At 38.7% G+C, this 920,505-nt stretch overlaps 2 protein-coding genes and 1 non-coding gene across 5 annotated transcripts; 2 read left to right on the top strand and 1 right to left on the bottom strand.

Moving 5' to 3' along the window:
* The first annotated feature begins 45,142 nt into the window (after positions 1–45,142).
* On the top strand, positions 45,143–662,391 carry USH2A (usherin). The gene is made up of 71 exons (XM_040985311.1): positions 45,143–45,627; positions 48,757–48,922; positions 90,129–90,261; positions 102,414–102,477; positions 104,385–104,679; positions 106,161–106,345; positions 109,600–109,821; positions 110,808–110,901; positions 132,992–133,187; positions 135,832–135,962; positions 155,933–156,128; positions 159,675–160,316; positions 170,926–171,109; positions 182,375–182,538; positions 191,142–191,300; positions 198,086–198,580; positions 199,636–199,905; positions 201,841–202,010; positions 208,465–208,609; positions 222,437–222,667; positions 277,430–277,560; positions 285,382–285,508; positions 287,486–287,587; positions 288,623–288,802; positions 289,165–289,295; positions 292,815–293,088; positions 297,908–298,111; positions 298,236–298,316; positions 300,795–300,989; positions 320,172–320,285; positions 322,212–322,373; positions 350,867–351,026; positions 351,963–352,134; positions 360,631–360,778; positions 375,843–375,994; positions 380,178–380,340; positions 407,538–407,717; positions 433,171–433,321; positions 433,850–433,992; positions 444,517–445,145; positions 451,622–451,956; positions 452,840–452,962; positions 460,319–460,482; positions 477,481–477,690; positions 479,000–479,202; positions 482,448–482,560; positions 491,873–492,071; positions 494,623–494,791; positions 507,926–508,147; positions 517,502–517,725; positions 520,885–521,089; positions 525,620–525,817; positions 526,312–526,466; positions 529,516–529,714; positions 542,690–542,797; positions 548,456–548,639; positions 552,719–552,876; positions 566,090–566,248; positions 567,809–567,971; positions 577,566–577,920; positions 614,320–614,547; positions 620,469–621,985; positions 624,433–624,754; positions 642,053–642,259; positions 644,435–644,673; positions 645,355–645,563; positions 651,227–651,403; positions 653,085–653,168; positions 656,703–656,947; positions 660,417–660,638; positions 662,302–662,391. The coding sequence occupies exons 1-71, from the start codon at positions 45,143–45,145 to the stop codon at positions 662,389–662,391; spliced, it is 15,612 nt and encodes a 5,203-aa protein (XP_040841245.1).
* Positions 131,959–132,062, top strand: LOC121160139. The gene has a single exon (XR_005884500.1). It is a non-coding gene; the product is annotated as a U6 spliceosomal RNA (small nuclear RNA).
* A 7,461-nt stretch (positions 662,392–669,852) lies between the features above and the next one.
* On the bottom strand, positions 669,853–710,195 carry KCTD3 (potassium channel tetramerization domain containing 3). Of its 3 annotated transcripts, none has more exons than XM_040985676.1 (19): positions 710,101–710,195; positions 709,712–710,047; positions 704,783–704,836; positions 704,512–704,557; positions 702,399–702,472; positions 700,191–700,249; positions 699,896–699,976; positions 698,213–698,353; positions 697,730–697,820; positions 694,042–694,232; positions 688,039–688,154; positions 683,441–683,528; positions 683,230–683,346; positions 681,496–681,666; positions 677,354–677,509; positions 675,659–675,755; positions 672,537–672,721; positions 672,318–672,456; positions 669,856–671,603 (listed from the first exon to the last, which is right to left on the bottom strand). In XM_040985676.1, the coding sequence occupies exons 2-19, from the start codon at positions 709,795–709,797 to the stop codon at positions 671,042–671,044; spliced, it is 2,454 nt and encodes an 817-aa protein (XP_040841610.1). In that variant the 5' UTR covers positions 709,798–710,047; positions 710,101–710,195; the 3' UTR covers positions 669,856–671,041. The 3 variants fall into 3 exon arrangements, with proteins under 3 accessions (XP_040841612.1, XP_040841610.1, XP_040841611.1); XM_040985677.1 differs by having other exon boundaries at positions 672,318–672,450; XM_040985678.1 differs by lacking the exons at positions 683,441–683,528; positions 694,042–694,232; positions 710,101–710,195 and having other exon boundaries at positions 669,853–671,603; positions 709,712–709,824.
* Positions 710,196–920,505: the final 210,310 nt, after the last annotated feature.

The following is a 920,505-nucleotide window of genomic DNA, read 5'->3' as shown; positions in this document are numbered from 1 at the left end:
GCGAGGCCACAGAATTATGCACTAGGGGACAATATTTTTTGGAAGGAAGAAACAGAAATGGAAACTTTTGACTATTGCTAGGGTAAATCTGTAATTTGATGTGGATAATGTTTCATTGCTTTCTGATTAGATATCCCTGGCTAGGCGTGGGGTCAGTACAGATGTTTTAAAAAATCCTGTGTTTGTTGTCTCAGAAAGGTCCCTTCTGATGCCCTCCTGGTATGAATGGTAGTCTTCTGTTCCCTTGATCTTCCCAAGGCCCTAGTCCATGTGGCCCCTACGAGACAGTCTTGTTCTCTGAACCCTCTGCGCCTTCTGTTTGGATCTCATTGGACTTTGCTTGCTTTTGTAAATTCATCCAGATTACGAGCAAGTGCTTTTGACATGCTTCTATTTATTTATTTATAAATATTTATTTTATTGGACAGTCAGAAATACAAAGAAGAGGGAAGACAGAGGTAGCTCTCTCTGTTGACTCACTCTCCAAGTGGCCTCAATGGCCGGAGCTGCACCAAACTGAAGCCAAGAGCCCAGAACTCTTCCAAGTCTTCCACGTGGGTGCAGGGTCCCAAGGCTTTGGGCTGTCCTTGACGGCTTTCCCAGGCCACAAGCAGGGAGCTGGATGGGAAACAGGGCATCTGGGACTAGAACCAGAGCCTATATGGGATCCTGGCGTGTGCAAGGGGAGGACTTTGGCCACTAGGCTACTTTGCTGGGCCCATATCCTGTTATTTGTAAGGCAGACAGAGATGTTCCATCTTCATCCTCCAAATATTTGCAGCAACTGAGGCTGAGCCAGGACACAGCAAGGAATCAGAAACTCACTTGGGTTTCCCATGAGTCACAGGAACACAATGCTTAAACCATCACCTGCTGTCTGAAGTGGTATAGATTCGTTGGAAGCTGAAATCAGAAAGAGTCGGGAGTCAAACCCTGGCACGTGGATATGAGGTGTAGTTGTATTAATAATTTTGCCAGATACCCACAACTTAATTTTTGAATAATGAAGAGCCTACTTAAAAATCACTTCTATATACTAACTGTCATGGTGAACACTTTATACAGATTAATTCTTGTGTCCTCTAGGCATTCCTTAAAGGGATTTTTGTGGACGGGAAATAGAGGCGCGGAAGAGGAAGGGAGTGTGCCCAGGTCATATAGAAATGCTTTACCCAGTGGTCTCCATTTTCTCCCTGTGCCTCTTTAATCATGGCCATGGAAGTGTTGCTGATAACGTTTCTGGCAAGGTCTCTGGCAAGTTCAATTTTGAGAGTGAGAAAGCAGGAGAACTGCCTAGGATGTATTCTCTCATCACAATGGATTGACTCAGAACTTTCCTAATGTCCTCCTTCATTCTCTCAATATCTGGAAAACCAAATAGCAAATAGTAATAACCTACTCAGAACTGTAGAGTTCTTTGTATTTTGTTTCAGACTTGTGAACCGTTGGATCTCATTCCTGAGATTTTAGACTTTTGTTAGTTACTCTCTGAAAGTTTGAACAACCAATCACACTGCATCTGGGACACAGGTTACACAGGTTTGCTAGAGAGGCAAGTTTAAATTAAAGTACTTTTATCTCATTTCTAGGAAATGCTTATTGAAAGTGAATGGTTAATGTTTATTTTAATGTCAATGGCTGTTTAGGAAAAAAAACAGAAAATCTCATAACGTACAAATATTTTTTGTTACTGAGCTCAGTATACTCAAGAGAAAGGGTTGAAGGGAAAATCTGCAACTTATTAATCTGATACTCTAGTGCTGATTTAGTGATCGCTTCATGGTTCTGAGATGAGGACTTAGTTACCTCCTAAGGATACGTCCATGCATCAATTTGTGACTCAGATCTCCATGAACACTGTGGATCGTTGGTAGTCCACAAGCATCAGCAATGGAGATATGTTGAAGAATGTGTTCATAATTGAGAAGAGGAGCTGCAGAGCTGCAGAACGTGCCCGTAGTAGTTCTGCAGGAATCTCAAACCCTTCCCATGAGGTGAGTTGGAAAGGGGCACTGGTGTACAGTTGTCCCGCTTATAGGGGACAAGCTTGTGGGAGGCTAATGGAATAGGGTTTACACATTCACAGGCGACTACAGACTGCTACAGGCAGTCTGACATTTTCGTTTACTTTTGCAATAGAAGAAAAATAAAATTGCAATGTCTGAAAACATAGTGATGTACACTGACAAAACTAAACATTCGTCATGTAAGAATTTCAGGAAGGATAGATTGCTTATTCAGAATATGAGGCGTGTTAACATTATTTGCAACCCACAGGAGATTCTCTGCAATGCTCAGGTATTTTGTAATCAAAAATTTCTTGCATTTTGAGACACAGAAGTGTCATCTGTACAGTTAACCCTTAAGACGTTAAGTAAAGGAATGTTATAAAGGGTCTCTGAAACATAGCAAGTTTACAGGAAATTGTGATCAACATCACTTCATACTAAAACTTCTTTACACCATCCTTTGCAGGTAGGTTTTGTATATGTAAATTGATACTCATCTGAGAAAACTCAGATCCTGCGTAAGATTTTTAGTAAGTAGGTTCATTGCTCTGGTAATCTGAATGCAACAGTGAACAGCTAAATACTGAATGTTCAACACTGAATACATCCTACAAACTACTGTTGAACTATTTAGTTGAACTAGTGTGTGTGTGTGTGTGTGTGTGTGTGGGTGGGTGTGTGCACATAAATACCCATCAGGTATTTAAAGTTGCAAACCCATGGACAAAAACAGTGACTATCATATTTTCAAAGGATTGGAGAGCTGCTTGGACACAAGTGCAAAATTTATCATTGAATGTATACTACATATAATCTTATATGTGAGTATGCTCATGGTCTATTTATCACCCAGAACTTCAGAGACTAGCTTACGAAAAGTAATTTTATCTACTAAGCAAGCATCTTCTACATAAAAATATTGGGATCCTTATCTAGGACATTCATTCAGCATAATTCTGATCATCTACATGATAATCTCCATTTTCCAAGGGCATTGGAATGAAAAAAAAAAAGATCTGCTTCAATTTGTAAGTAGAAGAATCAAGTATTGGAAAAATGTTTGTGGCTCTAGAGCTGTTGTTATTCACAGATTCTGCCTCATCCTCCCTCTCTTTCTGTCTTCTTAGCACCATGTTGTGTCAAATCTTGGATATAGTTGTGGTTGATTTATTCTGTTTTGCCATGATAATGCCTTTCAAATAGTTTTTCCTGATCCATTACACTTGGGTTTGCTTAATGTGTAGTGGTAAATGAAGATGAAAGACTCTCCAGAAGTTTAGTGTCTGTAAGAGTTATCAGTTATTAAAAAAAATGGATAAATCACAGAATAAATCTATAATTATTTTCTCTTAAAACATAGAATGGTAATTTATAAGGAACCCTAAAATATAAAATGTTAAACTCTCATCCTCAGTATTCATTCAATAAATGAAGAACTCCAGCCTCAGGTTTGCACCGCACTGCTTGTTCTTGAACATGAACCAATCACGTCAAACTGGGAAGTGGAGAATTTCATTTTAAAATTACTTAGGCAGAAAATTGCAGAAAAAAATATATATATTGTGAGTTATTTGGATTTTGAAAGTGTTCTCAAATGCATGTTTGCTGAAATAAATAAATTGCATCAGTATGGTCTTCTTACCTGGAATTATGAGTTTCCAAAATGTTGGATGGTTTCAAACAATAAGGAAAAAAAAATCCTAGGGAGAACTAATCTTTGCAGATTAATTTGGTTCTTCCACCCCAGTTTATGAGACAGCAATCTTGCCATGCTTATTGATTATCAGACAAGACTACTAATCCCCTTAAGGTCATTAAGTGTACTTAATTAAACAGCAGTTAGCAAGCTTCTCCTTACTAAAGTAATGTGGCTGTTAAAAGTGACTTGTACATTACCAAAACATTTGCTATTAATCTAAAGGTCAATTTGTCTTTTATATTTTCCTAAGAAATATATTTGGTACATCAAGTGAGTGCTGATATTTATCATGCCTTTTTTGATATACTGTAGCTGTAATTGTCTATTAAGAAGGCAAGCATCCAGTTGCCTTGCCTGTTTAATATGACAGTTCTGTTTTTGAGTGCTGAAGGGGATGGAGCTTGCCCCCAAATATTGTTGCCTTGATACTTTTTTTTACTTTTCCCTTTTTGTCTGTGGCAAAATAGATAAAGCGGTTGGTTTGAGAAAAAAAATTGTTTCTCTTGTAGCTGCTGTGGTTTCAAAAAGAATTTGAACAATAAAAAGAAAAATTCATATTGCTTCTGAGGCTGATTACAAAGAATAAAACTGAGGGGCTGGTGTAGTGGCATAACAAGATAATCCTTCTCTTTTACCAACATCCCATAGGGATGCTGGTTTGTGTCCCAGCTGCTCCACTTCTCTCTCATCCAGCTCCCTGCTGATAGCCGGGGAAAGCAGTGGAGGGTGGCTCAAGTCCTTGGAATTATGCACCCAATATGGGAGACCTGGATGCTGGCATCAGATCTGCTCAACTCTGGCCATTGTGGCCATCTGGTGAGTGAACCAACAGATGGAAGATCTTTGTCTCTTCTCTCTGTAAATCTGCCTTTCCAATAAAAATGAATAAATAAAATGGGGTGGAGGACTGAGCTCTTAAATTCATAGCTAGATATTATAGGTTTCTGCATTGATAAACTTTAATGGTGTAATTACTGAAATATACAATTGATTTTATCATTACCTTGCCTCCCAGAACATTCTCCATTTGATCCTGTATCCTTCTAATCATTGAACGCAAGAATTGTTTCAACTCTATACCTGCCATTCAGCAAATATTTTACCCGATAATAAACATTGGTGTGGGTGATTAGGTACTAAGGAACTCCTAATGAAGAGGAAGAGTAATCCAATAAAATAGTACTGGCCTTAAGAAATATCCAGTCTGATTTGATGGGGTGTGGTTGGCATTGTACAACTGGAGTGCTTCCAGCAAAGACTGGAGACATCCAAGTTCCCAGATAAGGGTTGAGAAACCTGGGTATCACAAATGGGTTACCTCTCATGCTACCTTTCTTGCTTATCTCTTCTAGTCTTCATTTTTGTTTCTCCATTGGAAAATGGATACATAAAGAAGCCTATTTCATTTGAGAACATATAAGAAAACATTCAGTTCTCTGAAGAAAAAACACAAAGAAATAACAAGACTTTATTAATAGTGGTTATTTCTATCTCTTTCACAAATTATGCATAAAAAGTTTACATGATGATAAATAAAAAGCCAAAAAAACCAGCTGGGTTCTTTTGTAAAGTAAGTGGTAAGGGGGTTGCAGAATTACAGGGAGAGGAAAACCTAAACTCTTTCTGATTCCAAGTCGCTTTACAACTGCAGCAAATGCTGTCCATCTTTGGAAGTGAACTGAATGTGTATAACATAACAATGCAAGAACTGGTGTGATGGGCACAGACTCCAACCAAGTAACAGCAGTCAGATCTCTCCCAGGAGCCACTGGTATCAGTGTTACAGCACTGACATTGTTCACTGATTTGCTTTTGCAGTTGAGATGGAACCAAATGGAGAGTAGTTGCTCAGTTGTTTAGGTCTAACTCTGGGGTACTTATCCTGTGTATTTCCAATCACAATTGAACTTGCAAATGTACTTGGGATTCAGTAACACAGTGGCAGGAGGAACCACTGATGGACCATGGCCCAACCAGGAGAATCTCAGACAGCCATCAGGAGAGGGTGGGACCTTGGGGATAAGCAGATTGGTAAAGCCCAGGAATCAATGGGATAGTAGTGACATTACATAACATTGATGACTTTGTTGGTCCCACCAATCATGTGCCCACCAGGAACATCACTATCTTTTTTTGTTGTTGTTATACAACCACCTATGAAGTAAAATAAAATTTAAGAGTTACAGGATTGAGGCCAAGAAAGGTTATGACCTGTGAGTTGCAAACACTCCCAAGATCAGGGTAGTTAGAAGGAGGGTCATCAGTAAATCACCACCTTTCAATAGTCAAACCGGAGACTAAAGCTGATGAAGTAGTCATTGCGACTGTTCCAGTGAAGGTGCACAGCAGGAAGGAAGGGTAGTAATTTCAGTGTTGTTTGCTACAGAGGTTTTCTGAAGCCTTCTCTAGTGCAATAGGACAATTTACTTTTAAAATAAAATCAACCAAATTAAAAAAAAAAACCAACAATAGTTTGACTGCATTATAAGTATTAGGATTCTGTGGTCAAGCATTCGAAGGTTACTATTTCATTCAATGTTTTGATTGGTCTGAGAACTGGTGCAACTGGAGTTGCATAAACCACAAGCTAACTGAACTGAGCAAGCTCTTCACTTCCATTCTGTGATTTGTCCTCCCAGCTCTTTTGCTATGTGCTTCTTTAAGTTTCTTACACATGTTCACGTTTGCCAATGTCATAGCAATCTATGGGACATCTCTTTAATATTCCTTCAGTGACTATTAAATTTGATTTAAAAATACATTCATTTAGATATTTTCAAGCTGCTTACCAGTTAACAGTATTTTGAATGCCCTATTTGTCTAATACAGTTGCTTGTGCTGTTTGCATAATCAGATAAGGGTCATTAAACCATTTTTGAGATTAAACAGTACAAAACCATTTTTTCTGTTTATGTGCCCCATTAATATTGAAGCTTATGCTTACCATGGCTTAATGTTTCCATTTTTAAATATCAGTTATGTTAATATGGGAAGGCTGTGTTATCTAATTGTGAGGATTATTTCCATTACCTTTTAGTATAATCTCCACAAATATTGGCCTCCATAGTTCTTGGAGCTGACAGTTTTAACCTTGGGCATTTCTTAGGGCATTGTTCAAAATGCCACTTACTCTTGTTCAGTTTAAATACGTGATGTTTTGTGTTTTCAGATATAAGTACCTAACTCAAATGCTCTGCTCTTGTTTTGCTTCTAGCTAAGGCCTGAAATATTGCTGCTGATGAGGACCAAATGAATCTTTCTACCTGTTTCTAATCTTCTTGCAAAGAGGCAGCCAGAAGACAGATGAAAACCGGCAAGTGATCACATGATTGAGTTGACTAGCTTCTTATTAAAGAGATCGTTCTAATTTGCAATCACGCAGGCTCTACCGTTTCAAAATGGGGAAATAATCAATGGCCTACAGTGCCCTGACTTATATGCCTCATTGGAACCAAATGTCTTTTCCATGATCACATGTCTTAAAACTTCTGGAAAACTTCTATTTCTAATTTCTCATCCATTCTTGATGTATACCCACATACATCATAAATTCCAATCACTAGTGGAAATATATAGCCATTGTAAATTATTTTAGAGATTAATTCATTCATTCATTTACTTTTGCTTGAAAGTCTGAGCTACAAAGGGAGAAAGCAAGAGTCTGAAATCTTCTATCTGCTGATTCATTCCCCAGAAGGCTGCGATAGCCAGAGCCCAACCAGTACAAAACTGGGAGCCAGGAGCTTCTTATAGGTCTCTCACATGGGTGCAGGCACCCAATGACTTAGCCCATCCTCCATTTTTTTTTCCAAGTCATTAGAAGGGAACTGGGACTGAACCAGTGCCAGTATAGGATGCAGGCACCTTAGGCAGAGGATTTTAGCATCACCAATGAGGTTGCTTTATGCACCATGCACCTCCTTTTGTTGAGACGGCTCTTTCATCTTGGTTCCATGAGGCTCCTGGTTGATGTCCTTCATTAGCGACCATGTCACCCAGTATTTTATCCTGTTCCTGCTATCATTGCCCTCTTCTCGCACCAACATCACATCTGAACATGTTAGTGGTCTCTGAAAAAATGGACTTCATTATATTTTCCTAAAAGAAGAATGATCCTCAGTGGCTAAAGTCCTTGCCTTGCATGTGCTGGGATTCCATAAGGAAGCCAGCTTGTGTCCCATCTGCTTCACTTCCCATCTATCTCCCTGTTTCTAGCCTAGAAAGCAGTTGAGGATAGCCCCCAAAGCCTTGGGACCCTGCACCTGTATGAGAGCCTGGAGGAATCTCCTGGCTCCTGGCTTCGGTTCGACTCAGCTCTCGCCATTGTGTCCACTTGGGGAGTGAACCAGTGGATGGAAGATCTTTGTCTCTCCTCTCCCTATAAACCTGACTTTCCAGTAAAAAAGTAAATAAATCTTAAAAAAGGAGAATGATCCATGTGAAATATTGCTGAGAATGGAAATGGTTATCAAGAGTCAGATCCAGATTCAGGAGCCCTAGTTCAAATCTCTGCTTTCTAATATACCAGAGAGCTCAATTAATCGCCAGAAATCTTAATATTCTTTCCTAAAAATGGGGCTTAATAGTCCATGAGCCTCACAGATATTATGAAAATTGAAATAGATAGCTATGATTTTAAACTACAAAATATATAAAGTCTTGATGATTCCAAACTTACTATCAATCAGGATAAATATACATGTTGAACCTTAATAGTGTTTGCTGTGTGCTAGAGTCTGTTCAAGTGCTTTTACTTTAGTTAACTTTCCCAATATTATTCAGTGGTAGGTACAGTGAATATCTTCATTTTACAGAGGGGCAAATAATTGAGCTAGCATTTAACTGTAGGATCCAGATCTATAACCACTATTCTGTGCTCTTTCTTGAATAACAACATTAATTCTGAAGATAAAAGTAGTTGCATCAAAATTATATATTTTTATGAATCAGCAAATTATTTTCTATTTATCTTTCTCTCCTTAATCACTGACCTAGGAAATGAATAAATGTTTTTGGTAAACTAGCAACTCAATATTCATTCATTTACAATACATGTACTAACACAGTGCATCAACAATCACTTTTTCCTTTCTTGGTGACCATGTTATAAGGAACAGCTGAATTTAAATCGTAATACCACATTTTCACTTGATATGAAACATTAATCCTGATTTTTAAATGACATTTTCTAGGACATTATTGGTCACACCTGTGTCTACAATGTAGTCTGTTGCTTCTTTTAGCTGACTTCCACTTAGGTATTCATGATGTTTTAAAGATTGTTTAGGTACAGTTTTATTTGTCATCCCCAGCACGTGGTATACTAATGGAGCTGCAATATATGCCAGTAGCTGTGCTGGTCACTGGTCCTAATTCAAAATTTTCCCAGGACAGCAAAGCTTCTATTGACAACCCCTGCTCCCCACCCCCACCCCACCACCACCATTGCTTTTCACAGAGACACTTGTTATGGATTTTCTCAGTCATTTTGGATTTTAATCCAGTAGATTCCAAAGTTCCCTTTCTTTATTCTGCCTGTATGAGTTACACTTGACATCTGGGCTGATTTAACTACATACTGTCATAGTGATGCCCCTTAGTGAGGCCCCAGTTCTGCCTGACATCTGATCTTCACAGCTCTGTTCAGTGATGTCCTTGTCCTGAGCTCAGGCTTCCCTCTAACTCTCTCAGGTCTCACCATTTGCAAACTGCCATGAGTGCCATGGACAGTATGAGTTCCCTGGCCTTCTGGAGACTGGACAAGGGGAAGAAACGGAGGTAAAGGAACAGGAGGGCCACTTTTCCCATTTTCTCCAATTGAACCTTCTTTTGTTTAATAGCCCTGACTTTCACTACAATTTTATTTCAACAAAGGATCTCCTGTACTTACTTGAGTTTCACCTAAGGGACTCCCAGGCATCCCTAATCTTAGCTGATTAAACTTACTGGGACTCCTTTGTCCCTTAACAGTTGTGCTCCCATTCTCCTTTTTGGAGGAGTACAATACGAAACTCATTGTGTTTGATTCAATCTGTCCTTGAAGAAAAAGAGATTTACTCATGTGCTAAAGACTTTGATATAAAAGTGAAGATGATAGAATTTTATGCCTGGCATTGAGGTACAGTGGCTTAAGCTGCTGCTTGGGATACCAGCATCCCATACTGAGTCCTTGCTGCTCTGACTCAAATAGAGCTCCCAGCCGATACACCTGAGAAGGAAGCAAATGATGGTCCATGTGCTTGGGCTCCCCCAGCCTCAGGGGAGACCCAGAATGAGTCACTGATTCCTGACATTGGTCTGGCATAGCCTCTGTCTTTGTGGCCATTTGGAGAATAATCAAGCAGTTGGAAAATATCTTTCTCTCCCCCACGTCCCCTTGCTCTCTCTCTCTCTCTCTCTCTCTCGCCTCCTCTCCCTTTTTGTGTGTCAGGCTGCATTTCAAACAAATGAAAAATAAACCTTTTAAAGGATGGTGATAGTTTTGTACAATGATCCTAGCATATTTCTTTAGCTTTGGGCACTCCTGAAATGGGAAAGGAATGAAATAGAGTATACCTATGGAAGGGCAATGAATATCCTGTCAGTGTCATCAAACCACATATATTTCTCCAGGCCTCAAATCTGTTCCCCTCCTCTCTCTTACTCTACTTTTTTTTGTCCTCTCTCTTCCCTTCCTGTTGATGAATATGGAAGTGATGCATATGGTGCATGCTATGTTGCTAGAGAGGCTAGGTTTGCAGTTCTGACTCTGACCAGGAGAAGCCCTAATACAATGATATTGCTTAGTTGTATATTACAGAGCATTCAGTTTCTCACTCTGTTCTCTCTCTGTTTCATCTCTGAACTGTCCATTTACATTTTTATACAATTAGTTCCATTTTTACTAATCCAATGTTGAGCTCCTGAATTATTAGTATATTGAGTTTATTTTTATTTATTTGATAGAAAGAGAGAAAGAAGGAAGGAGAGAGGGAAAGAGAGAAAGGGAGAGAATCTTTTATCCACTGGTTCATGTTCCAAATTCCTACAACAACCTGAGACTGGGAGTTTGGAACTCAATCCGGGTTTCCCATGTGTTTTGCAGAGACCTCAGAGCGTTAGCCATTGGCCCATGCCTCCAAAGGTATGCTCTATAAGCAGCTGGATCAGAAATAGAACAAGAATGTTCACACTCAGACTCTGGTATGGAATGTGGATGTCCAAAGTGGTGATTAACATGCTATGACACTTTGCCTCTCTCGTTATTAGAAGTTTAATAAGAATTTATTCAATAGAGCTCACAAACTCAAAATGCTTGTGTTTCTATTCAGATTATTTGTTTTACAAATACTCTTATTGTGACCATAGGATTGCTTATGCCTTTACTGTGAAGCTAAAAAATAAAAGTTCAGAAAAAAAAACAGAGAGTATGACAGACTCAGGAATCAGTCTATACTGGGAGATGATTATTAGATGCTAACATAGACATTCTACTCTGAAAGTAGAATGAAAGATTGACTATATGCTGGGCATAATCTCTCAAATTTGTAATGTGGTGTAGTATTAGGAGAGAGTCTCTTTATGCACCTGAAATCAAGCTAAAGCTGTAACATTCCATTAGCATTCCTTTTGACTCAGAATAGGGCTGTGATATGAATGTTAATGGATATTCACCATTACTAAAAAAAGGTTCACCACTGACTAAGCTTAAATCTGATGTTTCCTAGGGTATTCAAGAGAGATAATTATTGACTAAAGAGAGACATGGAATGAAAATTGAGTTTTGTCATATAGGATGATATAAAACACATATAAATGAATATGGCTTATTTTATTTCAACAGTGAACATTGCAGTTATATAGCATGATAATGGTGAGTTTGACAAAAATATTCTGAAATGACACTCAGCATATTCATCTGTAAAAATAGACTACCCTGGAAGTCAGTGCCAGAAATAAGTTTGTAGAGAGTTATGACTCATTTTTATCAACTAAGTTTTTTTTTTATGATAGTAAGATTGTACACTGCAACAAGCAGAAGCAATTAGAAAGTGAATCATTATTTGGTCTGTTATAATGGTATTGGTATTGATATTTTAAAATACACACTAAAAATTTGGTTAGCTTTGTCCCAAGCTGTTAGAAATATTTCCTCAGGAATTCTGGTCCCAAATTGTATTTTTTTAAAAAAATTAAAACTTTTTTCTTTTTTGCCTCCAGGACTTTTTTTTTTTGAACAAAGATTTCCTTTCAACAGTGTTGCGCCTATAACATGCAGCCCTATCTCTTCAAACAGTGCCTGCCCTGTGTCTAGGTAGATGAATATGCAATTTGCATGAGGCTGATTAGAATGAAAGTCTGCACGTGTATATGAATGTCTGGTCACATTTTAAAAGGGAATCTCAAATGCTGACAGAATACCTTCCTCTTTTCAACACAATCCAACAGCTTGCATTCTTGTGTACCCATGAAGCCTTATGCCATGTCTTTTGAAGAAAGAATGAACCCGTGTATGAAAGGCAGCCAGGAAGACTTTGGCTTCATGGCTGTGCGTGAAACAAATGCCCCCTGAGAGCCTCTTTCTGCTCTTCCACTGCTCTGCTGCAGAATCCCCGACTGTTGCTATTTGAGCGATGTGGCGATGGACACCCATGGGATTTCCAGCAGCACTGTGAACGAGCCTGGTTTTAGATCATAATAGAATGGCTCCTGGTGAGGAACACAGAATGCTATCAGTCAGCTTTGACTTGGCACGTTGGAGAGGAACTTGGGGTGTCGTGGGGGTAGGCAGTGAGGGGCGAATTGAGTAGAACATGCTTGGCATTGTCAGATTCCTGCATAGTGTGGAGACTATGCAGAGTAGCCATTTGGCCAGAAGGAATGTGCTTTCCAGCAGTGGAATGTTGGGGATTAGACATGATCAGAGGAGGTCTTTTTCCACACTTACATTTTTAAAGTATTATTAATGAGCAGTCATGAAATTCCTACCTGGGGTAAATTAGATGAAAACTCTATTTTCCTACATCATGCCAAATGTCCATGTGAGAAAACATTCCCTTTTCCGAGTGTTCAAATCAGGCACAATCTTTATATGCCCATGGTTTTCCCTTTAGAATGCTTTTTCATCTTCTACCTAGATAAAGAGCAATCAAAATATTAGACATGATCAAAAGGTAAAATTATCTTCTACCTGATTTAGCCGGTTAGGAGAAGAGTTTAGTGTAGATTCATTTTTCTTGCCTCTGCCATCAGGAATGGACAATTCACTTGATGGAACTACTTTTTTTATATTTATGAAGAAAAAAAATGAACTGTCATAATGATTGCTGGCCTTTGTGTGAGATGCTGAGAGTGAAAATAAATAAGGGTGAATATGCAGAAAACTGCCATCAGTCCCCTGCCCTTGGTGGTTGGCCATAGTGTAGGTATTGAGCAAAACTTGGTTAATGCAAGGATGTCGGTGTTAGGAATCAACTCTACTAGTAGCTCTAGGGAGGGGTCCAGCATCCCTGGAGGAGACCAGGAAGGTTTCTCAGAGGATATGTCCTCCACCTTGGGTCTTTAGATATGACTGTGAGTTCCCAATTCAGAGAGCTAGAGTGTGAAGGTCACAGAGATACAAACTATGGGGCATATTTAGGAAACTTTGGAATGTGGTATGAGCAGAGGTACATCAGGGGGACAGGATAGAAAAGAGGTTGGAAGGTGAAACAAAGTCTGGGCCTCAGCGGAGGCGTGGTCTTGGATTTCACTCCCTAATGAATCTGGTTTTACATGTTTAATTACTTTTGAACTAATGAATTAGGTTTTTAGCAAGGGTTGGGTGTTGAGTAGGTGAGTGAATAGAAGAGAGATGACAGGCGGCTGCTGTTTTCTCGTGGATAGAGAAGGGTCCGCGATGTATCTGCACAGGAGGGTGACATTACAGGCAGGACTGTGATGGAAGAGCTGGTGTGCTGTCTGACAGACAAAGGTCAGACTGATCAGCAAAGTGGCAATGCATTGTTTGCTAATGAGTTTCTAAGGGGCATTGTATTTAAGCTGAAAGGTACTGAGAGGAGGCACTAGATATATAGCAGAGGATCAATAGAAGCTGTGAATCATTGGATATTAGGGGTAGAGGACTGCGAATGATAAACTCAGCCCTTGCTTCTGATAAGAAGGCCACGAAGAACCTGTGCATGTTTCTGCTAAGGATGTCCTGAAGGATCTTCCACTGGAAGCCCAGGAAAAAAGACAGGGAAGGGGTTGGTTTAGGCTATAGCCTCTGTCACCGTTAGACTACAGCTGATATTTGAGATGGAAAAAGATAGGTGGATGTCCCAGGAACATTACATGTACAGAAAGATTTGAAGAGGAGCTCAAAAAATGTCATTAAGAAGCAGATCATAAACCCAGGAAGGAGACCAAGGAAAAATGTAACAGGTTATTTCTTTCTAAGAATACCTTGAAAAATGTCACGTATTGGTTATTGAAAGTAGGTTGTATGTTCTGTTAGTTTGGAATTTCCACTTCATGTAGTGCCTTGGTGTTCTCCATTGGTTGCTGTTTTGATATGGTTGTGAAATTCAATTTTACTGAGTAAATATCTCAGATACAATGGTGTCTAGTAGTAGTTCTTAGAAAGTAGCTTTGCTGCCGGTTTATGTTAAGAATATCTTTACATATACCTACTAATCCCATGTCAATATTTCACTCGATATTCTAACATTCAAAGCAATAGCAGTCACATAGTTTTGTTGCCTCAGGAGGCACAAACATAAAAAGTCAGTGACACACTTAGGTGAGAACACACGATTATTCTCCAAATGGAAGAGGAAGGAGAAGTAAGAGGCAGGTGGGGAAGGCAAAGTCACACTCATCCTGAGAGACTAAAAAATCTCATTTCCTTCCTTTTTTGAAAATGATTTCTCTATTGGTGTTTATCCTGTAACTCAAAGTACAGGATATGTCAGACTCGGTCCCAAGTGGGCATTTGGCCAGATTGCCACGTTTGATACAATTTAGCACAAATTGTCAGCCTGGGCTGAGAATGAAAGGGCTGCCTTTCCATGGTTCTGCTGTCCATTTGACAGAGCTTTGAGGGGAAATCACAGCACTTCCCGGCATTGAGTCATTAGTCAGCGTTTCTGGCAGCACTGGCCACTGTGTTGTTCAGCACCTAGAAAGCAGCTGCTGCCCCTTCTAAAAAATCAAAGAAAATGTCACACAGAGAAGGAAATCAATTATTTTAAAAAATAATAATAAATACTAATAAGGGAAAAGAGATCATGGGAACAAATTGAGAAATGGATTGGACTTCCTCCCCCTTCCCATCCCATGCAAACTGATTTTTATAAGTTAGGACATTAGTGTATATAATCTGGTTGCTGTGTACACCATTAATTTATTATCCTTCCCAAGACAAATGATAGCTATTTAGGTTCTAATAGAGCATTAGTTGTATTTTGAGCTTGTTTATGAAATCAGGACTAAATGTCCAAATTGCTCTATCTATTTTGCTCATTACTTACTTTGTAGGATTGGTTTAAGAGCTGACTTTATGGTTATCTTTAATAGTAGGATACATAAGACTCGATCCAGAAACACCAAGCTAGCAGAGTGAAATGTGGATGAGAATGCCATGGTATGGCCAGAGTAGGAGGTAATAGTTGCAGCTTTGTTCGCCGTGGAAGTTGGAGCCATCTATCTGCTTATCCCTGAGTTAGCCTTCATGTGAAGACTTTACCTGCGTCCATTGATTTTATCTCAAGCCTCATGTGTATTTTTGTCTCGTTCTTGGAATTGTGTGCTTTCTCACTGGTCTAGGCAAAAGAACACACGAGCAGTGAGAGATGTTCCTTCTTCCATCGGATGAGCATTGACTTCTGAGTGTATCACAGGAACCGGGAGAGACACTATAAGTGCAATGGTGCAGAAAAATGAACTCTGGGCAAGTTCCTGAATTCCTTGTTTCTAGTCCACTGTGGAGACAGCCCAGTGTAGCTTTATCATTAGACAATGTATTTATTGATGACAGCTGTAATTTTAAAACAATTAATTTTTGTGTTTATTTTCAGGATATTAAATGGAGGATGTAAAGTAACACAGATACACACATACGCATGCCTCTGTGAATGTGAAAGAAGGATGGAAAGCATTGATGTGCAATGAATGAAGTCAGCAGTCAGGATGCCTGCATCCCACATTGGAGTGCATGGTTTGAATCTCGGCTACTCTGCTTCTTGAATAGCTCCCTGCTAATGTGCCTGAGAAGCAGAGATGATGCCCCAAGCCTGTGAATCCCTGCCACTTACGTTTGTGAGACCCACATGGAGTTCCGGGTTCCTGATTTTAACCTGGTCCAGTCCCTCACTCTTTGTGATCATTTTGCAAAAACAAACAAAAAACAGTGGATGGAAGATTGCTATCTTTACCTCTGTCTTTTCCTCTTCTTCTGCTCTGTCACTCTACCTTTCAAAGAAATAAATCTTATTTAATTAAAACAAAGTAAGAGTTCAAGAGAAGTGAAGGCAGTAAAATAATAAATCGTACCAATTTTATGCAAGGATAAAATTGCATGGGGAAATGTGTATCATCTGTATTCATACTGTGGCAGATACTACAGATGAGTTGAGAAATTCATCTGTAAGCTTCCCAGGGGCCAAGGCAAAAAGAAAAATGGAGTTATTTCCAAGTTTAAATTCCCCTAAAATAAAAGCACTACTTCAGCAATGTCATCTATTGGGCACTTCTGTTTCTCAGTTAATTCTTCCAGTAATCAAAAAATGGAAGATGAGTAAGGTTAGCTAACTTGCTCAAGGATCCAGATTGAGTAAATGGTAGCACTAATATCGGAACTCAGTATTGCATAATTTGACCAACAACTAGCGAACTATAGGATCCTTTCTCATTTTTTAGCACTCATTATCTCACAAGATCTTCAGGAGAAACCAGACTACGGAGTCTTTATAAGGTGATAGGCTAGAAGCATTTCCAAAATGACATAGGAATGTAGAGAAGATGTTTCTGTCATGTATGTGAGAGGAGGGATAAACCTAAGGCCACACTGACTTATAGGTGTTTATACACTGCATAGTTTGTTTATTTGTAGGCATCAGTTTTTATTGTCATTCAGATTATTTTATGATTGTCTAGATGAGCATCTGTGCGATCACATATATTGTGCTTTTCTTCTCTTGCCAGAGGTCTGCTCCGGCTGACTGGAGAGCTTGCAAAGGATGTGTGGATCGGCGAGACGATAAGAAAAAGAGAGGAGAAGGAGAGGCAGAGGAGGCATGGACCATTACGGCATGATGCTCATAATGGACAACTCAGAAAAGTTGCCTTCTTTATTGATACACAAATCATCACAAGCTTTTGCACAATAGCCAATTGTTTCATTTTTACTTCATGGTTAAGAGAATACAAAAACAATCCCCCCAAAATATTATTTTACTTCCAAAAAAAAACATTTTCAACAAACCATTACTCATTCAAACCTGCAGTCACCCGGCTGAAGCCAGGAACTCCATGGTTGGCAGCACATGCGGTTACATAGTGACAAGTGGTTTACTTATATTCAAAATCAATTTTTACTAAACACTAATATTGCTTAAAATATTAAGAGTACGGAATTAAAAGATCATAAATGAAAGGATTTTATGAAAGCATATAACATAGATTCTTTGCTAAATCTTATAATCAAATCAAGCATAAATTGCTGTCACCTTTACCTAGTGCTGATTCAATTGTTTTTTGTTCTTTTGTGAAAGGGCAGTGAAAGGGATCAAGGCAACTCAGCCAACCTACAGAGGGCCTTTACAAGAAACTTCTGTTTTCTTTCCCTAAATATGAGTGCCAATATAAGATAGAAGTTTTTTATAAACTGTTTTCTTTCCCTAAATATAAGTGCCAGTATAAGGTTGAGCTTTTAAGCCATTTTGGGGGGCTTCAGATTTGTTTCCATTTAGAAGATGCCCCATATACTTTTTGCTTTCTGTGGTAAGAAAATAATATCATGTGTTATAACAATTGGAGGCACATGGTAAACAAACTCTTTGTACCTCCATGATTGCCATCTGTTCCAAGATATTATCAAGCCATTTCTTAAGGAAAACATTACTTATATTAGGGCAAACTTCAGGACAAAAGTGGGCACATAACAGGATGTTTGGAGACATTGTGGGCTCAATTGTATTATTGTATACTTTTAGCTGTGTGTCATAGCCATACGTCACTTAAGATGTTTTTATCATAGCATATCGATCAATTTTAAGTGTTATACCAGTTACAGGATTCATTTCACATTAGCAGAAAAACAACAACAAAGCCCTCAGGAGAATTCTATGAAACATCAGAGAGGTGATTGAGTTCCATACATTGGGTGAGGCAGCAATAAGGTGATCAGAGACATTCTGCCGGGCCTTGCCATGCAGCCAGAAACTCCTTGCAGCCTTGCTAACCGAGGAGTGGTGCTCATCACACACCCCTGCCATCTGACCCAACTGCAGGGCTCCCCACATTCTCTCTAATTCTTTTAACGGCTGTTAGTGACACTGGATCACAAATATCTTATTGAATATATTCTGCAATGCTCAGGAAATATTTAGATAGGTGCAGAAATTTTCTTGCAACTTGTCCTATTTCTTTAATCAATTGACCACGGATAAACATGCTATTTCAGAACTGTGTTTGAAGGCTAGTAATCAGTAAAATGATACTTTTTATGAGTTGCATAAATGCTTTGTAGTACTACTAAAATATCTTAATTGCTTGTATGAATGTATTAAATGAGGTCCATTTAAAATGGGCTGTTATTTACCTTATGGGATGAAATGACTCACTCCATCCAGACACTGGAAACCCAAAGGAACATTGCTTTTTGCCCACGGCGCAAGGTGAACCAGAAAGCTCTGAATCCAACTGTTATTCGCTCTGCTCTGCCTGTGTGAACTGTGTGCTGTGCCCATAGGAGATCTGGGCTATGGACTCTCTGTCTGGGAGCCTCTGGTATGGAATCCAAGCTTAATTGAATAACAGCAGGGGCTTCAGCTGGGAGAAATGAGATGACCAGTCAAGATGGCTACAAGGTCAGGAAATAGCCTTAAAGGAATGTTTATGTCTGAGTCAGTGGATGATCAATTTTGGACAGTTAGTGAGTGAGTTGCTGACAGGAGATCTGCTTTATGGAGGAAGGAGAAAGTGAAGACAATGAGAAGATCTACTCTGCTAGCGCTTTCTGTAGCTCGGACTTCACACTCTTGTTTTTTTTCTCAAATCTTATTTCTATTTCTTCACTTTCATGGTTTCATAGTTCACTTATTGTTGTTATGGTTAAGTAATAACATAGCTGATTCTAATCAGCATTTTTTATTATATGCTAGATACTGTTCTAACCAGTTTTACATGTACTCTCTCATTAACCATTCCCAGCAAATCTATGAGATACGGATTGGCTGTTATTATTTTATTCAAGAAGAAGCAAAGGATTGGTGACCTTATTCAAGGTTATGCTGCTATTAATCGAAAGAGGCAGAATTTGAATCCATTACTTATCTTCTAAGCCGCCATTTTTTAAGCTTTGTGTCAGATTTATTGAGCTACAATTTGCATATCATACAATGTATCCTATTGAAATGTCTAACTCAGTAAGTTTTGGCACACACACACAACCTCATCACCACGACCTCGGTCAAGGTGTAGATGAGGATATATCTACAGCACCAAAATGTTCTCTTATGCCGTTCCCTTTGCACACAGCCCTGTGTAATCAGATGGATTTTTATTTCCATTGCTTTGCCTTTTACATGATATAAGAAAGAAAGAATGCAGCCAGAGTCTTTCCGTCTGCGTTTTTTTCACTTGGGGTCCATTTTTCGGAATGGTCCTCTTCGTGTGAATCAGTACCGTGCTGTTCCGTTGCTGGGTACGCTCCTCCTCTGGGGAGTGCCATTGCTTCTTTACTGATACACTGTTTGTTAGACACTTGGGTTGTTTCCAGTTCTGTTTTCATGGAATAACTCTGGCGTTAGCATTCGTCACATCGATAGTTGCGTGTGATAATATTTGCATGTTTTTTGAGGCACCATCAAGGATGATTTGCTGAGTGGTCTGGTGTGTAGTTGTGTTCCAGTGACAGCTGACATGCTGTGGCACTTTGCAGCATTTGTCTTGTCAGTTTAGCCATTTTGGTGTGTGCATGGCGTTGTCTTGTGGTGGCTGGAATTTTGTATTCTTTCACTGCCTAATGAGGGAACATCCTTGCATGTCCTTCTTTATCATCTGTATAGTTTATTTGTTGAAACATTTCTTTCAATCATTTACCCATTAAAAAAGCTAGATTGTTTGTCTTAAACCGCTTTGGATATAAGATTGTTTTTCTGCAGTTTATTCACTTTGTATCAATATACAAATCGTTTCTAATCTAGTCTTCATTAGATCCTTCTGTGAACACAGCCATGTTCTCCCATTGTTTATGTCAACCGAGAAGCATTGCCAGCAAGTCAGTTTAAGGAGGTACTGACATCTAAGAAGTAAGTTTGGAAGATTTTGTAGAAAGGGAATACATGTAAATTCCTACATTTCTCAAGGAGTGAGTGGCGTGAACAGCCTTTAATGAGCATCACCTGGGGCTGTTAGTAAAAAATGCAAATATATTGACCTTAATCCATCTCTATAGAATCAAAATACCTGGCAGGCAGGTCCTGCGGAATCATACTTTGAGGATGTCTTACTAGGTAATTGCTGTGATAATTCTTGCCACTTTAAGGATTCTTTCTCGGTAATTTTGATACTCAGGAAAAACTTGACTTCTGGAAAATGTGGGACTCCACCCTTTTGTTGTTCAAGACAATTATCCTGAAAACTTGTGAAAAGAAAAGAAACAAAACTAAACCAGTGATGCCTGGGCTTCACTTCCAAAGATTCTGCTTTAATCGAACTACAATGAGGACAACAGCTTCAACCTGTTTGAAGTTTAACGCAGGTGATACTTGTTTGCAGCCGAGCCTGGATGAAATAAAGCACTAACGCTTGGAAAGGCGGCAGAAACGGCGTGGGGAGCAGATGAGACATGGAAGGTAAGTGAAGAAGCTATTTTTTAAAGCAGGAAAAGTTAACAGTACCAAGTTTGACAGAGATTAGTAGTTGAAAAGGGGACAGAACTGTAGACAGCTAGCTGGTTTAATCTATTGGAATTTGGTGATGATTTTAGGGGGCATTTTCAAAGGAGTTGGCTAGGTATAGGAACGAGAGATGAGGCTCAGAGAGGTGGAGACAACAAATGCAATGTATTCATAGAAGGAAAGGAGATGAAACACAGCTCATTTCTTACAATGAAAATATTTAGAAATTTTACATCTGCCAATGAAAGAGCCGGGAGAGGCAAGGTTGAATATATAATTTTTAACAAGTATGTTTCAGGTAGCCAGTCTAGAAAGGAAGAAATGCAGAGCTTTACACATGAAGAGGAAAGAACGACCCTTCTGTCTGCAGAGTAAAAGGCGATGCAGGGCCCGGCGCGGTGGCGCAAGTGGTTAAAGGTCCTCGCCTTGCACGCCCGGGATCCCATATGGGCGCCGGTTCTAATCCCGGCAGCCCTGCTTCCCTTCCAGCTCCCTGCCTGTGGCCTGGGAAAGCAGTTGAGGACGGCCCAAAGCTTTGGGAACCTGCGCCCACGTGGGAGACCCAGAAGAGGCTCCTGGCTTCGGATCGGCATAGTATCGGCCGTTGCGCTCACTTGGGGAGTGAATCATCGGACGGAAGATCTTCCTCTCTGTCTCTCCTCTCTGTATATCCGCCTTTCCAATAAAAAAATAATAAAAATAAATCTTTAAAAAAAAAAAGGCGATGCAAAGGAGGGGACCCTCTGTTGCCATGGGAGATAGTTTTCCATCGAGGGTCCCACCCGTCCAGTGTGGCATAGGCTTCCATCATTGGCTATGGAAGAAGGATTGGGGTCAATGGAGGTCCAAAAGGAGTCAGGGATTGTTGCAAGACTGATATAAGAGGAAGATGAGTAATAATAAACGTAAGTCCTGCTGGACAATGTTCAGGAGTCCCATTGAGATGCTGAGTCGTGAATGTATGCTAACAGTTGCCTGAATGGCCAGGGAATGTCAAATACATATTTTTAAAAGATTTATTTGTTTTTATTGGAAAGTCAGATATACAAAGATTATAGTCCCATTTTCTGTCTGATGATTCGCTCCCCAAGTGGCTGCAATCGCCAGAGCTGAGCCAAGCTGAAGGCAGGAGCCAGGAGCTTCTTTTGCATCTACCATGCCGGTGCAGGGTCCCAAGGCTTTAGGCCGTCCTCGACTGCCTTCCCAGGCCACAATCAGGGAGCTGCATGGGAAGCAGGTGCCCTAGGATTAGAACCGGTGCCCATATGGGATCCTGGTGTGTGCAAGGTAAGGGCTTTAGCCACTAGGTTGCTGCACTGGGCCCGATCAGAAGAATCTTAAGAGAAGGTAATAAAAGCTCTTCATGAGTTCCTAACGTGAATTTAGTAGCAGTAGGGGAGTGAGGAAGAGGTCAGAAGAATGAAGGCTCTGAATGGTAAGGGATTTCTCGGTTTATGATTTCAGCAGGATGAAAATGTTGATAGTCACCGTGTCCTTGATGTTGTTAGTGGAGTGAATTGCTGATTATGGCAGAGTGATGGGGGTGGGCGTCCAGGGAGACTACGGTTCTTGTGGAACTGAAGCAATAATTTCAGATGTGCTAGAGAGGATGACTGAAATGTGACAAGATGCAGTGCAGAGTAACTGAGTTTTGGAATATCAGAAGGATGGATTTCCTAAGTCTATCACTAGTTATTTTGGGGATCCTCAACATTTTAATATGTAAAGCAGGAAATAACAGTAGTTCTCTCCTAGTAGATTGTAATTATTTTTTTATCCTGGGTAAATAAAAAAAAATATATGTAAGGCACTTAGCTTGCAAATGCTCATGAAACATTAATTCTCTAATTTTCACCCACCTTTCTTTATTGTTGTACTAATCAGAGAGTCTGATAGATCATTGAGTAGATAGTTATGAAGTATGGTATACTCTCAAGATTGGTAATTAAGGGATGCAAGAGACACACTTTTGTAATGTTTAATTTCAGCTCCGCTTTTTCTCGAGTAGAGGTACATTTTTCTGGGGTTTAACTTGTAAAGAGATAATAACCAAGACAGCATCTAGTCTATGGGATGGGCTGACTTATTTCAGACGTGTTGTCATTGACACATCCCTTTGGCCTTGCAGTACTGTGGGGTGTAGAAAGTAGCCAGTTTGGCTGAGGGCTACTGTGGAGCACAGGGCAGTGTCTGTACGGGTACTGTCCTCCCTACACTCATCATGTAGCCTTTCCTCTTTTACACAGCCCATCATCATTTTGTGACTCTTTCCAAATTTTAAGGACACTGAACTGTGCTGTTGAATTGAATAATCTGATTTTAGGAAGTCAGAGCAAAGGACACATCTTCTGATCTCTTAAGCTGTCACTGTTCTCTTGTCATCCCTCTTCCATCACAACACCTGCCCTAACATATGTCCACAGCAGCATCCATTGGACGATTTGAGAAACGTTACCAGGGATCTCTGCTCTGTACATTGCTCAGTGCTCCTGCCCACAAACATTTGATGACTCTCCAGCGAGCTCTTTATTTCCTGAAAGGCTTTAGGCTTTTTTAAAACCAGAGTCATAAAGACAGCACGTCTACCTCTTTCCCCCCTTTTCTGCCCTATCTTATCCCTCCCAGGATATAATAAAGAAACAGATTGTCTCCCTGGGAAGAAAAGGATGTTATGGAGGGTAAATTTTGTGGAAAAATAAACAATTCAGGAAGGGTCACCAACTTGTAAATTGTTTCTGAAGTCAGTATACTCTAAAATCTCCTGTCTGACCTACATTTAAAAAATCCTAAATGATGAAAATTTTGGATGTAGCAGGTCTGTATTAACTGAGCGGCTAGGCTTTTGAAAAGACAATCGGACTGACATCTTGGATTAAATAGCAGTCGATTTTGATCAGTTTCTGCATGGAATTTAGGACATTCCTACTTTAAAGAATAGTGAATAAACTTTTACAAAGGTTGTATAATGTGGCTGGTATGCCTGTAAGAAAGATCCTTGTTTCCTAAACATGATTAATGCATTCTTTGAAATCATTATCATTTATGAGTGAGTGGATGTTTATTATCTTGATAAAGTCTGATAAACTAAAATAGGCAAAAAAAAAAAATGTTAAAAACCAAACCTAAAGTGTTTAAGTTCAAATGATAATGGCATTTTATTAAACATTGAAAATATTGTTATTTTAATGACAAAATGTGTGAACTGCGTATCTAACTTTTGTATTCTACTATAGTGGATCTCAGAAAATATTGCTCCTAAGTCATTTTTAAAACATTGGCAAAATATACATGGCAGTTCTCCTGCCACGTGCCGAGCCATGGGAGATATTGACATCTGATACAATGTGAAAGGTGCTCTTAAGTTACAGCCATGTACCAGAGGCGTGGGAGAAGCAGTGACACGAATAGGCAAGCTGGAGGGGGGAGGTAATCCTTATACCTACAAAACTGTATCATGGAAACAATGGCAATCAAACATTTAAAAGGGGCCAGAACTACAGAAATTTACGAACTAAGACTGAAGTCACTTTGTGTTAAATTTTCACATCAGTAAATTTATCTGAAAAAGAATTCATACAGCAAATATAAAAATTAATGCTTCTAAACATTCCAAATTTAGGAGCATTAAAATTGGGAACATCGGAAAGGAGAGAGAAATGAAGGTGCAATTCAATGCCTCTGAAAGGTGGAGCCAAAAGGTCTTTTGCTTTATTGAGAACTTTGACAGATGGAAAACAATGTTTGCAAATATTTGGAGAGTTAGGATTCAAAATAAAAGGCTGATATCACATCACATATCTTCTACCTCTAGAAATTATCAAAGGATCAAAAACCAACTCCATCACTAAGAGAGAGAGAGAAACGCTATGGCCAAAGCATTAAGATGAAAGACGCTAGGCAGATGGGTCCAGATCGAAGTATTACATCATACAAGCAATAGTTGAAAGCTAAATGAGACTTAAGTGGCAGCGAAAGTCAAGCCTGAATGCAGAATGGGGCAGGGAGACTCTAGCCCCATGCCTTCCTGCTGCATTTCTCGGCTGCACCTTTCTCTCTTTTCTCTGCGCTGGCTGGGTGAAAGTGGCTGGAGTTTGAACAGCACGGATGGGATAACCGTGTGCTTAAATGTTCCATACGGTTGAGAAGGACAAGAAAAACCAGCAGCTACAAATCCAGTAATGAAAGCATATAGATTTCTTAGTTTAAATGCAGAGGAGTGCGAAGTGTAACTGAGTCCTGTATGCCTTCTTTTTTTATTCCTTAAAATTATTTATTCATCTAAAACATTGTTATTTTGGGGACCAGTGCAGTAGCCTAGTGGCTAAAGTCCTGGCCTTGCACATGCTGGAATTCCATATGGGTGTGGGTTCTAATCCCAGCAGCCCTGTTTCCTATTCAGCTCCCTGCCTGTGGCCTGCGAAAGCAGTCAAGGATGGCCTAAAGGCTTGGGACCCTGCACCCATGTGGAAGACCTGGAAGAAGCTCCTGACTCTTGCCTTTAGATTGGCACAGCTCCAGCCATGGTGGCCACTTGGGGAGTGAGTCAATGGACAGAAGTTCTGTCTGTCCTCTGTATGTCTCGCTTTCCAATACAAAGAAAATAAATCTTTAAAAATTGTTTGAAACAGTTACACAGAGAAGGAGAGAGCTCTTTTATCTGCTGCTTCTCTTCCCCAGATGGATCCAACGGACAGAGCGAGGTCAGGCTGAAGGCAGGAGCCAGGATTTGTTCGACTTTCCACATGAATGTTGGGGCCCAAGCAGTTGGGACATCTCCCACAGAATTCCCAGGGAACTGGATTGAAAGTGGAGCTGCCTGGACTCAAATTATTGTCCACAAGAGACTCTGGCACGATGGGCAGCGGCCTAACTCCTTATACCACAAGGCTCACCAAAAATTTTATTTAGTGATTGAGGAAATGGGGTCCTGGTGCACTGGCTAAGGGGCTAAATCCTTGCCTTGCATATGCCGGGATCCCGTATGGGTGCCGGTTCCTGTGGCAGCTGCTCCACTTCCCATCCAACTCCCTGCTTATGGCCCGCGAAAGCAGTAGAGGACAGCTCCGGATAAACCCTTGTAACCCTGCACCCACGTGGGAGACCCAGGAGAAGCTCCTGGCTCCCAGTTGGATCACTCAGCACTGGTCACAGCCACAACTTGGGTAGTGAACTTGCAAGCAGAAGATCTTTGTCTCTGTTTCTGTCTGTAAATTGCCTTTCTATTAAAAACAAATCTTAAAATAATTTGGAAGGCAAGTTGACGTAGAGGTAGAGGCAGAGAAATACAAAGGTGTTTCTAGAGCCAGAGGTTTGGAAATCAGTGCCGATCTGTTAAGTGGGTCCAGGGGCCCGAGCAAGGGAGCCATCTTCAGCTGTTATCCCAGACACATTAACAAGACATTAAATAGAAGGAGAAGCCAGGACGTGAAGCTGTGCTCTAGTGCTCCCAAATGGCTTCTTAAGCAGATTGTCCACATAGAAACTGTACGTGGTCCAATGGACAACTTGTCCTGCAGGTTCCAATGCATTCATCGATTATGACGTATTAGAGAAAAACCCTTCATCTGAGAGAGGATGAAAGCGAAAGTGAAAAGAATTCTAACAGTTTGGATGATAAACAAAATGATTTTAGAATAAATAAAATATTCATAGACTAAACTAAGTGATTAATAAATTAATATCTGAGAAATTTTATTGCTGAAATAGTTTAAAATCTGGATAGATTAGTCCATGTATATGGGCTAATAGATAATTTTAAATTGGAAGATTGATAAAGAATTACCCTGAATAAAGAACAAAAGATGAAGAGAAATACATATGAAATATGTAGGGTAAATGTGTTAGTTTCAACAATGTGCTTAATGAAATTTCCAGAAGAACACTACAAACGAAAGATGATTTCTTTTTTTCCTATGATTTATATATTTTTGCTGCAAAGTCAGATATATATACAGAGGAGGAAAGACAGAGAGGAAGATCTTCTGTTCTCTGGTTCACTCCCCAAGTGACCACCAAGGTCACAGCTGCACTGATCCGAAGCCAGGAGCCAGGAGCTCTTCTGGTTCTCCCTCTCAGGTGCAGGGTCCCAAGGCTTTGGGCCGTCCTTTACTGCCTTCCCAGGCTGCAAGCAGGGAGCTGGATGGGAAACGGGGCATCCGGGATTAAAACCGGTGCCCATTTGGGATCCTGGTGCATACAAGGTGAGGACTTTGGCCACTTGGCCACCGCACCGGGCCCAGAAGATAATTTCTTGGGACTAAAATTAAAAAAGAGTTCACAAGTCAGTGTGAAACTGGACTTGAAGTACAGTTAGGACCTGAACCAAATGTTCCGGTATGGGATGTGGACGTCCAAGAGGCACAGTAACTGCTGCACCTCACGTGTACTTCTTTCTGTAAAAATTTTCTGACCATAGAGGAGGTTGAGCCTCGATTCCTACCTTATCAATCTCTCTGTGAAAAGTCAGTTCAGATTTTCCCCCCTTTAAAAAAAGTGTAATTTCCCTTTTTCCTCACTGACCTTCATACACGTGTCCAGTGGCTAGAACAGGGTAGGGCGATTGTGAGGAACCGGGAAGCGCACCGAGTTCTCGTGTGCGGGTGCTGACCCGCAGCGTCTGCTCTGGCAGGATGCTGACACTGGCTCCGGAGCTTGAAGCAAGGCACTGGAGACACAACAACCCCATCAGTTACTCACTAAGCTAATGGCAATCAAAATTGTTCAGAATTTCAACTGTGTTTCTGTTCTGGCAATGGAACTTTGTTTTTCTGTTTTACTTTTATATTTACTTTGGCGAAGTTGCTTATTAATTCTAATAGATCCTAGATCCTTCTAGATTACTCCAATATCCATGAGTCCTGTTTGTGAACGATGATGGGAATACGTCTTTTGTGTTTCATACTTACAGCATTTATTTCTTTGTACTTGCCTTACTGCCTTAGTCTATACGTGTTGTCTTATGATGAATGGAAAAAAGGAAAAAAAATGAAAGAGGTATTGATGTTGTCAATTACAATCTTGTATTTTTGCACCATTGACATAGTATTGTATTTCACCATTGATACAGTATCTGTCATCATGTGTTTTTTGGTTGGTATCATTATTATTAGACAAAGGAAATTTCCTTCTGTTTCTGACTTTCTGATATTTTTCCTTTTGAAGTTGGAAAAGGACTGTAGGGTTATTATTATTTTTTCTTCTGTAAGGGCACTGACTAGAACTTCTAGAACTATACTGAAAAGCATGGCTGAGAGTGGTCATCCGCCCCTGGGTCAGAGTGTACGTGCTTGCAACTCTCTATGACACTAGGAGTTTGTTATGTATCACTTTAATTTTGTTAAATAATGTTCCTTCAATTCCCAGTTTGCTTACATGTTTTTTTTTTAAATTATGAAACAATTCTTTTTAAATTGTTTTCTCTGCATCTATTGAGATTGTTTACCGAATAATTTTAATTTTAATTCATTTTTAACAGATTGTAGCAACACTCTTCCTCTGTGCTTCCTACTCTCTTTCTCCCTTTCACTGTTTTTCCTTGTTTTTTTTTTTTTTAAAGTTTTGAGGTAACATTTTAAATTTACATTACACTAAAAAAGCTTGATTTTTTTAAAGAAGTTTAATGAGTAAAAGAAAAAGGACTCCAATAGGAATATAGACAATGACTATAAAGATTAAATGAATGGAAAAATGAACATTTACTTATATATGGTAAATTTTAATCACACATCAAACTATTTAACTCTTGGTTTAACAAATTGGTTTAACCATTGATTCATCAAAGGTATAAAGACATACAGCATTACAAATTCATGCAGATATTTCTTTCCTTCCTTTCTTTTTTCACTGGTGTGTATGTGTGTGTGTTTTAGAAATTAGCTTCAACATGTAAGGGAGAATGCACATATTTGTCTTTATTATTTAGCTTCATTATTTCACTATATGGCTTATTTTAATGCAGAGTGTTCTGGTTGTATTCATTTTGCTGCAAATGATATAATTTATTTCCCTTTCAGAGCTTAATAATATTCCTTTGTGCATATGTATCGCATTTTCTTTCTTTCCATTTTTTTTTTCCTTTTCTATTACTACCATTTTATGATACAGATCCATAGCCTGGGATTTCCATAACCCCCTCCCCAATTCCCCTTTCTTCTACCAAGTTCCCCTATATTGTTACCAAGGTATAGTTCTTCATAAACAGCCAGAAGTCCACCATAGTGGGCATGGACAATGGCAGAGACGCCAGCATCCCATTGTTAAGCTGTATCACATTTTCTTTATCTATGCATTTAATAATGAACACCTTAGTTGATTCCAAATTTTGGCTATTTTGAACCAGGTTCCTATGACAGGGCAGTACAGATACCTCCTGGACACATTCTGTTCACTCCTTTTGGGGGTATTCCCAATATTGGCAGAGCTGGATTATATGGCAATTCTTTCCAGGGTTTCCCAATATCTTCACAGTGGTTTTCACCTTGGCTGAACTGACATTTCTCACCGACGGTATATGAACGTTCCCCTTTCTCTACACTTTGTCAGCATTGTTGCTCTATGTGCTTTGGAGTTTAGCCATTCTGACAGGGACGAGGTGATGTTTCTTGATGGTTTTGAAAGCATGTCCTTAGTGGGTAGTGATGGTGGAACATTTTATTCTCATCTTTTTTTTTTTTTGGCCGTTTGTATTTCTTTTTTAGAGAAATGTCTATTGAACTCTTTGGCACATTTCTCAACTAGAGAACTTGACTGTTTTTTTTGAGTTTTTCTTTTTAAGTTGCTGGTGTATTTAGCGTATTTATCCTTTGACACATAGGTGTTTGGCGAATATTTTTTCCTATTCTGTATTCTGTTGGATGCCTCCTCACTCTTTTGGTCAATTCCTTTGCTATGTAAGGGCTTCTGTGTTTGGTATAGTTGCATTCGTTAATTCCTGCTTTTCTCTCATTTTTAAAATGATGTATTTATTTTTATTGGAAGTGCAGATATACAGAGAGGAGGAGAGGCAGAGAGAAAAATCTTCCATCCACTGATTCACAACCCAAGTGGCTTCATTGGCTGGAGCTAAGCCGATTGGAAGCCTGAAGCCTCCTCTGGGTCTCCCCTGTGGGTGCAGGATCGCAAGGCTTTGGGCCATCCTTGTCTGCTTTCCCAGGCCACAAGCAGGGAGCTGGATGGGAAGCAGGACATCTGGGATTAGAACCGGTGCCTGTATGGGATCCCGGTGCATGCAAGGTGAGGACTTTAGCAACTAGGTGACTGTGCCAGGCACTCTCTCCTTATCCTCCTCCTCCTCATTATTATTATTTTTAACTTTACAGTTTCAGGTCTTAAATTTAGGTCTTTGATCCGTCTTGAGTTGACTGTTGTAAATGGAGAGAGGTATGGATCTAACTTCATTTTTATACATGTGTGTATCCTGTTTTTCCAGCACCATTTGTTGAAGTTATTATCCTTTCTTCCCTGCATGGTCTGAACACTTTGTCAGGAATCATTTGCTGTATTTATGTGCAATATATGTTTTTACTTACTTTCTATTCTGTTCCAAAAACTTACCTATTTTTATGTTGGTGTCATGCTATTTTAATCCACTTTACGTCTGCTAGTGTAATGCCACTCTGCTTGATTTTGCTTACGCAGGATTATTTTGGCCATTTTGTGTCTTTCATGATTTCATAAGAATTTTAGAACTGTTTTCTCTAATTTAGTGAAGAACTGTATTGGTATCCTTATAGGGATTGCATGGTGTGTATACTTAGATTTTGATGATACTGATTTTTTTTTTTCAGATCCAAGCAACATCTTTCAAGTTTTTGTGTTCTTGATGATTTATTTTTATCAATATTTGATAATCCTCATTAAGATCTTTTTCTTTGTTTAAATTGATTCCTAAACATTTTTGTAGCCAGTGTGAATCATATTTCTTTTTGATTTCTATGAGTTCATCATCAGCATAGAAGAAGATACTGTTGTTTTGTATGCATATTGCAATGCATAATTTTACTAAGTGGGTTTATCAATTGTAACAGCTTTTTTGGTGGAGTGTTTGGGTTTTTCCGTGGAAGCCATCATGCCATTTGATATCCTCCCTTCTAGTTTTGATGCCTTCCCCGTGATTACTCTTGTTAAATCTTTATATTGAATAAGGGTGGTGAAAGTGGACATCTTTATCTTGTTCCAGACCTGTGGGGAAATTCTTTGAGCTTTTCCACATTCAGTACATACTGGCTATTGTATTGTGAAACACAGATTTTATGATTTTAAGGAATATTCCCTTTATACCTAATTTGTAGAGAGTTTTACATTGAAGTAGCATTGAATTTTATGAAATGCTTCTGCTTTTGCATCTATTGAGATAAACATTTTGTTATTTTCTATTGATGTGGTTTATGGCATTTTTTTTTTTTATTTGTGAATGTCAAGCCACCCTTTCAATTTTGAGATAGATTCCACTTCAACATGACGGATGATCTGTTTGATGGGGTTTGGGGATTTAATTTGTTGGAATGTTGTTGAGGATTTTAGTATGTGTGTTCGTTAAGGATGTCATCCTGGAGTTTGCATGTCATGTCTTTGCTATCAAGGTAATGCAGGCCTCATGATATAAGTTGTAGAGTTTCACCCTGTTCCACATTTTGGACTGTTTAAAGACTATTGTAATTACTTTCTCTTTGCTTGTTTTGTGAGATTCAGTAGTAGAACCATCAGGTTCTGACTTTTCCTTGGCAGACGATTTTGGAATACCGCTTCAATCTGATTGCTCGAACAGGTTCTGTTTTGGTTGTCCCAGTTTTCTTGAAGTAATCTTGGTAGGTTATATACATCCAGGTACTTATCCATGTCTTCAAGATTTTCCAGTTAAGTAGCTTGCCAAGAAATGTTTGTAGTTCAAGTGATGTCAGTTGTAATGTCTCCGCTTTCATCTTTAATTTTGTTCATTTGATTTTTTTCTGTATTAGCCTAGCTAGATATTTATTTTGTTAATCTTCTCAAAAGTTCAACTTTCGGTCTGTTGATCATTTGTGTTGTATTTTAGGCTCAATTTCATCTATCTCTCATCTGGTCGTTATTATTCTCACCTCCTGGTCATTTTAGAGCTTGGTTGATTTTTTTTTTCAAGGCTCCAGGAGGTATCATTAGATCTTTAATTTGAGAAATCTCTGTTTTTTTCAATGTAGGTATCAATGCTTTAAACTTCCCTGTAAATGCTACTTTTGTTGTATCACACAGGGTTTTGTTAACGTTGTGTTTCAGTTTCATTTACTTCAAGAAACATTTGATTTACTTTCCAATTTCTTCAATGACCCATTGATCATTGAATTGTGTCTGTATGTGTGTTCTTGTTGAACTCAATCCATGAATCTTCTAAGATGATTAAAGGAATAAAACTAGAAATCAGTTGATTTTTATTCTTTAATGTGTTAGTGTGATGTATCACACTCATTGATTTGCATGGTTGAACAATTTTATTACCTGATATTTTATTGAGGGTTTGTATTAATGTTCATCAGGATAATTAGACTATAGTTCTCTTGATTTGTATCTTTCTCTGGTTTTAGAATAAATATGATGTGAACCTTATAGAAAGAAGTTGGGAGGATTCCTCTTTCAATTGTTTTGAATACCATGAGAAAAAGTGCAATCAGTTTTTTTTTTTGTATTTTATTTTATTGGAAAGTCGGATATACAGAGAAGACAGGGAGGAAGATCTTCTGTTTGTTGATTCATTCCCCAAGAAGCTGGCACAGTCGGAGCTGAGCCGATCCAAAGCCAGGAGCCTCCTCAGTGTCTTCCATGCAGGTGCAGGGTTTCAAGGCTTTGGGCCATCCTTGTCTGCTTTCCCAGGCCACGAGCAGGGAGCTGGGTGGGAAGCAAGGCTGCTGGGATTAGAACCGGTGCCTATATGGGATCCTGGGTGCATTCAAGGCGAGGACTTTAGCTGTTAGGATACTGCTCTGGGCCCAGAATTAGTTCTTTTGAAAAGTTTGGTAGAATCCAGCGTGAAGCCATGTGGTCCTTGGTTTTGTTTTTCTGGGAGAGTTTTTCTTGCTGATATAATCTCCATTGTGGTTATCGATCTGCTGAGGTATTTAGTGTCTATTTGACTGAATTTTGGTAAATTTTGTATGTTTAGAAATGTATCCATTTCTTCTACATTTGTTGACATTTGTTGTTTGTACGTAATTCCTGGTGATTCTTTTTTATGTCTGTGATCTCCATTGTCATGTCTTCTTTTTCATGGTTAATTTTTTCAGTCACGTAAACTGGGTTTCAAAAACCACATCTACCATCTATTAACCATGTATCACTAAAATCTTCAAACAACAGTTTACCCACTCGCTAACTGGGACACTGTGAAGAATGAAAATGTGTAAAAGTCTCTTTGTATACTTCCTGTCAGATGACAAGTGTCCAGGGAACGTCAGTCACGGATATTGCTAGCTGCTGAAGAAAATAAGCAATAGTAAATTTTACGGAGAATTACAGTTCAATATGAGATGTTAAATTAATCTAAGGAAGGCAGAGGATAGAGCTAATAAGGATAAAACAAAGAGTGATTAATACTATTAGTAACTATTGAAAAGTTTTGCCAAGTACTGATTGTTAAAATAGATAGACGTGTTTAAAATCCAAGAAAAACGAAAAACTCACAAACAGTACATAGGAACAATGTAATTATGAGAACATTTTGTCGATTTCTGTGTCAACAAATTGAAAATTTTAATACTATAACAGATTTTATACATAAAAACATAAATGAAATCTTTATTATTTTTATAAACATTGAAAATATATTTATAAAAATAAAATATTTACTAAAATGCATAAATAAAAGTGTAAAATCATGGCACAGGAAGCATATTGATAACATGGACAGATGTTAAGCCTGTGCTAATGATACCCCTCAACTGCCAAAATGATCAACTAGATTTGTTTTGAATTCTTTTCAATTTTCCAGGAAGATTTAATTTCTGTGCCACACGCATTGTTCCAGAACAGAATCGAGGAAGATAATGATGTCAAATATTTTCTAAGTAAACTAGCAAAACACTAATACGGTGTTAGGAAAGTTACAATCTACTGCCATGAATATAAACACAAACTCATTAGATAAAATCCTAGTATGATTTACTCTTTTTTTTAAAAGTAAAAAAAAAAAAAAACCACAAACAAGAAGGGTTTTTTTCCCTTCCAAATATATATAAAGCACACTCAATAAATACAGAGAAAATGAATAGTCTTTTCAAATCATGAAATAAGAATTATAAAGGCAATATATAAACAACACCTTAGAATTTTGAAACCACCTTGATGACATTTTAAAAGAATAATTGATTTTTGCAGTTCAATTCTAGGTATTTTGGCCTTGTAGTTTTTCCAACAGTGCAAAAAACAATTTATATTACATTAAGGAGCAAGATAACAGCATCTACTGTGTCTTTCATTATAAAATGCCGTAATGGATGGTTCAGTATATCTGATAGAGCATAAAAATTAACAGCAATAGCACCAGGAAAATAGAACATAATGTTATGTTATCAGTATTACCAGTGCTATAAGATATAGGCTAATCTGTGAAAATTGAAACGTAATATTTCTTGATAACGTGGACAGATATCTACTTTACATACAAATTTATGAAAACCAGAAAACTACTTCTTTATGGTTTTAATCATTTAATCATTTAAGTAATATGATGAAAATAAAGTAGGCCTCCCTTATGCATGTAGACAGAATCTCAGATTAAAATGATAGTCTGTTCATTTGCTCTCACGTAGTGTGAGTCCCTCATTACCAACGATTTCAATCTTATCAAGGATTCATTCAAAATTCTCCTCTGGCACAGGGCTTTTTCTTGCTTGAGTTTGTGTATGCTCTGTTAGTGTTGTAATCCAGAACAACAGAACTGGAGACCTCTGAACACATTAAAGCCCAGAAAGGCTTGGGTTAGAGTTCAGCTCAACTTAAACCTTTCTAGTTTCTCCTGAAATAAAGTAGTTTCTTTGGTAATACAAAAGAGTAGTTTTGACTCGAGTTCACAGATACAAATCTAAGGATATAGCGATGTCTGCATAGCCTCCCTCTCCCGTCCTGGTGTCCTTACTCCCTTCGTTATCACTTCCTCCCATCTATCCTTTTTTCCTTCCTTTAATGATGTTTACAATAACAGATTTTTACTTTACATAGTTGCAGCCTTCATGCTCCACTAACTAAATAATCGAACAAGTCAAATGCAGAAAGATGAAGCTTAGTCGAAATATAGACGAGGGCTATAAATGACTATCCAATTCCAAGATGTCAGTTTCATTCAGAAACAATTTTATTTTGTAAAAATACACAGATAAGGTATCCATGTATTAGTCAGCAAGCATCTACAGAATATATAATTTCCATGATTTCAAGGGATTCCGGAATATTCTCTGATATTCTGTCTTTTTTAAGGATGATTTGGCATTGCTGTGAAGACTTAGAACTTGGTTTGAATTGTGTTTTCTTGCTAAATATTAATGGCTAATAGTTAAATTATTTACTATCAAAGTTTCAGCATCCTCGTCTGTACAATAGTTACATTATTAATAATTACTCAAGGGTTTTATATAGAATAGATAAGATCACATTACCAACATGGTGTTGACACATACTATGAATTCAGTTAACACTGGATTTGTGCTGTTACTCGTTTAAAGGGACTGCTCACATACTCCTGGTGCTTAACTCCTATATTCAAGACCATTTTGATTTTTATAACCATTAAATACATTCCTGCATGCGGAATGAAGCAGACATGTGCTGGTGTTGTCATCAGGAGACATGGTCTTTCATTCAAGTTCTAGCATCAACCATTGCATTTATCAGGGTTCAATGTCATGTAATTTTAGATGTATCTTATTACCACTTTAGTAAAAATTTTCTTCAATGGACTGTTAGTGATTTTGAGAATGTGAGTTTTCCTGTGTTTTAGAAACGGTGCCACCAAATTTATTACACTAATCATTTTCTACATTCTGGCGCTTTCCTTGGAAACTCTTTGTCTTCTGAGCCTAAATAAAATGTTATAAGACATTGCATCTGTATATCATGTGGAAAAAAATGAAAGCACTTAAAAGAGTTCAGCGATACTGCACACACCATGTGACATTTGCTCAGTTACAACAAAAACTGGCAGCCACTTGATGTTTATCTGTTCTTCCAAGCAAAACTATCTTCATGGCCTCCATTTCACTCTCTAGAGAGAATGCATTGCTTTCACTGCATGAGACTTTTTTAAAATTAGGTTTGTTACTTAGAGAGCGCTCATATCTTCTGGTTCACCTGTTAATCACCACTGCTCATGGCTGGACCAGAGTGGAGCCAGGGGTGAAGTATGCAAGGCAGGGCTCTTTGGAAGAATGCAAGGCAGACCATCACTGCTACCTCCTCAGGTCTGCACTCTAGAACACTGGAGTCAAGAACTGGAACCAGGATTTGAACCCAGAGAACCTGATGTGGGATGCATGTATCTCAACTGAGCTTAAACACTGTCTCCCAAGACTATCTCAAGTGTAACCCATCTGGGTTGTTTCTAGACTAACTATGGCACTTTGCATACTTTTAAGCTCCCTATGCTCTGCTTAGCTCCATATTTCCTGGATCCTGTTTCATCATGCTTCTTCCATCTGAAAGACATTATGAAAACACACACGCTGTGGGTTACAGCAGTCCAGAATATTCTCGTAATGTGGAAGGGCATTCATGTCATTCCAGGGATATAGCTGTGTGTAGAAACTTGACCCTAGGCTATTACTGAGTGCGTATTTGGCTGGGGCTTAGCTTGTGTACTTGCCTGCTGTCCTCTGTGTTGTGTCATTTTCATTTTGAGACACATACCCATCTCTTTGTCCTGCTCACCAGTCATTAACTTACCTGCTGCTACCTGTCCTGTACTTCTCAGCAGATGTTATTTTACTGCCAAGTTCTGACCTCAAAAGCGACTCTTGAATTTACCTGCCGGGCTCAGTCCGGGTCCTTGCCCAAGCTGAGAAGAAGGAATGGACAGAAATTAGATGGCCTGTCACATGTTATCTAAAGTATCAAGTTCTCCTCGGGTCTCAGGCATACCTGAAATATCCCTGTGGAGCTTTTACACCTCCAGCAAATACAATCCTGGATAATCTAAAAGTTTGCATAATTTAGAAAGTGTAAGAACACGTGCCTCACAATTTTGACCATGGCAATGGAATGAGTGAAAATTTGTTAGCACTTAGATGTTTAATTAAAAACTGAAGCTGTTCAAATTACTTAATGCTTGTTATTACTTGAAAAATTCCCAGAAATATCTGGAAATCTCATAGTTTCTACAGTAGAGGGCTGAATTATATATATATATATATATATATAATTCAGGCATTTATATGGGAAATATATGTCCCATAAAATTTATTCCATGTTCAGTTTGCTGCCACTTGGCATGCTCATTATTCTCTATGAAAATCTTCAATGTTGAAGATCTTGTTTAGTAACCACCATTGATATGAAACCTCTTATGAATCCAGACTTAAGGTGGGGCAGCAGGCTGCTACTAGACAAGTGGTAGGCTTTGCCGTCTAACGACTTTGGGAAACCTGCTGATCTCTCAGTGTTTCTCTATGTGTAGAGAAGGCAAGATATTGTCTGTCCAGTTTGTGGGATTGTTATAAAAATTAAATGAGATAATCTACAAATGTTTGGTAAATTCTGCTAATAAAAAATAAGAGTATTTCCTCAAAATGCACTTATTCTATTACTCAGCATTATAGACAGATTTGGTAACTAAATTGGGGGAGAGAGAGACGCACTATAAGTATCAATGGAAACATAGTAACGGCTCTATATTCTCTGTTTTTAGTATTTCAACTCAATTGTGCAAGAACACACAGCTGGTGGTGGGGGCAGGAGAAGCCAGGCAGCCTCTGGAGCTTGCATTTATTTTGTCATTTTCATTAAAATTTTTAAATATATTTGAAAGGCGGAGTTAGAGAGAGAGATCTATTTCATCTGCTGGTTCATTCCCCAAATGGCCTCAGCGGCTATAGGTAGGCCAGGCCAAAACCAGAAGCCCAGAATTTTTGCTAGGTCTCCCACATTGGTTACAGGGGCCCGAGCACTTGGGCCAAATTCTGCTGCTTTCCTAGGCACATTAGCAGAGAGCTGGACCAGAAGCAAAGCAGCTGGGACTTGAACTGGCATCCATGTGAGATGTGGGCAATAGTCATAGGCTTAAGCCATGATGTCACATCACCATACGTAAGGAATTTTCCTTAACTAATAAAGAAAGTGATGGAAGTCTGTGTTTTGAAGTCTCCCTAGAACATAGTCTGCCTTTACCAGTTCCCAGGCTTTGACTGGAGACACTGTAGAAACAGTAAGGGCAAGAGGAGGGGCCTTGGTCTTGCTTGTCTGTTCAGACTCTGCCTCTGCAGCCTGGGAAACAGTTCCTTTCTGGGTCCCTCTAAGGGTGAGTTTCTGGCTGTCACATCAGTCAGTGCTACTATGTGGCTTATAGTCTAACACCTTATTTTCTTCTTGCCTAGAAGAATTCTCAGTTTCCCAGGATTTTTTCCCAAGGCAGACCTTCCATGGCCAGCATTCTAGGCCTGGTTTTGGTGAACAGACAATTCCCAGAAGTCTGATCCCATGCAGTTCCTGGGTAATCTACTCAATGAGGAAGCTTCTCTTATGTGGCATTTAATTCTCAGATTTAAGGTGTGTCTGCCGGAGACTGCTATCAACCGAAGGCAGCGCTGTAGAGACCCCACCCCCAGTTACTCAGAGGAGCAGAGTGTTTGACAAGCAGAAGGATATGTTCAAACACAGTCACCCTGCTGATATTCCTGTTCTTTTCTCTCTTACTTGCCCATCTACCATTCTTACCTACGTTTTGCTCTGTTGGCTCCAGCCATCCTTGTGTCTGTTGTATCCTTCCTCTAGGCTCATGTTTGGGTGCTTGCTCTCTGTTGGGAAGAACTTCGGCTAGAATTACATCCAAGTCCAAGACCGAACTTATGGGATTTTGACTAGGGGCATTTGCTTTTCTAATCTTCATCTGTAAATTCAATAGATCCCATGTGGCTAAGATGGTGATATCATCTTGCAGGCCAAATAGCTACTGATTGCTCAGATCCAATTGAGAAATTAAAGCCACAGTAGCTTCCTTTCAGGAACAAAAAGTAGATGTTTCTGTCTAATAGGGTCAGTCCTGTCAGCTGACTGAAGGGAATGCATTTCATAATTGTACGTTAGGCAGTTCCTGTTCACTCACTAATAAGTAATTCATTTGATAGAATTGCCAGCAGTTTTCCTGTGGAACGTATGGACATATCAGGGAGTGCAGCAGGCCTTGCATGTCAGGTAAGATGGTCCCTACTGCCATAACAAGCTTTTAGATTTGAGTGGCTTGAAACCACATGAGCTTATTTCTTGTTCGTGCTGCATGTCCTGTATAGTTCTTGGAGTGTTCTGGGTGTTGAAGTTATTCAGAGAGCTGGATGACAGATGTTCTGTCTCCACATGACCAGCACATCAGGGCGGAGGGCCACACCAGCACTGCCTCTTCAAACTTCTACCTGCCAGTGACAAGTGTCACTATTACTCATGTACCATTTCTCAAATTTATTCTTACATACCTATGCTGTCAGCATTCTTAGCAAGAATTTAGAAATAGAATAATGTAAAATTCATTGCTTTCATAAAAAAAGATTTAATTGGCTTTCTGAAATTTAAGTGTTGCAGAAGATTGCAAGAGAAAATGGTAGAGAACTTATGTTTTTAAAAGATTTATTTTATTTTTGCTGGAAAGTCAGATATACAGAGAGGAGAGACAAATAAAGAACTTCTGTCTGATGATTCACTCCGCAGGTGACCACTAAGGTCAGAGCTGCGCCGATCTGAAGCCAAGAGTCCAGAGCCCCTTCCATGTCTCCCATGTGGGTCCAGGGTCCCAAGGCTTTGGGCCATCCTCAACTGCTTTACCAGGCCACAGGCAGGGAGCTGGATGGGAAGCAGGGCTGCTGGGATTAGAACCGGTGCCTGTATGGGATCCCGCTGTGTTCATGGTGAGGGCTTTAGCCGCTGGGCCACTGTGCTGGGCCCAGAAGGGAACTGTTAATTGAAGGATCACATTGCTAATATTTTTCCTAGTGAATTACATGGGCATGTTTTCTCTTTTCTGTGGCCTATATGTTAGTGCATACACATGGAAAAGGTCAAAATGCTCGCTAATAAGAGCATAATGAATAGATGATGCCGGAAGGTGGGTGCAATGTTCAATTTTTCTCTCCACGTTCATTGAAAAGTAATTTACTGCTGTGGTCACATGTTGCGTACTTTGAAATGTATGGGCTGAAAGACTAAAGACCCTGTGCTTTCTTGCCTTGTTAAACATTCTCCAACACATACATAATGCACATGATTCTGGGTCAGGGGCACTCAGGGTGGCTGCCTTTGATTTGTGAAGGTGTTGTCTGCCTTGCTCCTCTGCTAACATTGGCTCAAGTACTCTTGCTTTCTATAGCAGTTTGGTAATTTGCCTGCAGTATTTCTCTCTGTCTCAGTCTCCTTCTTACGCCTTTCATACTGGGTCATTGTTTCCTGAATGTGGAAGTTCACATCTGTGCCCTAGCCTTTCCAACCACCCTCATTCATTAAGTGAAAGAGAAATCATTGTACTTGGAATTTGGAACTTAATCAGTGTCTGTCACATGGGTGGTGCAACTCTTGGAGTCGGTGCTCCCTGCCTCCTGGGGTATGCATCATCACGAAAGTGGACTCACGAGCAGAACTCAGACTTAACTTACGCATTCTGAGATGTAGACATTCAAAGTGATCTTATTCACTATACTAAATGTCTGCTCCTGAAACTTTACATTTTTATGCATTCTCTGTATTCTGTTTACATAGCATTCATGTCAGATTTCTTTTTTATTTGTGTACAGGCCAGTAATTGGCCTGTAATTTTTTCTTTCTTACAATCACTTTTTTAAAAAATAATCAATGTCAAGTTTATAAGGGCTTCACAAAATAGTTTTGGAAATAGAGTTTCAAATCCAACACCAATTCTAAAATTTATAACTCTCAGAATTATAGTTTCATTGATTTCATAGTACTGTCTGGTCACATTCTTGCTTCTGGAAAGAAAAGTTGCTACATGACTATATTATGAATAGAGCTATTCATATTTAATATTTCTTCCACAATTGAAGCTTGTCAATTTGTTGAGTTATAAATAGATAAATCACACAGATCTTAAACTTTAAAAAAAACATTTACTTATTTATTAGAAAATCAAAGAGAGGGAAGGAGGGAGGGAGGGAAAGAGAGAGAGAGAGAGGAAGAGAGAGAGATCTTTCCAAATGGTCACAACCATTGGGATTGGGCCATTCCAAAGCCACAACTTCTTTTGGATCTCCCAAGTGGGTGCATATACTCGAGAACTTTGGCCACATTCTGTTGCTTTTCCAGGCACATCAGAAACCAACTGTGTTGGAAGTAGAGCAGCCATGACTTGAACCTGCAGTCATATGTACGCATGCAGGCACTGCACGTCGGTAGCAGCTTCACCCAGTACTGCAAGGCAGTGACCCTTAACTGTAAATCTTGATGAATTATCAAGTTTGTCCACGTAAACCCTCCCACATCAAGATACATGATATCCCCAAACTTCCACAGGCTTCCCGCCATCCTTTCCCATTTTATCCTGTGCGTTAAAGGGGGCATTGTTCTGAGTTCTTTCATCAAAGATTAATACTGCTTATTGTTGGACTTTCTATAGTGGGAACCACAGAACATGTTCTTAGTTTTGTTTGGCTTTTGTCTTTCCTAAATGTCTGAGGTTTATATCCATATTGTTGCTGGTAGTAGTGCTATGTTTTTTTTTGAAAGTTTATTTCGTTTTATGAGTACAGCTCAAGTTATTTGTGTATTCTGTAGATGATAGATTTGTTACTTCTGTTTTCTTGAATCAGCTTAGTTTGAAAATGGTTGTAATTTCCAAATTTGCATAATTTTTACATTTGCAATCGTACTGTCTATGGTTTATACTTCTATTTTTATACCTAATGTCACTTACTATATACTCACTTTTTTCTTCTTGATCAGTTATGTAACTTTTGTCAGTTTTTTTTTTAAGATTTAGTTATTGATTTGACTGGTAGAATTACAAAGAGAGAAAAGGAGGGGGGGGCTAAGCTTGCTGTAGTTTTTCCACAATGATGGAACTTTGCTTGGGAGTGTGCAAGTAAACCATTTTCTTGACGTTTTCAGAACAAGTAAGTTCTGATTTCTGCTGTCTTTACAACAAAATAAGTTGTTAGCAACTTTGTAGGTGATTGTAAAGATGGTCTCAAGTACTTGAGATTTTTGTCATAACACCTTTGTAAAGTGGCATTGCTATTCATTCCTTGAGAAGTGGAGTTCATTTCACACCCCTTGAATTTTTGTTGGACCGCATGGTCTGCTCTGGCCAATGAAACATTCACAAATGTGATCCATGCAAAGGTTGAGAAATAACTGCACATTTAAGACTCACATCTCACATTGCGTGGACTTTTTTGTTTTACTGTTCCTATTAAGTAAGCCTAGGGTAAACTCCTAGGATTTACAATCCTACTGACATCAAGCCACCTACTGAGTGAGGCTGCCTCAATCAGCTAGATCCAGGTGAGAGCTAAACAAGAAATGCATAGAAATAAAATATGAGCACAGGACTCCATGTGTCACTATATTTTCCCCCATATATGCTCTCTCTTTTTTTCTTGCATTTATTTCTCTGGAAATTATAAATGTATGAGGGAACTCCTGTTAAATTCTGTTATCATATGTCCTCAGGATTCACAGGACTGTTAATACATGGTTTCCATCAGCAAACTGCAGGCAGAGCTCTGAATCTTACATTTTCTAATTTGAGCTGTGATTTCTTGGAGCAAATGAGGAGTTTCTTTCTTTCTTTTTTTTTTTAAGATTTATATATCTTTATTGGAAATACAGCTTTACAGAAAGAAGAAAGAAAGATCTATTTGCTGGTTCCCTGCCCAAGAGGCCACAACGGCCAGAGCTGGAAAAATTTGAAGTGAGGCGCTTCCTCCGGGTCTCCCACGTGGGTGCAGGGTCCCGAGGCTCTGGGCTATCTTCCACTGCTTTCCCAGACCACAAGCAGAGAGCTGGTTGGGAAGTGAGGCAGCCCCGCTTTCCATCCAGCTCCCTGCCTGTGGCCCGGGAAAGCAGTCGAGGACAGCCCAAAGCTTTGGGACCCTGCACCCGTGTGGGAGACCCCGAAGAGGCTCCTGGCTTCGGATAGGCATAGCATAGGCCGTTGCGCTCACTTGGGGAGTGAATCATGGGACGGAAGATCTTCCTCTCTGTCTCCCCTCTCTGTATATCCGTCTTTCCAATGAAAAAATAATAATAAAAAATAAATAAACATTTCTACAAATAGGATAAAAGAGATGAAAAACCATGAGACCAATTGCTTCTTGAGGAAATTTCCTATTTTTCAGATACAAATGAAAGGATAGAATTACCAGTGGTTTTAGAACATTTCTCATCTAGGATGGGATCAATTACTTGGCAAAAGAAAGAGTTGTGAAGATAATAGACGCTCTGAAGAATTGACTGCAAATGTGTGCACATGCGCATAGAAGTAGTCTCCTACAATTAGGTGGTTACACATTCATCAGTCTTATTTTTTTTTCCTGTCACTTAATTAACATCTGTATTTTTCAAACCCAACCTTGGCAGGTATAATCAGATGCATATTTATTGAAGTGAAAGTATTTTAGGGAAAGATGGAGAAACTTCCTACATTGGGCTGAACTTGGGGACATCAACGTATGAAAGCTTAGAATTCAGTGTTGAATCCCCAATGCAGTAGGATGAGCCTTAGAAATCATTTGTGGCATTTACGTCTCAAACCGGCAGATCATTTTGATTAAAGAATTAAATGGATTGAGGTAAGAGAAAAGAAAGGAAGCCAGTGGCAGATGGGGCAATTATAAGATTAGGTGTACTGCTACTTTAAAATTATGCATGCATGGCCCCCTCCTGGCCCCTCCCAGGGCTCAAGGTACCAGCTGAAAGTTGGAGGAGCTCATTTGCAGAAGAGTCTCCAAGCGGACAGCGTTGTTTCAGGTAACCGTTTGCTGTTCAGTATACTTTACTTGGGCACCCAAGTCTTGGAGCATTTCTGATGCGATGGCCTATGTATTAAGTCACTGGGAGTTATAGAAGCGTTGCCAGGCAACGAAGGGACAGCAGGTCTGTGGAAAGAGCCATTTGTCACACGGAGACTGGTTGAAATGCAATAAAGAGATGGTAACTCAGCTTATTTATCAATACAATTATTTACACAGTATTAGAAATCCATATGTAACCTACAAATATGTAGTCATAAGAGGGCATGCTAACAGACGTGTGGTAGCTGTTAAGGCACAGGACAGACAGATGGTGTTGGGGTTCTAATCAGCTTTATGTGAGCTTAAGGTTGCTACACATGCTGGGATAAGGGGACGGGCCCAAAGTGCTTTGCCAGCTTTGTTTTGGGCACCTGCAAGTTAGTTTGAGATTACAAGATTGGATGCATGTGTAAGGAAAGTCTATGGGGTTCTTTACCTTATCGAGTGTCTGGTGCTAATTCTCTGGGAGGGAGGAGCAACCTGGACTTAGTGTGTTGTGGAATATATTGTTAATTACTGTCTCTATAAATCTCGAAGTACTTCATATAGTTATGTATATTCTCATGTAAGTGATACATAGACACGCATATGTGGGTGAAATTTGAAAGCTGTGAGTACTGGAGGACTTGAAGTAATTCCTGCAAAATGTGTATTATGAAAACAACATGTATGGTGTAAGCATTTTTTTTTTTGGCACCCAAATAAGTTTCTTAGAATTTCATTTTTCCAACGTCTTTTCAATTTCCATTTGCAAATATCTTTTTGGCTGTCCTGTGGACTTGTAAAATCCTTTGTCCAATAAAATGAAGAAATTTACCTCCCAGCCCCTATAGTGTTTTGCTCTAAGCAGCGTGCTCACAATAGTCTTTGAAAAGTTACATCCTGACCCTAATTAGACCCAAAGGCTTCCTGCTCAGGACGAACTCGCTGAGTATTCCCTTAACAGTCTGTGTTTATGATTCTCAGACCCCAGAGGCTTGCCACTTGTGTCTTCACTACTAAGATCTTCTTTGGACTCCCCTTCGTGCGCAAACGTGCCTGTGCTTTCCTGAACATGAAGTCTCTCGATGTGCCTTCAAGTCCCTGCTTTAAGGAGCTGTTGGCAAGCAGCGTGGGCCTGATTATTTATTTAAGAAGGCTGTCCCAGGAGAAGAATGCTTTTTTGTGAACATGAATCGCCTGGCTGTTTCAATGGGCTTCAGCTTCTTGTTTCGGGTCATTGAAACTTTGATCTTTGGCTATTTGGCTTCAGGATCCTTGGCAGACTCTCGGGGTCTTTTCCCCAGGCTGGAGAACGTGGGAGCGTTCAAGAAGGTTTCCGTTGTGCCAGACCAAGCCACGTGTGGACTCCCAGAGCGGAGCCCTTATTGTCACAGCTCTGCCACTGCCGAAAGTGTTCGGTTTTGTACGCAGCGTCTTTGTATTCAGGATTGCCCTTACCGGTCCTCCAGCCCCGCCTATGCCGCTCTTATCTCGGCTGGCCTCAGCAGCTGCATCACAGCCGACAAGAATGATCGGCACCCTAACTCTCCCAGCAAGTCTACAAGTTTCATTTTTGGAAATCACACGAATTGCTTTTCTTCTCCTCCTTCCCTGAGACTGGCGGCGTCATTTACTTTAGCTGTGTGGTTGAAACCTGAGCAAGCAGGTGTAATGTAAGTAGTAGTGTGGGTGTCAGCTTTCCTAACAGCCTGCAAAAATCAGTTGGTGCTGCGGAGGATTAGCACCTGAGTTCTCAGCGAGGCACGAGAGCCTCATAATCCTGAATCCACACAACTGAGCACCGACTCCCTCGGGTGGCTTTCTTACTCAGTTTTGCAATCCAACAAGCTTGGACAATGAAAAAAAAAAAAGTGTGTCGGAGTGATTTCCCTGGAGGCAGAGATGATTCCATCGGAATCACTTATTGTCTAGCAGGTTAACTATACCAGGTTCAGTGGAAGGCGTAAGGCCTGGGGATTATTAATACCAGTAATCAGTAAGTCCAAAGCCTTTGCTTCAGGTTGATAGCAGCAGGTGTCTCTAGTATAGTTTTCTTTAGGCAGATAGGTCTCAGGTGATGAAGTAGGATTGTGTTTTATCCATCCTTGATTCTCAAAGAGTATGTGGCTCAGATGTTCAAAATGAAAGTTGAGAACAGCGCACCATCTCTGAAAAAATATAGCTTATAGCAAATTGTTTTGTGGTGTGTTTATCCTGTAATTTGGGAAGATTTCAGCAAGTGTGAGAAATTTCCAAACTCTTTCCTGCTGTCGATCTTAACCCAAAGGCCTCTTAGGAGTCGGGAATTTAGCCCAGTTACCACCATTACTTGTTGATTTTGATCACCTGCTTTCATTCTTTTTTTTTTTTTTTTTTTGAGCTTCATGGTTCCACCTTAAGTATTTAGAGCCAATCTGTAAGTTTTTAAACTTAGAATAGTTTTTGTACACTGCAGAGGACTTTTGGCCCTTTGTTGGTGTTGTGTTTATAGAGTGTTGACTGACTCAAACACTTGTGAAACAAACTGGAAAAGTCTCTCAGTCTCATAAGCAAATGTAACAAATGCCAAATTGGCATTTTGTTTCAATTTGCCAAATGCCAAATTGGCTTATTTGGAATTTGAAATGAATGTAATCACAAGTTAATATCTCCCAGTTTCTATATGTATAGTAAACTGAAACTGCTTTCTGACTGTTTGAAATTTCTATAAATCCAAGAAACTAGACTTATGTAACAAGTATCCAAAGATTACTAAAATACTGTTTCTTGACAAAGAGCATCAGAATGAAATGTTTTCTGAGCTTTCAGGAACCAAAGTTGGGGGGAGCGTGTCTTGAAAGTCCATAGAAATGGAAAGAATATATAGGTGTATTTTAGTACAAATTTTGTGAAATCCATGATTAGTGTTTTCCAATATGCACTTTGTGCAAACTTTTTGAAGCTACCTTTTATCTGTTCCACATTCATCTTCTATTGTCACTTTGCATAAATAAGACAGTATTTCTAGAGATAGTGGCAGTTGGATTTGATAGTTTCCTGTATCAAGGTTATTTTGATGCTCCAAACTTAAATACCAATGGGAATTGAGGAAATTTTGGGGTGTTTTCACTAGATAAGTAAAACAAACAAAGCATGGATTATCCAATTATTGTTTATTCAGGAACAGAATAAATCCAGTTCCTAAATATTTTGCTACCTGCCTTCCTCTTGCACTTATTATCTACCAAAGCTGGTGTGTTTACATGCAAACAAAATAGCAAGGAAGATAATCAATAACATATTAAGCAATGTGTTTTCAGTAAGCTTGGGGAAATAAGTCTGTCTTTGGTAAATACATTCTTGAATAATGGTCAAGTTCTGACTTTTAGATTTAGATGCAAGAAAAATGAATGGTATCAAATTCTTAAAGTGTTTTAGACTTGGAATCAAAGGATGAAGGGAATATCTGATTCTAGTGAGTTAAAATATTCAACTACTGAACAATTAAAAAATGGGTAGAACTTAAATAGAATTCTTATTTCTATTTGATGTGAAAGCTTTGCTAAATCTATTGCCTAAATTAAAAATAAGCTTGGTATCACAAATTTGTTATCAAACATGCATTCAAAATACAGCAAAATGGTGATGTTAAATAAGTTACTTTTAGCACTTTGCAGTCTCATTTCTAACCCACCTATAAGAGAAAAAATAGATACTGGTAAGAAATGATTTGTGAAAAAAACAAAAGAAAATTTCAAAAACACATTCAGCAGTAATTCATCGCTATCCTTAATTTACCTTTTACTCTTCACTACTTCTTATTAATTCAATCATCAACATCATTTTTAAAAGGTTGGCTGTATCAAACTACTTCTTTCCTAGAATATTAATGATTAAATGGACAAGCCAGGTGGCTTGGTACTGTTATATAGGCAGCACAGTGTTAAGTTAGGACAAAGGGTGCCTCTCAACCTTGAGTAGTGACAAGGGTTCTGGAGTCAGGCATGAACATAAAGGCATACGTGAGCTGAGCAAACAACAACCAACAGAATCCAGAGTGTGAAAGATGTAACATTAAGCTCAAAAATGATAACTAGCCTGAAGTGAGATGTAGAAATTCTTCATTGTTTCCATCCAAGTGTTATCTCACTGTGTTCTTTGAACACTAAATGACCCTTTACATAAGATATTTGATGTGACCTGAATGCCTTGTGTGAGCTGTGTGTTCAAGGAGAGGCAGCCGTCATCTTGCACATGCTGTCTTGGGCTTCTGTCTAGTTGGTGACAGTGAAAGTAGGGACGATCACAGCTTATTCTCCGTTCCATCATGGGAATTCAATAGACTGATTCTGACTTCGGGGCTAACAATTTAGAGTCTTCCATGGACATTAAATTTTTTTTATGTTAAAGGGATTAAGAAAAATAAAGATGTGCACTGGTGACTCAAGTCTCAAGTGGGGTGTAGTGTGTTGTAACCATGTTTTATGTAAGAAATAGCAGAGAAGCTAATGAGCCAATAGATTAAATGTTAGTTTTGCAGAATGATTCAACCACTTTAGTTTCTATCATGGATCTAATGAAGGGTTTTGAAGCTCTGGGGAATATATTGTAAATAAAAATTCATTTTTTTTTATTGAAATAAAAGTGGCTTCTTCATTGGACTAAGGACAGCTTTGAATATAATGGCTTTCAGGCATTTATTCACAGGGCACCATTTCAAGTGGAATTGGGGGTAAGGTAACAGCACTGTGGCTGTTCGATGCCTTTGCATGTGTTTTTGGTTGGATGCTGACCTTTTTTCTCTTTTCTGGTTGCTTCCTAAGGTGTGTCATAGAAAAGACGGTGGATGGGCAGATTGTGTTCAAACTTACAATATCTGAGAAAGAGACCATGTTTTATTATCGCACAGTAAATGGTTTGCAGCCTCCAATAAAAGTAATGACAGTGGGGAGAATTCTTGTGAAGAAATGGATTCATCTTAGTGTGCAGGTGAGTAAAAAATATATATATATATTTAACATTTGGTTAAACACAAGGATCTGTCTTCCTTTCTCTCTTTTAAATGGCGTCTACCCACAACACTTGGAGCAGCATCTTTTAGATTTCAGGTGCATATAAATGATAAGAAAAAACATTTAAATGACTGAATCTTCTATTTTTTTTTGTATACCCCACCAAAAACATCTGCTGTTAACACTTCCCTGGAGGTACATGGATGATACTATTTGTTTAGCACTAATACCAGAAATGTTTATCTTGTCTAATTACGACATTTTATTTAAAAAATGTGCAAGGCTTGCCTTTGTCATTTGGTCCTAATTTTGCTAGTCATTGCAACATTAAAATCCCTGTCTGAATTTTACAGCTGTCTTTCTCTGATAGAATCTGGTGATATTAATGGAATTTGGCTCTTGCATTAAAATGATGACCTTAGAACTAATGAATTTTTCACTCGAGTCACTCAAAGGGTGCTATATTGTTATTTTAGTTATCAGCCACAGTTTGTGTAAGCTTAGAAGCTGCTAGGGGCAGATCTAGCTGTGAGAAGTCTCATAATTACAGTCCTCAGAATACAGACAGAGTTTGTTCCTGGCATCTTAGGACACTGGGGTGCCCAATGAAGCCTAGAGCACACTCTTACCTTTCAAAGCAGAGGCAAGGAGCACCGTAACACAAGCCTCAGAGCATGCAGCCAGTGGTTTATGTAAGTCCCATTCCCTTTGAGGGATTCTTGCATCCTTGTTCGGTTCATGAAAATGACCTTTGTGCATATTCTCCTCTCATCGTGAAGCAATAAATGAATAGATCTCCTCACTTCCTTGGAAGGCCTTGAGATCTATTATTTGGATTGAAAACATTATTTTCATAGTGATATCATTCTTGAAAAGACAAACACTGTTTAAACCCATTTTTTTATTTTAAAAATATCTACTTATTTACTTGAAAGTCAGAGTTAGAGAGTGGGAGAGACAGGCAGAAGTCCTTTATCTGATGTTTCCATCTGCAGAAAGCTGCAATAGCCAACACAGGCCCATGTCGGCGTCAGAAGCAGCATTCGCTAGGTCTCCCTCATGAGTGGCAAGGACAAAAGCACTTGGATCATTTCTTTGCTGCCTTCCCATGTGAATTACCAGGTACATGCTGGTGTATCAGGTGGCAGTCAAGCCTGCTGAGCCAGGACTGTGGCCCTGAACTTCTTTGTTTGGCCTAGGAAATTTTGCCATTAACTCAAAAAGCAATGCAGGAGAAGTACTAGGAAATGACAGGCATTTTGCACAGTGGTTCAATCTGTTTGGGATTCTCCTATGCCATGTTGGAATGCCTGAGTTGAACTGTGGCTGAATTTATGATCCAGTCTCTTGTTAATGTATGCCTCAAAAAGTAACAGTAATGACGAAGTAGCAGGGTACTAGCCAACCTAGTTGAAAAAACTGATTTGTATGCTGGCTCTAGGTTTTGGACTAGCCCAGCACCAGCTATTGCAGGCATTGGAGGAGTGAGTTGGCTGTTGCTCTCTCTCTCATTTTCTCTCTCTCTTTTTCTCTCTCTTTGCCTGTCAAACAAATATAAGTTTAAAAATGCCTTGGGAATACAATTTTTTAATATATTTTTATTTACTATTTTGAAAATCTATACATAGTTGATTAGGGTACAAAGGGTCAAAGCCTACAGGAAAGTGGGTAAAGCCATTGTTTCCACATTATTATTATTATTTTTTCTAGATATTGGGTAAGGGAAGGATAAAGGAAAAAGCCCCATCTAGTCTCTCACCCATCCCAGGTCCCTGACGTGGGGCATGCTCCAAGTGTCCTGTTCAAGTGGTTTTGATCAGCAGTTCTGAATTGCTGCCAGTCTTGCCATTCCATGCACAATGAAATCTCTCCAGAATCCACTGGCTGACACAGTCCACCTTAGAGTCTCTGTTAGCCCAGATTTTCACTGCCAAAACATGACTGGGATAGATACAGACTTAATCTGTCCTCAATTCTGTTATGGTACCGAGTGTCCTCTGCAGGTTCCAGTAGACCACTATATCCTCCATTCACATTTGACACCTACACTTCATGGTCAGACTGTGGAACCTGTACTTCTCTTCAAGGTTGGGGTTCTGAGATTAGCAGTTCAGTTGGGGGGATCCTCAAAAAAACTTTGAGGTGATTTCTAGCCTGATTCCTGTGTGTGCATGCCAGCACAGAATCTGGCACAGTCTGTCACCCCAGTCAGCTTATGCATATGTTGGTGTTTGCAATTGTTGGGTCAGTTCTGTTTCTAGTCTTATATTCCAATGGGTGTGGCAGTCCAGCCTGAATACAATTTAAAATACTAACGCAGAAAGGCAACCCTGATGGATTATAGGTGAGGGTTAACAAAGTAATGTTTAATCAGAATGTTATGCGTGTGCATTGGGAGCTCCCAGTCAGGATGCAGAACTTAGGCAATGAATTTGGCAGGGAGGCAGGGTGTCCATACCTCCAGCATCATTAAAATATGGAGTGTCCTGAGGCTCTGTCTATGCATATTCCATGTAGTGGTTTCAGTCTAAATGTTTATCACAGAAGCTACTTTTGTATCTGGAAGTTGTTCATTCTACCCACTGACTTATAATAGAATCGAATTTTAATGTTAAAAGTGTGGAAACAAACTTGAAAAAAGACAACCTGAAAGGAAATGTTGAAAAAAATCATCCTTTTTTTACTTGTCTTTTGCTTTACCTGTGAAACTGTACTGCATTTTGGTAGGTAGTTGTACATTAGAAACTGCAAAAACACTTGAAAAGATCTAAAGGAAAAGCGGGTAGCTATGATCTAATTACTCTCCAGGGACTAAAAGTGCTCTGAGAATGTCTATTAAAATGAGTATTATCATTTCAATACATGTCAAATCATTTCCTAGTTTAGGCAAAATTTCTTTATAAACCCTTTAAGCTTTCATTTCTTTCAAGAAAAGGTGAAAGTACTTATTAATAAGACAGCTTTATTTCCTAATTCTTTGATATCAAGGAAAAATTTGTTTCTAATTTGTACACTTCTATTTACTTTTTCATATTTTTAATATTAAAACTACTGGACTAAATATCTATAAAATATAAGAGAACCATCAGGGTAATACATTTATTCTTCCGGTATTTACATTGAATTCATGCAGAAGACAATTGTGGTATGGGGGGGTGGGTAAGCCATCTCTTGGGATACCTACATTGTGTACCAGAGTGCCTGGGTTTGAGTGATGTCTCCAATTACAGCTTCTTGCTAACGAACATTCTGGGACATAGCAAACTCTCATTCCAGTATTTGAGTTTCTGCCATCCATGTGGGAGACCCAGATGGGGTTCTGGTTTCAGTCTGACCCAACTTTGATTGTTGGAGTATTTAACCCAGTATGTGCATGATTTCTTACTATCCCTGTCTCTCTCTCTCTACTGCTGCCTGGTAGCTAGCAAATGGAAGGTAAAAGTATGTAGTATAGTGCTCGCTTCGGCAGCATATATACTAAAAGTATTTAGTATGAAGGTGAGGTCTGCCTGGGTTGCTTTAAATAGGAAATCAGTCTGAATACATTCAAGGCAAGGCATTACATTTCTGAGAACTCATACTAATAGCTGTGTATTCAAAAATGTACCCTGTTGCTGCATTTAAAACAAATTAAAAAAAAAAAACCTATTTATTCAAGGAATATATCCCTGCACTTAAAGCTGTTACAAGGGCCAACGATCAGGAGTTTGGAAATCTGATTCAAGAATTGCCACTCAGTGGGTTTAAGAAATCCACTCTGTTTCTCTTTGTAAATGACAAGAGTACTGGGCTAGATAAAACAAACGAAGCCTTCTAGAATATTACATTAAAAAATAAGTGGAGAATAGAGAGATCCAATTGGTCAGTACAGGTGAAGCTGCAGAATCGGGGTTGTCTGGAGAGCAGGAGAGAGAACGTGCTGCATGGAGAGAGGGTTCATCCCGGAACTTCCTCTGTCACATGCAGTCTCGTGTTTCAACAGAGTGTACATGTTTTGTACATTCTGTGGTCAATATATCCGCACATGCAGCTTGTTATTTTCAGATATCTTGAAGAGATGATACAAAGGCAGCAATATTTGAATAGATGTTGACCTAAATCTGATCATTGCACAATGTATACATGTAGAGATATCACCTGTTACATAAATATGTCCATTTTGTGTATTAGTTAAAAAACAAGATATTGAGATAAAAAAAAACCTCGGAGTTTGAATTCTTTGCTCTGAGGTTGTTCTACATATTTAATCAGAAAAATAGTGTCAAAAGAATTCTCAGTATAACAATTGTTATGATATGAAGCTAAGCAAATACCACAATTGTAGAGCCGAAAAATGGTTTAGCACTAGAACTGACAATTTCTATGCTATTTTGAAGATTCTCTGATACACTGGCAGTTTAAGAGTCACACAGACAAGTTAGCATGAGAACGAAGGGCTTTGATCTGATACAACAAAGAAAAAAATTGCCTGGATAAATAAACTTCAAGGAATCAATAGATGAATGATAGGAGTTTCATAATCAAGATTGTTCTTAGAGTACGCTTGCTTGATTAATGCAGTCAATCTGAAAAAGGAAAACTATTGATAATTCTGGAAAAAGAGAAAACACTACTTAGCAAATATTTTTTGAAATAGATAAACCAAGAATTTCAATTAATCTCTAGAATGTATGCCAATGAGCACATTTTCCAAGGGAGTTTGCTAGGAAACATGAGCGTTTTGCCCTTTTGTAACAATAGAGCCAGTTAAGGTGATCTTATTCCAGGGTCTCCTGGAGTTCATTATCAATCTGTGGCTTTCCTTTTATACCAAAAATCATGAGAAGACAGAGGAACTCTCAGGAAAGAAAGACTTGTTTTTCTCTTGTACAAAATAGTAACCAGTAACAATGAAAACATAATGTTTTGTTGTTCTTTAAAATTTTGAATATTGAGAAATAGTATTCAAGGAGATACATTTTCTCTCATTTAAACATTACACAATGAATCTACATATTAATACAGCACATGTCATTTCAGAAATGTGTATCAAATACATATATTTGTATGTAACCCGTGAAGACAAAAACAAAGTCACACGCTTATGTTTTTAGATTATACTTTGGAAGAGTTATTTCAAAATGTTCGTGGGAAAATGGAATCAAAATATGTTTATTTAAGGGGCAAAATTTTAAAATCCATGCTTAGTTGTTTTTGATAACAAGCATTTGTATGAATTTTTAAAGATACCTTATACATTTATTCTTAGTAAAATGTGGGACACGTAACTCATTGGTGGCTGAATGGGCAAGACGATAAGTTTCTCTACTATCTCCCCTCTTCCTGCTGTGATATTTTTACACATAAATTAATACACATGTATACACATATATCCAAGCTAATTTATGACTTTGTATATTTAGCTAAGTTTGTGCTACTCTGTATACCGATGTACATTTGCACTATTACATAAATCCCTGTAAGCTTATGCTAAATGTATATCCACATAGATTTATGTTACTGTGTTTATGCAAATGTTCAGCTACTATACAAGAGTCATCCCTGTTTAAAAAAATGCCCTGTATGGGTGCATGAAAGCATTATACCATCATGTGGAAATTTCCTCATTCAGAAGGCTCTATGTCCCACACATTATCCCAAACTCTAGCTGGCTGCAATAGAACCCCAAACCATATTGCTGTTTTAATAATATCCACTGCTTTTACGGTGACTCTAGTTGTGCAGGAAGGTCTGAATGTATGTGCTTGTGAAACATTCATTGAGAGATTCTCTTCATGTCTAGCAAGCTCTCACCCATGTTATTCCACGTTTTGAACAACTTTTGAGTTTTAAGTAAGAACTAATGAAGTTTTTCAGAATAACTATTTAAAATTATAATAGTTGCTGTTGTTTAAATGAACTATGTGTACTCTACTAAAGATTTTCATGTTTTTTTTAGGTACTAATAATAGCTCTAGGGTATTGCCTTATATTATTTCCATTGCAGAAATGAGAATTTTGAGCCTGAGGTGTTTAAATTACTTGCTTAAAATTTTAGTCTCATGCTTCTCTGACCTTTGGCTAAGAATGATATAGATCCAAAGAATAATTAGTTTTCACAGTTCTTTGACTCGAACCAAATGCAAAATCACACACACGACACACACACACGACACACACACACGCTAGAACTAAAAAGCCACATTTGTGATACAAACTTGTACTTAATTGCACATTTTGTAATGCAAATTTGTAATACCTTACATGTGTGTATACTTTAATAATTAAAACTGAATATCTGCTCAAAATGTCATCACAAGTGGTTTTGATGTACAAAAGAATGTAATTTCATATGAAATTCTCAGTTTCTTTTTGGGCCAGTCAAAATGGACTATGATGCCTTAAGAACCATTATTTCCTCTAGCCTGTCTTGATTACTGACCTGTAACATATAGAACTACCTCTAGTTATGTTATATCAAGAAAGGGATTCTTCCCACTTCATTATGAAAAGAGGTAAAACCATCTGTGTAAAAATAAATTGTCTTACACCTTTTGCATGCTATTTAAAATGCAATCCTTTAATTAGGAGGCAGGTTTGAATCATATTTTAGCTGAAAATTATAAAAATCCTGAGAAAATTATATAAATTCTCAAATTGTTGGGGTTCCCATTGCAAATCAGAAAGAAACACAAACCCAGCCTAACAGGAAATAACATCGGAAAGTCCACTTTGTGATCTGTAGGTGTCTACACTGGTGGAGCTTAGTCTTTGGAGAGGAAAAGGCAGGTAATCAGTCACTGTAATCAAAGTAAAATTATGACTGTCTAAATCGCTGGAGGCTGACTTGATCAAAACACCAGTGCTCAGGAAAGTCTTTCTTGAACAAGTTCTATGAATTCTTTTCTTAGTACAGATTTGCTATAAAAAAGTATAAAAAAACTGGGTGACTTAAAATAGCAGATGTTTTATAATTTTTTTGTTCTGGAGTCCAGAAGTATTAAATCCAGATGTAGGCAGGGATTGACTGCCTCTGGAATCTATAGGCACAATCTTTCCTTGCCTCTTCTAGCTTGTGGTGTTGCCCAGTAACTCTTATTCTGTGGTTTGTTGATGCATCACTCTGACATCTGCCCCCATCATCACATGGCCTCTGCTGCCTCTCAGGATTCTGTGTCTCCCCTTCTAATCAGGACACTATTCATAATGGACTAAGGTTCACCTAGATTCGACAGGACTCATCTTAATTATGTGAAAAGCTGCTACGTACATGTCGGTGTTTGGAATTAATGACTATAATTTTACAGTGATTTGAAAGCACATTCAGTAGAAATCAAACTTCACGTTTTGAATTTGATTTTTTTTCCCTTTGCTAGCAATATGTGGTGTGGTTGTCTCTTGTGTTTCTAGGTTAACATCACAGAGCTACAGTTCTCAGCCAGTCACGTGACAACCAAAGGAAAAACTGGAACTTTTCATTGCGTGATGTTCTAAGATATAGTAGGCCAGCCACAACAGATGCATTTTTTTTTAAATTAGGATGGATTTATTGTGATGTAAACCTATCATAACCTGAGAATAGCAGGTGTTCTAGATAAGATCTTGTTCACAAACACCAGGCAAACTCAATGTATCCATTTGGAGGGTGCAGTTCAACTCATAGTAACATGTATCCAAAAGAAAGCAAGTATTTAAATCAGGCTAAGATGATAGAGAATAGCCTATGCAGACAGCATGTTGCAGAGGCTCTTTTGTGAAAGTGAATGCATTGCAAATAAGAGAACTGTATGTACTGTAATATTTCATGTGAAGAATGGGAAATGGAAGTGAAGGGAGGGAAGGGAAGTATATGACATGGGCAGATTATCTTTTTCTAAGACAAGAATGAAGTGTTTTTGGGGTAACCTCACGACTCAACACTAGATATATAAGTGTGGCTTGGAGCATGATGGTAATGGCAAATAGTGAGGCATGTGGTGAGTACTGAAGAACAGTTTAAGAATTAATATGCAATTACTGATGGGCAGAATATAGACTCGAGGGAGGGAGAGTTGGCAAATTCCAGCTTTCTGACTTGCATGATTCATAGAGTGATTTCAATTGTCCAAATAGAAACATTGGGTAACAGTCATATTTTAAAAATATTTTTGAAAATGTCACTGGTTTATTTTATTTGATAAAGGTGGGAGAGAGTGATATCTTCTCTGATTTTACTCCCAGATTTTCCCCAAAACCAAGACAGAGCCAGGTCTAAGCCAGGAGCCAGGAAATACATCCGGCCTGAGCTACTTTAGGAATCATCCATTACCCGTGAAGGTGTGTATTAGCAGGAAGCTGCATTCTGAGCACTTTAATATGGGATGTGGGCTTCCCTAAGAGGGGCTTGGCCACTGCACCAAACACCCATCTGAAGAATCAGATTGTTGAAACAAAGATCGTGTGAGCTAGATCCCAGGCCAATAATTCTCTGCCATGGAGCAAGTTTCATTTTGAGAAGCTTAAAAAGTATCCTGGTGCCCATACTACGTCATATCATTGTTATCCTGGGTGGGGTACAAGCATTCTTTTTTTCTCTCTGCCTTTCTAGATTAAAATGTGTTACGAAATAAAATAATCAGGATTCAAGACAAGCAATGATCAACTCCAGTTGGGATATGTTGGGAACAATGTGGAAGGAAAATGAAGCATGAATGAACTCTGAAAGAATTAATAAGTTTTAGAATTGAAAGGGGAGGGTTAGGATTCTGTTCAGGAGCAATAAATAGGGAACAGTCCATGGGGGATGAATGGTGCTGATTGGAGTGTTGAGTCTGAAGGATTTAGAGACAGTTGTGTTCATGTCTTAGAGACAAAAAAGCTGAAAAAATTTTGAATAGAACTACAAAGTTTTCTTAAAAGATGATCAATGGGTTTTGTTTCACCTGCTTCTAATCCAGTCAATGTAGTAATTGTTGTTACACTTAGAGCCATCAGCATGTACATAATAGATGTACAGGCAAAAATCACTTTTGTTTAGAAACTATGAGAATATATCATCACATGTCACATTATGATGTTTACTTTGTACAAGTTGGAATGTTATCAGACTCGCATTTAGAGCGAAAGTTTAAGTTCAGTGAGACCTTTCGCATGGAAGCACATCCAATCAAGATCCACAGTAAGCCATGAATAAATTAACATTTAAATGTGGAAACTGATATTTGAAGGAGAATTTAGCAAATACTTATTTCTGCTGGAAATGGCAGATTCTCAGCCAATAGCTATAAAATGTAAAATATATATAAGAGGGAAAATATATACAAATATCACAGTGTACATTTATTACACACACTAGTAAAATTGAAAATTGCTATAAAAAAGATTTTCCAGCGTCCACTTATTTCTGCAACAATTTGTAGTCTTGAAAATGCCACTATAGTAATTTCATTAAATTTGTAGTGGCTAAGATTTGATGGTAGTGCTTTTTAAAACCTGTATTATCTGATGGAATTGTCATCTATATTATGTCATTTTCACCTAAAAGCCAAATATAATAAGACTTAGATTATTTTTGCTTTTTTTGTGCGTAGTCATTTTTGTGCCCAAAGGGCTAACTGATGCCTTCAGTTATACATGAACAATTCCCACTAAAGTCAGAAAGAACACATGCATATAACCTAGGGCGGAATTTAGCCTATGGTATGTTTCACTTGGTAATGGAATGGAGAATATGACTTTATTTAAACATGGACTTGAATAGTTTTATTTCCTGATACCATTTCCCTTGATATTTTATTTTTTCCCTCTATTTGAAATGTGATATCCAAAAGTATCCCATGAAACTAGGTCATCCTGGCAGAAACATAAGTGTATTGGTTCAAAATACTAACATAATTTATACAAGGGAAGGAAGGGATATTTAAAAAAAAATTATACAGGTTTTCCACAAATACAATGCCTTTAAAAGGTTCAGGAAATTTTTAATGACAGCTTCAGACGTGTAGCTATGTTTTATATAATATACAATTACATAAAACAGATTCTTAGGTTACAACAATATTTTTTCTGCAGAAAATCCATCTGTATTCTAGAGATAGAGAAATAATTGAATCATGTTTGTTTATGCATGTCGCTCCATTGTTTTTAGTCTGGGAAGGGAGGTAGAAACAAAGACAGGAAGACAGAGGGAGGGAGGGAGTGAGGTCAGGTTACTTGAGTGTGGTGATAATATACTAAGCCTGGTTCATGGTGGGAAGGTCTTGTGATTTTTACCTTGATTAGGTAACTTGATGTGTTTGGAGTATGAATTCATAGTATGTAATTATAAGCTATTTTTTTATCAGTTGTAAATCTCTGATGTTATTCTAGTTATTTGGCTAAAAGGTTGTATATAACCATTTTGGAATATTGATATTTGAAGGAATCCACAGAAGGAGTTTGGGTTTAATGTTGGTGGTAAATATGAGATAGATTTTTGTTTTGTTTGGGTACCAAAATAAAATTTAACTTTTCATTCCATTTTCCATGAGCTTTTTGAAGTACCTTTATATAATCTGCCCATATTACTCAGATTTCTGGTTTTTTCTTATATTTCTGTGTGTATGAGTGTTTGTGCGTTTAGTCTCATACTGTTTCATTGACTACAGTTAAGATCATAATTAGAAGGAATCTCCTGTTGCCTTTTTATGTCCACATCCACCTGTTCTACTAACTCAGGTCTCTAACTTCTGACAATGGCTCATCGGTATTTACTTCTGAACTTCTGACTTTTAAAAATGTTATGTGCATGAAGTCATGCAACATAGAGCATTTGGAGATTTTGTTTTAGAAAAATTCCATAGAAATTCCTCAAGGTCTGAAGTGCTAACATGGCATTCTGTGCTTTGAGTGTAGGACACTTGAACTGTTTAGCCACTGAAGAGTATTTCTTTGGTTTCCAATATATTTTTTCTCTTCTTTGTGACAAATATAATATTTATATACAGAATTTTGTTAACATGTCTTCATTTTTCTGAAATGCTCAAGTATGACTTTTGGATTATATTATATTTTATATTTTCATTTCCAAAATAGACGTATCATTTATATTCCTTCTAGCCACCTAGCCTCTTTATATCCTTAGAAATATTTGCTGCTATAACTTTAAAGGTAGCCATTCTGTTAGGTGTCGAGTGTGGTTTGTTGTGTACTTGCCTGAAGCCAATGATGCTGAGCATAGTTTTGTTAATTTCCGTTTGATTATTCTATTTGGTGATCTTCCTTTATTTTGCCTGTTATCTAGTTGGATTGCTATTTGTAGCTTGTCATTTGCATTCTCTTTATGAGCACCTTCAGAAAATGGAAGTCTTATGTTTGCTGAGATTTGTATCTCTTTATGGCTTAGCGTTTTAGTGTTAAGACTGGGAGTCCTCGCCTAATCCTAAATCTTGAACACTTCAGTTAAACTATAGTTTTAAATAATTACTTAAATTTTATTTGTATTGTGATTGACTTTGTTGGACATTTTATTTCAACACACCTTTCCTATCTATGTTTTGTTGAGCTTATTTTTGAGTGCCTTATTTACTTCAAGATCACAGCAATCTACTGAATGTTTAGATGATGGTTTTCGAAAGTTTATTTTTAGTATATGTTTTTAATTAGTCATGGTTGATCTTGTATTTCAAAGCTTTATAAAGGAAGTTATTAGCACATCAGGGTCACAGAATATGCACAGAATAATTACTATGCCAGATTATCACATTAACATTAGGATTGATCAAAATATTTTAAATTCACATTTTTCTGGAAATTCCTTTGTAATTGATTTGAATTATTACGTAGATAATCACATCTGAACGAGCAGTTTTATTTCTTGCTTCATTATGTGTTTTATTTCCTTAGTACAGAGCAGTTACTGTTGTTCTTCTTGATCTCTGTCTTGGGGAAAAGGAATTTAATCTTTCATCAGTAAATATGTCAGATATAGGAGGTTTTTGTTTCTGTTTTGCTCATTTTGTAGTTGCTCCTTATCAAATTGGAGGTCTCCTTGAGTCTTCTTTACTGAGAAATTTTATTATAAATGAGTGTTACATTTTTGTTAAAGGCCTTTTCTATCTTCAGTTGATAGGATCACATGATTGTTTTGTATCCTGTTAATGTTTTTTACACTGATTTTCAATTGTTGATCAGCTTCACATACCTTGAGTAAAACCCACTTGATCATATAACTCCTTTTACATGTTGCTAGGTTTCTGGATTTGATTTCCTAGTTTATCGAGATAGGCACTTAAGGTGGTGGCAAGCTTTTTCTTTTTTTCTTAATAAAAGCCTTCAATTTGATTTGCCTTCTTTTTATTTATCTTATTTGAAAGGCAGAGAGAGTGAGAGAACTCATGTGCCCTTGCATCTTGTAGTTGACTCCTAATTGTTTGCAACAGCTAGAACAAGGACCGGCCAAAGACAGGAACCAAGCTCTATTTGGATCTCCCACGTGAGTGGTGAAGACCCAAGTGTGGCACACTGATTATCTCGGTGCTGGAGATAACCAAAGCATTTATCAGAATGTCAGGTTCAAGTTGCAGCAGCTCTGCTTTAAATCGAGCTCATGCTAACGTGCACTGTGGGACAGGTGAACGTAGACTAAAGCACTTGGACCCTGGCCACTTGGGAGACTTGGATTATACTCTGACCTTCTGGATTTAGTCTGGAATGTCTAAGATACTGGATTTATGGAATGAACCAGACAATGAAGATTTCTCTCCATGCCTTCTATATGTCTCTGTTGGCCTTTAATAAAATAAAAATAAACAGATAAAAGCTTATCATTTGGGGATCTTTTTCCTTATGAATTATTTTTAAATGTATTATTTACTTTCTAAAAATTTAGAAATTTAAAAACAATAATTTCAGATATGAACTTATTATAATCAGAAAATATACTCTTTTGTATTATTCCAAATCCCTAAAAATTGCTATTTTTAAAAAAAGGTCCAGGATATATTTTGTCTTAGTGAATTTTCCATGCTTATTGAAACTGATGTGTGTTCTGCTGCAAATATATATGAAACACACTCTCTCTGTGTGTTTTCTATATATGTGTTTAAGGAACTAATGACTTTTGTTTTTCTTTAAGACTAAATTTTCAGGTACATTTGTGTGCTATACATAAGTACAAATAAAAATTTAGCAAGTTATTTTATACTTACTAATTTTTGTTATAGTAGTTCTATCCATTAATCAGCATGTTGAAATCCCATGATTTAATTGTAGCTTTATATATTTTCCTTTTCTGCTCTAGTGGTTTTTGTTCCACATATTTTGAGGTTTTGTTCTTAGTTGTACATACATTTAAAATGTTCCAGATTGAGTTAACTTTGCATTACTATGTATCATCCTTGTTTACTTTGGGTTATTTAGTTTATTCTGATATCTATGATACCTGATATTAACGCAGCCATTCCTTTCTTTTATAAGTTTGCATTATATACTTTCTTCCAGTGCTTAAATTTCAACCTACTTGCTGTATGAGAAATGAGTTGTTTAATGATGGTGTGTTTTGGGATCTTGCTTTGTAAAAGTTATTTTGATCTTCCCACTTCTGTCATTTATTTGACATATTAAAACCATTTGCATATAAGATTCTAACTACCCTATTGTCTGTAGTTTTCTCATCTCTTCCCTTTCGTCTTTTCTGTTTGGTTTCTTGGTTTCTCTGTTCTCTTCTTACCTCAGATGAGTTGAACAAGTTTTTATAATCTGTCTTGGCTTTGTAGCATTTTGAGTGCATCTTTACATAAAGTATTCTATATTGTTCTGGATGGGAAAGAATGCATCACTACCCAATATACCCATATGGTTGTCTTTCTCCATCCACAAACAAAGCCCTACTTCTGTGAGTTCTCTGTACCCACCCTGTGGCCAGCACTCTGAGGTATAGTCAATAAAGCTGCCACCTGGATAGGGTTGGCACCCCATATGGGCATTGGTTAGAGACCTGCCACCTAGTTAGGGCTGGCACCTCATATGGGTGCTGCTTTGACACCTTGCTTTTATTCTTCCAATCCAGTTCCCATTAATGGCCCGGGGAAGCAGCAGAAGGTGACCCAAATATTTGGGCTCCTATACCCATGTGGGAGAGCTGGAAGAAGTTCCTGGTTCCTGGTTTAGAATAGATTCAGCTCCAGACATTGCGGTCATTTGGCGAGTGAACCAGTAGATAAATGAATGGTCATTCTCTTTCTCTCTCCCCACTCAATCCTTCCTCTCCCCGACCCCCCTTGCTCTTTCTGCTCCTCCCTCTCTCTCTTTCTCTTTGTGACTTGGCCTTTCAATTTTGAGAAAAAAATGTTCTTGTTTCAAATTTCATACATAAGAATAATGTATGCTATTTACATATTTATTTCTAATGCATTTTTTTTTCTGTTTATGAAGCTCCTATTGTTTTATTGTCATTTGTTTCTGTTTAAGGTCATTGTTCAAGAGTACGCTTGAGGAAAACGAGCATTCTTGGTTCCCATTCACTTGAGGATGTCCTGATTTGCCCTTCATTCCTTAAAGGATATATTTGCTTGGTTGAAAATTGGCAATTGACAATTTCTTACGTTATTTGAAAAATGTTATTCTATTCCTTAGAGCTTCCATTTTTCCAGATGAGAAATCTGCTGTCATTGGAATTGGTATTCACCTGCATGTTTCATGTGATTCCCTGGTTGCTTTGAAGGTTTTTTTTTTTTCCCTGTTTCATTTTTTTTCTCCCAGAACTTTAATATTGAATGTCTTGGCATGCATTTCTTGGGCTTTACTCTATTGTAGAGGATTTGCTTAACATTCTGTATCCTATATACACTAAATTTCTTGGTCAGGTCTGCAGTATTTTCAAGCACCATTTCTTTAAGGATATTTTCACTGTCACACACTGCTCTTGCTCTCATTCTGGAACTCTGAAGATGGAAATGTTAGTTAACTCTTGTGCTGCTGTCCCACAGGTCGTTGGGGGCTCTTGTCAGTTTTTTCTATTTTAAGTTATTTTTTCTCTTCTGTTTGGATTTTGTAAATTTTCTGGAACTATTTTTATGTTCACAGGTTCTATTTCTTTGTAATCTCTATGTTACTTTTGTGCCCTTGTAGTGTGATTTTTGTTTGTTACAATGTTTAGGTTTTTTTTTTTTTTGGTTTGCTAATATTCATTTGTATTTTTGTAAAATAGCATTTCTTTGCTAAGATTTACTTTTTGTTTCATATAATTCACAATTTTTTGGGAGTAGTTTCACGCTTTAAAATCTTTGTGAGCTACTTCTAACGTCTGATTCATATCAGTACTTCTTACTTTTTAAAATAAATTAATTTTAATTTGAAAGGCAGAGTTTTAAAAGAGACTGGAGGCAGAGACACAGAGGAGGAGAAGCAGAGAGGTCTTCCATCTGTTGTGTTCATTTCCAAATTGTTAGCAATTGCCCGGGTTGGGCCATATTGAAGCCAGGAGCTAGGAGCTTCTGCGTCTCCCACTCGGGTGCAGTAGCCCAAGCACTCGTGCCTTCTTCACTGCTTTCCCAAATTGTTAGTAGGGAGCTAGATTGTAAGTGGAACAGCTGGAACTTATCTGGCATCTGTATGGGATGCTGCTGGACGCTCAGGACTTTCTATTGATGTTATTTTCTCATTCAAGTTGTAATGTTTCTGGTTCTTTGCATGAAAAGTGGTATTTTATTCCATTCTGGATGTTTCAGATGCTCGATGATTACAGTCTGGATGCAATTTTATCTTTACTTGCTGGCTCTATGTTGAGTGATGTCACAAGAGTTGTACAGGAGTACACATCAGTTCAGCTCCCAGTTTGTCTCTGCCAACGCCATCCAGTGAAGTGGAGTGCTGATCACACACTGCAGCAGCTCAGGGGTAGGGTTGGGGGACACATGGAGATTTGCATATGATACCTTCCAGTTAAGTAAGCCATCTACTAGTTATAAGATCTTAAGTTCTTGTTGAGCCATATGGCTCCTGGAAGGGGAGGAGGTTCAAACAGAGTTGACTCCAGCACTGGCTGGTGAGGGGCGGGGCCAGGAAAAAGTTTCCTACCACCTGACTCAGTTCCCTATTAAGTCTTGTTATTCTTGGTGGATGCTGGGCTTGACACTTGACTGGGTCTTGCCAGGTTAGGTTCCCCACTTACTAGCGCTACCAGGCTCTGCTTTGTACTGCCTCACTAAATCTTTGCCACCATGGTGGTGGTAGAGGCTAGAGGGGAAGGTGTAGTTTTGTGATCAGCTGAGATGACTCAATTCCTGGTCAAGAAGTGTAACTCTTGTGATTTCAGAGCAAGGCTGGGGATTAGGGTACTGCCTACCACTACTGGAAAATGACCAGAAAATATGTTCCTTGTTCAGTCTGACAAACTAACTCTATAGTTAGGTTGGAGAGTGGTCTACTTTGCCCAAGTGGCCGATGGGAGATTAGCTCTCTGCTCAGTTTCTTAGCATCTGACAGGGGAATTGAAGTATTGACTGCCTCTGCCAGTGGGAATGGAAGATGAGCTCCCTGCTTGGCCTTGTCAACAACACTGTGGAAAGGAATCAGATACCACAGCATGCTTCTGCCACATAAGAGGTTGAGGCAAAATATTAGCTTCCTGATGGTGTTGCTGGAACTGTGAGTGAGTGAGTGTGTGTGTGTAATTTTTCATTGGAGTTCTGCTAAACCGTGCAGGTGCGATTTGCTAAACAGGCTTTCTGTTTCAGGCCACTGTTTCACAGGTGCTTTTTCTAAGAGAAACAGACTTTTATTTGGAGTTCATTTTATCTGTTTATTGGCTATTATGGGATGGAACTTTCTGGAAAGCTTTGTCAGGTATATGTGTGGTAAAGAGAAAATCTGTCATGTCTCAAAGTCCCCAAGATTTTCACCTGTTTCCTTCTTTTTGGAGTCATAATGTACTTGTTTGATGTTGTAATCTTCTGGAATTTTTAAGACATTGAGAAATTTCTGGCAGGAATAAGGTCATTTCTTGTCAAAATTAGAGGTTAGATTGTTGTACAAAGCACATTGTCTATCTTTGGAAAATGCCTCTTGGTTACAAACTGAAACAAGGACATCAGGAAGGTGGTGGCAGAGAAGGAAAAGTCCTTGAAAGGAATTGATACAGAACACAGGAAAAGAGACATTGGTTAGATGTTGCAAAGCCAATCTGATGAAATGAGACATTGGTCTCACAAATAAATAAAAATGTGTGTTTACTTGTAACAGTGATCAGGTGTTCTTCCTGATTGTAAGAAATCTGATTGTGAGAAATCTATGAATAAACATGTGCAAATTTCTTTAGCATTTTCAGTAATTATTTTACTATTGAAATTAAAAAGGAAGTTAAACTTGTTTCTCAATTAAATGTAAAAATCACACTGGATACATGTAAAATAACAAGATAAACACAAAATGTGTCCTTTATTGCCTATGATTATTGTAACTACCACCTCTGGCAAAGCGCCATTCTTTTCATGTGCACAAGTGAGAAGATGAATTCTCAATTAGACATACGGAGTTTGTGCAAGGGCATCATTTGACTTGGCATCCATGTGTCAACATTTCAGCTTATCTACCTGACTAGAGACACTTCAGGGAAAAGAGACATTGTTGATGTTTCATATTTAGCATGAGAACGGAGCTTGGGGAGAATATACCATTTCTATTTTTTCCTAAGAGCTTGTTTCAATGCATTTTGGCAGTTATGATCTGTTGCAGCAACTTCAGATGTTCAAAAGTTGCTTATGTACCCTTGTCCCTTCCTGTAACAATAAGCATCAGCATCGTCTTGTCTAATTTCGTTTGTCCTTGAGGTAGAGAGATGGGGCTAAAACCACCCTAAATAGAATTTGCATGTTTCATAAGTAGAACTTTTGTGTTCTTATATGTGGCTCGATGTTCATCTGTACCACGTGTAACTTGCTCATGTAGTGATTAAAATGATAAGTAATGCTTAATCATAGTTAAAATACCAAGGAAAAAGTCTTCTGTTAATTATAGCTTATCCAAATTAACATCTTCAATTATGAACTGTTGTTAATTTTTGTTACAACATATTAGATATACTGTCTTACATTAGCACTGATGCAAACAAGTGCAACTATAGGTCCTTCACTTTTTAAATGCAGAGTGGCACTCCTGAGGGAAATGTATACTTATAAATGTAGCTTTTCGGTAATATTTCAAAAAGAATCAGGAAAATGATGGGAAATGTTAGACTTTGTATAAAGAGAAAGTATTCAGCAAGGCTTCAGACACTAAAATCAACAACTATGTCCCAGTGCAGGAACTCTTTGATGAAGATTTCTGTTTCTACATCTTACATATAGTATCTATATGATAAATGTTGGGTGTGTTGCTTAAACTGATCCCATCCAATGTCTTATAAGACCAATAGGGACAGTACTGTTATTGACACTTTTTGTTGAAAAAAATTACCGGGTTGGTAGCATGTGTATTTCTACCTGTGAAGTAGTTGAGACAGAATAGATGTTGGTCTAGAAATTGTCCCAAGGTATTATTTTCTTTGTGCTTATGTTTTTATTCAATGGTGTATATTCATAATTAAGTTAATTACTTGGGGGCAAGATTTTTCCTTCTCAGCACTGGACAGCTGGACCAGACACTCCCTTGCAGCAGCAGCCTCTATTGTGCATTATAAGATACTCAGCAGCATCTCTAGCTGCTATCCATTAGGTACCAGTAGGAAATCTACCAACTTCCACCTACCTACTCCTCTGCCCTGATCGGTAAAACTGCAGAGATTGACAAAAGTCCCCTTTGCTAATAAAATCCTTCTTGGTTGAGAAAAACTGCCAAAGAGTCTCCTCGTGAACAGTTTCATTTCTTCAGCAGGATAAGTTTGGATGTAATACTTATTGTGGAAAGGCTTGGATTTGAGAGTAAATGCTACTACGCATCTGAGAAGATTTATGGAGAAATACAAAATTTAAACCTAGGAGCAACAAGAAAATTCTAAGGAGATTTACACAGTTGCTAAGGATTAAAATAAGACTTCTGCATTGGTGACAATGTTCTTAAAAGAATAAAGTTTGTACAGGTATTGTCTTGTACATGGCTATGTCACTGCTTGGGATGCCCGTGTTTCCATGTTGGAGTTCCCAGCTATAGCCTTGGTTGCTCTGCAATTCTAATCCTGCCTCCTAATAATGTACAAGGCATCAAAAGATAATGAACCAAATACCTTGATGTGTGCCGCACAAGTCTGAGACTCAGATAGAATTTCTGGTTCCTGGGTTTTGCCTGGACCAACTCTGGATTTTGTGGACACTTTAGGAAGCAAACAACAGATAGCCTTTTTCTCCTTTAATTTGCCTTTAAGTAGATGAAATTAAATAAACTGCCTTTTGTTTCGTTTTATTTTAAGTTTTTATCATTAAAGAGGCCTAAAAATGTTGAATTACTTAAAATGTGCATTTAGACATGAAATAAGATACAAGTTAAGGGGAAACTAGGTTAGAAGTGTCTATTCGAAAGAAAGTATGTAAAATTTTTTACCATTAAAAATATTGTTTTTAAGAGCAAGGATTCCTCTTGTATGAAAAGAAAAGGGTTTTAGGAAATCATTGATTTGTTAAAGCAATGGATTTTTCTAACATCTTGGGATTGTTTGAAGATGGCATAATATTTGAGTGAAAGACCAGCTAATTACAATTGTCTATATCAGTTATTTGCCTTAGGCTAATAAAAATCTGCAAAATGACAATTCAGGGATACGTTGGAGGACATTTCTACAAAGTTTTACAAATCTATTCTTATGGAGGTTTTTGCATGGGTGAAACAAAGCCATCACACGTGTGTATTTGTATAGATTTGATATTTTAAAAATTAGTTCACGAAAAATTCTATGCATAAAATGAACTTTTATTTGCACACAATTCTCTATTAATTTTAACCAATGTATAGTGATGTGCAACCTCTATCCGGCTAATGCAAACAGAAGTCATGCAACGTCCAAGTATTCCCTGGTGCTATCTTTCCGAAATCATTTCCTGTCTCCATTGCCTATTAACCTCTGAACTGTTTTCTAAATAAAGGTAGGACTGCTGGTATGTATGTTTAAATTCCACGAGAAGCTGCCAGACGCTGTTTCAAAGAGCTCATCCAGTTTTGCATTCCTACCAGCCACATCCCAGATTATATTTGCTTTGCATCCCTGTCAACACTTGGTTTGGTGGATGTATTTATTTGGCCATTCTGCTGAGACGGCTTAGTGGTTATCTCCTTGTGGTTTTGAGTTGCATTCGCCCAGTGATTGATGATGGAAAGGATCTCTTCAGGTACTTACTTTCCTTCCATGTGTCTTCATTACTGATGTGTTTGTTCAAATAGTCTCATGAAAAAAGGGCAGTATTCATAAGTCCTCTTACTATAGAGTCTCAGTGGTTCTTGATGTATTATTCTGCACACAAATCCTTTGTGAGATAACTGTTTTTCAGATTTTCTCCCAGTCTGTGACTTGACTTCTCATTTTTCAGCAGTATTTTGCAGGCCAGAGGTTTTCAATTCTCTAGGTTTGCTTTCCCCTCCAACATTTCTATAGTTCCATTTCAGAAACCTCAGTAGTTGCAGATCTGGAGTTTTAATTGGGTGGTCAGCAGGAAAAGGGACACATATGGGCTGACATGGAATAAAGCCCCTTGTCTGTATGATAACTTTCCTGGTTTCTAGGCTTTTGAAGTTATTACTGATACTGAGTCCATGGTGCCTGACCACTGGAAATTCTGCATGGGAGAAAAGCTGTGTGAACAGGAGACTGTGTAGATGTATTTGTGGAAAATAATTTTGGGGCAAAATGATATTTTTTTTAGAAAAAAGCTATAACTGATTTAAAACCAGTGTTTTTAAATATTTAGGAAGTAAGACAAACCCAGCCAACTCTTCTCTGATAACTTTACTCTAAAATAAAGGGCATTCTTAATGAAGTTAGAACCATAATGAAACCTCAGTACTGAGATGATGTTGCCTTCCTGTCCTTCTGTGTCCCTCCAGCTTCATGGTTCAAGGTTTGAGGGGAGTAACAGATGTTTGCTAAGAGGAGCTGAATGGTGTTGTGAACGAAGGGACCAGCATGAATGTTCAGAAAGCTTCTTTTTTCTTGCCTGAGAACTAGTGTATTTGTCCCACATTCAGTGCAGCTTGTGCAGATTTGCCCTTTACAATGCCTTTGAACTTGAGCAGTAATCTCGTTAGAGGGAAATGACAGTGCTTCCATAACATGTTTAAAACTCGGGCACCGATCCACCCCATCTTGTCAGCTGCTTTCTCACAGCCAACAGTTTTGACTGTATCCTCTCATCAACTGCCCTACATAGAAAAGTCTGCTGAAATCATTGAGACTCAATCAGCCACTGGGGGTATTTAGCAGAAAGCAACTGAGCATCGGAAGCAGTGCTGAAGTCAACAGCTTTATCCCAGTTGAAACTATTCACATAGAGAAGAGAGATGGATGGGCAATTTGTTCCATCTAAGATTAAGACCTGCAACAAAAGCATACGGCAACAGTAGAATTGGCTTCCGAGGTCACAGTGCCCACGGGGAGACAGCTCCAAGTGAGTCATTTAACCTCACTCACCTTAGTTCTCCTGTTGCTAAAATGCAATGCTTAACGCAAACTCAATACATGTCAAAAAATATCTGCAAGGCATTGTTTAAAATTGACCCTCTGGACTTCTTCATGCATGCATGGTTATAATTTATTAAGATGTACTTGGGGCCAAGCTCAGATGGAAGGCAAAAAAGGCAGATCCGCCAGGTGAAGAAGTAGGGTTAAGCACAATGCAACGGAAACCATTATACTAATCCAGGAGGACTTCAACTGTCAATCAAATTGATATTCATTATTTTTTTTTAAGATTAATAAGGATTTGTTAACTTGAGCCAGCTGGAAGGTATTAGAACAGTGTGATGACATCTAGAGGTATCTAGGACCCGTTGATGACTGACCAATTTCAAAAGATGTTGTGGAGGATCATAAAGTTTAGTTCCCTGTGTATTTTGATGATATAGTTGCATCTATATTTAAAGCCTCCTGACATTGGAAGCTCTCTTGGTGTTGTCAGACTGTCTATTGGACTGGATGAGCTGCAACTTCTTGCAATTGAATGTCAATAAGACCAAAGCAATTTTGGTTGATTCATAGCCCGGCTTAAGCATATTCACTTGCACAGATTACATTTGACAGATAGTTACCTTCTGCTGAACTCTGTGGTGAGGTGCTTGGGCGTATTCTTGACAGTGAGCTTAGAGTTGATGCCTAATGTTTATTTCATATCCTGTTTCTACCTCCCCTAATATGGTGTGTGTAAATCTATATTTAAATATATTCACAGATGATATTTTCCTAAGTCCACTTGTTATCTCTGGACAGACTGTTGTAATGATTCAACTTCATTATTTTGCTAAAAATAACTGGATGCACCCAGTTTTAAATTAATTAGACCCAATGAGGAATAATTAATTTTAAAAAATCTTGATGAGCATTTGCATCATTGTAATGCAGGGAAGTACTCAAGGGTAGGAGAATTCTTGCATCTCTAATCGTAAAATCTTCATAATGTGGTTTGTGAGTATAAAACAAGGCAATATATCTACATCATTTCCTGTATCATTATCACTTTATCGTTGTGTTAATTATTCCTCCTCAACTTTATGAATATTTTCTCTTCTAAAATGAGTTTAACTTAATACATCCTAAAATGTTTTAAGTGAATGATAAAATGCATATAACCCAGTAATTACCAAATTGAGAATATCATGGCTATTTGTAAATATTAGATTGAAAAAAATAACTTACGTTCAGGAAGAGATATAATGATGATATAATTTCACTCACCATTATGGTATTCTCAACTTTCCAGCTACGTGAAGGTCATTGAGACCCTGCTTGGGGAATTTCAGAGGCAGATCTAATAGTTCAAGTTTTCTACTTTACTGCAAAATGTGGAGTCCATTTATTTGACCATGTGAGTGGCAGTTTTGTATGCATCAGCCGAAATCTGGCTTAGACATAATGATTTTAAAACAAACATCATTTACCCATGCATTTCCATCTTCTCTAGAAAATTCAATGTTAAGACATCAAAGAACTCAATGTAGTTATACATTTTGCAATGGAGAAAAACTCATCGTGAAATATATGAAATATACTTCAAAATTATTTTCTCTACATTTACTGGCATGCTTTCTCTTTCCAAAAACTGTCAGTCTTTTTTTTTTTCATTTTTCTTTTTTACTGACAGCTAGTAAATTTACTGACAGTTGAGAAGCAAGATTTAAATGTAAGTCACTATCATTTTGTTCACCTGATAGCTAAGCATTAGTAGAAATGCTTGGGTATATTTTAAAATAAAAACTAAATCACATCCAATGGATTTAAAGGGAAGATACGGGAAAATTGCTCTCAGGTCTCTGTCAATAAAAATGTGTTTGAGGGAAATTGTAGTGCATTTAGAAAAATCATACTTCCCTCATTAAGATGAGATTGGTGCTTGTGCTATGGGAAGATGGTTAATTTTTAAGGTGTATATTTTTGTTCCATTTACTATAGATCTTTTTAGTATGTACGTTTCCTTTAGATTTTTAATGGAAAACAGAAGTAGTGAAAACAGGTAAAGAAGTGAATAAATAGCAGGTTAATAATTTACTCCTGAAATAATAAATATTGTTTTGTTATAGTTAACAGAAGTTCCTTGAAAACTGCTATTGTGGTTAATTACATTCTTGATAGAAGTTTTTTGGATCAACATGGACTAATGATTTTATTGTAGAAGGCTAAATTCTTCCTTTGAAAAGAAATTTCTCGTTTCTACTTTGTCAGTCTGAATTTACACACATAGAAAAATACACATAGAAAACTAAATGCTAACATGTGTTGCTCTATTACTTATTCCAGTTTCAAGCTATTTTATTTTGCCATTACATTTGATTTCGGCTGCATCATTATTGCTACATTTGGAAAAATTGGCAGAGTTAGAGGATTTATACATTTTTATATTAATCATAGAATTATAAGTTAGTCCATTTCATTCAAGAACTTTTCCTTGTAAATTTCAGTAGATATTTAAGAAACAGGTGCTTTAATACGGCCTTCCCCTCAGAGAGACATGCAAACATACACACTGGTACACATGTACACAGAGCAACCACCTACTGTTTGACACGTCAAAGAGCCCATGTCCACCGCAAACTGGGGTTCAGGCTGGACGCTGGAAACTCAATCTATTTCTCCCACGCGGGTGACAGAGACCTAACCATCCCTCCCATTGCTTGTTGCCTCTCAGGGGGCGTGCCAGCAAGAGACTGAAAACAGGAGCAGAGCCAGTACTTGAACCCAGGAACTGAAATGTGAGTCTTGAGCAGCTCAGCTGGTGTCTTCACGACGAGGCTAATTACCTGCCACTTGAATACGTTTTAACTCTTTTGCTTATTTCCTTTACTGTTACACAGCCACTACCTATAGTCGTGTGGGATATTCCTTAAGATACCACTTGATGTGCACTTCCACATCCCCTGAACTATTTGAGGAATCCCTGCTGGAAAGCCAGGGCAGACCTGCATACGGAGGGACTGCTGGAAGGACTTCTCCAGGGAAGAGTGGCAGTATCCTTGGCAGGAGCTCAGCCAGCAGGGTCAGCCCCTGAGAAGCTGCCTTGGTCCGTCAAGTGTTCCGTAGATAAATCGTGGCCCTCACTTGTCGTCTTATGTCCTTTGATTTTTTTTTGCTTTGGTGATACAGAATGCACATTTTGGCTTGCCTTAGAAAAAGCATGTCCAAACCCTTCATGACATGCAGAGAAAGCTGCTTGCATTTGAAAAGTATTATGTTTTCTTGTTTCCTAGGTTCATACGAGAAATTTATCTTATGGAGCTTTTCAATCAATTGGAATCCCTCTCTGTAATTTCTTCTCTAAGTCCTAATGTTAATACACAAGAGCGGAAAGTTTCCTCAAAAACAAAATTAACAACCCTGCCCACAAAGCAACTGGCTTGTTCTTTGGTTGGCTACAGTGCTAAGCAAAAAGCAGCATCACCAACACAAACACAATTCATGTGTTTCCAACAAAAGAGAAAATATTCGAGAACCCCATGTGTTGCTTCAGAAGCACCCAAAAAATAGTGATGTTGGGATAATTCAGTTTGTAGAAAAAGGATGATTTTTTTTTCTCTGTGTGCTTGTTTTACGGCGTTCTCAAAGTGGAGCCATCCGTGGATGGCATTTCTTCCATGAAAATTTGTTTTGTAGGGGACAATGTAATCGTTATAATTAAACTCACTTATTTAAGTGTGTGGAAGTCTGTTGCTTTTAACTTAAATTAGCCAGGTAACCGGGTCGTGGCAGAATGTCACCAAGCTCTGGGCCAGGGCCTACCCCCTCTGCGATAATGCTAGGCAGGCTGGTTAGTGTGTGACACACGCTTCGTTCTCGGGAGGGTTGGACTTAAGAGGAGGTGACAGGGTCAGGAGAGCCTGATGCTATTCATCCGGATATATGAGCAGAATTCCCTTACGAGTATTTTGCCTCATATCTAATTCAGAGGGTGTAAGAGTGGGGGTGGGGGAGAGGGTGAGTGGGCAGGCAGGTAGCGATGTCCTTTCTAGCTAAATGTTAAAATAAGGTTCTTTTGTTTCTCTCTGGCGACGCTTGATGTTCAAAACTCTGTGACACAATTTGGAGATGTTGCTATAAAATAGATTTCAACATTCATGGTTCTGTAGAGTGTTATTGAGTACTTAATAGCTTGCTTGCCCAGTGAAGTCACTACACAGCCAACAATTACCTGATTAATTTGCAAAATACTTAAACTCACTTGAGACTATGTGTTATATAAATTCTACACTCTAACTTTTTGTGTGTAGTAATTGCTAATATTCAGTATGTGAAGAAAAATCCCTAAGTGCAAAAATACGGTCTTGGATAGTTAAACTGCAAGGAATAGTTCGTGCGACAAATTTGGTCACTGTCAGAGACATATTCATTAGGTCAGCTACATCATACCAAACCGTGAAAATGGAAACTCTGTGATAAAAAAAGTGAAATTCATACTTAGCTTTATTGCCAAAATATTATTGATGTCTATTACTCTGTAGGCTAGGAAAACAATTTAAAATTAGAGAAGTCTTTCATGTATCTTTCTTGTAACCAATTTCTTTATAAATTTTTATTAGTTGTGTACATTTTTCTAATTCAGTATTTCTAATATTTGAATTTTTATACTATCCTAATGATATCCTATTACCTTAACAGAATCTTAATGATATAATCTGAATCATTCATACTCTATTATGTTTCTTTCTATAAAACAGTGAACCAATGCTTACAAGTAATTCCTCTTACCTTCAGCCACATTATGACTTGTTAGAATTTTCAAGTATATCTGTGATGCAGTTTCCTGGTCTGAGATAGAGGATAAGCAATTCCTAGGATGCTGAAACAGCATAAACAAGGAGTTTCTGCTCTTTTGATGACTTTTACTCACTGTGTGGCATTTATAATTACAGTAACATTAAATTGATTTAATTGAGCACTCACTTTGTACAAGAGGCTTTAGAAATGACAAAATCAGTTATAGAATCTTGATCCAAGGAATTAGTGGAAGAGATGAAGTGTTGTGCTAATGACTGTAATATTTGTAGGAAAATAAGTATGAATTGTTGAGAGGCAGTGATTTCCACTGAATATGGTGATGTTTCATGGATTACAAATAAGTTCAAGCTGTGATTTGATTGAAAAATTTTAGAGGCAGAAAAAAGGAGATAAAATTTCTATGCTGTTTGAAAGGCACAATGGTCAGGATATTCGTGTGATGACACCAATGTAATAAGCATTACATATGAAACCCACAGCCCCTATTATACTGAATGGAGAGAATTCTGAAAATATTTCTTCTAGTGACTGGAACCAAACATGAATGTCTACTATAATTGCTTTTATTCAATAAAGAACTGGAAATTTTAATAAAAAAAGATTTATTAACTTATTTGAAAGAGAAAGAGGAGAAGAAACAGAGCTCATCCACCCACTGGTTCACTTGTCAGAGGCCTGCAATGCCCAGGGTGGGCCAGGCCGGATCCCGGAGCCACGCACTTCCTTCTCCTTGCTGGGCCTGGAGCTCCTTTTGTCCCTCTCCAGTTATGTGACCTTCATTATGTAAGAGAGATTGTATTAGATACCTGTAGGTAAATTTTTCCTTGGATAGATTTCTTAATTTCTTAACTTGCTCAAGACAATTACTTTAATTTATTCACTTATATGTTCTCAAAACATAGCAAAATATCAATTGCATAGTGGATGTTTAATTTAGTATACTTGCAGAAAGGTTAAATGAATTTGGTTAAAGATGGTGATACTGAGAAAAAGTGTATCTAATGGGATGGCTAGCTCAAACTATTTTCTGAAGGCTAAAACTGACAGCTTCACTAAATGGTATGTAACCCATCTTTCTTTAACCTAAAAGAAATTCTCTTTTCTGTGATTGGTCCTTCCTTTGTAACCTTTTCCAATTATGTTGGTAATGCGACTTGGTGTACTTTTTAAATTCGAATGTAAAGGCTGTGGCTAAGCAAGTGATTTTGGTTTTTCCTCCATGATAGGTCGTATTACACTGGATATTTTTTTTTTTCTGCATAGATACAGTGATTTAAGGCCGCCTTTTTGAACTCTGTTATAGTCCAAAAGATATCTAGAACTTCATCATGCATCAAAAATTTTCATAGGTGTATGAAATATGTAAGATAAAAAACAAAAAAGCCTTCCTTAGATGAGTCATATTTTTTCCTAAAATCCAAGCATTTTTTATACTTACTTAATGTTGATGCTCAGTTATTTTCACAGTTCTTATAAATCCCATGTCATTTGCAATGGATTGACTGTTTCTTGTGATCCTTGATGAAAACTTAACATGGAACTGCAATTTCTTATTAGTTCCTGATTCAATAGATACATAGTTTTAATGATACTGTTTGTATTCAAGTTCATGCAAAATGCTTATTTGTTTCAAATAAGTTTGAGTGCCTAATAGCATGGTTCCATGTTTAAATCTATATTTCAGTTTTATTCATTTTTATACTTCTGTTACTTTGCAGCACCCTGTGATAATCTGTTTCAACATCTGTTCCAAGGATGTTTGCAGCATAGGTGGCATAATCCCTTCTAAGGAGGAAAATGTGACTTAGTGGATTGTTTGCTTAGGGTTTTCAGTGGTGTTACTGACATTGGAGAACTGGAACCTTTCTAACTTTCAGGTCAGTTGATGTAATGGTTGGATTGAGGGAGAACGATGCTTTCTCCCTTCCTGAAGTTTCCATTTCCTGAGCAAAATCGTTGGGGAATCTGTTGACAACTCGCTGTCATCTTGCTGGCCTGATGGTGTGAATGACTTAGACACTGATTCTTGATAATGTGAAAGCCTAATGTGGAACTGAAATTTTGAGGTTTTAAGTGTGTTATGAACAGGACACATAGGCTGTGTGCCTATTCATTTCCTGTAGTCTGTTTACCAAATTTAGAGAACAGAATTTAGAATTTCAACTTGATTAGATATGAACAGCTGATTGAAAATGCTTCTTTGGTTAAGGTGTAGCGAGGAATACAATTATGATATATTTAGAAAGGAATCTTGAATTTAGAAAGCAGATGACATCAGAAAAGTTGTTAATAGAGAATTGCAACTGTTTGTGGGTGCTGCAGGCTCAGATGTCACGGAGCACAGGGATGGGGGCCGTGAATGTGGCTCCCGAGTGTCTGAACTGCAAACAGTGCTTGGGTTCTGGGTTGACTTGCCGTGTTTCTCATCATCAGACATCTGACAAGACATATTTCACCTTAGTTTGAAGCACACTTGGTGGGCTCTGAGGTCATCAGAAAGTAAGTGAATAGAACTTGAATACAGTGAAGTTTTCTTGCCAAGAAGATGAGTTCCACCAGAAAGCCTTTCTTGTTCCACAAGCATGAGAATCAGGCTATGGTGAATATAAATGTATCGAGAGATTCAGTGACCACCTAAAAGCAGTTTCAGAAGATGAAAATAGAATTGATTTGTACAAATCATAGGCACTATGTATAACAAAGTTACATTAAAGTTGTCAAAAGTAAGACATCTTCATATCCAAAAGACTTTATTTTGGGTGTTAGGACTAAGGCAGGGAGCCAGTTGAAACTGATGTTTGGTGTGAGTGTGGCTATGTGCCTGCTCATATATTGAGGGATTAAAAAAGTAAGAAATACATTTAAAGACATAAAATATCCAAAAAATTGAAATGGGAAAATAAAAAGTTTTGGGTGATTATTCAGATCTGTGTGGATGGCAAAATGCTCATCTGGGTAGCAGCAATTACTAGCTAAATTACCACCTAGTTATATTTTGGTGGCTGTCAGATTGTACTGATTTACAGGCACCAGTGTGATAAATGGAAGATAAAATGCATCTGTGAAATAATCTGAACAATACATGAGATACAATGTGTATCATTCTGATGTTTTTCCCATTAGATTTTGCAACCAGAAGAATTTTTTTTTAAAGATTTATTTTTATTATTTTGTTATTGGAAAGGCGGATGTACAGAGAGGAGAGACAGAGAGGAAGATCTTCCATCCGATGATTCACTCCCCAAGTGAGCGCAACGGGTCAATACTACGCCGATCTGAAGCCAGGAGCCTCTTCTGGGTCTCCCACGCGGGTGCAGGTTCCCAAAGCTTTGGGCCATCCTCGACTGCTTTCCCAGGCCACAGGCAGGGAGCTGGAAGGGAAGCGGGGCTGCCGGGATTAGAACCGGCGCCCATATGGGATCCCGGGCGTGCAAGGCGAGGACCTTTAACCACTTGCGCCACCGCGCCGGGCCCAGAAGAATTTTTTTCTATTAGACATTACAGGCAAGTTAGCTCTTATTTTATTGTGCTTTAAACAATACTTATCTCACCAAACTCACACAGATATTAGCAATTAATTTGTGTGAATGGTTGATGAATTACTATAGAGCCATGATCAAATTAAGGCTTCCGAAGTTGGGAGCTTTGGTGAGTGACTGGATTAGACTGCTAGGTTGGAACCCCATGATTGACTCAGGATGGCTTTACAAGAAGAGACAGCAGCGAGCAGAGACAACGTGCTGTGTGTACCTCTCTGCCTCGTCGCTCACCATGCTGACCACTCCACTAACATCCTGCCGAACGAGATGACTGGAACAGTGGAGCCTCTTAATCCTAAACTGTGAACCTCAACTGTAAGCTAAAGTGAAGCTTCCATGTTAAGCAGAGCAACAAGAGAGAAAATACTTTTCATTATGTTATCCTTAAATTCCCATTTTGATCCTTTACTTACTCTTCCTGTTAGTAAACTGGCAGCAGTTGACTTTATTTTCTTTTTGATGATTAGAATCTATAGGCAAATGTTTCTCACTTCAACTATTTTTATACTGAGCCTCATACTTCTGAGGTTTGTTGATCTTTTGGCAAGGTTCATCCAGGCTTGGCAAAGAGAAAAGAACTTGTCAAAACATGTGTTCTCCCAAATTTTGAGATATTTTTGATAGTTCCTGTTTGTGAGGAAGAAGATGATTTGAGAAGAAATATGTAAGGATTGAACTGAATAAGCATGAATTAAAAATAGCTATTACTTTGAAGAGCACCACTCAAAACTTGCAATCCGATTGCCAGTATAGGTTTCCATAACATCACAACTACATTCAGTATGTTTTGTGCAACTGGATCGCATGATTTCAACTCTTGTTGTCCTTGTGACTAAGCAAAGAAACTGGCATAGTTTCCACTTGAGCCATGAATAGCTACTTCTGTGTTTATAGGTCGTATATACTTGCTGTAAAGGAATGACCATTGCTGGGATCACATTCTGAGCAAATTAAATACAGCGTATGTGCTTTTCTGCTGCTCACCAATAAAAAAAAACTCCTTGGATGAATCTAGTCCCATCAGATTTGGGGAAGACCTTTAAATAAGCATCTCTACGAGGACTTTGACCTCAATTCGAATACATGTTTAACAATCAAGCAATTCACCGCAGATTTCATGATATACTTTTCTGAAGTAAGTTAAAATGATTCATATTTTCCTGAGGCTTAAGGTGTAATTTCAAATTTGGTATACAGGATATTTTTGAATCAATTTTGCCTTTTACTGTTTGTGGAAACCTGAAATAATCTGAAGGCACATAACGCAGCTTGAAGATACATATTTGTGGCTAAACATGCATTTCTTTTACAGATGTTAATAATTGCCCCTTTGTTTAATTGTAACTTGCCCCCTTGTTTCTTTGTTTTTATTGGAAAGTCAGATGTATAGAGAGGAGGAGAGACAGGGAAGAAGATCTGTCCACTGATTTTATTTCCCAAGAGGATGCAATGGCCAGAACTCAGCTGATCTGAAGCCAGGAGCCAAGTGCCAGAAGCCCCTTACAGGTCTCCCACGTGTGTGCAGGGTTCCAAGGCTTTTGGTCATCCTCAACTGCTTCTCTAGGCTACAAGCAGAGAATTGGATGGGAAGCGGTGCTGCCAAGATTAGAACTGGTGCACATATGGGATCCTGGTGCATGCAAGACAAGGACTTTAGCCTCTAGGCTATTGTGCCAGGCCCCACTTTTTTGTTTGTTTATTTGTTTTTCTTACGGGTTATTGCTTCAGATTTTTATCATGTCAACTGAAGAGTAGGTTAAAGTTTATTTTTAAGAATGTACATAGAAATGATTTTCTGTACATCTGTTTGTAGGTTGAAGGCCTGATGAACAACCCTCTTACATGGGGTCAGCAATATGCTCACATCTCTCGATGTGGTCTTGGTTGGAAGTGTAAACCGAAATCCAATGTTTCCTTCAAGCATAAAATGCCTAATGATATGCAACTTAGTATTATAATGTAAAGACATTAAGAATAATTGGAGTAGACATAAAGAAAAGTGACAAGATAGTTTTAAACACAGCATATTACAAGTGCATTTTATTAGGACAAGCATGTGGCATAGCACATTATGCTGCTGTGTAGGTTGCCTTATCAGAGTGCTGCTGCTGACACGGCTTCCTGAAAATGCATCCTTGCAGAGGAAGCATAGAATGACTCTTGTGCTTGGACAACTGCCATCCTCAAGGGATGGCTGGAAGGAGGTCCACACTCAAAATCTTTATACAGAGCAGCTTGCTTAGCATTAGCACTGGATACTCAAGAAATGCTGCAGCAACAGAATTTTTTCTAATTACTTGTGTATAATGAAGAGTGGGATGTGCAATTTTCTTCATAAAGATAGGAGACAAAATAGGTTGAATTATGTTTAGGAACTGCAGTTAAAGCAAATAACTACTAGATCATTTGGAGTATAAATACTAACATGGTTTACCTAGGTATTTCACAGCTAATTCCAGTGGTCATTTAGAAATTATCTATTCTCTGTGAGATAGGAAAAGGCATCACTGATGTGTTTACATAATTGGTTGAGTAGAATATTATCATCTGTGCACACACAAATCAGAAGTCTGAAACTATACATGGCACAATCCTTGCAGTCTGTATGGAAAATTAGCTTGGTCTGTCTTGATTCTCTAAGAAACCAGCAGTAAATCAGGAAATTGACAAGTTACTGATCATATGTATGAGGATAATATTGAATGTTTGTGGATGGGGTAGGTGATTAGCCTACTGTTTGATGCCACATCCACTTCGGAGGACCTGGGCTGGATACCCACCTCTGGCTCCTGATTCTTATTTCATGCTCATGCAAATAAGAGGCAGAGATGATGGCTCAGTGTCACGGCTTGCTCCTGTCACTGACTTTGGCAATCTGAACCGAGTTCATGACTCTTGGTTTTGGCATGGAGATTGTAGGCATTTTCAGAGTAAGCCAATGAATAGAAGCTCATCCATCTTTATAATGCATTTATTTTAAAATATTTTTATTTCTTTAAGAGCGTTAGATAGAATGGCAGAGTTGACTCTAATGACTACTATGGAGGCAGGACAAAACCAGGAGCTAGGAGTTACATAAACATCTCACTAGAATAACAGGGGTCCAGACACATGAACCATCCTCTGCTGGTTTTTCCACACCACTGGCAGGTGCCTGGATCAGAAGCAGAGGAAGTAGGGGCCATAGGGGATGTTTGCATTACAGGAAGGGGCTTTACTCTCATGCCACAACACAGCTCCATCTGTCTTTATCCACCTCTCATTTTGAGTCATAAATAAATGTATTTTAGAAGTTTGTGGGAAATGAAACTGAAAGATGCTTATTTTGCTGCAAAAATGTTCTAAAGCCATTTATGTTTTTATTTTTGTCTTGTTTTTTAAAATTTTATTTTTTTATTAATTATGTTGCATTATGTAAGGCCTCCTGTATGCATGGATTTCAGAATCATTTTCCATCAAATTGACGTATTTTAAAATTCCATTTTCCGTGAATGTTCTATTTATTTTCTTTACATTTGAAAGGTGGGTACTGGAAGAAACATCCTGAGCCCATCTGCCAGTTGAGTCACACATGGCTGCACAGCCAGGACTGTTCTTGGACCTGAGTAAGGGACTCAATCCAGACTGCCACTGTCAGTGGCAGGAACCCAGTGACTTGAGCCTTCACCTGCTGCCTCCCATGGTGCATGCTAGCTGAAAACCTGAATCAGACAGAACTGAAACGTGAACTTATGTGGTCTGATTGGGATGTGGCTTTTCCAACTCGTCTCTTCACTACCACACCAAATGCTTAGCTCCATGAGCATCCAAAGTACCTTTGTATCTATAAATGGACAGCTTTCTTTGAAAAGGAGGATAATTTAATGAACTAGGAAGACATGTCCATGAAAGCTTCACTTCCAATCAAGAGGGACCCACGAATACTTCCCGGCCTAGGAGAGCAGTGGAGGCTGGTTAAACGTGGAGGCTGGTTAAACTTGGGTTTCATCCTAGTGAGGCTGTAGTCAAGAAAACCTTAGTAAATATCAAGGGGAGAAAAATTTCCATCCAGGATGCAGGTGTAATGCACTTAGGCTCTTGCAAAATGATGACCTTGAAGTCCTGATGCACCTGTTATTCAGAGAGGAATAAGAAAGTGTGGGTGTGTACGTGTAGTTGGATAAAAGCAGTGTCCGAGGAGAGGAACAAATGCTAAAATAAAACTTATGAGCACATAGAAAACGAAAACTAAAACACAAGGAAAGCTTGAGGAGCTTATGTTTGTGTGAACTCTTGCATCTTTCCTATGTCCAAAATAAGTGAAAATCTAGGCCGCTATTTAGTGAAATGGATCCAACCTGTAATGCAAAAACGTGCGTCCTCCAAATATTTCTGAGAAACTCGCATCATTGATTTCTGTCAAAGCAGCCTTCTGTGAGTAATTACCTCAAGTGCTTATTTCATATTGTTTACATAAAAGTGGCTTATTGGAGAATATTTAGTAGCACCTTTATTTATATATTCATGTGAAAAAAACTTAGTACCCCAACTTTGAAAAGTGTATGGAAAAGTCTAATGTGAGACAGATTTTAACCTAGAAAATAACACCTTATGTTTATAGCTTAGTGCTGTAACAGTATGGATTGTGTTGGTGAATTTGGTTTTGAATTATCAATTAGTCAATCAGTATTACTGCGCTTCTGCTTTATCACGTAGACGTATCTATCAGATTAGTTAATTGTGTGAAACTTGGAGAGATACTTAATGCAGTAGATAATACATAACAGCAACCAAGCTTTGGATAGCCTGGAGTAATGTGCTGAATCTAGCGTGATGTCATATAGCATGGATACATATAAATTCCTGGTTTTAGGCCCACAAAACCAATTGCAAGTAACTTTGAATTGTTTGAGGGCAATAATCCAATACCTACTCAATGGTCAGACTACATCTAGAGATTGTAATATTTCAAGCTGCATATTAAGGAATGAGTCAAAAAACTATGTCATATTTAGAACGAGCTGGAAATGAAACACATACTGGGAAAGACTTGGGAGTCAAACAGCATCTTTTCTTTGCATTGGAGTAAAGTCACAGAGCTGAGGGATTACATTTGCATGGTGTGTTCCCAATATTTAGAGCTGGGATTTAAAGCACAAAGACATTAAGATGCCTTGGATGTCAATAATTTTAAAATAAAAACTCTTCAAATATGAAAGGCTTCCAGAGTCTGCAGAAGGAGATCATTGAAACAACTAGGCCTCAGCATTCCCCTCTCTGTAATGGGTTGTTGATACCACAGAAGGGAAGCCATTTCACAAGTGTGTGGCATGCTGTACAGTATTCAGTGCAGAGCTGGGGCCTGGTGAGGGTGGCATGCCAGGTGCATTATCCTTCCTACTCTGAGTAGAATTGACTTGGAGCCTAAAGCATGCATGGGTGCAATTAAAGATGAGAGGCTCAGTGCAATGGTTCCCTAAACGAAATGGCTGCTGCTTCAACTGTTAACTGGATATAACTGGCTGATTAAAACAGGCCATTGGAAACTGGTTCTTGTCAATCTTCTTAATTCTCAGTGGTCCACTTTCATGACCATTAAACCACGGTTAATAATAAACCTGTTTTGCATTTTTGTGAAGATAAGAAGGATGAGGACACATTGATGTTTAAAACATTGGTAGAAATACAGTAAGACTAGTGTTAGATACTAGTGATTAACCATCCAACATGTGACTCCAGCAGGCTCTGTAATAAATACAGTATAAACAGCATCCAGAACAGCAACTCTTCTGTCAGCACTGCAAGTTGAGCACTGAAATTTGTACTTTATACACATCATGTCAATAGTATCTTGTGTTTATCAATCACTTATCAACTTATCATAAAATCAGACAATTGAGACTCAGACTGCTTAGCCAAAGTCATAGATACTAAGTGGATGTGTTACAAACACAGTTATTTTAATTTCCAATTCTCTGTGCTGAATGCATAGGATTGTACCTGTGCCCACAGTAAGAAATTTGCCATAACTCCATCTTCAGGCAGGGAGCAACCTGCCACCAACCGCTGCAGAGTAATACTGAAATGATACTGGAAATGCCCTCCTTGGTTCCTTGGTTCCTTGGTTTGCTAGTACTTCTTAAGTTGTTCTCTGATACACATTCACTTACTATTATACCCATTTATATATTTTGACTATATACTTATTTTTAGAGAGTTGAGTCAGATGAATATGCTCACTCATTTGTGTATTTAGTTTGCTTTTGTTTAGGGTACAGAGGCAGAGTGTCACAGGCATGGTGATTCTCTTTGTTATTACAAAGCACCATTGATGGGGTAGCTTAAAAATAGAAATATAATTTTTTTTACGATTGTTCAAAGCCAAAAGTTTAAGAACGAGGTCTATACAGCCTTGTTTCTTAAATTCTATCTCCTTGGCTAGCAGATGGCCCTGTGTGCTATGCAATTTCCATGGTCTCTCTGTATGTACCTTGTAATAATTTGTCAAGCACACAAGTCATACTGGACTTGGACTCACCTGAATGATGTTGTCTTCTACACTGTAAGATATCAAGTGCTGTCACATTCTGAGGTACTGGGCACAAGAATTTTGATAAAGGGATTGTGAATAATAATTCAGGCCTTAATAGTGTTGTGGGTGGGAATCAGGCCCCCAAACCATGCTTATTGTACAAATTCTTCTTGTCTGCTCTGAATACCATGATTTGTTGTTTTCTTGACAGTGAAGGGAGAGTTAAAGGTGAATTAGAAGTTGCTATTGGAAAAAATGAAAGCTTAGAGTGGCTTCTGTATTTTCTGACTTCAATTCATGTTCAATGTTATGAATTACCACAATAAATTCAATTGCTGTGGCTCTGAAAAGAAATGCTTGACATACTATTTTTCCAGTAAGTGGTAACTACTTTTATAATATTGAAGTGTTTGGCAAAGGGTTATGGGAGGATAAAGGACTTGAGAAATATGCTTTAATAAAAAAACTAAAATTTTAGGGACATGACCATATGGAAATACCTTCACTAAATTGTTGGGCCATGATTAGACCAGAGAGTCACTGATGGTGATTGTTACAAATAAGATAGGTTGAGATTAGAGAGGGAGAGTTCAGAACACATCAAGTTTAGGGTAGTGATCAACTGTGGGTAGGGTAGGCTGTGGGATGATGATGTGTTCTCAGATATGTTTGCTGGTATTTAAAAAATAAACTATTTTCAGAATAAAATGTCTTATGTTTAGAAATGATAGATTGAATAGTGGACTTTTTATGCAAATCTTTCTTTTGCTTACATATTTCTTTATCAAGGGAATTGCTGTTTCTCAAAGTGCAAGATTTCTCTACTCCATGAAATTTTCTGATTCCTATCAGAGCCGTTTTATGTTTAAATGCCATACAATTAAAATATGATTTGATAAGCCTGCATCATCCCTCATCGTGTTTTGAGACTGAATTTGAGTTTAAAATATGTTAACAAACCATTTCATCTTATGTCTATTAAAATGTGATGATCAGAATGTTTACAATAATTTTGCTTTAAAATGAGGTTTATCAAACTAATAAGACATTCTTAGGTGTTCAGTCTAGTTCTGTGGTGCAAGGTCCTCAGCCAAAACATTTGTTACACAGGGCACATAGTAATGACTGTACACAACATGTCTCAAGGCTAGTCTTTGAAAAAGACAGCATTTTATTGACTGAATGAAGAATGAATAGATTTAAAATAACTGTCCTCACTTGCACTGATTCAAATGCTACCTAGTTTATTAAAATCACTTTGTTATAGATACAAGCTCTTGGAAAGAATCATGCTTTTCTTGGTATCATTCATAGAGGACCCTGTGGGTACTGCACTGGTGCTTTCTTGAGTCCAGTTTAAATTAAAAGGATACAGATAATAGGAAAACCAATTGTTTCACAAGAAAGATAATTTGGGTAGTCTGTCTGTTCTCCATTCTTCGTCAGCAATTACTTTTGGCTCTTGGTGGCCAGCAGAAGTAGAAGAGCCTCCAAGATGGGACAATTCACTGGAACAAAACAATCCCCCACTGGTTACTCTAACCCTCACAGTGTTAACGCATGAGATAGGTGGTGTTTACTTTAGCAGAAGCCTTTCTTTTCACAAATCAGAAATTCTATCCTATATATTCCTAGTTCCCTACATAACTGGCAAGGGGATCATCAGAATGAGCTATTGCATAAAGCCACCTTAGCCTTCACAGCTTCAGTGAGATGGGACCCAAGATCAGAATTGTAAAGTAGTATAGAGAATCTTGGATCATAAAACATAGTGCCAAAAAACCAAAGAAGATTTAATCTTATTTATAGAAAGATGGTTGGTAAGGGAGGGGACAACAGCAGCGAGTGGCTTGGGATCTTCATTAATCATGTTTTAAGTAGCAAAAAAGTGAAAACATCTTCTGGAATTCACCGCAAGTGACACTGAATTCTTCTCTTAAGCAGATACACGATGAATTGATATTAAAAAGAGAAAAAAAACATAATAGAAAGTCCCGATCTCTTGGCCACAGATATAATACAGTGAATGCAGGGAATCAAAAAACATGCTTTCTATCTGACTCAAAATAAAGGTACACTTAAACTTGTAAAAGACAACATTTTTATTTGAATGATATGACAGAGCTGTCACAGGAGTGTTACCTGCTATAAAGAAAACCCAAGAATTATTACCTTTATTAGACCAGTGACACTGAGCTTTAGCTATACATTTCTAACTTCTGTCCCTCTACAGAGACAATTTTCTTTTCTTAAATAAACTGTCATGCTAGTGTTAATATATTGTTGGCTCTCTCATGCTCTGAGAATACTGCTGATATAAAACATGTATATGTTAGATTGGTAATAGTATCTTTAGTGTAGCTGACTAGAACAAATGTGTTTCCCTCATGGCTGTGCTAATGTGATAAAGGAAAATTGGCTGTTCATCAGCTTTTGGCTGGGTAAAGACAGTGGAGATGGAACCACATTCTTTTTTATGCATTAATACCACTGAGAACTTTTCACTAGTTATATTTCATGTGCCTGCATGTTGCGCAAAGATGTTGTAAAACATGAGATGATGCTACAAATAACAAAGTAGAAAAGCCTGTATCTTTTATAATGATAACAGTCAAACATCAAATGACAGTAACAGGCTGTGAAAAATGGGATGCAAAAAAAAAAAAAAAGAAAGCAGCTTTGCTACCCAGAATAGAGAAATAGATCCAGGCCCATAAGGAGTTGGCACATGATTAGGTCTATTACAGCTTTGTTTTAGGATGAAGTCACCTGCAGCCCCGGGTCAATGGACATAAGAAAGAACATGATATAAATGAAAGCAGATGGGTTAGAATAGAGAAAGGCTGTGTTAGGTAACTCTGAGAAATCAATATTGTCAAAGCTGTTAAGTTCCAGGTTGCTTACAGTTTTTATTTTTTTAATTGAAGGGTTCTTAAAGTAGCAATTCATATGCTTATTTAAAGAAGTGGAGACTAGATTGGTTCTGGAGAGACAAGTCCCAAGGCAAAGATCCGAAAGTACGTTATACAGCATGCATGCTAATGACTCAAGCATCAGTTCTCAAAACTACTCCATGAAAAAGACATTTCACTGATTGCATTCAGAATTCAATAAGTACATGAATTATTGTAAGTCCTTCTAAACAGAAAAAAAGTTTTTTTTTTATTTTTTTTTTTAAAGATTTATTTTTATTATTTTTTCATTGGAAAGGCGGATATACAGAGAGGAGAGACAGAGAGGAAGATCTTCCGTCCGATGATTCACTCCCCAAGTGAGCGCAACGGGCCGATACTATGCCGGTCCGAAGCCAGGAGCCTCTTCCGGGTCTCCCACACGGGTGCAGGTTCCCAAAGCTTTGGGCCGTCCTCGACTGCTTTCCCAGGCCACAAGCAGGGAGCTGGAAGGGAAGCGGGGCTGCCGGGATTAGAACCGGCGTCCATATGGGATCCCGGGGGTGCAAGGCGAGGACCTTTAACCACTTGCGCCACCGTGCCGGGCCCAAAGTTTTTTTTTTTTTAAATTTGGTTTATTGTTAGACAAGTTTTAAACTCACTTCAAAATTTTCATATATATACTGTGCCAACATACTTTGGTCTTTGGAGGTATTAGAATCCTGTAACAGTGGAACATTCTTTGCTTTTGATGAACCATGATTAATATATCACTGACTGTTACCCAGTATCCGGAACAGAATATCATTTTGGCATGTTTCTAATATCATTCAAATTCCAAATTGTAATCTGCTATATCTCATTTTCCTTCTTTTCTCTCAATTCCTTCGCTAAAGTTTTTTGTTTGCCCTTTTTAGCTGTTTTAATAATTAAAATACAGTGATTCATTTTGCATGAAGTTAAAAACACTTAAACAGAAAGACTGCTTGTAAAATTATAGTGATGTCAAAACAGATGGTCAGTTAAGTAAAAAATGCATGTGATTATAAAAAATGCAAATATCCATTAAGTATTTTGTGTAATTTTGACTGGATTTCTATTTGAAAATCAAGTCATACCATTGAAAAATTCCACAACTTTGTGGTATAAACCAGAGGTTCTTAGATTTCAACTTTTGCATCAAATCTGCTCCCCATCTTTTTTGTTTTTTTGTAAATAAAATTTCATTGAAATGCTGCTATGCTAACTTGTTTGTTGTTTTTTAGGTGCTTTTGAATGATAAGTTGAGCAACTATTTTAGGGGTCATTTAACACTCAAAACCAAATCACTTGGTTTTTAATGAAAAACATATTCTTTGGCCGTTTGCAACAAAAGTTTGCTAATTTTACATATGGGCATTTATTATATTCTTTAACTGATTGGTTTAGAATAATTGACAAATTATCATGGTAGTCTAAATTGCAAAAATGTATGTAAACATTGCCAGCTAGGATCCAACACTTAAGTAAATATTTATGAGGGCTAGTTTTCTGTTACTTAAATTTAATTGCATTCAAATACATTGTTTATCTGTTTTTGAACATTTCTCCCAATTGCATGAATTTCTTCTTTATTTTTCTACATAAAGCTTGCAAATTTAGTTAGTATTTAATTTACCCTAAAAAACTTAATGGAGGCATGGCAATCATGTAGACAAGTAATTATGCATAACAGTGAGTGCATGTAAATATGTGGGCTTTTATCTAGCTCTATAAACAGAGAACATTGAGCTTCTGAAAGCAATTATTTTCGATATTCCAAGCGTAAGAAATCGTAGATGTTGGAAAGTAACTTGACAAAGATTATTGATAGATAGTTGTATAAAATTGTATGTACTTATAGTAATAGTGGTAATTTTTTATAGGTGCATCACACAAAAATCAACTTCTTTATCAATGGATTGGAAGAAGATAATACCGCTTTTGATGCAAGAACTCTAAGTGGTTCGATTATAGATTTTGCTGCTGGTACGGTACAAATTGGACAGAGTTCCAAAGGTGAGATGCTAAATACAGAAGGCAATTTATCTTATTCAGTTACATTTCTCTTCTGTTTGTTTCCCAAGACTTTTGTAAAAAATTACCACCAGCCTGGTGGCAATGTAATGCAAAAAAGTATCTCTTCTCGGTTTTGAAAGTTAGCAGTCTGTAGCCAAGGGTTCATGTAGATTGCCTCCTTCTGGAGGCTGTGCGTGAAAGCACGTGCCCCCCCCCTCTGCTTCCAGTCACTGATCACCATATTAGTGTTGCTTGACCTGCAGCCCCAAAGCCACAAGCATTGCCTCTGTCTGTGAATGATTGCCTCTTCTGCATGATAATCATTTCCCCATGTCTTTTTTTTTTTTACTTCTTTTTATTATCATTTTATGATACAATTCCATAGACCCTGGGATTTCCATTATCCCCTCCCCAATTCCTTCCCCCCTCACTGTTTAAGTGGATGTATAGTAACTGTAATGGAGACCATTATATCCAGATGTGAGGATACAATGCAGTATGCATCTCTGTTTCCACACAAAGATCCATTCCATGTGAAACTGTTTACTGTATCTTAACAATAGGATGCTGGAGTCTGCCATTGTCCATGCCTGCAATGATGGACATAGGACTATGTATGGGGAACTGTACTATGGAAATTATATAGGGGAACTAGGTGAGGGGGAGAGGACTGGGGAGGGGATAGGGGAATCCCTATGTCCTCTAGGGGCACTTGTCATTGGATTTGGGATCCACCCTCTTTCAGAGGTAGATCTCATTTTAAGGATTGTACCTATAAAAACACTTTTTCCAAATAAGGTTGCAATTGGTAGTTTTCGAGTTGATTATTCAATTTGCTTTACCAGGAAAGCTATAGTTACAAATTTCTCTGGTAAATTTTAAAGGGAAGAGTCATAATGTAAAAACCTGTATTAAAACCCTCTCCTTTTTGGTTTAGATTTTAAGTAGGGTAATATTAAAGTAGGACTGTAGGATATGAGAAATTGAGAAATAATGTAGACATGTAATAACCTGGATCTGCGTTGCTCATATCTTCCCATGCTAAAAAATGAGTCATGTTATTTAGGAAGATAACACAGACTACATACTGAAAATAGCAAAACTTAAAATTAGGATCATATTGAAATAACAGTACTTTAAAAATGCATATGTTTAAAGTGAAAAACTTTTATTGTCACAAGAAAATCTAAACAATACTCTGAAATAAAAAGCAGTTTTGTAACTTAACATTTTATTCTCTTCTGGATCTTTAGTATCTATAGAAAGAGATACAATTTCATGTAGTGGTTCTTAAAGCTGACATTATTTATCCTAAAAATAAATATGAATGCACTTGAAAAATTCACACAAAATAGACTTACAAAATATTTTATTGGCATCATTTTTTAAAGTCACACAATTATTTTATAATGCACAATTTTGCATGAATTTTTAAAGACAAGCATAATTTCAAAATTTGGGGGATTTAAATAAATTCGGCATTCAATTCTGTTTTTGTCTCATATTTGCTATTCTGGCTTGTGTTATTTTTTTTTCCATGGGATGTCTTTTTCCATCCTTTCACTTTCTGCCCTTGCATATATTTGCTAGTGAGGTGTGTTTCTCATAGGAGCATATAGATGAGTCTTGTGTTTTAAACCATACAATCACTCTGTATCTAATTAGATAACTCATTCTATTTGCGTTCAAGGGTATTGTTGACAAGTAGTGAGTTATTCATTTAATTTTGGTAAGTATTCCTAATATTTGTACTTTGAATAGGAAATTGTATGCATTCAAATTCTTTCATGATGCTAATTTTCTTTTTCTGATTCTGTGTATTGCGAGCACATCCGTAAGTATCATTTTTAAGGCTGGCTGGCTGGTGATAAATTCTTTAAAGACTTTGTTTTTTGAAGCTTTTATTACACCTTCATTTATAATTGTGAGCTTCACTGGGTTCAGTATTCTGGAATGATAAGTTTTTTTCTTTTATGACTTGGACTGTATGTCTCCATTCTCCCCTTACCTGTAGAATTTCTAATGAGATCACTAATGGGTGTTCCTTTAAAGCTAATCTGGCATTTCTCTCTTGCACATTTTAGTATCTTGTCTTTATGCTTTACTTCTCGAAATTTGAGTATAATGTGTCGTGCTGAAGGTGTTGAATGAAATACATCTATTTCAGAACCTGTGCCCTTCCTGTACTTGGGTGCTGAGATCCTCCTCAAATAGGGAAAACGTTTTGCTGCTACTTCACTGATTATTACTTCTAGGCCAACCTTTCCTTTCATCCCTTTAGGAACTCCTAAGATATGTAATTTAGTTGTTTGATTATATCCCAGAGAATTTTCAGGCATTTCATAAGTCTCAAAATCTTACAACTAAGTACTATCACGTTCTTTTTGAAAAGTCATATTACAATCCATGTTCAAATTTTTTGTGTTTCGGTGCTTGGTTTCACGCTTTTGGGGAATCCACTTGGGGTTAGGTCTTCTGCAGGCTTTCTTCTTGGAAATGTGCCTTTGCGGTTTCCTGCAGTGCCTGTGCCTTTAGCAGATACCCAGAGCTGGACGCTGGGTAAGGCCAAGGAGCTCTGTGGAGCCAGAGTTCCAGCGACACCATGGCAGATCACCTCTGTTGTCAGAAGGGTAAGGGAATGGTCATGCTGGCCCTCCTGCCCATAGCTTTTACAAATGTAAGGCAACAGCCTAGATGAAAGCTTGCACTGTCAGTGTATCCTACCACACAGAGGGTCTATGCACTCCATAGTGTGAGTGCAGAGCCCTCTGCTGTGAGCCTGCCCAGCACCCATGGAGTCCTGAGCTTCTGGAATCGGGCCCAGTGACTGCATACATAGCCGGTCATGCCCCATTCCCTTAGTTTTCCAGCATGTCACCTAATCACAGGATTCCCAGCATCACAGTATGCTAATCTTCCATAGTCCTAGAGTGAAGGGGGTTTACTTTGTCTCCTGAACCTTCCATGCCAAGGAAAGACATGCTGTCCACGGAGCCACCTGCCTTTCCAACAGGGGTCAGTTAATGGTCTGAGCAGGCAAGCAGAATCCTGAGATGAGTGTGGCAAGGGAGAGTAGCAATGTACTCTTTCTCTGTGGTATTTATGGGCACTCTGCTCCTTCCCAACTCTAGGCAGGACTCAAAGTTGGCAGAAGCTGTGACTGTCTCCCTTGGACAGCATCTACCTATGGCATGAGGACCATAGCAGCCTCCATTTGCATTATTCTGGGAAGATGACACTACTGGATCCTCCTACTCTTTTCCTTGGTGGGGGACGGAGAGTGAATCAGTATTTCTTCAAAGAGTTTGGTGGGCGCCTTGTGCCCCTGCCAGCTCTTTAGGCCAGCATCAAAGTCAATGGGGCCATGGGGCTCTTCCTCAGAGGAGATCATGAATGGCACACAGGCTGCTACAACCTCTTACTTTGCTCTGAGAGGTGGCATTGCCACCACTCCCCAGCTGCCCCCTCTGGGAGTCATTGATGCGTCTTGCAAGCTGCTTAACCACCTGCCTTTCCAAGCTCTGTCCAGCTTCACAAGAACCCAGTTCCTCCCCTATTCTTTCTTTTCTTTTCTCTTTTTTTAACCTTTCCTTGTTCAAAGTCAGTGCACCTCTCCCAGTTCAGCCACCTTAAATATCCCAGCATGCAGGCTTTTATTTGCGTATATTTTCAATTTCTTTGGGTAAATATCAATGAACATAGTCACTCATCTTATGATAAATATGCATAATTTTGTGAAAACTGCCAAATTATTTTCCAAAGTAGATGCCACTTTACATTGTCACCAAAATTGAATAAAAGTTCCTGCTGCTCCCTGTCTTCACCAGGATTAGAAATCTTCTGGATAATTTTCTTTTATTTTTGGCCTGTTGGTTCAACTTTGTATTGTTCTTGAAGATATCTTCTAATTTTTTAACTGCTATGTAAGAACCTATTTTCATACTGACCTTACTAAAGTCATCATTGCTTTGATAATTACATAATTCCAATGACCTTGACAAATTCATAATTAATTTTAACAGTTACATAATACTATCAGCTCTTTCCAGATGCTCACCTTAAATATCTAAAATTGACATGTTGTTATGATTTCACTATGGAAATTATATGTGTTTTTGTTATTAATTTAAAAAATGCTCAATTTCAGTTTTGCTATTTTTCTCTGACCTGAATTAATTAGAAGCATGTATTGTTTCTTTTTAAATTGTTTTTCAGAGATTTATTCCATTTATTTGAATCCCTTTTGTTGGGAGAAGAGGGAAGAAGAAAATATCTTCCATCTACTGGTTACTTTCTAAATGCCCAGAATAACCAGGAGATAGACCTTTCAATCTGGGTTTCCCATGTGGGTAGAAAGAAACCCAAGTGCGTTGGTCACTGCCTGCTGCTTTCCAGGCACATTATCAGGAAGCTGGGTAGAAAGCGCAGACCAGATGGGATTCTAAGTGGTATTCTACCATGGGGTGCAGGTGTCCCAGGCATGGCATGGCATGCTGCACTACAATACTTCCTACTCATGTCTGGTTTAAAGAAGGAAGCTAGATATTGATAATATTTCAAATACATGCAAAATGCCATGGTTACATTTCCAGGCTCCTGTGCCAAATAAGCCTGTCCTTGGATTCAATCCATTTGCATTTGCTTGATCTTTACTACCTTAAAGTCTTTGCTTTCCAATCTGTTAAATGGAATTTTAATATGTAATCTTTAGGGTTGTTAAAAAACAACGAAATAATCTGTTCAGAATATACTGATTTTCCAAAATACATGTGAAATTATTCTTACCTCTTCAAATACCTGTTTCCTGCTTGAGAAATAGTAGAAAAAACTTTACTATTGTTGTTATAAGTATTAAAAGAGAATATGCTTCTGAAAGGCTCTATCACAGTTATCTATGGGCTTAGATCAATTTAAATTTATGTGAAGAAACAATAATCTGATGAAACTTTATATTTAGAAACTTGATTTCAATCATTAGTATATTGAAGAATTTTATAAAATACTGTGCATGCAGAATTTTTAAATAACATTAAATTTTGTGAGCCTTTTTTATAGTATTTAATCCCCTTTAGTGCTTGTAAAATTGTTTTACCACATCAAATGTTGCTGAATGTTCAGGGGGTCCATAACTGGGTTTGTTGTGGCTTGGGGATTGACCTTTGCCATTGTACTGAACTGCACTAATTCTTCAAAGGGAGGTATGGGTTGCAGGTGATTATTTCTAAACTGAGGAAATAGTAAAATTTCACTCTTAAAGACATACAATTAAGGGTTATTTTGAATTTTGCTTTTGTTATAACTTTTCCTTAATATTGTATCAGAGAACAATAGGAGGAAAGGATATTATAAAATATTTTTTTATGTTATGGTGTCCATTTATGAGTACAGTTGTATCTATCGTATCTTTTCTCTAATTAGAGATGGCATGCAGACTGGATCATTACTTCTGCCTAATGAGCCAGGCTCCATGCCACCTCTCTAATCAGAAAAGGGATAGGTACAGAATGTTCCTATGGGCTTGTTGTAAATCATTTTTTTTCCTCTTGCTCCTTTTTAAAAAACAATAAACAAAGTTAAGACACGGTTCTACACAGTTTGGTCCATACCCAGGATGGTTTTGTGCAGAAGAGGTCTTGTACAACAGATTACCAAGAGCTGGATGGGAAGTGCTGTCTGCTGGGCCAGGTAGACTGTCCCTGCTGTGGAGCACACACTGCTTTGAGCACAGGCAGATTGAATGGGATCCTGAGCAGATCAGGATGTCAAGTTTTGATTCTCTATTTTTCTACCCAGAAAGCTACGTTCTACATGAATGAGCTTTTTTGGGGGTCTTATGTCTAAGCAGCAGAACTTTTGAGAAGAATGTGTCACCAATTATACTTTCTCTTGCAGTCATACTTGCCTTTGAACGCTTTCCACGGAAGTCTCGTTTGTGTAGATTGCTCACAGTGCAGTAATCTGACTTGGTCAGAGTGATTAAAAACACCTTGGGTCATTAGTATCTCACAATGTGTGTGTGTTCATGTTGGAAGCATTTTATTCTAGTTATAGGCTCACGTCAGCGTGTCTGTTGGTCTACAGTGAAGGGGACTTGTATAGAAGTCATTAAAGCTACTGTGCTAACAAACTAAAATTGACATTTTCGATCAAAAATTACAGAACCGGGTGAGTTAAAGCTTTTGGGAAGTATGTTTGAACTCATTGATGAACAGAAGCCTAGTTTCCCATTAAAAGTGAGGATTTCTACACTGCATTCATTGTGGTATAGCATTTTTTTTAAAAGATCATTGATTATAAGTGAATCAATCACATTTGTTAAATATCCACGGAGGCAAATTCCTACAGAATGAAGGATGGCCATCTAAAATGAACTAACTTTCATCTCAAGTGTGTTTTCCGTTAATGTTTTAAAGATGCCTTGTACATTAGGAGAAATGAGATGTATTTTATTTCAAACAAAATGCAGGTCTTTTCTAAAAATAAAACCCTGGTCTCATAACATTATATTACATGCAAAAATAAAGAGGGTATAGCGCCCTTTTTAACTTTAATGTATGCTTGATGGTAAATATGCACATATCGGAAATTTAGAAAATCCTCTATGTAATTGTCATTGCATCGCTTCCTCTTTCAAGCTTTTTAGCGCATTGCTGTCCTCAACTGTTATTGCTGCATGTGCAATTACGATGTGAAGCATTTGCCACTGATAGTTTTCAACAACATTCTCCAGGAAAAGACTGTTTCCCTTGGGTGAACTCTATTCTAGCCTTGTTAGTGAGGTTTTTCTAGGATACTGCTAGATAAATAATGACAGTCATCTAGTAGGGATGTGGAAGCATTTTTTTCCCCAAGGGCCATCGGTATAACATCATTTGCCAGCCATATAGAATTATCATGTTGAAAGTCAGCCTACTACTAATCACTGGATTTTAGTCCCTGCCTGTGGTGGCCTAGGCATGATGAGCCAACTGATTTCATGTTCTCGGTGTGGCACATGGCCCGACTGCTTCTCCATCATTGCAAGGATTTGACTTCACAAGAGCCCAAATCAGATTCCTCTTCCCATTGGCTACTGGTTTTCTTTCTGATTGAAGACATTTTTTAAATAACTGTTAAGTAATAGAGAGGTGAAGGAAGGTTACAAGGAAAGCTAACATACCACAGAATATGTTCTTATCAATCTTCAGATACTACCATTTCCCACAATGTTACAAATGTTTGATTATATTCAGAGTTCTGAAAACATGGATTTGACACTGTTAAGCAGTGTTGTCATTGTTATGATGCAAAGAGAATTTTTACTTATTCTGTATTTGCCATTGCCAGTGACAATATCTTGTTTCCTTGGTGATTCACAGTTACTGTCATTCTTTATTAGGTTTATAACTATATTTCATAAGTTAAATATTAATATGTTAACTCGGTTGTTAATTTCAACTAATTGCAAGTGTAAATAGTCGAATTAATTTTTTCATGTTAAAATTTCTTGCATGCAAAACTATTGTATTATGAGTTCTAGTAGCTCTTGTGAATATTTATTGAGATTTTTAAGATAGATGAACATGTTACATATAAATACCAAAAATATATTCTTTTTTCAATTGGTGTGCCATCCGTTTACTTAGTCTTATTGCAAACCTGCTTTTACCTTGATTTATGCATTACTGTTTTAACTAAGTTGCCCCAGTCATCCGCTGATAATGCAACATTGCTTCTTTCTAGTCATGATTACATTTCCATGAGGGCTTCCTTTCTACAAATGATATAATTTTAGGCCTCTCTTTGCCCTGTGAATACTTTTCAGAGAGGAACGTATGGAATATTTGCACCATTGGGTATTTTTGTTAAATCGTTGGCAACTATCAAAGAATGAGTATGTTCTGTCTCTATGATTATGTCCTTGAAATATTTTATAGCATCTTCCGCCTCCATTTGGCATTATAATTTTCCTATTTGGAACAGATTATCCACAGTAATTCTGGGTCTTCAGAAAAATTTCTGTTACTTTTGGTTAAAATATGCCTCTAAGTATAAATTCTATAACAGTGGCCTGATGGTTCTATGATAGAATCCAAAATTTAAAAGTAAAGTGGTTTTTAAAGGTTATAAAACCCAGTCTCTCTATTTTATAGAAGATAAAATATATTTCATTATATCTGTGCAATGCAATGTTCCTTTAACTGTTACTAAAATATAGAAAGGGAATTCTAATTTGCTAGTTCTGTAAGGTATTTCTCCACTTGCAACACCCTGGTCAGACTACTATCCTTTTTACTTGTGTAATTATAGCCTCCTTCTTCTTCTTTTTTTTTTTTATTGTTGCTTACATTGTATTATGTGGTACAGTTTTATAGGCGCTGGGGATTTCCCCCACCCCTCCCATACCCCTCCCCCCATGGTGGATTCCTCCACCTTGTTGCATAACCATAGTTCAAGGTCAGTTGTGACGGTATTTTTAGTTGTATCCTTGTCCCCTTACCTACGGCCTCAATAGTGTTGAATAAGCCTTGGATTGTGTCACTCCTCTCTTCACAACCCTTTACTGGGTTAGCATTTTGCTAAAAGCAGTAATACAGTAACTAAAATCCTTAGAATAGACTACCTGGCTTGCTTGCTTCCTTTCTTCCTCTCTCCTTTGCCCTTTTCTTTCCTTCTTTCCTTCTCTCTTTCTTTCTTCCTTCCTTCCTTCCTTCCTTCCTTCCTTCCTTTCTTTCTCTCTCTCTTTCTCTCTCTCTTTCTCTTCCTCTCTCCATCCCTCTCTCTCTTCTTTCCTTCCTTCCTCCATCCCTCCCTTCTTCCTTCCTTCTTTCCTTCCTTCCTTCCTTCCTTCCTTCCTTCCTTCCTTCCTTCCTTCCTTCCTTCCTTCCTTTCTTCCTTCCTTCCTTCCTTCCTTCCTTCCTTCCTTCCTTCCTTCTCTCTCTCTCTCTCTTTCTCTCTCTGCCTGCCTTTCTTTCTTAACAATTTAGACTTCCATCATGTTCAGCCACTTCCTTGTCTACAGCTACTACAGCTACCCCTCCAATAACCACCTCTACTCTTTCTCCTCCAGAATACTGACTCCTCAATCATGCTGAGCCCAATAGGGGTCCAGGAGCTCCTTGATGTCTGCCTGGAACAATTGGTCCCTAGATGTTTGGGAGATTTGCTTTCTTTCCCTTTTCAATGCCATGATCTTAATGAGACCGCTCTTGAATATACAATCCCAATAAGATTCTATCATGCTCTCCAACTTGCTCAATTTTTGTATATTTTATGGTGGTTTTTTTGTTGTTGTTGTTCTATTATGTGATGTAAATTACTGATTATGTTGATCTGTGTATGAATACAAGTTTCACACACACAAAAATGTGGTGTTGTTAAATGATACATCTTTCGTAGGTTTCTAAGTCCCCATCATGTGGTAACCTTCCAACAGAATTTGCAAATGAATGAACCTATGACAGAACTGCAACACCCTGATGTTTAATGTCGTGGTTCAGCTCTAAACCTCATCTTTGCTTGTTGATATCTCCAAGACTCTCTTTCCAATTAAAGTCACCTTTATAAGACCATGGATTAAGACTTCAATATCTTCCTTTTAGGTACATGAGTCAGGTTAGAATGATGATTTTATGCCTTTTTGGGGGAATTCCTTGGGGCAGAGCATGTTCTGTGTGTGGTAGGAACCTTTTAGCTGTTTCAGAACTGTCAGAGTCAACATCAGAGTTACTCAGATTCCATGCATCCCTTTCCAGCCGTAAAGCAATGCCACCACATTCTTCTCTGCGTTCACTGAAATGACCAGTGTCCCTTTACTCCTGACCTGACATTCCTGTCATCAGGCTATACCTTCGTATTCAGCGAACACTGTGGTGTGTTCCATCTCCTCCGTCACTGGAGCTTTCTGTTTTCTTAATTTCATGGCTGTGCCTCAAAATTCTTAGTTCTGTCTTTCATTAACCAGTTAACATCTCTCTTACTAAGTCACCATGTTCAGGAAAATCATGTAACTTATAAGATTGTTTAGAGAATCAAAATTTCTGGTTTTAGGGACTTCCAAAATGCTTCTTGAGTACCCAGATTTGATAATATCAGTTGAATAACTATGTTGAAATATCACACTATAGCCAATAAACATGTACAGTTGTTTTGATTAATTAAAATCCTACTGCACACGTTTTCATTTATCATTGCCTGGTCAACCTCCTCATTTGTTCTGTAGCAACCATACAGGTCTCTATCATGCGCCCTCTACCAGTCTACTTTATAAGAACCCTTCTTCCTCTCTGCTTTCCTCTTTACTTTTATTTTCATTACTACACATTTATTGAACAATTTGTCATGTACCAAGAGTGTAATAGACCTGTGAATAAGACTAAGTACTAAGCTGGTATCTTGCCAGGGAAGTTTCTTTAACATAAATGTTTCTAAAAGTTTGTGAGAAATGGATTTTATGGGGAAAAAAAGCTATATACATGGATTTTAACATTTTTGGTACTAAAATCAGCTTATCTTAATTTTGTTTTCCATGCAATTTTATTCCATCCTCTCCTATATTTGGAGAATAATGTGAGCTTATATCGACTCATTAAACTATCATGGGGTAGAGTTTGTGTCCCACAGAATCTCCTTCCAACCGGAGGCTTTGAAGGATGAGATGGGGCAGGATTGTAACAGAGGCAAAATGAAGTGTGAAATCTTCATGCCCAGAAAGTTTAAAAGTTGTGGGACATTAAAAATATAATATGTGAAGTTGCCAGATGGTGTGTGAAGGATGTTGAAAGAAAGACAGGTTGGAGTGTGAACAGGTTAAGATGAAGGATAAGCAAGCAGGGTTGGTGTCCTTTACTTCTTACCTGCCAGGCCATGTCAGACTGTGAGGGCTGGTTTTGCTTGGTTTGTCTTTTGTATCCTCAACCAGAAGCATATAGGCTATGATCATGTATATGCACACACATCGCTACAAACTCTCTTTATGTATCTAAATCTTTGTTGTCTTTTCCTGTTTCTGTGGTTAACATCTGATAATACTGTGTGCCAATTTTATTATCCATCCTTTGCTCATCCAACACATCTTTCCTCTGCCCTTTTTCCTTCCTGGCATTATCAAGAAATTGTAGCAAAGATAAATCAAACATTCTTTAAAATTGTTATCAAGGCTGAGTGAAGATGAAATCATTAAAAAATACTTTGAGGAGTATGGTCATCTGTTGAATTAGCAAGTGCTCCAAATTTAATTTTTGGAACATTTAGTTTTGATTTTAGGTAATCATCAGAGTCCATCCTCTTACATATCTGTGATTAAAACTTTAGCTAGAGTTTTACCCTTTTACTTATTTTTCTCATGATTGAAAATTGAACAAAGACAAGATTTTTTTCTTTTTTCTGTTGCCAACCCTTGTGGGCTTTATTGTGTTAGTGAAATTATAGATAAATATTTGCTAATCATATTAATAACATAGTGCTATGTGGATGAATGTTGGCATTGACCTAGGACTTAAAGGGTCATCTATTTGTTGTAATTTGGTGCTTAAACCTGGTTGTCTTGGAAGAATTCTCCTGAGGTGATGAATGTTGAGCTTGAACTAGGATTCTATTGAAATATGTGAGCCAGTACCCATAAGTATGAGGTCTTTAATTTATGCTCCTTTGTTGGAGATTTTCCAACCCAGGTATCAATCTAAGTTTTGAGGGAATCAAAGCAGATTTTGGAGTTTGTAGCCTAGAACCAGTGGGAAGTGATTGTGGGAAACTTCTTTTTGACAATACTTTGAAAATTACAACTGGGAGCATATGATAATCAAACTTTTGTGTTCAGATGATAGAGGGTTTTGAAATGGAGAGAATGAAAATTTCAATTTGCAAAGGGGATTCATGGAAAATGTCACAACACAGTAAGTAAGATAACACAAACAGTATAGTTTATATATAAAGAGTATGCAAAGATATTTAGCTAGACATAACAATCTTGCAATGAATATGGAAAAAAAATGTGGTGCCATAGTCAATCAAGTGGAACTAGTAGAGTATATATTGATCAGTATGAATTTGAGAGGACAGTCGTATCAACATGTTTTAAAGCTTTGTGACTTCCAAGGAGTACCATGTGAGTATGAACTATTGCTTGATAAATTGAGATGTCTCATACAAACATACATATATGTATTTTGCAGGTTTTGAGCAGTATGTTGGAAGAATGCAAGATTTTCGATTATATGAAGTAGCACTTACAAATAGGTAATCATATACAATATTTGAATCTCAAAGTGAAAGAGTGCTGAATTCACGTAAAATAAGACTACTGTGAAGAAAATAACATTTTTCATCTGTACAGCATAGGACAAATGCCACCTAATTAATGTTTACAGTGTTTGTTTTGGCTTGGTCTATACTTATTATCCCCTAGAACCACTCTCCGCTAAGTCCTATAAATATGAAATTGATTAAAAGCTTTACAAAAGATTTTTTCCTAGGAAAACTCAATTTGTGAACACTACAAAGAATTTGAGATACATTTGTTTAAACTCTGTATATGAAGCAGTTTCTGATATTTAAGAAGCAGTTAAATTTATCTCTTAAAATGGTTAAATTTATGACTACTAGGAAATGTGCAACACTGAAAATGATGAATTATTTTGGTATATAGGAAAAGACTCAAGAGGTTGGGTCGCCAGACTCGGAGAAAAGAAGAAGGAATATTTGAAGTATTTTGTTACCTTTTTTTTTTTCTATTTCCAGTGAACAAATGGGATGTAGACTTTGGCTTGCTTTAATGAACTGCTTCTCCTCTTGACAGTAGTTGGGGATTTGTGTTGATGCTTCTTTAAGGTGCAAAGATTTACACTCTATTCAGAAACGGTCCAGTAACATTGTGCCTAAGATAGTTTCCAAAATTTCTTTCTCAACAAGTGATATGATGACACCAAATTTATGGATGAATTGATCTTATTTATTTCTAGTAAAATTTAGTAGGATTGTGTTTTCAAGGGAAGATGTAGGGTAGGGTGGTAAATTTTCCAGGGACAGAACTGGTTTTTGTAAATTAGGGATGCATTGCTCTTGGGGCAGGTCTGTTGTCAGTGGCAGATCCAGTGGCTCCATAGGCAGACTTTCTCATTAGTTCGCTTTCCCAGGAGATGGCTGAATAAAGGAAGGTATAACACCAGAACACATCATCGAGAAGATTTACTGCCAATACACTTACTATCTCCTAGATCTCCATCATCTAAAATGTGAAAAAGCAAAATTGCAATTGTTTTTAAAGAAGTTTTCCAGCAGGGGAAGGAATTCATACTGGAAAGTGACTCTTGGTTCCATTCAAAACTATATATCCATTGAAGAATAATGAGATTTTAGCCAAGTGTCACTTCATCTGATTTAATAAATGACTCCTCCGTTGCCCTGCTTGGGACTCACAGAAGAAGCCCGCTCTGACCTTGATGACTGGTGCTGGCCTCTGAAATATCTGAAAAGGTGTGATGAGCAAGTGTGCCTAAAAGTAGAATGACTAATTCTGATCTAAAACAGGTCTATCACCCTTAATGGAAAAATTAAATACATCTGCTTGGAATTGGCAAACTCCTTTGTCTCTTGGCAGCTGCTGTGTGATGTGAGCCATTGAAGCATTTGAGGATGCCAGAATCTATACTGATGAGTCACAGGAAACCACTGACAAGCGGCCTTGGCCTCCATCCCTTCACCTAAGATAGAAGCAGTTAAAATGATTTCACTTTCTTCCTTCTTTGGCAAGGAAGAACTAGAGCCCTGATCTGTACATCTCATTATTTAAAATGAATGATTATTTTTTTTTCTCAGTGGGAAGTTACCTCAACAACCTCAATGAATGCTACTTCTCTATATCATAGGTACATTGAACTATTACCTTTAAATAAGTATCTTCATAATCAGACTAGGGCTTTTGCAATTTCTTGAGGTAATGCATTGCTTTTTACAAATGTATTGGTTTCCCTTAGCATTTTGTGTATTGAGTATTTGGCCAAAAACTGAATTTTTTTCTTCCATTTTCTTCAGAAAATTATTAAAGCTGATTGGATATTCATCAAAACGCTAAAAGAATGATACCCATGTGTGGCAGTTCTTAGAAGCTCTATTTGTTCTAATGGTTTCCCTTCTGTTTCCCACAGAGAGATAGTGGAAGTGTTTTCTGGGCATCTCCCAAAGTTGCACATCCAGCCACAGTGCCGCTGCCCTGGAAGTCACCCTCGCGTCCACCCCTGGCTGCAGCGGTTCTGCATTCCTAATACTGCAGAAGACACTGCCCGTAACAGGGTGCTGCGCCTGAATCCTGAAGCCCACCCTCTCTCTTTTGTCAATGACAATGATATTGGTACCTCATGGATTTCACATGTATTTGCAAACATTACCCGGCTGAACCAAGGAGTGACCATTTCAATAGATTTGGAAAATGGACCATATCAGGTAATTAGAAGCAGTGGTGTGAGAGAGAGAGAGAGAGAGAGTGTGTGTGTGTGTGTGTGTCTGTCTTGTGGCTACTGCACATGAAATTTTTACCCAAATTTCATGTCTTCAAGAACAAAGAAATTGTTCTCTTACAGTTTTAAAGATCAGAAATACAGCATCAAGATGTTTGTAGCACTCTTTTTCCCCCAAGGAGTCTAGGAGAGGATTCTTGCAACTCCAGCAGTGCTCCAAACCTGGGTTCCATGTTTACACGTCTCTTTGTTGCTTTGTGTGCATCAATTCTTTTTTTCCTTACAATGCCCACCCTAAATCCACGATGATACTGTATGGAACTCCTTCAGTGAATTAAATCGCTAAAGCCCCATTTCTCAATCATATTCAAGGGACCCTAGAATGATTCCTTGAACATATTTGTTTAAAGATATAATGAAAGGTTATGGAACAGGAGATGTGTTTAATTAGAAAACTTCACATGCAATGAGTCATCCGAAAGTACGAGAAGGATTAATCATATGAAAGCACGCCACATGAATTTCAAAACTTGTTCCCCCAAAATAAGTGTATCTTTAAACGTTAACATGGTGATACAGCAGGTGAGGTTGGTGTTTGTGATGCTGATATTCCATGGCTGAGTACCCAAGATTCAAGCTCTGCTTCTGCTCTGATCCATCTCTCTGCTACTGTGTCTGGGAAGTCTGTGAAAGATAGTTCACATGCCCAGGCCTCTTCCACCCACACGGGAGACCCAGGTGGAGTTCTTGACCCAGTGTGAGCCGTTGTGCCCAGTTAGGGAGTTCACCTGTGGATGGAACTCTTCTCCCATCCCTTTCTCTTTTCTCTGTTAATTGTTCTCAATAGATTTTTTTTCTTAAAAAAAAAAAAAACAGATTGTGTACCTATGTATTTGGAAGGCAGATTGATGAACAGGGAGCTAAGGGGATCTTTTGTCTATTGACTCACTCCTCAAAAGTCTGGGTGGGACAATAGCTAAGAGCCTGAAACTCTGTCTCCATGTGTATTACTGAGTGCAATCACTTGGGCTTCCTCCATTGACTTGTTTAGGGTCTGTGTTTCTAGAGAAATCTGTTAAAGCAGCATTTCAAAGTGTAAGAATGTTCTTTTTATTACTAAGCAGCACAATTAGTAAAAGCTGTAATGCTAATTCTAAATAACTATTTAAGAACATATATGTATGTTTATTTCATGGAAATAATGTCTATTATAAATTTTTACCTCAAACTTTGTATTAATTTGTACTTTGATCTGTAAAATCCCTGAGAAGGATTGATACACAATTATGGAACTTAATGCTTTTATTATGGGGATATGAAATTCTGGATATCCAATAAGTATGTGATGATTATAAATAAAAAACAAGAAGCCATTTTTAAAAAAATCTAGCAAGACAATTGTTTAATTTTTACTAAAAGGCCATACTTATACCTAGAATTATACTAATTAGCATATCCATTTTGCAGGTGTTTTATATTATCATTCAGTTCTTTAGTCCACAACCAACAGCAATACAGATTCAAAAGAAGAAGGAGGACAATTTGGACTGGGAGGACTGGCAGTATTTTGCTAGAAATTGCAGCATTTTTGGAATGAAGAACAATGGCGATTTGAAAAACCCTGATTCTGTCAACTGTCTTCAGCTTCCCACGTACGAATATTGATCAAACAATTGTAATAAATTGGCATGCTTGTAGTAACTTGGAGGTGATCCAAGTCGTTGAATTGTTAGACACATACACCAACTGTGAACTTTCTTTTTAAATTTTTAAATAATTAAAAAAAACAGATATAATGCACTTCAAACAACAACTACAATTCAAAGACAAAAATACTTTTCTCCCTTCCTCCTATCTTTTATTTTTAAATATTAATTATTAATACAAACAGAACAAATTTCAGTTGATTTATAGACACTTTTTTATAGAATGGGACAATACTCAATAGTGTTTTCCCCCCTTCTTCCTCCATAATTTCTTTCTTTAAAATTTTGCAGAAGGATATTTTTCATTTACTTCATAAGTCACCATTTTGGTGTCCCTCTAAATAAACTTCAACCAAGTAACACACAGAAAGACCACTATTTAGAAATATACACATATGATAGTTTAATAATAGAATCCCAAGATATTAATTTCATCAATATATTTTAAATTTTGCTTGGTATTGTATATAATACCTACCATAAATTTCAATCTGACTAAATTCACTAAAGCAGAATATATTCAATTATATACATTTTATTGTAAAAGAAATTATTTAACTATTTTATGGCTGAATAGTCTAGTTGATTCCCTCTCTATTTTGTTTCCTTGGTCTACATGTCTATTTTTATGCCAGTACTAGACTTTAAAAAAATTATAGCAATCTTTTGGTCTGTTTTGAAAATGTGATTTTGTGATGCTTCTGGTTTGTTTTTAATCATTTAGGGTTGCTTTGGGTACTCAGGGTTTTTTGTGTTTGTATGGATTTTGTCTACATCTGTAAAAAATATACCTCAGATTTTCGTTGGGATCACACTAAATCTATAAATTGCTTTGGGTCTGTATGGACAATGCCCATGCCTACTCATAGACGGACATTTGTTGATACAAATTTCTTCCAACATATGAACATGGAAAATTTCTTCATTTTCTGTGTCACCCATTTTTTTACCTTAATGTTTATAATTTTTGTTGTAGACCTTTTTGTACATTCTAGGTTAACTTTATCCCAATATACTTTTTTTGTAGCTATTATGAGTGGGAATGATCTTCAAGTTTTTTTTAATCCAGATTATTCTTGATTTAATCAGAAAGATATTAGCTTTTGTTTATTGATTTTTATCTCCTGCAACTTTGTCTAATTTTCCTATGAGTTCCAATAGGCTTTTGGTGAAGCTCTTGGATTTGTATACAGAGGATTGTGTTTTCTGCAAACAAGGACAATTTGACTTCCTGCATTCTAATTTCTATCCTTTCATTTCCTTTTCTTTGTAAAAAATAAGGTTATTTTAATTTGAAAGGCAAATTTTCAGAGGCAAAGAGAGATTGAGGTCTTCCATCCACTGGTTCACTCCCTAAATGATTGCAATGATGGGAGTTGAGCCGATTCAAAGGCAGGAGCCAGGTGCTTCCTCCAGGTATTCCATGGGGGTGCAGGGACCCAGGAAGAGCTATTCTTGTCTGCTTTCACAAGCCATATACAAAGAGCTGGCTCAAAAGTGGAGCAGCTGGGGTACCAACTTGCTGGCATCACAGGTGGAGGATTAGGAGGATAAGGTGGAGGTTGCTATGCAACCACATGCCCCTCCCTCAGTTAATTTTCTTGCTTAAATGCTGTATTTACAAGATGCAGAACTATTTCCCATATCCTTGTCTGATTCTGGATCTTAGAGAAAATGCCTCCAGCTTTTACTTTTTCAATATGATACTGGTTCTGGGTTTGTCATTTATATTGCTTTCACACCCATTTTTTAAAGGTTTATTTCTTTTTTATTTTTTTTCATGGACGATTGTATTTTATCCAGTGGTTTCTTGGCATCTATTGAAATAATCATGTGGGTTTATTCTTCATTTTATTCATGTGGTATATTAGTATATTTTCTGTATTTATTTGTATGTGTTGAAACATCCCTGGGACAAATCCCACATGGTTCAGGTGAATAATCTTTCAGTTATTATTGGATTTGATTAGTTAGAATTTTTAAGTTTTTGCATTTATTTTCACTGGGAATATTAGTCTAAATGTATCTAGAAGTGAGTCGACTAGTTGGTCTGATAGAGACACCTCTTCACAGACTATTTTCTTTTTAAAAAGCATTTGAATTTATCAATATAAAAGAACAGATGTAATGTACATTGACACATATCAAAGAACAGAATACTTCCATTCCTGCATTTTTCTACATTACTTGGTTTTTTTAAATTCTGATTTTATATCTGTATAGTATTTAAAATTATTTAAATATATATAAATTATTTAAATATTTTAAATCAATTCTCATCCACAATAATCGTCTGAAGATTTTTGAACATGGTAGCAGGTACATAACTAATGGAAGTAAGGAACTTGTTTGGCAAGTCTTCATCTTCATTATGGTTTCTGGACAATCTCATTTGGATGTACTAAGAGACTTTGCTTTGCAGCCAAGATAGTTTCACTGAGCTTGGCATTAATGCTCACACCTGGAGTCCCTGTCTCCTTCCAGGGCTTGAGACATGTTCCTTCAAGCCTACTCTGATGTTGAGCTTGCGAGTGTTGCTGTTGGACTCTTGAATCACTGAAGCCAGAATGGCCCTTCTCACCAGCTCTTTTTGCATGAGTCATCTTGTAGGGCCCAACTTGAAAAGGATAAGATGATATAGTTTTAATTTGTTATAGTCAAAGGGTTAATGTTCCACTAAATGAGAAATTCAAGTGTAAAGAACAAAGAACATATAGATAGACAAGACCATGGATTTAGACAAGGACTATCAATGATGAGATGAAAAGATACCAATTTCACTCATATTTAGTAAACTTTAAAATAGTTATAGATTGTTATAGATGTAATTCTGAACCATTTGTTCATCCAGTTGCTTGAGGCAGATTTTCCTAGGGCTCTTCTCCAAATGCAGTTTTAAGGTTTAAGCTCTTGCAAATCTTTTAGAGCAACTCTTCTTTATCATTTCACGAGTGTTCTGAAACATGATTTTGAAATGTTCAGCATTTTTTCTCCATTAGAGAATTTTCATTATGTTCACAAGGAAATAATTATTTTGACATTTTGTGATTACCTTGAATTGTTTGGTTACAGCGTATTGGATGTGTTTGGGTTCTCAGAATATAGTGGTTACGCTTATAGTGATACTGTCTCAAAAGGTATGATTTGTATTTTGCGCAAATTAGAATTTTTTCATAATATTACATCTCTTTCATCAACAGTTTTCCTCCATATTCTCATGGCAATGTCACATTTAGCATCCTGACACCTGGACCAAATTATCGTCCTGGATACAATGACTTCTATAATACCCCATCTCTTCAAGAATTTGTAAAAGCCACCCAAATAAGATTTCACTTTCAAGGACAGTATTATACAACTGAGCATACCGTCAACCACAAGCATAGATATTATGCGGTGGATGAAATCACCATCAGTGGGAGGTAAGGTTCTTCATTGAGACTGTAAGTGGAATGTCATTTTTGCTATAAATTTATTTTCAACCACATTTTTGTCATATTTAAAATACATTAGGATTTTAGAACAAGCAAAATTCCAAGCTCACATTGTGAAACAGTCTTCCACTTCAGATTTTGAAGAGGAATTTGAAATAAATCCACAAGGTTGAGGTTAGAATAGAAATGATCAGAAATTATCAGAGCATCAGAAATGATACTCTGAATTTGGCTTAGCTCTACATGATGAGATATTTAACTTGGATCCTTTTAAAAGGCAATTTTCACATATTCTGAAAAAAGTGCTGGAGCTAGGTGTGTTCTCGCAAGCATAGTTCAGTAAGTGTGAAGTCTGGTCTAGCTAATTTCACTATTTCATGAGGAATATTTGTCCTAAATAACTTATAAGCACCCAATTATAACAAAACCCAACTCACTTTGATTTAAAAAAAAATCTGTAAAAAACAAGGCATGTCAATACTGATGTGAAAATGTACATATAGGGTACATTACAAAAAGTTGTTATAGAAAACTCATATGCCTTTTATAGAATATAGGTTTGTAAGAATTATTTATTAAGTAATGGTATAATAAAACAGCTTGCTATTAGATATTCGTTGTATTACTTTGGATGATATGACAAACATTTTGCTGTTTATATAACTTCATCTTCTTGACTGTGCTTTGATGTTCCCTTGACAAATCTGTTTCATGTTGGGTGTGGGTATACCCAGTTCCACACCTCCTCACCCCAGTCACCAAATAGTTTGAAACTTACCTTTAAAATTCAGTGCTCCTTGTATTTTGGAGACTGTTCTCTCAATACATATGTCTTAGAGTTCATTGAGCTCTCAGAAATAACTGTAGAGAGAACCCGCTTTAGTTTTGAGTAGGCAGGCTGGTGCTCCATGTTGGGTTTATGTAGTGAAGCGTAATTGGTGATTCTCAAGCGTTATGTTCTGCGCGTGTTACAGGTGTCAGTGCCATGGCCATGCCGATGTCTGTGACACCACAGGTCAACCCTATAGATGCCTCTGTTCTCAGGAGAGCTTCACTGCAGGACTTCACGTGAGTTTTGTTTAATGAATGGGAACTGGGAGTGTTTATAAAACGAGAGTGTTAAATATAAATGTTTGATTACTTATTTTTATACAGTTATAAACTCCTAAAACCTAATTTTAAAACTTAAATATATATATAAAGCAACTGTATAGTGGAGTCACATATACTGTAAAGTAAAAATACATTGCAGTATGCATCTCAACTCCTAAATGAAAGAAGGACTGTTAATGAATGTGCTAAATATATTTTGACAGTGGAGTGCTGGACTTTTTCTACCATTGTCTATACCCACAGTGTTATGATACACTTATATAGCAGAAGGATGAACTTGTGACTGTTGCTGAAGGACTACGTTTCTATGTCAATTGATTTTTGGCAAAGGTGCCAAGAATGCATACTGAGAAAAGGACAGCCATTTTAATAAATGATATTGGGAAAGTTGGGTATCTGTCCACAGGTAGAAGAATAAGATAAGACTTATACAAATAAAATAAAAAATCTACTAAAAATCCACCAAAGACTCAATGTAAGATCCAATTCTATCAAACCACCAGAAGGAAACTTAGACACCTTCTTTAGAATGGTGGGTTGGCTAGATTTTGGATAGAATACCAAAAGTGTGGATTTTGATGTAAGGTGATATTGTTCATTTTAATGTTTTTTGATCCATTAACTTGGACGCATCTCAATAGCTAATCCGTGATTTTTTTTTGTTAACCTTGTTATTCCTCCCCAAGTTCTTGAGTAACCCAAATAAAAATTTCACTGGGATGAGTTTAACAAGGTTCTTTGAAATTATTACGTCTAGAATTTCCAAACTAAAATCTAGAAAGTATTTTCCAATACTCTTTCCTAAGTTTGTCTTACTTAGTGTTGATCACTTTTGCAGTCTCGGTTGGCCTCTCTCTCTGTCTTTTGCTGTTGATGTCCTGCCCCATATTTTTTTCTTTCTCTGCTTTTAATTGCTCACAGTGTAGTGTTGACTATTTTATGATTCTTAGATGATTTCATGCCTCTTCTTAAAAATAGAGGCATTAAATGAATCAAGGCTCATGATTGGTTTCAGAAGTCAAGTTGGGATTTTCAGAGTAGGTCTCAGGTGGTGACTGTTAGATTATGAACTAGTGGACTAATTAGCTATAATTTAGGTGGAAAATACATTTCAGAGCTTCTTATTTAGACTGAAGTACTTTTTGAAAAGAAGACTTAAGAAATTGACTCTCATGCTATTTTTCCTAATTGACACATTTTGATAATTTGTGACTTTAAATAAGTAAAAGAACAACAAATGCTCATAAAATTTACTTAGAATAATATAAAGAGCAAAAGCCAACATGTTCTTTAGTTGACAAATTTTTCAGCTCTATGTTTTTTCAGAAGTGGCTTGAAATGAAAGCTGAATTTGTAAAGCAAAGTATGTTAATATCTATAGAACTTATGTGCCTGAGAAAAAGTGTCTCACAGTAATTTGAGAATATTTTTAGGACATCAGGTGTTTTTTAGATTTCTTTACTTTTTATTGAAAAGACGTATTTAGGGAGAGGAGGAGAGATCCCCTCTGGTTCACTCCTCAAAGAACTGCAATGTTTAAGGCTGAGACTATATTAAGCCAGGAGCCAGGAGCTTCTTCCAGGGCTCCCATGCAGCAGGAATGGGATCCCAAGGCTTTGAGCCATCTTCTGCTGCTTTCCTAAGGAGCTGGATCAAAAGTGGAGCCGGCTGGACATGAACCAGTACCCATAACAGAAGCCAGTACTTGCAGATGGAGTCTTAGCTAGTTGAGCCATTGTGCCAGCCCCTGAAAATACATTTATTCAAGTGATTTTTGTATTGTTTCACTCTTCAGAATAGTATGTTTTTATATAAGCCATTAATTTCCTAGTGGAACCCATTTTTTAAAGGTCTGGATGTAGTCCAAAAAGAATGTCTTCAATTCACAGTGTTATGTTAATCATTAATGATATTACTCAGTAAACAGAGCCTTTGTGAATTATATTAGAGCAATTTGGCAAACAAATGAAAATGTAAGCCTTTACAATCTGCCGGTTCTTGGCAATTGTCTTTTCTATGAGAAAGTGTTTTCAGCAGGAGTGCAAATGAATGAAATTGAAAGAAATGAGTAGAATGGTAAATTGAGGAGCAGGTTGCCATTCTAGGGGAATTCCCTGTGTGAAACATTCTTCAATTTATATCCAAATTGATAACACAGATTGATATTCCACAGGTAGTAACAGTATCTAAACACTTTTTAATTTGATTTTTTAAAGGAGTTTCACTTAAAAAAGCTTCCTTTACTCAGCATAGTTCAGCACTTTGCCCTTTTCTGCAGTGGTGTTGGGTGATTTGGGGTAGTATTAACCTTGTTTATGTTAGTGTCATAGACTTAATTTATATTTAGACTTAATTATTATATAGATTTAATATATAGATGTATTTTAGATTAGCTTGTTTATAACTACACAGTCTACAAAGTCTTGCAAGTTTGTGAGCCTTATGTAAGCAAAACCTTACTAACAGAATGAGAGTTGATAGCTAAGAATCACGATTAATTATTTTGGATATCATAAAAACAGGTCTCTTTTACTATATTCCGACTCATTACTAACTTCTGTTATTCCTTCAAGGCAAAAATCAAAGGGGAAAGCAACTTTAGTAAGTATATTGTCCAAACTCTGCGGATGCTGACATGGACTTAAAGTTCCACTTTTTTCTTTATGATTTCACCCTGTTTTGCGATATCCAAAACATCCTCCTTGGGGATAGCTAGCGAGAGTCCTCAGCAATGTTTAACTGGAAACTTTGGCATATTTGGGTATTGTGCTGATAACACTACAGTCTTGAATAAAGTGATTTATATACTGTAAGCATAATGCCATATCTCATTAGTAAAAAGTACTTTTGCAATACTTAGTCCATTTCTTCCTGAGAAGGAATGAAGCAGGGAAGGACTCATCTTCGGGGTTCCTTTAGGATTGATCTAGGGCAAAGCAAAACCAATAAGATGAAGGACTAGTCCGGAAGTTTTGATCAGAGTTCAACATTTTATACTGGAATTCAGGCTGCTGGAGCCCTGGGTTTGCTTAAATTAGCTGATACTTCACAAAACGGAAGCATTTGAAATGATTGCTTTTCTATGAATGACATTTACTTGTACAAATAATGTTATTTGTTATTTTTTATGTATTTTTTTGTTTTGGAAATATTCTTCATTTGTATATATTTATAAGAAAAAATGAGATTATATAGAACTTGTTCTTATTTTGGTACAGGGTAATATCACACAAAATTATTTTCTTTCTAAATCAACTTTCCTAAAGTATAATTTACACACATTAAAACATACCCACTGACACGTCCAGTTTGATGAGCTTTGAGCAGTTGTATAATGTTCCCTTTGGCCTGTTTTGTAGTGTGCTTTGTTCTCAGTGTTCCACTCTAATCTTCCATTCCAGGAAGCCAGCAGTCGGCTTTCTATCATCATTAACATTTTGCTTTGTGACATTATTCAATATGTATTCCTGTTCCACCTCCTTTTTTGAGACTATTCTCAACTTACTTGTGTCATTCAGTTTACGGCAGCAAAACAGCTGTGGTCGACCCGAGGCCATTTTCCATTCCAGCTATTGATAAGTGTATGGTAACCTCACAGGTGCAGAATGTAACCTAGGAATTGGAAGCTGCAGTTGATATGTTACATGTCAGCTAATATGGTTTCAATAGGTGCCACACATCTGTGTCTTCTGTCATCCTCTTTTAAACCCGTTAAAATAGTTTAGTTGTTGATGGAATCGAGTTTTAAGAAGAGTGATGTTATCTGAAGCTTGCATCCTTAGGAATTTCCATTTTCTTTTAATATCTATCTTCACCTTTCAGGGGCTCTGGCCAAGGGTGAGGCAATGGAACTGCTGGCCAAGCACTGGCACTTTGTTGGCTACTTAGGTATTCTTTCATCATTTGGTGACATCATTATCAGCAAGGGTAGCCAAACTTTCACAGAGCAATTTATTAGTACCATGATTACTTCCTTTAGTCTTTGACTTTAATTTGTGACCCTTTTATAGCATTAATCATGGATCTTATGAATTAACTGCAATCAAACTATCAATAAACGTTTTTGTTACTATTATAAATAGCAGAGCCAGCTTGATTCACTTTGTATAATAAGCCTTCCTACCATTCAATAATTTGAATGGTGCCAACATCACACTCTAGAATATTTATTATGAAAATGAGTATTTCTTGTTATTTTAGAGAATATGTTCCTTTAGAGCACTGATGTCCTAACGTGTGAGTCATCATAACTAATTTGTGCCATATTTGTATTATACATCATGTCTACCACTGCTTTTTTCTCAGGGTGCTCACAGAAGAGATTTGCAACTAATGTGTTTTATTGTATATTTTACTTTTTTATTACTAGTGGGTTAATTCACTTTCCTAAAACTAGCATTCAGGCAGATCATATTAACTGATATATTTCATGTTCATTGGAATCAAGGGAAAGAGCTTCCTTTCCTCTCTGACCCATGGTGATTTTATTAATCTTCAAACACACTCGGAATAGCTCTTTCCCTTAGGTAAATTTGTGCAAAAACGTTGTTAAGAGTTTCTTGATAACATGAAAAAAAAAAGGTTGCAAATTGATAAATTAAGATAGCCTTACCAATGAAGCAAATTAAAATGTCAAAAAATAATGAAAGATAGTATGTATAGGGAAAAAATAAAACTTTTCCAAAGTTGAGAAAGATGCATATACACAGTTTCTGCATTATAAACCTAATGACCTTCCAAAGACTAACAAAGGAAAAGGCAAAGTGTAAGAAATGAATTTTTAAAATGGCCAGTTTTATGTTTCTTAATAATCTTGATGGAAACCAGAAGACAATGAGTGAGAACCATCAAAGTTAAGAGAGAGTTCAACTGACAGAGTTATATTTTAAGCTGGCTTATCAGTTGTACGTAAAGAGGAATGCATTGGAAATACAAAATTTCCACCACTAGACTCGCATTAAGTTTATATTTAAAGTATGTATTTATAAATAAAAAGGTTGATGTGCAACTAAAAACAGTGAACAAATAGGTTAGCAAGTATGTGTATAAATAGAAACAGAGACTGTGAGGGTATTATACGTAGAGAAAGAATGCAAGAAATAGCAAGATGTCATTCAATGGTCCTTATAAACAATACTTGAAAGAAAATAATAAACTCATCTTCACCCCCACCTGGGGCACATCTGTCAGAACTTGAGGGATGGACTTAAGGAGTGTTGACATAGATAGTGAGATTTAGGATTTTTTGAGTTTACAATGCAAAAGCAGAATGTATTCTGTAGAAACCTTATTCTGAATTTTGGTCCTTTCCCTGCACTAACAATATGTGAGATGACCTGCCTCAGAACCTCGGTAGCAGCGGAATATACTAGCTGTAAACAAAGTCGCACATCATAATGGGAGACACCTGAATTCTTGCAATCTTGGGGTGTTTTTCAATTCGTGTTGTTTGTTCTTCAAAGATTTATTTTTATTGGAAAGTGAGTTATACAGAGAGGATAAGAGTCAGACAGGAAGATTTTCCATCTGTTGATTCACCCCCCAAGTGACTGGCAACAGTTGAAGCTGCACCAAGCCAAAGCCAGGAGCCAGGAGTCTCTTCCAGGTCTCCTGTGTGAGAGCAGGGTGTCATGGCTTTGGGCCATCCTTGACTACTTTCTCAGGCCACAATTAGGGAGCTGGATGGGAAGGGGGACTGTGGGGATTAGAACCGGTGCCCATATATGATCTCAGCGTGTGCAAGGCGAGGACATTAGCCACTAGGCTAATTGCTGCGCTCTCAATTTGTATTGTTTGTAGTAGGGCATCACTCCATCAGAAGTTGAAGAGCATTTATAGTTAAAAAGCTCATAATAGAGACTAACTAAACAGTGAAAAATTATTCAAAAGACTATATGATATTTGCCGTCATCACATCTCTAAACTAGAATTTGTTTTACCCTGTACGTCATGATTTCTTCTTTAGCAAAAAGTAAAGGCAAGAAAAAAGCAGGAAGGAAGAGACAGAGCAAGAATTATAACAAGACTCGGGTAAGGCAGGGGTGTTGGAATGATCCTACCTGGAACTATGTTTAATAGCCAACAGGTTTAACAGAAAAAGTATATAGCATGCAATGCCATAAAGGTAATAGAAGCAAAAAAGGAAAAGTTCTAAAATAAAAAAGAAATGCTAGATTTCAGCAGTTCCTATCAATTTTATAAGCCTGTTTTAACTCTACCTCTCACTAAAATTTAACAACTAACAAGAAACAGATTGGGCAAGACTGGACAATGTATTTCTACATGTACATTTTGTTGTAAAGTATTTATTTATTTTTGTTCTTTGAATGAGTGACTATTTTGTAAGTGTACACTGGTAAATATATCTAAAACACAAATATCCACAAAGCCGACAGTGTTAAGAAAGCAAGAATAAGCTATAAAAATACTAAGCAAGATATACCATACATAAAAGTTCTATTAGGCAAAATAAGAATCATCATACAACGATGAATGCACAGTCCTGAACCAACGTGCAGCTCACAACACAGACTGTGTCAAACTTTGAAATAACTAGAAGGAGAAATTTACAGCTCCAGTTTCAGTGCAGAGACATTAAAGCGTTTCATTAATTAATTGATAGTTAACTCCCTTTGGTCCCCCCCCAAATCCTCAGGGTTTGAGGACTGAACAAATTTGAAACATGACATAGTCTTGTATCTAATAGCAAGAAAATGAACAGTCTTATCATGATCATAAGAAATGAAGGAATACTGAATATGCACTAACTTATAAATCTGTTTTCAATGGACTACATGGAACTTGTGATTGCAGTATGTGATTTCAGTTTTATTGAGGTCCTAATATGTGAAGAAGAGCTTTGATTTAATATGGTCTATTTTGATTTTTAGAGATTTGTTATTTATTTGAAAGGTAGAAAAATAAAGTGAGAGACAGGAACCTTCTCTCCAATAGCTCACCCTTCACATGGCTGAGGTCAAGAGACTAGAACTTCAACAGTCAATGTCAGGTGGGGGTCCGGATGCAAATGTCACGGGCTGTGCCACATTCCCAGTTCATGCCAGTCTTAATTAAACTACTCAGAAAAATAGAGGCAAATCCTAAACGAAATTTTATTAGTTTTGTAGTAATATAATTAAATTCTTTTGAGAAATAACATGCTATATACTGTTTCTACCTATAAGCAAATGCTACTACCTTTATTCTTGAAAAGCTAACACTTTCTTACAAGTTAATGGTGAAGATAAGAAATGAAACAACAACAAAAAAAGTTAGATATATAGTATATCAAGGTTTTATTTGAAAGCAAAGCTGTTCATTTTTAATCTTCCCATGCAACTGTATAGGCCAGAAAATAACATCAAAAATAATTGTAAAAAATCGAACAACTCATTGTTAATTATTGTAACTAGTTAATCTTTAACTAGCTGTTTATTTAGTAAACAACTAAATAATTGAAAAAATTGACCTAAAAATCATAGGAATTTTTCCCAGAAATGGTAGTATACTTTAATAAATCTCTTAAGTCACCATAATAAACATGAAGTGAAAATCTACTAGCACTGCAATAGACAGTAACTTTAGAAAAAAAAAATGATCTTATAAGCTATCATGTTTTTTTGGATAAATCCTTAAACATGTTCTAATTTGAAGAGGACTATCTCATCCAGATAGAATCTTAGAAATAACAGTGTACATAATGAGAGAGCCACTGAGGCAATCCCTTTAAATCAGGAATAATAATATCTAGTTTTAAAACATGGTGTAGGGATTCTAACCCATTAAATATGATAAGAAAAATAAAAGCTGAAGAATTAAGGTAAATTGCAAATACATGGCGGTGATTAAGTAGAAAAATGCCAGAATATCTACACCAGAGAAGTTCTTAAATATTCAAAAGTTAAGGGGCCATGATGATGGCTCAACTGGTTACTTCAGCGCCTGCATCCCAATGGGTGCTGGTTCTTTCCCAGCTGCCTCAGTTCCCGTATAGCTCCCTGTAGTTGCCTAGAAAGCGGAAGAGGATAGTTCAAACTCCTAGGACCCAGCACTCACGTTGGAGAACTGAAGAAGCTCCTGGCTCTTGTCTTTGGATCTGCTCAGCTACAGCCATTACAGCCATTTGGAAAGTGAACCAGCAAATGGAAGATTTTTCCTTCAGTCTCTTGTTCTCTCTGTAAATCAGCCTTTCCAATAAAACATAATGAATATTTCTCAAAGGGAAAATTACGTACATTACCCAGATAAAGGCTAAATGTATTATCAGTTGCCTCTAACATATCAGTGTAGTAAATGGATCATTAATATAGAAATTTTAGTTAAATCTGAAAGATTATCTACCAAGTGATTTAGACTCAGAAAAATTGTTTAAAAAAATCCTTATGAGACCATATCCAACTCACATATAGAAACATTTAGTATCACAAAGGTGTGAATTCTTTCCAAATCCAACAAATACCCAGTAAACTTCTTCTGTAACATTTCTCTATAGCTTGGTGATTAGAGGATCAAAAATCACAATTGTAAATTTGTAAAAGATAGAAGGCAAGGTAAGATTGATGGAAAGTCTTATTTTGAAAATATAAGACAATAAAAATCAATTCGAGGATAAACAAGCACCCGTGGAAGTTCTTACTGCATGTGTACAGCTGAAACCATGAGGTATTTAACACATAGTATATGAATGAGCGGGAAAATTTATTTTTTAAATGAAAAGTTGAATTTATAACTTGCATTATAAACAAAAAGGAATTTGTAGCACAACTGACATCTAAATATTAAACTAAAATTATCCACAAAAATGCACTGTCATCTTTCTGATCTCCAGAGACAGGAAATATAAACTATCACAGAAAGTTGGTAAATACATTAAACGTAGAAACTCTTAACATCAAATGCCATGATGATTGGACAATACAGAAACTACAGATTAAAGCTTGACATTAGCAACACAGAAAACATGACAGTGTTAAATTTTTTTGAAAAATTATTTTTATTGAAAAGACGGATTTACAGAGAGGAGGAGACACAGAGAGGAAGATCTTCCATCTACTTGTTCACTCCTCGGGTGGCTGCAACAGCTGCAGCTGAGATTATCTGAAGCCAGGATCCTCTTCTGGGTCTCCCATGTGTGTACAGGGTCCCAGGGCAATGGACCATCCTCCATTGCTTTCCCAGGGCACAAGCATGGGAAGGGGAACAGCACCTCACGAACAAGAACCCCTTTGGTATCCTGGCACATGGATGGGGAGGATTAGCCAATCGAGCCACTGCACAGGCCTGGCAGCGTTACCTTTTAAATTAAACAAATGGAAACTCAGGCAGATGAGTAAGGGAGTGATTCACGAGGGAGATGTGCTAACAGAAATGATCAATATCTACGAAAAACTTGTCATTTAGTGTGTTTTATTAGTAAACTGATTAAAGTTTTAAATTACATTTTATAGCTAACATGTTTGCAAAGATAAAAGGCTTGGAAATTTCAGCTAATATCATTTCAGCTACTAGCAACTGGTGACTTGCATTCCTTTCAGTGGAAGGTGCTGTTACTGTTTCAAAAAAGTGTGCAAATTTGCCATTGCAGTGCTTGCAGTGGGCAAGGATGAGTTCAGCCACTGCATGCGCTGTCCGGAGTTCTCAGTGACGAGTGTACAGAAAACCGGCTGTTGAGCATTACCTATACATTATGTCATTTGTGAAAATTCTAAATACAGGGCCTAGCGGCTAAAGTCCTCGCGTTGACTGCGCAAAAATCCCGTATGGGCGCCAGTTCTAATCCTGGCAGCTCCACTTCCCATCCAGCTCCCCGCTTTTGGCCCGGGAAAGCAGTCGAGGACGGAGGTTGGGACTCTGCACCAGTGTGGGAGACCCGGAAGAGGTTCCTGGCGCCTGGCTTCGGATAGGCACAGCACTGGCCGTAGGGGTCGCTTGGGGAGTGAATCATCAGATGGAAGATCTTTTGTCTCTCCTCCTCTCTGTATATCTGACTTTGCAATAAAGTAAATAAAACATTAAAAAAAAAAAGAAAATTCTAAATAAATGCAAAACTCTATGGCAGTAAATGGCACATAAATATAAAGATATCACCAGATGATTTTGAGTATATAATACCAAATTCAGATATTACTGGTGGACCCATTTTTTAAATTGGGTGGTAAGTAAGAGCATATGTATGTTTTTATACCATTTATAAATGTGTTTAATTAGAATTTCAAATTATTTAAAAAATATATATTAGACTACCAAGAATATGTATGTAAAAGCATTCATGGCACTGATAAAAACAGAGCGGAAGTGACTATTTAGTATGCAATAGTAAACAGTCATGTATGTACGCAATGACAAGGACTACCGTGTAGGTTCAATCAGTTGCTAGTTTTATTCCTTCAACAGATATTTATTAAATGCCTTCTATGTGCACAGCTTTATGCCACAGTACACCCATTATGTGTTGATTACAGATGCACGTATTAGAAAATATTGAAGAACCTTCATTTGTGGAATTCCAAAAGCATTCCCTGACAGACACTAATTGCTATAATAAATAGAGATGACTTTAGTGCAAACAAATGATTCAGGCTAACAATTAGTAATTTACAAGTCACATAAATACGGCAGAGTTTTAAAGCTCAAATAAAAGCTTAAATACAGCAACAGCAATGGAAGGATTTTTGTTTAGCTCCTTAATGCCCAAACCTAATATTAGACAAAATTTCAAATGCAAACGGCTTTATATCCATCCAAATAGTAAGTCAAATAACTTGGATGTTCCTTGAATAATTAGAAGAATCTTTAAAGTAAAGCAATAATGCATAATGCTTTTTAACTTTTGAATCCATGCTTCTATGATATATATTATTTGGAAGTGTATTTTTATTATTTAAAATATGTATTTATGGGGTAAATTTTATAACAGGATATAAATATCCAGTGTTTAAAGATCAAATCATGTATACATATCCATCTCCTAAAATGATACATGAATTTTTCGATGAATGATAAAGTCACATTTTGTATATAGTGTGACTATTCAGTACATGTATTGATCAAATCAGAGAACTTCTTGTCTGCATCCCCTTACCAATCGCCACAGTTCCAGAGCTAGAGATTGTGAATGGAGCCTTACCTAGGTCTTTTTGGTGACTGGGGCGAAGTTAACATTTCTGGCACCAACAAATTTAGAACCGAAGTGGAAGGACAGAGACTAGGACTTTTCCAGGGTCCAGGGAGGAGCCCAAGCGGAGGCACAGTCATTGTCCCAGAGATGCAGGATGAGCTGAGCCCATCCGCAGATCCTACAGGTGTGAGTGCAGGAGATGCTGATATTTGTTCACCGGCAGTCGTGAGCCTGACCTGGGCAACTAAGATAGGACTTAGATCCCATGGGAAAGTAGTGTAGACACTGGGGCTTGGATGCTCCAACTTTGGACCGAGAGCCACAAATGAGAAAGTTGGCAAGGGTAACTTGAACTTAAGATTCGTGGGAAAGGAACTTTCCTAAGTTCTTCTGTGGCTTGTATCAGTAGCTTCCAGTGTTGAGCCAGGAGACTGGAAAAACTTGCCCAACTCACAAACGGTAACCCATGGTGGCTGGGATTTATGCAATGCTATCCTAAAGTTGAGGGACATGATCTCTGTCTGTGAGTGGCATGCTGGTTCTGGGGACTGGGCTTTGGGGTAGAGGGCCCAATGTAAGCTCTTGATTTAGAGCAAAGAATTCGCTGGGACTCTACTCATTTTTTTTTTTTTTTATTTTTAAAGATTTATTTTTATTATTTTTTTATTGGAAAGGCGGATATACAGAGAGGAGAGACAGAGAGGAAGATCTTCCGTCCGATGATTCACTCCCCAAGTGAGAGCAATGGCCGGTGCTATGCTGATCCGAAGTCAGGAGCCTCTTTTGGGTCTCCATGCGGGTGCAGGTTCCCAAAGCCTTGGGTCGTCCTGGACTGCTTTCCCAGGCCACAGGCAGGGAGCTGGAAGGGAAGCGGGGCTGCTGGGATAGAACCGGTGCCCATATGGGATCCCGGGCGTGCAAGGCGAGGACCTTAACCACTTGTGCCACCGCACCGGGCCCGGGACTCTACTCATTTTACCACACTTGATTTAAATCCTCTGAGGGCTGTGGAATTTCTATCACTAGAATTGCTATTTTGCAGATGAGATTCCCTGTGGTTTCTCTTTATATCCTTTTCAGAAATGTGGACTGCCCTGCTTTGTGATGGAGCAGTTATAGTGAACTTGGTATCTCGCTCTGTTGAGAACTTTTTGGATTTCTGTGATTTTAGGGATTTTATCACCTCTTCTCTGCTTTCTAGAGTTGTCTCTTGGTTGATTTTCTAGGAATTCCTTCCTTCCTTGTTGAGCTGGTTCTTCTCTGTTCAGGGGTTATTATGGAACACCTCAAGGCAGCCATCTAGGATTTGCCATCTGAAACATTTGTTTGTAAAAAAAAATCGTAGTATACTGAATCCAGTTTTTCTTCACTGAAGTGTTTTTTTTTTTTTAAAGAAGAATTCAGGTTATCTTATAAAAATAGGATTTCTGGTTCAGCAAACATTTCTTGAGCTATCAATGGAATTCAGTTATGGTTACAATGAATTAGAGTGGTTTTGAACCAGTATTACAATCCTCCTTTTGTACTCTAGGGTAAAGCTGGGGTGTCCATGTGTGTCTTCTATTTGGTTTCCTGAACAATTCCTAGAATCAAAGATGAGGAGGAAATAAGGAATGACAAGCAGCAAGACAAGTAGGCCAAGGAGGAAGTTAAATATTATGCAACAGGCAGCAGTGAAAACTAACGAAGACGGCTTAATGACCTCTGAGGTCATGGTCCCATCTTATTCAGACTCTACTTTCTGAAAACTCTATCTAAAAGGTATACAGCCAGAAATGTGTGCTTAAAAGTTCACAGGCTAGCAGCTGAAGAGTTATCCCCAAATAGTCTTCCTCTAGTTTATATTTTCTCAAATGTCAATTTCAATTCATATGTTAATAAGTCTTGTATTGTTAGATGATTTTTATAGTTTTCCATGTAAGTTTGCCTCAGCATTGTTTTCACTGCTGTGTTTAGAAATATTCAAAAAGAAAAAAATAATGTTCCTAAAAGTAGTTACTACAGATTAATCATTGAAAATACCAAGTAGGTTAAATGTGTTAAGTGTCCATGGTTAGGGCATTGCCAACTGTGTCTGCTTAATATCACTCAATAGTATTAGTAGTTATTTAAATTATTACCTGTAGAGAAGGTAAATATATTGTGTTTGCCGATATGCTAATTGTGTGAAAATTCCTAACGGGGGGGAAATTATTACTGACAAAGGAATCATATCCTTGGGATAAACATGTGATCATGGTGGTCTGAGCAAAAGCAAAATTCTTGGGGGCAGAATATTGCATTTGCTTTTCAATCTGTAATGTTACTATTCAATCAAATGCTTGCTACACTAAGGTACAGTTCTGTAGCATGTTGTAAATGCAGTTTATTAAATCATTCACTCATGTATTTACTAAATATATATTGATCACCTGCCATGAGCAAAGCAATGAGCCTTTTTCATTCAAGATTCTCACTGCAGCTTCAAGCTCCAGCTATGCCCTTCCCACTACTAAATGCAATATTAATAATTAATTACCAAGATTGTCTAACATTAGCTTTACCTCTGGACCATAAGGAAGCTTCTATTGGGAAAAAAATTATTCAGTAAAATAAAGTTTTTGTTCATAAAGTTCTTTTCTGTATCTAGTAGATAAAAGAAATTACCCTGATATGACATCATTTGTATTCTAACTGAACTGACAAGTTGAAAAGAAAGGGGAAATGATGATTACAGCTTGAGAACAATAACTTTTACCCACCAGTGAGGCTTTTATATTTCTCCACATCGTGGCTGAATTCTGAGAAGAATAGAAATATCTGTGTAAGTTTCTGGGCCTTCAGACCTAGCTTCCTATAAAGTAAGCACTGTGATATCTTCCATAAAGGCAGATTGCTCTCATCCACTTCCCACCAACATGAGGGCTCCCTCCATATTTCTGAATTTCCTACCCAGGGATAGAATGACTCATTTTTTAAGTTTCCAGGGTTCCACTGCGAACAGAGCAATGAGTTTTTTTTTTTTAAGACATTTTTCTGCCTAGGAATGTTTATATTCTAATTTACATGGTAGTGAATGAGCTTGGGAAATTAACGTAATTCTTCACTCTTCAATTTTCTTCTCTATAAGTGAGTTTTTGGGAAAGATTTCGTTAAATAGCAATAAAACATTTAGGCATGATAATTGTGAATCTAAGCTGTTTTCATCACAATAAAAGCCTTGTCTAGGGCACGGCACAGGGGCTTAGTAGCTAAAGGCCTCGCCTTGAATGCGCCAGGATCCCATATGGGCACTGGTTCTAATCCTGGCAGCCCCGCTTCCCATTCGGCTCCCTGTCTGTGGCCTGGGAAAGCAGTCAAGGATGGCCCAAAGCCTAGGGACCCTGCGTCCGCCTGGGAGACCCGGAAGAGCTCGTGGCTCTCGGCTTCAATTCGACACAGCACCAGCCATTGCAGTCACTTGGGGAGGGAATCATCAGATGGAAGATCTTCCTCTCTGTCTCTCCTCCTCTCTGTATATCTGACTTTGCAATAAAAATTAATCTTAAAAAAAAAAGCCTTGTCTAGAAGAACAAATCTAGGTATTTCTTTTTAAAAATCTTTTATTTATTATCAGTATCATTATCATTTTATGATATACAGTTCCATAGGCCCCGAAGATTTCCCTTATTCTTTCCTCAATTCCAGCCCCCCCCACCGAGTTCCCCTATCTCATTACTAAAATATAGTTTTTCATACATAGTCTATGTCCATCATTGTGGGCATAGACAATGGCAGAGAATCCAGCATCCTATTGTCACATAGTAACCAGTCTCATTGGGAGTCCATCTTTAGTCTGGAAGTAGAGATGCATACTGCATTTCATCCTCACATCTGCATATGTTAGTCTCCTTTTCACAGTTACTGTACATCCCCGTAAATGAAAAACCCCAATACAAAATCAACAACATGAAAAAAAAATTAACACCATAAAGTTAAATAATAAGCTACTGAAAGACTAATGTGTTGCTGAAGAAATGAAAAACAAAATCAGGAACATTCTTGAAGAAAATGATGCTATTATATGATCTATGAATCACTGAAGAATTTAATCAGAAGAAAGTGAAGAGATGAAACTAACAATAACAACAAAAAAAATCAAAATCCATGCGATATAGTTTCTGCTGATTTTTATTGGTGAAATGCATCTCCTCTAGGCAACAAATAGATATGTTTTGTTTTTAATCCAGTCTACTAATCTATGACATTTGATTGAGCTTAAGCCATTTACATTCAGGGTTAATATGTATGGGTGTTAATTTGGTCCTGTCATTTTAGCAATGGGTTGTTCATTGACTTAGTTTTCTGTTGTCTGGATGCGAATCAGGGCCACCGGGATTAGAACCGGTGCCCATATGGGATACCAGTGCCTTCCAGGCTAGGACTTTAGCCACTAGGCCATCATGCCGGGCCCAGAAATTTTCCCTTATTATTTCCTTGAGTACAGCATTAATCCTAGTTTCTCATTCTGCATCATCTGGGACTCCCAAAGTTTTTGTATTAGGCCTCTTACTAGTGTCTGTCAATTCTTGAAAACTTTTTTTGGATGATCCAGCTCTGCTTCCACCTTTTTGTTTGCTTCTCCCTGGTGACAGGAAATATCTTTCAATTCTGAGATTGTTTCTTCTGCCTCTTTCATTCTATTTTGGAAACTCTCTACTCTACTTTGCTCCATTTTATTCTTTATTTCTAATATATCAGCTTTCATTTGATTCATTTCCAGTGTGACTTATTTGTTAAATTCCTTGAATGACTGTTTTATATGCCTCTCGTTGTTGATAAGAAGCTTTGTAACAAGTGTTTTCAGTTCTGTATCTGCCATTTTCTCAATGTCTTCCTCAGTTAACTCTGACATTGGCAAAGGGTTTTGCTCTTTTGCAGGGGATTCTGCAGTACTATTCATTTTGCCTTTTTCTCTTCTTTTGCTCTTGGTCATTGTACTTCTGGTTAGCAAATTCTTCTTGGGGCAGGTTTCTTCTCACCCTCTCTCTTCTAGAGCCAGTAAAGAAGGAAATGGATACACTGAAAAAAAAAAAAGAGCCCTTGCTGCATCATCATGCACTTATTTATTAAAAACTCTTTCATGTATTCATTTGTCCATTCTTTTAGAAGATATTGTTTGAGTAATTACAGTGTCCTGGCAAAATAGCTGCAATGGCCAGATCTGAGCTGATCCAAAGCCAGGAGCCAGAATTTTCTTCTGGGTGTCTCATGTACGTGCAGTCTCAAGGCTTTGGGCCATCCTATATTGCTCTCTTGGGCCATAAACAAGGCTCTGGATGGGAGCAGATGGGACATAAATTTGTGCCCATATGGGATCCTGGCATTTGCACAGTGAGGATATGGCTATTGAGCCATCACACTAACCCAAACTGTATGTGTGTTGAGGACAAGTTCAATTGCTTTTGATGACTAGAGGTTCTCAGTAAGAGTTTATAAATGACCTTGATTCAGTTGTACACAGAGAACTTGCTGGTGAGAATTTTTAGGGAGGTGTTCTTCTCTTGCCTTCCCTCTTCCATGGGAAATAAGTGTCTCTGAAAGATGATATTAAGGTATCAGATATCTCTGATTGACAGGCACCTTTCTTCAAAGGTACATAACAGGCATTTAAGATATATAAAAGGCATTTAGGATTATTGATTAAAATGTGTTGTTAAGTTTTCCATTTTTTTTCTAAGTGTTTATTTCCCTGTAGGTTTGGGGGTATTAGGAGATAAATGATCAAAATTGAGAATGAAAAAACATGAGTTGATTCAGATGCTTTTGGGCTGGCAGATTGTCTTTGAAAAATTGTTTTCCTAGTCTGTAGGAGTAACAAAAGAACACTGAATTCCTGTTTCATGATCCAGAAGACAGAGATATCATTGTGTATTATTAGAATATAATGTAATGAAATTAATTCCATTAGTGTCTTCTAGATTTAAGGATTTGTATGATTTTTAAAGAAGAATTTTTTTTTTGAAAAGGCAGATTTACAGAGCGAAGGAGAGAAAGAAAGATCTTCCATTGGCTGGTTTACATCCCAAGTGGCTGCAAAGGCCAGAGCTGAGCTGATGTAGAGCCAGGAGCAGCCTCTAGGTATCCCACTCGGGTGCAGGATCCCAAGGCTTTTACCTGTCCATGACTGCCTTCCCAGGCCACAGTCAGGGAGCTGGATGGGAAGTGGAGCAGCTGGTCCTCGAACCAGCACCCATATGGCATCCTGGTGCACGCAAGGCCAGGATTTCAACCACTTGGCTACTATGCTGGGGCCAATTTTTTTTTCTTAAACATTTGTAAATATTTTGCAACAGCTTCGTGGAGCTGATTAAGAGCCTTTAGAAGCTATCAGGATGAAAGTAGTTTAATTCTGATGAAGGTCACTGACCTCCTGTGTAGCCATTGTCTGAACTTGTGATTCATGCATCCAAGGGACATGTCAGAGGGAATTCAATCACCACGGAAGTAGCCGAAGTATCACTGAAAGTGACAAATGATCAACTGCAGATTGGGAAAACATTAAATTGAGAACATTTGACTCAGGAGCTGCATAAAATATTAGACAAACTCCTATTTCTAGATTGAAATTGAACTCCTATTATTAATAGAAAATATGGGCAAAATTAAAAAAATTTAAAAATGTACCCATAATAAATGTGCTTACCAATTATTATTTCTTCCATTTGTCACATTCCTTGCAACATCTGAGAAGAATTGTGGAAAAGTTGCAGCGATGGGACTTTAAAGTAATGAGGCTCATAGAACTTTGTGATCAAAGGATAAACTACAAAGTATTTCTTTTTTGTCCTTGTAAACCACACTAAGTAATAACAACACAGAATCATTCTTACGATCAAAACCCAAAATAGGTATCAGCCTGTCATTTAGTTGTGTGTGTTTTGAAATTTTAAAACGAATTTAGCCAGTCGTCTCTCATACTTGCTTCATGCTTTAATCTCATTTTGAAGATAGATGTCCTTCAAAAATTATACAAGTTATCTGTAAACTCTTTTAGTCTGTATTTGTCCCAAAAGGAAAATCACTTGGGTTGTGGTTTCCTGCTCATTTGTTTGTAATTTACAGCAGAAACACTTTAATTTTTTTAGCTTAGTGAAATGTTACATGTTAAATGTTACATGTTTACACATTACATATAAAGCACATACAATTTTCTCATAATCATTGTTATTTTAATTCATTTTAATATACCAGTAGTAAATGTAAACTATAGAAAAGCTAAAGTTCTAAAATAGTCATCTGTAACACCACTTGCTCATAGACAATTGTTTATGTATGTGAGACATATCATTGATATTGTAAATACATCTGTATCATCTAAATATTTTACTTCAACGTCCATCCTGATTTTAATCATAATTTGTAAAGTTTCTCAGCTTGAGAGTTTAAAGGTGAAAATTGTGTTTCTTTTCTTTACAGAAAGAGAACATGTTGTCTGTTTTTCCTGTAGGGTTCTCATTTTTTGGGCTCATGGTGGGGTCCCTCTCCACTGCTTAGCGATGCAGTTTATCTTTCCAAGCGTGCAGAAGATTACGATCTTGCCCTTTGAGCCGTGATCAACGGTGTAGGTCAGTCTTCCTAGTAAAAGTTTTTGATTTTTTTATTTTTAGGTAGATAATAAGGATCAACTCACAAAGAACATCTTTAAAGAGCCTAATTAAGCAAAACGTTGTTATTATAGAGATATCAAAGGAAATCTTTTATTGAATTCATTTTGCTAACACATGTTGAGAAAATCCCAAACCCAAACAGAAGACAAACTGTGTGTGTAATCACTCTCTAATAGCATCCTGTTCCGAAAAGTCACTTTTCAGCAACTCTTATTCAAGAAAAATAACCTGAATCATAAAATTATATGTCTATATATAATATTATATAGACATAATGGGATGGGGAAAAAGTATATGATTTGTAGGGCACAGAGGCTGATATAGATCCAAATACCAAGAAATAGGTGAGTGTGACAGTATGTTGTCCCACCTACTGTCCCACTCCCTAAACATAGCAGCTCAATTGTCTGAGCCTCACCATGTTTCCTAGTGTCCACACCATAGAAGCTGGGGCTTAGGTTTGGGAACCAGAGCCCCAAGCCATGGGATGTACTTCTCTTCACTGATGTTCCAACTATCATGCTAGTTGTCCACACTATGAGAGCAACATGTTTAAATAAAACAAAAATCATGCTGAGGGTTTTGTTTCATAAAAATTCACAAAATTTTGAGATGGAGTATTGTTTCGAAATTCTTAAAGCTACTGTGAGATTGGTAACAATACATGGGTAATCTCCATGAGCTCATTGCTCTCCTTCAAGTACCACGAGTAAGAAAGTGAGTTTTGATGTATTCTTTCATGTATCAGGTTGGGACTTATCTCTGTCACAGAAAGGAAAACCAAAGAAGCCGGTGTTAGTAGTATGTGTTCCCAGGGAGGGAGTGTAGATCAGCCAGGCTCTGTTTAAAATTACAAAGGAAAAAATTGACCAGAAACAACTTTTGATCTTAAATTGATCCTAGTTCTACTCTACAAGTCAGATCACCTCCTCCATAGCTGGTCATGGGCAAGCACGTTCCTGCTCAACGACTCCGCTAGTGATGGATACAATACAGAACACAGCGGCAGGCATGAGTGAGGACAGCTTGTCATCTGAGAAGTTTTGTCATAATAATTGTACATATTAATTGGATATAATGTGATATTGAAATATATATAAAGAGAAGTATAGCCATCACATCTTTATATTGAAAACATTAAAAGTCCTCTTTAGTAGTTGTTTTGAAATCTACCTGTAACTGTTGTCAAACGTGCTTGATGGAAGTGTACTCTGCCTATGCAGCTTTACCAATTAGCTATTCTCTGTCCATTCTTCCTTCTCTCCATTCTCCAGCCTGTGGGAACAACTATTCTTTCATCTTCTGAGAATGGCTTCTTGGTTCATTCACAAATGAGTGAGGTCGTCTGATGCTTTGCCTTCTGTGCTTGGTTTGTTGAGTCATTCATGTCACTGCAAATATTTGTAGCGTCATTCTTTTTCATGGCTGCATAATATTCCGCTGCATCCATATGAATGTTATTTATATTTACTATATATAATTAATCCAACCATACTTGAAATGTAGTTTAGCAAGGTGCAATATGTTTTAGTATGCACATAAATGAGAATTTTCTGATCAGAGATTAACTTTAAAAATAGAAGTATATATACTACCTGCTCACATTTTTAAATTTGCTTTAACCTTTATAAAATAGAGCAGTCTCATTTTTTATATATACTCTTGTAAGTGAATATAAAATATATGTGTAAAGAGATGGGGAGATCTCCCATCTGTTATTATATTTCTCAAATACCTGCAACAGCCATGAGCGGACCAAACAACCCTGAGCCAGGAACACAAGTGGGTCTCCTTTATGGATTCCAGTGATTGAAGTATTTGAACTCCTACCTACTGCCTGTGTAAATGTGCATTAGCAGGAAGCCGGACTGGGAAGTGGAGGTAGAGCTCAAAATTGACACTCCTATATAGGCTGTAGGCTTGTCAACTAACCATCAAATGTTGCACTATAGGCTGGCCCCTTGCTTGTTAATACAAATGCAAAACTTTTTTTTTCCCACTTAGTAGCACCATTTGTCACAAACTAAGTCAAATTTATTGTAAGAATGCAAGCACAAATTTCAATTAATCTATACACGCAATTAGTAGGTAAAAACTAAGCTGACGATGTATTCCTTATTTTTTGTCATAAATGCATCTTGGTTGTCTGGTCATAAATACTTCTTTAAGATGATGAAATTCTTCTACCTAATCTTCATTGTGATCTTCATTGCCATACTGATTGTATTATTATTAAAAATTTATCTATGAAAATCACAAGAGAAAAATATGCTCGGTTTAGCAGCACTTACACTGTAATTGGGATGATACAGAGATTAGAACGGCCCCTGTGCAGAGATGACATGTAAATTCATGAAGCCGTCCATAATTGTCACATTGGAAATGAAGAACTGAAATGACCTATTTGCAGATGACATGATTCTCTACATAGGAGGACCAAAAGACTCAGTCAAGAGACTATTGGAAGCATAAGAGAATTTAGCAGAATAGCAGGATATAGGATTAATGAACACAAATCAGTGGCACTAGTGTTCACAAATAATTCTATGGTTGATAAATATGGACAGTAAAGTAGAAAAATATATACTAAAACTAATATATTAAATCTTAACCCTTATACAGGCAAAAAGAAATACAGGGAAGATATCCTGGAGGAAGCGATGCTAGTAAAAACTTCATAGCGAAGACATTCTTAGCAACACTTCCTGACACTTTAAAAGTACAAATGTTAAAATGTTGGAAGTTTATCCAAACTTAGAATCACAACAATTTGCCAAAGCACAGACATGGTGTTTCTTCTTAAAAGATTGATTTTCTTTGAAATTTTGTGTAACAAAAGGATTGCCATCTCTGGTTCAGGCCTCAAGTGGCCATAGGGACTGGGCCAGGGGGAGCACTTGGTGAGCCAGGGGGAGCACTTGGTGAGCCAGGGGGAGCACTTGGTGAGCGCTTTCTATCTACAAAGAAAGAAAACAAAAACTCCTTCAAGTTTCTAATGTTTTAAATTACACAGGACCACATGCATGTTGCTTGACTACTGGTTGTTCCTGTCCACATGGGAGTTTGTAATGTTTTAACAACTGTCAAGATTTGGGAACCATAGAAACTTTTCCCATTAATTATTGAGATTGCATGGTCACTTTCATTATTTAGCCCTACCATACCTAACATCTATTTTTCTCCTGCTGGTTTAGAAAGCATTGTACCAAAAATACTAAACTTGCTGGTTATTCGCTTTACCATAATGAACAGGAATTGGTGGATGAGTAGGAAGTTCAAAGCTTTCTGCTTCTTCTTCTAGTGTGACCACTGCTTGCCTCTTTACAATGACAAGCCTTTCCGCCAAGGCACTCAAGTCCATGCCTTCAACTGCAAGCCTTGTCAGTGCAACAGCCATGCCAGAAGCTGTCACTATGATGTCTCTGCAGATCCGTTTCCTTCAGAGCACCTGCGAGGGGGAGGAGGAGTTTGTGATGATTGTGAACATAACACTACAGGTAATGAACAGAAGATGAATTGCCGACTCGGCCCTTAAGGACTGTGTGCATCCATCTGCAATGCACAGTGTTTTAAATTATGTTGTTGCTAGGTACACTGGTTCACCAAATCTGCCTGGTTTCAGATAATTCGTTTTTAGAAGTAATGTGTTAACTGCAGCTTTTTGTTTTGTTAGCTTCCCCTTCCATCCCTTCCATCCCTTCCATCCCTTCCATCCCTTCCCCTGCTTTGGAGAGGCCCTAAACAGAACTGGACCAAGCTGAAGCAGGAAGCTGGTTAGTCCTTCTATGCCTTTAACAGAGATGGCAGGAATTCTACTGCTTGAAGCAGGATTGCTAGCTCCCAGGATCTGCACTAGCAGAATGCTGGAGTCAGGATCTTGAGCTGAGTATCCAACCCTGGCACTCCGACAGGGCATGTGGGATTGTGGTCAGCATCATAACCACCAAGCTAAATGCATGCCTGTACAGCCAGAGGAAATGTTTTTATTTATAATAACTGCTTCATTCCATTTGATAAAACTTTAAATATGTTTTTGGATGAGTCACAAGTGTCACCGTGACTAGTAATTTATCTTTAGGTTTCCTTATGTCACTCTTTTGCATTATGTTTAGATTCTGATATGGGCATGTTCTGTTTGTTTTGATTTGGTTAGATACTGGCAAATATGGGAATCCCTTGCTCAAAAATTCTAAATGAGAAGATGATATTCATTGCCCTGTTCTAAAAAATCACAAAGCATTTTAATCAGCCATCAAAAATTAATATTTTTTGAAAATCCTGTATGTTAAAAGTAGAAATAGGCAGCATCTTAATTTGTAAAATATAATGACCCAAGTCTAATGGGTTTGAAAGTGCTACTCTGAAGCATGAATTAATTTATTAGATGACTATTGATGACCTGAAATGTCATAATAACTTAACTAGGTCCTGGGGATATAAAGATGAATGTGATAATGATTTTTCCTGTCTTTGCATTATTGTATAGTGGAAAGAAGGTATAATTACTACTCAACGAATAATTCCAAACTTTTTTTTACTAGTATATCATGGAACTTGATAAGGCCACTACAGTGAAGTTAAGCAGATGAAGCAATGAGATGGACGAGAATTAGGAGGATCAACAAAAGTTTATTAATACAAGCATGTTGTGAAGTGTGCCAGAGCAGAGAGGAACATGGCACCTTTGGTGAAATGGTCAAAGGAAAAATGGCTTTGATTAACAACAAGAATTATGGAAAGCCAAGATAGTAGAGGTCTCTATAAGCCGTGGTGAATAATTTGGCTTCTGGCTATGACTCGGGAGAAATGATGTTGGGGTGCATGTCAGTATAACACAGGATAGAAGAGCGAGGATCAGAATGTAGGCAAGGAAGTCAAAGGACCCAGGCTAAGCTCTCATCTTCCTGCTTGAGCATAAGGTCCTGATTGGAGCCAGTCATTTGGAAAGGAAACAAAAGAGGATGCAACCAAGGACGAAATGCATGTTCTGTTTAGGACATATTGTGTACATCAAAGAGACACAGAGACCCTCATGTGGGCAGTTGGAACCACAGTTACAATTCTGCTTTCTTCAGTAAGAGCCTGTTGCACTTTTTCAGGAAAGATCTGAACCATCTTTTTAATTCAGTAGCTCCTCATGCTGATCATAGCTATGAATGCACATTTATTCCTGTTATTCTTTAATTTGGGTTCATCTTACTAGACCATCAGTTCTGTGAGAGTGATGAAATATGTGCTGTATATTTTGTTCACTGCTGAAGTCTTCAGGAATTAGTAATTTAGTATTATAGAGAGAAGGAGAGACAGAAAGATCTCCCATCATCTGGTTACTCCCCAGATGGCCTCAGCTGCTTGAAAGCAGGAGCTGGGAACTTCCTCCATGAAATCCATGTGGGGCATGGTCCCAAAATTTCAGTCCATCCTTGTCTGTTTTCCCAGCTCCTAAGCAGAAGTGGAGTAGCCGGGACAAGAACTGGTACCTATATGAGATCCCAGTACTTGCAAGGTGAGGATTCAGATATTGAGGAATTTCATTGCACTGGGCCCTGAATGTGAGAGGTTATATCTAGTATATCATAATGTTCTCATATTTAATTGGAAATTTGTTATTATCCAGTTTGCATTTTGATATTTGACCTGAAATATAATGGCTACTGATAGAAGTGTTTGCTTTTCAGTATGCATACTATAGAATGACCAATTGAATTAAGAGCAGTGTGCCATGATTTACTTCTGGAAAATATTTTTTAATCGTACATAACATACTTGCTTCCTGTTATACACCATCTACCTCACATATAAAAACTTTTCATGTTAGCTTTAGAATAAGTGTTTGGCCCATGAAGTAAAGCTTTTAGAAGCAAACTCTTAAAATCGATGGGTTCCTATAAGATATAGCTTTGCAGAAATGTGATATTATGTAACAGATGGGAGTTTAATGAAGTAGAGCACAGTTAGTAACAGGTTCATTGTTTCATATGCTCTGGATCACTAAATTGGCAGGTAGAGATGAAAGGTGCATTAAAATGGACATCCCCAAAATTATAGAATTCCCTCAAAGGAATACAGTCTTTAATTTTGAATTATGTGGTGGACTTTAATGAATTGGAAGTCATAATGCATAACCTTTCCTTGATACAGGAAAGAACTGTGAGCTGTGCAAGGATTACTTTTTTCGGCATGTTGGTGCAGATCCTTCGGCCACTGATGTTTGCAGACCCTGTGACTGTGATAAAGCTGGCACCAGAAACAGTAGTCTTCTTTGTGATCCGGTGAGTTCTTGTCGGTCCTGTGGGTGAAGACACAATCTCCCTTCGAGAAACTGATTTGGAGATAATGGTACCAGTAGAATTGAGGACTCCGGTTTCAGGAAGTCTTCTGTGTGTGATTGTATTTCAAATAAATATTACTTCAGGGGTGTGCCTATGCACCTGTTAGTATGAACATGAAAGTTTATGGTTACTTAGGTGGTCCTTTCCACATAGCAGTACTTAATTTCCTTCAACTTTACAAATGTCAGGGAAAAAACTTTGAGGGCGGGGGTTCCAAGTAAGCTGACATGTAAACTGAGTATAGTAAATTGAGTATAGCCTGGTAATTATTGGTGAGTTGATGTTAATAAATAAATAATAGCAGTTGTAAAAATTTCTACTGAACATAGTACAGCCAAATTTACTTTACATGTAGATTCAGTGGAAAACATGATAACCTGTTTCCAGCAAAAAATGGATACATAGGACTTCATTAAAATTAAAAACATTTTGTTTTAAAGTGATACCAGCATTAAACTGAAAAAAAGACAATACAAAGAGTGAAAGAAAATATGTATAGATTATACATCTAATGAAGAAATTCTCCTCTAGTAAGGAGAACACTAAAGATTCAATAATAAAATGGGAAGAGCCAATAATTGGTCAAGAATCAGTATGGATGTTCTCTAAGGAAGACACAGGAATAGTTGCTAGGTACCTGAAAAGAGACACAGTTTTACCACCCGTCACCAGAGAGGTGCAAGCCAACACCACAAAGGGCCATCACTTCACTCCTCAGCCATTCTCAGTGCTGAAAAATAGATAACAGCCAAAGAATCGGTGAGGCAGCAGAAAATGAGAACTCCCGAAGACCGTTGATGTGAGTGTGAAATATGCATTCACTTTGGAGAACCCTCTGGTCTTCCTCAAAATGTTTAGCTTCAGTTAAAACATGACCAAGAATTTTAACTCTTGGTTGTGTAACCTAATGAAGTACAAACATATTCTCAGAAAATCGTATACATATATCTGTCTTAGCCCCGTTATCCATAGTAGTCAAAATGTAGACATAGTCAAAATATCTATCAGGTGATGACTGGGTAAATCAGATCTGTAGCCACAAGCTTGACTATTATTCAGTAGAGAAAGGTGAAGTGACAGAGAGGAAAGGAAGCGTTTCTTTTTAAAATACGCTACTACAAGTTGACATTCTCTGTGTAGTTCAGAATACACAAAGAAAAGACATATTTTAAACTGTTAACACGTTTCTTTGTTTGAAATTTTTGTCTTCATTTTATTCTGGCTGCAAGGATATTGGCAGATAACTTCCACCTTCTGTGTCAGCCCCCAAGTATTTGCTTCCGTCAGAGCTGGCCTAGGCAAAGGCAGGAGATGAGTGTCCTCTGTGTCTCTCCCATCTGTGGCAGGTGCACAGGTACTGGTCATCCCTTGCTGCCTCCTGAATGTGCAGGAGCCAGGGCTCAGAACTGTGCACTGAAGTGTGGGATGCAGGCATTCGAAGGGGAAGCTTAACTGCTAGGCTAAGTATTGGCCTTTTTGTTCTCACTTTAAAAATATTTTTCTTTTTGTGTTTTAAATCACTCATTTACACATTCCAAATTTACCTTCTTAATCATATTATTTGCACTGGACAAAATAGCATTTTCATTAAATCTGAATGGTATCCAGAGAGATTTATGTATCAGACTATGAATGTAAATGAAAATGATAGGAATTTGACAAATCTAAAAACTTTACATTGTCTTTCTCTAACTCACATTTATATACTGAGCATTTTCTCATGTTCCAGTTACAGAGTCAAGGCATATGTTGTTCCATGTGAAAATACTGTGTCCAGTGTACCTTCACAATAACACGATAGAAGATTCTGAAATGTGTTTGTTGTTATTTTCAGAGGGCTAACAGAATCCACACTAAGAAAGTTGTCAATGGTGTCAGAATTATAAAGTGTAAAATTGAATTCAAGGACATTTTTTGAAAAATTCATGTGATTGCGATCCTTAATAATATTAGGGAGCATGCAAGAAAATTAGGCACTAGTTCAAGTCTCATTTTGTTATAATAACCTAGGAATCAAGCCAGCCCCGAATGGCCTGAGTGACTGTGCTCTGTGCTCCGTGTTCTGGAAAGGAACTTTCCCTTTGGCACTTGTCATTTGAAACTCAATCTAATCTCATAAGATATGGCATGTTTGCCTTCATCTTCCATGAGAAATAGTATAATTCTTCCTCATGTGAATGCCAAAATCTTGAGAATGGCATGAAGTCATGCTCTGAGTCACTGACTCATAAAAATATGAATGCAAATGTAGGATACACAATCCATCTGAAATGAGATAATACTATTAATAAAAGGGGAAAATGAAGAGTAATCATTTTGATTAAGGAGTTCTTAAAGTCCTTGTAGTCCTCAGAGCCACATCTAAGTTTTAGGGCACCTTTAAATTGTATTTGGGGTTTATCTGTGTGTTTTTAATGCCTTCCTCTGTACCCTTTCTATCTCTTCCTTTTTTTTTTTTCTTAACTCTCACTTTTGAGCTCTCTCTTCTCCCTCTCTTTGTGTTATATATACATACATATACATATATACTTTATTTGAAAGATTTTACAGAGCAAAACAGTAAAAATCTCCCATCTTCTCCCTTCTTCTCCTTGCCTGGCTGCAATGGCCAGACCAGAACTGAGCTGAGCTGATCTCAAGTCAGAATCAAGGAGCTTTTTCTGGGTCTGCTATGTTGGTGCATGGTCACAAAGACTTGGGCTGTCCTCTTTGCTTTCCTAGACCATAAGCAGAGAGAATTGGATCAGAAGTGGAGCAGTTGGGACACAAACTGGGGCCCATATGAGATGCAAAAGACACAGGGTAGAGGATTAGCTTGCTATGACACTGTCTGCCCCCCTGTATTTTTCAAACACATGATTTATTTCAAAAGTAGAAAGAGAGAGAGACTGGTGCAGGGGCTGATGGTGGTGGGGATCTTCCATCCACTGCTTCAGTTCCCAAATGTCTGCAATAGCCAGGTCTGGGTTAGGCCAAAGCCAGGAATCAAGAACTCCCTCCTATACTCAGCCATATTCTACTGCTTTCCTAGGCATGTTAGCAAGGAGTAGCCTCTAGAATGCAAGAGCTGCAGAGACGGCACTCTCATAAGGGGATGCTAGTATCAGAAGTGGCAACTTCACCTATTGCACCACAATGCTATCCACTTATCTCTGCATTTTTGAGTGGAGAATTTCCAGTAGTTTTGTCAGACCCAAAAGGGATGTGTGAGCCAAACAAGGCAAAAATCTATTGAACTCTAGAAAGATACACATATCCTATGGATGGATATTAGAATATTTATATATAATGGTGCTTCAAAAAGTGTGGGAAAATGAAATTCAAAAATATCTGGATGCAAAGTTTCTTTTTAAAAATCTGTGTATATTTTTATGAGATTTGTTTTAAAAATCTCTATGAGATAACATGAGACTGCGTATTGTGCATGTTCTCTCTCCAAAGGCCCACAACAGGTGGATTTGGGTCAGGTCAGATCAGGTCAGATCCAGGAGATGGGAATTCAGTCCTGAGCTCCCATTTGGATTCAAGGACTCCCAGTGCTTACATAACCAGGGAGCTGGCGTTGGGAGAGAATTCAGGAATCAAATCCAGGCACAGGTATGTGTCTGACCCAAGCATTTTGGACAAATGTCCACATAACATCATACCATGTACATATAGTATGAAGATTTTGAAGCTCTTTCATGTGCAAGAATTTTGAAATGATTTTTTTACCCCAAAGTTATCTTTCAAATCCATTTTTCCGTTAACTTTTTGTGGTGCCCTCATGTAATGTGAATGCCTTAGAATGTCCTTGTGTCTCCCTCTTGTTTCTTGAACTCACTTTCTGTTCCTTGGCATGTGTTATGAATTGGAAGTTGATGGCCTTTGACTTTCCCTTGTCTACCATGACTTAAGTGCAGAAGCAGCTAGTGCCCCAGGCCTGGCAGAGACTTTCTAAGAACCTCAATGTATCTGGAGAAGAATCTGTAAATATACACACCTTAGGTGCACCTACTTGGAGGTAACGATCTGTTCCTGACCCGAGACAGGAGTTAGGGACCCCATTCAATTCCTCCCCATCTTTACTATGGACCAATTTCATATAACCATGGAGCTAGGATACTGTCTATTGAAGCTATGTTGATACAGGAAGGTGGACCTGGATGTATCTGTGCAGGAGTGAGAGGTCTGTGTGTGTGTGTAATACCATCTTCTTGGTCATGTATGGGCTTACTCTGCTCCATCCCCTGAACCCCATCTTAAAGGGTATAGGTTTTCGGTTTTTCACACCATTGAACCTCAGTTAAAAGATAATCAAATTGTGTCCCAAGCATGATCTTCATAATTAGATGTTCTGACACAGCAGTAAGAGTAACTAAATGCTGGCTAGGAACTAAAATTATAGTCATAATTGTATAAAAAGAAGAATCATTGATTATAATGCTTGATAAGGCTTCAGTAGGCTGCTGCACTAATGCCAGAACATAGACGAATAATTAAGACACATTAAATAAATCAATTAATGAGGAAGGAGCCTGGGATTGAAGTAGATGTGATGAAATGAAAAGGCATCAGTGAAGCAGATTTTACTCATGAGTGTTGCTGGTTCTTCCAGAATGACGTTCTTAAGGAAATAAATACATTAATGTCTGGAACAGAAAATACTTTGCATAATCCAATGTTTTCCACAAATACACCACTTTCTTCTCCTCTTCTCGAGATAAGATTTTTACTATTACAAAAGCCATCATGAATTTTCCAGAAACCTATTTCCTTTATATTTTGTATGTCTCAAATATCAAAACATACAAATAGATATGTTAGGGTATATCTTTCCTTGGTTTATAGGAGCTTCATCATGTCTAGCATGAAATATGGATCGTAGCAACAGACATTTGTATGAAGGATATAACGTGAGGTTTATTCAGAGCTCAAATAGAGTTAGAGACTTCTGGGCCCACACCATGGAGTTCATCATTCAGAGAGGTGGCTGCTAAATGAGTGATTATCTGGAGATTGTATATGACCAGATTCACAAAGATAGGAACAGTTTTCCTGAAACATAAATGGGGAAAGAAGAGAAAAATGAATCTGACTTGATAGAAGAGATAGTATGGAGGGAGACATTGAGAATCAAGCATGCAATGAATTGTTTGAGATTAAAATGGGGGAGCTGTGAGTGAAATCCCCAGCTTTGGCTTAGGTTGTATTCCCCATGTTTGGGCATATCTGGAATCTGAGATCATTCTCATCCTAAGGGCTAGAGAATACAAACTTAGTCAAATAATAGTTTCTTGGGTGTTTCAGACTGTATTCAGTAGGGAGAATAGGATTGGCAGAGGCATCAGTTAGTGACTGTGCATCAGGAGAATTTTATGACTATGCAAGATAATTTGATAGAAGGTCCATTGTCTTTTATCAATAGCAGAAAGGATACGCTAAACAGATGTAACAAATGATTGCAAATGTCTAATGAAACAAACAATATAGAAGCTTCGGACCTAACCACCAAGACAGTTGTTGTTTGCTGCTTGGCAGCTCCCTTCCTCTTGGCAATTCAGGGATATGAGTGTTTTCATCAGCTGACTTTGCCTTGCAGGAAAGGAAAAGACAATGCAAGGAAACAACTGTCATTTTTCAAATGTCTTGTCCCAGAAGGAGTAGGTTTCTTGTGTGTTGTCTTTCTGTTAGTTACAGACCATCCAAGGCTAGAAGATTTTTCTCCTTGTTCAGGTAGACACATCTCATCTGCATCTGTGTGCATAGTAAGGTGAAACCGATCTTGGACAGCCTGCCATCTTTTCTCAGTGCCAATGGAGCAGGACATTCCCATCACTTACATCCATAGAACAGAGTAGTATCTATATTATGAGGATTGTGTGAACAGAGGACCTTATCAGCATCACGATGTTGAGACCATTAGCAGCAGCACCTGCTGGATATTATCTTCTAGAATAGTAGCAGGAATCTTAGTGAGAGCATACATCACAGGACACACAGTATAGACGGAGAAACAGCTTGTACATATAGTAAAAAGCCTTGCTAATTAGCAAAAGTGAGAGACATGAAACAAAGACATGAGAACAAAGTCACAGCTTCTTCACAGATGATCCCAGAGAAGGATCTGAGAAAAAAAATGCATAGAGGAGACTCAATGATCAGAATATGAAGGAAATTTCATAAGATGAATATTTAAAGACATTTAACAAGGGCAACTGTCATTAGCTGTATATGTAACTCTTGAAGTAAGAATTAAAAGATGAAAACTGTCTTATTTATGTAGGTAGGGAAGTAGAAACATGTAGATGGATAAATATGTTTTAAAATACTTCTGCTTTATCCCAATGACCCTTTGTATTTTTTATGATAATGACTTGTTTAGAAACAAAGTAGTCAACCTCCCTCCTCCTTGGGCTACCAAATCAATGTTTGACAATTACCAGAGGCATGTATACTTTCAGAATACAGTGGGAACTTGTGATGAGGATATTGGGGTGCAAGAAGGGGGTTGCAGTATTCCCCAGCATTGAGGAATGTCTCAACTTCCACTGGAACAAAGAACTTGAGCTATATTTTAATTTACCTAAATATGTTGGTGCCATGTATGGGGTGATGCATTTTGAAATGTGTACAAGAGACTGACTGGTAAAACGTCAGGAGGGCAGAAAGTAGTCCATAGACTCAGATGTGGTTCAGTAGTGTTCTACTTACCATGTGCAAAAAAGTATGGCAGCCGTTTTAGCAAATGAATTCAATCTTTTACACAGTTGATATAGGAACTATTAATTTAGCCACTGTACAATAATAAACACCAAATCTCAAGAAAAGTATGAAATGCCTCCAAAATACCTTCAGAAGTAATAGTGAAACAGGATAGACATTTAAAACTTGTCGTGTTTCAAAACTCAAGCCCAGACTGAAGTCAAATATACTTTCAAAAATATGTATTTATTTTCATTGGGAAGGCAGATTTACGGAGACAAACAAAAACAGAAAGCTCTCCCATCTGCTGGTTCACTCTCGAAATGACTGCAATGGCCAGAGCTGAGCTGAGCTGAAACTAGGCCCCAGAGCTTTATTCTGGCATCTCACTCGGGGGCAGAGTCCAAAGACTCGGACTTTCACTTCTTTCCTGAACCATAAGCAGGGAGCTAGATGGGAAATGGAGCAGCTGGGACATGAACAGGTACCCATATAGGATGCTGGTGCATGGAGTTGGAGGATCAGCCAGTTAATCCATTGCATCAGCTCCAATGGATTAACTGAATTCTCAATGTGATTTGCTATTACTGTTTGCAAAGCCTTACACACATGTAAACACCTATAGTATCTGGTGGCCATGGATATTACTTACACTATCAAGGCTAGATAGCAAACAGAGCCATTTGTGGGTGGCACACTACACCAAATCCTCTTAAATTAATCATTAATATTTTTAAAAGCTAAATTTTAAAAGCTAATGACGTACACATACTAGATTGGTTAATAAATTAATTCCTTAAGCCAATACAAGCTCAAATTGAGATTTTTTTATACAAAGTTATTATTTCCTCTAATTTTCAATGTGTAACAAAATTTGTGTTATCATATATAAATATTATGCTGTAAAGATATAAGAATCTATTCTAATGTTTTATCTATTAACTCAGATAACTTCTTCCCATATTTATGTTTTCTCTGATTTAATTAGCTAATGTAATAAGCATTCTTCTGTATTGATTTATTGCACTCTATAGATTTCACTAACATAAAGCAAAATAGGTTGTGAAACCAGCAAAGTTAACTTTCCTAAGAGTATATTTTATACAACACTCGATATAGATGTGGAAATACATTTATTCATGTTGGAAGTAAATGTTACCGTAGGATCTTTCATTTTAATAAAGTCAAAACACCATCTTGTTAATAACTGCTATATTAATTCTACAGCAAATTACAATTAAGACCACACTCTATAGTTGTGCCATTCAGATGGCATTTATGAAGTGCTCTAATTGAACACAGTGACATATATTACATGCATCTTTTACACGTTACAGCTTAGAATCTTTTTGTGAAATAGACCTAAACCAGCAAAGGAAAAAAAAAAAAAGGATGATGCAATGTGAAATGATACCCCTTTTGAGAACTAGAAGGACTATAATTACATTGCTTCCTCTTAAAACCATTCAAGTATGTAAGCATTGCTGGGAACAGCAGTATGTGGGGAACCTCTTTATACTCCTTCCGTCTTCAACACTCAAAAGATTGAGAAAAAATGTTTCCTATTCTTGCTCTATTTGAGTCTGCTTCAGAATTTTACCTTTTTTGCACACTCCTTGGAGATTATGGGGAGGAAATTTGGAAAGCGCTTTCTGGGAAATGCTTTCCAAAGGAGGAAGGGGGTATAAAAATATACCAGCCTGACAAATGACGGGCATTGTAGAATGCAAAAGAAAAGACACCTTGGTTTACACCAGTGTAGAAGCTTTTCTTTTCAAATGAATATTTTCGACAGCTGAGCAAGATGATAAACAGTAGTATCACAAAACATTTAAATGAAAACAAGTATGATGATGTACGTAATTCACCTGTCATTATTCAATTCGTGACATTTATATGTGGCAGAATCTATTGGAGATTCATTAAAGATTTTTTTTTAAAAAGTGGAGTGAGTACATTTCAAAGGTAGCCTATTACATTAGTGCGGACCTTTCTTCTCCACAGAGACAGAAACTGAAGGAAGGCATTGTGTCTACACAAGATAATTCTCAAGATCCTCACCTAGTGCAGAATAATCTCATAGCAGGTAGAGTATGCATTGCAGACAGACTAATATATTGGGTCCTGAAAGAGTGTGTAGGCAAGTGAATGAATAGACAAGATTATGTTGATACAAACCCGTGTGTGTGAGATCTGGCATTGGGAGAAATTCTGATGGAGCAGATTGGGGGACTCCTCTCTCAAAACACAGTCCATGCAGGTGAGTATAAGAACCAAGATAGGATGTATCTTGGAACAGGCCAGGAAATGGTATCCACCAGCATACAGTTGGCTCAAGTCAGGAGCAAGCCGGGCTGGACCAGTTCATATCACCCACTGGAAAATCCAAGAACCAGAATGTTGTGTGGGTCATGCAGGGTTGGGCTGGCCCCAATATCAGCAGGTCACATTAGGGCTGGGTCAGGGGGCTGGCTTGCCTGGGCTAGGTTGTAGCCACCACCAGTGTGACCTGGAATTGGAGGTGCTCTGGACTGGGCCAGGCTACAGCATCCACTGGCAAATGCCAAGGTGAAGCAGGTCATGTCAGATTAGGCCACAGCCCCCAACCAGCACAGGTGAAACTCAGGAGGTGAACCCAGTAGTGGGGCTACAGACGGCTCCGCTGCAGGGCCACCTCTCCAAATGTTGAGCTTGAGAGCTGGGATTGGATGCAGACTAGACCAGCAGGGCTACAACACAAGTTGGCCTCCATGTGAGTTGAATTGAGGGGCAAGCCAGGCTGGGTTGACTGTTTCTACTGGTACATGCATAAACCATAGTGAATGTGGGTTGGTTCAGCTTTGCTGTAACATCAGCTAACAGATGCTGGCGCTGGGGGCACAATATGTCAAGCTAAACTGCAGAACCTCTGGAGAGCACAAGATCTGGGTGTGGGCCCATTAGGGAAACAGTGGGCACCTCTCTCTTGGGTTGCCACTCCCCACTGGTTATCATAAGAACCAGGACTAGATGCAGGCATGACTAGAGAAAAAGTGATGCCCCCTGGCACCAATGTGGACTGGATAGTGGAGCTGGTTGGGTTGAACTGGGCTTCAATGCCATTGACACATACTAGAGCAGAATTGGATGCTGACAGACTAGACCAGTCTGCTGTACATACCAGCAAGCATGTGAACCAGGACAGGGAGGTTATTACTGGTCACTCTGACTAGGCTGCAACTCCCATTGGTTTCCATAAAGATCGAGTGTTTGATTGGCAGGATTGGGCTGCGCTGCAACAACCATTGGTTTGTGTAAAAGACAGGTTGGAGCCAGAACTTGCCCAACAATTGCAGCCACCAGCATGTGTCGGCTGATTTGGGTGACAGACTGTGCTGAACCCTGTATTGGCAAGCACACAAAAGAATCAGATCTGGGATCACCTCAGATGATGTTTCTTTGGGGATCCACCCAACTGAACTGCTGAACTCAGAACTCCAGCTATGGAGAGAATTGCAGGTTCCATGGTCTGATTGTAGGCTGCATGTGTCAGAATTGGACTTCCTCAGTGGCTTAGATGGAGCAGTGGACAGCACATCAGTTGCACGTGGAGGATATGACAGTACATTGGAGCCTGTAGAGGATACTTGGTATCATAACAGAGGATGGAGGACAGAACAAATTGACAACTACCGTAGCCAAGTGTTGGCAATGAATATCTGGGCAAATGGAGATTCTAAGGTGGACTATGTCAGCCAGTCGATTGTGGAGAAATTTCATTGTGGTTGAAGTGGCAGGATTGGCCAGTAATTCAGAGCTGTTGAGCTATCAAAATCTCTTGAGCACAACCTCGGAGCGTGCCCCACATCAAGGAAGCTGGAATGGCATCGGTGGCTGTCCCCCATCCCGGGATATGGAGGCAGTTGAGAGGCTGGTTGTAGCTACTCCCCTATCTTCCCCCTACCTCCAGATATAGGAAGGTAGAAAAAGAGAATAGAAATAATGGTCTCAGCCAACTTCCTCTAGCCCTTGACCCCTTGAACCCTGGTCATCTAGGCAAAAAATCATCAAAAATAAAATTAAAAAGGCTTAAAATCCAAACATAGATTTTTTTCATCCTATGCATTTTCTGTGAACTTTTTGAAAAATTTTTGCATGCAGCTTTTCTTATAAGCACCAACAGTGATACAAATAATTAAATGTTTTTAAAGAGTTAACTATCTGAAGGGTAAATTTAGACACAGAGAAAGATTGCATTCATTGGTTCACTCCCAAAATAGTCACAATAGAAGAGCTGGGCAAGTCCAGAGCCAGAAGTTTCCTGTGAGTCCCCACATTGTGGTAGGGGTCAAAGATTTTGGTCATCTTTCTCTATTTCTCTTAAGTCATTAGCAGAGTGCCTGATCATAAATACAACATCCATATGGAATGCAGGCGTCACAGGTGGTGGCCTTGCTTGGTATGCCACAATGCTGATGCCAATAGTTACATATTTTGCAAGCGATTTTTAAAAAGTCTGCTTCTATGATTCATATTAAGATAAATAGTGGCATAAATTCCTTACTAATCATTTAGAATGTTTCTTTGATACTTGATGATGACTTGAAACAAAAAGGAGATAGGTCCTAGGAATTGATTGACTTGGGACATGGGTGAGGAGGTACAAGTACTTAAAGCAATGCCAGTATCACCAAAGATGGAGTTGCCTGGACTCGACCTTTTGGGAATATAATGTTTTGGGAGGTTTAATATGGCCTGGGAAAACAGTGGAAGATGGCTAATAGCCTTGGGACCCTGCAAACACATGGAAGACCTGGAGGAAATTCCTGGCTCCTAGCTTCAGAATGGCTCAGCTCTGGCAGCTGTGGCCATTTGGGGAGTAAACCAGTAGATGGAATAGCTTTCTGTCTCCCCTTCTCTCTGTTAATCTGCCTTTAAATCTTTTTTAAAAAGTTAAATATGGGTCAAGGAAGCCATATACCTACAAAATGTGTAATAGAAAATGATAAAAATAAAAAAGCAGACAAGCTGTTTAATAGTGTAAAAAATGATCAAAAAAGAAAATAAGTCTTTGCAATTACAAATAAGGGTGTATTATTTAATATTTATATATAGTCTAAGTTGGAAAAGACAGATTTACAGAGACAAGGAGAGACCAAGAGAAAAATCTCTGTCCACTGGATCACTCCTCCAGCGGCTACTACAGCCAGAATTGAGCTGAACTGAAGCCAGGAGCCAGGAGCTTCTTTTGGGTCTTTCACGTGGGTGCAGGTTTCCAAGCTTTGGGTCATCCTCTTCTGCTTTCCCAGACCAAAAGCAGAGAGCTGGATGGGAAGTGGAGCAGCCAGGACACTCTGGCTTCTGATCTTCCTCCCTGCTGATGGCCTGGGAAAGCAATGGAGGATTTCCCAAATCCTAGGGACCTTGAACCTTTAAAAATGAGTTTATTGATGAAATATTTCTTTTTTGGAAGTTTTAAATATTTGTTTGAAAGCCTTCATACACTTATTTTTAAAGTTTTTTTAAAAAAATTTTTATTGGAAAGGCAGATTTACAGAGAAAAAGAGAGAGAAAAAAGATCTTCCATCCACTGGTTCACTCCCCAGATGGCAATAATGGCTAGAGCTGAGCCTTTTTGAGGCCAGGAGCCTCGAGACCCTCTGCTCTCTCTTCTGGGTCTCACATGTGGGTGCAGGGTCCCAAGGGTTTAGGCTACCCTCCATTGCTTTCTCAGGCCATAAGCAGAGAACTGATTTGGAAGTAGAACAGAATGGATGTAAACCAACACCCACATGGTTTGCCTGCACCACATGGTGGAGGATTAGTTTGCTTCACCACAGCATTGGCCCCTGAATTTTTTTTTGTCCCCACTTCATATGTCTTTTGTTCAGACCAAACCCTCCATATTCTGAAATAAGCCTCATTTTCTTAAATTTGAATTCCAGCTTTGTTTGGCAACATTAAGATTACCTCATTGGCTTTTAGTGAGTTCTATAAGAATATCTAATCTATGGAACATTAGGTTTTTCTTTACTATCAGCCGAAAGAGTGCTTAAGAAGACATGTATTTTTGCTGTTTTAAGTATTGCTTCAAATTACTGAAAATAAAGCAACCACTAGAGAACCACTGATAGATATTGATGATACCCCCCTTATTTATTAATGTTGAAATCATGCTTCATATTTTTAGAATGTAGCATTGCTACTTATACACACCGAAGCACACAAACCATGAATGGCTTTTTTGATGTCTTGAATTCATCCTGCTGGAATTCCAACTCCTAGTGCCCAAACCAGAAAAAGCAAAAAGCAGAGAAGGGTACTTACAAGGTTTTATTCTTTCCTGTTGACACTAACAGCATCATTAAGTTTATTGTGACAATTGTTAACCCAATTGAATGTACTATCCATCATTGTTTCATGTCCTAGGGCAGCTGACTTTTCCTTTTCATGCAAAGTGGAACGTTCCCATTGAATTCTGTAATCAAAGGCAGTACAAATGTAGCAGCCACCAGCCAACATTAGTGAGGTTCAGAGAAATTCAGAAAATAATTGCTAGCTTGCTTGGCTGATTTTTCTGCCATGCTTTCAGCCTGCAGATGTGGACCATTGTCAGAACTTACCTCAGAACGGGTAATCTTCCTATTGCTCTTAGTAAATCTTCAGTTTATCATAAGCATAGTCAATTTAGCATAGCAGTTATGAACATGGAGTTGGTTGTTGGGTCACTTAATGTGGTTTTCAATACAATCTTTAAAAGACTTAGTCTCTTCTGTAAATAGATACCGCCCCTACTGCTACAGAACTTACACTTTAATGTGTTTGGGGTAGCACGAGAGGCAGTAATAGTAAATGCAAATTTATTAAGTGTCATGAAAGAAATCAGACAACGTAAACATTCTTGGGGAGTCTCTTTAGGCAGGGAACTCCAATTTTTGGAATGTAAGTGCAGATTTTTTTTAAAGTTAGAAAAATACATATTTATATATGGTAAGCAAATTTCATGTATTTCAAAATACAAATCAAGACGCATAGTGTCACTTCCTACTCTTTTTTCCCTCCTGCCTGTATCTTCTATTTACAGTCTTTCTTTTTTTATTTCTTCAATTTTTTTTCTTACCATGGCATCCCTGTTAACATATATTGTCTTCTGATTTCTGCATGATAGCCATTGTAACTGGAGTGATATGAAACCTCATTTGGAATTTATTTGCATTTCCTGATGGCTAGTAATCCTGAGCAATTTTTCTCAAATGTCTGTTGGCATTTCACACTTTGAAAGATGCATATTCGTGCCCTTTGCCCATGTCTTAACTGCATTATTTGGCTTGTTGGTGTAGAGTTTCTTGAGTTCTGTAGAGATTCTGGATATTAGTCCTTTAATAGTTGCATAGTTTGCCAGTGTTTTCTCCCTTTCTGTCAATTGTCTCTTCGCTTTATTGAGAGATTCCTTGCTATGCAGAAACTCATTCGCTTGTTGTGGTCCCATTTGCCAGTTTTTTTCTGTAGTTGCCTGTGCTTCTGGAATCCTTGTCTTTTCTATGCCAATATCTTTTCTGGTCGTGTCTAGTAGGAGTTCTATGTCCTTTATAGACTGTATATCCATTTTACTGTTCAAATTAGGAAATTTTTCAGTGATAATTCTACCAAAAAAGCCTTCTAATCCAGTCTTTCCACACCTTCAGGAACTCTGAAATCACATATATTAAGTAATATATTAGGGTCCTGTCCCATAAATTATGAACACTCATTTTTTTCTTCTTTTTAAAATTATGTTTTGTCTTTTTGCTTCAAGATTTTCTTCTGCCCCACAAAGTCTATTGTTAAAACATTTTATTGTATTTTTAATATTCTTTTTTATTAGTAGTATTTTTAAATTTTATAGTATAATTCCATAGGGTCTGTGATTTCCCTATCCCCTCCCCAAATTCCCACCCCCTCGATTGATTTTCCCCATATTATTGCAATAGTATAGTCCTTCATAAGCAGTTGTAAGTCCATCAGTCTGTTATTTAAGTGTTTCCTGACATTGCTAGTAAACACAATGTCAGACAGTCCAACATCCCATCCTAGATATATCCAACAGCTTCACTGGGAGTCCATCTTTGATCTGGAAGTAGAGATACATACTGCATTGTATCTTCATTCTGGGTATGATAGTCTCTAATATGCCATCACTATACATTCCCTTAAATTAGAAGCCATGAAGCAAAGTAAACAACAGGAATGAAGTTAAAACAAAAAATTTACAATACCCTGGAGTTGAAAATATGTGCCACTAAATAACCAACACATGGATGAAGAAATGAAAAACACACACACAAACAAACAAACAAAACCAAAAAAGCCCCAAAGCCTCTTGGTTAAAGTGATGCCACTGTGTGATCTATGAGCCAGTGATGAATTTGACAAGAGAAAAGAAACCATTGGGAAGAAATGAAAATATAAACAAAAACATCAAAACACATGGGTTGCAGCAAAAACAGTATGGGAAGTGTTATTGATCTTATAATTTGCAAGATTGCTTTTTTATATTAGAGAGAACATATGGTATTTGTCCTTTTGGAATTGACTTATTTCACTGAGCAAAATGGTCTCTAGCTAGGACTATCTAGTTGCAAATGGTGGAATTTCATTCTTTTTAATGGCTGAGTAGTATTCCATAGAGTAGATGTACCATGATTTCTTTAACTACTTCTCTTTGGACGGGTATCTGGGTTCTTTCCCTGTTTGCTATTATACATTGTGCTGCTGCAAATGTAAGATTATGTATCCCCTTCTCATATGCAGTTTTCATTTCCCTTGGATATATTCCTATATTTTTAATTGGGCATATTGGATTCTTCATCTGTAATATTTCAGTTTGATTTCCCTTCAATATCTCTACCTCATGGGTTCTACTCACCCACGTTTTATATAGTTTTCTAAATTTGTTCATTTGCTTATTTTTTAGTAGTCTTATGCTTTTAAATTTTATTTTTAGGCATTTCATCAATCTATTTTTGCATTCTGATATTGAAATGTTGATTTGCTTTGGGGAATTATATTGTCTTCCTTGTTCATGTTTCTTGTGTTTCCATGTTTATTTTTAAATATTTATAGAACCATGTGGTAGTTCTGATTGTTTTTAACTTTGAGATATGCCTCTATGGCTCAGTGGAGTATTTGTCTTTCAGTGAAGATACAGACAAATGTGCCAGTTTGGGCCAGGCAGCTTTGTTCAGTGTCTGTGTGTGGTGCAGGAGCCTAGGGTCACAGACACTTTGAACGTGGTGGTTCTTCTCTTTTGTCAGCTAGTAGGAGGGTTTCATCTCATCTACTGGTGTGAAAACTGCCTCACCCCCTCTCTGTTAAGAAGATCAGTGCTCAGGGAGAGCCCACGGTGGGAATACATGCTACCCAGACATTCATGACAACCGCACAAAGGGTCTCTTTGATTTCTCTGTGTGAACAAAGAATGAGCCATCCATCCCACAGGGAGCTCTTAGCTTCTATAGCTAGAGGCAGTTACACTGAGTTCCCAGAGACCCAGCTACACTCCGTGCCTTGTCCATTAGTCACAGAATCCCCACTTTTATACAGCACAGGGCTCCCATAGTCAGAGGGATCAGGAGATTCCTTCTTTGCTGAGAGAGGCTACTCCATTCACAACAAGCACCAGAGCATTCCCAGCGCCAGCTCTCTGTTGGTGTTCCACCTTAACATAGGGCTTTCTCTTTGTTCTTCACCTAAGGATATATTGGAGGGGGGCTGGAGGGGGTTATGGGAAATCAACAATTCATCATGGGTTTATGTTGGCACAATCTCCCTGTTATCGTCCCATGTGGAACTCAAAGTCAGTATGAACTACAAGGTCCTCACTTAGTATGGGCATGTCTCCTTCAGATTTCATTCTGATAGTGTCGAGTAGATAAAATAGAGCACTGCCCTACTTCTTGTTGCCCAGTATGGCACTCTGCAGGAATGTGAGATCGGAAGGAGTGAAGGCAGCTTTTCTGTTTCAAGCCTGGCAGTTGTTCTGACCCCAGTTAGCGCCCAGGCTCAGTTGACAGTGGTTGGCTGTGGGATCCTTTCTCAGCTAGAACTGTGAGTGGTGGTGTGTGGAGCAACTGCTACCTTGAATGGCATGATGTCATCCCACGGGTAGCTGGTTGCACCACATGACTGACTGCACCAGAGTCTGTCTCCACATTGGCTCCGTGGGATTTTCTTTCCTTTTTTTTTCTCATTTCTTGAGGAAATCACTTTTGGAATTGTGACTCTTCCTTTGTTTTTTCCCTATCCTAGGGCAGCTGAGGGTAACATGGCAACACACTATTTGTCCACCTTGGATCTAATTCAAAAGTTTGTGATGTTGTTGTCATAAGTGTAAGATCTCTAAAATAAAGATTCATTTGATAAACTGCCTATTGTTGGGCATATCCTATAGTAAATAGCCTGATGGATCCATGGGTGACATAAAGTTGCAAAATGCTATGACACTTGGGCACACTAGAGATCTATTTTCTAGCAGTTATTTAGTAGCTTTAGCACACATTAGATATTGAGGAATTACATACCAGAGGAAGCAACAAACTGTGGTTTTAGGGGCCAGAAGTGATTCAGTTGTTTGGGCCATTGCCTGAAACTCCAGAATCATTTAATGGCCCTGATTCAAGTCCTGGCTGCTACATTTCTGATTGGGTTTCTTGCTGGTGCACCTGGGAACAAAGAAGACAATAGTTTAGGATCCCTGTATTTATGCAGGAGACCCAGATAAATTTCAAGGCTTGTATCATCAGCTTGGCCCATCCCTGGCTGTTCTGGGCATTTGAGGGATAACATGAGGTTCTTGATTGGTGCATTCCTTTTTCTTAGTGTAATGTACGAAGGTATCATTATTCATCTTCTTTAAAGTGCTATGTTATTTCATTTCAGAGCTTGAAGTTTATGTTAAGATGGCAAATAAATGTTTAGAATGTCACTCCATCTTTGATAGCACTAATAAAAATTCTCTGGATTTTATCACTGCATTTTCTCTGAAATCTGCTTTGTAGTTTCATCAAGTCAAAAAATGATTTTGAGGTCTCTGCTCCCAAATAAACAAAGTAAAGCAATTAGATTTAGATTTCCACCTGAAATGATCAAAATGGCTTTAACATTTAGCAAATGATTGCTGACCGGACTTGGGAAGGCTTCCCTTTGAGACAGGAAATAAATTATGCAAGTCTTAAAATTTCCCCAAGTTGTAAGAAGTTGGGCCAAGAGTTTGGAGAATCCAAAGTAGTTAAAGCTTGCAGAGAAGAGAAAGAGAAGAAGAGAGATAATTCCATGGATACTCAAAGCATCTTCCTTAAATACACAGCCTACTACTGATGGGTGTGTGTGTTGAGGCAAAAGAAAATACAGCCTGAAGGATGTTCAGTTATCGAACTTCGCATTCTTACAAATCTGGGAATATTATCAATCTCCAGCAGTAAAACTGAAGAACAAAGGAAACCCTTCAATCCAAGAGATTGAGATGGATAATGGCTCTGGATTCCCTACTGAACACTGAGAGCACAACCCCAACATAACTAACTGCTCCCAAGTAACTTCATTACATCCCAGATGAAAGGTCAAGTATGTTTTTAAAAACACAAAAAATCTAACACCCGACAAGAAATAAAACTCACATCTGGCACAAGCAAATGTAGTGGAAACTCTAGTCAGTGATTTTATATATGGCTTGCATTAGTGCTGGTCTAGATTGGCTTGGCTGTTTTGGTGGCTATTTCCTTTTATATAGTGAGATGACTAGAATACTAGTAGTTAGACTACACATATCTGTTAGTTAGCAAGCAGGCTGTGGATGTTGATGTTAAACGCAAGGCCTTGGTTTCTCCTCATTATCCTCTAGCAGGATTGCTTGAGCTCATCGGCGAGGTGATGGCAGAGTTGTTAAGTCTAGTAAGAGAACAAACCAAAAGGTTTCAGCATTTTTAACGTTCTGTTTGCATCATAGTTGTTAACATTATGCTGAGAAAAAAAAAATCAATACTTAGGATGAGTGTAGAAACATTCTGTTAATGAACATGGAAACGTGAAGCATTGTGCCTATCCTCTCTATACCTTTAGACCAGATTTGGTTGTGGATTTACCAGTATGTTTGCATTTTGTTCATACTTAAAGACTGGTACAGAGATAAATGTTGTATTTTCTGCTGGTTTTTAAGGGATGTCCTAATTGAGAATAGCTGGATTTCATTTAAGTGAAGGAAAATCAGAAGATACGTTTGTGACAACAATGGAAATTCCAGTCTGCCCATATCTCTCTTTCCTGATTTATTACTGAATTTCTCAAATTTATTTTACATATCATATACATTGTCCTCTTTCAATTAAAGATTAGCTCTGTTTTAAACTAAGAGTAATAGCAACCTTCAGAACGTTAATAGAAAATTCATGCTATGAACATAGCATGAATTTCAAAATTTCACCTCAATATAACATATATTTTTATTTTTTTATTCCATAAATATTTTGAATTACCTTGTATTATCTGTGGATGTAGAGGACAAGCAATGCATGTTTATATGTTTTTATTCTAAAAAAGAATATTGCAAACATATCCAGTGGTTTTAGTTGTTAAACTACTACAAAATGCTCTAATCAATGAGTTGCATATAGTGTTATAGTATAGCTGTAATATGGTGAAAAAAAACCTGTAAATGAATGGTAAGTATAAGGAATACTGCTAAAAGGGGAATTGTATAAAATGAGATATTAAAGTTAATACCAGTAGGCATAAATGGTACCATTAACATAGAACATTAATATTGTAAAAACCATGAGGAGATGGAATACTACAGAAAGATTCCTTCTAATTTAGACATCTTACATATGTGAAATAAGTTTGGATCAACAAAATAATAAGTGGGAAATGAAATGCAGCTAAATTAATTTCTGGCTCTCAGATTTTTCCATCCTCTCATGTCTGTATTTTGATTTCTATGTAAGCTTTTATGCTTAGTTCCTCCTATCCATATTAGTCATTTGCTGCTGTCTTCCTTGGAGTTTATTTTCATTCAATTCTATATATTCACACTGCAGAAGCCATCCATGTGTTGTGTCAGGAGAAAAAAAAAATGCCTTATTACCTTCTTGTCTATTTAACATTTAAAGTTTTTTTTTCACCTTCTTCCCCTCCCTCCCTGTCTTGTACGTAATGAGCAAATTATCTAAAAATAGATACGTTCATCATTCTACAAAATGTTCTATCTTGTCTAGATTGGAGGCCAATGTAATTGTAAGAGACATGTGTCTGGCAGACAGTGCAATCAGTGCCAGGATGGATTCTACAGTCTACAAGCGTTGGATCCCGTTGGCTGCAGACCCTGTAACTGCAATACCTCTGGGACAGTGGATGGAGATATTACCTGTCACCCAAATTCAGGCCAGTGCAAGTGCAAAGCCAATGTTATTGGTATGTGTAATGCAAAAGTTTACAGTCACATCTCTATTACCATCTGGAATAAAATTCTGTATTTGATTTCTTAACAGTAAAGCAAATTTCCTTGCTCAAGGCAGGCTGAAAAAAAAAAAAAGGATGAAATTAGCTGGGCTATAGATGATTAAATTAATATTGCTATCAAACTGCAGCTTGAAGCTTAGTTTAATCAACCCTTCAGAACTTTCTTTATTCTGTAGCTGTATTAGTTCACATGGGCCAATACTAATAAGTCACAGAAAAACTATCATTTGCTGACTGCATAGATGTTTCTTTTAGAAAATTAACACTTTTTCAAAATGTTTTACACTTAATGAGTTCTAAGCAAATCATTTCCATGCTAGTTTTCTTAATAGAGTAAAATAAATGGATTTTTTCAAAATATTCTTTGCTTCAGGGTTCTTTGTGATAAATCTTTCCATTTTTTTCTATTATATTTCTTTGAACTGTTCCTATGAAATGCAAAGTAAGTCAACATAATTCCACAGATCACGGGAACTGCTAGGGTTAGTTATAAAGGGCCACATAATTTTAATTTTGTAATTCACTGCCAAGTTGATTATAATAAACAGCTACCTTCAGTGTTATTTATCATTTTTTATACAAGACGTGCTTTTTTTGTTTGTTACTCCCACAGGTATTTTTCAGAAATTAGATTTGATTATAGCAATTTATTACATCCAACATTTTTGAGGGGAACCACAGCCACATAAGGACAAAATTTATCAAGTGCCCAAAATGCACTATATACATAATGCACTTTGAAATTTTGATATATGAGAATATTATGAGAGGAAAGTTTCTTGATGAAGTGAGTACAGTGTTATAACTGAATATGTCTTGGTTTGTATAAGAAGTTTAAAAAAGACCTTTGCCTTTCTTTTGTCATTCAAGTCACCGAGCATTTCATGGTTTTTCTAATACTGCCCTTAACCTTACCATTATAAAAACATTCCCAGCAGTGACCACACATGAAAACACACATCCATATGCATGCATGCACACATACATTCTTTAATATATTTATTTCTGTGGTGTAGCTCCTGAATGCAATTGTTTATGCCTTATGTATTTGAATGTACATATATCACATTGTCGAATCCACCTAGCAAAGCATTTCCATTCACTTTAATAAAAAGAAATAAAGACATGCTTGAGAGTAGTACATAAGATTTATCTCACTTCACAAAGATGGTGTCAAAATCTATATCATACCTTATCTTTGTACATTTCAGGTATACCCAAATTCACTTTTTAGAAGGAAGGAAATAGTTGACTTTAAAAAAAAAGACGCATATCTTTGTGTGTGTTATCTCTGATACCAGATGAAGTCATAAGACTTGGGTTCAACTCTGTGGCATCCTTTGTTCTTTAATGTAAAACATTAAATGAAATGTGTATTTCTTTATATTAATGGGTTCTTTTCCGTGATGGTTAGAATTTAGGAAAAAATCAAATTTAAATAGAACTTGTTATCACGTCTTGATTATTCACCTGTCTACTGGTTGTTTTAACTAAGGTTCTGCAATAACATGTGATGGCTTTATCTTCATTTTAGTGTTAGACATAATTACTTGCAGTAATTTCTGCAGTTACAGTACATTAACAAAATGTAAACTCGACATACATATATGTTTATATTCATATATATATAATATATATATTTGTTTTCCTAATGAGATTAGTAACTAATGCTATTCAGTTTTACCTTGTTACTATGAAGGGAAAAGAAACCCAGAAAATAGAAATGTGTATTGTATATGCTTCAGAAAGCAAACTGTTAGAGTTAACAAAACTGTTAAATCTTACTAATGATTCTATCACCAGTAAAATACATTAGCAGCAATAATTTTATTAAAGTAGGTCATTCATCTAGAATAAAAAGGGGAAGAATGTGAATTAAATGCCAAGTGTGCTAACTCGCCTGTACTTGTTAGCACCGAATGTGATGCCCTGTAGGCCTTCCCCAGTATCGTTAGGAATAGATTACCTGTCAGGAATATGTATGGCATATTCAAATAAGCACTGTGCATATTTTTAAAACTGATATGATATGAATCCATGTAGACCAATTTTAATAGTTCAAAATGAGTCATAATTCTTGTTAACAATACAGTTATTTTTAAAATTTGCAGCAATAGTGCTCTTTTTTTTTATTTTCCTTATTGAAATTAAATGATATGCCTTAGGTGAGTCATTCATCACTGTTAAAGAACTCGCTTCCATTGAAGTTCTTGAATTTTTATCCATATATATACACATACATATTGTGCATATCCTTCTGTTTTAGGAAATGACTCTACATATGAGACCCTCAGTGAGTTTTTGCCTCTCATTTTAGGACTATGTTTTTTTATTGCTATTGTAGTCTGAAATAAATGTTTCAGCTGATTTAATTTCAGGTAGTCAGTGATTTAAATTCATGAATATGTGAAGACTGTCTCAAGGAAATATTTTGCATCTACACATTTACTATTCTATTTTCTTATTCTCCTGATTATAATCCTCTTTGGGAAACTAACCTAAGTTGTGCAAGATTTAAGTTTAGGTGACAAAACATTTTTCTCCATTAGGAAAATGTAAATACCTTCTCCTTTAAGTAAAAGCGATATAAAGAACAGAATTTACTTAGTGTTTAAAGAGATATGTTCTGAATCACACAATATGACAAGCGATCTGATTGCTTTATGAGCCAAGGAGAGGATAATTTATATTAATTGAAAACGATACAATATCAGAACACACTAAAAGATTAAAATAAAAATTAGACTGGATTAGCTTTATTTATAATAATTATTTAAAAGTGATGTTCAGAAGTAAGAATATATGTTATTGCAAAAGCAGGTACAAGTTTAATGTTTTCATTTTCCTATTAAGCAATAATACACATGAATTCTATAGGATGATAACATTTTGATATATATGCATTGTGAAATGACTAATCAAGAAAATTAACCACCTCACATGTTTAATATATTTCCCTGGTAAGAACATTTAACAGGTAATATTTTATCAACTTTCAAGAGTGCATTGCTATAATTATTGGGATGAATATATACATTTCTAGAATTTTTTCTTTCTGTAGAACTGAAAATTAGTAACCCAGTTCAACATCTTACTAAACTTTTTTTTATGAATTCTGTCTTTAAAAAAATGGCTAAATTGGCAATATGCAAATTTAATATATTTTTAAATTATCATACTTTGTTAAAATATCAGTAATGTTTTTTTAAGGAAAAAGAGCTCTGATATGCATAATGTAACACTCATTTGCATTAACCATTTTTCATCACATTAAGCAATAACTAAACTTTTATAAAGTTAGAGTTATGTATTAAAGCTAAATTGAATATTGCCATTGTATTTGGAGGATCCAGAGAGCCTTGTTTGGCATTACTTGTGAGAAAGCCCTCAATATTTTGTGTCCATATTAAGTGCCTGCAATCATATTGTTTGTAATTTACCTATTGTTTTTGGAACCATTCTTTCATCCTATTGTTTTAAATTGTATTTTATCTTCAGGGCTTCGATGTGATCATTGCAATTTTGGATTTAAATTTCTTCAAACTTCAAATGGTGATGGATGTGAGCCCTGCCAGTGTAGCCTCTATGGCTCAGTGAACCAATTCTGCAATCCCCTTTCTGGGCAGTGTGAGTGTAAGAAGGGAGCCAGAGGACTTCAGTGTGACATCTGCAGAGAAAACTTTTATGGTTTGGACATCGCCGACTGTAAGGCCTGTGCCTGCGACCAAGAAGGCACGCTTCCTGGAACGCACTGTGATTCTAAGACAGGGCAGTGCCTCTGTAGACCCAATGTTGGAGGGAGACAGTGCAATGAATGTTTGGAGGGATATTTCTATCTCCAGCAAAGCACTTCTTTTCTCTGCCTGCCTTGTGACTGTGATAGGACCGGCACAGTAAATGGCTCTGTGCTGTGTGACAGGTCGACAGGACAATGTCCTTGCAAATTAGGAGTAACAGGTCTGCAGTGTAACCAGTGTGAGCCTCACAAGTACAATGTGACTCTTGGCAATTTTCAAGGCTGCCAAGGCTGTGAGTGTGACTCCTCCGGGACATTGCCTGGGGCTATCTGTGATCCAAACACTGGCCAGTGCCCATGCCTGCCCCATCGTCAAGGAAGAAGGTGTGATCAATGTCAGCCAGGTAAGAGAGAACCTTGCTGAAGAGAGACATGTTTCATGTGACATAGATTTTGTTACTCTGCAATAGATTCTTTGTTTCTGATTTGAGGTGTCTCTAAAAACATGTTTCTGGTATGGTTTGTGTATGTAAATATAGCTATTGCATTCATTCAAGAATTTTTGGCATATTTGTGTCACAATAGGCTGGTGGGGGGGGGGGGGCACTTGAAATAAAACCCAGCCAGTTGGATCTCTAAGAAGACTTCAAATGTTCAAGGAAAAATGAATTAAAAGGTAAGTTTATACAATGCCAGGACATTTTTAATTCCATGTAAGTTTTTCATAACATGTATTTGTGTGGCCTTTTGAAAAATCTCTCATATTTCAATGTTGTGACTTGATTTATCAATCTTTAGTAAATCTCTTTTGACAGTTAGAAACGGATTATGAAAAGGAATACAACTTTTTTTCTAGAGAGAGGAAAACTTGAATGGATTATCTGTACAATGCCAAATATTTTGCTGAAGAACTATAGGTCTACATATTATGTGGAATTATTTTTAAGTATTGTAAAGGGAACAAATTGGCTAATGTTGAATCTCATTGCATAGAAATTTCTCTACTTGTTTCCCTACTGAAGGAGAAGCTGACAATGTCTGTTAGTCCCATCAACCCTGAAGTATGTCTGTAAATATGACCCCAAAAATATAAATTTAATAGGGCAATTTCCCTAGCTGGTCATGGCTAGCACAAACTCATCGTCACAAGGCAGAGAATCCAGTTCAGTAGAAGAGACCTCTGACTCTGCTCTGACACTGGTCGGGGCAACAAGTAAGTCCAAGGAAACAGGATAGAATTGAAGAATTCATCCTTTTTTATGTATAAGTATCAGAAAACCAACTGGAACTATGACTATAGAAAATGCCAGAATGACATCTTCAGTAATAGGAACTACAAACCTTGTCTAACGTGTGTGTGTTTGTGTGTGTGTGTGTGTATCAACAGACGTCTCTTTCATATTCTCTCTCTTTGGAGGAGTCCCCTCTGCCTTTGTGTCTGTGGTTACGTGGCCACCTATGCTTACTGATGCTGTTTACAGTTGCTCTTCAGCTGCAGTGACATGTGTTGGCAGCTTCTTCGTCGCAAATTCTAGTCAAACTGACTCAGTTTTGTTTGTGCAGCTAACAGAAAATTCCCTGTTGCTAGAGCTGTTAACACACAGTGTGCACGATGGCTAGGAGTCCCTCCATCAGCAAGGGGCCAGAAAACAGGGATATGTGTATGAGTTTATTGGATTATGAACAGGTTATTAGCCACCCTAAATGGTAACTCTCTGGGCTCCTGGCTTAGGATCGAGTCTGCTCTGGCTGTTGTGACCACTTGGGGAGTGAATCAGCAGATGGAAGATCTTCCTCTCTATCTGTCTCCTTTCTATATGTCTGACTTTACAATAAAAATAAAATAAATCTTTAAGAAAAAAGAAGTGGCTGAATTCACATCTATGTAAAACTTCAAGAAATGATTCAAGTTTATATTTTTATGTTCTATTATTTTTCTCTGAAGAAAATACATGTTCAAGAATTAATATTCAAGTATTATAACTATATTGATAATTGGCATTCTTTTGTCTGAAGACACAAAATTATAAAGTGAATCAGTGAATAATAAGGAACATTAGAAATGATGAACATATTTCTGGTTACTAAAAAGGGCAGCAGCATGCAGTGTAATATTAAGTGGAAAATGTACTAAAAAGAGACAAAACTTTTAGCTCCATTTCTTCTACTCACTGTCCCTCTAAAGACATTTCTCTGTCATCTTTAACATATAATTTCCTAAATGTCCATTTCCAGCCAAAATAAGCATTCTTCAAGGTATTGTCTGAATGGTACCCTATCAATTCTACTCACAATTCATTGGTCAGAAAAGCTTTGTATTCATATATCTATCTGCAGGACTAGCTGGCAAGTAGATGGTAGGATATTTGTTAAAAAATTGAGGCCAGTGACATAAGACAAAGAAGGAAACTGATGTTTGAGGAAAGAAATTTTGGCTGTGGCAGCAAGCTACAGTTACAAATTAAATGGCAGAACATAAGACAGTTGTTAAATGGATACTTCCAATGACATTGCACTTAAGGATAGCTCTTATGGTTAGATAAAATTGTAGATCTTTATTGATTTATTTGAAAGGCAGAGTGACAGAAGTTAAGAGAGAGAGAGAGAAATTAAGAGTGAAGGTAGTTGAGAGATCTTGCATTTTCTGGTTCACTCCACTCATGGCCTGACCAGGACAGGGCACAACAAAAACCAGGAGCCAGAAATCCAACTTCTCCCATGGGAGCGGAAGGAAATAAGTCACCTCCTACTTCTTCCCAGATGTTTCCTTGGGAACTAGACTGCAAGGATAACAGCTGAGATTCGAAAGACCCTGCAGTGAGGGTGGGGCACGTCTTAACTGGTGGCTTAGTCATATGTGCCACAAGGCTTCCCCAGCATACATTTTTGCTTTGGTTTTTGTTGAATTTTTATTTTTCATGATACAGTTCCATAGGCTCAGGGATTTCTCCTTCCATCCTCCCCATTTGCACCTCCCATCCTTTTTTTTTAATGTACAATGATCATAAAGTCCTCTTCAGTCCCAAGGAGAAGCAGGAACCAATTATGTTCTCTGTTTTAGTGTTTTTTCATAGCCCCCAGGACCTTTCATGTCTATGATCTCTGATCTGTTTTTCCTCACCAGCCAACAAGTCCCATTGCTATTCGTCACAATGTGTGATCCACTGTCCTAGGCACACAGAGCACTGGTTGCTCTCTGTATATATTTACTCAATGATTTTATAATGATCCGATAAAAAGTATCTCAATGACACACTCCTGTTTTTAGGCATCGGTAGAGCAAATGCCTTGGGTGTTCCTTCAACTGCATTTAGGGAGGATGTGCCATTCAACCCTGCAAGGAAGAAGAATGGTTAATGATACTTAATTATACAAATGTGTGTGTGTGTAAAACAAGATGTGAGATAAGCATAGGCATGGCATGTAACTAGAGCAAAATATGCGTTGGGACTACTTTTTGTTTGTTTCTGTATTCATCTGGCTTTAGTAATTCAACTTTGAATTCTGTTTCCTGGTTTTATAGCCTCTTAGAGTATAACTTGTATTAGAAAAAGAAATCATTCTCTTGAAGTGTCTTTATTATAAAGTGATGTTTCCTGGTAGCCCGTTTTGTCATGTGAGTCTCATTTAGACTGCTACAACCCAAAGCAGCTTTCAATTTACTTCTCTATGTATACCTGAAAATCCTCCATTACGTAATGGGGGTGGGAGCCATGTGAGCAGCATTGTGGGTGTAAGATCACTGGGCATGCAGGGAAAAGTACAAGGTTGGAGGAATGCATAGCAATCCTAACCAGTTATGCTTGCCTCGCCTTTGTGCTTGTAAATATTACTGGCCAGTGGTGGACGACTGCATAGAGATTCTTGTCCTACCTTCTTAAAAAACATTATTAAGGAAGGTGCATATAATGAAATCTCATGTATTATTAACCTAACCTTACTATGAATGTACAAGAAATAGGCTTAATTCAACTAAAATTTATAGGCAATTTGTTAAAGCAGCAGTGCACATTAGAAGGTACATTAGAGCCACATTGGTTTTAATATGCCATTCAATAACTTGAACAGAGGTTAAAAATGCTGCTTAACCTCCATTAAGCATTTTAAAAATGCTTTAATTTAAAATTATTTGGAGAGTGTATACATATATGAATGTACACATACCCACACTAATAAATATAGCTCTAAATATGTTCTCCCGATTCGTTTTCTCAGTGCCGCTGACCTCGTGATGCTCAGCAGCAGGCATTTAATCAGAGGCCAGGCCGGGAGAGGCAGAGAGGAATGTCAAGGCTTCCTGAGCCCGTGACTCACCCCTGTCCTTGAGATGCAGCAACAGAGCGAGTTTATGGGGGACTCGGCAGCTTTGGAATAAAATAAAGGCTAATTTATAAAGAAAACAGCTCCCTGTGACATGTTTTACATGTATAGGACAATGCCTTATGCTTCCCTCTGGCATTTACTCTTGGTCTTATTTTCTAATTCATAGAGACTATTAGTCTCTATATTAGAATATAAGAGAATATGGCTTGTTTCATCAAGAAGTGTATCATAATTGTTAGGTAATGAGCTCAGATTCCAGACTTGCATGCAAGGCCCTGCCAATGGAGCAGGGACCAGAAGGCTGATGTCCCACTACAGATCAGTGCATCAAAGCTGAGATCCAGTTAGGATGTATTTCCTGGGGTTTGGTGAAATAACTGTCTAGGTCTATGTATTTTTCACCGAGAGAGCTAGATCTAGGATTAAGTCTTTTCTTTGGTAAATCATAAAAATTTTGCCATAAGAAATACAGACCATAATCTAGGGACCACAAAAGCTCCCCCAAATGGTTATTATTTATTTCATACAAATTATGCTTTCATAGAAAACTACATAAAAACAAGTATAACAATTACACATAATGTATTCCAGGCATCTACTTTGTAACCAGGCCCTGTAATAGGGCTTTCTTTGTAAAAGCACATTTATTATACAGAATGTTTATATGACAAAGTAGATATTACTTTCCATATATTAGAATGTAGAAATGAAACCTAACTAAGTACAGGTGTAATTGACAAATCCAGGCTGATCAGAACTCAAAACCTGTACACTGAGAGAATCGAGCAATTTCCTGAATAATTCAATATTTGTCTTACATAATCATTCAATAAATCTTTGAAGCCGGGTTAAAATAATGATATCCAAGGGTTAGTTACTTTATCCAGCCATCAAGCTCATATTAGCCTTTAATTCTGGCTTCTTATTGTAGGTCCTGGAATGTCTCATTGTTGCACAGAATCCAAGTAACTGGTGTGAAGTGAACGTTAGGAGCAGGCCAGGACACTGCTGAGCAGATCTCCACAAACTGAGTAGGGGGGTCTACAGCAGGAGGACCTGCCAGCATCCATTGAGGCGACTTGGGAGGTGACTGCAGTGGCATAGCACATCCATTCGATACATACTAAGAAAGTGAAAAAACAGAATGAGAAAGTTCTCCTGCGCCTTAGGAACCCTCATGTGTATCTGTACTCACTATAATTTGCTAGTTGTAATCACAGTTGTCATTATTCATCCTCTTTGCTTTTGTTGGATTTGCTTCTTAGAGAATGTGCTGATGGAAGCCTCTCTTGGATATTTCCATAAATGTGAAAATTGGGTTTTCTACAGAGCAGAAAAGTCTAGTCTAGTCCTTTCCCTTTTATTAGCATGATATTATATCCTTTTATATGAATGAGAGATATTTTGGAGGGGACGCTTTCTTGCAGGCATCTGTTCCCTCTGTTGAAATAACAAGCAAGTTGTTTTAAATATGTTGTATCCAATTTGTATCCACTCTTTGCTATATACCCTTAGGCTACATCCCTTTGACCAAAATGCAGCTATGATTTACAGATTTGTGTCATCATATTCCATTTCATTGTTAAAGCAATCCTTTTGTATTTTAAAGGGAAAAATTTGTACCCACCCGGCCACTTATTCATCCAATTCAGCTATCCATTTAATTCAAATGTCATTTTTCAATAAACAACAATTTGACTATTCAATTATTTTATATCAGGGACTATACTAATGTAAGCTGTACAGTCAAAATATCTTCAAGAAATATGACTTGGTAGAGAAAACTGATTCCTATGTGAATGAAGCACAGTGAGATAAATGCATGTTAGAAATGTATAGTAAAAAAAAAAAAGTAAAGTGAAGGATTTTTTTTTAAATTGGAGAGTTTCAAGGAGAAAATTGATTCCCTAGCTGATTATAAGAATAAGTAGGAATTGGGAAGCTGACTTAAGGAGGTAACAGCTCCCCCAGAAGGAAGAAACAAGATCAGGGCTTTCAAAGCATTTAATTTAATGGGAAGCATTTAATGGCTTTCAAAGCATTTAATTTAATTTAATTTAAAAACTTTTCATAGAAATTAAACAATGAAACATTGTGATATTAGTAACATCAATTTACTAAGAACGTGGTCACTTTTATGACTAATACTATTGGTATTGTTCTTATAAAACCACAAAAGGGAGTAGGGTTATTGGTGTGTTAACTTGAAAATGGCTGTTACCACACTTTGTTCTGAAAGCACTGAATGCTGAAATAGTCTTTCAGTGCAGGTATTGGTAAGGTACAGATTCCTCCCTGGACTTTCCCCTTGGTAATAGGTGCACATTCTGGCGTAAGTTGAGGGCAGTGTCTTCCAAATGGCTGGTAATTAGTGCTTAGCCTCAGCAATGCCCTCCTTTTTTTGGAATAAGGCATAGAGATTTAACATATTTTCTTTCTCCCATTTGAAGACTTGGACAAGGCCTGGTGGTTCATGGTCCTGGGGAAGGACATTGTTGGGAAATGGCGTTTCTTGATGCCCAGCACAGGTGCTGTTTTGTGTAAATAGCCACATCAGGAGATAAGATCCACCAGCTTACTGATAACTTTCAGCTGAATGGATTCTGTAAACTTTCTCTAGGATAATGCAACATTTTATGAGATGGATGACTTCTTGCTTTAGCTGGATAATACATAGTATTCCACCTGAGATCTGTCTCTTTTGGGACGAGGTTACTTGAAGTAAAACTGGGGAATCAATCAACTGGGGGCTACTTTGTGGCGTGTGTGTGTGTGCATGTATGTGTGCACATGTGCATGTGCGAGCTCTGACCGTTGCATAGCAAACACGAGATAGTAAGATTGCCTAATGACCATGGTGAGAAATGGGATACAGAGTCATTCATTGTACAAAATCTCAAAATCAGCTGAAATGATGCAGATGTAAACTTGTGGAACACGAAGTGGAGTCAATAGAATGAAATCAGAAATGTATTGAGTTAAAGAAGAAATTAAGGTCAGTTATCTTTTTACTTAGGCGTTGAGGTTTAAGCAGGAGGGAAGGGATGTTTTCTGTAGCTGAAAGTCACAAAAGGAGAGGTAATGGTCTAGAATTAGGCACATTCAGGAAAGCAAGAAATAATCCTGGAGCAGGAAGTTACCTGAGTCACCCTAATTAGATCTGCTTAAAAATAGGACAACTAAAGTACTGGTGGGATTGACCTTTGGAATCATGCTCCTGAGAGGAGGAAGGGAATCAGCCCAAGGCAGACTCCAGTGTCTGTTCCTGGAAGCCCTACTTCTCCCACATGCTCTCATTTGTTATTCTGTTTTCTACTCATAATTTTTATTTTTCTGTGGCATTTGCTATTCATCGATGGTCTGCTCCAAAATGTACTCGCATTGTATTTACAGATTTCTCTAATAATTTCTTATAAAACGATCTTTAATTGCTCTAGAATTTCCTGTAGCTTGAAGCTATTGCGGTAAATCCAAATTAATTCTACCTGCAAGTTTCTGTGCTAATGGGTAATTTATCCAAATTGGAGAGTGATTAGTACATTCATGAGCCGTATTCGTGAGTTTAAGGATATAGACACAAAAAGAAAAGCACAGATTAGCACGACCAACGGAAACCTTTTACTTTGGTCGTTGATCAAAGGTGCAATGATATATATTAATTGATGTGATAAATTTATGGAAATTTATAAGGCAAAGTGCTTCCAGTTCAGTCCAACTGAATGAAATGAATTCTGTGCTTCTTCCTCTTCTTCTAATAGAGCAAATCTCGTACTTTATGATTCTGAAGCTCTGAGAGAGAATATCCAGGATTTAGGAAGAAAAAAAGTCTTTCAATATTGACCATGATTTTTTTTTCAACCAGAGCCACAGATGAGATTTAGAGCATCTTAGCTGCTCTTAGCATTCCCCAACAAGCGGATACCACAGAGTGAATTCACTTTGTGTTGTCTTACTGCCCTCTCTGTATCATCAGTAGTTTTACACATTGAAATAGTGATCCTGACAACCATTGGTTTAAGCATCCCTCTGTTATTTCTTTCCCCTATGATTTCAACATAATTCTCCATTGCATTTTGCATGTGCTTGTGTGTGTCTCTTAGTGTACACACATGTGTGTCATATGTACCTGCCACTGATTTCTGCTCCAAATTCTCAGGGGATTTCTAATGTTATGACTAGTTGGGTCCAAGAGACTTTAAGAAATTTGAATATGTTTTTAAGCCTTATTTGTATTTATTCTAAAAATGAAAGAGAGTGATGTGAATGTTCATGTTTGCCTTGCATTAGCTCACTGCTTAATAACCTGTAAGGGCCACGGCTGGAAATGGAACAAGGAGCCAGAAGCTCAGTCCAACACTCCCACATGGGCACTAGGAACCGCATGACTTGAGTCCTTACCACTGCCGCCTCCCAGGGTCTGCATCGACAGAAAGCTGTAAATAAAAGCCAGAAAAAGATATCAGGCCCAGAATATCAGATATGGGGTGGAGGTATCTTACCCAATAGGTTAAATTCCTGCTCCTATACTCGCATTTTTCCTTTTCCTAAAAGACATCAAAGAGCTTAAGAATTAATCTAAAATATTGTGTGGGGTTTAAAACATTTATAAAATTGAATTTATTTTTCAAATGCTATTATTTCAGCATACCACCTGTGGAACTTACTGCTTATTTAATACTTGGTCCATTTTCAGGGGTTCATCATGTAGTTATGAAGCGGTTACTTTTTGCCAGACTTGAGGCTTGGAAAACAACAAAGATTTAAGTCTTTAAGGTTCCTAATCTAATGGAGGTTGCAATCTGGTGAAAATTTTATTGATAGTAGTTTTTATGAACACCAATGAAAATAAGCTATGAATATGGTATCAGTCTCTAACAGCTACATGTAACCTGGCCTGAAGAATGTTTCAAAGGGAGCTATGAGACTAACTTTCGTAGGAATGAACCAAGTAGATGAGATGGTCAAACCTGTGATAGCAGACAGGGTAGCCCATGAAAAGCCCTTTGAATCCCAGGAACGTAAAGGATGATAAGTGGAGGACACTGAACCGAGACGAAGCATAAGCTGAAGCTGCAGAGATAGACATCAGAGCCGCCTGGAGCTTTGGAGGTGGTGCCACAAATGTGGATGATTCTTCCTATGCGGGAGGGGGCGGGAAGAAGTCAGTAAGCAGACTCCAACAGAGAAAGGAGATGTGCAAAGTACACCTTGAAAAGGACTATTCCAGTTGTACTGTGAAAAATGTGACAGTCGGAAAACAAAAGAGACACCATCATCGGTTGAGATGCCTGCTGGAGTTGGGCTGCCCAACGCAGGTTCTGTTTGTTAATCTGTCTAATCTTTCTATGTCTATATAACAGACAGAATAACTGAGATACCTATTTAAGAACTAACTAAGGTTTATGTGGTAGCCTCTGGCACATGGCATGAGCAACAAAAAAGCTTCTTCTAGGCATGTGGGGAAGTCCCAATGGAAATGGGGAATGGAGAACGTAGTTTCTTAGTGGGCCGTGTTCATGGGACTTAATAACTGGCAAAATGCAGAGGGTGACAGAAAACTAAAAGTTTGCTGGTTTTAGCATACTACAGGGATGTTCTGTCAAATTTGAATTTAATTATTTTGGCAAAAGTAAACATTGGGTGGGACTTTTAGCAGGAAAAATGGATATTAGAAATTATAATTGGCATTCTTGTTTTCTTTTGCCATCCTTACCAAAGACGTCTCAAGTAACTGAAAAGGTGATGATATTCTTGGTTGAAGTGAAGATTATTTTTAAAAAGCTACTTTTTAGTGCAAAATTATACAGAATGATTAAATGCACTGAATTCCTGGTGCAGGGGAGATATATCTATGCTATGTAATTTATTTACTCAAAATTATTTTTGGTTATGAGTGATATAGTCATTAAGAACAGCTATGTGGGACCGATGTGGTAGCCTAGTGGCTAAATCCTCGCTTTGCATCTATCAGGATTCCTTATGGATGCCGGTTCATATACTGATTGCTCCACTTGCCATCCAGCTCCCTGCCTGTCACCTGGAAAAGCAGTAGAGGATGATCCAAGGCCTTGAGACCCTGCACCTGTGTGGGGGACCCGGAAAGAGAGGCTCTGGGCTCTTGGTTTTGGGTTGGTGCAGCTTTAGCCATTTCAGCTGCTTGGGGAATGAATCAACAGATGAAAGGTTTTCCTCTCTGTCTCTCCTCCTCTCTGTATATCTGACTTTCCAATAAAAATTAATCTTAAAAAAAAAAAAAGAACAGTTGTGTGGGACCAGCATAATGGCACCACAGAAAAGCCACCTGCAATGCATGGCAGGTCTTTCACATCTCGCCTTCTCCAATTTCTATTCAGCTTCCTGCTGTTGTGCCTGGGAAAGCAGAGGGGGATTTGGCCGAAGCGCCTGTGCCTCTCCTCCCCATGTGGGAGAGCATAATGGAATTTGGGTTAGCCCAGCCTATACCAATACAGACTTTCTGGGTCACAACAGGTAGAACAAAGATCTTTTTACATCTTTCAATCTCTATCTTTTAAATAAATGAATATTTTTAAAAGTGCCTATTTTAATTGGAAATTAGATATTGATACAACAAAGTGTCAACTCTTTTTATGTACCCAAATCATCACCCCTATTTTTTTTTAAAGACTAGATGAAATGGATACGTAAAGATTTTTTATTCTTTCTTTCCAGGTTTTTATATTACTCTGGACAACAGCGCTGGCTGCCTTCCATGTGCGTGCCATGGAGCTGGTGCAGTTGATCACATCTGCAATGGCCTGACAGGTCAATGCACTTGCCATGATGTTTCCATTGCTGGGCAAAATTGTGACCAGTGTCAAGCCCATTACTTTGGATTTGATCCTCAGACTGGAAGGTAAATCTTAGTGAGAATTAATAATAAAATGTTTTATTTATTTATAGTTGTCATTGCTCCTTTGGTGGCAGTAAGTTTTAAGTAAGTAAACTTAAAATAACATTTTCTATAAAAAGTATTCTTTTGTAGTTATAATGCTTGATTCTTTGACACCTAAATTTATTAAGTATAATGATGATTTCTGACTATGTCCTGGCGTGACATGTTATGTACTGATTGATGAAACATGTACAAGGCCTAGGAATGTTGAAAACGATAACAATTCATTTTCTCTTTCGAAATTGTTAATAGTATCAATGTAAATAAAAATAGTTTAAGATGTATATGTTGGTCAAAATACATCCCCTAGACATATCCATCTAACCTGGCATGTATAAAGTTGATTGCTTGCTTATTAGTTTATTGTACACATTTTTGTTTCCTTACCTAATTTTGGTTTAAAAAATAGCAGGAGGAAAATACTTTTTTGTTTAGCCATATGATTTCTTTTTCAGTGTGTATAGTTTGAAAAATTACTTTTCAGAGATACATAATATTTCAAATTCTGTTTTTCCATTTTTTGTTTTTGTTTTAAAATTTTTGTTAATATAAAGAGACATATTGCATGTACTTATAGGTACAGTTTCAAGAAGACGACTGTATTTCCTTGCCACAGTTCTAATCCTGCCTTCCTTTCAATTTCTTTCTTTAGAATTTCCAGAGTCATAATTTCAAGCCACTCTATAATCACAAGCTTAATTCACCACTAACAACATACTCAACAAATAAGTAGGAATACCATAGTACCAAAGTTTAAACAGGAATTAAAATCAATAATTATAGCACAAGGTGTCTATTTCATTCCCATACATTTTTGTGTTATGTGTTAACTGTCATGTATCAAAGAAAAATACATTGTCTTTGTCTTTTTGTGATGGGCTGATTTCAGTAAGCATAGTGATTTTCAGTTGCATCCATTTTCTGAAAAAGATAGGATTTCATTGTGTTTTTTTTGTAGCTGAATAATATTCCATAATTCCCTGTATACATTTCCCTTACCCAGCTATCAGCTGATACACATCTGGGTTGATTCCATGTTTTGGCTTATTGTGAATTGAGATGCAATAAATGTGAGGGTATAGACTACTGTTTCATATGATGATATCATTTGATATCATTTGGATTAGGTAGATTTTCAGGAGTGGGATGGATGGGTCATTTGGTGGAGCTATTTGTCTATTTTTCAAGTGTGTGGAGAATCTCCATATTTTTTGTACTGGTTTACGTTTCTACCAGAATGTGGTAGGATACTTTTATCCCCACATTCTCATTAACTTTTTTTTTCCTTTTTCTGGATGATATACATTCTAACTGAGGTGAGATAAAAATTCCTTTGGCTTCTCTTAGCATTTCCCCAATGGCTCATGATTTTGAGCATCTTTTGTGTGTCTTTAGGCCATTTAACTTTCATTCTTTGAATAACAATTTTTCATTTCATATCTTAAAAGAGTTATTTATTTTGAAAGTGAGAATTACAAAGAGAAGGAGGGAGAGAGATCATCCGTGTACTAATTTACTCCCCACTTGACCACAAAGGTCAGCACTGGCCAGGCCAAGGTTACGGGCCACTTCATGTGGGTCTCCCTCTGGATGTCAGGCTCCTAAACATTTGGGTCATCTTCTACTGCTATGCCATGTCGTTAGGAGGGAACTGGTCTGAAAGCAGAGCAGCTGGGACTTGGACTTCTGCCCATGAGGGCTGACCATGCTGCAGGCCAGGCTTTACACACCATGTCCCAAGGCTGGCCCACGTTCTGTGTCTTATATTTTATGTATTTTGGGCATTTGTATTTACTCATGTATTGTATTCCTTGTTTTATTTTTGAAGATGTGCTGAATGCCTTTCACACTAAACCCGTGAATTTTTGTTGTTCCTACTTCTAAGCAGCTAGTTACATATTGAACTCAGAAGAAACATCATAGAGACAGGCACATCCCGTTTGGAGATGGTGTGTGTGTGTTATTAGTATTATTGCCTAATTCTCAGGGCTGAAGTTCTCTGAGCTCTTTTAAACACAGCACCATCTATTGCTTGCATTTCGGCTGATAAACTCATTAACACCTCCAGTAGAATGTAATTATTGAATATGAACTCAAATGAATTCGTTTTGACTTTTTCTTGAAGATTCGATTTGGTTAGAAAAACAGAAAAATGTTTAAAATTTGAAAAAAAATTGTTCTCATTATGTATGTACATATATATATAAATATGCTAGTTAATGTAAATAGTAAACAAGCTGATGTTTCATTTTTATTATCCCAGGCATATTTTTTGATAGTCTAAGAGCATTAATGCTCTTTTCCACCCTTTGATTCAGTCTAGATGCACATAATATAACAAATCATAAATAATACAAACTGTCAGTTTTCAGTGTAATAATAGCCAGCTAATTCAAATACTGCAATTTTAATAAAGATATGATTATTTTAAAATTTTATTTATTTTTATTAAAAAGTCAGATATACAGAGAGGAGGAGAGACAGAGAGGAAGATCTTCCATCCAATGATTCACTCCCCAAGTGATCGTAATGGCTGGTGCTGTGCCGATCCAAAGCCAGGAGCCAGGAACATCCTCCAGGTCTCCCACATAGGTACAGGATTCCAAGGCATTGGGCCATCTTCATCTGCTTTCCCAGGCCACAAGCAGGGAGCTGGCTGGGAAGTGGAGCTGCCGGGATTAGAAGCAGCGTCCTTTTGGGATCCTGGCGAGTTCAATGCGAGGACTTTAGCTGCTAGGCCATCGTGCTGGGCCCATTTATATAATTATTTATTTTGAAAGTCTAATTCAGAGCTACAAAGATTGAAAGAGTGAAATCTTGCACCTGCTGGTTCACTGCCCAGATGGCCACAATGGCCAAGGGTAAGTAAAGCCAAAACTCATAGCTTCACCCAGGGTCTCCCCTTTAAAAGGCTGGGAGCCAAACCTTCGGCCATTTTTTGCTGCCTTTATCAGGGAGCTGGATTTGAAGTGAAGCAGCTGGGGCATAAATAGGTGCTCACAGAGGATGCTGGGGTCACAGGCTGTGGCTTTAGCTGCTCAGCCATGAGAGTGGCTCCTGCCAGTTTTACTTCTTGTACACATCCTTAATGGAAAGCAAATTCTGTAAGTTTTCCATTGGGGACTATTTATTACACCCCTAGAAACTTCTGGCAGTAAGTTCCTCATCATTTTCATAGTTCTGATCACACTTTCTAAGAGAAACACAGCTGTCCCCAACCAAATGTCTTTCTTTACTACCCGCCAATAGGGTTTAGTGACAGGCTCTTACTCATTTTTTTTTGTCCTAATGAACCCCTTGTTCTTTCCAGGCTTATCACCAATCCCCTCCCTCCAGCCCCGTTCAAATGATGTCTTACTATCTCAGATCACTCAGTATAGTATCTTTTTCTTCTTCATATACTTATAGTGAAAGCAGACTCCAGCCTGGTTGGTTTTGAAATTAGATTCTCTAGGTCAAAATGTAGACTGAAATATTTAAATGGATGAGTAATAGAAAGAGCCAACATTGTAGACATAAACTGTATTGTTGGAAGGTGAGAGATTAAAATCAAGAAAACAGAATTAAATCCAATAAAAGTGATAATGTCAGGTTTGTGTGTAGGACAGATAGAAAAATAAAATGTGAAACACTGGGTAGGTTTCTTAAGAAGGAAACATCCGGACTCAGTGAAAAGATTCTTGACTGGTTTTATGTAAATAAACTGGATCTCCTTACATGCTGGCAAGTTCACATTCTACTGATTGGACTAGGAGGAGCAGGAGCGAACTACTTTTTAAAAAATTATACATTGTCCTTGAAATGTTAAGGCTTTTCTTCTTTATGATTCTCATATTTAGATTTCAAGTTTTAATTCTTTGAGTACAGTGTCTTAGCTGTGATATTTTTTCCCTCTCCTCCCTAACTCCTACTAATTTCCTTAACTACTTTGACACAGCTAATGCAGTGCTTTAGACCTTTGTTCATTTAATTGCCACTCCAGAAACCAATTTCCATTCATGCACCCTGGATTTTATGATCACTTATAATTTCTCTACTTTTCAATTCTTTCTAATCTCGCCTTATGCACATATCAAAAATTCCTAATTCTCTAATCCCTAAAACCTCCTTGATTTCATGTCTAGTCCAGGATTCCTAGCAAGTAAAGTTCTGTCAGTCCCCTCCATAACTTCACTGTCTTCCACTCCTACAGCAGGATGAATCCATTTTTATTCAGACTCCTTCGATTCCAGTGAGTGCCATGAACTCTCCCTTTTCTGTAACAAGCAGGGATTCACACCTGCAGTGGTGGCCCTGTTCATGCCCTGAGCCAATGAGAACTGAAAGACATTTGCCTGTGATACCTGGAAGGACTGCTACGGCTGTATTTCTCATCACTTCACTGTATGCTTCTCTGAACTCATTGTCACTCTTTTCATTACAGTTCACTACTGTGGCCAATGCTATAGCTCTTTGTTTTACAGACAAAACAGAGAGAACCAGACATAATATTTCCATACTATTTTCTACTTACAGGTTGTCTAAAATGTCACCATTCTTTATTTTTATTCTGTATTTCTATTCTAGTCTTAGCAATCTGCAAATTTCCTCTTCAAACTTGCCTGTTGCCTCTTCTTTTTTATTACTTAAAGTTTTTATAGGAAAGATAGATATATAGAGAGAAGGAGAGTCAGAAATATACACTGTCCTCTGGTTTACTGCCTCAAGTGGCCACAATGTCCAGAGCTGAGCCAATTCAAAGCCAGGAGCTTATTCTGGATCTCCCACATGGGTGCAGAGTCCCAAAGCTTTGGGCCGTCCTGTACTGCTTTCCCAGGTCACAAGCAGGGAGCTGGATGGGAAGTAGAGTGGCTGAGACATAAACTGGTGCCCATATGTGATCCCGGTCACACTGGACTCTGTTACCTCTTCTTGAGGTGATCCTCACTTGCCTTTCTCTTGCTTCTCACATCCTGTTTCCTATTCACCTCCGTCATTCCTCCTTCTTCATCTTCCCTTCAATTATTTTTCATCAAATACTTTATTTAAATGTAACTCTGTCTCTTCACTGCCTGAACCCTAGTAATCTACAAGTAAACTCCAAGGCAACCACATAAAAACCACCTGCCTTGACCTTGTCCTGTTCTAAGTGCGCTTGAGGTTATTATCTAATTCCTTTCTTCATTTACTAGCATTTAAAAAGAACACATGTTTTTCTTTCGATTCTTCATTTTCTTTCCTTCCCATTCATTCTTCAGCCTCCTAACTTGGTGTCTAACCTGGTAGTACTTGGCAACGTGCTGAAAGCCAACAACTAACTGGATGATCCTTGAGACTTCCAACCAGATCAAGGACAAGCTGTACAACGTGCTATGATTGATAAAAGTAGGTTAAGTATCGACATACCTAGAGACCAGTGTTTTTTCCAGAAGAAGAAAGGGAGGGAATCTGTGATTTTCTCTGCGTAAGGCCAATGAGAAGGTCTTAGTAACTTCCATGAAGGGTAACACGTGTCTCCTTCAGTTGGAGGGCCAGCACATCAATGTCTTTTGTCTTAGGCTTGCAGCATCTAAAGAAGCGACAGTCTGGCCAGGTTTGCACAGATGTGTTCAAAGAGTATTCTGTGGTACTCTCAGAGTTCACAGCAAGAGCTGGATGATGTCATTCTGTATCACAGCATCTGGGATCAAATCCCACTGTGCTTCCTATCCACATTCCTGCTAATGCACACTGTAGGAAGCAGTAGATGATGGCTCAAATCCTTCAGGTTCTTGCAACCCATATGGGATACTAGGCTGAGTTCCAGGCTCTTGGATATGGCTTTGCTCAGTTCTGGTTATTGGAATTTTAACCAGGGTTTCATTCCTTCCGTGCCTTTCTACTTTTCTCTCTTCCTCCTTCCCTTGCTTCATCCTCCTCTCTCCCCCTCTCCCCTTTTCTCTCTCTCTTTCCTTCTCTTCCTCTCCAATTCTTCTCCAATTCTCTCTCTGTATCTCCTTTTCCCTAGCTCCCTACCTCTCTCCTTCCTTTAAAATAAATAGAAATAATTAAATTTAGTAAGCAAACAGTTGAAATATAGATGCATCTGTGGAAGAAAGAATAAAGAAATGATGAAAGTTGGCTGTGTATATATTCAAGGCCAGAGATAGCTGACTGCTTTGAGTTTAGCTTCTTGCAGCCTACACGAGAGAGAAGAAGTTGGTGATAGATTGCCCAAGCAACTTGCTTTGGTTTTAGGACTGCTGCTTTTTATCATATTCAAGCAAGGAAAAAGGAGAAGTCTTTTCTTTAATAGTGATTGCAGTATTGACTTGATTAACACAGAGACTTGTTATAGAATCTGTATTTGTAACCCTGCCCCCCAAAAAGGTAGGACTTTCTCTGACATAAAAAAAGCTAAGAGATGCCAAGTGATCAACTAATTCAACATTCAGGTGAATGTTGGGTGAATTAGCCTGTAAAGAATGGGGGGTTAGTAGGTCAATGAATTACAAAAGGAAAATTTATTCATATCATGCCATGTGACCCTTTGTGGTTGCAATCTTCCAGTTATTTGACTGTCCTCCCATTTTGTAAAGTCATCTCTTTCTTGGGCCACCAAAGATCTTGCTCTTCTGATTTGCTTTTTATCTGCTTTACTGCTGACTACTTCAAAAATTCCCTTTAAAATGTATTTATCTTTTCCACTATTTCAACCCCTCCATATATGCTGATGATTCTCAAATCACCTATTCAGATTCATACCATGTGCTCTCTGGTCTTAGGGCTACATCTTGCTTGCTACCTATTTATGTAACCGGTGTTTCACTGGAGCACAATAATTTTCATTCCTCTCATAATGTTTATAGCTGCTAAAGGAGTACAGTTAAGTTACAACAGAGATCATATAACCTACAGAAAAAAAAATCTGAAATAAGAAGAAACTTTCAAAAGCTTATGAAGAATGAAAAGTTTATCTTGGTGCATAAAATCTTGAGATCTATGCATAGTTCTTTATAGTATACATTTTCCGTGAACTTCTTCATAGCAAGCAAAGTAGTATCATGCAGGGTAAATGCAAGATAACTGTGAAAGAGAAATTAAAATAAGTAAATAAATAAATAAAAGGGATAGCATCCGGTGTTATGGCACAGTAGGTTAAGCCCCTGTGTGCAACACTGCCATCTTGTAACAGAGCACCGGTTAAAGTCCCCAGCTGTCCTAGTTTCAGTGTGTGTGTGTGTTTGCATGTTTGTATGTGTGTGTGTGTGTGTGTGTTCTCTCCTTTCTCCTCCCAGGCCACTCTGTCTTTGGAGTAAACAGAATACATTTTAAGTAAAGGTATAAACTTTCGTTCTCAATGTAGTGTCCACCAACTTTGAGACAGTTTTATAATCAGTGACACCAGCTACTTTTGTGTAGTCCTAAAAGTAACTGAGTTGTGAGGAGTCAGTCATGCAAATTTTATCTTTTTAAATGGATTGAGTTTTCAAAACATTAATCCAAGATGAATGAGTATCTCAAATTTGTTTTAAGGAAATAAGGATCAGAGGAGCTAAATTTGAACTGTAAGATAAAAACATCCTATTGCAATTCTGCACAAATTGCTCCTTTTTGAAGACAGGAAAGAACATTGTCATGGTTGGAAAGAATTCTTGGGTTAAACTTTCCAGTTGAGACAAGCCAGGTTTGTTTCCTCCACAGTATGCCACCATGTGGGGATGGCTGTCAGCTTGCACAGGCTGGAGGCCCATGCTCCGAATCCCTCTCCTGTACTTCTGATTCCGATTATGAGAGGCTCAGATGTTGTGATAAAAGGAAAACTAAGAAATGTAGCTAGCCCAAAACTTCACTATAAAGATGAAACGAACTCTTCACCAGGGGAAAACCGATAACCCTCTAGAGGGCACTCCAGACCTCACCAAATCCTGGCTGAGGGGCTGAACTGAGAATTCTATTCTTGAGTCTTCAGAGTCCAGCCCTTGAGGAAAAGCTAGCCATTCTTCCAGGGTGAGGTTGGTGGGAGGGCAGAGTTAAGCCGGTAGAAAAGAGTTCGGATCCACAGCTTTGTCGCATTTCTCTTTGCTATTCTATCCCATCGTCTGCACCTTTGCTAGTATTCTATTTATGATCATTTTATGTATTCAGCAATATCTGTTGAACTTTTATTGTGCAGCAGCTTTTGCATTAGGGAGCAATGAAAGAAAACTCTGTCTAATTTCTCCAATGTTCATTTAAACATCTATATATTTTATTTACAAATAATCCTCGTATAAAATCCCTGAGAAATTTGAGTTGTCCTCATCCTTTGATCTGTGTTGACTATTTTCTCTAGAATTTATTTTCTGCAAACTAGGAACAAGAGCAACTACATGCCCTTCTTGCCTTCTCTTTTCCATTTGCCATTCCATCCCATCTACAACTTGATTGATGGTTTCTGAAGTCCATGCTGCCCTACTTTGCATTATGTCTTACGTTCATTCTAACTTAGCTATTTGTTTTTACCTTTGCCTATCCTCCTACCTTTATCTATTGCCATTCCTTATTGTGAATTTAAATCCTCCAATTCTGAATGGCTTACAGTTTCACACATTCACTTTCTCTCTCTCTGTCTCTCTCTGTGTGTCTCTCTCTCTCAATTGCTTGGGCCATTCCTATTCATCTCTTAAAATTCAGCCAAAATAGCTGTGCCACCAGACAAAGTAATTGTCCCTTACCTGATCCACTAAAGCAGCTATATGCAATGTTGTCATTAATGCTTTTTCCATGATTCCTTCACATTAGTTTGTGCGACTCTTGAAGACAGGGACAATTGCAAGTTACTTTTCTTTATGTACTTGATGTTCACTCCAGTCCAGGAATACAAGTGCCGCTCAGTGAATGTTATTGATGTCAGAATCAATTGGATGCTACCTGCGAACTGAGACCCTAGACAGAAGAGTGTGTGCAAAGAGTGTGTGCAAAGAGAAATCTTAATAAAGGCATCTAATTTCTAGAATGTATCCCAGGACCTCCTAGGAGAGCCTTCCCTCAAATAAGCATGTTTCTAGCAATGCATGCATTATTAAAACACACTCTTTCATTGATGGTTTTCTTTCTGCAATGGTAATCATTGGAATAACTCTTTTGCATACAATCAGAAACTCCCAGGAAAGGAAAAGAGATGAGATTTGTGATTTAAGGGACAGAGGCCAATTAACTTCTCTTCCATTCTGTCTAGTATATAGTGAGCTCCCCCACAGGAGCCCAAACAAGCTCTAATAGTAGAGTACTGGCAGAGACTAGCAATGCTTTGCTCCTCTTTTGTTTACCGTAATGAACTGGTCAATAAACATCACAAATTGTTTATCTATATACATCTTGACAGATTACTCTTTATGAAATCCATTTAGCAAGCAAGGTTTTCCCATAAGGATGAAAAATGGAGATTTTAAACAGATTGCGGAAGAAGCTCTGACTGCAGCAGGAGAGTCAGTGTAATAAAGGATTCTTTATATTAATATTACAAAAACCATTTATCCTGGTAAAATCAATAACACAATTCATCTCAGTTTGGTGTTTCTCTTCCTAAGCTTAAAGTGTCTTTTCCTTTATTATGTATAATTTTCTTTTAATAAAAGTGAAATACATTTCATTTGGGAGGTACTCTAGAGGAGGTATAACTTAGACAATGACATCAGACTTGTATCTTATTGGCTAAAGAACTCTTGAAAATGTTTAACATTATATTTGAGCAGCTGAGAAATTTACAGGAGTCATTTTGCTTAAACTTTAATTACAAAAGTATCCCCAGAGTCCTTGGCACTGGAAGCAAGGCATGGTATTCAGAAGAGTCTCCTCTGATGAGTTTTATCTAGGGAAAATTCTCTGTTATTGAAGTCAATTAGAACAAGTCAAATAAGTTGAATGTAACAGCGGCTGGGATGAGACGCTACAAAACCGGGAATAAACACATTTAATTACAGCATTTCTTGCTTTCCTAAGAGGTGATTTATTTATTCCATTTGGAGTTGGAACTTAGTATCCCATAGATATTGGCATAACTGACTTGGAGTTATGGGTGCAGTGGTTGGAATAAAATAGAACTACATCAAGAAAAGGAATTATGTTAGACAGTGGAAATTATTACTCTAAATGTACTACATGGAAAGTAAGTTTGATTTTCTCATGAGTGAATGGTAATAAAATCTGAACTGTTCAAGAGACTGTTATTCCAGAGGAATGATTCGGTGCTATGTATATGTGTGTACACACACACAGGCATTGGACAAAGCTTTCCACTTATTATTTATGATCATTAGTATTTCATTAAAGGCCTGCAAACAATAGACTGGAAATTTTAGCATATGAGAAATTAAGAGCATATCAAGTATTTCATTCTTTCACTGATTTCCTTTTAATTTCAATGCATCGTATTTTTCAAATTCTTAGACTAAACACAGCTTCTATTTGTCATAAAATTATGATGCGATATATGTAAAGGGTTGTATCCAGTTGTTCATTAGAGACAATGTCCTTTTATTTTGATCATAAAAGGGCAAACTACAGTAAGTTGGTTCACACAGAAAAATTGGGCTTTACTTATTCCCAAGGGGTTATTAGTCCATAAAACAAATTTGCAGCTTCTTTGGCAGCCTCAGCTTTTATCAGCCTTTTTCAGGGTGTTGAGTGCTTACACCAGAGAGCACACTGTGAAAGCTGCCATGAGGGGAAGGAACTCTACCCACCAGCATCTTTATTAGGACATACAGGTGGGTTCATTTCATGTCATTTTAAATGTAGCTCAGGGTAAGCCCCTGCGTAAAGATGACCAATTGTTTATACTTGCTTCTAGTTCATCTCCCACACTTCTAGGGACCAAAATTGCTTATCATAATCCATGTCATCGGCCTTGGATAAGTGACTTATTCAGTGTCAGGAAGCAGATTTTGTTTTTGTTCATAAAATGCCAATACTTTCGTTTTTACAGACAACATTGGACCCTATGTGTTTAAATTACAACATTATATTGCATTATATTTGTATCAGTAACATATCATAAATCCTAAGAATGCTCTATTTTTAGTTTACAAAAAGAAGTTTGTTATTAAATACAGCATTTCAATAGAGGTATGTTTTGTTTATTGTTTGGCTCCAGCATTCTTTTCAACATGTTGGCTAAAGCATGCTATCTTACTGCATAAAATTGGTGATAGGTGTATCTTCTTATACTATTAATTATTCATCAAAATGCCATTCTCTTTAATGGTTTATTTGTCTTGTTTTCAGATGTCAGCCCTGTAATTGTCATCTCTCAGGAGCCTTGAATGAAACCTGTCACTTGGTCACAGGCCAGTGTTTCTGTAAACAATTTGTCACTGGCTCAAAGTGTGATGCTTGCGTTCCCAGCGCAAGCCACTTGGATGCCGACAATCTGCTGGGATGCAGCAAAAGTAAGTGAACTTTGACCTGCTGCTGGTGTGTGATGCAACAGCACAAGGGACAGTGTTGCATTTTCTTTCTCCGTCAAGATCGCACCAGACATGCCACCAAGCTAGAATGTGTAGAAGTCAAGGGAGAATTAATAAAATTATACTAAATTGGTGCCCTGAGCATGGTCAAATAATTGTATTTGATGAAATGATTATATTTACAGCATGAAATGTATAGATATTTGTTGGAATGGAATCAATAGTGAGAACATGGCAGTTCCACTTGTCCCTGCTAAAACCAGAATAGGAATAAATGAATGGGAATGTATGGCCAATCTCCCACACAAAGATATTTACTCTGAAATTTCTATAAGTAATTTAAGATTTATTTTTAAAATCTCTTTAAGTGATTTGTTTATCTTGATAGTTACAGAAATAAAGAAGGAGAGAAATTGATCTCTCATTTGCTGGCTCAGTTTCCAGGTGGCCATTGGCAGTGTCTAGCCTAGATCAGTTCTGAATCCAGAACTCAGGAGAAGCGATAGAGGGAGAGAGAGGAACAATGGATTGTTGGACTTCCAGGGTCTGTGATAGAGTTTGAGGTACAAGAAACCAGAGAATGGGTAATAACTAAGAAGACATGCTCAGATTTTGTACCCGTGATGTTTCTTTGAAATGTCTCATGTCATTAGTCCCTTTGGGTTTTTGTGGAAGTAAATCTGGAACTGTTTATGCTTTTCTGGGGGAAGAATTATAATTCCCCCTCTGTGTAAGTATATTTTAAAATCCAAATCTGCGGTTTCTTTGAGCACTTAATATTTGTTACTAATTGATGTGTTCGTTTTTCATTATCATGCCAAAAGACTGAGACCTGAGATAGAGGATGTATGGATAAGAGTTTTATTTAGTTCAGCATCTTAACAGTTTAAAGTCCAAAGAAGACAGTTAAAGCTTTGGTTCTGCAGAAATGCTTGTTACCGATGGCATGTGGCATCTGAGGAGGGGGAAAGTGCATGTGGTGAACTGGAAAGTGGAGAAGGAAGGAAGGAAGGAGGGAGGGAAGGGAGAGAGAGAAAGAAAAGGAAAGAAAAGGAAAGAAAAGGAAAGAAAAGAAAAGAAAAGAAAAGAAAAGAAAAGAAAAAGAAAAAGAAAAAGAAAAAGAAAAGGCAGGTAGGTAGGTAGGTGTTAGGTGCAAATTTGGGCTTTTATACTAGCATTGTCATGAGTTACATTCTGAGGATGAACCCATAATGGACTAAGGACTTTCTAAAGGTTCCCCCGATGCCTGACAGCATCACCCTGAGGACCACGTCTTTTACTACATGAACATTTGGTAGACACCAAAATCATTGTCAAGTTGTAGAAATTAGCTCTATAATCATTGATTTCTGTGCTTGCAAACTTCTAATATATCCCCTTTGGAGGTGGGTTATAGGTTATAACTTAATCATGGCATCTTCATATAACTAATAGCTAATCTCAGTGATTTCTGTGTGGTAATGCCATCAATTTTGTCTGAAAATATTGGTTCTTGCTTTAATTTTGTTATCTATTCTTGCATCAGGGACTCAGTCTATGGGATATGTCTCAGCAAAAACTGGACTATGTGGTTACTGGAAATATAAGCTATATTTCTTAGTAATGGTAGATATGTATTTGTTTATATTTTTCTCTTTCTTGAAACATAACATGTTTTTGGCCTTTTCACGTGTTTTGCTTGTCATAATTCTAAATATTTTCACTTCCCTAATTGTCCTTCATTATTTTTATTCTCTTAAAATAGTGAGCCCATCCTTTCAACTACTGGTGGTTTTTAGTGTGCTTTTTTTCAGCTTTGTGTTTAAGAAAAGCCTGCAAAGTACTGTGTAAAATGAGACTGAGCATCAGCAAAAATAATTCATTAAAAAAGCAAACAAAACAAAACAAAAACTTAACTTGTTTTCTTGCTTTAAGGAGGTTGAATCATAGCAAAAGTGATGAGTGCTGGCAGTAGAGGTGGGCCAGGAAGGAGCTGATTTTTTTTTTTAAAGATTTATTATTTTTTATTGGAAAGTCAGATTTACCGAGAGGAGGAGAGACAGAGAGGAAAATCTTCCATCCGTTGATTCCCTCCCCTAGCAGCCACAATGGCCAGAACTGTGCCAGTCTGAAGCCAGGAGCCAGGAACTTCTTCCAGGTCTCCCATGTGGATACAGGGTCCCAAGTCCTTGGGCTATGCTCAACTGCTTTCCCAGGCCACAAGCAAGGAGCTGGATTGGAACCAGGGCTGCCAGGATTAGAACCGGTGCCAATATGGGATTCCAGCGCTTGCAAGGCGAGGACTTTAGCCACTTGCCTTTTGTTCTTCTGGTAATGGCAAGCTGGAACCATTGCCTTCAGATATAAGTGATGCCACTGAAGCAGGGTGAACTACAGAAGCTGTGAACAGCCTTGGGCTGCCTTCTTTGCCTTGAAAAGGAAAAAGCTTCCTGGTCACTTTTACAAGGTTTGGGAAATGTAGAATTAAACCTGTTTACTCTATTTTCTACTTCTCCAAAGAAGCAGTAATTTTGGGTTTTTCTTTTGGGATAGGAAGGGCAAAAGGACTGGAGGCTGGTGTCTAAAGTTTGAGTCAGAATCCTAGGATGTAGTTTATAAAAGTGCAGGATGTTAAAATTCAAATAAAGTATTTAGACACATTGTTAAAGAGTGTTGCCTTGGGGTAATTTCACTTCTTACATATCAATATTAATTTTATATAGTAATTTTTTTCTTGATTGATGAGACAAAATAAACAACTGTTCATTGATTTTGTTTTCCATATGTTTTTATCATGAATGACATTCCCAATTACCTTAAACTTCTATGAATTTTGCTCAAATTCTACATATGTAAATGGAGAAGAGCCATTCAGTGCTCATATGTATTTCTCTCCCCAAAGTTTCCTAACTTACATGTTTTGCTTTGGCTTTTGTTAGTGTTTTATCTGCATTTGTTACTTTATATGTATTTAGCAAAGTCTGCACCTTTTTCATTTTGTTAGCAGCTTTACTTAAGTATAATTGATAGTTCAGAAGTTCAATCATTCTAAATTTATGGTTTGGTAATTTGTGCAAATATGACTGTAATTCAGGAGCAAAGCACTTCTGTCGTTTCAAAAAAGGTCCCTGTGCCCATATCCAATCAAACCTCACTCCTCACATCTATCCTCAAATAATTAGCTATATTATATGTAAAAATTTTACCTTTTCTAGAAATACTATGTAAGCTAAATCATGCAATATAGGCTTGTTTCCTTTTTTGCTTTAGTATTTGAAGCCTTTTTCTCTAAACAGAATACCTTTCACGTTCATCAGTATTATTGCATGTTTCAGTAGCATTCCTTTTAATGGCCATGCAGCATAGCATTTTTGATATACTGTATTTGGTTTAGGCAGTTATGAATTGAGAGACAGGAAGAAAGTTTCCTGTCTTTATCTATGATGAATAATTTTTTATGTGAGCCTAATGTTCGATTCTTTCTATGGCCACGTTTTTTTTTTTAATTCTTAGGTACCCATGTGAGTAAAACTCCTGGTTTATATGACCTGTATGTCTTTCATTTTTGCAGAGAATGTCTCATTATTTCCCCCAGAGGGACTTACTATTTTACTTTTGCATTAGCACGTTGTAACAGAATAAGTTTTTCTACAGCCTTGGCAACATGGGGCATTGGTTATATTCATTATAGCCATTTAGTGAGTATACAGTGGTATTTTATTGTTGTTGTAATTTTCCGTAACAACTGTCTTGTTGAGCACCATTTCATCGGTTTCTCTTGCCATTTGTGTGTTTTCTTGGCAAAGTATTTTTCAAATATTTTTCCTATTTTTTTAGTTTACCTTCCTGTTAAAAAAATCTTCACACATTTTAAATTTGATTTTTACATGTTTTTATCAGGATTACTTTCACATGTTCATAATAGTTATTTTTAAATTGCTACTAGAATTATTGATAAAAATGCATACTAGCTGAGATATAGAATAAATCCAGATGTTCATCTACAATAACTGCTATGCACTAGGGTGTACAGGCAACTGTGAAACGCTAAGTTCATTTCTTTTGTATAAAATGCTAGAACTGTGATGGCTGGATTATGTGATATTTGAAATAACTAAGGGATCACTATGCCGTCTCCCGTAATGGCTGGACTCGTTTACGTTCCTACCAGCAGTGGAATAGTATACCTCTTTCCCCACATTATTGCCAGCATCTGGGTTTTTGTTGTTGTTGTTTGTTTGTCCATTTGCTTTGGCTGATAGTGATTATGACTGGGATGAAGTCAAAACTCACTGTACTCTTTATTTGCCTTTTTCCGATGGCTGGTGATGCTGAACACTTTTTCATATGTCTGCTGCCTATACAAATTTCATAATTAAGAAGTGCTTGTTGGCTGCTGCACCCAGCAGCAAGAGTTGGGACTTTGTTCAGGTCTGGTTAGGCAAGGGTATAGCATTCAATGACACAGGCTAAATGGGGATGGACTATGCAGAGCTGGGTCAGAGCAATCACTGGCATGTGCAAGATCTGTGACTGGGGGCAGTTCTGTTTGGGAAGCTAAGGGGACATACCAGCTGGGTTGTGATTCCCACTGGTGAGTACAAGGATCTTAATGGGGGGCAGCGATCTGGGCTGGGCATGGCTATAGTATCCCTCAGCATAGGCATGTACTGGGTCTGGGGTGTGCCAGACTGGGCTAGACTCCAGCACCCACTGATACTTGTGAGAGCCAGAGTGAGTATAGGACAGGCTGGGCTAGGCCTTGGGTCCTGCTGAACGAAGACTGTGTTGAGGCGCACACCAGGTGTGACTGGGCTGTAACACCCAACAGTAAGAACCAGAAGGAGTGTGGGCTGGTTGGGCAAAGCCAGTTTTTGAAGAAGTGGACTAATTCAACCTGAGCCAAGGACCCACCAATGTGTGCAAGATCTGCCACTAGGAGGAGACACTGAGGATCTTGGAGAACTCTGTCGGGATGCAGTCTCTGCAGGTGAGCGAAAGATTCAAGGCAAGGAGCAGCCCGGACCAGGCCAGGTTACGGTACCCGCTGGCATACATATAGGTCAGATGTGGAGGTAGGCAAAGCTGGGCCAGTTGATTGTACTCTGTGGCAAATCTGAGAACAACCAGGATGGGGTGCAAAACAGACTAGATCTGGCCACATTACCAGCAAGTTCACATTAGGGCTAGGATTTTGGGCTGACTGTGCCGGGTTGGGTGGCAGTACCTGCCAACACGAGCTGGAACTGGGGGCAGATTGGGCTAGACCTTGCTATAGGACCTGTGGACAAATTCTGAGATGAGACAGGACCACTGTTCCTGCTGGTGAGCGTGAGAGCTGAGACTGGGGGAAGACCAGGCTGGGCAGGGCTGCAACATCTGTTCACCTGCATGTAACTGGAGTAGGGGGAGAGCCAGGCTGGGCTGCCCAACTGTATCCTTTGGTGCAGGCATGAGCCAGGGTGAAGATAGGCGTGGCAGGCATTGCTGCAGCATTGGCTGGCAAGTGCCGGGTCTTGGGGCAAGTCCTGTTGAGCTGGACTGCATAACCGCCTGGAGTGGGCAAGATCCAGGAATGAAAGTGAGTGCAGTGGAGAAAATGTGGGTACTGCTTGCATGGGCTGCAGCTCCCACTGGTGAGCAAGAGAATCAGGACTGGGGGCAGGCCCATCTAGACAGGTGGTGACACCTGCTAGCTAATTGTGGGCTGGATGGTCAAATCAGTTAAATTAAGATAGGCTTCAATGCACAATGAAGAGTACAAGACCTAAGTGGGATATGGCACAGGCCAGGCCAGTCTGCTGTACTTATTGGCAGGCACAGGAACCAGGGCTGGGAGCTAGCTGTGGGGGCATTATCAGAGGTCCCTCTGACTGGGCTGCGGCTGAGTATCCAGGTTTCCATTTGGCTCCTTTACAGCAAGCAGGTAGTACAGGCAGTGACTTAACCAGCTAAACCACAGTACCGGTCCCCAATTTCATTTTTAAAATTACAGGCAACAGCCTGAATCTTCAGGTTTATGAAAATTCTCATTTAAATGCCAAACAGGTAGTATTTGTGTATGTTGTGAAGTCAGACGAGATTGAAATTAGAAATGGTCATAGCAAGCGATCAACCTAAGCATTTGGCAAGGGCACTCTACGTATGAGGAAGTCTTGTAACCACAGAAATTTTCATGTAATGCAATTCATTTTCTACACCATTTGACATAGGCTTGAAAGCTCTCCATGTGTCTCTTAAGGCACCTAAAGTGTTGTGCCATCTTAGAAAATAGGTTCAGCTCTTATTGCTCTTAACAGAGAATCTATCATGTCCCTGATAGCACGCATTATCTTGGATGAAATCACTAATGTTCACTAAAAATATTCAATTGCCTAATGATCTCAAGGCCTTTTAAGAATGACACAAGACAGTTTACATATCTTTGTGGTTCTCTAGAAACAATAATATTCAAAATTCTAATTTTAAAATCCACTGAAAAGATGAAACACACTTTCAGTGCTCAACCAATGTGGCCACACGAAATATGACAAATCCATGAATTCAAAACTACATGGTGCTCTTCAGAAACAATTCACATTCCATGTGTTTGAGATTGCTACGACTCTTGTCAGATATCTCAGTAAGCATATAGTATTTTTCATACAAGTGACATTCCGAAGAGAAAGAGCTGGAACTGGGGGCAGATCAGGCCAGGCCTGGCTATAGGACCTGTGGACAAATTCTGAGATGAGACAAGTCTTACCAGACTGGGCCACAGCACCCACCAGCACACAAGAACCCTGGGTCTGGGTTTAGCGGGTGGTACTAGTTTAGTGGGGAAGCTGTAGGGACTTCTTGCTGGACCACTGTTCCTGCTGGTGAGCATGAGAACTGAGACTGGAGAAAGACCAGGCTGGGCAGGGGTGCAACATCTGTTCACCTGCATGTAACTGGATTAGGGAGAAAGCCAGACAGGACTAACCAGTTGTGTCCACTGCACAGACATGAGCTGGAGTAAGGGCAGGCAGGTTGGGCTTTGCTGCAACATCAGCTGACAAGTGCTGTGACGGGGAAAAGTCTTGTTGAGCCGGACTGCAGAGCCACCTGGAGTGGGCAGGAACTGGGGCAGGGAGTGAGTCCACTAGGGAGACTGTAGGCACCTCTCTAATGGGCTGAAACTCTCATTGGTTTTCATGAAAAAAAGAACTAAGGGCAGGCCTGCCTGGACAGGGGGTGGCACCCACTGGAATGAATGTGGACTAGTTGGTGGAGTCGGTTGGGTTGAGTTAGACTTCAACACCCAATGATGTGTATGAGAGCTAAATGGATGGTGGGACTATCTGGACCATTGCATCCTCCCCACAACTCCCAGATACAGAAAGAAGAAAATAAGATGTGTCAACAATGGTCTTGCCTAATTTTCCCTGATCCTTAGCCCTTCCCACCATGATCAACTATGTAAATATCATAAAAAATTAAGTTAAATTAAAAGAGAGCTCTGTAGTGACCAAATCCAGAAACTTCCAGCACTTCTTCTGTTTGTACTGAAAATAATCTATTAAGCTCTGCACAGCTACCTTAGTTTAAGGGTCTCTGTTCTCATGGGTCTCCTGAACTTCTGACTTGGTCACCAAGTGACTCCAGCTGTTTCATATAAAAATGATGGTCATTATTGGATAGATTTATTTGTATATGTGACTGATAAAAATCTCTAAACTAAAGGATTAATGGTTTAAAAAACAAGACAACACAAAATCTATACCCATGACATCTTTTTTAATGAGAGTCTGATTAGGTTATGACTCTGAGTGGATGGGAGATTATGTATCTTATTTGAGCAAGAAGGGAATAAGTAAATAGATGCTTAATTACCCTTAAATATTTATATTTTTCTGTTATCTTTGTGCTTGGAATAATAAAAAAAAACTTGCTCTCAAAAATAGGGAGATTATGGAAAATTTACAGTAACAGAATAATGTTATGATACAGGTTATTTGTACTACGTAAAATATCGTTGAATTAGATGACTATTCCATGGGTTCCTGATAAGCATATTTATTTTTAAAGGCACTTCTGATAAATATCTGTATATTCACATAGCATACTAAAATTATTTCTTAATTATGTTTAGATTATTGAACACTCATGGGTTTTTATATCAAGTGATATTCTTTTACACTGTGCACTGGGAAGCAAGATAAGGCATATACTTAATGAAATGGAAAACTTCCTCTTAAAAATTTAAAAGTTGTGTTATTTAAGCTGTAAAATTTAATATAGCATATCAATTTTTAATTAGGTAGAAAATGTTTTGCATCATTGGGTGGTTTCTTAGACAGAGAGAGAAAGTTTAATGTAAACTGCTGTGGTTTTCTCCCACCAGCTGTATTTATTTCAGCTGCTTTGACCTATACAATTTATTTGATGCTTGTAGATTAAAAAAAACCTTCGTTTAGAGAATCCATGTTGGACACCCTTTGTTTATTAATATCTTGATAAACCACATGTCATCCTGCAAAAGTAATCCTGAATCAAAAGATCTTTTTGCTGAATATCTTACTTTTGTTTACTTGTGTGCTTATTGATCGCTTTTGCTAATACATGCTTTCTCCATTGTAATTTAGCTCCATCTCAGCAACCTCCACCCAGAGGACAAGTTCAGAGTTCTTCTGCTATCAATCTCTCTTGGAGCCCACCTGATTCTCCCAATACCCACTGGCTTACATACAGCTTATTCAGGGATGGCTTTGAAATCTTCACAACTGAAGATCAATACCCATACAGTGAGTTTAAGGGTTTGGTGATGGAACAATATACTATTCTAAAAATTGATGCGTTAGTTACGTTCTTTGACGCTGACCGTAAATGTTGCTATGGTTTTCATTGTTTAGCATAAAGTATCTCAAGTAGTGCGAGAATTATAAATCTCACTAGTAATCAAAGAGATGCAATGAAAGATGTTTACTATTTGGCAAGCACTTATTGCTTATCAAATGCTTGAAAAGGCATGGATGAAGGATCCTTGGGTGGCTGTGTGCACTGTGCTGCTAAGATACATGCAAGCATTGCTCTTCCTGCTGTTTCACTCAGACCTCATTTCAGTAGATTCTGTCGGGCAAATGGCTACACAAGGACACACTATCACAAAGGATGCTGTTACTTATCATTTCTTATCTCAAAATAACGGAAGTGATTCATGTACTCAGTGGGCTTTGAATAACAGAGTATGTAACACTTCAGAATCCTGGTTTACTGTTAAATAAATTATAGGCTGTGATAGTGTGTAAAATCGTTGCTCATCCTTAAATGAATGGGTTTGTTCATGAACCATTATTGTTAGATAGAAATATTATGATTCTCAAAAAAATTATGATTCTTTGAGTTCTAAATTTTTAGTTAAAAATAGATGAGGGCTTAAAACTGGATCTAAATTTCCCTGGGCATAAACATTACAGGAAATATATGCAGTTACCCCTTTATCATATACTCAACTCTTAAAATGTATAGAAAATCAACTCTTGGAAACAGAATTGTTGCATGTATTGTTATTTGTAAGCAATAAAGTACAGCAGCAAGAATCTGAATTAAAAAACGATACAAATATGAATTAGAAGGTTCCTGTTGCACTTTTAACTTTATGAAAGTGTCAAATGAGCTAGGAATCCAACTGTTGTGAAACTAAACTGTAAAACTATGTACTCAGGTATTTTAGATACAGTTTTTCTCTAAACAGAATAAAAAAGCAGAAGCTTTTGCGTTTTTCCTTCTCTGCCTTCTCTGATTTTTGACTTCTTGTCTTGTTTTGTGAGCTAACAAAAGGGACTCATTTAAGAAACCAAAGAACAGTGATTCTGATTCAAGTTTCTACCTACCTTGTTTCCTTGGATTAATATCCAGTTTTCCTAATTCTACATTAACATGTGTAATTTAGAAAGGTATGTGAAGCTGTGATGAAACACTGGTATTATAATGGATAGAAAAAAGCCTTATCTCAAAATAATCACTCACTTTAAAATTCCTTTATAGAATAGTGTGTTTTTCATATGTGATAGTTGGTCATATTTTATTACCTGATTCTGTGTCTTGCTGCTAGTTTATCATAATGACCAGCACATTCTTTTAACTCTAAGTGTTTCTTCAGTATGCCTGGTCTTCTTTGAAGTTAATGGAAATTCTGAACTTTATGATGCAGATTGCAGAGGGAAATGAACATCTGTTTACATCTGCCATGTTGGCAAAGCATCCTAAAACCTGCTACTAAAATGTTTATTTTCTTCCAAATACCAGCATGATCCAGGTGTCCTGAAACTTAAAATTTTGTGATGGAAAAAAAGTTGTAAAAATATTGAGGAAAAATTTATGTATGTGAGTGCCACTGATTGAAGTTGTGCCTTAAGTTTGTCCTCCTTACTAGACAGTTTAATAAAACAATTAAACTAAAAAACGATGCATAGTGCTTTCCAATCCTGAGGCATGTTTTTCATAGTAGCAGGTTATGCTATATGTTATAGAACATTATATTATGAGTTCAACATTCTGGCTCCTTTTCATGAAGGTACTGATAAAGACTCCTAGTCAGATTTTTACACAATAAATGTGTATTCATTCACTAATAAGCCACTTCTGTAACCCGATTAAGCAAGGCATTATTTCCCAAATCCTTATTTTTCATTAAAAAAAGGCCAGTTATAGCATTTCTTGTCAATCACTGTAACCAATGATGTGAAAATTATCCACATGATAGCATTTGGACAGTAAGAACAATTGGTTAACACTATCCGAACTTTGTATCATTCTAATAATACCCTCATGTTCAGTGCTCTATTTCCAGTGCATGGCTAGCATGTGTAATATGAAAAGGAAACACTACTACTTATATTCGGTTGAATGAACACAAATCTTTAGGTTAAATAAAGGCATTCAGAATTATAGGTGGGGAATCATTGAACTTTTCAAAGAAAATAAATAGTGTTGTCTTCCTAGCAAGTTTAATCATTTGCTTGAGACCAATATAGAATTCTTTGTTAGAACGGAAACTTATCCTATCTGGCCTGGAGTACTATGGAATTGTCTAAGTCAATAGAGAATATGAGATCATGATCCACTGGCATAGAAAAAAATATTTTAAAAATTGATGGAAAATCAGGGTTGGTGCTAAAGCCCAGTATGTTAATCCTCCACCTTCAAATGCCAGCATCCCATTTGGGTGCTGGTTTTTGTCCCTGCTGCTCCACTTCTCATCCAGCTCCCAGGAAAGGGAAAGGAGCAGAAGATGGTCCAAGCCCTTGGGTACATGCACTGTTGTGGGAGACCCAGAAGAAGCTCCTGGCTTCTGGCTTCGAATCAGCTCAGCTCTGGCTGTTGTGGCCTTGGGGAGTGAACCAGTGGATGGAAGATCTTTCTGTATCCCAACTCTGTGAATCTGCCTTTCCAATAAGAAGGGCTTTAGGGGTAGGCAGTTAGCCAAGAGGTAAGCCATTGTTTATAACACCCACACCCTGCATCAGAGTACCTAGCTCCAAAATAGGCCTATGATGACTGATTCTAGCTTCTTGCTAATACAGACACTGAGAGTCAACAGTGATGGCTCAGATGGCTCAGACAGTCCCTGTCACATACATGGGAGACTTGAACAGAATTCTAGTTCTTGTTCTTCCTCTTGGCATATTGCTACTCTTGCAAGCATCTTGTGAATGAACCAGCCCAGAGGAATGCATGCTGTCTCCCTGTCCTTTACCATCTGAAAGCAAGTTTTTGTTTTGTTTTAAAGACTCATTTGTTTTAAAAATCAGAATTACACACAGAGAGGGAGAGAAAAAGACAGATCTTCCATCCACTGGTTCATTCCCTAGCTGGCATCAATGGCCAACACTGGGCCAGGTTTAAGCTAGGAACCAGGAGTCAGGAGCTTTATCTGGGACTGCCAAATTAGGAGGCAGCGTCCCAAATGCTTGGGCCATCATCTTCTGCCTTTTCCAGGCCATTCATTAGCGAGAGCCTGGGTTGGAAGGGAGCTGAAACAGCAGGAACATGCACTAGCCCCTGTAAAGATGACAGTGTCATAAATAGCAGCTTCACTTGCCAGTTGATCCGTTGTTATAAAGAGGAATTTGTAGTGGTGTGAAAGGTTTTTGAAATCCATGTTTAATTTTTTTACACTATACATTTTTCATGAGCTTTCTAAAAACTACATATATGCATGAAACATTTGAAAATTTGTATGCACTTGAGTGGAGAATACTAGGGGTCATTAAGAAGTTCATTAAAAGGGCCAGGCGACGTGGCCTAGTGGCTAAAGTCCTCGCCTTGAATGCCCCAGAATCCCATATGGGCACTGGTTCTAATCCCAGCACCTCCACTTCCCAGCCAGCTCCCTGCTTGTGGCTTGGGAAAGCAGTCAAGGATGGCCCAAAGACTTGGGACACTGCACCCATGTGGGAGACCCGGAAGAAGTTCCTGGATCCTGGCTTCGGATCGGCATAGCGTCAGCCATTGCGGTCACTTGGGGAGTGAATCATGGGATGGAAGATCTTCCTCTCTGTCTCTCCTCCTCTCTGTATATCTGACTTTCCAATAAAAAATAAAATAAATCTTTTTTTAAAAAGTTCATAAAGATATACATTATGAAAAATATGCATGGATTTCAGGTTTTTTGCACCAAAATATGCCATCTTTTCATGAATTTCTGAAATGTTCCTCTTTATTGTGTATAAGTATACATACACAAGTAGGTGTAGAATATGTTCATATTGACATATGCATAAACATGTGTAGATAATGTAAGATTTCAGGACTAGCTTTCTTATGTACTTAGACAAATCCAAACCCTCTCTAAACTCTGCGCTTTTCATGTGTTCTTACCTTCACTTTTCACTTGCGCATGCCATTTCAACTCTGTGATGTAGCAAAGATAAGAAGTGATAAGAATATTAAACTGAGTGTTAACAGATTAGACTTATCTCCATGATTTTATTTTACAACGGTGGGGATCACTGATACAGAAAATATGATGTTATCAATAAGAAAATACATTTAATTACCAAGTGCTAAACATACTTAGGGATGAATTAGCCATGCTTATGGCTGTTATTGTTAGCATTCCTAACTAGCAATCTGATGATGTTACTGTAAAAACCTGAAGATTAACTTTGTTTCTAGCATACATATATTTTATTAATAAACTATTATATCCAATGAAGGAAATTTAAAAGAAAAAATATTCATTATAGTGAAAGTATTCTAATGTAATCATTTATTTAATTTTGTAAATTTTCTGAAGTAATACTAACTCCAGATTATCTTTTATTATCAAGTGTATACACTGCTACCTGGTCTTCATCACTATTGATCTGAATGCACATTATTAGCATCCTATTAATGCATCTGGGTAATGTTGGAATATTATAATACATTAAGTTGTTGCCTTCTAATTTACTTAAACATTGTTCTGTTTTAATAAGACATAAGTAATTTCCTGTGCAGATGTCGCCTAATAAGCTGACTAAGGATCATGGTTTCAAATGTCTTAGTGTATGTTCATGCTAGTTATCAATTTATTACCTCCTTATTCCAAAAGCACTTTTCATTGACTTGTGAAAATGAACTGGAAGCTATAAACAGCTTTTTTTTTTTTTTTCCATTTTGGTGCATTATTACATTTTATCTGCAGAGGGCGCTGAAGGGAGCCTTCAGGAATCAGGGGTTTCTCTTCCTGGATCTGGTGGGTGGAATACTAGTCAGTTACGTCAGGCATGGGCAGCTTTCCCTACTTCCCCTAGTTCTTCTCCCTTCCCTCCCTTCTTAGGTTGGACCCAGACGAGCACTCAAAGCACAGAGGATACATGTGAAACTCCCTGTAAATTGCGAGTAAGGGTACTTAGCCAAGGCGGAGGGTGCCTTCCCAGTGGGTTCTGGGATTTAGGTACTGTCTCCCAGGATTGTGGAACAGTCCTGTGGAACAGGATTTCTTGGTGAGCTCTGTGGTCCAGTACTTCAGGCACTGGAGAGAGAGGGGTGTCAGGGCTTTCTGATCATTCTTTCTATTAAGCATTCCTTGTGAAAATTATTCTATGGTTTTTATGCCCAAGTTGGATATTAAGGCAGCTTCTACTCTATGAGGACTATAATACAATACTCAACAGGCTTTCAAAAATAATTTGAAATATATATATTTCAGATTTATATATTTCAGATATATATATTTCTCATATGTATATGAGGGTATCTGGTTAAACTTTGTCATTCATATATATATACTCTCATGTCTTCAATTGTCCCCGTTCCTCAAGTACCATGATAACATTTGGGAAAGGGCAGGTTCCTCCTGACCTGAGCCTGTGGAGAATGTTCTTTAAAGTATCTTGGCTCAGCTGTGAGATGAAGCTTGCCCAATCTCAACCCTTTGCATTCCTTGGGTATTGATTTCTGCTGCAAGGAAGTAACGAAAAGTTATTCTCAACTTGATCATGCCCTGGATATTCTGCTCTATCTGAATTCCTCAGCCTCTTGATCTTTCTGGGAACTATCTGCAATATTTTTCTAAGTTCTTCTTCCAACCTTTTCCAGAAGCTGAAATGTCAGTGTGCCTCAGGCACAGAAGACCTCATAGTATGTCCCCACCTCCCCACGCAGCACACTTTCTGTTCAGAAAGCCAAAGCTCTATAAGTTAAAATTGGGCTGAGAAACTGTTTCACTGTATGTACATCAGGATGCTGGGACCTTCATGGTGATATCAGTTCCGTAAAGGAACTCTTCTTCATTTCCTCCTCACAGTGCCCAGTGAGGGTGGAAGTGGTGACCTCCTGGCATTTCTCTCTCTCTCTCTCTCTCTCTCTCTCTCACACACACACACACACACACACAGACAGAGTCTTAGAGCATACTTGCTGTCCCTTTAGAAAACAGAGTTCTCGACCCATACTGGATAATGCCCACTTATCCTTTTGTCGAAACAGAAGACAACTCTTTCTGTATTTCTTTCTCTCTCTACTTACAAACCTTCAAGTATAAAACTGCTGCTTTTACATACATTCTCTTATGCAAATGCTTGATTAATGATTTTAAAGTCTAAAAACTCTCACAGCTTAAAAAACAAAAACATTTGTAATTTCCTGCAATCTCTATGGGCTGGAAAATCTAGAGAAGTTTAATTAAGGTCTTGTTCGGGAACCTGATTTGTCCTTTGATAGTGGTTGCTGATCCTCCATTGATTTTGCTAGTGTTTCAAAAGGAAACTAGTTACATGGAGGAAAATATTACTTCTACTTTTCCTGTTGGAGAAAAACTTTGTTTCACATGTTCTATTACAGAACACTATACAGAAGCCAGCAAAAACTAAATCCCCTAAATGTTCTTTTTGAATGACACTTTCCTCATATTATATGGAATAACAGAAATAACCAGTTTCCTCTTTATTTCAATTTTTCGAATATGAAATGTGCTTCGAAGCAAGAATGGGTTGTTAGAATTCATACAGTTTTAAATAATATGATATTACAAAAACAATTCGAATTTGTTCATGACTAATTCTATAATGTGACAGTTGTCTCTGTTATCTTCTTGTTTCAGATGTTCAGTACTTCTCAGACACAGCCCTGTCACCATATACTTCATATTCCTATTACATCAAGACCACCAGTGTGCATGGTTCAACCAGGAGTGCGGCTGTCACTTACAGGACAGAACCTGGGGTTCCAGAAGGAATCTTAGACTTAAGCTATGCCCTTCCTGTTGGCTCAGACTCTGTGACACTTACCTGGACCACAGTTTCCAATTATTCTGGTCCAATAGAGAAATACCTTTTATCTTGCACTCCTTTGGGTAGTACTCAGCCATGTGTTTCCTACGAAGGCCATGAAACTTCTGCTACCATCTGGAATCTGATTCCATTCACCAAGTACCAATTTTCTGTACAGGCATGTACTAGTGGGGGTTGTTTACACAGTTCACCTGTTAATGTGACCACAGCGCAGGCACCTCCTAAAAGGCTGAGTCCACCTGAGCTGCGGAAAGTCGGCTCCACAGAGCTTCATGTGCACTGGACCCCACCAACAGAACCAAATGGTAAGGGTGCAAAGCTTGCATTTATTTTTCTTGCACAAAACATTGATGAGCATACAGGCATTTAAAAATTACTCTAGGAACATGGCAACTGGATTCACTCCTGTAGCTTTGGATTATAATAATCAAGAAATTTGTTTCTAAAGACATAGGATGATGTTTGTCTTCGTTAGAGGAACAAGTGCTATTTCTTCTAATCTAAAAACAAATTCCATTCAATTAAATTGCTCTTTAAAAGGCTAATATTATCTTTGCTCTTAATGACATCTGCCACAACACAAATGATGTTTATAATTTGAAACTCACTTATGAGATGCATTATATTTGACTGAGTCACAAGTTAGGGCACCCGTAAGTAGTAAGTTTTCTCTTTTAAGGATGATAAGACTGCAAAAAAAAAAAAAAAGAAAAGAAAAAAAAAGAAAAAAAATATGTACATTGGCTAACTGACTCCATTAAGTTGTTTTGTGTTCATACAAATGAACCCTTGATTGTACAGGCCAGATGCACACTCATGAAATCTTTTTTATAATTTATATTGTGTGCATATTGTGGCAAACACTTTCCTTAGCCTTCTTAAATTACTTTGTAAAACTGGGTAAAAATCCATGATATTATCATACACACAGGGTTCATATTAAACAGAGTGTTAAACCACCCCAAGATATGAAAATGTACAAACTGGATGGAAGGTAATCAAATCCACAAGAACTGAAGATTCCTAGTAGAAATTGTAACTAAATATCTTGAACAAAAAACCTAATTTTCCTTTGCTATCTTACAGTTGTTTTGTTTCAATAGTTATCTGTTGATTTGCTTCTCCCACAGGTCTATCTTAAATAGTATTTATATTACTCATTTACCAAACATTTGTTGTCTTTTGTAAAGACCCATCTTCTATGTTAGTAAATTACTACATCTAGATTACTGAAGAAATTGACAGATAATCTCATTGGAAGAATCATGGAGATCCAGGATTCTCAAGTGACCTGTCCCCAATTCTCGTTTTTTTTTTTTTTTCTGATATGTGATCTAAATTTATGGCTTAACTCTTCTAGGGATAATTATAAAATATGAACTATATATGAAAAGAGTGCACTCTACTGAAGAAGTTGTATCTGAAGAAAGTTTGATTTTTCAGAGCAGTGGCTGGCTCAATCCTTCCTCCTCTGCAGAGTCGGCCAATGAAAATGCTCTAGAACCTCCCCAGACAAGTGCAACTGTCACGGGTTTAGAGCCATTCACTGAATACGAGTTTCGCGTTTTGGCTGTGAACATGGCTGGTAGTGTATCTTCTGCGTGGGTCTCAGAGAAAACAGGAGAAGCAGGTAACAGTTGATGTTTTGACTCCACTACTAAGCTCATGAATCAAAGTGCTGCTTTAGAGGAAAGTCAGAAGTGCTGAAAGTACATTTTAAGAATCCAAAATGATACACTAACATAGCCCAAGGAAAAAATTAATACATAGGCTAGTTACTGCAATAACTCAAGGTCATAAAGTACTGGCAGTAAGTTTTAGGGGAAATAGTAAATGTTGTAACAGTTAATTCAAGGGGAAAATGACTTAAATTGTTATGGTCTTTGGGGAAATGTTTGCCAAAAATTGCAGTTGATTTCTTGTCCTGAAGGGAGGTCACTCCATGTCTCTTCTTGCTCCACATTTAGCACAGTTTATGTTCAATGGAGGAGATAGCTGTTACCCATCTCACAAATCTTTTGGTTTTATTTGTGTGGGGTTTTTTATCCCCCAAAAACAGCTTCAAAACAAGGTGGTATTTGCACACGACAGATTCCTGAACATCTAAGCTTGTATTTCACAAATAAGCTTATACAAACGAAGAATGATGGCTCAAAAAAAGGAGGATAAAGATTAGTAATCTTCTCAAAATAGAGCCATTAAGGCAAATGAGATATTTTTAAATCTTCTGCCTTATTCTTTACATTAAATACATTACAAATCTGATGAGGCTTTTCAGGAGTATATGTTCATTATGTTCTAAATGTATGAAGAAGCAACGATAACCACGTCCTGACCTCAGCTTGATCAGTTAGGCCTGTGGAGGATGAGGATGGGTTTCAGTTTATGTCCAAGGGAATCATTTCATGAATAAAATGTGCTTTGTGCTTGAGCATCTCTTAATGACTGCCAGCCATCTTGGACAAATAATAGTGCCATGATAGCACAAGTGATGAGGCATGGCATTCTGGAAGGGGAAGATCAAGGTCAGAAATGAAAAGTAATGGGTGAAACTGCAATACTGGACCCTCATAATCTTATGGGTCACTGGCTGATGACAGTGCGATGAGGTCCTTTGATAATACACCTTTGGTTAGCACATTTAAAATCCATATTAAGATCTCAAGGATGGCAAAGGGAAATATATGGTGTGTATGTACCCTGAACATTTCAATCTAGATTTATTGAAAACTTGAAAATTCTGCTTGGAGTTATTTAGAACACTTTAGGTTTACCTTTTTCTGAACAGCACTATTCCGTAAGTCGCATGAGTTTGACCCGGGGAGTATTTATTTACGTGAGAAACCCAGTACACCACTGTAGGCTGTTTGAAACTTTGTGACTTGAGACACGCTCTGTTTCGTGACTTCTTTCAAACATGCATAAGATGTATAGCTTGCATTCCAAATATTCAGTGGTAATCTTGATGAATAAAGGGGTTTTCTATAAGATTTTTGTTGTATAAAAGAACTACGTTAGCCGATTATACAAAAGAGAGAATATTATTGAACACATTGCTTTTAAAGTGACTGACCTTTCTTGGCCCGGGGCGGTGGCACAAGTGGTTAAAGGTCCTCGCCTTGCACGCCCGGGATCCCATATGGGCACCGGTTCTAATCCCGGCAGCCCCGCTTCCCTTCCAGCTCCCTGCCTGTGGCCTGGGAAAGCAGTCGAGAACAGCCCAAAGCTTTGGGAACCTGCACCCGCGTGGGAGACCTGGAAGAGGCTCCTGGCTTCAGACCGGCGTAGTATCGGCCCGTTGCGCTCACTTGGGGAGTGAATCATCGGACGGAAGATCTTCCTCTCTGTCTCTCCTCTCTGTATATCTGCCTTTTCAAAAAAAAAAAAAAATCTTTAAAGTGATTGACCTTTCCATATGCCAGTGTCATCTTCAGTTTTTAATATCAGAATGTCCTACAGAAAGTGGTGAATGTTAGAAGCTGAAATAAATGTGTGACTCCAGTTTGAAGACTCATAGGGCCTACATTGATTGTAGTGATGTTTTCCTTACTGTTCTCTTTGACAGCGCCAGTATTCATCAAGCCTCCATCGGTCTTTCCACTCTCACCATACTCCCTTAATGTCTCCTGGGAGAAGCCAGCAGACAGTGTCACAAGAGGAGAAGTCCTGGAGTACAATGTAAATATGATTTCTGAACAGTCGCTCCAGCAATCGGTCCCAGTGACGTTTTTACAGGTACTTTTATTTTAAACTAATTTCCTGTCTGCATTGAACCATAGCTTCATTTTAAACAATTTCTGAGTTTTGAATTGTGTAACAAAATTATTTGCACATATTCATAAAATGAGGCTTTTTCTTACTGTATTATATGCAACAGGCTATGGATGTATATCACTTTTGCGGTATTTGCTTATATTAGACAAATTAGTTTAATTATATTTTGTAAGAACGGAGTTTTTTCACTTATATGATCTGAAATAATTTACAAGTGGTTTACTCAGAGATTTTGGGCAGTATTATCTTATTTAGATACATGATGATCTATTTAATCAACAACCCTCAGTTGATATTTGTATCTGTTCATTTAAAGATAGGGATAACATTGATAAGAACATAACTTCATTTTATGTGTGTTTCTACTTCTATGAAAAAATATAAATAATAGAAATTATCACAATTTCTGATAGAAGTTTTGAATATTTCCACCTTTGGACATAAAATTACACTTTGCCTTTTAGTAATTCATAATCCAGCTAGAGATAATGAGAATGATACTCATAGCTAATAGTTTCTAAATCTTTAATGCATCCATGGTTAATGCATTTGACACAGACAACAATCCTGAAGGAGGAGAGGCTCTTGTTTTCTCCAGTTCTTAGTGGTGACTGATGTGCCTTATTAGCCTGTTTTACAGCATGTGGGAAGTAAATGACAGAGGCTGATGATGTCAACTGGATTAGCCATTATTCCTCTTTTGAGAAAAAAAAATTATAGTTTGTATCTACTCTCACAGATCATCCCACAATTCTCTTTCTTAGATTCCTTGTCTTTTCTTTAGATTTCTTTTTACTTGAAGGTTAAAGAGATAGAGATCTTCCATCTGCTGGCCTACTTCCTAAATGACCACAACGGACAGAGCTGAGCAGGTCCAAAACATGGAGCCAGGACCTTTTTCCAGGTCTTCCACATGAGTGCAGGGGTCCAAGGACTTGGGCCAACCCCAGGGCTTTCCTGAGCCATCAGCAGGGAGCTGAATCAGAAGTGGAGCAGCTGGGACATGAACTGTTGACCTTATGGGATGCTTGCACAGCAGGCACAGGATTAGCCTGACACACCAGTGCACCAATCCTGATTTCCAGCTTTCTGAGCTTCCAGTTTCTTGTCTTTCATGCCCATGGGCGATTCTGCCAAGTTGTACAGTCCAATTATATTTTTCCTTTTGACACATCTCTTTCTACACAAAATGGATTTCCAGGCACATTTCCTGACGTTCTGCCCATTGAGAATAAGTGTCAGTGTTGTTTTCTAGTAGCAACTGAGTGGAATTATTGAACAGCAACCTCTCCATTTTGACTTACTCCATACTCTAGATGATCCAACCGTGAACTGAACTGTGACTTTTTCCATTCGTTCTGTATTCAGGGGGACCTTGCTTGGGCATAAGGGTTTGATTTGCATGAAGTTGTGGCTTTTGATACTTACTTCCATTTTATGATTCACTTATATTGGGTCCATCTGACCTTGAGACCTAGGATGTTGGAACAAACCCAGTTCACAGACATGGTTCTGAATTCATGAGTGTTTGGCATCATATTATATCTCAGGTTCCTCTGTGATAACAAGCTGAGAGCTGTTTTACAAATGGTCCATGGTTTCCTTTTCATGATGTGCCCTGAATCAGGAATGTAGGGATCTACATATTGATTCTTTCCATAAGTATTTCACAATTTTACAGTGAACTCTCTTTCCATAGGAAGTACAAGGTCTCATGTTCCAAGTGGATGCTCTTGTTGTACTACAACCTGGAACTGGCACTGCAATATACTTTTTCTGTTCAGGGCTGCAATCTAAATGGGCAGCATTGTGTGGTATTTAGCAATCCTGATACAACATTTCAATCAAGGGATATGCTACCCGTATACCACAAAGAGGTCCCAGGATGCATTGTGTTACTTCTTATTGGTGGAAGATAAAAGATACTGCTTTGTGTCTTTTGCTTAGGAAGTCATTCCTAGTGTGTCTCAGGTGTCTTGAAATTTTAAAAATAATGCTGATGTAGTAAATCCCTTAATCTTCATAAAACTCCTTTACCATGCTGTAACAAGTATTACTGTAATCTCCACAGTCTTTCCATTCCTTGCTTATTCAATGTGTTTCACCTACTGACACAGAGAGTAGTGCCAAGGAAGCTTCTAGTGTGTTCTGTTTGTTTGTTTTTGTTTATTTAAGAGAGAGAGGGAGAGAGGAAGGAAGGAAAGGAAAGGAAAAAGAAAAGGAAAGGAAAGAAGAAAGGAAGGAAAAGAAAAGAAAGGAAAGAAGGAAGGAAGGAAAAGAAAAGAAAGAAAAGAAAGGAAAGAAAAGAAAGGAAAAGAAAAAAGAAAAGGAAGGAAGGAAGGAAAAAAGAAAGAAAGAGAAGAAAGAAGACAAAAAGAGAAAGAGAGAAAGAGAGGAAGGAAGGAAGGAAAGAAAGAAAGAAAGAAAGAAAAGAAAAAGAGAAAGAGAAAGAAAAAGAAAAAGAAAAAGAAAAAGAAAAGGAGAAAAGGAGAAAAGAGAAAAAAGAAAAAGAAAAGAAAAAAGAAAAGAAAAGGTATGATCTTCATGTGCTGGATAATTCCGCAAAACCCATGATGACCAGGACTGGGTCAGGTTGTATCCAGAAGCCTGGAACTCAATCCAGACTTTCCCAGTGGATGGTAGGGATGCAGGTACTTGAGTTATCACTAACTCTTTCCCAGAGTCTGCATTAATAGGAATCTGGAATCAGAGTGGAATGCAGGACTCAAACCGTAGAATACTAATAGGGCATACTGGTGTCTCCAGTGGTATCTAAACCACTGTGACACAATATTACTACTGAAGGGGACTTTTCTAATTTCTTCATTCCTATAAAGATAAAAATTTCATATAGTTAACATATGCAAGAACACAATTGGTGACTAAATACGTTGAGGCTTTGTCTTCAATATCAACCAGGAATAATTAGCTGATTCCAGAATGCTTATAATTACTACTTGGTTCAAAATCGTTCTCTCAATTATCAGTTCCCCCAAGTTGACCCTTACCTTCCACAGGTAATTCATCCCAGTTCACTGGCAATAGGAGTTTAAGGATTGATCCACAGGCTATTCTGTGGGCTCTCCAAACTACCTACCCTCTGAAAGGGGCCTTGTTGCTAGCCAAACTGGGGGTATCCAGCCCCCAAATTGTCTCCTTCCTGGGAAGGCTCTTGTTTTCACTGCTGGAGGTCAGGTTCCCTGAGGTGGATTCTGTATTTGAAGACTGAGGCAGGGAGTGGACTGGAAGGTGTTCTCAGAAACAACTTGTGTAGAGTGGGAAGAGAGGCGGGACAGAGCGGAAGAGGAAGCTGGACTCTGAAATACAGCTGAGAAGGGCTCAGTTGCTGCCGGGTCCTGCTGGAGCTGGATGACCTCCAAGGCTGTCACAAACTAAGTCCAGAAGCCAGGCCTGCGTACCTTTCTGCATGCTATTTCCCACAGCTGGAAGCAGATTTTTTTTCTCTTACAGTTCTAGAAGGTGCAAGTCAAAAATGAAGGTGCTAGCAGAGGAGCTGTTCTTGACTCTGAGCTATGCACAGGCTCCTACCACTGCCTGGCTTCTGGCTGGCTCCGCTGGTCGCTGCCTCCAACTCCATCCTTTCTCAGCACCTGCTGCCTCTGTGCCTGGGACTGCCTTTCCTTTTCTGCAGTGAAGGACCCAGTCATAGGACTTAGCGATAATTCTAAATGTAGGCTGACTTGACTGGTATGTCTACAAAAACCTTACTTCCAAGTAAGATAGCATCATATGGTTTTTGGGTACACATGAACTTTGTCAGGGATGGGTGGTATTGATACTTTAGTCTGTTGCTAATAGAGTTCACATTTTTTTTTCTAAGTCTTGTAATTTGTTTTGCTTTCTGAACTGTTCTATCAGCTTGGATACAGGCTTTCACTTATTTGTAACTATGGTTTTTTTTTTCATTTAATATTTCCGAGGAAAAGTTGGAGAGAGATTTTTCATCTACTGGCTCACCCCTTAAGTGGTTGCAATAGCCAGGACTGGGACCCACCGTACCAAACCCAGGAACTTCTTTTGGGTCTCCTATGAGTGTGCAGGTGCCCAAGTGTTTGGGTCATGCTCCTCCTCTGCTTTTCTAGACACATTAATAGGGAGCTGGATTGGAAGAGACACAGGTGGAACATGAACTAGTGTCCACATGAGATGACAGCATTGTGGGTGGCAACTTAACCTGCTGTATCATTATGGCAAACACATGTATCTCTCTCATTAGGAAAGTGTAGCTAAAACAGAACATACATTTTAGCTTAAAAATCTATTTACTTTTTAAAGATTTTTTTTTAATTTGAAAGGCAAATTGTACAGAAAGGGCAGAGAGAGGAGACACAGAAAGAGAGATCTTGCCTCTGTTGGTTCATTCCCAAATGGCCACAGTGCCAGAGCTGAGCCAATCTGGAACCAGAAACCAGGAGCATCCTCTGAGTCTCTTATGTGGGATAAGGGCCCAAGGACTTGACCCACTGTCTGCTGCTTTCGCAGACCACAAGGTAGGAGCTGGTTCAGAAGCAGGATAGCTGGGATACAAACCTGTGCCACTTTGGCATGCAGGTATTGCAAATAGGAAATTAGCCTGTAATGCTACTCTGACTGCCTCAGCTTAAATAATGTGATATATGAATTATATATACTATGAGATTGAGGATTAACTTATTATTATACTCGTTGTGTTTTTTTTATTCCTGAAAGTCCTTGATGTTTGTTTTGTCATTTCATTATTTTGCATATTAGGCTATGAAATTTGAAAGCCAATATAGGGACAAATATTCCCAATGAATTGTACCATAGAACTAAAGTGAAAAATGCCAAAATATTATGCAAATGTTTTTGAAATTTTAAAATTATATCTTTTTTTTCAGGTTTGACATAATTTTTCTTACATTAAGGCAAACATGTCATATCTAACCTTTTGGGATTGGTTCATAATAGTTGCCAATGCATCTCATTTTTTTTTTGTAGCTGAGTATTATTCCATAGAGTAAATGAACCATAGATTCCTTATCCAGTGTTCTGTTGATGGGCATTTTGGTTGCTTCCAAGTCTTTGCGATTATTGATTGTGCTGCTATGAACATAGGGGTATATGTAATATTATATGAGTGCAGAGCCACATGTTGCTTAAGAAGGGTTTCATGTTCTGACAAAGACTTTGTGGGGTGAGTTCCTCATGCTGTGAACATCCTGAAGCATACTAGGCACACCAGAAGCTGGGATCGTGTGAGTAGATCAGTTTACGTGCATCCAAGAGGCATGGTTAACAGGAGAATCAAGAGGCTGCTGCAGAGGTTACTGCATCATAGTAAACCTATTTTTCACAAGTACACAAAGTACAATCTAAAATGACTACCGAAACTGTAGTATAGAGTTTGCAAGCAAGTAGCATAGTCATTCCTTACAATTGTCAAATAATATGTACTGTATGTAGTGGTATTGTCACCGTTTTGTATCACTGGTAGTACAAATTTGATAATATCTATCATCACAAGCAATGTGTAATGCCATTGTAGCATCTGTGAGTTGGAATTTTTCAGCATTCTTATAATCTCATGGAGCCATCCTTATACCTGCACACTGATCTGTGGTTGGTCCATGGTTTGTGCTCCTGTGTGATAGTGTGTTTTCTGTCTTGATGAAACCTTTTCCTCAATGTAGTTCTAATGACATTTTCATCGCAAGCTTAAATAAATTCACAAGGTTGCTGTTGATTAATGATAGTTATAATAATGGGCTCTCAGTGCTGGTTGTTTAATTACCTGTTTATGGTGTTCCTTTCAATCTCATATTTCACATTTATTTTTTTGCTTGAAATTGTGTGATAAAGATAATAAGTCAGAAATGTGGCTTATCTCATCTATGTGTCCTTATTTGTATAGTACACATATTTGAGAACTGACCTTGTGAGGATGCTGTGTGATGTCCTTATCTTTTTGGTGTTGATCCTTCTTTAAAAAAAAAATGATTGCATTGATCAACACAGTGAAATCTTTCTGTTTGAGTTCCGTCACGTAACATATGGGCATTACTCTACTGGGATACTGTTGGCCCACCCCTATGGTTCTGTCTGAGGTTTTTCATGATAACAGTGACAATGTCACCATCTTTATCTCCAGCATTGGTGACAATAACCATACCACCACGCTGCTTTATGAGGCAATAACATGGCTTTTTCATTTAACCACTCAGGCACTGGATTATTACCTCATAAAACAGTGTGCTTGTACAATTATCAATTAAATCCTGCTTGTTGAGACAAAAAAAAAAAAACTTTTCCTAATTGGATTGACAATAATTCCTTTTGTATGAATTCATGAAACTTTGACTTCCCAAGTTCTATTTTTCACATTGATTATCTATTGTCTTTTTAGTAATATTCCAATTTTTTTTTCACCTTGAAGCTGCTTCACACTGCCAACCCCCAAGAACACTCTCACATTGTAAAAGGCCTGAAACCTTATAGGATATACAAGTTCACTGTGTCGCTCTGCAATTCTGTCGGTTGTGTGACCAGCGCTGCTGGGTCGGGACAAACTTTGGCAGCAGGTAAGCAGTTTTAATCAACATGAATTAAAATAGTGTTAATAATAAGCAAACACACACAAAGTTCAATAATTTCTCCACTTTGGAACCAGTATTGTTCTTTTTTTTTCTTCAATGTTCCCTCACCAACACTTATTGTTACCTACTTTGAAATGTAGGAAAAAGAAGAGCGGAAAGGTGACTTAGGAGCTGTGAGATGCAGCTCTGTCATGTAGAATTATAAATAGATGCAGAATGACTGGGCTCTCAACCAGCAGCTGGGGTCCTACCAGTGTCCTGATCATTGTAGGAAGCGTTTGTTTTATATCTGACTTTCAGATAAAAGTTACACACACACACACACACACACACACACACACATATGCAAGCATTTGTTAGGCTTCCTATCGAACTTCAGGAAACTTTTACAGAGTTTTGACTCTTTTGTAGGATTTTTTTCTGTTTCTGTCCCAGGGGAGAATTGCCAGGAATTAAGAGGTTTCCCTGATGTAATTTTTACCTCATTGTTTAGATCCAATTAAAGAGAAGATAGGAAGTTTATATAACAAATTTATACAATAAAATCTTTGTTATGGAGTTGAATTATAGTGGAAAATATTTTTGTAGAATTTTCATCTGCTTTACCTAAAACTGATTCAATGTATGCATTAATACATAACCTAATGACAATTATATAATCTGATGAAAATTCTATGCATTTTCAAATCAAAGTTTTTTGTTGGTAATAAGACAAGGCTTAATTTCCAGGTGTTCACTAAGGGAATGTCCTGATAAAAATGGCTTTCAGAAACCTTTTGTGACAAAATAAACATATCTTTGAAGTTTTTCCAGAAACTTTTTGTAGTATGCGCTTTCAAGCAACAACTGAGCATATTAAAACTAAAGATTATATCATATGGATACAGAATACCTTTAATATTTAATAGAATCACATGTTATCAAAGAAGTATATTATATGTAATTGGTATAAATTTAAACATTTTGCTAAAAACACAAATTTCTGAGCTGTTTGCACCATCAGGTTTTATATTATGCCACAAACATGCCTTTACTATGCATTATTGTGAGTGTTTAAATCAGTATACATCTATGAAAACCATTCTCTCTAAAGCACTAGAGGACATTCAGTGGTAATATATAGTGTTCGAGTTAAGATGTGACATGAGCAGGTAGGATTCACACCACGGCAGGAAGTACAAAGGTCCGTGGACAAGCTGCAAAGAAAGCTCTGTGGATACAGGACAAACGGAATAGATGAGTTTGACTTGAGAGATTGTCTCATTAGATGGCACTAGTAATGAAATCACAAAGGATTTGTAAAACATTTTGTAGATTTTTTTTTCTGCTGTGCATATACTATATGTCAATTATAGATTTAGAGGTTGATATTAAGCCAGTAAAAGCTATGATAAAAGCTGGGAAATATAAGGGCTTCTGTGGTGCTAGAACGTATTAGAAGAGAGGGCACAAGTCAGAAGTAGCCTGACAGTCTAAGAGGCGATGATGGAATAAATCAAAATAGTGAAGAGTGAAATTGAACAGCGTGGTGCCACAGAGGAGAAATCCTCAATCAGAAGGAGGAAGAGTTGAAGATGATGCCACATATTCTTGACCACGGGTTATCACAAAACAAAGTGGAAATGATGAAGACAGGACATGGTGGAAGGCAAACACAGGAGCCAGAGTTTGACCCTTTGGTAGAAGCATGTTGTTTCATGACCTGCCAGTGGTAGAGTACACAAATCTGGAACTTGACCGTGAGGTAATCATCTGCATGGACATGATGAAGAGAGTATGGTTGAGTATGAATATTGATCATGAATTAAGGAGGATACAAAATAGTTCAACCAGAACATCACAGAGCATGAGACTTCATGTCAAGCATTTCTACATCGATAGTCTTGGGAAAATTGTGGAAAAATCATATTCACCTACTTAAAAAGAAACACAGGAGAAGAGAAAGCTGAGAAATGGTAGAAATTAAGAATTGAGAAGGAGCCTTACAAGGCAAGTCAATGTTAGAGAATTTCAGAATAAGAATGCAAAGTGCAAGGCCATCTCCTGTGCAAAGAGTAAGAGAAACGTGAACAAAACTGGATGTGGGTTCACGGGTGAGCCTTTACGGTGCATTCAGGTGAGCTGGGCAGGAGCTGAGGCCAGCACAAAGAATTGGGCATTCTGTGGGCAGTTTCAAAGATGTGGTTCCTTCTCTATCTTTGGTTGGTTTTGTCAAGATTTTCCTTCTGAATTTCCTTTGTTTTAGAAACTTGCATTGAATTTTCCCCCAAAATTACATTCTTCATTTTCTAAGTAGAATTATTATATTTTTATAGGGGACAAAATAATTTTATGTCATTTAAAATATCTTGTCACAACTATCTGATTTATCATCTGGCAAGCAAGAAATGAAGTCATCTGCACGAAAGCAGGAGAAGCAAGTTTTGCTTACAGTTGGATTCATTCTAAAATGTGAAATTTTCAGATGAGTTCAGAAGACAGGAGCTTATTTGCTTTTATATACTTATGAGAAAAATCCTACCCGTAATTGCTCCAATTTCCTTTTCCATTTTTTAAGTAGCTGAACATGATTTTTTCCACAATTTTTCCCAAGACCATCTGTGTAGAATTCCTTGACATTAAGTCCTAGTGATAAAGAAGAAGTGCAGTGCTTTGGGATGGTCAACAGGTCGTGGGAGGGAAGGAATCCTAGTTGGCTGGCGGCTCTGATTCCTCCTGCGCCTGTTCTTAGAGCAACATGGCAGTCTGGATGGTATATTTTACTTTTATGAATTGCGATGTGTTTTTATGGAATTTAACTCTTTTGTAAGCCTAATAGAGTGATTTGAGCTCATTATCAGAGGTCAAAAGAGGCCAGTAACCATTCAAGAATTGTGAAGCCGAGCGTGGCAAGTGGAAGTGATCCTCCCAGAAGTTCTGATGGTGTAGGTATTTTACTTTCTGAAATCTCAGCTGTGAAAAATAAAAAAAGAGACTTTTAAGGGTTTATCTGGGTATTTCATTAAAACAGCTTGGGAAGTGTAAGTGATTCTCTTTTGGTTTGTTTATTTATTTTGTTACGTGATAGGCAGTTGACATGGGTGCTGTTTCTTCTGCAGTTTTTATTCCCATGATAGTCTGGGACCTGACGTGCAGGAGGCATGCTCCTAGGGGGCTCACGCACAAAATCCTGTGTAGCAGGATTTTGAAGCAATGCCATTGTGAGTCTGGAGGGGCTTCTGAATCAGTGAGAGTAAGGAGCTGATGGACTGAGCCCTCTTATAATCCTCATTATGCTCTCTTGTCTAAGATTACTGTTTAGGAAATTTGTGTATTTCCCACCTCTGTGAATGGAGTCAAGTTCCAACCTTTCTTATGAGAAATTTCTTTTGGAAATCCATACTGGACTGAACAAGGTGGTGTTTCTTTTGCCTCTCTTACACTAACCTCCACACTGTAAGCTGAGAATCACCCACCTTGCATTGAGCAAGTAATTAGTGGTGCATTAAGTTTTCTTTTTGATTCCAAAGTAAAAATGTATAGGCTGTTGTCTGCCGGGATGAAAACATACATTGTTTTGCATGCAGGTACATAAGTCTTTTCATTGTGAATAGGACCCAGAGTGATTAAACAAGCACTCTTAATATGTTAATTTCTAATTTTAATTACAACCATCTTGTATATATAGTCATTAGTGAATACTAATATAAATATTTTTCCACCTTTTTATTCATAATGCATAAACCAATCACCTAGTTACTTCTCGGAGGTTGCCTGTTTTCATTTCATAATACAATCTTTGTTCTTAGTTATGAATGCATTTTGTTCGTTCCTGTCTTGAATAATCCCTCATTAAGCTAGTCACTTTCTGCTCCATGCTAAAAAGGAGAAAAATTATCATGCAAATATGGCATGCCATATTAAAAAGCACATTACCAAACACTTTTGTTGCTGTCCTTCAATTAGTTTCCCTTCTTTGAATTTAATTCCATTTGTTGTTAAACTACTGACTTGATGTATGGACTCGTGAATCTGAGGCCGCTGCTGCCAGGAAAGTGGGGGGAGAAACCAAAGGCGAGGAGCTGCAGAGGCGAGCTGAAATGAATTTGCTTCACCTTTGACAAGAACACTTGAACAGCCCTGGAATCCTCTGATGATTCAACTCGGCTAATTATCCAATTATTTATTTCCAGAAGAAAGGCACCATTTTATGATTAGGGAAGGCTAACGCAGTCTGAGGAATTTGGTAATGAGAGACAACTTCAGTAACGTGGAAGATAAACAGTATCCTTGCAAAAACTTGTCTAGCCGAGTGTTTTTATCCCTCTGCAGTTCTTGTATCTTAGCCTCAGCGAAATCTTGAGTGCATTGAAGGTTTTTGTTTGTTTGTTTTGCTCTTCCAGCAGAAATATTTTATGCTTGGAACCCACATGTCAAATTTCCATGGCTCTTAAGCGATGTTAAGTTATATTTCTCTTGATTAAAAGCTTTTGGTTCAAAGCAATACTTTTTAATTGCCTAATGATATAAGTCAGTTCTTAGGAAAGAACCGCACATTTAGGAGTTCATTTGCAATATAACTGAAAAATTCATTGCATGGCAGTAAAACAATTTACTGTTAATTACAAGGAGAAGAATTTGCTGTAGCATGCTCACAGATTGCCATGAATCATACAGCACTCCTAGAGATTTATAACAGATGTGTAAGTGGGATGAATTAGCAGGGTTTAATAACAGAGACACAAATCATGCAGACTTCAAGGAGCTTTAATTGATATACTAGAATATGACGGGCATGAATCACTCAGCCATTCAACAGCACTGCAACATATGGTCAGCTCAATATGCTGCATCTTAAATCGGTTGGTGAGTCGTTGGTTGTCCCATATGGTGGAAGCAATATATTTTTCATGATTAAAAAAAAATACAACCATTTTTTAAAGAAATATGATTGCAAAGCGTGTATGTTATTGAACAGTCACCTGAATGCCAAACTGAGTTTTTTCAATGTTTCAAGTGTGGCAACGTTCCAAAATAAACAGAGGCTACTGCTTGCACCACCAGATCGCTGGAGGCCTTTTGAAAACCAAATCTGTGCTTGTTGGCACACTTGGCCCACAGCAAGCCCACAGCAAGCACAGCTGAGGGTAGAGGTGATTGTCAGGGAAATCCTTCAGACTTCAGGCAAAACAAGTAAGATGAAAGGATGATGTCACTTTAGAGAAGTTCAGGAATGTACAGCTTTACACTCAGAATCAAAAGCTGAGTGCTGGATTCTGGTAGAAAAGTGGCGGTGATAGTATGGTGGCCCCACCCATAATGATGGGATCTAGCATTGGATGCTAATTTCTTAATTGGATGCTGAGCCCTTCAGAAACGTTTCAGAAGAAAACACTGCCCATCACCTAGGCAGTACCACCAATTCCATGTGATTCTTGATGAGTTTTTTCCACGTGTGAAAACAGGCATCCTCTCCGAGGACAGGTAACTGGTTGTGTGCAAACATGTTTTTATTGGAACTGGAAGCTGGCAGCTTTTGGAAAAGCTTTTGCAGTGTTAGTAAATCTGACAGACTTGAAAAAAGAATATTGCCTCCTTAGAACTGTGACTGCCAGAATTTAATGTCAACAATTAAAATTTATTTTGATCCTTACCTAGTGTTTATTACTGTTTGTATACACAACAGACCTTACTAATACAGAGATGCACTATTAGATGGAATTACCATCTGTTCAGAGCGAAATGCTGGCATCTGTCTTAGATGCTAAAACGAAAATGATATTATTTCTAACAAAACAAAATTAACTACTCTTTGCTCACCGTCTTTGAACTTGAATGTGTGTGTACAACCATGGAAAGGATTTGTGTGTGTGTGTGTGTGTGTGTGTGTGTGTGTGTGTGTGTGTGTGTGTGTAATATATGTAACAGTCCTGGACACCAGATTTGTTGTTTTTAGCTAGCTATGTGACTTTGTCAGGGAATCTGTTGCAGTTTTGTTGTGCAGCTATCATGCTTTTAAAATTCTGTTTTAACTTCTTAGTGCACTGATGATACATCCTATAGTAGGGGGTTGCAAGAATACAACACAATTTATAAAAATCAACTCAACTGATGAGGCTCCAGGAACCAAGATATTTTAATAGATATGTCCTAAAAACCTGCAGGGAGATGACTTAGGAAAATACACTCAAAGTTGCTGTAGGTCCCACAGTGACACCTTTAGGAAAATGCAAATTGTATCTTCTCTGAGTATCTTAGCTATTGTTACACATATATTCAAAAATTATCTTCAGTAATCCTTCTTGAGTATCCAATTAAAAAAAAAGGTCTCTGGCTTTTGAAGTTACAGCTTTTGGAGGATGCAGGGCGATGGTTGTTCCCATAGTGCTGTTAGATCGGTGATGCTGCTTTCCAAGAAAGCATACTTGAATTCCATATATCACAAAATAATAAATTTTGTCACGCCAGCATTTAATGCATGTACATAGTGCATTAACTGTAACTGTAGTACATTTATTTGTGCTGGAGGAGACTTGAAAATGATTTAAAAATCAATAGTTTGCTGTCAGAGAAGCAAAGTGTTACGACACATCTCAGTAGTTAATTGCCTAAGCCCCATAAAAGCTTCAAGTTTGGGTAGCAAGAATGCCATGATCACAGTTGAAGAAACAACCTTTTTATTAATGGAGAATTTTAGAGAATGTTGTTTGCTGTTTTCATGACTACTCTATGTGCAGTTCAAAAGGAATGGGCACATTTTATTCTTCACATATAAGATGCTAGTGACATGCCAGTTATCATTGAGTATTGAAATGATAACTGGGTTAAGGTAGCACCTGTTCACCAAATTCACTGAAGTTCTCCAAAATTAGTGCTTTCTAACTTTTCTTCATGTCACAAGAAAATGTAGAAAAGTCAGCAGCCGGTGTTTGTGTGCCGCACTGGGTTAGAGGAACAAGGTGGCAGGGGACCTCAAGGGATCAGCCGAGGGACTCCTGCCGGCTTCCGTGAAAGCTGAGAGTGCATCCAGCGTCCTTCCATGCTTTACTGACTGAGAAGCACTGCTTTAAAAGGTTCAGCAAAAGAATGTTGAACATAAAAGAGATGATAGACATAGCCAGGTCTGTCACCATTTAAAAAATGAGGTTATTGAAGACTAGAGAAACCAAAGAATAAATTAGTCAAGGACCCACCCTGACACGCTAGAAGAGTCAACATAGAGACTACTTTTTCTCCTTTTAGACCGAGGTCTTCTATGTATTAGTAAACAAACATCAAAGTGTTAAAATATGTCTTGTTACCCCCCACCCCTCCATTTGAGAATTGTCAGCAAGGCAACACTGAGTGACCCAAGGAAATTTGGGGAGAATGCTTTTTCTTCTACAGGAAGTGATTGTCAAGAAGTTGTACCAGGGCAGTTGCCAACTGGGAAATCATCCTGTCACTACCTGGATTTGTTTGTGCCTTGGCCCTAGTGATTTTTTTTGCAAGTTCTTTTGGCCTGGTGCTGTTTTGCAAATTGCATTTCTTGGCATAGTTTTGCATATCTGAGATAAAGCAAAAATAATTCTCCCTTGAGAAGATACTAAAGGATATTCTACCCTTGTCTGTCCAGCACTCACACACCCTTGGAATGAGGAACAGCTATTTGTTCCTGCACTTTCTGCCTTTATCCTAGAAATCTGATGAAGTACTGACATGTTGTACAGCCAGACAGACATTGTAGACAATATATAATTCCTTGAAATTGAATAAAGAGAGCCCAGTTCGTTGTCTCTGTAGCCAAATCCTCACTTTCCATGCTCCTGGATCCCATGTTGTTGTCAGTTCTTGTCCTGCCTGCTCAATTTCACATCTAGCTCCCTGCCTGTAGCCTAGGAAAGCAGTAAAGGACGGCCCAAAGCCTTGGGACCTTGCACCCACATGAGAGACCCAGAAGAAATTCTTGGCTTGGGATTGGCTCAGCTCTGGCTGTTGTGGCCACTTGGAAAGTAAGCCAGTGGACAGAAAATCTGTCTCTCCTCTCTGTAAAATCTTCCTTTCCAATAAAAAGAAATTTGTCTTAAAACATAATAAATGAATAAAGAAACTGGGTTTTAAAGAGCAGTCCTTCAGTGAGAGTTCCTGTTCATTATACAAATCTTACCTTCTGATGCTCAAAATTCCACAGTATGTGTTACAATTGTGAATTTGTTCATGACAACGTTGTATTAATCAGATTATAAAGTAATAGCAATGCATAAAAAATACATATATTGTCAGAATATTTTACAAAAGATATTTGTGAGCCTGGCTCGATAGTGTAGTGGTTAAGGTGCTCGCCTTGCATGCCTGGAATCCCATGTGTGCACTGGTTCTAATCCAAGCAGCCCTTCTTCCCAGCCAGCTCCCTGCTTGTGGCCTGGGAAAGCAGACCAGGATGGCCCAAAGCCTTGGGACACTGCACCCACATGGGAGACCCTGAGGAGGGCCCTGGCTCCTGGGTTCAGATTGGCTCAGCTCCAGCCATTGCAGCCGCTTGGGGAGTGAATCATCAGATGGAAGATCTTCCTCTCTGTCTCTCCTCCTCTCTGTATATCTGACTTTGCAATAAAAATAAATAAGTATTTAAAAAAATATTTGCAAACTGAAGTCAGACTAGAAACTGAATGTGCTACTGGAAAAACAAACAAATCTCCTAAGACCTTTATAATTTTATCTCAAGTGAAAATAGACATCATTTGTTATTCTTTGAAAGGATGGATATCGGAAGATCCACTATAAGTTTTATATTTGATAGAGGAATCTTTAATTTGATATGGATGGATATTGAATAAATTAATTGTATCCATAAAATTATGTATCAAAAAGGAGCTATTGGTACTAGCAGTGATGTCTTGCATTTGTACACAAATTAGTTTTCTGAAATCTAAAGTTATTCTGTATATTGAACTTTGTGATAGCAATTATTGTATTTCACTGAAAGTTTATCATCTGGAAGAAAAAAGTTATAAATGCTTTTAAAAAAATCATACAGAGTTAGAAACTTTTTTAAAAAGGGAAATATAATCTCTCAGTCTGCAGACTTCTTTTTATCCTTCAGTGTGGTCTCCTAATTTACTGTTTTGTAACTAGCAAGTATTTAAAGAACATTTATTAGCACCTATAAGCCCTTCCCTTTGATAATTTGGCAAGCAAATCTTCGCTGTCTTCTTGATACTCTGCATGTGTGTGTTCAGGAAACTCTGATATTCTCTCCATTTTACTTTGTATGTGACCAGTCTCTTTTAATTGATTGACAGCTTCACCTGATCTGCCTTTAGGTCTTACAGGAGCTCTGAAATGCATGACTCAGTGGGAGGCTCACCCTCTCAAAAGGCTTACTTGACTTTCTCCACAGGAAGTAGGACAACACACCAAATCAAAATTCTTTTTTTAAGCAAAAGGATAAAAAATTTACTCAAGTTCAACTGTTATCACTGTTGACTAAGAGTGATCTAGTTGCTTGGTAGGGTGGTTCCCCTATGAACTCAAAAGATGTGCTCTAAAATATGTTAACATTAATTTCAGCTAGCATCTCAATGTAAGATGCCTTATTAATAAATATTTGCTAATTTGTTAAAGTGTGTTGTCAGTTTTAGACGATGTTTTTAGAACTATAGAGTCTACTGGAGTTACTTTTACTCTGTTTGCTCTTGACTCTAAATATGCATTTTTGTTAAAAAGTGGTTTTGCATGGCTGGCACTGTCACATAGTGGGTAGAGCTGCTAAAGCCAACCCTGGAATGCCCTATAGACACTGGTTCATGTTCCAGCTGCTCCACTTCTCATCTAGTTTCCTGCTAGTTGCTGGTAAAAGCAGTCAAAGGCATCCCAAATGCTTGTGACTTGGTCACCCACATGGGAGATCTGTTTGGATCTCCTGGCTCGTGGCTCATATCTCCAGCTCCTGATTTCGGCCTGGTCCACTGTTGGCCATTACAACAATCTGGCAAGTAAACCAGGAGATGGAAGATTTTGATCTCTCTCATGCAATCTCTGCGCTTGTGTATATATATGTGTATATGTATATACGTATATATGTATGTATATATACAAACCTATATATATATAGGTGTGTGTGCGCCTTTCCTTCTCACACCATAATCTTTCAGTAAATAAATCTCATTTATTTTCATTTTTAAAAGACTTATTTCATTTGAAAGGCAGTGTTACAAAGAGAGAAGAAGAGAGAGATCTTCCATTCATTGGTTCACTCTCCAAACTGTTATTATGTCTGGAGCTGCAGTTTCTAAAGGATCCTGGAGCTTCCTCTGTGTCTTGCACATGGGAGCAGGGGCCTGCCAACTTCAACCTTGCTCTGCCACTTTCCCAGGCTGTTAGCAGGGAGATAGATCAGAAGTGGAGCAGGTGGGACATGAACCGGTGCCCATATGGGATGCTAGTGCTACAGGCTAAGACTTAGCTTTCTGTACCACAGCCCCCAATAAATCTCTCTTTAAAAAGTGATTTTTAATTCTAGTGTCAGTAAAGAAGTGATTTTGAAAACTTCAATAAAACAAAATTTTTGTTACTCATTTAATTCGGCATTTGGAGGTAAATGGCTTTGTATCAGACATCAAAACAATGGAACCTTGAAGAAGAGGCTGTGTATAAACAACAAGGAAATTTTCAGCTGTTGATTAGTACAGGAGACTTATTTATTCTATTAAATATTTCAATAAGATAAGCAATTTCAAACATATGGATAATTGGAAAAAGTCCAGTTGGATATTACTGGGCAAGGTGGTATTTTCCAACATAAAAAATGCTGGTCCTGTATCCCAAAACTGTAAAGAAGCATACATGAAATACAGAAAGCATAAGAGAAAAACTAAAGAGACTAGAGACTGTTAAGCCTCAAATTTTATAAAATAAATATAATGTAATTAGTGTTTCATTGCATTCCTCAGCTCAGGACTGAAACACTCTGTTTAGCCCTCCTTTCTCAGCTAAGCTCATAGTCAAGAATGGCTTGCTAGAGGTTTTGTTTTTTTTAAGATTTATTTTATTTTTATTGGAAAGTCAGATAATACAGAAAGGAGGAGAGACAGAGGAGAAGATCTTCCATCCGTTAATTCACTCCCCAAGTGGCTGCAACTGCCACAGGTGCACCGATCCAAAGCCTGGAGCCTCCTCTGGGTCTCCCACATGGGTACTGGGTCCCAAGGCCTTGGGCCATCCTCAACTGCATTCCCAGATCACAAGAAGGGAGCTGAATGGGAAACGGGAGCACCATGACATGAACCGGTGTCCCTATGGGATTCAAGGTATGTGCCAGGCAAGGACTTGAGCTTCTAGTCTACTGTGCTGGGCCTGGCCTGGTAGACTTTTAATACAGATATGAAAGTTAGACTATGAAGAAAAGGTCAAAAAGAAGACATTGCTGGATAGCTTAATATTTCATTTTGTTTTAGTTTATTTTGAAGTTGGTTCATAGAAGGAAATCTTTGAGAACTCACCATTTAGCTGAATTTTGGCCATGAGATACAATGAGAAATCATGCACATGATATATAGATTTTATATGCATAAAAATATCACATGGGTTACACTGGCAAAAAATAAATAGAATTGTTCACTTTCTATCCAAATTGATGTGATCTTTGCTCAATGCCTTTCTGTTTTATTATTTATTAAAATGGTACTACAAATAGTTATTTCTCTTTGGAAAGGTACACAGGCTATAAAAAGTGCCAAATGGTAGTGGGTCAAAGTTGTTTTAAGCTGACTATCCTTTAGTGATTTAAGGGTTTCACTTCCTGTATACCCATAGTTTTGATTTCCATTTATTGAAATGAGCAATGACTTTGCATCTGTGTCAGACCATGTTAACATAGGTGTAAATTACATGTCCACTACTGACATTTGGGTTCTGTGATTGTAATGTGTTCCTTCACTTTCATCCTCAAATCCAGCCAGCACCTTGAACATGTTAATGAATCAATCCACAAAATCAAAAAATTTCCAAAAAAAAAAAAAAAATGAAGCAGACCAAAACACTACCTTCATTTTCAACAATGCACTAATGTTACTCTGATTTCCTTATCCAAAAATACAGTCGTAGGTATAATCTTAGTCCCAAGAAGCTCTAAAGAACACCCAGTCTCCGGGACCTTAGTGTAGACCAGCTTCCAATGTAGGTGGAAGGGCAGAGCACCTCCTGCCCTGAGACTTGGTCTTGATAACTTCAATGCCAGAATCGCTCCTACTCCCTCACAGCCTGAGAATCTTCCTGGAGACCAGTGTGCCTGGGCCAGTGTTTATAAGCTACAAAAGAATAGCCTTTTCCCCTTGCTGCATGTTGTATGTTATGAGACGCAAGGAGGTTGTCCAGCCTCAGGGCTTCTTCAGTGCTCGTTGGAGTACTAGATGATACAGTGCCATGTTGGAAGACAACCTAATGATTCCTTCTGCAACCAAACATGGACTTTATGTAATGCAGCATTTACATTTCCTGGAATTTCTCAGAAGTTAAAAGGTTAGGTCTATACAGAAGCCTATGCATCTGTGTGTAGGCCATCTTAATTTGTAATTGTCAGAGCTTAGAAGCAAAGATGATTTTGTTCTCTCAGTAAATGGGTGAACTCTGGTAAATCCAGGCAATGGAATGATATTTAACACTAGAGGTAAATGAGCAGCATATCATGAAAAGGCCGGAAGAAAACTTAAATGTGTATGACTGAGTGAAGAAGTTAATCTGAATAGCCTACATATTGTATGATACTCATGCAGTGGCATTCTTGTTAGGGCAAAACTATGTAGCCAGATCACTTGGCACCTGGGGCTAAGATAGGAGAAGCAAAAATACTCTGCATGACAGTATAATGATAGATCCATGCCATTGTGCATTCACCCAAGACCATAGACTCTGCAATATCAAGAAGTCCCATTGGGAACTGCCAACTCTGGATGACAGAGGAGCATCAGTGTAGGTTCACCAGCTGTAACAAGTGCCGCTCTTGAGTGGGATGGAGAGGGAAGGTTGATGCTGGTATGGGGACATGAGGTATGTAATGTTTTACCTTCCTCTCTAAGACTACAGAGTTCAGTCTTCAAGACGACTTCTGAATTTGAGAAGACTGTCAAGAACTGTCTTGAGTCATTCTTCCTGCATTACCCTATAGTTACCACTAATTAGTAACAATCACCTCTGCCTAGTTCTGCTTAGGTGCCATAATCTCTGTAATCTCCCCACTGGCCCGTTTCAGTCATTTCCATTATTTGCTTGATCTGTGTGAATTTCAGCCCTGAGTTTGTTCCCTGTCAAGAAATTTTATGAACAGCGCCCATGCAGAATTCTAGTGGCTAAAGTCCTCTCCTTGCATCCACTGGGATCCCATAAGGGATCTTTAAAAAAAAAAGTGTTATGAACAGTGCTAGTCTTGGGTTACAGGTTCCCTCACTGGTCTCGCCACTTGGATGAGGCAACTCCTTTCACACACGGTTAGTTATTATGCACTGGAGGGGCAGACGTGAGATCTGAACAGGCTTAGACGCTGGGCATTAGGGAATCTGCTTGGTGAAAGGACTGCAGGTGGGGTACCGCAGCGGCACTGTTATAGATAATACCTGCTACTTGACAAGGAAAAAAACGAACGAATTTCTTTCTGGAAAAATTTTGTCGTAAAACATTTTGCGTCATTTTTAAGTCCCTTTATGAGAAACCCTGGCTGTGTTTTCAGTCCCTAGACTATGTAGATACGGAGACCATAGCTAGTTTGGTGGTGAATGTGTCCAAATGCATGTGTACATCTAGGTGAATATCTAATGGGAGCTAAATTCCTGAATGTAACAAATGCTTTCCAATTGTTAGAACCAACGCATTTGAAGGCACCAGTAGTCAAAGCCATCAATAGCACCACAATCCACCTGAGCTGGTTTCCACCTGAGGAACTGAATGGGCCTTCCCCTGTCTACCAGCTGGAAAGAAGACGGTCGTACGCCTCAGCGCCCATGATCACTGTGATGAGAGGAGTCCGTTTCACAGGAAATGGATATTGTAGATTTCCCAGCTCCACCCACCCGATCAATACAGACTTTACAGGTAAGTTTGTTTGACATTCCTTTATTGAAGAAATGCTACGCCCAGAAGTGTTTTTATTTTAACATCCTTTTACGATGTGTTTTATATTTATTTCTAGAAATAAAATGATAGAAATAACCAATTTGACCTTTTTATAACATCCTGATATATACATATTTTAATATTCTGGAGAAAAACAAGTAGTATAAGGAAAGGAAAAAATATTAGAAGTGTAACAACATCTCTGGAGAAAATATGTACATAGCATAGGGCTCAGACGTACTTGACCAGGCTGTTTCTCAGGATATGATTGGCTGGGGTCTCTGGGTGAAGGAGTCTGAGACAGGCCCCTTGTGCTGGAGGGTTGCAATGTGCATCAAATTACTAAAGTTTCTTACTTACTTTGACTAAGCACCACTAATAGATATTGAATTTTTTTTTTTGTTCTTTTAATTTTTAGTAAAAATCTGATACTAGCCTGTGTCCTGTGCAGACTGCGTGTACTGTAGGGAAAGGCGATTTCAGGAAAAGTGTGTTTTTTCTGGGACTGCAGTCTCAGTCCTTCGTCCTCAGAAACAGATTTAAAAGCGTGAGAAAATCTCAGCCATGTTTTAATGCAATCTTTTTAAAAGTTTTTCAAAGTTTTAATTGAAAGGAGATTTGGACTTTCCACTTGTACAGCCCTGCCTTACTTGCTTTATTCTATGACAAAATTGATGATTTCTATAGTATTCTAGTTCTATGACCATTTTGACTTAAAAGTTCTAAATACTATTTAAGTGGAACTATAAACATCTATATTGGCAGAACATATTTTAGGTTTCCATTTTTTTTTTTTAGGAAAAATGCAGGGTAATATAAGACATGGTTATTCTGTAACCTTGAGAAAATATTTAAGTCATGAGAAATTTATTTCGGAGCAAATAAGTGTTTTTTAAAATATCATGAGTATAAGGACAATGAACTTTGAGGCATAAAACATTGCTCAAATATCATTGTTTTATTTTTGCCTATAATAGTAAAGAGTTTGCTTTTCCATGAGACTGGCTGCTGATATATGTTTGTAATGAATCATGATTATGTTGTAGCTGAGATATATTGAGATTAATGCATATGTAACTACCCTCCCAGTCATCAAAATCATCACCATGGGTTAGAAATTGAGCCATTCGACTCCCCTAAAATGTTCAGCTTCTGTTGAATAGTCTTAAAATGGCATGGAAAAAATATGAAATAGAATGCACAAGTAATAGTTCAACCTTTTTCTCAAATGGAAGCAGAAAACAATTCCCTGGTTAAACATTTGGCTTGTGATGTAGTCCTTCCAGGAAATAGCATCCGTTTCCATTCACCTAGGCAAAGCTGCTGCACGGCTAGCCAGCCCACAGATTTTTGATGGGATCACCTACTGTTGTTGCAGTGAAAGATAGAGTGGCCCGTCCAGCGTTAATAAATTTAGTCATGCTCGCTGTCTCCCTTGCTGGCCTTCTACATGGAGGTGTGAGGGTTGGGGCAGATGCAGAGTCTGGGAAGTTTTCCAAATTCCTCTTTAAAAAAGTTAGACTGTAAACACTGGCCTCACGGAGCAGGGTCCTTCTGTCTATAACAAAGCTTCCAGCTGTACAGAAAATGTGCTCGGAGTGCTCATCGCTGGAAGGACAAGACGGGGAGATGGCAGCGTTGGCCTCAACTGCTCCCTGGAGCTTTGGTGATGCCTGGAGAGTAAGTGCTTTCTGCATTCGGGCGTGCTCAGGGACATGGCTGATTCCCCTTTTATTTGTAGCCTGACCATACTTTTAAGGCACACTGTATTTTTGAAAATAGCCAGGTCTACATAAAATTGTCAGCTTGACTCTTTGATTGCTATGTTTGGTGAATAATCTAATTGAGATGGATCATGGCATAAGTAAGTTAACCTGATTGATGAGGTGTAGGATAGGTTTTCCAAAAGCAACTCAGTGGCTTTCAGGAAAGTTGTATCTTTCCTCAGTTTAGAGAGGTAAATGCATAAAGAACATGTTACATTTCTCTTATTTGCATATTCTCTTACTGGCTTCCCTTGCATTACAATAACTTTTATTTTTACCCACATACTGCTTGAGGAAATGAGTGAGGCTCCAGTTAGCAGCTTGCTCGGGTACGTTGCCAACTGAATTTCATGATGGAAACAGGACCAAGGAGCTTCAGATTCAGAAGTTAAATCTCTTCTCTTGAAAGGAAAGCGAGTCTTGTAGATTGTTCTTTGGAATTTACAGACCAGATAAGCATGTAAAAGCACAACCTAGGTGTAGGAGGTTACATAATTATCACCCAATTCTGTGATACTCAACAACCCTACATTTTGGGGATTTGTTATTCAGTTCTCATGTAATAAACAGTGAGCCATGTAAGCAATATTTATTCATTTGTTTCTGTCCTCAAAGATATTTGAAGATCAGTTTTTTTCCCATTGCAATTAACTTAAAAGTATTACTAGAAAATAGTTGTTTAACATTTAAATGATAATATTTTAAGTGGCCTGCTTGGTTCTTTTGCTTTTTGTGCAATTTTAATATTTTAAGAAAATTTGCTAGAAGAAATCTTTGAGCCCTCTAATATGATGAGTTATATTTTAAAAGTTAGTAGTTCAAAGATTAAAAAAAATTGCTTTGTTTTTTGAACTATCCAATTCAAAATGTCACACTTGTGAAACTAAAATGATTTCTGAATAAAAAGATCAAATAGCACCCAAGATAATAATTGTATGTATCTTACAATACTATTTTATAGTTGAGAAACAAGTCAGATTTCACCAATCATATGAGGTGTAAATGTCTTTTAACTCAGTATGTGGTCATAAAACATAGAAATATTTCCATAAAATATTTCACTGCTTCAGTACAAGAGAAATATTACTTCTATCACTCAACCCTCTCCTAGATTTGCTTAATACAATATGATAAAAATCCATCCATATGAATACTATCCTAAAATAAATATTGATTAAAATGATAGATTATTGGGCTAAACATGGTAAATCAAGTCCGCAAAAACTATCTTCAACTACAATAATGAGATAAAACTTTTTGGGCAACTTAACTGCTTCTTTTTCTTTGGAGTTTCAGGTATTGTTTCAAATAATTAATTTTCAAAAGGAATGTAGTATTAGCATTTATATTATAGTCCAGATTTAGACCAAATATTATTAATTTACCTACTGATTAAGTATGAGGACATTGGACCTAGATTATCTGAACAGTTAGTTTCAAATACAGACCTCACTATTTAGTAACTCAGTATAATTAGGGAAGCCATTTAATCCTTTTTTCTGCCTTTGTTTCCTTTTATTTAAAAGTGGAGTAATTGTCTCACAATATTGATATCAAAAGTTTGCAAGGATTAAAGAGGTAGTCCACTGAGTGACTCTTGTACAATGACTGCCATGTGGAGTCTTTAGCAATCATTAAGTATAAGCTGTGCATTATTGTTCAAACTTAACATTAAGTTCTGACTATGATACAGAAATCCTCTATCAATACCCTGCAGCTTTAAATTCCAATATTCTGTAAGTATGGCTACTTCACCAAGCTATGTTTGCCTAAATGTTGTTGTAGTGGGGTTTGAGTAATATGTAATATTCTGTATTAAAACAGGGTATTTAACTTGTTATTGAAAATAGTCAAATCAATCTGCCTAATGCTGAGATATTGGCAAACTACTTTTCTGATTATATAATCTCTCTCATCTATTTAACTACGGGTTGTGCTTGATGATAAATGTTTCTAATCTCTAAAATTCTACATCTGTGCACAGGAGACATTTAAATAGCTCCCCAAATTCAAAGTGAAGATTATTGCAAAGATATTTGCAAGTTTAAAATGCCAGATCTTTGCATAAATTATATTGTTATAGTTTGTTCATGTAACATATTACAAATCAATGTATATATTTTTTTCTACTCATCATGAAATTTTAGTGTATGGAAAGAATTCATCAGAAATAAAATGATTATCCAATTGTTTAATTATATCACAGGAACTAAAGTGGAAACAGCCTAGTTTCATGATCCTTAGAAAATCAAAAAAAAATATCTATGTTGCTAATCTTCCAGCTACAGGAATTCTTCAAAATTGTTGTGGATAAATAGAATTAACAGAAAAGTTTTGGGAGTGCAGGAAAGGCTTGAAATCTGTAGGTATGAGTTTCAAAGTGTGTTTGTACCCCAGTAAACTTATCATTTGTTTTCACTTTCTACAAGCCTTTTGGAGCACAAACAGGTTTCTTTTCCCAAATAGGAACAGTAAACAGAACGTGCTCATCCTCATGCAGCTAGAATGAAGGATGTGTAGTGGTGTCTTTAAAGAGGAAAACATCATCTTCTTTTTCTTTGTCCTAGGAATACAGAATATATCTACTTGATTTCCACAAAGAATTTAGTTCTTTCCCTGTGTTTATACTTATCTGAATGGAACATGGCAAAAACAACTCTAAAATATTGTTCAAATTGGCATCCCAAAGGTGACCCTCTCTCTCCTTGTCACTTTTTGCTTCCTATTAGCAAAAACAAGTCCATGATTATTTGGGGGTGGGGAGAGGAGTAACTATTGTAGTACTGGATGCCAATCATACCAGCCTTTTAAATTGCCTTCACTGGTGACCCTGCCCAGAAATCAGGAACTGCCTTTGGGGAGATCTTTGTAGAAAATCACTGGGGACACAGCGCACGTGTGCACCTGCATGTAATTTCCTTTTATTTGTCTTCACGAGAAATGTGATTACTGATGTAGAATATCTTGTAGATGAGAACTCTGTACAGTTTTTTTCATAATAATGCTGTTCAAGGACACGAAATGTTGTCATACATTTTTGTCTCGTGGTTTTCACTTTACCCAAAATGGCTAGATTAAAATGCCTTTTAACATACAAAACACAGTTAATTTTCAAGGTATTATTGAAGAACTATAACCTCCTCCAGTATTCTTTAAAAGTATATATTTATGTCATCTTCTTTGTGATGTCTATGCTCTATTGTTATTTTTAATGTATTGGGGCATGTATTAAGCATTTCATTGAAAGAAGCTGATTATAAGCATTTATAGTGAAACTGTAAGTAGGCAGACTTCTTCACATAGATTAATTAGTAAAAGCATATTAATTCTGACCTTCAACACCCTTGCTGCCCCAGTATTTTTTCCTTGGAGTGGGAGCAAGTAATTTTGCCAGAAAATGCTTTTAGGAAAAGGAACACATTGGGCCCAGCCTGGTATTCTAGCAGCTAAAGTCCTCATCTTGCATGCACTGGGATCGCATATGGGCACTGGTTCTAATCCCATCAGCCCTGCTTCCCATCTAGTTCCCTGCCTGTGGCCTGGGAAAGCAGCTGAGAATGGCCCAATTCCTTGGGTCCCTTCACCCATGTGGGAGACCCGGAAGAAGCTCCTGGCTCCAGGCTTCAGATTCACTCAGCTCCAGCCATTGCGGTCACTTGGGGAGTGAATTATCAGATGAAAGATCTTCCTCTCTGTCTTTCCTCTTCCTCTGTATATCTGACTTTCCAATAAAAATAAATAAATCTGAACAAAAGAAATGGAACACCACACACACACACACACACACACACACACACACACACACACACACGAGGATCCATACATGACCCTAAGTCATTTTAAGGCAAATTTAAATCACAAATTTTACTTAACCCTTGAAGTCAAATTTTGACCACAGTTATTGTAGAACAGATGTGTGAGTCTACTCTGTGGTCTACCATTTTAGCAGACAGATAATCATGGTATAGAAAAATCAAAGACAAGAATTTTGCAGGCCTGATAGGAGATGCCAGTGTAGGAGAAATGGTTCTGAGCGTTGAGACTCTGTTTTATGTTTTCTCTGTGATGCATGGGAGCAGATGAGACTCTGTGCTTGCATTCATCAGCATGTGCTAAGAAGGCCAAGGGTCCAATTGCACATCTGTGAATAAATGTCGTCAGACTAACCCCATGGTGTTTAGTGACACTGAGAGCCAGTATCTCCATTGTCTTGTTTTCATTGCTTTGAGTAGAAAGGTTGGAAGTGTCTCTAGGTGACAATGATGACGTGAATAAATCCAAGATCACAGTTCTTTCTTCGCCATTTGACAATTTCATTGTGAAGTCCAGTCTTAAATACATGCATTTTAGTTAACATTTGAAATTTTCAAGTGGTTTGTTTTGAGATGCGTTTTTATAATATTGCCTTTTGTTTAGAATATTGATAGTTGGTAGGTGATTGGTCAACTGAGCTGTATTTGTCATGCTGATACTATACGTAGATATTTGCATGGAAGCAAATTTTGTTAGTGGCTAGTACGCTTTCTATCTGTTCTTACCATTTCTTTTGTTACCAAAGATGTATCATCCCTTGAGATACAAGTTGCACCTGTATGCATCCTCATGGCACACAAATGTATGTACACTTTCCAACGCATCCTCAGTTTTTTTGTTTTCTGTTTTTTTTTTTACATAAACTCAAATTTAAATTATGTCATTACTTTTCTTTCAGATAGTTTGGATACTTCAGAATGTTTTTAAAGATATCATTTCTTTTAAAAATCAATTAATGATCTTATACATCACCATAACAGAGATTAATTTTAGCTCTTATCCAGTCTAAGTGGATAGAAAGGGGAACTAAAGAGAAACAGTGAGCAGGGGTAGCAATTCTAAAGATGACTCCTTTTTCATATAACATGTCAATCTAATTGGTTTATATTTTCTTTGAGGACTTAAGACATTTGAGAAAGTATACTTGCTTTTATGTGAAGATAAATATGACACAAGTAGAAGGTTATAGATTAAGACTAATTTTGTTTCTACTCAAAGGTGATTCCATTAAATTCTGTAAAAAAAATAGCATTTTCTAGTAATAATATGATAAAGTATTACATTTTCAGCACTGGATTTTAGTGGTTTGAAGATATGGGCTCCGCAGTTCCATTAGAGCGGGGAAATATCTGACCACGTAAACATTATCTATCATATAGGAGGTCCACAAACCCAACCCATGCACATTTGTTTGGAGATAAAGAAAAGGTGGCTCAGTGGTTCATGTTCTCTTGATGGAGAGGCAGTCTCCTAGTTTGCAAGTTCTTCAATCCCAAGTGTGTTTCCAAAGAGGGCTGTAGGTATGAAAAGTAGAGAAGCAGCTGCTTAGCCCTTTAGGCCACTGGAGTCATCTCAGTCAGTGGTAGCCAGCTCATTACCCCAAACAAAGGAACTTCTAACAAAGTTGTGTAAAGAAAGAGTCAAGACATCAGGGAAATTAATGGGAATGATTTAGGGATCTCTCTTTTCCAATCAGAAAGTTCAAAAATGGTACAGAATCCTCTCTCAGCTTCTTCCCTTTGCTGTCTTCCCCTGGAACATTTTGCACATAGAATGATATCAACTATCCGAGACAGAAAGCTGAGAAGAGCCTAGAACACTGTTTATACACTGGCCCCCTGACATTCCCATCAAGTGATCTGTCTGAAGCCATTCATCCTCTCCTGTATCTCTCAAAATTGCTGTTTCCTCCTCTGCCTGGACCACTTAACAGCCCCAATCTATGTTGTGAGTTTGTTGGCAGTTGCTTTGCTGTCTTCCAATTTCTTCCTCCAACTACTGATCTTTCTTGCTGATACTTGCCTGAAGCTTTCAATATGTTCCGAATGGGATGCCGCAGGTGAACTCTAGTTTTCTTAGCTAGATACCTCGCAGACTCCTCCCTCCATCCGCATGCCTCCAGCTTTATTCTGCAGCACAAAGTCTGCCTTTCAGTACCAGCTTCTCAAATGTAGCCCACACTTTTGATGCCCCAGACTTTGAACATGCTTATGCTTCTGTCTGAGAAGCCCTTTTCTGTTTGCAAGACCATTGTTTTCACCAAATACTACTCATGTCTGAAGTGTGAGCTTACATCCTTACTGGTCTCCCAATAACCCCGCCCTTACCCCCATGTCATGTCTGCTTCACCGTGTCCTGACACATCAATTATGACTATTTGCTGCTGTAACAGATCTGTCTTGTATAGCATAAGATACATAGCAGATGCTCAATAAATGTTAACTAAATGAATGATAGAAAAGAGAAATCTGTAAGCAACACTGGCTAGGCAACAGGAATTGCTTACTGGTGAGATTCCCCATACATTAAAACATATTACGTGTTTCTAAAGGTACCTTTTTAGAGATACTGAAAGTTTAGAGTGCTTGCTTCATTTGCTTCCTCACTATTGGTGTTAGAGGTAAATGACAGTATATTAAACTATGCAATAGTAAAGAAAAATAATTTTGCATCAGTAGCTGCTGAGGTAAATTCTACATCAACTGTTACAGTTGGAGTGCTGTATCAGAAGTTGTTTCTCTCATGCTACAGTTATGATGTTGCATTGTTGGGAACAAGGTTGCCACACATCCTGGAGATACAAGATGTCTTTACCTTTATTAAATTCTGAGTTTAATGGATATTTTGACACTTTTACCTATACATATCATTATAACTTATTGCAATAGGTTTAAGATGACAGTCATAATAAACACATACAGTACAATAAAAAGCACTTTTAATCTTGAAAGTGCTTTATAAACAACCGTGATCAATGCCATGGATGAATTAACAGCATCATACTGATTGAATTCTATTTCAAGGGCAGTGGAGGTATTGATGCTGGCATTAAGGGCAGGATGTTGCGGTGGTAGCAGCCACATGTACCAGCTTTGAGGCAGGCTGCCTGAGTTGCAGTCATACTCCTAACATCTGGATGTGTACAAGGCACGTGGCTGCTCCCCGCAGGAAGTTCAGCTTCCTCATCTGTAAAATATAAGCTTTTCATGCAGAAATCACTGTAAAGGAATGGCATATCAATAAGCATTGAGCTGTGAGATCAAAATCCCAGAAATTAGGAAGCAATTTACTTATCATTGCTTGCTTGCTTTTTAGTTTTCTTCTATTTTAAAATTTGGTTGCTAGTACCGATCTTATGCAGGGCAAGGGAAAAATGACTTGGACTAAGAGTTCAGAGTGTATGGCCTATTAAGGAGATCATATCCTGCTGAACTTGTCAGGCTTCAGGTTGAGGTCCTTTTAGTCAATGGAAATCATGAACAGCCCAGAGACCACAAAGCACAAGCAAAATAATTTTTTCTCAGCTACTGATAGGATCAAATCCTCTTCCTGTGAAGACATTTTAAAATATTTGCTAAAAATGATAACAATAACCCAAGCCCCAGAATCTACTGTGCTTGACATAAAGGAATATGTACAATGTTGAGTTGTAATTTTAAAATAATTATATTTAATATGTCAAACAAGCAAATGAACGTTTATAAACTTCAGCAGTTCAGTTAAATGGAGTAGAATGGGCATTCTAGAACTGAAATAACAATTAAAATTACAAACTTAGTAGATGAAATTTCAATTCCACACATGATATTATGATAGCTAAAACCTTATAATAATGAAGAATTTTTATCTATAGAACATAAAATATATTCTTATTGTCATATATGATTATGGTTTCCAAAAACTACATAATATACATTTTTGACTATATAATAAGTGAGGATCCATCACAGATCATAATGTTAATTCGAATTCTCAGACTTAATTTATATAGTATATATTTTCCAAAGGCTATGAAATTAAACTGCCACTCAAAAGCTTAAATACGATAAAATTATAATGCAAAGTAGAATCTTTTAATTTTTTTTCTTAACATGAAGACTGCAGATTCCATGTGTATCATAGGTACAACTCCAAGAAGACATTCACACGTCCCTTGATCTGCCACTTCTCCCCATCCCTGCTCCCTCTCTTCTCTCACTTCAACAGCATGTGTAGAGTCATAATTTTCATCTACTCTTGATTCACACACTTCACTTGCCACTAGTCATCATAGTCAATAATTAACATGGAAAAAGACCCAACCGCATTTCCACTGAAGTTTAAAAATAGGCAACAAACAGTCGTACTACAAAGAGACCATTTCATTCTGAGCTTTGTGTGTGTGTGTATGTTCCATGTTAGCCACCATATATCAGAGAAAATGCATAATATTTGTCTTTTTGCGACTGGCTTATTTCCAGTTGCATCCATTTTATTGCAAAAGAGGGTTTCATTCTTTCCACGGTTCAGTATTCTGTAGTATATATACAAACTATATTTTCTTGATCCAGTCTCTGGGGATGCGGCTCTGGGATGAATCTTAGTAATGCTTGAGGAGGTTACAATAGAATACAGTGTCAAATCATATAAGCATATTGAGAATTTTGATACAAGTTTATATATTTTATAAGACTGTGGTGGGGTTAAATTATAATACCAGGAATGTTTTAAGGAAAGATTTGATAAAGTGATAATTTACTGAGATTGTACATGAAGTTTTTATGGGCTGATTCATTAAAAGTGACTCTTTCATATAGCCATTAAATAATTTTATCAACAGAGTATCTTATAAAAATGTTATACCAGAAAAATGGTCAGACTTTTTTTCTAGATAAGTGGTTCTAAAATCATTATTAAATACTATTACAGATCTATTATATGCCTGCCCCTGGGGAAATAGCTTTGATATTTGCATTTTGTCTGGATATCCAATTCTACTCTGTTGCACATACCCCTCCCGTGTGGCTCTCAGAGTTGTTTCCCCAGGAGAGATGAGAAAATCTTTCCTCACCAACGATGCCCATATAAATCTTCATCATGTCTGTGTTAACCATCAACCCCAAACAGGAAACAACTAAAGCATGCAGCAACAGGAGAATGGACAGGTAAATGTGGTGTGTCCGTACAAAGGAGTATTATGGAGCCGTATGATTACTGAGAAATGCTGCTCATAAAACACACACACAAAACACCAGTAAATCTCAGTTGATCTACTGAAGAAGTCAAAGCGTAGTTGTTGATCACTTAAAGCTTTTTCTTAAGTGAATCTATACAGCCCAAAAGAGAGTAGCCTGGGGTTGAAGAAGTGTAATGCAAATGTCCAGTACTGATTGTGTTGGTGATGTTAGAGGCATGTGTGTCTGTCAGAACTCACTGGATTGTACCATTTAAATGGATGCAGCTTATGTGCGAAATATTAGTAAAATGGATAAAAACAAAATCCCACAGATGGTTCTCACAAACTTAGGTGAGATTCAGTGGTGTGCATTGCTGGTAAACAGATTGTTTTAAACTTGTTTAGGGGGAAAACAACCATTTTTTGTGTGTTGATTTAGTATATTGGACCTCAGATCCATTAAAGAAAAACTAAAGCAGTGTGTAACCTTTAGATTAGACTCAGTAGTTCAGATTTCACCTGAAACATGTTGATGTACATGTATCTTTCCGTTAGGCTCTTGCTACTTTAATTAAAACGTTTTCAGGAAATCTGTTGGTAAGGGCATTTATTTTGTGTAAGAGTTCGGTGTGTCATAATTGAAGGCAGTTTTATTAATTTAGCAACTAGTAGAGGTTCTGCATGAAGGAGGGAGTAAAGACGCTATGAAGGAAGGACTGCTTTGTGAATTCAGCAGAGAGTCAGGCCAAATCCTCTATTTAACAGAGGGAGGTCTTGTAGGTCTTTGCAAGAAATACCTTCTGAGCACAAGCTTCTGTGGGCCGAAAGACCTCCCATGTCTTCCATATCCTAATCATTGTAATTAGACCACTTTCCACCCTAATCAATCCACTATAACCTTAATCCATGAACAGGTATAATGGAAGTGCAGTGGAAATAAATATGTCCATAGGCAGAAACGGAAGTGTATCCCTGCAGCTGCCATACAAGGGTGGTCTCACAGAGAAATGGCAGATAAACCCTGCATTGTTGGGAGACACCTCAGTGCAGTGTCATGGACCACTGAGGGTACTTGAAAGACAGCTACTGAAGGACTGGAGAGGAGAGCGGGGGGGGGGGGGGCAACTCCAATGCCTGTTAAACTGTGCCATAAAATAAATAATTAAAAAGCAATTAGTGCTGTAATCTACGGTTCCACAATGCCAGCCCCCAGATGAAATTTTTTATTAACAAAAAGATTTAGATTTTGTGTACTTTTCAGGTTGCGTATCATAAGATACTGAAATATGCCCTTGTTCATTCAATTGACCAAATTTTCGTTTGGGGCTACTGTATATCTGTAGTGTATTTCCCATCGCTTATTACTAGTTAAAATATTGTGGCTACAGCTAGAATACAGCAGAGTCTTTCCATGCTCTTACAAGTCTTGTAGGACTAGAAACCATGGCTGCTTGAATACTTAGCCATTAGAATATTGTGCTTTTTGTTCTGTGCAATATTATGTTATAGACCAAATCAAGCAACCAGCAATATTTTTTAAAATCCTCAATTACTTGGTTGGAATTAGCCTTAAAATATCTGAAATGTAAGGATACATGTAGTATTTGTTTCAGACATCCTTTGTTGGTCCAGTGCCAGGCAACCCTTTTTCTCAGCAAGCTGTCTCTGCTTTGCTCTGAGAGGGCTAAGTGGTCACCTCCTTTGCATCTTGGCCTGTGTGATACTGAGTACAGCTGAAAAGCATAGATGCCCCATCGCTGGCCTGTGATCCACGTCTCACGGGAATTCAACACTGGGATTCACATGCAACCTTCTTAGCAATGTCTCACCTTGAAAACAACATAGAAACAATTTGAAATGGGGTCAGAGATTAGTGCGCTACTACAGGGGTAGGTGGCCATAAAAGTACAGAGAATAGGGTGAAAAAAAAATGGAGAGGGTGGGAAAAGTGCTGAATGGATGAGCAGTGAGCCCAGGGGTGAGAAATGAAAGGACAGTCCTGAAGGCCTTTCCACTCCACTTTGACAAATCCTGCCCTGGCTGAACTGTGGTCCCTCTCTTGAGTTCCAGAACAATCCCTTTTGTATAACTAATAAATTCATGTTGCTCCATGTAGTTTGATCTGAAAATGCAACTCAAGATTGTTCTCATAAACACAGTTGCATGTGAATGGAAGTTAGGTTCTGAGATGTCAGGTAGAGACGTACTTGTGTGTTTGGGGAAAGATTCACCAATCAGGGGAAGTATTAGAGTGTCGCTCAGTGGTTAAATAGTTCTAACCTGAAAAGAGTCAGTTGTATTCTAATCATTTTTAGACCTCTTTTGTCTGATTAAACTAATTTAAAAAGCATTTTATAATTTTAAGGTCTTTCTGTAATTCCTAGCATAATGTCTATTCCTAATGTGCACTTGATAATGGGACAATAATTTATTTGGGCTTCTTATTAAATGCCAAACATTTATTTTGGTCGACATTTCTGAAAGTTTTGCCGAAACACATTTTGGGTTAGTGTGGCGGATACTGCATGTTTTCAGTGAAAAGTCAGACTAAAGACTCACTTTCCAAGTAAGTAAGTAAATAAAAAAATAACCTCTGGTACAACTGAGGATGTGTAGCTTTCTCTGGAAAATTAAAAAACCTTTCCCAAATGTTGTATTTAAACTATTCTGTGTTTCTCCTATGAGTCGCTACAGATGCTTGGCTGCTTTGTTACTGATGTTTAGCATGTTCCCACTCAGTAACATATGGCAGTGGGTTCTCAGGCAATCTGATAAGAAAAAAAGGTTCCTAATACTTAATGAAAGTGCATCGTGTTACCTCAGATCCCTTTACATTTGAACTTCTGATCTTGTTTTCATTTTCTATTTGCTCCCACCCCCAAGGAAGTCCTGCTGTAGCTGCTGAGTTCCAGGCTTGTGGGCTTGTATTTTGACAGTTAAAACAAAAGGCTGGGGCCCGGCGCGGTGGCGCAAGTGGTTAAAGGTCCTCGCCTTGCACGCCCGGGATCCCATATGGGCGCCGGTTCTAATCCCGGCAGCCCCGCTTCCCTTCTAGCTCCCTGCTTGTGGCCTGGGAAAGCAGTCGAGGACGGCCCAAAGCTTTGGGAACCTGCACCCGCGTGATCGGCGTAGTATCGGCCTGTTGCGCTCACTTGGGGAGTGAATCATCGGATGGAAGATCTTCCTCTCTGTCTCTCCTCTCTGTATATCCGCCTTTCCAATGAAAAAATAATAAAAATAAATCTTTTAAAAAAAAAAAAGGGCTGGATTAAAAAAAAAAAAAAAGGTTTTTTTCCTCATACATGTGTTAAAAGACCAGGGCTTTCTGTACTATAGTTCCTGACCTTGACAAGTCATTTCACATTCTCTCTAGATTTGAACCTAGAAAATAAAGCAAGTTTAATAGTTTAGCTGAATTTCATAAGGTCCTCTATCTTATCACATTCAGCAATTGATCAAGTTAATCAGCCATTAGTTCCATGGTACATATTTCTGGTTTTCTGGTTGAGGTTCTAGAAACTTTCATCTTAAATGAAGAGCTATATATGCAAATAAAATTCAGTAATCCCCTCTTTCATTCCAATTACTAATACAAAAACAAGTAATTTTCTTGGATTTTTAAAGGAGTCAGACATGAATTTTCCGGTCTTCAATACATTTCAATCACAAACAAGGATCCCATGTATGTTTCATCGTATCAATGCTGCCATTTGCAGGTACGAGTGACATGCATCGATCCCACACTGCGTCTACCTAAACACCTAAAATGTATGAGATGCTGCCCCAGGCACTGCGACTCAAAGGAAGATTACTGAGTTAATTTCACTAATCCTTCTCCTCGGAGCATTAGCTTATGCAAGTTAACATGTGAGAAAAAAGTCAAAGGTGTGATTTAAAAAAAAAAAATGAAAAATACAACTGCTATCCTGTGTTGTTGCATTAGCAGAATTTTCAAAGAGACAATCAAGAAGACAGTTATTGGATTCCACTGTGCGATCCTTAGGCCCTGACAGAAGTACCATGATCCATTAGGGAAGACACACTTTCAAAACGGAGAAGGAGAGCAACAGACATGGTGGAGGGCCTGGACATCAGGACGTGTAAGAGAAGGCTGAGCAGCCTGAGATGCTCGATCTTGAGGAGAGAAGACAAAGGGAACGCAAGGCAACCATTTTCCAAAGCAGATGGAGGTGTCGCAGGGAGAACAGGGACCCATTCTCCTCATGAGTCAACAAGGATTCTGCAGGGAATGATGGGTTTAAAGCACATGGGGGAAGATTCAGGTTAAATATGAGATGAAGTCAATTCTAAATATAGAAATTTTTATGACTTCTAGTATAACTATGCTGTGGAGACTAGATCAAGTTACAGTTGCACAAGACCAGAAGGTGAAAACCAGTTGCAGCTGAAGGCAGGGAGCATACTTGCTCAAAGAGCTTGCAATTTGCAAAAAGAAATGTTGGCATCTGTCAATATTTTTTACATAGATCATTTTACTGATCTCTGGACACGCTGAGGAAATAAGGATTGGCTTCTTTTACAACTGAGAAAGTGAAATGTCTTAGACTTGGAATTTTTTGGCTTTCTTCCTGGTTGCACAAAGTTAAGAAGTTGTCTAGGACCAGACAAGCAGGGTTAAAATGCCAGTGCATCAAAGTTTTGGTCAATCAGTTTCCTAACAGGCCTTCCTGCTATTTTATTGGTTCATTGAAATTACACTGTGAAAAACTGTTGTTGAATGGTTTAAATATATATATATATTTGATAGGTATAATTGGAGAGGGAGATGATCAACCTACTTGTTCACTCCCAAAGGGCCACAACAGCCAACGTGGGCCTCTCAGAAGCCAGGAGCTTCTTCCAGATCTCCCACATGGGCACAGGGCCCCAAAGATTCAAAATATCTTGCACTGATTTTTCAGGTATATTACTGGGGGTTGGATCAAAAATGGAGCATGTGGGACTTGAACTAGTGCCCAAATGGTGGTGAATTTACCTGCTATAACACTGTATTATCCCAGTGATATATGCAGTTTAAATATAATAACAGGTGCAATTATATAAAAATTGTGCCAGTTTCTCAGATTCTAAGATTCTTGGGGCTGCTGGAATCAGCAGATGGAAGTTTCTCTTCCCCTCCATGTCACCGCCCCTCTATAGCTCTGGCTTTGAAATGAATAAACACATCTTCTTTGTGAAGATGACTCCTGGGTTACCTGTTAGCCATATCACAATGCCTTGTTGCAGTCTTTACTCTGTTTCTGCATCCAGCTGTCTTCTTATCTACACCTTGTGAGGCATCAGGTGATGGCTAAATACCGGGACCTTGCCCTCAATGTGAGAGACCTGGATGGAACCTTGGACTTCTGGCTTTGTCCTGCTCCAGTCCAAGCTACTGAAGATATTAAAGGCATGGCCCAGCAGATGACAGAGATGTGTGTGTGTGTGTGTGTGTGTGTGTGTGTGTGTGTGTGTGTTTCTCTTTCAAAGAACATGAACAACAATAGCAACAAAAGATTTTTAAGAGACAAAGGAAACTCTTGCAAGCAAAGAGAAAAAACAGATGGCAAAATGTTCGCATGAGGTGACCAGTCAGTTGGCCACATGTGCAAGTGTGGGAAGGCTTGCTAGATCCCCTCAACCAGTGCACACAACTGTATTAAGCAATCAGGAGGCAGGCTGGTTGGAAAAGATCTTGCTGTGTGGAGCCAGCTGAGGAGAGGAAACATTTTAGGGAAAATGTCAGCCTCTGTAGACACTTATGATGCTCAACAGGGAGCCCTGATTCCTGCACGAAGCCACCTTGGCCCCCAGCAGTGTCCCTGCAGGAAGGCCACAGCAGGGAAGATCCAGAAGAGCTTCTTGGCTCCCTGTGTAGAACATCAGTAGGCCCTAATTTTTGTTTTCATTTGAGCTTCTATTGCAGAATCAAAGTGGTAAAAAAAAATATATATTTATTAGAGTTGCAGCAAGTTGCAGAGTATATTCCATCTTAACTTTTTCAGCCCCCAAATAAACAGTCTATTGCATGAATATGCAGGTGGCCTGAGAAGGAAAATTGTAACTTGAGTAAATTGGATAGTTTTTGCACTCACCCCCTCCAACCCATTGCTCCTTTTGTTTTGAAGTTCATCACAAAGTTGCAAACACAAAGAAGCAACTCTCCCCAAGGGAACTCTGCTCTTTCATCTGCAGAGGAAAGACATATGCTCTTACTGATGAAGTCCCTGCAGTGCAAGCTGAGGCAACTCCAGGAGGAACTGAAAGCTAGCCCTGAGCCTGTCGCACCTCCACAGCCCCACTCAGTGACTCCTCTTTTGGAAGCCTGTAGCCAACCTGAGCACTGATGGTTGGAAATGGCCTGGTCTTCGGTCCATTTCCTAAGACCTGCTGTTCCTCCTGATTACAGTAGGGACAACTGTCTGCCAGTGTAAAGTAACAATGCACCTGTCTTGTGGTCTATCCCTTGAGGTCCCTCATCTGGACAGTAGGCTGATCTGACAAATGCCACTTTGGGCATATGTCAAGGGGAGCAACTTGTGTCTGGACTTTTCTTAGGCTCACCAGATTACATATTTACTTCCTCAGTACCTTTCCAAGAAGTAATTTTTAAAAAAAATTATCAATTTGAAAGAAAGAGTGGCATACACACACAAACAGAGAGAATTTCCATGCACTGGTTCATTCCCCACAGGTGAGGAATAGCCTTCCCACATCTTCTGGGTTTTTGGCAGAGCTTCGAGTACTTGGTCTACCTACTTCACTCATGCATTTTCAGGACATGGAATTGGAAGTGTAGCAACTAGGATTTGAACCTGAAATCCAACATGGGATGCAGAAATTGCAAGTTGTGGATTTACTTACTGTACTATAACACTGTTCCCCTCCAAAAAATAATTTTAGAGCTTAATTCATGAAATCAATTGTGCTGCTGGGGCAGAACAGATTTTGGCACTAATAGGGATGATAATCGTTGTGCTCAGAGATCTATCCATGTGAGAAGATGTCATTCACTTTTTTTCTTGTTTTAAAGGTTTTTGTTTTTAAATTGAAAAGTCAGGTTTAAAGTGAGAAGGAGGTACACAGAGAAAAGTCTTTCTTCCTCTGGCTCATTCCCCAAATGGCTATAATATTCAGAACTAAGCCAATCCAAAGCCAGGAGTCAGGAGCTTCTTCTAGGTCTTCCCAAGGCTTTGAGCCATCCTTTATTACTTTCTCAGGCCACAAAAAGGGAGCTGTATGGGAAGTGGAGCCACCAAGACATGAACCAGTGCACATATGGGATCCTAGTAGATGCAATGCGAGAATTTAGCCACCAGACTATCAAGCTGGGTCCTCACTTTTTTCTTTAGGAAAAAAACCATCAGTGATGAAGTACCAGGCCCTGTGTTATGAAGTCCTGTGGCAGTGTATTCCCTAGTCATTTGCATGCAAATGTATTTATTGAACATGCACTCTGTTCTGGCACTGTGATATCATTATCTGTGTCTTTGTGGAGACTGTATTCTCAAGCCTCATGTGTTGAGTAGACACCATGTCACTCTCACTAATACAAACATTTTATTTTCCTTGAATGAACCATGGGGCTAGTTTAAACCTTTTTTTTTTTTAATTTAACATGCACTTTGAGAACCTTTGGTTGAAGAAACCTCATGTTGCCATTTATACTTTCTTGCATTATCTTCTTACTTATTTCTCTCTGTGTGTGTGTGTGTGTGTGTGCACGTGTGTGTGCTTTGTGCTTATTTCAATGAAGAATTTGTTCCTCCACCCCACAAGAACAGGTCTTCTCATCTAAGCTTTGAAGAATTATGAGTTAGATGGCAGATGGAGATGCACAGATCTGATTGAAAAGCACACGTTCCTGAAGTTGGGATGAGTCCAGAGGAAAGGCATGACTCTGCAGAGTTGTTTTAGGATGGGAATGAGACAGGAAGATCAATGCTCATGTAAACGAGGACTTGGGAAAAGTACCGGGTGGCAGGATCATATTATCCAAAATATGGATGATAGATTTTGAGCTCGCTGAACCGATCCATTGAGAAGTGCCTTTTAGGAAGGCAAACATCATCATTCTGCTCTATTCTAAATCAAATCTTCCATCGTCTGCTTTTCAGGTGATGAAACACTGGCAGTTAGTAGCGTTTAATCAAGCAGTTTGTACATTAGTAATAATGCACATACAGTACTAGAAGGAAAAACAGTTTTCTTTATCTAAAGAAGAAAAATTCAACACCTTGAGTCAGCTGTGACTCAAGGGTCCATTATAACTTCAAGATTTTTTAACAGCCTGTGCCTAGGGTATGGGAGATGAATTTTGCTTCAAAGTGGTGACATGGGCAAATGTAAACCTCTGGGAATATTTCTGCCAAGTTGAGAGTCCTCTCTAAGCAAAAAGGGATGTAACATGCAGGATAGAATTTCCACATGGCCATGCTGACCTTGGCTGACGTTCTCCAGCATTTGTTAATTCAGTGCAACTTTGAAACTGAGCAGACGAAGGAATAAAGGAGGTTGAAAGTAGTCAAACTGGATAAACGTAAATTGGAAACAAGGTGGGGGAAAGTAAGAATGGTGTCATTGACAAAGCTAGCCATACTTTGCGGCAGGGCGGGGCAAGCACAGGAAAGCTAAAGTTATATTCAGCAAGAAAAATTCTGCACTTATATGTGTTGAGTTTTTATTTCTGTTGAGTCTTAACCAGGAAACTTAATCAGAGCTTTGGTTTCCTGTTTTATCTTTTGCTATTCCAACTTCAGGTTGTCTTCATGAAATTTCTGGACAATTATTATTTGATACATGCCCAGAGTATTGTAATACTGCGGTGTTATTGCCAGAATGCAGTCAAGTAAAAATTCCAGGTCCATCATGTGATCAGATTGAGTCAATAAAAAATGATCAGTAAGAAAACAAAGATGAACCAAAAGAAAGGACTTGGTTTACTGTTAAAAGGCCAGGAAAAATAAAAGGCAGAAAAAAAACGACAGTGTCACAATCTTCCCTGTGGCCTGGGGGAAGTTCAGGATAAAATTAATTGAAGCTCATAACCCATGACAAAAGACTACAGTAGGAGCCAGAGCTGCAGAAACTCTGTAAGAGTCATGGTTCTTTTGCTTTAGAGAGAGAAGGGCTTTTTTTTTTCCACTTTGGCAAGCTTCTGAGCATGCTAAGCCCAAGCATACATTTTGCCTTTGATCAATTGAACAAATAATATAAAATACCAATGGGCTCACTTGAACTTGTCAAGAGGTCTACTATCTTAAAAAAATTAAAAAGACGTCTGCTATATTCTAGTCTCTGTCAGAAAGACTGACACAGAAATAAAATTCATGTCTTGTTTTCAAAACATTTAATTTGATGGAACATGATCTTAATTTACATATGTATGTATCACATATATATGTATTATATATGTATGTGTTTTTTATATATATATATATATATATGAACACACAGGGAGACAACCAGTTTCCGATACAATATTTACTCTATATTCCATGAAAAATATTGGGTAAATTACTTTTAGGAAGTTAGAGTAATTACACCAACATTATGTAACGATTTTGCCTGATGTGATTTTTACATTAAAGCATTCATCTTATCCTTACTTAAATTCAAAATAGGTTCTCTCTTTATTTAAGGTTTATTTTTAGTTGAAAGGCAGATCAGAAAGAAGAGAATGAAAGATCTTTCATCCACTGGCTCACTCCCTAGATAGGCGCAGTGACCAGAGATGAGCTGATCCAAAGCCGCAAGGTGCTTCTTCCAGGTCTCTGATGCGGATACAGGGTGCCAAGGCTTTGGGCATTTTTCTACCTTTCCCCAGGCCATACACAGGGAGCTGGATGGGATTGGAGCAACCACGACATGAACCAGTGCCAATATGGCATCCCAGTGCCTGCAAGGTGAGGATTTAGTCATTGAGCAAGTATATAGGGCCCCCAAATTGGTTCTGTTTAACTGAACCGATTTAGCAAGATTGGTTCATGGTGAAATTTAGCCTGATCAATAGAGATTGCTCTGGCAAATAATCTGGAATAATTTGATTGTATAAATATGTAATTTCTTTTCTTGAGATGCTTTAAGTAAGATGAATATGGCAAAATTATCACACATTATTTAAATTTCAACCTGCGCTATGGCCCTGTCATATCTCAAAATTGTCATAATTTGCCAGTTCAAAGGAGTATATTGTACACACCAACAAAACATTTTTAAAAAACTGGGTCAGCAATTTAAAGTTGAGGCTGTGGGATTCTGAGGTTTAGCATATGCATTTTAAAGTCTCCCTTCTTCCCTCTCACAGTGTTGTCATTTGACCTAAAGACATGTAAGTTCTAATCAAAATAAATTACATAATAGTTTCTCTGGTATGATCCTTAATAATTTGTGTTTCAAAGTTTAAGCCATATATTTTTGCCATAAAATATGTGAAACCTATATTTATAAGGGATCATGATAACACTCATATGGTTAAAAATATATTTTCAAAAAATTTTGTACCAGTACAAATGCCTATTCTATGTCAGTCAGTCTGGATAAATATTTGAAGCATCTTTTGTAATCCTGACTTCAATGTTTAAAAATAGTTGTGTGAAACTTTGTGTATTACATGGCATGTATGAATGCAACTGGGCATTTCTTCTGCTCATCAATACCATAATCGATTTCTAGAATTGCTACAGTAACTAGCAAAAGCTGAGCAGCTCTGACAGCAGGCCTGTGTGCAGGCTCAGTTGGGATCCAGACCTTGGCAGGGTTCATTCCTTACAAGAGCTGGGCTGGATCCCAGGGGATTGGCTGCATCTTGGATGTTCTTTGGTTTTGCATCACCATCCCCATCGTTGCTTGCACTGTTCCATAGTGTTTTTTCGAGGACATAGCCTTTACCGAAGGAAACCAGCCACTGGTGTGACCTTCCTTAGACTTACTAAATCTGCTAAGATTTTATTTTCCAGCAAGGTCATATTCTGAAAAGTGAAGATTAGACTTTTCCACATGAATTCTGAGGTGATGTGTTAAGAACCCAAACAATTCTTCTGTATGACTGATGAGAAAGTAAGAACTGATTTGATGCTAAAAAGATAATCTTACCCAGAAAAGGAATTAAACAGCCCTTAGTGATTCCTTACATTTAATTTATTTAATAGAGAATTATGATTTGCAGACATAGTATTGCACAGTATGATAGCTAAAGCAACTGGATGACATGTCAAAAGCTCTAATAACTAGTATTTAATCAAATATTCTGTGATTTTATCTGAAATTCATCCTGGAAATGCAGCATAATTAATTGGACAGTTTCTTTTACTATGATATCTTGTATATTTTTGTAGAGATAGCGTAGCAGTTTTTGTTTTAAGTTTCCCACAGAATTCTTGGGTTCAGACATTAATAGCCTGATGACAATAGTTTCATTATCAGCTCCTGCTGATTTTTGTACATTTACAGTAATAACCACAATTCACCAACTAGACCTATTGTTCATCTGTCTCCAGTGTGACTTCATGAGGGCATTAATATGCAAGACAGTTATTTGATACTAATCAAAGATACACAATTATCTTCACAGCTATTATAACATGACAAAGTAATCACACAAAATACATAGAAGGATGAATTTCACGCATTTTTTTTTCTTTGAATGTACTGAATGCTGACTATTTTTGGAAGCTTTGATAAAAACTCATTGTTCAGTATGTTCAAATATCACTTTTCGTGTATCAATGCGGAATTCCAACAAACACAATTTTTTAAAAATGTATTTTTATTGGAAAGGCAGATTTACAGAGAGACGAGAGAGAGAGAGAGAAAGATCTTTGATCAAATGGCCACAATGACCAGACCTGAGCTGATCTTAAGCCAGGAGCCAGGAGCATCTTCTGGGTCTCCCAGGTGGGTACAGAGTCCAGAGGCTTTGGGCCGTCCTCGACTGCTTTCCCAGTCCACAAACAGGGAGCTGTGAAAGAAGTGGTGTAGCCAGGACATGAACCAGTGCCTATATAAGGTGCTGGCACAAGCAAGGCAAAGACTTTAGCCACTAGGCTACCATGCCAGGCCCAGAAGCATAAATTCTAATTATTTATTGTTTTTACTATTTGTGTTTTTTTGTTATATTGGTGTGACTCAATATATTAAAATACATATATGGTTCAGTCTTACTAAGAGATAAATGGATACATCACTGAGTACGTTCCAGTCATGTGCAGTATCAAAATCTAGGGCCCAGTGCAATAGCATAGTGGTTAAAGTCCTCACCTTGCACTCCTGGGATCCCATACGGATGCCGGTCTGAATCCTGGCACACCTGCTTCCCATCCAGCCCTCTGCTTGTGGCCTGTGAAAGCAGTCGAGGACGGTCCAACTTTGGGACCCTGCACCAGCGTGGGAGACCTGGAGGAAGTTCCTGGCTCCTGGCTCCAGATCGATATAGCAGCGTCCGTTGCCCTCACGTGGAGAGTGAATCATCGGACAAATGATCTCCCTCTCTGTCTCTCCTTCTCTCTGTATATCTGACTTTGCAATAAAAATAAATAAATGCTTAAAAAACTCTAGTGGGAATGTTTCTTTCATAACAGTAATTTTCCCACTCGATGTACTTCTTGTGACGTAACATTGCAATTATGGTAAATAGTCATAAAGATCTTCCTCTAGCTCCACTCTCCCAGGATAATACTGACTACTTATTTAGTCAGCATGAGTTTAATGCAATAGAGATTGGAAATCACAGTAAGGGTTCAATTGAGTGTGAGCAGAGGAAAGGGTTGAATTAGTACAGAAGCCAGTCATTGGACACAGACTGTACTTCTTGATTATGAACTTTCATGCAAAATATTTTAATAGTTTATATCGCAACAACAGTTACTAAGTTGTTTGTTTTGAGTTGGGTTGAGAAAATCAGTCCCTTACTCTCAGTTATATAGGTGGTCGTAGAAGTATGTGTGTGTGTGTGTGTGTGTGTGTGTGTGTGTGTGTGTGTTTACCGGCCTCTCAGCCAGATGTTGATGGCAGTCTGGATTTTTTGCATGGGTCTGCCAGTGGAACACAACTGCTGTTTTACTTTCCTTTATCTAACCTCTTTCTTTAGATATATTGCTATTGTCCTTATCACCATATTATAGCATGCCAGTTTGAAAATCCAAATCCTAATGGCCACAAATACAGTTAAATTCAGTCATTTAAAGGTATGTATCTTACACATAAGACTTGACTGCAGTATTCACTGACAATTGCAAGATCTACGGCTGGGAGTATGCCTGGCCTGGAAACTGTGGGCACAGCCTTGCTAGGCCATACTTTCTGCTAGTGAGTATTAAAACCACGGCTGGGGCAGGCCAGGCAGGACAAGGTGGTGGCACGTGTCAGCGTATTTGAGGGCTGGGTCTGGTGGCTGGGAGGGCTGAGCTAAGCTGCAACACCCATGAGTGTGCACAAGTAGGATGCAGGCTGGGCCGGGGTATGCCACGTCACAGGCTGGCATATGCAGAAATACGGTCTGTGCGGGTGTCTTGGGGAAGTTATTGGGGTTCGTCAGGACTAGGCCACAGCACCCACTGTTATGTTGGAGAACTGTGTCTGGAGTGGTTGGGCTGCGCTTGACGGCAGCACCTGTAGGTTTGCTTGAGTTGTGGGGCTAGTGGCAGAATTGACCATGCACCTGCATCCACCAGTCTGTGCATTGGCTGGTGTGGATTACAGACTAAATCTGACCCTGCACTGTAGGCACACACAAGAGTGAAGTCTGAGGTCACTCCAGACAAGATTTCTTGGGAGATTCCCCAATTAGATTACTGCACTCACACCCCAGCCACAGGAAAATCATAGGATGTGTGTTCTGACCATTGATTGTATATATAGCGATTGGGCCTCCTCAGTTGCTGCTGCCTCTGCAATGGACAGCATGTCTGGATGCACAGAGGTGACAAGATAGCAAGCTTTCCTACGTCAGCTGGAGATGTCGATTCCATCATCAGAGGATAGAAAGCAGCACAGGTTGGACAATTCTTCTGGCAAAAGTATTTGCAGCGTGTTCCTGGATCTATGGATTCACTAAGGTAGACAAATTGGAAAAAAATTTTCACAGCCCTGGAGTGATGAAACCAACTTCTCAGAACTATCAAAAACCTCTCAAGTAACCACCCTAGAAATACTCCTCTCCACATCGGCGTCTCTAAGGTGTCACCACAAAGCCACCCCCCACCCTAGGTCCTAATGTAGTTTGACAGCAAGAAGCAGCCCTCTCCTCCTCCTGCAGACACAGGAGAAATAAATAATTTGAAACATTGGTTCCACTTACCTTCCTTCATACCTGACCCTCCCCACCCTAATCAGATGCTCACATCCCTCTCAGTTATACAACTATTTAAAAGTGCAAGTAAAAGTTGAAAGAAGCTCTATGTCTAAAATGGGCATCTCATTGCCACAGGTTAAACCAGTGCTTGAAACACCAATATCCCATATCAGTGTACGTGGGCGTGTTGTGTCTCCTCTGCTTTCTGATCCAGCATCCTGCCAGTGTGCTGGGAAGGCAGTAGTAGGTCTTTGGTTCCTTCTGCCTTTGCTGCAAGCCTGGATTGAATGCCTGGCTCTTGATTTTTGCCTGGCGTAACTCTGGTTGTTAATGGATTTCTTTTTAGATTGTTCTGCCTTTCAAATAAATACATCTATATGGATTTTTTCAAAATACACTCTTGAGCTGTGATCATAACTCTTCAGCTCCATTTAGTAGAGATATTTTTTAACCAAGTATATATTCATACTATAATTTTTAAAAATCCCTATATTGTTTGATGATAATATCACCATTTTTGGTTATGTTGGGCTGATTCTGAAGACAATAGAATCTAAGTTATGGCCAGAGTGTTTATAACCATGCATGTTCATAAATCATTGCTTGACCTGATAAGTACTTCCTTTGGTCTATCTTTAATTACTAGTTAATCATGAAATCATTTTATGAAATTAACCAATGCAGCTGACTCAACCAGAATTTCAGGGTTTTTTTTTTTCCTTAAAATAGAATTCCTTGAATATTTTGCTACTTGGAGTTCACTATCTTCCCCATAATAGCTAATCATTGCTTCTGAAATATGTCTTCCTAAAATCCCCCATTTCTTTTCACTGTCTTTTGGAATATATATATGTATCTATTTTACATTTTATTATTATTGCTATCATTTTATGAAAGAGTTCCATATTCCCTTCCCCCCGCCAATTCCCTCCCCACCACCTAGTTCCTCTATATCATTACTAACATATAGTTCTTCATACTCAGTCATATGTCCATCATTGTGGGCATGGACAATGGCAGAGAGTCCAGCATCCTATTGTCAAGATATAGTAAACAATTTCATTGTAAGTCCATCTTTGTCTGGAAGCAGAAATGGATACCACACTGCATATTCACATCTGGATGTTAGTCTCCATTTCACAGCTATTATACATCCCCTTAAATGAAAAGTCATGATACAAAATCAACAATAGAAAGAAAAATAGAAATTTTCAATGCCATGAAGTTAAATGACATGTTAGTAGATATGACAGTCTCCATTACATAGATACTATACATTCCCTTAAATGAAGAGCAACAAAACAAACTCAACATCCGGGAGAAAAAAGAAATTAACAACACCAAAAAGTTAAACAACATGCTATTAAATGACTAACGTGTAGCTGAAGAAGTGAAAATCAAGAACTTTCTTGAAAAAAATGATGTCACTGCATGATCTAAGAGTCATTGAATGATTTAATCAGAAGAAAGTGTTTTGAAGAGATGAAAACAACAGAAAACAACAAAACCCATGCAATATAGTTTCTGCTGATCTTTGTTGAAGTGTGTCTCCTCCAGATAATAAACAGATTGGTTTTGTTTTTTAATCCAGTCTACTAATCTGTGATGTTTGATTGAGCTTAAGCCATTTACATTCAGAGTTTAATATATATAGGTAGTACTTTGGTCCTGTCATTTTAGGAATGGGTTGTTCCTTGGTTTAGTCTTCTGTTGTCATTTTACTGGGATGCTCTTCCCATTTGCCTTTGGTTTTGGTGGGTGCTATTCCTCTTCTCTGTCAAGAGAACATCTTGAAGTATCATTTGTAGGGCAGGTTTGAAAGAGGCAAATTCTTTTAACTTTTCTTTACTCTGCAAGAATTTTATTTCATTTTCAAAGACAAAAGAAAGCTTTGTGTTATCCTAGGCCGACAATTTTTTTCTTTTAAAGTCTGGAATATGTCACTCCATTCTCTCCTTGCCTGTAGAGTTTCCTGTGAGATCTCCTGTGAGCTTAATTGGAATTCCTTTATATGTCAATTGATTTTTTTCATGTGCACATATAAGGATCTTTTCCTTATGTTCAACTGAAGAGAGCTTGATTATCATATGATTATCATATGCTGTGGAGAAGATTGCTTTTGATCAAGCCTGTTGGGAGTTCTGCACCCCTCCTGGATCTCCTTTCCCAATTCTTTCTCCAGATTAGGGAAATTTTCCTTTATTATTCCATTAAATACATTTGCAAACTCAGCTTCTTTTTCTGCACATTCTGGGACCCCCATAACTCTCATATTTGGCCTCTTAATAGTGTCTTTCACTTCTTGAATACTTTTTTTGGCCTGATCCAGCTCTGCTTCCAGCTTTTTGTTTGCTTCCCCCTGGTGATAGGAGATATCTTCCAATTCTGAGATTCTTTCTTCTGCTTGCTTCATTCTATTTTGGAGACTCTCCACTGTACTTGTAATTTGCTCTACTGTGTTCTTAATTTCTGATATACCAGCCTTGATTTGCTTTACTGCTTCCTTAAATTCTTTGAACTCTTGCATGAGCTTCTCATTTTTTTATCAGAATCTTTAAAATGAGTCTTATGGATGTCCCTCATTTTCTTGATGTCTTCCTCAGTGAACTCTGAGGTTGGCAAAGGGTATTGCTCCTTTGCAGGGGAGTTTTCGGTAATATTCATCGTGCCTTTGTCTCTTCTTTTGCTCTTGATCATTGTACTTCTGGTTAGCAGAGTCATCTCCATGGGGCAGGTTTCTAAGCTCTGTCACCCACAGGTCTACAATGCGATTTTACTTGTTGCAGTTGGTACACAACTTTTTGCTTGGAGCCACTTGTGCCACAACCTCCAGCGAGTTCCAGGTCTGGGTTCTTATGTCAGATTTCCACCGTGGTCTCCACAGCCCCAGCTCATGGCTCACCACTCTCCACCTCCTGTGATACCATGCTGAGGCTGCACTGTTGTCTCTGCAACCTTTCTCCCACTTCCGGTTGGCGCAGGTCTTAGGATTAGAGAGACACCAGGTGTCCTATCTAGTTAGGTTGTTGGTGGCACTGATCTAATCAGAACCTGTTGGACGTTGGGCCTGGGTGCCACATGGACATATTTTAACTGGTACGATGCCACAGTCAATATTATTTTCCCACAGGAACTCAGCGAGTTCTCACGCGCTCAGCACATGTGCAATTCACTGTTGTCCCCTGCTTCCCAAAGCTTTTGCCACAGTGTGCAAAATGGCGCCTGACGTACCACCACTACAGTTCTTAATCTGCTGGCTGTCAGGTCCGAGGGCTACCCAGACCTGCCCCGGGAGGAACCCATAGAATGCCACGTCATTGTGGTTCACCGAGTCAGAAATGAGCTCACTCTCAGGTCAGAACATGCTCCGTCTTTTCCCTTGCCCTTTTCTCCTTACTCAAAATGGTACCCAATTCAGCTCTAGGGGGCTGACTGGGCTGTGAAATCCACTTTATTCTTGCCCTGCCTGTCTGAGATTTGCTGCTTCTCTCTCTGCTCCTGGTCAAATCAAACGGATCAGCAGGATGGACAATTCTTTTTCTGGGTTCACCTCCCAAGCTCCCTGTCAAAGTTCCTTCCCACCTGATTGCTGGTCGAGTTCAGATCGCTGTGCTGGAGTATCAGTCACTGCAACACCACACTGCTGTGCCTACTGCTTTCCTGTGTCTGTCAGTCTCCAGGTACCCCTCTGCTGCTGTTCTGTCCTTTCGTTTTTCCTGAAATATGTCCTCTCTTCTTCATCCTGATGAAATGTTTTTTTCTGTCTGTTTAAATGTGTCCTTACCCAATTCTGCCATCTTGATTCTCCTGGAATATATTTTCGGAAAGTTTTATGTAAGCTTCACTGTTGCATAAAACTACATGTGTAATTTCTCTTCATTTTTCCCCAAAAAACAAGACAAAACATGGGAGGAATTTTCTTAACTTTCATGCTCAATACGCTTTTCTTCAGTTTGGGAAGCAGTCTTTGAATTTAAAGCATAGGTACAATAATTTGAGAACCAAACAAGCTGTTTTTACAAAGCATATAAAGTGGATATTGTATTTAACTGTTTACTCAGTAACTTTTTACAATGAAAATAAGCCGGCATTAATGTTCACTTGCAGGATACAAAAATACAATACATGTTACATATCCTATAAGCAACATAATAGATCCAATCATCCAATTCATTATAATACAAATATTGTAATCAATCATAATATTCAGTGCTCCATAAATCCACAATTCTGTGAAAGGGAAAAGAAAAAAGGAATTAAGCTATCAGTGAGTTTACTAAAAATGGAAAAGAGATTTCTTGATTATCATTATTCTGAATTAGTCAGACATATACATGGTAATCATTCATATTATAAGCAGTAAAATGAAAACACAAAGCCTGGAATGAAACAGTGTTTTCTTTTTATTTTCTCTAAAATGGCAGAAAAATATACCTAAACACTAATTTAATTCTCTTTTGTGTTAATGGCATAATGAAGTTTCTGGAACAAACACAGCTTTGTGTTTCCATGCCTGGGCTCAAGGCTTTCCTCTTCCCTCATCTGATTCCTCACGTGAGTGGGTCAGTCACTGGTTGGTAACCACTTTGGTAAGCACAGGATGGAAGCCCTACTCCAGCAACAGGCTTCCTGGGCCTTGAATCCTTCTCAGTTGCTTCTCAATTTGGAGTTTTCATGAATCCTATCACTGATAAATTCCACTTATGTGCTTCTGTATTCAATTGTACCTGGAAGTAAGCAATCCATTTGTCACAAAGTAACCTCGGGTATATTTGAGTCTTCCCAAATCCCTCTGAATGCAACAAATATTTAGTATGTACAAATAAATTTAAAAAATATCGTGTTACATCAAGTTAGCCAGGCTTTTGTTGTTTTGTGGTGGTTTTACTGATGGTGCTGCAAAAACATTTGAGTTGTTTAATACTCACAAATTTAAAATGAGTGTTTTCTTAACCTTCACTGACCTTAGCACAGTTTTATGTCTTTCACTACCCCACTGTTGCATCTATTTTAACATAGCACTCAGTGGGGCTCCACATATCAATATTTGGGGAGTTTATATTTTTTCTTATTAAAAATGAATTCTTATTCCACAGGGAAAGAAAGCATGTTAAGCTTTTATCAGTCTTTAACATTTTCACTTGGACTAGCCATTCTGCTTTTACTGAAGGGTAAGAAGTTGCAAACAGGCTTTTATTTTAGGGAGGGGAAAAGATGGTATAAATTCTTTGTGTCCCCAAGAAGAAATTTCTAATTGGAACCATGAGAATTCCTGGGTTAGCAGACTACAACTTTATGGAGCTGTGGATTGTATCAAGGTAGTGAACACCAATTATATATGAAAAGCTATGTTTTCCTTGGTTTCCTTAACCCAAACACAGGAAACTAACTTAGTAATGGCTATTACTGCGTTTACAGTATCAACACAGTGAATATGACTGCTTGCTGGCCAGTATTGGACATGAAAGAAGTAGGGAGAAAATTGAGGCCATCAATTGAAATAGGCAAGATTAGACAGGAGTGTAGCCTCGGTGGGGGTTGCCAGGGGCTTTCTTTGCACGAGTTCATGATCTTCCATTCCCAAATCAACCTATTCATAAAACAGCAATGGAGGATTTGTTAAGCATGCAAGATTGTCAGGGCTGCAGATATTTGTGAAACACATGCAAATTTATGTGTGACACATTGTGGTCTTCAAGAGGTTTGAATTATGAACAACTGGTTCAGTTATGGTAAGCAAGCAAAGATATTCTAAATATGAGAAAGGAGGAGAATTAAAATTTATTCTTTTCTTTGAGAGGCTGATTTTCTGAGATCAAGGGCAGTAATAACGCCTCTTATATGAAGTATAAGAAAGAGATGAAGGTGATATTTCACAGCCAGGGAAAAGAGAGGTGGTACTCAGACTGGTTATTGAAACTTAGAATTCTGCTTCACCTGGATCCTAATGTTTGGTTTGGAATCCCTGAGTTCATATCTCATCTTTACTACATTGTAGGTCCATGACCTAATTCTCTTCACATGTCATGTTTCTATTTGGTTCTGTGCAAAATGATGGAAGTATTGGTCATTGCCATGTTTCTCTGATACAAAGATTATGATGATTAAAATAATCAATATCTTTGGAGCAAAAATACATGTAAATGTGAAAGCGCGGATATATAAACAAAAGTAGGATTGCTAGTAATAAAAATTGCATCTAATTAGAGTTATCATAATGGACTTTCGAAAGAAAGTAACAATGAAAATCTGTGAAGAACACAATTGACTGATAATGGTAATCTAAGAAAAGGACAATGATGGATAAAGACATGAAGGTGAGAAATAGAAGAGCAAGTTGGAGAAACGGTGAACAAATCAGTTTTTATAAATTACTGGTTCTTGACTTGTTACTTAGAATATGCTGTGGGAAACAGTAGCTTATTTGGCAAAGTCCATAATTTGGTAGTTTTGCAGGATAGATAGGAAGAGGAATTTCCAACTAATTTGGTCCCAAATGGTCCCTAGTTAATGTTTGTTCAGAAGAATGATAGAAAAGGCATTGTAATCGGAGAAGCTTAATTCAAAAGAGTACATTAAGTTTTTAATAGTCTATTGCTTTTAAAAATACTGAAGTTGTATCAGAAGATTGGGATTTGAATCTTTTATAACTTAAGAATAAAATTGTCTAAGCCTCTGTGCACTAACTTTTACTGTAGGAAAAGAACATCTAAATCATGTCATTGTTTTTATTAGCAAATAAGATGAAAATCTAATGTCATGCTTAACATACCTCTCAGTTATGTGACAGCTAAGTAATATTATTTCATCAAGATGAGTGAAGAATAAAATTGGGAAAATTATAGTTGGAAGGCTCCAATCTCTAATATAATCTAAGTTTTCCCAGTGATAATCAATTCATGCCATTCTTTTCAGTGCAATAGTTAAGACTTCTGGATCCACAGTTATCAACCTTCACCATTCCATATAATTTCTAGGTTACAGCGATGCTCTTTCCAGAGTTCCAGAGCTTACTCACCCTCAGTTGTGTCTTCTGAGTCGACAACTACATAAAATTTAGCATAAGCTGACTTCTGATTTATCTTTTTTTCTTGTAATATGGATAGGTCGGGTTGACAGTTACTTTCTGATCATTCTTTTGCCTCAACTGATGCTCTATCGCAGCTCCGAGGAACGACTTTTCCACATTTAGATGAAATTAATAAAATAGTGCAGGGAAGTTGACAACTTGGCTGCATTGGCTTTTGATTTAAACATTGGGTACTAATCCCTCACTGATTGTTTCAATCCACGATTCTTTGTTTAGATTGTGAAGTGCTGCATCATTTGTGTGATTTTCTTGAATCACCCTTTGTTATAATGTGAGAGGCATGCAGCACAGATGGATAGTGGCTGAATAGCTGCCAGCAACAGAGGTGCTAACGTTGCCCTGAGAGTTTCTTCATGAAACAAATCAGATAAAGTAGAGAAAGCAATGCCAAAGTTGGCCACGACAGATGAAGTAGATCCAATAACATACATCTCGATGGATCCATATGTATGATTCAATATTATGTGACCTTTCAAACTCACTTTCAGAAAATATAATCTACAGGAATGCCAAGGAAACTGCTCACTGCTTGCTACTCACTGTCTGGGAATGTAAACACTTTTCCTAGTCAGTACTACCTGGAAAGAATTTGGCTAATGGAACAAAGTGAGGATCAAATGAAAATTCAGTTATCATGTTAAGAAGCTCAAGCATCACTTAAATTCTCCTTTTTAAAAAAATCCCCATACATGTACTGTTTTGATACAGCTTATTGATAATAATGCTATGACCCCTGGTGCTTCTTTCAAAGTCCATCATCGTAGTTTGGAGCATTTAAAATACTAGAAGTATTTTTAGTAGGAACTGCCTCTATGGGGACCCACACCCACAGATGTTGCACTTTCTTTTGTGTAGCGCTATTTGCAAACTGTGGCATGGGAAGAGTTATAAAATGTTATAGAAACACCTTTACCAAACTGCAACATTGTCAGAGCTGTCCCAGGAAATCAAGTTGTCATGAGCTGCATTCCTTTGACACATTTGAATTATTACAATAAAAATAATTGATTCAGCAATAACTATTTCTACATAAGGAATCAACAACATACAACCTGGAATGAAAGCTTCAGCTTTAATAAAAATTAATTTAGCATATTTGGTAATATAGTCTTAGACCAAATACATGATTAATGTGATAGGACTTTTTCAGAAAGAGGAAATCTTGTTTTTTGGACAGTAACTGATAAAACTCATACCTCTGTTGGTTGCATTCCCTCCTAGTCCCAGGCTCCTTTTAAAGAAATTGAAACAAATAATTATTATGAGAATTAATCATTGAATAAGTGTGCTTAGAATAATGTATGAGTTAAAGACACTGCTCAGAAACTATCGATTGAGAAGCCCAAGAACTTTGATTGCTGTTTCTCATACAATGGGTACCCCATGAGAGAGAGAGAGTTTTCAAGCATTGATATGACTATGGACAAAAGTATTCTGAAACTCGGGTATATAGTATCAATCTTTACATTTCTAATTCCATCCAAGGGGGACAAGACATCAAAACACAACATTAAAATGTAAATCTCCAATGATGTAAAAATTGACCTACCACAACACACGGTGCTTGAGATAGTTACATTGGCAGCAGTTGTACAATGTTGGAATGCGACCATTCTTTCACAACATCCACAGGATGAAAAAGAGTTGACTGAAGTCAGTTACCTTGGACAAGATCAACCAGACCTGCCTCTACTCCCTAAAGCAGGAGATGGAGCCAGCAGATCTGAAGCACTTTCTTTACTGAAGGGATAGAGAATGTATTATGAGTCAAAACTTCCGGCCTAGTGATGTCATACATCTCCTTGTCTACAAATTTGGTTTCTCATGAATAAAGAGAGGAGGGATAGCCTTAGGAAAAAATAACTCACCAGAAAAAAAAAAACTGTGCTTATCTAAAGGCTATTTGTACTGTATCTCAAACCTATTTGAAGATGTATTTTTGTGCAAACAAAAAGCTCATTACATAATCAAAGTAAGTGTATAGCTCATCTACTACCGGGTGTAGTAGCCATCATTTATTTTGCTTTTACACCATTTCTATAGCTTTTTCTAGGCACTCTAATTTCTTTCATTTTAGTGATAACATTTTCTTTCCAGAAATAGTAATTTAGCATCTTACAACAGCAATGGGATGAAGACGGTTCAGGGTTCAAGCTGGTGGTGGAGGAATGAGACACAGTGCTGTTGGAAGGGCCGATGGTGTTTGATGATCTCTACAGCTAACAGGAATCTGTGAGCGATTTATGTGCTTCTTTCAATAGCACCTGAATCAGTGATAGCAAAGAGACAGGAACCTAAAAAGTAGGCACCCTGGGCCCAGCACGGTGGCCAAGTGGCTAAAGTCCTTGCCTTGCACATGCCGGGTACCATATGGGCACTGGTTCTAATCCTGGCAGCTCTACCCATCCATCCCCGTGCTTGTGGACTGCCAAAGCAGTTAAGAATGGCTTAAAGCCTTAGGACACAGCACCTATGTGGGAGACCTGGAAGAGGCTCCTGGCTTCAGATCAACTCAGCTCAGGCTGTCGTGGCCACTTGGGGAGTGAATCAACAGACAGAAGACCTTCTTCTCTGTCTCTCCTCTCTGAATATCTGACTTTCTAATTAAAAAAAAAAAAAAACACTTAATAAAAGTAGGTACCCTAATTCTTACAAATACAGAGCCATTTGTTACTAAGACTTCATATTTCCTGGAAATATTCTCCTTCAAGGCAGTTTACAAATTGTTGGTTTTGTGTGGCATAATGAATCACTGAGGAATTAAAACATATTCATTATCCTCTACAAAACCAGGAAGAAAATTATGTATGTGATAGGATTTTTTGACAATTGCTGCAATATTTTTTTCTCTGAAAGAATGAGCTTCTGATAACGACAAATGTACAATCGCAGAATGCCTGTTACCTAAGGACGCGAGGTAAATGAGATGTTCGTGTCCCCAGTAAAAATGTGAAAAAGTCATCGCTACACAAGTAGCCCTTAATTAAACTGAGTTTTGGGCGTGTCCATTCAGGAGAAGGTCACCATGTCGGCAGTAATTAGGGGAAATGTCAGTGGGAACATTATGGGTGAGATGTGGTCTATTTCTTATTTTCAATTATTGTCCCCGTGTTTGAATCATCAGCATTTGGCAGATTGGTTGCTGAGTCGATTGTTCTGAGTTAAAACCTCATGTAAGGTTGAACATGTTCTTATCTTGGTCTTGTGTTTCTACCACGACTTGCCTTTCTGGCTGAATTTTACTTGAATTGTTTATTTTGTATTTTTGTTTAGCCTTTGCTTGGTTTTTCTCTCTGTTTGGAGGTATTGCCCCAATCTCTTGAATATATGTTTCCATTGGCATATTGTGTTTCTCCAGCCTGTTCATTAGCTTTTGTGTTTGCTTCTCTTTAAGTTTTTCTTCCTTTTCAGCACATGTGGTACCTAATCAATATACTTCCTCACTTGCGGCAAGATTTCCAGCTTACTACGCTATCAGCTTTGATACTGCCAGAGAGGAGTTTTTGTGCTTTGGCTAATGTGCGGTTGTCTAAATTTGTGGTGTTTCAGCTCATTACACTGACTTTAATTTTGATGTATTTGTATTTTACCCAGTTCAAGTCATGTTTCTTTCCTCTATCAATTTAATTACTTTCTGCCTGGGCAACATTGTGCTCATACCAATTGCTGCTTAAGCCACAAAAGGTTTCTATTGAAATTACCACCCAGAACAGCAGCAGTTCAGCCTGAAAGATACATAGACCACCTCTGATTAATGTCTTTGTGTAAGCAAGGGAATCTAGAATTTGAGGGGGTTTTCTTTTAGAACTTAGTCAAGCCTGGTTTATGATGGTGCAGTCATTAACAGAAGAGATGAGTGTAACTTTATGGGGTCACTCTACTGCTTTTTTCTGGAAGAGAAAAGGCAGATTTCTGTTCTCTATACCTTTGCTAGGAGTTCTGTCGGTCTGCGTAAGCTCCGTCTCTGATGTTCCATCCTGTAAGTGATGTAGCGGTCGTCTGTAACAACTGATCTAAGAACGAGTGATATGGGAGATTCCCAATAGTAAGGGAAAAAGGAAAAGCATGTGAGAATACATCTTGGAAAGTCAAAACAATGAGAATGCTTCTGTAAATACATAATTGCACACTTATAAGGCTTAGCATAATTTTATAATTTCTTTCCAGCGTAGCCATTGCAACTGCCCTTAGAAGTCCTTGGGGCAAGGGTTCTCAGTTTACCTAGACATATCTCATAAACAAAATTCGTCCACTGAGTAATGAGTGTGGTCAGAAGATCTGCGGATTGTTTAGTTTTATTTTGCAGGACTTAATGTCCTACTCTTGACCAGTTCTGCTCATATTATTTTGGCGTTGTGTCCCTGTGCTCAACAAAGCTGCAACTGTACAATTTACTAAAGAGAAAAGGAAGGCTTTGTTTACTTTAAAGTCAGGATATATTTTGGACGTGGACTGTGTGGACTGTTTTGAGCCTTTGATTTTTTTTTTTTGTATTTAATACATTTTTACCTCTTCAGGATGCATGGTCTATGGTTTCATCATACAGCAGCAGGTTAGAATGTTCTGGTTCCTATTCAGTGGTTCTTCTATCCCCAGAACTGTCGTCTCTTTGCCTTTCACTTTTAGTCTGGACTATATTCTGTATTGCTTCAGGCCAACGCTGAATTCCTGTGAGGATGTTTGGTTGAAGTTTCTCAAAATTTCAGTGTTGCTCAAGGGTGTGGCCTTGGCTATGTGGACAGTTTGACATAGGGTCGTCTTACAGCTTCACAGGATACAAGATCCCTCACTCCCATTTTCTTTCTCTTGACAGCTGATTCCCTTTATGTTCCTGGAAACCAGCTCAGTAGCCTGGAATCTGTGCAGTTGTCAGGCTCTGGCCAGGCTGCACACCCAGACTGAAATCTGTCTCTGTCCTCATCTTGATCTACTCATTTTTACTGAATACATCTGTGCGCTATATTGTACCGGCCTGGTTCCCCAAGTTTCACCCATTGTTCTTGTCAGTTCAAAGCACTCGAATCCAGTCCTATTTTTATTCCCAATTCCTTTAGCTCCAACCCATTTACTTTATACCTGAATCCCAACTTATTGCTATGACCTGCCCATATGATTAAGAATTTTATTTTCTTACTGAGTTTTTAGTTTGTGTTCATACTACCTGGTCACCCATGTAAGAAATGTCCAATTCTAATACATTTTTCACTTAAGATGTGAGCTGCTGAACTGCACAAGTTTACATCAGGATGCATACTTTGCTTAGGTAACAAGGCATTATGCTTCTGTTCTTGAGACAGTGCTACATTCTATTGAGATTTTTATGTTGGAGGTTTCCTTCGTGACAGTTATCTTTAGATGAAAGTACATTCTCATGATGTCCTGTTGGTGCATTGTGATTCACTGGGCTAGATTGATTAAGAAAGCGGCTTGTCCTAAAACGTGTTACATATTAGACAGTGTTAGTGGCCAGTATTTTGGAAGCTAGACGCTCAAGGACTGCAGAAATTATAAGAAATATGAAGCTATGTCCACTGTTGTAATGAAGCACCTACATAAAATTAGATGTGAGTTTCCTATTCCTCAAATCGTCTAATTGATTGTTCATTGGGCTCACTCAGCCAAAAGTAGAGAGAAACTTTGTACAGACATCATTAGTTTTTCTCCATTTAGAGATTAATCATGAAGAGCTCTGGCTCTTTAATTCTGTAATTTGTATATTTAATGGGCTGCTGCAGAATCTATGACAGTAATTAGCATAGCCTGAAAACTCATTAATACGCAACAACATGATTAATGCAGCATTAATGCAAACATGACTGAAGTTATTTGGGTTATGTAGTAAGAAGATTAAAGCTAAAATGTCCTGTTTGTTTTACCAGTAGTGAGTATAATAGGGTAACAAAAAAATAAAATTAAATAAAAACAGGTATCAAATTAGCTATTTTAAAATAGAAAAAAAATAGAACCGAATTCAAGTCAAGGTGATTTCCTTGTTCACATCACTTTAAACTTTAGCGCATAAGCTATATCCTCTATATTTGCATTTAGTCATTTATTCATAAATTTATCATTTCTAAATGTAAGTTCATTCATCCTTTTTAACCTAGTTAAACTTTTAGCAATATTAACCTAATGTTATTAGTCTTACATTAAAATAATCTTTAATTTAGGCTGATCTTTAACCAATACATTGCATACTTCTGTTTTAAACTAACAAATTTTATTGTCACGCCAAATAATGAAAATATCTATCACAACTTTTATAGAAGTTAAAAATTATCCCCCTTTCTCATATTATTCACTGTATGAGAGATCACTTTTATTTGAAAGGCAAAGTTACAGAGAGAAGGAGAGATACATTTTCCATCCACTGATTTAACTGTCCAAATTGCTGAAGCTAGACAGGTCCAAAGCCAAGATTCTGCAGTTTCTTCTGGGTCTCCCGTGAGGGTGGAGGGCCAAGGACTTGAGCCATCCTCTGCTGCTTTCCGAGGCCGTCAGCAGGGATCTGGACTGGAGGAGGAGCGTCCAGGGCTTGAAACTGTGCTCATAGGAGATGCTGGTCTCCCAGGAGGAGAATTCATGTACTACATCATGGCACTGGCTCCTTAATGTCTTAAATAGAAATGTTCAAATACTTTCTAGAGTATGATTAGCAAACCAAAATATTTTAATAATGTTATCAAATATGTTATATAACATATATAAAAATCAAAAAAATTATCTTTTAAAAATTATTCATTTTTATTGTAGAGTCAGATTTATACAGAGAAGGAGAGCATAGAGAAAGATCTTCCATCCCCAAGTGGCTGCAATGGATTGAGCTGAGCCGATCTGAAGCCAGGAGCCAGGAACCTCCCCTGGGTCTCCTACATAGGCATAGGGTCCCAAATCCTTGCTCTACCCTCCACTGCCTTCTTAGGCCATAAGCAGAGAGCAAGAAGGAAACTGGAGCAGCTGGCACATAAACTGATATCCATATGGGATCCCAGGGCATGCAGGGTGAGGCCTTTAACCACCAGGCTATTGTGCTGGACCCTATCTCTCTCTCTCTCTCTTTGTCATTTCATATATTTGTATTAAAGTTCCTTTCTCTGTCTATTTAACATAATATGCTTTAGCAATTACCCTAAACTTTAAATATCGTATTCCTCAACTTAGTGGCCAAATCTAAAGGATTTGTTTTATCTGAAACAAAATCTACCTTTTTAGGTTGCTTAACCTTGGAAGACAAAAATACATAAGCATCAGATTTCTTGTGCATATATGGTTCTAAGTGTATATTAGAGATGTGTTTATTTTTTTATATAAAATCAATTAAATTGAGGTTAAATATCTGGCTTCTGGTTAGATTTTGAGAAAGAAACATAAATCCATCATGGTATCTGCCTCTGGCATTAACTGTTCCTAAAGAAATCTAAGAATTCCAACAGATGTAAGCAAAGTGTCCCATGGAAAAAAACAAAACAAAACAAACAAACAAACAAAAACTTCTCACCTTTGCTTGATACCAAAGGGTAGCACTATTTGTATCAGGACTGTGGGACCAAAAGGTTTACTGACAAACTCGAAGATTTAGTTTGCTACAAGAAGAGCTTCCCTGAATGCAATGAAATGGCAAAAGTGCTCAGTTTTCTTGAAGTGGGCATCATGCCTACCTTTCCATAGAGTTACTTGAAAATGTAGTACACCAAATATTTCATTTATTTCAACTACAGCTTTCATTGACATTCCTATCAACGCAGTTAAATCGTGATTGAAATTTGCAGCAGCATACTTAAAATTTCTCTTGCTTTGGAAAACTAATCTTTATATTCCATATACTAGATTATCGAACTGATGAAAAGGACATCAACTAAATTCTGAAATATGCCAGTTATTTTTTAAAGTTTTAAGGGGAGTAACTAGGAGCAGAATAAGCACTGTTGGGTAAAATCATTTGCATTTAATGTTTTGTTTCAGCTCCATGGTTTTTAGTGTACCAGAAAACTATTTAATCAGACCATTTCCAAATTGAATAAATGGCTACTCAGTGATTCCTGGACACTTTCTTTGAATGGTTTTTGTAAAATCGATGTAATAAATGAAATGGAATGGAATCTGTTTTCCATTCGATATCTTTGCTTTTTTTCTCCAGTTATGTATAATGAGGGGACACATTTCTACAAGGGCCAGTCCTTTTCCTAAGAACACTAGGTAGACTCACGCCACAAGCAGCAGTGTTTTTGATCACTTGTTTAGAAATGAGACAATTTTGCTTTTTCTGAGTTAAATGCAGCCAGACCTTTAAGTGTATGTGAGATGTTCTTTCTTCTTCTGTAGATGTAATCCAAAGGGCAGGTGAACTTAGTGCGTTCAATAGCAGTAACAGACAGCAAATCCTAAGAGCCAAATGTGACGTGATAGCTGCATTGGAGTTTGGGGACATACTCATGCGGCTGTGGTTTGAAGCCTCTCAATCCCATGTCTTGGAGGTGAGGGTGAGGACCAGGCAGCTGCTTTTTATTTATCACGTCAAGAGGTATGTTAACCTGGTGACTTGGGTAGGGCATGTGGTAAATTTTTTTTCATCCTATGTATTCTGGTTTCAAATTTCTTCTGCATAAGTGAGTAATATATTTAAGTAATTTCTGAGAAGCTATAATTATATAAATTAAAACATTGAAAAGTGTATAAATAGGCTTGTCTGCTCAAAGACAAAATATTTCTGATTTTTATAAAGTAAGTTTGACAGATCTTGTGCAATGGTTCAGTGAATGCAATCTTCACCTTGCATGCACTAGGATCCCACATGGGCACTGGTTCGTGTCCTGGTTGCCCCAAATACCCCACTTTCCCCACTTGTACCTGTGTGGGAGACCCAGAAGAAGCTCCTGGCTTCTGATCAGCTCAGTTCCAGCTGTTGCTGTCATGTGGAGAACGAGACAGATCAGTCCCTGTGTCTCTCCTTCTCTTTGAAATCTGCCTTTCCAATGGAAGTAAAACAAATGGAAAAGCAAGCCTGGCTTTATTTCTATTGAACTGAATCTAAAAATTTAATGTTATGCTATTAAAATATCAACAATTAATAATCTAATCCAAATACGTGTTTTAATATGCAAATCTGTTATTTGTAATTTTCACTTGATATGAATCAAGTAAAATGGAATTATTTTGCAGTTCAATGGACTGCATGTAACAGTCCACTTTTTGGCAATAAGGGTTATGTGCAATTTTAAGTGCTACTACAACAATGGTAGGATTTACTGTCTTATTCATCAGGGTATTTACAAAGTATTTGGAGCTGAGCTTTGCTGTCTGCAGTGTTTTGGCTATCTTTGGTTTACAAGGGGAAGACCAGTGCACTTTACTTAAACATCCTTTTTCTCTAGAGGGGTTCCTGAAATACCATTTTACTAAAAGACTTACTCTTTACCATATATTCCAAATATAAGGAGATTCTAGATAGCTAAAGGCTTTGCAACCCTTCTTTGTCAAGAAAGATAAAGGCATCAGGGCATGGGATTAGAATGGCCACTGGCCTAGTTATTCCTTTGGTGAAGAAAATCAGAATCAGTAAACTCTCAGGGTCATCCCATTCTTTATTTAGGTGCAAAGGAATATGACATCACTCTGCTGCATTGGAAACTCAACACAGGACCAAATGTTGATCTACAGGAAGCTCCTACCCCTTGAAATTTTGTGTGTTAATTGTGTTTGAATGTTGATATTTTATGCATTTCCTTAATTTTTTAAATCTCCTTATACATAAAAAGTATAAGTTTTCAGTATATAAGAAATCCTGGCGTGACTGTAATAGTATGCTTGAAAATGGGGCAGACAATTTGGATTCAACAATGGTATATAATTTTTAAGTGGAACAAGGGTAGTTGTCTTTCTTTTATTCAATTTCTGAAACACTGAGTTGCTTAAAAGGAATCACAGAGAGTTTGATTTTCATTCAATTGTTTAGAATCTACCGAGGTTACCAGAGAGAGAGAGAGCTTTGCTATAAAACCCACAAAGTGGGTTGTTTTTGACTGTCAAATCCTGAGACTCCACATGCAAGCCACAGAAATTATTCTAAGCTCAAGGGCCTTCAAAAATACATTAATGCTGCAAGTTAGTTGAATTGTTTTTTTAATAAGAATTATTTTATAAACCAAAGTATTTTCAAATAAATTTTAAAATATTTCTATATTTGAATGGGAGGATATAGTGTGTGGGAGATAGAGAGAGAGAGAGAGAGAGTATCTGCTTAGTTAGCTTACTTTCACTGGTTTATTTGTCAAATGCTTGCAACAGCTGATACTGGCTACTCAGTCTGGCTCTCCCTTCTGAAACACAGAAATGCAGTTACTTGACCCATCACTATGCCTTTCAGAAAATGCCTTAGAAAGGAGCTAATCAGAAAAAAGAGCCATGTATTGTGTCTGGGTTCTCTGACATGGCATAGAGAGATATTTACTAGCATCTTAACTACTAACCACATTTCCAGATATAGTTTTGAAATCCATGGAATACATTTAATTTCATAAGATACATATATTATGTATACGTATGTACAAACATATGTAAATGTGCAACTACAAACCAGGGTTATGTGTGCCTGTGTGTCTCTATTTGTATGTGGGACTCTCCCTGATCCTGTATTTTCCCTAGTGGTATAAGACATAAAACCAGAACTAATGAGTCTGACACATGTATGTCAAGTTTATTTTTAAAGATTTGGTAGAAACAGCAAATCATGATAAACATGCCCTTTTATTAAATGTACTTTCATTAAATTTTTTCTTTAAAGGTTTCACTTGTTAATGTTGCTTTTTAAAAATACTGGCATTTTGCAAGGTAACAGGGTGAAATATTGCAAAAAAACCACAAAATGCATCGAGAATTATCTATTTTTTGCTTTATAAAATAGGCAAAAATATTTGAGAGGCTATAATTCATACTACACTTAAATTATGATGAAATTAAAAGCATCCCACCCACCCAAATTCTATAATGACTCATAACTTCAAGACCAAAAGAAGGGCCACTGCATTTTATGTCATGATTTTAAGACCAAAAGAAGGGTCAGTACAGTGGTTTAGTAGGCTAATCCTCCACCTTGTAGTGCCAGCATCCCATTCACAGTTTTTAATTGATTTTGTTAACTGTAAGCAATAAAAGTTTTGTTATATGTTTTCAGGGCCTATGAGCCATAAATAGTCTATGAATGGAGACATGCATAGCTCCCCCTAATGTTAGTCAACTAAAAAGAAAAATAAAAAACTATTCCAACTTAGAAACTTGTTTACATAATTAAAATTAAGCAATACAGCCAAAACTGCTTCTACAAGAAGCTGAAATTTTGTATTGCTTGAATGTACTCAGTAGGCAGTTTGAAGCCCATTGCCAAATGATTGCATTGAGTGGAATGAAACTGAAGGGATAATTGTTAATAATGTCATAAGATACCGGAAAATACCTGGGCAACAGAGAACATTTTAATTTTGTGTAATAATTTTCTTTTAAATACCAGTTGCCACATTAAATACCAGAAACCACATTCTGTATACTCTGATTAATTTCCCCCCAAAATTGATCACAACCATTGTATTGGTCTCTTTTGTGTGTTGTTTTTCAGCAGTCATCTGTAATCTTCAACCAATTATATCTGATAGCCTGATAAAGCATTTCTCTCTCTTGTAGATTTCTTTGAAGTAATTGTCATATCTTTCAAATTTCACCCTTGGAATTTTCTATGGAATAGAATTCAAATAGCAGAGTTTCTGTCAGGGGTAAGCCACTCTTTCCTCAGGCTGTGCTTATTTATTTCATGTGGTCTCTAGCAGGATTTGACAAATGTGTTGTCTGTCGTGTCTTTAGCAGTAAGATCAATGGATTCGGCTAATGTATCTGAAGGCAAGTTTAGTATAACACCAGATTCTGATACCTTTCATCAGCCTCTCAGCGTTTTGGTTTGATACGTCCTTCGAAAATACAAAGGGGGGAACCAGGCAGATTGCAAAAGCTGATAGTTTAAAAAATCAACAGCAAAGTGTCTGTTGGTAGACTTTGGGGAAAGTGACTTCAACTCTAATTCCTTTGTTCTGTGGACGTTCATTTATGTCTGTCTCTTGGTACCCTGTAATGCCCTTCACTTCACTGTCTACCTATAAATTATAATTCATCCTTCTCCATCTAGCATGATTGTCAGAGATTCTATGGATTTCCCTCATGATGGAGTTAATTTTTTTGCTATATTTAAACACCTGTAAATTATATGTATATTTTTGACTGGATTTTTAGTTAAGTGCAAGTTTCATATACCTGGGACTCTTACTAATTTATAAGTTTTCTGAGAATGGTTTTTGTGCCTTTTCTATTAAATGATAGTCATTGAAACTAAATCCAAAACTGAAAATGTTTTATTCTTTACATATGTAAATGGAAAGTACATGCTGGATTACAAATCAGTGCTTATAAGTTTCTAAGGATTGAACTCCTATAACAAATTCCATGAACATAAAAAAATTAAATAGAAAGTTGATGTAAGAATGGATCGGAAAATTTCTAAATATTTTGGGTTAAACCACATATTTTAAAATCAACAATGGAACTTATAGAAATGAAAAAGTTAAAAATTAAAAATGTTGAAGTGGATTCTCAGCAGGCAAATAAAATGATGCTTTCAGGGAAAAGCCATATTGAATGACTCTCTTAGAAGATAAATTTCAAGCTTTTCCAACTTCTTCATGACACAAGTCAGAAGGAACATATTAAACTCAAAATAATAAAAATAAGAAAATAAGTAAGACACGATTAGATATCAATGGAATGGAAGCAGACAACAAATCCTGGAAATGTTTTACAGGAGTCACAGGTATGAAGAGATGGAGCCTGGAAAAGAAACCCATCATCCAAATGATTACATTGAGTGGGGATGAAATGGAAGGGGTAGTTGATAATGACATCAAGAGGTTTCAGAAGATAAATAGGAATAGAATGCTTTATTTTTTATGTACAGATTTTCCTTTAAATATCAGGAGTTATCTAAAAGACATATGTTGAACTCATTTTTGGAAAAGTCTATTAAATGATTTACCACAGTAGTATAGAAATTGGCAGAGCAAAATATTCCTTTAATAGATCTGGAAAGCATTTTATAAAATTACTCAACATGAGAACTTTCTTCAAACCAAGAATGGAGAAACTCCATTTAAATTACAGCTGCAAATGTCTGACAGCTAGTGTACATAATCATGATAATAAAATCATGCATTCCTTCAGATTTTACTGGCACTCTTAAATGTAATAAAGAAAAATCTGTGTTTGATGCAACTTTGGTAGTAAAAGTTTTTAACTGTCCACTGAAAATTAGCAGGATAAAGGAGCTCATAAAGATGGTAGAAGATCATTGTAAAGGAAATCAATAAAATCTGTGAGGAATAAATAATTTTAAAGTTGATTTCATTGAATCTCAAAGATGTAATATTTGAAAATGAAGTTAATAAAATAAATGAAAAAAAAATTACATACCCAATACTATGAATCAAACTTCCAGAATGAAAAATCTAACAAAGTACTATATGTATTGATGATGAATGTTATTAAACTGGTCAGTTTTCTCAAATCAGTCTCTGCATGTAATATGTGTACATCAAAGTACTTGCCAATGTTTTGCTTTTTTCTTTAAATTCCAACTTGATTGCACAAGGTGGAAGAATATACAATATGTCCAGTCTATCCCAAATAATATAAAATTATTTAGAAATTGACTTAGGTATTTGATTTCAAGATTGCACTTGATTTCAAAATTTTAAAGAAAGCCACATACAAAAAAAAACAAGCTTATATAGTATTTTCTGTAGAACAGGTAAGCTTATGAAAATAAAGTATATTTCTGATATTAATTACTGTTACCAAGTTGATGCAACTTTATGAGGAAATTTTATTTCCCCCAAGTAAAAAATATATACAGTCTGAAAATAAATGAAGTTTGATCCTCCTTAGACTGTATAAATTAATCTGAAATGGGATTGTAGACCCAAAACTAATAAGCTAAATTACAAAACCCTAGAATAAAAATGATGCAAAATATATGTTGATTCTCTTGTCCTGGTAGAAACTTCCAAGACAGGAATCCAAAAACAAAACAAACACTAATAAAGATTGAATTAGCCTGCAGAAAATAAAGAAAAAAGGAGACATTAGTGAAAGAAATAGTAAATTCTCCTACATCAAATAATGCTAATAAAATGAAAAGGCAAACCAAGAATTGGCTATGTGTATGCCTAATTCTGTAAGAAAACGTCAAGCAGTTGCCCTCAGTTTGCATGTCATGAACAATATATGAGTTCCAGTTGCATCATTTGTCCACAGAACTTGGTGTGTGTAACTTGAGCTGCTTTCCAGGTGTGGGGAGACTTCTCTGTGCATCATGAATATGCAATTCTATGATAACTCATTAGACTGAGCTTTCTCAGGAGCCTTGTTTTATTTGAACATACTTCATTTGCAAAATAACTTGTTCAGATGTTTTTTCTTTCTCTCTGCCTTCTTTTTTGTCTGTTATTTGTGTACTAAATTTTGAGATTTCTCTGTATATTCCAATACATGTGCTGAGATTTTGAATTTCATTCTGGGAGTGACTGATTTTCAGACAATGATTGTATCTGATTTCTGCCATAGTCAGACCCTCGCTTCCTCTTCAATTTTACATGCTGCTATTTAAGTTTATTATGGCATTGTAGGTATAGACAAACATAGAAAATATAGTATCATATTGAGAAGACACACTCAGATGTGCTACGAGGATTTGTCCTTTTTCTGGGGAACAGAGATACTTCACAGTAGTCTAGTATCCATCATGCAATTCAATTTATACAGTACGTGTATATACTTGTGTATATGTGTACATACTTGCCTATATATTTATTTGTATTTTGCATGAATGTTTCCTTACTGCAAAGAGAATATGTGTTTTTTGTTTGTTATTGGCTTATTTCACCAAACCTAATGATCTCTAATTGGGGTGATTTTATTACAAATAATCTAATTTTATTCTTTTTGATGACTGGGTAGTATTCCATATAGATATACCATAGTTTTTGTTTGTTTGTTTGTTTGTTCTTTTTTTTTTTAATCCATTTCTCCTTCAGTGGGCTTCAGGGTTGTTTTTATGTTTTCAGTGTTGTGGAATGTGCTAGTATGAACACAGGTATGCGTGATGCTTTCTCATGTTCCTTTTTTTTTCTTTATTTATATAGATTCACAGGAGAAGGATAGCTGGGTCATATGCTAGATCCGTTTTCAGTTGGTTTCCTTTTTGATCAGTTAGTTTCTTTCATAATGTAGAAATATTCGTATTAGGCTATCGTCATGGTCCTATGAAACACTAAAGCTTTAAAGGTTAAAAGGAAAAAAAAAGTATATGCTAGAAGAAAATGTTAGATTTTTCTTTTCAATATTTTGTGAGTTGGGAAATATTTTATAATTTACAAATAACCTAATGAAGAAGTTAAAGATACTATCTGAAAATTTTTAATATGTTACTTTAGCCTGTAGGAGCATGGATAAAACAGCAGACAGAATATCTTTCTCTCTATAGCTCCTTCTCTCTGTAAATCTGCCTTTCCAAAAAAATATATAGTTATATATTTATTTAAACATTTAAAAGATTATATATTTAAAATATCCCTAGACAGAAGGTCAATATCTGATTATTTAACAAACATGAGGACTTAGAAAATATATTCATATAAATTTTACCATTAGCAATAATGCAAAAATAAATTCTATTAACAATAATATTAAAATAGCACTAAATTCTCATTTTTGAAAAATCAGATTATGAAATGAAGAGATTTCAATTATGAGCCAATGGGGAAATAGACATACCATGGAAGAGCATTTCAACCAGTAATTAAAAAAATTTTTTTTAAAGATTTATTTTTATTATTTTTTATTGGAAAGGCGGATATACAGAGAGGAGAGACAGAGAGGAAGATATTCCATCCGATGATTCACTCCCCAAGTGAGAGCAACGGCCGATGCTATGCCGGTCCGAAGCCAGGAGCCTCTTCCGGGTCTCCCACGCGGGTGTAGGGTCCCAAAGCTTTGGGCCGTCCTCTGCTGCTTTCCCGGGCCACAGGCAGGGAGCTGGAAGGGAAGCGGGGCTGCTGGGATTAGAACCGGCGCCCATATGGAATCCTGGGCATGCAAGGTGAGGACCTTAGCCACTTGCGCCACTGCACCGGGCCCAATTTAAATAATTTTAAATGAGAGGTAAAGCATGAGAGACAGATAGCTCCCTTGTACTGATTCCTTTCCCGCATAGCAGAAACAGCCAGATCTAGACCAGGACCTGTGCTATGCGCCAGAAACGCCATCTGCATCTCCCACATGGTTAGCCCAAGTCCAACAAGGTAAACTGCCCCTTGCTGCTTTCTAGGGTGTAGGTCAGGAGGCCGGAGTCAGGCAGAACTAGGACCCCATCAAACTCTGCTGCGTGATGGGAGTGTTCCAGTAAAGTTCTCTATTGTTAAGCCAAATGATTCCCCAGTTGTTATTCCTTGAAGGGTAACATGACAAGGTCTATGAAGTGTTTAAATCTTATTAACATCTTAGAATCAAAAATTATGCATGAGTGAATCTTTATAGTAATATTCCTTTTAATAAGAAACAACTAAAATATTTTGCATATTATACAAAGCATCTAATATATTTGATAACATGTATCTGATATCTTTATTTCATTTTCTGTTACCTTTTAAAATCTTTTTGTGAGTATATATCAATGATGTATTTGCCTATCTTATGTATTTTTTGTAACTTTAGCCATTCTGGTTGATTATATGTGTTTCTTTAAATTTTGTTTTGTATTTGATAGCTAATGATGATGTATCTTCTTTATTTGTTTATTTTAGTCAGATTTTTGTATTTTAAATATTTTTATCTATTTTGGTTGCTTTTTCAACTTTTTGTTTTTCTGTATAATAGTTGCTAATTCAAAGGTGATTTTATTACCTCTTCCTATTATCTTAAATTTTTTCGTCTACTTTTTAAGAACTCTGATTATTTAATAGTCCTACAAGTATATTATTTGTGATTAAATTTTAAACTTGTAGATTTACAAGAAAGATAGTTCCAAGCAGCAGTTGAAGTTGAGGATTATTAAAATCTTAGGCCATGCATTTCATAATCTCCGTGTGACCATGACCCAAAGTAGTAGCCCCAGGTCTGCATTTTCGGAGAGGTAGAATTCAGAGTGAAACCCAGGCACTCCCACTATGGAACCCCATTGTTCCGCTGGTTACAGCAAATGCCCGTTATACAAATACACAAAACGGAAAATGTTCTGGCACTGCTTGGCTCTAGTCAAAAAGCCGTGTTGGGCACAGGATGAAGCAAATTGCTAAAGCCAGGAAAGACAGGGGTTCAACTCAGTTCCACAGAGGCATTTAGATTGTATGTGCTCAATACCCTTCTCAGAGTTGAAGCTAAGTCAGTAGATGAGAGTCAGACATAAATGGTCGCTTTTTAATAGGAAAAGAGGGTGTTAATGATGTGAAAAACTGTACATTTTAACACTTGCCTCATAGTAAATTCAGTAACATTTGTGTAAAGTAATTTAAACAGATATCAAAAATTGTCACATTTTAATCCATCCACTTATGAATTTAGATCATTAGAAACTGGTTGTAAGATTTAAGCATTTGGCTCAACAGATAGGATTTAATCTATGCTCATAGCAATAATTGTCAAGAACATGTTTCAATAAAGGTGCATTTTTACTTTTTTCATGCTGCTCACACAAAAAGAAATAACAACATATTATTATCTTTCAAAAATAACGAGAAAACTGGCATGATCAAGTTATTCTGAAAACTTGGGGGCAGTCTACTATGCAGCCTCAAGTCCAGGTGTCCTATAGTATATTAACTCCTCCTTTTTCTTCAAGAAACATTCCTTTATCAGTGAACGTTGTTGTGTGGTAGGGGCCTTCTGGGAATATGGGGTGAGGAAGCCTTCCTAGGAAAAAGAAAAGACCTTCCCTGAAGTAGGGAACCTGGCAATTTCAACTTGTTACCCTCCTCTCCTCTCCGCTTTCAAGATTTGTTTATTTTTAGTTGAAAAGAAGATTTAGAGAGAGGAGAGACCAAGATCTAACCATTGGTTCTTTTCCTAAATGACTACAATAACTGCAGCTGTCTGATCCCAAGCTAGGAGCTAGGACCTTATTCTGAGTCTCTCACATCGGTGCAGGGTCCCCAGGTTTTGGACCACCCACTGATTTCTTAGGCCACAACACGGAGCTGGATGAAGCGTTGAGCAGCCAGAATAGGAACCAATGTTCAAATGGGAGGTCAGTACTTGCAGGATGCAGAATCAGCTGATGGGACCATTGTTGGAGCCTCTCAAACTGTTTTCTCTCTCAATTTGTATTGCTGTGACAATTTCTGTATGTGCTTGCTCATACACAATGCTGCAGTGCCAGTCAAAATGCAGCATATCACATATTGGTAGAAAAAGTTCCAAGAATTGCAAGGGAAGGCAAGAAAGAGCAATGTGCCCTCATGGGTAACTATGCATGTATTTGCATCCCTATAGCATTCTATAACCACTCTCCAGCAGCCCCACAACATTAGAGCACTCAGTCACAATGTGTGTTGCCATATGTGATGGAGAGCGAGACTGGAAGTGTACAATGGGATGCCCCTCTTTACGTGGGACTCAGATGGGATATAAATCTTCTGAGCTGGTACTCCCATGGAAGTAAACTGCTTCCTGCTAATGCTTGGTTGATGTCCCATCTGTCTGGGTGAGAATTAAGAGAACTAAGGTTGTATTTTAGTTCCACTAACAGGGAGTTTCTTTGCCACATAAAAGTAAGCTTAAAAGCTAAATGTGTTTGAAAAACAAATGCACTTTTATATTCTTTGCAAAGAATATAAAATATTCTTGGGGCCAGTGCTTTGGCATGGTAGACTTGATCTCGGCCTGTGGTGCTAGCATCCAAAATGGGGTGCTGGATCATGTCCTGGCTGTCCCTCTTCTGATTCAGCTCCTTGCTTATGACCTGGCAAAGCAGTGGAGGGTAGTTCAAGTGCTTGGTCCCTTGTGCCAGAGCAAGCCCCTTGCTCCTGGCTTCAGATCTGCTCAGCTCTGGCCATTGCAGCTTCTGGGGAGTGAACTAGCTGATAGAAGACTGTCTATCTTTCTCTTTCTGTCTCTTTCTCTCTCTCTCTCCCCCCCTCCCTCTCACTGTTTTTCTAGGGCTCTCTCTATCTCCTTTTCTCTTTGTATCTGCACTTCAAAACAATTTTAAAGTAAAGAATTCTTATGTTACACTTGGCTAACTATTTCAATAGTTACATACTCATTTTCAAACAAGCAATTGTTTTCTCAGATGAAGTAATTACAACAGACCTCACCCAAATCTTTGCTTTTACTCTCCTCTGTACTGCTGCATAGATGCTTCTCAATACCCTAAAAGAAAGATTTACTGTATTCCTGTACTGAAACATGGCTACTTTTGTGCTATAACTTTAAGTAAGCTAACTTAATAATTTTATTTCTATTTATATTTTAATTAGTTTTAATTCAATAAAATTTTGTAAATAATTCTAAGAATATGATTCTTCCTCCCTCAGTTCTTCCCCTCTCTCCTCACTCTTCTTCCTGCTCCATTTCTTTTTCTTTTTTTTTTTAGTAATTTTTGGGATGACACCTTTTAAATTTATACTACAGTAAAAAGGCTAATGCTTCACCAAATAAGAAGTTCAACAAGCAAAAAACAAAAATATTATAGTTTGGTGGGATAGAGAGAATGGCTGTAAACAAATTTAGAATGGAAAATGATCGAATGGAAAAATGATGATTTTACCACCAAATGTTAAAGTAATAATGGATACTTTAAAAGCAAAGATGCAATTGCTATATCAGATTTATTTAAGTGCTTTACACCCATACCCTTATGATCTGTTCCTTCAATATAGTATCCTCTGGACACCGGCCATTTGCTCAGTTGAAAAAGATTATTATTCCAACTCCATTAACTTTATTTCCATTCTGATTATTATGGGTGCATAGGAAGTATTGATATAGTTAACTAACATTGTCTTCTTAAATTTATTCTTTTTAGGTTTCTATTATACAATATTATTTTATTCTAAATTGTCTTTTGCCTATATTTTTCATTTTCTTAAATATGGACACTTGGCCCCAAAGTTTTTTTTCTTTATTTTTCTACATTTATCTCTTTCATCTGAATTCTTGGTAGGTGATAACCAATTTACTCTTCTAATTTCATGTTACCTTCTGAAATGTAGTTTCTTATTTCCAAATGATAGGACTCTAGATTCTTAACATGAATACAATATGCTAAAATTGAACTTTAGCTCCAAAACTTTCTTCTTTATCTGACATTTCCAGCTCTGCGATTAATGCAGCCTTTCCCCCAGTAATTGGTAAAAAGATTGCTCCCCATCATCACCTCGGATCAACATGTCTTAATGAGTCTCTTCTGAAATGTGCAGAGCCCACTCTTTCAATCAATTTAGTTACTTGTTTGTCCTTAATTAAAATCCTTATTATCCTATTTCCCAAAAGCACAGCGATCTCCTCTCTTGTTTCTCTGTAGCTAAATTATCTGAATCTTCCATATGTCCCACCAGTAGTTGTGGTGCCCTAACCCTGACTTTGAACATCCTATTTCTGTCTTCCACCTGATTTTTAAATGTCTTCCTTTTACTTACCTATAGGATGCATTTCAGACGGGTGTCTCAGGCTTTTCAGTTCTGCTTATTAGGAGAGATGAGAGAATTAAAGTCAGTAGCTTTAATTAGTTGGAACAAACAATCTTGCTGTATGGAGTAGGAGGAGTGGCAGAAAGGACAAAGCACTAAATCTAACAGTGGGAACATACCATCCAACCAGAAAAGAAAAAGAAAAGGAATATATGCAGCCATGAGATATCAAGATGGCAGGAACAATGTTTTGTTTTAATAACTGGGGGTATACATGAAGCCAAGAAAGCCAGAACAATTTTGAGTTGTTTTCTTTGGATAGCTTGAAGCCTATAATCTGATCTTCCCTTTGCTGATACAAAATAAACTTCATTCTTAGTATGTAGCTGGTCCTTATTCCTTATCTGCAGATTTCACAATCTCAGATCAAAACTGTTTTTTAATGGTGATTAATTTGTTTCTCCTATTTAATACAATGTAAGACCTTTGGTTGTTGCATTTTACTGAATGTCTATAGCTTTTCTTTTGTCATTATTCCATAAAAAATACAGTGTAACAGTTATTTGCATTTCATTAAGTATCATAAGCAATTTAGAGGTGATTTAAGGTATAAGTTAAGCAATATGTATAAACAAATGGTATAACATTTTACAAAAGTGTATCCTCAGATTTAGGTATCTGCAAGGTTTTCAGGAACAAGTCTTCTGTCCCTGAGGGATGACAGGGACAGAAAAACAGGGACAGAAAAACAACTTCATTTCCTATCTTTGTCTTCAACATGAGCTTGAAAGATTGCTAGATTGTATGTGGCATATGGACTCAGACATGGCTTTTCCAATTTCTCTAGGATACCTAATTCCCCTCTTTCAATCAGGATTCCCATAGTAGTTTGTGCACTTCTAGTTCTCTGTGTGGTTTCTCCATAGATCATCCTTCATACAGATTGAAAACAAGCACTATATATCTGTAATCCCTGGATGTGAAGTGGAGCAATCGGGACATGAACCGGCACCCATATGGAATCCTGGCAGAGGCAAAGCGAGGATTTTGCCAATAAGGCTGCTGTGCCAGGCCCAATTCCAGTAAAAACGCCCAGTTATTGATTTTCACATGAGTTCTTGTGCTCATAATCAAACCTCACCATATAATTTGTCCATTAAGATATTGATATTGTTTAAATTCCCATTAAAACAGGAAACTTGGGCTTGTACCTCTTAAGTGTCTTTTCCAATTTCAATACATTAAGAAAATAACTTCCACCCTGACAGAATTCTATGGTGTGTGTGGGCAGTCAGGCCTGTTAGCATGAGAAGGGGTGTGTGGGACTGCCACGTGTTGGCCCTGATACTTGGGCTGGACACTTGTATGCGAGGAGAGTAATGTCTGCCCAGTTCAGTGAAGGGCCAATGGAGACTCTAAACTTCTCAAGGCTGCCAGCTGTTTGGTTGTAGGATGGTATTTCAGGAAGTATTTCTCCTGAGGTATTCCGTGGCAATATTTCTCAATTTGTTCCTGGATTGGTTCTTTAAAATTCTTGAGTATTTTTTAACAAGTTGCCCTATGTTTCCTTTGCTCTAGTCAAAACTCATCTATTATTGTGACCTATGATAATGTTTTCAAAGTATCTAATTGGGATGTCAACGTATCTTTTTAGGTGGATGAGAGTCGTGTTCATTTAAACTTTATGATCTGTTGATTAGCAGGTGTAAAGGTCTAAGTTTCCAAGTAATAGTTGGCATGTAAAATGGGATATACTTAAAATCAGATGGCTGGGACCATTCATGTGCATTGCTTTGTAAACTTTCCTGACTGCACTCACTGTGTCATAAATAATAATGAAAGTAAATCTACATTTATCTGAAAGAATCAACAAAACCCTAGCACTTAGTTGCTGATTGCATTTGTGTCGGCAGGCATCAAGGCCAGCTTCCGAACAAGGGTGCCTGAAGGTTTGATTATCTTTGCAGCATCGCCTGGAAGCCAGGAAGAGTATTTTGCACTTCAGTTAAAGAATGGACGACCTTATTTTCTTTTTGATCCCCAGGTAAATGAACAGTCATGTAAGTTCGTATTTTTAGCAGGTACTGGGTACTGAAGTAAGAGCTGGTGCTTTCCCATTGTGTTCATCAAAAACATATCATGTAGCTTCTATCATTATCCCCACTTTACTAAGGCAGAAAGTGAAACTTAAAAACTAATATGACTGGCCCCTATGTACCACAACAGAAACTAACATTCAAACACAATAGTCTGAGAATGTATGCACTTGATAATGTGTAATTTGGTTAAAAAAAATATTAAAACTTTGAAATGTGTTGATTTTGGCTTCTTCCGAGAGCAAAGATAGTGTCTTTCCCCTCCACTGTATTTTTTTCATTCTTCCTTTCTTTCTGATTTTGAGCAGTAACTCCTTAAAGTTCTGTTAGGTACTGTTGAGCTGGATGTTATGTAGTACAGTTGTTTGGAATTTAATATGCCTGTGTCTGTCAAATAATCTGGAATAATATAAACAATTGAAAATACTCATGAATGTTATGAAAGAGAAGTATGGGAAATTCTGTATTAGAGGGGCATGCTTCTTTTCAGTGTATCTTTGAAAATGTGACATTCAACTGTGTTGTAGGCAATTTGGAAAAGTTGATCAAGACAAAAGCAAACGTCCTGATAGTAAATGCATGTGTTTGAGGCAGGACAATAAAAGTACTGACAGCTATTGAGGAGAAGGAACTGGCAAAACAGTTTCCCAGCCAAAATAAGTGTAAATGTTTAATATCAGAGGTAGACAGATGCATGGTATAATGAATACATTGAGATCAATACATTATGGCTGGAATGGAGACACCAAAGGAAAAGTGTGAACTTGAAAAGCGAGGTGGAGACCACTGATTTATTGCACTGTATGGAAATACATGGTTTTGAACTTTTTTGAAAGGCATTGAAAAGCCATCAAATATGTGTCTTTATTTCAATTAACTTGTATGAATGAGTAGTTGATATTAGATATTTCATTGGACTTGTAATTTAGAAGAAAGCCTAAGTACAAGGTTTTACTTTCCATTTCCTTGTCCTTAGCTAAAACCTGATGAAAGTCATGAAATATGCTTGTAAAAATGCTTCATGTTATCTGGTAAAGCAGCCACAACTCTACTTAACCTACATATAGAATAATGGTTTAAGACTCTAGGTGAAGTTCATATCTTCATGTATCCTAAAGACCTATCATTAGAAAGGAAGGGCAAGTTCCTATACTTTGGATATAGTTTGAGAAGGTCCCACACTTGTTTCCCTGTTATGAGTTAGTGCAAGAGTGAAAACTTAATCTATTTATAGCCTTTTGACATAGGTTTTCTGTCACGTGATTAGAATTATATAAGTCATCCAGAGAGTATATCCTGAGCCTCACAAAATGTCTCAATTGGCTAATCCTCTGCCTGCAAAGCATCAGTATCCCACACAGGCACTGGTTTATGTCCCAGCTACTCCACATCCTGTTCCCTGCTTACTGCTTGGGAAAGCAGTGGAGGATGGCCCAGGCCTTGGGACCCTGCACCCATGAGATAGAGCTAGAAGTTCTTGGCTCTTCATTTGGATTGGCTCAATTCTGCCATTGTGGCCCTTTAGGGGAGTAAATCAGTACATGGAAGATGTTTCTTTCTGTCTGTTCTCCTGTGAATCTGCCTTTCCAGTAAAAATAAATAAATCCTTAGAAATACTTTAAAAATAAAATAATTGCATACCTCTCATGATTGAATCCTGTTCTGTGTGAGAAAAGACTGGGGTATCTGAAAACATGGATATTCGTGTCCATCTCCTGACATTTAATGCTCTGCACTGCTTGACACTGTTCCAGCCACAAGACAATCACCCCGCTGTTTAGATGTTCAAGTTGAAAATTATAGAATTAGGTTACCTGAGGTATTCTGTGACAATAAAAAAAGGCAGACTAATAAACATGGTACTAAGTGAGCATTGTGCCAGCTTCAAATGGCAAGTGAATTCTTCCTGCTCAATGAACAAACAACTTGAAAGACCAAGGGGTGGCAAGACTCCATGCAGAGGTCTCTATAGGGACACAATACCAGCCTACCTCAAGCAGTAGACCCTCAAATGCAAGGATGTCTGGATGCTCCCTTGAATTGTTGCTCCTTTGAGGATACCAACAGCTGGACATGAATGAGCTAAAAGAAAGAGGATCTCATCTAAGAAGACCCAGCATCTAGAGAAAAAGGGGAAAGCAGTAGCCATCACTGATGGCAAGGCAGACTTACCTGAAAACACATCAACATGCTCACATGAATTCAATTCTAGACATGACAAACATGTAACTACTCATTTGAAAGTTTTAAGTAAATTAATTACAGAAGAGGCACTGAAAGCCTCAGATGAATAGATCAGAGGATAAAGTTTGCTGTACTTGTTAAAATATTTAAAATTTTAAAAAAGGAAAAGCGTAGATATTATGAACACCACTGACTAGGAAGAGATTTTGGAAAACAAAAACCAAATGCATAGGAAAATGATGAATAAAACAGAAATACTGAAACATAAGACAGAAAATATCTACTATAAGAATTCATTGTGATTTATTGAAAGGAATTAATCAAGTTTAAGTGCAGACCAACACTTCTATGTGTGGGTTTATTAGAATGATTTTAGCCATTGTACTTGAGCCCTCTCTTTGTGTAAATGTGTATATACATGCAGAGTTTTATGAACCCAGAAAAGCTTTCTCAAAACCATTGATGCTATACTCTTCATCATAACAATCTGTGCTAATAGCCTCAAAGATCTTTTTGGCTTGTATTGTGATGGAGTGAGTTAAGCCATCATTCACAAAGCCACCATCACCTATCATAGTCCCTGCCAGAATACGAGCTACTCCACTTCCAATCCAGTTTACTGCCAATGCACATTTGGAGACAGCTAACAGGATGGTACACTGAACTCTGCCTCAGTGAAAGATCTAGATGGAGTTCCTGGAATATGGTTCCAGTCTAGCCCAAAAATTGCAGTTATGTGCTGGGGTCCATGCATTGGATGTGGAGGACACGAAGGTGTGTGGAGAACTGTTCCATTGCAGGCAAGGCCATAAGGACTTTGCAAGGACACCGGACAACCCCGCTGAGAATTCTGTTATCCACTTAGGCATTGTCTGCCACTGAAGAGTTGGTCTTTCCTATCAAAGTGAGCTTGAAAGTTGATGCTACTGATACCATCTTAGCAAAGGGGCCTTTTAATATTTGTGCTGTCTTGGCTGCCCCCATTGACCATATGTTAATCAAGGGTGTAGCTGGAACCTATGCTTAGGGCTTTCCTCCCCCATTGACCATATGCTAATCAAGGATGTTAAGTCTCTTGGTGTAGTGGGAATCTGTTCTTTCCCTCTTTCCTTGATTTTTAGGTCCCTTCTTCTGTGATGCATTTCCTCCATTAACTGATTCAAGACTAAGTTGTGGAATGAGGATTGCAGTAGAAATATGTTACTGATTGATATGTGCCATCTACTGAGAACTTCCTGACCACAAGATTAGGACAGGATACCCTGCCTCAAGGTGAAACAATTGGCAGAACTATCCTTAGGAATGCCTGCTTGACCAGGTGTGAAAAGTCTGTGTCAGCCTTTGTGATTGCTTCTGTGTAAATAGAGTGGACAGCTTTCCCACGTTGTCCATTACGATCCTGAAATTGTAGTGCTCCGTTTCCTTCCTCTTTACGCCTCATCCACGTACCCTTCGCGCATCCTGAACTCAGCTGGAGCTGGACTCTGGCAGGTATGGGAAGAGGTTTTTCTGTTTTTTTTTTTTCACTTTCTCCCTCTCTACCCTCATCTCTCAATAATTAACAATATTAACATTCAAATAGTTAACATTAATTAACGTGAAAAAATCCAGAGATCCAGAAAAAATATATTCTATGCACCAAAGTAGAGGAAAAATATTATAGCAAGACATCTGACCAAAAGGGGAAAAAATTAAACACATGGAAAGAAGCAGCAATGGTTAATAAGAAAGCTATCAATAATAAGTTAAGCTTAAATAATTTATGAGAGAGTAAGCAGAAATATGTGATACAGTGCCAAATAAGAGTCATTGAAATAGAAGGAAAATGTGGCAAGGGCAAAAAAACAAAAAACAAAAAAACAAAAAAAAACCCTCTAATAATTGTTTGTTGCTAAAATTAGCAGGAGTTGAAAGGGAAGGAAAGATGAGCGAATTAAAAGTTTCTAAAGGCAGAGCTTCACAGTGAGGGTTGAAGTAAGGGAATAGATCATTTTGATGTCTTGTTTCTATGAAACACACAGTAAGAATGTTTGATTTTAAATGTGGGGAACTAAATTAATTGCTGAGAGCATAAAAAATGTTTCATGGGATATCTAAATAAATAAGGAAAGTCAGGAAAAGAAACAATATAGTCAAACTTAAGAATGTCATTGAGAAAAATAATTAGATTTTACTTTTTTTTCTTCACCTTGTTAATGTCTGAGGGCAAGTGATACAAAAGCCACATGGAGAAAAAACTACTTGTGAATACAGCTTTAAAGTATACAGAAGGGGCAATATTTCATATACATTTAAAACTCCAGGTAAAACATCCTCATGCATGGGTTCAAATTCCAACTCCACTCCTAATTGCAGCTTCCTGCTAGTGTGCACCACCAAAAATTGGCAGGGGATGATGCAGGAACTGGGGGCCTCGGGCACGCACATGGCATAGCACAGTGAAGTTCAGCTTTCCGGCTGTAGCATGGTCATACCCCTCCAGAAGCTGAGGCATTTAAGTGGTAGAGGAAGCAACTGGGACCTCCATCAACACCTGTCTATATGTCTCTTTCTCTCTCTTTCTCTCTTACTCTCGCTCTCTCTCTTTCCATCGCCCCTACCCTCCCACCGTTTTCTTCTTCCTTCCTTCTAAATAAATGGAATACACAACTTTAAAAAGTATATTTTTATAATAAAGGATGTAATGTAGGTTTTTCATTAGTTATTTCATCTTGTTCTTGAGGTAGCCACAAGTGGAATACCATTTTCCTCTTTGCTTTAGATGAAGAGACTTTTGTGACCAAGGTCACAAAGTGGTTTAAAGATAGAACGGATTGATACTGAATTTACATATTTTTTGTTCAGTGGACATTTGTTAGGAATGTATTATATTCATTATATGCTATACAGTTATACACTAGGATACAGAATGAGAAATAAACAGTGTGTCACTCAGTAAAACCATGGTCAAACCTTTGCCCATCGTATATGTTGAACTTTTTATGCACACATACACACATATACAGCCTAGACATGTTACTGTTTCTGAATTCATTCAAAATAGAACCCAAGTGATGAAAACAAGCCATTTATTTTTAGTTAATTTAAAGGTTAGTGTTGTGGGAATGGAAATTGGAAAGTCAAGGACCAGGTTCTTTGAACCTCATACAACAAATTGGATGAAGCTCACACAGCAAGCCTGACTACAGAAGTTTATTTTAGGAAAAGGAAGTAAGCTTCGTAAGAGTGTGGACATGGGCCAAGAAAAAAATCATATTGAAGCTGAGAATCAAGGCCCTGAGGATAATTAGCACTGTGATCTTACATTCTGGGATCAAATTGTGGTTTTGAAGCCGTGTGTGTGTGTGTGTAGGCCATCTGGTTTTATATCTACAGCTTTTAAGTGAAGATTTGGCATGTTTGAATTACTTTTTTAAACTCACATGTTTTAAATGAGGGAGCCCAAGACAGAGAAAAGGAGAAATAGATCCAAAGTGTTGCAATTTGCTTTTCTCATTTTCTCCAGGTAATCCTAGGCCTCCTGCCTCACTGCTGTCACTCTGTCACCTTAGAATCTGCGTAAAGGCTGTAGGGATAAAAGCTTACGTCATTGCTCTTCCAACTTTCCAATGCATTTATTAAATAAATGTGAAAAGGGTTTTATGATATCTAAAATTGAAACTTTTTTTTTATAATATGAACTGAACTATTGGTACCATTGTTACAAGATACAATAAAGCAAAGTTAAGTACAACTTTGCTGTTTTTGTTTGTTTGTTTTTGGTTAAGTCCCTAAAAGTCCCATATAATGATACTACTATTTACTTAACTGACAATCATATCACTGTTTATTTAGTTTTAATTTTGAAGCTACTCAGTCAGATGATGTTTTATTAGCCAATAATGATTCATGGTTGTCAGGGAAATGATCTATGTTCAGTGGTATTAACAGGAAATGCAGATAATACCCTGTTTTCACCTGGAAGGAAGCTGTGAAAGGGAAAGTTTCAAAAGAATTGTGAATTGCACTGATTTATTGCTTTGGATATCTTTCAAATGGAGGGAGCAAACCAGAAACATGACATCAAGTTTATCACATAATTATACACCTAATGTTATTGGTGGAAAAGAGTCTTAAAATAATCTTACAGGAATGAGTCTTCTTAAGCTCCTCTATGTATAAAACAGTTTGGTGTAGTGAAACTGCAGGTTTGGCATTTGAATTTGTCTCCAATAAAAGTGATTTCTGATGTAGAGGATCATTAATGCTACACACTGTTGCCAAACAAAATACGAAGAAACACTTATTCAGACACCTGATCTTTAGAATGCTGCATCGTTTGTAACAATTTTAACGCTAACTAAGTACACTTTGATGAGACAGCATTTAATAAAATGCTCATTAATTTCATCATTAGCAAGGGTATGCTAAGAAGTAAGCCAGTTTCTTATGTCACGCCCAATTAGCATCCCATGCTAGTAATCCCATTAGTATTGTTGAATTCACTAATGGAAAAACTAATGGGCATGCTACCAGGGCACATTAATTGGGCACGACACCAGTTCTGGTTTTAATTATTAAACTACGATAATGAAATGTGTGTTTGTAAAATATTAAAATGTGGAAATAGGGTCGAAGAAAATAAAAAAAAAATTAGGTAGGAGAAACATATGAGGAAAGTTAATCTACAAAAATTCAAGGCCTAGAAATGAACTTACCAAATTGTTGTATTTCCAGCTGAGTTGTTGATAAAAGTTGGGATATTAGCTATGTGAGAAGAAATTCACTCATACTCATGGGAAATTAATTTTTTAAGTGTTGATAACATGAAATTCAGTATGTCATACATGTTGTTAAACTCTGCATGAAGTCCGACAGGAGCCAATTGAAGAGGTAGAAGGGATATGTTATATGACTGAAGCTACTTTAGGCAAATACAATCAGAAATGTACTTCACATGGTATGGGTAACAGATTTTTTGCAATGTCAATAGTCTGCTATGTTCCATTGCATAACTATCAGTTTCTCTTCTTGAAAAATAATCTAAAATGTAGAGTTTGGAGAAATGTCACGGGAAATTTTTTGGAATTGTAATAGTTTACCTAACCTTACTTTTGGTGTTTAAAATTTTCTATTAGCACAAGGAATATTATTGTAAATAATTGACTTTATTAAGTAAGAAATTTAGAAAACTTTGAGTAATTTTATGTTTTTTTTGATAGTCATTGTAAATCATGTAGATGACAAACTTTAAATGTCTATTCAAGTCTTAACTGCTTATTGATATTATAACACTTAGCAGAGTTTTAAATATAACAGATTGAATAGGGATCCGCTGAGTTGAAAATGAAATGGGGCTTATAAAATGTCTTGTTCTAAAGAGAAATTCTTTTGAGATCTGGATGTTGTAGTGTTCTGAAAAATCACATTGCAGAAAAGCCAGAATGGCATCAGACATCAACCTTAATTTTAAATTGTGTGTGCAATGTGCACATCTTTGTGGTGAGATCATGATGTTGAAATTTCTAAGTTGGTTTGTAAAAAAATATGCATGTGTGTGCTTGTGCATAAACATTCACCCATTCTCACTCATCCATTCTCTTAAGGAATCTCCTGTCGAAGTTACCACAACTAACGATCATGGTAAACAATATAGTGATGGCAAATGGCATGAAATTATTGCTATTAGATATCAAACTTTTGGCAATATCACTCTTGATGGGCAGTATATAGGTAAGTACTTTTAGAAATACAGATGGTTTTATTGATATATGAAATGAGAAAACAGGTCAGTGAAGAATGACATTTATCAACTCTATACGTGGGAGAGATTGTTCTTACATGTACCTTTGTGTTATCATTGTCTCGACTTAAATCCCTTGACACTGCTCTAGAGTTTTCTTCCTTGGGACAAGCAGTTGCTTATCCATGCAGGGCTTCAGCAAAGTGAAAAGTTCAGAATTCTCTGCAATTTCGAAACTCTTAGTATTGTCTCTTGTGGTCTGTTTGGTCCTTAGAAGGAATTACAATGGATTAAAGTACTTATCGGATGTGAGGAGCCCAAAGCTCAGAAGACCTTCACAATCTCTCCCATGGATACAGTTGATAAACGTCATTCTTCGCTGAGCTATTCTCTCATTTTATATTGAAGTTTCATTTTTTAATTAACTCAATGTATCTACCATTTTTAGATATTTATAAAACAGTTACTCTGCTTTATGATGATATTATTCCAAGTATTGTTGGAGGTATTCTGGAGATAAAAAACCAAACAGGACTTTGTAAAATTCACATTTTCAAAGAGGGGAATGGAAGATAAAACACAAAATAATTAAACAATAAGCCACTGTGAAGTGATAGTAAACTGTGATCTTAGCCTGAGAGGAGAAGAGGGTGTGTGTATGTGTGTGTGTGTGTTTAACAGTGTTAAAATTTTATCTAGAACTGTTAGGGGAGGCTTCTCTGTTAAGGTAACTATTGAGCAACTTTATCCCTGATGGGATAAAGAAGGCCATGCAAATATCCAGGAAAATAAAGTTCTAGACCAAGAGTTTTGAGTCAAGAAACAGCCAGGCAAACCAGAATGAAGGAGAAGGCATGGCAAGGTTAATAGTATGGTCTGAAGTCACAGAAATAATTTGAGAGTCAGATTGTGGGTAAGGAGTCACAAAATCTGATTTTTTTTAATGCTCACTATGGCTGCTTTGTTAAGAATAAGTTTAATGGGGAAATGAAGGTGAAAAAGACTTGCTAATAAGGTTTCTTCAATAACTGTTATTATTCAGAAAAAAAAATGACCAGGGTGACTTGACTCAGCAATATAACTATGTGGATATACCATGGAGCGGATGCATTTCAGCCATAATGTCAGTGTCAAATTACAGGATTTGAAATGAGACTGAGGTGGCGTGTACTGCCAAACTACCTCTCTGGGGTTAAGTTCAGTTTCTGCTTGCCTTTATTGGAGTACAACATTCACTCATTTAATTTGCCATGTGGCACTTGGTAGAGTTTGGCGATCACTCACTTAATGTCACTGCCAGGCTTCGGTCTCTGCAATCTTTTGGAAGATTTCTGCCATAAGCATGTGTGAAAGATGGCATCAGAAGACAATTAGGATGGGACATCAGAGTTCACTTTTGGACATGTTCAGGCTCAAATATTTATAGTCCATCCAGCAGGAGACATTGAAAGCAACCTGCAAAGCACAAAGGTCTGACTTTAGTGAGAAAGTCCAGACTCTAGACACACACTGGGATTTGTCAGTAAAGCAGTGTATTTAAACCCAAAGAGGCAGATGTAAGTAGGGTTAATTAAAGTATGTTGGATTCTGGGGGAAAATAAAATGAAATAAAGATGTTCTTTCCTATCAAAGGAGGAAGCAATTAGATGCAAATGTTAGTGGGGAAGATCATCAGGGAGGCAGGAGCCTTCTAGGGGTTTTGACTCTGAAGCTTACACCAGTACCTGGCTGTGCATTCCTTGAAGGAAAACAGGGGAGGAGGACAGAGCTGGGAGGGAGTCTGGGTCATTCCAACATTAGGACACTGAGATGAGGAAATACTCATGACAAAAATTAATGAAGATTAGATACTGACGCAAAAGACCAATCAGGAGACAGAGGTGTCCCACTTCTTGGTGAAGGATTTAATCATTTGTTAAACTAATAGAAACATTCATTCTGCTGAAGCTGGACTCTCATCTCTATAGGTTCCTCAGCTGCCCTGAACGGTAGCATGGTTATAGGAGAGAACACAGGGCTGTTTGTGGGAGGACTGCCCCAAGGGTACCCCATCCTCAGGAAGGAGCCTGGTAAGTTTAGCAGGGTATAGAATTTGTAGTCACTTTCCTTTTTTTGAATAACTAATTTGGGCTGTTTTATCACAGGTTTGATTGCATGTTTTATTTTGTGTATTAATGTTTCAAAGCATTTCTATTGTGTTTTATGAAAAATAGCATTTCCATTTATCTTCTAGCTAGTTCTTGGCTCATAAGAAAAGTTCATTAAACTTTTGTTGAAATACATTATACTAACTTCAGTTAGAAATTGTTTAAGGAGTTGTTCATAGATTTTTTTCAAAGATGGTTAAGCTGAATGTCAAATAGCGTGAAGAACATGAGAGAACTATGGGACAGATTCTCATTGGGGCTCTTGATCATAGATAAGTAGAATTTGGTTTCTAAAAAAATAAAGGACACTGATAATGAAAGGCTAATTCCAATTAAGTGCCCAGAGGTGTTGTAACTGAGGTATTGATCAGGCAAATCCCATAATTTTACAATATCCATAGCATATCCCAGTACCTGCATTTGATTCCAGATTCCAGTTTTCTGCCAGTGCAAACCCGGGGAGGCAGTGGTGGTGGCTGTAGTAGTTCATTCTTGCCACACATATGAAAGATTTAGATTGCATTCTGTGCTCCCAGGTTCAGCTGCAGCTATGGCAGCAAACCACTGGGTAGAAGTGTGTGTGGGTTCATTTTCTCTCCCTTTCCTCCCTGTCTCCTTTGTTTCTCCCTATACATATGTGTCTCAAGTTTATTAGTTAGAAAATAAAAATAAACAGAAACAATTTTTTAAAAGGGAATTTTTTTCCCTTTAGTAGTGTAAAACAAAGGAATCAGATTAAACATCTCTCTCTACAGGTATGGTGAGTCTGAACAAAAGTTAAACATTTATAGCAACTAATATTTACCATATCTGAGAGTGTGGTGTATCATCAGCAGTCCTCCAACAAATAGGGGATGAGAGTGATTGTCTATTTCTTTGATTTTGATAGCACATAGTGTTTAATGCTTAAAAAATCTTTCAAAAAATAATTGTTTTGGAATCATTAAACTCCTACAGAGATAATCCGAAAGGGTTTTGTGGGATGCCTCAAAGACATCTATTTTATGAGGAATTACAATCCTTCAGCCATCTGGGAACCTCTGGATTGGCAGAGTCCTGAAGAACAAATCAATGTGTATGACAGCTGGGAGGGATGTCCCACTTCATTAAATGATGGTGCCCAGTTCCTGGGGACAGGTAAGGCTCTGACATACCTAACACCGATCTTTTAGCAGGTGTGCTGTGTTTGGCCTAACTTAAACTCACTTAAAAACTTTGACCACATATGATGCTAGAATAAAAAAAAATACCTCTTTATACCATGATATATATAAATACATCTTAAACAATCTAGAAATATAACAAATTGTAAGATTCAAATGTGGGTGGTGCTCTTGCATATCATCTTTGCTCATGTTGTTAGCAGTGTGTGTATCAATTTGGAAATCAGTTGTTTAGAAATAAGAATGCACTTTTACTTAGATGCTTCAAAGGGATTTGTTTGCTAACATGTACCTTTTGTTTATGCATGCTAACATGTACCTTTCTTATGTTCGAAGGATACCTGGAACTTTATCCAAATATGTTTAATGGTGGAACCGACTTTGAGATTTCCTTCAAGTTCAGAACTGACCAGTTAAATGGATTGCTTCTTTTTGCTTACAACACGGATGGACCTGATTTTCTTGCTGTATGTTCATAAATTTCATTAATATAAGGGGTCAGATTCAATTAAAAAAAGATAAACCATATACTATCATATATGCTAAGTTGAAATTTCTTTATGGATTAACTTTGGTTTTCATTTTGTTTTACCCAAGCTATTTTAGTTTTGAAGCACTGTGAAACATTTTATATTTTAAGGTCTTGATAATTTCTTTATATAACAATATTGTGAAAATTTTACTTTTAAACAAAGCTATTTCACAACTGAATCAAACATATTTCCCTAACTTCTATCCTCTCTTCTTATAAACTGTACAGTCTATGTGCCAGTTTTGTTTTATTTTGTTTCTCTTTTTATAACTTGTTTATTTTATTGAAAAAGCAGATTTACAGAGAGGAAAGACAGAAAGATCTTCCATTCTCTAATTCACTCCCCAAATGGTCATAATGGTCAGAAATGAGAAAGTCTGAAGCCAGCAGCCAAGGAATTCAAGTCTCCCACATGGCTGCAGTGTCCCAAGGCCATACACAGAGACCTGAATGGGCAGTGGAAGGGCTGGGACACAGAATGGCGCCCATATGGGATCCTGGTGCTTACAGGGTGACGGTTTATTCACTGAGCCATCATGTCTGGCCTGCCACATCTGTTTTCATGCTCTACTGATTCAGGGGGAAAATGGGCAATTAAATGCTTAAAGTTAAGATGATCATGTATTCCCTAATGTCTATCCTTTTCTTGGGCAAAAGCTTGTTCTACAAGTTATCCTGTTCTTGCTAAGTCCCATTCTTCCCAATCCTTTGACTTTTACCAACCAGAACACCGAAAGATTGAGTTTCACAATCTTGATTTTTGTTCTGCCTTTGAAACCTCCTCTGCTGTATTTTCCTTCTATTCACAGTCAAGTTCATTAAAGTTCTAAACTGCTATTGTCACTGTCTCAACTCGTCCGAGTCCTAAGAACACTGCATACAGGGATCTTGCTGCTAAGGCATATGCTACAAAAGCGAGTTCATAATCTTACCAATGGTTCTCACATTTCATATTATGTTAGATCGTTCTCACCCATTATCTTATCTGACCTTGATATATCATCCTTAAAAAAATGTGTCCTCCCTTATTTGCTCACCAGCATACTAGTTACTCTTAATTTTCATTAAATCCTTCTGGCTTTTCTAAGAAGTTCGCTAGCGGCTAAAGGCCTCCCCTTGTATGTGCTGGGATCTCAAATGGGCACCAGTTCAAGTCCTTGCTGCCCCCACTTCACTTACAGCTCCCTGCTTGTGGACTGGGAAACCAGTCAAGGACAGCCCCAAACCTTGGGACCCTGCATCCATGTGGGAGACCCAGAAGAAGCTACTGGCTCCTGGTTTTAGGTTGGCTTAGCTCTGGCCATTGAGTCCACTTGAGGAGTGAATCATCAGACAGAAGATGTTCCTCTCTGTCTCTCCTCTATGTATGTCTGACTTTCCAATAAAAAAGAAACAAATAAACCCCTTAAAGGGTTGTTCTACATGCCTTAAAAACATTGGTCTGGTTGAAAACTCCAGTTTTTCTGTCTTTCTTCTTTCTCTCACCCTTCCTTTCCCTTCCCTTCCTTTCCCTTCCCTTCCCTTCCCTTCCCTTCCCTTCCATTCCCTTCCCTTCCTTTCCCTTCCCTTCCCTTCCCTTCCCTTCCCTTCCCTTCCCTTCCCTTCCCTTCCCTTCCCTTCCTTTTCTTTTCCTTTTCTGCCTGCCTGCCTGCCTGCCTGCTTGCCTTCTTTCCTTTCTCTCTCTTTCTCTCTTTCTTTTTTATCTTATGCTCTTGTTACCCTGACTTTTTTATTTTGTCATGAACTTTTTCATTTCATTGATCTTCCTAAATTTATTTATATTGATGTTAAACTTCTTCAAAACAGTTTTCTCTGGCATTTCAAGCTCTTATACACAATTAGCTCATTTCTCTTCCTTAACAGTAACAACCACACATAGCCTTTCCTTGAAATGAAATGTATCCCATATTGTGACAGCAATCAACCATGTCTGTAGTTACCCCAACAGGTTATGAGCATGTTTGAATTCTTTTTTTGTTCACCTAACTCATTTATCTGTTCTTCGGGTCTTGATGCTTTTAAAAATATTTCTTAAATTGAGTTTTCCCTCATTTCAAATTCAGTTAATTTCATATGATTTTCAAAATTACCTTGAATTTCTAGTATGTTTCCTAGGTTTTAATCAAGGTTTTATTTCCAGTATGTACTTCTTAAGACTCAGAATATGAGCATTTGGTATAAAGTAATAAAGGAAAGAAAATTTCCTTTGGTATTAGATAAAATAAAGATGAACTTTCCCCCGTATCAATCAGCAGGGCATCTACCTGTGAAGATTCTTTCCAACTCAAAGTCCACTACACCATGTAGCCGCAGTCTTATCCTCATACATGCCTTTCGCTTAATGTCTTCATGCCACTGCTTATGCTAATCTTACGTGTTGTAGAGCCCTCCTTGAAATTTACATGCTTCCTAAAACCTGAAATATTTCCTGATTCCCAGGGAGTAAGTAGCATAACTTTTCTCAGTTCTCATCATAACCCCATCCCATGGTTATAGTATTGACCTCATACCTTTATTAATTAACAGTGTGATTCTTGAAACAATGTTTATCTTACAGTAGCAGGTATATGAAACACAGAGATTCACTATTTATTGAGTGTATAGATAGATAAATACTGACTTCTTGCCTAATGTGCATCAAAAAGATGAGAGTTATATGGAAAATGTCATAATTTGCATCCAGCATGGCTTAATTTGTTTTATCTGACATAATCTCCAATTTTCAAGTATTCTATAGTTGCTGCTTTGGCTTCTAATAAAATGAAAAAAATGGTAGGTAAATTAATTATGTACTATTTTGAAGAGAAATATGCATTTTCTGCACTAAGAAAATTTGAATAAAATATATTCACAATAGAACATGATACATTAGTCTAAAAGAATACATATAAAAGCAATTAGGTTAGAGATTTAGAATAAAATTGAAATATTACATCAAATATATATTACAAATTTGAAATTGGGTTCACTAACCAGTTGAAATAAGTTTAATCAAGCTTGACATTTCATTTTCATATAGTCTTGTCATATTTTCCTTCAAATTAAGTTGTTATATAAAGTAGTATTTTCTCATTTTCTAAAAACTCAAAAATAGAGTCATGGCTCAAAATGTTCTGTTCTCTTCTGTCACTTGTGCTCAAATTTAATCTTTTTGACTATATTGCATCAAAAAAGAAGAAATCTTATGCATACATAATATTGCAACACATAAAATAATTATTACTGGGTATGAATTTGTTTGACTTGACACAGCATTCTTCTTATCAATTATAAGCTTGCAGAGTGCTTCTTGCTATTACTCTCATGCTGCTTAGGACAAAGTAGAACATTTTTGTAGAGTGATTTCAGAGAAATTGCTTGCTTTTCATCAAGAAATTGACCTTCTGTTCTCTCCCAAACTGCTATTCTAAAGTTATTTTTACATACCTATCTATTTTCCTAATATGATATCTAGCTGGAGTTGAAGAGTGGACAACTGAGCCTCCGGCTAAACACCAGTCTTGCTCTCACACAAGTGAATATGTGGCTGGGATTTTCTTATTGTGATGGAAAATGGAATAAAGCCATTATTAAGAAAGAAGGCTCCATTGTCTCAACAAGCATGAATGAACTGGTGAAACGTGTGCCAGAATCCAGACTCCAGGCTCTGCAGGTGAATTCACCTGTCTACATTGGAGGCATCCCACAGGAGCTGCAGAATTCTTTCCAACACTTGAGATTGGAACAAGGTAAACTGGTAGAATTCATGAAAATGTTCATGTCTGTTCTTAGCAGTGTTCAGTGATATTCTGTTTTCAGATACAGCAATAGGTTAAAAGCCATATCTGTCAATCACTTCTCCCTGTTTTTGAGAATTTTCAGTCCTGAAGAATAACAATTACACAACAGCCAAATTAGTTTTGCATATTATCCTAAAGCATGTGCCATCATACTGTCTCCAATCAATATATTTCAAATTCTTGCATGCATATTTTATATATAATGGACACAAATTAGTTTTTTCATGTATTTTCATTGAATGTACATTGAGGTCTAGTCCGTATTGAACACTGTGTGTACAGATTTTGAAAATGAGCTAGTGTTTGCAATGAGAAAAAAAGTGGCAGTTAAGCTCACTGGTTTTGCTTTCTTCTTTTTACTCATGCTGATGCTCTCCATGCTTCTGCAGTGTAGCTTTCAAGAAGACAAAGTGCCTGAAAGAGTTGGTGTGGTTGAACCCAAACATGATAGTGAAATATTAACAAATGGGCGATGACTAGTAGCCATTAAAAGAGAGAAGAGTGCATTCCAGCTAACCTAAGCTTCAAGATAGTCAGAAATTGTTAATTTAAGTGAACTGATAATGTCTTACGGCACTTAATGTGGCAGGCATGTATTTGAGTTTTTTGTGAGAACATAAATAGAAGCTCTAGGAGTTAGGCATTACTCTTCATATCCCCATTTTACAGATAACAACACTGAAGGCCCAATAGGAAAGTAAACTGACAAGACCCCATAGGCAGGAAGCAGGCAGTGAAGCTGGGGATCTTTTTCAGGCAGCCATTTGCAATCACCTGTTCTCCTTTATGGGCATAGTCCAATACATCTTCTTTAAAAAAAATATTTGTTTTTATTTAAAAAGTAGATTTACAGAGAGAGGCAAAGGAGAGACAGAGAAATATCTTCCATTTATTGGTTTTCTTCCCAAAAGATTATAACAGCCAAAGCTGAGCTGATCCAGGGCCAGGAGCTTCTTCCAAGTCTGTCATATGGGTGCAGGGGTCTAAGGAATTGAATTTTCTCTGCTCCTTTTCCCAGGTCAAAAGCTAGGAGCCATATGAGAAGTGGAATACCGGGGCACAAACTGGTACCCATGTAGGATGCTAATGCCACAGGCAGAGGCTAATAAGTTCACTATGCCACAGTACTGGCCCCAACGTAATTTCTTTTTAAAGTGAGGAAAACACTGTAATTTCTGATAGGTGATGAGACACAGTCCCATGCAGAAAATGCCACCCACGTATTTCAAAATCCATGTACCACGAATAGTTAAAGGTTTCATGAAGCAGTCTTTGGTATTTGGTAAGTACATAAAGATTTAAATGCCTTGGAATAGAAAATATATGGCAACCTCTAAGGAGACTTTAGAAGGGTAGTAGTAAGGAGTTAATGAATAACGTGGATGTAAGACAGTAATGACATTTTCAAGGCAGTTAAGTTGTAACCACCACTAAAAATATTACATTCGTAGAAGAGCTTCTCTAAGATTTTAGATTTTTAAGGTTAGGAAGAACTTGAAAATCCTTTGTGTGAGGTTACTTGATCCTGTTACATCTATTGAAATAAACAAAACCCAGCCTATCTGTGTTTGTGCTTTTGAATTATATCTACATTACTACTGGTTGACTTAGAGAGCTAGCCAAAGCTGGTACTGTAGGATAATAATGATAAAAGTTGAAAACATCAATATAGATGACAAGAGAATAACGTTATTTACACTTGGTTTAAGCCCATGACTCTGAAAGATATTTTATTCATGGGTATCACTAAATGTTTATCATTGAAATACCATCCAAGACAGGGCACTCAGGCCACTGGTAGCAAACTGAGGTGTGGTAATTGCAATAAGAAGTCACAACTAACCATCATCATTATTATTCAAGATACGCTCAGGTCATATGGAAGGCTGAGTAACTGTAGACTTTATGACTCCCTTCCTCTAAGAGTCTGACTCCAACGCTTTGAGACACTGATCTATATAAGCCCCACATGTTCTTATCAGCAGCCCTTGGGAACATTCCCAGTGAGGAGGGGCAACATGTATTCTGTCAATGGCAATTAAAGCGACTCATGTTCACTTAATGTATTTCTTTCAATCCACTATCAATAGTCTTAGGAATTGTTCCTTTTCTGTCCTTCTTAATTAGCTTTTTACCTAGAGGCTCTATTTTGTGGTCATATAAGTGCTATTTTTTTCTTAGCCATTAATGTAATTTTCCTTTGAATCAAATGCAAAATTAACTTCCTTCTTTGTTTTGGAAATGCTGAGCACACAATTTGCTAAATTGCACTCCCTCAGATCCTAGGAGTTTATCTTAGAGCTATGGTTAGAAGAATCATGTACAACCAGGCTGGACTGACTGGGCCATAACAGGTGGTATTACAGATGAGCTGTACCCAGAACTCCAGCGAAGGGCGAGGAGTTAGGTCCCAGCATCCAGCCTGCCTGCCAAGCCACATGCAGGCTTGCCTCCTCTAGAAGAACAGCTACTGTTTCTCTAATTGTCTGCATAAATCTCTGGACCAGCTTTTCATTTTTTTAGAAAGTTGGGGAGGAGGGAATATTTGATGATTTTTCACTAAGACAGAGGTCCAAGAATAGAGGGGTTCTCTTGTCCTTTGCTCAAGTGTCACTCAAATTTTAAAGGTGGAGAGTGTTTCAGGTGGTGGAGAGTTCAAACAATGGAGCAAAGTTTCATTTGGCTGAACTCTTTCATTTGAGCCCAAAGGATAAAATAGGAAGGATCCTTAGTGAAAATTTTGTGGCTTTGACCTTCAAGGTCTGAGGCCAGAGAATCACATCTGTAAGAGAACTGGTCCTTAAAATCCTCACTAAAAGAAACTCTCATTGTATGCAAGAATATTTTATCTTTTGCCTTTCACAAATTTTCAGTAGCATCTTGTGGATTGAGGCTTTATGACATTTATTATTTTTATCTTTAGAAAATTATGGTGAAGCATGCTAACATAAAATTTGTCACCTTGGCCATTTTCAAGTACACAGTTTGGTCACTAGCATAAATTATGTTTCCATACTTATGCAACAATCACCACCACCCATCTCCAAGAGTCTTCTCATCTGGCCAAACTGTAACTCCGTATCCTTCAAACAATGATGACGTTTCTTGTAATAGCATCTAAATGTTTGCCAAAGCGGCTTTCTAATGTTCTCATTTTGCTGTAGTGGATTTAGACTACATAGAAGTTAGGTAACTTAGTTATGTGCCATCTGAAAACTGCTGGTAAAAAAGGAAAATTAGAAATTTTTCTGCTACTAAATTTTCCAGCAAATGCTTTTATAGTGAGCTGCATTGCTTCCAATTTAATCCATCCTACTTATTTATATCTATAGTATGTTTAAGATAGGGTAAGAGCATTGATCAGCCAGACCGAAAGGAATAGCATAGAAGATTTAGAAGCCATGAGGGTAGAAGTTACTGTGTTAGAATGTATCATATAATGACTGAAGGCCAAGGGCAGGTGCTTGATGCGACAGTTAAGCCAGTACTTGGGATGCATACCTGCATCCCATATTGGAGTTCCTAGGTTTGTGTTCTGATTCTCCTTCTGACACCCAGTTTCCTACTAATGTAATCCCTGGGAAGCAACAGGTGAGGGTTCAAGTGCCTAAGTCTCTGCCACCATGTTGCAGACCAGGACTCAATTCCAGGCTCCTTGCTTCATCCTTTCCTACCCTAACCTTCTGGGAGCAGTGGAGGAATGAACCATCAGCTGGAATAAATGATAAAGTACATAAATATAAATTTGAATACACATCCTGTGAAATCCAACTGTCATCCGATTGCTAAAATTTGGTAATAGCAATGGGAATGTAAAACTGGTGGCCACTTTGTATACTCAGGAATATAGAACTCAATGAAAATAACAAAGCACAACAAAAGTTCTGTACTTTGATTTCACTGAGGTTGAATTCTGTGCCAGACATGATAATTATTCCAGGTGGACACTGAGGTCCACTGGATCAAGCCAGCATGCTATATCCATTAGCTTAGGTTCAAGTCCAACTGCTTCCTAGGCAGATTCTTGCTAGTGTCCACTTTGGAAGGCAACAGATGATGAGTCTGCCACCTACGCGGGAGACATGGATGGGATGCTGTAACTGGCCTGGTCTAGTAATGGCTATGGCAGTTAGCTGGGGATTAAACTCACATGTAGATGTTCACTCTTTCTCTCCCATTCAAATAGATAAAACAATCAAGTAAGCCTTCAAAACAAAAAGATTATTATGCAATTCATGTGACTATATCTTATGACATTGTCTCAGATACATTTTGAAATTATTGTATTTTTCTGTCGTACATAAAACCCTTAAATTGCCTTTTCCTCCAATGACTCTGTTGAATAATTGTGCTAATTCAAAAATATTTTTGGCACTTAAACACTGCTTTATGTATTGATTTAATTTTCCTTAATTAAATTTAATTTTCTTGAGATGTGGGTGCTCCCCTAACATAATATATCATTGTTAAAATTTTGTTACAATAGAAGAAGCATATTTCAGACAATGTAGTTCTAAAGAGGCCCAACAAATGTTTTTTGGATGCAAAAGTTGGTTTGAAAGTATCAGAAATGAAAATAGTTCCTTTTAACAACTCAGCTTGCCAGGCCTGAGAATACCTCAACTATTTCACAAGTAAGACTGAAAAGTTTCAGCATTGAACCTAACCACTTCTGTTCCCTGCAAACATGGCACTGCAGAGGACAAAAATGATTGGTAATTAATGACTGAAGGCCTTGATGGGCTGCTAATCCCTTACTCTTTGCTAGGTTTCGGCGGTTGCGTGAAGGATGTGGAATTTGCACCGGGTGCTGTCGTTAACTTGGCATCTGTGTCCAGCAGTGCTGTCAGAGTCAATCTGGATGGATGCCTATCACCTGACAGCGCTGCTAACTGCACGGGAAACAACTCCATCCCGGTGTACCGGGGAAAAGAGCACAGTGTTTCTGAGAGTGGTCTCCAGGCGTTTACAGGTAACGTGGGGTCCTCTCAGGGAGGCATGTCAGATGTCCCGTCATCCACCCTGCCCTCCCTTCCCCTCCCTCTTAGTCTATATGAGAAGGACTGCAATGTTTCTAATTCTCCTTTCTGTTTAAGAATACCTATATCGTGTGGTAGCCTCGCATGAAGGAGGTTCAGTGTCTAGTGACTGGAGTCGGGGACGCACCACAGGAACAGGTAAATGCTGTTCGTCTTAAACTGTATGTGCCCCTCCCTGCCTGTGTTTGATCAAGGGAAAAGCAGGACGTTCCTATGAGGACCTGCATTTTTATAAACTCATGACAAAGCATGCTTTGGTTTGAAAATGCTTGTTAATAGCTGAAACAGTCTATTGTGTTTATGAATTTCAACAGGTTACTGAGTATCTGCTCAGATAGGATCCTTTCCTCATTGGATGCAGAATTTGAAAATTTACATTTCTGCCAAGGTTTTCATAGACCCCCCACACCATGTAATGGATCTAAGGATAAGAAACTGTGCTCACCACATAGATCCCAGGGAGCTTAGAGCAGAGGCGAGAGTTACCATGTGATAGGACAGCATCCTTCTAGCTGACTCTGCTGTGATTGAAACCTGCTCCTGATTGGACCAGACGTGTGGGTTGTAACATCACTACAAATACCTGACACACTCATGACATAAATCGCTCATAGATGTAACATTTTGTGTCAGAAGCAAAGCAACTAGGAGACACAGTCTGAACAGGTGTCGCCTTCGACACCTGCTTTATCAGTGTGTTGTGCCTTTGACTGTAGACCGTAACACATTTTTGTATATTGTCAGCTCAGAAAGACATTCATCATGTTGAATTGTGTGAGCCATCGGTGTTGTACTAAGTAATTATCAGAAAGGCAAGGAAATCTTCAAATGCCTGTCAGTCCACGTCTTTGGAAGCAAATTTGCCTAGTAATAACATGCCAAGGGATGGTGATGCACCATGTTCCCATATAGTTGCTAACAACACTAGACAACCTTTCAGGAATCATCCTTACATGAAATAATTAAGTACCGAGATGGGCCACTAAAGAATAATCTTCAAGGCTTGCTGCCTTCTGATTTAACAGAGGAGGGTCGTTTGATACTTTCCCTGGATGATTTAAATGAGCATCTATTTATAGGTGGACAGTGAGCTGAATAATCTCTTAAAAATCCTTTCCAGCTTCAAAGCTAGGACAAAGCTCTAACATGAAATATTTGTTTGCTACTGAGGTGTTCTCTGCCCCATTTCACACTCCTCTACCTGATTAAGAAATATTCCATCAAATCCACTCTGAGTATAATTCAACTACATAATAGGCATCTAGACAGTGAGTTTCTTCATGACTTAGTGTCCCCCATTGTGGTTAACCTGAGACACTGCACAAATAGGACTCTGAATTTATAGCAATGATCTGATCAGAAAGTAGGATGCCATAAATTTGTATTTATAATCTGACCACAACACGGAGCAGCTACATGCTCCCAGGGGCTGGAGAATAATTGCACTGTTTAATTATTTTTGAGTCAGTTTTGTTTTGTCCCATATGAGAAGACCATCTGTTAAACAGCACTTACTTTGCCCTGTACCACATTTCAGAACAAATAAAATCAACATCGCCCCCATTGTCCCTTCCCTTACAACCTGATCATGTGACCTCTGTGTTTCCTGGCAGTGCCTGTAGTTTTTTAACTGCAAAATATGGCTTCTCTCCCTGTACTCCTCTGGTGTTCACTGCATTTCCCTTAAAGTTGTCCTGTTTTTTGGGTCTTCATAGCGAAGCCAGAGGAGGATACTTAGATGTGGGAAAATCGGAGTGATCATCCATTGACAGGCTGAAGCGTCTATGAGCAGTTAGGGCTTCGTGTGCCATCAGTCATCCTGCCACACAGTTCCTTGGGCTCTTCCTTTGCGTCCGCAGTACAGCCTGATGTGATGAAGTTCTTACTGACCAGGACCATGGTGATATCTCATATACAGTTAAACGTTATAGATGTTTAAAATGAGGGCGCTCAGCTTGTAAGTGCGGTTTTGCTGTTCCCTTAAACCTTTTGACTTTGTATGACCTGTCTCTGAATGTGGCTTGGTATAATCCAAAAAGTACTGAGTTCCCTCCCCATTCAAATGTGATTGGGAATGCAGGCTGTATATTAGATCTGGTAGAACTGTTTTGCTTTAAAAATGAAGTTGCAATACATTTGGAATTTGCAAAAAGGAACTGGTGCTTTAAGTGCAACTCAATCACGTTTGCGATATTTTTTGGCTAATGTATTGAAGATATAAAAGTGTCAAACCGCATGTATAATAACAGTCTAATTATCTTGCTTCAAAGGGGTACATGATTATATTGCTTGAACTTGTTATCTGCCTACCATCCACCTCCTTCCTTATGAGTGATGTTTAAACATGTCGGATACATTAAATGTTTTTGGAAAACCCGGACTAGACTTAAAAGAACATTATGTCGATGCAGTTTTGATGGTTTTGAAATATTGCTTAAGCTGAATGGCTCAAGATGTGCAGTCATATTAAATCAATGCTGAGAAGTTACAACGCTAATAAATTGTATTTATGCTAATGGTTGAGTCTGATTTACTGCAGCCATTGAAAGTGAAGAACGGGGCAGTAGTCTTCTCAGAGCCACTATGTTCTCTGCTTTCCCTCTTTTTCTTTCATAGCTCCAGAAAGTGTGCCAAGTCCCTCCCAAGTGCGCAGCATCAATGGATACAGCTGTGAGGTGGCCTGGGATAAACCTGTTGTGGCTAGAGGTGTAATGGAGAAGTATGTTCTGAAAGCCTACAGCTGGGATGACCCACATCTGCTTGGCATGCCCTCTGCCAGTGCTGAGTTTGTGAATACCAGCGCCATCTCAGGTAAAGGTAATTCTGCAATGGAGTGCCTTTTACTTATTTTCTGAATATAACTTTCTGAATATAACTTTGGGGCCACCAGTTAGGAGTCTGGATCACATTATCTGTGTCCCCCATGGGAGGGCCTGTCTTTGATGTCCAGTGCCTGAATCCAGCATTCTTTTTCATGTGGGTCCTGGGAGTTGGTGGTAGGGGCTTAAGTATTTGAGTTCACGCCATTCACAGGAGACACTTGGGTTGAGTTTCTGGCTCCTAGCAAGGATTTTCGTCCAGTCCTCATCATTGGGGAGTGAACCAGGATGTGGAAGCTCCCTCTTTCTCTTGCCCTCTCCCATTTTCCTCCCCTCCCTTTCCTCTCTCATCCTTAGATAAAAACACGTATTTTAAAACTTCAAAATTTAACTTTCACCATCAATCCTGGTTTAAAAAAAAAAACTGTATTTTTCTGGGATGAGAAGGATAATTCATGAGAGCATGGGCTCTATGGATGACTTCATTTCAAGGTTGATGGTCTCCCTTTCCCCAGAAGATGAGATCACAGGCAGTTCCAGCCCTGTAACTTCACTGTTGTCTTTGGGAGATGCCTATGTATGCGACTCATACAATGTCAGATGGCCTGTTTTACCATGCAGCCATTTACTCTTTGGGACCAGCCCAAGTTCATACTACTATTATATGCTGTAAAATTGTTGATCAAGCCCAATTATCTCAAGGTGGAAGAGTACAGGATCCTCAGTAGTTTGACTGGCAAATCAGGGAATCAATGTCTCACAGTGCAGCATGCCACACACAATGATCATCATGAACTATACACCTGTTACGTACCTACCCAACAAACTCATGCAAATGCAGTAAGACCTTGTTTTCAAGTTTTTAAGTGGAAAGTTGAATGTAAACTTTTGACTCCTCAACATATATTATATGTGATGGAAAACTTTCTTACAATGTGAGCATTCATATAAATATTGGAAGAGGATTAAATATCTTTCTAGCATATCGATTTTCATTCTCCTCAAGACTTGACTTCCTTGTTTGGAATTTGTGGCTCTAATATACAACTAATTTGTAGAAAAACAAAACAAAACAAAACAGAAATGACTCTCACAGCCTCCACTTGCTTCTTCCCTATTTTAAATGTCTGATAACCCCCACCCCAATTCAGTCCACAGAAAATTTTATCCCTGTTAATGTGTGGCAGATATATAGGCTATAAAATACCAAATTGTTTGTCACCAAAGAGTCTTAATCCCCACTGGCAAATGGCACTCAATGATGGCATCAAGCCCACCACTATTCTGTAAACAGTCCTTGTCCTATTCTTATCCATACATTATACTTTTCCCAAGCCATCCAGATTTTAACTTTGCTTCCTCATCCTGCTCAGTTGATGGTTGTACATTTTAGATGAAACTAAATAGTTTACAATAAGTGTAACTATTGTGTAAAGTTTTACTTGCTTCCTCTGTATCAGACCTATATATTCATTGTAGTTTTTCTGCCTGTTGGGGCTTGAATCCCCACTCCTCCCTTCAGCCCCACTCAGCCTTGACCACTGTGAGCACTGGCGGTGTGAAATACAAGATGGCAGATTCCAGTCTGCCTGTTCCTCTCCATTTCTCTGAGTCTCACAGAAGTTAAATCAGTCAGTGGAAGTTGAAAAAAGATACAAAGTAGTATAAAAGAGTAAAGAGAGCTCTTGTGTTGCCTGATGACTTTGGCAGTATAAGGTTTAGGAAATGAGGGAGTGTGTGAGTTGAGTGAAATTAAAACCAGTTTGGATAACTGTCAGAGTCAGAGACTGTCCCAGGAAAGGGAAAAGAGCTTGAAAATGAGATGGATAGGGTGAGAAAGTAGCCCCAGCAAGCTCAAGTTAGTGGATTTAGTAGTCAGCTTTTCATGGTTATAATGAAGTATCTGAAGGAAACTAACATTTTAAAACAAAGAGGAGAGGTTTGCCAGATGGGCAACAGAGGATAACTCAGAATCTTACAAGGACTGCATGTTAGGTGGGAGTATGTGTGTCGGAGGAAAAGATCCTAACACAGTGTGCCAGCAAGAGGCTGTCAAGTTCAGGTTTTCACAATCAATCGATCAATTTGTCTCCTTTGCTATTCCTGTCCCTGTTACTCCAGAGTGTCTGAATTCCCTACTGGGATTCAGTGTCCCCAGTGATCTAGAATCTTCTCTCTAGGCCCTGTCTTTGAAACGCCTCATCACCTCCCATTGCTGGCTCCCTAGGGACCAAGTATGCAGCACCAAACTGTAGCAGTGGAGGTACTGGGGGCATGGGAATTGGTTGGTGGCTGCTGGTTGACAGTTGTTTGAGATATCAGACATCAAAAGATGAAAAAGAAAAAAGGTTCACCGAATACGGGCAGTCTGCTCCTGGGTGTAAGATCAGCACCCTTCAGAGCTTCTCATGTGACTTTTGTTGAGATTTCATTTTTTCAATTATTTTTGCATCTTCATATCATGTTGATTTCAATGTAATCTGATCATCTATTTGAGGCAATATAGCTTTATTGGTTGATATTGATTCCTTCACTGATTAAGTTAAAATGTTACCAGAGAATGTGTTTCTTTTTCGTTAATTTTTCTCCCTCACGTTATGAGATATTTTATTCTTCAGATTTTAGTCTTTGGCATAAAAAATTTGCTTTAGTGCAGATACGATCGTTATATTTTTGTGAAAAAGTAGTTTCTTCCCATGTGGCCTCTTTAGTTTAGTAGTACAGAGCAGTTTACAGAACCAAACAATCTATATTCAAATGCCACATACACCGTCTTTTAGCTGCATAGCGTCAAACTTAAAATATATCCCTTTATTAGAGTTTCCTTACCTGTAAATTGGACATTAAAACATTGTTTATGAGATTAGTAAAGATAAAAATTACATGTTAGATGCTGATATTGTGGCACTATGGATTAAACTCTCACTTCTACTTCTGATGCTGACATCCTTGTATTAGAGTATTGGTGCCCATATCCTCAGTGAAATTCTCTCTAGAACGAGATCATTCTCTGTAATTTGCAGGCAACATTCCCATCTTCGCTTTTGAATTACACTTTCTCTGATATTCAAATATACCCTCCAGTCTCATCTCCACAGTTCCACTGCACCATTCCTAAACCTATCTTCAGAGTGATTATTTAAAGAGTAAAATCAAAATGTTTTCCTGTCGTCTTACCAGACATTCATGGCTACCAGTGAAAATCTTCACCGGGCTAGTGACAGGCTCAACTGGAGGAAGTTGTGCTCGGCTTTCCTGCAGCCATGCTCCCTCTACTCCTTTCATTGCAAGACTGGCAAATTGGTGTGTTGAGAGCTTGCTGGCACTTTGTACCCAGATAGGGCGTACGTTTTCCAGATACATTCCATTTAGTAGTCCACTTGTCTTTGAGGTACTTCCAGGTTTCTCTCAATGTTGGTCATTTCGTTGGCATTCGTATAAGGTAGTATTTTACAATGATAGGTTCACAGCGTATTACTTGGGCAGCTTTTGAGAGGCTGGTGCCTGTGAGCTCCAATGACAGTCTGATTTCAGTGGGTCTGGAATGGAGCCTAAGTACTGGTGGTTTAAAGAATTTCAGATGATTCCGTTGTGCAGTCACACTCAGAACACCACTATAAGCAAGAGTCTCACACCAGCGATTAGGTTACAATTACTTCTATAACTTATGCCAATTTTCCATCTCGCAGTTGAACTGAAAAATGTCAGATGAGAAAATAGAGATGCACATATAAAAATAATAAAATATTAATGCAGAGGACATTAATAAAGACATGTCACAGGACAGCAAAAATCCAATCCCAAGAATATTGTGAAGAAGTGGACAATTAAGATCAGACCTAGAAAAAGCACAAAGCAAAAAAAGCCATCAAAAATAAACATCAATGAAGAGAACTGGAAGAATAGAATCATGAAACAACATATGTACCGATCATGAGCTAGATAGCCAGAGAACTAAATGGGAAGAACTCCAGTGGCAACAGGGAGTTCTAGGGTTAATAGCCCCACTCAGCAGCAAGGGGTCCCTCTGGCACATAGCTTCTAGATTCTTGCCCTTGTAAGGCAAGGATTCACAGCCTGGACTTCCTGGAAGTTCATTTCTTCAGCCAGAGCCTCAAGGTGGAAAGCCTCAAGGTGGTAAGAGGTTATCGCTCTTCCCATTCCTACCCACTTTCAGATTTGTTTTTGTCCAGTGAATTCTAAATACGTTTTGCCAGTGTCTTCCTCAGCCCTGTTAGCTTGAAAAGCTGATTCCTGGAGACTCATGTTGTTTATGTTCAAACTGAGAGGGACTCAGTAAGTGACCTCATAGTTCAATTTGACATTTTATCAGGACAGAAGAGATTCCAAAATTTATACATATATGGTTATCTTTTTTTAAAATTAATTACATTGCATTATGTGACACAGTTCATAGGCACTGGGGTTCTCCCCACCCTTCCTCAAACCCTACCCCCATGGTGGATTCCTCCACCTTGTTGCATTACCACAGTTCAAGTTCAGTTGAGACTCTTTCATTGCAAGCATATACCAAGCATAGAGTCCATCATTTTATTGTCCAGATAAGTTCAATGGCTTCTTGGGGAGACCATCTCTGGTCTGAAGGTAGAGCTGGCAGAGTATCATCCCAATCAATTAAAAGCCCCAACATAACATCAGCCACAATTTATAACATTATGGAATTAATTGATGTAGTATTGAGTAATCAATATGTTACAAGAAGAAGAAGAAAACAAAATTCAAGTTCTTAACTACATCCTGTGACTTCTTCATTGACATTTCAATTTCAGTTTCTATACACCTTAAAAAGGTTATGGATTGCTATTCAGCTGTCTCGTGTCTATTTTCATTATAGTATTTAGCATTTTATAGTGTTGAAGCATAATTTTGCTGAACCTGGCTGTTTCTGTGGTAGTCTAGACTGGCTTATAACTCTAACAAGACATATGTCAACAGTTTAGGTGCAGAACAGTTTTAGGAGGGGTGTGTAGAGAAATCTTGAGGACCCTAGTGAGGAGTAACCAATCTTTGTGTCCCACCTAGTAAGGTATAGGTGAATCCACACTGACCGTTTTCCTGTCTGATTCTAAGCATTCCTTGCTGTTCTCTGTCTATCTATTGTAGATTCTTTGTTTTGAGGGGTTTCTGGAGCAATCCTGATGGTCTTTGCTAGATAGGGTAGGGACCCAAAGTTGGAACCAAGCTAGGATGAGAGATCCCTTCCCTAGTCCCGAAAGGAACTTTGATGTTCTTCTGTTTCTGCAGATTCCGATCTCAGGTAGAATAAATAATAACATTATCATATTATAGTTTAGCAGAATAACAATAATCATCTTTCAGGTGATTTAAATATTTGTAGAAAACTAGACTTTGTATTTATAAAGCAATTGACTGGTTCAGTTCTTATATAGGTAGACTACAAAATTATCTGAGAAGTCAATTAACACACTGAAAGCATCTCTAGTTTTTCTATTTCTTCCACATATACTGCTGCTACTAATTAAGACTCAATGTGGTTGTTCCTCAGGCAATTCAAAAATTGCTTACAAACTGCATCCTTGTGCCCCTCACACAATTCTGTGGATGGATTTGAAATTTGCATTATACTGAGCATGCCAGTTTCATCCTTTTTAGAAAGTATGTGGAACACATTAAGAAACACTGGCTAAAGGGGTGGTCAGTGAAAGGGGACGATTTTCACCTGCCAAGGGGTTAATCCTCCTCTTGTTGTATGTGCTATAGTGTTGCTGTGAGAAGGTTGATGGTGAAATGAAGAAATAGAGGCAACAGAACTGGGACCTCTGACCCTCAAGAACGGTGCTTCTGAGCATTCCTGGCGCTCAGAAGATCATGCCTACATGGGGATCAGGGAAGATTTCCCATCTCTAGATCTGGGGCCAGAATAGAATAGTCTGCATTTCTAACCTGCTCACACCACCCAATTGCCCAACATTGTAATACATGTTAGAAAAACAAGGAGCACCCTTCTTAGATGGGAAATAATAATAAAAAAAAAGATAAAGAAGAAGAAATAAGAAAAAATGCAAAAAGAAAGGCATTCATGCAGAGCAGGTACACAATGTTTATTAGGCTCAAAAAATGTGGAGAATGCAGAGAAGAAGAATGAAAAATACTTATAAAATGATGCCACAGACATATGATGCTGTCCATTCCTGAAACTTTCTGTATCTGTTAGCTGAAAAGAATGTGTGAATAATCTTAGGGTTTCCAAGCCATTGATAGAAGGGTGAAACTCATTGTTGAGGTGCCTACAAAGAGAATTAAGACTAAGAGCCTTAAAGAACCATTGATTAATGAGGAGTTAGAGGCATACACAAAATGAAATGTACTATACTTTATGGGCCGTATAGGAGTTGCCAAGGGGACTTTAAATCACAAGTTATTTTGGCTTCATGCCTGACTTTGGAAGTTAAACCCAGCTTTCAGTTCATGCAAAGTCTTATTCCCTGTGTCTATCAATACATGTATGTCACATATACATTAATTATACATGTATGTGAATGCTGACACAAACTTTATATGTGATATCATCATACTTAACTGAGAAGTCTGCAGAGTTAATAGTCAATGTCATGATTTTTTTCCATTAAACTAAAAATTATTGTTTTTAGTGATTTGTCTGTTTATTTGAAAGGCAGAATGACCAAGGAAGGGGCTAGATACAGAGAGATTTTATCTGCTGTTATATTCCCCAAATGGCCACAGTAGCCAAGGGTAGGCCAGCTTTAATCCAGAGGTCAGAATTGTATCCTGGTCTCCCACCTGGGTGGCAAGGGCCCAAGTTTGGAAGCCATCTTCTGTTGCCTTGCTAGATGCATTAGAAAGAGGCTAGATTGAGAACAGACCTGCAGTTACTCTATCCACTTACTCCAATATGGTAGGCAGGTGTTCTGACAAACTTGCCCTGCTATCCCGTGACATGGCTTCCTCAGCTGAGAATTCCTACGCCAAAGTTGTACAAACAGCCTTGTGCACCCATAGTTTTCTTCATTAGAAAATAAGCCTCTTGAGGACATGTATCATGTTTTGTATTTGTGTTAAATCATATTCAATGCCTTCCTCAAAATAGCATCAATATGTTGCCATAAGAAGAATGTGCAAACGGGTGATGAATGGATGAAAAAATTTCAACTTCCCCTTAGACTATAGCTAATAGAGCAAAAATATTATTTTTTTATGTTGAATTGGATTGAGTATTGAACTCTTGGCTCTTATCAAACTGTCACCAGTGCTACAGTTCTCTAGTTGTATAAAATAAAGTATATAGCAGTCACAACTTCTGTATATACTTAGGGCTTATGACATATATTCCCAGTAGAAAGAATGGCTTCATTCGATAAACAGAACCTAAAGATTGGTTCCCAAACTCATATCTCATAATGAAATTCAAGCACTATGTTTATTTGCATTTAAAATAATGAAAACCAGTATTAGTGATAATTATATCCTACAGAAAATTTTCATTTCTTTACAAAAGTTATCCACCATGCTCCGAGTAGTGCTCGATACCCGTATGAAATTTGTGAGTTTTGTTACCACCAAATTTGTGAATTTAGACTACCAAAATATAGCTCAAACATTCTCACTTAAGTATAATGTTATGTGGCAAATAAAATTTTATGGAGGAAAAAGTAACAGGTTGATTTATCATTTCAAACTCGTTTCTCTTGAGAGACATAAAATTAACCTACGGCTGTCTTAAAAAGATGCTTCTTTTTTCTCTGTCTCCTAACTGATGTCCACAGTTTGTCAACCCAGAGGCAGCATGTTCCAGTGCCAGGTGCCCATGCATTTCATCTTTTTCATGTGCATCACTTAGTGACAGGGTATAGGCCTCATGGCCCAAGATAGCTGCTTGACCTTTAGCCATCAAGTTTGCTTTCCTTGCAAGAGAAAGACAAAATGCAAAAGGAAGGATATGCTTGTTTACTCTAAACTGTAGCATAGACATTTTCCCTGCTTCGGTTTGCACTCTGTCATCAGAACTGAGTCACGTAACTGTTCCAGCTGTGAGGAGTGGAGTATTGCGAAATGTTCTTATTTAATGCAGCCATTTGCTCAGTTAAGAATTCTTTTTTATTTTACTGAAGAAGTCTGTAATACAAAATCAATGGGCAATTGATAGTTTCAGCCAGGATAAGCAACATCAGAAGAAATTAATTTTTGGTATCCTGGTAGTATTACTAAAAGGTTAATTTAGAGGGTGTCCTGTCTAGTGTTTCTGATACTGCAAAAAGATTTTTTTCACATTTGCAGTTTATCATAAACTAGTTCTTTAAACATTACTCTTAGAACAATTTATTTATTTTTATTGGAAGTGCAGACTGGCAGAAAGAAGGAGAGATAGAAAGATCTATATGTTATTTCACTCTTCAAATAGCTGCATCAGCTGGAGCAAGATCTGTAACCAAAAGGCAGGAACTCTTTCAGGTTCCCATGTGGATGCAGGGTCCCAAGGCTTCGGGCAGTCCTCTGCTGCTTTCCCAGGCCACAAGCAGGGAGCTAGATGAGAAGTAGAGCCCCGGGACATGAACTGGCACTCAAATGGGATAGTGGCACTTGAAGGTAGAGTATTAGCCAGTTGAGCCATTGCACTGTCCCTTTAAATGAAAATCTTAAAACAAATCTGAAAAATATGCTGTATGACATAAATATTAAAAATAGAAATGAGGTAATGTTCCTGCTTAGAAAATGTAGAAGAATTTCATTAGCTAATGCAGTGCTGACGAGTTAATAGTTTTATCTAACTTTCCTGAATCTATAATATGGCTGAACTACTTGTACATTGTGGAATTATTCAGAGACAGGCTGTTTTTTTTTTTACAAGTTATTTAATTTATTATCTACAATGATCATCTACAATGCAAAAGTAGGATTTCATTTTGTAGCCATTTCCACCATGGTAAACATGATGTTGATACTGCAAGAGAAGGTACAAGCATAAGATCCCTTCAACTCACGTGAACTGAAAATATGTATATTTAGCAATAAATAAAAGTATGATGTTATATGAAATAATGGATGCATATGCAAATGTTTCTTACAAATCAGTTGCTATTATAAAAGAATACTTTAGCCACTGACTCACTTTGATGGGTCAATATTGCTATATTATTTTAGTACAATAGGTTTTAGTCATGAATTTGATCCTTTGACCACATTTACAGGTACCAGTTCAGTAGGATATTTGCTGTAAAAGCATGCTGTTATTTTTTTAGCATTTCTTCAATAAGTTTCTTCTTATAAAAGTGGATATGAGATCAAATGAGAAACTCAAGTTTAAAAGCTTAATTTATTTACTTGAAAAGTTACATAGAGAAAGAGAAATCTTCCATCTGCAGGTTTATTTTTCAGTAGTCTGTACATTCCAACCCAAAGCTCAGAGTTTCCTCTGGGTCTCCTACCTGGGTTTAGGTACCCAAGAACTTAAGCTGTCTTCACCCACTTTGGCTAGTGCATTGGTTGGAAGCTGAATTGAAAATAGAGCGACAAGATGTTGAACCTGTTCCCATTTGAGAGGCTAGCATCTCAAGTGTTAACTTTACCCATCATGCCACATCATCTTGAGGTCAGAAGACCTAAGTTCTAATATTGAGTTCTGTGCATTCTGTCTATTTGGGCCCACCAGGTTCCTCTGTATAAAGTGATAATGTCACTGGAGACTTCAGGGGAACCCAGGATACTGTGTCAACGAGGCTGATTTTTCATTTCTTTCTGTTCTTCATGTCTCCTTGCTGGAGAATGTTTAGTCTGGTCCAGAGAATCCCAATGACTTTTGAGTATCAATCCTTTATGCGAGACAAAGAGTTAATACAAGTGCATGAATTCAAACTTGTTGCTGAATTGGCATGAAAAGACTTATTTTGTAGTTCTTACCACTAAGAACTTGATTTAAAATTTGCAATTGAATGTAAGATTTATGAAAGAATTTTAACTAGGTTATGTTTTTTAAAAATTTTTTTATTATACTTTTGACAATCTTTACATAGTTAATTAGGGTAAAAAGGTTCAAGGGCTATAGGGAAGTGGGTAAGACTATTATTTCCATATTGTTTCCTTCATGTATCTGAAGTAAAGAGGGATATTGAGGGAGAAGCCCCACCCAGTTTCCCACCCACCCCAAGACCCGGATGTGGGGCTTGCTCTGAGATATTTGCTCAAGTGGTTTTGATAGGTCACCAGTTATGAATCACTGCCAGTCTCGCCACTCCAAGCACGATGAGGTCATTGAAGAATCCACTGATTGACACAGTCCCTCATAGAGTCTCCATTTGCCCAGTATTTCACTGCCAACAAATAGCTGAGGTAGTTCATTGACTTGTTCTGTCTTCTGTCTTTTCTTGGTTAGGGTTCTGATTCCGGCATTTCGATTGGGGGGATCTCCAACGAAACTTTGTCTGAGGTGTTCCCAGACCAGATTCTTGCGTGTTCTAGCAAGCACAGGGCCCGGCACAGTCCATGGCCCTGATCAGCTGGTGGTTGCAATTGCTGGGTTAGTTTTGTTTTCAGATCCGACTGGCACTGGAACCAATAAGTGTTGCAGTCCAGCCTGGTTCTGCCCAGCACATACTCGGCCCTTGCATAAACCAGTGGGAGCTGCAGCCTAGTCAGAGCGACCCACAATAACACCCACCTGGCCTGCCCCCTACCCTGGTTTGCCAATATGTGTAGCAGACTAGTCCAGTCCATCCCACATCCCTTTTGGCTCTTGTACATGTCGATGGGTATTGAAGCTTAGTTCCATTCAACCAGGCTCAACTATCCAACCCTCACTGATGTTGTTGAGCACCTCTCTGTCTAGCCACCCCAGCCCCTGTCCTAATTTTCATGCCTCCCATTGGAGTGGTAATCCAAGAGGGAGGAGCCCATTATTTCCCTCCCAGGTCTCTCTCACTCCAGGATTATGCACTCTTCAGGTGGTTCTGGCATTTGACTTGACCGAATTACTCCCCAGTGCCAGCTTCTGCCAGCTGATGCTGTGGCTAAGCCCAAACAACCCTCACCCACTCTAATTTAATGCTTGCACCAGTAGGAATAATCAGCTCAGCCTGGCTTTTCCCTGTTCTAGTCCATATGAGGCGCACAGGTGTTATAGCCCTGCTTAGTCTGGTCTGCTCCCATCCCAGCCCACGCTCTCCAGTGGGGGTAGCTGTCTGGCAAGGGAACCCTCCCTTATTCCCCCTGCCAGCTCTGCCCTCTCCCTTCCTGGTTTTCACTTTCTGGTTCGATGCTGTGGACACTTCTGGCACAGGCAACCTCACCTTAGCATTTTGTATTGTGCACTGGTTTTTGTGGCGACCGAACCTGGCTCGACCCATACTTTATTCTGGTGCTTGGATTTGCCAGTGGATGATGTGAACTGATTCAGCCTGGTCTGCCCCGACCCATGCCAAATGTATGCCAGTGGGAAACTTTCCATGGCCTAATCTGGGCTGTTTCCTATCTTGCTTCTTGCACTTATCTGCAGGGACTGTGTCCTGCCAGGACACCAGACGGTGTTGTGGTCTGGTCCGGCCTGGTGCATCCAGTCCCCGTCCACACTTGTGCCAAGGGACACTACACTGTATCCTGATCAGAACGCAGCCCCCATTCCAGCCCACGTGCCTCTTGGTGGGAACCTCCACCCAGCTAGGGTATCCCCTTAGCTCCTGCCTGTTCCCAGTCATAGATCACGCGCACACCAGTGGTTGCTCTGACTCAGCTTAGCTCAGCCTCTTACCTGTCCCAGCCTCTGCCTTAGACACTGTGGCTTAGTGTCCCTGACTCACACAGACCAGTAGGTGCAAGATCCTAGCTCAGCATGACCTGTGCTCCATGCTGGTTTCTAGTTTTGCTTGTAGGCCAAGGCTTGCTCGGGCCTGCCCAGTACATCCTGTTCCATTACCAATTCACACAATGGCCAACCATTGGAGCTACTTTTCCCAGCTTGTCTGACCCCCAGGTCTGGACCACATGTTCACCAGTGGGAGCTGTGACTCACCAGGGGAGTTTCCCAAGTTCCTCCACTTGATCTACTCCCTGACCCAGTTCTCATACATGCCAATGGGTTTTAGGCCAGTGCTCAGCACAGTCTGGCCTTCCACTTGGCTGTGTGTGAGCTGGTGAATATTGCAGCCCTGCCCACCCCACACCCTATTCAGGATGCACATTCGGGTGCTGCTGCTTTGACCAGTCCAGACTGTTGTGGGTTTCTTTAGCTATGATTGATGGCAAACTTCTTGGTCACACCTAGCTTAGTCCATCACCACCCATACTGTTGAGCTAACCAGTGGGGCTAGAATTTCCACAGGGTTTGGCCCACACATCCCTCACAGAAACTACCCCCCGGATATGGTTCTCCAGTAACTAGATTATGTTTTGAGATCACTTAAAAATATGTTTTAAGCATTCTCTGTGATGTGGCTCTCTATCTGATAAAGTAAATAACATTCACTTAGCCTTTGATCCAAGGTCTACAGTTTGCCATGCTCCTAACTAGAAATTATAAACAAGGTTAGAAAGTCCATTGGAAGCAGATTAAATATATTAAACATTAGCTGTAATGTGTCCAAATCATTACTTACATTTGGAGTAAACTTAGTCTTCTACCTGTTGAGTAAAATGGCAATTGACTTTTGTTTCTTAAATATTAATTTTTCTCATTTTTTGCTTTAAACATCAAAAGCACAACAACAAGTCCTACCTTCTTAAGCCACAGAAGAAACCTCCTGTATGTAGTTCCAGATTGCTATTAGAACATTACATTTCTATCCATATTTAACAAATGTCATTATTCAGTTTCATGGGGTCACTGCATCAAAATGTCTGTGTTAGAACTTTAATTTATTTCTGGAGATCCCCTTAAGTGGGCAGAAAACATGACATGTTGGATTGATCTACTGTCTTTAATGCATCGATTGGGGTTGATTTGAGGTATGTACTCAAATATTAGAATGTACTAGGGCTGCAGTAAAATTCTGAGCCAGAAAAGAAAAGACTCCTCTGCTTCTACGCGCCTTCCTCTGGCTGGGTTTTCTTTGAAAAGATGGGTTCTTCCATTATGTCTCCAGGTAGCGGCAGCAGCTCTGCCTGTGTGGGATCCCTTACCAGATGGCCCTCTTAATAAATGGCTTGCTCTCGCCCACCCTCAGTTTCTTGATCCAAATGTGAAATGCCAGCAAATAAATAAGAGCATTGTACTCTGATGAGTTCTCTTGAGATGGGGATAAACCCTGGGGAGAGGAAGCTAGAAACAGCTTTTCTGTTTGCTGTGACTGCCCCAAATGACTGGGCAGTGCATAGAGGACACTGCTTAGATATTAAGAATTTAAAGGTAAACAAAGAGAGGGGAACGAGGAAGGGACAGAAATAGCAAAGAACAAATTCCTCGTATCATTCCAGTTGCCTTTGCTAGCATGAAAACACTCTTGGATTGATGGAGTCTGTTTGAAATATTGTGTGTGACCTTTGAGAGGAGACCACTGGCTTTGGACTCGGGCTAGACAATTGCTGCGCACAGATTTCACCGCCAGACTCAAAGTGCAATGGAAATGAGTAGGTAATGAGAGCAGAGCAGCCAGTTCTTTAATTGAATTAAAAGCTGGGTGACATCAATGCAGACACCTGTCCAATTACAGACAGGCCAAGGTGTTTACCATTGCTGTACAAGCCATTCGGAGATGACAGAAATCTTTCCGCCCACAGATTAACATAATGAAGGAGAACAGATTACAGTGGATGCTGGCCAAACACCTAGCTTGGCAGCTGGGGGTAGTGTGCGGGAGGGAAGAGGAGTCTGCTGAAGTGTGGAAACAGACATGGAGTTCCCTTTTCTTCTCCAAACTGTGTTTGCCTTTACAAAGACTACGTTCCGGCTGCCTGTCTCAGAGGGCACTTCCAGGCTGAGCATTTATACTTGCCTGCATTTAGAAAAGTTAATCACGGAATGTCCACGTCAAAGCAGCTCCTCCGTTGTGTTTGTGCTTCTCAGCATTCAGAGTGCTCTGAAGGCACAAAGGCTTGCACAGTTTGATGTCAGCTTGGCAATGTTTTTCTCTTAGGTAATCAAGCTGCCTCTGATTACGAATATTCCTCTTCGATCCCTTTGAAGCTTGAGGTGAGAACAAAGGCAGGAAAGTGTTAGAGATCAAAATCTCTCAGTCCAAAAGAAACAGTGCCTGTTAACATGGCTGGCTCTTGTAAGGCAGGACACTGGAAGGGGTGAAAAGAATGCAAAGCTTTATTTTTCAGTCACCCATCAGGTGCCCGGTTTTAGTGAACCACAGTTACAGCTGCAGGTTAAGTAAAGCTGTGAAAGGAGATGCTTTTTTTTTTATTCTATGAATCCCCCCCAAACATTACACATTTACAAAGATGTGCAAGCTGCAAACTTCTCCAAGCTAAGACTCTCCCCCTCCACTGTTTGGGGCATGATTTGGAACTATGTGTGGTAGGGCTGGCTCTGAAATGTCTTTGCTTAAATCAGGTTCCTATCCTGGCTCTTTGAGCTTAGACTTTTTGCACCCACTATGGCCCACAGGACCACAATTCAAGGGAATCTGCTTGCTTGACTTCCAACTCCCTTGGTGGAGCATGTCAAGTTTTCTCAATGTTAAGCATTAATGCAAAATGCATTATCACTTAGCAGTGAGAGTTATAGCCCTACTGGTGCCAATGATTTTGATCCAGATAACAAACGCTCCTGTGTTTCATGGGATACCAACACTTTTAAGACATCAATAATGCTGACTTTATGCTTATTGAATGCTCTTTTCAGCTTGCCTTCTTCTATTATCAAGAGAGACTGGCAGGTTTCCTGACATGGTTGGGACCATTTTCTTGTTTCACAGAGTTTTGTTGCTAATAGGGAGTTTGAGGTCATCTGGCCTGCCTTGCACCAAGAACACTCTCAAAGGAAAGGAAAAAGATTTCCCTGAAATATCTCCTACACTAGGATATCTACCCCTGCCAAGCCTAAAATTCTAATATGATGCTGAAACAGATGCTCAGTAATTAGTTGATTTTTCTTATTTGTCTTTTATCTTGTATTGGCCTCGTGTCATCTTTGATTCCCTTGTCCACTCAGCATCTATGCAAGTGTTGTGCCTTGTGTTTTAATGACAAATTAATATTATGACTGGTTTTTCTAGCTCTAACACTGAAAAAAAATCATTTGTGTTTTCTACTACCTTTTCTAGAGGCATAGAAAAGAACCACTGATAAATACCTTTTATGATATTATCATACTTGAAGTACTGTTGTCTCTGAGAGTAACACTCTGAGAGTTAAAGCAAGGCTGTTAGAATAGTCACTCCAAGGATATTGCAAAGGAGATCTACTTTGCTAAGTCTTGAAGACAATGGGCTTGTTTTATGGTTTAGGTAACAGAACAACTTTTTATGGACATTGACTTTAATCCGTTCTGATAAGCTCCCCAATTTGCAAAGCAAAAGAGATAAAACACGTGCTCCAGATGTTCCAGAGACTTTTTATTATCTTATGTAATGGAGACCACTTGTTTAACCAGCCCTTGTTCTGCATTAATCCTTAATCAGACTATGACTAGAGAACAGCTTGATAACATAGCTCTTTGTACCCCAGCACATAATGCAAATATAGTCAAATTGTCCTGTATCTAGGGAAAGTTATCCAGCTGAGACATTTTTGAAGAAGCAAGCTGCCTCTACTGTGGAAATAGGGAGGGAATGTCACACAGGCTGAGAGCACAGTGTGTTTTTGGAAAATGTCTTTTCCAAACTAACTCTAACCTTCCATCTGTGATCCAGAGTTGATAAGAACCAAAACATTAGATTTTTGCTTCTTCATTGTCTTCCTTTTTTCTGTTTTCTATTCTGCAGCTCTCATTTCACAGTGTTTATTATTGTTTCACTTGACTGGGAACAGGAAATGTGTACCTTTGATAAGTGGACTGAAAAATGATCTAGTTTGCCTCCCACATTTTTCTTTAAGAATTTTGTGATTTTCTGTGACATACAGCACAATCTGGTAAACTTCTCTCCACCAAAGTACAAAGCTGCAGAAAGCAAGTTTACGTAGAAGGGTACTACCTGTATTTTAATATTCTTAAGACAAGGATGATACAAATTAGCAGAGGAAATGATTGATGCACACACACACACACACACACACACACACACACACACACGCACGCACACATGCCATACCATCTTCAGTGAAGTCTAGAAAGGTTAAACAAAATGTTGGTGACTATTTGGTGAGTGTGAACTCAGTAGTGATTTGATATGATTCTTTTAAAATCAACGTTAATGCCTTTCTTCGCAAATATGTAATGATCATAGGAAAGCCAACAAGGCACTTTAGTTATGATTTGAGAAGAAATGACATCTCAGAATAAAGCATTGTGCAAGCCCAAACTAAAAATTGCAAACTAGTAAAACTGCTTTTCTGTTTCTCACCTATTTGCATGATGCATACTAAGGTTAAGGGTATCAGGTCACTAAGTCACATATAAAGTCACTGCATCTCTTTTGGCGCAATACTTCTATGACTTGACTAAATCAGTGCCGTCAATGAGAGGCACTGCTTTGTACATGTGCCAAATAAAGTAATGATTGGAGGAAACTTGCCTCATATCCCAATATGTTTTTCTTGCTCATGTTAGAATTAGAAATTTCATTATCTGGGGATTTTTTTTTTATTTCTTGTTAGGGTGGCATTCTAATCCAGACACGCATCCTGCTAATCCAGATGTGCTTGTCACCTTACTTAGAATCTTACGATAGTTTCCAGCTTGGCAATCTAAAGGACTTAGCAAATATCAAAGATGTCCTCAGGATAGAGAGGCTTGCACATATATTTTGATGATAGCTTGGTTTCGAGCTTGCAATTTTGGGATTATGGAAGAAGCATGAAGAAATAAGAAAAAAGAAACATATGCCAGTTTGGAGTGTTGAGTCTGCATTGTAGCATACTGAGGGAGACCAGTGGAGCCATCAGGGAGGGAGACATGGAAGATAGGAAGAAATGGAGGACCAGAGTTTAGGAGAGAGATGCGAGGTCCATAGATGGAAATGAGATCCTGGTGTGATGAACTTTGATGATATAACCTAGTAAGTGTTCAGAAAAGGGAAGAATGGTTCTAATGCTATAGAATCTAATTCCAAAGAATGGAATATGAGCCATATGTGTCAATTAAACAACAGCAACAAAAAAGAGCTCTTCATAGTTAGGAGAAAATTCTGGAGGCTCAGAGCAAGAAGGAAGCCGAGGGAGCACAAAAACTAATAAGTGAAACAGGATATAGGACAAGGAAGGATTACTTGACTTGAAATTAAAGAAATCATGAGTGACCGTGGTCAGATTTAATTTAAAAAATCATTTTAGCAGAAGCTGAGTGTTAGTTTTACCATATTGGAACATAACTCTGCTGTTTAACAGAGCTCAGTGCTGTTCTTTGTGTTCTAGACAAGATTAATCCTATCGCTAGCTCTATACAATCCCCAGATTATATCTCCTTATCCTTGAAGTCAGGATCTACTATTTTCACAGACGAGGCAGCTAAGACACAATCTGAACAGCCTGTCCAAGCCCCTTTAGCCAATTAGGTGCAGAACTAGCATTTTTGAACCAAGGCCAACTGGCCTAAGCATTGATGCTTTTTTCACTGTACTGTTGCACAATGAGTATCTCTATGTGGTAATATTTGCTTTCAAGACATTGGAAAGGAAAGAAACAACTTCTCACAATAAAGTAAACTCAGGATAGGCTCTTTGAGCTGAGACACTAAAGAGGAAATGACAGTTGAAGAGGAAGAAGCAGGAAGGAGAGCGAGCAGAAGGTTATGACACATGGGGGTTTGAGATTAGAGAGCTGAGTTTGGCACAAGATAGTCACATGTGTATGCCTATTAGTTCATTGGCTTGCCGTTGTCTTTGGCCATGATCTGACTCAGCGGTGCCAGGTGGATGGATATTTTCATGTAGAAGCATAGCAGAGAGTGTTCAGTGACAGAGGAAGATGTCTGGGTAGCTACTGGAAGGAAGACTGGAAGGCAGCACGAGGACGCAAGAGGGCAATTCCAAAACATGAAAGGCTTATGATATCCACTGACTCTTTGCTCTTTTAATTTTTTAAACTTTTCTAATTGGGTGGGAGCATATGGAAACACATGCATTAAAGTTTGTATCTGAATGATGCAAGCTGCCATGAATATTGGCACCTTAACCTAATAACATGTTCTCTAGGCTATTGAAGGCTTAATCAATACAGTGATAATAAATACACAAAGACCAGTGGGAACACCTTTTTAAGTGCATGATAATCTGTGGTGAGGTCTCTTTGAAAAGCTGAGGAAAAACAATGATGAGCCAATGCACCGATTATACACCAAGACCTCTTTAATTTGGAGAATTAACTAAGTAATGAACTTCTGCCTTGATTGTGAACATCAGTAAATATAATGTGTTTTCGTGTTTATGGGTACTTTAATTGCTGAACAAATTTTGTACATCCAACACCAACTCAGGTTAATTCAATACTTCCATGTACAACACTTCTGTCTCAGACAGGTGTCTTAATTAAATAAAGTAATAATTTCGCAAGTAGAAGTTCAAAGGCATGATTATCTAATTTACTAATTGTTCAACTATGCTAATTTGCATATATGTTAGCTGCAACATAAACAAATGCTTTGTATATGTGTATCCTACAGTAAAAATAATGAAGCCACTCTTGGGAGTAGTGTTTCCTAAAGTGTGTTAATAGATACCACACGAAAAAGATTTCTTAGTTAAATATGGGTGAAAAATGCTAGCTTAAAGAAAATTAAATTGTTTTGTGTCAGCAGGAGGTCTAGGATCCTGGAATGAGATAATATGCATCTTAACTATTGGATACATTGCAGTTTGCTTCATGAGCCATATGTGGAGCCTCTCGTTTTTAATAAGGGAAGCATCAAATACTGTTTTATAGCTGTCTTAGCAATCATTTGTCTCACAGGTTTTTTTTCCTCCCATGAATCATCTCATTGTGCAATCTGAAGACAGACAAGAATATGCACTGAAGAGACATAACTCTTATTTTCCATCTCTTTGACTCCGTGTTTCTATTCTCACCCCAAAATACACTCCCTCTCTCAATTATACAGAAGCCTATGGTAAACATGTATATCTCTTTTGTCTCCTTTTTATTATAGGCATATTGACAGGCCTGCTACCCTTCAAAAACTATGCAGTAACCCTAACTGCTTGCACTTTGGCTGGCTGTACTGAAAGCTCACACGCATTGAACATCTCTACTCCACAAGAAGGTAAAGTAATTTCAAAGGTCTTGACTTCCACATTTCAGTCATGAATAATAAAATAGGAGAAGAGCTAAATGCTGCAAGGCCATTTGCTGGAAAACCCCAACCTAATTTGATGACAAAGTGCATTGCCAGGCCATAATTGCTCCATTTTTTGGGGGGGTGCGAAAATGAATCAAACTCCATACCCTTTAATGACATGCATCTTTAATAGCTGTAATGCAGATTAATGGGCTTTTTAATTGCTGTTACATTGTTCATGCAAGAGCCTTGTCATTAATATGAAGCATCTGAAAGATTAATGAAAGCTTCCTCATTTTACTATGGCTCAGAAGTAAATCTAGAGACAGTCTGACTAAAAAGAATTGATTGTATGGCACAGTATGAAATTGAGAATCAAACGGTTGATTTCCATGGTCTCTTTTAACTGCTAAACACCAGTACAGGCAACAATTATTTCAGTGTGATAGAACTTCCAAATGACAATTGAGGCGTTATTAGCTGTTGCTCAGTTCCTTCTGACTTCAGTCACACTTTTGTTATGCTCGAAACTTCCAAACTGTTGGTATAAATTAAGTCTTCGGAATGCACATGTTAAGAAGGCAGTGAAAAAGAGAAAATATTTTAGCATTCCAAAGTAAAGGCTTTGCTGAAGCATCAGAATGTGTCACTCCAAGTAATCACAGCTCTCAAAACATTTGAAGCATTGTTACTTCTTATTTCTCCCTCCTGGATGAGAGCAATTGCACATTTCTTATGCTGTCTGGTTGTAAAGTTATTTAGGAGATTTAAAAGCTTGATCTTTAGGGAAAAAGACTCAGCTGGCTTCTCTATTTCCATCTTTCCCCTGTCTGCATGCATCCACCCCCACTTTCTGAAATCCTTCAGCAAACACCACTTGTTCATAAGGCATGTAAGAGAAAAGAAAGCTTCAGCCTTCATGAGAGCAGCAGGACAAAGGATCTTGTGCAGCTCTTCTTGGGACTCTTAATTCTCTGTGCTTGCCCATTAACCTTAACCAGACCCTGCTCACTTGGACTATGCCATGCATGATCCATTGTCGACATTTTTTCACCAGTGTCTCCATCTAGTCCATTGATAATAGCCTTTCTCTTAATCTGGCATTGCCTCTGTGTGGATTTATTATTGTTGTCCCCTGGTATACCTACTTCCACCAGTCTCCACCTGGGAACCAGCATCCAGCGTTTCTTATAATTTCTTCTATGTCCTCTACATCTTCTGTCTAGATTTTGCTGGAAATGCTTCAGATCTCTTTCATAGCTCTTCCCTGAGGGACCCCTACTGCTTTGGATCACATTTCCTTGTCATTATTTCAGGAATTCCCAAATGCATCTTCTTCATAGAGTTATTTATAATTTACTGAATGATAGATGTGTTTGTAGTTGTGTTTCAAAAATATTAATTTTATGATTATACTTCATTGACCAATGTAAAAATGAACAGATCCTTTTTCAAATTCCACAGTGTAGGGTTTTAACATAAAATGATGCAATTCTGCATGTTTGGGTTGCAGTTGTATTTACACATAATTTTTAAAGTGTAATATTTCATACCCAACCAGAACCAGCACTTCCCACCTTAGATCACATAAGCTCCCAGAGATGAAAGGACTCTACCTGTTCAAACTGTTTTCCTAGCCCAGCAGAACTTATGGGTTAATAGTACTTCTGATGATGTTACACAAACATCAGTCAAGTGAAGTCATGTAAGTACTCCCCATCCATCAAAGATGCAAATTCTCATAAATTTGGGACAGTAATTTAGTACAGTTCCTAAAGCTATTACTGACAAGCTGCCCATGAATCAGGAGATTTCAGGTTTATCCCATGATTTATTAGTTTGGGTCTGAAAAGTTTGAGTTAGAAAAGTAAACCACAATTAGACACTATAAATCTTCCTTTCCTTCTACAGCCCCACAAGAGGTTCAGCCACCAGTAGCCAAATCCCTTCCCTATTCTTTGTTGCTCTCCTGGAATCCACCAAAAAAGGCGAATGGTATCATAACCCAGTACTCTCTGTACATGGATGGGAGCCTGGTCTACTCGGGCAGTGGCAGGAGCTACACAGTCACAGGTAAGCTTTGCATCATCATCGGTTAAGAGTTATACTGTGTGCATATGTAAGTATGTTAGATGGCTATAATTTATGCTTTTTCATGACACAATTTTTAAAGCTGAGTTACATATTCCTCTTTCCCATTCGCCATTCTCAATGATAGATTGTTGTGATCATATTACCCTTTGGCAGAGCCTAACTGCTGTAAGTAGGAAGTTGTCCTTGTTTCCTGGTTCCCTCCTGACATCTTGTGTGTATCCCCCATTGTGGACTATGCACTCCTTACCTAAACCCTTGCCTCAAAAATATCTCTGCAAAGAGTGTGGCACCCAACTTCTCTGTCTTCTATAATGATGGGATTAAAGTAGAGGCACCTCACTGTACCCATTTGCCTCAAGGCTGTTACTGCAAATATACTCTATCTACTGCCATATGGGTTACCTGCGGTGACACACTCATGAATATAGAACTGCCTTATAGTACAGAATTATAACTCAGTGTGGTCTGAGTTTTAGCTTTTTAGAAATGAATGCAGATCCTAGTATAAAGTATAATAACTCGTAAGTCAAATGAGAGGTATTGTTAAACTTTCTTAAAAAAGGAGCCTATCTTATGCATGATTTCTGCTTATATTTGTATCATCTTTATCATGATTATATATTTGTTATTACTTTTATATTACATTTGACTCTCAGAGGAGACTTTATTAATCAAGAATTGATGAAAAAGGGTAAGACCTGAACATATTAAGCTCTTCATGAAAGGTCACAACAAGATAGTTAGAGACAAAATTAATTATTGATGTAATCACTCATTCACATTAATGCCAAGCACTAAGGTTGTAACCAGGAATTGGCCAAAGAGTTTCCGTCCTGTGGTGGTGCTCTCAGTCTCGCAGGGACTCACAGGGGCCACCAAGTCAGGCTCCCGTGAACAGCACCGATGAGTGTTTGCCCAGGTGCATTCTGAGGTTGGCCTTTTTGTGTCTCCTCATGTCTAACACCCTTAAAAGACAGGAACTATTATTTTTGATTTTTATTTGTATCATTAAAGCAGATATTATGATATTCTATGACACAGATTTCATTACTACCTCATTTGTAAGTGGAGAACTGAGACATCAAAGAGTTAATTATACTCAAGACTCATGGCCTGTGACATGCTAGACTCTGATGCCTGTGACCTGCTAGATTAATTTGGACAAGAAATTTTGGCTGAAGAAAGGTGGTCTTAAAACAGTCTAAAGTTAATTAATTTCTCTGAAACTGTAAAATGAGTATGCCTACATTTTTCAGGACTTGGAGGAACTTAGAGTATATAGGAAACAGATACATGTATATGCTGTTAGTACTCTGCAAAGAGAAGTAACAATTATTTCCTATAGAACTCAGAATTTGTAACATAAACTAAGAGAATAATCCAACCGTACGTACATCCAATGGAATTAACATAATTAAAGTTATAGATCATGTATATACTTTAAAAATATTATACCATGCCACAAAATCAACTTTAAATATGCATTAATAATAAATACGCAGAGTACTTTTATTGATCTGGAATGTATCATTGGGCATGAAGGGATATCACAATTTATAGGCCTAGAATATCATCCCCAGCTTTTATTTACCGATGCCTCTGTGTGTTCACAGAATGCCTGCACATCACCCCTTTCACTTGTCTCATTTGTGTTGCCTTGAATATCACTTCTTGCTTTGCCCTGCTAAGCCACAGAAGTTGTAAGGATATACTATAACAGTCATTCATTTCTGTACCTCTAACACCGATCACAGTGTAGCAAATAAGCATTTTTAGGTGAATCAATGAATGAAGTTAGATGATCCCTAGAAAAAAAAAGAAGTGAGATAGAAACAGGGAACTGTACTGATAGAAGGTAGGAAAAGATGGGTAGAAAAAAAAAAAGAGACAAATGGCAGAAAAAAACAATTCAAAAGTCACTGAAGTCCCTTACATTGGTTTGGAGGCAGATCTCAAGGTGTGGCCTAGAGTATTGCCAAACTTTCAAGTAGCGTAAGGTGACATTGTGGGAAGATAGACAGCACTGTGGGGAAGATAGGAGAAATGAATTCATATTGATTTCTTTTTCTATGAGGCTCCATTATTACCTATGTTTTTTCTATATTCATTTCTCTTATGATCACACAAACCCAAAATACATGTGCATAAAGGTCTAGTTGTACCAACCTGCTTTACTGGATACAGTCACCTTTGTCTTTTGTTATTCCTATATGGATGTATTTTATGTTTTACTTAGATTTACAGGGAGATGGAGAGACAAAAATCTTTTGTCTGCTGGCTCACTCCCCAAGTGGCTGCATTGGCCAGAGTTGAGCCGATTTGAAGCAGGGAACTTCTTCTGGGTCTCCCATGTGGGTTTCGGTCATCCTTTATTACTTCCCCAGGCCATATAGGGACCTGGATGGGAAGTGTAGCAGCCAAAACAGAAACCAGTGCCAATATGGGATCATGGCACAAGGCAAGGATTTAGCCACTGAGCCATCACACTAGGCCCTGCCTATGCTTTAAAGAAAAAGCATTCCTTTTTTAAAATTGTTACAATTATTTTTCATCGATACTTTTGTACTTCTTATGTAACACCGCGCCCCAACCACTATAGTCTTTATTAGCAGTTACAAGCTTAGCATTATGTCATTTAAGTATATCATGGCATTATAGATATAGGAAATGGTAGAAAATCTAGCATCAAATTGTCATCATATATTTAACCATTTAGCTGGGAGTCCTTTTATTTGGGAGTAGAGATCCTTAGTGCTGTGTATATTCACTTCTTGGTATGCTAGTCTACTTTATACAGTTCTTCTGTGAGAACATAGGTCTATGTTAATGTATGTATCTATTTGTTTTGTATATTTGCCGGAAAATCACTTAGAATATATGATATTCTTTTAAGATTGACTCATTTCATTGTGCATTATGGTTGACAGTTAGGACCATTTTGTTGCAAATGGTGGAATATCATTTTTTTAATGGCTGAGAAGTAGAAGTACCATAGTTTCTTTATCCATTGCTCTCTTGATTGACATCTGGGTTGTTTCCATGTCTTTAATATGGATTTTGCTGCTATAAATAAAGGGATGCAAGTCAGTCATTGAAAAACCAATGTGAATGCGGGTCTGTCTAGTCCCCTATGCATGCTTTTGATCTCTGTTGATTCTGCATGCGAATGCAATTTTTTGCTTACCATAACCTTGAATTGGAGACAGAAGCCTAATTGTAAATTATAGAATATCTGTAATATTATTCTGTGGCTGCCATACAAAATAGTACATCCTGCATGGCTTGAATAGCAGGATGCCCACTGAACAGAAACTGAAGTTCAAGATTGAGCTGCTGGCATATTTGGCCTCTCCTGAGACCTCATGCCTTGTCTGGAAGCTCCTGGTCTTCACACTCTGTCCTGACATGGCATCTCCTTTGATCCCACACACAAACGTGTCTGTGTCTCTTCAGCAAGGACAAGTCATTTTGGATGAGGTGTTCCCTCTCACGGCTTCATTTTGTCTTAGTCACCGTTTAAGGACCTATCTCCAAATATAATTAAGTGAGGGTTAGAGTTTGACCAGATATATTTCAGCTTGGAGGGGAGGCACATTCAGACCTTAACAATGCCATAAAGTAAACACCTTTTCTATAACAGCACTGGCTGAATGCTAAGCTTGCTAGAGATTCCCAAATTGCATAAAAAGTTGAATAAAGTGGACTTTAAGAGACTCTTCAACCCTTAGATTTTATATGTGATTTATACTGAATTCACTTTATATCCTGAAAGTTGTAAGTCCACTAGGACTGGGGGCGGGGGGAAGGAAGGAGAAAATGAATCTATCTGAAAGCAACCATGGAAAATATTGCGAGGAAACTCCCATAGGTGCTGAAATGGGCACTGTAATCCTGTGCAGTGTTTCATCAGAACCTGTCTTCCATGATGTTGGTGGCCACTGTCTGCCTTTGTGCTGTCTTTTGGGATCTTCTGTCCCCTCTGTGCCCTACCGGTTTCTGGATGGAACTTGTATTTATGAGGTCTGTTGCTTTCAGAAACAGAGATAGTTTAAGGCTCCTACAACAGAGCTATACATTTCTGAACTGTATCTTCAGTGAAAGACTGAAGGATCGAAAATGGTATCCATTGAATTAGGAAGATAATCATTAACATGCTTTAATTATAATAGTAATTTATATCAATTGAAGAAGTTAAACACACATAAACATCTGTGATACCCCTGCCATACAAAGAGTATTCTTAATATTTTACATAATTCTGTTTAGCATTTTTCTGGTTTAACAAAGCTTGTTATAACCCGTGTATAATTTTGCATCCTTATATATCACAGATTGTGATAATGCTCCATCAATAACCATTATTTTAAACTGTTTTTGAAATACTTTAATAATCATATTTTATCTCATACAATTATATTATTGTATTTAACCATGATTAAAACAGTTTTACTAAGTTTTATTTTATTTATATGAAAGGCAGGATTACAGAGACAGGGAAAGAGAGATCTTTCATTCAGTGGTTCATTCCCAAAATTGCCACAACATCCAGGGCTGGGTCAGGCTGGACCCAAGAGAATCATCTGTGTCCCCTACATGGGTGGCAGGGGCACAAGGACTTGGTCCATCTTCTGTTGTTTCTCAGGCACATTATCAGGGAGCTAGATTGGAAATGGAACACCCAGGATTCAATGATGCTGGCGTTGTGGGCACTAGCTTGCTCCATTATGACACAAGGCCAACACCTGAAAACAATTTCTCATTTATCTCTATTTTAAATATTTTGTGCTGGTGAAGTCCAAAGTTGCAAACTTTTATGGAATACATTGATACACATTGCCACATTATTTCAAGAAAAGTTACCAGCAATTGATGCTATGATTCTAAATCATGGAAACTATACAAATGAAATAAAAACTTGTTTCTTTTTATTTTTAGCTACTTTTTACACTGAGTACTTATATGTATGATTGTTAGCCACACTCCTTATAAACACAGATTTAAAACCAATGTTCCTCCATTGTACTTAGCACATGCACCTGCTGCCATGGTGGTAAGGATAAAAGTGAATGCATTTCCTTCCGGAAGCCACCTAGCCATCTAGGTGGTTGGGATCCTTTCCTTACCTTAAGTATGAAGCATTGAAAGTCAAAGACATTCCTGCACCTTGAGTTAGTACAAAATATATTTAAAAATGCATACAGTTCAAATTTTTTGCCTTGCATAGGCCATAAGCTAGTAGTATGGTGGGTCAGTCCTGACACTGAAAAATGAATCCAGTTAGAGAACCTCCCGAAGGCTGTTGATGTTTGCTATAATAAATAGCACACACTTTAAGTCAAACTTTTTCATTCTGTATTCAAAGGTAATGGATTTTTCGTAACCATAGTAACCTTGGTGTATTTCTGGATAAATACATGAGGTGTATACATTCTAGTTTTATTTTTGAATATAAACTACCACATTATGTATTACTAATAATATGAAAAATAGGATGTAGGTTAGTATAATGACAGCTTAAACTAGTATGCATTTTTCTTCTGCAAAAAATAAATATTTATCAAAAGTATAGGTTCAATTAATTTTTCCCCCGTTTTGTGGTATTCTGGTGGTGCCATTTATCTTTTTTTGCAAGATCTCCATTAATCTCTTATTTCCATCCCATAACAGATTTTTTAAGAATTTCAAGGTAAAAACAATTGTACTTTAAACCTTATGATTAAAAACATTATTGAAATATTGAGGGACCTAAACTGATATCACTACCAAGAGCCATTATGGGCCATTTAAGAGCTGTGTGTACTGCTTGTTCAGAAATAGGTAAAAAGAAAAAGAATTCTTTCTGATACTGCTGAACATACCAGGATTGCTTCTAAGTTCAGGCTAGATAGCATCCTGATTGATGATGACTATCCAAACTGTAGCCAACCAGATCATTCTCATTTTAAATGAGCACCCTACCAGAAACTGGCAATCTTTAAGAAGATTGTGAGGTGTTTCAAAAAAGCCTACAAAGTTTCTTAGACATAAGAACAGTGAGCTAGTTACTGGGAGAAGTATATGATAAACACAGCAAGGAAGCTTATATGAGTGGTGTTACTTTTTGAAAAATGAAGTATGCTTCAAAACATTTTTTGAACCACATGAAGCACTTTTGATCCATCTAACCCCATTTGCTATTGATAATTGTTAGAACCTTTAAAAGAAAAACCAAGGGGGGCTGGATGAAAAAAAAATTGCTCTAACAACAAACCATGCTATGTACTTAATCTGTATCAGTCTTAGGGTTGAATAAGAGTAGTTGGTCATCACCAACACTGATAACATCTTCCTACTGCTGTTCTGTTACAACCTGGGTTTCTGTCAAGGAGAGTGAAGTAGTAAGATGTGGATCATAACAATGTAAGAAGTGTGTGGAGTGTGTGGCAGAGAAAGGGAAAAGGAAGACAGTGAGGAGGGTAGGACAGAGGTGCACAAGGAGTGATAGGGAGAGGGAAGGGAGAAAAAAATTAGAGGGAAAAAAGAAGAGCAGAGGTGAGGATGTCAGAGAGCGGAGGAGAGAGGAGAGCAAAGAATTAAAACAGGTGATTTTCTGGTGAAGTATTTAAATTGTTAACCAACTCAAAGTGCTAAAAAAAATTGCCTTTTTGCCAAGGTCAAAAAGAAGCATATATGAACAGCGAAATAGAAATGCTCATCGTGAACCTTCTAAACACTTAAATCTTACAATGAAAAATTTATTGAAAAAGAAGCTGTATTGCTTATAGCACAATAAAAAGGCATTTAAATGTTAGGTACTTCTCAACGAGCATTAAAAAGAACTTTATCAGCATTCTACAAATTTGAGCTGTATTATATTCATTCACATGGATGATTTTTAGTAATTCTTTTCTTAGCAAAATAAAACTTCACTTAACCTAGATATATTCTTTAGATTTTCATGTTTGAATATCCCAACACTGTGCATTGTATACTCCTCTTAGATAGCATTGCTAGGTGAAATCCTATTAATGTGTTTGTGGTGTAAACTACAAGCCCAAGTCATAGGAAAACAAAGCATTTGAGAGTTTTCAGGCAGGGCCACGATCATATCATGTGTAATCCAGTTTTTCAATTGTAAAGGAAATCATATAATACCTTTTCATGTCACTGACATACAGCAGTAAATCAGAGGAAGTTTAAGAAACATTGAAGATATAAAGTTAAAAGAAACTGAAGCTGTGAACAGACTGTGTTACCTGTTAAGCAACTATAACTGAATAATCCACAATAGTTACTCAGAATTTACCCAGAGACCCCCATTAGTTAATATGCAGTAGATGCTTTCCCTCAAAAGTCAGGTTAAGTAACAAAGAATCAAATGAAATAAACTAAGTGGGACAGAATATTAACCATTATTATGCTTAGCCTTAAACAATAGAGTCAAAGTGTCTTGCTTATATTAATGTTCTACAATGCACCTGCAGGTAGAGAACTAAAATGTCTCAACTTATATTGTAATACTTACAGTGTATTCAATTAAAAATGCAGTGAGTTAAATGCTGAGAAAGGTGATGGAATGTGTCCTATTGAGAGCTTCACAAATAGAAGCCACTGGTTATTTTAAGCATTTTGAAAACTGCTATCATTTTTAGTTGATGTTTTAAAAGCTTTTACATTAAATTAGAATTTCATGCAGAAAAACAAACTTATCTTCAGGATACAGCTTGATGTGTATTCACAATGTAAACACGTCCATGGAGTCAGCACCTGAATCGGGGCACGGAACATTCTGAATCTTCAGGTGTCCCCAGTTGGGTGCACTAAGTCTTGGCCACTTTTTATGCCTGATAACAGCATCTGTTGACTCTGTTTTTACACTTAACATTGACTGAAGTCAAACACTAGAGTCTCTTTTGTCAGTCTAGTGGCTTCTTTTGGAGAATGGGGGATGAAGAATGAGTTACTATAAGAGTCTTTTTGTGTTTCTGCACCTGAATCTCAAATGCTGTAACGTTGAGGAGATTATTTAGATTGTGTCAGTTAACAACCTGCCTTTAGAATGCCATAGGAAGCTTTGTAAGGTAAGCAATCACTTTCTACAAGCTTAGATCTGGGAAATAATTATAGAAAGCTTTCATCTCTACGATTACAACTTAATTCAGAAATTAACTGGCCTGTGTGTACCCTCTAATCCCTGGCCCTCAAATTATTCTAAGCATCAACAATAGAATCTTTTGTAATCACAGAGCTTGGATGCCATAGATGAACTTGCAATGTGGAATATGTTAAGAACAAATCTTTTAGCAGTGAGAAAATAGTACATGAGCCTATTGTACTGAAATGTGTATATATGTATATATGTGTGTATATCTGTATACATATATATGCATGTATAAGAACATACATCAGAGCATTAATAGTGACTATTTTCCAATGATTGGATCCTAGCGGTTTCTTTGAAGATTGATTATTCCTTTTTTTAAAAGTCTCCATGGCAGTCTGTTCTTGGAACCTCTTAGAATTTTTCTTTTCATTAGTCAAAATGTAGTAGCTGGGACATGAACCAGCATCCATATGGGATGCAGTGCTTGGAGGTGCAGGATTAGCCAGATGAACCATCACAGCTCTGAGTTACAGCACTGAGCATGTGAAGAATTTTTAGTCAACATTTTCTTCTCCCTAGTCACTGGAGAACCCAGGAAAATAGATGCTTATTTTGTACTATTGAACACGTGATATTTGAATTTGCTCTGTACTTACCTCTACTGCTACCTGATATAAGAAGAGAATGGAAGATCAGTGTTGGCCATTTCTGAGGGCCAGACCTTGGATGACACATCCATCCTGCTCACATTCTGCTGGCTGTAAGTGAACCTCACACCCACATCTGCCCGTAAGAGATTCAATGGTCAGCTTAAAGCAGCGTGTTTGCGAGCACACAATTCTGTCAGTGAGAACTCTTGGTAGACATGACTGGGCTGCACAAGACCAGAATCAACGGTTTGACAGTTTGAGTAATCATCTGAAAGTGCAGATTGTTGTCAGATTTCAGGCCCTTAAAGTAGCAAATCTGACATGTACATTTCTTTGTTCACTGTGGTCAGTGATAACTCGGAGTGCCACAGGCAACCCCCATGTCTTTTTCAATGTCCGCCGTTCATCCAAGTGATGAGAACCTTTTGTTGAATACACTGATTTTCATATTGGAGAAATTGTGTCTCTCTGACTTTTGTTACCAACTGGAGAAACTATGTAAGCACTTCTAATTAGATAGAGCCTACCAGGATTTTCCTTTTTTCCATACAAGATAATGATATGATAGCACACTGAACTCACCCATTTCACCCACACTCAAAGAAAACAAATTGTATACCGATGAAAGTCACTGAGTCATTCTTTGAATTCCTCCTCTCCTCGGTTAGAAGCAGAATCTACGATATGACTCCTCCCTTCTATGAGAATTTTCTATGTCTGCTTTCTTGGTATAAGAGTAATTGTAATAATTGTTTCATGGATTTAGGGAAAATTAAATGTGATGTTGCATGTACAACTGATTACACTGGTGTTTTTTTCTTCAACAAGCACATGAGCTAAAAATATATATATAGTAGAATATATTTATAGAATATATTCTATATATCTGTAGAATATATATAGAAATATACAACAATAAAATTATTGTTATAATAAAATTCTTATTTTAACAAATCTGAGAGCACGGCTATATTCAGTCTAATTGAGGAAATATTTGCTGAGCATCAGTATACATTTAGGATTGAAAATTACTAATGTGAAAATGACAGCAGCCTTTAGTATTCTTCCTGAATCATTCCTAATTTCATTGCTTAAACAGAAAGATAAAACTAAATAGAAGACCTCCAGTCTGTGATAAGTTCTGAAACAGGTGTGAGAACAATGAAACACTATGCAGTTTAATCTGGAAAATTAAGTGTCACAACAGAAATGAATATTTGATCAGTTTCAGAGTGGTAGAAGCCCGAGGGCCAAGGGAGCATCCATAGACACAGATTTATTAATGTGCATTTCATGAAAACTAAATAGGACACCATTTAATGTGACTGGCCTCCCTGGTTAAGTGGTCAGTCGTGAGAGGCTGGATGGGAACCAAATGACCCATGGTGCTAAGGCATGTTGAGATATTTGAACTGCTTGTTCTTAGGCAATGAAGAACACATGAAAGGCTTCCCAGAGTGAAACAAACAAATCAGCATTTTAAGGAGTAAGTAGTTGAGACATCACTCCAAAATGGTCAAAGCTGAACCTGTCTAGCGATCTTCTCCATGAATTCAACAAAAGGGCAAGTGGGTTAGGACGTGTTAGAGGCAAGAAGCTAATTGGACTTCATGGTACAGATGGCAAAGAATGAGGAGGAGAGAGTAGGAAAGCGTTATGTTTATTTGTTAACAGCTCTATTGTATTATATTGCTGTGCATTTGTCAGTGTAAAATAAAATCTGCTTATTTTAAATCCTTTTAAATAGTGTTTAAATATTTCCTGATGACACAATCTGCTGAAGTATTTACCCTTGGTGCAGATTTCCATTAACCTTGTTGGAGATACTAAGCCTAAAGCTATGTTTTAGGTCCCCAAATATGGAGTAAAGCCTAGTGATGTCATTATAAAACCACATCTGGATGAGCTTAGCGTCTTTGTCTTTCTATCCGATTTAGGAAATTCAACAAACCACATAAGAGAATAACATTAAAAGGCCCTGCATTCTTAGATTATTAGGGTGTCCTTTGTCTAGCAATAAATGCAGGGAGTTATTAAAAACCTCTAAAATTGTAAATGATATAGATGAATACCCAGCACATATATATCAGGGAAATTCATTTACATTGAACACACAAGAAGAGAAGAAACATAGATTAAACTCAAACAACTCGTTCCTCAAATCTTCCGTCAATATTTTTCATTGTTTTTAAAGAGTCTATTTGAATTCTTTGGCTCCTTAATGGATAAATCCCCCTTGTTATTTTAAAAGAATTATCTTCAGTGCAGAATCTCTGAATCTCATATAGAAAAATAATAATGCTCAGGAAAACTTAGATTGCTTCTTTTAGTGAGTCAATGATGAAACTGAAAAGAAATATTTCTTTCATTCATGAAGTACAAGATTAGTGAACTTCAATCGGATAGATATGATATGTTCGATTTTCTTCAATACAAAAAAGTTTGAATGCTTCAAAAGCATTCTTGTTATGAAGTAACTGTACTCAGTATTCTTAAGTCCTGACTCTTTCAATTACAAGTGGTGGAAATCCAACTCTTTGATTATTATCTCTTTTCATGGTGGACTCTGGTGAAATATGTGGGCTTTGTCCAGCAACTGGGAGTATGATCAACATTAACTGTGAATTCGTACCCTTACGGCTGGGAAAACTCAGAGCCACTCCAGAGTGCAAAACGCTGATGACATTTTGTGATTGGACCACGTTGGGTTATTTGGCCACCTTTACTGTTAGATCGTATTTGCTTAATAGAAGAGAAGAAAGATACAATCCCAGAGGAAATGATGAATCAGTATCAAGCGGTAACTGAGTTATAAGGATCATTCACATTTGCAGATTTTAGAGTACTATTTATATAAAAAGTACTATATATATATATATAGAGAGAGAGAGGGAGCGAGAGAGAGTAAAGGTAAGCTTTATATATAAATTTACGTGTGTATATACACCTATTTACTACATGTTATAAACGTGTTTATATATGTATATATCAAAGAAAAGCTAAAGAAGATATAACTAATGATGGTATGTACAATTGAATAATATGTAGGCATTCAATAAAATGAGTGTATCTTATCCTTCAAAATATATTCAAAAATTTGTGAACAAAAGACTATTTTATTATAACATTTGCATGTTTGGTTATGTGTGTATAGCTTACCTCTGAAGTTATATAAGAATTACATAATTCCTAAAATTATAGAGAGTAACTAGGAAACAAGTGTGAAAATAAATGTTAATTTTTATCTAAGGTCTTTTGTGCCATTCAGATATTGTGCAATGCAGATGCGTTAATGTATTATCCATGTAAAATCTAGTACAATTTTTAAATTTGCACCATTCCCCATTGCCTGTAGGTAAGATTTTCTGAGACCACCAATAGGAATTTGAAACTGCAGGTAGTACTAAGCTACATTTATGCTGTGTTTTTTCTTCTACATAGACCTAATTCTAACAAATTAATTTATGCATGAGACATGATAAATATATAATAATAAATTAAAATAGAAGAATAATATCAATTTAATGTTATTTAAAATGAAATTATTTCTGGAATTTTCCATTTCATAATCTTAGACTGTGATTCACTGATTATATAAGGTGAAACCGAAAATAAAGACTTCTGTATTTCTAACTGGCAAATCGTAAATATTAAAGAAAGCTTATAAATGTAAAGAAAATTTGCAATTTCATCTACTGGAAAAAATCACTATCCATATTTTGGTTTATGCATTTATAATCTTCTGATTTTGAAAATTAATGTGCAGAAACACACATGATTCATAAAAGCTTCATAAACATTTACCAGTTTACAATATGATGAGCATATTACCAAGTTATTACATTATTTTCTAAATAGCTCCCTAAATGGCTATACTGTACTTTGTTTAATATATTATTAAATGAATGTATTATTTTAAAAATATATTCTAACATATTTAAGCAATTCATCAAAACACTTTAATTATTTCTAATAGTTCTCCATTATAAACACTGCAATTACAACATCATCCTGTGGGTAACATTCCTTAAGCTCAATTTCCCAATATTTTTTCATAACTGAAATTATATTCTATTCTATGAATGTTTTACAGTTGGAATATATCCCATTTGCATGAATTATATTTTAAATTTTTCTGTTTTTGACCTTTGTGTTTTATTTTATTTTGTGGAGCCTTTAACGTGCAGATATTTCTGCTTAAACTTATATTCAAAGGTAAAAAAAAATTTTCAGTCAAGGTAGTTTCCTTAGATGAAAAAACATAGCTTTTCCTGACATAGTCAATGTATATTTTCCTTAGTAGGTTACGCCTGCAAAATATTTTTACATGTACCACTTCCTGTGTGTCTTTAAATTGTCCAAGTATGTGTAACATTTAAAGTTATTTCCATTTTATAGATGAGAAAATAGAGATTCTGAAACTTGCCTGATTTGCCTGGAATCATAAAACTATTTAATATATAGCTAGGACTAGAATTTAGGTGTTCAGAAAATGTTCTGACTCCCAAATCTTAAATCCCAACCAGGGGTTTAAAATGAAATGATGGGGAATTCTTTAAATGATTAATAATGTTCAGGGTGTCAAAATATTAATACAGCATTAGTATTTTCATCATATTATCAATGCATTCTTACAGAAAACATGTTGATTAAAATGTCTTATTCAAATATTAGTTTCAGTTTTAAAATCTAAAGCAAGGCTACTGACTTTAAATGGGAACCATCTAATTGTGGCTAGTGTGATAACTCAAATGGCTAATCCTCTGCCTGCAAGCACTGTCATCTCATATGGGCACTGGTTTGTATCCTGGCAGTTCCACTTCTATTTCAGCTCTTTCCTTATGGCCTGGGAAAGCATTGGAGGAAGGCACAAAGCCTTGGGACCCTATACCTACAAGGGAGACCTCAATGAGGCTCCTGGCTCCTGGCTTTGGATTGGCTCAGCTCTGACCATTGCAGCCATTTGAGAAGTGCACCAGCAAATGGATCCTCTTTCTCTGCCCCCTCCTTCTCTCTGTAAAATGTGCCTTTTCAATAAAAAGTAAATACATCTTTTTAAAATGTAGGAAATACTGGTCTATAATGTCATTCTGATAGGTGAGGAACTGTTTTCCAAATCAGTAAGATGATGCCATGTAGACTTGCATGTCGATTCTACAGCCACATCATTTCATATTACCGTGTTTCAATTTAACAGACATAAAAAATAATATAGTCTTTTAATGTACTCTCAGAAATGGTAGGTATATTAGCCATCTGGGGCTGCTGTGACAAGTGCCATGGAGGGGTTGGTTTAAACAACAGGAATTAGTTATCTTACAGTGTTGAAGGCTGGAAGTCCAAGGTTGATGCATCCACAGGTTTGGTTTCTTCTATGCTCCCTACCTGTGCTTGCAGATGGCACATTTCTCACCGTGTCCTCACTTGGTCTTTCCTCCAGGCTTACACGTTTCTGCTTTCTTTGTACGTCCTTATTTCCTGTTCTTATAAGACTATCTGAGATTGGATGAAAACCATCTCTGTACCCACACACCTTTTGGCTACATTACTTCTTTAAAGATCCTATATCCAAATATCCATGTATACTAAGACGTGGAGGAGTAGGGATTCATTACAGGGACTTGGAGGGAGACCATTCAGTCCATCTTCATCCTTTCACAGCAGGTGTTTATGTTGAGATGTAAATCTTTCAAAGAAGTGATGACAGTTAAAGAAATGTCTTATCTACTTAGGGGAAGAAAACCTAAAGAATATTAGAACAAAACTGTTTATGAAAGCTGATTCATTGCTTCATATCTATTAAGTAGTATAATGAGGCAATACAACAGTGTCAAACTAAGCATTGACCTAATTTATGTAGATGTATGTCTTTTACAATATTCTTTGCTGTGTATTCTTCTCTTGTATTGCTTTTCACACTTTGCTAAAGTTAACTGATTGACTTAGTTTTCTGAGTTGAGGGCAGGGAGTAAGTGTTAAAGTTTTATCCTGAAAATATGTAAAACTTTACATGCAAAAAGAATAGTAGGGATTGTTTTCCAAATAAGGAATCCGTTTAATCACATAAAAAATGAGATGTGATTGGGTGTGGAATTTGTCAAAGTGCTAGGTTATTAGGAATATTTGAAATTGGAATAATTGAACTGAGACTGACTGAAATTCGTTGATACCAACACATGACCTGTGTTAGCTAATGTTGGCTTCCTACTTCTCCACACGGCATGTAAACATAGACCATGGATAGTTGGTAACACAAAAAATTGTGCAAAACATCCTGAGGCATGGTTTCTAATATCTATAAATAAAACACATTTCAATTAAATTAAACTTGAAATCAATGCTTTAAAATGAACAAAGTAGAGACAGCAGTGTGCATAAATGTATTTACAACCAAAAGATTGGTGCATAGTTTAAATAAGAAATGTGTTGCTAATTGTGAGTTGAAAAATTTGAATGCTTGCTAGTGAATGGGTCAAAATTTCAATGTAAACATCTCATTTGCTTGTCTAAAAATCCCACTTCATAGAATTACTATTCTTCCCACTTGCATTCAAACCTAGAACAGAAAGTTAAAAAATCAGAGGAGTTAGGGAACTTTGCCACATGCAACACAACTTTTAAAGGCTGTTTTATAATGATAGTATTCATTGTCCTTCCTACTTTTTTTTTTCTTTTTGCTTCTTCCTATAGTAAAGGAGTTTACAAAGTCAGGCAACTCCTAGAATTTATACTACCAAGTATGTAAATTTTGGACTATTCATTTCATGTAGAGAAAATAGAAAGCCAGTTTCTTCCACTCCTGCTGCTCTATTATGTAAAAAATCAAGAGGATACAGATCATAAATTCCATTAAGCTGAAATTCTATGTGTCGGAAGACTACCTAGATAATTTTAAGATATTTCTGCTCAGCTGTAATGGCTATTCAGTTAAGCTTGGTTTTAAAAATATAAATCAGCTGAATGGTTTCAATAAAGCTATATGCCTTTAGTGTAACCTGAACTCCAGCAAACTTTTTGGGTGAAATTTCACAAATACAGAATCTATAAGAAACTCTGAAAAAAAAATCTATGAAAGTTTGTCTTTCTTACACACACACGTGTCTTATACTATATTTTTATAAATGCACTCATTTAAAAAAATAGAACATAAATTTGTAAGTATTAATGTTAACCAAACATTAATCATACGTTTAAGAAACATATCAAAATGTGATTCAAGAAATATCAATCTTATAAAAGTAACAATAAAAGATCTACCAGAGTTAATTACTATTTCAGCAATTGTGAGGCTATATATGAAATAAAATTCAGAGAAGATGTTTGCCATAAGAACAACTAAAGGGGAATATGTTAGTTTATTTTCTCTTCTTGATAGACAGAGCATAAAAGCCTAACACCTGGGTTATATTTTAGCAATACTTTCATAATTCATTTCATGTGTCTTATAGTGTACTATGATAAAAAAAATTAGAAGTTGAGAAACAAAGTTGGCGTATAATCACAAAAGATAATGTGAATATTGTTTTCTATCTCTGGATATTTTGATTCTAATATCTTCATTATAATTTATTGCTAATCAGTGAAACTTTAAGTTCAGTCCTAAATTAGTTCTTACAAGTGGTTCGGTCTCTACAGGAGAAAATATACCATCGTTTGCAGTTTTCACAAATGCCTCAAATCATTTTATCCTTTTATGTTACCTTTTTTGAAGCAATATAAAATGGTTTAGCCTTTTTAGGCATGGAATAATAAACTGTACCTAGGAGCATGCAGCATTTTTGAAGTTCAGTAAAGCGATACATAATTGAAGAGATCATGGAAAGACTCTTGTGGACAACTTGTAATCTGAGACCTCCCAGCACCTTTTTTTAAGGATTTATTTTTATTGAAAAGACAGAGAAAAGGAGACACAGAGAGAAAGATTTTCCATCTACCAGTTCACTCCCAAGTGCCTGCTCTCCACATTGCTCTTTGTGGAGAACAAGAGACATTTATTCATTTCAAGGAACTTTCTCTTATGGTTGTGGGAGCTGCTAAGTCTGAAACCCAACATCTATTGGGCAGGTTAGCAGGTTGGAGACTGAGCAAAGAGGTGTAGTACAGTCTTGAATTCAAAACCCTTAAGGTGAAAGAAATTGTTCCTCATGATGCCAAAATGCGTGGTTGCTTTCCAGTACTGCTTCTTTAATTCTCAGACACCAATTAGGTGAAATACAATTCCGCTGAATTCTAACAGTCTCTAAAGTCAGACTTACAGGGGTTTTAAAGAATTAATTAATCAGCTGATTGATTAATTTGAAATCAGAGAATTTTTCCATCTCCTGGCTTACTTCTCAAATGCCTGCAATAGGTGGGACTGGGCCAGGACAAATCCAGGAACCAGGATCACCATACTGGTCCCCCATGTGGACTTAGGGGGCCCTTGTTCTTGGGCCATCATCAGTTGCCTTTCCAGGCACATTGGTAGGTAGCAGAATCTGAAGCAAAGCAGCAAGGAATTGAACTGATGCCCTGACATAGGATACCAGTATTGCATTTGTTATTACCTCCCTGGGTCCCAACACTGGCCCCAGTCCTACAGATTTAAAGATTCTGGCCCAAAAGACTCCTTGCATTTAAAATGCTGCAACAGGTAGCCAGACACTGTTTTCATTACTTGTCATGATTAATTTCTGCAACTAGACAGTATGTTATGAGTTGTACCTTACAAAATAGTGAATGGCTCCAAAGTTTACTAAAGAATATAATATTAGCAAATATCCATGTAAATCTGAACAAAAATTAATTTTGCAACAATGATTCAGCCAAATTATAAAGGCCAAATATGTTTAGATAATAAGTAGAATTTTACTTAAATTTTCTTCTCTTTGGTTATTGGTTTTAAAAATGAAAATCAAAACTTAATTAAAGACTTCCTAATTCCATGTCTTTTTTTGTCCATAAGATAAGGTGGAGGAATGGGTAAGATGTTGATCTGTGTGTGGTGGTGGATGGAGATTGGGGAGAGAGAAGGAGAGGAAGAAAAAGATTTACATTACAACAATTACAAAGAACTGGTGCTTTGGCTCAACTGGCTAATCCTTCACCTCCAAGCACAGCGTCCCCATGCTCTACTTCTTATCCTGCTGTGTGCTTGTGGCCTGGGAAAGTGGTAGAAGATTGCCCAAACCACTGGCACTCCGCACCACAAGGGAGACCTACAGGAATCTCCTGATTCCTGGTTTTGAATTGGCTCAGCTGTGCCCATTGTCGGCAATTTGGGAGTAAACCAGAGAATGGAAGATTCTTCTCTCTGTTTTTCCTTTTCCCTATATATCTGCATTTCCAATAAGAATAAATAATCTTTTTTAGAGAGCTGTAATCTTGATTTCAATATCGTATAATTTATTACAAATAGTACTAGAAATGTTCAGGAGGCAGATGGAAGACAGCTGGCTAAGAATGCTGTAATCCTGAGAAGGTTCTTATGGAAGCCTTTTGTTCCAACCTCCCAAAGAAGAAAAGAGGGAAATAAGGAAACATCATTCCTCATTATCACAACTGACAGTAATGATTCATCTTTTTTTCTCTTAACCAGTGACTGACAACTCACAGACTGGGCTCCTCTGCCACATGCCACCTGCTACAACAATGATTGAGGGACCAGAACCTTCTAACCTTATTGTCAGTTTTCTTTTTGCAATTGGTTCTATACTCAAAAGTATCAGGAGTCATAAGTTGAAGCCTACAAGGAGATGCGTCATTGTTCTCAAAGAGCTGATGATACAATGAATGCTGAACGTGGGTGAAAAGGTGTTTATAAGAGACATTGATTTAAAGGGTAGCTCAAAGAGAGTGTTAGCTGCTCTGCTGCTCATACAAATGTTAAGTAGTGTTTTGTTGAAAGGGTCGGATGAGTGTTTTTCGCACACAGTAAGAAGCATTGTAAATATGCTTTAGCTTTGCTGTGAGTTTGGTACTTAACATGGGCATAATTTTATATGGGAGTCTTTATCAGGACAAATTCATACTAACCCTGTCAATTAATTTGAAAGAAGACGACTCGATATGCATGGTGGTTAATTGCCCATCTGATCAGAAAAAAAGCATGCTACAAGGTAGGCATTTTATGAGAGATGGAAGAGCAAGAATGTTGATGATAAATAAAGTCTTTGATTCCATCAGTTAGAAGACCATGCTTTAGCTTTGCTGTGACCGAAAAGGCTAAACATGCAGTTGTGGAGCAAGGTGTACACAATGACAGACGTGAATGCAGCCTGACATCCCACGTGCATCCTGCACAGCTCATTGCTTCCCAGGCACCTGTGGCACACACACCACCTCCAGGTCTGTGACCTAAGCAGCATTCTCACTGAACCCGAACCAAGGTAGATCACAAAATGACAGAGGATGTTGTCAGTAGTTAATCTGAATTATTTCGAATTTTCTAATTATCCAGAAAATCACTTATGTGAGTGATGAATGCAGGGATAAAGGAAATTCAAGAAAAAAAACTGGTTGTCACTAATTAAATATTAGGAAATTACCAGGAAAAGAACTAGGTAACAGATTGCAAATAGGCAAGAAATGCTTTTACATTTTCTATTAGGAAATACAAATAAAAAGGTATAAATTCCTCAGTTTATACTGGGAGTTAAAAGAAAATCATTGCCTACTTATTGGTTCATTTTGTAAAGTAAAATCAATGAAGTTCTCTGAACAACAGCATGAAATCAATCGTAAAATCACATATAATTCATAACCAGTATTATAAATTATAGTTTGCTTGACATTAATCGGTGAGGTTTCCATGCACAGGGATGCATTTCCTTGTAGCAAGTCTGAGGGTGATGCCTGTGGATCCATTTCAAATGCATATTAGGATGATCTGTCTTTCCATGTCCACAACTCCCCATATTTGATATTATACAAATCATGCGGTCAAACAAACGGAAAACGAGATGCTGTTGCTAAGGGTCTCTGACATACAACAGCCTTCTGTTTCCAGAGTTGGGCCACCCTCCCCTTGCATGACTCAGATTTGTATGCATATCTGTAACTATTTGAAACCATTGGTCCATTGCAGTGACCCTGACAGGCCTAATCGCCGGTGTACACATATCACCCAATGAGTTGCAGTTAGGCAAGGAGAGACTTGCAATTGCATCCTTCTTTGGGTTGAATTTTAGATTTGTGGCTTTGTTTATGTATTTGCTCCTCAGAAATATATGCAGCCCTGTAATCTTCTTTCCTTTTCATATCAGCTTTGGAATTTCCTCTATTATTTCTGTCTGTCTGGGCAGAGGCAGAAACATGCATACTCGAGAGACTGAGACAGAGATAAGTAGGTGGACAAAGAGAACTTGGATATGAGCTTTACTCCCAAAAGTTATGGAACTTATAGGCCAGGACTGGGCTGTGCCAGAGCTGAGACAGGTGCAATCCAGGTCTGCCTTGTGGGTAGCAGGAATCCAATTACCTGAGTCACCATCTACTACCTCCTAAAGTCTGTGTTGTCAGAAAGCTGAAACTCAGAACTAGAAACATTACTTAACTGGATCCTGGGCATCTTGACAAATATTTTTCTTAAAAATTAATTACTTGTTTATTTGAAAACAGATTTTAGAAACAGAGGAATGTTTCATCCCATAGTTCTTTCCTCAAACAACTCTGAGAGCCTGACCTAGGCCAGGCCAGAGCTCAGAGCCCAGAAATCTGTCTACATCTCTCACGGGTGTGACAGGTTCCCAAGTACAGGCTCTCTTTTCTTCACTGGTGCATTATCAGGCAGCTGGATCAGAAGTAGAACAGCTAGAACTTGAACTAGTGCTCATGTGGAATGCCACTGTCTTGGCCTCTAGCTTAACCAACTGTGCCTGAATGCCGAATCCTTGGTGAGCTATTCAACCACTACACCAAACACCTTCAACTACTAACTCTTAAAAATACTATTTAAAATTTCTATTCCACTTACTCCTTTTTTTTTTTTTTTACTGTTATTCCCTTGCCCTAATGCTGCCTCCTCTTTCCTTTTTTTTATATTTCATTTTCTTTGCCATATCCTCCCATTTAATCAAGAATTTCCTTTTCAGGCCACCTGTGCAACTTCCTCAAATATTGCCTCTTCTTTTTATGCCTTATGATTCAAAGGACACCAGAGATGTTTCATCTTCTTATGTAAATATATTCAGAACAATTTAATTCTTTACTTCCAAGTGGACAGTATAAGAATAAAAATGACAAAGAAGCCAAAAACCTGCTGAATCTCACTGATTTTCTTTATACAATTGACTATATATTGTTCAGACTTTTCAGAATCAAAGGAAAAACCTTTCTTCCTTCTTGTATTGTTGTTATAGCATCACATTTCTGAACGCAGAAACATAGCCTAATAAATTACTTTTGTTTATAAGTTGATTTACATCAAAAGAAAAATGTAAGAAGATGCACATAGACTTTGAACATCTTGGTTGTGTGACTATTATCATCAAAAGCGAGGTGTTGGTCAAACATGTGATTTGTAAGTAGTTCTTCAAGGTATCTATCTGTATCTCCAGCTCTTTGTACATTTATAGCTTTGCTTCTATAACACAACTTGATATCTGACTCTGTCCCATACAAACTTCATAGTAAATGCATGACAGTCATATTTTGGCTGGGGAGGTGATTCCTTCAACTCTGCGGATAACAGAAAAAAATTCTTATCTTCATAGGTCCTCAGCATTTGCAGTGTGACTTTCCACAGCACTCTCTTCCTCTGTGTAAAGGAATCAATATTGACATAGTTCCTTCAAATCCAATGGATGTCTTCCTCATGTCTACATTACACCCGAAATCTACAGTTTTCTGCGGCCCTTCCTGCCTACAGACACGAAGCCACTTTTCTTTCTTTTTTTTTTTTTTCCTTTGGCTGGCATTTTTGTCTCCAGCCCGGGACTCTACCTTGAGAATGATTCAGGATCTACTTCAGAAGGACTGACACACTTTCTTTTCTCTAATTCCTCCCATCTTTTATTCCATCAATCTGAGAAGTCAGAGATGGGGAAGAAGAAGGCTACATGCCTCCTATTTCTCCTAAATATTAGAGCTGAACTTTGACACCGTGTGTGTGTGTGTGTGTGTGTGTGTGAGATCCATAACTCCATTGCAGGGATATGAACCCATTACCAGTATTCTGTTAACAAGGAGGTACCAGAGACAGGATGTTGACTAGGCGTAAGAAGCGTAAGAAGCTCTGGAATGGACGTGATCAGTGAAAGAGTGGAAGTAGTAAGGTTGTGTTTGCAGATATTTAGCATCTTAGCATCTTAGTTCCAAAGATGACCAAGTAGAATGGTTAACTACACTGAATGTTGAATAAATAAAATAGAGGTCGAGGGCATTGCATTTGAGAAAGTTAAGGTGAAGCCAGATTTAGGGATGAGTCATGGAGGATATGAGTTGCCAAATAAAGGGATTATGATTTAAAAGACAACTGAGCCAAAGTTGAAGTCATTGAGGAAAGGAGTTCCAAATCTGCGACATAATAGGGCATGCATTAACTGGTTTTTCAGCACATAGGCTTCTCTATAATGAATTGGTTTTTTTATAAACTGTGATTATTTTTTCTCCATCTATTATATATATGATATCATAGAACATTTGGAAAATATATGTAAATTAAAAATTAGATTGTCTTTTTGCCCTCACCCTAAGGAAATCACAATTAAAATCTTGTTATACCTTTAACTTCTCTTTTCACTACTTGAAAAGTACACATATTATGCAGGCATAGCAGTTCTCTGTTTATTTTTCTACAGTAAATTTCCATTACCTTACGTTTACAGAGTTCTCCATTACTCTGACAATTATATCCATTATATTCCTTTAAAAAAATCTTAGAGATTTTTTGGTGCTTCTGGGTGTTGCTTTGTGATCGGGAAAATGTGGTTAAGGGGAATACAAATCTTCTCTGATCTTTTTTATTCATTTATTCAAAAATCTATCCAAGCATCTGACCAATCCTGGCAATGCCAAGGTGGATATCATACGAAACATATCTCAGCATTCAAAGAGGCAGGAGATAAAGTTAACAAAGGAATGCCATGTGGACTGGTTTGGTGGTTATGATTGTAGCCTATACCAGGTGAAATGACAGAGAATGATGGAGGTTTCTATGTTTTGACTGTCAAGGAGAATCACTCAGAAGAGGATAGATATGAAGGATAAGAAGATAGGCAAGTACAAGGAGGAAGACAGGTCTGAGATAGGAGGAATATGACCTGGAGGTGTGAGCTTCGGAGTTTGAGGAACACAAATAGACCAGAAGTTTGGGAGAGGACAGAGTGTGTCTTCTGTCAAATAGGATGCCACCGACCATTACTAGATTTTTTTTTTTATAAGAGTGATGCAAAACCACTGCAGGGTATTGTCTGGAAAAATACATACTTGAGAACAAAATTCTAGCAAGTTTCTTCTTTCATTTGCCATCACTTCTCGGTTGGATCAGTCCCATGAAACTTCTCTTCAGGAAGTCTTATTGAAAACATTTGTCTAGATTTACTGTGTCTAAATCCTCTTCTCTCATTTCCTCCTAAAACTCTAGGGTTCTGAGTCACGGATGCTCACCAAATCACAGAAACTTCAGTTGTGCAACTGCCAGTGACAGTACGAATGCCAAACTCAATGGTTCATTGAAAAGCTTCATTTCATTTGACCGCTAATCATTACAAAATTTGCTCCATTTGATGAAAACCAGAAGCTGATTGTTTCCTCAAAAATATTTTTGGTCACTCACTCTCCATCTGTGCTTCAGTTCTGCTTTTCTCGTTGGCATTTTAATGTTGGGATTCCAGGGTTTGAGTCCTTATATATTTCCTCTTTTCTATCTATACTCATTGCATTTGTGTTCTATTCACTTTAAATACAACAATGACTTTTCAAATTATGTCTCAAATCAGAAATTCTGTAACTTTCAAACTTGCATTTTAACTGCCTAATAGACAGTCACCACTGGAATATTCATCTAAAACTTGCCATTCTTTATCATTCCTTCTGTGTTTCTCCTCAAAGCGATGACTACATCATCTTTTTCTCAAATGAAAAACCTTGATGCAAGTTTTAGCTTTCCACTCTCCCGCTCAGCCGCCCACTCAGCCATCAGCGTACTGGGAAATCTTGCTTATCTTTGACCTTAAGGCAGATCCATAATCCAACTGTTTTATACTTAATTGTGACAGATCCTCATTTATTCTTCCAATACCCTCTTTGTAGGACCTGTTCTGATATTCTTGTTCATTATAGTAGGTGCTACATCTAGCGTCCTGGATGACATGCCTGACGTTCATGAATGCGTATATGGCAGCTCTTTCTGAAGTCTCGTGAGCTTCACAAGTAAGATTTCTCAAGTTAAAAATTGTAATTCTTGCACAGGCCTATAAGGTCTATGTGGTGTCATTATCCACAAGCTATCTCATGTCATCTCTTACTTCTTTTTCTCTGCTTTGGCCTGCCTAGCCTCTGCCTGTTTACCATTGCCCACATGTGCCGGGCATATTCCTCCTTTCAAGCCTCGATCTGCCTGTTCCCGCTCCAAGAATCATTCTTTCCTAAGATCTTCACAACTTTACTCTCATTTCCATTCAGTCTGACTCAAAAAGTCATCATACCAATAAAACTTCCATTGATGAAACACCTGCATTGTACTGTTTGATGTCATCTGTAGCACTTATTATTTTCTGTAGCACTGATATCTTCAAAACTTGTGACATATTCTACAGTCATCTATTTTTTTTAATGCAACATTTTTTTTTCAGTCAAGTTTATCATAGTCCGTTGAATACTCTAGAAGCAAATACTAAATCTAAGTGGAGTGTATTTCAAGATTTGACATTTTGTATTTCAGCCCTGTTTATACCATCACTCTCTATCCAAACCTAGACACCATTGCTTCCTCATCTTAATGTATTGTTAGGACACAGATACCAAACAGAGAGAGAGAGAGAGAGAGAGAGACAGAGAGAGAGAAAGACAATGGCTAGGAATTCACACCAAATTCACTTTATTATCAAAAGGAAAAAATATGTCCACAGAGGTGGCTGGCTACCTGTGTAGATGAAGTGAACACACATGGCTAGGGATCATTCTGACAGTAGGCTAGGATTTTTATAATTTAGCGTCTCTAGAATGTTCCTAGAGTAGAGGAATTCCAAGAAAATAGAGGCATGAATGGGAACCTGACTAGCTTTTCATGGGCATTTCAACCTCAGTAGGTTTTACTCCCTAGAGGCAAGTAAATGCAGAGACTAGGGTTGGGGTGCAGAGCAGGTTAGACCTATCTTTGAAAATGCAGTGTTAAGGGCCCGGCGCGGTGGCGCAAGTGGTTAAAGGTCCTCGCCTTGCACGCCCGGGATCCCATATGGGCGCCGGTTCTAATCCCGGCAGCCCCGCTTCCCTTCCAGCTCCCTGCCTGTGGCCTGGGAAAGCAGCAGAGGACGGCCCAAAGCTTTGGGACCCTGCACCCGCGTGGGAGACCCGGAAGAGGCTCCGGATCGGCATAGTATCGGCCCGTTGCGCTCACTTGGGGAGTGAATCATCGGACGGAAGATCTTCCTCTCTGTCTCTCCTCTCTGTATATCCGCCTTTCCAATGAAAAAATAATAAAAATAAATCTTAAAAAAAAAAAGAAAATGCAGTGTTAAGAGTCCTGATGGGAGTCCTGTTTATCTTCCTGAGGTCATAATGTGTAAACTTGTGTTTTTGCTCTATTCAGTCATATAAGCAAATTTTTGCCAAAACATTAATATTCTGCTACAGTGAATCTAGGCACAGGAAATAGACCCTGACATGATTATCACAAGAAACTTCTGCTGTAGGAAGCAGATGCTGTGGTTGAATTTAGGAGCTTGGCGATGCAAGCATGGCTTTTACGGTGTGAGGTAGAGTTGCACTCCTGTGATATGATAATCCTTCAATGGTATGTTCCAATCCCAGCAGCTTAAGATAGTCTCAGCTCATATACTCAAAGCTGTGCCACAAAATATACACAAATGCATATAAACCTTACAGGTAGGAAATAACTCCTATCTCCCTTAAAGTTTGTCATATGAAATAGAATTCCTTTCCCAAGAATATTCTTTCAGCAATGTTAGATGCATTCTGAGGTTGGCAGCATCACGACTTTACACCTGCACTGACTTACCCATCAGAATCCCTCTAGGCTTTGTGACCCTTGGTTTTCTTGGTCAAATTCTCCCTCCTGAGGAATACAAGCAACTCAGACTGATGGGATGAGAAAGAGAAAGCTCACCAAGTTTCAGCCAGTTAATGGGAAAAAAGATGACAGGAACAGGGAAATGGCGCACACAGCATGCTTGCATACAACTATGATATATTTTGGGCCAAGACTGACCCAGCTAGGAGGAATTGTTCTTGTCTAAATGTTTTCTTCAGTAAATAATACAGTTGTTTTTCTCTTGGTATAATCTGTGGCCGAGTTTGATAGAATGTTGGTCCAAATGACATGACCTCAGTTCTGTCACGTATGCACATGTGGTGCCGCTGCTGTCAGTTGCTGGAAGTGCCGCACTCTTTCACCATCACTTTCAAAGTGTCCTTACCAGATGTCTTTTAACCTTCTCCATGGAAGGTAACGTGGCACCTTTGAGTATCTGAGGGATACAGGCTGTAATAGAGATAAGGTGTAGTCAAAAGCACTAAGGTTTCTCCTAAATGCTGCGTTTTCTTCTAAGGTAAATGCATTTACTAAGAATTTATTTTTCTTTGCTTCTGGTAACTCAAAGGCTTTACCAATTGATTATGCTTTATTATTTTTTTTCATGTAACACTTGAAAGTGTTCTTATTCTAGTTCTTTGCCATCAATGCTTTTCCTGAATTAGATTGCATTTCGTTTATCCTTTAAACGTGAAAATAATGTAGCGATTCAAGGCAAATGATAATTAAAAACCTGCATTATTTAAAATGACTTATTTCAAATATATTTCAGAAGATGGTGATTATTTCTAGTCATATAAAATGTGTGTTATTGATAAAAATTGATTAAAATTTGGTTAGGTTTCTGAGTACCTTTAGATATGAACTGTTCATGATAGTTCATATGTAAATTCATAAATTAAAGGTAAGTTTATTATAATACAAGGGAATTTCATATCCAGTTGAAAGAAAAGTATAAAGCGGTAGAGAAGGCCAGAGGAGGTGCAGATGGCATTTAGCAAGCTACTATTCCACTCTCATTACTGTCTTTCACACCTACCTGAACTGTGCCTAGATCTTCTCATTAATTAATTAAATACTTATGACACGTTGAAACACATATTCAAAGCATACAATGTGCAGGATTCTGTAAAACACTGAGGATGCAAAACGAGATGAGCATCCTTCTTTCTTTTAAGATGTACAATCTATTGAGTCAGATGATAGTGTTAATAATTACTGTTTTCTGAATGTTGTGCTAAATGTAAATACAAGGCACTATGGGAAACAAGAGGTCACAGCTGCATAGTGTGCTTTAGTGTCAGCCGGTAGTGTGGGACACATGTTAACAAGGCATCTGCACCAAACCTACATAATTAGAAGATCAAACATGATTGGGCAAGTGGACCGAAGAAGAAAGGAATTTGCCAATTGAAACTCAAGCTGAGAGTCAATGGTACAAACTGTATTTGAATTTCAAAAGTGAATTCTATTGTTTTCAAATACAGTTACTTGAATATTTTAACAGAATTAATTTTTAAACATAAGCTTTGTTAGGCAGAACTGTTGAACTAAACTCAGAAAATTATTGATTTAAAACTGACTTTTCTTTGATAAGCATAAAGTTGTACCTATTAGGTGGAAAAAGGCAGAATTTCTTTTCTTTTCTTTTCTTTTCTTTTCTTTTCTTTTCTTTTTTTTTTTTTATGGCGGTATACCACATTTTCTTTACCCAGTCATTGATGGACATCTTGACTGATTTCATATCTTACTTATTGTGAATTGAGCTGCAATGAATTTCCTAATGGCTTGGGATCTTGAGCTATTTTTCATGTGTAGTTAGCCATTCTATTCCGTCTTTTGGAATATGGCTGCTCATGTCTTTTTCCCATTTCTTAACTGGAATTTTTGTTTTCTTGCTAATTACATTGAGTTGTGTATAGACCGCAAGCATATGGTTTCTCTAAGATGTGGCACATTAGTAACATAGGGTACAAAAAGATGCATAGGAATAAAATGGTCATTTGGAATACGGTTGTCATATTTAGCTCTTGTTTTTACTCCTGTGCATCCTGAGTCTTCCTAATTTTTACTTGTGCAAAGTTATTAATTGTTACTTTAGCCTGTAAGCATAATGTGGAACAAAATTATAATGAAGAAATGTAAGGAGAAGGGCAGGAGCAGGGGAGAAGGGAGCAGGAGGGCTGTGTTCTTGGAACTGTACCAATAGAACACAGAAAAATCTATTCTCTTATATTAATAAAGGAACTTGAAAAGAATCAGAAAAAATGATTTACTTTGTCATAGGTTTTCAACAGAGCATTCAAGTTGTAAAGATGAAAGCTCATATCCAGAGAACGACTGAAGTTTGACTGTTTATATAGAACCCTAGTACACATAAGGGATAAAATGTCCTGTGTTTGCTTGCTATGTTGTAGTAGTTATTTAGTAGCCATTGAGTCTCCTTTTTAAGCCTCAAGAAATCTTAGAATTAAGGACTCAGAAGAATGATATCTCCCAAGTAAAAGTTATTATGGTAAATAAGTTCTTGTTTCTCTCTGCTCACTAGACTTAGCAGCATTCACACCTCATCAGTTTCAACTCAGCGCATGCACACATGTGGGATGTGCAAACAGCTCCCGGGTCATGTTGCACACAGCTCAGCTGCCACCAGAGTACGTGGATCCCCCAATTCTGACTGTCCTGGATTCCAGAACTATCCACATTCAGTAAGTAAAAATGCCTCGGTGATACGCTGCTTCATGCAACAACCTCTGAGGGTTCAATCAGGAGAAGGACTTGCGACATAAAATTAGTTGTATTGTGATTAAATGCATAGAAGTGATTAGTTCAGTGGTTCTGGGAACCTTTGATTATCACTTGCCAGCTTAATTTCCATTTTGTCTTTGCAATCAGGCTGAGCTACATATGTACACAGAGGCTATGAGAAGTTCAGGAAGAGAGAAATTGACCACTTATGTGTCTGCCTGTGATGTTGTACATTTGCGTAATTATTTTTAATAATTTGGAATTATGCAGTGTGTTGTACATTTATTTTTTCCAAATATAAACCAGAATCATTATTTCCTATTTCCTTGTACAATAGGCATATTCAGATAATTTAATACTACTGATTCCTATTCATTTTCCAACACATGAGGCATAAGATGGATTGCAATGCTAAGTTAAAATTTAATAGACTTCTCTTACTACAAATTAATATTCACTTATTTGTTTCATCCACTTTTTCATCTAGAAAGAATCTATATTGAATTGTCATTTACTCAAAAATATGGCTCTTGTATCATTGTACATTGCCTCGCTGCTAAACTTTTCTTATACTTTTAAGAGCCACATGGTTCACCTCAAAATATTTCCCACAATTCTAAGTACCTTTCAATTTAACAAGCTCTTGTTTCTTCCGTGACTTGCTTCTCACATTCTCACCACCTGCAGCAGGAACACCATCCACTCTTTCGTCCTCCTGTAGTAGCTTTTTAATGACTATTTCCCTATGTTTCCTTAACCTCACTTTTGAGGTTTCAGTATATTTTTCATGTGAATTAAGGCCATCAGTATTCCTTGAAAATCCTTTCAAAGGATTGTACGTGTAAGTTTGACCTTGAATGAATGATGATGACTGTACCATGTTTTTCCATTTCCAGGTGGAATCAACCAAGAAAATTAAATGGAATTCTGGAGCGCTACATATTATATGTTTCGAATGATACTCAGAATTTTGCTGCGTGGAATGTCATCTATAACAACACAGAACTTTTCCAGGATCACATGTTAGAACATCTTCTCCCTGATAATAAATATCTCATCAAGTTAGGAGTAAGTTCACCTGGTTTATATCACTTTGATATTGCCACCCCCTTCTTCCCTTCCCTTAATCCCATTTTCTCTTAAAACTCTCTGATTTGAAAACTGCAAAAACTGAGTATCAGTGTTAGGGTGGCTGGTTAAGGTGCTAACTTGCATGGATTCATCTCATATATGTGAGCTGGTTCAAGTCTTAGCGAGTCCACTTCCTGCCAAGCTTCCTGCTAATGCTCATGGCAAGGCAAGGACGATGGCTCCCAGCACCCATGCAGGACACCAGGATGGAGTTCCTGATTCCTGCCTTCACCTCTAACCAGATCTGGCTGCTGTTTACCATTTGGGAAGTGAACCTGCAGGTGAATGCCCTGTGTTATCTCTCTCCCTGTCTCTCTCTTATTTATTGTCTCTCTTTATCTCTGTTGTCTGTTGTTGTGTTTGTCAGAAGAGTCTATCTTTTAAAAGAGGCAAAAAAAAAAGCCAAAATTCCATATTTCCTCTTTTTAGTGAAAACTCACTTTACCTGCTAAATGTGAATTCTATTGGTTAAATGTGAATGTGTTGATTAATACCCAGACATTTATTTTATACTATGAAAATCAAAGGAATAACTATTCAATCAGTAGGCTTTGATAAATCTAGTGTGGGGTTCTCAGAAATTAGTTTTGTTATTGATATATCTTTTAAGAACTTTTTTTCTAAAATGTTTGGATTGATGAGTTCATTTCCTGTAGAATTTTTATTCACTTAAAAAGTATGCACAATATGAAAAAGTATACCTTTTGTATATAAATGAAGGCTTACATGACCCCTAGAAATTCCTAATTGTTAGGATATTTGGTTTACTCTGTGCTTCTATCTCAGATGAATATTCCAGTTAATAAAAACACCAGAATCAACATGGTTTAAGGGTTTTCTAAGAGAGACAATGGCATTTTAATGCAAAATAGCACTTTTATACAAAGGTCTTTTAAAAGACTTTGATATTACTGTGAAATTTATACTCAGTAGTTCCTTTTGTGTTTTTTATGAAATATAATCTTTTTCTAAGTTTAATGGCACATCTGAAAATAACTGAATATAAACATGAGATTGTCCCTATTTGTTTTAAACACACTCTTCATTTTATAGCAATTCCTATATAAGGATATTTGCTTTGATAAATGCCATAGAAAATATTCTGCTCTTGATTATGAATAAATTTACATTTATGTAGACACTGTGTATGCATTCATTTTACTTAACAGGCTCTTGAATGCTCTAAATATTATACCACAAGAAAATAAACCACATTCAACTATTGCTAACAGTCTGACTTGACACCACAAAACAAGGGCAATCAAACAATGTGAAAACTCCTACTCAAAGACAATTCCGTGTGCCTAGGTGTTCAGCACAGCTGGGAGGTTTACGAGATGACACCTTTGATTGCTCAGCTTCATCTCTCTCACACACACAACAGTAAGAAATGTGCTAGCCAGATTTGCAAGAAATAACACAGAATCTACACCGTCTCCACAAAAATAGTAATATTAAAATTAAGACATCTCAACTGCTAAGAAGCAACCAAAATTAATTAATTTTTGATTTTATATTAGGAGGAGGCCAATGGCAGGAGTTCTACTCCCACTGAACATTTTAGGGTGTGCTTGCAATCAGTTGACATCTACCTCAATTTCCTGTATTTTATAAATTTGATATATCTTGTAAAATACAATAAATTAAAGACTATTCTCCACAGTTTCTATTCAAATCTTGCCATTGGTTGTATGATCTAAAGCGAATTCACTTAACCGCACTGAATTTTATTTTCCTCAAACCTAAAACTGAACATTGAAACAACAAAGCTGTTTTCAAAAAACTCTATAATTCTATCATGTAAAAAGGCAATTCCAAGGAAAATTCAGTAGCATCGAAGGCAGTTACCTATTAATAATATAGGTTCAAGATATTTATTTTGGGGGCATCATTGGAGAGCTGGAGGTGAGAAGGAGCAAGCTGTTACCTGCTGGTTAACTCCCTTAATACATGCAAAGGTAGGAAATGGGTTGCATCCAACCTAGGAGCTGGAAACCCCAACAAGCTTCCCTTTGGGTGGCAGGGAGCCAGTTTCTTGATTCATCCCCTGCTGTCTTCCAGGGTGCCCAGTAACAGGCTCTGGGAATTAGAAGAAAGAGTAAGACTTGAACTCAGACAGTTGATAGAGGAGGTGGATCCCCCAAAACCCACCCAAATCCTTGTCCTTACCATAATACCAGTTTCACTCTAACAAGACAAAAATACTCTCATGTATTCTCAGAAAGTATTCCACAGAAAGGTTTCTTATTTAACTCCGTTAGGCAGTAAATTAAATGAACCAGAACATTTTAGGTTCATCCTTGTTAATTGGGGGATTATTATATATTTCACAGTTTCAATATAATAAGTAGCTTTCAAGGTCATGAGATTAGTTGAAGATCAGGTCCTTGCTAAAGTGGGGTCGCTGTTACAAATTGTTTCAGCGTGTTGACTAAGTGCTGGAAAAAGAAACGTACAGATAACAAAGCCTTAAATTGGCCTTGAGAAAGAGGAAGAAACAAAGGGATTTGTACCATCGCTTTCCCCTTCAGACCCAGAGCAGGAATGTTCCTTGATGTGCACTTGTCTGCATTCGACTGGATCTTAAACTCCTGGAACATAGAATGCACCTTTCAACTGTCTATCTTCAGGTTCAGGCAAAGTGCTAGGTAGAAACTGGAAACTCAACGAACAATACTTGGATGGTGAAATGAATGAAGGAGTGGCAGCCAAGAATATTTCCTTCATAGAAATTCAGGATTTTCAATAGGAATTAAATAATTTGCTTGGAAACATGAGAGTTAGGGATGGTATTGCTCCAAAGCGTATGTTGTTTCTGCTGCAGGAACTGGCATAAGATGCTGCTACACTCAGCAAAGTGCGTTTTGGAATATGGTTAACAAGTGATTGGTCAGATTAAAGACTGTAAGCTAATGGAGCACTGATACAGGCAGATATCAAGTTAGGTGTTGATGATATTCAGACTCCTGCCAGCCATTTGGAATTTGTTAACTATTACATAGGTCCTCATGGATGATTGCTAGAGATGATGAACTTAACATCTCAAAATATATAAATGAAGTGTCATATTCTTTTCTTTAAGCTTAAAAATGTTCTGCATGTTTCCTTCACAGTCTCAGGCCCTATTTGACAGAGAATGAACAAGTGAAAAAGATAATTCTAGTTTTAAATATTTCTTTTAAGACATTAATTTTTACTAGAAAGGGAGACACAGAAAGATCTAACATCTCCCAATTCAATCCTCAAAAATGGCCACAAGAGCAAGGGTTGAACTGATCTGAAGCCAGGAGCCAGGAGCTTCTAATGGGACTCCCACGTGGGTGCAGGGTCCCAACGCATTATACCATCCTCTGCTGCTTTGCCAGATCCCCATCAGGAAGCTGGATGGGAAAGTGTAGCATCTGAATCATGAACCAGTAACCGAATGGCATGGCGGCACTTGCAGGCTGAGGATTAACTAAGTGAACGGTTATGCTGATCTGCTGGATCTTTCTAATAATCATTATTTCAGAAATAATAGATATAGTTTGGCTATCTGTGCATTTCATCAAAAATGTTACTCTTTTGGGGGGGTAGTATTATTACTTGGTGAAATTTTTACAGTATTTATGACTGATAAACTGTTGGAAATGGGTTGAAATAACTCATTTTAATAGAAGATATTGTTTTATCAATCTCATTTTTAAAATTTTTTTCCAAACCCGAATTTTATTCAGCATTCATCTGAATGACTGCAGTGTCTTCAGGTGCTGGCAGATCAAGCAATTGGGTCAATATCATATCAATGATATCAGTAGTAGAGACTAACCTTAGGAAACTTTGAGAACTTTGTTTTGCCTCATGAAGGAACACAGACATTGCATTGCTGACTAGGCACTACCAATGTGGATGGAAAATAAATGCGGATTGCAGATGTAACAAGAACAAACAATTTGCAGGTTATTCTGTAATTCCATCAGCTTCTTAATCAACAGGCTAACCAAAGGAAGATTATCCCATTCATTGCTTACTTTGTTTAAGGGGCTGTTTTGTTATCACTTCTCAGATATCAACTAATCCTAGTCCAAAGAAAAATCCTTTCAAATCAGGCAATATTTTCATAGTTTTAACGATCTGTGACCTTTTAAAATTTGCTTTACATGTGTGAAATTGATGTCTTTTCATTTGTAGTTATGCTCATATTCCTGCTTGCTCTTCCTGTTCATTTGTTGAACACTTAATGCATCATTCAGCCTTTCACTATAATGTAAACAAAATATATATTATCTCAAAAATAAAGAGGAAACAACATCCTACAATTTTCAAAAGCAAAGTAAATTTTAATTCAGCTTTTTAAAACTGGTAGAATATATATTGTGCATTGACATAATGTAATACAACCTTGCCTTGGTTACATCTTAAGTGATTTGTTTATTTAACTGAAAAGCAGAGAGAGAGGGAGAGCCAGAGATTAATCTTTTATCCACTGATTCATTCCTGAAATCCTGCAATAGTTTGGGGAGGCTAGGGAGAATTCAGGAGCCAGGAACTCCATCTCCTAGGTTGATGGCAGGAATCCCAATATGTCCTCATCATGTATTGCCTTCCCGATGCATTGGAAAGGAATCATATCAGGAACAAGGGAGCTGGGACCTACTGCAGCTCTCTAGGATGGGATAAGGACATCGTAGTGAGTGGCTCAGCCCACTTGCCAAAACACCTGGTCTTAAAGTATAGTGCTGATTTGAGGAGAATGAACAGGAAAAAGCTTTACAGGACATAATCAACAAAACAGTTACAAGCAGAGTATCAGAATTAAATCAAGTAAGATGTGCACACTTGTCTGTATCCTAAAGGAAAATCTGAAAAATGCAAAGATATAGATTCTCTCTCTCTCTTGCTTTCTTTTTCTCTGTGGACTAGAAAGAAATTTCCTTTGAGTAATTATCTTTTGATAACTCAAGTGTCTTATGTGATCTCTTTTGCTACCATATTTTGTGGTAGACTTCTAGCATATTAGAACCATGTATTTTTTTTAATGTCCTTGTATTAATGCATTTATTGGGCTGGCAGTGAAATGTCCTGTAGCATTTTAAGTCACAGTTTGGCTACATACTCCACTGATGCCAATTTAGTTGCAAAGATTCTCTTCTTAGGAGGAATCTGTTTTCATTCATATATATGTATATATATTACACATGTATACATATACACACATATATTCACACATATGTATTAAGAAAAAACATGAAGATTAGATTCTCAAGCTTAATACAATTTCTTATTTAGACCACAATGTAACCCATCTGAAACTTACATAAACTAATGAGACATCCTAAAGATGTAAATCTCTGTGGTTTTCTTTTAAACATTTTTGCTCATCTTCTTGTTTATTTTATTAGAGAGGAAGATCAGACTCATGGAGGGAAGGAAAGAAGGAGAGAAAGAGAAAAATCTTCCATCTGCTAATTCATTCCCCAAATGGCTGCAGTGGCCAGACCTGAACTAATGCAAAACCAGGAGCCAGGAGTTTCTTCCTGGTCTTACTGCGGGTATAGGGTTCCAATGGCTTGGGCCATCCTCTACTGCTTTCCCAGGCAACAAGTAGGGATCTAGGTAGGAAGTGGAGCAGCTGGAACTTTGGCCAGCACCCACATGGGATCCCAGTGCTTCCAAGGTGAGGATTTAGCCACTGAACCATTTTACCAGGCCCCTGAAGTATTTGTATTTATTTATTTTTAAAGATTTATTTTATTTTATTCATTGGAAAGGCAGATACAGAGAGAAAGATCTCCCATCTGGTGGTTTATTCCCCAAGCTGCCACACTGACTGGAGCTGAGTTGATCCAAAGCCAAGAGTCAGGCACCTCCTGTGGCCCTTCTGCACAGGTGCAGGGTCCCAAAGCTTTGGACCATCCTCTACTGTTTTCCCAGTTCACAGGCAGGGAGCCAGATGGGAAGTGGAGCAGCCAGGATATGAACCACTGCTCATATAGGATCCTGGCAAATGCAAGCCTATGTTTTAGCCACCAGGCTATTGTACTGGAACCCCCCTGCAGTGTTCTTAACATGGAAAGTGTATTGCCTCTTTTAATTCTTGTTGGATCATAAACTATTGCTTATCATTGTAATGAAGACTCTACAACTAGTTACAACCACTTTGCAAGTAATAGGAAGTTAAACAGCCAGTCAGTTATCCCCTACTCATACGGAGGGAAAGAATATTGGCTCCATTAATTATCAGAAAATCATTCCCTTTTGGGCTGGTGCTGTGGCACAGCACTTTAACCGCTACCTGCAGAATTGGTGTTCCATGTAGAAACTGATTTGCGTCTGGCTGCTCGTCTGAGCTAGCTCCCTGCTAATGGGGCTGACAAAGCAGCAGCAGCAGACCTGCGTAGTTGAGTCCTATGCCCACATGGGAGACCTGGTAGGAGCTCCTGGTTCCTGACTGCAGCCTAGTCAGCTCCGCCATTGCGGCCCTTTGGGCAGTGAACCTGCAGAGGGGTGTTTCTCTTCACTCGTATTCTCCCTCTATTTCTCTTTGTCTTTCCCCTCTCTCTCTGCATTTCCGCCCCTGAAATTCATAAATGAGTTGTCTTAAAAAGCAGGAAAATGATTCCCTCAGTATCAGAAAGCAGAGGACAGTCCTAAATTAACAAAGAAACGCTTTCCTTTTTCATGTTAATGGATCTCTGTCTTCTTTGAAAATGGGTTGATTTATATGTTGTCCTGTAATGTTGCTTTGTTTTCTTATTAATTTTGGTAAAATTAAGTGCTTTTTAAAGGAGTTTGAAATCTCTGCCTATAATCTGAAGAGACATTGGGCAAACCTTAAGGGTAGTTTCTAAATTATCGCTGTTATATAAGGATATAATTAGCAATATTTGCTGACAGAAATAGGCTGGGAAAACCTTATGTGTGTGTCTTGATTTTCTGAAGAAATGTTTATCAAGTAAATTTAGGAGTAGTATTCAGTTTATTATGGAATTGTTCATAGAAGTTTCTTTTTTTTTAAATTTATACTTGTTGGAAAGGCAGATATATAGAGAGGAGGAGAGAGAGAGAGAGAGAGGAAGATCTTCCATTTGATGGTTCACTCTTCAAGTGGCCACAACGGCTAAAGCTGAGCCTATCAGAAGCCAGGAGCCAGGAGCTTCTTCCAAGTCTCCCACGCAGGTGCACGGTCCCAAAGCTTTAGGCCATCTTTGACTGCTTTCCCAGGCCGGCCACAAGCAGGAAGCTGGAAAGGAAGTGGGGTAGCCAGGGTGAGACCTGGCACCAATGAGATCCCAGCACGTTGAAGGAGAGGACTTTAACTGCTACGCTATTGTGCCAGGCCCAGAAGTTTCTATCTCTATCACACATGTTGCCAATTCCAACACTAGTGACCAACCTTATATGGGAGCAGAGAGTTCTATGACCACTTTATGTTCCAGGCCATGTTCTACTGAAACACGTATTTTCTGACACTCAGTAAATTATTTGACTCTCCAAGCCTTTCAATATTCACTCTATAACTGCTTTGGACTGATTGAAACCCAAATCTGATTGATGAAAAATTTTATTTAATGTAATACAGTGTTATATAATAAGCCCATGGGTCACACCACACTAAGTAAAAGCAACTGCTTATGCTATATAGATGCTTCAACTTCTCTGAGAAACCAATTTTTACAAAAAATTTAAAGAAATCTGTTTTATTTATTTGGATAGAGACAAGATCACAGATGGAACAAATTTTCAATTTGCTTTTTCATTCCTCAAACGCTGACCAAAAAATCGAAAAAAAACAGGGTTGGGCCAGGCCACACTAGTACGTGAGAGCTCAGTCCAGGCGTGCCAAGTGGCAGACAGAGACTCAAGTGATTGCTCCACTACCCATGGCCTCCTGGGTGTGCAACAGCAACAAGCTGGGGCCAGTGCTTGAGTGTAGCCATGCTAATCTAGGGTGCAGGTGCTCAAGTAATGTCTTAAACGTGTGCCAAACACCCCCCCCCAAAATGTACTTTTCAGTTATGAAGAAATCTTTGGCCCCCTAGTAGTTTTGTCATGTGGGGTGTGTGTGTGTGTGTGTGTGTGTGTGTGTGTGTGTGTGTGTGTGTGTGTGTACACATGTGTGTGCATCTATTTCATTCAGGAAGATTTGTACTTCAGCAGGGCCGTGAACCCACTCAGTAATTCCACTTGTCCTGTGTCTCTGAGTTCTAACTCTGGATAATCGTTTCATGCATACATTATGGATTATTTCTTCGTTATTGGAGATACTGTCTTATATCTTAAGGGGCAAAAAAAATCTAACAATGTCAACCCGCAGCGTTTAAGTGTGTTATAGGAGTGAAGGATGAATATGAGAAATTGAAGTTCTTAGTAAGAGTTTTTCTTTCTTTGACATGCATGTAAATGTAGGAAACACGAAGTGAAGCATGTTTCTTTGTACCTGTGTGTGTTTAGGCTTGCACAGGTGGTGGGTGCACAGTGAGTGAGGCGAGTGAGGCCGTCACGGATGAGCACATTCCAGAGGGGGTTCCAGCTCCCAGAGTCCACTCACACTCACCTGACTCCTTTGACATCTCCTGGACTGAGCCCGAATACCCGAATGGTAAGTGAACTCTTTTAGCCTCAAGTTAAAAAGATGATTAGCAAAGGTAAATTAATATTCTAAATGGCAGCTTATATGTGGTGCTTAATTTTTAATGATCATTTTAGCACATAAAATACCTGAGATAGTATCATTGTCTAAAGTTGGGAAGATTGTGGTTTTAAACTAACTCAGAATTTTGGTGGCTCAAAAGTGCTCCCTTTTGATAGTTCTTGTGTACTGCATCGTATTGTTTCGTGTGCTCCTGGAGAGAGGTGACAGTAAGCAACGAAAATTCCCTAAGAATGCCTTGTTGAGAGTGACATTAGGGATTCAATGACTTTAGGTTTTCAACAGCCATTAGTTCCTCCTTGAAGAAGCAGAGCAGTGGAAAGTTCACATCCATAACATGTTTGAAAATGCTTTTCATTCAGCACATTTATCTTCAAAGAGGACACTTGGAACTCTGTTTTCAAATATGCTATTTGTAAGTATTTCAACATATAGTTTTAAGCATACATTAACCATACATGTGTAATTCACTCAAAGTGGGCTCTGTGCATTTCTAAAATTGTATAAATGCCTTTCTAGAGTTTTGTGGCTTAAATTAGCCAGTTAAATATCACTAAAATAAAATGTCATTGTAACATGTTTTTCATAATCCTGAATAGAAATTGCTTTATTCATTTATCGTAAGCATCTTTAAGATTCACAAAGCAAAATGATGCTTTCTCACAAGGATAGAAACTTGCATGCATGGCATTGAATTTCTTTCTTTTTTGATACAACTATCAAGGAGACTTGTTATGCCATAGAAATTATTTTATGTAACTCATTACTGAAAATTGAAACAGATTCTTTGAGCATATCCAAAAAGATTGAAGGAAAAATTGCAGTTTTATTGGTTTGTCTTTTGTTTACTCTGATATTAATTATCCTGGCCATCTCATTTTAATTAAACTTTTGGCAAATGTATGGATATATCTGAGGTAATGAACAGAGCTCTAGTAATTAGGGTGAGTGAGTGTCTGTGATACTGAAGTTATCCTATACTATTGCAAATTTCCTAGTAAAAATAAGTGGATGTTTGATATTAAGCAGTCAAGAATCTTGTCACACTTCTTGCTACATCAGGAAATCAATCCCATAGGTACCAAGGAAAATGTTAACAATTGATCCCAATTTGCTTACTGTGAAATACTATTGCGTGATTTGCTTAGAACACCTCCCTTTCATCCCAGTTGGTAGTGGTAACTGAAACAGGCAATTGCACTTAGAATCTTTGGTTGTTTATGGACATGCTTGCTACTCTTCAAAGATCTTTGCTTGTTTGGCTTTGAGCATTTGCAAACAGGTCTGTAAGACTGTTAAAATAAGTTCCATTGTGCCAGAAAAATTTGGAAGTTATTTGAGATTGGTGTAAATACTGGGATGCTTTTCTAAAATGCTATTTTTAAAATGCTAGATTTTTTTAATTGTACTGTAATTTTTTAGACATTTAAAAAAGTAGCTATTGTTAACAAACCAGAAAGACTTCTTCCCAGCTACTTCTCTCCTATTGATAAGATTTTCATTGTTTCATTTGTATTGTCCTTTTTATTATTATTATTTTTGAGAAAAGTGTCGTCATGGAAAAACAACTTCTCCCTCTGAATGTCCCAAAATGTCTGAAGACAGAAGTATACATTTTTCTTTAAAGTTTTTTGTTTTTCATTTTATATTAAAGAAACAGACAGACAGACAGACAGACGAAGGCTTGTAAATTAATTCTATGTGCTGATTCATGTTCCCAGTGCCTGAGATAATTGCAGCTCAAGCAGATTGAAGCCAGGAGTCTGGAACTCAACCCTTAGCCTCCCGTTTGGGAGTCAGGGCTCATATTACAATCAATGCTACACATAATCAGTTTTCTAGTTTCCTTTTCTTTAGAGATTACCCTTCTATATGTCTATATCTCTATCTATCCATCTAAAATAGAGGGTGAAGGAGATAAAGAAAGAGGGATATTTCACCTGCTGATTCACTTCCTAAATGCCTCCAATAGCCAGAGCTGAGCCAGAGTTCAACTAGGAGTCAGGAAATCCGTCTAGGTCTGCCATAGAAATAGCAGTGGTGCAAATACTTGTGTATTCTGCTCCCTTCTAGGGCACATTAGCTGGCAGCTGGATCAAAAGTGGAGCAGCTGAATTTGAACAGGCAGTTTGACACAGGATCAGCATTGAAAGCAATGGCTTAATTCCTTTCATCATGAAGCCAGCCCCACTTCCTAGCTTCGTAGCATCCTGCAAAAGAGTAACAGAATGGGAGAATATGAGAGGCCTATGTTATGAATGAAAATGATTTTACCTGAGGTTTCCAAACTTCTCTGATTATTCAGATGGTCTTGGGGGCCCTGATTGAAGAAGCTGACTCTAGGACTCTATCACAAATATTACTGGATAATCAAGATTTCCCACCACTTTGGGTATCAGTCAGACACTGATAAGCATTTAATTCCCTGTCCAGGAATACCTCTCTCCCTACGCCTTTTTTGGAATCTTCATGTGGATTTCTGTGACATCTTAGAATCAACATGCCCAAACTGATTTCTCCCCTGGAGCTTGCCTCTGCCTACTTTCTCCTGTATTTCTTCTTTCACTCTGTCAGCCAGAAACTTGACTTTGTGTGGCTACAACTCTCATGTGCCCTTGACCTTTGGCTTCCATTGGTGTTGAAGCCCTAATCTACACTTCCTCTCATGAAAGATACTAACTTTTCTCACCCAGGTAATTTCCACAGTCTTAGAAATCTGAATTTGTCTTTTCAGAATATGTATTTTGGTAACTTCCTAAGGTACCACCATATCTGATAGTCGTATACTTAGGAGATTTCAAGATGAATTTACTGCATCTTTGATTGTAGTGTATCAGTATCCCATGAGGAAATCCTTCACGTGACAGAAGCTCATACAGTAGAGCATGCACCAGGTACCAAATGCACAGAGATGCACCTTCCTAAGGAGTGGGATGTGGGACTACATTGCCACTCAGATGCTGCAGCTCTAGAGTTATGTATGTGTTTTATCTGCAGTAGTCACTAACAGATACAGCTTGCTCAGTTTGTGCACCCAGAGCACGAAATTGTGACATTACTAGTTATAACACATTTTTCCATTAAAGTTCAAATTAAAACATTAAAAAATGTGTTGAGGACAATTAAGCTTTCCATCATAAGAACTGTGTATATTTTCATACAAGCCTCTATGGTGATAAAGTATGAGAGATACAGGCTTTGATATAAATGTGTAGTTCTTCTTGCCAACCAAGCAATGGGCAGCATTTATGCAACACTACTTAGGAAATAAGCTCTCCTTTTCACAGTTTGCTATTGTTTGAGTGATTATCTTCTGTTCATTGAAGTCTGGCCATGACCCTGTACCAAGGTGCTATGAAGACAGCCTCTATCCTTGTGGTTCTAGTCTTTTATTTGTCTCTCAACCTCTGGCTGGGATGTCTGCTCGTGCTTGGTGCGTGCTTCATGTGAGTGGGGAAGTGTCCTTGCTTTTTTTTTTTCCAGTTCAATACTGTACTAGTAGTTCCTAAAACAGCATATAAGATATAATAGGTGTTCAACCAAAAATTTGTTCCTTGTTCTTAAACACAAGATGGGGCCAGTCTTTGGCATCGCAGCCAAACTACTGCTTAAGATGCCTATGCTTGTGTTAGAGGGCAGTACTGCTTTGATTCCACCTCCCTGAGCATACACTCCCTGGGGAGCACTGGGTAAAGCCTCCTGGCCCTGGCTGCCTTCCACATACCAGGCAGAATGAATGGAGCTATGGGTCCCAGGTGTTGAGGGTGTGAGCCAGTAGATGGAAACTTCCCCTTTGTCTGTGTCTTTGTGCCTCGCAAATGATATAATATATATAAAAAAATACAAACTCACAGATAAATAGAAAACAGCAAGTACTCGTGAGGATGTGGAGAGACTATAACCCTTTTGTACTATTGGGAAGAATATTAAATGGTGCAGTTTCTACAGGAAAAAAAAGTATAGGCCTTCCTCAAGGCTTCAGTATTTATTTTAAAAAGAATTGAAAACAGACTCTCAAAGACAATTTTCTACCCCAATTTTCAGTACAGTGTTACTCACCATAGCCAAGAAGTTGAAGCAACCTCTTTATTTATATAAATAAACCACATTTATGTAAAACAAATAAACCTCATTTATTTTATATATATATATGGCTATATAAACAAATCAAAAGTGATTTATACAAGATTTCAAAAAAGTCACAAGAATGAAACTAAAATATTATTTTATATTGGTACAAGAATTTGAAATCCATGCTGCTTTTTAAGTAATATGCATTTTCCATGAACTTTAAATACTCTATATACAAGAGAATATTAGCCTCATAAAGAAGAAAATCCTACGAAGCGTTATCACATGGATGAAATTTGTAGGCATTGTAACAAGTGAAGTAATCCAGGCAAAAAAGACAAATACTGTATGACTCCACCTGCATAAAGCATGTATTGAAAAAGAGATACCAAGGGCTATGTGACAGGAGTGCTGCAGAGTTGTGGTTCAAGGAGTGACTTTCTGTCTCCCAAGAAACAGTATTTAGACATCAGTTGCACCACAAAGTGTGCATAGATAGCAATACTATGCACTTACAATGTGGATGGTAATTTTTATTTCACGTTCCGTGTTTTAAAATGCTGATGATTTAAGAGAACATGGAATAGAGCAGAAGAAACTTTTCAGGCAGGAATAAAAGATTATGAACCATGTTACAACAAGCCAACAAAAACTTTTGGTTAATAATCAATACAGTAGATGTTGCTTCAGAGGAGATGGTGGTATATTTGTTCAGTATTAGAAATACTTTTCTCACTTAGCGATGTGGTGATAATGCCTTCCTTGGCACTTAAGAACAGCTTGACCTCACGAATTGAAGCTACTACTTCTCTGTTCCATCTTTTGTTGAGGAGCGTTTAAATTTCTACCATGTAGAATTTCTATTGCAAATAATGCCACTTGCTAATAACTGCCTTAGTCTGCCAAGTGCAGTCTTTAAGTACCGACTAATTATCACTTGATTCACACCTAACGCTTTGCTTCCCTTCAAATATGTCCTGTTTAATTCCATTCCCTTGATTCTCATACCTGCAAAAGTGAGAGTGTGACACTGTAGCCCTGCGCCTCTCTAGTTAGAACCCTTTGCGCCCATGTTCACTCTGGCAAAGGTGTTCTCTGCTGTCTTTAAGTTCAGGTAGGACTCAAAACCCTCTGTTAGTAGCTAATTTGCTATCCAGATTATGTAGAAATTCTTTATTAGGCAGGATCTGGATTCATCTTATTGATACCATTAACCATCAGAGAGAAGTAGCAGGCAGAATTACTGTCTAGGAAATTGGTTACTGGTTGTTTGGCTTACAATTGCATATAATAATTAGAATTTGACTTTTGATAGTTTCTAAATTCTCATGCGCTATCTTCCTTTTTCAAAGTGTAGACCTTACCATCTCAAAATGTATTTCTCAACCTGGTATCTGGAGTCTTTTTTTGCTGAAATAGTACAATTATCTGATTATGCCAAACTTATTCTTCATTATTTAAATTAACACTGTAATGTGACTCTAAAAGTGATGTTTTAAGCAAATAGACATGTTTAGAAAACACTAAGTACAATATAAACTATGAACATTACCTTTCATTAATTGTTGTAAGTCCTCTTTTTGCAAGTGGCTTTATCTAGAAGTTTCCCTATGAGACTACGTGCCACCACCTGGGAGCAGGGGTCCTGTGTTTTTCTCATCTGCTTCAATCTCAGCTCCTGACAAGTAGCCAGTCATGGAGTGGATGGGATTTAAAAAGCTGTGGAACGAGTTGATGATGGGAACAATAAGAACATGGCAATTATGTGGATGGAAGAAGCCTAGGCAGTCGTACATAAGTGCACATCAGAGCACATCTTACGATTATGCAGATTAGGTGGAATGATTTTAAAGGTCGCCAAGGGGAGCTTTCTGGCCCACTTCCGGTTTAAAAACATAACTGGAAACTTGATTCATTTGCTGAGACCTTGTAAGCCTGATACATACCTGAAAATTTAATTCTTTTGCTGCGATCCTGTCAGCCTGGCAATCCAGGGAAAATCTAAAGAGAGAGACCTCACGGACTTGTATCTGCTTCGAATGCTCGGATATGAAAGTATATATTCTAATCACAAGCAGGGGTTTTTAATATAGAATGCACACATTGAGATGGTGAAGATCCCAAGGTCTTCTTGAGAAATGAAGGGCATGAGAGGAGCCGAGCACCTTAAGTGTTTCTATTTCACTCTTCTGTACTGGCAATGCTTTGTAAGAACTTACATGTGGGTATGTATCAAGATGCGACAGTGGTGTCAAATAAAATAATTTGGGGAGGCTAATTGTTTTTTGTAGACTTCAGAAGGTCTTGTAGACTTTGGAAGACAATGAAAGATTATAAAAGAAGTTTTAGTTCAGTGTTGTGTGCACGTGCATTACTTAAGCTATAGTGGCAGAGAAGCCAAGCAATGGGAGCACCCTTACATATCCTCCATATGCTGTCCTTCACGTTAACAAGTGATGAGATAGAAATAAATTTTTCAAGTTATGTACCTGAAACTACAGACCTGAGTATTAAGTACTCCACCAACACATGAATTACCTGGTAACACTAACAGCAATAATAGTATCAATATACTCTGTACCCATTGGCTAGGCACTTCAGTTCTCTTAACAAGCCGTTGAAGCAAATGTTGCTATTCCAATGTTCAGATGTGCCTATCAGATTCATACAAAGTTAAAGTGTATATATATACATATATATATATATACATATAAAGTGTATGTGTGTGCATATATAGTATATAGTATATATACACACACATATATACAAAGTATTTGTATATGAAGAAATGAAATAAAATAAAAAATAAAACTAATTGAAAGTAACAAAAATTCTTGGCTTAATTCACCACCTTGTTCTAAATCTACATTTTAAAAATATTTTTTATTATCTTTATTGGAAAGTTAGATATAAAGAGAGGAAAAGAGAGAGAGAAAGATCTTCCATCTGCCACTCTCCCCAAGTGGCTGCAAATGCCGCAGCTTAGCTGATCTGAAGCCAGGAGCCAGGAGCTTCTTCATGGACTCTTCAAGGTACAGAGTCCCAAGGCTTTGGGCCAAACTCGACTGCTCTCCAAAACCACAGCAGGGAGCTGGAAGGAAAGAAGGGCTACCAGGACACAAACTGGTACCAATAAGGTATCCTGGCTCATGCAAAGCAAAGAGTTTAGCCACGAGCCTAGCACTCTGGGCCCCTACCTATAGTTGTTATATAAATATCATAATGTAGGATTTCATTCGGCCTTGCAAAAGAAAAAAAAATGACATTTTTAGTCACTTGTTTATTGTCTTGTTTTCAGAATCAGTACACAAAATTCATAAGATCTCTGTTATGGTTTTTTTTTTCTGGTTTTAAAGAAATAGCTTTAAGAAACTTTTATTTTGATATAACTTTAACTAGTCGAAACTGTGAGTGCATTTTCCTTTCTGGAAATGCTCACTTTTAATAGGCAGAATGGTTTATAGAATTCAGTGAATCACTTAGGAAAACTGCTTGACAGTTTTGAGCCAACCTTGTGTAACTTTTATGAAACACCTCCAATCAGTTTGTCAGGTAGAATTTCCCAAGCTCAGTCTTTTTTAGATTCCGTTGATTCCATTTTTAGGAGAGCAGAACAGTAATAAGGCATTATTCCACAAGGTGAAAGCTCTTCCCTCTTTTTCTTTTTAATTGAAGGATCAAGTATTCACATAGGGAGATTTCTGCCACATTCAATCATCATCTGGACCTTGGGGGAAACTTCTGTTGATATTCATATTGCCATTGGCACTGGAAAAAAAAACAAACAAATATGTTTGGGGCATCTATATTCACAATGCATGTTATTTTTATGATACACTAAAGTGTTGTTTAATTCTTACAGTAAACAGAGTTCTGCAGTGTAAATAGAGATAGCTCGTATTGAATTTACATTGTGTTGTACTTGTATTGAATTTCCTTGGTAATATATGACAACCTATCGAACACCTCAGAAAATACAATTTGACATAACGTGATGAAGAGGCACAAAGATGTATATCCCAGTGGATGTGCTCTATGGACAATTATAATTCGGCTTCCCTGTGAAAATTAAACACCTCAAAAAGTCCATCATTATGTAATGAGAGAGGTGATAAACTTGGAAGTGCTTGCATTAAACAGCCAATGGGGAAGGAGTATCCATTTTGTGGATTGGCCATTGCAGAACTAAATGTCTAGAACTGTATTAAAGGACCTGAGCTCTTTGTCATATAACATAATAGGGTTTTATTTTCTTGTAGCTACTTTTACGAGAAACAGAATGAGGAGTTTTTAATGTGGGTAAAATAGAAGTCACATATAAATTTATTTTGTCACTAATTTTGGAGATGCATGCCATTTTTTTGTAATATTTTTGAAATTTTCTGAGACAACACAGGAGTCATTTTATTAAGATAAAGTAGAAAATGCTACAAAACTTCAGTGCATTCGTTCAGGATACATTCTCAGATTGTAAAGCAAGGGTATATTCTTTAAAAACCAGTCTTGTCATCTGTGAGGAAGGAGAAGAGGAAGAATGAGGAATACATGTAAAATTCTATTATGCTGGCAGTGTTTTATTTTCTAAATGCTTCTTTATTTTCCTCTATTTAAAGGCAGAGTCACAGATACATACACACATCGAGAGAGAGAAAGCTCTCTTTTATTCAGTTTGACTCTTAAGATGCCCATCATAGGGCTGGATCAGACCAACACCAGGAGTCCAAACTCCACCTACTCCATCCAGGCCTCGCAGTAGGTACCAGCGGGTCAAGCACTCATCCATCACTTGGTCATCACCAGTTGGGATGCATTAGCAGAGTGTTGAATTGGAAATGGAGTGCCTTGCACTCGGACTGGCATCTGACATGCTGTGTGGTTGTCCCAAGCATCTTCTTAAACAGCTGTGCCACACCATACACATATATACATATATACATACAAACATACGGATATATATACAAACACACATTTATATGCTTCTGCAAAACTGTGGCACATTATTGCTTTTCAAATTATTGATAATATATAATTTACATTTTATGTATCTTTCTGTGTTTTATTTCATGATTTTAGAAATTTGTCAATAAATAAGAGGGAGACACAAACCACAAAGTAGAATTTCTATATGCTGTCAGGTCTCAGTGCATCAGTGCCAATGTAACCTTACCTGTTTCTACCTATATAGTGTTAGCCAAATTATTAGAGTCTCTGAAGTGTGTTTTTCTCATGATAAGGAAAAAGAAAGAAAGGCTGATGTTTTTATCAAGCTTTTTTTTTTCCTGAGAAACAGATGAGACCTGATGAACCACCAAGGCTATTGTTTGTTTTCAGCATGAAATTCTTCACTTTAGAGCATTTATCTTTTCTCTCCTGTCAGAATAGCCTACAAGATAGTACTGCTTTTTTAATAAACTTTTTAAAATATAATTATAGATTTACATGTGGTTGTATGAAAAATGACTATGTCCCCCACTATCCAAATATTCTGAAATTATGATGTAACAGCATGACTGAGGCTTTGACTTTGATGCAGTCAGAGTACAGAATGGTAATAGAAGATATAGCCTTTTGCTATTGAAAAATAATGCTCTTTTAGCCAGTAGCGTAAAGAAGTATTTTTCCCTCTTGTAAACTCATGGGTTCTCATTGCTAACTTCACCATGCATCTCTGAAAAAAAGTAGACTTTTGACTAACGGTGTTATTATATCACAACACAATATAAGTATGAAACACTCCAGCCTTGTGTATTACACATTTGTTTTTCTTTTTGGTATTTTTAACTCTCCCATTTCTCCCTGTTTCAGTCTATTTCACGTAGATTACATGTCTTTACCTGTATTTTACTGTTACTATCCTTGATATGGTTTTGTAGGTGTGGAGATTCCCCTTTCACCCCAGCTCTTCCCTCCACATTCCCTCCCCACTACCTTTTATTCCCCCATATCATTATTATAGCTTGGTCCTCCGGCAGCCGTCACAAGTACAGTATTCTAATATTTAACTACATCATAGCCTTGTAGGTATGGATAATGCTAGAAAATCTGGTATCATATTGTCAAGATATAATTAACCAATTTATTGAGGGTCCTGCTTTTATTTTGGAGGGCAGATACATACTGCAACATATCTTCACTTCTTAGTGTGCTAGTCTCCCTTATATAGTTCCTCTATGAGGTTGTGTGTGTGTATATATATATATGTATATATGTGTGTGTATGAATATATACTTATAGATCTATTTGTCTTATATTTTGTGTAAATGTACATACATACACTATATATATATATATATACATACATATATATGTAACTATTTGTTTTATATTTTACATCAATGGTGCCTATTATCAGAGCACATAGTAGCTGTCCTTTTGGGATTGGCTCATTTCACTGAGCATAATGCTCTCCAGCTGGGACCATTTTGTTACACGGTGCAATGTCATTCTTTTCAATGGCTGAGTAGTATCCCATGGAGTAGATGTACCACAGTTTCTTTATTCATTAGTCATTATTCTTTATTCATTCCTCTCGCTGTTAATTCTTTTATTTTTGAGTTCTTCATGTTTGCACAACTTCACCATAAAATCCCAATTTTTCAGTGTTCAAAACCTCAACATCACGCTTTGAGGGTTTGTTTTCTGTTAGACTTCATTCAATTACCACAATAGTAGCAAATGTTGATCTACTCAGTTCATCTTAGGTAACCCTGTACTTTCTTACCTGTGTCTGTTGGATAACATCACTTTCCTTCAGAAACACCTGTGGCAAACATGGACTAGTCACTGTAATCTTTATGAAGGACCCAGATGTTTCACAGGCAAGAAATGTGAAAAAGCCTAGCTGCTCTAAGAAAGCTACCATATTATATTACCCAGATTGTCCCTTTTTAAAAGCTCCTGTACTCACTGCCTTATCTTTATTGCATGTCATTTGTTTGGCCAAAAGTGGTATTTCAGTGATATTTATTGTTCCCATTTAACATTTGTATTTTTATTCAATTACACCTATGTTTAACCCCTTTCTTTCTTATGTAAAATTGTGTGTTTTGCTTTTTATGTTCTCCCCAAACACCAACTAAATAGAGGCCATAGACAGTAGTTATTGTTTCTTTAAGATCATCCTGGTTGTTTTTAAAATGAAAATATCTTTGCAATATGGGTAGAATTCCTAAACATTTGAAAGAGAAAATTAGACTGGGAAAAATTTAATAGTAGGAGTAGTGACAACTGAGAGGTGAGATGATCAGCTTCCATGCATGCAATCATGTTTTTGTGATCTTGAAATACAATCTAGCCTAAGACTCATTCCCTCAACTGTATCACAATGCAAAACAGCAATTCTTATTTCTTGGCTTATCAATGCTTTGCGAATGTGATCCTATAATTAATCCCTTAGCCCTTCCTATCCATGCTGTCAAGCACTGTTTACGTACGGATTTCTGGGTAATTCTCTCTGTATGTGTGTGTATGTGTGTGTGTTTGATTACTTACAGTGAAGCCGACTTTAACAAAATCCAATTATTTGAGACAAAGTGTCAGAGACAGACACACACAGAGAAATAGGGAATTCCCATCTACTCGCTCATTCCCCAGATGTGCACACTGGTGAGGGACGGTCTGAGGCCAGATTCCAGGAATTCATTCCAGGTCGTTCACATGAAGAGCAGGCACTCAATTATTTGAACTGTCCACCTGCCGCCTCCCTGGTTCTGTATTGGTAGTGATCTAAAGTTGGGAGCAGAATCATGTCTCAAATTCAGGCCTTTCAGTACGGGATTCCTATGCCCTCGCAAGGGTCTGAAATGCTAGCCAAATGCCCATACCATTCTGTGGGAAAGTTTGGCTTTATCCTCATCTGCCTCTCAGTTTCAATTCAGATGCATCCTGAACATTAAAAGTTCCTGTGCCTTTGCACTTACTGTCAAAACTTTCATTTAATTCCACTCATGGCTCATATGCCGTGGACTCCTTACGATCAGCCCTTTTCTCACATCCATACTTCCAGATGCCAGGGCTATTAAGCATTGTCTGCATAGGTTGCTATCAGTTGATTTGCTAGAGTCAGACAGACTGGCAGTCAAAAAGAAGAAACATTTGAGAGACTGTCACTGACGGAAGATGGAGGAACTTAAATACACACTGGTAGTAAGAGATGATCCTTAAGTAATATGCAGGAAAAGGGCTGGGTAAGTGTCTGCTCTCACCAGTCCCAGACCTATAACTGAATTAGAATATCTGGCCTGTGATGTCCATAACCACAGATTTTGAGTCTTTGCAAAACGATTCAGAAACATTCATCAAATTCTGTGTGGAGACAGGTGAGTAGTCAGTACTTACTAGAAAGAAGTCCAAAAAATGTTTTAAGATTTTAACATTCCTATATAAGGGAGAAAGTTTAGTTACAATGAAAAGTAACTTCTATAAAACATTTCATTTCCCAGGATGTCTGAGAAATGGGATATTTGCACACAATCTGAGCATGAAAGAAATCCACTGTTCCCCAATTATGTAGAAAAAGAAAAAATATTGATTTGGGTACTTTGTATTGTAGTTGAAAAGCAGGCCAAGTAGGTACAATTCAAGGGTCTCATGTTTCTTTAAGATCTTCTGCAATGCATTATTTGCACCTAAGATTTTTTTGGTAATTATTAACTGATTTGTTTCCCAGAGTGCTTGGCACATAATTTACTTGTTATTGCTATTATCAAATTATATCCATTTGTCCTTCTTTTAAATTTTCCACTATTGGTTTTTAGTATTTATTTTAGCTTTTAGTTTTATTATCTTTTTTTCCTGTGTCAAGTATTAAATGGCATTAAATACAGTACCTGCTGTAAACACCTGTAGATGATTATACTAGAAATAAGGGAGAATTAGATGCTGGAAGCTATACTTTTTTGGTAGACATTAAAGTGATTCTTGATAGAAAAATAGACTTTCCCCTAAGAAAATTGAAGGAAAAAAATAAAGCAACAGGAAATGTACTTAACAGAAAGATAAACTGGATGAGTTATCTTCAAAAAGGAAGATGGCCCAAAACAAAAAGGATATTAAAAAGATTAACTCATAATTTTAAAAGCTGCTTAAATCCCAGAAGAACGTATGGTGAGAGAGAAAATGTGGTTGGTATGTAAGGCTAAGGATGCCTTATTAAAGATAACAGTTTTAAGGTGTTGTAAAGCTGGAAAAATGAAAGGCAAAATGTGCTGGGAACTGGAAGGGCATGAAGACAACCAATAAGGACCTACTGCTTTCTGTAGTACTGGCTAATTTGATACAAAATGTTATGATAGACTGCCCAACCAGAGCCTACTGCCATCACTGTCTCACCTACAAGGAGGATGACAGTGCCAAAGACATGCTTGTATCTGCTTTCTTCCAAACACTTGGGGCCACACATACAGCCAGCAGAGGATTTTTTTCCCCCTTTCCAATTTCATCCTCCTCTTTGGGCATCTAAGCAGCTAAAAGGCTAGTAATCAGCCAGTAAGAGACTTAGAAATGTGGTTTGTGAGTTTACAGGCTCAGCAATTCAAGCAGACTGTGAAAATGCAGATGTGGGACCGTAGGGTCAGTTACAACACCAGTGTAGTTATTAAACGTCATGTCTACTATACATGCTTTACACCAGTTTCCAATACAAATAGTACCTACTTGGCTTCTTCCTGACATGGTAGCCCTATGCCTTAAGCAAGTGAAGCATGCTTAGTGCAAAAAATGTTCACATCTGAGTGGTATTGGTTCTTTTTAGTTCAGACACAGCCCTGCTGAATATTCTGCATCTCAAAAGCCAAACTGAAAATTAATACCCACTAATTTTCTTTATAAAAGCAATAGGGAAAAGGAGAAAATTGGTCATCATATAGAAGTAATCATATAATAAGCAAGAAATAACACAGGATGGCATCTGTACTTCTCATTTCTTTAAATAGTTACAAAGGTGTAGTTTTTAACATTCATTTATTATTATTGGAAAGTCAGATATACAGAGAGGAGAGACAGAGAGGAATCTCTTCCGTCTGTTGATTCATTCTCAATGTGACTGAAATGGCTGGAGTTGAGCTGATCTGAAGCCAGGAGCCAGAAGCCTTCAACAGGTCTTCCATGTGGGTTCAGAGTCCCAAGGCTTTGGGCCATCCTTGATTGCTCTCCCAGGCCACAAGCAAGGAGCTGGATGGGAAGTGGGCTTGCCGGGTAAAACCGGCACCCAGATGGGATCCTGGTATATGCAAGGTGAAGAATTTAGCCACTAGACCACCATGCCGGGCCCTTTCTTTACTTTTAGTGCCTTTCCTCTTTGCTTGCTGGTAGAATTGCATGGAGATTCCAAGTTGCCAGAGGATCATCTTTGTGGCCCTCCGTGACGTAAGCATCCCTCTGTATGACTAGAGAAAAACAAATACATTTTGCGTCGATAATTCAGTAGTGAGAGGAAACTTCTGATTTCTTCCCCCTGGCTTCCTTGATCTCCCCTTGTTTTGTAGCTGTATGAAAACCACTGTCAAGTATCGGTTCCTAGTCCAATGTCTGTACAGCATCTTGTAGAAACCTCAGCTCCTTAGGGTGTTGTCATTCTTGCTTGTCTGCTGATGAAGATTTGAAGAGGCCATACCAAGTTGTTCTGCCTGAGAGGCTGGCATCCCATATAGGTAACAATTCAAATCCTGTCTGCTCCACGTCTGATCCAGCTCCCTTAGCATTGCCTGGGAAATTACTGCAGAATGGCTCAAGTCCTTAGGTCCCGGCAAAAGCCACATGGGACACCCAGAAGAAGCTCCCAGCTCTGGCAGTTGTAGATATTTGGATAGTAAAAGCAAGATGGAAGATATCTCACTCCCCGCTCCCAACTCTTTTAAATAAAAATAAATACATCTTTTTAAAATGTGACATGTGTTTGGTATTGTCTAGAAGTCATGCTAAAATCCAATTGTTGTCTCCCTAGGTGTTATCACAGGTTATGGATTATATCTAGATGGTGTATTAATTCACAATTCCTCAGCACTCAGCTGTCAAACTTCTGGCTTTGCCCCTTGGAGTTTACACTCCTTCCGAGTCCAAGCATGCACAGCCAAGGGTTGTGCTCTGGGCCCACTGGTGAGTATGTAACTACATTCTGGGAGTGTATTAAATGTCAGATGACACTGAATATCAAATAAGGAGTAAGTGGTGCTGACTCAGTACAGTGAGCAGAAATGGAGATGCTTCTTTTTTAAAACAAAAATTCTGTTAAAAGTTTCTAAGATGGTACAGTCAACATAAATTTCAAATCTGTACATGAGTGTAGTCAAGAATAGAATATGCATTTTGCGCATGAAAGGTAAGTTGGATGGTTTAGCAGACATTCGTACAATTTTGCCCAAGCTAATGATATGTCGAAAGTGGATAGTTTTCATCCTAATAATAGGCTTTAACAATCAGCATGTTTGTGGTTAGAAAGTAAGAATAATTGAATATCTTCAACTACACTCTGCTCAACTTACCAGTAGGTTAATCAGTTGCAGGGTTGAGTTTACTTCATCTATCGGAATAAAACACTTCCTTTCACTAATGTGATATGGCTCCATAAGAGCAGTATTTAAAACTGCATTAACATCAGCTTTTGACAACTGTGTTTCAGAAGTCTATAAAGTATACCTGTATTTCATTAGCAGCTAAAAGCTTGCCAAAATTAAGCTTTTTATGCTTAATATAGTTTTAAAAATCCAATTAATATTTTGGAATCATCATACATTAGCATGACAGCTTTTCGTTTCAAAACATCCTTTCTTTATGCATTTTTCCAGCTTAATTCAATTTAGCTTTTTAAAGAGAAATATTCCTTTGTTTTAGATATTTTGGGGCAATGATTGCTAATTCCGTATCATTTTAATGCACTTGGTCTTCACGGTAGAGTATATTATAGAAATATTGCCTTGAAGAATAGCTCTGTGCTTTAATATTTGCTTCTTTATTTGGGATCCCACCTCCCATTCTGTTTCATAGATTGGTTGCTTTCCAACAGTTAACATCATCTGTTGGTGGAACTGAGCTGTAGTCTTTATTGCCATTAAGGATTTTATAGCACAGACCCCTCTGATGGATACTTAGCTTTAAAAGCAGCCATGGCAATAGGCCAGTTATGCTTCTCCATTCAAAAAAAAAAGTCACAATGAGAGAGCCACAGAGAGAGTAACAAAAAAATATTTCACTTGTATTTGAATCTGACTTTTCCTAACTATAAACTTCCAGTTGTGGTTTGGGCTGCTAAATCAGCTTTGCTCTATCTATTGACATTCTGGCAACTTGAAACAGGGGAGACATGATTGTTGATCTGAGTCCTGGGCAGATAGTATGGGATGTTAACCTTAAGAAATCAAATGCCATAGTGCTGTGATGGCAGCCGGAAAACAATTGGTTTGGAAAACCTGTTCTGCCACAGCGCATCCATTCACAGACTCAATCCTGACTACAGCTCAGAGTTTTTTTTCTAACCTACGTACTGTTCTTTATCTGGCCTCGGTATGCAAAAAACACTTCTTGACCAATGATCCATCTCTAATCACTGGAATTGCACAACAATGTCTTTATTTACAGCAAGTCAACTCTAGGCTGCCAAGAAGCTAAAACTCAAGGTTTTCCCTAGCTTCCATTTTTTAACATGAATGTTATTTATTTTTTTGTTCAGTTACAGTAACATACCAAGCCCTTCTGAGGCTACATATGTAAGTCTTCTAAATAGCCCTGGATATCTGTCACAATCATGGAGTGTATTACAGATTCAACTTCGTTTTGTTGATGATTCTTTTTAATGTGTCTTTATTGATTTAAGAAGTCTGTGAATCAATCTTAAAAGCCAGAGTTTGCTATCATGAAATTATAATGTAATATTAGTCAAAATTCAGACAAATGTAGCATAGCAGTTGCATTCCTCTGGAAAGAGTTTCTTTACTGGAACTTAATGACATAACTTGTTTAATGAACTATTTCATGGAAACAAAAATATATCATTTCTATTTTTGTATCTTTTGCTGGCAGAAGTCAGAATACATGCTTGAATGAGTCTGTGTTTTTGTTGTTGTTCACCTAACATCTTTTAGGGATAATTTTGGATATTAGAAAGAGTAATCTGTCCTGTGCCTTGTTTTGTCTACATATTTAATTCTATTGTTATCCACAATCCACAATCATAGACGTAACGTTCACTGTTTTCCATGACAAATTGCTCTCTAGTCAGGAATCACCTTCAGAATAAAATAACAGCAGTAGCAAAGGATACAACGGATAAAGTAGACTATTTTTAATTAGCTTTGAATATGTTGTTTTCCTAGACTGACCAGCGTGTGTTATCTCTTCTTCACGGTTCAGAAGGAATTGGTCTGCATTCATTTAAGAAATGTTCCCTTGGGTTTGTTCAGCCCTTTTCTAGTCTAACAATATATTTAACTTCTAGAGAAATTGTAGTGTGGAAAAAACAGTGCACATGGCTTTGAGTTCTAATTTTTGGATGCTAATATGCATTGTTATGTTAAATGTAGTAACTGAGGTTTTTTTAAGTGTTCGAAGTAATGAAAATTTCATCTAGGATGCATCAGTGAAGGCTTCTTAAATGTTTTCCTTACAATTATATGATTGAAACTCTTTAGATTTTGTGTTTCTATAATAAAAAAAATATGTTTTCTCTGTAGGTTAATTATTTTGCTTCACAGACATATTTAGCCAAAGCTAAATAGTGCTAAGAAGACTTAAGATTAAGAACTTTATGGCTGGATCTGGCATTGGAACATTCATTGAGTGGGTTCTTAAGGGATACCCTTTAAGGCAGAGACATGAAACCAGAGGTCTTTACTGTATCCCATTGCTAGAAAGCTGCCCCGGTTTCTTGGTGTTGAATTCACACCCACACATACACCCTGTCACATTTATTGTTTGTAAAGAAGTAAGTATTTTAGATAAGCAAATGTTCATGGTGAGCTGTGTGACAGTAAATCAACATGTAATACACCCGTTGGGAAGTCTCCTTTAAGTCTGTTGTGTCTGCCTCCATGAGAAGGAATGTATTGATTTGAAATGAAATATATCTTTTTCAACATTTGGAATCTCACAAACCTTTAGCATCATTTTTCTACAGTATGTTGAACTATCATAAATATTATGGAACCACATTGTTATGAAATGTTAAAAAGGTGAATTCATATTTTCTAGTATAGCTTGCCTTATCGTTTTGTGGGTATTGGCATTAAATTAATAAAAATAAGTTGTAGTGACGGGTCTAAGGATTTAAAAACATATGCTTATTAAAAATTAACTCTGTTCTTCTTATATTTAGTTTCTTAATTGATAAAGTATAGCAAACTTACCAAATAAAGCCTTCAGTGGAGACTATTGGCCTTCCTAAAGACTTCATGTCTGCATGACTTTGTGAGTCATGAGACTGCCTGAACTTCAAGAATAAAGTCAAAGTAACCAACAGATTCAATACATCGTAAAGGGTCAGATATTTACAATGGGTGCTTATGAATTTATGGGTGTTAATTTCATCAATTTTAAGCCAATGGTTGAAAGATGGTTGAAATCCTCAACCCCTTTCTACCTTGCCAAATTTACCTTCCAGTGGTTCAGTTAGTCGTTTGAGTTATTTGAGGTCTTCCTGACCTTTGTATCATTTGATATTACATTTTATTTCAGAGCCTTCTCCAAATAATTCATCCTTTGGGTTTCTATGTAGGCTCATTAAAACTATAGCAACTCCAGCAGGTATGGAGTGCCGGAAGTACAGTTATTTCCTAAAGTTGGTATGATATTAGCTATACATTCCTAATAGCAACCTAGTTCTGAAAGTGTGTGTGTGTGTGTGTGTGTGTGTGTGTGTGAATCAAAATGCTCAGTATGGCTTTTTCACAAAAGCTAAAATTCTACCACTTTGGTCAGGAACTTACAAAAGCCAACTATATGCATTTCCTCTCATTTACAATCACCATAACCTTATTTTCTAGCAGTTACAGGAATGGTTTATAGATATGCACAGCCACAGGCACAATCTTAGTGTGAGCTGATCCACGTATTCTGAAATCACAAACAGCAGCCCCAGTCAGGAGCTCAAATTCTAAGCTTGAACAGCAGGAGGAAGAAAACATGAGGTGTGCTTTGATCCTGCTGACAAAATGAGGTATTCATACAAGATGCTACTGTCAAAATAGTTGACTTCACAGCAAAAAGAGATTCTTTGAAGAAATGTGCTCAAAGCAAAGCATGCACTTATTTTATTTGCAAACAAAAATAAATCTTTTTATACTCACAGGTGAAAAATCGAACTCTGGAAGCTCCACCTGAAGGAACAGTAAATGTGTTTGTCAAAACACACGGATCCCGGGAAGCCTACGTGAGGTGGGAGGCACCTGTTCGTCCTCATGGTCGCTTAACATATTCTGTCATTTTTTCGGGGATTTTCTATGCCAATCAAGGTAATCTTTTTTCCTATATTTATACATATAATTTTAAGACTTGAAATAGGATTAGAAAATATTTTATTTGCATCTGAAATCTTATTAGCTGCAATTTTAAGCTCTATTTTATTCCACAAAAATAAGCCAACTGTAAAACTATGCTAGAACTCTCAACCCCAGGGCAAAAGAAGTATTCACGTCTGATGTCTTCCTGCAAATGCTGGTTCTCAGTCATAGCCATACCTTACTGACCGGGGTAAAGCAATCTGTTTCAACAACCACTTCAGGTATTTCAGATGTATGTTCGAGTTTAAGGTTCTCATTACTTGTGGTCAACCATAATCCAAAAATATTACATGGAAAATTCCAGAGAAAAACTTACATAACTTCATTACAATAGATTGCTATAATTGATCTCTTTTGTTATTCTTCATTGTTACTCTTTTACTGTCTATAAATTAGCCCATATTATATGTGTGTAAATATAGAAAAAAATTACATTTGTGAAGTCCTGTAAATTTTACTTTTAGGCATCCACAGGGTTTTTGAAACATGTCACCCATGGATATGGTGGAAGTATACTATTTTTTTTCCATTAGCTAAACAATGGTTCAAATCTGAAACAATAGCCATAAAGAATTGAGCTTTAACATTGTAGTGCATGTTAAGTTATTTTGGGAGACAATTTTAACATTTCCAAACTAAGTTGGTGATTCTGGTGTGCACTGTAATAACTTAATGGCGCATGGGTTACATTATGTGGGTTTCTTTGAAAATGTCTGAATTATCTGATTCAGTACATTATGTGCTGTGACAGTAGAATATCTATATGAACCATATCCTATTATAGAAAAATGCATGGATATATTATACCAGAAATCTTTAGGCTTTCTTTCTTGAAGATTTTGTTCTATTGGTTTGGGATATGGTTATTCCAGTTTTACAGTTGTCTTCAAAATTTCTTCTAAAATCAATAACAAATAGGCAATATCATGGATAGGGTTACTCAGGCTATTCATGAGAAAGGAAGATTCCTTCAGACTTAAAGAAGTTAGTTTCTAAGTATTGATAACCAATCCTAATGCTTACGCATTTCTTGGAGGGGCAAAGCAGGATGAGGGAAGGAGAAGACAGACTTCTTAATTTGGAGTGAGTACTTCTGTTGGTGTTTATGTTGGCAAGTGAATGGCCCCTGGGAGGCATGCACATCAGAGCTGGAGCCAATGTTCTCTAAGACTGGTGGGTCTCTTTTGTATGCAATCAGGGCTTTGATGTATTCTGCTGTGAAGCACTGGTAAGATTATGAGGTGAAGGAGTGATGATCGATTTGAAAAAAGAAGCAACATTTTGGCCAGACCCATGACAGCCCAGCTATTTCCACCCAGGCAGCTGGGTGAATAATGCAAGACCTATATTCCCCCTTGTGTTTAATCTTGCATTGTTTTTGCAGAGCAAATTTCTGCTTGCCTTCTAAGTCATGTCATCTTTGGTTGTCATCCCGTCTCTCAAGCCATCAAAACGGTATTAAATGTTGCAAAGCTACGCAGCCAGAGAACTTTCAAAAGTCAGAACCCATTTGCAGAGCAGCCCTTGTAGAAAATGTATTCTGTTCTCGGCAGAATTTTCCTTCAGTTCTTTCCACTGAGAAGTTTACTGATTTCTCCCAGTGGAATCTGCTGGAATTTATCGGTTCATGGTTGGCAGTCACAGATTAAGGTAAATGTCGATCCGTAATGACCCTCTACATGTTAGTATTGCAGTAAAGCTGGGCTTTTATGTCAAAGATATCGGTGAGGGAGCTATTACACATGACAGGGGTGATCAAGGGACTCCAGACCAAGGCAAGCATTATTAAATATTGACTAGTTCCGTGATTTATGTAGAGCTGGAGGAAAAAAGTGACTTTTTAACCATTATATATTCTTCAGCAACGAAAACCAGCCATTTATCTCCTGCTGGTAATAAAGAACAGAGTGCCTGCATATTTTAGTGGAGGGAAAACCTGATCTTATAAATGAGATGAACTCCTTCATGATAACGTTTCAGTGTGTTAATTGCCAAAAGCAAAACAGACAAATTGGAAGCAATTACAGGATTTGACTTAAAGAGGTTGGCGGTGTGTGTTCAACTCTGGGATTAGATGGGGGTGAAGCTAGAAGCAACAGGATCATCCTGGGATGGGCCCCAGGAAATTAATTGCATTGGTTCACCCTCATTGGGACCCTCGTGTCCACTGTTAAGTGAAAGGATTTCGAATATTGTCTTCTTCTGTCACCCATCAGCAGCCGTGTGACATTTACACTGAGGGTAGGGAGGCCCATGTGGCTGTTCAAGAAGCGAATTAAACATTAATTCATCAAACTTATTTAAGATATCATCTGTTCACTAGATTTATACAAAGCTTATTGAATTGTCTAATAGCTAATTGGTTATTTCCTTGACATAATGAACAACTGTATTTCATCCTTTCCTGTGATGGCTGCTAAAGAGGCAGTGGTTAGAATTTATAAGATTGCTAGGAAGCAAGCTTAGCTTCAAGACAAGCATGCCTGCTGTCAAGTCACTGTTCTGCCAGGCAGGACACTGAGCTCGCTCTGGAAGACAGTCCCACAGGTGCTCTGTTCTTCATGTCGGCTCTGATCCTGGTCTGAATGCTTTACAATGTCAACAGCAGGTTTTGTTATAGCAAGAAAGCAGCACAAATCAACATGTGACTCTCAATTCAGTATTATACTTCATGAATCAAAATAGGAAAGTTAAAAACAATAGGCAGTTATAGAATGCCAAACTTGTTTTGTAGAATCAGAAAATATTAAGGTGGTCAGTTTCTTATCTCCTGGAAATTTGTGTTTCAGTAAGTACAAATTCATATTTTCAAACATATCGAGTCTTCTTGCCACACATATATTGCATTTTACACAATGCCATACTATTTTTCTTTTTTTAAAATTAATTTCAGTGATCTTGTTATTTCAATACTTACAGGGCTCATTCTTTATACAACTGTGTGATATCTTAGATGTACAAGTGATAGCATTATTCATTTGGCCAGTTCACTGTTAAGTAACTTATTTTCAGTATTTTACTGTTCCAAAATATGCCTTAATAATGCATACTTTTATGCTTATTAAGACATCTGCAACGATGTATATGTGATGAGTTCCTTGTAATATATTGCCAAGTCAAAGAAAATGTTGATTTTTTTTAACTTAATAAGATTGTCAAATTTCACTCCAAATCATGTGTGTTCTCTTATGAGAGTAAGGAAGTGTGTATGTCCTGACAAACTTATTACAACAGTGTGTTGTCATACTGCCAATTTGCTAGAGTAAAAACATGTCTCATAGTATATTGATTGCACTTTTTCCTGCTTAGGAGTGAGTTTGAACATATTTTCATATGTTTGAAATCAGTTTGTCTTTCTATTAATTCCTTCTATTTTATGCATCACTGAGCTTTGGTTTTTTTATACACCAGAAAAATATTTTACATGAGTAATAGTTTTTCCTATTGTTACTTTTGTCCATCATTGTAACATGCTGTTATTTTAATAAAATCATGTTCAATACACTTGGAATGTGTATTGCTATAGTAACTTATGATGTAAACCTGATTCTTTTCCTTTAAAAAATCCAGTATTTCCAAACCATTTATTAAAATAATCCATGTTGCTCTATGCTCAAAATATCTTAATTTCTATCCTCATAAAAGTCAGGAAAGCTCTGTAATTTTATTAACAGTGTTAGGTATTTTCATTTTTAAAACTGTAGGATGTGTTTTAACATCTGGTAGGTTTTATCTCCCTCATTACTTTTACATATGTTTCCTACCCATTTTTTCTTACGTATTTTCCTTGTAGTAATGTTCATACATGTCAACTTGCCCTAGAAATCTCAATACTATTTTATATAGGATGGAAATACATTTAGAATTAATATTTTCATGGTATTGGTTTTTCTAATCAATAACATAATTATCCTTTCTATTGGCCTTCTAAGTCTCAGGAGATTAAAACTTCCTTCATATTGAACTTAGGCATTTAAAGTATGTACATTCATTGATAGCTGCACATTTAAACAGTTATCAGACATACATTTTATGTTAACAATTACCTCCTAAGAACTAGTTTTTCAAATGGTAAATGGGTGTCACTCTCAGATAGCTGTTTTCAGAAAGCCATCATGTAAGGTCTCTCTGTATGTTGAGTGACGTTCATCCAACTGCTTCAAACATCTGTGATCTTCCTCTTACTGGGGTTTGTTGCTGTTTTCCTAAAGGCACAGATTTTACCAGGTGGACAATGATAACCTGATTAATTAGACTGTCATCTAGTTTTTAATAAATCAAATCTGAGGATTGGAAAGGGCCCTAAAGGAAAACCCGGAGGATCTGTTCCCAAACAGAATTTGCCAATGGAAGACAGGCAAAACCAGCGAAGCCATTCTTGAGCTTGTGTGGTTACAGAAAAAAATAAAAGGTGTTGGTGAGACAAGTAAAATGGAGATAACTGAGAGAAGATTCTGGGGGAAAAAAAATAGGATTCCCCATCTTTAAATAACAGATTTTAAAAAGTGAAATATTAAACAATGAGAGAAGAAAGGCATGTACACAAAGAAATGTGAGTGGCAGAGATCAACAGATGGTCCAGTCTACACAAAGATCATCTATAACCTGTTTTGCTCACATCCATTATGACAGGGAAGAGCAGCTGGTTCTCTGGGATCTTTCCATCAGAATCTCCCATTCAGTAATGATGATCATGAGATTCAGACTAGTGTATGTAGGGTCTGCAAGGGCCACTTACTGATGTGGAATAAGTGTCTCACTCAAGGACTCTCACAAATGCTTTGCTCACCTTGCGTAGGTGAACAGCCAACTCCTTGTGATCAGTTTGTAGCATTTGCAGTATTTTTTTCTCTGAGGTCCTAGAGAATATCTCTATTTTTACAAGTTCCCTCCTCTTTACTAGTAGACTCTTTGATTCTCACGGGGATCCTGTGTTTAACAGGCACTACCATGTCTTATTACCCAGAGCTTGCTCTTTTTCTTAAGCAGTTATTGTGCAGTCCTCTGTGAATTGTTTAATTCTTCATTATCCTTTCTTTTGAATGGGTTGGGAAGTGATCTCATTGCTTGATAACCTGACAGATTGTCTTGTGTCTCAGTTTCTATGGCAAAGCCCCAGGGTGTGCTAATTGCTGAATCCTTTGTGCACTGTTAACTCTCACCTGCTCTGAAGACCTGACTGCAGCTGAGTTTTAGTCATCATATGTCCCTTTCTCCTAATCCCCTATTTGATTTTTGTGGCACTGATAATGATGTTTATTTGTAAAAGAGAGAAGGTGAATTACTGAGGGGAAAAAAAAAGAAAAATGAAAAGAAAAAAAGGATAAATGAAAATGATCTTCTTGCATCAGCTAGCGAATGCTGTTTAGTAAAGACAGAAGGCCGATTGATACCTTCATGATGGGGATAAGAAATCATTTTACGGGCATCTGAAGGTGTTTCCTCCTTAGGAAAGAGGTCTAAGAAAGAGGTTTGGGGGATTTCTTTCCATGGGTGGAACCTGCAGCCAGCAGTGAGTCTTCAAAGAAAGGGAAGTGAAAGAAAAAAAAAATAGTGTAGAAATGGGAGGGGAAGAAAGGGAACAAGTTGTGAAATTAGTATTAATCGGATGCCTTTGCTGTTTCAAGATTCAATGGCCACAAAAACAAAACAAAACAAAAACTAAAATCTACTTGCTTAGTTTTGAAGATTGCTTTTAAAAATGCAGATAGAAATTTGAAAAAAATATGAAAATCTCAGTGGTCATTTAGGAATGACTTGTGTTTCCATTCTCCCTCTCTTGTAAAGCTCAATTTTTAAATCTGCCATAGCATCTTGTCTGTTGGTAAAGACAGATGGATGTGGGGTTTTGCTTGGGGGAATCACAGCCGCTTTGATTTGAAGGAAGAGCATGAAGAGGAGAGTGGGCAAGGTGTGCTGGCCAAGTAAAGCTGTGCAAGGGCCTTTGCACATTTCTCTGATGATGCAGGAATATCCCTTTAGAGACATGCGCAATGCTCCCTGTCACTTACATTTTACCTGCTCTCCTGACTGTGGAAGTTGCTGGCGTGATCAGACAAGCATACACTCTTAGCATAACGCACAGCAAACAAGGTATCTGTATGAAAATGGTCGGAGAGATGAAAGATTGTTTCTGTCCATGTGTGAAGATGGTGTCAGGGAAGCACCCAGGAGCAGGGAATGGTTTTTGTTTGTTTGCATTTGCTTTTGAGATTACATGATAGGAAACAGGGACATAAATTTGTCATTCTGGTGGTAAATTCTTGAAAGAGCAGGGTACTTTCATGATTGGATGATTTTTCCATGTAGAAAAAAAATAGAGTTTAGATGTGATGGCTGCCCAACCCTCATTCTCTGAACATCAACCAAGCCTTCTGATATAATTGCATGTCATCAGCTGGTTGTCCCTTGGCGTATGTTCCCATCCAGAAACAAAGGGAAGTGAGAGGGTACTGAAACAGCACCTGTAAAGAAAATATCGATGGATTAAATCTGGATGAGTGCGTGTCTTTAATCACCTTATCATCAGCAGCTCTGAAAGATGTAACTTTCTCTAGTTGGAGTATTCCAGTTTTAAAACACTATGAACCTACTAAAAATCTTTTTTTTTTTTTTAAATGAAGCCCATCTTTCAAGGTTATCTCGAGAAATGTGGAGACCTTTGATAATAATCTGATCCTCTCAGCGCGTCTCCTCTCAGAATAAACTATGTTTTGTAAAAACCACAGAATACAGAAGCAGCTGTTGTCCTGTGAAGGCAAAGAAAATGATGATTCGTGGACGCCCACTCGACTTCTATGGCGTCTATGGGAAAGCGAACTCTGCGAGGAGAGGGACAGCTTTGTTTTATAGTCCCCGGTGTCTGTTTCTAGCGTGGAGAGAAATGTGTAAGTTCAGAGCTGTGCTTGCCAGGCGTGCCGTATATCTGACACGCTGCCCTCTGGGGAGCCCCACCAGTGGGGGAACTGTTCCGGTGATGCAGTACAGCTTGTAACTTGGAATCCCGTCGGAGAACTTTGCAGTTGCTTGTCAGTCAGTGGGAAGATAAAAGAGGCAGCTTCTTTTCAGGCAATTTGAATTCATTTCCCCATAATGAGTTTGAGGGTCAGGCAGCAGGGAGGGCTTGCCTGAGATCTGATGAAGTGTGTTTCGTGGGTGGAAATCCAGACTCGTGGAGAGAAAGGGCGTGGTGTCCACCTTGCTGCCGCACCCTGAGGCACCTGCTCCTTGACCACAGGCTGTTAGGTCCACGTTTCCTGATGTAAGGGTTTTAGAAGGTGACGTCAGCGCCAGTACAGCTCTATCCCATTTAAAAACCCGAAGAAGCAGGTGAGAATATATCATGTATAAAATACTCACCGGACTCTTACATAGTAAACACATTGTACTATTTTTTTTCATCTTATACACTTGTTTATACGTTGTTCTAGAGAAATAAAAGAAAGTTTGTGAGGATGACAGTAAGGAATTCATAGGGCTCTGAACAACAGCCCTGGGTATCACCCGCTGATCATGGTAGGCGTTGCATTCGAATCAGCATGAGAGATATTAATTGATGACTATGGGAAAGCATTCTCATGTTCAAACCACGGATGGATCTGAAACAGCAGTGAGACCGTAGGGGAAGCAGTGAAAATTTTCCCCTTTTCATTTGGAATCAAATGATCTATTATGCAAAAAAGAAAACAAAGGTATCACCAACACTATGTTTGAGCATCAAGTGTCAACACACTTCTGGAACTATAGACAACATGCAAATATTGACTCACAAAGAATTTTTTAGTAGTTTGAGCTGGTTCAGAAAGTATTGCTATGTTTTTGGAGCAAATATAATTGGCAGTAATAAGAGACATGTCATGCTAAGCATTTGGCCACAGAATGTATACCTACCAAATGTACTGACACTTCTGATTGCATACCATGTCAAGGCCCATAAAGCTATAGAAATGCATAATTAGGACATATTAGTCCACAAGAATGGACACAAGCCTTCATTTATCAAACCTATTTAAGAACTCATCTATTCTCTACATTTGCACAGCAACTTATTAAATTTGTTTTGTGTCTGACACCTAATTGGCTATTTTCTTGACATAATGAACAAGTGCATCCTCTGTATTGTTGTGTATGTTGAGGATACAACATAGTGATGAAAGGCAAATTGCTAGCTTGAGCTGCACCATGAGTGATAAAATACAGCCACAGAGGGAGGGGTGTGCAGGATTGGTCACTGGTCCTTTGTTCACATCTCAGATCGTCAGTGTCTCTTTGGAGAGCAATCCCCCATGCTAACTCTTCATGTGAACAGGATAATGTTACCAGCCAGTCACCCCTAGATGATGGACCTTTAGCTTTGAAATTTTTTCCATAATTCTTTTTTATTCTTATTTTATTTTGATGATCTTTACATAGTTGATTAGGGTACAAAGGGTCAAAGGCTAGAGGAAAGTGGGTAAGACCATTGTTTCCACATTATTATTTTTTTTTCTAGATCTGGGGTAAAAGGAGAATAAAGGGAGAAGCCCCACCCAGCCTCCCACCCATCCCAGGTCCCCGACTTGGGGCATGCTCCGAGGGTCCTGCTCAAGTGGTTTATGATAGTTCAACAGTTCTGAATTGCTGCCAGTCTCACCATTCTAAGCACGATGAAATCTCTCTAGAATCCACTAGCTGACACAGTTTACTTAGAGTCTCTGTTAACCCAGATTTTCATTGCCAACACGTGGCTGCAGTAGATATCAATTTGTTCTGTCCTCTGTCCTGTTGTGGTACCAGGTGTCCTCTGCAGGTTCCAATAGACTGCCATATCCTCCATGTGCACTTGGGTTTGCTGTCTACTGTTCCAGCTTTGACACTTGCACACCATGGTCAGACCATGGAACCTGTACTTCTCTTCATGATTGGGGTTCTCAGATCAGCAGTTCAGTTGGAGGGATCCTCGAAAAAACTTCATCTGAGGTGATCCCTGGCCGGATTCCTGTGTGTGCATGTCAGTACAGGGTCCAGCACAGTCTATCACCCCAATCAGCCTATGTAAATGTTGGTGATTGCAATTGCTGGATCAGATCTGTTTCCAGCCCTGTCTTCCATATGAACCAATGTGAGTTGCAGTCCAGCCTGATTCTGCCCACCAGACACTCGGCCCTCACACAAGCCAGTGGGAGCTGTACCCTAGTCAGGGTGACGCCCAATAATCCCCACCAGACCGCCCCCTGCCCCAGCTCCCATGTTTGCCCGTATGTACCACAGACTGCTCCAGTCTGTTCCACACCCCATTCAGTTCTCCTACATGTCACTGGGCATTAAAGCCTCATTAAACCTAACCAGCCCTACTATGCAGTCCACTCACATGCTGGCAGGTGCCATTCTGTCTAGCCACTCCAGCCCCTGGTTTTCATGCTCTCTAGTGGGAGTGGTAACCCGAGAGGGAGGTGCCCACTATTTCCCTCCTGGACCCACTCCTGGATCATGCATTTTCCAAGTGGTTCTGCAGTTTAGCTTGACAGAATTAGCCCCCAGTGCCAGCATTTGCCAACTGATGCTACAGCAAAGCCCACTCTAATTTATGCTTGTACCAGTAGGAGCCATCAACCCATCCTGGCTTTTCCCTGATCTAACTCATTTGAGGCCCACAGATGTTGTAGCCCTGCCTGGTCTGGTATTACTCTGTCCAAACCATTTTCAAACTCTCACCATAGCTGATTTTGGTGTACTTCTGGTACACCTATGAAGAGATTTACATTGGGAAATCCAGCCAAAGAGTGGATATATATTTTGAACCTGCAGTTGTTTGCCACTCACTCATCCAATATGTGTTGTTATTGCATACTTTTTCATACTAAGGGTTTGGTGTTTGTTGACATGAGAGTCAGTGTTTTGATATTTACAGCCTGAAAATATAGCTATCCTAGTTACTCATCTAGATTTAGTATGATAAGGTTCTCACCAGAAAGTGTCAGCCATAAGTTAATATTAAAGGGAAATGAAAGAAGGAGTGTCACAGGAAAATAGAAACCATCGGGCCATCTCTTACCCATGTCCTTCCCTGAGCTTAAAGACACAGTCCTTGCACAGGAAATCCTCTTCCCTGATTTGTAAATCCTAGTAAAGAACTAAATACGTACCTTGTCGTGTGCAGTTACGAAACCCCTTTGATGGTCATATTCTCCTAAGAGAACCTTCTCCCAATTCTGGATGCAAAGAACAGACAGCTTCAAACCACTGTGTTCCACCTGTTGTGTGAAGTCTTTGTGGCTAGTGTGCTGGTTCACGCAGTTATCAGTCATATCAAATCCGAAGAGCCTACTAGGGTATGGAAACAAGAAAAACAAGTATTTGTACCTGTTGTTATTTACTGTATTCCATTACAGAGCGATGAGTGCCTGTAAGGGGAATCAATTAGGTGCAGAGATGTTCCCACCTTACCTGTCCTCACAGCCTGCGCTCCCACTCTCTCCCCTACTTCTTTGTGTTTTCTTTTTAACATAATCTTTACAAAATCTTTACACTTTCAGTTCACTTCATAATCACAGACGTAGTCCTCTATTCGGTAATGAATTCAACAGGAACCAAGTATACCATAGTTTTCAGAGAATTGGGGTTTTTAAAATTTGTAAATGGGATTGCAAAGACATTGTATAATTTTCTGATTCATTCTGCGGAGATATTAAAGTTCCATTTAAGAAACAGGAATCTGAAAACATTGAATGACATTTATACATTCATATAGATGCACCAAAATGTGTTAACCATTCTTTAGTGATAACATTTAGTTATTCAAAATTAATAAATTATTCCAAGGAAGAATATTTATTATCATACACTTACATTTATAAAATATATGTAGGTAAGAAAGAATTCCCTAGAAGTATTTTCAATATACTTCTTTTATATTGACAAAAGGAAAGATCCTGTTGGGCCCAGTGCAGTAGCCTAGTGGCTGAAGTCCTCACCTTGTATGTACCAGGAGCCCATATGGGTGCTGATTCTAGTCCTGGCTGCTCTGCTTCCCATCCAGCTCCCTGCTTTTGGACTGGGAAAGCAGTCAAAGACAGCTCAAAGTCTTGGAACCTGGCACCTGTGTGGGAGACCCAAAAGAAGCTCCAGGCTCCTGGCTTTGGATCAGCTCAGCTCCGGCTGTTGTGGCCACTTGGGGAATGGCCACTTTCTGTCTTTCCTCCTCTCTGTATATCTGACTTTCCAATAAAAATAAATACATATTTTTAAAAGATTCTGTTAAATGATATGTCCCCTAAAATATGAACATGATCATCTGCCTATAATTGTGCTAATTTGATAGATACAAATGACAGGCTACTTTAATTTGCTTTTGTTTCATTCCAATTGAGATCAGACATTTCCCGTATGTTCCATGGTAGGTTGTTAGTCTTTCTTACTTATCTACTCAGATAGTTTGCAAAGCAGAGTTATTCCTTCATTTAATGACTATTTTAAGGATTGATTTATTTATTTGTAATATAAAGTTATAAGAGAGGGAGAGTAAGAGAGACCAGATGAGGTTTTCTGTTTGCTGGTCACTCCCCAAAGAGGGCAGGACCGAAGCCAGGCCCGTCCAAAGTCTGGAATCAGGAATTTCTTCCTTCCTCCCACATGGCTGCAGGAACCCAGACAGTTGGGCCGCATCCTACTGTGGCTTTCCCAGCAGAGGTCACTGGGAACTAGATAGTAAGTGGAGCAGCTGTATTTGAACCAGTGCCCGTATGGGATGCACAGCGGACAGGCAGCAGCTTTCCCTACTAACCGACAATATTGGCCCCACATAGAAGATCTTAGGGGTTTTAATTTTTTTTATGTTGATAGAAGTTTAGTCACTACTAATAATAATTATTTCTCAATTCAGCTTTAAATATTGTAGCCATATTTGCTTTTCTTATGGTTTAGGGAGTTTAGTAAGTATATTTTGGATTTTTGATGAGTAAATATGTGCTTGTTTATTGCATAATAAATATAAAAATCATAGTTGAAAAATATATGCGACTTAATTTTGCTAGTATTTCAGAGATTTAAACTTACATGTAAGATGGTCCTTTTTCTCAGCTATTGATTTCTTCTCCTTATGCCTGCTTCTCTAAATCATTGTTGCCTGAATTCATCTTTGTGCTTTCAACATGTTAAGTATTTCAAAAAACCTTTATCTTGTGGCTAAAGTTACTGACTTTTCCTCCAAGTTTATTATTTACTTTTGTTAAGAACATTTAATTCTTTACATACAGTTTTCTTCTAATTGAATGCCAGGTTGAATTGAAAAACTGCCACTCATATTTTTAACGGGCTCTCTTTATAAATTAGGTCTTGGGGAATTTATGCTTTCAAGTGTTTCTCATCTGGAAATGGGTCATGATTCTATCTATATAAGCAAACTGTCTCACAGTAAGGATTCATTCCTCATCCAGACTTCCTGTGTCTTATTCGTGTTCTGTCAGGTATTTTACTTTTGTGATTGTTCATTTGTTTTTATTATACTAATAAAAGTATCATTGGTTTCTTGCCAGTGTTTCAAAAGTATGCCATTTCCATCAACACTTTCTTTAAATATTTATAAATTTCTTGATTAATTTTTGTAGCTCTTTGAGGATAGCAAATACTAATGTCTTTACACTTACAGGATGCAAGACTAGCCCATTCAGGTATATGGATTTAACTGTATGAACACAATAACAGCCAAGATAGACACTTGTATTTTGAACAGAACAGCCTTTAATTCAAGTCTCGTGTAACCAATGTAACCCATAAAAATGTTTACTTTGCATAAGCCACAACCAACGTATTTGACTGTTTCCATTGATTCTTGAGAACATCAAGAAAAGCTCATAAAGAGGTTTAAACTACATATATCCATGTCTGTTTACCAAAAATCCCAGCAAATTTTCTTGAATTAAAAAAAAAATCAGCTGGCTATATAAAATATTATACAATTACATTACTTACAGAGGCTATATCACAAAGGTTATGAATGGAGGGACAAACTTCTTAAACACCTGACTATGTTGATTAAATCCCTTGTGGTCAACCCATTGCAAAGAGTATGCAGATACTTTTTTATTGATAAAACATATATTTATAGTAGCTGTAAAATAATGTAAAGTCTACAAAAGAAATTCTCCCAGGAGAGTGATAGATGTCTGTGAACAAATATGAGGTGGTGCTCAGCACAGCATAAACCTCGTAGAAAGATAACAATTATCTTGAGATTTTAGATGAGTTACAGTTTGCACTTTTCTGATATAAAGCTAAAATTGACCATGAGTGAATATTTGTTTTATTATGAGACAGGGCAGAAAGGTACAAAGCCGAAAGGAGAGGTTAGGTGCAGGGACAGGGGTAGGATTAGGGATAGGGGTAGGCCATCTAATTTTGCTATGGCTAAGGTTTTAACAGTTCCTAAAGCTCCAACTCTCATCAGCACGTGGGAACAAAAGGCTTGAATTCGTTGTTTATGGGTTAAAATTCTTGGGGTTTGGATTATTTCAGATGGCCAATCAATTACAATTATTGTTTATTATCATCTTGTTCATACTTGAATTCTTTAAAGTGTTCACTTTCACTTTTCAAATGATTTATTCCCTTAAGATAATAGAGTTTCTTATTATCTTTTTTGATTTGTATCCTGTTTCCCGTGTAATGATTTACTCTGCATGGCATATGTGCAAAAGTTATCATACTAGAAAAATTATTATGCTATAATAATTATGGTACCATCAAACTAAATTAAATTATGTTTCATTGTAAATACTAAAATGTATTAATTCTTTTAAAAGCCTTTTTATGCCAGTGAGGATAAAGTTGCCTCCATATGCTTTCATTAAATATCATGACAGCGCAAGCCAAATTGGCAGAACTGGTAACAAATCAACTCATTCCTTGTAGCACTCTCTTCCAGGTACTAGGTCTGTAACAAGCTTTTTCAAGAGTGTGAATTGAATGCAATGCACTGAACAGGCTATGTGCATTCTAGAAAGAAAAATTTATTCTCTATTTGTAGTACTCTTTGCAAGCAGATCTTTGAATGAAAAAAATATATATTATCTTGCATTGGTTTGAGAAGAAAATGAACCTTTAAGTCAATTAATTAAATTTGCATTATGATTTTTTTCTTTAGAGCACTAAAATATCACATACTTGGCTGCACTGGCAGAATTAAATACTTGTTTTAACTTTAGGTACAAATTTCTTTAAGGTAACAATTCGTGCCAAATTTTCCTGACTGTCTTTGTTATCCTCGGGAGAGCCCTTTGTTTTAGCATCATGTACTAAACTTTGAGTAAACTTGACATGACCAAAGTTAAGGGAAAAAATTTAATATATTGAATTTGCCAACGTATTTTGTTCTTACTTCTCAACTGTCTTACAAATCATGTAAATAAGTGCAATAAACAGGTATTGAGTGGTTCCATAATCCTATGGACCTACATGCCCGTCATTTGTGTTAACACATAGAAGTTGGTTCAGGAAAGCTCAAAGTATGCCATTTGTCATGCAGTGCCTTCCATCAAGTGTAGGGCAGCACTTCTCCCCCGGCATCACAGCTGAGCGTAATGGTACTTGGCAGTATCGGCATTTCTGATATGACTTCTTTTGGCTAGCTCAGCATTCTTAAAAAAATAAATAGTTTTTCCACTCTGTGATTGAAAGGGTTAAATAGTACCAATTCATTACCTCTCACAAAAGGATTTATTTTGTTCTCATAAATCAGTTTTATTCCACATTTTTATTATTCCCTTGGGTGAGCTACTCCAATTGAAATCAATACAAGTGCAAGCGACGCAATCAATCTAGAGATTTGATTATGGATTGGAGATCCTCAGGTTGGCTTTTTAGCTGGTTTCTTTCTGATCATCTCCATGAAGAGCTGACTCTTCCTATCGGCATCTCTGAGTTATGAACATGTCTATAAGGCAGATAATCACCTTTGTCTCTATGCTGCCATAGAAGCTTGAAGAACAAGCAAGGATTAGAAGAGGAGACACAAAAGGTGTCATTTTAGCATTATTTTAAAAACTGTTCAGGTTTTGGAATTTGTCTTAAGATAGAGTCATGTTTGAACATACTTTCCACTCTTATTTTCAAAGTATATTGATAGAAATGGTTGTTATCAGCTTCATCTTTGTGGGCTGTTAAGTAAGTATATCTCATGATGGAGATTTTTATCTACTTTTACACATTTATTTTAGAGCTGAGCCACACCAACTTATCCAGGATAACAGAACCAAGCAAAAACACGATTAAGGTGCACAGAATGCCTTTTAAGAAATCCAGGCCGGTTCTCTTTATTGATATAATTATTCAGGATAAAAAATGACCATCTAGGGGATTTGAAAGAGAAAAAGCATTCAACTTTAAATTAGAAGATTGGCTAAGTTGTTGTTTATAAGGCTTACATTTCTATTTCAAATTCTCAGAGCTTTACAAACAAATTTATATCTTATGATCCTTTACATATTGAATGCCTTTTGGGAGATTCGTGGCACCACATTATGGTTCTTTTGACTCCAGCTCAGGCCACCTGTTCTTGTTTCCTATGCCAAATTTTTGCACAGGCACAACTAAATAATTCACTAATGTATTTTTAAATATTTAGAATAAGGCAATATTTGGTACACTTAAGTGACTTTTCTTTTCCCTTAACACAAATTACAAAGCAATGTTAGCCATGCATTTGGTACTTGCAGCAAATACTTTAGGTTTATTTAACCATTTATTTATCCTCCCTGGGTCTGTAAGGAGGGAGTATTTCATGTTCTGGGCAAATTACTTATGTCTGAGTTTCCTCTGAAAGGCGTATGACTCTGCAAGTTTCAGCAAATATTTTAGAAGCCATTTAAAGAGTGAGGTCCTCCTGTTTTCAACCAAGGAGTCATTAATTACTGATTGATCAATCTTATTCGGCCATTAGAATAGCAGGTATTATAATCACCCTAGCTGTGCACTTGAACTTCCCCTGGCAAACTTCCTGACTATGTGGAATTAGAGGGCTATCTGTAACTTTTTTTTTCATGCTTTTTCTTAATCTGTGACCTGCATTTATGATTACTAAATAATGAAAGAGGCTCAAAGCATTAGTGCAGGTAGTCAGTGATGTCACATAGCCGTATCAACAGTGTTCTTTTCCCACAGCCTGTTCCGCTCTTAAACATTTACTCAAGGAATCAGCAGAGAAGTTGCAAATGGCTTCTTTTGTTCAGAAAGGCGGAGCATTTTTAAGAGGTAATAGCCAGAAGAGTTTAATTCAGATGCTTTCTCTGAAGGGCCAAAATAAATGTTTTCAATTTTGCAAACAATACGTTCTCATTCGTAATAACTCCATTTCGCAGGTAGAACGTGATGTGCCTGGAAGTATAAGTGCTTGTGTTCTAATAAAATTTTTTTTCACAAGTAGGAAACTGGCCAAATTTATAGTATAGATAGTAGTTTGTGTACCCTTGGCTTTATCATACTTGTTTATAAATTAAAATAGGGTTCATATTTCAATCCTCTCATGGTTCTTTTGATTTTATAAAAATCATGAATGGTAAGTTAGAAATTCTTGTAATATGGAAAAACAGCATTTGCTAAAATTCCACAACCTATAAATAAACAATGGTAATTAATGATGAACATGATTTCAGATGTTATGGGTGATTTCTCAATTTATGGGTGGTTTCTCAGGAGTGAGCATAACAAAATTTGGCTTATTAAGACAAAGATGAGTTATCCTAAGAGAATTACTTCTTCAGTTCAAAGAACTATCAGGAAAACAGAAGCAAGACTTGAGTGGAAACTACCAATAATATAAGACAGGCTTATACATCAGATGAGATACATCAGGACAGACACACCCCCTCTTCCCTGTCCCCTCTAAAACTAGCCACAGGATCATCACTCAACTGCTCTGGAAATCATAATGCTTGTAGGGAATCCCAACGATTTTAGAGACAGCTTAAAGGAGAATCCCTAACTGACCCGAAGTCGTTCTTTCACTCTGTAAACTTTTGTAATCCCCGGGGGATGTACTTACCTGATTAACAATCTATAGTCACGTGTCCATAAGACTTTTAACTTCATGACTTTCCTGTTTTCATGTATCAATAGATCCTTAAAAATCTAAATTCCGAAGCAAGAACCATGGTGCATCATGTGAAGTCGCTGATAGGAAAGCCCACTTCTGTTGGAGTGCCTGAATTGAGTCTTGGCTTTGCTGTGCTTTGATCTTACTGCTGCAACCATTACTGCTACCATTCTTGCTTCATGGTAGCAGAAAGCCAGAATCAAAAATGGGAGCTGGAATTGGAACCTGTATGTTCCGATGTAAGCCAGGGATATCTTGACCACAAAACAAGATAATGAAATCGTTCAGTATCATTTCTTTTCCTGGCCTATGTGTGTTTGTGTGTGTGTGTGTGTTTGTGTGTGTGTGTGTGGTTAGAATCCTTTCTTCCTTTAGTTATGTCTATGCATGTGCAGTATGTTCTTTCCTCCTTCAAATTCAGATTGCTTGTGTGTTATAAGGGTAGCTCTGTCTAGATTTTGCAGTTGATCTGAATTAAACCTCCTTCTCTTCCTTTCTTGTGTTAGTCTTTTGCCTAAACTCAATTTGCTGTATCTCTGAATGTAAAGACAAGGCATGTGGAAAGAAATACACCAGGCAGAGTTCTGGCGAATCTAGTTTCTCTGTTTACTCGAAAATCCTGTTAAATACCCTTGGGAGTTGCTGTACCTGTTCCTCTCATTCGCAGGCATCTCCCAGTCCTGGTAACAGCATGCTCTCCTCAGAACTCAGCACAGTGCTCAGCAGGGTGCCATCCTGGCTGCTTTTCCTGTCTCTCTATAGGCTTAATTTAATTCATTTCTTTTTCAGGTTGGAGAGGGTTAGATGGAATTTTGGATTGCCTTGGTTTGTATTTTGTTTGTGTGAGCAGAGTAGGCAACTATTTGCCCTGAGCTATAGTTTGCCTGATTTTTCTTGTTAGATTTCAAAGTCAATGTGTTACTTTGTTCCACTCCTGCAAAAGGTTTCTGTTAATGTTCTCTTAGTTTATTTCCAGGTCTCTCTCTCTCTCTGTCTCTCTCTCTGTCTCTGTCTCTCTCTCTCTCTCTCTCTCTCTCTCTCTCTCTCTCTCTATATATATATATATATTTATATATATTTGGCAAGATAATTCTGTGATGCTATTAATTGATTCACTTTGCTTTAAAAGAAGAAACTTTTCGAAGTTCACAACTTGTACCCAAATCATTTTTAGCTGGAGATTCATGCCCACAGTGTGGAAACTGTACATGTGGACTCCACCTGTCTCCGCAGTTACCAGAAAGGTTCGGTGGGTTCTTTCCTCAGTGTAGTATAGAAATTAAGAGCTAGAAATTGGATCAGAGAGAAAAGTTTTATTTGCAAAGTCACCAGGTGGTTGTAGAAAGAAGAGGGAAGGGGAAAGCACCTCCCAGGAGAGGGCCAGAAGACGGGGTGCCTCCTGAAAGGACAGAGGGCCAGAAGACAGGGTGCCTCCTGAAAGGACAGAGGGCCAGAAGACGGGGTGCCTCCTGAAAGGACAGAGGGCCAGAAGACGGGGTGCTCCTGAAAGGACAGAGGGCCAGAAGACGGGGTGCCTCCTGAAAGGACAGAGGGCCAGGAGGTGGAGTACCTCTTGGAAGGACAGAGGGCCAGGAGGTGGGGTGCTGCTTGAAAGGGGAGCAGAAGACACATCAAAGGTTTTTGGAAGGGTCTTATGCTTTCAATCCTTCCCTGACCTCTCCTTGTCTTGGAGAGACCCTGCAAGGAAGATGTTACTCACTGATAGTCTCTCAGGCAGTTAGGAAAGGGCTGGGCAGTCCCTGTGCCACCCACTTGAAGCTGTGGCCAAGATCTCAGCAAGCTTGGGTGGACTCACCCACCTGTAGCGCTGATGACCTCACTTTATCCTCTCCCCTTGAGTGTAGTCAAAATCAATGGTTTGCTTTTAGTTAACATAATGTAGTAAGTTGGGGATGCTGTCTTCTCCATGGTGAAAACTATACTGATGTAACTCATCTAGCTAGGAGAATCTCTCCACCTGATCGAGCTCATGGACCTGTTGAGGTGGCTCAAAGAGGAGAAAACCAGGGTGACATTCAACCAACAAGCAGCTGGCAACCAAGAAGAGCAAGAAGCTGAGCCCCTCCTTCCTGGCAGTTCACAAGTGTCTCGGGATGGCTGACTCCAGGTGTTTAGAGCTGGCATAAGAAAGAATTTGAGGACAAGACACAAGTAAAGGCCAGCAGAAAAGTAAGATTTATTTGCATTAAAAGTGAAAGTACATACACAAGAAAGAATTCAGATATGCTCACACGAGAGGTGGACATTATATGATTTGGTCCATTCCCATTATACTGACCACAGGTATGTAGAACCATGCCTGGGTACAAGGCTTAATTATAGATCCATAAGGGATGGTTGGGGGGATAGGATTTGGTATTGTCCATTTATTTGCCCTTTTTGGAGATTGGGGATATGATGGCATCAGGTGTTAGGTGGAACTGGGTATGTCAGCATGGTAGTTTTATTAACAGTGATATCATGAGATAAAGGTGATTGCAGGGAAGCAACTGAAAACCAGTGGGGAGGTTTGGATGGAGCAAGTGAGGTTCCCGCAGCAGCTGGTGAGATCAGCTGCTCCTTGCAAACTACTTTCCAGTCTGCATTGCAAGAAAGTGTGTACTACTCAACAAGCACAGAAACTTGGAGAGGTTTCTTCCAAGAATAATCTCATCAAACTCTTGAGATGGAATTTCAGTCTTAGGCAAAACATTTTGATACCCTAAGCCAAGAATGCAGGAATCTAGTCCAGACTTGTGACACATGCAAACTGTGAGATCATAAATGTGTATTGCTGTGAGCTAAGCTTGTGATAATAAGACTGTCCTTCCCTAGTACTGGTTCTGCTCCAACGAAGCAGTAGTCTCCAATGTGTATATCCCAGTAACATAAGAATTTTAGAGATTCTTTAAGTGAAGAAAGGGCAGTGATATGGGATCAGGAACACCAAGGGTTTCCTGCATTGTGTGTTTTTTGGTCTCTATCAGAATGGAGACATTTATGTAACGATAATATAGTTGGGTTCATGTACACTGTTTGGCTGGGAAACAGAAGGCCACAACCTACGATAGAGCATGTGCCCAGCAATTCTTAGCTGGTGCAGAAAATGACAATAGTTTACTTGGAAGGTTTTCCAAAACAGTGAAAAACAGGTCAAAGTAGAGAAAGAGAACTTGTATTTCAGATTACAACTTCAGTGCTGAAAACAGATCATTCTGTTATAACGAGTCTCTGAAATCATCCTCTGTGTGTGTGTGTGTGCACTTATTTTAAATGGAGTCTATGTCTTAGTGCAATTTTAGGTTCCCAGCAATAATGAACAAAGGGTGTAGAGATTTGCATATCCCTTCTGATTCAGCATTCCTTTCTGATATTAAATCATGTCCATTTAGGAACATCCGAACATGGTATTTAGACTGAAGTTGTTTATTGTTAAGAAAATGATTTGAAACACTGATTTAAAATACTTTCATGGGTATATGTACGTTAGGCATAGTCTTACCCACACATTGGAAAAAAAAATCAAAGCAAGCTAAACAAATATACCCTTGGTGTGTAGACAGTTGTTCCTGGTCCTGCATGATTGCACTCCAGGCAAATGTTTCTGAATGTTCTTTTGAAGAGTTTATTAAACATCCTATAACATATTCTGTTAATTCCCCAAACTTGAGCTGTCATCTCAGCAAAATGACTGATTTAAAGTGGACTTGTTAGCTTCCTGCTAATGCAGATCCTGGAAGGTAACAAGAATGGATCAAGTCTTCACTTCTCTTCCACCCACACTGGGGAACTACATTGAGTTCTCAGCTCCCATCTTCACCCGCCCCAACCATTTGCAAATATTTGGGGTGGAGCTCTATGTCTGCTCATCTGCTGCCTTCTCTGTCTCTCAAGTAAATGAATTTTAAAATTAAGACAAATCAAAAAAGTATTTTTAGTAGATTGCAATGAGTTAAAACCACTATTTCAACTAGGGTGGCGATGAAGAGTGCCATGGCTCTCTAACAGAGCACTGTCCTTTGCAAAGGCTAAATGAGTCACAGGCTACTTATTTCTGTTTCAAAATGCTCTGTGGAGAAAACAGCCAGGTAGGTGTGTACCAGTAAATATCTCCTGATTGGCAACAACTTATGGCCAAGAAGATTCCTTTGACCACATATATAATTAAATAGTGAAACTTTATAAATGAGTGAAACTTTTTAAATGCCTACCAATCTGAGAATAGCTTAGAATGATGTGATTTGAATAGTCTTGCTTTTTGGTAAATATTTTACATATGCATACATAGTGCCATTTTAAAGAAGAATAAATTAACACTAATTTATGCTATCTGAAATGCCCTAGACTTCTTAGCTGTTATCAGAGTACTGACTTACCTCTTTGCCCTGGTCTACAGGACCACCCCTATTGTCTTTTGACTTGAGTATTGGCAGAATTCTGTGGGACTGAGATGGGACTGAGCAAGACTGAAGTGAAATCCTCTGTATAAGGAAGGCAGAGCATTTGCTTTTTACAGCAAGGAGTGGGAAAATTAGTTAACACCTTCTCTGCCTTAAGGTGTAATTGGATTCAGGAAAAGGCTAAGTTAAAGCAGGACCAGGTCTGACATGGAAAATCCTCACAAGGTAACAAGAATCAGTTTGGTTTGTTCGCTGTCATTTCTCATTATAGTCTTTGTCGTGAGAACAGATTCATGTTGTGCCATTTTCTGTTCTTGTTACAATCTTTTTCACATGAATAAGATATCAGGATGTTAATGTCTGGCATAGAGTATTCCATGTGTGATGATGCTGTGTAGCACTGCACTGACCTTTGCAATATTATGTATTCTGATTGGCTGTTCATTTCACCTCTTTCCCACAAGTTAATAAGGCTGTAAAAAGGAGAGAACTGAAATGGCCAGCCAGTCAAATTACAGAATATTGAAAAGGTCAGACAGCACAGCACAGAGGAAAGAAAATTATGGAATATATGGTGCATTCAAATTCTTGTGACAATGATTATAACAGGAATGAGAAAGAATATCCACTTATGTTATTTCAGATAGAGAGCCCTGTAAGATGATATTCCTGGGACAGCAATCATTTATGCATCCTTCAGCCACTCATGTAAAAATACCTACATATGCTGGCTTTTATTTTTTTTAAATTGCATATAAAATACACTAATATTCACCAAACAAACAGTTTCAAATAGTGTTGTGAGTCAATTGCTGTCTGTGAATCCGGAGTCCCGTATGGCTCTAACTTGAGTCAGGACATTCTCTTTCTGACAAAGTTCCCTGCTAATGCACTCATGAAAGCAGCAGAGGGTAGCGCAAGTCCCTGGGTCCTTGCATCCATCTAGGGGACGCTCAAAGAGTTGTAGGAACCTGGATTCTGTGTGGCCCGGCTCCAACCATTGCAGCTATTTGTGGAGAGAACTGGCAGATGGAAGATTTGTGTCTTCCTCTCCTGCAACCATCCTGCTTTTCCAATAAACAAAGAAATCTTTGAAAATAAAAGTTGCACCTTTAAAAATGTACACTAATGCTATCGACATTTTAGTTGAACTTAATAGTTGAAGACTCAAGGAAATGTGTTTTTGCAGTCAAATCTGTAGGCCATAGGTAGTTTAATTTCATTATTTATGCATTTAACATTTTTTTCTTTATAATAACATAGGACAGTGAGACTGAATAAATTAACCTCTTCAAAGGCCCTTTAGAATGTGGAATATCCTGAAACAGCAGAGAGGAGTTTATTTAAAATTTTCACATGATCTATATAAAACTTACTTTTTCCTTTTGAAGTATGATGTTGGCCAATATACAAAGAATTTTCAGGTCAGACACAGGGAGAGAAAGAATATATTTAAATCAGAGTCCTGAAGTTACTGATCTCAGATGCGCCATGAGAGTACTCATTTTAAAAAATGTTTTTAGGCATCTAACAACTGTATGATATTTTTGTAGTCTGCAAAGATAGCTCTGGTTTAAACACTAGTTCTGTACTAACTTTGGATGCATTATTTCACTAATGAAGGAAACACGGCAGAGCCCAAAGCTGGAGTCCAAAGGCATCATTAATAAGGATGTCAAATGTTATCTTGTTACTTTTAGAAGTAGAGGAAATGAATTTTGATCATTGCTTTAAGGCCAACCTGATTATAGATTAAACAACCACTGCTTCCTGGTCTTCCCCATTTGGCATGCACGCTCCTTAGGTCTGGGGTGGAACTCAGACCTGTGAATGTCTCTGGTTGGACACTCAGGTAATGCGGATACAGGTAAAAATCAAAGTGCTGATGTAGACCACCACATTTTGCAGAGCTTAGTGCGATTCTTAAAGCCAGACCAAGATGCAAATGGCGGACAAGAGGAACTGAATTGAAAATCTCTGAGCCTGGAGGTTGGGCGGTGGCAGGGGTGCAGAGGGAGAGATATAGGGAAGTATGTATGGTTCCAGAACACAGAAGCTGAAACAGACCTGCAACACCCACTTAAACTCACAAATCGGAGGCGGGCTGAGGCCGGCCAGTCAGGACTGGGGGCCTGCGATAGGAAATGCTTATCACTTCAGCATTTTCTCGCTTGATTTTTTGAGGCTGAGTCCAACTGGACTGCATTTTCCAGCCCATTGAGAGCAAAATGTGTGCTGTGAAAAGTGGTAAAGCACGACCCTTGGCAGGGAGGAAATCTGAAGACTTGCATTTTAAGAACCTTTCTCTGGGGTCTAGAAAGTCAAATTGGTGAAATTCCAAAAAAGAGACAGGAAGGATGAATGCTGCAATCTATAGCCTCGGCTTGGGTTTCAAACCTGGAGATGTTGAAATGGCTCTGAGGGCTGAAATCCTGCCCGTTGCAGCAGGGCTGTGAATTGAACTACGTTTGCAGAAGTGAAAGAACCCTAGGCTTATCCAGCTACATGGTTCCAGGACACAGACAAGTTGTTTCCTGAGCCGAGCAAAATGGTTATGTAATTGCATACTTCTCATAATTATTGACTAATTATATACTTCTTCTAATCACTGAGTAATCATTGTTCTATAACTAGAACTTAATGTGACAACTAATTGTATAATTACATGTATTAATGTTGTTATCTGGGAAACATAGAAAAAAAATGATACTTAATATCTCTACACCTGTCATGACATTTTCAAAGCTAACAATGATGCTTCATAGCTCAAAATTTGTTACAAACAACATCCAAGCAAGAAAGCATTTCCAGTTTTGTAATCATGTTGTTTACTCCTTGGTCTTGTATTTGCACTGGGCTGAACATTGTAGAGCTATGCCCTCATATTTTCATTTTAGAATTGTCACCATTTTGAGGTTTTGCATCCTGTAAAAAGTGTGCACTATTGCACTACCTCAGGTACAATCGAACACCTGCCCGAATCTCTGTAGGATAACGTGACCTTTTTGAAATTTTACAACTGGCCATGTGACAAGAGCAGCAGTGGTTTCAGCTGTAACTGATAATACTTCCAAGGAGCCAAATATCCTGGGACGAGAAAGAGATCTCAGATGTTGACAATGTAATTGTTCTCAGAGAATGCTTAGCGGGGACCTGCATTTAATTATAACTGGGGTTCTTGAGTGAAGGAATCAAATCTTATACATTTGGGGCTTATTCTCTTGCACCTTGTGGAATCTACTTCTTTCATACAGTTGGATATCAGTAACCTTCAGTTTGATCAAACTCATTAGAGGCAAAGAACCTATAACAGCTAAAATAGCATCATTTCAAAATAGCTTTTTAATACCTAAGTGCTTATCCAAGGCTGTTTTGCAGTCTCAGAACTTCTTGTTATTCTAGGTTGAACACAGAAAGAATACCACTTTGTATTCCCATTTTAAGATCTTGAAATAATTCCTCAAGTTATGAATGTCTTTATTTTGCTTTAAATTAATAGAAGTGGGCCCAGCATAATGGCTTAATGGCTAAATCCTCACCTCGCACTGCCAGGATCCCATATGGGCACCAGTTCCTGTCTGGGCTGTTCTGTTTTCCATGCAGCCCCCTGTATGTGGTCTGACAAAGAAGAATACCTTACTTTTATTAGTTTTTTTTTTGCTACATGACATATTTCTCTGTCTATAAATTATTATATTTATTTTTTGTATTTTACATTTTTGTGTAGACTATGTTTAATGAAAGTGTTCATAACTAGTTGTAGGACCGTCTTTATCATATTTAATCTGAATTAATTTTAGAGTTTAATGTTTACCCTGTTGGGATAGGTGGCATTGTTTGATAATTGGAAAACGGTACAATTGTAATTGGTAATACATGATCAGATCAGGACAAGCGATGGATAGATAAGCACTAAGGATACCACAAGGTGGTATAATTCTTAACCTTTTCCCAGTCCTAAATGTTTATCTTGGTGGCATCACTTGCAGGGATCACAACACCGTTCTATCTTTTGAGCTTCTGTGGATGATTTAGTCGGGTAAACAAATTGCCTTCCTTCACTGTCACGGTAGCTTCGCAAAGTGAGTGTTATCATTCCTGGGTCACATGTGGAAAACCAGAGGTTCAGATGATTAGATAATATTACGAAGAGAACACCACTAGGAAATGCTTGGATGAGGTCAAACGCATGACTCCCACCATCAAATCTGTGTTCTTTACTTTGCACTGTATTTCTGCTACAAAACTACATTACTTTTTTAGCCATAATTACAAGCTTTAAAATCTGTGTGAAAGACTGATTTTATTGTGTGTCCGCCTTTTACATTTTAATCATTCATTCTATATGCTTTGCATCAATAGCTGCAGGACTTTCGGGTAAGCTTGCCTTTCCCCTGGAAATCTAATACCCTATTTTTAAAATTCATTTGCAAAATTAGTGTAGAAAGCATTAAGCATATGTATAATAAAAAAAATTGAGCCAAGAAAGAAGGCCATTTTCATTATATCTTGGTATTTTTGCAGTTCCTTTCTCCTGTATTTTAACAATAATTAAAGGACCAGACATTGCAGCTCAATGGGTTAGTTCACTATTTGGGATACCTCCAACTCACTGAAGTGCTTGTTAGAGTTCCAGGTGCTCTGCGTTGAACCAAGCTTCTTGCCAATGTCCTTGGAAAAATGAATGAGGATGCCCCACATGGTCAGGTCCCTGCCATGCATACGAGAGCCCAAAATGAGATTATTAACTCCTGGCTTCTACCCAGGTCAGATCCTGCTGCCCCAACCATTTAGTGGATTGAACCAGCAGATACAAACTCTCTCTGTCTCTGTTCTTCCCTCTCTCTGTTAACTTTTTTTAAGTAAATAAATAAACCTTTCAAAATTAAAATAACTACCTTTATGAAATTTGGATAAAATTAAGAAATATTTTGTCAGAAGCAGCTTTATTTAAAATTTCCAGGAAAGCATCTGATACATACAGTATAAGAAATTCTCTAATTTTCTGTTGAGCCCTTTTCTTAACCCTGCTTCTTAACTCTTCTTAACCTCGAACATAGCTCAATGGTGTGGAAGGGAGAGAACAACAACAAACAAAAAACACACAGTGCTATTCTCAGAATTTTCCTATACATTATACCTGCTGAGATTTGAGAATGGGTTTGCTAACCCTTTGAAAGGATGGTGGTTCTGATTCCTGGTGAGGATACACGGTGAAGGCGATCCTTCTTATTGCCAAGCAGCCTCTGCATTTTCCCACGGTTAAAACAAAAATAGATCTTGGAATCAAAATGAACCTATATTATCTCCTAATCCACTTGATGTTTAGGCTGTGCTGGCCACTTCTGATTTGAAAGGCCATTAGACAAAGAAAAAGCAACTGAACTCTGAATCAAAATGAGCAGAAACTATTTCCTGGAATGATATATGGAATGTATAGCATACACTATTGATCAATTGATTTTGATTGATGGGTGAACTGTATATGTGAATCCGTGTAACATTTTGTTCACAGGTTGTAAAATCAAGAGCATTTGCATTGGTGACAGCACAAGGAATGTTATGAGATGCATGTCACAGTTCTGCTTAGGATAGTATGTGCAGGAGTCCAACAGAATTACTAAATAATAGCATGGATGAGTACTTGCATATTCACTAATTTTAATCTTTGTGCTTCTAATCAGCAGGTGGTAACTATACCCTTCTACATGGCACAAGAATCCTGCACAGCAGTGAAGAGTCCAACCTTTGGGTGCTCATCGATGGACTGGTTCCTTTTAGTAACTACACCGTGCAGGTGAACGCTTCAAATAGCCGAGGCAGCTTGACAAGTGAGCCTGCAGAGATTGCATTGCCTCCAGGGGGTAAGTCTATGAAAAATGGCAACTATTCCATTTTATATGAATCCCGAGAACTAAGTTTCCATTCAACATCTTATTTATTGTTGAAATTCATTTCTTTAGGACTTGGAGATCCAGTTGCATTTCTGGTTGTTCTGTTTGGTGGAGACACTTTCATTAACATACTTTTATTGTTTTACTAAGACTACGTTCATCCCCCCGACTGTGTGTGTATGTGTACATCTATGTTCCTAACTTTTTGCACATTAAAAATATCAGGGGATAGTTTTTTGCTTGAGACTTAACTTAGATTCAAAGTTTGAGCCTTAATGTTGTATTGCAAATGGTTGTCATTCCCAATCTTCTGAAGAAGCTTTTCTAGTTAACTAAGATGGCCAATGGTTAGTTAATAGAGAGAATGAGAAAACTCTACTCAAACCACTGCATAAGCACCTTTAAATTCCATGTCATAGTGATTACATTGTACCTGCGTGATATAGTCTGGAAAGTTTTACTTTAACTATTTGCATTACAAATTAGCCTGACTCATTCAAAATTATCATTACTTTTATCACAATCAGTTCCTACCTGTTTCACAATTTCTGGGAAATAACTGTTGCAAAGAAAACTCCTTTGACTTGGTACAAATGACCCTGAAATATATCTGGTACAAATGATTCTAAAATACAATGTTTGTCTCAAAAGAGCAACAGAATGATTCTTGGGCCCAGCACAATGGCTAACATGGCTAATCCTCTGCCTACAAGTGCCACAACTCATGTGTGTGCCAGTTCTTGTCCTGGCTACTCCACTTCCAACTCAGCTCCCTGCTTGTGGTCTGGGAAAGCAGCAGAGGATGGCCCAAAACCTTGAGACCCTGCACCTGTGCAGGAGACCCAGAAGGAACTCCTGTCTCCTGGCTTCAGATTGGCTCAGTTCCTGCTATTGTGGTGATTTGGGGAGTGAACCAGCACAGGCAAGCTCGCTCTTTCTCCCTTCTCTCTAAATCTGACTTAAAAAAAAAAAAAAAAAAAGGTAAGAGCCTGATTCTCAGGATGAATGTTTAGGAATATATGTTACCTGAAAATACTGAGGGAAAATGTCTCAGGACAGCCATTATCTGCCCAGTAGCCCAGCTTGCAGGAACTTATGAATTCTAGATTCAGAGAATGTTCCTGCCTTGTAAGTACTAGTGTGAAAGGCAGGATGCAGGCCTCTCCTATCCCAGAGAATTAAAGAGCGTCAAATGCTTAATCACTGGAGGAAAGAGAGGGTGAATCTGCCATGTGCATGAAATATCTCCCCCAAGAAAAGATACATATGTGGAGTATCATGAAGACCACCCTCTGTTATCTACCTTCTATGACATTCTAAGAATTCATGGGCTTATTGCTATGGCTCAGTGGCTAAATCCTCGCCTTGCACATGCTGGGATCCCTTATGGTCGCCGGTTCATGTCTCAGCTACTCCACATCCCATCCAGCTCCCTGCTTGTGTCCTAGGAAAGCAGTAGAAGATGGCCCAATAAAAGCCTTGGGACCCTGAATCCATGTGGGAGACTCGGAAGAAGCTCCTGCCTCCTGGCTTCAGATCTCGTCAGCTATGGCCGTTGTGGCCACCAGGGAGTGAACTAGCTGGTAGAAGATCCTTCTCCTTTTCTCTGTACATCTGCCTTTTCAATAAAATAGGAATAAACCCTAAACAAAAATTCATAAATAGAGGTTTACTTAATCTCTTAAAATTCTGGCAAATTCCATGTTATTTAAGAAAAACAATTTAAACAAAGACATTGGAGACTAATTGACTCAAGTTAATTACACACTGGATCTGTGAATAATAAAAATTGATTAATTGAATTTAGAAAAATGCACATTTAAAAATTGAGACAAAGACAGTGCAAAACAAAAAGGGTCCCCTTTAGCTACTCATTTCTTTATTTTTCACTCTGACTCTCATGTTGAAAGTACTAGATAATTGTGATGACTAAACTTCAATCCATAATAGCAGTTACTCCTATCCATAAATTACAAAGCAATCAGCACTATAATGGAGATTTGAAGGGATTTTTCTCTTTCTGTTTATGTGAGAGAGACAGTGCTGAAAAGGTCGCATAGCCAGGTTCGTTCCTCAGTTGCCCGAAGGCCAGGAACTCAGACAACGTTTTCTCTGTGTGCGGCAGAAACCCCATAACTTGCTATCATCAACGCCTACCAAGGTGTTATGCTAACAGGAGCAGGAATTGGGTGTGGAGTCTGACACCAACACAGGTGCTCTGAGGAGGGCCGTGCCCACTCCAGGTGCCTCGTGGCCCCTCCAGGAGCAGCCTGGCCAATCTGTGGCACCATAGAGCTGTTCAGGTGCATAATAATACCTTTTTGCAGGATATGGGGAATGTTTAGCGAATTCTATATCCACTTTATTACAATTACATTAGTTTAGAGATTGCTTGTGATTTATAATAATTCACAACAGATCCATAAACTAGCTAACTGAATTCACTGTTCATATTCCTGACAATGTGTGATGTGATGATGTATGATATATATATGTGTGTGTGATGATTCAGTTACAAATGACAAGCTTCTATTTCTGCCTCAATTCACACGGTGCAGGTTTGTTCAAATAAGGGTTAATGCTGTACAAATGAAGAGACCAGAACACGGTTTTATGTGGACATTGTAGAGCAGAGAAAAAGTGTCACTGAGGCTTGTCTTCATCTCTGCTCAGTCCATGCTGACATGTGTCATTACCATAATGCTTCCCAGCCCTCACTCGAGGGACCCGACTCGCTCACTCACTTGATGTTCTCAGAAATCCAAAATTTCTGAGACAGACCCTCACCAAAAGAGCTAAAAAAAAATCTTCAAAAACAAACAAAGGAGTACTCAAGTTGATTATAGACATCGGGAAATATCTTTTTTTTCAACATTAGATTGTTGTTGATTACAATTAAGAAACTTATCGCTTTGAAATGATCTTTTTTATGACCTTGTGGCAGTTTAAAGGTGATACCTCATTGATTAAATAGGTTTTAGTTCATGCTTCCTTTTACTTAATGATCTGAAAACATATTATCCTGATTTACACATGAAAATCATGCTGAAAAGCATGTGGCATTCACTAGAATATGTGTGTTTAAGTAGAATTAAATTAGTACTGAGAGTTATTAAAGAAATCTCCCATATCTTTGTCCAGTGAACTGTGTTGCATACTGAAATGAATAATAAATGAACCGATTTACAGAAGTGAACCAACTTATGGGCAGAGAAGATTCTAAATGCTATTTATTTTTCATTATATATGGGTGGTTATCATTATTGCCATTTCCCTGATTTCAATATTAGCTTTTTTTTAAAGGTGGTGTTGAATTCCTAGTGTCTTTCAATGCTGCATTATGCAAGATTTGTACTGATAATACCCTTAGCTGTGTTTGTGTCACAGTATGGTTTTAAAATGTAGTAACAAAAAATCTGGCCAAAAGAAAAATGTTTCTTTTCATTTGATAAAATATTTGATATCAAATATGCTCTGAAAGCTCTCACCCTTTATTCCTCTAAGTTTTGCCTTAGAAAGCAGCGCATCTGAAGCTTCTCTATTGCACCAGGACCCTTCTGTAACCCAGAACGGAACCACATTCTGAAATTGCCTTTTAATCCTACTGTCATGATCAATGCTTATAACATTCTACGTAACATATTACTTCTTATTCATGTTTTTGTCTTCATCACTTAGACCAAAATGAAACATGGTAGGTGCAAGATAAATAACAGGTGAATGAATGAACCAATAAGTCTGTCAAGATAGCTTAATTACTAGTTTTAGCTTGTCAATGTATCATCTCTGAGGTCTGCTCCATCCTCATCTCTGCCTAAGCAAACTTCTGTGACATGAGCTGTGAGAACGAGACCTTTTCTGTTCCCTGTGGTCCTGCATACAGGGATGCTGTGGTTGACCAGATGTCATCAAGTGGCCATACTCCAAAGAGGGCTAGAGTCTTGGAGATGGGAAACATTTTCAGGTTTTTTGTAACTCATGACTTTGATTTCTCACCACCGTAGCTTTTGCTTTTACTTAGATGAGTACAAGATGAAAATCCCATAGTTTAAGTAGGAAAGTAGTAAGGAAAGGTAAAGGAACAGGCATGGAGAATTTACCCTGGTGTAGCATCTCTTAGTTGATGACTACAAAGCTTCTTATTTTTTTTTATTATCTATCTCTTTTTCTGAGACAAAAATCTGTTGATTACAAAATGTGTTATAAGCTCAAGTTTTTTTTTAAATAATGGAGTCAATGCTATAAAAAAACTTAGCATATAGATATACAGTGGCAAAAGCCAAATAGCATATGTTTTTAATTTTAAAGATACATTTAAAATATTATTTGCACAGCTGGAAGAGTTTCTCTCTCTTATTCTTCCCAATTATGTAGCACGTTGTCACCTACCTCTGTGAACTTAGGCTTTTTTTTTTATTTCTACAATTACTATGTTTGCAGCTTATTTGTAATAGCCTAATGCTCATATTTAGCATTAAGGTGCTCCTATAAGTGACAAATTTATTTAATTCGAGCTCTTGAATAGCGTTGTGGTACAGGTTCAAGAGTTCTAGGAAAAAGATTCTTAAAAAAATAAAAATGGAATCCAAATGTTAATCCATAAATATGAAACTTTCCTGTGGCCTCTGCCCCTTCAAGGTCTGGAGTTACTAATGGGGTTAGGATTTCAGCGCTTAATGGGGCCCAGTGCATTAGTGTTTTGTATGCATGGAATTCAGCATTCAGTTTAATAAGTGGTTGACATTGGTGATGTCCCTTAATTTGCTTAAATCTAATTGGCTCTTTTATCAGTCAAACCTGTATGGATTGGCAATTGATCAGAAAGGGTCAGCCATGACTCCGCATGTAGTTAAATGATGGAACCACTAGTTAAAGTCACAGTTGCATGATAATAAGAAAAGGAAGAACAAATGAGTTTAGAGAAACAGGCAAAGAAGCTTAGAACTTTTGCAGGATCTTCAAGTTCAGAACAAAGGCATTACAGAGTATATAAATTTTAAATATGCTGCATTTTGCCTCCAGACTTAAACCTTTTTTTTTTCCAGTTGAACTGAAATCTTGTCTGAAACTGTCTTTGTTACATCAAAGAAATACTCAGAGAGCTAAAAGAGACAGAAGAAGCATAAAAGGGCATAGTTTAAAATGATTAGTGACAAATTCCATACTGACGAACTGGAAACAGATTTTTTGTGAAAGTTTTCTATTTTTCCAAAAGGAATAATTTCTGTCTGTTTATTTTTTTGCTGAAGCACTCTAACGGAGCAGTGGACAGGACTCAGAGCCACTTCAGTTTGTAGATTTAATTCAGTTATTCTCTGCAAGTTAAGTTTTTTATTTCTGCCTTTATACTGATGAGAATTGATATAAATTTAAAAGCCATAAAATGACCAGGGTTAGGAGAAGACTATAGCTTTTTCAGAAGGTATTATGACACAGTCAGAAGCGGAGGGAGGCAGAGGGATTGCAAGTGGTGTGTTTTGCAGGGGTTTTGTAGACTCCTTGCCTGACCCCTCTCCTTACCTAAAACCACAAGGGAGGAAAAGAGGGAAATTCAATCAATTGGGCACATTGTAAGAGCATAGACTTTTGGGTCCTGGAAACATGATCCTTAAAAAATAGTTAACTCATGAGCTGTACAGTTCAAGTATAGAGACAAGTAAGTTAGAATGAGAAATAATTCTGCTCCTTTGCTGCCCAGTGGACTTCTGGGTCCAGGGCTGCGTTTAGGATCTTGGATGCAATTTGGATCTGGTATGTGTAGCAGGAATCCAGGTTCTCAAGGCTTCACCAGGATCTGCATTACCAGGAAGTTAGAAACAAGAACTTGAATCAGAAACCAAAGCTGGGCACCCTGATCTGGAATGCGGGCATGGTGACAGCCTCAATGCCCACTGCTAAAAGCAGATTTAAAATCTACCTGTTTTAACTCACTGACTGCATGTCTCAGAGAAAATCAACAGATATCACTGAGCCACAGATTTGGGTCATTTGTGAATCATGCTGGACAATAATTCCTACTTGGCAGACTCATTTAGAAAATGTACTATCATGTATATGAGGTGCTTAGCTCAGTGCCTGTCTTGGTCAATACTGAGTACTTGGCTCAAATTTTTTGGCCCCTATAAGTTGGAAAATTCTATATGCAGAAAATAAGTGAACAAGCAGTATGTTTCACACAAGCTGAAGAGACTAGCAAAATTATATCGCATAACTTCCCTGTGTAGTCCTATGCTTACCACTTACAATGTTGACATAAACATGGCCAGTCCAGATACCTCACTAAGGGATGGCGCAATGCAATTGGATGTGGAGGTAAAGAAGAATGATAAGAAGTGGATTTCTTCATGAAATCGTCTTTGGATCCCTTTCCCTACCTCATATCTGAATTAAAACTTGCCAATATTTTACAACATATTCTCATTAGATAACTTGATATCCGTGGACAGAAAAGTTTTCTTTTTTTAAAGATTTATTTTAAATACTGAAAGGCAGATTTACAGAAGAGTTTGAAGATTCAGTTTTCAAATGGCCTCAGTAACTGAGGCTGGACCACGTTGAAGTCATGTGGGTGGTGGGGGCCCAAACATTTGGGTTATCTGCTGCTGCTGTCCCAGGTGCATAGCAGTAAGCTGGATTTGAAATAGAGCAGCCAGGAACAGAACCAAGGCTCCTCTTGGATTTTGGTGTCTAGAGCAGCAATTCACCCTACTGTGTCTCGATGCCAACCTGGTATGTTTTTCATAATAGAATTTTCTTCTGTAACTCATATCAAGTGATGTATTGGATACAATTTTATGCTTATCTATATATTTTTTCATTCTGTCTATATTTTATTCATAAATACTTTCCTAGCTTTGTTTAGGCAGCAAAAAGAGAGAAATTTGAAACTTTATTTCAAATATTTCCCTGATTATCTTTCAAATACATAGATTTTAATAACTTAAGTTTTAGAATTAAAAAATTTTAATGCTCACTAAATAGAAAAGCTAAATATTCAGAGAATGATATTTTTTGACTATTGTTTGACAATTATTGCTACTTAATGAATTGTACATATCTATGGAGTACAATGTGATGATTTAATACATGTAAATGATGTGTATTCACAATAAAATTGTTTAGTATATTTAACTCCTTAAACATTGAAACTGCTTTTGAATAGCAGTAATTTTACATGTTTATTGAGTACTACCAATGTGACTAATAAATGTATACCATAAATACTGTTTAGTTAATATTTTTATCTTCTTATCAAGATTTTTTAAAATCTCTCTTATTCATTCATAAATCATGCAATGCCTTTGAATAGGCAGCTAAAATGTGGACATTTTCAAAGTTAGCAAATAACTTTTGGTCAATAATACTGCAAAAAGGATGAAGTAATAACCGATTTTTCATGAGATGAATTAGTAAATTCGTTTTTGTATGAGTTTTAGGAAACTGGAATATTCTTTCATTCCTTGCTGCTTAACCAATCACCCAAAATGAAGCAGTGAAAGCCACCATCCTCTGTTACTCTCCTGCTCGAAGACCCGAGATGCTGAGAAGTGTAAAATATTTCGACACCTTTAGAATTTCTACCTATTCAGTGTCAAGAGGCTACTCTTTAGAATGCTGTAGGCTTTGTGAGAAGTGTGGGCCTCTGCTGATGTGCACACACACAGCCCAACAGCAAGGGCTTTTCACCTGCTCCATATAGACTTTGATTTATTTGCAAGATGTAAGCAGGAACTTAAATACGCAAGTGCCCAGGAGATATCTGAAACATTAAGAGAGTAAAGGAATGTATTTTTTTTTAAAAAAAAACTGTAGGTTGGAAAAAGAAGTAGACAGTAGACTAAGATGTTATATCACTGTATTCACAGAATCAAAGGAAAGAGGAGATTAATTGCTTTTTATACTGTAAAAGCCACAAGAAAAATGTAGGATGGTGAGGCATGGGCTCCCTTAAAACAACATTCCACCCCACACACAGGTGGTCTGTCTTTCCCTACAGTGTATTAAAGCTACGCTATTTATTGTAGCTGCAGTTCAAATGAATCTTTAGCATAGTTGTACATAATGTTTTACTTCAGTGTATATCTTCCAAATGTGCTGCTATTTTTCCTCGGGAAAATCCACCCTGTGGAAGGTAATAAAGCAGGTGGATTCCACAAATACAAACTATTTAAATTCTTAATAAAAATAATACTGTACTTTTGAAAGCAAGTAATAGGCCATTTAGTTTATCCCACACTTTCTCCCAAGCATGTCATGAGAATAGAAGCATAGTATTTGAAACTGTTTCAGATATGTGCTCCAATACATTTATGAAAAAAAAAAAAAGACAGTTACCTTCACATTTTGGAATTGATGGCTCCGGCCACTGTGTGAACGGGTATGGACAACTGTGTGTGTACGTGTGTCTGGAAAAGTCCGTATTGCAAGTGAAAGGCAATGATACGTTTCTAATTCTTGATTAGTGAACTTTTCTTTACTGTTCATGTTCACTATCTTGACAATGAACTTTCTGCTTATAAAAACACTTTAGAAAAAGACGAACTTCTGAGACATGGAGAAGGAGGAAGGGAACTTTGAAGTGCACTTCCCATGGACTCCACAAGCCTCTAGCAAGGGGCTGCCGGCTTTCACATTTGCATACTCTCCTGTGGATTGTATAGATATATGCAACCCCCCTACATCCAGTTCAGTGCCGCCTTCAGAGCGTCCTGGGGCAAGGCAGACACCAAAAATAATAATAAAAATAGAGACTAAAATCACATTTTCCCTTCTTTACCAGGGGAAAAAGATGAGAAGTATTGCTCTTTTAAATTCTAATTGACACTAAAAATTAGATTTTTTTAAGAGAATAAGTATAAGTCTTTATGTTTTTTATCTTGGAAGAAAGGTTTATCTATAACTTTAAGGTTTAAAAGTAGTCATGTCTAGCTAACTGGCTTTGCAGTTTGAAAGCAACCTGAAGTGCATGTGAATTCTTCTGGTGCCCTAAAGAAATGTTTGCATTCTTTCTTAAAATAATATTTTAGTCTTTTATTTTTTCTTTTTATCACAGACTGGCTTTATGCCTGACTTGCATAAAATTTTGTGAGCATTTACCTGCCTGTGTAAATACTCTTAGAAAAGTTAGACAATTCTTCGTCTAGCTTAAAGATTTAGAGAACATATATCCAATCTCTTTTCATTTGAAGTATCAACAAAATCCCTGTTGTATGTCTAGAAAGCATACGTCTATGAAGGGGTATAGATCAACCCAAGTCTAAAGATACTCGCCTTATAAAGTCTAATGAAGCATAGATAATAACAAGACCCTGCACATTCACTAGAACCACTATGATATGTATCGTTTTTAATTTCCTCAAAACAGGTGAAGCTAGAAATGTGGGGAAATTTAGTATATGCCTTTTGACATCATCCTTCCCCCCTCAACTTGTAATGATTATTTTAAAGCTTGTACTGTGTTCTTTAGTATCTTATGTATGTGTTTTATCTACTCAGGTACAATTTTAAAGAAAAAAAGATAATTCTTAATTAATTTGTTTGTATTTAGGGATGAGCTTAGTGGGAGGGCTTGAATCACGTATCCTAGGAATATGGTTCTTGCAAGAGGATGGATTATAAATGCCAAGCTGGCTGGTCATCAGACCCTTTGGCATAAGCTGCCATCACCATCGACTGCTCTGGTCAAGGGCTGAAACAGTGGGCTTATCTCATTGTGGACTTGATCTTGTGAAACTGTGAGCTCACCTCCAACATTTTCCCCATATGAAGTTGTCTGAAATATTCTATTTGAACACAGAAAAGTCAACTAATGCAATAATAATAACAATAATAAACGAATGTCTGTAGCTTATTATTTTTATCATTTCTCTTTTCTCTTTCCCTTCTGTCATGCTTCCTCTCTCTCCTCATTCTCCTGCTTTTTCTCTTGGCTTTTTATCTTGGCTACAGACATGCAGGAGGAAAATAGTAATAGTTACCAGAGCTGCTCCCTGTTATCATTTCATTTATGATATTTCGGTTATTTATGGTTGGTCAAGGTCCAAACCAAATAAATGGAAATTCCGTAGGTAAACTCTTGGTGTGTCTACAACTGCATGCCATTCTATGTAGCGCGGTGGATTTCTGTGCCATCCTGCGTTGTCACACTCAGGACGGGGATTGTCATTCTGTCCTGTATATCCATGCTGTGTGTGCTACCTGTGCGCCAGGCACTTCATCACAGTCTCAGTCAATGGAACAGTTATGGCAATAGAGCAGAGCTGGTATTCAAGTGACTCTTGTTTTACTTAAAAATGGCCAAATTCGTGTATGTGATAATACTGATAATTCCAGTCTACCAAAGTTGTAAAATGCTTCCTTTAAGTGAAAAGATGAAAGTATAGTAAGATGCTTTGAGAAAGAGAAAAACATAGTTGCATAATTGCTATTAATGCATGTTATAATTTTTTTGTTGATCTTTAGTGTATTAGCATAGGTATGTACATACTATACACAGTATTTGATACTATCTGCCATTTCTGGTGTCCTAATGGGGGATAGGATTTAAATTTTTAGTTTTATTAATTTGGGAGAAAATGTAAAGCCTCATTTAAATAAGAAGCAAGAAAGCCAATGGATGAATGGAATGAACCCTTGTGTTCTTAGATAAAACTGGTTCTCCAAGAAGAGATTAATACATCACATTTGGTTGAGAACACACGTTCACTAGTGGAATGGCCAAGGGCTGAGCAGTGTGAATAGTACAAGCACGTAAGGAACTCATTCTCTGGAATGATCACAGGACTGGCCATTTCTGTCCTCTGGCCTGCCAAGAAAGGGTACAGAAAGCTGACATCATGACCACAGCCAAAGGTTTGAGGCTGGTTAGTATCGTTAAATTCATAAACATGTCAAACTCTGTCAAACACTCAAAAGTCAACCTATCCTCCACCCATTGCGTCTTGTTTTCCTTTTATGTGACCTTGGAAAGCCCCAATTTGTACATTAGGAAAGGAATTTTGTAATCATAGCATCTTTTTAAAAAAGATTTATTTATGTTTATTGCAAAGTCAGATATACAGAGAGGAAGAGAGACAGAGAGGAAGATTCTCCATCCAATTATTCACTCCCCAAATGACCAAAATGGCTGGTGCTATACTGATCCAAAGCCAGGATCCAGGAACCTCCTCCAGGTCTCCCATGTGGGTTCAGGGTCCCAAAGCTTTGGGCAGTCCTTGACTGCTCTCCCAGGCCACAAGCAGGAAGCCAGATGGGAGGCTGCAGGGATTTGAACTGGCACCCATACGGGATCCTGGTGTATTCAATGCGAGGATTTTAGGCGCTAGGCCACTGTGCCGGGCCCTCATAGCATCTTTTTATGGTCTTAGGCACAGGATGAGTGTCCCCAGAGATCACCTGTCACATCAATAGGTTCTCAAATATTTGCTTAAAGAATATAAAGCATTATACATATATATGTATAAATCAAATCATATGTGTGTATATATGTATGTGTGTATATATCCATATATAAATATACGTATAAAGAAGTACAAAACATGAACTATTGTCACTATTAGGATAAAAATTAAACTCAGAAATCTCTTTTTTTTATAATCAAAGCAATTGTCTTAAAAGCAATTGTAAGAAAACAGCGGACTGGTTGTGCTATAATAAATTGTAAGTGAGGACTAATTTGAGGATCAAAGATACTCTTTGGGAGATGTCACTTGACTGAGGAAAAGCGCTTGCTGCCTCGCCCTGTCTCGTGTGTTTGTTCTCTCTGTCTTGGAAATATCTTTCCCTACAGTTTCTGAATCTTGATGTTTAATTTAACACCAAAGTCTTTGAGAAGCACAACGGGGGGTTGTTCCTGATAGTTCTGGCATGGAAGAAATTGAAATGTACATGTTGTTTTTTTCCTCATGTATCAAAGAAGAACAAGAATCTAAACTGACATTTTATTTCAAATGAATTATGAACTGTGTACTTTGTACCTAAGGGAACAACAACTAAATTAGGATTTTAGATAAAAAGGGAGAATGAGAGAGAGAAAAAAATAGGCTTTTATTAAATATACAGTAATTCTGTTACTATGTCTGACAGCGACATGGCCAGATACTGTCATATTGTGGAACTATCGAAAGGATACAGAATACTTTAAAATCTGTAAGGTTTAAATACATTTGAGAGATTGTTGTAAAAAGGATTAAATCTCAATTTCTTATGCCTTCTCTATTACTCCTATGCCACCTAGGTTCATACTCAAACAAAACATTATTGATCATATAAATTTGACTTTTAGCTTTTTGTCAATGTTTAATTCCTTGGGAAAAATAACGCTTGCAAATTCTTACTTGCTGATAAAATATGATACTGGATGTTTCTTGAGAGGATTAAACAGTAGTCCAGAGGATAAAAATAATATCCATGCAAGTGACACCTGTCTCTCCTCTGTTTATCTGTAACACCAATGTGTATGCCTACCATATTTGTGCCTACATGAGCAAATTATCCTATGAGTTAACAGTGTGAATTTCAAAACCAAAGCTTCGTTCCCCTCCTACTAGCCATATGGCCTTGAACAAGTTATGCAATCTTATTTTGCCTCAGTTTCTTCACCTATGAAAGAAGAAGAATTAAGGAAGCAAAAAGGCATTGATGTGGAAGAGATGAAGGCTGATAAGGCTTGACATGGGAAAGCGCTTCAGTGCGCAAGATGGTGTGCGCTGTGTCCGACTTCTTCCACCGCGTGCGAGAAGGGTTGGCAGCAGCGGGTTCACATCGCCCCCATTCTGCATACTGCTGATTACGTCACCTAGCGGAGTCCTCATGGGTGGGATTGGTGACCTGACTAAGAGATCCACAAAGACGCCTTGCCTTTTGTGCTGTGTGACGTTAGAGGAAACGCTGAATCTTCTGCTAGCTTAATCTGAGACTTCTCAGCACCTCGAACTGCAAGAAGCGAAGTTCTGTTCTCTGCAAGTTGCCCAGCTCTGATAGTTTGTTATAGCAGTCTGGATGGACATTGTGACTGAATTTTTAAAGTGAAAGGAACCTCTATTATAGCAATGCAGTATACTCATAGCCATTTTAACAATAACTGTCCACAGTTAAGAATGAGTTTCATTTATATATCTTATCATATATATTTGGGTAATTAAGAGCTACTTTCTTATTTCAAACAAAACTCTGTTGTGATCCCCATGCTACTCTTCAAATTTAGGTATTCAAAATATCTCTATAGAGATTAAAGAGGGACAATGAATATCAATCCATTTATTTTAGGCTTTTGAATTTCCACAAGTTCATATTCTTAAACTGACAAATGTGTTGATATTGGTCTCACATTTTCTGATAGCAACCTAATGCTGGACAACTATGTGGGTAAAATGCTGGGAAGAAAGACCTACCACTGATTATAGCTTTTCTGTAACTGAACCTATGTGCATAATTGTTAATCATCGTTCCAGTCAAATGAACATAATTTTGTTATTCTCAGGTTTTTAATTGTGACAGTAATACTTTTAAGTGCAAATCATTTCATTGAAGTATTTAGGTGTTTAAATTCTGCTAGGAAGTATGAATGGCCTCTCCAGGAGAGGTACACTACCTTCGTACATTCAGGATACTACAGTAAGATATCAGAGGCTGGGGAGCTTACAGAGAACAGGAGTTTGATTCTGATGATTCTGAGGCTGAGACATCCAAGATTACGTTATTAGGAGATTCAAATCTGCTGCCTTATACAAAACTATCTTATTATCATCACCTCACACAACAAAACAAAGCGTCTCTTGGGTCTCTTGGAAGGTAGCTCTTTCCAGTCAGAAGGGCTGAGGCTGAAGCCCTAAGCACCTAAAAAGATCCCATTTTCATTAGTAATTTGGGGTGGTGAAGATCAACACATGAATTCAGAGTAGGAACACAGACATCCGGCTCCTAAGAGATAACCATAAACTGAGAATTTTAAGGCAAAATCCAGCAAATTAATCAGGTTGAATATTAGATCTAATTCCATGGTTAAGGTGACTTTTTAGGATCAATCCCCTCTGATTCCTCAATCATAAAATGAATAAAATTGTGTCAACAATGCAAGGATCATTTTTTTTCCAGCTACTGGATTCTCTCTTGGAATAGCAGATTCAATGCCGTCATTGAGAAACAGCTCTGCTCTAAATTATGGAAATTTACATTCTGCATTACTTAAATGGTTTTTCACTTTTGCTATTGTTCTTGCTGGATGAATTCAACCAGGGCTAATTTGATTCACTTTTCCTAAAGAGAGTGGTTTTGACCCTATCTAGAATTTATTTATTGTTAAAATTATTTATTAACCTTACTAAGCGTATCTGTTTTTAATTTCACAAAGGTTAAGTTCCTCAAGGGATTATTTTAAACAAAGCAAAGGAACAATATTTCCAGCAAACATACGATAGAATTAATTGACTAATTTTTGTTGTATATATTTCTAATTATTTTTTCCAATTGAGGATATACTCTAAATAAATGGCTCAGATACGCAAAGTAAAAGTATTTTTCTACGCTTCCTGGCAGCTAATTGGATAAATATGGTGATATTAAAAATAATGCACATACTAAGAATCAGTGATAGAAATACTAAGAGAAATTCACATATTTGGAACTAGCATATCTAAATCTATGAAGCTTCTGTAAGGAATAAGAACCAAATTTAGTTGATGCTTTCAAATATAATAAGGAGAATTCTTCTGGGCATTATGACCGCCAAATTCAGGGCCTCCAATTAGTCTGAAAAAATGACAGTTCCACATCCTAGTTGAACAAATAATGTATCTAATGAAATTCAAAGTCCTATTTTTCTCTGAGCACTCTAAGCGTCATCATTCAGAGCTTTGGGGTATTTTTAAATTAACAGGGTGACTTCAGTCTGTCTGATGTTTCCTAGTGAACAAATTCACTGAAATTGTCTTATAATTTTAAGCAACTCTTTAATCTTACGCCACAAGGGGAAGTAGAGGTAGATACGCATTACCTTGTTCCTGTGGATGCTAATGTGAAGTGGAGACTTTCTCAGAATGGTCAATAGCAATTAGTATTCAGCTCTGTCTTTATTCTGGTGCCCTTGACCCACCCCTGCCCTCTCCTTCTCTATCACTCCTATTATATACTGTAACTGGGGATACCTAGCCTCCTTTCCATTGTAATTAAAGCATGCTCAGTGAACGTGGGGGCCATTTTCCATTCCAGGAAGAATAATTACTAGAGCTAGGTGAAATCTGCCCAGTGGGTATCATAGAAGTGTTGACAAATATTTGTACCAATGTTAATTGATGAATATTCATGCTGTTGAAAAAATGGTGATGTTTTAGGATTCCTTTAAAAGTATAGACCCAACAAAGTAAAGAACAAGTATATCAACTTATTCCTTATGCAGTCATGTACTCTAAAATGTTTAATCACTAAAGTAAGAAGTAAATGATGGATTGTTTTTACAACATTTTAGTTTTATACAGGTTTTCTTCCTAAGCAGAGTTTGTGTCCCAAACGCTCATTCATTACATTGGTGGTAACTTTGGGGATGTCTCATTTCTGTAGTTTGGATCCTTAAAATCGATAGTACTTATTGTGTGTCTTGTCTTTATCTTCTTCTGTGGAGTGCGTTCTATGAGCTTAGAGCCCAAGGTACCTTGACAAGGAAAGAAAAAACTGCAAAACACATGCACACTGGTAGAGAGATTTTAGAAAGAGATTTCTTCACACCTCTATCTCAACAGTTCCTCATAACTTTTTGTTGTGTTTTCACTTGCAACCTTACACATGTGTTGCTTCTTTCCGAATAGTTACTACATTACAGATTGGTATTTAAGCTTCTGTAAGCTAGCTGATAGAAATAAAGCAGAGAACACCACTCTGCTTCCAGGCAGGAATGGTATGGTTAGGCATGCTCATGGTCACTAACTTTCTGTAAAGTAACACTGTGGACCTGAAGACATTTGCTGGATTTTAATAGCAGTTCAGTCAAATGCTCTACCCCCCCCCCCCGAGCTATACTCCCATTCAAGACCATAACAATGGCACATACAGGTTCTTATCAGATGCACTTACTCTATGATACATGCAGTATGTTGTGTAACTATTGTTATATTAATATGCTTAACCCTTTCCACTCTGTGAAGTGTGGATCATGTTTCTCCATTTATTAGTGAGGAAACAAACATTTGATCTACAACACAATCAGGATTTGAATCCAGCTGAATTGGTTCTTACAAATTTACAGATTTGCTTATCACATCTAAATAAAATAAGCTATTTTTAAAAATACAAGAGGCTGTTAACAAGACAATAAGGTTAATAAAATTAAAGATGTGAGTTAAACTGCAATATGAAAGTGGCAAAGTTACGAGATGTTGAGGATTATATAATTTTTTAAAAAGTTATCAGATCTAAGTAGTTTTAGTTGAACAAAATGCATGGATAACTATTTTAGAAGCCTAGAAATGTGAAATGCCCAATACACATATTTTAACTTTTACCATAACCAGTCTTTTGGCTTTAATCATTTTCAATAGACTGACATATTTCTTACCTGTATACTCAGCTCCAAACACTCTTATGAGCTATAAGTCCATAAATGCAACAGCCTTCTTAAAATAGGCTAGGCATTTCAGAGCCAACAAAATTCTTAATTCTTGCCCATGACATGTGCCTCTCTGTTGAGACACAATGCTCAGAAAAATGGAGTGACCTCTCAGGTGACCAGACCAGAAATTTAGGAGTCAAGTTTTCTATGTCTTTCTCTTGCATCCACACTCGTGCTCCACCTCCAAATAATTTATGCAATTTCTCCCTTCCACTGTCCACCTCATTCGCTATGATTATGCGAACTGTTTCCAAAGCTTGTGTTGAGCATACATCTGCTTAAGATTTTATTTTCATCGGTGAGCTTTCCATTCTTGATCAAAACAATTTGAATGTGTTGACTGTTATATTCCCAGGGATCAGAAAACATTATCAAAAATATTATAGATGACTTAAATATTTAATGAATCAACAAATGCTGTCATATGAATTAAATTATATACAATTATGCTATATATGTGTGATAAATGGTTTTATCTAATGGTATAGTTGTAGCATATAATAAACTTATGTAAGCACACAAAATATGTATATGCATATAAAATACTCATGTTGATCAGGAAACTAGGACTTGGACTGCATGTATCAGAAATAGAGATGTGAATTCAACATTCCTTAGACAAGCTTCTCAACTAATAATAAGATGTTATTCTTAAGTATTCTTTTAACGTGTTAAAATGCATACCAAAGATGCATTTATTAAAATACTCAAGGAATTACTTATAATAGTTAACCAAGATCAAATAGCTAACCAATATCAATGTCAGCTTTCACAAGTGAATGTTTTACATCTGTAAAAACACATGCAATTTTTGAAAGTTGTATTACTAAAAGCATTTAGTGGTATTGGAAATTCTCATCATATATTAACAAATGAATTTTTTTAAATAGCTTAATATTCAGCTTAATTTTGTTACATATACATTTGCATGAAGAAGAGATCTTAACCATGTCTATCTATGATTACTAAAATTATGGATGATTTTTCTTTTCAACAACTTTCAATGTTTCCATTATAAACATATTAGCAATTAGAAAAAATGTGTACTTTAAATAGGAGTTTCATTTAGTTCTGAGTTTTGTCATTTGTTTAATGAACAACGAACTTTGTAAGGTGCTCTAAAATCTACAAAAATAAAGAGAAGATCTGGGTTTTCAAATAGCTTACGTTAGCATAACTAGTGTATTTTGGTGAAAAAGAATGGCTAGACTGAAATTTGAGGTTCAGCTTGGTGTTAAGACATGGCCTCTGGTCTTAGAAACAAAAACAACTTGTGTAACACTTTAGATGACCATGTACTAATTATTGACACCAGACAGCTGCTTAGCCTTTTCCAAACCAACTTTTCACATGAATAAAACGAACACAAAGAGGGAGCTAGATAGTAAAATGAACATGTCCTAAAGCTGTATTTCAGATTTAATTTGACATTGCTTCTAAGTGTCAAATCTCTTGTATGTTGAAAACTTACTCAACTTTCCTTGTAATTTATTTGCAAGTAGGAAATCCAATCTGGATCCTAACAATCGTTAGAATCATAGGTGAAACACTACATTCTGCAGATCTTCCTTTTACCAATCTCTCTATCTACCCATTCTTTTTCATTGATCCATCTATCTGTTTTGTACAGGACATCTTCCAAATGCAATTCCATGTTGAGCACTATCCTTAATGACTTTTTCAGCGTTCCCTTAAAACTAGCTATGTACTGTTTCTTTATCACAGCAGGCACTCTGTCTGCCTCTCAACTCATAAACAGCTGTTGGAGTTGATTCACAGAAATTAACTGAAATTCAATGAAATCAAACCTGGAACAGTATTGTTGCTAGAGAAATGGACATTTTAAAAGACTTATTTAGTTGTTTATTTATTTTTTAAAAATTGCAGAAAAAAGGTGGATGGGAAAGAAGCAGAGAAAGAGATCTTTCATATACTAGTTTGTTCCTCAAATAGCCAAACTGGCGGGGGACTGGATGGAGGAGGTGGAGCCAGACCAAAGCCAGAAACTAGGAGGTTGTTCCATGATTCCCATTACAGGTTCAGGCCCCAAGCACTTGAGCCATCATCTGCTCTTTCCCAGGCACTTTAGCAAGGAGCTGGATTGAAAATTGAGTTGCCAGGTCACAAACCTGTACTCATATAGGATGCTGGTGTTATAGGAGGCAATTTACTCTCTAGGCCACAACTCTTACCCCAACTGACATGCTTTGTAAATATAACTTGTCTATGAGTGTGCGACCAAGTGAATATTTGACCACAAACTCATTTCAAAATAAACCAAGTGTCTTGAATTTGTGTAGTAGGTAGTTTGAATGCATCAGGCCCTTTTACCTGTTAGACTTGCAATCAGCTATATGGTCAAAACCAATGAATTTGATAACTCCAATAAAAGGCAGGCCAAAATTAAGAAGCTTAGCAAGAAGCTGCATCATCTGCAGGGAGGAAAGCAATGCCTTCTGATTCCAGATACCTAAGCATCCTTCAGTACAAGAAGGCTAGACGATGGTTAAGATCTTGTATTATTTGGAAACTAGTTGGGGGCAGAAGAGATGTTTAATCTGATTTGGAAAATTTTGGTGGAGAAGAAGGGAAGTGCTTAAAATGACCTGAGTTTCTATCCTATGAATAGGATGGGGATTAGTGGAGCTTAGATAAGATCCTAATGACTGCAGTGTTTGTGTGTGTCCAACCGTATGCTTGTTTTGCCCAAAATAATCTCATTTTATGCCTGCCACATCGTAGTTAATTCTCATTTGACTTTCAGAGGGACCTAACATGGGGAAAAAGCTAACCATAAGTTTTATAGAAGTAAAAGCACTCTTTAGTTCTACATGAGAAAGTTTTCCAGTGATGTTGCTTATCGCTGGGTGGTCCTCATCCAATACTGTGATAGAGAAACTGGTAAAGTAACTGTTTCTGTGTCACTGGTATAAAGAAGTAGAAACCAAGGAGTTGCCTGTGTGAGATATTGTTAGACAAGAGTCAAGCTAATGACATTTAAACTATGTGTCATATAACTTGAAGATACTTGCTTTATTCTTATACACCCCTTGGCCAAAGATCTATGCAGGACCTATGCATAAGCCTAATGGCTGAAGTCCTCACTTTTCATATGCCAGGATCCAATATGGGCACTGGTTCATGTCCCAGCAGCCCCACTTCCCTTCCAGTTCCCTGTTTGTAGCCCAGGAAAGCAGTTGAGGATGGCCAAAATCCTTGGGACCCTGCCCCTGCATGGGAAACCCGGAAAGAAACTCCTGGCTCTTAGCTTTGGATCAGCTCAGCTCCACCTGTGGTGGTCACCTGGGGAACTCATCAATGGATGTGAGATCCTTCTGTCTTGCCTCCTCTCTGTATATCTGACTTTCCAATAAAAATACATAAATCTTTTTTAAAAAAAGATCAATTTAGTGACATACCTGCAGATGTTACATTTTAAAAACCTATTTCTCTTACTAACATGACTATTTCTCCCTTTTTCTTTTCCCTGAATTTCTGAACCCCTTTATTAAATCCTGGGAATTGGCAAGTTGACACTGGTGCCCATATGTAAGATTCCTTGTGGAATTGGAAGGAGAGAGGGTCCCTGCTGTGACAAAGAAGTAAGCTCTGAAAGTATTATGTAAACATATGACCTGTGCATGAAATAGATTCAATCTTCATTGAAATGTATAAGTTTAACATTACAAGTGGCTTCCTTTTACATGTATTTCTACATTGTAGAAATAACCAGTGGTTTCATATTGCAGAATTAAGAGCACATTGACTTTGAACCTAACAGAATCCCAAACTGAATTCTCACACTGCCAGTAACCAGTTGTGTGATTTGAGATGAAATATTTGATTTCTTTGAGCCTTACTTTTTTCTGTATATTACATAGAGATAACACTGCAATTTTGGAGTGTCAGTCTGAGGATTAGAAATAATTATTTGAAGAACTTGATACACAATATGTGTTCAGAAAGTTAGCTCTTAGGGGAGAGATGGTTTTGAGAGTGTTCAATCTGTTTTAACCTGCTTGTTACTATTCTCACAGCTCTGTCTGTGCATCCTTGGGCTCAAGGTTGACTGTCCATTTGTTAGCACATCTGCATATTCCTCATAATTAATATCTTTTTAAATGACATATGGTTTAGTGACTGAAAATTGAGTCTTGCCTTCTGTTTTCAATTTGTTCATGACTCAATGACTCCGTATATGTGTCTGAACTTTAATATTCCATTCTGGAAACTAGAATTTGAAATCCTTGTTCATATGTAACTCTGTCAGAAAATGATAGGGAAATGTGTAATACCAGGCTTTTGAATATGTGCCAGGCTCGCCTGTGATATAGTACGGAAGTGTGTCCATATGTATAATCTATGTTACCCCTATGTTATAAAAGATACCTAAATGAGGGTATTACAAATCAGATCTTTGAAGCAAGGAGGTAGTTACAGGTGGACAGAAAACTTCTAAATGAGCCCAACAAAATTATAACTTACGAAAGGAGTGAACAAAGACAAAGTTGGTGGGAGCACAAGGCATTGGAGTGAGTTTCAGATCATGATTAAACCAACTGAACCATCTCCTAGGGTCTCAAGTTAGTACTACTGCAAATCATAAAGGAAGGTACAGGTGAAATGTGAAATCTGTTCATTGCATATAAATTTAAAAATAGTGATGAAAAGAGGCAAAATCCCTAAAAGAGAGCTCCTATCTTCTGAGACATTACCACCTGTTTTGTGCTGTGTGTACTCTCTTGTTTATAATCATTTGCATCATGCACTACATATCCCATATAAAATAAATTCTGTTACACTTTGCTTCACCTATTCTGCCCTTTTCCACAAGCAGAAAAAAAAAACATGTGCTTTGATATTTGGTTTTCTTATTACAGAACTGAATTTAAGACAGAATGTGAAAGACTACTTTCATGTTTTAGCACAGCTTTTTATTGAATATCCATGCAAAACACAGTGCAATATTGACCAGTTGAAGTGATGTGCAGCGAAACTGGTGAAGTTGGAAGTACAATGAACATTTTTTCCCCTGAAATCTTCTTCTGGTTTCATGTGTTGGTAGTCATCAACTGTATGTGGGGAAAGCCCTTCTGCTTTTTGGAGTTCTATGAATCTGTATGAAGCTTTGAGACATACAAAAGCCATCACCTGTTTTCTTTATTTTGTAGAGGATATTCCACAAGTGAACATCACTGAAAAGTCTAATAGATTCATGTATTTAAAAATATGCTGTCTAGACTAGTATACTCATTGGTCAGTGATTTAATTTATTGCTTAATGTATTAATTTTACCTTAGAAATAAGGTTAAATTTGGCATTTTGTTAAATACCCCTTTCTGTTGGATTTATAGCTCGAGGGAACTGTTTTTAGCTAGTTGCCATGTAGATGTGTTGATTCAGGAGGTTGTCTGTGGAGTGTTTGCCCCGTGAGGGTCATATGAAACTTGAGAGAAGCTTTTTGAGCAACAGAGCATCTTGGAGACAATATATCACACTGATAGATACAGGGCTCTTCAGTGAAAACCAGGGGTGGAATTATGGCTGAGTCCAGGTTACTGCTGTGGTGCTAAGGAGCCTCCAGGGAGTTGATCTAAGATAAAAGGGGTTAAAGAGAGGGGAAAGAAAGGTTTCCAGAATCCCGTGTTAGTGAAAGCATACAGAATAAGTCACAGATACACATCATCAACTGCAAGTGATCATTCTTTTCAAAAATATCCTTTAATGTTGTAGAGTGAAGGTAGGACGCATTTGACTGTGTATTGTTTTGTAACCATGCAGAAGAGGGTCTATGGTATCCTATGATAGAGAGCCTGCTTTAGGATGACCCTCTGCTTTGTTATTAGTGTGGTTAGGCAGTGTTGTAACACAGCTAGAAGAACAAGAGGGATGGGCATGGGGCAGGCATTTGGCTCAGCAGTTAAGCTGTCACTTAGGAAATCCATCCCACATCAGAGCCCCTGGACTTGAATCCAGGGACTGCTTCCCAGCTTCCCAAGAATGTGAACCCTGGGAGGCAGCAGGTGATGGCTCAGGTGCTTGGGTCCCTGCCATCCTCACAGGAGACAAGGATGGAATCTCCTATTTCTGGCTTTTACCTGATCAAGTCCCAGCTCCTATATTCAGTGCAGAATTGAATCAATACATGGAAGATCTCTCTTTTTCTTTGTTTATGCCCCAAATCTCTGTCCATCTCTCTTAGTTTCCTCTCTGTCTCTACTTTCAAATCAATAAAATAAAATAATTTAAAATTAATATTTTGGTGTGCATTAGAGACTTTTTATACTAACTGTCAGAACTGATTTCCTTTCAGAATTTGGACTGTCAATTACACTATATTCTTTATTGTAGAAAGCTAGACATAAAGATTAAATGAAGCTGTGGTTTTATATATTGTAAACTCATAACATCCAGTTTAATTTTTGCCCATTTTTATATCTATATACTTACTACACCTCAATTAAAAATACTTCCACTAAGAAATCAGCATTATTACAACTGTTTGTATTCCCAAATATAATATCACTTTTAAAATCTTCAGCAGTAAATGGCCTTGCAAATCAAAGATTCACAGCTATATTAATGGATGATTGACCATTTACAAGTCACATGGGCAAAACAACTCTCAGTCCTCCATTAACCTGTTTCTCCTTGCTTTGGTCATGACACCACCGTTCACCCAAAAATGTGGGGTGCAAAAACTGGCACCATTTTGACTCCTTTGCCTGGCAAAATGCCCACCCTCCACCATTGACTCCCATTAGCACAGGTTTAGAACAAGATCACAGCATTTACTTTTATCCAACCCTAACATGACTCCCACCCATTGCTAATGCAAAGACCTTTCTGGGACTCACAAGGCTTCTCAAGATGTGGACCCTGATTCTCCATCTGGTTTCACTTATGACCTGCACTCACTCTCTCTTTCTCTCTCTCTCTCTCTCTCTCTCTCTCTCTCTCTCTCTCTCACACACACACACACACACACACAACCAGCCACATGCAGACCTTTCTACTGTCTCAACACACCAAGCTTTCCCCTTCTACCGCTTCCCATTTACTGAGCTGTCTGGCTGGACTGTTCTCCCCCCAAAATGATCATAGCCCCCATGACATTGCTGTCTCTGCTCATATGTGTCCTAGCCACTTGTATTTTCTGCAATCTTCCTGCCTAATCCAAATGATTACCTAACACCTAAAATTGTGTGTTCTTTTTCACTTTCCATCCCCCCATCACTTAATTTTCTCCAAAGTGCTTACTGCTGTGTCATATCCTTTGACATATCGACATATCATTTTTTTTTGCCAGCTCCTTCTGCTTAAAGGTAAACTCCAGTGGGGTGGGTGAGAGGAGACATGCTGGTGGGCAGGGGGAGAAGCAGCAACTATTTTACTCAGGTCTCTATTGCTTTGATATGAAGGACAGAGTCTAGGCCAGAGGGAAGCTTCCCTAAAGGTTTATTTGGAAAATGAATGAATGTTTGTACTCAAAACCTTTACAACAGATTGGAGTAACATGCAATCCGACTCCTCCTCTCCCATCATTAGTCACTCAAAGCCTCACTGTCCACACGTAACTTCTCCTGAATAAAAGCATGTATTGAAGACATACGATACACAAAATCACATGTTAAAAATAGACTGAAGTTAGTATTTTATTTTTTTCATACATTTCATTTTTCCTTCTTCACCAATGGTTTCAGGTAACCCGGGGTCATTAGGAATTTACAGTGGAACCATCAGAAGTGTCTGGACAGGTTAGGTTAAGAGTTGTGCAAAGGGAAGTTCAGATCAGCCCACTGCAGTAGTGATAATGGAAACAGTTCAGCTTGCAGTAACCAAGCCCAAGTAAAGCATGTTATTTAAATGCCTTGTGATCTTCACAACAACCCTGCAAGGTGTAAGCCTGGGTTCCCAGTCAGTGGTGAATTTTCTAAAGTGACAGAGCTCTGCTTAATTTCTGTTTTGAGTTTCTATCCAGCTTCAGAACAAACACCGATATTAATAGGCTCATCCACAGTTTATAGGTTGGAAAAATTAACTAGATAACCAGAGTCTTCATACCAGGTTAGTTTAGCAGTATACACCTCAGTTTCACTCATTCCTGCTAAGCCTTCTAGAACATCCCAATATAGTCTACAGGTAGATGACATCAAGTAGGCCATGTATACTCTATTATGCAACTCATTTGAATAAGAAAATATGAAAATGGATCACTATATAAAATACTTTAGGAAAAAAAAATTTAGTGTTTTTAGGAATGAGAATTAAGGCTGAAAAATGCTATTTTCAACTCCTTACATGTACTTATCCCTTGAGAAAATATGACGTTGGCAAGTTTCCCTTCCTTCAGCAAGAAAACAAGGTAAATAGAGTTCAAGTGTGGTGGTGTTGCTGAAACGGCAATGGGTGATGTTGGTGGGTATGGTCTAAAATCAGGACTGCTTCACTGTTCATTGGCTGCTTCTGTTACACCAAGAGTTAAATTAGAAAGGTTCTTTAATACTTGCTTCACTAAATTCCCTCCATGGTTTCAATTAGACAAACGGAAGTACAGGTGGGAATGTGCTGAATATGAATCCGTCTGGCTGTTTGGTGGGGGCGGGAGGGGCTTTAGCCTGAAAATACCAATGCCATTGTGATGCAGTGAACAATAAGGAAATACAGTAGTTCAGAAATGAAAATGTTAAATTAAATGGACCATGTTGAACATCGTTGTTGATCCTGAGGAACAGTTTTTCCAGTATATGGAGCATTTCAACTCCATCCAGCATATGTTCTCCACAGTTTTCTCTGCTCTAATTCATCTGTGTTTTTCGACAGCTCCAGATGGCGTGCTGCCTCCCAGGCTTTCATCTGCCACTCCAACCAGTCTTCAGGTTGTCTGGTCTACACCAGCGCGTAACAATGCTCCCGGCTCTCCCAGATACCAACTCCAGATGAGGCCTGCCAATTCCACCAATGGATGGCTAGAGTGAGCATTCTGCCTTGCCTGCTCTCCTATAAGCTGGGCTGTGCAATTCACACATGTACTTTTTTTTAAGGACTTGATCGAATCTCGTGTAACGCAAGTATGAGTTACCTTTTGGAAGTTCAAAGAAAAATAAGTGAAAAAACTCAATGCAGCTATTTGTTTTGCAGAAAATAATCCATTTTCCACTTACAGAAGTAACAGAGTGACACTTGTTCACACTAAATTTTTCATGAACATGAGCCTGAAACCAATAAAATGTTGTCTGCACTGTGACTAAGAGATTATAACACTAATTTTACAAATTGTACAGGACAATCAGTCTCAATACTAGTAGGATTTATAGCTCACAAAAACACAGGCTTATAAATCCTTGGCCAAATGGCCAGTACTTTCAAAATGGGCATTCCTCGAGACAATGAAATACCTAAATGTATGTTGATTATATTCTGGACATTTCTTTCAATAATATTTTATTTGCCTTTATTTGACTATCGGAAGCTTCTATATTAACATTTCTTCTCCCTATAGGTTGTTTTCGATTCCTTCTGCATCCTTAAGCTCTCAAGTGAGAGATCTTCAGCCGTACACAGGGTATGAGTTCCGGTTGGTTGCCTCCAATGGATTTGGCAGTACACATAGCTCTTGGATTTCATTCATGACCGCAGAGGACAGTGAGTATTCTAAGCAATTCACAGCCAAATGTCTTATGTTAAGGAGTCTTAAATGTCTTCAGTTTTTCAAAGCAAATGAGTTAGACTCTTGTTTCTCATCATTTCATAACACTAAACTTTTGGTGGGCAACAGAGAGGGTAAGAGTAGCTGATCGTTCTAGAAAGCAGAAAAAGCAGGGCTTGAAGTATAAAATTCCAGACAGGATGAAGCACTTTACACTCTATCATGACTTCCCATGCTGTCCTACAGGATGCTCTTTAGCGTCCTGAGAGGAAATGGTTTCCATCGTCTGCTCTGAACTGAGTTCTCTGCTTTGGAAGAATCCCAGTCAACAGAGGGAAATGAAATGGAACTCTCAATTCATACAGGGACTTAAGAGCATCCACATTCATTTTCTTGAAATGGAGTCTGTTGTACTTATACTCAAAAGACAACTTCTAGGATGAAGAAGTGTAGTTGGAAAATGGTGATTCTATGAGAATTACGAAGGGTGGATTGGGGATGGTCTTATTCAGCTGGTCCCCTAGTGCTGCGACAAAATGTTCTGCTTGATACACGCGTTTTCCCTGAGTTGTGTCTGAGAAACACTTGACTATGCTTGATTTTATACAAATTATGTCTATGGAAGCATACACTCTCAGAAAAGTTGGAAATTAAATCAAGCCTCAGAGAGTTATGAGGACACTGTATCTTTAAACAACAAGGTTTTTCGGGTTAATCTTGTCAAGTCTTTTAATCACAGTCTTCTTGGGAGATGTTGTTCTCTTGGCCAGTTGCCATTCTGGCTCTATGTGCGATGAGGACCAGGGTGACATTGAAAAGTTTAGCTATTAATACAAAAAGTACAAGCTCTCAAATCATTTGTGTAGTAATTGTTTTATTTCTATAGCACTTCTAATAATACGATTTTATTGAAGATGCTAAATGAGACAGAACTAGAGCAATCTGCTTTCTTTAAAGTTTATTTTATTGTGAAAAATCATTATGAGTGATAATGTACAATACTTCATCCATTTCTCCCAATTGATAATTACTCCCTGGGAGCAAGTTAGGTGCTTTACAAGGGCAAATGCAATGTTTTTAGTCTCAAAGGTACCATTCAGTAAATTATCAGCACCGTCCAATAAATGGCATCCGAGGCCCCGAGAAGCAGTGAGGCACTGCCTTTGGAAGGAGCATTACATGCCCTCTGGGGAGCCTGATGCCATGGTCACCCAGGACATCCAGCTTTATGAACCGAGGTGCTCGCATTTGCCATAGAATGTTGGAGCAACAGTTATAACATATCTGAAGTTTTCAGTTCCTTCTTAGAGACAACAGCATCCTGGATGGCATCTAAAAATAAATATTCCACCACTTGCAGAAATGATGGTTTAAGAGAGTGTTAGATTGGAGGGAATGAGGAGGGAATTTATTTTGCTTTTTTTTTTTTGCTTGCCACTAAAAGTTCTATTCACTTATAAATGAATAGGATACAATGGGATTTTCTCAATTACTATGCCCACCATCCTTATGGAATGGAGGTCATTCCATTCCAGGAAGAAAGATACGAAATATATTTTAAAAGAAATCCAGGGCCCGGCATTGTAGCCTAGCAGCTAAAATCCTCACCTTGAACACACCAGGATCCCCAAAAGGTGCCAGTTCTAATCCTGGCAACCCTACTTCCCATCCAGCTTTCTGCTTGTGGCCTGGGAAAGCAGCTGAGGACGGCCTAAAGCCTTGGGCCTGCACCCATGTGGGAGACCTGGAAGAGGTTCCTGGCTCCTGGCTTTGGATTGGCTCAGCTCCGTACTGTTTCAGCCACTTGGGGAGTGAATCATTGGATAGAAGATCTTCCTCACTGTCTCTCCTCCTCTCTGTATATCTGCCTTTGCAATAAAAATAAATAAATATCAAAAAGAAACCCAAAAACCTAGGAATGTTGTCAAGTGTAAATTAGCATAGCATCCTTTGTTCAGAAAACTTAACTTTCCATCTCCTTTACAGAGTTCATGCATTTAGTACTTTAGTCTACCCTGCCATCTTTATGACTTTTAAAGACCCATGTTGGAAAAGGGGGACATTAATCCTTCATTTTTTCCTCACATAAAATTAGTAACACTTTATTTGATATGCATAGCAGATATCACCTCAAGAAACTCTGCCTTAGCTTTTCTTCCAATCCTTCCATGGAGCTGGGGAACTCCTCCTTCCTCCGCTGAGTGGGTGCTGTGATGCACAGCAGTCAGGAGCCAGAAGCTCCCCCGTGACCTACCGGTGAAGGTAGCACCACGAGCTCCCTCTGAGACGTGGTGACAGTGCGCTTTGTACTTTAGATGTCAGTGGAGATGGATTCCATCTCGGAAAGGATATGCGATTGCGTTGACAAAGTCCTGTGTGATTGGCATTGGGCACAAGCAGTTTCTCTGTCAAGACCACAAAGCGCTGCGTATAAAAGCACCCATGCTGACAGCTCCATGCCACAGTCACACTTCATACTTGATCCTGAGCAGCACCTCCTGCTCAGCAAAGTGCAATTTTCAATGTTGAAATTCCACATATCATCTTACAGACTGAAGGAGGGAAGTCACCTCGTGGCCATATCTGAATTCCATAGCATCAACAGGCACCTTTCTGCAGCAGCCACAGACTCAAACTTCCCAGTGCCAAAATAGGTCACGAATAACAATATTTTTGGTGTGATATTTCAAGACAGCGATTTTCTTCAAGCCTGTGACACGGCTGAGATTGGAAAGAGAAAGCTAGGCAAGAAATGAGCGACAGCCAGAGAAGCAATTGCTCAGATGGCAAGAGATATTCTCTTGGATAGCAAAATAGCAACAACAATAATAATAATGGTACTTTTTTTCAAATTATTTGTTATTTACATCACTGTGTTACCAGTACCCAGTTACATGCATTTTTAAACATCTAGTATGTTAATGGCAAATAGAAATAAGGCACATTTTCTATGGATGTTTTAAATCCTGTTAAACATGTGTAAGAGATGTTTTTTCCTGCTAATGTGATCAGTATAGTGTTGACTGCTTGCAACCAAATAAATACAAACAACATTCACCTTTCCCAAGGCCCTTTCTCATCTGAAGTTTGTAAAAATGTATTAAGATTGTGTTGAGCTTGAGAGCGCATGGTGAGTAAGACACCTACCTGCCTGGCAACTCAAGTTTTTGATATCTTCAAATGAGAAATAACTGCCACTCCTGATATTATTATTTTTGCCTCTTGCGCTTGTTTATAATTTGTTCAAGCATGGTTTATAAATCTAGAAATTGTATTTGGCAGAAAGGGAATGTTTTTTTAATCAACCTTTCCTTAAAAAAATGTGGATTTGTCAGACCAATAAAAGTCAAGTAAAGTGTTTTATTCTTTGTCTTCTACGTGATAAGGTTGTATATGAAAGATCTAGTGATTTCAGTCATTTTCATGGACAATATATGATGTAGACAAATAGTGACACCAACTAATGAACTTAAATTTGTTTCCTAATAAAAAGTTTGCTCCCTCCCCAAAATCAAAAACCAAACCAAGTACTGCTTCATTAATCCAAAATAAGCTAGTTGTCATATTTTTGAAATTTTGATGATGTCTCTAAATGTTTTAAAAATGTCTCTTTTGTATGCTCATCCACTATTAAGAGGCATATTAACACTGCTGGGATTTAAGCAGTTAACTCTGGTGGCTTACTTACACAGTTTTTCCATTCATTTGATATTTTGTTAGTAGCCTTATTATTCATGGATTTTGAGTAAGGCATGGTAAAAGATGAGAAGACATAACTTACCTACAGAGTGATATTTCAAATGCCGTTAGCATTCTGTATTAACACGTGGCTTTCGGTCTTGCTATTTTCTCCACTTGCGTTGTTATGCTCTGAACAGAGGATGCAGCTATGAGGGAAATCATCCTCGTGTCTGGGCTCTGCTTAGCTTTCCTCCCTCAGAACATTCACCTTTGAGATTCTCATAGCAGTTTACAAAAGAATAGTCATTCCTTGGAACGTGACATAGTGTCTTTGCAAGGTCAGTTGAACTCCATGAGCACATCAACGTTCTTCCTCTTTCACTGACAAAACATCGCTCACTCAGCAAATCCAAACTCATGTGCTACCTCCCCTGTGAAGTCTTCCCTTCTCGTTGGGTTCTTCTAATTTGGGCTTCTAAATACTTGTGTGTGGTCAATTTCTCAAGACCCAGAGCTCCTTCTTACCTATTTTGGGATGAACAGTACCAGAAATTGGAAGTGGAAATGCTGATTCAAAGGAGTTTAAGTAAATCCATAAAAAATGAACCAAGTGAGCATTAGCTGAGCACCTAATCATACCGGGGATGAAGGTGACAAGGACAAATGAAACACTTTTCTTTCCTTGAAGCATCCTTGCCTGGCAATGGGCGTACCTGGAAAAACCACAGGTAGAGGACAGAATTGAGCCAACCACTGGGACAAGTCCACACACAGAGACACTGCCCTCTATGTGGAATGTCAAGAGAGTCAGTCTAGGAGAGGCCATAGACATATGAGGAGTTCATTTTGCTCCCACATTTCGCATGTACTTTATCTGCGTTGATGCCGAAGAATGTAGAAAAACCAGGCACTGAAGGAAATGGTCTCTGACATAAGAGTCACAGAGGAGGCTTTTAAGGTGCAGATTCACCAGCTGCAGCTCCTGAGTATGAAACAGGGAGACTAGGGAAGAGAAGCAAGATCGGAGAGAAATCCCAGAAGTGATCTCCATGCTTTGCTGTAGTTGGGGGCAGGCTGCTGGCTGTCGCTTTGATTCAACATTGGCTGTCTTGGCTGGTTTACAGATGCTCTAATCAGAGAGCCCTCTGCTAGTCACAAACCATGTGCTCTTCAAATTAGGGATATTGGGGTAGGACACAGAAAAAGAATCCAAAAGGAAAGCCATTTTTCTGTTGTTATCCTTACAGCCTGTGGTGAGAATAAAACAATCTCAATTCTGGCGGCGAGGAAGGGAAGTAAAGAAATTGTGGTGTGAAGTTTGAGAAATCAATCAAGATTGTTCCACTTCAAACAGGATTTTCCAAACCATTTAAAAAATGGATGTGTGCTCATAAGAGAATTGTAACCTTAGAAATAATACTGAATGACAAGCATCTTGTTGTATAATACTGCTTGAAAACCATCTTGTTATGATTGGTATTTAGAATTAAAATCTCAACAGGAATCCTTAGGATAAGAGAGTTCTATGCAAGAGGAAGATACATTTTTAAATGAGGATGGAGTGCACTTTAGTATATTTTATGTTATAAAGAAATATGAACGTTTCAATTGTGTTATATGAATATTTTGCTTTCTCCATCTCTGGTCATTTTAAATATTATCTTCTGAATGCTGACTTATTTGTAGTTTCCAGTAATTCTGTGGGTATCTAGTTTATATGTAACAGAAAATCCGTGATTGAAAATAACGTTTTTCTTCTGAATTTGAGAACAAATTTTCTGTTTGCCATTACTCTCTCTTACATAAATCCCCCCAAATTCTTACATCTTTAGGATAAAAGCAGGTGTTACAATTTTATACCCTAAGATTTGAGACATATTTGAAGTAAAAGTGACCAACAGAAAATTATTTGAAAGAATGACTGAATTAAAGAATATGTTGTTTTCGTTAGTTTTCCTTCTGAGCTTCCATACCTGACTTGGGTGTGTAAAGTTTTCTGCCCTGTCCAATTTGGAACTTGAAAGGTCTGTGTTCCTCGCTGACTAATCTAAGTCTTTAGCAATCAAGATCTTCTTGGCCCTTTAAGCATTTAGTTTAAGAAATGAGCAATAACTAATTCTCTCATAGCCACCTGTTATGAGCAAGACATTTTTGACAGGAAATGCGAGTCTATTCTCTCATTTAACCAGAGTTGCTCTCTGCTGACCATTCACTAGATGTTTTAGAAAACTCCTTTTGGATTTTTACCTAGGGAAACAGAATGAAACACTCAATATTTAAACACTCTCTCTGGACTGCATAAGAGGACCAGAGCTCGTTGACGTCCATTGCTATTGAATGTCATGAAATTGAAGAGTCTCAAATCGAAAATCTTGGGGAACTCAACTATCTGAAAACTGCTTGCTATTAGCAAACAATATAGGTGTTTGTCTTTTTCCTGTAGTCATTTCTTGGAGGACTTTGTATAGCAGGTGCCTGTAAAAATATTCAGTAATGCTAAAATAATGCAGAGATTGTCTTAATCATGTTATTCTGCTTGTTTTGATAATGTCACTGAAACTCCTCATTTGTATGACAGGCAAAAGCAGTACAAAGGATAGAGGAACTGCTTGGCGTAGATAATACCCACTCAGGAGTCTTTCTTGTGGACTGTGTAGTAAATACGGTGCATAGACAATGTTTGGGAAAATTCACATAGAGCTTTGTCTAAATGCTAGACCTGAAGATAGTGATGTAGTTTCATTAGGACTTTTTTGGCATTCATCTATTCTCACATCATTTTATTTTCTTCCCCAAATATTAAAGAAGTATTCACTGCTGTTCAAATCACAATATATGCTAGTTCTGCAAATGAAAGCATACTTCCTAATTTATTCTCTGCTATCCAGATATTAGGATACAAAGAGGAAACATCACTCCTGAATATCCATTATCCTACTTGTAGACCACTAAATAGAATCTTTTAGGACACTTTTCTAGTCTCCACAATCCTTCATAGGAAATAAGAGTGCCTTTGTTGCAAGCCTATCTGCTTTTTTTTTCCCATCAGTTGACAAAAAGCTGTATATGCATTTTTGTGTAAAACTGCTGCACACATTATTAATACCTGTTTGGGGATACAACTGTTGTACTTCTTTGTTAGCACAACATTGGTATTTATTTTATTGGCCCTCTTGCACTTAGGTCCTTTATTATGAACCGTCAAAATTCTTTGGGGAAGTGGTTGCAGTTATAAATAATAAATTGATAAAAGAATTCATGATTAAAGGGAAGATAGCACCAACCACTTGGTTCTCTTGCTAACATATCAGTAGTGTATAATCAAAAGTCTACATTAACAATTAGCATATAAAGGATCATTATATATAATTATATGTGCCACCTTGATTTTTAATTCATTGGCAAATTTATGGAGTTAATATTACTGAAATGAGCCTTTAAAACTCACTGAGTGAGCTTTTAATTAGAATGATAAAAAGTTGCTTGGGGCAAGAATGAGAACATAACATGGAATCTGATAAATCATGTGTAATTCTAACAGCAAACAAATGTAGAAAAGCTGCAAAGACAGACAGGAAAGCTTCCAAAGGTTCATGGAAAGATGGAATTTAAAGATATTTGTTTTGATACAGAAATTTATGCAGAGTTTTGAAGATGTGTTGAAGAACACTTACATGTTTTGAGCTCAATTTTGTACCAAAATAAAATTCTTGTCCACTTTCCATGTACCTTTTGAAACTCCCTTACACTTACGTTCAAATTCTGAGTCACTCAACCTGTGTATATCCACACACACACACACACGTGTACACATAATCTTTGCACTATACACATTTCTGTGTAAAAGTAAACATACCACTGTGTTAACAAGTAATTGGTCTGTTTTAGCTTGAGACTTGAACTTGCAAAGCTGATGAGCACAACAGCTTTCCAGAAGGGATCACTTCATTTGCCAAAATGGAACTACCTGCCATTAGTAATGCTGTAATAAAATGATCTGAAATATGCATCTGTGATCAGAACAGAAAGGCTGCTCGTGGTCCCAGCTCCGCGAGGGAGTTCTCTAAGCAGTGACAGCCACGGAGACTGCTGTACACTTGTATTTCCATCAGCGGCCAGCTGAGCTGTGTGCCTGTCATACTTCCCAGTCGCCCCTCCAGTGACAGCTGCATTGACAACGTGTTATACTCCACATTGATTTTACAGTTAAGGAGCTGATTGTGATATATAGGGATTTTAAGAATTCAGCTGAGAGGCTGACTTTTGCCTTTTATCATTCCATTAAAATTTTATAACCATCTTTTTCATGTCATTTCATCCATGAATTCTTACTTTAGAAAGTGATAGCTACTGCTGTGAGCATAACTTTTCTCATGTTCAGAGCTTTTTATTGTATTAGCAAACTACCCCAATTATAGTTATTACTCATGTTTTACATAATTGTGGTGACCCTTTCAACCATGCAGTAGCAGGCCAGTTGATTTGTATATAGAATTAGATGATTCGGCTTATCATTTTAAAGCACTAAATTGAAAGAGTGCCAGGAGTCAGGTTTTAACACTTCCTTGGACAAAGGAGCTAATTAAGCTGCTTTCAGTCTCCTGAATCACAGGAGTTAAAGGAGTCTTCTGTAACAAGAACAGCCAGTCTACCCAGCCAGAGTGGAAAGCTAATAAAATGTATGCTGGCTCTTAAGGGGGCGGGGGGATCATGAAATTGAAATCGAACATCCCTTCTTTCCTAGGATAAGAGATCATCTTTAAGGCGAGGCACTGTTTGTGGGGATTTGAAGTGCAAGTTCATCTCATTATTATGGAGGTTCACCCAGCTCACGAGCATCATATTCAGGAGAAGTAAAAAGCCATCCCGTTGTTTCAGAGAACAGCCTGTACCATTGCTGTGTCTTTTCCCTGAAGAAGCTCGCAGTTTGATGGTTCATGTATGAGGAATAATTATGCAACACCTTGTAGAAAACCTGATAGGAAAGATTGTGATTTATAAACGTATGTTATTCTTTTGGGGTGCGGGGGAGGGAAAGAAGGTAAGATAGGGTTAGACATTACACACTTGAATCTCCTCCACTAATTTTATGAACCCCAGTCTCAGAAGAGAGTGTGTGTGTGTGTGTGTGTGTGTGTGTGTGTGTGCTTATTATCTTAAAACATCATTGAGATCTTACAACCCTCACAGTGGCTTTTCTCTGAGCAACAGCCAAGTCTCGGTGACAAGCATAACACAGACTGGAGCTGTAGCCCCATTTTGATCTAATAATTCTTGCTGCTACTATTCTGTATTGGAGAACAAAAGTAAAAAATATGTTGCAGTGTTTTTAGGACTTTAAGATGACAGCTGATGACAGATGAAAACTGCAAAGTTCATTCAAATCCAAGTCGCTGTTCTTTTAGGGTTTCTCTCTGGTTTGGGTACATCGCCAGTTTCTCAGAAATGGCTTCATTTTGGGGTGAGCACACCATTGTATCTTTCTCTTCAAAAATTTAATCATGATTTTACCATGAGTTCAGTTTTTTGACTAAAAGGTGAATCTTGTTGGGTGCAAAGGTGTTTCTCAAATGAACAATCGTTATAGACATGAACTTCACAAAACTATACCTTGCATTGGAAATACAAACAATCACCAAATCCAAATCTATCGTTTCTAAAAGATTTTCCATAAAATCCAACGTTCACAGAAACATCTCATAAATAGCAAAATTGCTGTGGGCAGAAAAGGGGGACATAGTTTTTTCTTGATCTGTTGTAGCAATTTATAGATTTCGGGCTGTGGTTTATAAGAATGCTAAACGTTCTGGAATTACAGCTGTTACTGATCAGTGATTGAGCCAGATTTGTGTTATTGCACCATGTTCTTGCTTGTACCTAGAGAGCAGTAAAGCCTCAATATAATAAAAAGCACCTGCATTTTAAATGAAATTTCAATTGAAAAACTTAACAGCCCTTCAAATTGCAGAATTTAATGCAGCCCAGTAAAGCTTAAATAACACTTTGCCTGCACAGGCTGAGGGGCTTGAATTCAAGGTGACTTGATTGTGTCGCCTGGTGAAATTATTTACAATTAAGGAATTTCTCTGGAGGGCTGCAGAATATTTGCTGTTCCACAACACCTATGCCGGCATATGGTGGGCCTTTTTCAGTATTCATGGAGCCTCCTGAACCTTTATGATAATTGAATCAGTTAGAGTGCTGAGTGGAGCAAGCATAAAACCTGTTAACCTAAAGGTCAGATCTGTGCATTGTTTATTTATCAGTAGGTGAAACAGCTAAATTGGCAGCTTCTGTCACAGTCACAGTAAAAAATCACCTATAATATTACCAGGGAGTAGATAAATTGCAAAACATGGGTTCGAATGATAAACAGACCCATGTATAATATGGAATATATAATGAGAGATGCCAAAGGATTTTACTGGGCTGTAAAATAGGCAGGTTTGTTATGATAGTGTTATTGATTATGATTAATTCCTGGGGCTCCAGCAGAAGTCGGAACATAGGTTCTACAGTCTTCTTGGGTTTCTAACACCTTTCTCTCTCAAAATCTGTTATTAAGCTTTTACTCAGCTATAACTGAAATAATTTTGATACAGCTCTCTTAGGAAAAAAAAAAGTGGCAATTTTGATTCGGTACTATTCAACAAGTATTTCACCCAGACAGATGAGCACAGCAGTGAGTAACCACGGTCCCTGTCTCGATGGTAGCTGTTTGTTTACTTGCGCCTACGCCAAGTGCTCATCTTCATGCCATGCTAGGAGAGCTGCCAGTCATTCCAGGTTCATGTTGAAGAGGTACAGGAGTGATGGCTTGTTTTTCCCCTGTTTTATAGAACCTGGACCTATGGGCCCTCCAATTCTTCAGGACGTAAAGTCAAGGATGATGTTGGTCACCTGGCAACAACCACCAAAATGCAACGGGGTCATTAGCCACTATAACCTTTACCAGCATGGACATCTGTACTTGAGGATGCCTGGGAATGTCACCAATGCAACAGTACTTGATTTACTCCCATATACAGCCTATAAGTTTCAGGTGGAAGCCTGTACAGCTGCAGGGTGCTCCCTCTCACCAGAGTCCCAGACTGCATGGACACTTCCAGGGGCACCCGAAGGTATTCCAAGTCCAGAGTTGTTCTCTGATACTCCAACCTCTGTGATTATATCTTGGCAACCTCCTTCCCATCCCAATGGCTTAGTGGCAAACTTCACAATCGAGAGAAGAGTCAAGGGGAAGGAAGAAGTCGTTAGCTTGGCAACTCTCCCAGGAAATCATTCCATGAGATACGTTGACAACACACCTGCCCTTAGCCCGTGGACAAACTACGAATACCGCATACTGGTGCACACTCTCAATGGAGGTACCAACAGCAGTGCTTGGGCGGAAGTTACCACAAGACCCTCAAGACCTGCTGGGGTACAGCCACCTGCAGTGCGTGTGCTGGGACCTGATGCAGCCAAGGTAAGAGCCTGAGAGTTCTTCGGTTTTGCAGACTGAAGGAACTGACCCTGGTTTGACTCTGTGTTGAACAGAGCCATCTACTGACAAAACGAATGCAATTGTTTTAGGCATTCACTGGAGAAACTGGGTTTTGGCCTTTGGCCCAAACTATCTTGACTTCCATGTCAGCGTTTCATTTCTCCCTGTATCCTCCTAATTACATTGTTGAGATGCTTCCATTTGCCTCGCACACCTGAAGTATTTTGAATGCCACAATGGGATGCTTAGCTTAAACACCATGTCAGATTTAAATAGATCAGAAAATGAAAAGAGATGGGAAAATATGGAAGACTCAATTAGCATATTAGCAAAAGTTCCGGTGACCAATAGTTGAGCATTTTTTAATAATCAAAAATGGATGTGACTGGGAGTGTAATGCTGGGCTTCCTAGGAAGTGATCCGTTATTCACTTCATCCTATGGGGAATGAACTCTAGAGGACAGGATAACTACCATTGTTTTGGCTGGCATACAAACTTCATTCAAGGGAAATTAGTATAACCAAACAGGAGGGAGTTTTGTAGCTTAGAAGCCTCTTTTGTGTAAATACACACACGCTTCCATGGATTCAGGCTTGTACGACTGCCAAAAGCATTGGTGCAGTAGCTTGCTCACCAGAGCACAAAACAAAGGACATTTGCATAACAGCAAAGTTCATCTGTTGAAATTATTACTTGGATCCCTGTTGAGTATTCTCTCTTCCCCACCAAACATGAGCACTAGCTGATGCTAACTAGTGCAAATTCTTGCCATAATTTAACCTGAGACCTAAAAGCTCTTTTTAAAAATCTGTTCATTCCTGAATGACACAGTCAACATTGCACCGTGTTTATTGCATCAGAAAAGCATAGTATTCTGTCACTTAAACACTAGGAGGAATTTAATTGTGAGATAGACAATATTAATTGTATAAATTGGGGAGCCTTCAGCATTATTCTTCATCCAAAGTAAAACAGAACTAAACGCACAGCAAGAAAAACAACAACAAAAACAAACAAACAAACAAACCTAGAGTTACTCATTCCAGAAAAGATTGTTCATCCTTCCTTGAGGAATTCTGTAAAACTTTGGTGGTGGAACCAATCAATATGATGTAAAGTAACAACCCAGTGCCATCACACAGATAAAGCCACATAATGCACATTTATCAATAGGCTTTCCTGAAAATAGTGGGCCTGGAGAAGATCAGCACTTTGGGAAGAATAATAGTTTAATACACAGTGCTCTTTAGTTCAACATATATAAGCAGTGATCAGCAGTGTCTTGAACAAGCTTGTTGCCTGCTTAATTTTTGCCCTCTTTTGATTTTGTACTCTTGTCCAAGAAGGAAGTGACGTGCATGACTAGACAACTCGCAAGAGAAGTTTCGATTAGCTTGGCCGAAAGAGGTGAATGTAACAGGCCATCAGTTCATACCCACAAGGCAGTTGTAATCTTAAGGCAGGAATTGAAGTGTCTTCCTGAAGGTGCCTGAATTATATGGTCATTATATACTGGCACTATATTTAAATACAAAAAGTGCATTAAGTTATCAGAAGAAAGAGCAGTAGGAATATTTAGCTGAATCTAGTGTTTGATGACATGTATTTAAGCAGAAGTAAAACAACCTATGTATGGCTTAGTGTTATAGACTCATAAGATTCTTTGCAAGATCATAATACTTTACCAAAGTACATACTAGTGGTACAGCTTATCTGTTAAAAGCTGGTACATGATGGAAAACAAAGACTTCTTTTTAAAAGTACAAGATTAGGTCCAACACGGTAGCCTAGCTGCTAAAGTTCTTGACATAAATGGGCCAGGATCCTATATGAGTGCCAGTTCTAATTCTGTCAGCCTTGCTTCTCATCCAGCTCCCTGCTTGGGGGCTGGGAAAGCAGTTGAGGGCAGCCCAAAGCCTTGTGACACTGTACCCTCATGGGAGACCTAGAAGAAGCTCTGGGCTCCTGGCTTCAGATTGGCTCAGCTTCAGCTATTGCAACCACTTGGGGAGGGGATCTTCAGATGGAAAATCTTCCTCTCTGTATGTCTGCCTTTGCAATAAAAATGAATATTTTTAAAGAAGAGTACGAGATTTAAGTTAGGATTAGAAATAGGTAAAACATTTATGAAGAACAGCAGGATTGCCATTCATACCTTAGTTATGAAATCTGTTCAACAGTTAGCATGAAATTTCATCCCAAGTATGTATTAAGATGAAAAATTGTTGATAATATTAGCAGCATCAGTAATAGTTTCACTTCTAACATTTTAGGAACATTGACACATCTTCACGGATGGTTATGTTAACCCCCTGGCAATGCAACGTAGATTAAAATTAAGTCACTGGTGTCATGGAGTTTATATTTTAGACAGAATGCAAGCAAATAGACATAAAATAAGGCAGCAAGTGTTAAACCTTGGAGGGAAAGAATCGGATTAGGAAGGATATGGATTCCTAGCTGGTAGGATGACGATTGGTGGGATGGTAGCTGCTTAGATGTCCTGTAACGTGCTCTTTATACAAAACACTCCCAATGATTTGCAACAGATAGATAACTCGCTTGAATTACCTCAGCTTTCCCAGAAAGTAATCTGTCAATAAAGATTATATTTTGTATTGAAATTCTTGGTAATTTATTTAATGCTAAAAGACAAGCAATGGTCTATATTGCATACAACTTCAATGCTTTTAGAAGTGAAATATGTAGAATAATAACTGAATAAGTTGAGGGTCTTTCTTCCTATAAAAAGAAAACTCTGTACCTGAGAATCAAATGATTGTGTGCTTAAAAGACAAATTGCAACATAATGGGTATGAAATAAAGTTTTTTATTTAAAAATAGTGAAAAGAGACAAAATTTCCAGATATAGCAAAGCATCTGCTTTATTTATAGGAGCACAATAGCTTTCCTTAAGGAAGGGGGATAGGGAGAGGAAGAGGGAGGAATGAGTTCATTGCTAAACTTCTTGCATGTTTCTACTCTGCAAAATGGAAGTAATATATCCAAAAATTTTAAAGCAAGTTTACTAAAGAGCATTAACTTTAAGAACAACTCGATGTAAACCATTCTTCTGTGTTAGCTTTGCCAAGGAGTAGAGTTGCTAAAATCAAACATTTACACACGATCTTTCCAGATGGAACATTGTATCTACCACTGACTAAGTTATGTCAGATGAGCAATTGTGTATGTAGACATGAAGGCAAGGGCTGTCTCTTCACTTTAGATCTGAAGAGCCCAAACCCAGAGATGTTGTGCATTTTGCTCAGAGCCACCTGATTGTAATGGAATGGCTTGAATAAAATATCAAGGACATGATTCTTAGTCCATCCTCAAAGCATTCTATCAGTCTTCATAATCAGAGGGTTCTTCCCAAAGTACATGAAAAGTGAGTATTTTTGAGATAACTACATGTATTTTAAACCCTTTTTGTACAAAAAAAATTCTCTTAGCTCTTAGATCTATTTTCCTACAAACACTTTTTTTTCAATTTTAAAAAATAAAAAATACCCATTGATTTGTGCCACTTATTGTAACCCAGCCAGTTAAACCTCTGCCTGTGATGCTGGAATCCCAATATGTAAACAGCTTCATATCATGGTTGCTCTGCTGTCTATCCAGTTTCCTGCAAATATGGCCTGATTCTGTACCTCACTGCTGTGCAAGTGGGAGACCCAGATGGGATTTAAGGCTCCTGGATTTAGACCAGCCCAATGCCAGGTGCTTCTATCATTTGGAGAGTGAATCCGTGGATGGAAGATATCTTTCTCATTGTCTCTGCCTCCTTCTTTCAACCACTCTATTTTTCAATCAAATAAATACATCTTTCCAAAAAATAAGTAAAAATAAAAGATTTGATTATCTATTGGAAAAATGTATTTATTTGTAAGGAAGAACCACAGAAGGAGAGAATGAGGGCCCTGGATCTTTTTAGAGCTGATTTTTGTGTAACATTTAAGTGTGGAAACCTCCTTGTTACTACTACAGGTAGCTATCCAATTGCCACAGCCTCATTTGTGGAAGAAACCAGCCTTTTCCCCTGGATTATTTCCCATTCTTTTGTCAAAGAGCAGTTGGCTTGTACACGTGTGGGTTCCCTCTGGGAAAAGACTTCAATAAATCACCCCTTAAAATCTTTGAACTTCTATTTTTTAATCATTTTTTACTTTTAATATTTTCAGGAGGAGGATCTAATTAAACATTTTTGTTAGCTTGCTGGTATTAGTAAAAATATCTTTCTCCATGTTATTAGTAATCATTTTAGTAGTTTTGTTCTCTAAGTCGATTCATTTCTTCTCATTCACTGCTAAAGATTTTTTTTCTAAGTTTTTAGCTTTTCTTAAAATGAGAAAAATATAGCCAATTTCTGGACATAAATACTTCTGTGGGAAGAAATAGCCTTTCAGATCTTCAAATGATGGTCTCCAGAGTCATTGCATCAGATCCCTTAAGCTTTGCTGGCTGATACCTTATTCAAGTTTTTATCTTGTGAGTGCTTTTTCTCAGCCTCAATGCTGAGCTCTAAATCAATTCATAGTTAGTGCACCTACTAACACGGTCTATGTCCTAAGTTTTAATTCTTTCAAGTATTGCCAAGCTCTGACCTGAACCTGGATATTCTGATTTGAAAGGCAGGAAGTGGTGAATTCCTGGCTCAGTCAAATTGAATTGAACTGGAATAGCTCTTTTCTCTGTTACACCACGTACCAAGGAGTCCTGCAAGATTGGACTTATTTTCAAGGCCTAAGCAAACATTATATTTTCAAGAATGAATGGAAATATAAATCTGCTTTGCAAGATTTCTTGCTTTAGATTTCTGTAACATGTTCTGTATTGAGATGAATCCTTAATGCACATATAGAACACATGTGAAATTTCTGTTCTTAGCAATATGTTAATTATAAATTACCATGTCCAACTAACATGTGTTGAATGCTCATTTTGTCACCAATTCTTACTAAAAATGTCCTATTAGAATATTTCACGTTAGCTCTCTGAAAGAAACTTTTCCTCGTTATTTATGAGAGAAATTTCTGCTTAATCCTTTTCTGTTGTATTTGTTCTATTGTTCCTTTCTGATTTCACCTATAATTATAAATTTGAATATAATAAATAACTGTTGAAATCAGCCTTTTAATGTTTTAAAATACCTGTGTACCAAGGAATAATTACAATCCAGCACATCATGACTGCAATTTCTTACTAACATCAGTCCTTTGCGCAAGGTGCGTGGTGAACAAGCAGTTTATGTCCTGCTATTCAAAAGCTTACAGTGACTTTTGGGCCACAGCTAGTTCAGTTGCTGCTTGGAATGTTCATGTTCTCTACCTGAGTGCCTGGTTCGAGCCCTGCCTATTCTGCTTCTCATTAAATTTCTTGCTAATGAGTGTGCTAGGAGGCAGTAGATGACGGCTCAAGGTCTAAAACCCTTGCCACTCCTGTAGAAGACTCAGATGGAGCTGTAGGCTGGACCCACCCCTGGCCTGTTGCAAGCATGTGAGGAGGGAACCAGCAGATGAAATATCTCTACCGCTGTTTCTGTCATTTCCTTTCCCTAGTTCTGCCTTTCAAATGAACAAAAATAAGCCTTTTTTTTTTCTTAAGACAAAATAGAAATTCAAAATCAGCATGGAAGATAAACTATGTACTCTGAAGAACACAGCAAAGCAACAATTAGAAAGATTAAACCAAATATTGATATTTAATAAGCTATACATATTTTCCTAGGATCTTTTCCTCTCTACAAGAATATGAGTATATTTCTATCACATTCTTACCAGATTCAGCAGAAAAGTAAAGAAATCAGATATCACAGAATTTCATGAAAAAAAATCTATTCTGATTTTCAGGATCTGTCTTGCTTACCTCTTTAAGACCTTTCTATGCATATCTTCTCTTGTGAAGTCAGATGTTATTACTGCTCTACTTGCTGAGTTACGTAGAAAATTCAGAAACTGAATTGTACATCTCCTGAAAATGCACATAACATTTCTCTTTCCACCAAAAAAGTTCCCAAAAGCAACTTACTTAACATGCCCACAGTGCAATGCAAGGAATTCTGATGTTTTGCTTAATTGAGTTATAAATGAGAAAACTAGCAAATCCTGTAGCTGCCCTATTGATGCGTGCGGATGTGTGAATGTCCTCCATGTGTTTTTTCTGTCTTCCTCAGAACACCCACAGTGGAGATGAATGACCAAGCTGTATACTCATCTGACAGTCCTGGAAAGCTACTCAGAAGAAAAGTCAAACCCAGGAAACAGCATTTCATTTGGTTCCTGGTGCACTGCTAATTGATCTCAAACCCTTCACAATTGTCTCACACAATGGCTAAGCCAAAGACAGGATAGAAAATAACCTTGCTGCAAATGAGACACAACCAAGTTCTAGGCCCAGGAACTCGGGTGGCGCTGCGCCTGCATTATCCCACTGATGCTAAACTTCTCTCTCATTTCAGGTCACGTGGGAAGCCCCCCTCATCCAGAATGGAGACATACTCAGCTACGAGATCCGCATGCCAGACCCTAACATCACCATAACCAACGTGACGTCCTCAGTCTTAAGTCAAGTTGTGACTCCCCTGACTCCTTTCACTAATTACTCTGTAACCATTGTTGCTTGCTCAGGAGGTAATGGCTACCTTGGAGGGTGCTCCGAGAGTTTACCCACACTTGTCACCACCCACCACACCCTGCCTCAGGATGTAGGCCCGTTGTCCGTGATTCCTCTAAGTGACTCCTCTGTTGGGGTTGCTTGGCAGCCACCATCCAAGCCCAATGGACCTAATTTAAGGTAAAAGAGGGTAACTAGGATTTTAGATTTTTTCCTTGGTCTTATCCGATTAATAGAAAAGGAGGCTTTTTCACGCACGTGATCCTAGAACCAATTCCTTCCTGAGTCTCCTCTGCCCCTCGCTTCCATAGAACGTTACATTGTACAGCATGGCTCATGTGGAGAACTGTTCATCAAGGTAGACAGACCACCAAGCTGTAAGGAGGAACTGAAAACCCCTGAAACAATGACCACTGTTCTCTCAGGATCCTCTGTAGAATCCTTCTCTTGGTTCTCAAAGCCTGTTTTCATTATATGTTAGGCAGATTTGATGCCATATGCTGTCTAATAACATGCACACAGAATGTTTCAGAAGTCTAAAGCTAAGAAAATAAAATCATGAATTGCCACCAGAACATTTGTAAATGTTGCGATCGGGGATATAGATAAGATGAAAGGCAAGAGTTGTGGTTCTGAAACAGCTTTGAAACCACTTCAACTTGAGACTTAGCTAAGAATACTGAGTTGATATTGCAGCATTATCATTGTTTATTAAGTATTGAGGATAGAAGTCTTAGGAAATCATTAACTTGATAAGGTTTTTGTATTTCTACTTGGTCTGAAACAGGCAATAAAGACTTGGCAAATCTGACATAGAAAATTCTGAAATGTTATCGTTCTAGCTGATAATGATAAAATATGAATGTAGCTGATTGTTTAAAAACGATTGAATGTGTAAAACCTGAGCCAGAAAAAAAATACTTAAATGGAAAAGACTTTATAACTACACACTTTACACAGGATCCTTATGCTTGCACACACACACATACCACAAACCAACCTGAATTTTGGTAATAACATTAGTTGAAATAATCCTGATGTTCCTGCTTGTCTTTTGCTTTAGATATGAGCTTCTGAGACGGAAAACCCAACAACCACTTGCATCAAATCCCCCAGAAGATTTAAATCTGTGGCGCAATATTTATTCAGGAACTCAGTGGTTTTATGAAGATAAGGGTCTTAGCAGGTGAGATTACAAAAACTAGAAAAACAAATGCTGGCATTTAGTTTTGGGTATGTTGAATAGTTCAAAGTGTCTTAGTGTCTTCATTGTGCGAGCATGTTATCAGTTATGCAATAGAACATGTTTGGTTATTATCTGTGGTATTAATCATGGAACTGTAACAGTGTGTTTAATGTTTGCTATCTTAACTCCACGCTTGAAATACGCCTTTTGAAGTCAGACTTACAGATGCCTGAGCTTTGACCAACTGCCTTTGTCACAGCTCTACCCAGCCATGGAATTTAAAAGAGTTTGGACATATCGACCATTTATATGAAAGCTTCTCTCTTATTTCCCACAACTTTCCCATCAAGTTGTTTTATATCTAAACGCACAAGTTAGTCACTGTCCTCTGAACCTAATGAATAATTCTAGCCTTGTCTCACATAGTCTTGGTGCCCATTCCACATTTGTGCTACGTTCCACACCTTCAACTTGGAATATTTCACTCACCCCATTGCCTGACCACTTCATCCCTCGAGTTTTATTCTGGAAGTTTGTTTTTCTGGAAAGGCTTTCTGGCTCGTTGCTTTTGAATTAGCTCGATTTTAATAGATTTCCATGACTGGTTCTGTGAATATCTGCATTTTCACTGGCCTGACTGCTTATCTGGATACTACTTTATAAACCAGATTTGCCACAAGGCAGGTCTTGGGTCTTCATGACTTTTTTCTCTCAATGCCTTGGATGTTTAGCACATAGTAGGCACCTGAACACTTGTTAAATAGGACTGTGTTAAGTCAAAGTTTGATATTTCATTTCCCTGTGCCTTGAGAACAGTAATTACAATATTACTGTCTTTGGGGAATGCACAAAATGAAGGAATATTCTGTCCACCTTACAGGACTGTGGGGGAAGAACATTATGGATATTGTAAGAATCTCTAGATGGTGATAGCAAATAAATCCAACTAAGCAACAGCATGAGCCACAGGAAACTGCCACCTTTGTATGTTCAAAAAGGTCATTTAGTAAATCTTACTATCATGATCATAATAAAATTGTCAACTATCTTCCATTCATTGTTGGTCTTAGTTCAGCATCCCTATATGCTTTTCACATCCATGGAAAACATTCTTTTATTCAGAAATTTAATTTTATTTGCCACATGTAGAGGAACTATGAAAAGGAACAAAAGATGGATTAGGGGCAGGCTTTTAGCCTGATGGTTAAAATGTGCAGTAAAATGCCTAGGTCCTGCATCGGAGAACCTGGGTTTAACTTTTCTGTTTTAGATTTATTTATTCCAAAAGACACACACACACACACAGAGAGAGAGAGAGAGAGAGAGAGAGAGAGAGAGAGAGAATGGAGACAGAAAGATATATTCCATCTGCTGAGTTATTATGGAAATGGCCTAAGCAGCCAGGGCTTGGCCAAGCCAAAGCCATAAATCTGGAACTCCCTTCATGTTCCGTGTAGGTGGTAGAAGCTCAAATGCTTGAGGCATTGTCTATTGTTTTCCTAGGTGCATTTGCAGGAAGCAGGATTAAATGTTGAGTAGCCAGGACTCCAGGTGGAACTGCATGTGGGTGTTCCAAACCCTGGCTAGGTCCCCTGCGGTACTTGTTCCTACACCTGGGTTCAAGTACTGATTCTGGCTCCTCCCAATGCCAGTGTTTCACCAATGCGGACCCTATGGGGTCAATGGAAAGATGACCTTCTGCTATGACTATCAGGATGAGGAAGAAGAGCCTGTCAGCGTCTTACTTAATTTTAAACTGCGACTAAAAATTGGACATGGAAATGAAAGACAACCTCTGTCAGCACGGGGATGCCATATCTTTGCAATGTTCTTAAATCAAAGTGTGTGGACATGCCTGGATATCACCCTCAAATTAAGTTGAGAGAGTCACAGTGGCTTTTCTCCATTGGGCTTTTATTTCATTGCCCTGAATTTACCACATAGTTTCCTTTCTAAGTGTCATGATATGAAATGCTACTTCATGAAAAATGAGCCTTTAAATCAGAAAGACTGCATTTGTCATAGGACTCTGCTAAAGAAAAAAAAAACGTTTTCTTTGTTTTCTGATTCATGTTGGTGACTTATTTGAACAAACACAGATATTATAGACAGCTTATTCTACGTGCAACAGACTGGTCGTGTAGAGACAGGATCACAGTAACAGCTGTAACTCCCACTCGTCATTTTTAAAAGTGTCATATTATTAAAACTTTCAAGTTGTAAAGAACATTATTCTTCAATTACCAAAGTACAAATCTTCAATATAAAATTCAGGATCAATATGAGACCTAAAAAAATACCTGCCATAAAAGAAAAATGCTAAGAACTGCATATTTAAACAATAGTAGTAGTATGTTTCGTCGCTTCCTTCACTATTTACTGCCACGGATGATTGGTTGTGTGAGAAGTTTTGTCCTGCACAAGGTTTCTCAAGTCCTAGCCTGTGCAATGCTGTGCCAAAGCACACTTTGGGCTCTGACACATATGAGAAAGAGTTAGTGGAAGAAGCAACTAAATAGCCTGCATTTTCAGAAGTATGATTTATATTGGTGACAATATTGACACATGCGTTCTGTTAGGGCATCAATAAAGTTGACACATTTTTAATTCTGATGAAAATAACCTGAGGCATTCTACAGCTGCACTGAAGAATTTTATTGGTTCTCCAAACACATCAGACCCTTTTAAGATACAAGCCTTCACTCATTTTGCCCTAGAATAATGTCTTTCGTTGCACAAGTGTCTTCGCTGCACAGAATACCACTTGTCATCAAAACCTTGCCTCAATTTTCCCTCCTCTATGAAGATTTCACTGACTAAATGAGGTTGTACTAAATGCTATCTCTGATGTTCAGCCCCCCCAAAAATTAGTTAACATTTTGGCTATTATTCAAAAGCAGAATTCTATAATTCATCCTCTATTACTGCATAAATATCAACTTTATTTGCATCGATCATCTGATATATTATTAAACATTCAGTAAATGTGTTTAGAACAAATGGATGGTGGTATAGCAAACATCAAAGAGCAATATTATCTTTTTCAAAATATTTTTAGCAGAAATACTTTGCTAAATTTCAGCAAAATCATTTCTTGATTAGTCAGGTCAATTTTTGTGTCGCTGGCCTACCAAATTCATGAAGAATGACTGCTTTAGTAGTTATAAAAAATCTTCGTGCTTTTATAAAGTAAAATAGATCCTGGCTTTCTCACTTATTTGAGCAATAACAACCAAACTTGGAAATGATAATTTTCCCATAAATGAGATGATAATGTATATTGTAATTTTAAAATTACAGAAAAAACACCTAGCTGTATCTATAACATAACAAAGGTTGTCACTTTCTGGGGATGAATATAATTGTAGGAAATGCCCCCAAAATTAATCATTTCAGGGGTGACTACGGAAGTTACTCAATAATACTAAAAGGGCTTATAAACAGTTGATTTAACTGAAATTTAGATTCAACTTAAGTATTCATTTACTTCGACTATTTTAAAAAATGTTTTCTACAAGTTTGTTTTTTTGAAGGTTTATTTATTTATTTATTTGAAAGTCAGATATACAGAAAGTAGAAGAGATGGAGAGGAAGATCTTCCATCTGCTGGCTCTCTCCTCAAGTGGCCGCAACGGCAGGAGCTGAACTGATCTAAAGCCAGGAGCCAGGAATTTCTTCCTGGTCTTCCACAGAGGTGCAGGGTCCCAAGGCTTTGGACTGTTCTCTACTCTCCTCCCAGGCCACAAGCAGGGAGCTGGATGGGAAGCACGGCAGCTGGGATTAAAACCAGTGCCCATATGGGATCCTGTCACGTGCAAGGTAAGGGCTTTGGTTGCTAGGCTGCCATGCCAGGACTCATTCTACAGGTTTTTAGATGGTACATTTTTTTCATACCTAGGATACACATTAGTATTTATAGAAGATATTAACTTATATACATAAGCCTTGTCATGTTGGCAATTAATGCAATGTTTTCTTTCCAAATATGTTTATTAATTAAGTGTTCTAGTTAATATCAATAACCAAAATTTAAGGGTTTTTTTCTTTTATTTTTGATTTTTATTTATTTGAAAAACAAAGTTAGAGAGAGAGAGGGAGAAACAAGGAGAGAGAGATCTTGATCCACTGATTCATTCCCCAAAGAGCTGCAGTGGCCAGGTCTTTGCCAACCAAACTCTGGAGTCCAGACAAGTCTCCCACATAGGTGCAGGGGTCCATAGCACTGACCCCTTCCCCTGCTGCTCTTCCCAGGCAGGGAGCTGAAGCAAAAGTAGAGCAGCCAGGTGTCAAAACTATAGCTGCACTACAAAGTTAGACCCCAACTTAATCCATCTTGAAAAGAGTATACACACAGAGAATGGAAATGTACTGCAAGTCGATCAGTATGTGATTTTTGATGTTAAATGGGGAAATAGGAACCAATGTATAGACAAATCATAGATATATGTCCTTACTAAATAAAGGAATGTATTTTAGCATTTTGTTTAAAAGGATCAAGATCTCATTTCCTAAAATAATTAACAATGAGCAATTTTTAAATGCAAATGGCCATAAAATGCCTACTGATTTTTCAAGTAAAATAGTAAAAATTGGAAATGTTTAATGTCAGTCATTAAGACATTAGGGACTCAACTATATCCTGTGCCAAGTTGGGTAAATCCACTTAAATGTTCAGTCTCATTTGTAAAGTATGAAATATAGGGAACATCTAGGGCCCAGCATGGTGGCCTAGCAGTTAAAATCCTCGCCTTGAACATGCTGGGATCCCATATGGGATCTAGTCCCAGCAGCTCCACTTCCCATCCAGCTCCCTGCTTGTGGCCTGGGAAAGCAGTCAAGGATGGCCCAAAGCCTTGGAAACCTGCACCGTGCAGGATACCCAGAAGAAGTTCCTGAATCCTGGCTTCTGATTGGCACAGTACTGGCCGTTGCGCTCACTTGGGGAGTGAATCATCAGACGAAAGACCTTCTCTGTCTCTTCTCCTCTCTGTACATCTGACTTTGTAATAAAAATAAATAAATATTTAAAAAAAACATAAAAATATATAGGGAGCATCTTATTAGAATCAGATAAACTTTGAACCCATCTCTTAGTCTAAATTTGAGCACTGCTTTGGAAGTAGGCACTCCAGTGGCATGTTGCAACTGTCTGGGTTCTTCTGCGGAGATGTATTTACAATTAACTATTTTAGTGCCACATGATTCTATCATTCCTTTTGCAGAAGAGAACAACAGAAATATCCCTTTAAAACCAAAAAGATTATTGTTTGTATAATAACGTATGCATGCATAAGCAAAATAATATATAGAAGATATTAAGCAACCAGATTTTAGCTAAATGTCTTTTAAGTCATTTTATGAAGGAAAATATAATTATAAATGTTTTACTCAGAGGGAGAGCTAATGAAGCCAAGGTCATTGGTTCAATTCCCATGTGAGCCATTAGCTTGAGTTCATTCCGTAGCCTCAGACTCGCTACCCTCTTAACCCCGACTCTCCATCCTTTATATTCATACTAGCAGTTGCAAAGCAGATTTGGCCAGACTGGATGTGTAAGCAAAAATCTATTCCCTCTGGTAGAAAAATAACTCAGGGGCCAAGTCCTAGTGACATGACGTCATCCAAGCACTGACAGATCAGATTATCACCACGAGTGCTGTTATTCTGATTGTTATTATACCATCATGTAGACAATGTAAGCTCTTGGCTAAAAGGACAGTCTCTGGATTCAGCTCACCTATATCCGAGTTCCTGTTCTCCTGCTTCCTGACCCAGTAACTTGATCAAGTTAAATAATTCAGAGGCCTATTTGTAATATTGACAATTAGCATATTTATAATATATATTATATATTGGTATTACATTATCAAATAGGTATTATAATATCACTCTGGAAGGTTATAAATAATGAATGAATGAATGGTTTAAAAACATGTCGATGTGGCTAACATGTCATTGTCAGCTTTCAGTAGTTTTGGTGAACTGAATAGGAAGTATTCAGTAGTTAAGCAAACAGCAGACGTACTAGTTTCTTGGAGTTGTGATAGTAATGTATCACAAACTGAGTGGTTAAGCCAAAGAAATGTATGCTTTAACAAACCTATAGAGATCGGAAGTTGCCAATACAGTTTTCACCAGGCCCAGACCTGCAAGGGTTTAAATAATACTTTGCTGTCTTGTAATCTCTTGTGACTACAACTGCTCAGTGGCTATGCCAGTATAACTCCAATTTCTTCCTCTGTTCTCCCTGGTGATCCTCTCCCTGTGCCTCTGTCATTTCACGTAAGGTTCCCATCCCAACTAGATTATATACGCAGAAATTTTATTCTTCAAAATGGCCACACTCACAGGGATCAGGGGTTAGGTCTTGAAAATATATTTCAGGGAAAGGAGAAACACAATTCAACCCAGTACAGCACACAAAAAGAAAAAAGTGATTAACACCCAAAAAAGAGAGAGTTCAACAGAGATAGAGAGGATCCACAAGCCCCAGGAGGGCAGGGGTGCACCGTATGTCGAGTGTCTCCATCTAAGACGTTTTGCAGTGCTAGCCTGATGGTGTCAGCCAGCCATATTTTCCTACACAGGCGGTTCAGAACAAAACGAGGAAGACCTGCTAGGTTTCCGCCAGAGTCAAGAGGCTGAAGTTAGTGTTTCTGTTTGTCAGTTGTTTCCTGTGTGACTGGGCGTTCCCCAGTCCCAGATTTTTTCCATCTACATAGTTATATTCACTTTCCACTGTATTTCCTTTAGCAGATATATTCAAACTCAAGCAAAAATAAAGCTCCCTGGTGCAAAACTCCGAAGGGCAAGATGTGGTACACTTTGGTTACAGTTAACAATTTAATTCAGAAGTTTATCGCTCTGCCAATGAGATGATAGGGAAAAGTGGCACGGAGAGAGGAAGAAGACTAGTGGTGATGAGGAATTGTGAGATTTGAAAAGGGATGAGCTTCCCAAAAGAAGAGCATGAAGATGTTAAGAGCGAATGCAAGCTGGCAATTTGCCATATTTGTAATTGCATCTTGGATTGAGCTGTAATCCTTACCACTTCTGAAAACAAAACAAAAAAAAAGTGAACAAAGTGAGAAAGCACATTTGTTTTACATAGCAATATTTGCTTAGCATTGCTAATAAAATGATTTCCTGGATCTTTGGTTCATGCCAGAGAGTTACAAAGATAATTGTATGTTTTATGTAAAGAGGAGAAAGCAAGCGATACATTTTCTGGTGGGAGGGGTGAGAGGTGGTGCCCTGGGGATGAGGTGTGTGGGAGGAAATATTCTATTTTGTGAAGAAAAATGAAATACTGTGTTCTGCCTTTGTGAAATAGAAATTTCTTAACTTTCCTTTTAGGTTTACAACATATGAGTATAAGCTCTTAGTATACAACAGCGTGGGTTTTACTCCAAGCGAAGAAGTGAGTGTGACGACACTGGCTGGCATTCCGGAGAGAGGAGCCAATCTTACTGTAAGCGCTCTTAACCACACTGCTATCAGCGTGCGGTGGGATCAACCAAGTAAGTCACCGTGCCAGTTGCACACTTCCTCTGTGAGTTTTAGTACTCAAGTGAATGAAGTAAAAATGGTCACTTTTTTTTTTTTAAGAACATAAAGCACTGAGGTCTCTGTGCTATACTTGGGGAGCAAACTCGCTCTTCTCCACCCGTCTCGGATCTGCCTTCTTGTCCATTCCCTTTGCAAGGAGAATGTAGTTTCTAGCAGCCAGTCAGGGGAAAAATGTCTGGTAATCTGATGCAATGCAAACTTTACACCTAGGTTCAGATTCTGCCCACATATCTTAGTGATGCCTGCATCACTCAGCAAGATCCATCTCATACAATTGTAATTGTGTAAAAGATTTTTCTGAATGAATCATCTTCAGTGCTGGTTGTATGCTAAATTGCACCTTGCTGTAATGAAATGAAGCCTGGATATAATTGCTGGACTCACTCCAGTAATGCAGGTTCGGGCCTGGCTTCATCCAGAACATTGCTGGGCAAGCCTTGAAAGAGCTCAGAGGCAAATCCAGCCTGTTCCTGCAACTTGCCAGAGCTGCAATTTCAGAGCAACTTTGTCAGTAGGGTAGAAGTTAACATTGTGTCTATGAATTTGTGGTACTGCATTATCACAATTACAAAAAATAAAATTCTGAGCCCATGCCAGGAATAAATACTGTACTTGTTCTCAGAGATAGAAATTTAGCTGGCCGTTATTGAATCAAAGGTTGTTGGCACGTTATCAAATATTGAGAAATATCTGCTCGGAAAATATTGAATGAAGTGTTTTGTTTGATGAAGATGTCTGTTTGGTGGGGTAATCACCTACTTTTGTATAAAAGGATGATTGGGCAATCCTCACCATGTAAGTTGGTCATGGCCTTGAGGTGTTGGATTTTTTAATAATTATTTATATTTATTTGAATGGCAGATTTTACAGAGAGAGAAGCAGAGACAGCGAAAGTCTTCCACCTTCTAATTCACTCCCCAAATGACTGTTATGGTCAGAGCTGAGCTAATCTGAAGCTGGGAGCCAGGAAATTCTGCCAGATCTCCTCCATGGGTTCAGGGGCCCATAGATATGGGCGATCCTCCACTGTCTTCTGAGGCCTTAAGCGGGGAGCTGGATTGAAAGTGGAGTGGCCAGGGCGTGAGCCAACGCCCATGTGGGATCCCGGTGCTGCACCACTATGTTGGCCTAGGGCCTTGAGTTGATACATCCTAAGAATAGAAATGCTCTTTTAAGACATAGGACTGAGTTTGTCCCAGTAGTAAATCATATTTATTGTAAATTAAAATCACCATTGTTTATGCTAATCTATGTGACTACCAAATATCTCATTTTTAACAACAATGAACAGCCTTGGGATTGTAAAAGCTTTCAGCTTCTTAATTATCAGTGGCACCTATACTGGGACCCAAAAAAACAACTTCACAAGAGAATGTAAGTCAATTTATGCTTATGATTATCCTCAAAAACATATCTGGGAAAAACACAGTTTCTCTCATAGATATTTGTTTATGTAAACTATGTTGTTGCTCTCCTACTCCATCTCACGAACTAATCCATCTTAAATACCCACCCAGAAAAGTAGCCACCAGCTCCCATCATCTGGATTTGAATAGTTGGGTTAAGATCTGGCTGCTAAATTTTCGCCAAGATAGGTTCTTTATATTATAATTGCATGGCTGAAGTCAGTGTGCTTATAAAAACTGACAAACCTAATGGATGTGAAGCAGCTCACTGAAGTTTCATTACCTCAGTAATCTGAACCCCTGACCTTCAGGATGTAGGTAATACAATCTGCTGTTATTTCCATTCACACCTGAGACGTTGTTTAGGTAACTATTTGTGAGCACAAAGGTTAACTATCAGATGAGGGTTAGAGCTGCAAAAGCTTGTAGCATTATCATTTCCTTTCTGCAACCTGCTATCTTAAGTAAATTACCTAGCCATTTCTTTGGGGAAAGGCCACCTATTTTTTTCAGCTTTAACTTTAAATCATTTCCTAGATTAGTAGGAAGAAATTGACACATAATCTCATATGCCAAAAGGCACAAATCTGTGGATATAAAACACCTTGACATTGAAAATCATGAATAAATTTACAAAGAGTTGCTTCATATAATTGATTTTCAATATCCCCCAAATACTCTACTATAAACTTCCACATGTGTACCTAATTTGGGGAGCAAAATGTTTTGAGCCAATTTTTAGCAGGTACGGATTGAAAGGGTCCATGGGTAAGCTTCAGAGGGCCAGGTGTTAGCACTGGTTTTATGTATGTGACACAGCATGAGGTGAACACAACTCGGCATGTCTGTAATCCAATTTTGGGGTGCAGCTATTGGCCACATGGACCGTATTTTCTTCTTCTGTTCTCCATGCCTCACTTTACACTTTTTGAAAAAGGATAATTATTTTGAACATTTACCAATCAGAATATTCCATGCAACATTGATCATTTGTGGAATCCTTGATGCATCAAATGATTTGATGTAATTGTTTTCGTGTGTTTCTGGGAGGAAATTCAGCTGGTACTGAATGTGGGTGATTCTTTCAACAGCTCAATCCCTTGCCCTCTTTCTTCATCTCCATCTTCCTTGTCCCAGTAGATATGAAGTTCTCACCTTGGCTTTGATACATAGGTAGATAGGCAGGCATTAATAAAATACACTAAATGTAAGTTATGTTGGTGCTAAAAAAAATGTCAGAGGGATGGGGAATTGGTGTGGTTGACACTTGGTATATGTGTATCCCATTTTTGAGTGTCTGGGTTCCAGTCCTGGCTCCACTTCTGATTCCAGATTCCTGCTAATGCACTACCTGGGAGGTAGCAGGTGGTGATCCAAGTAGTTGTATTTTTGCCCAGATGGAAGACCTGAGCTGAATTTCAGGCTCTTGGCTAAAGCCTGGCCCATAGTCACAGGAATATGGGGAATGGACCATCAGAAGTAAGATAGCTGCTTCCCCACTTTAAATAAATAAAAACAAGTAATTAAAATATATATATATATCTGAAAAGAGCACTATAACATTTTCATTCAATAATTCTTTATGCAGTCTTCAGAAAAGCCCAAGATCAAACCTGTAACTTATAGAAGATTACGTGTCTTTCTAATGCATTTTCCTTAATGATGATTAGCATTTTATCAAGAATGATTTAGTGATGTCATTTCCACTTTTCTCACTCTTAAGTAAGGCAAAATAAATATCTATGAGAAGGGAGTAGAATATATAAGGCTCATACCCTCTAAGACTGACTATCAATATTAATAATGTTGAGAAAAATGTAAAACAATACTGGAGGTGGTGTTGAAGAGAAAATTATTGGCAAAAAAGGAAATGAAAAGTGAAAAATGATCCAAATGTGTTCCACTCTAATCTGTCGATAGTTTCCCCATGCTCAGAACATTGTATCGTAGAATCTTCCTTGTCTTGCCTTTCCTCTTTTTCTACCATCTCCATTCTTCTCTTCCAAATTTCTTTATCTCTTCCTTCCACCTTCCCTTCCTCCTCTCTCCGCCAAATATTTTTCAGGGCTTTGTTTGCCCTGGACACTGATAATACAAATGACTTGAATTCTACAGTTTAATATCCCATTGAATTCAGGGAAAATTGTTAAAGCATGAAGATGACATCATTAAGAAAGTACGCTCAGGGGCCCGGCGCGGTGGCGCAAGTGGTTAAAGGTCCTCTCCTTGCACGCCCGGGATCCCATATGGGCGCCGGTTCTAATCCCGGCAGCCCCGCTTCCCTTCCAGCTCCCTGCCTGTGGCCCGGGAAAGCAATCGAGGACGGCCCAAGCTTTGGGACCCTGCACCCGCGTGGGAGACCCGGAAGAGGCTCCTGGCTTCGGATCGGCATAGTATCGGCCCGTTGCGCTCACTTGGGGAGTGAATCATCGGACGGAAGATCTTCCTCTCTCTCTCTCCTCTCTGTATATCCGCCTTTCCAATAGAAAAATAATAAAAATAAATCTTTAAAAAAAAAAAAAAAAAAGAAAGTATGCTCAGATTCTCAGGAAGAGCATCTGCCTCATCTTGTAATCAGAAACTATCAGATTTTATAACTAGATTTCCTAATTTCCTCTGAATCCACATGTCTTTTAAAAAGCACCCACCATTGTCATCTTCCCTTTCCTCCTCTGACTCCTAACCCAACGCTCCAGTTATGAAAGCATGTGCTTATAGAAATGCTAGCCGTTTCCCAAACATCCCTTCCAATTCATCTGTGCACGTCTTGCAACCTGGATTTCTTTCCAGGTGCTCACCGATGTTGTGTTCTTTAATCAATAACTGTTGTCTAATGACTCAGCCCAAAGCTCTCTAAGTACTCCTGTTGCTTTTTTCGCTGTGAGTGATCCCTCACTGCCTAACATGCTCTCCCATGGTTCATTACTCTTCTTTTCTTTCACCTACCAGTTCTACTCATCTTTTTTTTAAAAAGCTATTATCACCGTTTTTCCTTGAGTCTTTCCTATGCTAGTTTTGTTTGTGGAATTTCATGTAGTTTCAAAGTTCCAAGTTAGGTAGACTAAAAGAAATGCAAAAAAAAAAAAAAATGTTGGGAAGCCACATGAAGTTGTTTTACAAAATACATTTGAGGATCAGGAAAATTTAAATTCAAATCCCTGTTCTAATATCTTCTAGAACTATGACCTAAAACAAGCCACTTAACCTCACTAAATCTCAGATGGGGATAATATTAACTATCCTTAAGTGTTATGATGAACAGTAAATAAAATAATATGTCTGAAGCTTAATAATCATTTAGTGTTGATGTAATAATACCTTGGTGTAAGGTGTTCTCTTTCTGAAATGCATATGTTGCATTCAATAGCATCTTAGAAAAGATGAAAAAAATGGGAAACCATATTTAACAAAATCTTAGGATGTAATTTTGCATGACAGTCATATAAGAGCATTGTACCATATGTCAAAGGTGCATACATCACAGGGAACTGCCTTGTGGCATGGTGGGCTGGACCCTTGCAATGTCAGTACCCTATATGGAAGCACCAGTGTGAGTCAGCTGCACTGCTTCCAATTCCAGCTTCCTGCTAATGTGCCTGGGAAGGCAGGAAAAACATGGCCCAAAGACTGCAACACCTTCCGGTGCTCTGGAGGACCAGGGTAGATGTGGAACGGAGTAGGCTAGGTCTCAACCCCAACTGAACCATATAAGAGCTATATGGGGGTGTGGACAAGCCATGGCTGGGCTGAAACACACATCTGAGCTCACCTTCCCTTTCCCCTCAAGCAGAACGTGGTTGTAACCATGACATTCTGCTTCAACCTTGCACTTGTGAATTTGCCCACATCATTTGATTAAAGAACAAATCAGTTGTCCTATATTTGGAGCCAAATGCAGAATGCTATCTATGCTATCTTCTCTAAGTGCAGTTTTCTCTGGAAAGTGTCCAATGCTAGAACACAATGAGAGGTGAAGGTGGCTGGGAATTTGCAACAAAGAAGTTGCTCATTGTAGAAATTCTCTAATAAAGATGCCAGATACCCTGTTGGAAAAAACTAAGGAGATGGCTTTGATCATTGCCCAAGAAGAAAATCTTCCCCTTTGTTTATTTAATGATTTTTCTCAAGATACAGTTTTGATCAGTTCAAATTTTCCAAGAACTGCTTAGTTGATGACACAGAGCTCTGCACCACAGAAATTGGAAAATTACACTAATTTGGAGAATCTGTGAGCAAGATCAACCTTTCTATCAAAAAATTACCTTAATAGGGTCCTTCTAGGTTTTACATTTTAAGAAAATTACCTCCCAGTGAGCCTGTTAATGAGAGATGACTGAAGGATTCAGCACTAGACAAATAAATTAGGAGACCTGTTTAATGGAATGGTTTGCTGGAATTGATCTAGATCAGGACCAAAAATGTGTCTGTTTTAAAGGGCCACATGGTGAACACTGCAGACTTGCTGACTGGCCTTGTCACAGAAGGAATTCCCAAGTAAGCATGGCTGTGTTCCTCTCAAATTTCATGAAGAACAGCTTTCATACAGTTTTCATAGGATTTTCGCTTACCACAAATGATTGTTTTAAAAATTTCCCCCCAGTCAGTTAAAAGTCCAGAAAGTATTCCTTACTCTCAGGTTATAAGAACAGATGGTGGGGCAGAGTTGGCCTACAAGCCAGACTTGATTCATGGACTGTTGTTTGCTGATCCTTGACCTTGATGCAAAAGATTGAGAGGATATAATTGACATTGATAATAATCTCCAAAAATTATCCAAGAGTATGTAAGGAGCATAATCTAATTGCTGTTGCAGGACTTTGCATTTGCCCATCTGTTGTGGTCTAAATGTCTGTGCCCCCACCCCCGCCCCAAAATTTGTATATTGTATCTTGAACTTCTATCATAGCTATATTTGAAAATGAAACCTCTGAGAAAGTCATGGGGATCAAAGAAGGTCAAAAGGTGAGCCTTGATTCCAAAGGATAGTGTCCTTATAATAAATTCCAGAGCCCTAACATCTGCTCTCAGGCTCTCTAGCTCTCCTCACCCATCCTCCCTCCTTCTGCACAGGAAAAAGCCATATGAAGACACAGCAAGAAAGATGTCTGCAACCCAGAGAAACATTCCACAACAGAAACTAAATGTGCCAAGCACAGTGATCATGGACCTTGACCAACCCAGAACTTCCACTGTGTGAACTCAGTCACGTTATTCAAGCCACTCAGTCTGCAGTATTGTGGCAGCCTGAGAAGACTAGCACAGGCTAGCATACCCTCAACCAACTATTTTAAGTTATTTGGACATCCATTATGAAGGACATGGGCATGTTGAGTACCCAGGAATTTGTCCCAGCTCAGAACACGCAACTGAACAATGATGTAAGAACAGCATCTAAAGTGGCATTTAATAGTAAAACTCATATCCACTGAAGAAGGTTTATCATTCTTTGCACATCTAGAGAAACAGCTGAATCAAGGGAAGACATTTATTGTTAAAATAGTAATAAAGATATTTAATTAATTTTATTATATGACAAACAAATTTCACCTGATGTCTTATATAGAGTTTTAATGTCATATATAGATTTACATAGATTTATGCCATATAAAAAGATTTAGCATCATGATACTTTTTACACTATATTCCTTCCACCTATACTCCCACTGTCCCTCCTCCTTTCTATTTTATATATTTTTAATTTTATAATGGCATGCTTTATTTTATAGGCATAAGCTTAATACTCCACCAAGTAAAGAATCCAGCAAGTACAAAGCGTAAAGCTAATGTTTCTCTGAGAGCAAAGAAGAGGGCTGTAAACAATAATCAAATAGCAAAACATCAGTTTTTTCCTATACATTGCAGTACATTTTGGTCTGCGTGTTTACCACAAATCAGGGAAAACCTGTGATATTTATCTTTTGGGGACTGGCTTCTTCCACAAAGCATAACAGTTCCCCGTTGCATCCATTCTGTGTACAAAAATGGGATTTCACTTCTTTTTTTGGCTGAATAGAGTTCTGCTGTGTATGTATGCCACCTTGCTATCCTTTGCTCAGTTAATTGACATCCTTTATAACCTGATTTATTTTCCTTTCGGTAAATTCCCAGAAGCGAGATGCCTGGGTCATATGGTAGATTTAGTTTCAGATTTTTGAGGAATTCTCATACTGTCTCCCATCAAGGTTGTGTTCTTATACTATGCCAGAACAAAGCATTTTTTTTGGATATAGGCGTTCTAACTTGTGAAACCTCGTTGCAGTTCTGACTTGCTAGTGATTCTGATGATCTTTTCATGTACCGGTTGGCCTTGAATTTCTTCCTTTGGAAAATGCCTGTTCATGTCCTTTGTCCTTTTCTTGACTGGATTGTTTTGTTTTGTTTTGTTGTTGGCTATCCTGAGTTCTTTAATTATTCATATCTTAGTCTTTTATTGGTTGCACAATTTGTAAATATTTTCTTCCATTCTGTTGGTTACCTCTTTACTTTGTTGAATATTTGGTTTGAAGTGCAGAAGCATCTAAGTGTTCAATGTGATCTCAGTTTTCTATTTTTACCTTTATTGTCTGTGCTTCTGGGATCTTCCTGCTCAAGTGTTTTCCTGTGTTAATAACTTCCTTTAATAACATGACCCATTTACATTTTGGTCTGAGATGTAGTGGAGGATGTATTCCCTTCTTCTGCATGTGATGGTCCAGTTCTCCCAGCAACACTTGCTGAACAGACTTTCCTTTCCTCTATTGATTGATTTTAGTTTATTTCTCAAAGATTGGTTGGTTGTAGATGCGTCCATTTCTGAGTGTCCGATCTGCTTATTAGTCCACATCTCTGTTTTTGTGCTGGTATGAAGCTGTTTGGATTAGTATACCTTGGTAGTATCTTGAAATTTGGTATTGTGGTGCCTCTAGCTTTGTTTTAAGTGGTTTAGGATTGTGGTAGTCAACGTTTGCCTCAGGAGCACATAAGCTAAAAAAGAAAGAGAGAGTTGTCTATTGGGGTATTTCTTGTATTTTCAAGTGAGATTTGACATCATCATTTCTTGCTCTGAGAAGAATCTCATTGATATTTTGGTTGGGATCACATTGAACCTGTAAGTTGCTTTGGATGGTGTGCACATTTGTTTAACATTAATACTTGTAATCCATAAATGTGGAAGATGTTTTCCATCTTTTGTGTCTTCCATTGTTTTGAATTTTCATTGTAGATATTTTTCACACCCATTGAGAATGGGATCGACCCTACAGGTTCTTTCTCAGCCATGCCTTGTGTGTGTTTACAAGGGCTAGTGCTTGTTGTGTTGAATTTATCTAGTGTTAGTTTACCACATTCTTCTATAAGTTCCAATAGTCTCTTAGTTGACTCTTGTGGTGTCCTGAGAGGGTCATATCATCTGTAAACAGGGAAAATTTGACTCTCTCCTTTCCACTTTGTATTCCTTTGAATTATTTTTCTTGCCTAATAGATTCAACTAAAACTTGTAGAAATATATTGAGTAGCAGTGGTGAGAGCAAGCATCCTTGTCCGGTTCAGGACCTTAGTGGAAGTCCTTTCAAGTTTTCCCCATTCAGTATGAAACTATGTGTCATATATTGTCTTGATTGTATTAAGCAACATTTTTTTTTCATACCTTATGTGCTGTAGTTCTAGTTCTCTTTCTTATCTTTTTTCTGGTTTTGGAATTAAGGATGCTGAACTCATAGGAGGACTTTGAGAAGTTTCCCTCCCTTCAACTGTTTTTGAATACTTTGAGAATTGGAATTAGTTTTTCTTTAAATCTGTGGCAGATCAGCAGTGAGACTGTTCTTACTTGTTGGAACAGTCTCTCTTACTGATTCAAAATCCATCTTGGCTATTATCTATTTAGGATTTATTGTCCTAATGATTTGGTGTTGGTGGATTGTATGTGCCCAAAAGTCTATTTCTTCTAGATTTTCCCATTTTTGGCATATCACTGTTTGTAATAATTCCTGATGATTCTTATTATTTCTGTTGCATCTGTGGTAACATTTCCTTTTTCTCCATGAATAATAACGTGGATCTTCTCATTTTCCTATTTTGGTTAGTTGGGCCAATGGTGTATGAATTTTATTTACTTTTTCATTAAGATTTGTATAATTTTTTGTTTCAGTTTTGTGCATTTCTCCTCTGATTTTAATTATCTCTCTTTTTACTCATATTGGGTTTTGTCTGATGTTGCTTTTCCAAGTCCTTCTGTTGCATTGGAAACTTGAATCAGGCACTGGTTTCTGTACACCTCCTTCTTAACATTGCTCTTGCTCTATCCCGTAAGCTTTGAAGTGTTGTATTGTCATCTTCATTTGGCTCCAGGATTTTTTTCAATTTCTGTTTTTATTCTATGATTCACTGTTCCTTCAGGAGTGTAATAGAAGATTACAAATATACATCTGTTTGTATATTTTCTAGTTTCTTTTTAATTCCCATTATGATTAAGGACACATGGTATGATTTCAATTTTTTTTTTTTAAGTTTAGTGATACTTGCTTTACGGCCCAGCATATCCATACACTGATGGAAAGAACACGTCCTGCCGCCTGGGAGGAACTGTCATGTAGACATCAGTTAACTTCATTTGATGCATAGTGCAGATTACTTCTATTATTTAATGCTGAGTCTTATCCAGTTTGTCTCTCCATTGATCAAGTGAGGTGTTGGCGTACCTACATGGGTCATTTAAATTCCCAGACTCCTTTTATCCAGTGGATCTATCCTCTCTTCTGGTAATGGAGTCCTCCTCTGCAGGGGAAAAAAAAACAGACAATCAGAAATGACAAATTGCTATTGAACATCTCAGCCCAAAATGGCACAAACTGATCAGTGTTCCCAGACAACACAATTTAGCTATCCCTAAAAAGATAAAAGAATTTGGACCCGGCACGGTGGTCTAGCAGCTAAGGTCCTCGCCTTGAACACACTAGGACCCCATATGGATGTCGGTTCTAATCCCAGCTGATCCACTTCCCATCCAGCTCCCTGCTTGTGGCCTGGGAACGCAGTTGAGGACAGCCCAAAGCCTTGGGCCAGCACCTGCATGGGAGACCCGGAAGAGCTCCTGGCTCCTGGCTTCAGATTGGCTCAGTCACGTGGGGACTGAATCATCGGACAGAAGCTCTTCCTCTCTGTCTCTCCTCCTTTCTGTATATCTGACTTTGCAATGAAAATAAAATAAATCTTAAAAAAAAAAGATGAAAGAATTAGCACTGGTGAGTTCTAGGAATCCTAGCACCAGTCTTTATGGTTTTAGTGTATTTTAAAGGTATGTGCTTTTTGATGCTATTAATGTTATTAGTGGCTAGTTATGTATTTATTTTTCCTAGGTTTTCAAATTTTTGTGTGTACTAAATTTCATACACTGTTTTTTTCCTTGTCTGTGTCATCTGCATTTCCAAAGATTGGTTTCTAAATTATAATGTTTGTTGTTATTATAAAAACTTTTGTATGACTATTTTCCTTAAATGGTTTTATTATTTGCCATCAATTTTTAAGTTTCCCCAATTTTAAGATCAGGACTTGAATCATCTTTCTGTCTTCTTGGAGACATTTTTTTAATTTGTTCAGCAGAAGTTTATAGAAAAAAAAAATGTCAGTTATATATTTTCTAATTTTTGCTAGTATAAGAAAACATGTAAGTCAAAGGCGTAGCCTTTTCATTTTTGTCTTCGTGTCATTTTGGCCTTTGTGTTGTTTCGCTTAGATGTGAACCAAATTCTCGCATCAAAATACTTCCCCTCAAAACATGCTGAAATGAATTGTCTCCCAACATTTCAGGTTCCAGATGAGTCTGAAGCGTGTCTTTTTCTCCTTTCTAGATTATTATTATGTATTAATTTATCTTCAAAATGTTACAACATTTCACATGTTTATGTGTTTGGGCTTTGGATCAAGCCATTGTAGCCTATCCAATATGTAGACTTCAGTCTTTTTTCTCAATAAGGTTTCAAAAAATATTTTTATACTTGATTATTTGGTCCATTTTCTGCAAGGTTTTTTTTTCACTCTGTGTTCTCAGTATCTTTAAAATTGACTTTCACTGGTCTCCTTGTGTTTGCTTTCCTGTTCATTGTGTGTGTGTGTGTGTGTGTGTGAGTATTTACAATCGTGGTCATTGTTGCCTCCAATGTAGACTTTTAATTTGGCCATTGTTTTATGGGTTTCCTTGCCTTCCTTTCTTATTTAGATCTCTTTTACACTTCTTTCTTCATATTCTTATTTTATGATTCTAGGCTCCCATTTCACAGAGTCTTCTTTGCTGTTAAAATATGTCTTTTTGTTATTTTGGGGAAGCATTTACAATGTTTTGTGAAATTCTCCTCCCATTCTCATGGAAGTAGCAACACACACACACACACACACCTGCTTTTTGAAGACTCTAGACAATGTTTCTCTTATCTCATGTCAAGGACAAGCTTTGTAATGTGGTTAGTCTTTTAAAATGGGTGATACATTGAGACCAGCTTTGGCTAATAGTTAGGGAAGGTGAAATTTACTTACCTCCATATTCCAGCTATTTCAATTTTAATAGCCTTCCTCTCTCAGAGGTAAAGTCAAGGTCAGCAGCTCTTAATTTTGTGCTGGTCTGTTGAACTAAAGATGTACCTTCCATTTCTTAGTGGTTCAGCAACTTAGGAAAAAAATCCACGGAAATTTAAAGGCCTTATCTAAACAATAAAAAATCAAAGTCCTATGATGTTTTGCTCCGGCACTTTTCTCACATGATGATTGGGAATACAAAGATGTATGTGTCTGTGGTTTTCTGTACTTTGGCCTACAACATCCACATGAATGAAGAAATAATCAAACAGTTGTTGACAAAGGTCTGGATGGGGCAGATATCTGGCCCTTGTTGCCTGGAGATGCTGCCTGTCTCTGGTCACAAGAGCTTTTCTCACTGTCACACAGTAAGACCTAAGCCATAGAACTGGTTCGTCGTCTTTTCTTGCACTTAGGGGGACAGTATGTTCTGTTCCATTTCAGGAGGATTGGCATTCTATGCATGATTAAGAGTGGGCATTCAGAGATTGATAAATGATCTTTATTCATTCTTGAACTTATAATGTAAGTCCTAATATATATAGTATCTACATGGATTTATTAATTGAAACTTGATGGAAGAGATATTAGGTGCATGTAATATTCCCAGAAAAATCCATTTACATTCATATGTATAGTTTGAAAGCACTTTATTAATATTGTATCTTAAGGACTTGACTTTCTATTCAGGTTGCCCACTTACACAAACACACCGTAAACTTGAAAGTTAGCATTTTTCCCATCATACTGCGGAAGCCACAAAATTAATGTATTATAAGACTTAAAGTCAATAAAAAATGGTTCTAATGATGGGAAGAACTTATACACACATAACAACTGCAACTTTGCTGTGCCAGACTACCACTAACAATGGGGGAAATAATACATGATATTAATAGCTGTTCCTCTCAATGGTTAATAATATCTCAGTATTAGATTTGTTTCTATTTTATATCAGAGAAAAAATCTCTGTCTCTAAAAGTTTCCTAATGAATACTTTGAGATTAATTTGTTTATTTGAATGTCAGGTTTACACACACACACACACACACACACACACACACACACACACACTCAGAATGAGAGAACAACGATAAGGGGTGTGGGAAAATCTTCAGTCTGCTCGTTCATCACCCATATGGCTGTAATATTCAGGGCTAGGTCGGGTCAAAGCAAGGAGCCAGGAGCAGGGTCTCATATATGGTTGACAGAGGCCCAAATACTTTGTCCATCTTCTTCTTTTCCAAGTCCATTGCTAGGGAACTGATCAGAAGTGGAGCATCCAGAACACAAACCAGTACTCATGTGGGATGCCAGTGTTGCTGACAGCTGTTCTGTTCCTACATCTCATCGCTGGCCCCATAAGTGAATTCTTTCTGATTTCTAACATAAACACTTCCAAATTTACCATCATACTACACCCTTACAGCTATTGCTAGAGATAAAGCGAAATCAAGACCAGGCATTCCATACAGAATTCAGGTGTTTTAAGCATCATTAACTTCTCGGCCAAATATCCACTCCTATCAAACTTTTTTTTTCTTTTTTTATTATTATTATCATTTTATGATACAGTCCATAGGCCCTGGGATTTTCTTTACCTCTTCCCCAATTCCCTTCCCCCCCTCACTGAGCTTCGCTATATTATTTCAATAGTATCATTTGTCATAACAGTCATAAGTCCATCATTGTGGGCATGGACAATGACAGAGAGTCCAGCCTCCTATTGTCAAGATATATTCAACAGTTTCATTGGGAGTCCATCTTTGATCTGGAAGTAGAGATGCATCCTGCATTGTAACCTTACATCTGGATATGTTAGTCTCCATTACACAATTACTATATAGCCCCTTAAGTGAAAAGCCACAAAACAAAATCAGCAACAGGAAAACAACAAAATTACAACACCATGAAGTTAAATAACATTCTACTGAATAACTAATGTGTCTCTGAAGAAATGAAAAAGAAAATCAAGAACCTTCCTAAAGAAAATGATGCCACTACATGGCATATGAGTTAGTGAAGAACTCATAAGTGAAGAATATGAGAAAAAAAATAGCTGTTTTGAAGAGATGCTACTAAAAACATCAAAATTCATAAATTCATGATGTAGTTTCCACTGATCTTTGTTGGTGAGATGTGTTTCCCATAGGCAACAAATAGATGGGTTTTGTTTTTCAAATCCAGTCTACTGGATCTGGTGTGGTAGCCTAGTGGCTAAAGTCTTCACCTTACACTCCTGGGATCCCATATGGGCACCAATTCTAATCTCGGAGACCCTGCTTCCATCCAGCTCCATGCTTGTGGCCTGGAAAAGCAGTCAAGGACAGCCCAAAGCCTTGGGATCCTGCACCCACGTGGGAGACCTGAAAGAAGCTCCTGGCTCCTGGCTTTGGATAGGCTCAGCTTTGGCCATCGTGACCACTTGGGGAGTAACTCAGCAGACAGAAGTTCTTCCTCTTTGTCTCTCCTCCTCTCTGTATATCTGACTTTCCAATAAAACAATAAATAAATCTTTTTTTAAAAAATCCAGTCTACTAATCTATGATGTTGGGTTGATGAGTTTAAGCCATTAACATTCAGGATTAGTAAAAATGGGTGGTAATTTAGTCTGTCATTTTAGCAATGGTTTATTCATTGATTTAGTCTTCTGTTCTTGTTTAGCTGGGATGTTCTTCACATTTGCCTTTGGTTTGGGTGGTGCTATTCCTCTTCTCTGTCAAGAGAACACCTTTAAGTATCATTTTTTAGGGCAGGTTTGGCAAAGGCAACTTCTTTTAACTTTTCTTTACTATGGAAAGATTTTATTTCATTTTCAAAGACAAAGGAAAGCTTTGCTGGGTATGTTATCCTGGGCTGACAATTTTTTTCTTTTAGAATCTGGAACACTTTGTTCCATTTTCTTCTGTCCTGTGGAGTTTCCTGTGAGAGTTCTCCCGTGAGTTTAATTGGCATTCTTTTATATGTCAGTTAATTTTTTTTCACATGCACATCTGAGGATCTTTTCCTTATGTTCTATTGAAGAGAGCTTGAGTATCATGTGTCTTGGAGAAGATCGCTTTTGGTCAACACTGTTGGGAGTTTTGTGCCCCTCCTGGATGTTGTTTCCCAATTCTTTCTCCAGATTAGGGAAATTTTCTTTTATTATTTCATTAAATACATTTTAAACCCAGCTTCTCTTTCTGCAATTTTCATAACTTCTTCTGGAATTCCCATAACTCTTACATTGACCATTTTAATAGTGTCTCTTAATTCTTGAATACTTTTTTTAGCTTGATCCAGCTCTGCTTCCAACTTTTTGATTGTTTCCCCATTGTGACAAGAAATATCTTCTGAGATTCTTTCTTCTGCCTCATTCGTTCTATCATGGAAACTTTCCACTGAATTTTTAATTTGCTCTATTGCATCCTTCATTCCCAATAATTCAGCTCGATTTTGTTTCAGTGTTGTTATTTCGTGTGTAACACACTCCCTGAATTCCTTCAACTTCTGTATGTGCTTCTCATTGTTGATAAGAAGCTTAATAACAAATGTTTTGAATGCTATATCCCCCATTTTCTCGATGTCTTCTTAGTGAGGTCTGAGGTTGGCAAAAGGTTTTGCTCTTTTGCAGGAGAGTCTTCAGTAATATTCATTGTGCCTTTTTCTTTCCTCTTCTTTTGCTTTTGATTATTGTACTTCTAGTTAGCAGATTATTCTCCTTAGGGCAGGTTTCTAAACTATGTCACCCACAGGTATAGAATTTGATTTCACATACTGTAGTTGGTACTTAGTTCTTTGTACTCACTTGTGCCAATGCCAAGTGTATGGCAACAAGTATATTCCATTGAGCTCAGTGAGTTTGCTCCCAGCTCAGTGCATGTGCAGCTCACTGTTGTCCCTGTTTTGCCACACTGTACAGGATGGCACCTGATTTGCCACTCATGGAGTTCTTGATCTGTTAGCCATTAGGACTGGGTTGTCCAGACCTATTTGGGGTGGGACCTGTAGGATGCCACGTCGTTGCAATCCACTATCCAGAAATGAGTTTGCTCCCAGCTTAGGGCACACACATTCCTATTCCATAGCCTTTGCCTTGCTGCAAAAAAAATGGCACTGATTTGGCACTGATTTGGCTCTGTTGGATGTCTGGGCTATGAAGACCACCCTGTTCCCATACCACCTGTTTTGAATCTGCTGCTTTGTCTCTCCTCTTGGTCAAATCATACATTCCAGCAGGATGGGCAGTGCTTTGTCTGGGTTTACCTCCTGAGATCTCGGTGAACTCCCCTTCCCACCTTGTTGTTCTGGCCACTGGTGGAGATCAAATGCCGCCGGGATATCTAATCTCTGCAATACCATACCATTGTTTCCACTGCTTTCCTGTGTCCATCAATCTCCAGGTGCCCCTCTGCCTTCAGTCTGTGCTGTCCTATTTCCTGGAATGTGCCCTCTCTGCTTCACTAATGTTGGCTCATGTTTCTGCGTCTGTTTAAATGTGTCCTTACAATATTCCACCATCTTGATTCCTTAAACATTTTTTGGTGTATGATTTGACATATCACCACAATGAAGTTTTGAGAAACCTTTTTATTTAATGTAAATTTCATTATTTATTGAACAATCAGGGAGAGATAGGGGCTGAGAAAGAAAGAGAGAGAGAGATTGATTGATTGATTTAGACATACAGCGTGTTCCCATCTGCTTGTTCATTCAAACTACACAAAGTTGAAAATGAAGATTCAATCTAGGGACCCACCTGCTTGAGCCATCCCCTCTGCCTTCTTGAGTCAGGAGATGGAACCCAGAAATGGAACCCAGGCATTCCACTGTGAGACACATACATCTTAACCAGCCTCTTAATAGCTAAATGCCTACTGCGAAAGCCTCTTTAACCTTTCCAAAGTGAAGCCTCTGTAATCTTTCTTTTTTTTTCTGTTCTAAAAAGAGCTAGTGTCTTTTTCTTTAATGCCCCTTTAGATGAGCCAGATTCATAATGTCTTTTGTTTATTCTATTAGCTTTTCAAGACCTTCAAGGAGATGTTGAATATTACACACTCTTTTGGAGTTCTGCCTCCTCAAATGAATCTCTAAAAATCCTTCCAGAAGTAAATGCTCATGTCATTGGCCACTTAAATCCAAACACAGAGTATCAGGTGTTTCTGTCTGTCTTCAATGGAGTACACAGCATCAACAGTGCAGTACTGAAAGCAACCACTTGGGATGGAGGTGAGTTCAGACACTAAGGGATGTTAGGCTTCAGGGAGGTGAATGAAATTGATTGATTCTTGCTGAGGTTGAGATCAGTCATCCTTCCATTATGAAATTTCCGGTGTTGGTGAGATGGGGTCGAGACTAAAATGCTTAAGTGCTTGCTGTCGTCAAGCAGATCAATAAGTGGCCCTATGGAGACAGCAGCACGGGGCTCTCCTAATGCGATATTAGCCCTGTTTGCTCCCACGCTTCTCAGTGTATGCTTAGTTGAGAGCTCAATTCACATCAATAAATGGTGACATTTTGAAATTTTTATCTACGATTAGCTCTCAGAAGCAGTGTGCTTTTCAAAACAACAGCCAAGTGCAGGGAGGGCCTTTCCTGAGTCACCGAGAAATGGTAGGTGCAAGTTCATCTACTGAGAAAAATTGCCTATGACTCATTTCCAAACCAGTTAGCAAGGGGGAGGAAGCCAGGAAGCAACTTGTGAGTCTGAAATGTATTTGGAATGGTCTTTCTAATCTTTTTGGCTTTATAAAGTCTCATTATAAACATTATAATATCATTACCTCCCAAGCAAGTGTTCCAGGTCATTAGCAGAGCTCTTTAAGTGGGGGACCCGCTTCCCTTTGTGGTGCCAAAGGTCAACACCTTTTGTTTATAAAATAGGATGCATCACAAGGACAATTTTTTAACTAGTTAAGATGGGTTCTTCTGATAAAAATAGGTCTTTGCATAGTTATTTCTGATGTGCTTGAATAATTGTGTAATTTAACGCTAAGCAAGATCTTTTTCTAATGTTAGATTTCATCATCACCTATGGTAATCAACATTCAAAATCATTTACATAATGACAATATTGCGTTATTGCTTCATACTGCTTGAGTTACAAGCTAGTAACATCAAATGATTTTTCACGTTCCACCAGCCTCAATATATTTGAGTTTTATTTTTTGCTTAAGGAGCAAATTTCCTTTCTTTCTCTCCCTGTATGGACTGAATGGATGGGGGAAAAAAGACAAATAATAGAGATGTGTGAGTGGTGAGGATGAGTGAATTATTTATGATATCCCACTGGTCACGTAGTATTGAAGATTAGCACTATTCTGGTGATGTAAAGCGTTTTACCACCAATTCTTACAGTTTCTAACTGAGAGAATAATAAGCCAATTTACAAAGAACTACAGACTGTGATAACTTCATCAGAGGAAACCCAGATAAGCAAGGAGCCCTTTGCTAAACCTAAATGCTAATCTGCCATTAGTTTAACAAGTGCTTTTTCAGAGCCAGCTGGAGTTTATTCTGTTTCTTCCTTTAATTCCAGAGCCTCAGGGCATGCCTCCTCCAGAGGTTGTCATCATCAACAGTACAGCTGTACGTGTCATCTGGACATCTCCTTCAAACCCGAATGGTGTTGTCACTGAATATTCTGTCTATGTAAATAATAAGCTCTACAAGACTGGAATGAATGTGCCTGGGTCATTTATTCTGAGAGACCTGTCTCCCTTCACTATCTATGACATCCAGGTTAGAACGTTGTTTTTTGATGGTGAAGCTTACAGATGTGTTAAATAAAACATGCCAAGCCATGTCTCCAAGTGGAAACTATGTCTTGGTTACGGATTATTTATTTGGTGGGCAAAGGGGAAAGCAAGGGTGGAAATTGATCATCATTGAGTCTGTTTGCTGTAGGTAAACATGTGAGTCTCTGGAGAGAGGATCATGGTAGTATGGAAAACAAAGCTGGGTAGGGATGACAGTTTCACTTGCAAAATGAACTTGATCGCATTTTCTAAATAAATCTTGCCGAACATTTTGCATTTTTCCAGGGGCCTTTCACTAATATCAGGATCCGGGATTGGAGTCAGTCTATGTGAAGATACTTTATTCCCATTTCTGCTATTTGCTAACTTGATTTCTTTGGGAAACAGAGCAGTTCACTTGGTGTCCAATTTCCTCTGCAAGGCAACAGACTAGATGGCTTAAAGCATTCTAGCAACCTCTAACACTCTTGGATTCTAGCTGCCACAGGAAGATGTAAATGAAAATGTGACAGACAAAAATATTAAAAGATTCTATCTCAGAATGACAGCAATCCAAGTATGCTCACGTGTATTCATCACTCAACACATTTTCCAAATCTCCCTGTTATGTGAGAGCAGTCTTATTTACTAGCTTCTTCGCCCTAAACCTCTTTGAGAAGCTTTTGCAGCCAGTGTACCTCCACTGGAGAAATATGAAATTATGTGATAAATTAGCGCTTTCTTTCAGAAAGTGTATTGACTACCCAAATCCCAACTCAAAAGCTTGTTCAGCATATATTGACCCTAAATGTACAAAAATACAGGAAATTAGATCAGTGTGAATATTATATACATTTATATTTGGCTTCATGCATCTTTATATATCTATTGGCTTCCTAGTGAAACATTTGTTAAAAAAGAAGTCTAGCATATTGGTTGTTTTTCATTACACTCCATGATTTCCATTAAACTGTCTAAATAATCTTGGAATGAAACATATGGATTGATGCTTATACTCCTGGTTCTTAGTGAGTCTGTCTATCCAGCTATCTATATCCCAAATTACAAAATAAAAATCATGCTGAACATAGAAATAGCTTTCTAGGTAAGATGGGTATAGAAAGTTAATGGAAGATTACTGTGCTACTTTTGAGGCCCACATGGAAAAAGCAGGTTGAACTCTGAAAAGGCAACTTATTCATTTGCTTTGCCAAACCTCAAAATATCCTGGAGACAAATATGGTGAATGCTGTGCAAGTATATATAACTCAGCATGCTAACTTTGGAGCAAGCGTTGACGTTCAGGAATGTTCTAGGGGGAGGATTCATTCATACCTGCAGGTTTGCATCACAGGTGACCTGCACAGGGCGCTTGTGATCAGCTGGGGGCGGGGGTGGGAGGAGAAAACAGACGGAATGCCAATACCTTAACTGTGTTGCAGTGCCTACAATGTTCTTATTCCTGATTATTATGATTTTGTGAAGTTCTTTGAAGTCAAGAATTTTTACAGTTGACAGTGCCTGTTACATTTCTAGAAACTGGAACAACTTTCAGAAATTTTCATTATGATGTCAAGATGATTTGACTTCATTTAAAATAAGTGTCTGATTAATACCCTCAGTAGAGTTGCTATTGATTTTACACCCTCAAGAACTTACTTGTTAAACAGATTCCTCATATGTCCCTTTTAAAATAAATGGCAGTTTTCATTTTTATTCAATTTTATATCTTTTAACATAAATATAGTAAATTCTTACATTTGTGTTATATTTGCATGTCATGCAGATAGTTATAGCACTAGAAATCTGCCCTCACAAGGATTCAGTCTTAAAATATCACATTAGTAAGAAATAAAAATGCAGGTACATTTCCCTAAGCTGAAGATGAAAGCTTTCTAGATACATTGCTTTCTAGTATAACATTTATACTAGCAGGCAGTAGAGTGTCGTAAAGTCCATGCAGACATAACAAATCATACCAGATGACCTTATTTACTAATTACTATGTCCCTTCAGTTGGCGAACTTATTACAAATGAAGTTGTAAAGAATCAACAAAATTAGTTGTGTGATTACCCAGCATAATATTTGGCATAAATAGATCCATAATAAATTCATCCAGTTGATTCTCAAATGCTGCATTATATAGCCCAATATTTTCCAATATGTATAAAACAAACTACATTTAATTCTAATTCATTTTCAGTTCAGCTGCCTTTAAGTAAATTCACTTTTAATTAGGCATACTCAGCATGTAGGGCCTTGATACTGTTTAAATTTCTATTACATATTCTCTTAAAAAAGACTGTTCTACATCAAAAAGGAAATAGCACAACGTATACAGTACTATGAACATTCGTCTGCCTCAACTCCCACTCATTATCATACAGCCCTAGGGATAAAATAGCACGCCTATTAAATTCAGTAGGAATCATACTTGTCTTTCGTTAAGCACAGTGGAAAACTGAGAAAGCCAGATCTATTAGAAGCTTGGAATCCATGTTCCAGATGTATCAGCGTCTAGCTTTCCTCCTGCATGGATGCGTTCAATGGTGAAAGTGAATCAGCCCTGGAAAAGGAACATTTGCTCTTTGGTTTACCTTCCATTGAGAGCACAGTTGGGTTACTTTGTGAATATCCCACCAGCAATTGTTGGGTATTTGGCTCTCCTCCTTCTTGCTGAACGTGCTCCTTTTAGATTAATGCCTGATGAACCCCATTTCTAATCTTTAGTTATTCCACCCTCCTCAGTTTTGATTCAGATTAGGAGGCAGAATTAAAGGGGTGAATGATGATTTTCTGCTGTGATTAAGTTAAAAAAATACATTGCAGTTGGAATAAATGGATATAAAATAGCTCTGCCCTATTGGAAGGCTTTCTTCGGGTTTCCATTTTTCTTCCACAGACATTAGCATTTAGGCACTTTGTTGTAAAATGTCGAGACTTGCAGAAGATATCATCATTACACTCGTTGATTATGGACCTAGAGAGCAGTAGGCAGTGATTACCTATCATGCTTGCCAACTGTCACTTGAGAATCTTCCATTGACTGTGCTGTGAGTGAATTAACTGGGCTTCCTCTTTCTGAATGGTAAGAACCAGAGACAAAAATATCACCATTGTCATCACTAACCTGTCCTTGGGAACCCAGTTCTGCACTTTGGGCTGATCATACTGGAGTCAATACGAATCAAAAATGAGTGTTTTGGGAAACAAGTGGATTTATTGCTTTCTGTACTGATGTTCACAGATCAAAGTTTGCACTAAGTATGCGTGTGTGAGAAGCAATGGAACCCAAATCACCACTGTGGAAGATATTCCAAGCAATATATCTGCACCTGCAATTCATAATATCACGTCCAGGTATGAGATCTTTTGTGTCAGTTAATCTGAAAAACTCTAATTATGAGAAATTGAAATGAAATGTGAAATTTTCTTACTGCCATGGCAATCTCAATTAATGAATTGCTACAAGTATATTTCCAAATCAGATTTTTTATTTCTACAAACGTCTAGTCTTCAATTTTGTCTAGGTTTATTTCCCTCATTTAGTAATCTATGAGCAAATATTTGAATGCACAAGTGTCCCCTTATTTAAATGTGTTCCTTCATGAATGATTATGTGAAGCAAAATATGCTTTTAATTAGAATACCAGAACATTCTAAATTAATCTCTTCAAAAACTTTACTTATATATAAGAGATTGTCTTATAGACAAAAATATCTATATCATAAATATGCATATGTTCTTTGGATAACCATGATCAATTTTATCCCTTTTTTTGTTAAATTCCTTTTGTATGAATTCTTTTTTGCATGCCTTGCTTGCTTAGAAATGAATGTCATTTGGAAGTTATTTTCTTCGTAGCTTATTACAGGGAACAACAATAATATTTAATGTCATTTCCAATGGCAAAAGTAAAATAGTCATTCCGCTACAACCAGTTTAAGCTAGACAAAGAAATCTAGGTGACCCCATATCAAACTTTTGCCTGAGTCAAATGACTCACCTTTGAACTACATACAAACACACACAGAGTGACTGAAGTAATCAAACTGTTATACAACACTTTCATTCTGTAGTATTCCTCTATGATGTGTTGAGCATTTTAGGAATTTTTTAAATCAGCTAAAACAATATATATATTGACATTGGCAACTAGTTAATGAAATAATTAGAAAAATTCAAGTAACTAGATTCTTAGCTATTGATGATGAAAATCAAATACTGCCTCCAGTATATATTCTATCAAATATGTGTTAAACAATTATTTTTATTTGTTAATTAATTACTGGCCTTGTCAAAAGATTTTCCTTCACCTACCCACAAAATTGCCTGTCAATTGGGGGGATGTGTAGTCATGTTAAATCTATTTTTTTCTTCTAGCACATACATTTATTAACACAGAAGGCAAAAATTAACTTGAATATAATACATGAACCTAAATGTATAGAGGACCATATCTATTAATTAATGATTTGTAGGGCAATTTGAAAAATCACTAATGGGAGGTTCACCTCCATATAATAGCATATGCGGACTCCCTTAGAGAAAACTGCTACCAGGTAACCCAATAGCAAATGATGCCAATCCAATAAGTATTCAAGTTGTTTGATTGAAGGTTGGGAAGATGAGTACATCACTGTAACAGAAAATAAAATACAGAAAAGACATGTAGGACACAGCACAGTAAGCCAAGTGCCTGAAGTCCTCACCTTGCATGAGTCATTGCAGCCACGTGGGGAGTGAACCATTGGACAGAAGATCTTCCTGTATCTTCTCTCTGTAAAAATCTTTCTAATGAAAATAAACAAGTCAAAAAAAAACAAGAAAAGAAAAAGAAAAGAAGTGAGTACACAGAATCAGAGACAATGCCAGTGAGGGAAGAAGTCATAATCCCAGCCAAAGGAAAAGAAGACCTCTATCAATAACAGAGAAATGAATATCTCAAAGATACCCACAGAGGAAGAACGCCATGGAAATTGAAAGGATGAAAGCTGGATGTAAATTTGATGGGATGTCTGCATGCAACAAACGTGAAACTATGAAAAAGTTCTAAAAATTAGAAAATATCTGAGAGGTCTAATATTTGAACAATAAGAGGTCCATGATGAGAGAACAGAACAAAAAGGGGAGAAAATAGCCAATAAAGATGCCAAGTAAATATTACCAATTTTGCTGGTGTGCAAATTAGAAACAATTCTTTAAGGGCAGCTGTTGGGCACAGTGGTCAAGTCACTGCTTGGGACCCCTGCGTCCCGTATCAAAAGGACTTGGTTCAAGTCCCAGTTCTCCTAATTCCAGCCTCCTGCTCACCATGGGAAGCAGAAGGCGATGGTTCAAGTCACTTCTACCCAAATGGGAGACTTGGATTGAGCTCTGTTGCCAGTTGACTCTAACTGATCCCTGGCTGTTGCAGGTATTTGGGAAGTATATCAATATTTGTCTGCTTCCAAATTTAAAAAAAAATTCTTTAAAAAAATGAGAAAACTTATCCCATAACACTTACTCTTCAAAGTTTGGCTCCCATCCTGATCTCCTGCTGTGGTTCACTTTACAGAGTTCTCACGTACTTACTTTTCTGTAATTTGTGCCACTAGTTGTGGTGGCCAGTAGGAGACATGGGTTGTAATGGCCTCACTCCATATTGTCCACCTGAGAGAGTCCATCTCCACCATAATGTTATCTAATCCAGTGCCTTTGGCCAATTTCTTTCTCCAACCTTCCCAGTTGGAAAGCACTATAGAAATAATTTCCAGGCAAATAATGGTATGTAAACATTTCATTTTTTGAAATGATCCATTGTAGCAGCATAGCATTTTCCAAAGGCAAGGCTGTAAAAGCAGGTAAATGCTGCCAGGTCATTAATCAAAATTACACCAGCACCAAAGCAGTTAGCCTCCCATTTGCATGTTATTGTTTTTGTGATTTTATTAAACTACTGGCAATGTGTACTCAAAAATTATGTTGCTATTTTGGTTTTTTTTTTAATCATTTTTGTATTAGCAAGATGCAAAATCAAATGTAGACAGAATTATTCTACAGTATTTAACATCATTTCACTTATGAAAGATACGTTTCTTAGTGTTTGTGTGCTTGATTTTAGTAAAATGCAATTGTCAGTAAAATTTGACTCTCAAATATTTTAATAACACATACAGATTGCACACCAACCTGTTTGATTCTATGCATAGAGAGCTTCAACTCCTCCTATCAGCAAGAATTTATCTCTTGATTTTGACAATATGGTGTTAGTACCAGTGCTTCTGCATGTTTTTCCTATTGCGTATAATTCAAAGATACCAGAGCACAGAAGAGTAGAAAGATCAAAAAGATGCTTCTAGTTGTATAAGCTGCTTCTCCAGAAACACGCTGTGTACCTACCTTGCATTTTCCATCCTTGTCATATTATCATCCGCTGCTTCTATATCCCCAAAGAATACTAACTACTGATTGATAGCCCAGACATGTCTGGCCATGGCCTACACGTGCCCTGGGTAGTTCATTTATTTGCCTTGGTGGATTTGCTAGAGTGGAATTTAATCAATAGCTAATTCATTAATTCTGGTCCTTGAGAATATAGAGACTGAGCTGGATGTAGATCTTGTGGCTGGCTCTCACTTTGGTTGAAATATGACAACCACCCAAACTGACAGCTTCACTGTGCATAGAGCTGCCTGTGAAGTTTACTTGTTAGTCTCCATAAATAGAAAAGGTAAGGGGAGAATATAAACATGGATGAGACTTTTTTACATTACCAATAGTATTCCAAATTGCATGATTCCCAGGCAGGAGGCTTGTGGGGCAGGGATGTGGGGTAGGGAAAAAAAAAACGCATATGTCTTTTATTGCCTTTAATTGGAATCATAGCGCTTTTTTTTTCAGTTTCAAATCAACCTGGGGCTATATTATTGATAAGTACTTGTGGTTATAATGTCTTTGTGATACTCTCAAATAGTTGCCTTGCAATTTGTCTCAAGATATTGAGTGACATATGCCAACTTCTCAGAAATTGTATGCTAGCAAGATAAACTACATTTCTATAAGTGAAGATTAACTCACTAATGTAATTCCTTAATTCACCTCTGTTCTTAAATTACGTAACTTGTGATTGAGTATGGCACAGGAAGTCAAAGCTTAAGAAAAAAGTTTTTCCTTTTTTGGCTCAGCAAATGTGAGGTGAAACAGGGGCTTCTTTTTATAGAGATAATTGGAGAATCTCTCCTATGTTTGCTTTTGTTTTCCTGATATTTTTTGAGGAACTGATCATTTAAACTGAAATAATCATTTTTGCATTTTTATTTTTAAAATAACTTGAAGCTACATTTTTCTCTGCCTGAATTACTAGAGAAAGCATCAAGCTGATGGATATTGAATTCCAAATTACCAAGTCATCTGAATTCTAAACTCAGTCCTTCACCAGTATGGTCAGGTGGAGACAACTTTCAATTTGAAACAAAAGTTTATGTTTCACTCTTTTAAAGAATAAGAGTAAGGGTTTTAAAGAAAATAGAAAGAGCATCTGAAAGAGAATTTGGAGGACTTTAGTGCAATTGCGAATCCAATCAATAGTTCCGTGGCCACCATGACTTGTAGGAAGCAATGCTTTGATGGCCAATGAGTTCTGTTTACCAGATTTGCCCATTTAGGGAATATCAAGCTCATCCTTGACTCTACATCACTGTTTCCATTCCCTCACTTCCTCTCCCATCCCAAATTGCTTCTGCTTTCTCCACCTCCCGTATCTCCACAGGAGCAACTTAGGTCCTCAGGTGGCCCTTGTGCACTTCTTAGCTCTTTCATGCAAGTCATTTTTGCTTTTACTTGGAATTTTATCCCAGGCTTTCTCCACATCCTTAGATTTCTTTTGTTGGCTCCATTTCAAAACCACTCATTCATTCTGGATGTCCTCAACAGAAAGATTCCGCGCGTTTTTAGTTTTACTCATGCCAAGTCTCAGAGATCTCTGGCACAGCTTTTTGTCCTTCTGAATTTTAGTTAAATATGCAGCATAGCTTTTTGATTTTCTGTTGTGACATTCCCATAAGCTCTGAAACCTTGCATCTTAATAATTAACTGTCATCTAATCCATCATTTTTGATATCCATTTTTGCCAATACATCACCCTCCTACTTATTACCAATGAAAAATATTCTTGTATCCTTGAGGGTTTTTTTAATCCTTGAAGTTCATCATTGCTGGGTTTTTTCAATGGAGCACCCTCATGCATATGTTTCTTATCTCCATCTCTGCTACTTCTCTCCAGGTTCAATCTTTCATAAACTAGACCTCTCCACCCCTCCCCCCAAATTGCACTGCCTTAAATACATGCTTTTGGCTGTCCTTTTCTCAGCTCTTGAATATCCCTAAGGAACATCTTGTGGCTTTCCAGTGATTTTTAGCTGTGGGTCTCAATTTGAAAAGAGTCACAAGCAAATATTCAAAATCAATTTCATCTCTATCAAAAATAATTTATTTGAGATGTAGAAAGAGAAATAGACAGACAGACATAGACATAAACAGACTCCCAGAGGAACTGACTGTACTGTCACAATTGTCAAAAAATATCTGTAATGTCTGGAGCTGATTCAGGGCAAAGCTGGGAGGCGGGAACTCACTCTGGACCCCTTACACCAATGGCTGGGACTCAAGCACTTGAACCATCATCTACTGCTTCCAGGGCTGCACTTGACCAGGGAAGTAAATTGGCAGTATAGTCAGGATTCAAACCTAGGCCCTTGTGATGTAGGATGCAGGCATTCTAACCAGTAATTTAACCACTAGGTTAAATATCTGCCACCATCTCTACTGAAATATTAGTCTCAAACTTAATTCAAAGACCCAAATTTCATTAGAGCTTGATGTTTCCTTCCTTCTTACTCTCTCCTTTCCATTTTTCCTAACGTGTCTCTTCTCAATATTATTGTCACTGTCATCAGTAGATAACAATCACTGCCCTCTTTCCCAGGCAGTCATATGCTTTCTGTTAGAGGTCACCAGGAGGCCATCCATTTAGTCATGTTCCCTGACACTAGTGTTCTCTACAGCTGATTTGTTTGGGCATCAACAGAACAGATTATCCCCAAGATTCTTCTTAGCGGAATTCTCTCATTCCAGAAGGCTACTTGCCTGGGCGATATACCACCTAGGGAGCTCAAACACTGGGAAATCAGTGGAAAGCTTTTTGAGCCCTAGTACTCACATGGTATGAGCAAATGGGGTTACAGGTTTCTGGCTTTGCCTCGATCCAGCTCTGGCCACTGCAGGCATTTGGGGAGTGAACAAATGGATAGATGATCTCAATCTCTCTCTCCTATCTCTTTCACCTGTCTGTCTGTCTGTCTCTCTCTCTCTCTCTCTCTCTCTTTCTTACCCTTCCTTTTCCTTTCTTTCCCCTGCCTTCCCTTCCCTCCTCTTTCCCCTTCTCTCAGGGAGAATCCCCCTGCCATCACCTCTTCTACCTATCAAGTTAGCAAATAATTTTTTTCAAAATAAGAATAAAAGAATGTTCCTTCTAATTTACTCTCACACCTCAAAGCAGTGGGACCATTAATTCAATTAATAAGGGTACACAGTTCTGAGGTGTCCTTCATTTTCAAATCAGCCCCCAAAAGAATTTTCACTGTTCCTACGGCAAGACCTATTGAGAGAGCTGTAGGTGTTGAACCTACGGCTCTTCCTTGGTCATTTAATCATGTAATTCTAATTTTTAAGAGCAAATTCACTCATTTGGCATGAAGGATTTAAGTAACCTCTCTTCACAATTGTGTTTTACACAGACAGACGTCTCAGTGACATGATGTTGAACATTCTGTTATTTTACACTTGAGTCCAACAGCCTTTGTGGATCTCACACATTTGAGTGTCATTTAAGTGTAACCTTTTCTGTAGTTGATTATGCAATGAATTCAAAAGAGGAATCTACAGAATAAGGAATTAACTCTGAGAGTTGGATAAAGACTTTTAGAAAAATAATCTTAACTATATGAAGCTATTCTTTCACAGGTGATATTAATTTTCTGTCCACAGTCTTATTACTGAAAGTATTATGTTTGTACCCTAAGAAAAATAATTTTTGCTAGTCTATTAAAATGTCAAGGTTTATCTTGACTACTGCTTTTTAATGTAAATATTTGGGGTTAATTGAATTCCTAATATGTGATGTCAGTTGGAATTCTGATAGGGTGCAGTACTGAAAAATATATTTCTCCTTAAAATAAAAATGTCATTTAACATAAAGTTAGAAAAGTGGTCAATACAAATTATTTTGAAGGTTTTTTTTTAAGTATAAGGACAATACTCATATGTGCTTACTTTACCCCAAAGTATCTATAGGAATGTTCTATATGTAAAAAGCATTCTATAATTCTGCAACTATTTGTGATTGATTCTGTTTGATGGCTACAAATTCTAGAATTATGAAAAAAATTAATTCATTTGGATGTCCGAGTTCCACTCATATTTTGAAACAATAAAAATGTAGCAATCAGTTCTACAATCACTTCATGTCTTGCAGATCAGTTTTTTCTTGCCATGTTGTCACTGCAAGAATATTGTCACACTCAAATCTTTATAAGACCTTATTTAAAAGTTTACCCATTATCTATTTGCAGAGATTATTATGAAAATACTAGATAGTGGGGCCAGGCGCAGTAGCCTAGTGGCTAAAGTCCTCACCTTGCACATGCTGGGATCCCATATGGGCAATGGTTCTAATCCCAGCAGTCCCTTTTCCCATCCAGCTCCCTGCTTGTGGCCTGAGAAAGCAGTCTAGGATGACCCAAGGCCTTGGGACCCTGCACCCGTGTGGGGACCTGGAAGAGGCTATGGCTCCTGGCTTCAGATCTGCTCACCTCCAGCCATTCAGCCACTTGAGAAGTGAATCAACAGATGAAAGATCTTCCACTCTGTCTCTCCTCCCACCTGATTATCTGACTTTCCAGTCAAAAATAGATAAAAAATACTAGATGATACAAACATGTGATCAAGGCAAGAGGTTTCTGACAAAGAGACCTACATGCAGAATTAAAGTTTGCTAACATTAGTATGAAAAGTAAAACACCTTGTGTAGCATCGCCCCTCTGTGCATAAAGTTGAGTTCTCATCCAATACAGCATGCAAAATGCAAATGAATCACTGAACGGGTAGCAAAGCTTTGGTCCAAAGCTAGATCCTCAATGTATATATCAGTCTCTCCCCCTTCAGAAAGTATCCCCTCCCAAACCACACACACACACACACACACACACACACACACACACACTTTTGGCATTGGAATGAAATTGGGGGCTTAACTTTTTAAAATTCAAACAGTGTATTTAAGAATATAATATTAAAGTATTTGTTATAGGGATTTCCAGTTCCTATATTTTTAATCACAAAACATATCTGACCATGTTAGTTAATAAAAACAGTTGAAGAAATGCATCTAAGCTAACTCAAAACTTAAGACATATTGAAATAAAATACATAGCATAAAAGTTGATAACGTTAAAGAGTTTATCAATGTGGGCATTTATTTTGGCACCTAGTAACAAAACCCCCCAGCAGACGCTTAAATTCTAGAGGTTAAGGGTTTATCGACAGTGAATCAGCAATATCAAATACCATGGTGCCATCCTTGTGATGGTCCCTACTTCCTTTCTCAAATGACTGTAAGATTACTGCTGAAGTTATAGACATGTTCAGCAGAAGAAAAAGGGAGAAAGTGACAGCTGTCAAGAAAGCAAAACACCCCTAGGATCAGTTATGGAAATCCCCTAGCCGTCTTCCAGTTGCGTCTCTTTGAGAAGCCATCACTAGTTCCCATCACTGATGCTAGCTGAGATAAGACAAAGGGAAAGGTAGTTACAGGTAGGGATTAAATTTGCATACATTCTTATTTTCACCCTATCTATGAATTCATGTTATTTACGTCTTGTTCTTCATTACCATGATTCCTCCTTCTTATCACTGAAACTCATATGTTATTCCCATCAGTTCCCGAAAGCTACAGCCGTTTCTGGTGGATTCTAAAACAGAGTAGTTATATCTAGGACTGAACTACACCTGTGGCAGAAATATCTTATGATATATACAAATCTGCGTGTGTTAACACATGCATGTGCGCACAGGTGATGTCACAAATTTCCTTGAAAATGTACAGTATCTTTTAATTTCATGTTTCAAAAACTCTTGGAAACACCTTTGTAGTTGTCGGTATCTAGGTTACTTTATTTGTTGAGAGGCTGTGAGAGAGAGAGAGAGAGAGAGAGAGAGAGAGAGAGAGAGAAAGCTCACATCAGTAGTCTGATCCACAGTGTGCACACATAGCCTAGGTTCAGCTGGCCTAAAGGTGATGGCCAAGAACCCCATCCAGGTCTCCCGTGTGGAGGGTAGAACCCAATTACCTGAGTCATCCCTCCTGTTTCCCGGGGTTCACACTAGCAGGAACCTGGAGTCAGGAGCCACAGCAGTTTCCCATGAGGCACAACCGTGTGGAATCCAGGCATCTTAACCAGTCATGTAACTGCTCAGCTAATTGCTGGCCTCTATTGGTCACTCTCTAGTCAAGAATTTGTTGATGAAATAAGCCTGGCAGATTTGGAAGATTAATTTGAAAGTAGGTGAGGCTGATAATAGAAACGTGAAATTTTTCTCCTTTTCAAAAGTTTTGATTATTTTCTCTGCTGCAGATCCCTTCAGATTGACTGGATGTCTCCAGGGACACCCAATGGCATTATTCTTGGATATGATATCTTACGAAAAGCATGGTATCCATGCTCCCAAACGCAGAAGTTAATGGAGAAGCGCAGCACAGAGCTATGCGAAGCAGTAGAATGCCGGAAACATGAGAATATCTGTGGACCCATTTGCTATTCTCCTGAATCTAAGGTAAATTGTCTTGAAGTTGGTTAGAAAAACAATGTTTCTGTTACTAACCATTCAATAAGACAGCTTGCTTCTTATAGCCCGGTGTTTCATGTTGTATTTCTACTCCAATTTCATGAAGATGCCATGGAGAAAAAAAAAAAAAGGATGCTTTAAAATTTCTATCAACATAAGCAGTTTAGCCATTATATCATTTATTATATTCATTGAAAATATGTTTATTAGAATAATAAAGAACCTCTCAAAATTGCAATTGATTAAGTGACTTGAAATTTTCTTTACAAAAAATCCATTTAGCTACAAATAGGTGTTTGTTTATGTGACACTGATGAGTAACTGTGAATTACACCTTCGTCAGAAATATTTTAGAATTATGGTCATTTGTAGATTAATGTTCATATTAGTTGCTCTTTAGGAATCAGATCAATAATGGAGTGAGACAGGAGTCTGTAAATGGCTTTTATTGACTGCACAAGAAATTCTTAGTTTGAAGGTAGGATTTCATACAATGAAATAATGTTGCTATTTGTCAACCACATGCATTCAATGACTAAGCTACTTTTAAAAGCATAAAATTGGCTACAAAAGAATACTGCAATTAAGAATGTGAGTTATTAAGAGAATATAGATCAAAATACAAATTACTATGCTAGTGTTTCAGCATAGTGTACAGCATAGCGTACAGCATAGCGTTACAGCTAGCATAGTCATTTGTATTTTCCTAGATGGCAACTAACAGTTGAAAGACATGGGAACAACAATTAGTAACAATACCATTTTGGACACTAAATCTCCAAAATTACCATATCCCCAAGTTTTATGTTATTCTATGACTTTAAACATGTACTGTATAAGAAATAATCGTTTTGTTTTTGTTTTTACCTTTTTTGTTATTATTGTCATATTATTTGTTGATATAGTTCCATAGGCCCCAAGATTACCCCTACCCCGACCTCTAACCTGCCTACACACACACACACACACACACACACACTCACTGAGTTGTCCCATATCATTACAACAGCATACTTCCTCAAAAGCAATCATAAGTCCATTGTTGTGGGCATGAACAATGACAGAGAGTCCAGCATTCTAATGTCAGGACATATCTAACAATTTCCCTGGGAGTCCAACCTCAATCCAGAAATAAAGATGCACACTGCACTGCATCCTCACATCTGGACATGTCAGTCTCCTCTACACAGTCACTATAAATCCCCTAAGGGAAAAGCCACAAAACAAAATCATCAACAGGAAGAAAATCAGAAATTTACAGTGCTGTGAAATTAAACAACATGCCACTGGATATGACAGCATCCATTTCACAGTTATAGTACATCCCCTTAAATGAAAATCTATAAAGCAAAATCAGCAATAGGTTCTTGAGTCCCTGGAAGAAACTCCTACCTCCTGTAACTGGATCACTCAGCTCAGGGAATTGGAGCCATCTGGAGAGTGAAGCAACTGTCCTTCCCTCTCTCTCTAACTCTGCCTTTCAAATGGATACATAAATTTAAATAAAGAAAAAGGAGGAGTAGGAGATTGGGAAGTGGAAGGAGGAAGAGAAATCACAACGGTAGAATGATGTGAAAAGTCAACTTTTTGGTACTTTTAGATGACTCTTGAAAACGAAATGAGATGCTAAGTTGATGGTGCCGCTGTGTTCAGCCTGATTCAAGTACTGGTCGATACTGAAAGTGTCCATGAGCAAGAAACAAAAAATAGAATAAAACAAAAACTCTTAAATACAAACTCACTTTGTTTGCCACAGGAGGCATCTATTTAACTATTGTAATATCCCAAATATAGGTTTTAAGTCTTTGTTTCAGCAACTATTTAATGTTTGATTTGTTGTATATATAGCATGTGTCAGTTTCCCAGCCCTCAAGTGAGCATAACAAATAATTATTTGATTATTCATGCATGTGATTTCTTCCATAGCTGCTGGAGAAACACAGAGTTAAAAGGGCTTTTCAAAATTAATTTCCATATAAATTTCTTTTTTAATGTAGTGATCTTGATATATATATATATATACACACACACATGAATATATATATATATACACATACAACTGTAAATGTTGGATATTGAGATTGCTCTGTCTGAAGATTGAGTTCATAAATAAGTGATAAAAGAAAATGCAATTTATTTAAAGAAATAAAGAAGGATCAATGGAAGTCAGTTCCTGTAAATGTAGTATTTTCAAATTAAACAATCATTAAAATAAAAGCATACATATGAAAGAAATTGTTCATTTACAATTCTAAACATTGTTATTGGAAGGACTGACAGTCAAAAGATAATTCATATTTATAGAATATTATAACAGGCAACACAAAGCATAGCTAAAGGCCAAAATATGAAGCTACAGTATATCAAATAGCTTATAGTATTTGATGCTGAGAAATCTGTTCTGTCAAATCTATATAACTTGAGTAATATGATCTCAAAACAAGACATTCTAAGAAAATAATTATTTTTCATTGGGATGAGGTGACATAATACTCCTAATTCAACTTCTATTACTTTAAAACTGTTTTCAAATTTTCAGGTGTGTTGTAACGGCGTCCTGTATGACCTCCAGCCTGGATACCGCTGCTGTGAAGAAAAGTATGTCCCATTTATTCTCAACTCGACTGGAGTTTGCTGTGGTGGTCGCATTCAAGAAGCACAGCCAGATCATCACTGCTGCTCTGGGTATTACGTTAGAATCCAACCAGGTGAGGGATGTTTCCACGTGTGGGCAACAATTTGGGGGAAACTGGATAGGTAGTACATGACCCAGGTCAGTGAACTGCAACAGGTGTCTTTCCAAGAACAACTGGGCCATGCACATCTAGCCGGTGGACTCCATCTCGTACCATTTCTTTCAGTGCTGTTGAAATATAACTAGCTATAAGCAAAGATATGTATGACAAAGGACTTGCGATATCTGTTACACAAGGGGAAATATCTGGAGAACTTGTTAATTGCCTTTATTTTTTCTTTTATTCACATGGAGAAATATTTTCACCATCAAATCTGTGAATTGGTACAGGAAGCAGTTCTCAACTTCCTCTCTATTGCCAACTGTAAGCTTGTTGCTCCTGGATGAAGTCTAACCAGAAATTCCATTTGCCTTAGAGTTGCAGCCTACTGCCATCTCCTCCCACATGCCATCTCCTCCCACAGCTGTTCCACAGACACGGAAGGGAAGGATGCAGCAACGGGAAGCCAGCAGAGATTGTCCCTTCCCCTTGGTCCTCCTTTATTTTACTCAGTCTGTTTAGCCATGCTTATCTAAATTCTAACTACGCATACTAAGATCCAGTAAATGTATTTGAGAATAGCCATAACAATGACTGGCGTTTATAAAGTACCAATAGTCTGGCTGAGCTCACTGAGACTTGACATATAACTAATAGTTTTCACAACACAGGGAAAATGGTGTTTTTTCTGCAGGATCAACAACATATATCCAGATGCAAAGAGGTGCCAAAGGGTAGGAGTATCTGCCCAAACGGTGCTTTTTTGAGTACTCTATTGTCTCTTTAAATTGAATATGAAAAAAATGTGTTCATAAATTTTTTTGCTTGCTTTTTAAAAACTATTGTATTTACTCAAAACCGTTACAGGCAGAGAAGGAGAGACAGAAAGAGAGAAAAAAATCTTCCATCTGCTGATTTACTTCCCAAATTGCTACAATGGCTAGGCCTAAGCCTGGAACTCCCTTAGCGTCTCCGATGTGGGTGGCAGGGACGCAAGCACTCAGTCTGTTTTCTGCTGCTTTCCTATGGGTGTGAGCGGGGAATGGGATCTGAACTGGAGTGACCAGGACTTATCCTGATGTCCCCATAGGACACTAGTGTTGCCTAACCTCCAGTGTCACAACAATATTCCCCACAAATTTGGTTTTTTGTTTTATTTTGTTGTGTTGTTATTTTGAGGACCGTTCCACCTATACTTAAACATTTTTTTTAATTACTATCACTGTCAGTTACTTTTTAGCGTGGAAAAGTCATTAAAAATACAGGCATATTTTCTAAGATCTAATTTTAATCCTAACTTCTTCTTTAATGCGCCAACAATGGATACAAAAGGGAGAAAAAGGTGCTAGGTGTTTGGGGAGCCTAATAAAGTTATCCTAAACATCTAATTAATTAGGAATTAATTATTCCATGTAAGTAACCATGTCCATTCAATGTATGCAAAATGAGAAATCATCTAGCCCAAGTGTTTCTCTTCAAAATGTTTCAGCAAAATGAAGATATAGTGATACATTGCAAGTATAGTTAAGAACTAGTGCCATTTTCCCTTACAACTCATTTTTACACTAGAGTCTCCAATAGAAAATAGATTCAGAATTCAGTAATTCCTAATTGGTCAGATATTCCCACTGAGAAAATGTGATCAAACACGTGTAGTCTGTTTTTATCAAAAAGAAGTCACTGAATTGTGCAAATGACACAGCTAGCTGCACGATGTTCTGAACCTTAGCTCAGGAAGTCCTCCACTTTTCCAATAGGTGAAATTCTATTGGCCAGTATTAGCCAAAAGGCTTTTGCTTAGGAAATTACAGATCTGGACAAGTAAATTGTATGTCCAGGGTAACAGGTAACTACTGCTTACATGTAATCCTCTAGATCAACAGAAGCCCACCTGGTCCTCAAAACATTCCCTGAAGAACACCATTTCCGGTCAGACACAGGTCATGAGCTGCACGGGCCATGGAGCAGCTTGGAAACAAGCTGAACACACACCTCTCAGCCTTAGTTTCAGTCTGTATGAGTCTTCAGTCCTACCTCGTGCTTCTTGGGGTTTAAGCCTGCCAGCAGGCTCCAAGGTCACGAAGGTAAGGCAACGGTGTTCTTCCGCCCTAAGAACCACCTAGACAAGCTGGTGGGAAATGTCTGCTTTATTACGCACAAGTTGCAAATTTTAACGGTTTAGGAAGGGGAGGGCAAAGGGGAGTCTCCCGACAAACCCCCAGCCCCCGCCCACCTCCCACCAGACACTGTGATTGGCTGTGCAATATGTCTGTCTTCCCTGACCTTGCAATCATGTCAGGGGTCATGTTCCACGTGTATTCCACTTGACCTGCTAAGTCATGTCGGAGGTCATGCCCCACATGAAGAACTAGAAGCCATGCCTCAGGTCGTAAGCAGGTAAGCTCTAAGCCACGCCCAGCAGGTAGCAAGCAGGGGCCTAAAGGTGATTACCCACACCTGTTCACGAAGCCCAGGAATAAAGCAATAGCACCCAAGCTCCCAGCTCTACATTTTGCAAAAAAAATAAACCTATTTTGCTCTACCACCCCCATCACAGTAATTGGCATTCTGCAGTTCAGGCTAGTCAGTCCAGGTTTGGCAAGTCTATAGCAGCACCTCCTATCAGTTCGGAAGTTATTCCGCAACCAAAATATGTTCTTAGAAGTAATAATTTTATAGAAAAACATTCACTTTTTAAAAACATAGGTCACAGTGTCAACAACAAAATACAAAGTCTTTACTCTCCAAGTAACTTACATTTCCAGAGTTTCCTGTATGGTTCATATAATGTTTTTGCCTGCAAATGTTTACTTTAAAAATTATAGAGAGAGGGTACAGCACAGTGACCTAGTGGCTAAAGGCCTTATCGTACGTGCTGCAGGATCCCATATGGGCGCCAGTTCGTATTCCAGCTGCTCCACTTCCCATCCAGCTCCCTGCCTGTGGCCTGGGACAGTAGTAGAGTGCAGACCAAACCCTTGGGACCCTGTACCTCGGAGACCTGGAAGAAGCTCCTGGCTCCTGGTTTCAGATTAGTTCAGCTCTTGCCTTTTTGGCCATTTGGGGAGTTAACCAGTGAATGGAAGACCTTTGTATCTGCTCTCTGCAAATCTGACTTTCCAATAAAAAAAATAAATCTTTGCAAACAAAATTAAAAAAATTACAGATAAAGTGGGTGTTTCCTGTTGATCCATTTTTTACCAGTGCTTCCTACTGGTAAACCATAAAGGTTCAGCTGTTCTGAAAGTCTAACACACTAGTAAATAAAATAATTTTTTATTTACACATTTTTAAAATATTTAACTTTAGGTTTTGCAACAAATTCTTAAAGTTCTGAAAAAGTATTTCTGTCTTTTAACATTAATGAGAAATTCTTGCTTGAATGACTCATGACTATTAAATTCAGGAGATTTGATTGTCATTTCTACGATCCTAACCTAAAGAGTCTGAGAACTCAGAAAATACCTGCTTCAACTTCAAAATGAAATTTAAAATTATTCCCTCAAAATGAAATAAGCCAGGGACATCCATAAGTCATTTATTGACATTTGGGTAAGCAGTCTTTTAAACTCTTCATTGGTAGCCACACAAAGTCTCCAAAATATTCATGGGAATGCATCTTTTGAAAAAACTGTGCTCAAATTTCAACATTTTCCCCAGCAAAAGTAAGGTTCTATTTTTCCACCTACTTTGTGAAGTTTCCTCACATAGATGCTCACTCAGACCTAAAGCATTGTAATATAGGAAACTGTAGCGCACGCTTCCCATTTGAATTATTTTTAAGTAGCTCATTTTTCATGGTATGAGGACACTTGTACCATGACTGTCAAGAGAGAAAATACGCAGTCTCATGGAACAATCACATAGAGTGTTTTGCTCTAGTTGTTGATCTCAGTGTACCAAAATGAAGAGATAATCTTGTGATCTCTGTCCTCAGCCCTGGGTTAGCTAGTGTAAGACTGTTCACATGGTGCAACAAAGCACAGTGCCTTCAGCGCATCTTGTGTTTCTGTGCAGTTACAATCCCCTTAGCAGTCTGCCTGTTCAGAGCTGAGATGCCTATAGGAATTTTGATACTTATGGAAGAGTCTGAATATTGGTTATTAATATTTACCTCAGTTTGTCCGAGTAACTTTCTGTATAACACTCCAAAACAGACAAGAGCAGAGACAAGACTGCCCACCCTACCCTTTTAGAAATATGCTAATGACTTTGCTAGATGTTAATGCGGGTCATTCTTGAATAAGAATGACAATTAACTGTTAGACTGCTTGGTAGCTTTTAGAGAGAAAACATTTTCAAGCCAGACTTAAAATGGATTCATTTTGAGAGGTTAATGAGAAGGTGACTGATCCTTGTATTTTCTGTCTAATCGCTCTTTTTCTTTGAGGCAAAAAAAAAAGTGTTTTTATTTCTGATATAATCCACATCTCTTCTGCTGAAACCCCTTCTTTTGTCGGTTACTGAATAAGATTCGGGAGTACTCAACTGTGTAACCAATTAACATTTGTTTTACTCCAAAGAAACTAAAAAAATGATTGACTTCTCAGGATATATGTATATATATGTATATATACACACACATGCATACTTTTTTCTTCTAATTTCACTTTAAGAGATGTTTAATTAATGGATGCTGCCCTGTATAATATAATATGACCCATTATATTACAGTTTACAATGAAAAACACCGTATTATCTGGTGAAAAGGGCTAAGGAATGTTCCAACTACATCTCAGACTAACTAGGAGAATTGTTTTGCCCCGCTGAATGGAGAAAACCTAGAACCTAGTGTTCATAGTAAACTTTTTCCTACTTTTTGGCCTCTAGTAGCATTAACATGAGAATGTCACTAAATTCCCCTTAAAGATACCAGTGCAGGATCCCTTAAAAGACAGTGGAATAGGGACCTGCAATGTGACGTCAGTGAAGTCACTGCAGTGCTGGCATCCCAAAAGGGTGAACTTTTTAGTTCTTGATGCTCCAGTTCTAATTCAGCTCCCCATTTTTATACCTGGAAAAAAAAAATCAATGGATGATTCAATTACCTGCGCTTCTGCACCTGTGTGGGAGAACTGGAAGAAGCCCCTGGTTCCTGGGTTCAGACGGGCCCAGATTCTGGCCAAATCCAGCCCTGCTCTGGCTGTTGAGAACGTGTGGAGAAAGAACCAGTGGATGGATCATCTCTCTGTCTGTCTGTCACACTGCCACACACAAAGAAATAACTGTCAAGAGTGAGCTGTGCAAATAAAAGAGAGACTGAGTGGCAGATAGGAAAGAGAAAGAACTCACACAGCACCTGTAGCTGTGATCTGTGGTGGAAGAATGAGTCACAGTTTCTCACACTCTTTGGCCTCTGCTGGTGTGAAGCTACTTGGGAATTACAAATGGCATCACCATGAATCTTACATGGAGCTCATTTTTCATATGTTCATTGCATTCCCCATTCAAGTGCATTCAACAGAGGCAGAGTATTTGGATTGACAAGGAGGGAAGGATTACATGGTGGCAGGGGATGGCTTGCAGGTACTTTCAGCTCAGCAGATCTATCTAGATGCATCATTAGGTTGTACAAAGTCCTATAAACACGACTGTTTTTAGTAGCTCTGTTCATGAATGCCTAAACCTGGAAATCTCTTGAATGTCACCAATAAGCAAATGGATCAATTGCTGTACAAGAGTACTACCGAACAGTACGAAAGACAAAACGCTGATCAATGTTCAAAAGCTATTATCCTTACCAGACTTCCTTTATGGGTCAGACTGCCCCCTTTCTCTGTTTGCCCCTAATGCCTGAAACTCAGATATCTCTCATCATGTCTCCCCATTCTTTTCCTGCAAGCTTCACCATCTTGAACTTTAACGATGGGTCTAATCATGTATTTTTTGCAATTCTGGCTTTCTTTGGAGGAAAGCACATTAACACTATGCTGGCTTGAATGCAAGCCTTTCTAATGGCTCAGGCCCCTGATTGGGGAGTTAGAGTTAAGCATTTCCCTTGATTTCTTAGTTGGACAAGTTGCAATAATCTTTGTCTCTGCAAAATACTGTGACAGCATGCTCAAGATTTTGGTCTTTGGATGAAGACCGAAAGACAGATCCATGTTGGCTTGATATCATTATGCCAAGTGGAAAAAAAAAGATCTCAAAAAGCTATGAATTGCAGAGGTATCTTTTAAATGACATTCTTAAAAAAGGCAAGTACTGGCTAGAAAGAGAAAATCAGACATTGTCCAGGGTAATGGGTGAAAAGAATGTATGCCTATAAAAGTTAGCATGAGGGCATTTGTGGGGTAATGAAACTCTTGTATCCTGATTATATGAATATTCTTGAGTTAAAATTCTTAAACTTGTGTACTCAGGAAACACCAATTTTATTCAATGATATTCCTTTAAATGAGATTAAGAGAGTGCCTTAGAATTCTATTTCAGTTTTTCAAATAAGGAAAATGGGACATCAGAACCTGGCCAAACCAGCCAGATAATTAAGATTAAAATTATTGTGACTAAATACAAGGATCATCCATTAGAGATATTGTGTTATATAATAATGTTGTGACTTTGTATTTTAGTATATTTTTCTGATATGTTGGGTAACATGGAAACATAGTACATCTTCATTAAAATTACAGTGAAAATCTTATTTTATAAAAGAACAACCAAAAAGACTTTTGTCATAAACTAGAACCCATATTTAAGGTAACAGGGTATTTTGGTTATGTGTAGGAAGATAAAATAGAAAACAGTTTATGATGGTATACCCTGGTATCAATTAGTCAACAACTTTATCCATCCTTTGTTGTGATAACAGCACAGTGCAGACAAGGTAATTATAAACAACAGAAGCTTATCTGACTCACTGTTGAAGAGCAAAATACAACCTCTGATAAGGGTCTTCAGGCTGCTTTATCCTAGAAAGCGGAAGAGAGTAGATCAGGGAAAGGGGAAACTAGGGTTAACTCTTGCCTTTTATCAGGTTTCAGTCCTCCTACAACTAAGCCATTCCCATGCCAAGGTCCAGCCACGTGCTGTAGGTCTCACATGTGAGCCCTGCCACCATGTCTCACATCTCAAACCATCACAGAGATACAAGCCTTCAGCTTTTGCAACTACATAGAAATGTCTTTTGTTTGTAATAAGGACAGTCACAAATAGATCGGAGCGGCTACACTCGCAGAGAAATGTTCATCTGTCAAAGTTTGACCTGTTTTTTTCTTTAAAATTCTAACTTTGCTAGCTGAGACAGAACAAGGGTTCTCTCTATGTCTGTTTTTCTTAAAATATTGATTGCTTTCCACTGTAAGGACAAGACAGAGAAATATCCTTATTCTGGCTTTATCTAACTGCTTAATCTAAAAAGCTGATAATTTGGTCTGAATTAAAAGCTATTTATTCATTAGAAAGAGATGCAGAAAGAGGGGAGGAGACTGAGATCTCAGATCTGGTAGTTTACACCCCAGATGACTACCAGAGCCAAGCCTAGAACAGCAGGAAGGCAGGATCCAGGAATTCCATCCTGGTCTTCCCCTTGATGACAAAGTCCTAGGTATTCAAGTCATCCTCCATTGTCTTCTCAGGTACGTTAACCAAAAGCTGCTTCTAAGCAGAAAAACATGACTTGAATTGGCACTCCAGTGTGAGATATTATTGCTCTATGCAGTGGTTTAAGCTGCTGTGCCACCGCACCAACTCTTTTTTGTAAGCTCTTGTGATTCAGACAGGGGCAATCTGCTATAATATCTTCCGTTATCTGGGTAGTTATTATACCCTTTTTACCTTTATTGAGACCTGAGCACTCCTGGCAAGTCATATTTAAATAGTGTCTGGACAAAGCACAGACTTATGCTTCTCCTGTGTATGGGACTAGACTTTTTAGTACTGTAAAATACGCATAACAGAAACTTCGCCATTTCAGTCATTTTTAAATGCATAGTTAATGGCTTTGGCTATATTTGCATTGCTATGCAACCATCACTACTTTCCATCTTCAGAATTCTTTTATCTTCCCTTATTTAAAATTCTGTACCTATTAAGCAATAATTCCCCCAGGAACCCCTGCCCTCACACCCATTTCACTTTCTGATTCTGCAAATTAGATTTTTCCAAATTACTTATAAAATTGGAATATTGAGATATTTGCCTTTTTGATTGACTTCTTCCACTCAGCATAATATTTTCAAAGTTCCTCAGTGATGCACGGTGCATCAGTATTTCATTTCCTTACGAGGCTAAATAATATCCCATTGTGTGCATATACCACATTTTCTTTATCTGTTGTCAGTGGATGCTTCTTTTCAATTGCTAAAAAGATTTAGCTGGTAACTTAGGTGTACAAATGTCTGTTCAAGTCACTGATTCTAATTTTTTCTTAAAGATTTATTTATTTATTTAAATGACAGAGTGACACAGAAAAAGGGAGGCAGGGAGAGAGAGAGGGAGAAAGAGAGAGTTATTCCACACTCTGCTTCACTCCCAAAAGGCTGCAATACCCAGGACAGGGACAAACCTAAGTCAGCAGCCACAGAGTCTGTGCAGGTCCCCCAGGAGGATAGACTGCTATGGTTCCATGGACCATTATGTACTTCTTCTCAGTAGTATTAATAGATCCAGAAAACTGGAACACTAGTGAAGCATATCTAGGACTTGAAGCAACCTTCTAATGTGGGATGTTGGTATGTAAAGGAGCATTTTAACCCGGGATACCACAAGACCTATCCCAGCCACTGCAGCATAAATTCAGAAACAGATTGGCTGTGACATATGATAGTTCTGTGTGGGTTTTTGTTTGTTTTTGAGGCACTTCCACTTACTCTTCCATAACGTGTGTATTTTTATATTTCAGCAACAGTGTATGGAATTCCATATGTTTCCATGTCTTTACTAACACATTGTGTCTTTAATTATGTCTATCTAAATAAATGTGAAGTTGTATCTCATTGCAGATTTGATTTGTATTTCCATAATTCTCAGTAAGACTGGGCATACTTTCATGATTCTGATGACAATCTGTATTCCGTTGTGTGTTTTTTTTTTATATATAAAAATCACTCTAGTCATTTGCCTATTTTTCCTTTTTTTTTTTCAAATTTATTGATTTAGTTTGGGTTTTATGTAGGGTCTGAGATCCCTCCACACCAAATTCCTGGTCCCCGACTGATTTTCCCCATATTGTTACAACAGTATAGTCCTTCATAACAAGTTGGAATTCCATCAGTTTGTATTTTAGGTGTGCCCCGACAGTGCTGTTACAGGCAATGTCAGAAAGTCTAGCATCCCATTGTCTAGATAAGTCCAAAAGTTTGAGCGGGAGTCCATCTTTGATTTGGAAGTAAGGATGCATATTGCACTATATCTTCACATCCGGATATAGTAGTTTCTATTACTCCATCACTATACATTTCCTTAAATGATAGGCCACAAAATAAGGTCAACAACAAATATGAGGTTAAAACAAAAACAAAAAAGGAAAAAAAAAATACAGCACTATAGAGTCAAAAAAATGCGCCACTGAATAACCAACTCAAGGGTGATGGAAAGAAAACACAAAAGCCTAATTTGCATGATGATTTCATTATATTAGAAAGAGCATATGGTATTTCAGAACTCTACTAACAACACCTGCTGGCGTGGATGTGGGGACAAAGCTGTCCTTCTTCACTGCTGGTGGGAGTGCAGGCTAGTACAACCACTATGGAAATCAGCATGGAGAGTGCTTAGAGAATTGTAAACAAACCTGCTGTAAGACCCAGCTATCCTGCCCCTAGGAAAATAAAAACTGCATATGAGAAGGGGATCTGTAATCCTATCTTTACGGCAGCACAGTCTACAATAGCAAAGACGTGGAAATAATCCAGATCTGCATCCACATAGGAGTGATTAAAACAACTGTGGTACATTTACTCCATGGAATATTACTAAGCCATTAAAAAGGAATAAAATCATACCATTTGCAGCTAGATGGTCCCAACTAGAGATTGTTGTGCTTAGTGACATAAGTCAATCCCAAGAGGACAAATGTCTATTTTTCAGAGTTTTAAAAATTATTGTTGAGAAAATTCCTGTGTTATAATTGTTTTTGAAAAGGTTTATTTCTTTGTTAGGGCTGGCACAGTGGCACAGCACTCTAAACCTCCACACCCCTTGTGAGTGCCTGCATCCCATACGGGTGCTGGTGCATGTCTCAGCTACTCAATTTCCTCTCCAGCTCCCTGTCACAGCCTGGCAAGACAGTGTAGGATGGCCCAAGTCCTTGGGCTTCTTAACCTTCATGGGACACCCAGAAGAATCTCCTGGATCCTAGCTTTGGATTGGCTCAGTTCTGACCTTTGAGGCCATCTGGGGATTGAAGAAGCAGCTGGAAGACCTCTCTCTCTCTCTGTTTCTCCTTCTCTCTTCATAAAATTTGCCTTTTAAATAAAAATAAAATATATTTTAAAAATTTATTTATTTGTAAGAGTTGCAGCCGAGAAGAGACAGAGAGATGCCTTCCACCTACTAGATCACCCATCAGATGACTATAACAGCCAGGGCTGAGCCAGGCTGAAACAAGGAGCCAGGTGCTTCATCCGAGTTGACCACTTGAGTGGCAGGCGTCCAGACATTTAGGCCACCTTCTGCTACTTTCCCAGGCACATGAGCAGGAAACTGGACCAAAGTGGAGTAAGCCAGAACACGGACAATGCCCATGTGGGATGATGGGATTGTAGTAGCAACTTAACATGCTATGTCATAATGTTTGCCCTGAACATTCTTTGTATATTATGAGCAATGATCTTTAGTCAGAAATGTGACTTCCCAGTGTTTTCTGTCATCACATGTCTTTTCACTCTGCTAATAATGTTCTTTGATACTTGGATATACAAAAGTCTTACATTTTGAAGTGCAATTCATCTGTTATTCTTGTGATTATGTCATATCAGTTTTTGTTTAATCAGGAGGTCTAAGATTTCCTTCATTCTTTTTCAATAGTATGTGCTTATTTGGGATCCTCTGAAGTTTTGCGTGAATTTTACAACTTTCCCCCAATTCTTCAAAGTATGTTATGAGCTTGGCAGAGATTTCACTGATTTCACAGATCATTTTGGGTAGCGTCTTGGTTAAGCTCATTTTTAGTATTTTATTTTTTGATGCTATTATAAACTGAATTACTTCCCTAACTTTATTTTCAGGTGAATAATTCTTAGTATGTAGAGCCACACTTGGTTTTTATGTTGAATTTTATGTTGCAACTTTGCTAAATTATGTTATTCATTTTAACAGGGTTTTGTGAATATCAGTGTTTTTCATGTACGATACCATGTTAATTAGAACACTAATACTTTCACTTATTCATTTTCAACATGGAGAATTTTAAATGGTTTTGTTGCATAATTGCTCTAGTTATATCATGCAATATTATGTTGAATTTAAGTAGTGAAAGTTGGTGAACTTTTCTTGCTCCTGATATTGAAATAAAGCTTTCACTGCTAATCATTATGCTATTGGTTCTGATTTTTTTCCTATACATTCTTTATTACTTCTGGACCATCTACTTATTTTGCTTTTATAATGAAAATGATTACATTTCTCAAGTGCTTTTCCATGAAACTGAAATGATCCGGCTTCTTCTTTATATCCCCTTTGTTAACATGGTATAATACATTGGATTTCATATATCAACTCAGTTTTGCATTCTAAGAATAAATCCTGTGTGGTTCTGTGGTGTATTCCCTCTAGTATGCTATTAACTTCAGTTTGCTAATTTTTTAAAAGAATTTGGAGCAGATTGGACATTGATATATGGTTCTCCTTATTTTTAGTGATTTGTTTATTTTTTTATTTTTGGTTTTGTGTTTTTTTGATGTCACCATCAGAATAGCCCTTGTCTCGGACATTGAATTAGGAAGCATACCTTAAAAGTGTCTGAGAGTGGTTGTCAGCTTCTCTTTAAATGTTTGATGAAATTGGTCATCTAGACCAGTGCTTTACTTCATGGAGTGATTGTTGATTAATGATCTAATCTATTAGTTGTAAGTCTATTAAAATTTTCTATTTTGGAATAACTCAGTAAGTTGAATATCTTCATAATTTGACTAATTCATCTCATGGGATGGATTTTTGATCAATGAATTTGGTCAGGGAGTCTTGGGGATAGCTGTTAAGAATTCTTGTCTTATTTTAATATACTTTATATTTATCCTTAGTTAAATATTGCCTAGTGCTTTTAAGATTTATGTACTTATTCTAGAGGCAGGGTTATAAAGAAGAGGTAGAGGGGAAGAGACAGGGAGAGAGAATCCAACCCCTATCCACAGAGTCACTCCCCAGATTGTCACAGCTGGGACAGTTCAAAGCCAGGATGCTAAAATTCTATTTGGATCTCCCAGTGGGTGACAAAGGCCCAGATACTTCAGTCATCTTCCACTGCTTTTCCACATGCAATACTAGAGAGCTAGATTAGAAATGTAGCCAATGGGATGTAAACCAACACTTACATAGGAAGTCGGTGGTGCAGGTGACAACTTGACCCACTGCGCTGCTACAGCAGCCCCCATCCAGCATTTTTCATATCACTTTTGTAAGCATTTATTGCCAAGTTGTAAGATAACCACACTTCCCACAGAGCCAAATGAAATATAATATTGTTATCTTCTTTTGCTAAATTGATCTCATTTAAAGCATTTTGTTTTGTTAAATACATGTAGTTTAAAGAATTATAACCATAAGCCATATAAACTTACTGATATTGGCTTCTGAATCCATCATACTTTTAAAAATTACACTAAATAGCAGTATATTTCTCAGCATTTTTTTCATGTCTGCTACATAATCCACAATCCTTGTTACCAGATTTAATGTAGTTGATGTAGTCATTTATTAAAGGAAAGAATGTAGGTAGCCTAGTTTTGTTTTTTTAAAATGGCATGTATGAATAAACATGACCTTATATCTTGAACACAACAGTTTTGGGTTGTACTGAGATTTTGCCACTCCAACATGACAATATTCTGTTGTGTTAACTCTGTTAATCAGTTGGTATCTGTAGCACGATTGGAATGCACATCAGTTGTGAATTGCAGCATATTTTAAAAATTTCTTGCAGTGATTGTTATTGTCATGGTTTGACAGGTGAGGTGTGTTGTCCAGATGAAGAGCACACACGGGTTTCCGTGGGCATCGGCGACTCCTGCTGTGGCCGAATGCCATATTCCACCTCAGGCAACCAGATTTGCTGTGCTGGGCAGCTGCATGACGGCCATGGCCAGCAGTGCTGCGGTGGACAGATGGTGAGCAGAGACTTGGAGTGCTGTGGTGGAGATGCGGACGGGGTGCCGTACTGGCGCCTTCCAGGTAAGGGGCCCTGCCTTCCCATGCTGGATAGACAATGAGATGGTGATAAGTCTGCACTAGAAATAAAAAAGTCAGTAATTAAAGTTTACAGTAATTATATCCAACACGACTGGAAATACATTGTGTAACAAATCAAAATGTAAGCACGCAGATTTTGTCTGCACCTGATGCATTTTATACTGGATCAAAATATTTTCACGCAAAAGCTATCATATTGCACAGTTGTAATGATGATGTTGCATTGCAGTTCTTCTGTTCACTTAGTCTTGCGATCATTTGTAGCTATGAAACTAACACTAATATTTGTAGCAACCATTATCCTTGAATACTTGCAATCAACAGGTACTACATGTGGTATTTTATGTTATTACCCCAATGAATCTTTACAATAGTCTTACAAGGTAGATACTGTTATTATTCACACTTTTAAAAATGAGGAAAATTAAGCACAAGATTATAAATCTAAGAAAGAAAAGTGTAAATTCTCAGTAATGCAAAAATGTCATCAACATTGTGTAATCCACGCTATCTACCACCCTTCTCCAGGCGTGTTTAGCGTAGGCCTTGACAACTTCTTTATATAACAGTGCTGTTGTTTCATAAGTGAGAACAGCAAGACAGTTAAGCATGTCTTCTTATGTGATTAACCAAAATAGTTTTTAATCATTTAAGGTTTGGAAAAGTATTTAAGTTTCACAATGTGTCATTGTAATGTTATGTAAATGTGTAGAATCGTTGTCAAATTTGGAAAGCTCTCTTCTGAGGATCTGTCAGGATTTCAGAGAATATTAATTTTTCTTAAAATGATTTACAAAATTTTGGCGTAAGTATTTGCTGAGCTGACATTAGTATTCTGTGCTTTGTGGAGATTTTTTATTACTAATTTTGAACTGTGCGTTATCCTTGAAGTCACTATTTTGTATATGAGTCAGAAAGCATTATAATGATTCTCAATGTATTTGTGAATTACCTTTCTTCATAATATAAATTATAAAATGTTCAGATTATATATTATTACTTAATTATATGTCTATCCTTTTCTTTTAATAATCTATCCACTGAGTATGTTATCAAGATTATTCTGTTTCACTCTTCTTTTGTCTCATATTACATTAACTTCTCTGTACATATTTCCTCCTTTCCACTTCCCTTTATAAGCTCTGCATTAGGAATCTATAATTTCTAGGATTTTTAATCTTTCCAAACTGCAGCTGAAGTGGCTTATTCAAGCTGTAACATTTATAGGCAGGCGACTGAACCATATAGCTATAGATACTGGATCCAAATTAAGTATTTCCCAGGTTGAAATTTTCTTTAGTTACATTTTAAAAATGGCCATTTTCACTCCCCTTTAATGAATATGAGGGCCCATAAGACAAAAGCATGTTAAAGATGTAAGGGTAAGTAGCCTTTGCAAATTTTAGTTAAAGATTATACCTCTACCACTTGTGTAATAATACATGATCAGCTGACTTGGTAAGGGCACACTTGAGCAGCAAACCCTGAAGCATAAGCTTCATTTGCTTTTATGTAAATCTATCCTCCAGCCACCACGTGTGGGAATAGCAGTTCTTCAAACATGATGATAACACATAATAATATTTTGATAGAGAGGGACTGTGAATTCTCTGTCTTTCCGTAATTTATTCTATTTTAAGAAGCCATCAAAGGGTTGTATATGATACAATCACAGTTATTAGAGTTATTATAGTATTATTAATAAGCACCTAGACTCTTAGCACTGTGACTATTTCTATATCAGTAAGTCATGTTAAATTAAGTTGTATACAATTCATTTTCAGCCATTTCAAGTTGGGAAAGACTGAATTCCTTCTTTGAGTCAAGCAAAAACCCCTTTATTTCTAGGTTCTTTTTTTTGCCTTTGGAAAACTGATAGGTATGTTTCAGAGATATTTATAAACTACCCATCTAAATTCACACTGAACTTACGCATTCTCAAGTCCTAAACAAAACCCAATGGTGTACATTTAGAAGAAGATTATAATATGTACACTATGAAATATTTATTGATCTCATGACATTTTATTGATTCTCTCCCACCTGGGTCAATAGATTGTCTGGTGTTCAATAGTTGTAGGTTTCTATTAGGATTTTTTTCAGTCTAGGAATTTAAGAAATAGCTCCAATAGGGAGTACGAAGAGAGATTATTTGGTCAGGTATGACAAGCAAGCCAGGCAAAAAAGAAGCACATAGACAACAAAAACCAAACCTTGGTAGTGGATGATGCATTGTATCAGACTGAGCCTTGGAATCCAGTATGAATACACAGTTACTTGAGAAATTTCCCTGTGGGTTCTGATCTTGAGATGTTAGTGTGTTAGTCAGCTTTTCACTGCTTTAACTAAACACTGGATATGAACTTGGGGAAGAGAAAGGCTGATATCAGTTTATAGCTTGGAACTACACATCACGGGCTGAGCGTTTCTGTTAATCTTCATTTGATGGATGCAGAGGAATGATCGCATAGTGACACAGGAAGCTGAGAAAAGAGCTATGCTCAACTCAACTTAAATAACCAACTCTCTTGGCAAGAACTGGTTTCTGAGGTCAAGTTCCCAGTGAATGAAGCCATGCCTCAGAACCTCAGATGGTGTAATTAGGTAAAGTATTCACCCTGAATACAGTCAGCCCCTGATGTAGGATTGCAGAGTTTATACTTCTGTTAGCAATGTTGGAATAAGAATTTGGAGCTTTTCAGAATGGACTGTTTTATAAGTGACAAAGACATGTTTTGAATCCAGGGGTGGAGTGTTATACATTGAACAGAATTTAGCTCCCCAAACTCATGCGGATGTTTTAATAGTTTCTGAGGTAACTGCAGGTTGGGTCCATTCCCATCACCAAAAGGGTAAAAGTGCATGGAATAACGTGTGTGAAGAGTTTTGTCTTTGTTAGCTTTATAAATACCAAACATTGCTATTACTAAGATTCCATTGACTAAAAGTCAGTTACCTGTTGCCCACCAGGATAGCTGCATGATTTGTTTAGGGATATCTTGCGTATGTGGACAAGGAGGAATTCTAACTCCATTTCCATGGCTGTAAAGTCTATGTTCTTATCCTCTGGCAGTATCCTGATACATGAACAAGCGTTGAGTGATCCAAAACTCAAACCAAATCAATGTTCATTATATATTGTGAGTATGCTCCATATAGCATATCATAACAATGCAAAGATCTGGGGAAGGCGAGGTCTTTATAGAGTCTTTCCATGGTCATGTATTATGCAGTAGAAGAAAGTGTATTGTACGTAAATGCTGGGCTTAAGACAATTTTTCTTTAAATGTGTCTTTTTTACTCATTCATAAGCATAAAGTGTGGTTTCAGAGTTTTCATGAAGTGCTATTGCAGCAAATCAAAAGAAGAAAGAAACGAAGATTTGTTTGTCTTCTGTTAAATGACATGTCAAGAGGGCTACAAAAACAGAACATAGCATCATTCTTTTTTTAATTTGGAAAATGTGTTTATTTTTCATGAGTATGCAAATGTGTTATAGTTTTATTTTAAACAAATTAACAAATATTTCAAAAATTTGCACTAAATTTTGACACACTAATATCAAAACTATAAGTTATATAAATAAAGGCTTATTTTTTTTTTTTTGGTCCAACAGCTTATAAGGGGATCCTAAACTAAAATAGAAACACTGTTGAAAGATGTGATGATGTCAGCTAGGAATCTGTCACCATTAGTCACCCCGTGCCGTGACTCTCGGGACCATTTTTTCTGTTAAGTAGTTAAAAATACTATTAGATAGAAGACAAAAGTGTTACCTTCCCTGTACCACAACAGATAACCAAATAACAGATAACCCAAAACTAAAACTGATAGCCAAATGTATAATTTTAGTGTGTTTCTTTATTTCTATTCTATTTTAATTCATCAGTTGCTGCATTCCTTCATCTAATATGTGCTGTGCAGTGACTGTATATAAAATGTTCATGGTGGTATGTAACTATGAAAATGGTCACGATTTAATTTGGATCCTTTAGGGCTTACACTCTAACCACAGAGAAAAGTACCCACACATTTATATATAGGCCATTTGAACTGGGTGAATGAATCAGTCTGTGCCTGTTCTTAAGACTGAAGGATCAATTAATGAAGGTGACAAAGGTTGGTGGATCATACCATTGAATTAGGATCAGGAACAATGAACAGGGTTTTAAGAAGCAAGGGTGAGATAAAGTGTAAAATCAGCAATTTGTAAAAACATATCCAAGTAAGCTTCAATTAATTGTAGGAATACACTATGTGCATGGGAATGGAAATAAATCTGGAAATTCTGGGCAGGTCAAAGAATCCAAACTTTATTTTGAGAAGAGGCAATGTGATGATGACAACAATGATTTAAGACTGTTTAAATTACAGTAGAAAAATGAATGTGAAGGAAAAAAAGAGAAATTTCAGCATTGTTTCCATAAAGTAAAAAGCACCTGCTCTAAGAAGGGAAGCAGAGGTCAAAATCCACTTGGCCAATGGTTTACTTATGATCCTTTGAAAGTGTTAAGCCCTCACATATGGTGAAAATATATGTCATCACACAAAATTTCCCTACTCCTTTAAACATTCTTGAAATCCGTCTATAGACCCTAATTTCTGGATTAATTCCTGCCTCAATGTGCTGTTATCTGTAGTCCAACCTTTCTTAAATGGTGACTTTCCTCAATTTCTAAGATGAGCTCTGGAGTTTCTCTTTAAACTTTGCACCATTATGATGCTGGTGAACATGGTGGACTAAAAGAATGATACATTGCCTCAAAAGGAGAAAAATATGACTTTATACTTTTAGTTATCTATGTATTTATTTTTTAGTGGATAGGCAGATCAGATTTACAGAGAGAAGGAAAACAGAAAAAACAATCTTGCATATACTGATTCACTCCCCAAGTGGCCACAACAGGTAGAGCTGAGTCAATCTGAAACCAGGATCCAGGAGCTTTTTCTCCGTCTCGCACGCAGGTACAGAGTTCCAAGGCTTTGGGTCATGCTCTACTGCTTTTGCAGATCACAAGCAGGGAGTTGGATGGGAAGTGGAGCAGCTGGTAAAGTGAGGATTTAGCCACTAAGCCATCAAGCTGGGTATATACAATATATATATGCATATATATACCGTATATGTATATATGTGTGTATATATATACAGTATATATATATATATATATAGTCTTTGACCTTCCTTCAGATTTTGCTTCAAATAGATTCTGCACGTCTTTCTCCTGTCTCCACTGCTGCTTGTCCCAGTCGCCCCAACAAGTATGACCTTAGTGACCCTTCCAGGCTGTACAAGTGGCCCCCTTTCTCCTCACCCAAGCAATACATCATTCCCGCTGCACAAGTGTCTGGCCCTCGTAACATTGTTCCCAAGACTGGCCCCTGTCACTGCCTGGCATTGTGTGCCTGCCACGAGACGAGCCTGGCTCGTAAAACAGCTCTTTATGTACTTTATTACTTAAACTCTTTTTTATTTGCCTGCAGGAGCCCTTTAACAAAATCACATTGAATTGACTTTCTCACACCAAATCAAATCTCCCTGGTCCCAGTTCAGTTGTCTTTGTCAATATGTATTTTATAAATGGAGTGAATTAACAGATGCTGTTGGAACAGAAGTGCTGGGGTAGCATTTATGTTTTTAGTGCTCTCTCTGGGCAGATGAGTCGTGTAGGAGTGCAGCGCAGGTAGCTCGGGATGAAAGTCAAGCTTGTCATTTCAGTGGATATGTATTCTCCACCATTTTCTTGGAATGTATTTTGAACCTCTGTATTCCTCATTCTCTTCTTAGTATTTGCTTGTATGGCTTTATTGTTTACGCCATTAATCTTGCATTGGACTTAATTATGTCTCTTAAATTAAAAGGTGAAAATTAAAGCCTGTCTGTCGTTCACAGAGGACACAATTTCCTATTCCCTGTGGGAAACTGACCATGATATTCCTCACGGATACATTCCCTTGTTTCTATTATGACGTTGGTCCATTGCAATGTTTGTATGAAGCTATAAGTTGAAATTGTTTTTGCAAAAAACTCTGAGTTTCCATGTCCTGGCCTCTGAGCAAAGTGAATGTCTACCAGCAGTGAAACAGATGTTGGGTAGGACAGAACCGGGGAGCTTGGTAAAGTGGGACGCACAACCGCAAGAACCCAGGGAACAAAAATTGAGATTCCATGTGTCAGTGTTTTTTGTTTCATCTCTCTGTCTTCTCTCTGTCTCTCTCTACGTGTGTGTGTGTGTGTGTGTGTGTGTGTGTGTGTGTGTGTGCCATAATGTATATTGAAAAGATTTGTGGAGAATTTCTAGATTGCCCCTCCATGCTGCATTTTGTGGTGTTGGCCACGGGGACATCTGCTGGTAAAGGCAAACGTGAAATATTTCTTTTTTATGTTCTATCCACTAACTTTTCGTGTGTCCTAGGAATGAGAGATCACAACATTTTTTCCATCTTTCTTCTAAGTCTAAAATATAAAATCCTATGTGTGAAAATGTGGTCGCATGATTGAATATGCAACCTATTCTTTTGTTTTGTCGTCTGTACTGAATTTTTCTCAAAAAGGTGGTCCATATTTTCTGGGTTTGTTTTAGGACCAAAAAATATAAGCAAACAAGAATAGTAACAGAGTAACAGCTTTATGGGTTTCACCGTTTAGAAAAAAGTGTGAGAAATATGATCATAAATGTATTTCTTCTCAGTTATGCATACTGAATAAGTATTGGTAGCACACTATAGTGGGAACAACACTATATTGTAATATAACAGTTGGAAATGCAGTATGTTCTGTGTGACCTGAAAAAAATAACATCCCCTAGTTCAACATGCACAGTACCGCTTGAATACCATGGGCAGCATGTTCAAAGAAGCTTGCTACCTTTCTGTAAATTTAACGAAGAACCTCTGAAAGAATAGACAACCATCAATTATGCATGACCTATTTTGTTTTCTTTGGGCCTCGGATGTGTCAAAGTTCAAAAGTCAAGTGCTACATGTGATGGATTCGGTAGTGGTCCAAAGTTATGGCAATGCAGTTTCAGGAGATTGTCTCCGAATTTGCAGCTCATTCATGCTGAAGTGATGCACTATGGGAATTGCTACCAAACTCTGCTCTGCAACATCTGCTCTCCCTCAGTGAGTTAGTGCACGTCAGACATCTTTATGTCAGAATACTGAAGTGATGGATGCAGTCTTCAGAAAATGCTGCATAAAAATCTGGTGTGCCGTTCTGGCCATTAAGTGAAATTACTATTTAAATTAATGGCACTGTCACAGTTTATCTGTGGAAAGAATGAACGCTGATTAGGGTATTAAGTAATTAGCAATTTATCACACTGAAACAAGGTTGATAATAATTAAAGAAGTAATGGTTTACCAAAGAAACTAGAAAGGGAGTCACTTTGTGTTATTTTGGTGGGCAAAATTTCAATTCAATAAAACAAAGGTGAAGCACTCCGTGAGAGAAAGCATCTTTTCTTTTTCCTAGAGTAAAGGCAGTTCATTCTCAAAATCTTCATTGCTCTGTAAAAAAAAAAAAATCCATCCATGCAATGAGATGGCCGGCTAGGAGTTTTGGACTGGGTCAATGACTGTGTTTTGGTTTTAAAGTTAAAGTGTAGTAAAACCAGGAGGTAATTTGGGAATAAGCTGAAGGGGAAACAGCCAGCTCCTGAAATTGGAAGGTTTCTGAGCATGGTTGCTCTTTAAAATCAAAACATGAGTTCTTTGAGGAAAATTTCTACAGCAAAAAGTGACCCTGAAGAAAACGGGTCAGGTAAAAATTCAGAAGGCAGTATGCAAATGTGCAAACAATGCAGAATTGGAGCTGTGGGATTTGCTCTCGTGTGTTCTGTGTGTATGTGTGTGATGTCAATTCACACATTTACCTGCCATCATCAGCACTTCATGTGACAGCCGTGTGTATTTGAGGTAAGTTTTTCAAAAGTGCTGACACAGTTAAAATAATGAGTGACGTAGTTAGTTTTGCATTAGCTGCTTTGAAGTGACCGTGGCATGTCAGAAGTCTGCGTTGATCAGTGTATATCGTTGAACACAAATGAAAATGTTTAAATTTCAGGGGTATTCTTAACAACTCAGTCAGCAAGGAAGATGCCTTTGGAGCTATGTATGGATAAACTTCTTCCGTAAGACAGGTGCCAAATCACAGTGTATCTCCAATGGCATTTTTAAAAATGCACTAAAAACTCTTTGGTCTATTATCGAGAGTGTTTTTCTAATGTAAGGTGTTTGCATGGAACCAGATTAAACAATTCAGGACCCCAGGGCACTTTGAATTTGAAGTTCTCTCTGTTATCAGTAGAGACTAATAGTAAATAAACAAAATTTGAATTAAAATAAATAATTCATCACTTTACACTGCTCCATCACCACATACAAATTCTAATATGATAGCAGTGTGACATGGTGTATAGGCACCTTAATTTCTAGCTTAATCTGACTCCAGAGTATTGTTTATTTATTCATGCTTTTATGTCTAAATATCTGCTGTATTACTTCCATGGCAATATCTAAATGATACGAACACAGGCAACAAAACTGAATTAGATGGGGGAAAATAAGAGTCTGTTTGGTATCTCAGACACACATGTCTATCAGCGAAATATGAGAATTCACAAGTCTCACTGCAAGGCCTTCCTGCAGCTGCTGCTTTCAGTCTCTTGACCAAATGTACTCATAGGTCTAGAGCCACGGAGAGCTTGACCAGATGTACTCATGGGTCTAGAGCCACGGAGAGCTCAGAACTAGAGGAGCCTGGTGGACCTGATCGTTGAACATGCTCAGCTGGTTTTGCATGCTGCATTCATAAGAGGCAGATAAGTGCCCCCCCGCCCCAGACAAAGCTAGCCTCACAAGGCCCCTCCTGATAGGGTTTCCAGTTCCAGAACGGTGTTGCCATCTTTCTGGCCTCCTCTCCTGAAGAGCTTGGGTGATCTATTTTCCCATGAGATTTCCTCCAGTTTCTCCGTCTTTATTGTTTACTTACTGTCTTCTAACAACATACTGTTATCACACAATGGACAGGCAATTTTCACAACAGAAACCTGGTCTCTTTTTATGGAACCTGGGTGAAGTTTGGTCCAGCTGTATGATTTCTGAGTACTCCCACTTGTGTGTTCTTTTCCTAATTAGCGTCTAGCATCCTCGGGAAGAAGGACCCTCATCGCACATTTAAATCACCTTGGTAGGAAAATTCTACCTTGGGTATCACATCGCTGAAGTAGCTGCCTGATTCTGACGTTTTTATTCCAGACTTTATAGCAGCCTCAGTTTTCTCTCCTTTTTTTTTTTTTAAATTTCGTTTTCATATATAACATTTTATTGTTGCAGGGATGTTCTGTTGTGGCCAGGATTATGTGAATATGTCAGATACCATATGCTGCTCAGCTTCCAGTGGAGAGTCTAAAGCACATGTTAAAAAGGATGACCCAGTGCCAGTAAAATGCTGCGAGACTGAACTTATTCCAAAGAGCCAGCAATGCTGCAATGGAGTTGGATATAATCCTGTGAAATATGTTTGTTCTGACAAGACTTCAACTGGAATGACGATGAAGGTAGTTGATGGAAAACCTCTTAGAGGTGCTGATTTGACGATGGAAAGAGAAATACATTGTTCATAACTATTTTTCTAAAAGAGGAATATAAAAACTCCTGTGTGCATTATTCATTTTCACATTACATCCATATTAATAGCAAATGAGTTTGCTATGATTGATGTTATTGCAATGAATTCTAAAGGAATTAAGAATGATTAGCTGTTCCCAGGGAAGCTTCACCTAACACTTCAGATGAGTGCAGGATTGCATGTGTGTGTGCTGAATGAGCCAGCACAGGTTGGCCAGGCCTCTGCAAGGTGCCATTTTATGCCTCCCCATCCTATGAATGGAGAGGGAGACAAGTTCCTGCTTCCTAATGATAGGCACTTGGGAGGTAAATTTTTTGAGACCTTGATATTTGAAATTATTGTTTTTTTTCCACACTTCCATTAGACCAACAACATGGCTTGCTATGCAATTCAAAGTTAAAAAATAATTTCCTCTCAAACATTTTAAGGAATTTCCACATTTTGATTCTTGGTTTTTTTTTTTTTAAATAGGTAACCATGCTACTTTTCTATGAAATGTTTAAGATATTTTCTCTATCTTAGTCTTCTAAAATTTCATTAAAATATGCCTCTATATGAATGCTACTTTTGTTATTCCCAAAGATGTGCTTCTCTGGATTTTTTCCGATTTCTTGTTCATGATCTTCCACGGGAAGTAGTATTTCATTATTGTATTGGCAGTTTGCTTCCTTTTCTCTCTGTTTTCAACTGTGACTTGGGTAGCAGACTTCTCAACAATTTCCTCATTTTTTTTCCCCTTTTTGTCCATCCTTGCTAATCAGTTCCTCATCTTTTAAAACTTAATACATATTACCTTCATTGTACTTCTCACCAGATTTGACTTTTTTTGATTTAAGCCATCTTGTTTCAATGTTAAGGACTCTTGTTATTTATGCACAGAGTCCTGCATTTTCTCACTCGTGGAATATCTATTTTTACATATTCCATGTTGCTCTTTCACTGTTGACTTTGTTTCAAGAACTGCCTCATTAGACACTAGTTTTCTTATTCGCTCTGCTGTTTTTTGTGTCCTCTGAGCTTGTGTTCCTTTAATTGGAGGCTGATTAAAAGCTTCCTGTGCCTAGGCAGGGGCTGTGCCTCACTGGAGTGTGCAAGAGCGCTGTCATGTGGCAGAATGGCTCTTGGTCAAGGGATCATGTTTGCATATAATCTGAAACCATATTCAAGCTGTACATGTGTGTCTTCAGATATCTATCTAGCCATCTATCTACACATTGCAGTTAAACTATTTAGCATATCTCTATCACTTTACATAGTTATAATTTTCTTTTTGTGAATTTTGGAGTAAGAATGGTTAACATACCTTCTTTTAGCTGAATTTGGATTATGGTTTTCCTATTTTAAAAAAAGGTTTCTTCTTTTTTTTTTTTTTTTTTAATTTGCAAGAGCCATGGAGATAGAGGGAAAAACACAAAGAGAAAAAGAAAGATTCTACTATCTATTGATTTCCTCCCCAGATAGTCACAACAGGCAGTGGTAAACCAGGCCAAATCTAGGATCCAAGAGCTTTTTCCAGATCTCCCATAGAAGCAGCAGGAGGCCTAACACTGGGTCCCTCTCCTGCTGCTTTTTCCTGGCCATTTGCAGGGAGCTAATTGGAACTAGGGGAACTGGGACCCAAACCAGCAGCACCCATAGGAGATGCTTATGTTGCAGGGGGTCGTTTTTCCTAGTTATGACACAGCAGCAGCTCAGTCCGGTGTGAACTAGGCTGCTGACTTAGACGCAACATCTTAGAATCCCGCATTCCCTCCTAGCTTGTGCTTAACAACAGCCCTGGAACCGCAATGGGGAGGGTGAGTAGATTACTGTGCTTTGAAGTTGCGTACCTGAGTTCAGAATCCATCCTTTGTAAGCTGGGCATGTGAGCGTGTATCGTCAGGTGTCTCCTCCTGTGACACACAGCCTTGAAGACCCCATGATCCTGGGAGAAAAGGGAGATATGATATCCCTAAGCACATGGCGTTCTCGCTCCATATCCACCTGCTCTCTAGCATCCAAAACTCAACTGTCCCTTGTGTCGTTTTAGACTCCTGTGTAACCCTCCTTTTACTGCCATTGGCCTGGGTGCTCAGAGGGTATGAATTTAAATGCAAATGTACTCGTTTTATTTTTACTTTCACGTCCTACTTTTTTGAAGCGGCTTTATTTTTACTGTTGGTGGAAATTATATTATGCAAGAAAGTTGGATGGACATCAATTTTTATGAGCGAAAAATATTTTCGATGCATCATGCATAAAGCCAAGGGAAGTAGATCTAAGCAAAATGTGAATATTACCTTATTTATAGTTCCTATAATCTGAGATGGCTAAATATTTAATTTCCTCATATTATAACATACTAGTATTTACCAATGACTATAAAAAGTTAGAGATTCATCAGAGAAAAATTTACAAATATAAATATTTATAAAGATAGTTCATGAAATATTTAGGTTTTCTGAAACTTAGGTGAACAATAGTTATGGGCCCAAGTTTCCAAGCAGCATAGGAAGTACAAATTTTCAATGTGATGTTCTTTGTTTTATCTAAAATGCCATAGTTTCAGAGAAGCTAACTAGGGTCCTTTAAACAGTTTGTATAAAACTGAATTAAAAGTAGTTTGGCTCAAAACAATATAAAAATTCACACATAGTTTCTAACAACATAAATCTTTCATGAATGCTTGAAGTACCTGGCGTGCTGTCAGAGTAACAAAATGAAATAGTTACTCTTTGTAGTGTAGATACTAACATGTTTGCATATCTTGTCACAAAGCACTTCCATCATCCTGCATTCACATGGTAACCCTTCCTTATAAGTCTTTTACCCATTGGAGAAGGCTTTGGAAGCATTAAGTGGCTTATTCCACTTCACAGGTAGAAGTTGCAAACTGGGATTTCAGGGCAAATGGATGTCATTCCAAAGTAGCTGTTCCTTCTACTATCCCAACTGCCTTCATTTCTTCTTACAGATTTTGAGATGTACCTATAGGTGCTAAGTTAGAAACGCCTTTATTGGAATGAATCAAGATGTATCCTTTCTGTGTCTAAATGAGATGACCAAGTCCTGTTCTCCATTTTTGCCTGACCCTTTCTGCTTGACCTAGGAAGCCATGGAGTGCAGGACTCTCTGCCCAGCATCTATGGAAGCCACCGCACACTGTGGCAGGTGTGACATCAACTTGACCAGTCACATCTGCACTGTGGTACGAGGTCCTCACAGTTCCACAGAGAAGGTGACAAAAGAAGAAATGTGTTCTTCTGACGAGGAGACTGTGCACACAGCAAGTGTGAACACGTACTCTTTCACAGGTAACAGAAAGAGAGCTGTCTGCCCTGGCTTACTGGGACGGGGGCACAGGGACAGGGTAGCTGCTGAAATGTATTTATTGTACTCCCTTCTTAGTCTACTATCAAAAGGTCCATCATACTTCTGCCCCAACGGATTGCAAGGTAGTTCAAACAATAATCTGAGTATCCTTGAATCAAGCCCTTTAAAGTTTTTTGAAATCTGACTTCATTAAATGTAATTCTTCAGATTTAATTATTTTTCATGGAAAGGCAGATTTAGAGAGAGAAGGAGATACATAGAGAAACATCTTCTGTCTACTGATTCACTTCCTAAGTGGCTACAACGAGCAGTGCTGAGCTGATCAAAAACCAAGAGCAAGGTCTCCCACTTGGGATCCCAAGGCTTTTACTGCCCTTGACTGCTTTCTAGACTACAAGCAAGGAGTGAATTAGAAATAGAGCAAGCAGGACGTGAACCAGTGCACAGGCAAGGGAGCTGGATGGGAAGCAGAACAGCTGGGACACAACTTGGTTCCTGGGATTGTGGCACATGCAAGGCAAGGATTTAGTCACTAGGCCATCACTGCACCAGATTTATTTCTTAGTTTATTTGAAACACAAGGCAAAAGAGGACAAGGAAGAAGAGACCAAGATTGTGGCAAAGCTGCCTCTTGCACCATTTATATGCCATATCAAAGTGCTTGCTGAAGTCCAGGCTGTTCTGCTTCTGATCGAGCTCCCGGCTAATACGCCTGGGAAAGCCACAGATGATTGTCCAAGTAGTTGAGTCCCTGCAACTCACTTAGGTGACCCAGATGAAGTTCCCAGCGCCTGTCACCAACCTGGCCCAGAGCTGACCGTTGTGGCCATTTGGGAAATCAGGCAGTAGATGGAAAAATCAATGTCTCTGTCTCTCTGTATGTGTCTGTATCCCTCTCTCTGCCACTCTACCTTCCAAATTAAATGTTTGTTTTAAAAAATGTATTCATTGAATTGAAAGAGCCATGGAGAGAGAGAGAGATAGGAACAGAGAGAAACACGGGGAATGTATGTGGGAGACATGAGAGCGAGAGACGGACATTGTATGTAGCAGTTCACTCACCAGAAGACATGGCCAGAGCCAGAGCCAGGAGTTCCCTCCAGGTCTCCTGCATGGGTGGGAGGGCCCCAACACTTAGCCCATCTTCCACTACTTTTCCCAGGTTATTAATAGGATTCCAATTGTAAGTGGAATAGCTAGGACATGAACCAGTACCGACATAGGATTCTAGTGTGACAGTTGGTGATTTGTAGCTGCTGTGCCACAATCCTCATCCCAAATAAACCAAAATTGGAGAGAGAGAGAGACAGACAGACAGACTTCTATCAACTACTTCACACTCCAGATATTCACAACCAGCAAGACTGATGCAGACCAGAACCAGAAGTCTTCTAAGTCTCCCATATGAAAGACAGGAACCCAAATATTTGAACCATCATATGTTGCCTCCCTGAATGTGTATCAATAAGAACCAGAATGGGAAGCAGAGTAGCCATGACCAGAACCAGGCCCCCTGGTACAGAATGTAGCAATCCAAAGCAGTTCAACCCACTAGACAAAACTACTATCCTCAAAGTTTAACTTTAAACAGGGATGCATACCATTTGAGATAAGTCTGTAGATAATAAATAACAGATACATGCCATTTTGTCAACATATCCAGTTAATTCAGAGTTTAATTTTTTCTCAGAAATTGGAAGAAATTTTTTAATCAATGCCACAAATGAACATTTTGATACTTGTAAGCAGAAGGGAGGAACCTGAATGGTTGCTAACAAAATCTAACAGCATCACTCTGAGGAGGAGACCTCTAGATGTGACATTTCACCAAGAATGACATTTATCTTGAGAACATTGACCTTCACTGTTCTTGAAAGGCTCAAGTTCTATGCATTACCTGGGCCCAACTGAACAAGTTCAGAAAACTCATTTTTAGTTCTGATGGAACTAAGAAAAGCTGTAAAGTTTAAGAGTATCTCTATTGTTCATCTCTCTGAGTTCCTACAGAAGGGTGTGTTGTTAATAATTTAGATTCCCATGGAGTGCATTTAAATGCCATAAGTTGTATAGGATAAGGTTAAATAAACAAAGCAGTGTACTCTACTATTATAAATCATCGGTTGCCTTGCTCAATTAAGAGTGAATGATAATGGCAAATAGTGAGGCAGGATACCGAGGTAAAAGGGTGAAAATTTAGGAAGAATAAATTTTATTAAGTAGTACTTAGTTTTAGTCTTGCACTCCTTTAAGAACTGTCACTCAACTAATCAAAGAGCAATCCCATAAACATGATCCTCCAATAGGTAAGTGAACTGAGATCATATGTGGAAAAGGAACTTACTGTGATAAGAAAATAGATTCAACTCATGGCTCTCAGCATCCCACTCAGCAAAGAAATTCCAGATCCACTGCCATGATACAGGTTCCTCAAGTCAGTTGCCCTCTCTCTTCTGTGATTTTGTGGCACATTACACAGTTCACCATTTCTGCTGCCTGGGCTGTGTGTTAAACAATTGCCTCTTCTCTCTTGTAAGAAGATGGAAATATCCTCATGAGTGGGTTGTCTTTAACTTTACCTCATTATTTGGATTTAGCACACGGTGCACAAACAATAAATTTAACTAGGAATGTGTCAGGGTAGAGGACAATTTGCAGAGTTTTCAGTCTCTCCTACTTTATAGTTGTAAATCAGGGCCTCTCATCTTGAAATTGTTGGATTTCATGCAACAGGCTCCCCTACTTTTGTTTGCTCCTTGTAATCAAGGTCAAGGTTTTGAAGGGCTTTTAAGCCATACTTGCAACAACCCTCTCCAGAAGTGAAGAATTGTTTCTGCCCTCTGATGTAATATCATAAGAGCTTTCAAGATCCAAACTTCAGGTCACATTGCCTACCAGAAAATACTAGGAATAAAATCCTGAAAATAGCAAACTTTTTTCATGGAAACCATTGCACACATCAGTAGTTCTATGACAATTCCAATTCCACTAAAACCAATTTAGACTAAGAAGTCAGCCTATTTTAGAAACTAAATGAACAAGAATTTCTATCATTGATGTTTAGCTTCTCTGATGTTAGAGAGAACTATATACATGCATCAGTGCACTGTCCATCCCTGCAATGAAACAGCTCATGCAACCAACTACACAGAGAAAAGCTTTCTTTTGGCTTGCAATTCTAGAGGCTCAAGTCCAGGCATAAGCAGCCCCATAAGTTCAGTATTAGCTGAAAGCAGAGCACACACAAAGGGAAAGATCACATGACAAGTCAGGAGGCAAGCCGACTGGCTGAAACTCATGCTTTCACATCAAGGTTCTCGCTAGAAATACCTTCCCCCAGGACATGCTTCCGGTGACAGAAGAACCTCCCAGTAAGTCCCAAAGATTTTGACTCCCCATAGCATTACCTTGGCAATCAAGTGTTAGGCACCTTTGAGAGACACCAAGCCAAAGTACAAACCATAGTACTACGTAATTACATTATAATGCAGTAAGTTGGTGTGCTTGTATGTGCTATGATAGAGAGCAGCATCAATATCCTATAATGCCTGTCTATCTAGCACAGACAAAAGGAACTTAGAAGGACTTCAACATGGACAATTTGCAGATTATGAGGTTCTGCTACATAAACTTTTGTGATTATTTCCTTTCTAATTCTATGAATTAGCACGGTGCATTGTAAGGAGGTGCCTAGAAAGAAAATATAGCTCAAACAACCCCAGTGGACAGATTGAATTAACTCCACATCCCACGGAGGTAGAGCAAGTGGTTGGGCAACCACAGAGTAGGACCTGCTTTTTGCATCCTCAGTGTGAGAGCCTGAGGCCACTACACAGAATAAGCAAATTCATAAGCCCTAAAAAAAATTAAAGTTAAATGGAAAACTGAATTTCAAATAAATTTAAATTTTAAAATGAACTTGCAAGCAATTGGGAAAAGGCAGAAATTTGTAGCATGTATATCTCATATTACCAAAGCTTAAAATGGAACCAAGATATTGGGGCCACAGTTGAATCACATGGGCCATTATGTAATACAATATTTGCCAGTCTGAAAAACTCAGCTGTTTGATCTTGTTATTTAAACTTGGTTGGTAGGTTGGGTTTTGGTGGAAGACTAAATAAAAAAAAAATAGGTATTTGGACATTCATGTATTTTTCTTCACTAATATGAAATTATGCTATGCTACATTTAAATTCAAGTGTCTCGTAAAAATTACATTGTAATTCAAATAATATTTTCATGACTTAATAGTAACAAAATAGTGAAAAATAATATTTATAACAATAACATAATAAAAGAATGTCGGAAAGCCTTCCTCAAGCAGAAGAGATCATGAATTTGTCAAAGCATTAACATCTAATTATCTAGAGATTAGAGCATTAAAGATTCATCTAAAGATTAAAACATTATTCATTTACTTCTAAATGTTTCAAGGTCTATATTCCTCCTTCATGCGATGGTAGAAAGATTAAAGCAACAAACGCTTTACTGTCTTCTTTCTGTCTCCACAGATGTGAATCTTGAGCCCTACACAATGTATGAATACCGGGTCTCCGCTTGGAACAGCTATGGGCGAGGATTCAGCAAAGCTGTCAGAGCCAGCACAGCAGAAGATGTTCCCCAAGGACTGAATCCTCCTCGGTGGAGTACAGTGGGCAGTCCTGAACATGCCATTGTCTTAAGTTGGAAGGAGCCTCTACAATCAAATGGTATGAAGCTACTTAAAAAATAAAAACTTAAACTCATATATTCATAAAAGAATTGAAATGAGCATGATCACCATTGAATTGGCATGTGTCTAAACTGCTAGAGAGTATGGCTAATTAAGAAATTCAGTTATGTTCTAACTGATCTCACACTTCGTGCTGTAGCCCTGATGCACTTTTTTTTCCTAAATAGATAAATAAGTTTGTTGAATGTGAGTTTACAGGTGGACTGTTTTTCAAATAAGCAAAGTATATTCAGGGAAAGCAAAATATCTTTAATATTGACAGTAAGTCTGTTTGAAAATAAAGAAAAATAAGCACATTTGACTGATCATCCATGTCAGGGGTCTGTCTTTCCCATCATAGAAAAATTTAGGAACTGCTTGAGCAAGTCTGTACAACAGCAAATCAAAACAGAGGTATGTAAATTGTTTGCAAATAGTTAAGAGTTAGATGGGATGTTGAACTACAGCTTTTTTGTGTCCTGTTTATTTTAGGTCCTGTTATTTACTACACTCTTCTACGAAATGGAATCGAACACTTTCGGGGAACATCACTAAGCTTTTCTGATACCAAGGGGATCCATCCCTTTCAGGAATATTCGTACCAGCTGAAAGCTTGCACAGTTGCTGGCTGTGCCACCAGTAGCCAGGTAATGGGAGCTTGCCTCAACAGTAGAAGGGGTTTGGTATGAAAGTCAATGAGTGTACAGGTTGTGAGTGATTTTTCCAGTAATAGAAAACAGTGTACCCCTCAAATGGTGTTAAGTTGGGTGTTTATGTGTCACCTCTATTGGGTATTACCACTTGGCCATGCAGGAAAGGTCACTATCAGGAAAATGTATGAATGAAAAGCAAATAAGATCTTGAACTAAAGTAATGTCTTCCTTCACTTTCTCTCTCCACCAACTTTTTTTTTTTCCTGCGTAGGTGTCATGATTTGGGTATGATGTGTCCCCGCCAGAATGCATATAGAAGTTTGATCCCCATTTTACAGGTGGCATGGCCATGACAAGGTGTTTAGTTTTGAAGGGAATAATGCTGTCTCAAATGAATGAATGACTTCTAACTCTCAGAAGACTGGGTTTGTTATCAGGAGATTGAGTTGGTATAAAGTATGGCTGCACATGTATTTTGCTTCTCTCACATGCAGTGCCCTTCCGCTTTCTGTTGTGAATTGAAGCAGCATAAGGCTCCGACCTACTGCAGCTGTCCGATTGTGACTTTTCTGCCTCTGGAACCTTGAGCCAGAACAAATCTTTTTTGTTTCTTTATAAATTACCCAGTCTCGGGTGTTTTGTCATAGCATCGGAGAAAAGACTAAGCAGATCATCTTTTTCTAAATCCACATAAATCCCAAACCATCCTTTGCCCAAGATAGTTTGTTTTTAAATGCCATTTCAACAAAAAATAGCCTACTGCTTCATGAACAGAAAGGGTCAAAAGGCCAGAAAATCAGTGGTTCTAAGGCTACTGAACAGCTTTGGCAGGAAATAATGAAGACATGAACTCTAACACGAGGGAGCAGAATATGGAATATCACAGAAGAACAATTGATATCAGGAGACAATATCTAGAGAACTTACTAGTGATCTGTAGGTAGAAGAAGAGAAAGAAAGGCTTCTGAATTGATTCTTTAAAAATATGTAGTTTGAGAAAATTTTTGGATAGTAGTACCACTCTGAGTGAGTAAAAAATGGGGGCGGAGAGAGGAGAAAATATGAAAAGAATATCAGACGTTAAGTGTTTTGCCCAATAGTTAGGATGTACCTTGGAGCACAGCTCGTATCTGACTTCAAGTTCCAGATCTTCCAATTTCAGCTTTCTGCCAATGTGAGGCAGCAAGTGCTGGCTTCAGTAGTCAAGTCCTTGTCTCTCATGTGCAGGACCTGTTAGCTCCAAGAGGAGGCCTAACTCAGCGCCAGCTATTACAGGGATTTGAACCAGTGAATGTAACTCTCTCTCTCTCTCTCTTCCTCTCTCCTTCTCTTTTTTCTTCCTTCTCTCCTTCCATCCCTCCCCCCTCCTTTTTTTTTCAAATAAGTAAAACAAAAAAAAAATTTGTACAGGAACTATTTTTACAAATATATACTAAATTTAAAAAGGACTGATGGCAGAGTGATAGAAGCAGATATTTCTTGGCTGTCTGATGTGTATGAAAACATCTAGTCCCAGAAATTGGATTGAGAGAGATCTAGAGCTTACACATGAGATCTAGATGAGCATTTGAAGCAAATGAAGTCAAGTATTACAATCAAAGGAAACTACAGAGCCAGACAGAAACTTACTTCCACAGATGACAAGTATTGGCAAATCCTCAAGGATGAAGAAGAAACAGGAGCCCAACAAGGAGACTGGAATAAACAATCGTGTGATTAAAGAGGGAAATGAAGAAGGAGTGTTTTCACGGAAATCAGAGTCATCAGAGGAGGTCCTGGGGAAATACTCAGGAAAAAACTCTGCTTCTTTTGATGTGGTTCAAACTTTGGGAGAGCAGCCTTACACTCTGTGGAAGAGCCATCCAAATCAAACACTCATGGAAGTTGATCAGCCACAGAACATGTGTGCAACTTTTTGACCAACACACCCTGGAAACATCTGTAAGCCTGCCTTGATTTGCACAGACGGCAGCCAACTGGGCCAACCAAAAGTTATATTCTGAATGATCCTGTAACACTTTTATTCTTTACACATTGACAGCTTGTGACTACCAAATACCAAAATATTTGGTTAAATAAAATCAGGACCCCACACGGTACTTCAGTGGCTAAAGTCCTTGCATTGCACATGACAGGATCCCGTATGAGAGCCGGTTCATGCTCCAGTGGCCTTTTTCCCAATCAGTTCCCTGCTGTGGCCTGGAAAAGCAATCAAGGACAGCCCAAAGCCTTGGGACCTGCATGGAAGACCCAGAAGAGGCTCTGGGCTCCTGGCTTCGGATTGACTCAGCTCCAGCCATTGCAGACACTTGGGGAGTGAATCAGCATTTAGCAGATTTTCCTCTGTGTGTATTTGACTTTCCAATGAAAATAAATATGATCTTAAAAAAATAAATGTAAAATCAGACTTATTTTTGTTAAAACAGGAAGTACATCCAAGCTTTTGTGCAAAGCCATATTGTGATAATATTGATTAAATAATGGATTGATGGGTCATTTTTTTCTTCTACCTTGGTTCTTTTTCTAGAACACTGGCAGGAAACTATAAAGTCATTCCAAGTGTCACAGGAGGAATATAGCAAAGTCCACCCGTTTATACTGTTCAAAGCACATTATATGCAAGCTAGTTCAGATGTGGATTTTGCTCCATATTTAGTGGCGCTTAAAATGTACAAAATTAGGCTGTTAAAATGCAAAGACACTGATGGGCCATATGGAAGGGAGTTATCAAGAGTTCTCTAGTAAGACAGTCTGCCAGCCAGCTTTTACTTGTTTAAACTGAGGGCTGCACTCTGCCGTCAAAATTGTTGTTGAACCTGTTGTGATAAATGGTAGTCTGAGACTTATGTAATATATTCAAGGTCAGATTTCATTGTTTAAATAGGATGGGAGGGAAAAAAATAAAAGGGACTGCTTCTCCAAGCCCCAGCTAATGATATGCCAGGCCAGACAACAACATTTTAAAACAAAAGTGACATTCTCATTGATCAGGATACCTAGTGTACTATTACAATAAATTGCTGTTTAATTCCTGTACTTTCAGGTAGTTGCAGCTACTACCCAAGGAGTTCCAGAGAGCATCCTGCCACCCAGAATCACAGCGCCAAGTGCAGAGGCTCTGCATCTAAGCTGGAGTGTCCCTGAGAAACCAAATGGCGTCATTAAAGAATACCAGCTCAGGCAGGTTGGGCAAGGTCTCATCCTCACTGACACCACTGACAGGAGGCAACATACGGTCACAGGTGAAAAAAAGGAAAACCTACTGGAGGAGTCTGTCACTGTGGTTAGGGGGGCAGAGCCTCCCAGGGGCGCGTGTATGATGTATTAGGTCACTTCCAAAGGACGTGTTCTCTTGACATATGGTCAGGTCCCACTTATCCCTGCTAATAGAAGAGCCCACACTGGCAGCAATAAGCCACAACAGCAGATAACTTCAGAAATAATTTATATTTGGCTTTGATATGCATTATGTGTGGGATTTTTTGCATCAGTATTAACTTTTTTTTTTCTAAATGAACAGTAAGATGCATTTCCATTCCCCAAGGATATACTCACAGATAATGGGACTAGGATAGCCAAGAATGTACTGAAAGGCAGGGAAAAATGAGCCAGAAGCTAATATTTGTCTATAAAGTAGGTAATTAATACAAAAACAACGAAAATACCTCATTGGCAATTGGCTGCCTATGGACTCTCTGTTGTGACTATTAATAGTAATTAATAGTAATTGTGATATTTGTATTGTTTGCCTAAACACTATTATAATCAGTTCTAATACTATGATAATAACATGGTGCAATTGCATAGTGGGAGCTAATTGCCAATGTGGATCTCATAATAAATAAGATGTTTTTGTTTAAAACAGTTGCATTTTCTGATTTAACCAGATTAGAGTTCTTCTGTAAGCTATTGTTTCATCACCTTGTTTTATTTTTGCCACAGACTTCTCACTGCCTGAGATTTAATTGTTTGACCTTTGTCTTAATGCCCCCCACCCCAAAAAAACACACTCAATTGTGGTCTCCAAAGGAATACAGACCTTGTCTGCTTTGTTTAAAGCTATACTTCTAGCTGCCAGAATAGGCATCAAGTCATCAAGAGGAACCAAATGAATCTTTTGAGAATAGTTGTATTTAATATATGATTTTCATCACAAATGCCAGGGGAAGCAATAATTATAGATTATTCCTGTTTCACATAAAATACTTTAAAATACTTAAGTAATTCAATTCATTATTTGATACTACCATCACAATAGTTGAACAAACTTTAATTCTGAGATCATGTCAAGATTTTACAAACTTTCACTGTTTATCCTGATTATGAGCCACTTCCTCCCAAGATCTCTACAGGGGAGGAGCTTCTTCCATTGGATATCAAACCTTGCAGAAGACATTTATAACACATAAATATCAGAAAGACCTGGGACAGCAATGCCCAGTTTTTCCAGTTGAGCAAGACTACATAGACAGGAAAATAAGTTAATCATGTCACACTCTTCAACACTGTAAGTTCATATCACAGAGTGAGCTGTCATTGACAGAATCTTTCCAAAAGAGTGACAAGCCTGCGGACACTGCTTAACATCTGTGTGTTGGTGGAGCAGCACCTTGAGTGACGTCAGTAGCAACAGGGTTGCTGTAAGCCCTCTGCAATTCAAATGATCAAGTGCTTTTTTTTAAATCAAGTTCTTTAATAATACAAGTTCCTTATGTATTATTTCACTTGATGTGAAAATCACCCCAAGTCATTGAAATAATGTTATTTCACATCATGAAACCATGCCTGTGTACAGTGTTGTACCATTTGAAAGAGTCCTTTGCATTGTGACTTGTTGGATTCTCATCGCATTGATTAAGGGAGAAATAATTTATAGCCACCCTTGAAAGACATAGAAGAAACCTACTCAAGGTTGCCAAAACATCTAGAAATCAGAAAACTGTTTCATTCCAAATGGGAATGTTCCTACTTGCTGTGTTCAGAATACTACATTAAGGCTGGCAAATAAGATTTCTGCTCCCAGAGTGTCCTTAGTAATAAATATTAAATAAAGTTATAACTGAAATACAGTATAGTTGAAATGACAACAGAACTCTGCAAAGATTATAGTGGCAATCAACAGAAACATTTGGAATAGAGAGAATGGAATGTTAATTATAGGGTTTTTAATATATAATTCATTTACCTATTTATTTATTTGAAAGAGTTACAGAATAGGATGGGGTGGGGGAAGGGTGGGGGTGTGCCATCTACAGACTCATTCGTTAAATGGCTGAAACAGCCAAGGCAAGGCCAGCCAAAGGCAGGAGCCAGGAACTTCATCTGGTCTTCCACATGGGAGGGGGAGCCCAAAGCATATGGATCATCTTGTCCCTTCTCATATGTATTAGCAAGGAGCTGAGTACAAAGTAGTTGAACAAGCAACCACAATGAATGCCAATGTCAAGGCAGAGGCTTTCCCCATTATGCCATAATGTTGGCCCTGATAAGCACTGATTTTTAAAATACAAGTTAAGGTACATTAAACTTTGTACCGGTAAAAGCTTCCTAATAAATTCAGATACAAAACTGACAAACTGTCTTCCCCTTACAGTAGCTGTCAGTTTATGAGTATTAGCTTTGAATTGTGTTGGCCAGCTATCTCGATTTGCATTTTTTAGAAACCAACATCTGTATACCACCAAATCAGATTCAGTTCTAATGTGCAAACAACAGTAATGATAGTGTTGTTAATTGTAAAATGATTGATTGCAAATATTTTTAAATGCCTTCACTGTAACAGTTCTTCTTTTCATTGTCATTTAATCAATATATTCATGTCAAAGAATATTTCTAATATCAGGAATATTCTTTTGTTAGAATATATATTTTAAAAGATCTCACGTAATTATGACTTTTACAAAATTATAAAATGCAAAAAGCATTTAGAAGCCATTTGATCCATTTCTTCGTTTTGTTTTAAAAAGATACAGTTGAACCTGTGCTGTGACTTAGTAGGTAAGGCCATTGTCAATGGCACCAATATCCCATGTGTATGCTGGTTGGAGTCCTGCTCCACTTCCAATCCAGTTCCTTGGGAAAGAACCTGGAAAATCAGCAGATGATGGCCAAAATGCTTGGACCCCTGCACCTAAGTTGGAGACCCATAAGCTCCGGATTTTGGATGGGCCCAACTCCAGTCATTGAGACTATTTGGGGTGTGAACCAGCAGATATAAGAGTGTCTGTGTGTGTGTGTACCCATGCTACTCTGCTTTTCAAATAAATCTATCATATATACGATATTGCAAGTATTTCCCTGAAGTAATACAGATATAGAGAGGGGTTGCTTTCTTCAATGAGGAAAGCTTTATCAAGCACTGAGATTTCTACCTACAATTCCTATAGGGCGTGAGTGGTGTCAGACAGTCATCCAAAACCTGAGATTTAGATATAGATAGATAGATAGATAGATAGATAGATATAGATATAGATATAGATATAGATATAGATATAGATATATAAATACTGCTATGCATTTTATCTGCAACAGAAAATTTGGTTCCATGATTAGCTGACCAAATTTTGTAGATATGTTTTATGATGTAAATGAATATTGAGCTCATGGAAAGCACTAAGACAATCAAATTTATTTCACATTCTCTCTTGACTGTTTGACCAAACAGCTGCTGAATCCCCCACCTTTCTAAAACCTTGGCATTCTCTAAGCAACAGAACACTACTGAAGCTGTAGCACTAGGCATCCTGGAGCCTGGAAATCTAGGCCCTCAGAAATGACAGAAGGGAGAGCCAGCACCTTGCTTCAGCCCCATTGTCTCCATGCTTATTTTTAATTACCTCAAAGCTTTAGAAACATGATCCTGTAAATGCTTTGTGGGAATAGTGGCGAATGCACTCATCATGCGAAATCCATAAATTGCTTATAATCCTCTCAAGATGTTAAAAAAAAAGCATTAAGTAATTGAAGACAGGAAGTCCTCAGTTAATTATTTAGAGGTGTTATCAATGCTTTAAGTAAACTGAAGCATTTTCTACTATCTCACTGAGCTGAATACCATGGGGACAAAGGAGTAGCAGCCGTAGTCTTCTCATATTCGCTAATGCAAACAGTGCATGGCAGCTTGTCAATAAAAGACTTTTCATATCTTTTCTTACTGAACACATCCAGCATCCTATATGGAACTATATGAATGTGGGTTATGGCATTTTTTCCTTCTGGTATTCCAGGACATCATCCATGGTCCTAATGTGGTAAGCTTAGGAGCTGAGGAGAAGGTGAAAGAATTGACGGATTTAGCAGGGCCCTGAGAGGGAAAAAAGAACTGAATTAATCATGTCTTTTTTAGCAGTAGGTATGATAAGGGTCTCTGTATCTCTTAAATCTGGGGAAATTGTTTGCAAAATAGTTAATTAAAAGTTGGCCATCATTGCATTTCACTTAAACAAAAGGATTCACCGGCATTGAATTAGCAAAGAGAACAATTTGCCTTCATTTCCTATCATCATAGAAGTTAATGAAAACATTGCGTGCTAAATCACATAACTCCCAGCAGTACAGTTGCAGCAATAAAGGCACAAATAATCTTTTGTTGAAACTTATCTCTTATATAGGACTTTTGTAAAACAGAGAGACAACTCAGTTTGACTGTCAATATAAAAATCTCTGAATTCTGCCATGTACTTCCACCACATCTTTGTTCACATATTTTTCTTATAATATCTTTTTTCCTCTGATCTCTGTTTCCAGCTAGTAGGTAGAGTTGTTTTAAGTTCAGAGATGTCAGCTTTCTGTTTGCCATTTTCATTACTGTATTCAAAAGTATCCACTGAACGAATACATATTGAATAGTAAACTACAGTGTCTAAGTGATTATGTTTAATTTTGATTGGAGATCAAAAAATCCTACAATTGAATGCATCTAAATTTCAGCAGCACCATCTACATAATTTGCAGGGCTCAACTCCAAATGAAAAGTCAGCTTTCCTTGTTGAAAAATCGTTAAGAACTTCAAGATGTGGGGAACAAAACATTGAATTAAGCATAGATCGTTTCCATGCATGGAGACTCGCTTGCCTGTATGTATTACAAACTATTGAAGCCAGTCTTGGTCTCTGCCAATAGGGGAATATTAGTGATATTTCTTTAATTAAAACGGATAGGAACAATAACTTACATTAGGACGCTGTCCTCAAAGCATACCCTAAAGCAGATACAACGATTTTTATTTTTCCCAAGTTTGAAAAACTAATTTTGTGCCTTACTACTTGCCAAAAAAGAAAAGTAAGTGAATAAAATAAAATCATAGCCTTTTTAAATATCTACCTAACAGTATTAATGCCAAAAATGTAGCCAATGCTTTCTGAACAATAATATTTGAAGAAAAATAATTTGCTGTGGAATATGGATATCCCAAGGCCCTGTACCCAGACAATCATTAAGTCCATTTTACCCTAATAGGTCTACCCAATGCCTGGTCTTAGCAAGGTCTTCCACCTCATCGTTATGCATTTGAGTAACATTAGATTTTGCTGGCACCTGATACCAGACTCCCTTTTGTATTTAAAAGCTTTTAAAATTGTTTTAATTTTCACTTTCCTTGCATTGGAGGGCAACAGAGACAGAAAGGTGTCTTCCACCAACTGGATTCATTCTCCAAATGTCAAACAACTGGGGTCAACCAAATGGAAGCCAGTTGGGGTCTGCCACATCTGTGGAAGGGCCATTACTGCTGCCTTCCAGGGTGCATGTGAGCAGGAAGCTGAATGTGGAGCAGAGGCAGCTTTGAAAAACTGTGACACAACCACTGCATCAAAACTCAGCTCCTCCTCTTGCTCTGAGAGGGGGAAGAAAAAAGCTCTGCCCTGGAAAAAAAAAATGGCTTCAGTCGAATGCAATCCTGTTTTCTATAGAAAAACATTTATTAAAATCTTATTTCTAGAATCATGGGAGCAGGCTGTTTCCATTAGTGATGATCTTGTAGTAAGTAGTTTTAATGTCGATTTGTAGTTACAGAGTTGGCCAAAAAAAAAAAAAATAGTTCATCTAGGAACTGCTTCTTCAGACGACTTTTATCACTAGGATATTGGAGAGAATGGGTTGAAATTTCACATAAAATACAGAATTTAAAATGCCAATTAGCCTATAGCAATAATAATCAAAAATTATTACATGGGGATTTGTAATGCAAAGGCACCTTTATTTGTATGTTTTGATGTCAAGTTCATATGAGATACCAAACGGACTTCTTGAAAACTAATGAAATAGTAGTGATGTCAGCTTGTCGAGGGGAAAAGCTTGGCTTAGCTAAGTGGAACTCAGAGCTGCTGAGATTATGGTGTATGGAACCAGCAAACCAAGGGAGACTTCAGGATATACAGTCCCCAAATATTATTCAAGTTAGGTAAGCCAAATCATCATTTAAATGTACTTTGATATCATTAAAGTAATTCCCAAGATTGCACTAAGGTGTGGAAACTCTTGAGAATCTCCATGAGTTGAGCTGTTCTGGAGGAGATGCTGTATAATATCCAAGGCAAATGAGGAAGAAGGGGTTCATGATTCTAGCAGCAGAGACTAGAGGAAGGATCTCCTGGGTCAGGACAAACATGGTTTGATTTAACTGGTGCCAGTTAATCAGTGTAACTGATTGTTATTTGGTTATTTGCAATGCCTGATGTCCACATCAAAAACCTAAATTTTAAAAGTCTCTTTTTTGTTGTTTGTTTATTTGAAAGGTAGAGCGATGGTGAACTGGGAGTGTGAGGTAGGAGGAGGAGGAGAGATAGATCTTCCCTCTGCTAATTTATTCCCCAAACAGCTGCAATGGTGGTGACTGGACCAGGCTGAGGCCAGGACCCAGAACTCCAACTGGGTCTCCTATGTAGATGACAGGGGTCCAGTCACTTGTGCCATCTCCCACTGCTTTGTCACGTGTATTAGCAGGGAGTTGGAACAGAGGCAGAGCAGTTGAGACTTGAATCAGCATTCTGATAGGGAATGCCAGCTTTGAAGCACTGGTTTAACCCACTTCATCAAAATGCCAGCCTCTTACAAAAGATCCCCGAAATAATTCAGGCCATTCAGCATTCAAATCATTATGCATGCTGATCAAAGAACTCAAGGAAGTCCACATTTTTTAGGACTATTTAACAGATGACACAATGGAGTATCTTCACTTGATCTTAGCCAAAAGGCCGGGAAGCGATTCAATGGAGTATCCGGCTGAGTGCTTTAAAATAAGCTCTTGCTGTCTGAAATTATAGCGAGAAAAGTGCCCTTTCCCAACTAGTTATCTGGAGATTAAAATTAGAGGGAAGCTGTTCTTTATAGAGTTCATGAAATATAACTCACACAGACATGTATTTTGTTTTCCAAATCATATTTTTATGAGCCATCGGCAGACTCTTTTCACTCCCTTTTGAACATGCATTTACTCATGGAAGTAATGTTACTTGCAAGTGTAATTGTAATGAGTTTGGTTATATTATGCCTCTTTTCTTTAAAAGAGAACATGATTCCCTGTAGGGAAATTCAGGTAATTTGCAGCCGCAGTAATCGTCACTATACTAAAATGTTAAATACTTGGCTTTCCTCCATGCATTTGCCTTTCTCTACTCTACAACTGCTATTTCCCGCTCTTAATTCGATTCTGAGCACTTGAATGATGTTTTCTTTTCTCCTTCTGACTCTTCGACTTTAGGATTAAGTTACAGTTGGAATGGTTCCTTTGAGACATCACTTTATTTCCCTCTTCTCATCCTGATCAATTCATGAGTAGTTTTCAATTCGTGTGACCTTTTCATTGCCTGTTGCTCATCTTTCATATATATTTCATTTTAGGACTTCCAGTAGGGGCTACTCTTAAAATGACAGAAAATTCCAGCTGATATGCATTGATCTTATTGAATTTTAAAAAGTTATATATGAAAGGTCATCCAGTTCATATAAGGTGTCTATGCCTGATTGTAGTTGATGCTATTCTCGGGGGTTATTTAATCCAAACTTGTAAGTGTTGTCATTCTGTGACAATAAGAACAATACATTTTCTAAAAGATAGGATATAGAAAGCATCATATAGAGGTGTTGCCTTCCTTTAAACTAATGTGCTATCCAATTCGACAACCTGCAGTGTTAGGCTCTCCTTCTCTAGATAGGGGAAGTGAAACACTTGGAGAACAGACTTGCCTGTGGTCATTGTTAAGATGTATGTAAATAGCCCAGTAGTCCAGCTCCATAATCTTCATGTAAATAATGGATTGTTCACATTGTTACTTTCTCTCTCTATTTTATCACTTATTCTACCCTGTGTCTAGGGAGCTCATCAAAGAGGCTGGGTATCCCTAGTCCAAAACTGTAAAAATGTGCCAAAACCTTAAGCTTCTTGGTCTGTAACATAGAATCTGGATTTTGTACTTTTGGATTGGAGGGAATCACCTGGTAAAGTCTTTGTAAGCATTCCAAGATCTAGCAAAGAACCTCTCATATGAAACATTGTGTCTCCAAGAATTCAGCAAGTGGGATCATCAATATGAGTCAACTTCCTATGGACCCCACAAGATTCTCAGCCTTTGTGTAGACAGGAGACAATCATAGTACATTTAATAATTTTATGATTTAGAGCATTGTATCTTACAAGTAAAACACAAATGGGCACTAATTGGCTCAACTGCAAGCCTTCTTAAAAGGCTACCAAATGAGGTTTCTAAGATACAATTTCTTTTCATGTCTGTATTCTGTTTTACTTTCAAGCTCTGTCTGATGTAAAAAGAACAAATGGCAAGTTTAAAAAAGAAGTTTTAGTCCTTTGCTGGCTTTTATTGACCTGAATTATGGCCCACACTGAGTCCTGAACATTCTAACATGCAAAGAGATCATGGAGCTGAATCGAGGACAGGGTCACATAGACACTGCTCAAACCTAGCACAGTCAATTCTAAATAAAATCTGGAGTCCAATAATGGCAAAAAGACTGGGTTCACCAAAGAAAATGTGAGTATGCTTTAAAAAGAATCAGGAACTGACTTTGGAAGGTAAAGTAAATGGAAATTTTGTGATACATACCTGCAAATAGAAGTTGACTCTTAAGATTACATTCATGTTTTTCCCCCACATAACCCTTTAAATTAGCCAAGAGGCCCACATTTCAGAGAGAGATACACACGTTCTTTGTATTTTCAATGTTTATTTTTTTTAAATCTGTTTGAAAGGAAGAGTGACACAGAGGAGACCCAGATGCCCACAGCTGCTGAAGTTAGACCAGGCAAAAGTCAGGAGTTAGGAATCTATCAAGGTCTTCTGCATGAGTGGCAGGGGTCCAAGGACTTGGGCCATCAGCTGCTGCTTCCTGGGTGCACTACACGAAGTTGGATGGGAAACAAGGGAGCTGGGACCCAAACTGGCACACCAGATTTGGATGTGAGCCACACAAATGGCAACTTCACTTGCTTGTGCTAGAGTGCCCACCCTTCAACACAAGTCTTTGAGGATGAAATTAACCCTGAATTAGAATAAGCCACCATTCCTCCTTCCCTCACTTGTGATCACACCTCCTCCTCACCTTTTTGTGGTCCTTTTGTCTTCATCTCTATTCCTTGGTTCACCATGTTTCTCCTTTTTCTTTGACAATTATGTCTGATGTCTTCCAAATCCCTCATCAAGGCTTTCTGCACTATGTTGAGTTGTATATCCTTGCTCTGCCTTCAACCTTGCACCCCACTAATGGAAAGGGAAGCAGATACCCTCCATAGTCTGCTAGGTGGATCACTTTAAACATCTGTACAAATCAACCTTGGTTATGCCCTCCTTGTCTTTTCAAAAATACCTAGGGAAGTAGCTGCTAAAATCCTGCCCTATCCCCCAGTAGCTTTCTTCTAAAACTCTGGGCTGTATATGAAAACAGTGCCACTCAACTCACTTCAGAAAGATGAAATGGCAATTTCTATTTGTACACATTTGTTTTCTTTTAAACCACTATCATCATTACAAATTCTTTAATCCTCTCCCCAGCCTTCATACACCTCCATGATAAGTTTCCCCTTCCTTTCCCTAATGTCCAGTCTGAAATTTCTTCAATAGTCATTGCATGTCTGAAACCAGCCCAGCCAGAACACAAAATGAGAAAGAAAATTGAGGTGATTTTTTTTTGTCAGAGTGTTTCACAAAAAAGCTCTTGAGGATGGCTTGCCTGCAAATCTTGCTTCACTTTTAACAGTCATATTTACATCTGGATTTCAGAAAAAAGAATCTAGAAAATATTCATAATTCACAAAATAGATGGACATTGGTCATTATTTTGTCATTATTCTACAGCCAGAGAAGAATGTCTCAATTACGTGGGTACTGTGGGCAAAAATATATTTGGAATTCTGAGGAAAGTACTGTTTGGTCAGATCAGACCCATGAGGCTTGTGCCAAATACCACAGTCTCATGACCATTCCCTCCTCATAGAATAATTTGAGGGATCTGGCATCTTTTTTAAACAGTATTTCACTATGAACAGAGAAAATAGGCACAATACAGAATAAAGAACAAATAAAACCAATCAAAGTCACTCATTCTCTTATTTTTTAAAAAAAATTTATTTATTAAATTTTTATTGGAAAGTCAGATTTACAGAGAAAAGGAGAGACAGAGAGAAAGATCCTCCTTCTCTGGTTCATTCCCCATGTGGCCACAACAGTGAAAACTGAGCTGATCTGAAGCCAGAAGCCAGCAGCAGGGTCCCAAGGCCTTGGGCCATCCTCAGCTACTCTCCCAGCCATAAGCAGGGATCTGGATGGAAAATGAACCAACTATGACATGAACTGGTGCCTATATCGGGTCCTAGTGCATGCAAGGCAAGGACATTAGCCACTAGGCTACCGTGCCAGGCCTTAATATTCTCTTCTGACATAGAATGATACTCAGGTGAAGGAGTGTCACCGTACAGAAGACCCGTCTTTTCAGTAGCAGTAGTTAAGAGGGGTCACTCTCACCTATATCAGTTTATTACTGCAGCTTCTGACTTTCATTGTTGGATTTCCCTTCTATTTTGCATTAGCTCTATATTTTATAATCTTAACATTTTCCCATAAGCTTTTATCAAAATATGTGATTTGCTTTTCACTTATATCCTTAGTCATATTCCTCATCTGTAAATCAGGTAAATATCAAAATTATGTAAATCCTGCAGAGCAACCAATTGGAAGATTATAATCAAATAAGTACCAGAATCTTATCACAAAACTGATAAGGAAACTCAGAGGGCCCTAAAGCTGAGTCCTGGAGCATTCGCAGCTGCATGGCATTATTGCAGAGAACCCACACTCATGAGCCCATTCTGAAGGAATCACAGAATTAATTTCTTTTTCCATTCATTGAGGAAGCACCTGCTTCATCTGTGTCACTAGTCAGAGCATAGAGAAGCAAGGTAGACAAAGTCCCTACTCCTTCAGAACTCATGTCTTGGACAGGAATGCAAACCAGTGAAGAATAATAAAACATCAGACGACGTACAAAGCTAAGAAGGAAGGGTCTTCTGGGGGTTTAAAGTTGTGAGTAGAAGGCCAAGCTAGGGGGCTTAACAGCTAAAGTGCTCACCTAGCACGTGCCAGGATCCCATATGGGCACCGGTTCTAATGCCAGCGGTCCCGCTTCCCATCCAGCTCCCTGCTTGTGGCCTGGGAAAGCAGTTGAAGATGGCCCAAAGCCTTGGGACCCTGCACCCATGTGGGAGACTTGGAAGAGGCTTCGGGCCACTGGCTTCAGATCAGCTCAGCTCCAGTGGTCACTTGGGAAGTGAATCATTGGACAGAAGATCTTCCTCTCTATATATCTGATTTTGCAATAAAAATAAGTACATCTTTTCTTAAAAGGTTGTGAATAGATTGTTTGGAAGCAGTAGTCAAAATCTTCAAAAGTTATGTAGCTTTTTAGCAGATAAAAGTTACCGGAAGTTGCATAAAGATAACATACAAACATGTCTAGAAGAAGAGGCACCATATGTAAAGAATAAAATATGTGAATGCATGGTTCAAAGTTCATGAAAAAAAGTAATCATTGGGTACATACATTAATGGAGCCCAACTATTTGACACAAAGTCCTACTGTTTAGCCCTCCCCCCAAATTTCTGAAGTCTAATACAATTAGAACTTTCCCAAGAATCAGTGGAAGAGGTGTCAAGTCTCGATATATTTCTTATTGAATGCTTCTGTCTCTTCATCTTGCTTCTGCTAAAATAAAATATTACTCTGAGTGTCCCGTTTCATCTTCTCACATGAGCTACATGCTATGATGATTCCCCATTTTACAGATCAGTAGACCAAGGCAAGGAGAAGCTAAGCAACTTATCCAAGGTCATCAGCCATGGAGTGGTGAAATTTAACAATATACAACATCTGTCACAAATGAAATAAACCATTCGTTTTTTTCCCTGATAACTTATGGAGCAATCACTAAATATCATATTCTTAAGGGAAAAGAAGCATTAAATACTTCTTACCAAATTATCCTTAATCAATATGTAAAAGCAAAACCAACACAACCCCCCAAATGAGGAGATGGTACATTAAGGACACATAGAATGAAGAAACACAAAATTTAAATAGAGTGGAAGATGGGGTGATAGTTCCACAGGTGAATATGGCTTGGGGCTAGAAGCTGTGAATCTCACCTTCCTTTTAATTCTTTTCTGCCACTATTCATGGAAAAATTTATTGCAGAAACTGAGATGGTTAGCTTGGAGTAGAAAAGGCTCAAAGGGGATTTGATAACTGTCTACAAATATTTGAAGAACTGTCATGTGGAAAAGAAATTAGATTTGTTCTCCATGTCTCTAGGGTTGGGAGTGATAGAAACATTCCATCATAGCATAAAGAAAGACTTTCAAACAAAAGAACTGTCAAACTCTCTAACAATGTGGTGGACTTCTTGGGATGCGGATAACTTTATTCTCATGGGATCCTCTTGAGTGATGACATGTATGGGGGCATCAGGAGGATAGTTTATGTACATTTCTGGATCTCTTCCTAATGTCCATGAATTTTATCCTGGGTAAATGAAACGTCTCTCAATACATAAATACTATGAAGTTTATGCTGCTCGTTATAGAGTGAGTGCTTAAAGAGATTTCTTATTTTTTTGGATACCATGTCCACAACCCTGTGTGTAGCTGCTGGTGTTTGATGAATCATGAATAATCCACTCAAGATGTACTTTGTTTTTTGCTTGCTCTTTCTAGGTCTGCAGCCGTACACCAACTACAGCTTCATTCTCACGGCTTGTACATCTGCTGGATGCACTTCGAGCATCCCTTTTCTAGGTCAGACACTGCAGGCAGCCCCTCAAGGTAATCAAAATGGATTCATGATTTGGGGGAAGAGGTTTTCATATGGCACTTAAAGTGAATCCGATGAACTATCAAAGCAAACAAAGAAGAAATCAAGAAGTACAAAATAAAATAGAATTGTAGATTTCCATTCATTGGGATTCATTAAACTATAAGGAAATCACAAGAAAAAAATTTTGCTTTCAATTGTGTAAGCCTTTTGAATTTACTCTTCTGTGGAAAAGAATTCTTATATAGCTGGATATGAAATATCCCCAAAATTGAGAAGTTAATTGGGAGCACCGTGTTCTCTACTGATGTTGAGTATACTGTTAACCATCCCTAGAAACTCAGAATCAAGTAGAAATGAAAAGTATGCAAAGCTTAAAGCAACCACACAATAGCAAGAGGATGCTTCTAAGATGAATCAGGAGCACAGGTTGGTTTGAGCATAGAGAGAGGTTTCTACCTCTTTCTGGACATCCACAAAGGTTCTGTGGCGAAGATAACTTCTGAGAAAGATGTAAGGGACCAGGATTCTGATCAGTGAAGAATGGAGGACAAGTGCAGTCACACACAGTATGAGGGAAATGAAGTTGAAGGCCAAGTTGGAAATGTCTTTTAAATTTAAAATGTTACTTTCCCCATGACACAGCAGAACATCCTCGTTGTCTAAGCCAGCAACTGTCATGATGCAGAAGGGGGCATCTTAAGAAATAGTAAAGCTTTGGGGGGGGGTGTTGAGGAGTAATGATGATAAAAAAAAAAAACCCATGTGAACCATTGAAATACCCAAGAGTAGGGAATTGCTAAGTAAATCTAGGTATTCTCATATTGTGGAGCATATGTGTACCCATTTAGAGAGTGAGATGATCTGTATGTACAAAATAAGTTACAAAACCATTTTAGTAAACATATTTCTGTATAAAAACACAGTGAGAAAATGATATTAAAAAGGTGTGGGAGTACACATACCCGACTGATGACAGTGGCTCCCTGGGTTCTGGAGACTGGGATGTGTGATGCCATTTACTTTAAGGAGACTGATGTGCTCACTTGCATGTGCTAGTGAGCAACTAATTATTTCGAATTGTCTACCCATTGCTTTGGAAATGAGGAAGTCAAGGCACAAGTAAGTTTCTAAAGAGAAATGCAATGTTAACCACCATAGTAGAGTTCTGAACTACTTGTCCATTATTCTTCTAATGAAATGGATTGTTGTACCTCAGAATATAAGACCTGAACTTCCTACCAGTAAATGGGGAATAAAATGGAAAATTCCACATATGGGGCATATGGCTCCTCACCAGGAATTCACTAATGATGTTTTCTATATAAAGAATGTTTCATGTCAAAAAGCTTAGTGTTCCTTTGAAAGGAAGAAAGCAGCAGTGGATTTTTTGGAAAGGTAAACTATCAAATGGATACTTTGATGATAATGGATAATTTCTAAAGGATCTATCAACCAGTTCTGGCTGCAACTCAAGCTTGATAAAATAACAGGATCTCATGTTCCAGTTGAGTCTAACAAATCCATATCCTAAAATTTTTAAGAAATATACACATATTTCCCACCTTTCCCAACAGCATTACTTGAAATGGCTCAGGTTTTCTGACTTAAAAATTACAGTTTTCAACAATGCAGAAAATTGTGAAGTGAGAAATGTTGCACTTTTGATTTAACAGAAATAACTGTGCAAAGAAATGTTACACTAAATGGCTTTGCCTCTGTAGGAGAAATGTGGGTTTAAATCCATTTTTGGCCGTATGAACTGTATATTAAATAAATGTAGTTTGAATGCCTAACTTGAGGGTTGGAAGTGACCAATCAATAATAACAAAAAATGGAAACGAAGCCTTTAAAATGACTAACCTAGATATAATTAACTAAAAATGCAGTTTTTATATACATTAAACATAGATTGACAATCATGTTTGAGTTCCCTAGGTAGAAATTTAAAAGACAGCATGTTCACAACCAAAATTAGCACTTTTTCAGTTTTTCCGCATTTCCAACCTAGAAAATAAAAGTTTACACTTTTCAATCTCAGTGATAAATTGATAATTTGAACACATTTCTGTACCACTGGATCATCAACAAAAACTGTGACAGTAAAATAGTAAGAAGAGTTGAGATTGTTTTTATCTCTTTATGTAGACCAACTTGCTAACCCTAGAAGTTCTGATTCACTTAGCATTAAGTCATCTAAATTGTTAGTATGTTTCCTGTTTACCAAAGATGTAAAAACAGAAAAGGAAATAAAGGAGAATACTGTTCAGTTTCATTACAGATTTCTCTTCCTTTGCCCTTCTTTTGGTCATAGACGCCATCTTGGGTTAGTCCTTTACTCTGCACTGGAGACCCCAAGATACTCAAGTACTCTCTATATCAACCAGTGGAGGCTGCGAGCCACCAATCCTAAAGCTTTCAGCACAACCAAGGCCCTGTATCCACTGCCCAACTGAACATCTATATCTATGTGCTTTCAGATACTTCAACCTTAGCACTCTAACACTTGAATAAATCCTCGTATCCCTCCTCCACTTTCCCCAACTTTCTTCCTGTTTCCATCTCTCAAGTGCCATTATCCCCCTTATCAGTTAAGCTCAAAATTTAACATTTTTGGGGGTGGCATTGTGGCATAACAGGTAAAACTGCTGCCTGTAACACTGGCAAACCATATGGTTGCTGGTTCTTATTTTGGCTGCACCACTTCCAGCCCAGCTCCCTGTTAATCGCCTGAGAAAGAAAGAAGATAGTCAAATGTTTCAATTCTTGACACCTACATAGGAAACCCAGAAGAGTCTGTGGATCATCGTAGATCAGCTCCTATCTCTAGTCCTTTTTCTTTTCTTCTTTATCCCATCCTAATTCTTCCTCCATTTTTCCAAAGTATGCATGTTTCACATTAGTCATCTCTATTTAAAACGAACTTCTTGTTCTTCAAAAAGACATAAATCCAGATCTTCTTAAAGAAAAATAGATCCCTATCTGTCAACCTTTGCAATCTGCCGCACCCTCCATTCACTGCTCCAGCCATACTAGACCATTTGTAGTGTCGTTATGTTCGTCCATCTTTCTTTCTGTGGATTCACTTAGCCTGAATAACCTTCTCCTGTATCCCAGCCAAGCTAATTACCTCTTGTTGCAGACCTGGCTTGCATGTCTCACATTCCAGAAATTTCCCAAAATGGCCACTAGATTCCTTCCACTTGCCAGTTCAGCCCTCTCGTCTATGTCAAGTCACAAGTTTAAAGATTCTGAAGGCTAGACTGTGAAGTTCCTTTTTTGTTTAGGGCATGTATCAGACCAAAATATAATGTTTTGTCTGTTCTCTTTATTTACCACGTTTCTAGGAACCCCTTTACAGGTAAGGATAAGTCTTATTCCCCACAGCCACTGTGCCCAGCATAGAAATTGGCAGGTTAGGGAAAATGAGATGTGGAAAAATAATAGTCTAGATTCCAATGCATTCCTGACATCAGAGCATGCAAAATCAAGTACATCATCAGAGTCCAGGGGAAATTCAATCCATCATAAATCTGGGTGTAGGGAGAAGCATTTATCATTAGATTAGATGTTACTTGAGATGCTCAGATGCCTTATGAGTGTCTGAGTTCTAGTACTGACTCCTTTCCTAATTCAAGAAATCCCTGCTAATGCACACCCTGATAGGTAGTAGGTGATATCTCAAGTCTGTGGGTCCCTACCACCTATCCAGGAAACTTGGAATGGGTTCCTTGATCCTGTTCTAATCCTGGTACAGATTCACCCCATATAAACATGCTTTCAGCTTTTATTTAAATATTTGAAACAACTCCAGAATTGTTTCATTAGTTCCATCATATAAACAAGCTCCTTTGATTGGTTTAAGTCAGTAGCTAAGCAACACCCTTCTCAGCCCCCTGGTGATTTTTCAGACATACTTCAAGGTAAGAAAGATAATGCTGCAGAAAGGAGAATTATGAATGAAACTGTTCCATTTTATCTCTTGACTCAAATAATACCATATTAAGTTAGAGTTCTAATTCTTTGATTGAGTCAACTTCTGGCTGCTGGCAGACAGACAGAAATGTATGTTGTCATTTGTGGAGTTTTCTGAATATCTACCACAGAACTAATTTTCAGAATGAAGTGTGCTACATTCCTCTAAAGAATTTTTTTTTCTCTGAAAAATAGCTCAGTTTGAAGCATTTTGAAATCTGTATTCCTCCAGGGTGGTATTGAATAAACTCGTTTAAGGTCCTACATTTTTTTTTTCTCAAAATATCCAAACTTTACCTTCTACAGAGTAGAAGTGTACAGAAAGAAGTGTATGCCAAGCACAGTCACCCCAAAGACGTTCAGGACACGGAATCTAATATTGAAATGAGCTTTTCATAGCTCCAGAAGGGAGTCCCAGTGTTCAATCAGAACTTAACTAGTTGACAACACTAAGTACTCTGATTGATCATTCGCAATGCTAGGTTCTTTGCCAACAGGTTTGCACATCTTTTAAAAATATTTAAACGTTTGACCTTGAATTATGATTACTTATGTATACATAGAAGACTGAACTCCTTGAAATAATGAAACACATATTAGATGTCATTATATTTCCTAGAGCTTCCTACATATTTTGCAAGCAATATTTTTACAATAATCATGTTAATCTGACATTCATTAGGCGATATAGGGACATCTACAGGGACACGTTGACAAATAAGGCGGAGAAGATCCTTGCACTCATGCAACAAATTTTGCATTCAAGCATGAGGAGGAGGTAAACAGTACAGTTATAACAACATGGAACTAATGCATAATGGAAAACAGAGTCTACTGTCAGGAGTAATATGCAGGAAATGGAAAAAGAGATTTGATAAAAAGGAATTAATCTGAGATCCTTTTAGATCATGTAGGATCTGCAAGGTTTGATGATAGAATATGTTTGGGGGAAAAGATATGTATAGTCTAAATAGTAATCCAATTCTGATCCAGCTCCCTTATGGTCAGGGAAAGAACCAAAGAATGTCATATCCTTGGGCCCCTGGATCTATGTGGGAGGCCCGGAAGAAGCTCTCTGATCCAGTCTTTCAATCAGTTCATCTCCAGCACTTGTGACCATGTGGGGTGAAAGCCAGTGAATGAATGATTTCTTTCTCGCCTCTGTCTATAAAAATCTGACTTTCAAGTAAAAGTAAAATAAATCTTCTTAAAAATAAATGAACTAGGGTCCGGCATGGTAGCCTAGTGGCTAAAGTCCTCTTCTTGAACATGCTGGAATCCCATATGGGTACTGGTTCTAATACTGACAGCTCCACTTCCCATCCAGCTCCCTGCTTGTGGCCTGGGAAAGCAGTCAAGGACGGCCCAAAGCCGTGGGATCCTGCACCCACGTGGGAGACCTGGAGAAGGTTCCTGGTTCCTGGCTTCAGATCGGCACAGCACCGGCAGTTGTGCTCACCTCAGGAATGAATCTTCAGACGGAAGATCTTCCTCTCTGTCTCTCCTCTCTTTATATCTGATTTTGCAATAAAAATAATTAAATCTTTTTTGAAAAATGAGCTAAAAATGTTTTTCTTGCTCATAGTGAAGATTTTTAAATGAACAGAATAAAAAAAGCCACAATTCATAGGGTGATTGTGTGACTTTTGGTGTTTGTTTCATCGTAATAAAACCTGGTTGGATTTTTTTTTCAGGAGTTTGGGTGTCACCTTCGCACATTGTCATCAATTGTACAGCAGTCATATTGTACTGGAGTCCACCGGAAAAGCCCAATGGCCTCATATCTCAGTATCAGTTGATTCGAAATGAAACTGTGCTTTACTTGGGGAGCGGCAAGGAACGGAATTTCACTGATGGAAACCTGGAGCCAAATAGCAGGTAAATTAAAGGAGATTTTAGCTATCACTGAATAAGGGGAAGAGGGGGAAGATTTTCAGGGCTGAAATATTCGTGTCTCCCTGAAAAGTTATTATTTAATCGGTTCCACATTTGCTAGGGCAAATCATGCACTATCCATACCACATGTGTTTCCTTAAGTTTGTGAATAATTAAACCTCTATTTGACGTGGAAGCCAAACAGTTTTAAGTATGTCTAATACACCAAGGGCTAAGCTTTAAAAATAAAAAAAAATGCCTTCCTAAAGCAACAATAAAAGAGATGTAAAGAGTTTAGCTTGGTAATCTAATACCACAACCCTAAACCATGATTTTCAAGGTCCAGGAAGTAGCTCAAGGAATAGGTATTGATGATCATATTTTATGTTGAATAAGAAAGAAAAGAATTTAGTAAAGTGTCGGACTGATTTTTACCAGAACAATGAAACACTTTATTTTTTGCCCCAGATTTAATAACTAGAACTAGGGGGAACAAGATGACGGAATAAGGTAAGGACATGTTCACATAGACAGAAAATTAACCAGGCTGAAGCAGAGAGGCCACTATCCAGGAAAATAGGAGAGGACAAGCTGATGGCAGAGGGAGGTACAGGGAAGCAGGGGAAGCAGCAGAGACAATGGACTGGTGTTGTAGTGGCCAGGAATCCAAGTGATGGTCAGTGACCAGAGCTAACAACGAGCAGGCCCAGACCTCTAGCTGTGCCACTCTTGGCACCATTTTATGTACTGAGGACAAGGCTGTGGGGCTGGAGGAGCTGTGAGCTCCGCACGCACTTAGCTAGGAGACCACCCATGTCTGGCTCAATGCATCGCAATGATCCCACAAGGAAAACGGTACCAACTCAGCCTTCTACAGGTTCTACCCAAAATAAGTGTGGGTGGCCTTCAGACCTAATAGCCAGCAGGTCCCAGCAAGAACAGTACCACTGAAAGCCCAAGATTAGGAACACCCGGTGTCTCCCTAAACCTGGAGACTGCTCAGACTAGGAATGGGAGAAATGCTGCACAGGCAACAGTGTGGTTATAGCCCAGGATCATCGGGGGTGGTGCTATGAGCAAGGAGCTGAGGCTGTGGAGATCATGATAGAAGCCTAGAACCAGACCCCAGGACTGAAACTCACTAGAGGGAGTGGCATAAGTAACTGCCAATGAAGAACCAGGTACCAAACACAATCAGCAAAATTGACCTGTAGAACAGTGGGGCAGCACAGCTTAGCAACCAGCCCTAAGGAGAGGAATCTTATAAGCAGAAGTGCAGTAAAAAAGAGCAAAAGAAGAGACAGAGGCACGAAGAATATTACGATGCCACCCTTGGAAAGAAACAAAAGAGTTAACTGAGGAAGAAGAAGACATCAAGGAAATGGGGGATGAGGAATTTAAAAAGAAAAAAAAACTTGTTGTAAAGTCTCTTAACAACCACCAGAAGCATATACAGGAATCCAGGGAGTTTAAGGAATATGTTATACAGAAAATAGTAATAAATCAAATGTAAGCTGATATATTAGAAATTAAAACCATGGTGGAGCAAACAAAAAAATTCAGTGGAAAGGTTAATAGTTGAATGAGTGAGGCAGAAGAAAGAATCTCGGAATTGGAAGACAGTTCCTTTGACAACGGAGGAAAAAAAAATCAAAAAGCTGGAAGAGGAACTAAGTCAAGGTAAGTAAAGTATTCAAGACTTAAGAGACACTATTAAAAAACAAAATATGAGTTATGGGAATTTCCGAAAGTACAGGAAGAGAAGTTGGGCTTAAAAATGTGTTCAAAGAAATAACAAAGGAAAACTTCCCTAATTCAGAGAAAGAATTGGGAAACAACACACAGGAGGAGCACAAAACTCCCAAGCAGGTTGACCAAAACAATCTTTACCTAGAAACATAATCAAGCTCTCTTCAGTTGAACACAAGGAAAAGAAATATGCACATTAAAAAATCAATTAATATATAGAGGAATCCTAGTCAGGCTCATAGTTGATCTCTTTGAGGAAACTCTCTTGGCCAGAAGAAGATGGATTGACATATTCCAGATTCTAAAACAAACAAACAAACAAAAAAAACTTGTCAACTCTGAATAACTTACCCTGCAAAGTTTTGCTTGGTCTTTGAAAATGAAATAAAACTCTTCCACAATAAAGATAAACTCAAAGAATTCACTTCTTCCAGATGTGCCCTCCAAAGGATACTTAAAGATATTTTGTTGACAGAGAAAAGGAATGGTACCTACCAAAATGAAAGGCGAATGTGGAGAATGTCCCAAATAAAACAACGAAAGAAGACTAAGTGAAACAAGGAACAACCCATTGGTAAAAGGACACAACCAAATTACTGCTTAATGTTATTAACCCTGAATGTAAATGACTTAAACTTATCAACCATCATGGATGAGAGGACTGGATCAAAACATACCCAACTATCTTACCTACAGGAGACACAACTCACCAACAAAGATATGTGGAAACTGAATGTGAAAGATTGGGAAAAGATGTTCCATGCTGATGGAAAGGAAGTAAGCTGGGGGTAGCCATTCCTAAAACAGATAAAGTAGAATTTGATGTGAAAAATATATATATAAAAAAAAAGGATGAATGCGAACACCACATAATGATTAAAGGATCCATTCAGCAAGAAGAGATCATCTTACTAGCTTCTTAGCGTATTTTCTTTTTCATCTCTAATTTCCCTTGGATTTTCTCTCTTGCATTTTTTCTAGTCTGGCTAAAAGTTTCTTTTTCTCATTTCCTTAAAAACAAATGTTCATTTTTTCTTCTTTTTTGTAAGTCTTTGTGGTGCATCATTGGGTCATTTATTTGAAAACATTTATTTTTTTATAAGTACCTGATCTTATAAATGTCTCTCTCAATACTGTTTTTGCTATATTTCATGGGTGTTAACATTTTTGCTTTTATTCTCAGTTTTTCAAAAAAAGTCTTTTTTCTTATTAATTTCTTTAGGGGAACATAGGTCATTTTTTTCAAAAAGGCTTTTTATTTTATTTATTTATTTTTTTGTTTTAGTGACACCTTGGTCATTCTGTGGCATATTCTTTAAATTCATGTTATTGTAAATTTTGTATATCTCTTCTTGTTGTTTTCATTTCATTGCTTTTCATTTAAGGGGATGTGTAATAACTGCAATAGAGACTGTCATATCCAGAAGTGAAGATACACTCTAATATACATCTCTAATTCCCAGTCAAGGATGGACTCCCAGTGAAACTGTTAAATGCATCATGACAATAGGATGCTGGACTCTGCCATTTGCCATGCCTGCAATACCAGGATACACTCAAGTATCAGAATGCTGGACTTGTGACTGTTTATGAAGGGCTATAGTATTGTGATAACACAGGAGAAATTAGTAGGGGGAGAGTTTTGGGAAAGGGGAAATCCCAGAGTCTATGGAGTTGTGTTATAAAATTTTTTGAAACAAAATAATAGAACTGGTCAAAACACATTGGGGAATGTAGCAATTGAGAACAAATTAATAATGGTCTATCATTAACATATAAATTTATAAAAAATAATGTGGCTTAATGGAGATGATATTGAGAAAAAAAAAACATTTACTCATTTAAAATTCCACAAAAAATAATAAAAACAGTTTGGTTTAATACTGTGTTTTCTTCTTTTGTAATATTTCTCTAAAATTATTGTGCTATGAATACGTAAGTATTTTAAGTGGGAAAGAGTTTCACATATTTCCAATTTATCTCCACTCATTTATCAACAGAGACAAAATAGATCTGCTGGTGTGTTCTTATAGAGAATAGAGACTGATTTAGATTTATGGTACAGTGAATCAATTTCCAAACAACTTTCTACAAACACAAACCCTAAATTCCATCATAGTTAAAAATTGAAAAGATTAATCAGAGCCCTTCTGAACTCTTCAAGAAAACTTTGGGAAACGGGGTGAAATATAAAATCAGGAGTGATAGAAATAGTGATTGTCCAAGCTCTGAACATGGAGAATTTACACTGTGTTCTAAAGTAAGGCCATCAGTCATTGTTCCAATTTCCTGTGCATTGCCTTTTCACGGTTCTTATTTCTCTTTATATACAGATACATTTACAAATTAGTAGCCCAAACTGAAGGTGGAAGCAGTACTAGTGAAGATTATGTTATCCAAACACCTGCATGGACGCCGGAAGAAATCCATCCTCCTTATAATGTCACAGTGATGGGACCTCATTCCATATTTGCAGCTTGGACAGTACCAGGTAAAGAAACCAAATGTGTGTGTGTGTGTGTGTGTGTGTGTGTGTGTGTGTGTGTGTGAGTATGTCTGTAAAATATTGCAAAGGAACTTAACTGGAGAAAAGAATGGAAATCTGGATTGTTAAGCCAGAAGAAGCAGCTTGTCTATCCGAGGGAGAGGAACAGAGTAATCCAAACCAAAGCATCCAAATATTTCAATATCCACATAGATGCAGGAATTTCTTCCAGGCCTCCCACACAGGTTCAGGGTCCTGAGGCTTTGGGTCATCCTTGACTGCTTTCCCAGGCTACAAGCAGAAAATTGAATGGGAAACAGGATTGCCAGAACACGAACTGGCGCCCACATGGGATCCCAGTGCATGCAAGGCGAGGATTTTACTAGTAGGCTACAAAGCTGGGCCCTCAAATGCGTATTTTTAAGAATAAATATTATCAAAATCTATATGGTGTGTTTTGCTTATACTCTCATGAGAAAATTTTATTGCAAATTCTATAAGCAAAGGAAATATTAAGACATGAAATATTTATATATGTTATTCTAACTAGTTTTGTTTTAAATATAGAACCTGCTACATTAAGCAGCACATAACAAAGGAGTTAATCATCAGTGACAGTATATGTTAGAAGTGCTGTCAACTTTAAGTTCTCAGAGCATGAATACTTTTGAACTGTACCCTTAATTTCAGTGGAGGAAGTGGCCAATCTTCCACGAGGTGTACAGAAGCTTGCAGCTCCTTTGTAGAACTGAGTTCTGCTTTCTCGGGAAAGCATCGCTCTTTTGTGACCTCTTGACATATTTCTCCTTGACCTTTTTTTTTAATAAATGTATTTTATTTTTGATGATGTTTTCATAGTTGAGAAGGATGTATGCCCATGTGGACCATTGATTAGGGTGGGAAGGATTGAGGAATGGGGAAAGGTGAATGAGACAAATGTTTCCAATTTCTGTTCTTCCTTATCTGGGGGAAGAGGAGAAAGGGTTGTACCCGGCAGCCTGACCGGATCAATCCCCAGGAATGGGGAACAGCCTCTTAATGTCATCTAGGGTCCCCGACGTGGAGCATGCTGACATTTTTTTAAAGAATTATTCTGTTTGTGAAATGCAGAGTTAACACAGAAAAAAAGAGAGGGGGGGGGATCCTGGCTCACACTCAACAGCCAATGAGGAGCCTATCCAAACCCAGGATCCAAGACTTGGGCCATCCTCCACTGCTTTCTCAGTAAGCAGGGAGCTATACCAGAAGCGTAGCAACCGGGACACGAACAGCAAAGAGCTTAGCCCACTAGGGCACAGAGCACGCCCCTCTCCTTGGAATTTTTATAGTGATGTTGTATTGTGGCACCATAAAATAGAATGAGACTGAATGGCGCTGATCCAAGAGAGACTCAGCCAGTGAACTGGAGATATCTGTGATTCAGACCACAATTCATAGTTTAGTAGTACCACCTGTTAGCCGAGCTACTACAGTCAGCTTAATCTCCTTAGGTCTTTGTTTCTCCATTTGCAAAATGGAAATAATGAAAGCACCCCAGAGATAGTGCTGTTGCAAAGATTAAATAAGTTGTACAGGCAACACTCATTGCCAGGTTCTGTGTAATATTCTATAAATGGTGTCCAAAAACTCTCTGCTTTCAGTTACTCATTTTTAAAATTTACTGGCTCTGGCATTTGCAAAAATTCTAAAATATTACAGACCTACATACAGCAGATTCAGGTTAGTAAACTGTCAAAGCCTCTTTTGAATTTCCCAATACCATGTCATTTTTATTTTGGCTTCCACATCATATTTTTATGCTTAGTGTATAACATTTCATTTAAGAAAGTAACATTGCAGAATCAAATGCAACTTTTCCTTGCTTAACAAAACCTTAACTCTTGCCGACCTCAGACTTCATAGAAATTGTCCGTGCTACTTGAGCTTAGAAGATATTGTAGCAAAGCATTCACTCCAACTCTGACCATTAATCCAATGGTTAATAAATCTATAATATCCAGACCTGTCAATCTTTTAGTTTCAGACGCACAAAATCCATTACAGAAACCCTGTAATATATGGGAAGATTAAAATCTGAAATTAAACTGTTTTTCTGGCGCCTGGGAGGATTTTGAACTCAGTAAATAGCCAGATGCTTATGACCTGTGTATAATCTATACCTGATTTTATTGGAAAATGCCTAACACTGTGTTTTGATTTGGATAATAGAAATGTTTCTGTTCCTGAAAAGTCACAAGTATACATGTTTTTATAAGACGGTTATAAGTGGAGGACATTTATTTGCTCACAACGGAAGGTGGACCAGGTATTTCATATACATTCCCAAAATGCAGCATTATGATGTCACTGGCAGAGCTAAAGCATGGACAAATCAATCCATCCCTGTAGTTCCTAAGTCTTGGTGACCACAGGAAAGTTGATGCAGAAGCATTTTCTCATTCCAAAATTAACTGAGTCAAAATCTCTTGTGATGAAGTCAAGAAATTTAGATCTTATTACAAGTTCTCACATGTGACTTTGATGTGCTACCAAGTTTAATAACCAATGACCACGTCCACCAAACAGAGGTATTCATTACATTAATTCTCTGAAAATATCAGTCAAACCACCTTCTGGTGAACACCCAAAGCCAAAATATCAATTCAAATGATTGCTTTTTATGTACATTTTCTATGTGTTCAGTACGAGTAGAGTAGTGTTATGTAAAATGCTACGATAAAAACAAAAAGTGTATGTGATTGCTTGACAAAAGAAAATTACCCTGTAGTGTTTCATGTTTGTAAATCCAACTAGTTAAAAAAAAAAGGGAGTAAAAATGGAAAAATATCCCAAGAAAATCAATGTGAGACCCAATGGAAATGTCATGTACATACCTTCAGATCACTAACTTTATTTGCCATTTGTTAAATTCTGAGAGTCAAATCCAAGTCTTTTCATTACTGCCTGTTAAAATTGATTATTGGGCCCAGCACTGTAGCCTAGTGGCTAATGTTCTCATCTTGTACACACCAGGATCCCATATGAGCACTGGTTCTAATCCCGGCAGCTCCACTTCCTGCTCAGTTCCCTGCTTGTGGCCTGGGAAAGCAGTGGAGGACGGCCCAAAGCCTTGGGACCCTGTACCCGCATGGGAGACCTGGAAGAAGTTCCAGGCTCCTGGCTTCAGATTGGCTCAGCTTTGGCTGTTGCAGCCATTTGGGGAGTGCTGTCAGCAGACAGAAAATCTTTCTTTCTGTCTCTCCCTCTCTCTGTATATCTGTCTTTCCAATAAAAATAAAACAAGTGTTTAAAAAAATTCATTCCTACCTTTGGCTTAACTTCAAAATTCAAATCTAACCTCTTGCCTATTGCCTAAAACCTCTTCAACTCATGATACATCAACCATCTTCTTTGAACTGAGATGGCAAGAAATAAAGTTGGGTTTTGGTGAAAAACAAATGGGAGAATGTTTATTGGGTATATCAAAATTGGAAAAATTAATTGTGGAAAATGGTGGATAATACACACCAAGCAACCACAGTCTCCAGAAATCAGCCAGCCAAAACCCTGGCGGAATAAGCATTAGTTAGCAAAACCAGATTCCAGGGGCAGAAAGACTAGTTAGTAGGGAAGAAAGGGTGGAGGCTTTTGTCAAATTTCTAGGAAGAAAGACATTCAGAGGCTTTTAATGTTCTCTTATCTCAGGCAGATGCCTGCACACTTTAATGCATTATTGCTTAATAAATATCAGGAGGAATGTTACCAAATACTCTAATTAAAAAATCAAAATTTCTACTTTGGGAGACCATGTGTACCTATATGTTGGTAACATCTTTGCTAAGTTAATGGAGGAACAAAACAATAAGCTTGTATGATTTGTCATACAGCAAAGTCTTAAGTTTTGATAATTTTTGCTGTTTAAAATTGTTCACTTATTTTCCTACAAAAGCTTAACTCCTCCACATTCACTGAATCTCTCTCTCTCTCTCTCTCTCTCTCTCTCTCTCTCACACACACACACACAGACACATTCTTTCTTTTAAGACAAGTAAGTACATATATGTTTTTTCAAAGATGATGTTTTCTTATCCAGAAAAGTATTGGTTTGGAGTGTTCCTCCACCCCAATTTAGTTGATCTTTGGTTTTGAAAAAGCAACATACTGTCTCTTTTTTTATTTATTTTATTTGAAAGGCAGATTTACAGAGAGAAGGACAGACAGAAAAAAGAGATCTCGCATTCACTGCTTCACTCCCCAGTTGGCTGCAACCACCAGAGCAGAGCCGATCCAAAGTCAGGACCTACTTCTAGCTCTTTCCTGTGGGTTCAGGGGCCCAAGGAATTTGTCTTTTGTTGCTTTCCCAGGCCATAAGCTGGGAGTTGATAAGTCGAGCAGCCAGGGTATTAACTAAGACCAATATAGGATACCTCTGCTACAGGTGGAAGTTTAGCCTACTATGTCACAGCACCAACTCCAACATAATTTCTTTAAAACTCAGGTTTCCAATCTATTAAAGAGAAATTTGCATGCTAGGCATATGAAATGAAGGTGGCATGAAGACTTCTTGTGACCATGGTTTAGTTGATGGACTTCATTGTTGAGACTTACAAGTAGCATGTGAGCCAGCCTTCTGTGTTTCTCAACAGTCCTTTTGACCTTTTACCAGCCCTGAATCTTAGACTAGGACCTTATTAAGGAAAGCTAAGAATGTATGTTACCTTAGCAAGAAAAAGATTAAGAAGCAAATGCTTCATGGAACCGAAATGGCTTACTCAAGGGAAAGAATGGAGATAGATAGCCCTGCTGTTTAAGAATCTAAACATTCAAAATTATTTAAACTCTGAAGATAATAATGAGTGTTTCTAATTTATCAGGATGATGACTCTATTTTGAACTATCCTAGTCCTTAATCATGTTCTAATTAACAATGTCGCTGCATGCACCACCTACTTTTTCTCACTAAGGATGGTGAGTTATGTAGGTTTAATGCATAATATCCAAATACTGGTGCTTTTCCTTTCATTTATCTCTTAGTCAATTAAACGGAAAAATGGCAACAATTCTTCTGCTGAGCAGTTCCTTTAATTAATATTGCTCACGAATATAAATGCTTTTTATTAATCAAGTTTTGATTAAACGTTAACTAGCCCCAATATTGCCTTTCTATAGACATCAGGATTCTTGGCATTCAGTTAGCTCATAACCTTTAGTGTATTAGATCAGATGCAGCCCACTTAGAGTCAAAATCAGCATCCTGTTTTCTAAGTAAATCACATTGGATTAACTGAGATGATTCAACATTGAAGTGCAGTGGTCCAATAAGAGCAGTGAGTTTCAGAAGAAAATCTGAAACTGAATTCAATGATTAATGTTTTATTTTGCACAATCATAAATGGATTACATTATTGAGGTTTAATCTAGTCAATGCATCGTACTGCAAAAGTAACACATATTTAATGCTCAGAGTAATTTAAGTATGTCCAATGATTTTCCCCAATTGGATTTGCTAGCAGAAGCAGGCCATCCGAGCTATGCTCTCTGGCTCAGTCACCGAGCAGCTCTCTACGGCAGCTCACCTGGGTCTAACCTCACATCCTATGGTCTAAGCCACCGAGCTTTATTTACTCAATATTTTCTACCTCAACCATGCAGAAAGAAAATTATCTTGCGGCTGGTGGAATCTATCCATGATCCAGTTCAGAAGTTAAAAACTAATTATGCTATAGATATAGGTAATATGAATGAGAACAATGTAATTCAAGGACAATCCATCCACTATCCCAGTTGAGTTATTTCCTTTCTAGCTCAAAACCTCATGGATGTAATTCATTTGCCTTTGAGTAAGTTGATTGTTCTTTTTTTACTAATGCAAAAATGTTTCCTGAGCCCCACTCGGGGGTAAGGCACGATGCTGTATATCCTGAAAATGCCAAAGAGCAATGAGCTACTGTCCCTCCTGGATAGTGAGGTAGAACTGTTATATAACCTATGTCAAATTTCTTCACAATTTATGTGAATGTGTTCTAGACGGTTTGTTTCACTTTCACACCTCAAAGGGACATAGTCAAGATACACTACTGATACAGAGGAGAATTTAAACCAATCTGTTAAAAGCACTCTGTTAAGCACAACGTGTGTTTTAAAGCAAAGGAAGCTATCACACCGAATGAATAGTTTTTCTCTTAGAATTGTTGCCGCTGCGGCTCCTAAAAAAAGATCTTAAAAAAGGACTATTTGATTGACTTGTCCCATTGTAAAGTATGCACCTGCTGTGAAATGAAGCCACAGAGGGAAAAAAAAAGGTGAATAATTTAACTTTTTTATTTGTAAAGATAATCAGGGTTTTTCTGATTACATCTTAACTTCATAAATGTTAAATAACCTATCAGCATCTAGTTGTTGTAAATTATGAAAAGGAGCATTGCAAGGAATATTAACCAACGAAACCCTTGTTCTTTAGTGAGCAAGAAAATGTGTTATGGCAGCTTGTCATTGTGCGACTGGTAACTTTGACACCAAATAACAAAACTGCCATTTGCACTTAAGGTAAATTGGTTCACTTGAGCTTCCACTGCTCCTCTTGCTCTGACATATATTTATGAACTCGGAAACTAACCAAGTCGTGTGGCTTCCCAGCTGACTCTAACAAATCTGCCCATTTCATTTCATTTAGTCATCAGAATACCAGGGGGCTCAGTCGTTTCAGACTCATTGCAGATGGTGTGGAGTTTGCAGGAACACAAGAGACTTTTCATGTCACAGCCGTGTAAAGGATGACAGTGGAAGAGGCCTTCTTTCCTAACTGTATGTCAGTGTTTGACACATTCACAGCTTAAAGGAGCATCTTCTGTTTCAACACCTCCTGCGTATATGTAAAGGACATTTATTGCTGATGAACCAAGATGTGAAAAACACATTTGCCAGGTTTATGCTTTGGCTAGCTTTGTGTAACCCTAGTGGAAGATTGTGTCTGTATTTGAAGTGTGTAACTGAGTACTTTTGTTCTCTGACCCTGGGAGTCCTATCCTTTTTAGAGGAAACATTTTCTTTGGAAAGCTGCAATTCCTGAAAGAGACCAGAAGCTATAGACTGGAGGCACATAGCCACATGTGAATTGGAGGAAAGACCCTTCCCAACTGCTGCTGAGGATGAGTGACGTATTGTACCTGATCATATCTGAGTACATATTAGCATTGAGAATTAGAACACAGAGAATTAATACTCAGGCATGCGCTACAAGGATGGACTCACACAAAATAATGATAATCACCTGCATTGTTGGGAGACACCTCAGTGGCAGCATGATGGACTTGTGAAAACTCAATAAAGACATCCATTGTAAGACTGGAGGGGAGGGCCCGGCAGCGTGGCCTAGCGTCTAAAGTCCTCGCCTTGAACGCGCCAGGATCCCATATGGGCACCAGTTTTAATCCCGGCAGCTCCACTTCCCATCCAGCTCCCTGCCTGTGGCCTGAGAAAACAGTCAAGGATGGCCTAAAGCTTTGGGATTTTGCACCCTTGTGGGATACCCGGAAGAAGTTCCTGGATCCTGGCTTTGGATCGGCATAGCATTGACCATTGCACTCACTTGGGGAGTGAATCATGGGATGGAAGATCTTCCTCTCTGTCTCTCCTCCTCTCTGTATATCTGACTTTGCAATAAATAAATAAATCTTAAAAACATATAGAGTGGAGGGGAGAACTGAGGGAAGAGGGGTGTCGTTGGGGAGGGGAAAAGGAAACCCCAGTGCCTATTAAACTGTACCATAAAACAATTTTAAAAAGTGAATATGGCCCAATGCCATCGCATAGCAGACTCAACCTCTGCATTCTGGCCCTGGCATCCCTTCTGGGCACCGATTCACGTCCCAGCAGCTCCACTTCTTGGAGAATGGCCTGTGAAGGCAGCAGAGGCTGGCCCCTGCACTTATGTGGTAGATCCAGAGAAGGCTTCTGACCCCTGGCTTTAGACCCACTCAGCTCCAGTCATTGCAGTCCTTTACAGAGTGAAACAGCTGATGAAAGAGCTGTTTCTCTGTCTCTCTTTCTCTATATATACTTTGTCTTTCAAATGAAAATAAATCTTTTCTTTAAAAAATTGCAAACAGATATACTGATGGCCATTTGGCTTAATAATTAAGTTGCCGCTTGAGAAGTCCTCATCTCATGTCAGACCTTAACTCAAGTCCTGACTCTTGCACTTCCAACCCAGCCATCTGCTAACACACTCCCTGGAAGACAGCAAATAATATCTCAGGCACTCGTGTTCCTCTCACCTATTTCAGGGACCAGATCTCTGGGGTCCCCCAAGTGCACAGTCTCCGGCTCACTCTCTTTGGCATTCATGTTAGATGAAAATAAATACAAATTTCTTAAGTTGCTGTGTTGAGTTAATGTAACATCTATTTATAATTGGATTTGCAATTGTATTTCAAAACTGGGTTTAGAATTGTTTGAGAAGCAGTGTCCAAGTTACATTTTATTTCATTTTCTCTTTCTTTTGTACAAATGTCTATCATCTCTTCGCACTCTTTAAGTTTTAAAAAATTTTATTTATTTAAAAAGTAGATTTCAGAGGGTGCGGTGGGGGAGGAATGGAGAGAGAACTCTTCCATCAACTGGTTCACTCTTCAAAGAGGCTGCATGAGCCAGTGCTACACCAAGCTGTAGCCAGAAACCAGGGGCTCCTAGCATGTCTCTCACATAGCGACAGGGTTCCAAATATGTGACCAGGGAGCTGGATGGGGAGAAGAACAGCTAGGAATCCAAGCAACACCACAACACCACATGGGATGCAAAATGCTGCAGCTGCCTGCTTAAGCCCAATGTTACGGTGTTGATCCTTTTGTTGCCACTTGCTGTGTTGCAGGAATGCATTAAAATGCTTTTGAAATTGAATCCTCACAACTCTTTGTAATCATTTCACCTATGAAGAAACTGGGATGAACAGAGGCCACTAAACTTGCCAGTTGTCCCAAGAAATTAGGATAAAAAAAAGTCTTGATCTGTGAGTCAGGCCACTGCGCTGTGTCCAGTTCCGCAAGATGATGGCTTGCTTTGCATCGATGTGTGTTTATTAAGCTTTTCTATAACACCAACTCATCTAAAGCAATCACCATAAACTTGGGTTTTCCTTAAGGTCTTACCTTTTAACATTCATGCAAATTTTGCATTGTGTGGCAATGTGTTTGTCTTCCTCCAAATTATAAGACATTATGCAATTTATCATTTAGGAAAATGTTTTGTATTAATTTCATTGGCTACTGAATGATAGGCTGTTGCATTTCAAGATATTAGAGATATCTGAAGAAAGCTAACCCCCCAAAACAAGTTTGAAGTCTCCATTTTGTTATAAATAGGTGGATTCAAGCAGCCATTTTTTTTCAGTGCTTTATAAAGTGAGGATAACAGTAAGGAAAAATTCCTAAAATATTAAGTAGAATGCCATGACATTCCAAGAAACTGTGCGTGAAATTTCCCATCAGCAAAGCTTCCTGCTAAAAGGTCAAATTGTAAGCCGAGAAGGTCCTTGATTCATTTTTCAATCTCTTTTATTACAAGACACACTCTCCCAAGAACATTTTTACTGAAATTGTGGGGCCGATACGGGAGGGCTTTCCATATTGCTCTCTATTTTGCCTCTAATTCAGTGCTTTGGTTTTTCCTACTCAATAATGAACTGAGAGTCCCAAATGGTCTCTATAGGCATAATCAATTCTCTTTATCCAACTTCTAAACTTTGTTTTAATTACAGCACTCTTATTGGGAGCAGTTAAAAAATTCCCAGTTGAGTCTGGTGGTTAAAAATTTAGCTTTGAAAACTATCTTCTAAATAAGCCCATTATGTGTATCAGTAAAGGAAAAGACTTTATTTAGTTGGCCTATGCATTTAATCTCAGTTATGATGTATTTCTTATATTTTTTAATCAAGACAATATAATGTGGATTTCTCTAACACTGAGCGGGAAGGTTGTGGGCCATGCCCTAAATAGGAAAGATTACCCATAGTGAATTCACTTTAATGCAATTGTGAGAGACTAAATAGAAGTTGTGCATACTTTGATCACATCATGGATAGTACTTGCTCAACACTCTAATACAGCAGTATAAAGTTTGGTATCATATTACTGGTTCACTCTGAAATGACTGGATGCGTTTTAACCCTGCAATAGGCTAGAAGAAATTCTTTTTTTTATTTGTATAAACACAACCAATTTTATCCATTTTAAATATAAAATTTTAAGTACATAATGATACTTCACGCCTCCTTCAATTCTTTCTCTTTTTTCTTATAATATTTGCAGTGTTTAAGGAAGAAAGATTCCCATGTAGTTCCTTGAATGAGGAAATGTGATGTTCTGTGGGTTTTCCTGGCTCAGAAAGGAAAGCTGCATTTTCTAAATTTTGCAAGTCAAAATGATCCCAACAAGAGGCTGCCCTGTGTTTGTCTCTGACTCCTTGGACATATGTCTACAAATGCCAGTGTAGGCTTCTTACAGGGTATTGACTTTGTCTTCCGAAAAAAAATATTTTTTAAAAAAGATTTGTTTAAATTTATTGGAAAGTCAGATATACAGAAAGGAGAAGAGACAGAGAGGAAGATCTTCTATCCATTGATTCACTCCCCAAGCAGCCACAACACCCAGAGCTGAGCCGATCCAAAGCCAGAGCCAGGAATTTCTTCCAGATCTCCCATACAGGGTCCCAAGTCTTTGCGCCATCCTGGACTGCTTTCCCAGGCCGTAAGCAGCAAGCTTGATCGAAAGTAAGGCTGCAGGGATTAGAACCAATGCCCACATGGGATCCTGGTACATGCAAGACAAGGACTTTAGCCACTAGACTACCATGCCAGGCACCCCCCCAAAAATTTTTTTTTAATTAATTTATTTTTTATTGGAAAGGCAGATAGAGAGAGAGAAAGATAGACAGAAATAAAGTTCTTCTATCTGCTGAGTCACTCCCAAATGGCCACACCAACCAGAGATGAGCTGATCTGAAGCCAGGAGACTCCTCAGGTTCTCTCATCTGGACACAGGGTACCATTGACTATCCTCCACTGCTTTCCCAAGCCATAAGCAAAGAGCTAAATGGCGATTGAAACAGCCAGGACATGAACTGGTGCTCACATGGGAGGCCAGTGCTTGGAGATGGAAGATGGTCATTCCTTTAATGACAAGTTGTTTCCCTGAGTTGCATCAGTTTTTGAAGACCTATTTTGTCTGGCTGCATGCATTCTCTAAAAGCTTTCTTACTGTGTTCCTGCACTTGTCCTCATGTACTAACCCCGATCAAGAGAAATAATACGAGAACATTTTTTTGCATCATATTGACATATACATGCCGGGTATAAAATCAATCAGTGTGCAATCTGTAACAAGTAGCTTATAGTTCCTGAATCTTTGATTTCTCACATTTTAAAATTTATTTTTCTTCCAGTGTTGTCCTAAGTGTTAATTCCTCCACTCAACTGATGGCTCTTTATAGAAGTACTCATTTGTATAAAACTCCAGACATGAGAATCATAATAGGACGGAGAACAAAGTCTCTGGCTTTATGCAGTTGACATTCTTGAGGCATTTAGGAAGAGAATTGTGGCACCTGGCATAGCACAATAATGCAATGAAATGAATTTTATTTTTGTCATTCCTGCAGTCAATTAATGAGTTTGACTAGTCTTCCCAGCTTCTGCCGCTCATGTTTTCCTTCCATTGTTTCCCTTCTAGTGGTATCATTCCTCAGATATGAGTTGTCTCTTGCCAAAGTTTTCTCGCCGCTGACTATGTATAAAGAGCCAAAGTCCCTTGGAAAAATACTTGATAAAATGTAATGATCATTGGAGTTAATGAATGAAGAAATCAGAGTCTACCCTAGCACTCTTACACTAAGGCTGCCATTACAGGTTATGAGAGGATGGGATCATTGACAACTAAAAGAGAAAACCCAGGGAGAAAAGATTTAGGAAATATAAAACATAACTAATTCTGTTTGGTATTGCAGAGATTGGAGTTTGTGGAAGCTGCTTACAAAAATATGTAGAAGTCTGATAAAAATATAAATTGGAATGCATGCAAGATTTAAAATCAGAAGTAAGAATTAGTTGTCAACACCAAAAAAAAATAGTTTAAGCCAGTAGGACAAGTTTAACAGTCTATATAGGATGGTCGCAATTTTAAATAAAAATTCTCTGAGTTAGGAGATTCAGCACAATCTAACACCTTTCCAGAAAAATCAATTGATCTGTCTTTCTAATGATGATCAGTTTGTCCTTCAAAAACTCCATCCTACAGAATTCTGAGCTTCCTTGGCTAGTATTCATTTTTCTACCTGATAGACATGAGGGGTACAGAAACAAAAAGCAAAAACAGATTTCTCTCGGTAGACCTCAATTCATTGGGGTCATTGAGTCCTTAACCATTTTCTCTGTGTTCTATACCACTGTTTCTATACTAATGACAAGTTGGACTACAACACAGTTGCTAAACACGAACATTACACATTCTCAATGAGAAAATTTAATAGTAAACTCCATTATATTCTTCATTTTAAAGCTACCATTCTTTTCTTTGAAAAGTATGTATGTTGTTTATTGTCAACGAAAACTTTATAGGTGGTTAATTCTATGACTGGATTTGGAAGAGGCTAAAATGTCAAAGCATCTTTGCTTCCGAGAGCAATGTTGCAAAATGACAATATTGGGGCCAAAACTTCATATGTATTTAAGGTCTATAAGTTTCACTGACAGAATGAACTGTCCTGACTCAATAATTAATGCACTGGAAATTCCCTAGGTGGCTCTGATTTGGATATTTTATGGGCTATTATGTCAAGGATCGTTGTCAGACAGGATGCATACACAATGCTCTACAGAAAAATTATTGTTACAAGCAAAACTGGTGTTGTGTTTTTATGTACTTTAAAAGTAAGCATGCCTGAGAAAAATATATGACACCATTTCTAATTGCCTTGTATTTTTAAGTGAAATGTACCTTCACTTTTATTTGCCAACAGAGTATGCCTTTGAATAAAACCATTGTACTGTTTTTTGAAGATAGGTAGTGCACATTACAAATTTCTGAAGTATATATTCTAGCATTTTCCAATTCAAGTTTCATACAGGCTTTAATTGCTATTCCAAGCAATATTCTGCCTTTCTATTATAAAATTATAAATATACATTGTTCTTAAAGGGCAAACATGTATTGATTCTGTATAAGAAAACATATACGCTCTCTCTCTCCAGGGATCCTCATCCCACAGATTCCTGTGGAGTACAACGTCTTACTCAATGATGGAAATGTCACTCCTCTGACCTTCTCCACTGGTCATCATCTGTCCACCCTACTGGAAAATTTGGCTCCATTCACCCAGTATGAGATAAGGATACAAGCATGTCAGAATGGTGAAAGTCTTTCACACATTTGGCCTTGGCTTTCATGAAAAAGTATTTCATAAAAAAAAATTGCATTAAAAAGGAATAGATTCTCAGTTCAAATACAAAGACGAACATTTCATTTCTTATTTGTAGTGGACTGTTTACCAAGAAAAATCAAAGCCTGGCATCGAGTGAAGCATTATGCATTTCTGCACATTAAATCATGAATATTTAAATATATTAAAATGGCGTTTTTGCAAAGTCTTGTTTTATAAGGCTCTTTAAAAGAAAAACACCTAGCTGCTCACGAAGAAATCTTTCATAATAGAAAACAAAATGAGCATTGCAAAAATTTCACAGTAAATGTATTTACCTCAGTTTTATTTAAAATGTTTTCAGGGGGTGAAGAAGAAATTATTGTAAAGTTGAATTACATCCCAATAGATCTTACAAACTTTGTGGTGCTTCCTTTAACATGATTTATTGTAAATAGTCACCTTGAGTTTCATGGTTTAGGCTATGAGTCAGAGAAATCAAGATGAATAAGTCTCTCTTAAACAAGAGCCCCTCCATTCTCTTCACCCCTCCAAATGGATATTGATTAAATGTAAGCTGAGATTTTAGAAGAAGAAACAGGAAAGCAAGAGAGCTGAAGAGTTTTCTTTCCATTTTATATTAAATACAGAAATTAATAGAGATGGATATGTTGATATGTATGCAAGTGTATTATATATACATTTAAGGGATCGTCAAAAAACTCTTGGGTATGCATAGCATGAAAAATGCAAGCATTCTAAAAAGTTTAGCAGTAAACTTATCTTTTGATTCTATTTTGAGTGTGCTTTTTGAAGTTCCTCTGCATGTGATGGATGTTGGAAATTATATGTGTGCTAAATGAAAAAAAGATACAAATCCTATTGCTATAGAAAGCATCTTAGTTAACCTTATATTTGCTCATTTCCAGAAAGTTGGAAAGCAGTAGGGATTTGCAGTTCCGTATTCATATCAGAAACTGAGTCAGTGAGGCAACTTCTTTCTACAAACTAGACCATGGCACCTTTTCTTTGAAGGGTGTCACTTTCCGTGATGTCAGCTGATCAACATGGAAATGACCTTATGTTAATTTTTCTTGGTTTAAATACAAGTCAGCTTTTGCATATCTATGTTCCTGAAACTGCTATGAAGTAAAAATGTCCTTCAAAATAATGGATGCATGTGTATTTGAAGTATAGCACTTGGTCTGAAATATTAGTAAAAATAAAATTTCATTAAAATATCACTAAACCAAATGAGTGTGACATTGGGATACATGATCATCTTCAAAGGATGACTGGAATAAATATAAGAATATTTAGGTACAAATATATCAGTAATTAATGGGTTTTATAAAAGCAACCCACTATACAGATATTCAAATCTTGAGAAAATCTACCATGTAGGTTTAAAATTAATATACAGTCACACACACAAATGTTAACAAAATAACTTTCTGATTTCTTCCATCTATATGCATATGTATCTTCGATAAGCATATATGGTTTGCTTGCTTGATAAAAATTACTAAACATCCCTTTTCATTTTTTCAAGGAAGTTGTGGCGTTAGCAGCGGGGTGTTCACTAAAACATATGAAGCAGCCCCTGAGGATCTTAATTCTCCTATTCTTAGAGCTTTGGGGTCAGCTCGCATAGAGGTTAAATGGAAGCCACCTAAGAAACCAAATGGAGTCATCATCAGCTACTTTATTCACAGGTAAGATGGACTATGTTTATAATTTCTAAGACTATTTTAAAATATCTTGTAAGAATGTTACCTATCTCAAGATTATAAAGTCAAACACCTTTCTTATTTCCTTAAGGGAATAGATGGACATTAGCATTTTATTATTTTTTGTAAGCACCTACTGTTGAGGAATAAGAATGCTGCTGCTGTAAACTTTTGTATATTGTGAATGGAAGTTTCAGGCCTCATTTCTGAGCAAGATTAGTTTAGAAAGCTTACACCTCGGAATTCACATAGCCTGATGTGTCAAGGAGTAGACTCGTCCTACAGGAACAGGACCATCACCCAGCCCACGGGCCATTCAAGGCTGGTGAAATCACTTAGTCTGGCCTTACAAATCACCTGTGCAGGGAATCACTACCCAAATATTATATCCAGAAGAGGAAACAGTTCTGGAACAATGGTTGCAGCACCTAACATCCCTCAGCATGTGGAGGCTCCCGAGATCAGGCTTTTCACACGTGACAAGCGCAGCTCTGCTCTCCAGGTCTCACTCATGCGTCTCCACTCAGCAGGGCAGATGATGTTGGTGTATCTCATTTTCATCATTAGGTGCAGAATTTATATCATTTCTACCTGAAATGAAGAAGAGACAGATGAAAACAGGACATGGTGGAGGGGACACAGGGAAAGGGGCTCTATGGGAGACTGAGAAGAGAGAATGAGAGGGAGAGAGATGGACAAAGTGGACATTTTGGTTCAAAGCTGTTTTGCTCTCTGATCAGGTTATCATCTGTTCCAAATGAATATACCTTTAAATGAATGTGCTTAAAAGTTTTTTTTTGCTTATTTTATTTAATAACAAAAGAGAGATGGGGGGAAAAGATTATCTCAGATCTGCTGATTGATTTCCCAAACACCAAAAAGCAACCAGAGCTGCACCAGACAGAACCCAGGAGCATGGCAGTCCACGCAGCTCCCCCAAATAATCCAGCAAGGGTGATAATCTAGTACTTGAGTCATCACCCACTATCTGCCAGGATGTACAGTAGCGGGAAGCTGGAACAGAGGCCAAAATTTACCTGGGACTCAAACCAGAAACTCGTGCAAACATTACCTTAAACTTTTGCAACAAACACCCATTCTGTTGTCTTCCAACGCATGAGTTAAAAGGGGAAGGAAGACAGTGGCGCGGAGGGCAGGAAGGAAAAGGAAAAAGGAAGAGATGGGCAATGATGTTGGGGTGAATGGGAGAAACAAGAGGAGGAAAGGAGAAAGGACAATGCTGGGAGTTGAGGGGGACAAAGACCCTGTCATCCAAGAGCTTACTGTCTATGACACAGAGCAATGAGGCTGGCACACACTCTGGCTTTGCAGCAGATTGCAAACCTCACTCCAAAAATAGCACTCAAAGCAATAGCCCGTGTCTTCCCAAGAATCATTTCCATCTTTGGAATCCTCTGGTGGTCTCCTTTGTCTTCTCTTGTTGGGTCCTTGGCCCTGCACTCACAGGGAAACTTCCTTAGTTTCAGCGGTTGAAACCCTTGGCTTCCCATCTATTGAGTGAGGAGAGCTAGGGAAAATGAGAAAGGAGAAAGCGCTACTGGTTACATAAATGCCATTAGTGAAAATGAGCAGGCCAAATCGCAGCAAGCTTTCATCTGAAGAATAATATTTCTGATTCAGATACACGTGAATGTGTAAAAATAGCTAATGTGAATTTACATTTTACGCTAAGCACATTAGTGCAGTCCGCAAAATGCCCATCCTCTTGAAATAGTGTTCTTTGGTCTACTTCATGCTAATTGTATGCGAAAACCACATCAAATTCCTATTCTGAATAAAGGGAAATGAAGTATCTGTTAGCGAGCAGGATGTGGCTTCACTCTGCTGGTTTTGTAAATAAAGCTCCTGATTGCAGTGACTACTCCATGGCAGCTTCAGAGACAGGAAAAAAAACAGGAAATATAATGCAGAAAGCCTGCTTCAATGAAAAATACTGTAAATTGAATTTGACAGCATTTGATGGCATTTGATTATTCTAGTCACAGCCAAACAATGATATAAAGAGTAATATGAAACAGAATGTGTTACTGCCTGCTAGACTCAAAAGCAATAAACCTTGCTCCAATGTGACACAATCACTTCACAATCATAATTGTAGCCTGTTTGATACCTCTGAGTACAGCGGAAGGGCACTGACTGACATAGATACATTTTGTTTTTTATTTAAAGTGAAATGAAAATGGCGCACTGGGGCTCCAGATAGAATCGTTATATTCGCCTCCATAGGCATGAATCACTTGGCAGTTACTTCAGCTGAAGTTTAAATGTGCTTAGACAACAACAATATCAAATTTTTCTTAGATAGCTACCAAAAAAAAATCAGAAATTTGTACGGACAGAAATAGGATGTAGACGCGCAGTTCTTTTTCATCCTGAGCCCACACGGAGCCTCTTCGATAGTTACAGCCCTACGCCTGCCGTATTTCTAAGGAGGCTCTGGCATGTAATTTCTACTTCATCGTCTGCCTCCACTTTCTTCTATCGCCACCAAAGGAAATGCGTTTAGCTCAAACCAAAGACAAGAGTTTGGCCCATGCAGATATTTCCCTTAAATCGCAGGAAGCCAACTGACCAATCTCACTTTGAAAACATTTGCCTCATTCTGTCCTCACCCACCACCCCAATCACTTTTCTCTCGTCTGCCATTTAAACATTGTCTTTTGATAGCATCCTGCTCAAAAAGGTGTGCCCTAATATTTAGGAGATAAGCTGCTATGACTTCAAAAACAAAACAAAACAGCCTCTCTCGTTGCCTTAACCTGGTCCACCTGTTATTTTTAACGGCTTCGTCAAGCACGTGTAAATCACAAGGAAGGAGATTGATCGTGAAGAACAATATCTAAGTTAATGCTTAAGCTTGTTTATTGGCAGGACACGGGCCTTCTTAAGCATTTGCCGCCTCATCACAGCGAGTTTGGTTTAAGAATGTTCTGTGTTCCTCCTCCTCCACGATTGTTTGCAAATGTCAAAATTTCATCACTTCCCTCCTCTAACTCTGCCAAATATCTCATCTTAGGATTTTGCAACACATGCAATAAAAATGATCTGCTCCCACTATGAACTTCTATCTTAATAGAGACAAAACTATGTAGTTTATTGTTGTCATCAGTTTTCTCTTTATATCAACAACATTTTTGAATAATGGATATTGAGACAAAATTTTCCACAGGCTGTAAATACTGTTGAAATAGAAAAAGTAATGAAACTTCCAAGCATTCAATAAGGTTTTTAAAAATTATTTATTTATTTTATTTTAATTTTATTTGAAAATCATAGGGACAAAGAACCTGAGGCAGGTGATTCACTCACCAAATGCCTACAACAGCCAGTGATGGGCAGGCCTCGACCTCTAAGCGGGCAACTCAGTTGGCCGCATGGTGGCAAGGACCCAAGTGTTTGAACATCACTGATATTTCCTAAGTTTTGCATCAGCAGGTAGCTGGAATCAGAATTATAGCTGAGGTCAGAACCCAAGCACCCCAACTTGGGATACAAGCAATTCACATTGCATCATAACTGCTGCTCCAAAAGCCCACACTTTCCATGAGATGCCAAAGAATACAATATAAGATATTTGAATGGACATTTATATGCAAGGGCATTCAAGCAGGATTGAAAAGATAATGATTTGATTACATGAACAACTTTCCTTATTAATAAAAATAGATGAACATTGAATCAAAGGCAAAGGAATTTTGATATAATTCGATTTGTGTTGTGTGAAGACAAGTTACAAATATTGAAGTAGATGATAGGTAAGTAGGTAGAAATGTGAATAGATACATTGACCTGTATGTGCATATCTAATAAGGAAGATAGAAGGATCTGTAAGGACTGGGCCCCATTACCAACAGTCCTAAGTATGATACGAGATGCAAGATGAATAGTAAATACAAACAGACAAATATAAGGTGAGAAACAAATACTTTCCAGAAAATTTAAAGGAAGCAGGGTTTCTCTCAGTCCAGAAATATCCGTACAAATTTTCATAAGTCAGTGTTATTGTGTCTAAACCTTACAAAATAAAAAGTTATTATTTCAATTATAAAGGAAAGAATTTGATAGGAAAAATATAGTAAATCAAAAGATGATAGAAGTTGTTATAACTTCTTGATTTGCCTGTATCATATATGATTCATATCAATGGAAGCAGCTAATATTAGTAAGATTAGTATTTATATTTTTCTTAATCTGTTTTGTTTTGCATAAAACAAATCCTGTCATCCATACTGTCCAACTGAAGTATTTCTTTTTAATTTGTATTATTTGCTTATTTTCTCCCTTAAAAATAACATATCAATGATTTCTTCCAATACCTTATAGTTTAACTTTTTTTCTAAAAATTAAGTTAATTTTATAAGGAATGAGATAAGAATTCCAGGCGCTTACCTTCAAAAATCTTCGTTGGCCAACATTGTTTCATAAGTCATTGATTGGACGTGCCACCGATGCAAAATTACCCTGCAGCATCTAGTCTACCTTGGAACTTTGTATTGTTTCATGATGGTAAAAAAAAAAATCTTAGCAAACAGAATGTGACAGCAAAGACATTTCTGTTGAAGAAAATCAATAGAATAAACAAAATTCAAGCACTGATAGCTTAGTTGTTGAACATTTTTATAAATATCTAAAGTGTTCATTTGTAGCTTTTCACTAATTTTTAATGTTTTATTTGTCTAAAAGGCACAGTGACAATAAGAGAAAGAGATTTGTCATCTGCTAGCTTCCTCCCCTAGATTCCCACAATAGCCAGGTCTGGGACAGGCTCAAGCCCAGAGCCAACAAGTCCATCTGGGCCTTCCACGTGGATGGCAGAAACTCAAGCATTTACGCCATTATCTGCTGCCTTCCAGACACGTGAGAGAAAGCTGGAGCCAAAGCAGAGATGAAACTCCACCAAGTTAATTTTTCCAGTCAGTATTATAAACCAAGGCAAAATAATAGCCTTATGGGATGCCCACATCAGTAGTTGAGACGTCTGTATCATACGTCATGCATGCCTTTTGTTTGACTCCTGGCTCCAACTCCCAGCTATGTGTATACTGGGAAGCAGCAAATGACTACTCAAGTATCTGTGGCCTTGCCACCTACCTGCATGGAAGACCTAGACTAACTCCAAGGCCCTGGCCCAGACTCACCCTGGTCGTTACATTGCATTCATTTGAAGAGAGAAAACATAAGTGGGAGCTCTCATTCACACTCACTCTGTCTCTTTCTCTCTGATTCGTATTGGCAAAGCCTAACACCTACTCAGTTGACAAAACAGAAATGTGGATTTCAGAGTCCTGTTTACACTATTGTAACAATCAAATGTCTCAGGTTAAGAGGTAAAAGACCATCATAACAAACTTTTTTTAAAAAATTAACCAGGTTGCCAGAGACTTTTAGAATCCCCTTGTCAACTGGGTTGTTATTACTTCAGAACCTGTAGTAGCATGACAAATAGAAAAAAGGAAAAAATATCACAGTACAGTATATCAAATGGATCAGTAATGAGAAGATAGAAGGATACAACTGAAAGAGAAATTAGGGAAAGACTTTTTGAACAGTGGTTTGGGTTAGAATATTAAAAGGCAAACTGGCATGAGATCCTTGAAAGAGAATTAAGGAAAAGGAATAGAAAGACACTACAGACAGAACTAAGAGCTAGCGGAAGGGTGAAAAACCATTGCTCTAATGAAACTGAGGCAAGCATTTGATTAGAACTGAAAGCAAAATGGAAATCCCAATCTCAGAAAGTCCGTCTTGACCCCTAAGCATGAGCAGTGGCACGGCAAATGACTACAGAGGTCTAAAAGGGATTTAAAACAGTTTGAAGGCCCCTTTCCCCAGCACCAGAGCATGCATTCATTGCACAAGGCTTGAGGGGTTGGCTTTCACACAACATCCTCTAAGCTGCTCATGTTTTCCTTTCCTTTACCAGAAACTTGGGTCAGGATCTACATTTGTTCACAGTGGACTGACTCCCAAAACAACCACATGCATCTTCTTAAGCACAGCTTTGGCTGTCATTTCCATGATAACTTCATTTGTATTATGCACTGTACTTTTTCTCAGTGATTTCCATATAAATTATTTAATTCTTACAAGAATTCTGGGAGGTTTGTGATGCACTGTGAAGCTAATAACTTCTGTTTACAAAATGAACTGAAACCTGGAGGACACACAGGTCTGTCCAAGGTCATTGAACTAAATGGCAGTCAGGACCTCCAATCTAGCTCCTTTGCTGACAGGTGTTTCTGCTATTTATTTAAATTTGGAGTATTCTTAAATCCTTCATGGAATGAAGGAGAGCAGCTTCACAATCATAAAGTTGTTCTGGGAAATGAACTGAGGGTTTTGTTTTAATTGCTCTTGGAAATTAACAGTGACAACTGGAGGGAGTCGGAAAATCTTAGGTCCATTGAGAAAGCATTAAACATGTGTGACTTTTCAAATACAGTGTTTTCATCATTACTTTTGTTTTTTTCTTAGACAACATTAAGTCTATTTGGAAATATATATTACTGAACTATCTTCCAAATGAACTGAAGAGAAAAAAAAACACCATTTGGCTATTCTGAAAGAACTGAAAATATGATTTCTCTAAAGGCAGAATACTCAGGAGGATATGTGTCCAGTTAAATGAATAGTTAAAGCCTAAATTGTAACTAGATTAGGAATAATTTCATTCTACTCAACTATTTCTGCTCAGAAGGTATTCAGACAAAACAGATTCTGGTTTTTAGCCCCACAGATGAACCATTTCTTTCTCTGTAATATTCATTTATTAACTACTCAATAGTGATATGATATACCTAGCCAGGTTGCATTATTTCATTGGTTTAGTGAATTAACTTAAGGCTAACATAATGCTCAATTTCTTAACCAGTGTTTTAGCCACTCATATTTTCAAACACATTTTTGAAAAACATAGGTTTTGTGAAATCATGGTAAACTACATCTCAATTAGAAAATTCATGGGAGTTTAATATAAATTAATTGAATTATCATTAAAGGATTGAAAGCAAAGTAGGAAATGTTATTTCCCCCTGGGATTTGATAGGTTTGTTTGCTATATTATATTTCTTTTTTTTAGTTTTATTTAATTTTTTATTGGAATCTCAGAATTACAGAGAAGGAGACACCAAGAGAAGGATCTTCCATCTGCTAGTTCATTCCCCAAATGGCCATAATGGCTGGAGCTGAACTGATCCAAAGCCAGGAGCCAGGAGCTTCCTCTGGGTTTTCCACGCAGGTGCAGGGTCTGAAGACTTTGGGCCATCTTCTACTGCTTTCCCAGGCCACAGGCAGTGGGCTACGTGGGAGGTGGAGCAGCCAGGACACAAACTGCCACCAATATTATGGGATCCTAGCACTTGCAAGGCGAGGACTTTAGCCACTAGGCTATGGTGCTGAGCTTTCTTGTATTGTATTTCTAGTCAACACCTTTTGAAAAGTTTATCACTGTGAGTCCTGTGGCTATCATTATAATTGATGCACCAAAATAACACATTTGATATCTGCCACAAACAGAAATACCAGACTGACACTGAACGTAGAATCTGGTGAATGCAAGGTAGCAAATAATAACAAGATGTATTGCTGAGCTGTAACAGTAGGTCACGGAGAGGTATGCTTGAGGTCTGTATGGTTTCCTACAGGAAGCTTCTCATTGTTCATTCTTAGATCATAGTCATTTATCAACTTGAGAATTATAAATAACACAAAGCGAAAGATTTTACATACCCTGCCTTTTGTGAATGGGATGATCATTTATGGAGTTGATTAATCTGAAATGGCAGCACGTCAATTTCCCAACATCTGAAGAGTGTGTTAATTAAATATTCCTAACATACTAGAGAACATTGATTTTTCTTATCACTCTGCTCTCAACTGGAGCATAAGCTGAAGCAGGAGGGTCTTTCATTTCTGGGTCTCATTTGTCCCCAACCTAGTCCATAGCCGTGGTAGGAAATCATCATTGTAAAGTTGAGTCAAAGGTAAATTAGATAAAGTCATAGAATTGCAAACCTTGTAGTCATTCACTTGAAAACAGTTACTGAATGCCTACTGGAGTCTGAAGCTGGGAATGCAAAAATATTCTACCCACCAATGCCTCAGGAACTTCGAACAGATTCAGGCAGTAAGTTTATTTCCGCATAAACAAAAAATCATTCAAGATGAATGTTCTACCATGTATCTGGTTCCTCCCAAACACTGACAGTTCTGTTTCTATTACTTAAACCTTTACATTTTAAATATGCAGTGCCAAGGACCAAGAGAGTATAACAGGGTCCTTAATTTGGTCTTGACAAGATGGGAAGCAGTCCCATTCTCAGGAAGTTCAAAGAACATTTTTAGCACACTGGGCATTTTCCCAGGTGGTAGTGCCTAACCAAAATTTGATTTTGCACTTCAAACATCTGTAAAGATCATTTCATTTTCATGGCATGTCTATCTCCTCCATTCAGTTACGAGTTTCCTTACATTCCCCTCTTAACCCTACTCCAGATACAAGATGTGGTATTTAGTAAGTGATTACTGAAAGTTTGTTGATATAAGACAACAGGTAGAAGAAAAAGCCTTCATTTTTTATGAGTTTTGATTTCAAGAGAGAAGATAAAATTCAAATGAAAAGGGAGTGACATGTGGAAAATGAATTTAAGACACGTTATGCACATTCTAGGAATGAATGCAAAAGAGTATTGTGCAAGGTCAAAGAGGATAAGAACTTGAAGCTTCTCATCATGCTTCCATACGTTCTATTATTCTAGCCTTGGCTTTTCCATGGAGAGCCCGTGGTCCCAATAGCAACAAGAACCTTGCCTGCAATGTGCAGACACTTCTCCAGTCTCTCCAGTCATCCTGCCTTGCTCCCGTGAAAGTCAGGTTGCCAAGTTCAAAGTGAGTTTCATCACTTGCTAACAATAAGGGATAGCACAGGAAGACAAATTGAATGCATTACTACAAACCATGGAAGAGCAAATATTCTCAATTAATAGCCTTCAATAATTATATATTGTATGATTCGCATTAGGTTAAAAAAAATCCCAGTGCAATTTCATGTGCATTGCACACGCGCGCACACACACACACACACACACACACACACACACACAAAGATTCAGAAAATACATAACAATATATTAATAATGATTAGTATGTACTTTTGTATTTTTTTAGTTAAATGGTGTTTCTTTCCTTATATTCATTTTAGTTCTTTTTAGGAAGAAAGATATGAAAGGTAATACAACAAAATGTGATTATGGATGATGAGTTTCTTTTTTATATACTACATTTCTCTTGTGCTTTCTATTTTTTGTAAAGTATATACATTCTTTTCTAGTCAATCTAACATACATATGCAAATATCTATACATATCATGTCTTAATAAATGATAGTTTATCAGGTCTTTGGATCATATTCCATCTGATTTTCTTCATCAGGACAACAGGAACAAATAATGGAAAAATTGAGTTAATAATAAGATCTTCTAGAACATTCCTTCTCCCTCCATTTACAAACTTGTTTTGAAGGATGCCACTGTGATTCACTGGCAGCTGGTTTTCTTTCAGACGTCTTGCTGGCACTGAAGAGGAGACTCTTGTGTTTGTGTGGTCAAAAGGAGCCCTTGAGATGACTGATGCTGAAAGTCACCTGAGACCTTTCACGCTTTACCAGTACCGGCTCAGTGCCTGTAACTCCAGGGGCACAGTGCACAGTCTGTGGTCATCAGTACAGACTCTGGAAGCTGCACCGCAACATCTGTCAGCCCCTTGGGCCCAAGCTACTAGTGCTCACTCTGTGCTGCTGAACTGGACAAAGCCAGACTCTCCCAACGGCATCATCTCCCAGTACCGTGTGGTCTACCAAGAGAAGCCAAGTGACCCTACACTATCTGGCTCTACCATGCATGCTTTCACTGTGGTGGTAAGTACTTGACAAAAGGGTAAGAGAGCTTCAGATTGCCTGCTTAACAGATAAAAACTCATTTTCCTAGCTGCCATCATTTTTGTTTGCTTGGAGCTTAAATATATGAAATTCTTTCACATGTGAAAAGAAAAGGCTGAACTGCTCAGTGGAGTATGAGGAACACTGGGAACCAGGTAGTCAAGAATTAGTTTTGAATTATCTCTGCAAATAAATCAATCTTTCTTTGCCTGATCTCCATCCCAGTTTCATATCTGTTCCATGGAAATAAGTCATTGTGTCTGACTCTATATTATGAGCATGGGGTTAAAAGAAAATTAAGATATTTAGTTTTCTAACTCTTCAAAGCTTACATATACGTGTACATACATGTGTGTTTAGTATTAAAGCCACAAACATTATTTTAAAAATCATGTATTGGCCCCCTGACCTATAAAATAATTCAGTTTATCCAGTATCTTTTGATAACATTCGTCCTGCCAACCTGGCCTAATATCCTACAGAACAGAAACAGAAACAGGATGGTCCTCATCTCATAGAATATTCTATTTAATAATGTTGCAGAGATAAGAGTTTCAGAGCAAAATTAAATGGTTGATCATAGCCCATCAGGTCTGCTACCTTGAGAGTTAGATGCCAAACTCTACCTTCTGTTAGTCATAAACCACAATAAAATGAAAAGCAGAGGGGGTAATATGGTTCTCAACCAAAAGCATTGGACATAACTCTAGGAAATTGTTCTAGAAGATTGGCAGGAAGCCCCAAAACTGCAGAAGTTTCATGGGGTTAATGAAATCTTGTGATAAAGAATTACATAGATCACTAGTCTTAAAGGTTGGTGTATAAGTATAGATAAAAGATGATGTGATATTTTGTAAACTTTCCTAGAATCTCTTATATGATTTTCAAAATGTGATTTTATTAAATATGAAATATTCTCATTAATGAGGAGAAAGCAAATGAACAGCACAACACATTACTTTATTTTAAAAACTCAACTATGAATCTAGAAAGTTCATTTAACTTTAAAATTACCCTGTAGTAATGATATAGCTAAATACTGAGAAGATATATTTTAATGAAAATCCAGAAGAATTACAAAGAAGTACAATGTTTTCTCACTTCCTGTTAGGTTTATTTATTCTCATATGACTCAAAAATAATATATGAATGAAGGGATAATATTGAAGAAATCTTCATTTATAAATGTACTTCATTATTTCTTATACATTATATTGATATACCAGGATCTCTCATGTTACAGCTTCTGGAGCCTTCACTGGAAACTGTATTCACAGGAATAGACGATCTTAGTTTGTGGTTTATGGGAAAAGTTTCCCCTTTCTAAAAACTGTATTCATTTTTGTTGGGAAAGACAGTTACAGAGAGAAAAAGAGACATAGAAAGATATTCCATCCACTAGTTCACTTTCCAAATGGCCCAGGGACCAGAGAAAAGCCAATTCAAATCCAGGAGCCAGGAACTTCTTCTGGGTCTTTCACATGGATGCGGGGCCCAAGGCTTTGGGCTGTCCATTACTGCTTTCCCAGGCCACAAGCAAGGAGCTGGTTGGGAAACAGAGTAGCCAGGATATGAACCAGCAGCCATGTCAGATCTGGTACTTCCAGTGGGAGTAATAGCCAATTGAGCCATTGCACAAGGTCCAATTTTGTCTTTATCACGTCATAGGAATCCAGGTTGTAAGCTTTTTCTCCAAAAGGGAAAAAAAAATTGTGAAAGTGCAGCAGCACCTTTGATCGTGGTTTTCTGAATGTGACACCTTTAAATATGTTTTTATTGAAAGCACCAGAGTTGCAATGATTTAACCTTGGATCTATTAAAATATGGCTTCCAGGAATATGAACCTAATCATTTAATTTCCCTAAACAGTTATGTTGGAATTCCCTTGTGGGAGGCCTTATAAGTCATCCACTCATAGCTGGTTTCATATTTAAACACAACATTTAAAGTATCCAGTGAATCCATGAACTCTATTTAATCTGCTAGACTATGTTTTTATCGCATTGAAATGTTCTTGAAAAAAGGTAACTACAGGGAACAGGGTCCTTTGCATATGAGCTTTCCTTGATGATTTGTATTTTAAACTCTGTCTTGCTATACTCATCCATTTATCTAAAGATTAGTCTCTGTAATACCGAAGAAAATAACTAGCAACATCAATATATAATTTTGTATCTGCATTCTGTTTCTGAATGTGCATGCAAAGGTGCTTGGAAAATATTGTAAGAATTTAAGTTAAAGGGAAAAAAGTAGTTTTGAAATTCATGCCTGGTTTTTCAAAACAGAAATTTTGGAAGACTCTGTGTGTGTGTGTGTGTGTGTGTGTGTGTGTGTGTGTGTTCAGAGGAGCCATTCAAAGTCTGGATGTTTGGCCCTAAGAAACCCATGAGAATGTTACAACGAATTCATCAGACAACATCCATCAGAGCTAGTCAAGAAGCAAGGACTATTCCATAAAGTGATGAGGGCCAGTGTTCAGATATTCTGGTTACTGGCCCATTTTTTAAAGATTTATTTATTTTATTGAAAAGCAAGATTTAGAGAAAGAAGGGAAAACAGAGAAAAAGATCTATCAGCTGATTTACTCTCCAAATGGCTACGATGGCCAAAGCTGAGCCAGTGTGAAGCCAGGATCCAGGAGCTCCTTCCAGGTCTCCCATGTGAGTGCAGAGTTCTAAGGCATTGAGCCATTCTCTGCTGCTTTCCCAGGGCATGAGCAAAGAGCTGGAAGGGAAGTGGAGCAGCTGGTGCATGCATTGTCACCCACATGGGACGCTGGTTCTTACAAGACAGAAAACGATCTATTTGAGTCATCATGCCAGACTTTGCTATGATTCTTGAAGTCCTGATACCATTGAAATAAGTCATCAGAAAAATAAACCAATGTCTTAGTTTTATCTATTTCTATATTCTCTATATAGTGATTGTTTAGAAACCTTTCTAAAGATATCTAAAAGATCCTCCCACTTACTCAATGTTCTACACTTCTCATTCTGAGCCATACCCATCCTTCTGTTGTGTCAATCCCTTCCTGTTTGTAACAGCACAGCTTCTGTGCACTGGTGGAATGGGCCTTTGGGGTCAGAAACAAACTATTGACAATTCAGTTGAATTTGGCAGATAGTCACTGAGTATGATATGCAATATGTCAATATTCAATACTACACTTAACTAACTTGTTAATTATACTGTGAGCCTTTGAGTAGAAGAGAGTGTGGAGAAGATAAAAATTAAGGTTGAGGCAAGGGAAATGACTGCTGGGAATTTTGCATTTCAAACTTCTTACTGCTCATGTTTTCAGTGGCTCCCTTTTAAACCTCTCCAAATACATACTTAGAACGACTTCCTATACCTGAAATTTCTGCATCAATAGAGTGGCTTCACTATCTCTGTTTTCTGTGTATCCTCTAGGAAATTGTTCACACATTGGTTATCCTGGCAGAAATTCTCATATCAAAGGGAAATACGTTTTCAACTAATGAGATGCAACGTCCATTCCCACAATTGCAGGATTGTGATTCAATCTTTAGATTTGCAAAAGGTATTCTTCACACTCCTCAGTTAGTCCTCTGTTGGGATCTCATCTCTGCACAAGGGGCCACCATTAAATTGTTCATGATGTGGTGCCATCACAAGTTACCCTCAGAGTTGTTTATAGACAGGTGGATGTTGCTGGGAGAGCCTCATAAAACAGGTGCAATAGAGGCATGAATCCTGCTGGTGGTGGCAGTGGATGGAGAACTGGCAGTGGGGGCCCTCCATGGGGGTGAGAAGCGTATGTGTTGGCAGGAGCAACAGCAGCAGCAGTAGAGGCAGCAGGTGACAAAAAAATGGAAAGAGTGTGGGTTTTAATGCATCACTAGCTTCCCTCTCAACCTCTTGGAAAGTTATCTCCCTTTGGGTCCAGGTAGGTCCTTCTAAAGAGAAGAGACACCTGTCAAGATTCTTAGGGTTCTTCAGACCAATGCCTTCCACTAATAAAGTCGGTTTTAATTAGAAGTCCTTAAATTCCTTTCCCAATTAGCTCTGTGATGAATTGTGAAGTGTCAGGAGAGAAGCTGTATTTAGCCTTGCTTGGCATGCAAGAGTTCCATGGTGGTATTTACAGGGAACACTCCTGGCGAGGCTGGCGATACTGCTACCACCATTTGGGTTTGTTTGCTTTTTCTCACTGGCACCTGCCATTGCACTGGCAGAAATAACTTGGGATTTAAAGGCAAAGGTAGTTTACCTGTTAGTCTGGGCTCTAAGTGTATCTCTGCCTGCCCCACACCGTTATAAAACATCAAGCCCAGATCATACATTTGCCCCATGCCATGAAAGATTGATGGTACTTCATCCTGTGTGTAGAATCAAGCATAAGGTGCTGAGAGGTAAGGGAATTATATGGGTCACTAAAAGTTGGCTTCCAATTTGGAAATAAAATCCAGCATCACAGAATCTAATTTCTGGATTTTAGTTGCCAAATTTCCTTTCCAGTGTCAAGGGAGAGATGTTCAAAATTCCCTATGCCATTGTTTCAAATCCCTTTACCATTAAGTAGATATGTAGCGTGTGTGTGTGTGTGTGTGTGTGTGTGTGTGTGTGTGTGTGTGTGTGTATGTGTCGTGGAGAGTTTGTGAGTAACTTGATAAATTCATGTTTAATTATATTTTCATGTTGGCTTGTTATAGAATACCATAGTATTGCTCTTTGCATATGATCTTAAGTTAGCTGTAGCTCTTAAATGTGATGGTTCTCAGTCTTCGCTCCATGGACCTATACATTAGGAAGCAGAAACACTCTGGGTGATGTGCTCCCCACAAGGCCTCTGTCCATCACTGTATTTCTGGTATGAAAGTAAATTTGATAATAAATATGAATAACATATTATCTGTATCACTTCTAAAAGCTAATAATTTCATCTGTCCTGATGTAATGATGCCATTCTTCCTGTAATATAAAAGATGTAAACTATGGATTGGTAGGTATCACATAAAGCAATGAATATTGTGAGTGAAAGACATTTTTTTCTGTTCTAACAATGCAAGTTGCCGTCTGCTAGCTTTACATCATCTTGATTCATTTTTCTAATAATATCCCAATAGTAATGAATCCATGGAGTCATGATGCCATGAGCTCCATTTAACCACTTTGTTGAAAGATAATTGTTTTTCTTCAACCTTTTTATTCAAACAAGCTCCATCCCTTGATTACCAAACAACAATATTTAATGAGGCGCCATAATTTTCCAACAATTATCAGTGACTAAGACCAATTCAATGTTGGGGCTCAAGGCCATTTCAGGTGTAATTTTTCACCCAATCTAAATCCAAACCTGATTTGTGTTTTGCGAAATAGATTGAGAACAATGAGCAATTTCTTTTTCTTCTTCCTCAGTTCTTTTACTGGTTTTCTGAAATCATGTCAAATAGAAGGAAAAATCAAACAAAAAGGAAAGAACATTGTTCAACAATTTCATTGTTATCCAAGTACCATTGTTTTCCATGGTACAGATGCTGTGTGTGTGTGTGTGTGTGTGTGTGTGTGATTATATGGAAATCTTTTCTAAGAAATCCCAAACCTCCCAGTTCACTAATGCAGACAATTAATATTCTGGGTGATTCTGAACACTCCCACTCATTACTGTCCCCGGACACCCATTCTAAAAAACCCTCTTGTTTCTGAGGCCCCTTCTACAAGGCAAACAGTCAATCTCAAGTCCTACCCCAGTGACAAAAACCCATTCCTTTCTTGAAACCCACCAGACCTGCAGAACCTATGATGTGCCAGTTGAAAAAACCATTTCTTGTTCAATACCATCTTCTCTTGTGACCTACTATGATTGATAAGAACCAGCCACTATCTCAACTTCAGTGTCATTGAATAAGAAGCACATATCACTTTGGAATTAGGCAATCTCTCAAAAACACAAACTTAACATAAGGATGTCAGAAGACCTTTCTCCATCTAGTGGCTTTGTCAAAGTTACTCTTTAAATTTCTAGCTTAGTAAGAAGCTTCCAGCCAGAGTAAATTGCCATCTCACTTTCCTTGTGACACTCTGTTTCTTCAGTTGGTTCTCTTGGGTAACTCTTATTTGCCATGGGACAGGAGTATAAAGAAATCCCCTGTTATTATAAGTGGGAAGGAAATCATCGAAGATATTATTTCTTCACCAGATTCCAGCTTTTATATGATTTTCATGAACTGAGATGTTCTCTTATATGAGCTATACGTATAAAATAGAGCGAAATAGAACTTGAAAGTGTAAGACTGATTTGCTTTAGAAATTCTGTAGTGTCATGCCTAGTAAATCCAGTAGACTTACTTATCTCAAAAAATAATTACGTCATTTATTTTTTTTTCTAAACTATTATTTCCCAATATGTGGAGTATGACCACATTTCATATCTCATTATATAACTGAGGAGGAATTCCATAAACTTTCCGATTGTTCAAGCCAGATCATCTCTGAGTACTTCCTCTTCCTTAATCTCACATCCAATTCTTCACCAAATTTTATCAATTCTACTGTTAAACTACTTCTTAAATCCTTTTGCATGAGGACCTTGACACTACTGTCTTCTGTTACTGAATCAATGAGCATGCCATGTGCTTTTTACCCATCTGTCCTTTTTTGCCCATCAAATCTGAGCTAAAGTACTATGTAGCTCACAGTGCTATATTGCAAGGGCCCTTAAATTAATGCACATATAAGGTACTTGGACTGGTAGTGTAAATACAATATAAAACTTTAACCATTCATGTTATTGGGAAAGCTAAAACTAACAAATTGGCAAATATTAGTGGATTTCTGGTCTGTAAAGGTAACTATAGTAATCTGATAATGAATTAAAAACTAATTTCATGTAGTTTAAGTGTTCCTCACCTTGCAACCAATTTTGAGTTTGCAAGTAGAAATGTTTCCTTCTGTCACACTCATTATTAACTTCTAGGACATTCCCTAAGTGCAGAATTTGGCTATTTCTTTTCAAACTTGCCTATAGCAAGAACATACCTTTTTGGCCCCCTGAGTTTTAAGATTATCCCATGTCATACGTTGTCCTTGTAAGAGCCTGCCTTCCTCAGATTTCTAGTCTCCATGGACCTCTGTTTACCTGCCTTGACACTCACAGAGTCTCCTCTCATTCTTCAAATCTGAAAGCTGTCATCAGTACATCACTTACAGCTGGTGAGAAAAAGTTTGAACCTTTAGCTCAGGTATGTTGATGTTTTTAGACCTTTAACTAAGTTATAAAAAACCTACTGAAATATCCAAGAAGCCTGTGGAGCTTTGTCGAAAGCATGTGAAAGTAAAACGAACTAGTCCATATACTGACAAGCCCAGGTCATAAATTCAGAATATATGCCATTTAGCAGAGACAGCAAGCTGTAAATGGCAGTGAAGGGCAGAAGTTAATTGAACGACTCTGCTCTTGTCACAAGTGGGAAGTAGCCAGTGCCAAAGACAAGATGGCTGCCCCTAATGTACCTATTACAGCCAAGAGATCATCTCCTTAGCTCTGCAAGGGCTTATGGGTGAGAGGGAAATCATACACAGATGACCAATTTTTTTATGGTTCACAGCCGATCAAAGTGAAATTCAGCAGCTGTTCAGGACAAGTGACCACTGTAACGGCTGTAATATAACCTCCTAAATAGAGAGGGAATTGCATTAGAGCAAGAGGTTAGCTGTGATTATCGGCAGGTGAGTGCTTTATTGAAGTTGAAAGACCATTAACATTGATAGAGTAATTATTTCAACTTGAAAGTAATTACCTTGATGGGTGATAACTTCTCTAGTGTTCCCAGATTTGATTGGGCCAAACAATTGTGAGCTCCTGAAGCCTAGAAAAATATTACGACAATACTGTGATTTTTAAATTACTAAAACCACTGTTGAAATATTCTAATTATACTGAACAGTGAAAAGACTTCGCCTTACACAAGCTAGTGACCTCTCATGTAGAGAGAGACATTTGCTTTTTAATCCAAATGCAATGACCCACACCCACCACCTGTGAATACATATGTGATGGGTTTGCAGATGAATCTTTTTATCTCAATATAATTTTTAAGGTGAAACATCTAGTCAGTGCTGTATCTGGTTATTACTAGGCTGAAATTGTTAACATTGTTGACCCTATCTAAGAACTAGGAGGCCCCTCGAATGGTATCTTTCTTTCTCTGTCACATGGAATTTAAATTTACATACATAGATTAATAGTTTAATAATGAACCACACATATTGAAAATTCTGTATGTCATAAATTTTGGATCCCAATTTCAGATATCATTTCATTGTGTTTTTCAGTGAGTAAATAGTGTTGATGGCTGGGATTATGCAACCCCAAGCAAGAAGCTCCATTATCAGGGTATTTTGTTTGTTGATTTATTTATCTATACTGGACATCACCAAGCAAAATAAAAGTTGAAAACATGGGCCATTGCTTCTCTGCAGTCTCATAAATATATGAAAATTGCAAGTTACTTGCAATCGAGGGCCACAATACATCAAATCTAATGTGATGAACAAAGCCAGGAAATATTATGACACTCTTCCATTAATCAGTTGCTCACCATGTATCTTTTTCAAGAATCCCCTTTTTGCCTAGAAATGACATAGATACAAACAAGGAAGAAAGAATCCCTTCTGTCTCGGACTTGTGGTATTCCTGGAGAACAATAAGAAAAGGGACAAATTACAATATAAGGAGCAAATACTTTACCATGTAAGCTCAAGGTCTATACTTGTAAATACTTGAAAATATCTAGGAGAATCCTAACTTATACTCCTGGTGCCAAGTCCAACACACATCCTATAGAACTGTGAACTGCTGACAGAACACAGGCATCATGATTCTTAGTCATTCTGTCAGAAAAGATGAATGTGACATCGCCTTAAAGTTCCTGGATGATTCTTTAGACCTTTCTATCATCCTGGCAGGGTTTGATCAGCTGATCAGCCAATGAATGACTATCTTTTTGGCAGCACTTCCCAGGAGCTGTTTTTTTTTTCCTCCTGATCAAAATCTCAGGCTCTAATAGGGCCCAAACAGGTTTCCACCCGTTGTCAAAGAGCCAATAAAGAATGTTTACCAAGCAGTAAATGGGTTTCCTCTATCTCCCCGCCTTGGCGCTGAATTCCTCTCCACAAAGTCTTTGGGTCTTTCTTTCAAAGGAAACCAAATTGTAGAAATGCTTGCCAAACTGAAAGATGTTTGCTAACTGAAAAGTAAAATAGCTAGTTTGAATTTGATAAAAGAGTGGGGATGTCAGATGAAACCATGCACTTGGGAAAGTGGTGAGCATTTATGACGTGAATTGTAAATCTTGCCACTAAGCCAATGGAAGAAAATAAGAGAATCTGATGATTCTGACATCACAACAGAGTTGAGAGGAGCCGGCTCAACATGCATCATGTGTGGCCAGGCTAAAACTTGCATTAAGGAGCCCCTAAGGTACTCTGAATTTAAAATGAGTGTAATAACTCATTTTTAAACATTTTATATGATTCTTGGATTATTAAAAATTCACATTACAAAATCAGAGTTTTAATCCATTCCAAAAGGCACATTGTCTATCTCTGAATGATAATGATTATGTCAGGATAGTAAAATTACCGTGTATTTTTTAACAGATGTAAATGTTACTTTTTGACAAGACACAAGTAATGAATTTTATCGTCTGAGTTCCTATTGGGTGATTATGATACAGAGTTTTATTTTTGCTAAAGCAATTACTAATGTCATGGCTGGATACCTGTGCCCATTAGTGGCTGGTTCTGTGTTTTTTTAGGATGGTTATTGATCTCTTGCTGAGCTGAGATTCAGGTTTTATGCCAGATAGCTTGATTAATGGGTTGGTTTCTATAAGCGGACTGAATGGGGATGGAAAGCAGGGGCAGCATGCTCTGCCAACCCCAAATCCGTCAAGACGCATGGCTCATTATGAAACAGTTATCAAGGATACATGAAAAATTAATTGGGCTCAGTTTGATTCTGAAAAGAATCGGCTTTCGACTCGCATCTCCCCCCCGCCCCCGCACACTCTTTCCAGATGTTGTGCACCAGCCCCTGGAGAAACAGCAAAGGGAGATGTATTAATACATTGTATTGATTAGATCAAGACCCCTGACAGTTATTTGTAGAGATACCATCTGGCTGCTGTTCGAATTCCTTCACCAAAAACAGGACATGACATGTTATTAATCTCAACTCTCTAAGTATAGACAGTTGCCTTTTCTGCTAAAGCACATTTTACCATTCGTGGAAGATGGAGGCAGACCTGAAGGGTGCAGAAATTAAGGTTATTACACAAATTGAGCCATATGGTCCAAATATTTCAGCAAGAAAATTGCCAGGCAATAAAAATTGCTCCTGCCTTCCTAATGGTGTAAATTACAGTTTAACCATGGCTCTAATGATGTCCTTCTGCCGCGTTTAACTACTGTTACATGAAGGACATTGTTTTAAAAATATAAAAAACAAGTAAATGCCAGCAGCGTGTTTTACAATCTGTTAGTGTGTCATTAAGAACACTGTCAGAATTACATAAACATAATGGCAGGCAACCCAGCATACGAAAGAACTCACGGAAATAGAAAGTATCTTGAAAACTCTCTTCCTTAGCTCTGTGTTATCAAGAGCCCAAGTTCCTGGAGAAGTTTTCCAGGGAGAACAGCCGTGTGCAGCGTTTTTGTAATTCTCTTGTGTGTCGGGGACAACAGTGCCTTCTACACCAAGCTGAGCAACACTTTGTGTGTCTGTGTACACATCAGTCTGCAGACCCCACACAGATCAACTAAGAGGACAACTTGGTAACCAACCAATGTGTTGTTAATCAGGGCTTAGTTGAAACACAAAGTTTGGCCTTCTTAAGTATTTTTGTTGTTGGACAAAAGGGGCAAGACTCCAATATCTTTCCCCCGGTACAGTTTATCGCATTTTCAAAGAAGCAATTTATGCTATTTAGGGCAGAACATGAAGTTGGAGATTATTGACAATCGTCACAAACCTTCCAGAATAACAGTTAAGATCGTGGCCATCTGAATAAGACTTCAGTCCTGCAAATGTGTTCAGACCTATCAAATTCCTACAAACTGTTCATGGAAAAATGGGCTGAAAGGACAAGTTTATTGTGCTGTAAACCACACCACAACTTGAAATCTGTTAGTATGCTTTTCATGCTATACATGATTTTTGACCTCTCTGAAGATCAAGCATATGCCTGGCTTCCAAAATATTTTACATCAAAATAAAATTGCCTTCCAATTCCATTTTCTACAAACTTTGTAAAGTATCTTCTTACTCTATTAAAAGAAACTCTGGCACTTAAAATATTGCATGATATGGAATGTGGATGTTTTAGTCTCTAAAAAGCGTGCACTGTAGAGCAGGTGTTTGGTACCGTCGTCCAAGTGCAGCTTAGGACAATGACCGCCTTTATCAGAGCACCTGGGTCCAACCCCCCCCCCCCATTCTGTTCCTAATTCCTGCTTCTTGCTAATGCACAGCCTGGGATGAAGCAGGTCATGGCTCAAATGCCTGAATCCCTGCCCCTTGTAGAAGACCTGCGTCAAGCTACAGGCTTCTGCTTCCAGTCCAGTCCAGTCCTGGCTGTGAGTGTATTTGGGAAATGACCAGCAGGTGGATGATGTGTCTTGCTGTCTCTTTGTCTTTCAAATGAATAAAAATAAAAAGTGCCAGATTATAAAATTATATAATCTCTTCAACCTTTCATCTTTAGAGATGGTAGAAGCAGTTCATTAAGGCAATGGTTGAGAGAAAAGTATGTCATACTGAGACAAGATCTAAAAGAAATCTACTTGGGATTCTTAATGAAGGTTAATCTTAGGACTGGGTCAGACCAAAGCCCAGAGTCTGGAACTCCATCCATCTGCAAGTACATGGGTGATCCATGCCCGGGCACTTGGGCCATCTTCTACTGCTTTCCCATGTACATTAGCAGGAAGCTGGACTAAAAGTGGAGCATCTGCTATGCATGCCAGCATCACAGGCCTCAGCTTAACCCTTGGTGGGATAATGCTGCCCCAAGGCTTCTCTTTTAGGTCCTCCTTTCTTTTATCCCAAAGAGAAAATCTAAGGTTTAATTTTCCTTTGCAGAAGAATAAAGAGGGAAAAAGGCAACAAACGGAAGCCTGAAACTGTCCTGTTTGCATGCGTGGATGAATACTGGTGAGGACCAATTTTGTTGTCATTCCTCGTAGGACAACAATCAAAGCAGGAGCTGTTGAGTGGTGCATTTTCTGCCCGAAAGTTCTTCCCTTTGGTCCTCACTACTGTCTCACACATTTCCTTCCTGTTTTCCTGAGGTCTTGCCAGGCCCACTTCAGTACTATGCCCTACCTTCTCCCCACATGCACTTCCTGCACCTTCCCATACCTGATCTGTCTCCTTCGTGCTTTATCACTTTGTATTTGCCTTATGTGTCGTGGCTGCCGCCTGCCTCTCCCATCATAGTGTTGAACTCTGAGCACAGGGCTTCTGTTTTCTCTGTTACCTTCTTTCCAGCACCTAGAAAATGTCACTTAAAGACGTTTGGACAGTGAAAACACAAGTGAGTGACTGATGAAATCTTCAATGAACAAGGAATGACTTGTATTTCCTGTCTACTACCTGTCTAAACCATGAACCCGTTCTGGAATTGTTTTGTTGCTCAGTACCTTATATTTAGCTTAAAAGGAAATCTATATATGTATAGGTAAATTGAGAAAGAATCAGCTATATGTGGCAATTTTCCTGTTTAAGCTTAGGACTTTCTATATAAAACACATTATGGACATACCACACACACAGCTGGTTTCATTTTACAAACCTAACCATGGAGTGCTATTGCTTATAGATTGTTGCAGAGGAAATGGAAACAGGTAAAGTGACATGAGCAAGGTCACACAGCTAGCTAGGATCCCATCTAAGATTCGTCTGATTCTGAAGTCTGTGCTGCCTCTTGAGTTAGAGAAACAAGTTGCTTTTTTTTATGAGAAAATAAATGTCTATAAAGCATGTTCAGTAGAGGAAAGTGCAGCTGTGGGGTTTGATACTGCCCCTAATGCAAATGTGGGAGCAGCTCATCCAAGTGTCAAGGACTGCAAAGACCACTTGGACTAGAGAGGCTAAGACAGGTCTCTGCGGAGAAGCTTCTGCTTTCAATTTTTGTAGGATTCAAGCCTGATTTCATTCAGGCAAAGAAAGATTCTATGCTGTTGTTTCAATGCTTATTGATTCATTTGACAAATGGGGTTACAGAAAGAGACAGAAAGTCCCCCAACTGGATGCAACGGCCCAGACCTTGGCTAAGTCGGCTCAAAGCCAGGATTCAAAACTTCCATCCAGACCTCCCAGGTTAATTTCAAGGGCTGAGGTTCTTTGTGCAAGAGTGCTTGGCTTTCCCAGGAGCGTTAGCAGGGACCTGAAGTAGGAATGGAGCAACCAGACTCAAACCAGCACTCCTATCAAATGATCCTGATGCAGCCAGTGGCTTAATCTACACTGATCTGACACTGGCCCCTATTTGCCTGGCTTCAAATTTTCTGGTGACAAATTTCTATTTCAGGAGGGAGAGAAGACAACATTTAAAACTAGTGTGCTAGTTTTAAAGAAACTGGTATATTTTTTGAAATGTCCAAATGTTCCCATCAGAAGCCTGGCTCACTCTTGAGTGAAGTGGTCAGCAGCATGGCTGTGGGGTCAGGATGTGTGGGTTTCCCATTTTGTGCCACAAGCAGGTCCTGCCTGAAGCCCCACTCATAGGGGCAGCACCCCACAAGAGACAAGAACAGAGCCAGGACTCAGTAAGTCATGAGACTGACCTGAAATAGGATCTAGAGAGGAACTCAGGACCTAAATTTGTTGGTGTTTCTTAAGTTCATAGGAGTCTGTCTGGAAATTTTGGTCAAAATATAAAATAAAATGAGACAAAAGATGACGGGAAGAAAAAACAAATTCCACTTTTCTCAGTCTCCTTTACCCCTAAATCTTTTTCTCAAAAGTCTTTGGCTCATAACAAAAGCTGTTCGTAACAGAATGGTGTTCTGTAGCTGACCTAGGTCCAGGTGTAGTAGTGGGGAAGGAAAACGGAAATAAAACAAGAGGCAGCCCATTAGTGCTGGAAACTAGAGATTACTTTTCTAAAGCTGACTTGAGATGTTGAAATCATTTCAAACACTACCCCAGGAAGCCAAGCTGTGACTCAACCGGTTAGGTTGCCTCTTGGGATGACCATAGCAGGGTGCCTGTGACAGAGTCCCACCTCTGCTTCCAGCCGAGCCTCCTTCCAATGAACCTGGGAAACAGTGGGTGCTACTCCAAGCACTTGGTGTCCATGTGAGAAACCTGGATTAATTAGGCTGAACTCCTGGTTCAGCCTAACCCAGTCCTGGCTCTTATACGAATTTCAGGAAGGAATTTGTGATGGAAAAATCTCTCTTTCTTTCAAATAAATGAAAATAAGCAAGCATCTTAAAATGAAAACAATAATAATACCCGAAAGCCCACAGACTGTTAAAGATGTCTCACTTAATTGCAGACAGTGCAGGACCACAGCCTTAATCTGTTGGCTACACCTTGTGATGTCATCATTGAATCAAGCTTAGAAATAGGGGGCTGATCCCAGCAAAGGGGCATAAGAAACAGACCCAGGAACTTTCCATGAGATGCTAAAATAACCAAAAGAAACAGAGGGTTAAGGTGGATCCGTCTTGGGATGTTGCCCTGTAGATTTCACCTTATACTTGATCACATGCTGTCATCTTTCTTACCTAATTCGGTATCTGATTTCAAATCATCTATACATCTAAGAGTTACTTCCTAAACAACCTGTGTATCTTAAATTATGGTGAACTTTGTTCCTGCATGAGCCTACCACATTGTAGCAATGATAATTAGCAGCTTTTCGGGTGAGTATAAGAAAAGCCTCCTGAGTCTCCTTGTCTTTTCTGCCCAGAAGTATCTGGTTATCAAACCACAAGCCCTGGCATCTTTTTCTTAACAGAGCAATAATTATTTATTAGTTAGGTATATGCTTATTATATCCAGAATTAAAGTTCTTAGGGAACATTGTGCATCCAGGTGCCTGTGGCTAGATGATCACATCTGGTAGAAATAAATCACTTAAAAAATTATATTAGCCTCACAGACAGTTAAGAACAGAGCGAAGGGAGGGAGGTGTGAACGGGGTGAGGAAGCTCGACTTTAAATCTTGTGAAATAGAGTGCGGTCAATACATTGGCAGCGCATTGCCGTGTTCAGACATCAACTCCAGATTTCGCTGTTTGAACCTCAGGTGGCCAATTAACAGTATGTGATATTTATCCATTACAAAATAGGCAGGATAAATTGAACGGTTTGACTGGCGGATACGAATTCTTAGTAAGGAATAAAAAAAAAATGATCCATGTAAAGAGGCAGCCCCCCACCTCACTCCCTCTCTCCTCCACCCCTGCTAAAACAAAACTTTCTCAAACACAAACAAAAAAAAAAAAAAACTGGAGCCTTTTTTCTCTTCTATGGATCTGGAATCTCAACTGAAGGACATTTAACTGGAAGGATTTTTTTGAATGAATATTCTTCCTGAAATGGTTTTCATCTCTCTCCCTTGTCCTTGTACTCCCTTAGCATGCCTTTGGCAGAGTGTTAAGTACCTCCAGCAGTCAGTAAGACCCGTAGGGCGCTGTGATGCCACATTTTATAAGCCATGAATTTCCCTTTTGTTTTGGGTTGCTCTCTCCATCTCCTAATCCTAATTCAGCAAATGAGAAGCCTGAAATACTTGATTGGGTGAATACCCACCTTTGCAAACATTGAAGAGCTTAAGAAGGGATTAAGAAACTATAAATATAGTTACAATTCCATTGAAATACATGAATTATACAGATTAATTCGTGTATTTTCATTTTCTGATCATTCAAAGATAATATACTCCTATATATCTGCCATTAATTCCTATAAATATGCTCCTCTCTTTCTTTGCAAAATATGCATCAGCAGAACCAAATGAGAGCTTGAGAGTTAGTGAATCAGCTTGGCAATAACTTTATCACAGTCTTTGGACAGGTGCATGCTTTGAGGGTTTAGAAAATAATTGAGGTATCCAAAAGCAGAAATTCTGAACTTTCAACGATACAAAAATACAGTTTTAATGTTCCATTTTTTTAATAGCCTGGCAGTACTAATTCAGAAAATGAAGGCTACATTAAGCAGCAGCTGAAAGAAATGGTTCAATTCAGTAAATCCATTTCAAGTCAATTATTTGTTTCATCAGTCAATGTTTAGGAAAGAAAGTAGCTATTTAGTATTTGTTCTCAGTTTTGAACCCTCAAGGTGAACACTCTTAATATGACCAAAGCTCCCTTCTTTTCATGAGGAAAACACCCTCTGTTGGGAATCTCTACATGCCACAAACACCACAGGTACCAGCTGGGAACTAAATGTGCAAGCAGTTACAAGTCACCAGAACAAAGTTCTTTGGAAAATCCTTGCTCCTTCTTACACAAGAATGATTGCAAGTGTGGAAGCAGCCATAGTTCATTGTAGTTTTCTTTTTACTGCTGTATTATTGCACCCTGTTGGGGGATACATCCGAGCATTTCATGTGTCCTACTTTTAAAACGCCCAGATGGTGGCTACGTGCTTTGGTTTGAATTGGACAGCACTCATCTTTCATGCTCTGTAGTCTGCCTAGTTATCAAAGAGACATGAGACAAGGAAAATTCTTCCATTTTTCAGCTCCTCTTCATCTGTGTCTAGTCACCCACAGTGAATGATGCACTTGCACCATTGTAAAGATGATAGTCACCATGATAACTGGACACCACCTGCCTGGGATGAGTAGGTCCCTGTGTGCCCATGGCCCTTCCTCCCCTCCCAGCACAGAGCCTTCAGCACTGTAACTGATTACTTCCAATCTTGTAGGGAACAGAGTAGTGACAGGCAGTGTAAATATTTCACATCTTGCTGCAACCACTTACATTTGCATTGGTCTTCTTCCATCGAGTCTTTAAGCTTAACCGAGAATTTAAATCAAATCATTCAACCTTAGAAATAGTTGAAAGAACTAATAAAATAAATGTAAAAGTGTAATTGGTTAAAACAGCCCAGGTGCATAATAGAGGTTTAGTGTGATTTTGTGATATTCACATTTTGTAGGGTTTTTGTATGTGACCAGATTCTTCAAGGTGCTATCAGGGCAATGACCACCAGTATCATTTGTTCCAAAAATAGTCAGCACTTCCCACTGGGAAATTAGTCAAGGGAATTAAATTATTTTTCTTTCACAAATGATCTTCAAGCATTCGTCTTCCAAAAAATCTGGCTTGGCTTTATCTGTTACAAAGCAATAACCCAAAGGTATTTTATGTTCTTGTTTTAGAGCTTTATTCTTCATGAAATGTAAATCAAACTTGTTATCTTCAAAAAGGAAAGATGTTTTGTTTGTCTTGATAATAGCTTTGAGGGAAAATAATGTTAATACAGATCAATGGTCTTCAGACTTCAAATGTGGATTTCACAAATAATAATATTGGGAACCAATTTCCCTGTTATCTGTATGTTTAGCTATTATCTACATTTCCCAATCAAATGTTTTAATTACAGTATCAAAAGTGATTGTTTTTAAGTAGCTGATATATATAAAGTTATTAATAAAATATTTGACTACTTATTGTCGCTGTCCCGCAGCGGTGGACTTGGTGCATGGAGCCGATAATAACACGCTTGGACTATTGACTGATGGTCAATAGCCAAAGTTTATTAACAGCACCAGACTTTTGAAGGGAAGTTGTTTCATAGGCATCCAGGGAGGAGGGGCTTGAGCCATTTACATCTCAACAGCAAGATAAAGTTCCCCAGAACACAGCTAGTTCCTCTAGCAGATTCTTTATCTAGACCTTATCAATTGCCCCTGGTGCCTTCCGGGGGGATTCAGCTGGCTATTGTCTCCCACAATAGCAAAGATTCTGAATGTCCTTCTACAACTTATGAGCTAATACTATCAGGATGTACCGCAAGGCATAATACCCACTTGCTGAAGGGTTCAGCATTAATCATGTTGAAGCAAATCTGTTTTCTAGTGTTCTTGATCATCAGTGGATCAGTGAAAATATTGGGGAATCAGTATTTATAATTCATTGTATCTGAATAGAAGTTGAAATGTGCAGTGTTATACCGGCCATTTGTTGGTTCTTCACTTGTATTTATAAAGTTAAGGTTATATTTGATCATGTTTTTTTTTTTAATTCAAGATTTTCAAAAGTCATTCATGTTTCCAAAAAATTATTCTTTTAATAATTAATTAATTAATTTAAGGTACAGAAAATGGCATAAACAGAGATCCTTTCTAGTGTTTCCCTCCCCAAATTCCCAAGCCACCTGAAGCTGGGTCAAGGCTGAAACCAGGAGTTGGGAACACAATCCAGGCCTCCCACATGGCTTTCCAGAATTCAACTACTTGAGTGATTCATTGCTGCTCCCGCCTAAAATATACACTGGCAGGAAGTTAGATTTGGAAACCGGAAACTGATTTCGAAGGCAACCACTTCAATGTGGAACATGGTTACTTAACTGTTCTCTTAACCACTATGCCATATACCCACACCACAAAACAGTTTTCTTAAAACTAGATAATGTAACCTGAAGCCCAGTTAGCAAGGAATCATCAACTATCTAACTTTATGCTAAAATCAAACAGATGAAATGGCCATTGCTAGTTCCTCTGTGCTGTAAAACTCCCATTCTTCCCTTTCCAGAAACGGAACCAGACCATAATTTATTCATTCAAACAACTCATCCAGTCAATGTGTACGTGTGCTTCATGTGAGTTATGCCAGCTTGGTATATGGCAGTGAATTAATACACACACACTCACACACACACACACACACACACACAACACACCAGCTCCTCTCTCAAAGACTTTATTCTCGCAGGGAAATAAAGACAATGAGTCAATTTTATGTATTTATAAGATAAAGGCAGTGGAGAAGAAAGTAAAATAGGTAATAAAAGCTGCTGTGCTGGCCTGCCATGTATTGGCAGCTTTCTGATAGAAGGAAGGCAGTATTTCACATAAGGAGACCAGAGATCATGTAACAGAAAGATGATATTGGAGCAGAAAATTAAAGACAAAAAGTAGCAAACTGCTAGGAAAAAAATCCTAAATCAGTAATGAGATTGCAAGATCAAATTCTGAGCTGCAGGAGTCTGAGTTTGTCCTTGGCTAGTCAAATCCCCATAACCCATCAGCAGGTGCACTGACCGCCAAGCCAGGATGCTGAAATTTAACATCCAGACACTAATATCCCTTTGACAACTCTGCAAGAGACATGTAAATGCTTCCTTTCTTGAGAATGTAAGACTTAACCATCAGATTAACTGTGTAATGCGGATGTTTTCTCAGTTTCCAAATCTGTTCTTTGATTCCATTACCCTAACATACCAAGTCTTTTTTCAATGCCTGTCTTACCTGCTTGGGTACCTAACATCCTTCTTTTCTTCCCATACCTTCTTAAAAATGTCCCATATTCCATGTTAGCCAAACCAGTAGTGATAATTGGGACTTCACTCCCTCACCTCCGCAGTAAATTGGAATTAAGTGGCTGACACAACCAACCAACCCCATTCCAAAAGGACCTGAGCTGTTGGTGGTAGTCCCTTCACAAGCCTGCCCTGCTCTTCACTAACCTGGGCAGGACAATCGCTATCAAAGAGGAGGGACATGTTCCCAAACTACATTGTGCAATAGAATTCCTATTTTTTTTTATCACCCAGCTACTACTGTAAGCTCTTTTTCACTCTATTTTATTGTCTACTTGCCTAAAAGCATAAAGTAGTACAAATATCAAGACAAGTTTTCTAAATGCAGTTCAGTGGAACTGCAATGGAATCATTTCTGCTCTAAATCTTTAAGTCAACGGATTTAGAGTTGCAGTTACAGTAAATACAACTTTAACAAATTGCTCTTCGTTCTTGCATTTGAAAGGATGATTATCGTGCCCACCCTACCCACTGCCTTCTGGAATTTCTGTATCACACATGAAAGTCTCAGTGCTACCTAAAAATTCCTATCTGACTCCAAGATTATATAAGTTAAATGATTTAATAATTAATTTAAAGGCAGAGTTACAAACAGAGAGGTAGAGATAGAGAGTGAGAAATTTTTCATGTGGTTCACTTTCATGCTGATTCACTTTCCAAATGGCCACCATGACCAGTGCTGGGCCAGTCCAAAGCAAGGAGCCGAGAACTTCACCTGTGTCTTCCACATGGATAGCAGTGACCTAAGTATTTGGGCCATCTTCCACTGATTTCTAGATACATTAGCGGAAGGCTGAATCAGAAGTAGAGCAACCTAGGTCCAACGTGGTGGCCCAACAGCTAAATCCTCACCTTGCAAGTGCCAGGATCCCATATCAGCACCTGCTCACATCCCAGCTATTCTACTTTTCTAGCTATCTTCTTCAAACCTAGGAAAGCAGTAAAGGATGGCCCAAAGCCTTGGAACACTGCACCTGCATGGGAAACCCAGAGGAAGCTTCTGACTCCTGGCTTTAGGTGGGCTCAACTCCTACTGTTGTGGCTATTAGGGAATAAACCAGCAGTTGAAACATCTTTCTCTCTGTCTCTCGCCTCCATAAATCTGACTTCCTTTCCGATAAAAGTAAATAAATATTTTTAAGTGAAGTAACCAGGACTTAAATCAGTGCCCATATGGAATGCCCACAGTACAAGCTGCAGATTAACCCACTACACCACAAGGCCAGCCCCTGTAATTTGTTTTAAGTGTTGCACAGAATTATATAATGCTCATATCCTGTCTAACAATTTCCTACATACGTGTTTCTATTTAAAGTCTGTCACTTCTGTGGAGTGTTCTAGGACTTTCTAGACTCATGTGATTTCTCACACACCTTTGCTCCTTTATTTCCTTATGTTTGCATGAGAATTTGATGAGTCATACAGTCCTACTAGATTCTTAGTCCTGAAAGCCAAGGATTGTCAGGTTTTCTATTTTTTTCTCAAATTCTTTACTGCCTAACACTAAGAAGAAAAATAGATAAGGGGCAATAGTAAAAAGTGCTCGAGATGCTGCTTCCCATACCAGAGTACATGGATATGAGTCTTTCATTTCCAATCTAACTTCCTACTAACATACACCCTGGGAGACAGCAGCTTATAGCTCAAGCACTTGGGTTATGCTACTCTTATTGGAAACCTGCCTAGAATGCTAGGCTTCTGACTGAAAGCTGGCTCTCATGGACAACTGGGGAGTGGGCCAGTGAAGGGGAGAGAGCTGATTCATATTCTCTCGTTCTCTTGTTTTCACTCAGTATGTCTGCTCTCAAATAAAGTGAAATTTAAGATAGGAGAAAATTAGATTGGAATCAAACACAACAATGAGTTGAACCCTCAGACCAATACCCATCTTAGAACCTTGATTCATGGAAAGCTTTCCACAAAGCCTAGAACCTCACTGACACACCCCTGCTTTGCCATCTGCAGCCTCTGCTGCATCTTCAGCTGCTGCTAGTAGCAAAGTTCAAGTTCTTGAGCGTCACCACTCCACCAGATATTATTTAGACCTTATGAAACCCCAGGAGAGAGATTGTCATTGTGAGAAACTGCAACTCCGGAAAGAAAGGAATTTGCATAAGTCTCACTAGCATGAAGAATGAAGTCAGAACTTGAACTCCAGTCTGCTAAGACGCTTCCTATGTTGATCCAAGCACCTGGATTTGCCTTCTTCCCGGGCGTTGTCCTGGACTTCTGGGGAATTTTCCCTTGCACACAAGACAAGAGACCATGTTTGCCTCTTTGATGAAATAAAGCAAGTAAAATAGATTCCAAAACAAAATTACATTCAAAATACCAAGTTGATAGCCTACTTTCTGTACTCAGTAAGAAATTACTTTCTGATGTTTTGAAATGTCTAATAAAAACAATTAGGCAAAGTTAAATAGCTTTGATCTGTCAAAACAAAAACAAAAGCACAACTTATAGCCCTCAGAACAAATAAAAGTTGTTTTTATTTTTTAATTAAGTATGCTTAGCTTAAGTACATTTTCTCTTAAGGTGTAATGACTAAACTACAATCATTTCCTTTTGTTTATTCGTTTAAAACGCAAATAAAAGCAGATAATCAATAGATCACAATCTAAAACTAGAGGATTTACAAGTTAATAAGCTTGAGTCAATAGATATTCCGTAACGAAGCTCTCAGTGCTGAACCTGACATAATTTGCTTTGCACTAAGCTGGTTGACTTAATGCTTTAATTTAATTCCAATATTAACTGAAAAACCCAAAGAAAAGGAGAAAATCTAAATCCTATTATATTAAAATATTTTCAAAGCAACAACTCAATATCATGTCACCATGGCTTAAGTGTGCCATCAACTTCTAACCAACCAGCTGGGTGGATTGGGGATAACCAGTTAACCCCTTTCCGCCCTGGTACAAGTGAATTGTGGTAGTTTTCCTGTCTTTGCAATATTTTCATCCTAATTACAAGTTTATCCCAGAATATTTTCTTTTTCTAATTTGTGACCAAGACTGAGTTGCTTTTCTTTGAAAAGCCTTCCATATCCATTAAGATTGTCATTTAGCCTGACTCCAGAACTCAGAACAGTGGATAGGTTTAGCTTAAAGAGAAGAAGGAACCCTTCCTTGGTTTCCAGAAAATAAGGTGTGAGAATCTGTCCTACACTAAGAAATGGTCTGCGATGTTTCTGCCTTCTGAAATCTGTTGATGAGAATCCAGTAGAGGGAGTGGAGAGGCAGGGTCATGTTCATGGACTCATGTCAAGATCATGAGCGTGGACAATCAGAATGCTGCCAAACAAACCCTGGTCTTTCCCCTTATGTATATGACTGTGGATAATTTGCTTCAACAACATTTTCCCCAATTTCTTTTTCTGAAGAAGATGAGTAGTAATAATGTCTATTTCACATAGTTATTTTAAAATTTAATCTGATTTGTATAAAGTATTCATAACTCACTGATATAATCTTTGAGATACTGTCTAGAAAATAAAGCATGGAGAAGCCCTGCCAGGAGGAGTTTTTGAGAACAGCAGTGTCAGTCTCTGAGCGTAGTTAGCTGTCGGGCTGATCTTCCAGAGCTGCTGTGTGTATACACAGCCCAAGTCCTAAGGGTTCCATTCGCTACCATTGTCACTTCATGGCTTGTGAGGTCTAGGTCTGATGTTTGCTTTGGATCATTGCCATAGCTGTGATGTTGTGTGTCATGGTTACTCTTTAACTAATGTGTGACCTAAATCAGTTCACTTTGCTAAAGCAAATAAAGTACAAGCTAGACACTGGCTTTTCACAATGAAGGACCATTTTCTATTCAGAAAAGGTACTCAGGAACCAGATGTGGAATCTCATTGATTTTTATGAGCAGTCTCTCGCATTTTTCCATTTCTAAAATTGGGAATACCTAACAATGTTAGAATTTTCTGTAAGTGACAGTGTTACATCCTTGTTATTTCCTGTGCCTGCAGAAACTTGATCAATGCTGATCATACTCTTGTCACTTCAGTTGAGTTATGGGCAATGTAGCTACTACTTATGTTGAGTTTAATAGCCACATAAAATGTCTTCAAAGACATTACACTATGGTTGGGCATTAAAACTAAGTTCTTATACACACAAAAAGAAAAAAAAAAACAGACATTTAAGGTATCATCAAAAGAGAAAACTTGGGCCCTCACTGATCTAAAGAAATATTAACAAATTTAACTAAAATTTCTAGTAATAATAGGTGTGTTTTTTCTTTCTAGAAATATATAAAATATTTTTATGTTTTAAAAATGCTTTTTAAATAAATGAAATCCTAGATTCCGCAAAATTAGTATTTGTCATGATAATTTTTAAACAACTAGCATATTGTCAATAGGATAATGTATTTAAATAAAAGATAATTTATTCATTCAGCAGACATCTATTGAATACCCATATGGTACCAAACACATTTTGTATCCTTATCCACTGTCCTCTAGGAGTTCAAGCTTTTAGAAAAGGCAGATAAACAAATCTCTGTAATACAACACTACGTAAGAAACAATATAAGAAGTCGAAAGGAGAAGCAGGTCACTCTATGTGAAAAGCCAAAAAAATCTTCTAAACATAGGTGACATTATATTTGTATTCTGAGGAAGATTGGGAATTACCAGGAAAAAGAGGGAATTCATGAGCAAAAGAAGGCCATTGAAGACTGTGCTGTTACTGGGTCCCAGGAATCATGAGGCCAATATTCAGGGTGTTAGTGAGCAGGGGCAGTGCCTGGAACGATGGAGGGGGTGGCAGGTTTGCAGAGAGGCAGGCTGGAGGAGTTCCTGTACATGTACTTCCTGACCAGACCTAGGTCCAGCATGTCCCTAACTTTCACATTAGAAAATTTAAGACTTGATTCTTCTGCTTGACTCTGGCAATGAATAGAATACAGAACAGTCAGCAGGTGAATGATGTTAGAAGTCATTGCAAAGTTCAGATGGACAACTAGCCATCTGTGCTGTTGCCTCTCCTTCATGCTTTGTGAACAGGGACAGAAAGTGACACTTTGAAAAGAGGATATAGAGTTCTCAAGTTCTAAAGAAATGGGATTATAGGAAATAGGGAGAGTAGGCCACTCAGAGATTAACAATACATTACCTGATTCTGTAAACTGCAGTTGAAATAAAGTTTTCAAACCTTTTTCAAAACTAAAAGACAAGTAGCAATGAAGTGAATAGACAACCTTTGTGAAGCCCAGAAGGAAAGGTCTTTCCAAAGGCAGCGTTTAAGTGCAGAATATGGGCAGAGCAAACAGTGTCTAAAAACCTCCCCATGGAGAAGGGAATGGAGGTAGAGATCCTCTCATTGGTTATTCTTCACTTTCGAAGCACAATGTATCAAAAGTGGTAATTGTCTTAAAAGTTTAAAATATAAAAGGGAAGGAAATATGCTAATCCCTTGCCTGTAATGTTGGCATCCCAAATGGACTCTAGTTCATATCCCAGCTGTGCCAGTTCCAATCCAGTTCCCTTCTCATGGTCTGGTAGGGTGGCAGACGATGACTGAAGTCCTTGGGACCCATGTGAGAGACCAGGAGGAAGCTTCTGGCTTCTGACTTTGCATCAGCTCAGCTCTGGCTGTTATGGCCATGTGGGGAGTGAACCAGTAGATCAGTGTGAGATCTCTCTCACACTGTCTCTCCTCTCTGCAAATTTGCCTTTCAAATAAAAAATAAGTATATCTTTAAAAATAAAATAAAATGGAAGAATTACTGTAATCCTCATGGATACAATACGTTATTTACCACTTCATGTTTTGATAAAATATTGTTACAAACCTATCTGTGTAGAGTTAAGCGTACAATGATAGCATCTCTAGGTAAAGCATGTTGAGTTATCATAGAGGCTACAGATAACTCAATTAACTGGCTGAGTTCTGGGCAGATACATATCCATTTGCCACACCCAGATCATTGGCTAACCTGATCTCCATATGCAAAATAAGGAGGAAGTCCTGCATGTTTAAAATATCATTACCTTTCTCTTTGACACAATCAGCCCCTAGCTGAATGTTGAAGAATTCCCATCAATATGAAGACAGGACCTAGTGTCTACCATTCTAAGTGTGACTCTCTAGACCTTTCAACTACCGTTTTATGTCCCTGATGGAAAGTGTCAGTATTCACAGCCTCTACTTGTATACACGTGGTTCTCTTTTCAAACCACTCAGTGTCAAAGTTCCATTCCCATTGCTCCACTGCACTGCATGTATTAATCATGTGTCATCAGGGTCTTCAGATGGACCTTTCACCTAATTCTTCAGCCTTCCTTGACATTGTTAATGTTACCTATTATATGAAATGCTGGTTTCCATGAGATCACATTTTCTCTACCGATTTCCTTGCAACTACTCTGGTCTTGCCTCAGCCTCTACTACTAATTGCTTCTCTTCTGTTCTACTCAGCTCCATCGTTTTCTGCCACTGAGTTTGATAATGGCCCCTCTCCTCTACTTAACCTAAACTCTATTTCCTAGTTAGCTTACTCTTTCTTCTGAGATCCACTTGAAACATTACTCTTTATCCAATCCCTTCAGTATGAATTCTATCCATATTCCTTCATAACACATGCATTTTGGAGCATTTCCTTATAAACAGCACAATGAGAAGCATTTGGGTTAGGGAAGATTCAAGTTCTTGTCTTAGCAGAGCTAATATTCTAGTAAAGGCAAGCAGAAAGGGAAAAAGGCATAATAAATAGACACATGGTCTGTTGGAAAGTTATAAGAGCTTTGGATATGCTGAAGTTTCCATGCAGAATTGTGGTGGTGGGGGGATGGGCTGCAAATAGGGAAATCAGCCACTATAGAATCTTCAGGGAGGGAATTTGATGGTTTGAAAAACAGCAAAAAGACCAAAATGATGACAGTGGAGTTTACATGGCTTAATGGTAGGATATATCATAAAGGAAATTCAACAGTGAAGAAAAAACAGGTGTTTTTTTTCTACAAATGACCTGAGAGCCACTACAGGATTTCATGATTTTGTTTTAAAAAACACTCAGAGGATTGTATAGATGGCGGATGTTCAAGGTTAAAAAACAGGGAGCTTAATCAAAGAAATTACTGCAGTGGTAGAAGCTGAAAGAGAATGCAATCAAACATGTTGGAATTAGTAGAGGTGGTGGAAGAACTAGTAGGATTCTGAATGTGTTTTAAAGTTAAAAGATACTGGCCGAAAACCTAGAATGTTGGAATTGCCATCAATTTAAAAAGTTGGGATTAGGAGACTGCAAATGAAACTGCTTTGATGGCTACATGAGGCACATTTCAATTAGGAAAACTGAACACTCTAGGTTTGGGTAAAATACATTTATTGGGGGGGGGGTGTTAAACCTTATACAGTATTTAGAAAGAGCTGGGAGAAGGAAAGAGGGGTAAAGGAATTATCTGCCTGCTAAGCTAAAAAGTATGAATCACCATCCTCCTAAATGGTACTGTGTATAGAGAGGTTCCACAAAGTAACACCCCCATGGCGCTGACATCTCTGTGGGGCCAGCCCCGAGCATCAGTGGGTATACCAGGGTCACTCTTGGTTGAATAATCAGTGATTGGAAAGATCCAGATATGGATCCGAGGAAAATGAAGATGATTAGAACCCATTTGTGACTCCGTGTCACAACATAACCCAGCAAATTCTCGAGCAATTATGGCTCACTTCATTTCTCCCCACATATCTCGCACCAATTCCTCTTTAACCTAGAACCATACAAGAATAAAACATATTGGTCTCCTATTCTCGCATGACAAAGGGTCACAAACCTAATAGCTTAAAAAACAAAGCGTATTTATTATCTCACAGTTCCCCTGGACAGGAAGTTGAATCCTTTGTTTATGTTCCCACAAGACCAAAATCAAAATGTCCATGGGGCTACATTGTCGTCCTGAGACTTGAGAAGAAAAGTATCTTCAATGAGGTCATTGGCAGGCTTGTCTTCTTGTGGGTGTAGGACTAGGGGCGCCTCAGGTCCCAGAGGGCTCTGTGGAGGATGCTGGCAGTCTATTGCAGTGTGTTGTGCTTGTCATGGCAGCGTCCCATATCGGAGTGCCAGTTTGAGTCCTGGCTATTGTTATCAGTCCAACTCCCTGATTGTTTGCTTCAAAATGTAACAGATAATGGCTAAAGTCCCTGAGTCCCCGCCATGCATGTGTGAGACCATTGTGGAATGCCAAGTTTCTTGCTTTAGCCTGGCCCATTCAAGAATATCATAGCCATTTGGTGGAGTAATACAGTCATCCAGTAGGTAATTTCTTTTTCTTTCTCTCTGTCTCATCTTCTCTCTCTCTCTGTAACACTGAGCTTCAAACATATTTTAAAGAGAGAGAGATCAATTATGAGATTCAAATGAGAAGTCCTAGGAAGCAGGTGGATGTAAGGGTAAATCTGGTGGGACATGTCTAGTGACTCTCAAATGCAGGTTTTCAGTCTCCATCGAGAGCTACAGTTTCATAAATTCATTTGGCATCTCCAACTTAAGCAATGTGTCCTTTTTCAGGCTTCCACATCTCAGTGCAAGGTCCCATGACCTGTCCTCCATCTCAGAGCAACAACTTGAGGGGTCTCTTGGATCCCTTTCTTTCCTCTCCTTCTTAATCCAATCCATCATAATCTCGTGAGCTCTATTTCCAAAACATAAGGCTATTCACTTACTCCCATCTTTGTCACCATTACAACCTTAGCCACTCTTTCTACTACTGGGAAAGTTTAAAAAGCCTATTATTCTTTAAGACTGTCTCTCTCTTAACCCCTGTATGGACTGAATTATATACACCTAAAATCATATATTAAAGCCCTAACTACTTTGGACACAGGTCTTTGGAGAGATCTTTGGGTTTATAAAGGTTTTTATTTGTTTGTTGTTTGAGGAGGGAGGGGATCACTGCTGCACTAGGACTTGGGTTCTTGTAAGGACAGGTGTGTGTCTTTCTGGTCTATGACTTGGAGGAAGTCACATGTAGAATCACAATGAGAAGTATTTTCTTTTAATATATATATATTTAGTTATTTTTATTTAAAATGCAGCTTTACTTAGAGAAGGAAAAACAGAGAGAAAAATAATCCAACCACTGGTTCACTCCCCAAGTGGCCACAGTGAACCAATCTGAAGCCAGGAACATGGAGCTGAAGCATTGAGCTTCTTCAGAGTCTCAGTCTCCCACATGGGTGCAGGGTCCCAAGGGTTTAGGCCGTCCTCAACTGCTTTCCCAGGGCCACAAGCAGGGAGCTGGATAGGAACTGGAGCAGCTGGTACATGAAACGGTGTCCACATGCACAGCGGCAGTTGCAAGGCGAGGATTTAGCCACTAAGCCACCTTGCCAGCCCCCAAGGATCATTTTCTACAAGCCAGGCAAATAGGCCTTTTTAGAAAACTATCCTGATATCCCTTTGATCTTGGACCTCTGTACTCCAAAACCATAAAAAAATAATCTGTCTTTGAAGCCAGCCGCCTGTAGTATTTTGTGATAGCGGCCAGAGCATTTTAACACAATCACTCATTTATATTCTTCCCTTTGCACCTGGAGTGATCTCTCTAAAACCCAAATGAAGTGATTCTACTCCCTTCCTTGAAATCATCCAATCATCTTCCACTGAATTTGAGTAAGACTCCAGTGTTTTCTCTTAAGCCAACAAGATGTATCCCGTTGGCATCCTGCCCATCACTGGACATATTTTGTGCTCTCTTCCTCATTTATGGACTTCAGTCACACTAGTTCCTTTCTGCCAGCCGAACACCAAGTTGTACCTACCTTAGAGTGTCTGCTCTTGCTCTCCCTCCTGAACCAAAGTCCCTTCCTCAAACCCAGTTCTTCACAAAGCTCGTTTCATCTTCATTCTTGCCTAATTCTACTTCTCCAAGGATCTTCCTTACTCCACTTGTTAAGCCAAGAATCTCACTCCAAGCTACTGTTTAAGTCCCAGTACTAGTTGATACTTCAGTCAACTGAGTCCCTTTGTAGAAAATTCTATCCTTATCTATGCAAGTAATTGTCCATTTCTCCTTATTATAATGCAAAACTCAAGATGGTAGTACTCTGTGTCCATTTGCTTTGTACTGCATCCTCAGACTTTTAAAAGGTGCCTCATGTCTAGAAAGCCCTCAGTAAATCTGTTTAATCATAGCTGGAACAAGGGCAAAACTATGGCTGGCATAAAATCCCTTTATATGCATTTTAGAATAGTTTGGCTATTGTCTTTCAAGGTTGATTTATTTTTGTTTGAAAGGTAGATTAACAGAAAGAAGGATAGATAGGGAAAGTCATCTACTGGTTTAGTCCCCCAAAATGGCTGCAGCAACGAGAGCTGAGCTGGTCTGAAGCCAGGAACCATTTCCAGATCTCCCACATGGGTGCAGAGTCCCAAGGACCTGGGACAGTCTTCACTGCTTTCCCGGGCCATGAGCAGAGAACTGAATTAGAGGTAGGACAGCTGGGATACGAACCAGTGCCCATACGGGGTGATGATGCCACAGGGTAGAAGATTATTGCTAGTATTTCTATGAAAGACATTATCAGGGTGGAATTGCTAGGTCACAGAGTATGCACATTTTTAATTTTGATAGATCAGAAGTACTGCTTTTTAATATTTAGTGTGACTGATTTGCCACTTTAAAATTTAATTACCACAAATTTAATTTTTTCCTCTTCTCCCATTGAAAAATGAGCCATTTCAAAATGATTCTTTTTTCCTCCAATGTTTTTATGGTAACTGAGGCCTCATCGTTCATTTTGCAAGAACTGTAGCTTTTGCTCTATAGATTGAAATGATAGAGCCAATTTGTCTTTAAAGGAAATGTCTGTGAATGAAATTGCCTTTTTGCTTCTCACTACAAATGAATGGGAAATTCCAAGTGAGAGAAAAAAATGCACTCCTCCTTTTCACGTATTATTCTCCCATTTTGAATGTATTTGTTCATGTAAAAATGTTAAAGTGCACATGTGAATAATCCAAGCAAAACATTTTAAGTCAGAAATGTGTAATTGTTACAAGGAATGGCTGTGACTTTCCAATTATAATTATATACAACATCATTCTCTAAAGAGAAATCGCACACATTTGTACTTTCTTGATATCTTCCAAATTAAGTTCTATGACATTTGCTACACCTCAGAGATAAGGATGTTTTCAACATGTGTGTACACCATTGAGTCAGTCCCATTCTGCATCCCAGTCCACAGTGCTATCGCTAACCTTTTCCAGCTGTCTTGTAGCTGCTGATCTGTACATGAATCTAGGGCAAGGGGACAGACAGCTCCACACACCCATGTCCCCACTCACAGGAGCAACACAGGTCAGGTACATGTGGTTCTGCTGGTATGTCAGGACACAAGTTACTATAACTGGCTTTAATTCTATTCAGTGGGTATAATCACGCTCTCAAATGAAATCAGAAGTAAAGCAGTAATGTCTAAAGAATGATAACCAATATTGAAATTGAGAAAATATTCAATAAAGTTTTTTTTTATCCCTAAGAATATATTCTGTTATTACTTTATACAAATGGTATCCTATGTTTGTGGGTTAAACAATAATTTGATGAGTGAGTTACTTAATTCATGGTAGATGTATCGGTCCATCAGTCACTGACCATGGTCTGCAGCACAATAAGGTAAAATTTGAAAGTTCTTCTTCCTTTTCTTTGAATGTCATTGTAGAGATGCTTACACAAAATTCTTAAAATGTTTTGCTTGATGTTACTCATTGTCTTCCAATAAATGCAGTCCAAGGGCTTTAGCATGACATTTCCAGCCCTCCTCAGTTCAACCACAAGATCCTATTTCACTTTCCAGCCTTCATCCCCACTCTCCCCCTGTACTCTCTACACTTCAGCCACATGAAACCACCGTTTCTTCCTCGGGCACATCCTGCTCTTTATTCCTTCTGTTCTTTCTTCTAACTTCTCATCCATGTTCATCTGCTCAATTCTGCTTCTTTCTTCCTGGCCTGTATCAAAGGCATGCTTTCAATTAAATCCTCCCCAAATCCTCATTTCCTACCTTCCATGTTAGAAATATTCATATCTGCTGAGTATTTCCCTAGCAGAGTTCTAGTGCAGCTACACCTGGAGTTGCATATGTCTACACTCAGAAGTGATCTGCTGTGATAGATGGCAAACTTCTTGGTTAAGAGACTGTGTTATCTATTGTGTGTCCCCACTACAACTTTATGAGTCTCTTATACAAAATGCTTAAAAATGTCTAAAGAACTGAATGGAACAGCAGACCTATAATGCTAAATGATGCCGACAACCATTTAGGCGCCTCTAGCATACCACTAGGTGCTGCCACCTAGGCAATTTATACCTTCGAGGCAAATTAAAAGGTCATGGACCTAGAGGATATTTGGTTTTACTTTTTCTGGATTAAGACTCATTCCAGAGCCAGTCAACCTATATGTGTATCAACAAATGTCTGCTTTGTCTTACCAGCTTTGAAGTGTATGGGCAGAGAATTGTGCAAGTGAAACCACTGGAAACGTTCTTACAGCATCAACCTTTTGCAAGCTCAGAAAACTCATGCTTAGTTGTCCATGTATAAGTACTCAAGCTAGACAATTGGCTAGTAAATAGATAACTTCTGCAGAGACTAACTCAAATCAGGATTGCAAAATAAGTACACGACATAAATATCTTGATTAATCATTGATCTCAACGATTAACTTTCTAAATTGAAATGGAAATTGGCCCTATAAAATTCATGCCTCAAATTACCTAGCTTTTGATTTTTCAGCAATGCAAAGGCATCCAGTTGGCTTACCTCACTTCTTCCAAAACTACGAGTTTTAGGAAATGGAAAACAAGAGCTTAAACTACCTGATTTTATTTGTAATATAAACCAGAAAATTTGGGCTCTTATCTATAGCTATTCTTTATTAAATTATTAAAGCAAGGTAAAATACAAGGATTCATCAAAAATTTCATACAAAAAGCACAATAAACTTACTTTGGTGCTAAAAACTTTTGAAATTTATGTCTCATATTTTCCATGAGGTTTTGAAGACCACTTACATAACATGATAAAGCATCCGAGTAGTTCAAGTAAAGAATATAAAAGTTTGTATATTTAGATTTCTCTGAAACTGCATAAACAAGGCAGACTTTTGATGTTACTTTTTCTCTGGACCTTGACATTCATGATAAGCAATGGCAGAAAGGAAGCCTGCCGCCTGGTGAGAATTTATAATCCAAAACTCACCCAGTGTGGAAAGAGAGCCCAGAGTAGTAAGAATACTACGTGAAACACAAAAGAGCAAGAAAAAATCCCATTGGCTTGGAATGATGTTTGTGATGACAAACATTAACCTTTCCCAACATATAATAAGTATACACAATAACCTGTGCACAGTAGTCTTCTATATTCTTATTTTAGTTCATTCCTGAAAACCAGGTAAAAAGATTCCTAAGAGCTAAGGTAAGTGGCTTTAATGAAAAATGCACCATGAAAACCAGAGGGAAGGCTCTGGAAACTGCTGGATCATCAAATCAATAAACTCAAAGATGACTAAGTTAGGTAGCTTTTTGCAGTTTAAACATTTGTGCATGGAGGATCCCCACACAGTCTTTTATTGACAGCTACAGATCAATGCTAATTTTTGATCATTTTCAACCTACATAAACCTATTGACCCCATGGCCACCTTTGGGGCACTTCAAGTCATCAAAAATAATCAGAGGAGATGGTGTAAAATTGCCAGGCTGCTGAAATAGTTTCCTGTGTCCCTGGGAGCAAAATATAGAGTTAAAATGTAGTTCAAATTGCCAACAGAACCTCAACTAGCAGATTATTACAGAAAGTCTTGCCTATGTGTCTGGAAGTGACACAATGATTTGCATCAGGCCTTTGACCTTCCAGAATATATATAGAAGGAAGAGAGAGGAAACCAATGTGTCAATGGGTGGAAACTGGTTTCAGTGGTAGCTTTCCCTAGTTGGTGGGACACAATGCTGCATTTCCAAAGGCAAATGCAGAATATTCAACTTTTAAGATCTACGGTAAAACTTAAACAAAAAATCACAGTATTCAAGTCCATTGTCCGAATCTAGGGAAAACAAACAAATGCCTGAATAAATGAATATGATACAACCCATTCCAAAGAGTGAACTGTGTCCAAATATTGCAGAAATATTCTAAATTAAGAAATTTTGAATAATGTAGACTATTTCTGAAAATGTCGCTGAATTAATTGGGAAGGGCCATGGTACATTTTTGACAAAATCTTCTCCTTTTTTGCATGTGGCCTTTACAGTTCATTGACAGGAAAGCATAACTATTAGTGAGTACTATGTAAGGGTTGTGAATGTTTGCATGTGATTTTTTTTGTTGCTTCTCAGAAATAACAAATGAACATGATATGAAAACTTCACTTTCCTGTAATACCACAGTAAATAAATTCCTTACGTCCTAAGATGTTCTTATTTTTTAGTCTTTAAAAGCACACCAGCACAGGCCAGATTAAGTAAAACAGCACCCATTGTAGAAACATGTCCTGTGCCAGGAGTGAAAGAACTTCCTCCTGAGACCACTATGTTGTGTTTCCACTTCCCATGGTGGAGGTTTGCAGCCCACATATTTTGAATACTCTCGCTTTCAAGGATCTGAGCCATAAATGTTTATTAAAAGAATCTGTAATGAAATCACTTTTGTTATATTTTTAATGGTTGCCTGGAGTGTGTTGGATGACAGAATGCTGGTTGTTAATCATTAAGTACTCATGTTACCAAAAGCGTTTGATAGCATTGCCATCTAGGGGCTGAATGGAATTCTCAGCTCTGAAATAAACTGTAATTGAGCAGGTGCTGCCATTGACAATATACATATGTTTTTCCTTTACAGCCCACATGTTTTTCATGTTTCTTATGATAAAAACTCTCTCTAAATGTCCCCCCGTAGCCTACCTTCTCTATATATATCCAGTTAGAGGTGACTACTATTTGCTTTGGAGCATATGCATTTGTGTCAGCTATTACTGAATATTCTGAACAAAGAGTGATTCTTTTTTGCATTATTAATCTTGCCTGTGTTTGCCTTATTTTCCAAGAAAAGGAATCATTTATCAGAAAAGAATGTTTGTCATCGGAACTTGTGGCATCTTCAGACTTAATATTCATTATGGCCATTCTACCTCTCTGCTATATTTGTCTAAAAGACCAATCTAATGTTGTGCAGAAATAAGTTTTGAAATATTTATGATCTAACTTTTAATATTTTAAAAAAGAGAAATTAGTATTTCTGTAAAATTTGTTTCAGAGTCTTGTCGCTTTGCAAATGTTTAAATATTAAACGATTTCAAGAGGTTAGCAAGTAATAGCATAATGGGACTTATTGAAATAGGAAAATGGACTTTACAAGTTTTTGATTCATAAATGAAATTGTATTTTCTTCTCCTGCGTTTAACATACAATAGGCAGCATTAACAAGGTTGAAATGTACCACAAGAGTATGAGAAGATAGTGCCAAGAACTATCTTACAATGTTAAAGGGTTGGTTAAACCAGGTTTACTTGAAAGTAGTTTAGTTTCATTTTGTCACCTTGTTCTTTGATATAATTTATATAATATTTACATATCCTCAGATGAAGAAGAATTTTTTTCAAACATCACTTTGATGCCCTTCATAAATACTTTCCCCTTCCCCACCACACATTTTCCCCTCTTTGTTCAGCAAGAAAACAATGGCAGACTCACTAGCATGGCTAGATACCCAGTAAACCAAAGCCAGGTTCACAGATCATAAATGTAAGTATGCTATGAACGCAGGCAAAGCTTCCTCATGATTATCCACATCCAGTGAGGATGATGCACAACAGACAATAGCATGTGTGCACACGCACACGGTACCTGAACATACACAGCTACCACACTTTTCACCTCAATCAGGCACATTCATCCACTGTACATATGGTGAGTGTGCCCTAGAGCCTTTCAAAACAACAGTATCCTTAGCTTCAGTTTAGTTCATTGCTTCAGTTTAGGTTCATTGTGTGCCTGGAGCAATAGCTCACTGGCTAAATCCTTGCAAGCACTGGGATCCCATATGGGTACCAGTGTGTGTCCCGGCTGTCCCACTTTCCATCCAGATCCCTTCTTGTGGCCTGGGAAAGCAGTGGAGAATGGCCGAAAGCTTTAGGACCTTGCACTTGTAGGGGGACCCTGAAGAAGCTACTGGCTCCTGGTTTTGAATTGGCTCAGCTCCAACCATTGTGGCCATTTGGGGAGTGAACCAGTGGGTAGGAGATTTTTCTCTCTGTCTCTTCTTCTCTGTAAATCTGATATGCCTTTTTAATAAAAATAATTCTAATTTTAAAAATTAGTTTCACTGCTTCTCTTCAAGCAGAATAAAAATTTTGCTACTCATTTTCTCCTTTTCTGTTAAGTAGCCAAAGATTAAATTCACAGAGTTATGTAACAATTGCTCCAGATATATTTCATGGTTTAAATAATGGTACTTTTAAGAAATTAGAACATTTTCACATTTGTATTAATAGTAAACTACTTTAAGTGCATTTGTACATGTATAATTCAGTTGGCCTGCTACTGTTTCCATATGTTTGTTTGCTGGACATGCTATTTGATGCCACCAACTTTCCCCATAATCTGACTGCAACAATGATGTTTAATTTTCATATATCACATCCTGTGTGTTGCAAATCTGAAAAAAGCAAAGGTCCTATCTGACATCATGCACTGTTAGGCCATATAGTCAGAATGTCAACCAGGGGGGAAAAATGCACATAATTATCTTGATTGCAATTCAAGACTTGGCTATAGAATTTGTGCTACTGAAGTACTTTCGGCCTTGTGGTTTAGAAAATGACCCTCTAATAACTTTCCTACAGGGAACCAGCCATCAAGCCCCACTGTTTGGATTAGAACCATTCATGACCTACTACGTCAGTATTGTGGCTGCAAATAGTGCAGGCGAAGTTTCAAGTCCCTGGGCTGTGGTTCAAACCTTTGAGTCTTCCCCAAGTGGAGTAAGCAACTTCACAGTAGAACAGAAAGAGAATGGCCGGGCGTTGCTACTACACTGGTCAGAGCCTCTGAGAACCAATGGGATGATTAAGGTATGTCTCTCCTGCATATCAAATCATGCTTGGTGTTTTCCAGGTCAATTGATGAGCTCTGACATGCCATCAGGTCACTGTGGGAAAACTCCCTTTACAGCTGGTTTAATTCTCCTTGATCATTCCTCTAAGCTTTTGATCATATATTACAAAAAACAACCTCAGGGTGTGTGTGTGTGTGTGTGTGTGTGTGTGTGTGTGTGTTGCTTCTTACGAACTCAGCCTTGGGTTAAAGGATTACCATGTACTCTTCTCATCAGCCCTACTAGGTGAGGACCACTGAACCTCTTGAAGCAAATAAGGGTCAAGTAACTCACAACTCCACAATGTAAACAATCAAGTTCAGATTCAAAGCCAGAATGTCAGATGGTGAGCACTGAATACTCCATGTTTGTGCTCTTATTGGCTCCTAATTTGCCCTGCACAGTTATCAGCATAAGCCTTGCCTGGTTTACTCTAGAACTGAGCTCACTAAGCAACCCTGCAAGTCTGCTAACTCCCCTCTTCCTTATGTGGCCTTGAGGAAGAATGTCATCAATATCATATTTTCATCCCAGGCACCATCAGCCTGTGAGTGCAAACATTGCATCTTCATTGGAGGAAAAGCTAAATCTCATCACCCTTTTTGATCTTCACTCAGAGGAGTCAGTCTATGCTGTGCCTCTGCCTCCAGCTTCTCTCATCTTAGGCCACCCTTCAGGCCTTCTTCCTCACTGACTCCCAGTGGGACTAGAGTTGCCAGCCTGCAGCTGCTGTAGCGCCTCTGCCTACCCTCTGCCACACCTTCTTAAGGTGGCACAAAGACTCTGTGTCAATCTCATACCAAGTAGTTGCCTAAAACTGCACTTCTTGATAAAGCTTTCCCTAAGAGTCCTCTGAAAGGGCAAATTAAAGACAACACCAATTTAGAAGAGTTACTGGAATTCATAGGCCCTTACTGGCTTCTCTGCAGGCTTCCTCTGAGGAGGCAAGCCCTGTCTGCTAGATTACCTGCCTGTTCCTGAGATCGGAATGTGCCCAATCTCAGTAAGAGTCTTGCACTGTAAGATCCACAGCCTTGAAATTGCAAATCAGCATCCCATGTAGAAGTGCCAATGTTTGAGTGCAGGCTCCACTCTGAGTTGTGGTTCTCTACTGGTACTCTTGCTGGGAGGCAGCTGATGAGAGCTTACATAGTTGGTCCCTGCCAACCACCTGGTGACCTAGACTGAGTTCCTAACTCCTGGACATCTGGGAAGTGGCAGGATGGGAGCTCTCTCTTTCTGGCTCTCTTTCTAGTTCTCTTTCTAGCTCTCCCAAATACATAATATATATTTTAAAATAACAAAATCACAGCCCTAAATCTCTCATCTGGTGAGAGGATCCCCTTTCACATCCACCAGGTCTCCTGTGTTTGTTTCTTATCTCAGCAACTGCTTCTCCCTAGAGTGACTGACAGTAAGAATATTGACTCCTTTTACCTTTATTTACATATCACCAAATATTTATTGAGCTTCTACTAAGTTCCATGCACCTATTGAAGTAAACATGTTAGACAAGGTCCCTGTTGTCACTGATCTATGTGTCTATGAATAAGTGTGTAGGAGTGAATGAATGATGGGAATGCAAAGAGGCAAATGATAAGCTTGTAAATAAATAAGGATATTCCAGAGAGCAACGAATGCTATGAAGAAAATTAAATAGAATAATGTAATTATGCCTGGCCAAGCTATTTTAGAATGGATAATCATTTGAATTGAGTTGACATTTGAGCCGAGCTCTGAATGACAAGGCAGAGTTAGTCATGTCAAGATATGAGAAAAAAATGTTCTAGACAAAATGAACATCAAGTGCAGGGCCTGAAGCCAGGAATGAACTTCATGTACTCTAGGAACGGGAAGGATGCTGGTATGGATGAAGCGCAGTAGGAAAGAGAAAGCTGGACCCAGAAGATACCGAGGGCAGGTTGCACCCAAACTTGAAATCAACGACAAGGAATTTGCTATCTGTTTCACGTGCAATGAAAAAAATAAGTGAAGTCTTTAAGCAAAAGAATAGCATGAAGAAATGTTTTTAAAATATAATTTGGAATGCTGTGTGGTAAATGGTCTGTAAACCATTTGGAAGCTACTGAAGAATTCAGAGTAGAATTGAAGGCAACTCATAAGAGTGTGCAATTGGGAAGCTGAGAAATAGGAATGAGTTAGATGTATTTAGAAAGTAAAGGTGATGAAACATGGTAATGGATTAGATGTGAAGTACAAAGGAAAAAGGAACATGTCAAGATGATTCATAAAATTTATCCTTAAGCTATTAACTATGAAGAAAAGCTTGGAAGCTAGATAGGTCTAAAGGGTCAAATAGACAGTCAGAGGTAAATGCCTAGAACCCCTGTGAGGGACCATCACTGAGCCAACTGTTTGAAATCATTATGAAATAGATGATATTTAAACCCATTTACCTGGAACAGATCCATAGAAAAATTGTCGCTGGAGAATATGAGAGCCGCAGGGTTCGCGGCTGAAATTTGGAGACTCAAATTTGGAAATGAAGAGGGGAAGAGGGGAAACCAGCAAGCCAGGTGACAAGAAGCAAGTGACAAAACAGGAAAAATAAGAGAGCGAAATAGCCCAAACAATGAAAACAATGTCCAGTGCTGCTGGAAGTCCCAAGTGCAATACGGGAGTGACCCTGGATTTGGGAAAGAGGAGATTATTCTGATGTGGGCAGGAGACTCAGGCCGTAGAATGGTGGCTGGAACAGTTTGAGGAAAGAATGCTAAGTAAGGAAATGCAGACAGACTCATTAAAGAAGCTTAGATGGAAGGAAAGGGAGAGAAAGGGAGCAGTAGCTAGGACTTTGGTATTAGCTTCAAGCAAATTTTATTTCAAAAAATCATGAAAAGGCAGGTGTTTGGACTTGTGGTTGATTCATCTACATTCCATGGAGTGCCTGGGTGCCATCCCACCCTCAGCTTCTGATTCCAAGCTTCCTGCCATGGTGACCCTGAGAAGCAGCAGATGATAACTCATTGATAGGTTTATTCTATCCACGTTAAGGACCTGACGTGAGAGAGCCAGTGCTGTGACGTAATACACTGGGCCTCCGCCTGCCCTGCAGACACCACATGTGGGTGCCGTTGATGTCCTGCTCTGTGCCGTTGATCATCCAGCTCCCTGCTTTTGGCCTGGGAGAGCAGCAGAAGATAGCTTGCTGCACATGTGTGGGAGACCTGCAGGAATCTCCCAGATCTTAGTTTGTAATCTGCTCAGCAATGACCACTGTGGCCATTTGTAGAATGAACAAGCAGATGGAAGTTCGATCTCTCTGTATGTGTCTCTCATTCTCTCTTGACTCCTCCTTTCAAATAAAAGTAAAATAAATCATAAAAAAAAATCCTTAAAAAAAAGTCCGATTTGAGTTGCCTAATCTCAACTTTGGACTGGCCCAGCTCCAGCAATTCTGGACATTTGGAATGTGAGCTAACAAATGGGAGCTCTATTTGTGTTACCAACTCTCAAATAAAAACATAAATAAATTTAATAGATCAATGAAAGATACAAATAGGACCTGGCGTTGTGGCCTAGTGACTAAAGTCCTCACCTTGAGCACACCAGAATCCCATATGGGCGTTGGTTCTAATCCCAGCAGCTCCACTTCCCATCCAGCTCCCTGCTTGTGGCCTGGGAAAGCAGTTGAGGATGGCCCAATGCTTTGGGACCCTGCACCCGTGTAGGAGACCCGGAAGAAAGTTCCTGGCTCCTGGCTCCGGATTGGTGCAGCACTGCCCATTGCACTCACTTAGGGAGTGAATAAGTGGATGGAAGATCTTCCTGTCCATCTCTCCTCCTCTCTGTATATCTTACTTTGTAATAAAAATAAATAAATCTTTTTTAAAAAGAAAGATACAAATAAAAAAAGGAGAAATGAGTAGTACAGGGAGATAAATTGGTGATGCAAAGGGTAGTGACAGTATTTGTGGACCTGAAGCCCTTTGGAAAGAAGAAGGGAAGGGCTAGAGAGCTTAGCCAGCCTCTCATAGAAGCAGAGATAATTCATCTAAAGGAAAAGGAAGGAAGTCTAGATATCTAGATTCACATGGACATCGTGGCAATAATACATAATATGAAAACATTCATCTTAACCTGGTTCAGTTTCTCAATGAAATATGTGGTTATCTCAACACCCAACTGTGTGGAAGGCAAGAGGGTATTGGCAATTGCTGGGGAAAAGGAAAAAGATAAAATAATCATCTTGGAAAACAAGAGAGAAGACACATAAGAGAATAGAACAGGGTTAGAAATTGGCAATCTTCTATTTTAAAAGTATGGTAATAAATGTAAAGTGAGCCAAGTCACCCTGTGTGTTTTTCCTTCCATACCCAATTAGGAATTTAGGTCTAGAAGGAGAGTTGAATTTAGTGTTAGCTAGACTAGCCAGATGAATATCAGGGGCAGCCAGGGGTGCCAGGGAGTCACAGATGCTTGCAAAATGATTATGCAATCTAAGCCCCATTCAGAAAGCGTGCCTCTTACTCCTTGCTCCCAGGGACCCCTACAGGAAAATCACTCCAAAATACAGTAATCTGATATAAATCGATTTCCAGAAGTCTGAGCCATTTAATCTTCAATGACATTACAGTATATTAACAGTCCCATCGAAGTCAAGCTTCCTAAGGGGTATCCCGCAGGGACTGTTCCATGCTTGATGTGTTTCCAAGGAATTCTTCAAGGTACCAGTTCTCTGCTGAGACTTAGCATCACAAGGAGTCTACCACAAACCTGTGTGCTGTCTCTCTGATACCTTGAGAAGAAAAAGGGAGGGGAACCCCAGCTCCAGACCATCTCCATTCAAATTAAGTTGCATCCTGTCTTAAAAAAAAAAACAACTGCAAATAATATAGGGTTAGAATTTGCTGTACATTTGTGTAATGAATGTTTGGGGGTTTTTCCTAGAGCAAACGAATATTCCACACCAAAGAAGTAAGCAATTCTGCTATGGCACGGAAGAGAGAAAGAATACTAGAGTGGGGTTTTGGCATTTCTTAGTCATTGGAGTTTCTATATGTGTATGTACAAGAGGGTTTCAAAATGCTCATGGAAAAGTGGAATCTAAATATAATGCATGTTTTCCATGAACCTCTGAGGCCCCTTCTGTATATCAGCATACATGTGTGTTAGGCCCCCTTCTGAATATTGGCATACATGTGTTAGGCCCCCTTCTGTATGTCAGCATACATGTGTGCTAGGGCCCCTTCTGAATGTCAGCATACATGTGTGTTAGGCCCCCTTCTGTATGTCAGCATACGTGTGTGCTAGGGCCCCTTCTGAATGTCAGCATACATGTGTGTTAGTCCCCCTTCTGTATGTCAGCATACATGTGTGTGTGTTAGGCCCCCTTCTCTATGTTATGAATTGTACTTATGTGCATCCACACACATTTTCAGCCTAGGCATCCTGGAAGAATCAGAGATTAATCATTAAATTCTGTTCCCAGAACAAGAGGAGACAGGTAGTGTAAGCAGATCCTCCTCACTTTCACAGCATGAAATCAGAAACATGAAGCAACAAATAGCAGGTTTGAGTAGCAGGTTTGAGTAGTATTCTCTGTTTCAACAAAATAAAGGTAGAAGAAATCTCATGAGCACCTTAGAAGGGAAAGAATCAGGTACAATAGACTTGATTTGCAGGTAAATGCTCTCATGTAAAATGCAACCATTTCTAAAAGGCAAAGAACAAAACTTTGTTTCTCTTTCTCTGACCCTTATATGAAATGGAAAAGACAACATTCTCGAAACTAATATCAAATACTGACTGCTTCTGAGTTAGGGACTTCAAGATGTAACACAGAGACGGGGGTGGATAAGCTGTTAAACGGAGCTAAATGCTACCCCAAGACCTCACCTGCCATGACTTGCTCCCTCTGCTGCCTTCTTCCTGCAGACATACAACATCTTCAGCGATGGCCTGCTGGAGTACACGGGCTTGAGTCGCCAGTTCCTCTTCCGCCGCCTGACTCCCTTCACCCTCTACACACTAACCCTAGAGGCTTGCACCGGCGCGGGCTGTGCACACTCAGCACCCCAGCCTCTGTGGACCCAGCAAGCCCCTCCGGACTCACAGTCAGCCCCTACAGTGGAGTCTGGGACGTCCACCGGGCTGCTGCTGCGCTGGTCTGCCCCCGTCAACCCAAATGGAAACATAATTCGCTACGAGGTGATTCGTAAGTGCTTCAAGGAGAACACGTGGGGGAATCAGACCATCCAGGCTGATGAGGAAATTGTTTTCACAGAATCGGATACGGAAAGGGATGTATTTCTGTATGATGACACAGGCTTGCAGCCATGGATGCTGTGTGAGTACAGGGTCTGCACCTGGAATTCGGCAGGACACGTGTGTAGCTCCTGGAGTGCAGGCAGGACATCGCAGGCACCTCCTGAAGGTCTCTCTGCACCTGAGATCTCCTATGTTTCTGTGAGTCCCCCAAAAGTCCTGATCTCCTGGATCCCCCCAGAGCAGCCCAATGGTATCATCCAGTCCTACAGGCTTCAAAAGAATGCAGTGCAGTATCCTTTTCGCTTTGATGCTGTGACATTCAACTACACTGACGAAGAGCTGCTTCCTTTTTCTACTTATAGTTACGCAGTCCTGGCTTGCACAAGCGGGGGCTGCTCCATCAGCAAACCTACCAACCTTACAACTCTAGAGGCTGCTCCCACAGGACTCAGCCCTCCAACTCTTCGGACCCTCAGTGCCAGTCAGATAAATGCATCTTGGTCACCACCATTAATTCAGAATGGAAAGATCACTGAATATGTGCTTAGAGGTGATGGAAAGGAGTACCTTGCGGGGCAGGGTCTGTACCTGCTAGTTTCCGACCTGCGACCTTATACGCAGTACAATTTCTCTCTGATAGCTTGTACAAATGGAGGCTGCACAGCAAGTGAGTCAAACTCTGCCTGGACCACCGAGGCCCCACCAGAGGACATGGATCCCCCAACATTGCAAGTCACAGGCTCAGAATCAATAGAAATTGCCTGGAAACCCCCAAGAAACCCAAATGGCCATATCAGAAGTTATGAACTTAGGCGGGATGGCACCATCTTGTATAGTGGCCCAGAGACTCGCTATCATGATTTTACCCTCACTCCCGGGGTGGAGTACAGCTACTCAGTGAGTGCCAACAATAGCCAAGGCGGAATTTCGAGTTTGCTTGTCAGAGCTCGAACCAGCCCATCTGCGCCCTCTGGGATGGAACCTCCAAAACTGCAAGCAAGGGGACCCCAGGAGATCTTAGTGAATTGGGACACTCCAGTCAAGACAAATGGTGATATCGTTAACTATACCCTCTTCATCCGTGAGCTGTTTGAAAGAGAGACAAAAATTACACACATAAACACAACTCATACTTCTTTTGGTATACGATCCTTTGTAGTGAAGCAGCTGAAGCCATTTCACAGGTGGGTGGCTGTCCAAGTGTCCTGAGAGCAACCTACTGTCCTTACTAGCGTGGAAACCCTCCTTCCGTTCCACTGAGACTCTCAACACAAGGTGCATATTCCCCAACCTCCCACCACTTACACTTGCATAGAACAGTTAGTGTCAAGATTTAGTTCCCTAAAGCTGGATTTTGCCTGAAAACATGCAGCCCTTGGACAGTACAAATCCCAGAGAAGTCATGCTATCCTAACTATAAGCAAAATGAAGTATTTAAAATACAAAAAGCATGACAATGAGCACTATCACCAGGTTTTATTGGACTGAAGCAAAAAACAAAAATTGGGGTTGGGGCTGGAGTCCTAATGCAGTGCTTCTTCCAAGACTAATGAGGCTCCTTTGCCTCTGGTTCCTTACCACCCACAGGACTTCCCACCCCGGGCTTCTCAGATGGTGCCACTTGGCAAGCTCGTGCTTTCTTCCAGGTTGTGCAAGGATCCCATGACATACGTGGAAAATTGTTCAAAAGAATCTTACCCCCAGCCATTTTCCCCTAGCTTAAAAAACTGGCTACCATTTTTCCCCATCACATTTTATATAACTCACATCCACAGACAGAAGAGTAATAAAAGACATTTTATGCTTAAAATTTAGTAAAATGAACAGAGCCACTAAAAAAAATAAATAAAGGCTGAAAGAATGCTGATCTCTAAGCAGCACTGGTAAAATCCAATGATTGTTGTTACCTACTGAAATGCAGATTTGATCCCTCCTGTAATTATCTCTGATATATAGTGCCGTTTAAATGAAACATTTATGGTGTTCTACATCTACTCATTACAATTATTTAGGGCCTAATTAAATATTAAACAGTAATTAAAGCTTCCTCAGGTATCCCCTATAGGTACCGCACACGCTATGTGAACTGGTTTTCATCTTACTCTAATCCAGGTTGTAAAGCGTCCACCTTGGAGGAAGAGCTGCATTTTTTGCTGGTTTCCTCTTGACCTGACTGTTCATGCAAGTTTCAAAAATTATACATATTTGAATCTTCCTTGAAACTCTGATTCATGAGGATCTCTAGAAAGCAACAAGATTTCCCAGGGATGAGAAGGACAGTTTTCCTAGGCTAAGGGTGAAAAATAGTTTGACTCATCTGATAAACTTAGTTATAATGTCTATGGATACACCAAGATTTCTTCTTTTTCCACTTTGACTGGGGCTATCAATGACATTGATGACTTACGCAGTTGGGCTTCATGCTGTTTTTTTTTTCTTAGTCTACTCATTTTTACTAAGTATTAATGGTTTATGTGTCTTCCCATGGGACACCTCTAACTGATCAGTAGCTTGGGAATGTCCTAAGTGGCAGAAGTGATCTGGTCCAGGATTTGAAACTGCCACCAATTAGTGAGAAAATGAGCAATCATCATGCAGAAAATCAAAATTGATCTCACAGAATGGCTTAGGAGGAGGAACTGCCTTGCAGAGCCATGCGTTAGCTCACCATGGTTCAGGGCCCAATCGTGGTGGAGATAGGCACACAAGGAGAAGGCAACTAGGAGAGAGAAAGGGGAACGAAAGAAATCACAGTGGAAAGAGAATTGTCATCAAGAAAGCAAAGAGTGAAAACAGTAAGCAAGGAAGAGAAAAGAACTGGTTAGGTGAGCGAGGAGGGAAGGAAAGAAAACAAGAAAAGGATGGAATCAAATGAAACAGAGAAAGGAAGATGCCTGGGTGCTAGAGAGACAGTGAGGGGGCCATCAAATCAGCAGACTGAGAACAAAAAGTGCCCATTGGCATGATAGACAACTGCTTCTAACAAAAGTTTGTTCTGTTGGGAAGGAAAAGTCACTGCTGTATGAATAGACTTTTCCAAAGGACAGGCACCAGCTATCAGGCAAAATGTAATTGGGTGCTTGGGTTAGCTGGATGATGATGCATAATCTAGTTAGTAGCTACGTTAGCAGTGGCTCCCACAAGGTCTTCCTGAGGCATAATAACGCCTGTTTAGGATGTCAGGTGTCAGATGAGGAGGTTTGTCACCTCAAAACCTTCCGTCAATGAAATTCCTCCATGACCTGGGAACATTCCCGAATAGTCAAGTAGCTCAGTCTGCAGAGGTAGGAGCAGTCATGGACTGTTCAAAGTGGTGTGGAGACCAAGCTCCGTATTCTTAATTACTGTGTGACAGGATTCAGCAGAAACCAGAATTCTCACACTGGACACAATCTTGGGAGTTTGTTTATACTAGATGGTCTTATTTGGGGAAAGAATTATGCCCACTTCTTTGAAAGAGAAAGAAAATTTCTGCAGAAACATGACATCATAATTCTTTAAAAAAAAAAAAGGTTAGCTATTGAGAAAATAAATATAAATTTAATTTGCTTTTGAAGTTTGTCTTTTAGAGATCCATCCCATGAAAATCTGGTTTGCTGCTGATGTGTAAACTGTGCTTTGTGTCCTGAAGGTATGAGGCACGCATTCAAGCCTGCACTGTGCAGGGATGTGCATCAAGTGACTGGACACCCACAGAGACCCCCGAGGTTGCACCGTTGAGGCAGCCTCCTCCACATCTAGAGGTACGGGTGGTTCCAGGAGGCTTCCAATCCGCTGTTTCCCTGTGGTGGACAGGACCGCTTGAGCCAAATGGAAAAGTGCTATACTATGAATTGTACAGGAGACAAACAGCAACTCAGCCTGAAAAAGCCACGCCCATGCTAACCTATAACGGAAGTGAAAGCTCCTTCATGGATTCTGAGTTGTTGCCTTTCACAGAATATGAGTATCAGGTAAGAAATGTATGCTATCAGCAATTGAGGCTGAGAATCTGCACACAGGAGTCCTTGCCTAGAAAAATGGCTTACAGTTTGAAAAGCCACTTACAGAAATGTGGGGTTTAAGGAGGGCAATAATACCCTTTGGAAATTTTTAAGCAGTAATCAAAGGAGAAAAAAAATCATGCTGCTTTGCTCTTTTAATTAGCTTGGTTCTTGAGTGATGTTGCTTGTTTCCTGTGTAGATTCCATGTGACCTGTTTATATTACTTATTAGTGAAGTGATTTCTATTGTTAAGCATCCCTCTGTCAAAGTTGCCTTGGTAGTAGATACTCTGCTAAATATCACTTTGATACAGCCATTGGCATTGGAGGTTACGATGCTGTTTGGAATGCTGGCATCCATATGGAACAGATGCCTAGGATCAAGTGCCATCTCCACTCTGGGTTCTAGCTTCCTACTAATGCACAGAGAGCAAGCAGCAGGTCCCTGCAACCCATGTTGGAGACCCAGATTGAGTTCATGGCCACTGATTGCACACCAGCAGGAAGATAGAGCAGAATCAGAGATGGGGCTCCACCCCAGGCACTTTCCTATGAGGTATGAGCATCCCAAGTGACAGGTTAATCTGCTGTGCCATGAGGTTTGCCCCGAGGAGACTGCAGTGCCAAATGCCCACCTCAGAAAATGATACTTTGAAAAGTACATAGTAAATACAGAAGCAAAATAATACATAAGGTCCATCTAGTTTTCTTAAGTGTTTCGTCTATATGGACTGTGAAAAACTTGGACTTCATTTAGGATGCTATGTACTAAAGTGATTCACTTCTCTCTTTTTAAGACATTTATTTATTTACTTGAAAAGCAGAAGGACAAAAGGGAGAGACAAAAAAAAGGAGCAAGAGAGAGAGATCTCCCATCCATTTTGTCACTCCCCAAATGGTTGCAATGCCTGGCCAGGTTAAACACAGGAACCTAGAACTCCATCTTGTTCTCTCACCTGGGGGCAGTTGGACCATCTGCCAAGTGCCTTCCCAGGTGCAGTAGCAGGAAGCTGAAGCAGAAGTGCAGAGGTCAGGACTCGAACGGGTGCTCCTTTATGGGATCTGGTATCACAAGCCACACCTTAATGGCTGTGCCACAATGCCAGTCACAAAATGTATTCCTTTTTAATGGAAGAACATTTTATCTTTGAAATGGATATGTATGGCTCTCAAATCCACTTGATGGTCACTTAAGCCATAGGTCTCCCTGGAAACAATCAAGCTCATTGTCCTAAACACATCTGTTCACTCAATATCTGATAGTAACTTAACTCTTCTGCAGAAAATCTTGTCTTTGAGGTAATCGGTATAGTTGTAGAATTACCACAAGCTTCACAGAGTTGGAAAATTATTCAGCAGAAAGGCTGTGGCACTATGTGGCTAGTGGTCTTGAGGGTATCAGAGGTGGCTCACACCACTTTCCTATGCTAACACCATTGTAGTTTTTTTTATTATTGTATTCATTTCTGTCTTTGAATTGAGTCATTGAAAGCAGCCGAAAACATTTAGTTAGGTGGGATGAACAAGACATCACTCCCTGGTCTCAATTAAATCATCAGATCGGTTTGCCAGTGACGATAAGGATCAGACCCCAAATCAGCCTCAGCCAGTCCAGTAAGGTTGGAAATATTCATCAGAAAAATGACGGAACATTCATTGTCTGTTTTACCAGAATGAGTTGCTTTGCAGGACTGGGCATGGAAGTCTCCTAAAAATACAAATATGCTCTGAGATTCCAAATATAATTTAGTTTACCAAAATCTAATTTGCAGTCAACTCCAGAATGTATGTTTCATACGTAAATGAGATGCTTCTATAAAAAAAAATTCCCATGCACAGACTTTTTACTTAAACAGAGATTACAGGCATTTCAATGCAACAGAATGTTTGCAAATCCAATAGGATTTTCCCCACACAGACATTACTCTTTGCTGTCTCCAACCCTTTCAAAATTGGATTGTACTAATATGTACTCCATAAACCCCCCAGATTCTGTATTGGGGAAGTTCTTAATTATTCAGCCAGCAAATTAAGACTATCATCTTCCCACAGGCTTGGAAAGGGATCTGGGTGTGTGTCTACTCCTTAAGTCTAGTTTGGCTTTGACCTCTGGGGAGTGAACTGAGGCTAATGAGTAACTCACAGTAATTGTGCATTCATATTCATACTCTCGCTTCAGGCAGTGACTCACCACAGAGTTACCAGGCCTGCCAGGCTCCCCTTTCACTGAATCATGCTGTCAGTGACTTAATTAATTTTCATGAAATTTCTCTGCTTTGACAGATTTTTGCAATAAGCACCCACACACATTCAGGGAGTCTGAAGGCTTTGGGTGGCTCATGGCTCAGTAACTAGAAAAGCTGCAGGTCAACCTCAGAGGGAGCCCCATAACTCAGTGCTGCATAGGGCTGATCTCATAGGAAAATGGTGCTGTGGGGGGTCCCACCAGTATCCGTCTGGCTGCCACTGTCCCCACACAGCACAGAAGGGTTATAAAGGAGCTGTGGAAGGGGAGCTACACTCTACCAGACAAAGGCAGCTGCTAGGGTTGCAGGGTCCTGGGAGGACTCCCCTGTGACAGGCTGTCCAGCTGCAGGTGACAAGTGAGAAGCAGGGAGAAGGAGTAGTAGTTTCTACTTACTACCCTGGATTCTTGAGCAAATGTCTGTCTTCGGACCTGTCCTTGTTGTCATAGTTAGAGCTGTCACAACAGACTAGCACAGACAGGGTGGCTTCAACATAGGCCTTTATTTCTCACAGTTCTGAAAGCTGGGATGTCCTGAGATCAAAGCAGGTGCACATCCAGTGTCTGGTGAGGACCCGCTTCTTGTGTTGCCTGATGTCTTCTTAGGATACCTTCACAAGGAAGATAGAAGGAAAGTAGGGGAGGTGGGGGCGGGGTGGATGAGGAGAAGAGAGAATCTTTATGTCTCTTTCTCTTCTTAAAAGGACACTAAACACACTCATGAAGGTTTCTTCCTATGTGGCCTGCCTAGCCCCCCAATACCCCCACCCCACACTGTCACATGGGAAACTAAGATCAGCACATGAATCAGGGAACACAGCATTCAGTCCTACACACTCAACCAGAGAGGGGCTGCTTCCAGTTCTGGATTCCATAGGCTAAGTTGAACCATGCATAACTATATTATTTTTAGAAATTATTATCAAAATTATTTTCTTTTGATGGGCCATGAGTTGCAAAACCTGGCGAAATAAGCTCTGGCCCTTGACAACTGGATGTTCTGGCAGTATTTAATTTTACTTTGTGCTGATACACACTTAAACAAAAAGTAAGACTATGGTTATCACCAAAATGATGGTGGAGGTATCAGTAGGGCTCTCTGTTACTAGAACATAGCTTAATTTGTTCACTAATAAGCTTGTTTTGAAAAATATAATTATAAAATACAAGTGAGTAACAAACCTGATCTTTTCGTTCACTTAACTAAAATCCCTCCCAATTCTGAGGACTTGATTCTGCTCTACTGCATCTTGCTTCTTGCTTCAGATTGCTTGTCTTCTGTTTTATCACCTTCATTCATCCCTTTCCTAAGCAGTTTCTATGGCACATTTAGAGGAAACTTATTGAGCATGTTTTCTGTTTGGTTTTGGACTTGCATTTAATTAGGTATTAATCTCAGTAACGTATTTCTGACCAGCACGAAGGCTTTTGTTTGGTTACTTTCTCTTGGGAGAACTAAGCTCCTTCCATCCTCAATTCCCACAGCTCACGGTTTTAAATGATTTATTGATACTGTCTGACTCAGGCAATACAGTCAGCCAGTGTATTCTAAAACTTGGTGGGCCCAAGTGCCCAGCTAAGACTGAAAGCCATCAGGACATGTCCATGAATAGAAAATGAAAATTTGCCCCTAGGCCAGGGGTCAAGTCATGTTGTATCATCAGGCATTTTATTCCACAGGATATCCCGTCTACCGGCCTAGGCAATAGCATGCTCTGTTGGTTTCAGTTCTTGAGTATGGTCAAGAGCATGCTCCAGTGTATGGATTCTTACTCTTCCTCTCTTGGCATCCCTGCAGATGCTTTTCCTAAGCTCCAATGACCAGGCTTATCATCTTCATGATACCTTTGAGATAAGTGATCTGTTTGAAGATGAGTTGACTCTAACCTCACATAGATGAGACCAGATTTATATTTCAATTAAGCCTTTTGATCAAGATATGTTTATTTTTATTGGAAACACAGATTTACAGAGAGGACACAGAGAGAAAGATCTTCCTTCCACTGGTTCATTCCCTAAGTAGCCATAACAGCTAGAGCTGAGCCAGTCTGAAGCCAGGGGTCAAGTGCAAGGTCCCAAGACTTTAGGCCATCCTCGACTGCTTTCCCAGGCCACAGGCAGGGAGCTGAATTTAAAGTAAAGCAACTGGGACATGAACTGGTGCGCATTTGCGATCCCAGCGCATGCAAGGCAAGGATTTAACCACTGAGCAACCCTGCCAGGCCCTCAATCAAACTTTTAATGAGCCTCCAATCTCTATATATTGGGAGCTTGTTTTCTGGGACTTAAATGTCAAGTGCTGTAGAATTTTCTCCCACTGGACATAGATAATGAGTAATTTCAGCTCTCCTCATTGTTCTCCCTAGCTGTTTTCTACACAGTAAAATGATAACCAAAGTCAAGTTGCCTAATGTCACCTGAAGCTTAGGTCCCTTAAAAACATGCAGTAAGGGCAGAGGTATGTTCTACTTACTTCCATTTATCGTAACAGAAAATGTACTAACCTATCATTATTGAGCACCTGCCAGATTGAAAATGCACTGTTAGTTAGCAGAATAGAGGCAGAGGGATCTATAGCTGAGACTTCAAGTGTAGTTGTTAAGACACAAAATATGCCATTAATGACATAGCCATGAAAAACAACTCTGAACATAAATGTTTGAAAGACAGAAAGGACCCAGGGAGGATGAAGGAATCCCCTTCATTTCAAAGACAGAGTTTGCTCACCAGTCTCCGCAATCACTCACGTGCCTACTCTCCAGCAAGATAGATAAATGGAGCACAGGCGGCATCTTGGTATTTAAAAAGCAACTGGACTAGGCTTGACATTGTAGCCATTAGGCTAAAGTCCTGCCATGTATGCACCAGGATCCCATATGGGAACCAGTTTGTGTCCTGGCTGCTCCAGTTCCCATCCAGCTCCCTGTTTGTAGCTTGGGAAAGCAGTAGAGGATAGCCCAAAGGCGTTGGTCCCTGTGCTCATATGGAAGACCCAGAGGAAGCTCCTGGCTCCTGACTTTGGATCAGCTCAGTGGTGGCTATTGCGGCCGCTTGGGGAGTGAACCAGAAGATGGGAGATCTTTCTCTCTCTGTCTCCTTTTCTTTTTTTTAATCTTTCCAATAAAAATAAATCTTAAAAAAAAAAAAAAAAAGCAACTGGACTAAATCCACTCCCTAAACACATGGGGAGGCTGTCTTCAGTTCCACAGGAACAAAAACAACACCCTTCCACGTTTCCATTCTTACGATTAAAGATCTCTCTGCCACCCACTGTACTGAGTATTTATACAATAGTTCCAACTCATCTCCACTGTTATCAGTAAGGGGCCCAGTTGGAAGCACAGGAGATGCAGAACGGAACTGGGAGAAAAAGTAATGATGAGACTATTTTATAGAAATATAAGAAGCATCAAGAAAATCACTGAGGTATGGTAAAGTACCCAGGGACCAGCAGGAGCCAGACGTTATCCCCTTTGGGCCCTCAAGGGACCAGAGAAGGAGCCCGGCTGTCGGGAAGCAGCATAGCCTTGGCATACAGTTGTTTTACAGGGAATGAGCAGGAGAAAGACTCCTTGAACTTGCTTGTCCTTTTGATCAAATGAAGCTGGAAAGATGTCAGAGGAGGCAAGGTCCCAGGTGGGGCTGTCTGTTGACCTGCGTCTTTGGGGTATGGAGCCGCTCAGAGAAGGGTAAGAGTGGATAGTCAAAAGCCCAAGACAGCGGGCATCCCCTCCTGCTTCTCACCTCTCCTGTACTTTCCAGAGACTGCTTTCTGGCCTAAAGCATCGCCTGGCATGCTTTGGGCTCCCACACTTAGAGTATCAGTCAGATGGCATTTCAGCACTTGATCCAATAATGTATTTCCATTGAATTCTGCATAAATGCCTTCGTCTGTGGGAAGCAATCCAATCCATAGGTGGAAACAGAATGAACACATTTGAGTAAAGATACCGTCAGTTCAGATCTTTAAGAGGATGGCTGAGATTTCTTCTTGTTATTGATTTACTCTCTGTTGATGGATCTGATCATTCTAAGGTGCTGATCAGGATCTTGGAAACTGTGTTTTTTTCTCCCTGATGCATGTAGGCATTTTTGTAGTAGATACTGGAAATAAAATTCTTTTCTCTGAATAATCTATTGAATGACTACAATAGGTCATTGTCTTCTATTCTTGTCACCCTCTGACCCCTACGAAGGCCAGTTATGTAGACCTCCTGGAGAATCCAGCCACAAATCCTTTTCTCAATACTATTCCTTCAGTGGCCTCATGTCCAGGTCAACTTTACTATCAAATTGAAAGTCTCCTTCTAAGCCCACCATTCTCTCTTCACCCTGTGCACATTCCCCTACTTAGAAGCCATTTCATTTCTAGACTCTTCATTCACTGTGTTGTTATTGAATGCTTTTACATTTTAATCTACTTTCATTTTATTTGAAACAAAGAGATAGATTGTGTATGTTTGTTGGGGTGGGAGTAGTGGTAAAACACAGAGAGAAATCTTCCATTTTCTGGTTCACTTGCCAAATGCCCACAACATATGAGTCTGGGCCAGATTGAAATCAAGAGACCTGACTCCATCCAGGTCTGTTCCATGGGTAGAAGGGAATCAAGTATTTGAGTCATGATCTGCTCCCTCCGTTGCAATTATTGACAGGAAGCTGGAAGAGAATTAGAAAAGGCAAAAGCAAAGGCTACAGTTGGCCTTGCTACCAATGCCTTTTTCCCTGGCTAACCATAGCTGTGATAATCACCTTAGTGAACCCTAGCAACTGATGGTGGAGAAAATATACTTCTTTAGTGCTATCACAGGTTGTGGTCATTTTTTCGGTTAACATGGAATTTGAATACTTTCACCTATTTTTTTAATAGTGTGGCAAGTATGTAAGCATACTTTTGTATGCTTGCCTTTGTATAATATATAATTTTTGTTTGACCTATAAAGATGCCATCAGGAGTTGATGTACAATATATATGACAATCTCCACTGTCGCGTTTTCTGCCCAACACCAGCCAATCAGCCAGTTCCTGTTGGGCTCTAAGACAAGCCCAGAGCAATACCTCCGCATCTTCCCTATGCCTTACACAGAAACAAGGGTTCAATTCCCCTATCTGCTCGGGAAGGCTGGCTGCAGCACTTTCCAAGCAATTTTCTTGTGTATAAAGTGGAGATGATAATACCAACCTCACAAAGTTATCAGGAAGATGAAATAGAACAATACATGTAGGGCTTTTATAGGTGTCCATTACACTTTTATGTACTCTCCATGAGGGCTACAAAAGCCACCTTCCTTTTTCATGGCAGGAAGAGCAGATATAAGCAATTTTTCTTAAAAATGGAGTGAAAGGTATCTCATGCTTTTGTTGCCATTGTTAAATGCCCATTAATGCTGAACTTGCAATCTATTCATGCCAGTTGTCTTTTCTTCATAGTTCAGAAAATAATTATATTTATATTCACAAAGTGGCTCCAGAGAACCAGGAGTAAGAGAAGACACCCATTTCAAGCAAGGGAAATATCTTGTCATTTTGTTATTAGATTTGTGCCTTAGAATTTCTGAAGCACCAGTAGAAAGGTGTAATTTCATTTCATGCCCCCAGTAGAAAGGAGGACAAAATCATATTCCATCTTGCCTGATGCAATGTGCTTTACTCAGAAGGAACCTAGAATATAGGGAACACCTCTGTCCAAGGGTGAGGTAACAGGACCATGCAATCAGCTATCCTGCTGAGAAAGTCCATTTGAGGATGAAAGGAAATCAAGTAGACAGAGGACAGTGACACAGAGCTTTTCAGCAAGATATTCCTTTATGAACGGAGCCCACAGGACTGTTTGTGAAATACAATAATCTTGGAGGCATGCCACTTCAGATTTATTTCGTTTTCTTCTTAGCTGGGAGTCTTCCCAGCCAGAGTTCTGGCAAGGCCCATTTTGGCATCTTGCTAGTCAAACATATTCACGACTCACTACCAGGCTCCCTTTAAAAAGGCATTAGTGTGATCATCAAGGGGGAAAAAACACTCCAGCATTGTAGATGATTTGATATGATTTCCTTGATTGTATCTTCTTATTTATGAGGCTTAATTTATGAGCACTGGAGAACAAACTGCAGTGAGTGATGACTGGCCACAGCCAAAGTCATCAATCAGGAACAGTGAAAGAAGCAGTGATTTGGATCGAATCTATTGAATTAGCTCTTGGCCTTGGCCAGTACAGGTATTGGAAAGATCTTTTTAATATCTATTTGCCTCTCTCATGGGAATATGATAGCAATTTCATTACATGCCCCCAGGAAACAAATAATTTAATTGTTTGCCTGTTAACATGTAACCTGTTTACTCTTCATGTTAATTACTGGCATGAATGTCCATGTTAGGGTTTTGTTTGTTTATAATGTGAAAAGTCACAAAAAATATAATCACAGCATCCAATTTTAGAAGCAATGATGCTAATTCTCTTTAGCACTGCTTGTTCTGAATTTGGACTCTGAATTGTTGAAAAGCTTTCTTTAAATCAAAAATTGACATACTTTCACAGGATGTTTGATACAGAATATCCCCAAAATTGCAGAGTTCAGATTTTTTGTCTCTTAATCCTTTGAAAGTTCAGTTATAGAGAGTGTTACTCTTACAATAATAGTTACAGGAACAAAGCAAAATTTCAAGCAGCTGCAAGGGTGAGATGGTCAACATCACTTTCATTAGGAGTCCACAGATTAGAGACTTCTGCAGAGGCCCAGTGGCTGAATTTGGTTATTCATGTATTTTATACTTAAATGGAATATGACAACAAATGCATGACCAAATGAACATTAGCCAGAAACATCACTGTGTCCCTTCAGTTTGACACTACTTAAAGCATTAGCCCAGCCAAAAGAAGTACAATATATATATGTGTGTGTATATATAGTAAAATATATATATGTATATTTATATATATATATATATATTTAGCCATGGAGGGATTTTTTTTTTATGAAATGAAAAGCACATCAAGATGCTTCTTCCTTTGAAACTTTAATTGAAATCCCAGTTCCCACTAGGACTAAACTTAGGAAACTCTAAGGAAGAGGTATTTTGGAAAGATATAAACCAATACAATGAAAACCATAGTTAGATGTGGAGTTTGTGCTCAAAAATAATGCGCATGTTGACGGGAGGGCCTGGAGCATCACTGCTCTGAGAAGACTTGGTGCGCAGTCCCAGCGCCCTGCTCTCATCCTGTGCAAAGTAGTAGCCACTTCACCTTCTCCTCCGACAAACAACATTATAGCATTTCTTACATTCTTTCCCGAATAAAATTAGAAGAAAAAAAAATCGTTGGGCTGAGAGGAATTGGGAGCATTTAAAATCCATGTTCGTCTGAACTACAGAAAAAAAGTGGATCCCACAAGTTCCAGAATTACCAGAGTTACAGCAAATGGCTCCTGAAATTCAAACTGAAGGGGTGGCTCTCCCAAACTGATGAAATATAATTCGGCTGGCCAGTATGATGACCCCAGTGGAAGATTCTATGACTACTGAATTTACAATGTAGTCAAAAAGCTATGTCTATTGTGCTTATTTGAATGACTATCCGTAGTTGGAAAAGCAATGCACAGTATATCTCTATTCAGATATATGGGAATTGAGAATTTCACATGTTAGCATTTCTATCTCTGCTTCTACAGAAAATAGGCCTTTGTGTTTCTAAATAGTATTGAGCTCAAGGAGATCCTGAAAACACTGAGAAACTTGAAAGTGTTTTCTTTGTGAGAAATTGAATTAAAAATTATTTTGGAAAAATGAAAATTTTAAACAGAATTTTTAAATGTTTGAGTGAAATTCATGCAAAGGAGAAATAATCAAAGAATTTACACAAAACAGATGTTACAAATAATGGATAGATTTCAAAATTCTGTTCCCCAAAATAAACATCTTTTAATTCAAACTGTGAAGTACATCATAGATTTAAAGGGCAGGCTCCAAGATCCTTTCTCTAGAAATGCTGACAGAGGTCTTCAAAAAAAATTCATAGCCAAGGAATGTAAGTTAAGAAAGACTCCTCTCAAAGATTGTCTTTTAAAATTTTTATTTATTTATTTATTTATTTGGAAAGGAAAGAGAGAAAGAGTGGACCTGGCACAATAGTCTAATGGTCAAAATTCTCGCCTTGCATGCACCAGGATCCCATGTGAGCGGGTACTGGTTCAAATCCTGGCTGCTCCACTTCCCACCCAGTTCCCTGGTTGTGGCCTGGAAAAACAGTTAAGGATGGTCCAAAGCCTTGAGACCCTGCACCCGCGCGGGAGACCCAGAGGAAGCTCCTGGCTCCTGGTTTCAGTTCGGCTCAGCACTGGCCATTGTGGGCACTTAGGGAGTGAACCAGTGGATGGAAGATCTTTTTCCCTGTCTCTCCTTTCTGTCAAGCTGACTTTACAATGAAAATAAATAAATCTTGAAAGAAATTATAAAACATAGAAGTAAACATTAAAAAAAAATAAAGACTGGGGGCAGAGATAGATCTAGCATGTACAGATTCACCCCCCCCCCTCCCCTGCCTCCCCTCTGCCAACAACAGCAAGACCTATACCAGGCCAAAATCAGGGGCCTGGAGCTCAGTCCACATCTCCCACATGCGTGGCAGGGGAGCAGGTACTTGGGCTACCACTTGCTGTATCCCAGGGTGTGCTGGGATCTGAGGAGAGCCTGCACACATGCCTAGGCATGCCAACACAGGATGTGAGAGTACCAAGTGCTGTCCTAAGTTCTGCACCGAAGGCCAGCCCCTCATGGGAGATTTCCAAGAGGCAGTTTGCAAGGGAAGACAAATGAACAAATTAATTGGTTTCCCAGCAATGTGATTATGGCAACTTAGTGGCAGATGTTGACACTTCATGAAATGAAACATTTTTAAGACAAAATACAGTAGTTCATCTTTGGAGAAGGAAGAAATAAATTAAAAGAACAATTTTGTTTTTTAATGATAACAAGCAAAAAGATGGAAATAGTCACTAGTGAAATTAAAAATACATTAAAATGGAAATATAGTAAATGGACATCTTAAGCTATTGTTTTGCTAGCCAGCTCTCGAATTCTGTAGCATCACTACTCCGAGAGGACTTGGTGCACAGTCCCAGCGTCCCTGCTCTCATCCTGTGCAAAGAAGTAGCCACTTCACCTTCTCTTCCAACAAACAACATATTGTTTGTTGTTTTATATTTTCTCTAAATAGTTTATCCACATTTTCTCTGTTATCGAACTCTAACTCTTTCATGGTCACTGACAAAACCTTGGGAAAAAAACACCCTAGCACTGTCAATCCTAAATTGTTGGTTCTTTTTAAAGTATTTATTATTTTATTTATTTTTTAAAGATTTTATTATTTTTTTATTGAAAGGCAGATATACAGAGAGGAGAGACAGAGAGGAAGATCTTCCATTCGATGATTCACTCCCCACGTGAGCGCAACGGCTGATGCAATGCCGATCCAAAGCCAGGAGCCTCTTCCAGGTCTCCCACACAGGAGCAGGGTCCCAAAGCTTTGGGCCGTCCTTGACTGCTTTCCCGGGCCACAGGCGGGGAGCTGGAAGGGAAGCAGGGCTGCCGCGATAGAACTGGCGGCCATATGGGATCCTGGGCGTGCAAGGCGAGGACCTTAACCACTGCGCCATCGCGCCGGGCCCTTAATTATTATTTTAAAAAAGCAGAATCTCAGAGGAAGTATCTTCCATGCATCATCTCACTCTCCAAATGCCTACAGCAGCTAGAGCTGGATCCAGCTCACGTCAGGAGCTAGGCACTGCAACTGGATCTTGTTCTGATTATTAACTTATTTTAACTTCCATAGGAAGTTCCAGACTTTGTACAAAAATTGTGCTTATTTATTTGAAATTCAGATTCACAGATAGAAAGGAGAAAGATAGAGAAAAGGAGAGATCTTCCATCCATTGGCTCACTTTGCAAGTGGCTGCAGCAGAGCCAAAACCATGATATGGGTCTTTCATGCAGATTCAGGAGCCCAAATACTTAAGGCATCTTCTAGAGCATTCTGCAAGCCATTAGCAGGGGGAGCTGGAACAGAAGTGGAATAGCCAGGAGACAAACTAGAGCCCATATGGAGTGTGGGCAACGCAAGACAGCTTTACTCACTTACGCCGTGAGGCCAGCCGGAGCAGTTCATGACTCTTAGGATCATAATCACATGAGCAAATGGTTGCCAAGCCAAATGAAAGTAAGTATTTTCCTGGAAACTTTATTCATTTTTTAACAAGAAAGTATACGGATGCTATAGACATAAATATATTCTAAACCAATCAAAGATGAAGAATATACTTACTGTTTTTCTTCTGGCTGTGAAATTTGTATATTATGTTTCTACCTCTTCCCCGAAGAGACTTCTCCTTTCTGTAAGCAGCGTATATACCATGTTTATGTCTCAGTGATCATGTTTGGGAATCATGGGGTATAAGCCAAATCAATTGATTTGTCAGTTTGATTTAAAAAAAAAATAAAGTAGGTGGGTAGCTAAGTAGGTAATATATGAAGTATCAGTAATGCTCAAATAATATGATAAATGATAGAAATGGTATAGAGATATAGATGATGACAGATGCATAGAAACAGCAGAAACATATAAATAATAGGTAGCTAGAGATAGATGAACAATACTCACATAGATACCCAGATATGCGGTGGTGTTTTCATCACTCATTGAGAGTCAAGCTGATTCTCTTACTATAAAAGACAGATTAGTGAGAAAAACACAACACATTTATGTAACCAAAGTTGTATGTGATTTGGGAGCCTTTAGGTATGAGGATCTTAAGATTGACTGAGAAATAGATAGCATGTGGAAATGTGACTAGATAAATATGTATAAGCTAAAGGTAATGGACTGAGAAGAGAAATCGAGCAAGACCTCTCCGGATTGTCCCTGATCTCTCCGATTTGGAGCAGGACTATTCTGCAGTTAAGGCTTCAAAGGAAATGGGAGGAGGGCCAGAGAGTGACCTTTGCTGGTGTTATGGTTGGCTTTAAAGGAAGTTAAGGGCACAGTTTTTGTCACCTCTCTGGGGAGCAAAGGATTATGATTTCTATGGGTTTTTAAAGGTGAATTATAAGGGCAAGACAGAGAAAGGCAGAAGATCCCAGAGGCCTCACTCCTGAGGTCCTTCCATACATTTTTGGTCAAAGTACTCAGCCTATCAATGCATTATATTTTTATTATATTACTTGGGGTATCCTATTCTGAGTCCCAGCCAGCAGATAGATGAAGTAGATACAGGCAGGAAAAGTCACCAGCTTTTTCATTACAAGGTATTTCATTCATGATTTTTGCATTGTCCCATTAAGATAGAAAGTGCTGGCACCATGTTGTGGCAAAATGGATGAAGTTGCCACCTGCAGTGCTAACATCCTATGTATCCCACATGGATACTAGCTGGTGTCCTGGCTGCTTCACTTCTGATTCAGCTCCCTGCTGATGTGCCTCGGGAAGCAGTGGAAGAAGCCCCAAGAGCTTCGGCTTCTGTACCCACGTGGAAGACCTAAAAGAAGCTCTGGGCTCCTGGCCAGCCCCAACATCTGGGAAGTACACCAGTAGACAGAAGATCTCTCCCCTTGTCCCTGCCTCTCCCTCTCTTTCTTTCTCTTTCTTTCCCCCCTTCTCTCCCTCTCTCCTTTTCTCTCTGTAATACTAATGTTCAAATAAAGATATCTTAAGAAAAAAAAAAACTATAATGTCATCCTGCCCAACATTTCCACACAGAATCTCTGCTTCCTATGTCTCCACTTTATGAAGGTGGATTTAAATCTTGAAACATTGTTGATCAGTACAAATCATAGACATAATCTGTTAGTGTTTTTATTCTAAACCTTGATCTATACTTGACTTTCTTTAGCTCTTTTGTAGCTGGGCAGAAATCGACAGCAACATTGGGTAAAAGACTTTTCAAAAATAAAGAAAGAGACTGAAAGAGTAGAAGTAGAGATTGCTATTTGCAGGTTCTGTTTTTCTTTTCTTCCTGTGGTTTGATGCACCAGAGCCCCTGCCTTGTGGTACAAGCTTTGTGAAATCCATTATGCTTCATTATCTTCCTCAGCTTTCTCTTCATTGTAACTGTCTTCATTTTCACAGGAGCTCATGTAAATAGGCTGATCCTACTTTGCATAAGCATGTTGATTTATATGAATGCTATTTTGATCCCAAATTGATTGAATACTAAAAAGAAAGCCTAGGAGAAAGAGTAATATAATATGAAGGTCTCCTGTCAAAGACAAAAGGTACTCGGTCCTCTATACCTTCCCAATTATTGAAGGGAAATATTGTGCAGCTCAGTTTGTAATAAGAAATGTTTTTAAAGAAATAATACAACAAAGAATGATATGCATAATATCCAGGCCCAAGTGTTTCTAAATATCATGGAATAAATCAAATGCTGGAACGAGGACTAAACCTAGCAAAAGCTCTTGCAGTAGAGGAAGGCATGAGACTTAGTACCATCTGCAACACTAGCATTAGCAAGCCTTAATACTACTTACGATTCTATATCTACATTGGAAATGAAAGCAAGGTTAATATTCATAACCCTGGACCAAATATCTAGGCACTTTTTATGAATTACATTTATTTAATCCCGTCTTCTTTCAGCGCCTCATACCTGTGTTCCTACTGTCCTCCCCGGGCGCCCAGTAATTAATTGGCAACATGCTGGATTTTTCTTTTATTACACCTAGTTGCACTTTGCTCCTGGTTTTGCTCTCTACCCATTGTGTGCTTGATTAAAATTCTGCAAGCTCATAAATCACTAACCAAAGAATTGATCTTGGCAAAGAATTTGATATTAACATTTGTACTTTATTTTGGACTCCTTCCCCAAAATATTGTCTTTTTGAACAATGTCACTCATTGTGAAACTATGTTGCCACCTTCGCACTGGGAAGATATTTGAGGTTGTCTTAGAGCAGACTGAGTGTGAGGGACTCTTCCTTACCGTCAGTAAGCTTCTATACTATTCTGCTTGATGGAAGACTGACCGTGACCATGTCAGGAGGACCTGTGGTTGCAGCTGCAGCTGGATTCTAGCCTGGACTCAGCCGGACTCTGCCATTGCTAGCACAGTTCCCTGCTCTTTATTTCATGCGCTAAATGAGCCCCATTCACCCAAGACCATGTCTATCCATGCATACAAGCTAAGAGACCTTACCAAATCCTGAATCAAGGTGTTCACTTATGGACAATCAATTGCTTTCCATGATCCTGCATGTTTTTCTATGGGTGACATACAGAGTCAAAGGCATAGTTCGCTAGGAAGAGCACTGGAGAGCAGAATTCCAGTTTCAGCCCTTGTATCTGTCACCTTCAACAGAGTCAGAATTTGTGAAACTAAATTTTCTCACCTAAAAGGGGGTCATATAATCCATTGACTCACTTTACCAGGTTGCCCTTGAGAGGACCATTTCAGCCATGTTAAAGTGCTCTGTGTAAAGTTTAGAGTTTCTGTAATGTAGTAATTGTCATATAGATATTCATAAAAATGAATATGAACACTCTCTTAAAACAACTTGTTCACTTATTTGAAAGGCAGATTTACAGAGAAATGGGGAGACAGAAAGATCTTCCACCTGTTGCTTTACTGTAGATAGTCAAAACTATCAGAGCTGAGCTGAAGCCAGGAGCCAGGATCTTCTTTTGAGTAACCCAAGTGGGTGCAGGTGCCCAAGGTCTTGTGCCACCATCCACTGCTTTCCCAAGCACACCATCAGGAATCCAAACTGGAGCAGCCAGGACTCCAACCAGAGACTGTATGGGATGTCACCAATGTAGGTCATGGCTTTTCTCCTTATGCGACAGCACTGAATCTGAACATTTGGAAAGAACAGGTTTTGCTATGTAAGTAGATTGGTTGTCTCTTTAAAGAACGGGGCTCTTAGCAGTCCTGTTGGCATGGTGCTCGAAATTTACTTTTTGACAAAGGCTTACAAACAATTCAACATGAGAAACCTTTCCAAGGAATCACCAAAATAAACCAACCAACCAAAAAGGCAGCAGTAGAAACACTGATAGCAGTTGACCTAACTACCGAAAATCTTTCCAATGTTCTTTCACTTGAAGATATTGCTGATTTAAAAACAAAACAGGGAAAGAACAAACCTAAACTCTCATTGCATTCTCCAACAGCTTTTTTATTCTAGATAACTCATGTTTTGGATGCTGTACATAGTTTTGTAGTACTGCATGCCTAACATATGGACAATATAAAATCAGACAACTGTTTTAGAGCAAATTTTAAAATGTATACATACATATTATTAATACATGTCATATATATAGTATGGAAGAAACCCAATGAGAAAAAAAATGTGTGAAGTTAGAATCGCCCACGAAAGCTTACTAAGGGATACCCCTGCTCCCAAACACGCAGACAGTCTTCTTGTATTGCCATTTAGATCTATCATTCTGATTGATCACTGTGTAGTTGGCTATTATTGGTCCTAATTTAACCCTATACACTCACACATCCATCTACTCTGTCTATTGTTCCTGACATTCTACAAATTACTTACTCATGCAAATAATGACCTAAAGCAACCTTTTAGGATATTCTTGTTTAATTATACAAATGCTCCTTGATAAATAAGATTATATATCCTTCCATATGTTTATTCCCTCCTTGATGAAAGGAAATTTAATTTTCATGCAGATTTAGTGGGGACAGTGTTTGAGAATTGCTGAGTTTTATGTAGTCTGCACATCCCACCAGCTTGCAGAAGCTGACTCCACGGTCCGCAAAAAGAATGAGTAGTTTCTCATTAGCCTTAATTCAACATGCTCCATTCTGAAATCCTAAATGGCCCACTTTTATATTCACAATGTCAAAGGCAAAAGTCAAAAACGCAAAGCAAGAAGAGCCCACTGCCTTTGGTCAGTACAAGTTGCCAGTCCAAAGATTGTCTCTTTCTGTTGTATTGCTTTGGATTACCAGCTGTGTTTCAGCCTGAGGCCATCTTGCTTCTGACTGGTCTTGTGGATTTCTCTTTGGAGGTCTGGGCAGTGAACTCAGCAGGGAAAGCTGCCAGTAACTGGACCTGGTGTAGAACTGGACCTGCTCCACCAGAAGGTCTCAGAGCCCCCCAGTTCCTCGCGGTATCATCCACCCAAGCAGTGGTCAACATCAGCATCCCCAGGAAGCCCAATGGTGTGATCACTCTCTACAGACTCTTCAGCAACACCAGCGGGACCCAAACTGTGGTGAGCAGCCGAGGGTTTGGGGGTAAACAACCAAGATTGCGTCATCATTCAAAAGCAGTAGTATGGTTTCCTGCTTTTGATTTTTGTTTCTTCTTGATTCTTTCTTCTTCTGTCCTTCATTGCTTCCACTGGCCTTGAAAGCACAAAGATCCTTGGGAAAAGAAAAAGCCAGCAGTTAAGGGACACCAAAACTGCAAACTCTGAGAAAGAAAAATGCAAAGGGCATATGGGAAACTCCACTAATGTAACAAAGCTAAAGCTGTAAGAATAAGCAAATCAAAATAATTTCATTAAAAAACACAAGTCAAACTCTTAATGGAGCTGTGGCATATGGTACAAAACCCACAAATGATCATGGTTGGTGTCTGTAGTGTTAACACAAAGTGGCAAAATAGAATACTGTCCTTGCAATGCCAATTTCAGCATGTTAAAAACCTAACAATGTATTAAAAACCCAGTCTTTCTTCTGGTGAATTCTAGAAAGTTGTAGCCTTTGGAAGAAACAGAAAAACATCCCAATAAGCAGAACTCTAGCTCCATTGTTTGTGAACATGTTTGGGGGCACAATGGGGAATCAGGAGATTGCTTACTGCAAATGATCTTTCATACTATGTTTTCGGCAAGGCACTTGCTGGAAGGGGTGTTAAGAATCCACTTGGACCAAATCCTGCATTATTTAGATGCAGGGGTGAAGAGAAGGTAGGACATGGAAGTTTCTTGTCCATGGTGCAGTCAATGCTGCTCTCACATTACTGATGAATACATGGATATTATAATACTCTGTGCCCACAAACTCAGAGATTGTGCAGATGCTGGCATTGAATCATAAATTATTTAGACACAGTTATGGAACAGTTTGGGCAGGTTTGTAGAAATTCTCTGAGGCCAGAGAACCAAATATTGAAATATAATTTCAAAAGATGACTCACCTGTAATAAAGCTTGAACTGAATGTCAAAAGAATATTAGCATATTTCCTGCAGGCCTTTGTATCCAATAAATATAGATGATGTAAATATAATCAACCTTTGATTAACCATGCTTATGAAATGATAATATTAATAAACTGAAATAGATTATATTTGGACTGCATTATCTGCATTTTCTAAAATAACCAATAGCTCTTTTAATTGTGTGTTATTTATGTCAATGTGTGAAGAACAATTTCTAGTTTCCGAACAATTTTTCCCCAAATATTATATAACAAAACCACTATGAAGTCAAAAGTTAGCTCCAAATAAGCCCGTTGCTTATAATACTGCAAAGATTATTATGAGAAGGCTACAATCTTTTGTAAAACTCAACACCTTTAAGGTAGGTAATGAACTTTCATGCTCTTAAATAACTGTACCTAACTCTAACAGACCTGAGGGTTAGCTCTGTACCTAACAGACCAGAGGGTATTTTTTAAAATTTGTATGTATTTATATAGGTATTTTCAAACAATTGAATGGCAGAGACACAGAGAGGGAAATACATATATGTGCACACACACAGAGGCTGGGAAAGAGTACAAAGGGAAGGGAGGGTCTTCGATCCACTGCTTCGCTCCCCATATGCCCACAACAGCCAGAGGTCAGACTAAGCCAGGGCGCAGAAACACCTGAACCGCCACCTACTGCCTCCTCATACTTGGCATGTTAGAGACTGGATTGGAAGTAAGCATGCCACAACTACAACACAGACCTTGATGCAGGATGCAGGCATCCTGGAAAGTGGCTCAACTTGCTTCAGCACAATGTGAAGGGATTCTTGACAAGAAATTACACATGAGTCACCAATGCGCAATAGAAATAAAACGTATGCATTTTTGTGAAGACATCATTGTGAGGCTCATACAATTTGAGCAACATTTCTTGTGCCATTTTCTTGTATCTGCCTAAGATACAAGATACAATATCACAGGATGATGTTGAGCCTTGCAATTTCTACAATATCTACAGTCTCTAACTTCTATTTAACTGCTCTGAATTTAGACATTCCCTCCCCCCAACGGCCCCCGTGCAAATCATTCCCCAACTGGAGTGGAAATTCATTGAGAATGAATTCAATAGTAAATACTTGCTGCATCTCCCAGAGCACCTGGCATAGCACTCTGCTCATGGTCTGTACGTGTCGCTCAGTTGTCTTTTTCTAGCAACCCCCGTCCCTCATGGAGTCCTCTTTTCTTCCTTAGCTATCTGAAGGCATGGCCACCCAGCAGACTCTTCATGGCCTGCATCCCTTCACAACCTACTCCATTGGCGTGGAAGTCTGCACCTGCTTCAACTGTTGCAGCACAGGGCCCACAGCTGAGCTGAGAACTCATCCTGCTCCGCCCTCGGGATTGTCCCCTCCCCAGATCCAAATAGTGGCCTCGAGGACAGCCTCCGTCCAGTGGGGTGCCCCACTGTTCCCCAATGGTGTCATTCAAAGGTAATGGGCCAGCTGAATGAGTGCAGCAAGACAAAGCATGCACGTGTAGATTACCCTGCACTTCCTCAGGAAGGACTTGCTTGTTGAACAGATAGATGTTTATAGCAAAATAGACAAATAAATAATTTTGATTGGTACCATTATCTGCAAAGTATTTAAGTCATAAAATTCACCATGATAGAAAGATAAACAACAAAAGCAAGTTTAAGTAAGAAAGACAACGTAACGTCTCTGCATTCACTGGAAGAACACGAGCCCTCCTGGCCCGTGGACGTCATCCCTCCATAGGCCTTAGCTGAAATGTTCACACGCCTCCATGGTTCAATCAGAGTTTCCTGGAACTAAACCTAAATGTTATCACGAACCACTGTGTGAAAGAGTAAAGAGCTTACTTCACTTCTTAACCTGTCAACAGGGAGGGCTAGTTGCTGATGGATAGCCACCTCCATACAGGTGTTGTCTTCTATTATCATTTCTTGGGTTGCATCTCTTGCTTTTTCCCAACAGCATTTAAAGAAAAAAAAAGTCTTTGTGAGCACTTTTCCTATAGATGGAAATTTTAAAGACATTGTGATCCCTGAAAACAAAAAAACCCTCTCCTCACATAATGAAACAAGTTGTAAAGAGAGAGATGGCACTAACCCTATCACCTGTCTTCTTGCCTATCTGTTCTCGTTCTAGCTATGAGCTTCAATTGTATGTGGCGTGCCCTCCTGATCCAGCCCTGCCCTGTACTCCCAGCCAAACAGAGACAAAATATACTGGGCCAGACCAGCAGGCCAGCCTTGGGGGTCTCCAGCCCTACACCACCTACAAGCTGAGAGTGGTGGCACACAATGAGGTGGGCAGTGCAGCTTCTGAATGGATCAGCTTCGTCACCCTGAAAGAATGTAAGTAGCAGTGGCTTCTGCCATAAGCCAGGCAGCAGCCTGGATAGACTTGCATGAAATTCAGGGGAAGCCACTTCCTCAAAAGGATTGAGTAAGCATTCAATTACAATAAATGCTACTGAGACATCTAGTGGAGAAAAAAATTTCTATTGGTTTTAACAATATGGAGGTCAAGGATCACTTACATGGAGGTTAACAAACAGAAAGAAACAAAATGAAATGTCTTTTTTAAAATTTACTTTATCTGCTGATTTCATTTGGAATGCAGAGAGATACAGACAGGGAAAGATCTTTGATCCACTGGCTCATTTCCAAAATGCCCAGCAGAGCCAGGTCTAGATCAAGCCAATTCCAGAAGCTGGGAATTTATTGTGAATTTCCCATATAAACAGCAGGGACCCGAGTGACTGAGCCCTAAGCTGCTACCTCCCAGAATGTGTATTAGCAGAAAACATGAATCAGAAAAGAACTTGGGCTTAAACCCAGACACCACGATGTAGGATGTAGGTACCCAAGCACTGCTTCAATTACTGTGGCAAAAGTCTAACCCCCACTTTTATTTTTAACTTTTATGTATTGATGTGAAAAGTAGAATTACAGAGAAAGAAGGAGAGACCTTCTATCCACTTGCTCAATCCTCAAATCCTAACCCACAGAGCACTCTGCACATACATTTTCCATTTTCTGTCTTCCTACTTGCCCCCTGACTTCCTACCACTGGATAAAGATCTCTTTCTGTATTTTCTCTTGACTTCCATACTGACAGATCTAGTAGGCATGTTTTTTCCCAGTAACCACCCTCATTGATTTCTTAGGGGCATTCAATGCAATTGAAACTTCAGTCCTTTGTGAAGTGTGACTTCCTTGGGGTGGGCATGTGGAAGTTATGACAAGGGTTAAGATGCCTGTGCCTTGCGCTGGGGTTCCTGAGCTCAGTCTCCAGCTCTACTCCTGAGCTTCCTGTCAGTGAAGAGCATGGGAGGCAGCAGTGACTTAATTGGGTTCCTCACTCCCACATGGGAGACCTGGAGAGAGCCTAGACCGTGACATTGTCACCAGGCCCTGGTTGCATTTGGACACAGCTAGTGAAACAGAATTGCCTCTCCCCCTTTCTCTTGGTCTCTTTCTCTGCTTCTCAGATAATTTGTAAGAGTTATTTCATGCTGATTTTCATGACAAACTCCTTCCAGTTTCCTTCTCTTTCAGTGTTCATTTCACATCAGCTTGTTAATTGATCATCCATTACCCAACCCTAGCTGCCGCAACTAGTCTTTCTCCTCCATGTCCCTTCTTTGTATTCTCCTTTCTTCCCTCTTCAAATAGGTTCCTTTATCACAGGGCTCCAGTTCTAAAGGTTGACCCTCCCCCCACGTCTCTGCTTTGAGATGCAGACCCACACATCCAGCATCCCTCTGTGCACCTGCCCCTGGCCTAGGTCAAGATTAAATTTGACAGGCTGCCTACAGGGTGTGCCTCTTCCCCTTTAAATGTTATTCTCCTGGAGTCCTTCTGTTTTCTAATTTTATCTCCACTCCATCCAGGACACAATACGTGAGATTCCCCAATTATTGTTTAATAAAAGAGTGAGTACATATAAAATCACTCATGTCTATGCTGGCTCTATTCAGCCAGGAATCATTGTCACACATAGAGGATAATTGTTATGTTTCATGATGTCTAATAGGTAATTTTCTAATCCCCTTCACACTATATCCATAAATTGGTTTTGATGGCTAGCTTTGGTTTTGGTGGCATTGTCCAGAAGGCCAGGACAGCAAGGTGAGGTTTGCAGGCTCTAGCAATTCTCTTTGGAGCTATGACTCAGTTTCTGTCAGGTAGTTTTTCTTATGCTGGAATGACAAAGGGAACAAATCTAAAATTTCTTTCCTTTGTGTTCTTCTTTAAAAACTGAAAACTAGGGCCTGGCACAATGGCCTGACTGACTTATCTTCCCCCTTCAAGTCCCAGGTTCTAATATGGGCATTGGTTCACGTCCTAGCTGCTTGGCTTTCAATCCAGCTCCTGGCTTGTAGCCTGGGAAAGCAGCAGAGAATGGTCCAAAGCCTTGGAACCCTGCTTCCATCCATGTGGGAGACCTGAAAGACCTGCTCATGGCTTCAGATCATATTGGTTCTGGCCACTTGGGGAGTGAACCAGTAGATGGAAGCTTTCTGTCTCTCCTCCATAAATCTGTCTTTCCAATAATAAATAAATAAATCTTTAAAAAACTGACAATGAGACAAGCACAGAAGAAGAAAAAATAGACCATTCATCCCACTACTGGAACCACAGAACCACAAAAATACAAGGAATGGCTGACTACAACAAAGATTTTTGTTTGTTTGTTTGTTTGTTTGTTTGCTTTGTTTGGGGTTTATTTTTTTTTTGTTTTTTATTTTAGTTATGTTGGAAAGACAGATTTACAGTGAGAAGGAGAGACAAAGAGAAAGACATCCCAATCACTGGTTCACTTCCCAAATTGCCAAAAAGGCTAGATCCGAGCTGATCTGTAGTCAGGACCCAGGAGCCCAAGCACTTAGGGAATCCTCCATATCTCTGCCAGGCCACAAGCAGGGAGCTGGATTGGCAGGGGAGCAGCCAGGACACAGATTGGTGCCTATATTGGGTGTTAGAACTTGTAGAAAATTAGCAAGTTGAGCCATCAAGCTAGCCCCAACAAGGATTTTTTAAATACTACATATGTTACTTTAAGTGATTTTGAGAAAAAAAATCTATGTATGTCTGTGTGTGTACGTATATATATATATTATATGTTATATATTAATATATATAATTTTATATATATAATATATTATATATAATTTTATAAAATTATATATATATTAACATATATAATATATTATATATAAATAATATACGTATATACATATATTACGTATATATATTAGATGTTATATATTAATATATATAATTTTATATATATAATATATTATATATAATTTTATAAAATTATATATGTTAATATATATATAATTTTAAAAGGAGTGAGAAAGAAAAGGATATACTCCTGTTTGCTTGTCCCAGATGGCCAGTGCTGGGCCAGGCTGAAGCCAGGAGCTGGAAACAAAGCCTCGCATGTGGGTAAGAGGGTCCCAGCACTTATAGCATCACTCGTTGCTTCCCAGAGTGCACAGCAGCAGGAATCTAGGTCAGGAGCTGGAGTTGCAAGTTGATCTCAGGTAATGTGATGTGAGCTTCTACACATCAAAGCCAAACTCATACCCCTATGCTTGATGAACTCACTATGCGCGCTGGAAGAGAGAAAACACAGGAAAACAAGCCAGAAGATTGTTACCTGTGCAGTGTTATATAGATCTGCACACAGGTGTCCCAGTGGCGAGTCTGGAGCAATGCTAGCAGCACATCCTGTTCCTGCTGCCTGAATTACTCCTTCCCTCCTCAGTGGAAGAGAGAAAGTGGGGTGTCTGGGTCACAACTGGCCTCCCTTTGAAAGAATCATGTCCTGACTGGAAGTGCTCCCCAATTTCCAGGTATAAATACTCACAACACTGTTGATTTCAGGCTAACAGCACGGCAACACTAAACAAGCACTGGGGAAGGGTGGTATCATGTATTTTCACCCTTCAGACACACTACATGTAGATAACCTTACGTGCATGGATGACAGTAAAATGTAGTCAAATAACAAAAAACTATAAATTGTTATTTACAGGTTACAATTTTGTTTTGAAGACTTACTTATTTGAAAGGCAGTTACGGAGCAAGAGACAGAGAGAGAAATAGATCTTTCATTCACTGTTTCTCTCCCTAAATAAGTGAAATGGTCAGGGCCAAGTCTAGATCCAGGAACTCCATCAGGGTCCCCCCCGCACTGGGTGCGTGGCCCCATCTTCCACTGCCTTCCCAGGTGAATTAGCACAGAGCTGGGTCAGAAGTGGAGTAGCTGAGGCTAGAACCAATGCTCTCTCTATACATATGGGGTGCCAGCATCCCAGGGGATAGACGGACTTGCTGTATTACACGCACGCCACTAAGCTGTATTCATTTAAATGCACAAAACAACATGGCCTTAAGTGATAATCAGGCCTTGGTTCAGATCCTCTTACCACTTTCTGACCTTAGGCAACATGTTTATCTGCCTTGAGCCCTTTCCATAGAATTGTTTTGAGGATTAAATGAGATCAGGGATGTTGAGTGCCAAGGGCACAATAGCTCTTATTATTTCCTCAGCCTCCTGTCACATAAATCCATTATTCCTGATCATTTTTGATTGCTCCTTTTTCCTTAGGAAGGTCTCCAAATTCTCTGAGACTCCTATTTTCTTACTACTTACAAGCTTTCTCTTTATTTACACCCCTATATGAGAAGGAGACATCTCCCTTAGATAGTAGGGGAAATTGAGTGAAGACAATAAAGGGAAGCCATAAACAAAGACAAGCATGAATTTTGTCATGATATTGGGCAGGATTCATGTTGGAAAGCATCAACGTTTAAAGAAGGCTTAGTAATTCCTGCTGAGAAATTTCCAGAAATCTTCTCTTATGGCTCTATGCAAATGACTTCTTTCAAAAGATAAGAAGCATATGTGTCCTTATGGTTGAATCTCATTGTTAGAAAAGCATAATTATTCTGCATTTTGTTACATGTCCTAACATCAGCAACAGATGGATTTATTATCTTCTTTAAAGAAGAAAATGGTGTCCCATTTATTCTCACCACTCACTCCTTTTCTTAAAAGCCAATTTGGGGAATAGATGAATCTTAATGCTTTTACAAATGTATTGATTATTTTGAAGCAAATGAGATCTTATGAAATACATCTCTTCCGACTTGACAAGACGATACGGAATGCCTCATTTATTCCTACCAAAAATAATTACACTCCATGAGGAGCCTCATGTAAGGATTTTGTTTTTGCTTTGTTTTAGTAAGGAGGTGACAAATGAGAAGGGAATACATTGGTCAAATGCATATAGCGTTGTTCTATCTCTGATATAATATTTAAGGAGGCCTGAGCTTGATTATATCCTAATGTACTATGCTACTGATTGATTAGTCAGGGCAATGAGTTATTAGACTTGAATTGCTGTTTGCAAGGCTTTTTAACTATCTTAGAAAACACAGTAACAGTTCAAGAAAAAGCTTTAAAAATAAATGGGTGCCAAAAGGACATAACTCACCATCTAAGCAGTTTGGTTTGGAGAAAAAATATATATTAACTTCATCTAGTCCTTGGGGCTTTGTAGCAATAAATATTGCTTCGATATAAAAAATAGCTATCTACGGTAGTTAATAGTGCTAAGGATACTTTACCTGTTAAAAGAGGGAAACTGCCGCAAAATATGAGCTCCAGGGTTATGTCAGTGAGCAGATCCATTTTATGTTAATAGTTCTATTTATAAAACACTGCTTTCTATTGATTTTTTTTTTTTGAAAGCAGGTGCAAAATTGCTGAGAAAGCATTTTCCATACATTCTCATCGGTCTTTTCCCTCCCAGCACTGGCTTTGTTGTGACACTTTAGGAAAGAGCAAAGGTGTCCAGTGACATTGGAGATTTGGAGCTTTGTTTTACTTAGGTTTGGTTCATATCAATTTCCAAAAAAAGCACACATGCGTCCCCCGCCGCCCCCCCCACCAGTGCAGTTTTAGCATCCTGAGATGTGCAATTTTCTTCCCACAGTCCCTCAGTACCGAGCCCCGTTTTCAGTGGACAGCAACCTGTCTATGGTGTGGGTGGACTGGAGCGGCAGCTTCCTGCTGCACGGCCGGCTGAAGGAATACATGCTAACCGATGGAGGCCAGCGTGTGTACAGCGGCACGGACACCACCCTGTACCTACCAAGGACAGCAGACAAAAGTTAGTCTCCCTCTTCCGTTTCTCCATGTGGAAGGGCTTTTCTTGGTTGCCTTTATGAGACAGTCCATTTACAAGTTGTTTGGGAGGTACTCATTGTGAAAATGTCTGGGTTTAAGAGGCCACTTCTCATGGGAGAGTCACTGCCCAGAGCACACCAGGTCTTCCTTCCAAGTACACCTGCTTTGCTGAGCTTTCATGCACAGCTGAAGACGAGGTCTGCCCCCAGCGGGCTTGGGCGTTCCCAGGAAGGAACAAGGCCAAGGTACGAGGGCAGACTGTGATTCCCAGAAGAAATGGCGCCCACACAACCAATGAATGTCTTAAAAAATTGTGTTCTTTGAGGGACTCCCAGGATTATCTTGCTTGATAACCAGCCTCCAGATGGAGCCTCCCCCACCCCCAATCAGGCACTGACCCTCAACCCATTGAGGACCCTGAGAAAGCAGGTTCCTTAACTCCCTCCAATACCAGCTCCTGACAAGACAGCCTTTCCTCTCTAAGACCAGACTCTCCCTGATTAATTGCATGTCCCTTTCAAATAAAACAAGAAAAAGCTTCACATGGTGTGAAGTATTTTCTGATACTTAACATGGTCACAGACCCAATGGGAACCCAGACATTGTAAGCCAGCTGGACTTATACACTGAATTGACTAACAGGGTTTGTTTTTCTTTTTAAGTTTATTTGAATATACTATTTATTTCAGCAAAAGGTAAAAATAAGTGCTCCAACATTTCACTCATGAGTATTTGGAACTTAACAATAAGTTGTGCCACAATCCGTGTACACATTTTTCTGGTCACAGTCTTTGATCATCTGGCAGCTTGCAGTGATGGGAAGGCGGCCTGGCAATTGGAAAATCCGGGCTTTCCCTAGCCAGGCCTCCAACCATCTGTGTGACTTTTTTTTTTTTTTTAAAGATTTATTTTTTTATTATTTTTTCATTGGAAAGGCAGATATACAGAGAGAGGAGAGAGAGAGAGAGGAAGATCTTCCGTCCGATGATTCACTCCCCAAGTGAGCGCAACGGGCCGATACTATGCCGATCCGAAGCCAGGAGCCTCTTCCGGGTCTCCCGCACGGGTGCAGGTTCCCAAAGCTTTGGGCCGTCCTCCACTGCTTTCCCAGGCCACAAGCAGGGAGCTGGAAGGGAAGCGGGGCTGCCGGGATTAGAACCGGCGCCCATATGGGATCCCGGGGTTGCAAGGCGAGGACTTAACCACTTGCGCCACCGCGCCGGGCCCCATCTGTGTGACTTTTTAAGAGCCGCTGCCCTCAGGGTCCTGGCTGTTGGAAAAGGAATTCAGACCTTGTACTTCACAAGAGCCCATTGGAGCTCTCCTGTGCAATAACAAATTCTGGGTCATCGGTGGAAGGTGCACCTGTAAGCTTTCAAGGAACAAATTTAGAATACAGACAGAGTAAGACCTAAATTATATGTGAGCCTTGTTTCCTCTGAGAATTCTTTCCTCTGCTGTGTAACTTCTCACTTTAGTATTGTATTACTTATGGACATAATGTAATAAGAGTTGGAGCTTTTTTGACCATTTTTCATGCATTTCCATATTAGATAAAAACCTGACACTGAGATCCTATTTGCAGACTTTTCATGATGTTTCAAAAGTAGGCGCCTGTTTGTATCGAATGCCCAAGTCATTTACCACTTCTTCCTTTTGTCTAGCATTCTTTTTCCAGGTTGTCTGCACTACAGATGAAGGAAGTGTTAAGACACCAGTGATCCAATATGATACATCAACTGGAGCTGGTAAGCCTTGACTGCATGCTTGTGTTACCTTTAGTATAGCGCTTCTTCATCCTTCTCATGACTCAAACATGGATTCGCTTACACGGACTTGTACCAATATATTAGCATAGAGTATGTAGAAGGAACTGCGTGAAGACCAGCTGGAACTTAACCTTAAGTAAGGAGCTAGACACTATTGTGACAATATCAACTCATTGAACGATAAATAAAGAGAAAGCCACAGTGAGCTGATAAAACTCCCCTCCTATCCACGAATCCTATCAAGGTGGGGGTGTTCGACTTTGTGTGCAAAGAAAGGCAATTTTGAGAGGAGGGTAGATGAAAAAGAGATCAGAGGAAGGGAGAAAAGACTCTCCCAATTTGTGTTGATCACAATTATACTGTGGACTCAGAGCCCAAAGTAGTAAATGTGGGCCGTTTCTGCTTTGTAGCCTCCATAAAAGATTACGATTTATTGTCAATACTAAGTAATGTAGCTAAAGAGATGAAGTGCATTTTTTTTTTGAAACATCTTTTAAATTGAATTCTACTCATAACGGTTGACTCTCACATATGTGAAACTTCCCTCTTTCAGAGAAAATATTCAGGAAATGCCAAGTCAAAAAACTGCTAGAACAGATTTGGAACTCATACCCTCTTTTAAATTCTAGGAAAGAATACTATGTCACATTAATCCTCAGAGTTGCTTCCAAAACTAAACGTGACTCAAATTCTGCAACATACGTCTTGTTATCAAGGAGAGTTTCATTCTGTAAAAATAATAAGATGTTATTCCATCTTTTGTGATTTTGCCTGTTAGAATGCCATATGGAAGTTCTTACAACGGCAGCAGAATCCACCCATGTAGTTTATCTGATTCCATTTAACAGCAACTGTGGGACAAGAACCAGCTCACCTAGCACTCTTTGGGCAGCTGCAGTGTTTCTGCAAACGGTGAGAGGGTGGGATCTCACCCTAGAATGCGTCATGGGAATGAGAACTTGAACATGGTTTTGCTTTTTCCTTTTTAAGCCTTTGTCATAATCCTTCATTAATTATAGTTATTTTGTTTTGCGATTTACTTTTCATTCAAAAGACAGAAAGATAAAAGCTAACATGAGAGAGCAAGAGAAAAAGAGAGATCTTCCATCTACTGATTCACTCCCCTAAATGCCCACAACAGCCAAGGCTGGGCCAGGTTCAAGCCAGGAGTCCAGAACCCGATCTGGGTCTTTATGTGGGGGCAAGGACCCAAGTGTTGGAGCCAGCACCTGCTGCCTCCCGAAGCACACATTAGCAAGAAACTGGAATGAGAAACAAAGTCAGGACTCAAACCCAAGTGCTGGCATCATAAGCACTGTCTTAACCAGTGTGCCAAACACCTGCCCCAGACAAGCTTTTCCTGTTGTCACCACATCCCCACAGCAGCAGCCTTTCTCCAGGTGTGTGTGTGTGTGTGTGTGTGTGTGTGTGTGTGTGTGTGTGTGTGTAAGAATCACTTCAATGTGCTTGTTTGTTATGCAGTTTCCCAGGCCCAGAGATTCAGGAGAGGGGAGCTTAGGGATTCTGACAGGGCCCCAGGACCACATCCCCTCCAGCAAGCAGCCAGGGGTCCAGCATGAGCCCAGTTGTGCACTGCACTTTTCTTTGGAGTTGAGGTTTAGCCACAGGAGCCCAGCTCCTGACCATGCACCTTCCACCTGCAAAAGGACTTCGAGCAGAAGAATCAAAGGCTGTAGAGACCCCCGTCCTGGTTTTGAGTGCTTTGTGAAAGAGGAGGACTGCCCTGTGGACTCAACAGTAGAAAAAGAGGAGCCCGCAGCAGAAGGGTTAACCGGAAAGAGTGGCTCTCATGTCTGGAGGCTGGAGGCTGGGCAGAGCAGAAGGGCAGAACCCTGAGGATCAGGCACATCCCAAGGCATGCTGCCCACCTGCCAGCCCTGGTCAGTTTTAATTTTCATGATGTACTTTTCAAAACACTCCCGCTCTTTGCCTGAAGGCAGCCTCCAGGCAGGAAAATGGCAGAGTGCAAGCTCATTTCCCTCTCGCTTTTCTGAAGAGTGTGGCCCTTGCTGCCTTCTCAGGGTGGTCTGTCTCCCCTCTTCCTTGGTGTTCCTGAACTAGGGGCCATCAGGGCCCACTACATCCATTTTTTGAGTTACTACTCCCTGCCAGAAGAAAAGAAAAGCATCTCTTCACATCTTTGTGGGTTTTTTTTTTCTGTAATTATTTGAGAAACAGAGCAAGCGTCCATTGGCTGTTTTACTCCCTCAAATGCCTGCAACAGCCTCTAATGGGGGCTGCAGGCAGGAGCCAGGGGCTCAGTCCAGGTCTTCCACACGACCGCAGGAACCCGATGACTTGGATTATCAGCGCTGCTTCCCATGATCTGCATGAGCAGGAAGCCACAGGAGCGGGAGGCAGTTGCACTGGGTCAGACACCCACACCTTGTTTGCTCTGAATGGAACAGTGATTTTTAAGGAAGGGAATTCTGAGCTGCTCTGGAGCCAATTGAAGCTTTAGCTCCAACCTTTCTTTCTGGAGATGAGGACAGTGAGACAGTGTTTTCTTGTTGTTGTTTTAAATATAGAATCAATCAGAAGTAACAATAGGGTTACTGAACTAGTCCTTTCCTAAAGTCATGGTTTAGTTTTCATGTAGTCGCCTCTGTAAGCCTTTCCCCTACCTGCCCTGGCTCATTCCAGCTTTCTACACATCTGTGAGATTCCACAAACCTGTCATTGCCTTTTCTTTATGTCTGGGAAGCTTTTTAACATAGGGACTGGCTCTGTGTAGGTAAATGGCTCATAAAATGTGAGCACCTTTTATGAGTCTCAATGTGCAGCACACCAGATCAGTCTGCTAGACCTGGATGGAAATCAAGAGTAAGCAGCCCCACTGCTGAAGAAGCTCTTTCCATGGGAAGTTCTCCCAGCACAGCTGAGTGGGGTTTGCAGAGCTTTTTGATGTCTACAGAAAGGCCAAAGGACAGGAAACGTAAGGGTCACACATTGATAAGTACAGGCTGCTAACAATGAGCTGCAAAATGGGATCTGATGTTTTGAAATCCTATTTGCACAAAACTTCTCCCACATAAGGCTGTGACTCGAAGTAAACAGGGATGGACATCCACAGCTTTGGCTATATCTACAGCTGTGCAGTGCTTGTGGGAAGGGCCCCTGTCCTGCAGGCAAAGCCACTGATTAAGGAGGGACTTTGCTTCAGGACATACAGATCCGAAGCAGGCAGCGTTCAAGGTTGCCGTGGTAATCTCTAACCTGGTAACGTCTGCTCCCAAGACAGTGCTACTGTACAGCAAGGCCAGGAATGCTAGCGAGGTCTCTCAAGGCCTGGAAGCTTCTTGGTAGAACCCACAATGTTAGAACCCCATTGTTAGAACCCCACTACTCCAACCTGCACACCAGTGCCAACAAGCGCCACCAGACCAACTGATGCCAACTCCCTCCCAATGTGCTACCAAACAACAGAGCCAGACATGGTAGTTGCTTCCCAGACTAGTGATGATTCACTTTTTCTTTCTCTGGGATTTGCAGGCCTGGTGCTCACGACTCCTGGAGAAAAGAGAGGCTCTGAAGGCAAGGGCACAGAGTTCTACAGCGAGCTGTGGTTCATTGTGCTGATGGCAGTGCTGGCCTTGATCTTGTTGGCCATTTTTCTGTCCCTGATACTGCAGAGAAAAATACACCGAGAGCCATACATCAGAGAGAGACCTCCCTTGGTGCCACTTCAGAAGAGATTGACTCCACTGAACGTCTACCCACCAAGGGAAACCCCGATGGTATGTTGGTAACCCACGTCCCCATCACTCAGCAGGGGCACAGTTGTTGCTTCACATTTGAGGAACATTGGTTCCAGGACCTCCTACTGACACCCACATCCTTGGATGCACAAGCCTCTTGTACACAATAGCATAGTAGTTGCTTATAACCACCTGAACATTTTCAGTCATCCCTTTATTGCTTATAATGCTTAAAACTATTCTAACTTGCTAAACTGTGTAATGATGTGGACATAAGATTTTGCATGTTCAGGACAGGCACAATGCTTTTGATATAACATTCAGACCTGTGTTTGGTCGGTTGAGTCCATAGCTATCATACCAGCTGGAAGCACTAGTTTTTTCCTTTTAGAGAAAGATGTTTTCATCATGTTAGTCACAAGGTTACTGGTAGTTCTGTGTAACTACAGGCAGAGAGTAAGAGGAGATAATCCTACTGCAGCTTTTCCCACTCCGGTTGTGCATTACAATCACCTGGGATGCACTGAAAACCACTGCAACCCAGGATGAGTCATCCAAGAAATTCTGATTACACTAGAGACCCCTACTGTGGGGTCAATAGCTCCAGACCACCCGCTCCCAAAACAAGATAGCAGGCAAAAGTCAGGGAGGTTATCCCCGCCCCTGCCCAGGGTGGATTGGGAGGGGACTGTGCAGAGCACTTTAGAGGGGTAAAGGGTGAGTGAATGCACAGTGCACTTGACCTGTAGCTGTGTCTGCTGGGAGGCAGAATCGTTGCAAGTTCCCCTTCTTCATTCCTCCTTTTCTGCCCTTCTCCCTCCTTCCCTCTCTCCATTTGTCCTTCCCTCCCTCCCGCCATCCCTTCCTTCCTTCCTTCCTTCTTTCCTTCTTTTATTCCTTCCTTCCTTACATTAAAAAATAGCTGTCCCATATACTGGTTTACATCCCTGAACACCCACAGTGGCCAGCTCCAAGCAAGGGTAAAGGCTACAGCCAGGATTTGGGAACTGAGTCTATGTCTCCCACATGAGTAGCAGAGCCATAAGTACTTGTGCCGTCACCCAGTTGATGTGAACATACGAAGATGGTAGGAGAGATTCCTTGTGCCTTAACTGATAAGTTCACCCAACCCTGTGGCTTACTGAGTGCATGAGGGGAAAAATGGGAAGAACATTCCCAAATCCTGCTGGGAACATCTGCTCTGTAGCATGGAGCATGATTCTAGAAAGACTTAGCAACACAACACTAGGAGCCAAAATTCATTTCTGCGTTCAATCCTCTTATCTGACCCACTCCCTCCAGGCAAGTGCCCCTATATCTAACCCTGATGAGGGTTGCATCTTCCTTAATTAATTAACTTAGGGATCAAGAAGTGATGCAGGAAACCCATAAGCTGTGATATTCTTCTGGTTATAATCCATCACTCAGGTTTTAATGAGTCTTGTTTAGTTTTATTTCATCCAAGCAGGGCCCATTCTCTGTTTGCACCAAAAGTAACTGCATGTGCGAAAAGCACACAAAACTACCATTTTAGCCAGCAACTCAGGAAGGCTGACACATGGGGGGATTTGAGCAATGCTATGAGTAGATTAAAAATCCAACACTTATCCTGTAAGCAGTGTGGATAGTTTGACTTCCAACGCAGACAGGTTAAAGGGATAGGGTATGGTCACCTAGTACACACTGCGGTCCTGACAGGATGTTGCTGAGCCACCTCTGGGACAGATGCAGACTTCTGCTGGGGCAGACAGGCAAGGAAGCTGATGCTCCCTACTCCTATACCACCTTCACTATCTAGGGAAAGCAGAACAGCCCCCAATGGGCTAGAGTTTGAAAAGTGGCAAGACGGATTAGGGGTGAGGAGGAGAAGGAATGTCTATTGGGGGGGGGCTCTTGACACAAAGTACCAGCCTCTCTCAGCAGTGAAGCTGCTCCTTACAGGCCTGGCAGGTGGAGGTTGGCATTGTGAAATCTGAAATCTGAGGTGGACCAGGCTACTGGGAAGTTTTCCCGAGAAACTTCAATCTCACTTTGATCCTGTCCAGCTGAGAACATATACTTGCAAGTCTGTTTGTTTAAGGAAACAAAGAAAAGAAAAAAAGTCCAACTGCTCTTACAAAACTAGAAACTGTGAGAGGAAGTCAGTGAGATGGAAGGAGCCTGGATTGTATTAGATCCTTTCATTTTCCCACAGTGCTAAACAAATAGTGCTGCTGGTACTAACCTTAGACACACAGAGGTCTACTACCCATCTAAGCTATCATCCATTATTTATTCCAGCTTTATGCTTAGATTTTACATGCAGAGAGACATGTGTATAAGGTCAGGATGGTTTTAAAGAATGAGAACAATGAATGTTTAGTTGGAAAAGGACAAAGTATTTATTTAAAGCTATTTCAACATGAACTGACAGCCCCTCATTTATTTTTAGTTTGACTCTGTGGCTGACATATCTGATGTGTCCAGCAACGTCACCCTAAAAAGCTTCACCATGCACCTTGAGGTACCCCGTGTGCTGCATGAGCGCGTGAGCTTTTGCATGTATGTTGACCATGGAGGTGGTGGGAGTTTTCATTTGCCTGGATCAGCTGGAGTAAAGCCATTAGAAATTCAGAGCAGCTCTGTTTTACCGCATAGCATATCCTAGCTTCTAATAAGTGAGTGGTTGTCATTCTGATTTTTTAAAATTGATTTTGATCTACTTGAAGTGCAAAGAGTTATAGATCCTCCACCCACTGGTTCCTGCCTCCAAATATCACCAAGAGCCAAGAATGGACCAGGCTGAAAGCAGAAGTTCAGAATTCTATCCAGGCTTTTCGCATTGCATGGGCGGCAGGGGCCCAAGCACTTAAGCCATCATCTACTGTCTCCCAAACACATTAGCAGGAAGTTGCATCAGAAGCAGAATAGCTGAGACTTGAGCTAACACTTCGATCTGGTACACCACAATACCCACCCCATCTCTTTGATTTTCCTATCAATATAATACCTCCATTAAATGGGAGCTGAAATCTTATCAAGGGGAGCATGGAATGAGAGAGGGGGTTGCCATTTCCCCCACACAAGTCCAGGGGTTCTAAAGTGAAAGACCATGTTCACCTGGTGGGAATCCATGACAAAACATTATAGCTCTCCACTGTGACTGCTCAGGACATTGGCCCTGTGCTGCTACACATGAACAGGGTGGCTTGTCGACCCACCCTTAACCCAGCTCGCTAAGTTACTTGGCAAAGCAGTAAATACTGACCCCTGGGAAACAATAGCCAGAGCACATGTGCATGAGCTCTGCACAGCAGATGCAGAAAACACTGACCATGAGACACACATGTCAACTTACGAACTCATCCTCATCGGGAACCCCGAGCCGCAGTGTCCACAAGTGTACCATTGCTGAGTTATGTAGGACTTTGTTCTCTTCCCTGACAACGTTTGAGAAATGTTGCTTCTCTGTCATATTTCAAGCCCATTTCCTTGGCCTTTCAATCACCCAGAGGAACTTTCTTTTCAGGGACTAGCTGATACCAAAATGCCCCATTCTGGGACACCTGTGAGTATTCGGAGCAACCGCAGCATATCCGTGCTGCGGATCCCAAGTCAAAGCCAGATGAACCAGACCTATTCCACGGGCTCCCTCCATCGCAGTGTCAGCCAGCTCATGGACCTTCAGGACAAGAAAGTGGTGATTGATGACTCGCTCTGGGAAACTATCATGGGCCACAACCGTGGACTGGTGAGTTGATTGCCTTTCCAGACTCTTGGCTGAGTATCCCCAAAGAGTATTGGTAAAATGATGGTGTGAATCTTCCTGTATGCCACCCAGTGCTGACGCCAGGTGCTCAGAGCAGCCCTCATGGTGCTCACTCCCTCAGTCATGCTGGAACCGCCTTGTTCATGATCACAGCTGTCTGAACACAGGCTAGAAGCTCTGTCTGGTTCTGGCACACACAGCAGATGCTCAGAAAATGAATCCATGAAGAAGCAGAGAGACACAGGGCATACTGATGGGAACACTGGAACTGCCCAAAAACAAGGTGCGAAGTACAAGCATCTGTGTTACTAAAAGGGGGAAAAAATCCTTTTCAGGAAACTCAGAACATCATAAATCATGCTGTTATTATTTCTGAGCTTCGTCTGTTACCATTGCAGTCCAGTGGAGGCAAATAATTGTCTGTTTCACAGATAACATCATCATCACAGATAACATCATCATCATCATCCTCTAATCTTTGTGGGGCGCTTCCTTGTGGCTAGGCTGACTAAAATCCTAGAATTTTCAACAGCCACTGAACGTTTTCATCATCATACCAACTACCTCCATGGCTGTTGGAGACAGTTCTCTTGAACTCAAAAATCAGCAGACAGCATCTCAGAATGCACTTCTCTGTTCATTTCTTCAAGGCAGAATTAGTCATCTTCATTTCTTTCACCGCTTTCGTTCATCTCTAGCCGTACTTCTCACTTTCCTTACACTGAAAAACGTCACTGTCATGAAGTCTTGTCTCCACTAACAGCAAATTAACAACAGGAATCCTGAGGCTCTAAGTCACCTGTCATGGTCAAAAAGGCGAATGTGCAGTCTTTTATGCATGCTCAGAATTTTATCCACACACATATGTAACACACATTATAAAAGTCACAGGCCTGTCTGGTGGTGTTATAAGCATTCAGTTCCAAGATTCTATTTCAGATCTGAGCTTCCTCAGTGGCAATAGTTAGAATTTTTATTACTCATATTTCTTTCAAATTTAAATAATTGCTGATTGTATTTGACATGAAAGGTAGCAATTTTGATCTTTTAACATAATATAACATGAGCTTAAATGAATCGTGTCGCTTCATCTTCGTAACTCTGCGAGGTAGGTACCGTCTTAGTTTCACAGAAGGACCTAAAGCCTAGAGTTGGTAATGATTTACCCAAGGGGCACACTGCTGGAAAGAAAGTATTGTATTCCTAAAGTTGGGATCTTAAAACAGTCACCTGACTAGATATCACCCATCTGTACCTGTTATAGTGTCACTTCTGCTTGCTTTTTATAGTACTAGTAATGGGCAGTGGACAAAGCTTTGGGGAGGTGCCAATAAAAGCTTTGGAAGAGGGCAGTAGCAGGCAAGTGATGTGTTCACATTGCACGGGTTCTACAATCTGCAATATACAGACGGGGAAAACCGAAGCTTAGAAGGATGAAGCCATAGAGTCACATACACTGGGATTATTCCATAGTCCATGCGTGCCTTACGATGTGATTCTTTCAATAGCACAAATTTAAGGAAAGAATGGGTCTTCAACTGCACCTCCAAGTAGAGCACAGGCTTTTAAACCTTTGATACCTGCCTTTGCATTAAATTGACAAGCATATCAATGGAGAGCTAAGATTGTCTGGCTTGCTTTTCAGTATGTGGATGAAGAGGACCTGATGAATGCCATCAAGGGTTTCAGTTCAGTCACCAAAGAGCATACCACGTTCACTGACACTCAACTGTAAGGGGTGGACGCTTACAAGACACGCGCCTGGGACGCAGGCGCACATCCCATTGCTCCCGAGCATGAAGTGACAGCATCCTAAACCCTGACAAACCAGTGCTTGTTGTTCTGCCAACCTTGGAAAATGAGGATTGTTTTGGAAATAGTTCCTCTCTGGTAGAAATATGGGAAATTTTATTCTGATTGTTTAACATGAGGGATAATATCGATGCAAAAATATTTGTTTTGCTGTGCTGATTTTGTGGAAAACATAGGAGCCTGTACTTTTGATCTCGGCAGTGACTCCATCAGTTAATTGAATTATCAATGTCAAGTGTAAGATGGTCCATAGCTGGCTGGTACCAACAAGTTTACTGGCTTGCAAAGTAAGCGATTCCACTGAGAGAATGTCCCTGCTGCCTTTTTGCATCCATTCTATCCATCAGTATAGTTACAGTCCTCCAAGGAACAGTTATTCAGTGACCACAGCGAGCTATGCAGTAAATTCCAACTTCTGGCCACACTCAATCAGAAACAAACAAAAACAAACAAAAACAAGCTTACGCTGGGGTTACTCAATTGACTCAAGGTTCAATTTAATCACAACGTAAGTATTTGGGGTTAAATATTCAGCAAAGCCTTCAGAAGAATTATGAATATTCTGAAAATCTAAGGAATAAGCAACTAATTTTAAAATTTCATAGAGATAACAAAATGTTTTCATAGAAATGCCTCGAACTGAGCTAATGTGCTTCACGTGACCTACAGACTTTTGAATCCCCAGCCAGTACTTTTCATAAAATTCTCTCAATTGACTAGATCAGCAGGGATTAGCAAGATGCTCAAGTTAGCACACTACACGTGGACAGACAGCCCTGTTCTCTTTGTAATACCTCATTAGCATACATGGAATTTAAAAGGGAAAACTTTTATTTGTACTTTTTTAAGATTTAAACTTGTTTCATAAATATGCAAACACAAGCCAATGGATATGTGTGTGTGTATGTCATATGCGAGAAAGATACACATGAAAGCACTTCAAAAAGTTTATGGGAAAATGGAATTCAGTTTTTTTGAAAACATGAGGTTTTTGTATCATATTTGTTTTCCACGAACTTGTGGAATTGTCATGTTTCTCACAGCCCAGTCTCCGCGTAAGAGATCTGCTCGTTAATTTAACCCTGTAATCAGTAAGAACAGGTGACACGAATCACTGTAAGTTTTGATGATTGAAAACTGTTACAGACTTTACCTCCATCATACAAAGTCACGGATTAAAATCCTAAACAAGGAAAAAAGTGCCCCAAGTCATCATCAAGATAAAAGACACATGGATTACTTTTTCCTTGAAAACAACGCAAGAAACCGTCTCTTTCTTTCCATAGGATTTTCAGGCATCCGGGAAGGTATAATAGCATCCTTCTCACAAACAACAACATTCAAAATATATTGTGACTCTGTATCCAAAAACAGTTTTTCACAAAACAGCAGGCAAAAGCTTACAAAGAAAGAAATGCATCCGGTGTTACTGGTTAGTTAAAAGATTAGTGCAGCTTTCCATCTACGCCCCCAGTCTAACTCCACCTTCCCAGGGTGCACCTGTCCTGCTGCAGGGCGCATGCTCAGGCCCCGCCATTTCCTTCCAAGAAGAAATGCAAGGCTCCACCTCGGGCCGCGGCTCTTGGACGAGCAGCTGCCATTTCACTTTCAGGTACTGTTCTTGGAGTTTTTTTTCCCCTCTCTTGGTGGGAAATTCTTTGGCTCGCTCGTGATGGTTATGTTTTTGCGTGGGGTAGCCCACACTTGTGTGTGAATGCGTGTGTATTCCCTCACTGTGACATCAGTTCCGTTCTTATTTACGCACAGTGCTAGCATCTGCAGCTCTGCTATTTACACGCAGGAACCTGGACTGCCAATAATTCAGTTATTATTCTGCTTAATAACCGAATTTGCCCCTGACGCAAAAGTCACAGATTGTGGCCTCCAGTGAATCCGAGAGTTCGGATCTCAGTGTGTGGGAGAATAGCTTCTCACATTTGCCAAGTCCCAAGTGTCAAAATACAGGCCACGGTTAAGTTCTCTTAGAGGCAGACAAATTGTAACAATCATGTGCATTGAGCAGTGGCTGTGTGAAGTATGAGATTCATATTTTTTCGCCAAAATGTTACAACAAAAATGTACTTCCTGACATTAGATGCCTAGGACTGACCCATTGATTTGGTTTGTGGCGTTTTCTGTTTGCTGGTTCTGGGTAAATTAGTTGTTCAAAGCTGACCCAAATGAACTTTAATGAAGGCTGAGTACCTGCCTCACATGTGCTGCTTAAGGGTAATAGAAAACAGGTAGCATTTTTAGTCACCAACTTGCATCCTTATTCTTAATGCACTGTTACGTTTTTTTGTCTTCTGTAGTATATTTTTATAGGCTTCACCCCTCCCCTGCCCCTCTTTTTACTCCTGCTATTTCCCCGTTATCACAATAACCTTGTACCTTAGCACAAGTTGAACTTTCTGACATTTAAATGTATCATGACATGATAAATACGGGCAAAGGTAGAAAACCTAGATGTATATTTCACAAGCATGTTTAAATTTTTCATTGTAAGTCATTTTTTTCTTTTAAGATTTATTCATTTTTATAAGAAAGGCAGATCCACAAAGAGAAAGAGAGAGAGAGAGAGACAGACAGACAGACAAAAAGACCTTCATCTGCTGGTTCACTCCCCAAATGGCCTTAAGGGCTGGAGTTGAGCTGATCTGAAGCCAGGAGCCAGAAGCCTCTTCTGGATCTTCCAAGTGAGTACAGGATTGTCTGATTTCCCAGGTCATAAGCAGAGAGCTGGATGGGAAGTGGAGCAGCAGGGACACAAAGCAGTGCCCGTATGAGATGCTGATGCTTCTAAGCAGAGGATTAACCAATCAGCCATTACCCCAGCCCTCCCTGGGAGACTTGTTTGGGAGTAGAGAGGTATACTGCGTAGCACCTTCACTTCCTGGTGTGCTGGACGCCCTTGTACAGTTCGTGTGTATTTGTTTACATATATGTTGTATTTCGTGCATCGGTTCCTTTGTCAGAGAATCCTTGTGTCTTGGGGACTGACTTCACTGAGCATCATGGCTTCTAGCTGAGAGTGTTGTGTTGTAAATGACAAGGTTTCATTTCTCTGGCTGAGTAGTAATCTATGAGTAAATGTACTACAATTTCCATTTCTGTTGGTGGGCATTTGGGTTGTTTCCTGTTTTGGTGTCTTCGCTATTGTGAATTGTGTTGCTATAAATAGAGGGTTGCAGGTTGCTCTCCGGAATGCAGATTTCATTTCCTTTGGATATAATTCCAGGAGTGGGATGGCTGGTTGATATGGTAGATCAATTTTTGATTGTCTGAGCACTCTCCATACTGACTTTAACATGGTTGTACTCGTTTATATTCCACCAAGTTCGGATCGGGGTCCCCTTTTCCCACATACTTGCCAACAGCTGTTTGCTATGTGTAGGCCATTCTCACTAAAGTTGGGTAGAACCTCATTTTAATTTGCATTTCCCTAATGGCTAGAGTTCCTGAGTGTTTCTTTCATGTGATTGTTAGCCTTTAGAATTCTATCTTTTAGGGTGATATTTGCTCATGTCTATGTTCTTTGCCCATTTCTTTTTTTTTTTTTTTTAAGATTTATTTTTATTGGAGAGTCAGATACACAGTAGTACAGAAAGATCCATCTGCTGGTTCAGTTCCCAAGAGGCCACAGTGGCCAGATCTCCCACACAAGTGCAGGGTCCCAAGTCTTTAAGCCATTCTCTACTGTTTCCCAGGCCATTGGCAGGGAGCTGGATGGGACACGGAGCAGCCAGGACATCAAGTGCCACCCTTATGGGACCCTGGGCACATAAGGCAAGGGTTTAGCCACTAGGCTACTACACCGGATCCATCCATTTCCTAACAGGGTCATTTGTCTTGCTGCTGTTGAGTTTCTGGAGCTCTGTAAATTCTGGATATTAGTTCCCTAGAATGGGATTTTCTCTCATTCTTTCTTAAATGTTAGTCATTGGTTGAGTGCAGGTTGAACTCATCCTTATTTTAAAAAAAATTAACCAAATACCTTTGCATTCTATATATTTAAAAACGCAATACAACTTTAAAAAAGTTCTGTAGATAGAAAATTGTAGGGGAGGTTAGGCTCCATTTGATTGTGTCAGCAACATTTAGGCAGCATTACAGCAAATCAGTTAGCTGAATCATTTATGTCTTTGGAAAGGCAGAGATACAGAGAGAGAGAGGTTTTCATCTGCTGGTTCACTCACCAGATGGCCTCAATGGCTGGAGCTGGGTTGATTTGGAGCCTGGCTCCAGGAGCTGCATCCAGGGCTCCAGCTGGGTGTAAGGAGCCCATGGACTTGAACCATTCTCCACTGCTTTCCCAGGTCGTGAGAAATGAAATCGTCTGGACTTGAACTGATGTCCGTTAGGGTTGCTGGTGCCACAGGCAGAGGTCAGCCTGCTATACCATGGCATCAAGCCCCAAGGTACAGATTAAGTAGACCAGTATAGTTTCTGCTCACAACATTGTTTCCGCCCCATCTTCCTGACTTGACTTGTATTTACTTCAGAGAAAAAAAATGTTAAAACTTTCTTTGGGTACTTTCAGTGGTACTGCATGCTAAGCTACTAAACTATGCAGGGACACATCTACAGATTCTGATTCAACCCAGACTTCTACAAGTCATCAGTACTTCTACAAGTTTCCAGGTGTTAACATGGGAAATTTGTGACATAAACAACCTGATGATTGATGTACAGGAGCTAGATTACTATGTACAGGAACTATGTTCCTGGCTCAGGCCATCTCACTTACAGAGCAAAATAGCCAGTTCTCTATGAACCCTTAAAACCTGTTTTATAGGACAATGCACGGTAGCATTGTGGCTAAAATACTCCCCTTGCATGCCCAGGATCCCATATGGGGACCAGTTTGTGTCCTGGTGGCCCTGCTTCCCATCCAGCATCCTGTTTGTAGGCTGGAAAAGCAGTCGAGGATGGCCCAAAGCCGTGGGACCCTGCACCCAGTGGGACCAAGGAAAAGCTCCTGGTTTCAGATTGGCTCAGATCCAGCCATTCAGGCCACTTGGGGAGTGAACCATCAGACAGAAGATGTTCCTCTCTGTCTCTCCTCCTCTCTGTATATCTGACTTTGCAATCAAACTAAAATAAATCTTAAAAAATAGTTTTATAAATCTCCTGGCCCATATCTTAGCACTTGTATGTCACATTGCGAAATAAGAACTCACCACATCTTACTCTAATACTAGCATAGGAATACATGTGTATAACCTACACTAAATGTACAGGTGATCTTTTGTAACATCCACTAAATGGAGAACCTATTGAGTCTGTTACTGTACCTTATATTGATGCAAAAATCATGTAGGCATCCTTACAGAAAATAACTCAACCTGAAAAATGTATAAGTAAAATGGCAAGGTGGAATAAGTAATAAGGGACTTTGTTATGTCACATGAGTGATTTTTTTTTTTGATGCACAGTACCATGTACATTAAAGATGGTTTGCTTAATACTTAAATGTGAGCCAAGCAAGAGACTCAATGCCTATATGAAAAAATTAAGTTACACATGATAAAAGTGCACCCATTCAATAGGATGTTCTGAACTATTCCTCTACTACTAAAGAACATTAGAATCAACTGCAGTACATTTTCCAAAATATGATACCCAGTGACCACAGATGTAAGTTCAAATAGACTGACACTGGGCCTGGGCAATTCAAAAAGTCTAACCTCAGGCAACTCCAATCCTGAAGTCTAGATGAGAAAGCCAGGAACATGAAAGGCTGTATGCTTGTGGCTGGTTTATTTATTTATTCTCAGTGTGTCTTGTTATCTCATCTGTAAAAATGAAGATAACAATACTTATTCTGGTAATATTATAGGACTTTGAAGTAAAGACAAAATCACTTGAAACAGTTTTCATCATGAGAATTTTTGTCATCATACAAAACATTTTTTTTTCTAGTCATACCCAGCTGTTAGGTAGGCAGGCAGGCAGGCAGGCAGGCATGTTATGGGGTAATCTTTAGTTTACAAAGCTAAGTGCCAGGGTAGACTCAAGGTCTGCCATAATATCAAGGTTCAAACTCAGGTGACAGAAAAATTTGACCTGTATGGTACAAGCCATCATTAGTTGTCTGTGTATGGATTTTACTATACATGATTTTTTTTAAAGATTTATTATTTTTTTATTGGAAAGGCGGATATACAGAGAGGAGAGACAGAGAGGAAGATCTTCCATTCGATGATTCATTCCCCAAGTGAGCCACAACGGCCGATGCTATGCCGATCCAAAGCCAGGAGACTGTTCCAGGTCTCCCACGCGGGTGCAGGGTCCCAAAGCTTTGGGCCGTCCTGGACTGATTTCCCAGGCCACAGGCAGGGAGCTGGAAGGGAAGCAGGGCTGCCGGGATTGAACCGGCGCCCATATGGGATCCCGGGCGTGCAAGGCGAGGACCTTAACCACTTGCGCCACTGCGCCGGGCCCTATACATGATATTTTTAAATGTATTTTATTTGAAAGAGCAATAGAAGGAGAGATCTTCCATCCTCTGGTTCCTGCCCCAAATGGCTGCAACAGCTGTAGTTGAGCCAGTCCGAAACAAGAGCCAGGAAGTTTCCTCTGGGCATCCCACAAGGGTACAAAGGCCCAAGGACTTTCCCAGGCCACAAGCAGGGAGCTGGAATGCAAGTGGAGCAGACAGGAATAGAGCCCACACCCATAGGGGATGTTGGCACTACAGTGTTAGCCTGTTGAGCCCACATACTGGCCCACATTCATGTTTTGGCTTTCAAAGATGTTTGTATTTGAAAGGAAAGTTAGCGGGAGAAACACAGATCTCTCTTCTGACTCGCTAGAAGCCTAGAATTCCATCTGGGTCTCCCATCCTGCACTGCCTTCCCAGGCATACAGGGAGCTGGGTCAGGAATGGAGCAGCTGGTATTCCAACCAGTACCAATATGTCGCCAGAGTTGCCTTGACCCCATACCCCACAACAGTGGCCCAATCATAATTTTTAGTGCTCTTTTAATCTTGGTAAATATTCCATTTTTTCTCTTATTTGTCCACCCAACTTTCATAAGGAGGAAGGGTATGAGAATATTGAAAATCTGTAGTGAGTGTGACTTTGTTTTCCCTCAGAATTTCCCTCACTGATGATGTAACTTTAGTTTTCATAACAAGTTAGCCCTCTGTCCCCTTACTCTCCACCCAGCCTTCTGGAATGGGAAGAAGCAAAGACAGACCTGTGTAGTAATACTTCGTTTGTTTATTTGAAAAGCTGAGCGAAAGCTCAAGTATTGGTTGGTTCAAGCTGGGAGCCTGTGGCTCCAATCACATTTTCCCTGTGGATGGCACAGCCTTAGGCTTCCTGTAGTGCACGTTAGCAGCCGCGAGCCTTGGAAGCAGAGCTGGGGCTCCAGCCGAGGAACTAGGGGGCCTCAGCCATGCACCCGACAGCTGTTCCAGAAGGAGAGGCTTCAGCAGGATAACTGACAGCATGTTGTCCCACTCATTTTTATTTGGTTAAATTGTAAATAAATACAAGAGAACTGTCATGAAACCACTGGCAATACAGTAAACTTCAAAGAATTTATTTCAACTCATATTTCTTAGAATGAGAATATATACAATAATCAATATATGCTTAATGCTTTAAATGTACAATTGCTGAAACTTGAGTTATTTGTTAAATGGGAAAAAGTTCTAAAAATTTTCTTTTCTTAAAAATCAAAATATTTTTACAGCAGCCAAAACCTTAAGCCAAAAACCCAAAAGTTTAAGTCCTGTTTAAGTGCAACAAAAATGGTCACAACTATCTTGATGATTAACAACAAAACATAGGAGCTTTTAAAAACAGGACAGATCAGTAACTGGTCCAGTTTTTCCTTCCAGGTATGTAAAGTTTTGCCATTGATAATCGTGTTTCATCTTTTCAAACACAGAGCTTGTTCCAAGTTGAAAGAGCAGTTTATATGAAGTTCTAGTATTTTAACATTAGTGATGCTTGCTGAGATGTAAGAACTCTCAAAAAGAATCAAAATAAGCCATAATTAAATAATCCCAAAGGACATACTAAACAGTGCAACCTGATACTCAACATCAATAGTGTTTTTCAATTACATTTCTTTTCACAAACATAGCACCTCGTCAAATATCTGGTAAACACTTTTCAATTACAGTAAGGATAAAGGGAACAAGTTCCAAAGACAATTATGTGATTCACTTAGGACAGTATTGCAAGACACATCTCAGGCACAGTCAGGATTAGGAATGCTATGTGTTGGTTCTCGTGTGCCAAGGTGACACTCGTGCCACCCGCATCGTCTCCTGACAGGATGCTGTGTGTCCAGTACCAACAAAAACCGCCCAACCCTACACTGGGCTCCCGTGTCACAAGTGATCTGTTGAATGGAAAACTGATCTCCCTTTCCCCTCCCCTCCAAAAACACCACACTTCCAAAACTTTGAGAGATGTCATCATTCCAGGTAATGGTGTTAAAAAGATACTAAATGAAGTCTGATGCTTTTGTGTAAAAATTAACGTACTGAAATCCAGAGTGGTTACAGCTTTTACATACATTTAGCAAAAACACTTTACTCACTTGGGTGAGTTTTTACAAGCTGTATTCTTGACCGGAAGAATCGCTTTTTTTCTGCCGAGGAGAGGGCGTGGTCTTTGTGGGGGATGGGGACGCCGTACCTGGTGAGTCCGTTCCTCCGTCGGAGGTGCTGGGGGAGGACGCCAGATGGGGCACTTTCTTCTTGCCGAGGAACCCTCCCCCTTCAAATCCTCCTTTCTTCCTGAACTCCACTTTGTTTTCATTTTCATCTTCTGAGGCCCTTTTCTTGGATTCTGAACAGCCTTCAGCTACTTTATGTGTTTCCAATCCACTATCCAATTCTCTCAAGCTTTTTGCTTCTGTCCCAGGAGACTTTCTCTCGGCTATGCTGCATTCCCCTGCTGCCCCCTTCACTTCAGCTTGCACTGGAGCCAAGTTGCCATTTTCAGGAAGAGCTCTGTCTACATTTCTGTTCAGACTGATGGTCTGGAAGTCCCTGTAGCTGTGAAAGCTCTCAGTCCTCCGCGCCCTTGCCAGCAAGGGACTCTCCCGATAGGGCCTGATGGAGCCGTAGGTAGCTGCTTCGTGGATGGTTTCATGGTGTTGAAGCTGGAGGCTGAAATGCAGAGTTTTAAATTATAATTCAGCTTTCATGATACAATTTTCCAAGAGCATCTTATTAACATAAACAAAGCACTGTAAGTTCATTTCTCTATAGAATTTTACTTATCAAGTGTATGTATCAGTGTACATCAAAGTTAATGGGAAATAGAACTGTGGTGTAGCAATTTTTGAAATCCAATCATAATTTTTTCATATTATGCATTTCCATGAACTGTGAAGACCTCATGTATATTAAATCAGCAAAGCAAATAAATACAGTGCTTTTAATCAAACGTGAAGAGGTTGGAAAAGAGATGAAACCATCCTTAAAACAGGGAGTGAATATGATTCAGTATTTGGCTCCTGGCTCCTTAGATTTAAGAATCTGTCAATATTGTAATTAAAACCACATACTAGATCACTGTTATACAAGCATTTAATGCCTAAATATGACTAGCCATGATCATGCAATGACAGGAACACTGGCAAGGAGCAAGAGCTCCACATGTTAAGGTGACATGTGATTTCCTGAGTATTCACTGAATTCTGGGACACATAAGTAGGCATCCACAAAGCACAGGAATGCTTTACTATGGGAAGAACATTAGCATGGAGCCTGAGTTTAAGGGGGGGAAAAAACCCAGAAAAATGCAGAATGATTATGTTAGTCACTTCCTTAAAAGCAGTTGATTGAACTTACGATATGCCAGCCTCCCATGTGACTTACCTCGAATTGGATTCCCGCAGGCGGCTGTGCTGGACCACGGAGGTTGCTGGGCTGATGTTTGGGGTGGCACAGCGAGAAGTGCTGAGATCACACTGGTCCAGCAGCCTGAGCAGCTCCTCTTCCGTTGGACCACCTACATCTTGGGAAAGCACACACTCACTTAATGACTTGTACCAAAAGCTTACCGGGTGACCAATATCACTCCATGAGGAAACCTACCCTTATCTTCGCTTTTGCTAACCATATCCATAGCGGTGGTCAGATCCCACATCTGAATGCTACCGTTCGTGTGGCCTGTGAACAGGTAGCGCCGTGGCCTGGAGCCCATCCTACTGGATCCTTCACATTCTCTCACTGTAAATGCGGATATTGTAGTACAGTCAACAGCCTGGATTTCACATATTCTGCAAAAGATATTGCGTAGTTATAACTGGGGGATGAGATACCATTATCTCAAAATTACAGTTTTATCAGTATAAAAAGTTGTATCTTTCATTTATAATAGACAACTTTTTCAAGGCATGAGCTATTTCATTGTTTATCACAACAGACAAAAGCAAATACTGTCGATACTGATGAGGAACATGATGAATGCCAGTAAATGACATTTCCAGATCTGATTTATGCCAGGCTACTTCAGAGCAGAGCATAAAGATAAAAAAATTTTTAGCAAGGCAAATGCTAGGTTCAGAAAACGGAAGAGGAAGAGTAAACATAATGTACCAAATGTGAGAAGCAAGTGAAGCTTGGCTGAGTGTGACTGATGCTGTTGCACAGTGGGTTAAGCAGTCCTCTGTGCTGCCAGCATCCCACACGAGCTCGAGTTTAAGGCCCGGCTGCTCTGCTTCATATCCGCTCCCTGGGAAAGCAGTGACAGATGGCCCAAATAGTTGGTACCCGGCTATGCCCATAGGAGACCTGGATGAAGTTCCAGACCTAGCTTCAGCCTAGACCAACCTTGGCTGTTGCAGCCATTTGGAGAGTGAATCAGCAGGTGGAAGGTCTAATCTGCCTTTCAAGTAAAATTTAAAAACCAAAACAGAACAGCAGGGCTTTCTAGGAAGCAGGGCAAAAGGGCAGGGTGTAGCTGGGAAAGTGTGAGTTCCTGTAGGCCCAGATACATGTGGGTTCCAAAAAATTATAGAACAGAAAACTCATATTCTAATTTATATTTTTCTGTAGCCCTAAAAAAATGTACTTATTTGAAAGACGGAGGGAAAGGCACACCAAGGCCTTCCGTTCACTGGTTCCCTCCTCAAATGCCCACAGGACTGTGCCTGACTGAAGGCAGGAGGCAGACTCCACCCAAGGCTCCTACAGGAGTAGCAGGAATTCAAGTCCTCCCAGGCATGTGGTTACGGAAAGCAGATCAGAGCAGTGCAGCAGCCCTCACTTGAAACAGGCAGTCGCAAGTGTTGGCTTTACCTGCTGTGTGACAATGCCCACCCACTGAAACACTGCAGATTAGTGATATGGGGCTTCACAGCTTCATTTCTGATCCAGGGAAAATCCTTCAGTATGTCACATGGAGTTCTAAACAGCTTGGGTAGATATTACCAGATTGAGCTTCCTTCTGTTTTTTAAACTGTGTTGAATTTTTCCAAATTTTTTGCTAATGAAATCATTTTATCTTTTCTCAGTGAATTACATTTATTTCCAGTATTTATAAATTAAAATGCTTCTAACACCTAGGTTTTGTTTTTGTGTTTAAAATCTACATTTGTATGTAGAGGAAAGAATGCAATTTTGTTCCTTTTTTTCCCCAGGCCATTTTCAATATACTCCTTATATTTCATTTCTCACTGTTAAAATCCTAAACTGTTTCTCAACCAAAAGCTTTAATTCAAAGTACATTCATAAAGAATTGACTTTATGAAGAGAGTTCTGCTTGTTATTTTTACAGCTATACTTCGTCCTCCAGAACAGTCAATGTCAAAACTATAAACCTTGTCTTAGCATGCAGAAATCCTATTTGAAATAGAAACTGAAATATTAAACACTGATAGAGGACGTGAGGATACGATCTCTTATTTCTAAGTTTTAATGAATAAACAGTCAGCTTGTTCACTTTTCACAGCAATGAGATCGCAGAAATTTATGGAATTTCTTGCCATTAAAAATGTGATCTCTTCATTATGTACTCCTTATAGAATTTCTTTTGAAAATGTCAGATGTTAGTGTCCACTAAAACCATTCTGAGTTTATTGATCTGAGGGCTTATTCACTGAAATATTAAATAAGGAGCCATATCACAAGACAGTGATTTTAGAAACATAACTAACATTAAAATGGATACCAGTAATCTTAGTGATTATAAACATGTTACTTTTTCACTTATTTATCATTAAAAAGCCTTTCAGCTTTAACATTCTGCCCTTTAAAAACAATCCATTTTGGATTATAATTCAAAGTGAAAATGTAGGAACTTATAATGACAAACTGTGCAAGACACTGTGATATTGTTAACTACAATCTGTGAATACAGTTAAACTTCATAAGGTAACTAACTACTATTGCAGAAAACAAAAACTGGATTTATATGGGAAGGATCTACATAAGAAATTTGCATAGGAAATCACTTCTGAAGACAAGCAAGAGATACTGCCACAACCGGAGACAAAGGGTGGCGTTCAGTGTAGCAAAGAACACATACATTAAAAGAGAGGATTCTTTATTGCCATGGAGATAATTTATCTTATTAAAGTTAGAGGGAAAAATGGTCAAATACAAAAGGAAGCATGGGTATTTTATTGTAAGCTGTAAGGATAATGCAAATTAGTTATTTATCAACCTATAATTAGTTTATCATCCTTATTTTAAAGTATATGTAACCAAATAGAGATATATGTAATATTTCTATGTAAGAGTTAGGAAATTGGGCCCAGCACGATGGCACAGTGGTTAAGGTCCTTGCCTTGCATGCCCAGGATCCCATATGGGCACCGGGATCCCAATCCCGGCAGCCCTGCTTCCCATCCAGCTCCCTGCCTGTGGCCCGGGAAGGCAGTCCAGGACAGCCCAAAGCTTTGGGAACCTGCACCCGCGTGGGAGACCCAGAAGAGGCTCCTGGCTTCGGATCGGCATAGCATCGGCCGTTGCGCTCACTTGGGGAGTGAATCATCAGACAGAAGATCTTCCTCTCTGTGTCTCCTTTCCACAGTATCAACATATTTCTTACATAGGCCTAGAGAATATACATTATGTATATCATAATTTAACATTACAATTTAAAATTAACAGGTAACGGATTACTTACTCAAGTTGTTTCTGATAGCACATGTGTATGAGTAATTGTGTCGTAAGTTTTGCAAGATCAAAGTGATCTCTGAATATACTGTTACCTTTTCCCAGTCGATGAGAGTCTCACAAACAGTTTGTTGGTGATAGGAACAACTTTCTGGATGAACACCTGTTGATCATCTCGCTCTCCAAAGGGGCCTTGGTCAGCAAACAGAAAATATCAAGAGAGGCTAATTAAATTCTTTTACAAAAATCATGTGGAACATTCTCATGCCTATTGACATGGCATTGCATTTCAGGTCACAGTCAGTCATAATATGTAATGGTTACTGTTAGACATTTTCAAAATTACACTTTATGCACTAACTGCACTACATAGATACTAAAGCAAATGCCAGGTTGTTTATAGTCTTCTAGCTTAAAGGAAACGCATTATTTTGAATCTTTCATTATCTAGAATTCTTCAAATTTTTTTAATTGGTTATATTGTATTATGAGATACAGTTTCATGGCTACTAGGATTCTCCCCACCTTCCCCCCTGGTGGACTCCTCCACCCTGTTATGAGACCTCAGCTCAAGATCAGTTGATACACCTTCACTGCAAGCATATATCAAGCATAGAGTCCAGCATCTTAGTCTCCAGGTAAGTTCCTCTGCTTCTTGAGGAGACCTTCCCTGGTCCGGAGGCGGGGCCAAAAAGAGCATGATCCCGTTCAATTAGAAGCCCCAGCAACAACAATATATATCGTTATTGAATTAATTTACACAGCACTGAGTAAACAATATGTTGAAATTACATGTAGATTGTTAAGAACCTCCTGTGACTAGTTCAATGGCATTTTAATAATTGAGGTGTATAACTGGTTTGGGGGGAGCTGCAGAGAAATCTCTCAAACTTTGGTGATAAGTACTTGTTCTTTGTGCTCTAACTAACAGGGTATGTGTGAGTCTTTGATGACCTATCTTTCTTTATTGTTCTCTGCTTCAAATTTTTGAAGGCATGAATTTTTAATACTTCCTATAGAGTAACTGGGTTAGCACAGTAAGAAAAAATATCAGTTGCCTAAAGACCAACCTATTTAGTATGAAATCTGAGACTGAACTGTATCTTACAGTGGTTTCAGACTTCATTATTATCTTTAATGGGCCATTCACATGCCCTCCCAGGAATAATAAGTTTTAGAAAGATTGTGATTATTATAAAGTGTTATGCAAAACCTAACAGCACATATTTTAGTAATTTTTTACATTATGTAATATAATTCCTATTCATAAGTATATGATGTTCACCAAAAGTTTTAGAAAATGTACATGCCAAGCTGTCTTAGTGACTGACATGCTAGTCTAAGTAGCTGTACTTCCACTTCTCACAGCCACCTTCCAGACCAGTGTCATCTGGGTTTCACCCGTGCTACCCTGATAACCCTGAACGCTATTCCCTCTCACAGGCCGACCGCTTGGGATAGTTTTTTTTTTTACAACAGTACTATCAGAAGGAAACAAATCCTCCTTTCATTCCAAACCCTCGGGTTTGGAAATAATCTGGTACTTGCACATGCGTGTATTAACTCACCTTTTGCTGAAATCAGGAAATCAATGGCGACATGGTGCTACTGGATATTTCAATTTCAACTAAATTACTAATTATATAAGAACATTAATTCTCCATCATTTAGCTTCTAATTTTTAGTGTGTTAAATGCACTAAACATGTTGTGAATGAGTTTCAAATAAAGCTAATAATGTTTTAAATTCACTGTGGCATTTCTACAGAACTGTCTATGTGATGCTTGTACCTATGTCGTTTCCGGAGGAGTAGCTCCCGTGGCTCTCCGTCTCCTCCAGAGACAGTATCTTGAAGGATGCCAAGGGAGTCGAGCCTGGCTGAGTGGAGATCATCCCTCGGAACCGCGTCACCGTCCATGTCCGGACATGGTTGTTATCTGCGCAGACTGCGGGGGACAGAACACCGGGCAACTGCTCAGTGTGATGTGGTTGTGCCTTGTTTATATTTATCAACATTTCACTGTAAGCTACACGAACACATCCTGCAAGCACTTCAGATGCTGGAATGTCTGATACTGGATATTGGTACAGATTCTATAGGTTGAGCATTCTTTGCCCCCAAATCTGACATGTTCCAAAGACTGAAACTTTGAAATTTAATTTTCTTCTGTTTGGGAACTTTATTCTCAAGATTGATTACATCAACTGAATAAGATATATACCTTATGTTTCTAATTAGCTATATCTATAGATCCTTATAAAAATAGCTGGCACGGAATAACCTTTAAAAGAAAATGTTTTTTTTTTTAAAAAACAGTAAGCTGAGATTCATTCTTGGGCATGGGGGAGTGTGATGCTACTCCAGAGCGACAGTTTAAATCCCAGCAAAGTTCTGCCGCTGATCTAGCTCCCCATACCAGGCACCGCAGGGAAAGACAGCTGAAATACTGAGACAGCTAGAAGCTGCTCGGGCCTTCTGGGCAGGCTGACCCTAGCGCAGCCACTGGAGCCATTTGGAGAGTCAACCAGCAAGCAGTTTTTACAGTTAGGGGAAAAGTCTTCTATTTATGATATTCAATTATTAAACAACCTGGATCAGCAGTAATGGTATCAATTAGTAAAATGAACTAGGAATTTTATGGAAAATTAAAATTGTACAGTAAAGATGATAATTATCCTCATGTAAGTTTGCATATAAGAAACACGCTCCAAAAAGTTGATTTTTTTTTAAGGTGAACAACAGGAGGTAGGTATATCCACCAACCTCTTTGTCCTGGTTTTTTGCCTGAATATGTGGTTCAATTAGAAAACGTACATGAATAAATGATATCACTAAATCAAGTCTTAGTATGCCTTTAAAAACATTAATTTGCTCATTAAGTTTTCTGAAATAATACAGCTATGAATTTGTCAATAAATATTAACTAAAATCTAGATTATACATGTAACTGATACTTTTTATTCAGTAGAAAATACATCTTTAAAATAACTTTTCAAATGTAACTTCAGAAGTAAGTACCATCTATATGCTTTTGATTTTTGTGTAATAAAATTGTTACTTTTAAAATGAGGGTTGTTTGATCTGTTTCATAGTAATTTACTAAAATACAGAAAGATTTTTGTTTGTATTAGTTATCTATGGCATTAAAAAACATTACAGGAAAAATATTATATGCTCATTTATATTGATCTCCACCAGGTGGCAGAATAACTTAACTGAGAGTAGATAATAGTTCCAATTTTTGGTTACACAGGACATTTTTCTTGGCATCATATGTAGTGATTAATGTTGTATTTGCTTACAGCATCAAATTGTTTTATGGCCAGAAAGTATGCTAAATATTGAGAATATAGTGGCAAAGATTTGCTACCATAGAATTTACACTCTTATTTCTACAACAAAGTGATAGAATTATCACTGAATCACTTATATTTCTGTTTATCCATGAAGACAACACATGGATTATTAACAGGGCAGTAGGATCCACTGCCACTAGCAAGTATCCAGAGGCAAAACATTTCAAATGAAAACAGCAAACCTCCTAAGGGATTTTTAAGAAACAAAAGCTGGGCCCGGCATGATAGTGTAGTGGTTAAAGTCCTTGCCTTGCACATGCCGGGATCTCACATGATCGCCAGTTCTAATCCCGGCGGCTCCACTTCCCATCCAGCTCCCTGCTTGTGGCCTGGGAATGCAGTCAAGCATGGCCCAAAGCCTTGGGACCCTGCAACCCTGTGAGAGACCTGGAGGAAGTTCCAGGCTCCTGGCTCTGGATTGGTTCTGCTCCAGCCATTTGCAGCTGCTTGGGGAGTGAACCATCGGTTGGAAAAAATCTTCCTCTCTGTCTCTCCTCCTCTCTGTATATCCACCTTTCCAATAAAAGTAAATGAATCTAAAAAAAAAAAGAAAAGCCAACAGACTGAAGTGTTATAAGCAGTAACAAAGGTGGTATGGGGGAGTTGGGAAAAGATTTAAAAGTTGAAATCCAGGAGACCATGGCAGAAATTCCTTCTACACACAGTGAAAAGTCACTGGCAATCCTATCTGCTTTATGACTATAAAATGTTTCCAACTGCTCTGCAAAACTCCTACCATTTAGAAGCAAAATAATCATGGGAAGAGTTAAGAAACTACTACAGTAACAGGGAGGAGAAATTACAAATGTTGTACTATGAAGATGCTCTGATTTGGGCATTAAAACCACAAGTCTATGCATAGCTTTTTCATCTTGCACACTTTTCATGACCTTCTAAAAGTACTCTGATTGGGCAGGCAGCAGTGATCACACCTGAGACATGGCAGCTAAGCTCAAAAGCCTGCTCGATCACCTATATGCGGGAGGTAAAATAAAGGGAGGGACAAGGGTCACTCCAAGACAGCCAGTGTGGATAAGTGATCTGTGGACTAAGATGGTTCTCGAGCTCTCAAACACAGCATAGAGAACAGACGCCGGATAGACAAGCTGGGACCTCTCTGGTTGGCCAGAAGGACAAAATCTGCGAGTCATTGGCATACTATTCCAGTCAGCACAGAGAGGACAGACAACACGACGGTGTAGGAAGAGCTCCACTGACACTCAACCACAGCACATTCACTCAGCCGTAGGAGGGGACTGCGGCTTCACCGACAGCAACGCGAGGTGCACACCTTTTGGGCAGTCTTCACACAAATAAGCTCAACATAGGAAAAGTTATGAAAAACCTCAGGTTGGACGGGAACTGTTCTACAAGAGAGTTCAGATGCTTCTAAAAAGCTCTACAGATAACACCTGACTCAATTTTCATAAGCCTTTAAAAAATCATTTAAAAATGCACATTCAATGCATTTTCATAAGATTTTTCTTTGCAATCAGAAATACTCATTACACTTGACAATTATCATGACTATTAGAGAACTATAAATACAAAATTTTTCAAATATGAAAATACGCCAAATTAGATGTCTACAAGATGATCAAATATCAAAATATCTACAACTTTAGCATTACATCTTTAAGACAACCAGATTTTACACTAAAATTCAAACAAGCACATTTTTTCTAATTTCTCAATGGGTTTATAAAAATATGTCGTAACAAATTATTAGAAAATAAAAGATATGATACACTCTAAATTTTAGATATCATACAACCAGGAAAAATCAAATCTTTAAAAATATAATTGGGGCCAGGGTTGTGGCATAACAGATTAAGCCACCACCTGCACAGTCTGCATGTGAGCTGGCTCAAGACTTAGCTGCTCCATTCTTGGTCCCACCCCCTGCTGATATACCTGGGAAAGCAGTGGAAGGTGACCCGTTGCTGGACCCCTGCATCCATGCGGGAGACCGGGACAAAGTCCCAGGCTCCAGCCAGCCTAGCTAGTGCAGCCATTTGGAGAGTGAACCCGTAGACAGAAGATTGACAACTGTTTCTCCCTTTAATTCTGGCTCTCAATTAATAAATCTTATTTTTAAGATAATCATTTATTATTTTTTAAAGATGTATTTATTTTTATTGGAAAGTCAGACTGACAAAGATATTCTGTCCACTTCCCAAGGGGCCACAAAGGCCGCAGCCCAACCGAGGCCAGGAGCTTGTTCCTTGCAGGTGCAGGGTCCCAAGGCTTTGGGCCATCCTCAACTGCTTTCCCAGGCCACAAGCAGAGAGCTGGATGGAAAGTGGAGCAGCCAGGGCATGAAGCGGCGCCACAGGGGATCCAGGCACATGTGAGGTGAGGATTTAGCCACTGAGCCATCACACCACCGCACCTTCAACTAATAAATCTTTTTTAAAAAGCATTATCAGAATTTCTTTGATTATTAAACTTTCCTACCACTTTTAGTTTGTATTTTTTGCTTACCTGAAACACTGCTATTTTACTCTTTTAATTTTCAGAAATATAAACACACACAGGACAGGTGGAACTCTCCCAGGATTACCAGTCACATTACCTGACACCAGATGCTTCTCTGACAGCATGATCTTTGTAACTGGACTGCGGTGCACCGTGAAGGTCTGGAAAAGCTGAGGCCCTGAGCCGACCGTCTCCGGGTGCTGGACGATCACACGCACCGCTCCAGAGCTCGTACCATAGGCGATCTCAATCCAGTTCCCACTGACACCTGCACGAGGTCACATGTCAGGAGGTGACAGAAGCTGCCTTCACACAGCCTCGGCGCTCTTTCAGCCCCAGAGCCAGCTGAAGCACGCAATCTTGCAGCTTCTCTGAGCAACCCTTTTCTAGCCCTCACTCCCAAATTAGGACTGCTCGCCTTCCGCCGCGCACGGCCGTAAGCGCCTATTCCATGTTCATCTGCATGTCTGTCAGCCACCTGAGAGACCGCCTCACACAGAATGGACTTGCTGGCTGTTTGAACAGTAAAGCTCCTGTAGCAAGCAAAGCAGTCACACAACAGTATTCCTTTGGTCATATTCCGCAGTACTTCCAGACTACACCATCACCTGCCTTACTTCCTGAAACAGTTACCCCACCACCCACGCCTCCTACAGGGAAGGCCTGGGTGCAGACCTCAGCCTGGCTCGGCCCTTGCTGCTGCAGGCATTTGGAGAGCAAGCCAACGATGAAAGATCGCACTGCCTCCGTTTTTGTCTGTCAGCTCCCTTTTAAGTTAGTATTTTAAGAAATCGTACAAAACAGTTCCTATCACACAAAATAGTCTTTGCTTTTTGATTTCTAAAATTTCCCAATATTATTTCCATTTTTAAATCAGATTACAAAAATAAGTCCATACCTCACTCCAGAGCAGGGGTCAGCACACTTTATACAAAGAAGTAGAGAATACACACTCAAAACTGCATTACATGTTGTCTATCAGAACCTCACTACCGGCTCTAAAGCAAAAAAGCAGCCAAAGATGTTTTACAAAATTAAAACAAAAAATCTGGCTAGGCCAGCAATCCATGGTTTGCCAACCCTTGTTCTAGAGCCAGACAGATAAAATATTGTGTAACTTAAGCTCGTCCACATACACCATGTAGTTCACCCTGTTGTGAGTGCTTTGCTTGATAGGGCAGCTTTACTCTTCAAACAGCCAACGAGTCCATTCTGGGGGAGACGGTCTACTAGGCGGCAGACAGACATGATGTCCTCTAATAAATTCAAAAAGCAGACACATTCAATCTGTTAGTACTAGTGGACGGAAGCTAATACTTTTTAGAATTCTTTCTACTGCAGCAGGTGTCGAGCTGGCCGAGCGGTCTAAGGCGCCTGACTCAAGAATCCTTTCTACTGCAGACAAATTATAAATTTCCCATTTATGTTTTTTACTCTAGAATACAAATACTCTTAAGTATTTTACACAAACTGTTCTGTCAATTTTACAGCAGTGGCCTCTGAAAGGCAATCACAATCATATTAAGTTTTCTAGTCACATGTTTTTCCTCCAACTTTAAAAATGTCCAGGGAAATAAGCATATTTTCCAGTGCAGAATAGTTTTTATTTCTTTTTGTGAAAAAAAAAAATTAAAAGCTTCTAATATCCCACCTAAATTTTGCCTATTTTCCGGATTTAGGAAAAAGCCAAATGTAAATTTTAGGCTAATGATGAAATCTTTGACACTGCAGCTCCCGCAAAGGGCTGGATCAGTTCACTGAGTCACGTAAGATGCTAACACACACAAACGCATTCTTACACACATCAGAAATCTATCGGAGAAGCACTGACTTGTTTTGGGTGTGAGGTATACACTGAGAGCCGTAATGGCATCGTTTGAAGGATCGTGATACAATTCAGTCACAAGAAGGTCATTGTCCTTCATCCGCAAAGGGAACTTCTGCATATCTGAAGAAAAAAATTTCACATGTAAATAGCATTAAAAGTGTACATCTGTTTTTACAGTCATATCAAGTGGCATATTAAGTGTCTGTAAACTTACCAATGTAATATATTGATCCATTGTTACATCCCAGGAGAAGGAATGACCCAGCAGTGTCATAACTAGTTATAGGAACAACATCTTGAACCTGATATGAAATTATTAAAGGTTAGAAAATAGCTGGAGTTTATGTTTTCTGCTCAACTGTGACAACATTTTCAGTCTTAGGATACAAAGGCAACCAACACTGAATGTTATTTAGCCACATACACACTCAAGCACAGGGCATCGGTTCGGTTCCTTTTTGAAACGCTTACATGAGATTTGCCACCACAGCACTTTCCTTTCAGAAGTTGGAGGGATATTTCCTTTTCCTGTTCATGCCCTCTAGGTGCCACTCAAGGATCCAGGAATGACTATGCCCTCATGGTTGGAGGGGAAGAGAGCAAAGCCCAAGGAGGGGCTCAGAGAGGAGGTGGGGAAGGGGAAAGGCAGGGGCCCACAAAGCCGGCACGGGTGTATCAAACTGGCATCCATCCTAAAGAAAAATGAGGATTGGTTCAAACTTGAAAATAACAACTTGTCTAAGCAGTTCATGTACCTGTTCCTAATAGCATGTATGATTATGAGTCTTAGAAACCTCTCTGGAGAAAAGCCCAATTATTACAATCTAAACCCAATTTAGGCTTCTGACTACACCAGAAGAACACTGAGAGCTTTTCAATGATACCAGTAAAGATATTTAAAGAATGCAGACAGTTTTATACCTCGCTGGCCCATTTTCACGCCCTAGTTAACTGGAACTTTCTTACCCCCAGCACTGTCACAGATACACTTAGGGCAGTGTTCAGGGCTTCAGAGACGTAAAAGCCCTTCCTTTCCCCAGCACTCACTGGGACCAGGATTCCAACAGCGGCTTTATTCCTATTCCTACCTATGGAGGCTTATAAATTCATCACCAGACGCAACAGAAAAATGAAAAAGAGGTCTTGCTTTTGACAGCAGTCCTACAGATCCCTGACAACAGGAAAGAAGAGAAGTTAAGTCAAGTAAGTCTCAACAATTCTTTCCAAGAGAGCCAGGCAGATCATACAAACTCCCTGTGAATCCCTGGCTCCCAAAACCTGTATTTTCTCCTCAAATTCAGTTTCTACTGTTCATGTAGAAGCTAGGTACAAACTGAGTAATACTGCCTGTCTCTAGTCCCCAGAATTGAGAGAATTCTCCAACGCTTCAGGAAAAAAGTGCATAATGACTTTATAGAACTTCCAAATGTCTCTTTTTTTCATGATACAGTTCCTTAAGCTCAGGGATTTTCCCTACCATGAGCACCATTTTCCCCTTTCCCTACTGTATTTCCCTCTATTATTATAATAGTATAGACCTTTAGCAACAGTCACAAAGTCCATCATTTTGCTATTTAAGTATATCACTGCCTTGCAGGTATAGACAATGGTGGAAAGTCCAGCATCCTATTGTCAGGAGTTGGGAGTCCATCTTTTATTCAGGAGTAGAAACGCACACTGTACTGTATCTTCATTTCTTGATATGTTAGTCTCTTTTTCCATGAGAATGGAAAGAATAACATCTAGTTTCCAAAACAAGTCTGCATGTAAACTTCAACCACTTGAGAAATCATGCCCATAAGCTGCCAGGAACCTAGGCCCAGAATACCTATTTGACAACACAAATTCTTTCCTTATTATTAATTTCTCTGAAAACATAATTTGGTGTGTTGGAAGACTAAAGAAGAAAAGAACAAACTGAAAATTTTAATATTTTCTCTTACCTAAGCCAGACACAGTACTTTAATAAACTGCATATTTTATGGAAGCTGATCTGAGAAAATCCTATACCGAAAAAATTCACACTGGCTTTTGAGCTTACACACACACACACACACACACACACACACACACACACTGCACTCTGTTTAGTGGTCCACGTATCTCCCATCAATCTTGCTGATATAAACAGAGTGAAATATACCAGGGCTGTCTTGTCTGTGTTACTTATGCACAGAAGGGTTGCTAAATGCCAAATCGGAACCTACTCCAGTGCTACTGCCACGATCCTAGGCGGCAGCCTCCGGTCACAGCTGTCGATGGAGATCTGCAGAGCGGGTGCTGAGGCCTCAGCATGATCATCTCTGCACTGTTCTGCAAGGGAATTCATCTTAACTAGGATATTGGGCTTACTTGATGCACCAATGCTCAACTTTCTTGGAATGCGCAACAAACCTGCTCTGTCAGAGTTTTCAAATCATGCACATAGCAAGCAGGAAGGATCAGGTTACACCTGATCTTAGCCAAGAGGCCAGGAAGTGATAAGAAGCATCAGGTTACGTAGGAAACTAACAGTGAAAGACTAACTACTCACCTGGAAAACTAAACCGTTAGAAATGGTATTATCCTTTATAAAATTATCACAAGCAAAAGACTCCTTCTACTCAATTTCCTCTACATACACTTAGACACACCTACATTCCTTGGCCCATTATTTTTATACTGACAACCACTGTAATGCCTTTTGCCGTACCTCTGTGAAAGGCCCCTCATAATGCTATTTTTTCCTTCATAAGCATGACTTCAGTATCTTCATCATAAATAAACCTGACCTTCCCAGACTGTAATTCCTTTCATTGAAAGTTGTTTATTCTCACAAGATTTCCCAGTATCAAAATCACAAGATCTCAAGATTGCTTCCAGTAAACCCAAGTCAGTCATGTCATGCAGTCATCTATCAGATGTCTGCCCTGCTGTCACTTCCGGATCAACTTCTCCCCTCCGCTGAGGCTCTGGGCACTTGGATCAGTTTACTTTTATCACAATTCCTATTACTCTCCTGGCATCAAGACATCCATATTGATGCCCCTCTAGACCCCCTTTCATCATTAAAAGACCTCAACAGGTGATACAATCTGGATTTACTATTGAAAACTCCTGCAGCTCTAAACCCTAAAACAAAATGTCTGGCTACAACTGCTGCTTTTTCCAACAATTCTTATTCCACATGAAGTCATCAACTGCCTTTCATCTTCCTCAAGCACTTTCCTACTACTGCTTCTTGATCTTATGGTTTCAGTTCTCTTAACCTTACCAACCATGGACCTGGGTTTGTCATAACCATCTTATTAAAGTTCCAATCCTGAAATAGGCCAAAAAAAAGCTCTCACTCTGGTCCCTAGTCACTGAGTACTAACTGAGACAGTCAAGTTACTGTATGCTCCAGGTCCTCTGCAACTGGACCATACTTAATCCCTGAAATCCATGTTACTTTCTTTCCACGTCTTATTTCATCTATCCTCAGAGCCCTTCTGAGGGAGACAAGGAAGTGTCTCTACTCTTTTGGATGGAACTCTTTAGTTGCACTGCAAATCCCACCGCTCCTGACTTCTGTGAGACCAGACCTCATTTCTGTTCTTCCTATCTCCAGGTGATTTCATACGCCAAAATCTTCCTCCCCAACACAAAAAATAAGATAAAGCCCTGAGCATGCTTTTTTCTTTTCTATTGACATTTAAGGCAGCATTTTTGTTCTCTTTATCAGCAAATTTGTCAAAACATAACTCTGAACTTGTGGTGTCCAATACTCTGATCTTGTAATCATCAATTCCTAAAACATAACTTCCCCCACCACAAACTGACATATACATATTCAAATGATATTTTAATGCCAAATTCATACAATTCCTCAGACATACCATAGAAAGTCTTTGGGTTCTTGGTTTTCTACTCTGCCCCTTAAATAGTAAATACTAATGTCCCTCAGAGCTTTTGCTTGGGCTTTGCTTTCCTTCTAAATTCTATCTCAGCTGAAAATTCTAACCAATTATCACATAAGTTTTATGGATTACTTGTTTCCAGCCATTTTGCCTCTAAGTTCCCAGAGTTCTCCCAACTTTATATGAGAACCTGCAGTTGGATGACTAAGAGACCAGCAAAGTAAACATTTTTTAGTCAACTTATTCTTCACCCTACTCATCACTTTATCTGCTTCTCCTCCGCTCTGTCATTCACAATATCATCAGTCAGTCGGCCATCAAAGCAAAAACATCCCTCTTTTTTTGTCCGTCAGGTATCAGTCCATCATTTTAAGAGGTCTACAAAATGTGTTTCAAATAAACTGACCTTTGCCGTCTCAGCCATCACTGCCAATCATGAAAGCTCTTTCGTTTTTGTTGAATTATTGCAGTGCAGGCCCCCAGCCCCCAGTCCACCTTCATCTTAGATGGGGTGACTTTTCCCAAACATGGATCTGATTAGGTCACTCTCCATTAAATGCTCTTAATTTTCATCCTTCCTTCAGAATCCTTATTTCTTCTTTCTCTGAAGAACTTGTAAGCGTTTAGCTTGCTACCTTCTCTGAAGGGTTCACATATGTTCACACACATCATGATTCCATACAGGACAGAAAATGTTCCTGAACTGCTGTGCCCAAGGCATGAAATCTAAGCATCCTAACAAAGTGAAGAATGCCGAACAATAGTAACTTAAATTTCTGGAAAACACAGTCTAGGAGACAGTGTACTACTAAATACATGCAATATTCCATATAACCAAACCAAAACCTCTGTTCTGTAGGAGTCGCAGATGCTTACTTAGCGCAAGCTGCACACCGACTCTGACCTGGCTTCACATGCTTTAATTAAAACTAACCTGCCAGTGCTGAGTGACAGCATTCCACACTCCCACTTTCCCCGTGTGACTTGTGGCCACCAGCTGGTTCCCAATGAAGAAGAGTGCGTCCACAGGAACACCAAGGCTGAACACTCCTTACATGACAACAAAAAGCAAAGAGGTTAATTAATCAGTGACCATCCTCTGACATAATCAAAACCTGCTTCAGATGCATCTTAAGTGTGACTAATTTAAAACTATCCTCATTGCCACAAATTATATACTAGACATTTTGCAGAGCAGAAAGTGCTAAGTTCTTAAGCAGCTTATAGACCAAGGCAGGGAAGCATCTGTCCCAAGCACATTCACACCAATATAATCCCCTGTGATGCAAAGCCACAGCTCAGTTCCAGTCTATCATCAGGATAAGCTGGCAGCTTCAGAGTGAACAACAGGGACCAGCATTGTGGTGTGACACAGTAAGCCAAGCCACCTCCCGCACTGCTGGCGTCCCAAGGGGGACGTTCAAATCCCAGCTGCTCCTCTTCCTTGGGCCTAAGAAAGCAGGGAGGGACAGTCCAAGTGCTTGGGTTAGAGAAATCTATCTCCTGGTTTGTTGTAGTCATCTGGGGAGTGAGCCAGCAGACAGAAGACCTCTTCTCCCACCCCTCCCATTCTGTAGCTCTGCTTCCCAACCGGCACCCCCCTCCGAACAGTGGCCCCACTAAATCTGAAACACAACTGCATTTTCATAAATCCACAAGAAATTTACATGTCATATTAGTCATAAACCATTAATCTAAAGACAGATCTGGCAATGTCAACTATCTAGGATGTGTCTAAAAATCTCCAAATAAATAAAAGGGAAAACAAAGAAATCAGATTATACTCAAACATTCAAGCCTTTTTACTCAGGGCTTTATTTTAAACTCCCTACTTTCCAGCTTTACAATCTCAATTAATTCAAAAGGCACTATAATTAGCATCCAACTTAAAAAGTGTGAGAAAACAGTGTGTAACTAGGAACTTAATTTAGTACCAAAAATTACAAACTACTAATTATATAATGCAAAAATAACAGGGCAGTGGGGGAGGTGGTTAAGAGGCATTTGAGAACGTATCCTGGGCTTGATATTCAAAGTTGAACAAATTGGAGCACTGGGAGAGGGCAAGCCCGGGGAACCTGAGCGAAGGGAAGAGGGCTAGGTGAGGGAAGCTACAAACTCCCTTAGTAACAGCACAAGATCCAAGAACTGCCAAGCAGAAAACTCCATTCATCTCTCGCTCTGGCATGCAGAGCCCCACACAGCTGTCTCTAGCCATGCAATCAGGAGATAAAGACACGGTCCAAACTAAATGTGTCAACAATCGTTTTCACCTTCAATGTGTTGCAACTTCACTATTTAAATATTGTATCAATAAATTGAAAAACACCAATGGCAAATGGCCTATGTTTTCTAATAATACTGAGGAAACAACTCTTACCTATAAAATGCTATCTTAGATTTTTAGGTAATTCTATTTCAAGTATAAGATCTGCTGTTTTTGTTATTGCAACCGTGCTGATCAAAAGTTACAATTTAGCTGAGAAAAACAAAAATGCATGAGGCATTCTAAGTACCTATTTTGGGAGAGTGGTTGGGGACGGGGGGAAGAATTAAATGCCACTGCAACTAAGAGCAACTAGAGCGTGCTTAAATGCTTAAGCCACAGAAGCTTCTGGACTTCTTCTGACTCTCATTCTGAATGTCCTAGCAGGGCAAAGCTTTCTGTTCTGAAGTGCTCTATGTGTACAGCCTCAGTTACACAATGCCCCCTGAAACATTCTTCACCAGTCTTGAGAAAGCCAGGCATCTAGCAAAAAGAAAAATATGCATACTGGACCCAAATTTTAAAAATCACAAAAACCAAAAGACTGGCAAATATTATTAGAAATGTCTTCTACTTATTTGCATATGTAACTATGTATAGAAACATGAGCAAATTTTCTCAGCCCAAACTGTCAACCAGAGTGCAACAGCAAAAAAAAAAAAGTACAAAAAGTACAAAAAGCTAAGCCCTTTGTGTAAGATTAAGATATAAACTTGCCATTTGAAAGCAGAAACTTATCTCATGTTGCATACAATGTTAAGCTTTCTTACATATTAGCACTTTTATTTTGACACCAAATAATTTTTCAGAGCATATGAAGTGAACGATTTGAAGTACTAGAGGCAACATGAAAAGCAGAAACCACAAGAAGGGGGGTCTGGGAAAGGCAGGCAGACATTCTAGAAGCTCCTGCCTGCCCTCCACAGGGAAGACATGTCGGAAGTAATGATAAGATCCGGCCTTACAGGGCCTGCTCAGCAGCCTGTCACAGCCGCAGCCCAGAAGCACCGTCACATATGATACACACAGGAGGGGAGCTTCACCCCGGGAGAGGGCCATCATGTCCACACCAGCTCTAGCAATTTTCTCTGGATGGTGTTGTCAAACTCTGAAGAATATTTGTAGCCACAAATGGCCTCTTTTCAGGCCAAGGACAAATTACTACGGTACCATTTCATAACATTGCTACCTGCCAGATTAGTTTTTGAAAACAAGGCAAAAAATAAAATCTCTTTCACTTTCTGGCAGGTCACAAGTAACAACTAGAAAGGAGGAAAATAGGCCCGGCGCGACAGACTAGCCACTAAAGTCCTTGCCTTGAATGCGCCAGGATCCCACATGGGTGCAGATTCTAATCCCGGCAGCCCCGCTTCCATCCAGCTCCCTGCTTGTGGCCTGGGAAAGCAGTTGAGGACGGCCCAAAGCCATGAGATCCTGAGCCTACGTGGGAGATCAGAAGAAGCTCCAGGCTCCTGGCTTCAGATGACCTCAGCTCTGGCTGTTGCAGCCACTTGGGGAGTGAATCATTGGATGGAAGATCTTCCTCTCTGTCTCTCCTCCTCTCTGTATATCTGATTTTGCAATAAAAATAAATAAATCTTTTTTTAAAACCCTCAAAGCCAATTTCCTTTCTGGATAATTACCGTGTCATATAATTTCAAAAAAATTTAATGTCACCAAAAAAATAATTTAATGTCACAAAAATTTCCTTAATATTAGGAGGTCTTTTGCTGCCAACCGTAATGGAATAAGTGGTATTAATTTACTTTTCCAGTTGAAAACTACAAACTGGATAAAATACAAACGGCAACTCCTATAAGGCACAGCAGAGCAGCCAGCAGAGGACTTGAAAGATGGAAAACACACAAGTCCCACACCTGCTCTAGTGTTCTGCTTTAGGATATATCACACCTGCTCTAGTGTTCTGCTTAAGGATACATCACACCTGCTCTAGTGTTCTGCTTTAGGATACATCACACCTGCTCTTGTGTTCTGCTTAAGGATACATCACAGCACAGAGGCGCAAGATGGTTTCCCTAAAGGGAGCAGGAGATGAATTTGCAGACTTGGTGGGTAAGGCATAAGGAGGAGTTGGGAATGTGCCAGGGTGATGATGGCAGTGGTGGAGTTGCATGAAGAGTTCTCCAAGGCCTTAAATAAAGACCCACCTGTAACTGGGTGGGGTGAGAAAACCCAAGAGACACAAGTAGGCGGGCAGTTATTACAGTAGAATTCTCACTGAACAGTTCAAGAGGTTACCTACCCAACAAAGCATTAAAACAAGTCTAACAGAATCAAGATGACCCTCTAGTAAATTTTTGCCAGAAGAGAAATTATCAAAAAGAAAGGCAACATGATCCACACCATCTAAACAATGTATCATGCAAATACCTGAAATCTGTCAAAACCCTCCAGGAGGAGGTGCAGACATAGCATTTAACACATCTTAGGATAACTGGGGGCTAGCTCACGCACGCAGGCAGGCACACACACACACACACCACAAACACACCTAATTGCATCTTGATTCTGTTTCCAATTCCAGCTTCCTGTTTTTATGCCCTGGAGACAACAGGTGATGGCTCAAGTGCCTGAATCCGTAGCCCCTACATGGAGACACAGATCAAGTCCAGGCTACTGGCTTAGTCCTGCCTAGTCTCAGCTGTTGCAAGCATCTGAGTGAACCAGAAAATGGGAGATCTTTCTGTCTGCCCCTGCCTCTGCCTCTGCATTAAAAATAAAATGAAAAAAAAAAAAATTCCCTGAACACATGAAGCAATAAAATATGACCTAAAATAAATGACTTAGATACTAGAAGACAAAATATTTTGTAACAGTTATTACAAATATGCCTGATATTTTTAATATTTATTTTTACTGGAGAGGCATATTTACAGAGTAGGAGAGAGAGAAAAATATCTTCTGTCCACTGGTTCACTCCTCAAGTGGCCGCAATGGACAGAGCTGAGGAAATCTGAAGCCAGGAGCCAGGAGCTTTTGCGTCTCCCACGTAGGCTCAGGGTCCCATGGCTCTGGGCCTTTCTCTCTTGCTTTCCTAGGCCACAAGCAGGAAGCTGGATGGGAAGTGAAGCAGCCAGGACACAAACCAGTGCCCATATAAGATCCCGGTGGATGCAAGGTGAAGATTTGGCCACTGAGCCATTTGGCCCTGCCTGATTTTTTTAAGAGATTTATTTAGTTTTGTTTTAAAGGTAGAGTCACACAGAGTAGGAAAGCCAGAGGGAAGGGATCTTCTCTCTGCTGGTTCACTCTCTGGATGGCTGCAACAGCCGGAACAGAGCTGATTCAAAGCAAGGAGCTTCTTTCGGGTCTCCTATGTGGATACAGAGGCCCAAGGACCTGTGCTATCCTCACTGCTTTCCCAGTCAATAAGCAGACAGCTAGATGAGAAATGGAGCAGCCGGAATATGAATCAATGGCCATGTGGGACGTCGGTGATTTCTGGTAGAGGACTGGCCTATGCCAACCCCATAAATATGCCTGATTTAATAAAGTATGCATAATGATTTTATAAAGTATGCATAAAAAGAAATCTCAGCAGAGAAACATCAATTATAAAATCGAATCAAAGTCCATTTCAGAGTTGAAAAGTCCAACATTTCACATAAAATTCACTAGATGGACTGAATGTTTCCCAAAAAGGGTAAAAAGTAATTAAAAACCGAGCAATGAAACTTAAGATGAAGAACAGAGAAAAAGAAGCTAGAAAACAGTGCACCAGTGAGCTAAGGAAATAGTGTTGGAGGAAGGCAGGAGAAAGAGCAGAGGGAATTAGGGCGACAGTGAGGATGCTCCCAGGCTCAGCTGTCCCTCAATTCCATTTGTTACAAAATTCAGTTACTATTCCATTGTTTGTTATCCTGCAATACGCTTGTTACTATTTTTAAATTGGAGGGGCTAGCATTGTGGCATTGCTGATAAAGCCATACCTACAATGCTGGCACCCCAAATGGGTACCAATTCCCGTCTTGGCTATTCTACTTCAGACCCAGCTCCCTGCTGATGCACCAGAGAGAAGCAGCAGAACACGGTCCAAGTGCTTGGGCTGTTGCACCCATGTGGGTGTCCTGGAAGGAGCTGCTAGCTCTGCTTGGACCTGGCCCAACCCAGCCTTTGCAGCCATCTGGGGGGTGAGCCAGTAGGTTGAGGCAGGATTTCTCTCTATCTCTCCCCTACTCTGTCACTTTGACATTCACATAAATGAATCTTTAAATAAAAACCTACACACAGACTCGAACTGAAGAAATGTTTGAAATCATTAAGGGGTCAAAAATCTTGAAAATTCCTGGTCCAGAAAGCCACAACTAGAAGCGTTAATTACACCCTTCAAAGCCCAGTGCTCAAGAAAGGAAAAGAAAAAGCAGTCCCCCAGAGGGACTTCAGGAAGAACACCACTTCCCATTGCAGCCAGGGCAGAGCTAGAGCAAACTACTAGAAAGATGATGCCCTCTTTCTAAAAGCCTCGATCTCTTCCCCCTTTGACAGCTCACTCCTCTCACACTGAGTAGCCCTATTATTCCTGGGCGCTGGAAAGAACGTGTAATGGCTTGAGCTTACAGACCTGGCCCGTTTTCACATGTAGGATCATACATTCTGAAACTTCGAAATGTTTTCTAGTAAGTCAAATGCAATGGGAACAACTCTTCCTACCAATCTCACTTCCACTCCCGCCGTCCTGGACACTCCACAGGATGATGCTGCTCTCCGAGGCAACAGCGACCATTTTGTCCTTGTCTCCATGTGGGCCTCCAACCACTTTCGCATTCAAAGCCACTCGTTCAATAGTCCAATCTAAATATGGGCTTGTAAACACTTGTTGCCATCCTGAAGATTCTTTGATTCTATTAAGAAAAAACAGACACATAAAGAGGACTTGGCAGCAACAAAGTGAACACGACACAATTGACTATAATCCCACTCAGCCACCCGGCAAATGCCATTCACCTTTACATATATATGTATGCTTTTTAAATTTTGTTGACTTATGAAGTCAGACTATGATCCCTGACATAATACATTATTATATATATGGCAAATAATAACTTAAAAACATAACATGGTTCTATTTCTCAAAAAAAAAAGAAATCATTCAAGAAAGTCTCTAAAATTATTTTTAAAACTTAAACATGGTTGTATTTTTTGTATTTCTTCATATAGAAACAGCCCTGGTACCGGAGTAGTGGCTTTTCCTGCAGTGCCAGCATCCCATACAGGTGCCAGTTCACCTCCCTGCTGTTCCATTTCCAATCCAGCTCCCTGTCTCTGGTGTGGGAAAGCTGAGAAGTCAGTCTTTGGGCCCTAGCATCCACATGGAAGACTGAGAAGAAGCTCCTGACTCCTGGCTTTGGATCAGCTGGGCCCTGGCTGCTGCAGCTTATGGAGGAGTGAACCAATGGATGGCATCTCTCTCCCTGCCTGCATCCTTCTTTCTGTAAATCTGCCTCTCAGAAGGAAAGGGAAAAAAAAAAAAAACACAACAAAAAAACAAACAAAAAAACGGTGGAAGGGAGGGAAGGGAAGAGCGCTGTGGTCATTTTCTATGGGTAGGAAAAGTGAATAACAGTATTGCAGAGTTATTTTTAGTTGTCAGTCTTTCATGTATTAGAATCAATGGAAGCCATATGCACTGAACCTACTTGTATCGCAGCTGGCTATGTGGCTTTCAGGCAACCTCTCCACAGGCATGCCAACACCTACTAAGAGCCATAGGAATAAAGCGTGGCACCTGAAAGCCTTGGTCTAAGGGCTAGTTTCTAAGGTCCACACCCAACACTGAATGAACTCATTGATGCCCCAGTACAAAAGCTAACATTTCTGTATATTTAATTTTGTTGATTAGCATGGTCTAATATAATGTCAATTTTTAGTAGTTATTTCTGCTTAATTAAGTCTCTCAGCATGGTTGCACACATTTAGAACATAAACAACTTTTCAATCACAATGAGTTAAACTATGAAAAACATATTTTTAAAGTTACACTCAACAAGACAAACAAAATTACAAAGCTTCTTTTTGTTCTGTGTAACCAGAATAAATAAAAGATGGAGGTGAAAAGCGCTCTCTTACATATTACTTGACATGCTCATTATAAAAATCAAACTTAGCTATCCATAAATAATGGTCACCAACAAACCTGAATAAAACCAGTTCCACTTTTATTTAAATACAACTATAATTCATAGAAAAAAAAACCTACATAATTCTACCCTCTTTGCAGAATTACTGATTTCCTCCAAAGCAATACTGAGGAAAACATATTTGCATTTCTTAAATATTGTACCAAACTGAACTACCAGATGGGAGCCAGGTGTTGAATCAAAATGTGGAAGTAACAAGCTGGAACTTGGTGAAGAGTGAAAAGTGAAATGTCGTTGTGTTTAAGGACTGCGATCCTGGGCACAAAGCAAGGATGGTCAGTCCTTCAGGAACCATAACAATATACCACTTGGCTGCCATGGACGCATGACAGGTTCGAAGCCGTAGTCAATGAAGAGAACCTGAACTTAGTGAAATGAATCCTGCGATCTTCTAGTCATTCATTTGGGAACAAGCAAACTATACTTAATCTCATCTTTGCCAATGAGCATGTGGCTATGTTGTTTTTTCTCTGCAATAACGAGGGTCTGATAGATCCAGAAAAGGGTAAAGAATCAGTGACTGTGTAACAACTGCAAGATTTATTATGAATAAGTTCTGTGAATTTACCTGTTTTAAAAATTAAGAGAGGTATGTCTGCTATGTTTCCATAAAATATAAAATTAAAACTATGTAAAAAAAAAAAAAAAACAAGCTGAGAGTTTGGCACTTTGTCTTTTTACTATAGTTTAGCAAAGTAATACTTGATGCAAGACAAGTAAACAGTTCTTTTTCACACTGAGACCTCAAAGAAATTCCACAGGAGAGGGCTGGGGCTGTCCCATATGGGTCCCAGCTGCTCCTCTTCCAGTCTAGCTCCCTGCTAATGGGCCTGCCAACGAAGCAGAGGACAGTTGAAGATGTTGGGCTCCTGCATTCACAAGGGAAAACTGGAAGAAGCTCCTAACTTTGGCCTAGCCCCAGCCCAGACCACTGCAGGCATGTGGGCAGTTGACCAGCAGATGGGAGGGTGACCTCTCTGTCTCTCCTTCTCTCTAACTCTGCCTTTCACATTAAAAAAAAAAAATTCCGTAAGATGAAGAACATAAAAGTCCAAAAACAGTTATACACAGCAACATTAAGGAGGTTGTAGAATGCAGTGAGAAATAATCATTTTCACAGTAAGTGACCAGGACACAATTAGCTGCCCATGTGGAAGAACATAAGAAAATAAATCCTCAAATCTCACAACATACGCTCTAAAGTAGATCCCAAATAAAGTTCTAAAGTGAAATTTAAACTCCAAAAGGGTAGCTAGTACCATGCAGGGCAAAACAAATCAGACAGCTCTCCCAGACAAGCACTTGGGTGAATCAAAACTCTAAGGTGGACTATGTCAGCCAATGGATCTTAGAGCAATGGAATCAACACCGCCTCAGAACTATGGAAACCACTTAAGCAGTATCCTCAGAACATGCTGCACATCAGGGACCCTGGGATGACATCAGGTGGCCTTCCCTAGGTTCTGATGGGATGGGTTGCTGAGAGCGGCCCTCTACCCTTCTTTCTGCACCTCCCCAGACCCAGGAAGAAAAAAGGAGACTTGGGGCAATTGTCTCATTCATTTCCCCCCATTCCTTGATCCTCCCCATCCTAATCGGTGGTCCTTGTGGGCACACATCCCTCTCAACTATGTAAACATCGTCAAAAGTAAAATGAATGCATTATTATTAAAAAAACATTGTCACCACACTTCATTGTTATCTTGTAGTTTCTAAATTAGCAACACAAAATTATTGTGTAAATATCACACATATAAAGTACACCACCCCACAGCCACCCAGTTCCACTATTCTAGCCCCAAGGGAATGGTAGATGCTACCAACACGAGTGCTCTCCTTTCCCAGACAGAACAACCTACAGAGATAGGAAATCAGGGCACGCATTAGTTATTCTGCCTGAAGTAAGACAGCAGGTAAATGACTCAGAGGCTAGACACAAGAAGGAGTAACATTTGAACATCTCAGTGACAATATGTTATCACGCAATCTGAGGCAAAGACGACATTAAGACCCCAGCAACATTATCAAATTAACTGTGAAAACAAAAGCAACCAAATGTCAACCAGGGAACACAGAAACAGGTAAAGTATGTAGGGGGAAATTTTTACGACATAAAGAAGCTGCTGTTCAATCTAAAAACATAATCAGAATTATTAAAAGCAATCCTTTAAGTGAACAGCAAATCATTAATTACTTCCTACCTGTAACACACAGCAAAATGGGCATATGCGGCTACAATCCAGTTATGATGGCCAGCTACTATTAGCACCTTCCGAGGATCCACAGGAAATCCTGTTGATTTGAAAAACAGAAATACTGTCCATTCTAGAACAGAGGTTGACAAATTATGGCCCACGGGCCAATTCCAGCCTTCCATGTGTTTTGGTTAACAAGTTTTGTATGTTGTTCAGTATGTTTTTCACAGTCCAACAGCAAAGCTGAACAGTTCTGAGGGACTGACATACTTACTAACAAAAGAAGTCTATCGGTTCTGCTACAGATCAAGAGCAGAGGAACTCAAAACAGTTAAAAATGACATGTCAAATAAGACTTTGGCTATAAATGGCAAAACTGATTTTAAAAAGATAGTAGGCAAAAGATCTTTTTACAAATAATTACTCCACGTCCTCTGGAGGTAAAAACACAAGTATTTTTCTTTTCCTATCTATGCCAACTTTGCTCACCTAGCCTCACAGCCTCTTCCCCAGTTCCAGGGAGAGCGGGCTGTGTGCCGTTTCCCCGGGCTTCCCCATCTGTGGAGTTTAGTCCATTCCTAGAATCAGCAGAGGATCTGCCTGCGTTGTTTATTTTACGGGTAGGAATACCTGCAAAAAAAATTTATACAAAAGGAAGAAGATTAATTTATTTCTAAGTTCATCTTTAAAAAGTAGAAATACTAAATTTTAAGAAGCAATTATTACAGATAAAATGTAAGTACCAATATAGCAACTTATTGCACATAATTTAAGTTAAAACAAAAAACTAATTCAACAAATTTGGTATTTATCATTTTATTTATAAGATTATGTTTTATCTCATTAAGCTCCTTTTTACACATAGCTCTAGAATTGACTGAATTAACTAATTCAGTCTGTCAACATTTTTTTCTTTTTCAAGATTCATTCTTTTTGGAAAGGTAGATTCAGAGAGGAGAGACAAACAAAAAGATCGTCCATCCACTGGTTTACTCCCCAAGTGATCACAAAGGCCAGAACTGAGCCGATCTTAAGACATGAGCCAGGAGCGTCTTCCAGATCTTCCACATAGGTGCAGGGTCCCAAGGCTTTAGGCCATTCTCTACTACTTTCCCAGGCCACATGCAGGGAGCTGGATGGGAAGTAGAGCAGCCGGGGCATGAACAGGCCCCTTATGGGATCTTGGCGCTTGCAAAGCAAGGATTTAGCCTCTGAGCCATCAGTCAGGCCCTGTCAATAAGTTTTTACATTCATGGTATATTTATTATGTGTTAGGTAAAATGTACTAATGAAACTGTTATAAAAAGAAAATTTTCACTGTCTTCCGAACATCTTTTATTTAGCAGTGGAGTTATTTTAAAAATGAAACCTTGGGGCTGACACCATTGCCTGGCAAGTTAATTCTGCACCTGCAGCCCTAGCACCCACACCTAACTGCTCCACTTCCGATGCAGCTCATTCCTGACAACCTGGGAGAGCAGCGGAGGATGCCCCAACTCCTGGAGCCTCTGCACCCATGTGGGAGACCTGGGAGAAGCTCCAGTCATTTGGCTCCAGACCAGCCCAGCTCCAGCCACTGCCGCCATTAGGGGAGTGCACCAGTGGACCGAATAGCCTGCTCTCTGGAGCTTTTTCTCCTTCTTTGTAATCCTCTCTCAAATAAAAATAAATAAATCACTTGGGGGGAAAAAAAAGAAAGAAACCCTGTTTAGAAACCCACTCCAGCACAGGAAAAGGCAGCACTGGTTTGATAACCCAGGAGGCACAGGGGGACACTGGCTTCCTGCAGAGCCCCTGGGTTCTACCACAGAGGCCCCACACTCAGAGCCATAACGCAGGGGTCAGCCGGCCATGCGCCATGGATGATCCAGCACAGTTATTGTTCACTGAAACAAAGTCATCAGGGACACAGGGATGCCCATTCACTCACGTCAAAGTACAGGACAGAGCTGAGGAGCTGCCATGCCAACTGCTGGCTATCTGGTTTCCCACAGGAAAGGTTTGTCAAATCCCCCCTCTACTGTACAGTTTCACTTAATTCTCATAAAACCTAAAATCCCCCACTTTTCTCATAAACTCAAACAGGAAACTCAATAATGTAGGGATGGTTTTTCCTGTTTGCAGGTTTTGGCTAACTGGAAATGTTTTCTAAGTAAAGCGAAGCCTAATTACCTGGTGGAGGCAGGTAACCATGAAACAGGACACTGCCGCAAGAAGAGCGCTCCAATTCTTCACACAAGAGAAGCCTTCTTACTGAAAACATTTCAAAGCAAACTTGTCAAGAACACACGCAAACAGAAAAGCAGTGCTCTAGTTAAAAAAGAATAAGGAAAGACGAGGAAAATGTTTAAGTTCAACTGGGATTGGCAACATGCTGTCACTATGAAAAGTCAAATCTGGGCCTTCCATTCGGGCAAGTTCAGTGCACCAAGAGTCAAATCTCACACACAGCTCAGGGGACTCTTACCTAATGGGGTGATTCCATAAAACTCCGCTTCGTGCCTGAGGACACTGATGCTCACGCCCCTGTCAAGACACAACAAAGGATGTCAGCTCTTGAATACTGGTGTCTTGGATGATCCTTGAAACAGACAAAAAATACTAGGTTCTTCATATAAACAAAATCACAATGTTTTAAAACTTGCTTTTTTCTAATACTCTTAAGGATTTGAAAAAGTCAAACAAAAGCTGCGAGTAAACACAAACATTTTGTTAGTAAAAACCCATCCACACACAGCTGAACTGGATTTTTAGATGAAAATGGGATAGTACAAATAAACAAAAGAAGTATCTGATAAAACAAACAATAAGGTAGCAGATACTTCTTTTGCAGAATTGCTTTAACTTTGTATTGTCATTATTTCTCTACATCTCAACCTCCCTGGATATACTGTAAGCTCCCTGCAAGCCTTGAGTACTTTTGATCTATTTCTGCATACGTCACACAACACTGAGCACAGTACGAATAAGACAGCTATATCATAAATATTTGTGGAGCAAATTTTAAAACCTAGAAGGAAAAAAGGGAAGCCAGCCTTAGGATAACCTTACTGAAGACGGTTACGACTTGGAGATATGGCTGAGCAACAGGAAAACCAGGAGAAGCAGCTTCAGAGCTCATGGAGTGCATAATCCATCCTAGATTAATTGTAGCTATCCTTCTAAAATTACTTGCTAGCCTTAACAAACAAGGCTAACTGCACCTTCCATTTACTTTGATTTATAATATAGTTGTGACTTGTTTAACTGGCTATGACTAGTTTAACCTAAAAATGCTTAAAGCTCTCTAATGCCACAAAGCTCCATCTTAATAGTACAATCATCCTGGCCTTTACAAGGCAGTGCAGGGCACAAACAATATTCCAGTCCCCACAGGAGAACGGGCAAACAAACGAGGTAATTGTAACACAGGTGATACGGGTAACACAGGTGATACGGGCAACACAAGGTTTTCAAGCAAGGAACAGAATCAGAACATAAAGTTGTTGGCTGTTTTTTCACAATTGTTTATTATTGTTATTATTCCTTCCCATTTTCTTTTAGAAGATCCCACCCAGAGAATTTATGTTTACTAGAGCTGAATGCGAAGGAACTAATCTGTCAGAAAAGCAGTCAGGAAATAAGACAGTGACATGAATTCTGCCTTTGACGGGAGGTACACTTACAGATCAGTTACACGGATGGGAAGGAGAAAGGCACTGATGCATCTTTAACCAACCCGATGGGTCAAAAGCACTGCAGCCAAAAAGCAGAAGTTCATGCACTTCCTAGCCAAAGCCAGGCTGCTACCTTCTAGTGAATACGAGACAAGAATCATACAGCATTATACAGCAGCCACTAAAATACAGATTTCTAAAAGGTGTGTATCTAAGAAGGCCGAGAGATCCTTAGTGAACACTCATTCCAAAATATCAGAAATAAATAAAACGTCAGCAAAAACCTAAATTATAACAACGTGATCTAGTTAAACTAGTTCAAATGAGCATTCCTTACACACACACACTCACACACTGTACAATGAACTCTATGCACTAAGTGCAGTACTGGATTTATAACTGACCGTGAGCCCTGTGGGGGTTGAAAGCAATCAAGAAGGACTATAAAGCAGGCCTAAGAATAACCAATGCTGTGGTGCTGATGGCAGAGGTAACTGAGAATGGCTCTTTCAGCTGGAGACAACAAGGAACCCTGAAGGTATCAGCTTTAGGCGGAGACCAGGAAAGGCTGACAGTGTTCACTAAGGATAATTACAGGAGAAAGAAAAGGGAATGGGGGAGGGGAATCCTTACACCTACAAAACCGTAACATGCAAAATAATAACAATTAAAGAAAAATGAAGCAAAGACTGGAATATAGAAAAACAGGAGGAGGAAATCCCAAATCCTAAGCTATTAGCCCAATAACATTCAACAGGGGCTTGAAGGCAAAGAGTAACCTAATCAGGCCGTGTTTGTAAAAGGCGATTGGTGGCTACAACATGAAAGTGACCGGAAGGAACCAAGCATGAGAACAGCACTGGCATACCCCAAAGAGAGCCCCCCGGGACCCATAGCTAGGAGGGCTTAAGGCTGCTCTTAAGCCAAAACTATCCTGGTGACAAAAATGCTTTTTCTTCATAAAATATACCAGGAACCCAAAACTATCAATAAGAATTTAAAAAGGATTCGTTTCTTACCTCAGGTCTAGCTCTTTTGTCCGAAGGAAATTTAAAATGGGTGCAAATGCTGCTGGATCTCGGTCAATGAATATCTGTGGATGAAGACTGTGTCAGCCTGGTAGGCCCAGCTCCTCCCTGACCTCCTAGGCGGGATGACCTGACACGGCCCCTCCTGCAATCCACCCTCTCAGACTCTCACAATGCCATACAGGTGACACTGTGCATGTTTAATGTGGCAGTGTCCTTCCAAGCTCTGAGCAGCCACTGCTAAATGGATATCTTAATCGGAGAAAAACGTTATCAAGCATGGCAGTTTTTCTCAACTAATTCAAAGAAACATTTTTATCTAATACTCTGTAGAATGCAATGACTGCTTTTAAAACATGATAGACAATATTAGACTGTCAAATCAAAACTGGTGATGAGTGCTGACTCATAATTCAGTTCACAGGCAAATTGTGACAACAATACTTTATAATACAGAGTGGAATCAAGAAAACGAAACACTGCTTGTTGCTGTGAAAACTGGAAGAACATACTTCTGCTAACACTGTCACATTTATACTTTTACCACCTCAGCTTTGAGGACTGGGAAAAAATAACAGAATTCCATTAAAAATAAACATCAAATAAGACACACATGGGAGAAATAAAACGTTTAAAAATGTATACCAACAATATTTGTAATCAGTTTCAAAAGATCGAATCAGAAAACTGAACACTTTTTAAAAACATGTTGGTGGATCAGAATGGACTAGCTAACCAAAAAACCTATATTATGATCAACTAAGTATGTACATTCAAACACTTTTAATGGAGTCAATCAGAAGATGAACCACTCACATCGCACAGTGGAGATCTTATTCCTGAACAGTTTAAAATGATATCATGTGCATTTGTCTGCTTTTGCAGCCATGTTTCATCTGTAAATCTCACAACAAACACCACTGGTCACTTGCTCCCATTAAACTAGAAGCTTTTGGCTTCGGGGAACTTCTCACTATTAAGAGCAGTAATTTACTTTCCAAGGCTGTTATACATACTGCAACCATTGTCAAAATGCAGAACTCATTGTTGTTGTTGTTGTTGTTGTTTTGCGGTGAAACATCACAGTTCTTCTGTCACATATCACAGCTATGTAAGCTTTTCACCAAAATAAAACAACACTGCGGGGCCCGGCGCTGTGGTCTAGCGACTAAAGTCCTCGCCTTGAATGCTCTAATCCGGTCAGCTCCAGCTCCCTGCATAGGGCCTGGGAAAGAAGTTGAAGATGGCCTTAAGCCTTGGGGCCCTGCACCTGCATGGGAGACCTGGAAGAGCTGCTGGCTTTGGATTGGCACAGCACCAGCCAATAAGGTCACTTGGAGAGTGAACAATCTGCCCGAAGATCTTCCTCTGTCTCTCCTCCTCTCTCTATACATATGTGACTTTGCAATAAGAACAAATAAATCTTAAACAAAACAAACAAACAAACAAAACCACTGCGGGCCTGGTACGATGGCACGTTGGCTAAATCCTTGCCTTGCAAGTGCCAAGATCCCATGTGAATGCCAGTTCATGTTTCAACTGCTCCACTTCCCTTCCAGCTCCCTGCTTGCGGCCTGGGAAAGCAGTTGGAGGTGGCCCAAAGCCTTGGGATCCTGCAACCTTGTGGGAGAGCTTGAAGAAGCTCTCGGCTTTGGATCGGTTCAGCAATGGCCTTTGTGGCCACTTGGGGAGTGAAACAGGGGATGGGAGATCTTTCTCTCTGTCTCTCCTTCCCTCTGTAAATGTGCCTTTTCAATCAAAATAAGTAACATCTTAAAAAGAAGCTGCAAGGACTTTACTAATTTGTAACTTCTTACTATTCTAATGCAAAAATGCATTTATATATTTACTATAAGTTTTCAGCTACAGGTTATTAAAGAACCATTGCCTCCACTGCAAATGTAGGTCAGTCCTACCCTTGATCATAAACACAACTGCTCTGAGTAGCTCTCCCTACAATTCCCCCTCATAATTACAGCAACACTCTTATATGTAAGAAATGTCTGTTAAAAGAACAAACTCTCCTGTCTTCTTGATCACCATTATACTACACCTGAAGTATTGTTAACTGAGAAAATTTAGGAATATATGAACATATACTCACAGCACCAGTTTCATCTCGAAGTGTTGAAATTCTTCCACTCAGCAAACTGCAAATCATTAAAAACCTAGTTTAGTTTTGAGATTTGCACATGAATGTCCTAATTTTTCATCCAAATGTCAAAGCCTAAGTCTTTGTATTTAAAAAAAAAAATTCTAAGAGTTAACTTTTTTTTTACTCAGAAAATAGAAATTTTAACCTACAGGAGAAATCATTACAATTTTGGTAATCAGTCAAATGTACTACAATGTACTAAAGAATTATAGGGAAATACCTGGAAAAAAAAGAATCTGGAATCCACATAAGCGTTTGTCTTGACGTACTAAATCTGCAATTGAAAAGATCTGGTATTATAAATGAGAATATGCTTTGAGATCTCAGTATTTGTTCATTCCTATTAATATTCTGGCTCATGACTTACAAGCTGTTGCATTGGTATAGCTAAAATCAATACATTTACTCCATTTAATTTTTTTAAAATTTATTTTACCACTTTCAATTCAGCGGTCAGTTGTTTCTAGGCCCGAAACAAAATCCAATACCTCAAAACACAACTTCAGCAAGCCAGTGTGCTAGAGAGTCAATCATTCTTCCATCACACAAGTATCAATTTCTCAGGACATCATTCAGGATTATCTCCAGGTCCCACTCCTATCTCCCACACTCACCTGGCCTCGCCCCCTCTAAGACAGCACTTACCAATACCCCCCAAACAATTCATGCCCACCACCATCTGGGTTTCTTTACCCATGATGGCCTATCCTGTGTGTCCAACCAGTCTAGTCCTACCAGTCCTTCTTGATACCACTCAGATTTATTTTCCCTGAAACAACTTTGAAATATGCTCTCCTATATTTGTATCACCTATTGTGGAACTCATAGTAATTCCACTGTGAACTAGGCAATGAAGCAGCCAATTTCATTACATGTAATCTGCATTATCTGTAACTGTTACACCCATTAATTTAAAAAGTACTTGGCAACTATTGCCATTTCGAAATGTTTGGCAGCTTGATACCAATTCTAGGGCATATTTAACAAAATACATAGTAACCAGTGGGACAATAACCCAGTAAGTGAGGCCAACTGCCAAGACAGAAAATAAGGCATGTTTCTGTCAACACGTAAGGCATTACATGAAAATCATCTCACAGAGAACACAGCCGGGCACATCTCTACTATGCCCCATTCGCACTCCCTAGCTAGCACCACGTGCCACTTCTAAACATGCGTTACTGTTTCACACACACACACACACACACACACACACACACACACACACACGAGGCGAATCAGTAGTGCCACAAGTTGCTTCTGGGAAACAAAGGCGAACTTCAACCAGAATGGCTTAGGTCGTCCCCAGCTTGTACAGGCTAAGTTCTAGACGGCCATTCCACCTGCCCTCAGCTAAATCAGCATCCCGTAATTATCAGTGGAATACAAATCGCTTGCTACGTGCCCATTCAGCCCAACCTCAAGATTCACCCCACTTCCCATCTCTCTTCCAAGTGGCACATCAAACAGTAGTAAAAACTAGATTAACATGAGTAACAAATACCAACTTGGTCAAAGAAATGAAAGTAAGACCTCAGGAATCTAAAAATCGACTGCAAGATTCAGTTAAGGAGGCCATCAAATTAACTGCAAATAAGGACAGTTTATAACTTTCTCCCTTTCATATTTACTGTTTATTTTTCTAATAATTCAAAGTCGTGTTACACAGAAAATTACACAGATCTGTCTAAAATTACAATGTCATATTCAACTTTGAGATGCATTTAGTTATCGGAACTTTTTCCACCAAAACACTGGGTGCTCATCCTACCAATGTTTCTTTCCCAAACAAAAGGAAAAATAGTAAAAATACATCCTCAAACTAGTTCCAAAGTTTACTTCATGAGAGCTAGGGTATGTAACAACATATGCTAAGCATAACTCTCTGCAACATGAGTCTTTAAAATCTCATGTCCCTCGTGTGCCAAGGTCACACACAACATCATCACAGCAAAGAAAAAAAAATAATCTACTAAAAAAGTCAGCAATTCACTGCTACACTCCATGCTACTTGCCTCCCACTAAATTAATGTGGAAGCAATTTAATTAAAACTACTTATTACAGGGTATGTTGTGGTGCAGTGGGCTAAGCTGCTGCTCGTGAGACTAGCACCCATAAGTACCTGTTTGAGTCTCTGCTGCCCCACCTCTAAGTGTGCCTAGGAAGCCAGAGCAGATGGCCCACGTGCCTGAGCCACTGCCTCTCACATGGCACACCTGGAGAGGGTCAACAGCTCCCGGCATTAGTCACTGTAGCCAGTTAGGGAATGAAGCAGCAGATTGAAGATCGACTGACTGACCACTCCATGTAACTCTGCTTTTGAAATAAATAAATCTTTAGAAATTAATCTGTAATATTTATAATGATGTAGTATTAAAACCCTTCATTTAACATTTCATTTCAAATTCCAATAAAAATCCTGCAAATGTAACCATTGTCACTTTACACGATAGGAAACTAGGCATCAAGAAATACTTTGTTTGCACCTGTACAATGGCACAGCATGCTAATCTTCCACATGTAGCACCGGCATGTAGTATGAGTGCCAGGCCTAGTCCCAGCTGCTCCACTTTCAATCCAACTCCCTGCTTACGGCCTAGGACAGCAGCAAAAGAGGGCCAAAAGTCTTGGGCCCCTGCACACATGGGAGATCCAAAAAAATCTCTAGGGTCCCACCTTTGGGCCAGCCCCGCTCTGGTGGTTGCAGCATTCAGAGAAAAATCAGCCAGCAGATGGCATACCTCCATCTCCCTCTCTAATTGTGACTAAAAGGTTAAAGGTTGCTGATCTAGTGAGCTACAGCTTCACCAGGGACCTGAGAGTAACTGTTGACTCCAAAGCTTTGCTCCTACCCCCGCCCTCCCCCCCCGCCCGGGCAGTTCCTGGCCCTGGACCGTGCCTAGGAGCCCTAAAATTATACCCATCTAAATAGAATTTTGCTGGTTTCTTTGCTGCCACCATTTTCTATTTGCAAACAGCAAACAATTCTAAACGCATCCTCATCTTTCTAAAAGGCAGTATTAAATGAATCACAACACTGATGGTTTCTATAGTCTGTCCAGTTCCACATTTCTCCTGGAAACAGGGAAACCTTAGTTTTCTCTTGAGGGGAAAAAACAAAACAACTCAAGAGAGGCATGGTCCTCAGTGTTCCCAGTAAACGCTGCTCTGGGACTCGGGGTCTATCCGACGAGGCTGCAAGTCAACCCACAAGTGGGCTCCCAATTACAAAGCCCCACTTAAGGCAGAGCACACCAGACTTTTTCTCTCACGATGACATTTAGGAGATCATGTTCAGGTTGTACAACAAATGGAATGCCCCATAGACCTCTCCTAGCCCTAACACGCTGTAAGTCTATGAACGCAAATCTAGAAAATATCCTTAGAACACTTGGAGTGGGAGGTTTCTTACAGCCCATGTTATTCCTCTATAAACTTTTTTATCCTAATATTTTAAATTCCTTTTGCATTTCTATTATTTCAAGACATCACTGCCAATCACAGTCAAGATGATTTCCAACCCATATTAAGCTATCTATCGTCAATATACAGTAAATTATGGTATCAACTGATTTTAAAACTGCATTTAATTATTTGAGACTGGAGGAGCTCCCCTGTGCTACTTCACTGCCTGAATGCCCACAGCAGTCAGGAATGGCGTGGGATGAAGCTAGAAATCAGAACTCAATCCGTGGCTCTCACATGAGTGGCAGCGAGTAAGATTTGAGTCATCAACCGCTGCTTCCCAGAGGCCATGATGTCAAGAAGCTAGAATCAAAACGAGGAGCCGACACCCAAATACGGGCACCCTAAGCACTAAGCTAACACCTGCTCCAGCACCACTTAATTTTTACCATAGTACTATGTTGCCTTCCGAATGCCTGAAAAGAAACCCAACAATCAACGAGAAGCTGGCATTTCGAACAACACATCGCCACTGTCTGGTATACACTGAAATTCTACTTGTGCTAAGAATTCCATATTTTTTTTTTGTACCCGGAAGTTACATGTCATATTTTGCCATGATTTCAGGAGGAAAAAAAAAACCCACCTCTCACATTATGAAAGATGAATCATCTCCGTGAGCCTCGTCTCAATATACTGGCAACAATGTATTTTTTTCAAACCTTTAAAGGTTCTGCTTTAGAGGAGGAGGAGGAGAAAGAAAGACGAGACACTGCGATGCTACTGTGTGTTGTGTTGAATCCTCCAGCACACTCCCACGTCTAGGATTCCAACACAATTTAAAAAAAAAAATCGTTGCCATTTTACAGTCTAAAAAACAAAAGCTAAGCAGATGGAAGCTCTCTGTTTCTGCCTTTGAAAACAAAAAGACTATAAGTCTCCGTGTTGAAAATCACGCAGGCTCTAACCCTGCAGAAATACTTGCATGCCACATTCCAGAGCTGGTCACTGCTGATCTCCTTCGAGCCACCTAGTACTCATTCAAACAGCTGGCAAACGCCCTGCTCTAGGAGGAGTGACTCATACATCTTAAGCTATTCCACGCACAAAAAATAAGATTTCCACCCCCATCTCCCCACCCACCCCCCAAGGAGCTTACTAAAAGGCATTGAAAGGGAGTGGAAGGCAAAGAGAGGAGAGACAGAGAAAGCTCGGTCTGTTTACTCCAATGCGCCACGCCGTGCCAGCATCCCGAGCTTCCTGGAAACAGCTTCGCGCTGCAGTTTCTGGACACACGGCCCGGAAAGTTGCACACAGCGGTCAAACCCGTGCACCCAGAAAACGGCGTAACGCTGCACTGCAGACCCTCGGTGCTCACCGCCACAGGCCCCGGCACCTCGACCCCAAACGCACGGAAAGCAAAGGGAGGCAAATTCCTCTGCAAAGCCCAGGCCAGGCTTCTTCCACACACATTCCTCAGATACGCCCAAGAATTCGGCAGCCCGGGCCACGAAGGTGCCTGCCAGCCCCGTGCCCGGGCAAGCGGGAGGGGCAGAGGCTGGCTTGCCCAAAAGGCGGGCAGTAACTGGGCCCCACGCGCCCGGCGCTCGCTCACCCCAGGAGGCTCCCGGCCGGGACGGAATGCTTTACCGGCTCGGGATCCGGCCCGTCCGTCCGTCCGTCCGTCCTGCCAAGGAAAGCCCCGCGTCCTCCACCTGTTCCCGCAGCATCCCGCCCACTCACCTGGTCCCCCCCACGTTCAGCTGGACGATCTCGCCGCTGCCCGCCGCCGCCGCCGTGGCGAAGCTGCCGCAGTGCCCGCCCGCCATCTCGGGAGGCTCCGGGCGCGCTCGCCGCGTCCCCTCCCCGGCCGGGGCTGCCAGGCCCGGGGCGGGAACCCGCGGCGGCGGCGGCGGCTGCAGGGCCAGCGGGGCGGCCGGAGGCCGGGAGGTGTGCGGAGCCTCCCCCACCTTCCCGGCGGCCGCCTCTTCTCCCGGGCTCCTGCGGCGCGCGACCGCGGCCCGGCCTCCGCCTCCCGGGGCCTCCAGGCCGCCCGACCGGCCCGGACCTCTCCTCAGCCTCCAGGCCGCCCGACCAGCCCGGACCTCTCCTCAGCCTCCAGACCTCCACACGCGACGCGGCCGCCGCAGCCGCAGCCCGCCCGAGAGGAGGGGTCACCGCTCGGGACAAAATACCGCAGCGTTCACCCTTCGCCCGCGGCGGCCGCAGGAGGAGGAGGAGGAGGAGGAAGGAAAGGCCGGGGAGGAGCTTCCCACCCCGCGGGGCCGGCGCTGAGGGAGGGCCGGGGTGGGTGCTGCTGGCCCGCCGCCGCCTGCAGGGATTGCACGTCTTCCCTGCTCACCAAGCCCCAGCCCCTGTCCCCGAGACGCTGAGGACCCGTCGGCTTCAGGAGGTGGCCATCATGGCCTGAGCCCTGAGCATCTCCGTGGGCCACTTTGTCCATTTGCATCAGCACCTGAACGTCCCCCCCCCCACGCCCCCCGAGTTCACTCTGAGGCCGACATGCAGGTAATACAATACAGTGAGAATTTGGAGGATTTTTAAAACCTCAGAACCCTGACCTCAGAAACCCTATTCCCATGTCCTCTTAGCTGTCTTCTCTGCTCTCCCCAGCTGTTTAATATTGTTAAGCAGGGGAGGCTTACAAAAAGACAAACACACAAAAAAGCTTCAGCTGTGGAGTGTCCAGCAATGTATTTCTGGAACAGAGTAAGCATTCAAGGAATGTTAGCCACACTTTAGTATACATGATGAAGTATGCATTACACACCCATGTTGGCGCACGTAACCTCAGGGGTACTGCCTGATGCCAACCCGGTTAGTGAAGGCTAACAAAGCAAGCTCCTAACCTTCAGAGGACATTGGTTTATGGTACTAACTGGTTAGTATGAACCATTTAACTAAAATGCTAACAACTTTGTAATATTTTACCATAATAATTCAAACTGGTGACCTTTATAATGTTTTTATTTCCACTTTTATAATTACTTTTTTTTTAATCTCCACTGGCTAATATACCAGTAACATGTTGTACTTTATCCCGATTTGACCTGAAAAAGGGGAGGGGTAATTATGGATGTAAGTTGCACCTTATTTACCCCAGCTGATGGCAATAATGAACAATAATAATGGCTAAGTTGTAGTTACTGCGGCCTAATCGTTAACCAGGTGGTTTAGATACTTTCTTTTTTTTTTCTTCACTATTGTTATTGCTATTAAAAAAAAAAAAAGCTCAGAAGACTTGCTCAAAATTACCTAGCCAGCAACCAGCAAGTGACAGAGCAGGAATGCCTGGAGTGGAGTTCAGGACCACTGGGCCACACTTTGACATTCTACCCTGAGGATAAGGCACCCTTCAGTCTAGGGGAACAGCAATTTCAGGCTCTTTCTTGTTTTAGAATGTTAGCTCTCTTGGCTAATAAGACATGTGTTGCTATCACGAGCTGAAACTTTACTTGCAAACGTGCCAGCTAGAAGCAGGTGGCTTACATGCCATCTACCTTTCCCTGGGTCCACACCGAGATGAATCTGAAAAGAACACTGCACAGCAGCTTTTCGGTGCATTCAAGAAGCAGCTTGGAGTTAGGACAGGCCTCATGGAATCACGGAGTAGTAAGAAGACTTCTTTCCTGAAGTAAATCAATATGCCGCATTTATCTCATGGCTTTGTAAAAAATTAGCCATTACGGGACAGCCCATCAAAAGGAATGTCTTATATATTTGTATACCAAATGACCATAACATGTAGATCAATGGAGGAATATTGGAAGGGATTTCTTGTTCGTAACACTGAAAGTTCATGTACGACTTAATTGTTGAGTATAAATTGAGACACATTAACAAACGCAAAGACAAATAGCAGGGCATGAAAAAACATTTGTAAGATGTTAGACATCCGAATAAAAATAGACATCATTTGATTACATTTAGAACATTCTACAAACCGAATGGGAGAACTGTGAAAAATATGGAAAAAAAATGTCAACTGACACTGGAATATAACTAGCCTGTGATGTGTGCGTCTGATATGAGCACCCACCTATTCAAATCCCAGCTGCTTCCGCCCAGGTCTCTCTAATGGGTGGCAGGAACCCAAGTCCTTGCTCCATCACCTGCGTCCTCTAATGGTGCCCATGAGCAGAGAGCTGGAACACGGTGCCCATGGGCAGAGAGCTGGAACACGGTCCCCGTGGGCAGAGAGCTGGAGCACGGTCCCCGTGGGCAGAGAGCTGGAGCACGGTGCCCGTGGGCAGAGAGCTGGAGCACGGTGCCCGTGGGCAGAGAGCTGGAACACGCTCAGCCCACAGTGCTGGACATTGCTTGACTTGCAGCTGTATCATTCCAATGGCTGCTTTTTCCTGTGGGCTTCTTCTATTTCTATGTCAAATCTACATTTCTTCCCTCACCAATGTGCCAATGGATGTATGTCCCACCCCTCCTAAATCCAGGACATTCATTCTCAAGAGCAATAATTTAATGACAATTGTAAAAACACTATTTCTAGGGACCAGTATAATGGCTCAATTGGCAAATCTGCCACTTGCAAGTGCTGCCATTCCATACAAATGCTGGTTTGTTTCCTGGCTGCTCCACTTCCCATCCAGCTCCCTGCTTGCGGCCTGAGAAAGCAATGGAGGATGGCTCAAAACTTTGGGGCCCTGCACCCACCCACATGGGTGACCCAGAAGAGACTTTTGGCTTCAGAGTGGCTCAGCTCCAGCCATTGCAACCACTGGGGGGAGTGAACCAGCAGAGAGAAAAGAGCTTTCTGTCTCTCCTCTCTATAAATCTGCCTTTACATTAATCTTAAAAACATACACATACTATTTCCAAATAAGGCCAAATTAATAGGTTTCGGGGTCGTAATTTAAGCATTCCTTTAGGAGTTACCAATAGATTTCAGGTCTCAAAATTCTACACAAATCCACAATGCAGCTATATTTGCAATAGCCAAAGTTCAGAAATAATTCAGCTGCTCATCATCAGAGGGGTTTTAAAAGTACCATTCCTCATCCCCAAGTGCTAATGTAGTTTGACACCAAGGAGCAGTCCCCTCTCCTTCCTCCTGCAGATACAGGAGGACTGAAAAAAGGAACTGAAGTACTTGTCCCCACCCATTTTCCTTGATCCCTCAAACCTGCCCACCCTAATAAGAGGCCCACCTGGGCAAGTTTCCCTCTCAACAACGCAAACCATATTAAAAATTAAATTTAATAAATGGAATACCATTCTCTGCAAGGGAGCAATAAAAGTCATGCACCAGGGCAGGTGTTTGGCACACAGCTCGAGGACACTGGGAAAACCATATCCCATCTTGGAGGTCCCAGACTTGGATCTCACTGTGCTTCTGAACCCAGCTTGGTGTTAACATGCGCCTTAGGAGTCAGCAGTAGTGGCCGCAAGAATCACAATTACACTCTACAGGGCAGTGGTCATCAAAAAGTCTGGCACTTTACAAAAAGTTTTTAAAATTCTTTATCCCCCATTTCCTCAATGTATCCTTCAGTTAAGTCAGGTTGGCAAAGGATTTTGTTCCTTTGCAGGAAAAATATCACTAATATTCATTGTTCCTCTGTCTCTTCTTTTGCTCCTGGTCATTGTGCATCTGGGAGTATATCCAAAGGAAATGAGAGATGCATATCACAAAGGGATCTGTAATCCTATTTTACAGCAGCACAATCTACAATAGCAAAGCCATAGAAATAAACCAGATGCCTAGTGAAATGGATAAAGAAACTGTGGTGCATCTACTCTGTGGAATGCTACTCAGCCATTAAAAGAATGAAATTCTGCCATTTGCAATAAAATGGTCTCAACTAGAGACCATTGTGCTTAGCGAAATAAGCCAATTTCAAAGGGACAAATATCATGTCTTCTCTTTGCTATAAGACAACCTTCATGCAAAATACAAAAGAAATAGATGTATCAGTAAACATGTATGTACACAGACTCATAGAGAAACTGAATAATGAAGACTAGCATGCTGCAAAGTGAAGATACGTTGCATTATGCATCCCTACTCCTGAATAAAAGATGGACTCTCAATGAAACTTAAATATATCTTGATTTTCTACCGTTGTCTATAGCTACAATGTCATGATAGTCTTAAGTAGAAGAATGAACAACTCCTGAATGTTGCTGAAGGTTTATACTATTGTAATAATGTAGAGGAAGTCAGTGGGGGGAGGGCAAACGGGGAGATGGAAGGGGAAATCCCTAAGCCTATGAAAATGTATCATGAAAAAATAAAACAAAAATGAAATTAATAAAAGATGAAACACCACACTTTTTAGGTGTGTCCACTTTTTGTAATGGTTTTAGATTGTCCTGTGAGGACAGAATGGCCCAAGCCTTCCACTCTGTCAATCTCTGATGTATGACAGACGAACAAGAAACTGACAAAAGGCTATGGAACAGCTCTTGTCTGAATCTTCCGATGACACGCTCCCAGAAATTGTAGGTCACAGGCAGTAAACCAAATATAAGGACAATCATATAAAGCAAGAGTCAGACAAAATAAGCGTTCAAAGGTTTTGGAGCCACGAGTGTCATAGAAGTATATGGATCAAAGCAAGGGGAAAAGGAAAATGGATCTGAGAGTCTAAACAAGCAGAATTTGATTCTGAGGCCACTACCTAGCCAAATATTTGTTGTTTTGAATTTTCTGTTAGGAGCTAATTCCAAGTCATGAGTAACCTGGGACACACATACCTGTACATTACTGAAAGGTTCGCGTTACTCATCAAGCAACACTTGGTTGAGTGGAGAAGATAGAGCTTTCTCAAAGGTGCCACACTTCCAAAGTATGTAAATTACAGTGGAGTATAGTAATCTGAATTAATACAAGTGATCAAATATTGAAGCCCCAGGGATACTGTCTAGTGCAATGATGAACAGGGCTTTAAGAATAAATGAGGGGCCCGGCGCTGTGGTGCAGTGGTTAAGGTCCTCGCCTTGCACGCCCAGGATCCCATATGGGTGCCGGTTTTATCCCAGCAGCCCCGCTTCCCTTCCAGCTCCCTGCCTGTGGCCCGGGAAAGCAGTCGAGGACGGCCCAAAGCGTTGGGATCCTGCACCCGTGTGGGAGACCCGGAAGAGGCTCCTGGCTTCAGACTGGCATAGTATTGGCCGTTGTGCTCACTTGGGGAGTGAATCATTAGACGGAAGATCTTCCTCTCTGTCTCTCCTTTCTGTATATCCGCCTTTCCAATAAAAAAATAATAAAAATAAATCTTTAAAAAAAAAGAATAAATGAGACCTTATTTGTGCAAATAAATCTCCTCAAGGTACAGAATTAAAGGCCAACAAGACTATGATACAGTTGCTGCACCGGGACAATGTGGTGCTTTATAAAAGTTGACCCTGGGGGAGGGAAGTGAGGACTGGAAAAATCTGTAACTGAACAATACAGACACAGGAATAAGGTATATAATAAAGATGCTTTTATGCCAATGGAGGCTTCAGGGAGCACACTGGCTCTCGTAAGGGGATTCTAAACAGAAGAATAGCAATGGGAGCTTGCATGCTAAGAAAGTCGAATCAGCAGTAGAGCTGGATGAGGTGCGTTAGGAGAGGGACTAGCGGAGGGAGATGTTGCTAGGAGGAGCTCACATTATTACAGATGATGGAGACAAGCCTCAGAGCAAGAGCCATGGGCAAGCCTCGAGGAAGCACACTGTCAAAATTGTCACCTGCTCCTCTGGTGCAGACTCAGCCATCTGGGGATTATGACGCTCTGGGACAGATCAATGGAGTCCAGTATTTACTGAGCTCTCATTATGAGCCTTACCATGTTTACTTCTGATTATTTTTCAGTAGTATATATGTATATTTATTTTATTTTATTTTATTATTATTGGAAAGTCAGATATACAGAGAGGAGGAGAGACAGAGAGGAAGATCTTCTGTCCGATGATTCACTCCCCAAGTGAGCGCAATCCGATCCTAAGCCAGGATCCAGGAACTTCTTCTGGGTCTCCCACACAGATAGAGGGTCCCAAAGCTTTGAGCCATCCTCAACTGCTTTCCCAGGCCACAAGCAGGGAGCTGGATGGGAAGTGGAGCTGCCGGGATTAGAACAGACGCCCACATGGGATTCCTGCGCGTTCAAGGCGAGGACTTAAGCCACTAGGCCACGCCGCCAGGCCCAGCAGTATATATTTTTGCAAACACCCACCGACTTTTAGCCAATACTCATTTGCATAAAGGAGTGTGGCTAGAGTGTGTGAAGCTTGAGGCTTCCCTTCCTTTTCTCCATCTGAGTGCTGCATCCCTGCACTGGCACACGATCATCCAAGCAAGCTGCTGGGGATGGCGGAGTAGACATCCCCTCCAGCAAGGAAAGAGGCTTTCCAAACTATATAGATTACCTTTAAGAGTGAAATTTAATGAAAAATAAAAGGAATTTGTTCAAAATTAAGTACTATGATGAGCTTCATGATTACTGTATTTCAGAATAAACTTCTTAATTTTTCCTATATAAAGACACAATTTCTGAGTTGAGAGGATAAAAAGCCCTAAATTGATCTTAAAAGCAGCTCTAGAATTGGAACAGCTTTTATAAAACAATGTTTTCATGAATTAAGACTAAACAAACCAGAAACATATGTCTTAAATTTGCGTTGAAATGCATGTGAGTACCACAAAAGCACAATTTATTTTACATCTGGAAACTGTTTATTGACTCCTAAAAACAATGATGCAACTGATCACATTAAGCAACACGGGAAAAACTACCTTCCTTATGAATACCTCTCACGCACAACCACGCTCACATCTTCACACAGAGCCTCTGGCTCTATCATGCAAGGATATTGTGCTTTATCGTCTTAAGCCAAAACATTTCTGTAAAAATCACTTCTGACACTATGTCACCACATTAAATCAGTACCTGAGAAACCTCAGCATTTTAAATCAAATATAAGATTTTTAAAAGATGTATGTATCTTTATTGGAAAGGCGGATTTACAGAGAGGAGAAAGAGAGAGATTTTCTATATGCTGGTGTACTACCCCAAGTGTCTGCAACAGCAGGAGCTGAGCTGATGTGAAACCAGATGCCAGGAGCTTCTTTCAGGTCTCCCAATGTTTGGACCTTCTTGCACTGCTTTCCCAAGACACAAGCAGGGAGCTGGATGGGAAGTGGAGCAGCCAGAACACAAACCTCCATTTTTCAAATAAAGTGAATATCTTTTGGAAGCACATGCCAAATGGAATTAAAGTATTTTAATACTATAACATACAATATATTTTTGATATCAAACATTTGTAAAATTATTGGAAATTTTTCATAATGCACGTTTTTCTGTTAACTTTTCAGTCTTCATGTATTGCTTTGCTGAGAGCATTCCATGAAATTTGAATTAGCACTATAGAAACAGAGTTCCCATTGTCCTACCTTGGATACTGGAGTGACATTTACCATAAAAAAAAAAAAAAGCCCTGAGAGTAATTTCTGTGTTCAAATTTGGGCATTGTCATTTAGTAGCTCTGTAACCTAAATTTTGTCGATTTTCTGCACCTGCTTTTCTAAAATAAAAGATCCTAAAATGATATCACGCTGCATACATTTTATCCCCAAACCACATCGATGCTTAGGACGATACAATTTTAGGATCTTTTTGTAAGTCTTTGACTCTTTGTGGAGCACTGCAAAGCTAGCAACACGTCACAGCAGTCCATGCTCTCAAGTTTTACAGGCCACTTGGCACAGCAGACGAGGAAGGCATGCAACTCTGTCAGCATAACACGCCACTTGAACACATGAGCGCAAACACAGAGCCGATTTGTGACTTGCTAGAAGCTTCCAGAAAAATCCTTTTGGGTAGTTGACAGAATGTGCCGAAATGAAATATGTGGTAAACCATTTGGGATGCAAAGGGAAACTCAAAAGTCACCTCATCAGCAATACATGGTTGCCAGGAAGATTTCTGATTAGGTGAGGTTTGTAAACATTGGGGTCCATACTGCTGTACTTGGATGCCAATGCAACAGTCATCTTGAAGAGGGGTGCAATTATCTAGAGTATGGCAGGAGAGGTGTCAAGGGAGACAACAGAAGCTAAGAGAAGAGAGAGGAAAGGGACTTAATCATGGAGGAAGGTAGAGGGAGACCGAAGAAGAGAAGCAGCAAAATGGGGGAAAGGGAGTCCTTCAGCTGGGCTGTTTATTTGTCCCAACTATGATCCCACGTGTTTTATAAATATCTCATGTAGGTCTCCAATAATTCTGAGAGGTAGGCGATACTGTATCCATTCTAACATGGAGAAGCTTGCACAGCTAGCAAACACACATTGCTCTGGACTGATTTATATCCAATTTGCATCTCTTTCATCTTCCTTACAAAGTTTCCAGTAAATTTGTTACTTACCAGTATTTTATAGAAGTGGATGTTTTTGTGAAGGGGCTTTGAAAGGAGTGAGAACATCACCGAAATTTAGGTGATCCTGCAAATTGGCATCCCAGTTTGAGAGGGTCAGGGTTGCTGCTTCCTGAAAGAGATGAGGTTTAAAGAGATTGAAGAATGAGATTCAGTTAAAAGAACAAGTTTGACTGATGAAATCATGACTCCTAATGAAGGATTATACTATTGTGGCAATGTGGGGAAAATCTCTGGGGGATGTGGGATTTTGTGGGGTGGGGGATCCCAGTCTCTATAATATTGTACCATAAAATTTAAAAATTCAAAATAAAAATTTTACAACAACAAAAAGAATGAGTTTAAGATATGGGATATATGAAGCAGAAAGTAGAATTCATAGCAAGGATGGGAGTCAAAAGTACAGCACAACTGAGGAGCTACTGTATGTTAATTCGATATAATGATTGATAAGGACACTCAATAGGACTTTGTTTCAGGGTTTTTTCCTTCTTAACTGTGGATCCCAACAAGTTCACACTGCCCAGGAACATTCTGAATGGGCATGGAAGACGTAAAATAATGCAAAGTAGCCACTTGTAGCAGAGTAGTGATGGTAAGAGACTGCAACATTGTTGCTTACTTTGAAATATCCATGAAAGAGATCCTCACTTCCATTAAATACAACTCTTCTACTATTGCACAGTACATATCGCAGCAACGTTCTTTATGTTACCCCAAATCAGGGTTCCTTAGTGTCCTACAGGATGACTATTATGGTTTCATAAAGGGATTCATAACTGCTCACCTTCTTGCTTTGTCAATGAATCCCTCACAATGTTGTGCAGAATAGACAGGGAAGGCTGCTGATCCCAGGTTCCAGTGTGATCCCCAATGGGTGGACCAAGCGGCCCAGGTTCCAGTATGATCCCTAATGCATCGATAGAGCAGACTGCCTCCCTGGGATGTGGATGTCCACATCTCATTATGGATACCTGATATTGTAGGCTATCCTGAGTTTCTCTTCCAGAAAAAGTACAGAAGGAAGAGAAATATGTAACAAAGTTCCAATTAAAAGTCATCATTTGGAAACAAAGAAAGATTGAACAAAGAGTGGCCAGAGAGGAGGAAAGAAATTGGAAAGTGTTATCGTCAAGGGCCAAGAGAAGAAAATGCCTGTAACTTGGGGAGCGGGGAATGACACCACTACACTTGGAAGAAACTTTATCTTATTTTGCTTTGATTTTTTATCTTATTTTGAATACTATTTAGATAATTTAGAGATATGACATGCCCATGTGGTACTCTAACCAAGGAGGGGAGGGTTGAGGTATGGAGGAAGGCAGGTGGGTGAGATAAATGTTTTAGTTCTTTTTGTTGTTGTTGTTCTTTTTTTTTTTGGAAGAAATTTTTACTTCCTTAATCAAGCAAGTTTGTTTAGACGTTCCTCTTCAGTATTCCCCCAAAATTCTGGAAATACCTGAAATAAAAAGTAAAATTTTGCTTCCTTGTTCGTCTTAATAGGCTAAAAGTTTAGGAGATTCATCTTGTTTGTGTCTTTATACTTTAGCCCCTCATAAAGTTTTATTAAATAGGGAAACCTCAGAAGCCTCACCATCAAAATAAGGAGGTTTCTAGAACTTACAGTCTGTGTGTCTACAGCTTCAGCACTGCGGACAGTGGATAAGCTGCTTTGATTTCCAGTAGTTTCCTTCTCCACTTAGGAAAAGCCTAGGAAAAGCGTCCCCAAATTGCCCAAGTGCTTGGGCCCCTGTCACCTATATGTGACACCTGGATGAAATTCCTGACTCCTGGCTTTGGCTGGTCCAGCCCTGGGCATTGTAGATGTCGAGGGAATAAACCAGTGGATAGAAGGGGTGTGTGTGTGGGGGGCGGGTGGTATCCTCTCTCTCTGTGTAAACCTGTGTGCATCCAGGTGTTGTCTCCTGCCTGCTTTGGATCTGCCCAAGTATTTCCAGCCCATCAGCACTGCAGTGAGGCTCATGAACTCCTGTTCAGAATAACGGCTTTCAATGATATGGGAAATACACAATATCAAAAGGATGAACAATTTGTATTTTTAAAATATTCGATGTGATGGTCCAGAGTTCTCTCATTTCTTTTCCTTTTCTGATAACCAGGTTGAACAGTTTGAGTCACATTTTACCTCCTCCTCAAACCTTCTAATCAAAATGTTAAATCGACTTATACTTACCATGATGAAACAGGTTAAAAGTCGTTTAATCACCTACATCCCTCTTTCGGTCTAGCATCTCTATCTTTATTTCCTCTAAGCTTTGCAGGCTCTTGCAGATGCTTAGCGACCAGTATGGCTTGGATGAGAGATGGGACCCTTTACCAAGAAGAGAGCCTCAAGCTGGCCTGCTAGCTTACCACCCACAGAAGGCCTCCCCTGACCCACAAGAACGCCTGCAGTTCTACCCTCCTTTCCTTAGTTTGTCATTAACAACCTAATTTGTTTCCTGCAGGTGGGGATCTTATTAAGCTGGCTGGGATCACATTTCTGAGCAAACCATCAAATGACTAAATGTATAATCCATCATTCAGAATCACAGACCTGGAAGGAATGGGAAATTGAGCTCCATCTCAGGAGGTACACAGAGTAAATGTCTTTCTTCAGCTTGTTTAGTTTAAATTTACTCCATAGCTCTTCTGTGCGTGTGGAAATTTGAATTAGATTTCATGTGAGCTTCCCTGTGGGCATCTTCCGCTCAGCTTCAGGATATTGGCATATCTACATTACTGATTCACTAGTCATCAGTAACTGATGACTTTCCCCAACCTGGTTCCTGGTCTAAGATGCGTTTTAGATACATAGATGGTTTTGAACATATGATTGCACTTCTGCTTCAGTATTTTTGCTTGGCCACAGTTTTGCCTTGGAGCACTGCTGAAGATAAGTATCAGCTTCCCCTACTGGCTTCTAAGAAAGAGAAAGTGGACATTCTGGATCAATAGTTCAAGCACACTACATTCCCAGTCCAGCCCCGAAGAACTTGGAACCTATAGGGCCCCGTGCTACGGCCCGTAGCTAAATCCTTGCCTTGCATGTGCTGGGATCCCAAATGGGTGCTGGTTTGTGTCCTGGCTGCTCCATATCCCATCCAGCCCCCTGCTTGTGGCCTGGAAAGCAATAGAGGATAGTCCAAAGCCTTGGAGCACTAGCTGTTGAGGCCACTTGGGGAGTGAGCCAGCAGATGGAAGATCTTTCTCTCTGTCTCTCATTCTCTCTGTAAATCTGCCTATCCAATAAAAGTAAATACATCTTTAAAAGAACAACAACAACAACAAACTTGGTACCTATATCCATCCAACCAACAGCAGCTAAATGTGGACAGTTTGGGAGGGTTCAATTATCTAATCATACATTTGTCTGAATCCTCATGATCCAAAGATGGATAAGAAACAATTATAATTCATTGCAGAAAAGCTGGAATTTGTCTGCAGTGTTATAGCATGGGTACCTACAGAACACAAGAGGAAGAAACCTAAAGATTTTGTGTTTTCAGGTACACATTCTGACCCAGCACCAATTGCATCTTCTCATAGCCCGAAACTCAAGGAATCAGACCTTGGAAGTGCCAGTAGAAGAAAATTCCATCTTTTGGCATTCCATCTTTTGACCCTAAGACTATAGCCCATCCTTTGGATTTCTTTCTCATGCTATTGCTGGGAAAAGGGAAATTAAGATTGCATTTAAGCATTTTTCTTTTAATTCAGTAAAACATGTGTAATATTAAACTTGTCACCTTAGCCAATCCTAGGTGTGTAATCTTAGCAGTGTCCAGTACATAACATCGTTGTGCAACCAATCTTGCAAATCCGAAACCCCATGCCCATGAAACCACTGCTCCCCAAACACATTTTCCTTCCCCACTTGGAATCCTCCATCTCCCTTCCTGTCTCTAGGAATCTGATAATACTGCTTACCTGAGCTAAGAGGAATCATGCAACATGTGTCCTAGCGGGACTGGCTTATTTCACGAGGCATACTGTTTTCAACTTTCATCCGTCTATCTTATGGGATTTCCCTCCTCTTCAAGATATGTAATAGTCCATCATATGTACAGACACATTTTATTTACCTGTCAGTGGACACAGAAGCTGCATCAAGTTTTCGGTTCTTGTGAACAACGCCGTTAGGCATAGGAGTACACAAGTGCATTTTGCAGACACTGCTTCTTCTCAGTACACACCTAGAAGTGGAATTGCTGGATGAGCTGGTCGTTCTATTTTTAACACATTTGCATTCCAAACAACAGCCTGTCAGCCTCCTGGTTTTTTTTAAAGATTTATTTTTATTATTTTTTTATTGGAAAGGCGGATATACAGAGAGGAGAGACAGAGAGGAAGATCTTCCGTCCGATGATTCACTCCCCAAGTGAGCGCAACGGGCCGATGCTATGCCGATCCGAGGCCAGGAGCCTCTTCCGGGTCTCCCACGCAGGTGCAGGGTCCCAAAGCTTTGGGCCGTCCTCGACTGCTTTCCCAGGCCACAGGCAGGGAGCTGGAAGGGAAGCGGGGCTGCCGGGATTAGAACCGGAGCCCATATGGGATCCCGGGCGTGCAAGGCGAGGACCTTAACCACTTGCGCCACCGCGCCGGGCCCCAGCCTCCTGTTTAACTACATACTCTCACAACAGTTGGTATTTACCGCTTTAAAAAAAATAGTAGCTTTCCTAATGGGCGAGAATTGGCAGCCCATTATATTTTATGTTGTACTGTCCCCATTATCAGAGATTTGTAAAGGTTACAATGTTTAAAAATTGTAACATGTTTTTTATCTCTTGACCATGTGCCTGGGAAAAGCACATTGACAGAGTGCTATACCTCACCCACAATACTGTTAGTGTGGGGATAATGTATTAATATGAATGGCATACATTTATTTTTGAAGATATCTGTATATGAAATAAGACCATTTGTCATGAAGACATATTCCAAAATGATTTGTGCAGAAGGGAATCCTTACGAAACACTGCCGGGTTACCGGGAGTATGTGCTGGTGACCACATGGAGTAGAGAAGGGGACAAGAGATGTCCTGGAGCATTTAGGAGTAGACACATGGATGAGAGCCGGATTTGGAGGACAGAGTGACCAGAGCAGCTACGTGGCCAGATGTGCAGCTGGGGCTTACTCATTCAGTAGCCAGGGGGTAATTCATCAGTGATCAAGAGTAACAATGCTAACCAGCTGTTGGCTAAGGTTTATCATTTTCACAGAGCATTGTAGTAGACACTGCCCTCCATACAAAGACGTATAAGCAAACTTCGCTCTTACCACCTACCATCTTATGCACTGGTCAAGCCCCACCTCAGAACTTAGGCTTCAAGTTCAAATTCCTGCTCCGCCAGGGCCCCTGGACAACACTGGGGCAGAAGGCACAGCTTAAGGGTCTGTCGCCTAGGAATCCCAAACCAGAAATGTTCCAGAGTCTTTGCATAGATTAGGAAGCTTTGGTCTCTGGATCATTTAAGACTGTGAATTTCTGCATTGGAGATTTTCAGCCAGTAAAGTCTGGCCAAATATTCACAACCCCCTCCCCATCCCTCTTGTCCCCACCATGATCTTCTGTGTGAAAGATTGTGGGCCCAAATATTTCAGATAAAAGAGAGTCAATCTGTATTCTACTTCTGCAAACTTTGGTTCCCTCTCAGGGTGCATGGCTTGGGTTAATTTTGCCTGCTTTCACTGGACTATATGCTCATCCACAGAGCTACTGACTCTTGATCCACAGTACAAGACAGTTAAGCCAAAATGAAATTTATTCTGTATGGGACTGGGTGTGGTTTTGGAGCACAGTCTATCAGCCTGTCAGTGTGGTGAAGTGACAATTACCTGATTCATGAATTGTTTGGTTTCTGCCAGAAGTTGGGAACTGAAGGGATGCTTCAAGTTAGGATTGACTACGTACCTTCCAGGGACCTAGTAAGCAGCTCATGATAGATTCCATATCAACAGCAACAGGCTTAGGTCTTCCTAGTGGGCAGGTGTGTCACACAAATGTTGATGGTGATTTGAGACCTAGACATGAATCAGACCCTGGACAGCCTCCCTGAATGGTGAGGATGTGGAAGCTTGCAGTTGATACTTTGGAATCTGTCAAAACACATATCTTTCTCTGGCTGTTGCTGTGTGTGTCCTTTGCCTGGCACAAACTGCATTCCATGAACCCTTTCAGTGACCAAACATGTAAGATGATTAATAGCAATGATAACAGTATTCATATAATATAGTTGTACTGAAGATTCAATGCAATAATCTAGATACAGAGCTTGGAACCAAGACTGGCACCTTGTAGGTGGTTAATGAATCATAGCCATGATAGCCACTAAACCACTCTGGGATAAAATAAATGTTGCATTCAGAGGTGAGAAAGAATCTTATAAATCAAAGTGGTAGTTCACCTGTGAGATTGGGACAAAAGCAGTTCCCTGCAGTGTGGCGGCTTGGGGGGGTGCCCCAGCCAGGCCAGACCCAATGCTGGGGACTCAAGCCAAAGTCGCTGCCAAAAAGCAGTGACCGAGTCCTAAGCTTTCGGCAGCCAGTGCACTGAGTTGTGCCAGGCTCTGCCTGCTTGCCACCTGACAGGGAGCTCTGGGGTTTTTAAGATATATAATTGCTATCTAGGGACATCCATGGATAAGGCCAGTGTGTGTAGGTGAGGGATGAATTCTGGGTGATTTCCAGCAACAGGATCACGGAACTTTCTAGAAAGCATGGGAACTGAGACCTGGTAGTTTGGAGGGGAGCGTCCATAAGATCTATTTGGGCCAGACTGATTAACCAAACCAAATGGGAATCCTTAAATGGGCTGTTAATGTAGAGCATCACTGACTCCACACACCAGTCTACACAAAGCTATGGATGGGGGCCTGTCTGGCAGGGCTAGGTACCAGTACTTGACTGACTGGTGGATCAGAGGATGGGTCACATTTGGCAGTGTCAAGACACTAACCAGCACACAAAAGAACCAAGTCCAGGGGAAGATTCTGTGGGGGAAGTGTGGGCCGAACCCTGTGGAAATACAAATCCCACTAGTTAGCACATGAGTTAGGGTGGTGATGAGCTGAGCTAGGAGTGACCATGGCACCTGCCATCACTTACGGGTAAAGGAACCGACAACAGTCTGGGCAGGTCAAGGCAGCAGCACCCAAATGTGCATCCTAAAATAGGATGAGGGGTAGGCTGAGCTGCAACTGGAAGGGGGCAGACCAGGCAGGACAGAGCAAACCTCAACTCACAAGGAAGAACAGAAATCAGGATGGAGCACAGGTCATGCTGAATGAGGCTCTTGCACCGAGTGGTCTGTATGAGCCAGGGATACTAGGCTATAGCATCGAAAGCAAAGACTGAGACAGGTGAGGGTTAAGCCAGCTGGGTCAGAGCAACCACTGGCACATTTGTAATCTAGGGCTGGGAATAGGCTCTGCTGGGGAGCTGTGAGAGTACACCCTTGTTGGGTTGGGGTTCCTATGGGAGAGTGTGAGGGCCAGAGTGGGGACTGCATTCTGGTCTGAATATGGCTGCAATCTCCCTTAGCACAAGTGTGAACTGGGGCTGGGTACATCTAGTCAGGCTAGACTCCAGCACCATCTGGTGCTCTGGAGAACCTGGGTAGATGTAGGATGGACTAGGCTACGTCTCTGCCCCTACTGAGCCATGTGTGAGCAGTGTCTGGGTATGCGTGAGCTTTGGCTGAGCTGAAACATCCAACAGTAAAATCTGGAATGTATTGAAGGCCAGCAAGGAGGTCTGACCCATGGACCTACCAGTATGTAAAAGATCTGGCATAGGGAGAAGTTCTGATGGAGGAGCTTGGGAAACTCCTCTGTTGGGACATAGTCCCTACAGATGAGCACAAGAACCATGATAGGGGAGCAACCCAGACCAGGCCAGAGGAAGATACCCACCAGCATACATTTGGCATAGGTTGGGGGCAGACCAGGTTGAACCAGTTCACATCACCCACTGGCGACTCTGAGCAACAGAACAGAGTGTGCGTTGTTCCAGGTTCTGTCACGACACAAACCAGTGCACATTATGGAATGCCAAGGTGGGGTAAGCCATACCAGATGTGGTTGTAGCACCCAAACAGCACACATGAGAATCAGGGAGGGAGGGGGCAAAACCGGCTGGTGGAATGTGGGCTACCCTGCCGGACAACCACTCCCACTGGAGAATGTGGGTTGGAATGGGGGCATACCAGGCCAGGCAGGGCTACAACACCTGTGGACCTCATGTGAACTAGATCAGGAAAAAAGCCAGGTTGGGCTGACTGTTCCGACTGATGAAAGCAAAAATTGGAGTGGGTGAGGGTTGGTTGGGCTTTGCCGCAGCATCAGCTGGCTTAGACTGGCACTGGGGGCTAATTCTGTCAAGTTAAACTCCAGAACCACCTGGAGAGTGCATTATCAGGGAGTGGGAGTGGCCTAGTTGGGCACCTCCCTCTTGGATTACCACTCCCACTGGAGAGCACAAAAACCAGGACAGGGGTAGGGGTGGCTAGACAGAAAGGTACCCACCAGTATGTGTGTGGGCTGAATAGTAGGGTTGGTTGGGTTGAACTAGGCTTCAGTGCCCGTTGACATGTACGAGAGCTAAATGGGATGTGGGACAGACTGAAGAAGTCTGTGGTACATAGTGGCAAGCATGGGAACCAGGGTAGGGGGCAGGCCTGGTGGGGGTTATGGGGAGTCACCAACTAGGCTGCAGCTCCCACTGGTTTGTGTGAGGGCCAAGTATGAAGTGGACAGGATCAGGCTGGATTACAAGAACCATTGGTTCTAGTGGAAGACAGGGCTGGTAACAGAACTGACCCAGCAACTGCAACCACCAGCATGTGCATAAGCTGATTGGGGCAACAGGCTGTGCTGGACCATGTTCTGGCAAGCACACACAAGAATCAGGTCTGGGATCACCTCAAAGTTTCTTTGGAGATCCCTCCAACTGAACTGCTGATCTCAGGACACCAACCATGAAGAGACTATGTCAGCCAGTGGATTCTGAAGAGATCTCATCGTGCTTGGAACAGCAAGAATGGCAGCAATTCAGGACTGTTGAACTATCAAAACTGCTTGAACAGGACCCTCAGAGCATGCCTCACATCAGGGACCTGGGATGGATGGGAGGCTGGGTGGGACTTCTCCCTTTGTTTCTCCCCTGACCCCAGATACAGGGGGAAAATGATGATATTAGTGTGGAAACAATGGTCATACCCACTTTCCTGTAGCCTTTGACGCTTTGTACCCTAATCAACTATATAAGGGTATAAAATTAATTAATTAATTAATTAGAATCAAAGTGGTAATGGAAAATTTCAGAGAGAAGACAAAACCTCACTTTGGCCTTGGGTAATGGCTAGAGTTAGGTCTGCAGAAACATAATGACAGGTGAGGAGGATGGAGGGGGAGGAAGGCTCAGAGTTAGGAAATAGAATAGCATTCTGAAGAGACTAACAAGAATGGAAGCTTAACCAGAAATGAACACTCGATGAGAGATAGAATCCAATTATGTCCAATGGTATTTAGAAGAGCAAACATTAGGAGAACCCCTGCGCATACTGGATCAATCAACTCTGGGGTGGTCACGCGAAGAAGTATGATGGGACATTCAATAGAGGAACTATGCTGACACGTAGCGACAGGGATGAAGCTAAACACAGAATTATGGTTAAACAAAATAAAACTGAGCAGAATAAAAATACATGAACTATAATTGATCAGATAAAACATACTTTGTAAATAAATTCTAAATCAGTATACACGTACATAGGGTTACATGTATATGTAGTTCTATTGCTTTACATTATCTTAAAAGGAAAGTGACAGAAAACAAGTGTTTAGGAGGCTGGATACCCGGGGAAGCAGGTGGCAGGTGGGTTGGCTGGGGACCGCAGAGCTAGATACAACCTGCTGCCTCAATGTGAGCTTTCATGTAGGCTGTATGTCCACAGATTCTTGTTATACTTTAAACTGCACACACATTGAGGGGCGGCATTCAGTATAGTAGTTAAGTTGCCACTTGGGACCATGAACACCATTTTGATCAGAGTGACTAATTCAAGTCGTGGCTACTCTACTTCCAATCTAGTTTTCTAAAGTGTGCCGTGGGAGGTAGCAAATGATGACGCAAGCACTTAGACACCTTACAGCCGATAGGGGAGAGGCAGCGAGTTCCAGGCTCTTGGCTTCAGCTTGGCTCAGCCCCACAAATTATAGGCATCTGGGGACTGAATTTGAGTGGGGAGAGAGAGTGAGCTACTATCTGCCACCTCACCCCATAAAATGGGGTGCAGCAATTCAGGACTCACCCCATAAAATGCCTACAACATCCAGAGCAGGGCCAGACTGAAGCTTGGAGCAGGGGGCAGAAGCACGCCTCCAACATGCATGGCAGGGATCCAAGGACTTGAACCATCACCCACTGCCTCCCTGCATCCATGTTAGCAGGAAGGTGGGATCAGAGGAGTCAGAATTCAAATCCAGGCATTGCAATATGGGGTGTGGGGCCTTTATTGATATCATAACGGCTAGACCAAAAATCCCTGTGCACCTTAAACTTTTCAGTTACTATTCTTTATTTCAAATCCCCCTGCAGTTAGACCAATAAAATGCAATTTGATAACACTATTGCTGAGCTGAGGTAAGAAAGTTTCAATGTCAATCACTGAGATTAAAAAGTTGCTTGGAGAAATTACCTCCTTGAGAACAAAGATCTCAGATACAAGGCTAAATTTTTAAAGCCTCTATAGCTGAAGGTAAATAAGAAATGATGAACTCACATGCACACAAAAATTCACTGTGTGAAATACAAAACGTGTAAGTGAATTTCCCAATCTGACCACGCGGTGGCAGCATTCTAATGCTTGTAAGGCACATACAGTGGTATTTTTCCAATGAGCTAATTTAAAGCCACATCTTACACCTTGGAATAAACACATATTAAATAATTGCATGGCAAGGGTATAATCATGCTTTTGAAAAAGCAACTCTCCTGTTCTGATGCAAAACATTTTGAAGACACACAAGCACATGCTGTAGCAATGAGAAAAACATAGTAAACACTGGTAGGTAATAGCCAAGATGGTAAAACCTCACCACGAACTTTGTAACATCTTTCAGTTCACATTATAATCACAAGTTTAATACTCCTCTACATAAATAATTCAACAAGTAATAAGTAGAAAATAAAATCACTGTTTCTCCGGAGTGCAGACAAATGATGATCTAATCTCACATTGTCAGCTTCACTCATACTCATTTTTCATCTCTGTGTATTAGAAATCACAAATCAGGAAAAGGACATGATAGTTGTTTTTTATTGGAGGGTAAGGACCTGGTTTACTTAACTAAGTGTATTTGGGACTTTTTCTCTCACTAAGCCCAGTGGTCCCTAAGTGCCTACATTTTTCTACAGAACAGATTTTAATTCTTTGCTCTCACTGAGCAGTGTTCCATCATGCTTATATGCCAGGATTTTCTTATCCAGTCTCCTGGTGATGGACATATGGGCTGGTTCCACACCTTTGCTATCCTGCATGGAGTTGCTGTAAGCACAGGGTTATAGATAACTGTTTCAAGGGAGGATTGTAGTTCCTTTGGGTAAATTTCCAGAAGTAGAAGGATCCTAGTTTTCTAGTGTCTGATACTGTCTCGTCTACCCCCACTCCAAGGTCATCTTCTAGGGTCATCGTAGGACCATCGTTCCTCTGTGATAGGTCCTGTGCCCCTGCACTTCCTGTCCCAGCACTTCCTGTCCCTGCACTTCCTGTCCCAGCACTTCCTCTCCCTGCACTTCCTGTTCCTGTACTTCCTGTCCCTGCACTTCCTGTCCTAGCACTTCCTGTCCCTGCACTCCCTGTCCCTGCATTTCCTGTCCCAGCACTTCCTGTCCCAGCACTTCCTGTCCCTGCACTTCCTGTCCCTGCACTTCCTGTCCCTGCATTTCCTGTCCCAGCACTTCCTGTCCCTGCACTTCCTGTCCCTGCACTTCCTCTCCCTGCACTTCCTGTTCCTGCACTTCCTGTCCCTGCACTTCCTGTCCTAGCACTTCCTGTCCCTGCACTCCCTGTCCCTGCATTTCCTGTCCCAGCACTTCCTGTCCCAGCACTTCCTGTCCCTGCACTTCCTGTCCCTGCACTTCCTGTCCCAGCACTTCCTCTCCCTGCACTTCCTGTCCCTGCACTTCCTGTCCCAGCACTTCTGATCATCAGATGGATTATTTATTTGTCTCCCCACCTGAGGAGAACTGCTAAACGTGGGGGCTGGTCTTTAGGCTGGCAGAGGTGCCTGTAACTTACAAGAAACCAATGCGTAAATCCTCAACGTTTCTGTATTTGCAACTATGACTATCCACTGCAGCAGGTGCTACTTGACTATCCCAAACTCCATCAACAAAGACTTTTTGCTCCTTCCCTCACACCTCTCCAGTGGTACCCACACCCACACAGATACGAGGCCTGCAACGAATCTGGAAGTCAGACTTTTAAAACTACCTGGGTTCACCAGACTTTTTGCGAATGTGCTCTATGTGTGATACGTAGAGCAGAGAGCATCCGCTGAGCCAGCCACAGGAGGGGCAGCCGCACGCGAACACCTCTCAATGGGAAACTGAGGAGTATGAGTGTTCCAGACTGACATGAAAATCCTACTATCCAATGAAAAATGTGTGTAGGCGTTTTAGCTTTGGTTGCTGTTACAGTCTTTATTCGATTTTATTTTTTGCTACCAGTAAGCCTTATTATATTACAGAGGCATTTTCCTATTGTACTGACAGTAACAAAATAAAGCATCAACACTCAGGGTTGGAACCTGTTCCAGTCTCTGAGGACAGGAAAGATGAATAGATATTTGTCAATCTCCATGACTGGCTTGACAGCAGCACAGGCCTGACACCTGCTGTCCACCTTCCGCCTGCTGACACGTGCCTCCCAGGAGCCGGAAGCTGAGACACTGAGGCTCGTTTCCCTCACGTAAAAGTCACACAAACATTAGCATATCAACAATGTGAGTATCATTTTCCTTTTGTGAAAAGCAAGTACCTCAATATTTTCCTCTCCTACGAGAACAGATTACTATGAAAAAGTGAAAAACTTTCAAGTCTTATTGTAAGTGTTGATGGGATCACGTGCAAATACTTGTGTGCCACTCAGAGCTGATCTCACTGGCCTGTGAAGTTGAGATCGTTGATTTTTAGGAGAGGACAATGTATTCACATCATAGAGAGCTTAGCTGCCGGTATAGACTTTTAAACACAGGGCATAGGGAATCAAAGAGAATCTGAAAACGCCTCAGCCAGTTCCCCATGGTGTGAACCTCTGGCCATGTTCTTAGACCCTCAAAGCTTCAGTTGCTCATCTGTGTAATTGAGAGCAGGTACCCCTAACTCTTAATAATGTAACACATGCTAGCACGCATGTCTATTTTTCAGAAATCCTTTAAGTTGAACAACTGACAGTGCCTTAATCTACCCTATACAGGAGAAACTTTACTAACGACAAATTAACTGTACTTGAGCCTTTTTGTAAAACAGAAGTTTGCATGAAATTAGCTACTATCGCCACACGGTGGCGCTCCTCACCCACTGAAGATACTGCATTGCAAGCTATGCTTTGTAAAACGCCATGCAAAATTGTATTTGGGGAATTCACTGTGTTTTCTTATACATTTGCAATTTCTTACAAAGTTCACAAAATACAGTGATTTTGTGACTTTTTTATATATAGTGATATACATATATATGTAAAACAAAGCTTCACAATAGTTCTAGCAATTAAAAGTAGAAAGCCTTCATTCTGATAAAGCGCCATCAAGTTCAGTTAGTGGGATGCACATGTGGCCCCCACGTAAAGATTCTACTTGCATCCTGTATTGGGGTGCTGAGCTTCCTGACTTGGTTCTAGCCGTCCATCTCAGTTTCCCATTTATGTAGACCCCAGGAAGCAAAAGGTGATGACACACGTGGTTAGCTCTTTGCCACCAGGAGGGGAGCCCCGGATTGTGTTTTGGCTCCTGGTTTTGGCCCCAGTCCTCCCTGGCCACTGTAGTCATTCAGACAGTGAACCAGGAGATGGGTGCTCTCTCTGTCTCTTTAAAATTTAAAAAAAAGAAGAAGAAGAAACAAAAATCTCAAAGCATACTGACTCTTCTTGTTTGGTTTTGTAAGAGTGTAATGTGTGCACAAACAATGCAGTGATAACAGTACCACCTAACCAAGAATCCAGTGACCCCCAATAACACCCGCTGGTGTAGAACCCAGCGGTTCAGTGCTCTGGTAACAAGGTGTAATCCCAGAAGCTGAAGGCGTGATTTATCAGGATCAGAAACACACTGACAGTCTCAAGGGAGAAGAGACGGACCCTCGCCACACATATTATTTACTGAGAACTCCTTGCACACACATTGCTAAATCCATGAAAAAAGATGGGATTCCAGTTAGTGTCCATGAGATCTTGCTTGGAAGCAGCTGGCTTGTCCCCCATTAGACACTCTTAGTGAGTCGTGCAGAGAAAAATGGGAAATCACCTGGGGAATGTCTACACGTTCTCCATGAGGAGACACACAGGCTTGTGAGACAGAAAGGCACCGTGGAGACGGACGGAGACACACAGGTTTGTGAGAGAGAACGGCACCGTGGAGACGGACGGAGACACACAGGCTTGAGAGAGAACGGCACCGTGGAGACGGACGGAGACACACAGGTTGGTGAGAGAGAATGGCACCGTGGAGACGGACTCTTTTGGAAAACCAAACTAGTGGTAACCTGTATTTAAAAATCGACAATGGGAACTAAGATCTGTATGACCTAAAGACATTGTTCTTCCCCCCGCCCCCAAGCCAATAATCTCCCCCTGCTCCACTTTGTCAAGGAGCGGATGCTGAAGATCAGGTGCATATACCTGGCTCTGGATGAACCTCTAGAAATCTCTAGGACCCAGCTGCTCATGTTCTCATGGCATCTACCGAGCACCTGCGTTTCCAGACACAGAGCATCCAATTCCATGCATGAAAGACACATGCCTGAGGTCTCATACGAAGGAACACGAGCTCTGGTGTGAGGACAGACACAGCACACACGACCCTGAGACACAGCTGGCTGAGGGCAGGTCGGAAGGAGCTGCTGACTGTGACGGGGTTTCCACAAGTGCTTGAGCATATTTCATACATGTAAATTTACCAGTCTAAACACTGCATCATGCAGCATTTTCTTGCATTTTTGTACAAGTATCTTGCAAATTCTTTACACAAATCATTTTAATGAGTTTTTTGTTTGTTTGTTTCATTGTCTAAAACTTTTGAAGAACAGATGCTCTCATCTCTAGCTTATCAATGAGACAAATAATTTAGACTCACCAATCATAAATCGAGGACTGGCCATATCCAAAATTCAGGGATTACAAACGACAGCTTGAGGAATTCTGAATGTGCCCCCAGTGCCTGCCCTCTTCACTCTCAGGATAGAGGATCGCTGAGTGACGTGGACTCCTTGTGATGCAGGTGGGAGGAGAAACGGACAGGAGAAGCAGGAAGGAATAGTAGGAGTGACCACAGGGTGAGCAGTGCACTTCCCGGGCCTCCTTCCAACAGAACACTGGCTGATCCTGAGGGTCACGCAGCAAACCCAGCAGGCATGTACTAAGGTCAGGTGCCAATATTCTATGGGTGAGACCAACTTCAGACCAGACTCACCAAAGACAGGCCCCTGCAATGTCCCTTTCCATGCTCCCGGCTGTTTCTTCAATCTCATTCCAATCATTTGGCTCCTTGTGTGTTGTGATCCAGTTAAATAAGTCTTGAACACTTACTGTATACATCTTAGAGCCCAGTAACAGGTGCTGGCACAAGAGCAGTGATGACGACCAAAGCCTTCAGGCAGTCGCTAGGTAGTTATAGTGCAGGTGGCTGCAGTACAAAGTACCCACAAACGTGCTCTGGGTGAACCTGAGACAGGCAACGCACCCTGCTGTTAGGGGTCAGGAAAGCTGGCCAAGAGAAATGGTACGAGGGGCTGGGGTTCTGGCATAGAAGTTAAAGCAGTTGCCCGCAATGCCAGCCTCCAATAGAGGCACTGTTTTGAGTCCCGGCTGCTCCACTTCTGATCCAGCCCTCTCCTAACGTGCTGAGAAAGCAGCAGCAGATGGTCTGTGAGCCTGCACCCCTGCCATCCACATAGGAGAACTGGATGAAGCTTGGGCTTTGGCCTGGCCCAGCCTCGGCCACTGTGGCTGCTTGGGCAGTGAACCACTAGATGGCAGTTCTCTCTTTCTCTAGCTATCCACCCCTCTCTGTGTAACCTTGATTAACTCTGCCTTTCAAATAAAATAAATACTTTTTTTAAAAAACGAAAAGAAGAGGTAGCATTAAAATGAGCTTTGAAGGACAGGTTAATCCAGCAAAGAGAAGGGGGCAGAATAGTGCAAACACATACAGAGCCAAGTTGTCAACCCGCGTCTTGTGAAAAATAGGATGTTCTAATTTATAGTGTCATCTTCTGTTAAAAATGGTAGTTAGTATTTCTGGTAATCATTTTAAATAGGTTTCAGGGGCAAAATTTCCCATTGAGTACCTGTTGACCATTGAGGACATGTGTGGACATGGGGACACATATGTTTCAGGGACAGAAAAGGCTGTGGCTCTAATGACAGTGCTAAACTGCCAGCAAGTGCAAGATGTCCCAGTATTTTATATAGAATTAAGGAAAAAAACCCATGCATAAAACCTTGGTAAATAGATATTTCATGTTCTACTTATGAAAGAGGTCGTTTTAAATTTAATTTAACCTAGGGTTTTACATTATGTATCCCTCTGTAGATACAAGAATACTTCAAAAAGCTTGTGAAACATGGAAATAAAAGATGTTTATTTTCAGCACAAAATATATTGAGCATCAGGCGAATTCTTGAGACAAAGAGTGCACTTCCAGACATGGAAGTCTACAGCCGAGCTTGTGAAAACATGAGCTAAGATACGTCCCCAGAAAATGATGGAACATTGGACAGATATTAAGGGTGTGTGTCTCATCTTGAGAATGTACTGACAAACAACGAGTCATATGTTAAACCCTTGCCTGCCTCTCCCTGCAGGTACATAGAGGTAGCCGTTACGCAGGCTCGAGGTAATAGAAATCTACCCCTGTGCTTTGTGTTGGCTGCTCATCCAAGAGACTGAGCAAGCCCTCTGGCCTGTGGATGAAGCATCTCTCCGCAGGCCTGCTCGAGTGTCTGTAGCTTTGGATGCGTGCACATGATGCAACAGAAATCCAAGTATGTGATTTCCATGATCCTCACAGGTGCATGGATGCTTCTCTGCTTGCCTTCCTTTTCCAGGAACTTACAAAAACTGCTATTTATTTATTTGAAAGCCAGTTCCAAGAAGCAATGCACACACACACACACACACACACACACACACACACACACACACACAGAAAGAGAGAGAGACAGAGAGATCTTCCATCTACTAAAACGTTCCCCAGATGGTTTCAATGGTCAGAGTTGGGTCAGGTCAAATCCAGTCTGCCATGTGAGTGGTAGAGTTCAAATTCTTAAGCCACCCTCCACCACTTTTCCCAGGCCATCAATAGAGAACTGGATTGGAAATGGAGCAGTAAGGATGGGAACTGACATGCACACGAGATGCTGGCATCTCTACAAGGAGTGGCTTTACCCACTTGCCAGTCCTCGTTTCCACACTTTTTTGAGGTGCCCTTGTATGCCTAAGTGTAAGTGGAACACTTTACTTAAGGCATTCCTAAAACTTTGCCTCTCAAAATAATTAAAAACTGTATCTTTGACACAATATTCTTCATCCAGGACTTGGGGGTGATACACACACTTTTTAACAGAATGTATCACAATGCTATAACTTTTATTCTAAGCAGCTTCTACCATTTTGCTCGTAAGCCTTTCTTGATTGTATCAGAAAGAGTCACAGCAAGGCTTTTTGATGTAAGCAAGGACTTATATGCCTTCTTATACTAGTCGTTAGAGGCCCAGGGGCTGCCATTCATGGGTACATAGTCAAGAACAACTCCACCTTGGGCCCGGCACCGTGGCCTAGTGGCTAAAGTCCTCACCTTGAATGTGCCAGGATCCCATATGGGCGCCGGTTCTAATCCCGGCAGCCCCACTTCCCATCCAGCTCCCTGCTTGTAGTCCGGGAAAGCAGTCGAGGATGGCCCAATGCTTTGAGACCGTGCACCCACATGGGAGACCCAGAAGAGCTTACTGGTTCCTGGCTTTGGAATGGCGCAGCACCGGCCGTTGCGCTCACTTGGGGAGTGAACCATCGGATGGAAGAGCTTCCTCTGTGTCTCTCCTCCTCTCTGTGTATCTGACTTTCCAATAAAAATAAATAAATCTTGAAAAAAAAAAAAAGAACAACTCCATCAACTCTGCAACTTGCCTGCCCATGATGTGGGAGACACTGTTGGCTCCAACATGCAAATTTAGGAGTGCTCAAATTTGAAAAAAAAATGTGTGCCTAAAAAGGGTAAAACAGTGAAAGGACAAATTACCAGGGTATTCCAGATTGCACATCTCACTTAGTCTACCTGCTAAAGGATCCTTCTTTTGTAAAACATTCAATCCGTAGCCATCAGAAAGATGAGCCCATGAAATACCATTATCTAACAAGTACTTGAGCCTTGTTATTATAATCCTCATTTTACATCTGCTGCAACAAGTTGCTCAATGTTACAGAGCTACTAAGTGGCATACTGTGGGTTTAAATTGAGGAAGTTAGTTCCTGCGCCTTACAGGCCTCACTCTTGTGTAAATACATCTTCGATACAAAGGAAATGTGCTCCCACAGATCTGCGCATGAGAACATGAATGCCTGACCTGGCTTTCAGTTTTAAGGCGAGATTTTAGGGTGCTACCCTTCCCCGTGTTGTCTATGCTGTCTTGTTTGTTTGTTTCATTGTTTTTTTTTCCTCCAGATTTATTTATTAGCAAGGCTGAGTTACAGAGAGTGTGAGGGAGAGACAGAAAAATTCCACACCCAGAGCTTCACTCTCCAAATGGCTGCAAAGGCCAGGGCTGAGCCAGGCCAAAGCCAAGAGGCTGGAGCTCGTGTTTAGTGGCATTGGGCCACCAACCAGTGCTTTCCCAGGCCCATTGGCAGAGAGCTGGATTGGAAGTGGAGCAGCCAGGACTCGAACCCTCACTCACATGGGATGAGGATATCAGAAACACCGACTTAACCTGTTATAGCATGGCTGTGCTTCAATTTTCTGTGAACAACAGGTAGCGGGAAGTAGGTGCAGAGCTAACCAAAACAGTCAACATTTTGGGGGTTCTATGTTGTAGGCTTACGTCATCTTTGCCTTCTATCCACTAGATGGCAGCAGCATTCCACAGTTGTGACCACTGAACCGTTGGGACATTGCTAACTGCCCCAGGTTGAAGTTGACCCTGTCTGGGAACCCTGCATTAGAGATGCAATCCGTACAGGAAGGTCTCACGGCTCAGTTAATTGTTGAAGGATTTCTTGTGTTTGGTATGTAATGCACAGCGTAGTATCTCTGCTCTACCCAAGCAGAGAACAGTTTATGAGATCGACCAGGGTTTGTCTTGGTGTAGATTTCACCAGGGAAGAAAGGGGAAGCAGTGAGTTGTGACTCATGCTGGTGGGCGGAGGACAAAACAGAGGCGTTGCTCGCACTTTCCTGCTGGCCTTGGGTGCAGAATTTGAATCTATGAATTTTTCATTACTACTGGAGTTCAGGAAAAAAAGATTTCATGAAAGTTTCATTGCTAAGTAGGCTACTATGACCGAAGGAAAATAAACAGCAAAATTCACTATCCTTGTCAGTGGAATAAGATGATCATTCTTGGTAATTTAGTTACGTGTTCCTTTAAAGAGCTCTAAATGCATTCAAATAAGAGAATTAGATAAAGGTAAATGGATATGTTATTATCTTTAAGCCAGATTCATGGAAAGAACATAAGGTGGTAAGCTTATTGACAAAATACTGCTCAGTGAAAAGTGTTATTTGTGAAAGCGTTCACAGTGTGTTTCCTTTGAAATATTTTATTCCTGAGGTTGGTCTTTGTCCTGGGTGTAAGTCTTGAGCTGCAATCTCTAAGTTCCACACTGAAGGGTCTGCGTTTGAGGCCTGGTTCTATTTCAAACTGTATAAAGGAGGCAACAGGTGAGGGCTCAGCTATGTGGGCTCCTGCCTGCCACGGGGGGCACCTGGAGCATGTTCCCAGCTCCCAGCTTGGACCTTGTGAGTTGTCCTGGTGAGAAAGTGTCACTTCATGTTAGCAATTAAGAACTGTGCTTAAGACAGAATTGATAGGCCTACTTTTAAGTGTGTTTCTTAACAGTTGTGAAGGTTAGGTTAAACTTCTCAACCATCATTGACTTGTGAAATTGAGATGATACCTGCCCATCATCCCAGGGTCACTGATGTAATTAAATAATTTAGTCTCTCTCTTTCTCTCTCTCTCTCTCTCTCTCACACACACACACACACACAAATTTTTGCCATGCCTAGAAACCAATATGATAATTTCCCAACTTCAAGTGAGGTAGAAGGGACATCATTTCATATAAGATGTCTGATTATTTATTGTTGTATAGATCATCTCACTAGTCTGCTTAGATTCAGGCTTCTTTTTGCTTCGTGGCACTTACTGTGTGGTAGTAACACAGCCCATCAGCTTTCTTTGGTGTGCACTTACCAATGTGCATTTTGTCATAGTTTTGCTGAAAACATATCTGCATTCCTATGTTTCAGACATTTCTCCTGAAAAGAGAATAAGCTTTGATATTCTTTGTAAAGAAGTTCAGTTTTGCAGCAGTCTTTTCTCTAAAGATGTGTTGAATTCAAATTGCTTATGATGATCAACGAATTAGATTGATTTTTTCTATGTCAACATAATATTTTGCTACTTGCCTATGCTGCTTAATTAAGCTATTAAATATGCATTACCTTACATACTAATATTTTGGGGGAATAACACTTGAGTATATGCTCAGTAATTTTTAAGTTATTAGTTATAGTCATAACGTACAAAACTTAATCACGTTTCTTCTGCATAATCAAAATTTTATAATTTTGATCAGCATTTCTGCATTCTTCCCACCCTTTAGTTCCTGGTAACTGTCAATTTGCTGTTAGTTTCTATAAGTGTTATGCTTTTAAATTCCCATGTATTACTCTCTCTTTGTGCCTGGCTTATCTCACTCAACATAATATGGTCCAGGCTCATCTACCTTGTCAGGAATGCTGTTTCTTCCCCGACCTTTTTATTTATTTGAAATGCAGAATTGATGGAAAACAAGAAAGGCCTTTTCTTCTGCTGGTTCACTCATTCATGACTACAAAGGCACGTTTGGACCAGGCCAGAAATGGGAAACTCCATCTGGTTTGGAAATAGAGGTGGGCTCGGCCACTGGTACTACAATAGGAATACAGGCACCCAAAGCCCTGCCTTCCTCCTTCTGGAAAGAAGAGTGCATTTCCCTCTGCATCTATAGCCCATTTGCTTTGTGCAGTCCTCCACCAACGGACATGGGTTGTCTCCTTAGGTCAGCAGCTTCATAGCAGGGTTGATCTATCAAATTCTCTACCTTGATCAAGTCTTGGACATTGTGAACAGTATCCTTGCAAATTTCTCAAAAACTTGACATCACAGAGAAAACTTGCTTTCCTCTTGTTTGGCAAAACCAGCTTATCAGAGTCCCTTCCTGATTTTCATTTTCATTTATTTCACTTTCAACGTTAGTTGACCATCACCTTGACAGCTTTGCAGTGCTCCTGAAATGTCTAAGAATGTCAATCCTTTAGATTATTTAAAAGGTTTTCCAATGGATTTATTGGTCCAGAATCCTTGCCTTCAATTTTCTCTCCTACTTTCGTTTTGTATTTGATTGGAGAATGAGCTTCTCAGATTGAATTTTCTAAAACTCGCTTTGGCTTCTTGGCCCCAGGGGCAACTGTGTGGTCCTCCTGTCCGAGGTTCTGGTTCTACCCCTGACTCCCTCATGTCTTATGCTCTGCAGACAAGCCAGTGCAGACTGTCTCAGCTGTATTTCCAAAATACGCCCAGAATGTGAGCACCGATGGCCAGATCATTGCTAGTTTTTTCTCTGATTTTATAGCTTCTTACTTGGTCCTGCTGTTTTCTCCTTCCACTATCACTCTGTTCTCTCTAAGTGTCCAGAATGAGGATCCCTTTGTAGACTTTTTGCTCACATTACACTTTTGTTATGAAATTCCAGTCTCAGAATAAAATCATATTTATCTGCTTGTAAGAACTTTACTACCCACCTGTCTACTAAGCCCCAGGGACCTATCTAGGTTGCATGCCACATCTTTCTCTACCACTCCCCAACTCCTGTCTGGCCTTTGCTCCTTGCTTTTTCTCTACCATGTTCCACTGTGGGGATTTTATACTTTGCAATGTAGTATCACAGCTACCCAGAACCTTAAGACACCGTGCAACAAAGTCTTTGCAAACATAATTGGTTAAGAATCTCGAAATGAAATTTCTATGGTTTTAGAGCAGGTGCTAGAGCCTGTGATTGCAACCAGAAAGAAGCAGAAATGAAATAGAAAGAAAAGGAGATGAAACTATGTGAAGACGAAAGCAGAGGTAGAAGGGACAGTCTCCACTCTCAGGGAAGCACAGAAAATACCAGAAGCCAAGAGAGGCTAGGCCACAAACTCCCCCTGGAACATCTGGAGAGAGCAGGGTCCTGCTCACACCTTGATTTTGAACTTCTTGCCTCCATCACTGAGAGAGTAAACAACTCTTGTTGTTTGAGGCCTCTGTTGATGGCACTTAATCATGGGTAACCCCAGCAAAGGAAAAATCTTCCTGTTTCTTCCCAATGGAATTATTTCCTCCCCTATCCCCTACTTGATGTATTCTTTTGATTTTAGCAGAGAAGTCTATGCGAACACACAAGATACAATGGCCCCCCATCTTACTTATTCTCTATCCTAGACAGCTTCACTTGGTTTTGGAGACTGTAAATGCCACCTGCTGTATTCGTTTTGGTTCTTCGCTGCTCATTTTCTTTCTCCACTAAACCACAATGTAAGAGTATGGTAGGCACTTGTATGTCCTGGTCACGGCTCCAACAGCAGCACTAGACAAGAATGTGGCACCTCATCAGCCCTCATGGATACCCGTGATGAGCAGAGCATGCAGCTTAGCTCAATGGAACAAACTGTTGGCAAATAAACCCTTTGTGTGTCAAAACATGTCAAAATACCAAATGCCAGTGTGGGCCTTTGGCATAGCGGTACATAGATTGAGTAATCCCATTCCACACCAGAAAGCTTGGGGTTGAGTTTTGTCTTGCCTCCACTTCCTGCTCCCTGAGAGTGTGCACCCGGGGAGGCAGCAGGCAATGGCTCAGCTATCTGGTTACCTGCCAACCATGTGGAAAACTCAAATCCTTCTTGGCTTTGGGCTGCTCAAGGTCTGATGGTTGTGTGCATCTGGGGAGTAAACCAATCTATGGGAGGGCTGGGTCTTTCTACTTGTTTCGCAAATACATATAAATAAAGTAAACATAAAATATTTTAAATACATTAACATGAAAACACTAAATAAGATAGCCAATACCCCAAAATGCTAAAAGCACACAGTTTTGAAGTACCTATGATAGAAAGAACATGGGCTTTGCTCTAACAAGCAACCACATTTCAGTGTATGACCCTGTGACCAAGAGCAAAGCATTTAAGCTTGCCGAGTTCAGAATCTGTAAGATCATGCTTACTGAGTGGAATTTTTGTAGAGTATACGTGAGAAAGTTGTATACAAAATACATAGCTCAGTGCTTTGTGCACAAGAGAGACTTCTGTGAGGTGTAGAATAAATGAAAGAAAACCCAGTACGTCAATAGGCAATTACAGCATAACAATGATCCTGAGGACTTGTCTGTCACATGTTTTGTGCATGGGCATACATGTATTTACCCTTTTGTATAGGATTTTGTGAGTATCATATATGTACCTATTTGTGTATGTATGACAAGAGAAACAGTGCTTAAAACTGATCCTAGATTAGTTAGAAAGTCTATTGATTTCATAGCATCTCCTGTCAATTTTGCCATAAATTTTTTTTAACAAAGAAACAATCCACATTGAAGTATATTTTTTTGTCTACTCATTTATATCAGAACAAAATTATAATCTCCTGAATATATACATTTTGGTTATCTTAACTTTCTTAACTTCACTTAGGTTACCCTTAAACCGTGAAATCAATGTCATGAAATAAGAAAAGCTTTTCTTGTGGGAAGCAGCACATGCCAGAATCACAATCTATATTTTGGCTTTGGGTGGAATTCATATGGTGAAATGTGAACAGATATAGAACAGAGAACAACTGCACGTTGTGAGTTTGATGTGTGAATGTAAGAAAACCTTCTATTTTGGTATCCATAGAGCTGAAATTAGAAAACTTTGTTACTTTTTCACAGAAGGAATATACTTTATATTTGCTGCTTTCTATGGAAAATAAGAGCCACAATCACAACTTTTTTTGTGACACAGTAATCTATTTTAAAGACTCCAAAAACAGACATTGAAATCATTGCCCAGTTTGATCTGACAGAATGGTTTTTTTCCTTTCTAATTTATCCTCTAGCTTCTGCTCTCTGTAGGGATAGGTTTTTCTGAAAATATGGAGGATGTTATGAGGGTTTTCCTCCAATGCCTTCCTCAATGACATGGTGCTGCTCTACTTCTATCTAAAAATGAGGTATTTGGGGCCATTATTAATCTTATGGAAGTAGATTTTCTTTTTTGATAGAGATCTCCTATTAGTGATATCTACTAAGCCAAAATTTGAAGAGAAATGAAAGACTAAAAAATATAATAATGTGGCATAAATCAACACAATTATACATTCATTTTCTTCTAAAGGGACCACTTGGGCAATTATAACTAAATAAGTTATCTTGATGCCCCATTGAGATTTAGCTCCTGTCAGAGTGTGAACCTCTGCAAAAAGTCAATTTACCAAATATGCAGCAGAATAATTTGCACCTTTGGGTGCTGGACACTGCATTAAGCTTAGTGGAGACATACGAAGAATCTAGTGTCCTCTTTCTTAGCCTTCAGTATCAGTGCCATGCTAAGCTGCTAAGTTTCAGAACTGAAAGCTTATAGAAGAAACTGATTTGCTACTTCCGTGTCTGACTTTGGTACTGGTGCTTTCTTTAACTGTGGCTCCTTCTGATTGTACTTTTTATCCAGTGGTTTTTTTTGGTTTCCTGCACATTGACTAAGGAAATAGAAACAGGATTGCACTAGGTTTGCACTAGGATTGCACTAGCCGTAGGTTTACAGTGATTGTACCATGTCTGTATAAAGAAGGTATTTGTCAAATGCATTAGTGAAAAATGGATGTCCATTGGGTGTGGCATACTTTTATCTTTTCTTCTCGAGCCAGCTCCTGACAGACTGGTCAATTCTCCTGTCTGCTCTAGGTCACACACATCACATACCCCTATTTTCCATCAAGGTTTGTTATTAGCGATTTTCCTTGTTAGTGCCATGAAAACTTCCAGTCCTGTATGACATTCCCGCACGATGTATAATGCTAATTAGTCAGATATACTTCCCTTTACTAACATCTAATGGCATGCTAGCTCTCTGATTCACTTCATGCATTTTAGACCATGACAGGTTGCTGGGTGATATTCTGTCATTTCCAGATTTCCAAATATTTTACTTTTAAGTAAGGGCAACTTGAGTCAGTTGCTTAATAGAGTTCTGGGGGAAATCTGTTGGAAGGCTGCTGTGGGTCTGAGTACTGATTTTAAGACTGTTTGGCTTGTTTTAATTCAGATTAGTCATGGAATGGCTAATATTAAAGACTTTTCTGAATTCCTTTCCTAGAACCCAGGGGAAAGCATCAATACTCTACATTATAATGGATTGGATCTGCATCTGAATACAATTAAGGATGGTGGATGATGGATGATCTTTCTAATGAGAGCAGCTTATAGTGCTTCTCTTGTGCCAATCTCAAGTCTAAACACAAATGCATTGGAAATTCAAGCCAATCCTATGAAATAAACAGTATTATTGTGCTCATTTTACAGATGCATAAACTGAAACACTTTGCTGCATGGAAAGTTAAAAAGTTGTCCCAGGTCATGTCATCGGCCCCTGGCATGGCTGGCCTGTGACCATCCGTGTCCCTCTTGAGACCATGCGCTTAGAGCTCTCCCTTTCCCCGGCAGGAAACGACATTCATTCTTGGGAGGAAATTTATTGTGATTGAAGCTTTAGATTCTTTGCTCTCCTTCTTTGGGTCATTTCCTTCTGCCGTTAGAATTTTCAGAGAAAGAAAATCGATGGTGGGCGTTGTAAAGAATGTGCTGAGAGGATGTGACAAAGGAAGCTCGGTTCCTAAGCGCTGGTCTTGGAAATGGGGCAAGGAGGAAAGAGGCAAGGCGGCCGTCACAGAGTCCAGTGAGGACAACGCTGCCTCTTTGCTGCTGCACCTCAAATGCCAGAGCTGCCACTGCTGCGCCGCCACCACACAGCCCGGTTGTTGCCAAGGAAACCTGCTGCTGCTGCTGCTTCGCTGACTCCGTGCATCCTCCACTCTCCCTGGCTGCTTCTGAGCCGCATCTGAACCAGGGAGTCTCAGGGGTCATCCCAGGTCACGAGTCCACCCTACGTCACATCCTGTTTTTCCATGAGCTGGGCGAGAGCACTTCTCTTCCAGGGTTGCAGAATAAAATCCAGGAGGCTCAATATTTGAAATTGAGGCGTTTTTATTTGGGTCACATATATAGAAAAACTATTCGCCTCTCATAGGGAACTTAATCTTTACTGGGCACCTAGGAGTTTTATTTATTACATCTGGCAACTCAATTGCCTTCCTAATGGCTGCATTAAGGGAAAATAAAGATTCATATGACAGAAGCTTCTCAAAATATAAGAGGTTCTACACTTAGCAGAGGAAAAATCCACGTTACTCCCTTCCAATATTTTCCAATAGATGTGTGGTAGTGAAAAAAGTGATTTCTAGTCTCAAATTAACCAAATCCTTCAATGCACTGTCCCTTTTTTACCCCCAAACCTGTGTCACATTTTATTGTGTTGCCATTTGAGGTGATATTTTCATGATTCTGCTTTTATTTCTCACATAGATCCAGTTTTTCTTTTTTTAAGATTCTTTTATTTTTTATTGGAAAATCATATATACAGAGAGGAAGATCTTCCACCTGATGATTCACTCCCCAAGCAACTGCAATGGCCCGACCTGAATCCATCCAAAGTCAGGAGCCCAGAAGCCTCTTCTCGGTCTCCTATGTGGATATAGGGACCCAAGCAAGGCCTTAGGCTGTCTTCGGCTGCTTTCCCAGGCCACAAGCAGGGAGCTGGATGGGATTCGGGGCCACCAGGATTAGAACCAACGTCCACATGGCATTCTGGTGTGTTCAAAGTGAAGACTTTAGCCGCTAGGCTACTGTACTGGGCCCCAGTTTTTTATTTCTAATATTAACTTCTTCCAGTATAAAAGAAGCTATCCTTAGGCCCAGTGCAGTGGTCTAGTGACTGAAGTCCTTGCTTTGCGTGTGTAGGGATCCCATATAGCCCTGGATTCATGTCCTGGCTGCTCTACTTCCCATCCAGCTTCATGCCCGTGGCCTGGAAAAGCAGTTGAGGACAACCCAGGGCCTTAGAACCCTGCACCCTCATGGGAGACCCAGAGGAGGATCCTGGCTCCCGGCTTTGGATCAGCTCAGCTCTGGCGTTGTGGCCACTTGAGGAGTGAAACAGTGGATGGAAGATTTTTCTCTGTGTATCACCTCTCTGTATACCTGCCTTTCCAATAAAAATAAATCTTAAAAAAAAAAGAAGCTATCATTTCTAATCCTGGGGAAGAAGTTTCACTGTTATGGCTTCACCAAGCTATAAACATATTCACAAACACATTCAGAAAACTCGCGACATGCAATATTAGTGAATTCAGAAAGCTGTTAGAGGAAGCGCACTATGTGATGTTTACTGTCACGCAATCAGTGTCTCTTCTACTTTCCGACAGGATAGTTATGCTTTATTTTTTTACCTCTCTATAAAGATTATTTTAAATGCAAGCAATGCTAATGGCCTAGAGCAAAACTTTGCTCATCACTCACAAAGTTTTTTTCTGACAAACTTACAGTTAAGAACCAAGTAATTAAGTCCACCTTTGGGAAGCATCATGAAGAGCCTGGGGCATTTGGCCTTTCACCTGTGACCTCATGTCAGGTGGCACAGCACCAACACATGCAGGAACAGTGTTGGGCTTAGCCACATGTGGTAAGCATCAAAGAAGGAAGGCAGCATTGGAAGCAGGTGCACACAGATGGCAGTGACGTGCACACAGGCGAGTCGGCTGGTGAGCACAGGGCTCTCCTCCTGTGTGGGACCCATAGCACAAAGAAATAGAAGACAGTGAAACTTCACAGTGAGAGGGAAAGAAGGAAAAAAGGGAACAAGGACACGCTTAACATTTCAAGGAGAAGCAAAAACTGCTTGGAAATACAGTCTACTGCACATTAATAATTTCTAGTGTGTGTTCACCATTTTGTCTGTCACCGCTCCCCTTTGCCCTCACTCTTCCACCCTTACCTGTACACGGATCCAGGTGGCTGTCTGGCAGGAAGGAGAGAACGTTGCTACCTTTTCACATTCTGTCTCAGATCTTGAATGGCTCTAGTCTACATGAACTATGTCTGACCACTCCTTGTCCCACACTGAATGCAATTTGGAATTCTAGTTTTTACAACACTTGGGGATAAATGATCTACAAATTAGCAAGTAGTCTCTTCTCAGGCCACTTTGAATTTCTTCAGGATTTCCTACTATTACATGGAACATCAAAAACTTAGCAGTCAGAGCAGAAAGGGATCAGCCTCAATAGTATAGGAAAACACCAAATTTACTTCCAGTAAAATAGAATAAATCACCTTGTTCATGCTCTCCAGTCAACCTTCAGTAACAAAGAACTATTGAAAACTTCTATTCTGTTTTTCTTTGGAAGCCCCAAGTATCATAATTCTTATGTATTAAACAGAGCTCTGAAGATGAAACCCCCTTTATTTCCACATTAAATCATCTTCCTTCTTCTCCTTAACAGGTGGATTAACTTTACAAAAAGAACTGGTCATTTTTCCGCAATCTGTTGAGTTATGGGAATTCTATCACAAACATGTGTATGTGGGCATGTTCATTAGGCAACGAAGGAAGAACTTGGTGCTTTTGGATTTGGAAAGTAAAGGTTACAACTGCAACAACAAACTAGCAGTTAGTGCTTGACGCTAGAAGAACAGAGCTCTTCAGCTTTTACAGATAGAATGTGACTGCTTTTCATTTTCATATTGAATGCCACATTAACATCTAATATTAAGTGTTGCTCATTTGGAGAACAACTCAGGAGAGTTGTATTATCCCATTACAAATTTGAGCATCATTACAAGTTGCACAAACTTGACTTTATAGATGAAAAGATGGACTCTCAGAAGGTTAAATAACTTAACAAATTAACATTTCTAAATAATGCTTTTAGCACCATCCTACCTATAAATAAAATATTAATGCTTTATTCCAGAAGCAAAACTACAAATATTAGGATATTAAAAGCAGTATTTGGAGGAATAAATGAAATTTGCAGACATTCATTTAAATGAATACTGATAGCCTGGAAAGATTTTGGACCAGATGTTTGCTTTTCATTGATGATCTTCCCATTACTATGGAATAATTCATGGAAAATGTATTATAACCTTATTTCCTAATGCTTTCTTTCCAAGATGTTATTGAGTGAGAATGATACATTGGAAAATCCATAATGTCACTGAATATTTTGAATGGAATGAGACAGTATTTGGGAAGCAAAACAGCTGGCTTTAAGATAAAGTTTTAACCTGTTTCCGTAGATATCCTGAAGGTTTGGGGCACCATTATGATGAAATTACATGAATTTTTTTATCCAGTCTCTTGACTCCTTGCAGGAGGGAAGTGCTTGAATATCAAGTCAGCTACTTAAGAAGACATCTTAAGACATTTCCCAAGAGTTCTGTCACCTTCACCACCTCTCCATCACCTGTGTCTCCTTCCCAGACACCTGTCACTCTGAACTTTGAACTTGACTTTGAATGTGGAATTTGATACAGGAACTCTGCACAAAGTGCTTTTGGAGGGCACAGTTTGGAATGATTGTTCTTCAGAAATTAAGTACAGTTCATAAAGCACCAATTACTGAGAAATGCATGCTCTTAAAAATTTTTTAAATGTTATTTTGTACATCTAAGTTAATAGTTATTTAAGTTCTGACAATACCTATAATGAATTGTCAGAATCAAAGATTGCCCCAATGCAATAAAAAAGTTTCAAGTCTAATAAACTATGGGAATTACTTCGGTGAATTTCCAAAGCAAAGTCTATTTCCGGGAATACACACATCTTCTGTAAAGCACGTGGCAATTCATGTCACCTCCTTAGGTTTCCCCCTCCACTCCTGCTTTTAGGGAATGGGAAAACTTGAGTGGATCTTATACTGGTGATTTGTTAGGTGTGAAGATAAAAGATTTTATATTGATAAAACAGGTTGCTGCTCATGGTGTTTCGTGCTGTCCTGCAGTAACCAAAAGAGACTGAAACTTCCCATTGAACCTGGGTGGATCATTGTGACTGTTATCACCCAGTGATGTGACGCCATCCTAGGCATATTTGAAGTCTGGACTATAAAAAGAGAGGCAGCAACTTCATCCTGGCTCATTTCTTGGGATTCTTGCTCTTGGAATTGCAACTTCTTGCTTCCAGGAAGCCAGGCCACATGTGGAGAGAGACATGCAGGGCTCTGATTAGTTGAAGTTCTATTGATATCACAAGCCATATGAGGAAGGAAGCCTTTGGAACGGCCACACTAGGCACCTTCCCTCTGTAACTCTGTAATGGTAAAAGCCCTCAGGATGAGAATTATTTAGTGAGATCCTGTCAGCCCCCAGAATTGGAGTCAGAGGACAGTGCTGTTGCCTTGCTCTCTCGTGTTTGGGATGGCTTATTGTACAAGATGCTAGAATTGGATCCACTCAGAAAAGTCTTTCAAATAAAAGCAACTCTCTTAATTGCACAAAAGGAAATATTATTAATATTAAAATGTGAAAATATACAATAGCAAAATAAATAGGGGTTCAGAGCATAAGAAAACATGTTCTATGTTCTTCAGTTCTTTCCTGAAGAAATAAGCTAGGAATGATAGACATCCCTCCACCCACACTTGTATCCATGGCCATTCTTGTCTGTTTCTACACTAGGGCTTGGGTTTGAAGTAGGGCAGAAATGACTCCTGGATTTCTTGGTACAGCACCCATGTAGATGTGGGTCATCTCAGTGTGCTTGCCTTCTATTTTATTCTCAAAAATCTTACTGCACACAATGAATTATAGAACTCATTTTTCCTCTGAATTTATGTCATTCTAACAAAAATGATAAATGTATGAAAATAGCCTTGTGTTGATTCAGACAAAATCCAAGGACCACAGTTCTGTGGGAAGCACAGTGACTGGGTTTCATTTGCTGCTCAGGGAACCCGTGAGGATCTGGGTCACATGGTTGTCAATTTCCATCACACTGAATAGGAGAGGATTTGGCATCCACTGGCATACTATGTTCTAATCAATCCTGATTTGAAATGTGAGCATTGATCAAGAGAGTCCCATCGACAGTGTATGTCTGCTCCCAGACCACCATGCAGATTAAAGTACCCTTCTGTGAGCCACTGCTGCATATCCTATAACAGACACCAAAGAAATAGGGAGAAAATCCTGAAGCACTAAAGCCCCGAAGCCATCATTAGCCTAGATCAGACTCTGTCTTGCTAAGAAGAATCAAAATAAAAAGTCTCAAATCAAGGGAGCTTACAGAATGCCAATATTCTGTAACTTTACAAACTTTCACACAACAGCGAAATGAAAAGGAATGCTCTCAAAAGCTGTCTAGAAAAAAAGAATCATCTTTGTTTAGGAAAGGATCTAGACAGCTCTTTATTCTGCTTAAAATGTGCCCAGGGAAAGCAATTCCAGGTTGCATTTTAGCAATTCCTTCCAAGGTTTAACAGCTTTTACTATCAGAAAGTTATTTTTGGGGACACACACACAAACACACACACACACCACATTTATAAAGTGCTTCGACGTATATGTATGCTATTTCTGTCACTGAGTAGACAAAACAAATTGATTTTCCCCTCAATGTATATAATTGAGACCTGTAATATCTCTAGTTAATTTTAAATTTCTCTCATAAGATTCAGGTCTCTTACTCCCATAGCTCTTCCCTTTTCACATTGAGATTACCCTATATGGGTTTCTCAATTCTGTGATTCCTTCTGCCAAAATGCAGAGAACCCTTTGTTTATGATCTTATGAAGTATTTAAATTCATCACTTTGACATAATTTTACAATATAATGTGTATATAAATACAGATTTAATATTTTATCTTTTATGCAAATAAATTTATCAACAAAGGATAGGGGTTACTAAGAAGGGTTTAAATTCATATATATGCACAAAAAACAATGTACCACAGAAATATCCTCAGATTTTTTTTGCTACTTTCCCTTTAGATAAAATATTTATCTATTCCCTTTAGATAAAATATTTAGAAACATAATAGTTTCTAATATTATTTAAAACTGCTTAAAGCACTTATTTTTTTTGGATTTGTTTTTATTTTTATTTGAAAGGCATATTTACAGAGAGAGAAGTAGAGTTCATTGCCCAAATGACTCCAACAGCTGGAGCCCAGTTACTTTGAAATCAGGAGCCTGGATCTTCTTCTGAGTCTCCCACGTAGGTGGATGGGCACAAGACATGGCCATGTTTTGCTGCTTTCTCTGGCGCATTTAGCTGGATCCAAAGAGGACCAGTCAGACTCGTGTCTGAGTCCATGTAGAATGCTGGCACTGCAAGCTTAACCAATGCCACAGCACTGACCCTTCAAAGCACTCCTTTTCATGCACATTTTCTGAAGTAACAAACATCCTACTGTTATGTGTTTAAAAGTCATGTTGGGGCTGTTTTGGTATAGGAAGTTAAGCTGCCACCTGCAATACTTGTTTGAGTCCAGCGTTCCACTTCTGATCCAGCCCCTTCCTAATGCACATGGAAAAGAGGCAGAAGATGGTCCAAGTGTTTAGGCCCTGGCATCCATGAGAAAGACCTGGATGGAGTTCTAGACTCCTGCTTTTGTCCTGGCTCAGCCTTAGCTATTGTGACCATTTGGGGAATGAACCAACAGATGGAAGATCTCACTTTCTCTCCCTCTTTTTATGTAACTTTGTCTTATTAAATAAATAAATACATCTTCAAAGACTCAGAACCCTAACCAAGAAAAGAGAGAAGACAGAACAGGTCAGTCAACCATCTCAGCTATGATGGACTATGTCAATCAGTGGATTCTTCAAGGACCTCATAGTGCTTAGAGTGGCAAGATTGGCAGCGATTCATAACTGTTGAAATATCAAAACCACTTGAGCAAGAACCTCAGAGCACACCCTACATGTGGGACCTGGGGAGGGTGGGAAATTGGGTGGGCCTTCTCCCTTAGTAACCCCCTTTAAACATGAAGGAAACAATATGGAAAAAATACTAGTCTTACCCACTTTCCTGTAGCCCTTGAACCTTTTTACCCTAATTAACTATGTAGAGACTGTCAAAATAATAAATAAATAAATAAATAAAAAAAACATATAAACACTGAATACATTCACGCAGTTTAGAACTGCACATGCATTTATATGTATTTATTATATATTTGTAGAGTGTGTTACCTAGAAAGAATCTGAGTATTATAATGAACAAAGTAAGATAATCTGTTTTCTGTATTTTTGCTTTCTTTTAATGTCAAAAATCTATAACCATAGAATTTTATTGATACACATTAGTTTATATCTGCCCAATCTATCAATATAAAATACATATTGTAAACATTTACTTTAAAAATCATCTCAAAGAAACATTTTCTCTCTTCGCTGTTTTGCTCTATTTTTCGAATAGTGTTAGAGGAACTAGAATTCTAATGTAGTTCACAAGTCAATGCTATACTAATCCACATTTTGTTCTTTATATTAAGAGACAATAATAAATAACAGAGCGAAGAAAATAAGGAGCAAAAGCCATCAACAGCCCAGAACTGGAAGGGAGAGTGATTTACTTCTCATTGTCAAACTTCACTGTTGAAATCTGTCAACCAGCTTAAAGGTCAGCTATCAAAGTGTCAGTATGAAACCCAGACCTCATGCTGGAGATCAGCAGAGAATAATTGGAAAACATTCATTTCCTTGGCTGAGATAATGAGACAAACAGAAAGACATAATGGTTGCACCTGATTTTTTCTTACAGCTCCAGGTTCAGGAGCAGCAGGACTTATACACTCCATGAACAATATCAGCTCTGAATGCCTCTAGCCTAGGACTACCTACTAGAATTAAAACAGCACCAAATACCTTTGGTTGAACAACATGTACTGGGCTTGGAGGTATGAAACTAGGAGAGCAGCATTTTCTTGAAGATGAAGACAGAACGGAATCAACCAGGACACTGGGCAAGTCAGGAGAGAACTAAACTTAAGCAGCAGCTAAAAAAGCACAAAAAGTCTTCATACAGCAAAACTCTCCCATACCCAGACTATGCTCCAGTCTTGCTCTTGTTCTGGCTGTTTTCAATCCAAACTTCAAAGAGACCTCAATTTCTGGACTATATGATAAGATTTATTTATTTTTATTGCAAAGTTAGATATATAGAGAGGAGGAGAGGAAGTGAGAAAGATCTTCCACCTGATGATTCACTCCCCAAGTGACCACGACGGCCGGTGCTGCGCTGATCTGAAACCAGAAGCCAGGAACTTCACACAGGTCTCCCACACGGTTGTAGCATCCCAAGGCTGTGTGCCGTCCTCAACTGCTTTCCCAGGCCACAAGCAGGGAGCTGGATGGGAAGTGGAGCTGCCGGGATTAGAACCGATGCCCATATGGGATCCCGGCGTGTTCAGGGTGAGGACTTTAGCCACTAGGCCATGCTGCCGGGCCCCTGATACTATTGTCTCTTTCCTTAGCTTTCACAAATTTTTGAATCAGCAACAAGTGTACAAAGAAAATCACCACACAAATCCATGCGTATGTTAGAGAAAGAGGATTTGTTTAGTATACAACTCTAGCTTAGCTTTATTTTTGTGCCAGTACGAGATATTTTGTATAAACACAACTCAACAAACTCCTTGCAGACTGTGGAGATTAATTATTTGGAAAATACATGTAATAATGCAATCGGCTGCAGGAGACAATAGACTAGAATGTTGGGTTACCATGCATTAAATCTACTTCTAATCATGGACATTCACAACACACACGTTGCTAAAACACACACACACACACACACACACACACACACACACACACACACAACTGCCACCTGTTCTGGAGCTTGGCCTTGATAAAAAAAAAAAAAACACAGGAGGGTAGAAGTTCCTATGCTAGTGAACAGGAGGTCTCTAAAATTCCATCAGCTTCTACATAATATAAGCTATACATTAGTTGTAGTTAGAGAACCTTCAATTTCATGGTTAAGATGTCAGGGTTTAAGGCCTGATCGATCAACCATGAGGCATAAACATACTTTGAAAAAGATGCAATGTTCTGAGATTAGACGCTACCGTTAAACAGTTATTTGAAGCTGTGTAGTCCCACTTGCTACACAACATAGGGATCCTGCATTCCTTCCACTGGGGATCAGAAGTCATTTCAAAGACCCTTCTGAGAACTGATGAAAAGCACGGACCCCTGCTGCCAAAATAAGAATGTGCAATAGAAATCGTTACTGTCAAACAGGACACAGGAACGGACACAATCAGTTATCTAGGGAATACCTACTACTTGTTTGGAATCCCTGCATTCATAGAATTTATGTTCATATTGCTGAGCTTCCTGGTATAAATTTAATGTCTTAAAAATAATTAACTGGTTAAACACGCCAACTTTGCCAAGTTATGAGCCGCAAACAAAAGAGCTGTGCCATCATCCGGTAGGGGCTCCTTGCTGAATGCAAGAAGCCACCTGCTCAGTCTAACAGCATTGTCACCCTTGCTTACAATCATGCTGCTGAAAAATGGCACATTTCCACCGAATGGCCCCTCTGCCAGCGTGGTGGGCAACGTCTTACAGGGCTGTTATGGGGGTTAGGTCAGATACCCTAAGTACTAATTAGCATACTAATCTACCATCCGAACCTTGACGTTTTGGATCTGCTTAAATGAGGACTAGAACACTGGCGATGTGAAAGTATGATTCAACCCAAAGGAATGAAGGCATTTTAAAAAGCTAATAATAGCAGATGCGTCTGTATGTATGTTCATGTTTCAAAATCCGCTTTAGCCCCACATCAAAAATGATGATAGTGGTGCATGTTTATGTGTGTTTGTATTTCAAAATTCACTTTTTCTCCTTTGTCAAAAAAGCAAGTATAAAATGCTTTCTCAAGTTCCTCATTTAATGATGATCCTGTCCTAAAGAACTTAATCCACACATTTTACTGAATTTTTTTTTACAACATTGAGAACCTAATCAATAAAATTAAATCTACATTGGAAACAATTGACCAGATATGTCTTAATAGGTAGTTAATTCCTCAGGTACAGTATCTTGATTTTAATTATTTAAGATGTTTTGCAATTGATTACTCAAATGTCCCATCCTGTTAATCTCAGAGGCTAAGAGATTCTAAATTTGGAGAGAAATCTTAATATTTAAGAATATTAGTGTACTTGGCTTTCTCAGGATTTTTAAGTTGATGAGCTAATAGGTAACTTGTCCTATGTTCCATCATTCTATCATTTATCCATCCCTTCCCAGGCTCTGCAATATTAAAACAATGTGTAAAAACTCAGAAACCTGCAATACAATATTTAGGTAAATTGAACATGTTGAAAATTGTCTTGGTGATGACTTTTTTCCCTCATTTAATAGAATACGGGTATCAAATTTGATCAGAGAATCCGATACGAATTTGGTAATTGTTTCACATTTGCATTATACATGAATTAGGGCCCTTATTCTGTTCATCTTTCCCTTCATCTTCAATTTTGAATCTCTGTTTTATTCTAACCTGTAATATGCCCTAGATTTTATAATATGATTTTTCTAGACTTAGATTTAGCATATTGCTGACAAGCTAGAATGCATTAGGCTGTTCAAATTAAATAATCTAAGATTAGGAACTCCTCTACCTTTGCTTTGCTCTTTACCTAGCACAGGGCATGGCTTGTAAATGCTGCATTTAAAATTTCATGGATGGTCTGTAATGTATAAATGGCCTCATGCTTCTATCTTATGAAATGTGGCACCACTCAGAATAGCTATCCACAGCCAATATGAAGCATGTGAAATTTTTCTCTGTTTTAAGTGAGTCCAGATAAGCTTTGCAAAAATCAAGCCCATGAATTCTCTGATACAGAATAGGAAGAAATAAGGACAGAGGGAGAGAAAGCTTCTTATTAGTCCTGGGAAGAAATATAGAATCAGATATACAAAAGTTCTCTGTCATGGACATGTACAAACCTTATAATCATACTGTTTTTTCCCCCCACTGTTTGGTTTTGCATTGGCAGTTTGTTTAAGGTAGAGTTAGTTACCTGATGAGCAGGTGTCAGACTGGTTGGCAGCCAGAAGTATTTCTTTGAAAACAGAACTCATAAGAATGCTAGTTCTAACCCCAAGGGCAAACTAACAGAGGCCTTCTCAAACCAAATTATTCATAAGCAGAGTGTTTAAAATGTTTAAAGGAAGGTGGTTGGTTTCAGTTCCTTCAGGCTTGGGAACTTGAAAAAAGGGTTTTTGATCATTTGAAATAAGAAGCCCTGTCACAAAGCTTCACGGTTATTAAGACAGATTTTTTTTTCCCCTCTACCTTAAGTAGAATACTAATTTAATGTAGAATCTTACAGCATTGAGACTGGAAGTACTTATCATGCACTTGATGAAAACGTATGCAATAAAATAAGCTTGTGAATGACACTGGGCATTTTAAAAGCACATTTTGTATCATAGTATTTTTCTTGCTGTAATAAAGAGTATAACATAAAATTTACCATCTTAATTGCTTTTTAGTGTACAGAACAATAATTGTACCTTTTTATGCAATGGAGTCCTAGAACTTTCACGGCTTGCTCAACAAAATGTCTCTGCATATTAAATAATTCCTTCTTTCCTCCTCCTCATGACCCCTGGTGGCTACTATTGTACTCTTTGCTCTGAAGAGCTTCTCTCTGTATATAACTTAGGTAAGTGGAAAATTTTTAAACAACCCCAATACTGTTTTGCTAGAGACTGTATTATTTTGAATCCCTAGCACAAAGGTTCCAGTTTCTCTAAATCTTCCCCTATATTCATTCCTGTCTGTTTTTCTTAAACTAATACCTAATTCTTGAGAATGGCCATCTTACAAATATAAGCTGATATTTCACTGTAGTTCTGATTTGAATTTATCTGATTGCTAGTGATGTTCAGCATAATTTTATTTTTATATGTTTATTAGTCATTTGCTTGTCTTCTTCAGAGAAATGTTACGAAATTTCTAAATTTCTTATTTTTTTTATCAGCTTTTGTGGGTGGTTGTTGTTAAGTTGTAGGAGTTCTCCATGTATTTTGGATATTAATTTCTTATCAAATGATTGGTTTGTAAATACCTTCTGCTATACTGTAAGCTGCTTTTTCTGTTTATTATTTCATTTTGCTTTTGATTTTTTTTTTGTGGTACAATTACTGTCTTTTTAGAAGGTGATGCTACATGGCTTTTGTCGAATGCCTGTTAGCTAAGGATGTGGATCCTAGTTAAAACTGCTGAGACTATTCAAGAGTTTTGAGTTTTTGTTGGTCTGAAGATTTCCAACAGTGCTATTTTTTAAGGCTGCTACCATGTAACTATCATTACTGCAGTTTAACATCTATCCACCTGTCATGAGAAAGCATTTTTCCTTTTTTCAGTTTGGGAAAGAGTTCAATTCCCATTCAGCTCACAATAAAAGGGCTTCTTGGACATTGTCATAAGGCTGATTTCTTTCATTTTGCAGAGTAGATTGGTTTTACCATAAGATACTGGAAAATCATGATTTCACTCTTGGTAATTTTGTTCTGTCATTGAATTGTGAAGTTGGAAAGACTTTTCAAAGTTTTAAGTTGTACAAATATTTAACCTTGCTTCACTTTTTTTTTTTTCTGGAAGGTTTTTAGATGATGCTTAGTTACCTTCATTAATCTAATAAATACCAACATTGCATCAAGTCCAAGTGTACTAGCCTAGAGCAGCCTATTGCTAGATGTCTGTATAGCACACAGGCTCCACTCAACGGTCAACTGTTCCAAAAGGCTTTGTCCAACCCCACATCCCTATTTCCATGATAGGCTTTAAACAATCAACAAATATATAGATCATATTCTGAAAGGTACTGAATATAGTATTGTCTATAGCTGTGGCCATGAGAGTACTGAAGGAATGCCTGTTAAGACCTGATAACAGGCACAGAGACCAGCGCCTGACGGTGGGTGCACCCATATGTCCCCTCAGGACACTGCTTAGGTGCTAGGCTCTGCCACAGTGCTCCCTGACACCCACCCCCCCCATATGCTTGCTTTTACCCTAGGAAAATAATTGTAGTTTATGACCTAGAAAAAGAATGCAAATTTATGAGAACTAGGAAGTGCTGTAGCAGTCCTGCTTTGCATGTTTATAACTACCATATGGTGTAAACTATGTCTCACTAACTAGAAGACCAGGTGCCCTTGTAGCCAAAATATTCACAGGTTTGTTCTTGAAGGTTGTTTGAAGACTCAGGTAGATTGATACAAGAAAAGCTTGCAATAAACTTTTTGCCTTGGACTCCTGACTCTTGGTCCCCTGTGTCTAATATAACAGTGCTCCCATGTCCCAAGTCCCAAGATCCAATGAGATCCACAAGCATAGTGTTCAGAATGTTTAAAGAGGATACTTGGTTTCAGTCCGTGTTCTACTTAGGGAAGTTTAAATGACAAGTTAGTGTTTGCCTCTTCATTAGATATGATAGTGTTCTATTAATGAAGAAATTATCATGTCAAAAGTCAAATCCTAAATAAAATACTGGGAGGTCAAGAGAAAAGAAAGTTATCTTTGGATTTAGAATCTCATGCCAAATAGCTCTTTTTTTTCAGTCAATTTCAACAATGCAAAGATACAACTAACTTTGCAGATTAAGTGACTTTGTGCCTAGCTATGCAGACAGCATGGAATATACATAGAGTAGGACCATAGAGATTTATGCAAGAAGAAATTGGCTTAACCTGAGTGAATGAATTTTATCAGCTACAGCAAGGCTTCCAAATTACCATGGTGATTTTAAAAAATGCAAACTGCATTGGAACAGTTGTCATGTAATGAACCCCTTAGTATGTGCCACATGTAGTGGGAAGAGATTCCTCATGTAGCACTTGCAACAGCAGGTAAAGGAGCTTGAGTGTGCACTGCCATTTCCGTTTACAAAAGAGAAAGCAAGGTTTACAGAATGCTGTGAGACAAGCCACACTCATCAGCTAAGACCTGGTGGAGCTGGAATTTAAAATAGAGCATTCTTGACTCCACATTCTGTCTTCCTGATCTTTGTATTTTTTTTTTCATGCTTAGATTACTGAAAGAGAACAAACCCAGCCTATGTTCTGAGGGAACCCAGAAAATGATCACATTGACTCTGCCTGATAATGGAAAGTAAAATGATTTGTTTTGATTTTTTAGCACTTCATCCTGCTCTCTCAAGACTCGGCTCATTGGAAACTGTTACTCTGTCCTATTGTTCTCAGAGCCTACCCTCTTCTTTCAGTGCTTTGCACTGTTTCTTCCTGAGACCTTGTTAGCAAAGTAATTTTCTCAAGAACCCTAAGACAATATCAGCTGAAAAGATGACATTAATCGAAGCAGAAGAGAAAGGCAATTTGTCTTATGCTACAATTTCATAATAGGCTGTTCCCGTCGACAGAAAAGTTGATATTAAGCCTCTTTCCTCCTTCTCCCAACTTCTTCAAGAATAGCATCCCTTGCTGAAAACTTTCCAAAGTAGTCTCTAAAACATAACCTTTCTGAAATTCTTTGACTTTGAGATATTGCTAAATTAATTAATTGATTAAAGGTAGGCCATGAGCTTAGTCCATTAGTAGTCAGCAAAGGGTTTTCATCAGGAACTTTCTCTGGAGTAGGTTAGTGGCTTTTAAAGTGCTTTTTGATGATGGAAAATAAATTAGAAGATATTAACAGGGGAAAAATGTTGTCAGTAGAAATGCAAGTTGTGATTTTTGTTGATTACTCCGATTTTAATAAAAGCTAAAATCAAACAGTAATTAAAGCTTTCCATTAATATTTTAGGAATCTTATTTCACTTCTTCTGTTGTTAGCTAAGAAAACAAAACCATGGAGAGTAGCATGCAGTAATTGCTGAAGGTGATTTTTCTCTGACATTTAGACATCATCTGTAACTTATACGTCTGTGGCTGTACAGAGAACTGAAGTACTGTCCCATGGAAGAATTTGAGAGTCAAAATCATAAAATTTTGACAGTTAAGGCCCATGCCTAGAAAAAAGATGAAGCTTATTCAATTACAGCATTAACTAGCCTCTCCATAAGTTAATCAGAAGTAAGATATCATTACCAGATATTTGTAGGACAACATTAAAGGGGATATACAGTCATCCATAATGATAATGATTCATCTGATTGACAATTCAAACTTACTCTTCCACTCAGCATTTGGATGAACTGCTTCCATCTAACAATTTTTATTTAATATATTCGGATATTAACATCTTATGTATGAGATAGAAATTATTTAATAATTCAGGTATCTGATTTGTTGACATGTACTCAATTGCTAACTCTGATCATCTTAACTACTTCTACCAATTTCTGCAAATATTGTTATTTTAATATATACTACCTATACAGAGGCCTAAGCAAACAAACTTTTATTCTATTACAATTCTAGAGTTTAGAAATTCAGTGTTGATCAGCAGGACTGAACTCCTCCTGAGAACACACAAGAGAAGCTGTACATTTTCCCAGCTTGTACAGGCTGCCTACAACCTTTTTTTTTTTTTTAAGGATTTATTTATTTATTTACTTATTTGAAAGCCACAATTAAAGAACAAAGCAGGCAGAGCTCTGTTATCCACTGGTTTATTCCCCAGGTGATCATAACACTGGTGCTGGGCCAGGCTGAAGCTACATGCCAAGAGCCTGGAGCCTCATCTGGGTCTCCCACATGAGTGAAGGGGGCCAAGCACTTGAAGGATCCTCTGCTGCCTTCTCAGCGAATTAGCCTATCAGAAGTGTGATAGCCAGGACCAGAACCCACACACACGCTGTGGCTTTACCTGCTACTTTACAGCACAGGCTGCACCTGCAGTCCTGCCTCTCCAGCTTCCAAGTTGGTGTAACCTCTTCCTCAGGTTATTCTTAAACAAACAATATAGATGGAGCTTGGGAGAATGTAGGGCTTAATTAATATCTGTTTAACAGTCCTTGGTATCTGCTTATCTGAGGTTTTTCACTAGGATTATGGAAGATGCACATTATAAAAAGAGCTACACATAGCCTTAAACATTTGCATGAAAATGAGCTTGAGTTTCAATTTTTCTAATGCGCGCAGAGCACTTGCCGTGCAGTAGGCCGTGTGGTCAATGCCTGACTGCCTGCGAGTCCATCCTTCTCCGCTACCTTCACTTCATTTGGCTGCTATTCTCTTAGTGGTAATCCGGTTCCATTTGGCTCTGACTGTGAGGAACACCCAAATGGAACACAGCTGAGTGCACAGGAGACAGACAGGTTTTCAGTGAATATCCAGTAGTGTGTGCTGCAGATCCAAAATGTGAACCTGAGTCTTTCGCCTGCAATATCTGTGTTCTTTTTGTTATACCCTACTGCCTTTTAAAAAAATTTCTAAATAGAACTTCTAAATAGAATTTGTAATTTCTAATTAGAAGCTGGTTAAGACTGAGAATTATTGTCATCTACTGAAATTTTCCAGTAAATTACTGCTTTGGCAAGACTGGCCCATAGCTTATTACTGGTGCCTATTGTTCTCCGTCTTGCAGAGAACTGCTAATCTCCCTTCCAACTGGCTGAACCTCAAGCTTATTTTTTTTTTTCTGGGTGCTTACATACAAGAATTGATCTAGAGGTTTGTCCTAAGCCAAGTTCAGATAGCTAAGTTCTCCGTTGGCCTTTCCTTGAGAGGCTCTGCCCCGACTCCACTGTTACCTTTTGTTAGACGGGAATACTGCTGCTTCCAAATGGATTCCTAAGGCGTCGTTCTTCACTTGGACCTCGATTGGAGATTGCCAAGACCACATGCCTGCTCCACTACCTTGTGGCCATCGCTCTTATTCCAATCTTCCCGTGGTCAGTGGTTTCCTAGTCAGTCCTCTTGTCTATGGGTTTTGTTTAAAATAAAATGCTAGGTCTTGCTGGGAATTCTTGGTGTGAGGGAAGTACATAACTCCGAAAAGCTGACCTTCAATAAAGTTTCCCTAAACTCTGGATTTTTAGTTTGGCCAGACTGTAAACCTTCCTTGCTAGCTCTGACACAAATCAGCATTATCATGTTTTACGAAAACTCTGCTCTGCTTTTTTTGATGGCTTTGCTTTGTTTACTAAGAAATACATCAGCAACTATGTTCACAAGCAACTGAGTGGATAAAAAAAGTAGGGGTGGGGTGCTCATTCACATATTCTGAATTACTGCTATATGTCACTAAACTACCTACTTGTATAAAATATCTAGACTGCCTTTTCAATCGACCTGTGGCTAATTTGCTCTTTTTCCTTCGTCAATGGAAATTTTGGCATAAAACAAGCATGATGAATTTCCTCTAGAATTTTTTAATGAGGGATCATCGTTAACAAAATGAGATCTGTGGAAATGTCCATACGATCTGAACATTTTCTATTTGCTTCCATTCCTTTGTTGACATCATAAAAATATGTTTTTAGTAAGTTCAAGCTGAGAACAATAATTGATATAAATTATTAACATATACAGTGTGAGACAGGAAGAACAACAAGATAACTAACAATTATAATGATACAATGAATATCTATTTACTAAAATTATAAACATAGGCACTTACTGGCAATTTTCTTTCAGTTTGCAAGAGCAGTTCAGGAGAGAAAAAATTGGGGTTTTTAGGTGTCCCTGTAAATCAATATCTCAAAGCTATGAACTCCACACTGCAAAAATGAGTTGTAAATGGATCTCAAGCTACGAATAGTAAAATTTCTTCTGTTGAACATGAATTAGAGTCACTATTTTAAATTTTAAATACCCATCAAAGTGCTCACATGATATAACAATGTACACTTTTACTTGCCAGACATTACTAGCTGTTCTATCAGTTAATACCAGTGGCTACCCTTGTTCGTACCTGACCAATTGGAGCCATGTACCCTCTTGGTGCTTGCTGTGAGCCAGGTGGCATTTTCCTTCTGCCATCTGTTTCTTCTGCCTGTAAAAGATGATTCAGTATTTAAGTGACATTTAGTTCATGTATGAAGTTGATTTGGTGTCATGTACTAAAGGCAGAGTCTATTTTAGCCCTTCTTCTTGTTTCATTATTAGTGCGATCCAACATAAAAAAAACAACAGACACCTTCTCACACATCAGAGCTCAGACACAACGGTGAGAACAAATGCAGCTAATGAACCGAAAATGTTTCCAGAATCACTGTCTTGTGTATTTTTCTTGAATGATATTCCCTAGAAATTTTGGAAGGAAATTTGCAGTACAAGAAATATGTGATAAGATGAAACATATCACATGAGTTATCAGGGTACTTTATCTTGTCTCAGTGTGATGGATTTTGGGCTCTCTAGTAAACTTACAAAGACACAAAGAAATACTCTGGAGGTACCAAAGCTTTGAAATACACAAAATGATTCAGTTATGTAGACTGCAAGGTAACCTTTAGTAGGTTTTATGTTAGGTTCCCGTGACTTAGCTGAATTCCCCAATATTAGTGACTTTAACTATTTTGTTAAAGTCACTGAAATTAGAAAATCAAAATATACTGAACCTCGTGTTAATATCATGCTATCCATGAAAATGGGTGAGATTTGTGTTACAGTAATTGCCATGGATGCACTTGCTGTGACTTTGAGAATCAAATGTAATAATAATGTGTTAAGGCAAAATTAGAACAACAAATCGAAGTGTTTATACCAAATGGTTATGACAGTAAGAATTCTACTCCATGTATTGATTCATACACTTGGCATTGGGAAAGCACTAGCAACTTGCACTATTAAAGAAATTTCACGTGCTTTCCTTTCCACTAAATCCTGGCTTTTGGAAGTACCATACAAGGAAGAATTCCTGTCAGTTGTACGTGAGCCTGGGAGAACTGATGGAACGCCCACCCTGTTGAGAGCAGGCCTATTCCACCATGTAGAAGAAAGAACCAACTCTCGGGTTTGGATGAGGCCTGAGACCAGTGCCACACATGTCCTGCAATGTGTGCTGCCAGGAACTTTTCCCTTCAGTTCTCAGCAATCAGTTAAGTTAAGTTAAAATTTTTTTAACTCTTAAGGATTTATTTTTTATTTATCCAAAAAAGAGAAGTTACGTAGAATGGAGGAGGTAAGATAGAAACAGAGATCTTCCATCCACTGATTCACTCCCCAAATGGCAGGTGCAGGGTCCCAAGGCTTTGGGCCATCCTCCACTGCTCTCCCAGGCCACAAGAAGGGAACTAAATGGGAAGTGGAGCAGCTGGGACAAGAATAAGTGCCTGTATGGACTCCTACCATGTTCAAGGTGAGAATTTAGCCACTAGGCTATTCTGGTGGGCCCTTATTAAGAGTTTTATTATTCATAATTATAATGTTTATATTAAAAACTGTAATAATTATATTTAAATGCCAGATTCCCTATTCTCTTTGGTATTAAAGCCAATGTTCAATATGTAAAACGTTTTATTCAAGAAGTCTAGTCATTCTATCTACAGAAATATTTCACATAAGGAAAATGCCACAAAATATTAATTTATCTGAAATTCTCTTGGTTATTAAAAAATCAATGAATATATAATGACAACCTATTATATGTTTGCAAAGACCAATACCATCAAAGAAATATTCAGCCATACTTAGATGTTTTCTACTGGAAATCTATCTCAAGTCTTTAACAAACTTCTGCCATCATTTTTACTAATTTATCTGAACAGTCACCCAGGTCCCATAAAAACTTTCTCTGCCATTGATTTAACTGAACATCTACTTTTCCAAGGAAGTGGATACCAAGACTTAACAACACAGATTTCTCAACATGACTATATCATTTTCTTAAAGTCTCTATTTCTTAAAATTTGGTGTTTTTCAATATTTTCCCTACCAGTATCTAGATATTGCTGGAAGCATTAAATTAATATTAACATATTCCAATCCTATCTCTCTGTTTATGTTAAGGAAAAAATACCTGAAAAAAAAAACCAGATTGTTTTGCTTCCTCTGAGAATAGTGCTATGCGGGTGCAATATTAACCAAGCCAAACACTTCTGGAAATATATGGGACAACCAAACTATTCCTTTAATTCTCTGATATAGAGAAGAATTTCCACACTTCTACTTTCTTGTGCAAATATGTCTCCTTTCATTTTCTTAAACTGAATTTGAAAACAATTCCTGTAACAAACTGGTGTAAGGATTTTTTTTTCCTTTTGCATAGACTGTTGGGATCCAAAATGATCTAGCAGTTTGCTTCAGTGCTAACACTATGACTGGGAACAGGAAGAGAAGTGTGATAAAATTCATCTGTTTAGTAGGAGGCCTGCCTAGAGCCACCGTTGGCCATGGAGGCTTTGAGCCTTCTGTATGTCAGTCAGTTACATGGCTAACGTGACACAGAAAGTAACCATGTTCAGAGACAGGAGGAGTGAAGCAGACAGTGTAGAAAATACAGGTTAGTCAATGCTAATTTAGGGAATAAAACCAATTCTTTTTCAGTGGCCATACTAAAAGTTTGACAAAGTCACGCAGGGCCATTCAGTCACCACGACAATCCCAAATAAAAAGCAGCTCCATTACTTTGTCCAATCCCTTGATGTCTCTTTACATCCAAGTTTTCCCAACTGTAAGCCAGGAAGGGTTTGTTTTTCCCTGTCTGGACTTTTTTTTTTTTCATATAAATGGGATCATAGAGTATGCAGCCTTTGAATCTGGATTTATGTAGCAAATGTATTTACCATTCATATTGTTGGTTATATCAGCAATTTGCTTTTTTTAATTGGTGAGCAGTGTTTTATTATAAAGCAACTACATCAATTCATTTATTCATTTATCCTCAACTGAAAGACATTTATTTGTTTTCAGTTCTTGGTACTTATAAATAAAACCATTATAAATATTCACATGGATGTTTTTATATGAACATAAGTTTTAATTTTTAGTTTAGAATAAAATGATCGATCCACTAATTTGATGGCTCAGGGCATAACAAAGCAGAGTAAATGTCATGTATCTATGATTATTATATCATAGTTACATTATTATATCTATATATGAATATATTTTATATATTAACTATAACTATATTATAGTTAATAATGTTATTTGAAAATATTCCATCAAAGTTTTACATTGCTTAAACACTTAAAATTCTGCTTTTTGAAATAACTCCATAGAATCTATGAGTAGAATTGCTAGTAAAATATATTATTATTAGAAGAAGGAGGGAAAAAACAAAAGGGATAAACGAAGAAAGAGGAAACTGATTTGAATAATACAAAAAACTACCAACATGTTATGTGTCTCACATCAATTATGTAGTTGATAATATCACGCTATCTAAACTGTTCAAAATGGTAACAATAAGATCTTCATAATGATACATATTTTAGTTCTTTCTCTTTATGAATAATGAGACTAGAGATCAATTCAACCTTTTTTAGAATACTTGTATAGAAAGAAGAATACTGGCCCCGGCGTGATAGCCTAGTGGCTAAAGTCCTCCTTGCACACACAGGGATACCATATGAGTGCCAGTTCTAATCCCAGCAGCCCCACTTCCCATCCAGCTCCCTGCTTGTCACTTGGGAAAAGCAGTCAAGGACAGCTCAAAGCCTTGGGATCCTGCACCTGCATGTGAGACCTGGAACAGGCTCCAGGCTCCTGGCTTCAGATCAGCTCACCTCCAGCCATTGTGGCCACTTGGGGAGTGAATCATTGCATGGAAGATCTTCCTCTCTGTCTTTCCTCCTCTCTGTATATCTGACATCCTAATAAAAGAAGTTTTAAAAAGAAGAATACTTATACTGCAAGAAGATGCATCCCTTAAAAATATGGAATTCAATTTGGGATATCTTCACTAAGTACGATTTTTTACTTCTTAGGACCTCTTAACAAACTAGGGAAAAAAGCATATCACGCAGCATATGAAAAGAGTACAATAAATTATTTTAAACTATAATTATTGAAGTTAATGATAATTATCTTCAATCTGGAAATTTTCCTTATGTGCTTTATACTGCTTAAGCAGTAAAACATTGCTTTATCAAAAAAAAAATTTTTAACACAACAGGCATATTTGCTACAGCTTGATTGAAATGAAATTTATAAACACATTTTATAGGAGTTTTGAAGTGAAAATTGTTTATTTTCTCCAAGTCTAAGTAACCACATAAAATGTAGATTTGCAAACATTTATGCTTCCCATGATATCATAGAACCTCTTCTATGAACCAGGCCCTGGGGCCATGGAAAGGGGGCCCAGGGGCAACTAACAAGCCAGGAATCCGTCAGTGAGGACCCATGGCCCATGGGATAAATCTGTCCTTCTAATTGTTTTTTAAATACATTTTTTGTTGGAATGTTTCCCATGGCCACTCATTTATTTATTGTCCATGGTTCTGATGCTACAAGAGCAGAGTTAATGAGTTGTGACACTGACCATATGGCCTAAGAAATCCATAATATTTGCTTTCTAATGGTTTAAGAAGATTTATTGCTATACTACGGACTGGGATTGAGACCATCCAGGCCTGCATAGGTCTTGGCCACATCTTCAGATGGGCGGCACCAGCATTGCCTACCCATTTCCTAACTGATTAAGAGATGACCAGTGGGAAACATCTTACCTGTAGGTTCTCCACCCAACAAGGAGTCAAAGAATGCTTAAAATCCCAAGACCCTTCCTCAAACCTGTGGTGTCTCTCTCCCTCCACTTTCGAGAGGCACCCCACCTCCTGGCTTTCCCTTTGGAGGCCATCACCTGTAACACTGGCATCCCAAATGAACAATGGTTTGAGCTCCAACTTTATTTCCAACCCAGCTGCCTGCCAACGTGCATGTGAAAACAGCACCAACTGCTTCAAGTGCTGGTGTCCCTGCATCTATGCGGAAAACCCAGATACAGTTCCATGGCTCTTGATGTCTGCCGGGTCCAGCCCTGATGATTGCACCCAGGCACAGAATAAACCAGTGAATGTTATATCTCCATCTCTCCAGCTCTCTCTGTAACTCTGCCTTTCAAATACAACAAATAAATAAATCTTGAAAAAGAAACTGTCAACACTTTTTTTCAAAGTGGTTGTGATTATTTTATTGTCTCTATCTTTGGTAACATCATATACTGTTAATAGTTCTGCTATGGTATTTTATCATGGTTTTGATGCAAGTTTTCCCTGCAGACTAAGAGTATTGGTTATTGATACGATTTTTATTGGTCATTTGTCTCTTCTTTCTTAGCATTTCCACCACTTTCCCTCTCCTGAAACAAGGAGCATAGAGTAAGACAGCTAGACTTCTTTTAAACTTTAGACAAAACAGAAAATTTAGACATTGAACAGTGCTGTGAAGACCAAGACAGTGTGTTTATTCTTTGAGCACCTGTTGGAGCTGTTGTCTGAACCATGTACACCATGTACACCCATGCTGGCATATGTTTACCAGTACTCACAGCTCACTATGACCATTAAAAGATTCCTCAAAGCAACAGGTGAAGTGGTATCAGTAGTTTAGTGGTGTCCTAAGATAACTGCAGAAAATACTCTTGCTGTTGTACAAATGATAATGTGAAAGAGATAACATAACACTAATGATAATAACTACCCAAGAAACAATGCTAATGGCCAAGGTTTCTGTATGGTAGCTTCTATTTTCCTTTTTGATTCTTTTTTCTCCAGTACATGAAGGCACAAAACAATGCTTATTACCTAAACGATGTATTCAAAATGTTCCTGGGGATTGTGTAAACTGAAAACTTGTCATATATATATATATATATGCTCCATAGATGTTTGATTTACAAAGGGGTAAATCACAAGAATTAAATACTAAAACTCACAAGGATGGTCAATGTTACCTAAGTAGAAGCTTATGTGGTTGATGCAGGACACAAGAGCACACTGGTGTAAGAACTCAGTTGTTTGCTGCATATTAAGTGAAAGTGGTCTTTATTTTCACTATGAAGCTAAAGCATTTTCTGCTTCATAATTATTGATAATAGGAAGGTTTTCTCAGAGAAAAAAATGAAAAATTTTAGACTGGTGGCTGGGAATCAGGGCAGGAAAGAGTGACAAGATGCAAGAGGTATTCCAAGACAGGTGTAGTCCACAGGATGAGAGTATCACAAAGCTGATGCTGAGATAACGGTCAATAGAGAGAATGACCACAGCAGCAGAGTGCCAAACAAATACTTCACGTGACTTTCCTTATTCGGACTTTTCTGAAGATAAGTCCGTGTTTGATAACTGAAACTTCAGGTTGGAATATCCTTAAACTGGTACTTAAGCGCAAGCTGTGGTCAAGTCACCGTGTTTTCAAAGACTAGGACGACAAAGCAGCCCGATTCAAGCACTGTGATTCTGTCACCAAAGGGACAGATGGCACAGCCTAGTGCTCTGGCTTCCTCCTGTCTGCTGCTTTCCTGGCACAGTAACTTGGCCCATGCAATGGGATTCATTCCAAAGAAGAGTCTGTTCAAAGGTGAGACAGGTGACTTTTGCTACTGATGATCTGCAAGGATAAACTAAGAAGAGTCAGGTTTATCAGGAAAAGCTAATCAGGATGACGGAAGAGGAAGTACATGAGATAGAAGTGAAAAGAAAAGGCATGTCTCTGGTCCTGGGTCTATCATGCAGCTGGGCTACACACCAGGAAATATTTTGTAAGTAGGCAAATCTGTTGTCCCACAGAGCCTGCGGGAAAATGCCCAGCCACAGCACAGCAGTGTAGGGTGAGCGTGACCCTGGTTCAACTTTTCCTGAATTAAATTGATTTCCTAGCCTTCGGATATTGATGAAAAACTCTTGGTTCAAATTGAAAAAAAAATGTCATCTCTTGGAAGAAGAGGTGAGGTGTGGTTAGAAGGACAACAATCAGACTCCCAAAGCAGGTACTTCAGCGTTTGACAGCTACACAATGAAAACATGATGGGAAGACAAGCTTCGCTTGAATGCCACCGAACAAAATGAAGTTGGATCTATTCATCTCTCCTGTCTGGCACCACCACACATTTTGAGCCAAAATCACCACAGGGCAAGGTGGTTGGCATATGATCTCTCTGTACACGGCGATCAAGAAGGCTTCTGTTCAACAGAGCCTCTCAACTGAGGAAAATCTTAAGCATGTAAAAATTATAGAAAACGTCCATTCATTTAATGACATAAAAATGACTGGTTCTCTCATTTGCAGGCTAGATTTGTGCTGCATGGCAGACTAGGAGCCAGGGAGGCGCAGTGAGGCCTTCCCCAGTGTTCTCAAAGCACGTTTCACTGGCCAAACACGGGGAGGAAGGCTCAGGGAGGGGAAGATGAAAAGATCAATGTCAGGCCGTTGCACTTTTCTAGCGTGTGTAGCTGCAGGCATTCTGAAACTGCAGGGATTGATTACTCTCATTACGCCAACATATGACCATGATTATCAATGGTGGTTGGATATTAAATGATTGGAGTGGGGTATGTTTTTACTTATACATATATGTTGTAGTCCTGCTTCACTATGTTGTAGCAGTTATATAAACAAATGGAAGTCCCCAAAATAACTTGTACTGAATGGTAGCTACAAAGAAAAATGATTGATGAGAAGCTGCGTATATCTTCAAAGTCTTAGAAGATCTGAGATCTCATTCTGTTTGCACATCTCTTATCGCCCCATCCTTCATCCCTGTTTAACCATTGTGTGTGTGTGTTGTTCCCTATCAACTCTCAAGCGGCACGCTTCGTGTATGCACATATGAAAGTGGAAAAAGGGTAGTCCAGTGAACTCCCTTTGATTTAATTTTACTTAAAGAATTATAAATTATACTTACTTGAAAATCAGAAAGGCAGACAGCAAGGGATCTCTCACTGGTTGGTTCACTCCCAAATGCCCACAGTATTCAGGGTTGGGCCAGGCTAAAGCCAAGAAACTGGAAATCATTCTGTCCTCCACCTGTGTGGCAGGCACCGAGCTACTTGAGCCATCACCTGCCACCTCCCTGGCTTCTCAGGAGCAGGAAGGTGGAATGCAGAGTCAGGTCTCGCACCCAGACATCTGATATGACATGCAAGAATCCCACATGGTGGCCTGATTACTGTGGCAAATAATCTCTACTTCTTTAAAAATTTTTAAATGTGGATTTTTTTGTTTAGATTTCTTAACACAATTTGACAAAAAATGACTGAGATGGATCCTTGAGTAGCATCAGATAGGACTAACTTCTACAACTGGGCAAAGAACTAGGCAGACACACTGACAGCCTGTTCTAATCCACAGCAAGAAGAAACAAGGAGAGAGGAATTCTTCTTAGGAAGGATTTCCGGTGCTGAAGATCACACTGCTTATTTGATAGGTAAGGGTACTTCAAAACACCGGAGAAAATGGAATTGCGTGATGAGAACTTTTGTCTCAGCATTTTAAAGTCCAGGCGAAGATGGTTCCCATAAGGTGTTCTTCATTGAATTTTGGAAGCCTATCATGCATGTGGAATCCCAAATTCTTGGAACCAAATAAGCTTATCTTTGAACAATTCATGTAGTCTTGGTTTAAAAAATGGAGAAGGAATTAGGAAAGAGAAACTTCCATTTGTTTGAACCATAAGATCATGACCCATCGAAGCAGTTTTTTGCTTTTTACTTATTAAATTTCTTTGGAGAAGCAGCATTCAGCTTCTCCCAATTTACTGTAATGTAAATCATAAGAGATGTTACCTTGAAAACTAAAAAAATAAATAAATAAATAAGTAAAAAAGAAGAAGAAGAGGAAGAAAGGACGAGGGCAGAGCAGTAGGAGGGAGAAAGACGAAGGAGACAGAAAGAAGAGAATATCGTGTTCTCAGAATCACATCTATGAACTACGGAATTAAAATTTTAAAAACTAGCAAATTCAGAAGGAAGAGAGTCCACCTGGTGGCCTATAGCTTTAGCTTTCTCGTGAATTTAATCCACACAGGAATATTTAGATTCTACTTGATCTATTTTTCACTATTAAAAACGGATGCCATTTTTACCGCCTTCACAAATTACCTTTTAAATCATTTGGGGCCTGGCACAGTAGCCTAGTGACTAAAATCCTCACCTTACACACATCGGGGTTCCCGTATGGGCGACGATTCTAATCCAGCCACCTCACCTCCCATCCAGCTCCTTGCCTGTGGCCTTGGAAAGCAGTGGAGGACGGCCCAGAGGCTTGGGACTCTGCACCCATGTAGGAGACACAGAAGAGTCTCCTGGCTTTGGATCGGCTCAGCTCCGGCCATTGCAGCCACTTGGAGAGTGAATCAGCAGCCAGAAGATCTTCCTGTCTCTCCTCCTCTCTGTATGTCTGACTTCCCAATAAAAATAAATAAATAATCAAACCATACATTTGGCTGAATTGATTTATCTTCATTAATTGTGTACTAGAAATACTCTTCATATGGTGACTTGAAGCAACAAAAGTTGTTGACAAAACATCCTATATTGTACAAGAAACCTAACCCAGGGAAAACTGAACAAGCACTTTCTTTCTGAGCACCTTTTTGTTATTTTGTTTTCTGGTTTTCTATTGGTCTGACAGATGCACAATTGTTATTTTAATGGATGAGAAATGTTTCCTAATACACCTCCCAAAAACTCGTTTTAGGGGTATTTAAAAAAATTCTTTCACTATGGGCTTAGCGCGATAGCATAACGGTTAAAGTCCTCACCTTGAATGCCTGGGATCCCATATGGGCACCGGTTCTAATCCCGACAGCTCTACTTCCCATCCAGCTCCCTGCTTATGGCCTGGGAAAGCAGTCGAGGACCGCCCAAAGCCTTGGGACCCTGCACCCGGAAGAGCTTCTGGCTCCTGGCTTTGGATCGGCTCAGCTCCAGCTGTTGTGGCCATTTGGGAAGTGAGCAATTAGACGGAAGATCTTCCTCCCTGTCGCTCCTTCTCTCTGTATATCTGACTTTGCAATAAAAATAAATAAATCTTGAAAAAAATTCTTTCACTAAAACAATATCAGCATTCCTTGGAGTTAACAAATAGAGATTAATTTATTAAAAGCACCCACAAAGACAGAGGCAGGTCATTTTTCTATTACAAGGAAATAGCTATAGCAAAACCCACTGTCTTTTTTTTTTGAGTCTTGCTCACCCATGATATAGAGAAGATTTCATGATTTCTCTTTGATTCATCACTCTCTCAGATAACAGCCTGAAACCTTCCTTCCTCTTAAAGAGAACAGGGAAAGAATTTAAAGAGTCTGAGAGAATAAGTTTTGAAGAACTCAACTCAAAGAAATCCTTAGGGACTGAAAATTCATCAACGTCAATCAATGGAAAACTCATATAACCCTTCGGAAATATGTACTTTTCTCTTCTGACTCTTTCACCCCAGTGGGCGGTTTGTGAAAGACAAACTAGTGGGCGTCCAAGAGGACAAGAAATGGTACAAATCCTTGCATTAATGCATCTCTTTGATCTCATGTTACAGTCTGTTGCTCTGTTAGATTTGTCCCCTGGGACACTGGAAAAGACGTTTCTGCTGGTTTCTGGCACAGGATTGTTTCTTTCAAGGATGGCCATCTCAGCGATGCACCTGCACTCCGGCAAGGAGCCTGAGTACCGGAACAAAGGCGAGGCGGAAGGACAGCCTGTGACATTCCAAACTGCTTGGAACAGGCCATGTCTTAGCAGGCTCTCGTGTGTTAGATCGTTCTCACGACAAGGTCTGCTAATGCCCTTTAGCACAGGAATCTGTAACTCTAGCAAGAAGTAATGACAGCAACAGCCTTACTAGATGTCAGAAATAAATGTCATCTGCATGACGATTTTTACATCAATAACAAAATGATTCTTTCTTTTTTTTTTTTTTTGCAAACACCGGAAGCTGCTTTTACATTTATCTGTAAAACAGGGTCAACGGAAGCAGAGATCTGCAAAACATTTTTTTTTTTGATGACTTTTTGTTGTTTTGAGCAAAGATGTTCTATTAAACAAACCAAACTAGAAGAAAAAGAATACAGCAATGAACATATTAGTAGGAAGGCATTGTCAGGAACTGTGAGGGGGTTTTATTTACAAACTAACAAGTTAGCTTGGCACAATTTCATGGCTGCTGACAGAAGACATGAGACTCTTGGGTCGGATAAAGGCCAACTTCTTAGAGCAATAATAGTCGTCAGAGTATTGGCACTTTGTTCTGACTCCCCGAGTGTATTCCCACAGAGTGATGAAGAGTCAGACAGCACCTGCACGTGTAGAGGGTTACACTAGAGGACAGGAATTCTGAGCTTCGAGTGTCTGAACCTTTTAAAAAGGAGAGTAAGTACGCTTGGCTTTTGCTTGTATCTTAATTGTATTTATCAATAGCACACCTTCCCTTTACTTGGGAGTATTACTTCTACTATAATAGAAAACCTTCCGATGTCCTGCAGGAAGACATTACCCTTATCACCCAAGTTTGCTATGTGAACGTGCTTAATAAAATACTCTAAAACAAAACAAAGGCAGTGATTTACCTGTAAGATACATCAAAATGTGAGAAATTCATGTGGAACCCATAAAGGTATGTATTTGTTTGGAATAGTGATATTAAAGTGTAGTCTTAGCGATTACCATTTGGTTTCAGACAAAAACTCACTATTTTCATTCATTGAGTCAATGAACCATTTATTCTTTCATTCAGTGAGCCAATCTCTTAATAAACATTATGGAGTATTTGCCATGTACTCGGTATTATACAAACAGCAAGAGAAGCAAAAAAGACAAAATTGAGCATATATCGTTTCAGAAATTACATGCTATAGAAAGAGTAATTAATAAGAATATATTTATCACAGGAGAAATGATACTGAATGTTTGGCATTGCTTTCTCTTCCCAGGAAGACATAAAGAGCACGTTTTCAGTTTTCCTCGTACTTTTCCTTGTGCCTGAGCTCTAGGAGTTAGTTCTGCCTCACTGACTGTGGGCATGAGTGCTCTAAGCAAGTAACAGGTCCTTCAAATTCTCCCACAGAGCCTGAAGCTCTGTCTGTCTTTCCCTTGGAATATATATATATCAAAGGCAATAAACTTCACACCAGATTTGCATGAATGAGAAACAAACCTCCTGTCATTTAAGTGAGGAAACAGAGACACAGCATAACATACTACATATAATATAGACTTTTTTTTTTCTCATGGTCACGAACAACTTCCAGGCAAAAATGATGTCATTTCATTTATGCTTTTAGTGCAGGTCCAGGAGGTGGGGATATACTTGTCTTTCAAGTCCTAAAGAGGATTGTTTTAGCAATTGGCAGCATTGAGTCAAGGGAGGGTTTTTTTTCTTCTTTTTTGAAAGATGAAAATTGTTCTCATGAAAGAAATAAGTTATAGATAAAGGAAAAGATAGTTATAGAAAAGTCTTAATGGAAAGTTAGAAGAACAATATCTAGGAGGGTTACTGAGCAGGTAGGAAAACACCAGCTTGTTCTTATTTGCCCATATTGGAACAAGGAAGAGTGCACATTCGGATGAGAGGTTTGGGGAATGTTTGTTTTCACTTAAGGCAAGGGAGCTAGAGAAAGTACTCAGAGAAAAGGATGAAGTAAAGATTACAAGCACTGAGAGAGAGACAGTTTTCCATCACTTATTATATACCAACTGCCGTGTTGGAGCACTCACACATGTCACTGTTAGGTAGATATCACCACTCTTAAAGAATTTGCCAAGGATATGTAGCTGCAAGTATTGGAACTGCTTCTCTGTTACAATAACCTTATAGGGGGACAGAGCAAACTATTTATTTCAGTGATATTGGGGAATTACACTCAGGTTGCCATCAGCAGGTTTCCTGCCAAACCACTTTTGTCATGGAGCTGGGAAAAGAGGCATCTGCCAATGAATGTGTGCTCAACACACCAGATAGTCCTCAAATGAATTGCAACCAGGGATGAAATGGAAAAATTACCAATTAACTAGCAATTATACAGAAGTCAACACATTGGTTGTTATTCAGGCCCATGGTGCTAGCTGACTTGAGGGATATTTACAGTAAGAGTTAGTGAGCCTTCATGTGGAAACTAATATCAAAGAATGAAAAGGTAATGGCAGGGCCCAGTGTGATGGCACAGTGCTTAAATCTTCACATTATATGCTAGAATCGCATATGAGCACTGGTTTGTGCCATGGCTGTTCCACCTCCCATCCAGCTCCCTGCCTGTGGCCCAGGAAAGCAATAGCGCATGATCCAAAGCACTGGGACCCCGTACCTACATGAGAGACCAAGAAGAAACTCCTGGCTTCTGGCTTCAAATTGGTTCAGCTCCAGCCATTGTGGCTACTTGGAGAGTAAACCAGCAGATGGAAGATCCTTCCCTCTATATCTCCTCTCTATAAATCTGCCTTTCCAATAAAAAATAAATAAATCTTTTGAAAATGGTGGGCAATGGCAAACTGTCCATATCTCAATAATTGCATGACCTTAATAAATATATTTTTATAACTCATATGATTTCATTGAAGAAATGAGCATGCATTTTGTGATGAGAGGGATTATCAAGTCAAAGGTGTGAGGCTGAGTTAAAATTTTGCAGAACATTTGTCACCCTGATTTATTAAAACAATCTCCAACATCTGAAATTATATATCCCAAACTTCATTTACTCAAATAACTCATTCTTTCTTTAGTTCATAACACATTCCAGCAGTAAGGTATAAATTAAACCTTAAGAATGGAATCAAATGAAAATTGATGATTACAATTGTACTCACACTGGGAACCTGGAGGGATGCTGCTAGCAGAGGTTTGGTAGTGATTTCCTGGGAAGTACCTGGAAAGCATCCTGGAGCACTGCTCAGCAAAGGAGAGGAAGAGCAGATTGTGGTACAAGGTCATGAGCAGAATTTACAGGGATTAGCTTGGGGGATGCTGTGCCTATGCATTCCAGGCGCAGTGTGCTTTCCTTCCACAAGCCACTGCTTACTCCACGTTTTTAACTTCCTGAGTTTCACATCAAAGTGGCCCATCTAACACATTATAGATTCTCGCAGCTGCCAAGTGAACATAATATTTTATTTCCAGAAGAGTTATAGAAGTTGACTAAATGATCAAAAATAACCTAAGAATCATTCTCCATTTTTTGAGAGGAGCCACACACCACTACAAAATTTGACTTGAAAGAGGCCAGAGTCCTGTAGGAACTCTAACTAGTCTCTCTAAGGACCCTTCCCAGTAACTTTGGGAAATCTGTATCTTGGTCTTAAAAAGGCAGAGAGCCTGAGAGTTTCCCTTATTTCAACATCTGCCTTCCTGTGTGGTCCAAACTTGGTGATCTGTTCTTCATCTTTTCAACTTCAGTCTTGGTTTCTGGAGTTTAGCTCTGATTCTTGCTTGCTTAACTTTCTGTTGACTGCCTTGGACAGCTCAAGGGAAAAGTGTTACATGTTCCAGTCTAGCATGAGATTCCTATTCTGGGATTTCCCTGGTCCTCTTGGGTGTGCTCTGCATCCTATTCCTATTTCTGATGCTCGCTTAAAATACCTGATAATTCAACTTCACAAACATACATCAAGAAATGACTAGAACTCTTCCAATTTCTGCAAGGCATCCAAAACACCTCACTAACACAATTCTTTTTATTTTCTTTAGGAAGCATTTATTTATTTGGAAGCTAGTGTTATAAGCAGATGGAGAGACAGAGGGGGAGGGAAGGAGAGAAATTGCAAGATCTGTCTTTTCTGGTTCAATACCCAAATAGCCACGACATCTAGGACTGTGCCAGGATGAAGTCAGGAACTTCCTCCGGGTCTCTCATACGAGTGGCAGGGACCTAATTACTTGGGCCATCTTCTGCTGCCTTTCCATGATCAGGGAGTTGGATCAGATGTGGAGCATACAAGAACAGGTACCCATAAGGAATGACAGCATTGTAGATGGTGGCTTTACCTACTAGCATTGCAAAACTGGCCTTTAAAAACAGTTCCTTAAAACATTGACTTTGTAAAAATAAATAAATGAATAAATCTTTAAGAAAACATTTATCAATAAGCTTATGAGGATATTTAAAAATATTCATGGAAGAAATGTTCATGCATACTGTCTTCAGAACTATCATGGAAAATGCATATTATGCAAAACTGTACATGAATTATAAAACAAAATTTAAGATCTATTTTTAAAAGATTTATTTATTTATTTACTATTGGAAAGGTAGACTTACAAAGAGAAGGAAAGACCTTCTGTCTGATGATTTACTCCACAACTGGCTGCTATGGTCAGAGCTGAGCCGATCCAAAGCCACGAGCCAGGAGCTTCTTCCAGGTCTTCCACACTGGTGCAGGGTCCCAAAGCTTTGGGCCGTCTTTGACTGCTTTCCCAGGCCACAAGCAGGGAGCTGGATGGGAAGTGAAGCAGCTGAGATATGAACTGGTGCCCGTATGGGAACCCCAAATCTGTAGGGGAAGGATTTAGCCACCAGGCTAGCACATTGGACCAAGATCTATTTATCTTTATTGGAAGGCAGATTTACAGTGTGGTTCACTTCCCAGATGACTACAGCAGCCAGAACTAGGCCAATGTGAACCCAGGAGCCCGGAGCTCCTTTTGGGCATCCCTCATATGTGCAAGGAACCAAGCATTTGGGCCAGCCTTTGCTGCTTTCCCAGGCACCTTAGCAGGAAGGGAGCTGGATCATAAGTGGAGTAGCCAGGACATGAATTGACATCCAAATGGCACAATGCCACAATTTTTACATCAAAATGAACTTGTCTTTAAATTTCATCTTCTCACATTCTGAAGCAGCTCATATGATTATCAATCACTCACACCTGCTTTATAATGCAATATAATATTATTACTAGTATTACTGCAAACTCTTAAACACTTATCACAATTGGTGGTATTCTTTTATTTCATCTGTAGTACGGTGGAACAAGTGCAAACATTGAAGTATCCAGTTGTATCTACCTTCAGTTGATATAGCTCATTCATGATGATCTCCCGTCAGGGCGTCAGCTAGGCTGTTGCTTTTCATTTCTCATTTACATTTTCTGCATCTTAGCGGTCTCTTTCTCTAGAAAGACTTCCCTATTGGTCTCTCTCTTCCAACTCAGATTCTGTTCCCAATCCTTTGCTCTGTGATCCTCTACCTCTGTCTGTGTGTTGTGATTGTTCTTCATCCGTTTCCTTCATTCATAAGATACATGACATTATTGATCTCTTCAGTTCCAGTCATTGATGTATCCCTATTCTTCCGGGCTGAAATCTAACTTAACCAGGACTTGCAGAAAGGGAAGGGTAGAGAACTAAGTGCGACATTCTGCTTGAATATTTCCCTTCAAGGACATTTCTAGTTCTTGATAAATGAATATTAAATTTTGGAGACTGAGGCAATGTCTTTGAAGCCTTTTGTCTGAGCCCAGCTCCCACTATCTGTTGGTTCTGCCATTTCTAGTTTAAATAGAAGTTGAAGATAAAGCCTTGCTCTGAGAATTTTTTACTACGCTCAGATGAGATGCCATTAGAAGTAAATAGTAGGCTACAAAAAATGTTAGCCATCATACATTCTTCCCAGGTGTTTGGATTTCTTTGTAACAGGTTGATTTCTAGTGCAGAACATGACTTTTTTATGACTTGCTTGGGATTCTTTAATGTGCAAATATTACTCTCAAGTTTTGAAATTATGAGCCTCAATTCACATACTGCCTTTTAAAAAAATTTATTTATTTTGAAATTCAGAGATACAGGGGGTGTGGAGAGTCAGGAGAAAGAGAGACAGAGGGAAACCGACAGAATCTTCCAACTGCTGGTTTACAACTCAGATAGCTATAGTGGCCAGGACTGGGCCAGATTTGGACCAGGCCAACATTTCATCCAGGACTCCCATTGGTGGCATGGACCTAAGTTCTTGGACCATTTCTGCTGCGTTTTTGAGGCCATTAACAGGGTTCTTGATTGGAAGCAGTCAGGACTCGAAATAGTGCTCAACTGGATGCCGGTACTGCAGATGAATCTCCCTGGTGCTCCACAGTGTCGGCCCCCAAAGCTCTCTCTTCCTTTGGATTTTACAGTCTCCTACTTCCTGTTATCCCAAGTTATAATTTAGGGTTGAGATTTTGTGATTTATCCATGAGTTCGCTTTTGTGACTTCCACATCAATAAGCCCTGAGACAAATTGTATTTTCATTCTAAACATTTTTCTTAGCATAGTCAATACTGAAAACAAAGAACAAATCATCTTTTCTTTGCGTTAAAATTAAAGCCTCTTATTCCAGATCCATGGGTTTCATCTCTTCCAAGTGATCTAATAAAACAAAGCAAAAAAAAAAAATGTGGATTTTCAAGTAGTTTCTATGAACTACAATAAATTGCCTTGCTTAAAAGTAGGAATGAGTTTCTTTCTTAATACATATCTGTGAATATTAAAGGTGTTTTAAAAGAGAGATCACATTGGATTAATTATAGGTTCTGGCCATGGACTGTAGGTTGGATCAGATGAACATTTTCATAGCTATAAAAGCTAGACAAAATTCAGAAAAACAAAACAGAGTTGTAAGAAAGCCCTAGATGTCTAAGTTTATTATAGAATAAGTAAACAGAGAATTGGAGTCAAGATTCTGGAGAGAAAGAAGACAAGGTGAAGCAAGGAATTCAGACCTGCATTTTTCTCCCATCGGATTATCTGTCAGTTTATGCTGAGTGATGCAGCAGCTGAACAGAGAAAGGGGGTCTAGAGACTCAGCCTTGTAGTTCATTTGGGAGGAATAACAGTGGAGCTCAAGACTGAAAGAAAGGAAATCATGGAGAAATAAGCTTAGTGTTGTGATCAAAATCTCCCTTTAAAGAATGTGTGACATTATCAAGTGGTATGTGTGAAGTGAAAGATAAAGAAACAAGGAAGTATATTTCTAAGGAACTAAAACTCTAACCTGAATGTTTTAAAATATGCTACCAGGTACACAACATTTAGGTCGACCCTGAAGGGGAAAATCTAGCATACCCACCAGGTGTTTGTTATAGATGGCTGAAGGTTCTGGAATAATGGGGAAGTAACAATCACCGGGCCTAGCACAGTAGCCTTGTGGCTAAAGTCCTCACCTTGCATGCACTGGGATACCATATGGGCACCAGTTCATATCCTTGCTGCTCCGCGTCGCTTCCAGCTCCCTGCTTGGGTCCTGAGAAAGCAGCAAATAGGCCAAAGCCTTGGGACCCTGCACCTGTATGGGAAACCCAGAAGACGGTCCTGGCTCCTGGCTTCTGATCAGCTCAGCTCTGTTGCGAACATCTGAGGAGTGAACCAGCGGATGGAAGATCTTTGTCTCTCCTCTCTATAAATCTGACTTTCCAATAAAAATGAATAAATCTTAAAAAAAAGTAACGATCAGCCAACATTTTAGAACTTAAAATGACAATAACTGACATTAAAACTGCAGTAGGTGGACTAACGAGTAAGGAAAACTGAGTGGAAGAACTAGTGAACTGGAGGATAGGTTCACAGGATACACACTATAACACCGAGAGAAATCCGAACAAATTGAAGGTAGTGAGAGTCCAGTGCCTAAGTAACAGATTTCTCTCTGATTTGATGCACTTATTATATTCACTGATTATACAGTGTTACATGCTAACTTTTTTTTTGAAGATTTATTTATTTTTATTGGAAAGTCAGATATACAGAGAGGAGGAGACAGAGAGAGGAAGATCTTCCATCTGATGATTCACTCCCCAAGCGGCTGCGATGACTGGAGCTGAGCTAATCCAAAGCCAGGAACCAGGAGCTTCCTCCAGGTCTCCCAGGAGGGTGCAGGGTCCCAAGCTTTGGGCTGTCCTTGGCTGCATCCCAGGCCACAAGCAGGGAGCTGGATGGGAAGTGGAGCTGCCGGGATAAGAACCAGCACCCATATGGGATCCTGGAGCATTCAAGGAGAGGACTTTAGCCATTAGGCTGTCGTGCCAGGCCCTACATTTTAACTTTAAAAACAACTTTTTAAAAAAGAAAAGAATGAATTTTAAGTGAAAAAAAGTGATATACAGACAAATTTGAATAAACAATACAAATCTGTTCATAAATGTCAAGATGGATTAAAGAAGTTCTATAAATCCTACGCAAAATAAAATTTTTCAAAAGCACACCTACACACAGCTATTTCTTAGAGAATAAATGATTAAAAATATCCAACCCAAAGAAAATAAGGTACACAGTTAAAGAAATACATTAAGATTAAAGGTATTTTTTTCAACACAATTAAAGGCAAGTAAGATAATTTTAAGGTACTAAAACCCATTTGCCCCAAGTATGAAAGTAAAGGAAGCTGCCGTGTTAAAAACCTCTAAAATGTGATATTATCAGCAGATACACACTAAAAAACATGTTACAGCGAGTTCTCCATGAGAAGAAAAAAAGCCCCACATTGAAGCATGATGGTGCAGGAGAGAACAAAGAACATCCGAGCATGCAAACACCTGGATGAAGATACACCAGAATTGATTTTTAAATCAATTAGGAGAGTCCTATTGCATTTCAAATATAATATAAAATACAACCTAACACAACATATAATATAATCATATGCACATATATATTATATACATGAGTGAAAGCAGCCACACATAAGAGCAAATGCACATTTCCATTGTATGATTCCATTTACTTAAGGCTTGACAATATTCAAGCTAATATTGGATTGCAGAAATTTGATTCAGTTTCTTTTGAAGTGATAATTACAGAGTTATGGTAGAGAAGATGTTCCTGGGATGCTGTTAATTTTTATAATTTGATCTGTGCGGGAAGAGAACTTGTTTCTTACAAATCTGTGAGCTGTCTACTTATGATGTATATGACATATAAAAAATTTAAATTTATGGAAATTGTAACATGCATTTAAAAGTATGACAGAGTTGTGAAAATATAATTTAATAATACTCTTTAAGGAGACCAATTATAATCTCCAAGGTAAATACCAGAGAATAATATGAAGTTGTAAGACTATCACATTAATAATAATTAAATTTTTTATTAATCTAAAAAAAAAAGGCAAGACATTTTTTAAAATAGGAAAAATATGGGACTGACCTTATGGCATCATGGGCCAAACCAACCCTTGTGAGGGTGGACTCTCACAATAGAGTTGGTACAGGTCCCTGCTTTCTACCCAGCTCCTGTGACCTCTGCAAGCCAGCTGGGTAGAGTCCCTCCTGGCTCTGGCTTGGCCCAACACTATCACTGAAGGCATCTGGCAGTGAACCAGCAATTGTGAGGTCTCTCTCTGTGTCTCTTCCCATCTGTCACTCTGCCTTTAAAATGAAAGGAAATAGATCTTTACAAAGTAATACAAAGCAGGTGGGCTAAGTAGAAAATAATAAAATAGGACTAAAGCTCAAGTATAGTACGCGTAACATTAAATATAAACTGAATAAATACTGTAATTCAATGGCAAAGATTTTCAGCTTGATTAAAAGATAAAACATGACTCGTTACTGTTTTTAAGGAACATGATGTAAAATAAACATGTGGAACTGTTGAAAGCACAAGATAGTGGCAACACACTGAGAAAACACTAGCAAAAATGGATTTGGTTTGGTTATTCTGTCAGATGCAGTAGACACTGCAGAGAAATGAGTGTTATTCAAGATAAATATTTGATAGTGACAAAGATCAATTTATCAGGAACATACAATAAACTTATGATCACACGCAGACACTATTGCTTCTTTCTCTCCCCATTTCTTTTTAACAATTTTGTAGGTCTTATACAGCCTGTGGGTCAAGCATTCCCTACCCCTGTGCACCTCTTCATGATCATGAAACAGGAATTATGTGTAACATAGATTTTATAAGAAAGCAAACAGCAAGAACCATAAAGCTTTATCAAATATGATTTCATTAAAAGAAACTTCCCTTAAATAAGTGACCGAGAAGACAATGAAAGACAACAGCACAGAGAAGACATTAATAAGGTAATATATCTAAGAAAGGACTCATCCACTTATGTAGATTATTCAACTAAGCCCAAAAGATCAGTAAGACAAAGAATATCTAATTACTACACGGGAAAACATATATGTCAGAGGTTCCCCGCAGAGTATGTTCAAACGACCACTACATATGTTTTTTTTCTAAACTCAACTTGTTAGTTAACAGAGAAATGCAACTTGACAGCACAACAGGATGCTTCTATACAACTACTAAAATGAATAAACTTTAAGATCTGACAATGACATGAGTGAGGATACAGTAAAATGGGCACTGTAATATAATTCTAGTAGGATATTAGATTTGCAAAACTGCTTTGGCAAAGTGACAATACACATCATCTTTGACTTAGCAAGTTGACTGTTAGTCACAGGATAAATGTTTACATACGTGTGTCAGTAGACACGTACCAGAGGAGGAGTATTTGGTTTAATGATTATGACGGCTGCATCTCATAATATAGTACTTGGAATTGAGTCGCTACAATGCTTCTGATCCTGGTTCCTGCTAATGTATGCCCAGTAAACCAGCAGGTAACAGCTCAAGTACTTTGATTCCTGCCACTTTTGTGGGAGACTCATAGTTCCTGGCTCTTGGCTTCTGCCTGTGCAGCTCTTGCTGTTGTAGACACATGGGGGAGTGAGCCAGCAGATGAAAGATCTCCTTTTCATCCATCCATCCATTCATTCATTCAATCTCTCTCTCTCTCTTTGCCTGTCTCTCTTTCTCTCTATTTCTCAAACTTTCAAATGAATGCACATTTTATTTTAAAGTCACATACCAGAGTATTCAGAGCAATAGTTATCCAAAGCAGTTCCAAGAAACTCAAGTACTTGTCAAAGGAATGAGTCAGCCAATTTCGCTACATCCCGCTGGGGAGCTAAACAAGGATGCAAGGTGTTAGGAAACCATGGATAAACTTCCCAAACATGAATGAGTGAAAGCAGCCACACACACAAGAGCTAATGCATATGCGTTTTGTATGATTCCATGTATTTAAAGTGGCAGAAACTTGGTTCAGCTTCTTTTGAAGGGACAATTACTGAGTCATTGCACAGAGGAGTTGACATCCGTGTGGGAGAGAACATGCTTCTCTCTTAAAATTCCATGAGCTGTCTACTTAAGATGTATGTACATACATTTCTGGATGTCTGCCCTACTTCATATTTCCAATCCTGATGCTCCTCTAAAGAGAGTCCAACAAGAAAGAAGTAAAATGATCGTTAAACCTCTGATTATAATATAAATTTTAAAAGAATGGTATGTAAAAAGCTGAGAAAGAAAGGGGGTTGGAAGGATCAAGAGGAGGAAGATTGAGGAAGGGAGGCAGGAAATAGCATGTTGTGTAATTGTATCTTTGAAAAATTAATAAACATAGAAAACTCAGTGGTCTCTCCTTCCTGATATTTTATATTTTCCATTATTGTAGGTGAGAACCTTAACTAGTAATTTCTATTTATAATGTAAAATGTTCTAGCATTTTAATAATCAACTAAACATGGTTAAAGTATTGTTTGATAGCCTACATTCCATTTTATGACACTGGTAATATCTATTTCATCAGAGTAGTCATCAGGGAAATAAACATAAATATATAGTAAAATGCTCATATTTTTCCCATAATAAAGGGAATAATTTGTTTACACAGAACTTGAATTGTTCATTTATTTCCCACATTTTTATGATGAGCATATTACTTCACATTCATTTCTTTTCAAATGCCTACAGGAAAATGCAATAGTTACAACTCAGCTCTAAAATGAGGGCTTTTTTCATTGCTTTTTGTCAGCTGCAATTTAGTGGCTGACGGCCAGTTTGCTTTGGTGTCAGGGTACACACCTAACCCCACACATGCTCTGGGTCACAGTGACCCAGGGGACCAAATGTCTTCACTCTGGCATAAGCTGCACTTTACGGCTGAGCACCTGTTACTGATGTTCTGAACAGAAATGTGGCCTCATAAGTAACCAATTATTTGACATTTGTGAATACTGTTTTCTATAGAAAGTAATAAGAAGAACTGAAGGAAGAGAGGAGCTAAGTTCGACTCAATTTAGGAGACAATCAATATGCAAAGCCCATTTTCCAGAATCAGAAAAAGACCCTTCATCCACAATCTGCCTGAACAGCCATCACCCATTGTTCTTCATTGTAGAACACAGTTTCATCCAACATGACGGATTTTCTCAGGAGTCTCAACTTAGTCTCTTTATTTTCACCTGCCTTTTATCCTGCATTTCAGCTGCAGGACTCCACCAGAGGCAAGAAAACACGCACCTTAGGAAAAACAGAAAAGACAAGTAAGGCTAGAGAAAGGCAGAATTTACAGAGAGAAAGATCGTTCATTCACTGGCTCATTCCCCATGTGGCTGCAATGCCCAGAGCCAGGCCAAACTGAAGTCAGAAGCCAGGAACCATTTCTGGATCTCCCATGTGGGCACAGGAACATCCATTGCTGCTTTCCCTGGCTACAAGCAGGGGATGGGATGGGAAGTGGACCAGCTGTGACAGGAACTGACATGGGATTTCAAGGCTTTGGAGGGGAGGACCAGGCAGCTGAGCCAGTGCACTGGCCCAGAGGAATGCCATCTTTAACCCTTTTGTGCACCATAGAAACCAAAGGCTAGGTTCACAGCCAGTAATGAGGTTAATTCTCTCCAAGACAATGTTATGCCACTTTTTGGTGTGCATTAATATAGCAGTTGTTGTGGAGCATGTATTTAAAACATCCTTATACTACAATGTCCTAAGGTAATTATTTATTAGAAGTTTTGATTTTTAAATGCCTACCTATCTATAGCTCAAGATCTATAGCTGTTATGTAATGGAAAATGTATTGAATAGTAATCCAATAGTAACAGTAATCTAATGAAAATAAATGAATCGTAAGTATTCTAGATACATACTGCAATTGTATGGGGAAGTTTTCTCTCAACTGTAATGCTATAATCAAATAACACTCCCTGAAAAGCTACACTTTATCACTTTTGTCAGTAAAATTGAAATTGACTTGTAGAATAAAGATCCTTCTCTTAAATTCAAAGGTTAAATCTTCCATATACACTTTTCACCACAAAGGCTGTCGATAGGATATAGAGCTGGCTTTCTTTATTCTTATTTGTCATGAAGCACACAAAATGGAAATATTTAAGTAGTTTGGAGGCACCAGGGGCATCCATTAATACCAGCGCCTTTTTGTTGTTGTTGTTGCTGTTTTGTTTTTTGTTTTATCCTAGGGTGGATTTCAGTGCTATTGGTGGTAAAATTGAGGCAGAATTTTCTTATGAACAAGTTAAAATTCAGTTATGGGAAACAGGAAGTTGCAACCGTTCATATTCATGTTGTCATTTCCCTTTCAAACTTTCCAGTCTTGATAAAGAAGAGACTGAGCCTGGGGAGCCCTGATGGGTAGAATGCTCCTAGGTGGCACCAACAGTTCCCTCAGAGAGTAGCCTTCTGGGACTCATCCAAATGGAGCCCACCAATCAGAAGACAGCACAAACCTCTACCTCAAGCCCCACGGGCACCACTGCTTCCGTGAGCCTCAGTCCGGGCATCACATCAATGGCCTGCTCTCGTGTGGACTGGTGAACCTTGCCCAGGGGCAGATCCCAGGAAAGCCTGGTTTTATCATCATTCTGATCTCAGTAGTTCTGTTGTTTTGGTGCGGTTTTCACCTAACAGAGACCACTGAAGAAGAGAAAGGGGACAGAGGGCAATTCTTTTTTTGTGTGTGTGATTAACAATCATCATTTTCATTTCACAGCCAGATATAAACAATCTGTTAGAGGACACAAAGACAAGAGGGTGTGAACAAGGCTGCAAACCCAGGAATCAAGAGATGTGTTGGGCCCGGCATGGTAGCCTAGTTGCCGGAGCCCAGCTCCAGCTGAGTTCGGAGCCCGGGAAGGGTGCGTGGAGTCAGCAATAAAGGAAGACACAGACACAGACACTTGGTGCGTTCTCACAACAGCTCAGGAAAAAACTGTCCTTTTTATTTTCTCAAAACCCTTCTCCCTTCTGCACAAGCAACTATTCTGTGTTTTTTTTTCTTTTCAAAATTAAGGGGGCATGTACAGACATTTGGTCACTCCGTCTGCACTTCAAGGCTAAGCAGGTGCTCCTAAAGATAATTTTGCAAAATACTGTATTCATATTCTTCAAAGCAAGCTATTGTTTATTCTACAACAGCAGCCATGGAGCAACAACCAGGACTCCAAGGCCAAGGCACATGCGATTACCTGCTAATCAGTAGTACTTTCCCACCACATTTTTACTTCTATATTTTACCCATCATTTAATGGGAAAATAAGCTACAAGGGAAAAAAACCTAAAATTTAAAACAAAAACTTCAAATGTTAAGATCCCCCTACAACTATAGACTCCTACAACCCCATAAACGATAAGGCAATAATCAAAAGCATTTTCCTTTAATAAAAGCATCCTTAATTCCTCTAGCTAAAAATTATAAAAGTGGCTAAAACAATTATAGGCTCCAAAAAATTGCAAAGGCAGGCTAGCCTTTGAGATAACAATAACTATATTGCCATAGCAGTTTCAGCTCTCACTCCCATCACTTGCATTAATATTTAGGATATTTTCAAGCCCCTTCCCAGAAGGTGTGCTGTATGTCTGGGCCTATTTCAGGGCAATGGGTAGGTACACAATAAGGTGTCCAAAAATGGCATGGGCTTAATTGTGCTCCTGTGTGTAAATTGTCAAAGGCCCACTCACCAAGACATTATCAGTGACATTAACTCTCAAGCTCACATCGGTTGCAAAAACCTGCAGAAACTGTCTCACCGGGGTGAACAACAATGCCTCAAAAGAATACAGAATTCTTAGTGGGGTGCTTGAATGTCCATGCAGCCAGGGGTGAAACAGCATCAGGGTGGTCAGAGAGAAATACGCCGGGCCCTGCCAAACAGCTGGAAGCTCCCCCGGGCCTTGCCAAACAGGGGAGCTGTTCTCTTCACACCTTCGTGCCATCCACACCCTACCGCACGGACCCCAGCACCTAGTAGCTAAAATCCTCCTCTTACATGCACCAGGATCTCATATGGGCGCCAGTTCTAATCCTAGCAGCCTGCTTCCCATCCTGCTTCCTGCTTGTGGCCTGGGATAGCAGTCGAGGACGGCCCAAAGCTTTGGGACGCTGCATCATATGGGAGCTGCAGAGGAGGCTCTGGGCTCCTGGCTTCAGATCAGCACAGCTCCATCCATTGCTGCCACTTGGGGAGTGAATCAACAGAAGGAAGATCTTCCTCTCTGTCTCTCCTCCTCTCAAAGTATATCTGACTTTTCAAGAAAAATAAATCAATCTCAAAGAGAGAGAGAGAGATGTATTAAAGTATATCAGAGACTACTCATGGATTCTGTGCAAATACTGCACCATTTTCAACAGGGGAGTTAAACATCTGCAGATTTTGGTATCTGCAGGGAATCTCAGAGTCAGTTGCCTACCATTACCAAAAGGACTATATTTAGAATTAGAAGGAAGTCAGAGACCATTGACACTTGAGAAGGGAGTACTGAGAGTTAACGGAATGATATTGCCAGGCAGGAGGGGAAAGAATTAGAAACAGGTGAGAAGCAAGGCTTCTCTTCCGCAGGGACAGGCAAGGGAAAGAGAACCATGTGTGAAGATAAAAGTGCTTGAGGTGATGAGAAAACTTGATAAGCCTACTCTTCTTGGAAGGCTTCTCGTCTTACAGGAAGGAAGGAGAATGCAGTCCTCTGAGAGTCTGGAAGGATGGAGAGGGACGGAGGGTGAGCCCGGGAGACCAGAGGAACATGGGTATCCATATCAGTGGAGAGATGTGTGTGTGAAACGTGTTTGGGAAGCTATGCCCACAGGGGTCTGAGATGCTAGTTTGGTATCTGAAAAGTCTGAGAGCTAATTTACATGCTGAGATTAAATAAATGACTGAATAATTAAGTATGTGTGAAAGGCAAAAATGATATCCAGTCTACAGGTTTAGACAAATCATAGCTGTATGTGTCTAAAGCAGTAATCACTGTTAGGATACTACAAATCTTCTAAAATTAGAACATTTTTCAGAAAAAATATATAAGGAAAATATGATAGTATCAAAATACTAGACACTGGGGGAGGGCATGATTTCTCGGACAAGATCCCCAAATCACAGGAAACAGAAACAAAACTAAGCAAGTGGGATTATATTCAACCCAGAATCTTCTGAACAGCAAAGGAAACAATCGAAAGAGCAAAGAGATGTCAAGTAGGATGGAAAGAGCATCTGGAAGCTTCCTATAAGACAAAGGATTAGTATTTAGACAAGATCAGTAACTTCACTCAACAACAAAAAAATGACCAGATCAGTTAAGAAATGGGCAAAAGACCTTCATAAATAGTGCTCAAAAAGAAGATAAAAATCTGGCAAACAAATTTACAAAAATTGGTCAGCATCACTAGATATCATTAAAACCCAAGTCAAAACCACGCTGAAATACCACCTCACCTCTGTTAGAACGGCTGAAATCCAACGCACAGAGTAACAAAGTGTGGCAAGGATGGGGAGAAAGGCAAACACCTACACAGACAGGTGGGCTCAAGGACCGGCCAGGCGGCCTCCCCACCCCCGGGCTCATGGGGTTTTGTCAATCTTTATACATTTGTCAATCCAACAGTTATGAATGATACACTATTGTCAGTTTAATGATCTGTGATTGTTTAAAACTTACTATACATGTCTGAAATTGTCATCTTTCCATTTGTTTATAGTTTATAACTCTTGCCTATACTCCTGCTATACAGGGGTCTTCTCATGCTTTCTTTGTTACACTTTTAATTTGGTAGAACCCTATGCCCTTGATTTGGACGTGTTATCTCAAAAATCAAAAAAGAAAGGATGTCAGGGATGTCACAGTCCCTGCAGGTGAGCACAAAAAGCAAGAAAGAGCAGCCCAGGCCAGGCCAGGTTATAGTACCCATGGACTTACCTTTGGCTCAGGTCTGGGGCAAGCCACACTGGACCAGTTCATATCACACCCACTGGTAAATCCAGGAGCCAGAATGGTACATGGGCTATGCAGGATCAGGCTGCAATACCAGCCAGTTCACACTAGGGTTGAGACGGGAGGCTGGCTAGGCTGGGCTGGGCTAGGTTAGGCTATAGTCCCCACCAATGTGAGCTGAAACTGAGGGGTGGGCCAGATCAGGCCAGGCTATAAGCACCCAGTGGCAAATGCTGAGGTGAGACAGGTCATACATACCAGATTGAGCTGCAGCACCCAATCAGCATACGTGAAACCTGGGGGGAGAATGGACAAATCTGGAAGGGCGGCTATATGGAAATCCCTTATTGGGTCACTATTCCCACTGGTGAGCAGGAGAGCTGGGATTGGTGGCAAACTAGGCCAGGTAAGGCTACAATACCTATTGGCCTGCATGCAAGCTGGATCGGAGACAAGCCAGGCTGGTCAGCCTGTTCCTACTGGAAAGTAGTGGGCACCTCCTTCTTGTGTTGCTGCTCTGACTGGTGAGAATGAGAATCAGGGCGTGGCTAGACAGAGAGTGGCACCCACCAGCACATGTGTGCACTGGATAGAGGGGCTGGTTGAATTGAACCAGGCTTCAATGCCAGTTGACATGGATGAGAGCTAATGGAATGTGGGACAGACAGAACCAGTCTGCTGTACATCCTGGCAAGCACGGGAACCAGGGCAGGAGGTGGGCCTGGTTATTGTGGGTTGCTCCTGGTTATTGTGGGTTGCTCCAACTAGGCTACAACTCCCACTGGTTTGTGTGGGGGTGGAGGGTGTGGTGGGCATGATTGGGCTGGGTTGCAACAACCATTAGTTTGCATACAAGCAGTGCTGGAGACAAATGATCCAGCAATTGCAACTAACAGTGTGTGCATAGGCCAATTTGGGTCACGGACTATACCAGACCCTGTATTGGCATGCACACACAAGAATCAGGTCTAGGATCACCTCAGATTAAGCTTCTTTGGGAATCCCCCCAAACTGAACTGCTGGATTCAGAACACCGACCATATAGAGGAAATTGCAGGTTTCATGGTCTGACCATGGAATGTGTGTGTAAGAGCTGGGTCTCCTTAGTGGCTTAGATGGAGCAGAGGACAGCATATCCAGGAGCACATGGAGGATATGGCAGTATACTGGAGTCTGCAGAGGACATCTGGTACCACAACAGAGGACAGAGGACAGAGGACAGAAAAATTTGATCAACTACCCCAGCCAAGAGTTGGCAGTGAATACCCAGGCAAACAGAGACTCTAAGGTGGGCTATGTCAGCTGATGAATTCTGGAGAGATTTCATCATGATTGGAATGGCAAGATCAGCAGCAATACAGAACTGCTGAACTATCAAAACCACTTGAGCAGGACCCTAGGAACATGTCCCATATCAGGGACTCTGGGATGGCTGGGAGACTGAGTGTGGCTTCTCCCCTTGTCTCTCTGCTTCCCCCAGATACAGGAAGGAAAAAAGAGAATGTCAAAATGATGGCCACTCACTTTCCTCTAGCTCTTGACCCTTCAGACCCCAATCAAATACGTCAGAAGTGTCAAAAATAAAATTTATGCAATTAAAAAATGTACACCTAATTTAAAGTCAGACTCTGTACTTATGTATAATAAGACTACAGGAAGAGAAGCTAGAGAGATTCTCTTCAACAAGAACATGTTATGTTCACAGCAAAGACTTCAGTCTCTGATCCCTTCCCCTAAGTAAGCCTACAAAAACACTTCTTTTATATTATAAAAATAGAGAGTATTATTTGAAGATGAAAAGAGTTAGTAGAAAATGTTAGGATTGGTATAAAACTATCTCCTTAACGTTCTACTTATAAGTACAGAATCAGAGCTTTCAGGTAAAACTTTTATTTTGCATAAAATAGTTGATAAGGCATTCATGCTCTGGTGCAGTTTCTTTTTAGGTTGCATTTAGAAATAGTCGAAACACTGTTTCACCTTAGAACACTCAACATTTTTACATCGACATTACATATTTAGCTTCCTATTTTCAATGTTAATGTAGAGTACAAAGTTTATTATCTGATACATGACTCAGAATTAGGATACGTGTCTAATATATACATATACATTCATTTATATCCTTATGAATCTCTTTTCTCCATATAAATCCGTTTTGATTTTTATTAGTTTTTTTAAAACATGACTTTCGTATACTTACTTTTAAAAATGAAATACTCATTAGTATGGCATGTCAAAATTATAGTGAATAAATAGTGAAATGTCAGGCTGGCGTTTTTCTCTAGTAATACAATGTAAGCAATTGGATAGACTAACATTGAAATGACTGGTTGTAAGTTTCCATCTCTGCTTGTCACTAATTAAAGTCACAGGCATCTAATAAGCTGAGGGCAGAGGGAGGGGTACTGCAGCCAAAATCTAGTTAAAACAGGCCATAATCCTTTAAGTTGGGATATTAGCCAAGGTCAATGGAGGAATAAGAACCAAACTGGGTAATTCTAAGTGAAAAGTTGAAAAGTTGTTTACTGAGTGAGATGGCTGAAAAATCACTGTAAAGGTTGAGAGGAATGTGCACAAGGCGGTGTCTTTAAGAAAGCTTGTAGAATCAAATGGCCAGAACAACCAGCTAGGGAAGCAGCTACTCTGTATCATAAGTGGGAATCTGGGTGACTTGGAGGTGAGTGCTGAAGTTGATGAGTTAGGACTTATCTGGTTATTTGTGATTCAGAATCAGAAAATGTCTGCCTTCATTATTCCAACAGCTTCTTGGCACCAACAAAGTTGGCAATAGGATGCTAGAAGACTGATCCTGGTTGCCCCAGCAGTCCCCAAAACTGCCTTTATCTTTATATTGGACATTTCTATGCCATGTTTCTATATCTTTGCTTGCTTCACACAATTGCCAAAAGCACCAGGAGTACAGCCTCCTTCTAATTTCTGCTTCCAAATTTTACATGAATAATCCAAGTGACAAAACCAAAATCACATTCAGTTGTGTGGGAAATACGTACTTCTTTGGGGTCTTGGTGTCTACAGTTGGAGAAAGCTCAGCTAGTAAGAAACACATTTCAACCACATTACCATGACTGGAAGACAAAATGGTAGCCTAATGAATACTGTAAATACTGATTGTCATAATATAAAAATTACCATGAGAGACTTATGTCCACTTACATAAGGTATCCAGAATGATCAAACTCATAGAAAGAACATGTAGAATGGTGGTTGCCACAAACTCTGGAAAGGAGATAAGCAAGAGCTGTTTTTCAACGAATACTCTAGTGACCAGCATTGTAGTATAGCAAGGTAAGCTGCCACCCTGAAATACCAGCATCCCCTGTGGGTGCCAATTTGAGTCCTGGCTGCTCTACTCAAAACTCTGTTTCTGCTAATGGCCTTGAACATCAGTGGAAGCTGACCCAAGTGCGTGGGCTTCTGCACCCATGTGGAAGGATGGGTTCCTGAACCCATGTGGCAGGGTGGGTCCCTGAACCCATGTGGGAGGGAGATCTGGAAGAAGGTTGAAGCTCCTGGCTTCAGCATCGTACAACCACAGGCATTGCAACCATTTGAGAAACAGCAGGGGCAGGATCTTGCTCTTCTCTCTGTGTTTCTTCATATTTCTAATGTTGCCTTTTAGATAGATAGATAGATAATAAATAAATAAATAAATAAATAAATAATGAATACCATAGAATTTCAGTTATGGTAGAAGAGAAAGTTCTAGAAAGATGTTATACAACAGAGCACAACAGTTACCAATACTATCATGTACACTTCAAAATCAAGAGAGTGTAACCATGTCTTCTTAACCCACAGTTAATCACAATTTCAAAGATAACACAAAGAGAAAAAGATTCAGGTAATTTAGGGATTTGTAGTTACCTCCAAATTGTGAGTACAGTGGTCTTTATTTACTAAAAGTTGAAATTGCACTTCTCAGTTGCTCTCACCTTAGAACTGTATGTCAAATGCTTTGGACTAAATTTGTGGCTCTTTTCACAGTCATGATAGGCATAACACTACTTCAAAGCAAAATCCACCTGCAAAGGGCAAAAATTTATTATTTCATAGTTTAACAAAGTAAGTAATTGCCCTCAGTTTAACTAGAATCTGATTCCAAAAATTCTGGTAGGAACAAAGTCTAGTGCTGGTATTTTACTTAAGCTGTCTGTTTCTCCAGAATTTCAAAGAACTAAGATGATTCTTCCCAGTTAGTTATGAGAACAGACCAGATGCAGCATGAAACCTTCAAGCTCGCCAACACCTCGTGAAATTTGTTGGTGTCCTTGGTGCTTTACAAAGATGGATAGAGCAAGAGGGACACATGAATACAGCAAGAGGAACACACAGGAACTTATTTTATGTGTTAAGTGGCTAAGTGCCTAAAGTGTAACATTAAAAACTCTCCGAAGACTGGGAAAACTTATAATTCCCATAATCTCCAGCCAAACCCAGTGAAACAAAAAGTTCTTACAAGCTTCATGTTAAGAACTGTTTTGGTATTTTATGAATTTGTTCCCCCTGTAGACTTGCGGGTTAGTTGATTTTTGTAAAAAGAATAGAGATCAAAATGCATGATCCTCTTATTGCTGAGGTTTCAAGAAGCTGAATTAATTTCAGGTTCAAAAGCCCTGTATCATAAAGTGTACCTCAATTTCTTGGGATTGTTGGACTTTAAATTTATGAATGATATTTTACTTGTAATTTTCAGGTTAACTTTTTTCAACAGCATACTTTCCAATTCCCTAATGTTCTTGGAAAAGTCAAATGGGAACAACGTGGTGCATTGTGTATATTTAGAATCACTACTTTCCCTGGTCATTGAAAACGATGGGCTTCTGTTGCCTTGCTCTCACTCAGTTCAAGTTTCTGCTTTTTGGAGGGGTCTGGCTGATGGTTTTTAAAGAAGCAGTTGATCTTCCTACCCCTCTGCTACACGCATTTCTTGCATTGCACAGGAGAGACAACTCCCCAACTGCTTCCTGACCTCACCCCCTCACAGACTGTGTTTCTAAATAAAGGCTTTTGAGTACACAGATATAGATTTTGCACATGTTTCTTATCTTGGTAAAACTGCCTGCAGAGGTCAAGTTTGGGATGATCTCTTTAAACATGCTGGATTCCTCTATCCTCATATCTGGTTTGTTCTTTAACTTTTGAACTTGACAGTTCCCAGAACTGAACCAGACAGTACAGACTCTGAATCACAGGGAGACTCTTGGGAAGAAAATGAAAAGTTCAATCCATGATACAGGATCCAGATATCTGGATGTTTGATATGGGGGAGAGCAACACATCTGGATGCTGCAGTTGGTGCCTGAATCGTGGGTGGCAGAAGAGGTGTGGGAAAAGAAGAATCAGGACCAGGAGAACCAAGCAGAAACCAGGGAAGGAGCAGCACAGCAGGAGCTGGGCAGACAGACAGACACAGGGAGCTCCCAAAACATCCATGACGAGGAGAAAAGAGCAGCTTTTAAATACATACAAATACATGTGCATGTATACATGCATATGTATATAAAACATATGTGTGTATAACCTATATTATATTCTATATGCAATATAGAATATGCTTATATATAACATATATATATATATATATATATACATTTTTTTTGAAAGCCAGAATTACAGAGCTAGGATAGGAGAGAGAGACTTTCCATCTTCTGGATCAATCCCTAGATGACTGCAGTGGACAGGGCTGGGCCTGGCTTTTACTGCATCCACCAAATTTTGCTAAGTTGCATTCTCAATGTTACAATATGAAAATAATATTTCTCCTGAATCTTCCTTTTTATTCACAGTGAAGTTGTGTACTTTAACACTGACCTGCTGCTACTGTCTCTTGACTTGTTTTCTGCTTCTCCCACTATTTGGAACCTTCAACTACACCACAGAATTTCCTTATATGAATAATTTTTCTTTCTTGTAAGATTCTTTTAGGACAAAAACTCGGGGATATTTGCTGTTGTTTTAACGGTGGAGTAAAAATATTTAGAGCAACATCAGAAGAATAATGGGCTCTTAGTAAATGTTTATAATACAAGAAAGAGGGGTTGTGTAAAAAATTTCCACACAAAACAAGTGAGAACAGAGTTTTCAAATTAGGCTTTAAAAAACTTGACACTGGATTTTTAATATATTTTAGCATTATTTAAAAAAATTCTACATGGGTTTTTTTTGAAAATTCAACTTGATACAATATTTGGGTGAAGATTTTGTGCCTGTTTGGTCTCATCTGATTATAACAGAACATAATTTTAATATGGTACACCAGATATGGTTTTATGTCTCTGGAGTCCAACTAATCTCAAATTCTGGCAACTCAAGTCAGAAACCTATGATTTTCTGTCAAACTATAAAATCATTTACTCTGTGAATCATAGCATACAAATCACAGTTTTATGTCCCAAAGAAATGAAAATTTATATAGTGTGATTGATGACACCATTATTCATATTTGGGCATAAAATATAGCATTAAATTTCTCAGCCATTCTGAGTGGCCGAATCAATTAAGAGATGGGAACCCTGACTGAAAAACTTAATGCCCAGGATTAGAAGCACAAGATTATGCTTTGTAGAAACTAATCTGCAGCACTCATTTTGCTTCATTTTTTCTGTCACAAAATAGCACTAATAGAAGAATATGCTTCTGGGAATATGCAAGAAATATTTTTCCTCCAAGATGCATATAGAAGGCATGTAGCAATGTCTTAATAAAGAGAATAACAGTTACTTAGAGGCAGAATTTGGGTAGAGATTCCAGTACTTGAAAAATACCCGAGAACCTTATGGTTTCATGAAACTTAGGACAACTCTGCACTTCTCTCCCGTGCTGCCTTGCTCTAGACAGACAGGGCTGTCACGCTGCTGAAGGTGACCACCATTGCAGCATATTCATCACGCATGGCACAGCACAAGAAGTTCACAAATGTCAATACCGTTCCTGCTCAATGAGTCATTTCTCCCTTATCGAACATCTACATTTCCAACCATACAGCCCACAGGAAAGGGGAGTGAAGTGAAGCTGGAACACCACATAGCTGGATTCCCACGACTCCTGTGCAAACTCCCTGCAGTTGGGTCCTGCAATGGGAAGCTTTACTCTAAATCTGGAAGCTGAGAAGAAGGCAATACCTTTGTGATTCTTCTGTCCAGGCTGCTGCTGAGACAATGGCAGCAGTAGCCTAGAGGGTGGGCATCTGCTGGGATCTTGGCCCCTGGATTCTGCCTCTACTGGAGTCAGGTGGCACGAACTGCAGCTGCAATGTATCAGCACCTCAGAAATCCGGTTCAGAGGTGATAATAGCATCCTAATCTTTTTTTTTTTTCTGAAGAAATATTTATCAAAAGTTACAGAAACCTCTTCAAAGCATTCATGCCTCAATTATTCATTTTCCATTTTTTTATTTCAAGAGAGATTTCCCATATTTTAAGTTATCCTTTTGCTGTTTCAGCACCTGAAGTGCCTTTATAACCAGTCTCTTCACTATCTTTTCTGCTCCATGATACGCAATGAATTCCATTTTCCTCATGAGTCTAAATATAATCCTGGTACCAACAGTGATCCTAGAAAACAAACCTTTGAGTTGGGAATTTGTGCTTTGACAGCAAGCAGCCTCAGTGACAAAGGAAAATAGATTACTCAGAAGCTGAGGCTTACAATGAGTGGTCTGGGACAAACTGTGCCTCTTAATGACAGCAACTTCAGGAGAACAACTGCCAGCTGTAACTCATTTAAAAGTGGTGATTGCAAGGATGCTCTGACTTCATTTAAGTTTTAGAAAATAAAAATTTCAGGATTTTATTGCCTTGGCTCCATGCTTACCCAGAGACCCAGAGATCCATATTAATGGCCAGCCAAGAATCTCTTATCTCCTGTAATCTATAAACCTGTGACAGACGCAGAATAAACTCAGACGCCACTTTTCCGCTGTGGGCTGTAGAGTTGTATTGTAAGTGAAGCTTGCTGCTTTACCAGGTGTCTTGTATAGAAATTGGAGTATCAATTGATACAGAATGGGACTGTCAGATCTACAATGGGAAAGAGGACACTTGAGTGTGTACAGATAAGTCTCGGGAACTTGAATCTGTAAAAACATCCAAGTGTTCTTCACTTTCAGAAGCTCTTTCTCCTGATCTGAGGAGTCTGCCCTTCATTGTCGTGGAAGTGTGAGGTTTCCTTACAGCATTCAGATGCCTTTCAAGGAATGCTCTTCTTTGTGATCCATGTGATCTTTGCCTCTAGAAACAAAACCAGAAACAGATCTCTTAAGAGATCTATATTAAAAGAATGATAAAATTTTGTCAGCTGATTCTGGAAAAAAAGAGGATATATTTGTGAATGATAGCTAAAGGGATAGACCAAAGAGGATGGTATTTGTTGTCTAAAAATAATGCATGAAGTGCCAGCAATATGGCATGGTAGGTTAAACCTGCACCTGTAGTGCCAGAGTCCCTTATGTACACCAGTTTGAGTCCTGAATGGTCCACTTCCAATCAGGTCCCTGCTGATGTGTCTGGGAAAGTGACAGAAGATGGCCCACATGCTTGAGCCCCTACATTCATGTGGAAGACTTTGAAGAAATTCCTGGCTCCTGGCTTCAGATTGGTGCAGCTTCTGCCATTTCCACCACTTGAGAAGCAAATCAGTGAATGGAAGATTTCTATCTCTCCTTTCCTCTCTTTAAATTTGCCTTTCAAGTAAAAAAATTAAATCTTTTAAAAATGCATGAATTTCAACTTTTTTCACATCCCGATGAATATCTTCTAATTCCATTTTTGCATGAGCTTTTGAAGCACTATAGTATTTGTGTGCTGGAGCCACAGTGACATGGATTTCAGCTTTCAGAGATTCTGGCAACAGCTGACTTTTAACAAAGTTCTCACATGTAAAATAGATGGGCCATTTCTAGGGCTGGGTGTGGAGGATATTTGAGATTGCATGGAGGGGAGTCTTTTCTCACTCAATTTCTAGATATGAAATACGTGGCTCAAGACCTGAGCCTGGCTGAAGGAAGGAGAAGTTGGGATGCACAACAGAGGTGCCTGTAATAGGAACCTATTATGCATTCTCTTCGCCCTTGCCAAGGGAATCTGAACTGATCTACCAGAATGTCTGTGCCCTGAATAAGGGTCATCTATACTTTTAGGGCTTTACAGATTTGTGGCTCTGAATTGATAATCCCTGAAAACACCGAATGCGATTGTGGTCCCTGTAAATATTTTTAGAGCTTTGGTCTGATGATGTCTCACATTGGGTCTAGTAAAAATCGTAGACTTGTTTGATTGTTGCTGTTGCATTCTCTGAAATAACATACTTGGCAACAGGTGGAATTGTCACTATGGATTCGGTTAGCTGAGGACCCTAATTGTAAATAAGATCAAGCAAAAGCCCTTTTAAACTTCCTATCTGTATTGGAACACAGACCAAAAACAATATATCATCTGTAGGAGGAAATTAGAGATAAATTCACTATCAAACTTTGAAAAATGTGCAAGTATTGATTCTGTCACAATCTAATTAATACCATCTTGTGAAAAAGACAGATGAATCTTTGAGAATGTCAGCCTTAGAAATGCAATCAGGCAATAATTTCCTTTATAAATGCTATAGGAGAGGTAATTTCTTTACTGAAGCAGATCGATAGAGCCTCCTGAATGTGGCTATTGATTCACAGCAGCAGGACCTCAGGGCCACTGACTTATGACATTTGGGGGTCAGAGGCAACGGGGCATCCTGGTCTCTAAGAAACTCCTCTCCCCCTTTGCTTTTCCAGTCCGTAACTCACCTTTGTAACCAACTTCCTTCACTCTTCTTCCTTTTCCATACCACTTGACAAAGAAAATCATCTTTTATCTGGCCAGGACAGAAGTGTTCATTCTCTTGGAGCTTTGACAACTCTCACGCTCTTTTATCAACTTGCAAGCAACCATGATTGTCTCAACACTCTCCAGAACTTTGGCTATCATTTTAATAGGTCATAGGAACTAGCAACTACTAGATGACTTAGAGCATTGATTCACATGGTATGGCCTCTGAATCAATAGCATTGACATCTGGAAAGATAGTAAAAATTCTGTTGTCTTTGCCTTATTCAAAAACAACTGAATCAGAAAGTCGGGGCGAAGATCAATGTATTTGTTATACTTTCTGAAAGGTTTGGTGAGCACAGAAGTTCTGAGAATCACGCTTCGAAATCTTACGTCTGTTTGAAGGTAGGAGATAAACCTTACAAAACTTCAGATGTCTGGTATTCTGGACATCACTTCTGAAACAGAAGACAGGTTGCTTCACCTTCCATTATTCCTCACCGTGGCAGCTGCACAATGCTGTATTCCTCTTTGGAGTTTTTAGTAAATAACATCACATTCCAGGGTGCTGTTGCATGAACATACTGAGGAACTTGCAGGGCTGCCATAGTGGAGTAGAGGTAGGTACTGTGGCACCGTATTTTTTCATCAGCAGATTCATTGGTGGTCTAAGTGTCTATGACAGGTCAGGATGCTGGTGGATCTTGTGACAAGCTTGAGTTGCAGAATTCCAGAACAGAGCTCGAAGGATCTTGTGGAAAACCATACCTTCTTCTGTGAACAACAATTACCTTTTTTAGAAATAGTTTTTTTTTTTTTTAATTTACTTTTTGGGCTCTGGCAAAAACTGACAGTTATTTACTGGATAGCCAAACTGAACTAATATAAACTAATTCTTACCTGGTCTATCAGCTCCAAACTGGACACAGGTAGTATTACTTGGCAGAAGTGTGTATATGGCATTAGGTTTCAACAGGTCCTGAAAATCCAGCAGCTCATACTTTGAGAAATAGTAACCTTGATTAATTTAGTCATCTCTCAGGCCACAGCTGAGGGCTTGTGATGAATGTAGAGCAAAGCCACATCTTCTAGCAGCAACTCTTTTCCTCTAAGGAACAGCTCCTGGCTTTCTTCTGCTAATCAATAACTGGCAGAAGAAAAACCTGAATTCTGTTTTATATGTGGGTCTGCTTGACATGGATGCAAGAGACTAGTAGGTTAGAATCAGGGGGGAGCATTTACTTCTCCCCAATTTTGGAGACACCTGAGCCTGCTGTAGCTGTGAGAGTCAAATCCTTCGGGTGGTTGCAAGTGTCTAGAGTCCTAGTATTTAGTGACGGAGCAGCTCTAACAGCAGAGTGTTGGTGCCTTTTGCATTGTCTCTGAGAATGTATGTGGGCTCCCTCATGCAATTGCAAGCTACTGGGTTTCTATTCCTCCGCAGCGAAAGCAACAAGCAGCAACAATGGGGGGTGGCAGCTTTCCTATCATTGCCCCATGTTCCCCTCTGCCTGTGCCTCTTCCACCCATTCTTGCACCATTCTGACCAATTCCTATTCCAAAATTAATGAAATCCTCCATTTTCCCCAGTGAAAGTAGACTGATATAGTTTGGGATTGCTTTCACAAAATCCTTACAAAACTGTGGAGACATGTTCTCTTCTTTTTACAGTGAGGAAGCAGAGACTTAGACATGTAAAGCAATTTGCACAAAAATATATACCCAAGTTGGGGAATTCTCTTAGAAGCACTAGTTTACTAAGCAAGATAGGCATAGAAGGAACATTCTGCAAGGTAATAAATACAGTTAAAAATCCAACACCAGCATCATACTGAATGGGGAAATACTAGAAGCTTTCATAAGATCTGGAATTAGACAAGAACATCCACTCTCACCTCTGCTATTCAACATAATATTGGAAGTCCTCTTTAGAGCTATTAGGCAAGAGAAAGAAATTAAAAGAATTAAAATTGGAAATAAGGAAAGTCAAAATACCCTTGTTTGCAGACAACACTATTCTATATGTAAGAGAACCATAAGACTCAACAAACAGACTACTAGAACTCAAAAGAGTTGGGCAAGGTAGCAAGCCATAAAACCAATGGACATAAACTGATAACCTTAGTGTTATGGAGGACAGAGCAGAAGTGACTCAACTACTCTGAGGAGATCAAGCTGACACACCCATCCAAGGATGTTTGGAATGCCATATCACCCTGACCTTGTTGTCTGTGTAAAAGATAAACATATGCAATAATGAGTATCCTGTGTTACATGTCACATACACACACCAAAACTGAGGAACTGCTGCCTTCTCCCATCCCTCATGCCTAAGATGTAAAAAAAAAAAACAACTTTGGGTTGCCATTTCCCTTATGTGGTCACCCTACCCCCAACATGGTTGGGCCATCTCCCATAAGGGAGCTCTCCATCAGACTCCCTCCCTTGATTAATAAAATAATTTTTCTGAGCTAAAAGTCTCTCTCACTCTTAATCACCTCAAATCTAACACTTACTATATAAAATCAACTCTATGGCTGAGAAAGAAGTTTTAAGAATAGTCCCATTCAGATTAGTGGGAAGGAGTCTTAAATACCTTAGAATGCACCCCATCAAAGATGTGGGAAACATCTATGATAAAAATTATAAAACATTACAAAAAAGAGAGAAAGAAATAGAAGACCTTAAAAGATGCAGAAGCTTATCCTGTTCCTGGATTGGTAGAATCAATACCATCAAAATCTCCATATTACCAAAATTAATATTTACATTCAATGCAATCACAATCAAAATCTCAACATTTTCAGAGCTGGAAAAGATGACACAAAATTTCAAATTGAAATAAGAGACTTAAATAGAAATCTTAGGCTGAATAAAAATAACCTGGAAGAATCAGAATTTCAGACCTCAAGACATTTATATGGCAGTAGTCATCAAAACAGACTGATACTGCTACAGAACAGAATAGAAACCCACACATATACAGCCAACTAATCTTTGAGAAGAGAATTAAAAATAACCCAGTGAAAAGGTTGGTCTCATCAATCAATGCTGTTAGAACAACTGGCTAGCAGCCTACAGAAGTAAAGAGGCAATACCCCTACCTCTCACCTTACACAAAAACCAGCTATAACTAGGTCAAGGACCTACATATGCACCCAAAACCCATCCAACTACTAAAGGAATAAAAGGAGGCCACTCAATCAACTAAATATACCTTGACAATATGATATTGGGTATCTACCTTTGCCTATACCTACAATGGCATGATATACTTTAACTCTTGCATAATACTACTGTGATGATATGGGGAAAACTGAAAGAATGGAAAATGAGAATGGAAAGGGGATAACCTACAAAACCGTCATGGAAATTAATAAACCTCAAAAACACTAGGGTAATGCTCGCTCTGTTCTTGCTTTATATGGAATTTGAAGCAACAATGTAGCGTGTTCTTCTTGGCCTATATTAGCTAGAGAATTTGAAAAGGAGCTGCTGCTGATGTCCTAATAGTTTTCTGCCAAAGAGTGCTTGCTGCAGGTGGCCTTGGGACTTTTGTTGCCAACTTTTTGAAATACCTTAAGAAAGTAACTTTCAAAGAAACATCCAGGTACTATTATTTAGTCATGCCATAAGTAGATCTGAAGACTTATACCCTTGAGATTCCCCTAGACTCTTCCAAATTTGAGTTCAGATGGATAAGCAGCATCCCCTCAACTCACACTTGAATTTCTTATGTATGTAATTCCAATACTCTGGGGGAGGTGGGGAAAATTAGAGCTAATGCTGAGCTCATAAGATACCTAATGAAGAGATTCTATGGAAACTTATATAAGGAAAAATGAGTTGACTGGAGACCAGATTCCTTATTTTCCCTTCTCCCTCCCATTCCCATAAATATAAGGAGTCCTCAAGAAGTTCATAGAAAACATGTATAATGAAAATACTTAGCAGTAGTTTCTGTCCACTGGGAGACAGTAATATTCTAGAAGGTGAACATGCTCATTGCATTAAAATGCCCATTAAAATGTGAAATTCCCAAAGTTACAGAAAAATTAATTAGCAGAAGGTATTATTTACTTCATCGTTGATTTTCCTTAAATCTCTGAGACTTGCACTCCCATTTGTCTGCTGATAGGGCTCCAGGCAATGACTAATTTGTAGTTTCCTGTACCTATTTGGAGATCTACATTGTGAGCACATGTTCAAAGACCTGTCCTTGTCTATACTGCTGTTTCATGATGTTCAGAGAAAAATACCAGCATTTTAGGGGGTTCAGTCTCCTCAGCTTGTTTGAGACACTGGGAGAGTAAGTACCTGATTCCTTGGTGGTTACAGACATTTATATTATTGTTTCCTTAAAGAGTCTCTGATGTATCAGCCCTAATATTCACTTCAGATGATGCTAAGAGTCTTAGTAAAATTTCACTTATGGTGTCACACTGCCTAAGTGTAAGGTCATTTTCAGGTTCTGTGTCCTTGTAAAAATAACCTAACCCTTCTGTGCTGAAAGGCCTAATCTTTTAAATATGATGGAAATGTGAGGACTGAACGAGTGAATCGCATTCAACCCTTAGTAAAGTATTTGGCATTCTCATTTAAAAAAAGAAAGAACTCTTGATGTTTATTTTCATCTAGTTGCTAATGCACACACACATATGCACATGAGCACACATGCACATAGAGGCTTCCATTTGTTGGTTTCCTCCTCAAATGGCTGCAACAGCCACAGCTATACCTGGATCAAACCAGCAGCCTGAAACTTCATCCAGTTCCCCCTGGGTTACAGGGTTCTGTCATTTACAGTGAAACAGGATGCATTTAGCCGGAAGCTAGACTGGGATTGGAGAGTCTTAGAGTTGAAGTGATGCTACAAGGTGGGATGCAAGAATCCCAAATGATGACATAACCTGCTTTGCTATTGCAATACCTTCTCTCACAAAGGGCCTGCTATTCCTCACGACAAATATAAGGAGCGCAGACCTAAGAAAAAGTTAAACTCATTTTCAAAGAATAAAATATTTTTTTTTGAAAAGAGAAAAACAGAAATATTACTGAGGCCAAATTGCTAACTATATTTTCTGATGCTGTAATATTGTACTTCATCCTGATGAACTCCTTTCCTCTTAAAAACAGAGATGCGATATTTATACAGATATTTAAGTGTTCTTAAATGATAGAATTTGTCCTGCACTGACTGAGGAATAAGATCAAAGCACTGCTGCCAATTGACTTGTCTCTCCATTTCCAGGACCCACCCAGCCTCTACCACTCTCCCCATTTTACGGTTTCTCCTTCAGTAAAGTCATGACTTTTGAGAAGCCAAGGCTTTCTTACTGAATCTGCTGAATTAGCTAACAGGCTCTTGCTGTCTTTCAGACTCTGGCTTGATCTGTTACTGGCCTTTCTGCAGCTCTCAATAGCTGTAGCACTTTCATTTTTAAATATTTACTCTCAAAACATGGATTCTTTCCTCTGCCAGAAAAACTGAAAAAAAAAATCAGAGACTGCTTAAATGCAAAATGCCCAAACTGCCTACCTGTCAAAGATCTGAAATTTTAGCTTTGCACTGCTAATGAGGTGAAAAGCACTGTGGTGTATAATTAGCACTAATAGCAGGCTTTTGTAGTCCTAGCCCACCTCATCCCAAAGAAAAGTCAATGTACTCTACTTTTTGGTAGTGAGAAATGAGCATATGGGAGGTAGAGCGTAGGCCAGGAGTCGGTAGAGTCAGCAGTTCAAACTGGATAATTGGTTTCTGGTTTTGGGTCCTGCTTCTGGGAAGAGATTTTTGAAAGACTAACTTGTGAAGCAGTTTTGAGAATGAACTTGCTTCTGTCTGCTCACTCAAATCTCTCCTGGGAACATTTTGTTCTATGTAAGAGACACCATGCCCAAGCCCATGGTGGGTATTCCTGGAAAAATAAAAATGATCATCAAATAGGTGGACTCAGCTTCCCAGAAAAAAAAAATGACTAACAAAAAACAAATAAACTTTTACAATGGGATAATGTTCTATCCAAAATGTGATGTAGTAACATCAAAATCTCTCCTTGCCCATCTCCATTCTCACCCCTCTTCTCCATGACGAATCCACTTGAAAAAAAGTTAGAGCGGATTATCATTAAGTAAGTAAACTCAGTCCCATCTGGGGTTCCATGAAGTCAATTTTCTTCTCTTAATTGGCTTCTGTATTTTAATGGCCCAGAGGTACTTTAGATACCAAGATCTCTAGTTCAATATGTCTCTTTGGTATACATACTGCTTGTATTACTCAGCCCAGTGTTAGATGTAGAGGATGCAGATGCAAGAAAAGCATGATTGTTTCTCCTTATAATGAGCCTGTGCCAGAGGAAAGCAAGCATTTACTTAACTCAACACAAATCCCCAAGGGCCATTTAATTACTGAGGTTTGACTAAAGCAGGAGGTAGCACAATGGAGGGCTTGGATTGAGACAGCCTATTGCTTCAACCAGGGAAGAGTCTCAGAAACTCTTTTTTTTTAGGGGAGGGAGGTTCCAGTTTTATTCATGAAGTAGGACCCCAGAAAAGCTAAAAGACCACTTAGCTAATTTGTTACAAAGATAGGCCAACAAACTAGATTCCTGCAACATAGTTAGATTCTTTCTCTAAACTGTATTATATCCCCTTTCTATACCAAAGTTATCCTGACTTAAAACTTGCAAAGCAAGGTGAATGCCATATTTTTGCAACAGGTCAGAGAATACCCATGATTCAGTGATACTGTGTAGGTGTCTGGACTGAGCCAAAGATGGTGTATCAGTTATTGTAGTCATGATTACCCTATAGTGTCATTCTATTAATGGCAACTGCTGTCTTCTCCTTGACATTTGTCTATCCTTCAAAGTTGAGCCATCTTTGTGGGCAACAGGACATCTCATTTGTTTGTTTACTTACATTTCCTTCCAACGATTTTGGTTATTCAGCCCATTATCAATAGGATATTAATGGCCAGGCAAGTAGATGAGAATGAAAGAAAGCATTTTTATTAATATCTTAGAAGTGTATTTCTTACTGAAGCATCTAACCCATGATTTTACTGAATAATCTCATAAAAATAATTCCTTTAAGAAGTTATACTTAATATCCCTAGACTACAAAATTTAATTCAGTAGAATTTTTTTGTTCTCATTTATGAATTCATACATTTATCTATTTCAGTACCACGGCCTTCATTCAAATAAAAATTACTCTATTTTTGTGTAAATTATATTCTATTAAATAAACTAAAAACATTGTTCGCTAAATCATTCATACTTACATTGCCATTTGGCATCTATGTGAATGTAACTGTTGGATATTGGTGGTGTACAAAAAGTGATAATTATTTCTTGGTGATTCACAATTGACAGGTAAATTAAAGCAGATGATAAATTCGCAGACTATCATTTCAAATTAGGAACTTATGGTCAACATTATGCTTGCAATGCTTGGACTTAAAGTAAATGATATGAAATGAAGCAATTTAGGTTAAGAGCAAAAATAGCACTGTTATTAATGAAGTTATTCCTACCTCCATGATTGTTCAGTGGGAATCCTAATCCCTGAAAATCCTAATACCTCAAAAACGATTACATTCAGAAACAGGTTTGCAAGGTTCCAACAGGGTCACGACTGTGGGCCTTAATCCCGTGTCACTGGGGTCCTTAAAAGAGGGAATTAGGACACAGATGGACATAGAGGGAAGACCAGGTGAAGATATGGGAAGAGGATGGCTGTCCATTATCCACAGCAAGAGGCTTAGAAGAAACCACCACTATCTATACACTGATGTCAGGATTGTAGCACCCAGAAATGGAAGAAAATAAGTGTCTTCTGTTTCAACTCCCTAGTCTGTGCTACTTTACTGTGATAGATTTAGCAAGTAATTGCTTATACAAGTAGGGAAAATTACAGTTTTGTAAGTCAAAATGCACTAGGCTCCGCTTTGCTGAGACCCATAATTCTTAGTAATTCAGAAAAAAATTTCTAGTTCATGTTGCATGACTTTCAGTGCAAGAGTCTCTAGTCCTTACTATTTTCATTCAGAAACCACTTTAAATATCACCGAGGGTCTGACGTGATCCCCTAGTGGCTAAATCTTTGCCTTGCATGTACCCAGACCCCATATGGGCATGAGTTCATATCCCAGATTCTCCACTTTGCATCCAGCTCCCTGCATATGGCTTGGAAAAAGCAGTAGAGGATGGTCCAAGTCCTTGGGACTCTGCATCCAAGCAGGAAACCAAGAAGAGGCTCCTGGCTTCACATTGGCTCAACTCTGGCTATTGTGGCCACTTGGGGAGTAAACCAGCAGATGGACAAGAATATTCCAGATGCTAATTCAGGTTAAGAATTATGGCCAGTTATAAAGATAAAAAAAATCAAGAGCAACTTAACTTTATTGATTGTCAATGATATCCCTCCCCAGGTCTTATCAGAGTCCTTTGAGGCTCCTGTTGCATTAAAATCAAAGATGATGAAATGATAGCATAACATTTTCTACAAACAAAAGGCAGACTGCACACTTAGTCACAAGAAATGCGATGCATTCTCACAGAACCCAGTTCAACATGCCTCAACTTGTATTTGGCTGGACATGTTCTGTGAACAAGAAATACATATTATTAGTTCTTGGAGGTGTTATGGAAATGTCATGGGAAATGTCAGGAGCCACAGTACCGAGCTCAGTGTGGTTCCTTGGCCCATGACAGGGTTTCAGACCAGCAAGCTTCCATGGTGACTTTGACAATATTTACTTTGAAAAATTTGGTCACTACAAAGGGCTTTTACACAGCTGAGCTGCTTTTAGATCCTAAACAATAAAGCAGTAAAATTTGTGATAAGAGCAATTTCTATTTTAAGACCCCAAATAGCTTAAATTTTGACTTTAAAATATGCACAGAATATTTCAGATTTATATAAAACTTCTTCATGATCATTACACTTTTTCTGTTCTATCTAATTATCTTGTTCCTTGCTTTGGAATATAGGGTTATGCCATCATCCCATTTGTGTTTCACAATCTGACATGAGGCAGAAAGAGCAGTTAGATCACTCAAATAGATGAGAAAATTAATATGAAAGAAAATTTCCTAAGGTCCATAGTTGGTGAGAGACAGGACTAAGTCTCAAATACTGGTCTTTTTGTTTTTACACAATTTGTTAAATACATAAGTATATTAAATAAATATGTATGTATGAGTGAATTTATATATGTGCAAACCTGTGCGTATATATTGTGTTTTCAAATAAACTATCATGATACAAATTAAAGATTTAAGGGAGCTAGCTACAAAATCCATTAGATTTGGGAATTTGATTTTGAAAAGATCCAAAGAGACCAGTAAAAAAGTTTATAAGGAGGCAGAATTCATGATTATAGCTTCATAAGTTAAGAAAATATCAATGCAAAAGGTATTCTGAGGCTTAGTAAAATGAGCTAAAGCATACAGAAGCATCTCACATGGTGTGTGACCTTTTATATTGGGTCCACAACATCGGCTAGCTTGAATCCAATTCTCATAAAATATTTATGAGCCTCGCTTTTTTGAGAAAGTCATTTTCAGACGATAAAACTGTGAGAGTTCATTATTCAGGGGTCGTGATTGGTGTAAGGAAAAGTTAACAAAGCAAAGCCAAGGAAGGCAACCTCAGCCGTCTGGGTTCCTTTTTTCATCTTCAGAGAGACAGAAACAATGAATCCAGCATCATTTGCATTATGAGAAGCAAAGAGAAAAAACTTATTTCCCTGAAATTTTGGGACAGCCTCTCATTGATTTAGGAATTTGGTGTGTATATAGCTAATCTTATGATTGGAATTTAAAAGAAATTGTTTCTTAAAAAAAAAAACCAACAGTGTTAGTTGTTCCTTCTCATTTTAAAAAGATTTATTTATTTTTATTCAAAGGACAGATGTATAGATGGGAGAGATAGGAAAAAGAGAGAGAAATACAGAGATCCATCCATCCCAGTGGCTGAAACAGCCAGAAGCTGGACTGGTCTGAAGCCCAGGAAACTGGAATTTCTTCCAGCTCTCCCGCATGGGTTCAGGGACCTAAGGATTTGGGCCATCCTCGGTTGCTTTCTCAGGCCATGAATAGGAAGCTAGATCGTAACTGGAGCAGCTGAATCTCAACCTGGAGCCCCATAAAGTGCCAGCACCACTTAACCTACTACAGAATGGTGCTGCTCTCCACTGTTGCCTTCGTAATTCATCAGTAACAAAGTCCTTCTTGGGACTAATCTATTTAATCTGATGTAAATTATTTGTAGTGATTAGTCATTTCCTGGTTAATAAATTCTGACCCACTATTGATTTCAACCCAGCTAAGGAGCTAACCATCCAAAGATACAGCTCTGGTCCTGACCCAGTCACCATCAGCATTACCCTGCATCATTCACTCTGCATCAAGGAATTGGTTTCACATTGGAAAAGTAGGGAGTTCAGAGTTGGTGGCTTCAAATGATTCCTCCCAGATGCTAGCGTGTCTATACCCAACTATGTTTCCTTGCTTTCCATCTGCTTTGTTTCCCAAACTTCTTTTTTTTAAGACTTATTTTATTTGAAAGGCGGATATACAGAGAGGAGAGGCAGAGAGGAAGATCTTCCATCCGATGATTCACTCCCCAAGTGAGCGCAACAGCCGGTACTATGTCAATCCGAAGCCAGGAGCCTCTTCCGGGTCTCCCACGCGGGTGCAGGGTCCCAAAGCTTTGGGCCGTCCTCGACTGCCTTCCTGGGCCACAGGCAGGGAGCTGGATGGGAAGTGGGGCTGCCTGGATTAGAACTGGCGCCCATATGGGATCCCGGGCATGCAAGGCGAGGATCTTAACCACTGGGCTGGGCCCTGTTTCCCAAACATTTTTAAGGATTTGAGAGATTCAACAACTTTTTCATTCACTATAATAATGAAGCAAGACCTAATGTATTTTCTCTTTATTGACTGAGGAGTTAATGTTTGGGAGGCTCTTAGCTTTTTCACTAGAATCTTGCTCTTTCTTCTCATTCCTCTGGTCTTCGAAGGTTTTTTAAACTATGACAGCACGATTTCTTAGAATCATCTTGTTTCATCTCATGTATATCCCCGCCCCCCTCAGTCCTTACAAGTTCCCAGTACCACACAGGGAAGAGTGGAGGACAGTCAGGAGCAGCGGTTCTTGCTGAATAACCACCTTCAAAGAGACAGTTAAGGAAAAGCCAGGTATAGAAGTTCCAAGAATAGACTCTTGGCCTGTAACTCTAGTTTCAAATTTCAGGCTGCTAGGATAGTAATTCATACTAGTCCCTTGTTCTTTTATGGGTGGAATTTTATTTTTTAAGATTTATTTCTTTATTTGAAGGGAAGAGCCAGAGAAAGAGGAGACATATATAAAGAGAGGTCCTGTTCGCTAGTTCCTTTCTGAAATGATGCAATAGTCAGAGCTGGGCCAGGCTGCAGCCAGGAGCCTTTGTGAAGCCGGCTGCAGAGCAGGCAGAGCCCTAACCTTGTGATCATGCTCTGCTTGCCTTCCCAGGTGTAGCGGAGGAGATAATTGGACCAGAAGCAGAGAAATAAAGACTTGAACTAGCACTCAGGTGTAAGATGAGGCTGCAAGTGGGAATCTGATCTGCTGTATAAAATACTGGTCCTGATGGGAGATCTCGTGGGTTTTGCTCAACTGTAGTAGGGAGAATCTCTTGACAAATTTTTTTCCTCTTTTAGGAAATAATATATATCTGATTACTCAATGCTCTTGAGTTGCAATTCAATCCTTGAAGCTATTCAAATTTAATGTAACACCCCTGGAAAGTTTCATTGCTTACTATGTTCAAGAAACTGACTCCATCGACTTTATCTTCATTTTAATGAGGCAATAAGTCTGATAACTATGTTAAAATTATAATTTACATTCTGAATTTGTATGCTAAGTTTGTGTCTAAGTTTGTATCTAATCTTAAGTCTTCTGCTGGCTTCCTATAACGTCAACTCACTAAAGAGAACTTCTCAGGGTTTTTTAAAAATAAAACTGGAGAAAACTCTGCCTCTTTATGTATCTCCCCATTTGTTGAACTTTATTCTTTGCTTGATATCAGGATGAAATTGTAAGAAGTTGTGCAATTAATTGTTTTATACATGGTAAGTGTAAAATATTTGTTAGTTACTAAATAATGATCTGGATAAATGGATTGCTAGATTCTACTTATTGAAATTTCCTTAATTTGATGATAAGTTTCAGGTTGACCAAATTTATTTATTCAATATTTTAAATTTATTTCTAAAAAGAATTATGCAGAAAAGTTGTTCTAATGGTAAAATTTAAGTAGGAAATCATTCTATTAAAAAACTATAATGTGATAGGAAAATATACAAACAGCAAAAGGGACTATAGCATATAAACATGTGAAAATTCCTAGAAAAAGAGGTAATGAACACAGTGATTAAAATAGCAGATACTGAGCTTTCTCATCTTGAACAAAAAGAGAACTGAGAGTAGTTGACATTGCCTATCCTTGTGGTGCAGTTAGTTAAGCCACCACTTGCAATGCCAGTCAGCATCCCATAATGAGTTCCAGGTGCTCTTCCAACCCAGCTTCCTGCTCATGCTCCTGGCGGGTGGCTGGCTTGCAATCCTTGAGAATAAGGGTGACTTCTAGGCTTCTGGATTCCCTGGCCAAGTTCTAGCTGTTACAGCCTCTTAGGGGAATGAACAAGTGAATGAAAGACGTTTCTCACTCTCACATCCCCTCCACCTCTATCTTACTCTTTAGTTAGATGAATAAATATTTTTTCTTAAAAAATAGTTGATAGCAATGATTTCCCATACCTTTCACAAAGTAAGTTTGCCAATTTTAAATTAGGGATAATATATCCAACTATTTCAGTGAAGTAATTTGCTCTAGCAAGGGTAAATCACTTCCACCTTCAATTTCATGCAGTTGTTTTCTTTATAATTTACTGAAGCAACTGAAAGTCAGAGTCACATATTTGTAGATACAACCAAAAAACATTGTGGCAATTGGAGATCTACCTACTCTTTGTTTAAAATACCACAGATTGTTCAAGCCGAGACTCAAATGTCAATTTGGCATAGATAGTAAATAAAGCTAACCCTCTCTAAACAAACATACAGTTTTGTGAATCATATTTTGCTATTGTTTAGGTACATTGCTTGGCTTAGTTATTGTCACTGTGAGTTTAGTGATATCCACCACTTATGTGTAGTTGCACAGCAGCCAAAAAAATTGTGTCTTACTCATGGGGTACAGCATATGGATGTATTGTTAGTTCATGCAACATTTAATAACGTTGAACTGATTGCCAACATTTAAAAATGGAGTATTTTATATAAACATTCAGATTTCAAGTATATTTAAGAATTTGGAGGATCTAGAAAATGTCACTTTTTATTATTGTGATGGGGATTATTTACTGACAAGTGCTCACAGTTGAGTAGTAACTGCCAACATGTGGTTCTCAGAGCTTGCATTCTTCATTATAATGATGGCTTTCTTCATTATGAAACCTTGCCACTATTTGCAAGAAATTCATTTAAAGTTTGATTTTTCAATAATCAAAATTGTCTTATCTACTCTAGGTGATTATACAGAAATTAAAAATAAAACAGCTAGCAAAGGTAAAATTATTAATCAAAAATAGCCCATATATTCTTCCATCACCTTCTGCTATTTCTATTTGATGTTACATGTAGGAAATAAAGCAAAAACAATTTCTGCTAAGTTTTTCAAGTGAAATAAAAACTGATCTTATTTGAACATTTAAAACATCAACTTTTAAATGTTTACAAAAATGCATTCTATGAATTTGAATTCAAGGGATTAAAATCAATTTATCAATTTAGGAAGAACTAATTTAGACAGTATTAAATCTTCTACTCCATAAACATGATACATCTGCCCTTATAGTTTATGTAAGCTTATGTTAGCAAACTGAATAGCGGTGCTTTTTATGCTCTTAAATTTATTCCTAAATATGTCATATTACTCTATGTAAAACGAATTTTCATTTTCAACTTTCCAGTTTCACCTATAGAAATGGTATATTTGAATATATTTATCTTGCATTCTACAAATCTTACTTTTTCTTGTTGGAACTAACATCTATTTTTGTGGATTTTTTCTTACTTCTTGCCTACATGGTCATGTCACTTTTGAATAAAGAAAATTTTCCTATTCCTTTTATAATTTTAATGCCACTATTTCTTATTCTATATAGCTAACACAATGTTGAATAGATTGGTAGCAGAGAAATCCTTGGGAGAATACCATTTGTTCATTCACCATTCATCAATGCCAGGCTATCCATAGATATTGTGTATTAGGTTAATAAAATTGCCCTCTAATCCTAGTTTGTTGAGGCTTTCAAACTTTGTTGACTCTAAAAAGCCATTTAGTTTAAGAATGACTGAATTCCTACTTTTAAAAAAGATTTATTTTGAGAAACAAGATGGCAGGATAGAATAAGGACGCATTTAAGCAGATGGAGACCATTAGCCAGGGTGAAGCAGAGAGAGAGATCCGGGGAGATGGGAGAGGACAAGCTGATGGCCGAGGGACACCTGGAAACTCACGGAAAGATGCAAAATGAATATTGTGTCTCCCCACAAAGGAACAAAAGCCTTTGTCAACCTCAGAGTTACCTTAGGAAGACATCAAGTGCAGGAGGATAAAGCTTCTTAAAAACAACAAGAAGCACATACACAAGTTCAAGGAACTTAAAGACTATATCACACAGGAAATAGCAACACAAACAAAATCAAGCAGAATTATTACAAACGAATGACACAGTAAAGCAAACCAAAAATTCAGTGGAAAGACTAAATAGTAGAATAAATGAGGCAGAAAAAATAATCTCAGAATTGTAAGATATTTCATTCAACAATGGGGAAAAAATCAAAAGCCTGAAAAGGACCTGAGTAAAGCAAATATTCAATAATTAAGGAACCCTATTAAGAGGACAAAAATAAAAATAAAAATAAATATAATAAAATATAAAATTTTATTATCATACATATGAATATAATAAAAATAATATATATAAATATAAATGTATATAAATAAAATATAAAAAATAATTCCAAAAAGCCCAGAAAGACAGACTGGGTTAAAAATGTATTCAATGGGGTTGCAGCACTGTAACCTAGTGGCTAAAGTCCTCTTCTTGCAGATGCCGGGATCCCTTATGGGCACAGAATCTAATCCCGATGGTGAGACCTGGAGGAGGCTCCAGGCTCCTGGGTTTGGACTGGCTTAACTCCAGCCATTGCGGTCACTTGGGGAGTGAATTATTAGAAGGAAGATCTTCCTTTCTGCCTTTCCTCCTCTTTACATCTAACTTTCCAATAGCAATAAAATCTTTAAAAACGTATTCAATGATATAATAATGGAAGATTTCCCTAATCTGGAGATAAAATTGAGAAAAAAAATGCAGGATGGGCACAAAGCTTCCAATAGCTTTGACCACATGACAACCAAGCTCTATTCAGTTGAACACAAGAAACAGATCTTTAAATGTACATGTGAAAAAGTAAATTTAACATATAGAGGAACCCCAATCAAACTCCTAGTTGATCTCTCACAGAAAACTCTACAGGCCAGAAGAGAATGGAATGAAATATCTCAGATTCTATAGGAAAAATTTGTCACCCAGAATAACATACCCAGCAAAGCTTTTCTTTACCTTTGAAAATGAAATAAAAATCCTTCCACAATGCAGAAAAGTTCAAAGAATTCACCTCTTCCAGACCTGTTTTACAAACGATGCTTAAAGATTTTCTCTTGACAGAGAAAAGAAACAGCACCTACCAAAACCAAAGGCATACCTGAAGAACATCTCATTAAAACAAAAGAAGACTAAATCAAACAATAATGAACCATTGCTAAATTACAGGGCCAAATTATTACCTAATGATATTAAGCAAAATGTAAACGGCTTAAACTCATGAATCAAGCAGCACCGATGAGAAGATTGAATCTATCTCTTGCCTACAGGACATACATCTCACCAAAAAAGGTATGTGGAAACTGAAAGCAAAAGTATGGAAAAAGATAGTACAGGCTAATGGAGAGGAAAGATGAGTTGCTGTGGCCATTTTCATGGGTATTGACATTTTAACTTTTAATTTCTTCAAAAAAGATTTTTTCTTATTAATCTCTTCATTGACTCATAGGTCATACAGTGGCATAATTTTCTTCAGGAAGGTTTTTGATTTGCCTTTTCATTTCTTCAATGACTCATTAGTCATTCAGTAGCATATAATTTAACTTCATGTTATAAATTTTCTTTCTTCCTGTTGCTGATTTTGTTTTATGGCTTTTTGTTTAAGGGGATGCATAATAACCATGTAATACAGAATATCATCTCCAGATGTGAAGATACAATGCAGTATGCATCTCCACTTCCAATTCAAAGATGGACTCCCAATGAAATTGTTAAATGTGTCTTGACAATAAGATGCTGGACTCTTTGCCAATGTCCATATCTACGATGCCAGAACACACTTAAATAGCAGAATGATTGACTTATGAATGTTAATGGAGGACTACACTATTGTAATAACATAAGGGAAATAGTATGGGGTGGGGATTTGGAAAGTGGGCAGGGGAAATCCCAGAACCTATGGAATTGTATCATAAAATAATTTTTTTCTAATTTAGTTTATTTTTATTGGAAAGGCAGATCTACAGAGAGACAGAGAGAAAGAGCTGTTTGCTGGTTCACTCCTAAGTGCCTGCAAGGGCCAGAGCTGAGCCAATCCAAAGCCAGGAGAATATAATGTGAATCTATATTAAATAAAACTGTATAGTTTAGACATGAAAACTGTCAAGTAGACCAAAGGAACATACTAGAGTGTCCAGGTTCAAACCAATTTGTCTACGATGGACTGATGTTTCACAAAGGTTCCAAAAAACATTCATTAGAGAAAGAACTGTCTCTGATAAATGGTTCTGGGAAAACTCAATATTCACATATAAAATAATTACACTATTCACATGCCTCTCATTACATTGAAAAATCTATTCAAAATGAATTAAAGAGCTAAATGTTAAAGCTAAACTATAAAACTACTGGAAGAAAATTGAAGGGAAATATTGAAGATATCAGGGACAGCAAAGTTTTTTGATATCACAGTGTCCCTGGAGAGATGAATGGATAAAGAAAATGTTTGCAACACACACATGCACACACAAATATGTAAGTATTGCTCATTCGTGGATGGAACTGGAGTGAAATAAGTCACATCTAAAAGACAAATATCTCATGTCCTCGTTTGTACATCAAAGTTGAAAGACTGAATCTTATAGAAGAGAAAATCGTGTGTATCAGAAAGTGAAAAGGATGAGGGCAAGGAGATGACAAAGGGTTATTAATGAATACACAAGCAAGCCGGGTAGGAGGCATATCTGTGTTGTGTTGTTTTGCACAGCAGGTTAATTGTGTCTGATAATAACTTATTGACTATTTAGAAATATTAAACAGAGAGACTATTGTATGCACTCATTACAGAGAAATCATACATATTTGGAATGTGGATAGAGCAAATGACCTAACATGATTACTGCAAATTGTGCTCTAATACTGATACATCACACTTCAATCTATAAAGATATAAGGCATATCAAATGCTCATGTAAAAATGCAATTAAATGATAAAAATAAAACTATAAACCTTATTTCACAACATAAGCTCTATAGAGTTTAAAACCCTTTTTCAAATGTTACGAGCTGTTTAATTCATCCCTAAAGAAGAAAGAGTCCTTAAAGTTGAACTACGTGATTTCAGTCTTTTTATAATATGTTAGCAAGTAACAAATTAGTGCACTTTAGAGTGTTTCCAAGATTGGAAACAAAAAGAAGAAGGCACCAAATCAGAATTGAGTAGATGTGGTGATGTTTTCACTCTCTGAAGAGGACCCCTCACCATTTTCTCTCAGACGTGTCCTGGCTAGCTGAGCGGTATGAGCATGAACACTGTGACGAAGCAACCTGCAGTGAAGTTCATCTGCTAAAGCTTTGCCTATGCTTCTCTAAAATATTTGCGAACAGCAGAGCTGTTTCTCTTTGCCTGCACCAAAGAACCTAAAAACGCTGAATGTCCCCAAACCAACTGCTGTTGGTCAATCTGCTTTTGCTTTGAATAAACCAGTTCCACCTCTTGGTAGCCATTGCTTTGTCTTTGGGATCATCTTGGTAATGTCATTTTTCATTTCCCTTTATAAGTGTTGGAAGAAGTCATACAATCCTGATCAAACTTGTTTAAACATTTCATTGAACGTTTTGAACTTGGTCCAATTGTTGTTATTTTCACATTTTCAGAAGTTGTGTCTGACTTTCCAGCCAGAATTGCGTAGATCAATTGAAATGTCAATGGTATAGATGATTATTCCTGTTATGAATCATCAGTCATCTTTAATCAAGGCACAAACCAGCTGAACTTGCTTCCTTGAGGCAGATAGTCTGCTGTTGCGGGCTTCATTTTCAACAAGGCTTTACTCCTTCTTACCCTGAGTTGACATATTTCGGATCTATTTGGGGGCATTATCCCCACCAATATTTCCAAAGCCATCGATGATTTTATCATGTTCTATACAAACTTCACCACCAATTTTATCACTGTTCTTGCTTCAATGTTAGCAAAACTGGTACTGCTCTGCTAGATGCTCCTTTCAAATTAGTACATTGCACTTAGTATCTCAAGCAAGATGCTGTTCAGATGTGTGTATAGTCTGCATGAATTTCTTTGTGAGTAAAACACTTGAAATTTAGGCATATTTAAATAATATGCACTTGAAGACCCTTTGTATACAAGTGTTATGTTTTAATTTAAAACATCTTCTTTAAGAAAGCTTTTAGATGACATAAAAATAAGCAATTAGCAACTAATAGCTGTATAGATAAGTGTCCCAAAATGTAAGCAAATTTTGGGGTAAAACAATGATATTCCGAATACGGCAATTAAACAATAAGATAAACAGGCACAGTGGAGAAAGAATTTCTTCGTAACAAAATTTATTTCCAAAACTATATATACAAAACAACTCTGTTCCATTTAATAAACAATTTTATTTTGACTTGTATATAATCTATACATCTATATTTCGTAATTATTTCATTTTTATGGGTGAGAAATCATATATCATGACAGGATGCCAAAAGGCATATTTGAATAATATTTCCTGCTTCCTAAGTTTCCTTATTAGTCATTCCAGTTCTGTCCTGTGGTCATCATGGGACTGAGAATATTAAAGCTAACAGCTTTGAAAAGTTGTTTTGAGAGAGACTTGCAGTGTTTATTATTTCAGTCATTTAAAAAACGTGAATTTTCAGTATTTATTATTCCAATCACTTGATGAGTTTTTGCTGTCCTATTTATTATGCTAAGTTAATTGGTTCTGTGATAAAGATATTTCCCAAAGGTAATATTTTCCTGTCTAAATAAATTTTGTAAAGCCCAAGCTACATTTTGGCTTCACTTCACAGGTTTTGAAAACTTCAGATCTCAAGGCAACTTTTATTCCCAAATGAGAGAAAGTCATAGATGACAGAATCATTTTCAATAACAATGCGATACATCAATTAATAGATGCTTCTTAGTGATATTTTAACCTGCCACTAATGATGTTGAACCAATTTTAACCTATAGATAGATAGATAGATAGATGCAACTGGCTAACAGGTTCATTAAATAATGCGTAGCATTACCAATCATTAGAGAAATAGAAATTATGCCCACAATATGATATTGACTCACAACTATTAGAATGGGTTTTATCAAAAACACGAAAGAGAAAAAGCGTTGGTGACATTAATACAGCCACATATAAAACAGCAGCAACATTCCCCCAAACCAACTAAATTATATCAATATGTCACAGGTTCATAACCATTTCTGTGTTAATTGCAGTGCTGTTCATAATAGCCAAGATATGAGATCAACAGAAGAATGGGGAAACAAAATGTTCATATGCATAAAGGAATGTAAGTTAGTCCTTAAAGGGAATGTGAAATATAGATGGATCAACAAGACATCCTGCAAAGTCCCACTACTAAAACAATAAGCTAGATGTAGAAGGACAAATGCTACATCATTTCCTGTACATGGAATCTTAAGAAAAGTTTTGTTTTACAAGTATTTTCTGCCCTTTGCATCAAGAGTTTGAGGCATTTTTATTCAACTGTACTTGGGTATTAGTTATTGAAGTGACATATGAGACTTTTCCGGACAAATAATGAAAATTTTAGAAACCTTTAGAAAACGTTTTTGCTCTTCATGACTTGGTTCCACATAAAATATTATTGAGAACTATCAAGTTGAGCTCAGTCAAGCTCAGATCAATGAAAAATGCAGTACATTTTTGTCTCAGTGATGGACTCTTTTAGCAATATCCACTTGCCATGTCAGAATCTTTGGGTTCAAGTTCAAGCTCAACTTCTGATACACTGCACTGCTAAAGTGCACTGTGGGAGCCAACAGATGTTGGGTGAAGTGCCCAAATCCCTACCACCCATATGGGAAACCCAGATTTGGTTCCCAGTTTCTGACTTTGGCTTTTGCCATTACTAGTATAGTCAACAATGTCTTCAAATTTAGTCATAAGATAAAACAAGATCTATGTGCTCATCTTTCAGATTTTGTCATTCTATAATAGCTACTGGAACTAATGATATATCATTCTCATTTTGGAAAGGAAACAGAAATAATGCAGGTATTGTCAGAATAAGTCATTTAAGAATTAAGACTTCATTGTGAGAATGAAATTAAAGTTTGGATAGGGAAGTCAGAAGATTTGATGAAGCCATCAGTTGCTACAACTTGAAACGCAGGAGTAGATACAAAAGCCAGAATTCATGGATGAGTCTAAGGAAACATGAAGATTCTAGACACAGAAATAGAACTAAGAAGTGGAAGTTAGAAAGGTGAGCAGTCATACAGCAGCTACCTCTTCAGTCTATACTTCTGCACCATGTTCCTGATTAGTTATGAAATGTTACTGTCTTTTGAATTTGAAATGATGACTTGATGTTGGACCAATTCATTTTGAAAATTCATTAGAAAGTTCATTTTGTATAAAGCACACAGTTTAAATTTACTGCATGTTTCATAAGGATAGGTAATATCTGGGTGTTTCTGTAATGTTTATTTTATAAATGATAGCATAGTCTTTGAATGTATACCTAGGATAATTACATGCCATATATACATAGTGACATATGAATCTTAATTAGGCAATTTTATGTTATCTCAATTTGTCAGTGATTATAAATCTTTCAAAGAATATTTTTGTCAATATAAAACAAGAACCAAAATGAAAAATCGGTTAATTAGCCTCTTGTTTTGCAGACAGCCTATCTATTTTTTTCTGGTTGAATTCCCTTAGCAATATGCTGAATTTTAGATGATCTCTTTAATTAGCAATTTAAAAATAAAAGTTAAATGGTAGAAATACTGAATTTAGATGAATATTTTTGCACATGTGCTTTTAGTACTTTCATTAGGGTAGGATTTATAAATCATACATCTAAAATTCGATAGTATTAGTAAACTCGGAAAGCTGTGCAATCATTATCACAGTCCAATGTAATAAAATTTCTATCCTACAAAAGAGAATCTTTGAGCCTGTTTTTTTTTTTAATTAGATGCTGTTCTTATCCCTAAATCCAGTTAATGACTGATCTGTTTTATTATATCCATAAATTTGTCTATTCTAAACACCTCTTATAAATGCAATGATGCAACATGGGGCCATTTATATCTAAGCATAATGTTTCATCTAACATAATGTTTTCTAAAAAGATTGATTTGTTTTTACTGGAAAGGCAGATTTACAGAGATGGAATCTCCTTACCAAAAATGAACAATTTGTACACTGAAAAATACAAAATAAATAGCTGCATTCCACACATTATTATATGTTGTGTTTTCATGTCCACTTAGTAGAAACTCATAAATTTTCTTCTATTTCCTATTTCAGCTTATTTGGAAGTATCATATTTAATTTGTATGTATCTGGGACTTTCTAGGTATCCTTTTTTGTTGTTGTTATTGCTTTGTAACTAATTCCATGGTAGAGAGAAAATATAGGATGTTCACTTAAGAAAATTGTTGAGACTTATTTTGTCCTCTAGCATATTGCCTATCCTGGAGAACATTTCTTACGCATTTGGAAAGATTCTGCATCTTGCAGTGCATGCCCAAAGTATCCTAAATCTGTCAGTTACACTGAGTTGTTTGAAAGCATCACGCAAGTTTCTATGCCAATGCTACATTATTTTCTACTCATTCTTTTAATTATGGAGAGTAAATGTTGACATCCAAAACTATTACTTTAGACATCTCATTTCTCTTTTGAATTCTGTCAATATATTTTTCATGGATTTAGAAATTCTGCTATTAGGCATATATATATATGTACATATCTACATGTATTTTATCAATGCATTACTTATGTATACATATGTAATATGTATATAGATATACATGTAGATATATAGATTATATAGATAGGATATCTATTATTGCCATGTCAACTTTTTCATTATCATTAAATATTCCTTTTTGCTTTTATATGCTCCACCTTATTTGCTGATTTCTAACAGCCACTCCAAATCTCTTATGCCACTGTTTTCATTGTATATTTTTTCATTCCATCCTTTTATATGTTTGAATGTGTTTAATACACAGAATGTAACTGGATCTTACTCTTTATCCTATTTTACAATCTCTACCTTTAATCAGAACAGTTAATTAGAATGTTCAATCCACCTGAATATAAAGTAACTATTGCTATGGTTAGACTTAAGACTACCATCTTCTTGCTTGCATAGTATTTATCTATCGTATGCTGTTAATAATTCTGCTGCTTAATATAACTTAAAAATCCTGGTTTATTTTCAAAAGCACAGATGTGGAGAGACAGAGAAAAATCTCCCATCTGCTTGTTCACCCACTCTAATGTCTACAAAAGCTGGGCTTGGATAGGCTCATGATGGGAGCTGGGAACTCCACCTGATTCCTTCCAGTTGTTGGAAGGAGCCCACTCCACCCATTACTTTCCGATTTGTTAGCAGGAATCTGGAATCAGAGTCCGACACAGCCCTTCAGCATGTATGGGCATCATAAGTGCAATCCTAACCACTGTGCCATAAACTCTCTCCATTCCCCTTTTCCTGTAGTAAACAAATAATTTTTAGAGTACCAGTTTAATTCCCTGCTAATATTTTTTGCTACATTATTTTGATTTGTTTGCTTACTGATTGCTTAAGGGATTGCAGCATTCATTTTAAAAAGTCATAATCTACTTCAGAATTAATTCTGATAAAAACTAGACAATTAGTTTCAAATAATTCACCTTTGCCAATTTTTAGATATTATTTTGAAATATATAATCATATTTCTACAGTTTATAACTCCAATAATATGGTATGGATTTATATCTTTTAAAGAAGTTAGCAGAAGGGAAAATGTAATCATAGAGCTCTTTATTACAACTCATATATTCGCAATTCATAATACCTTCATTTCTTCCTGCCTTTTGTGCAAGTTTCTATAATCACTTTCAGCTTTAAGGGCTTATTTTAGTACTTTATATGGTCAGATTTTCTAGCAACAAGTTCCTTTTGGAATGCTTTTATTTCACTCCCACTTGGAAAAAATTACTTATATTTATACTTTTTGACAGTTTTTATCCTTTATGAATTTTTAAAGTAACAACTTAATTGATGCATATTTCAAACAGGAGCATTCAATATCTTCAAAGAACAATTACGTCATTTCTAGTATATTCCAACATTTAGGATTTTACTGCCACTGAAAAAATCTAGAACATTTTCAAAATTACCTAAAAGGAAATAGTATAATCACCACTTACACTAGCAAGCATGCACACACACATATGACCTACTCCCTCCAACCCGACAACTACAGGTCTACCCCTGTCTCTGCATAATTGCCCATCCTCAATAGTTCGTGGAACTGTGTATGTAGCCCTTGATCTTGGGTGAGTTCATTCAGCATATTTTCAAATCTCATCTGGATGGTGGCATGTGCCATAACTCCAGCAACACTACACTTGCCAGTGCAACAGGCTTGCCCAGAAGCACAAGCTATAATGGCAAAAAAATGTACAAATGGGATTCCATCAGGCTAGAATTTCTGCACAGTAAGAAAATAATGCAGCAAAGAGTCAGCCCACAGAATGGAAGAAAATATTTGTAATAATGGGTTAACATCCAGGACATGTAAGAAAGTGAAAAAGCACAACAAAGCAACAAGCAATTTTGTTAAGAAGTGGGCTAAGGATAAGAACAGGCATTTTTCAAAGAGTGAACTACAAATGGTCAGCAGACATGTGGAGATATGCTCAGGATCACTAGCCATCAAGGAATGCAAGTAAATCCACAAACAGATGTCACTTCTCATCAGTCAGGATGCTTTTCATGCCAAAATTCAAAAAGAAACAAATTCTAGTCAGTTTTTTTGGGAAACGGTACCCTAACACACTGTTGGTTGGAATGTAAACTAGGAATGTAAGCTAATATAACCATTACAGAAGACAGTATGGATGTTCCTCAGGAATTTGAAAGGAATTTGAAAAGACACAGCCATTTCTCTTTTGGGAATTAATCCAAAAGAAATGAAATTGGTGCATGAAGCAAATATCAGTAGCTTCATGTTTATAACAACTCAATTCATAGTCACTAAGCTATGAAACCAACATGATGTCCGTCAACTAATGACAGGATAAAGTAGTTATGGTATAAGTTATGTGACAGAATACTACTTAGCCATTAAAAAAGAAAATGAAATCCTGTCTTTGGAAACAAAATTGATACAAAGTATCATGATGGAAAGTATCATGAAATAAGCCAATCCATGGAATTAGGGACTATAAGTCAATGCTAAAAAGACAAATATCCTGCTTTCTCTGATTTGTGTTAATTAATATACGAAGTACAAAATATATAATCTATATAAGCAAAATTGATATTTAATAATTTTGAGATTTAATAATTATTTATATATTAGGCCCATATTTCTGAGGAACAGCAATTTTTACATGTGCTGTATGTTGAATTCTTAATTTAGCAAAGAGTTAATTTTGTGAATGTAAAGAAAATATATAAACTAATCAGTTATATAAACTAATAAAAATCTTCTAATTAAAAGTTGCTGATAAAAATTCTGGTTGTTTCCTATTTTTGAGCAGTATAAATACTGCTGCTATAGAGATTCATGCAAATATTTTATGTTGACATTATTTCCTGTTTTGTGGTTAGGTATGTTGAAATAAAACTGCAGGGGCGTAGGGTAGTTCTATGCTTATGATTTTGAAAAAGCAAACTGCATTCCAAAAGTGCTGCTCTCCACTCTCTTAGAACACAGTTTTCATTGCCTCTGATTTCCATTACCTCTGATGAGAAGATAGTTTGCCATTGATTTCAGTAAAAATTTCATGTCTTATTTAGCTTACAAAGGTTTGAGAATGATATGTTCAAATGTGACTTTTTTGTTTTCTCTCCTATTTGGGTTTAATTGATTTTCTTATATCTATATATGCAAGTTGTGTTTTTCATACTATTTTGGATATTTTTGCTATTTTTTCAAGTATACATACATACATGTTCATGGCCCTTTCCCCACCATCAGTATTTTGGGATTTCAACGTCTGAGTTTAATTGAGTCATCTTTAATATACTGCCTGGGTTTACACAAACCACTTTGATAAGATATTAACACATCTTCATTTACTTTTCCTAAAATCTTTGGATATAGATAAAATAGTTGTTACAACACTTTTGTCTCTACATATATCTCTTATGTCTTGGAATCCATTTTTCATCACTATTTTTCCCCTGAAGATTGGTCAGCCTTACCTGATTGTCTACTTTTTCTTACAAATTGTGATAACACATACACACATACACACACACACACAAATTGTGATAACACATGGAAAATTGAAGCAATATATAGCACAATCTAATTTTTTTCTAGCTGATTTTTAGTTCAGAAGACTATGCTTCTCTTGATTGTTTTTAAGTAGGAGAGGTTTTATGCATGTAGAATAATGCACATGATATATGTAAACTCTATGTACCTATAACTGTAATAACAACTTGAACAGAATGTTCTCTCTTGCTGCTCCTGGGTGTGAATTTCACCAAGATTCTATTGCTCTTTATTTGCAGCTCCTTAGCCATCTTTGATTAAAACTTTTCTTGAAGTTCTTCAGTTTATACAGAAATCATACCTTTTATTTTGTTTGATTTTATATAAATGCCATCATGATATACTTAGTCAATTGCCACTATGTTTTTCTTCAGAGAAAATTATGATGCTAAGCTTTCTTTATTTCAGTACATTTGGTTATTTTTTTATTTTCACTAATATTCAGTCCATCACAAAATATTTTTTTGAAGTCTCTCATGACCAAAGGGTTGTTTGTAAATTCTTATAAATGTAAACAACACTAAGGGTATTATTTTTTATGTCTTACTATATACTTGAACATTTTAAAGTAGATAGACATAGGTTGTACTTTCCAAAACGGTACTACAAACTACTGCACTATGTCATCTCTAAAGGTGCAGAAAATCTCAGTTATTACATTTACCACAAACTCCCAAGCTGTAATTGTGTTGATGTTGTTATTGCTAAGATTTACTCTAGTTAATTAATTTGAGACATTTTGTTGACTTCTCTGAACTTGGACTAATAAGGTGCATAATGAGTCAAGGTGATTAGGTGAAATGCGCTGAATTTCCTAGAACAGTGAATTATATGAAGCAAGCAATCAACTGAACACTTTGAGGATCAAGAGTCTCAACGCAATGAAAATTACAGCACTGCATGAGCCCGCTGAGACTTTCTTCATCTGACTTACCAGCAGGAGAGGACTGAAAAATACACTTCATGGATCTGAGGAAGAGTGGTGTTACAAAGGAACTGAGTCAGAATTCCAATTAAGGGAAAGAACTGGTTACTCAAGGGTGGCATTTGTATTCACTTTCATTGACATCAGAACAGAGAAATTACATGGCCTTCTAGGTCCACTGCCCTGTTCTTCTATGCACAAGGGAATAGCTCCTGTTAGTTCTTCCAAGTATTCAAAGGGGGTAGTGAAATTAAAGATCTAAGGATCTTAAGAATCAATTTAAATTGAACAGGATATTTGAAATGTGTTAAAGATAGAAAACATTAAGCATTTGGAAGGAAAATCTAAATTGTATGGTACTGACAGCAAAGGAAACCAGATCATTCTAATACCCCTGGCATTGCTGACAGCACAATGACACACTACAGCTCATCCACCAACACCATCAAGCACTGGCCGGGGGGAGGGGGTGGCACAGCTCCTTTGAGGCAGCAAGTGAAGACAGGAGATCAGAACTGCTCGTGAAGCCACAGCTGCTTTCGCTCTGCTAGAAACTTTGAAGTCACTTTGATTTTTAAAGTTCTTTTTATTTTTTTCCATTCCAAAGTATCTCTGGTATTCATCCTTTCTGATTTAGGGTTCTCCGGGGAAAAAGAACTAGGGTGGGGAACAGGGAAAGAGGAGGGTGTAAAGGAAGAGAGAAGAGAAGAAAAGACAGAGAGGCAGAAGGAGGGACAAGACAGAATGAAAACGTATGATGGGAATTAAGAAAAGAACCGGTACTGCAGGCTCCGGGCCAAATTTCATACAGCATCAGGTGGAGTTTGAAACTGCAGTCTTGAGAATTCTGTCTGCTTTGGGAAACTTCACTTTTTTGCTGCTGACGTGTTTGATTAATAAGGTTCAAACACTCTAATAAGGAGTAATCAGAGCTGTTCAGAACCTATTGTTTTAAATGGTGCTAACATCTAAGAAAACATTGTTACAGCAACATTTAAAGCTGGCCTTTCATCAAACCCCTGTGTACCCTAGGTTGACTGTCAGTTGATTCATGAAGTTTAGCATCACATTTTCCTTACCACTTCCATACCACCACCTCAAAGCTATGCTGTCATCATGTCACACTTGAAATGATCGAAACACATCCTCCACCCTTGTTCCTAAATGGTGGCTTTATCCTCCAAAGCCTGTTTGTCCATTTACCTTTTTCATGCTATTGCTTCTTTCCTAATGTTTTTCCCTTGAGATTCTTTTATTGTCTTTCCCAAACTAAAATCCATATTGATTTTCAATTCCTCCAATTGTGTTGTGTGGTTACCCTCCACAAGACTAGTTTATTTGAAAGGTTCTGGTCAGATCATAGTTGGGCTGCAGTATTTCCTCTACTGCACATACTCTTTGTCATGAACGCATTTAGATTACATCAGTTCCAGTTTCCATGGTGATTGTATACCTCCAGAGTGTTTATACTATCTACCATCCATAGCATATGACTTACCAGTTATTTATTCTCCTGTTGTTGAATACGCATCAATTTGATCCTTTTAACCAAGTTTGAAGGTACTTGAAATTAGGGATTGTTTGAATTTTTCTCTTATGCATCACTGCACATAGAACAGTGCTGACCAGTGGTTGCAAGAAGGTGATATTTGACTATTCAATGACCATTCTACAATTACAGCAAAGGAAAATTAACAAATAAAAAATGCAAAAATAAAATAAAAACTCAACTACCTGTGCTTTAAAAGCATAAATGTATGTAAATATTCCAGTTAAGGAATGAAGACTATAAACTTCTGGACCGTTAGAATGGGGAGGATGATTCCAGGGATCACTATCTCAGAAAAGTTGTCAAAATGATTTAATTTTGTAGGTCTCAACTGCTGTTCAGAAATTAATATATGGATATCTTACTATTTAGTACCCTAAAAAATCAGAAAAGAGATCAGCGTATTTTTCTCCTAATAGCTCTTGCTGCATCTGTATTGTCATTGCTTTGACTTGAGGTTCCCCTCCTCCATGACCCACAGGACCTCAATATTATCTTACATCAGCTCAGCTATTCTCTTTGCCTCCCATCAGGCTCTATTCCAATATTGCCTCCTTACCACAGTCAGTGTTTGCTTCGTAGCTGTGAAGTTGAATGTGCTGTTTCAGCATGAAGTTTTAGTTTCCTTATGACTTATGATGTAACTGAAGACATAATGTCTATCTACCTCTATGGCCCACAGTTCTTTGTCTGCTTGGGTTTATGTTGAACTACTCAAAATCGCTTCTTATCACTCAGAGTCTTGGACATACCAAAGAGATGCACAATTCACGACATTGTACTGAGCAGAAGCTGTGGGATTTCTACTACATAGATTAGGCTTTTACTTATTATTAAGGATCCTGATATGAAACAGAGCAAATTCCCACTTCCTCTGAATTCTAATGTCTAGCAGTAAGACAGATGAGTAAAACTTAACAATAGCTGCTTTGGACTGCAAACTATTATTTGATAAGACTCTTTGAAACATTTTCCATGAGTAACCACTTTGAATTTTCATAATCAGACTGTAGTGAATAAAGCTGGTTTCCAGGTATTTGGAATGTGGGTCCCTTGTCTTTAACCACTTTGTTTTTTTCCTTCTGTGTTGAAAGAAGTAAGAGAAACTAGAATGACACCCTAGACAATTTCATGAATTATTCATAGCACAGTCTCTTTATTGACAGTAAAGAAAATCAGGTGACACAGACTGATATTTTTCCCTAGTCCTTCCTTATCATGCCCTGGAATTTATATCTTGCTTATTTTTAATAACAAAATGTAACAAAGCTCAAGCCATGTGGAATGTGCTGCATCAAAACATGAATACTTCATTGCTTTCCTGAGCTGCTCCAGATTCTCCACCAACCTCAACGCAGCAACGCTAACAGGGCTTACTTTGAATGCCGCCTATGGTTGTATTTAGCCATTTATGCTGAGGAAGCAATTTAAACCTCTCATTCTTAGTTCCTTCAAATGGAAAATGCAAAAAGCTTAGAAGACAAACTACATTTTAGTAAAAGGTTTTCATTAGGAAAGTAACAACGGTGTTTGTATTTCAGTATGGCTGCTTGAGTAACAGGTCCTGATAGACTAGATCATGAGGTTGTAGTTAGATATGAACTTTTATTTTTGCCGTCTCCAACTTAATTATATAAATCTTAACACAAAGCCTCAAGCTTCAAATTTCTTCCAATACAATTTTTCAGCTAAATTTTCCTACTTTATCTCAGTCTACCAGAATAAGGGGTTTCTTGATGACTAAGGTAATTCCCTACAGAAAAACAGTATGTGAAAACATGTGACAGTATGTATATGGCTGTTCAGCAGAACAAGATATTTTTAAATGTTAAAAATTTATAGTTCTTCTGTAGGCAACAAACAGATGATTTTATGTTTTTAATCCAGTCTACTAATCTATGATGTTTGATGAGCTTAAGCCATTTACATTTGGGGTTAATATAAATAGGTGGTAATTTGGTCCTGTTGTTTAGCAATGGGTTGCTCATTGATTTAGTCTTCTGTTGTTATTTTACTGGGATGTTCTTCACATTTGTCTTTGGTTTTGGTGGGTACTATTCCTTTTATCTGTCAAAAGACTATGTTTACTGTTGCATGTGTCTCGACAATGGGATGCTAGACTCTGCCATTGTCAATGCCAGTGATGATGGACATATGACTGTTTATGATGAACTATATTGTTGTAATGATATGGGATAATTCAGTGTGTGTGTGAGGAGGAGGAATTGGGGAGGGGCTGGGGAAATGCCAGTGCCTATGAATCTGTATCATAAAATGATATTAATAATTTAAAAAATGAAAAAAATTATGTTTCTTAACATACTTCTGTAGGAAAGTATTTATATGATCTAAACCTTATCTTTGATGAGTTATTTTATTTATTGGTATTTTTATTTACTTAACAGCACTTTTTAACATATTTGATTAATATGAAATGCATGTATATTCTATGGAGTATAGTGAAATATTCAGATGTAAATAGCCATTCAGTCGTGCTAGGCCATCAACCTTCCATTTCCTTTATCATACACTGCGGTTATCCTAACGTTCTGTATGCTATCAGATGCAATTATATTTACCTCACTGTATTTTGGACCCCATTAGCCAAGCTTCCCTCATCCTCCCACCTTCCCTACCTCCTATCTCAGTGATTCATAATTAATCACTATTTAAGAAATACTCACTTTCTTAGGAAGGACTGTACTCTTATAATACTAAGGGAAAAATCAAAGGGGTGGGTATTTGAGGAGGGAGTAAGGAAATCTCAGGCCCTATGGAATCGTACCATAAAGATCAAAATCTGAAAAAGAAAAGGAAAGGAAAGAAAAGAAATACTTTCACATAGAAGAGATAACATGCAATATTGATCTTTCTGTGTCTGGCTTATTTCATTTAACAGAATGATTTTCATATCCTCCAAAGTCATTTGTAGATAAAACATATTGACTTAAAAATAATGGTATTCTTCACAGAATTAGAAAAAGCAATTCTACAATTCAAAATACAAAACACTTCAAATAGCCAAAGCAATTTGCAATAATTAGAAAAAATCTGGAAGCATTACACAAATGGATTTTCAAAACACACTACAAGATTGGTATTGCTATAAAAATAAACAGAGAGACCCTACCAATCTGACAAAATAGAAACTAGAAATAAATTCACACATCCAAGACCACCTAAGTTTTGACAAAGATGCTAAGAACACTCCAGAAGAAAGGATCATTTCTTTAATAAAAGATGCTAGATTTTCATGTGCTGAAGTTTGAAATAATACCCATATTTTTTCACTCTAAACAAACTAAAGATTCAATTGTAAAACCTGAAACTAGAAAGCTATCAGAGGAGAACATGTGGGAAACACTTTACGACAGTCATACAGGCAGTGATTCTTTTTTTCGGTAAGACCCAAAAGCACAAACAACAGAAGCCAAAATAGACAAATGGGTTACTTGTCAAACTAAGACCCTTCTGTAAAGCAGAGGAAACAATCCACAGAGTGAAGAGACAGCATGTCAAGAGAAAATATTTATAATTCATGTACGTGTTAGAAGATTAATATCCAGAATACATGGAACTCAAAAAATTCAGCAACACCAAAGACCAAGTTAAAAAATAGATTACAGCATAAACAGACTTACTTGGTTTAAAAAAAAAAGCAATACAATGTTCAACAAACACTTGCAAAAATGTACAGTGCTACCAATCATTAGGAAAATGCAAATGATAATGAGGTATCATCTCACTCCAGTAGAAAATTATAAAAAGAGAAAAATGACAGATGCTGGTAAATAATGTAGAAAGAAACAGAACCTTAGTATGTTATTGGTGGGAATGAAAGTTACTTAGTACAGTCATTATAAAGAATATTACAGAATTCTTAAAAACAAAATATACATTTACCATATGACCCAGCCACCCCATTTTTGGGAAAATATTCAAATAAAATGAAATCAAAGTATGAGTAAACAGAATTACTCTGTTTATTGCAGCACTATTCACGAAAGCAAAGATATGAAATCAAGTTAGATATTCATCCGCAGATGAATGGATAACAAATATATGCTATGTGTACAAATGGAATATTACTAAAAATTTAGAAGAATAAAATTTTGATATGAAAGGCTCTACTTTGACTTTCCAAAGCAGTTCAATCCATTTATCAAGAGGCATGTCTAGAAAATGCTACGTTATAAAGAGCAGTTTAGCCTGTATGAGAGTTCCCCTTCCAAAGTTCCCAAAGTTTGCAGGACTAAGGAAACATATCTCCAGGTAACCAAATTCCCATGAGGAACGATTAAACTTTTAGAGTTCTACAGCAAGCTAGCTGAAAGCAGAAATGTAATGCCCATTAAAGGAACACATCTATATAAATTCATTATTCAAATGGTCGTAAAAAGAGATGTTCAGAAATATCAACCTCACTTAACATTCTTTGGAAATTAAATTGACTTGATATTACAATTTGATATCATTTTTGAAATGTAGTTGGAACAGATGAAAAATGCCAAATACTTTACCTTCATTGTTTATCTAATCAATAGTTACTTTCAATTCTATAAAATATATTCCCACTATAAAGTGATTAAGAAATTTTATCATATGTTAATTTATCAGACTAAAGTACAATCAATTAAATTAAATAACTAATGACATAGGAGTTGATAAATGAAAATATGGCTTCAAACAAGTAAAACTTACACTGGTTATAAATGTGAATGAAATGTGTAAATTAACTTGTCGTGTCTAGTGCAATACGGTGTGCTTAATAATATGTTGAAATGTGATTGGGATTTATTATATTCATCAATGTTACATTCACATCTAATATGATTTATTGACAACAGCTGGAGTAATGTTCTCAAAGAAAGAGGAAAATTGTGTTATACATATGCTACTGTTAAGAATGGAATTGAGGCTAAAATAATGTCTTGATAAGGGATTTTCATTGGTTAGACACTAACACACATAGTAGAACAGAATTACAACTAAACCAGCTACCTATACAGACATCTCTTGATTTCTGAGCTAATATTCATCATTGCATTCACAATCTTTTTAAACTAATTTTTCTATTTCTCATTAGTTCTTTATAAAGCATTTTTGGAAAATTTCATATTAGATGGATCCAGGTGCCGGCATGCTGCTACAGCCAACGAATCCTCTGTCTGCAGCATTGACATCCCATATGATCACCAGTTTGAGTCCCAGCTGTTCCATTTCTCATGCAGCTCCCTGCGTATGGCCTGAGAAAGCCTGAGAAAGTGAAGGATGGCCACTGAGTCCACATAGGAGACCTAGAGGAAACTCCTGGCTCCTGCCTTTGGACTGATTCAGCTACAGCTAATGTAGTCATTTGGGGATTGAACCAACAGACAGAAGAGCTCTTTCTCTCTGCAAAACTTGCCTTTCAAATAAAAAAAATCCGTAATAGAAAGATTGAGACTTGAATTATGATAAATGTGATACTAAATTTGTGTTATTCAAAAGGACTTTTGTGGCTTAAAATAAACCAAAATACAGTCAGAAGCTCTCTCTTAGATATTGAGTGTTCAATGCTTCAGGTAAGACAAGAAAATATAATTATGGAATAGTGACTACCTTTTATCATATATATATAAATACAGTTTGTATATATGCTTATATACTATACATAAGTATATATACATATATATACAAATATACTTTGTATTATGTTTTTTTATTTAAGGGGATGTATAGTAACTGTGTAATTAAGACTATGATATCCAGGTGTGAGGATACAATGCAGTAGGCATCTCTACTTCCAGATCAAAGATGGACTCCCAATGAAACTGTTAACTATATCTTGACAATAGGTTGCTGGACTCTTTGCTATTGTCCATTCCCTCAATGATGGACATATGATTGTTTATGAAAAGCTATACTATCTAATAATATAGCAATAGTATAGGGGAACTCCTTTGTGACTTCCTTTGTTTTTGACTTTCCTATTTGTAAGAATGAGCTTGGAATCTGCTTCGTTTAAAATTAAATGTAGAGTTTAGTTAAAGGACCTTGATTCATTTGATTTTTATTGGATTTTTAAATATGCAAGAAACTCAAGTTCAAATGTAATATTTAAGGCAGCTTTCATGTACAACAAAATAAGATTCTCGTCTATTAAGATTTTACAATTATTTGTCATACTGATTTGCTTTATTACTGTCAACTATCTGGAACTGCTGACTCAATAGGGAATGTAAATTATTCATTTTAACATATTTTTCCCCAACATCAGTCATATAAGATTATACAGTGATAATTTATTATTCATATATGATTATCAATTCATGCTTAAAATAGTGTAAGTTTAGACTCATATTAAAAATATAAAAGGGTTCCATATCTATAAGGCTGGGATATTACTTCATCAGTACTTCCAAAGAATGATTCAGTCAGGAGGTGAATTTGTTAATGTACAAAATACATGTACAGAAGTGAAATAGTAAAAGGTCTGGAGTCAGAAGGCATGGCCCATGAGAATTCTGGTTTTATCAGAAAGCAATGCCTTCTATAGTGACAGAGACACCATTATTTTAAGTAAACTTAACATTAAATATTATATACTTTTATTTTATTTCTAAGAATCTCAGTAATAATCATGTAATTCCCTGAGGTATTTTCTGTGCTCAATTGAGCATAGTCAACAAACTGCCCACAAATACTTAATGTTTGAAATCTATATTATAATAAACTAGTAATATGGCATCTTTGAAGTAGTAAAATTTCTATTGTAGTGTCACATATTAGGCTTACAAACTAGTCATCTATCCATTCACTTCTGAACAGAGGCTTGTAGTCATTGTGAGAACGCTCTCAATTTCCCAATCTACAAAGGTGACAGCTACATCTAACCATGATTGGACACAGGAAAATGAGTGTTCTAAATGAATCCTCCAAAGAGTTAACCTTTTCCTCATTTTTTTTTCTGTTAGTTGATTATGCATAACTTCCTACTCATGAGACATGTGGCCCTTGCGATCTTCTAGAAAGCAGACATCTTGTTTCAGCCCTTGTAGTTGTCATACCCTGTAGGACCTTGCTGGATAAAGACCTTCAGCGCTCGAAAAGGGCAGCCAGGCATTTTGTTGTCATCCCTAAGCTCTTACATGTGTAACTGGAAACTATTAGCAAGAGAAAAAGCTCTAGACAACCACATGCCAAGGTTCATTTATTTATTGCTGACATTAGAGAAAATGGTAAATGATTTTCACCTCCTTTCTTCATGCTAGGCTTAAGGATATGAAACCACAGATACGGCTAAGGGAAAAGATCAATGGGACTTATCCATTCATAGGGACAAAGTGTCATGATGTTACCAGTGAGAATGGTCCATTTACATGTCCTGGATTTAAGAATCAGATGTTAAAACTGTTATCCTCTCCATATACCTACTGGTGTTCAAAATATAAACTGAAGATGTAACCTATTCAACATACTAAGTAAAATAAAGGGAAAAACTCTCCAAAATCTGTAGCACAGATTAAAAATCATTTAATATGTCTGAAATATCCCAAAAGCAAAGCAAACTTTCTGCCTCAGAAGCAGGTCTAACATAGTACGGGTCTAAAAAGGAGATACAAGAGGCAAAAATGTCAGGAACGAAATGAGAGAGCAGCTAGGAATTAGATATTATGGGGTCTTGTGAGCTTATACAACACTTCATTTACCATCTAAGCAAAATGACAAATCACTTAAAGGCATTGAACAGAGGAGAAAAAAGATATGCCCTATGGTTTAGTAAGATCGTTTTGGCTGCTCTGTTGAGGATATGCTACCATGAAGGAAAGAACTGGGAAGAAGCAGCAAGAATTGGGAGATCTTTGCAATGAAAAAGTAAGAGATTGGGAGTTGGATGGTAACAGCGGAGGTGGTATGACATGATAGGCTACTTTTATATTTAAGGGTCGTTTCAGAGAAGTTACATAAATAACAAAGAGAACAGTCACTAAAGATGGCAAGGTTTTGTCCTGAGCAACTATAGGAATGCAATTGTCATTAACTCAGACTGGAATAAAAGTGAGGGGTGATCAGAGGTTGCTCTAGACTACATCGATTTTGAGATGCAAGTGATCATATTGGGTAGACAGTTTAATCAATAAGCCTGGATTTTGTGAATAATCAATAACATTTTATACAACACACATTTATTTTAGGTCTCTAACTTTCAATTTCACTTTTTATTCTATCCTAATTAAGGGAAACATACATAAAACATAATTTATTCATAGTAGGCTTTTTAGTTATAAGCTGATTCACAGTTACAGAGATAGTTTACTCATCATGAAACAGTATTATGGCTACCATAAACTAACCCAAGTTCTATGGAAACAACGTGTTTATTTTACCAGTGTAAGAGGTAAAATTTGATCAATTGATTCTTACATGGTTTTCATCATTTCACCCACCCGTTGGCATTTCCAGAGGACTCCATTCTTCAGGTATCTGGTATTGACATTTTCCTCTTATGCATATGTGTAACACTAATAAATAAGAGAGTTTTCATTTTTCAATACTGGACTGTGGAACTTATGCCTGTCACAAAAGCATTAATCACCTCTTGAAAATGGTACAGCTTGCACTGCCAGACTTTAGCTTTTATATTGCTGAGCTTCTAATGTGCCGTTGGACATCTCTTTTAATAAGACCCATTAATAATTCCACTTCAAGTTGCAGAAAAATTTGCCAACACTTCCTTTGTTTCTCAGAGTTTCATTTTACTTTAATAGCTAAATGACAGAAAAAGATTTTTTTGTATGTAGTTGGTGTTACTAAGATAATTTTGAGATGTTTTTAATGTAGAATTTGTGCCCCCTCCCCCAAACTCCCACCACCAGACAGGTTTTCCCCACGTTGCTACAATAGTGTAGTCCTTCATAAGGAGTCATAATTCCGTCAATCTCTTATTTAAGTGTGCTCCGACATTGTTGGTACAAAGTCAGACAGTTCAACATCCCATTGTCTACACATGTCCAACAGCTTTCATTGGGAATCCATCTTAAGAATGCAGTGCTGACATATAAAAATCTGCCACACCTATTTAAAAGTATATGTTTCTCCTAAATATTAAAGCAAGTACAGTGCATAACATGCATCTACTAAACAGCTAGTTTGGGTGACAGTTGACAACAAGGGAGGCCAGGACTGAAACTTCCTTCCAAAGACAGATGCCATCCTGGTGCCAGACACAGCATTCCAAGAGCAATGCAGGAGTTGGACTAAGCTTAATCAGAGTTGCTGGCCTAGAAGCAAGGTTTGGCTTTGAAAGTTTCTACTTCATGCTTTGTATGTTTATTAAAAAAGGAATTCTATGAGAACATGGATTAACAGTTATGTTCTAATAAATATTTGGGCCAAAATATTTTAGTTCATATGTGGAATGGCAAGCTTTGGAAAAGTCCAATCATCCATATAGAGAAAATTTAATAGAAACAAATCTCATCCTAACTGGAAAGGAATTAGCACCCTACCTCCTTGAACTGCACTTATAGAAATCACAATCAAAGGAATTTTCTTTAAAACAATGATGTTTGAAGATAAAGCTCCACTTTTCCCTCTTCCAGATCTGCTAACACTCCAATGGGATGATCTCAGCACTGTTTATTGTGGAAAGGACCAGTTGTTGTTAACGTTTTTTCTTTGTTGAAATAGTCATTTTCTCAACTAAAATAGAATAAAATTGGATATCTACATCACATCTACTTATGTGTGGAAGAAACATGTTTGTGTCCTTCAGAACAGCCTGTTTTTTAAAAGTTTGGGAATGAGCCAGGATGTTCATGAAGTAAAGTCAGAAATCAGATGTACACATGTACTCATGGAAACCACTAAGGAATGCAAAAATCAGCTTAGGGGAGAGGGAGGAGACAGACAGAAGTCAGAAAAAATACTATACACTTGATATGGTAGAGAAGAAAATAGATTCCAGTTGGATATGGAGAAGAGCAAACTTCATCTCTGGAAGTACGTCATAATCATCTAAGAGTTTTGATCAAATACCAACATCTGAAATTCACCCCAACATAAATAAATCACAATAGAGCCAAGACATGGGCAAGGAGACTAGGATATTTTTGTAAAAGTTCCACTTTTTGCCAGAGCTAAGAGCTACCAGAAGGGGACAATAAAAGAAGCATACAAACATGAAGTTTTTGAATGAAACAACAGCACCTCATTCGTCCAAAAAGAAGTTAAAAGTGGACCTGTTGATCTCAAAATAAGGAACAATTCATTTCTTGGTTTTATAAGATCTGTTTTATTGTTGGTTTAACCTATGGGTGAGGCCAGGTCTCTAGCATCTGGTCAAGTCTGTAGGATATACCTGGGGATAATAACCCTGGCGATTTTGAGGAGGAGTTCATCCCAAGGCCTCTTTCTTCACTTACAGTGCAATGGTTCTTCTGCTCTTTCTGAGCAATGAAGAGGCAAAAATTATCTTGTAGCACTCACACTCCATTATGATTTTAGTTATCTGATTGGTGTATGTAAGGCTTTTAGACGAGTTTGGATATTTTGTACCTTCCGTCAAGAAATAACTGCCTGGTGGTTTTAGGTTAGTGAATATTGGGCTTTTTATTTTGTTTTCTCTTTTTGGGAATTCTGAAAACTCAATATTTTTTATTGATAAAGACAGAGTTCCTTTGCCAATATCTGGGCAAGAATCACTCTCAGGTTTCCTCTCACATAGTCATATAGTTTTGTTGACCTTGACTGACAAGTAATTCAAGTAGCAAGTGAGATATTTTAGCATAAATAGATTTCTAGGAAGATATTTTCTAAGGACTAAGATATTTTCTATTTACATTTACTGAATGTAGCAGGCAAGAAAATAAAAAGCAACTAATAGACCATTTCTGCTTTTAAATTTCCAAAATTATTGTAGTTGAAAATGAATTGGCCTTTACTGAGGAGCTGTCATCTTGTGTTTTGGCTATGGACAGTGAGTGGCGGAAAGCTTTGAAGCAGAAATATCTGAGCGCCCTGGCTTTAAAATCTATGCTGGGACTGAGCATTTGATGTAGCAGTTAATACTTTGGTTGGGATAATTCATCTCATATTGAAGCCGTTGGGTTTGAGTTCTGGCTCTGCTTCCAAATCGAGCTTAGGCTAAGGTCAGTACACACCCTGAGGCAACAGTAACAGCCCAAGTACTTATGTCACTGCCATCTACATGGGTGACCAGGATTGAATGCCAAGCTTTTGGCTTTGGCCTGTCCACGTCCTAGCTGTTTGGGGCATTTGGGGAGAAAATTAGCAAGTGGGAGATCTGTCAGTCCCTCTGCCGGTCAAATATGTAAATGAATTTTCAATCTCCTATAAGCATAGGAAAACTGATCTTGCTTTACTCAATGCCCAGAGAATAGCTAATCAGACTCCACAATTATGCAGAAAGCAAAGCCTGCAGTGTGCCAATCTCATGCTAAAGGCTAATAGAACAGAGAAACAGACAAGATCGTGAGGATGGTTGGACAAATATCAGGGCTACTTCATGGTCAGCTGCTTGTGTCTACTACAAGTCTGGATGACTTGAGAGTAAAGGCAAACTTGAAAACAGCCAGTTCAGTGTGCTGGATTTGCAAGCTTTGCAGAACCAGAGGGAGGTTGGCTTGGAGTAATATACAGAGATACAGACTGGAAACATTCTGAAGAGATGAAAAGAGAGAGCAAGAAAAAATAAATACTGTGAAAGTAATGCTTCTGGACTGAAAACACCTGAACTTGAATCTTGTTTTGTTGATTTTCACATGGAATAAGGATGCTCAGATCATGTTTGCAGGCTTAAAGCTAAACTGAAGAGCACTGCAGCTATCTGCAGTGGCAGGAGCTGAAGCTGGCTGGCCTCTGAGTGTGGCAGAACACCTGCAGCTGGATATCTGGATGTTAGAGTGAATAATAAGGCCCTATAGCAAACAAGAGAGGAAGAAATGCAGGTACAGGGAAAGGGGGAGGAAGAGAAAAAACTGACATGGTACATGGTTAGAGGATTAATATGAGTAAAAAATAAAGGAGACCAAAAGATACTGGAGTTATAATCTGTTACATGTAATATTCAAAGGTCAACCACATAATTTGTTTTTTGTTTTGTATTTTTTTGTTCCAAATATTTATTTTATGATACAGTTCCATATGCTCTAGGATTTCCCCCTTCTTCCGTCTCCAGTTACCTTCCTTGAATGATTTCCCCTATGTTATTATAATAGTGTAGTCCTTCAGAAACATTTATAAGCCAATTATTCTGCTATCCTGATATTGCAGGTATTGACAATGGCAGAAAATCCTGCCTCCCACTGTCAATATGTGTAAATGTTTCATGGGGAGTCCATCTTTGATTTGGACACATACATACTGCGTTGTATCTTAACATCTTGATATGATAGTCTCTATTGCAGAGTTCCTGTCGATGACTATATGTACATGCATGTTTACCTAGACATCTATTGATCTTGTATTTTGCATGAAAGTTGCCTTACATCAGAGAGAACATTTGATATGTGTCCTTTTGGGAATGGCTTATTCACCGAGCATAATGGTCTCTAGTTGGGACCATTTGCTGCAAATGGCAGGATTTCACTATTTTTAATGGATAAATAGTATTTCACAAAGAAGATATACCACAGTTTCTTTATCCACTCTTCTTTCAACAGGATCTGGGTTGTTCCCATGTCTTTGCTATTGTAGATTGTGCTGCTGTAAATACAGGACTACAGGTCACTTTCTCATATGAAGATTTCATTTCCTTTGTATATGTCCCCAGAAGAGGATACCTAGAACCACCTCTCTGAATGAGAACATTCTGTCTGGCTGGGGTGACTGTTCAACTTCATGCTTTTACATATATAGAGAGATATTATGGCTTCTACTTCATCACATATTCAAAGCTTCCTGAAAATGTGCATATTGGATCTATCAAGAGGATGCTGGAACAGCCTCCAACATAGTAACATATATGGTACAGTACAGCACCATCTTGTCATGTAAATTCAAATTTTCTCTTAAAGTGGAAACAGGTGACAATAATTTTCTCTATTATACTTATAAAGAGAATTTCGTGTTTCAAAAAGTATTCAATTAAGGGATATTGACGGTTTAGTCTTTAGTTTCCTTCTTAATGTAGTTTGTCAATCTGCCTCGTGCTGGGATGATTAAAAGAAGCAGGTAAACCTAGAGAATTACACTGATAATCTTTTGGAATAATTTAAAAAAGAAAGCTACTTCAACAGCAGATATGTATTCCATGTAAGCAATGTGCTTTTTTAGTCAAAGTAGAAAGCAAAGAAGAAAGTCAGACGAGAAGTCTGACTTTTGTGAAACAATACACCTAAAATACACCTAAAATACAGCATAAATTTAGGAATTTTGTAGAACAAGGAGGTAAAAGCCAACTAAACATACTTAAGGTCCAGAGGCTTGATAAATAAGCTGTTGGAATAGCAAAGATGTAGTGAGGAAAAGCGTCACTAGTACAGACATCTTCTGAGCTTCATTCGGAAGAAGTCAAGGGTGTAAATTAAGAAAAAGGAATGCTGCTTTGCTAGGGAGAGATGTTTGATGTGCAAAGATATCAATGCTTAAGCCTTTGGGAAAAGTACAGCAAACTTTCTAAGCTAGAAAGAAGAGTTTCGCTCCTCATGCTTGGCACATGTATGTGCCTCATCCACAAGTTTCATGAAGCAGTTGCAATGACCTCAGGAGCCCAACTAGTTTAGATTGCCTTGCCCTTTCGAAGCATCACATCGGTCCTTCCCTTAAGCCAGCTGGCAGACAGAACGCACACCTAGCATTACCAGGCCAGCCCTGCATCCCCTCACTGCAGCCACACTGTCTGCCAAATAGGCAAACAGACAGTTCAGTTCTTTGGAAATAGACACAGGTCTGAGACAGAACCATAATCAGCTGCTCCAAAATTGCATTTTCACCTGCTTCTGTGGAGTGTGCTCCTCTTGTTTAGGAGGAAATGATGTTGAATGTTGTTTAGACATTGTCTTGTCATCAGAACTGGCCTAATCTTTTCTTCCCTCCCAATTAGTATATACTACTTTACTAAGAATCCACCTGTCTTAATTTTTGAAATTATGGATCTAATGTAGCCCTGTTTATTTCCATGTGACTAAGCAGGAGGCATTGTTTCTCAGATGTGTGACCTTTGCAAGGCCCAGAACTGTGGATTTGTGCATTGTGGTTTACACTCTATGCTCCAGTGCTATTAAGAATTATGGCCCTACTCTTGTAATGAGGATTTTTTTCATGCCTGTCATACTTCACTTACTATTTGGAGCTACGGTGAATAGGACTAGTAGGCAGAACATGCGCAGTCAGAGTTGGAGGGCAGTGGAAAGAACTTGGGTAAGCAGAAGCATGGGTACTTGCAGTCAATTCTTTATGGTACTATCCACTAGCTACCAAGTGAGTTTCATTCCACTCATGACCTCTATAAAAATATAAAATTTGGACTACAGAGTCCTACAAGGTTATTCCAGATTTAAAAGGCCACGGCCTTCTGTATTTTCAAGAAAACCTCCAGAAAGCAGACCTAATGAAGGTACACACTGTTCTTAAAGGCTTGTTTGTGATTTTCTGCAGGGCCCTACAAGTATATGGAGGGACAGAATAATTGAAAAGGTGGGACTTTGGTGATAAACAAAGGCCCATCAAATATGTTCTATTTATAACTTTTCCATCTTTCCATAGGCATAACCTATAAGGTATAATCTCAAACAGTAGCTTCAATTGAAAGAAAGGAAGGAAGGAAAGAAGGGAGGGAGAAACAAAAAAAGAGAGAAGAAGGAAGGAGCAAAGCATCATTTTCTTAGTGGCTCTGTTGGAAAGTAAGATTTACTTACAACCTGCTTTGCTGTTTTCATCAAGAATTACAGGATAGAGTGTATTGGCACAGAGGATGCCATAATGGAGTGTCCAGATTAAGCCTTGCCTCCATTTCTAGTCCAGCTTCCTGTGAGGGCACCTGGATGCCCTGCATAATGGCCCAAGGACTTGGGTTCCTGGCATCTAGGTAGAAGGCCTCAATGCCACTCATGGCTCCTGCCACCTGGCTCTGGCCCAGCTGGACCAGGAGAAGGAAGCTCAGTGTGTAGGTGTCTATAGCTCTCTTTCTTTCTCCCTCCCTCTTTCCTCCCCCATATCCCACTCCCTCTGTCACTAGGTCTTTGAAATAAGTAAACAAACAAATCTTAAAAAGAAAAAATTGCAGCTTTTCTTTTTATGTCAAATATTTAGGTACAACAGTTGTTTATTCAAGCATCAGCTGAATGCATTATAACATGGCATTACTAATGATGGCAATTTAGAAAACAGCCTTTATTTATTTATTTTTAGTTTAGTGGCAATTAAGGATAAACTGGTATGGAAAATGTGACACAGGAAACCAAAACAAGCCATGCTGGAAAAGAATAACATAATGATGGAATCCTACATATACTGAAGACCTCTCTTTAAAAAAAATGTTTATTTTAAAGCTAAGTTAATAAAAAGTTTAAGATTTCAACTAGATCTAATGAACAGGGAAAACATACATTAATTCATAACAGCATTAAAATCAGTTTCAAAGTCTTCCAAACCACCTAAAACTCTTACATTTCTGTACCATCTTTCCAGATTGGAACATGGAACTGATGCATACCTTTTGATTGATCCAAGAAGATAATTACAAATTTTGGCCATAACAATTAATGGAATAAAATAATAATAAGCAGTCATTCATAATTAAAACAGAACATTTGCAAATAGGTTGAGTTTCATCTAGTAATAAATTCTTCGTGTTTATTGACATAAGCCAATGCTGCTTATATTTCAATCATTGATAATAACTAGGGACTAGTTGGGTGGGTTTTCCAAGGGACACCAAGCTTTAGCATCTCCAGTTGTGGATGATATACTACAGATGCTCTGGTTGTAGCTTTGCTACTAAAATTCAGAAAGCTGAAGAAAATTCTCTATCTTCAATATAGGCTGTTAGAAATAACTAAATTGTCGAATACTTAATATATTCATTTAGTTTTGAAGCTAAAAATATATACAACATACAGTGAAATCACCTTTTCTTATCTGCCCATTTTCTTCCTTAACCTCACCCCTAAAATTCCTGAGGTTTTACAATTTTTAACTACTTTCAGAAAATGTCAGCTTATATAGAGAATTCCTCTTATTTGCCTTTTCTGGTATGTTTAACCATGATGTTGCTTTCTGATGAGTGTCAGAGGGATCAAAAAGTATTAAATAAATAGAAATTATTGTGTTGGAAATAAAGAATGTGTTTCCTTTTCCTTATAACCAAAGAAAATACAGATTCCTATAAAATATCATCTTTTAATGTAATCACATGGTTAGAAACAACTAGATTAACAGGGCAGCAGGAAATTACTAAATATTGGCAGTAAAGCAAAATACTATAATTAATTGCACTCTAAGTCTGTAATGTTAGAATGACTATTAATCAATTTTAATTAGAAGCATACATTAAGTCAACTTTAGCTGTTGAAGATTCCAAAATAAGAATAGCTGTAGCACAATCTAGAACACAATTTTGAAAATGCCTTTTGGTGATTATTTTAGCCTTGCCAAGAGACAGCGGTGGGTTTTTGAAGTCTGATCAATTTTGCTATTTCCAGCTTTAGGACTACACTGTGTGATAATGTTTGCATTATATGGAGGATGTAAGATTCTACAGAAATGTCTCCAGTGAATTTATCAGCTTGGTGTGAACAATGATCCAAACCATTTCTCTGAATGTGCTCCTTGAATGATTCTGAAGGACGCAAACTGGAGACTGCTTTATCTGCAAATAAAAAAGATTCCTCAAGTGCAGATTCATGAGCCAGAGGAAAAACGTGTGTTTGTGCGTGTGTGTGCTCATCATCTCTCTGAACTCCCAATGCACGTAAACACATGTTCCTTTCACAGTCACCTCCCTGGAGAAGCATTTCCTGATTACGAGTGTTCCACATTGTCCGCCTCAGTGGCCCCCTCTCCTGTAAGAACCTGGTTTTGTTCATCAAAGTGTTGAACCATATCTGCCTTCCTGTTTGTTCTGCTCAGTGAACTCTGCAAAGTAGGGACCTTGTGGCACCTGCCAGCTACTGTCCCCAGCTTCTGGCTCTGGGTTTTCGTTGCTGTCTGTCTTTCTTAGACCCACTTTTGAGAAAGCGAACCAGACCTCTTAAATATCCTAAGATGCCCCTCTGGGTTGCTCTTAGGTCCATGCAATCCACCTGGCCTGGGTTTGGAAGAGACAAGACTTGGGGTGAAACACAAGGAAAGCATGGCTAATTGAGGTGCTGCAGGGGTTTCAGGCAAATTTGGTCCTAGCCAGATATGGAGGCTGGGGCTCAGAAAGGGGCAGTTTCCTGCTCAAAGTTGCACACCCAGGATTAGAACTTGGTCTAGGCAGTGGGTATGGACCTCAGGCAATCTCAGGTCTTTAAGATGCTGGCTCTAACACCAGGTATCCAGGTTCAAGCTGTGTTGCTTCCTCTTGCTCCTTCTGGTGGATGGTATCTTCCTGGCAAATTTCTTCAAAGAAGGACCTGCAGTAGGGACATTCACCACTTACTGGCTGCTGATTGCCGGGAGCTCTCTCACTTCATCAGACATCTCCTATCTTTGGTTGGTGATGGAGTGACTCAGTTTTTACAGATAGAGAGAGCAAGGCTGTGTGCCAGCCTCGAAACTCGAGACTGGAACCACCCTGTCAAACTCAAGACTGGAATTGCAGGCCCCTTGTCCCTGCTCGTTCTGCCCTGAAGACCAACTTCTGGTCTTGAACCTCAGGGTCAAAGCGAAAGAAGACACTCTCTAGCCTTAACCCCACCTACTAGATCCATGGCCGGGCTGGGCAATCACACAGGTCCCTCTGTCCTCCCTGCCTCATGTCCTAGCCTGAACTGGCTGGACCCAGCCCATCAAGAGCCGCTGACACAGTTCCAACAGGTCCCTGCCTCTGAACATTGATGCCAAGCCGATAATATAACAGGTAAGGAATAATGATTTCTGTGATGGAGCTGCCTTCTGGAGATTTTCTTCCTGAGAAATCATTTGAGAGAAGCCCTGACAACATGTATGCAGTGTCTTCATGGATAATGTAATGAATGTAAACCCTATTTTTTACTGCTCAGTCTCAGATCAGGGGAATCTGATAGCTTTTCTCTCTCTCTTGATACATTACTATTTTGTCATTTCTTTTACCACTTAAAAATTGTCTATGTGATTTCCTGGAATTTATAACTAATTCACAGGCATCTCAAACTGATGTTGGAGTTTGAGCCTCAGCTATTTCGTTTCTGATCTAGCTCTCTGCTAATGTGCCTGGGAAAGTGGTGGAAGACAGCCCTGGTGCTTGGGCCCCAGCACCCACGTGGAAGATTCAGATAGAGTTTTACTCATGTGCTCATTTGAGATGTGAGCCAGCAGACAGATCTCTCCTTCTTTCTTTTCCTCTGTCCCTCTGCCTTTCAAATGAATACATATTTAAAAATGTATGATTAATGTGTTAATTTATATGCCTCTATTATAAAAATTGTACCTGGAGATCTTATTAAAATACCATTCACTGGGATGGCGGCTGAAAAAGATGCTCCAGGAATCATCTGCACACAGAGTACACAGCTATTCCTGCAGCAGGTCACCTTCACAAGAGATAAGGAAGCCAACTGTGAGGCTGCAGTGCCTAGTTTTACCGTAGCAATTAGACAAGATGTCATGAAGAACAGCAGAAAGGAAAGTTACTTGTATCATGCCTCCTCCACCTGCAGAAAACATACCTTGGGAAGAGGTTTTACACCTTCTGCTCACAAAAGAGAACTGCATCTAGACTTCTTACCTGAAACAAAACAGCAGCTTTGGCAAAAAAAAAAATCCAGTGGCAGACAGGGCCTCAAAACCCCTGCATTTAGACCAATACCTACTGACTGATCTTTGGCATCCTTCTTAGCCAAGTGGCAAAGAGACCACATCCACTCACCACCCATCCCCTACCTCCCAGCAAAGAACAGAGCAAGACTCTAAACACTGGGACATAGGATGAGAAAATTAGCATAAGACTTGACCATGGAGCTGGTCTCAAGCCTGCACAGTGAGACACAGAGCTGAAGTCCTATGATTCCAAACCAGCAGTGATAAGAGGGAGCCTCCAGACCTGTGCTTGAGATCAAGGGGAAACCTGGCTTTCAGTGTCAGGGACTTGCTCTGGTCTGCATCACCATTAGCCTGCACGGATCTGGTCCAGACCTGCAAGATGGTACAGGAACCAGCAATTGCTTTTAAATATGGTCCGGCTTAGAGTCAGGCTGTGTGGCCAAGGGACTTGCATCCCTACTCCTCTTCCAAACTTGTGTAGACACAAGACATTAGTCACTGGGGAGCAGAATGCCCAAATGAACAGAAGACTCTGTGTTAATAGTAACAGAGTTCCAACACTGGGCAGATCTGTCGATAAACCAGAGTTTATGGGCAGAGCCTTTGGACTAACCCAGTGCCAAGTGAAGATCCACACCCAGTTGATTGGCCCTGTATTGCTACTATCATCACCATGACCAGATGTGGCCACTTAGGAGTCTACCTCCATAGCACTCTGGGTCTTGGTCTTCTTACAAAGTTGCCATGAAGTGGGCTGGGTGCTCCAAGCAGGATCTAGAATGTAGCTTTGAGGGTCACAGGACTTCCACTCAATTCTTCCCCTAAACTAAGAGAACACAACACAGAGAGAGTGATTGCTCCTTTGGAGGGGGGGAAAGCCATTGTATAAAGCTCGCTCCTCCACAGTAAGATCCAGAACCAAGAAGGATCCTGTGATGTTTGGCTGTAACTCGGTGATCATGAACAAAGCATCCAGGCCTGGATGCTCCCAAGGAAGAGATTCCAGAACAGAGTGTCCCTCTCTTTTGTTTTCTAAAACAACTTCATTGAGATATGACCATTATTCATTCATCACATGATTTATCCTTTAAAAGTGGTTTCTCAAGGAATGCACAACAATCACAAATGTCAATTTTAAAATATTTATATAACCTCAAAAAGAAACTCCAGAAGTTATCATTGTGGCATTGGGTTAAACATCTGCTTCATTGCTGATTTGAATCCCAGCTGTTCTTTCTCTGACTCAGACCCCTGCTAATGAGCATGGGCAAGCATTGGAAACCGCCACAAGCACTGGGGCCCCTGGAAGACTAGAACTAACTTCCAAAGGCTATTTCTTCACTACCTCCCATTCCTCCACACTAAGATAATCACAAGACTGAGATACCTATAAATTGTGCTACTGTATACTCTGTATGTAATCCGTGGAGAGATCCAAGTGTGCTAAGCCCAACACCAATCACGAGAGTGGAGTTTTGGCCCTGCCTCTCAGCTGTATTCAGCAGGATGCAATTCTGGCAACAGGGAGTAGGAAGAGAAATAATGCTGTTTTATCCCCTTAAGCAGTTTAGCCAGCTAACTGGCAACTTTCAGGGAGGAGATCATATATATTTAGCTGCACTTGTCTGAGGTGAATTTCTCATTTCACTAAGGGAAGAAAGGGAAGGAAATGATATGGATTCAAATACCATGGAGTCTCCAAGGTATTAATCCAGGCTGCTCCACTTCCAGTTCAGCTTCCCCTACTAACGTACCAGGAAAGGAGCAGAAATGGTCCAACAGTGCTTAGACCCCCTCCTACATGACAGCCTCAAATGGTGTCTAGGTTTCTGAACTTGACTAGTCCCACCCCAAACACTGCAGCAATTTGGTAAATTAATTAACTAATGGGAGACTGCTCCTACTACACTGTCTTTCAAATACTTTACAAATTTTTAAAATATATTTAAAAGGTGGAGCAACACAGAGATTATTCAAATGCTTGCTTACCCTCCAAATGCTCACTATTAGGCAGGACAAGGCCAGGCCAAACCCAGAAGCCCATTACTCCATTCAGGTCTTTCATTCCGTGAGCAAATACTGAAGCTACCACCTGTTATTTCCCAAGGTCTACATAAGCAGGAAGCTGAAATTAGGGCTGAGACTCCAACCTGTGCAGAGTGCCCCTTTTTAAACATGCTCTCAGTTCATTTTGAATAATATGCCAACTGCAAATTGAGGGTAAGTCTGAAGTGGCCTGTTCTCTAATGCTGATGACAGGCCAAAACCAGACTCTCAGGAGGCCCTGACTCAGAGAGCCATTTGGTGTCAAAATGGCAGAACTGTCCCCATGCTCAGAGGAAATAAGAAGACTGTTGAGAAGTTCTGAAAGGCAAGCAGAAAAACGGATTAGAAAAAACTGGAAAAATGTGAGATGTCACATGCCAACAAGCATAAAGAACTTTCGAGGAGTTATAACTTCATTAATCAACAAAAGGTATCAGAGACTGAGCAGATAACAGCAGATAAATGCAAATTCTTGCATGGAGAATTCAAGACAACCATTCTCAGGAAACTCAGCAAGCTTCAGGAAAACAAGAATAACCATGTGATGGTTGAACAAAGAAACTGAATAGATGGGAACAATTTTTAAAACTCAGGTAGAAATTCTTGAGTTGAAAAGCACATGAAATACAATTTTATACTCCTGGAAAAGGCACTGATAGTGGAATATATCAAAGAGAAGAATGAATTAATAAGTCTGAAGACAGACCAATAAAAAACGCAGTGAGGGTTAAGAAAAGAGTGAAGAGGAATGAAAAACAACTTAGGGGAACTAATTCATAAAATAAAGACAAATACTGTTATATATCACTGTTCTCTTGAGATTTGAACATGCCAAAGGGAGAGAAAGTCAAGATAAGAAAGGAAAGCTTTCGTATCTACAGAAAAATATAACTACTTACAGGAAGGTAAGAGGTCACAGTCGGTTTCAACCCAACAAGTCTATTCCAAAACATATTATAATCCATCTCTCAAAGCTTGAAGACAGTATTTTCAAAGACAGAAGACCTGAATAACATACGATTGTGTTCTGATTCACCCGACACCAGGCTTCTGGAGATGTTTAGCTCTTGTGTAACCTGACGCCATGCAGGCAGAAGATGTGAATTATCTTCCTATGAGTGCTGTGTGTGAATTCCAGGAGTAATTTTTCTGTATGCCTAAGGATGACACTTGACAGAGCAGAGCCACTACAGAGGGTTGGATTCTGATGGTGAGTGTTTCTCTCTGATTTAATATTAAGGAATGCTCTCCAAACTATTTTTCAAGGAATCTTTATCAAGAAAGATGACTCTTCATAGAGAGGATTCTCTTTGTGTACCGAGATTTGAAAGTCTTGAACTGGAGAAGAATAGCATTAAACACACTGCATATCTTTTGGTGTGAGAACTCTAGTTGTTTTTAGGTAGGCAAGAAATGAAGGGACAAAGCAGAGAAAATAAAATAGCTACTTAAATGCATCTTTATCTTACCTATGTTTCAGCAGTTCCTAGATAATTTTAAAACTATCCCAGTCTATTCTTCTCCTGAGTGATGATATCAGAAAACGCTGGAATAGAACCAGGCATTTGTATTTGTTGAAAGCAACCCAGATGATTTTACTACAGAAGCAGGAAGAAAAGCCACTAGCATAAAGCATGTGCTGATGCAAAATATCACTTCATAGCTTGGAAATCCCAGCACTGGAGGATCTCCTGCCCTTATTATCTGGAAGAAGGGGTAAATTGAGGCAAATGACCAGGGAGACTGCATACCTGCAGGCAAGACAAGGACTCAGTTTCTGAATATCTATACATATTATGTGAAGACTTTAAGCACTGGGCAAGAACGCAGAGACCCTGAAATCTACTCCTCAACTGTCACATAATAAGCCATGTTTGTGTCAGACTCAGTCCTGTACTAACTAGCTTCGTAAGATTGTTATCTATTTATTTATAATCGCTTGGACTTCAATTTTTCAAATGACCCGTGGCACCATTTTAAACTTATTTATTTTGCCAAGTTCATGGAAAAGTGTATTTCATTCCTTCTGTCATTAAGCCCTTCTACTTTGGGAAGTTCAAATATACTCTCTTTCATACAGAGGCAGCGCTAAGTAGTGGTAGGGTTTTTGTTTTTGTTTTTTTATGTTCAGTATGTCTAGTTGGCAAACTTAAAATTTGATTCTTGCTTCAGTGCTCACATTAGGGGAAAAATAGTTATAGTGGTCTATAAATTCTGAAGTCTGGGGGATCCACATTTGGAAGACACATAATGTCTATTTGATGACTAGCCTGAGGAATACTATCCCAATCTCCCAATATCAGTATTTTAAAAATAGTGTTGCTTTAACACATGAAAATTCCAAAGCTCTTGTTTATTTCTCTCATAGTTTATAGAACAGGCACCCTTAGGATTTCCCCTGAAATTTTGACTAATTTTGAATAATTTCACTTTGTTTGACTCCACTTTTAGCACTAGCACTGGCACTTGCTGAAAGAAATAATCATCTCAGCATTTCTCAGAAATCCAAAATTGTTCAAAGGTTTTTTATTTGAAAGGCAGAGTTGAAAGAGAGAGACCCATTGGAATCCATTGGTTTGATACCCAAATGACTGCCAGGGCTCGACCATATCAAGCTAGGAGCTAGGAGCCAATTCTAGGTCTCTAGGCACAGGGGTCCTCCATCATGCACAGGCCACTTTCTGCTGTTTTCTTGGGTGTATTATCAGGGAGCTTAATCTCAACTGGAGCAGCTGGATCTTGAACCAGTATCCATATAGGATGTCAGCATCTCAAGTGAAGGCAAAATTTGCTACATCAATGCTGCCAAATCCATCTTGGTTTTATTTTGTTGTTTTAAGATTTTTGACCTTAGGGTTAATGCAAGTGAGAAACAAAAACAAAAAAACATTAATTTCTTTGACCAACTCAAACCTTCTTAACTGAAAATCCTATATTGGTGGTATGTTAATATTTATCATATAATACAATTATTTGGAAACAACAATTTTCAAAGTTAGGGAGGAATTCTCCAGCCATATCTGTTGATTCCTTGCAGGAAGACATCACCAAGGAGTCTAAGGAAGAGGATTATATCTTGGTGTGGTAACAACTGAATTTGTACTACCACTATCATTCTTTTCCCATGTTCTTTTCTCTTAGTAGTTTTAAATTTTTAAACATTTTAATTTAAAAGCAGACAAAGAGATATTTCCTATCTGATGCCTCACTCCCCAAATGCCTGAAATGCCAAGCCAGGCTGATACCAGGAACTGGGGACTCAGTCCATGTCTCCCAAGCCGGGGACAGGCCACCAAGGGTTTGGGCCACCACCTGCTGCTTCCTTGGGTACAACACAGTGGGAAGTAGACCTGAGACTCACTCAGGCACTCTAATGTGGTATGCAGTTGTCCCAACAAATGGATTAACCATTATGTCAAATACTTGCCTGGAAGTTGTATGCAATTTAGATCTAAAGATTCAGGCTTTCAAAAACATTAGAAGATATGGTTTTTCCAAGAATAATATCAATGACTTTTCCCTAACTCCTTTCTTTTCCATCTGTTTGTTTTAAAGCAAAGACTCAAACATCGTTCAACGAATTCAGTATGTATAAACCAAAAAGGACAGATCATACTCTAGAGTTCACAGTTAAATCATACACACATCCCGGTGAACAACAGAAAAATTTTCCTCTGTAATTAAAATAATCACTGTTCAATCAATATAATTGGGAAAAAACATGAGGTAATTAGTTTAACAATGCCTTTTCACTCTTCACTGCCTTACAACGACCTTTAGAATCAACCTCCAGTGCAGGACCTTCTTCTGTGAAACTTCAGAATTATCTATGCCAGAATGTTGCTTTGATATTTTCCATATTTACTCAAAAAGAAGATTTGCTTGAAAATAAATTGGAAACATGAGTTAGCATTTCGTTTCCTCTCCCCAAGTCCAAGCCCATAGAAATGCCTACCCAGTCTAATAAAAGACGGCACTGTTGGGGCCAGCATGATAGCCAAGTGCCTAAATCCTCTCCTTGCATGCCCAGGATTCCATAGGGGTGCCAGTTTGTGTCCCGCCTGTTCCAGTTTCCATCCAAGTCCCTGTTTGTGGCCTGGGAAAGCAGTAGTGGATACCTTGGGGCCCTGTGCCTGCATGGCAGATCCAAACGAAGTTCCTGAATCCTGTCTTTGAGTTGCCTTAGCCCTGCTGTTGCCACTTGGTGAGTGAACCAGGAGATGGAAGATCTTTCTTTCTTATTTGTATATCTGCCTTTCTAATAAAGATAAAGAAATCCTTAAAAACATGACAATGTTAAAAATATATGGTAGTAACTGGGACTTATTAAGTATAGAGATATGTGGGCTCAGAAACAGTGGCTGTCAAAGACTGCCTTCTAATGACTAGCTGTGTTGCCTCTTTCATATTGTTCATCCTATTACGTTATAATTCATCTATAATTGAGGATGCCGTTTGTTCTTGATGCCTACCCTATCAAGGGCATTCAGTTTATATTCCACTGACATCTTGACAAATATTTCATTTTAATATTGAAATCATGACTTAGTAAATAACACAGCATAGATATATTTGTGATAATATCATGAATGTCCTGGGTAACACAATGTGAAACTGTTCTTGCCTACATTAGCAACACATATTTTATAGTAATGGTGAATCCTTTATTCAATCTATATATGTGCTGCTTTCTAACCACTAGCCAATCCCAAGTTCCCCCAGTTCCCTCTTAACCCTGTTCTGGAACTCCTGTCCAAATATCCATCATCTTTCATTTTGTACATAATAGTGTCTTATGGTATCTTAACTTGTTTCATTGAGCTCAAATTTATTCTTCAATACAATATCCACAATGCTTCTTTTGTAAGTTGTAAATAAATTATCCATACTGAGCACTTTGATAGTTCTTGGATTAAAATTTCAGCTTTTGGCCCTGGCACTAATATAGCTTTTCATGATCTGACCACTGTTTAATATGTTAATTTCCTACACCTGCAAAACCAAAGGATATTAGACTTAATGGCCTAAAATAGTAAGATACTTTCCCACAGTTCCACAACTGGATGTGCACATACAGTAGGGTCATGCTCTTTTTCAAAGCTCAGGAAAAAACTCTTTTCTCTGCCCTTTTTAGTTTTCATGGACCTAGGCTGTCCTTGACGTGTGGCGTCATGATTCAAATTGCTCCTGTCTTCTCCATCTCTGTGTTCCCTCTCAAGTATAATACCATATGATTTAAGGATCTTTCCAATTTCATATAATTTCATTTTGAGCAGCACCTTAAATGTATCTGTAAGATCATATTTCCAAATAAGGTCACATTCTGAGAGGCTTTGGAGTATGATTCAATCCATGATTATCTAATAGGATGATATACTTTCGTATTAAAGCCATGTGAACCTTCTTTGTGAAGGTGCTAATCCATTCTATTTTCTATTGTCAGTTCTCAAGCATATTTCAGTTTTGATTCTATCAGTCAGCTGGCTCTGTGTGTTGTTAGGCCTAAAGGAAGGGTTTCAGACTCGACCAAAGATGCTTGAGAAAATTTCTGAGGACTGTAACAATAACGTTTTCAAGAATTCGAAAGCAGGTAAAATTTGGATTCTTTTCTTTCACAGCATGACAGTTAAGAAACTTCTCTAACTGGCTGGCATATTGGCTCAGCTGGCTAATATTCCACCCATAAAGGGCAGGATCCCATATTGATGATGGTTCATGTCCCAGCTGCTCCATTTTCCATCTAGCTCTCTGCTTGTGGCATGGGAAAGCAATAGAGAATGGACCAAAGCCATGGACCCTGCGCCCACATGCGTAACCCAGAAGAAACTGATTGGCTCGGCTCTGGCTTTTACAGCCAATTGGGTGTGAACCAGCAGACAGAAGATCTTCCTCTGTGTCTCTCCTTCTCTCTGTAACTCTGCTTTTCCATTAAAAATAAATCTTTCAAAGCACTTTTTAATTAAAAAAAGCATTTCTCTAACCATACCCTCAAGGTATTGCTTTTGTTCTTTAGAATTCTAGACCATGGAGACTGAGTACAGATTCCAACTATACTTTCTGAAAACAATAAAAAATGAGCAATGTTCTGCTCTAAGTTGACCTCCTCTTGGAACAAAACATAAGGAATAACACTGCCTCAAAGGCAGAGGAGCAAGGGCTCTCAATGACTGCCTCAGTGTCTACCACTGCACTCATTAGCTGACTAACAAAACTAATTTTGTTGCAGCCTTTGAGAAGAGTTAATGTCAGGCCCTGAACACATAATAACTGATCCTAAAACCAAATGCATTTCATTTCCAGAGCAGCTGCTACCCTCTTGGCTATCGCTATGATGTATGAATTTACAGAATATAGTTCTCTACATAACATTGAAATTTTCACCTCCCCAATAACAATTAATTAATATGACACTTCAGTACACTGATGGGAGTGCATGTGGTTATTACGCTTACATATAAATAACTACCCCCCCACTACTTACAGTTTTTTATCATGTCCCTATGTGACCCATGATGATTGGCTGAGCATTTGTCAGCGTGCAGCAGTGTCCTGTGACCAGGCAACTAAGTATTTTCTCTGAGAACTGACTATGGCGTGGTATTTTCCATTTTTCTCAGCAACCAAATAGCTGTATATATTCCTTGAACTGGATGAGAGGTGAAGGACAGAGTTATAAACAAACTTTGTTAGTCCCCAAAGTCATATTCTGTAGCAGGAGCATTAAGAGTCTCAGAGTGCTTTACCCTAAAAAGAAACATCTATTCTGCTACTTATATATTGATTTAAAGTTTTCCTTGTACAATGAGAATTCTGAAAGATGAACAACATATAATTCCATATACCAAAAGAAGTAGCCAAACTATAGCATGAAATTAAACAAAAAACATTGGAGTCATTTGAAGTATAATTGTATTCCAAACAAGTATAAACCTGTCTGTTCTGGTCCCTTTCACTTAATTCCTCCCCACTCCTTTTTCTATCTCTGCCATTCTTTCCATTCTTCTCCTTTTCTTTCTCTACAGATAACTATCATTGCCTATCTTTTAGTAGAACTCACAAGAGGAATGTCAAAAATATTATGTAGAATCAAAATAACATACATCTTGTGGGAAATTTTTTGAAATACAGGCATAAATTTCATCATTTTGATTTTCCATAAATTCCTGTTGATCCTTCATATCTACAACAGTAGAAAGGATGACGTAAAGGAAAAATGCCAACCCTTTGATATCACTTATAATCCACTTTATTAACTTGGCTGTAGTTTATGGCTTATACCATAAACCATACACAGGATCCAGGATTTGGATGGAGTCTGTGTTACTAATAATACTGAACCATTTACAGATCATCTTTCAGTCCCCAGTGGACCAATCAACTCATGGCAACTGGCTGAACAGCATCTACTGTGGACAATTCTTTGAGGTCTAAGATGATCAAGGCATTGGGGATGTGTAAGCGGTACTAAGAGGGTTCAGATTCCAACAAGTTTCCAATCAATATATAAGAAAAGCATCTAGAAAAAAGGGGAAATGTATTGTTTAGCCTAACCTCTCCATCTCACAGCTCTAAAGACAGAGTTGCTTATCTGAGCAGAGTATAAAGTGTTCAGGTTATTTCGTTAACTTATTGCTATTGAACTGCAAAACTGAACATGGCTAAGCAGGAAATATCAGCCGTTCATGTCGGCCCAGATTACCTCTGAAGTCTAGCAAAGCAGAACATTTTGGCCTGAATTGATCAGTTCTGGCTTCTTCTCCTCTAGGGATTATATGTCCAGAAGGAACACAGCCCCAAATCCCTAACAGGTCTTGCCTCAACATTTTTCTCTTTGGAAGATATATTGTGAGATAGCTTAACATTACTGTTCCATAAATGCTACCTTGCTTCTATTTTCCAAAGATCATATTCCTATTTGTATAAATCCCAAAATAAAGGCATATGTACAATCTAGACCCATGACATGGAGTAAAATGTCACATTTACCATAGATATTTGGAAAACAGAAAGAAGAAATCAGTGTTGGGTTGGTATATGAATCTGATTAAATCAGAAACACAAAGACAATTCTGAATAACTATTAAAAGAATAAAGAATGAAGTGGACTAAGGAAGGTAAAAGAAAACCAGCACTATAAATTTAGCAACCTGAGCCTTCTTTTTTTTTTCTTAAGATTTATTTCATTTTTATTGGAAAGTCAGATATACAGAGAGGAAGAGAGACAGAGAGGAAGATCTTCCATCCAATGATTCACTCCCCAAGCAACCACAATGGCTGGTACTACGCTGATCTGAAGCCAGGAGCCAGGAACTTCATCCAGGTCTCCCAAATGGGTGCAGGGTCCCAAGACTTTGGGCTACCCTTGACTGCTTTTCCAGGCCACAGCAGGGAGCTGGATGGGAAGTTGGGCCACCGGGATTAGAAACGGCATCTATATGAAATCCCAGTGCATTCAAGGTGAGAACTTTAAGCCGGTAGGCCACCACACCAGGCCCATACTGAGCCTTCTATCTACAGTGGTGGAGAACAAACAGCAGCTAAGTTACCACATGTAATGCCCAGTGCGTGGATTTGAATCCTGACTCTGTTCAATTCCAGTTCCTGCTGACAAACAGTCTGGAAGGTTGCAGGTGGTGGCTCAAGTACCTGGGTTCCTTTAGCTCATATGGGAGATGCGATTTGAGTTTGGGGCACCTGGCCTCCACCCGAGCCAGCGCCAGTTACTGCAGGCATCTGGAGAGTAAACCAGCGGGTGCAATGTCTCTCTCATTCTATATATCCCCGGCCTCTCGCTACCATTCAAATAAAAATAAAATTTTCAAAAAAAGAAAGACATGTTGACTAATAGCCATTGTCTTAAAAGTCCATACAAAATTTGATTTACTCAGTACCATGACTGAGAATACAACATGTGGTCAAGTCAAAATATTGCAATAAGCCAGTGGGACATATTTGTTCTTGATTTCTCCATGGTCAGAGTTCTTCCTTTTTTTCATATGTTGAATAAAATGAACAAAACACATTTGAAATTCCAGCAGAATAGTAATCTGCATAAGTACCCAAAGCACATGGGACTTTCAGCTTAGCCGCTGACAATACAAACTCGTTTTTAAGATATCGTCCTTTATTCTGATGTGTTTTATCATCAGTTTTGAAAATCATTCATTTAAACAACTAAAACTTGGCTTTTTTTTATTGATTCTTTAATGGTGTTTGTCCATTCCTTGAGCAATTTCAATTCACACAATAAATGCTACCAACTGCAATAATGTGATTTGATGATGATTTCTGACTAACACATAGAGAGGTATAATCTCCATCACAGACACAATATAAACCATGGAAGCTGGAGTCTGAACTGCAAGTGGTATTGGAACCCAATCACTCCAGTGTGGACTGAAGGCATCCCGAGCAGCGGCTGAACTCTGTACTACAACATACGCTCCAGTTGTGTCATTTTTAGACATAAATATAAAATGGATCATTAATGGGGTCTTTTGTGATTGAGATTTTTTTTTACTAGCATCAAAGTTTTGGTCATTTATATTGTTATGTGTATCAGTAGTCCACACCTTTCTGTTACTGAACAGCACGGGAATATACACACAAGGCTAAAACAACATAAAAACACGTTCATTTCCAATGGTAGCAATCTTCCGGGAACAATTGCACTAAGTAGTCTGAAAGATTAATTTATTATCCTGCTTGCAACCAAATTCTCCACAGAGAAACAAGTCTGTTATTAGAGCAGGACAAAACAAACAAACAAACAACAACAAAAAAGGAAGATTAATGGAGCCTAACAAATCTCTATTAACCTCTGTTACTACTTCAGCAAGGATGCGCCTGTTTGTCAGGAAACTAAATTAATTTAAAAATCTCTGGTGGTTTGTAACATGTTTATGTTTTACTTGTAAAGAAACCTGCTATTTTATAAAAATAAAGATTTATTTCTTTTTATTGGAAAGGCAGATACAAAAAAGGAAGGAGAAATAGAGAGAAAGAATTCCATCCATTGGTTCACTCCCGAAGTGGCTACAATGGTGGGGCTCCACTGATCCAAAGACAGAAGCCAGGAGCCAGGACCTAGGACCTTCTTTCGGGTCTCCCACACAGGTGCAGGATCTCAAGGCTTTGAGCATCCTCCACTGCTTTCCCAGGCCTCAAGATGCAAGTTGGAAGGGAAATGGAACAGCCAGGACACTCACCAGGGGCCTATATGGAATCCTGATACACACAAGGTGAGGATTTAACCACTAGGCTTTCAGGCTGGGCACAAAGTAACTCACTTTTAAGACATTCTTTCTTTCAACTGAATGGAAATGTTCTTCCTGGGGGTAATTATAAAATCATCCATCTTTGTTATTGCTGATCCTGCTGCTCTTGTTAATGAAAACAGGCATCAGTGTTTCCTGACACCATATTTTTCTTTAAAGCATGAGTTTTTCTGTTGAGAACAGCTGAATCTTAGATGAAGGTATATGTCAGGACTTTTAAGGAGTTAAATCATTAAAATAAAAAAAGAACAAATGATACTACACCCCAAAAATAATCAAGTTGTTACAATGAGAACCAGAAATAAACTTCAAGCATTTAGTGGTCTCTCACTCTATATTCTTTAAGCTTAGAAGTTGATGTTATTCTTAAAATCTTGTCCCATAACCTAGAATGTAAGGAGGAAGTAAATATTTTGCTTCATGTTTCTAAGGCTATTGTATTTAGTAATACTCACCGAAAAAAAACAAACACTAAAGGAGGCATAGTGAGTTAAGTCACTGGAATCAAGGCTCCAGTTTGAGTCCTGGCTGTTGTTTCTGCTCCAGCTCCTGCTGAATCACAGGGGAAGCAGTGGATGAGGTCCCAGCACTTGAGTTCCTGGCACCCACGTGGGAGCAAAGGGTGGAATTTCCAGTTACATCCCGGCTCAGCCTGGCTGTTGAAGTCATCTGGAGTTAGTGAATGGGAGACACCTCACTCTCATTCTTGCTTTCTCTCTGATACCATGCCACTCAAATATATATACGTATATGTGTGTGTGTGTGTTTATATGAAGCATAAAAATCATGTACTACTAAAATGCAATGAATAATATAATAACAACATGAAGTTAAGAATATAACAAAATAGGTAGAAAATAGAAACCACTGAGACAAATGCAAAATAAAATGATATGTTCCAAGTATATCAACTATTATGGTTAACACCAAATGAGGCAGAGATTATCAGAATAGTTAAAATGTAAAAACAGGTCGTACTATTTAGAGTAGATGTGCAGTATGTGTAAAAATACACATAGAATGAAAGAGAATGGTAAACTTGAACATATTAATAGGGAGGCTAAAATACTTACAATAAGAATGGAGAAAACAGTTTTCCATCTAGAGTGCCATTAGAGCTTGTTGAGAGCATTTTACAATAATGTCAGGTCATCGGGCAGTCATAGCAAGCCCAAATGTCTTTAAAATCAAATAAAAGAACATAAAGATCAAAAAGAAAAATCAGCAAAATAAACTGAACAAATAAATTCTTCAATTATATTTAGAAGTGTTCAGCTTTATTGAACATTGAAGGAAGAAGCAATAAAACTTTAGTGAAGACACAGCCAATAACAACATTGATCTTTATGGAACACTGAACCTGTAGCTATGTAATTCTCATTTTTCAAGTACTGGAAGTATAATAACTAAAGTAGAGCTCATGGTTCAGTTGAAATCAAAAAGGATCAATTCTCTAAACAAAACAGAATTGAGATTAAAAACCTATGTGTGTTTATAGCACAGAAAGACAAGGAATTAAAGATCATCATTCTAAATAGTAAATAGAAATTATGAATTATAGCATAAGGTATTAGAGAATGATAGTAAAATTATAGCAAAATTTGTATAATTAGCTAAAACTCTGAACAGAGGACATTTGTAAAATTAAAAGTTTATACTAGAGCCAGGTGTTTTATTGAGTGTTTAAGATAGCATTCTTCATTGTTTGCATCCTAAATTGGAGATACTAGTTTGAGTCATAGTTCTACTCTGGATCCAAATTCCCCCTAATGTGCATCCTTGGATTTCAGCAAGTGATGGCTGAAGCTCTTGGTTTCCCTATATATAAGACACTTGAAATGAGTCCTTGGCTCCTGGTTTCGACCTGGCCTATGCTGGCCTGTTATGAACCATCAGACGGAAAATGATTAATAACTCTCTCTCTTTCCTTCCTCCCTCCGTCTCCCACCCCACTTTCCGATAAAATGGGGGGGGATGGAGCCTACAATTGAAAGAAGACAAGCTTCTATGAATTTATGAGCTAAGGTTCAGGTTTTAAATAATGCCATGGTTATGGTATGGCAGATAGAACTCTGCCAACAGTGCCCAACTTCCATGTGGGTAGCCATTGAGTCCTGGATGCTGGACTTCTGATCTGACTCTCTGCTGACGCTCCTGGCAAAGCAGTGGAAGATGGCTCAAGAGCTTGGGACCCCAAACCTATGTGGGAGTCTCAAAACAACTCATCGCTCCTGCCTTTGGTCTTGCCAAGCTGTGGCCATTGCTGCCATTTGGAGAGTGCATCAGAAAGTGCAAGATTTCTCTCTCTTTGTGTGTCTCTCTCTCTGTCACTCTGACTTTCATATAAACAAATCGTTAGATAAAACTGAAGTTATTCTATACAAAATATAAAAGGAAAAAAATAATAAAAGTTAAATACAAAATATAAAGACAGTGAAAACAAATTCTTTGAAAAAAATCAACAAAATTTCCATTACTGTAAATGAAAAGGAATTAACCACGGTAGAACCAATAGTTATCAGAAATAGTTATTTTTAATCCCAAATGTGTAATCCTTTTTAATCCTTTGTTTGGGGACACATTATTTTGCTGTTAAGTGAGTGCAAACAATCTGTAGGCTGTGCCTACTTTCCTTTCACTGTTATGTCTGGTTTTAATCATCACCATCATCATCACTCTTAACAATAGTACCCTTGTCATTCTCTTAACATCTACTCTTGGGTTTCCTATAATGCTCAACTCAGCAGACAAAAGTGTCCTTTAAAAACACTAATCAGAGCCTGGCACAATAGGCTAGCTGCTAGTCCTTGCCTTACATGTGCCTTGATCTCATGTGGGTGCCAGTTCTAATCCAGTCCTGTTTCCCATCCAGCTCCCTGTTTATGGCCTGGGAAAGCAGCCAAGGGTGGCCCAAAGTCTTGGGACCCTGCACCCGTGTGCGAGACCCAGAAGTGGTGCCTGGCTTCTGGCTTCTGATCAGCTCAACTCCAAACCGTTGTGGCCGTTTGGGGAGTGAATCAATGGATGGAAGATCTTCCTCTGTCTCTTCTTCTCTGTATATATCTGACTTTCCAATAAAAATAAATCAATCTTTTAAAAAACACAATAATCAGATCTTGCCTCTTCCAGTTGAAGGTTTTGCCATTTTCTTTATAATCAAGTGTAAATTCTTTACCAGGGTCTCTGATATTCTGCTTGATTTCACTATATACAAACTTTATAGCTTCATCTAACGTCTTTGTTCCTGCTTATCCTGCTAAAGACACAGATTTTCCTATCTCTGTGACTTCAGAAAGCACTTAACATAAGCCACCTGCTTACGCACGAAGACTCATTTCCTACTTTTCATATGGCTAATAGGTTCTGCCAATGTTCCCAGTTTGTGCATAATTTTTACCTTGTGGCACTTGTCTAATACTGTACGAAAGAAGACTCCCTTATTATTTTCCAACTTGATCAATAACACTTTTGTATACAGCGTGTTTCATAATTTTAACTATATCTAATGTGATCCTTCACTTTTAGTTCATTATCTGTGAGCTACCTTGTTGTAAGCTAGTTCGTGAGGATAAGGACTTGATCCACCTACAACCTGACATGGAGTAATCCACTAGCACATGCTTTTGTGAGTAAGAATTTTGGTCACTTTTAAACATAGTTTAATTCAGGAAGATGCTAAAACCACATAATTAATAATGTTTATGTTAACTTCAACAGTTTCTTATTATTAGAAGCCCTATTTCCTTTATTCTGGCAAAATTATTTCTATAAACTTGGGATAGCAATTTTTCTTGGCAACATTTGTATGCAATAAAAGGTGCTCCAACAGGTGAGATACTGAGAGAACACTATGGTATATTTGGTGAAGAGTTTCTGTGAATATCAAATCTGACTTCCAAGTACAAAGGATGTGACTAGCTTTCTGAAGACATAAAATTATGCAAAGTGAGACCCACAGGTTCAATTCTTGACATGGAAGCAATATTCTAAAAATGGTCTTTTATGTAGGAATAGCAATCTGGGGGTTATTTTAGGTAAATTGTAAGAGAGCTACTCTGCCATCTCTCCTGGGAGCTTGCAGAGATGGGGTTGTGGGGGTGGGTGTTGCATCACCATCATTTAATGTAGCTGAACTCTGACACAAAACATTTGAAAAGCCCATTTTTTGGCTTTGTTTTTCTTGGCAGCTCAGAAGTTAGAGAATGTGGTGGCAGTTGATTTCCCATTTCCACTTAGTGCCAAATTTCTCTGCTTTCAAATGGATCAATACAGCAGGTAACTTTATTTGAGTGAGTAGGTAGTTGTGGACAATTGATAAAGGTGTCATCAAACTGCTTTTTTGTTTGCTTTTATTCTGAAGATATGTACAGACATCGTTACCTATCTTTTGATTCAATTATTTATTTTTTGTTTTGTTAATATTGGCTACATAAAATTCATGCTGAACATCTAGCATTTGACAGACAAATTGTTAACCCTGATTTACTTTATCGCAGTGTACATTCAAGGGTGAGAGACGTGTCACAAGACAGAGGATATGATGATCTGTCTAATCATTCAAACATTTCATTCACATTTCAATGTTATTAAAAATGTGTCAGAAAGGAAGAAAGGAAAAAGTGCAGTGATTTGATTACAGTTAACAATTCTAATAGCTTAGTTTCTTCATTGTTTTTTGTAACTTAAAAAGAATATTTATTTAACAGTCAGAGAGAGAAAGAGAATTGGAGATAGATTTCCCATCCACAGGTTTAACCCCCAAATGCCTGCACCAGAAAGCCAGGATAAAACCAAGTGTCATGAACCCTGACTAGTCCTCCCATGTCATTGACAGTGATAGAACTGGAGCACCATCCACTGTCAACAGGGCTGAGACTTGAATCTAGACACTTTCACCCAGGACATAGGAGTCCTCATTGGTGCAGTGACAGCCCCACTAACTTCAATCTTTGGCAGTGCCTCTGATAATAATGTACGTGGCTCATTTTGACCAAAGAAATAAAGAAAGCATGATGCGAAAAAAGTCCAAGGATGTCCTCATACATTGAGCATGCCACCACCTGGGCATACTCTGAGTGGTATCCAAAAGATCAAGGGAACATGTGCAGGAGATTCAAAGTGACTTAGCCAACAACCTGCCAGCTTCCAGCAAACCACAGACTGACAGCCAACTGCAAACCTGACAATGTCCTAGATTTGCAGAATCTCAGGGCTGATTCTATCCAAAGTTTTTGGCTTACAGAACTGAAGGTATTTTTAATATGACTCAGGCACTGAATTTTGGAGTGATTGGTTATGCAGCAAACACTGATACACCAAGATTAAATATCACAATGGAAAAAAAAACTCAAGATCTATCTCGTCTGCAATTGCAAACCATGATGTTAGAAACTGCTCTTGGAGTAGGAAACCAGATTTCTCTAAGTAACATTTCAAGTTGCTGGGTATACTCTTGTATACCCTTCTACAGACAAGCTCACTCCACATCTCTTTAGTGACTGTGCCCAAGCCAAAAGAAATGGGATAGCTTCAACGTTGTTTTAATTAAAGTGCTTTGACCCTTTGGAAGTTCAGTGGAGAGCTGTTTACAGTGAGGTTCTTTCCATTGCGGTCTAACTTGTGTGGCCTATTTTCCATAACAGCCCTGGGAAGACTCCCTAGGAAACTTTGCTGTAGATTACAGAGATTTATAGAGATGCCTTCTACTGAAAACAGAAAAAAAGTAGAATTATAGCTTACAATTTCTTGCAGTATTTCCCAATCACCAGCAGTTTTTAAATTCAAGAGGCCAGGTATGATGTTAATGAGATAACTGGAGCCCAGAAAGATTTACTGCTTCTTTGCTGTTGCTAATACCTGGGAGTGGCTTTCCAACAATGCAGAAGACAAAGGGTTACTGGGAGAAAAGTGCCACTGACAGACCAGACTGGTGAGCAACATAAAGGAATCTTGCAAGTGAAAAATAATAGTCCTGAGGAGCACTTTGGATAAGCCATAGTTGTAACTCCTCATATCCATAGAATGAAATAGCTTTAAAAGAGGCTTGAAATTCGTGGAAAGGAATCACACCTAAGAGGACTGCTATAGATGTGGGATACTGCACATAGTACATTTCACATGATGCACAGTAGGTGTTCCAATGTGACAAACATTTTCCAATAGCCCACACGCAGCCTCGAGAAAGAGCAAACAGAAGACATTGCAAACAAAGCCCAGGCCCACATAGGTGGGGACCCAGTAGCACTGTTGGGCACATCTACAGACATGAACCGAATAACAGGCAACTGTTCTGAGAATTCCTTTAATTATTCAGACAACTGTCTCAATGGTGACTAATGGGATAGAGGAAATTGTGCAACTCTCTTGCCTCTGAGCATTTTGCTAGGATTCTTCTCATACTTATTTCATGTTTAAGTGTTTCAGTTTCAGTGATATCAAAATGTCTCAAAGTATTGTCATCCTTCTAATATGGCATGACAACTGTAGGATGTACTGAGTTCATCCACTGTGAAGGGGCAAAATATATTCATACATTCAAGTGTTGCTTTTGCCTTAATCTTTTTTTTTTAAACTGAGATTTTCCTTTTCTATTTCCTTCACTCTTTATGTGAATTTCATGTTACCGATTTCTCACTCAATTTGCTTAGTTATTGCTTGTGGCTTGCCTTTTATTTTGTAATACGGGAGAACAGAAAACATCAATGTGTATTCCTTTCTGTGTCTGAATTACATCTAAACTTTGTACACACACAGAGGATAAAGAAAAGTACTGTGCTTTTTGCATTGGACTTTTCATCTTATTTGAGGACTATAAGGACATTTGGAATTCCTTTTTATTCATATTATGTGCTACTTTTTTGAAAATGACCATGCAAGTGACCAGAATACTTGAAATCTCAGAGCAGCTGTTGAGAGAGAAAAAGATCATGGTTTTCTTTTCTTTTTCATGTGGGTAGCAGGGGTCTAACAACCTAGATAATGATCCACTGTCTTCCAAGGTACATGAGTAGAAAGATGGGTGAGCAGTAGAAAATTAGACCCTCACACACACTGACAAGAACTGCAGCCTATTCAGCGTGACCCCCGCAAAACTCCCCACGAGGCCTGTCCTCAGCCCCAATTCCTGCACTTGCCAGTCTGTGCAACAGATGAGTTGATCTTTATAAAATTACATAAAATAATAATTTATCTAAGATAACAGGAAGTAAGTCAATGCTTTGTATGGAAATGAGGAGGGGTATAAAGTTGTAAATGGAAGAAAGGCCAAATTTTGCAGATGGGGATCTTGATTGTGGTCATACATTCATTCATGTATATATATATATATATATATATATATATATCATAATTTATCAAATGACAATGTAAACATCTCTCAATAAAGCAGCTTAAAGCATGAAAATGAGAGTAACATAAAATTAATTCTTTTTGGATATCTTATTTTTATCTGAGTATCTCCATGCAATGTGTCTGCCTCCACAGCACTCATCACTAACGCTTTTGGAATATAGCAGAGACTTAATGAGTTTGATTCGTGTCTGATTTCTACACTCAACACACTTAGACTTGGCTTTGTCTTCAGTCATACCTGCCCTGTGGTAGAGACCAAGAGCTCTTTCGAAGCCACCATGGAGGCCTTTTGGTCCTCCTCAGATGTCATTAATTATATGCTAATGGCTTTTAAGCTCTCCTGTCTTGCCCATACTCTCCATGTTCATAACTGGAGGGCAGGTGATGGTAATCAGTTTTTATAAAAGGTTGTGCTACTATCCCTTTGTCTTTCCTCTACTAGTCTCTCATTTCATATTACATGAATAAGAACTTGAGTAATTTGCAGGCTGATGTGGCAGTGAACATTTTGGCATAATTAACATAATGATGGTTTAGTTCAGCCACATTCAGTGATGCCCCACCTGATCAATAGGACTTTCACATATTTGGAAGGGAGAAATTGGTAAAGTCAAGCTTCTAGACCTTCTAAAACAACTTAGTCAAAAACACAAAGTGGAAAGTTACCCTAATTCGTTGACAATAGCAATGGTATCAAATAACTTTAAAATGAATATTTTAAAACTAACTGAAATTTTGAAGACATCAATTTCTGGAAAGTAAATGATAGCACAGAGTATCAGTAAAAAAGAACACTTAAGTCAGTGACATGTAATTCCACCTAATCCACCATTTCTATCTCATTGCCAAAGCAAAGTGACTCTAGACAATATGAATGATGAGAGAACTCATTCAACATCCTAGTTGCTACTTCCACAGACATATCTGGAGCTTTTCCGGCCTTTTTTAAAACCAGGTCAGCTGGAGGTGAATATCAGGAGCTGATTTCTGTCCAGAGTACTAAAACCACCAACTCAAATTCCAGATGTTTCTGGAAAGCCAGGTAATAATAATCATGGATTTTATCTTTACGAAACTGACGGTAAGTCTGGTTTTGTGCCTTCCTTGTTTGTGAAAAAAAAAAAAGGACATTTATATATTCAAACCTACAGACTTAGCCATTGGCTCCCAAACCATAAGGAAATGTTTTCAGGGTTATGTGTTTTCCATGAAGGTAAGATTGAATCATCTTCAGGGCCCGGCATGATAGCATAGGGGTTAAATTCCTCGCCTTGCATGTGCCTGGATCGCATATGGGCATCAGTTCTAATCCTGGCGGCCCCACTTCCTATCCAGCACCCTGCTTGTGGCCTCGGAAAGCACTCGAGAATGGTCCAAAGCCTTGGGACTCTGCAACTGCGTGGGAGACCTGGAAGAGCTCCTTGCTCCTGGCTTCAGACTGGCTCAGCTCCAGCCATTGCGGCTGATTGGGGAGTGAACTATTGGATGGAAGATCTTCTTTGTCTCTCCTCCTCTCTGTATATCTGCCTTTTCAATAAAAATAACAAATAAATCTTTTAAAACAGATTGAATCATCTTCATGGTATGGGAATTCCTATGGCACTTAGATTTTGATCAAGAATGAAATAGCTTTTCAGTACACAATGACAGATGATAATGATGATAGACAGGGCTGGGAGAGACCTGGCACTTTTGCATCTGAGAATGGAGGGTCTTAGCAGTGGTGCTAAAGGTCATGTGTCTCTTCCATGTGCTCTCTCCTCCTGGTGCTCAGGTGGTGAGGTTCCTTGGTCAGCACAGTTGTTAGAACAGCTTAGTTCATGTTTATAATCCAGAATTGGCCTTATGGTACTCACCATGCCTCTGTTTTTACCTATGAATATTTATTTAGCTCATGGTCCTCTCCAGTTCCTAGTGCCTATTGCTTATGCTGGGAACCCAGCCCTGCCGCTCTGAAATGCCCTCTAGCATTTTGTTCAACATTCTACTTCTCATTACACATGTTCCACTATACTTGATGGGCCACACCCCCAACCTCTGACCTTACAATCTGTCAGAGTGTGTCCACTTGATACAAAGTTTGATTCCTCTTAAATTATTTGGGACAGCCCTAGTAACTTCTATAGACACATCAGTAAAATAAAGACAATACCATTTAGCTGATAGAGCTGTTTTGATGAATTAAAAAGTAACCATATACAAAAATTTCAAAAAGATGCTTGATAGAAAGGGCTATGTAAGCATTATCTACATAATATTGTTATCATATAAATTTTATGCATGTATATTTATGTTATATATACATATGTGTATGTGTGTGTAAACATCTGTGAAGGGTTTCAAAGATTTCATTATCTTCTAATTCCATTTTTCCTGTGAAATTCTGGCACTTCCCTATATGTACATAGGTATCTATATCATGTTTCACCTTTTCCCCTAGGGCACTTTGGATATTCTTTCATTCGTACATAAAATCACTGCACTTATCTTTGAATTTTTCTACTGCCATATCTTGACGTTCACTGATTCTTTCCTCTAGCCATATCTACTCTATAAATCAAGAAGTTATAGGCATTCTTTTTTTTTCCAATTTTTTTTTCTTCGTTATTTCTTAGAGCTTCATCTGTCTGGATGGAAACCATAAAATTGTAAGTTTGGTGAGTTTTATACTTAGACCTTTGGCCTCATAACTACAATTCTCAAATTTCCTGATAATCTCCAATTTCAGAATAGTTGCATCTGGACCTTATGTTACTTTTGTCTCTTTAGATTGCATGCTTTTTGTTTCCTTTCCTTTTGTCTTTTAGTATGTATTCTTTTAAGATTATTTATTTTTATTGGAAAGTCAGATATACAGAGAGGAAGAGAGACAGAGAGGAAGATCTTTCATCTGCTGATTCATACCCCAAGTGGCTGCAATGGCTAGAGCTAAGCTAAATCAAAGCCAGGAGCTGGAAGGTTCTTCCAGATCTCCCATGTGGGTGCAGGTTCCTAAGGTTTTGGGCAGTCCTCAGTGCCTTCCTAGGGCACAAGCAGGAAGCCAGATGGGAAGTGGAGTGACCAGGACATGAGCCGGTGCTCATTTGGGGATCCTGGTACTTGCAAGGCAAAGATGTTAGCTACTTGGGTACTGTGCCAGGACCTCACATGTAATTTTTTTCTGAATGTCAGACTTGATTTGTCAAACAAAGAAAATGTGATAATTGGTCCTTTAATGATGGTTTGCAGTTAATTCAGACAGAATTGCTTAATTTTTGGTGTGCAACATTCAAATTCCCTCTGAGTTTTGTTTGTTCTTCCTTACTGCCTCTAAGCTAACGTAAGGACTCCTTCAATGGCAATAGCATCTTGCTGCTCTTTCAAATACAGTCCACTGTTGCCACAGGGGAGTCCTGCTGATGAGGTATATGCTGTGAAATAGAGGGAGTGTTTTGTTCTATAATGTTACGATTAAATGTCAGACTTTCAGGGAAGCCTGTGCTCTCATCTGTGACTTTGAGACAATCTTTTGAGATACCTTCTCCCAAGGATGAAACAAAAAGCCAGAATGGTCTGTAGTTGGGTAACTGCACTTTTCTCAGAGGGACGAGACCCTGATAAAGTTTCTCAAATGCATAACTCTCAGCTATGGAGAAGACTCCAGGGGATGCTGGTTATGCACAGAGGGTTAGGCATTTTCGTGGATTGCTCATCACCCCAGGAGTCCTGGATACTACAGTTCTCATCCAGTCACCTGCTAATTCACCAGTGGACACAGCAAAAGATGGCCTAAGTATTTGGGCTCCTGCAATCAAGTGAGAAACTGGATTAAGTTGCAGGCTCCTGGCTACAGCCTGCCCAGCCATGGCCATTGTATCTATCTAGGGATTGAACCAGTGATGGTTCACACCCTCCTCTCTCTCTCTCTCTCTCTCTCTCTCTCTCTCTCATTTTCTCTCTCACTCTGCCTTTCAAATAAAACAACTTCTTTAAAAGGATTTATTTATTTGTTTGTTTGTTTATATTGGAAAGACAGATATTTAGAGAGAAGGAGAGCCAAGAAGACAGAAAATTTTTCCATTTGCTGGTTCATTCCCCAAATGGCCACAGTGGCTGGAATTGAGCCTATTTGAAGCCATCTAAATTTGAGAATTAAAGATTTTTAGTCAAAACTGTATATACAAATATCTGTCTAGGGCTTAAAAAGAAGAGTATCTTGAATTGGGAGATTATGAAAAACATCTATTTCTGAACTTTACACATTTCATAAACAATCAGAAGAACAGAACCTTGGTTGTCTTGTTCCTTACTGAAATCCTTCATGACTCGAGAGGATAGACTGGAGTGTGACCAGGGAATTTAGTCACTTTAATCACTACAACCCACGAAGAGGAACATTCTGATCGAGTGGATTCTCAACTCTATGCAAACAGCCATAAAATCGTTTGGCAAATTTATTAGGCATGTTTGATTTTCTTACAGTCATGATCATCTCATTCCTCTTTGACAGCATGTAGTTTTCCAGACATGAAGAATGATACTTACTAAATTTTTTTGTATAATGCCCTTGCCATGTAGAGCAAAGATTTGACTGTGAAACTCTTGGATGATATCTGAAAGTACGGATTGTGTTACAAGTAATGATTTTATTTGTAAGACAACTTATGCATCTGTTCTAAACAACTTCAGTTCCTTTATTGCTAAAAATAGCTGCATGTTTCAGGGGCGTTTCTATAAATACATCCAACTTTACAATGCTTCCCATATATAACTGATGCAGTTTCTGTACTAACAACCATAGACACACATATGTGTCCTGTATCATTGGCTTGGATTTGCCAAGAAGTATTCTTGACAAATGTGTGGAATGCCCTTTTTTCCAGAGTCAAACATCTGGTTTTGGCACCACTTCTCAAGCCAGCCCCACGCTTAGCCAAAATGGAATGTACTGGATTTGCTTGGGTAGAAGTTGCTCCCGCAGTCCACATTTCTGAAAGTTAAGGCTTTGGCCAAATTCACTTAAGTTTATTTTAGGTGTGACACAAATTCAAGAACAACACCCCTTGGTTGCTCTAAACATTTGTTTATGCTTGACATTATTAAAGCCTTTGGCTTATATTAAATAGGTAGTGGCAGATATGCATCTCTGGAAGACAAGTCCTACCACATCCCAGAGTTCCTGCTCTGTCTGTGAGTGTCATCTTTTTTCCCTATGCAGTATTGACTGAGGTCCAATTACGTGTCAGTTACTATAGGAAGTGCTAAGGATACAGCCAGCCCCTCAAGAAAATGAGCCAAGAAAGGCACAGATGAAAAGAAAAAATGAACAAATGCAGAATAAATAATGTGAATCAAATCAGTCAGAGAAGATACTGACAGTTGATCGGGACACCATGACATAGATCTCAATCAAGTAAGGGAGCGAGTCAGCTTTGTGAATCAATGGGGAAAATGTGGTCAGGGCTGAGAACTCAGAGCAAAATTTTCTGAGGCAGTAGCTTGTTAAACCTGTTCCACTGGAGGCCAGCAGATCAGTGTGGCTTCAACAGAGAAAGCTCAAAGGTGGTAAGAAATGGGTTTAGAGAAGAACACTGACATCACTGCCGTTCCAAAACAGGACTTGAACTGCTCCCAAGTGTGATCAGAAGATATTGAGGTACACAACCTTACTGCTCAGCAATGTAGGCTCACAATGTTTGGCAAGAGAATTAATATTTAACTGGATATCCAGTTACATGAATATGTGCTGGACAGAATTTAACCATCAATAAGAACTTGAGCATGAATTATAATATTTTGCTGTTTGTTCCATGTGCTTTGTAGCTATTTTGAACATGTTTTTAATCCTCCTATGCTCTGTACTTTCAGTGCTTGGATAGTCATATTAAACTCTTCTATATGCTATAATCCTGGAACTAGATTTCATATGGGTCACTGCACAGGACCTGGCCCTGTTGCCAAGTGTGTCTAGACAGAGTTTTGTTGCTTTGGCCCACTGTAGCCTTAGAGTTTGCCAGGCATAAGAGAAGTGTCTCGGGTGTCAAAGACTGAGTGAGCAATCTGATTTCTCCTTGCCCAAACCAGAGTGCATATTTTTTGAATCCTTGTAATCAAGATGTTTTTTCAGTTTTAGTTTTACCCTGGCTGAGAGAATCCAGCCAAAAGGTTTTCAACATCCTTACTAGACCTAGCGAGAGAAGCATTGGCTTAGGATTTAGACAATGTAGGTGGCAGTTCTGAATCCTGGCTGTAGGGCATGGGCAAGCAGTACACGAGTAGGCAGTGCAATGTAACTGGAGAATATGCCTCTCGTGCTGCCACCTCCTAGTTAGGTGACACTGGGTCAAGCATGGTAAGCAATTTTTTTCTTCACATACACAATATAATGATGAGTGAGCTAATCCTTTCAATATGAAACACTTAGAAGGAGCTTGAATGACAGAAAGTACAAATTGTTGTTACTAATAAATCATTGTTACTATACTCACTCTTGTCCCTGTATAAGTGCTTGGTATCCATGACCCTTATCTGAAAACTAGAGGTTCTGGTTATTTATTATATAATATTAATAGGAAAAAGAAATGATATATGTAAAACATCTGCCATATTATCTGACATAATCAATGGTAGTAGTAACTGTGAAACTGTTATGTTTCTTAAAACGAAACGAAACTTCAGTTCTTTTTTTAAGGGAGGAATGTCTGGATGTTTCGAACATGGCTCTCACAGCTCCCACATGCACAGCAAAGCTGTTATACTTTTGGATTTCTGTTTTTGAATATTATTCAACAACTAATGCTTAGGTCACCTGTCCCCGTTAGATAACTGATGTTGAAAGGTCAGGCTCCAAAACAATTAACAAATATTTTATTTTTATTTACCAAATGCTATCATTCCAAAATTCAAGTTATTACCTAGAATAAGGGAAGGAGGTGTCAACATCAGTGTCTTTATCAGCTAAAGATGTTTCTATCCCCTACTTGAGTATTTACCAGGTTTTTCTATGGACCAGCTATTTTTGTAGTTGGAAGGAGTTCACATTTAGGTTCAAACATGTCCAGAAGAACCATAGAACAGAGGTCAGAAACATCCATTAGGTCTCCCTTTACATTTCATGGATGAACATGGGTCACATGCCCTCCAATAAACCCGGCACTAACCAGGAGAAAGGCTCACCTTGTCTGGTTTACAGCAACACAGATCTTATTGCTGCAGTTAAGATAAGGTCCTTATGCATGCAGTTTTATGGGAAAGGGCAGATACTATAACAAAAGCAGGATTCTGCCCTCAAGAAAGAAAGAATAGGAGGTACAACTGACAGCATGCAGCATACAAACTATAGTACGTTCTCTAGACAACCAACCAAACCTTGCAGAACTACTTACATTCTCCTCTAAAACACCTTAAACACCAAGATGCTGTTTTTAATAGTACCTGCTGTCACCATGGGCAGTAGCTATCCTCATGTTTCTCACCCCAGATTATTACTTAAGAGGCTGTTGTCACATGTTAGCCTTCTCCAGGCAATCCTGTCGCTTTACATACCCAAAGACAACCAGAAATTGCTCAGAACCTCTCTGGCACATTTCAAGTGTTCTGGGTCAGAGAATTTCTCATTGCCAGTTGAGTTGGATTTTGTCCTTAAATCACGTTTTCTGCACTCCAGGATGCCAGTGGAATGTGGAATAGCCAGTGTGGAAGGCAGAATTTGTTCTCAAGCTTATCCTTTTGGATTTTGTTGCAATGTCGTTAGTGCCTTATGAGGAAAGAAAAATCCTAGCTTTGCTCCTTATTTATTGAATGCAGCCTGCCATAAACCCATTTTATTTCCTTCATAGCTATATTTGATTTTCATCTGTGCGGGTGCTTCAAATAAATGTCTGGAAGGACCAGCTGGGGAGGAATTGATACCAAACAGAATCATTTTCTAAAAAATAGTTGGATATAAGAAGCAATGAAAAACTTAAAAACGAAACAGCAGGAAACTCCTGTCGTGGAGGGTACAGATTGTACCACCAGCACTGACTACAAGGACACATTTAGCAAGGCAGAAAACAGGCCTCCATTTGAGATTTCGTTATAGAATTTTGTTTTAAGTAACAGGCGTTAATAAGATACTGAAGGAAATTCCGTAGAAACAAGCAATTGCTTCCATAGACATACTTTCTGTGAATGGATAAATCCATTCTTTAATATCTTGTGATCTTGTAGTGTATTCTGATCTCCTATATTCATTCTCTTAATTTTGATCCTTTACGCAAACTCTCTGCAGTATTTTACTTAATCATTGATTTCGAGCTTTGCTCACCCATTGCTGGCTGCAGTACATGCATTCAAAGTAAAGACATCAGTCCTGCATTCTAATTGGAGTGATGGAGCCAGGGGCCACTGAAATCAACAGAGGAACCAGAACAACCCGAAGCACCTCCCACCCACCCCCATGTGACACAAACCACAGCCAGGGACAGGGTGGTGCTTTGGTTAAAGTGCTCTTTACTAAATGAATACCACTTTTCAATACCCAGAGCAAGCCTGTGTTTGATGAAAAACACTTTTCATCACTATCCAAGAGATCTGGGAGTCTCCCTCCCTTTACATCCCGGCAGCTCAGGTATCAGGGAAACTCTGAAGAATCCTATGCTCAGAGAACAAATGTGGTAAAGGGCTATACACAGGGCAGTGTGTTATCTGGCTCTTGTGATATTGGGCTCCTCCTTTTCCTGTCCTAACTTTCTGGAACATTTGGCTTTTTCTATCCCTTGATTTGTATCATCATCTCCCCTCTATGACATAACACTAGGTATTCCACCCCCTCTGACAATTTCATTTATCTTTCTGCTTACAAACCTACTCAAATACTCCTAGTCTCACACATACATTGTATTTCTGTATCATAAAACCACTTGTCAAGGATCCCACTGTATTGGGACTAGATGTCATCACCAACTCAAGATGCTCATCAATACCAACCCTAATTTCCTTATTTCCTTTTTTGGTATTGACTGTGAAGTCATCTTCTAGTGTGTACTACATCCTTATTCTTCATATAGGTTTCTGCTGAACTCTAGACAACCTGACTTTTCTCCTCATATCCATTTCCTCTTCCATTCCCATTGGTATTATTCTCATCCAGGTCCTGAATTCTCATGTAATATATTACAATTTTCTCATTTTTAAAAGATTTACTCATTTTTTTTATTAGAAAGGCAAATTTACAGATACAAGGTGAAACAGAAAAAAACTTCCATCCACTGACTCATTCTCCAGTTGGCCACAGTGGCCAGAGCTGAGCTGATCTGTAACCAGGAGTTTCTTCTGAGTCTCCCACATGGGCAAGGCTCCCAAGGCTTTGGGCCATCCTGTATTGCTTTCCCAGGCCACAAGAAAGGAGCTAGATGGGAATGGAGCAGCCAGGATGCAAACCGGTGCCTATAAGGAATCCTGGCATATGCAAAGCAAGGATTTAACCATTCAGTCAACATGCTGGGCCCTTAATTTTTTTTCTTTTTAATTTTGTGAGGTTAAGAACTTATTTTCTATAATTTTCTCTAACCTGATATTCTAGCACCATTTCCTCTCCTTTCAACTATGTGATATACAGGATTGCATATCAGTTTGTCTAAAGTATATTTGCAATTTGCAACTATTCAGAAGCATCACTGCCTCAATAGATACAGTGATTGTGGAAATAATCAATTTTTCAACTGGATTATTGCAATAGGCTTCTAATAGAATATGTATCACGTCCAGGTACCCTGACTCAAGTCGTTTTGGGGACTCATGACTGGGTGCTTGCTTCTAAAACCAAGTGTGAACAGATTTGTTCACTGATTACAGCACTTCATTAATTCTCTATTGGTTCAGGGAATAGTCCAAATCCCTTGACATAGCTTTGTAGGTCTATGAAGGGCTACAGCCCCTTGTCATGTTTGATCTCACCTCTTGCTAGCACAGGCTAAACCCATGATTCTCATCATCCTCCCAGGTAGACAGAAGACAACCATGAGCAAATGGTTCTTATCAGCCAAGCAGCCCGTGTGAGTAGGCACCCGTTTACTCCTTAGTAGTCGGCTTGGGGCCGCTCTGTGAATAAAACCTGATGCTCTTTTTCCATGATGCCAGAAACTATGTTAGTTGAAAATGAAAAATTCGGTCAATTGCCCCATATCCAGATGTTTGGCATCATGTGGCCAAAACAGCCAGTGATTGAGACAGAAATGTTCACTTTTCTAGCCAGAATACATTCTGGTCTTAAGTAGTTACCACAGGGGTAAAATGGCTCAGTGGCTTTTTAGGGAAAAAATGAGTTTCAAGTAGAATTAAAAATATCAAAAGATTGAGGAGGAGCGAAGACTGTGGTACGATTCTCAGAAGTTCATGTTCTGCATTGCTAACCATGACACTCTGCCTGGCAGTTGGTGTCCTTACCGTAACCATGGCCTCAGAGTCCATGTCAAGAAACGTTCATAGATAACCCGACATGCCTTAGGCATGAGTCCACACAAACCGTTCTGAAACAAGAATGTCTTTTGGATACAAATCAATTAGGTCACCTGGAAGAATCAGCATTAGTGAGGGATTGCCATTTTGATGGAAACTGAGGTTTTTGGACTTATACTTCATGACCAAGAAAGTAAAGGCCTCATGTGAGCATTCATTGACAAGATTAGTTTCACTAGTTTTTAGTGACCTGAGGATGAAAAATTAGCAGAGATTTAATTTTACCTGTCAAATTAATTATAAAGCAAGAATACATACAACAGTTTCATTGAGTACTACAGGACAAAGCATAAGAATTACAGCAAGAGAGTTTAACCCAAGAACCATTGAGAAGTCAGGGAAAAATGACCTAAAAAGAATTTCTGAAAATAGTTTTTAGAATTTGTATGCAAATCTACGAAAATAAAATTTATTTAATATTAAATTTTACCAGGTCTGTCAGTGAAGTTTTAAACATTGAAAGATACTGAAAGAAGTTTAAAGAAAATGGAATATTAAAACTAAGTTTATCTCTGTATAACTGACTTTCTAATAAAAATAAATTTTTAAAAACAAATTTATTTGGTGCCACAATTTCAATACTCATTTTTTTTCACATGAATTTTCAATGAACTTTTTGAATACCGCTCGTGTGTGGATTTCAAGCTTTTGTGCCAAATAAATGTAGTTTTTGATTTCATTTTCCATGGGTAATTTGAAGTACTCACATACTACAGATCTTTGTTATAAATTTAGCATCATGGGAACACAGGCAGACTGATCAAGAAGCCAATGTACCCATTTGCGACTTGGAGAATCCGTGATTTAAAGACTCCCCTGCTTTACCTGTGTGTAATTACTCCATATTTAAACACAGGAAAGTTTTATTGCAAAATCAGCTCTCAGTTGGTTGCTTTTCATGGAGAAAATATTTTTATTGAGAAGAAAACTAACAGGAAAAATGATCAATGTAGAAAATTCATGGTACACATAATGTGGAAAATTCCCCTGCACAGGAGCCTAGGATATGGGTGAACAGCCGTGAGAACAGCAACAACAATGACAAAAGTCACTCCAAAGGAGGATTTGATCAAAGCAGAGACGTGGTAAATCATCAGTGCCATATAGATGTTTTATCCTGTCCAGACAGAAAATCACATGAAGGCGTTGTTCCAATGAATGGATTATTTATTTCACTCATAGGAAAACTAAGATAAAGGATCCCGTGTGCCCCTGTACTGAAGGTGTTTGTATCTGCATTAATCACGTGTCTTGGCAGTCATCTAGCCAGGAACGGGAACTGAATGTAAGCACCTTGAGATATTCTCTCCACTCTGGGACTGCCTGGTTATGGCGGAGAGTTGGCAGGTCTGTCTGATCCATGTACAGGAAAGAACCAGGCTTCATGGGAATAGCATCCTCGTTTGTTTAATCATTAAGGTCTCATGTCTGAAAGAATCCTGTGATTTCTAAGAAACAACATGTGGTCCTACAGCTATGCGGCAGGTGAGGTTATTATTTTAGATGGAAGGCAAAAGTTGAGAGCTTCTTGTGGGTACGAGTTATTGCTAAGGAATCAGGATGTAACTCAGAACCCTATTAATTTCCACAGATATATACATCCTGTCCACTCACGCACATGCACAGCAGTAATTAAAGTTGCAAGTGGAAAACTCTTTACACATGGGACACCATGTTGAGACCAAGGACGTGGAGTGCACTCACACATTTGGTTGTGATTAACCCAACTCGTATACAATAAAAACATATTCGGAGAACCAGGGTGCGTGCTGAGCAGAAGGCTTGGTAGTTCTTTAAAGTTCTATTATTAAATTTCTTCTGCTTTCATATTAGACTTCAATTAAATAGTCGCATTAGTTCATCAGAGTAGATTTCCATTCAAACAGCACATTTGTCAGCAGTTGCATTTATAAACAGCTGTGGTTTGGTTGGGGTATATGCAGTGTCATTACCCAGACCATCTGGCCATTCTGTGCTGGTGTTTCCTATTTGAGCACTCTCCCTGACATAATAATTTATCATCTTTAATTTGTTTAATTCCTTCAGAGAAGATTTTTCCTTCCTTCTCACCTCATGGGGCCAAAAAGCAAAAGAGGAAAAAAAGGAAATTGAGAAGTTAAAAAGGTCACAGGAGGTGAACAGACATTTTCAGGGTCAACAAAGTAACTGGATACTCTATTTCCCCTGCTTTTTTTCCCCACTAGCCATAGCCTGATTAGACATAAAGATCAACTTAAAATATGAGCAGTGCTATATCAGCATTTTTAAAGAAATTATTTCTAAATATAAATATTTTCTGGGATTTATTTCTTTATTTGCTTCTTTGACTTTAGAAACCTTGGTGACTTCTCAAATGATTAAGAAACAAAAGCTTTATTTTTCCAGAGTTTGTCATGCTAAGCATGCTTTTCTTACCTGCAGTTTTAGCTAGAATGGTGTCACCAAGGAAAAAGAGAGAGAGGAGAGAAATGAATATGTTTGCCTAAAAAGTTCTACTATGAACATAGAAACATTAAAAAGATATACTCTCCTGTATTCAGATGCTAAAAAAGTGAAGTGGCAGCGTTTTGCTTGACATTGAGGTGAACATATAACAAGTATGTTGGTAGTCAAAGAAAAGTGAAGGAAAAGTACCAGGTCACAGCTTACACTTACATTATTATGAACAGATGTCAACTTCAGCTATTAAAACTATGTATTAAGTTTTAAGCAAAATTGTATCAGAACACAAGATAGCAAATGAAACTAAGAGGTTAGTATTTCAGAAGTGAAGACTGAGACTTACAATGACCTGAAAAAAAAAAAAATACTGTAGGGCTGCTTGTTTGCTGTAAAAAGAGAATGATGGATGTGAGAGCATTTATTCTCTATACCAATTAAATGAGTGAGAACAAAATGGGAAAGGCTGATTTCAGAGAATAATTGATGGGGACAGTTGTTTGGTCCAGGGGTTAAGAAGCTGCTTGGGATACCTGAATCCCACATCCGATGGCGTGGGCTTGAGTCCTGGATCGGATCCAGATTCCAGCTTCCTGCCTGAGAGGTAGGAACTGGAGAGAATTTTTTTCTCCAACAGAAAAATCTGAGCAGTTGATGGCTCAGGTAGTTGAGTCTGCCAGCCAGGAGGGAGACCTGGATTGAGTCACAGACTCCTGCCTGCAGCCTGGCCAAGTCCAAACTATCCCGTGCATTCAGGGAATGAACTAATGGGTAAACAATTCTGCCTACATCTGTCTCTGCTCTGTCTCTACTTAAAAAAAATCTATTAATTTAAAAAGAGTAAATGATGGTAGAGAAAAAAAGAGAAAACATGTCAAAGAAAAATCAGCTTCATGAAAGTGTGTATTTCTAATTATTTGAAAAACCAAATGGTGTTTGCTACTCTTAGGTTATTTTTTAAAATGTTTTCTGATTATTTCTTAAGTATTTAAGAAGCCTCAGAGATAAATACAGACTGTAGAACTTACTGGTTATGAAGTTAAAGCACCCTAGAGTAATGTAGATGCAGAAAAATTCCGGTTTTCTTTGTGAATAGTAATCACTGATACATGATGATGATCACAAATGTTGCCAAAATCACAAACAGTAAGACAACCAGAAACAAAATAGAAAAACACCAACTATAAAGTAATTTTGCCTGAACTAATCTTGAACTGGGCGTGTGATGATTTCAAGGAAAACTGGAAGAAACAAACACATAGAAAGTGATATCCACTGGGATGCAATTTGTTAAATCCAGACTGAGAGAAATAAAATAATAAGTCTCTCAAACAAAAAGTTGAGATTAGGGAGGCGACTGAGATGACAGAAGAACCTAGAAATAAGAAAGAAAGAAAGAAAGAAAGAAAGAAAGAAAGAAAGAAAGAAAGAAAGAAAGAAAGAAAGAAAGAAAGAAAGAAAGAAAGAAAGAAAGAAAAAGAAAGAAAGAAGAAGAAAGAAAGAAGAAAGAAAGAAAGAAAGAAAGAAAGAAAGAAAGAAAGAAAGAAAGAAAGAAAGAAAGAAAGAAAGAAAGAAAGAAAGAAAGGGAGAGAGAGAGAAAGAAAGGGAGAGAGAGAGAAAGAAAGGGAGAGAGAGAGAAAGAAAGAAACAAACAAACAAACTCAGAAGATGGCAATGTATGGACTTTATGTTTCATGAGGAAAGGGGCAGAAAACATTCTGGAACAGTTGGTTGTGAGCCTGCTTGGGACATCTGCACAGTGGAATACCTGGAATGGAGGCTCACCTCCGTCTCTGATCCATCTTCCTGCTCATGCACACAGGAAGCAACAGGGAATGACTCAGACCCTTAGTTCTCTGTTACCCTGAAACCTACATGGAAGATCCCTGGCTTCGGAAATCTATGACTCTGCCCAGCCCTGGCTGTGGTGGGTGTTTGCAGAGTAAACCAGCTGATGAAAGCTGTCCTCTAACTCCTTCTGTAATTCTATGTTTAAAACAAACAGAGTGAAACACACACACACACCCTGGAATCAAAAGGTAACTGGAATTATGACTATATTTAGAAATTTAGTTTTTTGTTAAGTAAAGACTATGATTGGATTTTTAAGAAAATTTCATATCTTTTAGACTGTGTAAGAAAAACTCAATACACCACCTGATATTCTTGAGTAGTTCTATAATAGTATAATATACAAATTTAGATATGCAGTGCTATACTCTAATCTTACAGACTTCAGGAAAAGATAATTCCGCTGAAAACAAGTGTGAGTGCACTGCTTGATGCAACCAAATTATAACGAAATAGCAGTGGATATTGGACACAGTGGTGAAGAGCCTCTTGGGATGCTTCCTATTCCAACTACCTGCTAAGGTGCATCCCACAAAGCAGCACGTGATGACCCATGTCATTAGGCTCCTGCTACCCAAATGGGAGACTCAGACTGAATTCCTACTCATCTGCTGCACTCTACCTGGCTATCTCAAGCATCTGGGGAGTGACTCAGTAGATAGAAGATCTCACCGTCTCTGCCAATGTGTCTCTTGTTGTATTTCTTTGCATCTCTCTGTCTTCCAGATTTTTTTTTCATTCCTTAGTTTTTCTGTTGTTGTTGTTATTGTTGTTGTTAATGCTGATGTAAAATAACCATTGGAAGGACTGGCATTGTGGCAAAGCAGCTGAAACTGCCACTTGCCATGCTGGCATCCAATGTCAGAGTATCAGTACGCATTTCAGCTGTGCTTCTGGTCCAACTTCCATCTTAGGCGCTTAGGAAAGTAACAGAGAATGGACCAACACTCAGGCCCCTGACACTCAGGAGAGAAATCAGGACTGAGTTTCTGGTCCTGACTCAGTCTGGCCCAGCTCAGGCTGTGCAGACATTTGGGGAGTGAACCAACAGGCAGAAGATCTCTATTTCTCCTTATCTGTCTCTCTTTTGATTAAATGTCTTGAAAAAGGAAAATTCACTAGAAATAAAGTAATATTAAGTTAATGGCAGTTTATTTTAATTTTAAAGTTTGTATTTAGTTACGTTGAGAGAAAGATAAACAGAGCTTTCATTCGTCATTTCACTCCCCAGACACAGACAATGAGATCTCTCAACTCAGCTCTGGTTTCATGCACAGATGTTAGGAACCACTTGAGCCATCACTGCTGCCTTCCAGGGTCTACACTGGTAAGAGGATAGAACCAGGAACTGGGGCGAGGAATTGAACCAAGGAAATCTGATGTGGATGAAAGGATCTTACCTGAAGTCTTAACCGCTATGTTAAATGACCACCCTGGTTGATGGTGATACTATCTTAAAATAGTAGAACAAAGATACAAGGAGAATTTCTCATCCTCTAGGACTTAAAACTGCTTAGCCCTAATTTTTCCTTCCAATATGATTGTCTATAATAGAAAACACCACTTTAAAATAATAACTATAAATTTACCTCATGCATCAAGCATTTTTGATCTAGAAAGCCCCTTCCCAGTTCCTCTTAGCCATCAATAGCATCCTAGCCCTCTGAGCCCTTTCAATTTTAACTCATTCTCAATTAGAATCCTTTCTTTCATCTATATCTGCAATCAGCAACAATATCCCTTTGAACCTTCTTTGTCAAGGGGTCATGTATTCCCCCCTTTCCCGCTTTTTGTTTCAAATTTTACATTGGTGTCCTTTTTAATGGATGAGTCCTCACCACCAATGGATTGCTAAATACTAATTTTCAGCAGTGAATACTCAAGTACTCCCAACAGTTTTTTGTTCTATGACAGCAGGGTATTTCTTTGTCCACATTCACCCAAATTTATCCACTGCTCATCCATAGCTATGGCTATAGACACCTGTTGCTACAGCTTTAGATGAGGGGATATCATGAAACTTTCGCTGCACACTTAGTTCTATTGTTCAACTTTTGCCACTCTGCTACCTGCAAAGCTACCTTCCATGCCTCCCCTTGTTCTCCATCTATTGAATTTGGCCCATAGTTGACATTGTCAAAGGACTTTTGAATTAAATATAACCTAAGAATATTGTTAAAATATTTTGCCTTAATATAAAAATGTAAAAATTTCCAAACCCAATTATTTTTTTCTCTGTGCTATTATCATGGCAGGGTACATAGAATCACAGACTAGAAATGAATCACAAAATTAACAAATACCAGTCTATTTTTAAAGCCCAGGTGTTCTTTAATCTATAGTTTATGTTCTCTTTTTCCAAAACTTCTTTCCAGCATCTTGTATTTGCCATTTTTTGGAATTTCTTTTTGATATTAAGCTGTCCATTTTCTCAGTCTTAGGCCCATTGGGCCTGTCTGGGACTGGGCCTTTAAAGATTAAAGCCCGGTCACCTTCTTGTAGCAACATTTGAAATATTTTATGACTGTTATTGCCTTCCTTACTTTTCTCTAAGTTGGACATTTCCAATTTGTAAAATTGTATCAGAAAAACCCTATTTTAAAGAGCCAAAGCTTCACCACCCATTTCTTGTGCTCTACCTCCTGATGAGGGGCTATTTGTGGCTGGTACCATAGATGCCCACCTGTTCTGACAGGTCTGAGTTCTTTCAAATCAATAGCTATGTCCTTTTCATCCACACGTTTGTCTTGCCTGATGGGGGAGGGGTTACATCTTGTATTTATAGCAAGTTCCTAGGTGATGTTGATATGACCAGTTTAGGGAAAATACTTTAAGAACTACTATTCTAAGGAGAGACATATGTTTTCAGATCAAGGGTTTTATTAGTGGGTATGGGTTTACAAGAATGACGACAGTAGAACACTTCAAGATTTCATTTTATATGCTTTATAAATAAAAAGAATGTTGACTTAATTATGATACAAGAAGTTAAATATATTGAACCTGGCACGATCGCCTAGCAGCTAAATCCTCGCCTTGCAAGCGCCAGGACTTCTATGAGTGCTGCGTCATGTCCTGGCTGCTCCACTTCCATTCTAGCTCCTTTTCAGTGGACTGGGAGGGCAATAGAAGATGGCGTAAAGTCTTGGAGCCCTGTACCCACATGGGAGACCCAAGAGAAAGCTCCTGGCTCCTGGCTCCGGATCAACTCAGCTCCAGCCACTCCAGCCACTTGAGGAGTGAAGTAGCCAGGGAAGATCTTTCTCTCTGTCCATCCTTCTCTCTGTAAATCTGCCTTTCAATAAAAATAAATATCTCAAAATACAGAAATCAAATATATTGATGAACAGTGAAGTGTATAATGGAAAGTCAAATCTGTTGGATGAATTAGTTGATTCAGATGAGACAGAGTGATCAATAGATAAATGAATTTTCTCATTTGGTTTTTATTCAAAAACTAGTGAATATCTAACCTGTTGATTTAGCTGTGAAATGACTGAATGAATAAATGTCTACTACAAAGTTAACTGATTGTCAAACTAGTTATCCACATGTAAGCTAGAATCTTGACTTGAACTCAGATCTTCAAATGGAAACAGACTCAACGGAATATTGAGAAAACTGAGAACTTTCACATAACTCAATATTTATTACTCAAATATAGGAATTACCAAAAGTTTGCACATTTGTTTTCACAAGCACAATTAAGAATCCTGTCAGATTTGAATGTCCAGTAATGTCACATCCTTGACTATCTCTTGGAAAAAAACAAAGACTTTACAAATGGCACTGTCAACAGCTGTGACTGGACAAAACAAACTGCTAGGGGTTGAACTGGTCCCACCCCTCATTTGTGCATTAAAGCCTTTCCCATTGTCATGGGAATCTGGGGAAGGGATTTTGAGAAATAATTAGGTTTAGATGAAGTCATGAGGTTGGGACTCTAATAACAAGATTAGTGTCCTTTTAAATGAGACGTCAGGGAACTCCCACCCTTACTGCTAAACAGCCATCTACAAGGCAGAAGATAAAAGCCCTTGCCTGAATCCAAGCTGCCTCCATTCTGATCTCAGACCTCTATCTTTCAGAACTATGAGAAAATACATTTATGATGCCTAAGATGAAAAAAAAACTATAGAATTTTATTATGACACTCTGAGCTAAGAAACAGGCAAGGAGCTTTCTCCATCAATAACACTTTCAGGATTTTTCTACAAATTATAGCATTCATTAAAAAATACTCTAACTGGAAGGTTAGATCAGATTATTAATGTATATTACATGCCACAGCTGTAATAATAGGATGCTCTATATGACTTCGGTTGCAGTGTGCAAATAAAACCACATTGCGAAGATAGTGAGAGCACACATCTCTCTTCCTTTCTTCAACATCAAAACAGTGCCTAGGATCAGTAATAACTACCTTTGTCAAACCCATTCTTAGAATATATAATTTGCAATACCTAGGTATTACCTTGAAGTCATGTCTCTTTATTTTGTAAAGATTTATTTATTTTTCTTGGGAAAGCAGATATACAGAAGAAAGAAGATACAGACAAAGATCTTTCATCTGCTGGTTCACTTTCCAAGTGGCTGCAAAGGCCAGAGCTGAGCCAATCTGAAGTTGGGAGCCACATGCTTCTTCCAGGTCGCCCACCTGGGTACAGGATTCCAAGGAACCATCCTCTACTGCTTTCCCAGGCCACAAGCAGAGAGCTGGAAGGGAAGTGGAGCAGCCAGGACATGAACCAGTGCCCATATGGGATCCTGGGCATGCAAGGCGAGGACTTAGCCACTAGCCTAACACGCCAGGCTGAGTCGTGTCTTAATAAAATGTGACAGTAAGCTACATGGGATCAAAGATTCCAAGGGGTTAGTTGGATACCGACTGGCAGAGAGCCAAACAATGCCATCTTCTGAGTCATTAGGAAGTTCAGATTTCCAGTAAAAAAGGTCCCACAAACACCCCAAGTACATTGACAGTCAAATGCCAAAGCAACAGCTTCTCTGTTTCCCAAAGCAGCACTTGTGTGCAGGCCATAAACAAAGTGCCAAAGATGTTATACATCAGGCCAACACAGTTGCAAAATTAATTTTGGTTGGAACAAAACTACACCCCTGCTTTTAATTTGGTGGGGGGAGGATTTTGATCAGAAAAAGAAAATGCTACGGGCATTTCTGATGTTTATGGATATGTGCAAGAGTGCTGTGTGCTGCAAACCCTAGAAGATTTGGATAAATAAAATTAATATTAGAAGGATATCTAGGAGAGTCTGAAGCTTTTATCTTGCAGAAAATTCACTTCCACAGATGAAGAAGTAGCCAGGAACATTCACTCTCCTGATTTAGCCTCAACATTTCAAAATGCACACTAAAGAGGTAACTCTGCTGGTGTCTAGGCACACTTGTCTAAAGTTGCATGAGTTGTTGTCAAGGGAATGATGCTACCACACCCATGGGAAACACCGATTGATCTACTTTACAGGGCGATGACTTCTTCTTCATTCTTATGAGGAGATAGTTGTCATGATCAAAATAGTCAAGGCTCTTGAATGCCTCGACTTAGAGCATTCGACCTGTCTATTCCAATTCTTTTCATCTTCCTGATATTATCAGTGTTCATTTAAATCTAATGCCTCTAAACAATGAGAATGGAGCATCAAACATTTCGTCCTACTCATTTTTAATTGAAAAAATAAGCATATCCATAAAGATAGGACTCAGCGCAAAAACATTTGTAAGTGTAGAAGAGAAGGGACTAAAATGCTTTCATGATCTTGCATAACTGAACCCATATAAAAGTCAGATTCTTTCCACCATGTTTTTAATCTTTCCTACTTCTCCCCTGAGTAAGCCCTGGTCAACAGCACAACACAGCTGCCTTCTGTCCTGTCGTTGCCATGCACCCTTGATAGCTTCCATCTGCAGTCTGGACCACCTCTGAAGTCTACTCAATGCAGATGACCACCAGACAAGAGCCCGAGGAGCCTTCCACACTCAGCCACTGGTGTCTCCCTGGAATTTCTGACCTGGCAGCTTTCATCATAATTGTCACAAAAACAGTGTGCCTTCCACTTACATATGGTTGGGCTAAATGTTTAAACATCTAGGACTGAAAATACTAGCTATTTAAATTTCACCATACCAAATTCATTTGTAGAGGTAGACAAATTAGAGAAATTATTCATCTTAAATGAGTGGAATACTTAAAGAATCACTACAAATACTCTAATTAATAATAACTATCTGCAAAAATGGTAAATATATCTTGCAAATATAACTAAGAAATGCAACTTATTTAGTAAGCTTTATTTGCAACAAAGAAGTATAACATGCTAATATTTCATATTCTCCAAGTACATTGATTCTTAGCAATTTATCAACATTCTAAAGAATGATGCTGTAGATATTGAAAAAAAATCAAAGGACAAGTCTTAAGTTATACTGATTGGGAAACTAAAATAAAAATTCATGTTTCAGTTTCAAGATCTGTATGCCTTCTGCTATGCGGGACTATCCTTAAATATTGACATCCAACAAAATTATTCAGATGAACTAACACATTATCTCTTGCAATTTAAATATTATAGGACATGAATAATAAGTATTTGGGAGATGAATATGAATTCATAATTGACAATATGGTCCATCTATGGTGTATATGTTCTGTTCTGCTCTCCTTTCAAACTCTGTGTGTCCTGACTGTGACCATAGTTCAAGGACCATCTCCATTTCCATCTGGGAAACATGAGGCTCTGTAAATTTGGTTGAATCAGAAAGCAAACATTAATATTAATCTCTTATCAACCTGCAAATCATTTCTAGGAACTCAGCTGCTGTCTTGATCTTGAAATGTTAATTCCCTCAGTTCATGTTCCACATGTTCCAGAACTGCTTCTTCTTGCCTCAGTTCTATACATTTGACTTCTTCTGGTTTCAGGAATGTGCTTTTTCTGACAACTTCTGAATCTCCAAACACTCATTGTTTGTGCCCAAGATGTGTGCTCTTTGCAGCAATATTTTCTTTTCTTTTTTTTTTTAAGATTTATTTTTATTATTTTTTTTATTGGAAAGGCAGATATACAGAGAGGAGAGACAGAGAGGAAAATCTTCCGTCCCATGATTCACTCCCTAAGTGAGCACAACAGCCGATGCTATGCCACCCGAAGCCAGGAACCTCCTCCAGGTCTCCCATGCGGGTGCAGGTCCCAAAGCTTTGGGCTGTCCTCGACTGCTTTCCCGGACCACAGGCAGGGAGCTGGAAGGGAAGCGGGGTTGCTGGGATAGAACCAGCGCCCATATGGGATCCTGGGCGTGCAAGGCGAGGACCTTAACCACTGTGCCACCACACCGGGCCCAGCAATATTTTCTTGATACCAACAGTAGTGCACCTTCTGGACTCAGGAGTGCCCTCTGGTGGAGGTATCAGACTGTGGTGTGTGACCTTGAAGGGTTTGCCTTCAAGCCTGAGGACAGGCATCAATTCATTTTGTACGTTATAAAACAAAGGTATGTAGCTCAACATTTGTACTTCTAAGTTTCATATTTGTAAATGCTGCCTGCTATGATTATTCTTATTTATCCAACTTAGCTAGGGTCTCTGTAATATTAACAACAGACTGGGCAGTTAGGCCCACCACAATAATCCTAGTGGGTAAAGTCCTTGCCTTGCACCCACTGGGATCTCATATGGGAACCAGTTCTAATCCCAGATCCCCCACTTCGCATCCAGCTCCCTGTTTCTGGCCTAGGAAAACAGTCAAGGACAGCCTAAGGCCCTGGGTCCCTACACACGCGTGGGATATCGGAAGAGGCTCCGGGATCCTGGCTTTGGATTTGTGCAGCACCAGCCATTGCGGTCACTTGGGGAGTGAATCAATGGATGGAAGATCTTCCTCTATATCTTTCCTCCTCTGTATATATCTGATTTTCCGGGCCCGGCGCGGTGGCGCAAGTAGTTAAAGGTCCTTGCCTTGCACGCCCGGGATCCCATATGGGCGCCGGTTCTAATCCCGGCAGCCCCGCTTCCCTTCCAGCTCCCTGCCTGTGGCCTGGGAAAGCAGTCGAGGACAGCCCAAAGCTTTGGGACCCTGCACCCACGTGGGAGACCCGGAAGAGGCTCCTGGCTTCGGATTGGCATAGTATCGGCCCATTGCGCTCACTTGGGGAGTGAATCATCGGACGGAAGATCTTTCTCTCTGTCTCTCCTCTCTGTATATCTGCCTTTCCAATAAAAAAAATAATAAAAATATATATCTGATTTTCCAATAAAAATCAAAAATAAATCTGAAAGAGAGAGAGAGATGGAGGGAGGGGGTGGGAGAAAGAAAGAGAGAGGGAGAGAGAGCAAGCTGTCATCACTTCCTGCTTTCAGGTTTTGTGAATCCCCTGTAGGTTCCAGACCATGTACCATGGCCACCAAACTCCTTTCCTCCCAGCCAGCTCTACTTTGTCAATAGGAGCTTTCAGAAACCTGAGGTTCAACACGGATTAACAAAGAGAAGCATAGAGGAGCACTTTCTTGATCTAAGGTAAAAACAGAAAATTTCATTGATATGTTTAAAACAGCAATATTTAATTGCATACTTTGAAATCCAAACACCATTGTTGATTTTAGTCCAGTTGAAGTTTGCATATAGCACATGGTTATGGCTCTTTGTACTGGCGGAAATTGCATCTTGCTTCTCTTTGTTCTGTCTTCTTTCATAGCATTAGTTAATCATGGCTCTTTGGCATTGATTGTAGATTGATTTGTTTCTTGTCAGTTCCCCTAAATGAACAAAGGCTCCCATGCATAAGAAGAAATTTTTCTGTTTTGATATTTTTTCCCTAACACAGAGGGGAGTGCTTAGCACTGAACAATTACTCAATAGTATTTGTCAATTAAGAAAGGCTAGAAGAAGGGAACGAGGGAGGGAGTGAATGAGTGTGCCTGGCACAAGGCTTCAAATACATCAGTTTTAATTGTAATGATGGTATCTATGACTTCTTGAATGATTATTTTATACACTTTTCTAAGAAATTGGCATTAGTTACTTAATGGGGCAGATATAATTAAGATATCATTAAAGTTGAGAAACTGGGGCAGAAAAAGATTAAATAGCCAGTTCACAATCACAATCATCATAAATAATGAGCATTTTAAAAGATCAAGTTTAGCTCCCTGCCCTGTGCTCTTAACCTCCATGCTGGATTGTTTTTATTACTAGCTGTAACTGATTCACTGAATAAAAAAATTAAACCTCCTTTTCTATTCAAGCTAGTGACTTAGAGAAGCAACTCAAACTTCTGAGTATCTGTTACTGAATTAAGCAAACTCAAAAAAATATTCTTTATGTAGGCAAAATCATAATGAACATGATATGAAAGGATTTACAGAGAGACAGAGATGAGGCTGGATCACACATTTTGTATCCAGATCCAGTGGAGATCAATAAATCACAAACAATTGAATTCAGAGGACTTTCTCCTGCAACTCCAAGGGTATTTCAAGGGACCTTCCCATCTGGAATCTGTGCTGATTCTTTTCATGTTGTGTTTCCCTAAGGATGACTCAGAGGAAATTGAGGTTTCAGAAATATGCTGTGTTGTTTTTTTAATGGCATTTCTCTACCTTCCTTGTACAAGTTTTAAAGATAAGTGACTTTGTGTGTTTATTTGCTCATTAACTCTAAATAAACATTTTCAACATTTTTTCACTCTAATTATAATATGTATGTCCATGTGACAGTGATGACCATAGTGATGATTCTGTTGATTGTGGTTCACACACTCCACAAAGAGAGGGTAAAAATATGAATGAAAGATTTAAAAAATCCATGAACAGTAGACATAACTGAAGGGAAACAATAGTTGGTGTGTAGCCATCACAAGTATTAAGTGCATTACCTACTAGAAAGGATATGAAGATGCATGACATCATGTCTGCCTTGAGAGTGCATGATTGGCTGGAACGCTCAGAGGAGAAGCGAATGTCCCCAGCAGGAAGGAAAGGCGTGGATGTGGAGTCAGACAAAAGCAGGGGTCACACTTTCACTGAGAAATGAGGAACTTCAAAAGGGAGATCACTGGAGTCATATGGAAGGATGACATTCAAAATAGAGATTTTGACAGACCATGTGGACTTCCTTCCAGTAAAGAATACAGAAGAAATTCATAAAGGTAGAGATGTTCCGTGGTGCTCTCCCATCTTCCCATCATCTCCTATCACACTGGATATGGAAAGGGCTAGGAAAGACGTCCAGGGATCTCTCCACCATGCCTAGCGTGGTGTCTGTTCTATGCAATTCTCAATAAAAGCTATTGAAAAAGTGAATATGGTGTGTACAAATGGAGGCTCTGATAAGTGAATGATTCAAATGTGCAAAAAAGGAAGAACTGTTTAGCTATGTCACTTACTACATAAAAAGCAATAAAATTTGAAGTTATCGATATGAGCCACACCCTGAGAAATAAAAATGAACAAAAATTCACAGGGTTAAGATTTCTGCCCATCTTAATAAGTCTGAGATGCCTAAAATAGAGACCACATTTTATCATTCAACAGGTTATTTAATATCTAGGATGTGTCAGATCATGGGCCCTGCTCATGCTGTTCTTACAACTAATGTGGAAGAAGAGTGATATGTTGTCAGTGACAATTAGATTATATAGACTCCCAGACACTAGGTTAGGCAATACAAATATATTACTTATTTGGTGAACTCATCCTTTGAGGAAAGTATTATCTCCCTTTTACCAAGGAAGATGTAGAGCTTATATAAGCCAAGAAATTTGTCCAAACTTGTATAACTATTTTAATTGTTAGACTTGGAATTAGGATCTCAAGATTCCAAAACCCATTTTCTCAGCTGTTCATTACATAATTTCCAGAGGTAGAACATCACTTCCTAGATTTGTGTATGTTACATCCTAAAGAATGATTACAAATTTATAAGTTATACAAAGTGAGGACATTTAAAACAATGAAGCAAGTGGCTTATCAAGATAAACATACATGGCACGTTTGGAAAAAGATATTGGCAAAGTAGTCAGTAAAATAGAAATGATATAGCCTGTAAGAAACACTAGGTAAATAGACTCAACCAGTATTCCTCCACTTTAGCCAAATGCTTATTATATATAAAGTATGTGTACAGCATTTTAAGTGACGTGTCTGGTGGTAGAGTTCACTGGTAATGTGTCTCTGGTGCTTCTAGCACAGAATTGGGTGAAAGCTACTAGGTAGGGATAATAAGAACCAATAACGAAGTATGGTAGATGGGATGGAAGGGTTCAGACTAGACGCTAGGAGGTCAGTTGGGGAGGACCACCAATAGTGATGAGGGCCTCAGACAGGCACAACGGAGGGGAAGGAGGGAAGACACATAAGAGGTTTATAGGGAAAAGAAACCACAGGTTTTATTATCCTGTCGGATAAGCTACTGAATAAGAAGGGAAATGGCTCTTCAGTTCTGGCACGTTTCTAGTTTTTGGGTAGTTTCCTACCAAAGAAAAATCTCCTGGGTACCATTTCTACTCAGTAACAGGTGCCTGTGTAAACTAAGTCTTACGGAGTCAGAGCGCACCTCATCAGGAGCATTGTGCTAAGAGAAATAAGCCAGGCACAGAAAGATCAGTACTACATAACCTCACATGTGTGGAATCTCACAAAATCGAAATCATAGGAACAGGGGTGGGAGAATGGTGTGCAGGGATTTAGGCATGAGGGAAATGGAAAACACACAAACTTTCAGTTCTAAGATGAATAACTTCTGCAGACCTAATGCACAGCATGGTGACTAGTAACAAGAAAATGTATTTTGTATTCTAATTTTCCAAGATAATAGATCTCAAATATTATTACATATACACATCTGTGAGGTGATACATATATTAACTTGATTGTAGTAATAGATTCACAACAGAAATACAGTTCAAAGTTTTGAATTGTACACCAGGATACATATAATTTCTGTCTGTTCAATATATATATATATATATAACACAATATAGCTGCAAATTTAAAGAAGACATTCTACTACTGTATCTTGACCAACCTTTAGGGTAGAATGCTTATTTCAACATTACTTTCCAGGGTCTCACAATCAGGAATTCCTTTTCTTCTCCTAACCCACCAAGTCCAGAATCATTCAAAATTGCCTTAAAGGTAATAAACTAGACCTGTTACTCTTTTGTGCTCTAATGTCCTTGTTCTAATTCCTCCTTACAACTGACTCCCACACCTATTCCCTGAGTTACTATCAATGCAACTTGAAAAATCTTGAAACTGTTTTAGCATGTAAGCTACTTCTCACTGAACCAGGTTTTTGACTTAACATGGAGCACACTGAAATGTAATCCCAGTTATAAGTCCATTCTGTCTGTGACAAGAGATGCTTTAGGGTGATCTTAAATAAATGGCACCTAAACAAAGGCGATGCCGCAACCCTAAATGGACGCTTACAGAGCTATCAGGCATAGGCAGGACTGTCTTTCCAGATACAGGTAGGCAATTAGCTACTACTTACGAGGGAGGCTGAGTGACTTAGGTGGCATATTTGTTCCCATCTGAGTCAAGATTGATGTATCATTTCTTAAACAATGCCTTAATTTTCTCACGCTAAATTGATGAATCTGTGGATAGCATATCTTTTGTAATTCTACAAACAAAACACACTACTTTTAAGGATGGCTTTTTGAATTATTGATCTATGGCTACAAAAACAAAGACAGATTTCCTTAAGGTTGCCTTGAAAGATTCATGGATCTTGAACCATAGTTCGAGCTAACAATTAAGAGATCCACGTTTGTGATTTCCAATCTGTAAGCCCTCTAGTGGGCCCAGCAGCAAGACACTAAAAGTATTAAAAGTATTGATATGACACCATCCGGGCTGTGCTGGTACATCTTCCCAGGGTTGTTGTGAGGTCTGGATAAATAAATGCTAATAAGAAGGCACCTCAGACTGTTCCCTGTAAGAATCATCACAGCCCAATGCAGTAGTCACTTAGGCCCCAAAGGCTCTTACTTCAGCAGACATTTCAACCCAATCAATCACACATGGTGAAGAGTTTCATTGTAATCCGAGTGCATGCCTTGAGTTTATTAGTGTCCCCTTTTCCATTGGCAAGGAGCTCAATACTACGCTTAATCTCAAGGACATGACAAAACTAATCCCAAAATAACAATGAGGTTTTTGTTTCCTAAAATGATCCCTGGAATCAATTTCCACATCAGTAAGCATTCATTCCAGAGACAGATGTAAGACTAGCTATTTGAACCAGTAAAAGTTAATATAAAACATTGTTAACTAATTCTAAAGTTCTTAGATGGATCATAGAATCACAAGGAACTCAAAGATGTCAAATACCATACTGAGCCCTGGGATAATAAGAGACTGGAATTATCAAAATTTAGAAACATAGATTCTCTGTCTATATTGCACAGTCAGACGTTGGGTAGGAGGCGCTTGCTCAGCTAGGGCTGGTGTTTCTGAGCTTGGAGAAAGTGTCCTCCAACTTGGGACCCAGGTGTCTGGAGAGAGGACACCCAGAAGCTGGTGGCTGGCGTACCTGGGTGGGGACAAGTCGGCTTCTGTACGTACAGGGAAGACTATGAAGTGGTTTGCGGGAAAACAAGCCAACAAAATGGTTCTGCAGGAAGAAAGAAACCATTTTTGGAGTGTCATTCAAGGTTCCTGCCATGGGAGAATATACATTAGGAAATGTTGCTTGTTCTTTCTCCAGTAGCCCTTGTTTTCAGAACCTTATGGGAAGCCCCTGGCAAAGCAGAGCTCAGCCCTGGCCTTCCAAAGCCAAGTCAAGAAGGGTGAGTTTGGAGCTTGGCACTCAGACTTAACAACTGGCAGAGGTGTCTTCTGGTTCTGTCCTCATCGCCATTAGCGTTATAAACCCAACACAAGAATCTGCAGGAGCAGCTACCACAGGCTCCTTTGACCCTAACTTCTGTGGCTCTGCCTCCTTTCCTAAAATCTACAATTTTATGAGCAGATAACTGAGGAAGAAAAACCTTAGATCTTACATACAGATGTATAATCCATTTTCTGACATCACAGAAGTGTAAAAACACATATCATTGTCTCATTTGGGAAAACTGAAAAACTGGGGAAGGAAAAAAATCTCAGAGTGGTCAGATGTGGAGAGGCACACCTTCTCTGGGCTTACACATCACAAGGATGAACTTACGCCCATCAACAGTGGCTAATGTTTGACTTGGATGGCCACAGCCTTGTAGGGGGAGGAGTGGAACTTCTACAGAATATGTTAATGTGTGACAGAGAAGTCTGCCAAAGAAATCTACAGGTACAACCCCTACAGATGGGCAGAATGTAAAAAATATTCATGCTGTATGTGAATGCTCACCAAAGGACAGCTATGGCAAGATGCATGAAAGGCTGCATGCTATGGATGGTACTCAACTCCTTCATTAGCGCTGTGAACGCTAAAATAGGCCAATTCACACACTGGTAATGGTGGTGGGGTGAGAGGCTTCAGATACACACCAGGGCCAGATGGCTAACCCGATATGAGACAAATCGTTAGTGCCGTAAAAGCGGTAGTATCTTGGGGGACTATCTGCACACTGAGTCGCCAACTCAGAGCAATGTTCCCTATCCTCTAGAGGAGTCTAGAGTTGTCCTCGTTGGAAGACAGATTCTACAACTCATGTTCTTGGACACACTTCATGCTTCTCCCAAACTACTGACTGCAGAAGGGTGTTTTTTTTTAGCTGCCATTTTACTCCACACATTCCTTCAGAAAAAAGAAACTGAATTCACAGCAAAAGGAGATAGTACAGAACTTATACCCCAAGCGATTAATAGAGTTGACCACATGCTGTCATTCTGAAGCACTGAAATTGCATACTGACACTCAGCAATAACACTGAGTAGAAGCTCCCATTCTTAAAGGGACAGGGTTCCATCGTGCAAGAAATAGTACATCGTTGGGATCAGAGGCACTTTATGGTGTCAGTTCTCTCACATTCAGAAAGGATAGATCTGCAAATCAAGGAATGAAAGTCACTGTGGCTCCAGTAACTCTTCCATGTTCTTTACTCTGTTCCAATAACTTGGAGCTTCGCTGACTTGTGGGTTTGGCTCCTAAGGATTGTTTCCACCAGAGAAACAATAGTTTCTTCAGTTCGAAAATGGTACTGCCGTGTTACTATTTTAACCACAGTGCCACTAAATCAACAGACTAAAAAGAGGTTACTCTACTGACTGGCATTTTTGATTACTAGGGTAGAATTTGATTGCTGCTACTCAAAGAAGGTATGAAAGACTGTGTAAACTGGGACATGTTTTAAACATTTCTTAGTACTTACATGTCCACTCATGATAATCAACGGAAAAGTGTATCCACTAACTGTACCCAAAGACAAACTCACCAAGGATTCAGATAATTCAGGACTGAATGCATCTTGCTCATCAGGCAGAGACCTTTGATAGCTGAACTGAAAAAAAAAGGAAATGTGGAATGGGTCTGGGCAGAATGAAGTTCACAGGGACCTGTTATGGCCTCTGCCTACATTACAAAATTAGGGGTAATAGCAGATGCACTCATTTTTTCTGTGCATTGTTGTGTGTAGCTATCTGTATACATCTTCCAATATTTTATACACACATATATATGTATACGTACTATATATCTTCTCTCTTCCATTATACAGAAGTTTTGTCAAAAATTACCACTATTATTTAGTCTTTAGTTAGAAGAATCATTGGATAGGATTGACTAAATTTAAGGAGTTATATATACACCGTGCAAATGGGTACATTGGCTACAAAATTTGGCAACTCCTCATTTGGATGCAGATGATGTGTATTTGCAAGTAGGACAGCTGCATTCTCTGGCAGAAACAACATAATTTATAGCTGAGGCCGTTGTATTAAAGTGTCACTGTATGTGGAAGACCATGTATGAATGCTAAGTAGCCAAAGGAGTATACATGCCAGTGAATTAGCGGCTGGCTCTAACTCCCCAAATGGACCTTATGATCAGCTTTGTGATGCTAGACAGGGGTGTCCATAACCCGCATTTCTAATTTGCCACTTGACTCTGGATTGGGCTCTGTTCTAGCAATTTCTAGAGGTAAGTATAAAATTGGAGAAAGAGAAACTGAATATTGGCTCATTGTTGTTCCATTTCTAAGGACAACTAGACTAATGGACATTCCTATGTGAACCATCCCATAGGAATTTCTTCAACCCATATATTCAACAAGAGCTGCAGAACCAGCTTCATTGTACTCTCCTGTAGAGACTCCAGTCCCTAGCAAGCATCCTTCATCCTCAGAGACCAGAGAATCAGCCCTTGGGACCCCTCCTTTAAGCTACGATGGGTCAATAATTCCAGTTTCTTCCTTCTGTGTGGAGTTTGTTGACAATCTCTATGGTCACTATTCTATGAAGTCCTAAAATTTTCTTTTCATCTTTTCATTTCCTTAGTCATAAACTTCAATTGTAATGTGCAGTTTACATTAAGTTCTTGGTTCTTATCTTGTCTGTTGGTTGCTTTGCTACTGTAAAATAAAACATCAGGAAGCCTACACTTATTGTGATTAGGAAGAGCACAGAACTATTGTGGGAATAAAACAGGCAAGGGAAGCAAATAAAGAAGCACATTGGGAGAAATTAGGAGAGCTGGAAGAGAGAAGGTACAAGAAGAGGGGTGCTGTCAGTGAGAAAGAGACCTTTGAGGAAGTATTATATGCCTTTAGAAACAGTAAATATAAATGAATTACAGGAAATAGTAGGCCATATCTATCTCATTTTTCAGGAATAGATATCAGACTAAATTATACTTAGGAAAAGAGAATTTGTCTGGAAATCAGAGTTTCTAACAATAAGACTGCTGCGTTCCTCTTAAATGCTGGAAATTTGTGATCATTTGTAAATATGTTAAGGCAAAAATGTGTCATTGGTATCAGAGTATAATGGTTAATTCTGAGTCTCTGTTTAATGTGTAACTTTGAATGATGTTAGATTAAGTGATAATTGTACATTCAAATATGTGATGTTTATACAATCAATTTCCTTTCTTCCTGAAGCAATATTTTAAGAAAACAATAATAGCTGTAATAATCTCAAATCTGTAACATTGTCCAATGGATCCCAGACTGGGGTCTTCTGTGCTGGAGAAATCCACTCATGACAACGTCTTCCAATTCTTCAGAAACTACTATTTCATAAAAAGACTCCAGAATAATAATTGCCATTATTTTTAATTCTACTTACTAAGTTTCTACTCTATTCTTCCTTAACTAGATGGCTTTTTTGTAAAGAGTAAAAATAGTCATGAGAAAAGAGTTCCTATGTTCTGTATCTATTTCCCTTCCCTAAACATGCTATAAACATGTCTTAATTATTGCATTTACAGTAGATATCAGTAAGTAGCTGTCATTAAGTACAATCCCTGGAATTTTAAAAAAATCTAAGATATCTTCTCATAATAAGGAATATTATTCATAGGGAAAAAAACCATTGAGAATCCTCTTACAGAGATTAACCTGACCCCCAAGTGGCCACAACAGCTGGAGCTCAGCCGATCTGAAGCCAGGAGCCAGGAGCTTCTTCTGGGTCTCCCACTGGTACAGGGTCCCTAAGACTTTGACTATGCTTGGCTGTTTTCCCAGGCCACAAGCAGGGAGCTAGTTGGGAAGTGGAGCAGCTGGGACATGAACCAGCACACAGATGGGATCCTGGGCATACAAAGTGAGGATTTAGCCACTAGGTTATTATTTCAGGCCCATATACAAACTCTTATGAGGATAAAATTCGTTTTCTGTGAGTAGCTAAGCAAATAGTCTTATCTCAGGCTATTGCTGGAGTTCAGCTCCAGCTGAGTTCGGAACTCGAGAAGGGTGCGTGGATGAGGCGTAAAGAGGAAAACATGGACCACTATGATTTCATGATCATAATGGACAATGCAGGAAAGCTGTCCGCTTTATTTGTACAAAACCAGTCAAACTCTGGCTCAGACTTTTTAACGTCATGGTCAAGTGGGTATTTCTAAGGATAATTCTGCCATTTGTTTTACCTAAGAACAATAGAAGTTCCTGCTACAATTCTTACTCTACAACTCAATCTTGTATCACAAAGAAAAGGAGATCAAGGAAAGAATGAAACCCTAAATATAGGTCCCTTGATTAGCATAAGGTCAATGGGGACAGCCAGGACAGTAGGAATAATAGAAGGCCCTTTTGCAAGACATTATTATTGAAATTAACCTCCAAGCTCACATTGGGTAAAAGGCCAGCCTCACAGTAGCAAACAATGCCTGAATGGCTTAGAGTTCTTTCGCAGGGTGGTCCAGTGTCCATGCAAAGGAAGGTGGAGCTGCATTCAGGTGGTTGTAGAGACATCCGCAGGGCCCTGCCAAACAGCGGGAAAATCCTTGCCACCCTGCCTGCCTGCAATGGAACAATACTCTTCACACCTTCGTGTCCCCCACATTGACTGCACGGACCCCAACAGGCTACGACAAGGACATAAGTCAACAGATCAGTATGGTCTTAGATAGCCTTTTATTCCTCTCTGTAAACTCCAAACATGAACACCTCATTCACAGAGACCACTAACCAATGGGAAACCCCATCTGTATTTGTTTTGTCGTTTGCATAGCATTGCAGGATCATGTCTCAATACTCTTAATCCTTACTCCAGAGATTTCCATCGGTACATTTTTAATGTTTCATTATTACCATTTAATGATTATACTTATTTTCAGCTTGCTGATATTTCCACTTGACAGCCTGGGTCAGCCTTAAATTTCTCCCCAAAATTTCAGACACATTTAAGACAATTCTTAGACGCTAAAACTCAACAAGCAAAGTTGTGACAGTTAATAGTTGTCCTATTAGTGATTTGCCTCCCACTCTTATTGGAACATTTTATTGGAAACTATGACTTTTAGACGGACCTTTTCTGATTGCTCATATGCCACTCGTTACATGTAACTGCATAACCACCACATACTATGTGGATGTAATGAAGGCACGGGTATTTATAGGAAGAAGAAACGAAGCACTGAGAACCTCAGAGTTTGAGTTCAGAGCAAGCACAAGAGTCAGAGTAATTTTAGAAGTTTATTTTTGCCTCTGAATTAGATTCCTGGCCATGACAATGCAACACTTAGTGGAAACAATACTGTAGTCCAGTCCAGCCCAAAGCAAAGTGATAAAGGAAATAATACACACTCAGTTTGATATCCTCCTTGCATTTCCGATCATGTTCCCTGTAACCAAGATCCTGTTGTCCCTGAGCTGTGCCCATCGTGGTGCCCCACCTTAGCCAGCAACTGTTCTCTGGACTTGAACTGTTTGCCGTCCTAATATGATTTGTCTTTTCTACCTTCCCTTTGGATTCTTATGGTACTTTTTGTTAGTTATTTAAAACAATGTAAGAGTTCTAGTTCTAGGTCATACGATATTAAGATACTTTACGCGCAGCTAATTCTCGCAACCTGGTTCTTTACCGTGAGCTGAAAACACCAGACGCAATGACATATCTTAGGAAGTTTATTCCAGCGGGGCAGGAATAGGGGAAGGGGAACGGGAAAGAGGGAGGGGGGAGCAAGGAAGAAGAGAGAGAGAGAGAGAGAGAGAGAGAGAGAGAGAACCCAGTGGGGGCAGGAAAAGGGGAAGGGGGGGAAGGGAGGTAAGGAGGAGGAGAGAGAGAGGAAGAGCAGGAGAGAGGAACCAAGGAGAGCAAGAGCAAGAGAGGAGGAGAGAGAGAGAGACAGAGAGAGAGAACCCAGTGGGGCAGGAAAAGGGGAAGGGGGGGAGGGAGGTAAGGAGGAGGAGAGAGAGAGGAAGAGCAGGGGAGAGGAACCAAGAAGAGCAAAAGCAAGAGAGAGAGCAAGAGAGCAAACCGCACCTGGGGGCCTTTTTTGTCTGCCAGGTGTGGGGGGCGGGGATTGGGAGGGATTGAGGTCAAGGCCCCAGGGGATTGGTGCCTGCAGGTGAATGCCTGGGGATGATTGGTGAGTGGGCGGGGTTGGGGAAGGGGCTAGGAGATTGGGGGTGGGGTTCTCAGGTGGAATGCCAGGTTACATCTGATTGGTGGATAGCTGGACTGGCGCGAATTCTGTGAGCTGTGAGGAAGAAGGAATGACGCAGGGTCCAGGGTGGGATATTGGAATAAGTCCTTACACTTTTTAAACTACTTTTAGAGTCAGTGAGTAATATAAGCTTCTCTCTGTTCCAAAGAATAATCTTAGAAAAGCATATGATTCCAGGTTTCAGGTTTTTTGTTCTTATTTATGATTATCACTATAATCTCTACATGTAAGAAGTGTTTAATAAAAAAATGATTTTATAAACACTACTCAGTGCTATGACCTATAATTCTTCAGTAAAACACATGCTCTCATCATTAGCCATAGGATGACATACAGTGCATTATAATTTTTATATTTAGCAGTAGAGTTTGTACACTTCAATGTACCTTTCATATATTTGCAATGTATTAATAATATTCAACATTTAAAATGGTCAAATCCCATGACTGTATTTCATTTTATAATTTATGGAGACCTTAATTTGTTTCTGGCTTTTAAATATAAAAATATAGCAGAGATCCAACTCTGAGCCTTTCCTGAAATTTAGACAGATGCAGGCATATTTTTATAACTGAACTTCTTTGCACAACAGAGGCCTGTTTGCAGAGAGAACTGGAGGAGTAGAACAGCATGATGATATTAGCTAGCAACAAAAGAAAAGGATGAGAAAGGAATACAAACTTTCAGTACAGCATAGTGGTTGCTGTTTCAAATCCATATCTCTCCAGTCTAACCATATTGACTATATCTGGGAGACAAAGAAATGCCAGTAAAAACTAATATAATTTCCTTAACTCAATTTCTCACTTAAGTTCAAGAAGCAAAACTGGTTGGAATATTCAGCAAGAAATAGCCTCTGGGCCCGGTGCAATAATGTAGTGGTTAAAGTTCTCGCCTTGCACACACCTGGGAACCCATATGGGCGCTGGTTCTAAACCCAGTGGCCCAGCTTCCCATTCAACTCCCTACTTGTGGCCTGGGAAAGCAGTCGAGGATGGCCCAGAGCTTTGGGACCCTGCACCCACGTGGGAGAACAGGAGGAGCTCCTGGTTTCGGATTGGCTCAGCTCCAGCCGTTGTGGCTCTCTGGGGAGTGAATCATCAGATGGAAGATCTTCCTCTCTGTCTCTCCTCTCTGTATATCTGCCTTTCCAATAAAAATCAACCTTTAAAACAAACAAACAAACAAACAGCTGCCTCTGACAAGGCAGGTGTAAGCAGCAGAAGGGTCACAGCCCACTGGAGCATTTGTTTGCAGCCACATGGACAATACCTCTGAAGACTCCTACAAATACCCAAACAAGATCATTTCCAGGAGGTGATGAAAGACCCAAGGACGCAACACTTCTAACACATTTTTTGCACTTGAAGTTTTTTGAACTTTTGTTTAGTCTTTAAATTGATAACTTTGAGATAATTGCCAGAACTTAGACACCTTTATAACAACTGTATTAGTATTTATGTTTCTTTTGAAAATATATCTTACTTCTCATGGAATTTTCAGGGGTCATTTCCTTTAAAAGAGAAGCAGGAAAAATATTTTGGGAGGGTCCAGTATGGTACCCTAGTGACTAAAGTCCTCAACTTGCACGTGCTGGGATCCCATATGGGCGCCGGTTCTAATCCCAGTGGCCCCACTTCCCATCCAGTGCTCTGGTTGTGGTTTGGGAAAGCAGTTGAGGACGGCCCAAAGACTTGGGACCCTGAACCTATGTGGTAGACCTGAAAAAAGCTCCTGGCTCCCGAGTTTGGATTGGCACAGCTCTGGCCATTGCAGCCACTTGGGGAGTGAAGCATCGAATGGAAGTTCTTCCTGTCTGTCTTTCCTCCTCTCTGTTCATTTGGTATTTGCCATAAAAACAAACAAAAAAGGAAAAATATAAAAATTTTAAAAAAGAAAAATCTGTGTCAATTGCTTTTGTGTGAAAGCCATGAAAACAGGAGCCTGGTCTTTCCACATCAGCATTTAATCAAGCTTCAAAGACATTTGACATGCTCAGGTAGGGTTCTTTGTTTTTCAATAGTAATAGGAGATTCCTGGTCTATCTGACTTACTTTCAGCATCATCCCTAGGCTATTCTAGATATTCTAGAATCTTCCTCATCAGTGGGTCAGTTCTGAGTGTTTAGCTTTTTTTTTTTTCTTATCTGATAATCTATAGTCCCTTGTGATCTCAAAGACAAATGTTTGCTTCTTGAAACTGAGCCATTAAATCTAATAGACTATGTTTACCTGAAGAAATGGCTTCTAACAGCTAAAGCAAACCCCACAAAAAGGGTACAGTGATGTTTTCCCAGATGATCTTAAAAAAATAGAAAAATTGCATATTTTCTATCCCACTTAAGAGTGTTTTGAAGAATAGGGGAAAAAGGTTTTCAATTTTTGTCATGAAATGTAGTGATGGGTTCTTGCCTATGGTACAAGAATTCTTTTTCACTAAAACCATAGCTAACAGTCCATGACAACTCATCAATAGGATAAAAATGAAAGTGCCTCAGCCTCAGGGTGGCCATTATCTCATTGTGATCCACCTTTACATCTCTACTATCATTTATGTTGTTCCCACAAGGCATACCTTGGTCAAAACTTATTTTTAGTCATGGATGGTAAGACACAAATCTAAATGGAATTAAAAGTCAGGCCATGTCAAAATAAAAGTGGGAGAGTCCTGGATTTGTCAAAGAACACAAGCATGTGTGGCCACAATAATCACCTCCAGGGTCACCAGTTAATGAGGATCTGGGTAGAGAAACTAAGTTCTCGAATGTGCAGGCCACTAGCCACTTCTGAAACGGGTGATTTCTTATCTTACAGACATTCTAGAAGAGGATAGGAAGAGATTGTTGGTGTTGAGGGTATTCAGCAACAAACCCAAGTAGCAGGGAACCATCTGATGCTTGTCTGCCAATATGATATGTAGAGCAAGTTTCCTGTGGCAGTCATGGAGGTGCCCCACTCAAATTTTGCCTCAGGAAAACTTGTCACATGGCATGCAGGTGCCTGACCATGTAAACAGTGTGGGACCGCCATACTGTTCTTGGCTAACCACACTTTGTGGAGATGTTCCTAGTCAACAGCTGAACATACTAACTACAGTGGAACCACACTATTCTTTCCTGAGATCTCTCCAATGAGAGCTTTGGTTCAAGGCCTCCCACTTGCAAAAGCCAGGCTACCTTGCTTCTGACTATCTACCTTCCAGCAACAGAGACCCACACTGGGCCCACCCAACCAACCCCAAGAGCTGTGTAGCATTTCTTAAGAAGGCAAATCTACCTGCTAGCTGTAGAATCCACACTGAACTTTTCCTGAGTAGCACTGTTCAAGAATGCCACCCAGGCAGATTATTTTGAGGGTATGCTATCCTTGTCCTGAAGTGTCAACAGTCTGTCCTTAAATGATAAAAGATAACTATGCTAATTATGGGATTGCCTTTTCTACTCACAAAACACAATGAACACCACCATTCAGGTACTTAGAAAATGCTAGAACCAGGGGAATGGCCTATTACACAACACTCCTCTAACCAAGGGGCTCACTTCATAATGGAATGAAGGCTGGAGAATGCCCATGACCATGAGACTCATCTGCGTAATTGTTGTTCCATTTGGAAATGGCTGTTCTCCTGTCAATTGAAAACACAGCTGGAGTAACAGCTTTGGGAGAAATATTTTTTAAGGATTCTGTATCTTTCAGAACTCAGTGATATCCACTGATTCAAGACCACTGCCATGATGCTGGGTCATTTATAGAAAGGATATTGGAAACCAAGGAATGGAACATATGGTTATACTTTCTTTAGTTCTATATGATTCACAGAGAAACTCACTTCTTATACCTGAACTTTCTAGAATCACAGATCTCCATTACGCAGGAGGGAACACCTCTACAAAATAAACAACAAAGGTCCTACTGAACTACAGACTTTTGTTAGTGACAGGGCACTTTGAACTTTGAATCAGGGTTCGCCAGGTGAAAGCTAGAGGCATCTTCTTGGCAAGGGCAATTGACCACGATCAGCAGAACTTAAGGCAGCTTTATCACAATAGAGACATGGAGAGATGTCTCCATGAAACAAGGGGTTCACTTGTATGTCTCTGGCTTTTTGTTTATTCAGTTGTGGTTGTGAGTGGACATGAGCAGAAACCTAGTTTGAAATGGGTATGATTTCCAAACTTCTGGGTCTTCAGAAGAAATGTTTGGGTCGCCCCACCAGGTAAGGCATCCCAGCCTCCTGAGGTTGTAGGGAATTGAACCTAACAGTGGGTTGAAGATACGATCAGTACCAGGGCAATGCTGAGACAAACACCAGCAATGAAGAATCCAGGTGGACATGCCATTGTACCTTTCCTATGTTCCCCCACAGGAGGAATGACACACAGAAATATGTATGAAAAATTGCACTGCAGTGATCCTGAAATTGCCCTCTTCAGATATGCCTTTCTAAAACAAAACAAAACAAAACCAAACAAAACAAAACAGAACAATGACCCTGGCAATATCTTGATTTCAGACACCTGGATTGCACACCAGTGAAAGAATACGTATCCACTGTTTTAAATCCCTGATTTTGTGGAACTGTTCTGAGAGTCCTAAGAAACTAAAAGAGGACTTCCTTAAAACAAAATCTCTTCAATTTAGAATTCTGTTTTTTGTACCTGATCATCAGAGGATCTAAACTAGGACACTTATCAACTCAATACTCTCAACCTGACCTCATGGGTCTAGCATGATGAGGAAGAAGCAGGAGAGGTTCTTTCATCCATTATAAACCCTCAGATGAATGATCTATGAGCTCCTCCAAATCTAGTGATTTCTTCATAACTCTGATGACATATGTCATTTATATCACCTACTAATTTTGTGTATGTCTTAGTAAGATCCCGTGTAATAACTGGTATTATATAAAAATAATACTAGAATAGATCTGATTCTTTAACATATAATGGCACTTCAAAAATACAGAAAGTTAAAAAGTTTATTTTGGTATGAAATAAACTCAAATTTATGCATAATTTTTCATGACAGGACTTTTTTTTTTAAAAGAACTTACATATTTTTCTTAGAGCCTAATGTATGGCACTCATCCAACAACAAGTAGTTTTGTTTTGTTTTCAAATAAATATGAGCCTTGAATTCCAGAGTATAAGCTCTGAAAACTTGGAGCAATCATTCTCTAAATATTTGGTGCAATGTGGAACACTAGAGACATTAGACTAGGGGGTGGTGAATTTATAGACTCCTTCAAGTATAAACTACAAAATTAATTCTCCTGTCCTCTCCAATCCAGTTATGACTTATTTCAGCATATGCATTGAGCAATCAAAACCACATTTTAATACATGATTTCTTAATTACTTCAAGCCAACATTTGTGAAATGGCTTTGCATACGAAACAGAGGGCACCTCTTCAGCAAGTGGGCATTGTGTGGTCCTCACAGCTATGCTCTGCCCATGTGAGCAAACTCCTCAACAAAAAGTGAAGCCCATCACTCCTGATCCTCTCTGCTAAGAGTCACACATTCAGTCCCAGTAATGGCCAAAATCCTCATCTTGTACACACCGGGATCCCAAATGGGCACCTCTTTTCGCTTTGTTTGTTTTGTTTTGTTTTGCCTTTACAAAAGATTTATTTATTTTTATTTAAAAGACAGATAGGTTTTATGGAGAGAAACAGAAAGAGAGATAAATCTTCCATTCGCTGCTTCACTCCCCAAATGGCTGCATCAGCTGGAGTCAGGCTGATCTGAAGTCTGGACCCAGGAACTTTTTCTAGGTCTACCACATGGGTGCAGGGTGTCAAGGCTTTGGGCCGTCCTCTACTGCTTTCCCAGGCCACAAGAAGGGAGCAGGATGGGAAGGGAGTAGTTGGGACAGGAACCAACTCCCATATGGGATCCCGATGTGTTCAAGCCAAGATTTGGCCATTGAGTCATTACACTGTGCCCGCAAATGTTTTTTTTTCTTCTTTTTATTACTATTATTACCATCATTATGTGATAATAATCCTGACAGACCTGCTTCCCATCTAGCTTTCTGCTTGTGGCCTGGGAAAATAGTAGAGAACAGCCCAAAGCCTTGGCACTCTGCACCCTCATGGGAGACCAGTAAGAAGCTCCTGATTCCTGGCTCCAGATTGGCTCAGCTCCACCCATTGCAGCCACTTTGAGAGTGAACAATTGGATGGAAGATTTTCCTCTCTATCTCTTCACTGTGTATATCTGCTTTCCAATAAAAATAAATCTTAAAAAGTCACACGTTCACCTGGAACTTGGAGAGGAGTCACACAAAACATTTGGATCTTCAATATCCTCAGCAGCATTTGTATGGAAGCCTAGTGATAGTTTTCACTTTCGTGGAGCAACCAGTACTTGTTATTCACATATGATAATAAATGGGTAGAGAAGTTGTTACAAATAGTATTCAGGAATATTTAGCCCACTTGGTAAGAAGGTAGTTCAGATGCATTTCATTTGTGAAAATCAATAGAACCTATTTCTGATAGCGTTTCCCCTTACTTTTGTAAGATTTACATTTTTAAGTATTCAGGATATGCAATGAGATATCTGAGAAGCAATGATCTACCGAAGGATCATTTTGTTGGCTCATCTTCTCCAAAACCTTGAGCTTCCATCTGAAATATTTTGCTAAATGTAGAGCGAGGCTTAGCTAGCTTTCTCGAGAGTTTTAGTAACAGATTTGTGTACATGCATGTTCTTCCTCCCCTCTGTTAGAATACTATGTTAACAGTGATTGACTCTGAACGAAGAGTTGAAGTGGAAGTGACTGTGCGACTTCTGAAACTAGCCATAATCAACACTCAGGCTCCCTGCTGGCTTTCTCAGGTCACCCACCCTGTGGGAAGTTAGCCACCACATCATTGGGGCACTCAGGTTGTGGACAGGTGCAAGTGGCAAAGCCCCAAGGCCTCCCTCCAGCAGTCATGTGAGTGAGCTAGCCTACAAGTGTGCCCTCCCTCATGCCTTCTGATGATTGCCATCCTGGCCAACAGGATGGCTGCCACCTCACGATACACCACAAGCCACACATCCAAGAGTTACTTTTAGAATCTGGATGCTTTGTTCTTTGTGAGATAATAAATGTTTAAAGTGCTACCTTTTGGAACATTTTAATTACTACAGATTCCTGTAGAGTTTTTTAAGAGTTTGAAAGCCTGTAACTTATAGTATTATTCCTGAATCCTTATGTTTTAGTCTAATTTACATAGTTATTCTAATTTTGTTCCAAAAATACTTTTTTTTCCCTTAAAGAATCTTTAAAGATGGTGTTTCATTAAATATTTTGGGCAAAAGCTGACAGAGCTTTGAAACTTCAATCATATCAACAAGAAATCAAATCCAACCAATTAAGTAATCTTTTCAAGGCAGTCCAGTTAGTAAAATTTGGAAAACATCAGAAGAATTTGACTAAGAAAGGTCCAGAAATCAAATGCATTTTTAATCTTTGATCTTTGGTGCATTTTCTGGCATTTACAGAGAACACCACTACGCCTAATTCTCCTAAAATTATTAAAGTCTGCTAAAATATTTTTTTCTGCTAAGGGTCATTGCCAAAATAATTCATAAACTGTAGAGTCCTTCATTGTAATGTTGGTCATGTTCCATAGCTGATTGTAAGAAATGTTCAAGCTGCAAATGTTGAGCCTTGTCACAGGGAGAGCATTCACAAATTAATAGGAAATGTATTTTTCTTCCTCTACTGAAACTCAAAGAGCCTCATTTTGCTAAAGGAAATTGCTACTTGAATTCACATGAGATTAAGACCTTTTCAGGGAGACTACGCCATTGCAGTAGGCTTCTTCTGATAATATATGGAGAAAAGACTCACATAGTATTCACATATATTTCTGCATAAAAAGAAAAAAAGAAAAAATGTATTCCTATTCCTCTCTCCTTCAAAATACATATCTAGCTAGTGTAGACTTTTAACAAATAGTATATGGATCTGGTCCATTTACTATCTGACCACTTCCCTGGGTCATCACGGCTACCCGTGAGACAGACACTGCAAGGATTCTGGACCTTCATCTCAAGAAGCAGCAATGCAAATCTAATCAGAAGGGTTTCTCTTGAGCACCTCATCTGGGTGAAGTCCATTCAGAAAGAACTGCCTGAAATTCAGCTCTTGTTCATTTTCATTCCCTTAATTTGAACAAATCTGGGGAGTGAATCAATTCCCTAGCAGCATTTCCTAGTTGGCACATTTGTTTAACAAGGGCTCCTCTTATTCCATTTCCTGGAGCCTGTGATTTCCTATTGGATAACATTCTGAATTTGTTGCCTTCACAGTTGTTTGGCTCAGTAGTTCTCAATGATGGGTGATTTTGTCCCCAAAGGACATTCGGCAATGTCTGGAGACATTTTTGTTTGATAACAGTTTATATGTTGGGTAGCAGGTGGGCATACTATTACCATTTTGTAAGTAGAGGCCACTATTGCTACATCATATAAAATCCAGGCCAGCTCTCACAACAACGAAATATCCAATACAACATGTCGGTAGTACAGAGGCTTACAGACTGATTTAGTTAGAAGCCAAGTTGTGGTTTCCCAAGTTGGGTTGTATTTAGCTGTGACCACTTTTGTTTAATCACAGTTAATATGTGGCTAAGCTTCACAAAATTAGTGATGTTGTCATTGATGTATGTGGCTTACTTCACTTTATAACTTCTATGAAGTGTATAAGCTAAGGGAAAAAACTTGGAATCTCTCTAGCCTCCACCACAGCCATTGCATCCAATGCTTCCTTGTGTTATTCGCATGCTTGTTAGGATCCCATCTGGGGGGAAAAATCCTAAATAGAATGCAGGAAAGTGATTGAGCATGTAAGGCAGATTAAAGGAGAAGCTTATATTTAACTGTAAATGATCAGTAATGGGACTGGCATGGTGGCATGTACACCATTCTTCTGCCTGCAGCATCTGCATCCCATATGGGTGGCAATTCAAGACATAGCTGCTCCACTTCTGATCCAGCTTCCTGCTTTATGACCCAGGAAAGCAGTAGAGGGTAGCCCAAGGCCTTGGGCCCCTATTCTCATGTGGGAGAACCAGTTTGACAGGCCTACTTTGGCCATTGTGACTGTTTAGAGAATGATCCAATGGAAGAAAAATCTGTTTCTATCTCTGTCTCTTCTTGTAACTCCGATTTTCAAGCAAAATAAATATTTTTAAAAACCTACTAATAACAAATATTCTACACAAGCCTATGTGGATTGTAAAGAAAGTCATCCCTCGATCCTGGGGGACTGGTTCCAGGAACTGCATGGATATCAAAACCTCCTGATGCCAAAGTCATTTAAGAAAAACTGGTATAGGATTGGCATTTAATGTATGCACACACTTAACATACACTTTCTCTCTAGGTAACATATAGCGCCTAATACAATGTAAATGCTATGCAAGCTGTCATAATGCTACTGTTTAGGGAATAACAAGGAAAAAATATTCTGATCATATTCTGTAACTACAGGTGTAGGTTATTTTTAAGTAGTTCCAACCCTCTCCTGATTGAATCCACAGACACAGAACGTGTGCCTTGAGGGCTGGCTCCACAATCATGTCTTGTTTCTAATCACACCTCACACAGGATCCACTCATGATTAGCCTCTCTGTGGGCCCCACCTAGCATGACTGACTTCCATGGTTACCAAGAAATTTGCTTCTCTTGCACCTGGATGCTCAATCTACAGTTTATCAACCCATAGTAAATGCATAACGGCCTATCTGTAATCTGATCACGAGAGAGTAACACAATGACATTTTTGCTATCAAACCATTACTAACAGCCTGCCTGATGTGTGTATATTCAGGTAACTGTTTCTTCCTAATCTTCAAGATCGTCTTCTCAGAGGGGCAGCTTAACACTTGGCACATGGGTATGCTCCTCTCATGATTGCAATCAGACTAATGCATTTTAAAGCAACTTTCTAGCTAGAGACAGTGAACTCTGTAAAATAATGTCAGAACAGTTTAGAAATTGACAAGGACCAACACCCAAAATATATGCACTTGAATCATATTCCTGACTTCTACAGAAGAAGCAGTTTCACAGAGCAGGAGCTGATTCTACGCCATCATCACCTGTGTAAAGTTAGAACGTCATGGAACCCGTTGGGCACATGAAGGATGATTTTCCCTTCTATCATTCTGTTACCTATATGAAACCCTGTTTAAATCTCACATTCTTATGAAAGGAGGACTTCCAATGAAACTGTTAAATATACCTTGACAACAGGATACTAGTCTTTCTACCATCGCCTATACCTACAGTTTCATCATACACTCAAATAGCAGAATGTTGCACTTGTAACTGTTGCTGAAGGATTGTACTATTGTAATACCACTGGAGAAAAACAGTAGGACATGTAGCGGGGTGGTAAGGAGAGGTGGAGTAGAGAACCCCTATACCTATAAAACTGTTTCATGGAAAATACAAATTCTTAAAAACTTTCATTCTTACAGCTGTGCCATGAAGAGGCTTTGTGTTCACCACAAATGAATACAGTTTCTCATCACAGCCAGTGAGAACCAAGTCATCAATAAGCATGTAACTTTTCACATTGACTGCCCACAAACTACGAATCACAGATTCAGGTTCACTGTCTCTGTGGTCTTAAGTGTTTTATCTCTTACCTTGCATGTGATCTTCTGTCCATACACGACTTCTACAGTTGTCTTCAAAACAGGGTGCGGTACGAGCAAGGGTTCAGGTGCGTGTGGTAGTTGGGGGCAGGCACTTGGGAAGAACAATGGGAAGGCAGTGGGAGGGCAGAGCAAGGTTGGAGCCTCGCCATAACCGGGGCCACCAGGAGCTGCGGGGTCTAAGTGCTCTTTTGGTATCTTGTGAGCCCTTGACTGTCAGCTGCCTCCCTGAGTGAGCTTATTGACTGCATGGAGGGACTTAGAAAACAGTTCAGCTGTAAACAGTTACCACTCAATATTCAGAACAGCTGTCTGTGGCCACAGCCCAATAAAGGCAACCTGGCCTAGGCAGCAAGAGCCCACTAGAGGTAAGCTTGTTTTCATTTAACTTTTTTTCTAGTTTAATGCATGAATTATAGTTTTTTTTTTCAATAGAAGATCATGTCTTGCTGATCTATGTTAAAATCAACAGAACCACAGTGGGCAATAGAGGCGAGGCTAATATATTTTGCTAGTGAAAACTTGACCATAAAGACAATGTGGAGCATAATTATAACCGTTCCAGCCTACAGTCAATCCTTATTAGCAATTTGGGTTGAAAATATTCCGACTTCCTTCTTTGATTTATATAAAGGGCTTGCTTTCTCTGTTTTTGTTTTGTTTTGCCCTACAATAAAATATAAGCAACTTCAATGTGTCATTCAAAACTGGGTTCATAATTAGGAGGGAAGCAGGCGTTTATTGGCTAAAACAACATTCTACATCTGAGTGCCCGGCTTTGTGGGCCAGCTGGGCTCCTGGTTCCAGCTCCCTGCTACTGTACACCCTAGACAACAGCAGGTGATGGCTCAAGTGAACACCCAAACTGAGTTCCTTGTCCTTGGCTGTTGCAGACATTCAGAGAGTGACCCGGTGGGTGAGAGCTCTCCAGCAATACGACAACTTGTAGCACAGGCTTTTGAAGTTACTAGTATTAACTACCCTGACTTCAGTACATTACTGATGGGTGTGAAACTAATTGCCAGATTTAATATCCATGATCTTCTTGTTTATTTCTGTTGAGATTCCTGCCTAGAACTCACCTGAAGATTCTACTTGCCCCAGCAGGTATTTTTACCTTGGGGATTCTACAATTGCCTCACATTTAAAATACGTGTGCATTACCCCAGCCTCCTCTCCTGGTCCCACACTCCCCAGGCCTAGGGAAGGCATGAGGATTCACCCAGTGGCCTTTGTTCAGACCCAGCCATCTCTCACAGCCTACTGTAGGAATCACCTGCTGTCCCAATCATGGATCTCACCTGTGTCCCTTCAGCACCCCATGGAGTGCTTATAGACACAGCTCAAAAACAAAAAGCGAGTCTATTCTCATCACTCCGTTAGTTTGAAACAACTCTCTACTGTCTACTTCAAATTCCTCAAAAGACCAAAACAGTTCGCTCTGACCAATCTTGCCCAGGCCAGTTTCCTTTGCCCCCATTCATAGACGAATTGCAGGGCTCTTACTCCATGTCGGTCGTTCTTAATGATCTTGTAGTCATGCCATGCCCTCCCTTTTCACCAGGACAGCTGCCCTGTGCACACAGCCTGTGTCATCATCTTCCAGAAGACTCTGCTCAAGTCAGGTTCACAAGTCTCTATTTAGAAACTGCTTTATTTCAGCCTCAGTTGAGGTACTTTTCTCCACTCTAGCTTAGTACCTCTCCACTTCTGACCCTTCCTGATTTAGCCACAGCCTCCAGGGTCCATGAAAAGGCATAAGACATGGGCTTGGGCTTTGGTTACTCAGCATAAGATAATTCTCCCCATTTGTGCCAAGGGTTCCCTGCCTCTCATCCAGTGCCATTCCATGAGAGCATATGGAACAGAGAATCCTGCTTTTCTCATTTGTTCTGCCAGGAAATAAAGACTTGAGTGTTATTTTAAATTTGCCCCTTTGCCCTCATTAACCTCAACACACAGCAGCTGGAAGCCTTCACGCCCCATAAAGACTCTCAGTCTTTTTATTTTCCCATTTAGGATTATTAGTTGTAAAATTAGTATCATAATTAGTTGTACTATTACCACAATTAGTAAATGTGTATTGAGTAAATGTTTGGAATGTTCCAGGAATTGCACTAAACACTTAACGGGAATTTGTGCATTAAAACCTCACAACAATCTTAAGAAACCATCTTTTTATCCTCAGTTTACACAAGAGGAAAATGAAGTGGTAAGATCCTGAAAGCAAAATTCTGGCCTAGGGTGGGGCAAGGCTCAGGGCCGAACTCAGGTCAGGTGGCTTCATGTCAGGCATTATACTGATTTTGCAGGCAAGCCATGTTTTCCCCATCCCACTACCCACAAAACTTACCAGTGCCAGGCTGTTATTTACCCTTATAGCCAATGGAATTCTAGAGATGTTAAGACACAAATCAGACCTGTGTTCTGTAAAGTCTTCTGCAACCGTGGCTGACAGTGTTGCATCCCTGGGGTAACTTGTAGCACTTCTAATACCACTTTGCAGTCCTCTGAATGCTTATTAGCTTGTATTTTAGTTGCTTGTTTTCGTTTTTGTTTCACCCAGTTTGCTAACTCCTAGAGGGCAGATATTGATTTAACTTAGCATTTCTAGTGATCAGGACATCAAGGCTCTGATAAATGTGGCTTGGCAAGCCATGAACAAGGTAGGATTCTGTTTACACACACAATGGGACACACATTTGTTATATATCAAACCTTGCACTTTTAGAGGTTTTTTTTTCAGTTACTGTGCAAACTCTAAATTGCTGCTACCAAATGATTAGAAAATGTTATCAGAAAAGCTCCATTGGTTCTTTCCTCAGCTTAATATAAGAAATGAAAAGCTGGGAACTGGTTGCAAACAGAGAGGTTTCTCTGAAAAGTGACTAGATGAGCTGGGAAAGAGGGAAGGAAAAAGCACCTTATCAAAAAAGCCAGGAGGTGGGGTGCCTCTTGAAAGAAGAGAGAAGGAGAAACCAAAGGTATGAGGAAGGGTCTTGGGATGTTAAGCCTTCCCTGACCCCCTCCTTGTTGGACGAGAACATACAGGTAAAAAGGTCCCCCATTGGTGGTTTCTTAACCAGTGAGGAAATGACTTGAAGGTGTGGTCAAGAGTTCAGTGAGCTTTGATGGTCTCACAGAACAGGCTGGGTTGCTTAGATGTCTTGATGGTATCTTATTGTTGTTGTATGTTCTGAACTCTGAAATACTTACTCAAACACAAAATTTAAATCTGGAGCAGATAATGTCATTTAGTGACATTTAAAAGCTCAGAAATGCAAAGTCTAGGGCCTGGCACCATGGCTCAACTAGCCGATCCTCCCCCTTCAAGCCCCAGGATCTCACTATGGGCACTGGTTTGTATCCACGCTGCTCTACTTCCCATCCAGCTCCCTGCTTGTGGCCTGGAAAAGCAGTGGAGGATGACCCAAATCTCTGGACCCTGCACCCACATGGGAGACCTGTAACATGCTCCTGTCTCCTGGCTTTGTATCAGGCTCAGCTCTGGCCATTACAGTCATTTGGAGAGTGAACCAGCAAAGGGGAGATCTTTCTGTCTCTCCTTCTCCCTGTAAATCTCTCTTTCCAATAAAAATAAATACATAAAAAGAAATATGAAGTCTAATGCAGATGACATGTTACAAAATAAAGCTATAAAATTATAAATTATAAAATTATATAGTGGGATTGATATCTTTTGACTGCATAGTGCAAAAAAGGAGTATCACCAATGAAAGTCAGGAATCAATGGAATGAAAAATAGTATTTATTTTGTGAGTTCACCTGAAATCACAACATGTCATTGACTAATACTCTCTACTGGATGTGACTCAAATGTGTCAGATAATGGATACTTTCCCAGACCACTTATGAATTTATTTAATAATAAAAACATTGATTTTTATTTGGTAGGGATAAATGTGAATTTAACTTTGTGCTAATTTAAAGGGCTCTAAACTATATTATATGCAAATATATTTTTAAGTTAGTTTCAAACATTTTCAGGATTACATTATAATTGAAATGTTTGGCAACATCACTTGTATGTGAAAATTTGGAAATAAAATAATAAAACTTTTATTTATAGAGTAGGAATATTGAGCAACAAATGAGCCATAAGTCTCTAAGAACCGAATTTGATTTTTAAAAACTAAATGTACAATTAGTAACTAGTACTAGGCTTGTCTATTAGTAGAAAGAAACTTCTATTTATATTACACAAGTAAACCAGTAGTAGTGAGTAAATTAGCATACATTGAGCTAAGAAAATTTGAATATTTATGTCCAAGGATAATTTCAGATAATCAGATAACCATTTTATGCTTATTAATTCATGTAACATGAATGACATCCTAGTGATACATACAAGTAATAGCCATAAATACCTAATCATAACTTACGAAAAGAAATAGGAATATATAAAGTATATTCCAAAAGCAACTGAACTGATATCAGGTGAATCTTACTGGACAAAGTGATACTTGAGGTGGATTCTTAAGGATGAACAAGAGTTTATTAGGTCAAAGTTTGAGGGGTAAAAGCATAGAAAGCATTCCAGGCATTGGGAAGAATGATAACAATACTGAGAATGAACAGAGAAATATAGTGGGGCTGGAAAAAAGAAAGGTAGAAAGTGATACAAGGTGAGTCGGGAAAAGTTGGAATAAAGTAGATCAAGAGAAAGCCTTCTGGTAAACATTTGAAGGGTTTTGGTTTGACTCCTAAATAAATGAAAGGCAAGCAATACAATTAAGTTGGAGAATATGATCAGATTTTCATATTAAAAAGATTTCTTTGTCATTGATCACAGGAGCACAGAATGTCACAAAAGCAGTTAGTAGAAGGTAAAAGGTGATGATGGCTTAGTTTAAGTAATGGTGTGTACAAACTCAAAACATACTTGGGGCTTAAATCAATAGAGCTTGGTAACAGGTGAATATGAACTTGAGGATACATCAAGGATGCTTTGCTCAGCCAGATGCACATGGTCCATTCAGTGGAAATCACATCAGAGGTGGGGCGCATCTGGAGAAACGACTATCGGAATCCTGGATACGCTCAAGTATCTTTTAGAAATGTAACTATCTGTTCTCAGTGAGCCAGGTGCCTGTGGAACTTGGAGAGAAGTTCAAATTTAAATGCAAAATAAAAGCATAAGTTCTTGCATGAGTTTTTGGAATCTACTGAAATACTTTTGAAAGAAACAGAACATCAAAAGAGTTATAAGTTGAGACAGGGCTAACACAGTGAAAATATTTTATAAAGCCAATTCTAAGAAGAAAATGATTTTTAGAAGGATAATAAAAGCTGAGCTTTAGTGAACAGTACAGATTCAAAATAGAAAGCAGAGTCAAAATATCTCATCCTCAAAATCAATCCTCATGTTTTATGCTTATTTGAAAGGCAGGGATGGAGACAGACAGGAAGGAAGAGTGAGAAAGTGTTTCAATCCACTCCCATCATGGCATGGCCAGGGTTTTGTTGGGCTGAATATTCCTTCCCTCAATCATTTTAGGATAGTGTTTGGGGACAAGTCTTAAGATATTAACTCAACATCAAGTTATTTAGCAATGAATCATTAAATTTATGCAGGGCACTTACAGGATAAAGTGTCTAAGGATAAGACTAAAAACTGGTTTGCAACTATCCTCTTACGGCGACAGTATTAACAGGGTGCTCATTTTTTCTCACACATACAAAAACAACCACAATCAGGTGCCTCTGTCTCAAATTCATACCACATCAGTGTCAAGATAAGTTCTAACAATGATGAAATACAATATGGTTGAATGTAACAGAAAGTCTTGAATTTCACATGTCCTATCTCAAAAACAAATTTCAGTAGATTGGATTTTGATCACAGCCACCAAAAACACTCTTGCTTGTTTTCCAGCAAAAGTAGTACTAACACATCAAAAATGATTTCTGGAATATTGTGAAGAGGAGGGGGCGGCTACATCTAGTTCAGCATGAAAAGTGACATCCTGGCATCCTACTTAGCTAGAAGGAGATCCCAAATTCCAGCAGCAATCAGGAGACTGAGAAATGCTGACTTTAATTACAAACTTTATTTGTCAATACAATTCACAGTTTATACATGGTGCATTCCACCATATGGACTTTCAGAACAGTTACTGAGGAAATGAGAGTAGCTTGCTTGCTTAAAGAGCCTGACTTTCTAAAATTTTAGTTAGAACTTCATAGATTTATAAAATTACCTTCAACAAGTGAATATTTACACTTCTAGCTTAAAATTTGGAAAATAAGCATCTGTTAGTTTGTTTTTAAAGATCCTGGGTTAATTTTGTAAGACCCTAATCTGAGTGCCACTTATTCAGACATGCACCCTCTCCCTCCAAAAGGTAAAAGAAATCAGCTTTGTAATTGTATTTAGGGAAATTGTTTTCTTTTCAGACTTTCAAAATTATATATACAATGTACAGCATATGTAAGTATGAAAATAAAGAGAGGAATAGCAATGGACTTGGGTGCAGGTACTGGATATTTCTAAACCATGGGAATATCCAAACAATTAATAGGATATAAAATGAAACTGAAAGGGTTATTGGCTTTTTTTTCTATCTAAAAAAGGTTTAAATTGTGCTATAACAGCATTTTCTCTAATGTCAGATATGAATGAATTATACCTGCAATCTGTATTTTTTCCACGTGCAAAATCACAGTGATCCAAGTTTCACTTCTGCTCTCACACCTGGTCACAATTTCAAGGGTTCCCATGGGGGGTGGGGAAAAGGGGAGGATCTCTCCCTGCTGCATCCCCCTTCCTCACCTGACACACGTCACCCAAGGAAAGAAAATTACATCAGGCTTCATACATCAAAAAGCAAATAGAGGCTGGCAGTAGAATGTTTATTAGAAAGTACTCAGAACACATTTGTTTTGCTATTTGCTTTTCATCAGAAGGGTAATTCATACCAACTGTTTTAAATTGCCTCCAATAACAACACCATTTCAACAGTCTTTTTATTTCACATAAGATGACTTACGTATGGACTTTCTTCTTCTATCTTTAAAAATGTATAGTTACTAGGAAATGATAAGTTCCAAAAACTGCCAGAAAAAACAGGGATGTTTTGGGAGCAGCCAATTATACCAGCATGGTAATAATCCCACTGTATATATGTACCCTTGGTACCTGAGTCAAATAAATACTTTGAGGGCCAATTTTGCACCTCCTTTCTGTGCAGTGCCTGCAATACTAGAGTTTCTGAGAGTTGCTTCAATGTCCATCTAATTTGGCATCTATTCCTTCTTCGGTCATCGTCACGTCACTCATTTTACACACTGTTCCCAGCAAGGTATGGTATTCAAACGGGAAGGCTGGAATAAGAAACTGCAGAGGTGAGCCTAGGGTGGGGCGGGGAAGGAGAAACCACACATTAGCTAGAGAGGTTCTG

This window comes from Ochotona curzoniae, unplaced genomic scaffold (assembly GCF_017591425.1).
Source record: "Ochotona curzoniae isolate NIBS_2020 unplaced genomic scaffold, NIBS_Ocur_1.0 contig_430, whole genome shotgun sequence".
Lineage (NCBI taxonomy): Eukaryota > Metazoa > Chordata > Mammalia > Lagomorpha > Ochotonidae > Ochotona > Ochotona curzoniae.
The sequence above is the reverse complement of the archived record's forward strand: the minus strand, read 5'-3'. Positions and strand labels throughout refer to the sequence as shown.

Bases quoted from the DNA above. Each gene is read 5' to 3' on its own strand.
- USH2A (XM_040985311.1), top strand. From the start codon at position 45,143: ATGAATCGCCTGGCTGTTTCAATGGGCTTCAGCTTCTTGTTTCGGGTC. The intron at 277,561-285,381 runs GTAAATGAACAG...CATTCTCTTAAG, and splicing joins ATTTTCTTTTTGATCCCCAG to GAATCTCCTGTCGAAGTTAC. The intron at 479,203-482,447 runs GTTAGAACGTTG...TGATGTTCACAG, and splicing joins TCACTATCTATGACATCCAG to ATCAAAGTTTGCACTAAGTA.
- KCTD3 (XM_040985676.1), bottom strand. From the start codon at position 709,797: ATGGCGGGCGGGCACTGCGGCAGCTTCGCCACGGCGGCGGCGGCGGGC. The intron at 683,529-688,038 runs GTTAGTTTTAAT...ATTTCATATCAG, and splicing joins CTGTCACTCAGCACTGGCAG to GTTCAAGATGTTGTTCCTAT. The intron at 677,510-681,495 runs GTAATGTGACTG...TGTCCCCCGCAG, and splicing joins AGAGAAGCATCTGGTGTCAG to TCTGCGCAGATAACAACCAT.